The sequence below is a fragment of the Homo sapiens genome, chromosome 4, assembly GCF_000001405.40.
Source record: "Homo sapiens chromosome 4, GRCh38.p14 Primary Assembly".
Classification (NCBI taxonomy): domain Eukaryota; kingdom Metazoa; phylum Chordata; class Mammalia; order Primates; family Hominidae; genus Homo; species Homo sapiens.
Window position 1 is genome coordinate 77,712,540 of NC_000004.12, and position 1,153,433 is coordinate 78,865,972.

The 1,153,433-nt window shown below is 38.9% G+C and overlaps 5 protein-coding genes, 8 long non-coding RNA genes, 2 other non-coding genes and 7 pseudogenes across 48 annotated transcripts in view, besides 58 other annotated features; 14 read left to right on the forward strand and 8 right to left on the reverse strand.

The window, feature by feature from the left end:
* Positions 1-847: 847 nt before the first annotated feature.
* On the reverse strand, positions 848-107,730 carry CNOT6L (CCR4-NOT transcription complex subunit 6 like). 19 transcript variants are annotated; one of them, NM_001387842.1, is made up of 13 exons: positions 106,765-106,829; positions 88,578-88,760; positions 63,732-63,853; positions 61,991-62,177; positions 60,542-60,627; positions 44,323-44,412; positions 35,777-35,845; positions 32,179-32,336; positions 29,602-29,756; positions 18,848-18,999; positions 16,315-16,542; positions 13,628-13,830; positions 848-8,104 (listed from the first exon to the last, which is right to left on the reverse strand). In NM_001387842.1, the coding sequence occupies exons 1-13, from the start codon at positions 106,767-106,769 to the stop codon at positions 7,892-7,894; spliced, it is 1,851 nt and encodes a 616-aa protein (NP_001374771.1). In that variant the 5' UTR covers positions 106,770-106,829; the 3' UTR covers positions 848-7,891. The 19 variants fall into 19 exon arrangements, with proteins under 19 accessions (NP_001374771.1, NP_001374767.1, XP_011530109.1 ...); NM_001387838.1 differs by lacking the exon at positions 88,578-88,760 and adding an exon at positions 98,362-98,558; XM_011531807.4 differs by lacking the exon at positions 88,578-88,760 and adding an exon at positions 105,713-105,795.
* Positions 22,459-22,518: an enhancer, noted in NCBI's record as "active region_21639". NCBI's record gives its function as "activates an Ori minimal core promoter by ATAC-STARR-seq in GM12878 lymphoblastoid cells {active_cell/tissue: GM12878}" and the evidence as "EXISTENCE:reporter gene assay evidence [ECO:0000049][PMID:35858748]".
* Positions 58,184-58,825: an enhancer, noted in NCBI's record as "H3K4me1 hESC enhancer chr4:78691877-78692518 (GRCh37/hg19 assembly coordinates)". NCBI's record gives its function as "activates a minimal SCP1, AML or CMV promoter by ChIP-STARR-seq in naive H9 embryonic stem cells {active_cell/tissue: H9 hESC(naive)}" and the evidence as "EXISTENCE:reporter gene assay evidence [ECO:0000049][PMID:30033119]".
* Positions 106,126-106,525: a silencer, noted in NCBI's record as "silent region_15506". NCBI's record gives its function as "represses an Ori minimal core promoter by ATAC-STARR-seq in GM12878 lymphoblastoid cells {active_cell/tissue: GM12878}" and the evidence as "EXISTENCE:reporter gene assay evidence [ECO:0000049][PMID:35858748]".
* Positions 106,606-106,675: a silencer, noted in NCBI's record as "silent region_15507". NCBI's record gives its function as "represses an Ori minimal core promoter by ATAC-STARR-seq in GM12878 lymphoblastoid cells {active_cell/tissue: GM12878}" and the evidence as "EXISTENCE:reporter gene assay evidence [ECO:0000049][PMID:35858748]".
* Positions 107,166-107,265: a silencer, noted in NCBI's record as "silent region_15508". NCBI's record gives its function as "represses an Ori minimal core promoter by ATAC-STARR-seq in GM12878 lymphoblastoid cells {active_cell/tissue: GM12878}" and the evidence as "EXISTENCE:reporter gene assay evidence [ECO:0000049][PMID:35858748]".
* Positions 107,306-107,465: a silencer, noted in NCBI's record as "silent region_15509". NCBI's record gives its function as "represses an Ori minimal core promoter by ATAC-STARR-seq in GM12878 lymphoblastoid cells {active_cell/tissue: GM12878}" and the evidence as "EXISTENCE:reporter gene assay evidence [ECO:0000049][PMID:35858748]".
* Positions 107,726-107,875: a silencer, noted in NCBI's record as "silent region_15510". NCBI's record gives its function as "represses an Ori minimal core promoter by ATAC-STARR-seq in GM12878 lymphoblastoid cells {active_cell/tissue: GM12878}" and the evidence as "EXISTENCE:reporter gene assay evidence [ECO:0000049][PMID:35858748]".
* Positions 109,319-109,368: an enhancer, noted in NCBI's record as "active region_21640". NCBI's record gives its function as "activates an Ori minimal core promoter by ATAC-STARR-seq in GM12878 lymphoblastoid cells {active_cell/tissue: GM12878}" and the evidence as "EXISTENCE:reporter gene assay evidence [ECO:0000049][PMID:35858748]".
* Positions 148,279-148,494: a silencer, noted in NCBI's record as "fragment chr4:78781972-78782187 (GRCh37/hg19 assembly coordinates)". NCBI's record gives its function as "represses an EF-1alpha promoter that drives an FKBP-Casp9 reporter gene in an ReSE screen in K562 erythroleukemia cells {active_cell/tissue: K562}" and the evidence as "EXISTENCE:reporter gene assay evidence [ECO:0000049][PMID:32094911]".
* Positions 149,979-150,378: an enhancer, noted in NCBI's record as "active region_21641". NCBI's record gives its function as "activates an Ori minimal core promoter by ATAC-STARR-seq in GM12878 lymphoblastoid cells {active_cell/tissue: GM12878}" and the evidence as "EXISTENCE:reporter gene assay evidence [ECO:0000049][PMID:35858748]".
* On the forward strand, positions 150,291-240,246 carry MRPL1 (mitochondrial ribosomal protein L1). Of its 3 annotated transcripts, none has more exons than XM_047416089.1 (9): positions 150,291-150,474; positions 159,205-159,316; positions 170,703-170,961; positions 172,717-172,800; positions 174,681-174,752; positions 181,600-181,711; positions 196,727-196,833; positions 237,258-237,339; positions 239,950-240,246. In XM_047416089.1, the coding sequence occupies exons 2-9, from the start codon at positions 159,240-159,242 to the stop codon at positions 240,066-240,068; spliced, it is 912 nt and encodes a 303-aa protein (XP_047272045.1). In that variant the 5' UTR covers positions 150,291-150,474; positions 159,205-159,239; the 3' UTR covers positions 240,069-240,246. The 3 variants fall into 3 exon arrangements, with proteins under 3 accessions (XP_047272045.1, NP_064621.3, XP_047272046.1); NM_020236.4 differs by having other exon boundaries at positions 150,291-150,340; XM_047416090.1 differs by lacking the exons at positions 196,727-196,833; positions 237,258-237,339; positions 239,950-240,246 and adding an exon at positions 194,407-194,667 and having other exon boundaries at positions 150,291-150,340.
* Positions 150,739-150,838: an enhancer, noted in NCBI's record as "active region_21642". NCBI's record gives its function as "activates an Ori minimal core promoter by ATAC-STARR-seq in GM12878 lymphoblastoid cells {active_cell/tissue: GM12878}" and the evidence as "EXISTENCE:reporter gene assay evidence [ECO:0000049][PMID:35858748]".
* LOC102724916 (uncharacterized) lies at positions 205,860-239,971 on the reverse strand. Its single transcript, XR_001741744.2, has 4 exons — positions 239,885-239,971; positions 225,494-225,589; positions 223,912-224,007; positions 205,860-205,938 (listed from the first exon to the last, which is right to left on the reverse strand). It is a non-coding gene; the product is annotated as an uncharacterized LOC102724916 (long non-coding RNA).
* On the reverse strand, positions 243,638-246,345 carry LOC100128297 (serine and arginine rich splicing factor 10 pseudogene; annotated as a pseudogene).
* HMGB1P44 (high mobility group box 1 pseudogene 44) lies at positions 251,401-251,991 on the forward strand (annotated as a pseudogene).
* Positions 270,588-271,403: an enhancer, noted in NCBI's record as "NANOG-H3K27ac-H3K4me1 hESC enhancer chr4:78904281-78905096 (GRCh37/hg19 assembly coordinates)". NCBI's record gives its function as "activates a minimal SCP1, AML or CMV promoter by ChIP-STARR-seq in naive H9 embryonic stem cells {active_cell/tissue: H9 hESC(naive)}" and the evidence as "EXISTENCE:reporter gene assay evidence [ECO:0000049][PMID:30033119]".
* HNRNPA1P56 (heterogeneous nuclear ribonucleoprotein A1 pseudogene 56) lies at positions 274,970-276,335 on the reverse strand (annotated as a pseudogene).
* Positions 343,370-344,341: an enhancer, noted in NCBI's record as "H3K27ac-H3K4me1 hESC enhancer chr4:78977063-78978034 (GRCh37/hg19 assembly coordinates)". NCBI's record gives its function as "activates a minimal SCP1, AML or CMV promoter by ChIP-STARR-seq in primed H9 embryonic stem cells {active_cell/tissue: H9 hESC(primed)}" and the evidence as "EXISTENCE:reporter gene assay evidence [ECO:0000049][PMID:30033119]".
* On the forward strand, positions 344,784-831,730 carry FRAS1 (Fraser extracellular matrix complex subunit 1). Of its 2 annotated transcripts, NM_025074.7 has the most exons (74): positions 344,784-345,546; positions 353,446-353,477; positions 524,971-525,078; positions 532,694-532,786; positions 539,853-540,012; positions 542,703-542,836; positions 552,486-552,569; positions 554,295-554,396; positions 554,702-554,893; positions 566,116-566,205; positions 568,859-568,894; positions 570,281-570,428; positions 571,866-572,009; positions 573,866-574,000; positions 595,527-595,670; positions 603,055-603,195; positions 604,829-604,969; positions 606,271-606,447; positions 620,733-620,873; positions 625,135-625,278; positions 650,974-651,126; positions 651,369-651,515; positions 657,299-657,445; positions 660,179-660,319; positions 661,572-661,712; positions 663,200-663,340; positions 667,187-667,457; positions 671,520-671,604; positions 674,836-675,162; positions 688,195-688,348; positions 695,124-695,302; positions 700,430-700,546; positions 706,410-706,524; positions 709,324-709,461; positions 711,849-711,881; positions 716,556-716,687; positions 717,753-717,878; positions 719,818-720,065; positions 726,031-726,179; positions 726,363-726,525; positions 728,623-728,758; positions 732,983-733,173; positions 734,188-734,341; positions 735,514-735,777; positions 737,612-737,800; positions 739,233-739,352; positions 739,636-739,815; positions 751,482-751,606; positions 751,904-752,044; positions 753,669-753,896; positions 757,439-757,552; positions 759,641-759,791; positions 760,899-761,058; positions 762,899-763,067; positions 765,276-765,522; positions 766,835-767,179; positions 769,265-769,425; positions 769,849-769,996; positions 776,336-776,541; positions 784,266-784,422; positions 787,182-787,382; positions 794,882-795,069; positions 796,192-796,467; positions 798,735-798,967; positions 800,853-801,013; positions 803,260-803,474; positions 806,792-806,942; positions 808,984-809,091; positions 810,110-810,269; positions 814,002-814,118; positions 821,910-822,076; positions 824,456-824,661; positions 826,755-826,901; positions 827,992-831,730. In NM_025074.7, the coding sequence occupies exons 1-74, from the start codon at positions 345,471-345,473 to the stop codon at positions 828,583-828,585; spliced, it is 12,039 nt and encodes a 4,012-aa protein (NP_079350.5). In that variant the 5' UTR covers positions 344,784-345,470; the 3' UTR covers positions 828,586-831,730. The 2 variants fall into 2 exon arrangements, with proteins under 2 accessions (NP_079350.5, NP_001159605.1); NM_001166133.2 differs by lacking the exons at positions 734,188-734,341; positions 735,514-735,777; positions 737,612-737,800; ... (27 more) ...; positions 826,755-826,901; positions 827,992-831,730 and having other exon boundaries at positions 732,983-734,094.
* Positions 355,367-361,353, forward strand: LOC107986293 (uncharacterized). Its single transcript, XR_001741746.1, has 2 exons — positions 355,367-356,150; positions 357,923-361,353. It is a non-coding gene; the product is annotated as an uncharacterized LOC107986293 (long non-coding RNA).
* Positions 380,179-380,923: an enhancer, noted in NCBI's record as "OCT4-NANOG-H3K27ac-H3K4me1 hESC enhancer chr4:79013872-79014616 (GRCh37/hg19 assembly coordinates)". NCBI's record gives its function as "activates a minimal SCP1, AML or CMV promoter by ChIP-STARR-seq in naive and primed H9 embryonic stem cells {active_cell/tissue: H9 hESC(naive and primed)}" and the evidence as "EXISTENCE:reporter gene assay evidence [ECO:0000049][PMID:30033119]".
* Positions 392,855-393,469: an enhancer, noted in NCBI's record as "NANOG-H3K27ac-H3K4me1 hESC enhancer chr4:79026548-79027162 (GRCh37/hg19 assembly coordinates)". NCBI's record gives its function as "activates a minimal SCP1, AML or CMV promoter by ChIP-STARR-seq in naive H9 embryonic stem cells {active_cell/tissue: H9 hESC(naive)}" and the evidence as "EXISTENCE:reporter gene assay evidence [ECO:0000049][PMID:30033119]".
* SERBP1P5 (SERPINE1 mRNA binding protein 1 pseudogene 5) lies at positions 467,673-469,606 on the reverse strand (annotated as a pseudogene).
* Positions 509,841-510,725: an enhancer, noted in NCBI's record as "OCT4-NANOG hESC enhancer chr4:79143534-79144418 (GRCh37/hg19 assembly coordinates)". NCBI's record gives its function as "activates a minimal SCP1, AML or CMV promoter by ChIP-STARR-seq in primed H9 embryonic stem cells {active_cell/tissue: H9 hESC(primed)}" and the evidence as "EXISTENCE:reporter gene assay evidence [ECO:0000049][PMID:30033119]".
* Positions 576,446-576,511, forward strand: SNORD161 (small nucleolar RNA, C/D box 161). Its single transcript, NR_145782.1, has one exon. It is a non-coding gene; the product is annotated as a small nucleolar RNA, C/D box 161 (small nucleolar RNA).
* Positions 587,096-587,390: an enhancer, noted in NCBI's record as "tiled region #11576; HepG2 Activating DNase matched - State 14:Gen5'". NCBI's record gives its function as "activates a minimal TATA promoter and a strong SV40 promoter by Sharpr-MPRA in HepG2 cells {active_cell/tissue: HepG2}" and the evidence as "EXISTENCE:reporter gene assay evidence [ECO:0000049][PMID:27701403]".
* Positions 587,096-587,390: a silencer, noted in NCBI's record as "tiled region #11576; K562 Repressive non-DNase unmatched - State 23:Low". NCBI's record gives its function as "represses a minimal TATA promoter and a strong SV40 promoter by Sharpr-MPRA in K562 cells {active_cell/tissue: K562}" and the evidence as "EXISTENCE:reporter gene assay evidence [ECO:0000049][PMID:27701403]".
* Positions 594,529-595,124: an enhancer, noted in NCBI's record as "OCT4-NANOG-H3K27ac-H3K4me1 hESC enhancer chr4:79228222-79228817 (GRCh37/hg19 assembly coordinates)". NCBI's record gives its function as "activates a minimal SCP1, AML or CMV promoter by ChIP-STARR-seq in primed H9 embryonic stem cells {active_cell/tissue: H9 hESC(primed)}" and the evidence as "EXISTENCE:reporter gene assay evidence [ECO:0000049][PMID:30033119]".
* On the forward strand, positions 666,651-667,119 carry MICOS10P4 (MICOS10 pseudogene 4; annotated as a pseudogene).
* Positions 768,557-769,756: an enhancer, noted in NCBI's record as "CDK7 strongly-dependent group 2 enhancer chr4:79402250-79403449 (GRCh37/hg19 assembly coordinates)". NCBI's record gives its function as "activates an origin of replication core promoter dependent on BRD2, BRD4, P300/CBP, MED14 and CDK7 cofactors, with strong dependence on CDK7, by STARR-seq in HCT116 cells {active_cell/tissue: HCT116}" and the evidence as "EXISTENCE:reporter gene assay evidence [ECO:0000049][PMID:35650434]".
* Positions 793,796-794,090: a silencer, noted in NCBI's record as "tiled region #1185; K562 Repressive non-DNase unmatched - State 22:ReprW". NCBI's record gives its function as "represses a minimal TATA promoter and a strong SV40 promoter by Sharpr-MPRA in K562 cells {active_cell/tissue: K562}" and the evidence as "EXISTENCE:reporter gene assay evidence [ECO:0000049][PMID:27701403]".
* Positions 816,436-816,730: a silencer, noted in NCBI's record as "tiled region #14158; HepG2 Repressive non-DNase unmatched - State 15:Elon". NCBI's record gives its function as "represses a minimal TATA promoter and a strong SV40 promoter by Sharpr-MPRA in HepG2 cells {active_cell/tissue: HepG2}" and the evidence as "EXISTENCE:reporter gene assay evidence [ECO:0000049][PMID:27701403]".
* Positions 821,438-822,637: an enhancer, noted in NCBI's record as "CDK7 strongly-dependent group 2 enhancer chr4:79455131-79456330 (GRCh37/hg19 assembly coordinates)". NCBI's record gives its function as "activates an origin of replication core promoter dependent on BRD2, BRD4, P300/CBP, MED14 and CDK7 cofactors, with strong dependence on CDK7, by STARR-seq in HCT116 cells {active_cell/tissue: HCT116}" and the evidence as "EXISTENCE:reporter gene assay evidence [ECO:0000049][PMID:35650434]".
* Positions 839,231-897,908, forward strand: ANXA3 (annexin A3). Of its 2 annotated transcripts, NM_005139.3 has the most exons (13): positions 839,231-839,320; positions 841,897-841,949; positions 860,641-860,728; positions 866,488-866,582; positions 869,638-869,751; positions 873,721-873,811; positions 879,005-879,084; positions 882,842-882,898; positions 883,255-883,348; positions 884,780-884,875; positions 888,971-889,029; positions 891,738-891,860; positions 897,517-897,908. In NM_005139.3, exons 2-13 carry the CDS (start codon positions 841,935-841,937, stop codon positions 897,574-897,576), a joined length of 972 nt encoding a protein of 323 aa, NP_005130.1. In that variant the 5' UTR covers positions 839,231-839,320; positions 841,897-841,934; the 3' UTR covers positions 897,577-897,908. The 2 variants fall into 2 exon arrangements, with proteins under 2 accessions (NP_005130.1, XP_047306110.1); XM_047450154.1 differs by lacking the exons at positions 888,971-889,029; positions 891,738-891,860; positions 897,517-897,908 and adding an exon at positions 886,802-886,951.
* Positions 839,596-840,347: an enhancer, noted in NCBI's record as "OCT4-NANOG-H3K27ac hESC enhancer chr4:79473289-79474040 (GRCh37/hg19 assembly coordinates)". NCBI's record gives its function as "activates a minimal SCP1, AML or CMV promoter by ChIP-STARR-seq in naive H9 embryonic stem cells {active_cell/tissue: H9 hESC(naive)}" and the evidence as "EXISTENCE:reporter gene assay evidence [ECO:0000049][PMID:30033119]".
* Positions 839,596-840,850: a biological region, named in NCBI's record as "MED14-independent group 3 enhancer GRCh37_chr4:79473344-79474543".
* Positions 839,651-840,850: an enhancer, noted in NCBI's record as "MED14-independent group 3 enhancer chr4:79473344-79474543 (GRCh37/hg19 assembly coordinates)". NCBI's record gives its function as "activates an origin of replication core promoter dependent on BRD2, BRD4, P300/CBP and CDK7 cofactors, and independent of MED14, by STARR-seq in HCT116 cells {active_cell/tissue: HCT116}" and the evidence as "EXISTENCE:reporter gene assay evidence [ECO:0000049][PMID:35650434]".
* Positions 897,909-902,253: 4,345 nt separating the features above from the next.
* Positions 902,254-910,802, forward strand: LOC124900721 (uncharacterized). The gene is made up of 2 exons (XR_007058152.1): positions 902,254-905,028; positions 910,635-910,802. It is a non-coding gene; the product is annotated as an uncharacterized LOC124900721 (long non-coding RNA).
* Positions 926,062-926,111: an enhancer, noted in NCBI's record as "active region_21643". NCBI's record gives its function as "activates an Ori minimal core promoter by ATAC-STARR-seq in GM12878 lymphoblastoid cells {active_cell/tissue: GM12878}" and the evidence as "EXISTENCE:reporter gene assay evidence [ECO:0000049][PMID:35858748]".
* Positions 926,202-926,251: an enhancer, noted in NCBI's record as "active region_21644". NCBI's record gives its function as "activates an Ori minimal core promoter by ATAC-STARR-seq in GM12878 lymphoblastoid cells {active_cell/tissue: GM12878}" and the evidence as "EXISTENCE:reporter gene assay evidence [ECO:0000049][PMID:35858748]".
* Positions 926,362-926,411: an enhancer, noted in NCBI's record as "active region_21645". NCBI's record gives its function as "activates an Ori minimal core promoter by ATAC-STARR-seq in GM12878 lymphoblastoid cells {active_cell/tissue: GM12878}" and the evidence as "EXISTENCE:reporter gene assay evidence [ECO:0000049][PMID:35858748]".
* Positions 926,542-926,611: an enhancer, noted in NCBI's record as "active region_21646". NCBI's record gives its function as "activates an Ori minimal core promoter by ATAC-STARR-seq in GM12878 lymphoblastoid cells {active_cell/tissue: GM12878}" and the evidence as "EXISTENCE:reporter gene assay evidence [ECO:0000049][PMID:35858748]".
* On the forward strand, positions 927,561-927,663 carry LOC124900901 (small nucleolar RNA U13). The gene has a single exon (XR_007058543.1). It is a non-coding gene; the product is annotated as a small nucleolar RNA U13 (small nucleolar RNA).
* Positions 933,092-934,291: an enhancer, noted in NCBI's record as "MED14-independent group 3 enhancer chr4:79566785-79567984 (GRCh37/hg19 assembly coordinates)". NCBI's record gives its function as "activates an origin of replication core promoter dependent on BRD2, BRD4, P300/CBP and CDK7 cofactors, and independent of MED14, by STARR-seq in HCT116 cells {active_cell/tissue: HCT116}" and the evidence as "EXISTENCE:reporter gene assay evidence [ECO:0000049][PMID:35650434]".
* Positions 933,455-971,962, forward strand: LINC01094 (long intergenic non-protein coding RNA 1094). 6 transcript variants are annotated; one of them, NR_038303.1, is made up of 5 exons: positions 933,455-933,724; positions 937,062-937,170; positions 950,379-950,472; positions 960,804-960,875; positions 968,222-971,962. It is a non-coding gene; the product is annotated as a long intergenic non-protein coding RNA 1094 (long non-coding RNA). The 6 variants fall into 6 exon arrangements; NR_038304.1 differs by lacking the exon at positions 960,804-960,875; NR_038305.1 differs by lacking the exon at positions 950,379-950,472.
* Positions 936,445-936,712, reverse strand: HIGD1AP13 (HIG1 hypoxia inducible domain family member 1A pseudogene 13; annotated as a pseudogene).
* Positions 979,028-979,134: a transcriptional cis regulatory region, noted in NCBI's record as "candidate enhancer chr4.1973 targeted for multiplex CRISPR interference". NCBI's record gives its function as "positively regulates BMP2K gene expression with high confidence in K562 cells {active_cell/tissue: K562}" and the evidence as "EXISTENCE:mutant phenotype evidence [ECO:0000015][PMID:30612741]".
* Positions 979,300-979,978: a transcriptional cis regulatory region, noted in NCBI's record as "candidate enhancer chr4.1974 targeted for multiplex CRISPR interference". NCBI's record gives its function as "positively regulates BMP2K gene expression with high confidence in K562 cells {active_cell/tissue: K562}" and the evidence as "EXISTENCE:mutant phenotype evidence [ECO:0000015][PMID:30612741]".
* Positions 993,621-994,253: an enhancer, noted in NCBI's record as "OCT4-NANOG hESC enhancer chr4:79627314-79627946 (GRCh37/hg19 assembly coordinates)". NCBI's record gives its function as "activates a minimal SCP1, AML or CMV promoter by ChIP-STARR-seq in naive H9 embryonic stem cells {active_cell/tissue: H9 hESC(naive)}" and the evidence as "EXISTENCE:reporter gene assay evidence [ECO:0000049][PMID:30033119]".
* Positions 1,002,278-1,003,224: an enhancer, noted in NCBI's record as "OCT4-H3K27ac hESC enhancer chr4:79635971-79636917 (GRCh37/hg19 assembly coordinates)". NCBI's record gives its function as "activates a minimal SCP1, AML or CMV promoter by ChIP-STARR-seq in naive H9 embryonic stem cells {active_cell/tissue: H9 hESC(naive)}" and the evidence as "EXISTENCE:reporter gene assay evidence [ECO:0000049][PMID:30033119]".
* On the forward strand, positions 1,003,542-1,031,273 carry LOC101928893 (uncharacterized). The gene is made up of 3 exons (NR_188357.1): positions 1,003,542-1,003,596; positions 1,025,200-1,025,374; positions 1,030,361-1,031,273. It is a non-coding gene; the product is annotated as an uncharacterized LOC101928893 (long non-coding RNA).
* Positions 1,005,975-1,006,546: an enhancer, noted in NCBI's record as "H3K27ac hESC enhancer chr4:79639668-79640239 (GRCh37/hg19 assembly coordinates)". NCBI's record gives its function as "activates a minimal SCP1, AML or CMV promoter by ChIP-STARR-seq in naive H9 embryonic stem cells {active_cell/tissue: H9 hESC(naive)}" and the evidence as "EXISTENCE:reporter gene assay evidence [ECO:0000049][PMID:30033119]".
* Positions 1,006,547-1,007,117: an enhancer, noted in NCBI's record as "NANOG-H3K27ac hESC enhancer chr4:79640240-79640810 (GRCh37/hg19 assembly coordinates)". NCBI's record gives its function as "activates a minimal SCP1, AML or CMV promoter by ChIP-STARR-seq in naive H9 embryonic stem cells {active_cell/tissue: H9 hESC(naive)}" and the evidence as "EXISTENCE:reporter gene assay evidence [ECO:0000049][PMID:30033119]".
* Positions 1,007,556-1,007,850: an enhancer, noted in NCBI's record as "tiled region #1360; K562 Activating DNase unmatched - State 1:Tss". NCBI's record gives its function as "activates a minimal TATA promoter and a strong SV40 promoter by Sharpr-MPRA in K562 cells {active_cell/tissue: K562}" and the evidence as "EXISTENCE:reporter gene assay evidence [ECO:0000049][PMID:27701403]".
* Positions 1,007,556-1,008,260: a biological region, named in NCBI's record as "Sharpr-MPRA regulatory region 1360".
* Positions 1,007,690-1,008,260: an enhancer, noted in NCBI's record as "OCT4-NANOG-H3K27ac hESC enhancer chr4:79641383-79641953 (GRCh37/hg19 assembly coordinates)". NCBI's record gives its function as "activates a minimal SCP1, AML or CMV promoter by ChIP-STARR-seq in naive H9 embryonic stem cells {active_cell/tissue: H9 hESC(naive)}" and the evidence as "EXISTENCE:reporter gene assay evidence [ECO:0000049][PMID:30033119]".
* Positions 1,008,484-1,008,968: a transcriptional cis regulatory region, noted in NCBI's record as "candidate enhancer chr4.1978 targeted for multiplex CRISPR interference". NCBI's record gives its function as "positively regulates BMP2K gene expression with high confidence in K562 cells {active_cell/tissue: K562}" and the evidence as "EXISTENCE:mutant phenotype evidence [ECO:0000015][PMID:30612741]".
* Positions 1,008,484-1,009,403: a biological region, named in NCBI's record as "CRISPRi-validated cis-regulatory element chr4.1978". NCBI's record gives its function as "regulatory_interactions: BMP2K".
* Positions 1,008,521-1,008,650: an enhancer, noted in NCBI's record as "active region_21647". NCBI's record gives its function as "activates an Ori minimal core promoter by ATAC-STARR-seq in GM12878 lymphoblastoid cells {active_cell/tissue: GM12878}" and the evidence as "EXISTENCE:reporter gene assay evidence [ECO:0000049][PMID:35858748]".
* Positions 1,008,833-1,009,403: an enhancer, noted in NCBI's record as "OCT4-NANOG-H3K27ac hESC enhancer chr4:79642526-79643096 (GRCh37/hg19 assembly coordinates)". NCBI's record gives its function as "activates a minimal SCP1, AML or CMV promoter by ChIP-STARR-seq in naive H9 embryonic stem cells {active_cell/tissue: H9 hESC(naive)}" and the evidence as "EXISTENCE:reporter gene assay evidence [ECO:0000049][PMID:30033119]".
* Positions 1,008,901-1,008,950: an enhancer, noted in NCBI's record as "active region_21648". NCBI's record gives its function as "activates an Ori minimal core promoter by ATAC-STARR-seq in GM12878 lymphoblastoid cells {active_cell/tissue: GM12878}" and the evidence as "EXISTENCE:reporter gene assay evidence [ECO:0000049][PMID:35858748]".
* Positions 1,009,404-1,009,975: an enhancer, noted in NCBI's record as "OCT4-NANOG-H3K27ac hESC enhancer chr4:79643097-79643668 (GRCh37/hg19 assembly coordinates)". NCBI's record gives its function as "activates a minimal SCP1, AML or CMV promoter by ChIP-STARR-seq in naive and primed H9 embryonic stem cells {active_cell/tissue: H9 hESC(naive and primed)}" and the evidence as "EXISTENCE:reporter gene assay evidence [ECO:0000049][PMID:30033119]".
* Positions 1,019,961-1,020,594: a transcriptional cis regulatory region, noted in NCBI's record as "candidate enhancer chr4.1979 targeted for multiplex CRISPR interference". NCBI's record gives its function as "positively regulates BMP2K gene expression with high confidence in K562 cells {active_cell/tissue: K562}" and the evidence as "EXISTENCE:mutant phenotype evidence [ECO:0000015][PMID:30612741]".
* Positions 1,023,427-1,023,486: a silencer, noted in NCBI's record as "silent region_15511". NCBI's record gives its function as "represses an Ori minimal core promoter by ATAC-STARR-seq in GM12878 lymphoblastoid cells {active_cell/tissue: GM12878}" and the evidence as "EXISTENCE:reporter gene assay evidence [ECO:0000049][PMID:35858748]".
* Positions 1,025,004-1,025,123: an enhancer, noted in NCBI's record as "active region_21649". NCBI's record gives its function as "activates an Ori minimal core promoter by ATAC-STARR-seq in GM12878 lymphoblastoid cells {active_cell/tissue: GM12878}" and the evidence as "EXISTENCE:reporter gene assay evidence [ECO:0000049][PMID:35858748]".
* Positions 1,037,552-1,037,731: an enhancer, noted in NCBI's record as "active region_21650". NCBI's record gives its function as "activates an Ori minimal core promoter by ATAC-STARR-seq in GM12878 lymphoblastoid cells {active_cell/tissue: GM12878}" and the evidence as "EXISTENCE:reporter gene assay evidence [ECO:0000049][PMID:35858748]".
* Positions 1,038,032-1,038,081: an enhancer, noted in NCBI's record as "active region_21651". NCBI's record gives its function as "activates an Ori minimal core promoter by ATAC-STARR-seq in GM12878 lymphoblastoid cells {active_cell/tissue: GM12878}" and the evidence as "EXISTENCE:reporter gene assay evidence [ECO:0000049][PMID:35858748]".
* On the forward strand, positions 1,055,914-1,056,265 carry RPS21P3 (ribosomal protein S21 pseudogene 3; annotated as a pseudogene).
* Positions 1,061,116-1,063,431, reverse strand: BMP2K-DT (BMP2K divergent transcript). The gene has a single exon (NR_186689.1). It is a non-coding gene; the product is annotated as a BMP2K divergent transcript (long non-coding RNA).
* Positions 1,063,047-1,063,677: an enhancer, noted in NCBI's record as "NANOG-H3K27ac-H3K4me1 hESC enhancer chr4:79696740-79697370 (GRCh37/hg19 assembly coordinates)". NCBI's record gives its function as "activates a minimal SCP1, AML or CMV promoter by ChIP-STARR-seq in primed H9 embryonic stem cells {active_cell/tissue: H9 hESC(primed)}" and the evidence as "EXISTENCE:reporter gene assay evidence [ECO:0000049][PMID:30033119]".
* Positions 1,063,047-1,064,153: a biological region, named in NCBI's record as "NANOG-H3K27ac-H3K4me1 hESC enhancer GRCh37_chr4:79696740-79697370".
* Positions 1,063,144-1,063,393: a silencer, noted in NCBI's record as "silent region_15512". NCBI's record gives its function as "represses an Ori minimal core promoter by ATAC-STARR-seq in GM12878 lymphoblastoid cells {active_cell/tissue: GM12878}" and the evidence as "EXISTENCE:reporter gene assay evidence [ECO:0000049][PMID:35858748]".
* Positions 1,063,484-1,064,153: a silencer, noted in NCBI's record as "silent region_15513". NCBI's record gives its function as "represses an Ori minimal core promoter by ATAC-STARR-seq in GM12878 lymphoblastoid cells {active_cell/tissue: GM12878}" and the evidence as "EXISTENCE:reporter gene assay evidence [ECO:0000049][PMID:35858748]".
* BMP2K (BMP2 inducible kinase) overlaps positions 1,063,811-1,153,433 on the forward strand; it is a 140,016-nt gene continuing 50,393 nt past the window's right edge. For 4 of the 7 annotated variants that reach the window (NM_198892.2, NM_001419799.1, NM_001419800.1 and 1 more), the window contains exons 1-10: positions 1,063,811-1,064,182; positions 1,113,498-1,113,616; positions 1,121,043-1,121,148; positions 1,129,846-1,129,988; positions 1,132,389-1,132,510; positions 1,134,649-1,134,730; positions 1,138,385-1,138,517; positions 1,147,045-1,147,148; positions 1,148,850-1,148,929; positions 1,153,018-1,153,181. In NM_198892.2, the coding sequence (NP_942595.1) occupies positions 1,064,005-1,064,182; positions 1,113,498-1,113,616; positions 1,121,043-1,121,148; positions 1,129,846-1,129,988; positions 1,132,389-1,132,510; positions 1,134,649-1,134,730; positions 1,138,385-1,138,517; positions 1,147,045-1,147,148; positions 1,148,850-1,148,929; positions 1,153,018-1,153,181 (1,231 nt within the window). In that variant the 5' untranslated portion in view covers positions 1,063,811-1,064,004. Of the gene's footprint in view, positions 1,064,183-1,064,545; positions 1,069,356-1,098,109; positions 1,102,137-1,113,497; positions 1,113,617-1,121,042; positions 1,121,149-1,129,845; positions 1,129,989-1,132,388; positions 1,132,511-1,134,648; positions 1,134,731-1,138,384; positions 1,138,518-1,147,044; positions 1,147,149-1,148,849; positions 1,148,930-1,153,017; positions 1,153,182-1,153,433 lie in introns of those variants that run through there. The other 3 variants (XM_047415932.1, XM_017008381.2, XM_047415931.1) reach the window with 3 other exon arrangements.
* Positions 1,064,310-1,064,940: an enhancer, noted in NCBI's record as "H3K27ac hESC enhancer chr4:79698003-79698633 (GRCh37/hg19 assembly coordinates)". NCBI's record gives its function as "activates a minimal SCP1, AML or CMV promoter by ChIP-STARR-seq in naive H9 embryonic stem cells {active_cell/tissue: H9 hESC(naive)}" and the evidence as "EXISTENCE:reporter gene assay evidence [ECO:0000049][PMID:30033119]".
* Positions 1,064,515-1,064,715: a silencer, noted in NCBI's record as "fragment chr4:79698208-79698408 (GRCh37/hg19 assembly coordinates)". NCBI's record gives its function as "represses an EF-1alpha promoter that drives an FKBP-Casp9 reporter gene in an ReSE screen in HepG2 liver carcinoma cells {active_cell/tissue: HepG2}" and the evidence as "EXISTENCE:reporter gene assay evidence [ECO:0000049][PMID:32094911]".
* On the forward strand, positions 1,076,378-1,086,709 carry LOC124900722 (uncharacterized). The gene is made up of 2 exons (XR_007058153.1): positions 1,076,378-1,082,563; positions 1,082,671-1,086,709. It is a non-coding gene; the product is annotated as an uncharacterized LOC124900722 (long non-coding RNA).
* Positions 1,077,195-1,115,527, reverse strand: LOC105377299 (uncharacterized). Its single transcript, XR_938918.4, has 4 exons — positions 1,115,274-1,115,527; positions 1,098,029-1,098,196; positions 1,084,651-1,084,755; positions 1,077,195-1,077,306 (listed from the first exon to the last, which is right to left on the reverse strand). It is a non-coding gene; the product is annotated as an uncharacterized LOC105377299 (long non-coding RNA).
* Positions 1,149,916-1,150,210: an enhancer, noted in NCBI's record as "tiled region #10702; HepG2 Activating DNase matched - State 6:EnhF". NCBI's record gives its function as "activates a minimal TATA promoter and a strong SV40 promoter by Sharpr-MPRA in HepG2 cells {active_cell/tissue: HepG2}" and the evidence as "EXISTENCE:reporter gene assay evidence [ECO:0000049][PMID:27701403]".

Here is a 1,153,433-nt window from a genome sequence, read left to right on the forward strand (position 1 = left end):
TTCTCTATCACCTTATTTTAAAGTCATTTTTCAGCTGAATATCTGTAAGCACAGTTTGCAGAATTCCTAATTATTTCACTATGTGCCTTCTCTCTCTCTCTTTCCAAGATTCTATGATTTAAGATATCTTTACTTTGACTGAAACACTGGAATATCTTCTGTGTCATAAGGAGTATTTGGAATATGAATTCTTGGAGGATAGGCATTATAAAGATGTCTTTCATCTTAATATGCCCACAGCACCTTGTTCACAGAAGATACCTGAATGTTTGTTGAATGAATTTACTTGAGATCTTAGCAGGTCCAGCTGTTGAGTTTCTTCAATATTGATAACTCAGCAAATCTGTCTGGTGGTTGTCTGTCAGTCAGGATCAACTAAATTAAGCCCTAATAACACAACTTTATTGTATTAACACACTGAGATTTAGCAGTTGTTTATTACGCTACATGCCCAAAGGACAGCAGGGGAGTTCTCTTCAACAAAGTCACTTAAGGATCTGGAATGAGAGGTTTCATCTCAACATATACTTCTATGATCACACAGGCAAGAAAAGGAAATATGGCAAATTAAAGACTGGCCCTTAAAGTTCCACTCAGAAGTGACATATATCCCTTTGCACTGGTTTCTTCGGGCAAAGCAAGTCATATAACTAGCTTCAGAATTTTTTTTAAACAATGTACTTAGTAATGTAGTTTTCACCAGAAAAAAAAATGTAGCATGAATTTGTAATTATGTATTTTGCCCTGAATTATCTTGGCTCCCTACTTCACTTTAGAAGAGACGTATCAACCTAAAAGCAGAGGTTTATACTGCACAAATAAAGAGTCAAAAACCAAGACAAAGGTATGCAGTTGCAAAATGGCCATTTATTGCCTACAGGGGAAGGAAAGGGAGGGAGAGAGGGGAAGTACACAGGTGCAAGGAAACAAGCATATATTTAGCCCTATACATCATGTGTGAGCAGTAACCAATCTCCAAAATGGAAAAAAATATTTTGTTATCTGACATAGTAGTTAAGGTTCTTAAGCACCTCCCTTCTGAGCTGCCACAAGATTTAAAAGGCAGGACTGCTTTTTTTTAGTCAATGTTCACATTAATGAAAAAATACTACCAACCGTGTCCTTTTGCACGCACACTTTGTACAGTGTCTATTGTGAAAAACATCTCAGCTGAGCAGTTTTGGTCAAGATTCAGACCTCATCAACTGTTTAACTGTAATAAATAGAAAAATAAAGCAGCTGGTGATTTTGTCAGAGAGAATGTGTTCAGTAAGAGTAGAACCACTTTCTCCAGGGATGGCAGAGAGTGTTAAATGGTTAAAACACCTACAGAACCAGTCTATTAAACATTAAACACTAGCAAGCTACAATTACATGGCACTTCATTAAATAGTCTAATTTAAAAAAAAATCTTAGATTTTAAACTGATTACTGAAACACAAAAACAAGTTGATTTAGTCCTTGGCTTTTTCTTAGAACAAAAGCAAAGTAAATATACAACCTAAAACAGCAGAATTTGTTTTGGAATAGTATCAATGGAAACTACCAAGTATTCAGGGAAAAAGTTACTAAAACACCTTGCTTGGTTTTACAGTCATGTGCTTTGCTTTGCAACCATTAGAATTAGATAGTTACAAAAACACTTTATAGGTCACAGAATGACTCAAATGTATGCAAAATAATGAATTCTTTAACTTAATGCCAGGTAATGAAAATAAATGAACCTTTCCCTACTCAAAACGATAAATTGAGTGGAAAAGTAGATTGTCCCATGGACAATTAGTTGGCACTTGTTATATAGTTGAAAAAAATCACAACAGAAGATATAAATTAATCGATGGTGAATTTGACCAACACCCTGGCCCTTATAGAGAGAAAAAGTACATACACACTCTCTTTAAAAAAAAAAAAAAAAAAAAAAAAAAAAAAAAAAAAAGCCCTCCATACTTCCCCACTCCAGAGACAACAAAGCCAAAGATGAAACATTCAACCTTCTCAAAATATTCCAAGTAGTTCTATTGAACTCTGTATCTCAGCTTCTCCAAGATGAAAAAGTTGTTTGCATTTGGACAACAACTGTACGAATGCCCATAGTGCACATCTCAGTGCTGCTGGTGTTTAAGAAATTTGTCACTCATAACCCTGAACAATTCCAGATCCAGTGTGCAGTAACACAGCCATCCAAATCCCTCCCCTTGAAAAGTTGGCAGAGCACCGCTCAGGAATTTCACAGGTAAGGGAATATATTTTTAGCAAGTTAAGCACAGAGAAAGGACAGTACAGTTTCTAAGTAAATACAGACCCAGATACTGCATCACTTACTGCATCAAGATTGAAACAAGCAGCAGGATACTAAGTCTGTTTGGTAAGAAGCAAAGCCATTGTTTGACATCAATGCTGAACCAATTTTGTGACTTCAGATAACTACAAACTAAATTAAATTGGTACATATAACAATTGATAGCTTGAAAGACAATACATCAGTGATTTGAAGTTAATACGAAACTGAAATGAGCAAGAAAGGACCACTTCTGAGAGGGTTACCATGATTCTTACGCTTTAGAGTTAAAAGTGACAGACATACAACTGGAAAATTATCTAAATTTTGAGAGATTGTTCTAACAAAAATAACTAGTACTAGGCACCAAACTAGAGCCTCCGAAAGATTCTGAAAGCTGAATGGACCATGCTACCACCATGCCAAAAGAGTCATATCACTTGGCATTTGTATATCCTTTCCATAATGTGATTTGTTTCTGATGACATACTTCTAAAATGCAGTTCAATGCTACTCAGTTTATACAATGTACCATAAAAAAAAATTAACAATTAATAAGCACAAATGTCCTTATGTCATAGGCTTTGAAAGTGAAAACTATTTTACTTAAAAAATATTCTATTACTTCAATGTCATGTCTGTTGAACGAAGAACTCAACATGCTTATTTTCCTTTGGTTCCAGGAAAAACCCAAGTCTAACCAAATGTATGCCACAAGGAACTGCCAACTGGGTTAAAGCTTGGTATTTTCCTGGTTATCACCCTATTTCCTGGTGTAGGACCTGGGGTTTAATAGAGACATTTACATAAAAAAGGTATTTGGTTAAAACAAGAAATATGCATGCTCTTCCTTACCACCTTCCTGGAAAGAACTGCTTTTTTTTCTTTCTTTCTGTGAATCTTGTTCAAGACATCCTGTAGTTTAGATATATGGGCTGCTTCTTTTTTACCCTCAAGCTTTTAGGTGACACTTATAAAGGTGAGCATATCATTCTATAAAATGAAAGATGCTCTTGGCATCCTGTTCTTAAACAGATTAGAACTTTGGTAAATAAGACAGATTAAAGATGTACTAAAATGTTTGAATTAATTTTGGTGATCATGATGCTATTACAAAATTAGAATCGCCCAAAGCAACCATAGTATAAAAGTTCTCATCTGCCTACAAATTTAAAACTTTAGTTCAAGCTTCTGGCTTCCCTAGTTAATTTCTCTACCTACAATTCACACAGTTCTCCAAACATGGTATGACTCAAAGGGAAAGGCGTAAATGAATCTACTACACATTAGAAAAGTGACCTTTTTTAAAGGGTAGGGCAGGTGGGAAAAAGAATATCTCATCAATGTGAGAATTCACATTTCTGTCAAAATGTAAGTATGTATGAGTGCTATTTTGAAAATGTGCCATAAAGTCTTTGCTTGCTATAAAAACCATTATTTTCCAAAAACTGGTCAGCATATTTTGCAAAGCTATTAAAATATCTCAGAAACAGAATAAAAAAGCTTAGAATCAAATAAGCATTGGGACACAGTCAATTTTATCATTAGAAAATCTAGCCATGTATTAGGAATGACATAATGATGTGGTTATATGCCTCTGGTTCTTCAAAGAATGTATTTAGCCTATTCTTCCCTGTGCTTTCTATAGTCTGCTGTTTCATACTAAAAGTATAGATGGCATTAGTGATTTTTAGAAACGCTTGGAAATGCAAATATAAACTTAAATTTTCACCCATTTAACAATATAAACTTAGAATTTTAAAATGGAACACTATATTTGCCCATGTTCCAGTTTTAATGTGCCACATCCTCAATTCTAATATAATCTACCATAGAATCAAGTGATATGAGCCTTAGATATCTTTCAACTTTCTCCCTTGCTTCTCTGTGATTTAATATATAACTTTAAGACACCAAAAAAATAGGGGCAAATAAGAAACAGCTTTTATATTTTTGCCAACTACACTAAAACACAGTGGCTTCTTTAATACATTCACACAGGATGCTAATTAGTAAAATTAAATACCTGCCTATGAATATCAGAAAAGTAATTTGAAAAGAAAGAGCTTGGAACAAGGCAAATGGGAGGGGAGGAAAAGCTGGTCTCAGAACCCATTGTGCCATACCTGACTTCAACATGTGATATTCAAACGAATGTTCACACGCCTTACATCAAAGAAATGAAACAAAAATATTCAGCTATGTTATTATACAAAATTTTTTTTACATAAAACATCATAAATCTGGAACAGATTTACTATATCTGAATTCTAAAAAGTTGCCTATAGAATGGTGCTGGGATTCTGTTCTCTGCTTGCTTTTAGGCAGTGCTGTTGCTTAAAAGTTGACACCAGGCACAATATTTTAAAACAAAATCAACGAGCAAGGAGCAGTAGGTGGATCTGAGCCTTTCCCAGATGTCAGGCCTGAGGATGCTGCAATATTCCCCATCAAAATGTGTAAAGCTATGAGGTGGATACTGATGCCTGAGAGAGTGGGTGACTTGACATGCACTTGTATGACTGTAATAATGGCAAACAGTACAGTTTTCTCTTCCTCAAACAATACTGTTTTAGTAAATTTTAAGAACATTCCGGTTCTTAGACAAATATCGAAATAATATTTAACAGTTTTAAAAAAACATGTATCACATTCTAAAAATGCCCAGATTTTCTTTTATCTTCTGATTAAAATATGCAGCAGCCCAATGGCATAAAGCTTAACTCATTCTGATAACTAGAAAGTATATGAGCATATATATTTTACTTTCATTGAATATATATATATATATGTCATTCACCTCTTCCTTTTGGCTTCTCACTGCCAAAGTTCCAAATGGCATGCGGTTTAACAAGACAATGCTGAGGAAAGCAGCATTTCTGATCATCTGAATTGGCAGCTCAAAACAGATACCACTCCTTTTACAAAGGGAACAAAGGGTGAAGGGTATGTGAAATTTGGGCAGTGGGCTAAAGGGAAACCGTGCACATGAAATTTGGGTTACCATGCCCCAAGTGTGTACCACCCAAAACATAACACAATTACCTACTTCAACAGAGCTACTACCAACATTTACTAAAACCACATTAAAAATACACAGGATAATGAATGGTTTGAAAGAGCGCATTTGAAGCAGAGAGAACCCAATTACACACCTTCCTGCAACAGAGTGCCTCGATCATACACAAAATAAACTTAAGCTGTTTACAATGTTTCCCATTTTTTTTTATTTTTTCCCTCTACATTTAACTATTAAAAAAGTTTTTTATTAATAAATGGGCTCCTCTGTGGTTCATATACAATCATAAGTGAACTTTAAATTCCATTTTATACAAACATCTCAAAAAATATTGGGAGTGAAGTATGGTAGGAAATATTGCTCACATTGCTAATTAACATGCGTATATGAAAGGAGGAAAATGTTTTGTTAGTGCATATACCTCCAGAGCAGAAAACCCACCCAAAACAAAAGATCTAAAATAAAACATACAGTAGCTGATTACAAAAAAAGGTAATGTCCACAAAATTAAGTTTTTCATGCTATTCTACTTTCCAGTACTATGCTTCAGGTAATCAATTTGCATGGCTAGATGTTGGATACTTGAGGTATATAAGAAGGGAAACCTGCATGTTGAGGAAAATCTGTCATCTTAAGGGTTGTTTCTTTTTGTTTGTTTATCCTGGTACTTTAACATTTTTAAAAGATATTTTATTTACATCAAAATTCACTGAACTACAATGACATTCCAATTATAATAGATGACAAACAACGCCTCTATCACTAGGCACTTTTAAAAGGGAGTTCAGGCTTTACAGAACCCTTCTGATGCAATCCCATGTATGATATGACATCATCCCACCACCCTCGTCCCACTAAAATTACCCTCTGGGGAAATATTACCTTATATAGCCTGATTAATTTACTATGGAAGAAATTAGCATAAAATGACCAAAGTAAATGCATCATTTAAGACTAATAAAACAGCCGAAGATGTCAGGTTTGAAAGAGGAGACAAATTGTGTATATTTAAAACTAATTAAATAATTTAAATTTGACCTATACTTTATATATTAGTGAGACACAAATATAGGCTATTGTCTTTTAAAATTTCATTCACATAATGGAAAATTTCTTGTTTATTAAAAATATCACATTTTGAGACTAGAAACAGTAAAGTGCATGAAAAGTTTAAAATATAAATTTCAGAAAACTCTTATAGCAGCAAAAAAGCAGAATAAAGAAAAACTTAAAAACACAGACACAACCTTTTCCTGTTACTGTGCCATAATTAACATCAAGTAGCCAACCAATTTTTCCCCAGAAAACAGTATTCTGTTCACTGCCTCTTGAGTCACAGATTTTCAACTGGCCCCTCCTAGGCAAAAAAAAGATTCCAACATACCTAAAGGCATCAACAATTGGGAATAAACCAGTAGCTTCTTAATTCAACCCTGACAGACAACTGAAACAAAGATTAAAAGCATATGATGGCCATTTGGCAGCTAGAGTCAGGAAAATGACCCAACGTTTTCAACTACTGCCCCAAATTTGTTCTCTCTCCCAAATCCTTTGCACTGTCATCTCAAGAAACCAACAGCCACATAATCTATGTTGGAAACACATAAAATATCTGTATGATTTTCCCCATCTGAAACTTTGATCAAGGCCTTTTTATTCAGCAGACTTTTTTCTTCTTTTAACATTTGACTATAATGGCAAAAATGACATAGGTCATATAACATCTGTTTTCCTGGCACAACCAGACAGAAGGTTGAATTGGAATAAGGAAAAATTCATTCCGTGGGCATCCTAAACATACCACATTCTATTTTCAAGGTATGTGGCAATACAGATTACTTACTTTTTCTCTATAAATAAACTTGAGAGACAGGCTTAGAATTAATACTTCCAATAAGGTTATATATAAAGGACAAAAAAACCAAAGTGATTCCTCAAAAAAACTCCAAACCAGCATTTGGCCAACAAATTGTCATGTGGTGTTACATGCTGGATTATAAAAGTATACTGTGCAACCATCTTTAATTTTTCAAATTTTCTTACCATGTATAGAGGCTATATCATAGTTTATGGACTGAACAAGTAAATTTAAGTACTCTGTTAATGTGCAAATGACTTTGGAATCCAAAAGTCAGTTATAAAGGAAAAATTCAAGGTTTTCCCTGGAAGGCATATCATCATTCAGTTTAAAATACTGTATTTATAGTTTTTAAAAATTGCCTTTTATAAAATGGTTGGCTCACTGAAACCATTCAAAAGAAAGTATTTGTTTTGGAAAAACAAATACACTGTTATTGGGCCTCAAATTGGTAATTTATCAATTTTGAATGCTGGCTGTTAATACAATATAAAGAAGGTCCAATTTAAAAACATGTTAAATTAAAATTTTGTAAAGAGAGTAATACTTTGGTTCCAGCCCTACTGCCAAATGATACCAATATGCACAAAAATGTACAAAGTCTTACAGCAAACACATAATGAAAGAAACCTGAAGAAGCAGCTTAAGGATGGCCATACTTCACTCCTACATACTTTGATTTACAACTGTACAGGTCCATAGCAACAGATCCCCGTCTTGGCGGGGCAGTACTCCACTACCTCCGATTAGGCAAGTGAACACCATTGACAAGAGGCAGGAGTGGAGGGTGGAGTTCAAGTTGTGTTAACAGTGAGAAGTGGTCTGAAGGGATGTGAGGGTGTGGACACCCAGTGATGTTGTTCTCAACCAGCCATTGAGGATCTAAAGGCCCCAGGACACCAAGCACGTTCATATGAGTCTTGGAATAGAAAATGTAGTCAATCACGCCCTGGAAAGAGATTGGGAATAGGAAAAAAAGAAAAATTCAAGATATATAAAGAACAATCCATAATTTATAAAAACCAAAAAACTGACTACCCTTTCTTCTGGTACCTGTTGTCTTGATAGTGGGTCAAATAAGGCTCAAATATTCAATGGGTATTACATGAAATAAAGGTGGCTCAATAGGGAAACACAGCATGCTATTGGAATTATAAATCCTTCCATTTGTGTGTAAGTGATAATTTGAGAAGCTAAACACATTAAATTATGTCTAGTCATCTTTAGAATTGGCCTGCTTGGTTTAGTGAAATCCAACATATCAGTATAAATATAATGGAGCCTGTACTAATCCTATTGGCTATAATAAGTAGAAAATAAGAATATTTATATGAGCACATACATAGTTAACGGTATTATTTTCAATTATTTGCATATCAAGATATCCAAACACACCTGACTGAAGCTATAGTAAACCATGTTTATGGATTTGCTAATCCTAGTCTAGCTTTCCCAGATTTGCTACATACATACAAAACACTACACAGTTAACTATTCTATTCTTAATTTAAAATACTCATTTTCACAAATACTGGAATATGTGTAAATTCTGGATTTCCTTGCTACATAAAGACAACTCAGCAAAAATCATTCAGCAGGAAGCCATACATAGCAGTTTTATCTGTCAGAGCTAGATGACTGGATTTGTCTGATCAGTAAGTCTAAAACCAGGGGGCTTTTATTATCCCAGGTTGTGTATGCAAGACAGCAAAATCAAATTTCTTCCTATCTAGTTCCTATTCATATCAAGATAGCCTGAGCCCAAGTAGGGAGAAATATTTCTACACCTGTAAAAACCTATTTACAAATACTATACATGAGTTCCAGCCAATACTTTAAATGGTATTACAATGAAATGGGCTACTTAAAAAATAAAAACTTTTAATGAAAACAAATTTTTTTATTGTGAGATTTTGGACACAATCATTTCAGTTTGTTGATTTTCATTTGACCAATATCAAAACACCAAAACTGTTCCTCTTCTAAGAGACAAGATTCAGGTGCAGTGTCTCATGCTTGTAATCCCAGCCCTTTGGGAAGTGGGGGCAAGAGGATGGCTTAAGTCCAGGAGTTCAAGACCAGCCTGGTAAACATAATGAGACCCAGGATTTTACGAAAAATTTAAACATTAGCCAGGTGTAGCAGCAGGCACCCATAGTCCCAGCTACTCGGAAGGCTGAGGCAGGAGGCTCACTTGAGGCCAGGAGTTTCAAGCTACTTATAATTGTCCCACTGCTTTCCAGCCTGGCTGACAGCAAGACTCTGTCTCTTAAAAAATAATAATAAAAGAAAAGAAAAAAAAAAAGAAGCCCTTATCCAACCTTACTTTACCACAAATTAAGGAACTTACATGAGTCCAGGGGACTCCAAGTTTAAACAGTCAAAAAATGATAGGATCATAAGGTATTATCCCTTCATTTTGGTTATAATGCCTAGTTTTACAGTGATATTTTAGAAAATGAGTTACAAGGATCACGGTAGTTTTACTTCTCCTTATGAGACAACTTTTTGCTTCAATTCTAAAATAAAACACATGAAATAATCTCAATTACTTATGTTGAACAGAATCTCCTATAGGGCTGGGCACAGTGGCTCATGCCTGATGCCTGTAATCCCAGCACTTTCAGAGGCCAAGGCGGGCAGATCACTTGAGGCCAGGAGTTAATTACCAGCCTGGCCAACATGGTGAAACCTCCTCTCTACTAAAAATACAAAAAAAATGGCTGGGTCTGGGGGCGTGCACCTGTAGTCCCAGCTCCTAGGGAGGTCAAGGCCCAAGAATTGCTTTAACCTGGGAGGCAGAGGTTGCAGTGTACTTAGAACACGCCACTGTACTCCAGCCTGGGCGACAAACCCTCCTATATCTTACAACCTTATTAGAGTGCCGTCATGCACATCAACTGCTAGAGTTCTTTGCAAACGTAGGCCCCAAGAAAAAGTTAAACACTCCAGGAAGTAAGACGCTTTTAATTGAATGCATCACTTGTAACTATTTTCATGGTTTGAAATATCCAGAGTAAAAACTCTTATCAAAACTCTCAGCCAGGTTATGTCTGTGAATTCACCCAACATATTTGTACATATGCATCTATGAGGAGGATCCCTAACTTTGATCATATGCACAAAAAAGGTTATAGACTAATGATTTTTAACCCTTTTGAGTCAGTTTCTTTCTTAAAATATTTAATATTAATAATGTGGGAAAATGCACTCTTTATATTAGTAAAGACTATTATTGTATAAGTCTATAGAACTGTATTTCAACAAAAAGTCAAAACACAACGAAAATATTAATAGTCTGTTACCACTATGCTAAGCTTTTTTAAAAGAATGCCAGAAAATTACAATTTCATAATGTAACAGAAAAGTTTACTATTTGCTATAAAATAAAAGCTGCCCTTCCTTTTTTTTATTAAATGATTTGGGCACACCCTCAGATTAGAGGATAAACGTGGGGTGAGGAGCAGCAGTAGTAGGTTTGAATTAAGCTGTTTATTAAACTTACCTGGTCTGAAAGTAATGTTGAAAAAGGAGTAATCCTTCTAATTGTTTACCCTTCAGTTCATTCCAAATCAGTTTGCAATTAAATGAATCTGAGCTCTAAATAACTCTTTTCTACATTTCTAGCTTGTTCAAGGACGAAGAAAGTAAACAAATACTAAGCTAAGCAAACAAAATTTAACACCTCACTGATACAATGGCCCCTCACTAATACAATTGGATCTGCATTTGATGCTGATCACATGGCATTTTATATTTGATGTTACCTACCCTTTTTTACTGATTGCTTTCAATACTGGGATAGCATTAACTATGTAAAATATATGTATAAAACTGAAAAGTTCATTTTCTGTTACTTGGACTAAGAGCTCAATTCTCTCTACTCAGGTGTGCCCTTAGTCTCTAGCCATCCTTCCTTGAAATACTATTCTATTGTCTCATCCCATCTATCTATCCAGCCAGCCTATTTATCTTCCCATATATTACTCTCTCCCACCAACTTATACCTTTATCCTTCTCTCTGATCCTATCTTATACATCCAAACATCAAACACTCTCTGAGCCAGGCATTTCTAGTTCTTTAGCCATACTTATTTGAACAATGTAAATGGCTCAATAGGATTTTTGATTCAATTACTAACACATGTAAGAGCTTTTGAAGGACTGTCAGTAAATAATTTTAAACCAATTCAGATGACTGAGGAAGGTGGATTAATGTCCCAAATTGTGTTTCTCTGATTTTTATTTATGGACAAGGAAGAAGTAAGCTTTAAAAAAGTCTAGGCTGGGTACAGTGGCTCACACCTGTAATCCTAGTACTTTGGGAAGCTGAGGTGGACGGATTGCTTGAGCCCAGGAGTTCAAGACCAGCCTGGGCAACATGGTGAAACCCTGTCTCTACCAAAAGAAAAAACCCTCAAATATACAAAAATTAGCCCAAGACCAGCCTGCGCAACATGGTGAAACCCTGTCTCTACCAAAAAAAACCCCTCAAAAATACAAAAATTAGCCAGGCATGGTGGCACACACCTGTAGTCCCAGCTACTCAACAGGCTGAGGTGGGAGGATTGCTTGAGCCCAGGAGGGTGAAGCTGCAGTGAGTCATGATTGTGCCACTCTAGGTGACAGAGTGAGACCCTGTCTCAAAAAAAAAAAAATCTAGGCTGGGTAGGGTGGCTCACACCTGTAATCCCAGCACTTTGGGAGGCTGAGGCAGGCAGATGGCCTGAACCCAGGAGTTTGAGACCAGCATGGGCAACATGGCAAAACCCTGTCTGTACTAAAAATACAAAAAATTAGCTGGTCATGGTGGTGTGTGCCTGTAGTCCTCGCTACCTGGGAGGCAGAGGTAGGAGGATGTCTTGAGCACAGGAGTTTCAGGCTGCAGTGAGCAAAAATCTTGCCACTGCACTCCAGCCTGGGTGACAAACTGAGACCCTATCTCAAAAAAAAAAAAAAAAAAGGGCTATGTGAAATAGAATAAAATTTTTTCTTTTTACCTACACACATACCTGAACAATAATAATAGTTGCAGAATTACTAAACACTTATTTTCGGGAACTTTATCACAGGTTTTCTGGGTTACGCTGGCAGATATATATCACTATAGTTACAAGGATAGGATTTAAGCTGTGGTAAACTGTATCATTAAAAGGTATTCCTTTAAGCTTACATAAAAGCAATGATGTGCTAGAGTCAGCTAGTGCTAGCTTTCTTAGCACCTCTTCCCAACTCTATGTTCAATGGTATCATGTTGGAAGATAGGATTCTGCTACAGAAGTACTTAAACCACAGAAATCGGCAAACACCACAAATCAGAGCTTTTTCCCAAAAAGCTCATTATTAAATATTTACCAGCACATCACTACATACAAGTGGCTGGAACAAAATGAACTATCGCTGGATTGAATTATCTTTTCTAATAGCAAAAATACTAAATTAGATTCAATTTCTAAGCAATTTTTTTTCTCTTCATGATTATGAAAGCTGATTAGTAACAACACACGAATTTCTTTTCTTCCTCCTATTTGTTTCTTGGACAGGAGCTAACCCACACAAAAATAGAAAAAGGTTATTGGAAATATAAGGGAGGCCATTTGTAAATTTCCTTTGGTATTTTATTAAATTTCCTCTAGGCTTCTTATACCAAACCACTTTCTAACACTTGGATTTTTCCAGATAGTATAAGATTCTACTATAGATGCCTGAAATGCCAGAAAGTCAAAGAGAGGTATAATAGCAGAGCTACAGGTACACAGAGTGATCAGAAAACTAGCACTGGGAAAGAGATTACATAAAGCCACCACAATCTGTCTTTCTAAAGAATAGCTGGTCCTGTACAATCAGCCTTTCCATTTTTTTTCATATTTGTCAAAAAATGTCTTTCTTTTCCTTTTAGAGTGTCCCACTGCCTAGGAATATATTAGTATAAATACACAGATATAAAGTAGAACCAAAGTACAACCTGCTCTAACCCCATACCCAAAAATAACCTGAAAAACTTAAAGATACTAAGATATCAATGGAAAGTAGAAAGAAAATCTTGAGAAAATACTATATAAATTCATTCAAAGTGAGTTTTGCTATATTCGGTGCTTTTCTGTGGGGGGCGGGAGGTTAGGGGAGGGAGGTTACTGCTGAAAGTTAGGGATGGTTTGAGCAGGTGAGGGTTAACTATATTGATATATACAAAGTGCTTTGACCAGTGCCTGGTACCTAGTGAGCATTTTAGAAGTTTTTGTTATTATATTATTTGAAATCTAAACAAGCAAGAGAGCAAGAAGAATTTAAGACAACAATAGCCACAAAACCCAATAAACCTACTTATATTTAGGTGCATACTTAGCCTAGACATTTTAAGAATCTAAAAATTCCTGAAGATTATACAATTAATCATAAAGAATTTACACCTTTTTTGTTACATGCTTGTATCTGAAATAATTTCTACACCTGCCCAAAGGCTGCCACTCACTTTGAAATCAAAGGTGTAATTGGTGTAAGGCATCAAGTTATTTTCATAGGCGCTCTTAAGTTGGAAGCCATGTGTGATTCTCCCTTCTGAGCTTCCATTCTTTCCATTGCAGCTGAAGTTCATAAGACACTCATTGTACCTTAGTTCCTTGAAGTCTTTATGGTTGTCAGCTACTCCTCCATTGCTTAAGTATTCCACAACACCTGGTAGAATAAAGAAGAGACACTTCCATTTAGCATTTAGACCTTACACAAGGCTTCACAGCCAAGACTTGTTACCAGGTTAATCCACCAGGCTCAGAGTGGTCTTCTTAGGTTGAGCCATATAAAACTGCCTTTTGTTGTTGTTTAAAAATAAAAAATCAAATACCAGCCATTTCATATGAGTCAAGCAAATGAATCAAAGGATGTTTGCCTATTTCAGAACAAAATATATCAGGAACACTCAAAGATATCCTTAGTTTTCTTAGTGGTTTTTCAGGCTAAAGATGATTTCCAGGACCTAGGATGGCATTCACCAGGAAGGTATTAACCCTAAATGTTTTTGGAAAATTATTCCAAACCACTATCTCTTTAGTATTTCCCCATTCTAAGCAATCAACAACTTTGCGAATATATAAGTAGAGCATATTAATAAAAATAGTTTACAACAAAAACAGATTTTGCATCTTCAACATTTCAATGTCTAATGTCAGCTAGACAATATCATTCTTTATTTTGAGCTAGAGTGAGTTTTCTCAGTCTGACACTATAAAGCATATTATATGCCAGAAGTATACCACTTGGCTAAAAATACAAGGCTGAAGAGAAGAATAGCATTCAGAAAAGTGCACTGCTTCCACTGAATTAGCAAACATGAAAACAGTATCAAAACCCTTATGATGATTAGTGCACTGTTAGAGTCATCTTTCTATTTGTAATAAGGATTGATAGTAAGATATAATGAATGTGTGATAAGCACAATATCAGTATTGTAAATAGCTCAGAAGGCACTATCATTTGTCTAGTATTTGCTACATGCCAGGCACTGTTCTAAGTGCTTTATTCATGTAAATCTCACAATTCTATGAAGTAGATAACATGATTCCCCCCTTGTTAAAAATGAAGAACTAGGCTGGGTGCGGTGGCTCACACCTGTAAAACTCCCAACACTTTGAGAGGCCGAGGTGGGCGGATCCAGCACCTGAGGTCAGGAGTTCGAGACCAGCCTGGCCAACATGGTGAAAGCCTGTCTCTACTAAAAATACAAAAATTAGCTGGGCGTGGTGGCATGCACCTGTAATTCCAGCTACTGGGAGGCTAAGGCAGGAGAATTGCTTGAACCCGGGAGGCAGAGGTTGCAGTCAAGACTGCACCACTGCACTCCAACCTTGGCAACAAGAGCACAACTCTGTCTCAAAAAAAAAAAAAAAAAAAAAAAAAAAAAAAAAGGAAAAATGAGGAACTTAGTCACAGATTGCATAGTTCATAAGTAGCAAAATCAGGATCCAACCATGACAGTCTGGTACCAAAGTCATTTCACTATGTTGTGTTGCCAAATGACAACTAACTGGTTTTAACAAATCAAATACAATGGGAGAAAAACTTGCACTTGAGAGTAATTCAACTTAAGAAAGGATTAAGAAAGGAGCATGTGGTTAAAGTGCCAATTAGGCTAGGGGTTAAAGACAAACACTTATAAACAATGATTTCAGCATTATTTGCTAAGAAGAAAAAGATGTTTTCAAGTTCAGTGACTTTTTTTTAATATTCCAAGTGTAGGCATTTAGGTTATCTTATAGTAACCTTATTGTTACTTACTTTAAATAACTTAAAATAGCCTAGCAGTGATAATATACAAAATTTAGCATATGCTTTGGTATTGGCAAAAGAGTAATAGTCTAATGTTTTCCATTTGATACCTAAAATGCAGAAATTATTTTTATAAAAAGTAAAATGATAAAAGTTCAGACATAAAGTAGTTTAGTGGAGCTCAAGAAGTAATATGAAGCCCTAGGATAATTTTGATCATTCTTCTGTAACTACTAACATTATCCAAATATCATTTAATGAATTCACTTAAAAGTTGCTAACATTATTAAACTAGAGAGCTACACGTAATGAATATTTTCTGGCTGCCCCTTCAGATCACCCTTCTGCAGTACACTCTGTGCCTCAGGCAGCTGATCTTTATTGCATCAACTGCAAATCCCTCCCCGCTCTAGCTTTTGGTTGGATTTGATCAATGGGCAGCCTAGCAGGAGATGAAAGGACAGAAGCAGAGTGAGGTAAGAATATATATTTCCCTGGCTCCCTTCTTTTTGGTTTGCCAGGGATTGACCGCTTCATGCAATTCAAAGCCATCACTCCTATTATGTGGCCCTTTCCTACAACTGTATTTTTTCCAAGTTCTAATGACAGACAGCTCCCACCACTTTCCCTTTTAGGTAGAGGAGTGGTAAAGAGATCTATTACTAAATCCCCTAGTGGCAGAGTACTGCATCATTTATTGCTTTGTTTCCCTTAAACCAGGCAACACCTTTGGTAATAGCTTCTTTATTAAACTCTCTTCTATTACCTTGTGTCCCATCCATGGAATTCTTATGATACATTCCTTAATTTATCTACTCAAAATTTAGGAGCTAGCTGGCCTTTGAACCAAGAGTAAAAGTGAAATTGAAAGCAGTGAGGAAATGATATTATAAATACCTGAATCTGGCAATGAGTTAAGATCTGCACATAGCACCAGCGGGATGGAATTAGGATCTGCAGTTGGGCTTCCAGGCCTACTAGAGGCTTTCTCCAGAATGTTTTTAACCTCTGAGACAAACATCATGGTCTGGATGAGCTTCACATCAGAATACTCTGGGTCCCAATGCATGTGGGCATTTGCCACTATAAGCAGCTGTTTGTCTGCAGCATGAATAGGCTTCATACCTAAATTTAAACATTACAAAAAGAAGACAAAGTTATGCTTTATGTTTGAAGAAATGTGGCATCCTCAGGTTTTCTCAATATGATCCACAGCTACTTCTTTACTCTTTTCCATGAATTTATAACTTCCCTTTTATCTCATAAAGTAATTCTTAGAAGCTAAAGGGCTGAGATTCTGGTAATCCTACTATGGGAATTACTCTCCTAGATCAAGTTGGCAAACTGTAGCCCATGGGCTAAATCTGGCCCACAAATTTGGTATAGCCCTTTAAATATCTGTCATTTAAATAGCACAATAATGTAGTAAGGCAGGTTTTCAGTTGAGTTACCTAAACCTCAATTTAAATTCTTACTACTGTCTAGTACTCATTCACCTTGCATTTCCCAAGCACAACACAGCACAACTGTGATAGGTCAGCAGTAAAGGCAGTAAATTATATTAACCTATATAAGATAAAATAAGAAAGTCATCTGCTACCTGAACAAATTCACACCATATACCGAAATAACATTATTTTTAAAATCAGAATTAGAGAGTAGTGTGCTATAAAAGTCTGGACACGTGGGTTTTAGACTTGGCTTTCTTACTAATTATTTTATGTAGTTTTGGGTCAGTAATTTAACCAGATTCTTTTGGGAAGTGAAATATTCAACTAGAATATCTCTAAGGTTTTTTTTTTATTCCTATAATTCTATGTTTTTTAATTCTGTTAAAATAAACATTAACATAGTACTTTCCAAATGGTAGATGGAATACATTAAGATTTTTGAAAATTAAACATAGTTAACATTTACTGACAGATGTCCATAAAATATTCAAGATATAAAACTATTAATACATATACTCACATTCTGTATGTTAGTAACTCTATAGAGAAATCAACAAGAGCTATAATCTAGAGTATGAATGACATGAGGGATCTCTCACTTTTTACTTTACATACCTTTAAACCATTGGACTATCCGTAAACATACAAATTTAATTTTTCTTTTATAATTTCTATAGAAGCGTCTCAAATTTTTCTATTGGAATATAAGCTTTGGGGGAAAAGACCTAATTTTCTAAGTCTACTAGTTTGTTAAAGTTTCTTTCCAGTCTCACCAAGCTATAATTATCTTCAATGTTGAGAAAATAAGAAACTGAAGTATCTGTTATATCTGACATAGTCACCTTAAAAGCAATTTGATCATAAATGTCTGTAGCCAAATCTTCTAAGCGATCTTCTTTTCCCAGTTTTACAGTGTCACTTTTAGCTATAGATTAAGTATTCACAATATTAAAAATTTTCCCCTTCAAAGAGCCATAAGCACTATATTACTAAATTCCCCTTCTATGAGTACAAGAGATATGTATTTCAGAACGTAAAAGTCTCTACTATTTAGAATTACTCTTCCGCAAATTAAAAGAGGAGTAAAACTCCAAAAGATATTCTCCACAATATCAGAAAAAAAAGTACCAAACTTTGGGAAGAATAAGATTGTAAAGGACATAAAGGTAAATAAAAACGGAGGGGCTAAGAAAAGTAAAAAGTCCAAAATTTCATATCAAAGATTACCTTTGATAAGGAATAAATTGAAGTATGGTGAGAAAAGAAGGTTTGACACATATGCATGGTCTGAATAATTCAAATCAATACTCTAGTCCAAAATAATCTTTTCCTCTACAAAAAGTACAGGGGAAAAAAAGCCCTGATGTAGTCTCACTCCTTTCTTGCTTAAAATGTACTAGTAAACAGTGAGATGCTCAAAGGCAGGCAGTAAGAAGGATAAAAAAGGTCTGTGTATGAAGTACATAATGAGTTTCTGACTCTGAAGGAAGCTATAAATAATCTAAAATGCTAAAGTAAGTACCATGTAGATAAAAGATCCTGCTCTTACCCTGACAATGACTGAGATATAACAAAGAAACTAGAGGAAATGTGCCAAGTCCTTAACCTTAAAGACAAAAGAATCACACTCAAGCTAAAAATATAATTCAAAAAGAGGGCCAAGTCATCATAATTTCTAAATTCAGCCTAACCAAAATATTCCCTATTTAAAAGAACTGTTTGGGATTAATGGCATATTAAAAAAGACTTTACATAGATTATCTGGTAAGTAAAAAAGACTGTGATAGAGAGCACAAAATATCCCAACAAATATATGATGCTTTACACAATGGTGCTATTTTCCTGCCCATCTCCCTTAACTTTCCTCAAAAGAAAATAACTTTGCAATAAATAACGGCAAAATTCTCTTCACTTGTTTTGAGATGGAAAAACTTGGGATGGTGTTTATTTTTAGTAAGAATATTTTACATTGCACTCACCTGCTCCAAATAGTTCTTTGTGGACCTCTAATACCACAGCGACACCAATGTTATCTTTTGTCATCACTCTGTTCAGCATAGCTTCGGATCCATCTGAATTAGCCATCGCCACTTGGTTAAATTCCACTGTATGCTTCTGCACCAATGTAAATCTAAAAGGTACATTATTATAATTTTAGGTACCTAGACTATCATGCTGAAAGATATTAAATGAAAGAAACATGACATGCATTGTCTCCCTTGTCATTTTCTAGCTGCAAGTGACCATGTGATACAGTTCTGGCCACTAAGACACAAGAAGTCTGATTATTGTAAAAAGTTTCTCAGAGGCCCCACCTAACAAAGACAGCATATATATCCCTTCATGCTTTTATACCTTGCCCCTTACAGCTAGTGCTCGGAGAAATAATAACCATCTTGTGACCATGAAATAAGAAGCAGGAAGGCAAAAGCCAACCTTCTAAAAATGGGGAAGCAGCTGAACCAGTTCTGGACTGCCTATTTCTGGACTTCTTGTGTGAGAAAATCACCCTTCCCTCATTTGTTTAAGCTACTGCTAGAATTTTCTGGTATTTAAAGGTGCACACAATCTCAACTAAGTTAATGAGAAAAAGATAAAAAGAATACAATCCACCTACCCTGTTTGTAGTTTTATTTCTACCACATCAAGATATTTGTCAACAAAATACAGGGGCACACCTTTATCTCAGCTAAAGAGTAACTGATTTTTCCATCTGACTTTTACTAGAAAGTTGCAATGGGGTATAAGTATTCTGAGAAACAGATTCTGCAAGATGAAGAAATGACTCTCTCTGTGATTATAGCTTCTGCACTAATAATTTTTTCTTTCCTTCATTAATGCCAAATTATTAAGCATTGTAGAGTTGTAGGATTTAATAGAATTGGTTTAGTGCTGACATTTAATTGCAGTGGGATGTTGGTGAAGTCATTTAACCTTTTTCAGTCTAATTTTATTAATTTGTGAAATATTTATAAGTAATCAAAACCTACTAAATACATTACTTGCACTAGGTGTTCAGTGGAGAGAAGACATAGTCTTGTAACAGATCCCCTCCTCACTTTCCTTCAAGCTTTGAAAACAGAAGCTAGTTTCTGTTTCTTCAAAAATATTGACTTACTATGCCACAGGATGCTGCACTAAATGAAGCAATATTCCCTTCCCTCCTCCAATTCTGAACGTGTCAGCTGGACTGACAAGTGTAAAGGGTCAGTTTATGTGCCTATTTCTAACCCAGAGTGCTTAAAGTGACTATAGTTTCTACCCTCTAAAGAGGTAATCTATAAGCTTAAATATGACAGATGAAAGTTACTAAGGTGAAGAATGGGGTTAAGAGCATCCCAGGTAGAAAATGTGAAAGGTCCTGAGACAGCAAAAAGCACTGCAAGTTTATGTGTTAGAAAAGAATGGAAGGGTATGAAATGATGCTGAAGAGGAGAGATAAAAGTTCTAAGCCAGGACATGGTATCATTTGATTTATGTTTTTTAAGATCACTTAGCTGCTCAATTAAAGAACTGATAACTGGGAAGCAGATTAGAAAGTTTGTGAGGTTATCTGAAAGAGAAATGATGGTGGCTTGAACAAAGGCAAGAGAAATCAAGAGGAGTGAGCAGTTTCAAAATGTGTCCTATAGACAGGATTGACCATTGTCCATATCAGACTTCTTCAAACAATTTTAAGCTGTGGAATACCTTTTACAGTTTCTGGTGAGATTCCCACAGATAAAACAGATAAAAGCAGCATTATGTTAGAATAAATCAACCACTGAAAACAAGCAACCTATTTTGATGAATATAAAAATTTGAAATCAGAGGACAGAGATGATATAGTTTTATATCAGTCTCAGTGTCCAATTTTTGTATTTTGTTTTGGTTACAGAGTATTATTAAAAATCCTGATTCACACAGCTATAAATGGTAAATAACTGGCCCTATACTCAGAAAAAAGAAGCAGACATGAAGAAATTTGATTCAGAGGTCTGCACCAAAAACAAGTTAACTAAGCAGTACTTTATGAACACGTTAATGATTTCCAAAATGTTAAAACTTGTATTTGAAACATGTGAGTGAACATGTTATTTTCAAATTACAGTTCAATTATTCACATTTAATTTTTGAGATATCTTCTAAATATTCACAGAACTTCTATGGTATACTTACAGGAACCTAGGATTCTGTACAAAAGTCTTAAAAATCCTGTTAATTATAATATTTTTATAACTGGAATAATTTTACTTCTACCAAAGCTAGGTCATTCTTTGGGGCGTAGGGGCAGGGGAGCATAGGACTCTAATTAAAAGAAATAACTAAAATTTGCTTTCCTGTATTCTTCTCCCATTTTTTCCATTAAAACTAGATCTAGATCTTTTCAAGAATATACATTAAATCTAATTTCTCTTCCAAATGACACCACTTTAAATATCTGACAATAGATGTCAATGCTCTCCCACCCTCCATGTCTTCTCCGGAAAAGAAACGATCAGTTACACTTACATGATGTGTGATGTTGTTCATCTGAACAATTTGTTTAAATTTGCTCAACAAATTTAAATTGAACTGACAACTGGGTCTGTCTTTTTGAAAAGTTCATTTGAACAACTCAAGTTTACCCAAAGGTGCAGTACCTATAACTGGGCATAAATGAACTACAGCCTTCTTCATTTTTTAACTGTATTTTCATTAATAAAGACTAAAACTTCACTTTGGGGAAAGTCATATTGTAAGCCAAACAGGAACTAACATATATCTGAAATGTTTTGATCTTTTTGCTCTTAAACCAGGTCTTGTCAGTCCTGCATTTATAGGTACTTCAAAACAAAAACGTGGAAAAAATGATACATTAAATATGTTTATTGTAGAGATATGAGAACAAAGAAAACTAAGTCACTTATAACCCAATACCTCCATTTAAAAGTTAATATATTTCCCCAGACTTTTCTCTACACACATACACACACATATTTTTACGCATTTAGAACAATACTATTCTATCAGGGACATTTCCTATAACATTTAATATTCTTCCAAATCAATTTTGATGACTGGATTATAGTCCACTCTACAGATTCACCATAATTTATTTAACCTGTGTTGGACATTTAAGTTACTTACGTATTTTAACTAATGCCGTAATGAACATTGCTACATATATTTTTCTGTGGTCTCAGCTGATTCTTGTCCCTCCCTCTTTTTATTCCTTCCATTAATAATCTAAGAGCGGCAATCTTTACCTCAGTTAAGTATCACTTCATGAACATCTGCTCATTAGTTCACCTATTCGGATATTAAGTGCTCTGAAACTTCATTCTATTTAATTTTTAATTTTTTACAGATATGTAAGATAGATGCACAAATTTACAGGATATAATTCTATTTTTCTATTGGATCTAATTCTATTTTTCTAATAGATTAAATATCCCTGCCAGCTTTTGGACATTTATAAATGTTATGAGCATGCATTCTCTTCTCTCAAAATAATTAAATTTCTCAATAGGACAGAATAATAAAAAAAAAATGAAAGCTACCATTATTGAGGATCTATCCAGTCTCAAGATTTGTGTTAAGTACTTCATATATGTTAGTCCTAAAATTTGCACATGGAGATATACTGCTCAGATTCCTCATCAGGGATTGCTTCAGTTGCAGAAAGCTGCCTACTCATGGTCACATACTTCTAGGAGCACCACCATCCAATTAGAAATCGAAAGCAAAAGTTAAAAGTCCAGGGATGTGGGCCCCTTGTGGTTTAACTCTCACAGGCCATATAAGCTCTAAAGCTCCCTGTTGAGTCACCTGAGGCAGTCAGGCCTGCAACACTTCACTTTTCTCCGTATGTCCAATTCTGCTTCCTCCCCTTTCCACAGGTGTTGATTTCTAATAAACTCCTGAACACCAAACTATCTCCGAGTCTTCTTTCGGTTATCTCTGAGAACCCACATTGCAGCAGGAGGTATTACTACTGCCATTACAAAGATGAAGAAAACTGAGGCTGGGCAAGTCTGTCTTTTTGAAAAGTTTGATAGTTCATCCATCCCCCAAATCCTAGAATTTTTTTCTCTACTCCAATATTTATAACAGATTACCTTTGCCAGTTCTCTAACCACACTTCCGTAAGATCTTTAATACCATAAGATATAATTATCTTCATCTGAAAACCTAACTAGTTAGTGCAGTTTAGTGACTCTCTTGGCTTACCAATCTCACCGTCTTGGTTTGCCATTCTCCTCTTTACCTGGTCTTAGTGTTTCTACTTTGAGGAAAATTCTTCTCAATAGAAATCATGAAAGCAAAACATAAATTGTATAGAGCTGTTTTTTGTTGATCGTCAATTACTGATTATACAGTCTGCAGCGGGTCCATTCCTTCCTTGTTATTTACAGTGCATAATGTTAGTTAAAATATCCTCCTCACTGCCTTAGCACTTTCACCCAGCCTTTTCTTTTTCTTAAGTTTCTTAGTAATGATCATAGGTTCATTAAACTTTTTTAAAAATACATGATTAGTTATTGATCTTTCTTCATTTAAATAACAATTCTTTAAACATAAATCTTGAGCAACCACTGGGTTATCAGATGCTTGCAACTATCCTTCCAACTTTATTTCTCATTGGTATATACTGCCATACTTTTGACTTTTAAAACTTCTCAATCTTTTAAAGGTACCTTCTTTTTACTGTCATGGTTTCAAAAGTCCAGAAAAGCAAAACTAGTCTTCCTAAACAGGATGCATATGTCATTATAACTAACACTCCCTTCCACTGCCACTGAGAAACTCTAGAGCACACATTCTCACTCAAGTTTTATCACTTCAGCTTCACCAAGGGTTGAAAAACCAAAGAGAGAGTTGAAAACTAGTTGAACCAAATAAAGTTCCTTCTTTCTAGTAAATAAGAGTGTTGATATGTTTCTTGAACTTTAAGACTTTCTCAGATATTCTGTTTTTAAAAGAATGAGATTTCTAGCATTAGTGCTGATGGCTGTAATCTACAATTTATCTTATTTCCTTGTTTATAACTGTAATAAATTTACAATATAGTAAGATATAATTACCCATATTCTATCCCTACTACCTTAACAATGCTACTTCTTGCATTCCCTTCCCATACAAACCAAATGCACTCTATTCTGCATCTACTTTGTTTCACAGATTTCCATACAGGTAACATTTTGAAATATAGAGGTTTTCTGCCATTCTTTCTATTATTAGATGTTTCTTCTCAATTAGACATATTAGTTTATAGTTACTTTCCAATCATTGTTCCAAGCCATACAGCCTTGGTAATACGGAAAATCTTAAACTTGTCTCTTTCGATACATTAGTTTACCATTCATACTCTGTGACTGGTATACAGATGCTAAAAGCATTATTCCTGATGATATTTTATTCTAAGAATTCTTCTGTATATTCACATTTTTGAAAAAAAAACTAGACGAAAGGTCAAATGGATAAAAGAACATATATTAATATAATAAAGACTGCTATGACCAAAAAATCCCCTTATATGATTTGAGAATTATTATTAGGTTGGATGTTTCATGTGCAAAAAGAACACGTCCAGAGCAGTCCTTCAAATAAAGACATAACTCAATTTCTTACCAACTTGTAGTCTAAAAATAACTTTGTGGGCTCTGATGTAATTAATTAATGCTAGAGAGAGGACAGTGACTGCCAACTATGAGAAACTAAAGCAATCTATAGGATTTAAGTAATATTCCATCCCTGAATTCATTTACAAGTAAAAAGGGGCAATGTAATACACAGTCAAGACAATAGTATAATCACACAAAGTTAACTCTGACCCTTTCTGGATCACATCCCAACACTGTTAAAACCAAACCAAATAGAAGTTCTTACTATATTCAGTATAAAATGATATAAAATGTGTTCTTGGTCCCTTTAAGTAATCATGGGAGTGCCAGAAGGTAACTAATTGGAAAAGGTAAGCTGAGAGACCAGGTTAAATAAGGAAGTAGATAAATAACATCCTATATTTGTACCGTTCTTTTTTTTTTTTTTTTTTTTTTTTTTTTTTTTTGAGATGGAATCTTGCTCTGTCACCCAGGCTGGAGTGCAACGGCACGATCTTGGCTCACTGCAACCTCTGCCTCCCGGGTTCAAGCAATTCTCTGCCTCAGCCTCCCGAGTAGCTGGGATTACAGGCGCCCACCACCAAGCCCAGCTAATTTTTCTATTTTTAGTAGAGACAGGTTTTCACCATCTTGGCCAGGCTGGACTTAACTCCTGACCTTGTGATCTACCCGCCTCAGACTCCCAAAGTGCTGCCATTATAGGGGTGAAACACCACGCCCAGACTGTACAGCTCTTTTAACCACTGAAAGTGCATCCACATTCATTATTTTAACCCCATAAGAAACCTCTAAAGTGGAACAGTTATTATCTATATTCGAAAGGTACAGAAACTGTAGTACAAAGTCGTAATGTTATGATCCAGGTTGAATAGAAATTACCAGAAGAGTACAGATCAAAATCTCATTTTCAAAAAAAATCCTACGTACAAATTCTAAATGCAACAACCACCTATGACACAGGAAATTAATAACTGAGAGACCAGTGAGATGGGAGTATCACAACAGTAATGATACTGTACCATTTTGGAATGATACTATGACCTCTGAAAACCCTCCTTCCAAGCACAAAACTACCTGTGATAATAGAAGAAAAAAAAGCAAGGACTTGGCCTTACCTGGTACCTCTGAGAATGGAAGCAGGTTAGGAAGTACAGCAAGAACTAAGTGCCATGACAACCTAAGTTCCCAATCCTATGATAAGAGATTGCCTCTTCACAGTGCAATGATCACACTGTTCTAAATTGCTGTTTTCATCTTTCCCTTTCTCATTGACTTGAAATAAAGCATGATAAGGAGGTCAGAACTGCTAACCTCAGGAACAGCAAGTCTAGCATATAGGTCTGCTTTCATCTTCATATTTTCCCCCACTATTAAGTTGTGTATCTGGCTCCAAGACCCAATTCTACTTAATGGTTAAGTCTATAGGACAAAACATGGCAAAAAGAAATTTAAATTATGAGTCTAAAGCATGTATCTACGGCCAGGCGCGGTTGCTCACGCCTGTAATCCCAGCATTTTGGGCGGCCAAGGAGGGCAGATCACCTGAGGTCGGGAGTTTGAGACCAGCCTGACCAACATGGAGAAACCCTGTCTCTACTAAAAACACAAAATTAGTCAGGCATGGTGGCGCATGCCTGTAATCCCAGCTACTCAGGAGGCTAAGGCAGGAGAATTGCTTGAACCTGGGAGGCGGAGGTTGCAGTGGGCCAAGATCACGCCACTGCACTCCAGCCTGGGCAACAAGAGTGAAACTCCGTCTCAAAAAAAAAAAAAAAAAATGTATTTACAACTCAGTTTCTACATATACATTATATACATATAAGAAACATATGCATATGTATGAATGTATTTTATAAAATGCTTTGGAACGTAAATAATACTTGTTAAAAGACAAAGCAAAAGCTGAGATCTGGTATTTTATCACTCAAAGTTCTATTTTCTAGTATCTCTATGCATCTAACTCCCAAAAAATGATGTTCATAATGATGACCAAACAGGTGCTGCCAAATCCTGAAGTAGATTCTGAATCCCCCAAAACTAAACTAGAATAATGTGATTTAAAGAACAGTGTATTATATTCTAATTATCTGAATATTGGTAACTTGTGTCCTAGCCTTTACTAAACAATACTCTATCCTTTCATCATGATGGATTAGAGATTTTTATTATAGTATTTTGCTATAAATGGCAATTATGATAGTTTCCATTTATTGTTGCGTATTCTGTACCAGTTTTTCATGTATGATTAAACAGTCATCAGTGAAGATGAGGAATTATCAGATACTCTGATTACAGAAGAAAGAGACTGAGAGTAAGTACAGTGTTGACTACTCTTCCACAGTTATCTTTGTTAGTTTTGTAACCTCTACAAAAATGATCTTACAAGATAAGAATATACAAATGAAGAAACAGGTCCAGAAATGCTAAGTCTTTCAACATTATATAGCTAAATAAATAGAAGAAGCACCTGGCTTCAAAACTCACAGTCTTTTTTTGCCCTATATTTCCAGTCTGAAGAAAGAATAAAGGCAGGGTATAATACTTTAAATTCCAAATAGTTGGCACTGAATAGTCAGCTAAGACATGGATAAATATCTGGTACTGGGACAGAAGGTGGTTTTGTTCTACCTATAGGAGGTATATAGTCCTGTCATTCCAGGAAAGAAGTTGAAAAGAGGTACAATATACTGATGTATCACATTCAATCTGTTGCCAGATCCATGTTACTATTCAGGAAAAAAGAGTTGAGGAAGAAAAGAAAAACAGGTGACACATCTAAGTACTTCCTATGTGCTCATTACTTAACTAGTTCACAGCATTTTTAATAATTCAAGAATCAATTTGCAAATACCCAGATAACAGTTCTAACTGTTATTTCAAAGCCTTAACTACTTCTAGTAAATTGTTAAGGAATTTTAGATTTTTCCTCTCAAAACTGTGAGAGTAATAATAAAAATCTTCCATATTATCTTGAAAGAAACTATAGCAAATAGAAAAAGAGCCTGATGTTAGATGTCTCAAGTTTACTGGTGCATTTTTTTTTTAAGCTATGGTGTTTCAAGGGGATTTGTGTATGAACATAGGTAACAAATATCGTCAGGCACGGTGGCTTACGTCTGTAATCCCAGCACTGTGGGAGGCTGAGGCGGGTGGATTGCTTGGACCCAGGAGTTCAAAACCAGCCTAGGGCAACACAGCAAGACCCCATCTCTACAAAAAATACAAAAATTAGTTAGGTGTGGTGGCATGCACGTGTAGTCTCAGCTACTCAGGGTGCTGAGGTGACAGAATCACCTGAGCCTGGGGAGGTTGAGGCTGCAGTGAGCCATGATCGCCACTGCACTCCAGCCTGGGTGACAGAGTAAGACTCTGAGACCCTGTCTAAAAACAAAAACAAATGTCAAATTCAGGGCAATTTTTCTAAATGAGGTAATCTTATAAGAGGTATTAGTGATATCAAAAGCTCAAACAAGAAGGCTAAAGATTCAGTTTATTACAGTAGTTAAAAGCATGGACTATGAAATCAGACTGTGTAACTGGAACTAGTTATTGAACTTGTCTGTACCTTGGTTTCCTCATCTTTAAAAACAAGGAAATAGCTGTATAGCTGCCTGTAAGAGTTGCTTTAAAATTTGAACAAGACAACTAATATAAACAATTCGAAAAGGCTGACAGATGGCAAACACTCTGGAAGTACGGTCATATACCATATAACAAGATTTCAGTCAACAAGGGACTACATGCCGATGGTAGTCCCACAAGACTATAATGGAGCTGAAAAATTCCTATCACCCAGTGATGATGTAGGTGTCTTAACATCACAGCACAATACATTACCTTTTTTACGTCTAGATATGTTTAGACTCAAATGCCATTGTATTACAATTGTCTATTTACTACAGTAACATGCTGTACAGGTTTCTAGCCTGGGAACAACAGGCTATACCTTATAGCCTAGGTGTATAGTGCTGTACCATCTAGGTTTGTGTAAGTGCACTTCATGATGTTCCCACAACAACAAAATCACCTAATGATGCATTTCTCAGAACATATTCCCGTAGTTAAGAGATACGTAGTTTTAATAGAATTATTCTAAAATGCATAAAAAATTACCAAACCATTAGAAGAATTTAGTATATTCTGACCTCAAATACTACAAGGCTTTGTACTAATTATTAACCAAAATAAGAATATCTCTACTACAAATTCATGGAAAAGACAGGAAAGTAGGCATAGATAAATGGGAAGTGGACCAAATATCTTTCAAATTCATTGAATTTGTTTACTTAAAATAGCATGTCATGCTGGTAATATGCTTGGATCAATAAAAACAGATTGGCTTTGGTAAAATAGATGTAAAATGGGGAAATACTGGAAAACAGCTGTAAGCATGTATATGCTTATCCTGTAAGATGATTTCCTAACGTATGAAATCCAAACTATTAACCATGGGATTCAACCTCTATCAGATGTCACGTTTCATTTTCCATTGCCCTGTCTCAGTCAACCCTTTTAACTCTCTACCTCCATATGCTCTGTGCCTGCCTCTCTTATCTACCCAGGCAGACCTCTATCTTATATTACACCATATGATATTGCAATTGTCTTATATGCCTAGTTTTTCCTACTGGATTTGAGCTTTCAGTGAGATTAGGAACTATGTCTTGACTATCTTTGTGTCTGTTGTGTCTAGCACAGGACTTATCACAAAGCAAATGCTCAGTATACATTTAGTGAATAAATGATTTTAAAATGAATGATTCTCAAAAATCAATTATTAAAAAAAAATCACAGAAAAGAAACCCAGATCACTTATGGCCAACCTTAAAAGGTATCACTTTCTTTTTTTACACAAAAACTAATACTTTACTTCATGAAAATATGTTCTGAAATATGAGACCATTCAAGTCTGTATCTCTTAAAATGTTCAGTGTTATTTGGTAATAAAAGCATAAGGAATAATACAATAAATATCCTTATTTCGAATACACAGCCTGAGAAATGAAACATTAACAACAGTTTTAAGTTGCATAATACTTGTTTTCTAGCTTTCTGTTGATTTTATAGGGCAAAACCAAAGACAATTTTAAAGTGTAAGCATTTAAATAAATAAAAGTACACCATTGTGCTTTGTTTCCTTAACTTACTTTTCTGTTTTGAAGAATATTGCACAACCATCTACATGCTTTCTCTCCTGCTCAGACATGATTTTGGCACGTGACTTTGGAGAAAAAAATCCATCATATCCACGCTCCTTCAATGCTGGCAGAAAGAGAGTGAAGTATTGCTCTGTTTCCACTTCCTGAGATGAAAGAAAAGTTATCATCTATATGACAGAGGGAAAATGCTGATTAAGATATAAAAATGTTCAGCATTATGAGTAAGATGTAACTTAGTAAAAATAATTCACATAGCAAATATTATCTTACTATCTTACCTGATTGCTAGCAGCTGCTACTTGACAATGGCAGCTTTTTAAACATGAAAGAACCAGAAAGGTGACATGATTTTCTCATGCTCACACAGATAGTAACAGGAGTAGGACTACATCCCAAGGTCTCTTGATTCCCAATTTACAGTTCACTCCATTATACTTTACTTCCTCAAGACTGGCAACTAAACAAAGCAAGTTGGGTATATGATAGATTCTGTGATAGGGAATAGTAATTTATATATAAAAAGGTAATTTAAAAACTTGCATATCCTTCTGAACTATGGTGGAAAGAAATGATACCCAAGAGTGAGAAACGTAAAATCTATCCACAAAAAATTCTACTTTAAGAAATTTTTAAGTACCTAAATCGCAATCATCCAATGGCCTCTATTAATTTAATAATTATTAGTCTATTTTATTCTTTGACTCATAAAATATTTTAACAGGTCTTTCTAAATGAAATAAATATGAAGATAATTTATGTATGCAGATGTTTCTAACAGCATGAGTTTATGACAGCAAAAACCCATAAACAACTAAATGTGTCCAATGGTATGGGAAAAGCTACATCAATATACGTTCATATAATTAATGAGTTTTGAAGAATTTTAGTAACATGGAAAATCCATTAAGTACAATAAATAAGAATCAAAATGTATCTGTAAATATATTTTACTTAATGTATAGAAGAAAAATACTCCAGAAGTTTTAACACAACTATCTTATGACATGAAATTAGGTATTTCCCTCCATCATGCTTTATATTTTTTCAAAATTTTCAACTTCTCTAGAATGATCTCTTTTTAATACAGTATAGTATTATAGCATTGCTTTTATAATAAGACAATTTTCTTAAATTATGTTCTATCCTTCAAACTGCTATATTTAGGAGGGTGTGAGGCTGTTATCACTACAAATACTAAACCAAGAAGTAGACAAGAAACTACAATAGCCTGATTTTGTTTGCCGCCTCCTCTCCCCAATTCTCTGTTAGTCTCAGTATTTAGAAGAAATTTTATTTTAATTTTAAAAGATTTTTACTTTTTTCCCAAGCAACCTAAAAATAAATTATCAAGCTACTCTGTTACATAAAAAAATTTTTAATAATTTTTCCTCTCAGGCTATGATGAAAAGAATGTGTGAAATTGTAACACACAACTTTTTTTTTTTTTTTTTTTTTTTTTTTTTTTTTGAGACAGAATCTCGCTCTGCCATCCAGGCTGGAGTGCAGTGGTGCAATCTCTGATCACTGCAACCTCTGCTTCCTGGGTTCAAGCAATTCTCATGCCTCAGGCTCCCAAGTAGTTGGGATGACAGGTGCACGCCACCTTGCCTGGCTAATTTTTGCATTTTTAGTAGATATGGGGTTTCACCACGCTGGCCAGGCTGGTCTCAAACTCTTGACCCCAAGGGATCCACCCGCCTCGGCCTCCCAGAGTACTGGGACTATAGGCGTGAGCCACCATGCCCGGCCTGTAACACACAACATTTTTAAACACCTTTAAGAAATAGTAAGTTTCTGAGTTGATGAATATGTTAATTAGCCTCATTTGATCATTTAAAAAAATATATATGTATCAAAACATCACAATGTACCCCATAAACATATACAATTATTTGTCAATTAAAAATTTTTAAACCTTTAAGCACTTAATATGTTTTGAAAGTTGCTAAGAAAAAAGTTACTAAAAACTATTCAAACATCTTTTTGGCTAATCATTAGCTAAATTTTGAAGCAACAGAACACATTTCATGAAAAGATGCTGCTTCTTCAGTAAAGTTCAATTTATAAAGTGCTATAAAACAGAAGAATCTAAATTTCAGAGATGGTTTATAAAGTAAGGTAAGGCAAATATGCATGATTTATAGTACAATATATTAAAATATGTCTGTTTAAGGAATAACTGTGGGCAAGCTTTTTTTTTTAAAAAAAAACAGACTCCAATACAAGGTAAATTTATATTCCTAAAAGACTGGCAATCTTCTGTGGTTTTCTCTTTCAGCAATACCAATGATCATGAGGTGAATATTAACATGAACGGGTAAGATTATTTCCACTTAAGAAAACAGTAAATAAATATAAGTAGGTGGTTGTATTCAGTCAGCAAAATAGTTTCACTATGGAAATGTCTTAAATGCTTATTTAAATTGTCCATTATTTTTAAGAGGAGAGAAAACAATTCTTTTTGAGCTTTGGCTCTAAACACAGGATCTCTCCCAGTGGTCAGATCTTCTCTTATGTTTAAGTTCACCTTTTAAGTTAAAGACAGTTTAATTTCTATGGTGTTACCTGAAGACTAATGATATCTGCGTCACAGTTAACAATTTCTTCCATAATTCCCTTTTTCCTGTATTCCCAGTTTAATGCCCAGGATGGGCAATAGCCATATAGCTGCCGGGTAGCGTATTTATCACATAACACATTGTAACACATAACCGTGAATGATGCTAAGAAGTGGGAGAAAAAACAACAGACAAACGGGAGAAAATTAGGCAACTTTTTCTAAAGCAATATCATGTGTACACCTGCACAAGCACACACACATACGCCACATATCATCATTGTAAAATGCCTAGGCAAGATAAAGATTGCTAATCTACTAAAACATCATTGGAGTCTATCATACAAAATTTATTTTATTAAGTCTAGAATTAGACTAACAGCTTATATTTGAGAGTTTTAAGGAAATTTATTTTAATAAAAAATTTAAATTTTAAATCTGCTAATTTTTTGCTTATAACTTTGAGAAAAGCTTCTTTAAATGAGTGGAACAAAAGTAAACTGTAGTTGCATTTTAATTAAAGAACTCTAATCTCATTACCTCTTATTAACAAAATATCTAAGTATTTTTTGTGCCTCCTACTGCTATCATTACTTTGAAGCAGAAGAGTATGGACTAACAAAATTTAGTTGTAAGAGAATCGTTTTTGTCAATCAAATGTTCATTTCTGAAATAAAATGCTCATTTTTAAATGTCCTTTAACTATAAAAAGACTGTGAGCAAACTAATAGTAGAAGATGGTTTGCATCCTTGCTACTCAAAACTGTGCTGTGAAGACCAGCAGCATCAGTAATCAATCACCTGGGAATTTAGAAATGCAGAATCTGTGGCCCCATAAACACCTCTTTTGGACAGGATGTGCAATTTAACAAAATCTCCAGGTGATTCATATGCACTTGCATGTTAAAGTCTGAAAAGCCCTGATTTTTATCAGTAATTCTCCATCTTGGCTGCCTAGTAGAATCACTTTGTAGACCTTATAAAGAAAAATGCTGAAGTAAGGGTCTGACTCCAGACTAATTAAGTTGAAATATTAAGAGTCTAGCTATTCGTATTTTTAAAAAGGATCCCAGCATCCCAGGTGATTATAATGAACAGACATGGTTGAGAATCACTTATTTAAATAAGACGTGAGGAATTCAAAGTGAAGTGACACTTGATTGAAGTTGGTTCTGTTTCAGATGATGGAAAAGGTATTAAGAGAAACTCAGTTCAGTCCCCTGGGGGGTCTGACTGGTGACCATTTTGTACACTGGGAGCTAAATTTCAATTTGAGTTGACTTTTGTACTTTCTGAGTATTTATCTTGGAAATGACCCAGCATCATTTCCAAGCCACTACACTGTGAAGTAAGCACCCTGAATTTACCTTACTATGCTTCTCAGTATTTGAAATGTCATTTGGAAGTAAGGCGAAAGAGGCAGACTGCCATTTGCTTCATTCAGTTTTTTCCTAAGACTTTGTAAACTGAGATTTCATTAAAAAGATCAGAGATTGCAATTTTTATAATATAGCCAAAACTCTTTATATCCCTGCCAGTGCCTGAGAATGAACCAGCAATTTTTAAACAGAAGTAAAAACTACCTAAGTGTTATTACCACTCATCTCTTATACTCTGTTTCTATCTGGGACCTTTTTCATTATCTAGGCTTGATTTCCATATAGTTTATCATGTTTTTAAGCAATAAATCACCCTTAGCCACCACAAAGTATTATACACATCCCTCTATGCATCAGAAGTAAAATGCATTTTTAACAGTAACTTTTTTTCAGCACTCAGATCCTACTCAGAGAAGCACCATACCTCACAAGAAAAGTCCACACTAGTTTTTCAATAAAGAAAACCCAAGAACAGATTACTTTGAGAATTCAGCAATTAATGAAAATTTGTTTCTATTGTTCCTTTTCTTAATAGAAATGTAGCTGTGCAATATTAGAAAATCTTTTCTTCAAGATTATGTTCACTCATATTCAAAAGGGATTACTATGAAGAATTAGAAAATGGTGTTTTTAACATCAGAAGGGAATAATTAATTATACACTAGGAAAGGCCAAGTATAAAATAAATCTATCTAGCTTTAAGTTTTGTAGAAAACCTTAGGTACTCCTTTCACTTAAACACCAACATGCAACCTGATAGTAAAAATGTTATTCATAACACTGACACAATGCCTCTTAAAACAAGCTGATATTGCAGCTCTAGAGTGGGTTGGTTTTAAAATTATTACCTCTGAAAGACACAAAAATGTACTGCATATTATAATATTTTGTAGTGTTATTAAAATGCAAATAGAACCATGAAGAGGCTATATATCCCACATTTCCAAATACTAAAAAAAAAAAAGACTTGTTCTGAATCCTCTTAACTTAAAAAAAGCCCAAAACTCACAAACAAAAGGCCTTTATATTGCTCAAAATATATATAAAGTCTAATTGTGATTTACCCTTTAAAAATTAACTATCTCTTTTTTTGAGACAGGGTCTTGCTCTGTCTCCTAGGCTGGAGTGCAATGGCAAAATCTTGGCTCACTGTATGTAAACTCCGCATCCCAGGTTCAAGCGATTCTCGTGCCTCAGCCTCCTAAGTAGCTGGGATTACAGGAGTGCGCTACCACGACCTGGCTAATTTTTGTGTTTTTAGTAGAGATGGGGTTTCACCATGCTGGCCAAGCTAATCTTGAACTCCTGGCCTCAACAGATCTGCCCGCCTTGGCCTCCCAATGTGCTGGGATTACAGGCATGAGCCACAGTGCCCAGCCAAAATCTATTAATGTAGTACTATTCTGTGACTGGTTTAATCTTCATATCCAAACACTTAGAATTTTCATTTAATTTTAAAATGAAATTAGATATCATGAAAATTATTACTCTTGTGATTAAAAAAAAGACATTTCGAAAAACGGTAATTCATAACTTATTTTAAGTAGAATTCCCAAGCCTAAAATGTCAAATATGAAGAAGCTTTATAAATGTCAAACCATTATTGGTCCCTGCAAACAGATAAAGGCTTATGTTTTCTACATTACTTCAGTTCTAGAAATGCTAGATTATATCCTTATATTGCTCAAATACTATGTACTACTTCTACACCCCTGGGCTGGTATTATACTTTGTTGCCAGTATAGTAAATATATGTCTAGTCTACATTATTCTTCCATAAATGTTATCTATCTCTCAAGAAAGATCAAGTACTTCTCAGTAGTTTAAAATTTTTCACAAGAAATATCATTGTTCTCATTTTTCTTAAATCACCCAATACTCTCTATGAAGATGCCATTTGGAAAGCTGTATTATAGAAATAATTTTAAAACCAAGGGCTGCATTACTTAAATCTTAAATCACCCAATACTCTCTATGAAGATGCTATTTGGAAAGCTGTATTACAGAAATAATTTTAAAACCAAGGGCTGCATTACTGTGAAAGATATAAGACACCTATTGACAGGTCTATCTTAATGTGGACTTTTTAAAAGTCTATCCATCAGTATTTTTAAATGCATCTACCCATGAAAGGTAAAAATGAAGTCTTATTTATTACAGATCATGAAGCCCAAATAACATTTTAAGAATTTCTGAAAAAAAAGGAAGAATAAGAAAAACTATTTACCTGACGGCAGAATTTGGTCTCGTTCTTTTAATGTAATCCATGGCCTCGGAGGAAGCTGCTCTGGATGAACTGAAAAAAATTTTGTAAATATAGGTTAATTTCATGTGTTTCTGAAATCTGAAATGTGTTTATAATGTCAAAAACACTTCTGTTTTCTATTCTGCTGTAACGGCCTGCAAACTGACTTAATCTAATGCTGAAATTTAATGAAGATTAAGGAGCCAAAGGAAATTTCAGAAAAGCTATGCAGAGAACACAGAACTAATACAAGAAAATAACATTAGGAAATTCATTAATGGCATTTTCACTTACATGGTATTTACGAAAAGTACCTATTTAAAACCCTATGTAAAATCTTAAGTTTCTAATTATATATGTAAATTGTATTGACTTAGCCTTGTGGGAAATCAAAGCCATCTGAAATTCCAACCCTGATGAATTAAAATACTCAAACATCTTTAAAACAGAAAAAAGTACATATGGATGTATTAAAGTTAGTGAATTTTCTAGTGGGGCCTTCATTTTCTGATTTTACTCTTTTATAATGTCAGCACAAAACAAGAGATAAGGATAGAACCACATTATGCAGAAAAAAGGTAGGCACTTGTTAGACATTAATTGCTCAGATATGGTTATCAATACTATGGAACTAAATGCTACCTAACTACCAGATGAGTTAAGATTTAACTACCCCCTTTTCTTTTCCTTTCAAAATCTTTGAAATTACAGTACAACTTGATTCAAGTTTGCAGATTTGCCCATGGCATTAATGGCTGAGAAATGTATTCCCTTAAAACAACACTCCATCTTTATCTAGCCACAGAAATTTTGACCAAAGTAGCCCAGATCTTTAAAACTGTCACTTTATTAACAGTTTTGGTGTTCTGAAAGTCTACCTATATGATACTCTGTTTTAGCAGCCATACTTTTCACAGAGTAGAATGAACTCTATTTCATATATTCCATATCTTGCCAGGAAAGAAAAGAAGGTTATAAGATGACAGACAAATCATCCAGCTTGTTCAACATACTGAATCCCAGAAAACAATCTTCTGGCTATGTGAGTGCCATGGCAGAGTCACAGCAAGTGTCTCAAAAATGAAAAATCTAATATAGAAACAGAAAGAGTAAACAAAAAAATTTCTAGCTATTGGGATCCTTAATTAGCAAAATCTACCTAAGCTGGCTTGCTTAAAAATTCAGAAATCCAGAAACTTCTAAAATAAAACAGGTAATATAATATCAACATTTTGGTGCTTCCAAATCTTAACTAGTGTATCACAATGTAGCAGTTTAAGTATAACGCAATCAACAATATCCAAAGAGCCAAAAACATAATATGAGCGAATACTCTATCTCACTACTAACCAGCAAAATTAAAAAAGATGAGATGGCATATTTGTTACCCAAGTTCACGCAAAATTTTTAAGTTCAATAACATCCAGGACTGGTGATGGCGATAAACAGCATGTACAGCTGGTAGGAATATAAATTAGTACAGCTATCTTGAGAACAAACTGGCATCTTTTAAAATTTAAAACACCCATGTCCCTATGACTGAGTAAAATTCTATTTCCTGGGATCAGCCCTATCTTCTTTAAGCAGGATTCAAAAAGATATCCATTACAGCATTGTTTATATTAACGAAAGCAATAGTAAATGGCTAAATAATATCCATTTTAAGAAAGTCTATGCTATAGTTTAAAAAGATAAATATGTATTCAAGTGGAAATATATCCATGGAATACTGTTGAGTAAAAAGAAGTAGAAAAAAATAGAATAACAAAATGTGATATATTTTATTTAAAAATGTTTAAACCATACACTAAAAGTTATAGTATAAAATTTCTGCTGGTATAATTTTTGTATGTAAATGCCTACCAGAAAGTAAAAGGATATACACCCAACTCACAAGTATGATTACCTGCATGGAAGGGACTGTGATTAAAAGTAATGATTAAAAGAAATTTTAATCATAACAGGAATTTTAACTTTTTTTACAAAAGGATAATATATTCATGTGAGACATGCATTTAAAGTCAGTTTGTTTTTTTTTGAGACAGTCTTGCTCTGTCACCCAGGCTGGAGTGCAGTGGCGCCATCTCAGCTCACTGCAAGTTCCGCCTCCCGGGTTCACGCCATTCTCCTGCCTCAGCCTCCCGAGTAGCTGGGACTACTGGCGCCCACCACCACACCCAGCTAATTTTTTTTGTATTTTCAGTAGAGACGTGGTTTCACCATGTTAGCCAGGATGGTCTCGATCTCCTGATCTTGTGATCCGCCTGCCTCAGCCTCCCAAAGTGCTGGGATTACAGGCGTGAGCCACTGCACCTGGCCTAAAGTCAGGTTTTTTAAAGATGAAACTACATGGCCAAATGATATCACCAATGATATGACAAAACAAAGAAATAAAGAGTTATATGGGCTACTATCACATACAATAAATAAATATATTGGTGACCCAATCTTCAACAGAGCTCAAGAGAGCCAACCTTCCTCCCCACACCTAACACTGACTGGCAGCACTAGGCCTGATCTGCCTACAGTGCAGGTGTCAGCTGAACCTGAAGAGACAAACCAAATCTACATGCTAAACCTAAACAGGGTAACTGTCTGCTGAAATCACAGATTTAAAAAGCATCAGAAGTCTCCTAACATAATATCCAAAATGTCCAGGGTACAAATAAAAAGCACTGGTCATACCAAGAACCAGGAAAATCACAACTTAAGTGTTAAAAGACCAACAGACACCAACACTGAGCTGAATCAGATGTTGAAATATCTGACAGATTTTAGAACAGCCATCATAAAACTGCTTGAACAAGTAATTACAAATATCCCTGAAAAGAATAGAAAAATCCAGCAAATACAGAGAAATTATTATTTTAAAAGTATCAAATAGATATTATCCAACTGAAAAATACAATAACTTAAATTTTAAAAGTCATTGGAAAGGCACAATAATAAAGATGCCAAAAGATAAAAATCAGTGAACTTGAGAACGAATCAGGAGAACTTAGTCTGAAAAACAAAAAGAAAACAGACTGAAACAAATGAACAGAGCCTGAAAAAACCTGTGGAACTATAATTTTTTAAAAATATCTAGATTAGTATTATCAGAGTTCCAGAAGGACAGGAGAAAGGATGTGGAGCTAAAAAAGTATTCTATGAGAGAACAGGTGAACATTTCCAAATTTATGTGAAAGACTTACACCTAACAAATTTAAGAAGGTGAGTAAACTTCAAATATCAAGAGCCCAAAGAAATCCATGCTAAGACAGATCGTAACTAAACTTCTGAAAACTAAAGAACGAACCTTAAAAACATCAGACAGAAATAGCATATTACCTATAGGACATCAACTCAAATGACACTAGATTTCTTTTAAGAAACCATGAAAGCCTAAGGAAGTGGTACAATATTTTTCAAGGACTGAAAGAAAAGAACTGTCAACTGGAAATTCTGTATCCAGAAAAACTATCCTTCAGAAATCAAGGGGAAATAAAGATGTTAACAGACAAAGGAAAACACTTCCATTGCTAGCAGACCTGCCCTTAAAAAATAGCTAAAAGAGGGCCAGATGCAGTGGATTACACCTATAATCCCAGCACCTTGGAAGGCTGAGATGGGAAGATCACTTGAGGCCAGGAGTTTAAGACCAGCCTGGCCAACATAGTGAGATCCCATCTCTACAAAAATATTAAAAAATTAGCCAGACGTGGTGACGGGAGCCTGTAGTCCCTAGCCACTTGGGAGGCTAAGATAGGAGGATCACTTCAGCCCAGGAGTTGGAGGCTGCAGTGAGCTAAGGAAACTCTCTAAATATCAAGGAAAACAGAAATGGAACACCAAAAAAGGAAAGAACAAGGAATCAGTAAAGTAAATGTGCAGCAAGATAGAAAGTTTGAATAACCATGAATATAAAACACATGAAAATACACCCTAAGTATATGTAATTGAAAAGCTGAAATAACTACAAGAAGAAAGACAAACCTACCATTTTGACATAGCTTTATTGGTAATGAATAAAACCAAAGTAATCATTAAGTACATCTAACACATTCAAACAATATAATGAACAAACAAACTAACATATAGGATACTGCATCTAATGAGAAGAGACATTCTTCTCAAGTGCATACTTAATTACAAAAATTAATCATCTGCAGAGGTAATAAATATTTTTAACATTTAAATTAATCAAGATATGTTCTCTAACCACCATGGAATTAAGCTAGGAACCTATGACAAAGAAAACTGGAAGAACTCCTCTGAAAATAAAGAAACAAGTTTCTAAATGACTCACAGGCCAAGGAAGAAATAAGGGCTATTAGAAAATATGCTGAACTGAATGATAATGAAAATAATACAAACTAAAGCTTGTGAGATACAGCTAAAAGCCACTTTAGAGAAATATTTATACATAAATATATACATAAATATATTTGAGGAAAAAAAAGCAAGACTGGAAATTAAGGCATGTTCACCTTAAGCTAGAAAAAGAATACCAAATGAAACCAGAAGGAAGAAATAAAGAAATTAATAATATTGAAAACAAACATACAATAAAGAAGACCAATGAAGCTAAAAGTTGGTTCTTCTTTTCAAAGAAAATATTAATAAATGCCTGCATAATTTATCATCTGCATAAATTAATATCTGAAATGGAAAAAAGACATCACTACACAACCTATGGATATTAAGACATCATAAAATATTCTGAACAACTTTCGGCCCGTAAATTTGAAGATTTACATAAAATGGGCAAATTTCCAGAAAACACAACTTTCAGAAACTCATAGAAAGAGAAATGGAAATCAGAATAGTACTATAATTATTAAAGAAATTAAATCAGTAATTTAAAACTTCCTACCAGAAAAAAAAAAAAAACCCAGAAAGAAAAAAAAAATTCAACCTTAAATAAATTCTTCCAAACAACAGAAAATAAGGAAATACTTAAATAAATTTTACAAAACCAGTGTAACTTTAATATCACAACTTGACAAGGACACTGAAGAAAAAGAAGTACTGGCCAATTTCAGTCATAAACACAGATGCAAAAAATCCTATATAGGCTGGGCGCACTGGCTCAAACCTGTAATCCCAACATTTTGAGAAGCCAAGGTGAGCTGATTGCTTGAGGTCAGGAGTTCGAGACCAGCCTGGCCAACATGACGAAACCCTGTTTCTACTAAAAACATAAAAATTAGCTAGGCGTGGTGGTGTGTGCCTCTAATCCCAGCTACTCAGGAGGCTGAAGCAGGAGAATCGCTTGAACCTGGGAAGTGGAGGTTGCAGTGAGTCGAGATCATGCCACTGTACTCCAGCCTGGGTGACAGAGCATAACTCCATCTCATAAAAATAAATAAATAAATAAATAAATCCTAAATAAAATATTAGCAAACTGAATCTAGGGTATAAAAAGATAATAATTTATCATAATCTTGTTGGCTTTATTCTAGGAATACCAAAGGTGGTATAACATACAAAAAAACCATCAATATAATTACCATATTAAAGGATAAAAATAATCTACTCATCTTAATAAAGAAAAGCATCTGATAAATTTCAAAATCTACTCATGTTAAAAAAAAAAAAAAAAAACTTGCCTAGCAAACCAGGAATAGAAAAAACTTCCTTCATCTGATGAAGTTTATCTATACAAAAACTACAGTGAATATGATACTTAATCAAAAATTATGAAATTAGACAAGGATGCCCATTATCACCACTTTTAGCTAGTTAGTGCAGTAAGAGCAGGTTGGCAAGAAAATTAAAAGGATTAGAAATGGAGTAATACAACTCTCATTACTTGCAGATGACATAATTGTATACATTAAAATAAAAAATGCATTAGCATTAAAAACTATTTAGCAAAGTGGTTGAATATGTTCTTTAGCAAGGCATTTAGTGTTTAGGAAGATGACTGAATACCAAAAAATATACAAAACTCAATTGTATTCCATTAATCAGTAACAACCATTAAGTTAGATAAATCTTTAAAATGACTATTTTTAAGCGAATTAAGAAGTTAGTATTTAGAATAAATGTAATACAATATGGGCAAGCCCACTACATAGAAACTTAAAACTACTGAGAGAAATTATAAAAAGCGTAACAAATAGAATAGGATCCACTGTTGTAAACATATCAATTATTTCCAAAGCCATCTATAGATTCAATATAATCCCAAATAAAATCTCTACATTTTAGAGAGGGGAGAGATTTAAAAACCTCGTTCTAAAAATTTTAATAAAAATACAAGGTAAAAGAACACAGATGCCAGAACTAGCCAAAATTCTTTAGAATAGGTCAAGGGGGAAGACTTACTCTACTGGATCTCAAGACTTTTTATAAAGCTGTCCATAATTAAACACTGTTACATTGCTATAAAGACTCATGGAAGAGAATAAAGAATCCAGAAATAGACCTACACATACATTGACACCTGATTTATGACAAAGATGACATTAAAAAACAATAGTGAAAGGACAACCTAATCAATAAATGGCTCAGAGTCAATATAAAATACATATGGAAAAGTCATAAAACCTAATTCTAAACATTAGAAGTAAAAAAAAAAAAAAAAAAAAAAAAACCGGTTTCTAGATAATGACATAGGAGAATATATTCATGATCTTGTGGTATCAAAAAATTCTTAAAAAGGATAAAAGCGGTACCATAACAAAAAAGATCAACAAATTGGACTGGAGTACATTAAAATTTTTCTGTTTGTCAAAAGACAAATTAAGAGAACGAAAAATTTAATAATAGCATGGGAGCACATATTTGCAACATATTACCAAAAAAAAGCTTACATCTAAAACATACAAGAACTCCTTACAAATGACACACACACAGCACACACATATGGCTGGATTGACTGGCTACATCTATAGAGACAAGAGTTTTTTTTTTTTTTTTTTTTTTTTTTTTTTTTTTTGAGACGGAGTCTCGCTCTGTCGCCCAGGCTGGAGTGCAGTGGCGCAATCTCGGGTTCAAGCGATTCTCCTGCCTCAACCTCCCAAGTAGCTGGGACTACAGGCACGTGCCACCACACCTGGCTGATTTTTTGTATTTTTAGTAGAGATGAGGTTTCACCGTGTTAGCCAGATTGTCTCGATCTCTTGACCTCGTGATCTCCCCACTTGGCCTCCCAAAGTGCTGGGATTACAGGCGTGAGCCACCATGCCCGGCCGAGATATTTAATTTTAAAGTAAGTTAGAAACAGCATACACATGCTATGTATACAGCTTCATTAAATTGCCACATATTCCTAATTCTTTACTAAGAACGCCTCTATAATAAATTTGCTGATTTCTATTGATCAACTTTTAGTCTTTTTAGCCATAAACTTTTCAGATAATATTAATTTAGTTTTACCTTATTATAAACCTTACTTTATGTGAAGGAGTGGGGAAGAAGGGCGTCTTACGATAAAGAGAATTTTAAAAGAATATAGCCAAAATGTCATCATGGCCACTATGCTGGAACTTATGATTTTTCTAGCTGTTTCAGAATTCTGTTATTTCAGAAAGACATCATGCTAAGAAAAATATTTGTATGCAGTAGTATCTCCATACTTTTACTCATATTTTCAGAGCTTAGGCAAAAAAAAAAAAAAGTTTTAAATCAAATACCTAATAGTCTTCTTTTTTTGTTTTTGTTTTTAATATATATTTTTTTGAGACAGAGTCACGCTCTGTCACCCAGGCTGGAGTGCAGCGGCACGATCTCAGCTGACTGCAGCCTCTGCTTCCCAGGTTCAAGGGATTCTCCTGTCTCAGCCTCCAGAGAAGCTTGGATTACAGGCACGCACCACCACGCCTGGCTAATTTTTGTATGTTTAGTAGAGACGTTTCACCATGGTTTCACCATGTTGGCCAGGCTGGTCTCAGAACTCCTGACCTCAGGTGATCCGCCTTCCTCGGCCACACAAAGTGCTAGGATTACAAGTGTGAGCCACCACATCCAGCCTGGTATTCTTATAGAAGAAAACTTCCATTTGGAATACAATGATTTTAAATTGTATTTAAATAAATCTGGTGTTCTTAATTTAAAACCTAGCTGCAAAATTTCCACAAACGTGTAATGAATCAAACTAGTCATTTCATTCATTAAAAATGTGTAAAATGTGTGGGTTCCAAGTCATTTGCATCAAATGCAAACAACTAATAACTGTGTATTTTTGTGATTAAGAGCAAGATAATCTTAGATTCACAGCTCTGGCACTGATTAGCTATGTATAAATAAATTACTTTAGTCTCTGAATCTCAGAATTTGCATCTCTAAACTGTGAGTTAAAGTTCCTATGTCCTAGGTTCTTAAACAAAATAATGCAACTAATCTCCTAACATATTGCTTGGTAAATAGAAAACATTCAGTATATGAAAAGAAGAATGTTCCACTAACGTAGGATATACAATGGAAGGAACTCCAAACCCATAGGCAATTATAAAAAACAGTCAGATGCTCTTGAGGAACATATATTAGCTAGTTCATAATATCTGTAGAATTTATTTTACAGCTTTGTCACTAACAGTTACCTGCGAGATTGTCAAGCATGAAGTTCAGTAGCTTTCGGGTTCCATCTGGGTCCTGGTATAAGTTGAGAATATCCTGTGATAAAGGATTGCCTAAAGCAGAAGACAAAAATAAAACCTTTAAAACTTATAACTGCAAGGCAAGACAGAAATGTATACTATAAAATAAAATACTAATTTCTTAAATTCAATTTCTTAAATTGAATTCTACTATATTTAATCTATTATATACATTTAAAAATGTATGTGTAAATAAATATTTTCTTTAAGAACTCTAAAATTTGGGCTTGTCCAAAACATATATACACATATACATAAAAGCATATATATTAATCATAGTCAATTCTGAAGTAATATCACAACCTGGCACCTTGAAGTAATCCTATAGGTTCTACATTAATCTTTGAAAACCTGCATTTATCTTTTAAGACCACAGACAAACTCAAATAGCCATATAGGAGAAAGAATGAGTGATATCTTAAAAAAGAAGGGTCTTCGTAGAATATTTATATTACATATAGGGAAAACAAACGTATTTCAAGTAAGAAGAAAATGTGTTACCAAGATATGTGAGTGAAATGTGAGAAGAAAAGAATTTTGTTATAACAGTAATTAGGAATGTGTGAGTACTAAGAGTACAGATTTATCATACATCAAAGAACACACTATTGGTAACAGACTATATAGTCCCTTAAGAAATAAAGGAGGTATTCATTAAGACAAGCATGCAACAACAGTCTAGCATCCAAATTTGAAAAAATAAAAACCAAAGAACTTCCAAAATTGAAGGTTCTGTTAAATAACAAATCAACCAAACCTTCAATGCAACACATACCCACCAGCACAGCTACAAATTTTTTTGAGACAGTCTCACTCTGTTGCCTGGGCTGGAGTGCACTGGCACAATCTGGGCTCACTGTAACCTCCAGCTTCCGGGTTCAAGTGATTCTCGTGCCTCAGCCTCCCAAGCAGATGGGGACTACAAGTGCCCGCCACCACGCCCACTAATTTTTGTATTTTTAGTAGAGACAAGGTTTTATCATGTTGGCCAGGCTGCTCTTGAACTTCTGGCCTCAAGTGATCCGCCCGCCTTGGCCTCCCAAAATGCTGGGATTACAGGCATGAGCCACTCTGCTTGGCCTAAACAAATTTTTTTAATGACCAACCAAATGTTACAAAGAATGCAGAATACCTTGAACTCTTCTACTTCAATTCAATTACTGGTAAATGGTATGAATACTTTGGAAGTCTGGTTGGTAGTTTCTAATTGACTTGCAAGTGAGAAGAGGAAACTTCCTAGGGTGACGGAAATATTCTATCTTGATTTAGGTGCTGGCTATTAAGGTGTATACCTTTGTCAAAATTAGTGAAACTGGATTTTAAATATTTGGATATTTTACTGAATGTAATTATAACTCCAAGTACTAGGGGGAAAAAACTCTTGATGAATGAGTTAGGCAGCAGATTAGACACAGCTGAAAAGAAAATCAGTCATCAAGAAAAACAGATTCAAAGAAAATTATCCAAAATGCGTCACTGAGAGTCACAAAGATGGAAAACATAAGACAGTAAAAGATACAGAAGTTAGAATACTATATGAAATTGGAGTTCTAGAAAGAAGAACAAGACTTAAGTTCTGATCCAACATGTAAAGATTTTAAAAGCTGTCACTCCTGTCCTCACAATTGAGGTTATAGGACAAACTGCTGTCCCAAACACAAACAAGCAGATACAGAGAATCACAACTTACTGGCAGCAGAAGTCCACAGCTAGAACTAGAACTAGAACACTTTAAAGTGTAACTGACAAATTACTGGAGGCTCCATGTAGATTAGCTTGAGAGTTAAAAACTCCAAGAGGGCCTAGTCTTAGGGCATTCCCACACTTTCCTAAGTTTTACTTCCACGAGTCTTACTATAAAGACTGGAGAAAAATCTCCTCATTCTTCCAAAAGGGGGCAAGAGAAAGTAATGTTCTCCTTAGTAAGTACTATCTTCAAAGGAAACTATTTTACCAGAATCTAAGTTTTCCCAAAGCTTAACAGACCTAGAGTAAGATAAATGCCCTCTCTAGACTTTGACATCAAGTAGGGAAATAGTCAACTCTGGCTCACTAAGGCAGACCTAATTACAGGACTATAGGGCACTTCCTCCCCCTCCGCACCTTACCACTACATCAACACCTACAGCAAACAGTAAACATATTTAACTCCTAGCCAGAAAGAGAGATTAGAGAGAGAAGTGAGAAAAGGCAATATCTGAAGAGGAAAGGCTGCAAATTTTCAAAAACCAGTTTTTTAAATAAATAAACTGATACAAGATGCACAATATATACAAAGAAGTTTATGAAAGGATTTCATTTAAAAACAGATTATAGTGCAAACTAGAAAATGACAAACAGAAGACTTTAAAACGAGATGGGTTGTGGCTGGGCACGGTGGCTCACGCCTGTAATCCCAGCAGTTTGGGAGGCCGAGGCGGGTGGATCATGAGGTCAGGAGAGCGAAACCATCCTGGCTAACACAGTGAAACCCCGTCTCTACTAAAAATACAAAAAATTAGCCAGGCGTGGTTGCGGGCGCTTGTAGTCCCAGCTACTTGGGAAGCTGAGGCAGGAGAATGGTATGAACCCGGGAGGCAGAGCTTGCAGTGAGCCGAGATTGCGCCACTGCACTCCAGCCTGGGCGACACAGCGTGACTCCGTCTCCAAAAAAGAAGAAAAAAAAAAACAACCAAGATGGGTTGAAAGAACAACCATATCAAAAGAATAAACAGGAGAATGACAAGTGTCAGCAGCGACAACAGGAGCTAGAATACAATAAAATAGTATCCCCAAAGAGTTACACGAATTGTAATTGAGACTTCAAACACTCCTATGGTTACTGACAGAAAAAAGCACACAAAAAATTAGTAAGGTTGAAAAACAGAACACTATCAACCAACTTGGCCTATTATTTACATAATACTCCACTCGGAAACCAAAAAATATGCATTCGTTCCAAGTGCACATGAACATTCACCAGTGAGACCATATTCTGGGCCAGAAAACAAACTGTAACAGATTAAAAAGGAAATAAAATCATACAAAACATACAGTTATGGCCTAATAAAACTAGATACCAACAGACAAATACCCAGAAAGTTCCCAAATATTCTGAAATTAAACATCACACTTCCCAATAATCCATGAGCCAAAAAGGATGTCACCAGGAGATTTTTTAATGTTTTAATTGGTCCGGGCATGGTGGTTCACACCTGTAATCCCAGTGCTTTGGGAGGCCAAAGTGGGAGAACTCCATGAGGCCAGGAGTTCAAGACCAGCCTGGGCAACATGGTGAGACCCCCATCTCTACAAACAAAAAAAATTATTTAACTGGGCATGGTGGTGTGCACCTATAGTCTCAGCTACTCACGAGGCTGAACAGGAGGATTGCTTGGGTGCTGGAGTTAGAGGCTACAGTGAGCTATGATAAGACCACTGCACTCTAGCCTGGGTGACAGACTGAGACCCTGTCTCAAAAAATAAAAGTATAATTAAATGCTTTGAGTTAAAATGGAAACATGACACTATCAAAATTTGTAGGATATGGAAAAACCAGTTTTTAGAGGGAAACTTACAGCTTTAAATGCTGATATTAGAAACAAAAAGATCTAAACTCGATAAGAACAAATGAAACCCAAAGCAAGCAGAAGAAATAAGAGCAGAAATCAATAAAATTAAAAAAAAAAATACCGAATTCAAAGCGTGGCACAGTTTGAAAAAGAGGCAATAAAACTGATACATTTCTCTTTGACCAGAACGAAAAGACACAAATTATAAATATCAACAATGAAGGGACAGCCAAAAAGACAGTAAAAGGAAAGGAAATTTTTTTTTTTTTCAGACTGGAGTGCAGTGGTGCAATCTGGACTTACTGCAAGCTCCGCCTCCCAGGTTCACGCCATTCTCCTGCCTCGGCCTCCTGAGTAGCTAGGACTACAGGTGCACACCACCATGCCTGGCTTTTTTTTTTTTTTTTTTTTTTTTTTTTTTTTTTTAAGGAAGAGACAGGGTTTCACTGTGTTAGCCAGGATGGTCTTGATCTCCTGACCTCGTCATCTGCCCACCTCGGCCTCCCAAAGTGCTGGGATTACAGGCATGAGCCACTCTGCCCAGCCAGGGAAAGGAAATATTAAGAAAACTATATGTGTGTAAATTTAACAACTTAGAAGAAATGGACAAATTCCTTGAAAGACAGAAACTACCAAAGCTCACTCAAAATGAAATGGATAGAAAACATCAGCAAAAATGGCAGAGTAAAAACCTCCAAAAATGTGCTGCTCTGTACAAGCAACGATGACCAAAAAATCCAAACAAACAAACAAAACAAAACAAAAAAGTTGTCAGAATCAACTATTTGAGAACACTGAGAATTAACCAAATTAGTGCAGGAGAATCAACCAAATGACTGCAGGAGAAAGCTGACATGGCTATAGGGGAAAAAAAGAAAAAGGTGGGAGGATAACCTTAATGACCTGTATCTACAAAAGAAATTGATGTAGAAGTTAAAAATGTTTCCATAAAGAAAATTCCAAGCTCATATGGTTTTATTGGAAAATGCTACCAATCATTTAAGAAAGCAGTAACAGAAACGTTTTGAGTTCTAAAGCATTCTGAAAACTCTTCCTGAAAATAAAAGTAATAGCAACAACTTCCAGAGAGTATTTGTCCATATTCAACTTGCATTAATGACAAAAACCATTCAGCAAATGTGGGGAAGAAGGAAAAATTATTTAACCTGAAAGGATATCTACCAGAAATCTACAGTTAACATTAATGGTGAAAGATAATGCTTTCCCCCTAAAATCAAGAACAAGGTAAGGATGTGCACCATTGTCACTTCTATTCAATATAGTACTAGAGGTCCTAGCCAATGTGATAAAGCAAGAAAAAGGAAATTAAAAATACATATCAGAAAGGAAGAAATGAAACTGTGTTCACAGATCAAGAGTTCGTAAAAAGCTCCAAGAAAAAGTAAATTTACAAACATCACAAGAGACAAGCCCAATACAATTAAATATCAATTGTATTTAATTCTATACAATGAATAACTGAAAATTTAAAAAGCAGTACCATTTGCAATAGCATAAAAAATCAAGTAAGTAGATATACATCTAGCAAAATATTTACAAGATCTATACCCTGAAAACTACAAAACTTTATTTGAAAATAAAGCAAAGAAGATCTGTGTAAATGAAGAGCTATACTGGAGTGAAAGACTCAGTATTAAGTCTCAAGATTAAGGTATTGATTATCCACAAACTGATCTGTATATTCAACATAATCCCATGACAAATTTCAGCAGGATATTTTGCATAAATCATAAGTTCATTCTAAAATGTATATGAAAATGCAAAGTATCTAGAAATGTCAATGCAACTTGGAAAACTATGAACAAAGTTTGGAAACTTATAATCCCTGTATCATAGCTGATCATAAAACTACAACAATCAAACATTTTGATATTAGCATAGAACAATGGGACAGAATAGTGTGTTTAGCAGTAGATCCACACATATTTGGGCAACTGAATTTTGACAAAGTTGCAAGGAAAATCCCATGTAGAAAGTATAATCTTTTCAACAAATAGTGCTAGAATAACTAGACATGCATATGCAAAATAATAAACCTTGTGCCGTATATAAAAATTAACTCAAAACAAACCATCAACCTAAAGGTAAAATCTAAAACTATAAAATTTCAAAAAAACAAATTTGCCTTCATTTCTATTGTTAAGTAATATTCCATTATATGGATGTGCCACAGGTTTTATACACACAACATGAATGAACCTCAAACACATTATGCTAAACCAAAGAATCCAGACTCAAAAGGTGACATACTGTATGTTCCAATATATGACATTCTGGAAAAGTAGTTGTCAAGGGCTGAGAGAAGAAGGTATTGACTTCAGCAGGCATAAATGAATTTTGGAGAGTGATGGAACTGTTCTATTTCTTGACTGTGGTGCTGGTTATGCAACTACATGTCTGTCAACATTCACTGAACTATACACCAAAGAGGTAAGAATTTCACTATGTATAAATAGCAGGTCAATTTTTAAAGTTACTTTAAAAGTAATCTTTAAAAAAATATATTCAAGGCACCATTTCAAGAATAAACACAAGGAGTCTAGAAACAGAATAGAGCAATTTCAAACGAAGAGAAAGTAAATAGAATGAAAAATATGGGAAAAACCTACTTTTAGAAAAGCGAGGAAGCAGAAAAAAATTACCCACAGTGGAATCAAAAGGTAGGACAGCAATAACAAAAATACCAATAATTATATGTAAGGCAACTGGTCTGAACCCACATTAAAAACAAAGAGTAGAATGGATTAAAAACAAAGTCCAGCTATATACTATTTATAAGAGCTATACCTAAATGTAAGCACACAAAAGGTTGAAAGTAAATGGATGAGAGAATATATACTAGACAAACATTAACCAAAAGAAAATTGGCATAGCTATATTAGAAATACAGACTATAAGAAAAAATCCTAATAAGAAGCTCAGTACCTAGTATTGGGTTCAATTCACCAAAAGACACTAGCATCATAAGATTATAACAATATTAAGTGGGAACTACCTAATAAAATAAACCCAAGATATGTAGAGCAAAAACTGACTGAACTACATAAGAAAATAAACAATTCCATTTTAATGGAAATTTTAACAAAAATACAGAAAAAGCCAACAGTCAAAAATTTCTAAAGACATAGGAAATCTGAGAAATACAACTTACAAATTGAACTAATGGACAAATATATAAATCCTGTGCCCAACAATTAGAGAAAAGAAATTCTTTTCAGATACAGGTTGAACATTTACAAAAACCAATCATATACTATGCCATAGGGCAAGAATCAACAAATGTCACAGAACTGGTTCATTAGTCTATAATGCAATTAGGTTTAAAGCTAACAATAAAAATAAATTTAAAATCACATGCATGGAAATTTTAAATAATATTTTAAATAACCGACAAGTCAAGGAAGATATAATAACCCATATTAAAAATACTTAGACCGAAACAGTAATGAAATACTTCCTATCAAAATAGTGTATGCAACAAAAAAGTAGCCAAACAGGCAAAGCTGTAGCCTTAAATGCTTATATTTGAAAGTATGTAAATCTATAATCCAGTATAGGTACACATTTATCTCAACTTCCAGAACCAAACAATGCATAGTTGCCACCAACATATACTGATGCCTTTAGCATAGTTGAGTTCTGCTGTCTTGTTAGAACCAGAAGAAGCTCCACGGTAATATGGAATTAAAGGCATAATAATCTCCACATTTTAAGTATCACAGTCTAATACCAGCTAAACAATAGCTGGAAACGGACTATGAATATATAGATAATTATATAGTAACTATATATGAATCACTTTACTAATATATTGCATGTATTGGATGTCATATTCCAGAAAAAGATAATAAAATTAGATAAAACATGTAAATCTAAATATGAATAAATCGTATGTCCCATTTAAAAAGAGAAAAGGGAAAATATCAGAGATGATCCAACAAAATTGACTCATTAACAGAAATTTCTTGGCTCTCTGCCTATGGAGTAGTCATTTTATTTTATTCCTTTACTTTCCTAATAAACTTGCTTTCACTTTACCGTATGGATTTGCCCCAAACTCTTTCTTGCAGGAGATCCAAGAACTGGAATTGGGACCCCTTTCCAGTAACATCTTTCTGGCAAACCATGGAAGCAGTAATACTGAAAAGACCCCTGACCCAAAGGAAAATCATCTGCGCACAACAGCAATCGGCCAACTTTAGGTATCACCTTTTGTCAGAACTCGGAATTATGAATGGCTCTCAACATACTGACGCTTTCTGACTGAGCTCCTCTCTACCCCAAATACAAGAGACCCTAAAAGTTAGAAAGGAATATCATCGCCCCTGTTCAGCATGAAGAAGTTACAGAAGATGCACTCTTGTCCCTCTGCAACCCTTAGGATTAAAGGTTCTCTTATAAAAGGGAGCAGAGAAATGTCAGAGTTCTCTGAACCAGAGCAACTCTATCTTGAGTAGGGGCTGGGTAAAATAAGACTGAGACCTACTGGGCTGCATTTCAAGATGGTTAAGCATTCTAAGTCACAGGATGAGACAGGAGGTCAGGACAAGATACAGGTCATAAAGACTTCGCTGGTAAAACAGGTTGCATAAAGAAGCCGGCTGAAACCCACCAAAATCAGGATGGCAGTAAGAGTGACCTCCAATCGTCCTCACTGCTACACTCCCACCAGCTCCATGACAGTTTACAAAGGCCATGGCAATGTCAGACAGTTACCCTATATGGTCGAAAAAGGGGAGGCATGAAAAAATCACCCCTTGTTTAGCATATAATCAAGAAATAACCATAAAAATGGGCAACCAGTGCCCTAAGGGCTGCTCTGCCTATGGAGTAGCCATTCTTTTATTCTTTTACTTTCCTAATAAACTTGCTTTCACTTAAAAAAAAAAATTTCTCAAAAGTTCTCATAACTAAAATACATTGAAATAGTAGTTAACATCTTCTCAATGAAAACAGAAAACACCAGGCAATGACAGTTTTACAGGACTGTTTTACCAAGATTTCAAGGAATACATTAATTCAATTTTACATAAACTCTTTCAGAGAACTGAATAATACAGAATTTTCCCCACTGCTTCTACGGTCATTATAAACCTTAGATACACATGCATGAAAGACACAGGTCTACTTTATTCATGAACATACACAGAAAAATCCTTTAAAAAATTGTTAGGAGAATCAGTCTACTATGGGCCTTGTGCCTCCCTCTGCATTCTTGGTTAGTGTGACTGATTCCAAGGGTTATCTGTCTCTTGATACTGAGTAATTTCTATAATTACTTATATAGGCAACTAAACAGGTCAAGGCAACCCATCATTACTATCATGTAACTGTTACCCTGGGGAAGCAAGACTAGTAGCTTTTCGCTATTTTGCTACAATATTTGCTGCTTACTTAAAAAGTGCTGGACCCCAGACCTGGATTACTCAATTGCATGCAATACAAACTGACTGTGTACACAGCCTGCATCTGGGCCCATTTTGTAGCTTGAGTAATAATGTTCTTTTTCTCTGACCCAGGAATCTTATGTCTTCTGCCACCATCCATGAACCAGTAACTGCCTAACTTATGAGCTTTTAAGTAGGGTAAAATCTCAAAGCCTTTACAGTTCTAGACAGATATTTATCAAATTAAATCCAAAGTATGTAACAACATGACTAAGTTGAGTTTATCTCAGCAATGCAAATTTGTTTAAAATTGGAAAAAAAAGTGTGTGTATGTATATGTATATATATATTTTACCATACATTTACCTTATTAACTTTTGATGAGAAAAATAATATAATCATCTCTACAGGAGAAAAGTACTTGATAAAATATCTGAAAATGAACTAGCAAAGTAGGAATTGAAGGAAACTTCTAAAATCTAAAAAACTTTTTTAACAAAAACATACAGCAAGTATCATTCTTAATAAAAACTATTAGAAGCAGTCCCTTTAAAACTGGAAACAACAGAAGTACGCCCAGTATTAATGCTTCCACTCAACATCATATGAATTATCCTAGAGTCAGTGCATTAAAATAAGAAAATTAAATATGTAAGAACTGGAAAAGAAAAAAAAAAGCCATAATTTTCAGCAGATGAAATGATTACTGCATGTAAAACTCCAAAAAATTTGCAGACAAGTTTTTAGAAGAATGAGAGTTTAGCCAAGAAGGCTCACTATAAGATTAATTTTAAAACAAACAAAAAACAAAACCAATTGTATTTCTATATCCAATAGCAAATAGGAAATAACCAAGAAAAGAGAAAAAAAAAAAGAAGAAAAAACCTTAAAAAATAAAACAGTTGGCCAGGCACGGTGGCTCATACCTGTAATCCCAGCACTTTGAGAGGCAAAGGAGGGTGGATCACCAGACGTCAGGAATTTGAGACCAGCCTGGCTAAATGGTGAAACCCTGTCTCTACCAAAAACACAAAAATTACCTAGGTGTAGTGGCAGGAGCCTGTAATCCCAGCTACTCAGGAAGCTGAGGCAGGAGAATCGTTTGAACCCGGGAGGCAGTGGTTGCAGTGAGCCAAGATCGCGCCACTGCACTCCAGCCTGGGCAACAGAGCGAAACTCCGTCTCAAAAAAAAAAAAAAAAAAAAAAAAGGGAAAAAAGACAGTTGTGGTTTACAATAAAAAAAAAAAAAGTATAAAGTACCTAGAAATAAGTCTAACAGATGTACTTGATTGGTGTAGAAAGCTATAAAATTTTATTAGAAGACATTAAATAAATGGACAAAGAGCCCAAATTCATGAATAGGATGATTGAATACAATTAAGATGTCAATTCTTCCTAAATTGATCCAGACAGTCAATGAAATTCCAGAGTTCAAACAGAGTTTTTCATGAAACTTAACAAGCTGTTTCTTATGTATGAGGAAGAGCCACGGTGCCCAAATTGTCAAAACACTGCTAAAGAAAAATGTGAGGAGACTTTCAAAACCAGGTATCAAGTTTTAATATAAAGCCATAATAATTAAGACAATATGCTAATTGGTACAAGGTTAGACAAATTTACTACTGGAAAGGAAAAGAAATTCCCAAAATAGACCTAGACATGGTTAATACACAAGAGAAGTGACTTTACTGATCACTGAGAAAAGGAAAAACTATTCACTAATGATGTTGAGACAACTGGTTACTCATAGGGAAAAAACAAAATTAAATTCCTCACCAAATTAGACCCCTCATACTATATTTAAAAATCAGTTACAAGGGCCAGGTGCAGTGGCTCACACCTGTAATCCCAACACTTTGGGAGGCTGAGGCAGGTAGATCACCTAAGGTCAGGAGTTCGAGACCAGCCTGACCAAGATGGTGAAAACCCGTCTCTACTAAAAATACAAAAACTAGCTGGGCATGGTGGCGGGAGCCTGTAATCCCAGCTACTCAGGAAGCTGAGGCAGGAAAATTGCTTGAACCCAGGAGGCAGAGGTTGCAGCAAGCTGAGATTTGCACCATTGTACTCCAGCATGGGCGACAGAGCGAGACTTTGTCCCCAAAAAAAAAAAAAAAAAAAAATCAGTTACAAATGAATTAAAGAATTAACTGCGAAGAGCAAAACCTCAAAACCTTTAAGATGATACAAGAGAATATATTTCTGATCCGGGAAGGGCAAGATTTCTGTTATTAACAACACACAAATGTACTAACTACAAGAGAAAAGATTTTAAAACTCAACTACATTAAAAATATCAAATCTGGCAGGGCGTGGTGGCTCACACCTGTAATCCCAGCACTTTGGGAGGCTGAGGTGGGAGGATCACCTGAGGTCAGGAGTTCGAGACTAGCCTGGCCAGCATGGTGAAACCCCGTCTCTATTAAAAATACAAAAATTAGCCAGGCATAGTGATGCACGCCTGTAAATCCCAACTACTTGGGAAGCTGAGGCAGGAGAATCACTTGAACCCGTGGGGTAGAGGTTGCAGTGGCCGAGATCGCGCCACTGCACTCCAGCCTGGGTAACAGAGTGAGACTCTGTCTAAAATAAATAAATATATATATATATATATATATATATATATATATATATATATTCTACTCATTAAAAAGATACCAGAAAGAAAAACAAAAGGAAAAGCCATAGAGTGGGAGAAGACACTTATAACGCAAAATAGAAAAAAGAACTCCTCCAATTCAATAAGAAATCATCAAATAGAAAATAGGCTAAAAACATCAACAGTAATTTCAAATAAATATAATAGCCAACAGACACATGAAAAGATGCAAAATCTTACCAGCAATTAGGAAAATGTAAATTAAGAGTACAGTTAGAAACTCATACTCAATAACTGACAAAACTTAAAAATCTGACAATATCAAGTGTTGGAGAAAAGACTGAAAATGAAAACTGTATTATTTTGAGTAGAATCTTTTAGTACAACCACTTTGTAAAACATTATGGTATTGCCTAAAAAAAACCTAAGGATGTACAGACCTCTACATCCCCATTCCACTCCTATGAAGTATATCAGGAGACATGTATGAGTCTGTTCATGGCTGTACTGCTTATAGTAGCCAAAAACAAAAATGGAACCAACCTAAATATCTACAGCAGAATGAGTGAATTATAGCATATTCACATATCAGAATACAATACAGCAGTAAAACAAAGAACTGTCATTAGATGTATGCATCAACATGGCTGAATCATAAAAACATAAGGCTGAATAAAAACCAAGTCATAAAAATTACATTCAGTAGGATTCCATTCATAAAAAGGTTAGAACACCTTTAACAGATGCATACATAACCCCAATATCTAAATTCAGGGTAGTAGTAACATCTGGGAGAAAGACATAATCGTGAAAGAAAACGCAGGAAACATAAAAGGTATAGGGGATCTATAATGACAAGGTGTGTTTGTGCCTATTTCCCCATAATCTCACCAACAGGGCTATTTTGTCATATTTTTTAAATTCTCCCAATCTGATAGGTGAAAAATGTAATTGAATATAATTTCAATTTGTACTATTATTATGCATAAGGCTGATCAGGTCCAATTTTAGACCTCTTTGTACATCATCTGGTACGAACTATTAATATGTTCTCTACTAGACTGTTCTTTTTCTTATTGATTTTTAGAAGCTCACATACAACACAAAAATAAGTATTTTGCCTCCTATATAAATGAAAATTATATTTCCCAGTGCATTTTTTTAAAACAGGTATTTAAAATATTGGCTAATAGGAGAATGACTATTCATTTAATTATTTTCTTTAAAATGCATGTTAATTATTCTTTTATATTATATTTCAAGAATAAAACAAATTTACAAAGTAAAAGAAAGTCTTCCACTGACATGGTCCATAAACAGACCAAGTAATCCTTGGAAGAAAGCTAGAAATTTTCAAAATTAGTGAGGTCCTACATATTTTTATGACCTGGGACATCAATTTTTATTGCTCAAGGACAACTTGTTGGCCCATATGTCGGATAAAGTATTGCCTTACACCTTAGGACATGAATTCTAAATTCTTTTAAAATAACTGTATGAGAATTGCTTCTACTTATGCCTTTTCTTCATAAAATTAATACATTTTTATTTTTCTAAGTGACTTCACAGAACACTTCCAACTTACTAGACTGGCGGTGTCTGTGTCTATAGTTTTAAAATTGGCCTTCTTATCCTAATTCCTCAAATAACTTACTCTCCACGCTCTCCTCAAATCTCAAAATAAAATTTCTAAAAATTAGCTTGTTGAGCCAGCATGACCCAAATCATTACTAAAATTTCAGTATCTGAGTTTCAAAGGAGGAAAAGGATATAGAGAAAAAAAATCTTCCAGTTTCAAGACAAAATGTCTCAGAAGCAGTTCATTCTCATTGTTTAACTATATCACAGTGCTATTTCAAATGTTCCATTCCATTTTTTTGACATAAAGTACCATAATATGGCTAATAAAACTGACTTTGAAATTATTTCAAATTTTACCTTCCTAAGAATATAAAACTACCATTCATTAGCAACACTGTATCCCTTCAATTGCTTCAAAAGCCACTCCTGCTATTACCATCTTAAACTTTTTTAAAAGGAAGAGATCTGGTTTTCTGGATCACCTTGGAAAGTGACACTGACAAAAAACTAAATAGACTCTCAAAGAAGTTTAGAAAAGGGCTACATATAGGTACTTACAACAAATTGAAATTTAATAAAAAAGAATTTAACCACAGGCATAAACAAAGCTAAGTTACAGTTCGTGAAGCAGAGCTGGTGTCTGACTTGATAGATTTTAATGAATGTAAATCAGTGGCGTCTGACTTGATAGATTTTAAAGAACGTAAATCAGTAGACAAAATGCCACTAGAATCGAAGGCCAGCCAAAGACAATCGTTTGGAAAACTACCATTTTAACTAGAAAAACTGAATGAAGGACTAAGGAGATAATATTCAAAATTACTCATTCAGTTGATACTTAGTACAAATTTTCTGGAAACATGCTTGTACTTGAGATAATATGAAACAGTTATGAAAGAGTAAGAAATACTAACAGTTGCTTTTTCAGGAATGTTTCTAATACAAAGGGTAAGTCCACTGGATTCAACAGTAAATTATTCGCCCTGCACAGTGGCTCACGCCTGTAATCCCAGCACTTTGAGAGGCTGAGGTGGGCGGATCACCTGAGGTCGGGAGTTCAAGATCAGCCTGACCAACATAGAGAAGCCCCGACTCTACTAAAAATACAAAAAATTAGCCGGACGTGGTGGTGCACGCCCAGCTACTTGGGAGGCTGAGGCAGGAGAATCACTTGAACCTGGGAGGCGGAGGTTGCCGGGAGGCGGTGGTTGCAGTGAGCCAAGATCATGCCATTGCACTCCAGCCTGGGCAACAAAAGTGAAACTCCATCTCAAAAAAAAAAAGTAAATTATTCATTTGTCATTGATATGCTTTCTATCAATATCGGGAAGAAGAAAACAGCTGTTAGTGAGGAATAGACTTGCACCTACTCCAACTCTAGCTGAATGGCTATTTCAGCTACATAAGAATAAGACTGAGCATAAAGAAAATGAGGTGAAATGTCTCAACAGTACAATTTCAAATGCCTTGGGTTAATCCTCAATCCTTAGGAAAATATTTTAGATATAAGTACTTTCCCTCTCTACTTCATATGTGATTTAAAAAATCAATAAAATCCTACAAAGAAACTATAACACAAGATTCAAACCATTCATATAATTGTCTAATTTATGAAACTGAATAAGGAAACCTAATTATCATGTGTTATTTCAACCAATAAAATCAGCATTCTTTCTATTCTTATTCAAATTTCATTCTTAATGATCCATTATATAACAAAAGCAAATGCAGGCAGAACATTATCATGGAAACTAAAATAGTCTTTGAAGAAGGAAAATAAAATCTATGAAAGTGTATACTTTACAAGGCTTTGACTGATGTTTATTCCTCATGAGCACAGAAGAAAATGTTTAACTAATACAGAACATTTGTATTTGGTCCTATTAATTCATAAATAAACTCTTGTATGCTATGCCATAAGAGAAAATTACACAAATTTCAGTGTTTCTATGAATTGAGTATGCCTTTCATCCCAAATTAACTGAGAAAGATGGTCAGAGAAGCATGCATTTTGGACTAACACGTTACCTAGAATAATTTACTTAATAGGTACAGCTAATTTTACTATTATAATGTTTTCTCTCCTGTAATCACATCAATGCTATTTTATCTACCATGTCAAAAGCTAAACATGAGGCATTCTGGCTGAGGTTTAGACTATTATTAGGTAAAGTAATCCCTTTTTTTTCTTGAGACGGAGTTTCGCTCTTGTTGCCCAGGCTGGAACACAGTGGCGCGATCTCGGCTCCCCGCAACCTCTGCCTCCTGGGTTCAAGCGATTTTCCAGACCCCCAAGTAGCTGGGATTACAGGCATGCACCACCACACACGGCTAATTTTGTATTTTTAGTAGAGACAGGGTTTCTCCATGTTGGTCAGGCTGGTCTCAAACCAGCCTAGTATTCCCTTTTTTTTTTTAAGTGTTAATTTAAATTATCTCTTCTGAGAAAGTTCAGTTTTATAGAAAAATTAAAGGTAAGATACAAAAACAACCAAAAAATTTTCCCCTTACAAGTTTGTTAATATGATGGCACATATTGAAATCTTCAAGTTCAATTTGATACTTAAAGAACTACTTTCTTAGGCAGGGCACGGTGGCTCACATCTGTAATACCAGCACTTTGGGAGGCCGAGGCCGGCGGATCACGAGGTCAGGAGATCGAGACCATCCTGGCTAACATGGTGAAACCCCGTCTCTACTAAAAATACAAAAAAATTAGCCGGGCATGGTGGCGAGCGCCTGTAGCCCCAGCTACTCAGGAGGCTGAGGCAAGAGAATGGCATGAAGCCAGGAGGCAGAGCTTGCAGTGAGCCAAGATTGCGCCACTGCACTCCAGCCTGGGCGACAGACCAAGACTCCGTCTCAAACAAACAAACAAACAAACAAACAAAAACTACTTTTCTTTCAAGAGAAAGTACACGTAGTCACATTCTAAAACTCATACTAAAACTTGACCTTTTTAAAGGCCAAAATGCTCTTTAAAAGGCTCAGAATACCTCAAAACTGTTTAAAAATCACTTACCTTTCAAACCTAGAGTTTGTAGCTGGAAGAGCCGACCAAGTTCATAAGGCAAAACCCGTAACAGATTGTTATTTAAAAGCAATTCCCTGTTTTAAAAAAAAAAAAAAAATTAGTTTAATATACTAAGTTTTATTAACATCTGTATTTGCCATTCTTAAGGCTCCTTCTAACATACTATGAGTGATTGTTTATATTCAAGGCACATTTCTATGTGCTCATCCAAAAACATTGCACAATATAAAAGTACTACAAAATGTGCAATTGCCACAACTATTAACAATGGTTCTATTTCTAGGATTTACTCATTTGCTAGCTCACATTAAAGTTGGAGGTGTAGGAACTGCATATCATTCTCAGGCTAAATCTACCCCCTTTTTTCTCACCCAAAATGCCTATCAAATGCAAATGCGACAGATATCCTTAGCAGCTAAACAACAGATATCCTTGAAACTCGTCTAATTAATAGAAAAAAGTACAAATTTTTACACAAACTTCAGGAATAAACTGTAATTAGTAGCCAATCACCGGTATCTCTTTTTAAGTAACTGAATACTACTCTAATCACATCAAAATACTAAGAAAACAAACCAAAAATTTAATAAAAATAAAAAGAATAAGAAACAACAGGTGAAGTATATTAAAGAAGACAAAAGAAAATGTGAAAAGATGAAAAAATATACTATGATCAACAATCACTGACATGAAACATAAATATTAAAATAAAGCATAGATAGTACAGACAAGAATAGGATAGCATAAATAAGATCTAACTTTATGATTGTGAAATTTTGAGCAGCCTATAGGAAAAAAATAGCATCCTCATTAGTGGATGACCAAAAGTAAAAAAAGCAAGTAAAGGATAGTGAAGAACAAGATTTTAAAACAATATGTTTAAACACGTGATAGCAATTTTTAAAAATTATTACTCAACAGATAATCATTGGAAACATTTAGATAAGATCTTAAGATTCCTGCAAAATTTTTTTAGAATTTCTTTAGGGAATTTTTAAAGAATCCCTAAAAATTAGAAATAAATCCATTTCATCAGGTTTTAAGGTTTCCTTAAGGAGCTGTATTATGAAATATAAATATTCTTTGACTCATATAATAGAGATATGTTCTTGTAAGTTTTATTCATCAGCAAATCTTCATTTTTCAAGTACTTCTAATCAGTCTTATCATATTGGATAATGAGACTTACTATTTTAGCCCCACCCCACCTCAAGTTTGTCAAGGAAACTGGTAATACAAGCACACTCTAATTCAGGAACCTCCAAATTTAAAGGAAAAGAAATGTTCAACGGAGGCCAACTCAAGCACTATGCTTAGACAGTTTATATAATTTGATAGTTACAACACACAGAAATCCTACTGTAATAAAGTAACATCCCCTCATTTTCTTAAATTTAGAATTTTATATAGTGAGTCATGTCTGTTTTATTTCCTCACCTGAGAGACACCATGTTTCCTAGTTCTGCTGGTAAACTTCTGAGTTTATTGGATGACAGATCCAGGTAAACCAGATTATGAAGCTTGGCAATATCAGGTGGAATGCGACTAAGGTAATTGTCATTTAGGTGCAGCGCTGTCAAGTGTGTCAATGACCAAAGTGATGTACTTAGGCTCCGCACTCTACCTAAAAGGCAAAATACTGAAGTGTAAAAAAAAACCCCAGGCCCAAGATGACACCTAAACTACAACGACTGAAAAGTGGTAAGAGAGGCTGCAAATACACATGGATATTGTATCTCTGACATTTTAATTTTTTATTTAATGCCATTTGATTGCTTCCAAACACACCTGGCCCTCCTTTACGTTCATGCCACTTTCACCTGACAACCACTCTTTCTCAAGAACCTTCTATGTATTAAATGAGAAGTGGCAAAATGTGGAAACCCTTGGAGTTTAACTGAGTAGTTCTCAACCAGAGGCAATTTTGTTTCCTCAAAGGATTTTGGAATGCCTGGAGACATTTTTGGTTGCCACAACTGAAGGGGTACTACTGCTATCTAGTGAGTAGAGGCCAGAAATGCTACTAAATATCCTACAATGCACACAACAGGCCTCCACTATTATCCAGCTCAAAGTGTCAGTAGTGCCAAGGCTAAGAAACCCTAGATTAACTTAGTAAGATCTGCTCATATTCATTCTTTTGACTACCAATCATCCATCCACCCAGTTACCTTTTAGCTAAATGTGCAAGTAATTCTTGCTATTGACATTACAATGTGGGGTTTAACTCTTCCAAATGAATGCCTACTGGGGAAAAAATGGCATTTTATATATAATCTGTATTATACCAATTCATAAAAGAAAAATACTTATATTCTATTTTTAATAACTTTAAATTTTGTAATAATTTTAGATTTACAGAAAAGTTACCAAGATAACACAGAGAGTTCCTATATACCCCTCCTTCAGCTTCCCTAACATTAGAATCTACATCATCACCATGGTACATTTGTCAAAACTAGGAAACCAACACTGGTGCATTACTACTAATTAAACTCTAGACTTTACTTGGATTTCACCAGTTTTTATACCTTTTTGTTCCAGATTCAACGCAGGCTACCATTTTGCATTTAGTTACCTCTCCTCAGTCTCCTCTGGTCTGTGACAGTTTCAGCCTTTGTTTTACATGACCATGACAATTTTGAGTATTAATCAAGTTAGGTATTTTGCACAAGGTCCTTTAGCTTGAGTTTGTCTGATGTTTTTCTCATTATTAGACTGGAATTATGAGTTTTTAGGAATCACATTCTATTTTACCAAATCCTAAACAGGTATTAAGGTCCTGTAACACAGTTATTATATATTTATTAGAATAAATAGCTTCCAGGTTTCCTTCTTTGCCGACACTGAGATAGGAGGATGGCAAAGATTTCAATTTGCAAAAATAATTACTCTGAAATAGCCTAAACAAAATCTATTATATCAAAGAAACTGGTTTTACTTAGAAACTAAACTCCCCATATCCTCAATTCCAGATGCTTGCTCAATGTAATTAATCTCAAAAAATGGAAACAAAGATATTCAGTCACACATAAAACAGAAAACACTAGTATCTTACCATCTTGTAGTTTTTCAATGAGTCCATCTAATTAAAAATGTACAACAAAAAATATAGCAATACTCAACTTTTGTATTATCACTATTACATTCCAGATTAAATGCTTCAGATTCCACTCACCCGAGATTTCTAATTCTGCCCAGTGAGATTTTTTCCCATTGGCTACCTCCTCTGCTGACATGATGGTATAAATTCTGCGAGGATCTGGAGGATCATATTTTTCCTTTGGCATCCCTATTAGTCTGTTTAAAAAAAAAAAGGAGGAGATCAATAATTATTATAGTCTTACTTTAAAAAAAGAGAAAATAGGATGGTAAACTCCTTTTCTCTCCCATTACCAGTCTAGTAAGTCATTTTATACTACAAATTCTCACTTGCAGAAAAAGAAAACACACACATTATCTGCAGTATGCTAGGATCTTGCAGGAACTCATTATCAGATGCCTAAGGGAAAATGCAAATAAGCAACAGCACTGGACTTTGCAATGAACATTATGGTTGCTTCCTAACTCCTTCCCTTCATTTAGCTGCACTGCTTTCCCACACAGCAGTTTCGTGAATGGACTCTGACTAGTCTAAGAGAATAAGGTAATTCTATCCTCCTTTCCTCAGTGATATTCAGATATCCCATGCCTAAGACAATCAGCACATGACATTCCCCTTGCAGAGATTTAGTTCAGGAGTATCTAATAATCACAAAACCGCAGAACTCATTCTATGTTTATAGGAGAAGCAGGCTTCTCTCTCCTGCTGGTCATAAACAAAGAAGAATACAGCCCAAATTGCTGCTGGCAGCCACGCAACAACGATAAGGAAAGTCAGCCATGGAAGGCAGAGTCTGGAAAACAGAAAAACAAAGGCAGGGTCCTCACTGAATGACACCTGTAGCACACCCAAATACTGGCCTTTTCTGATACACAAGCCAATATAGTTCTCTTACTGTTTAAGCTACTTTGAATTGTGTTTTCTGTTACTAGTAATCAAAAGTGTCCTAATTAGTATGAGTACATATCTTAGTTTGCCTGGGTCAGTCTTGGTTTATATCTGTTGTTCTGAAGCAATTATTATTATCATCCCTTTTCATGCTCAAAAGAGTCCAATTTGGATGAGTTACATGGCCACCCTAATCAAAACTAGCACAGTCATGTGTGGTTTAACAAAGACATGTTCTGAGAAATGCATTGTTAGGCAATCCAAACGTTGTTATGCAGCACATAACTATACTGTGCCATCTTCCTGCTATAACTGCCAAAATAATCACTGAACAATCATCAATGATGACCAGCTAGACATAAAACTCATCAAATGTGCTATGTATGAAGTAGGTGACAAATGGCTCTAAAGGTAACCTTATTCAAGGGGTCCAATATAAGAAGTACTGCTTGGTACTAGACAAAAAATAAAATCCAGTTCATATCTAACAAGAATAGCAAATGACACAATGTCCTGAGCCTAAATTAAACTCCTGCATGCTTTCAATAAATTGCCACATAGTATTTATATTGGGTTCTTTGCTCATATATTAACATATATACACACACCCCAAAACCAAGTGTCTGAATCTGGAACTGTTTCCAAGTAAAGTTTAGAACTTATATCCCAAATTGAAGAGTTGCTTTCAGGTCATCTGAAATTTGTAACATATAGAGATTAAAGAAAAAAGAGATATTCTATCATGTAATAAGAAATCAAAAAGCTAGTTTATAAGAATGCAATCAAAGTTTCCCATACTATCACTTTCTCTCACATTTCTAAAGGGAAAATAGTCATTCCTTTCCACTTACTTAAAGGAGCAAAGAGAAAGTTTTCCATATCTGTTCATATGTTAACAGTAATTAGTTTCCAACTTTCCAGGTTAAGCTCTTCAACTCTAATCTTACACAATTTGGGCGATGCTAAACCGTATTTTATTTTCCATAAATGTCTTAGAACTTCATATAGCACAAAGAATATGATCATTTTCCGCAGGAGAAAAATTTGATTTCTACCATATTCAGCCTATATATAATACTTCTGAAAATAAAGTTTTTAGGTAACAAGGTTTTCAGAATTTCTGCTGGACACCATAAGGCACACATGTCTCTTTGGGTACTTTTGGGTAATAATAAAAGAGTCTACAAAAAAATACAAGATTAAGCAAAGCCAAATCAAATAGATCTAGATCCAAAGACACACTACATAATTCATTACCTACAATGAGAATGGGTAAAACACCCTAAATTTTCAAAAACATAGGTTTCACTAATTTTAGATCTTTTTTTTTTTGAGACGGAGTTTTGCTCTGTCGCCCAGGCTGGAGGGCAGTGGCGTGATCTCGAGATCTCGACTCACTGCAACCTCTGCCTCCCAGGTTCAAGTGATTCTCCTGCCTCAGCCTCCTGAGTAGCTGAGGTTACGGGCGCGTGTCACCACGCCTGGCTAATGTTTGTATTTTTAGTAGAGATGGGGGTTTCACCACGTTGGTCAAGCTGGTCTCGAACTCCTGACCTTGTGATCCGCCCGCCTTGGCCTCCCAAAGTGCTGGGATTACAGGCATCCCAAAGTGCTGGGATTACAGGCGTGAGCCACGGCACCCAGCCCAATTTTAGATCATTTTTATAAAACACAGGGCAGGCCGGGCACGGTGGCTCACGCATGTAATCCTAGCACTTTGGGAGGCCGAGGCGGGCTGATTACAAGGTCAGGAGATCGAGACCATCCTGGCTAACACGGTGAAACCCCGTCTCTACTAAAAAAAATACAAAAAATTAGCGGGGCGTGGTGGCGGGCGCCTGTAGTCCCAGCTACTCGGGAGGCTGAGGTAGGAGAATGGCGTGAACCCGGAAGGCGGAGCCTGCAGTGGGCCGAGATCGCGCCACTACACTCCAGCCTAGGTGACAGAGCGAGACTCTGTCTCAAAAAAAAAAAAAAAACAAAAAAAAAACACAAAAAACACACAGGCATAGGATTAGAAGGCAATTTAATCTGTTTTAATCACGGCTCCCACTAGATGGTATGTTCCTTAAGGGGACTATGTTTCTGTGTGGAGGCATATTCTTTTTATATCTCCATACAGTTCCCGCCACATAGGAAGCACATAACATGTATTTGTGGAATGATCAATGATCATATGCTTTATAATCCTAAAATCTGCCACCTTCCTCCCTTCCTACTCATCTCACAGCCAATTAACACCCAATGCTTTTCTAAAAATTGATACAAAGAAATGGTAATTTATCCACATGTTCAATTTTCCCAGATATTTTTAAAATCTAAATAGAAAATTAATAATTACCATCTTTTCTGGTGCTCCAATTCTAATCTCTAAAACAGATATTATATAGAACTAGATTTCTATTTTTTAATTCTTCATGTTTCAATCTTTGTAAGTCCATTAAAATTATGAAATCTCTTCCTTAAAAAAAAAAGCTCCATAAAATGTTTACCAATATCTATAATATGTAAAAACCAAAGTAAGATCAATACTGCCATATTAGGGGTCAGAGGTCTCTTTTGGATTTGATTAGGATGCCAATAAAAATGACCAAAGGCTGGGCGCAGTGGCTCACGCCTTGTAATCCCAGCACTTTGGGAGGCCGAGGCGGGCAGATCACGAGGTCAGGAGATCGAGACCATCCTGGCTAACATGGTGAAACCCCGTCTCTACCAAAAAAAATACAAAAAATTAGCCGGGTGTGGTCGCGGGCGCCTGTAGTCCCAGCTACTTGAGAGGCTGAGGCAGGAGAATGGCATGAACCCGGGAGGCGGAGCTTGCAGTGAGACGAGACTACCCCACTGCACTCCAGCCTGGGCAACAGAGTGAGACCCTGTCTCAATCAATCAATCAATAACAGAGAACTCAATTTCAGGAAATTAACATTATTAAACCTTTCCATTCAGCTTTATTTTCCCCTCTCAGGTCTCGGCATCAACTTTCCACCTTGTAGGCATACCACAAAAATCTATTTCAAAATAACTTAAAATTATGAAATAAATTATTCAAATGTAATTTAAATCTCTAAATGTGACACTGCTCATGTGGCTTCAAACAGTCTCATATACAGCTCAGTTCAAGACTTAAATACTGAGTGATTAACATTTTTCATCCAAGAAAGAGAAATGTTTTATTTGGGAAAACACAGCACAGTTAATTTCTTATCTTTAATTTCAAACTAATGAAGAGGCAGGTTTTTGAATTAGTTTTTCCAAGAGTTTCTAATTTCTACAACAACTTACATAGATTCTCAAAAGATCCTCCCATTACATCAACCAAATTTATACTGGGAATCCTGATTACATAACAAAGCCTGTTAGCAACACCTTTCCAACTTTGCCATCTAACTCCATTTCAACAGTACGAAAAACACTCCACTTAGTTTCCCAAATACTACACAAGCTGCTTTGAGTCTGCCATCCATTCACTCTTTATTTCTTAGCGTGTCTCCTACAAAGGCCTCAGAGACTCTGAGTAAAATTTCTGAGAGTAACCATCAGTCCTAGATAAGGAACCCGATTTTCTCCTACTTCTTATATACTCCTTACATTAAAAAGTTTTAATCTCCATCACCAAAGGCTGATTAAACACTACCACAGGGTGAAGACTTTAATAAATTTGTCTTTGGTTCTATTAAACAAAAGCTTCAGATAAATCTGTAAAATACTGACTTCATAGGAAACGTATTTCAAAGCTGGGCACAGCAGTATACTCCTGTGGTCCCACCTAGTTGGGTGGCTGAGGTGGAGGGATCGCTTGCAGCTAGGAGTTCAAGGCCATTGTGCACTATAATCACACCTCTGAATAGCCACTGCACTCTAGCCTGGGCAACACAGCAAGACCCTGCCTCTAAAAAACATAAAAAAACATGCAGCCATAAAAAAGAGTGAGTTCATGTTCTTTGCAGGGACATGGATGAAGCTGGAAGCCATCATTCCCAGCAAACTAACACAGGAACAGAAAACCAAACACTGCATGTTCTCACTCCTAAGTGGGAGATGAACAATGAGAACACATGGACACAGGGAGGGGAATATCACACACCAGGGCCTGTCAGGGGGTAGGGGGCAAGGGGAGGGAGAGCATTAGGACACACACCTAATGGATGCAGGGGTTAAAACCTAGATGACGGGTTGATAGGTGCAACAAACCACTATGGGACATACATACCTATGTAACAAACCTGCATGTTCTGTACATGTATCCCAGAACTTAAAGTAAAATTTTAAAAAACATTAAAAATAAAAAATATTTAATGTATTTTAGGGGGTTTTTGTATTTTAGTTTTTTAATTTATAAGCAATATTATATGTAACGCTAGGTCTGCTTTGCACAGAAAAATTTAAATTTAGAGTTTCCAAAACTGCAAATAAATCTACGTAACATGCTATTTCAATGAAAGGTATATTTTAAAACTACATATGAAATACATACAAATATACTATTGTTAACCCCAAATCTCAAGTTTTATATGTAGCACTAGGAAAATAAAGTAGCATAACTCCCCCTGAAAAAACAAGCTGGCCAAATCAGGGCAAACTGGTAAAAGCTAGAACTAAGCTTCTGTAAATACTGGTCATCTAAAGTAGCTTACAAAAAACGATGCCTCTATAGCGTATGTAAAGATGTAAGTCCTATAGTGTTAAATTACAGTTTCTCTCTTATCACCCTAAGTGTAAGGTCATTTTATCTCAGTCTGTAGTTTGGCACAATTAATGTTATTTCATTTAGGATTCAGACTAAAAATCCTACAAGCACCAGAGTGCTTCATAATGAATCAGACTGCTAACTCAATGAAATCTCACCCAAAATACAAATCACTAATCATCTCAACAATAGTTTGCAAAATCAATCACAGGCAGAGACACAGATGCTGGCAGAGTTCCTAAAATTGAAAAAACACAAAATTAAGCCTATATGAGGCTTAATTTAGAGTTCAGAGTAAATATCAATAACTTATTCCATTTTACACATTCTCATATAAATCTGTCTTATATTGGCATTTATTCCCAAAAGTTACGGAAGGGAAAACATGTTTTTTTGTGTCTTACTACATACTCATCTTAATAAATAACTATCCTTCCCATCTGGTCTTAACCATTATGAGCTCCCTTCCTGAGAAAATGTGTCTGTGTTTATCTTGCTTAACAAAGCAAATAACTCTTGCACTGTGCCATTTTTGAAGTTTCTATTTCCTTATCAATATCTTTTTTGTTGTTGTTGTTTTTAGACAAGGTCTCACTCTGTCACCTAGGCTGGAGGACAGTGGTACAATCATAGCTCATTGCAAGCTTGAAATCCTAGGATGAAGTGGTCCTCCCTCCTCAGACTCCCCAGTAGCTGGGACTACAGGCACATGTTATCACACCCAGCTAATTTTATTTTATTTTTTTTTTTAGTAGAGACAAGGTTTCACTATGTTGCCCAAGCTGGTCTTGAACTCCTGCCCTCAAGACATCCTCCTGCCTTGGCCTCCCAGTGCTACTAGGATTACAGGCATGAGCCACAGTGCCTAGCCTTTTTTTTTTTTTTTTTTTAAAGAGACAGTGTCTACCTATGTTGCCCAGCCTGGCCTCAAACTCCTGGGCTCAAGCAATCCTCCTGCCTCAGCCTCCCAAGTAGCTAGGACTACAGGTGTCACCACTACAACCAACTATAGTATTTATTTTTAACTATACACAACTATTAATCATTACAACTGTCATACTAAATTTGTACTTCACCTGAATGGGATAAGCAGCTGATACTACAAAAACTGCCCCTAGCAAACTATACTGCATATAGTAAGATCATATTGACAAAATTAAAGATTGATGGCAATCACAAGAGCTTAAATGATGCCCTGGGATAAAGAACAATTTCATTAGCAACCCCATTCCATTTCCATACCAAAGGCCTGTGGATGGCATTTGTCTTTCTTTAATTATACATTCAACTAAAGTCCATAGATTATAAAATAATGCAAACATTTTTTTAAAAAAGACTTAATTCCAAGTGTTCATGACATCTCCAGCTCTGTGACCACTCAAAAAAAAAAAAAAAAAAAACACATGTTTTATAATGGCAAAGTCACTCATCATTATTGAAAAAAATAACCTTCAGACTTTTGAAGTCTAATGTTTCTGACCAGTTTAACATTTATTCAAGAAATATTTATTGCATGCCTATTCCTTACGACATTTACTGTACCAAGCACTAGGGTGCTTCAATAGTGAACAAGTTGGACATTGTCCTTACCCGCATGGAGCATATACTGTTTTCACAGCACTACTTGAAAAAGAAAAGCTATACAGTATTTTGCTTTTCAATAATTCTGCAAGGAATTTGGCATTTCTTGTTACTACTTCCTTTTTCTCCCTCATCAGGTAGTTGCATTGTTCTCTACTGTCACTACTCTAAAATAAGTAGAACAACTAAAGGGAAAATAAAACATCCTTATCACAAAGGATGAGGGTGATGAATAACCGATAACCTCTGGCATGGTCAAGAATAGGTGGAGAGAACAGAGTTCCCAGGACAAGAATGAGAAGTTTTAAATGGCCTAATATTGGGGAATGGGACTGAAGATAATAAGTTAAACACATACTAGTACATTTAACTTAAGATGATAGCAACTGGTTTCCTAAATCAGTGATAATATTCTTTTCTACAATCCTTGCTAGCAAACCAAATAATTAGATAACCCAAGGAACAAGGAAATACTTGGATTCAATATGTTTTATTTCTAGTCAGTTTATTCTTGGGGCTCTATTTATTAAATATATTAAATTTATTAAATATATTAATATTTAATATATTAAATATATCTCAAGTCAAACACTAGTTATCTGTGCAAATAAAATGCATAGGCATATGTGGCAATAAAGTCCCTAGATGAATATGAGAAAACGTTATTGGTTGTTATACATCTTTCCAAAGGTAATCCGAAGATAACTTTACGGCAATCCAGAGATAACTTACAGGAAGCTTCTGGCTCTGGAAAGCGATGAGGGCATAGTCTAATCGTCAGTTACAGTACTACCAGGAGGAAATAAAGGAGAAAGAAATCGAATACAATTCCTTTTCTGCATATTTAAAACTTTTTCCCATATCTGAGATACAAGACAACAGCAGCAGCAACAACATGAAACATACATAAATACTAAAATAAAAAACAGAGACCAGACCTGGGGTTATAAATCAATCACTTCAAAATTTCAAAAATAATGCTACTATAGACATGTTTCATTTTATTTCATTATCAATATGGACAACTTAAGCTTATGATTTTCCTCCCAGAATTCCAAATTAAGTCTTAGTCTCCACCTAACAATTACAATGCTTTAATGCCTTGCATTTAATGCCTCCTACTCATCTAAAGATACTGAATATAATCTATTTTTTTTTTTTTTTGAGACTAGGTCTCACTTTATCACCCAGGCTGGAGTGCAGTGTGGTGCAGCCTCAACCTCCTGGGTTCAAGTGATCCTCTCACCTCAGTCGTCTGAGTACCGAGGACTACAGGTGCACGCCACCACCATCCAGCTAATCTTTGTATTTTTTTGTAGAGATGGGTTTCACCATGTTGCCCAGGCTGGTCTTGAACTCCTGGCCCAAGTGATCTGCCCACCTCAGCCTCCCAAAGTGCTGGAATTACAGGTATGAGCCACTGCACCCAGCCTTCTTTCCACTTTTTTGATTTAGTTTCTGTTTTCTTTCTCCTCTGATACGTACATTTTCATCTTTTTTAATGGGTATCAACTTCCTTTTCATCATTCTTGGCTTAAGTCATCTTTTACCTCTTCTTCTGTATATTTCCCCATGCAGAAATCAAGTTAATTCTAAAATTTATACGGAAAGACAATCTAAAATAGCCAGTACACTTCTGAAAAAGGTATAAACATAGATGTGCACGCTATCTGATTTCAAGACTTACTAAAACTACAGTAATCCAGAGAGTTTGGTATTAATGAAAGAAGACACACATAGTTCAATGGAACAGAACTGAGAAGCTGGAAATAGACCCACATACATGGTCAATAGATTTACAACAAAAAGGTAACCATAGAGAAAGCACAGATTTTTCAACAAATGGTGCTAGAACAATGGTATATCCATATGGAAAAATAAATAAACAAACATCAATCCATACCTTGCATCACAAAGTAAACTTACAAGGACCATGAGCTTAAATATAAAACCAATAACTATAAAACATCAGAAGAAAACATCAGAGAAAAGTTTTGTGGCCTTGAATTAGGCAAAGATTACTTAGATATAACATAAAAAGCATGATCCATAAAAGAAAAAACACTAATAAACTAAATTTCAAGAAAAGTTAAGACTTCTGCTCTTTGAAATTTGAAGGAAAAGACATGTCAGGGTTTAAGAATAAATATTTGCAAAACACGTATCTGAAAAAAAAACACTCCAGAATATATAAAGAACTCTCAAAACAAAATAATAAAGCAATCTTATTTTTTAAATTACCAAAATATTTGAACAGATACTTCAAAGAAGATACACGGATAGCAAATAAGCACATGAAAAGATGCACAACATTAGGCATCAGTGAAATACTAAAAACCACAATGAGATATCGCTACACATTAGAAGGATTAAATTTAATAAATGACAATATCTAGTGCTGACGAAGATTTGGTCTGCATGCACACGCACAAAACAAGGGGGATTAAAAGAAAACTTGTCTCAAAGTGCCACAGTGCTGAAGTAGAAGAGATGATGCAAGACTTCCATGAAGAGGTGACACTAAGCTGAATCTTAAAGAATGAACAGGAATCAGTATTTCCCTCAAGGAAGGGGGTTGTAGGTGTGGTAGGGACAGACAAAGCGAAAATAAAAGCATAAGCAAAGACACATAAATAAGAAATAACATGGCCGGGTGCGGTGGCTCATGCCTGTAATCCCAGCACTTAGGGAGGCCAAGGAGAGTGGATCACCTGAGGTCAGGCGTTCAAGACCAGCCTGCCCAACATGGTGAAACCCCGTCTCTACTAAAAATGCAAAAATTAGCTGGGCATGGTGGCGGACACCTGTAATTCCAGCTACTGGGGAAGCTAACGCAGGGGAATCACTTAAACCCGGGAGGCAGAGGTTTCAGTGAGCCAGTATTGCACCACTGCACTCCAGCTGGGGCAACAGAGTGAGACTCCCTCTAAAAAAAAAGAAAGAAAGAGAGACAGAGAGAGAGAGGAAATAACATGAGGATGCTGAGCATAGTGGCTCACACCTGTAATCCCAGCACTTTGGGAGGCTGAGGTGGAAGGATCGTGCTTAAGTCCAAGAGTTCAAGACCAGCCTGGTGGCACAGTGAGACCCTGTCTGTATTGCTAAAGAAAATAAAAGTAAATTAAAAAAAAATTTTTTTTGAGACAGGGTCTTACTCTGTCACTCAGGCTGGAGTACAGTGGGATTGTCATGGTTCAATGGAGTCTTGACCTCCTGGGTGTTAAGTGATTCTCCCACTTTAGCCTCCCAAGTAGCTGGGACTATATGTGCATACCACCCCACGCCTGGCTAATTTTTGTATTTTTTGTAGAAGCAGGATTTCACCACATTCCCCAGGCTGGTCTTGAACTCCTGAGCTCAAGTGATCTGCCCACCTTGGCCTCCCAAAGTGCTGTGATTACAGGTGTGAGCCAAGGCCTGGCCTAAAAATATTTTTAAAAAAGGAAACAATATGAGGAGAGAGGCTGTTCACAGGGGTTGCTGAAAAATATCACCAGAGTCATGGAGAGATGATGTTCTATATGTAAAGATAGAAAGCTTCAAAAATCTGCTTCTATTTTACTGAGTCTTTCCTATAAATCATTTTCCTCATGTAAAGAATTTGCCATCCATAAGAGTCTAATAATAAATGAGGCCGGGCGCAGTGGCTCACGCCTGTAATCCCAGCACTTTGGGAGGCCAAGGTGGGCGGATCACCTGAGGTCAGGAGTTCAAGACCGGCCTGGCCAACATGGCGAAACCCCGTCTCTATTAAAAATACAAAAAAACAGCCGGGTGTGGTGGCGGGCACCTATAATCCAGCTACTCGGGAGGCTGAGGCAGGAGAATCGCTTGAACCTGGGAGGTGGAGACTGCAGTGAGCCAAGAAAGTGCCACTGCACTCCAGCCTGGGCAACAAAGTGAGACTCTGTCTCAAAAAATAATAACAATAATAATAATAATAGATGACACTACTAATCCTAGTTGCCTCCTTCCTTCATTCGCTTTTATTTTCCTCTACTCAACAACATTGCTTCTAGTTACACATCTGAGTGGGCCTATATCCTCTAATGATTTAGCTATCACATTATTAAAGACATTACAAATGCCTTAAAATCCCTGTACTTATATTAAATATAAAATACTCTTGTCACTTGCCATCATAAAAGCAAACTATAGCATGGCGTTTCAATGTCATTACACTTACCCCCAGTTTCTCAGCATACACAATTATAATCACTAGTGTAGTGAAGAGATTCATTCAGTTAGCACAAGACTCAAATCTAAAATGTGTACTCAAACTCTTCCTTGAAACTCAGAGAATCCACTTAAAGGAGACTACACTATCTATTTCTAAATTTGGGATTCTTTAGGTGCAGCAAATGATGATGACAATGATCACCATCACTGCAACTACCAACTACTAGCTACTACATATAAGTTATTTACCTAACTTTATTTCACTTAATTAATTTCTCCCAACAATCTTGTAAGCAGGTATTACTATTCCAATTCTAGCATTCAGAAAACTGTAATATAAAGAGGTTTAGAAGCTTGCTGGCAAGCAGCAGAACTGGAATTCTAATCCAATTCCACTACATTGATCTGCCTCAGATATATGCCTTCAATAAATCCTTTGTCTTTAAAGTTTGAAAACCCTCAAAATGATCTCCAATACTAGTATCATAAATCTGAAAATCTACTTTCTTTGACCAAACTTCTTTTTTGTTCCAATATTAGTGGGAAATCTACATTCCACAATTTGGCAAAAAGTAAGTTAAAATAGCTCGATCACATTCCAAGATTTAATGAATATATTCAAGATTTAATTTTTTTGCATACTAAGGTAAAATGTAAGCGAACAGTTTTTTAAAAACTTGGATGGGAAAAGATCTCTTCAGGCAGGAATCCAAAAATAGAAACATAAAAAGACATATTTATATGATTATCTAAAAATTCAAACCTCCTGTACATTATACAAGACAAAATGAAAAGCAAGTAAAATACGGAAGATATGTATGACATGCATGATAAGGTTAACAGTTTTAAACATGCTAAGAGATTACATAATACCTTTTTAAATGAGAAAGAACATATTATAATAATAGGCAATTCGGCCAGGCACCATGGCTCACGCCTGTAATCCCAGCACTTTGGGAAGCCAAGGCAGGCAGATTGCCTGAGCTCAGGAGTTCAAGACCAGCCTGGGCAATACGGCGAAACCCCATCTCCACTAAAATACAAAAAATTAGCCGGACGTGGTGGCATGTGCCTGTAGTCCCAGCTACTCAGGAGGCTGAGGCAAAAGAATTGCTTGAACCTGGGAGGCAGACGCTGCAGTGAGCCAAGATTATGCCACTGCACTCCAGCATGGGCGACAGAGCAAGACTCTGTCTCAAAAAAGTAATAATAAATAATAATAATAATATGCAATTGATGAAAGAAGTGCAAATGTGTAATACATATATAAAAAATTAACCTCATTCTAAACGGAAAAAAAAAACACAAGGCAATAAAATATAATGCCACTTTCAGGAATTTAACCTAAGCCTAAAGACAAGAGTTTATTCTCAACAATAAGGTAGTTAAATAAAATACAGCCATATCTATATGGCAGTACAAGTCTCCTTTCTCTCTTTTCATAAGTAAATAAATTGATTTAAATTTTCCACCAACTCCCCTTCCACACATCACTAGTATTTCACTACAATGAAGATAATGTTTTCAATTTTTTAATTTTAAGCAGCTAAAACTGGTATGCTTGAATGGGATGGACTTTAGGCCAAAACAGAATAAGGTAAACACAGAATGATTCAATGCAGAGCTGTCTCCCAAACTGTTAAATTATTTAGCTAATCATACAGCTCTTAGTCAAACCCAAAGTGATAGTAAACCCTCTAACTGCTTGTTTTCAAGGAAAAACTTAAGATATCCTACAAACTGACTATGCTGAGTACACAGCTCCCCCCACGCTCCCCCCAACCCCGCCCCAATGCAATCATTTAGTCAACTCAATTTTCTCATTAACAAAATGTTCAAATACAATGCAAGGACCTTTTAGCCAAAGGGGAAAAAAAAGTCAGTCTTTTTTTGTTTAGCACATTGGGAGGCTGAGGTGGGAGGGCTGTTTGAGGCCAGTAGTTCAAGACCACCCTGGGCAACATGGCAAGACCCTGTCTCTACAAAAAATAAAATTAGCTGGGGTGGTGGTGCATGCCTGTAGTCCCGGCTACTCAGGAAGATTCCTTGAGCCCAGGAGGTTAAGGCTGCAGTGAGCCATGATCATGCCACTGCACTCCAGCCTGGGCGACAGAGGGAAACCCCGCCTCAAAAAAAAAAGCCAAGCATGATGGATTATGCCTGTAATCCCAGAACTTTGGGAGGCAGAGGTGGGCAGATGGCATGAGCTCAGGAGTTTGAGACCAGCCTGGGCAACATGGCAAAACCCTGTCTCTACAAAAAATACAAAAATTAGCTGGGCATTGTGACATGTGCCTATGTTCTCAGCTACTTGGGAAGCTGAGGTGAGGGGATTGCTTGAGCCCAAGAAGTGGATGCTGCAGTGACCGGTGATTGTGCCACTGCAGCCTAAGCGACAAAGCAAGACACTGTCTCAAAAAAAAAAAAAAAAAAAAAAAAAAAAAAAAAAATTCATTCCCATCTGCTTAATACAACATACAAATTTTTAAATATAAAGCATGCCCTAAAAATCCTCTGTGCTCTGCCTATTTATCATTCCCTCTCCCCCTCCCCCTGGCAATCACTCATCTTTTTGCTGCCTCCATAGTTTTGCCTTTTCCCGAGTGTCATTTAGTTGGACTCATACGGTGTGTAGTCTTTTCAGATTGGGTTCTTTCATTTAGTATTATGCATTTTAAGTTTCCTCCATGTCTTTTCATAGCTTGATAGCTCATTTCTTTTTAGCACTGAATAACACATCACTGTCTGGATGTACCACAGTTTATTTATCCACTCACCTACTGAAGGACATCTGGGTTGCTTCCAAGTTTGGACAATTATGAATAAAGCTGCTATAAACATTCATGTGCAGGTTTTTGTGTAGACATAAGTTTTTTATTCATTTGGGTAAATACCAAAAAGCATGATGGCTGGATCATATGGTAAGAGTATGCTTATTAGTTTTGTAAGAAACTGCCAAACTGTCTTCCAGATTAGCTATATTATTTTGCATTCTCACCAGCAATGAATTCCCATTGCTCCGCATCCTCCTTGGCATTTGGTGTTGTCAGTGTTTTGGATCTGGCCATTCTAAAAGGTACACTGGTATCTCATTGTTGTTTACAAAGGATTTTTTAATTAAAAAATAAAAAGGCATTTGACTATATTTGAAGATATGCAAAAAACTTTCCCCACTTTTTTTTTAATTTTGAGACGGATTCTTGCTCTGTCGCCCAGGCTAGAGTTCTCCTGCCTCAGCTTCCCAAGTAGCCAGAATTACAGGTGCCCACCACTGCGCCTGGCTGATTTTTTTTTTTTTTTTTCATTTTTAGTAAAGATGAGGTTTCACCATCTTGGCCAGGCTGGTCTCGAACACTCCTGACCTCGTGATCCACCCGCCTCGGCTTTCCAAAGTGCTGGGATTACAGGCATGATGAGCCACTGTGCCCAGCCAAAACTTTCACATTTTTAAAAACAATCTTTGTTAGCCAGGTGCGGTGGCTCATACCTGTAATCCCAGCACTTCGGGAGGCTGAGGCGGGCAGATCACTTGAGGTCAGGAGTTCCAGACCAGACTGACCAACATCATGAAACACCGTCTATACTGAAAATAAAAAAATTAGCCAGGCATGATGGTGCACACTTGTAATCCCAGCTACTCGGGAAGCTGAGGCAGGAAAATCACAAACCCGGGAAGTGGGAGCTGCAGTGCGCCAAGATCGCGCCACTGCACTCCAGCCTGAGCAACAAAGCCAGGCTCCGTCTCCAAATAATCATCATCATCATCATCTTCAGCATCATCTTTGTCATATTTCTGATAGCCTAGCATGTTATCAACATTGAGAAAGCTATATATTACCTAAAGATATCTGCAAACTATCAAGATAAGTAACAAATGTGTACGGTTAAAAAAAAAAGCAAAGATTAATAAAATGAGAAAATACTGCCAAGTAGAGGAAGTAGTTTAAGAATACTTACAGATTCACAAAATAAATGGGTATGTAAAAAGTTCAGTGTCCATTTAAACATCCATATTTTCTTTGATCAAAAGCAGAACATTTATGGTTTTTTGTAAAATGTTTTGTTATTATAAGCCTAATACTAATGCATATAATTTCTCTAAGGCTCATTCTTCTGTTGTACTCATGATATTTTTCTAAGTTTTTTTTCATATTCTGATTGAGAAAAATTAATCTGATTTTGCTTGGGTATTATTTAAACAACAAATGGTAGGTATTTTTGACTGTAAATCACTCACATACCCATAATATTTTAAAAATCATTTGGTATTGTGAAAAATATTCCGATAAGGAAAACCTTGCATCTAAAGGAAACACTGCATGTTCTTAATTTATAGATTCAAGACCATATTCCTCCCAGAGAATATATATGTACATATATATATACTTGAAGCATAAATATATTCAAAAGCATGTTTAAAAACAAGGATACTTTACACTGTATTTACTCATCAGCTGTTCAATAATTTTAAATTCAAATAAAATTACCCAGAGTTACTTTACTTTGTTTAGAAGTGCCTAAAGGTCATTTATAAATGCCCATGGATAACAGATTATCCCCAAGCAGTAACATCCTGTCTTGAGATACAAAATACTTGTTTTCCCAACAACCTCTAGGCATAAGATAAATAGAATCATTAGTAAGTAAGCTATGTCTCTTCTTTTTGAAACCAAAGTGCAATGACATATAAAAAAGTATAGATTTGGGTGCTGTTAACCACCGATAACCTCCCTAGGTGCCTACATCCATGGCAACTATAGAGGCAAAAATTCTATACTTTAAGCCATCAGTTTGAACAATCAGCAAATTAAAAAAAATACAGACGCCCTTATTGACCAATCCCAGTGGCAGCAACTAAATCAAGTAGCTATGCTAAACTGAAAATATGAGAAAAATATATTAAGTAAAATTAATAGGCCAGGCAGTGGTTCACACCTGTAATCCCAGTACTTTGGGAGGCTGAGGTGGGCAGATGACCTGAGGTCAGGAGTTCAAGACCAGCCTGGCCAACATGGTGAAACCCCGTCTCTACTAAAAATACAAAAATTAGCTGGGCATGGCGGCATGCTCCTGTAATTCCAGCTAACTGAGGGGCTGAGACAGGAGAATCGCTTGAACCCAGGAGGCAGAGGTTGCAGTAAGCCAAGATCGTGCCATTGCACTCCAGCCTGGGTGACAGAGTAAGACTCTGCCTTAAAAAAAAAAAAAAAAAAAGACAAGTCTAGAAAGTATTGATTAGTAACTGTCATGGCTCTCTCCAAGAAATACTAACATAACAAATCACAGTTTTCTATGGCAGCACATACTGAAGTCCCCTCTAAAAAAGTGACTCTCGACCAGATGTGATTCTGCCCCTCAGGAGACATTTGGCAATGTTTAGAGATGGTTTTGGTTAACACAACTTGGGTGGCTTGGCAGGGGTGCTACTGGAATCTAGTAGGCAGAGGTCACAGATGCTGTTAAACACCTACAGAACTCAGGACAGCCCCCACAACAAGAAATATCTTGTCCCAAATGCCAATGGTGCTAAGGTTAAAAATCCCTGCACAAATATGACCTAAGCATGAGTCCAGAGTATAGTATCCATTGAAAAAAGCATTTAGAAAATCAAGTACCATGCAAAGAAATCATTGTCAGAGAGAAATGAAAAAGCCAGAGGTTATGAATTGTATTTATTTCCAAATTCTTCGTAAGAGATGATGATATTCTAGCCATCAAAAGTATCTCTGGATGCTGAGAAGCAGACAGCTATTCCACCAAAGGCTGAGCATCCCAGCAATTTCCAACTGGAGACAAATAATAGGATATAACTATCATTCAATGAGCACCAACCATGTGACAAACATTATCCATAGTGTTTTACGCGTCAGTAATCACAACTTTTAAGTTGGAGGTGCTTTAATTATCTTTATTTTAGAGTGGCATAAGCGCATTCTGAAATTTGCCTCTGGTCACATGGTTAGTGGGTGGCACAGTGGGATTTAACCCAAGCAGTCTGGCTCTACAGTCCCAGCAGCAGAGACTACATCATGCTGCCCCCGTCTCTTATGATGGACTTGGAAAACTCTGAGGACAGAGCAGGAGAACAGAGAAAAACTTGACAGGAATTCTGGGCATTTCCCTGAGTACTAAGCAGCAGCCACTGATTTCTGAGTGTTGGGTAGGGGAGCTGAGAAAGACATGGCCAACATGATTACTACAGAAACTGCTCAAGATTAGAAGACAGATAAGCTTTCTATGCAGTAAGAGTGTACAGGTATATGCGTTATAAATTTTACTAAAATGTCTCCCATGAAACTTAAAAATTGTAAAACAATTTTTGTTAATTTTATATAGCCAGCTGGGCGCAGTGGCTAACACCTGTAATCCCAGCACTATGGGAAGCTGCGGCGGGTAGATCAACTGAGGTCAGGGGTTCGAGACCAGCCTGGCCAACATAGTAAAACCCCACCTCTACTAAAAATACAAAAAATTAGCCGGGCATGGTAGTGGGCACCTGTAATCCCAGTTACTTGGGAGGGTGAGGCAGGAGAATTGCTTGAACCCAGAAGGCGGAGGTTGCAGTGAGCCCAGATCGCACCACTGCACTCAAGCCTGGCAACAGAGTAAGACTCTGTCTCAAAAAAAAAAAAAAAAAAAAAAAAAAGATTTTAGAAATAGAAGGAAAGAGAGATTATAGTCTTATAGTCTGGTAGTTCTCAACCTTGGTTGGCCTTTATGGAAGAAACAATACCAATTCCACATAAACTCTTCCATAAAGTTGAGGCAAACATTACCCTAATATCAAATGAAACAAGAGTGCAAGAAAACTATGGACTTCATGAACATAAATGCAAATAAAGTCTTTTTTGAAGTTTAGCAAATTAAATCCAGCAATATAAAAAAAAGAGTGATCCATCATTATACCAAGTGGTGACTACCCCAGTAATGCAAGCAAGGTTGATTTAACGTTCAAAATAATAAAAACCACCTATTAAGAAACTTAAAAGAATACACATGATCATCTCAATAGATACATAAAAAGCATCTGAAAAATCCAATGGCCATTCCTATTTAAAAAGAAAACCTTCATTTAAAAAATAAAAGTGAATTTACTTAGCCTGATAAATGGCATCAATGAAAAATCTATAGCTAACATTAATGGTGAAATTCTGAATGCTTTTCTCCTAAGATCAGAAACAGGGCAAGGATGTTAGCTCTCACTTCTATTGAAGTTTACACCAGACACCAGAAGTTCTAGCCCATGCAATCAAGCAAGAGAGAAGATATAAAAGTCATGGAGACTGGAAGGAAGAATTAAACTCATGTTTATTCACAAACAATAAATTATATATATGTAAAAAATCCTATAGAATCTACAAAAAATCTAACAGAATTAATGAATAGATTTAACAGGTAACAGAATACAAGATTAATATGTCCCCTGCAAAAAAATCAAGTGTATTTATTTCTACATACAGGTAACAAGCAAAAGTAAAAAAGAAATTTTTCTTTTTTTTTTTTTTTTTGAGACACTTTCCCTCTTGTTGCCTAGGCTGGAGTGCAATGGCACCATCTCGGCTCACTGCAACCTCTGCCTCCCAGGTTCAAGTGATTCTTCTGCCTCAGCCTCCTGAGTAGCTGAGATTACAGACATGCGCCACCACGGCTGGCTAATTTTGTATTTTTAGTAGAGACGGGGTTTCTCCATGGTGGTCAGGCTGGTCTCGAGCTCCTGACCTCAGGTGATCCACCCACCTCGGCCTCCCAAAGTGCTGAGATTACAGGTGTGAGCCACTGCACCCGGCCAGTAAAATTTTTTAAAGTATCATTTACAATGACATAAAAAAATAGAGATTAATATGAAAACAGATGTGCAAACCAGTTGACATGGTTTAGCTCTGTGTCCACACCCAAGTCTCATGTCCAGTTGTGGTTCCTAGTGTTGGAGGAGGGGCCTGGTGGGAGGTGACTGAATCATGGGGACAGACTTCTCCCTTGCTGTTCTCATGACAGAGTTCTTAAGACAGCTGGTTATTTGAAAAGTGTGTGGCACTTCCCCCTTCACTCCTGTTCTTTCTGTCTCTCTCCTGCTGGCCTTGTGAGGATGTGCCTGCTTCCCCTTCACCTTCCACCATGATTGTTAAGTCTTCTGAGGCCTCCCCAGAAGCAGAAGTCTGTACGGGGCCCACAGAACCATGAGCTGATTAAGCCTCTTCTCTTTATAAATTACCCAGTCTCAGGTATGTTTTTACAGCAGTGTGAGACTGGACTAATACACCAGTACACTGGAAACTATAACACATTACTGAGAAAAATTAAAGAACTAAATAAATGAAGACATACCTTATATTCATGGGTCAGAAGAATCAATATTAAGATGTTATTCTTCCCCAAATGATCTACAAATTTAACACAATCCCAGTGAAATACCTAAGGTGGTTTTTTTTTATTCATTGAAAGTGATCTTTTTTCTTTCCTTTTATCTTTAATAATTTCAGCTTTTATTTTAGATTCAGGGAGTACACATGCAGGCTTGTTACATGGGTATATTGCATGATGCTGGGGTTTAGGGTATGAATGATGGCATCACCCAGGTAGTAAGCATAATATCTAATAGGTAGTTGTTCAGCCCTGTTCCCCTCATGACATTTTTTTTTTATAGAAATTAACATGCTTATTCTAAAATATATATGGAAATTCCAAGGGCCTAGAAAAGCTAACGCTGAAACAACTTTGAAAAAGAAAAATAAAATTGGAGGATTTACACTATTGATATGGTCTGGCTCTGGGTCCCCACTCAAATATCATCTCAAATTGCAATCCCTATGTGTTGGGGGAGGTGCTTGGTGGGAAGTGATTGAATCATGGGGGAGGACTTCTCCCTTGCTTTTTCTTGTGATAGTGAGTTCTCATTAGAGATTGTTGCTTGAAGGGGATGTGTGGCACTTCCCCCTACACTCTCTCTCCTGCTCTGCCATGCTAAGACATGCTTGCTTCCCCTTCACCTTCTGCCATGATTCTACGTTTCCTGAGGCCTCCCAGTCATGCTTCTTGCCTGCGAACCAGGAGTCAATTAAACTTCTTTTCTTCATAAATTACCCAGTCTCAGGTATTTTTTACAGCAGTGTGAGAACAGACTAACAGAACTACGTAATTTCAAGAGTTATTACAAAGCTTCAGTAATCATGGCAATAAGGTACTGACAAAGATTAACATCAAGAGAACAGAGTCTAGAAACAAACACAAACATACATGGTCAATTAATTTTCAACAAAACTGCCAAGGACGCCAGGTGTGGTGGCTCATGCCTGTAATCCCACCACTTTGGGAGGGCAAGGAAGGCAGACTGCCTGACCTCAGGAGTTCGAGACCAGCCTGGACAACATGGCAAAACCCCATGTCTAACAGAGAAATACAAAAAAATTAGCTGGGCATGGTGGTGTCCCTGTGGTCTTAACTACTTGGGAGGCTGGGATGAGAGGATCACTTGAGCCTGGGAGGTCCAGGCTGCAGTGAGCCATGATGGTGCCGCTGCAGTGAGCCGTGATGGTGCCACTGCACTCCAGCCTGACAGAGGAAGACCTTGTCTCAAAAAAAAAAAAAAAAAAAAAAAACTGCCAAGGATATTCACTGGGGAGGATAATCTCTAACTAATAGTGGTAGAGCAATTAGATTACCATATTTTAAACAAACGAACCTCAAACTTTACCTCATACTATATAAAAAAAAAACAAAAACACAGTAGCCCCCCATCTCTGTCCCTTATCTACAGTTTCACTGCAGTTTGTAACCTGTAGCCAACAGGGTCAAAAGATATTAAATGGAAAATTCCAGAAATAAACAATTCACAAGTTTTAAATTGTGTGCCAGTCTGAGTAGTGTGATGAAATCTCCTGCTGTCTCTTTCAGTCCTGCTTGGACATGATTCATCCCTTTGTCCAGCATATTCACACTGTTTAGTATACCTGCCTATTAGTCAATCAGTATCTATCTCAGTTATCAGACTGTCAGTCTCACAGTGTGTTTAAGAAACCCTTATTTTACTTAATAATGGCCCCAAAGCACAAGAGTAGTGATGCTGGAAATTCAGGTATGCCAAAAAGAAACCATAAGGGGCTTCCTTTTTAAGTGAAATGGTGAAAATTCTCAATTTAATAAGGGAAGAAAAAAATCGTATAGTGAGGTTGCCAAAATCAATGGTAAGAATTAATCTTCCACCTATGACATTGTGAAGAAGGAAACAGAAATTCATGTGGTAACTGCAGTTTTAGGCATCCACTGAGGGTCTTGGAATATATATCCTCCACAAATAAGGGTGGGACTACTCTATGTTCAACATGGATCACAGGCCTAAATTTAAGAGCCAAAATTATAAAATATCTAGAAGAAAACACAGGAGAAAACCTTGGTGACTATGAGTTTCGCAAGGATATCTTCAACACCAAAACAAAAGCATGATCCATAAAACAAAAAATTGATAAATTAGACTTTCAAGAACTTTTGCTCCTTGAAAAACATTATTAGGAAAATAGGCTAGGCATGGTGGCTCCTGTCTGTAATCCCAACATTTTGGGAGGCCAAGGAAGGAGAAGCACTTGAGACCAGGAGTTCAAGACCAGCCTGGGCAAATATAGCAAGACCCCGTCTTTACAAAGTAATACAAAATCAGCCAGGAGCCTATAGTCCTAGTTACTCAGGAGGCTGAGGCAGGAGGACTGCTTGAGCCCAGAGGCTGCAGTGAGCTATGATCGTACCATTGCACTCCTGCCTTGACAACAGATTGAGATCTTGTCTCTAAAACAAATAAATAATTTTTTTAAAAAAAGAAAATAACCCACACACTGGGAAAAAATATTTACAAATCATGTATATGATAAAGAATGTATATCCAACATAAAGAACTGTCAAAATTCAGTAATAAAAAAAATTTCTAATGGGCAAAACATTTTAATAGACACTTCACCAAAGAAGATATATTGATGGTAAAAAAGTACATAAGATGCTTTAGTCATTAGAGAAGTGAAAATTAAACCACAATGAGATTCTACTCTATACTTTGGCCTATTAGAATGGCTAAGTTTTTAAAAAACCGAGCCAAGAAAACAACCGGAACTTTCATACACTAAAGATGAGAATGCAAAATGCTACAACTTTGGGAGAAAGTTTGAAGGTTTCTTAAAAAGGTAAACAGGCCAGGCACGGTGGCTCACACGTATAATTGCAACACTTTGGGAGGCCGAGGTGGGAGGATTGCTTGAGCCAGGAGTTCAACATGAGCCTGGGCAACATAGTTAGACCCCATTTCAATTAAAAAAAAAAAATAGCCAGGCATGGTGGTGTGCACCTGTGATCCCAGCTACTAAGGCAGCCGAGGTAGGATTGCTTGAGCCTGGGAGGTCAAGGCTAGAGTGTGCCATGATCACACAACTGCATTCCAGCCTGAGTGAAGGAGCAAGACCCTATCTCAAAAAAAGAAAAAAAGTTAAATATGCAGCTACCATATGACCCAGACATTCCACTCCTAGATATTTACCCAAGATAAATGAAAACATTTGTTCACCCAAAGATTAAACTGAACTCAAATGTTCTTAGAGCTTTATTTATAACAGCCCAAAACTGGAAACTGTTGAACAGGCCAGGCACAGTGGCTCATGACTGTAATCCCAACACTTTCGGAGGCCAAGGTGAGAGGATTGTTTCAGGCCAGTAGTTCAAGACCAGCCTGGGCAACACATCAAGTCCCTGTTTCTACAAAAAACAAACTTTGCTGGGAATGGTGGCACGCACCTGTAGTCCCAACTGCTCAGGAAGATCACTTGAGCCCAGGAGGTTGAGGCTGCAGTGAACCACGCTAATGCCACTGCACTCCAGCCTAGGCTAGTATAAACAAGGTCAAAAGTAATATGTTCAGGATGGGTGTGGTGGTTCACGCCTGTAATCCCAGCACTTTCGGAGACCGAGGCAGGTGGATCACCTGAGGTCAAGAGTTCGAGACTAGCCTGGCCAACATGGTGAAACCCCGTTTCTACTAAAAATACAAAAATTAGCTGGGCGTGGTGGTGGGCGCCTGTAATCCCAGCTATTCAGGAGGTGAGACAGGAGAATTGCCTGAACTCAGGAGGCAGAGGTTGCAGTGAGCTGAGATTGTGCCATTGCACTCCAGCCTAGGTGAGGGGAGTGAAACTCCATCTCAAAAAAAAAAAAAAAAAAAGGAACATGTTCAGACCCAAACTAAGAAGTTGCAAGGGTACCTGTAAAAGGATCACATATCATCTATTATAAGCCAAGTGTATGAGAGCTCTTTCATTCAAAGTAACAAATCCTCTAGAAAAAGTAGATTTAGTCCATGTTTTAATGTGGAAAAAAACTGAAGTAACATTCTAACACTTCATATGAAATCCTTCATCTTTTTCCTTTTCCTACCTTCCAATTTCGGGCTCTGCCTCTCTGGTAGTACATGGCAAATCCAAGAATTGAGTATTTTTTCACAAATTTAATATCTGTTTATATAAACAATCACCTGTACATAAAACTAAGCATGTTATACTCCATCAAAAAAAAAAACTAATTCAAGAAATTGGTTTTAATTACCAGAAAACTGAACTTGATAGTATCAAAAACTGAACTAATGAATCCTTTTCATAAAGCTAATTACTTTAGCTTTTCTATTTCTTCAGGAAAATATTTTAAATTAAGTCTTACACAAAGGCCAGGTATTATGGCTCACACCTATAATCCCAGCACTTTCGGAGGCCAAGGTGGGAGGACTGCTTGAGCCCAGGCGTTCAAGGCCAGCCTGGGCAACATAGTGAGACCCTAACTCTACCAAAAAAAATTTTTTTTTTTAAAGTAGCCAGGCACAGTAGCATGTGACTGTGAGTGAGCACCAGCTTCTTGGGAGGCTTAGATAGGAGGATTACTTGAGCCCAGGAGGTCAATGAGCTTATAATTACACCACTGCACTCCAGCCTGTGAGCGACAAAGCAAGACCCTGTCTCTTAAAAAAAAAATTAAAAAAAATAAAGTCTTGTATACAAAGTTTTGAACAATATGAAAGTCTGAATAGCTGTAACAGCCATCCCATACTTTTGAACTGAACCAAATTATACAATATTTTAATGTTAGATAAACATAAAAGTTGTGTAAAGAGGTGTTAAAACTAGTATGACTATTCTGAGAAGCAGGGTTTAGAATGTGTATAAGCCATATCTGAAATCTACAAGTCTCCATTAAAAACAGTAGAGTAAAACAGAAAAATCTTAGTAGCCCAACTGTCTGAAATAAAACTTGATAAAGTATAAAGAAAAGCTCCATCCAGGAGAGGGTTCCAAGGTACCAACATCTTAATTACAAAAGGATGTAAAAGAAAGTTAAGGCCAATGCTGACTCACACTGATCCAAAACAACTAGCATTAAACAAAGAGCTAACCCTTAACTTTTTGGCATGAATAAAATGCCTACAAAAGTATCCACTCTACTCATATAAATGACTGCCAAGAAGGTGGTGCTTTGTATTGAGCAGAAAGGTTAGAAGGGAAAGGGTGTCAACTTTAAAATTGCTCCTAAAATAGTTGATTAGAAGGATAAAGAACAAGAGAACTTACAATGGCTTTGAGTCAAGCTTGGTTCCAGGAAAAGGATACTCTGACCCTACGTGAAAGCAAAAACCAGCCACTGAAAAGTAGACACCCAGATTTTGCCAGCAGAAGGAAGAGTATTGTTCATTTCCCACAAAGGTAGCAGAGTCTTTAACTTCAATTCCTAGGTTTTCCTGGCAAATAGATACTCTGCAAAAGCAACAAAGCAAACTAAATATAATGCTCTTCACAATTTCAATCCTGCACTCACAACGCCAGCTTCACAAACTCATCAAAGGTCACAGAGGAGCTAATTTCCTGTTTTGTTACTTAAAACTCATTACCTTCCTCCTGAGCTAACCAATACAGAATAATTTCCTTCTTGTTTTGAAGCTGACAAAATAATGACAGTATACATGTAACATACCAAAAAAAATTTTTAGACAGTTACTAAGAGTCAAGGAATACAGTTTGATATAATTTTCTGAAAACAAATTGCACAGAATCCATGTCTATTATTACTCCACTTGAGGAATATTTATTTTTCTTAACAAATTTTAAAACCTTTATTTTGAAGTTATTTTACCAGAAGATAAAAATTGGGGGGGGGGGAGAATGAAACATTTTATAAATATTTATCAAAAACCCATTATAAGCCATGCACCTTGCATGTGCCTGTAGTCCCAGCTACTCAGAAGCTGAGGCAGGAGGACTGCTTGAAGTCAGGAGCCCGAGGCTATAGCAAACTATGGTCACATCTGTGAATAGCCACTGTATTCCAGCCTGGGCAATATAGCAAAAACTATGTCCCCCTGTCCTAAAATCCTCATAGTCCAGGAAACAAGATGAGAAAAATGTAAACAATGACTACCATGTTGTAAACATTTATTTCCCATTTCTTTCTAAAATGTATTTAAAGTTGCTTTCCCCAAAAGAAATATAACAGTTTATACATAATTTTAATTTAGTGAAGAATATGTGTAAATTCCATTAAAGTCCATTATAATGCTACTAAGAAGATTCCAATGGAGCAGTAGTTCTAATACAGGTTGATGATTGTGAGGTGTGTTACAAATACAGTAATTTGTAACTATTAATAGTAAAAATTACCTAAATTTATGTACACCTTATACATACAATATAAATATACTGTATGTCAGCATTGATTCTCTATCCTCTTACCAGTATTCCAACAATAAGAAGAGTAGAGTTACAACTATTTCTCCCAAATATTACAAATCATGATGGATACATGTTGCATATGCACATATCCTTTAGGTATGTTATATAGGTTTTAGTCTTCTTTGTATTAAAATATGCCTCTTATCATGCTACTAAAAAATGTTTTCATTAAACATAAATTACTTCCTAATTACTAAATGAATTTTCAATCTCCTTTTCAGACAGTACTCATCCCACATGGCTTCTCTGACTTTGAAAACTAAGGGCAACATTATTTCTTGAAACTTTCCCCTCCCTTATCTTCTGGACCAGATTTTAACTAGACTGATAGAAGATGGAGTTTATGGGTGAGAGAGAAAAGAAAACATGCACTGAACACCCAGTATGTGGCCAGATGGTATGCTAGAGAATTTGAATTATTGCATTTAACTTAACCAAAAGCATAGACCCTAATTATCAACTATCATTTTACAGATGAGGAAGGTGAGATACAGAGAAGTTGTGCAGACATCTAACACCTCACAGCTAGTAAGTGGCTAGACGGGAATCTGAACATAGTTAAGACCAACTACAAAAACCAAGCTTCTACTAAATCATGCCAAATTTTAGACATTCCCAGAAGAAAATGCGGAGAAAATATTTTATAATCTTGGGGTGCAGAAAACTTATTCTAAGCAAGGCAAAGACCTTTTATAAGGAATGATAAACAGTATTTTAAAAATTTAATGTCTATAAGGCAAAGAGCAAAGTCATAAACAAAGTCAAAAAACAAACAAGAAACTGGAACAAAGTCTCTGCAATATTGATAATGAGCAATAAGGTAATGTTTCTAAAATGTAAACAGCTATTAACAAAGTAATAAGAAAAACAGAGACACCCAATAGAAAAATTTAGGGTAAAGGTCATGATCAGGCAAATCACAAAAGAATGCAGTGGCCAAAAAAAATGTGAAAAAAAAAATTATCTCCACTATAATTAACAAATTCCAAAATTTAAAATATGTATGACTTTTTGTTATTAAAATGACAAAAATTAATTATGTGAATATGAGTTTGAGAAAATAAGCATACATCACACAATTGTTGGGAGTAAAATTTTATAAAACATTTCTAAAGGGCAATCTGACAAGATGTATCAAATATTAAATGTGTAATTACTTTGATCCAGCAATTCCTTTCCTAAAAATTTATACTTTAAAAAAGTGTGCAAAAGGTGTTTATACAAGTTTTTTCACTGCATTAGTGTTGATAATCATCAAAAATACAGAAATAAATTGTCAATCAACAGGGGACTGAATGACAGGACATCAATAAAATGGATTACAATGAAGCCATTAAAAAGCAGGAGGTAGGGCAGGTGCGGTTGCTCATGCCTATAATCCCATCACTTTGAGAGGCCGAGGCAGGTAGATAACCTGAGAACGGCAGTTCAAGACCAGCCTGACCAACATGGAGAAACCCCATCTCCACCAAAAATACAAAATTAGCCGGGTGTGGTGGCACATGCCAGTAATCCCAGCTACTCGGGAGGCTGAGGCAGGAGAATCGCTTGAACCCGGGAGGCCAAGGCTGCAGTGAGCCGAGATCATGCTATTGCACTCCAGCCTGTCAACAAGAGCGAAATTCCGTCTCAAAAAAAAAAGAAAAAAGCGTGAGGTGTGGAAATGTAAAACAGCGCTGCTACTGTGGAAAAGTTTGTCAATTCCTCAAAAAGTTAAAACACAGAAATACGTATGACCCAGCAATTCCACTCTTAGGTATACACCCAAGAGAAATGAAAACATACGTCTTCACAAAACCATATACATGAATTATTTATAATAACCAAGTATGTATAATAATATATTGTTCACTCATAAAAAGGAATGAAATATTGGCCGGGCACAGTGGTTCATGCCTGTAATCCCAGCACTTTGGGAGGCCAAGGTGGGCAGATCACCTGAAGTCAGGAGTTTGAGACCAGCCTGGCCAACATGGTGAAACACCGTCTCTACTAAAAATACAAAAAATGAGCCAGGCGTGGTGGTGGGCTCCTGTAATCCCAGCTACTCAGGAGGCTTAGGCAGGAGAACTGCTTGAACCTGGGAGGCGGAGGCTGTGGTGAACCGGTATCGTGCCACTGCACTCCAGCCTGGGTGATGCAGCAAGACCCCATCTCAAAAAAAAAAAAAAAGGAATGAAATACTGTTATATGCTACAACATGAATCTTGAAAATATTATGCTAAGTGAAAAAAGCAGACACAGTCACATATTATATGATTCTACTTATATTAAATGACTAGAAGAAGCAAATCCATAGAGACAGAAAGTAGACCAGAAATTGTCAATGGATGGGGTAACTGGAACTAACTGACATAAAATATGAGGTTTCTTTTGTGGGTGATGGAAATGTTCTGGAATTTGCTTGTAGTGGTGGTTGGCAACATACTGAATGTACTAAAACCACTAAAATATACACTTTAAAATGGTGAATGTTTGTGTTATGTAATACATATCTCAACTTTCATCCTACAATTTTTTAAAGCATGAGGTGTATTTATTAATGAAAAAAGATGTTTTCAAATGAAAAAAAAGCAAATTTTTAAAAAAGTATACACAGTATGAACCTATTTTAGTTATGTTTTTGTGGTTATGTAAGTATATATTGACCAGAAACAGGTAACAGTACTACCACTTAGCCTTGAACAACATGGGTTTGAACTGCACAGGTTCACTCGTGGAGATTTTTTTTAACCAAACACAGATGGAAAATATAGCACTTGTGAGATGAGAAACCCATGTATATAGAGGGCCAATTTTTCATATACATGGCAGGACCTGAGTATGTATGCATGGATTTAGGCATACACAAGGGTCATGGAGCCAATCCTCTCTATACCAAGAAACTACTGTATATATTATACTGCTAACAAGCTTGATCGCCATGAAGCAGGATAACCAGAAAATTATGCGTTTTATTACCATTTGAATTTTTTTTTACAAAGAGTACATATTATTTCCCAAAACAGACATGATGCAATAAAAATACTACCATCTGCAAAGAAAAGTACATTACTATGACAAAAATACACAGAAGAAGAGTAAAACAGGAGCTAGTACAAGCAAAGGTAATTAACCTAGGTTCCATAAATCTCAGGAAACCTGTGAATTTATATAGAAAAAAAATTACATCACCATTTTCACTAATCTCTAAAATTTTCACACAAACCTAAACAATCAACCATAATAGTATTAGCAGTACCTGTGATTTCTGTCACTAACAGAAGTACATTTTCATTTCATATTATAGTTGTTACAGAAATCTCAAAATATCTATATGTACCAGTATTACAAAATTATGGTAGCTATTAGACTCATTGCAAGACGTTACTTAACAGTATTAGTAGAGAAGCATATATATTACTATATCATATTTTGGCATTTCAATATAACAAGTTCCTTTCAAGTCCTATTTACTTTATTTCACTCATTTAAAATTGTCATTCTACATTGGATTCACAGCCTTCTCCAGACTGAAGAAAGGTCCACAGCACCAAAGATTAAGAATCCATGAATTAGCAACAGGAAGGGAAACCAATCATAAGAGTATTCTAATTATTCAAGCATAAAGTAAGCAGAGCCCAAATTCAGGCAACGATAGAAATCACTCCAATAGAATTCACAGTAATCAATTTAACCAACATAAAATACACAATTTCCTTCCTTGACCTGCCTCTTCCGTTTTTCTCATTCGTCTCTGACTTCCTCATAGTCAATCATTGACTTATCACTTTATATTTTAACTTTTTTTAAAAGGCCTCCTTCTTCCCAGTCCCATCTCCTCAACTGATGGTGAATACCTCAACTAGATTAATCTTAAAAAATTAACTTCAGGCCGGGCACAGTGACTCACGCCTATAATCCCAGCACTTTGGGAGGCTGAGGCCGGCGGATCACCTGAGATTGGGAGTTCGAGACCAGCCTGACCAACATGGAGAAACCCCATCTCTACTAAAAATACAAAATTAGCCGGGCGTGGTGGCGCATGCCTGTAATCCCAGGTACTCAGGAGGCTGAGACAGGAGAATCGCTTGAACCTGGGAGGCGGAGGTTGCAGTGAACCAAGATCGTGCCACTGCACTCCAGCCTAGGCAACAAGAGCAAAACTCTGTCTCAAAAAAAAAAAAAGATTAATTTCAAACTGCCACCAACCTGTTCAAAATCATTCCATGGTTCCCAATGTCTTTAATAGTAGTACTGATAATTATGATATTCTAGAGCTACATCTTGCAGTATCTATTAATCAAAACAATTGTTTAGGTAATGAATGTTCTATAAAATACCTAAAGCAATATTACAACATACAATTTGTGTATTAAGAGAACCCAAGTTATGGATTTAAAAAACACCTGCTGCTCTAGAGTTGAAAGCTTTGTATCAATGACTCCAGAACAAAATTAAAATTCCTTACCAAGATATTCAAGCCCCTCCACGATCATTCTCCAATTTGCCTTATTAACCTCATGTTCCCACTCGAGCCCTAGAAGTTAACCAGAAATTTACTTACTTTCCCACTCACCACCACCCCTGAACCTGGACTCATTTTTCTGCAACTATAGATCTGCTGATATGATTTCCATGTCTGTAATGCCATTTAATTATTCATTCATTTAATAAACACTTTCAAATTCCCAACTATATGCCAAACTCTGTATTAAGCCCCTACTATGTATCAAACACTTGAGCTACAAAGGTAAGGCATATATCATCTATGCCCTTAAAAACCTCACAATCTTTTGTATTTTTAATAGAGAGGGGATTTCACCATGTTGGCCAGGATGGTCTCGATCTCCTGACCTGGTGATCCGCCTGCCTTGGTTAGCTGGGCATGGTGGTGTGTGCCTGTAATCCCAGCTACTCGGGAGGCTGAGGCAGGAGAATCGCTTGAACCAGGGAGTCAGAGGTTGCAGTGAGCCGAGATCGCGCCACTGCATTCCAGCATGGCGACAGAGTGAGACTCCATCTCAAAAAAAAAAAAAAAAATCCTACAATCTAAGGCTACAGGGAGAGGATCTGTTGAGCTCAGGAATGCAAGGTCAGCCCGGGCAACATAGCAAAATCTCCATCTCTTAAAAAAAAAACTCACAGTCTAACGCAAAACGGAGACATAAACCCAAGTTAAACACAAGGCAATGTAGTAAGTGTTATGAATGAAGAATGCACAGAATGCTAGAGGAGCACAGAAAAAGTTCATAAAGCAAGGACTACAAGTACCAAGTAAGGTTTCCCAAAGTAGGAAGTACCAGAGGCAGATTATTAAAGAAATCAATGAGGTCATAAAGTATAAGGTATTGTAGGCATATATAAAGCACAGACCACGCTGTAAGTCACTCACTACAGCTAGGCTAGGGAATATGTGAGAGAGAGTAGTAACAAATACGAAAACTAGAAAAGTAAGCAAAGACAAGATCATCAAGGGCCTTACACATAATGCTAAGAAATTTGCATCTTATTTAAAAGTAATAGGAAGCAGCAAGATATCTTAGGAAGTACACAGGTTTAGGTATTCCAATGGCCTCAATCTGTCACTTACTTGACCTTCATCAAATCTGCCTCTCTAAGCTTCAATTTCCTCAACTGTGAAGTAGAAATAATATCAACTTTACCAGGATTGTTACAAGAAGAAATGAGTTAGTTCACGTAAATCTCCTTGCATAGGGGTCAGTCAATAAGCTGCATCCAGACTGATTTGGCAGCAAAGAATGGTTTTTACATTTTTAAAGGATTGTGAAAAAAGAATTACAACAAAAATTAAAGGATTGTTAAAAAACAAAAAAATTACAGCAAAAAAGAATATGCAACAGAGATCTTGCATGACCCAAAAAGCCAAAATATTTACATCTGTCCCTTCATAGAAAAAAGCTTGCTAGGCCTGGCGAGGTGGCTCATTCCTGTAATCCCAACACTTTGGGAGGCTGAGGCAGGTGGATCATTTGAGGTCAGGAGTTCGAGACCAGCCTGGCCAACGTGGTGAAACCCCATCTCCACTAAAAATACAAAAATTAGCCGGGTGTGGTGGTGTGCGCCTGTAATCCCAGCTTCTCGGGAGGCTGAGGCAGGAGAATCGCTTGAACCTGGGAGGTGGAGGTTGCAGTGAGCTGAGATCGTGCCACTGCACTCCAGCCTGGGTGAGAGTGGGACTCTGCCATCTCAAAAAAAAAAAAAAAAAAAGAGAAGAGAAAAGAAGAGAAGCTTGCTGTCTCCTATCCTAGCCCACAGTAGGTAACCAGAAAACAGTAACTATTATTATTAAAGGACTGTAAGCAGAGAATTTAAGCAATGTGGGATGAATTTTACAAGGATTTCTCTGGTGACAATGTGTACAAAGGAAAAGATGTTAAAGGAGATATAATGGAAGTTGTAGACTAGCAAGGAAGATATTACAGTAGTCTATTAATTTTTTCCCTGCCTTTTTTCTCATCATAAAGGCAAGAGCAACATCTATCTCCTCTCTTACTTATCCCTGTAGTTTAAAATCCATATGTACTCTGTATGTCATAGCACTTAATGTTAGTCACTTAGCATATTCTGCCTTCACCTGTTTACTAGATCCAGACTTAAACATCCTATAAATGTAAGCATTATAGTATAAGAGTGTTTTAAATTCAAATAGATCTGGTTGTAATCTTGGGCACGTTAATTAACTTCTTTCCTAATAAGAAACAGTAATAGTGTACGTGTATTGTTTTTTAGTTTGGTTTTTTACTACAGATGTGCCAGGTAGTGTCCTAAATACTTTACAGGACTACATCATTTAATCCTCACAAAACTCTACGAGATAAGGAATATTATCTCCCTATTACAGATGAGAAAACTGAAGCATAGAGAAGTTAAATGAGTTTCCGTAGAGCTGGAAAGTGGAGGACCCAAGGCTCACTTTCTTAACCAGCTTCAGAATGAGAATCATACTGCCTCTCTCATAGGATTTTCATGAAGAATAATTTAGATTACACATTTAAAGGGAAGGAGGGGAGTGGCTTTTCACATTCCTTGGTACTCAGTAGTCAAAAAAATATTAGCTCCATTCCCTGGTAGAAAGATTATTCTACATTTCTTTTTATTCCCCAGAACCCTGAATACAATAGTCTATAACAAATAGAAGCTTAATAAATATTAATTAACAGGTTATATTTTGGTGATTCAAATTCTGACAGTGTTTCAAGGCTACCATTCTGTATATAACTCACATTATGTTGTTTCATAAAATTATATGTAGATATTGCAGAAGATTGTACTAAATATGAACCTATAGAAGAATATACCCTGTTAAGTAATTTCTGAGTTTTGCTTTGTTAAATATGATAAACATTATGATCAGAAAGCAATGGATATATGAGATTCCAACAAAGTCTTTGTATAGAGAGACATTAAGGTTGGGATATACTAAATTTAGTTCTATTCTTTTAGCAGTATTTGTAGCTGGTATTATGTAACTCTAATTTATGTTACTCATTTAGGAAATCTATTTAAGTAATATGGGAAAGAGAAAAATAGAGTTTAAACTTTAAGATTAGAGAGGGAGGTTCTCTCTGCAAAAGATGAATATAAGGAACATAAAGTGTTTTAATCTCTATTTTGTGTCACCAATTTCAATTGTTAATAAATGAAAACAATATTTGAAAGCCCCAAATTACCAGGCATCTATTCAGTACAAATGACGAGTTTCTCATTTGTCTTATTTATTAGACTACTTATTTCTTTAAAAATAATAATAAATTGTATCTGTATCAAAATTTTAAAGCGGACTAAAAATAATGAAAACTAATAAACCTGTTACAAAACAAAAATTCTATTACCACTTTCCAATTTCACCTGTTAACAGGAATATTCTTAGCTAAACTCAAAGTTATCTTAACTTCTGAGAACTATACATGAAAGACAAAAATAAAAATTTTTAAAAATATTTATCTGATCAGAATGTGGATGCATGGGAACACAATTAAAATTTCAAAAAGTAAACAAAGGGTAATCACCACATCAAAGTGAAACACAACTTTACCTTACTGAGCAAAGTTTCATATGAAATTTGTTAAATTTTTTAGAAAATTATAAAGAAAACTTGTAAAAACAAAGCCATTGATGCTGAAATGTTTAGGGTGGGAGAATGTCAGCTGACAGCTAGATTCAAAGTACATTAAACTAAACATAAAATTTTTTATTAACCATACCCCCAATATGGCAAAGGTTTGCTTACTTTTTAAATTTTTTAATTGGCACATAATTGTATATATATATGGGATACACAGTGATGTTTCCATACATACAATGTGTAGCGATCAGATCAAGGTAATCAGCATATCCATCATCTCAAACATGTATCATTTCTTTGCATTTGGAACATTCAATATTTTCCTCCTAGCTATTTGAAACTACATAATAATATTGTTAACTATAGTCATCCTACAGTGCTACAGAACACTAGAACTTACTCCCCCATCTAGCTATAATTTTGTACCCTTTAACAATCTCTCTCCCTAGCCCTCTTCCCCCTACCCTTTCCAGCCTCTAGAATCCTCTTTTCTACTTTTTACTTCTAAGAGATCGACTTTTTTTGGCTTCCACCTAGAAGTGAGAATACGTGGTGTTTTACCTTTCTGTTCCTGGCTTATTCCACTTAACACAGTGTCCTCTAGTTCCATCCAAGTTGCCAAGAATGACAGGATTCCATTCTTTTTGAAGACGGATTTCATTCTTTATGGCTGAAGTATTCCACTGTGTTCACTTCTTTGTAAGTCCATGGTTGGCACTTCATTTATGATTTAGTATCTTCTCTGATGCCCTCCAAACCTAGCTATCAAGCTATTCAGTAAGAAATTCTCCACACAATTTTTAGTATTTTTCAAAAGAAAGGATACTTCCACTGCTCAAAAAATCTTAATTATACAGATCAGTAAAAGATTAAGTGCTCTCCAAATGTGCATGTGGACTGATGGGAAGATGATTAAAGATCAAGAAAGGGTCGGGCGCGGTGGCTCACACCTGTAATCCCAGCACTTTGGGCAGCTGAGGCGGGCAGATCACAAGGTCAGGAGTTCGAGACCAGCCTGGCCAACATAGTGATCTCTACTAAAAGTACAAAATCCCGTCTCTACTAAAAGTACAAAAATTAGCCTGTAGTCCCAGCTTCTCAAGAGGCTGAGGCAGGAGAATCACTTGAACCTGGGAGGCGGAGGTTGCAGTGAGCTGAGATCAGGCCACTGCACTCCAGACTGGGCGATAGAGCAAGACTCCGTCTCAAAACAAAAACAAGAAAGGAATGGGGAAGAAAGGGAGAGGGAAAAAGAGGAAAATCTAGCCCCTCTTCCTCCAGCAAGATAAGCATTATTATCTGCCCCTTATTACCTGACATAGCATCTTTATTTTTCTAATCCACATTTCACAATTCTCTCAAAACTCAATCCTAACACTCTCTCACAAACACACACACTCACACAAACAAACACTCAACAATCTAGGAAATGAACTTCCTCAACCTGATAAAGGCTATTAATGAAAAACTTATAGCTCACTACTTTCCGCACACTGCCTGCCTATGGGCTAGCCTTTCTCCGCAAGGAGCAGTTTAAAAAAAAAAAAAAAAAAAATCACAGCTAACATCTACTTAATGGCAGAAGATGGAATGTTTTCCCCCTAAGACTGGGAACAAGACAAGGATTGCTGCAACTCAAGTGACTTCTCTTGACATTTCTTTTCAGTAATGTTCTGGAGGTTCTATCCAGGGCAATTAAGCAAGAAAAGGAACTAAAATGCATCCATATTGGAAAAGCAGAATTGAAACTTCATTTGTTTGCAGGTGACATGATATTTGTATGTAGAAAATCTTATGGAATCCACTTAAAAACTATTAGAACTGGCCGGGTGCAGTGACTCACACCTGTAATCCCTGCACTTTGGGAGGCTGAGGCAGGTGGATCACGAGGTCGGCAAGACCAGCCTGGCCAACACAGTGAAACCCCATCTCTACTAAAAATACAGAAATTAGCCAGGCATGGTGGCAGGCACCTGTAATCCCAGCTGCTCAGGAAGCTGAGGCTGGAGAATCACTTGAACCCAGGAGGCAGAGGTTGTAGTGAGCCAAGACAGTGCCATTGCACTCCAGCCTGGGCGACAGAGTGAGACTCCATCTCAAAAAAAAAAGAAAAAAAAAACTATTAGAACTAAGAAATTCAGCAAGGTTGGAGGATACGAGATCAACAAACATAAATCAAGTGTATTTTTATGCACTTGTCATGCAAAAACCCCCCAAATTTTTTTTAATTCCATTTACAATATCATCTGGAAGAATAAAATACTTGGGAAGAAATGCAGCAACAGAAGTATGAAACTTATATTCTGAAAACTATGAAACACTGTTGACACTTAAAGACGATCTAAATAAATAGAAAAACATCCCATGTTCATGGACAGGAAGCCCTAATATTCAGATGGCAATGGTCCCAAAATTGATGTACAGATTTAACACAATCCCCATCAAAATTCCAGCTGACTTCTTTGCAGAAACTGACAAGCTGATCCTAAAATTGATATGGAAACACAAGAGATTCAAATAGCCAAAACAATCTTGAAAAAGAAAAAAAGAGTTTTTCATTTTTTCTTCTCAAAAGGAAAAACTTTGAGAGGTTTGAGGACTCAGACCTCTCAATTACAAAGCTACAGTAGTCAAGACCATACTAGTATAAGGATAAACATATAAATCAATGAAATAGAATTAAAAGTCCAGAAATAAATCCTCCACACTTACAGTTAATTAATTTTGGACAGGGGTGATGATACAATTCAATGGAGAAAGAACAGTCTTTTCAATAAATGGTACTGGGGCAACTAAGTACCCACAGGCAAAGAGATATTAGACTTCTACAACAGACCATGTACAGAAATTAATTCAAAATGGATCAAAGATCTAAATGTAAGAGTTAAGGCTATAAAACTCTCAGGACAAAACAGGGAAGTAAATATCTGTGGCCTTAGATTAGATATATTAGATAGATTAGAAATAGATTAGATATAGATTAGAAATAGATATATTAGATAGATTAGCTAGATTAGAAACAAGAAGTCATTATTTCTTAGATACGACACCAAAAGCACAGCAAAAATAATAACAAGAATTTCACTTCATCAAGCTAAAAACGTTTGTGCCTCAAATGACACCATCAGGAAAATGAAAAGACAACTCACAAAATGGAGGAAAATATTTGCAAATCATATATAAGGGACACATCTAGAGTATAAAAAAGACTCTTACAACTCAATAATTAAAAAACTCATTATAAAAATGGGCAAAGAATTTGAGTCTTTTCACACACTTCTCTCCAAAGAGGATATACAAATGTCCAACAGCACATAAAAAGCATCATTAGCCATCAGGGAAATGCAAATCAAAACCAGGATCAAATCACACCTGCTAGAAGAACTATGATGAAAAAAGGAGATAATAACAATTGTTGGCATGAAGTGGATAAATTAGAGCTCTCATACACTGCTGATGGAAATGTAAAATACTGCGACTGCTTTGGAAAGCAGTCTAGAAGTTCCTCAAAAGTTTAAACACAAAGTGGTATATGTTCCAGCAATTCCACTCTTAGGTACACACCCAAAAGAATTCAAAACATACATACATAAGAACTTGTACATGAATGTTCACAGCGGCATGATTTATAATGATAGCCAAAAAGTCTATGTCCATCAGCTCATGAATAAGATAAATGTGGTGTATTCTTATGCTGACATACTATTCAGCCATTACAAGAATGAAATACTTGCTATGACACGGATGAACCGTGAAAACACGGTAAGTGAAATATGCTTATCATAAACGACCATATATTAAGATTGCATTTGTACAAAATGTCCAAAATTGGCCAAATCTATAGAGAAAGGAAGTAGTAATTGCCTAGAACTAGGGGCATAAGAGAATGAAGGGTGACTCTTGAAAGATACAGGATTTATATTTTAGGTAATGAAAATGTTCTAAAATTAACTATGGTGATGGTTGCACAATTGTTAATATACTAAAAACTACTGAGTTGTACAATTTAAATGGATACTTCTAAGGTATCTAAATTATACCTCATAAAAGTTGTCCAAAAAAAAGCAACCCTTTAAGTAATTCCTGACCCAATTGACATTCCATTTTATGTCTCAGAATGTCTATAAACAGTTTATATCATATTGACTTGCACTAGTTCATTTGTTTTGAAATAACTAAATTACATGCTTTATTTCCCTTACTCACAAACTATAAGCCTCTACATCTTTCATACTTCTCTTTAGAACTGGGTACAATAATAGGTGCACAGTGGGTCCTCAGATTAGGTTTTCAATTTTCAAGATGCAAGATGTTAGAGAAGTATTTACCATGGAGAAGTTAACCAGACTATTCCAAAATCTTCCCTTTGGGAAATAAAGAGATTATATATAACTCCCCAGAGATCCCTAACCAAACTCTTAGAATAAAAAATAAGTAAAGGTGACACAGAGCTGAAGTTTCACATTATAATAAACCTGCACAATCATAGAATAAATTGTGATTCAATTAAAGTTGTCCAGTGATAAAATACCATTTACTGTATTAGAGGTCCAGTGTCAGTGCAGTTAGTAAAAGAAAGTTGTAGTATTTTCATCACAAAGCATGAGCACAAATTAATAATTAAGCCTCTGTTGTTTACTTGATGATTTTATTGGTCTTTCTGGGTTAAGGCTCACATGTATTAATTTTAATAACTTTAGAATTATAAAAACTGCAGCAACAAACAAGAGAATATGGTAAGGTCCACCTAAATGAGATTTCCCTCAAAGTATAAAGTAATCTTCATCACCTATCCCAATAACAGAGGAAGAAAATTCAAAAAATGTGTTTCCTATGAAACTATACCCAGAAACTGAAATTCAGAGTTTTGTCCTACTGATCTGAACTGATTTCAAAATACAAAGAGAAATAACTCAAACTGCCAGAACTCATTAAAGCACAATGACAATCAATAACTGGATACTACAGGAGAGACCCACTAAAGGTTACAGAATCCAACTGTAATGTTCTCTGAAAAATTTATATCTTTAAATAGTTACAGAAACTCACTTGTCATTTAAGCCCCTCAGTGATGAGAGCTTCCCCCTCCCACTCCTGTGACTCTTCCCTCCTTTCTCCTCTCCCCACCACTCTCCACTCACACCCAATTTTACTCTTTGAAGATGGAAAGCAATTCCTAACTATCATAATTCACCTTTTGGATGTAATTTCATAAATATATGCTAACATCTAAAATAACACCATGAAATGCCCCTTGTAGCAGAGATGGCCAAGCTTTCCACCTGCCAGGGACATTTCCCACTCCCCTTGCATTCAAATAAGACTCTGTGACAAATCTTGCCAATAAAATTTGGAGGAATGTTTGTCATTTAAGTCTGGAGTTTCTTAAGAAATGGTCTTCAGGCAATAGGGAGGACTCCAAGGCCCTAAGAAATGGTGGAGTCACAAGATCTAAGTTGTATGAGTCCCTAAACAACATAAGAGGAAAGCCACAAGAAACCTGCTAACCAGGAGCACCTGCACTGGAACTGTCATGAAAGCAAGTAAACTGTCATGAAAGCAAGTAAACATCTGCACTGGAACTGTCATGAAAGCAAGTAAACTTCTTTGAAATTTTGGAATGTATTTATTACTCTGATTAGCATTACCCAAAGTAATACATACAGAAATTCCTAAGTATTCCAATTCTCCCAAATTAAAGACATTAATAACAGATATTTTGGAAAGATTGCTTAAAAGCCCATTTAAGTAACATTAACTTTTAAAATCTAAACAAGTTTCCACCTTGATTTTGTTGTAACATAATTCCTTTAGTCTAAATAATAACCTTAGTACTTCCACTTCATATCCAAATATCTTTATAGTTCAATATCATCTGTTTTCATGATTACTACAGGGAAATGTTCTTCCCAATTCTCCCAAATTAAAAAATATATATATAAAGTCTTTTAAAATAATTCATAAAGTCCAATGAAAATTACTTTACCAAATACTAAATAAGAGCAGATTCATTTCTATTTCTTTGTTTCTAAGGTATTAAAAAGTATCATTTATAGTTTTAAGGTAAGAATTATTCCTTTAAATATAACCACATGGCAGAAGATTCTGTTCAATGTAAATACACACTCCCACAACACACACTTTAAGAAAATCACAATTTGCATTCTAATAGTTGCCCCTAGTTATTTATAAAAATTCAAGCCCCTCAATGATGAGAGCTTCCCCCTCCCCATCCTGTGACTCTTACCTTCACAGAAATTTTTATATAAAAATATGCATAAAAGCTATACTGAATGTGTTGAAATTTTAGTTTGAATTTTAGAAAATAATATTTTTTAAAGCTTATCATTATTGATACAAATAAATTACGTAAGCCCTACTGGGAAACCCGGCATTTGTAAATAGGGCCATGACAAACTTAAACCAATCAAACTCCCACATTCTCTGTCCTGTCTTTTCCCAAAACAAAAAGAAAACAATCTTTATGTTAACTTTTCTGTTATCTTTACCTTAAATTCCATACCTCTCCATGACATTATTTTTTCCACACAGCAGTTAAAATTTAATGAACACATTTCCTACTCCAGAGAAAATACTAAAAATGGAAAGTTATTGAAAATTAAGTGGACAGAGGATTTTACCTTATATTCAGAGAAATATTCTAAGAAGTTTTATTTACCAAATCAGTCAACATGAGCTAGCATTTTTCGTAGCATTTAAACTTTGGGGATCTATCTAAATTTTGGTTCCTTGATCCTTTTTAATGTTTAACTGTATTGAAACATACATGTGCTATATAGAGGTTGAAAATTTTTTTCCAGGGCTACAAAACGAAAATCATAAAGAATAATGAAACTGAGAGATGGTCTATTTGAAAATATGAAAAAAAAATTAAGTATGACTATTTTTATAAATAACTAGGCTATTTTAATGACTATTTTTATTATTAGAAAAAAACTTCTTATATACATTAAAGTTTATATATATACCTTTTGTATACTGAAGGGCTCTGAAAGATTCCATTGTCTTTTTTACGTTATAGTTACTTAATATTGCTCTAAATAATTAATCATATTTGTGTTTGCAAAGGTTCTTCAATGCCCATAGTCAGGGCTGCAGGAGGCAGAACTAAAATTTAACTAAGCATCTACTACATGCCAAACATATGTTTTCTCATTCTATTCTCAAAACGACCTTACTATAAAGGTATTAGCTCTCTGTGACTGATAAAACTGTGGCTTATAGATATGTTACCTAAGGTCAAACAGCTAAGGAAAAATCACACAGCTGGGAGGCTAACTGAAGTCTGTAAAACAAGTCCTTTTCCCACTAACTACGTATGTTAAATTGTTTTTCCAGTAGTGGTAATAGAGAACAGCTCTTCGCCCCTCCTTCTCTTCCCTCCACTTCCCCGTGAACAGCATACACTATTTCTTTGTGAGACCAGGTGCAAAGAGCAATCTCTGGCCATGACACAGAGTACGGCCTACAAGGATCGAAACTGTATTATGCTTTTATCCACAGCACGGTTCTAGCTAAATGATCTAACTACATACAAATGTAATGAGGTTGGAGTAGAAAAGCACATTAGCAAATAATTATCCAAATGCCATTTGTATTTGGTTCTGAAATGTACTGTAGACCTATTGGCAGCAGGTTTATCTTTACAACTGGGTTTTGCTTAGGCTATTCTCAAAATAGCTTTCCAGCAGCACATACTGAGTAGACAACAGAGGTTGCTTGATCTAGTTTTTGGAGACTGAGGAAAACATGTTTGTTGAGCCTATCTTGATTGACAAGATAACTAGAGGCAATACGGTAAAATGTAACACTGTGCTTCCAATGTGTACAAACGGCTCAGCTAAACTCCCTGAACACAATCCACCTAAACAGTCTAAGCTCAATAGCCGACCGAGTTAAGCAGGATGACAGCTCCAGTAACTTCCTCTTCCTCACCCAGCTCCTCAGCTCGGCGGCGCGTACACGCCTCTCCCCCTAGGAGGCAGGATAAAACAATTTCAAATGCACAAAATCCATCCAATCCCACAGGCCAGGAAAGCCAGTTTCCCTTTCTTCCTCAGCCCTTCCAAGAAAATGTTTGTCTAATTAAAAAAAAAAAAATCTTACCAACGGCAAAGTATTTGCAACAAAAATCCAAAATATTTACTCAGTCCCTCCACACAGCCTTAGGGGAAGGATGAAAAGAAGGGAACACGACACCGCGTATTCCCAAGACTGACTGTTCTGATTCACTTTCCTCCCTCGGGTCCCACAGCCGGCCGGGCGAAGGCTTGCAGTTGGAACGCCAAAATAAGCCTTCGCCTCTCAGGAGACGCGGAGGCGGCCACGGCGACGGCAATCGGCGAGTCCCGCCTCCGACCCTCACCTGCCCAGGCCCGAGGCAGCGCCGTGGGCTCGCGCGGGCTCGCCGTCCCGGGAGGCGTCCGGGGAGGTGGGCGGGCGCCCAGGCAGTTAGGCCGCGCTGCAGGCCGGCGCGCTTCCTGCCGCGGCCGGGGAACGGCGGCCCCGGGATCAGCGGCGCGGCACCGACCAGCAGCTCTCCCAGCCCCGCTGCCGCGCGTGTGCCGCACTCACTCAGCCCTCCCCGGCCGGCCCCCTAGGAGCAGCTCTCACCTGCGAGGCTCGGGAGCCGCAGCCACAAAGCGGGAGGGACACGCCACTCTGGGGTCCCGGCCCCGGGCCACCCCCGACACACACACACACACACACACACACCCCGGAACCTTCGCCCGCCTCTGAAGAGACGCGGGTCAGCCCCGCCGCCCCCTCCAGTCACCCGACACACACCCACTCGCCGTGGGTCCTCGGGCCGCCTCCCCGCCCGCCAAAGTCCCAACTCGCACACCCACACGCACATTTGTCCCTCTCCCACCTCATTTCCCCGGGGACGCGCTCCTCTTCCCAACACTCTCGGTCCTACTCGGAGGCAAAAGAACACTCTACCTCATTCTCTTCCTCTGGCCCAGAAGCAACAGCAGCCATTTCCCCGCGGCAGGGGAAACACACACACAAACACGCGCGCGCGCGCGCACCAGGCCCCCACAGATGCTTCCCCTCCAGAGCCGCGGCCGCAGACGCAGACGCAAACACAAACACCCACGGCGGGCCTCGCTCCCGCCCGCCCCGAGGGGAAGCCGCGGCGGCACACAGGGCCCGTAACCGGGGCTCGCGGGCGGGCGCGCAGGGAACCCGGGCCCGGGGTCTCGGGGGGCCCGCGCCCCCTCCTCACCTGCATTCAGCGCGCCGGGGTCCGGGCGGCGGCGGCGGCGGCGGCGACGGGGCGGCTGGTGCTGGTGCTGCGGCGGCGGGGGAGGCGGCGGCGGCGGTGGCGGCGGGGCTGAGGGCAGCAAAGACATGCAGGCAGCCCGCCGGAGGGGAGAGGCACCGGCCGGAGGGGATGCGGGGCGGGCGGGCCGGGCCGGGCCGCCTGACGAACGGCAGAGGCGGCGGCGCGGAAGGCGGCTGAAGGGAGCGAGGAGACAGACCGGGGGTCGGGAAGGGGGACGAGGGCCGCGCCGCCGGGCTTCGAGGACAGTGACCCCAGGCGCGCAAGAGAGGCCCCGCGGCCGCGGCCGCCGGCGCGAAGGCCCCAGCCGAAGGAAGCTGCGCCCCCGCAGGGCCGGAGCCGCGGCTACTGCTCCGAGAGCCACGCAGAGCCTGGCCTTGGCCTTGGCCTCCTGGTGCTGGGGCTGCCGCCGCTGCGGGGGTTGCCGCTGCGCCGGGTGCTGCTGGGGCCGAGGTTGAACAGAGACGCCAGCTTTCGGTGCCTTCGCTCCCGCTCACACACGTTCACACCCCCGAGGGCCGGGGGAGAGGCGTCCGGGCGATATCGGTATTGAGATTAATAACAAGGTGCAGAGAGTGCGAGAACGAGGAGGGTTGATTGACGTGGAGGGGCTGGCGGGAGTCAGTCACTCCCCGGCGCGGAGGGTTGGGGTGAGGGGAAGGAGGCGGGGCGGTGACGGGGCGGAGCTCCTACGCAGCGCCTTGGCCCCGCCCCCCGTGCGCCGCGTTTTGTCGCGGTGAGCGCGCGGAGGCCCGGGCTTCTTAATGGTTTTCTGTTTTGCTCTGGCTGTTTTCTCACTCTTTTTTCCTGGCCTGAGCGAGGAGCGGGGCTGAGAAGAGTGGTAGAGTTTCAGAAACCCACATCCACAGAGCCTTGGCGAAGAGACGGGAAACCGCCTCACCCCGGGTTCTTGTGTGGGCGCTGTTTACTGCACCCTCCTCGCCCGAGGCGACCTGACAGCGAAGCAGAGCGTAGGTCTAGGTGGCTGAGACGCCAGGGGAGGTGAAGTGACCGAAGGAAATGTTTCCTGACATATTCGGTGGATTTTTTTTAAAAACATATAGCATCTGTAAGTTGTATCGTCAAAGGTAAATAAAAGAACCTGTGACGCTCAGCGATAACCCGGTCCTATTTTCTAATTCTCCCTTCTCGTTGTAGACTTTAGTTTGTTGTTTGTAGCTTATCCATGCCATCTACAGAATGAAAACATCCAAATGCAAACTAGAAATAGTAGTGTTTACTTGGTGAACCTGGCTGTGATACTTTAAGTTTCTGGGGTTTGTTTTTGTTTTTGTGGGCCAGCTTCAGCTTTTTTGGGCCAGCAGTCCAAAAAGCAAATTACACCGGCTGTGGAGGCAGAGTACTGCTGTTGCAGTTTTGCACAATTTTAATCTCTTTCTCAATGCATGCCCGGGCTCGTGTATTTACCAGTGTTGGTCAAGGGTATATTAGCAATGTTCAGTATTTTTTCCCCCACAGGAGTGTTTAGCACACTAAGCACGTTGCGTTGGTTGCAATTCATCTTAGGCCTTATTACTGAATGTAAAATGCCTTCATCTCTTGGGGGAAAAGGTGCGGTGAAAATGCAAATCATCATTTAGCTAAAACTGAACAGCTGTTACAAGAGTCCATAATTGCAGAACTATTGCACCACTTTCATCTTGGCACCAGGATGGGTGAATGAGTGAGTAAAAAAGCCCCTCAGTTCACAAGACGACAGACTATTTTCTTTTCTACCTATGTTAATTTTCCATTTCCCTCCCTAGCAACACCAGCCCCACACCATCTTCTGTGAAACATGTCAAAATGGCCTTAAGCCTGGAAGAAGTCTCACTCTTTCCCAACTATCTAAGAGTCTAGGCTGACATAAAATGAATAATTATCTTTGGCTTTGTAAGCAGCAAAGCCAAGCAAGTCACTTCAGGAGTCCAAATAGTGGACCTGCCTCAATGGCATCTTGCCACAGTATTTCTCCGTAGCACACAAACACTCTCCCAGGGAGAAATACCACCAATTATAGAAGGAAAGAGGAAAATAAATACCTGAAAAAATGTAAATCAGATAATGTGATAGCCTCACAGATTTAAGCATCTTTAAATAACAATAAATTTATATGAATTTTCTGTGAGTATTCAATGAATTTTCATTCATATACAATAAACACATATGGAGGGCATATTATGTTCCAGATGCTATGTTTAGCATTGGAGACACACAGCCAAGCATATATAGTCCCTTTTCTTAAGTAACTCACTATCATTGTAGGGGAAGCTGACACATAAACAGGAAATTCTCACAGAACAAACCAGAAATGAAAGTATGAGAGGTGACACAAAATTAATAGTCACAACAATGTCTAGGAGGATGGGCTGACAGCACTGGCATTTACACGTGAGCCATTTGACATCTGCCCACTCTCACAGGCTGCCTAGCAGTAGTGACAGGTGGGGAAAAATGACAGGGCCATTGTGGATGTTAAAGAAGCACTAATAAATGGTGGACTTTGGTGGTCCTGAAGGTCAACTTTATATATGGGATGTTCTTTGTTGGCCTCTAAATTTTAAGTAGTAAATGCATCACAATCCATGGTGGGGAGGGGTAATTGTAACTTTCAGAGTTAATAGTGGACAGTGGATGTTGTCATAGGATCATTTATTTTAATGCAGGTTAAGTTTAGAATTTACTCTCAAAGATGTCCTCTTTATACCATATCAAATTGATTGACTCACTAAAAACAAAAGGAAAGCAATACTTTTATATGTTAACTATATTATCCAAAAAATAGATTGCTGTTTTTCTCATTTGCAATTAGAATGACATTGGAGAAATAATAGTTTTCAGATAGTTGGCACTATACAAATGCCAAGAAATTGTCTTCAGTGAGATTAAAAAACAAACAGGCCAGGCGCAGTGGCTCAGGCCTGTAATCCCAGCACTTTGAGAGGCCCAGGCGGGTGGTGGATCACCTGAGGTCGGGAGTTTGAGACCAGCCTGACCAACATGGTGAAACCCCATCTCTGCTAAAAATACAAAATCAGTTGGGTGTGGTGGCACACGCCTGTAATCCTAGCTACTCAGGAGCCTGAGGCAGGAGAATCACTTGAACCTGGGAGGCAGAGTTTGCAGTGAGCCGAGATCTAGCCATTGCACTCCAGCCTGGGCAACAAGAGGGAAACTCTGTCTCAAAAAAAAAAAATAGTTCCTCATAAGATTCCGCTTCAAAAGACACCCCAGAAACGACAACAAATGAGTAGCACTTTAGCCATTGTTAAGAAGCAGTTTACGGGAGGCTGAGGCAGGAGAATTGCATGAACCCGGGAGGCAGAGCTTGCAGTGTGCCAAGATTGTGCCACTGCACTCCAGCCTGGGTGACAGAGTGAGACTCTGTCTCAAAAAAAAAAAAAAAAAAAAAAGAAATTTTATAGTGGATCAAAGTTTGCTACAGAGAGTAACCTGCTTTCGATATCTCATTTCTGAGGATTTTTCACGTTTGTCAGTTATTGCAGTTTTTAAGATTAGAAATAATGCAATAGGAAAATAGGTGGGTGTGGTGTCTCACTCCTGTAATCCAACATTTTGGGAGGCCGAGGCAGGCTAATCACTTGAGGTCAGGGGTTCGAGACCAGCCTGAAAACTCATCTCTACTAAAAATACAAAAATTAGCCCGGTGTGGTGGCAGGCACCTGTAATCCCAGGTACTCAGGAGGCTGCGGCAGGAGCATTGCTTGAATCCTGGAGGAGGAGGTTGCAGTGAGCCGAGGTGGTGCCACTGCACTCCAGCCTGGGTGACAGAGTGAGACTCCATCTCAAAAAAAAAAAAAAAATCTCTTTAAAGAAATGATTTATCCAATTGAAGCTTCTGGCTTAAGTGTGGCCTTTTTGACCAAATTGGTTTAGTAGCAGCAGTATATAGGTACAATTTGTTCTGAAACAACAATTATGTTTATTTGTATTATTAGAGAATTGGTTTATTCCTACTCAATGAAAGAAAAAGGTGCTTCATGTTCTAGAGACCACCTGTGTCTTTTCCAAATTCGCAATTAATGTTTGAGCTGAATAAATATTCCTATCTCTCCGTGTTTTGTTGGTAACACAGGTAGCGGGTCCTATAAGGTCCCTTATAACTGTTCTTTTGTCTCTTTTCTGAAATTCTGTTGAGCAGCTTATTCAAAAGACAAAGATTTCAATTTTTTTATTTAAGAAATTAGTACTATTTGGCCAGGTGTGGTGGGGCTCATGCCTGTAATCCCAGCACTTTGGGAGGCTGAGGCAGGCGGATCACTTGAGGTCTGGAGTTTGAGACCAGCCTGGCCAACATGGTGAAACCTCATCTCTACTAAAATATAAAAATTAGTCTGGCGTGGTGGTGTGTGCCTATAGTCTCAGCCACTCGGGAGGCTGAGGCAGGAGAATCACTTGAACCTGGGAGGCAGAGGTTGCAGTGAGCCGAGATCACGCCACTGCACTCCAGCCTGGGCAACAGAGTGAGACTCCATCTCAAAAAAAAGAAAAAGAAAATTAGTACTATTTGATAATCTATTAAATTTGATTTTTGGGGGGGGTGGGGGACAGAGTTTTGCTCTTGTTGCCCAGACTAAAGTGCAATGGCACTATCTCAGCGCACCTCAACCTCTGCCTCCCAAGTTCAAGCAATTCTCCTGCCACAGCCTCCCAAGTAGCTGGCATTAGAGGCATGCACCACCACACCTGGCTAATTTTGTATTTTTAGTAGAGATGAGGTTTCTTCATATTGGTCAGGCTGGTCTCAAAACCTCAAGTGATCTGCCTGTCTTGGCCTCCCAAAGTGCTGGGATTATAGGTGTGAGCCACTGCGCCTGGCAAATTTGATTTTATTTAATACATACTTTCATACTAATAGCCACATAACAATAAAAATGTCACATTTAAGTGTATTCAGTAAGGTATAATTAGTAACAAATATATTTTACATCATATTTATTAATAAAAAATAACTTTAAAGCAAGTATTAATCAAGATAATCATGAATTTTTACTTCCTGGACCTCCTGACAGGGCCTTCAAACTATATTTCAGTGACATAGTCTTACTTTTACTGAACTACAATCTTCCCCATCTTCCTATCTTGTACATATTTATTCCCCTTTCTCCCTCCCTCCCTCCCTCCTCTGTCTCTCCCATCTCCCACTTATTCTTATATTTCTTACCATCTACTGTGGGCATACTCGTCCAAGACACGTGGCTTTTCTCATTGCCTCTGCCCCTTTCTGGGGTCTTCAACTCTCTTTCCATCAATCTCCTACTTGTTCCTTTCTCTGGAGTGGCTGTGGATGGATGACACCAAGGATCATTCCCACTATCTTAGCCAAAGATGAACATTTTTCACCATTATTAATAGTGTGCCATGTGATCCATCAGTTCTCCATAAAATGATAAAGTAAGCCGAGTTCATCTTTGAACTTTGAAGGCAGATGTCCTACCTCCCCTTTCTACACTTCCCAGCTCAAGTCCCTTGATCCTGAATACATTAGAATCTCCACCTCAACCCCACCAGTTAACACCACACTCCTATATTCCCAAAATTGTTTTACTAGGCGAGCACCACCACCACCAATAAATATCCAGTGCTTCATTTTGTCTACGCCTTGGAGGTGACTGGCATGCTTTCCAATTAATAAAATCTATTACAATCAGCCCTCTATAGCTGTGGTTTCCACATTCCATGGATTCCATACCCTTGGTTTCAACCAACCTAGGATCAAAAATACTCAGAAAAACAAGTGGATGGTTATGTCTCTACTGAACATGTATAGATACTTATTTCTTGTCATTACCCCATAAACAAAGTATAACAACTATTCACATAACATTTACATTATATTAGGTGTTACAAGTAATCTAGAGACGATTTAAAGTATGTGGAAGGATATGCTTAGGTTATATGCAAATATATGCCATTTTATATAAGGGACTTATGGATCCATGGATTTTGGTATGAGGGGGTCCAGAAACTATCCACCAAGGATACTGAGGGATAACTATTTTAAAGCTGTACTCCAAGCATCTTCTTGAGGTTTTCAAAGGTATGTTTCAGAAGCTACATAGAGTACACAAAAGGAACCAGGTAGATGGGTCCTGAACAAGAAAGCCTGTGTTTTATCTCTTAATATATTGACCATCTATTTGTCTGCCCAGTAACCTTTTTCTTTGAACAATGCTCTCTGTCTTTGGGGAAACTATTTCTACCTGCACCATGATCGGTAATTCTAGTGCAGCTACAGCTCAAAGAATCCCCCAACTTCTTGGCTACAATGGTGGACATAGGACTCAAGTCAAAGCAAGCAGAGTTCTTCCCCAGGATGTTTTCAGGTGGAACTAAGGGGAGAAGGGCTATTCCACCATAGCAGTAGAGCCCAGAAGGAAGTCAGAACGGTCAATGGCCTTGTGTAGAATGAAGCCACCACTCAAATGAGAAATGTAAAGAACAATTCCTGCCGGTGCACCAGTCTCAGGTTCTGGTGATCCCTGAGGTCCCAGCTGCACCTTTTCACATAATATAGCTAAATTAACTGGTAAATTCTCTTCTACATCCAAACTAACTTGAGTTAGACCTCTGCAACCAAAACATCTGAATACATTGTGTTTCTGCATGAGAGTTCTTTCAAAGAAAGAACTCTTGAACTTTCAATAAGTTCTTTCAAAGAAAGAACTCTCGAACGTTCAATAAGTTCTTTCAAACTTATTGCTGCCCAATAAGTTTGAAAATCACTGAACTAAACTAAGTCGTTATGATTGGTGGAATCGTAGTCTACCAAACGTTGAAGATCACTTGGTCCTACTTCTGCATTTTCCACATGAGGAATCTGAGGCAAAATGACTTGCTGAATGAACATCACCCAGGCAGTCAGTGTTAGAAACTGGTCTCTGGATACCTAGTTCATTTGTTCTCTTTATTAAGCTTCTCTGTTTAATTCCTCCCAAAGGTATTTTTATGAGGTAATTATTTAGAAATAAACCTTAACCTAAAAGAATAAATCAAAACAACGGCAATTTCAGACACTGACTACATAGTGGGAAGATACTTGGTGGCATGGAGGCCATAATGGATCCCTTTTCCTCTTTGAGCCCCTCAAACTTTGAGCCCCTTTTTCATATTGGACCCAAACAAACTTTAAATCTTAGATGATCACATCTACAGGTCTTAACTACCATCTTTATGCTTACAACTCCCAAATATACATCTTCAATCCAGAGTTCTCATCACACATTTAGATCTATACTGTCAATTTCCTCCTGGATATCTCCACCTAGACAGGCTATACACATTGCAAGATATATATGTCTAAAACTGAGCTCATTGTCTTTTCCCCAAAATTGATTCTTGGTCTTGCATGACCCTCTGTTATTAAAAATGGTACTATCACGCTAAAAATCATGTAATCATATGAATAGTCACCTAATGCAGAATCCTAGGAGTAATCCTTAACTTTTCTCTCCCAGCCTCACCAAGATCTACCAATTCTGCCTACTAAATATTTTCATTAATCTAGCCCCTTCATCCTAATGCACTCCAGAGTTATAAGTCAGCCTGTCAGCTCTTGCCTGAGCTTTTTGCATTTTGTCTATTGTTTTAGTATCCTAAGTATAATCCTAACATCCTCCTAAAACATACCCTGTTCATATTAATTACTCTGCTCTTTAAATGACTTTACATAATTTATAAAATAAAGCCTAACTTCACAAGCATATATGTTCCTTAATGATTTGCCCTTCTCTTACCACCACCACCTGCAGCCATTTAACCACCAGCTTTTCTCTCTCTCACCCTTGCCTTTAATGAACCACCTGTCACTTCTTAAACAGGATGTGCTCTTTTAGATATCTTTGCACATGCAAAGTATAGTATCTTTCCTCAGCATAGTATGCTGTTTCCCATTTTGTCCTTTTCTTAAAATCATCCTTCAAGATTCACCTCAAGCATCACTTCCTCTGTGAAGCTTTTTCTAAAAACCCTGCTATGTACTCCCTTAACAGGCTGTGCCCAACTCTCTTACAGTAAGTGTGGTTAAATTAACCAGCAAATTCTCTTTTAGATCTAATCTGAGTTAGATCTCTCCAAAACATCTGAACTAATAAGTTGTGTTTCTGTATTATTATTCTTTCAAAGAAGGCTAATGGCTGCTAAAATAAGTTTGGTAATCACTGAACTAAATGATAATAAAGCATTATTATTGGTTGAAGCATTTTTAAAAAGAGGTACCCCGTTTGTGGAGATGAATTAGGATATGTTTCCCTCTGGGTGCATGCAGTCTATCAAAGCACAGTCCCCACTAACCTTTTGCCTAGATGTCTCTATCCAGCATGCAAACTGAACAAGCATATGACATTATGCTATAATTACCTGTATGTGTACACATCTGTCTTTCACATCCTAGATTGCAAATTCTGTCTTTATCTCTAGTACATCATAGAATTTCTGATACAGAATTCACAAGGAACAATTGCTTAATTAATTAATGATAGCAATTCTCAAATCATATCATGTAGTCTTAACTTTACAAGCAATTAGCTGCTAGTAAAATAAATCAGAAATAACAGTAACAAAATAAATGTTATTTTTCTCTCACATAAAGGAAGTCTGGAAGTAGTCAATGCAGGGCTGATATGGCACATCCATGGTCAGCAAGGACCAGGCTGCTTTTCTCCTTGGGTTTGCTATCTTTAGAGCATGGCTTCCTTTCCTGCTTCATAGTCCAATATGGCTGTCCAGGCCACCCCATACAGTTGTGTAGTTTATTTACTGTGAAGACACCTGACCAAGAAGTGAGTGGGGGCTGTGTATTCTGAGGGATTCCTTCTACCCAGAGGAGGAAATTTTCTAACTCATCTGCAAAGATGGGGGATTCTTCCTATTCTGTTCAAAGGCACCAAAAACATTAACAGAGATGCCATGACTATCATGATTCCAGCTATCCCACTCATTTTCCTGGCAGAACAAAAATTAACCACACCCCTAAACACTTTCCTGGAAGACTCACCCAAAAAATACTTGCTTAGATTTCACTGACCAGAAGCAATGAAAGAACATGGGTCGCTGAAAGGGAAGCTGGAAAGCATAGTGTTTTGGTGAGATACACTGCCACCATAAATAAGCTACTGGATAGCCTCGGTCTAAGTGCAGCACGGATAACGATTCATCACTTCAATGTCTAATGGTTGATGAGTCCAAAGAAATAAAGCATTCTGCTGAGTTTCGTAACTAAGAGTTTTAACTCTAGCAAAGCAATCTTACAATTATGTTTATCTGAATTAAAGCAAGACACTTTGAACAAAACATTCATGGTCTGTTTTTAGAAACTGATGATAATTTCTCTCTCTCTTTCTCTCTGTTTCTCTATCTGAAAGTTTGTTTTTGATATTCCAAAGAACATCAGTATTTAAATTGAGTTATCAAGTAGAAGGATTCCCTTACATTTTATAATTTTTTTAAAAGTCTCCTCTTAACAGGAGTTCTTTTTCCTATCCAAGATAGCATTGAAAGTTTAGTATTGTGTTCATTATGCTTGTACCTGTGTTTCTAAGCACATGATATCTAACAAAGCCTCCCCACTGCCTTTCTTTCAAGGATGTTTATAATCTGGACTCAAACATTCACACTAGGTCTTATCCAAACTTGTTCACAATGCACGCCCTGAGTTTCCAACTCTGTATCTTTGTTCACATTGTTCATGGCTTCCACTTCTCAACTTTCCTTTTCCACACCATCAAGCACATCCTTCAAGCGCTTACTCCCATCCTTTTTCATGAAGCGCTCTGTCACCTAGGCTGGAGTGCAGTGGCACAATCTCGGCTCACTGCAACCTCCTCCTCCCAGGTTCTAGCGATTCTCCAGTCTCAGCCTCCCCAGTAGCTAGGATTACAGGTGCACACCATTGTGCCCAACTAATTTTTGTATTTTTAGTAGAGACGAGGTTTCACCGTGTTGGCCAGGCTGGTCTCACACTCCTGACCTCAAGTGATCCGCCCACCTTGGCCTCCCAAAGTGCTGGGATTATAGGCGTGAGCCACCGTGCCTGGCCTAAAATTAGTTTTCATACACCATCTTGTGCTGAAAACTGTGGCACAGAAATATACTGTATGGCAGGGAAAATAAACTAGATGTTAAAATTTTACAACAGATATTCCACCCACTAAATAATTTATATTTTGAAATTTGAGATTTATATAATATGGAATAACTCTTTAAATGTCAAGCATTAAACCTTGTTTTTGTTTTAAACTAATACCAACGGCTGATACACCTACACAAAACAAATTCGGTAAACTTCCACCAGCTGACCTTTAAAATAATCATTAGTAAAAAGAATTATGCTTTTCTGCAACAGGAATAATCTCGTTATTTGCATTATTTCCAGAATTATATTCTACTTTTTTATTTAGCTTTTCTATATTGGTGTTCCAATCCCAAAAATAGCTAGGAAAGAACAATATTTTTAACATCTCAAATCTTCTAACTTCTTCCTATTTATCTTCCATATATAATAGTATATTCTTTTTATAACTTGTGTTTTTTTTTTTTGTAAGCAACTTTTAGATTTAACTGTTTTAACTGAATGGGCCAACCAAACTTTATTTTTTTTTTTTACAGAATTTATGAAATAGAGCAAATCTTTTGATGTGAAGATAGAGCCTGTATTTCACCCTTTGGTTCTAAAATGACTCACGCTCATCATACATTTTAATTTGTGTTCTCTAGTTAACCTTTTCAGTTCCTTCTTTATGCCAAACAGAACTAACAAGGATTAGTTAAGATTCCAACATATGATGTGATTTAAGAGAAATCACTACATGAAACTGTTTTCACCATTGCATGTTATAATGCCTGAAAATTCAGCATGGAGATTGACTCCTTTGAAAATAAAAACTTCTAAAATACCATACATCATCTTAAATTAGTGTGTCACAACACCTACTATGCAGAACACAATTTCCCATGAGATTCTTAGGGTATGTGGAGAGGGGAGATTCTATGCTGAAATAAATGTAGGAAATGCTACACACTGCATTTTTTCTCTTAAAAACTCATGATACTCTTAAACAATTAAGAAATCTTACCTAAAGAAATATGATTAATAGTATTTTCTCAAATATATTGACCATAGAGCTCTACTTAATACCCATAAATGTCCTATCATACCAGTGTTCTTTGGAACATGCTTTGTGAAACGCTACCTAAACCTACAATCAGGAAAACTTGCTTTAGAATTATAGAAACATAAAGCTGGAAATCTTTTATAGTGATAATGTAGCTTAAGTCTCAAGCTTTTCAGATTTAAAAAATAGACCTATAAAAGTTAAATTATGTGGCTTAAGTAATAAAGCCAGGATGAGAACTTACCTTTCATTTCCCATCTTATTCCTGAGATCAAAATGCTACAGAATTATAGTGTACATAAGAGGCCTCTTCAGTTGGGTTACTGGCTCTGTTATTTCTCTAATTCTGTAAAATGTTTTGAGGGAAAAAACAGTGAGTTCTTGTGGGTTTTGTTTGTTTATGAAAATGGAGCCAGGCGCGGTGGCTCATGCCTGTAATCCCAGCACTTTGAGAGGCCGAGGTGGGTGGATCACTGGAGGTCAGGAGTTCAACACCAGCCTGGGCAACATGGCAAAACCCTGTCTCTACTAAAAATATAAAAATTAGCAGAGCATGGTGGCACATGCCTGTAATCCCAGCTACTCGGGAGGCTGAGGCAGGAGAATTGCTTGACCCCAGGAGGCGGAGGTTGCAGTGAGCCGAGATCACGCCACTGTACTCCAACCTGAGTGACAGAGTCTCTGTCTCAAAAAAAGAAAAAAAAAAAGTGGGGGTCAAATCATAAATAATACTGTTGATATATTTTCTTGTCATTACATATAATCCTAGAGCATAGTTCTCAATCCCATCAGACCCCACCCTCCCTTTTAATAGCAAATATTTTGTAATGCCTTCGTTATTACCCTCATCTGGAATCCATAGATAATATATTTTACGTACATAAACAATTTATTTTGAAAAGCAATATAATGCCTTATCTATAATATTTAGGATAATTAAAAGCAAAATATTAATAATGAAATAATATGAAATTATCAGGCTTGACTACATTAGAAGGCATAGTGAAGAAGTTAGATGTTTATATCTATATGTAGCTTTAATGTAAATTTTATGGCTACAAGAGCCAACTGATACACAGATGTGTTAATTTGTCAAAGGAGTGACATGATTCTTCTAAAATGGTGAACTATGCTTGGTAAATTCCAAGCAAAACAAAGCGCATACATTGTTTTCTCCATGTGCATAATAGCTACATTCCTAGAAAATCCATATTACGGTTATTTCAAACACTCTCAAAACTCTTTATATTGGCCAGGTGCAGTGGCTCACGCCTGTAATCCCAGCACTTTGGGAGGCCTAGGCGGGCGGATCACCTGAGGTCGGGAGTTGGAGACCATCCTGACCAACATGGAGAAACCCTGTCTCTACTAAAAATACAAAATTAGCCAGGCCTGGTGGTGCGTGTCTATAATCCCAGCTACTTGGGAGGCTGAGGCAGGAGAATCACTTGAACCCGGGAGGCAGAGGTTGCGGTGAGCTGAGATTGCGCCATTGCACTCCAGCCTGAGCAACAAGACTGGAACTCCGTCTAAAAAAAAAAAAAAACAAAAAAAACCTATTTTTATTATCAGTAAAATGGAGTTGGTTCTAGATCATCATCAACAGGTTTTTCCTTTTGTCTAGAGGGACATTTGAAAATCATGTAGAATGCATCCTTCTATATGTAGGACTTTCCTGAGAAGTCTAGGACGGCTAGCATCCCTACTCATTCCAAATGTCACTTCCTCACTCCCACCTCTGTGATTGGGATGTCCAAAAACCTCTCCTACCAACTCTCAAAATGCCCTTATCCATGAGTTAAGAACCGCTATTGTAGAATATATCTTAAAAATTGCCTAGCGTTCTGTTGAATATGACAGTAGTGAATTACCAACTATTCACTAAATTCAAGGGCACAACTCCTTAACTCACTGAATAATCTCAATAGGGACAATTTACTGAGAGTTCACAATGCCCCAGAAACTTTATTTACATTTTCCTGTTTAACCTTTATAACCACCATATAAAGTATTATTATTTTTCCCCATGATGCAAAAAATTGTAGGTACACAGGTTCAAATTTTTTATCTTGTATCTACATGTAGCTTTAATGTGAATCTCATGGCTGCAAGAACAGACTGATACACAGATGTGTTGATTTGTCATAGGAGTGAAAAATGAGAAACCTGAGGCTCAAAGATGCCAAATAACTTTCTTCAGGAGAGCATGGATCCAAACAGGTCTTTTTGATGTTTAAATCCATGTGCTTAGCCACTACAATATATTGCCAAATGTAGTTTTTATTACTGAAAGCAGCTGTTCTCTTTCTATTCATACTTTTCTTACCTTCTGATGTAGCTTCCCTTTGTAAATGGCTTTCCTTTTTTGTCTTTCTGGAACAATTTTTTTTTCTGGAAACAGATAAGGCTGTTCCCCACTTCCTCCCCACCCCCCACCCCAGCCCCTTTTAAAGTAGAGATCTGTGCTAGATTTGGATCTGCTACAATTGATTCTAATTAATGTCCCTACCCTAAGGCTGTCTCTAAAAGAATGACTCAATATAACTGAGCACATTTCATTTTTAAAGGAACTTGAGAGTGTTTAACTTGAACCAACATGTCCAGGGAGTATACTCTTACCTGTTCATTGCCTTTTATTCCTCACCAGCCATTCACTTTTTAAATTACTAGATGGTTGCTTCCACTCCCACTGTTGTCATCTAAAAATATTATTTCAGTGATTATGAACAATCTCCTCATTAGTGGAGTGTTTTTCTTCTCCATTACTAGAGTGGAAGTAATTTGAGGTCAGAGAATGTATGCCACTTTGTTTACTCTATGATACTTCGTAATACTTACACATAGTAAATTCACAGTAACTGTCCATTGAGTTCATGAAGCTGAGTGCAGTCTAATTTAGCACAATCCATCGAGTTCATGAAGCTGAGTTCAGTCTAATTTAGCACAATAATTATAGGTAAATATGAAGACTTCTTCACTTAGATCGTTTGTGTTTTGTTTTCTACACCCATAAAATGAGCATAATTGTTCCTAAATCAGAGTTCTTGTGAAGATTCCAGGAGATGATATTTGTGAGTGTTGTTAGATTATATCAACACATGGCAGACATTTAAAAAGAATGGCTTTGGCCAGGCGCAGTGGCTCATGCCTGTAATCCCAGCACTTTGGGAGGCCAAGGCAGGTGGATCACGAGGTCAGGAGTTCGAGACCAGCCTGACCAACATGGTGAAACCCCACCTCTACTAAAAATACAAAAATTAGCTGGGCTTGGTGGTGGGCACCTGTAATCCCAGCTACTCGGGAGGCTGAGGCAGGAGAATTGCTTGAACCTGGGAGGTGGAGGTTGCAGTGAGCCGAGATCACGTCATTGCACTCCAGCCTGAGCGACAGAGCAAGACTCCATCTCAAAAAACAAAACAAAACAAAAAAGAGTGGCTTCTCTTCCTCTCTCTATCATTTCCATACACAACCCCTTCTCTTCATGGAGTACTTTGAGCTGACATGTGGGTTCAAATTTTGGACCTGTGTACATAAATGTTTTTGCCTTTCTGTGTGATATGCATATGGAATTCAGTGGGATATGTAGACATAATCAACAACTTTTAAGTCTTTAAAATATATATAAAGAAGAAACTAGGGAATAGTGCGTTCATGGTAGGGAACTAACTTTTCCACCTATACTATCACTGTATGTGTGTATCTTTTGGAGGGATGTTCATCTTATTGTGTTGTGAAGCAATTATTCTGAAGGGTTCATAAAAGTAAAGCCTCAGATCTGAGAGTACAGTCTTGTCTGAACGACTAGGTCTTTCTTGTTGACAATTGCCAAGGAAAGAGGCTAGCCCTCAGATAGGAACATTTTACTAAGTGAGTGGGCTCAAAATTGATGTGAGATGAGATTTGATCTCCAAAGGTCAAGGATTCAGAACGTTTAGACGTGTACTGTTAGGTAATTGCTATTAACAAGGGCTCTCCTGATCCATCACATAGTACCAAACAGAGAGCTAAGAAGGAAGGGCACAGATCAGATCTGTTTTTTGTTTTTTGTTTTTTTTTTCCTCTTCCAGGGTAGCACATGAGTTTTGGAGAGCAAGAAATAGTTTTAACCCAGGTTATCCAAATTCATGCAATTATTCAGGTTTGTTTCCATTTTTTAAATCCCCTAATCTATAATAAACTATTTTAGTTGTAGTGCAGGAAGTAAGAAGAGGGTCATTTGTCTATGCATGGGCCAGAATGCCAAAAGGGCTAGCCATAACCCTCCTGCCCCTAGTATGTTTGTCTTAAGGGCAGTCAGTTCAAAGATCCCAATACCAAGGGAAAGCCAGGGAAAATAGGCAGGACCAAGTGGTCTGTCTCCTGATCATCTGAAAATTCTCCTTATAATGCTAAATTTGAAGATCAGGGTTATATTTCTGTAAAGAAAAACAGAATCCTAACACATATGATTCATTGCTTTATCCACAGAGCCTTCCTAGGACATGGTGCTTCCTAAGAATTTGTAGAATAAATAAATGAGCCATTACATATTTATTGAGATTTGTTTTGCTTTGTTCCTTTCACTTTGTTTTATAGCTAGCCTGTAAGCTACGGTCCAGGTGACTTTTATTCATGTTCAACTCAACATCCATTGAGCACCTTCCATGAGCAAGGAACTGAGCTAGCTGCTGCGGATACGTAAGAATGAATAAGACATGGCACCTTGCTTTAAGGAGCTAAAGTCTAGTGGCTGAGATAGATATGGACATAAAGAACTCTCTTTTTAGTGTGTAACCACAGGGATATCTGAAGTTTCCTACCTTATTGCCTTTCTTTTTGTACACATTTTTCAGTTTCTCTCTCCCTTAAGAACACTTGTGCATTTGTGCTTCATCTTCCTTGCCTGACTCACTCCCTTGACACCATTCTTATATTCTTTCGTATCAACTATTCTTATTACTCTAACAGCTCGTTCCTCTGTTTTAAAAAGCTTTGAGTACATCCTTCTTGACTGGAGAAAAGACTCCCCTAGATACTTTTCTTTGATTATCTTTCAAGTCTGGTTTCTTTTCATTTTCCTTCAAGTTCTTCTGTACTTCAAGTTGACTGTTATTAACTTTTGGTAGAATGACATTCTCCAGATTTTCCCCAGAAGAAAATCTAGTGTATGTTTTAGTATATGTTTTATTTATTTATTTATGTATATGTTTTATTAGTAAAGTGGAAAGTCTGAGCCTAATGTGTTGTTGTTGTTGTTGTTTTTAACCTTGAACACATAACATATTACAGAAGCTGGTTAAAATTCTTAATGGTGGACATAGGCACACTGTTTATTTTTTGAGACAAGATCTCACTCTGTTACCTAGGCTGGAGTGCAGCGGCACAAATATGGCTCACTATAACCTCAACCTCCTGGGCTCAAGAGATTCTCCCACCTCAGCCTCCTAAGTAGCTGGGGACTACAGGTGTAGGCCACCATGCCTGTTTTGTTTTGTTTTTTTGTGTTGTTTTGTTTTGTTTTGTTTTTAGTAGAGGGGGTCTCACCATGTTGCTCAGGCTGGTATTCAGCTCCTAGGCTCAAGCCATCTTCCTGCCTCAGCCTCCCAAAGTGCTGGGATTATAGGCATGAGACACTGTGTCCAGCCTACACACGGTCTCCTAGACAATGTAAACAATACTGTTTCATTAAAATCAGATCACACAATAAGTATAGTTACCTGAAATCTGAGTTGTATAGCAAAGATCCAATAAAATGAATTAAGACCCCCCCAAAAATGCCATTCTATACCTCTTCAGCTGTAAAAAAAAAAGAAAAGAAATATTACTTTTTTTTACAAATATTTTATTACAGTATTTCTGATTTTGTATAGCACTTTACTATTTAAAAAGCTTTTTGATGTACAACAGCTCATTTGATCTTCACAATAATGTTGTGAAGAAATCAAAGTCCTATCATAACTGTCATTTTTATCAGTTAAGAAATCACAGAGAGGCCAATGAGATCTCCAAACTTACAAGATCTATTTGTATTTGGCAGATCTAGGTCTCAGATCCAGGCATTCTTCCCTTTAAGATATGATCCTTCTGCTTCCTCATGCTATACATTATTCCATCAGCCTATTTATAATTACATTTAAATGTAGTTTTACTTATTTGAACTACAATTTGTATTGTAGAAATACTTTTCACTAAACCCTTATATGGAAAATTAGTATAGATTATTACTATGGTGATCCAGTAGGACTAAACTTTTCAGCATATAAAATCCAAACCAGTGCTGGGTGCAGTGGCTCATGCCTGTAATCCCAGCTACTAGGGAGGTTGAGGCAGGAGGATCGCTGGAGCCCAAGAGTTAAAGGCTACAATGAGCCATGATTGTGCCACTGTACTCTAGCCTGGGCAACAGAGCAAGACCTTGTCTCTGAAAGAAAAAAAAAAAAGAATCCAAATCTTAGCAACTACTAATGCAGATAGTAAGTGGACTCTGTAGATCCAAATAATTGCACTAGAATCAAAGAACTCTCTTTGAGTCTATTTCAAAGACTGAGGCTGGGCACAGTGGCTCACGCCTATAATCCCAGCACTTTGGGAGGCCGAGGCAGGCGGATCACCTGAGGTCAGGTGTTCGAGACCAGCCCGGCCAACGCAGTGAAACCTTGTCTCTACTAAAAATACAAAAATTAGCTGGGCGTTGCGGTGCATGCCTGTAGTCCCAGCTACTCAGGAGACTAAGCCAGGAGAATCGCTTGAACCCAGGAGGCGGAGGTTGCAGTGAGCCTAGATTGTACCACTCCACTCCAGCCTGGGTAACAACAGAGTGAGGCTCCATCTCAAAAACAAAAACAAAAAACAAAGACTTTATTACAGTGAGCATTTATCCAATTGTCTATGCCAATGACTTAACAGCAGATATCAAAATACTGGAGAGTTAAGGGGGCTATTATATTATTAAATGAATATAACAGTTATCTCACTCTTCAATCAAATAAAGTTTTGTGGAATATTTGTCTCAGTGTAGCAACATACGGCAGTTTGACAATTTCTTGAATTCAAGGTAAATGAATATAAATCATCAGAGAGTGTTCTAGTAGAAGGATTAGATGGAAAAGACAAGGTAAAAATGAAGTAAAAATAAAAGACTATAATGCATTACCTCCAAAAGTCTTCCCTAATTTCATTTATGTCTAAGTTACATGAGACTAAGTCTCATAATGCACTTAGCTGAAGCCATATTGATTGGTAAACTGCAAATCAGCCAATAAAAAAAATTTATATATATATATATTTTTTAAATAGGGTCTCGCTCTGTCACCCAGGCTGGAGTGCAGTGGCACAATCTCGCCTCACCGCAACCTCTACCTCCTGGTCTCAAGTGATCCTCCCACCTCATCCTCACAAGTAGCTGGAACTACAGGCACGCACCATCACACCTGGCTAATTTTTTTTTTTTTTAATTTTTCTAGAGACAAAGTTTCATCATGTTGCCCAGACTGGTCTCAAACTCCTGGGCTCAAACAATCCACCTACCTTGGCCTCCTAATGTGCATTAGACATGAACAATCACGCCTAGCCATAAACAAAAAAAAAAAATTTTTTTTTTGAGATGAAGTCTCACTCTGTCACCAAGGCTGGAATACAGTGGCATGATCTCGGCTCACTGCAACCTCCACCTCCCGGGTTCAAGCTATTCTCCTGCCTCAGCCTCCCAAGTAACTGGGATTACAGGCGCCTGCCACCATGCCTGGCTAATTTTTGTATTTTTAGTAGAGATGGGGTTTCACCATGTTGGCCAGGCTGGTCTTGAACTCCTCACCTCGTGATCCACCCGCCTCGGCCTCCCAAAGTGCTGAGATTACAGGCATGAGCCACCGTGCCTGGCCCCATAAACAAATTTTTAAAAAACCTTTTCTTTCCCATGCCTTTGACACAAGACTAGACTCCAACTATCAAAAAAGTTTCTTTCTACAACAGTGTAAGATAAAAATATAAAATATAGTGCCTCAAACAGAAATATATCAGCATCCTTTCACAGAATAGGGCCTGATCCAAGATGATTAATAAATGCAACAGGCTCTTCATGTACTTCTAGAATTTAGCACTGGGTTTTGTTCTGGCTATTGGAAAGTCTTCTGATCTAAAACATCTTATGAGCAGTTCACATGGAGGATATAGCATGTTTTACTCAGAAATGAAGCTAAATTGTTAATCCTGCCTTTGATGTTTCTTGTACATTGTTCTTCTATTTTTCTGTTCTCAGTAGTAATTTCTTGGAAGCCATAAAGGATTGTTAAGCACCTAATCATGCTATATTTTATATATTTATCTTAAAAACATTGTCCTTTTTTTTCAAATTTTGTTTATTTCCTTAGGATGCTTACATTTTCTAGAAGCCTCTTCCCCTGCTATAGAGCCCTAACCTGAATATAGACCCAGGTCCTTAGTTAACTCTGCTTAGTCAGCGAGCTATGCGATTCTGGGAGAGTCTCTTCATTTCCTGGGCCTCAATTTTCTTATTGATAAAATGGGAAGTTTGGCCTTCATGGCCTCTCAGGGCATTCATTCTTAAATATTCATTGACATAAAGCAAGTGTTCAAAAGTACTTATTGAGTGAATAAATATTAACATGTTTTTTACTCGCATGTCTGGCCAGAATTATGAGCATCTCTCTGACATCAGTAGAATGAGAGAGCTGGGCACAGTGGCTCACACCTGTAATCCTAGCACCTTGGGAGGCCAAGGTGGGCAGATCGCTTGTGAGCCTAGGAGTTTAAGATGAGCCTGGGCAATATGGCAAAACCCCATCTCTACAAAAAATTTAAAAATTAGTCAGTCGTGGTGGCATAGGCCTGTAGTCCCAGCCTCCTGAGTAGCTGGGATTATAGGCATATGCCACCACACCCGGCTAATTTTGTATTTTTAGTACAGCCAGGGGTTCTGGGGTTCCTACTCGGGAGGCTGAGGTGGGAGGATCACCTGAGCCCAGGGAGGTCAAGGCCTTGAGGCTACTGCGCTCCAGCCTGGGCAACAGAGTGAGAAAAACTCTGTATCAAAAACAACAACAACAACAACAAAGCATCAAAATAAACAAAATAGAATGAAAGAACTGGCTGGGAAAGGGATCATGTTAAACACTTGCCTGCTGGAAATATCCAACACGCAGTGTCATAACATCTGAGTTTGGGAATTATTAACAGGATTACACAAAGCCCCATGAAGAGTGGTGACAAGGCTTTGACAATGAAGTTACCTTGAAGTCTTCAACTTTTACTTTTAAGGATCTCACCAAGACTAGAGAGGGAATTAACAGATATACTCTGTACCCAGCTTCTCATACAGCAGTGTGGCACAGAAGCACAACAGACAACTGACCAACTGGGAGAGGCATATACTGTTGGCAGTCTTTGGGTAACTTAAGATTCTTTTAAGCTTTCATCAATTATAGCAGAGGTTTGACTGTCAAATTTGCCAGTACTTTGGAAATTTCTACTTTCTCAGATCACATAACAGGGCATAGAGAAAAAAATGTGTAGATGAATAAACATGTTAACAGTGGTTACTACTGGGGAGTGGGATTATGGGGTATTTCAGAAGAGACTTCCATTTTTACTTTACATTCTGCAATTATTCATATTACTTTTATTTTTAAAAAATTTTGGCCGGGAGTGGTGGCTCATGCCTGTAATCCCAGCACTTTGGGTGGCCAAGACGGGCGGATCACCTGATGAGGTCGGGAGTTCAAGATCAGCCTGACCAACATGGAGAAACCCCACCTCTACTAAAAATACAAAATTAGCCGGGTGTGGTGGCACATGCCTGTAATCCCAGCTACTCGGGAGGCTGAGGCAGGAGGCGGAGGTTGCGGTGAGCCGAGATTGCGCCATTGCACTCCAGCATGGGCAACGAGAGTGAAATTCCACTTCAAAAAAAAAAAAGAAAAGAAAAAAAGTATAATGTGGTATATTAAAAATCCAAAACTGAAAGCAGGCTTCTTATCCGGACATTTCAGGTAATAGGTATAATTGTCAGACTGATCAAAAACAATTATTCTCTACTTTTTTTTTTTTTTTTTGAGACGGAGTTTCGCTATGTTGCCCAGGCTGGAGTGTAGTGGCATGATCTCAGCTCACTGCAGCCTCCGGCTCCCGGGTTCAAGTGATTATCCTGCCTCAACCTCACGAGTAGCTGGGACTACAGGCACCCACCACCACACCCAGCTAATTTTTGTATTTTTAGTAGAGACGGGGTTTCACCATATTGGCCAGCCTGATCTCGAACTCCTGACCTTGTGATCTGCCTACCTCGGCTTCCCAAAGTGCTGGGATTACAGGAGTGAGCCACCGCACCCGGCCAATTATTCTTTATTTTCTAAAGTAGATTTTATGAATATGGCATAAATTTATAGGCATTTGGAAGAAAATTATTTTCATTTGCTTCTATCCTTTCACAAATATTTTATTATTGTGTCCACAGATTTTGGAGTTCCTAGTTTTTTTTCAAAGGGTACACTATATTCTTGATACATAGCAGATGATCAATATGTGTTTGTTGAATGAATGCATTAAATAAATCTTCATCTTCTATTCTGAAGCCACAGTAACTTTTAGGAGAGAAAGATACTAGTTTGGTCACTGAAACAGGATTTTTTACTGCTGTTACCTAAAAGGAGGTAACCTAAATGATTTTACAATGTCTTTAAAATTACCTATTTATTTTCTGGAATTAGTTTATATAATAAAAAAAATCAATCTAACAAATAAGTTGCATATGATATTTCAGTTTCTAAAGAATTTATTAAATAAAGCATTTTATGTTAACAAACATCTTTCATATTATTTCATTAACTATTCCTTACAACTACTCCTCTGGTGCTGTTATCTGAGTTAGAAGGGAATGATTAAATGAATGAATGGATGCATGATTAAGTTCTTTGCTTAAGATTCCAAAGGCAAGGAATGGCAAGGACAGATTTAGTATTTATTGACCCTGTCTCCCCCACACTGCTTCTTGGCCCCCTGAGCCCTGTTGTCTCCTCAAAACAAAGAGGTGGCAGTGCAATACTTTTTTCCCCCATGGCAGTAAATAAGTGGATCATTTGTTCTAGTAAATGCTTGGCAGGAAGACATGAAAGACTAAGCCAGTTAAGAAATGTCTGCTTACTACAGGTATGGTTGAGTATCTTGGTTTACAACCTATTTATAGTAAATTTTATGATTACCATCAACGAGGCTTTGCAGTCTTTAAATGTACAAACTTACATTTCTTCTCCAATGCCAAAAATAATCTCTCCCTATTCTGTGCCTGGAAAGAGAGAGACAGACTTAGAGGAAAAAAAGGAAGATTGAGAGACTGAAATAGATTGAGAGAGAAAAAGCCATTGGGAAAGTGAGAGAAAGAGAGAGGCTATAAGCAAAGTTTAAATGGATCTGAAATACTGAAATGTCTTGACTGTATTTTTTTGAGTTTTATATTTTAAAATTGATAGAATGGTCTTTACTAAAAGATACTGGTATTGATAGATACACTTTGAAGAAAGAAAGGGAAAATTAACTTTTTGGAAATAGATCAGCTTTTACTAAATTTATTTTCCTTTCTTTTCCTTCTCTTTTTTTAATTGAGTCTTTTCCTCTAGTGTTTTAGAATTAAGCTAGTTGCTGTAGGGGAAAAGCTGTTTGTATGCAGAAATGAGTGTCCTGTCTCCCCACTGGTCCTCACCCCTCCCTCCCCCTCCCGCCAATTCACTGGATGTTCACATGAATTTTTAGGAATTTTTTTTGGCTTTGAATATTTACCTCTTGTGTTCTGAACAGCATTTTTCCTTCCACCTATTGTACATGTGAATTAGGTGCTCACAGCTACATTTACAAGCTGTTCTGGAAACTACAAGTTTCCTTTGGGCACGCAACTCTTAGAACACAAATCATCCTTAGCGGATTGTGCTTGGTACCTCTTCTAAGTCTAAGCACCCAGTGCAGGTGGTTGGCTGATATCAGTGTTGAATTACAACTTTTAACTAATAGACACAAAATCCCTGTTATTTCATAGTTCTTTTTAGAACATGAATGTTCTTTATTTCTGGATTTTTTTTTTAATTCCAAACTCTTGTTCTTAGCTTTATATGATTATTTGTGCCCAAGCATTTACCAGCATTATGTCTCAGTGTAATCACTGATAATGTACATAATTATTGTGCTGGCTTTAATTCTCTACTAAAATTTAAATATATTTGAGGTGTTATTAATAATCATTTACAATGTTCTTTTGATTCTTAATATGGAACAAATTCTGCTGGATAACCTTATATAAACCAGCGATTTGATTTACTGAAAGTAAACCTAAGTAATGAAAATTCCTACCCCTTGGGCCTATGCATTATTTTAAATGTCAAAATCTGCCTAGGCAAATTAACTATATTCCCTTCCCAGGTAGTTAGTTACAACTAGAAATGAAGAAAAAATTGAAGTACTCTTATTTAAATACTGTTATGGAATTAAATAAATTTGTCTTGAGTTTCTAATATAAAATGTCTAATAGAAGTCCCTCTGTACCAAAGATGCAGCCTACTTACACACTTTTGTCTGGGAAAAGATAATTTAGAAATAATTGCTTTCAGTATTGTTGTACTATAAAGTTCTAGTTTTCTCTTCTTTTAAAGAACGCAGCAGGTATCACTAACTTTTATGGGTGTCAAACGAGCATTGTAGTGAAACTATTATTGTTTCTCCCTTGTTTTGATTAAAATCCTTCAATCCCCAAGGACTGCTGTGATAAGTCAAGGTCCTTAGCCTAGCAGGCAAGGGCTGCTTTTCCTGCTGGGTCTCCCACGAATCCTCTTCGGTTTTCAAACATCCAAAAACACTTGCTTTTCCAGAACTCTCTTAGACAGTCCCTGCTTTTGTAAATGTTAACCTTCACCCGGAATCCCCTTCCCCCTTGGCCTTCCATTACAAATTCTTTCCATTACAAACTCAGCTGTGAAGGCCTCCCAAATACCAACTTCCTTTCCACTAACTTTTGATTCCACTAGGGCAGTGGTTCTCTAAGTGTGGTTCCTTACAGGCAGCATCAGTCACCTGGGAACTTGTTAGAACTAGAAATTCTCTGATCACACCTCAGACCTACTGAATTAGAAAGTCTAGGAGTGGGTCTATTAATATGTTTCTTTTAACAGGCCCTTTCAGTGATTCTGACTCACAGCTCTAGGGCAGAGAGGACTTATATTCATCTCAATATCCTCAGACTCTCACTTGTTTTCATAGTAGGTGCTCAATAAGGCTTCCATCTGAACAAACAAAACAAAAAGTTGCCTAAAATTGGTTAACTACAATATAAACCACCCTGAAGTCAATTTGTCCAAAGCTTATTTACTTAATGGTCCTGCTGTTAATGACCAATTTACCTAAAATGCAGTCTCCTTTGAGTGTTTTTTACGTCCTTATCAGTTTTCACACCTACACCTTCCATACGCCACTAATGAAATCTCAACTCTCATTTGAAACCTGAGATTCTCCTGATCTGGGCTAGGTCATTTTGTCTTCTTTGTTCCCATAGTGAGTTAGCTATAGGCTTCTCCCATAACTGTGAGTTTTTGTGGGCAAACTACTCTTATTTTTATTGTTATGTCTTATACAATATCTTTTGTTGCAAAGTAGATATTTCAAAAATGCCTGTTGATGTCATTAACAGTATAATATAATAGTTCACAGTATGGACTGGAGCCAAAACATGTTTAAATGCCACCTCCTTTGCTTGCTAGTGTTGTGATTTTGGGAAAGTTTTTTTTTTTTTTTTAAATCATCTATGCCTCAATCTCCTTATCTGTAAAATGGACATAATATAATAGTACTCACCTCATAGCATTATCATAGGATAAAATGAATATATATGTGAAGTTCCTAGAGCAGTTTCAGGCATATAGTAAATACCATATAAGAGTTCATTATTATTTTCTTTAGTTTCCAAATCCTGTTTTGTTTGTTGAGACAGGGTCTTACTTTGTCGCCAAGCTGGAGTGCAGTGGTTCGATCACAGCTCACTGCAGCCTCAATCTCCTGGGCTCAGGTGATCCTCCCACCTCAGCCTCCCAAGTAGCTAGGACTACAATGTGCGTTACCATGCTTAGCTAATTTTCATATTTTTTGTAGAGACGAGGTTTCGCCATGTTGCCCAAGTTCGTCTCAAACTCCTGGACTCAAGCCATCTTCCTACCTTGGCCTCCCAAAGTCCTAGGATTACAGGTGCGAGCCACCACACCTGGCCTGTCTTGTTTTTTTAATGGTCAAAAACCTAGCAAAATTTTATGTGCAAAAATACTCATTTTAGTATTATTAACAATAGTGGAGTTGTTTACATATTCTGAATACAAGTCTCTTATAGGGTATTTGGCTTGCCAATGTTTTCCCCCAAGAGGTGGCTTGTCTTCTCATTCTCTTTACATAGAGCATTTTTTTTTTACTTTAATAAAGTCCAGTTTATCCATTTTTTCTTTTGTAGGTTTCATGACTTTGGTGTTATATCTAAAATCTCATTGCCAAACCCAAGGTCACCTAGATTTTCTTCCATGTTTTCTTCTAGAAGTTTTACAGTTCTGTGTTTTACATTTAGGTCTACAATTCATTTTGAATTAATTTTGTGTAAGATGTGAAGTGTGTGTCAAGGTTCATTTTTGTGCATATAGATGGTCAATTGGCCTGGCACCATTTGTTGAAAACACTATTCTTCTGTTTTTAATGTTAAATTGCATCCTTCCTCTCATGAGAAAACACTCTTTTCTATGACTCAGTATTGTACTTCTCTTGAATAGAGGAAAGCTCTTTATTTAACTCAGAATCAGTGGTTAGTCATATAAAACGACAACTACATAACTTAAACATTCTTTTCACTTAAAATGTATAAAACTTGTTCATTTGCCTAACCCTTCTTTGAATATGGGTCTGCTGATTGGTGTTCTGAATTGTCTTTTTGTTTTTTTCATACAACACAACCATAATGCATTGCCTATGGTATCCAGTGTTTTCAGCTAGAATTCAGATTTCTCAGGTTTAAAATGGGGCTCTACCACATAATTATCTGGAGGCTATTACCTAACCTCACTGAGCTTTAATTTCCTCATCTGTAAAATGAGAATAGTTATAGTATCTACCTCATAAGATAATAAAATGAGTAGGCTAAGTACTTCAGATATTCGTCTGGCACATAATAAGGGCAATAGAAGTATTTGCATTAAAAGCGGAGTAAGGACATGTGGGGCAGTCTGAAGGAAGAATCTTTATAGATATTTGTTCTTTTTTCCATATACTTTATATTTATGTATCTATTTTTAGAGACAGTCTCATACTGTTGCCCAGGCTGGCATGCAGCTCACCATAACCTGCAATTCCTGGGCTCAAGCAATCCTCCCCCTCAGCTACCCAAGTAGCTAGGACTACAGACACATGCCACCACACTGGGCTATTACTTATTTATTCATTTGTTTATTTATTTTTACGACAGGGTCTCACTCTGTCACCAAGGCTGGAGTGCAGTGGTATGATTATGGCTCACTGGAGCCTTCATCTCCCAGGCTCAAGCAATTCGCCTGCCTCAGCCTCCTTAGTAGCTGGGACCATGACCAGGTAAATTTTTTTAAATTGTTTTTTGGCAGAGATGGGGTCTCAGTATGTTACCTAGACTGGTCTTGAATTCTTGGGCTCAAGTGATCCTCCTGCCTCCTCTTCCAAAATGCCGGGATTATAGGCATGAGCCACTGTGCCCAATCTAATTTTTAATTTTTTTGTTTGTTTGTTTGTTTTGAGACAGAGTCTCGCTCTGTCACCCAGGCTGGAGTGCAGTGGCATGATCTCAGTTCACTACAATCTCCACCAGCCAGGTTCAAGCGATTCTCCTGCCTCTGCCTCCCGAGTAGCTGGGATTACAGGCATGCACTGCCATGCCCTGCTAGTTTTTGTATTTTTAGTAGAAATAGGGTTTCACCATGTTAGCCAGGGTGGTCTTGAATTCCTGACCTAAGGTGATCTACCTGCTTCGGCCTCTGAAAGTGCTGAGATTACAGGTTAGTGAGCCACTGCCCCTGACCTAATTTTTTTTTGTAGAGACAGGATCTTACTACATTGTCCAGGTAGGTCTCAAACTCCTGGCCTCAAAAGATCCTCACACTTTGGTCTTCCAAAATGCTAGGATTACAGGTGTGAGCCACCATACATGACCCCTTTTTCCATATTTTTATAGTTGTCTTGTTACCCCAAATTTGGCAGCAGCGTTTTTTGGCACTTTGCCTTTATCAAGTCTTTTCAAAGCATTCACATTAGTTTTCACATTAAAAAAAACTTCACATTCAAAAAATACTTTTTCTTTCTTGTATACACATTTCATCAGGAAGCATAAACAGATTTTTAAAATAATGGACTTTTTCATTTTTATTCTATTTATTTATTTTGAGACAGGTTCTCCCTCTGGTTGCCCAGGTTAGAGTGCAGTGGCATGATCTTGGCTCTCTACAGCCTCTACTTCCCAGGCACAGGTGATTCTCCCACTTCAGCCTCCCCAGTAGCTGGGACTACAGGCACACGCCACCACACCCAGTTAATTTTTTGTATTTTTAGTAGAGACAAGGTCTCATCATGTTGCCCAGGCTGGGCTCAAGTGATCTGCCTGCCTCGGCCTCCTTAAGTGCTGAGATTACAGGCATGAGCCACCACACCCAGCCGAACTCTTAAGTATAAAACTCTACTAGTGGGAGAAATGGTGGGTAGACTGGAGAACAGATTACTAGATGAATTTTCAGGGTACTGTGTATCAGTATGTTTATTGAAATGAAATTTCCCCTCAGGGTTGACAAGAATTGCATGTCGGTTCTGGACAGAAATATAGTTATATTTAAGTATTAATCGGGCTGCACATTAACCCACTTCCTTGTTGCTCAAAGTCACTAGATACTGATCATTTGCATCCCCATTGTTCCTGCAGATAGCATCTCTGGCATTAGAATTATACTGCTTTTGCTTAAGGATTTCTTAAGATGTTTTTCAGATCCCGAATTCCAGAGAAACAGCTGACGCCAACCAGTTTGAAGACCCTCACAGAGGAATGGAATCAGCATGAGAATACAGCTTCTTCATTTCCCTGTCCTGTGACTTCACCCTGCACTCTTTAACCAATCAATGATCTCCATACTTCGGCCCACTCCAAAACCGTTAAAATCCCTAGCCCCAAACTTTTCAGTGAGATGGCTTTCAGGTCACCTCCTGTTTCTTTATTTGGTGGCCTTACACTTAAACCACTTTCTCTGCTGCAACCCAGTGTCTCGGCATATTGAGTTGCCTTGTGCACTGGCCACGGACCTATTAAGATTGTACAAAGGCACTGGAAAGGGTCAGTGAATTTGGTTAGTTTGTTACTAGAAAGGGATCCCGATCCAGACCCCAAGGGAGGGTTCTTGGACCTCACACAAGAAAGAATGCAGGGCGAGTCTATAGAGTAAAGTGAAAACAAGTTTATTAGAGAAGTAAAGAAAGTTAAGAATGGCTACTGGGCCGGGCACAGTTGCTCACGCCTGTAATCCCAGCACTTTGGGAGGCCGAGGCGGGCGGATCACCTGAGGTCGGGAGTTAGAGACCAGCATGGCCAACATGGAGAAACCCCGTCTCTACTAAAAATACAAAATTAGCTGGGCGTGGTGGGGCATGCCTGTAATCCCAGCTACTCAGGAGGATGAGGCGGGAGAATCGCTCGAACCTAGGAGGCAACGGTTGTGGTGAACCGAGATCGCACCATTGCACTCCAGCCTGGGCAATGGGAGTGAAACTCCGTCTCAAAAAAGAAAAGAAAATGGCTACTCCATAGAACAGTGGCATGGACTGCCCAATTGAGTAAACTTACAGTTATTTCTTGATTATATGCGAAACAATGGTTGGATTATTCATGAGTTTTCCAGGAAAGGGGCGGATATTTCCCAGACCTGAGGTTTCTTCCCCTTTATAGACTACATAGTGTAACTTCCAGACATTGCCACAGCATTTGTAAACTGTCATGGCACTGGTGGGAGTGTCTTTTAGCATGCTAATACATTATAATTTGCTTATAATGAGGAGTGAGCACTACCATAGGTCACTTTTATTGCCATCTTCGTTTTGGTGGGTTTTGGCTGGCTTTTTTTTTTTTTTGAGACGGAGTCTCACTCTGTCACCCAGGCTGGAGTGCAGTGGTGCCATCTCCACTCACTGTAACCGCTGCCTCCTGGGTTCAAGCAATTCTCCTGCCTCAGCCTCCTGAGTAGCTGGGATTACAGGCACTCACCACCACGCCCACACCCGGCTAATTTTTTGTATTTTTAGTAGAGATAGGGTTTCACCATGCTGGCCAGGCTGGTCTCCAACTCCTGACCTCAGGTGATCCAACCCCCTCCCCAGCCCCCAGCCTCCCAAAGTGCTGGGATTACAGGCATGAGCCACCGTGCCCAGCTTCTTTACAGCATCCTGTTTTGTTTTGTTTGAGACCAGGTCTCATTGTCACCCAGGCTGGAGTACAATGGCACAGTCTTGGCTCACTGCAGCCTCAACTGCCTGAGTTCAAGCAATCCTCCTGCCTCAGCCCCCCAAGAAGCTGGGACTGCAGGGCCACACCAGCAGACTGTGCTAATTTTTTTTTTTTTTTTTGAGATTAGGACGGGGTTTTGCCATGTTGGTCAGGTTGGTCTTTTTTTTTTTTTTTTGAGACAAGGTCTCACCCTGTCACCCAGGCTTGAGTGCAATGGCACGATCTCGGCTCACCGCAACCGCCCCTTCCTGGGTTCAAGCGATTCTGCCACCTCAGCCTCCTGAGTAGCTGGGATTAGAGGCACGTGCCACCACGCCTGGCTAATTTTTGTATTTTTTGGTAGAGACAGAGTTTTGCCATGTTGGGCAGGCTGGTCTCATCTCCTGAGCTCAAGTGATCCACCTGCTTCAGCCTCTCAAAGTGCTGGGATTACAGGCATGAGCCATCATGCCCAGCAGCTGCATCCTGTTTTATCAGCAGGGTTTTATGACCTGTATCTTACGTGGACCTCCTATCTCAGCCTGTAAGGAAGAATGCCTAACCAACTGGGAATACAGCCTAGTAGGTCTTAGCCTTATTTTACTCATGCCCTATTAAAGATGGAGTTGCGGCCCTGCGCAGTGGCTCACGTCTGTAATCTCCACACTTTGGGAGGCCAACACAGGTGAATCACTTGCGGTCAGGAGTTCAAGACCAGCTTGACCAACATAGTGAAAACCCATCTCTACTAAAAATACAAAAATTAGCCAGGCATGGTGGCACATGCCTGTAATCCCAGCTACTCCGGAGGCTGAGGCAGGAAACTTGCTTGAACTCGGGAGGCAGAAGTTGCAGTGAGCCGAGATGGCTACTGCACTCCATCCTGGGGGACAGAGCGAAACTCTGTCTCAGTAAATAGCCGGGTACGGTGGCTCTCAACTGTAATCCCAACACTTTGGGAGGCCGAGGCAGGTGGATCACCTGAGGTCAGGAGTTCAAGACCAGCCTGACCAACAAGGTGAAACCCCGTCTCTACTGAAAATACAAAAACAGCTGGGTGTGGTGGCATGTGCCTGTAATCCCAGCTACTGGGGAGGCTGAGGCAGGAGAATTGCTTGAACCCAGGAGGTGGAGGTTGCAGTGACCTGAGATCACTCCACTGCACTCCAGCCTGGGAGATGGAGCAAGACTCCCTCTCTAAATAAATAAATAAATATAGAGTTGGGATTGCTCTGGTTCAAATGCCTGTGACAAATTGATTACATCAAAGTTGATTAATAGGGTGCATACTACAATTGCAATAAAACCATGTTTTTCTTTATCATTTTTAAATCAGTAGTGACTATAACATGGCTAAGTTTGAGTGAGTACTGCCTTTTTTGTTTGTTTGTTTTTTGAGATGGAGTCTGGCTCTGTCGCTCAGGCTGGAATGCAGTGGCACGCTCTCGGCTCACTGCAAACTCCGCCACCCAAGTTCAAGCAATTCTTCTGCCTCAGCCTCCCGAGTAGCTGGGACTGCAGGCGCGTGCCACCAACCTGGCTAATTTTTGTATTTTTAGTAGAGATGGAGTTTCACCATATTAGCCAGGCTGGTCTTGAACTCCTGACCTTGTGATCTGCCTGCCTCAGCTTCTCAAAGTACTGGGATTACAGGCATGAGCCACCACACCTGGCTGAATGAGCAATGTCTTAAAAGTTTCTGAATTTTCTAAATAAGATTTTTTAGGCAATGGAGATTCCATTTGGAAAATTACAATTTCAGTACAATATCAATTTAATAAATTAAATACAGTGTTCCGTTATATTTCCAAATGTAGGCAATCAAGTTTAAATAATGGGTTGGAATGGTAGTAGACAGACTTCAAACAAGAATTCTAGACTAGGGACAAGAAATGTCTGAACTATGACTATATTATATTCTGTAGCATATAAAGCTAAAACTGGACAAAACACCACAAGGTTCAAATGGGAAAACTTTCACTAATTAATTCAATTAAAAATCATGAATTAAGTAGGATCAGACTAATTTACTGAGAGCTAGTTTACCTAACCCAGTTTGACTAAGGGTTTCTAATGTATTCAAATGAATGTATATAAAATAGAAAAAGACACCATCTGAACATAAAACACACCACCAGTGACAAAAAGGAGCAAAAACAATTATTAAACATACAAGGTTCAGATGGAAAAAAAACTTACATGAATTGCTTAAAATATGAAAGACAAATGGATCTTTTTTTCTTTTTTTATTTTGAGACGGAGTCTCACTCCGTTGCCCAGGCTGGAGTGCAGTGGCACGATCTCGGCTCACTGCAAGCTCCGCCTCCCAGGTTCACGCCATTCTCCTGCCTCAGCCTCCCGAGTAGCTGGGACTACAGGCGCCCGCACGCCCAGCTCATTTTTTATATTTTTAGTAGAGACAGGGTTTCACCATGTTAGACAGGATGGTCTCGATCTCCTGACCTCGTGCTCTGCCCGCCTCGGCCTCCCAAAGTGCTGGGATTACAGGTGTGAGCCACAGCGCCCAGCTGACAAATGGATCTTTACCTAAGAATTTAGTCAAACCCTTACAAGTGGTAATTTCAAAGGTTTGGCCTGGTGTTTTTGGCTAATAGAGCAACTATTAAGAGGTTTATTCTTCAACTGTAGATCTATTTCTTACTGAACATAATTTAAAAAGGAGTGGGACTCTGCAAACTCAAGTGTCTGCAGAGTCTAGGCAGATATTGTGAATGAGTAAAATGCCTAGAGAGGCAATGCAGTGTGATGAGGACTGTGTATCTGGGAAGTTGATCGCCCATCTAAAAATTGCAATGTCTATTCAGCTCCAGTGGATCATAGCTATGTAGAAATATGGCTTAATCTGACTATTTTCAAAATAAGACAGAAATCTAGATCTTAAGGTTAATCATCAGCTCCATTAAAAAATATTTGTAGGCCAATACTGTATTAACAAAGTATTGTTAAGTAACTGTCTCTGAGAATTCATATTTTTCCTTAGGAGATTGTGTGTGTGTGTGTGTGTGTGTGTGTGTGTGTGTGTGTGTGTGTACAATCTAATAGTTATCCACTAGACAACTGAAATAACAAAGAGGCATTTTCTGCAACTCACACTAGAGGGAAAAGTTAAAGAGTATCAGACTGTAGTGTCTATGGTCCTCTGGGATTGTTCTGTGGGTCTTGGAGAATGCTAATGAACATAAAGAACTGTCTTGTTGGGAGTTCCCAAGGCATTCGTCTTGACTGAACAACTCTAGATATTGAATATGTACTGTGTTGGAAGCGGTGTAAATCATAGGGTAAGGCCATTCTTTCTATGTAGAGAAAAAGATTTTGGCAAAGACTGCCGTAGCATTGCACATTGTGAGTAAGTTGAAGGTAGTATTCTTATTGTAAGACACAGACCTCGGCATAGATTTAAGAACTAAAATTAACCATAAGAGGACGTGCTGAAAATGGTTTGACTTCTTGCCTGCATTTCCTTTGGAATTTGGAAATTGTTATTATTAGCATAGTGTTAACTTTTTTTTTTTTTTTGGCCAATGTAAGTAATTATCTTTGTTTATCCCACCTCTTCAGTTAAAATCTGATTTAGCAATATATTGACTAGGTGTCTGTAATAGCCAGAGACAGAGCAGGAAACAGGTGGTAAACTCAAATAATTTAACTGAAGAGAGTTTAAAAGGGGTACTATTTACTGAGGTGTGGGCAGGGTTAAGGGCACCAATAAGGGATTGAAATAAATGTGGACAGGCAAGCGTGGGAGCTACAACTGCACCTAGGCCACAAGGAACAAAGGGAGACACAGTGTTATTGGAACACTCACAGAATTGCCTTCCCTTTCATACTGGTCCTGTGCCCTTCAAACATTCTCACTGTCCTTAGGATGAACCACTCCTCAGAGCCACGCAAAGACCCCCTGAAGAAGTCAGGACATTCTCTGTATGTCCAGCTTGTATGTGAATCTCAGGGTGCACACCGCTTGCATTTAATGAAGCCCTCCTATTATACAGTTGCTACTTCCTGAATCCTTTCAGTGTGCAGTATACATGGTGAGTTGTGGTAATGCTACAAAACTCCCCACCCTCACCGTAAACCACGGAAGGCGTCTGGCCTCTTCCTATAGCAGAGCTTTGAGAACTTGGGCATCTTACTCTCCCTAGCCTTCTGTAGCTTTCCCTCTGGGTAGGTTCAGAAGAGCGATGCATTCTTGTGTTTTCATGAAGAATTACATGTCATATACCATTTATGATGGTACGAACTAAGAAAAGATAGGAAGTTACCAGCACATATTTTAGAGCCTAGATTATTACAGTTTAAAGATATTTTATTTACTCTTTTACTCATATACCTATGCCCAGTTGATATTTTTTTCCTTTGACCTTTGGAGAAATCTTTTTTTTTGTTGTTTTTTATTCTCTAAATACAATCTATTTTTCCTAATGGCTCAGGATGCTAATTACTTTTCTTCCTCACCTTGGACCCCTGTGTAGTTCTTTGATCTGTTTTGTTTTGTTTTGTTTTTGTTTGTTTGTTTGCTAAGGCCTAGAGCTCTTTCATTTCTCCCAGAGGAGCCAGAAAAGCAGCTTTTATTTTCTATTAAATATTAACCCTTAACAATTATCCACAGTTGTTTAGAATAAATTGTCAAGATGTCATTGAAGCTGGGGAACAGCAATGGAGAATTGTGTGCCATAAAAATACTGTCACCCCTATTTTCAGATAGAGAAACTGAGGCACATAACTTGCTGGGGTTGACCATGCCAAGAAAGCCTGACCAGAACCTCTGGCCTCCTGATTATTAAAGGCCCCTCTACTCTGAGTCTCTTTTCTCTCCATTCCCCTCCCATCCTACCTTACCTTATTTCCTCCAAGACCACTACTACCCTACATCTACCACTTAATAACTACAAGAAGAAGAAAAATGCTAACCTGGAAGGAACAACAGAAACATCAGTAGATGGAATAAAATAGTTTAGGCAAGATGCAGTGCTACTGTGCACAGGCGAATATTGGAGTATTTGAACTCAATATTGTCCAGATAAAAATGACTAAGAAATAATTCCCAAGTTTCTCTGAAAACCCTGGGCTCATTTCCTGAAGCAGTAGAAAAGAGATACCTAGAGATAGAGAAAAAAACCCTGAGGCTGGAACTTGGCAAGGAACTCAGGCTCAGTTTGACCTAATCTAAAAGAAAGACAGGACCTGAAAGGAGAGTAAAAACAAAATGTCAAGTTCACTTCGAAGTGAACAAAACAATAAAGCCACACAGTACATAAGGGAGGAAGAGTGTCATATCCTTTCAATTGCTTACTGCCTCCTCTTGTGAGTTACGCACACTCTCTACAAAAATAAGATGTCCTCGTGAGAATTGCTTTGTCAGTATTGTTACTTTTCTCAGGTCTACAAAGTTTTAAAAATATGTCTATCCATATTTTAGATAAATGTTTCAAACAAGTTTTACCTCCTCATGCATTAGAAATAAAAAAAAATAACTCTAGTGTTTTGTTGGCACTTGTGATTTATATGCGTGGCTTTGACGATCAAAAAATAGTGTAATGTACTTACATGTTACTTACTTTCTCCTATACACTCTGATGTTATCTGGCCATTCTCTAATTTAATACATCAGCACCGAAATATTGAGTCACGGCTGAATATATGTGGAAATACCAGAGTTTCTGGGTAGCAGTGAAGCAGGAAGAGGGTGTGGTGGTCAGATGCATTGGCTTTGGTGTCAGAATCTAACACTAGCTTGTGGACTTTGGCAGGTCACTAATTTCTTAGGGCCTCAGATTTTTCATCCATGAAATGGGGATTAAGCACAATACCATACACAAAGTTACTAGCACCGTGTCCAGCATGCAATATGTGTGTGATACATGTAAAATAGCTGTTAAGATCCCAGACTCTGTAGGCAGGCATCCTGGGTTCAGATCCCAACCAACTACTTACTAACTGGGTAAGTTACTTAACTTCTCCATGACTCTGTTCTTTCTTTCTTTATTTTATTATTATTTTTTTTGAGACAGAGTTTCACTCTTGTTGCCCAGGCTGGAGTACAATGGCACGATCTTGGCTCACTGCAACCTCCGCCTCCCGGGTTCAAGCAATTCTCCTGCCTCAGCCTCCCAAGTAGCTGGGATTACAGGCATGCACCACCACGCCTGGCTAATTTTGTATTTTAAGTAGAGATGGGGTTTCTCCATGTTGGCCAGGCTGGTCTCGAACTCCCAACCTCAGGTGATCCACCCGTCTCAGCCTCCCAAAGTGCTGGGATTACAGGCCTGAGCCACTGCACCAGGCCTGACTCTGTTCTTTCATCTGTAAACTGTGAATAATTATAGTACCTATCTCATAGGTTTGATGTGAAGATTTAAATAGTTAAAATAATAAAGCCCTGGCACACAGTAAGTGTTCAATAAGCATTAGCTATTATTATTCTAAAATTGTGCTGTCCAATGTGGTAGCCATATGTGGCTACTGAGCTTTTGAAATGTAGTTAGTCCTAACTTTGATGTGCTCCAAGTGTAGAATACACATCAAATTTAAATACTTAATATAAAAAAGAATGTAAAATATTTTAATAATTTTTATATCAATTATAGTTAAACATACTGAGTTAAATTACTATAATTAATTTTACTTGTTCCATTTTAATATAGCTACTAGAAAATTAAAAAGTACATGTGTGGCTTGCATTATATTTATATTGGACAGTGCTGTTTTTTAGAATTTAGAAATCTTAAAGCAAAAAGTTCATCAAAAAGAACCTTAGCTTTTGGTTTAGTTCAAAATGTAGGATATTCGTGGTACACTTTTTGTCATAAAATATTGAGGACAAGCAAGGGAATTACAAAGTAGTAAGTGAAGCCATTAGAACTGCCAAAGAAGTTAATACAATTTTAGGTTGCATTAATTTTTCCAGAACCCAGTGTTCTTTTCTCCTCTGGAGTGTTTTGTTCAGCTGTGGGATTACATTTTAAGAGAGACATAGGCATCTAGAGTATATCCTTCATAAATCTCCTAGTAAGATGAGAGGTTCTCATCACCACACCATGAAAGGGAGGAACTGTGAGTGGTTAAAAATAGGGACATATTCAGCCAAGTGAGGAGAAGACTTAAAGGGAGACATGATAGCTATTCTCAAACACCAGAAAAGTTGCCATGTGGAAATGGAATTGACGTGAATGGTTCATTTAGTCCAGGTTACAAGGACTATTTAAGCTTTCAATACATATAACAACTTTTTAACAATTAGAGTTGCCCCCAAATGGAATGAACTACCTTACAGAATATTCCAGACTGTATCACCAGAAATTTAAACAGAGAATTATAGGGAGGTAGGTAGATGAAGACTTCCAAAAGCTTTTCAAACTCTGAGATTCCATGATTAAGGTTTTGCCACTAATTCTGGAATAGAGCTGCCAATACAGCATTAAAATCAGAATAACTAGAGTCCCACAGTTTTAATTAGTTTTTTTTAAAGAAGATATAGAAATTCACTGGTGCTAGCTCAAGAAAACAGGGATATTGTAGACATATATATGGTAGATAGGGATCTCACAAGAATGCAGGGAAAGGGATAGAGATACAGCAGGCTTGTTGGAAACTTTAACAGGAACTGAGGCAGCATTTGCTATCTTTCTCTCATAGGCTGCTTGATTTCTTTCTTTCTTGCGGTATCTCTGCTTTTCTTGCCATCCTTATTCCCTTATATTATTGCAACTCACTGGCTTCCTGTAACTTCACTCACTCGTCATTTCTGTTCCCTAATAGTTTCAGATTGCCTTTCAAGGCCGTTCTAGCATGGAATTTATTCTATGACCCTGGAGCTTGAATTTTCCCACCTGAGTGTTTCAGTCTTTCATTTTCCCAACTTTGGTTTTGTGAGAGGAATAATTGATCTAGTTTTTCTTTTCAAGGCAGGTCACTGGCCATGTATGGGTGGGCTTTCCTTGGGTCAGATGGCTTCCACTGATCCAAATATCCTGGGCTGGGGAATTTTATTTATGTGAGAGGAGGCAGTTTCTACCAGAAGCAGATGTGGGTGGGGCAGGAAGCTAATGGTATTTTTAGTATCTCTATTGAAAGACGCTGAAAGATGGAGGCAATGGAGTTTACTCCCAGAAATTTGTGAATCTACTTAAACTTATTCTATTCCCTGTATTAGAAGGAGCCTATTTAAAAGGTTCTGGTTTGGGATTAATGATAGGTATGTGAGTTTTGCTCTCAAATATGCTCTAGGACCTTGCTACTCAAAGGGTGGTCTGCGAACCAGCAGCATCAACATCACTGTTAGGAGCCTGTTAGAAATCAGAGGCCGGGCGTGGTGGCTCATGCCTGTAATCCCAGCACTTTGGGAGGCCGAGGCGGGTGGATTGCCTGAGGTCAGGAGTTCGAGACCAGCCTGGCCAACATTGTGAAACCCCATCTCTACTAACAATACAAAAATTAGCCGGGCGTAGTGGCAGGCGCCTGTAATCCCAGCTCCTTGGGCGGCTGAGGCAGGAGAATCACTTGAACCCGGGAGGTGGAGGTTACAGTGAGCCAAGATCACGCCACTGCACTCCAGCCTGGGGGACAAGAGAGAGACTTCGTCTCAAAAAAAGAAAAAAAAGAAATCAGAATCTCAAGCCCCATCCTAGGCCTACCAAATCAGAATCTACATTTTAATAAGATTTCCAGGTGATTTGAATTCACATTAAAGTTTAATTATGGCTCTAGGATGAATTGGTTTGGTTTAGGCCTCCTAAAAATTACTGAAGACTTGCACTTGAAATCTTCTAGTAGTATGTTGTAGCTATGCAAGAACCAATTGATAAATTGTCAGAAATTTTGAGTTGGTTGATTTTATGTTTGGTGGCTTGAAGTCACCTACTTGTGGGAGTATTTACACCATGGAAATTGACAAATGGTACAAATTCATTTCTTTTATACTGGAGAACCAGTTGTTAAACTTTTACCAACACACCACTGGACAGTTCTAAATCTCCTAAATCAATCTACTATTAAACAAATCTCCTGGGGGCTTTTGGACATAAAAACTGTCACGTGTGGGGGACAAGACAAAATGAGTTCCAGTCTGCCACTTACTGAACTTTCAGCCTTGTGACTAAAAAAACATTTTCCTAGATAGACATTTCTTCATGGGAAAAAAAGATCTGATTCCGAAGTAAGCACAAGGGGGAAAGGGAATCTAGGAGTTGGTAATACTTAAGACCCAGATAGGCAGACAGACAGGCATTGGAAATTTTCTCAGCTGGCAGGTGGACAGTTTGGAGTTGAAACCCAGGCATAGAATAGCAGTTTGTATGTAGAGAGGAAGAAAATAAGACTGGGTAGATTCTGGTTCTGGAGACATATCCCATGAGGAACGTTTATAGTCTATATTATATTGACCATAAAAATTTTAAACAAAACAACAGCTCCTCCCCAAGTTAACATTGGGTATAAATGCAAATATTTCATGGTATTACATAGGGAGTAGTTTTGAAAGTACGGTCACTGGGCCAGTAAATCAGTATCTCCTGAGAATTTATTATACTCACAGGCCCCATCTCAGACCTACTGGATCAGAAGCTCTGGGGGTGGGGCCCAGCAACCTGAGTTTAACAAGCCTTCTGAGTGATTCTGATGCACATTACTGAAATAGGAAATGTCTTGGAGTTCCTTATTTTTGTCTAATAAGAGAATCCATTTTCTTTTTTCTTTTTATTTTGAGATGGAGTTTCACTCTTGTTGCCCAGGCTGGAGTGCAATGGCGCGATCTTGGCTCACGGCAACCTCTGCCCCCTGGGTTCAAGCGATTCTCCTGCCTCAGCCTCCCATGTAGCTGGGATTACAGTCATGCACCACCACGCCTGGCTAATTTTGTATTTTTTTAGTAGAGACAGGGTTTCTCCATGTCGGTCAGGCTAGTCCCGAACTCCTGACGTCAGGTGATCCACCCGCCTCGGCCTACCAAATGCTGGGATTACAGGCGTGAGCCACCACGCCCGGCCGAGAATCCATTTTCAACTTGAACCCCAAAGGGAAGTGACACTTCTTGCAAAGAAGTTTCCAACTCAACTGGAAGATGGCTGAAGAAGGCAGAGAACACAGATCAAGTAAGTTACAGGGCTAGACAAATATTTATTAGCTTTTCCCAGGGAAATTAGCCAAGCAGGCTGGCAGCTGGCATTTTGCCAAGACTCCTGGAAAGTATAAATCTTCCTAGAAATCAAAAGTTGCATTTTAAAGTGAATTTTAAGTCCATAATACAGTCTAAAGACCTTCTGCAAATACATATAAAAGTTCTAATATAAAGAAAGTGACATCCTTATACATGTGGGAATAACAACAGCATGGATCATGTTAAGAAATAAGCAGATATTGGAAGAAGGAGTACTAGAACAGCTTATTCATTTTGCCTTTCTGGTTCAGAGCTCTCACTGGTTCTTTAATAATGACACTTAATATTTTTTGAGTGCTTACTCTGTGCCAAGTACTTCAGTAAGCACCTCAGTAAATTATTTTATTATTAGCCCCATATCAGGGAAACCAAGGCCCAGAGAGGTATATAAATTTGCCCCAGGTCACACAACTACTAAGTGATAATACTGGAATTCAAACCTAGGCAGTTTGGCTCCAGGGCACAGCTGCTTAACCAAAATGCTCTATTACAAGCTTATCCAACCCACAGCCTGCCAGCCACATGCAGCCCAGTATGACTTTGAATGCGGCCCAACACAAATTTGTAAACTTTCTTAAAACATTATGAGATTTTTTGATGATTTTTTTTTTAAGTTCATCAGCTATCATTAGTGTATTTTATGTGTGGTCTAAAAGATTGGATATTCCTGCTCTATTACCTCTTTTTAGTGAGAAGAAACTCATTATGTACTAAATATTTACAGTCTTGGAGTTCCCATTTCAGAGTATGGATTTTTGTAGTTTTTATAAAGTCCTTTTGTTGTTTTTATAAAGTCTCAGGCTAAGGCCGGGAGCGGTGGCTCACGCCTGTAATCCCGGCACTCTGGGAGGCCGAGGCGGGTGGATCACGAGGTCAGGAGACTGAGACCATCCTGGCTAACACGGTGAAACCCCGTCTCTACTAAAAATATAAAAAATTAGCCGTGCATGGTGGTGGGCGCCTGTAGTCCCAGCTACTCGGGAGGCTGAAGCAGGAGAATGGCGTGAACCTGGGAGGCGGAGCTTGCAGTGAGCCCGAGATCACACCACTGCACCCCAGCCTGGGCGAAAGAGTGAGACTTCGTCTCAAAAAAATAAAAATAAAGTCTCAGGCTAAGGAATCTCTTTATGTATTGTTATATACAAAACTGGAATCTGGATCCTACCTAATGCCATCGAGTTCTGGTGACCAGAGTGGGCAACAGGTAAGCTGTACCTGTACAGGACATTACTTTAATTAGGCTACCACTATAAGCATACTATATGGTATGTAAGCATACTATATGGTAATAGTTTCAATATAGGATGTTTAAACTCTCTTGTTAGAACAGTAGACATAAAAAAGTCCATAAATGGGGCCTGCCGTGTTGGTTCACACCTGTAATCCCAGCACTTTGGGATTGCTTGAAGCCAGGAGTTTGAGACCAGCCTGGGCAAAAAAGAAAGACACCCCACACTCCCCGCTGTCTATAAAGAAAAATAAAAATAAGTTAGCCAGGTGTGGTGGTGTGTGCCTGTAGTCCCAGCCCCTTGGGAGGCTGAGACATGAGGATCACTTGAGCCCAGCAGGTGAAGGCTGCAATGAGCTATGATCTTGTCACTGCACTCCAGCTTGGGTGTCAGAGTGAGATCCTGTCTTGAGAGGGGGAAAAAAAAGTCCACAGATGGGGGCCAACTGACCCCAGCTGTGGACTGTGGAAAGGAAACAGATATAGGGTCTAAGGACCAGCACCTCTAATCTGAGTGTTTGTTTTTCTCTGAAATTGACTGGGTAAACTTGCTCCAATTCTGGTACTTACTCTCAAATTGAATTAGTTTTTTTCATTTATGCATAGCCAAGTACACTGCTTGACACATGGCAGGCACTCATATATTTGTGAAAAGAAGGGAGGATGAGAGGGAGCGAGGGAGAGAAGGAAAAGTTTACAAAGATAGATTTAAGTTCTTCGATTTTTTTGCATAAGTCACAAATTGTTATAGAATCTTTGAAGTAACTGCTTAGGTGTTAACAAGACAAGGCAATACATTAGAAATCTTATTTTTTCATGTAGATGAGTACTATGTATAAATATGAATAAAGCATCTGGGAAATGCCTTTGATCCAGTTCATCTGCCTGTGGGCAGCTTCATTGAAGCAAGTTAATTTTGCAGGCTTGCCATTCTAATTGAGTCACTAATTCATGTATGCATATATTCATTTATTCAGCAAACATTTACTGAGAGCCTCCTATGGGCCTGGCACTGAAGTATGTGCTGAGGTTACAAAAATGAGTAAGATGGTTTCTACCCATAAAAAGCTCAGACTGGTGACAAGAACTGATATATTGTGGTGATGGCTGCACAACTCTTTGAGTACACTAAAAACCATTTAATTGTACAATTTAAATTGGTAGATTGTATGCTATGTAAATTATATCTCAAAACTGTTTAAAAGAAACACAGCCTGAGGCGAAATCTTTAAAAAGTTACCTAGGTGATGTAGGGTACGGTACACACGAAGCAGAGAAGATAGAATGAACCAAGTTATGGAGGTGAGAAACGTGTGTGTGTGTGTGTGTGTGTGTGTGTGTGTGTGTGTGTTGTGGGGGAGGTAAGCTGGGAAGTGATAAAATCCGTAATCAGATTTGTTTTAGATAAACCACACCGACAGCTGTGACGTAATGGAAAGTACACTCATTCTGTTTTGTTTTTGTTTTTTTTTCCTATCAGAATAACTTGTGCGTGGGTCTTGGAGCTGCCATTTTAAAACTAGAAATGTTTTATAAATGTCAAGTATTATTATTCAATTGATCCTAATGGTAAGTCTACTCGCTTGCCAGCAGGGGGTAAATGTAGAGATTAATTTAAGATTTTAAAGCTAAGGTTGATCTTGCGCTGACAGAAAGTTTGACAATTAGCAAAAAAAGTTTGTCAGTGAGTTGGACACCTCCCTCGGGTAGCGGCGAAAACGCCTAGAGAATTTTTAAAATAAGTCTTTCCAAGGCCGGAAAAGTGGCGGAGGAAGCTAGTGGGTTTCAGGGTTCCTGTTTTTCAAGATTTTACGTTGGGTATTAAGTACTCTCACAGCCTGTTAAAATTGTCGCTCTGAGTACACTTGCAGGATCAAAAAAGAAAAAGAATAAGAAGGAAGGATTAAAATAATCACAGCATCGCCAACAGGATCGTATTTTCCCGAAGGTGGTTAACCAGCCATACCGGAACCACGAAACACACAGGGTCCTGGGCAACACGGAGGACTAACAGTAACACCGCCACGCCGGCAGCAAAGCTCATTTTGGTCCCCGCCCCGTTCCTCTTTCTCTTTTTAACTCCTTCCCTCTTTGCGGATTCTAGAACGGAACCTTTTTTTAATTCTTCCCAGTAGAAACGTAGGAACAATTTCGTGAACGCAATCCGGAGTGCCCAACATGGCGGCGGCCGTAAGGTGCATGGGTAGAGGTAAGGCGAGGGGTTGTCTTGCAGGGGAAATGGCTCTGGCACCGAGTCTCTGGTTGCAGCAGAGTGCAAGGCGGATTCTGCTCTGGGTGCTGAAAATGCCTCGTGCTGTTTCTGGTCTCTAGGTTTTTCAGAGGGTGGGTCATTACTACTTAAAAGTGACCTTATGAAGGGTTTCACTCCATTCTGGAGACGTCCACCCTGAGGGAGGGAGTGGGAGCGGGACGTACATCGAGCGCCCTCCAGCCACCTATGGGCATGGCAAGGACTGGGTCGTCTCTGATACTGGGGTGTGGGCTGCGGGTAGTGGAGTGTGATAAGTGAGGTGAGTTCTGATAAGGGAAAGATGATGTATTTGAGTGGCTTAAGTCTGTAAATTAGAGCAATTTTCAAAGTGCTTTTTGGTGCTTTCGGAATTACTTCGTTATAGGCGATTCCAGTTCTTAAACTTCCATAGGTGGTCTAATTTGGATCAACGTTTATCATTTGAGGGGGCTAATTCTGTAGTACCTCTTGGTAGCGCCTCTTTTCATCTTAATAATTTCAACTTTTTGTCTACGATGACAGCCCTTTCTTGTGCAACAATTTTTTTTTTTTTTTTTTTTTGAGACGGCAGTCTCGCTCTGCCACCCAGGCTGGGAGTGCTGTGGTGCGATCTCAGCTCACTGCAACCTCCGTCTCCCAGGTTCAAGCGATTCTCCTGCCTCGGCCTCCCGAGTAGCAGAGACTACAGGCGTGTGCCACCATGCCTGGCTAATTTTTGTATTTGTAGTAGAGACAGGGTTTCACCATGTTGACCAGGCTAGTCTTGCACTCCTAATCGCAGGTGATCCGCCCTCCTCGGCCTCTCAAAGTGCTGGGATTACAGGCGTGAGGCACTGCGCCCGGCCTGTGCAACGCTTTTTGCTTTTATTTTGTGTTTTTGAAGTCCAGTGATATATATTGTTTAATTTAGGTAGGTCTTTAGGTAGAAGCAGTAGCCAGCATTACCCCCATTTTACAGAGGAAGAAACTGAACTTATTAGATATGTGGCCAAGTTCATATAACTAGTAAATGGCAGAGGAAGTACTGAAGCTTGCAATCCTAGGTCAGTGATACATGTATATTTAACACTGCATCACAGTTTTTTTTTTTTTTTTTTTGAGTTTCTTTTTAGGAAAACTGTGTCAAGAGAGTTATTGCTCAAAAATTAGGGGTGACAAGAGATAACAACAGACCCTGATGCCTACTTTGTGAGCAAACCAAAATGTATATTATTTCTGAAAGGAGGTTGAAGGCATCTTCATGTATGACAGAAATCGTTATGTTACACAAATCCAAAGAAACCAAAAATACCTGAATATTATAATTTTCTTGTCACATTTTCTTCTCTTGGCTTCTAGGATATCTCTCTGTTAATTGTCTTCCTATTTCATGTGTCATTTTTTCTCACATTACTTGGCTGGTTCCTCTTCCTCTCCCCAGCCTCTTTACTTTGGAGTGTTCTGGAAGCCAGGGTTCCATCCTTCATTCTCATCTCTTCTGTATCTAAATTCACTCCTTGGTTAGCTCATCCAAAGTTTGTGGCTTTGATTATTGTCTATCTTTTTTATTTTTTTAATTGTTTACTTATCAGGAGAAACTTTCACATTTCATAGTTCAAGAACACAGGTCAGTGACAAACTTTTAGGTAATTCAACCCAAAGAAATTCTTTATATTGCAAAATCACTTTGTGCTCTGAAATATACGTTTTCCTCATCTCCTCAAAATCTTTTATGGAATCATCATTTCTGTAGGAGTCGACACATGCCTTCTTTCTTGGCTCAGCCACCGCGAACATAGCGAAAACCCCCAGGGATACAATGAATGCTTCAACAATATGAAATTGCAAATGTTTTGCCAGAAGGCCCCACATCGGAGGTTCATTAAAGCACTGGAAGCCACGGTAGCTACTGTTCTTTTTAGGTATTAGCCTCAATACCAGCATTCTTCCTGGCTGTTGGAGAAATGGATGGCCAATTATTGTGTATATCTTTTTTTTTTTTTTTTTTGAGAAGGAATCTTGCTCTGTCACCCAGGCTGGAGTGCAGTGGCACGATCTTGGCTCATGCAACCTCTGCCTCCCGGGTTCAAGCAATTCTTGTGCCTCAGCCTCCCAAGTAGCTGGGATTACAGGCGCGTGCCACCATGCCCGGCTAATTTTTGTATTTTTAGTAGAGGTGGGGTTTCACCATGTTGGCCAGGCTGGTCTCGAACTCCTGATCTCAAGTGATCCACTCACCTCTGCCTCCCAAAGTGCTGGGATTACAGGCATGAGCCACCATGCCCAGCCGATTATTGTCTATACCTTAATGGTTATCAAATTTATATCTACAGTTGGGATCACTCTTCTGAACTTTAGATTCTTATACTCATCTGAGTATTCTACATCTCCACTTTGATAGCATATCAGCACCTTGCAGTTGTTTAAAATCAAATTCATTGTCATAGCCTGCAGTCTTTTTCTTCTCATTTGAAGGCAATTCCATCCTTCATTTGTCCAGGCCAAAACCTCAGAATATCCTTGACTCTTTTTTTTTTTTGAGACAGGATCTCACTGTGTTGGCCAGGCTAGAGTGCAGTGGCCCGGTCACGGCTCACTGCAGCCTTGACCTCTGGGGCCCACTATGACCAGCTAATTTTTTTTTTGGTAGAGATGAGATCTCACTGTGTTGCCCAGGCTGCTCTCGAGCTCCTGGGCTCAAGTGATCCTTCCACTTCAGTCTCCTGAAGTGCTGGCAGTACAGGCTCTGAGCCACTGCACCTGGCTGACTCCTCTCTGTATCTCACACTTTACATTAAATAGTTTGCAAATCCTGTTGGCTTTACGCTTAAAATAAATCCAGACTCTGACTTCTCACTGCCCCACTGCAGCTACCTTGTTCCCACCTGCTACCATCTCTCACTTGGATTTCTCTACAGTCTACTGTCAATGAGTAGTGAAATTCATCCTTTAAGGACCTCAGTCATGTTACTCCTGTGCTCAGAACTCTGCAAAGCCTTTCCATTTTTCTAAATCCAAAGCCCTTAGAATGGCCTACAGTTGTGCTATTCATTTTGTTAGCCACTATTTATTGAGCACTTCAAATTGGTTAATCTGAATTGAATTTGTCAAATATACATTAGATTTTGAGGGCTTAGCATAAAAAAAAACATGTAAAATACTTTTTTCTGAGATGGAGTCTTGCTCTGTTGTCCAGGCTAGAGTGCAGTGGCATGATCTCGGCTCACTGTAACCTGTGCCTCCCAGGTTCAAGTGATTCTGTAGTCTCAGCCTCCCGAGGAGCTGGGATTACAGGCACATGCCACTGGGTCCGGGTAATGTTTGTATTTTCAGTAGAGACGAGGTTTTGCCCTGTTGACCAGGTTGGTCTTGAACTCCTGACCTCAGGTGATCCACCCGCCTCAGCATCCCATACTGCTGGGATTACAGGCGTGAGCCACCACACCCAGCCCAATTTTTTTACATTGATAATTTAATAATACTTTGGGGTATTAGTGATAAAATATTAACTTACTGTTTCTTTTTACCTTATATATTGTAGTTATTAGAAAATTTTAAATTGTACATGTGGCTTACATTATTCTTCTGTTGAGTAGCACTGGTGTACAAGTCTTCGATATCACCTTGTGCCTACCTTCTCCTACCCCCGCCTCACCCAGCTGACCTCTCTGACCTCTTCTCCATCTATCCTCCCTCACACTCACTCTGCTGTAACCAGCTGGCCTTCTAGTTTCTTAAACACATTAAGAACACTCTTGCCTTAGAATCTTTGCCCTAGAACAGTTTCTTGGTGTTTGCGTGGCTAACTTTCCCATATCTTTTCAACTCTTTGCTGAAATATCACCCCCCTTTTTTTTTTTTTTTGAGACAGAGTTTCGCTCTTGTTGCCCAGGCTGGAGTGCAATGGCGCGATCTCGGCTCACTGCAACCTCCGCCTCCTGGGTTCAGACGATTCTCCTGCCTCAGCCTCCTGAATAGCTGGGATTACAGGCGCCTGTCACAACGGCCAGCTAATTTTTGTATTTTTAGTAGAGATGGGGTTTCAACATGTTGGCCAGGCTGGTCTCGACCTCCTGACCTCGTGATCCTCCCACCTCGGCCTCCCAAAGTGCTGGGATTACAGGCATGAGCCACCATGCCTGGCCTCAAATGTCACCCTTTTAATGAGGCTTGTCTTAACCACTATACTTAAAATTGCAAACCACTTTCCACTGATACAATCCCTTTTATCCTGCAGTGCCTCCATCCCCCAATTATTTTTATTGGTATTGTCTTCCCCCTCTAGACATAAGCCCTATGAGGATAGGGATTTTTATGTTTTATTCACTGATGTACCTAAATGCTTCCAGCAGTGCTAGCACATGTTTCATTGGCGTATTTGTTGAATGAATGAATGAATAAATGGATCATCAGAAAAATGGCCCCTTTCATGTGCTGTAATGCATAATATTTGAGTCCAATTTTTGCTCTCATTTGTTCAAATTTTCTTCATTCAACAAATGTTTATTTAGAGTCTTCACTTGACAAACACTGTGCTAGGTGCTAGGTATACAATGCTGAACAAGCTATATACATTTCCTGCCCATGATGCTTACCATCTATTGAGGAGCAGGAATTAATTGGATAATTCTTTTCTTTTTCTTTTTCTTTTTCTTTTCTTTTCTTTCAAGAGACGGGGTCTCACTATGTTGCCCAAGCTGGTCTTGAACTCCTGGGCTCAAATTATCCTCCCACCTCAGTCTTCTGAAGTGCTGGCATTATAGGCATGAGCGATCAACCCGCCTTGGCTTCCCAGTGTTGGGATTACATGCGTGAACCACTACACCCAGCCTTGGATAGTTATTTCTTTTTTTTTTTTTTTTTTTTTTTTTTTTTAGACGGAGTCTTGCTCTGTCGACCAGGCTAGAGGGCAGTGGCACGATCTCGGCTCACTGCCAGCTCTGCCTTCCGGGTTCACGCCGTTCTCCTGCTTCAGCCTCCCGAGTAGCTGAGACTATAGGCGCCCGCCACCATGCCTGGCTAATTTTTTGTATTTTTAGTAGAGACGGGGTTTCACCGTGTTAGCCAGGATGGTCTTGATCTCCTGACCTCGTGATCCGCCCACCTCAGCCCCCCAAAGTGCTGGGATTACAGACATGAGCCACCGCGCCTGGCCAGTTATTTCTTTTTTTTTTCCTTTTGAGATGGAGTCTCACTCTGTTGCCTAGGCTGGAGTGCAGTGGCACGATCTTGGCCCACTGCAACCTCTGCTTCCCAGCTTCAAGTGATTTTCCTGCTTCAGCCTCCTGAGTAGCTGGGACTACAGGCACGTGTCACCATGCCCAGCTAACTTTTGTGTGTATATTTTGTTTTTTTTTCTGTGATGGACTCTTCCTCTGTTGCCTAGGCTGGAGTGCAGTGGCTCAATCTTGGCTCACTGCAACCTCTGACTCTGGGGTTCAAGCAGTTCCTGCCTCAGCCTCCCGAGTAGCTGGGATTACAGGAGCATGCCACCACACCCGGCTAATTTTTTTTGTATTTTTAGTAGAGACGGGGTTTTACCATGTTGGCCAGGCTGGTCTTGAACTCCTTATCTTGTGATCCACCCTCCTCAACCTCCCAAAGTGCTGGGATTACCGGCATGAGCCACCACGCCCGACCTGGATAATTATTTCTTTAGTTAAAATTGTCCTAAGTGCTGTGAAGGAAAAGTGTAAGATGTTATACAAATGTATATGAGAGACCTAATCTATTCAGGGGAGACTCTTCTGAAGAAATAATGTTAAGTAGAGTCCTTGAAAGATAACTGTATTACTATGAACTAGTGGAGTGGAAAGCAATAGGGGAAAATGTCATAGATGGAAGATTATGAAAATTCTTAGGTGGTAAAGAACAGAGTCAAGTAACTGAAAGAAGATGAGTGTATTTGTAGCATGGTGAACATGAGGGAGAGTGGGGCTAGAGGATGCTCACTGGATAGTTTAGTAGTAGCTCGTGGAGTACCTTGGTAAAAATTTCCTTTGTTCAAAGAGCCAAGTTTAGCCATCCAAGTATTTTAAGGACATGGTGAAATTTTCATTTTAAAATGATCCCTCTTACTAATATAGGTGGAAAAGAAATGGAGAGGGCCAAGTGTAGAAGACAGAACAGTTTAGAGGCTGTGGCAGTAATCCAGGTGGTAGGTGATGGTAGCCTGGACTGTGATGGTTGTAGCAGAAAGGCAAGAATAGATGGATACGATTCCCTAGGGAGAGTGAGGATTATAGAGTCAGGTGAGAAGGCAGTATAGGACTGACCTCAAGGGAACTCTAACCTTTCACTATCAATTAAAAGAGATAAGAAAGGAGAGGGAGTTGTTTCTATCTCATTGCCACGGGGTGGGAGAGATTTTGAGAATGAGTGCTGGATCAGGGAGACTCAGTAGTTCAGGAAGTTCTGAGGGCTATTTTCTCTGAAGTAGCAAGTGAGGTTATATGCTAAGAATAAGGGGAAGAGAAATGTATTAATAAAGGAGATAAAATAATACAGCTAGACAAATTGACTACAAAAGGATTGAAAACATAGATATCATGATCTAACAGTGCTACTTAAATAGTGGTATTTGGTTTCTTTTGGTCTGTAGTGTTTGATTTCTGTTGAAAATTGTAGTTTCTGGTTGTCATGACTGATAGTAGTGGTTTTGCTTGCTTGCTTGCTTTTTGTTGTTTGTTTGTTTGTTTGTTTGTTTGTTTTTGAGACAGAGTTTCGCTCTTGTTGCCCAGGCTGGAGTGCAGTGGCGCGGCTCACTGCAACCTCTGCCATCCAGGTTCAAGCGATTCTTGTGCCTCAGCCTCTCAGGTAGCTGGGATTACAGGCATGCACCAACACACTCAGCTAATTTTTTTTGCGTTTTTAGTAGAGACAGTTTCATCATCTTGGTCAGGCTGGTCTCAAACTCCTGACCTCAGGTGATCCACCCACCTCAGCTTCCCAAAGTGCTGGGATTACAGGTGTGAGCCACCGCACCCAGCCTGTTTTGTTTTTTTGAGACAGGGTTCCTGTCACCCAGTCTGGAGTGGAATAGTGAGATCAGAACTCACTGCAGCCTCAACTTTCCTGGCTCAAGTGATCCTGCCACCTCAAGCAATCCTCCCACCTCAGCTTCCTGAGTAGCTGGGACTACAGCTGTGCACCGTCGCTAATTTTTAAATTTTTTGTAGAGATGGGGTTCCACTCTATTGCCCAGGCTGGGCTCGAGCTCCTGGGCTCAAGGGTTCCTCCTGCCTTGGCCTCCCAAAGTGCTGGGATTACAGACATGAGCCACTGTGACTGGCCTTGATTTTTTAAAATAGCAGATTGCAATTGATATGTTCAAGAGATTTTTTTGTTTGTTTCCCCAAGAGAATTATTATTTTGGGATCTTCCAAGGTTGTTAGGTTCTTGTATAGTACAACTAGAATTGTTTGGAAGTGTTTGCCAAGCTTCGAATGGATAATTGCTTGTTCCTTCATTTATCATACGTGATTTTTCAAAGTGCTGGGATTCCATGCATGAGCCACCACACTCAGCAATAAAATCTTTATAAACTGATATGAAGTGATCTCTCAAATGTATGCATGTACACACACCTTTATGAAAGGCACACATAAAATCTCATCTGCATCTCATGTATATGTGTGTGTATGTTTGTGAAAATAGGCTCTAATACCTTTAGGTGAAAAAGCAAGATGGAGTAGTGATTAGAGTATGCTACCATTTTATAAAAGAGGAGGGAAATATATTGGTACCTATATGTTTATATATGTATATAGTGTTTCTAAAAAGATGCATAAGGTATTGCTAACATGGGAGAGAAGCTGGGGGCCAGGTGTAGGAGGAAGACTTTACTTTTGTAATCTTTAAATAAAAACATATTTCTAATATTTACACACGCAAAAGAATATAGTTAAGATGAAAAGAATAATAATAGCTTGAAATTCTAAATATTCACTATTAAGCTTAAAAAAATAGAACATTAACAATACCTTCAAAGACCTGTGTACCTTTTTCTTATTTCTCACAGATCCAGTACCCCACTTTGTTCTTATCTTCAGAAGTACTTGGGCAACTGTGTTAATGTCTTATTTATTGTAAAAATGAACAAATAAATTAAGAAATTTTGGGATACATATACATATTCCCTAATAATAGAACTAACATACTCTGATGAATATGAAATAGTTTAAGTTAAAAATAGATGAAAACCCCAGAGCCTTGAGAGGCTGAGGAGGGAGGCCCACTTGAACCCAGGAGTTCAAGGTTATAGTGAGCTGTGTTCATGCCACTGTACTCCAGCCTGGGTGACAGAGTGAAAGCCTGTCTTTAAAAGAAAAAAAAAAGATAAGATAGTTCAAATATTAGATGTATTTACCTGCTTTTAGTTTCAAGAACTGTGGTTTCTATTATTACACTTTTTTTTTTTTTTGAGATGGAGTATCACTCTGTCGCCCAGGCTGGAGTGCGGTGGCGCTATATCGGCTCACTGCAACCTCCGCCTCCTGGGTTCAAACGATTCTCCTGCCTCAGCCTCCCAAGTAGCTGGGACTACAGGTTCGTGCCACCATGCCTGGCTAATCTTTTGTATTTTTAGTAGAGACGGGGTTTCACCGTGTTAGCAAGGATGGTCTTGATCTCCTAACCTCGTGATTCACCCGCCTCAGCCTCCTAAAGTACTGGGATTACAGGCATGAGACACTGTGCCTGGCTATTATTACACTTTTAAAAGAAGGATTAAAAATCACAAAATATTGAATGTTTTCATTTTGAAAGTACTGACTTTTAAAATTAAAAAATTATGAATATAATGATTATTTAATGTTAATATTTTACATGTTTTTCCTTTCAAGCCTTGATACATCATCAAAGGCATAGCCTTTCCAAGATGGTTTATCAGACATCACTTTGTTCTTGTTCTGTAAACATCCGAGTGCCCAACAGACATTTTGCTGCTGCTACAAAGTAAGTATTTTTTTTTAGTTATTATTTCATTTGTTGTCATTTTAATTTTTTTTAAAAAGCATGTTTAGTTCCATAAAGATTTACCAGGACATATAGTTGTAAAAGTTTATTATTTCTGCTTCATCGACCTTATAGTCCTGAAGGAAAGATAAGACATAATAATACTTAACGTTTATTGAACACTGATGTTCAATAACTAACTTATTCCCAACAGCAACCTTATGAGGAAGCTATTGTTATTATGCACAATTTACAGAGAAGAAAATCGAGGCACTGGTAGGTTATATAACTAGCCCAAGGTCAGAGAGCTACTAAATTTTAGAGCTAGGGTTTGAATCCATGGAGTTTATTCCAGAACCAAAGCTTTTTCCAGTATGCTTTCGCTGCCTTTTTAGAACAGAACCCACTGTTGCAATTAATGAATTTTAATTTAATTAAGAAATTAATTTAATTTCTTTCTGTCCTTTAAATTATATTTTTTCCTTTTAGGCACTTTTTATACATCATGTATTAGAGGATTATCCGTACTATGATTACATAGTAAGATTTCAGATTTGCATAGTATATATATTGGGTATAAATTTGTATTATTTTGGCTGGGTATGGTGGCTTACATCTATAATCCCAGCACTTTGGTAGGCCAAGGCAGGCAAATCACTTGAGGTCAGGAGTTCGAGACCAGCCTAGCCAACGTGGTGAAACCCCGTGTCTACTAAAAATACAAAATTAGCGGGCACCGTGGCTCACACCTGTGATCCCGGCACTTTGGGAGGCCGAGGCGGGTGGATCACGAAGTCGGCAGTTCAAGACCAGCCTGGCCAAGATGGTGAAACCCTATCTCTGCTGAAACTACAAAAATTGGCCGGGTGTGGGGGCAGGCACCTGTAATCCCAGCCACTCGGGAGGCTGAGGTGGGAGAATCGCTTGAACCTGGGCAGCAGAGGTTGCAGCAAGCCGAGATCGCACCACTGTGCTCCAGCCTGGGCGACAGAGTGAGACTCCATCTCAAAACAAAAAACAAAACAAAATTAGCTGGACATAGTGGTGTGTACCTGTAATCCCTGCTACTTGGGAGGCTGAGATAGGAGAATCACTTGAACCTGGGAGGCAGAGGTTGCAGTGAGCTGAGATTGCGCCACTACACTCTAGCCTGGGCAACAGAGGAGACTCTGTCTCAAAAATAAAATAAGATAAGATATATGTAAAGGAATGAAATCTGTTCTCTCAACTTTGTATTTCCAAGAGCAGGATCTGGTTTCTTGCCAAAAAGCTCTAGGATAATAATAGTTAAAATTTATAGAATGCTTCCTTTGTGCTAGGCAGTATACAAAGCACATAGCATATGTTAGTTCTTTTAAATTTCACAACACTCTGTGAAGCATAGATACTATTGTAAGTGTTTTACAGATGAAGGAATGGAAGTCCAGAGGTTAAGTAATACGTTCAAAGTTACACAACTAGAATGTGTTGGAGGAAGGATTTCAGCCTAAATTTTCTGACTTTAGAACTGTCACACTCTTCATGGTTAGTATATAATAATAGAATCATTGGCTCTGGAGGATAGGGTCTGCAAAGCAAATAGAGTCCCAGCTACAAAAATCTTACTTTATGATGAAATTTGCTAGAATACAGTCCTCAGGTTATGGGATACCCAAAATGAAAACTAAAGGGTAGAAAGTTTTTGCTGACTGTAAATTTTCACTTAATATATTCTTATTTCCATAAACTTAATTTAATATCAGACAACTGTGCCTCAGTTGCCTCTTACTTAGCATACTTTGTTGAGCATCTGCTGTAGGCCTGGCACTGTGCAAAATGATGATATGAAGATGAACAAGGCACACATTCCGTTCCTCTGTCTTTGAGATTTTCACAGTGAACTGACAGCAACATAAACAATTGCTTTTTGTTTTAAATGAATTAATTAAAATGAGTTAGTTAACTCTGTGAGTAGATAAAAGATAATTCATGGTAAAAGATAAAAGATATTCATGGTAAGCATAGTATTTAGTGAAAAGTTGGTCTTCTTCCCACCCCATCCTTTAGCCCTTTGTAATCGTCTGTGCATATGTAAGTACATGAGTATATTATTTGTTTTTTACATAAATGGTAGTGTACTATGTACCCTGTTTTGCATATTGCCTGCTTTTTTTTTTTTTTTGAGATGGATTCTTGCACTGTCACCTGGGCTGGAGCGCGGTGCTGCGATCTTGGCTGACTGCAACTTCCACCTCCCGGGTTCAAATGATTCTCCTGCCTCAGCCTCCTAAGTAGGCGCCTGCCACCACGCCCAGCTAATTTTTTGTATTTTTAGTAGAGACGGGGTTTCACTATGTTGGCCAGGCTGGTCTCAAACTCCTGACCTTGTGATCTGCCCGCCTTGGCCTCCCAAAGTGCTGGGATTACAGGTGTGAGCTACCGCACCCGGACCGCCTGCATTTAAGTTAACAATATATCTTGGAAATAGTTTCATATGGAGCTGTCTAGTCATTTTAACTGCATTTCATTGTGTGAAATGTAGTAGTGCATAATTTATGTAACTATTCCCCTATTGAGGCACATTTTTCTTTCCATTCTTTTTCTATTACAAGTGATCCTGCAAGTGAATAATCATGCATATAGATCCTGTCAAATATAATGAATATGTTTGTAGCATAAACTCTGAGAAATAGAATTGTTGGGTCAAAAGATGTGTGCATTTATAATTTTGATAAGTAATACCAAATTGCCTTCATAGAAATCTTGCCAGTATTTTTACCAGCAAGTATTATTACAATGCCAATTTTCCCATGTATAGTATAGTCAAATTTTTTCATCTTTGACAATTTGATAGGTAATAAATAGCATTATTATATTTATATTTCTTTTATTATTAATGAGGTTGTATACCTCTTCATATGTTTAAGAGCCACTTATATTTTCTTTTCTTTTTTTTTTTTTTTTGAGGTGAAGTTTTGCTCTTGTCGCCCAGGCTGGAGTGCAATGGTGCAATCTCAGCTCACTGCAACCTCCGCCTCCCAGGTTCAAGCGATTCTCCTGCCTCAGCCTCCCGAGTAGCTGGGATTACAGGCACACGCCACAACGCCCGGCTAATTTTTTTTTTTGTATTTTTAGTAGAGATGGGGTTTCACCATGTTGGTCAGGCTGGTCTTGAACTCCTGACCTCAGGTGATCCACCTGCCTTGGCCTCCCAAAGTGCTGGGATTACAGGCGTGAGCCACCATGCCTGGCCCGTTTATGTTTTCTTTACTGTGAATTTTCTGTTCATGTCCTATTCTAATTTTTTGTTGTTATTGATATGTAGAAGCTTCTCTATATATTGTTATATACAAATATGATATTCGTATATTATGAATTAACACGTCTGTGATACAACTTCTGATTAGTATGACTGTTTTAACTGTCATATTAGAGGATTGGATCAAGTGCTATGCGATCACAGATGAAATGTCAATTCTGTCTGGGGAAGAGTAGGGCAAGAAGTATTTGAGCTAGGTCTTGAAAGATAGAATTTTGCAGGGGGCTGGGTGTGGTGGCCCATGCTTGTAATCCCAGCACTTTGGGAGGCCAAGGTGGGTGGACCACTTGAGGTCAGGAGTTTGAGACCAGCTTGGTGAAACCCTATCTCTACTAAAAATACCAAAAAATTAGCTGGGCTTGGTGGTGCATGCCTGTAATCCTGGCTACTCAGGAGACTGAGGCACAAGCATTGCTTGAACCTGGGAGGTGGAGGTTGCAGTGAGCCAAGATCGCGCCACTGCCCTCCAGCCTGGGCAACAGATTGAGACTCTGCCAAAAACAAAAAAAAAAAGAATTTTGCAGGGGAATTGGTTGAAAGGTATTTCGGTAGTGCAGAGACATGAAAGTGAATGATACATATACAAACATAACTAATTTGGTTTGAATATAAGATGAATACGGAGGTGGCAGAAATCTAACAAGAAAGGAGGCTTCCTTTGAGTGTGAATAGTGCCTGGATTCTTTTTATTGTTAAGTTGCTGGAGTACCGCTTGTACCAGTTTATATCCCCACTTAGTAATTAGTGAGTAGTGCCAGTTTTCCACATGCCTAACAACCTTGGATACCATCAATCTTCATTTGTGTTTCTTCACTGTATTTATTTATTTATTTTTTTGAGATGGAGTCTTGCTCTGTTGACCAGGTTGGAGTGCAGTGGCATGATCTCAGCTCATTGTAGCCTCCACCTCCCAGGTTCAGGCGATTCTCTTGCCTCAGCCTCCCAAGTAGCTAGGATTACAGGCGTGCACCACCACACCTTGCTAATTTTTGTAGTTTTGGCAGAGATGGGGTTTCACCATGTTGGCCAGGCTGGTCTCAGACTGCTGACCTCAAGTGATCTGCCCGCCTCAGCCTCCCAGAGTGCTGGGATTACAGGTGTGAGCCACCATGCCCAGCCTCTTTACTGTATTTCTGGCTTATGCCTTTTGCCTGTTTTTCTGTTGGGCTTCGTCTTTTTCTCTCTGCTCTGTAAACATAGTTATTTATTAGGGATACTAATTATTTCAAGAATATTTTATCTTTAAATGTTGTTTTCCTTTATACCCTAGAAATGTTTCATTTGTGTCTACCCCAAGTTCTATTCCAGTATGGTTTTAAATGTGCTTTTCAAAAACCTAGAGAGCATAGAACAAGAAATATGCCTACTCTTAAAAAACCATGAAAATTTATAAGCAGATGGTTTTTTTCATGTCTGACAATGAGAGTTACTTAGTAGTTTGATGAGAATCATAGTATTCATAATTTTAGTTGTAGTTTTTATTGTTTAATGTATTGACTTTATAATACACTAAAAAATATTTTTTTCATGGCTAGATTTTGTTTTTTATCAGAATCTGAATGGAGTAGAGGGGCACCTGCTAGCTTCTCTTGTCTGTCCTTTTGGCTCTCCCCTCTACCCTGTGTTGTGCAAGCATATATCCTCTATTTGCCAGTAGCAGATCCTGATTTTTAAAAAGGCCATTAGGTTGAGTCTGGTTTTGTTTCTCTCTTGACTGTGGGTTTTTTCTTTTTCTTTACTCTTCTTTATTTATTTATTTATTTTTGAGTGGAGTTTTGCTCTTTTTGCCCAGGCTGGAATGCAATGGCGTGATCTTGGCTTACTGCAACTTCCGCTTCCCAGGTTCAAGTGATTCTCCTGCCTCAGCCTCCTGAGTAACAGGGATTACAGGCGCGCACCACCACGCCCAGCTAATTTTGTATTTTTAGTAGAGACGGGGTTTCACCCTGTTGGCCAGTCTGGTCTCGAACTCCTGACCTCAGGTGATCCGCCTGCCTTGGCCTCCCAAAGTGCTGGGATTACAGGCGTTAGCCACCACACCTGGCCTGACAATGGGTTTTTTTCTTGCTTATGTCAGATATCTGAATGCGAGATATGTTGTGTAGGGACTGAAGTAAATAATATTTACGCCTGCAAACAGGCATGCCCCTTCATCTGTCAGAGCATTGAGTCAATCTTGTCAGGAGTTGAGCTAGGTTTTGGTTTTGTTGTTGCCATGGTTACCATCAGCTTCAAATTTCTGTAGTTACCTTGTTCTTAGGGTGGGGGCTGGGTTGCTGGAGGGTTTTTCTCAGCGTTCCTGTTCATGCTCAATTTTCTGCATTCCCTGTGCAGCTGTGTTTCAGTGGCAGTGATGGGGTGGGGTGGGGTGGGTCACTCTTTTGCACCCTTCCCTAGCAGTAGACTTCTATTCCTGGTGATGGGTGTTGGGAGGGATTTTTTTTTTTTTTTTTTTTAAATAAATGCAGCCCTAGTCTTAAGTAGGCCCAGTGCAGCTGGACCTTGGGGTTGGGGTTTTCTCAGCATTTCTGTTCCTTCTCTTCATGGCACCACTTATCTGTTGCATGTCTTATGGGGAAGTTTCCTAGCCCTTCCCTAGCTGGATTGGTACAGGATACTGGGCTCTGGACTATTTCCTGCCCTGCTCTCAGTGGGTAGAAGTGTTGTAGGTTTTTATCTTCTTTCTCCCTTCCATCGTTAGACACAGTGCGTGTTTACCTGTGCCTTTTCCTGTGTGCCTGCAACTGGCTGGGGGGTGGGGGGACGGCGCGCTTCTAATCTTCTGCTTTGCTCCAGTCTTTCCTGGGAGCACCTGGTGGGAGGTATGTGGAAAATGGCCTGTGAATTGAGTGTGAACTCCCCGTATGCCTGGGTCTCCCAAGAGGTTTATACTGTCACACTAGCCCTAAAATTGTAGCTGGTTGTTTCTTACCTGCTTGCCTTTCTCTCGTGCTCTGGCGCAAGGGAGACTGTGGTGGGAACTGGAGTGTGGGACTGACTGTCCTTGGATTTCAGGTTATTTGCGTTCAGTCTCGCTCCGTCATGGGTTCAAGAAAAGTTGTGATTTTTATCGAGCTCTTTCTCGTTGTTAATGGTCTTTCCAGCTTTTACATTTTAAGTGGAAACAGAACTTCTGCATTTAGTTTAAAAGGTAATGAGTAAACCAGCATCAGAGATGTTAGTGAATTTCTTTATGTGATTACACTAAGAAATAAGAATTCCAAATATTTCCATTCCATTAATATGCCCTAGGCATTTTCTCTTTAGTTCTGTTTAGTTCGTTTTAGTTTTACAGAGGTTGTACGAATTTCCCCCCACTAATGTCCCAATGTAAAGGATTCTTCAGCCTTGGAAAGACTTGGATTGGTCTCTTGGGGGTCACAGATTTTCAAAGGCCTTGAAGTGAACTTTATTATATCTCTGATTTTTAAAAATCTTATTTTAGGCCAGGTGCAGTGGCTCATGTCTGTAATCCTAGCACTTTGGGAGGCCGAGGCGGGCAGATCACAAGGTCTGGAGTTCGAGACCATCCTGGCCAACATGGTGAAACCTTGTCTCTACTAAAAATAGAAAAAATGAGCTGGTCATGGTGGCAGGCACCTGTAGTCCCAGCTACTCGGGAGGCTGAGGCAGGAGAACCGCTTGAACCTGGGAGGCGGACGTTGCAGTGAGCCCAGATCGCACCACTGCACTCCAGTCTGGCAACAGAGCGAGACTCCGTCTTAAAAACAAAAAAAATCATATTTTATTGGGTATGACCATGGAAATCATGTTTTTGGAGTTGGGAGACAGATGAGACAGGGGAAAAGTTATTGCTTTTGTACAGTCTCTTATTACTCGTTTAATCTGTGTGGTTTAGTTACCCAGGTAACTGCAGCTAAGTTCTGTTCTCTTTGATTCAGACTGCCAGGTGTTTGTCCTCTACCTTCCCAAAAATCTTTCTAGTATGATTTATTGTATTCTCTGAGAATCACAGTATTTAAGGGTTCCTGATAGAGCTTTATATAATTGCATGAACAACAAAGTTCTTCTGAATGTGATTCTTATGAATAAAGGTAGCTATTTTTTGGAAGGCCATGGAAAACAGGTGGCAGGTCTGTTAGATTAATTATTTGGAAGAAATTTGTTAAATTGCAGTTCTTTTTTTAAGAATGCATTTTCCTGAGAGTCCTATTTGATCAGTATTATAATGTTGTTATACTTTTTTTGTGTTTATAAATATTTTCACTCAACCACTTTAAATATGTTGTGAAACAAGGTCCAAAGTATAAATAAATTGCAATATACCCAACTCAGACTCTTTATGTATCAGACTTTCATTGAATTTTGAAAATATTTATTAATTTAAAAAGTCATATTTCAGCCTTGGGGAATATCAGATTAATTGCAAATTAATTGCATAGGTTCCACTATGATTGAAAATTTAGTGGCGAATTCTGCATTTATGTAAAGTAAGCCTGGAGGCTACAGCTAGAACATTTTGTTATTTTAAATAGGAGAATTTATTCCTAAAACAGGCTCTCCAAAATCCTTCTGTTGGCTTCTCTGCTGCTTTGCTAAATATAAAGTAAAAATATGGTTGCTCCAGTTTGGAAGGTTTCAGGATTTTGTGGAGTACTTCCACGGTAGCTGTTGAGATGTGTTGTATGCATCCACTTGGGCACTTGCTTAGACTTGTCATCAGTCCAGAAGGACACCTGTGCCCCATTGAAAATGAGCATTGTCATTATCTAATATTCTGTTGAATTGCTCATTAGCTGGGAGGGTACTATTATTAGTGGTGGTAGTAAGGATTTACTGAGTACTAAAAGTGAGAATGGAATTATACGTTGAATTGGTTTTTGAGGTCTTTTTTAAAAAACTGTTTTATTATCATCCATTTCTTTCACATCAGTTTTATAGGACTTCATATTCATTTTCTTCCATAACAAATTGCCATCTCTGCCATAACAAATTACCACAAACTTTGAGGCTTAAAACTATACAAGTTTTTCATTTCACAGTTCAGTAGGCGAGTAGTCTGACATGGATCTCACTGGGCTAAAATCAAGGTATTGGCAGTTTATTTTCTGGAGGCTCTAGGGGATAATCCATTTCCTTGCAATCCCCAGCTTCAAGAGGCCACCCACATTCTTTAGCTCATGGCCCTCATCCTTCATCTTCAAAGCAATGGCTGGTTGCTTGAATTTCTTCAGTGTCATTTTCCCATATCTGTGTGATGCAGTTGGGAAGGGGAAAAGACTCTCACTTTTAAGGATGCATGTGATTAGATTGGGCCCACGTAGATAATCTAGGATAACTCTCCATCTCAAGGTCTTTAACCTTATCTCGTCTGCAAGGTCTTTTTTTTTTTTTTTTTGCCATGTAAGGTAATATATTCACAAGATTTGGGAATTAGGATATGGGTCTCTTTGAGGCATTATTATTCTGACTACCACAGAACCGGAACATCTTTCCAGAATACTATTACACTAATTTAAAACTTTTATGGTTAGAAGAGTACAGACATGATCTGAATTAATGCTGAGAAAATTACATCACCTCTAGTTCTTTTTATCTTCAAATTCTTATCTGCCATTACCTGGTAAATATATTTTCTTAGATATTTTGTAAGCACCTTGTTAGCTTTTGCTATGTAACAAACCACTCCACAATTATTTATCATTGCCCACATATCTATGGGTCAGCTGACATAGGCTGGGTTTGATGGATATCTCTGATGACCTTGGCTGGACTTGTAGTGCATCTGTAAGTTTGCAGGTAAGCTGAGAATCATCTCATGTAGCCTGGGGCTCTGTGGAGGCAGCTCTGTTCCACATGTTTCTCATCCTTCTACCTTTGAGCTAGCCTAGGCATGTTCTTCTAATGAAAAGGCAGAAATGCAAACATGAAAGTAGAAACATGTGAAACTTCTTTTGGCCTAAGCATAGAGCAGGGAAACTGTCATCTTTGCTTTATTCTGTCAGCCAAAAGTAGTCACATGGACAAATAAAGGGGCTGGGAAATATACTCCTCTTTAGTGGGAGGAACAGCAAAGTCATTTAGCAAAGGGCTTGAATGGAAAGGAGGTAAAGAATTGGGACCAATGATACAATTGACCCATACTCAAACTTCATATCCCCCAAACTTGAACTAATCTCTGTGACTGCCTCCCTCACCAGAAACCTGTTTTGCCCTCTTTATTTCTGATCTTAGTTAATGATTCTATTCTATGCCTAGTCACCCAAGCTAGATACCTAGGAAGTATTTTGGAGTCTTTATTCTCTCCTTTTCCCATCTTCAATATTTACTTTTTTTTTTTTTTTTTTTGAGACAGGGTCTCACTCTGTCACCTACCTGGAGTGCACTGACATAATCAGCTCACTGCAGTCTCAGACTCCTGAGCTCAGGTGATCCTTCCAAATCAGCCTCCTAAGTAGCTGGGACCACAGGTGTGTACCACTATGCCCAGCTAATTTTTTTGATTTGGTAGAGGCAGGGTCTTGCTATATTGCCCAGGCTGGTCTTGAACTCCTGGCCTCAAACAGTCCTCCTGCCTTGGCCTCCCAAAGTGCTGGAATTGCAGGCGTGAGCCCTCGTGCTTGGCCCAGTATTTAGCTTGACAAGTATTCTCTAATCTGCCATCTTTTCCAGTCTTATTACTGTTGCTACTCTGGTTCAGGTTCTCATATCTCTGAGAAGAAAGGGCGGGAACAGACTCTTAATTGTTTTCAATCCTACTTCCTTCAGGTCTCTCTCTTATATTGCAGCCAGAATACCTTGCCTAAAATACAGATGTTACTCCTGTTTACTGACTTCTTATTGCCTCTAGAGGATGCCCCCCTATGCTCTGTCTTTTCTAACCTCATCTTCCACTCTTGCCTGCCTTCTCTTTTACCGTTTTAGTTCAGAAGTCAGCAAACTTTGGCGAGTCAGCCAATCTTGTTTACCGACTATATTTGCACTACAGTGGCAGCGTTGAGTCATTGCAGCAGAGAACATATGGCTCACAAAGCTAAAACATTTACTATCTGGTCCTTTACAGAAAAAGTTTGCCAACTCTGCTCTAGTCATGTAGAACTTATAATAGCTTCCTTCTTATACCATTTTATTTTGTGCCTCAGTACTTTTTATTACGTTGTTTCTTTACCTGGCTAACTCTATTATTTTTTAAATAATGGCTTTATTAAGGTATCATATAATTACATATCACACAATTCACCCATTTAAAGTGTACAGTTCATTGGTTGTTAGTATACTCACAGTTGTGCAGCCATCACTGTAATCAGTTTTAGAGCATTTTCATTGCTTTCCCAGAGAACCCCATGCCCATGAGCATTCACTTCTTGTTCCCCTAACCTCCTCTTCTAGCACTAGACAACCACCAGATCTACTTTTTAGTCTCTTAGGTTTGCTCATTCTTGATATTTGGTATAAATGGAATAATATGTGGGCTTTTGTGACTGGCTTCTTTCACTTAGCTTAATGTTTTTAGGGTTCATGCGTGTTGTAGCATTGATCAATATTTCATTCTTTTATTAATTGTTGATTAATATTCCATTATATGGACATACCACATTTTATGTATCCATTCATCAGTTGATAGACATTTGGGTTGTTTCTACTTTTTGGCTGTTATGAATAATGCTGCTAAGAACATTTGTGTACTAGATTTTGTGTCATATGTTTTCACTTCTTTGGGGTGCTAACACTTCCTTATCCATTAAGAATTGACTTTGAGGTCATTTCCTCTATAACTTTTCCCTAGCCTCCTAGGCTGGATTGAATGTCTTTTCTGTCAGGCTCTGATGATGCTCTTGTATTACTACATTATATTGAAATGACCTGTTAGTATGTCTTTCTGATCTACTCCTCTGTAAGTTTCTGGAGAGCAGCATCAGTGCGGTAATTCAACTTATTCATGACTTCAGACATTGGAAAAGTTCACTTCATGTTTGTTGAATTAGAAAAACTGTAAAGCAGTCTATGCTTTTGAATTAAAATATAATTCATCCTTTGTTTTTTTTTCTCTTATGTACACTGGCTTTTTTTTTAAAAAAAATCTCTTAGGATATATATTGATATAACTCAACTTTATTTTCTTTTAAGGTCTGCAAAGAAAACAAAAAAAGGTGCTAAAGAAAAAACACCAGATGAGAAAAAAGATGAAATAGAAAAAATAAAAGCATATCCCTATATGGAAGGCGAACCTGAGGATGATGTCTATTTAAAACGCTTATACCCGAGACAGATATATGAGGTGGAGAAAGCTGTTCACTTACTTAAGAAATTTCAAATTCTTGACTTTACTAGTCCAAAGCAAAGTGTTTATCTTGATTTGACACTGGATATGGCACTGGGAAAGAAGGTATGTAGAGTCCATTAAAATAAGTTTACCTGTGAACAGTGGCTGTATGAATTGGTGTTTCTTTATTTTATTTTATTGTTATTATTATTTTTGAGACAGGGTCTTCTTGCCGTGTTGCCCAGGCTGGAGTGCGGTGGTATGATCTCAGCTCACTGCAGACTCCACCTCCCGGGCTCAGGTGATCCTGCCACCTCAGCTTCCTGAGTAGCTGGGACTACAGGTGTGTTCTACCACGCCCAGCTAATTTTTGTACTTTTAGTACAGATGAGGTTTCCCCATTTTGCCCAGGCTGGTTTTGAACTCTGGGGCTCAAGCACTCTGCGCTCCTTGGCCTCCCAAAGTGCTGGGATTACATGCATGAGCCACTGTGCCTGGCCTCTTAATTTTAAAAATTATTGCCTCTCATAATTTTTAGAAAACTTCATGCTCTTTCTGTACTTTAGCATGAAAAATATGTTTGTTCATTTAAAAATTTTCCAAATATAAAATTTGTTGAAAACACTCTAGAGAGTTAACATAGATTTCCTATTTCCTCTAAGAGAGTCACTAGTATAAATTTCAACAAAAGTAGTGTTAAAATTAACGGAGGTATCACTGTAACTTTGAAAAGTGATTTAAACTGCCTAGGTGGCATGTTTCTTCTCTGTAAATGAGGGCTCTGGATTAGCTCAGTGTCCTTCAGATGTGTTCCTTGGGGTCGCACCACTGCACTCCAGCCTGGGCGACAGAGCAAGACTCCATCTCAAAAAAAAAAAAAAAAGAGAATTTGTCTCTCCTTGTCTATAAAGAAATCCCGAGGAGGATGTTTCTACTCAAAATAAGGTTTTTCTAAAAATATTGATCCTTCAATCAGTTTTATTAGGGGAACAACCACCTTTTCTTCCAAACCTTAAGGCTGCAACAAAACTTTGGAGGGCCTAGAACTTGTTTCTCTGTAAAATCTCCCTGAGAGATCTAGGCCTCAGGCCTCAATAGTTCCTGGTCAAAATGACTAGACAGATTAGTTTAGTGGTCCTGTAAAATCTCCACCTGTATTAGCGTGCCTCAAATGCATGCCATTGTTTATTTAGGATTTTCCAATTGACTTTCTAAATAAATCTGAAAGTGATGATGGTCTAGGTTGTTTCAAAAATAGAGTCACTCAGAAGATCCCTTTAGGCTCGACATTTTGTCTTGGGTTTAGGGTTTACAATTCCTGATAGTTTAGAGCCAATGATGGCAATTGGGGGTGACCTACTGGGCAGATCAGCTGGATATTGTCTATTGTTCAGCATGTACAGCTGTAGTCATGTCTCCCTGATGGTGTCAGAAGATTACATGGGTTTAAAACAAATTTAATTGAAGATAGCAAACATTTATTATACATCAGATGGAAAGCATTGTACTAGTGCTGGGGAAGATGTTGATATGCAAACACATTTCATAATATTTGAGAGACTGTGATGAATGATGTAGAGATAGAAGCCAAGTGGCATGGGATTATGAAGCTGGAAAAAGAGATTTTAGTTTTTTATTCTCAAAAAAATATAATCTTGAAAAAGTTTCTTGAAAAAAAAATAATCTGTTGTGCTTTAAATTGTAATCGATGAATAGTAATTCATGAATAGTAATCAATGAATAGTTCTGAATTAATGGAAGAACATAGAGTAGAATCAGAACACTGAAAACAAAACATGTCCGTTCTTGTTTTATATAGAGTGTGTGAAATAGAAAAGATTAACTTTACGTAATTATTTTTCCTTGTCATGTGTTTAGAAAAACGTGGAGCCATTTACCAGTGTTCTTAGTTTGCCATACCCATTTGCTTCCGAAATCAATAAAGTTGCTGTATTTACAGAGGTGAGTAACTTCCGTCAACTATTTATATCATTTAATTTTTTTTTTTGAGACGGAGTCTCACTCTGTCACCAGTCTGGAGTGCAGTGGGGCAACCTCGGCTCACTGCAACCTCCGCCTCCCAGGTTCAAGCGATTCTCCTGCCTCAGCCTCCCAAGTAGCTGGGACTACAGGTGTGCACCACCACGCCCAGCTAATTTTTGTATTTTTAGTAGAGACAGGTTTTCACCATGTTGGCCGGGGTAGTCTTGATCTCTTGACCTTGTGATCCGCCCGCCTCGGCCTCCCAAAGTGCTGGGATTACAGGTGTGAGCCACCATGTCCAGCCTCATCATTTAATTTTTTTTAGAGATCACAAATTAATCATTAATTATTAACCAATCATTAGCACCCTGAATAAATGGAGTTAGAGAAAATCCTAGCATTCACCTAGTCTTATTTTCCCCATTTGGAGCTCAAAACATTTAGATGATTTATTTGAGGTTATATTATTAGCTTGAGAAAGAGCTAAATTAGAACATTAGTTTCATCATTACTAGAATGCTACATTGTGTTTCTCACAAGAAACTGAAAAGTGGAATTTATCAATTTATCCTATTAACTGCTGCTTTCTGTTCAAACTTCTCTCCCCAGACAACAAGATTATTTTAAAGCAATGGAACCATTTAGTACTGTGGTGCCTTAGAAACCACAACTTTCAAAAGTATCTAGTCTTTATAAAACTGTCCTAAATAAATGTTTGTTTATAATGTGTTTATGATTTTTTTTTAATCATCCACAAACTATAATGGTTCTGAATGTAATATCCCTGATGCATTTAATTGAAAATTCATGCATTCAGTTCTTTTTTGAGACAGGGTCTTGGTCTGTTGTCCAGGCTGGAGTACAGTGGTGCAGTCATACTCACTATAGCCTCGGACTCCTGGGCTGAAGCGATTCTCCTGCCTCAGCCTACTGAGTAGCTGGAACTGCGGGTGCTAGCCACTATATGGCAGGCTAATTTTTTTTTTTCTTTGAGATGGAGTCTTGCTCTTGTTGCCCAGGCTGGAATGCAATGGCGTGATCTTGGCTTACCGCAACCTCTGCCTCCTGGGTTCAAGTGATTCTCTTGCCTCAGCCTCCCGAGTAGCTGCGATTACAGGCATGCACCACCACACCTGGCTAATTTTGTATTTTTAGTAGAGACGGGGTTTCTCCACGTTGGTCAGGCTGGTCTCGAGCTCCTGACCTTAGGTGACTGCCTGCCTTGGCCTCTCAAAGTGCTGAGATTACAGGCGTGAGCCACCATACCCAGCCTGGCAGGCTAATTTTTAATATTTTTTTGTAGAGATCGGGGATCTCACTTTGTTGCCCAGGCTGGTCTAGAACTCCTGGCTTCAAGTGATCCTCTTGACTCAGCCTGCCAAAATGTTGGGATTACAGGTGTGGCTCACTGCACCTGGTTTGCATTTTCTTTTTTTTTTTTTTTTTTTTTGAGATGGAGTCTCACTCTGCCACCCAGGCTGGAGTGCAGTGGTGTGATCTCAGCTTACTGCATCCTCCCCCTCCTGGGTTCAAGGATTCTTCTGCCTCAGCCTCCTGAGTAGCTGGGACTTACAGGTGTGTGCCACCACGTCCGGCCAATTTTTATATTTTTAGTAGAGACAGTTTTGCCATGTTGGCCAGGCTAGTCTTGAACTCCTGACCTCGGGAACTATCCGCCTCAGCCTCCCAAACTTCTGGGATTACCAGTGAGAGCCACTGCATCCAGCCACATTTTCAATTAAAAATAAAAGCTACAATTTGTACTTTGAACTGTGATATTATTTCTGACAACATACTTCAAAGCAGACTGAATATATTTAAAATTAATGATTGATTTTCAAATTATTGTGTTTTGGTAGAATGCATCAGAGGTCAAAATAGCGGAAGAAAATGGAGCTGCATTTGCAGGAGGCACTAGTCTGATACAGAAGGTACAGTGTTGTTTTCATGTTCATTAAGTATAGAGATGATTCTGTTATCTTTACCATTCATTGATCTGTTATATGTGGAACACTAGTCTCATATCTTATGATAAATAGTTAATAGGTCTTTATAAGAGCAGGAAAAAAATTTCCAACTTTCTTCAGTTTCAAAATCAAGCTAGGAGAAAACTATCCAGACAGTCTGATTTTGTGTGTTTGTGTTTATTTGGGGTGTGTGTGTGTGTGTGTTTGTCTGTGTTTGAGACAAGGTCTCTCTCTGTTGTCCAGACTAGAAGATGGTGGTGCAATTATGGCTCACTGCAGCCTTGAACTCCTGAGCTCAAGCAATCCTCCTGCCTCAGCCTTCTGAGTAGCTGGGACTAAAGGTGCATGCCACTGCACTCGGCTAATTTTTTTGTAGAGATAGGGTTCTTGTTTGTTGCCCAGGCTGGTCTTGAACTCTTGGCATCAAGCAATCCTCCTGCCTTGGCCTCCCAAAGTACTGGGGTTACAGGTGTGAGCCACCACACCCAACCTCAGACAGTCTGATATTGATTATACTTGAATTATTATTGTGATTATTATTATTATTACTATTTTTCGCTTCTTTTTTGTCTGAGAGTTTTGTGGATAGATAGGAAAGGGCAGTGTGACTCTGGTTTTGAATGTAAGGTTTAAAATGAAATCCACAAGGTCGCATGGATTTCATTGATACCCATGGACACCTCTATTCATGTTTTGAAGATCAAATATTTGTTTTTTTTCTTGGAGTGAAGGTGTAATTCACTTAGTAGATTATAAAGTATGGTATCTGCCCTCTATAATGTTGGTGCTTTTGGTTCCTCTTAACTTTTAGCTTCTAATCCTTTCAGAATGGCATAGACTCAGTATGGTAGCAACAAGTGATTATGTAGCCTGCCTTTAGAAGGTAACAGAGCTTCGCTGGACGCAGTGGCTCATGCCTGTAATCTCAGCACTTTGGGAGGCTGAGGTGGGCAGATCACTTGAGGCCAGGAGTTTGGGACCAGCCTGGCCAACACGGTGAATCCCCACCTCTACTAAAAATACAAAAATTAGCCAGGCGTGGTGGCACATGCCTGTAATCCTAGCTACTTGGGAGGCTGAGGCACAAGAATCTCTTGAACCCAGGAGGCGGAGTTTGCAGTGAGCCGAGATTGCGCCTACACTCCAGCCTAGGCAACAGAGCGAGACTCTGTCTCCAAAAAAATAAATAAATAAAATAAATAAACAAACAAATAAATAAGAAAATAACAGAGCTTGGAGAGCCTCTTTGAAAATGAGAACTTTTTTTTTCCTTTTTAGGAAGTAGGAAGAAGAGGCATGGAGTTATTTCTGAAAATATAAAAGATTTTTCTTAGGGTTCTCTCTAAAAGTTCCTCCTCTAGATAAAATCCTTTATTATAAAGTTATGGAATTTTTTTTATTATACTTTAAGTTCTAGGGTAGATGTGCACAGCATGCAGGTTTGTTACGTATGTATATATGTACCATGTTGGTGTGCTGCACCCATTAACTCGTCATTTACATTAGGTATATCTCCTAATGCTATCCCTCCCCCGTCCCCTACTCCAAGACAGGGCCCGGTGTGTGATGTTCCCCACCCTGTCAATTCAACAAGAAGAGCTAACTATCCTAAATATATATGCACCCAATACAGGGGCACCCAGATTCATAAAGCAAGTCCTTAGAGACCTAGAAAGAGACTTAGACTCCCACACAATAATAATGAGAGACTTTAACACCACACTGTCAACATTAGACACATCAACGAGACAGAAAGTTAACAAGGATATCCAGGAATTGAACTCAGCTCTGCACCAAGCAGACCTAATAGACATCTACAGAACTCTCCACCCCAAATCAACAGAATATGCGTTCTTCTCAGCACCACATTGCACTTATTCCAAAATTGACCACATAGTTGGAAGTAAAGCACTCCTCAGCAAATGTAAAAGAACAGAAATTATAACAAACTGTCTCTCAGACCACAGTGCAGTGAGACTAGAACTCAGGATTAAGACACTCACTCAAAACCGCTCAACTACATGGAAACTGAACAACCTGCTCCTGAATGACTACTGGGTACATAACGAAATGAAGGCAGAAATAAAGATGTTCTTTGAAACCAATGAGAAAAAAGACACAACATACCAGAATCTCTGGGACACATTTGAAGCAGTGTGTAGAGAGAAATTTATAGCACTAAATGCCCACAAGAGAAAGCAGGAAAGATCTAAAATTGGCACCCTAACATCACAATTAAAAGAACTAGAGAAGCAAGAGCAAACTAATTCAAAAGCTAGCAGAAAGCAAGAAATAACTAAGATCAGAACAGAACTGAAGGAGATAGAGATACAAAAAACCCTTCAAAAAATCAATGAATCCATTAGCTGGTTTTTTGAAGAGATCAACAAAATTGATAGATCGCTAACAAGACTAATACACAAGAAAAGAGAAGAATCAAATAGACACAATAAAAAATGATAAAGGGGATATCACCACCGATCCCACAGAAATACAAACTACCATCAGAGAATACTATAAATACCTCTACGCAAATAAACTAGAAAATCTAGAAGAAATGGATAAATTCCTGGACATATACACCCTCCCAAGACTAAACCAGGAAGAAGTTGAATCCCTGAATAGACCAATAACAGGCTCTGAAATTGAGGCAATAATTAATAGCCTATCAACCAAAAAAAGTCCAGGACCAGATGGATTCACAGCCAGATTCTACCAGAGGTACAAAGAGGAGCTGGTACCATTCCTTCTGAAACTATTCCAATCAATAGAAAAAGAGGGAATCCTCCCTAATTCATTTTATGAGGCCAGCATCATCCTGATACCAAAGCCTGGCAGAGACACGACAAAAAAAGAGAATTTTAGACCAATATCCCTGATGAACATCGATGCAAAAATCCTCAGTAAAATACTGGCAACCCAAATCCAGCAGCACATCAAAAAGCTAAAGCTTATCCACCACGATCAAGTGGGCTTCATCCCTGGGATGCAAGGCTGGTTCAACATATGCAAATCAATAAATGTAATCCATCATATAAACAGAACCAAAGACAAAAACCACATGATTATCTCAATAGATGCAGAAAAGACCTTCGACAAAATTCAACAGCCCTTCATGCTAAAAACTCTCAATAAACTAGGTATTGATGGGACATATCTCAAAACAATAAGAGCTATTTATGACAAACCCACAGCCAATATCATACTGAATGGGCAAAAACTGGAAGCATTCCCTTTGAAAACTGGCACAAGACAGGGATGCCCTCTCTCACTCCTATTCAACATAGTGTTGGAAGTTCTGGCCAGGGCAATCAGGCAAGAGAAAGAAATAAAGGATATTCAATTAGGAAAAGAGGAAGTCAAATTGTCTCTGTTTGCAGATGACACGATTGTATATTTAGAAAACCCCATCGTCTCAGCCCCAAATCTCCTTAAGCTGATAAGCAACTTCAGCAAAGTCTCAGGATACAAAATCAATGTGCAAAAATCACAAGCATTTCTATATGTTATGGAATTTTTGCCGGGGAGGAGAAAGTAGACAGGAAATAGTGATTTGAAAATTTATCCTTTGTCCCATATTCAAATTTTCATTTGGGGAACTTTTAACTGGGCTCATCCTTTGAGGTAAACAGCAGTGCTCATAGTTTGTTTTTTTCCCACCCCTAAAAGTACTCTAAATTTGGTGAGGATTCTGGATTTTAAATAAAGAGGGTCTTCAGAATGATTTTTGGTTGCAGAACTAGTGGAAAGTAGGAAGAGTATGCTTTAATACAGGTTCTAGGCCAGAGTCAGTGGGACTCAGTTCTTTCTGTTGTATTATTAATTTTAATTAAAAAATTATTAAAACTTTTAATTATTAAAAAATAATCATCACAAATGTTTGGTAATTTGAGAATAGAGCTGGGTCTCTAGAATCAGAGAACTAATCTTGAGTTTGTATACAGCTTTCTATTTTCTTCTTGCAACCACTAAAGTTACCTTGTAGAACTGTCATAGCCACTCCTTTGGTTCAGTTTTTTTTGTTTTTTTTTTTTTTCATTTTTTTTGAGACAGTGTGTCGTTGCATCACCCAGGCTGGAGTGCAGTGACGTGATCTCGGCTCACTGCAACCTCTGCCTCCTGAGTTCAAGTGATTCTCCTGCCTCAGCCTCCCTAGTAGCTGGGATTACAGGCGCCTGCCACTGTGCCCAGCTAATTTTTGTATTTTTAGTAGAGATGGGGTTTTGCCACATTGGCCAGACTGGTCTCGAACTCCTGGCTTCAAGTGATCTGCCCGCCTTGGCCTCCCAAAATGTTGGGATTATAGGCGTGAGCCACTGCTCCCAGCCAAGACACCACACCTGGCCTTTGGTTCTTAAATGTTAAGCAAGAAGTTACCTCTCAAGAAAGAAATGGTAATAGAGCAGAAAGTGTTATGAAGCTGTAAGTTCACTAAATGAAACACATTTTTTAAAGTAACCCAAATAAGGAAGCCAAAGACATTTTAAAATTCTGTAGTATAGAAAATATTAACAGGTACAGAATTTCTCTTTAGGGCCCCAGTAGAGGATCTGTTATTAGAGGGAGCATGCCATCTGTGTAAGGCATCATAGGATAAGTTTGCAAGTTACCCCGTGGTGTCTTTTTAAAGCTAGTCCATGTTATTTTTAGAAGGTATTCAGGTTATGAGGTAAATTCAATACAGTTTAGTAAATAATATTATGGCTGCAATTTTTTATACATTCCTGTGTTTTTAAATTAGTTTATCATTTTGCTTAGCTCTATAAAATGCCAAGTAGGATAAATTTATGTAGTCATTTCTTTTTTTTTTTTTCTCTTTTTGAGATGGAGTTTCGCTCTTGTTGCCCAGTGGGGAGTGCAATGGCGCAATCTCGGCTCACTGCAACCTCCACCTCCCGGGTTCAAGCAATTCTCCTGAATCTGCCTCCCGAGTAGCTGGGATTACAGGCACCTGCCACCACGCCCAGCTAATTTTTTTTATTTTTAGTAGAGATGGGGTTTCACCGTGTTGGCCAGGCTGGTCTTGAACTCCTGACCTCAGGCGATCCAACCTTCCTCGGCCTCCCAAAGTGCTGAGATTACAGGTGTGAGCCACCGCACCACGTAGTAATTTCTTAGATAACACATTCATTTATTAAATTTATTTTACTTTATTTTGAAACATCACAGATATGCCTGGTTCTGAGTGATTTTAAAGTAACTTCATATTTTTACTTGTCTCTAAGAGCTTGATTTCCATCCACAGTTTTTTATTATTCCAAGATACAGTCCTACTTATAGCATAACTTCCAAACATAATTTTAATTTAAAGGAACATGTCATAGAATTAGGATTGGAAAATCTTGAAATAGAAATCTCACATACAGTTCTTTGACATTTAGAAATTGCCTCTGCTTTCCTATTTCCAGTGATGAGACCCCTGGTTCTGGACCCACACTGCCTGTTTTTCAATTCTAGCTCTGCCTCTTAGGTGTGTACAGACTGACTCATCCTCCCTGATCCCTCAGTTTTTTTTATCTGGAATGTGTGGTCAATACTGGTACCTGTCTCAAGGTTTGTTATGAAGACTGGATGTTCTAAATTATATTAAATATTTAGCAGAATGCTTGGCACATGAGAAGTGCCCATTTAATGTAAGTTGTTGTTAAGGAGAGGTATGTTATTTAAGGACTAAAAATTTGTGCAAAGAATAGTAACAGAAGGATAAAATTCCATAGTCATTGCTTAATTTTGTCAGAATTCAAGTTTTTAATTCACCGTGTACCCCTAAATCAAGGCTTTGAATGGCATATTGTAAGATTTCATACAAAGGGAATCATTGGTAAAATATTTCTTGCTTGGGCAGTGGCACGATCTTGGCTTACTGCAACCTCTGCCTTCCTGGCTTCAAGCAATCCTCCCACCTCAGCCTCCCGGTTACCTGGGACTACAGATGTGTGCCACCACGCCCGGCTAGTTTTTATATTTTTTGTAGAGACAGGATTTTGCCTTGTTGCCCAGGCTAATTTCAAACTCCTGAGCTCAATTGATTTGCCTGCCTTGGCCTCCCAAAGTGCTGGGATTACAGGTGTGGAGTTTAAGTGGAGTATATTGTATGTTTTAAGTAGAGTATATTAAGTAGAGTTTAAGTGGAGTATATTGTAGTAGTATAATAGTTATTTTAGGTGCTTGCCTGAATTAATAAAAATGTTTTCTAAAAATTGAATATTAATTCCTTTGTTCTGAGAATGGATATAGAGTATGGATAATAAACTATAAGTGAACTTGTCTTTGATCACCACGTCTTCTTTTATTCTTAGTTATCGGTGGTAAGGAAAATTTCAGTTTCAGTTCTTTGTGAAAGTAATTATAAATTCAATTCTCTGATGCTCTAAATTTAGGAAGCTAGTGGTTGCTAGTGAGTTTGGCAGTTAGTGGTTATTAATTTTACATGTGATCTGTTGCAAAAGTTTCAGCTTTTGTAGGTTCCTTCAGTTTTAATAAATATATGAATTTAACTTTGTGGGATTCTGTAAGCCATGCACACATTCATTGCTGTGTTGTGACTTGTAACACTTTTGCCTAACACAACCCAAAGGAAGAAACCATTAATTTTTTTTTTTAAGGATGTGGCTGTTTTTAAAGGAAAATGTTTTACTTCTGATGGTTTTTATAATTGACAGGTGTATTTGTATGATCTTTGTGTTTGAAGAAAAGAATTGTGCTTAATGTCTGTTTTCTGAATTATAAAGGAAATGACTACATTGTACTTTTTCAGAACGATAAAGCTTTTCATCTCATCTGAGGTCACCTTTTTTTTTTTAATTTTCAGATTTGGGATGATGAAATTGTTGCAGACTTTTACGTAGCTGTTCCAGAAATAATGCCTGAACTTAATCGATTAAGGAAGAAACTGAATAAAAAATATCCAAAGCTTTCTCGAAGTAAGAGAATTCCTATTATTTCAATATCCTGTCAACAACTTTCTTGTGAACTTTGCTTAGTTAGGAAACAAAGTTGTTCATGTATGCGTAGAATAAATAGTATGTCCTGGTATTTGAGTTTGAGTTACGAGAACCTACGGGTTTGATTTTTTTCCCCCGCTTTGGCATTAATACTGGTAATCTAATATGATTTGAAAACCTAGTTACTTTATAATACCAGTTTTTAAAATGTAGATCAAAGTCTAGCTCCCAATTAGTGGAATGTATTATTTACTCAGTATATTATCATCATACTGTTTTATTGGCTTTTATCCCTGTTTATCAATATAATATGTATGCCCATTTATTTAAAAGTGTTCAACATATGTATGAATGTTGACCATATGCATGGCTCTGAAGGTAATTTCTCTTAAGAAATTTTCCCCTTATGGATATTTTCTCCTTAAGAAATCTAATAAGAAAGTTAAGGTCACTAAATAAGGAACTGTGTTATAAAGTGTGAGGTATTATATAATAAATTAAAAAAGTGCTAGGGGTGTTCAGTGGAGGTGGAGTTTACACATAGGTGAGGAATCAGGGAAGGCATCATAAAAGAGGTAACATTTAAACATAAAGGAGGTAACATTAGTTGGATGAATTGATTGAGGAGAATATTTTAAGTAGAAGGAATGTATTAATCATAGACACCAAAGTAAGTCAGAAATCATAGGCCAGGTACAAGAAATATTAATTAGCTCTCTTTGACTGTGGGGAGTGGTACCCCTACATTGAAATAGAAGAGAATAATGGGAAATGATGTTGGAAAGGTAGATTGATGCCGTATTGAGAAGAACTTTGAATGATGGGCTAATGAGCATGAACATCTGCATTCTATATTCAGCAGGACTCAGAAGTTTTTGAGATGGGAGTGACATAATCTGTTCTTTAGAGCTTTAATCTGGCAAGAGGTTTTTAAGATAATTGAAACTAGAGACAGGGAAACCAGTTCAGGTACAATGGCAAGAGACTAATAAATGTAATGTTTAAGCTAAGGTCTTCATAACGAGACTGGAGTGAAATGTATAAATGTCAAGGATATTAGGACTTAGCAATTAATTGGGAATGGAGAGGTTGAGGGGGAGAAAAGGAAGAGTCAAATGATACTGAGGTTTTTTAAGTCTAGAGAACTCTCCTAATAAGTGTTATCATTAATGGAAACAGGGAGTACAATTGGGAGGAAAAACAAGTTCACTTGCTGACACAGTTTGTTTTAGATAGTGCTGGATGTCTGGTATATTATTATTTCAAATAAAATTTTGTAGTGTAAACAGAACAAATATTTTAAAATTGTGTTAGTAGATTTGTCTTCAAATTTTAACTCTAGTTGAGCTAAAAAAATTCTGCTAAAATTTTTATATATCCTAGCCACTAACAACTTGTCTGAATTCTAGATCATGACCTGTAAATTAAATTCAAATGGACTTTCCAGTTCTTTTGTTGTGTTAGAGTTTTGTTTATTTTTGATAGCATGCATTAAGTCATAAATATTTATTAGATTTTGAACTGGTGTCTGGCACTTTTTATTAGGGATTTCCCTTACAGCAGTGTTCATTATGGAGTCCAGTTTATATTCTTTCTTAAGTAAGACCTAAAACTGAACATATTTTAAAAATTAAACCAGAATTGCAGTTGAATTTGATGAAAATATTTCTCATAACTTTTTTGTTCTTAATTAAATTCAAGCTCAAATCAGAGCAAAACAAACAGTACTAAATACAGTAAAAACCAAAAATGAATACTAATATGTTTGTATTCTAGATATCTAGCTCCTTGCTTTGCATGGTGATCTGATTTTTAAAAGACATTAATTTTGTCACCTTTGCTACTTTATCCATTCTCTCTGTAACCCTTTTAGCTTCCTTTTTTTTTTTTTTTAGCCTTGAGGGTTTTTTTTTTCTCATTGGCATCTCAATATTTGGAACCTTTTTTAGTTTTCAAATACCTTATTTCTTTATTCCAAATAATAATTTTCCTAATAAAATGTTTATTAGTGAGCTTTACTTTATTTCTCCTTTCATAATGAATTGCAACTTCACATATCATGGTCAAGTACCTAAGTATGTTTTTCCCCCCTATTTGCGTAGGCACCTTGAGTGAAGAGATGGACCTTTTCCCTTCTCTGACACCTTCTTTTCACCCCAACATGATCTATTTAATGGCACTGGTAAAACATTTGTGTTCTTTAAACATGAAAACAAACAACCTGTCAAAAATGTTAAATGGAATACATCAGATGTGCATTAGAACAAATGAAGCTTCTATTATGCATTTTCAAAGCTCATTCAGATTCTTGTTTAAGAACATTTGATTCCCCCTATATCCAACAAAAGTCTTTAGTGTAAAATAGAAATTACATTTTGAGCAAGTGGAGAAAATTAAAAAACAAGCTCCTGCAGCTGAGCTCATTAGTTTCCCATTTCCAGTTTTACTAATGGGAGTGGGCGTGTGTACATTTTGCAGCTTGTTTAATGCTGCAGTTTTATTCGTTTTATTTTAATTGCTTACATAACTGTAGGCAAGTTCTTTGTTTTTCAAATGCACATTTGGCTTGTTTTCTCAATATTTTTTGTTTTATTAAAAAAAATTAAAACCTGTTTTTTTAAATTCCTTCTAAGAAATTTGGTTTTATTTTGCTTATCGTCTGGCTTCCTCCCCAATATAAGTACCCTCTGTAATTCTTTCATCTCTAATATAGATATGTTTTGTTAATTAAAACTTTTTTATTTCTAATCCTATTTATAAATTAGCATTTAGAAACTAAAAACACTAGCGTGAAATATATCTTTTTTTTTTATGAGTCAGAGTTTCCCTCTGTCGCCCAGGCTGGAGTGCAGGGGTGCAGTCTCGGCTCACTGCAACCTCCGCCTCCTGGGTTCAAGTGAATCTGCCTCAGCCTCCCAAGTAGCTGCGATTACAGGAGCATGCCACCACACCCAGCTAGTATTTTGTATTTTTAGTAGACACATGTTGGCCAGGCTGGTCTCGAACTTCTGACCTCAGGTAATCTGCCTGCTTCAGCCTCCTAAAGTGCTTGGCCTCCCAAAGTGCTGGGATTACAGGCGTGAACCACTGTGCCCAGCCAAAAAAAAATCTTGACTTAATGGTATCAGATGTTTATTATGCATATTAACCTGTGATAGGTACTGTGGCATATATGGGAACAGTTGAATTCTTTTATACCATACTAAGTTATTGTCAGGTAAGAAAGGGACATGATTAGAAAATTAGAATTACACTAATGTGTATTCCTCTTAACTTCTAACTCTTAGAATTGAACACTAGTGCTCCACTCGATGTCTTGTCCAAACGATATCCCAGCAGACTTGTCCAAAAGATATCCACATATGAGCAGGACACTGCTTTCCGTGAGGAATTTGGTGTTGTATCATACGTGAGACTCATGGATATTAAAGTTCTTGTAATGTGTAGCATTTTTAACTCATAGAATAGTACCTTGTACTTCAGGGTTTTGTTTGCATTATTGGAACAATCAGAAGTTTTGGTTATATAAGGGAAAATAACCAAAACGGAGAATTTTTGCAAGGTAATGAATTTGAAATTTTTCTAAATTTCTGCCCCTTCACATATTAGTTTAAAAACTATCCATGTATGAAAGACTCCATTAATGATTAGGTACTGTTACAATTGTTGTAGATGAAATATGGATCTATTATAGCTGGTTCTGTTATGCTTTCCTTTGCTTCCTTTACTTCAGCCTTGGCAGCCTCCTTGATCTTCCTCATACACACTAAGCACTCTCCCTCCTCAGGTCTTTGGATTTACTGTTGCATAGGTCTGTAGTAGTACTGTTTGCTTACTTGCCTTGCTCACTTTCTCATTCGAACATCATCTAAACAGAGAGACCTTCCATGACCATCCTATATAAAATATTACTACCACTTCCTATTATCACTAAATATCATTATTATGCTTTTGTATTCATTTTAGGACATATCACTCTTAGCATCTTTTTTTTGTGTGTGTGTGTGTGATGTGTGTTCAGTGCCTCTCATTAGAGCAAAGATGGTTTTGTTTTGTCCATTGCTACATTCCCATTGCCTAGAGTATAGTACCTGGAAAATAGTACGTACTCTACAAATATTTGAATGAATGAATGAATGAATGAATGAATGAATGTTTAATCCAGCACTCATTCAGTTGGTAGAAGATATAAAATTAAACTGTAACTTAAAAATGGAGTATACAATTTTTTTTTTTTTGAGACGGAGTTTTGCTCTGTTGCCCAGGCTGGAGCGCAGTGGCACATCTCGGCTCACTGCAACCTCCCCTTCCCGGGTTCATACAATTCTCCTGCCTCAGCCTCCTGAGTAGCTGAGATTACAGGTGTGCGCCACCATGCCCAGGTAATTTTTTTTGTATTTTTAGTAGAGATGGGGTTTCACCATGTTGGCCAGGCTGGTCTCAAACTCCTGACCTCAAATGATCCACATCCCTCAGCTTCCCAAAGTGCTGGGATTACATGCGTGAGCCACCGCACCCAGCTTGGACTATATACAATTTATAGTTTTTTTTTTATCAGAATAATTGTATTTATAGTAGTTGAGTATCTACTATGTGCCAAGCCTTGGGTGTGATAGCAGTGAACAAGACAGACAAAGTTCTTGCGGTCATAGAACTAACAGTTTTGTTTTCTGCAGTAGAGAAACTAGTTTAACTTTTTACAGTTACTTATGCACAGATTTTTTTTTTTTTTTTTTTTTTGAGACAGAGTCTCGTTCTGTCACCCAGGCTGGAGTGCAGAGACATGATCTTGTCTCACTGCAACCTCTGCCTCCTGGGTTCAGGTGATTCTCTTGCCTCAGCCACCAGAATAGCTGGGACTACAGGCATGTGCTGCCACGCCTGGCTCATTTTTTTTTTTTTTTTTTGTATTTTCAGTAGAGACGGGGTTTTGCCATGTTGGCCAGGCTGGTCTTGAACTCATGAGCTCAAGTGATCTACCTGCTGCAGTCTCCCAAAGTGCTGGGATTACAGGCATGTGCAACCATGCCTGGCCATTTATGCTCAGATTTCTTTAAACAAACAAAAAGCAAATCACGAGCCCCCCCGCACCTTCATTTGATTCAACTATCCTTTCCAGCTGCGATCTTAGTTTTTTATGTGTTTTATGTTAAGTTTTTCAAATAATGGTCTTCAGCAATTGGCTTCATTTTCTTACTAAGCATTAGTATTCCTTACAGCTTTTTCTTCCATAATTTAGCTAAAATATTGCTCTCTCAGTTATCACAGGTTTTTCTTTTGCCATATTCAAAGGTCTGTTCTTAGTTTTCTCTGTTTCTTGCAACTTCTTTCAGGAGGTAATGTATGCAGTCCTAACTCACCTCTTTTCTAACTATTTCTTCTTTGTTTTCCTTGATTAAAAAAAGAAAAGAGAAGGTATTTTAGGAGGAAATACTTGATCGTATAGTATAGGTTATGTTCATTATGGAAATTGAATAGAGAATTAAAGGAAAAGAAAGTGAAAGGAAGAAAGAAAATGAAGAAAGAAGAGCCTAAAAACACAGAGAAAAGTGAAAGTGGAGAAAGAGGAAAGCAGTTAAATAGCAGTAAGGGATAGCAAAGCCCTAGAAATAGCAGTGATGATTTAACATTTGCCTGTATTGAAAAGCAGAGTAGAATAGTGGTTAGTATAGATCTCTCTTTGTCTTGTCTTTGTCAGTTACTGTGACCTTGAGCAAACTTTTTAACATTTTGTGCCTTATTTATTCATCTACAAAATGAGTTTCATTATAACATCCATCCCATACTGTTTTTGTGATAATGTATGAAGCACAAGCTGGGTACATAACATATGATGTGTGGGCCACTATGATTATCATTAGCTCCCTATCATTCCTAAAGTAGCTATTCATTCTCCACAATTACTTTAGGAGAAGCTATTCTTTTTCATGTATTTATATATCACCTTCATAACTTATTTGTTGAAAAAGCAGATAATTATTGGCATGCCTACCTATGTGCCAGCTGACTACACTTAGTACTGAGGATTGAAAAATAAACTGAAAAGACATTTTCTGTCTTTAAGAAGATAAACACTGAGGAGAGAGAGATGAGAGCAAACTGCTGCACTAAAATGCAATAAGTTTATTGGTAGAAAATGTACAAAGTATTGTAGAGGAATGAGGGACTGCTTTGTAGAATGAGATTATATAAAGAAGACTGCAGTTGAGAGGTTAAGCATGAATAGGCATTTGCTTTCCTTACATGAATCAGGCAGAGGAAATGGCCATTTTACATATACAAAAGTATGAGAGAGCCAGTAGTGTTCAAGAAATTATAAGCAGCTTTCTATCATTTGGTATATAAAATGTTATCAGATACTGGTGGTCAATGGGATTGGACAGTGATAGACAGTGGGCTAGGTCACAGCAGGCTTTGTGTGCTATACCATGGAGATTAGATTTTATCCTCTTTGCAAATAGGAGCCATTGAAAACTTTAGCTCAGAAGAATGATGTAAGATTTGCTTATCAGAATGAGTATTGTGAGAACTGTATAAGTGGTAGGGTAGCCATATGAGGATGGTGAAACTTTAAGAACAGAGACCAGCGAGGAGGCGATTACAGTAATCCAGGTAAAAGATGAAGAAGGAAAGAGTCTGGTAGTGGCAGTGAAGACAGATGAGGAAAGATGTTGTTGGATATTAAGAATTAGAATTAACAGGAGTTATTGATTAAATGTAGGGGGTAAGGGAGGGGGAAGGATCTAGAATGATTTCCTAATTTTGGTCTTGAGTAGCCTAGTAAATACTATTTTAACTATAAATGCACAGGAAGTAAAGCAGATTTGGGTATGACAATAATATCACAAGGTGAAGGGGTCAAGGAGGTAGATAAGCTGGCGCAACTTTATTTTGTATTAACATGAAGCATTAACAGTATTAATATGAAGTAGGTTGTGGTTAGTATGCACATTGTGCTCCCTAGAGCAAGTAAAACATACTCACACAAATAAATATAGCTTAAAACTATAAATAGAGGAATAAAAATGATATGCTAAAATTTTTTTATTTAATAAGCCTGTAAAGGAGGAACAGAAGAACAAATAAGATGAAACAAATAGAAAACACATATCAAAATAAAGACCTAAATTCAGCCATATAAATAGTTATGATAATTGGAAATGGACCACACACTCCAAGAAGCAGAGATTATAAGATTAAAAAAAAAAAACCCAACTATATGCTGTCTACAAGAGACACGTTATAGTCAAACACAAATAGGCTGAAAGTAAAATGGTGGATAAAAATATACCATAAAAACTATAAGCATTAGAGAGTTGGATTCTATATTAATATCAGACAAAATAGACTTTTAAGACAATGATTATTATTAGAGAAAAAGATGGATATTCTATAATAATAATAAGACTCATCTTAAAGCTTCAAAATACTTGAGGCAAAACCTGACAGAATTGAAAGGAGAAATAGACTAATCATCAAGTACAGTTGGAGATTTTAATATTCGTCTCAGTAACTGATAGAACATATAGACAGAAAATTAGTAAGGATATAAAATATTTGAACAACACTCTTAGTCATCTTGGCCTAGCTGATGTCTATAAAACACCCAACAACAGCAAATGTTGTTTGGTGTTGAACATTCACCATGGTAGACCATTTGCTGAGTTACAAGGCAGGTCTGAATATATTAAGTCTTAAATTTATGAATGTAAAAGAATTGAAGTGACACACGTATGTGTTCTGATTTGCAACTGAGTTAAATTAGAAATCAGTAACCATGAAAAATCTCTAAATAAATTAAAATGAAAAAGCCCACTAGTAAATAACTCATTGATCAAAGAAGAAATGAAAGACTGTCTTAAACTGAATGATACTGAAAACTCAACATGTCAGAACTTGTGGGATGCAGCTGAAGCAGTACTTAGAAGGAAATTTATAGTTTTAAAGGCTAAATTAGCTGGGCACAGTGGCATATGCCTGTCATTCCAGCCACTTGGGAGACTGAGATGGGAGGATCCCTGGTGGCTAGGAGTTCAGGGTGGCAGTGCTCTATGATTGTGCCTGTGCATAGCCACTGTACTCTAGCCAGGGCAACATAGTGAGACCGGCTTTCTAAAAAAAAAAAAAAAAAAAACCGAGTTAGAAAAGAATGGGTTAAAATCATTGTTCTAAGATTTTTATCTTATAAACCTAGAAAAAAAGAAGCAAATTAAACCCAAATTAAGTACAAGGAAGAAAAAATAATAAAGAACATAGTGGAAGTCACTGATATAGAAAAAGAACAAACAATAGCAATGAAAGCAAAACTGGTTCTTTAAAAAGTTCAATAAAGCTGATAAAACTTTAGCTGGACTGATTTTTTTTTTAAAAAGGGAAGACAGATTATTAATATCAGGAATGAAAGCGGTGACATGAATACATATCCCATAAATTTAAATGATAATAAGGAAATATGAATACATTTATGCAAATAAATGTGACAATTTACATAAAATGACACATTCCTTGAAAGACAAATTATCAAAAGTTTCTGGAAGAAATGGAAAACCTGAATAGATCTGTATAAAGGAAAGAAATTGAATTAGTCATGTATAAGTTCTCCCATGAAAAGTCCAGGCCCACCTGATTCCCACTGGTGAATTCTATCCAACGTTTTAAGGAAGAAATAATACCAATTCTTCACAACCTCTTTTAGAAAATAGTGAGTAAAGAACATTGACCAGCTTGTTTTATGAGCTCTGCATTACCCTGATAACAAAGGTAGACAAGGACATTACGAGAAAACTACAGGATTTTTCCTTCATGAGAATAGACGCAAAAAATACTGTTAACAAAATATTAGCAAGTTGAATCCAGCAATATATATGTACATAAAAATAAAGGTTAATACACCTTAACCAGTGACATTTATTCCAGTTATTCAAAATTGGCTTAATATCTGAACATCAATATAATACACCATGTTAGTAGAATAAAAGATGAAAACGTTGATATCATCTCAGATGCAGAGAAAGCATTTTGGCAATAATAACTCTCAGAATACTGGAAATGTAAGTGAAATTCCTCAACTTGACACAGCACATCTATGAAAAAGCAATATTCTTAATGGTGAGATCATTGAGAAGGAATGCTTTCTACCTAAGATCAGGAACAAGGCAAAGATCTCTGCTGTCAGTGCTTATGTTCAACATTGTACTGGATGGAGGTCAGTGAAATAAAGGGCATACATAAGGGAAAGGAAGAAATAAATCTTTTTTTATTCCCAGATGATACTAAGCTATTTTAGTGAGTGAATTCTAATTAGTGAATTTAATGAGGTTATAGGATACAAGGTCCATGCATGAAAATCAGTGGTATTTCTATATGTAACCAACCTACAATCAAACTGAAATTTCTAAAACAGTTCCATTTATGTGAGCATAAAGAAATAAAAATATTTAAGAGGAAATTTAACGGAAGCTGTGCAAGACCTTTTCATAGAAAACTGGTAAATGTTGCTGAAAGTTAATAGAGGGATATACCATAGTAGTGGATTTGAAAGCATATTATTAAGATAAACTTATTTTTTTCTATAGATTGAATGTAATCCCAACCAAACTCCCAGAAAGCTTTAAAAAAAAAAGTTGGCAAGCATATTCTCATGTTTAAATGGAAATAAAGAGAACCTAGAATGGAAAAAATGATTTTAGGCTGAGCGCAGTGGCACACTCACACCTGTAATACCAGTACTTTGGGAGGCCGAGGCAGGACGGTTTCGTGAGTTCAGGAATTCAAGACCAGCCTGGGCAAAATAGCAAGACCAAATCTCTACTTAAAAAAAAAAAAATCTACTGGGTGTGGTGGCATGTGCCTGGAGTCCCAGCTACTTGGGAGGCCGAGGTGGGAGGACTGCTCAAGCCCAGGAGATTGAGGCTGCAGTGAGCTGAGATCGTGCCACTGCAGTCCAACCTGTGACAAAGCAAGACTGTGTCTTAAAAAAAAAAAAAAGGAGAAAAAGTTTGTCCGGGCATGCTGGTTCATACCTGTAATCCCAGCACTATGGGAGGCTGAGGCAGGTGAATCACTTGAGGCTGGGAGTTTGAGACCAGCATGACCAACATGGTGAAACCCCATCTCTACTAAAAATACAAAAATTAGCTCAATTTGGTGACACATGCTTGTAATCCCAGCTACTTGGGAGGCTGAGGCAGGAGAATCACTTGAACCTGGGAGGTGGCAGTTACAGTGAGCCAGGATTGCACCACTGCACTCTAGCCTGGGTGATGGAGTAAGACTGTGTCTCAAAAAAAAGAAAAAAAGAAATTAAAAGAGAGAATGATTTTTAAAAGGAAGAACACAGTTTGAGATGTGAGACTTTATCATAGAGCTACAGTAATCAAGACAGTGTGGTATGGTATAAAGGATAAATGAAGATAGATCAGACACTGAGGTTCAGAAATGGACCTAAACTTATATGATCAACTGATTTTCAGCAAAGGTGTCAAGGTTATATGGAAAAAGAATAATTTTTTCAATGAATTGTGCTGAAATAACTGGATAATTGTTTCCTCACATCAAACACAGAAATTAATCCAAAATGGATCATAGACCTAAATATAAAAGATAAAGTCATGAAATTCTAGAAGAAAATTTTTCTAGGAGAAAATCTTCATGGCCTTAGATTAAATAAATATTTCTTAGGACACAAAAAGCATGAGCTATAGAAGAAAAAATTGCTAATTTGGACTTAATCAAAATTAAACATTTTTGCTCATGGGTGAATACCCCTAAGAAAATGAAAAGGCAAAGTCATAGATTAGGGGAAAATATTTGCCACACATAGCTCTGAACAAGAACCTGTATCCATAATATATAAAGAACTCATAACTCAGTAAGACTGTCAACCTAATTTTTTAAAAAAGGGGCAAAATAGTTGAGTAGGTATTGTACAAAAGAATATACGTGGCTGGGCGCAGTGACTCATGCCTGTAATCTCAACACTTTGGGAGGCCGAGGCAGGAGGATCACCTGAGGTCAGGAGTTCGAGACCAGCCTGGCCAACCTGGTGAAACCCTGTTTCTACTAAAAATACAAAAATTAGCTGGATATGGTGGCGCACACCTGTAATCCCAGCTACTTGGGAGGCTGAGGCAGGAGAATTGCCTGAACCTGGGAGGCAGAGGTTGCAGTGAGCCGAGATCGCACCACTGTACTCCAGCCTGGGCAACAGAGCGAGACTCCGTCTCAAAAAAAAAAAAAAAAAAAAAAAAGAATATATGTAATTGGTCATTAAACAGATGAAATAATACTAAACATCTTGATCATTGGGGAAATGCAAATTAGACAAAGAAGAAGGAATATACAAGGTCAAAGGAAGGAAGTTTTGTTTGTGTTTTAGGATGGAACTACCTTAAAAACTAAAATCTACATCATCAATCTATCACCTTTTTTCTAGTTCCTTTTTTCTAACTATACAGATATATACATTTTTTGATATTCCATCAGACCTTCACTTTAGTATGTTTTAATGCAGAACTATTTCTCTTTTCTTCTTGAGTCCTGTTCTTTCTGTCTTCATTACCATTACATCATCAGTATGATATCAGGCTCAAAATTATGAAGTCCTTTATGTGTTTATTCTTCCAGGAGACATTTATCATATTTACTCCTTACTAATAACTTGCCTGCATCTAGGTAGAGATATCAAATTGGTGGTTGGAAATCATGAGAGAGATTGGGGCTGGAGATAAGCATTTAGAAGTTATCAGTGGATAGATGGTATTTAAAGCCATGTGTCTGCATGAGATCAGTCAGGGAGGTGTGCATGGATAGGATAAGAGAAGTAACATGACTGATCCCTGAGGTAGTTCAACCTTTGGAAGGCAGCTAAGTGAGGGTGGGTGGCTCAGCCCTTGAAATGAAATGAAATAGCCAGTGAGAATCATGTTTCAGAGGACAAGTCAAGATACTGTAGGAAGAGGACAGATTACATTGTGAACTCCTGCTGATAGGTCAAGTCAGAGGAACACTGAGAAGTGACTACTGGATTTGCCAATGTGAAGGTTACTGAAGTAGGTATAAGAGAAAATAGAAGGACACGAAATAGAGATGGCTTTTTTTTTTTGAGAACTTACATTAAGAGGAATGTTGGGTGGTAACTGGAAGGCAACATAGGAGACTTGTTTATTTTATTTTGAAAAGGAAGATTTTATAGCAAGTTTGTAAGCTAATGAAGATTGTCTAGGGAAGCAGGGAAAATTGACAATGTAGAGGAAAGAAGGGAGGAGCAGCGTCCTTTTATGGGTGAGTAGAAGTGGGGCTGAGCACAGAAATGAAGAGGAATGGCCTTTGTTAGGGGCATAGACAGTTCACCCATAGTGACAGGAAGGCAGGCAGTGTTGTGGGCTTAGATTTAGGTCAGTCACTAAATAATTCTTGAGCTTTTAGTATGTACAAGGCACTGTTCTTATGAAAACAAACGTAAAAAAATATATTTAAGTAAAGAAATTTAAATAGAGATGTAGATGGTTTAACCAGGTATCTGTTTTTTGTATACCACTATTAGCATCTTAACTGTTTACTAGTATACAATTTTATCATATTGTTTAGTATTCAGTTACATCAGACTGTGATACTGAAAAAACTTAGTATTTTTTAGTAATTATTCATTTGTATATCCATTATCTCCCAATTAGATTTTAAACTGCCTATGGGTAGTTGCTTTCACTTATAGCTGTAGTGCTCCTGAGCCAACTGAACAACTGCTGAGATAATCCTAGGAATAATGTATGCTGAGGGTATGCCGTGCTCTCTATGTAATGAGTTCCTCACATTGATTCATCTATGGAAGACTTGCTTGAGCATGGTGGGAGTGATGTCTCTTCAGTGGCACAGTCTTCATTCTATTTCTTACCCTTTAAATAATTCACATTTTTCAGTGCATGGAATTAAATTTTCAAGGTAAGTTATGGTATAGTGGAATATACCATATTTTTGTTTATTAAATTTGTGTTAAAATGATAATGACTAAATCTTAGGAGAGAAATAGTTTATTTTGTAGTCTCCTGTATGATCCTTTGAAGATTCTTAATTTTTATCCTGATTCCATTTTTCTCCTTACTATATTTAGTTGCATCCCTTTCTCTACCTAATGGAGGACAAAGTGACATTAGAATCCAATAAATTGTTTCAGTTTTTAATTATTTTCTCATGGGTCTTTCTCTCTCTCTCTCCCTCCCTCCCTCCCTCCGTCTCTCTCTCTCCCCCTTCCTCCTTCCCTCTCTCTCTCTCTCTCAGCCTCCCTCCCTTTCTTTCTCCCCTCCCCTCCTGTTCTTGATGGAGTCTTCCTTTGTTGCCCAGGCTGCAGTGCAGTGGCATGATCTCAGCTCACTGCAACCTCCGCCTCCTGGGTTCAAGTGATCCTCCTGCCTCAACCTCCCAAGTAGCTGGGTTTACAGGCATGCGCCACCACCTCAGCTGATTTTTGTATTTTTAGTAGAGACGGGGTTTCGCCGTGTTGGCCAGGCTGGTCTCGAACTCCCAACCTCAAGTAATCTGCCCACCACGGCCTCCCAAAGTGCTAGGATTACAGGCATGAGCCACCATGCCCAGCCTCTCATGCCAGTTTCTTTCTTTTCTTTTCTTTTTTTTTTTTTTTGAGACAGAGTCTTGCTCTGTTGCCCAGGCTGCCAGGCTGGAGTGCAGTGGCTCATTCTCGGCTCACTACAATCTCTGCCTCCCAGGTTCAAGTGATTCTCCTGTCTCAGCCTCCTGAGTAGCTGGGATTACAGGTGCCTGCCACCATGCCCGACTATAGAAACTCATGCCAGTTTCTGTAACCATTTGTGTAATAATGAGCTACCTCTATACTGTATCATTCACTATGATATTGTTTCCACTGCTAAATGTTTCTGCTTTTTAGTTTTTTTTTTCTTTCACTTCTTTATGGTAGGTAAAATGTTCTTAAAAGATTCCAAGACCGTACTGTTATTATTTTTTTTTTTTGACAGTCTCACTCTGCTGCCCAGGCTGGAGTGCAGTGGCACAATCTCAGCTCACTGCAACCTCTTCCTCCCGAGTTCAAGCAATTCTCCTGCCTCAGCCTCCCAAGTAGCTGGGATTACAGGTGTGCACCACCACACCCAGCTAATTTTTGTATTTTTAGTAGAAACAGGGTTTCACCATGTTGGCCAGGCTGGTCTTGAACTCCTGACCTCAGGTGATCTGCCTGCCTCGGCCTTCCAAAGTGCTGGGATTACAGGCGTGAGCCACCATGCCTGGCCAGTGTTATCTTTTGCCATAGGTTATTTTATAGATTTTATTTTAATATGTCATCTGTGTTTTTAATGTATGCTGTATATTATTATTGCATATACTTAGGTATTAGTTATCCATAATGGTGCAACAATATTACCACAAACAGTTGCTTGAAACAACACGCATTTATTATCTCACCATTTCTGTGTGTCAGGAATGTATGTGTAGCAGAGTTGGGTTCTCTGCTTAAGGGTCTCACAAAGCTCCACTCAAGGTATTGGCCAGAGAGGTGGTTTCATCTTAGACTCAATGGGCGATGGATCTGCTTGCAGACTTACACAGTTGGCAGAATTCAGTTCCTGTAGGCTGCTGGACACAGGGCTTCAGTTTCTTGCTGGCTGTTAGCTTGAGTCTGCTCTCAGCTTATTGCCCTGTGGCCCTCTCCATATGGCAGCTCACAGCATTGCAGCTTGTTTCTTCAAAGCCAGTAAGGAAGATAGTCTTCTTCAAGACAGGCATTATAGCTTTATGTAATGTAATTATGTACACATGATTATTCTGTCTCTTGGTTTGAAGCAAGTTGCAAGTTTCATTCACACTCAATGAATGTGAACACCAGGAAACAGAGCTCTTTGGAACTAAAGTTTATCTGCCACAATTTATTTGCTATATCTTTACATGAGATATGTGTTTCTTTTATTCAGTAATTTTTACTACTTATTTGGAGTGATAATTGTGGATTTTACTTTTTCTAACTAGATTCCATTGGCCGTGACATCCCCAAAATGCTTGAATTATTTAAAAATGGACATGAAATTAAGGTAGATGAAGAAAGGGAGAACTTTCTCCAGACCAAAATAGCAACAGTAAGTTACAATGAAAATTATCAAATAATCCTCTTTTTTTGTTGTTCAAGTATTCTTCAGTAATTTATAATATTATAAAATGCCAGTCATTTGAACTTGTTTTTGGCACTAGCATTAAGAATGGCATTAAACATACGCATAGATACTTTTTTTATTCTATAAATTAAACTCATAAATTTTAATGGTACTTGAGAATTTCTTCCAGAGTTATGTGCTACTCTCACATTTACTTGTACTTTGCCTTATTTATCTGTTGTATGTATACACTTTTGTATTTATGTATTATATTTTAAGCTTATTGAGAATAGGGTTTAGATTTTGTATGTCCCCCTAATCAAGATTGCATAATGCTGAGCACATAGTAGGTGTTCAATACTACTTTAGTGGAATTGAGTAATTTGCTTTATTTTAATGAATTATGTCCAATTTTCTCTGCTAGTGTTTTTAAAATTGTTTGCCTGCTTTTAGAAGATGCTGGAAATCAGTTTCCAAAGCCATTTTTAGGATACTAATGTAGATATGCCACATTTCTAGGACTGTGTTTTAAAATATATTGTCATTACAAACATTAAAGTTATTTATACTAAAGAATCTCTAAAGTGCCTATCCAACATATGTAATTTTTTTCTTGTTCATTTACTATAGGAATAACAGTAATTGATAAATTGATAGCAAAATTTAAACAGGACCTACCAAGTGTCAGTTGCTATTCTAAACAATTTTTGTATATTCTGTCTTTTAATTGTTAGCCATATGAGAGGTAAAATGATCACCCCTGTCTTATAGATGAAGGCATGCAAGCCCAGAGAAGTTAAGTAACTTTTCCAAGGTCTCACAGCTACTATGAGGCAGAATAAGCATTTGAACTTTGGCAGTTTCCTCAAGTCCAGGCTCTTTATCCCTATACCATCTTGCCTCATGACTGGAATTATTTGAATAGCTATTATTCTTTCTCTTTGCCTTCCCATCTTACTCTTAAGGGGAATTCTGCATTATAGCTAGTAGTCCAAGCTCATTGAGCTGTGCCCACTGCAGGTCATCAGAAATATAGAAAAAGCTGAGTGACACAGCCTAGGCAACGTGGTGAAACCCCATCTCTATAAAAAATACAAAAAAATTAGTTGAGTGTGGTGGCATGCACCTGTAGTCTAGCTACTTGGGAGGCTGAGGCGATCCCTGGGATCACCAAGGTTGCAGAGTGAGACCCTGTCTCAAAGAAAACAAACCAAACCAGAAAGTAAAGAAAAAGCTGGGTGCTATGTTGCCCAGGCTGGCCTCAAACTCCTATGCTGAAATAATCCTCCCTTAGCCTTCTGGGTAGATGGGACTACAGATGTATGCCACCATGCTAGGCTTCTCAGCTAGTTTTATGGTCAAAAAACAAAAAAACTTGCTTTAGAAATGGAGCAAAGCAGGTTTAATCTAGTTGGGGAAACCCCAGCTTGCCATCATTATCATCAAAGCTCAGCTCCAATTTATTTGGCACTGAGCTCTGCTCCAGTCTAATGTTGGAATTTCCTTGTTCCCCAAAAGGCCTTTGACAGTACTTCTTGTTTCTTAGGGTTGACAACATTGTAATTGAAAAACCAAACAAATGAAACATAAAATACAAATTTTAAGAGTCTATTCTGAAGTTGTAGAGACTTGAGTTTGAATACCTACCTTTTCAGCTACTTCAGAGATGGCAGATTTTAAGGAAGTTTCTTAATGTTGTTGTGTCTCAAATTTCCTCATCTATAAAATGTGTATAATAGTACTTCTTTCACTATGTGGTTTTGAAGATTACATAAAATTTTAAAATGGTAACATCTATTGTTATTGTTTTGGTTGGCCTTTTGGGACTGTGGAATATCCTTATAAGGCTCTTTTTAGCTGGATTAAATCTGTCTTAAGTAATGTTTTCAGTATATTTAGTAGTTAATAGTTTATGTAGATCCTGACTCAGAATATAAGAAACCATGACATCGCATTCATTTCTTTCAACAAATACCATAGTGATTAAGACATAGGTCTTAATCACTAAGTAGTAGATCACTAAGTAGTAGATCAGAGGAGATATAATTTCTTAATGAAAAAGAAATTATGTGTTTAAAGAGTTTTTTTTTGAACACTTAGTATTGCAGTATAGAAGGATGTTGAGAGTGGGTTTTAGATTCCTGTTGTCTTGATTCAAACCCTTGTTCCAGCTAGAAAGAGCTGTACCCCCTTGCTCTCTGAGCCTCAATTTTTCCCCATTTCCCATTTCTCCTGTATATAAAATCATGGTAATAATATGTACCTTCTAAGCTAGGAAGGAATAGATGAGATAATAACATAATAACCATTTAGCAGAGTACTTCTGGATAAGGGGGAGTAACAGGGACCTAATTTATCCTCCTACCTAAAACAGTCAGCATTATTTGATACCAAAACCAGACAAAGAAAACCACAATGCAGTATCATTCGTGAACATAGATGTAACAATTGCAAACTAAATTTTAGCAAATAGAATCCAGCAATATATAAAAAGGGTAACATATCATGCTCAAGTAGGGTTTATTCTAGGAATGCAAGGTTAGTTTAACATTCAACAATTAATCATTACAGTTCACCATATTAAGAAAGTAAAAAACAAAAGCCATATGAGCATTGCAGTGGATGCAGAGAAAGCATCTGACAGAATCCAACATCTGTTTCTGATTAAAAAGTCTCAGCAAACTAGGAATAGAAGTCCATGTCCTTAACCTGAAAAGAGTGTCTAAGAAAAGTCAAAGCTGACATCATATTTAGTGGTGAAACACTGAATGTTGCATTTCTCCTAAGATCAGGAACAAGACAAGGACATCCGTCTCACCACTGCTTCTTTTCAACATTGATCTGGGGCTTCTAGTTAGCGCAATCAGGCAAGAAACAGAAATAAAAAGTCAACTAGATTAGAAAGGAAGAAGTGAAACTGTCATTATTCACAGATTACATGTTCTAGCTACTAGAACAACGAAGTGAGTTAACTAAGGTTGAAGGTAGAAGCTCAATGTACAAAAATGTTTCTGTATAACAGCAAGGAACAATTAGAAATTGAAATGAAAAAGCAACAAATGCCATTTGTAGTAATAGCAAATATATTAAATACTTAGGGGTAAATCTGACAAAGATGTGGAAGATCCATACACCGAAAACTTTAAAACATGGTTAAGAAAAATAAAAAATCTAAATAAATGGTGACTATATACCTTGTTTATGGATCAGTAGACTCAATATTGTTAAAAATATCAATTTTCCCCAAGGTAATCTATAGATTCATAGCATTCTCAAAGTACCAGTCAACAGTTTTGTAGAAACTGACTAGCTGATTCTAAAATTCATAGAAAAATGCAAAGTATCTAGAATAGCTAAGACAACTTTTTTGAAAAAGAACAAAGTTGGAAGTCTACCTGATTTCAAGATTTATAAAGCTGCAGTAATTAAGACAATGTGGTATTGACATCAAAAGAAAACAGTTAATGGAATAGAATAGAGAGTCCAGAAAGAAAGACAAAACATGCATATATGGACAACTGATTTTCCACAAGGTACAATGGCATTTTTTCTGGAGAAAGGATAGTTCTTTCAACAAACAGTACTGGAACAGTTGGATGTCTATATGTCATAAAATGAAATTCAACCAATACTTCAAGACATATATAATAATTAAGTAAAAATGAATCAAAGACCTAAATGTAAAGCCTAAAATTATAAAACTTTGAGAAGAAAAAGTTGGGTTAGGGGATGTTTCTTAGATAAGACATGAAAAGCATGATCCATAAAAGAAGAAATTGATAAATCACCCTATAAAAATTAAAAGCTTCTACTCTTTAAAAGACACTGTTAAGAGAAAGAAAAGACAAATTACAGACTGGGAAAAATATTTGAAAATCATGTATCTGATAAATTCAAAATATATAAAGAACTGTCAAAAACTCAATAATAAAACTACCCAATTTTAAAAATCAGAAAACATGAACACACCTCACTATGGAGATATATAGATGACAAACACATGGAAAGATGCTCAGCATCTTTAATCTTTAGGAAATGTAAATGAAAACCACAATGGGATAACACACATCTATTTGGAATGAATAAAGTTAAAAAGACTGGCCATACCAACTGCTGTAAGGATGCGGTGGGACTTGAGCACTCTTACAGCGTTTGTGGGTATGTTAAATGATGCAACCTCTTTGGCAAACAATTTGGCAGTTTCTTAAAGTTGCACATCCGCCTACTATATGATCCTGCTATTCCACTTTTAGATACTTAGGAGAAATGAAAACATGTGTCCATACAAAGACCTGTAAGCAAGGGTTCATATCAGATTTATCTGTGATAGCCCCAAACTGGAAAATTTCCAAATGTTCACTGCAGGTGAATATAAAAAAAATTCTTCAGTAATAAAAAGAAATAAAGTTGATACATTCTACCATACTGATGGATTTCAAAATAATTTTGCTGAGTGAAAGAAGTTAGAAAAAAGGGAGCACATCCTGTATGATTCTTTTTGTATAAAATTCTGGCAAATGCAAACTAATGTATGATGACAGAAAGCAGACCAGTGGTTGCCTTGGGGTCAGAGGTGGGTGAAGAGGGGCAGGAAGGAAGAATTACAAAGGCACACAGTAAATTTTGGAAGTGATTGTTATGTTATTCTGACTGGTGATTGTTGCATGTGTGTATACATAAGTCAAAGCTTAGTGAATTGTAGGCATTAAGAATGTGGAGGATATCCAATGGAATACTATGTAGCAATAAAAAAGAATAAACTAAGGATACATGGTACAACATGGATAAACCTCAAGAATATTATGCTCAGGGAAAGAAGCCAGACACAGAAACTACTTGCTGTATGATACCATTTATATGCAATATTCAGAAAAAGCAAAAGTATAAAGACAAAAAGTAGATTAGTAGTTGCATAGGAGGGGTGGGAGGAAACAGGTATTAATGCTAAGTGTGCATGGTCATATTGGGGTGATAATGTTTTCAAACTGATTTATGGTGATGGTTGCACAACTCGATCAACCTACTAAGAAACATTGAATTTTACATCAGAAAATGGTAAATAATATATGCAAAGTATGCCTCTATAACATTAATTAAAAACGTGCAGTATGTCAAGTTTTAGAAAAGTAAAACAAGGTTTTAGTTTTACAAAGTAGTAAAAAACTGTACCATTGTATTATGCAAAATAATTGTTTCGTAAATTTTATTATTAGAATTATCTTATAGTTAAAAATTTAGAAATGATTTTACAGCAATTTAATGAGGTTTCCTTGAGTGAAATTATTCTTATTATGCAGTTGAAAATATTGAAGATGTGGTATTTGTGTGTGTGTGTGTGTGTGTCTGTAGCCAATATGTTATGACAAATTGATATAGAATGAGTGCAGCAGATAAAAGGGCACTGACGGTATGACGGTATCACATGCCTATTAAGCGTCCTTATTTTGGATAAAAGGAAGATATCTAGAACAGGGGTCAATAAATGACAACCAGGGGCCAAATCTGGTTGTGGCTGTGGCCTGTTTTTGTATAGCCTGTGAGCTAACAATGGTCTTTACAGTTTTAAAGGTTGTAAAAAATAAAGGATAGCTACAGAGACTGGATATGGCCTGCAAAGCCTAAATAATTCACTATCTGGCTCTTGATTTGCTGACTTCTGATCTAGAAAGATGTTTTTTGGGAGAGTGAAATGGATTAGTTTTGTGTGTCTACTTACCTGTACAGGAGAGACTCTCACTGTAGTTAAATCATCTTGATGTTCTGTGTTACGATTCTGCATTTCAAGATCCATTTCTAGTATTGATGTAATACGGAATTGATCTTGAGTAGTTTATAGTTTTCCTTCTGTATCAATGTGCTAAATATGGTCAGTTGAATGATCTTTCTTAATTATTTAACTTGAGGATTAGTATCTTGGATATTAGAACTCAGCCACTACTGCCTTTGTATATCCAAACTGTGTATACTAATGCTCTTACAGTCAGCCAGTATCTAACATTTGTCAGCAGTACTTGCAGGTAAATTAGTTTTTTTCGCTTCTCTTTGCTTGTTTTTTAGATAGGGTCTTACTGTATCACCCAAGCTGGAGTACAGTGGCTTGATCTCAGCTCCCTGCCAGGCTCAAGTGATCCTCCCATCTCAGCTCCTTAACCCAGTAGCTGGGACTACAGGTGTGCGCCACCATGCCCAGCTAATTTTTGTATTTTTTGTAGAGACGGGTTTTGCCATGTTGCCTAGGCTGGTCTCCAACTCCTGGGCCCAAGTGATCTGCCCACCTCAGCCTTGCAAAGTTATGGGATTACAGGCACAAGCCACTGCCCCGGCCTTAGTTTTGTTCTTAATATTTCCTACCATTTGTATCTGTAACTTACATAGTCATGAAATTGGTTATGTCTTATGCTATCAAATCAAATGCTCATATCAGTGAAAATGTCATAAGATGATACGTTGAACATCATGAAGACAAAACAAGTTATTGGAATATGTTATTTTTTAATCAGTTATATTGCTATCACATAGACACCATTTATTTTCTCTCATAGCATGAAGCATAATTGGTTGGGATAAAAGCAAGCTGCCAAGAGATCAGATAAAAGGGAAAAGTCTTAGAGCATAAAACTGAAAATAAAGAGCTACAGAGGAGAAAAAGTACATTTCTTCAACCTTTTTCCCCCAATGGCTCTTTCCATGACATAGAAATGAAACTAAGGCAGATTCTCAAAAAATGAATTTGAGACATATGTACCTGGCCAATGTTTATATTCTAAATAGCAGTTTAATTTCAGATAGTAATTAAATAATTTTAAAAGGATTTATCTGAGTTTGCTATATAGAAAATAATATAGTCATAATTCTGCTATCCAGATAACTTTTGACATTTAAAAAATTTCAAATTAATATACATACATGGTTAAATTCAAATAATTCACAAAAGCATATTAAGAAACACTAGAACCCATTTCCCTGCAATAGTTTTCTTGTGGAACTTAAAAAACTTTTAATTAATATATGTACATGGTTAAGTTAATTTACAAATGCATATAAAGAAACACCAGAGCCCCTTTCCCTGCAATTGTTTTCTTGTGGAATTTCTATTTACAGTTTTATTTTTGTTCTTCCAGAAATATTAAGGCATAAACCTAGGCACCCTTATAAAATTCATTTAATTATATTATGCCACACATACTATTCTGTAGCTTTCTTTTCTGTGGATAAAAGTGTAGCATGGATGTCTTCAAATATATAGTATGAATGTCATCAAAGATGCAAAGAGATCTGCCACATTCTTTTTAAGGCCTGCATAGAGTTGTATTCTATCATATACCATAATCAGTTCCTTATTGATGGGCCTTTAGTTTGTGTCCCGATTTTTGCTATTGCAAATGATACTTAATGAAAATTTCACAAAGAAATATTGCCAAAATTCTCTAAGTATATCCATAAGGTAAATTTATAGAAATAGAGTATATGTTGAAAATTTTATTATATGAATTCCCAAATTACTTTCTAAAATGTTTATACTAATTTATCATTATCCAACAGTGTGTTAAAGTACTTGTATCTTTATACCCTCACTAGCATTGGGTATTATCACACTTAAACATTTTGTCAGTTTGAAAGTTGATATAGGTGTGAGTGTGAGCACATGTGTACTTTTAACAGCTTAAAAATTTCAGTGTGAACATTATCATTGTTTCTTTGGTTACAGTGTTATTCTCTTTTACCCCTTAAGATTCTGAATTTCCTCATCTGTCCACCATTCTTATTTCCTTTATTTTCATATTCCTAGCCCCACTCTTATTCTCCACAACTCTCTTTTTTGTGTATGCAGTCTCCTATTGACTCCTTTTACCATAGACCGTTTCTGACTCACCCCTACCATCACCTGCTCTGTTTACAAGTGCCTGGTAAATAAAATTGACAAGAGCCATGATCATTAAAAGTTGATTGTAAAATTGAAGTGTTCACAAACACTGAGATTGCCTGGCATTTGCTAACTACTGAAAAGAAAGCCTTTTCTATCCAGTAGAAAAGGGGACCGGTTTTTCTGACCCATGATACAGTAGGGATTTTTAATGTATCCTATGTATTTAAAAAATTATCCTTATTTTTTGACTTTTCTTAAGCTTTATTTTCTGATCAGGTAAAATTATCGTTAGCTCATTTAGAATCTAAGCATAAAAAAAAACAGAAAACAACCAACTTAATATGTAAATTCTCTTTAACAAATATGTAAAAATACTGGCTCTGATCCAGACACAATGCTGGTGATACAAAAAGATTATGACCTTTTTTCCTCAAGAAAAATACTTCTCGTAGGCGAGATAGATATGTAAATAAAGTACAGGAAAATGTGGTGAGTATAATAATAGAAATGTGTATATTGGGCTGGGTGCAGTGGCTCACACCTGTGATCCCAGCACTTTCGGAAGCTGAGGTGGGCAGATCACCTGAGGTCAGGAGTTTGAAACCAGCCCGGCCAACAAGGTGAAATCCCTTCTCTACTAAAAATACAAAAATTAGCCAGGCATGGTGGTGCATGCTGTAGTCCCAGCTACCTGGGAGGCTGAGGCAGGTGAACTGCTTTAACCTGGGAGGCGGAGGTTGCAGTGAGCCGAGATGCGCCACTGCACTCCAGCCTGGGCAACAGAGCGAGACTTCATCTCAAAAAAAAAAAAAAAAGGTATGTGTTTATATATATACATGATATAGAAGTTACAGAAAAGTAGCAATGATTGTTTGGAGTAGCAATGGAACAAGTAGGTCAAGGATGGGTTCTAGGAGGAGTTCGAAAATATATACCAGGTAGATAAAGGGTCGTTCGTATTTCAAAATAACATGCATGATGATCAGTGGACCACACATTATTGATTCAACTGTTTTAAAGAAACCAAATAACAGTGATTTAACTTTGATAGAAAGTTAATTTTCTCCCAAGTTTAAATTGGTTTTCAGCTCAGGGCTTCTTCGCTCCACAGGATTATCCAGGGATCAAGGTTTCCACCCCACCTCTTTTTTGTTGTTGCAGTCTTCTAGGGTTTTTTTTTCTATGTGGTTGAAGCTTGCTGACTACTATGTCTGAATTGTAGCCTGTGTGAAAGAGGCAAGAGGAGATACAGAATAAGCAATTTCTTACAAGCATGTGAGCTATTGCTCTCATCACTTTTGCCCCATCCCATGGTCCATAGCTTAGTCATACGGCTTAGCTCAAGGTCTGTGTTTTGTAGCATCTAGGTGGGTGATCATGTGATCATATACCTGGCTAAACTTTATTAAAAGAAGAGGGGAGAGATTTGGGGAGAAATTAAGGTTTTGCCATACCTGAGGAAGAACCAGGAAACCTAAAGGAATAAGAAAATAGAAGGCAAGAATTTTTTTGTTGTTGTTATATCCCCAACTCCTAGAAGAGTGCCTGACATATAGCAGGTACTCAATAAATAATTGTTGGATGAATATATATATATGTATGAATAAACAAAATTTTCTAATTTAAGATCAATTAGAAATTATTAAACAACATTTCAAATTATATAGTGAATCAGTGGGAGAGCTTTTGTCTACAAAATTTAACCAATGTGAAACTAAACTTTTAAAAGTGGAGTAATATCGCTGGAATTGTTGGAATTTCACAAAATGACAGAATTAACTGTCTTGTCCTCTATTTATTATAAAAATATTTAGGCAGGTGTATAGTTTGATGTTACTCAAGAAAGTTAAAACGTGTCCAAATACTGTAGCATTAACCTGTCAGAATAGAGACTTTGAAGTAATTTTCAAAGGGTGACTGTTAGTATTTTATAACATACCACAAATCCATTTTATATTAGCTGTGAGGCTCTCAGAACTTGCTTTGTTTTTTTTTCACTGTTAGATTTCTTGCATGATTTAAAATACTTGGCCTTCAGCCTGCTTCTCCAGAACACTTCTAAGTGTAATCGAAGGCCACTTACATTGTTGCTGGGTTTTCTTCACTTGTTCTTCATTATAAGATAAGAGTTCTTTCTAATTTTCTATAAATGTTGACTATCCCATTTTACAGAGGTATATATAATACCTTTCTGTTTGTCAAAAACTAAAATGTTCTTTCCTTTCACTTTTGTTAATATTGACTACCTCACATATTTCAAAAACAAAGAAAAGTGATAGCATTGTAGTTGAGGTTTCTTTCATTTGCTGAGAGTGGTAATCAAAGAATGGAACTTTCCACTAGGAAAAAATTACTTAAGCTATAAAATACGGTATATTAGGACTTGTCATAAGAAGTATTTATCAACAAAATAGGGCATGGCTATAGTTTAAAGAAAAATTTAAAATGTGTTTATTTGCTTTTTTTAGCCTTTCATAACATTTAATACCATAATAAATTACATAACTCTCATGACCTATTATATATATTCAAGAACCTATAAAATATATATATTCAAGAACCTGTAAAATCAGATCCATGTTATATATATATATATGTGTGTGTGTGTGTGTGTTTTCTAGTAGCAATTAGCAGACTTTTATGGCTGAATCCAGTTGGGTAGAGTTTCATAAATATAGAAGCACTTACTGTAGTTTTCATAGGTTTTAGATTTTACAGTCAATTCTAACTAAAAAATCTTTGGGGATTAATAAAGTTAGGTAAAAGTTGGAAATAAAAACAGATTTGCATAGGTAATGCACACTGGAACTTTAAAGAAGTGCAATGTACTATGAAAGTGACTTAGTTTTTTATCTTTTTAAGAATAATTTTGGTGTCTTTATAAGTGCTTTGCTATCATTGTAGCAACTTGGTAGAATTTGCCACATTTTGTAAAACATGTTTGGTCTTCAAAAGTATGTTTAGTTAAAGATTGCTATATTTTCAATCAACTTCTGCTTTTTTTCATTTCAAAGTAATTCCTTTCAAGTGTACCTGTATATACAAATGAAGCCTTTTAAAATGACTTACTCTAATATTTTTTGACAAATCATAAAATAAGGAATTTTGATATTTTATCTTAGAACATTGGAGACTCCTTGGGTTCATAGCGTTTTTCAAAAGAAAATCTAAAGAGAAATTAATCCATATTCATACATTTCAGGTAAGAAAGTAAGGAAATGAAACATCACACATTGTCTTGAGATCTGTTGCTTCATACAGCCGTAGCTCTAGTAAGCTCTTTCCCAAAAAAGGGAAAACTGCTGAGCAGAGAGACTATAGGAACCTGCATGTGGGATCACCTGAGGTTTGCTTCTTGAGTGGCAAAAGTTGAAATACAAACACAGGAAGTCTGGCTTCTGCTAATTAGCACATACTTTTATGTCCCGAACAAATTCTCTTCTTCTTCTAAAGGAAGAAGGGTGATTTTGCTTTTATTCCCTCTATAGTACCCTTCTCCCTTCCATTCATCCTTTTTTTTTGAGACAGTGTCTTATTTACTCTGTCCCCCACAATGGAGTGCAAGTGGCACGAACTTGACTCACTGCAACCTTCACCTCTTTGTTTCAACTGATTCTTGTGTCTCAGCCTCCTGAGTAGGTGGGGATTACAGGCGCCTGGCACCACATCCAGCTAATTTTTTGTATTTTTAGTAGAGATGGGGTTTCACCAGGTTGGCCATGCTAGTCTCCTGGCTTCAAGTGATCTGCCCACGGTCGCCTCCCAAAGTGTTAGGATTACAGGCATGAGCCACTGCGCCCGGCCCCATTCATTCCTTGATTTAGGACTTCAGCATATCACACCAAATCTAGTAAAAGTTAAAAAACTTTTCAGTGGTTCTACATGTGCTGGCATCTCCTTTAATAACTCTCTGTCCCTTTATTACTATTTTCTATGACAAAGTACACATGTACACACATTCTGAATGCCTGCCGAGTGGCAAAAACTGTTCCTAACTATGGGGATATATTGTTGTCCAGAAGTTCTTGCCCTCAACTAGATCACTTTCTAGTTAGGGTATAGATAATATACAAATAAATATATATGTACTTATGATGGTGGAGTGTGTGTATGTGTGGCTATTATAGAAAGGTTGGTCAGGGAAGGCCTGCCTCTCTAAATTGGAGGTAACATTTGAATAGAGACTGAATGAAATAAGAGAACAAGTTATGAAGATATCTGAGAGAAAAGTATTCTTGAGACAGGAGGCAGCAAGTACAAAGGCTCTGAGAAAAAAAGGGGATTGAGCTTTTATAGGAACAAGAGGTATTTCTTCTGGGTGTTAGAAAAGGCTAAAATATCTTTGAAGAAAAACATGCTCAAAAAGTTCTGAGAAAAGTATTAAATACACAAAGGAAACTACTTTGATACAGGAGGACATAGAATTACATATTTTACTGACAATACATTCCTGAATATCTTTACATAATAGCAATCTTAACTTGCTTTTATTTGAATAGAAAAGCCTTTCGTGCAGAGTTTTTTTTTTTTTTTAACATCAGGAAACCCTTATGAGGCTAACAATAGACTTCAAGATTCTGTGAACTTCCTGAAATTTTATGCAGAGTACTGTGTGTACGTGCATGTGTACATTTTTCTTGGGTGAGTGGTTGTGTTTTCCATCAGGAATTCATGACTCATTCGTTGAGCAAATAGTTATTGGGTACCTACTATATGCCAGGCGTTACTCTAGATAATGGGGTTATATACATCAACAAAGTAGACAACAATCCTTGCCTTCATGGGATAGACGTGTAGATGGTATAAAGGTAGATATCTGTTGATAGAAGATGAATGGTAGAAAATAAGTAAAAAAAAGAAAGTATTTTAGATGGAAGTGCTAAGGAGGAAAAAACAAGTTGGAAGAAGGAAGTGTATGTAAGTAGTAGAGTTAGGATATTGAAATTTTAGATAGGATATCTCATGTGAACTTCTCTAAAAACATGACTTTTGAATCATGATCCAAAGAAAGTGACCGAAGGAAGGCGTTACATGCAGAAGAAACAGCAAATGCAAGGCCTTGACAGTATATCTGGTATGGTTGAGGACTAGCATAGCTAGCGTGGCTAGAGCAGAGAGCAGGGGTTGTAGGTGATTAGGTCATAGTAAGGCTACTGTCTTTTAGTTAGAGTGAGATGGAGACCCTTTGAAGGGATTGAGCAGACTAACATGATCTGGCTTCTAAAAGGCTCAGTCTCACTGCTGTATTGGCAGTAGACTGAAGGGAACCTGGATGGAAGCAGAGTCCAGTTAAGGGTCTTTTGCAATAACCTTGGCTAGAGATGAGAGTAGCTTGGACCTATTCATTAACAGTGAAAGTGATGACACTGACTGGAGTCAGGATATACTTTAAAGATATAGTTTATGGAATTTACTGATTGAATGGATATGAGGTGTGATAGAAAGTGAAGAGAGCCAAGAATGGTTGCAAGATTTTTTGCTGACAAAACTGGAATAATGAAGTTGCTTCTAATTGATAGGAAAGATTACAAAGCAGAGTAAATGAATAGGCGGAAGGGTTATTATCAGAAGCTCAGATTTGGACCTGTTAAGTTTGAGATGCCTTTTAGATGTCCAAATGGAACTGTGTAATAGGTCATTGGATATTCAAGTCTGAATCAGAGAAAAGGGCTGGGATAGGGATCAAATTTGTGAGTCATCTGCATATAGATAGTTCTTAAACTTTGATTTTCCTCAGTAAGTATGATGTTTGCTGTTTGTTTAAATATTCTTTATTATGTAAATGAATAGTTTTTAAAAGAGGTTTGATATTTAGCAGAGGAGCTGATATTTTTGTTATTTATCTATTTATTTATTTTTGAGATGGAGTCTCGCTCTGTCTCCCAGGCTGGAGTGCAGTGGCGTGATCTTGGCTCACTGCAACCTCTGCCTCCTGAGTTCAAGCGATTCTCCTGCCTCAGCCTCCTGGGTAGCTGGGATTATAGGTGCGCACCACCATACCTGACTAATTTTTGTAGTTTTAGTAGAGACAGGGTTTCACCATGTTGGCCAGGCTGGACTTGAACTCCTAACCTCAGGTGATCTGCCCGCCTCAGCCTCCCAAAGTGCTGGGATTACAGATGTGAGCCACTGTGCCCGACCCTGGTTTGTCCTTTTAATTGTGGATATACATTGGAATTTACTGAATAGTTTTTAAAACAATCTGTTGAGATAATTATTTTCTATAATCTATTGACATAACATACTAACTTATATCCAACTATTCTTATATTCCAAGGATAAACCCTATTGTATATTATTGTTTTCCAAATATTTCTGGCCACTATCATAGTAAAAAATAATTTTTGTATCATGACTCAATCAAACTTATGTGTGTATGTGAGAAAAAAGTTTCATGAGGGCCGGGTGTGGTGGCTCACACCTGTAATCCCAGCACTTTGGGAGGCTGAGGCAGATGGATTACTTGAGGCCAGGAGTTCAAGACCAGCCTGGCCAACATGGTGAAATCCCGTCTCTACCAAAAAATAAAAAAATTAGCCAGACGTGGTGGTATGCACTTGTAGTCCCAGCTACTTGGAAGGCTGAGGCAGGAGAACTGCTTGAACCTGGGAGATGGAAGCAGGAGAATCGGTTGAACCTCAGGGGCGGAAGCAAGAGAATCGCTTGAACCTGGGAGGCGGAGGTTGCAGTGAGCCGAGATTGCATCACTGTGCTCTAGCCTGGGAGACAGGGTAGGACTCTGTCTCAAAAAAAAAAAAAATAGTTTAATGATACTATACTTATTATATGCAATGCAGTGAGTTTTTTTTCCCTATTCTTTCTGTCCTTCATGTTGATTGCAGACCACCACTGGTTTCTCTCAGCTGGAAATTATAAACCTTGGAAAATATAGTTATACAAGAATCTTTTAAATGCCTTTGAATTTAGTTTGATGATTGTTAGATTTTTGCATCTATAGTTATTGGTACTATTAATCAGTGTGTTTCGTGCCATTTTTATCTGGATTTGATGTCAGGATTATGAACTTCAAAGCTTCCCATCTTTTTCTGTGCTCAAGAGCAGTTTATATTACATGGGAATTATCTTTGTCTTTCAAGTTTGAAAAAATTAATAAAAGCAGCTTGTCCAAGAGCTTATTTTTGGAGGAGGGTCATAATTCTTTGATAATTACTGTTTCTTATGACTGGACCCATCTTTCACTAGATAGTTCTGAATCTTGCCTCCTCCCTTCATTCACGGCTCCGCTCAAATACCACATTTTAGAGAAGCCCCCACCTTGAGACCCCTTCTCACAAAGCAGTCCTCATGCCTTTCATTCCTTTGATTACATTTTTTTTCATAGTGCTTATTGCTACTTGGCATGCTATATATGTGTATGTTTGTCATGTTTGTCATGTTCTCTCCTTCCTACTAGAGTGTTAGCTTCATGATGGTAAGAACGTGGCCTATCATTTTTACTCATAGTCTATTCATTTTACTTTGTACATCAAGAAAAATTTATGGTACATATCGGTACTCAGTATTTGTAGAATAAATTAATAACCTTTTTCATCTTTCATGGCTCATAGTCTGTTTTTTCTCTTAATTTCTTAAGTGAATTTTGGTAGTTATATACCTAAGAAAGCCATCCAAATTTACTAGCATAACTTTGTACTTAGAATCTTATTTGTAAATGCCCTCAGTATCTGCATATGTTTTCTCCCACTTTTTTATTTCAAAAAATTTCAAATGAGTAGAAAAGTTGAAAGAACAGTACAAAGAACACCCATATACTACTCATCACCTAGATTTACCAATTTTGTCACATTTGCTTACAAAAACTAATACAACTAGATTACTTACAGAAACTAGTAGGTATTCTTTTGTGAATTTTCTAAACCACTTGAAAGTAAGTAACAGGCATTGTAGTACTTCACCCGTAAACATTTTAGCATGCATAGCCTGAGGCTAGGGATATTTTCATATATGTATGAAAAATAATGAAATATATATGTTTAATATGTATTAAACTATATAATTAGATATATATGTGTGTGTGTATTTAACTGTGAATAGATTTATAGAGATATAATTAAGTACTTTTTTTTTTTTGTTTTTTGTTTTTTTTTCTTTTTTGAGACCTAGTCTCGCTCTGTCACCCAGTCTGGAGTGCAGTGGTGTGATCTCGGCTCACTGCAAGCTCCACCTCCCGGGTTCACACCGTTCTCCTGCCTCAGCCTCCTGAGTACAGGTGCCCGCCACTATGCCCGGCTAAGTACTTTTCTTTTTAAGAACAGTTTTTAAAATTTAATTATTGGTACTTTTTAAATTTGTAGTTTATTGCTGCTTTTTTTCCTTATCCTGTTTTTCTGAGATGTGTTGTTGGTTTTCTGATTATCTAAGTTATATATGAGATTTGTGAGGTTTTTTTTTTTTAAATGATGAAAGAGTTTCAGTGTGTGAATTTGCCTCTAATTACAATTTTGGCTGCATCACCATGTTTTGATTCTTAGTTTTCTTGTTATTATTTTCTAAGTAGTCTGCAATGGCACTTTTTATTTCTTATTTGGGAGAGTATTTTATACTTTGCAACCTTTTTTGGCTTAAGTTTTTTAATATTTTTGTTTTATGGCTGAAGAATGCATCCTTTGTAGTTTCTATTTTTTAAAATATCTTGAGACTTTCATTCTGGCATATATGGACACTTGAAAATAACATGTGTTCTGAGAATTCTAGGTAAAGATAGTGGTTTGAACACCACAGTGGTAACTTATTAGAAAATTCCAACTCTTAAATCAGCAATGGCAAAAGCCAAACACAATCTAAACCTTAGTATCTTTAAAAGACTTAAAATGGGGCTCTAGATACCTCTGGAACTGCATGTTAGTGGTGAGCTTGGGGATGGGACAGGAGGAATCTGAAAAAGGGAATTTTTTTATCCTTACTTTATCATGCTGGGTAACTGCCCTTTCCTTGCCAGCACATGACTGGAGAGATTAAAATATAGGGTCTCTACACTGGGGGAGATCAGGAGTTGAAACTGAAAATAAGGAGATTAAGTGAATATATCAATATTGAATGCTGAGAAACTCCCCTTACCCTCCACCACCATTTCTCTTCCTTGATTTAGCTCCCAGAACTCTGGCAGCCAGGCCTCACCCTCTAGGCAGGAGATAAGAAGAGGTTTAGTTCAAGGATCTAATGATAGTAAGGCTTTTGACCCAGCTTTACAATTTTTTCCTTCCCATTTTGAACATTCATGGTGGCTTTCCTCTCTCTTTCCATTTCTGGATAAAGAGATACTTGGTCATTTCTGGTACTTTGTGAGAACTATTTGACATGATTTAAGAATCATTCTTATAGTTTTTTTCTTTTTTACTTTTTTTTTTTTTTGAGACAGAGTCTCACTCTGTTGCTCAAGCTGGAGTGCAGTGGTGCGATCTTGGCTCACCGCAACCTCTGCCTCCTGGGTTCAGGTGATTCTCTTGCCTCAGTCTCCTGTTTAGCTGGGACCACAGGCGCATGCCACCGTGCCCAGCTAATTTTTGTATTTTTAGTAGAGACGGGGCTTCGTCATGTTGGCCAGTCTGGTCTTGAACTCCTGGCCTCAAGTGATCCACCTGCCTTGGCCTCCTAAAGTGCTGGGATTTCGGGCGTGAGCTGCCTCATCTGGCCTATAACTTGTTTTTGATGCTTGTTTTCAGGTTTCTCTTCTGTCTTCCTCTCTCCCATGTTCTCTTTACCTTTTTTTTCTTTTAATAGCTCTTTGAAGTTTTTCATTTCTATTTTCTTCTTCCCTTTCTCTCATTACTTTTTTATCCCACTCTTTTATACTTTTCCCTCCCTCCTTGGTCATCTACTTACATGTCAGAAAGACATGAAAGATAGAATGAAACCTATCAGAAAATTAATGTGAATTAGTGGGAAGTGTGTCTCACAGAATAGTTTTTCAATGACATGCAACCTAATTAATTTTAGTTACAGAGTGTCTAATAAAAAATATTGCCTGGTAGATGTTGCCTGAATTAATGCTATATAATTAACAAATTGTTGTTTTAAAAGGTTGTTTTCTAAAGATGTTTAAATGTTTTCTTATAATCTTATTTACATTATTTATGTTTTTAAAACATATTTGGCACAGTTTCTGAATTATTAATTCCAAGTTAGTGACATCAGTAAGTTTATTGTGAAGCATCAATTCCTCCTGTGAGTAGAGCCCTACTCTGTTTTTTTATATCACAGGACAGATTCCTGTTAGTATACTATAAATCAAGTTAAGTCAATAAAAGCAAATAAAGTATTGTAAATAAACTACATACTTTAAAAATATGGATGTTACTTGTTCTGTTTCAGTTTAAAAACTATTACTATAGTATTTTAATAATATTTAATTCAAATATAAAATCTTGATTATTTGGAATGAGGAAAAATGATAAAAATTTCACTAAGTACAATTGAAATGATGAAAAACCTCTTTAAAGTACAATATATAAATGCATTTATATGATAGCCTAGGAGATTAGGCATTAAGTTAAAACATTAAAGAAAAAAACTATAGCCATATTACAATCATGTAAATATCCAGATCTTGAGAACATGTAAATAATAATGCTATTGGCAAATCCAATCTAAGCTTGTTTTCTAGAGAGAAGAAAAGAGTAAGACAACTCAGAGTTATATTTATACCAAATCATGTCAAGGCCTGATTTAACAAGTATTTCTTGTCTGGATTTCAAATATATTTGGAGCTTTGACATACTTAATATAAAAGCAAAGCCTTTGATATGTTCTTTGTTTTTCTTCTTTTTAAAGTGTAGACATGGTCCAATTATAGGTGAGTATCATTTTGTGTGCTTGTGTAACAGTGAATGGTTTTGTGGCAAGCGTATTGTCAACCTGGCAGCTGATAAAAGCTGAAGCATATTGTAACAAAAATAAACAAGTTCAGGACAAGGGACTATAAACAATAGTAAAATCTTATGTTGAAATTAGAGAGCCTTTGGTTTTAGTGAACATGTTAGAACAGGAAAAGTGAATGTTCTGGAGTTCAGCCAAACAGCAAGATGTGGATAGTATAAGACATGGAAATTAAATGCTTATTTTGAAGCAACTGGGTCCATAGGTTGAAATAGTAGCTAGCCAGGAATATTGCTTACATCTACAAACAATAACTGGATAAAAGGAAGCAGCCCATTGGTTCATGGCTCACTGCCACTTCCCTTCCTCCTTTTCCCTTATTCCTTCTAGTTAATAATTAACTTTTCTTTTGTTGCATTATTTTTGGTGTACTATAGTGTACTGTGTCATAAATAAGGGAATTATAAAGAGAGGAAAATAAACTTTAGAATGTAAAGTAGAGGAAGTAGGCTGGCAATAGATCTTAGATCTCCAAGGATATGGAGCTAAGAAAGAGGAAAAACTAATATTTATCCAGAATCCTCCATTCTGTGTCAGCTCTGTCTTTGTTGCTTTATTATAAGAGAAGTATATTTAGTTGGGGTGAGTCATCCTTGCAGTATTTTATGTTACATCATTTGAATTATTTTTGATCAAAAACTATTTTTGATCAAAAATAATTTATTATCATTTCTAGTGTTCTTACCTATATTATCACAAAATCAGATTTTAATTTCCCAGAAGTTTTGGAAATTCAAAGTGTGACTCTCCCCTACTAACAGATTTGAATAATAGCATAAGAAAAACCATACCGTTTGAGAGAAATAGCTAACTTTTCTCATTAATCCATTGTATTTACAATGTAGTGATCATAGATAATAGAATGACACATGATGAAAAATATAAATGTTGCATAATGTGTAAAAAGGGAGTAAACTGATCTCCTTTCCCTTGCCAGCCACTTTGCTGCATAGGCAGCTTTCTTTTGTTGGCTTTATTTAAAAAGCAGTGGTAAGCTGGGCATGGTGGCTTATGCCTGTAGTCTCAGCTACTCAGGAGGCTGAGCAAGAGGATCTCTTGAGCCTGTGAGTTCAAGATCATTCTGGGCAACATAGCAAGATCCCACATCTCTAAATAAAAATAAAAATAAAAACAAAAACAAATTTAAAACCAGTGGATAAATATGATAGCATTTACTGAATTCTGTCTTTATCCAAATGCCTGGAGAAGAAATTAAGTGGATCTGAAAGATAATTCCTTATGAGTGTCATTAGTATTACATCTAAAAAAAATAACATTTATTAATATAGTATTTACAGAAACAATAAAAACATCTATAAGGCCATGTTATGAATTATTAAATATAAATACAAAGTTAAGCATTTTCCAAACAGCTTTATCATAAATAATGATAAAAGCTGCTTTTGCCTCAGAGCACCCTTCTCCCATTACAGATTTTGGCAAATATTCATTTGTTAAAGTGATGTAAAGCATAGCTTATACCACAGCTTGTCTTTATATGAATTTTCATGTATTTGTAGATAAATAATGTTTTCTAAAACAGAGGCTGGCAAACAATGGCTCCGTGGCCTGTTTTTGTATGGCCTGTGAGCTTAGAACCCCTTTAAAGGGTTTTATTTAAAAAAAAAAATAGAAGAATAATATGGAACAGAAAGCATAAGTTGCCCTTAAAGTCTAAAATGTTTACCATCTATCTCTTTACAAAAAATATTTACCAAGTTTAAAATATAAATACATAATGTATAAACCTGGGAGGTTTCAGTTCCAGGTGAGACAGCATAATCACAAGACACCCTCTCTCTCCCACTGAATGCAGCTGTTATAAATGGACAGAATACATGGAATAGCTACTTGAGGATTCTGAAAAGTAAATAATAGCAGGTTGGGAGAGAAGACCAGATTTCGAAGTACCATCAAACTAGTGGCAAGTTTGCCATTTGTCCCCTTCTGTCGTCACCTGGCCTGGTCTCAACACTGCCTGAAATTAGGCAGCAGACCTAAGTGTAGGCAGAGAGAGCTCCAGGAGAAACCGTCCAGTTATAGGCTTGAGAAGTGGAAATCATGTCTCCTTGTAGTAATAGTAGGTATAGGGCAGGGGTCCCCAATCCCTGGGCTATGGACTGATAATGGTCCGTGTCCTATTATGAACTGGGCCTCACAGCAGGAGGTGAGTGGTGGGGGAGCAAGCAAAGCTCCATCTGTATTTACAGCCGCTCCCCATGGCTCGCATTACTGTCCAAGCTCTGTCTTGTGTCATCATCAGTGGCAGCATTAGATTTTCAAAGGAATGCAAACCCTATTGTGAACTGTGCATACAAGGGATCTAGGTTGCATGCTCCTTCTGGGAATCTAATGCCTGATGATCTGAGGCGGAGCCGAGTTAGTGATACTAGTGCCGGGGAGCCACTGCAAATACAGATTAACATTAGCAGAGAAATTTGACTACACAGAGGCCATAATAAATCAATTGCTGCAGTCTCATATCAGAACCCTGTCAGTGAGTGGCAGGTGACAATAAAGCTGCATCTGGTGGCAGGCTTTATAATGGCAGGTAAGCTGATGTACTTCAATTGTGCAGCTGCATTTGGTGGCAGGCTTTAAGTCAGAATCCAACCCTTATTTTAGTCCGTGTATGTCCTGCCTATTATTTGATTTACCACTTCCCTCTGCACCTCTTTCCCGCACTGCGCACTTGTCTCAGTCACAGTTTTGGTAAGCCCACAGGCTAACCCTAGCCAAAATGAGTACAAAACAAATGCCACTGGAGAGCTTTTTTGAAAAGGGGGAAAGACTCAATGACGAGACAGCAGAAGACTCTAAGACTGCCAGCCAAAAGAAAGCTGCATTTAAAAGAAATACCAAGAGCAAGATTCCTTCTTAAATTAACGGGTTTGTTGCAATGGGTGATTCACATTCTCCAAGCCCACTTTGTATAATATGTGGTGACTGGCTGTCCAGTGAAGCCATGAAATCCTCAAAACTGCTTTGTCACATGGAGACCACTTACCCTTCATTAAAAGGCAAGCCTTTGGAGTTTTTCAAAAGAAAAGAACGTGAACACGAAGAACAGAAGCAATTATTGAAGGCCACCACTTCATCAAATGTGTCTGCACTGAGAGCATCATTCTTAGTGGCTAACCACATTGCTAAAGCTAAAAAGCCCTTTACTATTGGTAAGGGGTTGATCCTGCCTGCTGCTAAGGACATTTGTTGTGAACTTTTAGGAGAAGCTGCATTCGAAAGGTGGCACATGTTCCTCTTTTGGCTAGCACTGTAACTAGATGAACTGATGAAATAACAGAGGATATTGAAGCACAATTGTTAGAGAGGATTAATGAATCACTGTGACACACAATCCAGGTTGACAATTCTACTGACGTTAGCAAGGCAACAGTGCTTGTTTTTGTGTGATATATTTTTCAGGAGGATGTATATGAGGATATATTATGTGTACTTTTGTTGCCAACCATTACCACAGCTGCAGAACTATTCAAGTCTTTGAATGATTACACATCAGGAAAACTGAATTAGTCATCTTGTGTTGGTATATACATGGACAGAGTGGCTACCGTGACTGGACAGCTTTCTGGTTTCACTACTTAGGTAAAAGAGGTCACTTCTGAATGTGAGTCTGCGCACTGTGTCATCCATAAACAGATGTTGGCTAGCTGAAAAATGTCACCCGAACTTCAAAATGTTTTGCAGGACGTCATTAAAATTATCAGTTATGTTAAAGTACATGCCCTTAACTCTCATCTGTTCACGCAGCGCTGTGAGGAGATGGACGCAGAGCACAGACGTCTTATACACAGAAGTGAGATGACTTTCTAAAGATAGGTCACTGGCCAGAGTTTTTGAGTTACAAGAGCTGCTCCAGAGATTTCTTTTAGAAAAACAGTTACCATTGGCAGCACATTCAGTGATACAGAATGGGACACAAAACTTGCTTACTTGTTTGACATATTCAGCCTGCTCAAGAAACTCAATCTGCCACTTCTGGGAGCAACAACAACTGTGTTCAAGTTGGCAGATAAAGGGGCTGCATTCAAAGTCAAACTGGAATTACGGGGGTGACTAGTGAACATTGGGATTTCTAACACATTTTAAACAATAGCAGAGATTTTTAAAGAGACTTAGCCAGGGCCTCCTTTCTCCCAGCTGGTGCATGATCACCTCTCTCAGCTTCCGAAGAGTTTGGGCATTACTTCCCAACCACAAAAGGCTCCTGAATTGGGAAGGAATAGATCCTTGGCCCATTTGTGAGATCACAAATGACAGTGACCTTGAAAGTAGGTTTGAGATAGCTTCAAATCTCCATATGTTCTGGATTAAAGTCACTGTGGAATATCCTGAGATTGCCACAAAAGCACTGGAAAGCCTGCTTCCATTTCCAACATCCTCTTTGTGAAGGAGGGTTTTCCACAGTGACAGCAACCAAAACGAGATTACAGAGTAGATTGGACATAAGCAACACACTTCAGGTGTGACTGTCTCCCATCCTCCCCAGATGGGACATCTAGTTGCAGGAAAACAAGCTCAGGGCCCCCACTGATTCTACAGCATGGTGAGTTATATAATTATTTTGTTATATATTACAGTGTAATAATAATAGAAATAGAGTGCACAATAAATATAATGTGCTTAAATCATCCTGAACCTCCCACCCCCACCGCACTGGAAAAACTGTCTTCTACAAAACTGGTCCCTGGTACTAAAAAGGTTGGGACCACTTGTGTAGGGTAAGGCACAGGTATCTAAAACTTTGAGAGAAGGGAACTTTCCTTTTTTAAAAAAAAAGAAAAAAAAAAGGAATTTTGTTTGCGACAGGTCTTGCTGTGTTGCCAAGGTTGGAGTGCAGTGATGTAAGCATAGCTCACTGTAACTTCAAACTTGGAGTCAAGGGATCCTCCTTTTTCAGCCTCTCAAGTAGTTAGGACTACATGCGCTCCACACGTGGCTAATTTTTAATTTTCTTTTTAGAGATGGAGTCTTGCTATGTTGCTCAGGCTGGCCTCGAACTCCTGTTCTCAAGTGATCCTCCAGCCTCAGCACCCAGCATGCTGGGATGAGAGGTGTGAGCCACCACACCCAGCTAGAACCTGTCTTTATGTTTAGAGGAGCTGTAGTCACAAGAGGGTGGGGCATACCACCCTTGCTTTTTTTCTCTGTCTTTGTCCTCTGAGGGCTAGTTGGCCCTCAGTGGAGAAACATTTGGTTGCAAAAAGTGTCAGAACTGGGTAAATAAAGCCCCAGCTTTCTTGGCAGAGCTGAAAAGGTGAGCCTCAGGGAACCCAGAAGTACGGGGGAGATCAAGCAGAGTGTGGAACTTGGAAAAGTGATCTCATAAAACTATAAACTCCTGGAGATGAAATAAATGGAGATGACAGAAGAGAGTCAGGGAACTCTAAGATCATAGAAATTTTCCAATCTGAAAAGCAGAGAGGCAAAAGACTGGAAAAAAATGAAGAGAGCCTGAGGGTCCTGTGGGATAGTAACAAAAGATCTAACTTTCACATCAGTGGAATTCCAGAAGGAAAGAAGAAGCGTGGTACAGAAAATTACTTAAAGAAATAATGGCAGGATTACAGAGAAACTGCAACTCTCATACATTTCAAGTAGGAATGCAAAGTAGTACAGCCACTGTGGAAAACAGTTGTATCTTGTAAAGCTCATCATACAATTACCGTATGTCCCAGCAGTTCTACTGTGGGTTTTTAACTCCACACAATGAAAAATTTAAAGTGAAATGAAAACCTACATTCACACAGATATCTGAACACAAATGTTTACAGTAACTCTATTGATAATTATTAAAAGCTGGAAAAACCCAGTTTTGTTCATAGATGTTTTCCTACATGTGAAAAAATCTCTGGTGCATCATACAGTGGAATTTTACTCAGCAATAAAAAAAGGTATGAGCTGTTGTATAGACACAGCAACTTAGAATCTCAAAAGGTTTTGTACTGTAACTTAAGTGAAAGAAGCCAGTCTGAAATTGTTACTTACTGACACCAAAAGCACAGACAACAAAAGAAGTAGAAGATAAATTGGACTTCATCCAAATTTAAAACTTTTGTGCGTTAAATGACATTATCAATAGAGCACAAAGGCAACCCACTGAATGGGAGAAAATATCTGGAAATCATATATATGATATGAGACTTGAATCTACAGTACATAAATAACTTTTACAATTCAATAATAGAAAGATAAATAACTCAATTTTGAAAGGAGCACAGAGCCTAAATACATATCTCTCCAAAGATGATATACAAATGGACAATAAACACATAACATTATTAGCTGTCAGGAAAATGCAAATTAAAATCACAATGAGATACCCCTTCATACTCTGTAGGATGGCTATTATTTAAAAAAATAAAATAACAAGTGTTGACGAGGATATAGGGAAACTGGAACTCTTATTTATTGCTAATGGGAATGTAAAATACTATAGCCGCTATGAAAAACAATATGGCAATTCTCAAAAAATTAAACATAGAATTATATGATCCACCAAATCCACTTCTAGATACATACTGAAAAGAATTCAAAGCAGGGACTTGAACAGATGATGGCATACCCATGTTCACAGTAGCATTCACAGGAGCCAGAAGGTACAAGCAGCCCATATGACAATTAACAGATGAATGGATAAAGTGCAGCACACACATGGAATGCAATAGTATCAGCCTTTACAAATGAAGGAAATTGACGCATCCTACAACATGCATGAACCTTGAGAACATTTTGTTATGTGAAATAAGCCGGTCACAAAAGGACAAATATTGTATCATTCCACTTGTATAAGGTACCTATAACAGTGAAATTCGTAGAGATAGAAAGTAGAATGGTGGTTGCCAGGGGCTGGAGGAAGGGGGCAATGGGGAGTTATTGTTTAATGGGTTATATACTGTTATTTTGTTTATATGACATTTTCAAAAAGAACACTAGTAAATAAGTGGTTACCAGGAGTCAGGAGTGGATGGTGTTTGTGCCTGAGAGAAATCACATGAGGGAATTTTTTGGATTCTGTATCCTGTATTGGAGTGGTCATTACCTGAATGTATGCATGAGTTTCAAAAGATACACCCCCCAAAATGTTAATTTTACTATCTTTCGATTTTAAAAATGTAACTTAAAAAATATATAAACATATAACAACATAATTAGCTTGTTAGGAGCTGTAGTGGTGGTCAGGCAGGGGTTTGGGTTTATGCCTCTAGATCAACAGTGAAAATAATTCTTTTTTTTTTCTTTTTGAGACGGAGTCTCGCTCTCTCGCCCAGGCTGGAGTGCAGTGGCGCATCTTGGCTCACTGCAGCCTCTGCCTCCCGGATTCAAGCAATTCTCCTGCCCTCGGCCTCATGAGTAGCTGGGATTACAGGTGCCCGCCATCATACCTGGTTAATTTTTTGTATTTTTAGTAGAGATAGGGTTTCGCCATGTTGGGCAGGCTGGTCTCGAACTCCTGACCTCAGTTGATCCACCTGCCTTGGCCTGCCAAAGTGCTGGGATTACAGGTATGAGCCACTGTGCCCGGCTGAGAATAATTCTTATATTGCTTTATATCTTCATTAAGAAGTAAACTGTGGGCCAGGTGCACCCTGTCTCTAGTAAAAATACAAAAAATTAGCCGGACATGGTGGTGCACACCTGTAGTCCCAGCTACTCGGGAGGCTAAGGCAGGAGAATCACTTGAACCTGCGAGGCAGAGGTTGCAGTGAGCCAAGATTGCGCCACTGCCCTCCAGCCTGGGCGACAGAGCAAGACTATGTCTCAAAAAAAAAAAAAAAAGTAAACTCTGTCTTGCATTTTATAGCATCTTAAAGGGCTAGTTTAAATAATTTTAAATGCTAAACTAAAACTAATTTTTTTATTAAGAGGTAATAAATGCACATAGTGAAATATTTAGAAAATACTGAATCGTCTAGGTAAGAATACAAAAATCATTCAGAATTCCTGTAATCATTCACCATTTTAGTACTTTTTATTACTGCTCTTTCTGTATGGACGTATTTTTTTTTTATGTAATTGCTATTATATATTGACTTTCGTATTCTTTTCCCTTTAACACTGTATCTTGAACACTTTCCCATGTCATTAAAATCCTTGCAAAGTATTTTAATAGCTGTTTCATAACCTATTATGTAGATATATAATTATTTATTCAACTTTATTTCTTTTGTTGGGCATAATAGATACATAGGAAACCAGAAGTCTATCAGGATCCTACAAAGCTTTCTTTAAAAACAAAACAAAACAAAACAAAAAATGCTTCTGCTATAGCAAAGACTTACAAAACAAAAATGGTGACTTTTACTCATTCATTTCCTCAGACATCCTTCAGTCTGTCTTCTGTCCCAGGAGTCAGCAAACCAAATCCAGCTCTCCACCTGTTTTTGTAGAGAAAGTTTTGTTAGAATACAACTGTGCTCATTTATGTATTGTCTATGATTTCTTTTGCACCAGAACAGCAGAAGTGGAAGAATTGTGACAGAGGCCATTTGGCCTGCAAAACCTAAAATATTTACTGCCTTACCATTTACTAAGAAAGTATGCCAAGTCCTGTTTCTAATATCTCATTATTATAAATATTCTAATGAACATAAATTCAAGGCTCTCATACACACAGAATGCATTCTGTGTCTATGTACGAATGTGGCATTGTTTATTAAAAAATCTGAATTTAGACAAGGTACGATGGCTCATGCCTGTAATCCCAGCACTTTGGGAAGCCGAGATGGGAGAATCGCCTGAGCCAAGGAGTTCAAGAGTAGCCTGGGCAGCAAGATGAGACCCCATCTCTATAAAAATTTTAAAAATTAGCCCAGCGTGGTGGCGCATGCCTGTGGTCCTGGCTACTTGAGAGGCTGAGATAGGAAGATTGCTTGAGGCCAGGAGGCCGAGGCTGTAATGAGGTGTGTTAGTGTCATTGCACTCCAGTCTGGGTGACAGAGTAAAATGCTGTCTCAAAAAAAAAAAGAAGAAAGGTGAATTTAGTGGGTATAAACATGACATCATTTTCTTCATTCTCTTTCAACTGTGCCCGGTACTACTTCCCTTCTGCGTTAGACGCACGCATACTAGACAGATCTCATAGTTCCAGTGCCTGTGTTCCAGTTCAAAACTCTAATCTCATATCCAAAGATTTCCCTTGACTAATTTGGAGCCAGGCTTTGATGGCTTGTGTGTCCTGAAGTGGGGAGCACTTATTGCGATTTCAGCCTCCCAGGTTTGATCTTAGAATACTCAGTTCTAAGTACCTGGCCCCCAGTGCCTTTTCCAGGCCTAACTGCTCTGGGGTAGATGCCTGAAGAGGAGATTAAGGGGGAAAACCCAAATGCCTCTACTTCCCCGCCCATATTTGTGGTCCCCATTTTGGGTGGTTTGATTTCCTTCATATAGCACATGTTCAGTCATTCAGTCTCTCCTTCCTGCAGGTACCACCCAGTCTTTACAGATGAACCTCTTGGAGACTTTCCTCCTCACTTGGCTTCTGCTGCCTCTTGGGTTGGGTGTTGATTATGGTAGGACCTTTTTGGTGGCCTTAATTGTTGGCATCTTTCTTTAGAATATAGGGTACTGAATGCCTTTTTTCCTTTCAGATTTGAGTCTTCATTGTGAATCTTGAAGAAACTTGTTTCAAATGCATATATAAAGTTTATATCAGCTACTGAAACCACTGCTAAGCATTTTAAAACATTTTAAATGACAATGCATTTCTTAGCCAGACAACTGCATAGTAGATACATAGTAGGAAACCCTAAGTCTCAACTGCATAATAGATACATAGTAGGAAACCAGAAGTCTATCAGGATCCAACAAAGCTTTCTTTAAAAAAACAAAACAAAAAATACTTCTGCTATAGCAAAAACTTACAAAACAAAAATGGTGGCTTTTACTCATTCATTTCCTCAGACATCCTTCAGTCTGTCTTCTGTCCCAGGAGTCAGCAAACCAAATCCAGCTCTCCACCTGTTTTTGTAAAGAAAGTTTTGTTAGAATATAACTGTGCTCATTTATGTATTGTCTATGATTTCTTTTACACCAGAACAGCAGAAATGGAAGAATTGTGACAGAGGCCATTTGGCCTGCAAAGCCTAAAATATTTACTGCCTTACCATTTACAAAGAAAGTATGCCAACTCCTGTTTCATACTCTTCTAGAATTCTTTCTAAAACATAGATCAGATATACCATTTATCTGCTTAGAAACATCAAATGGCTTTTCACTGCTGACGGGGTATTTTCTAAGACCTTTACCTTTAAATCCCTTTGCAACCTAGTTTCAGATCACTCCCTCTGGTTCAAATTCAGTATTTCCTGCTGTTTTCAGTTGTGCAACTGGAAGACCAGACTTACAAATGGCAGCTTGCAGGCTGAATTTGGCCACTGGTCTTACTTTTTTGGGCCCAAATAGTGGTGGTGGTTTGTTTTGTCTTATTGAATCAGGATTTAAATACTGGACAGTATCCCATAAAAATCCAGATTTTTAGCTGTTCTTGACAAATCAGGAGTTCTGAGGACATTGGCCCCACAGCCCTCAGTCTGTTAACCCTTAGTTGTAGCAACTCTGCTGTCTCCACCCCTAGTGGTTGCTCTCCACCTCAGCACAACCTGTATCACACACATGGTATAAGCATATGCACCTAAACCCAGTCCTCCTCACTTGTACATGTTTCCCACTTTGGCCACTGTAGGCATTTGAGTTCGTAACCCTGGACCTAGATACAATGAGCTACCTCATGGTCCCCTGATCCACCTTTTATTTTTTTATTTCAATCAGTTTTTGGGGAACAGGTGGTGTTTGGTTACAGGAGTAAGTTCTTTAGTGGTGATTTCTGAGATTTTGGTACACTCATCACCCGAGCAGTGTACACTGTACCCAAAGTGTAGTCTTTTATCCCTCACTCCCCTCCCACCCTTTCCCTTGATTCCCCAAAGTCCACTATATCATTCTTATGCCTTTGCATCCTATAGCTTAGCTCCCTCTTATGAGTGAGAACATACGATGTTTGGTTTTCCATTCCTGAGTTACTTCACTTAGAAAAATGGTCCCCAATTCCATCCAGGTTGCTGTTCTTGCAGGGGTAAGGTGGTATCGCATTGTGGTTTTGATGTGCATTTCCCTGATCATTAGTGATGTTGAGCATTTTTCATGTTTGTTGGGATTTGTGTGTCTTCTTTTGAGAATTGTCTCCCCATGTCCTTAGCCTTCTTTTTGATGGGATTGCTTGTTTTTTTTCTTCCCGATTTCTTTGAGTTTCTTCTAGATTCTGGATATTAGTCCTTTGTCTGATGTATAGATTGCAAAGATTTTCTCCCACTCTTTGGGTTGTCTGTTTACTCTGCTGATTGTTTCTTTTGCTGCGCAGAAGCTTTTTAGTTTAATGAAGTTCCATCTATTTATCTTTGTTTTTGTTGCATTTGCTTTTGGGTTTTTTGGACATGAAGTCATTGCCTAAGCCAGTGTCTAAAAGGGTTTTTCCGATGTTATCTTCTAGAATTTTTATAGTTTCAGGTCTTAGATTTTAAGTCCTTGATCCATCTTGAGTTGATTTTTGTATAAGGTGAGAGATGAGGATCCAGTTTTATTCTTCTACATGTGGCTTGCCAGTTATCCCAGCACTATTTGTTGAATAGGGTGTCCTTTCTCCACTTTATGTTTTTGTTTGCTTTGTCAAAGATGAATTGGCTGTAAGTATTTGGTTTTATTTCTGGGTTCTCTATTCTGTTCCATTGGTCTATGTGCCTATTTTTTATACCAGTACCATGCTGTTTTGGTGACTATGGCCTTATAGTATAGTTTGAAGTCAGGTAATATGATGCCTCCAGATTTGTTCTTTTTGCTTAGTCTTGCTTTGGCTATGTGGGCTCATTCTGGTTCCATATAAATTTTAGGATTTTTTTTTCTAGTTCTGTGAAGAATGATGTCGGTATTTTGATAGGAGTTGCACTTAATTTGTATATTGCTTTTGACAGTATGGTCATTTTCACAATATTGATTCTTCCCATCCATGAGCATGGGATATGTTTCCATTTGTGGGTGTTGTCTATGATTTCTTTCAGCAGTGTTTTGTAGTTTTCCTTGTAGAGGTCTTTTACCTCTTTGGTTAGGTATACTCCTAAGTATTTTATTTTATTTTTTGGAGCTATTGTAAAGAGGGTTGAGTTCTTGACTTGATTCTCAGCTTGGTTGCTGTTGGTGTATAGCAGACCTACTGATTTGTTTACATTAATGTTGTATCTTGAAACTTTGCTGAATTCATTTATCAGTTATAGGAGCTTTTTGAAGGAGTCTTTAGAGTTTTCTAGGTATATGATCATATCATCAGCAAACAGTGACAATTTGACTTCCTCTTTATTGATTTGGATGCCTTTTCTTTCTCTTGTCTAATTGCTCTGGCTAGGACTTCCAGTGCAATGTCAAATAGAAGTGGTGAGAGTGGGCATCCTCCTTGTCTTGTTCCAGTTCTCAGGGTTCAAGTTTTCAACTTTTCCCCATTCAGTATTTTGTTGGCTGTGGGTTTGTCATCGTGGCTTTTATTACATTAAGGTGTGTCCCATCTATGCTGATTTTGCTGAGGGTTTCAATCATTAAGGGATGCTGACTTATGTTAAATGCTTTTTTCTGCATCTATTGAAATGATCATGTGATTTTTGTTTTTAATTCTGTTTATGTGGTGTATCACATTTATTAACTTGCATATGTTAAACTATGCCTGCATCCTGATATGAACCCCAGGTCATAGTGGATTATCTTTTTGATATACTGTTGGATTTGGTCAGCTAGTATTTTGTTAAGGATTTTTGCATCTATAGGCTGGGTGCAGTGGCTCAATCCTAGCGGTGCCTGTAATCCTAGCACTTTGGGAGACTGAGGTGGGTGGATCACCTGATGTCAGGAGTTCAAGACCACCCTGGCCACCATAGTGAAACCACATGTCTACTAAAAATACAAAATTAGCCGGGCGTGGTGGCACATGCCTGTAATCCCAGCTACTTGGGAGGTTGAGGCAGGAGAATCACTTGAACCCGGGAGGCAGTGGTTGCCATGATCCAGGATCACGCAATTGCACTCCAGTCTTGGTAAAAAGAGCAAAACTCTGCCTCAGAAAAAAAAAAAAAAGAGGATTTTTGCATCTATATTCGTCAGAGATATTGATCTGTAGTTTTCTTTTTTTGTTATGTTCTTTCCTGGTTTTGGTATTAGGGTGATATTGGCTTCATAGAACAATTTAGGGAAGATTCCCTATTTCTCTATCTTGTGGAATAGTGTCAGTAGGATCAGTACCAGTTCTTCTTTGAATGTCTGATATCATTCAGCTGTGAATTCATCTGGTCCTGGAATTTTTTGTTGGCAGTTTTGTTGTTGTTGTTTTTAACCATTTCAACCTCACTGCTTATTATTGGTCTGTTCAGAGTTTCTATTTCTTCCTGGTTTAATCTAGGAGGGTTGTCTATTTCCAGGAATTTATCCATCTCTTCTAGGTTTTCTATGTGCGTAAAAGTATCAGAGTAGCCTTTAATGATCTTTTGTATTTCTGTGGTATCAGTTTTAATATCTCCTGTTTCATTTCTAATTGAGCATATTTGGATTTTCTCTTTTTCTTCATTAATCTTGGTAATCATCTATCGATTTTATTTATCTTTTCAAAGAACCATCCATTTGTTTCATTTATCTTTTGTATTGTTTTTTGTTTGTTTGTTTCCATTGCATTTAGTTCTGCTCTGATCTTGGTTATTTCTTTTCTTCTGCTGGGTTTGGGTTTGGTTTATTCTTGTTTCTCTAGTTCTTTGAGGTGTGACTTTAGATTGTCTGTTTTTGCTCTTTCAGATTTTTTGATGTGGCATTGAAGGCTATGAACTTTCCTCTTAGTACTCCGTTTACTGAATCCCAAAGATTTTGATAGGTTGTGTCACTATTATCATTCAGTTCAAATAATTTTTTAATTTCCATCTTGATTTTATTGTTAACCCTATCATCATTCAGGAGCAGGCTGTTTAATTTCTACGGTTTTGAGGGTTCCTTTTGGAGTTGATTTCTACTTTTATTCCACTGTGGTCTGAGACAGTACTTGATATAATTTCAGTTTCTTAAATTTATTGAGACTTGTTTTATGGCCTATCCTATGATCTATCTTGGAGACTGTTCCATGTGCTGATGAATGGAATGTATATTCTGCAGTTGTTGGGTAGAATGTTGTGTAAATATCTGTTAAGCTCATTTGATCTAGGGTATATTTTAAATCCATTGTTTCTTTGTTGACTTTCTGTCTTGATGGCCTGTCTAGTGCTGTCAGTGGAGTTTTGAAATCTGCCACTATTATTGTGTTGCTGTCTATCTCATTTCTTAGGTCTAGTAGTAGTTGTTTTATAAATTTGGGAGCTCCAGTGTTAATGCATATATATTTAGGATTGTGATATTTTCCTGTTGGACAAGTTCTTTTGTCTTTATATAATGTCAAAATATAATGTCTTTGTCTTTTCTAACTGCTGTTGCTTTAAAGTTTGTTTTGTCTGATATAAGAATAGCTACTCCTGCTCACTTTTGGTGTCCATTTGTATGGATTAATTTTTTTCCCACCTCTTTACCTTAAGTTGATTTGAGTCCTTATGTGTTAGGTGAGTCTCTTGAAGACAGCAGATACTTGGTTGGTTAATTCTTATCCATTCTGCTATTCTGTATCTTTTAAGTAGAGCATTTAGGCCACTTACATTCAACATTAGTATTGAGATGTGAGGTACTATTCTATTCATTGCGTTATTTGTTGCCTGATACCCTTTTTTAAAATTTATTATGTCCTTGTTTTATAGGTCCTGTGAGATTTATGTTTTAAGGAGGTTCATTTTGGTGTGTATTTCAAGGATTTGTTTCAAGATTTAGAGCTCCTTTTAGCAGTTCTTGTAGTGCTGGGTTGGTAGTGGCAAATTCTCTCAGCATTTGTTTGTCTGAAAAAGATTGTGTATTTCCTTCATTTATGAAGCTTAGTTTCACTGGATGCAAAATTATTGGCCAATAATTTTTTTTTTAAGGAGGCTGAAGATGGGGCCCTAATCCCTTCTAGCTTGTAGGGTTTCTGTGGAGAAATCTGCTGTTAATCTGATGGGTTTTCCTTTTTAGGTTACCTGGTGCTTTTCCTCACAGCTTTTAAGATCCTTTCCTTCATCTTGGCTTTGGATAACCTGATGACTACGTGTCTAGGCAATGATCTTTTTGTGATAAATTTCCCAGGTGTTCTTTGAGCTGCTATGTATTTAGATCTCTAGCCACGCTGGGAAGTTTTCCTTGATTATTCCCTCAAATATGTTTTTCAAACTTTTAGATTTCTTTTCTTCCTCAGGAACACCAATTATTCTTAGTTTTGGTCATTTAACATAATCCCAACTTTTTGGAGGCTTTGTTTATTTATTTATTTTGATTCTCTTTTCTTTCTCTGTAGATTGAGTTAATTCAAAAATCTTGTCTTCAAGCTCTGAAATTCTTTATTCTGCTTGTTCGATTCTATTACTGAGACTTTACAGTGCATTTTGCATTTCTTTTAAGTGTGTCCTTCATTTCCGGAAGTTTTGATTATTTTTTATTTATGCTATCTGGTTCACTGAACATTTTTCCCTTCATATCTTGTATCACATTTTTTATTTCATTAAGTTGGACTTCACCTTTCTCTGGTGCCTCCTTGATTAGCTTAATAATCGACCTTCTGAATTCTTTTCCTGGCAATTCAGGGATTTCTTCTTGGTTTGGATCCATTGCGATCCATTGCTGATAAGCTAGTGTGATCTTTTAGGGGGATGTTTAAGAACTTTGGTTTTGTTATATTATCACAATTGTTTTTCTGATTTCTTATTTGGGCAGACTACATCAGAGGGAAGTTCTGAGGCTCAAGGGCTGCTGTTCAGATTCTTTTGTCCCACCAGGTGTTCCACTGATGTAGTGCTCCCCTCCTTCCCCTAGGGATGGGGATTCCTGAGAGCCAAACTGTAGTGATTGTTATTTCTCTTCTGGATCTGGCCACCCAGCAGTTACCAGGCTCCAGGCTGGTACTGGGGCATGTCTGCACAGAGTACTATGATGTGAACTGTCTTCAGGTCTCACAGCCATAGATAGCAGCACAGTTTTTCAGCTGTCTCTGGGGCCTGTCGCAGCAATCCACTTCCTTCAAAGGGTCTGTGGGCTCTCCTGATCCACCTTTGTCTCACATTACCTTATGCTGGTCCCTCTGCCTAGAAGATCCTCTTTGTCCTTCAAAATTCTCCATCCTTTAAGACTCAGCTTAGATACTACCTTTTTTCGTGATGAGTAAAGCCTTCCGTGTCAATTACTTCTTCCTCTGTGCCCTTGTAGCACTTCGTTCATATAAAGTGGTATTTCTTATGTTGTGTTTTAGTGTCTAGATTGTAATCTCAAGGGCGAGGTTTGTATCTTATTCGTCTTCCTGTTCCTGGTTCCATGTGTTGCTTGACAGAGTGAGGGTTAAGTAAATGTTGCTAAGTTGTATGGTATTAACATCTAAAAATTAGGAAGGCACTAAAGGATTCATTAGGCAGAGAGAAAAATTCTTATTTTTCCATCTTAAATGTATATTCTTTTAGTGTTTCACTTAGTTTCCCTTTTTCTCCCCTTAGTATACAACACGCTCACTTGTGTTTCTCAGACAACTGATACTTCATTTTCCTTATATAAAGATCACGAACTTGTAATAGCTGTGTCCAGAGTCATAAGCTAGTAAGGTGGTGGAAGTGGGGTTTGTCTGCCTTAAGTGCTCAGACACGTAGCTACTTGGCCACTCCTTACCATGTGTGTGCTCATGAATAAGTTACAGAGTTTTCTGAGTCTCAGTTTATAAGTGTAAATAAAGGATAATAATAGCACCTACCTCATAAGGTTCTTGGGAGAAATGAATAAGAATATCTATGTGAACACTCAGAGTTTGGCCCAAAGTAAGTACCCAATAAACAGAGCTGCACCATCAATTATTATTATTATTATTATTATTATTATTATTATTATTATTACTACTACTACTACTTTATGTTATGTAGGAGACATACAGATAACCTTTCTTTTCTTGGTTTAGACTGTTAGGAGTCATGGAAATTAAGAGTTTTGGCTCATCTTCAAAAGCTGTCTGCCAGGCCACACTTTATATAGTCTTAGAATATTACATTTGGAAGAGATTTTGGAGGACAACTGGTCTAACAAGTGCTTATCCAAAGCAGCAGTCCTCTCTTCAGTTTTCAGTCAAAGGTGATTAGTCATCTAGAGACTATCAGAACAGTTATAGTTAATAGAAGCTGCCACTTTAGAAGGAACATGTGATTGTTTAAAAATCATGTATGTGTACTTTGCTTTTTTTTTTTAAGTTCTGTCTTCTGTAAGATTGTAAAAATCCTTTATTCACATTGTAATCCTTTATCGGGGGAACCTGCCCCCAATATTTCATCGTAAGTTCTTTCTATTTTCCATAAGTGTCGGCCGGCTGAGAAATAAAGAGTATAAAGAGAGGAATTTTACAGCTGGGTCTCTGGGGGTGATATCACATATCGCTAGGACCGTGATGCCCACCTGAGCCACAAAACCAGCAGGTTTTTATTGAGGACTTCAAAAGGGGAGGGGGTGTACGAACAGGGAGTAGGTCACAAAGATCACATGCTTCAAAGGGCAAAAAGGAGAACAAAGATCACATGCTTCTGAGGCCAATAAAGATCACAAGGCAAAGGGCAAAGCAAAGATCACAAGGCAAAGGGGAAAATCAAAAACTCCTGATAAGGGTCCATGTTCAGCTGTGCACGTATTGTCTTGATAAACATCTTAAACAACATAAAACAGGTTTCGAGAGCAGAGAACTAGTCTGACCTCAAATTCACCAGGGTGGGGTTTTTTCCCCCACCCTAATAAGACTGAGGGTGCTGCAGGAGACCAGGGCGTATTTCAGTCCTTATCTCAACCGCGTAAGACAGACACTCCCAGAGCGGCCGTTTATAGACCTCCCCCCAGGAATGCAATTCTTTTCCTAGGGTCTTAATATTTAAAAGAATTGAGCGATATTGTTCCTACTTGCACGTCCATTTATAGGCTCTCTGCAAGAAGAAAAATATGGCTCTATTCTGCCTGACCCCACAGGCAGTCAGACCTCATGGCTCTCTTCCCTTGTTCCCTAAAATCGCTGTTATTCTGTTCTTTTTGAAAGTGCACTGATGTCATATTGTTTAAGCACACGTTTTACAATCAATTTGTACAGTTAATGCAGTCATCACAGTGGTCCTGAGGTGACTGACGTACATCCTCAGCTTATGAAGATAACAGGATTAAGAGATTAAAGTAAGACAGGCGTAAGAAATTATAAGAGTATTATTTGGGAACTGATAAATGTCCATGAAATCTTCACAATTTATGTTCAGAGATTGCAGTAAAGACAGGTATAAGAAATTATAAAACTATTAATTTTGGGAACTGATATATGTCCATATTAAAATGAAATATTCACAATTTATGTTCCTCTGCCATGGCTCCAGCCAGTCCCTCCCCTCCATTCAGGGTCCCTGACTTCCCACAACAATCCTTAGTCCTCCAAAATATTTGGACAGACTAACCTCTGTAGTAGTGGTTCTCAGAGTGTGGTCCAGGGATCCTTTTTAACTCAGACACTTTCCCCAGGAGTCTTTCTTCTTTTATCCCCTTTCTTTTAAATCAGAGAATCTATGAAGACCCTGGTATTGTAGACTAAGTTCTTTGTGTGCATTTTTCTGTAGCAAGACTCAGTGACCTAAAAATGTTTAAGAATCACTGGTTTGGACATGCTTGTGATTATATTTTGCCCTGAGATGAATTATGACATGTGCATCTCAATGGGACAAAAAAAAAAAAAAAGTTAAGAACCACTGATTTTTAGTTTTCTCATAATGATAAGAAAGTTATTGAATAAAAAGGTTAGGAATTACACAAAAAAGGAAAATCTGAGTGTTAAAACAGAGATAGAGACATAAAGTTCACCTGTGTCCACTGAGCCACTACCCTGACATCTTTTGTAGAAGTCTTCCCATCTAGTCTGCTTAGGGAATGGTTTCCGACATAGTAAGGGTTGCTAAGCAGACAGTAAGATTCAGTAAAGTGGTCTTTTTGTTTGAAAACATGTATGCTTCAGAATAAGGAATAACTGTTTTGTCTTGCAGTGGATAATCACTTTAGTTAAACATATATAGTTTTGTGACTGTTAAATATTCAAATACACACATATGCACAGGCACAAATATGGTGCTTAACATAGTCCTATATCCCCTTCAAGATCAACCCTGTCCCTGTTTGTTTTTCCCTTGCTGTACCAAATCATATAATGTGCTATTGGTAATATAATGGATAATATTATCTCCTCAAAGTAGTCATCCTGCCTCCGTAAGACCACAAAATGTTATTACATGGGAAAGCACTATTGGAAGTGCAGACTAACTGAGAAGTAGGCAGAAAACCTTGCAAGTTTGCTTTCCTGAGTTCTCTCTAGAACATTGTCATCCCAAATGAATTTCGTTTGCAAGTTTTGATAAAACTCATGCACATATACATTTTGTTTGCCTACACAGCTATCTTGTCATTAGCCAATTAAATAATCACAGTAATGCCTATGAGATATGTAACATTTCCATAATTTTGCACAATATCTAAAATAAAAAGTATTATAGCTGTACATATATTTTAAAATTCAGTAGAGGGCACAGTACTATATATTAAAGTTGCTAAAATTTGAATAAAAGTATAAACTGTGTTTTAAAACATTTTTGTGGTTTTTTTAAACTTAAATTGATAAAATCATTGAAACCATCCTAATCATGAAAGTTGCAGGGAACATAATTGTTTTATATTTCTGAAACATTTATTGTCATTTTAGCTTGCTAGAGGAATGGCAATATAAAGCTGCAGAAAGTATAGTTACAAAAATCTGAGAAGTTTAATGTATATAATATACCAATATAGATTATAACTGTTTAAAAAGATAGGTTGGAAACCTTGCTTTTTCTTTATCTCTTTTCCAAATTTTAAGTAGGTATAGGTCTTTAGCGGGGGGTGTAGAATTGATTAGAGCTGTGATGGTTACTTCAGTTGATGATAGAAAGAAGGACAATTTGAGGTAAAGTAGAGAATTAAGAGGGGAATTGAAGGCAGGGACACATGCTGATGCCTTTAGCCTTTTCTTTTTTATTTTTCAACATAAAATATGTAAGGTGCCTTCCCTGCCAGTGAACTACTTGCTTCAATGTAAATTAAAGTCTGTACGGTGTATGGACTTAATAAGGTGAACTAAGCATTGCTTTTATTTTTTTTCCTCTCAGAACTTCTAGTTAAGGATTGGCATAAAGTGAGAATTCCTGCAGTAATGTCCAACCTTTCTCATTTAGGATTTGGTACTGCATCATGCCCAAGTGGGTGTTGAATAAATGCTGTTGGATGATGATAAAAGGATTTTTTAAGGAGGAATTCTCTTTATGCTTATGCGGGGCACATTTCTCACAGTGCTCTCAGAGTCTTTGGAAAACAGAAATCTTGTTTGAACTTCAACTGTTGTACTGTATAAATTTTGCCTGTTAAGCTACTATAATTTTATATGAATCTTCTTCTTCTTCTTTTTTTTTTTTTTTTGAGACAGAGTTTTGCTCTTGTCGCCCAGGCTGGAGTGCAGTGGCACAATCTCAGCTCACTGCAACCTCCGCCTCCTGGGACCAAGCGATTCTCCTGCCTCAGCCTCCCGAGTAGCTGGGATTACCGGCATCTGCCACCACACTTGGCTAATTTTTGTATTTTTAGTAGAGACAGGGTTTCACCGTGTTGGCCAGGCAGGTCTCAAACTCCTGACCTCAGGTGATTCGCCTGCCTTGGCCTCCCAAAGTGCTGGGATTACAGGCGTGAGCCACCGTGCCCAGCCGTGAACTTTTAAAAATTGATTTATTTGGCACAGTGCAAAATCCTGTAAACATTTGAATGTAATATAACGGATTTTAACTGGAATATTTAGGAAGAATAAGAGTAATTGAATTTGAATAATAAACAGAAAGACTTTTCAAGGGTGTAATTTGGGTTTAGGAGTTTTATGAATAGAACTCATTCACTGTATATTTACTTACTGCTAAATGACAAGATAATTGTTATTGCATAGTGTTTGAAAAATTAGAATGTTAGCACAACATCCTGAAATTGTCTCTGTGTGAGATATGTATTATCTGAATGCATGTAGCAAGCAGTTTTATTTTGGACTCAAGAAAACATTAATTTCTAGACATTTTCTTAGTTTCCTTTAAATCAACAAACTTCATGAGAAAATGTCACTGTTTTCTTGGGGGGTGCGTGTAGGGAATGATGTATTCTGCTCCAAGATATGCTTTAGGGAAATTACTTGGAAGTCAAGGATTCTCAAGTGGAAAAACTTCAACTTCAGTTTGCTATAATATGTTCTATAAATCTATTAAATCTTGACATGTGAAGACATGTAAATGTGGCATTCGAAACAAAGAGCTATAGAGGTTTTCCCCTTTCACAGTAGGGTCATTTACTAGATAATTTGCATTGGTTGACTATTTGAAAAATAGTCTAGAATAATTTATTATCTTCTTGCTTTCTCATCATTAATGTTATGTATATTATTTTCTTTCAGTTGGATATGTCAAGTGACCAGATAGCTGCCAATCTGCAAGCAGTTATTAATGAAGTTTGTAGGCACAGACCGCTGAATTTGGGTAAGTGGTTTGCTGAGGGTAGACTTCCCTATGACCCTGTGAAACTTTAAAATGTAAAATATGAAGAAAAAAGTCAAATTAACATGCAAGTATAATAGCAAAATGTAAAATATTAAATAAAAAATCAAGTTAACATGCAAGTTTTATATTTCCAGGGATTAAATAAATAAAATTTAATTCTCCAAAGGATTTCTCTAGCATTAATAAGGAATGCATCCTGAAACCTTTGTAGATTCCCACATTATTACTAATAATAGATGTAGCAAAGTTTGAAAGAAAACTGTAACTGATTGCTTTAAACTTACAATGATGTTAGGGACTAAAATTATTTCTAAAATGATATTTTGAAACCAGATCATTCACTTTGTCATTGGCACTAGCAATTAGTTTTCTTAATCTTATTTATTTATTACAGGACAGAAAGAAGATCATTTTATTATGTCATGAGAGTCATTTATAAATGAGGTGACTCATAGAGAATCACTCAACTCAATTGAGATGTGGAAGCTGTGTAGTAGGCTAGAACACAGGCATCCAGTTTCTTTATCATTGCGTTGTGTGCTGTTCAAATTCCTTCCTCAGACAAATTTCACTTGTGGCTGCTTGAAGCCAAGCAAGGGTCCATTATACTCAATTGACTACTCATTTGTAGGCTTACCATGATAAGAATTTGTCAGGTTTAGTTTTATAACCAAGTTTATAATTAAAACACAATCTTAAGCTATTTTTTACCTTCTTTGGGAGTTAACCATACTGGTGAATAAATACCACCCTTGTTAATTTTCTTGCCCTAAATATGGCCATACTACTAAGTAATTGGATGTGTATGGATTCTTAGAGTCCACAGATAACTTTGATTTCAGTACAGGATCCTCTTGAGACAATAGTAGGAGTAGATGATGGACAGTAAATCCTCAAAATGTTGTTATTCTCTTTTTGCTATTTCATATGAAGCCCCTTAGCATGTTTAAATGTTGTGATTCTCTTTTTGCCATTTTATTTTAGTTTTTGAGACGGAGTCTCACTCTGTCACCCAGGCTGGAGTGCAGTGGTTTGATGTCAGCTCACTGCAACCTCCGCCTCCCGGGTTCAAGCAATTCTTCTGCCTCAGCCTCCCAAGTAGCTGGGATTACAGGCACCTGCCACCATGCCAGCTAATTTTTGTATTTTTAGTAGCGGTGGGGTTTCACCATGTTGGCCAGGCTGGTCTCGAACTCCTGACCTCAGGTGATCCACCTACCTTGGCCTCCCAAAGTACTGGGATTACAGGTGTGAGCCACGGTGTCCGGCTGTCTTTTTGCTATTTTAAATGAAGCCACTTAACGTTGTTCTTATGAAAAGCATTTTAGTTTTTAGGGAATTTTACCAACTGTGTGGTAACACAAAGGTAGCATCTGTGCTGACTGTTTTAAATAAATATTTATAACATTTCCATCAAATGTAAATATCACCACCTGCTCCCTTCACTGTTGCCTTTGCAATAAAATAAATTCTAGGTGATCATCTTCTGGAAGAGAGAAATGAATTATTAGTGAGTGTGTGTAGTTTGAAGGATAAATCTCTAATATTCTAGAGTACAACTAGTTTGTCTTCTATTCTAGAAATGAAACTATCTTCCCCTTCTTATAATTCAAAATATTAGTTCAGTAATACAGTACTTTTCACTGAAAATATGACATGAGTTCTATAAGTTTTCCTGTTGTATATTTGTACAGCAGGTCCTTGAATAACATCCTTTTGTTCAATGTTATTTTATTATAACATTGATAAGAAAAAAATAGATTCCTGGCCAGAGCCACTGTCTGTGTGGAATTTGCATGTTCTCCTCATGTCTGCATGGATTCTCTGGGTACTTCGGTTTCCTCCCGCATCCCAAAGGTGGCATGTTAGGTTAATTGGTATGTCTGCATGATCCCGGTGTGAGTTAGTGTGTGGGTTGTGTACGTGTGCCCTGCAATGAGATGCTGCTTATCCGGAGATCATTCCCACCTATGCTCTGACCTGCCAGGATAGGCTTTGGCCTCCCACAACCCTGGACTGGAATAAGGGAGTTGGAAGATGAATTAATGAATACAAACTATTGTAAAATAAAAATGGGCAAAGTATATGATAATCATACAAATGCAGGACAATAAATGATGTGGTATGAAAGCACTCAGTGAGGCAACCATATTTGTTAGTTTGTTTTTGAACTGCACGGTGGCAGAAGGCGCTTCTTACAGTTTTCACTTTGCAAACACTTAGTCTTTGATTTAAGTCACCACCACTATGACTCCTGTCACTCTGATTCACCCACAGTTGGGTAAATAATTATTGCTTTTATTAATCTTAAATGTATTTATAGTTCAAATTTATTTCAATGGTTAATATTAGAAGTGTTTGAGCTCTTTATTTAGAAGCTTGGTGATATTTTTGTGACTAGAAATATGCCTGAGAAACTTAACTCTTATTAATTAGCCTACGGTACAATTGGTTTCTTTATAAGTTGTTTTGCTTAAAGTTGCAGTTTCCAAGAACCTAGTGACAATATTAAGTGAGGACCTACTTTATTTGCTCATGAGGTGGTATTGCGATATAAAAATCAAAGTTGATTCTCGTTTTTGTTTCCAGGTCCCTTTGTGGTACGTGCTTTCCTTCGTAGTTCAACAAGTGAAGGTTTATTACTGAAGATTGATCCATTGTTGCCTAAAGAAGTAAAAAATGAAGAAAGTGAAAAAGAAGATGCCTAAATGTGGTGAATTGTGAAATTACTTTCAGTGGTTTAAGAAGCAATGGAGAAAATGATAATACAGCATAATTTTTACATTTGATGTCTTGTTATTGATCATACTTGAAAGTGAACTTTAACATTGAAAAATCGTACAGTCATTTCAAGAATAAGAAAATAAAATTTTCTCTTTGTCTGAACCTGCCTTTTAGACCCTGTGACATTTTCTTTTTTAGAATCCAGAGTCTACGTACTGGTAATTATAGCAGCAGTTTCTGGCTTAATAACTTTCCCTTGGGAGTCATAACCATCTGAGGGAATAGTAACATCCTCAGTTCCCATAAAGCAGAAAATGGCAGAATCATGAGCTACATCACAAATATAGCTATTTTCTTTTAAAAAAAAAAAGAAAATAAGCATTCTAAAGTATTCTGAATACTATTTGTGATAGCATGAATATAGAAAATTACTAAGTCACTAAACCGTATGTTGGGTAATCTCTTTTTAGGAATCAGTTTGTAATTATATATATAATATGTATATGTAATATATATTATTATATAATTATATATGTAATATATACATTTGTAATAATACCACATATTTTTATGATGCTTTGTAGTCTACAAGGCACTGTATGCAGTGTTTTCATATACGTGACCTCATTTGCTCCTGAATTTCTCTGCTTAATAGTATAACAAGTGTTTGGTTAGTGTTTATCGAATGAACATTCCCATGAAGTAGCTAGAACAACTTCATTCATGGATTAAAAATCAGGCCAAGAAGTAAAGCACCTTGCATCAAGTACCAGTTTGCAGACCGATGTTAATCCTTAAGTGCTTACTGATATATGACAAAGTGAAAAAAATAAGGATAATTTTTGGCATGCAGTTGCCAGCTGTCCTTTCTTGGGAATGATTACTTGAAGTATCTTCCACTTTTTTAGGGATTATTCGAATGAGTTTTCTTTTATGAAATAATAGTGATGGTGACTTTGTTGGTGGGGTTTAAATACCTACTTTGTTTTTTGTTTTGTTTCATTAATGCACCTCATTTTATTTTAGTTTTGGTGTTGACTTGCCAGCTCTAGCTTTTCAAGGTAAAATCTTTTTTGAAGAAGAGCTGGGTAACACAATTCTCACAATCCAAAATGTATGATTTTAAAACAATTGGATTTCTAATAACACGAATTATTTTGATTCATTTTGCATTGATCTATTTGGGAACCATAAATCTGCCTAGAGCACACAGAATCTGCACACTCAACTTGGCCAAGGAATAGACATGTTTCAAGATGAAGTTCATCACTACCAATGAAGTATTTATTCTTCCCAAGGCTGTTCTGCTTAAATCTAATCAAGCTTATAGACCTACATCTCAGTTTACAGAAGATATAGGAGATGGCGGGACAAATCAACTGACCTCAAGTGGGAATAATTAGGCCAGTTCAGAATGTGGGATGTTATACAGTTCAACCCTCCCAGCCTCATAGAAACAAGCAGAAGGAGAAACCATTAAAGAGAATTCAGACATAACAATTAACTCTAGTGTGGGTTAGTGATAAATGCATAGTTTGAAAACATCAGCTGTACAAGACATTTGAGGGAAAATTGATTAATACCTACTTTGTAAAGGAAATTTTGACAGCTCCATATAGGTCTCCCAAATTCTTTTTGAAATGTTAGTGATCTGAGAAGTCCAAATGACTGAATAGCCACAGTACCCCACTAAGCTTTTTTATCCCCCCACAGAAAAATTAAAACTTAGGGGTTGCTTACCCAAAACAGCAATAACATTACTAGAAAACAATAACAGCAGTTACCTTTTACTGAGTGCTGCTATGGTTTGAATGTGCCCCTCAAAAAGTATGTGTTGGAAACTTAATCCTCAATGCAACAGTGTTGGGAGATGAGGCCTCATGGGAGGTACAAGTCATGAGGGCTCTGCCCTCATGAATGGATTAATGCTTAGTATAGTCATCGGAGACTCAGAAGAGAGGGAGGGTGGGAGGAGGATGGTGAGGGTTGAGAAATTAACAAGTACAGTATACACTATTTGGGTAATGGTTACATTAAAAGGCCCAGGCCACCACTAAGCGATGTATCCGTGTAACACAACTATACTTGTACCTCTTAAATTTATACAAATCGTAAAAAAATAAAAGGGCTTAAGACTGCAAGGAACTCTTGGGCACACCTTGCATGCTTGCTTGCTCTCTCTTCCTCCCCGACTTACCTCCTCTTGCCCTCTCTTGCCCTTCTGCCTTCTGCAATGGGATGACCACAGCAAGAAGGTTATCACTAGAAGCCAGCTGCTCACCATGGTCTTCCAGCCTACAGACTGCAAGGAATTAATCTCTGTGCTTCATAAATTACCTTCTCAGGTATTCTGCTATAACAACACAAAACAGACTAACAAATGCATACTACCATCTTATACTTTAGATGCATCCTCTCATTTCATCCTCACAGCAATTCACTGAGCAGAGTGGTACTCCCATTTCACAGATAAGGAAAGTGAAACTTGCAGGAGGTCTCCTAAGTGGCAAAGATTTAAACCCAGGTCTATCTAATTTTAAAGCCCTTAGGCTCTTTTAACCATTGGGCTATTTTACCTCTTTTTTAAAATATATATTCTAAGATCAACCATTTAATTGAACAGTTTTAAAATTTTAAAATATTGAATAATCACCTTCAGTTTCTTGGTATTTCTAGTTAATGAATTACGGCAGGGCTGATGTGAAGGAAGTAGAAGTAGAAGAGTTAGAGTGGGATGAGGAAAGAGTAATGTAGGATGGAGAGGAAAAGATACCTACCCATTTCCCACAGTTGTTTTTTGAAAGCTTACAGATTAATCATTATTTGAAGATCTCAGTTCACAAAGTAGAAGCTCTGCTATTTGTAGATTTTATTTTAATTAATGGATAAGTCATTATTGAAAAATTTATTGAAAAATACTGATTAAATATTTTTAAAATCACTCATAATCTATTACTCAAGGATAACCAGCATTAATATTTTAGTACTTTGTTGTCTTCAGTTGTGAGTGTGTATGTATCTGTGTGTGTACATGTTATAAAGTAAGCATTTCCTATATTTAAAATGCCATATGAAAAGCATCATTTTAATGGTTGAACAATATTCCATCCTGTTGATGTTCTATTTTATGGACTCATTCCTCAATTGTTGTACATTTAACTAACTCCAGGATCCCCTTCCCCCCATTATTTACAGTGCTTTGGAGAAATCCTTGGAGCGTAATTTATTTTCTAATTTTTAGAAGTGGCATTCCTGGGTCAAAAGGTCTGATGTGACTAAAAGACCTTATTATGTCTTAGAAAGGTAACTTACTGAGCAGAACAAGCCAGAATAAGGAAATATGGTTGGAAAATTTGCTCTAGGCAGGAACATTCCAGGGTCTTATTAACTGGCCTATGAATAAATTACTCTCCACTCTTCCATTAGAGCATTTTTCCTATTGGCTAACTAGAGCTTTGTTCAGTGTATGCTTCTGGAAAAAGAGTAAAATCACACTATATTACTAAATTTAAATCTCTTTTTTTCTTAGAGAACAGTAAATCAAATCTTTTTTCTTCATTTTGTTTTTATTATAGCAAAATGAAGAAAAATTTTCCTTCATAAAATAAAGTTTTTTATTTCTGTTTGCTTAATTTACAACAAGCAGAAAATAAGCTGGGTCTTGCTTTGATCCAAATATTGATGTTTTAAAAGCTGTACACAATATTTGTTAAAGAGAACTATAAAATGCCTTTTTAGAAGCTTCTACAAGAAAAAAAGTAGAAAGTTTAGCCCTACAACTTTCCTCTCCGCTAGAACTGCAAACTACTGCTACAGTTTTAAATACACTTTTTGTTGTTTATACATCCAGGAAAATCTTTAAAAAATAAAAAAACATGCATATAAATGATTGCGTAGCAGAACAGAACATTAACTGCAAACACTAAAGAAATGGAAGAAATACTATCAAATATACAAAGGTCCTACAATCAACCCCTTAAGCACTTAGCATGTAGTATTTAAAAATCATCGTTTTGTTCTCAGTCTAATACTCTCCCAATTGAGCTATCTCAGCTTACTGCCATCGTTTTGTTCTCTACAGACAAAGCCTAGATTACTAAAAACAACTGAAATAAGTAATCCTCTTAAAGGAATTGCTTCTCCATAATTCTTACTTATATCTTTAAGCAAGCAATCTGAGATTTTAAAAGGTGCTAGCTTTTTATGCAATATGAGATTAGACATGTCAAGTCACTTTTGTCCCCAAAACAATCTTTCAGAGGAGTACTAGAAATTATAAATGGTAAAGGGTATTATTTCTTTATTTTTAGTCAGGTACTACACTGGTAGTCAAAAATTCAAAAGATGTGACTCATGCTTAAAACTGACTAATCTTTTTTTCCAAAATCATTTTAAATTTCATGGCACCACAGAATCACCTAGAATGAATGTGTTGTTTTTGAACTTGCCTCACATTAAATAAACTGAGGTGCGAAAAGCAAGCCTCCCACATAAAGAAGCAGGCAAATTTTGATACGAATGTATAGACCAAGTGCTGTAAGCATCAACATTTCAGTTATTTTACACTATACACCCGCCCCCGACACATAGCCTACTTTGAAACAATTCACTCGTTTCTAAGGGCAGTAAGAAAACTAAGCAATGTTATGGTCAACAGTACTTCTTAAATTTTAGAATAACCACATAAGAACATTCTTTTCCCCTTAAAATTGTTTCTGCCATCATTGACCCCCTCAAATTTTAAGGTGAGTCTTTCTGATGTTTTTTTGTTCCAAGTCTATAGAAATCAGAAAAAAAGCAAAGGCTCCATGTTTCAGTCAAAAACTTAATCTCCTTGAAAATACTACATAACTCAGTTGGCATTATTCCCCAAGACGGTGGAGTTAACAAAAGAACTAATCCACATTGCATCATAAACTATTATCAAGGGCCTAGACATCTTGATAAGACATAAAGGTCCACACTGAACCTAAATGTGTCTGAGCAGTCAGTGTTGTACTGTGGCCACAACTTCACTTTTGTAACACTCTATCTTACTCCTTCCTAGGTTAACAGTTCTACCAAATATTAATATGAAAGTTTAGTAAGACAATGTTGCAAATTATGGTTAACCAACATCTTTTCACCAAATACTTCAAGCATAAAAACGAGAATCTTTACAAAAATATACACAGACACAACAAATTGGTAGCTGCCCATAGCACTAAACAAACTGGACTCAAGAGTGGCTTCTCAACAGCATGTCATTTTAATATAACCATTGCCTGGTACAGGGAAAACTAACAAGTGTTTGTTAAACATTGTATTCCTGATAATTTAAGCCAATCTATGAGCGAATGAACGATACGTGCCTAAAAATGATCATGGTTTATACTATCAGTAGCCACTGGATTTAGGACTAGTCCAAGATCTTGATCTAGATTTTGACCTAGGCCTAGACTGTGACCTTGACTGGGATTTGGAACAAGGCGGTTCTTTTTTCCTTGATTCCTTTTTATGTCTTGAGCAAGACTTGTAATATGTTTTGGAATCTGTTTTAGAGGTGCCTCTAGTTTTGGCATGCGATGCAGACCTAGAACACGATTTAGCCTTCATTTCTTTCTTGGGCTGGGACTTGGACCTTGATCTTGAATTGGATTTAGATCTTGAAAAAGACTGATTTCAGTGTTTGACTCTATCATTGCTGGAATGGCTTCTGCTACACCATGGTCTTCCAGTCCATCCACTCTTTCTAGGACTACAAGATCTTCTATAGATGTAAGCAAAAGACCGACTTCTTGATCTTCTTTCATAACTTTGGCTTCTAGAACATCTATATCTGTCATAATCATAGCGTGAAGAACTGTACACACTCCTACCTTCCTTTGCTTTCATCTGATTTGGGGTCTTCCAATCCCCCTGTGCAAACTGTTTCCATTTGACATCCACAAATCCACTTTCTGTCCAAATTATGTAAAGCATCTTCAGCATCACGAACATCTTCCAATTGAACATAAGCAACTCCTCTTGGACAGTGAGTGTAGAAATCAAGTGGAACATACACATCAACTATAGGATCATAATGACCAAATTCATGCCATAAATCTTTGAACCTGCTGTTACTGGCTCCATTCCTGATGAACAGAGGCACCTTGGAGGACGCAGGTAGCTGGACGTGACCGCTGTGTGAGTCTTAGCGCCAGGGGACACTAAGGGGCTCAGCAAACTGTCCAGCCCCCGGAGGCTGATCCTCAGACACGCACAGCCAGAGGGCTCTACTACAGTTAAATTAATTCTTGTATGTAAAAGAGTAGAAATTTACCGGTTTTGTAGTAAATAATAGTGATTCTCAAACTTTAGCTTGTATCCAAATTACTTGGAGGCTTGCAAAACACAAATTACAGCCCCCCACCCAGTACTCTGGGGTGGACTGTGAACATTTGCATTTCTAACCAGGTGATGGCGAGATGATGATGATGATGATGATGATGATGATGATGATGATGATGATGGTGATGCTTGTCCAGGGACCACACTTTGAGAACCACTGGTATCTACTAATAGTTCTTTTAACCCTGGCTGGATATAAAAATCTCTGGCTTTGGTGCCAGCTTTATTTTAAAACTTTCACAAGTCATTCTGATGCACCAGAGTGGAGAATCACTGGTGTGTGCAATTAGCCAAGTTATAAAAGATATAAAATTTGCAATATAGGTCTAGATTTTAAAAGACAAATGAAAAAAAAATAATGCACTGAACTTAAGAGCCAGGACTAGTTTATAACTTTCTGGACTATCCCTATGTGTAAATAATTTAAATTCTGGGTTCTTACCCTATGGGAAAACAATTCAAGTTCTGTGATCTTCTGTAAAACAAGAACATCATAGGATGATCATCAATGTACTTTCAAACCCAAATTTTATGATATATACCTTTTTAGCAGGGGGCATTTCACACTAAGAAGTGATGTAACATAACATTAATTAGCATTACTAATATAAAAACAAGAACATAAATTTGATGGTTTTATTTATACTGTTTTGTTAACTAGATGCTTAAGATGGGATGGGGGGACCTGTTAAATAATGATTGTTGGTTTTAAAAAAATCTTAATTTTTTACAGCAAGTAGTCAATAACAGAGTCCAGTAGGTGGCGATAACAGCCTTTCATACAACTTAAAAACAGTTGCGTACTTACTGGTCAATAATTGTTTTCTCACTTGCCTGTACAAATAGAAAACACAAAACACTTTATAGGCCACCTGGAGCTTTATTTCAGAGTGAATTTTTTGTTTGTTTATTTCATTCTATTTTGGGAATATAACAGAGGTTGCTTTCTGTTTCTGTGATCATGCGTATTTAGAGGTTTGTAAAAATTCTTTTTAAAACTTTTAGTATAGAATTTTTCAAATATGAAGAAAATACAATAATGAATACCCATTCAGCTTCAGCAATGATCAATGTTCTGCTATTATTCCCATTTTACCTGTCCCTTCCATGTACCCAGCCCCCAGCTTGTCGTCATCCCTTCTGCAGAACTTACAAGCAAATCCCACATATCATGTTACTGAACCTATAGAGCTTTAAAAATTGTCAAGCTATAATTACAAGAAGATTTTAGGTGCATTATTTCAGAACCCATTGTTTTTGTGTTTTACTCTAGCCATTGAGTACCGTTAGTTTTTGTTTGTTTTGTTTGGATTATATTTTTCACATAATAACGAGCCAAACACCTTTTCTAGTGCTTTGAGAACTGTAGTTCTCAAAACGAGGCAGCAGCATAATTAGTCACAAAAGGTTGCATGTAAATATCAATATTTTTAAAATAAAAATTGATATCTTCAATTAAATTTTTGTTTTTTACTTTAAAAATGTTACTATTTTTTTGAGACAAGGTTTTGCTGTGTCATCCAGCACCAGCTGGAGTGCAGTGGTGCGATCACGCTCCCTGCAGCCTTGGCCTCCTGGGCTCAAGTGATCCTCTCACCTCAGCCTTCTGAGTAGCTGGGACCACAGGTACATGCCATGGTGCTCACCATGCTTGGCTGTTTTATTTTTTGTAGAGATGGGGGTCTCACTATGTTGCCCAGGCTGGTCTCGAATTCCTAGGCTCAAGCTATCTGCCCGCATCAGCCACCCAAAGTGCTGGAATTACAGGCACAAGCTCCGGGGCTTGGCTGAATTTTTATTTTTGAATAAAAATATACAATTAGAAATGTATTCTTATCAACAATGGAAGGTATATTTGTATATCTTTTTATCCAAGGTATCCAAAAGAACAAAAAGTTTTACTGTATGGTTTTTATCTAAAACAAATGGAAGCATATTACATTTTGGCAAGTAGAGAAATCAACATAATTAAGAATTTAAAGAAAGAACTCAATGACCCAGAATTCCTAAAACAACCACTTAACATTTTGTTATATTTCCTTTTTCTCCTTCCTATGTGGAGGTCTCCCTCTTCCCTGAAATTGCATGTTTATGTCGGACATAGAGTAGAAGGGAGACATCCCGGTTCTGGAGGTTTTCCACATCTCTGACTCTTCAGTCACTTCCCATTGATAAAAAGCCAACCAAAAAAAAAAAAAAACTCGAAGTATTTGCTAAATGAATAAAAGGCCTAACACTTTCTATATCTCATTATATGCTACCTAAAACTTTATTTTTTCCTTTCTTCTTTTTTTTTGGGTGGGGATAGGGTCTTGCTCTGTTGCCTAGGCGGGAGTGTGGTAGTACGATCACAGCTTACTGCAGCTCAAACTCCTGGGCTCTAGCAATCATTCCACCTCAGCCTCCTGAGTAGCTGGGACTACGGGAGCATGCCACCATGATTGGCTAATTAATTTTTTTTGTAGAGGTAGGGTCTCGCTATGTTGTCCAGGCTGGTCTAAAATTCCTGGCTTCAGGTAATCCTCCTGCCTCGGCCTCCCAAAGTACTGGGATTGCAGATGTAAGACACCGTACTTGGCCTGTAAAACTTTTTTTTTTTAATTATACTTTTAGTTTTAGAGTACATGTGCACAACGTGCAGGTTGTTACATATGTATACACGTGCTATGTCGGTGTGCTGCACCCATTAACTCGTCATTTACATTAGGTATATCTCCTAATGCTATCCCTCCCCCCTCCCCCCACCCCACAACAGGCCCCAGTGTGTGATGTTCCCCAACCTGTGTCCAAGTGTTCTCATTGTTCAGTTCCCACCTATGAGTGAGAACATGTGGTGTTTGGTTTTCTGTCCTTGAGATAGTTTGCTGAGAATGATGGTTTCCAACTTCATACATGTCCCTACAAAGGACATGAACTCATCATTTTTTATGGCTGCATAGTATTCCATGGTGTATATGTGCCACATTTTCTTAATCCAGTCTACCACTGATGGACATTTGGGTTGGTTCCAAGTCTTTGCTATTGTGAATAGTGCCGCAATAAATATATGTGTGCATGTGTCTTTATAGCAGCATGATTTATAATCCTTTGGGTATATACCCAGTAATGGGATGGCTGGGTCAAATGGTATTTCTAGTTCTAGATCCTTGAGGAATCGCCACACTGTCTTCCACAATGGTTGAAGTAGTTTACAGTCCCACCGACAGTGTAAAAGTGTTCCTATTTTCTCCAGCACCTGTTGTTTCCTGACTTTTTAATGATTGTCATTCTAACTGGTGTGAGATGGTATCTTGTTGTGGTTTTGATTTGCATTTCTCTGATGGGTTGGCTTGTAAAACTTTATAATACTGCTTTCAAAGTTGGTTATTGCTTTAATGAAAATTATTTTATTCAAAATTTTAATTTAAAGACAAAAACCTGGTGTTTCCCAAAGGGCAATCAATATATGTATTCAGAAAACTCTGAGGAGTTGTACCATTCGTGGTACAAGGAATTAATTTAGATTATAAGTAAATCACATTTTAAATTAATAATTAAGTATATCTTTAATGCATTGTAGGATAAGATAACTAACATAAAGGCCATGATTTCATGAAATTGTTTCCTAAGATGACATTACAATAGGTAATTACATTTATTTTTAAAACCCATTGAAAATATTAAGTACGTTTATAAATTATATAAATTGCCAAACTATTTTCCAAAGTGGCTATGCCATTTACATTCCCTCCAGCAATGCATGAGTGTTCCAGATTCTCCACATCCTTGTTGACGCTTGGAACTGTCTGTTCTTTCAGCTATTTTAGTGGGTGTGTAGTAGTCATATATGTTTTAAATGAGAAAATGAGTTATTTTGCTGAGAAAGCATATGGGGAAAAATGATAGTAGTTTTCAAACATGTGCCATTTAAAGGATAGAATATATGTACACTATGAAGCTCTGGAAGTAGAGCTAGGCAGGACTAACATAGACTTTATAAAGAAGCAAATTCTGGCACAAAGTAAGGCAAAACTTAAATGCTATGGACTCTCTTGCATAATAGTGACCTTTTTATTGAGTGTATTTATATCCAGCTGTATCAGTGTTCGTCAACTACAGTCAACAGAAATTGACTGACTTAATGAGAGTCATGTATTTTAAGGATATAGAGTGGGTCACAGAATCAAAGGAAAAGCCACACAACTGTAACTTGAAAAGGACAGGAAGCAGCAGGGCAGCGTAAGAGATCTATGTCACAGAAACCAATGAACAGCCTCCTCAGAGAGCTACTGTCAAGGTGAATTATTTCTGTTTTCTGACCTTGTGTCACTCAAGATTTAAATTCTAAGGGGAGAGAATCTGCTTGGCCTAGTTTGGTTTACATGCCCACTTCTTGGTCAGAAGAAGGCAGAATTGATAATCTCACCAAAGTGCATGTGGTAGGGTAGAAGAAATTCCCCAAAGAAATATTGAAGTGACTTTACCAAAAAAAGGGGCTACTGGGTGTTGGGCAGGCAAAACCAACAGATGCCACTATACTAGGTCACTACCTTTGATGACTATTTGGGAGGAATTAGTAGCAGTGATAGGAGGAGGCAACAAAACTTAGACCCATTAATTACTTGAATTTTTATTAAATGTCTTCTCCTACAGTTCTATGAAATCACTAACTACATTGTATTGAATTCATAATACTAACTTCATCACCCTCCAAGTGTTTTTACATACATAGCAAATATTCTTTGGATGCAAAAAAAATTACTAATTGGTTTTTTAGAGGGGAGAGATGCCAATTTCATTTTATTAAACATAAATACAAACATATGTAATTACACATGAACAGATTTCTATGGTAAAAATATTCAATTGATTGCAGTACACTGAGCTCCATAGAGAGAGTGCTGGGGCAAGTGAGAGCCAGATGGGCACTGGGCAACTCTGTGCCTTGTTGAAGAAAGATAACTAAACATGGGTAAAGTAGATCCTAAGAAACCAAGAGGCAAAATGTCATCATATGTGTTCTTTGTGCCATCTTGTCAGGAGGAGCACAAGAAGGAGCACCCAGATGCCTCAGTCAGCTCCTCAGAGTTTTCTGAGAAGTGCTGAGAGGTGAAAGACTACTTCTGCTAAAGCAAAAGGAAAATTGGAAGACATGACAAAGGTAGGTAAAGCCCATTATGAAAGAGAAATGAAAACTTATATCCCTCCTAAAGGGGAGACAAAAAAGAAGTTCAAGGATCCCAATACACTCAAGAGGCCTTCTTCAGCCTTTTTTCTTGTTCTGTTCTGAGTATCACCCAAAAATCAAAGAACATCCTGGCCTAAACATTGGTGATGTTGCAAAGATGCTGGGAGAGATGTGGAATGGCACTGCTGCAGATGACTAGCAGCCTTATACAAAGAACGCTGCGAAGCTCAAGGAAAAATGTGAAAAAGATACTGCTGCATACTGAGCTAAAGGAAAGCCAGATGCAGCAAAAAGGGAGTTGTCAAGGCTGAAAAAAGCAAGAAAGAGAAGAAAGAAGAGGACAAGAAGATGATGAAGAAGATGTTGATGAATAAGTTAATGTTAGCACATTTTTTTCTTGTCTATAAAGAATTTAACCTCCCTGTACACAATTCACTCCTTTCAAACAAAAAAATTGAAATGTAAGTTTGTGTAAGATTTGTTTTTAAACTGTACAGTGTCTTTTTTTATATAGTTAACACACTACCAAATGTGTCTTTAGATAGCCCTGTCCTGGTGGTAATTTCAGTAGGCACTAACCTTGCTTGGTACAGTATGGTGGTATAGCTTGATGAATTTTCCCAAAATAAACATGTACCTAGCACACAGATCAAGAAACAGGATAATTTCAGCACCCTAGAAACCCCTTAGAAACCACTCTCATTCAAGGTAATCACTATTACCACTTCCAAGGCTATATATTTGTTTTGCCTGATTTTGAAAATTACCTTAAATTGAATAATTATCATATGTGATTTGGGGGAGGTCTGGGTTCAGTCATTCAACATTATATTTATGACATTCATCCAGTGTGTAGTTGTAGTTTGTTCGTTCTCATTGTTGTATAATATTCCATTGCTTAAATGTATCACAAATATCCATTCTACTGTTGGTGGACATGTGGATTTTTACAGTTTGGGGTATTACAAATAACGTTGATATGAACATTTTTGTATATTTCTTCTTGTGAAGTTTTAGGGCTATTACAATGATGCTACTTATTAACATTCTTGTCCACTTCTGGTGAAAAGAATATATATGTATTCATAGGTATATATACAACAGAAATGCTTATATATACACATTAGTGTGTGTACACAAATATATGTATTTGTATGTATGTATGAGGTTGGTACAAAAGTAATTGCTGTTTTTGCCATTAAAAACAGCAATTACTTTTGTACCAAGTTTATACGCACATATTTATATCTTGTCCACGTTTGGTGAACATATATATATATATATGAGGGCGATGAACATATGTATAGATAAGATGAACATATATACATGAGGAAAATGAGTATATATATAGTTTGGTGAACATATATATATATTCACCAACAGAAGTGCACAAGATATATACATAAACATTCCTGTTGTATATATACCTAAGCGTGAACTTGCTGGATAGTAACATGCTCCATTACAATGCTCAACACTTTTCCTAAGTAGTTGTACCAATATACATTCCCAAAAGTGTGGAAGATTTCCAACTTCTCCATATTCTTGCCAATACTTGGTTCATTATTTTTTCACTTTAATCATTTTGCTAAATGTGACATTGTCCAGTAATTTTTGAGGGATTTAAAAATCCTGTGAGTGGAGGAGACAGAAGTTAGAATATCACTCTACATTGATTAAAGTTGTAGTATGGTGATCTAGAGTTTTATGGGATTCATAAAATAACTTCTTAAAAATAAAAAGACTTAGAGATGGAAGAAATCTGTTATTTTCTGACTCCCAACAAGTTACTGCCTTCCTGGGAGAGGGGTTAATTCTGTTTGTATTATGCAGTGTAATGAAGAATCCTGTCAGGTTGGTTAGGATACCCAGCTGATTTGAACCCTACCTCCTCTTTATATTTAAATCCCAGTATTTGGTAAAGTCAAGTCTATAAGGTTTTAAGATGTTATTTCTGATACATTATGCAATTTAAATATTACTGCTCTTACCTAGAATAGAGTCTGCAAATTTATGGCACAGATTCTTACCATTCCCCATCCCCATCAGGCACATGACAGATGATGTGAATCACAGAAGACTTTCCCACTGATTTCTATGAGGTCTCAGGGTTGTTTTTTTCCTCACTATACTGCTCCACACAATCACACTGTTGGTTAGAAGTGTCATGGAAGATTCAAACACTTTTGCCTCCTGTACCTCAAGGTACAAGGTAATTTGCTGAATCTTACAATCTTCCCAAGTATTATTGTTGGTTGTCCCTGTAGGAGACTGATTGAAATTTAGGAGGCCGAGGTGGGTGGATCACCTGAGGTTGGAAGTTTAAGACCAGCCTGACCAACATGGAGAAACCCCATCTCTACTAAAAATACAAAATTAGCCAGGCATGGTGGCACATGCCTGTAATCCCAGCTACTTGGGAGGCTGAGGCAAGAGGCAAGAGAACTGCTTGAACCTGGGAGGCAAGAGAATTGCTTGAACCTGGGAGGCAGAGCCGAGATCTCACCATTGTACTCCAGCCTGGACAATAAGAGCAAAACTCCATCTCAAGAAAAAAAAAAAAAGCTATAATTTAAATCTATTATGTTGTCATACTAACTGAGGAGCTGGTTTACTTGTAGTTTAAGTTTAATTCTGTTTAGTTTTAAAATTTTCTTCTTCCTTTATATTTTAATTTTTTAATCTTTTATTTTCATTTGGACTAGGGAAAATTCTGAGAAGATTGCTATAGCTTCATAGGTCAAAGTAATTTAGGGGAAGTGGGTGACAGAGGAGGAAAGATGATACAAATGGATTAAGCATGAATAGGCCAGGCGCAGTGGCTCACGCCTGTAATCCCTGCACTTTGGGAGGCCAAGGCGGGCGGATCATTTGAGGTCAGGAGTTCGAGACCAGCCTGGCCAACATGGTGAAACCCCGTCTTTACTAAAAATACAAAAAATAGCTGGGCCTGGTGGCAGACACCTGTAATCCCAGCTACTCTGGAGGCTGAGGCAAGAGAATCGTTTGAACACAGAAGGTGGAGGTTGTAGTGAGCCAAGATCGCACCATTACGCTCCAGCCTGGGCAACAGGGCGAGACTCCGTTTCAAAAAAAAAGCATGAATTCTGACAATTTAGGGGCTCGCTGGAGAGTATGTAGCTTTAAAGGTCTGTAAGGTTCTGGAATGTGTTGGATGTGTTGATTATGGTATGATATAGATTGATAATAGCATGTTGCTTGAAATTCAAATTTAAAAAATATGGCAATGAATTAAAGATAGGGGTTTTCAAAGAAGAAAGTTAAAGAAAGAGTTATGTCTTTAAAAATGTTTGGCCATGCTGAGAAAACAAAGGTGATAATTAAAATCTAAGGTAAAAGATAATTAAAACATGAGGCAGAAACAGAAAGGAAGGAAGGATGGATAGATAGATAAGAGTTTGGCAGTAGTGGATGAAACCAGAGATCTAAGGAAAAGGAAGTCAGGAAATAAGCTTTAGCATTAGTAGTTTATGCTGAATGTCATACTCCTAACTCCAAGCCTTACAAGATGTGTAAGGCATTCACTTGCCTCTGTAAGCCTCAATCTTTTTTACTATAAAATGATCATAAGAATGGTCACCTGTGGCTCACTGTATTTTAAGGACTAAATCAGGTAATGTAAATGAAATAGCTTTATACTAATTAAATGAATGTAGTATCATAAATACTATGGCAATTATGTGAGCCTCAACACATAATAAGCTCAAATTCGATTTTTAAAAATATTCTGGCTTCTACTTCTGTCTGTAATGGAGTAACTTATACCAAACTTGTCCTTTACTGGTAAACAACTAGAAAACTGGACAATATATATGAAACAACTATTTTTTAATATTGGAAAACATGCAGTGCAGGAGTGCAGTCTCAATGAATGGAAACAAATGAGGTGAGTTCCACAAAATCCCTAGTATTCTGCCTGGAGTCACTTTCCAGAACAGCACAGGAATGAGAAACCAAGGAAAGCATGGCAGTCTCTCTGTGAAAGAGACTGAGACCAGACTTTGGGAAAGCTGTGGCAGCTTCAGTTTGCAGGGCACAGCTCCAGGGTTGTAGGAGCCATTCAGAGAAGCTCTAGGAATCTGCAGAGGGGTTTCATCGAGTCTTTTGCTGTATACTAAGGTGCACATGCATACAGTGAAATGCCACAAGGCCAGACAAATGGCAAGTACTAGAGGACTATAAGTTGAACAATTCCTACAGCTTAAATGTGGCTAAGAGACATTTGAGTTTCAATCGCCAGAGTGACAGGACCTCACTGAAAATCCTGGGAATTCAGTATGTATCCCAGGGTTGTGCCTTAAAATAAGCTTAACAAGCTGTAGAGTAAAACACCATAGACTACTACTAACGAAGTTCAAAAACAACCCCAAAAGGATCAAGATGATTGGCAAAAAACTTACCTGCTAGCCAAATTCACCAATCTAAGTGAAGAAAACAAAATTCAAAAATCTTAAGAACATGGTATTTATAGTGTATGGCATCCAATAAAAGTAAGACATGAGAAGAAGCAGGAAAATGCAAAGAAGAAAATCCGTCAGCAGAAACTGACTCAAATTACAGAGATGAATGAAATAGATGCATCAGAACAATTATAAATGTGTCCAAATATTTAAAGGAAAACATGAGCATAATGAGGACAGAAATCGATGGTATTAAAAACAAACAAGGAAACTTCTAGAGCTGAAAGATGTCATATCTGAATGAAAATTCACCTGATAAAATTATCAACTGATTAGGTATGGCAGATGAAAAGAACAGCGAACTTGTAGATATTGTAATAGAAACTATCCAAACTGAGTTACAGAAAGAAAATAATAATAATAAGAACAGATCCTCAGTAACCTGAGGAGCATTCCAAGTGATCTAACATATGTGTAATTGGAGTTCCTGAAAAGGTCAGAAGAGAGGAGCTGGAATATGTATTTGAAGGAATAATTACTTATATTTTCCAAACAAGATGAAAACTGATTCCTAAATCAAAGAAACTCAACAAACTCCAAGCAGAATAACTGAAAGGAAATGCACTCTAAGGCACATCATATTGAAATCATTGAGAACCAGTGACAAAGTGAAATTCTTAAAAGCAGCCAGAGAAGGCTGGCTGCGGGGGCTCGCACCTGTAATCCCCGCACTTTGAGAGGCCGAGGTGGGCGGATCATGAGGTCAGGAGTTCAAGACCACCCTGGCTAACACGGTGAAATCCTGTCTCTACCAAAAATACAAAAAATTAGGCTGGCGTGGTGGCTGGAGCCTGTAGTCCCAGCTACTCGGGAGGCTGAGGCAGGAGAATGGCATGAACCCGGGAGGCAGAGAGCTTGCAGTGAGCCGAGATGGCACCACTGCACTCCAACCTGGGTGACAGAGCGAGACTCCGTCTTAAAAAAAAAAAAAAAAAAAAAAATCAGCCAGAGAAAACAAACATTAAATACAAGGGTACCAACATAAGAATTGCTACTGATTTTGTGTTAGAAATAATGCAAGCCACAACGCAAGAACTTTGTGTTAGAAATAATGCAAGCCTAAGCCTAAAGAAAGCAATAGGACAAAAACTTTAACATGCTTTTAAAAAAGTTAATTTAGGATTCTTTGTTGAGTGAAAGTATCCTTTAAAAATGAGAGCAAAATAAAGCCTTTTGGACAAACAAAAACAAGGAGTATATGTTTTAAGCAGACCTGAAGTACAAGAAATGTTAAAGTTATTCTAGAAGAAGCAAAATGATACCAGGTACAAACTCATTTCTATGCACATGAATGAAGAGTGCCAGAAATGGTAATATGTGGGAAAACACAAAATGTGTTTTTCTCATTTTTACCATTTCTTAAAAAAAAAAACCTTTGAAGAGCAAATGTACTAACAGTGTATGGTGGGGTTTATAAGAGTTTGAATTAAAATGTATGACAACAGCAGCACAAAGAATGGCAGGGTATGTATTTATGGCTTGGTTCAGGTGAGTGCAATTTTCTGCATTCATCTAGTGTTTTTAGTGGACAAAATCACACATAAACAAGATTAAAATTCAGGCTATGTTAAAATTGTTACCTATCATGTTGTAACAAATTTGCATTCTCAAAAACAAATGTTATAGTAGAACTGACTGTGTAGTTCAGAGTATGGCAAAAGGTTATGTCCACGTGAACCATGAAATCAAGATGCAGAACATTTCCATCACCCCGAGAAGTTCACTTGTGCACTTTGCAGTGATACTTGCCCTCAGCCCAAGGCAACAATAGATTTTCTTCCTGTTACTATACTTCTTCCTGCTCTATAATTTCATATAAATGGGTCATATATAGTGTAATGCATATATTTTATGTCTGGCTTCTTTTGTTTAGAGTAATGTTTTTGAAATTCATCTATGTTGTTGTATGTTTCAATCAGTCATTTGTTCTTTATTGCTGAGAAATATTTCATTGTATGTATATACCAAACATATTTATCCATTCACCTGTTGACAGACATTTGTGTTATTTCCAGCTTTCAGCTATTATAAATAAAACTTCTGTGAACATGTACTAACCTTTTTGTGGACATTTGCTTTCATTTTTCTTAAATATGAGTGGAACTACTGGGTCATATGGTAGGTATATGTTCAATTTCGTAAGAAACAACCAAATAGGTTTCAAAAGTGGCCATACCGTTTTATACTCCTACCAACAATATATAAACGTTGAAATTGCTCCAGATGTTCAGGAATAGCTGGAATTTTTCATCTTTTTTATTTTAGCTATTCTGGTGGGTATATAGTGGTATATCATTATGGTTTTAATTTGCATTTTCCTGATGACTAATGATGTTGAACATTTTTTCAGGCATAACTAGCTATTCTTTTATCTCCTTTTGTAAAGTGTCTATTCAAATCCTTCTCCCTTATTAAAAACTGGGTTTTCCTAACGCAAGAACAGATGGCCAAATACCACATGTTCTCACTCATAGTGGGAGCTGAACAATGAGAACATGTGGACACAGAGAGGGAAACAACACACAACTGGGGCCTGTCTGGGGGTGGGGGGAAAGGGGGAGGGACAGCATCAGGAAAAATAGTTAATACATGCTGGGTTTAATACTTAGGTGATGGGTTGATAGGTGCAGCAAACCACCATGACACACAAACCTGCTCATCCTGCGCATGTACCCCGGAACTTAAAAATAAAATTAAAAAAAGAAAGAATGACTGAAAAAATAAAAAACCATTCAGAGAATACTATAAACACCTCTATGAAAATAAACTAGAAAATCTAGAAGAAATGGATAAATTCCTGGAAACATACACCCTCCCAAGACTAAACCAGGAAGAAGTTGAATCCCTAAATAGATCAATAACAAGTTCTGAAATTGAGGCAGTAATTAATAGCCTACCAACCAAAAAAAAGCCCAGGACCAGACAGATTCACAGCCAAATTCTACCAGAGGTACAAAGAGGAGCTGGTACCATTCCTTCTGAAACTATTCCAAAGAATAGAAAAAGAGGGACTCCTCCCTAACTTATTTGATGAGGGCAGCATCATCCTGATACCAAAACCTGGCAGAGACACAACAAAAAAAGAAAATTGCAGTCCAATATCCCCGATGAACATTGATGTGAAAATCCTCAATAAAATACCGGCAAACCAAATCCAGCAGCACATCAAAAAGCTTATACACCAAAATCAAGTCGGCTTCGTCCCTGGGATGCAAGGCTGGTTCAACGTACACAAATCAATAAACATAATCCATCAAATAAACAGAACCAATGACAAAAACTACATGATTATCTCAATACATGAAGAAAAGGCCTTTGATAACATTCAACACCCCTTCATGCTAAAAACTCTCAATAAACTAGGAATTGATGGAATGTATCTTAAAATAATAAGAGCTGTTTATGACAAACCCACAGCCAATATCATACTGAATGGGAAAAAGCTGGAAGCATTCCCTTTGAAAACCAGCACAAGACAAGGATGCCCCCTCTCACCATTCCTATTCAATATAATATTGTAAGTTCTGGCGAGGTCAATCAGACAAGAGAAAGAAATAAAGGGTATTTAAATAGAAAGAGAGGAAGTCAAATTGTCTCTGTTTGCAGATGACATGATTGTATATTTAGAAAACCCCATCGTCTCAGCCCAAAATCTCCTTAAGCTGATAAGCAACTTCAGCAAAGTCTCAGGATACAAAATCAATGTGCAAAAATCACAAGCATTCCTATACACCAATAATAGGCAAACAGAGAGCCAAATCATGAGTGAACTCCCCTTCACAATTGCTACAAAGAGAATAAAATACCTAGGAATCCAACTTACAAGGGATGTGAAGGACCTCTTCAAGGAGAACTACAAACCACTGCTCAAGGATATAAGAGAGGATACAAACAAATGGAAAAAATTCCATGCTCATGGATAAGAAGAATCAATATCGTAAAAATGGCCATACTGCCCAAAGTAATTCATAGATTCAATGCTATCCCCATCAAGCTACCACTGACTTTCTTCACTGGATTAGAAAAAACTACTTTAAATTTCATATGGCACCAAAAAAGAGCCCGCATAGTCAAGATAATCTTAAGCAAAAAGAACAAAGCTGGAGACATCATGCTACCTGACTCCAAACTGTACTACAAGGCTACAGTATCCAAAACAGCATGGTACTGGTACCCAGACAGTTGTATAGACCAGTGGAACAGAACAGAGGCCTCAGATATAATGCCACACATCTGCAACCATATGATCTTTGACAAACCTGACACACACAAGCAATGGAAAGGATTCCCTATTTAATAAATGGTGTTGGGAAAACTAGCTAGCCATATGCAGAAAACTGAAACTGGATCCCTTCCTTACACCTTATACAAAAATTAACTCAAGATGGATTAAAGGCTTAAATGTAAGACCTAAAATTATAAAAGCCTGAGAAGAAAACCTAGGCAATACCATTCAGGACATAGGCGTGGGCAAACACTTCATGACTAAAACGTCAAAAGCAATGGCAACAAAAGCCAAAATTGACAAATGAGATGTAATCAAACTAAAGGGCTTCTGCACAGGAAAAGAAACTATCATCAGAGTGAACAGGCAACCTACAGAATGGGAGAACATTTTTGCAATCTATCCATCTGATAAAGGACTAATATCCAGAATCTACAAGAAACCTAAACAAATTTACAAGAAAAAAACAATCCCATCAAAAAGTGGGTGAAGGATATGAACAGACACTTCCCCAGACAAGACATTTATGTGGCCAACAAAGAGATGAAAAAATGCTCATCATTACTGGTCATTAGAGAAATGCAAATCAAAACCACAATGAGATATCATCTCATGCCAGTTAGACTGGTGATCATTAAAAAGTGGGGAAACAACAGATGCTGAAGAGGAAGTGGAGAAATAGGAACACTTTTACACTGTTGGTGGGAGTGTAAATTGGTTCAACCATTGTGAAAGACAGTGTGTCAATTCCTCAAGGATCTAGAACCAGAAATACCATTTGACCCAGCAATCCCATTACTGGATATATACTCAGAGGATTATAAATCATTCTACTATAAAGACACATGCACACATATGTTTATTGCAGCACTGTTCACAATAGCAAAGACTTGGAACCAACCCAAATGCCCATCATATAGACTGGATAAAGAAAATTTGGCACATACACACCATGGAATACTATGCAGCCATAAAAAAGGATGAGTTAATGTCCTTTGCAGCCACATGGATAAAGCTGGAAACCATCATTCTTAGCAAACTAACACAGGAACAGAAAACCAAACACTGCATGTTCTGACTCATAAGTGGGAGTTGAACAATGAGAGCACATGGACGCAGGGAGGGAAACATCATACACCAGAGCCTCTTGGGGGTGGGTAGGGGGCTGGGGGAGGGATAGCATTAGGAGAAATACCTAATGTAGCTGACGGGTTGATGGGTGCAGCAAACCATCATGGCACATGTATACCTATGTAACAAACCTGCACATCCCGCACATGTATCCCAGAACTTAAAGTATAATAAAAAAAAATTGTGTGAAAAAATAAAAAACCCAAAACATTAACAGCCTTTACTGTAGCAAAGACAAAAGCAAATTTAACAAAACGTAAAAAACTGGTCCATGAAGGTAAAGGGTTTTCGGATGTTCACTGTACTATTCTTTTTCAAAATTTTTCAAATTTTGAATAAGATTTCAAATTTTTCAAAATAAAATTCAACACATTCAGCACAAAAAATAAAATAAAAAATTAGGTTTTCTTCTTATTGAGTTGTAAGAATACTTTCTGTAATCTCGTTTCAAGTCCTTTGTCAATATATACATGTTACAAACATTTTCTTCCATTTGTGGATTTACTTTTCACTTTCTTTCTTTCTTTCTTTCTTTTTGAGATGGAGTCTGGCTCTGGAGTGCAGTGGCGCAATCCCATCTCACTGCAACCTCCCACTCCCAGGTTCAAGAGATTCTCCTGCCTCAGTCTCCTGAGTAGCTGGGATTACAGGCACCCGCCACCATGCCCGGCTCATTTTTGTATTTTTAGTAGAGACAGGGTTTCACCATGTTGGACCAGGCTGGTCTTAAACTCCTGGCCTCAGATTATCTGCCCACCTCAGCCTCCCAAAGTGCTGGGATTACAGGCATGAGCCACCGAGCCTGGGCCACTTTTCACTTTCTTAGCTGTATCTTTCAATGAGCAGAATTTTGTAATTTTCATAAAGTCCATTAAAAAATTTCATGCACAATTAGTGTTTTCTGTGTTCTAAGGTATCTTTTCCTTCCCCATAGTTACAAAAATTTTCTTCTGTGTTTTCCTCTATTATATTTCTTCTAAAAGGTATATAAGTTGTAATATTTACTTTTAGGTATAAGATACATTTCAAGTAAAATTTTAGCATGGTGTAATGATCAAAGTATAGTTTTTCTATTTATTGAACAAATATTCAATTGTCCCAGCATCATTTGTTGAGAAGACTATTTCTCTATCTTTGGAACCTTGATTAAAATAAATTAAATGTAAATGTATTGTTCTATTTTTTAACTCTCTACTTTGTTCCACTGATCTGATTATTGTGACTTATGGTAAGTCTTAAAATCACATAATATAAGCACTCCAACTTTGTTCTCCTTTTAAAACTTTATTCCAGTTATGTTAGGTCACCTAACATGTATTTCTATATAAGTTGTAGAATCAGCTTGTGAATTTCTACAAAAAATATTGCTGGAGATTAGATTTATATCCAACTGACACCTTAACAATATTGATTTTTCTAATCCATGAAATGGTGTATTTCTCAATTTATTTGCATCTTCTTGGATGGTTTTCAGAGAGAAAAATTTTGAGGAAGTTTGTTTCTATCCTAATTTGCTGAGAGTTTTTTTTTTCATGAATAGGTGTTAAAATTTTATCAAATGATTTTTCTAAATCTATTTATAGGAACATATGGAGTTTTGTCTTTTTTTTTTTTTTAGTTTGTTAACATGGTGAATTACATTGATTGGTTTTCAAAGTTTAAACCAACCTTTTGTTTCTGGGATGAATTCCGCTTGGTCATAATGCATTATCCTTTTTATATGGTTCTAATTCAAATTTGATAATTTTATTAGAAACTTTTTCATCTAGGTTCAGAAGAGATACTGATCTTCAATTCTCTTTTCTTATAATAGTTTGACTCTCAGCATCAAGGTAGTGCTGGACTTATAAAATGAGCTGGGAAGTACTGGTTCTATTTTCTGAAACTTTCTGGTAAGGGAACTATTATGTTTTCCTCAAATTTGGCTAAAATTCAACAGTAAATCCATCTGGAGCTAGAGTGCTTTTTGTGGGAAGATTTTATTTTACCGTTTAAATTTATGTAATTAATACAGAGCTATTTAGATTTTTACAAAAATATTTCTTCTTTTACCGGTTTGGTTGTGTAATTTTTGACTGTCAAGGGATTGATCTATTTCATCTAAGTTGTCAAAATTATTGGAATAAATGTTTAAAATATTCCTTTATTATACCTATACTTTTAATATCTGTAATATTTACGGTGATGCTTCTCTTCCTTTTCTATACCTGAAATCTGTCTTCTCTCTTTTTTCATTGGTTTAAGCTGGCAGTTTATTATTTTATCAATCATTTGTTAAAAGCAGCTTAGATTTTTTGACTTTTCTTTATTCTTTGTATATTTTCTATTTAATTGCAAATTTTATAGGAGCCTTATTAAGATGTAATTCACATATCATACAATGTGGTCATTTAAAGTGTACACTCTGTTTTTTAGTATATTCAAAATTGTGCAACCACCACCATAATCAACTTGAGAATAATTTCATAACTCCCCCCCAAAAAAATCTTTTATCTAGTCAGTCTTTTTTTTTTTTTAGCACAAGCATCCCCAGCTGTAGGCAACCACCAAACTACTTTCTAACTCTATAAATATCCTTTTTCTGGATGTTTCATATAAATGGAATAAAATAATATGTAACCTTTTGTTTCTGGCTTCTTTCACTTAGTATAACGCTCTTAAAGGTTCATCCATATTGCAGGATGTATCAGCACTTCATCTATTTATTTTTTTAACTCAAATTTTTTTAGCCATTAATTTATTTTTATTGTTGAATGATATTCCATTGTGTAGATACATCACATTTCATTTATCCATTCTTTTTTTTTTTTTTTTTTTTTTTTGAGACGGAGTCTCGCTTTGTCGCCCAGGCTGGGCATCTTTGTTCACTGCAAGCTCCGCCTCCCGGGTTCACGCCATTCTCCTGCCTCAGCCTCCCGTGTAGCTGGGACTACAGGCGCCCGCCACTACGCCCGGCTAATTTTTTGTATTTTTAGTAGAGACGGGGTTTCACCGTGTTAGCCAGGATGGTCTCTATCTCCTGACCTCAAGATCCGCCCGCCTTGGCCTTCCAAAGTGCTGGGATTACAGGCGTGAGCCACCGAGCCCGGCCTCATGTATCCATTCTTCAGCTGATGGACATTTGGGTTGTTTCCATTGTTTGGCTGTTATGAAAATGCTGCTATAATGTTGATTGTTTCCTTTGCTTCAGTTTCTAAATTTGAAATGATTCCATTTTTAAAATTTTTGCTTTTGCCGTCTATGCATTTGGGGTCATATCTGAAAAACCATTGTCCAGATTAACATCAAGCTTTCTCCCATATTATCTTCTAGTGGTTTTACAGTTTCAGGTCTTACATTTATGTGTTTTGAGTTGATTTTTGTATATGGTGTGAGATGAGGGTCCATTTATTCTTTTGCATGTGGATATCCACTTTTTCCAATACCTTTATTGAAGAAACTGTCCTTTCCCCATTGGATGCTCTTGGCACCTTTGTCAAAGGACAATTGACCATAAATGCATGGGCTTATTTCTGGGCTCTCTATTCTGTTCTATTGGTCTATGTGTCCGTGTTTATGCCACCACCATACTGTTTTGAAGACTGTAGCTTGTAATTTTTTAAAATAAATCAGGTATTGCTATACCTCCAGCTTTGTTCTTTTTGTGCAGCTATTTGGGGGTGTTTTGTGCTTCCATGGGAATTTTAGATTTTATTTTTCTATTTCTGTGAAAAATGCCACTGGGACCTTGATAGGGATTGCACTGAATTTGTCTAGGCTACTTTGGGTTTTGAAATTTCTAACAAAGAATTTTATAGTGCTAAACATCTCCATTTAAAAAAAGGATCTTAAATAAACATCGTAACTTTACATCTCAAGAAACTAGAAAAAAAAGAGAATAAACTCAGCCCAAATTTGGCAGAAGAAGGAAATATTGAAGATCAGAGCAGAGATAAATGAAATAGAGATGAGAAAAATAATAGAAAAGATCAATGAAGCTAAGACTTGGTTTTTGGAGAAACTAAATTGACAAACTGTTAAGAAGCCTAAGTAAAAAATAAAAGAGAGAAGACTCAAATAAATAAAATTATAAATGAAAGAAGAAACAATACAACTGTTACTACAGAAGTACAATAAGAGACTACTATGAGCAATTATATGCCAACAAATTGAATACCTAGAAGAAACAGGTTGATAAGATCCTAGAAACATATAACCTACCACCACTGAATCATGAAGAAATAGAAAATCTGGACAAACCAATAAAGAGTAAGGAGATTGAAACAGTAATAAAAAGTCTCTCATCAAAGATAAACCCAGGACCTGACAGATTTAACTGCTGAATTCTACCAAACATTTAAAGGGCAATTAATGCCAATCCTTCTCAAACTCTTAAAAAAATTGAAGAGGAAGGAGCAATTCCAAATGCATTCTTATGAGATCAGCATTATTCTGATATCAATGTCAAACAAGAACACTACAAGAAAATTATAGGACAATTAATCCAATTAATTTTGTATCCAATTAATGTGGATACAAAAATCCTCAGCTTTGTGTGCAACTGTGTGTATCTTTCTCTTTCTTTTTACATTAATCTGTTACTCTCTAAAGAACGCAAGATCCCCAGAAGCAGCCACCACTTCCACTTTTTACTCAACTTTATATTTTTTACAGCCTGGCACACAAAGGTTTGTTTACCAGACTGACTGGCTGATTGGAAGTACTAAAAAATAGGAGTGTTCCTGCAACTAAGGGAAGTTTAGAGAAATGACAGGCATAGAAGGTTTATATTTAAGCAAGAATAAAAACAATATGGTTTCCTTATATCAATTTGGACTCTCAGTTCCTGTCAGGCAAAGACTGTGTATTAATTTCTGTAGTTACTAAGGCACCTAATATAAGTGCGTTATATAAATCAATTCATTGCCATGTCTATAGTCTTCATGAAACCTAGCATAATACCTTTCATTTAGAAATGACTGTTTTTTTGAATAAATAAATTTTAGGTCAACATAAAAAAAGTCCTCAACAAAATACTAGCAACCTGAATTGAACAGCATATTAAAAAATCATATACCTCATCAAAATACTAATAATACACATTTAAAAGGAGCCTACACCTTACTTTAATGACCAAGTGGGATTTACTTTGGGGATGCAAGGAAGGTTCAACATATGCAAATTAACAAATGTTGTACAACACATTAATAGAATGAAGGATAAAAATAATATGATCTTCTCAATACGTGCAGAAAAAGAATCTGACAAAATAAAACATCCTTTCATGATAAAAACTCTCAACAAATTAGGTATAGAAAGAATGTTTCTCAACATAATAGAAACCATATATGTCAATCTATAACAAGCATCTTACTCGATAATGAAAATTAGATGCTTTTTCTTTAAAATCAGGAACAAAACAAGGTGCCAATTCTTGCCACCTCTATTGAACATAGTAGTGGAAGTCCTAGCCAGGGCAAATAAATAAGAAAAAGAAATAAAAGACATCTAAATCATAAAGGAAGTAAAATTGTCTCTGTTTGCAGATGACATGATCTTAAATATAGAAAGCCCTAAAGACACCACCAAAAAACTGTTAGAAGTAAGAAATAAATTCAGTAAAGTTGCAGATACAAAATCAACATTAAAAAATTAGTAGCATTTTTGTATACTCACAACTATGTGAAAAAAATCAAGAAAACATTCTCATTCACAATAGCATAAAAATATTACTTAGAGATAAATTTAACTGAGTAACCAAATATCACCTGTTCCCCAAAAACCTATGGAAATAAATAAATAAAGCCACCAATGATACACATAAAAAAGAGGTTAAATTAATGACACTGCAAAGAAAAACTCAATGAGACAACAGGACTAGTATTTCCAGAAAGTGAGAATCTTGATTGAATCCTGCTTGGGGGATGACACAGTAGCTATTTAAAAAAAGAGACAAGTGGAAAAATCTGAAATAAGGACTTCATGTTAAATTAGGGAAGTATTTTAAGTGGGACAATGGTATTAAGGTTATATAGAATCACATTCTTAGGAGATGCATGGTTAAGTATTGTCATGTCTATAAATTTCTTTGAAATAGTTCATATAAAGCAAATATTGCAAAATATTAAAAAAGGAAGAAATTTAACTGAGGAGGCAAAAGATCTGTATACTGAAAACTATGAAACATTCATGAAAGAAACTGAAGATACAAATAAATGGAAAAATATCCCCTGTTCATGGATTAGAAGAGTTAATATGGCTTTTCACTTTCTTGATGGTGTCTTTGAAACACAAAATTTTGTACTTTAGGTGATGTCTGTTTTATCTGTTTTTTTCTTCTGTTGCCTGTGTTTTCAGTGTCTTATCTAAGAAACTCTTGCTTACTCCAAAGTCATGAAAATTAAAGGCTATGTTTTCTTCTAAGTGTGTTATAGCTTTGGCTCTTACATTTAGATATTTGATCTAATTTTAGTTAATTATTTATATGATGTGGGGTCCAACTTCATTCTTTTGTGTGTGGATATCCAGTTGTCCTTGCACTATTTGTTGAAAAAAACAGATAATGGTGGAAAGCTCCACTGAATTGTCTTAGCAATTTTGTTTTTGTTTGTTTTTGAACTCCTATCTGTAGCAGACTTAGCAACTTTGTTGAAAATCAAGTGACTGTAAATGTGAGGGTTTTTACCAAACTGTCCTGATTACTGTAGCTTTATAGTAAGTTTTGAAATCAGAAAGTGTGATTCCTCTTTGTTCATCTTAAGATTGTTTTGGCTATTTTGTATCTTTTACATTTCCATAGGAATTGTAGAATTAGTTTATCAACATCTGCAAAGAGCCAGCTGGGGTTTTAATAAGAGTTGAATTGGATTTTTAGGTCAATTTGTGGAGTATTGCCATCTTAGCAATATTAAATCTTTCTATTCATGAGCATGGATAGCTTTCCATTGACTTAGGCCTTCTTTACTTTCTTCAATGATGTGTAATAGTTTTCAGTATATAAGTCTTGTACTTTTGTTAAGTTTATTCATAGTTTCTTCTTTTTGATGATATTGTAAATAAAATTGTTGCCTCAATTTCATTTTTGGGTTGTTCATTGGTAGCGTATAGGACTAGAGTTGATTTTGTTTATTGAGCTTATATCCAGCACCTTGTTGAACTTGATTATTATTTTAAATAGTTTTTTTTGTGTGTAGATATCATAAGATTTTCTGTATGCAAGATCATGTGATTAGACATAGTTTTACATCTTCCTTTGCAAACTGGATGCTTTTTATTTCATTTTCTTTCTTAATTACCCTGGCCAGAACATCCAGAACAATATTGAATAGAAGTACCAAGTGTTAACATTCTCATTTTGTTTCTGGTCTTATAAGTAAAGCATTCACATTTTTTACCATTAAGTATGATGTTAGCTGGGTGTTTTTGTAGACACCTTTTATAAAAGTGTTGAGGAACTGTCCTTGTATTCTTAGTTTGTTAAGTGTTTTTTACCAGGAAGTGGTAAAAAAAACTTTGCTTTTTCTAGTGTCTTAAGGTGGGAGGTTAGTTTACTGATTTGATATATGTTTTCTTTTTTAATGTAGGCATTTAAAACTGTAAGTTTTTCTTCAAGCACTGCTTTATCTGCATCCCATAAGGTTTGGTAGGTTGTATATTCATTTCCACTCATCTCAAAGTATTTTCCAATTTTCCTTGTAATTTCTTATTTGACACATTATTTATTAATATTAGTGTGCTATTTAGTTTCTGCATATTTGTTAACTTCCTAAATTTACTTGTTATTGATTTATAATTTCATTCAATTGTGGTAGGTGGAGAACATACTTTGTATAATTTTAATCCTTTTGAATTGATTGAGGCTTGTGCTATAGTCTAGCATATGGTCCATCCAAAAGAATGTTCTCTATGCACTTGAGAAGAATAGATATTCTGCTGTTGTTGAGTAGAGTGTTCTACAGAGGTTTGTTAGAGTTGGTTTAAGGTTGTTCAAGTATGCTACCATTTTATTAGATAATATTAGGCAATATCTTTGTGTGTGTGTGTGTGTGTGTGTGTGTGTGTGTGTGTGTGTGAATGGCATAGTATCTGACTATTGTTTTTCTAAACCCATTTTCTCCCAGGTCCATTTTTTTTTAATTGTGGGGATTTGAATAGCACTGTAAGTTCTAGAAATACTAGCTAAGTTATAGAAGAGCTGGCTGTATGTATGAAGTGAATACATTTTATTTTAGGTAAACTATACCTCAGTAAAGTTGATTTAAAAATAAATTCATAATTCTAGGGAAAAGTTAAGTCGATAAGCTACCCTTCCTTAGGATAACAAATTAATTTATAAACAGAAAGCTTTTGAAGGCTTACCACTTTAAAAGAGATTAAAAGAAAATCCATCACACTTTTTTCTAAATAGTATTTAAATTCATTTTTTTATCTCCAGTAGTCTTGTTATATAAATTTATCTTTTCTTTTTAAATTCTTGAGCAAAATGCATCTGACTTTATTATTATTTGTTAAAGTTTAAAAAAGTTATCAATTGGCAATACCTGACCTTAAAATTCTAGCTGTCAGTCATCTCAGGCTAGAAAAGCATATTTACCAAAGGTTGTTCCTTAATTTAAAATACAGTGTTCTCACTCTTTGTGTTAATTTAAAAAGAAAGGGTTGATTTCAACTCTTGCTCTTCTCCTGATATTGCCTTTCAAGGTAAAAAGCAATTTTGGATAGATTAAAAGCCTAAATTAACCATTAAAAGCAGGTAGACTTGTCAAGTCATCTTAATGGATTCATTGAGAATTCAAAAAAATAATAAATCATAGCCTTCATTATGTGTCTTTAGCTGGCAAGAAATCTTTTTTCAATGAGAAAGCTAATCATTAACAAATACGTGTTACCATGGGAAGATAATGTTTAGGTATACCATAGTTTTAACCCTCAACATCCTAAAGAAGAAAATTTAGCACAACAAAACCCTTTCACTGCCTACTAAAAGTAAAGCACAGTGTAAACCTGACTTAACTACAGTAGATAATTTTGAAGGTATGTTTTGAAATTGATGGCCCAATTTTATTTTATTTTTTTTATTATTTTTTTAAAATAGTAAATATTTTAATTTATTAAATTTATATTTATATTTAAAAGATAAAGGAGGAAAATAAAAGCATTTTATTATTATTATTTTTTTTAAATAAAACTATATATATATTTTTTTTAATTGATCATTCTTGGGTGTTTCTCGCAGAGGGGGATTTGGCAGGGTCATAGGACAATAGTGGAGGGAAGGTCAGCAGATAAACAAGTGAACAAAGGTCTCTGGTTTTCCTAGGCAGAGGACCCTGCGGCGGCCTTCCGCAGTGTTTGTGTCCCTGGGTACTTGAGATTAGGGAGTGGTGATGACTCTTAACGAGAATGCTGCCTTCAAGCATCTGTTTAACAAAGCACATCTTGCACCGCCCTTAATCCATTTAACCCTGAGTTGACACAGCACATGTTTCAGAGAGCACAGGGTTGGGGGTAAGGTCACAGATCAACAGGATCCCAAGGCAGAAGAATTTTTCTTATTACAGAACAAAATGAAAAGTCTCCCATGTCTACTTCTTTCTACACAGACACGGCAATCATCCGATTTCTCAATCTTTTCCCCACCTTTCCCCCCTTTCTATTCCACAAAACTGCCCTTGTCATCATGGCCCGTTCTCAATGAGCTGTTGGGTACAACTACCGGACGGGGTGGTGGCCGGGCAGAGGGGCTCCTCACTTCCCAGTAGGGGCGGCCGGGCAGAGGCGCCCCTCTCCTCCCGGACGGGGCGGCTGGCCGGGCAGGGGGCTGACCCTCCACCTCCCTCCCGGACGGGGCAGCTGGCCAGGCAGGGGGCTGATCCCCCCACCTCCCTCCCGGACGGGTTGGCTGGCCGGGCGGGGGGCTGACCCCCTCACCTCCCTCCTGGACGGGGCGGCTGGCCTGGCGGGGGCTGACCCCCACCTCCCTCCCGGACGGGGTGGCTGCCGGGCGGAGACGCTCCTCACTTCCCAGACGGGGTGGCTGCCGGGTGGAGGGGCTCCTCACTTCTCAGACGGGGTGGCTGCCGGGCGGAGGGGCTCCTCACTTCTTAGACGGGGTGGTTGCCAGGCAGAGGGTCTCCTCACTACTCAGACGGGGCGGCCGGGCAGAGGCACTCCCCACATCTCAGACGATGGGCCGCCGGGCAGAGACGCTCCTCACTTCCTAGATGGGATGGCGGCCCGGAAGAGGCGCTCCTCACTTCCTAGATGGGATGGCGGCCGGGCAGAGACGCTCCTCACTTTCCAGACTGGACAGCCAGGCAGAGGGGATCCTCACATCCCAGACGATGGGCGGCCAGGCAGAGACGCTCCTCACTTCCCAGACGGGGTGGTGGCCGGGCAGAGGCTGCAATCTCAGCACTTTGGGAGGCCAAAGCAGGCGGCTGGGAGGTGGAGGTTGTAGCGAGCCGAGATCACGCCACTCCACTCCAGCCTGGGCACCATTGAGCACTGAGTGAACGAGACTCCGTCTGCAATCCTGGCACCTCGGGAGGCCGAGGCTGGCAGATCACACGCGGTTAGGAGCTGGAGACCAGCCCAGCCAACACAGCGAAACCCCGTCTCCACCAAAAAAATATGAAAACCAGTCAGGTGTGGCGGCGCGCGCCTGCAATCGCAGGCACTTGGCAGGCTGAGGCAGGAGAATCAGGCAGGGAGGTTGCAGTGAGCCGAGATGGCAGCAGTACAGTCCAGCTTCGGCTCGGCATCAGAGGGAGACCGTGGAAAGAGAGGGAGAGGGAGACCGTGGGGAGGGGGAGAGGCAGAGGCAGAGGCAGAGGGGCAGAGGGGCAGAGGGGCAGAGGGGCAGAGGCAGAGGCAGAGGCAGAGGCAGAGGCCAATTTTAATATTAAGGTCAGCAAACACCATTAAGCGTCTAGCTGTAAGAACTAAAATAACAAGGGTGAGTGATTAATGCTGTCATTGTTTTTCTAATTTTTATTTTAATAGATCTGTCTTGGATGGTTAATTCTAGATGATAATGTTAAGTTTCTCATAATTTGGTGGAAATACTGACATGAAATAGCTGGAAATACTGATATGTATAAAAACAAATGAACACTCTCTAAAAATACACGTCTTATCAAAAGAGTGAACAGTTTTTTTGGGTAAATTTTAGCTTAAAGATTTAGTCTAGATGTAAGTTAAGGAAACTTTATCCTGTTGTTTTTGCCTCAGAGGTTCTTCTTCCTTTCTTCTTTCTTCCTTCCTTTCTTATTACAATTTATTTGTGTGCATTCATTTTCATGTTTATTTGTTTAATGTCTATATCCCATGTTTGACTCTTATGTATATGTATTTTACCACTGTATATCCAGCATCTGTACCATGCCTGGCATATAGTATGCTCTATGGCACATGCTGTCAAAATTTTGTTGAATGACCAAATTGATAAAATGTCAAGAGATCTGCTCTGAAATCCAGTCTTAAATTCTTTCTGATTTAGTAAATAACTTGAGCGAGTCACTCTCTACTTTGTTTGTCTTCCTTGGTTTAGCGAATAATAATAATACCTCACATACAATATGTTACATATTTATAATATTCATTTTTATAGCATCCACTGAGTGATTATTATGTGCCAGGTACTTTTCTAGGTTTTAGGGGCACAGCAGTGAACCAAAAAAGACAAAAATATCTGCCTTCATGGAGCTTACATTCTAGTAAAATCTGTTGTTTGCTTTTGGTCTTGACAACAACCCTGTGAAGTGGGTAGAGCTGCTAATTCTATTGATTTACTAATGTGGAAGTAGAGGCTATGTGAAATTAAGTATCTAGTAAAGATCAATCAGCTAGTGAGTTCGAGAAGCAGATATTTGTTGTCCAGTGCTTTTCCCATTATGTCATCCTTTCTCCCATAACTCCTCATCTAGCATGTGGAAATTTTCTGAGGAAAAGTAAGATCCAATTTATTTAACCTCTTCTGTAAAATAGACTGTGTAAGTACAAACTGATAACGTGACTCAGGTTCTAAAGTGGCTTTAAGAACTATGGCATTTCAAGATACCTTAAATCTAAAGAAATCTTAAAATTTTAGTCTGAATCATTTTGTTTAGATATGGCCCATTACTATTTTGTAACACCTGCCTCTTATACCTGGTCTCTTGACTGTAGGATTTGGGGCTTACTATTGTTAAATGCTCTAGTACTCTACATTAGCATAGAAATCTAGACATTGCCCATAGCGGATAACGTATTAGTTGCTAAGCAAGGGAAATTATTATGCCATCTGCTGCGTCTTATAAGGTGTGTTATCACCTAACTCACTTTTTGAATCAACACACCAAAGACACCATAAGTAATGTAAATTATGGTAGCTTGTACATTTTTCAACTGAATAAGCAGTTTATAAAAAACAAAAAACCCACCTAACTTTGTGACTCTTCTAAATTTTAATAGATGCCTAGGAAAAATTATTTTTGGCCTTCAAACTTTGTTTCCATGAGATAATCTTTTCTTAGACCATTAGATACCCTGTATTCAAACTTAAAACAAGAATTATTTATTGTTATGAACTTACAATAGTTCTTTGGCATTCTTAGTAAGTTATTCATAGAAAATCAGCTATTTATTTTAATCCAATCATTTAAAATTCTAGAAAGCACTGAAATGCCCCAAAATATGCTTAAGCTTGCATAGAGGAAACTAGACATGGAAAATATATCTATTTGACAGAAATAACAAAGTCATTTCTTTATAAATCTGCCCTAAAGGCCATATATTTAATATAATTCTATTTGATTTTTGCCCCACTAACGAATTGGATTACCATAGAAAAAACACTTCTCAAAGTGTGTTCCTTGAGTATATTTCCTAAGAAATTAACCAGTATTATTGGAGGAGAAGAAAGATTTCTGTAGTTATATATGATTTTTTAAATGCTTGGTTAAAGAGGTTTCTTCACTATAGGACTTCTCAGAACTGTAACTATGTGAATATGTTAGTGTGTATTGTAATCTCTAGTGGGCAATATTCTTCTCAGTCACAGAAAGATTTCTTCTTAGGAATATCTTGTAAGACTAGTGTTCTGGAAAACACAATATGGAAAACACTACCTTAGAGTAAATGTTGGTATTTGCTTAATAGCTATGAAGTCTATATATTTATTATGGTTGTTCTTCAGTCCTCTTCCACTACAGCATACTCTCTCTGGGTACTCTCAATTGTACTAAAGGCTTTAAATACCACTTGCAGTCTGATGATGTCTGTATATGTAAATTCACCAACTCTGTCTCCTGAGCTTTAGATACATATGCATACCTGCTTATCCAATTTTTTAATATGAGTATTGAGGACTTCAAACTCAATTATCCAAAACTGAGCTCAATAGCTTCCTCTCAAACCCGCTCCTCCTGCTGCTTTCTTGTTTTATTATTGGAGATCACCGATATCCTCCACTCAACTGCCCAACCCAGACACCTGGGAGCCATCCTTACTCTTTTTACTCACTCTCTCTTCTCATGCAACCATCAACATAACCTAACTATACTCATTCTTTTTTTTAAAAGACATTTATTCAGTGTCACGATCAGACTATTACATTTAGCAATCAACAGCATGGGTGAAAAACAAATTTACATTAAAACCTTTTGTTGGAATGCTTTATACTTTCCACAGAACAGAAACTAAAATAACCCATTATACAATTAGTCACAAATACAATCCCTGAGTCTTTTGCCCACACACATGAGTATTTGTCTAAAACATGTCTTCTTTGTAGCAGCTAGGCCCTGCCACCACCGTGCTTGGCTGAGTTCACAAATCTGTTGTAACCTGTAGCTTCCCTATCACTTCTCTGGCTCTCCTCTCCTGCTAAGCTTTGTTTCCCAATTAAAATCTTCTGCCACTGCCATAGCTACTGCTGCTACTGGAACTTCCATAGCCACCTTGGTTTCCTGGTTGGGCAAAGTATTGGCCTCCACCACCACAGTGGCCAGAGCTTCTGCCTCCAAAGTTTCCTCCCTTCATGGGTCCAAAATTTGAAGACTGATTGTTGTAATTGCCAAAATCATCATAGCTTCCACCACCTCCAAAATTGCTTCCATCATTGCCAAATCCATTATAGCCATAGCCACTGCCACCATATCCACCACCACCATGGCTGCCACCAAAGCCACCATGACCACTGAACTTTCCTCCATGACCAAAGTTGTCATTCCCACCAAAACCACCTCCACGACCACCACCAAAGTTTCCAGATCCACTTCAACCTCTGGCTGGAGGAAGCACTAGCCATCTCTTGCTTTGACAGGGCTTTCCTAGCTTCACAGTTGTGGTCATTCACAGTGTGGTATTTCTGAATGACAATCTTATCCACGGAGTCATGGTTGTCAAAGGTTACAAAGGCAAAGCCCCTTTTCTTGCCACTGCCTCAGTCAGTCATGATTTCAATCACTTCAATTTTCCCATACTATTCAAAATAATCTCTTAGGTGATATTCTTCAGTGTCTTCTTTAATGCCACCAACAAATATCTTTTTAAGTGGGCACCTGGTCTTTGAGAATCTTCTCTTGAGACAGCTCTGTTTGGTTCCACAAGTCTTCCATCCACATTGCGTGGCTTTGCATTCTTGGCCACATCCACCTCCTCCACAGTGGCATATGTGATGAACCCAAAGCCCCCGGAGTGCTTGGTGTTTGAATCTCTCATTACCACACAGTCCGTGGGTGTTCCCCATTGCTCAAAATGGCTCCTCAGGCTCTTATCGGTTGTTTCAAAGCTCAGCCCTTCAAAGAAGAGCTTCCCTAGCTCTTTGGGTTCTTTAGGAGACTCTGACTTAGACATAACAGCAGGGAGAAGAGAGAATTTAACGATGCTTCTTCAGTGGCATCTATGGGCAGAAAGGCACTATCCTCATTCTTTATAGCCCTCAAGTAAGTCCACTTCACTCAAATTGCATTTAACTTAACTAAAGCCTTTATCATCTTACATAGATTGCCAAAGTAACCCATCATTCAATAGAAATATAATGTCAGTCACAACACAAACCATGTATGTAATTTGAAATTTTCTAATAGCCACATTAAAAAACATAAATATAAGAGATAAAATTAGTTTTTAAAATATATTTTATTTAACCCAATATATGCAAAATAACCCAATATATGCAATATATGCAAAACCCAATATATGCAAAATACATTGCAACATGTAATCACTGTACAATTATGGATATATATAAATGAATGATATATTTTACATTGTTATTTTTACACTAAGTCTTTGACATCCAATGTGCATTTTCCACTTTAAATCATCTCAATTCATACCAGCCACACTTGAAGAGCTCAGTAGCCACATGTGGCTGGTGGCTATGATATTGGACAGCACAGCTCTGACTGGTTTCCTTGCCTGCAGACTCTCCCCTTCCACTTCATTCTCCCCAGCTGCAGCCAGTGTGGCATGTTTGATTCTATCACTTCACTGTTGAAGGTCCTTGAATGATTTTGCATTGTATAAGCTTTCAAGACCCATGATAATAAGCTGTACTTACCTCTTGAACTTTATCTCATTCAACTCCATTCTAAGCTCCATACATACTGATATCTTTATGGTTGTTTCCCAAAGATATCATGCCTTCTCTCTTCTAGGCCTTTGTACATGTTGCTTTCTGCTTAGAATTATCTTCCCCAAATATTTTGCCAAGTGAACTCCTATTTAGGTCTCAATTCTTCCAGGAAATCTTCCCTCAATGCAAAAGTCTGAATAAGCTGCTACTCCTATGAACTCTCATTGTATCATCTGCTTACCTAATATTAGAATTTATTGCAGTGTGTCTTATTGTATCCACTGAGGTAAACTTTGTTACAGTTTATCTCTCCTGCTAGACTGTGAGCTCCATGAAGGTAGGTAGCAAATTGTGGTTCATTTTTTTCTCATAGACCATAGATAGTCCATGGCTGGTGCAGGGACTCAAGAATGTTATTAAAAGATCAAACTTCTCCCACTCAGCCATTCTTCAGTGTCAGTTTGTCACTGCATGCTCACAAAAAGGCTACTGCAGCTCCAGGTACTAGACTCAAGTGCAAGGCAGGAAGAAGAGGAAAGGGAGCTATGACAGCCATGTCTGTCCATTTTATGAGGAAATCAAAAGCCTCCCCAGAAACCCCCAGTACACTTCCCTTTAGAGCTCATTGGCTGCTGCTGTGTCACATGGCCACATCTGGCTTCAAGGAGGCTGAACAAGGTAAATACTGACTGCACAGTAGAAAGTGGCATGGAGAAAGGAAATAGGAACACCTAGTGAGCCAGCTAAACATAAATGTTTGCTGTAAGTACTTCTTTTGAAGTCTTTCTCTCTCCTCAACCCCCAAGATTTGGGGAGTGTTTGTGCTTTGTGTGTTTGAGATATTTGAAGTTATATGACAAGGTTGTAGGTGTATGTTTGAGATATATGAAGTTATGTTCCAAGGCTGTAGGTCTATTCTAAAGCCAGAGCTCAACAATGTAGGGGAAAAGGAAATGCATTTCCTTCCTTTTTACTAAGATTGCAAAGTAAATGAAGTGGGAACTGGAAGAATACACTCCAAATTTTACTTAACAAAATGATAGTGAAGCAATAATTTAGTTTTCTTGGATGGACCTCCAATCAGCATGAAGTCAATGACTCAATGGGGCAGAGATGAACACTTGAGTCACAGTGCATTAAGTCCTGGCAATTAATGCATAAACAGAGTCACTCACTCTTTGATAAAGCACAATAGGAATCATTCCTTTGAAGGAGTAGAGTGTCAGCTTATATATGAAACTCTCCTACTAGTATAGTGACAGCTGATTCTGCTGGCTAGGTGATCCTAAATTGCTGAGCCTTGTTTCTATAACCAGAGATAAGATCAGAAATGAATATGAATAAAAGTTGATCTAGAATGTAAAATAGTTGATCCAGCCAGAGCAGACTGCTTCTCAGTGGCAGGAGTGCTGTTCTGGCCATGGTTCTGCTTTATAAGGCAGCCTCTCTGGCAGCAAGCATCAAGTGAGAGTATGATGCAAAAGTATCTATTGATCCTGCCAGCATCTATTGAACTAACATGATTCATTCTTCAACACTCACTTCCTGATAAATAGAAACAAAGTCAGAATGATTGAGTGCCTTGAAAGGGTCAGTGTTTCTGGCTCTGGAAATACACTCTGCTTTGCTTCCCCATTTGTTTCTCATCAGTGGATTTGCTTCAGATGTTATCTAGCAGCAGGGAGACCATTACTGCATGGACATGTCCTGTTACAGTGACATTCATTCAATTTTCTAAAGTGAAGCATGGGCCGTGGACTGTCTGAATGTCTCTAAAAATATAAGACAAGCAGCTTATGTTTAAACGGTGATTAGACACTTAAAAATTTGGAAAGCTTGAACTTATGCATATTTAATAACAGTGATAGCTCATTTTTCATTCTTTGAGTTAAAAGGCTTGGAAGTATCAAAGACCATTAGAATTCCTCGAAAATTTCCAGACATTATTTATACTATTATATGTTATTCAATATTGTTTCCTACCAAACTCTTTCATCAGAACTGCTATGGAGTTGCAAAACTGATGTTGGACCTCAACTTTCTGCCTCTCTACAGGTCCGAGAGAGTACTAGTAAGTAGCAAATGGGGAAAGCCCATCCATTAGAGGGAGAGGAGAAAAATAAAAGTGTCTAAATAATCCCCAAACTCTGTAGTCTATCACTGAATTATCTAGGGTTGACTATTTCCCTTAATTAGCATTTGTAATTGTAAACAGATCTGCTTATTTGAATCTTTCTTGAGCCAGCATCGTGTATAACGTGGCATTCTACAGTTATGCAAACAAAGGCACTGATTTTTAATTGATATGGAAATTGCTTACAGTGAGCTTTTATGAAGAGCAATTATTGCATTGGAAAAAGATCTAAAGAGTAGTTATTAATCTTTACAAATTTTGATTTGGGTGTAAATGCATCTGATCTCTAGGGTTCTATAGTGGAGAATGAATTTATGTGTTAGCCACATTTATGTCATTTTTCCAGATATCAGATTCCTGGTGCATTTGTAGTTTTTGCCTAAACAAATGTTAACTTCAGGCTTGGTTTAGTTTACTTCCTTCTCAATATATTGCATCTTTTATTCTTCCCTAAGTATACTCAAACACATTATCAGAATTTTTGCTTCCATGATTATGCTTCGCCTTCCTCAAGGTCAGAGATCCTGTCTTCATGATCTTTGTAAGTCTGTAACACAGCACAATGCCTGGCTCATAGGAGGCATTCAAATAAAAGTTGAAGGAAATGAATTTAGCCTAAATAAGTGATTTGAGACAAATAAAATAATCTGTTTGTCTGCCTTGCCTTATCTGCAAAAGAGGCAAGTATTTTGATTTATACCACAAGTATATTTTGCGAATCAATATACAGTAGTAGGAGAGTAATTGTTCAGAGGCTGATTGTTGCACAAAATTCAAGAAAAAAAATTACCCTGTGGTTCTCTGCTGTTATGAGTCTACATAAAATCCTACTCTCCTTGATTTGCTAATATTGCAAGTACCTGAGCAATTTGCTGTTCCCACCTATTCCCAATCTAAATAGTACTAATGTTTTGCAGGTTTCTCATTTCCATTGAGTAGCTGCTCTTCAGACTTAGTATAATCTCAGAATTTAATTAGCAATCAGAGCAAAGGTCAATTGGTGTCTCACTGCATGGACTGAGAGAAAGAGTGAAGATGATTACATTTTCGCCTGATGCCCATTGCTCATTTGAAAGAACTCAAGTTCTTAACAACTGAAGGCAGCAGTGGTGTGAAGCCAGATGTCTTTACCCATCTGCTGTTCCTGATAGCTGAAGCTACTTCATCAACACTGGTTAATATGCTCTGGCAGGTGCAGGTCTTTAGAAATCAGTTTAAATTATTAAACCCCTTGCTTACACATAGGCTTCTAGAATCCACCCCAACTTTATATCTTGCCCATGGTCAGGCATCATGAGGGGACTGGACCATGCTCTTGTGACTCTTTTCACTGCCATCAGGATTTGAAGTCTTTATTTAGAGAGTCTCAGGCTGCCTTTAATATGTTTTTACCCTCTGACCCAATAATTCTTTTTTTTTTTTGAGACAGAGTCTTGCTCTGTTGCTCAGGCTGGAGTGCAGTGGCGTGATCCCAGCTCATTGCAACCTCCACCTCCCAGGTTCAAGCGATTCTCCTGCGTCAGCCTCCTGAGTAGCTGGAACTACAAGTGCCCGCCACTGCACCTGGGTAACTTTTGTATTTTTAGTAGAGATGGGGTTTCACCATATTGGCCAGGCTGGTCTTGAACTCTTGACCTCAAGTGATCCACCCACCTCGGTCTCCCAAAGTGCTAGGATTACAGGTGTAAGCCACCGCACCTGGCCTGACCCAATAATTCTACTTCTGGGAATTTAATTGAATAAAATTGTCAGAGAGCTATTCAGAAATTCACATATACAACGTTTGCAATAACATGGTTATAATATCAAAAACCTGGAAACAGTCAAATTAGTTAAGTAGGAGATTACATAATGATACAGCCACACTGTACTATGCAGCTACTAAAAATCATTTAGCAAGATTGGAAAATGCTCATTATATACTATAAGGTGAAAAGAGTAGAATGCAACTATAGGTATATAGTGTAATTTTGTAAAACAAACTATACATATATATGCATATAATTTTAGAAAATATATTTGTATTAGTAGGGTTATAGATATTTGCAAGTATTTTTCCTATTTAAGCCAATCTGTATTGTCCAGGTTCTCCATAATTTTATCAAAAACAGTTAATTTTCAATTATAAATTAGCTCAGCTTTTTGTTTTAAATAAGTGATAATGAAAAGGCAGTGGTTCACATACAGAAAAGTGCGGGAACATCCTTACGAAGCAACAAATTTAAAGGTGAGAAGGAGAGACAACAAGATCAGCAGGGATCAAGGTGCCAGTGTGGGAGAGGGAGCACTTACAGATTTGGGTCATCCCGACCTGGGGATCTCTAAGAAAAAGGTGAAAATTCCATGCCAAGTTCAATAAATACAGAGCTCAATACTGATTTCAGATGATAAAGTATTAACACATTGTTGATGATAAGGAATCAGCTACATTGGTTCTGTTCACTGCAGCAGCATGGCCAGAAGAGTGATGCTTGGGTCAGGAGGTAGAGCTGCCTCCCTGACTAAGGTCGAGTCTAGAAGCAGAGATAGAAGAGCAGAGCCTGTTGTAGGTTGTGAGGGAGAGGAAGTGAACCCAGCAGGCAGAGCAAGCATAAAGTTTATTGCCAGGAACACAGCAATGGAAAATGCAGGGTTGAGTAATATTCAGAGATCCAAATCCAGCAGCCAGAGGGAGCCTTTAAAAGTTAAGTCTAATCTGTCATTCCTCTGCTCAAAATCCTCCAGTAGCAACTCATTTCACCCAGAGTAAAAGCCATAGTCATAAAATCTAAATCTAAAAAATGTGCCCTTGGAAATCAGCTTGAGGTATCATGTTGTTCTTGGACTGCACAAGGATGGCAGAATCTCCCCAGTAGCTGTCAGCCACACTGGCCTTTGCTTTTTTTTTCAGTTCCCTAGGACCTCTAAAGAGCTATAACAACTAAACCTGCAAGCTTGGAACCTATAGCAGATTTCATCCACAAGGGGTCCCAGGAGAGGAAGCCTTGATACACAGATGCAAGTTGGAATCTAGGTATGAGGGACTGTGGGGAGTGCAGTGAAACTGACTATTTGGGTCTGGAACATAAAGTGTCATTGTGCTCTTGGGGCAACTGCAGTTGTGCAGGGATCAAATCCTCTGCTTCGAACAAACAAACAAACAAACCAACCCACCAATGTGCTCAACTGCTTCAAGCAGGTTTAAGTAATAAGAGTATATATGAGGCTCACCTGCCTGCATTTATCTGTGACCCCAAGATCTAAAATGATGCCACAGTCATCATGGAAAAGTAGCGTGGGGAGAGAGAGGAATGTGGAAGAGAAGAAAGGGGAAGGTAGTCCCTGGAAAGCCTGGGGAACTGGTCAAGATGGTGTATGGCTGTACCCTGACCCGTTCCATCAAAGCAGAATCTAAAGTGCTGCTGTGAGTTTCCAGAAAAGGAGCAAAACCCACAGGATGCACACATTCCAACTGTGCTCTGTGGAGCCTTTGGTCTAAATCTAACCCAGCTTTTCTGAGGTCAAAGGCTGAGTCAGTGAGAGAGCTGAGAATAGAACCCCTGAGCACCTGACGCCCGCCTGTGACCTATCTGTTAAACCATACAGAACAAGGTGTGTGCACATAAAGCATTTTTTATTTTAGTGATGGGAAGCAGGGCTTACCAAGTTTAGAAACTTCTTTGAAACCAGAGGTTCAGTCTTTGCAACCTGCACACTGACAATTACATAAAACATATATTTCTTTTTCTTCCTAGTGAAAGGGACTTTTTCAAATAATAAATTAGAGGATTCAAAGATGTTTTCCTAGACATGAATGGTTGTTTAAAAGCAGCACTTTTTTTCTTATTTAAATGTAGATGAATCTGAATGGGCTGGATTTAAACTGTGACATGCATTTCTAAGTTACGTTCTCCTCTACCTGTCTGCGCCAACACAGAGAAACACAGCAGTGAAAGTCTGTGCTCAAACCTCATCATAAACACAAGCCAAGGAGTTCCATACAAGGAACAACTTTTTGATTCCACCTGCCTGTTTTTGCTAGACCTTGACTTTGAGAAGAAAAAAAGGCTTGCAGTATAATTTTGGGGCTGCTCCAAGCCATGCGGGTTTCCCAGGTAGGCTAATAATTTTGTGCACCCACAAACCGTTACTAAATAAATACTTTTTAGGCTAAGTGTGGCAAGGAGTAAGAGGACTTTTGTGACAGCAGTTGGCATGTCCTATCCTATGCTATCTAAAATGGTAGCCATTAGACACACTTGGCTCTTTAACTACAAATTGATTAAAACAAAATTCAATTTAAAAATTGGTTATTTACCAGCTACTCATACCAGCTACATTTCAAGTGCTAAATAGCCACCTGTGGGTAGTGGTTATTGTATTACACAGCACTGATATGCAGAAAGCTCTACTGGACAGTACTGTTATGTCCCAAGTAATTCAGGTTCCAAATATATGTGCTCCTTGCTGTGCTCATCTACTGACAAGGCAGTTTAATGGTAATCTGTTATATTCTACCATTCAATCATTCAGCATGTATTGATCGAACACCTACTACACTTCCTGGCTTTGTTTGCCTATGGGCCAAGTGGTACCTGTGGCTTCAGATTTCAAAGAAGGCCCCGGGGCAGAAAATGAAAAGACCCATGGTAATGTTTGATGTGAGACTGTCTGTGTAGAAAAAACTCACTGTTTTTCTCTTTATTTGCACTCTCAATACTTCACTTCTGATACTGTGTGTGTGTGTGTGTGTGTGTGTGCCTGTGTGTAAAGTTTCCCACGCCAAGTAGTTCTCCAATTCTCTGCAGACACCAACCAGGTATCCTAGCATTCAATTCAATTCGGACACTCATCAGACTTAGCATCAGCTCCTACAGTTCGGACACTAACCAGAGTTAGCATCAGATTTCACAGGTCAAGGATTTAATCCCACAAAATTGCTCCCAATTCAGATGCCAATCCCAAGTCCAGGTTGTCACTCATGGTTCTGACCAGCCAACTATAAATCAGGCTCTCCACAACCCCTCCCTAGGTGAATCGTTTGCTAGACTAGCACACAAAACACAGGAAAAAAGTTTACTTCCTAGATTACTGGTTGATTATAGAAGACACAACTCAGGAACAATCAGATGGAAGGGATGCATAGGGCAAGGGATGGAGAAGGAGTACGGAGCTTCTATGCCCGCTGCGGGCACACCACCCTCCCAGGACCTCCACATGGTCACCTACCCTGAAGCTCCCCAAATCCTGTAGTTTAGAGATTTTTATGCAGGCTTTAATATGTAGGGATGATTGGTTATTAACTCAGTTTCTAGCGCCTGTTTCCTGCCCAGAGGATGGGGGTTGAGGTTGAAAGATTCAAGCTTCTAATTCTGGTTTGGTCTTTCTGATGACCAGCCTCCACCCAGGAGCCCACCAACGTTTGCCTCATTAGAACAAAACACATTCCCACCACCCAGAAAATTCCAAGGTATTAAGAGCTCTGTGTTAGAAAGCAGGGTCAAGGACCAAATATTAGAGAAAAGATATTCACTTAACAAAACTATTGTTCAGGAAATTACTTTCAGGAGCTCTGTGATAGGAACCGGAGGCAGAGATCAGATGTGTATTTTTTTATTATGTCATACTGTCCACTGCCACTGGAGATGAGAAATGGGCTTAGGGTAAATGACCCAGGGCACCAAAATTGTGCACTTTGTAACTGTAACTATTTTTGCCTTCATTTAAAAAATCACTGCTATTACAATTTAAAGTATTTTTAGTATCCAGTAGTAACACCATGTGAGCATTCGTTTGAAGGTGGTCCAAATGATGCTGCTGAGAAAATGGTCCTGAAAATCAGTATCTTTGGAATAGAAGCTAGACATGCTAAAATAAGACCAAACACCCTGACACACTGGGTTGTACATTTTGAAGAAAGCATGCTATGAAATATTAGAAATAATCTTGGAAAAAACATAAAACAACTATTAAAGTGAAAATAGACAAAAATTACAGTAGATGTATGTGCTATGAGAATCCATCCTTCCCTAGTTTCCATTTAGGAAAATTTTCCATGTGGGAAAATTAGGCTGGAATTATGCAACGCTTAAGGAACACAACCCTCACATGAGCCATCCCTGAATAACTTTCTTCATCAAGGTACTTTTCCAGCGAAAACTGTATAGATTGGCAGCCAAGGAGACTGCTCAGTGAATCCATCCTGTTGTTTAGCTTCAGTCTGGCACATAAGAGTAAAAAATACTGTGGTTGCACACACAACATCCATTTTACCCTCTTACTTTGGGTAGAAACCATGTGGCTGTTCTCCCCTAACTCTAGAGGTGGATTCTCACTAGTCTAGGCCTGGCTGTTATTGGTTTAGATGGGCTCATTTCCCAGGTCTAAAATTACTGTGACTTCCTTAGCCATACTAATTTTTTTCAGAGGTGAGAAAGTCCAGTCAGTGGGAAGCTTAAGAATTTGGTTTTATGGTTGGAAGGAAAGGAACCCCTTCTTGCCCCCAGTGCAAATGAGAAAGCATTTAGCCCTAGGAGCTGCGGGTAGCCACCTTGCTACCATATGGAAAACCAGCCTAAATAAAAAGCCAGTGCAAGAAGGAGAGCACAACCACGGGAACTGAACATTTTTAAAAAAGGAGCAATGACCCTGATGATAATATTATAAACCTTTGGCCCAAACTAACCCTAAAGTTTGCTCTCTAGTCTTTCTAGTTATGTGATTCAGTAAACTCCCTTATTCTCTGAGCCAGGTTTTTTTTTTTTTTTTTTTCCCAAGCTGGAGCTTTGCTTTTGTTGCCCAGGTCGGAGTGCAGTGGCGCAATCTCGGCTCACTGCAACCTCCGCCTCTCAGGTTCAAGCAATTCTCCTGCTGCAGCCTCCTGAGTAGCTGGGATTACAGGTGCCCACCGCCACGCCTGGCTAATTTTTGTTGTTGCTGTTGTTGTTGTTTTTTAGTAGAAAGGGGGTTTCACCATGTTGGCCAGGTGGGTCTCGAACTCCTGACCTCAAGTGATCCACCCGCCTCGGCCTCCCAAAGTGCTGGGATTATAGGCATGAGCCACCGGCCCGGCCCGGCCCTCTGAGCCAGTTTTAGTTGTGTTTATGCTGCAGAAAGCTTCCTAACTGATAACAGACACTTAGAAATAAATATTCATTTCCCTTCCCATCCATCAGTAGTGCCATTAAAACGATCAAGACTTAAAACAGAAAGTCAAATATAAAGACAATAGAAGACTATGTTTTTTTCATGACCTAAATCAAATGCCATTTTTTTTCCACTCAAACTTTTTTTAGCATAACTTTATTATTTTATTGTTAGTCCCTAATCTCTGGCAATTCACTTCTAAATTGATTTATATTGCTTATAAAGTGAAACATCATCTACTACTCAGTTTAATTACTAAATTCTGATTGCTTACATAAATAAACAGCTCTCTGCATGTGACAAGTCTGGACATTGCTGATCTCAGATTGGTTGAATTCACTTGTGGTCCTAATGGTGGTCAATCATGTGTCTATGAAGGAGTTCTGATTGTAATAATGCTCTGGTGCAACAAAATAATGTTTCATAGTTTCATATTTTACAAAGTACATTATTACTTCCATTTGTCCTAGATATATATCTAACAATGTCTAGTTCAACAGATTCTGCAAGTTATCTCCCAATAGAAATGATTGAAAATATGAAAACATTACACAAAGGCATTTGTGTAAATGAAACGTATATCAGTTTGGACTCTTTCTATTGCCAGTGATGGAAGACCCAACTTAAATTGGTTTCATTAAAGAAGGGGAATTCATTGACCCATGAACTGAAAAATCCAGGGACTCATTTAGGGCAGGATTTGAGGCTCAAACAATGCTATCAGAACTTACCTTCTGTTTGTCTTCATCTCTGAGCTCTATTCTAATGCATTGGCTCCATTCATAGTTCCTGGTTACCCCATGTCTCTTAGTCCAACAGAAGGGACGGTACTCTTCCTTGAAAAACTCAAAGAGAGGTCCTAGATCTTAGGATTATTGGTACTGATTGGCCTAACTAATTATTGTGATCAAGGGATGGAACACATAGATTGGCTTAGACTAGGTCCTATCCTAAACCCCTGTATTCAGCAGCAGACATAGTTCACTGGGACCACAGCCAAACCTACTGAAGGTAAGAGAAATCCTAAATATGTATATATTGTACAGTTGACCCTTGAACAATGAAAGGTTAGGGGAGCTGACTCCATGCACAGTCAAAAATCCACATATAACTTTTGACTCCACCAAAACCTAACTACTAATAGCCTACTATTGACCTGAAGCCTTACCAATAACATAACCAGTCATTTAGAACACATTTTCTGTTATAGGCATTATATACTGTATTTTAACAATAAAGTAAGCTAGAGAAAAGAAAATCATAAGGAAGAGAAAATATATTTACTATTTGTTTAGTGAAAGTGGATCATCATAAAGGTCTTCATCCTCATCATCTTCATGTTGAGTAGGCTGAGAAGAAGAATGAAGAGGAGGGATTGGTCTTGCTGTCTCAGGGGTAGCAGCAGAGGCAGAAGATCTGCCTATAAGTGGACGCACACAGTTCAAACCTGTGTTGTTCAAGGGTCAACTGTACATTCTTATCTAAAAAAATGGATGTGTGGGTGGTGGGAGGTGAAATGGCAATGAACCATCAGAAAGTGAGGCCATATATCATTCTTGCCTTTGGTCCCAGGAACCTGTGGTGGTCTGGCTGAGGCCTTTCCCACTTACTCTGACTTTTCACATTCGGGTTCATATGCAGTCGCCAAGTTTGACTTTTAGTGGGCTTCTTTGCCTTTCTTTCTCACCCTATTCAGGTCCCATCTAAGCATTAATTTCTCTGTGAGCTCAATTCTTGTCTTGACAGTCAAAGTTAATGTACAAGGCATTGTTAAAACTACATGAGTGGCGGCTCATGTCTGTAATCCCAGCATTTTGGGAGGCCGAGGTGGGGGGTGGATCACTTGAGTTCAGGAGTTCGAGACCACCCTGGCCAATGTGGCGAAACCCCATCTCTATTTAAAATAACAAAGTTAGCCAGGTGTGGTGGTGCACACCAGTAGTCCCAGCTACTTGGGAGGCTGAGGCAGGAGAATTGCTTGAACCTGGGAGGTGGAGGTTGCAGTGAGCTGAGATCTCACTTCTGTACTCCAGCCTGGGCAACAGAGTGAGACTCTGTCTCAAAACACAAACAACAACAACAGCAACAACAGCAAACCCACTGGCTGGGCCAGGTGCAGTGGCTGATGCCTGCAATCCCAGCACTTTGGAAGACCGAGGCAGGAAGATTGCTTGAGCCCAGGAGTTCAAGATCATCCTGGGCAACACAGTAAGACCCCATCTCTACAAAAAAATTAAAATATTGCCAGGTGGTGTGGTTCATGCCTCTAATCCCAGCACTGAGGTGGGCAGATCACTTGAAGTCAGGAGTTTGAGACCAGCTTGGCCAACTTAGAGAAATCCCATCTCTCCTAAAACCCTATTTCCCATTTTTTCCCTCCTAATTCATTCTTGTTAGCTTCACAATATGATTTATGAACACAAACAATGTCTAGGAAAAGAAGGAATATTCTGGGTGATAGGTTCCGAGGTAGCTGGTTAACTAATTTTGATGGATAGAAAATAACTAACTTAGCTGACTAATTTTGATAAATAGAAAGTAAGTAATCTAGAAGAGCAGGGAGAATATATTGCGGGCATCCAATATGAAGCACAGACTTTGTTTTTTTTCTAGAAATAGTTGAATTAGTTCTGATCTACTTGGAGGTATTTGGGTATTTCTAGATGATCTGTCTTGGGACCAGTGTCCTGAAGAGGGATAGGTTTCATTTTTAAAGAGGGTAGCAGAAATACAAGGACATTTTTGGAAAGTTAAAATTGTCCACTAAGAAATTTGCTGAGCTTCTAATTTGTCTGTTAATCAACAATCTAAAAATAAGGGCTGCTTTAAATAAAAGACCAAAATAAATAACTCATGGAAAAGTCCCGTATTTGTTCCTGTCCAGCAGTCCAATTATATCATGTAATCACTTCTTCCCCTTTCAAGCTAACATGATTGCACTTGTTCTTTTCACTTAATAAATATGGACTTCCCTTTTTAAGCTATTTGAAGAAATATACATCTCCTGCTTTGCCTATTAAGAAAGCACATTTTAACTTTTTTTTTTCTTTTGCCAAGGGAGATGCTACATAGGGTGAATTCAAGGAGTCCCAAAGAAGAATCTGAAATAATGTGAGGCAACTGGGAGGTGTTGAGAAAAAGTATTAAACATGGATTTAAAAAGCTGGAGTTTAAATATAGTACAGCCATTACTGTGTTACCTTGGCCAATTTACCTAACCTCTGTGAGCATCATTTTCTGAAGAAAACAGAGAATAAGAGGGTCAAAAGTAACATAGTAATGAGACCCTATGTAAAGCTGGAAGGAGTCTTAGATGGACGTCAAGTCTACTCTCTAATACTTAAAGCATTGGGGGTAGATGGATTTTTATTTAAAATTATAACAGGAATACCTTTTATTTATGTAAATTTTACTCTTAAAGATTTTCTCTAAAAAAGAAATAATTTATTCTAAGAGATTCAATATGACTAAAATAAATGACATGTCTTTATATCTGCCAGTGTTTTATTATCATAATGTTACAATGGTAAGCATTAAGTTCTGAGAATTGGATGTAAGCCACGTACTGCTAAGATCATTGGTTCTCATAGGTACAAATCTAAGTCTATTTTGGATCATACCCAGGAATTGATGAACCTTCCACCCAGCCTTAACATGAAGATAGAGAAAGGAATGCGACGGGCTTGGGAGGAGAAAGTGTTCAAAGTGCTAAGTTGAGATGTTTCGCATTCCAGGTCCCAAACTCAACATTTTAAAATTAGCCTCTCTATTTTAAAGAAGAGCAGGGTTTTTCTGACTCCATTCTATGGCCCTTGCTCTCTCCTATTTCTTCAAATTTCATATCAATTCATTGGGGTTTACATGAAAAAAGAGAATATTTGATAAACATTAATTCCCCCAAAGATAGTATTTTTTTGCCCACCTGAATTTAAGGCAAGCCAATCTAAACTTCAAACCTGAACCAAACAAAAAGGAGAAAAACAAAAGGAAACCTCAAAAACGTTTCTTTCAAGCTAGCTTTCGCCTGTAATCCCAGCACTTTGGGAGGCCGAGGCGGGCGGATCACGAGGTCAGGAGATCGAGACCATCCCAGCTAACACGGTGAAACCCCGTCTCTACTAAAAAATACAAAAAATTAGCTGGGCGTGGTGGCGGGCCCCTGTAGTCCCAGCTACTCCGGAGGCTGAGGCAGGAGAATGGCGTGAACCCGGGAGGCGGAGCTTGCAGTGAGCCGAGATCGGGCCACTGCACTCCAAGCTGGGTGACAGAACGAGACACTGTCTCAAAAAAAAAAAGAAAAAAAAAGTAAGTTCTCCAAATCCACGAAACCGTTCCAGGTACTCATTACAGCTGCTGCCTTTACTGCTTCAGGAATTTGCGTCAACATTGCTTTAGGGCATGCGTGGTCATTCTTCACTCCGTTGTTGTTGTTTACAACAACATATATGGGGATTGTATATGTTTATATAGTATATGGGGATTGTAGTGTTTATCTCACTCCTTGGATGATTTCTGGAGACACAGGGTTTTGCTATGTTGCCCAGGCTGGCTTTGAACTCCTGGGATCAAGTGACCCTCCTGCCTCAGCCTCTGAAGTAGATGGGACTACAGGTCCACGCCACCATGCCGAGCTGGACATGTAAATTTGAAGTGAATGATTAAACATGCAGCTAGTTGAAAACATGACAGACCAGTAACAGAAAAGCTACAATGTGTTTTTGAAACTATAAAGTGAATGGTTTCTTGGGAAAAATTGTGGATTTGTATATCTGTTGTTGAAATCAGAATAAACTATATTTCACTTGTATATTCTTAAATGAATTATTAAATTTTTCAGAAGTCAGTATTATATAGAAATACCATTTTGCAATGTTTAATCTGTTTGAATCTTTGGAGAAGGTGGTTTCATTATAGGTGCATAATGCACTCTCAATATTTTAAACAAATTGTTCACTCTTCCATTTAAGGTATAACAGTTTCTTGTATAAAATGGCTGGATGTGTATAAAGGAATTACGCTGTCTTGTGCCTTTAACACAACTTCAGTAATTACTATAATCTCATGTTTATAATAGTTTTGTTGGGTGAGAGGATCAAATGAAAGTATTTTATGTTTTCTCATCTCTTTAGATTTTATCATTGTGTAAATTATTGGGCTTTTAGCATTTGATGACATGAATTTTTAATCATTTTTAAGTACACATAATTTCTTCTGCACCATTTAAATAAAATATTATTATAACTTTAAAAAAAGTAAGTTCTGATTTTGTTGGAAATCTTTCCATGCCACTTATCAATATAATCCTAGCTTCTCCCCATGATCCAAATTAAAACAATAATTTCTAAGCCTTTTGGAGTTGTAACAAGTAATAATGATTAATTCTGCAGTCCTTCCTTTCTCCTTGTTTCCTTCCTTAATCATATCTGTTTTTCATCATACCTCACATACATAATATTATATAACTTATTTTATTTTTAGAGTTAAATGTATGTTATAACAGCTTTATTGAGTTGTAATTCACATGTCATACAATTCACTCTTTTAAAGTACACAATTCAGTGGTTTTTAATAGAGTCACAGTTGTTCAGTCATCACCACTACCTCATTCCAGAGCATTTATATCACCCTAAAAAGAACTATGTATCCATTAGCAGTCACTCACCATTTCCTTTTTTTCCCAGCACCTGACAACCACCAATCTACTTTCTGTCTCTATGGATTTGCCTATCATGAACATTTCACAGAAACGAAATCAGACGATACATGACCTTTTGTGTCTGGCTTCTTTGATTCAGTAGAAAGCTTTTAAGATCCATCCATGTTGTAACACGCATCAGTACTTTGTTCCTTTTTATTGCCTAATAATATTCCATTGTGTGTGTTTACTACATTTATTTTATTTGTTCATTCATCAGTTGATGGAACTCAGGTTATATCCAGTCCCAGGCTATTATAAATAATGTTGCTATGAATATTTATGTATCAGTTCTTGTGTGAGCCTGTGTTTTCATTTCTCTTTGGTATACACCAGGAGTGGAGTTACTAGGTCATATGGTAGCTCTATGTTTAACTTTTTGAGGAACTGCCATCCTGTTTTCCAAAGTGGCTGCTCCATTTTATATTCTCATGAGTATTAAATGAGGGGTTTCAATTTCTCCACATCCTTGCCCAAACTTGATATGGTCTTTTTGATTATAGCCATCCCAGCAGGTATAAAGTGGTATCTCATGGTAATTTTTTATTTAAATGTGTATTTTAATTTGTAATCATTTTTTTTCAGAATTTTATGATGTACTTTGTGATTAACAGCCACAGTAGCAATTTATCAAACACTTTTCTAAGCAATATCTAATTTTGTGGGTATAATGATTCCCATTCTACAAAGAAACCAAAGTTAGGAAGGTCGAATGCTATTCGTGGTTCTAGTGGTGGAGCCAGTGTTTGCATCCAGGCCTGTCTGACATTCAGCTCCTTGTTGTTGTACGAATTCATTATATTGCCATGGAAACACACTCCAAACTTGCTAGTCCACAAACTCATAGCCTATAATTTATAATTTGAGACACAAAGCCCAATGACCTATTCATTTCACTAGAAAGATTAAGGTCTTTGGGAACACCCCACAGCATCCTGGCCCTGAATCCTGGAGGAGGACCAAAAAGGGCCTCAGTTGAGGGGCAGTCATCTCAATTCTTTTCTCCATTCCCGACCCAATCAGATTTATTCTGATGTTTTGAATATTCAGCTGCATGATGTAGCCCTGACTTCATCATGGATACTAAAAGTTGTTGTGTGCTACTACACACCTATTAGAATGGCCACAATCCAGAACACTGACAACACCAAATACTAGCAAGAATGTGGAGCAACAAGAACTCTCTCTCATTGCTGGTAAGAGTGCAAAGTGGTACAGTCACTTTGTAAAACAGGTTGGTGGTTTCTTACAAAACTAAACATATTTTACTGTATGATCTAGCAATCACACTCTTTGGTATTTACCCAAAGGAGCTGAAAACTTATGTCCACACAACAACCTGCACACAGGTGTTTATAGTAGATTTATTTGTTGCCAAAACTTGGAAGCAATCAAGATGTCCTCCAGTAGCTGAATGGACAAATAAACATGGTACATCCAAACAATGGAATATTATTCCACACTAAAAAGTAATGAACTATCGTGCCATGAAAACACATGGAGAAAACATAAAATGCACATTTCTAAGTGAAACAGTAGGCTGCGTACTGAAAGGCTATATACTGTGTGATTTTAACTATACAACACTTTGGAAAAGGCAAAACTATGGAGACAGGAAAAAGATCAGTGGTTTCTAGGGCTTGGGGGAAAGAAGGGATGAATATGTGGAACACAAAGAATTTTTAGGGCAGTGAAACCACTCTGTATGATACTATAGTGATGTATACATATCATCATAAATTTGTCCAAACTCACAGAATGTGTAACACCCAGAGTGAACCCTAATGTAAATTATGGAGTTTGGATGATAAAGATGTAACAATGTAGGTTCATCAATTGTAACAAATACACCACTCTGGAGTGGGGTGTTGATAATGGGAAGACTATGCATTTGTGGGAACAAGGAGTATATGGGAAATCTCTATAACTTTTGGTGTGAACTTAAAACTCAATTTTGGTGTGAACTTAAAACTGCTATTAAAAAAGTCTATTTTTTCAAAAAAGTTCTTATACTGATGTAAATAATTTAGATAATTGATTACATTATCTGGTTGATCTTTTTTTAATTTTTTAATTTTTTTATTTTTAGTATTTATTGATCATTCTTGGGTGTTTCTCAGAGAGGGGGATTTGGCAGGGTCATAGGACAATAGCGGAGAGAAGGTCAGCAGATAAACATGTGAACAAAGGTCTCTGGTTTTCCTAGGCAGAGGACCCTGCGGCCTTCCGCAGTGTTTGTGTCCCTGGGTACTTGAGATTAGGGAGTGGTGGTGACTCGTAACGAGCATGCTGCCTTCAAGCATCTGTTTAACAAAGCACATCTTGCACCGCCCCTAATCCATTTAACCCTGAGTTGACACAGCACATGTTTCAGAGAGCATGGGGTTGGGGGTAAGGTTATAGATTAACAGCATCCCAAGGCAGAAGAATTTTTCTTAGTGCAGAACAAAATGGAGTCTCCTATGTCTACTTCTTGCTACACAGACACAGTAACAATCTGATCTCTCTTTCTTTTCCCCACATTTCCCCCTTTTCTATTTGACAAAACCGCCATCGTCATCATGGCCTGTTCTCAATGAGCTGTTGGGTACACCTCCCAGACAGGGTGGCAGCCGGTCAGAGGGGCTCCTCACTTCCCAGACGTGGCGGCTGGGCAGAGGCGCCCCCCACCTCCCAGACGGGCCGGCTGCCGGGCGGGGGTGCCCCCCACCTCCCAGAGGGGGCGGCCAGGTGGAGACGCTCCTCACTTCCCAGACAGGGCGGCTGCGGGGCGGAGGGGCTGCTCACTTCTCAGACAGGGCGGCCGGGCAGAGGCGCTCCCCACATCCCAGACGATGGGCGGCCAGGCAGAGACGCTCCTCACTTCTCAGACGGGATGACGGCCGGGAAGAGGCGCTCCTCACTTCCCAGACTGGGTGGCCGGGCAGACGGGCTCCTCACATCCCAGACGATGGGTGGCCAGGCAGAGACGCTCCTCACTTCCTAGACGCGGTGGCAGCCGGGCAGAGGCTGCAATCTCAGCACTTTGGGAGGCCAAGGCAGGTGGCTGGGAGGTGGGGGTTGTAGCGAGCGAGATCAGGCCACTGCACTCCAGCCTGGGCAACATTGAGCACTGAGTGAGCGAGACTCCGTCTGCAATCCCGGCACCTCGGGATGCCGAGGCGGGCAGATCACTCGAGGTCAGGAGCTGGAGACCAGCCTGGCCAGCGCGGCGAAACCCCCTCTCCACCAAAAAATACAAAAACCAGTCAGGCGTGGCGGCGAGCACCTGCAATCCCAGGCACTCGGCGGGCTGAGGCAGGAGAATCAGGCAGGGAGGTTGCAGTGAGCAGAGATCGTGGCAGTACAGTCCAGCCTCGGCAACAGAGGGAGACCGTGGAAAGTGAGAGACGGAGACGACGGAGAGGGAGAAGGAGAGGGAGAGGGAGAGGGAGACGGAGAGGGAGAGGGAGAGGGAGAGGGAGAGGGAGAGGGAGAGGGAGAGGGAGAGGGAGAGGGAGAGGGAGAGGGAGAGGGAGGATCGTTCTTTACAACCAGAAAATCTTGCACTGTGGGAGGAGCAGATCAAATACCTTAGAGGAGGACAGCTAGAGATCCTATAGCAACAACTGCCCTCAAGATATTGCCCTTGTTTCTATGACTTCCTCTCTTTCCAATTAACTTGACCTTATAGGCTTTATGTTGACTATGACTTAAAAAACAAGTTCATTCTATCAAACACTTTGCTGTTTGTCTTTCAATCCATTTCTATCTCCCTACATATAATTTTTATTCACTTAATAGTCTTTGCCCTATCGATTCTACCTTCACCTCATTCTCTACAGTCAATCCCTTATAACACATTTTTGGTATTACTTCTGTGTCATTAAATATGCTTCTTCTATCATTGGTTGATTTATTAATTTTAGACATTATCTAAATTTTCATCCTCTATAATAAATAAGAAGTAAGATATCCATTCAGTGATGTCATCCACTACTTCCCTGGTAACTCTAAGAGATATTATCACAGCTTTGTTTCTCATTTTATCCTTTTTTTAACCTTTCCTTGTGGGCATGCCTGTGTTGGGTTAACAGTGGGGGTAATAATGGCTTGTTGGTTGATTGTAGATATTGGGCTGTTAATTGTCAGTTTAATATTTTGGTCTGATGTAGGCTTATGAGGAGGAGAATGTTTTCATGTTACTTATACTAACATTAGTTCTTCTATAAGGTAATAGATTAGTCCAATTGAGTGTAAGGAGCTCAGTTGTATGTTTGGGATTTTTTAGACAATGGGCATTATCCTTGATTGCTCAGCTTGTAAGATGAGGATGTTAATGCCTCTATCCTTCCTTTCAGTTCTTCTCCACTCCTTCTTCTTCCTAACTTCTAACCTTTATGCTTTCTCCTTTGCATCTCCAAAGTTGATAACATTTTATAATTTATTCTGCAACCAAAATGTAGTATTACATACAATGCCTATAGGTTGAGTTTAAAAGTTGAAAAGCAGGGCCGGGTGTGGTGGCTCACACCTGTAATCCCAGCACTTTGGGAGGCCAAGGTGGGTGGATCACCTGAGGTCAGGAATTCGAGACCAGCCTGGCCAACATGGTGAAACCCCATCTCTATTAAAAGTACAAAAATTAGCAGAGTGTGGTGGTGCAAGTCTGTAAGCCCAGCTATTCAGGAGGCTGAGGCATGAGAATAACTTGAATCCGGGAGGCGGAGGTTGCAGTGAGCTGAGATTGCACCATTGCACTCCAGCCTGGGTGACAAGAGCAAAACTCCATCTCAAAAAAAAAGTTGAAAAGCAGTAAAATACTAATATTGTGACTTTATAAAACTTATAAATTGACACAGTATTAAAATATGATTATGCTTTTCCTTGTGTAGCTTTTTTCCTCATGAATTTTTAAAAGTTCCCTTTTTGTTTTGCTATTTGCCTTTAGTATAGTCTGATTATTATTTTCATACTGTACAGAATTTCAGATATGCTATTATTTCCTTTTCTCATCAATGAAAACCATCCATCCATCTCCTCCAATTTGAACTGCTCTCAAGGCCTGATACACAGCTGTCATCCTGGGGTCTCCCTTCACCTTCTTGAATTGTTCTCAAATTTTACTGAAACACATCTTTAAGAAGTTTCCTAAGACATGGTATATGAAAGATAAAATTTCTAAATTGTTGTATATATTTGATAACATTGCTATGTAGTTTGTTTTTTAGGGATGATTTCAGCATCTTTTTATTCTTCATGTTCACAGTTATCTGTATGGATATAGGTGTTTTTTCATTCCATTGTACTGAGGAGTTGGGAATATCTTAATATGAAGACATTGTCCTTCATCTCTAGAAAATGTATTTATTTGAAAATGTCGTTATCTCCTCTTTTTCTGTGTTTCCTCCCTGAAACTCCTATTATTGATGTTGGATCTCTTAGATTGATCTTATTCCATTTCTTTAGAAAAGAACAATTTTCTTTAAGGTAAATGCTAAGAACTTTTCAAGAGGCCTAGAGAGGTGAACTTTTCTGAATATATACTAAATAATCCCTTTGTTTTTACTGCTTAATGTCACCATTTGTTGTACCTGGTATATCTGTGTCCTGTGCCTTTCCTGCATTCTTCAGATTGTTTTTGTCCTTAGATGGAAATGTCCTGCCCCTGTCCTTAATACTTACATGCACGCACACACATGCTCTTTTTCTCTCTGTCTAGAATGAGGCTTCTTCCTTCTTACTTCACCAATAGTCACTCCTCTAACAGTTCTCAGTCTTCCAGAAATTTGGCGTAATCTATTATTCACCAATGGAGCCCTTCCTTTTTGCTTTTTTGTATTAAAATTATTCCTTTTATATTCTGTTTCTGTGATTTTTAATTGAATCAGGAGGGAGAGGTGTGATTCTTCCACAATACTGAATGCTATCGTTTAAATGTTTCTGTCCTTCCAAAATTCATGTGCAATGAATCCCCAATGAAATAATATTAAGAGATGGGCCCTTTTGGAGGTGATTAGGTCATGAGGGGTCCACAACCATGAATGGGATTAGTGCCCATATAAAAGGGCTTGAAGGAGCCTGTTTGGTCCTTTTGCCCTTCCTTCAAGTGAGGATGCAGGAAGGAGGTGCCATCTTGGAAGCACAGAATAAGCCTTTACCAGATCCTGAATCTCTTGGCACCTAGATCCCAGACTTCCCAGCCTCCAGTTATAATAATAAATTTCTATTATTTAAAAATTATTCACCCTAAGGCATTATGTTATAGTAGCCCAGCTGACTTGAGACATTGACACCTCGAACAAATCAAGCTCTTTATCAGAACCTGCTGGACTTTGATCTGCCCAGTCCCTATCACTCTGATATGATTTGGCTGTGTGTTGCCACCCAAATCTCACCTTGAATTGTAATAATCCTCATGTGTCAAGGGTGGGGCCAGGTAGAGATAATTGAATCATGAGGGTGGTTTCTCCTATACTGTTTTCATGGTAGTGAAAAAGTCTCACAACATCTGATGGTTTTATAAATGGGAGTTCCCCTGGACAAGCTCTCTCTCCTGCCACCATGTAAGACATGGCTTTGCTTCTCCTTTGCCTTCTGACATGATCGTGAGGCTTCCCCAGCCATGTGGAACTGTGAATGCATTAAACTTCTTTGCTTCATAAATTATCCAGTCTCGGATATGTCTTTATTAGCAGTGTGAAAACAGACTAATACAGTAAATTGGTACCGGGAGTGGGGTGCTGCTGTAAAGATACCCGAAAATGTAAAAGCGACTTTGCAACTGGGTAACAGGCAGAGGCTGGAACAGTTTGGAGAGCTCAGAAGAGGACAAGAAAATAAGGGAAAGTTTGGAACTTCCTAGAGACTTGTTCAATGGCTTTGACCAAAATGCTGATAGTGATATGGACAAAGAAGTCTGGGTTGAGGTGATCTCAGATGGAGATGAAGAACTTGTTGGCAACTGGAATAAAGGTGGCTCTTGCTATGTTTTAGCAAAGAGAATGGTGGCATTTTGCCCCTGCTGTAGGGATTTGTGGAAGTTTTAACTTGAGAGAGATGATTTAGGGCATCTGGCGGAAGACATTTCTAAGCAGCAAAGTGTTCAAGAAGTGGCTTGAGTGCTATTTCTTTTTTTTCTTTTTCTTTTTTTTTGAGACAGAGATTCACTCTTTTTGCCCAGGCTGGAGTGCAATGGTGCAATCTTGGCTCAGTGCAACCTCTACCTCCTGGGTTCAAGTGATTCTCCTGCCTCAGCCTCCTGAGTAGCTGGGATTACAGGTGTCTGCCATCACATCTAGCTAATTTTGTATTTTTAGTAGAGACGGGGTTTCTCCATGTTGGTCAGGCTGGTCTCGAACTCCTGATCTCAGGTAATCTGCCTGCCTCGGCCTCCCAAAGTGCTGGGATTACAGGCGTGAGCCACCACACCTGGCAGACTTGAGTGCTATTAAAAGCATTCAGTTTTATGTATTCACAAATATATGGTTTGGAATTGTAACATGTTTAAAAGGGAAGCAGAGCATAAAAGTTCAGAAAATTTGCAGACTGATGATGCAATAGGAAAGAAAAACCCATTTTCTGAGGAGAAATTCAATCTGCCTGCAGAAATTTGCATAAGTAATAAGTAGCCAAATGTCAAACCGTAAAACAATGGGGAAATGTCTCCAGGGCATGTCAAAGGTCTTCATGGCAGCCCATCCCATCACAGGTCCAGAGGCCTAGGGAAAAAAAATCGTTTTGTGGACCAGGCCTAGGGCCTTGATGCTTTGTGCAGTCTCAGGACTTGGTGCCCTGCATCCCAGCCATGGCTAAAAGGGGCCAATGTAGAGCTGAGGCCATTGCTTCAGAGGATGCAAGCCCCAAGCCTTGGTGTCTTCCACATGGTGTTGGGCCTGCAGGTGCACAGAAGTCAAGAATTGAGGTTTAGGGGACTCTGCCTAGATTTCAGAGAATGTATAGAAGCACCTTGATGTCCAGACAGAAGTCTGCTGCAGGGCTGGAGCCCTCATGGAGAACCTCTACTAGGGCAGTGTGGAAAGGAAATGTGGGGTTGAAGCCCCCACAAAGAGTCCCCAAAGGGGCACTGCTTAGTGAAGCTGTGAGAAGAGGGCCACCATCCTCCAGCCTCCAGAATGATAGATCCACTGACATCTTGCACCATGCCCCTGGAAAAGCTGCAGACACTCAATGCCAGGCCTTGAAAGCAGCCAGGAGTGGGGCTATACCCTGCTAAGCCACAGAGGCAGAGCTGCCCATGGCCATAGGAGCCCACCTCTTGCATCAGCATGACCTGGATGTGGGACATGGAGTCAAGGAGATCATTTTGGAGCTTTAAGATTTGACTGCCCCATTGGATTTTATACTTGGATGGGGCCTGTGGTGCCTTCATTTGGCTAATTTCTCCCATTTGGAACAGGTATATTTACTTGACTTAATTACTCAGCTTTGCCATCATTCTTCTTGGTACACAGCCATTCTTTGATGTATTACAAGAGAATCACTGCCTAGGGTTCAGGACTAGTGATTTTTTTCATCCTGTGAACTATAATCCAACATTAGTAAGATTATTATTTCCTCTCAGAGAAGTGAAAGCAATGAAGAAATTAGCTCTGTGTTTGGGGTGGGGCATAGAAGAAAGAGAAAGAGAGATGTACTGTCAGGATTTTCTTCAAGTACAGTCTCTAAAAGGTTACTAAAGAGGGTGTGAAACTCTTTTACATCTTCAGTAAAGTTAGTCAAGAAGAAATAGGCTTAAGTTGCAACATGAGAGGTTTTTGGAAAAACTAGAAAACATTTATGAATGAGAAAGAATTCCTGTAGGGAATTGTATACTTTGTTTTCCTAAAGTATTCTTAAAAACAGGAAAGGGACTCATTTTGTTTTATGTAAGTATTTAAATGTGATACAAATTAGAAGTGGAAGGATAGACTGGAAAACCTACCTAGCTCCTTCTATTCTAGGATGATGAGGATAAATAATAATAATGACAATAGCTACCATTTACTGAGTGCTTTTGATACGCCAGCTTCTAGGCCAAGTACTTCACTTACCTATCTCACTTAATTTCTAAAACAAGTCTGTGAGGTAAGAAATGCTAACATTTCTACTTCACAGATGAAGAAACCCATTGTTCCAGAGTCTTAAGGTAACAGATTCAGATCTGGATTTGTTTGACGATTAGATCCATACTTTGAATTATCATGCAGATATGCGTCTTCTATGATGCCATAATTTACATCTTCAAAACCAACATTTTTACTTAGGACCACTATGCCTTCCCTTTTCTAGGTAATATTTGTGGTAATTGTTGGTTTTGGGTGATTTACTCTTTGCCCTGCACTGCATTATCTAGTCAGAGGGAGGTGATGCCTCATTATTCCTAGGACTTGATCTAGTTTTCCAATGTTATAAAAATGTAGCCCCACGGCAGTTTGCCAACTCTTAACAGCCTTAGGGGATGCTGGCAGGCCCCTAAGCAGAGCACACGAGCATCTATTTCCTCATAAGAACTGTCTTCACCTTCGTCTTTTAAAATTGTGGCTGCTTCAGGTAGGGTAAAAAGTTACTGGTTAAAAGAAAAATTTTCTTCCCACAGTATGACAGTTAATTTTATATGTCAACTTCACTGGGCGAAGGGATGCCTCTATAGCTAATAAAACATTATGTCTGGGTGTGTCTGTGAGGATGTTTCTAAGAGATTAGCATTGGAATAAATGAATGGAGTAAAAAAGATCACCCTTTCCAGTGTGGGTCAACATCATCCAATCCATTGAGGGCCTGAATAGGACAAAAAGGTGGGGAGGGGCAAATTGGATCTGTCTTCTTAAACTGAGACGTCTGTCTCATGTTGTCCTAAAACTGTGGAGCTCCTGGTTGACTTGGACTGAATTACACTGGCTTTCCTGGTTCTGCAGCTTGCAGACAGCAGATGGTGGGATCTCTCAGCCTCTGACACAGTTTGAATGTGTGTCTCTGCCCAAATCTCATGTGGAAATGTAATCCCCAATGCTGGAGGTGGAGTCTGGTGGGACGTGATTGGATCATGGGGGGCTGATTTCTCATAAATGGTTTAGCACCATCTTTTTGGTGCTATCCTTGCAATAGTGAGTGAGTTCTCACAAGATCTGATTATTTAGAAGCATGTGGCACCTCTCCCCAACTCTTGCTCCTGCTTTTGCCATGTGATGTGCCTGCTCCCCCTTCACCTTCCGCTATGATTTTAAGTTTCCTGAGGCCTCCTCAAAAGCCAAGCAGATGTTAGCACCGTGCTTCCTGTACAGCCTGCAGAACTGTGAGCCAATTAAACCTCTTTTCTTATAAATAACCCAATCTCAGGTATGTCTTTATAGCAATTTGAGAATGGCCTCCAGAATCATGTGAGCCAATTCCCATATTAAATCTCATCTTATGTATCTATTATATCCCATTGTTTTTGTTTCTCTGGAGAATGCTGACTAATAACACAGACTCTTCAGATAGAGTCTATTTCACTTTACAAGCCTCAGCTGCTTGTGTGATCCTGTTCTTGTTTGCTCTATCGACCATGAAAGAGTTGTTTACCCTTTCCCTATTTATCCATCTGAGTGAATGAAAAGGTGCATGCTTTTAAAAAACCCACTTAAAAGGCACCGAAGTATTTGGCGAAAAAAATAAGGAGAAAAAAAAGAACATTTGTCTTTTCTCTCCTTCCATAGAGGTAAAGAGAAATCCAGTTGCAACAGATACCAGAGATAACATAAAGTTAATTATACCCTAAATGCAACTGCGGCAACTAAAACACATTCTCACGATCGCAGTTAGCCTAGCACATGATTGTTATTACAAAGGAATTCTGTAGTCCTTTAAGTGTTTATACCTGCTTTTTGGGGTTTGTCTTTTGTTTTTCCTTGGTAGTGTTCATCCTGGGGATGACTGAGTAGGACTCCTCCAGCAGCTGCTGGCTGGCATCTTCTGTCTACTGCTCTCCCTGTCATTCCCCTTTTCTCTCTCCTAAACTCAGTTTGGCCAGGAATGTTGAAAAAACGGTGGTGGAGGCAATAGAAGTGACTAAACAAGTTTTGTCCATAATCTTCTCTTTCTATTTCTACTAACTTCTCTGTTTATATTTATTGACCACCTCCTTCATCCAAGAATAGATGATGCTGTTGTTGGTCACACTTTCACCATGAAACTTTGCTTCATGTCACCGCAAAGTGCACACTGCTATGCCTTGGGATGTCACTGTCACATTCTGGACCTCAGTCTCTCAACTTGAAAACAGGACGAAACTAACAGGCTACCTGTTACCTACACCAGCTAAAGAGGTCATTCTAATCACACTTATATTGTGTTTTAAACAGCTCTGTTTCACAAATGAGTTTCTCCTCCTTTATGGAGCAGGATTATGAGAGTTCTCTGTATTATTATCGTCATCACCACAAGCCTCAGGAATAACAAATTTCCCAATCATAGGAGAGTAGAAATAGAAAGCGACCTCTGTATAGAAACCATCTAAAGTGCTATAACTGCACTTTGGAAAAAACACAGAAGCCTAAGAAGTTTATTGATTGAGACTCAGCAGATATTAAAACTGATAATAAAACTGTAATTTAGCAAGTACAGAGTACAGCAAAAAGACAAATAATAATGTAACAGGAAAAGAACCCAGCTTATATAAAATTTTAATAAATGCTATTGGAAGACATGACAAATTAATTAAAAAGGGCAAGATTGTCCGCTAAATGGTCTGGAGAGATGTGGTTATACAGAAAATAATCACTTTAGTTTTCATCTCACACCGTGTGTGGAAATTTATTCTAGATGGACTAAATGTAAACTCCTAACAAATAGAGACTAAAGTGACTCTGATCTCTGAAAGAGAACATACTTCTTCACATGAGAGCAAAAATAAAAATTATAAAGTAATTTATCAGCATTTGACTACATAATAATGTAAAACTTCTATACATCAAAAAATAATTATGACATAAATGGCTAATATCTTTTCTATATAAAGAGCTTATACAAACAGACTAATAAAACACTAATATCCCAGCAGGAAAAATGGGCAAAGAACATCACAAAGGAGGGAATTTCAGAGCCTAATAAAGGTATGAAATAAACATTTGACCACATCTGTAATCAAAGAAATGCAACTAGAATAATGAAATGTCTCTTTCCCCCTTTCAAATTACCAGAGTTTCCATATTGGTTGTGTCCTGTGGGAAGCAGATGCCGAGGTGGAGTTAGAAATACAAAGGTTCATTTGGGAGAAATGCCTCTGACAGTTAAAAGAAGGAGGAAGCAGGGTCTGACAAAGACCTAGATATGTTATGAATATTCTATCATACTATGTGACAATCTTTCCAGGAAAATAGAGAGATAATTACTGCTAATAACACTCAAATATGAACGCCTTTAATCCTCATAACACCCTAAGGCATGCACTTTCTTGACCCCTATATTAGAGATGAGGAAACTAAGAGACCAAGAGAATAAAGAAAATGCCCAAGGCAGAGTTGGAACTTGAATCCAGGCAACCTGGCTCCCAAGTCTTTTGTCTGAAGTCTTATATTACAACTATCTCTTAAGTAAAATGTGGACTTTTAAGCAGTTTTAAAAATGGTATTAAGAAAGAATTTTTACCAAAGAAAGGAAAGAATTTTAATCATATAGGGAAATGTTTATGGTATAAAAATATTGGAAAGAGCCGAACTCAAAATTGTCTATACAATAAAATCCAATTATATATAATATGCATAAAATAACAGATGAGAAGAAAGTAAATTATTAATAGTAACTATTGAGTGAAAGGTGAAGTGCAGAGTAACCAACTCATCCTGGCTTTTTCCTGGACTTTTCTGGTTTTAGCACTCAAAGTTCCATGACCTGGAAATTCTTTCAAGTCTTAGACAACTGGATGATTGGTCACCCCTAGTGATTTTAATTATCTTTTAACATGACTTAGATTTTCTTCCCAAATTCTCTAAAATGAGCATGTATTAACTGGGTAATTGGGGCAAAAACATGCCCAAACAACAACAAAATGGTAAACTCTTGGGAGAAGTAAAGGAAGCCCATTGGCCGTATTTTGGATGAAGAGAGATCTGGAAGAGAGGAGGGACATCCAAAGGGATTGAACAGGTAGCAGGAAATTTTAGTTCATTTTCTCATTTATTTAACTCAATGCAAGGCCCTTGGGATACAGAAATGATGAAGGTAATAAGTAACTTGCTCTCAGGAATTTACACTCTAGTAGGTTAAGACATTCAATAAACACATTATAATATTATGTACTGTGATGAGTGCTATGCAGGAAGGAGCTGGGGTGTAATAGAGAGTAATGATATGGGGATACTCCAGAGAGGATGACTAGGGAAGGCCTGTGTGGATTGGTGATATTTGATGTGGAACTGAATGAGAAGTGGCATTATAAACATTATTAATACAACTCTAAAACTACACCATGGGGAAAGAAAATTTTTAGCAACTCATTTATTCCCAGACCTGGGATTAAGACACACATTTCTGGAGACAGAATTCCTTGGCACTACACAGTGTACTCACATGAATTATTACTAAAAGATTACCTTTACATTATTTCAAGTCTATGGGAAATTGGACAAGTTTGCAAAAATGGAAATTTTTAAGGGCAAATTCATAACATATCTAGTTAACAGAGACCTTTTCTAAATATATTCTGAAGAAGTAATAAAACACCTTCAATCCATGATCGTTCACAAAAATAAAGACCTTTAAAAATCAGACTATGCCTTTTTCTGAATGATCTTTTAGCGTAATATTGCTTAGAGGCAATGCAAATGTTGAATGAATAAAAAATAGCTTAGGGGAAGCTGTGATCTCCTTGTCTTCATTTAGCAACTGCCCAACTCCTTAAAATGAAGACTGAGCATACAGTTTAATGGGGAGAAAAACAAAAAACACCTCAGTCTTGCCAAAGTCAACAAAATTTTGTTGGAGTCACCAGACTAGCAAAAGTAATGTCTTCTTACACATTGACAGGCTGTTATGTAAAGAGTGCTAACACAACAGAGTGCCAGTGAGTTCACAGGGCCTTCTTGCCTTCTCATCAAGGCAGAATGACAAGAAGCAGAAGAAATTACTCAGTAAAAACAAAGGGTCACACTGGAACAGGGAAGGAAATACTGGGAACAAGAGAGTTTTTTGTTTTGCTTTTAAACTAGAAAAGCTTGATACATTCCTAAAGTCTAGCCAGGTAAAAAATTAGAAGCCGAGGGTTAGTATGGATGATTTTAGATCACAGTGCTTATAAAACTAGTCCTAAAAAGACTGTAGTTTTTGCTTTAATCTCACATTCCTCTTGTTTCTTTCTCCCTTCTGAAAATGTTCTTTAGAAAAAAATTGTTAAAAATGCTTATTAAACAATTTTTATGCTTTAAGCTGATTATGAGTTTGGACTTTAAGAAAGGAAATAAGTAGTAGAATGAATTTTTTAAATCCTCAGAAAAATTTCTGTGGAAAAGATGCTTTTTTAGGGGTGGCAGTCCAGGTTGGGTATCAGTGTCTGCCGGTAGGCTTATCGTAACTGAGAACACTGAGCTGTTCTTAAAAAACATTCCTTAGCTAAATGAACAACTGAAAATGCTGAGCTATTAGAACTTCAAAGATTAATTTCTCCATTAATGGCACAAGGCGATAGAGAAAAACAATCAGGCTAAAGAAGCATAATCAAGCTAACCCAACTGGGGCATTTCATCTGATATTCAAAGTCGCTGGGCCAAAACTTTGATCTCCTTCAATTTTGTTGGAGAGAGTTTTAGGTCATTTAAAACTGCAGGAAACTTCTGTCTGTGGAACTCAGAATTGTATTCTGATATATATATATATAGTTTTCTTTTAATCCCTTCAGGTAATAGGATACAAAGTGCTATTTCTGGGCACTGTGAGCTGCAGGATGGTTATTTAACGATCAGTGTCGGACAGTCCCAAAAGGCCTTGGGTATATTTTCAATGTGCTTACTTGATAGCTACAAGTCCATTCAGTTATATTAAACTTGGAGGCAGACCATCTTACTTTGCTAAAGAACAATGATGCAACAAGAAGTCAGATGGCAAAGACAAGACACATGTGTTCCAAGACAAACCAAATAAGGCAGAGCCACTACAATTAGGATTTGAATAACAGAATAACAGAGATGGGGTGGATTTAGCTTAAATACTTCCTTTTAGTAGCCAATTCTGTCAGTAATGGTTATATTTTCCAGCTGTATAGCTAAGAATAAAGAGGTTAGCTTATCATAATGCTGGGTAAAATACATTATCTTTGTCCTTGAAGTTTTCATACAGGCCTAATTTGTACCATCTTCATACATGCTCATCAAGATTATTCCATGGTGTGGGACTTTCTGCATTAGAGACTACAAATCAGATTATTACAACTATTGTTGTCACCAATGTCATTGGCAAAAACATCACCATAATATGAAGAGGTATATATTATACAGAGCTTCTGCCCACAATTATTTAGTTCCTGTTAGATCTGAGGCATTGTTTTAGGCCCATTAAAAACATTTTCTCTATTCCTTACAATTGTGCCTGCAAAGTAAGTACAGTTGTGTTTGTGAGTTTCTCATCCACAAATTCAACCAACCATGGATGAAACATTAAAAAAAAACACAACAAAAAATAATACAAATAAAAAACAATACAACTATTTACGTAGGATTTACATTATATTAGGTATTATAAGTAATCTAGAGATTATTTAAAGTATGCAGGAGGATGTGCATTGGTTATATGCAAATACTATGCCATTTTAGATAAGAGACTGGAGCATCCTTGAATTTTGTATCTGCTGGAGGTCCTGGAACCAATCCCCCACAAATACCTAGAAATGGTTGTGTTATTAGTCACATTTAATACTTGAGGAAACACAGTTTGTGTAACTTACCCAAAAGTTACAAATGTATAAGTGGTAGAACTAAGACTCCAATAACACCTTCTTTGACTTCAAAACCCAAACTCCATCACAATCACTGTTTTTCCAAATTTTATACTGATTTTCCTTCAGAATTAATGAATGGAGTGGTTTTTCTGGCCAATGTCACTTACTTGGAAGCAAACCTCTTCTTCCTTTCTTTGCAGTAAGATTGTATCTACTGAATATTTACCATTTACCATTTTTCAGTTCCATGGCCTTCTAACTAAGGAGAGTAAAACAGACAAATCATGGTAGAGGAGCCAAAAGCATCTTCACTGTTGAAGATAACAAACCAGGCACTCACCATACCTTTAACCCTAGTACTTGGAAATCTAGTGAGATTAGTTCCATGCACAAGTCCCATCTAAGTTTTCCACATCTTGGTCTGCAGACGAACTGTTAACATGGAACAGTGACCTGGCTATGTCACAATAGCCAGCTCTCTCCAGGTATGAGGCACTTCACATTGATTACCTTGTTTAGTCAACACACCAACTCACGAGTTTTGTGCTGTTGCTATTACCCTCCTCGTATTACAAATAAGTGACTCACGCAGGGTCATTCATGTATTTATTGGTAAAACAGGGATTAGAACTGATGACTTCTGACATCAAAATACTGTAATTGTTTATATGATACTTAGTAAATCTTAGGTTAGTTTTTTCAAGTGTTTTGACACTGTGATATATTGTAATTCTCATTCTAAGTAATTTGTAATTAAAATAGATAAAATATTGACATTTTGAAATAGTTTACCTTTTTTGTTAGCTAGAGAACATGCAATGATTTCTTTTAAATACCATCACTCTCTACTGTTTGCATTCAAATACATCTTCTTTTGTATAAGAGCAATGTGTGAATAGCAACCAACATGCAGGAAATTGAACGTGAGGATAACCATGTTTGTTATCCACTGGGCTGTTTTATCTGTTTCCTAGCTTATCTGGCTAAAAACCTATCTTGGTTCTTCAAAGCTGTCTAGAGACTTCCCACCACCTAGATGACCTAACACAAGTCTGTCATTACACAAAGCAGAGTGCAGTAAAGTTTTGCTAAAAGCATGGGAGTAAGGAACAGACTGGTTGAAAGCACAGATTTCTAGAGTTGAATTTAGGCCTCTACCACTTACCAGCTCTGTTATATTAGGTGAGTTATTTACCCGCTCCAAGCCTTGATTTTCTCGTTGAAGAAATAGGGATAATAATAATATCTAACTCACAGACTTGTTGTGAGGATTAAATAAGATAAAGTAGAAGGTTTAGCACACTGCCTAGCTTGCAGTAAGTGTTCAATAATGTTATCTGCATGAAATTGTCCTTCATCCCCCTCCACCTGGACGCAGTAAAGTCTAGTTAGATGGTAACCACATAAAACAGGGGTTATATCTTTGCTTTCAGGGTGAGCTAAGTAAACCTGGGCCATATAAATGGATATGTAACATTTGATTTATTTTATTAGCAATGCCACGTTATAAGGAGAAGAGGGAAAATACAGTCAATAAGTAATTCTAGGAGGCTTAATGAAATATTTATTCTTTTCCACGTGACCTTGTAAACTAGTGAGCATGATTTTTAATTCTTATTAAAAACAAGGCTGCGTCCAACATGATGAAGAATTTGTATGTTGAGAAGCCTTTAATCATTCTCTGCTAGTTGTTGATTTTTTAAAAACAAATCAGTAACATAACAGAAATTGGTGCATTTTGAAATCTTACAGAATTTGTTTTCTTCTTATATGTGACTTGAAAACAGCTTAGGCAATCTGCACAGAGTTAAGAAAAACATCCACACAGATGCAGACGGACTTGGGGATAGCACCAAGTAAAAGAAACTGAGAGTGCTTGTAGACTGCATAGTAGGAAATATCAGGACTAGAGCAAGGTCCTGATTCAGAGGGAGCTTTCAATGAGGATGTCGTTAGATATTACCTGCTGTGGTGTGGCAGCACTACAGACTCACTCATTTTCTTGATATGTTGTTCTGTAGTATGATAAAATATTGATGATATCTCTAGGTTAAGTTCTATCTTCAACAAGTGCTACACAGGTTGCTCATATTTGATAATATTCTACAAGTATTTTTGTCTCAGTCATATCCCTTATACTTGCTGCAATAGAGCAGCAAAGATTTCTCTTCTCACAGGTGAAGGGTTCCAGATTATGCCCTCAATGTTTTTTTATGTGCAGTCTTCTCTCCCCAATTTCTTTCGTGCCTACCACTTTGCCACTTGAGTGTCCAGCGCAGCCCTGTCTAATGAATTGGCTGAATGCCTTATTTATTGCCTGTTGTTATTCTTGTTTCCAGCAGGAGGAATATAATGATTAAGCTGGCAATAAGCCTTCCTTCTTTGACATGTTAAACACAAAAAGGACTTTAGAAACAGTAAAAAGATGTGAAAACTTAGAAATAATAAAATTGGAGACAGTAATTTTGTTTCTATTATTCTAAAAAAATCAGAGAAGGCAAATAAAGTGAATGGGAAAAGCTATTACACAAATTCTGTTTCTGAAGAGGAAGAGAGTGTGATGAAGTAAAACAAATACACAAACTAACAAAAACCAAAAACTGAATTTTGGTGGAAAAATTTGGGTCCTGGTTTTAATCTTGCCAACCACTAGCTGGATAATTTGAGATAAGTTATTGAACTTTCATAGAATGTAATTTTCTTGTGAGTAAAATTAGAGGATTCTTACAGATATTCTGAAAGGCCTTTTACAACCCTTTGTTGTTCTAAGATGAATAAAAGCCAACATCCCCAGTGGTAATTTACTGAGAGATGATCATGAACCTATCTCTGTAAATCAATGCTATAGTATTAAAAAATGGTTTAATTCTACCCAGAGGATTTTAAGATGAATGGACATGAAATAAATGGAGGCATTTCAGACCAAAAAAAGGCAACAGTGGGTTCTAAATTATTATAAAAATCTAGATAAGTAACTTAGCAATAAAAGCAAGCAACAGAACAAAAATTAAATATTTAAAACCCAAAGAACTATTGGTGAAACTTCTTTGAATTCTTCAGAAGACTTTATTTATATTAATTTTTAACACTGGAAGTTTTCCTTTGTAAAGGATGATATCAACTTTCATTTTTGGATTTAGTGGAGTAATTGTTATCAGACTTTTTCTTCTACTGTAAATAGCTTAAAAATTCAACAGAATACATGAAATAGCTGTTGTTAAACATTGGACAATAGGCAGTACAGTAACATGGTCCCTGAGAGAAGGGAAGCAAGCTGATTCTTACAATCACATTATATGAACTTACAGGAAATAACTGTGAAATATACATACTTTCCAAGTGCATATGGAAAATCACCAATATACACAATATGTTGGTCATAAAATAATTTCAATAAATTGCAAAGGATAGAGATCATATACAGTCTGTTTGCTGATCAGAATAGAAATGTTAGAAATTAATAGCAAAAGATATCTAAAATATCACCAAATCTTGATAAATTAAATAACACATTTCTAAATAATCCATGGGTTAAAGAAGAAATCATGTTAGAATAAAAAGTATTTTGATATCACATCAAAATTTATGCCATAAAATTTAGATAGCCTGGACAATCTTTTGAAGATACAAGTCACCAGCATTGAGCACAAGAAAAAACAGAAAATTGAACAGTCTTAATATCTGTTATGGAAATTGAATCCACAATTAAAAGCCTCTCCAAGGAAAAAACTTCAGGCTGGTGAATTCTAGTGGATACCACCAGTTTTCCAAAATGTTTGTGCTAATTTATACTCCTGTCATCAGGAGTTATTTGTTCCACATCCTCACCAATATTTGGTATTGTCAGTCTTTTTTATTTTAGCCATTCTGATGGCTGTACAGTGGTATCACAATGTGGTTTCAATTTACATTTCTATGGTGACTAATAAAGTTCAACTCCTTTTTGTATGTGTATTGGCTATTTGAATATCCTATTTTGTGAAGAACTTGGTCTTTACTCATTCTTCTATTAGATTGTCTACTTTTAAAATAGATTTTTGGAGTTTTTTAAAAAACGTTCTAGTTATTGACCTTTTTCAGGTGTATGTTTTGTGACTATCATCTCTTACTCTGTTGGCACAATATAGTTTGAATAAAATATCATCTTATAACTGTATGCATATGTGTTACATGGCCTTAATACCAAATTTACAAAAGCTAATGTGTTGTTAAGTATATTATAAACAGAAATGTATCATGTATTTTCTCTGTCCAGTTGTATGACCTTTTCCAAAGAAAACAGCATGTCATCTTGACTGAAACAGGAAGCCCACATTGAGGAAGCAAAGCTTTTCCTAAAAAGTTGCTTTTTATGATGAAGCACACCAAAACTAAAGGCATATTCATTTAAATGAGCTTCCACATTTGTAGGCTTTCTCAGCATGGGTAGAAAAAGAGGAATGAAGTGTTTTATTGTGTTTTTTTTTTCCTTGATTCCCATTCCCTATATTGCTACTGACAAAACAGCTAAATCTGAGATGACTCACTGAACTTCTCTGTGTTTGTTTCCTCTTTGGTGAAAAGAAGTTATGAAAAATGATATAAGCATTTTGTAAATTGTTGTCTGCAAGATCTAGAGAAGTAGTTTATGAAAAATATCAGTACTCGGCCAGGCACAAAGGCTCACGCCTGTAATCCCAACATTTTGGGAGGTCGAGGTGGGTGGATCACCTGAGGTCAGGAGTTCGAGACCAGCCAGGCCAACATGGTGAAACCCCGTATCTACTAAAAATACAAAAATTAGTTATGCGTGTTGGCATGTGCCTGTAGTCCCAGCTACTTGGAAGGCTGAGGAACAGCAATCGCTTGAACATGGGAGGCAGAGGTTGCAGTGAGCCAAGATCGTGCCACTGCACTCCAGCCTGGGTGACAGAGCGAGACTCTGTCTCAAAAAAGAAAAAAGAAAAATAGTACTAGCAAATTTGTTTTCCCTAGTGTGTATTTAAGAAAGCATGTCAACATAAATACTCAAACTCTGAAAAATATTTGAAGAGATTTATTCTGAACCAAATATGAGTGACCCTAGCCCATGACACAGCCCTCAGGAGATCCTGAGAACATGTGCCCAAGGTGGCTGCCCTACAACTTGGCTTTATAAATTTTAGGGAGACATAAGACATCAATCAATAAATGTAAGATGTACATTGGTTCAATCCAGAAAGGCAAGACAACTGGAAGTGGGGAGGCTTCCAGGTCATATCTAGATGCAAAGATTTCCTGATTGGCAATTGGTTGAAAGAGTTAAGTTATTTTCTAAAGACTTAGAATCAATAGAAGGGAGGGTCCGGGTTAAGGTAAGGGGTTGTGGAGACCAAGGTGCTATCATGCAGATGAAGCCTCCAGGTAGCAGGCTTCAGAGAGAATAGATTGTAAATGTTTCTTATCAGATTTAAAGAGTGTGTTCTATCAGTCTTAGAGTCTGTGTTGATGTTAATGCTGGTCAGCTTTTCCTGAATTTCAAAATGGAGGAGGATATAATGAGGCAGGTCTGCCTCACCCCCTTCCCATCATGGCCTAAACTAGTTTTGAAGGTTAACTTTGGAATGCCCTTGGATGAGAGGAGAGGTCCATTCTAATGGTCAGGGGGGCTTAGAATTTTATTTTTGGTTTATACATGGAAGACGACCACTAATAACACTTAAAAATTATTCCTATTATTGTGAGATAATCTGTTGTTTAGAAATAATATCCCTTAAAAGATAACACAGTAATGCTCACTGGAAGCCTGGGCACATGATGTTGACTTTGCACAGTTATGCAGATGTAGAATTTATCAAATAATCATTATGTTGATGTGTGTCATTTATTAGTGATTGCTTGTCTGAGTTATATATACCTGCTTTGATAATTTCAACACATATTTTTGTTATTTTGTTCATTTCAGCCTTTAGAAAATAAAATTACTTAATTTCTTATTTTTTAGGTTCTGTGTTAAAGAGTCCCTTTTTGACCACATCTAGCGGTAATTATTCTGAGATTTTAAAATTTTTACTGTTTATTTTTTACTGTTTATTTTCATCTGATTGTACGCAGTGCTGCACATGTGCCATTAATATATTACACTTCTAAAGGGTGTTATGAGATCAAGGAAATTTTGGAGGCTTAAGATATACGCATACTATAGTTCATTCCAATTCTAAAAAGTTATCTTTCCTTGATTGAGTGCAGTGGTGTGATCTCAGCTCACTGCAGCCTCTGCCTCCTGGATTCAAGTGATTCTCGTGTCTCAGCCTCCCAAGTAGCTGGGACTGCAAGCACAGGCCACCACTGCATGGCTAATTTTTGTATTTTTGGTAGAGACAGGGTTTTGCCATGTTGGCCAGGCTGGTCTCGAACTCCTGACCTCAAGTGATCTGCCTGCCTCCGCCTTCGCCTCCCAAAGTGCTGGGATTACAGGTGTGAGCCACTGTTCCTGGCCCCTGTGCGCTGTTATTACTCCTCACAGAACTCCTTTTCACTAGTCCACTGACTCCCCTAGTTGAAGCAAATCACTTTTCCCTCACTGTATCAAGCTCCTCCTATTTCTATGGCAACCTTCTTGTTTTTTTTTTTGTTTGTTTTTTTTTTTTTTTTTTTTTTGAGACGGAGTCTCGCTCTGTCGCCCAGGCTGGAGTGCAGTGGCGCGATCCCGGCTCACTGCAAGCTCCGCCTCCCGGGTTCACGCCATTCTTCTGTCTCAGCCTCCCGAGTAGCTGGGACTACTGGGACTACAGGCGCCCGCCACCACGCCCGGCTAATTTTTTTGTATTTTTAGTAGAGACAGGGTTTCACCGTGTTAGCCAGGATGGTCTTGATCTCCTTACCTTGTGATCTGCCCGCCTCAGCCTTCCAAAGTGCTGGGATTACAGGCGTGAGCCACCGTGCCCAGCCTCTATGGCAACCTTCTAAAGATGCACTATTGCTTCTGTATCATTCCATGTTTTGCTGCTGAGCTGCAGGATGACTTTAACGGTCTGGGAGAGGGAATGCGATGTGGCAGAGGTTTAGATTGGAAGTGCACTACCACGTTGACAGAGTAAACTGTTGAGGTCTACGTAAAGGTAACCTTGATCAGACTGCCACAAAAAGTATGAAGGCATATTTCAATTCATTCTCATTTGTCGGTGAATTCATACCACTCATGTTATTAATAGTACTTACAAGTTGTATGGTTTTAAAATATCTTCTACTTATTTCTCTGTAAGAGGATTTTATATCTATGTTGTAAGTCCTATGGGTATCATTTCTACAGGATATATTTAAATGTATAATTTCTTCTCCATAGCACATATTGTGTTGTGTATGTTAGGTTGGTGCAAAAGGAAATTCCTGTTGCACCAAATTACTTTTGCACCAACCTAACAAATCATACATGGGCCAGATGTAGTGGTTCATGCCTGTAATCCCAACACTTTGGGAGGCTGAGGGGGGCAGACCACTTGAGCCCAGGAGTTTAAGACCTGCCTGGGCAACATGGCAAAACCCTGTCTCTACAAAAAAATACAAAAATTAGACGGGTGTCGTGGTGTGTGCCTGTAGTCCCAGCTACTCAGGAGGCTGAAGTGGGAGGATCGCTTGAGCCCGGGAGTTCAAGCCTACAGTGACTCCTTATCATGCCACCACACCCTAGCCTGGGTGGCAGAGTGAGACCTGGTCTCAAAATTAAATTAAATTAATAAAAATGAAAATAAACCACACATGGTCCTGTGAGTCCAAGAGAACAACATGAATGTTGATGATGTTGATACTCTCCGTGGTGACAGCATGACTGCTTTCATGATCAAGAAGTTTTCTTTGGCTTTATTGCTATATTTGTTGATTTGTGTGGCCCCAAAACTAAGTCTTTAAGGCTCAAAGAATCGGTTTTGGCTCATATTTCTTTATTTAAAACACTATTTTAACTTAGAGGTTCAAAAATTTTAAATTTTTGAAAGATGCTTCTTGTCAAAATGCACATAAAATTTTTATATTGGTTGGTACTGGCTCATAAACTTTTTGTAAGTTAATCTTAGATGGAGCAGATACATAAGGATAAAAAAGGATTTGAGGATTGATTCTCAAACCTATCTGTAGATCATGTATCCATGTACCCATGTATCTATCTCTGTGTCTAATCTACCATCCATCTCCAGACACAACTAAATAAGAACTTGTTATAATATTAGCTAAAATCAATATGAGGGAGGGACAAAACAAAAATAATTAAAACCTAATGGATTCTTTTTCTATTTAGACTTCCGTATAATTATGAATAGAAAATAGTAACTATACATTTATGCAACTCTGAAATAGTTTTTCAGTTGAGGTCCTTAATTTTTAAAAACTACGTGAAATTTTGTTGTGAATTTCACATCGAAGATTCTGGATTCACACACATTTTAGGTGCTCATACCTTTATTACAGCTAATATATATATTTCACATTTTTTTCTACTTGATCTAGTCATATCTAGGAGAGGTATGTTGAAGTCACTCAGTAGGATGTAGTGTCAATTTCTCTTTTTATTACTCACGCTTTTTTTCTTTAATCAAGTTGACACTTAATTTTCACCCTTTTTGCTTTATACATTTTGATGTTGTTTGATCCACAAATTGGATGCATAAATCTTTTTGATTGGTTGTAAATTTTTAGCAACATAAAATACTTCTTTTGTTTAGTTAACACTTTGTCCCTTTGAATTCTATGTTGTATCTTTATTATTGCCACTTTTATTTGTTTCTTGGCAGAAATCTCTGGATATAATTATTTCTTTATTTTCAACCTTTTGGTGTCATTTTGAACTAAATGCATCTCTTGTAAATAGAATATAGATAAGTCCCATTCCTTAAAATGAGCCCTTATCCCTTCATATTTATTTGTGATTACTAATATTTTAATTTTCTTCTTGCCATTTTAAACATGCTTTTCATTTATTATGTTCATTTTTTTTTTCCATCACCTTTTATAGTATTTGCAGATTTGTTTTCTTTTGTTTATTTACTCTGTCTTTAGGGACTTGGAAAGTGTCATTTGTATTGGTCTGTAGTACTTCTAGATTTGGGGTTCCTGGATCCTGGTGCCCCTTCTTTGGATTCTTTAGGAAAATTCTTCCTTCATTCCATGTGGTGCTCTCAGTCCAATACCTCCAACATCACAGAGATGGGCAGCTGAGTCAAGCTGGCTGGTCAGGGCAGCTCCCTTGTCTGGTCATAGAGATTGGATCAAGAATGAGGTCACTGATAGAGCCTTCTCTGAGATCAAAGTGCCTGTAACCTCCTCTACAATAAGGCATAACTTTTGGTGTATTTTTAGCCCCCTAAAATCCCATGTTTTGTTGAAATCCTTTTGAATTTAAATTACATTTTTGAGGTTTTCATATTATGCTTATTTTATTATAATGATATTTAAACAATTCTTCATTAAGCTTTACTCATATTTACTCATATTAACCATTATATATATGTACTATATGTATTTATATGTATCAGTAAATTTACTGGTTTTTTTTTGCTCAATATTATTTTTATCTTTCGTATCTTCTATATTTTAGATAATTATTTGTAGGATTATCTTACAGTTTTTCAGAAAGATTGAATTAAGCAGTAAAGTTTCTGAATACTTAGTTGAGCAAAAAAGTTCTCATTTGTTGTCATGTTTTAATGACAATTTGCCTTTTATGAAATTTTAGGTTTAAAATCCCCTTCTTTTATAATTTTGTAGAAATTATTCCATGCCTTTTGCATCCCACAATAAAGATGAAAAGTATAAATCCATCTGAGTCTTGATCATTTAGGGCTTTTTAAAAATAGTAGACTTATTCCTGGAGCTGGGAAATCTTATCTGAATATTCTTAAGTGTGTCCTTTTCCATTATTCCTGCTTGGGATTAAATCTAAAGACTCTGTTATACCTTGGCTCAAAGAAAATGTCTTTATATTTATTTTTTATTATTCTAAAAACTATTTTAAATAATTCAAGTTTTACATGAATACATATTTACTGTAAAAGTTTAAATACAGCAGTACACAGAATAAAAGCTTACAGTCCCTTCATGCTTCCTTTAATCTCCCAATGGTCAGGTAGAGATGTACCACCCAGATCCCTCTTTAAGGAAGAGCTTGTTGCCCAAGTAGTCAGCAAGCAACCTCCAGTTTCAGCGTTTGTCTCAGTGGCGGACAGCAGCCTCACCCAAGGGAAAGCGCTCCCAGGGTGACTCACATTTAGTAACTTGAGGTGGGGGTGTAAGGGCCCCACCATGTCTGCACAGTGTAGGTCACCTCTGGACATCAGTATGCTGCAGAAGTTCCCATTGCATTGGTCAAGGCTTTGTTGGGTCCCCATCATGGTTTAACTTCTCTGCCCAGTCCTGTTTTTTCCTCCTGAAAGGATTCTTAAAATATATCATGCCTACCAAACTCAGGCTTAGCATCTTTCATCCCTGTAATGCCAGCACCTTGGGAGACCAAGGCAGGCGGATCACCTGAGGTCAGGAGTTCGAGACCAGCCAGGCCAACATGGGGAAACCCCCTCTCTACTAAAAATACAAAAAAGAAAAAAAAAAAAAACAATTAGCTGGGTGTGGTGGTGCACACCTGTAATTCCAGCTACTCGGGAGGCAGAGGCAGGAGAATTGCTTGAACCCAGGAAGCAGAGGTTGCAGTGAGCCAAGATCACACCACTGCACTCCAGCCTGGGTGAAAAAAAAGAAAAAAAAAGAGAACACAATTTAGGAGGGTTGGTGACTGCAGTGGTGTGAGAAATCAAGCAATATGATGGGGATTTGAAGATGGATAACTCGCTGGCCAACTGGTGAAGACCCCATCACTGGCTGTAGGTGAAGTCCTTGGCGCAAGTTACAATTGTTAAAACTCTCATTGATGGTGAATGGGAATGGTATACGGAGTGGAAGGGAATATACTAGATAGTGTGATTTATCAGGCATTTGAGAAATACGAGAGAAATGGCAACTGTAAGGGCAATGGTATTGGAATGGCTACTGCTAAAAGCCATTGACAGCCTAGATTAATGCTTTTCAAAGCACAGCAGCTACTGGGAACTTGTGAAAAATACAAATTCTGGAGCCCGACCATAGATCTGCAGAATATGAAACTATGAAGATGGGGGCCAGCAAGCTACATTTAAATAAATACTTTCATATGATTCTCATGTTAAAGTTCCAGAACAGCTGTCATAGAAAAAGATAAGGAAAAGCTGCAGGCAATTTACAGGCAATTGGAAGCCAAGTATGAGCGCCAGGGTCCTCCCTCAGCTTACAAAGAGGATCTCTCCTCCCGTGGTTGCGCAGAGAAAGCTGTGGACCTGGTCCAGGGAGATAAGGAGCTGAGATCCTGAGAATGCCATTCAAGGTAGATCTATTATGCCAAGGTCAGGGCCTTGAGATGGGGATTTCTGAACAGCTATTACCCCAGATTTTGAACCCCCAAATCCTCTGAATCCTCTTATCTTGCAGAATTAGCTTACCCCATCACTTTTAAAGTTAGTGCTTCTGGCTTGCCAAAAGACAATTTACAGCCCTCTCTGAGGCCAGACAACATGTTCCCTCGGGGTCTGTTTTCACATCCCTTCCTGGTCATTAGGTCTATATCTTGAATTAAGTCACCCACAGTTGGGCCTGATAAGGGAGGAGAGAGACAATACCCCAAAGGAGCTGTAAATCTGGCCAGCATATACTTGCAGGAGTTGCTGCTCAAGGGATTGGATCTGAGGGTGCTGGATCAGTGGGTAGAGACAGAAGATTGAATAGTGGGGAGTTTATTGATTTGAGAATATGCACCTGAGACATAGGGTTTAATGGGGCAAAGTCCCTAGGGGATGATATGGACTTGCTAGTAGGATGGCTTCTGAAAGTGTAGAAAAAGTGATGGCCCACCCACAAATGATGTGAACTTGAAATGCCAGCTTGTTGTGGGAGACAGTGGAGGAAGGAATGCAAAGACCCAAGGAAATGGGAGTGAGAAAGTGGATATACGATATGAGGACAGAATACCCTCTACAGGATCATGTTCCTCAGGCACACCCAGAGGACACCCCCCCTACCAAGGGACATGCTGGTGAGAGGACACCAACAACACTAAAATCTTTCAGTGGTGCCTCTCCTCTGTCAACCAGGCCTGATGGGCAGAGAGACTATTACAGAGCTAGGCTGACAGGAACCCAAAACAATAGAGGCCAGGTGGCAGCACTTAACTGCTAGAAGCCAGGTGGATGCAATTATTGTAATGAGCCACAGGGTTGGAATGACAGCCAAGGGGACCTGACCTAAAGAGGGTTATGTAGATGGTTAATTGAACAGGTGCCCTAAGGGCAAAATAGATGAGAGCCAACTGGGTACTCTGTACCATCATAACAAATTGAGAATGAATGACCAGAAGGCTGAGAGCAATTGCCACAATAAAAAGCCATAATACTTTGTGCAAATCCAGACTAACCTAAACCAGTTATTAGGCCTGGAGCACACTGACTGAAGAGGAGGCTGGGTTCACAGGAAGAAGGCCCTTGCGACACCATGACAATTAGCCTAGTAATAAGTCTCCTAATCCTTCTCCAAAGGCATGTAGCCATTTACTCAAGTAATTGTACTCTTGGGAGACAGGAGTTGTGGTAGGTAGAATAATAGTCCTACTGAACACCTGCTATTAGAATAGTCCTTATCTCTGGAGCCATAATATGTTATGTTAGAGAGCAAGGGAGAATTAAGGTTGCAGATGGAATTAAAGCTGTGTCTCAGTCTGTTTGTGCTGACATAACAAAATGCCACAAACAGGGTAATTTATAAATAATAAAAATTTATTTCTCATAGTTCTAGAGGCTGGGAAGTCCAAGATTAAGGCATCAGCAGATTTGGAGTCTGGTGAGGGCTGCTGTCTGCTTCCAAGATGGCATGTTCTTGCTGCATTGTCACGTGGCAGAAGGGGACAAAAAGTGACAAATGCTATGTCTTCACATGACAGAAGAGATAGTAGAGCACCTACGGTGCTCCCTTCAACTTTGAGGCTGCTAATCTTATTCATGGGGACTACATCCTCCTGACTTCATCGCTTCTTAAAGGTTCAACTTCTTAATACTATCACATTGGTGGTTAAGTTTCAACATGTGAATTTTGAGGGACACATTCAGATCACAGCGTGCAGCTATCAGCCAACTTTAAAATAAGGAGATTATCTTGGATTGTCCATGTAAGACCAATGTATCACAAAGATCCATTAAATGTAGAAGAAACAGAAGAGAGTGTAGCAGACTGATGCAACATGAGGTAGACTTAACAATTACTAGTTACTTCCACGGCCTTGAAGATGGAAGGAGACCATGAGCTAGGGCACTGTTGGCAGCCTCTAGAAGCTGAAAAAGGCAAGGAAATGGATTCTCCCCTAGAGTCTCCAGAAGGAATGCTAACCTTAATTTTAACCCAGTGAGACCCATTTCAGACTCTAACTTCCAAAACTGTAAAATAATAAATTTCTGCTGTTTAAGCCACCAGGTGTGTGGTAATTAGTTACAGGAGCAATAGGAAATGAACACATACACTAATACTCATCCATTTAATGTACAAGTCTGGCCACCAAAGATAGCAGATAAGTCCTAGAGGATTCCAGTGGACAACTGCAAACTCAGGTAGTAGCCCCATTTGCAGCTGCTGTGCCAAATGTAAATTTCCTAGCACATTAACATGATCTCAGGTGCATGGAATGTGGCCACTGAGTTGGTAAGCCCATTCTTTTCTATTCCAACAAGGAAAAAAGGATTAGAATCAGTTAACATTCACATGGAATGGGTAACTATATATATATATCTATTTACAGTTTTACCCAAGGCTTTTAAAAATCTAATGCATTCTATAATATTGTAGTCTGTCATAATATAGTCAGAGGAGATCTGGAACTTGTGGCTATTCCCCCTAGAATAACATACTGATCCACTGTATTAAAGATATTATGCTAAGAAGGTTAGATGAACAAAAAGTGTTTAGTGTTCTGGAGGGCTTGGCAAAACACCTATGCAACTGATGGTGAAAGATAAATGCTACAAAGATTCAAACGTTTATCATATTTTAAAATATTTTAGGAGCTCAGTAGTCATGGGTATACTAAGATATACCTTGAGAGGAAAAGACAATTATTGCATCTTGCACTTTCCACCGTAAAGAAGGAAATCCAATGCCTAGAGATCTCTTTGGGATCAGGAGGCAGCATATTCTATACATGGGACTACTGCTTCAGTCCATATATTGGGTACTACAGAAGGATGCCATCACTGAGTGGGGTCCAGAGCAAGAAAGAGCTCAGCAGCAGGTCCCTGTTGCAATGTAAGCAGCACAAATGACCCAGCACACACTATGATATTGGATATGAGTGGTGGGAAAAGATGCTGTTTCAGCCTTTAGGGTTCTGGAGCTAGGCTATGGCTTAATGGTAGAGAATTATATGCCTTTCGAAGAATATCTCCTGTTGAGCTATCAGGTTCTGGTAGAGATGGAGCATCTGTCCATGAGACACCAAATAACCATGCTTTTGGAAGTGGGTTCTGTCAGAGCCACTAGAGTGTAAGGTAAGGCAGGCTCAGTAGCAATCCATTGTAAGAGGAAAGAGGTACATGTATGATCAAGCATGAGCTGGACTAAGGATACAAGCAAACTGCATGAGCAGGTAGCCCAGACCCCCATGCTATTTGCTACTGTTCCACCAGTGCTCCTCCCTCAGCTTATCCCTGTGGCCATCTGGGAGATCCCTTACAACCAGCTTACAGAGGTTTACAGATGGCTCAGCTCAGTATATAGGAACATGCTGAAAAGAGGCAATAGTAGCACTGCAACATCACTGGTGAGAGGCACTGGAAGGCAGTGAGGAAGGAGTTTCAGGCAGTGTGCCTGGTTATTCACTTTGTATGGGAAGAAAAGTGGCTCAGTGTTAGAATATATACAAACTCATGGGCAGTGGCAATGAAAAGATGTTGGCCACCTAGGAGCGGGCAAAAAGTGTTAAGATCTTTATGTCATATGCAAATGCCCATCAGAGAGCATCTGTCATGGAAAAGGCAATGAACAATTGTGTAGACAAAATTGCTTGGCCATTTGACTTCCACTAGCCTTGGTCATTGGCCACACCAGTGCTTGCAGATGGGCTTGCTTGGAGTGGTCACAGTGGGAAAGAGGAAGGCTATGCCGGGTGGGTCCAATGGCATGGCTGCCTATTTACCAAGATTAAATTGGCTACTGCTGCCATTGAATGCCCAAACCTCCAGCCAGAGAAAACAACACTGAGCCCCCAATATGTTACTCTTCCTTAAAGAGACCAGTCGGCCATTTGGTGGTAAGTGAGTACACCGATCACTTTCTATCTTGGAAAAGCCAGAGATTTGTTCTAACATAAAAAGCCAAGTATTCTGGGCATGGATTTGCCTTTCCTGCCCACAAGTTTCAACTAGAAAGACTATCTGAGGGTTTATGAAATATCTCACCCACTAGGATGGGATCTCAATAGGATAACATGGCATCAGATCAGAAGACCACTTGTCAGAAAAGAAGGCACAGAAGTAAACCATGCCTATGAGACTTACTGGCTGCATCAGAGATGGCATCACTCAGAAACTTTTGGCCTAGGAGAGTTTTGGCATGGTCTACCAAAGGTGCAGTTTAAGCATCAGCTTGGAGGTGGTACTCTATGAGGTATCATACTATCCTATATGGCCCCAATAAAAAGAATATGTAGGTCCAGAAATAAAGAAGTGGAAGCAGTAGTGGTCTCACCATCATTCTCACTGATTCACTGGGGAACTATTAATAAAATGCCCAGTCATTTGGGCCTGGCATGGGATACCTCTAAACAGCCATATATGCTCCAGAGCTCTCCATGGGATTGGATGAGGCTAGATTGTGACTGCATTGCCCTTCAACTTCATCCTTTAGAGAATCCTGTTTCTTCCTCTCCTCTTATACAAGTCCAGATGCTTAAAAAAAATGCCCTGCTTGCCAAACTCTGTGTCAGACTCTGTTTCTAGAGAGGTGGCTCCCCAAACTTTTTGGCACCAGGGACCGGTTTCATGGAAGACAATTTTTCCATGGATGGAGGTGGGGTGAGGGTGGGGATGGTTTTGGGACACTGTTCCACCTCAGATCATCAGGCATTAGATTCTCCTAAGGACTGTGCAACCTAGATCCCTTGCATGCGCAGTTCACAATAGGGTTCATGATCCTATGAGAATCTAATGCTGCAGCTCATCTGACAGGAGGTGGAGCTCAGGTGGTAATGCTTGCTGGCTTGCCCCTTACCTCCTGTGGTGCCGCCCAGTTCCTAACAGGCCACAAATCAGTACTGATCTGTGGCCCGGGGGTTGGGGACCCCTGTTCTAGAGAATCCAAGCTTTGGTGGCTCCCAATCTCAGTTCCCTTTCCAGAGATAACTTGGTGTATATTTTGCTAGGCCTTTCTGTAAATACACAGATATTTTAAATTTTAAAACTTTTCTTCACATAAATGGGCTCATAACATATATGTTTTTCTGTGACTAGATATGTTTTAAAGGCAGTTTTACTGACATGTAATTTACATACAGAAACATCCACACTTTCAAAGTATATATTTCAATGACTTTTAACACATAATTAAAATACAGTATATTTTCATCACCCCAGGACATTCTTTCATGCTCCTTTACAATCAGTCCCCTTCTCCCAGCCCTAGCTCCTGATCTGACTGCTGGTCTATGTAGATTTGCATTTCCAGAATATCATATAAATGGAATCATACAGTAGTATGTAGCCTTTTGTGTCTGGACTCATTCTTTTAGCATAATGCTTTTTAAATTTATTCACATTGTTGAATGTATCAGTAGTTTATTCTTTTTATTGTTCAGTAGTATTCCATTGTATAGGTGTATCACAATTTGTTTATCCATTTATCAGTTAAAGAACATTTGAGTGTTTCCAACGTAGGGCTATCATTTATAATGCTCCTGTAAACCTCTCTGTAAAGTCTTTGTGTGGATATATGATTTTTATTCTCTTGGAAAACTACTGGAAGTGGGATTGGTGGGTAATATGTGAAGTGTATATTTAACTTTAAAAGAAACTGAAACATTTCAAAAGTGGCAGAAACATTTTGCATTCTCACAAGCAAGGTGTGAGGGTTCCAGTAACACCACATTCTTTTCAGCACTTGGTATTTTCAGGCTTTACTTTTAGCTCTTTTAGTAGGTGTGTAGTGGTATTTAATTATGGTTTAATTTGCATTTCCCTGGTGAAAATGATGTTAAGCATATTTTTATGTGCTTAGGACAGCCTTAAACAATTTTTTTTTTGAGACAGAACTTCGCTCTTGTTGCCCAGGCTGGAGTGCAATGATGGGATCTCGGCTCACTGCAACATCCGCCTTCCAGGTTCAAGAGATTCTCCTGCCTCAGGCTCTGGAGTAGGGGGGATCATAGGCATGCGCCACCATGCCCGGCCAGTTTTGTATTTTTAGTAGAGATGGGGCTTCTCCATGTTGGTCAGGCTGGTCACGAACTCCCGACCTCAGGTGATCCACCTGTCTTGGCATCCCAAAGTGCTAGGATTTCAGGCATGAGCCACCACGCCTAGCTGCCTTAAACCATTTTTTTTGTGTGTGTGAAGTGTCTGTTCAAATCTCTTGCTCGTTTTAAAATTAGGATATATATGTTTCTTAATATTGAGTGATGAGATTTCTTTATACAGTCTGGATAAAATTTCTTACTCAGATATGTATTTTACAAGCATTTTCTCTCAGTCTGCCATTTTTTTTTTAAATAAGGGTCTTTCAAAAAGCAGAAGTCTTTAATTGGATGATGTCCAATTAATCAATTGTAAAAATGGTTTGTATTTTTATAACCTATCTAAAAACTCCTTGCCTAGCCCAAAATTACGAAAGTGTTCTTCTATGGCATTTAGAAGTGTTATAATATTAACTTTAAAGTTTATGTCTATTATTTATTTCAAGTTAATTTCTGCATATGATGTGAGGGTCAATGTTCATTGTGTTTACGTATGGATGTGTGACTGTTTCAGTTGGAAAGATGATTCCTTTCCCATTTCCTGTCACAAGAATACAACTGACCACATATATATGAGGTCTATTTCTGAACTCTACACTGTTTCAGTGCTTTATACACTCTCGCCTCATATAAATACCATATTATTCTTGATTACTATTGTTTTATTGTAAGATTTGAAACTAGGCAGTAGTGTGAGTCCTCAACATACATCCTTTTTCAAAATTATTTTGCTCTCCTGGCTCCTTTGTATTTTTGCATAAATTTTATGAACTTCTGCTTCTGGGAAAGGTGGAGTAAGAAGGACCTGCTCTTCCTTTATACTTAAAACAACTGGAAAACTGAATAAAACATACAAAACAATGGTTTTCAGGCATTGGATATCAGGCAATGCAGGACAATATTCACTGAGACATGATAAGCATAGAAGAGCCGCGTGATTGCCCATTCTACTGCCAGGAGAGAGTTTCCAGGCCACAGCGCAGGCAGGGGACACCCAGCAGAGGCTGACAGTCTCCGTGAGTAGAGGAGAGAAAGTTAAGAGTCTTTAGAGAATAATCAGCTTAAGATCCTGGGGTAGAGTACAAAAGAAGAGAGAGCTGTTAAGAGAGTTCCAGAGGTCTGCTGGGTACTGATAATCTCATAAGTATAAGGAGAGTACCTGCGACTGCAGACAGAATTTCATCTGAAAGGGGCAGAGGCAACAATCCCCAGCACTCACCGAGGTCCAGAAATGCATCACGTTCTCACCAGCCAGAGTAGAAAACCTCATAATTCATAGGGAATTGTATAGAAAATTCAGGAATTTATTGGAACCAAATTAGCCATTGGCTAAAGATTTTTCTAATTCCCACCTAATAAAGTTTGAAAAAAAGCTTTGAAAGATTCAAACTATTTCCACGTAACTTAATGAAATTCAAGAACAAAGCCCCAAAATATTTTTAAAAGTGTAAGATTTTTACACTTTTGAAAGCACCCAGCAAGGTAAGATTCACAATGTCTAGCATCCAATGTGGTAGGATGAATAATGGCCCCCAAAACAGCTATATCTCAATCTTTGGAGCCTGTGAATGTTATCTTATATGGCAAAAGGGCCTTTGCAGATGTGACTTAAAGATATTGAGATGAGGAGATTATCCTTAATTATTTCAGTGGGCTCTAAATGTAACCACAAGTTTCTTTAGAAGAGAGAGGAAGAAGGAGATTTGATTACACAGACAGAAGGCAATATGATACTGAGGCAAGATGTTACACTGCTAGCTTTGAAGATGGCTGATGGGGCCATGGGCCAAGGAATGCAAGGATTGAAGCTCTCGAGGCTGGAAAAGACAAGGAAACAGATCCTCCACTTGAGTCTCCAGAGTAAGCATGACCCTGAAGATACTTTGTTTTGGCCCAGTAAAACTGATTTTGGACTCCAGAACTGTAAGAGAATGTGTGTTGTTTAAGCCCTCAAGTAGTAGTAATCTGTTACAGCAGCCATAGGAAACTAATACAGATTTTGGTACCAGGAGTAGGGTACTGCTTAACAAATACATAAAAATGTGAAAGTTGCTTTGGAATTGGGTAATGGGCACAGGCTGAAAGAATTTTGAGAAGCATGATAGAAAAAGTATAGATTGCTTTGAACAAACTATTGGTAGAAATATGTGTGTTAAAGTCTCTGCCAGTGAGAGCTCAAAAGGAAGTGAGGAACATGGTGGAGAAGTCCTGTATTGTCTTAGAGAATACCTAGATTGTCATAAACCAATTATTGGTAGAAATTGAACATTAAAGACTCGTCTGGTAAAGACTCAGAAAGAAATGAGGAACATGTTTTTGGAAACTAGAGGAAAGAAGTTTCTTGTTATAATGACAAAAAGCTTACAAGAATTGTGTCCATCAGTTGAGTGGCAAACAATCCTTGTAGGTAATGAGCTTGACTGTTTAAAGGAGGAGGTATCCAAGCAAAGTAATGAAGGCACAGCTTGGTTTCTTCTTGCCAATTATAGTAAAATGAGAGAATGAAGAGATAAATTAAGGAAAGAACTGTTAAGCAAAAAGTAAACAGGACTCAATAATTTGGGAAATTCTCAGGCTATCTGGTTTGCAAAATATTTTGAGTTAGAGATTCACTGCCATGCGATAAGAAGAAAGCCAAGGGTATGGCTGGACAATGTTTTTCTAGTGTTTTGGAAGAATCAAAAGATAAGGATGTTCATTTATACAGAGGACTCTTTGAAGAGATTAAGCATGTGACTCATAGATCTCCATGGCAATTTCAGCAGAAATCATGAATAGAAATGTGATTATTCAGGAAATATATTTGGAGGAGCCTCTTGCTTAATGGCATAAATTCCCATGACATACACAGGAGACCTGCAAAGATTTTGAGACTCTTATTTCAGCAGAAATAGTGCTAGCTTGGACTGTAAGGAATAAATATTGGATGAATGAAAGAAGTCTGTCAATACTCCAAAATTCTACAGGCAGGAAACAGGCTGATACAACTACTCAGCTGCAAACATGTCCTTCTCTTCTTTCAAGAAAAAGAAAGGCTGACGATAACAGTACAGCCTTAGGCCCAGAAGGCAGAGTCTTGTGTCCAGAGGGCAGAGCCATGAGTTTAAGAGGATTATTTTCAAGCCTTTCATACCTAACAGAGTTTTCTTAGTTGCACTTTGAAATTGCTTGGGACCAGAGACCTTTTTTCTTTCTTCCATTTTCTTTTTTTTGTGTGGAATATCTATAACTGTTATCCTATGCCTGTCCCACCATCATACTTTGTGAGAAGATAACTTGTTTTCTAGTTTCACAGGTCTACAGATGGAGGGGAATTTTTCCCCAAGGCAGATTATACTCAGATTTCACCAGTACTTGATTTAGATGATGAGATTTGGGACTTTTGAGCTGATGATATTTAGATAAGATTTGGACCTGTAATGGATTGCAACTTTGGTGGATATTAGGGTGGTGTGGAGCAACATGTCTCCCTTGACTGAGGTAGTTTAGTCTTCTCTTGCTTGTGAACCTGTGCAATGGCTTCCTTTGAGGTAGTTACTTTGCAGGAGAATGATGATGCCCTTTAGGACCTCTTCCCACTCCCTCGCATTGCTTTTAGACCTGTGACCAGACTTGAGACCCACCATCCACCAGAGGACGAGATACAGCTACCTATGAGGAAACATTATATACTCCAAAATAATTACAACATAAACCTTGAAAATATTTATCCAGCTGAATCCTAAGTGTGTTATATCAAGATTCCAGAAATCCTCAAATTATAATTATATTCCTTCCCTCATGTACAATCTCCTTGCTAAATGACACAACATTTCTTTGGGAGTCTAGAGGTACGATTTATCGTATACATTTTTTACAGGACAGCAGGGTCCCACCTCAAGAGAATACTAGTCTTCCCTTCATTCAAGGGGCTCTGGGTCTAGGAACTGGTTGAGGGGCCTCAATTCTCTGTTGTGATTCAAATCAGACTTCTTTCATTAGACTTAGAGCTTTTCCACTTTCACAAATCAAGTAAGCCTTTAATACACTGCCCATTTATTTCAGTCCTGAGGGCACTGTGATCAACTAGCCGACACCAAAGATCTCTGCAGGTCTAAGCATTCTGATGACTACTTTGGTTCTGCTTACATGACAGTAACCATAGCTGCTTTGTCTCTGACAATTAACTGCTTTCACTGTCTTCCTGCCACCCTGGCATCTTGTCATCCTCATTGAATTCATGGAGCTTGGTTAGATGGCAGCTTTTCCCATCCTGGCCTACAAACAATAACTACCACAGACTCTTCAAGGATATGAGGGTTCACCTTACTAATGGCTCACCTTCTTAATGTCTTGGAGAAGGCAGTTATATTTGTATCTTTTCCCTTTTTCTCTAAGTTGTCAAATCTTGGCCATTTTATTGTTTCTCCCCCCAAAATATGCTTTTGGTTTTACTGCTATGTACTTAGTTTTGTTTTGTATTTAATTAATTTATGTTTGTGTTTATTGCTTCATTCCTTTGAATTTCTCTGGATTTATTATTACATTTTTAATTCTAGAGTTATAATTTTAACTATTTTGTTTTCAACCTTTCTTAGTTTTAATAAATTCTTTTAAGCTATAATTATTCTTCATTTCTTTCTTCAGATACAACATTGAGCTGTTTCATATACTGTTTGATAAGCAATTTTCTTTGTCATTATTTTTATTACAGTTTGAAACTTTGATTTTTATGTCCTCTTTAAACCAAGAGTTATTTAAAGGAGTGCTTTCACATTTTGAAGTGTATATATTTAACACAAAACCTATTCAATTCTTTTTAAGGCCTATTTTATTGTTGCTGTTAGCAAATATATTCTGTATGCTATTTTCCTTCCTGAATTCACTGAGATTTTATTTATGGCCTAATATATGGACAATATTTATAACTGTTCCCTGTATGCTTGAAAAGCAGATGCATTCTTTACTTTTTTGGGCTAAGACGAAGGCCTAATTCTGCCCTGCTCCTTCCAACATCCACAGTCTTTCTCCTCTCTGTTCCTACTCCCAATACCAATTTTAAAATTCTGCTCTTGGTCTCTATTTTGACATTTTAGAACAAAAATACAGCAATAATTTTCACATTTTATTTTGCTACTTCCTCTCTCCTCTTCCCCATCTTCAAATAAATTTTTATTTCAAAATTTCTTCTTCTTTAGCCCTTTTAGGTATTTTTGAAGTTTTAATTCTCAATTATTGCTCTTCCTGGAATTATGCATTTTTAAAAATGATTCTTAGCAACACTTATTTTATACTTGAAAAATTGCATTATTATGAAGTTTTGATTTTAACAACTTTTTTTTCAGTTTTTAAAAACTAGCAGTTTTTTGCTTACCATTGTCTCTGGTATACTCAATCTTTTACTAACTTGAGATGTTTGTCCTGAATTAATTTTCTCTTTGCTTCTTTGTTTTCTCAGAAAAGACACACAGGTAATATATTTTGTGATCATATAAATTTATTCACTTGTCCTTCCATAGGGATGATATCTAGGCTGGTAAAAAATTCTTGGATCTTACTCTTTTTCCCTGGAAAGCACATAAATATATTTTTCCCTGTCTTCCACATTTGCAGGTGAGAAATCCATTGTAATTTTCTTTCCTGTGTAAATTAATCTCTGTGTGTGTGTGTGTGTGTGTGTGTGTGTGTGTGTGTGAGAGAGAGAGAGAGAGAGAGGGAGAAAGATTGCCTGGAAGTATGAGGTTTTATTTTTTTATCTTTGGCATTCATGGATTTTATCAGATTTTGTCAAAATGTGTATCACTTAAAAAATTAATTAGGCCTGGTACATTTTTCTCTTTCTTTCTCTTTCTTTCTTTCTTTTCTTTCTTCCTTCCTTCCTTCCTTCCTTCCTTCCTTCCTTCCTTCCTTCCTTTCTTTCTTTCTTTCTTTCTTTCTTTCTTTCTTTTTCTTTCTTTTTCTTTCTTTCTCTCTCTCTTTCTCTCTCTCTCTCCCTCACTCCCTCCCTTCCTTCCTTCTTTCTGTTTCTTTGTTTCTTCTTTCCCTTCTTCCTTTCTTTCTTCCTTCCTTTCCCCTTCTCCTTCCCTGCCCTTCTTTCTTTTCTCACAGTTTCACTCTGTTGTCCAGGCTAGAGTGAAGTGGCACGATCTCGGCTTACTGTTACCTCTCCCTCCCAGGTTCAAGCGATTCTCCTGCCTCAGCCTCCTGAGTAGCTGAGATTACAGGCATGCACCACCATACCTGGCTAATTTTTTTGTACTTTTAGTAGAGATGGGATTTCACCATGTTGGCCAGGTTGGTCTTGAACTCCTGACCCCAAGTGACCTGCCTGCCTCAGTTTCCCAAAGTGCTGGGATTATAGGCATGAGTCACCACATGCATGGCACATTTCTATCTGAAAAGCAGAATCTTTCTTCTGTTGTCTTTTTAAACTCCTCCTTTGTATGACCTCTTTTCATATCTTGGAATGACCTTTTTTATTTATTTGTTTGTTTCAGCTCTTGTGGATCTGTCCTCCATGTCTTGTGACTTCCAACTTTGATATTTCAGGGCTTTGTTTTCATAGTTTCTCTATTTGGTCCTTCATATTTTAAATTTTGTTTCCAGAAGTATCCACTCTATTTTGGTGTTCCTCTAGTGAAGTTTTAAATTCAAGTACAATGGTTTTAGTTTTTGTTTTTCAAACAAATATTTTTAGTGTTTTGAGCCTTCACTTACCAATATCTTCTTGTATGTCATTAATTTCTTTCTTCATTTTATGAAATTGTCTTTTTTTTTTTTTTTTTTTTTTTCACCATGAGTGTCTAACCTCTTGGCTTCCCTGGGACAAAGTGGAAGAAGAATTGTCTTGGACCACACATAAAATACTAACACTAACACAATAGCTGATGAGCTAAAAATAAGGTCCATGCCTAATTTTCGTGATATCCACTGCCATAGGTGAGCAAAAAAGTCCTCGCATTCAAAGGATTGGACAGTAACTGCCTTAATGGGAGACTGCTGTCCTGGTTTTTGGTCCTGATCTTCCTCCTTCAAGCTACTTAACGCCTTAAATAATACCTCGAATCTTTTTTTACTCTCCTTTAATAGTAGCTGTGTAAGTCAGATCACTGGGATCTTTCCATCAGCGGTGGATGGGCAAAAGATAGAATAAAAAAAATACGACTTTTCTGGTGTGCCAGCAGTGAGCAGAAACTTGACACAGTGTCTGTTACCTTTCTTGAGTGTGTTTGAGTGTGTGTGTTGTGTGTGTGTGTGTGGGGGAGGGGGGAGTGGGGAGAGTTGCTTCTTCTTCTGAGGCATCACAAAAAGGGGGCAGTTCAGCTTGATGATACAATTCTTCCTGAGAATGGCCTGTAATGGTGGAACCAGAGGGTTTTCTTGCACTGGGGGCATTTATTAGGCTCAAACTGCCAGTCCTTATTTTAGATGCAAAATCAATACACTTCACTTCAGTTTCTGTTAGGGTGATGGGCCTTCCCCTTGGATGCCTGGTCTTTGATCCTTCCAGCTTTGTAAATGATGTTGTACAGAAACTGCCCTAACCAGGCCAAGTAAACTGTCCCTGTAGGACACTAAATTCTAAGTAGGCCACACTTCCTTCATTTCCCTCTCCACTCCCAAGGGCCTCTCCACATTAGCTCTTTATCCTACTAATCAGCTGGGAGAGACGGGGATGTGTGCTCAGGCCTCCATCTTCTCAGCATGAATTACTACTCTTTCTTTGACTGCTTCTTTCCCTATGTTTTCTCTATGTCCTCCATTGAGAGCTCTTAGTAGACAGATAACGCATCTCCTGGATCTATCTTGTTCCTTTTTTATTGTGCTAAGTTTTGAAAATGTCCTTGGTTTTATCTTGCAGGTAACTGATTGAAGTCTTCAGCTATTTGTTTCATTATTCAGAACTCCTATTAGGTTTTTCTTATTTGGTGAATTATATACTTATTTTCCAAAACACCTTTTATGTTCTTAGCTGCTCTTTTAAAAATAGCTGCCAGTGCTTGCTTTATAGAAATACTGTCCTTTCAAATAACTCTGAAAATACTAATTCAATCTTTTCAAAAATTTCCTTCTGTTTCTTCGATGATTTTTTTTTTTTATTTTGGGATCAGTTATATTGTTTGTTAATCTTTACATTTTAATTTAAACTGTTTTTTATTACTGTGTTTTGATGATGATTGTCTATTCTTGTTTATAAAAGGACTAAGTTGACCATTACAGGTAGCTGATGTGTATTTCTTCAGTAACTGTAAACTGTAGTTTATATGACTATACATATTTGGAGATGCCAGAGATGGGCTAAGTAAAAAGTTCGATGGGTAAATGCACATAGGCTTCCTTCCAATCACATGGGCACTGGGAAGACAGGCTAGCTGGGGACTTCTGCAACTGCTCAAGTTAGACAGGCATTACTCTGGGTGAAGTGCTTTATGCCGTTAAAATGCGAATTAATGTGTCTGTTAATTAGATGTTTAAAAAAATTTAACTGGTATAGATAGCCACCTATGGAATCCCCATATTTATATTGAAAATAAAAATAACAGGTTATTTTTGCTGATTATGTAAAGTAGCACCATATGAACCACTTTCCAGTTCAATTCAAAGCTTAAGTCTTTTAATGTACTCTGACTATAAGAGGATTTAAAAATACAGTTGTGGATGAAAACAATTATCTTTCTTTTTAACAAAGAAATTTTAAAAAGAGTATATGTTTAACTGTATTTTTTTCAATGGAGGGGAGAGCACAGAAAAATCATGATGTTGGATATGTACCTAGATCATGTAGGTACATATGTACATAAACTTTGTTCGGTCCTTAGCTATTTATGAAATTAACTTCATTTTTATACAGATTCCTCCCTTTTACTTATTGGAGTGAGCTCTCCTCTTTATAGCAAATCTTTCCCTGATTAGAATACCATATGCAAATTAAGACAGTGCATATCTACACTTTGTAAAAAGCTTTGGCCTTACTTCAATGCAAGTTAGATTTTATATACCACTGCCGCGTTTGATGCATGTTGATTCAAATTCATGCTGCTACGCTTTGGTGAGGAGAAGCTGAAAGGCAGATGCTGAAGAGGGATGCTGAAGCTGACATGAGGGAGGCCAACTCAAGGAAACGGAAACATTTCTCTAGGCTTGGAGGCACTTTCGCATTCCATATACTTTTCGGTTCTAAACAAGATGTGAAAGGACACAGGGTCATGGCTCTTCACTGTCTGCTTTACCACCTTCTTTTTGTCTTGTATTCACCGGGGAAATATTTCTCAACTCTATAACCTCCTAAAAATGACAGCAGGTTTAGGACTGTCTGTCTACCAGGGGACTCCCATGAGAACCTATGGCCGGTTTTTCCCTGTCTTTTCAAAGTCTGCAATCATTTTAAGATTGAATCACTCCAGGGGCACCAAAGTCAGACTTATTGCAACTTGGCTGTTACTAGATGTTCATAAAATAAGAGAGAAAAACAGCAAAATTAAAAGCTAATGGATTAGGGCAAGCAAACACATCAGACTCACCTTGATTGTAAAAGTAATGGCTCTGGTTCTGTCATCACTGAAAATGTTAAAAACAATAAAGACACTAAGAGGTACTCAGCCTTCTTGCATGGGTCCAAGTATGATATCATCTATCCTTGCTTCCTGCTTTTCATTCGTGACTAGAGAAATATCATCATCATCATCAACATTGTCATCAGTTTAGAACTATCTGAATAGACGTCTGAAGTAGACCTCTGGGAGCATTTACATATCCAATTACAACAGGAGGATTATTCATACTGTTAAAACTGCCTTGCACATAAAAACGCCTGACCTAGCTGAAAGTTCCTAATAATAATGCTTTACACTTGCATAGTGCTCTTAATGTTTCAAAAGATTTTCATATCCATTTTCCTAATTTGAGCCTCAACACAATCAGGTTTGGTAAGTAGGTTCTAAATATTATCTCCCTTTTACAGATGAGGACTTAGAAGATTTATTAATGACTTATCTGAGGCCAGTCAACCAGTCTTAAGCTTAGACTGCATCCTAGGTGTTTCTTTTTGGGCTCAGTGAGATAACACAGTCTCTTTTTCCTAGATTTGTGAAGGCCAATATCTTTGGATTGCGATAAACATAATCTCAAAGCCTCGAGTTTACTTCTGAGAAGGTGGAATATGTTGTTCTTTGTCATTTCTGCTCTGAGTTCTCTATAAAACCTTGGTGATGGAGCATGGGAAGACCCAGGACACATTAGGAGGCTTAAGTTCACCAATGCTGATTCCTAGTTGTGTTGTTACATTGGAAAGAATACCTTGAAAACAAGTTGGCTTCTGGAGCAAGCTTTGCACTCTACTCAGTTTTCCCTCATAGACAGTAGATTTGGTAATGAGTACCCCCACAACCTCTCTGTTTTCTTTATAGATATGTGGTTAAAAATGGTTTTTAAGAATGATTATTGTGAGATCAGTTATCCACATCTCCCCCAGGAAGCCAGGTGCTTTGGGGAGTCCTGATTTGCATTTTTGTTAACCTGACATAATTACTGACAGCATTCTCTGTTGCTCTCTAAAGTATCTTGTTTGGACAACAAATTAGTCACCTTAATTTGTGGGGAAGTTAACTCTATTCTTCACTGTAGGGTCGGGGCATGTGATATAATTCAAACTTCAAGCCTTAGCTAGTAGTGAAATCTCAAATTTGGTCAAACATGTTGATTCAGGGATCAGCCTGGGAGTGAATGTGGACCAACAAAACAAAAAACAAACGTTTGCTGGGGGTTCACAAGAAAATAGTTTCCTTGCTTTTCTTCAATAGCTTTGGATTAACCCTTTGTAGAATGGACCAAAAAAAAAAGAGCACATAGTGCTGGGAATTGCTGCCAACTATTTTGTATCTAAAAGTGGGATCCAAACGGAAGATGAAGCTGACACAGTGGCAGGCAGCATTTGTCAAGGTAAGCTAGGTTATGCCAAAGTAACAGCTCCAAAATCCCTGTTGCTCAGCCAAACTGAGTTTATTTCTCACACTAGCTCTCCAGCAAGTGTTGCCAGAGGCCTTTCCACATAGCCTTTTGGGGACTTGGGCTGACTGAGGCTCCACCATCTTACCATGCCACCGTCATCGTTTTCTGGCTGCAGTGAGGCAGAGGAAGGGAGTGTTGCTGTAGAGCTTTGGGCCCAAAGTAACACAGAAAGTAACACTTTGCTATTGCCTAAGAAAGTGTTGTCTGGTGGAAATTTAACGCAAGCCAGGTATGTAATAATTTTGACTATATTATTATATTTATTGTTGATTGTTGTTGCTAGTATCAAAAATTTTTTTTGGGGGGATAGGGTATTGCTCTGTTACCTAGGCTGGAATGCGGTGGTGCAATCATAGCACACCGCAGCTTCCAATTCCTGGGCTCAGGCCATCCTCCCACCTCAGCCTCCTGAGTAGCTGGGACTATAGGAATGGACTGCCATACCTGGCTAATTTCCTAATTTTTTTGTAGAGACAGGGTGTCACTATGTTGCCCAGGCTGGTCTCAAACTTCTGGGTTCAAGTGATCCTCCAAGTTCACTCCCAAAGTGCTGGGATTACAGGCATGAGCCACTGTGCCTGACTGTTATTACTAAATTTGAAGGTGGTTCTTGTTTGCTAAGATTTATTTATTTATTTATTTTTTAATGTCTAAGTTAGAGCATAATTTGCCAATAGTAAAATTTATCCTTTTTGTAGGCTTGTGAGTTTTGACAAACACGTTCAGTCATGTGACTACCATTACAATCAAGATTTAGAACAGTTCCATCACCCCTCAAAGTCACCTTGTGCACTACACTTTGTAGTTAACCAGGTACACCCACTCTCATTATCTGGCAACTGCTGATCTGTTTTCTGACTGTATGGTTTTGCCTTTCAAGAAGGTCACATAAATGGAATCATAAAATATGTCATTTTTTGTCTGGCTTCTTTCATTTAGCATCATGCATTTGAGATTCATCCACGCTATGATGTGTATCAATAGTTTGTTCCTTTTTTATTGCTAAATAATATTCTACTTACGGATGTACTGCAGTTTGTTTGTTCATTTCCTGGTTGAGGGACATTTGGGTATTTTTCCAGTTTTTGATGACCAATAAAGCCAGTATAAACAGTCATGTATAGGTTTCTGTGTAAACATAGGCTTTCATTTCTCTTGAGTAACTATTTAAGAGTGGAATAGCTAAACCATATGGTAAGTTCATGTTTAACTTTATAAGAAACTGCCAAATAGTTTTCCAAAGTGACTGTATAATTTTGTATTAATACCAGAAATATATGAGGGTTCCAGGTGCTCCACACCCTTGCCAGTGCTTGATATTATCAGTATTTTTTTTTTGAACCATTCTCCTAGGTGTGTATGGACATATATTAACCAGTTTTCTGGTAGCCATTTTTATTTTAAAAAGTAAAAATAAACAAGTGAAATTAGTTTTAATAATATATTTTACTTAGCATAATACATGCAAAATATTTTCAACATGTAATTAATATAAAAAATTAATGAGATATTTTATGTTCTTTTTTGTATGTCAAGTTTTTGAAATCTGGTGTGTATTTTATTTACACTTGCAGCATATCTCAATTTGCACTAACCACCTTTCAGGAGTTCAGTAGCCACATGTGGACAGTGCAGGTCTAGATTTAACCACGTGGTCCCACCAAATTGTGAGTAGGCTAGCAGAATGTAATAGCCTATGTATTCCAGAAATGTTGGTGAGCACTAGTAATGTCTGTCACAAAGGCAGAGTGGGAAGAAAGAAGGAATTCATGTCCTTTATGATTATTATTAAATTATGAAATTGAACCCAATCTGAACGTTTTCTAAGATAAGCCTTAGTTTCTAGTTATGACAGACAGTAATGCCACATGTAGTCCTTTTGAATTGGCTTCTTCTGTTATTTGAAAATCGCTCTAATATAATTTTTCATTGCACAAGTAAGTATGTGCTCAATGTAGAAAAATGAAAAAAATCCAGATAAGCTAAAAAGAGAAATTAAAAGTCACCTGGAATCTTAAAGATAATATTTTGGTGTATATCATTCGAGATATGTGTATGTAAGTGTGTGAAAGTACAAGTGTATAAGTGAAAACAAGGGAACTGCTATGGACTGAATTGTGTCTCCTCAAATTCATGTGTTGAAGCCCTGACCCTCAATATGACTGAATTTGAAGACAGAGCTTCTAAAAGATAACTAAGTTTAAATTAGGTTATAACAGCGGAGCCCTACTTCAGTAAGACTCTAGCCTTACAAAAGGAGAGAGATTTCCCTCTCTCTTTCCCTCCATATCCTCTTTGCCATGTGGAGACCCAGTAAGAAGGCAGCTGTCTACAAGCTAGGAAGAAAGCCCTCACCAGAAACTGAATTGGCCAGCACCTTGATCTTGGACTTCCCAGCCTCCAGAATGATGAGAAATAAATTTCTGTTTTTTAAGCCATTCAGTCGATGGTATTTTGTTATGGTAGTTGGAGCTGACTAGTAACAGGAACGTTCTCTATATTATTATTTTTGTCACCTATTTTTTTCAGTCAACAACAGTTTAGAAACATCTTTCCATGCCAATAAATAGATTTCTAAGGTATCATTTAAAATTACTGTATGTAATATTCAATTTTATGGAGGTTTTGCAATTTACTCAACACATTCTATTATAGGTTGTCCAGAATAATTTATTGTATAAATTGAGGCAGGAGCAGAGGTGGTGTCTATTTTGGAATACCTTCTTATTTGAAGCAAAAGCAGAGTATTTGGAAATTCTGCCGTTTTTTCACCTCTCATATTTACTTCTGGGCTCCTCTCAGTTCTTTCAGTTGAATAGATAGGAATATACAGCTCACATGGTATCTGGGTGATTAGTAAAACAAAAAATTAGATTTCTATAAAGTTTTTGTTAATTTTTTTCTCATTGCCTTGATTGTCTTGTATTCATTACCAGTAATGATTAGGTAAGTAGGTTATTCAAGGTGTTCTAGGTGCAACCAGAAGGTAATTAGTGATACAGAGAATAACAAATAAAGTTTTAAAAATCTGCAAGTAAGGATGTCATCGTAAAGTGCAAGATGAATCAGGTCCAGTCTTGTAGGACATTAATTTGAAAACAAAAGCCATTGTAAAATGTACGGAGAGAAATTGATTAAATGTGCTGAGATTATCTATCTGCTTTTCCTTTATTGGCTGCTGTGACCATTTGGCATTTTCAGTGACCTCCAATGCTTGGCTTTCTGCTGTGTGGCTATGGTAGGCGCAGGGGTGATATTAAAAATATTTAACAACTGGTGAGGCAGTGGCACCAACCAATCAGAAAAGACCCTAGCCTGAGACAACAGCTTTCACCAAACCAGGGTGAAAGGGCTGGGTAGCTGCCCTGAGTGGGAAAAATAAACAAACAAAGACATTTAAAAAACAGCAACAACAAAAATCCTTGTACCTTTTGTTTATTTTATTCCAGGAAAAAAGTTTTAGTTATAAAGCCTCCTTCTTGGTTTTAATCTTTCATGCACTTCCAGTGACACTGCTGAGGAAATGACAATTTCCAACAAAAATAAACAGTAAATAGCTACTCCCTTTCAGTAAGGGATTATCCAAATTCAGAGAAAGGGATGAATATCCTGAATATGTGAAGAACACTTATAGTTCTACATAGAAACAAAAAACCCACTAAAAAAAGAACCCACTATAAACAGGCCATTCGCACACACAATAAGTATATGAAAGGTGTTTCAGCTCACATCTGCTCATTAGAGCAGAGAAACGCAGATTTTAAAAATACCTCTATTTTACTTGGCTAACATCTGTTAAGTGGATAACCTGAGTCAGGTACTTTTGTCTTATTTAATGCAAACAAAATTCCTGTGAGGTGGGCACTATCATAATGTCCATTTTATAGACAGGGAATCCGAGGCTCAGAGGTTAAAATGCCTGAGGACACAGCTAATAAGTGGTGTTCAGAAAAGTGCTATTTTATCTTTTGCGATTTGCAGATTAAATGATACAGATCAAAATGATAAATGAGCATGCTTTGACCCAGCAATTTCACCTACAAAAGTTTTTATTCATGCTTTGACACAGCAGTTTCACCTACAAAAGTTTATTCCGGGGAAATAAATTGGGTAAGTACATAAAGGGCTTTTATAAGGACATTTAGTGTTGTATTGTTTACAATGGCAAAAAATTGGAAACAATCTAAACGTTCTTCAAAAGGGGATTGGCGAAATAGACATATCAATACAATGTTAACCAGAGCAGCTCTTAAAAATAATGACATAGATCAATATGATTTGGCTTGGAAACTTGTGGCTTGCCTATAGCACAGTATATTGTTCAGAGCGGGAGGCAAGTTATAAAATAGCATGTAAGTTATAATCCCATTTTTGTAAAAGGAATTATCTTTAAGCAGGGGAAAATCTCTGAATGTATATGCTGTGGTTATCCTTGCAGAGGGGCTAGATTATAACAGAGCCAATCAGTTTATATTTCTGTATTATTTGAATATTCTTTTTTGGAATAACTATTTGAAGCAGAAAAAAGGCAATAAATATTGTCGCATGCTGGAATGCACAAAGCAGAACAAATGCACTACGACTGCAAGAACACTCCCAGGGCAACTGAAAGAAGATCAGAGAAGGCACGTACAGGAGAAAGATGTGATAGAAGACTCAACACACAGAGTAGGGTTATGCAGAAGAAAGACAGTGAGAAGCAGAGGAAAGGGAGATGGGAGGGAGAAAGAGTAAAAAGAGCAAAGCAGATGAGCAGGAAAGCAGATGAGCAGGAAAGCAGAGCAAAGGCAGACTGTTGAATCTGTAGAGGAGTTGTAATAAAGGTCAGCAGAGCCCTGGTGGCATCAGGGAATGTGCAACTGGGGCCTTGGTAAGGACAGTTAAGATAGTTAACTGTAGGCAGATAGATGATAGATAGATAGATAGATAGATAGATAGATAGATAGATAGATAGATAACTAAGGACAGTTAAGCTAGATAAGAGCATGGGTGCTAGGGTAAAGCAGTACAGTTAGTGCTCACTAAATAGATATGTCTTCCCCTATGTGTCCTATCCTCCCTTGTAAGTAGATAGGGGTCACAATACTCATTCTTGTCATTGAACTGTGACAGGAAGGGCTGAGGCCCTTAAAGTTTGCAATGCCTCTTTCATTACCCCATGCAGAAGCCATGGGTGTCATATGTTTCATGATGGCCTGACTAGAAGGAGTCACCAATTCCCAGGGGCCAAGATGTGATCATGAAATAAACTCTTTTTGTGTTAAGATACTGTGATTTGGGAGTTTGCCTGTTATGAGAGCTAGAATTTCTTGCTCTGATATGCGTTGTCAGGTACTAGCTGTCTGACTTTGGATAGATTACTTAACTCTCTGAACATCTGTTATTTCACCTGTCAATGGAAATAATAATAGCACCTATCTCACGTGGTTATTGGAGGATTACATGAGAAAGTGTACAGTGTTAGGCACAAAATATTCAATATGTGTTATCATTGTTATTATTATCGTTTACAGCAGGAGTTGATAAATAAATTCCCCAAAATGGGCAGCAACAAGGACAGGGAGTTGTGAAGAGATGACAGCAGGGCTGATCCAAGGAGATATTGTGGAACATATTAACAAAAGTTGTGGAATCTGGACTTGTAACTAAAGAGGACTGAAGATATAGACCCAAATATCTCTGGCTAGTGAATTGCCAACTTCCTATGAGGAAGCATGAAGCTGTCATTTGTGGAGGTTAACTTATAGAGATAAGCTAGTTATGATTAGGTGCATCTCCATAAACATGCTTACTAAATTTTCATCATAATGAAATATGTTAGGTTTATATAATCTCTTTTTCCAACATTTCAGTTGAAGTGAACATAGGTGTTAGATATGCCTAATATTACAGAAATATTGGTTGACCCTTTGCTCTTCCAAGTGATCTTAGGGCAAGGACTCAGGCTGCCTTCTCCCTTGACTACTTAGGGCAGAGGGAGGACTATGTGAGTGGGCCAGCATGTGCCCCTGTGGTGGACTGGTGGTCAAGGGGGGATGTTATATATAAATCCAATAAATACAGCATATGATTAATTCAGGGTAACTTGGTAGTGCTATTCTCCCTTTATTTATTGCTTTTCCTTTTTGAAAAGTAGCATATTTGCAATTAGCAAGTATAACAGATATCTTATTGAGACCTGTGCCATAATTGTATGATTTTTGGAGTGCAGTGATTATTTATAGGCGTAATCAGGGTGGACCATGGCCTCCAACTTCCAAGCTCAAGTGATCCTCCCGCCTCAGCCTCTGGAGTAGCTGAGACTACAGGTGCACCCCACTGCACCCAGCTTGATTTTTAAAATAAAATCAAATTGTTGATTTTTGAGAGAACAAACGGTTTAAGTTACTCCCATTCAGTAGCAGCTGCAAAATTAGGAGGGGGTTTAAGGGTGACCGTCTGGTTGTCAGAGTGTGTTGGAAGCTGAGTTTGAATTTGCACATCACTTTACATGGATTGAGAAGATGTCCTCCACCCCCCCGCCCCGCCCGACCTTTATTTTTGAGACAGAGTCTCGCTGTGTCACCCAGGCTGGAGTGCAGTGGTGAGATCTCTGCTCACTGCAACCTCTGCCTCCCGGGTTCAAGTGATTCTCGTGCCTCAGCCTTCAGAGTACCTGGGATTAAAGGCATGTGCCACCACACGTGGCTAATTTTTGTATTTTTAGTGGAAATGGGGTTTCACCATGTTGGCCAGGCTGGTCTCGAACTCCTGACGTCGTGATCTGCCTGCCTTGGCCTCCCAAAGTGCTGGGATTACAGGCGTGAGCCACCGCACAGGCCCTACTTTCTAAATAAAAAGGGAGGGGTCTTTTTTTGGGAGGAGGTTAAGGCCCGCAGCTCCCCTTGATATGGCCGCTGCTCTCAGGCACTTAATCCATTATTTCAACAAATGTTTAAAGAGCACCTACTATGTGCTTCAATTATACAAAGATGATACAACCTCTGTCCCTAGAATGACCACAGCCCAACAGAGAGACTGAGGGCGAAATGTGCAAACCCTGGGTCCTCCAAATACTTAAGATTCAGAGCCAGGTTGTCAGAGGTTCTCCTTTGTTCTGGCTGAATAGTAACACTGACAGGGACCTGCCAGTTTCAAGTTATTCCAGTTATTCGGAAAAGTGAATTGTTCCAAGTGGCGTCAGTGCACGTTAGAACGTGGGCCCGCGTCATGGTGTTCGTGAAGACTGGAAACAAGTGGGACCCCCGCCAGCACAGCTCATGCAACTGCTTCCCCTCCAACAGTTTCGCCCATCCCGACTCAATTGAGGGACCCGAGACGTTTCTTCTCTGGGCCAATCAGAACCCAGTCAGCATCTCTCTGATGCAACTGTTCCCTTATAAAACGATTAAACGTGGACCAGCTATTTTTATTCGGTCCTATAAAAATAGCTGCCGTCAGTCAGTCCTGGCGGGGAATCAAGGCCTCTGCTCTTCAAGTGCGCGCCCCAGTCGGCCGTGTCCTGATGTTACTTTCCCAGCCATTGGCATCTGGGGGCGCAGCTGGACCCACAGCTCCCAGACCGCGTTGTGTTCCACTGACAGAGTCTCCTAGGGAAAGGGAAAGGTGCATTTGCTCTCAGGCTCCGCCTAGGACACACACACCAAGATCTTCCCGGGCTGCTGGTAAAAGCCAGGATGCAACAGCCTGAGGGTCCCAGAGCGAGGAAGAAGGATCAATCAGGTCCCCCGGACGCACTTAGTTCAGCAGGAGTGGCGGGCTGTGGGGGTGGGAGGTAGCCCCAGGGCCTTTGATGTGGGCACACGCTCCCCCAGCCCGCCGAATCGGTTCCTCCCCTAACAAGGGATGTGGACACGGTTCATCTGCCTTCCGGTGTGCCTGAGCAAGAACTGTGCAACCTATCTCCACCCCCTCCGTCCCCGGTATGAGCACTTTTGATTCCTCCCCAGACAAAGCCAATCTGAACTCCAGCAGAATGAATAAAGGGATCAGGTTGCTCTCCCGGCCTCCCCTCACCTCCCTCCTCGCTTCTCCCTTTCCCCACGTGACTCTCTGGAATTTCGCCAAAGCTCCGAGTCTCTGGGTCCATTTTCACACCGAGCAAAGCAGAGAGGAAGGAGGCAAGGGAGACTAGAGGAAGGCTGAACGTGTGTCCTTTAAACACGGGGTCCAGACCCGGCGTATTTTGGGCGTTTCCAGGCTCTCTCGCCAGAGTGGCCTTGAGTTTGGGGGTCTTTTCCAGCCTCGCTAGCTTTTTCCTCCGTGCAATTAAAATTATGGCTCTTCTTCCACTCCCGTAATCATTGCACCTCTACCCTGCAGACCTCCTCCGGGGTGTTCAGCGCGGAGGTGGGTGTTGGTGTGCAGCAAGCCGCGTCCCCGCAGCCCTCCTCACCCAGGCGAGGGGCGGGGACGAGAAAGTAGCAGCAGCGCCCCCCAGTCTTTCCTCTGAAGCTTCCGAACAGTCTGCTTCAGGGAGCGCAGCCTGAGGCGGTGTGGTGCGGTGCGGCTGCAGGGCGGGCGAGTCCCCGGAGCTGCCCTCAGCGCTGCACAGTTTCCAGCGAGCGGACCCCGGCAGATGAGGTCTGCCGAGCCGGGTGGCTCGACCAAGGAGTGGGTGTGGGTGGGTCTTTCGGGGCTCCCGGCGACCCGCGGTGCCGACGCAACGCCGACGTATGGTGCCAAGCGAACTTTAAAAAGCTGCTTCGGACAAACCAGAGCCAGGATTTCCACTGTCGGGGACCCGGGATCGGAAGGGTCTAGCCCGAGGGAAATGCTGGAAGATCCCATCGGCCAGTGACCAGCAACTTTCCGGCGAGATTTTGACGCGGAGAACTGTGCTCTGCCTCCTCTTATTCTCCCAAAGCTCACGTTGGCGTCCTGCCTTGCGGGGGAACTCGGCGCGCTCTCTGCCTGAGCAGCGAGTGAATTGAACCCCAGCCCGCTCCGGCGCCTCCGGGCTGATGAGTGTCGCTCTCCGCCCGTCCATCTCTTTTTCCCGGAGGTAAAGGCCCGCGGTCCCCCACCTTCAGTGCGCCCGGGTTCCAAGCGCCGGAGCCAGCGTTTTGGCGGAGCCGCTTCTTGGATGCTGAAGGCTGGGCTCCTCCATCGTGGGTGCCGAGGCGGCGATGGGTGTCCTCAAAGTGTGGCTCGGGCTGGCCCTAGCGTTGGCGGAATTTGCAGTATTGCCTCATCATTCCGAAGGTGAGAGAGCGGTGCCGCGTGTGTGTGTGTGTGTGCGTGTGCGTGTGTGTGTGTATGTGTGAGTGATCGTGCAGTTTAAAAATCTCAGCAGGTTTTATGGTATTTCGGTGAGGTGGAAGTTTTTCTGGGAAGGGTGAGGTGGAAGTGAAACTGGAATAGGCTTTTTCTGATAAGATTCCTACTCCTGATTGTTTTGTATTCGGATTACACCCCCGAAACGGCCTCCCTCTCTGCCCTAAGTGCTTTTGGGTGGGTGGGTGGCCGATGGAGGTGACATCTCTGAAACTGATCCTTTTTCTTTCCACCACCTACCTTTCCCCGAAGGGAAAGCAACTGCATGGAGCACAGGTGAGGAGCGAACAATTGCTCTTACCTGTTTAAAAATACTTCTGTTCCTAAGAAACATACAGTCTTTCATCTTAAAGCCCCATCGCTCTCCCGCCCTCCTTACCTCAGTTAGTCTCCCCCTAAAGTCCAGTTAGGATTTTATAACTAACTGGTTGGAGCGTGTTCTGGTCGTGGGCAGTTCAGTTGCACTGAAAGAAATCTCTCCAGTACGGAGAAGCACGAACCAGCCTGCTTCCCAGAACAAAAGTGGTTAATAAGAGTTTAGGTTCATTCTTTTACTTCACCCTCCGCCTCCTGGTTTTCCTCCGAGGCTCCAAGCTACCTGTAAAACCCCGGAGCCGCAGGAGAGAAAAGGAAGCCGTGAGACTAGTTGTCGCCATGATATCAAATGCAATCCGGGCTCAGCCAAATAAATGAGTCAATAAGTAAATCAAGAGTTTGGGGTCATGGGATGCCGGGCCTGGGGACGCGAGGCGCTGTGAGCTCCCTCCTGCTCCGAGGAGCCAGGGAAGTCGCCCCGCCAGTGCTTAGGGAGGGGGAAGGGAGCCGGCGGGCTGGGAGGAAGACGGCTTAATCCACAGCGCCTGGCTCTCGGCTTCCCCTCCCGGCTCCATTCATTATTCATCCAGCTGCGGGAAGAAGAGTTCACCTGCCCAGCCGCAAACCAGAGCCGCGGCTGGGCGGCGGCGGCGGGCGCAGGGCGGGCCGCCTTCTCCGCCCTGGTGCCTAGGAAGGGGCGCGGGGCGGCTCCCGGGAGTCGAGCTCTGGCGCAGGACTGGGGGCTGCGGGAGGCCCGGGGAGGACAAAGCTCTGCCTCGGGTCGACCTCCAGTCACTGGAGCAGCTGCCTTTTCTTTGCTGGCTTCCCAAGAGAAAGGCCTTGGGAATCCACGCACAAGGGTGGGGGACTTTCCCGTGGGTCCAGGTGCTGCCTTCTGCACTCTTCCGGGATGTGTGTCAAGTGTGTATAATCTCCGCGAAAGGCACATCTGGGGCCTGTGCAGCCTTCTCCCAACAGTGCAAGTCCTGTAGAAATATAACTTTATTGTTTATGTGCGTGTGGGCGCGTACTTTGGAAAAAAAAAAAAAAAGCTTGTAGGGCTTGATTATAACAATAAACCAGATGAGAGAGTCACCCCAGGCCACCCAAACCTGAACTTGGTACTTAGAAAAATTAATTTCACTTGGTGGCAGTTTTTAAAATTTAGAGTCCTATCCCAGCAACGCAGGAAACGTGCTATCACTCCCGGATAGCTCACCAGGGGGCAGTTGGAATGGTGCAGCTTGTCGGAACCAAAACTCTGAAATCAACAAAAGGCATTATTATTAAGAGCCTGCAGGGTGCGCTCTTTGGCAGATTGCTTGATCCAGTGGGCCAAGTTTAAGAAGTGCGGAATCTAGACTGGGAGGTGGGGATGGGGGGATGTGAAGCACAGAAAGCTGGGGGTAGAGACGGGGGGCGGGGGCGGGGGCGGAGAGAGGGTGTGGATATTACTCCAAAGAGTCTTTGGAAACTTTGCTTCTTATTGTTTGACTTTACTGTCAGAGCATTCTATAGCTGTTTCACAAATTGGATTGATAAATTGATAGATGTCTGAGTTTCCACCCACGTCATAATGGTGCTTATCTAATAATGAATGAATGAATGAATGAACATGGCCATTTATTGAGCAGGTATTGTTTGCCTGGCTCTTTGCTAAGCACTTTACATACTTTATCTCATTTAATTAGTTTAATTAAGTGATATCACTCCCACAGACAAAAAAACATTTGTCATCTGATGAGACCTCTGGTTTGGTCCTCTCAAGGTTTTCTTTTTCTTTAAAAAATAAGAGCATTGAGATCAAGGTTGGAAACCTCAAGGATCTTAGAAATCTCCTCAAGTTTTTATTATCAGCCTAGAGAATAATTTTTAAAAATAGAAAAGAGACATTCACATGTATACTTCTTTTGATGGGATGTACCTTGTGACACCTTTGCTGACCAGCTTATGGCAGAATTTGTCGTTTTCTTCTCAGTGCACAGAGAGAACAATTGTGGTTGGTATGGGTTTGGTCTTCCTCACTTAGCTGTGTGCTTATTGAGGGGTTAGGATGGCTCCTATTAATTCTGATATCTTCAGTTCAGCTCCTAGTATACACTAAGTGCTCAAAAAATTGGTCAGATGAACAGTATTGCCAAATTATATTATTTTGAATTAAGCTTAACTGGTGGACTGGCCTCTGATTAGCTCACTAACCTTGAATGAACCATCTAACCTCTTTGCGCTATAGTTCTGTCATTTACTAAATGAGGTACATTACGTGATAGCTCTAAGATACTTTGGCTAATCATCAAACATAGAAGAAAAAGAGATCAGTATTTGCTGCATTATTAGTGGTCAATTGCAATTTTCTGGTTCTAAATTTTATTATTTTTATTATTTTTTTTTTGAGGCACAGTCTTGCTCTATCACCCAGGCTAGAGTGCAGTGGTGCAATCTCAGCTCATTGCTGCCTCTGCCCCCTGGCCTCAAGCGATTCTCATGTCTCACCCTCCTGAGTAGCTGGGATTACAGATGTGCGCCACCATGCCCAGCCAATTTTCACATTTTTAGTAGAGACAGAGTTTCACCATGTTGGCCAGGCTGGTCTTGAACTGCTGACCTCAAGTGAACTGCCTGCCTTGGCCTTTTAAAGTGCTAGGATTACAGGTGTGAGCCACTGTGCCTGGCCTCTAAATTTTATCAAAAGAAATATCAAAAGAAAAATAAATTTTTACAAGCAAATTATTGGCAGTGTTATTTTATATGGCCTTATATTGCTAAACTGGTAAAGTATTAATGCTATGACTTGAGAACTTAATAAAATCAAGAAGTCACAAAGAAGCTTCTAACATGGCTGCTTTCTGAATCACAGAAACTCTACCATGGCTTTTTCTGGAGAAATATCTTGAGTTCTGTTGACATATGGAAGTCCTGTGAAGTTACAGTAGATAAGACAGTTGCCTTGGGATAGGGAAACATCATTGAATTGGAGGTTAAGAGAATTGAGCTTTAGTCTGTGTCCCATCACTCTCCATGTGATTTTAGCCATTCCCACAAACGCTGAATCCCGGGTTTTTCCTATAAATGCTATTTAACAGGTTACATTGAAGAGGCTCATTTGATAGACAATATGTTTTATTTATGGGTGAGTTAGGGTAGTTGCACTCTGGGCTGCAGAGTTGTTTCACTGAGAGACTCTATGCTTGAAACTCAATAACTCAATGTTGGGAAGAGAAGAACTTGGCTGGAAAAAAGTAACCTAATTCTTTTATTCTGCAAGCCTTTATTGAGAGGTTCTGTGTCAGGTTATGTCCAGTAGGTGGGTACAGACATCAAAACCAAAGCCAAAAAAACCTCCTGCGCTCAAGGAGTTTGCATATCTAGAAATCATTAATGTCAGTTGAATAGCAGTAGGGATATGGGAACATTTGGTCCTTGGTGGGTTTCTCAGTATGGAAACGTTAGATGATGGTTGTAACTTTGCATCCTTTGGCTTTTGTAATTACCTGGCAATGGAAATAAAGAGGTGTTGTTGTGGACTCTTATTTTCATCAATTATATTTCCATTGCCCTCTGAAGATTGGATTCTGGGCATTACTCTCCTTATATAGTGTACATCCTTTAGTAAGGACCCAGCCATCCGTATTCACTGTTATGGACTTGGGTGGCAATGTCACCCAACTGTACTCACACAAGTAGTCATAAAATATTCTTTAACACATGGCTCAGAGTAGGGGAGGGGACTACCACATGTCAAAGTTGGAGCCTCATGCCAAATCTTACCGTAGTTCCAAAACAGTTGGCCCACTTTCATTTTAACTACTCTATTAATTGATCTAAATCCTAGTTGACAATAATCAGGACATGAGCTGTCCTGTCAGTTCAGAAAATGATTCTATTTTAAGTATTCCACAGTGCACACAGCCATATGCTGAATTATAACACAACATAAAGCCTGAACATTTAAATGCCAACTTGTGGCTGCTTGTTCCTAATGAGTCATGTTCTTGTGGTACCATGCTCTCCAAATCTTTTTGTATCTTAATGGTTGTATCTGCCACTATTTCTTTGAACTAATGGGTCTGACATTTTGTGGTGCTTGGATTTAACTTCTCTAATTTACTCAGTTTACCAACGGTTTCAGAATATATGCAAATTATATCTCAAAATTTCTCCAAAAATACTAGATTTTATACAGTCATCTCATAAAGGCGTATATTATAATGTGCAAAAGGGATTAAAAACAGACATTTACTTGTTTAAATTTTATGCAGTAACGTTTTTTCTGTGTGACCTGCAAGAAATGAGCCAGCCACACAGTAAAAGAGCAGCTCAGGTCTCAGGATCTGGGCTTCCTTCTTGACACTATAAAATTACTTCACCCTGCAAAACTTTATGCTCTTTCTCACAGGTTGTGAGGTGTTAGAACTTAAATTACCTGGCATCTCAGCTGCATTCTGTGCCTTGAAATTGGCATTGTTCATAGTTAGAGAACTACTCCTGTTGTCTCCGGTTTTTCCTCAGTTTTCCTTTGAGGGAGGCTCATTTCTTCTTCTAGATCAGCACTCTCTCACAGAATTCACCTTGAGCTGGAATTTTCTTTAAAGTTCCCTGCCATAAATATAAACGTCAAATAGACCTGCAATCATTCTTGTACTCCTGAAGAAAAAAAAATAATGAGTCGAGAGATGAATTTTGTTTTCCATATTATGTGAACTGACGGATTAGTGAAAAGACCTCCACTCTGGCTTTCAACCAGAAGCTACACCCAGTACCCATGTCAACAAACCCCTCAACTTCATCTGCTGGTGGGTGTGTGAGAGAAATATGCTTCCTTTGGATGCTGCATCTGGTATTGGGTGATGATAAATGTTTGATAGAACTGGGCATCACACTGGAATGCTTTTTTTCTCAAGAGAGTAGAAATGAGGTTTTGGAAGCTGTGTTAATGGAGGCTCATTCATGCAGCTGCCTTCCAGGTAGAACTGTTCTGTTTTAGGAAAGCTCTCAGAGGGCAAAGCTTATTTCTTTTGGAATTGTACAATACAAAGCAACCCAAATTGAATTAATTCCTTTTCCTAATGATATAATTTTTCAGCAGCTCTACACCATTTTGGCTTGAGTCTCCAGCAGATGCATGGCTTGCCCAGGTATAGATGTGGTGCCACACTCAGTGCTACTTTATTTTTTTCATACTGCAGTGAGTTTATCATGGCTATCTAAACTTCCAAAAATAGGTTTTGATATGGGTACTCAGATACTTCTTAAGGTGCTTGATTTCCTTTGGAGCTTTGAAAAGAAATTGACTTTGGAAGGTAATGCTGTGGAGAGCAATAAAATTATTTGAGGATAGTCTTATTTTAAAGATTAAATTTTGTTTGTGTTTTTTCTAAAAGTTAAGTTTTGTTTAATCTAAAGTTTAAATTTTGTTAAATTGTACCTAAGTGATGATGATCTTTATTCTAAATTTTCTAAACACCAGAAATAATTAAATATGTCCATATAAGTAATTTAGAAAGTGAATTGTGTTCATATGTATTTATTTGAGATATATAGAATTATTTTAGTACACACATCACACACATACATATGTACACATATATATATTTCCTTTCTTATAACATACCATAGACTGAACTACTAAGTCTTGGAACAAGATTTCTTAAGGAAAAAGTAGTCAATTAAGAAGAATTTTCCTTCAAGGTTTTATCTCAAGTTATTCTTATTAGAACTTAAAGAATAATAATAAAAATAAATAAATAAATAAAATAAAAAAATAGGGAGTGTCTATAAAATCATTCATTTATAGACACTCCCTATTCCTTTCTTTCATATGTATAGAAATAAATTCCTTTTTTCATATGTACAGAAATTTTAATAAATATTAATGCCATGGCTAGAAACTATTTTAAAGTAAAATAATAAGTTTGTGTAAAATATAAACTCAAAAATGACATATTTATATTAATTATCCTATGTCTGCAGAGGAAGAAATACAAACCATTAAAAGTTGGAAATGTCATTAGGAGAAAGGCACAAGGGTGTCATAAATTTATAATTTTTGCTTATACATATGCCTTGTACTTAGCTAATGTGATGCCTTCATATTCTGGGTGAATTATATTAAAACACCAATAAAATTGTTGTATACCAAGAAAAAAAAAAAGAATATCAGGGACATAAAAATTATTTCAATAAATTTGCCCACAGAGATCTTTGATTCAAACCTAAGTGTAAATAGTCATCTCAGTTTTTTTAAAGATTGTTCTTAATTCCATTACTGGAGGAGAAGGTAGACCAATTCTTTCCTGAGAAGTTAATATTATTGGGACTTCATAAATGATCCATTAGAGGTAAGCACTGTGGTAAAATAATGTCCTTCTCTCTTTAGAAACCAACTGTGTGGAGCATTGTTAAGATATGCTTCACCTTGGTGTGTATATACTGTTCAAATGTGTTTTGCAGACTCAGTTTCTGAGAGAGTAGGTGACAGCACACTGCCCATCTCTTTCTAAGTTAAATCAAGACCTGTTGTGCAGCTCAAAAATTGGTTGGGAATGTGTCTATATTTTTTTTAAGTTAAGATTTCAGTTTTATAGTGTATATATATATATATATATATATATACATACACACACACACACTAAATACTACATATGCTATTTATACTATATATTATATATATACTATATATAGTATATAGTGGGTATATATGTATATATATGTGTATATATGTGTATATACTATATATGTACTATATATGGTATATAGTATATAGTGGGTATACATGTGTATATATATGTATATACTATATATGTAATAGTATATATGTAATGGTATATATAGTGTATATATTCTCTCTATATGTAGTACACACACACATATATATAATGTAGTGGGGTAAATACAACATTTCAACATCCTTAGAAAGGAAATACACAAGAATAAATTCACAAATGGAGGATGTAGGCACAAAATGCTAGGAGCTCAGAGGAGCATAATCTGGTGGGCAGAAGTTTCACAAAGGAGATGGGATCAAGTTCAAAGAGCTTGACTAGACAAAGTACATCTCCTGTAGAAAATGAAAATGAGCAAAGGCATTGAGACATGTAAATATATTACAGGATTCTAAGTTGGCCTCTTGGGTTGGACTGGAGGCTTAGTGTAAGCAAACAGTGGCAGGGAAGCCTGGATAAGTAAATGGGACTGGATTATGGAGGCTTTGCTGACTTATCACCAAGAAAAATATTTACTGTATTTATAGCATGTCGTTATAAACACATTTATCTTAAAATTCAAGTCATAAGTTTTAATGATGCTTTTCCTCATGTGTGTCCAAGGAATGTTGTTTTGGTGTATGGGGTTATTTCCCCAGGGGAAGAATGCTGAAGCTTTTAAGATTTTGGAAGAAGCTCATTTTCCTGGTTATGATGCATATAGATGCAGTTTTAGCAGCAAGCTTGCTGGGGCAGTGCCTATTGGTTTATTATGCATCCCTTTTAATTCTTGTTTTGTTTTTCCCCACAGGTGCTTGTGTCTATCAGGATTCCTTGTTGGCGGTAGGTCATTCTTTACATACTTGGTTTCTGTCATTTGAATGTAAAATGCTTGATTGAAGTTCCTGAGTGAGTGAGTTGACCCTATCATTGTAGAATATGTTTATTTTTCTTCAACGTTTGACAATTAGCCCTCATTCGGGCACAATGATGCTCAATTATTTAATACCTTTTCCAGAGTGAATTAGTTCTATTCAGATACTCAGGTATTGGAAGAGAAATTCAAACACTCAACACACGATTTACATTCTGTGGCTGTTCTTTGTGTTCTTTTAATCAGAGAGAAAATTAGATCCCATCCTTTTGTCAGATACAAACTGAAACACAATTTTTTAACTTCTGGTTGCATTTGCTTCCCACTTTGAACCCTTCTCCAAAAAAAGTATGATTATTAAATTAAGTAGAATAGGAAGGATTTCTGTTGTTACTTTGAATTATAAACTTAAGTTTTGGTGAACAGCAAAGAAATTAACATTTATTTCTGAACTCTTGCCATATAGGGTAAAATTGATTTTGAATTTAATGTCAGAATGACTTGGGGGAAAGGCTGATGTAAGTCTCATGCATTTCTTTTCATTACTAATGCACTATGGTGCATAACAGTGTGTTAAAGCCTTATTGAAAAGACTGTCTACACTCCATCAACTCTAATAAATGGTGTGACAAATCATTCTTCACCATGTTTTTATTTTGGTTTAATAAATGCTATAATAAAACTGAACTGAGATGGTTGGAAAGAATTTGCTCATTTACATCACAACCTGCTATTGACATGTGTGATATTGATAAGTCATCCTGGATTATCCTTGTGGTATTGAAATAGCTGAGGAATATCTGAAGTATCTTAGAGTCTAGATAACTGTAGATATTCACCATAATATCCTTGAATCTGCACTTTATATACTGTAGTTACTGCTGGAGAAGTTTATTTTTTAAATATTTTTCTATCAAAAATTAGGAAAAAGCCATTTTTATTGTATTTGTCATTCCATATCCTGCCCTGTTTATTCTTTAATATATTTTAGGAATCATTTGCTCTAAAATATATTATCACTTTTGGGGAGCTACAGTAGATATTTAGACAAGTCAGTTATCCGTGCTAATAAAAGAGAATTATTTATTGTGTAGAGTACTTCATAACTTTTCCATATATTTTCATAAGTATTCATATGTCTGATACTTATAATAGACCAATGAAATAGGCAGGCCATGTATCATTCCATACTCTTTCCCCTTTTAATGGAAAAGATGAGAGAGAGAGATGAAGAGATTTGCTAGAGGTAATTCACCATTAGTGGTGGACCAGAACAAGACATCCTGTCTTCTTCTGTTGTTCTGCCTATATGTGAAAAAAAGTGGCTAGACCATCTTCTATATTTAACTTTGCTATGTGTTATTGTACATTTGAATATGAAAGGATCAAGTAATTGGAGAGGTCAGTTTGATCAAGTTAAAAGGAGAAACAGCCCAGCCAACTTGAATTTATTGGATGACCTTGCTTCCCTCTGTACCATGCCCTAGCTGATCCCAGGGCTCATGGCTGCTCAAGATTAGTGGGCTGCACCCTCCCACACCAGCACGCTCCTCATTCTTCCAGGTGACTTCTTTGCTTACCAAGGCTCTGCTACATTTGTTTCTTTTTCTTTTTTTTTCTTTCTTTTATTATTATTATTATTATTATTATTATTATTATTATTATTTGTAAGATAGGGTCTCGCTCTGTCACCCAGGCTGGAGTGCAGGGATCTTGGCTCACTGCAACCTCTGCCTCTAGGGTTCAAGTGATTCTCCTGCTTCAGCCTCCCAAGTAGATGGGACTACAGCTGCACACCACCACACCCAGCCAATTTTTTTTTTTTTTTGTATTTTTAGTAGAGACGGGGTTTTGGCATGTTGGCCAGGCTGGTCTTGAATTCCTGATCTCAAAGTGCTGGGATTACAGGCATAAGCCACTGAGCCTGGCCTGCTACATTTGTTTCTGAACCTCTTCAAGCCTGAGATACTTGTTATTGTAGTTATGCAATTCAGTCTGAGAGACAATATATTTATTACAATAATAAAATTATTAAACAAATATTTATTGAATGACAATTAGAGACCTGCTATTCTATGCACTGGAATGCATCTGTGAACAAACAGATGAAAATGCCTGCCTTCATAGAGCTTGAATTCTAATAAGTAAAATATATAGAATGTCAGATAGGTGGGCTATGGGGAAAAATATTGTGGAGGTGGAACGGATAGAAAAGGCTCAATAGGGGATGAAGGTGGCTACTTTAGATAGGGTGATAGGGAAGGCTTCACTGAGAAGGTGACATTTGATCAAAGACATACTGAAAGAGGTAATTATAAGGAGCTAGCCTGGTGGATACCCAAGGGGAGAGAATTCCAGAGATAGGGAGCAGAAATGTAAAGTCTGAAGCAAGAGCTCCTATGGGCATTTGAGGCAGTGCATGGAGGATGGCAAGAGATAGGTCAGGGAGGATGGCAGGGGTCAGAGCATGGTGAGCCTTGTGCAGACTTTAGCTTGTCCTTTCAGGAAGGTGGATGAGCCATTGGAGGTGCCAGAGAGGAGGAATGGCAACACTGGACTTATCATCTAATTAAACTGCTGAAATGAGAGTGTGCTTGTTTCCAGGGAAACTATATTAAATACTTTAAAAAGACTCCATAGGGGTGAGTCACTAAAAAATTTCTGTCAAATTAAGTGTAGGAAAAACAGCTGTACAAGATTGAGAAAATATTTCAAAATCTAGAGAGATTCTGCATTCGGGTTTATTTGTAACCACTTTAAGTTCTCTTTCCATTTTAAGGACAATGAAACTGGAAATGGTAGATGATGCATTGTGGACTTGGTTTATTATCTACATCATTCACTGCTGCTCTCTCTCCACATGCCCTAGCGTTAAAGAAAAGCATTGTGTCTACATCAGTGAAATTGGAGAGTGAATGTATGTTCATGTATTTTGAATTGAAGGGTTCAAGAACATTACTATATGATTCTAGGATTCTCTGATTATACAACTTTTTGGGTGACAAAGGCTTCTAGTGTAAGAGGCGTCATTTTCAAGAGCTGGCTCTGAGAATAGTGATTGGTGTCCCTGTTCCAAACTTTGTAATTTTACCCACATGCTCACTGTTTTAGAGGTAGAAGTGACTTGAGAAATCTCTTAGTCCAGACTGTCCATTTTATGGATGAGGAAACTGGGGCAGGGATGTTAAATTCTTTAGGTTTGTTCATCTCCCAGGTGAGTAACCAGAAGTAGGTTATTCTGGTTGAAAATGGCAAAGCCTCAGCTTCACCCAGAGTTCATAAAGCATATCAAGCAAATGAGAGCATGGATTTAGGCACTTGCTGCTAGTATTACGCTAACTCTCAGCCTGTCTTGTGAGGATTCCTCTCACTGATTCCTTTCAATCTCTTCACTCATTGCTTAGGAAGCTGCCAGATACAGTGGAACAGTCATGGCCCTGGCGGTCAGACACACCTGGTTTTGACCCTTCCTCTTCTGTTACAAACCAGCTCTGTGACATAGGGCAAGTTACATCATCTCTGGAACCTCTTATTGCCCCGATGTGAAATGAGGACAAAGAAAGCCTCTCCTGAGGGTTGTTGCAAAGACGATAATATGGGAAAGACACCCAGGTGCAATGCATGGCATGTGCTTTTCTGCCATAACACAATTTCTCCTTAGCAACCAAGAAGAACAAGAGGAAGGGCCAGTTGTTAAGCACCTACTATATATTTAATACTCAACAAACCCAGGAAATAGTTTTTTTTTTTTTTTTAACTTACTTTACAGATAAGGAAGTTGAGGCTCAGGAAGTAGTCAATTGTCCAAAGTTACATAGTAAGTCCTAGTGGAAAAGAGAGTTCAAACCTGGTTCTTATTCTTAAGTCATTTGATCAAGCATTCTATTTCTCACAACCAAGTCAGTCCACTTGTTGTCTCTGAACACAACTAGCTTACTTCACCACCTTCGGTCCCATATGCCCACCCCCTCCCTGCCGCAACTGCCATGCAGTTGTCTCTGCCAGTCTCTGTCCCTGACCTCCTGCTAAAGCCAGCTGTCCCTGGCTAACCCCTTCCCATTTAACTGAGGCTGTCCTGCACTGGCGTGCACCAGATTCACTATGTGATGCAAAACATGTTTAGACAGGCATGTCATCTTAAAAACATACAATGTACAGTGTATTATGTACTATATATGTTTATATATGTGTATATATGTATATAAGTGTATATATATATATATATATACCTCCCCCCACTTTGTATTGTGTTGTGTTTCCCCAATTTTTGACAGCTGTTTGGACTTGCAGTGACATCCTGGGTGATTAAGTCCCAAGCATGTGTAGCCATCTCTAAATTATGGACTGATTTCAGCTCTCTCCCTTCTCTTTTCTTTAACAATCTTCTGTAACTTTCTCTTCTTTTTATTCCTAGAGTAAGAAATGACCAGAAGGGACTAAAAATAACTTGAAAAACACTGAATAATCTATTTTGGGGTGTGTTTCTTACTCCATAATACCCATGCACCCCTGGGCTCACAAGACTTTCTCTAAAGTCAGCCCTTGTGGAACACAGCGTGACTGTTAAATCAGGAATCCATCAGAGGGAAACTACCTAGGTAATAGGTTTAACTGTGATGTCCAGTGTGAGGAGGAAAATTAATTTTTCATTTCAAAGTTTTCACACACCTTCTGTTCTTTTCCAACTATATCAAGTATTGAAAAAACTCTCCTTTTGCATCACCACAAGCAAACACATATCCTTTTGAAAGTTCTTCCTGGGATCAATGACTTGACTCTTCACTTCAATTTTTCTGTCTGTGAAATGGAGATGAACTATTTACTTCTCAGGACTGTTGTGAAGCTTAAAGGAGATGAACATGAAGCAACTCGTCCAGTGCTGTGACTTACAGTGCTCAATAAAGGTTGGCTGCTATTATTGTTGTTCTATAGCAGTGACGACTGGCAAGGTTGGATAAATGACTCTTCTTCCCTGGATCAAAAGTGTTAAGTGTTGGGATTTTCCTACTTGGGATACTTTTGCTGAGAAATGCTGACAAAGTGAATCACAAGGCACTAACTCTTAGCAAATTTGAAAGAATATTTTTCAAGGATAATTTAAAAATGTGGAATGTTGACTATATATAACACTGCAGGAAAATCCAGGCTTTGGAGTTTGAATCTTGGCACCACTACATACATGCTGTGTGGTCTCAGATATAATACTTTATACAGCCAGGTGTCACTTTCATTATCTACTTAATTGGGATTATATTTCTCCTAGGTTTGATGTGACAGTTAACTGAGAACATACTTGTGAAAGAACCCAGAACTGTCCCTGCAAGGAACACGTACTCACATCATTCAGGTGGTAACAAGATGTCGGAGTAGAAATGAGTGAGTTATAGAGTCCAGGGTCTTGGTTCAGGTTCTGGCCCTGTAATTACTAGCTGTATAGCTTGGAGTAAGTCACTTGAATGAAATGAGGTCTCAGTTTCTAAATTAGTAAATTAAGAGAGTTAGGTTAGCTTTTCTCCAAGATTCCTTAGCCCAGTATCGTGTAGTAGAGCTTTCTGTGATGATGGGAATGTTCCATAGCTGTGCTGTCCAGTGTGGTAGCTACGAGCCACATGTGGTTATTGAGTACTTGAAGTGTGGCTGACGATACTGAGGAACTGAATTTTAAATTTCACTTAATGTCAATGAATTAAAGTTTAAATTTGAGTAGCCACATATAGATAGTGGCTACTATATTGGACAGTGCAACATTAGAGTTTTAAAATTCTTAACGTACTCTAGTACTTAAAATACAGCCTCATGAATGGTTCTCACCCTGGGTGGAAGCTTACTGGAGTACTTTTAGCAGTTGTGAGAAAAGTAATACAAAGTTTGTTATAGTACCTAAGTTTGCTGTTTTTGTTTGTTTATATAATTTGAACAGTTTTGAAGTCAACACAGTTACAACACTACTCTCTCCATATTGCTAAATATGTTTTCTTTTTTGTTGTCGTGGTTTTTTTTTTAAACCAAGCAATTGTTATGGATCAATGCTTTCTTGAATAAAAGAAAAGGAGTAAAATTACAGTTAATTGTACATATTCCATTAAAAATTTTATAAATTTTTTAACTCATGGGAGTGTTATCCATCATTTATATTAGAGCAGAAAAAGATTTGAGAACTTCTGGTCTAATCTGTAGACCTTGTATATTAGGGCTAAGGAGGTTTAAGGGAGACCATTAGAGCTCTTCAATGTTAGAGTCTTTTTAAAAATTGGTGTGCTATAGTGTTACTTTTTAAAACTTGAAACAGTTAACACACAAGAGATAGCCCTGTAGAAATGAAAATGTCTCAGAACTGCTTTGTCCTTGTATTCATCAACGTGCTCAAGAGATTTTGTGGAGAAGAGAAATGAAAATTTGGAAGCTTTCCCTATTCAGTGTTTGAAATCACCACAAACAATTAGTGAATGGTGGCTAGTGGCTGCTGTTGAAACATCTTGAACTTCTCCAGCAGTGGGGAGAATACTTGGTGTCCTGAGGATGCACTCAGCGGGGAAGCAATACAATCAGCCATTCCTTAATTTCCCTAAAGGTATTGGGTAATTTCTTAATACCCTTGTATTGAATATTGTAGGATATCACCATTTTAAGTTATAGTTTAGCAAAAATTCATCATTTTTTATGCCTCTGGTCTTTATTTTAAAATACGGAGTAATATGCTTTTAAATGGGGGATGCCACTCTTTATTAAAATGTACTTATTTTGTGATAAAAACTTATTTTTTTTGCAACACATCCTTACTGTGCTAGGTGTTGTCATAAATTTAGCAAGGTAATGAGCTCCTTTAACTAGAGATATTCAAGTTGAGACTAGACAAACAGAATCGGGATGAGTTAGCAGTGGCAGGCTTTTCTGATTTGGGTTCTCACCTGTGGATAGAAGGTTAGAGCTGTGTGTTTCCGCCTAAGGAAAGAAGCCCTTACAGAAGGTGAAAAAAATCTCCTGGCACTAGAGTGTGCAGTGAAGGGTTTCTCCCCATTTAGTTCCTCAAAGGGAGTAACTTTGTACCTTTAAGTGTCAGGTAGTGAGAATTGGGCTCTAGCTGTCTCTGAGAATTTTTTTGTCCTTGCTGGGTTTTTATAAATTGTCCATCATAATTAGATGTGCTGGTTTCCTATTTGGGAATTTATATGTTCTTAGAATAATTGTATGAGAGGAATAATACAAGAGATTTTGTACTTTTATTGATGAATAATCCATATGCATTTTTATTCTTATTCATATTTGTGTGGTAGGAACAGATGTTTTAAGTTAACAAACACATTTCTTATGCTTTGTTTTGAATTTAGAAGATGCAGTTGAGCTTGGAAGCCATATTAATTTGCTCAAACTATGTTACGTTTTATCATATATCTCAATTTTCTGGTCACACCATACACTTCCCTCACTTTTTCTTAAGTTTGTGACATTTTCACACCAAATTGTCTTACAACTTGATATTTTTATTTATTCTATTTCTCTGTTTATAACTACAAAGTACATACATATGTTTATTTTCTATGTGATACATTTATATATGCATGTGTATATATGTATAAATCCCCATAATAGAACTGTCACTAATTTATGACACCTTATGGTATTATCATGTTATAGTTTAGTTACTTTTAGAAGTTCTCTGCTTACCAAGGGAAAGATAATATATAAATATCAAATGACAATTGAGTTAAGCCAGCTTATGTTTTTCTGAAATTTCAGTTACAAATGTCTGAAGAAAAGTTGACTTTGAAAATTTTATGTGGATGACATTTTGTTTCTGTGACACTTAAACATAAAATTGGCACAAAATAAAATTTTAAAAAATAACTGAGCAGTTTTATGTAAAAGAGGCATATAGCTTCTGGTGTCCCAGCTAAGTTCTTTTAGCAATGATTTCTTAGGTTCCCAGAGTTTATAAGCTAAATGAAAGGAAGAAGGAGAGGGACAAGCTTTCACAGGAAGAAATGGTTTATTGTTAGTACCCAGGAGGCTCTTGAGTTTGGGTCGTGACCTGTGAGTTCTTTTCTGACAGCTCCCAAGATTGGATATTTATTAAATTTATGTCATTTCTTTCCTCCAAAGGGAAATTGAATGGGTGGGGGTGGGATCAGGGAGGGGAGGGTGTCTGCATTAGAGAGCAGATTTCATTGCTCTTTGTACCTTCCATTCTTGAAATGGTTCAGTAATAGTGAGCAGGAGGGAATTATTAACAGAAATAGACACTCATTCTTTGGTGTTCTTACTGTATTGAGTTTCCCTATAATCTAGAATAAACTTGATCTAAGAGATGAGAATTCAGGAACAGAAGAAATATGAAATTATTGGCTAAAAAGAAGCCTTTCCCTCTTATATTTGCTGTAGATATGTGTAGTAGTAGTGATCCAACTGGATTCCAAAGACATTTATTGATCAAATTCTGTGTTAGACCCTGTGATTGGATCTATGGAGAATACCAAGATTAATAAGATATTAGTTGGAACCCAGGAACACCCTGCTTAGCCAGTAGTCCCTTTTTCCCTTTTCTGTGTTGGCAGAGTCCTGATTTTGTTGCAGTTTCCCACCCTTTCCTAGTTGTGAGCGAATCAGGAAATTTATATCCCTTTGCCAGGGATTGGTTTAGGACTGAGTGTGACTTGTGGCCAATGAGATATGTGTGGAACTGCTAATATTGTTGGGTGTTTGAAAGGACCCCATAAATAGCACCTTCCTTCCCTCAGTTCTGAACAAGTTGAGAAATAAAACAAAGAATAAATACAGAAGTCAAAATATCATCCTTTTATCTTTTAACCGATAAGCTAAGTTGGAGGATATAGCTTCAGTTCTCTTAGCCAATGGGGTTGCTGGTTCTGACCTCAGAATTGGGAAGAGTTAGGCATTCACAGACAGAGCCTTGCTGAGGCAGCTTTCCCATGCAGAAGGGCTGATAAGGCAAGAACTCCGGTTTCGTATGCTCTTGGTTGACAGGCTTGCTCCCTGGAAGAGGAAAGAAGACAGAACTGAGTTAAACATGCCTAGCTGCTCTTTTAAATTTACCAGTTAGATAAATCATGCCACCATCCTGGGGATAAGAAAGGCCTGGAGTTATGTGTTGATATCCCTGCACCTCAAGGGTGGGAAACAAGAATTCTCCATTAATAGAAGATTTTGAAGCTTAGTCTTTAAGCTTTGGGACATGAAAACATGATCTCTGGAGGTGCTGCAACCATTAGAATACCTAGCTGACACACAGAAGTTGATAGGGGAGAAAGATGGGAGACTTTGATTCCTTGAGGAGTTGGTTATTTGATCTGCTGACTTAACCAGCACAGGAACTGACCTTCCTGGGGAATTATTGTATGAGCTCAAAAGTTCCCTCATTGTTTAAGCCAATATAAATTGAATTTTATGTTACCGCAGCCAGCAGCAGTCGACCCAATACCCTATAATCAGATATTGAACTCAGTACAAAGCAGTTTGGGATAAGTGTCAGTAGGTAGAAGGGCAGCACCATGGTGAAGTGGCAGAGCTCCAGATTCTTGGATTTAAGTCTGAGCTCTTCACTACTGTGTGACTCTGGGCAAGTTACTTACCTTGTCTTTAAAATAGAGATAATAGTTGTGCCTATATTACAGAGCTGCTGCAAAGATAAATGAGTAACATGTGAAAGTACTTGGAATATAGTAAATAGATGCTCGCAATTGAGAATACTCTTATTCCAGAGGAAATCGTTTTTGATCTTGGCCTTGAAATATGGGCCAGTTTAGAATTGGGAGAGATGAGAGAAAGGCTCTTAGGATATAGGATCAGTATAAGTAAACGCATAAGTGGCAAAGGGAGTCCAGTTTGAAGCGAGAGAAGTGATGTAACACTGAGAAGGGATTTTAAAACTCCAGATCACATAGGGCCTGGAATAAGGCATTTGAATTACATTCTGTAGGCAGTGGGGATGCTTTGAAATGGAAATCATTTGCTCTTGGATTCAGAGTCTGTCAGTACAAACTGATTAGTATATTGTTGGAGATGAGATATCGGAGCACCATCCTCTGTTGTGTTCCTTCTCCTTTTTTTCATCCATGTCCAGGTGCAGTTTCTCTGTAGAGCTTTGGAGGGGGTGTGGGTGGCTCCATGTAAGTGATCATCTTCTTGAAAAAGAGAGATCAATTTGCAGACATATTCCAACAGTGAGTCAGTACTAAGTTCATTATTAGTTCAGCAAAAGTGGGTTCATGTGGCATTATATCAAGTAGAACTCCCTATTAATAGGCATTAACCCACTCCTTTGATATTGATGTTCATAATGATCCTCCCCACCATCCTGAGGTGGTGATGTAATCTTTTTTCTTCCTCTTTATTCTGGTGAGCACTTCTCACAATTTGCCAAGATTAAATTATGCTCCAGTTAGTAATAGGAAAAAGTACATTTAGTTGTATTAAAATTTTTTGTTAAAATGGAAGCCTGATTATTTTGTATATACTACCCTAAGTGTTGGAAAGTATAGTTTTTCTCTCATGCGGTACAACAGAACTATATTATTGTTTGCTTCTAGGATTTTATCAGCTGTATCAATTCCTACATCTAAAATATATTTTTTAAAAGAAAGATTAAGTGTGGTCAGATACTTTAAGGAATAATAGAGCTTCTTGAGAAACATGGACTGCTAGAAAAGATTCTTCATAGCCTGAGGACCTCGAGGAGAAGAGAGGAAAATTTTATAGGAATAAGATAACTCAAGTGCATAGGAAAAAGAGGGAAACTCATGTTAAATGGCTGCTTTGGTTGCCACTTTAGAGGAATCAAACTGTTGAAGAGAAATAAGTATCCTTTTATATTTCTTACTCTGTTCATTTATGATTAGGATGAAAAATTCTCAATAACACCAGTCAGGAGATTAATATAAAGTATAATAAAAGAAATACTGTGAGCATCAAGGCATGTGTATTCCTGTAAGCTGTTTTTATGCGAACTTATTAAGGTCAAGGATGCTTACTCAGTAAGAGAGACTGTATCTTTAAAACTATGAACTTGGCCTTGCATGGTGCCTCACACCTATAATGCCAGCATTTTGGAAGGATGAGGCAGGAGGACGCTTAAGCCCAGATGTTCAAGACCAACTTGGTTAACATAGCAAGATTCCATCTCCAGACACACAGAAACACACACACACACACACACACATTAGCTGAGTGTGGTGGCATGTGCCTATCTTCTCAGCTACTTGGGCGGCTGAGGTGGGAGGATCGCTTGATCCCCGGAAGTCAAGGCTTCAGTGAGCCATGATCATACCACTGCACTCCAGCCTGGGTGACAGACGGAGACCCTGTCTCAAAAAACAAAACTAAAACCAAACAACTAAGAATTCAATTTTTTTGTTTTGTAGATAAATTATTATTATTTTAAATTTTATTTGTATACATTCACAGGGTGCAAATATAATTTTAGTTACATGGATATATTGCATAGTAGTGAAGTCAGGGCTTTTAGTGTATTTATCACCAGAATAATGTGCATTGTACCTATTAAGTACTTTCTCATCATCCACCCGCCTCCTATCCCCACACCCTTCCGAGTCTCCATTGTCTATCATCCTACACTCTACATCCATGTGTACACATTATTTAGCTCCCACTTATAAATGAGGACGTGTGATATTTGTCTGTCTGTGTCTCAATTGTTTCACTTATAAACAGAAAGCAATTAAAAAGGGTAAACAGTAGTGTTTTTCAAAAACCAAACCACAAAACACAGAAACACAGTATCATTCCAACTTTTGAGGAGGAAGAACTTTCTTTTTTGTTTTTTTCTAAGAGAAAATGGCCATGTTGCTTTATTTATTATACTGAAAGCAATACAGCCTTGTTCTAAAAAAAAAAAAACAGCAAATATAAAAGAGAGAATGGGAAGAAAACTCCATGAATCCAAGTAATTCCACAAACAAAAATAATTAATACTAAATATTAGATGAGTTTATTGCAGAACTTTTCCTATGTGTGTATTTAACAAAAATGGGCACTGCAATATGCACACTGTTTGGCTAGCTATTTTTTTAACTTAATACTGTATAATAGATATCTTTCTATGTCAATACACAGTTCTATACTATTATTCATTATGGATAGACTATAAGTTATTTTACACATTCCTGTTTATTGGTATTCATATTAATTTGATATTTTGGTGTTGTAAGCAACACTGTGATGAATGTTCTTGCGCACTCTTCAATTATTTCCTTTGGGCACATTCCTTAGCAATGCAACTTTTGAGTCATGTGGTATACATTTTTAAAAAGCATGTTTGTCTATACATTTAATACATATTACCACATTGCCCTTTGGGGAAGTCATACTAATTTACACTGCCATTAGTTAGTATATTCTCTGACTGTAAGGTAAGGATAAAACCTTGGTAAGAATAAAACCAACATTTAGTTTGAGAATGATTAATTTTTAAAAGTTGATGGAATAGAAGATGGTATTAACAAATTTGATGACATTTAAAAATATCTAATAGTGTAAAACTAAAAAGAAAAAATAAAGTACAGGTTTTCAAAGATTTAGTGTTACAAAGAATTACATAGTAGAACTTATAAATAATTCATTCAATAATAATTAAGAACAAAAAAATTTAAAAATGTAAATCTAACCAAAAATAATTCATGTAAGTATTTAAGAAACCACCAAATGTTAGGAATTAAAGTGGCTGAGAATAAGAATAGAGAGTTTACATAAGAGAAAATACAAGTAGCAAACAAATATATTAAGAAGAATTGTTGTTAATAACCAGGTAAAAACTAAATCAGTAATGGGATATAACCTTATACCTGTTTAAAAATTTTAAATTATTAAACCCAGCTTTGATGAGATTTCTGGGAATTTGCCCTAAGAAATCAATTTAGAAGAAAGAAAAGTTATTTGTAAAGAAGTTGCTTTCTGGCATTATGTATGTTATAAAATAAGAAGTTACCTAAATGTCTCTATTAGAGGAGTGGTTAAGTAAATCATCGTAGATTAACTTGACATAGAACATTATGTAGCCATTAAGATAATAGATGAGAAGAGCATGTGGCCATGATGGCACATTTCTGAGGTAATGTTAAGTGAAAGGCTGAGTACTCAATGCAAATCTTGTGATTAAAACTAATTTTAAAAATGTGTCTTTCTGTGATTGGGGTCTCATAAGGGGGAAAAACCCCATTTTTTTGTCAACAAGAGAGAGAGAGCTTGTAAGTAGAGGGTAAGGAATCAGTGGAGAGAAAGGACAGAAGTTGAAAGAGTGAAGAAAAAATGGCTGAAGAAAACCAAGAATGGACCAGATAGATGGGGTGGAATCAAACCACAAGTGGCAGGGACAACTTAGACAAGGTTCTTTCTCAAAGATAGGAGCAAAGTAAGATAAAGTCTATGAAAATTATATTATTTAGGACTCTTAATGTGAGTAATGGAAACTCAACTCAAACTAGCTTAAGCAAAGTCTGTAATGTTCTGCTCCCTCAACTGAAAGTCCAAGGGGATAAAATTAGCTTGAGACTGAGGTATATATGCGTTCACATGATGTCAACATGTGTTTTTCATGCTATCTCTCTTGGCTACACTTTCTTCTGGGTTGGCAGCCTCCTTGTGATGGCAGCATTGATTTATACAGTTCAAATGGCTAATATTCCAAGAGAAAAGTGAGTCCCCTTCAGAGATGCTATCTCCGGCAAAAGTTCCAGAAAACACTCTGATTGTTCTGGCTCAAGTCAAGGATCATACCCCGAGGTAAAATCACACCCTCAATGGGGAAGAAGAAACCTTATGATTTACTACACAGCCAAGTGGAGGAGGGCAGTTCTAAAAGTGAAAGCACGCTGGCCAAAGAGAAAGCAGCAGATGTTCTCTACAAGGATAAATAGACATTTGGAGGCAGCTTGGCTTGCTTACAAAGTCTTAAGTGAGAGCCGCCATCTGCCTGGTTGGCCTAATGAACGCTGCTGGAGAAAGCATCATCGGAACCAGGTTTCCTATCTCTTAACTCCCCTTTGGCCCCAAAGGGGCCAACTTACACTACAGGTGGAATGGCATCTCACCTTGCAGCAAATCAGCTCTCTGGCAAACTCACTTGTTTGGAACACAGCTAAGAAACAGGAACTAACAATAAAAGGCCTGTGAAAAGCCAAAATGGATACCACTGTGCCTCTGCCTCGAGAAGCCTGATTGATTTATTCCCCTGGGGAACAGAAAGCCGACTGCTTGCTGTCTGCACTACCTTGGGCTAGAAGAGGAGGCATAATTGCGGTATTCAGAAGTGTCCATTAGATAAGAGGCTGATGTGCTCAGGTGTTCAGGAGAAACGGATGAATGTATAGGAAAGCACTTTGGCCAAATATTTGTGAGGCTTGTTTCTTTGTAACTGTATAGACTTAAAATCATTTTTTTCTATCATAGGCAAGAAGTCGATTAAAGTATCAAATCTTTTGTAAGTGGAATAGCTTTTATCTTAATTGGATACATTCTATGGTTCAGAGTTTGTGCATGTGAACAGTTGGTATGTATCTGCTTTGGAAAATACTGTGTGAAATAATATTTTCTATGCTCAGTTCTGCTTTTGTCATAATTACATAGTTTAAACTGCATACATCAATTGTACAAGCAGATACATGTAAGCATTCTGTAGGTGCATATTAAGATGCATTAATTTTGGGCTCACAAATGCTTTACCACTCGAAATTCCTTTATAGTTTTGGAATATTTATTTTCTCTTCTCATCTTCCATTTCTGTGGCAAGACTATTTTTGTTTCTCTTTTAAATCCTTCATAGTTACATTACCTTTTAAATCTGTCCCAGGACGTCTTACTGAATCAGACTTGAAACTGGGATGTGCAGGCAAGTGGAGATGGGCTATGCATCCCTAAAATCTGTCCTCTTTCCTGTGCTGGAGAAACACGATCTGTCTGTCACAGAAAGCTTGGGTAAATGTTAAACCAGTGTTTAGCTACATACCTTGATTTGTTTGGGGCCTAGGATCCCCCTGGAAAAGAGCTTCAACGCTGAAAACAACTGGAATTCAGACATCTAAGGTCATGTGTTAAAGACTGTGAGGATGGGGGTTTGTGGGGCTGCAGAAAGGAAAGCTAGACTGTAAAGGGCAACAACAGGTTCCCTGAGAGAAAAGTCCCCACAAGGGAGAATATTGGCCTCGTGGAAATCTAGACCAGCAACTTCAATAGAACTTTCTGCCACAGTGAAAATGCTCCATATCTGTGTTGTTTGCTACTCACATGTGGCTACTGAGCACTGGAAATGCAGCTAGTGTGAAAGAGGATCTGGATTGTAAATTTTATTTATTTTTAATTAAATTTAAATAGTTATGCATGGCTAGTAGCTCCCATGCTGGGCAGTGCTGGTATAGATTTTGTAGCAAGACTGTGATGCCCAAAGAAAGCAATGATTGTAGGTAGTTCTGGGCTACATGTGAACTCCCCCTATCCAGCCTCTCAGAGCCATTGTTTACCTGGAAAGGAGAGGGGTAAGGGGGTGAAACCAAAAGAACATATTAATTGAGTTCAGACTTTCTGAGAAACCTGGGCAATAAATTGGCAAGAACCTTATCACTAGCTTTCCCAGCCCCTCTGTGGTAGGTCCTCACTTACCTGTTTGTCTTGGCTAGAGATAGAATCTGGGAGCCTCAGAGTCAGAAGGTAGACAGTTAAGGAAGTCCAGGCCTGAGCAGCTGCCTCAGGGCATCGTAGCTGATGGATGGATGGACAAACACTCTTCTTACCTAAGAAAGCTTCCTTCTTTCCTCCTCCCTCCTTTCTCAAAGAACCCTGGTTTGTTTTTTGGCATTCTCCTTCCTTACGCCATATCCTTTAGAAAAGGAGGGCTGCTTCTCAGGCTTAGTGATTAATTTTCTTTGGTTTAAGTCTGTGCTCTTCTTGTTTAAATTCTTTTTTTCCCGCATCTTACTCATATTCCACTCAAATAGTTTGAAAACCATGTACCTCCTTACACATTTAAAATATTATATCTAACATTTTTTATCAAAAGATGCATGAGTTGCAATGTCTGTAAGTTTTTGCATTTGAAAAATGACACTTTAGGATAGAACTATGACGTCCCTCTCTAATGTTTCCAATAGAATCTGAATACTATAGCAATTTGATTCCCACTGGCACCCATAAAAAATACACAAACTCTTCTTTATTGAAAATATATGTCCTTTCTTTTTCTCACACTTTCACTTTTGAGGCAGTTTTCCTATGGAATTTATCCTATTACCTTTATGCTTGAAAGTCTTTTACTGATCACCCTATTATACTTCTCTGCAATGAAATACATATATAAATTTAAATTTAAAGCATTTGTAATGTTTCCTGTGAACATAAAGCTCAAAGTGTTAAGTAATTTCCTTTGGATTGAGTTATTACAGTTGAGCAAAACAACATAAATACATTAAAATTTTTGATAAATACTTGTTAAATGTTAGAAAGTACAGTTTCATTGGAAATGCATCTCTTAATGAGATGAATGGGGCTTTTTTTTCTTCTGTTAGTTCATCCAGGATGCATATTATTTATTGCTACAGGAGACAGGATTCAGCATCAGTTCTATTCTTATTTTTCACTTGTCTAGATGTAAACTTTGTGGAATTCATTCACATAATAAGTAGATAGGAAAGGAAAGACTTTGTTATAGTCTCTTTGAACTCCTTCTGAATTATAGGCCAAAATCAATTAATTGATCCTTAAAAATTATTTTTAATGATCAGCTGAAAACTTAATTAGGTTTCTCGTCAATTTGTTTAAAAGCAAAAATTAGCAGCCATCTGATTTGCAGAAGTATTGGTTGTGAGTTATTATAGTAATTTAGTTTCTCAACACCTATACTGATATTTCACAATGCTCTTGTGTTTGGTGACCCTGAGATGTTAATATACCAGAACATTAGACTGCATGGAGTCAGCACAGATGAGACATAGGCTTTCCTTTTAAAGAGTGAGAAGCAAGATAGCAAAAGGGTTATCCTATTCTTAGGAAAGAATAAATGTGGTAATAGGGATCTGGAAATTAGGGATCTGGAAATTAACTTTAGATTACTTTAGATTACCTATTCTCACTATACCCTTGAGGAGGCTTCATGCTGCAGGGGTATGGTGCTCCAGTACCTTCAGTTTGAAGGCTGCTGGTTTAGGGCCAGTTTCCATGGTTCCCATCCTCTGGCTTGTGACTGGTTGAGGCATGGCATGTGATGAGGTTCTGGATAATGAAAGGTGAAAGGAAGTCTGCTGCAGGACTTCCAGGAAAATGTTTCCTTATTCTCAAAAACAGATCTGGGAAAGAGTCAGTCTCTTGTTCCTCTGGATGTAGTTTTATCTGGTGTTGTGGAATTGCTGCAGAAGTACTTTATCAGGAGACCTGGCTTAAAGACAAAGTGTTACCCTTAGCATGTCAGAACAGAAAGAAAGAGCAGAATGAGATTCTTCAATGTTGCTGTTGACGCATGGAAATAAAAAGCCTAGGAACACCCTACCTCTGAACTTCTTAGTTAAGAAAAAAATACTTCGTTATTGTTTAAGACACTTATTTTTCATTACATGCAAGTTCTGTTTTTTTTTTTTTTTTTTTGCAAGAATCTAACATAGATCACAAAACTACTTTGATCAAGGGGTACACGGTTGTCTTTTTTGTGATAACAGTGATAAGTAGGGTCAGGTGTTGTCAGTTTGAGACTTACATTGTAGAGTTACCTGTTAGCTTCTCACCTAATATTGTTAGCACCATCAATGAACATTACCTGGATCACTAATTTCATTAGAGACCGGCAAAATGTTGATACTCTATCATTGCTTCCTTATATCTAATTCACTATTTAGATGGAGCTATAATCCATCTAAAATATAAAACTTTCCCTCATTAACCCTCTGGTTGGCCTAAGGCACAATTCAAATAGAAAAGACAGGGTAAACTCTTGGTTGATTCTCCCTCACTCCACTTTTATTTACCAGTTTTCAGAATAATTATTTGATTTTCTAGCATCCACCAAAAGGGATCAGTGAGGTTTTCTCTTTTTACTTTAAAAATGGTATTACAGAAGTTCCTCCTTATTCACAATTTCAGTTCCTGTGAGGTCCCACAATAGGTGAGTATGGTACATACAATCAAATATTTTTTTGGGGGACCACATTCACATAACTTTTATTACAGTATGTTGTTATAATTATTCTATTTTACTATGAGTTATTATTAGTCTCTTACTGTAATTTGTAAATTAAACTTTATTATAGAAATGAATGTATAGAAAAAACATAATACAGGTATATATAGGGTTCTGTACTATCTGCTGTTACTATTGATTGATTCCTTAGGCTGCAAGTTGGTGGTTTTGACTTATTTATCAGGATGCCTTCAAATGTAAATAACAAAAAACTACAGGGCGTCTTGTAATATATCCCCTATGGGTAAGGGGGAACTAGTTTATTTTAGATTCATGGATTTTAACATATTTGAGGTCTATCAATTAGTTGCTGGTAATATTCTTTGCTGCTCAGTTTGTCCCATCTTTGGATAGTGAGAACCTCTTTAAGTTTGCTGTTGAGTCCTTTAAACATGATCCCAGTAGACTCTGATAGATTCCTTGATTTCTGGAATGAAAGATGTTCCGTCCTCTTCATACATTTCCTGCTCTAGTCCTAGGTTCAGCTGGTTTTTCAATGAGCTCTGGTTCCTGGAAGTAGGGAATGGTATTTGGAGACCAAAATCTAGGTGTGTAAAGCTAATTATTGTTACTGGATTGGTCATTGTTTCTTGGCTGTTACAGTGAACAGAGCTAAAAAATACATATTTCCTTTTAAAGAGAAAATGAAGCATGAGTTTATGCCTATGCTTCCATTAAAAATTTAGAATTATTTTTATTTATAGTGCCTTTTCTCTTATTCTGAAACACTTATTTCCCAATGACACTAATATAATTACAGATACACACTGTGCTATTACATGACTGTGATCATTTCAGAGAATAAGACTGATATTGAATCTATTAATATAATTACTAAATCAATGAAAAAATTTTGGGGAGTATTCTTTTGTTTTTAGAATGTCTTTTGTCTAAGGATAGATAGTCAAATTTCTGTGTTTTAAGGTCACTTGAAATGATTCTTTTCTATGTGATTAATTCTGTTGTCAGACTTTTGGATTTGACAGATAGGAAATGATATCTCAGCATAGTTTTAATTGTATTTCTGTGTTCGTATGTTTAAGGGTCACTGACATTTCTTTTATGCATCGTCTGTTTATACCTCCTGCCTATCATTGTTGGTCTTTTTATTCTCTATTTTTAGAAAACTTTCAATCAGTGAAACATGGTCTTTTTGTTATTTACATTTGAAGGCATCCTGATAAATAAGTCAAAACCACCAACTTAGAGCCTAAGGAATCAATCAATACTGATGTTAAAACTCAGATAGCAACAGTCACCTGGTGATGACAGAGCTGTAGGCAGCAGTTTTGAATATCTGGAAGATCTTTTCCCTGTGTCCTCAACCCTGTCTTCTGGGGACTCTCAGACATGAGACGAAGGAAGGAGAGGTGCCTGGAATGAGTCAGCCAAGAATTGTTGATCCAGTGGCTTGGTTAATAACAGTATGTTAAGAGACAAAGAAGGCCATTACATAATGGTAAAGGGATCAATTCAACAAGACGAGCCAACTATCCTAAATATATATGCACCCAATACAGGAGCACCCAGATTCATAAAGCAAGTCCTTAGTGACATACAAAGAGACTTAGACTCCCACACAATAATAATGGGAGACTTTAACACTCCACTGTCAACATTAGACAGATCAACGAGACAGAAAGTTAACAAGGATATCCAGGAATTGAACTCAGCTCTGCACCAAGCGGACCTAATAGACACCTACAGAACTCTCCACCCCAAATCAACAGAATATACATTCTTTTCAGCACCACACCACACCTATTCCAAAATTGACCACATAGTTGGAAGTAAAGCACTCCTCAGCAAATGTAAAAGAACAGAAATGATAACAAACTGTCTCTCAGACCACAGTGCAATCAAACTAGAACTCAGGATTAAGACACTCACTCAAAACTGCTCAACTACATGGAAACTGAACAAACTGCTCCTGAATGACTACTGGGTACATAACGAAATGAAGGCAGAAATAAAGATGTTCTTTGAAAGCAATGAGAACAAAGACACAACATACCAGAATCTCTTGGACACATTAAAAGCAGTGTGTAGAGGGAAATTTATAGCACTGAATGCCCACAAGAGAAAGCAGGAAAGATCCAAAATTGACACTCTAACATCACAATTAAAGGAACTAGAGAAGCAAGAGCAAACACATTCAAAAGCTAGCAGAAGGCAAGAAATAACTAAGATCAGAGCAGAACTGAAGGAGATAGAGACACAAAAAACCGTTCAAAAAATCAATGAATCCAGGAGCTGATTTTTTGAAAAGATCAACAAAATTGATAGACCACTATCAAGACTAATAAAGAAGAAAAGAGAGAAGAATCAAATAGATGCAATAAAAAATGACAAAGGGGATATCACCACCAATCCCACAGAAATACAAACTACCATCAGAGAATACTATAAACACCTCTACACAAATAAACTAGAAAATCTAGAAGAAATGGATAAATTCCTGGACACATACACCCTCCCAAGACCAAACCAGGAAGAAGTTGAATCTCTGAATAAACTAATAGGCTCTGAAATTGCGGCAATAATTAATAGCTTACCAACCAAAAAAAGTCCAGGACCAGATGGATTCACAGCCGAATTCTACCAGAGGTACAAGGAGGAGCTGGTACCATTCCTTCTGAAACTATTCCAATCAATAGAAAAAGAGGGAATCCTCCCTAACTCATTTTATGAGGCCAGCATCATCCTGATACCAAAGCCTGGCAGAGACACAACCAAAAAAAGAGAATTTTAGACCAATATCCGTGATGAACATCGAAGCAAAAATCCTCAATAAAATACTGGCAAACCGAATCCAGCAGCACATCAAAAAGCCTATCCACCATGATCAAGTGGGCTTCATCCCTGGGATGCAAGGCTGGTTCAACATACAAAAATCAATGAACATAATCCAGCATATAAACAGAACCAAAGACAAAAACCACATGATTATCTCAATAGATGCAAAGAAGACCTTTGACAAAATTCAACAACACTTCATGCTAAAAACTCTCAATAAATTAGGTATTGATGGAGCGTATCTCAAAATAATAAGAGCTATCTATGACAAACCCACAGCCAATATCATACTGAATGGACAAAAATTGGAAGCATTCCCTTTGAAAACTGGCACAAGACAGGGATGCCCTCTCTCACCACTCCTATTCAACATAGTGTTGGAAGTTCTGGCCAGGGCAATCTGGCAGGAGAAGGAAATAAAGGGTATTCAATTAGGAAAAGAGGAAGTCAAATTGTCCCTGTTTGCAGATGACATGATTGTATCTGTAGAAAACCCCATGGTCTCAGCCCAAAATCTCCTTAAGCTGATAAGCAACTTCAGCAAAATCTCAGGATACAAAACCAATGTACAAAAATCACAAGCATTCTTATACACCAATAACAGACAAACAGAGAGCCAAATCATGAGTAAACTCCCATTCACAATTGCTTCAAAGAGAATAAAATACCTAGGAATCCAACTTACAAGGGGCGCGAAGGACCTCTTCAAGGAGAACTACAAACCACTGCTCAATGAAATAAAAGAGGATACAAAGAAATGGAAGAACATTCCATGCTCATGGGTAGGAAGAATCAATATTGTGAAAATGGCCATACTGCCCAAGGTAATTTATAGATTCAATGCCATCCTCATCAAACTACCAATGACTTTCTTCACAGAATTGGAAAAAACTACTTTAAAGTTCATATGGAACCAAAAAAGAGCCCTCATTGCCAAGTCAATCCTAAGCCAAAAGAACAAATCTGGAGGCATCACACTACCTGACTTCAAACTATACTACAAGGCTGGTACTGGTACGAAACAGCATGGTACTGGTACTAAAACAGAGATATAGACCAATGGAACAGAACAGAGCCCTCAGAAATAATGCTGCATATCTACAACTATCTGATCTTTGACAAACCTGAGAAAAACAAGCAATGGGGAAAGGATTCCCTATTTAGTAAATGATGCTGGGAAAACTGGCTAGCCATATGTAGAAAGCTGAAACTGGATCCCTTCCTTACACCTTATACAAAAATTAATTCAAGATGGATTAAAGACTTAGATGTTAGACCTAAAACCATAAAAACCTTAGAGGAAAACCTAGGCAATACCATTCAGGACATAGGCATGGGCAAGGACTTCATGTCTAAAACACCAAAAGCAATGGCCACAAAAGCCAAAATTGACAAATGGGATCTAATTAAACTAAGGAGCTTCTGCACAGCAAAAGAAACTACCATCAGAGTGAACAGGCAACCTACAGAACGGGAGAAAATTTTTGCCACCTACTCATCTGACAAAGGGCTAATACCCAGAATCTACAATGAACTCAAACAAATTTCCAAGAAAAAAGCAAACAGCCCCATCAAAAAGTGGGCAAAGGATATGAACAGACACTTCTCAAAAGAAGACATTTATGCAGCCAAAAAACACATGAAAAAATGCTCATCATCACTGGCCATCAGAGAAATGCAAATCAAAACCACAATGAGATACCATCTCACACCAGTTAGAATGGCGATCATTAAAAAGTTAGGAAACCACAGGTGCTGGAGAGGATGTGGAGAAATAGGGACACTTTTACACTGTTGGTGGGACTGTAAACTAGTTCAACCATTGTGGAAGTCAGTGTGGTGATTCTTCAGGGATCTTGAACTAGAAATACCATTTGACCCAGCAATCCCATTACTGGGTATATACCCAAAGGATTATAAATCATGCTGCTATAAAGACACATGCACACGTATGTTTATTGCAGCACTATTCACAATAGCAAAGACATGGAACCAACCGAAATGTCCAACAATGATAGACTGGATTAAGAAAATGTGGCACATATACACCATGGAATACTATGCAGCCATAAAAAATGATGAGTTCATGTCCTTTGTAGGGACATGGATGAAGCTGGAAACCATCATTCTCAGCAAACTATCGCAAGGACAAAAAACCAAATACCGCATGTTCTCACTCATAGGTGGGAATTGAACAATGAGAACACATGGACATAGGAAGGGGAACATCACACACTGGGGCCTGTTGTGTGGTGGGGGGAGGGGGGAGGGATAGCATTAGGAGATATACTTAATGCTAAATGACGAGTTAATGGGTGCAGCACACCAACATAGCACGTGTATACATATGTAACAAACCTGCACATTGTGCACATGTACCCTAACACTTAAAGTATAATAATAATAAAGTTAAAAAAAATAACAGTATGTTAAGAAATGTCACAGATTGGCAGAACCCAAGGGGCCTTTGTATTTCCCTTGAGTTACATGTGAATCATTTATTTAGACTGTTTTGAATTGTTTTCTCTTTGCACATTCCAAGTTTTTAATTTTCCTCTGGCTCTGGGATTTAAACTCCAGGTCCCTTTGACTTCTCATTTTGTTTACCTGAAGAACACATAATATAAAAGTAGCCAATTGCTCAAACTTCTTTTAAAGGAATAGAAATAAATAAGAGGAAATAGAAATTGGATACAGCTCTTCAAACTTTGCTTTTTTCTTTTCTTTTTTAACTTTTATTTTAGGTTCAAGGCTACATGTGCAAGTTTTTTGTTACATAGAGAAATCGTGTCATGGGAGTTTGTTGTACACATCATTTCGCCACCCAGGTACTAAACCTAGTACCCAATAGTTACTTTTTCTGCTCCTCTCCCTCCTCCTACCCTCCATCCTTAAGTAGGCTCCAGTGTCTGTTGTTCCCTTCTTTGTGGCCATGAGTTCTCATGGTTTTCTGTCCCTATGTTACGAACTTCACCTTTTCATAATTTATTTGAAATGGGTTATGTTGACAATATGTAACAAATGTCAGTGAAGATCGTGGCATTGCAAACTTGTGACTGAGAATCAAGGGACCCACCTAAACCTGTGCTTCCTTGCTGTTCCAGTAATTGTGAATGTGCATAGGCTGGAAAGAGCTTAAGTGTAAAAGAACAACATAGTACTCTAGCAAAACACACAAATGGTACATTTATGACCATGCAAGAGGCATGAGCCATCAAGTTCCAGATTGGAGGGAAGCTATTGCACATGGTGTAGAGAAAATTTTAAATGTTTTGAACAGTGTCTAGCTATATGCTAATGCAGAAAGTTTTGAACACCTTTGGACTTTGAGAGCCAGTTGAGTATTCAAGACTATTAGGAAGGTAAAAAGAGTGGTCTGGAAATTATACTAAGTTTAAAGCTATTTTTTCTATTGATTTTTTTTGCCTTATTTTCAGAACCTGACTTACAAATTACTGTGGCAGATTGTCAGATCTGGTTAAGTCCAAAATCGGGCTTTGTAGGTCAAAGAGGCCTCCGTCACTTTTAAACTTAATCTTGGAGTTTGGCTGATGCTGTTCCCGAGGCCCCCAAACCATTAACTCATCTGTGCTCGAGATCACTGAAGCTATACATCCACGCTATTCCTAAAGCGCAGCTGTGTGTTGTGAAAAATGATTTTCTCATTGTCATTAAGAGAACAAATGCCACAGGATTTTTTTTTCTACAAGTCGACAACTGAAGAAAGCCATTTCTCCCTAGTTGATAGAAAGGCTGTCATTGCACAGAATGGCCTCTCTTATCCTTTTGTGCATTAACTCAGCATAATTTTCAAATGTAAAACTTCTAAGAGGAGCATAATTCTAGAAATGGCAAGATTATAATTATGTGCAGCATAAAGGATAAATTTGTAGTTTATAAATCATGGATATTAATATTCAGCAGGAGCCCAATTCATGGTAAAACTTGAAATAAGTACATTGTTAAAAATAATTGAATTTGGGTTTTAGAAGAAATTTTAGCAGTTAAAGATTATTTTTGTGGGAGGCCGTTTGGCTGTCTGGGGTTCAAATTTGCATTTAGGTGGGGTTAGTTTCACCGCTGTTTGAAACAGTGGCATACATTTCAATCAGTTTAGATGCATTTTTTTTTTATTTCTACTACCTGTCTTCACCCCCACCATCTAGTCTGTCACAAAATCTTGGTTATGTAGCTTTTATATATTTAGGAATCTCTCTTTTTTGGTATTTCTTCTGCCACTCCCTTGGGTCATGCCACCATTGCTTTTACTTGATTTCTGCAGTGGCCTCCAACGTGTCCTCTCCCTCCTGTCCCGTGCCCCTCAAATCCATGTTATGTAGCATCAAGAGAAATCTAGTTAATAGGAGATTCTCATGTTACTCCTTTTCTTAAAACTCTGTGTCACCTCATTATCTACAGAGGTGGAACTTACTGTGCTGTAAAAGGCCCTCATTGCTCTAGGGTGGAATGAATGGGCCAAAATGTATTTTGAGGAATTCTGAGCTTCTTCACTGGGCTTTGGTTGTTGTTGATTTTCAAAAGGGCATTGCTTTCAAACAAATATATTTATATACATACATACACACGTGTGTTTGTGTGTGTGTGTGTGTGTGTGAATCTATATATATATTTTGGAGATGGAGTCTTGCTAGGTTGCCCAGGCTGGAGTGCTGTGGCTATTCACAGGCAAGGTCATAGTGCCCTACAGCCCGGAGCTCCTGGATGCAAGTGATCTTCCTGCCTCAGCCTCCTGAGTAGCTCATACTGCAGATGCACACCACCACATTTGACCAAATGAATATATTTTTAAAAATAAAAAATGCCTCAGTTTTGAGACTGGGTATAGTAGTATGTGCCTGTAATCCCAGCTACTTAGGAGGCTAAGATAGGAGGATCGGTTGAGTCCAGAAGTTTGAGACCAACCTGGGAAACATAGTGAGACTGTCTCAAAAAAAAAAAAAAAAAAAAAGGAAAAAAACAAACTTGAAGTGAATTTTGAGATCTTGACGTGTGGGTGGCTTGGAGGTAAGACCTTCCCTGGCTGGTGGTTCTGGAGCTATAGACTCTTCATATTCCCTCAGTGTTTTGGTGGTGAGAAGTGTAGAGTAGTGGAAAAAAGAGACTTTTAGGTAGACCTGAGTTCAAATCCCACTTTGCTGCTTTCTTAGGAAGTGATTTTCTGTGTGTTATTTAAGCTACGCACAACTCAGGTCTCTGTCCTGTAGGCTGGATTGTGGTCAGGACCGGCATGTGGTAGGCTGTATTAGTCCATTTTCATGCTGCTGATAAAGACATACCCGAGACAGGGCAATTTACAAAAGAAAGAGGTTTATTGGACTTACAGTTCCACATGGCTGAGGAGGCCTCACAATCGTGGTGGAAGGCAAGGAGGAGCAAGTCACATCTTATGTGGATGGCAGTAGGCAAAGAGAGCTTGTGCAGAGAAACTCCTGTTTTTAAAACCAACAGCTCTCATGAGACCCAGTCACTATCACAGACGCGAACAGCATGGGAAAGACCCACCCCCATGATTCAGTCATCTTGCACCAGGTCCCTCCTACAACACATGGAAATTATGGGAGCTACAAGATGAGATTTGGGTGTGGACACAGAGCCAAACCATATCATAGGCATTTCATAAATGGGAGTGGTGCCGTTCTTTGAGCTTTTCCGTGGTCCTAGGGAGACATGGGCTTCAATGACCTCACAGGACAAATGCTCCATAAAGAGCCTTTTTCTGTGAAGCAAAATTTGGCACTTTTGCCACCCCAGATGCATCGATAGAGACTGGGTTAAAAGGTATTTGAAGACTTCAGAGTAACTCCTGCAAATCCTCACAAAGCTAGCAAAGGCTCTTTCTTTTCTATATAACCCAGGTGGTCTGTGAGCAGAGTAGAAGCTGCAAAAAGCAGAAAGATACTTTATTATGAGTGATGGTTTGAGAAGGAAAAAAACTCAGCAGGCTTTAACCTTTCCTTTTTGTGTAGCTGGGTGTCCACCAAGGATCACAGTAAGGTATGTGTGATTTTCATTCAAAGTTACCTTTTGTTTGGCAAAACTGGTTCACCACAGGAAAATTCTGAACCCAAGTCTGTGCTCACATTCCTGTCTTGATTCAGGAACAGCCAAAAGAAAGGAGCCACTTTCAAACCAGAACAATTAGATATGCATTGAGAAGAATTCAAGATATGTTAAAGTATTCCAAAATGGAAAAACACTGCAAGTACCAGCTTAAAACTGGTAGAGCCAAAACTGTGCAGGCGCCATGAAAAAATAAAATTCCAGTAATGGAAAGGAGTTAACCAGGGCTTCTAGAGCTAAGATAGAAAGTGCTAAGTATAAATTGAAGTGAATCTCTATTTTTACAGCTGCTATGACTAAGGCATGTTGCTTACATTGAAAAAGAAAAACAGTATTCATACCACTATGACAACTGATTATATTTAATATCTAGTCTCATAAAAACCTTATTAAGATTTCAGAAGAGCAGAAGATTTAGTTACTAGAATTAAAATTGTTTTTATCTGAAGAAAAATAACAGGTATTCAAAATCTGAACTACCAGATCTGATATATCTGGCCAGATGCTCTCCAACATTTTATTTTAAATTTTTTATAAGGAACCATCTGCTGTAAGTAGAGGTACTTATTAACTTTTCTAGCAGAAAAAGAAATTAACATCTGAAGATACAAAGCCAGTGAATGGTGAAAGAACATAGTTATGAAGACAAAATTAAAAAATCCTCTCACTCCCCTGAGGACCAATTTAAGTGTTCTATTTAGAGAAATTCTGTTTGCAAAGCATATATTTTTGGTTATTTCTGTTAAGGTTATTACTTAGCAGCAATTTCAGAAGTTTGTTTTAATAGATTCTATATTATGTTGTACTTAATGAGAATGAGCTCTGGATCACAACTCATCAGTTTATGAAGCTCACCCCCCTCCCCTTCCCACTTCCACCAAGTCTTGATGGCCATTCTTGGGTATTACAACAGACTACCTGGAAATCACCGTGCAGTTAGCAACAGAACATCAGTGTTGAAAGAGTAGGTAAAATTATTTTTGAATAACCAAGTTTTTTTTTTTTTTTTTTTTTTTTGCAACTGTAAAAATGAAATTAGGAAAGCATGTGGTAGTACATCTCTATATTATCTATATATTTTCAAAGAACTCTAGGCCACACAACATCTCTTGTATTAGGGAAAAAATGAAAGGTGAGGTCAATGGATTTCGGATAAATTTCAAAAAAATGAAAATGTTGGCAAATGATTGAATTTAAATATTTTGATTGTTTGAAGCAGCATAGCTTTCCCCTGAGGCAAACTGAATTAAAGTCACAGGCAACATACTTTTTATTCCCTCTACATTATATTAAATGTATTTTGGATTTTGGATATTTTGGATCTTTTTTTCCCCTCTACATTATATTAAATATATTTTTGGATTTTAGGTGAATTTTAGCTTACCAAGTTCTAAAATTATAATTTTTCTGACTTTTATCTATAATAGAATCTTAATAATATAGAGTGTTCTAATATATACTATGTTGTAGAAACTCCTCTTTTTTGGTGAAAATTTTCTGAGTTGAGAGCTGACCTTTCATTAAGAAAAGATGTGTAATTAATTATTGTATAGTCAATGCTTAACCTATTAAAACAGATTGTTTTCAAGAACTTTAATAGAACCTGTTTATATACTGGCAATTGATTACTTAATTCAGTATAAAGTACCATTAGTAGTACTTTATACCTTAGAGCCATATGATCTGAGTTTAGATCCATGTTCTATTTAGTAGCTGTTGGACCTTGGGCAAGTTAGAATTCCTATGCCTTGATTTCCTCATCTGTAAAATGGGGGTAATAATGGTGCTTAACTCATGGGGGCACTGTGGGGAATTAAGTGAGTTTATATATATTATTTAATCTGTCAAACCAGAAAGAATGAATTTAATACTTCAGTCTCTGTTCTGCAGGAGAAACCTGATATAAGATCATCACACTCTTCCCAGGACTGGCCCCATCACTGGGAAACATTTTTAAAAATCACAATAATAAAAGCAATGTAATATCAGTAAATAAATAAATGCTTAAAACTTGTCCGGTTGACTGGATAAATCTCTATTTTGTATTTAAAAATGTTGAAACTTTTCCAAGGGAAGAAATTCTATGCTCAAGTACAGTAGCTAGATCCTGGTTGGTTAGGTTTCATTCAAAGAGTGAAAGCCTCATTGTAGGAAAAAAAGACTATTTCCAGATGGCCTATTACATTGACAGCTCTAAAAGTTTATTTTTAAGTTGTTTATCTGGAAATTTGAGCATATTTTCCCCACATAGTTCATAAAAACTGGCTGGATCTATTTAATTACTGGTTGGTGAAATCTCACTATTATGTTATCTTGGTTCTGGTCACGGGAGCAGAGGATTATTCTGGGCTTTATTGTGTCCCTCTGAGCCCCAAATTCATGTGCTGAAGTCCTGTATTAGTCCATTTTCATGCTGCTGATAAAGACTTACCCGAGACTGGGAAGAAAAAGAGGTTTTAATGGACATATAATTCCAAGTGGCTGTGGAGGAGTCCTCACAATCATGGCGGAAGCCAAGGAGGAACAAGTCACGTCTTACGTGGATGGCAGCAGGCAAAAAGAGAGTTTGTGCAGGGAAACTCCCGTTTATAAAACCCTCAGATCTTTTGAGACTTATTCACTATCACAAGAACAGCACAGGAAAGACCTGCCCCCATGATTCAGTTATCTCTGCTGAGTCCCTACCACAACACATGGGAATTATGGGAGCTAAAAGATGAGATTTGGGTAGGGCCACAGAGTGAAACCATTATCATTCCACCCCGGCCCCTCCCAAATCTCATGTCTTCACATTTCAAAACCAATCATGCTTTCTCAACAGTCCCCCAGAGTCTTACCTCATTCCAACATTAACCCAAAAGTCCACAGTCCAAAGTTTCATCTGAGACAAGGCAAGTCCCTTCCGCCTATGAGCCTGTAAAATCAAAAGCAAGTTAGTTACTTCCTAGATACAATGGAGTTACAGGCATTGGGTAAATACAGCCATTCCAAATGGGAGAAATTGGCCAAAACAAAAGGGCTGCAGGCCCCATACAATTCTGAAATTCAGCAGGGCAGTCAAATTTTAAAGCTCCAAGATGATCTCCTTTGACTCCATGTCTTGCATCCCGGTCACACTGATGCAAGAGGGGGGTTCCCATGGTCTTGGGAAGCTCCATCCCTGTGGCTTTGCCTCCTGGCTATTTTCATAGGCTGGCATTGAGTGTCTGCAGCTTTTCAGGCAAATGGTGCAAGCTGTTGGTGGATCTACCATTCCGGGGTCTGGAGGATGGTGGCCCTCTTCTCACAGCTCCACTAGAAGGTACCCCAGTAGGGACTCTGTGTGGGAGCTCCCACCCCACATTTCCCTTCCACACTACCCTAGCAGAGGTTCTCCATGAGAGCCCTGCCCCTGCAGCAAACTTCTGCCTGGGAATCCAGGCATTTCCATACATCCTATGAAATCTAGGTGGGGTTCCCAGACCTCAGTTCTTGAGTTCTGTGCACCCGCAGGCTCAAAACCATGTGAAAGCTGCCAAGGCTTGGGCTTGCACCCTCTGAAGCCATGGCCTGAGCTCTACATTGGCCCCTTTCAGCCATGGCTGGAGTAGCTCAGAGGCAGGGCACCAAATCCCTACACTCCACACAGCAAGTGGACCCTGGGCCTGGCCCACGAAACCACTTTTTCCTCCTAGGCCTCTAGGCCTGTGATGGAAGGGGCTGCTGTGAAGACCTCTGATACGCCCTGGAGACATCTTCCCCATTGCCTTGGGGATTAACATTCGGCCCCATGTTACTTATGCAAATTTCTGCAGCTGGCTTGAATTTCTCCTCAGAAAAAGGAGAAATCTTTTCTATCGCATTGTCAGGCTGAAAATTTTCTGAACTTTTATGCTCTGCTTCCTTTATAAAACTGAATGCCTTTAACAGCACCCAACTCACATCTTTAATGCTTTGCTGCTTAGAAATTTCTTCTGCCAGATACCCTAAATCATCTCTCTCAAGTTCAAGGTTTCACAAATCTCTAGGGCAAGGGCAAAATGCTGCCAGTCTCTTTGGTAAAACATAACAAGAGTCACCTTTGCTCCAGTTCCCAACAAGTTTCTCATCTCTATCTGAGACCACCTCAGCCTGGATTTCATTGTCCATATCATTATCAGCATTTTGGTCAAAACCATTTGACAAGTCTCTAGGGAGTTCCAAACTTTCTCACATTTTTTCCTGTGTTCTTCTGAGCCCTCCAAACTGTTCCAACCTCTGCCTGTTACCCAGTTCAAAAGTCTCTTCCACATTTTCAAGTATCTTTTCAGCCCACTCTACTGGTACTCATTTACTGTATTAGTCCATTTTCATGCTGCTAATAAAGACATACCTGAGGCTGGGCAATTCACAAAAGAAAGAGGTTTAAGACATTCACAGTTCCATGTGGCTTGCCTTCCATCTCACAATCATGGTGGAAGGCAAGGATGAGCAAGTCACATCTTACATGGATGGCAGCAGGCAAAAAGAGAGCTTGTGCAGGGAAACTTCCATTTTTAAAACCATCAGATCATATGAGACTTATTCACTATCATAGAACAGCATGGAAAGACCTGCCCCCATCATTCAGTTATCTCCACTGGGTGCCTCCCACAACACATGGGAATTCTGGGAGCTACAAGATGAGATTTGGATGGGGATACAGAACCAAACCATACAAAGTCCTAACCTTAGTACTTCAGAATGTGTCTGCATTTTGAGATAGGGCCTCTAAAGAGATAATTAAGGTAAAATGAGGCCTTATAAGAAGAGGAGATTAAGATATAGCCACACACAGAGGGAAGACCACCTGAAGGCAATGGAAGATGGTCTTCTACAAGCCAAAGAAAGAGGTCCTCAGAAGAAACCATCTTTGCTGATACCTTGGTCATGGACTTCCAGCCTCCAGAACTGTGAGAAAATAAATTTCTGTTTAAGCCACTCAGCCTGTAGTAATTCGTTATGGCAGCCCTGGCAAACAAATACAAGGATCATATAGTGTGGAAAGAGTAGAGCTGGCTTTATGTTAAAAATGCAAAAATAGGAGAAGTTTGTCTTGGGTCCTCTTTTGCCTTTTTCCCCATGTCTCTCCTCCCACTGTTTTCTTGCCACTCTGGGTTCCCACTGTGACCCTCCTCTTTAATGTGGGGGTTAGGATAGATCTTTTCTTTTTTTTTTTTTTTTGGACAGAGTCTCTCTCTCTGTTGCCCAGGCTGGAGTGCAGTAGCATGATCTCAGCTCACTGCAACCTCCACTTCCCAGGTTCCTGCAATTCTCCTGCCTCAGCCTCCCAGTAGCTGGGACTACAGATGCACACCACTACAGCTGGCTAATTTTTGTATTTTTAGTAGAGACGGGGTTTCACCATGTTGGCCAGGCTGGTCTTGAGCTCCTGACCTCAAGTTATCCATCCATCTTGGCCTCCCAAAGTGCTGGGATTACAGGCGTGAACCACCGCTCCTGGCAGGATAGATCTTGATTCTCTTCAAGGCACCAGATCCACCAAGGTGTTGCCTGTTCCTTCTGCACCAGAGAAAGTTAGGATATATATAATATAAATGGCTTTGATGACATGCACTAACGTGTGAGTGATCAATGCCCCTTAATTCCCTAAATAGGAGCTACATGAAGGCATGGACTTTGGCAACCAGTGTGTTCTCAGAGCCCAGAATAAATAGTCAGTCAAGTAATATTAATTACTTCACTTCAGTTAATATTACTGAGTGAATATCCTGTTTTAAAAGCCAGAGCTAAGCCCAAATGAATCTCTTTTGGTAGGAATTGTTGGCAGTATAAGCAAGTAGAGTGAAATGTCTCCAGCACTTGGAAACGTGCTCTCTTTTTATGGGTGGGATGGCAGGGGAGATGTAACAGCAGAACCTCGAGCTCCTGCTCCCAAAATCAGCCTGTTGTACTTTTTACAACTTCCTCTCTGTTTCCAATTCTGCATTAACAGATTCTTAAAATCTCCTCATTGCTTTAGTTTATAAGGGCTCCCCTGGTATTGCAAAGCCTAGGTCTCAGCTTTAGAGAGGAGAGGGGGGGCCATGGGGTGATCGAGGAAGAGCTGGTGGCCTGTGCATCTGGCTGATTAGTAAGTTCAGGGTGACCTCTGTAACTTATTTTTACCTCACACATGTGTGTGCAGTACTTGAAGTGGATGAGAGAACTTTGGGAAGGGGAACAACTAAATTTGGAATGCTTCTATAAGTGGCGCTTCCAGACAGAAATCATGGCTGTGACGGTAGGCATGTCATTAGGGAGTGACAGCAGGCTCTCTGCATGCCTCTTGTCCCTGCTGCATATTCCAGTCCTCCCCTCCACTTGCAGAATCCTTTTTGGTCAACCATTTAAAAGATGGGGGTGAAAGGGGCACGTAAAATAGGAGGTAAATTAAAGATGTGTTTATTGAATATATCTATTGAATAAACTCTTATAAACACTTACTATGTTCCTGGCACTGTTACAGGTGCTTCACACTTATCCATTCATTCATAATCTTACTCATAATCCTGTGAGAAAACCCTGGCCAGAGAGTTTTTTGCACCAGGTCACATACAGTGAGAACATAGTAAAGTGGGTATTCACACCCAGGGAGTGTGGTTCCAGAGTAGTTTGTGGAGGGGAATTCTTGGTTTGGGAGAGGTATGTTGGATATAAATGAGGCTCAATTTGGGTAGGAATTGAGTAAAATAGCTTATCATATTGAATGGACCTCAAGTTCATCCTGTTTTATTACAGTCATCGTTCCTTGTCCACTGTAGTGTAGCATTGTAGTCACCTTAGAGGGGGCTGGATTTCTTGAGGATCTAGAAAAGGAAATTTTTTCTGGAGGCCACAGGGGAAAGAGGCAGCCTGAGAAGGAAACTGGTGTTGAATGGGGAAGACAGGGTTTGTTTAGTGACATATTTAGAAGTTGACTTTCTCTTATGTTCTTTAACAAATGAAGATGATAATATCCATCCTAATTTCCAGGTTGTAGTAAGATAAAATAAAGTAAAAGAAATAGAGCCTAGAACTTAAAATTGGAAAGACTGCAGGCTCAGCAAATACAGTAGCTTTCACTTACTGTTATGTGAAAGGAATCAGACATAGTCACTCTGTTCCAAGTAAAAATGACCTGGTTGACCTCTCCCCTCTGCATCTGCACTTTCCCATTCTTGAGGGTACTCCAGGGATTCTTCAGGGCACAGTTTAAAACCTTAGTTAGAAAACCACTTCTCTGAGTCAACTTCTGTTGTGAATATGAGGAAATTCAGGCCAAGAAACAGTCAGTGGCTTTCCTGCAGTTGCTCCACTATTTTTCCACTTTCTGAGGGCTGTGTCCTCACTGGAGAAACCATCTCTCTCTGGGAAAACACTGAAAAGTTAGAAGTTCATATCAGAGTGAGCTCTTTTGCTTTAATAATACCAATAATTTATTGAATACTTACAAATACTTCCAGGCAGGGACAGCTTCATAAGTGTGTGACCCATGCAGCGGCACAGGCCTTACTCTCAGAAGGGCCCTGCCTTTGTTTTTATTATCTGTCATGATCTTGACATTCTCAGTAGCTTTTGAACAAGGCACTCTGTGCTTTTTTCACTGGGCCCCACAAAATTATGTGGCAGATCCTGGCTCTTGGTGTTTTACATATGTGTGTGTGCGTGTGTGTATTATATATATATAGCTTACAAACATCTTTGAGGTATGGATATTATTATCCCTATTTTACAATCAAGGACTATGAGGCTAAGGCAATTTCCTGGAGAGCACACGTGTTGTGAAGGGGCAGAATGGGAACTTTTGTTGAGAAATCTTGGCCTCAAAGCCCACTGTCTTTCCACCTTATGCTAGTGCAAGTCTAAAGTAAAAGTGTACAGGGGAAGGGAAAAGAAGCTAATGGTAAATCTTTGTTTTGTGGGGTGGGATGGTATGGAAACATAGGGGTTGCTGAAGGGCTTGGCTTCTGGCAACCATTTAACATGTATACACACCCCTTAATTTTTAAAGATGAATAACTCGATTTTTTTTTTAAAGACAGCTTGGCATAAGACTAATTTATAAGGACCTTACTCCACAGATCTGGTGACTGACCCAACAAGTGTGATTCTGTATTATTCATAAAAGGAAAGGCTAAAAAAAAAATGTGAAGGGACAAGTTTTAGTTTAGGCCATGAATTGGTGGCAGTCTTCGGATTAGAACACCTTTGTGCTTGCTTTTGCTTCAACATTTAGCTCATGTTTTTCTTTATTTTTTTCACATATAGGCATGAGACAACATAGTGGTTTTGGAATTGTTTTGATGATAAAAGTTGTAGCAGTCAAAAATGCAACTACTTGGTATTCCTGTATTCACATCAACAAAAACCAAAACTTTGTGTTTGGTTTCCTTCTCCCACCTGCATTTTCCCCACTTTTTCAAAGTGAGAGTGTATTTTTTTTAACATTTTTCATCCAAAGCATTTGGTAGTGAATTTTTTTCATTAGTTACCTATGGCAGAAAATAGGAATTTTCTCTCTAGAGAAAGTTCTCAAGGAACTGAGAATTTCCAGGCCTGATATTCTTGGACAATATTATGGCCCAATTTCTAATAACATATTATATTTTAGAGTGCTTTTAGCCTGTAATGTGCTTTCATATTTGTTGTAGAAATATGTATAAGATGGCAGAATGAGGAGAAGAAATAATTTTGACCTGACATTCTGGCAGAGCATGAAGAGCACTAAATGAGGGTTCTATAACAAGAGCAGAGCAAGTACATCCATCGAGGCAGAGTGTTGACAGTCACGGAGTGCAGGTTTTCATTCCGCTCGTGTCCATTTGTTCACTACATTTATTCAGCAAATAGTCTTTGAAACTCTCAAAATAACAAATAAAAGCCATTCCCCCTTAATACCTCCATATTATACTGAAGAGGCCCTACCAAGATGTACAATTACAGGTTTATATCAATACCATTTTCTCATTTGATTGGTGCACTTCCAAAATGTTCTAACCAATTGTACTTTGATCACGGTTGAATATGGTGATTTTTTTTTAAAAGGAAACAAAAGGACAAGAAAAACTGGAACAAGTTTCCTTGTGTCTAAACTGTTGAACATGTTTTCTTAGAGATTTCTCAGAAAAGGAACCATTTGAAAGGACCACCAGAAGTATTTCTACAGAAGAAAGAGCGAACAGAAAACATCCCCATTTCTAATCCTCACCTAAGTCCTTGAAAACTCAATTAGTGAAGTTCATGCCCAGAATCTGTCAGACAGGTTGTAACCGGAGAGCACTAATGGCTCAATTCTTTAGATATCAAAATGTCACTTCATATTAAATGAATGAACTCTAAGTACCCATATGCTAATTGGATTTATTCTTTACATGTTGGCTGTGATCATTATCACACTGGGTATGAACTTTACTGAATGACTCCACAAATTCCCCTTAATTTTCCAAGTTAAGATGACCCTGGCGACCATCTTTCCCAGGGGTATTTCAACTTTTAACTACATAGTGTATTTAATAGGAACTGAAAATTGAAGAAAACATGAGAAGTTGAAGAATTTGTGCAAGCCAAATATATAGTGAGGGCTACTATAAAGATTTTATTACCTTGAGATTGAAGCTATCACATTACTATGGGTTTCTCTCTGTCAGATATACCTAAATTTGTTGCACTGATCCCTGCTTCAGATCTGAGGGAAGAAGAAAGAAGGTAAAATACCTTCATCTAGAGTAGAGATGAGAGGTTGAACATTGAGCAACTCTCCTATTCTTTAAACCAAATGAAAACACCTCTAGATTTGTATCTTATAGATAACAAAACGCTTTTGGAAATGGCATGGGGTGTATATGGCTTCCCCTTCCACATCTGGAGTATATCAGTATCCACCTCTGCTCATTCTGGAGCATGAAAAGAGGCAGAGGAAACAGCTCATTGCTTTCTAGTAAACTGCTTTCTCTGCCTTTCCCACTATGACACAGAAAGACAAGTAAGAGCATCTTGGCCTCTGGAAGTGGTTTCAGGGGAACTCTGAGGAAATCCTTAGAACCCAGCCTCAACACCATGAAAGGACTGGTATTTAGACTTTTAATATTATCTTCAGTAGCCACTAACTGGTGGATAAACTCATGGTATTGGAAGAAGACATTTCTTAAACAATTTTAATTGTTAAGTAAAGCGTTTGACCTTCTTAGTATTTCCTTTTTCAATTTTAAAACATACCTGGAATCTCAAGAACTGGAAATGGTTTAGTTTTCTCTTGCCCTCTGAGAGGTCACCCTGGACAAGTGTCTTTCTGGATCTTCATGTGTAGCTCACAACTGTTCCTCATAGTTTTCTTCCTCCTCAGAGGTGGGGTGTGGTGGAGGTAGGGATCTGGGGAGAGAATAGAGAGGTGAGCCTAGCAGGGATGTGCATTTATGAAGGGTAATGTATTATAGTTTGCTATGGTTTGAATGCTTGTGTCCCTCCAGAATTCAGATGTTGAAATCCTAACTCCTAAGGTAACGGTTTTAGAAAACAGGGTCTATGGGATGTGATTAGATGACGAGGGAAGAGCCCTCATGATTGGGGTTAGTGCCTATATAAAAGAGAGCTCAGAGACCCAGCCAACCCCTTTCACCATGTGAGGACACAGTGAAAAGTCATTGTCTATGAGAAAGTGGGCCGTCACTAGACACTGAACCAGCTGGCACTTTGATCTGGGACTTCCAGCCTCCAGAACTATGAGAAATAAATTTCTATTGTTTATAAGCTACCCAATGTAAAATATTTTGTTATAGCGGCCTAAATGGACTACGACACAGTTCTTTATCTTAGCTTTGCAAATCAGTAGTGCTGGTGGAACTAGGCTCTATGTCCAGTTGTGCCAGATAGCAGCACCTTCCTGCACTCAGTGTTTATTGGGACCAGTAGAATGCAACATGCACTTGTAAAAAGTAGCCTCCTGCATGCTTACAGCTCACTTAGCTCAGGGCTTAGCTAGTACCTCCTGCATCACTACGAAACTGTGACTGTTTTATTTAATATTTTACTACAACTTCTTCCAGGAATGTTTGTGGCATAACTTTGGCACTCAACACAAGGCAAAAATAAGATGTTTAGAAAATAAATCTGAACAGGAACTTCTTGAGGTACTGCTGCTAATTTCACATGAACCAAGTTACCGCCAGATTCACTACAGTTCCTTTGGCAATTATAATGTTAACATGTTTGCTCCATAATATGCAAACAATTTAAAAATACTTAATATAAATCTATCAAAGGGCCTGAGATAGTAAGAAGTTAGAAAACACAACCTTGGCAGATGGGTGGGGAAGAGGGAGATCTGATGCCACCCACTAAGATTTTTCTTCCTTTGAACTACTGGGGCACATACACTGATCTTATCTGTATACAACTTAGACCATTGTCTTATTCATTTGAATAAATAGGTCTGATCTCACTAGCAAGATTAAATGGTTCACCATATGTACTTTTTCACTTGCTTTCGTGTTGCCTGTTAATTAATTCATTTAAAGGAGAAAAGTAGGTATAAATTTGTTTATTCATTCAGTCAGTTCAGCAGAAATTTATTGCAGAGCTGATATGTTTTCCATGCCAGGTGTTGGTGGTATGGAAATGAGACATGAAATGCTTGTCTTCAAAGAACTTACAGTCATCTTAGAAGAACTTTCAACTGAATGGGGGAGAAGGCAGATACTTAATAGATACTTAAGAGCCCTATTCTAGAATTGTACCCTTATTCTGTACTTCAGGTCCTGCAACACTTTTCTATTAAGATTTTAGAATGTTTTATATTGTTATGATAGTTTTATAATAAAATTGAACTAATCCTGACTCTCAGACAAGGTGTTCAGCCTAACCTTGCTTTGTAAACTTGCTTCCTCCATTGATGTTTTTTTCTGATTTAGATTGATCATATTCATTAGTAGTTTGGTTTCCTTTCCAGGGTTTTCCTTCCTTTAGTTCCAAATTGCTTAGAAAGCCTGCTGTTCTCCCAATTTCTCCTCCTGGCATCAGCTGGCTCCCTGTGGATATGCCCACCAGTCTGAAAGAGTGCTTACCTTTGTTCTGAAGGCAGAATTTAGGCTTGGCTTGGCAGAGTCCTCTGAAGAGTAAATGTTTAATGGGAATACTTGCCTTCCACATCTGCTCTGGACTGTTGATTTTACCTGACATATTTCTATATGGTTATATATTGTCCATCCACAATCCTCATTTTGAAGGAGATTAAGAGGGATGGAGTGGTTGACAGGCATCAGGAAGTTCTAGAAATTTGGCTATTCAAAGCACTCTAGATGTGCTTTTCTGTTTATTTTTTTCTCTCTCAATATAACTAACGGCACAATGAAAGGAGAGATACTCATATCCTAAACCATGAGCTCTTTATTTGCTCCTCTCAAAGGGCCAGGGGAGGATATGAGGAAAGATAACAGGAGGGAGACTCCTTGGTACTTATAAAGACCGATACGAATTCTCTTTTGCATGTGTTTGACAAGAGATGGGGGAGAGGATGTGTGTTCCTCACCATCGTTTTTGAACATATTAGTCTTAACATCACAGGGGAAATGTACAACTGTTGAAAATAGGATAAAATAAGAAATGTGACAATATATAATCTCAGTGAATAAATTGTGAAATGTAAGATGAGAGGAGGAGCCAAGATGGCCGAATAGGAACAGCTCCGGTCTACAGCTCCCAGCGTGAGCGACGCAGAAGACGGATGATTTCTGCATTTCCATCTGAGGTACCGGGTTCATCTCACTAGGGAGTGCCAGACAGTGGGCGCAGGCCAGTGTGTGCGCGCACCGTGCGCGAGCCGAAGCAGGGCAAGGCATTGCCCCACTTGGGAAGCGCAAGGGGTCAGGGAGTTCCCTTTCCGAGTCAAAGAAAGGGGTGACGGATGCACCTGGAAAATCGGGTCACTCCCACCCGAATATTGCGCTTTTCAGACCGGCTTAAGAAACGGCGCACCACGAGACTATATCCCACACCTGGCTCAGAGGGTCCTATGCCCACGGAATCTCGCTGATTGCTAGCACAGCAGTCTGAGATCAAACTGCAAGGCGGCAACTAGGCTGGGGGAGGGGCGCCCGCCATTGCCCAGGCTTGCTTAGGTAAACAAAGCAGCTGGGAAGCTCGAACTGGGTGGAGCCCACCACAGCTCAAGGAGGCCTGCCTGCCTCTGTAGGCTCCACCTCTGGGGGCAGGGCACAGGCAAACAAAAAGACAGCAGTAACCTCTGCAGACTTAAGTGTCCCTGTCTGACAGCTTTGAAGAGAGCAGTGGTTCTCCCAGCACGCAGCTGGAGATCTGAGAACGGGCAGACTGCCTCCTCAAGTGGGTCCCTGACCCCTGACCCCCGAGCAGCCTAACTGGGAGGCACCCCCCAGCAGGGGCACACTGACACCTCACACGGCAGGGTATTCCAACAGACCTGCAGCTGAGGGTCCTGTCTGTTAGAAGGAAAACTAACAACCAGAAAGGACATCTACACCGAAAACCCATCTGTACATCACCATCATCAAAGACCAAAAGTAGATAAAACCACAAAGATGGGGAAAAAACAGAACAGAAAAACTGGAAACTCTAAAACGCAGAGCGCCTCTCCTCCTCCAAAGGAACACAGTTCCTCACCAGCAACAGAACAAAGCTGGATGGAGAATGATTTTGACGAGCTGAGAGAAGAAGGCTTCAGACAATCAAATTACTCTGAGCTACGGGAGGACATTCAAACCAAAGGCAAAGAAGTTGAAAACTTTGAAAAAAATTTAGAAGAATGTATAACTAGAATAACCAATACAGAGAAGTGCTTAAAGGAGCTGATGGAGCTGAAAACCAAGGCTCGAGAACTACGTGAAGAATGCAGAAGCCTCAGGAGCCGATGCGATCAACTGGAAGAAAGGGTATCAGCAATGGAAGATGAAATGAATGAAATGAAGCGAGAAGGGAAGTTTAGAGAAAAAAGAATAAAAAGAAATGAGCAAAGCCTCCAAGAAATATGGGACTATGTGAAAAGACCAAATCTACATCTGATTGGTGTACCTGAAAGTGATGTGGAGAATGGAACCAAGTTGGAAAACACTCTGCAGGATATTATCCAGGAGAACTTCCCCAATCTAGCAAGGCAGGCCAACGTTCAGATTCAGGAAATACAGAGAACGCCACAAAGATACTCCTCGAGAAGAGCAACTCCAAGACACATAATTGTCAGATTCACCAAAGTTGAAATGAAGGAAAAAATGTTAAGGGCAGCCAGAGAGAAAGGTCGGGTTACCCTCAAAGGAAAGCCCATCAGACTAACGGCGGATCTCTCGGCAGAAACCCTACAAGCCAGAAGAGAGTGGGGGCCAATATTCAACATTCTTAAAGAAAAGAATTTTCAACCCAGAATTTCATATCCAGCCAAACTAAGCTTCATAAGTGAAGGAGAAATAAAATACTTTATAGACAAGCAAATGCTGAGAGATTTTGTCACCACCAGGCCTGCCCTAAAAGAGCTCCTGAAGGAAGCGCTAAACATGGAAAGGAACAACCGGTACCAGCCGCTGCAAAATCATGCCAAAATGTAAAGACCATCGAGACTAGGAAGAAACTGCATCAACTAATGAGCAAAATCACCAGCTAACATCATAATGACAGGATCAAATTCACACATAACAATATTAACTTTAAATATAAATGGACTAAATTCTGCAATTAAAAGACACAGACTGGCAAGTTGGATAAAGAGTCAAGACCCATCAGTGTGCTGTATTCAGGAAACCCATCCCACGTGCAGAGACACACATAGGCTCAAAATAAAAGGATGGAGGAAGATCTACCAAGCCAATGGAAAACAAAAAAAGGCAGGGGTTGCAATCCTAGTCTCTGATAAAACAGACTTTAAACCAACAAAGATCAAAAGAGACAAAGAAGGCCATTACATAATGGTAAAGGGATCAATTCAACAAGAGGAGCTAACTATCCTAAATATTTATGCACCCAATACAGGAGCACCCAGATTCATAAAGCAAGTCCTCAGTGACCTACAAAGAGACTTAGACTCCCACACATTAATAATGGGAGACTTTAACACCCCACTGTCAACATTAGACAGATCAACGAGACAGAAAGTCAACAAGGATACCCAGGAATTGAACTCAGCTCTGCACCAAGCAGACCTAATAGACATCTACAGAACTCTCCACCCCAAATCAACAGAATATACATTTTTTTCAGCACCACACCACACCTATTCCAAAATTGACCACATAGTTGGAAGTAAAGCTCTCCTCAGCAAATGTAAAAGAACAGAAATTATAACAAACTATCTCTCAGACCACAGTGCAATCAAACTAGAACTCAGGATTAAGAATCTCACTCAAAGCCGTTCAACTACATGGAAACTGAACAACCTGCTCCTGAATGACTACTGGGTACATAACGAAATGAAGGCAGAAATAAAGATGTTCTTTGAAACCAACGAGAACAAAGACACCACATGCCAGAATCTCTGGGACACATTCAAAGCAGTGTGTAGAGGGAAATTTATAGCACTAAATGCCTACAAGAGAAAGCAGGAAAGATCCAAAATTGACACCCTAACATCACAATTAAAAGAACTAGAAAAGCAAGAGCAAACACATTCAAAAGCTAGCAGAAGGCAAGAAATAACTAAAATCAGAGCAGAACTGAAGGAAATAGAGACACAAAAAACCCTTCAAAAAATCAATGAATCCAGGAGCTGGTTTTTTGAAAGGATCAACAAAATTGATAGACCGCTAGCAAGATGACAAAGAAAAAAAGAGAGAAGAATCAAATAGACACAATAAAAAATGATAAAGGGGATATCACCACCGATCCCACAGAAATACAAACTACCATCAGAGAATACTACAAACACCTCTACGCAAATAAACTAGAAAATCTAGAAGAAATGGATACATTCCTCGACACATACACTCTCCCAAGACTAAACCAGGAAGAAGTTGAATCTCTGAATAGACCAATAACAGGCTCTGAAATTGTGGCAATAATCAATAGTTTACCAACCAAAAAGAGTCCAGGACCAGATGGATTCACAGCCGAATTCTACCAGAGGTACAAGGAGGAACTGGTACCATTCCTTCTGAAACTATTCCAATCAATAGAAAAAGAGGGAATCCTCCCTAACTCATTTTATGAGGCCAGCATCATTCTGATACCAAAGCCGGGCAGAGACACAACCAAAAAAGAGAATTTTAGACCAATATCCTTGATGAACATTGATGCAAAAATCCTCAATAAAATACTGGCAAACCGAATCCAGCAGCACATCAAAAAGCTTATCCACCATGATCAAGTGGGCTTCATCCCTGGGATGCAAGGCTGGTTCAACATACGAAAATCAATAAACGTAATCTAGCATATAAACAGAGCCAAAGACAAAAACCACATGATTATCTCAATAGATGCAGAAAAAGCCTTTGACAAAATTCAACAACCCTTCATGCTAAAAACTCTCAATAAATTAGGTATTGATGGGACGTATTTCAAAATAATAAGAGCTATCTATGACAAACCCACAGGCAATATCATACTGAATGGGCAAAAACTGGAAGCATTCCCTTTGAAAACTGGCACAAGACAGGGATGCCCTCTCTCACCGCTCCTATTCAACATAGTGTTGGAAGTTCTGGCCAGGGCAATCAGGCAGGAGAAGGAAATAAAGGGTATTCAATTAGGAAAAGAGGAAGTCAAATTGTCCCTGTTTGCAGACGACATGATTGTTTATCTAGAAAACCCCATCGTCTCAGCCCAAAATCTCCTTAAGCTGATAAGCAACTTCAGCAAAGTCTCAGGATACAAAATCAATGTACAAAAGTCACAAGCATTCTTATACACCAACAACAGACAAACAGAGAGCCAAATCATGGGTGAACTCCCATTCACAATTGCTTCAAAGAGAATAAAATACCTAGGAATCCAACTTACAAGGGATGTGAAGGACCTCTTCAAGGAGAACTACAAACCACTGCTCAAGGAAATAAAAGAGGACACAAACAAATGGAAGAACATTCCATGCTCATGGGTAGGAAGAATCAATATCGTGAAAATGGCCATACTGCCCAAGGTAATTTACAGATTCAATGCCATCCCCATCAAGCTACCAATGACTTTCTTCACAGAATTGGAAAAAACTACTTTAAAGTTCATATGGAACCAAAAAAGAGCCCGCATCGCCAAGTCAATCCTAAGCCAAAAGAACAAAGCTGGAGGCATCACACTACCTGAGTTCAAACTATAATACAAGGCTACAGTAACCAAAACAGCATGGTACTGGTACCAAAACAGAGATATAGATCAATGGAACAGAACAGAGCCCTCAGAAATAATGCCGCATGTCTACAACTATCTGATCTTTGACAAACCTGAGAAAAACAAGCAATGGGGAAAGGATTCCCTATTTAATAAATGGTGCTGGGAAAACTGGCTAGCCATATGTAGAAAGCTGAAACTGGATCCCTTCCTTACACCTTATACAAAAATCAATTCAAGATGGATTAAAGATTTAAACGTTAGACCTAAAACCATAAAAACCCTAGAAGAAAACCTAGGCATTACCATTCAGGACATAGGCGTGGGCAAGGACTTCATGTCCAAAACACCAAAAGCAATGGCAACAAAAGCCAAAATTGACAAATGGGATCTCATTAAACTAAAGAGCTTCTGCACAGCAAAAGAAACTACCATCAGAGTGAACAGGCAACCTACAACATGGGAGAAAATTTTCGCAACCTACTCATCTGACAAAGGGCTAATATCCAGAATCTACAATGAACTCAAACAAATTTACAAGAAAAAAACAAACAACCCCATCAACAAGTGGGTGAAGGACATGAACAGACACTTCTCAAAAGAAGACATTTATGCAGCCAAAAAACACATGAAGAAATGCTCATCATCACTGGCCATCAGAGAAATGCAAATCAAAACCACTATGAGATATCATCTCACACCAGTTAGAATGGCAATCATTAAAAAGTCAGGAAACAACAGGTGCTGGAGAGGATGTGGAGAAATAGGAACACTTTTACACTGTTGGTGGGACTGTAAACTAGTTCAACCATTGTGGAAGTCAGTGTGGTGATTCCTCAGGGATCTAGAACTAGAAATACCATTTGACCCAGCCATCCCATTACTGGGTATATACCCAAAGGACTATAAATCATGCTGCTATAAAGACACATGCACACGTATGTTTATTGCGGCACTATTCACAATAGCAAAGACTTGGAACCAACCCAAATGTCCAACAATGATAGACTGGATTAAGAAAATGTGGCACATATACACCATGGAATACTATGCAGCCATAAAAAATGATGAGTTCATATCCTTTGTAGGGACATGGATGAAATTGGAAACCATCATTCTCAGTAAACTATCGCAAGAACAAAAAACCAAACACCGCATATTCTCACTCATAGGTGGGAATTGAACAATGAGATCACATGGACACAGGAAGGGGAATATCACACTCTGGGGACTGTGGTGGGGTCGGGGGAGGGGGGAGGGATAGCATTGGGAGATATACCTAATGCTAGATGACACATTAGTGGGTGCAGCGCACCAGCATGGCACATGTATACATATGTAACTAACCTGCACAATGTGCACATGTACCCTAAAACTTAGAGTATAATAAAAAAAAAAAAAAAAAAAAAAGATGAGGTTCTGTCTGTTTTGCAACAATGTAAAAGTCCTGAATAGTTCACTGAGACAGAAAGAAAAAACGTAGAAAATAAAAGGAGAATAAAACACATAGGAGAATAATATGAGAAAAGCAGGCTTACTGCAGCCATATTACACACTTCTGATGACATTGTTTTCAAGAGGTAGGCAAAGATCCCAGATTAGAAAAACTTAAGAATGTATGTTTTAAAAAATCCAGAAAAAAGCAATTTTTGGAATCTTTGACATGCCAGTTTTGTACTGTATTGACAATTTCTTTGATAATCTCCTTCACCTTAGGGAATGTGTTGCCCTTTTTTTCTGTATTTTTCATATCATGAATCTAAATTTTAGATAAGAATTCTCCAAAGGAGAAAGGAAAAATGTCTAATTGCATGTGGTTAGCATATTTTTGTGCTTGATAAAAAGTAATAACATTATTTTACCATAAGGTATAGAAAAGTCATGTCAAAAGCTAGCTGAAAAAAATGAATAAATCAACAAATACATATTGGGAACCTGGCTTTTTAAAAGACTCACCAATCACTTCATACACATATTTACATTTAGACTTAACCTCTGCAATCTGTAGATCTGGAGATTCATGAGTCTGTGATTTATTTTATTATTATTTTTTATCTTGGTAGTTTGTGAGCTTTTCTGTTAGGTGACTTTTTTTTCTGATAACTTTTTTTGAGGTCCCTGGCTTGTGAATGGGCTTTAAAACATTAACGTGCAACACAAACTATTAATGCAAATCATTAATATTTTGAACTCCAGAAATGGCTTGTGAAACACTCTTGAAAGATTAGTACTATGTAAGTAGTACTTGTTCTTGCCAAACGGATTTTGTACATGGCTACTTATTTCTTAGTTAGTGCAGTTATGAAATGGCCAAACCAAAACAATCAAATGTCTATGCTTCATAGATATATTTTTCTTTTAATACATTTATTATATATCTAACAGTGTCTGACAAAGCTATGTCAGCAAGTTAAGGTCGGGCATTTTATTTTTTTAAATTTTTACTTTATTATTTATTTATTTATTCATTTTTTTATTATACTTTAAGTTTTAGGGTACATGTGCACAACGTGCAGGTTTGTTTCATATGTATACATGTGCCATATTGGTGTGCTGCACCCATTAACTCGTCATTTAACATTAGGTATATCTTCTAATGCTATCCCTCCCCGCTCCCTCCACCCCACAACAGGCCCCAGTGTGTGATGTTCCCCTTCCTATGTCCATGTGTTCTCATTGTTCAATTCCCACCTATGAGTGAGAACATGCGGTGTTTGGTTTTTCATCCTTGCGATAGTTTGCTGAGAATGATGGTTTCCAGCTTCATCCATGTCCCTACAAAGGACATGAACTCATCATTTTTTATGGCTGCATAGTATTCCATGGTATATATATTCCACATTTTCTTAATCCAGTCTATCATTGTTGGACATTTGGGTTAGTTCCAAGTCTTTGCTATTGTGAATAGTGCCGCAACAAACATAAGTGTGCACGTGTCTTTATAGCAGCATGATTTATAATCCTTTGGGTATGTAACCAGTAATGGGATGGCTGGGTCAAATGGTATTTCTAGTTCTAGATCCCTGAGGAATCGTCACACTGACTTCCACAATGGTTGAACTAGTTTACAGTCCCACCAACAGTGTAAAAGTGTTCCTATTTCTCCACATCCTCTCCAGCACCTGTTGTTTCCTGACTTTTTAATGATCGCCATTCTAACTGGTGTGAGATGGTATCTCATTGTGGTTTTGATTTGCATTTCTTTGATGGCCAGTGATGATGAGCATTTTTTCATGTGTCTTTTGGCTCCATAAATGTCTTCTTTTGAGAAATGTCTGTTCATATCCTTTGCCCACTTGTTGATGGGGTTGTTTGTTTTTTTCTTGTAAATTTGTTTGAGTTCATTGTAGATTCTGGATATTAGCCCTTTGTTAGATGAGTAGATTGCAAAAATTTTCTCCCGTTCTGTAGGTTGCCTGGTCTCTCTGATGGTAGTTTCTTTTGCTGTGCAGAAGTTCTTTAGTTCAATGAGATCCCATTTGTCAATTTTGGCTTTTGTTGCCATTGCTTTTGGTGTATTAGACATGAAGTCCTTGCCCATGCCTATGTCCTGAATGGTATTGCCTAGGTTTTCTTCTAGGGTTTTTATGGTTTTAGGTCTAACATGTAAGTCTTTAATCCATCTTGAATTAATTTTTGTATAAGGTGTAAGGAAGGGATCTAGTTTCAGCTTTCTATATATGGCTAGCCAGTTTTCCCAGCACCATTTATTAAATAGGGAATTCTTTCCCCATTGCTTGTTTTTCTCAGGTTTGTCAAAGATCAGATAGTTGTAGGTATGCGGCATTACTTCTGAGGGCTCTGTTCTGTTCCATTGGTCTATATATCTGTTTGGGTACCAGTAGCATGCTGTTTTGGTTACTGTAGCCTTGTAGTATAGTTTGAAGTCAGGTAGCGTGATGCCTCCAGCTTTGTTCTTTTGGCTTAGGATTGACTTGGCAATGCAGGCTCTTTTTTTGGTTCCATATGAACTTTAAAGTAGTTTTTTCCAATTCTGTGAAGAAAGTCATTGGTAGGTTGATGGGGATGGCTTTGAATCTATAAATTACCTTGGGAAGTATGGCCATTTTCATGATATTGATTCTTCCTGCTCATGAGCATGGAATGTTCTTCCATTTGTTTGTATCCTCTTTTATTTCATTGAGCAGTGGTTTGTAGTTCTCTTGAAGAGGTCCTTCATGTCCCTTTAAGTTGGATTCCTAGGTATTTTATTCTCTCTGAAGCAATTGTGAATGGGGGTTCACTCATGATTTGGCTCTCTGTTTGTCTGTTATTGGTGTATAAGAATGCTTGTGATTTTTGCACATTGATTTTGTATCCTAAGACTTTGCTGAAGTTGCCTGTCAGCTTAAGGAGATTTTGGGCTGATACGATGGGGTTTTCTAGATATACAGTCATGTCATCTGCAAACAGGGACAATGTGACTTCCTCTTTTCCTAATTGAAAAATCCCTTATTTCCTTCTCCTGCCTGATTGCCCTGGCCAGAACTTCCAACACTATGTTGAATAGGAGTGGTGAGAGAGGGCATCCCTGTCTTGTGCCAGTTTTCAAAGGGAATGCTTCCAGTTTTTGCCCATTCAGTATGATATTGGCTGTGGGTTTGTCATAGATGGCTCTTATTATTTTGAGATACGTCCCATCAATACCTAATTTATTGAGAGTTTTTAGCATGAAGGATTGTTGAATTTTGTCAAAGGCCTTTTCTGCACTATTGAGATAATCATGTGGTTTTTGTCTTTGGTTCTGTTTATATGCTAGATTACGTTTATTGATTTTTGTATGTTGAACCAGCCTTGCATCCCAGGGATGAAGCCCACTTGATCATGGTGGATACGCTTATTGATGTGCTGCTGGATTCGGTTTGCCAGTATTTTATTGAGGATTTTTGCATCCATGTTCATCACGGATATTGGTCTGAAATTCTATTTTTTTGTTGTGTCTCTGCCAGGCTTTGGTATCAGGATGATGCTGGCCTCATAAAATAACTTAGGGAGGATTTCCTCTTTTTCTATTGATTGGAATAGTTTCAGAAGGAATGGTACCAGCTCCTCCTTGTACCTCTGGTAGAATTCGGCTGTGAATCCATCTTGTCCTGGACTTTTTTTGGTTGGTAAGCTATTAATTATTGCCTCAATTTCAGAGCCTGTTATTGATCTATTCAGAGATTCAACTTCTTCCTGGTTTGGTCTTGGGAGGGTGTATGTGTCCAGGAATTTATCCATTTCTTCTAGATTTTCTAGTTTGTTTGTGTAGAGGTGTTTATAGTATTCTCTGATGGTAGTTTGTATTTCTGTGGGATAGGTGGTGATATCCACTTTTTCATTTTTTATTGCATCTATTTGATTCTTCTCTCTTTTCTTCTTTATTAGTCTTGATAGTGGTCTATCAATTTTGTTGATCTTTTCAAAAAATCAGCTCCTGGATTCATTGATTTTTTGAAGTTTTTTTTGTGTGTCTATTTCCTTCAGTTCTTCTCTGATCTTAGTTATTTTTTGCCTTCTGCTAGCTTTTGAGTGTATTTTCTCTTGCTTCTCTAGTTGTTTTAATTGTGATGTTAGGTTGTCAATTTTAGATCTTTCCTGCTTTCTCTTGTGGACATTTAGTGCTATAAATTTCCGTCTACACACTGCTTTTAATGTGTCCCAGAGATTCTGGTATGTTGTGTCTTTGTTCTCATTGGTTTCAAAGAACATCTTTATTTCTGCCTTCATTTCATTATGTACCCAGTAGTCATTCAGGAGCAGGTTATTCATTTTCCATGTAGTTGAGCAGTTTTGAGTGAGTGTCTTAATCCTGAGTTCTAGTTTGATTGCCCTGTGGTCTGAGAGACAGTTTGTTATAATGTCTGTTCTTTTACATTTGCCAAGGAGTGCTTTACTTCCAACTATGTAGTCAATTTTGGAATAGGTGTGGTGTGGTGCTGAAAAGAATGTGTATTCTGTTGATTTGGGGTGGAGAGTTCTGCAGATGTCTATTAGGTTGCCTTGGTGCAGAGCTGAGTTTAATTCCTGGATATCCTTGTTAACTTTCTGTCTCGTTGATCTGTCTAATGTTGACAGTGGGGTGTTAAAGTTTCCCATTATTATTGTGTGGGAGTCTAAGTCTCTTTGTAGGTCTCTAAGGACTTGCTTTATGAATCTGGGTGCTCCTGTATTGGGTTCATATATATTTAGGATAATTAGCTCTTCTTGTTGAATTGATCCCTTTACCATTACGTAATGGCCTTCTTTGTCTCTTTTGATCTTTCTTGGTTTAAAGTCTGTTTTATCAGAGACTAGGATTGCAATCCCTGCCTTTTTTTGTTTTCCATTTGCTTGGTAGATCTTCCTCCATCCCTTTATTTTGAGCCTATGTGTGTCTCTGCACGTGAGATGGGTCACCTGAATACAGCACACTGATTGGTCTTGACTCTTTATCCCATTTACCAGTCTGTGTCTTTTAATTGGAGCACTTAGCCCATTTACATTTAAGGTTAATTTTGTTATGTGTGAATTTGATCCTGTCATTATGATGTTAGCTGGTTATTTTGCTCATTAGTTGATGCAGTTTCTTCCTAGCCTTGATGATCTTTACAATTTGGCATGTTTTTGCAGTGGGTCTTACCAGTTGTTCCTTTCCATGTTTAGTGCTTCCTTCAGGAGTTCTTTTAGGGCAGGCCTGGTGGCGACAAAATCTCTCAGCATTTGTTTGTCTCTAAAGGATTTTATTTCTCCTTCACTTATGAAGCTTAGTTTGTCTGGATTTGAAATTCTGGGTTGAAAATGCTTGTCTTTAAAGAATGTTGAATATTGGCCCCCACTCTCTTCTGGCTTGTAGAGTTTCTGCCAAGAGATCAGCTGTTGGTCTGATGGGCTTCCCTTTGTGGGTAACCTGACCTTTCTCTCTGGCTGCCCTTAACATTTTTTCCTTCATTTCAACTTTGGTGAATCGGACAATTATGTGTCTTGGAGTTGCTCTTCTCGAGGAATATCTTTGTGGCGTTCTCTATATTTCCTACATTTGAATGTTGGCCTGCCTTGCTAGATTGGGTAAGTTCTCTTGGATAATATCCTGCAGAGTGTTTTCCAACTTGGTTCCGTTCTCCCTGTCACTTTCAGATACACCAATCAGACGTAGATTTGGTTTTTTCACATAGTCCCTTATTTCTTGGAGGCTTTGTTAATTTCTTTTTATTCTTTTTCTCTAAACTTCTCTTCTCGCTTCATTTCATTCATTTGCTCTTCCGTCACTGATACCCTTTCTTCTAGTTGATCGAATCAGCTACTGAGGCTTGCATTCATCATGTAGTTCTCGTGCCATGGTTTTCAGCTCCATCAGGTCTTTTGAAGATTTCTCTGCATTGGTTATTCTAGTTAGCCATTCATCTAATTTTTTTTTCAAGGTTTTTAACTTCTTTGCCATGGGTTCGAACTTCCTCCTTTAGCTCGGAGTAGTTTGATCGTCTGAAGCCTTCTTCTCTCAGCTCATCAAAGTCATTCTCCGTCCAGCTTTGTTCCATTGCTGGTGAGGAGCTGCATTCCTTTGGTGGAGGAGAGGTTGTCTGATTTTTAGAGTTTCCAGTTTTTCTGCTCTGTTTTTTCCCCATCTTTGTGGTTTTATCTACCTTTGGTCTTTGATGATGGTGACGAACAGATGGGGTTTTGGTGTGGATGTCCTTTCTGTTTGTTAGTTTTCCTTCTAACAGTCAGGACCCTCAGCTGCAGGTCTGTTGGATTTTGCTGGAGGTCCACTCCAGACCCTCTTTGCCTGGGTATCAGCAGCGGAGCCTGCAGAACAGCAGATATTGGTGAACAGCAAATGTTGCTGCCTGATCATTGCTCTGGAAGTTTTGTGTCAGAGGAGTACCCGGCCATGTGAGGTGTCAGTCTGCCCCTACTGGGGGGTGCCTCCCAGTTAGGCTACTCGGGGACCAGGGACCCACTTGAGGAGGCAGTCTGTCCATTCACAGATGTCCAGCTGCGTGCTGGGAGAACCACTGCTCTCCTCAACGCTGTCAGACAGGGACATTTAAGTCTGCAGAGGTGCTGCCTTTTGTTTGGCTTTTGGCTATGACCTGCCCCCAGAGGTGGAGTCTACAGAGGCAGGCAGGCCTCCTTGAGCTGCAGATCGAGCTTCCCGGCTGCTTTGTTTACCTACTCAAGACTTGGCAATGGTGGGCACCCCTCCCCCAGCCTCACTGCCGCCTTGCAGTTTGATCTCAGACTGCTGTGCTAGCAATGAGCGAGGCTCCGTGGGCATAGGACCCTCAGATCCAGGCCCAGGATACAATCTCCTGGTGTGCCATTTGCTAAGACCGTTGGAAAAGCACAGTATCAGGGTGGGAGTGACCCGATTTTCCAGGTGCTGTCTGTCAACCCTTTCTTTGACTAGGAAAGGGAATTCCCTGACCCCTTGCCCTTCCCGGGTGAGGCAATGCCTCACCCTCCTTCGGCTTGCACTCGGTGCGCTGCACTCACTGTCCTGCACCCACTCTCCGACACTCCCCAGTGAGATGCACCCAGTACCTCAGTTGGAAATGCAGAAATCACCCGTCTTCTGCATCACTCACGCTGGGAGCTGTAGACTGGAGCTGTTCCTATTCAGCCATCTTGGCTCCACCACCTTATTTATTTTTTATATTGTGTATGTAACTCTTTTATAGAATATGTGAGTTGCAAATATTTTCTCCCAGTATAAACATTATCTTATCATGTTCTTTTAAAAAAATAATTGTATATATTCATGAGGTACGTAAGGATGTTTTAATACATATAATGTGTAGTGATCAGATCATGGCAATTAGAATATCCATCATCTTAAACATTTATCACTTCTTTGGGTTGGGAACATTGAATATCCTCATTCTTCTAGCTATTTGAATTATATATTATTGCTAACTGTAGTCATCCTACAGTGATAGAGCATGCTAGAGCTTCCTCCTCCCATCTAGCTGTAATTTTGTATCCTTTAACAAATCTCTCCCTATCCCTTCCTTCCCTTACCCTTCCCAAGCCCTAGTATTCTTTATCCTACTTTTGACTTCTATGAGATAAACTTTATTCCCCCTACATATGAGTGAGAATATGAGGTGTTTCACTTTCTGTTCCTGGCTTATTTCATTTAACATAGTGTCCTCTAGTTCCATCTATTTTTCTGTGAATGACAGGATTTCATTCTTTTTATGGCTGAATATTAATAGTATTCCATGGTCTATAGATATCACATTTTCTTTATCCATTCAGCTGTTGTTGGACACTTAGGTTGATTCCATAGCTTGGCTATTGTGAATAGTGCTGCAAAAAACAGGGGTAATAGTTCCTAATCCTGACTTTACCTTATAGTTTATTAGGGAATTTATCAAAAACTCTGCCACGTAACACAGTTCTGAGGATGCTAATTCAGCGAGATGAGGGAGGATCCTGAGTTTTACTTTTAACAAGTGTCCCAGGTGATTCTGATACTGGTCCATGGACCAGTGTATGGGAAACTCCACTTTGGAGAACATTACTAAACAAGCAAAACCTCTTGACTCACAGCTGGTGTAATTGGGTGGTTCAGATTGTGCCTTCTAGAAACCACTAATGTTACTACATGGAGGCAAGGGGAACTCCTCCTCTCCTGTTTTTCCCTGCTTGTCTACTGAAGTGAAACAGAATTGTAAAATATGTCTCTTTGTTTGCTCCTTGTTCTTTTGTCTTAATCAGATCTATGGGGAGAATTTTTTAAAGTTATGAATGGATGTTTATCATATTGTTCTGAAAACAGTGTTTATTTTGGAATTGGCAGCATGTTTGGTTTCTTTAAAATGCACACTGATTTCTTCTGACCAACATATGTGCCAAGTATCTTGAATTTAAACAAATAGTTTTCCCTATAAATAACAAAACAACAACAACAAACCTTGTTTATGTGAGTTCAAATAAAGTAACTCCTCCAGAATCGTGGCAGCAGGGCAAGAATCATCCTCACCTGTGCCAGCTTATGGGCTTATTCCATATATGGGCTTATCTCTGAGGTTTAACTTAGAGTTGTCCAAGAAATAGCATGTATTCTAAATACGGCTTATTTCTGAGATTATCAAAATACCTTTCATATTTCTCTTGGCTCTAGCAAATCTCTGTCAGCTCTCTATACAGGCATGACAGTCCAGGAATAAGAAGTTGTAAGGAGGAGAAGCCCCTCTTAGCTCTGACTTGTTCTCCATTGGCGTCTAGACCAGCCAGGCTCTGGGGAAAAAGGGGCCTGTGTGCAAAACCACAGCCCAGGCCAGTCTTGTTCAAGAGGAGGCCATTTGTTAGTGTGGCTGTCCACAGTAAGGTCAGGATTATTTCAATGAAGGATTAAGCACACTCTTGTGGGTAGCAGACTTTAGGGGTCTATCCCATAATGATTCACTGCCCGTGAATCATAGAGTCTTAGGACACTTAAGCCCAATTCCTAGGCTTTCTCTCCCACAGTCTCAACTGAATTAAAATCTTGCTACAAGATTTTAAGTTTGAAACCTAGGTTTGGACCAAATCTGGAGTAGTGATACAGGTGGGGGGGATGGAGTTACAGTAGTTCTGGCATTGGCTTGATGGCTTTGCTACTTCGTGGGAAATTGAAATGTAGCTTCTTAACCCCAACACAAATCAAGGAAGAGATCAAGGCAGAGAGCCAGAGATCTTTAGGTAGAATGGTCCTTTGATACTTTAGCACTTTACCTCTCTGGGCTACCAGGTCTCTCTGAGAATGCAGTGACAGTTCAGAAACCTCTCAGCCAGTCTTACTATCAAATTGGCCTTCTCAGGAACCTGAGTATTCCAGCGGTAAGCCTGATATGACCTTTCTCCTTGAAGCAATAAGCCGTGTATGTACATTTTCCTATCATTTTAAGGATAGGAAGAGGTCTGATTAAGATTCCTGCTCAATAGCATAGGCTAAAGTAAAACAAGTTTCTTTGAACTATTTGGTCTGGTGCCTGACTGATGGTAGATATTTAATCTTTTCTGGGGTTTAAATTTCTTAAAACAAGCCCCCCACATACTGAGAGTATTCATTGGCACTAAGAGGGGCCTCTGTAACCCAGTGAGAACCCTGATTAGGGTGAGGGGTGTTGGCACAGTGCTGGGCTGCATTCCTTCCTTTGATGAGTCCACAGAGCCCTAGTCAACAAGTAATGTAATCAAGCACACTCTGTCTATGTGCCTCTTGGCACGCCCTGGGAAAGCACTTAATATAGTGCAGGAATTAGCCAGCCTTGCCTGGGAGCCAGCCTTGCCTACTATGTAGGCAAGGGATGTTTTATCTGACTCTTTGCTACTCTTCAGATGTATTATATAAACAAAGACTTCTTTGGTTACGCTTGAGCTCTATTTTAGACTGGACCGTGTGTGTTTTACAGTAGAACAGCTATGTTGTACCTATTTAAAGCAGTGCAGAAGACTTGGCTGTTTCTTTTTGTCTCATAGCACGTAAGGCAAATTTCACACAGAATAGTCATCAATTGGCAGTTGGAATAGGAATAGCTCTTGGATGGTAAATCTTGGGATGCCCAAAGGTAAAGACATTGACATGGCCAGGATACATGTTTGTTTTAGACGACAATCAAGACTCTAGATCCTTAAGGGACAAGAACTGTATCTGTTTATGGCAACTTTTTTTTGTATTATACTTTAAGTTCTGGGTTACATGTGCAGAACATGCAGTTTTGTTACATAGGTATACACGTGCCATGGTGGTTTGCTGCACCCGTCAACCAGTCACCTGCATTAGGTATTTCTCCTAATGTTATCTATCCCCTAGCCCCCCATCCCCCACAGGCCCCAGTGTGTGATGTTCCCTTCCCTGTGTCCATGTGTTCTTATTGTTCAATTCCCACTTATGAGTGAGAACATTTGGTGTTTGGTTTTCTGATCTTGTAATAGTTTGCTAAGAATGATGGTTTCCAGCTTCATCCATGTCCCTGCAAAGGACATTAACTCATCCTTTTTTATGGCTGCATAGTATTCTATGGTGTATATGTGCCACATTTTCTCAATCTAGTCTATCACTGATGGACATTTGGATTGGTTCCACATCTTTGCTGTTGTGAATAGTGCTGCAATAAACATACCTGTGCATGTGTCTTTATCATAGACTGATTTGTAATCCTTTGGGTATATGCCCCATAATGGGATTGCTGGGTCAAATGGTATTTCTAGTTCTAGATCCTTGAGGAATTGCCACATTGTCTTCCACAATGGTTGAACTAATTTACACTCCCACCAAGAGTGTAAAAGCATTTCTATTTTTCCACAACCTCTCCAGCATCTGTTGTTTCCTGACTTTTTAATGATCGCCATTCTAACTGGTGTGAGATGGTATCTCATTGTGGTTTTGATTTGCATTTTTCTAATGACCAGTGATGATGAGCCTTTTTTCATATGTCTGTTGGCTGCATAAATATCTTCTTTTGAGAAGTGTCTGTTCATATCCTTTGCCCATTTTTGATGGAGTTGTTTGCTTTTTTCTTGTAAATTTGTTTAAGTTCTTTGTAGATTTTGGATATTAGCCCTTTGTCAGATGGATAGATTGCAAAAATTTTCTTCCATTCTGTAGGTTGCCTGTTCACTCTGATGGTAGTTTCTTTTGCTGCGAAGAAGCTCTTTAGTTTAATTAGATCCCATTTGTCAATTTTGGCTTTTGTTGCCATTGCTTTTGGTGTTTTAGACATGAAGGCTTTGCCCATGCCTATGTCCTGAATGGTATTGCCCAGGTTTTCTTCTAGGATTTTTATGGTCCTAGGTCTTACGTTTAAGTCTTTGATCCATGTTCAGTTGATTTTTGTATAAGGTGTAAGGAAAGGGTCCAGTTTGAGTTTTCTGCATGTGGCTAGCCAGTTTTCCCAGCACCATGTATTAAATAGGGAATCTTTTCCCCATTGCTTTTATGTGTCAGGTTTGTCAAAGATCAGATGGTGGTAGATGTGTGGTGTTATTTCTGAGGCCTCTGTTCGGATCCATTGGTCTATGTATCTGTTTTGGTACCAGTACCGTGCTGTTTCGGTTACTGTAGCATTGTAGCATAGTTTGACGTCAGGTAGCAGGATGCCTCCAGCTTTGTTCTTCTTGCCCAGGATTGTCATGGCTATGCAGGCTCTTTTTTGGTTCCATATGAAGTTTTAAGTAGTTTTTTCCAGTTCTGTGAAGAAAGTCAGTGGTAGCTTGATGGGAATAGCATTGAATACATAAATTATTTTGGGCAGTAAGGCCATTTTCACAATACTTATTCTTCCTATCCATGAGCATGGAATGTTTTTCCATTTGTTTGTGTCCTCTCTTATTTTCTTGAGCAGTGGTTTGTAGTTCTCCTTGAAGAGGTCCTTCACATCCCTTTTAAGTTGGATTCCTAGGTATTTTATTCTCTTAGTAGCAATTGTGAATGGGAGTTCGATCATGATTTGGCACTCTGTTTGTCTGTTATTTGTGTATAGGAATGCTTGTGATTTTTGCACACTGATTTTGTATTCTGATATTTGCTGAAGCTGCTTATCAGCTTAAGGAGATTTTGGGCTGAGACGATGGGGTTTTTTAAACATACAATCAAGTCATCTGCAAACAGAGACTATTTGACTTCCTCTCTTCCTAATTGAATACCTTTTATTTCTTTCTCTTGCCTGATTGCCCTGGCCAGAACTTCCAATACTATGTTGGATAGGCGTGAGACAGGGTATCCTTGTCTTGTGCCAGTTTTCAAAGGGAATGCTTCCAGTTTTTGCCCATTCAGTATGATATTGGCTGTAGGTTTGTCATAAATAGCTCTTATTATGTTGAGATACATTCCATTGATATTAGTTTATTGAGAGTTTTTGGCATGAAAGTCTGTTGAATTTTGTCAAAGGCCTTTTCTGCATCTATTGAGATAATCATGTGGCTTTTGTCATTGGTTCTGTTTATATGATGGATTACGTTTATTGATTTGCATATGTTGAATCAGCCTTGCATCCCAGGGATGAAGCCAACTTGATCGTGGTGGATAAGCTTTTTGATGTGCTGCTGGATTCAGTTTGCCAGTATTTTATTGACAATTTTTGCATCGATGTTCATCAGGGATATTGGTCTAAAATTCTCTTTTTTTGTTGTGTCTCTGCCAGGCTTTGGCATCAGGATGATGCTGGCCTCATAAAATGAGTTAGGGAGGATTCTATCTTTTTCTATTGATCAGAATAGTTTCAGAAGGAATGGTACTAGCTCCTCTTTGTACCTTTGGTAGAATTAGGCTGTGAATCTGTCTGGTCCTGGACTTTTTTTTGGTTGGTAGGCTATTAATTATTGCCTCCATTTCAGAGTGTGTTTCTGATCTATGCAGAGATTCAACTTCTTCCTGGTTTAGTCTTGGGAGGGTGTATGTGTCCAGGAATTTATCCATTTCTTCTAGATTTTCTAGCTTATTTGCATAGAGGTGTTTATAGTATTCTCTGATGGTAGTTTGTATTTCTGTGGGATCGGTGGTGATATCCCCTTTATCAATTTTTATGTTTCTTTTTTTATATCATCTATTTGATTCTTCTCACTTTTACTCTTTATTAGTCTTGCTAGTGGTCTATTTATTATGTTGATCTTTTCAGAAAACCAGCCAATGCATTCATTGATTTTTTGAAGGGTTTTTTATGTCTCTATCTCCTTCAGTTCTGCTCTGATCTTAGTTATTTCTTGTCTTCTGCTAGCTTTTGAATGTGTTTACTCTTGCTTCTCTAGTTGTTTTAATTGTGATGTTAGTGTGTCAGTTTTAGATCTCTCCTGCTTTCTCTTGTGGGCATTTAATGCTATAAATTTCCCTCTACACACTGCTTTAAATGTGTCCTAGTGATTTTGGTACGTTGTGTCTTTGTTCTCATTGGTTTCAAAGAACATCTTTATTTCTGACTTTATTTGGTTATTTACCCAGTAGTCATTCAGGAGCAGGCTGTTCAATTTCCATGTAATTGTGTGGTTTTGAGTGAGATTCTTAATCCTGAATTCTAATTTGATTGCACTGTGGTCTCAGAGACAGTTTGTTATAATTTCTGTTTTTTTACATTTGCTGAGGAGTGTTTTACTTCCAATTATCTGGTCAATTTTAGAATAAGTGCAGTGTGGTGCTGAGAAGAATGTATGTTCTGTTGATTTGGGGTGGAGAGTTCTGTAGATGTCTATTAGGTCAGCTTGGTCCAGAGCTGAGTTCAAGTCCTGGATATCTTTGTTAATTTTCTCTTTCGTTGATCTGTCTTTTTTGTTGATGTTGATGCTATACCTTTCTGTTTGTTAGTTTTCCTTCTGACAGACAGGCCCCTCAGCTGCAGGTCTGTTGGAGTTTGCTGGAGGTCCACTCCAGATGCTGTTTTCCTGGGTATCACCAGTGGAAGCTGCAGAACAGCAAATATTTCTGCCTGATCGTTCTTCTGGAAGCTTCGTCCCAGAGGGCACCCGCCTGTTTGAGATGTCTGTCAGCCCCTACTGGGAGATGTCTCCCAGTCAGGCTACACGGTGGTCAGGGACCCACTTGAGGAGGCAATCTGCCCGTTATTGGAGCTTGAATGCCATGCTGGGAGAACCACTGCCGTCTTCAGAGCTGTCAGGCAGGGACGTTTAAGTCTGGAGAAGCTGTCTGCTGCCTTTTGTTCAGATATGCCCTGCCCCCAGAGGTGGAATCTGGACAGGCAGTAGGCCTTGCTGAGCTGCAGTGGGCTCCACCCAGTTCGAGCTTCCCTGCTGCTTTGTTTACACTGTGAGCATAGAACTGCCTACTCAAGCTTCAGCAATGGCAGATGCCCCTCTGCCTGCCAAGCTCCAGCATCCCAGGTTGATCTCAGACTGCTGCACTAGCAGTGAGCAAGGCTCCGTGAGCATGGGACCCACCGAGCCAGGCACAGGAGGGGATCTCCTGGTCTGCCAGTTGCAAAGACCATGGGCAAGGCACAGTATTTGGGCAGGAGTGTACCTCTCCTCCAGGTACAGTCACTCATGGCTTCCCTTGGCTAGGAAAGGGAAATCCCCTGACCCCTTGCAGTTCCTGGGTGAGGCAACACCCCACCCTGCATCGGCTTGCCCTCTGTGGGCTGCACCCACTGTCCAACTAGTCCCAGTGAGATGAACCAGGTTCCTCAGTTGGAAATGCAGAAATCACCCATCTTCTGCGTCAATCTCACTAGGAGCTGTAGACCAGAGCTGTTCCTATATGGCTATCTTGGAAGCGAACATATAGCAACTGTTTTAGCAGAATATTAAGTGTATGGTACAGGAAATTCTTGATATTCTTTGTATTGAAAATTCTTGGTTTTGTCTATGAGTGCTAGACCAGCCCATGCTCCCTTCCTCAAATCTCATTCTAATCTTTTGTTTTATTTTTAATCCAGCATATTGTACAATTTAAGTATTTATATTTTTAATCACATCACGTGTCTAATCATAGATCATGTAATAAGTGAGAGGACAAAGGAAGAAAGTGTTATTGATATAGAGTACCATTAACCAACTTTGTGTGTATATGTGTACCTCTAGAATAGATTTATTTTGTTTTAGTCAGTTTTTGTTCCAATTACAAGCAGATTAGTGGAACCTTGATGTGATAGCCTGAAGATAATGAAGTCACTCAGAATAAGCCCCAACCATTTATTCATTTGTGAATTTAGAAAATATTTATTAAGCCTCTAGTATGTGCCCAGCTTTGTACTAGGCACCAGGATAGAACTTTGATGCTCTTGTTCTTTAGTCTAGTGAACCAGACATATGTAATCCTATGTTCATGGAAACAAGAATCTTAATAATGGAGACATGATTCAAAAAACAATTATTAAAGACAATGGGTAAGGAATGGGTGGGGGTGGGGTGAGCTGGGGAGAGAAAGAGAGGAATGAAGAACATATTGGAGGAACTGGAAGGATTTCAGAATGGCCTGAATGTGGAGTGGGAGGAGCAGGGATGGTAAGACATGAGCCTAAAACGATAATCCTAGGCTTGCTAATGAAGGATTGAAGCCCTTTTAAGGGCTTTGGACTCTATCTCATGGAAATAGGAATTACTGTAGAGTTTTGCTCTGGGGAGAGATGTGATTAGATTTGTGGGTTTATAAAGATATCAGTGTTCTGGCCATAGCCTGGATAACAGATTGGATGGGACAAGAGTGAATGATAGTGGTGTTAACCAAGAGGTAGCACTGGGGTGGAGAAGAGGAGGGATTTGGGAGATATTTAAGAAGTAAGGTCATTAAGACTTGGTAGATAATTGAAGAGGAATCAAGGATGACTTTCAGTTCTGGACTTGGGCCAACTGGGTGAATAGTGATACCATTTACAAACAAACAAACAAACAAACAAACAACAACAACAACAACAAAATGGAACACAGGAAGAGGATCGTTTAGAGGAAGGATGATGAAGTAAGTTTTTTTTATTTATTTATTTTTTTAATTTTATTATTATTATACTTTAAGTTTTAGGGTACATGTGCGCAACGTGCAGGTTTGTTACATATGTATACCTCATGTGCCATGTTGGTGTGCTGCACCCAATAACTCGTCATTTAGCATTAGGTATATCTCCTAATGCTATCCCTTCCCCCTCCCCCCACCCCACAACAGGCCCTGGTGTGTGATGTTCCCTTTCCTGTGTCCATGTGTTCTCATTGTTCGATTCCCACCTATGAGTGAGAACATGAGGTGTTTGGTTTTTTGTCCTTGAGATAGTTTGCTGAGGATGATGGTTTCCAGTTTCATCCATGTCCCTACAAAGGACATGAACTCATCATTTTTTATGGCTGCATAGTATTCCGTGGTGTATATGTGCCACATTTTCTTAATCCAGTCTATCATTGTTGGACATTTGGGTTGGTTCCAAGTCTTTGCTATTGTGAATAGTGCCACAATAAACATACGTGTGCATGTGTCTTTATAGCAGCATGATTTATAATCCTTTGGGTATATACCCAGTAATGGGATTGCTGGGTCAAATGGTATTTCTAGTTCTAGATCTCTGAGGAATCGCCACACTGACTTCCACAATGGTTGAACTAGTTTACAGTCCCACCAACAGTGTAAACATGTTCCTATTTCTCCACATCCTCTCCAGCACCTGTTGTTTCCTGACTTTTTAATGATCGCCATTCTAACTGGTGTGAGATGGTATCTCATTGTGGTTTTGGTTTGCATTTCTCTGATAGCCAGTGATGATGAGCATTTTTTCATGTGTTTTTTGGCTGCATAAATGTCTTCTTTTTGAGAAGTGTCTGTTCATATCCTTCACCCACTTGTTGATGGGGTTGTTTGTTTTTTTCTTGTAAATTTGTTTGAGTTCATTGTAGATTCTGGATATTAGCCCTTTGTCAGATGAGTAGATTGCAAAAATTTCCTCCCCTTCTGTAGGTTGCCTGTTCGCTCTGATGGTAGTTTCTTTTGCTGTGCAGAAATTCTTTAGTTTAATGAGATCCCATTTGTCAATTTTGGCTTTTGTTGCTGTTGCTTTTGGTGTATTAGACATGAAGTCCTTGCCCATGCCTATGTCCTGAATGGTATTGCCTAGGTTTTCTTCTAGGGTTTTTATGGTTTTAGGTCTACCATTTAAGTCTTTAATCCATCTTGAATTAATTTTTGTATAAGGTGTAAGGAAGGGATCCAGTTTCAACTTTCTCCATATGGCTAGCCAGTTTTCCCAGCACCATTTATTAAATAGGGAATCCTTTCCCCATTGCTTGTTTTTCTCAGGTTTGTCAAAGATCAGATAGTTGTAGATATGCGGCATTATTTCTGAGGGCTCTGTTCTATTCCATCGGTCTATATCTCTGTTTTGGTACCAGTAGCATGCTGTTTTGGTTACTGTAGCCTTGTAGAATAGTTTGAAGTCAGGTAGCGTGATGCCTCCAGCTTTGTTCTTTTGGCTTAGGATTGACTTGGCGATGTGGGCTCTTTTTTGGTTCCATATGAACTTTAAAGTAGTTTTTTCCAATTCTGTGAAGAAAGTCATTGTTATGAAGTAAGTTTTTGAAAAGCTGCTTTTGTGGTATCTGTGAGAAAGCCTAGAGAATATGTTGATTAGGCGATTGCATTTTGGGGTAAACAGTTGAGGAAAATGGTCTTAGATGCAGGTACTGAATTGGGTATATTGTGGTAAATCCATGGGCAATACAGAAACTATTTGAGAAGTGGCCATGGCCCCCTGATATGTGAAATTGAATTAGAGAACTAAGACTTGCACATGCACAGAACAGGGTAGTGGCCATGGCCCCCTGATTTGTGAAACTGAATTAGAGAACTAAGACTTGCACATGCACAGAACAGGGTAGCTGAGGGCCAGCTTGAGTGATGCAGTAAAGACTTCCAGAGTCTAGAGAAGGAAAATTCAGAACCCTGAGGCAATCAAGGGTATTTTCAACCAATATGATCCTTCTAAAATTGACCTCCTCACCTTCTCCTGCCTAAAACTCTCAGTGGTCCCTCATTGATCTGAGGCCGAGGTCCAAATTCCTTAGCTTGTTTGCCAAGACCCATTCTAATCTAGTTTCTTCCCAACTCTCCAACTCTCCATTTTCTCAGCTCTCACTTCCCACTCTTTCCTCTCTCTAATTTTCCAGTCTGGCAGCTTCTTGTTGTTGCTGCCCCTGGCCCCAATTTGAGGCTGCTTCTTCCTCAGTGTCTGTTGCTACTTGGCTCCTGCACTAGATTGCTGGCCTGCTCATCCTTACTGTGTCTGACTGGCAGCTCTGATTGATCTTCAAACAAAACTTTGCCCAGGTTGTTTTCCATGCAGTACTTTTCCCCCACCCTTAAAGATAGCATCAATCTCTCCTTGCTCTTCCTCTCTACCTTGTACTTACTTCTGTGACTGCATGTAATGCTGGTTTTTTTGTTTCTGTTTCTGTCATACCTTCCGGTTTTAAGCTCCTTATTAACGGTGATTTTTTAAAAATTATGTACTCAGTATCTGATATAGCGTTTGGCACATACAAAATGCTTAGTAAATTCTGAGCTGGAATGACTACTTTAAACTTCAGGTATAAATATAGGGTAGATTATAGGAATATAGGAACTAACAACTGCATTTGTGTGTGTTTAATGGCTTTAATAGTACTGATCACAAAGTCAGCACCACATACTTATTGCTAGCAATACTGATATTAATTGAGTCTAGTCAGATCAGAACGTGCACACTTTTTAGGCGCCCTTGCCTCCAGAATCAACTTTTTCCCCCCATTTTTCTTTCTCAAAAAGTTGAAATTGTGCGAGTTGTAACCACCTTCAAAAGCCGGTTCAACTTAATATTCAATTATTCATTAACCCCATTCATGCATAGTCAGTTATTGAATGTCTACCCCAATCCAGGCACTAAGGATTTGGGGACAGACTTGGCCCTATCCTCATGAAGCTTATAGAGAAACACTCTAAGTTTCTAAGAAAGAGTTATTAGAGAGAAAAGGGTAAAGTCATGGAACTAAGAGTTGAAAGGTAAAAAGCAGTCCCAAAGATAAAAACAAATCAGTGTTCTTAGGTCTCCTAGAAATTGCTCTTTTATTTAACTATAGCTAAAAAGTCATAACTTGTAGCAGGGAAAGCCCAAATATAAAATTGGAAAAAGAGCAAACTTGAGAAAGAGTTTGCCTGATGCTTTACTGTTAATAGCTATTATTTCCACTAGCCATCAAGCTGTAGCACCAAATAAACCAAGTTCTTGGTTCTGATATTTTCTGACTTCTTTCAGGTATTATTAACACATGAACTAAAAATTATATTTTTTCTTAAGATATGAACATTTTGAAAGATTTGCCACATTCTCATCTGCTTTCATTGTGCCTTGGGGGAAATATTTTTTCAGAGGAAAATAATTCTTCTCAGCATTAAAATTCTGGTTCTGAGAGATATATACACACATATGTATATATGCACATATATGTATATTTAATCACATGTGATTTGAGATTTGATATAGAAGTTTAAATTTATAGGAAACCTCTTGTCGACTAGATATATTTGATCCAGGCAGGCACAGATCTACAGTATTAGTCTTTTCCTTTCAGCACAGCTTTCCTTGAGACTCCTCCACCCCATCTAAACTCTTTATTCTTCTTTTGTCCTCCTCCTCTTGATTCTCACCCATAACTATAGAGTTATACTATTTCTTTGGATAGCAAGTGAGGAATGTGTTTGCTTCTTTATGATTATAGAGGAATTATGTAGTCCAGTGGGAGGAATGACTATTGTGTTAAAAATGCCTGTGCTAAGTCTTCATAATAAAAGCAGCGTGGGCAGAAGCCAAAACTGCTCCACATTGTTGAAACCTCAATTTGTGCCACTTGGAGAAGAAGATGATATGTTAGTGTTAGGAGGGTGTGTGTCTCTCCGAGTGATTTTACAGGGCTGTAATCTATGGCTGTGCAAAGAACACTGGAGCATTTGAGCATCGTGCCAGGTAGCCCAGTGGTGTTAAGTGACTGGTAGCATACAATCAAGTGGGAAGAAAAAAGAAGTCAGTTATTAATGAATTATTCAGGCATGTATCCTACAAGACTGGGAAAATCTGAAATTATTTTTGCCAGCATTAACTAGAGTTCTAAATCAAGATCTGGGTAATAGCGTCTGCATGGATTTAAGTAGTTGCTGATAAGTAGGTACCTGGGACCATCTCCATGGGGATAGTTTGTTTCATTAAATGAACTCACTAAACAAGCTGTTAAAACCCTTCTTTATTTCAGTATGGTCCCAGTCTTAGCCTGTAAATGTTAAAATTCCTTTGTTTTCTCTTACTGTGTGTGGTTGAGGTCTGTAAGGCTGGTGTCCTGTCAGTGCTGATTTGTGTTTTTTGGTGTTTTATTTTTATTTTTTGCCAGGAACCTGGTTCTTGTATAAACCAGGGCCCCCCTGCAGAGGATTTAGAAGTCAGGAAGGGCAGCCAGTACTATTGACTTTTACTTCAGGTTTGGCTAAAAAAATAACCACATTCCTATTTCAATTGAGAATTAGCTTAGTGTTTATACAAGGAATCAGGTCATTGTTTGGTGGTCCATAATATGCCCTTTCTTAAAAGAAAAAGCAAAAACAAAACCAAAAAACTATCTCTAGCAATCTAAGCAATAGCACCACATATTCAGAGCTTTCAGTCCAGCAATGCAGTGCTCATCATAAGCCCATAGTGAATAGTTACAAAATGAATGCATGAATGACATCTCAATTTAAATATTACAGAATTGTAAGCACCTTTTTTGACTAAGTCAAGGAGACACACAACTGGAGGAAAAGGAGTGTCAGGAGATGCAAGGGAGAGGAGTAATGGCAGATCACTCTGGTTGTTCAGGAGACAGGAGGGGATAGATGGAGAGCAGATGCAGAGAGATTTTCCTGGGACAGGAGGAGGAATGTCCTTTTCACTAAGAAAGAACAAAGAAAGGATGGTGGTAGGTTCAGAAGAGTTTGGGTGTTTTTCACATGACCCTGAAAAGTTTGTAGAGGGTTACTGAAGATGGGAAGGGCCACTCAGTGGAGTGGGAGGGTTTCTAGTGTGGTTTGGCTCACCTAGGGGAGATACTAGGGCCTGCATGGAAGGAATGGTTCTGCGTGTTTACATGTTTAGAGGAGCTGTCTGCTGGCCCACGCCACACTTGGTTCTCTCTAGCTCCTCAGTTTCTGACTTCTCAGCCCTCCTTTCATATATAAGTTCAGCCAAACTTGAACCCAGGAGGCGGAAGTTGCAGTGAGCTGAGATCACGCCACTGCACTCCAGCCTGGGCAACAGAGCGAGACTCTGCCTCAAAAAAGAAAAGAAATGCATGCCCAGATTTGGAAGCAATCTAAGTGTCCATCAACAGATGAATGGATACATAAAATTGGTACTTATACAAAGTGGAGTACTAACTATTTGGCCATAAGAATGAGATTCGGTCATTTGCAACAACATGTATGGAACTGGAGGTCATTATGCGGTGTAAAATAATCTAGGCACAGAAAGACAAACATTGCATGTTCTCACTTATTTCTGGGACCTAAAAATCAAATCAAAACAATTGAACTCATGGAGATAGAAAGTAGAAGGATGTTTACCAGAGGCTGGGAAGGGTAGTGGGGTGGGAGGGAGGTAGGGAAGGTTAATGAGTACAAAAAGTTAGAATGAATGAATAAGGCCTGGTATTTGTTAGCACAATAGAGTCACTATGGTTTATAATAATTTAATTGTGCATCTTAAAATAACTAAAAAAAAAAATTAGATTGTGTGTAATATAAAGGATAAATGTTTGAGGGAACAGATACCCCATTTTCCATGCTGTGATTATTACACATTGCCTGCCTGTATCAAAACATCTCATGTACCCCATAAATATATATACCTACTATATACCCACAAAATGTTTTTAATGTGTATTTTCCTAAAAAATATGCCTGTGCAAGATAAGCAACGTAAACAAAATGACGAGGCCAACCTAGGGCTAAAGGTCTGAAGACACATATGTTTCTGTTGTCATCACTGATCAAGTGAGTCACTTAATTTTGCTCTTTCTTTTAAAGCACAAAGGAATCACGGGCTTTGAAAGGATCTTTTGGGTCATCACCTAATCCAAACATTTTACTTGACTGTGAATCCTCAGTATATACCTATGGTTTTAAGAAAGGTGAGGGAGCTGAGATGGACTAGGTTTTTTTTTTTTGTTTTTTTTTTTGAGATGGACTCTCGCACTGTCGCCCAGGCTGGTGTGCAGTGGCCTGATCTCGGCTCACTGCAAGCTCCACCTCCCGGGTCATGCCATTCTCCTGCCTCAGCCTCCCGAGTAGCTGGGACTTCAGGCGCCCACCACCATGCCTGGCTAATTTTTTTGTATTTTTGTAGAGGTGGGGTTTCGAGACGGGCTATTAACAGTAGTATACAAAAACATGAAATGGGTCAGAGAAGGCCAACTCTGCTTCCTCCCACTGTTTTGAGCCTTATCGGGATTTGTGTTCATCTGACACTTCTTCTGCATCTCTTTAAATGTGCCTCAGGACCTCCTCTTGGTGCAGATTTTGGCCGTAGAGGTTTTTTTTCTTCATCTGCTGTCCATTTACTCAAGTTTATTTTCCTGTCACTTGTCTCTTCCTCTCATGTCAATGAGATATCACTGTGGCTTCTAAGTACTGGGCCTGTAATCACATCATTTTTACTTGTAGGATTAGTTTTGGTTTCTGGAAAGTCATTGATCCATTATCTGGCAATGAGAGAAGAAAAGTGGAAAGCCTGAGAAACTCAAAAGAAAATTGCTGTTCTCTTTTCTTTCTCCTGCCTGAATCACTCCTTTCATGATAGATAACCCAAAAAGTGTTTCTGTGAGATGTTTTCTGTGCTGTGGTTTTACCTATGGATTTAAAGCTTCCAGTAACCTGGATCTGTGTGTAATTTATCAATTATAATATCATATTGGTAAATAATAATTTTAATATCCTAGGTATGGTATTAGGTACTATATATGCATTATCTCATTTAATTTTCAAAACAGCCTGATGCAGTAGGTGCTGTTATTTATCCCTACTTTACAAACAAAAAGTCTGAGGTTTGAAAGTTAAACTACTTACTGGCAGCCATCTATCCTTAAGTGATGTGGGTGAGATTTGAACCCTCATGCCTGACTAAGCTCAGAAGTCTAACAATAATGTTCTTATTTTATTTTATTTTATTATTTTTTTAAAATCCGAATCCTGACAGTCTCAAAGGACAATTGCATGCTGGTAGGGTTTAATTGTAGGAAATTGTTATATCATCAGCAATGTCATGGGGCTGACTGTGTATTTGAGATATACAGTAACAAACCATATTACAAAAGAGAGATAAGCCAAAAACTTCCCCCTGCACTTGCAAATTAAAAAGAAATTTTGATTGACCTTGCTGATGCCTTTCTGAAGTAGTATTTATTTCTAAAACTCTTGCCGTCATAGTCAGTCTTCCTCTTTCCTTCTTGCATCTTTTCTTTTTCTCCTTTTAATTTTCTCTTTTTCCTGCCTCTGTGTTCCTTCTCCTTTCAGAAAATCTCCCAGTATATCCTCCTAGTAGGAGTTTCAGGTGCATGCATGAATTATTTATTGCTACTGGCCTGTGTTTCTGCAGTGGATTTGTGGAGAACTTTCTCATAGGGACATCATTTGAAATTATTAATGACAGTTACAAACTGATCTGCAGAGAAAGCATGGAAATACTTGGGCTGTTTCTTGCAAAATTCAGGATATTTATGTAAGCATAAGAGGGATGGAGGAAAGGCATTTCAGGAGACACTCACATTCCTAAATGGGTTCACTCATGTCAGGAGTCTAGGTCATGTGCAATAATTTCATCATGAGTGCTAGAAGAGTTTTTTATTTGGAGTATGCTAAGGATAGAAGTTTCCATTTTGTTTTTCTCCATATTGTCCATTCCAACAAGATAATATCTCAAGTACAGCACTACTGCACATGGTTGGGCAGATTGTACACTGTACAACTCTAGGGGGTGTCATTTACATTTCCACACAACTGTATGTGGAAGTCCGGACTGAGGGTATACCGTCAATTCTCATTATTTGCAATAGTCATGTTCTATAAAGTTGCCACGAACACTGAATTAACAAATACCGAACTGTTGCTCCTAAGGGAAATATAAGTTTAGGATCCTCCTGTGAGCCTCTGATCTCAACATTTCCATCAGCTGATCGATACCTAACTGTGTTTTATGTGTGCTTTTGCTTTAAGACACCTTACTTAATATATATTGTTGATTCACACCTTTGAACTCATGGCTAACAGCACTATAACTCATGGCTGAGTGAAGCATATCTAACACATGTGTTTTTTCTGTAAGACATATCACAGCTTTGCACTTAGGAACAGTAGACAGCACTGCAGCACTGTGTGCATGGGTCATTTTAAGAGTGAAGTCACACAAAAAGCACAACATTGTGAAAAACAGGACACTAAATAGACTGTGAAAAGGACACTTGTCTACAGTATGGGAGCTGAAACAGGAGAACAGAGTGTTGCCTTGTTTGACCTCTGCTGGGAATGTGTGCATTTGGGTGACTCAACGATTTTGCTGCTCTGTGCATGTCCATCAATGACCGTGAAAGCATTATAAATATTAATTTGGGGCTTACAAATAAATTGTGGCCACTAGGAGAATTCTCAATTACGGAATCCATGCATAATGAGGATCAACTGTATACTTTTTAAACTAATAACTTGGGGCATGCAAGGGGAGGTATTGGGCTGAGACTGATAATAAGGAAAATAGGATTATAACACTTTAGAGTTGGAAGCAACTTTAGACAGCACGCAGTCTAATCTCTCCAGTTCTTGAATGAGGAAGAGGCTCAAAGAGATTATGGGACATGTCGAAGGCCACACAGTTAATGAATGACAGAGCAGATGTTTGAGCCAGAGTTCAGGAGAACCCAAGTCTTGGACATACCACCCTGATGTCTTGCTCTTTTGTGTGCCATTGGGAGAGTTCCCACAGGACTTCTTAGAGCTGCTGTGCTGACACTGAAGCACAGTGGAGATGATGACACTAAATAGCTCTTCCAGTGTGAGCTTCCCCACCCTATCAGTTTAATTCCTCATGCCAGAAGTACTTTTGGCATACCTACTGTGCGCCAGCACCGTGCTCGGTTTTGGGATACAGGGGTGAATGAGACTTCATGAGAAGTCTTCACAGTGGAGTGGGCACCAGCACACACAGGGCCTGAGGCCACTGGCACTGCACCATCTGAAACAAATCCCTCCTCAGCAAGAAAAGCTCTGGAAAGGAAATAGATTTAATGCTACATCTCAAAATCCTGACCTAAGAATCACCCACCTGGGTGTGTTTTTTACTGAACCTAAACAGGGCTGGGCAATACTTACATGGCTTTCATAGTCCTTTGATTCAGTTTTTTCCTTCAGGTAAGGAAAAGATGCAAACCTTATAAGAGTCTAATGCCAGCTCCTACATGATCATAGTCAATTGTCCAGAGGCTCTTTATAGACTCTGTTGGTTCCAGGGAATTATTTGAATAATTCTTGTTAAATGTTAAGTAAAGTAACTTCTTTAATCATATATGTATATTTCTGTGTTGGTGTGTGTATATAAATATGTATACATATATATTTTTTCTCTTAGGCATAATGAAGGAAAGAGAATGATTGTATCACTTTTCTGTTGAAGATTATAGATTTTTTATTTTTTAAAAAATGCCATCTTAATTATGTTAATAATATCATAGATTATTCATTTATGAATGATAATAGTGCTGTCTCTCAGAAATGGATGTGATTGACAAGGGAAGGTTCAAGTACTGTCTGGGGAGGCTGGATTGAGCCCCAAAGGGGCCCCACATCTGGTAAGTCATCTTGGCATTGTTGGGTGTCTCTTCACTTACTCTGTGAAGGAGAGATGAATTTGAGCATCTGAATTTGGGTGTGTGTGTGTGGCAATGTGAGTCATGGTTAATAGTACGTGCTTTGGAGTTAGGATGCACTGGGTTCTAAGCCTGTCTCTGTGTCACCTTGGACACATTACTAAGGCTCTCTATGCTTCTGAATTCTTATCTGTTAAATGGGGATGTTAACATGGAGCTTGCCAGATTGCTTTAAGAGTTAATATAGGCAATAGTATGAAATGCTTAGTGCAGTGCCTGGCACATACAGAAGGCCGGATGAATGGTATTTATTGGTAGTAGCAAGTGGGCAATAGGTTCATGTTATTAGTGGTCGGGTGCACCCAGTGTGCACTGGTTTAATCTGAGATGCGAGCTTCCAACTCTGGACTCCCCTACCAGGAGCTTGTCTTTCTTCTGCAGGTGGTTTCAGGCCGAAGGGTGGGTCTGCCTCCAATCCCTTGCCTGCAGAAAGCTTCATATCCAGTGGCATTGGAGGCTCTGGTGCCAAATTGCCCATCACGTAATTTTTGCAGTTGCTCTCATTTTGAGTAGTGATAGTGATCATCTAGTAAACAGTACTTTAGTTCATAGTCCTATTTCACCCAAATGTGGAGCTTAGCTAAGAAAAGTAAGGAAGGCCATAGAAGCATTTAGGTCCAGGGTGAGAACTCAGTTGTTTCTGGAGGACTAGGCCTAATGCCAATATCTGGTGAGGATGTGGTCAGAAGATCAGGGAAAAGTAACCTAGGGATCAGCGATATTACTGATAAGCCTGGACTTTCATCCAGGATATGTGTAGAGAAATATATCTGGAGGGTTATGCAATTTCTCTTAACTATATATTATTGCTGCTTGTTTTCATAATAGCGACGGCTTTTCCAGCCTTGATAAGAAGATCACAACTATTATATAATAATTCCCTGCCACTTACCATTGTGTGTTCCTGGACAAGTGACTTAATCTCTCAGTCTCAGTTTCTGTGACTATAAATGATAGGTACTTCAGTATCTCTCCCCTAGGGTTGTTTGAGAATTAAATGAGATAAATCTGTGCATGAGAACATGAATGCATATGAGATAAGGTGGGCCCCTCACTTAGCACAATGCTTGCCTTCTATCAGAGTAAGCATTTGACAAATGTTAGCTGACATTATATAAGTTGCTATTATACTGTAGCTTTAATTTTTTTTAAAGTTGATCTTCCTTAGTCTTAAATTAGTGAACATTTATTGAATCCTGAAGATCTCTCTAAGTTCTGGCACCTGGGATTAATAAGCACTTCTCTTGCGTGTGTGTACATGTGCTCACAAGCATGTGCAATGCAGATCTGCACATCTGTGTATTTAAATTAGAATGATCCAGCTTACTGAGAGCTCACAACTTTGGGCTCATAGACTTGCCTCATTTGGGAATATCCTATCACATTATTTGGAGGTAAGTGTTCAGCCCCTTCTGAAATAATATGCTGCCTGAACTCAGTCAGGCAGTCACTAATGGTGGGGTAGTACAGCGCCAGCCTTGGGCAGGCTGACAGGCAGCTTTTGACATTATGGGCTGAGGAACAGGACCTTGGGATGTGACAGTATAAGAAGCAAGGATACAGAGGAATAAAGAAACTGGGGCATAGCCAAAAAATGAACCTTAGCAGACTATTGATTGAGCAGGGAAAATTTGATGGGGTATATGATAAAATCATTCTCCAAAGTTTTTCTCCAATGTTATATTTGGGCTTTCCCTCCTACAAATTATGACTTTTTAGCTATTGTTAAGTATAAAACAGCAATTTGCAGGAGACCTAAGAACATTGATTCGTTTTCATCTTTGGGACTCCTTTTTATCTTTCAACTCTTACTTCCACCGGTTTACCCTTTTCTCTCTAATAACTCTTTCTTAGAATCTGAAATACCCCAAATATAGCCAGTACTCCACAGTGGGATACTTCATTAGTGGAAAAGAGTCTGGGTTATAGAATATTGAGAATGTGCTAAGCACTGAATTTTGCATTAGCATAAATAGGATAATTTCTTTAAGATTTAAAAAAAGACTGTGAACAATATTATTAGCATTTGTGTGAAAAAATATAAAACAGAAGGTTGAATTATGCTAAATAGTGCATCAATTCTCCTGCCTCCGTTTAGCTTACCTGGTTGTCAGAAGTTATTACTTAAATTATTTGGGCTACTGGCTGAGACTTGCTATCTAGAGATATTGGTGAACTATATTGTTATAATTGGATTTGACCTTCAGCCCCCTTTAATTCATTTATTTGGTAACTTTTTTTTTGATTAAGGGAAAAGCCCCAACTTAGCTGAACTTTTTGTGCATTACATTTCCTTTTAAATGTTTCCTTTTTATTATGGGAAATTTCAAACAAATATAAAAGAATAGTGTAATGAACCCCCATGAATTATCACTATCTATCAATTCATGGCCAGTTTATTTAATCTGCACACGTACTTTCTTTGAAATAAATCCTAATAATATCACTTCATCAGTAAACATTTTAGTATGTATACATAAATGATAGTGACCTTAAAAATATACCCAAGAGAACATTATTACATCTAACAAATAATTAATCTTTCCTTAATAACCACATATATTTAGTCACATTCAAATTTCTAACTGTCTGTTTTTTTCTTAGTTTGTTTGTAAGGATTGGTTCCATTTTATTTATGTCTAATAAACTTCTTTCTGAAGTTGCACTTTTATTTTAGATCTCTAGTTCAGATGCCCTGAATGTGAACTGGATTAGTTTTCTAGTTCCTCCAGGAACTTGTTGTATGACCATGTGCAAATTATTTCACCTCTGAACCACAGTTTCTTAATTTGTAAAATGATAATGCTGAGCTAGAAGATCTTTAAAATCATCTACAATTGCAAAATCGTGGAACCAACCCAAGTGCCCATCAATCAATGAGTGGATAAAGAAACTGTGGTATATATATGTGTATACGCATATACATATGTGTATATGTATATACGTATATACATATGTGTATATGTATATGCATATACATATGTGTATATGCATATACGTGTGTGTATATGTATATACGTGTGTGTATATGTATATACGTGTGTGTATATGTATATACGTGTGTGTATATATATCTCATGTATATATATGATGGAATACTACTCAGCCATAAAAAGGAATGAATTAACAGCATTTTCAGTGACCCAAATTTTGTGGTGATATAAACTACTAGCAAAAAAGAGGATATTTTGACATTTTTCTTTTGAGAGAGGAAATGGCTTTTAGAAGAGTCACAAGTCAGAACCAATGATAAAAGGTGGGTGATGGGCTGGGAGATTCTTTCTGACTTTTTTGGAAGACATTCTACTCTCATAGAAGTTGAAATTTGGCTTATTACTTCTTTTTTATTATACTTTAAATTCTGGGGTACATGTGCAGAATGTGCAGGTTTGTTACATAGGTATACATGTGCCATGGTGGTTTGCTGCACCCATCAACCCGTCATCTACATTAGGTATTTCTCCTAATGCTATCTCTCCCCTAGCCCCCAACCCCCTGACAGGCGCCAGTGTGTGATGTTCCCCTCCCTGTGTCCATGTGTTCTCATTGTTCAACTTTGGCTTATTACTCCTAGCATACACAAACTATCCTTGTCACCTTTATTTTAACTGAATATGGTCTAGGGATAAATTGAAGTGGGTTATGAAAAGAATGTTTATTTGAGATTTCATTTTAAATACTTGTTAAGTGGGGGAGTTCTCTTTTGACAATGGCAGACTATGTTATTTTGAACCAACTCTCCCACTAAAAACAACTAGAAAATATGGAGAAAATATGAAAAATCTTCTGCTTAAAGGCATAAGAAAGTTATTAAGGTAGTAAGAAATCACTGGATCAAGATCCAGGAGAGGAAAGGTCCAAAAGCAGTGGTTGAGAGGCTCAGAAACTGAGCATAGCTTTTAGTACAATAATGGGGCTGATGGAGGATCATAATGGGGCTAGGTATTATTCAAAAAAGATACTTGCACACTCATGTTTATAGCAGCACAATTCACAATTGCAAAATCGTGGAACCAACCCAAATGCCCATCAATCAATGAATGGATAAAGAAAGTGTGGTATATATATACACGATGGAATACTACACAGCCATAAAAAGGAATGAATTAACAGCATTTTTAGTGACCTGGATGAGATTGGAGACTATTATTCTAAGTGATGTAACTCAGGAATGGAACACCAAACATCATATGTTCTCACTGGTACGTGGGAGCTAAGCTATGAGGATGTAAAGGCCTAAGAATGATACAATGGACTTTGGGGACTGGGGAGAAGCATGGGAGGGGGATGAGGGATAAAAGACTACAAATATGGTGCAGTGTATACTGTTGGGGTGTTGGGTGCACCAAAATCTCACAAATCACCACTAAAGAACTTACTCATATAACCAAATACCACCTGTACCTCAATAACTTATGGAAAAAAAAATGGGACTACGGCTTACTTGGGAGAGGGGCTGGTAAATGCTCTAGACTTTCGTTTGAGAACTTGAAGGGCTGCATCCTATGAGTAAGAGTGAGCAGGAAATAGACTAGCCCCATAAAGACTGAAGCTGAGCTATCAGTTAGGTCAATCCAGTTGGATTAAGATAGTTTGGAATTACTGGTGCCCTTCAGCTACCTGCCAGAAGCAAAATTTTTCCTCTCTGGAGGAAAATAGCATCATCCAGAGCCTCTAATTATCTCTGATACCTTTTCATTTAAAATATTCTGTACTCAAGCAGAAATAACTAGGCATATGAGTAGACAAGATGTAACTGAAAACCAAAAGAAGAAATAGGTGATACAAAAAGATCCGTCAGGGTTGCAGATAATGAACGGAGTTATCAGATATAGTCTTTAAAATAACTATGATTAATATGTTCAAGCTCTCAGATGGAGGCTCAGAGATACAGGAAAGGACGAAGAGCAATAAAAAGTGTAAATATGTAGGTAAAGTTAAATGATTGTTGGCTATCCAAAAATAATTCAAAATATATGCAACATTAAAATACACAACAAAAATAGTTCATAATTTGGGAGGGGGTTAAATGGAGGAAAAGTGTTCTATGTTCCATGCATTGTCTAAGAAGTAGTAAAAATATGAATTTAGATTGGATTTATATTAGTCAAAGATGCATGTTTTAATGGCTGGAGTAATAACTAAAAGAATAGTTAAGGAATGTGCAACTAACAAGCAAATAGAGGGGGAAAATAGAATAATAAAAATTAGTGATAAATCCAAAATAAGACAAGAAGGAGAGAAAAAGAAACAAGTATAAAGCAAACAGTAACATAGAAGATTTAAACTTGAATACATATTTAATTCCATTACATATAAAATAGTCAAGCTTCCTTTCAAAAGACAAAGTTTATCAGATTGGAAAAACAAACAAAACCTAACTATATGGTGCTTAAAAGAAACATATATTAAAAATAAGTATTCAGAAATGATGAAAATAAAAGGTTGGCAAATGAAATACCATGCAAACACTAATCAGAAGAAAGCCAATATAGCTATGATATCTTAAGGCAAGAAGAATTATTAAGAGTGGTATTTCATAATAATGTAAGAGTCAATCCACTAAGAAGATGTACTACTTTTAAATATGTATATACCTAATAACATGGCTTTAAAATATATAAAGCAAAAAGTAACAGAACTACAAGGAGAAATAGACAAACACAATTACAAGGTGGATTTTAATGTATATTTCTCGGTTATTTATAGATAAGTAGACAATCAGAGGATATAGAAAATTTGGACAAATTAATCAACTTGATCTCATTGATGTATAGTTCATAAAATAGTGCATTTGACAACTGCAAAACACACATTTCTTTCAAGTGCATGTTGTACTGTTGCCAAAAATGAATGTATGTCAGGCATAAAGCAACTTTTAATTTCCAAAGATTTAACTCTAGCTAGGTTCAGTAGCTGAAGCCTGTGGTCCCAGCACTTTGGGAGGCCAAGGCTGGCAGATCACTTGAGCTCAGGAGTTAGAGACCATCCTGGGCAACATGATGAGACCCTGTCTCTACTAAAAATAATAAAAAAAAAAAAATAGCTAAGTATGATGTTGCGGGCCTGTGGTCCCAGCTACTTGGGAGGCTGAGGTGGGAGGATTGCTTGAGCCCAGGGGACAAAGGTTGAAGTGACTCAAGATAGCGCCACTGCACTCCAGCCTGGGTGATACAGTGAGACCCTGTCTCAAAAAAAAAAAAAAAAAAAAGTTGAAGTCTAGGAAGTACACCTCTGAGCACTGAGAAATTAAGCTAGAAATCAATCACAAAAAATACTTAAAAAATTTCCAAATATTTTAGAAAAAAATAAGTATTTTTCTTAATCATCAAAAAGGAAATCACAAGAGAAACATTTTGAGCAGAGTGATAAAAATACTATAAACTGCAGCTAAAGCATTGACTAGAGGGACATTTATAACTTTAAAATATACATATAAATAAAAAATAAAGACAAAAAAACTCAAGAAGAAAAAAAGAATGATAAATGCAACTCAGAGAAAAATGAAGGAAGAAAATAATATAGGAATATATATTGATTGAATAAAAACATAATACAGAGCATCAATGTCAAAAGTTAATGTTTTGGAAACATTCAGTTGATTAAATTCTGATGAGACTCTGTTATGTGACTTTGGAGAATTACTGTTTGGACCAAAAAACATATTTCAAGGTCAACATTGCTGTTAAACCATCATCTTTTCTTTTCCTGCCTTCTCATTTTTCTTATTTTAAAATAAGTGTGTGTGTGTGTGTGTGTGTGTGTTTTGTTTGTATTAATTTTAATGTATTTAAAAAGATACAAGTACTTTTGTAGCTCCTGTATTTGTTTACATTTTTTATTGTAAAGTGATATACATTTATTGAAGAAAATATAAATATGCAAAAAGAAGAAAATAAGATTTGCTTGAAAAAATTAAATCCCAGATAACAATTGTTATTGTTCTATGTTTTTGAGCCTCTTTCTTTGCTTATAGATTCACTTATATGTACAAAAACTTGATCAGTGTGTATTCTGTTCAGTAATTTTTGTTCACTTAACACTACGAATATTTTTCCTTGTCATTGAATATCTTTCTATAGAATTATTTTAACAACCACATAGTATTTTGTTGTATGCATGTTCCTAAATTTATTCCAGTGTACCAGTTACCAAGTGGATATTTAGTGTTTTTGTGACTTTTTTGCAATTATAAATAGTGCTATAACAAACATTCTTATAACCAAATTTTTGTGTAAATCACTGATTTATTTTCTTAGGATAAATACCTGGAAATGAAATTGCTGGAAGGAAACAATATTCATTTCTAATGCTTCCTATATTATTTTTAAATTTCCCTTTAGAAAGATTGTGCCAACTTATAATCTCATCATCAACAACAGTGTATGAGAGTGTTCATTTCCAATACTTCCTCCAACATTAGGTGTAATCTTTTAAAATAAGCTTCATCTAAATCATCTTAACCTGTTCTGAAAGCGCTGAGTCAGTTTACAACAGGGTACTAATCAGGGCTTTCGAAGTGAGGACTTTGCAGTACGCCTTACTCTAGGTAGGCCACTCACAGAAGGGGCAGTGATTGGAGTAAGGGTGTTTATGTTCAGTGATTTCCACAGTTAATTTCTAAGATGTTTTCATAGTCAGGATATATGTATACATATACAAGCCAAGAGCGGTGGAAGCATGGTTGTTGTTTTTCACTACTTTTCTTCTTCATATTATTATTTTATCATGATTATTATTTTTATTTAATTTTAGTTTTTATGTTCACAAAGATACTTCAAAATTATTTATCTGAGAGAACAACTCTGAGGTGAGCTCATTGAAGGAAGGGTTAGAGAACCTAACTGAGCTATGAGAAGCTCGGAATGCACACTGTGGCTACATACACATAGCCTCAATGAGCTCAGCAAACACAATTTATAAAATACTTTCAAGTTTACAAAACTTTTAATTTTTTTCTTATTGAAAAAACTATATAAGAACTACATCAAGAGATTCTTAAAAAGTACTGATATGGTTTGGCTGTGTCCCCACTGAAATCTCGTCGTGAATTGTAATCTTTATAATTCCTACGTGTTGTGGGAAGCACCCAGTGGGAGGTCACTGAATCACGGGGGCGGTTTCCCCCATTCTGTTCTTGTGATAGTAAGTGAGTTCTCACGAGGTCTGATGATTTTATAAACATCTGGCTTTTCCCCTGCTGGTGCTCGTTCTCTTTCCCGCCGCCCTGAGAAGAGGTGCCTTCCGCCATAATTGTTAAGTTTCCTGAGGTCTCCCCAGCCATGCAGAACTGTGAGTCAGTTAAAACTCTTTTCTTTATAAATTACCCAGTCTCAGGTATTTCTTTATGGCAGCATGAGAATGGACTACTACAAGTACCCAGAACCCGAACATTGTAGCATACTGTTTTTTTAATTGCTATGTTCATCTTTTTAAATCAAAGGAATAATGTACAGAGTCTTAAATTTCAAATAGTAAAATAAGTCTTGTAGTGAAAAACAGCAGTCCCCTATACAAGTTCACCCACTCTCCAGAAGCAACTACTTTTAATACTTTTAGCTCTTCCTTTGGGAATTTTCTTCCACATTGCAAAATAACATGCTTACTTATACTGCTATTTCTTGATCTTTTTAGTTACAGATATATATTGATTTTCATAGATGGCATAGTCCTTGTATAAACTGTATGCACATACCCCATGCATCTTTTTTGTCTCTTCCTTTATATTCCATAACACCTTCCTGCCTCCTCTTCCTATCCTCCCAAGATTACTTTTTAGAGCTTTTTATTATAGAAAATTATACCCCAAAACATAGCGAGAATAGTACAGTGAACTCCAGTGTGTCCATTCTCTAGCTTCAACAATGATTTCAGTTATGGTCAAACTTATTTCGTCTATGTCCACTACCTTCCCATCCCTCACATTTCCCTATACTAGATATTTTGAAGCAAATTCCACATATCTTATCATTTCCTCTAAAAATATTTCAGTAAGCAAATGCTCCCAATATAGTTATATCACAGTTTTCTGTTAAATGAGTTTTTAGTGTTGACCTTATTATGGCCACATAAATATTGATCATAGATGTATCACATTGTACATTATAATTTCATTGATTTCTTGTATCACTTTTAGGTTTTTTTTGTGAATTGATAATTACATGTTTTTTGTTTGTTTAGTTTTCTATGTGTTTTCATAATTTATTCCTAAACACCCTGACAAGACTCTAATGTTGACCCCAGACTTTAATGTTGACTTCAGTATGATTAAAAACATTAGGTAATCTGTCAGCTTCATATTTTTTTGCCCCCAGTAGACATCTACACAGCAGTTATCCAAAACCCTGCCCCTTTCCTGGATGTTTTATAGGCTAATGACACAGCTGTTGCCCTGTCTTATATTATGTGTTCTCCTGTATTAAATTCCCAGAGTCTGGAATCTTTTGTTTTCATCTTTTTTTGTTTACTCCCTAATTTTAGTGGAGCCATATTCTCTACTTGCCTTCTGAATAAAGGTGCAATGAGTTTACACTCTCTCAGATTCCCACTTCAAAGAAAGAAAGGTATGATGCATTGACAAAGCAATTTTGCATGTACAGGGAATGAACAGTTACGGAGCTGAGTTCCTGATAGGGAGGTCATCTTCCCTAATGAAATCACATAGGCTTCAGAATCAGTTAAACTTGGCTTTAATTCTAGCTTTGCTGTTAGTAGTTTTTGAGGGGAAGCCATGTATCCTCTCTGAGTCTCAGTTTTCCCATCTATAAAATAGGTATAATTATAGCACTTATCACATATTGGTTTAAATGTAGTGACACACGTAAAAGGCCTTAGCTTTAGACCTGCCTCTGAAGAAGGGACCAATTAAGGGCAAGTGGAAGCCTGTAAGGAGAGTGGAGACTGTCCAACAAGGAAATGAGTTCATCCTTCAGTTCTGCACTTTCTAGCTATGTTTTCTTATGTTTAAAACTAGGACATTATGTCTGTCCTATTGAGTTGTTGCAAGGATTGTGTGGAATGGGATAATGTGAGCGAGCAACTCTTGTCACTAGATGTGTTTTAGATAAACATTATTATGAAGATGTTAGGGATCCCCTGGGGACTAGATTGCAGGGTGAGAGTGTGTCCAAGAAAGGCTGAGCATTAGTTGGAACATTTGTGCTCAGTAACCTGATTATTGTGATGCTTTCTGGGTTGTGAGTTTCTGGAAAACTTAAATCAAATTGCTTATTATGAGAATTTTTCTGACATGTGGAGGTAGTTCAATCTGGAAGTGACCTTGGAAATAATTAAAAATTAAAAGCAGCTTTGTTGTCTGGAATAGTATGTGAAGAAAATGTCACTTGTTCACTCCAAATCTCAAGGTCTTCCCTTCTACAAAACATGAGAACAGCTTCTAGAAATGAGGAGTTATTTGGGATTGTTGATTTTTTTTTTAGAGGAGTAGAGAAATGACTAATTTTTTCATTGGTGAGTAATATGCTACAAAGACTCGTAGAATCATATACTTTTGGACCTGGAAAGTAGCTTAAGGACCATCTGATTAAAATTTTAAGTTTTATTGATGAAGAAATTAAGCTCAAGAAAGGCTGTTACTTGTCCAAGATCACAGAAGTATTAACTATTGAAGCTTGAGAAAACAGCCAGTTCTCTGCTCAAATTTCAGCTGAAACTACATTGTATAATAAAATAACTCAACATAACATTACAACAGAATAGTTTAAACTCTTTCTAGTCAGTGGCAACTTAGGGTAGGGAAGATCCAAAGGGATTTTTAAACAAGTTTGTTGAAATTATGTAAGAAAATTAACTTCATCAGTGAATTGAGATTTAGTAAGCGTTCTTGAGCTTCTAAATTAACACTTCAATTTTTATATGCTACAGTGCTATTAATTATGTATCTGATCTTAATTACTTATGTCAAAATATATCTAAAGCACCAAGTTCCCCATGTTTTAAGAATTTGGGTGATCATTGCTTCTTATTGTGGACCAGAGTCATTGATATTCAATAACCTGATCAACTTCTCAAGGTCTTTTGGTAGGTACCACTTTTAAGTGGATCCATCCTGCTTTTCTCAGTAGCGTTTATTATTGTGAATTATAGTGACTGTGAATATACAAGGTTTCTGAAAGTACTGTGAAGTTGCAGAGAGGCATACACCAGCAGAATCCATGTGACTTTTGTCTTATCAAGTGAAAATGAGGCAATTTCCTGATTGGCAGCAGAAGGACCCCAAGAAATAGTATTTTTTTAAAAAACTTTTGGACAAAGAGTGTAATTCATAGTCTTTCTTTGGGGAGAGCTATTTCAATATTGCTGTTTCTTTATGTGCTGAATAAAGCAACAGACTTGGAACTCTATTGCCCTTTTTTTTGTATTTTGGCTTTCCCCACAATCCCTTTAGGAGATAGTCACTGGTAATAGCATGATCCTGGAAATGGCAGAGCTGGGGCTGTACCCACAGAGTGAAAGGCCCACAGTGAGTGCCATGTTTTGGTTACTAGACCCAGGGCCTGAGCATTCTTGGCAGTGAATGTGCAGTGGGCTTAATATCTGACTTTTGTGTGTGTATTTATTGGTTTCTTCTCTATGTTAAGTTGTATTTGCTGAGGACTTGGCTTTTCTCAATCCTCTGGTTGTATTATAAAAATTATTATAAGGCCAATACATACTCATAGTAAAAAATTCCAGTGGAACAAAAAGTTATACAGTGCACTGTAGACTGTCCCACCAGCACCAGTCTCATTCTTCACAGGAAACACCACCTATTGATTCTTGAGTCTCCCTCTAGACATTTTCCATGTGAACACATCCATATATGTATACATGCATATATTTTTTTCTTGAATGGGAGTATAGTATGTGTATATTTTAGCCTTTTCACTTGCTAATCTATTTTGGAGATCTTTTTGCATCACTATATACAATTAACTCATTCCTTTAAACGGCTAAGTGGGATTCCATCTTAGGAATATTCCATTCTTCATTGATTTTCTCATATACTTTCCTCTCTTTCTCAGACAGCATTCCTCAAGACAGGCATTTAGTCAATCTCACACTTCAGCTGATGTTGCCTGGAGGAGGCTCAGTTTTGCCCTGGGAAAGCAGGCTGGTGAGAGCCTGGGAATGCAGTTGCCTGTCATCATCTGCACGATCTGCACCTCCCTTCAACCTCTTGGCTGTGAGGGGTGATATGTGTTTTTGTGTTCACCAAAGCCAGAGCTGCAGTGGTGGCTCCAAGAGGCAGTGGAGCGTGGACAAGTGAGTGGGAGGTTGGGTACATCAGTGGCGAATCCTTAGATTGGACATAATGAAGCAGAAAATCAAGATACTGCACTGTCAGAATTTTCAAGGTCAATAATGCTGCTCGTTCTCTTTTTACGTCAAGTTAGCACAGGAGGTGATTCCAGCAGCTTTGCCTGTTTTCTCAGGCAGGAGGAAGGCCCCAGAGCTTGTAAAGCCCATCTCAGGAAGAGCCTGCAGACTCCCAAAGGAAATTGAAATGTCAGTTTTAGCCTGCTTTTAAGCAAGAGTGCTAAATTTTGGACAAGATAAGTAGTTTTCAAACTTCTTTTAGAAGGGGAACCTATTTTTCCAATGAAATCTCTTACTATTCCCTGTATATAAAGGAGATAAAAGTGGAGCTTTTTGGTCCGCTTTTGGTCTTTACCCAACAATTCTAATCACTTGGCATCTTCTCGGAACACAGATTGGAAAACAACAGTCTAGACAGCATATCTTTTCAACAGTGATGTTAAGATGTTATCTTTTTTTGTCTTTAAATAGAATTTAGACATTATGAAGGGTTTCTCCTTGGCATATAATTTCAAAGCGGAAATACATTCCATTTGTCCTGTTTAAAAGGGCCTGCTTTTACTTTACTAAATCAAAGGGCAGCCTGTTAGTTGAAGATAGGACGGATCACTTTGGTTAACTTTTAGCTACAGAAGGAAAAGTTAATAGTATCCAGACTGGGGGAAACTAGCTTGTAAAGACAGCAAGTCTTTATACAAATTCCAAAGCCTGTGAGATTGATTGCTTTTAGTGTTTGCTACAGCCGAATGATTAACTAGAACCCTGACACTGAACCCGTATAAGAAATGATTTATGCTCTGAGTGCAGAAAGATGTTTGCATGTAATCATTGGATTTCTTATTGAGGTCTTTTAAACATTGTTGATCTTGGGGACACCCTCTGCTTACAGAATTTTTATTTCATTTTGCATTTTATTGTCTTATGCCAGAGGCCAAGGCCAACCTTATAATATTTATTAAGTTTGGTCGGTCAGGACTTTCTAGGGGATTCCACTGAGTCTGTGGAAGAGAAGAATGCTTCAAGCTGTCTAAAGTGAAGATTGCTCTGAAATTTTTCACCACCACTAATGAGATAGTTGGTTTTATGATTAATCAGTTTTTCTAACTAAAGATATACCGTGCTCACAAACACTGAATTATACTGTATTTATTTGGGATTTTAAAAATGAAATGTATGTTGGTCAAAGCTGGAGCCAACTTTCATGGAGCTTTTTTTTTACACCTCAGTTATACCTTAAAGTTTTATTGTGGATGAAAAGCTCCCATTTCCCCAAGTTGAGATAGGATACTTTGTTCCAAAATGTTTATTAAGCATCTACCATGTGCCAGTCATGGTTCTTGGTCATTGAGATATTGATAGTAAACAGAGCAGACACAATTCCTGCCCTCAGTGGACCCTCTGTCTCATCATTAGTAGTTAGTTGTTAAACAATCTGGTGAAAAGTCACTTGCCCCACTATCCACAAAATATGTTGTCTGAGGGAGGCAGTATGTTTCAGGGTAATGAAACCCATCATTTTGGTAGGGAATTTCATTTTCTGTGCGTTCAAGTTAAGGCTAATGGAAGTCGAAGATCATGGTCTTGCCCTGAGTATAAGATAGTAACACACAAGTTCTCAGAATGTGCTATTATCTACTTGCAGGTGGAAAAGTAAGACATTTTCTTAAATATACAAGTTCCTCTAGGTGTAATGCAGACTTACAAAAGAAAAAGCATTCGGTTGCAATTCTCTCATAATAGAGAATGTCAAGAGATCGGAAGAGTAGCTGATGAGGAGATGCTTTCCTTGGCTCCCTGGAGCTGTGGATTTCTAGAGCCTTCATCTTTCTTATCTTTCTATTATAACCAGCAGAGTGCTAAGGCCTAACAGCTGACCTGAGTAGTCAAGAATTCTTACTCTTCCTTGGGGAGATATTTTAATTTTTAAGGCAGTGCGTGCCTTTGCTTTCTTTTGCAATAATCGTATTAGTCTGTAGATGGAAGGAATCAGACTTGGTCAACTACTGTTCTGAACCAGGACTGATTCTAAGTGACAGCTCAGATGCTAAGTCAGTATTTGCCTGGTTCTATTCTGTGTCATGTCGTGCTATAATTTGTCATATTATTATGCTGTATTTTAGGAAAATAAATGTCAGTGTTGCCATTAAGAAAGGTTGACATCTGTGAATAAATTTGAATTGGTGTCTTTCCTTGTGGATTCATGTATTTGGAGTGCTATCTTCTGTGTGGTTTTTAGAAAGGCAGGGTGTGTCTTAAGGCACTTTTCCTGCCCTGTTTACAGGAAAGATTGAGGTGCAGGTAGGAGACTGAGTGGCTTAAGGCAGCCAAACATATGGGGGTCAGGTTGAATTTCTCACCAGCATGCCTTTGTTTAGGGCCACTGTCTGCTTATTCTGGGCTCTCAAAGAGACTAATGTACTTGCTGATTTTAAATCGGTACAGGCTTTAATTCAGACCTAATTGCTGCATCAAGTTGTGTACATGTATTTCCTCCCCAACTAGAGGCAAACATTTTCAATTCAAGAAAAGACTCTTCTTTTGCACTGTTTTGTGTGTTCTTCATTTCATGTAGGCTGCTTTTTTTTTTTTTTTTTTTTTTTGTGGTATGTAATGCGATATTTGCTGATTGATTGAGAATGGCCCAGAGCTAATAACTTGTAGATCATGACAGATTCAGTTTTGGAGAATTCATTGACTGATTCCCCAGACACTTGTTGAGGTCTCACTGTGTGCTGAAGCACCAGTGGGAATAAATAATTTGCTCCTTTGGTTGGATCTAAATCTGTCTGTCAGCAGTAATGTATTGCATATGATATGATTATAAATTGATAAGCATTTCCCTGGAAAATCGGTCTCATTACCTGCAGTCATGTTCCATCAGCCCTCGTCCTACTCAGTTTACTGCCTAAATGTAGCACAGAGCTCTCCCTTTTTTCCTATCCTCAGCGACCTGGCCTGAGCTTGAGCTTTTATGATTGTTTGCCTGGATTGTTGCTGTAGTGTAACAGCTCTCTTTATATCAATTTGTGTTCCTGTCCCACCCATACCCATTTTCTAGGCTCTTCCACACTGATGCTGCAATGATCTTCCTAACTTAAAGACTTATCTTATCCCTAGAGGATTTTGTCCATGGCATACAAGACTTTTTGATAGCCTTCCAGCCTTCATTCCCCCCACCCCTCACCCTCTGCCTACTTTGTGTCTGGGAGTGTCCAGCATCAATATCTACCAGACTATGAGCTCTATGAGGACAGGATCCATTCATACATGTACCTCTTTGAAATTCTGGGATCCAGAATGGGGCCGGGAATATGGTGGGGTGGTAAAAACTTCTGTGGAATTGAATTGAAATTTGTACACCTTCTGAAACTAACAAGATTTTAGCTTGTTAACAAACCAGATTATACCTCCTTCTGTCTAAACACTAAATTCTTATTTGATGGATTCAGCATTGTTTGTCGAAGCACCCTGTGAAATGGAAAATAGACGGCTCTTTCCTCTGACTGCTCAACAAACCTCCAGAAGTATATTTAGAACATTTAGCACTTGAGGAGTGTTAAAGACTGTCTGTATATTTCATAAGGCTGTCCTCCTCCTCATCTGATATGAGGAGGTGGTATTAATTTCTAAAAATAGTAGAAAGGCAGAGTAAAGCAATCCAAGAGAGTCTCCTACACTGTGTTCTTCAAAGTATCTTTTGCCTTTTGGCTATCTTGAGAACAGGAAACGAAATAATTTAGCAGATTTTTCAGTGTTTCTTGAATCTGCTTTACATTTTCATAATTCTTCCCTTGTCATATTCTGTGAATCTTTTCATGTTCTTTATAACATTGATTTTAGCATTTATCCAGTGATGTTTAACCAAAGTGGATGGATTCAGTCTTATTTCAAGATGTCTCTTGCCCAACTAGATAAAATTCTTTACTCTACAATTTTTTTCAGAGTCTTTTGTTCAGCAGAATTTTTTTTCTGTCGAAAATTTTTGTTCAGCAGAAATTTTTATTTCTAACAAAATTTGGATTGCAGATTATTCGGTATGATTTGCTATCTTTACAGCCACTTGTAATTTATAGTTTTTTTTTTCTTTTTGCTATTTCATGAGGCTAAGAGACTGCATGCAGATGAGAAGCTAATATATGGCATGTTCTTTATATTCAGAAATAACCCTACTCACTATCGGGGTTGGTGTCTTGAGTTGTGTTTCATGGACACACACAGGTAATTTGTTACCTACAGTCTCTGTTGATCTCATTCTCTTGGAACTAATGGTGCACACTTTGGAGGTAATTGTATTGCCTCTGTGTAGAAAATAGGACATTGAGGTTTAATGGATTTAAGTAACTTGCTCAGGATAACCTTGGTCTATTTGTTTAAAACCCATTTAAAATATTTTTACCATGGAATTTTGTTCTTAAAAGGAAAAATAACATTTTAAGGAACTGTCATATACCCACCACCCACCTTTTAAAGCTATTAATGTTTGCATGTTTTAAGGCCCAGTCTTCATCACTGTACTCTCTTTACACCTAACAGGTTCTAAAGAAACTCAGTTGACACTGGGGAGGTCAGAAAGTGTTACGTTTCTTTTTAGGCTCGCTTTAATTGGATTCATGTAACCATTTAAAATCATTCTTATTGTGATTATTTTTAAAACCCACAAAACTAAGAAAATCCATTTTTAATCCCTTGAGGGAAAAAATGCAAAAATAAGCAAACTGGAAATCTTAGCAGTTGGGTAGTTAAAAACAAACAAAGCAGAATTATCCAAGAGTTAGTATGCGCAGTTCCATGTACTAAAAGTGGGAGATGAAGTATACCCAGTTCTTGACAATCTAGCAGCAGATAATTGATTTTGTCTCTGGACCTTCTCCACTCTGTGGTCTCCTGCACTTCCTTCTACCATTTTCCTGGCCCAGTGAGGAATAGAGGCAGTGGAGTAGCATGAATGACTCCATGTGACAGTCTCCTTTAATGATTGATATTATTTTTGAGTCAGGCATAGGATTGCTTTTGGTTATTCACACCACTTCTCTATTATCTTCACACAGATAATAAAACATTGATTCAGATAGCTGCTTTAAACTATAAAATTCTAGGCCCATGGCTTGGCCATGTTTGTAGTCCTAGCACCTAGGACAGGGCCTGACTTCCAGTGGGTTTTCGGTCATGTTTGTTGGCTGGAACAGAACCACCCTAAGATGATATGTTATTGGTTAAGAGCCTACAAGTGGACTGCTTAATTTTTAAGCTGGGTTAATATGATCTAAACAATATTTTTTTTGGCATGCATGTAATGTAAGAAAAAAGATTGTTATTATTTTGAAAACAAACTGAAAACTGAAAACCATTAAACAGATGTAGTTTTGCTCCAGACACATTGCCAAAAATAATGTAAATAGTGTAAATTGTGCTGAAATGGGAAGGAAAGGAAACAAAATCTAAAGGGAGAGAAACATTACAGCTAGAAAGCAAAGTTATTTTTTAGAACTATTATTTCTGTTGTGACCTTTTCTTCAAGTTAACTGATAATACACAGTGAGTTGCTTTTTCTAATACAGAAACCCGTGGCATTCTAGGAGCTTATTTATAACCCCCTGCGAGGAGCAGGCAGTAAGGAAGAAAGCTTCATTATGCATTTTAAACACTGTGCTTCGTGTGGTCAGATGAAATGTTATTCTGCTTGCACTGTGGTATCTTTTACGTCTGAGCAAACATACCTGGCTTACTTTCCCCAACTTCCCCCTCTCTTTTTTCTCTGTTCAGGAAATCAATTTGGTTGAATTTCTTGTGTAGGGTGAAATCCATGGACTCGTACAGAGTTGGTGAGTGGGCCATCAATGGGATCTCTGTTAGCTCATTTTTCATCAGGGAGATACATTTCTTTCCCAAAGCTGTGATCTAGGAGAGTTGCCAAGCAGCTAGAGTTAAAAAAAATACACAAAAACCGCAAACAACATAATTCTTTCATGTGGCATTCTCTCCTTTGTGCTCATCATGCTTGATGATCGCTGACCAGTTCTAAAATAGAGTCCATGGGTTCAAGCCTTTGGCTGTTTCTGGGCTCTTAGACACTTAGTCTCACAGCTTGATCCCAAATAATTGTCCACTGACAGTATTCAAAGGGCGGAGGTGCAAGACTCTCTTTTTGTAAGGTGGGACTAAATTGGAAAACTATTGAAATTCATGAAAGATTTCTCAGGTTTACTTTTGTGAGCTTAGCACATGTAGAACATTTACAAAGCTTTAATGTCCATATCTGAACATGTGTGCTCTTTTAATCGAAAGTCCTCATTTTTTTTTTTTTTTAGATCTCTGCCTATCTCTTTGACAGGATCTATAGTGGTGGCTTAAAACCTAAATGTGGTCTTTCTTTTTTGCTTTCCAGATCTTTGGCAGGGCTAGTATGAAACAATCCAATTAACACAACTTGATTTCATCTGCTTTATTTTGTGATTATCTCTTGGTGGCCAGAGCCAGCCCTCTGGACCAGAGGAAACAATGATGCCCACCTGGTCAATGGAGGTTATTTTAGTTGTGAGTACTCGAATTTGTCTTGTGTGTAAGATTCCTTAAAGAAGCTGTTGTTTTTCTGTGACCTAAATAAGATACTGTTCCCAGGTAACTTTGGGTCTAAAAAATGACCTCTTTCTTGGGGCCTTTCAGATGACTGAATTGAATGATTCTAAGTGTTACGCAATTAGCAAAAGATGTCTAACAATCACTTTGGGGATCCGGAACAAGTGTGGTCCCAGTTCAACTGTGTTCCTGTCAGAATACCTCTGTGGTGACTCTCTCCTACTACGTCAGTTCCAGAAGCGGGGGATGGAAGACCCCTGTTGTGGCCAGCAGTGCTGTTCCATGTCCTTTCCAGTGCACTGTCTCCTCTGCTGCTCAGGGTCAGGATGCCCACACACTCCTGCGCCCAGCTTCTGAGTCTCAGTCTCCCCTTCTAGGTCGCCTTTGCAGCTTCACTCTTTGTTTGCTCTGTGGAAGTTTCTCGTTTAAGCTCTGTTGAGTGAAAAGAGTGATCACAACCCCATTGGCATTTTGTTTTCTGTTTCTGCGTTAATTCACCTAGGACAATGGCCTCCAGCTGCATCCATACTGCTGCAAATGACATGATTTCACTCTTTTTTATGGCTGTGTAGTTCCATGGTATATACATATATCACATTTTCTTTACCCAGTTCACCATTGATGGGCACCTGGGTTTATCCCATGTCCTTGCTATTGTGAATAGTGCTGTGATGAACATGTACATGCATATGTCTTTTTGGTAAAATGATTTATTTTCCTTCGGGGGTATATGCAGTAATGGGATTGCTGGGTCAAGTGGTAGTTTTATTTTTAGTTCTTTAGAAATTTCCAAATGCTTTCCATAGGGACTGAGCTAATTTACTTTTCCACCAACAGTGTATAAGTGTTCCCTTTGTATGCATTCTCACCAACATCTATTTTTTGACTTTTTAGTAATAGCCATTCTGACTGGTGTGAGATGATATCTCATTTGGTTTTGGTTTACATTTTCCTGACAATTAGTGATACTAAGCATTTTTCATGTTTGTTGGCTGCTTGTATGTCTTCTTTTTAAGAAGTGACTGTTCATGTCATTTGCCCACTTTTTAATTTGGTTGTTTTTTGCTTGTTGAATTATTTAAGTTACTTATAGATTCTGAGTGTTTGCCCTTTGTAGGATGTATAGTTTGCAAATATTTTCTCCCATTCTGCAGGTTGTCTGTTTAGTTTAATAGTTTCTTTTTTTGCTGTGCAGAAAGTCTTTAGTTTAATTAGGTCCCATTTATCAATTTTTGTTTTTGTTGCAATTGCTTTTGAGGGTTCAGTTTTATTATTCTGTATATGGATGGCCAGTTATCCCAGCACCATTACTGAATGGGAAATCCTTACCCAATTGCTTATTTTTGTTGACTTTGTTGAATATAAGTTGGTTTTGGGTGTGCAGATGTATTTCCAAATTCTCTGTTTGGTTCCACTGATCTATGTGCCTGTTTTTGCACCAGTACCAGCATGGTACTGGTTAGTTACTATACCCTTGTAGTATACTTTGAAGTTAGGTAATGTGGATGCTTCTGGCTTTACTCCTTTTGCTTAAGATTGCTTTTGCTATTTGGGTTCTTTTTTGATTCCATATGAATTTTAGAAATACTTTTTCTAATTCTGCTAAAAATGATAATTGGTGGTTTGATAGAAATAGCATTCAATCTGTGGCTTGCTTTGCGCAGTATGGCCATTTTAATGATTTTGATTCTTCTAATCCATGAGTATAAAATGTTTTTCCATTTGTTTGTGTCATATATGATTTCTTTAAGCAATATTTTGTTTTAACTAGTTTTCCTTGTAGAGATCTTTCACCTCCTTGGTTAGATGTATTTCTAGGTATTTTATTACTTTTGTGACTATTATAAATGCAATTGCATTCTCGATTTGACTCTCAGCTTGAATGTTATGGTGTATAGAAATGTTTAGTCATAAAAAGAATAAAGTACTGATATATGCTGAAAAAAAAGAGTGATCACTAGTTATGGTGCTTCAGGAACATTCGATAAATTAACTTCTCATGACTACGTTGCAGTCAAGAAGCAAAATATTTCTATTTTGCCTTGAAATTATAGTGTGTGTTATACTTTTCAGCTTACTGCAATAAATAGCCTCCAAGCAAATGGCACTTGGGTTCTTTTGATTTCAGTTTTTTTGTAGCAAAACTAAGTTTTCATTTATTTTATCTCCTATGACCTCTTTACCCAAAGTAGGCTGATCTTGGATTCTCTGGTCTATTTATGCCGCTGCCGTTCCGTCTTTACATCTCCCGTTGGAGCATGGCTGTTGCATTGACATGATGTTTTTGGTGTGGGTGTTCAGTAGTGATGAAGAGTAGCCACATGCCATGATTGGAATCAATAGACATTGCCTGGGATCTTTACTGTACCTCATTGTCAATTAGACAGTAGCAGGAAATCTTTGATATCAGGGGCAGCCCCCTCAATCATGTTTCATGGCATTCAGGCAGCAGTGCCATGTGTCACATATATTTGATGCTTGTGTGATTGGGCAGAACTCATTAGTATGTGGTTGTGCACAGACTCTGGGCCCTCCACCCTCTGAAGAAAGAAAGTACAGCACTCAATGGATGAATTCTTCAGAGAAAAGCTATCAAATTGGAATATAAACTAACTCCTTTGAAGCGCCACTGGAGGGGAACTTGATGTACTGGGAATATGAAGGATGGGCATGGAAAATATAGAGGAAGTGACCAAGGAAAGCAAATAGAAAAAGTGGGATGGTGTGGATACAAGAGTGAGTATTTCTGGAGTAAGAACATGAGTGGCTCCTGTGCATTGTGCATTGTTTGAGAACAATATAAGATAGGGCTTTCATGTTGCTATGGACTGTATTCTGGAACTCCTTGGAACAATTGTAGGGGATGCTAGAGAAAATGGAAATTCTTGTAATTGTGACATTGTTCTTGACCATGTGAGTCATGACTTTGTAAAGTTTGCAGTAATGATTCCAAAAGCTTGATATGATTTACCTTTAAAAATGACCTAGAACTGGCCAAGCATGGTGGCTCACACCTGTAATCCCAGCACTTTGGGAGGCCAAGGAGGGTAGATCACTTGAGGTCAGGAATTCGAGACCAGCCTGGCCAACATGGTGAAACCCCATTTCTACTAAAAATACAAAAATTGGCCAGGCATGGTGGTATGTGCCTATAATCCCAGCTACTTGGGAGGCTGAGGCAGGAGAATCACTTGAACCCGGGAGGCAGAGGTTGTGGTGAGCTGAGATCATGTCATTGCACTCCAGCATGGGTGACAGAGTGAGACTCCATCTCAAAAAAACAAAACAAAAACAAACCAAAGCCTAGAACTAATTTCACGATTATTCCTATATCTTATTACTCTCATTCATAAACATTTAGAGTGTTTTCCCTCCATGGGAGAGAAAGGGTGTTCCAGGGAATGTAGATCATCTCCAACCTCTTATCCGTGCTACAAGTCAGAGTGGGTATCTATTGCTATGAATCAGTGTGGCAATTATCATTTATTTATAGTGCCTGTGATTTGTGATTTTATAGTTTTTAATTTACCCATAAGTAAATTTTTAATGAGGAAAAAGGCAAGAATAAATGAAAAAAGCCTAAGTAATGTGTTTATATATCCATGGAACATGAAAAAGAAATACGTTTTAAATGTTTCTCTCAGTAAGAATGCAAGAGTTCCATAAGTTACAAACTGGAGGACTACAGGTCAAGCGTGTCAAATGTAGCCTGCAGTCAGGTTTAATTGGGCCCTCATAGTGTTTAAAAAATTTTGAATCTATTGCCAACATATCAAATATGCAGACTTCATAGGAAAATCCGACTTTCTGATTTCTCTTGAATAGTGGGAACGTTTGGAAACGTTAGCCTGTATTCCCATCAACTGGATGTGTTTAGTAGTTTTGCTCATTGGATGGGGCATATGCACCTTTGTTTGCTGGTGCCCCTACAATGCTGTTTTTGTAAGTACAGGCTGCTTTGTTTATGTAGGCATTGGAGTGTATGATTCCTAACTAGATCACTAAATTAAAGGTAGACAAAGTGGTAGAATTTTAATGTTTATAATAATACTGTTAATACTAATAATGTTAAACACCTGAACATGCTATGTATTATAATTTTAAAAACAATAAGGTAGAATGTATTTCCATAATTAGAATACTTTATTTTCTTATAAAGCCTCATTTTTGAGATCTTTCAATGACTTATTGTGCTACCCAGATGCAAGCATAAAATGACATAAGCCATTTAAAGATCTATAAAAAGATGGGCTGGGCACAGTGGCTCATGCCTGTTAATCCCAGCACTTTGGGAGGCTGAGGTGGGTGGATCACTGAAGGTTAGGAGTTTGAGACCAGGGTGGCCAACATGGTGAAACCCTGTGTCTACTAAAAATACAAAATTAGCCAGACATGGTGGCAGGTGCCTGTAATCCCAGCTACTATGGAAGGTTGAGGCAGGTGAATTGCTGGAACCCAGAAAGCAGATGTTATAGTGAGCTGAGATCGTGTCACTGCACTCCAGCCTGGGAGACAGAGTGAGACTCTTTCTCAGGAAAAAAAAAATCTATAAAAAGAAGCTTTATAAAGAAAAGGAAAGTAATAGGATTATTTTAATTAAAAGAAATAATCACATTATTTTTAATGAGAATTTATATTTTTCAGATCTCTAATCCATAGGTTATATTAGCAGTGTGAGCTAGTTTGCATATATAAACCCTACTTTATTGTTTTGTATGACAATACATAGAATTTAGGCTCATGGTAAAGACGTCGGGTTTGGATACTACTCTGTCACATGCAAGCTGTGTGGCCTGGGCAGTTAGAGCTTCTCTATGCCTTGATTTTCTCACTCGTGATGTGGGAATCATTATAGCACCTCCCTTGGATGATTGTTTTGGTGATTAAATGGAATAATCTAGACAGGGCAGTTGATTCAGAATAAGAATTCAATAAATGTTCAGTCTTATTATTTCTAGATAAAGTCTTCATGTTATCTACTTTATTACATCTTTTATTATTAGTTGCCAAAATCTTGGTGCAATATTGGGAGTGTGTTGGGCATGCCTGCATCTTCTGTCAGCAGCAAGGGTGTAATACTGTGCTTTATTGTGCCACTGTGCTCCAGCCTGGGCAACAAGAGCAAAACTCTGTCTCAAAAAAAAAAAAAAAAAAAAAAAAAAAAAAGAAAAGAAAAGAAAAGAAAGTGCTCTCCTACAAAATCCTAACTTCTGAAATTTCATCTAGTGCCTTATGCCTTCATCTGCAAAATGAGGAGACTTCTCTTCGCCATCCACCTTGTAGCATAAGGCAAAGTAGAAATTTTGTATTGAAAATTGAGGCTATTCATAGAAAGCTGTTATAAAGACTTTGCCTTCCATAAATAAATTTGATGAAGATGAATTTAGTCACCCACTTTCCAATTCCTAACTCCATGCATTTTTCAAGCTTTGGTAATAGAATATAAAAAAGCATAAGTATAAAATTGTGGCCAAATGTTATGCAAACTGCTAATTTATTGATATGAAAATATACTTTGTCCTTGATGTGTGTCTTGTCTTGTAATTTTAACATGATTTTTCCTTGTGTTCATGTTGACTTCTTGCTGGAAGAAGGGAGGAAACATAGATTTTATTCCTATACCTGAAAGGATCCACAAGAAAAAGGTTTTTAAACCAGTATACGTGGGATATAGCACTAACTTGGGGAAGATACTGCTCATCAATAGGAATTTATGATTATGTGTTTCCATCTTGTTGTTCGGTCTCCCAAAAAAATTTGGTTTTAAGTGGGAAGGGATAGAAACGGTACCATAAGAATTATTTCTTTGATTTGAAATTGCTGTTTTCTTGCACTGCAGGACTCCCACATTGCTGAGCAACCACTGTCCTTTCTGAGGAAACAGAAAGCAGTAATTCACTGTTGTAAATGAAGATTGAGTGTGATGGGTTACATTTGAGGAAAATGTCCTTTTAAATGTTTGCAAAAACACAAATCTATCTCAGCTGTAGAGTTTTCACTGTAGAGACTCTTGTAAATTTTGTCTGGCTGCCATTGTCATTGTTGCTACATTTATTCCATTTCTGTCACTGCCTGTTAGGTGAATGTTTTGCTTTTATCTGATAACTTCAGAAACGGGAGTTATTTCTCCTGAGGCTGTAAGGCAGGAGTGTCTTTCAGGAGCTGGTTCGTTGTGAAGCATGAAGCTGTTTTTCCTGAAAAGAAGGTAAGTTGTTAGACATGGTTTTAATTCCCTGCTGTGTCAGTGTAAACCATCCTGTACTGGGGAAAACAATAAGGTGGAATTATCTAAGACAGGAAAGTTCAGAAAGTCATTCCAATTGTTTTTGTTGCTAACTACTAGAAAACAATTTGTGGGATGAGCCCGTTTCTTTCTCTCTAACCTTTTCTAGACCTGACCATGCGGGGCTAGACGCCTTCAGTGTTTGAAGTGGTATTAAACAAGATGCAACAGGCAGATGACACACAGTTGTCAACATTTCATGTATTGCTGTTCTCTAGAAAAATACACCCAAACCTCAGATGACAAAAGAGAAGTAAAGACATTGGTCTTTTAGTGGAGGCTGTTGGAACATTGCCAAACTCTTATAAAAAGCATTTTATTCCACATTTTCACATTCCATTTTTATTCACCTTTTTATGAGTAAATTTACATGTATAGATTGTAGATATACAACTCCACTTAATTTATTTCTCATTCTTTGAAAATTTTGGCTTTTTCTCCCTATTGTAAGAAAAGTCTCTGTAATATTTCTCAGTGTTAAAGAGAAAAAAATCCTCTGTTTTAATTAAATGTTGGGGTCAAAGATTTCACATATTCTCGGGACCAGTTAATTGAATTACCTAATTATTCCAAGAGTGGGTAATATTTAAAATGGTTTTATTAGTGGAGATCCACAACTTAGGAACTGGTTTCCTTCTAAGTTATGAGCACTTTCCAAAAGTTGTTTGGGACTCGGAATGCCATCCCCTGCCCTACCCCACAAAGAAAACAATAGTTTAAATTATGATAAATGAAAATTAGTTTTCCATCCTAATCCACAAATCTTTGTAACCCATACTGGGGCTGATCTATAGTGCTGTGGTTTCTTTTTGCTTCTTTGGAAAAATTAATGCCAAGTCACAACGTGACATATGACTTCCTTCATAGCTCCAGTGTTGAAAAAATAATATTTTGTTTTCCCTTTGCCTTGGACTGTTAGAAGTTTTTCTCTCCTTCTGCTCGAACAGAAGCAGTATAAGGAGTTCTTATTCATTTTTCTCTTTTCAGTGCAGGGACATGAAAGGAGTTGGGCATGGCCACATCTGACAAAGATGGTAGCAGAAAGAGATTTTTTGCTCTGCTTGTCCAACCTCCCATGCCCACTGCCCCACCCACTGGCCCTGATAGTGAGGATCACATTGGCCACCTGGCCTGAACAACAGTTGGGTTCAATAAGCTGGCGATAGCTAGGTTCCTGCACTAGGCACAGAAAGCTAGAAGGCAGGTCAAGTCAGAGTCCCTGAAGACAAGCATTAAGTCAAATGGTTTGTGATAGATGTTGCAGAGCAAATAGCTTGGTATTAGGCAGAAATGGGGTCCAACCGTAGGCAGGAAGGGAACCGTTTGTGTGGGATGCTCAGGAGTTTCCATTGGAAAGGGAGGGGTAGTATGCGATGCTTGGACCTCTGTGAAAAGGATATTTTTAAAGTGGTGTACTTGTTAAGTCCAGAGCTACCCATAATGCTTTGGAGTAATAAAAAAATGGAATCAGTACAGATTAAGGAATATAATATAAGGAATGGAAACCACATTTATGATCAATTAATAAAGATCTTTTTAAAATTTCATGAAATGTTAAGAAAATATAAGAAAATATTTAGAAAATTTATCATTTTATAAAATGCTGATGTAAATTTAGTACTTATATAAAACACTAAAATTCTTCTAAAGGGAAAAAATCTTACCTGAGATAATGTCTTATATAAATGTAAGTCATTACTATATAACAGCTTCCCTATGGAAAGAACCTAAAGTTTAAAGGCATGTTAAAAACGTTTTTAAAAATATGTTGATTATTTTAATGGGGTTGTACTTAGATATAGGTACAACTTAGTTAATATCTTTTTCCTTTTTAAAAAGCTTTATAATATTTTCTTTATTCCTTTCATCATCGTTTTCATGAACGTCCTTTAAAAAGTAACATCTTACTTTCTGGCGTCACTAGCCTAAACACAGTCTAAAGTTCTTTCTCAAAACTTCCATCTTCTTGAATCTATTCCTAAAGTTTTCCTGAAGATCCAACTCTGTTTAGCATCCATACTGTTATTTTTTCATTCATTCAGATTCAATGCTAGGCTGTGGGAATATAGTGATTAAAAAATTTCATGGTTTTTGCCCTTCAGCCTTTAGTCCTTTAAGTCAGATTACAAATTAAAAAGATAAATTTAGAATGATTCTCTTGTTTCCCTACAAATGAGCATGAATTATGCTAGAATTCAGTCCCGCACTTTTTTTCAAAGACTGGTTAATGTCCAGGTAAAACTGAGAGCTTTCTGAGCTAAAGGTATGATAGAGCTGACCCAGTGACCTTTGTTTAACAATACAAAAGTTTATAAAACACTTTCATCATTGCCTCTTTCATGTAGTAGGACACCTTGCCTTTTAAAATAGTGCCTTACAGTGTGTTCCAAACAATCTAATCTCATGAAAAGGTCGAACGAATTTACATCTGGTATTCTTCAGCGTCCCATTGTGTTTGTGTTGACTTGAAAAACCCGAGGATCTTGCAAGTGAAACAATATGATTTCGTGGATGGCACATCAAACTGCTAAATTAGAAGACTTGAGTTTGAATTTTAGCTTTAAGAGTATCTAGTTTTATCACTTTACTGCTCAAGGCTTCCACTTACTCTTCTGTAAAATGCAGGGCTGAGATAGATAACAATTAAGATAGTAATTTTCGTGTAACCGACCACCCCCAAACATCAGTATCTAAAAACAATAAGCACTTATTATTACTCTGGAGGCATCTATGGGTCATTTGGGCAGAACTGCCTATATGGACCAGGCTTGTGTGATCTTGATTGGGCTTGGCCATTCTGCAGTCCCCTAGCAAGTTGGCTAGGGGTTGGCTCCTGTGGAACTGCCTGCTTGCATGTCTAGGAGATGACTGGCTGTTGACTGGACAACAAGATGAGAGCATTACATGTTTTTTATTATCCAGCAGGCTAGAGTGGGCTTATTCTCATGGCCAACACATGTATCCCCAAAGAGTGAGCAGACACATACGAGGCCTCTTGGAGCCTGTCATTTCTACCACATTCTGTTTGGTGGAAGCAAATCTCAAGCCCAGCTCAGATTCGAAAGATGGGGAAATAGAGTCCAAAGTCTCATTGAAAGGTCATGGAAACAGGGAAGGGTGAAGAATTGCAGCATGTTTTACAGTTTATTTACTACAGGCCCCTCTCAGTGCTTTCTGTTAAACCTGTGAGTAATCTAATTGGTTATTTAAATACCTACCAGTGTACTTTGGCATTGAAAGAAATACAGTAGAGGAAAATAACCTTTGACTATATTGAAGGCACTTTGTATTTTATAAAACCATTTTCACTTTTGAGAGAAACATAAAATAAAGACACCCTTGAGGAGCTGGCAACATGGTTAAAGCAAATAAGGCTCATATATTAAAAAATAGAAAACATTTCAAGACCATTTTTCTTGGGGGTTGCAGACTTGTAAGAACTATAGGACATAGAATAGTAAGAGACAAATATGGTCTGGAATTATTTACCAAGCCTTGAAGAACGAGGTGTCAGTAGTTAGATCTGGACTAATAAGACTTTTCTTTTTGGTCATCCTTATATTTATACATATGAAGACAGAAAAAGTTATTTTAATTAGTAAACATTTAATTTAAATAAGCAGTTTGCTGGTGAATAATCTCAAAACTTGTATTTTGCTTAGGAGAGAAATTGTATCTTTACTATAGACGTTTAGTAAATAAAAACTATTCTCTCAAGAATGTTTAGTTTTCTCAAGAGTCACCAAATATTTTTAGGCAGTGGTTCCTTTGAATATAGCAAATAGAATTAATTTCAACCACTAGTAAAGTGCTGGTGGTTCACCAAAATCTATTTCCTGTGCCATACCTCCCAGCCTCTCTTGTGGTTAGATGTATCATTTGACCAAGTTCCCTCTAATGGACTGTGAGAAAAAAAATGTGTGATACTCTCTGGCTTGTTCCAGTAAACCCCTAGTACATGCTCCTCTATGCTCATTCCCTTTTCTGGCAGACTGGTTTGGCCACACCCAGGGTGATCCTGGGAGCCATAGATTGTCTTTGCAAGAGCTGTTGTCAACCTGTGTTCCTAAATGACTGCCTGGAGCACAACTCCTCTTTCAAACAAGAGCATCTGCCCTGTATTATTAACTGAGCAAGACATAAATGCTATTGTGTTTAGCCCATTGCGTAGTGCATTTATTTGTTTCATCAGTATAGTTGCCCTAACTAATAATACCAATTATACATTGGCTTGAAAAATCAAGGTAGGAGAGCACAATTAAAGAGTTTCCTAGATTTTCTTTTCTGTACACAGCCATTAATCTTGGTGCAAATTATCTTTCAGCAGTTACTGACTTTCTTCCATGTACCAAAGGCTGAACTTATTGCTGAAGCTAGAGAGGAATAAAACGATTCCTACTTCTGGGAGCTCACAGTCTGTTAACAGACAAACAAATATGTAAACAGATTATTGCCATAGAGTATAGCAAACCATTCTTGAGATGAAGGTTAAATGTGTCATAGAGACCCCAATATTCAGTGGGTCAAAAAAGATAGAACATTCTTTTTCTGTAACAGTGCAGAGGTAGGTGAGCAATCCAGGATGGGTAGGCAGCTCTACTCTAGAAAGCTACTAATGAGAGTGATTATCATTGATAATAATATTGATTATTATTATAGGTAGCATTAACTGGCACTTACTATGTGATAAGCTCAGTTTCAAGTCCTCAGGTATAATAACTCTTTTAATTATTACAAAAGCCACATTTTTAAGGCACTGTTTCCCCATTTTAGAGATAGGAAAACTGAGGCACAGATTGGTTAAGTCATTTACCCAAGTTCACATAGCTAGGAAGTGACTCAGCTGGGCTTTGAACCCCAGCGATCTGAACCTATGCTGTTAACCACCATGCTATACTTAGATAAGCCAGTTGACACAGTGGGTAGTCATGGTTGGTATAGGAATATCACTGATTTGCAGATCTGGGTGGACATTTGATACCTTTAAACTAAGTTCTTTTAGCTCATAAACTAAGGTGATATTAGTGTACTTGGTGCTTGTGGGAAGGCTCCATTGCCTTCTTATATAATTTTATGTTCTATATGTATCAAGATTCATTGAAGCAATTCTCCTAATTTTTGTGTGTCTCTATTTTCTTCTGTATTCAATAAAGGGAGTACCAGTTCAAAAAAAAAAATCAGTGATAACTGTTCACATGTGTTATCCTCCCAAGCTGGCTTTTTGTGGGTCTTCAACTTACTTAGAATGTGTAATACTGACACTAGCCCACACTAAGTGCTTGTTAAGTGGCTTCTTGCTGAGCAAATATAGACTAATGCCCTTTGTAGAGCTCCTCTCTCTTGAACTCCCATGAGACACATAGCGTATGGTTCTTCTTGTCCCCTGCGTTTGCCCTGCTGCTCTTACTCAGACCAAGACAATGTCTGAAGGTTCCTTTCCCTCAGCTGCTCCTTGAAGAAGGCTGGATTTACCAAAGAGGACAAAAGATGTTTTTTTTTGTTTTTTGTTTTTTCTTTTTTTTTAGCGTAGCATTTTTGCTTCCCCCCACTTCCCTGCAGCACCCCTGTAATAGTCACACAGGATGGTTTGGCAAATATAAACCTAATCTAAAACTTCAAATTTTTTTTTTCCTTGAGTAGGCACAGTCAGAATGTGGGAAATGCCATTTTTATTACTGTCTACTACCTTTTCTCCTTTTATCAGAGCATTGGATCCTTTGAGGCTTATACCATGTTAGTTTTCTAGTGGGGATAATTTTAGTTTTTCTTAAAATATTGTGACTGTTGTCCTACTTTTCTCCCTCACCTGTGATAATTTTTTTCCCTATAGAGAAGAAAAATTAAAAGATGGTGGATGGGAGTAGCTTCTAAACATTCTATCAGTTGCTTGTGGAATGCCTCTGGATTTTGAGCCAGCTCTTTAATAAAGAGGCTAGGCAGGTGCTAAAAGATTCTTGGAGATGCTTTCTTCTTGGGGCCATTGTATCTGGTTAATTCTCAACCTTGTTGAATCGTATGAGGGTGCTTTGTGTGCAAGATGTCTGACAAGACAGAAGAAAAGAAGGAACTGGGCAGTGTCAGTTTACTGAAGTTGGGAAGTCTTCACTGGGAAATTTAGGTGCAGATTGTGATCCGGGCTGGGATTGCTGCATCCAGTACAAAGAGGGTTTTAAGACTCCAACCAGCCGAACAAGGGGGAGTTGTAAATTGCAGGCTGCCCTCTTGTTCCTTGAGTACAATTGACTTGAGCCATTCAGAATGAGTTAAGTAATTTTTTCAGCCATCATGCATTCATCATATTTGCTCCAACAATGTTCCTGAGGTCTGGTAGTAAATGGGGAGCAGGAATTTCAATTTCCCTGACTGGGTCTACTTTTCATTAACCATATTACTTCTGGCAAATTGTTTTACCTCTGTTCTCTCTCCCTACAACAAAGCTAATTATGGCTCATGGAGTTCATGGGCTGGCGCAGGGGATGGCATTGTTAGTGTGCTGTAATGGAGTTTGAATCTCGACTCTGCCGCTTACCTGGTGTCGCCTTTGTCAAGTTGCTTAACCTCTCAGCTTTAGATGCCACTTCTCAAATGGAGACAGTAACGTGCACCTCACAGGGTTGTGGCAAGGATTAAATAAGGTATTGCATGAACATCACTAACCACAACGTATAGCACATAGTAGGTGCCCATTAAATTATAATTATTATTGTATTTTATTATTATCAAGCCCTCAAATGGATGAGATGCTAGCAAAATATCAACAGAGGTGCAAGGAATGTTCTTTTGTGAAAATATCTTGACCATTGCTACTTAACAGCACCATTTTTCAATGCAGTAGTAATTGTTATATTAGCGTCAAATGTTTTCTTCAGAGGATTATTTTCACAACTGAAACAAAACTTGGGACACCATCTGAGTTGACAGTGTAATGCAGTGGAAAGGCATAGGTTCAGGAGTTACACAGATCTAGCTTTGAATTCTGGTGCTGCCATTTACTAACTATGCTCTTGAAAAAGTTAATTAACTTCTCCAAGCCTCAGTTTACTTGTTCCCTAAAATGGGGATGAGATAGTAATATTGATCTAAGTAAGGCTTATTTTGAGAATTTGAGCTAATATATAAAGTTAATAAAGTCCTGCACATAATATGTGATTAACTAATAGAACATGACAAAATGTTGCCACATGCTTTCTGAGGGTGTTTTTAAATGTCATTTTGAGCTTCCAAGATCCCTCAATTGGGTCTCCTGTTATTCTGTTTTTAAAGCAACTAATTCGTTTCTTTCCTAGCACTTAGTCACAATTTGCCTTCATACCCTTATTTGTACGTTTGTTTACTATTTATCTTCTCCCCCTATGTTAAAGGCTGGGTTTGTGTCTGTTTTGTTCACCATTATATAAATAGCTACAAAGAGTTTGACATATAGTTGGTGCTTAGTAAATCTTTGCTAAATGAATGTATGAAAGGTTAGCCAACAACCGGTAGTGATATTTCTCCTCTGTAAGCACATATAATTTACTTGTCACTTCATTTCATGTTGCATTTTAGCATCACCTGTTGTCTTGTTAATTAGCTCTTGTAAAATGGCTAATTATTTTCATATACCCTCCAATAGGTTGTAAGCCCCTTAAGTGCTGCCGCCATAGATGAGATCTGCATCTCTCACAGATTGTACAGTGCTTTGCATAGTAATTATTTGTTGAATAAATGAACCAGCAAAGGAAAGGAAAAAAATGCATCCTGGGGATTTCACCAAGGATTAAACTTTGAGGAAATGCCCGAATGCATTCAGAACACTCTCATTGTCGTTTTCATCTATTATGTTGTAATAGTGATAACTGATGATCAGAGAGATGAGATGGAAGGTCAGGATCACCTCTGATACCATCCTCATTATTCTTTATATGCCATCTGAGTAGCTCTAGCTTCATGTCACGGGTGGCCCCACAGTCACACTGCATCCTCAGGTGAAATTGCTCTGCCTTTGAATTCCTTTCTCAGGCCACCTCCCTCCTCTCTCATGAGGAGCTGCTCTTTTTTCTTCCTTTGGCTTCTGGCATCCCATTCCACTCTCTCTCTCTCAGTTCTCATTTTCATTTTTAATGTCTGTCTTTATTTACCAGTCTTAGGCACAGTCAAGTTCACAATGAACCAGCAATTTTAGGGCTCACGAATCTCTTTGCGGGCCTTCCTTACCTATGAGGTAGCTTGTCTGTGATTGGTTCTCTTTTTGCTCTGAATTGATGCCTCAAAAACTATGAACTCTAACTTCAGCTGGACCTTCACTGCTGGTAAGCAATCTTTTGTTAATTAAAAAAAATAAAATAACTGCAATTTCACATCAATTCTGCTTTCCTCGAGCTCACCCTCCCTGTCCCTCTCAGGGTGGTTCAGTAATTTGCCCAAGGCCACAGGCCTATATCTGCCAGAATGGAGATTTGAACCTGGGCCCTGTAGCTCCAGAGTCCCTTAATCACCATTCTCTACTGCCTCTTTATGTGTTTTACATGTGCCCACACAAAATATATAGTATAATGTTTTAATGATTTTCTTTTACATAAATATCATATACTATGCTTAGAATTCTTCAACTTGCTCTTTTTCATGCAACAAAACATTTTGGAGCTGGAGTTACTGTTAACTCCCACCTCCACCCCCACACCTACCACCACTTCTTGCCACATTCAATGCTTTACAGCTTCCACGGGGACTCCCTTTGTAGCTTCTCTTACCACTCTTTCCATGGCTGGGGCCGCCACCATCCTCAGGTTCTTTGCCTAGCCTGTGAGTGTCGCCTCCTGGCTGGAAAAAATAAAATTAGCACCTGCTATGAAGCCACCCTCTCCTGCTGCTGGCTGTGCTCTCCAGCACATCGCTGTAGCCTTTTCTCACAGTCTGACTTCAGCCTTCTTTCCTCCCTCCTCACATAATACTGTGGCTCCCTGTTTCCTATCCACTTCAATACAGGCTCGTTGACCCGGCCCTTAAGAGCACCATCATGCAGCCCCATCCCATCTTGCTAGCTGTATCTACACTTACCCTAAAAGCTTCTCTATGCTTTTACATGACCATTTCTTTCCTCATGTCATTTCTCAAGTCAAGAATAGCTTCCTTCCGTCTTTACCTTAAATGCCTTTTCCAGTATTTAAGATGGGCCTTGACTTCTGACCTCTCATTTAGGTGATCTCCTGCTCCCTCTGACCTTCTCTCTCCCCTTCCACAGCATCCCCCTGTGTGTTTCCTGCCTCACTGTTTCCCTGTAGTGTCTGTATCTGCGTGCTTGTATTAGGCCTGTTGCAGACTGCACATTCCTTGCCCTTCTGGTTACAGATTTCATCTCCTGGCTTAGTGCACCAACGATAGTGAAAGCTGTATGTGTAGTTATTGGTTTTAATGAGATAGAATCATCTAGGAAAAGTTGTTCTATTTAACATATGTTATTTACCAAGATGGGAAAAAACAGACAAATACATTTTTAGAAACATTTGCAGTAAGATATGACATGAACAGTGTTTGTGTTTAACCAGAAATTTTCATTTAATGAAACAGCATAGGCTTTGTAATTTCTGGCTAAGTGACTGACAAACACTTTTTTTCTGACCTAGCCATACCTGTTAACACTTTGGAAATTTGTTTTTAGTTAGTTTCTAATCTTGGTAGATAAGCTGAATTTTGAAAACTAAAAATTAAAATATAACAATGTCAGGATCCAAAGAAGATGGATTGTCATATTTCACTCTGACACTAAACAACTAATTTTAAAAAGTAAGATTTTTTTAGTGCATGAATAAATTAGTTTTCTTTCAGTTTTATTTTTTAATATTATTTTACAATAATACTAAGCTTATCTAATTTTTAAAAGTCACCATTTTTTTTTTACATCACCTCTTTCCATTAATTTTATTAGCCTGAAGAACATTAGTCTATTGAGAGTCTTTTGTGGAGTTCTTGATTGAAGAGCTCTTTGGGGCCCCTTTATATTTTAAAACTGCACTTTTCCTCAAAGTCTTATTATTTTGGATTGAATTTAGAGGTGATCATATGATAAAAATAGTGCCCTTGCGGTCTCTGTGTTGGCAGGAGTATTTTATCCATGACACCCAAAAAAGAGAAACACACTGTGAAATGTTATTTTAGAAGATGGGTGCGAATCTTTGTCCACAGCTCAGGTGTGCTCGAAAGGCTGACTTCGGTTTTACAACTCTGCTCAGTTTCTGACTTTGTGTCTCCATGCTGTCAGATGTGCAGAACAATACCCTCAGTCTTTCTGATGTATCCTTTAGTCTTCCTGGGGTTTTGTCACAGTCTGAGGTCTTACACAATGTGAGGTCTTCTAGGTCTTTAAGGAGGTGGCTCATCTCTCTCTTGAGCGCAAGCCAGTTCCCAGCAGATACCTTTGTCCCATACCCCAAGCCTCTTGGGTTTAGGAATCTGCTACTTCTGCTCCAACCTTGAAACATTGGGATCTATCCTGATGCTGTTGTCTCCTGACACTGTTGTTCCCTCCCTAGGGTGCTATGGACATGAAATGGAGGAGTCTTGTCACCTCCCGGAGGAGGTCCTTTACTCTCCAGATGCCCTTTACTCTTGAGACTCCCTCACTTGCATCTCCTCCCTCTTTACAATTACTGGGAAGCTCCCCCATTCCCAGTCCCATTCCCAAGAGGCATCCTGCCTTCTACACATGAGAGGCATCTTGGAATTGAAACTGAGAAGCAAAATATCTTTTCCAGTTATTTCATACAGGTATTTTGACTTCACTTGAGTGCTTCACTCATTCTTACTCAACTCACGTCTTTCTATAAGGTGCATAAAGTTGGGGTTGTGTTTACTGATTAGTGTTAAGCACTAACAAATCTTAACAGGCGGCACTATGTGATTTTTTAAGACATTCTAATTTCTTACTGGGAGGCTATGGAGAAAGTGCTCCTCATTTAAAACACAATTTTAGAAAACCATCATGGGTAAAAATGACAAGGCTGGTTGAAGTAATAGAAAACATTTCTATATGCATTACACTGTTATTCTCAAGGTGCTTAATATTTCTTACTAATGCTTATCATCAGTTACTGTGTGCATTCAGCTTCACTGTACAGATGGTGTAACTGGGTGCTACGTGACTAACTCTTGATTGCCACGTCCCTTGGTGTCTCCTCTGTCTCCCGTGTTTCAACTGAACACACAGCTGAATCCGGGAGATCAGAATAGCAGCTTCTTTTATTTTTAGGACCAGTCTCTGATGCTTTGACTCTCTGAATGAGCCTCATGTTTCCCAGGAGCTCTCTGTAAATTAAATTTTGCTGTGTTTACTGCTTTAACTTGGAAATGTGTTGGCTCATGTTCTTGACTACAAGAAATCACAGTCCACTTAGGTCACATAAAAAACCTTACTATTAATTTAGCGCTTGGCAAACATACCTATGTCCATGGATCTCTTCCATATTTGGTAGGATCATGGAACCTGCTTAATGAAGACTTGAATGCCATTTGAATATACAAGAGGATTATGTGTCTGAGAAGAAGATAATGAGATGTAACACTTCCTACCAATGATGGCAGTGCAAATACAAGCTCCAAACTCCCATCCCGCTCTACAAGATCCTTTGTTTTCCTGTAACCAGGCATAGTTATCTACCTGGGATATAACCAGTATGGAAGGGAGGGAAAAGATAGAAGGGGTGCACTCACTCAGCTCTCTCAAAAATGCTGAGCATACCAACTGTCTAACAATTAAGATAAGCCAAGTATTTGGCTGACTAGCACTGGTCATCTTCATGCATTAAAGTCACCTGGAATATAATTTGTCCTGGGGATAAAATGACAGGATTATAAATCTTTAACCAGGCTTTTAAAAATCTGGTAAGATGGGAAGCTGAATTAGGTCAGAAGTCTTAGGCAACAGAACACAGTCTAAATCTTGAGCCATTTGCTTTGGGAATACCTGTGTAGGAATAGTTGTTGGGATGAATGTTTTCATTTGGAAACAAAACATAAACCCTAAATGTAAATCACTGAATTTTCTTCTAGCAGCATCAGAATAATGCATTACATTCATGCACAGGCTGCGGTATTATTGAGGCAGAAAGGCATTACTGTATTCAGTAATGTGCTGTGAAGATTTTCATTATTGCATCTCAGCAGGCTTGGTTCTAGGCAGAAAGATGAAGTGGGTGAAATCAGCCTTTGCTACTTCCTGCAAATGCAGGCTGGCTGCTCTCCACCGGCCCCATCCGGACACTGCCCATCAGGCTCCTGGCTTCTTATCCCATCGCCTGGAGGCTACTTTTTGTTGGGGCGGGGAGCAAGATTTACATTTGGGCTCTTTCAGTATTTATACTTCTGGCTCCCATTAATTAACACATTTTCTAATGAATTGACTGTGATCTCCTGTTACTGTCTAATTGCTTTTACTGTTCTTTTCTTGGTCAGACCAGCACTACTGGAGAGACTCCCAGGAGTTTCTCTGGGTGGCAACATCTCCCATCTGTGTGCCCCGGTAAGGAGGGACACACTTACTCTGCCATTGAATGCACCCTCAGTTTATTGGCCTTGACTCTGGTCTGGCTGTGTCAGCTAATGCTCCAGCAGGAAGGTCTACAGACCTGAACTGGGTGATTTGAGGAGAGTTCAATAAGGGGACTCTTTTCAGAGGTGAGGGCAGGGCATTGTATAGGGAAACCACAGGAATAGTGCAATATCCTAGGGGTAGTTACAGCAGGGAGCCAATATTAATTCTACATCTGAAAGGGAAAGGAAGAAGAGCATTTCTGGGAACCTGGAAGCAGAGCCAGCTCTGTGGAGAGGGTCATCTTACAGGAATTGTGGCTTCAGATGAGAGACCTGGCCAGATCATGATGCACAGTAGGAAGGGAGGCAGGAAGGAAATGGCCACCCTTTCCACCCTCCCTCTGATCTTCTGCCAGTCCTCCTCTTTGGCCAAATCCTTCTGGAAGCCTGCTGACGTGGTCCATGCAGGCCAGCATGCCTTGGCTGAGAGCATGGGTAGATGGAAATGTCCAGCACAAGGGCTCTCAAGCATGTGACACCATTACATCCCTAAGAGACACTAGGTTGCCGTCTCTTGGTGAGTGCCATTTTGCAAATCAATTGGATTAAGATCTCAGTTGCTCAGACATTAGTGAATTGAATGTCAAATACTACTTTGACTATCAGGGGAATTTTTATGTTGATGCCCACGAAATTAAGGGTAATAATACCTGTAGTTGGTTATACCCTGGTTCAGAAATGAAGTAATTTTTCTTTTGCAGTTAGCTTCCTATTATATGTGAGATAGCATTACTTCATGTATCAACATCTATGCAAATTGGCAATTTAAGAAAAAGGACTGAAAACTAGGAAGGCTAGAATGTCATAGAATCTTGGACTTGGAATACAGCATCCCATTTGTTCTCCTACTTAGAGCAGAAATCCCTTTTAAAGTGCCTGCAGTAATCATTGCGCCCCTCCCATTGTGAGTATGAGGACTCGCAATTCCACCCATTCCCATTGCCATCAGGTGTAAATGTTATAAAGAGTTTCCTTACACTGGGCAGAAATCAACTCACTGTTCCTTTCACCAGTTGTTCTGATTTTTCCCTGAAGAGCTACATTGCTTAAATCTCATCATCCTTCAAATATGTGAAGACAGCCATCATTTCTCCCTGACACCTTCTCATTTCCAGGCGAAACATTCCCAGTTTCTGCAACCTGTCCTCATAAGTACAATTTAATTCAACCAACATTTTTTGAGCCCACAGCTATTGGCAAGGCTCCAGGCAGGCACACCTATGAAGCTTACAGTGTGGCTGGGGAGAGGAATGTAAACACTTATGCAATACAAGATAGAATGGAATGTGTTGAGTAGAAGTTTAACTCACATACTTCTAAGTTTTCATACAAGTTGTTGGTAAAAATGTTAATAGGAAAGAAACAAGGAAGGGGCCTTGTAGCATGTCAAGAAAGAGCCTTCTTTAGGTTGAGACCAATTAGCTAACTCACATCAATGGGTACTACCATTCAACCTACTCTTGGCTTTGGTCATCTTATCTGTCCCATCAAAACATCACAGGGACCTTTGTCTTGTATTGCTGAAACCAAAATTCATTATGTCTGTCCCAACAATTGCCAATAGGCAGGTTACACACCTCCATAGTGGGAGTGCGTTAGAACCTCAATGGGAGGGAGAGAGAGAGTGATGTGAGTTTTTTTTTTTTTTTTTTGAGACAGAGTCTTGCTCTGTTGCCCAGGCTGGAGTGCAGTGGCGCTATCTCGGCTCACTGCAAGCTCCGCCTCCTGGGTTCATGCCATTCTCCTGCCTCAGCCTCCTGGAAATGTTTTATATTCACCAGAAGAGGGGGACATGGCTTGAAATATAGTTGAGAAACAAATAATTATACTTAAGTGTTAAAAATTATGAAAGCTAAATGGTAGTACATAGGTATTCTTTATGTTATTCTAAATGGTATTTTTGAAATACCTCAATGTTTATGGAAGGAGGAAATAAACACTGCCTTGGTCCATAGTGGAACCTTAATGGTGGAGTATGGCCATGGGCAACTCATGAGCTGCTGAGACAAGTGGTTGGGGACATTGGTCTATGGTTAGCATTCTCTTGTTGTACCTGTTCAGTTTCATTGTTAAAATTGTTCTCTCATTGAGTTAAAGCAAAATAAACAGCCATCTCTGGGTGAGGTCAGTTGGGAGTCTCTGGGTCCTGAATCACTGCTGGCAGGGGTGGCCGTAGGGAAGGCGGGTCTGCCAGCTCTACTTGAGATTATGCTTCCAGCACCTGTAACTCCTGGTTCATCACCATCAACACTAAGGCTGAAAATTGCAGCCCTGCCTCTATCTCATACACCTTCTTCCTTTCAGGTGCCTCACCACCTTTTACCTTCCCTCCCCTTACATACGGATTGGATTGAACACTGTGTATTACTTCCTGGAAGTTACTGAACGCTGTTGATCCTCAGTTTCTGTGTCAGTACAATGGCAGTAATGATACCTAACCTCTTAGGATTTGTATTAGTTTCCTGGGCTGCCATAGCAAATTTCCGCAAACTGGGTGACTTAAAAAAATTAGAAAGTTATTCTCTCAAAGAAATTTTTTCTGTCTCTGGAGGCCACAGTCTGAAATCAAGGTGTTGTCAAGGCCATGCTCCCTCCCAAAGCTCTAAGGGAGATTCCTTCCTCGCCTCTTCCAGCTTCAGGCAGCTCCTGGCCTCCTAGGCTTGTGGCAGCATCACTTTAATCTCTGTCTCTGTCTTCTTGTGGCTGTTTTTCTTTCTATGTGTATGTGTGTTCTCTCCTTTTTTTAAAAAAATAAAGATACCAGTCATTGGGTAGAGGCACTTTACCCAATGATTGGCATTTTTATCGAAAGAATGATTACTGCAGGCACCTTAAAAGGGATTTCTGCTCTAAGTAGGAGAATAAGTGGGATGTTCTATTCCAGGTCCAAGATTCCATGACATTCTAGGCTTCGTAGTTTTCAGTCCTTTTTCTTAAATTACCAATTTGTATAGATGTTGATACATGAAGTAGTGATATCTCACATATAAGAAGAAGCTACCTGCAAAAGAAAAATTACTTCATTTCTGAACCAGGGTATAACCAACAAGTATTAATTTGGTGGGCATCAACATAAAAATTCCCCTGATAGTCAGTGTAGTATTTGACATTCAATTCACTAATGTCTGAGCAGCTGAGATCTTAATCCAATTGATTTGCAAAATGACACTCACCAAGAAACAGCAAGCTAGCATCTCTCAGGGGTGTAATGGTGTCATATGCTTGAGAGCCCTTGTGCTGGACATTTCCATTTGCCCCTGCTCTCAGCCAGTGACTGGGGATTAAACTAATTACCTCTACAAAGACCCTATTTCCAAATGAGGGCACATTTTGAGGTTCCAGGTGCACATAAAATTTGGGGAGACACTATTAAACCCACTACAGGATTATTTTGGGCTTCAAATAGGATACTGTATGTGGAGTACCTACATAGGGTGAGGTATAGAGTAGGTATTCAATAAAGGGTAGTTCCCACCCCCTAACTACCGCTGATGCACAGATGTTCGAGGGGAGCGAAGGGCAGCCATGACTATACATTCCTCTTGGAATTGCCTGTGGTTTGATCTTCAGGACTCTTCAGTATCTCACTGTTCCCACCTACACAATAGGGCTACTCACGTATCAGGAAAGTGTATAGGAACACAGAGAATGATGAAGTATTCCTTTTGTTTCTCATTCTGGTGTTGCAGTTGTGGATATAGCAAAGGAAAACTTCTTGAGAATGCAACTTAGAACCAGAAAATGGAATGGAATGGGAAAATGCCATTGTTCTCACCGACTGGAAGTGTATCTTCAGTTGAGGCCCTGTTGGATCATTTACATTTTTCTCATTCTTTCAGCCTTGGGGCCTTTTCTTGACATCTGGCTCTCCACAGAAAAAGCACCTGTGGTGGCCTCTTCTTTTTAATATCACGTGCCAGCAGGTAGGCAGGCAAGTTATGCCAAGACATGGCTCACAATCTCCTCAGGCCTTGGATGAAAGAAAGTGGAATTCCCCTGAATTAGCAGGAAGTGTTTCATTAAAAATGTGAGTTGTATAAAACTCTCTAAAATGTGGAGCTTTGAAAAGCCATTCCTTCCCTGCTCCAGAAAATATATTCAAAATGACATCTCTATAAACTTTGAATGTGTTGTTTGTACAGAAATCCAAAGAAGGTGAATAAAGGAGGGATTCCAGGTACTTATTTCATCCAAATAATTTATCTAAGGGAATTGACTTTCATCTGGAGGTGGAATAAAACCATATATGATTAAGAGACATCTGTTATATGTCTCTAGGCATTTAAGGAATGGAACTGGCAGCCACTTGTGAGACAAATGAATATGACTGTCCCACTGACATAGGAGCTACCCAGGGCATAGGAGCTACCCAGGGAAATGCAGGGAGTTGGGCAGTTGGTGCAAGGATGCTGTGGCAATCAGTGGGAGCCATGGAGAGAAGTGGCTGAAAAGGTTTGGTTAACAAACACTCTTATATATATGAAGCTTGCTTTTTGACTACTAATGATATCACTATACTTACATTAACTTATTCAGCCAACCGACACTTAGCATGCTCTCACTGTGTACTAGGCACTAGGATAAAAGTCAGTTCCTACTCCTACGAGGTTCCTAGTCTAGTGGAAGAGATACACAGGTAAACATTCATTCATTCAACAACAAATTGAGCATATACAGTGTCTCAGGCTCTGGGTGTGCTGGATGTGGTGAACAGGATAGATGGTGCCTAATGGTATGAAAGCTTTGATCTAGTGGGGGAAGCAGATTTTTTTTTTCTTCAAGTACTGATATTTCTGTATATAAAGATTTAGCATATATATATAACAGCTATCATGAGAAGTGAAAAAAGATTTTTCCCCAAAAATGAAAATATTAAAACTAAGTTAAAATACATATAGTTAGTATTCCACACAGAATAAAATTTGACAAATCAAAGTTTAACATGTCCCAGTTGATCATGTGTGAATATGCAAAGCATGTATTAAAGCCAGTATGTCCAATATTTAAAACCAGTTTGTAATTGGGGGAACTTCTAAATCCTTAATTAAAAAACACAAATGAAGTGAAAGCTTTAAACTGGTACACACTGTTCACACCTATATTTCAAGTTTGGAAATGCATATTTGCAAGCAGCAATACAAAAGTATTCATGAAGAATGCATAATCTCTGAAAATTATGAAAACATCCCTGCTACCAATACATTTCTAAATACAAAACTGACTACCATATTTGTTACTTCTGTGTAGCGAGATAAGTTCATTTTTGAAACAGATAAAATTCAGTCTTTAGGTGTGAATGGTATGAATGACAGTCTTTTTTTTTTTTTAATTTGTCATTTGGAATCCTTAAGCATGCAAAAGCTTTGAACAGAAGGGTTCACGAAGGAACCAGGGTTGTCTTATGGCATCCAGTTAAGCCAGAACTGGGAATGCCTCTGGGTCATCCACATCAGGAGCAGAAGTACTTGACTTGTCGGTCCTGCTGCCACGGTTTGGGCGCCCACCACGCCCATGTCCACCTTGTCCTCCCCTGCCGCCACGTCCTGGGCGGCCAAGGTCTCCAAAATTGATCTCCAGCTGAGACGTTATATCATTTGCTGGCTTCTGGAAATGATGGTCCATAACTGAATCCTCAGCATAAGCCTCTTCACTCTTTGATTTATGAAAACAAATCCCTTCTTCCACTGCCCATCAGCACCTTCATTTGGTTTTCAGATATTAAATTCTACTTTTGCCCGGTCCTTATTTTGAATAGCCTTCCACTCATCCAAAGTCATCTCTTTTGGACCCTCCTCTTTTACCTCTTCAACATCATTCTCCTTATTTTCAGTGTCTGCCACTGGATGATGTTCTTCACCTTCAGGTGTTTCGTCAGTCACATTTGATTGATCCAAGTCAGTTAATTCGTCTTTGACAGTTCCCCAGTTGTGAGATCCGCTACCTCCACGTTTGTCCTCGTGCTTCAGGCCACTGTAATGTGAAAAAGAAGATCTATCACTTCCACTATGCCTATCAAATTCACGTTTGCCACGAGAATCAAATCCATCTCCTCGGCCCATTCCACGTCCACGGCCCCCTCGACCTCTTCCAAGACCACCACGACCTCGAATAGGTCGGTCAATAATCGGTCTATCAACTGAAAATTAGCCTCCTTCACCCTTTTCTTCAAGTGGCTTTTCGAATCTTCGTTCACAAGGTGGTTGCCTTTCTGGTCTTCTATCAATTATTTTCCCCTCACCCTGAAGTTGTTGATCAGGTCTTCTTCCAACTCGTCTTATTCCTTCTTTCTTAAGCGCCACGGGCGGCTGCGTCTCCTCTTTCTTGTCAACCACGCCAACGCTGCGGGGCAGCGGGTTCTTGCGGTCTTTCTGGGACTCCTTGCGCAGCTGTTTGCCTGCCGCGTTGGAGTTGGTCTGGGCCGCCGCCTGAGCTGCGCTCTTGGCCCCAGGGCCCCCAACGCCACCCCTGCCGGCTTCTTTTTTCTTGTTCTCCGCTGCCTTCAGCACCTCGAAGGGGTCCGATTCGTCGTCAAATAACTGGTCGAATCGGTTGGTGACCACACAGCCGAAGCCTTCCTGTAAGTGCCCAGGCATGATGGTGGCTCGGCGGCGGGTTCCTCTACGGATTGCAGCGGGCCGCGCCGAGCCAAGAGCGCCTGCTTCAGCTCTTCCCACAAGATGGCCGGGCCAAGATGGAAGCAGGTATTTAATAATTTCACAAATGACCATAGAATTATATTTGTAAGAAATGCTATAAAGCAAAAGCTCAGGATGCCATGAAAGTATAGAACAGGGGCAACCGTGTTGTGGTTATATGATGTACCATGTCATATGTGCTGCAGTGGAAATGTACACGGGGAGCACCTGGGGGCCTGGAAGGGGAGCTTCACCCATACTGAGGCCAGATAAGGAAGGGTTCCTAAGAGAAGCAGAGTCTGGATCTTAGAAGACAAGTAAGAGGTAACCAGGCAAAGAAGAAGGGTGGGCTCCCAGGTTTCCACTATTTTCCTGGGTGGATGATGATGCTATTCAGCAAAGCAGAGTGCAGGAGAAAAGTAGGTTTAGGGATAGTGACAGTGAGTTTGATTTGGGTCAGTTTAAGTCTGAGATACTTGAGGAAATCTAAGTTAAAATGCCCAGAGGGGCCAGGCGCAGTGGCTCACACCTGTAATCCCAGCACTTTGGGAGGCCGAGGCAGGCGGATCATTTGAGGTTAGGAGTCCGAGACCAGCCTGGCCAACGTGGTGAAACCCCGTCTCTACTAAGGATACAAAAAAATTAGCTGGACATGGTGGCACGTGCCTGTAATCTCAGTTACTTGGGAGGCTGAGGCACGAGAATTGCTGGAACCCAGGAGGCAGAGGTTGCAGTGAGCCAAGATCGTGCCACTGCACTCCAGCCTGGGTGGCAGAGGGAGACCCTGTCTCAAAAAAAAGAAAAAAAGAAAAAAAAAAATGCCCAGAGGACAGAGAACTGTGTGAGTCTGGAGTTCAGCACAAAGATGAGAATGGATGAGAGAGGGAGAAAAACAGGAACTCAGGCTGAGAAGAGGTACACAGCAGAGAAGCTGGAAAAAGAGATAGAAGGAGCAGCTTAAGACAGGAGGAAAACCAGGAGAGAGCAATGCCGCAGAAGTCTCTGATGTTGAGACAGGGTCGAGAGTGTCCAGAGTTGTAGTGGGTCAAGCCAGATATGGACTTGCATAATTCTTGGGTTGGCATGGGAAGGCTGTTGGCATCTTCCACAGGTGCAGTTTCATGGGCTGATGAGAGTAGTAGGTGGAATGATGGGTATGGACATGGAAACAAACATCCTAGTTTCTGAAGTCTACATCTCTAGGGCAGGTATTTTAATTCCCAGGAAAGCAAAGTCTCCAACCACAAGAACAAAGCTGTTATGAAATATTAACAGTCACCAGGTGAGGCAGAGTGGGGATTGCTAGTCTCTGCACAGGAGTTGTTTTGGCGTCCCCGGAAACCACACCACCTATGCAGATTGGTGGTCCATCTTTCAGCAGCCCTGCTCAGGAATGTGCTCACAGTGTCCAGAAAATGTATTGTATTGTTTCTATGTTGGCATTTGACTGTTTTGGACATAATAAAGAGTGACCTTGCCTTACTTTCCTGTCAAATTATCTCTTTAGTCTTGGTTTTAAAGTGTGTCTTCTACCAACTGGGCTAAAGAAGTGCAGGCTTCTGTGAGTAGTCCATAGTTCTGGGCATGAGGTATGGCAGGGCATTATTTAGGATTTATCTTTTTTCTCCCTGTTTTCATTCTCTTTGTGTGTGTGTGTGTGTGTGTGTGTGTGTGTGTGTGTGTGTGTTTAAATATATTATAGCCATACAGAGTTCTAGAAGGTGGTCAACACATTATATATTTAATTAATTAATTGAAAAGTTCAAAATAAATAACAACAAAAGAAACCTGAAAATTTTAAGGACAAAGAGATAGTGTTGGGGAAAGGGAAGTAGCATTTATTTAGTGCTTATTATGCTCTAAGACAGCTCTTCCTGGTCAAACTGTGTCCATTGACCAGTGACGTTAGTATCAATTGGGAGCTTGTCAGAAATGTACACTGTAAGCCCCACTCAGAGCCACCTACTCAGAATCTACGTCCCGTATGATTGTGCACACACTAGAGTTTGAGAAACACTGCTCTGGGTTGATTATAAATTGTCCCATTTATTCCTCATAGCAAAGCCGTGAAGTACAGGTAATTATACCCCAGATCAGTCAGGGTCACTGGAGAAACAGAACCAGCAGTAGATAATATTAAAAGATTTATTACAAGGAATTGGCATACATGACTGTAGGGGTTGGCTAAGCAAGTCTTTTACTGCAACTACTCTGCCACTACAGTGGGAAAACTGTCATGGATGATATGTAAATGAATGAGTGAGCTGGGTTCTCATAAAATACACTGAAATTTGAATTACATAAAATTCTCATGTGATACAAAATATTTTTTTTTCCCCTAACTATTTAAACTTGTAAAAACTGTTCTTAGCTTGTGGGCAAGACAAGTATAGGCAGTGCATTGTATTTGGCCCACAGGCTATAGTCTGTCAGACCTTGATCTATAATATGTACTTGGGTACTTAACTGCAAATATCAACTAAATTCTGACTAGTCCACATCTATAGGACAGGCAGCCAGGAAGATTGTGGGCAGTCTGCAACCCCTGGGCATGAGCTGAAGCTGTTCTCCACAGGGAAGTCAGGAAGGGATGATTCAGTGAAGGGAGAGCAATTGTGGACCCAGGTGCTGTTTGGAGCCTCATTGACAAGGAAGAGCCCAATCCCTTATAAAGGCCCACCTGATTAGGTCAGGCCCATCAAAGATGATGTCTGTAGCTTAAAGTCAACTGATTAGGGATTTTGTTAACATCTGTGAAATCTCACAGCAGCATCTAGATTAGTGTTTGACTAAATAACTGGGAAAAAGTTTATGTATGCTACCAATGGCTCTGTCCTTCCTTCTGTGCTCATAGTTTAGCCTAGCCCTGTTGACATGAAAAACCATCACATCTTCATTTTTCAGCAAACAGATGTCATAGGCCTAGTAAGTGGTGCCCTTGGGTCATAGGCCTAGTAAGTGGTGCCCTGGCATTCAACCCCAGGACTGTCTACCATGATGCTTCTAGAAGTATTATCACTTTTCAAGATGTGTTGATGAGACCAGTACTTGTAGAATTAATGCTGCGTGTCAGTTGATCAAAAATTATTTGCAAAGCTCCTGTTGTATCTTGTGTAGGAGCCTGTGGTAGGTAGGCACTTTGTGAGTGTGATTTAGTTGAAAGCAAATAGAGTGAAAGGCAAGTCAACTGACTGAAGGGGTTTATGGCATGTAGCTGTTTTATTGGCTTCAGCTTTGTTAAAGTAAACTTGATTTATCAAGATTATTGTCTTGCAGAATTTAGATGGAATGTATTTGTGCCAGAGTTTATAGATTGCAGGTTAGTTGTTAGCCTTTTCAGATAAAACTGCAGATGGTATTTGAATCCCTATGCTCACGGGATTGTTTTTCACTTTAGAGGCTGTTTGTAAGCTTAGGTTATTAGCTTTAGAGAAGATTTGAATATGAGTATTTTTTTAATCTAATAAAGTTATTTGCTTTTCTTGATTGTTAGAAAAAAACTCCAGCAAGTTGTGACCAGACGCCTTGCATTCCTGACTGGTTGATTGTCATACAGTTTTATTTTGAGAACATGCAGTATTTTGGTTAGCATGTAAAAATATCTATACTTGATGCAGATCAGAACAAGCAAAATCTTTGAACTGTAGACAGCTAATAAGTGCAATTTGCCTACTTCTTGAAAATCATCAACCTTGGCTTTGACTCTTGTCTGTTTGTGATTTCTGTGTCTTTGTTCTCAGACTCTCTTGTCCTATCCTAATAACCTATGTTTCAATCAAGGCTTAATTTGGCATTTTCTATTCAAAATGCTTTTGTGGTTCTTTTTGAGGCTATCCTCTTTGCTGACCCTTTCCTATAAACCTGCTGAGTCTCGTTGCTTTCTTGTGCCTCATGACTCCAAAAAACACTTAACCTTAAGGTTGAATATTCCACAGTTGTCATGGGAAAAGTGCTGTGTGTAAGACATATAGCTGTTTGGTAACATCAGAAACTTGGGGTTTTCAACATACATAGGTCAGGAAATTGATAACCTATGGTTAAACTTGCAGAAGATTCATATTTTACTTTTTCCACAAACAGCTTTGATGAATGTCTGATTTTTTTAGAGAGTTGAGAAACAGCTGTTTGATAGACTGCTTGGGAAATTAAGATCTTGCTCATACTTTTTTTTTTTTCCTCCAAGAATCATGAAACCTTGATAGGAGCCTGGGCCAGAGAATACTAAATGGTGATCAGTTATCAGGGATATCTATTATAAATGCCATCTGTTCAAGGCTTCACATATATTTAATAGCATATTTTGCTGAAGTACTCTATTTATCATAAAGCCTGTCACTTGTGAACTATGTGGAAGTGTGTATTAATTTGGAGCCACCGTATTAAGTTTGAATCACATGAGGCTTATTAGCATTTGCCAGGTCAGGACCTGCTTGGATTCTCACCCCATTGTTTTATATAGATATAGTTTTAAGACAAACTTACTGGTTTTTTTCATGTAAAGCTTGTCACCCAGACCACAGCAGGAATATGCAATGTGACACAAATCACTGTACAAACGGTTGCAGCTGTATTCTTCAATGATTTCCCAGTAGACAACATCAAAATTGTGTTCTGATTAGTTATTTTCTAGTGGCAACTAAATATATAAATAACAAGAAGATCGTAATGTGATGGGAGTTTCCCGGGGTAAAAACCCTTAATGGGTCATGCTATTGCTTTTCAGTGTTTTGTCTTCTTTTCATTCTGCTGCTCTGCTATGTCTAATTATGCCTAAACTCCAGCAGAAGTTTTATTTGTGTATTTTATGCCAACATGTATTATAGTAATATATGTACTTAGCTTCTCTCCAAATCTTTGAGCCTAAAATCTGGTCTGATTTACTTTAGTTTTTTCCAAAGCACACAATAAATATTTTTGAGGGAATGCATGCATGGATGAGAATGAAAGTGTTGCCTCATTTAAAGAGAAACTGTGGTCAACTCTCTATACAAATGGTAGAAACGAGAGGTGGAAGGGACATATTCTAGAGTCCAGTTTCCTTTCCTGGTGTTTGAAGGTTCAAACAGAGCTGCAAAGCTACTTGTATGTTCTTCACTGTGTTACTTTGTTGGAGAAAATGAATCTTTTAATCAAGCGTGATGTTTTAGAAGAGGCACCCATGGAGTGATGAAAGGGGAGAGGGCCCTTAGCTTTGTCCTCATCAGCTGGACAAGCAGAAGGATGACATCACCCCCACACCTGCTTTTCTAATTGGGCGAGATGATGATTCATAGACCCCATTTACAAAGGTGTGGAGGGGTGATAGCTGACTTTTGCCCTTTGTAGAAGTTATTCCTCAAACTTTGTCCCCATAGTTGGCAGCCTCAGGCCTCAGGTGTCCTACTGTCTCCCCAGGCATTTCTGGGGGAGAAGTCAAGGAACTAAAGTCATAGCTAAAATTAAGACTATTGCCCCTCAGAAAGATATCTGTCCTCATGGTGAGACATAGCCTATAAATGCTGTTGCTATCCTTTTTTTTTCTTTTCTTTTTTCTGAGATGGAGTCTTATTCTGTTGCCCAGGCTGGAGTGCAGTGGCAAGATCTCAGCTCACTGCAACCTCCGCCTCTCAGGTTCAAGCGATTCTCCTGCCTCAGCCTCCCTAGTAACTGGGACTACAGGTATGTGCTATCACACCCGGCTAATTTTTTGTATTTTTAGTAGAGACAGAGTTTCACCGTGTTAGCCAGGATGGTCTTGATCTCCTGACCTTGTGATCTGCCCGACTTGGCCTCCCAAAGTGCTAGGATTGCAGGCATGAGCCACCACGCCTGGCTCCTGTTGCTATTCTTAAAGACAGCATCAGCATTTGATTTTATGCGTCTGTTTCAGTACATCAGGATCAACAGAGGTGCTGTTGGTGATGCAATTAAACAAGACCTTAAGAATCTGGTACTAAAGTTTAAATTCACCAAGTGTAGGGTGCATATGATTAACGAGAGGTAGAATTTGTCTGAGTGGGGTCTTGGTCACCTGTCAACAGTTATCCTTCCTTTGCCTTTTCCCCTTTCTTTCTATGGAAACAAATACTCTATAGCTGTAGTGGTATGCATTTACATAAACTTGATTCCTTCCTCTGTGGAGAAAAGGAAGGTGTCTTATCAGCCAGGGTTCTACCAGAGAAACAGAACCAGTAGGACAGTCTATCTGTCTGTCTATCTATCTATCTATCTATCTATCTATCTATCTATCTAATCTATCTATCTATATTTAGGTTGGTGCAAAGGTAATTGAGGTTTTGACCATTACTTTTAATGTCAAAAACTGCAATTACTTTTGCATCAACCTAATATTTCAGGGAATTGGCTCATCTGATGATGGAGGCTGGCTAGGCCACTGGACCTTGCAGTCCACAGGTGAAATTTTTTCCTCCTCAGGGAAACTTCAGCTCTACTTATAAGGCCTTTCAACTGTTTGGATCAGGCCCAACAAGAATATAAAGGAACATTGCTTTTACTTAAAGTCAACTGATTATAGATGTTGATCACATCTATAAAATTACCTTCACAGTAATGCCTAGATTAGCATTTGATTGAATAACTGGGGACTGTAGCTTAGCCAAGTTGACACATAAAACTGACCATCACATAAGGGTTTTTGCACATTGAGCTCCAGATTTTATATGGACTCTGTAAAGGGAAACATTCTGTATTTTTCTAATGAAGGGTCACCAATACCATAATCACTGGTTTAGTCCTTGCATAGACAGTTGGCATTACTCTGTCCCCGTCCTCATGCTATAAATGACTATAAAAGGGCAGCGGTATGGATGGACAGTCATAAAAACACCATTATGGGTGAAAAACAGCTCAAAGTATGTGCCCTACAGATGCGGTTTTATTTCCAGCTATTATCTAATTAATTATGTCCAGGTGAAGAGGCATGTGGTATTACTGCCGAACTGTAGGTGAGACCCAGACTAAGGCAAAAGGTTTGCTCATGTTAAAGGATACAGTAAGTCATTGGAGGACTGCCTGGGGATATACATCATCTGCTTCTAGTTCTGACATATTTACCTGTAAGCTTTGCCTCTCCTGACTTATCTGACCACATGTATGATTATATCATGTCTCATTTAAATGCACAATTGTGGATAATATTTTCATTAAACTTAGTTTTGACTTCTCAAAACTGGAGGATAAAAGAAATACTCCCTGCTTAGCTGCATTGGAGATGAATGGACGAGGTAGTGCATCCCACTTGGTTTCCTTCAGTTCAGACTGGACTGCCATAATCATTTTCTCTGATATTCCTATAATGAGCTTTCACTTTCTTGATCACTTTCGTTGAACTTCCCTGTGTCTTCTTGCATTGTTCTTGGAATACTGAGGCTGGAAACATGTACTCAGTTCTTCAGGTTCAGAACATGATATGAGCAGAAGATAAGGATGTGTTTCTATCATCCCAAGGATGTTTTTGCTGGATCTTTCTCCTTTAAAAGTTGATGTGTCCCAAACTTTTAGGGATGTAGGCCTTCTTCTCTTGCTGTAGTCTCTTTCCAAGTGTTCTCATTCGGCTCTATGGTTCAAATATGTCTGTACTGACTTAAAAATTCTTCCCTCTAGCCCTGACCTCTCCCATGGCAGACACAGATGGCAAGTCTCTATTTTACTTCTCTATTTGCATATATAATAATCCTCAGATTTCACAAGTTCAAAAAAGAACTCTTTATTCCATATTTCCTTCCCAATCAATTTCTTCCAATTTCCCTTTACCTCATATAATTTTTGGCTAAAGCCAAATGTCTCATAGTTGTTTCTAATTCTACCCTCCACATCCAATGCATATAAATTCTACTTCCTAAAGTAGACCCTCAAACCTATTCCAAAAATTTTTCATCTTTTGCCTGCACTGATGCATTAGCCATCTAACCTGGTTCTGTTGTTTCTACTGTTGGCCAGCTACATCCTTTCCTGGCCGCAGAAAACCTCAGCTAAATATATTAAATTCAGATCAGGCCCTTTCTTTTGTATAATTTCTTCTGATGCTTTTCTGGTGCACTTAGTGCACACTCTTTACCTTGGTCTGCATCTTCCTGCCTCCCCCTCAGACCTCAGCTCAGATTCTTCACCTTATGACCCACTACAGTACAGCCGCTGTGACTTCCTTTCCTCACATGTCAGTCAAATTTGTTACTAGCCCAAGCTTTTGCACTGTTTAGTCTTTCTCCCTGGAATACTCCCTCAGAAACCCCACATGACTGGCTCCCCCTCCTTCTTCAGATCTCATTGTAAAATCACTTCCTCAGAGAGGCCTTCCCTGTCTATGCTCTCTGAACTGGTCATTTCTCCCACCTCCCTTCTTCATTTCCCCCATTCACTGCTTTTTTTTTTCTTCCCATTGTTTGGTTATTTACTGTTTATCATCATCTGCTAGAATGTACTATTGTGAAGGCAAAGTCTTCCCACCCACCTATCCTCTTTTCCTCCTTCTCTCCCTTCTTTCCTTCTTTCTTTCCCTCCTTCCATCCCCCATCCCCCCACCACACCCCTTCCCTTCCCTTCCATTCCCTTCCCTTCCCTTCCCTTCCCAGTTTCCCATAGCACAAGATAGTACCTGACACAGAGAATTTGCTTAGTACATGTTATTTGAATGGTTACACAAATGGTTGTTTGTTTTATTGTGCTTCTGTTGTGTAGCAATGTACTAGGCTGACAGTTTCAAGGGGTTCCATGGACTGAATTGTTTACACTGCCAAATTCATATGTTTAAGACCTAACATCCAATGTGAGTATATTTGGAGATAGGGCCTTTACAGAAGTAATTAAGATAAAACAACAAAAGATGTAATTAGGGTTAAATGAGGTCATAAGAGTGGGATCTTGATCCCATAGACTTAGTGTGATTATAAGAAAAGGAAGAGAGACCAGAGCTCACTTGCTGTCTCCATACGTGCACACTGAAAAACACTCAGTGAGAGGGTGGCCATCTGCAAGCCGGGAAGACTCCTCACCAGAAAATGAATTGGCTGGCAGCTTGCTCTTGGACTTTTCAGCCTCCAGAACTGTGAGAAGAAATTTCTGTTGCTTAAGCCACCCAGTCTACGTATATTGTTATAGCACCCTCAGCAAACTAAGACAAGACAAAGGGTGATCTACAGTGACTGTCAGGTTGCTTTTGTAGGTCTTAGCACATGTCTGGATCTTCTCACCTTTCACCTGTAATTTAGGTGGAATTCTCTTAAATGTGGTAACATTCTCTCATTTAAAAAGATGTACCAATTGTTGGCCTTGTCATCTAGCTTTTTGGATCATCAGTTAAACCGGCATTTTATTGCTCTAGGGAATTATTGTTATTTTATGAATTAGAAATTCATCAATATGTTAAAATATATTACAGTAACGTGAAAAAATGTTTAAAGAAATCTGTTCGCACTACCAAATCCTCGGGATTTGTTTGTATTATTTTCTTTTTTTTTTTTTTTAATTATTATACTTTAAGTTTTAGGGTTCGTGTGCACAACGTGCAGGTTTGTTACACATGTATACATGTGCCATGTTGGTGTGCTGCACCCATTAACTCATCATTTAGCATTAGGTATATCTCCTAATGCTATCCCTCCCCGCTCCCCCCACCCCACAACAGGCCCCGGTGTGTGATGTTCCCCTTCCTGTGTCCATGTGTTCTCATTGTTCAATTCCCACCTATGAGTGAGAACATGCGGTATTTGGTTTCTTGTCCTTGTGATAATTTGCTGAGAATGATGGTTTCCAGCTTCATCCATGTCCCTACAAAGGACATGAACTCATCATTTTTTATGGCTGTATAGTATTCCATAGTGTATATGTGCCACATTTTCTTAATCCAGTCTATCATTGTTGGACATTTGGGTTGGTTCCATGTCTTTGCTACTGTGAATAGTGCTGCAATAAACATACGTGTGCATGTGTCTTTACAGCAGCATGATTTATAATCCTTTGGGTATGTTTTTGGTTCTGTTTATATGCTGGATTACGTTTATTGATTTTCGTATGTTGAACCAGCCTTGCATCCCAGGAATGAAGCCCACTTGATCATGGTGGATAAGCTTTTTGATGTGCTGCTGGATTCAGTTTGCCAGTATTTTATTGAGGATTTTTGCTTTGATGTTCATCACGGATATTGGTCTAAAATTGTCTTTTTTGGTTGTGTCTCTGCCAGGCTTTAGTATCAGGATGATGCTGGCCTCATAAAATGAGTTAGGGAGGATTCCCCCTTTTTCTATTGATAGGAATAGTTTCAGAAGGAATGGTACCAGCTCCTTCTTGTACCTCTGGTAGAATTCGGCTGTGAATCCTGGACCTTTTTTGGATAGTAAGCTATTAATTATTGCCTCAATTTCAGAGCCTGTTATTGGTCTATTCAGAGATTCAACTTCTTCCTGGTTTAGTTTTGGGAGAGTGTATGTGTCGAAGAATTTATCCATTTCCTCTAGATTTTCTAGTTTATTTGCGTAGAGGTGTTTATAGTATTCTCTGATGGTAGTTTGTATTTCTGTGGGATAGGTGGTGATATCCCCTTTGTCATTTTTTAGTACGCCTATTTGATTCTTCTCTCTTTTCTTCTTTATTAGTCTTGCTAGTGGTCTATCAGTTTTGTTGATCTTTTCAAAAAACCAGCTCCTGGATTCATTGATTTTTTGAGGGGTTTTTTGTGTCTCTATTTCCTTCAGTTCTGCTACGATCTTAGTTACTTCTTGCCTTCTAATAGCTTTTGAATGTGTTTGCTCTTGCTTCTCTAGTTCTTTGAATTGCAATGTTAGGGTGTCAATTTTAGATCTTTCCTGCTTTCTCTTGTGGGCATTTGGTACTATAAATTTCCCTCTACACACTGCTTTGAATGTGTCCCAGAGATTCTGGTATGTTGTGTCTTTGTTCTCATTGGTTTCAAAGAACATCTTTATTTCTGCCTTCATTTCGTTATGTACCCAGCAGTCATTCAGGAGCAGGTTATTTATTTTCCATGTAGTTGAGCGGTTTTGAGTGAGTGTCTTAATCCTGAGTTCTAGTTTGATTGCACTGTGGTCTGAGAGACAGTTTGTTATCATTTCTGTTCTTTTACACTTGCCAAGGAGTGCTTTACTTCCAAGTATGTGGTCAATTTTGGAATAGGTGTGGTGTGGTGCTGAAAAGTGTATATTCTGTTGATTTGGGGTGGAGAGTTCTGCAGATGTCTATTAGGTCTGCTTGGTGCAGAGCTGAGTTCAATTCCTGGATATGCTTGTTAACTTTCTGTCTCGTTGATCTGTCTAATGTTGACAGTGGGGTGTTAAAGTTTCCCATTATTATTGTGTGGGAGTCTAAGTCTCTTTGTAGGTCTCTAAGGACTTGCTTTATGAATCTGGGTGCTCCTGTATTGGGTTCATATATATTTAGGATAATTAGCTCTGCTTGTTGAATTGATCCCTTTACCATTATGTAGTGGCCTTCTGTGTCTCTTTTGATCTTTCTTGGTTTAAAGTCTGTTTTATCAGAGACTAGGATTGCAACCCCTGTCTTTTTTTGTTTTCCATTTGTTTGGTAGATCTTCCTCCATCCCTTTATTTTGAGCCTATGTGTGTCCCTGCACGTGAGATGGGTTACCTGAATACAGCACACTGATGGGTCTTGACTCTTTATCCAATTTGCCAGTCTGTGTCTTTTAATTGGAGCATTTAGCCCATTTACATTTAAGGTTAATATTGTTATGTGTGAATTTGATCCTGTCATTATGATGTTAGCTGGTTATTTTGCTTGTTAGTTGATGCAGTTTCTTCCTAGCCTCGATGGTCTTTACAATTTGGCATGTTTTTGCAGTGGCTGGTACTGGTTGTTCCTTTCCATGTTTAGCGCTTCCTTCAGGAGCTCCTTTAGGGCAGGCCTGGTGGTGACAAAATCTCTCAGCATTTGCTTGTCTCTAAAGGATTTTATTTCTCCTTCACTTATGAAGCTTAGTTTGTCTGGATATGAAATTCTGGGTTGGAAATTCTTTTCTTTAAGAATGTTGAATATTGGCCCCCACTCTCTTCTGGCTTGTAGAGTTTCTGCCGAGAGATCAGCTGTTAGTCTGATGGGCTTCCCTTTGTGGGTAACCCGACCTTTCTCTCTGGCTGCCCTTAAGATTTTTTCCTTCATTTCAACTTTGGTGAATCTGACAGTTAGGTATCTTGGAGTTGCTCTTCTCGAGGAATATCTTTGTGGCATTCTCTATATTTCCTGAATGTGAATGTTGGCCTGCCTTGCTAGATTGGGGAAGTTCTCCTGGCTAATATCCTGCAGAGTGTTTTACAACTTGGTTCCATTCTCCCCGTCACTTTCAGGTACACCAATCAGATGTAGATTTGGTCTTTTCACATAGTCTCATATTTCTTGGAGGCTTTGCTCGTTTCTTTTTATTCTTTTTTCTCTAAACTTCTCTTCTCGCTTCATTTCATTCATTTGATCTTCCATCACTGATACCCTTTCTTCCAGTTGATCGAATTGGCGACTGAGGCTTGTGCATTCATCACGTATTTCTTGTGCTTTGGTTTTCAGCTCCATCAGGTCCTTTAAGGACTTCTCTGAATTGGTTATTCTGGTTAGCCATTCATCTAGTTTTTTTTCAAGGTTTTTAACTTCTTTGCCATGGGTTCAAACTTCCTCCTTTAGCTCGGAGTAGTTTGACCATCTGAAGTCTTCTTCTCTCAACTTGTCAAAGTCACTCTCCATCCAGCTTTGTTCCGTTGCTGGTGAGGAGCTGCGTTCCTTTGGAGGAGGAGAGACACTCTGATTTTTACGGTTTTCTGTTTTTCTGCTCTGTTTTTTCCCCATCTTTGTGGTTTTATCTACCTTTGGTCTTTGATGGTGGTGATGTACAGATGGGGTTTTCGTGTGGATGTCCTTTCTGTTGGTTAGTTTTCCTTCTAACAGTCAGGTCCCTCAGCTGCAGGTCTGTTGGAGTTTGCTGGAGGTCCACTCCAGACCCTGTTTGCCTGGGTATCAGAAGCAGAGGCTGCAGAACAGTGGATATTGGTGAACAGCAAATGTTGCTGCCTGATCGTTCCTCCGGAAGTTTTGTCTCAGAGGAGTACCCGGCCGTGTGAGGTGTCAGTCTGCCCCTACTAGGGGGTGCCTCGCAGTTAGGCTACTCGGGGGTCAGGGACCCACTTGAGGAGGCAGTCTGTCCGTTCTCAGATGTCCAGCTGCGTGCTGGGAGAACCACTGCTCTCCTCAAAGCTGTCAGCCAGGGACATTTAAGTCTGCAGAGGATTCTGCTGCCTTTTGTTTGGCATTGCCCTGCCCCCAGAGGTGGAGTCTGCAGAGGCAGGCAGGACTCCTTGAGCTGCAGTGGGCTTCACCCAGTTCGAGCTTCCTGGCTGCTTTGTTTACCTACTCAAGCCTGGGCAATGGCGGGCGCCCCTCCTCCAGCCTCGCTGCCACCTTGCAGTTTGATCTCAGACTGCTGTGCTAGCAATGAGCAAGGCTCTGTGGGCGTAGGACCCTTCGAGCCAGGCGTGGGATATAATCTCCTGGTGTGCCATTTGCTATGATCCTTGGAAAAGTGTAGTATTAGGGTGGGAGTGACCCGATTTTCCAGGTGCTGTCTTGTCACCCCTTTCTTTGACTAGGAAAGGGATTCCCCTGACCCCTTGCGCTTCCCCGGATGAGGCAATGCCTCACCCTGCTTCGGCTCACACTCAGTGCGCTGCACCCACTGTCCTGCACCCACTTTCTGACACTCCCCAGTGAGATGCACCTGGTACCTTAGTTGGAAATGCATAAATCACCCATCTTCTGCATCACTCACGCTGGGAACTGTAGACTGGACCTGTTCCTATTCGGCCATCTTGGCTCCCCTCTCCCTGGCATGTTGTTATTCTTATTACTTTTTTTTTTTTTTTACTTTTTTTTAACCTGAAGGCAGATTTCTTATTTATTTATTTATTATGTTTTAATTTTTGTTTGAGATGGAGTCTTGCTCTGTCACCCAGGCTGGAGTGCAGTGGCAAGATCTCGGCTCATTGCAAGCTCCGCCTCCCGGGTTCATGCCATTCTCCTGCCTCAGCCTCCTGAGTAGCTGGGTCTACAGGCACCCGCCACCACACCCGGCTAATTTTTTGAATTTTTAGTAGAGATGGGGTTTCACCGTGTTAGCCAGGATGGTCTTGATCTCCTGACCTTGTGATCCGCCTGCCTTGGCCTCCCAAAGTGCTGGGGTTACAGGTGTGATCCACCTTGCCCAGCCAGATTTCTTATTTATAACAAGATCATATCTTATTGATTGTAGTATCTCTAGCATCTGGTACAGTAAAACATCTATTCTAGAACATAATATTGGCTTAAAAATTTTACTGGGTAAATAATGAATTTTTTCTGGACCCATGCTAATTTGTTCTTAAGTCTTTGGTATAAAACCTTACTAGAGGTCTTTGGAAAGATTAAATTATATACTTTAGAATAATCCTTATTTACTCTTATTTTGCCTGTTTTTTATTCTTCATCTTGTTGTTCAAAATTAAAGCCATGAACTAAATTTAGATAACTTTTTTTTTTTCCTGAATTGGTGTCTCTAACTTGATTGTAATGGTGTCTGTGGGCATATATTCCACAGTATTTCTGATAGTGATTGAGTATTGTTTTCACTTTAAGATTTCATATATTCTCTGTTCCTCAGAAGTATTGAAAAGAAAAACGTATGTGAAGTATTTGGAATAATGTCCTCTTTATCATATAAGAGACTTGAGAAACGCCAACTTCAATTTGTGGGGCTTGAATGAGATTTTTTTCCTCTGTAGAGTTTTAATGAGAATCATGGGATTCCATAAGTGCCGTTGTTTATAGAACTTTTGAAACTGAAGTTGAGAATGAGCAAAAATTGGTTGCAATGCAGGGAAGTATGAAAAACAAGAGAGAGAAGTGGAGGGGAGATTGGGACAAAGTAGAACAGAAATATGGGTGAGATTACAGGGCTATTATGTGCTGGAAGCTTGAGATGAAGTTTTGTAAACATTTGTAAAAATTCCTTTCATCCTTTTGCTTGTACAGGCAATTCTTTTTTTTATACCTCAACAATGATGCTTATCATTTAACTATAGTTATTTTGGGTCTACTCTTACCCCACACTTCCTGTAAAATTAGTCTGGGCTCTGAAGTCACACTGCTGGGGTTGAAATCCTGGTTCTACCACTTAACATTTCTGTGCCTTTGGGCAAATTAACTAAATTTCTGTATGCCTCAAAGAAGTAAAGACACATCTGTAAAGCGGGACAAACAGTTCAAAGGATTGTCATGGGGATTAAATGAGTTTATTCATGTAAATGACTGGCATACAATAAGATGTCACAATTAGTTTTTTTAATCATCATCTTCATCCTCATCATCTTTATTTCTCTGAGGGAGACTAGAATGTCAATATTTTATTAATTGAATTATCTTCTCAAGGGATGCATGGCCTTATGAAAGGATTCTAATGTAGAAAAGCCCAAAAGTCGGGCAATTTGTTGGATAGAAAATGTAGCTTGTTTCAGATACATAGAGAAGGTTGGGCAAGGAAAAAGTATTGAGACAAGGGAAAGAGGTGAGCGTAAAGAGTGGACTGGGCTGGGAGTGGTGGCTCATGCCTGTAATCCCAGCACTTTGGGAGGCTAAGGCGGGTGGATCATGAGGTCAGGAGATCGAGACCATCCTGGCTAACACGGTGAAACCCCATCTCTACTAAAAATACAAAAAATTAGCTGGGCGTGGTGGTGGGCGCCTGTAGTCCCAGCTACTCTGGAGGCTGAGGCAGGAGAATGGCGTGAACCCAGGAGGTGGAGCTTGCAGTGAGCCGAGATTGAGCCACTGCACTCCAGCCTGGGTGACAGAGTGAGACTCCCTCTCAAAAAAAAAAAAAGAGTGGACTGAATGCAACACTTTTATAGCAGGACTATGTAGCAGATGCTTTTTATGCTTTCCTTCATATCTCCTCCACCCACCTCTGATTTCAGCTCTTTATTTTGGGGGTTGCAGGAGAGTGACAGTTCCATGAGAGGCCAGACTCTCTGACCGAGCCCCCATCTTAACCACAAGGCGGCCTCTTTTCACTTTCAATCTCAGGACCTCCTCAGACACCACTGAAGTCAGACTGGCCAGTGGGCAAGGATGGCTTACAAGTGTAGGAGGAGTGAGTCCCCCCTGACAGCCTTCAGTCAGTAACTCCAGCCTCTAGCCCTGCAGATGAACATTCTGGGAAGCATCCTTTTTTCCTTTTAGAGGTCCCGTGGGCATACAGCCCAGTCGACTATTATTTTTTATGACAAACCTTTGCATTAGCATTTCCTCTGTCTTGATCTCATTCTTCTCTTCCACTTACTCATGCTTTCTGAGACATCTTCCCAAATGAATTAAGTCCTTGACCTTGTCTCAGGCCCTGCTTTGAGAGGAACCTAAACGAAAAGAAAAAGAAAGAAAGAGTGTAGGAACTTGATAGGTCAGCATTCAATTGGAATGCTTTTGCTGCTCTCTCTGGTTCATAGCTTGCTGCTGAAATACCTTGGAGATATTGAAGTATCTTAACTTGTTTCCACTACAGTTGACCCTTGAACAACATGGGTTTCAACTGAGTGGCTCTATGTTATCATGGATTCTCTTCCACCTCCGCCACCCCTGAGACAACAAGGCCAACCCCTCCTCTTCCTTCTTCACTTCCTCACCTATTCAACATGAAGATGATGAAGATGAGGACCTTTATGATAATCCATTTCCACTCAGTAAATAGTAAATATATTTTCTCTCGCTTATGATTTTCTGAATACCACTTTATTTTCTCTGGCTTACTTTATTCTAAGTATACAGTATATAATACATATAACATACAAAACATGTGTTAATTGACTGTTTATATTATCAGTAAGATGTCCAGTCAACAGTAGGCAATTAGTAGTTATAGTTTGGGGGAATCAAGAGTTATACGTGGATTTTTGACAGTGCAGGTGTTGGCACCCCTAACTGCTGTGTTGTTCGAGGGTCAAATGTGTATTGAAACTTTATTGAGAGCAGGAACAATTTTTACATGTATTTTATGTTCCCCACCTCCTGTCACTAGGTAGTAGGCATATTTGTTGATAGATTGGTTTTCTAGTTGAATCTCATTCCTCTTGGGACTGCAGTTTACGGTAATCTAGTTTTACCAGCAGAGAGACAGTGGAAAATGACAAATGAGTTCTATTAGTTTGGGGATTTAAGTTTTTAAGAACAGTGGCTCAAGTGATCTTTGTAGCTGAAGAACAACTGTGGCCTCTGCAAGTAGTTATCTCTCCAGAGATGATTACCTCTGTGGGCTGCTCCTTTTCTTGATGAGCCTTCATGTAAGAGTGAAGTTTCTTGGCTGTTTTCGATCTATTTTTATGAGAAAGAAATGAATTCTTTGGGGGTTGGGGGATACTAATGTAAGGCATTTGTCTACAGAGCATGAAAGCAATTTTTCCAAATTAGTAATTAAACAAATCAGTAAAAATGGTCAAAATAAAGTAAAACCAATCAGTATTTTGAAACAATTAGTATTTCCAAAATGTCAATTTATCTTTTTTGGCCTTAACTCATATTCTCTCAAAAGAGATTCGTGAGAAGACCTGCTGACTGGCATGGTGTCCAGACTTCCACCTCCTAAGAGAATTATGCTAACATTGATTTGATTAAGAAAATAAGTAGTGCATTAGGATCAATGATGGGCCGTGTGTAACCAGGCCCATGAGGTAACAAACATGGGGACTGTTTTAATAATTTAATGAATGGAAAGTGCTTAGAATTGTGTCTTGGAACATGGTGAGTCAGTACTCAGTAAAGTTAGCCCTAATGATGATGGATGAATAAAAATCATAAAAGTAGTGGGGAAATAGCTCTAATACTTTAAACTTGTACTTTATTTGGGATTATAGGGTAGAAGATATGATAAGGATAGGCAAAAATAGTTCCCTGCCTTTGTGAAATATGATTTCTGTACAGAAGTAGGTATAGGTAATAACAACCACCATCACCACCCTAACTGCCTGCTCATTCAATGTGAAGCAGTTGAACACAGGTCTTGTCTAATGGCTGGAGTCATGTGGATCTGATACTGGATGATGAAATGTTACTGTCGACAGTAGGTTTCTAGCCCTTGTCAGAACCTTATTTTTGCTGTAGTTGTTACTACTGTAAATAGATGTCAAGTTAACCAAAAATGAAAAGATCTCTTTTCCTGATCACAGCATGTGTTGAACCACAAACAGTTCCCTGTAAGCTTCTGGGATATATGAGCCTGTGCCTTAAATTTTAACACATGCATGATATGGAGCTCCTGACAGATAAGGCCACACCCCTGTCATATGTTATTGCTGACATATTTCTCCCAAAGCAGCGCTGCTGATTATTATGAAAGCAGGGCAAGCTTGAGTGAAGAAAGGATATGCTTCAGTTGAAAGAAAATAGAGAGCAACTTCTAACACGTACTTGGAGGCTGTCTTTCACCTTTTTCTCTGTGTTATTTTGAAGCGGGTAAAGGGATTGATGCAACACTGATGTGATCGATCTATTCAAGAAAGTAAAATATCCAAGTTTGTTCTGGGCCCTGTATTGCATTTTTTTTTTCCAGACTAGTAGCTACCAAAGAAGTCAGTGTGGCATCAGTTTAATGAAATGTCTGCTAGTAAATTGTCATTTATAATTATTCAGTATATTTACCTGCATAGTTATATTTTCATCACTCAAAGTAGCTGTACTTCAAGGGGAGATGCCTCTGCTTATGGAGAAAGTGATGAGAATGTTGTAACTTGGTTTTCAGCATGCCTTGAATATATATATATATATGTATATATATAAATACGTATATATATATATATGTTAAATATATATATTTATCTTCAAATATGGAAGGCCAAAGTGAAAATCTTTTTCTGTCTTCCCCAAATATTCTGTTTTCAAGCCTTCCTTTCTCTTCAACATAATGAGTTCTCAGTAATGATTTGAACTTTGTTCATACTTTTCTGATCTCAGATGTATTCTTATTGCATTTGCACAGGGCACATATTTCACTGTGGCTTTTATTATTTGCCTTTGTGTCTGCCTCTCCTCCCTGGGGTCAGGGATCATGTCTTATCCTTTTCTGGTGTTGGTGGGAACACCGGTGCTTTTCACAAAGTCAACACTCAAGAACTGTTACTTTGATGAAATGCTTATTTAGTAAATATGAAGATACTATAGTTATTTTATTAAGTACCAATTCCAAAAGCATGAAGTTTTTGATGAATTAGAAGTTAGGTAAAGAACAAAATACTAGTTAATTGGAATCACAAGATTTCAAAAAGTGTATGGAATTTTAGAGGAACTCGAAACTTTAGCCTAACCTTTGTTTCACAGATGGGGAATCTTGACTTGCTTTGGATAAGAAACCCATGGGTCATGCCCTCCCATCTTTCAGTGCTTTGACTAGAGAGCTGAGGAATTGGCCTATGAGAGACCTGTTGTCAAATTAATTCTCAGAGGTTTATAAGGGCTCTGAGCTCTCACCCCATATCCACCCCTCTACATAGGATGTGCATGAATTCTGACGTTCTGACTCAACCAATTGCTTCTGAAATTTGTAATATTAAAGACAAAATAAAGTTAGTTTTGTAGCATAATGCCTGCTCATTTTAACTGACTGCAAAGCCAGGATTTAAGATGTCGCTGATGAGGAAAAAAGGTGTCAAAAATGCAAACAGCATTGAAGATATTTTTGCAAACTTCCAGGGCCTCTCTTCTGAGGATTCAGTGTGAGTTGGGAGAAAAGGGGGAAGAAGAAAAGAAAATAAATATTTATTTATAGGTCATGTTAGGGGGCATGACCACATATCCATGCCTTGTTGCGTTTATTAGGTAAACAATCCTTTAAACCAGAGGGTCTCAAGCAGGGATAGACTATCCACCCCACCCTCCAGCCTCCAAGACTTTTGGACAATGTCTGCAAACATTTTTGGTTGTCACAACTGGGGTGTTACTTTTGGCATCTAGTGGGTAGAAGCAATGGATGCTGCCATACACATTACTGTGCACAGGACAGCCCCCACCACAGACAGTTATCCAGCCCCAAATGTCAATAGTGTCATGGTAGATTAACCCTGTAAACTAAATATCATATTGTCTTCATATTTATAGATGAGAAAATGGAGGTTTGGCATTACCTGGCTCATGAGTGGATTGAACTTTTAACCCCTGATTTCTCAACTTTTCCAAATTCGTGCCCCCTCATTAAGCCCACTCTCTGGATGGAGCAGTGACTCCCAAACCTGGATTTGCATAAGCATCGACAGGGAGCTTCTTAAAATTCAGTTCTTTAAAAGTCAGTTTTCTGGGCTGGGTGCCATGGCTCATGCCTGTAATCCCAGCACTTCTGGAGGCTGAGGTGGGTGGATAACTTGAGGTTAGGAGTTCGAGACCAGCCTGAGCAACATGGTGAAACCCCATCTCTACTAAAAATACAAAAATTAGTAGAGGAAGGAGGTACACGCTTCTAATCCCAGCTACTCGGGAGGCTGAGGCAGGATAATCTCATGAACCCAGCAAGCAGAGGTTGCAGTGAGCCAAGATGGTGCCACTGTACTTCAACCTGGGTGACAGAGCAAGACTCCATCTCAAAAGAAAAAAAAAATCAGTTTTCTGGATCCACCTCTGGGATTCTGTTTTAATTGGTCTGGTGTGGAACACGGAACCCACATGTTTTATCAAGCTCCCAAGCTCCCACACCCACGTGTTAAGCACTGCCTCAGGTAAAGGGGTCACTATCTATGCACTGACTGGCCCTGTGGCCAGGATCTAGGATTTGGATACTTCTGCTTTGCTGTGGTTTCCCTCCTCTTGATCATCACATCTCCCCCTCTTCTGACTGTGCATGGGGTGGTGAGCTGGGCTTTCTTATTTGTGGATGTGAATGTTCCAGAACATACTGGATGAACCAAGCTATCATTTAAAAAAATTAAAAGTGTTGCTTGGTACTTGGGGTATTGAAAATAATAATAGGACCATTTCATAATGCCAATTTTGGGAGTAATGACTAAAACTTCCCACAGGGTAATTCAGACTGGTTCGATTTGTTTAACAAATGTTAATTGAGTGCTTCTTCTGTAGCTATTGGGAATTTCATCACACTATTTCCAGGCAATAAGTGTGATAAAATGGGGTAAGTGTGGGTGCATGTTAGGATCTGGGAGCCCTCTCAATGAATCAGCAAGGGACTGAAAGGTAACTGAGGGATAAAGAAACTGAGGGATAAAAGTACAGCCAATCCTCATTATTTGTGGATTCTGTATTTGCAAATTTACCTACTCAACTAAAATTTGTTTGTAACCCCCAAATCAATACTCATGGCACTTTTGTGGCCATTTTTGGTCATATTCAACATGGTGAAAAATTTGAGTCTCTTGAAACACTCGTTCTCAATTGAGGTCTAACAAAGTGACATTGTTTCTTCTTGTTTCAGCTCTTCTCTCTCTCTCTATTTTATTTTATTTTTTTATTTTATTTTATTTTTAGATGGAGTTTCGTTCTTTTTACCCAAGCTGGAGTGCAATGGTGTGATCTCAGCTCACTGCAACCTCCACCTCCTGGGTTCAAGCTATTCTCCTGCTTCAGCCTCCTGAGTAGCTGGGATTACAGGCGGCTGCCACCACGCCCAGATAATTTTTCATATTTTTAGTAGAAACAGGGTTTCACAATGTTAGCCAGGCTGGTCTCGAACTCCTGACCTCAGGTGATCCGCCCGCCTCGGGCTCCCAAAGTGCTGGGATTACAGGCGTGAGCCACCACACCTGGCCTCCTCTTGTTTCCTACTGTAAACAAGTGCCCTTTCTGTGGTCCATTTTGTGCTCTAACTTTTCACATCTTTGTTAGTGATCTTACTGTTTAAAATTGTCCCTAAACATAGTGCTAGAGGGCTGTCTAGTGTTCCTGAGTACAAAAAGGCTGTGATATGCCCTACAAACACTTGTGTTAGGTAAGCTTCATTTAGGCATGAATTATAGTGCTGTTGGCCATGAGTTCAAAGTTAATGAATTAAGAATATATATTAAATAAGGTTCTTTAAGTAGAAACACACATAAAACAAGGTTATATATTGATCAGTTGATGAAAATGTTGTGATCAGAGGCTCATGGAATCCCAAGCCTATATTTCCCCTAAGAGCAGTGGTTCAATATTTATTAATTCAGTGTTTGTGGTGATGTTTTAGAACGAAACTACCATGAATAATGAGAATCAGCTCTATATGGACTAGCTAAACATCTGTACAATGGAGTACTGTGCAGTCATGTTATAGAACTGTCAGGGAAAGACTTTCATTTTGCCTGAGAGAAAATGAGTGGTGCTTTCCCAAAGTAAATGTAGCTAATCTCCATTCATACAGAGATTGCAATTATAGAGTGAGATAAGTGCTAACTAAAGGAATAAATTACAGTAAAACTTTCTCTTTTAAAGGCGTAATTATCAAAGAGATTTAAGGGCTATTTGGTTCATTTTCAAGAACCAATGTGAGTGTCTGGACTGATTTTTGGGATCATTATCATGAAGCTTTATAAATCTCGCCCTGGCTTTTACCAGCGATTTTTTCCTCCTTTTCATAGTCCACAAAGTGCACCATATGGAGAAGACCATTTACATTGACTAACTCTGAACTATTTGGATTGTGTATTCTTTAAAATTCAAAATGTTATGTCTGATTTAGAGTTTCTAAGTGAAAAGAATAAAAGACATCACTACAATGAAAGCAAATTTTGGGAAACTTCTAAGCACAACTTGATATGTTTTGAACCACGTCTTCTTCCTTACATTTTTCACTTTTTTTCGTATATTTTTGGGGATCAGTAAAAGATACTAGTTTCCAGCAGGGCATAGTTGTTAAGGAGACTCTGCTCAGGAAGTCCCCAAATGCACGATGAAGGGCATCTGCATTTTGCTCTGTTTCCTAAGCTCCAGGGGACTTGCTGGGTGGTGGAGCTTGAGGTGGGAATAGGAGTCTCTGACAATAGTCAGATGTAATGTTGAGTCCATAAATGATAAGGGGTGGAGCGCCACTGAAAAGAGAAGAGCAGTTAAAAGGGTGGTTATCCCAACCAGTTGGATTCTTCCTCTTTCTTTCCTTCCTTTTTTTTTTTTTTTGTTTTGTTTTTTTGAGACAGGATCTTTCTCTGTTGCTCAGGCTGGAGTGCAGTGCTGTGATCTTGGCTCACTGCAGCTTGGAGTTCATAGGCTCAAGCAATCCTCCTGCTTCAGCCTCCTGTGTAGCTGAGACCACAGGCATGTGCCACTACACCCAGCTAATTTTTTGTAGAGGGAGGATCTCACTTTGTTGCCAAGGCTCATCTTGAACTCCTGGGCTCTAGTGATCCACCTGCCTTGACCTCCCAAAGTGCTGGGATTACAGGCATGAGCAACTGCGTCCAGCCTAGACTCTTTCAGTGTGATAAAACATCTCTCTGAAAGAGAAATGTTCTTTCAAATCTCTATGTGAATTACTCGAATCAGCAGCTCTACCCAATGTGTAATCTAGTTACTGCTGAACTATCAGGTTGGGAGTAGAAAAGAGAAATTTTAAAATAGTGCAGAAAGCTGGCCCAGTGGCCTGGAGAACTGGTGATGATTAAAACCTAAGCTTCCTTTCTGAGAGGGGGCTCTGGGAGCAGCAGCAGGAAGAGGGGAGGGGAGAGAACAAAGGCACATTTTGCTGCCTTTGCTGTGGCAGGTCTGGCTCAGACAGCTAAGACTACATCACCGCAGTCTGGCCTCTCACTGTAACTGAATGACGCCTGTTTCCCCAGGGCAGTCTCTGCCCCTCCTGCTTGAGAGGAAGCCTGAGGAAGGAAGAGGAAAAGGGTCTGTTGGGTTCTTGGACAGACCTTTCATCCACTGTATGCAGAATTCTAAAGGCAGTAGTTAGTGGACAACTTAATATTTTCAAACTGAAAATCACAAACATGCTACCTGTGACAGGGTGAGTAACGGCCCCAAGTTGTTCATATCTCAATCACATAGAACCATGTATAATTCTTATGTGGCAAAAGGGACTTTGCAGATGAAATTAAGATAAGGATCTTGAGATAGGAGTTAGAGTGTCCTAGATAGTCAGATGGGCCCAGTCATGTAATCATTAGGGTCCTTTTGGGAGGGTGGCAGAGGGAGTTATACTACAGAGGAGAAGATGATGTGATGATAGAGGTAGTGACGGGAATAATGTGCCATGAAGGTGGAGGAAGGGGCCGTGAGCCAAGGAATAGAGGGGGCCACTTTGGAACTGGAAGGGCAAGGAGACAGGTTCTCCCCTCGGAGCCTTAAGAAAGAAGCTGCCCAGCTGACACCTTGACTTTAGCCCAGCTAAACCAATTTCAAACTTCTCACTTCCAGGACCATAAAATAATACATTTTTTGGTGTTTTCAGCCACTGCATTTGTGGTAATATATTACAGCTGCCTTAGGAAACAACCGTACCATCCCTAAGGGTGTTTTTATAATATTGTTGTTATATTATTTCCCTTTAGAAAAATTAGTTCACGTAATATTTGTGGGAATACACCTCTTGTGCAAATGTTCCCTCACATTTCATCTTTTCTTTATCAGGGTAACTGAACAATGAACTTATTTAAGCGTTTTAAGAGGAATGGCTGGGAAGAATCCTAAAAATTGTGGCATTCAGGGGGGCCTGGGGAAATTTTAGTTGAACCCATTTTATAGATGACTTAACTGGGTGCAAAGTCTTGGCCTCCTGACTTCCAGCCTAATAGGGTAGAAGACAAAGCCTGGGACCTGCTGTCCCTCTTTCTGCTCTTGGGAATTTCCTGCTTCCTTTGTGGAAATGGTTCCACCCTTATCAGTTGCTGCCACAGGTGATTGTGACCTTTCTGAAAGATTCTGGCTGGGGGCAATAGGGCCTAGTTATCCTGAGGTGTGCTCAGGTGGAGCCCTTTCTAAAATAGGCATCAGTTGAGATAAAGCTACTTTGAAAAATTAGACCAACTGCATAGTTATCACCAAAGGACTGCAGTGAATACTGTGATGTTTAAAACCTTCATTGAGAAATGGAAGGACTTTTTTCTGAAGCCACCCATTAAGCCTTGTAATACAATCCTTGCAAAGTCTGGAAATGAAATGGAATGTCCTACACTACTTCAATTAAAACTTTTTCTTCTTCTTTTGTTGTTTTCTTTTGGAGACTAATCCAAGGAGAATAAGAATGCAGCAGAAGTCAGGCTTGCCAAAGTGATTATAATACTCCCAAATCTGAGACTAAATTAGAACCTGTGATTACTTTTAAATTGCTGTCTCAGATAAATTAAAGTTCATAAGGAATATTTAGGGCTACAGATATAGGGAAGCTTTTAAAGCAAAGTACTTTTTTCCATTTAGATGAGAAAAGTATAATCATGGTACCTCTACATATTTCAAAAATAGTGTAGAAATACTGATCTAAAATTTCTTGTTTTTAAAGGGGAAGAGGGAGATGTAGTAATGATAGATACTTGCTTCTAGTAGGCTCCATAATCCTCCCAGTCATCTGTGAGGCAAATATTATTATTTTATTTCACTTGTCAAGAAACTATAATAGGTCAGTGAGCTAAAGTGATTAGCAAAGTTACAGGGAGCAGTTTGAAAAGAATCCAGGTCTCGGGACTAGAGATTGAGAAATCAAGCTCCTATAACTTCTTCCAATCTGGTGTTCTTTCCTCTGCGTTCAAGGTCCTTTGCAGGGTGAGTAAATACATGAGGCAAAATGCACCATCAAGCCTTCTCAATTCAGGTCTTTTAGAATGAAGACATGACTTCATGGATACATTTTTGATCATGGCAGACGGCAGGCAGGACTAGATTGCAGCTCCCACTTGGACAGACAGAGCAGTGTGTGGAGACTCGCATTGTGAACCTTTGCTCCAGAACTACTGCAGGAATAAACCAGAAAAGCCGAGGGAACCCACATACCCTCTGAAGGAAGTGGATAGCTCCTGCAGGACCCAGGAGACACCGCAAATACTGTGCTGGTATCCACAGCTGAGAGACCTACAGACGGTTCATATCACAGGATTCTGTGCAGACAACCCCCACTAACAGCCCGGAGCCTGATAGACCAACTGGGCGGGTAGACCCAGAAGAGAGATAACAATCACTACAGCTCGTGTCTCAGGAAGCTACATCCTTAGAAAAAGGGGGAGAGTACTACATCAAAGGAACATCTCCTGGAACAAAAGAATCTGAACTGCAGCCTTGAGCTCTAGATCTTCCCTCTGACATAGCCAACCCATTAAGAAGGAATCAGAAAAACAAATCTGGGAATATGACAAAGCAAGGTGCTTTAACACCCCCGCAAAATCACACTAGCTCACCAGCAATGGATCCAAACCAGAAGAAATCTGTGAATCGCCAGAAAAAGAATTCAGAATGTCAGTTATCAAGGAGGCAACAGAGAAAGGTGAAGTGGAATTTAAGGAAATAAAAAAATGATACAAGAAATGAGGGGAGAAATCTTCAGTGAAATAGCATAAATAAAAAACAATCAAAACTTCAGGAAATAAAGGACACATTTAGAGAAATGCAAAATGTTTTGGAAAGTCTCAGGAATAATAAATTTTTATTTATTATTAAATAAATAGAACTGGTTTTCAAAACTTCATTGTTTATTTACTTATATTAAACTTTTTCTACATTATAATTTATCACACAAGTAATACATGCTTATTGTAATAAGTATTCAAGATGACGTTAAAACTTAGCATATTCTTCCATAACTTTTCCTAAGTTCATACAATATAGAATTCTAGGGGTTGGGCGCATCAGATCACACCTGTAATCCCAGCACTTTGGGAGACCAAGGTGAGTGGATCACTTGAGCCCAGGAGTTCGAGACCAGCCTGGACAACAAAGTGAGACCCTGTCTCTACAAAAAAATAAAAAATAAAAAAATTAGCCAGGTGTAGTGGCACATGCCTGTGGTCCCAGCTACATGGGAGGCTGAGGTGGGAGGATTTCTTGAGCCAGGGAGGTCAAGGCTGCAGTGAGCTGTGGTCGTGCCATGACACTCCAGCCTGGGCAGCAGAGCAAGACCCCATGTAAAAAAAACAAAAAAAAAACAAAGTATGATTCTTTTTACAGAAAAGCCATACCTAGTTTAGGTCGTACTGAAAAGAGGAAAGTGAATTGTAGTTTTTATACCCATTATATATGTACGTCCATGCTCCAAAAGCACCACATAGAGTTTGCTCTCTTCAGTAGTTAACCCTGGAGGTTGCATGCACTGGTGGGCCCCTTCCCTTCTGGCTTCCTGTTGGGTGTAAGCAATGGAAGACACCACAGGAGACTAGGGGGTGGCAGGAGAATGAGGTAGGGATATTTATTCCTCCAGCTCCCTCCCTCTGTTGGGTGGCTTCCTCTGTCCCCAAAAGACCACAGCTCTTTTGGGTTCTGGAACTGTTCTCCTTTATGTCTGTTCAGACCTGGTGGTGCTAATGGCTATCTCTGTTTGCCTGGGGCTTCCTTTACCCTACCCACACCTCTGTCAATAGTCTATATCTTATACTTTCCTTGGGTCCCCAGTTGGAGTGAGCCATCTATTTTCTGCCCTTTTCTCTGAGGTTTGTGCAGTTCTGTGGTTCTGAGGGCAGATCCTTAAACTGTCAGGATCTCCCTGGCTAACTTATCTATTATTGAAAGGGTCATAGCAGCAGGATCATATTGAAACTGACCTTTGAAAATAACTGCTCTTAATTAAAAGGAGTATTTGATCCCAAGTAAATCGTCAAGGAGGCTAATTTCATTCACCTTCTTTACTGTTGACCTGCCTCTCAAATGAACTGACAAAGCCAGAACAGCCCGTTGACTCTGTGCTCTTTAGCTCCCTGTGCCAGAGTTCCTGCGGTTCTCAGGCTGTGTCCTGTCTGGGGTTCAAATAGCAGAGTTGCCTAAGCTCTTTATCCTTGTTGACCCAGCCTCTGCTGAGCTCCTTACCTGCCTCATCTCTTGCTAGTCCCCTTCATCCTTCATGTGATGGTAGCACACAGCACACTGTGCTATTCCACTTCACACCCCAGGACCTGTGTTCCTGCACTTCCTCTTCCTGGAACAGCTGCTTCTCCCTCCTTCCCCCTTCCCTAGCCCTCACAACTCTCTTTTATTTAATCTATCTAATAGCTTCCAAGACTTAATCTGGGACCACCTCCCAGAAGCCTTTTTCTCCAAAGCTGGGCTGAAGGCCCTGGTCTCTGTGTTCTCATTCTAAGCCACTCATACCTTGGTGATAGCATGAATCACCTTGCATGTAAATTAGCCACTGTGATAAGCTTTGTGTTTAAATGTACTGTTCATTCTCCCAACAGACTCTATCAGGCCTAGGTCTATATCACTTGGAGTCTCAGCACCAAATACAGTGTCTGGTGCATAGTGAGTAGACACATATCTCTTACGAAGGTGCCCTGATTTGTAATAAATGACAGTTATATTTTCGGGCTTTCTTGACTTCCACAGAGTGTCAGCTTTTGCTTTGCCTTCCTCTGCCCCAGGCTTTTCATATCTCAGGGATACTTGCATGCCCTGAGAAGTTGGGGCCATAGGGATGGCTCATGTGTCATTGTCCTGCCCTTGTCTACGAGAAGGATGATACAATTATGGAAAATAGGTTTGCCTGGTATGGCAGCATCTGAGACAGAGAAGGTAAGTGAATTATCTATATCTATACAATCATCACAGAGCAGGGGAATTGTAGGTGTTGGAGCTCCTGGCAGAAATCAATGGTTGTTAGGTTATAAAATCACAGGGCCTGTTAGGTGGCAGTGCCTCCAAAGAAGCAGTAAGCTACTTTCTTCCTGGTTGTGCAATGTGGGGAGTTTATGGGCACCCCATGTCCGCACCCACCAAGGCTTCATTTCCCTTCACTGAGGTGTGAGCATTCTCCTCCTGGTGCGCGTATGGTGTTGGACAGCATGGCCTCCCCATAGGGAAGGATGGTAATTGTTGGCAAAGAAAGGCAGTGTGGATATCTAAGTGCTTAAATTATAGTGAGAAGTTTCATTTGAAAGTAATTGCATGACATAACTAATAAATATTTATAGATGTCGGGGCAAGGGTTATTTCAGAAGGGAGTGGGTTATAGACAGGGAAAGGACATGAAGGAAACTTCTGGGTGTTGATAAGTTTATCTATGGAAACCTGGGTGGTGGTTGCATCACTGTCTAAATGTGTAAAAGTATTGTTGAGCCATGCACTGAAGACAGGCGCACCTATCTACCTTATGGAGAAATGCCATCTTTCGATGTATTTTTAAAAAGAAGTCAACTTGTGAAAGTTTATATACTGTCATTGAAAAAGCAGGGAGGCAGGAGGCTGATTCTGACACCCTAATAGAAGGGGCTATGACTAAAATACTGCCTTTGAACTTATGTGCTCATTGGGCTAACACAGATCCATGGAGAAGGCATGGGGAAAGCCATGTTGTGGCAAGCATTTGTCTGAGCACCTGTACCCTCTAGCTGCCTTCCAAGGGCTCTTCACCTGGACTACCCAGCATGGGCCCAGGGGCTTGGGAAATTGTTTCACTTCATCAAATTTTTCCTTGGACTTGAGCTCAAGTAAAGTTCTGACATTAAGTAATCCCCTCTTTTAAAAAAAATTGTTGTAATATATGTACAGCATAAAATTTGCCATTTTAACTGTGTAATTCAGTGGCATTAATCACATTCATGGTGTTGTGCAACCATCACCATTATATGTTTCTCAATTTTTTAAATAATCCCAAACAGAATCCCTGTAACCATTAAGCAGTAACTTTCCACTCTCCCTCCCTCTGCCTCTGGTAACCCCTCATCTACTTTCTCTCTCTCAAAGTTTGCCTATTGTAGATATTTTAGAAATGGAATCATACAAGATCTGCCATTTTGTGTTTGGCTTATCTCATTTGGTATGTTTTCAAGGTTCATCTGTGTTGTAGCATGTATCAGAACTTCATTTCTTTTTATGACTAATATTCCATTGGATGCATATGTATGTATATATATACACATTCATTCATCTTTCATCTGTTGAAGAAACTTGGGTTGTTTCCACATTTTGGCCATTGTGAATAATTTTGCAGTGAATACTGGCTAAGTAATACTTATAAAAAGTATGTAAAATTTGAAAATTGTCACCTTTGCAAATTCTTGTTTGTCCTTCAAGTCTCATCTAAAATGTTACCTTCTCTGTGGAACCTACTGTGACCTCCTTCCTCTTGCATTCGCTGCATTTTGTGCATCGTCTTCCCTTTCTGTAGGCCTGAGGGTAGTAGTGCCTCTTGTCTGAAGATGTGGACTATGCATGTACCCCCAAAACCAAGTCAAAGGAGCTTAAGAAAGGGAGAGGCTGGTAAATCAAAGAAGTGAGTCTGAAGAGATCATCTGCACAAAGGCAATAAAGGTCTGTCCTAAGGCAAGCAGAGAATAGGAATTCAAGGATATTAGGATTTGGGAGCAAACCTGACTTTTACTTCTTTGAAAGTGGTGTGGAGCAAACCTAGGGATAGAAATGTCTCCATAAATGCACTTATTTATTCCTTATGTTCATACCTTTTACTATACCACATTTCACACACTCACAGGGTCAAATGTATGATGTCAACTTAGAATTTCCAACACTGAGCTTAGCACCTAATGAGTACTTGAATTCACTGAAATATTGATTCTACTTACTGTGACTGAGCAAATAACAGTGGCTTATGTGCTAAGGTTGAATTCCCTGAGAAATAAGTTCTGGAATGGAAATTGATATATAAGTGTTTTATTGGAGAGTGTTCTTGGGGAAAACACTATGAGTATCAGGGAAGCAAAGTTGAGCAGAGAGAGAAGGTGCATTGTGACACAGTCACAACAGAGGCTTCAGCCAATCCCATGGGAGCTCTGGAGTTGGGACGGTGATTCCTAGTTGGCCGTGCATCTAGGCAAGGGAGCCAGGGTTTTGCACCTCCTTATGGACTAGTCTCTGGATGCAGGCTGATCCAGGGAGAAATAATATCGTGGGACACAGACCCCTTCAGCCAAGAGCAATTCCTACCCCACAATCCTGGCAGCTGGGAGAAGAAGGAGTATTTCCATCCTGAAGGGAGAGATCTAAGTGGCCTACCATGATTAGAATGTGGCTCCACAATTTTGGAGATCCAAGTTCCTTCTGTTTTGTAGATCCATACATCCCTCAAGGTTGCATGATCAATAAGGTTTGTCCCCCCATTTGCATTGCAAGGGAAAGGGCAGAACATGAACATATTTCTCCTCCTTCTGTCGTTCCTTCAAGTGCTTTCCACTTGGGCATGACCCAAAGGTTACACACGATATTTCCATTGACTTGGCCGTTGGCCAAAATGCAGTCAGGTAAACACACTTGCAGCAAAAGAGGCTGGGACATCATTTCTTTCTTGTCTGTCTCTATAAAACACAAGTGGAGGAAACCAAATTATAACAGTAGTTCTTTGGGGTCTTTTTTCATGTCTTATTTTCCATGTTTTCTGGAGTAAGCACATAGAGCTTTTGTAATCTGGATAAATATTATTAAAATGTATAACAGATATACTTGACTGCTAGGAGAATATGGACCCTTAAAGGGTGATTTTTTTTTTACTGGATTCTGTATCAAATATGGAGACTACAGAGAGGAAGAAGTTGATAGACAGTTGCCCAAAATGGCTTTAAATAATTTTTTAAATTCATTAACTCTGCAAACACTAACTGAGCGCTCTTCTTGGGCAGGAAACCATTTCCTCTATTGCTTTTGTTCAGTTTTCATTGGTCATCACCTCTGTAACTTCCCAAGATCAAAAGTTAGTCACCTACAAGTAGGGTGCTTTTTCAAGTTAGAAACACTCATGTGTATAATTCTTGGGTCTCAAATGTGCACAGATAACTTTAATAGGTGGTGGGTTCATTATTTATGGTTGCCGCTGAATTTAGCACGGAGCTGGAACTCGGGAATAAGGTCTGTGCATCTTCGGGAAAGTAGTTGGTTCTGGGGAATTTGGTGGGAGGAGCTGACTTTTCTGCTGTGGCTCCTTTTATAGACTGGATTGATGTAGCTGAAAACAGCAGAGTAGTAAAAGGGTAAAAATGTCTCCTTTCTTAAATCTTGCTCCATCTCCTAGCCAGTACACTTGTGTTCTATGACTTGTTTAGGCAAAGGTACTGTTATGTTCTATCTGTCATAAATCTTCTTGCTTAACTTGATAGTATGTGGTTGGATTAGGAATAATCTAAATTCTGTATCTGTCTTGAAGTTATCAACAAGCCTGTCATAAATTGTTTTGCCACATGCACATTTAACACATAAATCAACTTTTGAAAAATGTTTAAGCAAACACAGAAGTTGAGAGAATGGTATAATGAACCTCATGTAACCTTCATCTGGCTTCAAGAACTGTTAACATTTGCCAGTCTTCCTTCATCTGCCTTTCCCATTTTTAATTTTTTAGCTGGAAATTTTTAAAGCAAATCCTTCATTGTATCTGAACATCCTACATACATCTTGATAAAAACAGCACAGTTTGTGGGTACCTCTCAGATTTATTGAGATCTGCCTGTGAAAAGTGTTTTTGATTTTACAGCAGAAATTTCCCTCAAGCCAATAGGTTGCTTGTGCCAAAGCCAATTAATTTACTCATTCATAACTGAGAAAAACAGCCCTGTACTGTGGGCAAGTGAGTTGTGCAGCTTTACCTGGCTGTTGCTGGCTGTTTATTTTAATTTGTCTCCATGCACAGAACATTACTAGCCAGTCCTATCTTGACAACCTTGGATGAACTGAGGGGCCCTTGTCATGGAATTAGGGGACAAAAACCAGCCTTCTTTGCACCAAGGCTGTCCTCCCAGTTGTTATGATCTAGGACCATAGTCTGTGTTCCTGCAGATTAATGACTATGTCAAAGGTGTCTTTCCCCCGATCTCTAAAGCAGTCAATCAGGGGCCAATCAGTAAACCTGCCTTTCTGGATGCTAAGTGTCAAGATGCAGAGAGAAATGAGGTTTGGGGTACACCTGATGGCTATCTCAGCCATACTGTGTAACTTGACGCTGGTCTATAAAATGTTTGTTTTAAAAAAATTTTAATTGTGGTAAAATACGTATGACATAAAATTTACCATCTTTATTATTATTATTATTATTATTATTATTTTGAGATGGAGTCTTGCTCTGTCGCCAGGCTGGAGTGCAATGGTGTGATCTCTGCTCTCTGCAACCTCTGCCTCCTGGGTTCAACGAATTCTTCTGCCTCAGCCTCCCAAGTAGCTGGGACTACAGGTGCATGCCACCACGCACAGCTAATTTTTGTATTTTTAGTAGAGATGGGGTTTTACCATGTTGGCCAGGATGGTCTTGATCTCTTGACCTCGTGATCTGCCTGCCTTGGCCTCCCAAAGTGCTGGGATTATAGGCATGAGCCACCGCACCCGGCCAATTATTTTTAACTGTACAGGTCAGCAGTGTTAAGTGTATCCACATTGTTGTACAACCAATCCACAGAACTCTTCATTTTGCAAAATGGAAACTCTGTATCCTTTAGACAACTCCCTATTTCCTTCTTCCCCAATCCCTTGGCAACCTCCATTCTATTCTCGCTTTATGAATTTTACTACTGTGGGTATCTCATATAAGTGGAACCATACAGCATTTGTCATTTTGTGACTGGCTTATTTCACTCAGCTTAATATCCTCAAGGTTCATCCAATTTGGAGCATATATCAGAGTTTTCCTTCCTAAGCTGATTGATATTCCATTGTATGTATTGACTACATTTTGTTTATCCATTCATCTGTCGACAGACACTTGGGTTGCTTCCACCTTTTGGCTATTGTGAATAATGCTGCTATGAATGTGGGTGTGCATAAAATATTTTTTAGTGAAAACTGATTTCCCTATTCTGGAATTTAGTGCTTCTTCTTATTTTTGGCATCTTTCATTGGTTGAGTCCTCTCCTAGCCTGTTATTGTAGAACCTGTAATACTATGTCATTTCTTACAGATCCTGGGCTTTTTCTTTCCCTGACATCTGTGGCCACCACTTGGCACAGTGCTTGGGACATCGAATGTGCTTAGTGGATACTTATTAATCAGTGAATGAATGAACACAGTAAAATTAAATGGAAGGGAAACAAAAAGTTGTTCTTTCCCATGAAATGGTTTAGACGTCAGGCTTGTCTAGATTTGCCCTAGAATGCTTCTCTTGCAAATATCTGGCCCATGTACCCACCTAAATTAACTCAGTATGGATGAATATAACTATTATTCTTTGTATTTTTGGTCAAGATGCACAACCCATATCTCTTTTGCTGCATTTCTTTCCATAGTTTGAACTTAGTAGTGGCTCAACATATATTCACTATAAATGATTAAATCAGTGCATAAATACATGCATAAGGGAATGATTTCATGAATGAGCCAACTAAGAATATATTCTTTGGTGAGTGATCTATTTCTTGGAAACCCTCACTGTTATAGATAATAGGGATAATAGAGAAGCAGAGGGGAACAGGTCATAGTTTATTTTCTCATTCCACAGATATCTGCAGTTGTGGGCCCTGGCAGTTCAGCAGTAAACCGTTCTTACTTTTAGGGCCTTATCTTCCAGGGAGTGAAGCAGATGTAAACAGAATGGTTTCCAGTTGTTTTTAGTGCCATGAAGCGAAATGGAAAGCCATGATAGAGAATAATATGGGCCTACATTGGATAGAGTAGTCAGGGAAGACTTGGATGAGGAGGTGGAATCTTAAGAGTGAGAGGAAGTGGGTCAGGAGAAGAAGGGAGAGACTGTGTCAGAGAAAAGAAACCTTTATGGCCACAGGAGAGTATTTTCAAGGAGATGCTAGAAGACCAATATGACTAAGGACACGTAGGGGATAAGACTGGAGCAAAGTCAGGGGCCTGGCAGACCTGATGAGAAATTTAAGTTTTTTTAGTCAGTGAGATTACACTGATGTGTTTTTAGGATGATGTGTTAGTCAGGGTTCTCCAGAGAAACAGAACCAATAAAAGATAGCTAGATAACTAGATAGATAGATAGATAGGAGATTTATTATGGAGTTGGTTGGTATGGGCAGAAGCTGGATGTCCCAGCTGAAGGAGAGAGAGAGAGAATTTGCCCTTCCTCTGCCTTTTTGTTCTATTCAGGCCCTCCAAGGATTGGATGATGCCCTCCCTCATTGATCTTGTTTACTGTGTACTCATTCAAATGCTAATTTCTTCTAGAAACATCCTAACAGATACACCCAAAAAGAATACTTTCCAGGTATCTGGGCATCCCTTAGCCCAGTCACATTGACACATAAAATTAACCATGACATATGAGAATGGTATGATCTGGTTGCTGTAGGCAAAGTTGTTGGGGGGCATGTCTGGAAGAGGACTGTTCTGTGCGGGACTGCCAGAGCTTCAGCCCAGCTAAGAGGTGAGAGTGCCCTGGACCAGAGGTGTCAGAGGAGCCCAAGAGATGTGGACAGCTTAAAGATTCATTTTGGAGATAAGAGATTGCTTTCCTCATCTCCCATGTTTAGTCTGCTTATACCTATTTTTATTTTGTTAGCTCTTAAGTCACTTCCTCAAGGCCTGCAAAATCTGTTGTTGGCAGTTGTCGCTCACTGCAATTTTTATGAATAATTTTCCCCAGTACTGTGCCAGATTTTCAGCATTCATTCAATGGACGGTAGCTATGGCAAACTCCTATTCCCTCTAACTCATGAACCTACAAGATATCTCCCCCTCCCTTCTCTCCCCTCCCCTCTCCTCCCCTCCCCTCCCCTTCCCCTCTCCTCTCTTCCCCTCCCCTTCCCCTCTCCTCTCTTGCCCTCCCCTTCCCCTCTCCTCTCTTCCCCTCCCCCTCTCCTCTCTTGCCCTCCCCTTCCCCTCTCCTCCCTTCCCCTCCCCTCTCTTCCCCTCCCCTTCCCCTCCCCTCTCTTCCCCTCCCCTTCCCCTCCCCTCTCTTCCCCTCCCCTTCCCCTCCCCTCCCCCCTCCTCTCCTCTCTTCTCTTCCTCTCTCTCTCCCTTCTCTCTCTCTCTCACTCTCTCTCACACACACACACACACACACACACACACACACACAAGTTGTATTTATGTTAATATTTTACCAAATGAAGTATGATAATTCTGTCCATCCTGGTTTCTCCTCTCTTGGACTCTTAAGAAATCTGATTGATTTTGGAGAATACACACACAGAGAGAGGGGAACTATCTCAGAAGGGTCTATGCTTGAAATACAGCACACTAGGCTACCCTAAAGCTCTCTTTTTGTGCATAGAGGGTAGAAAGTTTGGGGTATATCTGGAAATATGCTCACATGTGCTGTGATTTGTTCAACCTATTCTGAATTGGAGAAGAGTAGACTATGCATTTCCCAAGTTCAATACAGTTCATTACGTGAGCATTGCATCACCAAGCCAGGAGTGGACAGTTGCAGACTGTGTGGACATGGATCATCAAGTGCATACTGTTTGTCGTATGATATCTGATTGAAACCTAGGTTCTGACCTAGCTCCTGGATCTTGTCTAATGGCAGATCTGAGAGAATTACTCTGTAGAATGTTTGGATCCACTGTCATTCTGGCCCTACTCTTGAGATTGCAGAGAGTTAGCCCCAGAATCAGTCAAACCAGTCTTCCCAGAGGTACTGAAACAAATGTTGATCCAGCACTGTTCCAAACCCAGAGCCACCCACTTGTCACCTGTGGGAGAGGACAAGAAACCAATTTGTTTGGGAGATTAGTGAGAAGGTGACACATGTAGTTTGCTTGCATCCAAATATTCTGAGTCTGCCTTCTCTGTGTGATTTTCCAAATATAAAATGTGATATTTCTTAGAAAATGATCATTAAAACAAATTCTTTATCCTTTCAATTCACAAAAGATGACCTTGAAGTTTACAAAAGACACATTTCTTTCTATTCTTATAGAGGGAACATGGTGTATTTTAGGGTTCATTTTCCCTAATAGAGGATTTCAGCTCCAGTATAATTCAGGAAATGCTTCTATGGTAATTACATTCTTTTGCTGGTTTTTTTCTTTCTCATCTTGGAGATAATTTTATTTTTTCATGCTATAAACCAAATGCTATTTAATGTTCTTATTAGGGAAGATCTATTAATATATCAGTGAATTGCAGCCCTACTTATACATCTATTATCAGACTGAATTACTTATTTGCTTAAGAATGAAGTTCTACCTCATTTAAGGCCATTTTTGTCTTTTAGCAAATGAATTCTATTTGAATTTTCATGAGTATGTTTTATTTCACACCAAAGACCTATTATTTTAGAAAATAAAAATATTAAAACTTTTTTAAGACAACAAAAAATGTATTATCTGCTTATAAACAGTGGAAGTAGAACCACAAATAATATATTTCCTAATTGCTTTTTCTTTTAGACATAGCAACAATTGATCATGTGTAATGTAGATATCAGCCAGTTTCTAGGACAGATAGTATATATTACTAAACAAAAGTGTATTTTAAAAAAGCTTTGAAAAGAGCCACCTGCCAGACCAGATTGATTAAGCATCTAAATAACATGTTGAATTTAAAATATATTTGTGTAAGATACCTGTTTCATCCTTGAGAAACAATAATAAACTTTGTTGAGAAGGTTGAGTTTTCTCCAGAGTTTACTTAAGATGTCAGGATAAGTAATTGCCTTGCTGCTACAAATTTGGAACTTAACATTTTGTTGGGCCTATTTTTGCTGCCACTCCATAGATAATATATTTCATGAAGGTTTTTTTCATTGGCAGAAGTTAGTTCCTTTTGTTTTCTCTGCAGAAAAAAACTTGTTTTGCTCTGTGATAGGCAGGTATCCAAGTACTAATACTTTTCTTTTCAGTCTAGAATCAGGTAATGAAGGCCCATCATTCTCACCGACAGAGGAGATGACAGTCTTGCTCATCCCATATCCTCTAGTACAGCTCAAGGACAGGAACAGGAGCTGGAATTTTATCAGCAGGCTCAAGAGTCAGAGGGCAGTAGTGATGTGGATTGGAGTAGATGATTAACTCTTTGAAGACTCCTCTCATTTTATCATCTCCAAATTGACCAGAATCTTTAACACTGTTCCCTCATTTATCCCTTTGAATGATACAGACACAATCTATTTTGTTGATTCACATTTTCTTCTGCTTTTTCTGATGCAGTAGATTAGACGTTCATGGACTATAGCTTGTGGGCCAAATTCAGTCTATGGCTGGTCAAATTCAGCCAAGAATGGATTTTACATTTTTAAATGGCTTAAAAAATCATAAAAGTATTTTGTGACACATGAAAATGATATGTCAGTTCCCCCAAGTAAAGGTTTATTGGAACATAGACCTGCTGATTTATTTACATACTGTCTGTGGCTTTTTCTCTACAACGTTGACAAAGTTGAGTTTACATAGTTGAGTAGTTACAAGAGACCAAATGGCCCACAATGTCGAGGTTGAGACAAGTCCAGGCAGTTCTAAAAAAATATGTTGTCTACTATGAGTATAGCTACAGTCTTGTTCTTACCTGTAGTGGCGATTTTTCTGTATTGTGGAAAAGGAACCAAATGGAGAAAATTTCTCATGTTCTGTATAATCTAATTTCATTAATAGAACAATCAAAGCAACAAAATATTACAGTCCATTCAGACAGTAAATCTTCTAATCTGAAGGTGTGAGACTAGAGCAGCCTTTGATTGTACCTACTCTCTCTCTAGCCATTTTATTTAGCAGCTCATCTCAAGAATACAGACATTTCTTATCAATGTTACTATGAAAATTTCAAGAATACTAGTAGCATTTTTTTCTTTTTCTTTCTTTTTAAAGAAATTAACACGTTTATTAAAAAATAATACAGGCTGGGCATGGTGGCTCACAACTGACTTTGGGAGGCTGAGGCGGGCAGATGGCTTGAGCTTAGGCATTTGAGACCAGTCTGGGTGACATGGCAAAACCCTGTCTCTACAAAAAATACAAAAATTAGCCAGATGTGGTGGTGTGCACCTGTAGTCTCAGCTACTTGGGAGGCTGAAGTGGGAGGATGGCTTGAGCCCAGGAGGCAGAGATTGCCGTGAGCTGAGATCACGCCACTGCACTCCAGCCTGGGCGACATAGCCAGACTCTCTCAAAATAATAATAATAATACATAACCAGTTATGTTTTTTAACTCAAGAAATGGTAATATAGAATTTATTATAAAGGCTAAATATATCAAATTTCTTTCATGTTCTCCATTAGTATTGTAAGATTTTTTTCCTCCTCTGTAAAACATCTTTACTTATTATAAATACTGTACGTACACAAAGCTAACTTGATGGTAAACAACTTCTGGGCTGATTAATTGATAGTTGAAGTAGAATTACCCGAGGGTTTTTTGGCATATGTATTAGAAACTTTAAAAAATTTGCATATGTTCTGTCTTTATTTATGCAGATCATCTAAGTAAGATGCCATTTTCCATGTTTATAAGATCTAACTGTTATCTCAGAAATAAACCAGTTGGTATGCCTTAGAAGGGACCCTCATTCTCCAAATACTGTTATTTTCTACAAATATACATGGATCCTTGCCAAGCTTCATTTCATTCTTTGCATTGTGTGGCTCACCGTCCTCCCATTTTTAGAAGGGGCTCTTATTAAACCACCTTGTGTGTGTTGAACAGTGTGATTCAGGGACATATTGTCCTACAAAGAGTTTTGCAGCAAACCCTGCTTTGCTAATGAATACTTCCTCTTTCCTACATTTGACATGAGGCTTTTGGACAAGGTCACAACACCCCTGTAAGTCCCATATTGTATGTCAGTCATGGGGCCAAAAATGAATAAAGACTGAAATAGTATATTTTGGATGAAGCCTAGGAAACAAATTATAGTGTTCACTCTGTCTTTAATGGAATCATTCCTCAACCGTACTGGAAGTCTCAGGTTTATCCTCAGTGTGACCAGATAGAACTTTCCCTGTTAACAGTGGGTGTCATTAGCCTCGTATAAGGTCTGGAAGAATACAGGTGAGCAGGGCAGAGCCGTGGAGCTCTGCCCCCCTGGAGCTCTGCCCTGGTTCAATCTGGACTATGTATTAATGGGCTCAAGGCACTGGTTGATTCTGCTCAGCTCTGGAAGAGTTACGGAGTTATCAAGCCAGAATTTGGGAGGACTCCTGTGGAATCTATTGGAACACCACAGTGGGATTCACTAGGATTCTGGCACTGGTCAGCAAGTTTTCATGGTCCAGTTATTCAAAGTTGCTTGCTGCCCCCCTCTCCCGTTGCTGTCCACTGTGTGGTCTCCTGCTTATTTCATGCGTGTGCATTTCATCTCACCGATGAGCCCATGAACTTCCCCAGAAACTCATTGTCTTCTATTTCCGTAACAGCTCCTAACCACTAGTCGGGCTTTGCACACAGCGACTTCTCCGTAAATGTTGACTGCAGGGCAGAAAGAAAGGCTAAAAGTTCTTAGGAGAATGTTTGCCTTTGCATGTATATGCTGGCGATGCTAATAAGTCCCAGCTAGACCTGGCAGTGAGTAAGTTCAGGGGTGGCAATTTAATTTTCTTGCTATTAGTAAAACAAACAGTAGGTGGGATGGGTGGTAAGCTTAAATATCTCTGACGCGCCATTTAAACCATCCATCCCACCTGTGGGTTGTCTGCAGCCTGCTCTTTTGTTGCGGTGGGTCTCCTAATTTGCTTTTCAGTCCCTTTCATCTTATCATTGTTCTCAAAGGCACAGCTCTGCAAACCACATAGAGGCCTTTCAACTTCCGCTGCATTTTGTTTTATTCAGCCAATTGACTAGTACTGTCAGCTAATTGGATTGGAAATGTAAAATGAAAGCTGTATTATTCAGCTGCCAAGCCTCCTCACTTGGCAGGGAGTGGGTGATGCTGGTAATTGTACCAGAAGTGTAATTGCTCTGGGTTCTGCCTCTGGATTTAACAATGAACCCTGGGAGGGTCTTCCTCTGAGACACTTGATACCTGCTTCTTTTCGGTGGCTTCCTGGCAAACAGTGAGGCTGGAAGCAAATCGAGTGAAGCATTTTTGTGTTGTTAGAGAATACAACCGGTGTGTATTTTGCTGACTGCGGGAGTGGATTGCTTGGTCTGAGTACTGAGTCAGTATGTCATTCCCATCAGAACTGTCAGTTAATTTCCTCTTGGTTTGGAATGGGGATGGGCTCCGCATCCCTGGCAGTTAATTTCCTCTTGGTTTGGAATGGGGATGGGATCCACATCCCTGGGGGTGAAGATGCTGAATTCACATGCCAGTTGTGGCCCATCATGCCAGGGTGTTCTTGGAAAAATAGTTGATGCAGAACAGAAGCCCATTTTGTAAACTAGTTATGAATGAGGAAAGGTTTACATGTCTGTAAAGAGTTGAATAGCTTAATGGAAAAATAAGGAAAGTAAAATGTCAATGATTAGTTTACCATTTAATTTGATCATCTTGGTGGTTTTGGCCCAGGCAGCTTTCTTTTCTTTCTACTTTAATTCATTAATCTAATGACAGTAGTGAACAACACTTTAGGGTAGATTATGTTGGCTTAGTACATGGGAACATATGGTATAGGTACTTCCATTCCTCTTCTCAGCTTAACCCTGAGCCTGCACAGACAATGGTAATCTTTCCCATTTCACTTGCCAAACAGAGCTTCAGAATCCTCCTCAACATAGCACTTCAGATAACTATTTCCAGGGCTGGCATGTGTGATAAAGCCTATTTATTATCTCTGACTTAGAAATTAGATTTCTATAATATTACATTTAATATTATATTTCCATAATATTTCTACTTTGAACCCAAGAAATGGAAATAGAAGCAGCTAAGCAATTCTTATACACTTCCTATTTGCCAAAATGAAAGAGGTTGATTTGAACAGTGTTGTGTAGTACAGTTTTGTTACTATATTATTATTATTATTTTATGTCATGTGCCTTTATGGAAAGCTTCCTAAAACATTTCCAGTGGAGAAACTGTTTTTATTTCCTTAGAAACTTAAGATCTTAGGAAGATATTGAGAGTCAGGCTGCTGAGACAGGGCTGGCCGCCCTTGAGGATCCCTGATTCCCTCCCTCCCAGAAATCCTTACCAGCTGAAAAAAGACAGGCTATAGGTAATAGTGGCAGCCAAAGTCAATTAGATCTATTGATCAGTGGCTCAAAACTGGTGAAAGCTGTTCTTCCTGAAACCAGAATCACTTTTCATTTGAAAGATCGTGGTCCTTGACGCCAGTCAGTCCTACTTTCAAATCCTGGCTTCACCAGTTGTGTGATAACTGACCAGACGTTCTTTATGTTCTTGTTTTATAAAACAGTAGTGGTAATAACTACTTCATAGTATTTTTATGAGGATTCAATGTCACATATAAATATACATACGTATGTATGCAATATGTCTATGTATGTAATATGTATATTATACCAATAATATACATGTGTATATATGTGTATGTAATAATTGCTCAGTAAATAGTAGCTATGAGGATGTGTGTGGGCATATAACTTTTGTTTTTTGAGGCAGAGTCCCACTTTGTTGCCCAGATTGGAGTGCAGTACTGTGATCATGGCTCACTGCAGCCTCGACTTCCCAGTCTCAAGCAATCCCCCCACCTCAGCTTCCCATGTAGCTGGGTCCACAGGTGCGCACCACGGCACCCAGCTAATTATTTATTTTTTGTTGAGATAGGGTCTCACTATGTTGCCCAGGCTGGTTTCAAACTCCTGGGCCCAAGTGATCCTCCTCCCTCAGCGTCCCAAAGTGCTGAGATTACAGACATAAGCCACTGTGTCTGGCTGGCATATAACTTTTGTAATGACATTTTAAAATGTGGCTTGGGAGATTTTTGTGTTTGATTTTTAAAAAGCAGTGTCTCTATGGATATCATATTTTGAAAGGTACCCTTTCTAACTTGTTTGCGCATTAGTAGTGGTCATATACTGAAATGCATGCAAAGGAAGAAATCCAGTGCATGATAAATTGCTTTACAAATTCCATGCAGGGGTGTACATTGATGACCTCTCTGAGAAACAGGTCATATAGGATGTGTCTGGAGCACAGGAAAGGTCTGAGGATGGATGTCTGAGAGCCTCTGTTCTACCCTTTGAGTGCTGAGCATGGTGCTAAGGAATCTCAGATGTGTTATCTGATATATCCCCCTGACATTCCTCTAGGATTGATTTTGTTATTTTTGTTCTTTTTAAGAAAAAGAAAATGGAGGCTTGGTCAAGATACTTACCTTGCTTATGGTTCTGGAATTGTTAAGTTAGGGAACTACATTTGAACTCAGAGTTACCTGAGTTTGCAATCCATCTCAAGATTATGGACCATGTGGGCTAATCTCTAAGTTTCATGGAGGAGGAACCAGAGGCCCAGGGAGGCGGTTTGTCTGGTTTACCCAGCTTGGTAAAGGCCAAGTCTGGGCCAGAATCCAGGTTCTGACTCCCAGTCCACGGCTCTTTTTCTATAGTATGTTCCCTCTCTAATTATTTATTTTGCTTTGTTCCCTAATTGTTTCAGAAGTCTTGCTTCTTTAACTATATTTCCAGCTCAAGAGCAGATGTAAAGGACCAGGCTGTAGTCTTCCGTATCTGGGTTAGACTGTATTCATCTATATCTTCCACATTGCTTACCATGTGATAGATCCTCAGTAAATTCTTGATGCCTTGAATTCTTCAAGAATTTACAGTCTAAAATTCTATTTTGAATGAGGCATAAATATATATAAATACACATATTGGGATTTATTCTTTAAGACATTCAGTTCATACTTGATAATAATGGCTCTCAATGTTATTGGATCCACTGCTTTGCCTTTATCCAGTCTGACAATTTTTATCTTTTAACATGTTCCTGCATTATAATTATTGATTAGGTTTATATCTACCTTACTATTTGCTTTCTATTTGTTACTCCCATTCTGTATATTTTTCCCCTTCTTTTTGTCTTTGAATCAATCCATTATGTTTTAAATATTTCAGTTCATTATTCTTAGTTTGTTAGTTAAACACACTTTTACTATTCCTTTAGTGGTTACCCTAGATATTACAATGTGTTAATCATTGTGTTAAACATTGTATTTACCTCTTCTCAGCCATTACTATAACCTTTGAATTCTCCGTTTTTTCATCCATCTCCTATCTTGCATGTTTTTGTGCATTTTGTATTTACACATGTGTTAAATCCCACCAGATGTTATTATTTTTGTTTTATATAGTTATTATTTAGATCTACCTATATATTTACCCTATTATTCTAAATTTCTTCCTACATTACTGTGTTTCTATTTAGAGTCATTTTCTTATTGCCTGGAGAACTTCCTTTAGTATTGTTTTAGTTTGGATCTGAAGGTGACAAATTCTCACTAGTTTTATTAATTTAAAACATTTTTATTTCATTTTCATTCTTGAAAGGTATTTTTGCTGGGTATAGAATTCTTAGTGACTGTTTTCATTCAGCAATTTAAAGATTTGTCTTCTGAGTTCCATCTTTTTTTTTTTAATGTGTGGAGAAGTTAGCTATCAGTTTTGGCATTTTTATTTGAAAATAATTTCCTACCCCTCTGTGGCTTAAAAGAGTTTTCTCTTTGCTGTTCATTTTTAGCAGTCTTATTCTGAAGTGCTTAGGTGTTGTTTTCTTTATTATTCTGATCAATATTCATAGCAATTCTTGAATTTGTGGCTTGGTATTTTTCTTCAGTTTTGGAAAATTCTTGGCCATATTTTAAAAAAATTTTGTTTCCGCCCATTTCTGTCATTTTGTCTTTAGAACTCAATCACCCATTTGTTGAACTTTGTAATATGTTCCATGTGTCACTAATGCTCTTTTCTGTGTTTTTTATCCTTTTGGTTTTTTCTGCTTCAGTTTAGATATTTTGTATTGACTTATATTCTTGTTTTCTTTAGGTATAGCCAGTCTGCCGTTAAGCAAAATTAATTTTATTTGTTTGACTTTTTGTGTTCTAGGATTTCCATTTAATTGCGTTTGTAGATACTGGTTATCTGTGGAAATATTAGTAGTTATTTAACATGTTTCAAGATATGTATCTATTGTCTTTCATTATCTTCATTAATTTCTGAATAAAATACAGTACAGCCTTTCCTTGACTAGTTAAGTCCCTGGATAATTCAGTGTATATTATTACATCATGATAAAGTACTTTGGGTTTATGTGTAAAATAGAGTTAGGATATATAATCAGATTTTTCACTGACATGAATGTCTGGACATTTGAAAGTCATGTGAAAGTGGGACACTTTTTCTTGGTGCAGTTATGTCTCACTCATTATATGACATCTAGAATTTAGGACCCCTATTCATTAAATGCTAGAATCACCTCTAAACCAGCAGCCTTCAAAGCAAATTTTTAAATGCCTCTTGAGATGGTATGGCCTCATGTAGGAGACCTGGTTAACATCATGAGGCTGAGTCACTGGCAATGAAACCTTGAACTCAGGGCCTCTGCCAGGTTTAGAAACACACTTAGTAGGATGTGGCTTTACCTAATTGAATGTGAGTGTTAGTACAACTCAGCCATTTAGTGGATGGCCAGTTTAAATGGCCAAGGGGCTGGCTAGAGGAAGAGTTAGGGATTGAGAACATGCAGCAGAGCTTTAAAAGATATGACACAGCTGTGGCATGCCAGATCACAATAGAATTGGCCTGGCATTCAGTCAGAAGTAGAGAAGCACTTTTAGAGCAAAGGTCTTGACTGATGTATTAATCTAGAAGGCAAGATCTCAAACAGCATAGATTGAAGGTGGCTACTGCAGCAGCAAGGATTTTCAAGGGCAGCATGTTGAACTTAATGCTGTCATCCGTGTATCCAACTTTTCAGCAATGACATCATAAAATAGTTAGCAATTCTCCAAATTTGAGAATATATGCCCATCTATCCATCCATCAACTCATTCAAAAACATTAAGTGCCTGCTATGTTTTAGTCACTACAAGAATACAAGGCTACCTATATATAAAGAAATTGTCCCTACTCTTGGGAAGGGAGAGAGAAAAGTCAAAAACTAATTATAAAATGAATGATAATGATCTAGTGGAGGAAGTTGACAAGAAAATAAATAATTTTAATATGAGAGATAATGGTGTAGCTATAATTTAATTTCATGTGCAAACATTTTGAATGTTTACTTTTTTCCCCCATTTCCCTTAGGAATATGAAATGAAGTCTCTGGGAGCTGAATTAATAGAGAAAGAAAGAAATTATAAGCTTAAGCTACAGTAAAGTCTCCCTAATATCTGGATTACTTAAAGTGGAAAGATGAGGCACATGTTTTACTCATAATGGAATTTCTGTGGTTAACATCTCTAGGAATTTATAATGGTTAATCTATCATAGGGGTTCTCTTAGATCAGGCTCTCACTATTACAGGATTATGTTAGAACAAGTGGAAAACTGGGTGTAAACAACAGACAGTTACAGAACTCAGCCTGTATTTCTATTGCTTCAGAATTTGGAATGAAGAGGAGCACATTTTCTGGGTATTTTATTTTATTCTATATTTTGAAGATATCCTATTTTGTGTGTGTATGTGTGTGTACTACTCTAGAAGTATAGTTTCTATAGCACTCAGTAGTGGAATATGTACAAACATTTAAGCAATGGAAAAGTTATCTTCTTCTTATCTTGGAAGCTGGAAATTCCAGCAGGGATTTTCTATAGCTCTAAATGCTACACCTACTCCCTCTGTCACCGAAAATATCGTGATCAACAGGCTTAGATTGTGGCAAGTGTCCGAGCTCATAGCTAACATTTATCGAGTACTTTCTAAGGACAAGTCACTGTGGTAATACAAGTACATTAACTTATTTCATCTTTACTGTCACCTGATTGAGTCCAATCTTATCCTTAGTTTGCATATTAGGAAACAGAGACTCAGAAAAGCTAAGAGATTTGTGCGGAGTCCTAAAGCTAAGAAGTAAATGAACTTGTGTTTGAACTCAAGTTTGCCTATTGTACCATTTTAGCATTGCTACCTGACTTAGTGTGGTATATGACCTATGTTCATAAACCAAGCCTGTGGGTATGGAGGTGGGTTTGGTGGGAAAAACATAAGCTTTGAAATCAGATGGACACTGGTTGAAATATAGGCATTAATACCATCAGTTACAAACTTTGGGACATTACTTAACCTCTCTGAACTTTGGTTTCCTTATCTGTAAAATGGAGATGATAAAATCTATCTCAAAGGTTTTAGGAAGAAATAAAAAGGTGAAAATGCCAAAGAATTTGGGACCCAGAGGTGCCCTCTTTGTCCTTGTTTTTTTTTTTTTTTTCTTTGTAAAACAAAACTTAGAGGACTAAGCCTGGCTTTGTGGAAGCAGGTGGAGCTTTGAGACATGAGGTAGTGGAATATTTACTTGGTTAAGGAGGCAGAAAAGGCTAATCTGAGGAAGTGATATTTCAGCTGAGACCTGGAGGATGTGTGGAAGTTAGATTAAGAAGGGTGGGAGTATGCTGTTGCAGGCATGCAAACATATTGGGCAAGTAAGTCCCTTAAGCTTCACAGTCCCTTTATCTGTAAATGTAGGCAGCACTGCCCTAGTGTGTCCTGCCTGGGTAGTCTGTTAAAGTCAGAGAGTAGAAGTAAGAGAGATTTGAAATGGTAAGACTGCTGTACAATATAAGGCATTGTTATTGATATTATATGATAACAGCACAGAATAAAAAAAAAAAAAGTCAGGGTTTGAATCCCAGATCTAGCCGCTCCTATTAGCTCCTAATAGCTGAGCTCTGGACAATTCACTCTGCCTTTTCACACCTTATTCCCTCATTTATAAAATCAGAGTCATGATGTCAGTTTCACAGGACGCTGTGAGAAGTTGTACCATCATGAGTATGTGGAGGACCTGGGAAGCACTTGGAGGCAGCTTGTCCCTTTCTTTCCGTCTCCCTACCTCCACCCTTGGCACCACACTATTCTAAGACTTCTGTACCAAAGCATGATGCTAACTTACTATGTTGTTGAGGGTCTCTTGCACAAAGACATTTTTAAGCTATAATTAGCAGCAATCTTTTCATCTGTGATTCATGCTGTTGTTTCTGTATACAAGTTGATACTCTTATAGCTATGTCTTCAGGTTTATCATTTTAAGACAGCTGGAGGAGGAGATCAGGTACAAGCTAATCATGCCAGGATGCTGAAATGGGAAACTGCTTAGGTTTTTGATGTGTAAAACAAGAAACTCCTTAAGGGGGTATTATATGAAACAAGCCTTTGAAATAGGTCTCAAACAGGAAGTGGATCACAATTTTGTTTTTTAATTAACCTGTATTTGCTCCTCCTGAAAGGAGATAATTTAATGTAAATACAAAGTCTCACATCTTTTCTTAGCGGTAAGTGTCCTCTGCTCCTTTTTATTTGGGACAGGATGAGGAGCTTTACATGAACTTTAAATTGAGAACCAATAGAAAAGGTATTGTTTATCTAAGCTGTCTGAAGAAGGGCACTTGGGGAAAGAATTGCACTCTAAAATAACCTTATGAAAGTTATTGATTCGTTTCTTCATGGTTCCCTGACAAACAAGGACCATTATTTCTGTGTCCGAATGGGAGCTGGGTCAAAGAATCCTTTTTTATAGATTATCTTTCCTGAAAACCAGACTTGTCAGGAAAATGAACCTCCAGAAATGAAGACATGAGACTTAATTGAATATTGCGTCCTGTTCGCTGCTTTGAAGGGCAAGTAGGAAACACTGTTAATTTTTAAAAATTTTACTGAGTACAAGAAGGTTTGGGGATAGCTCAGGAAATTTAGATAAATTGCTACTGTTATGTATTTGCTAAGTGCTTTTTATTTAAATTCCCTCCCCCATGACATTTCAACTCTGTAGTCCAGGGTCTATCTACATATAGTAGACTGGGGAAAAAGCATAACATTTTTTGTTTTTTTACCTTATATTTTATTTTATTGTTATTATTTTTTTGAGACGGAGTCTCACACTGTTGCCGGTGCTGGAGTGCAGTGGCACGAACTCGGCTCACTGCAACCTCCGCCTCCCGGGTTCAAACGATTCTCCTGCCTCAGCCTCTTGAGTAGCTGGGATTACAGGCGCCTGCCACCATGCCCAGCAATTTTTTTTCTATTTTTAGTAGCGATGGGGCTTCACCATGTTGGCCAGGCTGGTCTCAAACTCCTGACCTCGTGATTCACCCTCCTTGGTCTCCCAAAGTGCTGGGATTACAGGCGTGAGCCACTGTGCCTGGGCACCTTATATTTTAAAAGTAACTTCAAAAGATCACATAAATTATATATATATATAAATTATATATCTTTGTTGTTGAAAAACGGAAAATACAGATAAGGATAAAGGAAAACAAAAAATCATCTGGAACTCACACACAGAATTATCTACCCCTCACTTACTGGTTTATATAATTCCACAGTTTGTTTCTATGCACATAGATATATTTTTATTACAAAAATATTATATCTACATACTGTTTTGTAACTTGAAAACACAGCTTTTGGGGAGCTTTATTCTTTCTTTCTCACTTTTGGTCTAAGAAGCCAAGGGAATTTAAAATGAGATGAATTAATCAATAATTAAAGTAGGGTTATTACACCATTTAGATGAAAGAAAATTTATGTTGACAGTTGATATACTGCTCTTTAGAATTCTATAAATAATCCCCCCCAGAAATTTGAGCACTTATTAAAGATATATTTATTGTTTATTATTAGCATTAATCAAATATTCAGTAAATACTTTCCCAAGTGAAACAAGTTGTTTTTTTTTTAAAGCACCTTGCTATTACTTTGAAGTATTTGGGGATGGAGGCATTATATTATTTGCAAGAACATTTTATTCATATATTATTAAAAATATTAAAAGCTGTTTACAAAGATATTTTGATTGCTTTTTAGGCTTGTCATAATCTAATCCTTTAATCTATTTTCTAGTGAAAAGCTATTTTAAGAGTATTTCTTTTGCTGAATGTGTTAGATTGGAAAGGAGGATTTTAAAGTGTCGGAATTGCAATAGCAACATGGAAAATCTGTAAAACTTAGTTTACAATGTTATTACTTTGGATTTTATGGCTTTATCCAAAGTTCTAGCTATTGAAGAACTCTAGCTTCCCTGCTTTCATAAAGCAACTTTATGTGACCATATAATTGATTTGTAAAGATTAAGACCTGAAAAACATGGCCATCTGTCCAGGCCTTGGTAAAGGACTCATTTTACTTAAAATTAACCATAACACATTATTTAGTTCCATAGAGATATTAATACAAGGAAGATTTTTTTTTTTTTTTGAGACAATGTCTCACTCTGTCTTCCAGGCTGGAGTGCAGTGGTGCGATCTCGGCTCACTGCAAGCTCCGCCTCCCGGGTTCATGCCATTCTCCTGCCTCAGCCTCCCAAGTAGCTGGGACTACAGGCGCCCGCCACCATGCCCAGCTAATTTTTTGTGTTTTTAGTAGAGACAGGGTTTCACCGTGTTAGCCAGTATGGTTTCAATCTCCTGACCTCGTGATCTGCCTGCCTCAGCCTCCCAAAGTGCTGGGATTACAGGCGTGAGCCACCGTGCCTGGCTGGTACAAGGAAGATTTTTGATAGGTCCAATACCTAGATGAAGAAAATTTTTCTGTAAACATAGTTTGACATTAATGTAGTAATGACATTCAACATTATAAAGATTTTGTAGTGACATCATTTAAACATTGTTTTCTCAAGCTCTCACAACCTATCTGGAGTATCTCAATTCTTATGAATAGATATTTTTGTGTGGGTAAACAAACTCAGGGTTGATTATTAATTAATTCAGTCAACATACAGAAACTGTGCTAAGTGAATTTTGAGATATACAAAGAGGAATCAAATGAGATCTCCTTGTTTGAAGAGTCATAGTCTGCTGGGAAGACAGATAGGTAAACATATCAGGAAGGCTTCCTAAGCCCAGATACATTTAAACTTTGAATTAACATAAAGAAAAACTATGGTTTTGTGAATGAAAGAATGAAAGTGAATAACCTACTCCATGTTCTTAGAAGATACTGTTTACAGTTTAGTAAGCCAAGTCCAGCGACTGAGGGCTGCTTAAAAGTATAATGGACTGCTTTCAAGTTTGGAGGTCACTGTCAAAATAATTGAAGTGCAGAGAAGAACTCACCTCAAGAAGTAAGAATGTTGCATCTGGAGAGAATAAATATGGCTGGCACTTAGAGTCATACCAAGCTTAAGGGAGCACATAAAAGCTGGCGTGGCCAACCAATGTCTGGCTCAAAGACATGGCCCATGATTATACCAGCTTAGTGAGATAGAGACTTTTTGAATTTCCCAAGTTGTCTTGAAAACTCAACCTATAGTTTCATTTCTCCCTTATTCAACAATGTTCTGGATCCTCTAAATGCTAGGGTCCTAATTAAGTAATAATTTCACTCTGCTAGGTTTTACTTGTGTAGACTGGAATGAGAAGATGGGAAAGTCAAAGTACTTATAGGACTGTTTTCCCTTTGAGAAAATGAAATAGTTAGAAGACATTTGCTGAATGCCTGTGACATAATATAAAACATTCGGATTAAAAATAAATTACATTTAATGGTCCCTTAATAAGTGCCAGACACTGTTCACATATCTTTAAATACAGCATCTCCTTTGATGCTTTCAATAAACTTATTGAATAAGTACTTTCTCATTTCTATTTTACAGATGAAGAAACTGGGCATAGACATGTTAACTCAATAACAAACTCAGTTAATAAATGGTGTCACCAGGATTCAAACCTAGTCAGTCTGTCTCCAGAGCCTGAGTCCTTAGGTCTCCTAACAACTCTGTGAACTTGGGCAACTGGTTCAATCTCACTCATCCTGTTTTCTCATCTGTAAAATCGAAATCATAATAATAGTGCCAGTTTCATAGGGTTGACATGTATGTAAGGGCTTTGTGTAGCATTGACTACAGATACTTTCTCCAGCCTTGCAGGAAGATGGCAGAGGTGGGAAAAGCCACCCTCCCTCTATTCCACAATTGTCCCTGTGGTCAGCACTTCCTGCTCCCAGAGTGGGGAGCGTAAGTAAGTGATCAATAAATAGTAGCTGCTGGCTTTGTGAAGCAGTCATTTTTATTTAATCTGTATCCTGAAACCAAGATTGTTTTCTTGAAATCAGCAGGAAACGTACTACATTGTGCTTGGGAATAAACTTGTTTTTCCTCACCTTCTTGTTTTATTTTATTTATTTTTATTTATTTTTTTGAGACAGAGTCTCGCTCTGTCACCCAGGCTGGAGTGCAGTGGCGCGATCTTGGCTCACTGCAAGCTCCGCCTCCCGGGTTCACGCCATTCTCCTGCCTCTGCCTCCCGAGTAGCTGGGACTACAGGCACCCGCCACTGCGCCCGGCTAATTTTTTGTATTTTTAGTAGAGACGGGGTTTCGCTGTGTTAGCCAGGATGATCTCGATCTCCTGACCTCGTGATCCACCCGCCTCGGCCCCCGAAAGTGCTGGGATTACAGGCGTGAGCTGCCGCACCTGGCCTTTTCCTCACCTTCTTGTCATTGCTCTTTGGGTTAGGAGTAGACTGTAATAGTTACACTATTGCCAATTTTGAGTAATGTGCTATAGCAATAAAAAGAAAGAAATTCAGAGGTATTCTAAGCAAAGTTCTGGTGCTCTTCTGCTTTGATTCAGTATTTTTGTAAATCAGACACTGGGAATGTAATCTCACCTCAGATAGACTTTATATTTCCTAAATGACTTTGGAGAGGCCACAGAGTTTGAAGCACATTCCCTGAGAGGTTATGAATTTAGCATTTCTTGACTTTAAAGGGTGATTTTATTTTTTGCTTGGAAATGTTGTGTATATATCCATGTAAATCTACACCAATGTTGGTATATTAGTCTAGGTTCTCCAGAGAATCAACAATATATTCATATACGTCCTATTGGATATCTCTCTAAGACAGAGGCAGAGAGATTTATTTTAAGGGATTGGCTCATGCGATCATTGCGACTGGCAAGTTCAAACTGTATTATAGAGCAGGTCAGCAGTCTGGGAACTTGGGCAGAAATGCTATATTTTAGTCTTGAGGCTGAATTCCCTTTTTTTCCAGGAAACCTCAGTTTTTGTGGTTAAGGTCACTAACTGATTGGATGAGTCCACCCATATTACAGAGGGTCATCTCCTTTGCTTAAAAGTCAACTGATTGTTCATGGTACTCTCCTCTACAAAGTACCTCCACAGCGACATTGAGACTAGTGTTTGACCAAACAAGTGGGCACCATAGCCTAGCTAAGCTGGCACATGAAATTAACCATCACATTTGGTTTCTGCCATTTTGTGTGAAAATGTCCATTGCTAGCATCCACCAGTTTCCTAGCTCATCTCAGCTCTAATTGGATGTTGGTGTTCTAAGGACTCTGTCAGGAGCTTGGAAACTTATCTTACTCTTCCCTAAAGTATTTTAGTAGGACTCCAACTACTTGTTGACTAAGGAAAACAGGGTGAGAAAGTTTAGAAAGGAGGGAACAGGCCTTCATTAAGCAACTTAGGAACTATGAACTCTTGCTTCCTAAGGATCTATAGTGTGCCAGGCCAAGGATAGTTCCCACTTCAGGCACCCACAGTCTGGTCCAGCAAGGCTAACAGGAATATAAATGAGTGCAATAAAGTGTGACAGAGCCAGGCTCAGTGGCTCATGCCTGTAGGCCCAGCACTTTGGAAAGCTAAGGCAGGCAGATTGCTTAAGCCTAGGAGTTGGTCACCAGCCTGGTCAACATGGTGAAACCCTGTCTTTACAAAAAATACAGAAATTATCTGAGTGTGGTGGTGCATGCCAGTAGTCCCACCTACTTGGGAGGCTGAGGTGGGAGGATCAGTTGAGCCTGGGAAGTTGAGGCTGCAGTGAGCTGTGATCATGCCACTGCACTTCAGCCTGGTGACACAGTGAGACCCTGTTACAAAACAAAACAAAACAACAGTGTAACAGTGCATGCAGGAAAAAGTGAGGTCACAGAGGGATAGTGAAGAGCTATACCTGAATGGCAGTTAAAGGTTAGGAATGATTCATCTCTGAGGTGCTGAGACTTAGAAGAAGCTTCTTGGTTGCAAATGCTTCTCAGGAAAAGTCAGAGAAGAGTAGAAATCCAGGGGAGAATGAGATATGAGAACAGGAAAGAGGAGGCTGGGGTTGTCCAATAGTGTTGACCAAGTTGTCAAGGCCAGGGAGATAGGTGAGGATCAGATTATGGGGTCTGCATTTTATCTCATTGGAGATAAAGATGAGCCATGAAATAGTTGCATTTATTTATTTATTTATTTATTTTTTGGCTTTGAGGTTTTTTTAAAATTTTTTATTTCAATAGATTTTTTGGGAACAGGTGGTGTTTACATGGAGAAATACTTTAGTGATGATTTCTGAGATTTTGGTGCACCCATCACCTGAGCAGTGTACACTTTTAAACCAGAGAATAACATGGACAGCACTCTTCAAAAAGATTTAGTGTTTGAAATTTAGCCAAACAGTATGGCTGCTTTCAACTCTAATAGGAATTTGGGCTAGGAAATCTCTGGGAAAATGAATCTCAGTACAGCCCATGGGATCTTTAGTGTTTCAATCTGAAGTCATGAGAGCAGCCTTTCAATGGACAGAAACAGGTATCTGTGGAAGCTATGAGATAGTTGGTTTCAAAGTTACTTCAAAATGGGCACAACTGAAATGTGGATTCAGCATGAGGAAAGGTGAGAAATAGGGAAGGAATTTCTGAGACCCTTAACTGAGCCAGGGTTCACTTTTCTGTTTGTGACCATTGTTTTCCTTTCCAATTTGTGGAGTAATAACATAGTAACATTAAGTTATGTTTATTTAATTCTCTCATGTTCATGACCCCAAATAATTTGTGAGATCCTTATGGATACTGCCCACACTTATGCTTCATTTATACCTCAATATGCCCAGCACCCAGCCAGGCACAAAATAGTCACTCATACATATGTTGGTGCATCTGTCTTTAAAAATCCAACTACTTACTCAAATCCTTGTTTCTGATGAATGTTAGACGATGAAGTAGCAAAGAGCTGAAAAATGAAGCCTGTGGTGCTTATAGTATCTAGTGGCGAATACTGCTTTTAGGATGCTGGTTAGTGCTAGTCAAAAGTGTCATTTTCCTTTAAACGTGCTCCAGTGGTTTCTGCTAGTTAACAGCAAAGTGAAACTTCAAGTCAGGGAGCAACTTGTCCTCCTGTGGTTTCAGGCCAATCGATGATTTTTACTCTGGGTATTGACAGCTCTCTGCCGCATCCCCTTGTCTTTGGCTACGTGGATTGACTATTGTGAAATGGATTATACTGATTATATTGCCTTGTGGGGTTTAATCAGTGCCCAGCAAGTACTGTGTGTGGTGTGCCTGTGACTTTTCTTTGTCTTGTAATTGTCCAGGATGTGGGACTATTGATGGTGCAGCTTTTGTGTGCTCATACCTTGACTGATCAGTTTTTAAATCAGAGCTTATGCCTCTTTACAGGATGCCACAATTTGGAAGCCCGATTCATGCCAGAGCTGCCGTTGCCATGGTGATATTGTTATCTGCAAACCTGCTGTTTGCAGAAACCCTCAATGTGCCTTTGAGAAGGTACGGTATCCTAATTGTGTCCTAAATGTATTGGTAAAGTCAGTGAAGGGTCAGGTTTTTGGATCATTTCAGACATCTGTTTTTGACATTTATTCTAATCTCTACCTGGGAGCTTAATGAAATGCAGAAGAGAATTTTAACGTATTGCATCTAAGAATATCCTATTTTCCAGAATTTTAACATATCATATCAAAGAACATCCCAATTTCCATTTATTGGGCATTTACTCTGGACCAGGGACTTGGCTTAAGGTCTTAATAATGTTATCCCATTTAATATTATGTGGGTTAGGTATCTTTATCCCCACTTTATAGATGAGGAATGTGAAGCCTGGAGATTTTAAGCAACTTAACCATGATCATGCAATTAATAAACTGCTGCCCAGAGATTTTACCTGAAGTCTGACTGATGCCAAAGCTACTGACATTAACTTCAACATGCATGAACCATCGAATGGATTGAAAGTCAGAACTGACTTATTGAAAAAGATTTTCTAAAAATATCATTTGGGTCTGCCACTGATTGTATTATTGTGCTACTATTGGGCTCCCTAGGAACATAAGCAAGTCTTTGACTCAATAAATCTCCTTGTATTTGACCAAGTCTATGATTGGTATTTCCTCCCTTCCCTTCTGTTAAAAATTTTCAGTTTTCTTCTGACTACACATCTATTCTGTTAGAATAATACTTTTTCTAGTTGCTGACTCTTTTCTTTTTAAAGTGAATCTATTTTTTAAAAAAGCTTAAGCTTTAAATTTGAACTTCTGAAACTCCCAGGACAAGACCAATTATTGTATTCATAAAGCATTCTGTCAATTTAAAAAGTTTATTTTTCTAGTTTTTGGCTTCCTCCAATAATTAATCTTGAGTCTTTATGCCATCTAATGCTAATAAGGTTCTGTTTGTACCAGACACTGAAGTGAAGGTATGCCTTTAAGAGTATTCCTTCATTTCTGCATGAGTGTATTCCTGAGAAGCTGGGAGTACTTTAAGTATTGGCAAATTTGATAAGATTTTTATTGTATATTATGGAGCTTTATGTTTATAGGGTAAATATTCCTAAAAAAATCATTATTTGGCTTGCTAAGCAAGTCATGTCAGAATCTGAGCTGGTGGCAAAAACGCCATGAAAAATGCCCTTCCCCACTTCATGTGAAGAATTGTGTTATCATGGAAGAAGCCCTGAATCACATGTTAGAAGACATAGATTGCATTGCTGAAATCTAAACATGCTCTATATCAGGGGTTAGCAGACTAAATCTGGCCCACTGCCTGTTTTTGTGCAGCTTATGATCTAAGAGTGGCTTTTACATTTTGAAATGATTGAAAAAATAAAAAATAGTATTTTATAATGTGAAAATTATGTGAAATCAAATTTCACCATTGATAAATAAAATTTTATGGAAACACGGGCTCACTTATTTGTTTATGTATAGACCTTGGCTGCAACAATAGCATTGTATAGTTGCCATGTAGACCATGTGTGACTCTCAAAAGCTAAATATTTACTATCTGGCCCTTCACAGAAAAAGTCTCCCATCTTTGTTATATATCAAACTTGTGATTTCATCTCTTCCTAATTTGCTCTCCTAATTTTTCTCATCTTGGTAAATGGCAACCCCATTCTCCCAGTTGCTTTGGCCCAAAAACTTAACATCACTTTTGACTCCCCACTTTCTCCCACATCCCATATCTAGTACATTAACAACCCCCTCCCAGCTCTTCCTTCATGAAACAGTAAATTCCAAATGTGACTTCTTTGCTGTCAGTCTGGTTCCATTATTATCATCCTTTTGTCTGTATTCTCACAATAGCCTCTTAACTGGTTTTGCTGTTTCTATACTTGCCTTTTTCACTGTAATTTTGATATAGTAGCCACAGTGATCCTAATATAATTGAACTCAGATCATGTTGCTTCTCTCCTTAAACCCCTCCAATGGCTTCCAGTGGCTTCTCTTCTTACTCAAAGTAACATTTCCCAATGTCCTTTAAGGTACTACTATACCCCTCTAATTAATATTCTACTGTTTTCTCCCTTGCTCACTGCTTCAGACACCAAGCCTCCTTGCTGTTCCCTGAATATATATGTATATATCTGAGAGAACAATTTCAGAGGGAACAGCAAAGTGCAAAGGCTCTATGGCAGAAGTGTGCCTGGTATGCATATATATATGAGAGAGATGTGTGTTTATATACATATATGTATACATATATTACTTGATCTTTTACTTCAAGTCTTGCCTGGATGCCATTCTGTGTAAAATTGCAAATCTCTGCCCCCTACCACACATTTTGTATTCCTCTTCCAGACTTTATTTTTCTTTTTGATACTAACTACTATCTATTTTAATGGTATTTTTCGTTTACTGTCTCTTTTATTCTCTGTATATCCACAGCATCTACAGTAACACCTGACACATGGTAGGCACTCAATAATTTTTTTTTTTACTGACTGAATGAATGAATTAATGAGAGATGAGGCTAGAAAGTTGGTAAGTTTGAGGTTATGCAGAGCCTTGTATGCTGTAGTATGGAGTTTGGAATTTTATTTTTAAGGTTATGGAATACTAACAAAGGTTTTAGGTGTAAGGGTGGAATGTCTGGCTTTTTTAGAAAAAAAGTATCTCTGGTTTTTCAAAGATAATGCATAATATTAGAAATGAGGAGATCAGTTCAGAGGCTGAGAGAATCACCCAGAGAGGATGAGTTGCACAACTGGAGCACTGATAGTGTAGGGATCAAGAGATAAGGGCAGGTGTGACAAGTATTTAGGGGATAAATCAGCAGAACTGGCTGAAGGTAGGAGGGTGACAGAAAGGAAAAGGAGAAACGACTGCCATATTTATGGCTTAATGACTAGTTGGTTAGCTGAGTCACCAGCTGATATTGAGAATACAGGAGGATTAAGAAAAACAGCCCATCTGGGAAAAATGGCAATTTCAGTTTGGGACAAATTGGTTTGAAATGTCTGGGAAAGACCCAGGTGGATATGTCAGAATGGTAGCTGGATATGTAAGTCTAAGGCTCAGAGGAGACGATGGGGCTGGAGATATAATGTAGCTGTCATCAGCACATAGATCGTATTGCAAACATGTAGAATTAAAGAACTCATCCAAAGAGATTGTGTGAGAAAAGGGTACAAGATGAAGGATGGAATTTGGGGAGCACAGTCATTTAAGGGGAGGTGAGCATAAGAGAAAGTGCTTAAGAAGATTGAGAAGCCATGGTCAGAGGGGTGAAAGGAAAGAAATGGTCAAAGAAGAGAGTAATATTATAGTCACCAAGGAGAGTAGAAGATGCCCAGAAAGTTTGTATTAACCGTGTTGAGCACAGTTAAAGGAGTAAGTGGGAGGAGAACTTAATATGGCCCTTCAGATCTGGCAGCATGTAGGCCACCGGTGGCCACGCTGAGGTTGATCTCAATGGAGTGGGGGGAGCGGAGACTGTATTGCAGAGGCATAAGGAGTGAATGGAAAGTGGGGAAAGGAAGGCTGAATAAAGGCCATCCTTTCAGGAGCTTGACTGAGGGGTGGAAGGAGAGAAGTGGGGCCTTAGGTAGGCAACATTACATCTGAGAGGTTTCTCTGAATCTCCCATCCCCAACCATCAAGCCCTTCGGTGTGCTTCCACGGCACTTTGTGCTTGCCCTATTCATACCCCTTGACTAGACTGCAATGCCTGTTTACTTATCTGCTTCTTCCTCCAGACTCTTAGCTCCTTGAGAGCAGGAATCTTGCCATCTTCACTATTGCAGCCCGTCAAACAGCATAGTACGCAGCACACAGAAGGCACCTAGTCAACATTTTTGTAATGATCTCATAAGGGAAAGGAGAGGGTTTTGTTTTGTTTTACTTTTTAGTTTTTGATATTACCATGAAAGACATATAATCACCTTAGGAGGGAAATGGTAATAGCCCAGACTAGAGAGAGAAATTGAAGAGATGGGAGTTAGAGGGGAGGAGAGACTGAGTAAGTGAATTAGGAGTGGTTGCTGGACATTGAGGATAACATGAATAGGAGAATGGGAGGCCAGCTGGGGGTTGAAAGACTGGAAGGTAAAGAAGTGCTCAAGGATCTCCCTGGAGGAAATAAGGGTGAGAGGGTGCTAAAAACCAGGAGGCCCAGGTTCATTGGAGTGTGGACAGATTTTAAGGTTGGCTATAACTGTGTGAAATAGAGATGAAAATCGCTTGAACTGAGGTGGTTGAGAGTGTACAAAGATAGAATATCATTTTAATGGGCATTGAAGTTGTCTAGAATGATCTAGACACAGGTAGAAAAAAAAACAGAGATCCAGGTGTCAAGTCTTTACTGAGTGAAAGTGAGAGAGTGATCAGCAAATTTGTGGATGAAGGCAACATAGGAATCAGAGAGCATGAACTCTAAGGAAGGAGGTTCCTTATCTGTAAAATGAGAGGCTTGTACCAGATGATCCAACCATAAGAAACTTTTTCAACTCTAAGATCATGTAAATATTCCACAGAGCTTTTGGGCTCTTTATTTCAAGTAATGAAATAGGATCATAGAATGGAAGAACTAGAAGGGATCTTTAGAAATCACTTAGTCAGACTTCCTCAGTCTGTAAATAAAGAAACTGATTTTTAGTGGTTTAGTCACTTATCCAGAGCTAGGAGGTGGTATGGTCATGTCAAGAACCTTGGGCCTTGGCTCATGTCCCAGTGTGATTTTTACTCTACCATGTTGCTTTTAAGTTTTCCTCTGGGCTTTCAACAGCATGTGTTGCTGTTATTCAGACCTGCTGTGGTACCCTTACATTAGTATGTGGCACAAGTTCATGAATCACCACTGTTCCTAAATTAAATTATTATTTTATTTTAGACAGAGTTTCACTCTGCTGTCCAGGCTGGAGTGCAGTGGTGTGATCTCTGCTCACTGTAACCTCTGCCTCTCGGGTTCAAGTGATTCTCCTGCCTCAGCCTCCCAAGTAGCTGGGATTACAGGCATGTGCCACCACATCCAGCTAATTTTGTATTTTTTAGGAGAGACGGGGTTTCACCATGATGGCCAGGCTGGTCTCTAACTCCTGACCTCAAGTGATCCAACCACCTCAGCCTCCCAAAGTGCTGGGATTATAGGTGTGAGCCACCATGCTTGGCTTGTTACTGTTAATAACTTGTTTTTCTTTTTATCATTTTTTACCTTTTTGAAGCAATTTGTTTTGGCTATGGATTGACTAGAAATAACCTAGTGTCAATGGCAATGCTGAAAGACATATTTTATCATCTGTCATTTATCCATTCTATAATCACAGGTCGTGGATTCTATATCCGTATCTTATATTCATATAGAATAGCTAGCTGGATAGGGACAGAAAGACAGACAGACAGAAAAAGATTGAGAGAAAGAACACAAAGGTATTTAGAACCTTGAATAGTTAACCCAGTTCTGTCAGAAGCTATCCTGTCTAAGGATTTCTGGAGAATATGTCTGCACAAAAGACAATGCCATTCAAAGGAGCACGGCATTACGTGGTAAGGTTTTGGCTGCAAACCTCAATGCAGATAATAATGACATTTACTTAATAAAGTTGTTGTGAAAATTAACTCTCTCTATATATATATATGTATATATCTATATGTATGCATATATGTAGTATGCATATATGTACATATGCATATAAATGTGTGGAGGAGTACCCCACTATTGTAAGCACTCAATAAGTGTTAGCTATAATGATCAAATTATCATTATTGTTGGTGGTTCTCCTAGGTCCTAAGCAAGTAATCTTGCCCCCAGCGATCTTCACTGATGTTTTTTGCCCCTGCAACCACTTTCTAAACCACAACACTGCAAAGCCTGGAGAAGGACTCCTTTGTGTTCCATGCAGCCCACAGCTCACCAAGCCATTCAGGGTTACATGGTTAGGTGGCAGGAACTCCTTGATTCTCATTCTTCAAGCACCCACATGCAAAATTTTTATTCCTCCTTTAACTCAACTCTTTTATGTTCCACCAGAAATTCAATAGATAGACCAAGTTGGGAACCATCCTCTCCCCTCCCGCTACTGCCACTAGCAAATATATATATATATATATACACACAAACACATACACATATATACACACACACATACATATTATTATATTTATAAAATGAGCTTTGAGGGCTAAATCTGAAAGTTAGCTTTTATGTAAAACAAAGAAAACTAATCTGGGGGCATGAAACATTCCTTGAAGTCTTCCATTCTACCTGCCTTTCTCCCTTGCTCCCGGCTTCCATGTTAGACTATCAACACTTAGATCATGTTATTTTCAATCTGTATGAAATTCTTAGTGGAAATTAGGCTAATGTAGTTTCTCTAATTGTTTTAGTGGAAATCAGACAAGTGTAGTTTTATCTTGGGGTTCAGAGGACACTTTTCTGAAAAGTGATTAATATTGCATAGTATGTATAATTTCATAAAATCCCATGTCATATAAGTTTTATCCTTTATCAAAAAAATAGGAATTTGATGATCACTTTATTGATGTATTTATCTGTTTAGTGGGTTAATGGTTGTAAAAACTTAGTCCTATTTCCCATCCACTCTTGTAGATATATGATGTTAGAATTCTCTTGTAGGTACAATTTTTTTAAAAATGAAGCAACCAAAAATAAATAATAAATATTAATAACATTAACACACACGCACACACACACACACAAACTTTTTTCTTTTTATTCTACTGGTTGAATTCTTGGTAGACTTTTATCCTGTGGATAAGTCATGATTTCCTGGCTAATGTAGGATCTCCTACCATTTTTGGTCAAAATCACTAATTGCCTGTTCTGCCACATCACTAGGCTTGAGAAAATCCTAAGTAGAGGAGCAGCATGAGTAGGAAGATCTAATATGAGAGTCGTGGGCCTCAAAGACAAGCTAATGCTCTTCACTCCATATTTTTAACAACTCTTAGATAAACAGATTATTTACAGTGGTGATTGGATGGTTGACATGTGACACCTCCCCAGTAAATCTTGGGGTATCAGGTGGTGGCCTATTCTCTTGATAGTATCAAGAAACACAATTGCAATTATAGAAGCTCTGGGAACAATGTAGATCTTTACTAGAGCTTAGGAATTCTACTCAGCTTACCACAGTGTGTATATATGATACCTCTGCAGAGATATTACTTCCTCTCAGAACTTTGTCCTGCAACCTCCTGTCCCAGGTAAAAGTTACCTATGAGAACTTCAGCTGCTTCACTGGCTGCACTAGGCTGTGTAAGATACCAGACAGCTGGAAGACCTGCCAGCTCTGTGGCCATCCCCCACCTGAGTCTTCTGCCTCTTCCCAGCAGGAGAAAACTGCTTATCTTGTGTAAATCTCCTAGGGTTTCTAGTGAAACAAAGTCTCAAGTTCATCACATGTGAAAAGATGTAGAGTTTTTTTTTCAAGGAAATTACTTTTACAGAGGGGGTTCATTTTATCTTTGAGCGAAGCTTATCTGGACACAGAACCTTTTTTTCAGTCTATTCATTTTATCCCATCTGTTGTTGTCACCTCAGAAACGCATGAGATTTAGTGAATGTAAGATGACTTAGGGTCTGATGAACTATTGTGACTTGGTGTGTGCTGCTGCTGTTTTACTTTGAGCTGCTTTTAAATGCTCAGGGAGAAGTGCTTCAAATAGCTGCCAACCAATGCTGTCCTGAGTGTGTTTTGAGGACTCCAGGATCTTGCCATCATGAAAAGAAAATCCATGAGGTAAGTGTTTTCTGACTCACGGTTGATTCTGTGTCTGCAGATCTCTGACAAGGGAAAAGCTGAATGTTAAACTTGTGTTGATGAGAGTTTTTTTCTTTGCCTGGATTGTGGAGGATCTGAAGCCCATTTGACTTTCTGTGAGCATTTAGGTTTCTTGTATAAGAGTAAAACATTCTGTAGGCTCTACATAAATATTTGTAGATTGAATTTGTGTCTGAGAATGTTGATGTTGAAGAAGTTGTGATGCTGAATAGTAAAAGTACCTCCCTCCTTTTATGTACTACATACATTTTAAATTTGATAGTTACAAACAATCCTGAGCTGGTGAGTAGAGCAGATGTTATTACTCCCATGTTAAATACGAAAAAATTTAATTGCAAAGAGCTTAGGTACTTGCCCAATGTCATATTACTAATAAATGGTATAACCTGGTCTAGAACCCTGGTCTTCTGACTCCTAATTCAGGGCTCTTTTTACTATAGTAGAAATTTTCAACTTAGCAGCCTTGGCATTTTAAGCTTTGTTGTGGGAGCTGTGCTTTGCATTGTAGGACATTTAGCTGCATCCCTGGTCTTTTCCCACTAGATGCTAGTAGCATCCCTCAGTCATGTCAACCAGAAATCTTTGCAGACATGGCCAAATTTCCCTTGGGGGCAAAATGCTCACCTTCCCCCTTTTGAGAACTACAGGACTAGAAATCTTTTCTCAAGTTCTTAAAATTACACTTTCTCATTTCAGATCATTCAGGATTAATTTAGAAATATTAAATATGATTAAAAAGTACCAACTGCAAAGTCTATAATAGAAATTATGAAAATAGACAGTTTATCTTCATTGATATGTAAATGTTACCTGAGGTAGTAGGTACGGTTGAATATGATGGAAAGAGACTTTGCTTTAATCCTCATCTTCCACCTGATACAAAACTTTCCCCAAGTTAGTGTCTCTTTATTCAGGAGAGAGCATAGGTTAGTAGGATTTGATATATCTACTTGAGGCTGCTATTCAGTGTGGGGACCTAAAACTCAGAAAGCACAGTGCTCATTTCCCTGTGGGGCAGGATTATCTTACTCGAGCCACTGTTTCCTAATTACACAAGGAAGCCACTCTTTCACTTCTGCACAATGTGTTGCTGAAAGACATCCAAGCAGGATCTACACTGAGAATGTCTTCAGACCACGTATCACTATGTGCTGCTCGATTCAGCCTGTGTTATGTAGGGTGGTGTTGTCTTTAAATGTCACAGAAGAAAATCCCTATGAACTGAAAAGTGCCTCAGGGCAGAGTGGTGATGAAAATAATGCCAGTTCCGAATGATTATGATAAGTGCATGGTTCAAGGTGAATGATAAGTGCATGGTTCAACCTGAATCTTTCAAGTGAAGGAGTTGTTAGGAGCCAAAATAAGTCCAGGATCTGGGGGAAAAAAAAAACCAGACATATCAAATAAGAGGTGGTACCAGGGACATGGGAGATCAGAATTCAGTAAATCTTTGCATGGACCACACTAATGACATCATATGCTCTCTCATGTCATGTGTGTGCACATGTGCAGTCTTCTTAATTTAAGATGCCTGAGAATATTGACAATATTTTCTATATTTTTACAATTATCTTTCCTGCCTCTCACTTACCTGGCACTTAGCACTGAACTTTTCCCAGAGTAGGTGCTCAATAAACACAGGTGAATAAAAGATTCAAAAAATTAGTAAATCTTTTCTCCAACTTCTCTATGACCTCATCTTAAGGGCATGTTGGTCATTAACCAGTGTGGCTGGTTAGCTCTGGGACCACAGATCTGCCTTGGGTTAGTTAGAAATCCTCCTAGCCTCCCACTTTTGCAGGGAGAGTTCAGAAAGTTCTCCCGCTGGTCTTTCTTCTCCCCACTTCCCTTGTGGTTCATCCCTCTGCAATAATACACCATGTAGAAAGCTCTAAACTGGGTAAGAATATACCCATGTGTTGCTTTTCCATATGTGTCTTTCAAAATTTACTCCCTCTGAAAATGTTATATTTCTGGTATTTGATGTAACTGAGCAAAAGGATGAATTTCAAAACTATAGTTTTTTGGGGAAAAAATCTCTAGTGGATTGCTTCTTCAAATAGAGCTAGAAGATGGATTTTTTTTAAGGCGAGACAAAATCTTCTAATTTTAGTCTTAATAAAGTTAAAATAATTATGTTTCTTGTCTTTCTGTCCTTCCTCTCTTTCTTTCTTCACTTCCTCTAGGTTCTTACCAAACACTCCTTAGTGCATTAATTTTCTTGAGTGGGTTAAATGCTTGTCTGGTCTGGTCTGGGTCTCACCTCATCACTTGCATCACTAGTTTTGTTTGTTTATTTTTGACTCTTGTAGCATTTCCTTTCTTGCTTGTTTGGGGAGCAGTTTCCAGGGTACTTTTCCCTCCTGCTGAATAGCAGTGATCTTCTCTCTTTGGCCTCTGGCTTGCCTCCCCTAGGGCGGGTAATGGAGACTCCCAGTAGCTATAAAATAGCCTGGCATTTTAAGAACTTTGGAATGGTGATCTGAAGTGGAAGCTTTCCCCTAAGACAGATTGAGAAGAGGATTTAGGATAGATTCGGTGTGGCAGGAGGGGAGGCAGTTGAAGTGATACTGTCCCCGGAGAATATGGTTCAAATAAAGGAAAGTGAAGGACTGGCTGAGCTAAGGGCTGCGTGAGAAGACTACCCCTTAATAAAACAGCGGAGCCTTGGGGGAGGACCTCCTTTGCTTGCAGAGGTGGCAGCGTCTTATACAACTGGCATTTCAGCAAGTCAAGACTAGTCTCAAGATCTTTCCTGGAGTGAGGAAAACACTTGAACATTTTGGCTGACTCCAGGTTATTTGAGAGTGTTGCAAGGGTTTATTATAGCCAGGATTTGGGGGATCATTTCATCTATGACCTTCGCAAAGCTATACTTTGAAATTAACTTTTGGATTTGTGCCTCGCCATGCCAACCAGCCAGGGAGGCAAGCCTCAAATGCGTTTTAGAGTTGTTTGAATACTTTTTTTTCTGTGCTTTCCCCACAAATTACTTTGTGAAAGGGAGGGGAAAGGACCATGAATCCCCTTTCTTTTCCTGTTTACTAATCTAACCTCAGCACCAGATAATGTCAAATCTGAGTAGATGGGGCTTGAAGGTTTACTGAAAAATGAAATGGCTTCTAGTGCCCAGCCTGATTGAATGGGGAGTAGGAAGGGACAGGCCTGCTCACTTTGTTTGTGAGGCTAAAAGGATAACTAATTTATGTGTATGAGGCAAGAAATAAGTATTGAGTTCTTCAGCCTTGTTCTCCTCAAAGTAGAGGATGTAATTATAATATGCACTGAACATTCCCAGATATTTAGTATTCTGGATCTATAACTCCATAACAGGAACAAATTATATGAAGAAAAATTGTATTTTTGTTCTGTCAGTAAGCCAGGCAAATGCTTTTTGACCTTATCTTTCTTTTGGACTTATGTCAACAGCCAAGCCAACTTGTTAGTTGACTATGCAGGAGAATATATTTAAGATGTTGTCTGCAGAGTTTGCTTCTGCCCAGTGTCAAGATGTCATGTTTTCGAAACAGTATTAATGAGGTTAAGATGGCACAGGTAAAACCGGGTCCTGTGGGAGCATTGCTTTGTGTATCTATTATTCCTTCATTTTACAGAGCTCTCTTTGCTACTACAGTGTTTATAAAAAATAATGCTTTCATAAACGTGTATGAAGAACTACTGATATATATATATATGCATATATATATATATATATATATGCATGTGCTGATGCCTTGATCTCTAGGCTGGGTGTGTTGCATGCATAATCAATCCTCAGAACACTCACTCTGGGGAAGGAGGTGTCACTGTTTCAAAGTCAAAAGACACAAAAATGGAGTAAACTTAGGTGACTTGTCTCCTGGAGAGATGTGAGAGGGAATTCTTTTCATCATGCTGCACACTTTGGATCACTGTCTGGACTTTCTTCTGTGGCTTTGACATCAAGCAGTGGAGCCTTTTTTTTTTTTTTTTTTTTTTTGAGATGGAGTCTCACTCTGTCTCCCAGTTGCAGTGGTATGATCTTGGCTCACTGGAACCCCTACCTCTCAAGTTCAAGTGATTCTCGTGCCTCAGCCTCCCAAGTAGCTGGGACTACTGGCAACCGCCACCACACCCAGCTAATTTTTGTATTTTTAGTGGAGATGGGGTTTCACCATGCTGACCAGGCTGGTCTTGAACTCCTGACCTCAAGTGATCCACTCGCCTTGGCCTCCCAAAGTGCTGGGATTACAAGCATGAGCCACCGTTGTCCAGCCTGAATGTTTTTCTTAATTCCCACAATTCTCAGGCTTTTGGGAAGGGAGAACCCATTGCTTAATTTTATGTCTTTTGAGTTAGATAATAAATTTACATGATCAGAGAGAGTGGGTACTGAAGAGATCAGCTAATATAGCCCTCTTATTTTACAGATGAACGACAACTTTGGTGATTGGCAGGCTGTTGTTATAATTAATTTTTCTGGTCTCTGTCTGAAAGGTAGTGTGACTGCAATGTTTTGGAAACAACAGTGGTGTTTCTTGGTAGTAACAAAAGTTCTTGTTTTATGAAGTGAAATGTCTAGATGTTTAGAGCAGTCTTCTAATTTTTAATAAAATGAAGTTTACTTCAAGTTGTTCTATATAGTCTTTAAATTAAGACTTTAAGATTTTACTTTAAATATATGTAGTCAAATATATATAATTTAAAGACTATAGTCTTTAAATTAAGACATTAATTTTGACTTTAAGATATATAAATGACTCATTAGATATTTTAAACAATAATTTGCTTTCTGATGACAAAAAATATTTTCTTGGGGAAAATTTGGAAAAGAGAAAAGTATACAAGCAGAAAAAATATCACTAGTAATCCGAATACTCTGAAAACCACTGTTAATGTTCTTTCAGTTTTGGTGGAGGGGTTGGCAGTGGAGATAGATAATACATACAGATCTATGTTTTAACATAATTGGAATTATGCTGTGTTTTATGTCTTGCCTTTTTATATAACATTATATTGTAAATAGTTCCTTAGTGTACTCTTGGAGAACATGATTTCCTGTTATTAGATATTTGTGTAGCTTCCAATTTTCACTAAAATATTTTCAATTTCACTATAAAGAACAATAGATGGCATTTCTTGTATTTAAGCCTTTTGTGTGTCATTAATCATTTTCTTCAGATAACATATAAAAAGTGAAATTAGTAGGTCAAGGCATCTAAAGAGTTTGAGTATTGAAGCTGTGACATCTTTAGTCATTAAAATTTAATTTTAAGTCTTCTGTGTCTAGTGATAAGCCCAGGGGAAATACCACAGATACTGCATCCTCTTTTCAAGTGTGATTATACTGGGGAGGCATCCCCTGGTTGAGTGATTCCAGGTGTTATCGTGAGGGAAGGCTTTGTGTGTGAGAGAATTTCTTTCCCTTCACTGTAGCTTCACCAAGTCTAGGTACCATGAATGTTAAAGTCTTTTCATATCAGATATTTAAAACGTTATAATTTTATAATTAGTATTTTTTACAATTAATACATTTGAACATTCTGTAAGTTTTTGCTATTTTGAAAATTTGAAATGTCTTTTTCTTACTTCTTATAAATGCTTTTATATATTAGAGTTTAGTTCTAATTAATATAATCTGCAATTTTTAAGATCAGTTTGTCCTTTGCCTTTTAATTTTATTTTATATATTTTATGATGTGTTTTTGGCAGATTTAAAAATTTTAACTCATTAAATCCTATCAATTTTCTTTTAAGTTCTTTCTTTGCTTTCATGTGTAGGCCTTTTCAAGCATAAAGGTCAATTGCCCTGTCTTTTATTGGCCCACAGTTTGTGGACTTGCCCATTTCTATGCTGTACTAAATTTGAAACTTATATATAATTGTAGCAGAAGTAAGAATGGATGGGAGAGGACTTGACCTTTGTATCTGTGTCCATTCCTGCTACTTACAGTCAAAACAAGGTGTGGAAGAAGGGAGGAAGTTCAGGAAATCATGCAATAGAAATGGGAGAAGTTTGAGCATCTTTCTATTTTAAGATGTTTAATTGACAAATGAAGATCAAATATAGTCAAGGTGTACAACACGGTTGGATATGCATATATATTGTGTAATAATTACCACAATCAAATTAATTAACTCATCCATCACCCCCCATGCTGTACCTTAGATCCTCAGAACTTGTTCATCTTATAGCTGGAAGTTTGTAGCCTTGGCCAACATCTCCCTAGCCCTGGGTAACACTGTTCTACTCTGGATTGAGCACCAGTACACTGCACACCTGGGTGGCTCTTTAGCAGGCTAGCTCATTTAACCCTCAGAAGAGCCCACTGGTGAAGGGAATGTTGTCATACCATTTTATTATTATAGATCAAGAAACTGAGAGTGAAAAAGATTAAGTCACTTACCTATAGTTTCCAAGGCAGGAAGGGCTGAGCTGGGATCTGTGAATGTGCATGTGGCCAAGTAAATCCTTGGTCTGTGCAACTCAGTGCTTGGGTACATCATTTCCTGCTTGTCCTCCCTGTTGGCTATCACACTTTCTTCAGGGCCATGAGATCACTGGAACAGTTGAGAGAGAGAGAGAGAGAGACAGAAAGGGGGGAGTGGAATATGGGAACTAATCAGGATAAAAAGTAAAGTCAAAGAAAGGAAACAGGATCAGAGAGAGCTACTGAAAAGGATATAGTCATTATGAAGAACACAGTAAACATATGTGTATTTGAATTGGGGCTTTATAGAATGTTTTAAATGGTAGGAGATTAGGTTATTTTTATTTTCTTTTTGTATTTTGTATTTACAAATTTTCTGAAATTTGTAAATAAAAAATCTTCGCGGTAATAGAAGGAGAAGTCCATGTTTAAACTGGCCTTTGACTTGAAGCCTTGCAAATTCCACTCTCAACCTTGCAAGCTCATAGCTTTATTCCACCTTTCCCTGAGCTCCATCCTTAATTTGGATAAGAGAAGATTTGTTTCTATTTGGCTGAATGAAAGCCTGTGTTTTGGCACTAACCTTTTTTTTTTTCTGTCTCCCTAACACACAGCATGGGACAGAATGGGCCTCTTCTCCATGTAGTGTGTGCTCTTGCAATCATGGGGAAGTCCGATGTACCCCCCAACCATGCCCACCGCTGTCATGTGGACACCAGGAGCTGGCATTCATCCCTGAAGGAAGCTGCTGCCCAGTTTGTGTGGGCCTTGGGAGTGAGTATGAGCTTGTAGAAGGGGACCCTCTTTGCTTGGGAGGTTCACATGGCTATCGGGGGAACCAGCCCTCAATATTTCAACATAGGTTCTTTCTATTTTCCCTAAATGTTGGCTGGTCTGAGAAATAGAAAGAGTACAAAGAGAGGAATTTTACAGCTGGGCCTCCAGGGATGACATCACATATCAGTAGGACCGTGATGCCCTCTGAGCCACAAAACCAGCAAGTTTTTATTAGAGATTTTAAAAGGAGAGGGGGTGTACGAACAGGGAGTAGGTCACAAAGACCACATGCTTCAAAGGGCAATAAAGATCACAAGGCAAAGGCAAAATTAGAATTACTGATGAGGGTCTGTGTCCCGCTGTGCACGTATTGTCTTGATAAACATCTTAACGGAAAACAGGGTTTGAGAGCAAAGAACTGGTCTGACCAAAATTTACCGGGCTGGAATTTCCCAATCCTAGTAAGCCTGAGGGTACTGCAGGAGACCAGGGTGTATTTCAGTCCTTATCGCAACCACATAAGACAGAACTCCCAGAGTGGCCGTTTATAGACCTCCCCCCAGGAATGCATTCCTTCCTCAGGGTATTCCTTGCTGGGAAAATAATTCAGCGATATCTCTCTTACTTGCACGTCCATTTATAGGCTGTCTGCAAGAAGAAAAAATATGGCTCTATTCTACCCGACCCCACAGGCAGTCAGACCTTATGGTTACCTTCCCTTATTCCCTGATTATCTTCCCTTATTCCCTGAAAATTGCTTATTCTGTTCTTTTTCAAGGTGTACTGATTTCATATTGTTCAAACACACGTTTTACAATCAATTTGTACAATAGTTGTCCTGAGGTGACATACATTCTCAGCTTGTGAAGATAACGGGATTAAAAGATTAAAGACAGGCATAAGAAATTGTAAGAGTATTATTAGAGAGGTGATAAATGTCCATGAAATCTTCACAGTTTGTGTTCTTCTGCCTTGGTTCCAGCTGGTCCCTCCGTTTGGGGTCCCTGACTTCCCGCAACACATGGCGACACCCCAACTCTTCTCTTTCTTGCTCAGTGTGGCTCAAAGATTTCCTAACCCCATTCCGTATTGGAATCAAGTGCAACACCTTGCACTTGGAAGGGCGCAGTGTCCCAGAGAGTGAGATTGGAACAAATCCTTAAGCGCCCTTCCAAATTTGAGATTCTGTGAGTTTCTGATTTACAGTTCTGCATTCACAGCTCCTGAGAAGCAAGGGAATAGGGAAAAGATCCTTTGATATGATTCCATAAGGCTAAGGTGGTTCCTTTTGCCTCCTTAGTGGACAGAAAAAGGAATAACTCAGTTCTCTGTCTGTGTAGTATCATCAACACTATTTCTGTTGGCTTGTCTTTGAGATGACATAACATCTTTCTCCAAGACACACACAACAGGAAGCATGCCTTTTATTTGTCTTTACTTATTTGTCTTTATTTATGAAATAAAGACATGCTCCCCATGTAGGTGTCACTGAAGAAATTATGCCCACCTAGAAACCAAGACACCCAGATTTTGTTCAGCAAGCCAGAGTCAGACTTTTAGGCCCTCTCCTCAGAATCCACGCTTGTTCCCATACTCTTTTTATTACACTTTGTGGATCTGTGTCCCCTTCCATTTTTATAACTAGGTAGTGTATACCGTATAATAAATAGGAATTATTGTCATTGCTGTATTAGGCACTCTCACAACATGTAATAGCCAGAATACTTTTATTTAACAGCAACTGGAAGGTACACTCTATTCTTGCTTTTTCTCATTAAAAGGATACCTCATTTCTTTCTGATCCCCAGTTATTCCATTTCCAGCAATCCTTTATTTACACTGGAGAATTCCAGGGATGAAAAAATATGCCCAAGAATTGATGAAAGGAAAATGCTTGCCTGATGCATTTCAGATGTCACCTACCAGAAAAGGACTGACAGACATTTTGGGCTAAAAAACCAACCCTACAAGTGAAAATACTTGGAACAACAGAGTTGGGGGTGGTGTGGGGAGTAGGTTGTCTGAGTTTGTGGGATTCTTTCTTAAGTCCTAAGAGGCCTTCTCATTGACTCTCCATGAGAAAGACTTTGGACGTATATTTCCTGGAAAGATTGGAGGATCAACTGGGGCCAACAACATAATTTGCAAAAATGTAGGGTCTCTTGTTCAAAAAGAAAGAGGAGAAAAAGCTTTTTTGTTGTTTTTTTGTTTGCCTCTGTGATCTCTTTCTCTCAACCTGTCATATTTGGCATGTTTTTTAGTTGCTATTTAATGTTTTCCTCCTTTGGGCCTGGGAATGAAGGGTGGGAGGATACCCTCACAGACACCCCAGGCTCTACCCTGTGACTTGGTGCATAGGGCGCATGCAACCTCCTGGCACCAGCCCCCACGAGGGTTGGGGATGACAGCATTCATTGGGATGGAGTGGAGGAGCTGGTAGCTGAGAACTCATCCCAGGAAGCCAGCAGCAGGTGGGACCACACATGAGCTGAGCCTCAAAACTTCACCTATAAAACACAAATTCAGAGATTTCAAGGTAGTGACTGCAGAGCATTGAACACCAAATGCAGGACCTCCTTCTGTGCACTGGGCTTCTGACCAACTGCACTGGCTGCACGCCCATGCAGTCAGCCCTGGGATCAACAAATGCCATCCCCCTAGTAATCCTTGTTTCTTTGACCTTCCAGAACCCTGTTCCTATGAAGGCCATGTGTTTCAGGATGGGGAGGACTGGCGGCTGAGCCGGTGTGCCAAATGTCTGTGTAGAAATGGGGTTGCCCAGTGCTTCACAGCTCAGTGTCAGCCTCTATTTTGTAACCAGGTAAGGAAGACAACCTCAGCATGCAGCCTTCACGGGCTATTGAAGAACTTGGAGTCTCTTCTGAGATTATGGCAGGCAGGCCTCAGAAGCACTAGAAACAAGAAGCAAAGCCCTTTTTGTTTTCCTCATACTTTTGGAGACCACCTCTGAGACATTTCTTTTACCCTTAGAAACTACAGATAGGTCTAATTACCAGCCACTTAGGCTAATTGTTATATAATGCAACTGAGCCTTGAGGATTCACACAAGGAAGCCTCCAGCTCTAATGGCAGATGCTCCAAAAATGTCAAGCTAAACATCTGCAAAATTCAATAATGTGATTAGATTTGTTATTGTTTTTCATTGCATAGGTATAGTCTGCTTTTTTAAGACATAATGCATATCTTTGAACATGATTATCCAGATGTACACAATTTAATTCTTATAGGATAATGATTCAAATTATGAAAGGATTTTCTCTGAGGACGTTTAAGATAGTGGGATTTTGTTGTTCATTTAAAGCTGATCTGATTCTCAAAACATTAGACTCTTCACACAAATTTAGAAGAGAAAATCAATTGTAAATAAATGTGGTATACGTGGTATTTTATATTATAGTTTTTTACTCTTCCAGAGGCTCGAATGGCTATTCCATGGCAGTTGATAGGTAACCATGAAAGGAGTTTGCCTCCAGTCAAAAAATAGCTCATTTTTTGATCTAAGGAAAAGCTGGAAGCCAACATTCAGTTGATACAAAGCAGTACTTTGTGTCAAATGAAACAAAATCAATAACATAGCATATTGTGACAATTGGGCAATATTTTTAAAGGTGACAAAAGGCAATTAGACAAGAAATGCTAAATGCCAAATAAAGGAGAAATGTATCTAATTGAAAGACTAGATTGTATTATCCACACCACACCAACTACTGTGCTCATGTCTCATCTCCCAATTCATCACAAAGCCATATCCTTGCTTTAAGATGGCAGATGAGCTTGTTCATAGAGTTGCACAGTGTCTTGCTCTAATGCTCTTACATTTGGAGGACACTCTAGTGTTGAGGCATTCTGATTAAGCCCATTTTGGGGCCTAGTCCCTTGGGGTAGGAAGGATAATTAAGCAGTTTGCCACCATAACAATAAGGGAGGTGGGAAGGAGGAATGGAAAGAAGACTCCATTGGAAACCTTCTGCTTTAAATCCTCAAAAATGTAACCTCAGACTGCATATTAGGGGACCAGCTACTGGAATAATTGAAAGTACTGTTTCTCATATTTAAAATCATTAAACATAAACTCTAGCTTCATGCACAATATTCACTTACAGTTTGTATTGATATACATAATTAATGTAAAAAGATGAAATTTGGTACCATACTTTAGAGCTAATTAATATGCAAGCAATTCTGAAGACTTGGAAATAGATTTATTTTAATCACTGTTGTATCATTAAGTCTATATTCTTGCCATTACATACATAAAAAAACTCAACTGTGAGATCATTTAGAACCATTTTTCTTGATTTATTATCATTATTAAATTTTGGATGTTTATCATACCTGATGATAGTTTGTTAACAAATACACTGGATGTTCTGATGATCCAAAGGGGTGCTATCAAATTAGCGCTATTGTTGGAAAATATCACCCCACCTCTACCATACCTACCACCACCACCATCACTACCACCATTTTGGGTGTTTACTATGTGTCAGCCATTAATTATAAGAGCTTGTAAATTCTTATAACAGTCCTACAGAGTAGGAGCTATTATTATGATTTCTATTCTATAGCTGATAAAACTGAGGTCCAGAGAGTGTAAGTAACTTGCTCAAAGTGTCAGCACTTTTAACCTAAACTGTTCTACATTGCAATCTCAGAAGACTATATGTGACTTATATTTTTAATCAGTATGCTACTACTCCCAGAATAATGAGTTACACATTTATATATAATACTGGCTGGTGCAAAAGTAATGGCCATTACCAAGGCCATGATTACTTTTGCACCTGCCTAATAATAACCATAATAATGATGTTTGCTAACATCAAGCCTTCCAAGAATGTTATATACATTACATCATTAAATATAAGGGAAACACAAGTTTATCAGTACAAATGTATTTTCAGGTCTTGAATTCTGGAAAAATTTGCAACCTGTCTTCAAGGATTTTCATGATTTTTAATGTAAGGTTTTTATTTTTATTTTTTAAGTTTCAAAAGGAATTTTGTAATCATTAAGGAAAGTTTGGCAAGGGTGGACAAGCTGAAAGGAAAACAATCACCCATATTTCCACCATTCAAAAAGACCAAGATAGATTTGGTGGTGGAGAGGGGAGGAGAATTCATTCCAGTCTTTTGGTAAGAAAATGTAGATATGTTTGTTAGCATAGTTATAATCACATTTTAAAAATTGGTGATAATCCTTGACAAGAGGAGAAATTCCTTGTGTTCATATAAGGGGTTATTCTTCTAACGAAGGATGTAAATTCATACTGAAATTGCCTGCTTTCAACTTTTGTCCAGATTCTTTGTAAACAGAGCCATAACCATAACCCTTCCACATTTCTGTAGGCTCACTGAAATTGTTTGTTCAGTCTGATGAGAGTTCTTGAGAGATTTTTAATACCTACTTTTACCAGATCTAATATTAATTAATCCGAGTAGTTTGAACTTCATCTTTGGATGTTTTTTCAAGAAAGATAGATGAGCCAGGCATGGTGGTTCATGCTTGTGATCCCAGCACTTTGGGAAGCCTACAGGGGTGAATTGCTTGAGCCCAGGAGTTCGAGACCATCCTGGGCAATGTGGCAAAACCCTGTGTCTACAAAAAATGCAAAACTTAGCCGGACATGATGGTTCATGCCTGTAGTCCCAGCTACTTGGGAGGCTGAGGTGGGAGGATCTCTTGAGCCTGGGAGGTTGAGGCTGCAGTGAGCCGTGATCATGTCACTGCACTCCAGCCTGGGTGGCAGAGCAAGACCTGTATCAAAAAAAAAAAAAAAAGAAAAAAGAAAGATAAATGATTGGTAAGTCTTCTGAGCCTTTACGCATTTGAGTATGATTTTCTTGTTGCTGTCATACATGAAAGACAATTGGGGGTATCTAAAATTTGGAAGGACTATAATCTCTTCCCATCCTGACCCTATGGACTCCTTTCCACTGAATTTTGGAATTTAGTGCCATGGAGGAGAAATCTGAGGTTTGTCTGCTTTCTATTGTATTACATGCAGCTAATTTTACTCTATTGCATTCTTGTGGGATGTTTCTTTTCTTTTTTTTTTTTTAGATATTCTTTAAATTTTTATTTTTTTCATCCTTTTTTAACTTTTATTTATTTTTATTTTTATTTATTTATCTATTATTATTATTATACTTTAAGTTTTAGGGTACATGTGCACAATGTGCAGGTTAGTTACATATGTATACATGTGCCATGCTGGTGCGCTGCACCCACTAACTCGTCATCTAGCATTAGGTATATCTCCCAATGCTATCCCTCCCCCCTCCCCCCACCCCACAACAGTCCCCAGAGTGTGATGTTCCCCTTCCTGTGTCCATGTGTTCTCATTGTTCAATTCCCACCTATGAGTGAGAATATGCAGTGTTTGGTTTTTTGTTCTTGCGATAGTTTACTGATAATGATGATTTCCAATTTCATCCATGCCCCTACAAAGGACATGAACTCATCATTTTTTATGGCTGCATAGTATTCCATGGTGTATATGTGCCACATTTTCTTAATCCAGTCTATCATTGTTGGACATTTGTGTTGGTTCCAAGTCTTTGCTATTATGAATAATGCTGCAATAAACATACGTGTGCATGTGTCTTTATAGCAGCATGATTTATAGTCCTTTGGGTATATACCCAGTAATGGGATGGCTGGGTCAAATGGTATTTCTAGTTCTAGATCCCTGAGGAATCACCACACTGACTTCCACAATGGTTGAAGTAGTTTACAGTCCCACCAACAGTGTAAAAGTGTTCCTATTTCTCCACCTCCTCTCCAGCACCTGTTGTTTCCTGACTTTTTAATGATTGCCATTCTGACTGGTGTGAGATGGTATCTCATTGTGGTTTTGATTTGCATTTCTCTGATGGCCAGTGATGGTGAGCATTTTTTCATGTGTTTTTTGGCTGCATAAATGTCTTCTTTTGAGAAGTGTCTGTTCATGTCCTTCGCTCACTTTTTGATAGGGTTGTTTGTTTTTTTCTTGTAAATTTGTTTGAGTTCATTGTAGATTCTGGATATTAGCCCTTTGTCAGATGAGTAGGTTGCGAAAATTTTCTCCCATTTTGTAGGTTGCCTGTTCACTCTGATGGTAGTTTCTTTTGCTGTGCAGAAGCTCTTTAGTTTAATGAGATCCCATTTGTCAATTTTGGCTTTTGTTGCCGTTGCTTTTAGTGTTTTAGACATGAAGTCCTTGCCCATGCCTCTGTCCTGAATGGTAATGCCTAGGTTTTCTTCTAGGGTTTTTATGGTTTTAGGTTGAACGTTTAAGTCTTTAATCCATCTTGAATTGATTTTTGTATAAGGTGTAAGGAAGGGATCCGATTTCAGCTTTCTACCTATGGCTAGCCAGTTTTCCCAGCATCATTTATTAAATAGGGAATCCTTTCCCCATTGCTTGTTTTTCTCAGGTTTGTCAAAGATCAGATAGTTGTAGATATGCGGAGTTATTTCTGAGGGCTCTGTTCCATTGATCTATATCTCTGTTTTGGTACCAGTAGCATGCTGTTTTGGTTACTGTAGCCTTGTAGTATAGTTTGAAGTCAGGTAGTGTGATGCCTCCAGCTTTATTCTTTTGGCTTAGGATTGACTTGGCAATGCGGGCTCTTTTTTGGTTCCATATGAACTTTAAAGTAGTTTTTTCCAATTCTGTGAAGAAAGTCATTGGTAGCTTGATGGGGATGGCATTGAATCTGTAAATTACCTTGGGCAGTATGGCCATTTTCACCATATTGATTCTTCCTACCCATGAGCATGGAATGTTCTTCCATTTGTTTGTGTCCTCTTTTATTTCATCGATCAGTGGTTTGTAGTTCTCCTTGAAGAGGTCCTTCATATCCCTTGTAAGTTGGATTCCTAGGTATTTTATTCTCTTTGAAGCAATTGTGAACGGGAGTTCACTCATGATTTGGCTCTCTGTTTGTCTGTTGTTGGTGTATAAGAATGCTTGTGATTTTTGTACATTGATTTTGTATCCTGAGACTTTGCTGAAGTTGCTTATCAGCTTAAGGAGATTTTGGGCTGAGACAATGGGGTTTTCTAGATATACAATCATGTCATCTGCAAACAGGGACAATTTGACTTCCTCTTTTCCTAACTGAATACCCTTTATTTCCTTCTCCTGCCTAATTACCCTGGCCAGAACTTCCAACACTATGTTGAATAGGAGTGGTGAGAGAGGGCATCCCTGTCTTGTGCCAGTTTTCAAAGGGAATGCTTCCAGTTTTTGCCCATTCAGTATGATATTGGTTGTGGATGTTTCTTTACCTTTATAATTCAAACGTCTTTCAGAATATTTCTAGGTGAGGTATCTTTTTATATATTTTTGTCTGGAATATTATGGAGCTCTTTTAGACTGTATTCCAGTTTTTGAAATGTTTTCTTCAGTGATGGCTTTGATTAATCATATCTGTTCCAATTATTCTCACTTCTCCAGAAATATCTATGACTCTTAGATTGCTCCTCTCTGTTTCCTTCTCTTTATAAATCATGTTCTCTCTCATCATTTTTCACTGTGCCTTTCCTCTGCATGGCGAGATTTTCTTAAGTTTATATCTAGTATCTCTAATACTGATTTTAATTTGATAATTTTGCTTTAATTAAGTCTTTTTTATTTCTACTATCATTGGTTCATCTACTTTTTTATCCTGTTGATTTTTTATTGCTTCCTGCTTCTGTTTGATAAAGTCTGAATATTCTTGCATCTTACTGAACTTACAAAATGGCTTTTAAACATTTTTGTTTAGATCCTGTAGTAAATAGTTTTCAGAAGTCTGCTGTTTCTCTGAATCTTTAGAGTGTTACTCCTTTGTCTTTGATGGGATTCTGGACATGCTATCCCCAAATATAGCATCTTGGCATATTGAATATTTTAAGCAGAAGGAATTTGAGTAAACGGGAGTAGCAGGAAAATCACTTTGACCTTCCCCCTGCGCTTCTACCTTGAAGCAGGTCATGAAGCTTAGGAAGCATTTTCAGATCTTTCCCTAAAGCAGGTTTTAAGACTCTCATGTGAGAGATGCTGTCCTTACACCCATACAAAAGAAACACCCTTATCTCCGAAGACACAGGGACACAGAAAAAATCTGAACAAATACACCTTGCAAATTTTTCCCCAGTATGTTATCATTAGATCATGCTTTTTGCCCAATGGAATGACTATCCATTCTTTGTCACAGCTACTCTAAAAAAACACTCAGGTTTAAGTGTTTCTTTGGGTCTTCATTTCCTTATGAAGGTTCCTGTGTCACATAAAACTTAAATAAGTTTTTATGCTTTTCTCTTGTTAATCTGCCTCAGCTATGAACTTAGGATGAGTAGAAGATATTTTTCCTTTCCTACCTATCATTCTTCAGAGTTTTCTCCCAAGTTCCCTTCTTTCTATTTACTCATCCTTCATCAAGAAAAATCAGACTATAGTCACTGCTTGAAAGCTGCAAGGGTAAGTAGATTTATAGCCAGATGCTAGGAAATAAGCATGCCACCTAATCCAAGGGTCTGGCAAGTTTTCACTTAGTGTAGTTACATTGACTGAGATCATTTCTTTTTCTTTCTCCACTGCCCAGCCCTCTTATCTTCTGATCACATGGAACAAAAAACTCAGATCCTCAGCCTGCACTGCTTTGAAGGCTCTTTCCATGTCTCTCTCTGACTGTGATTCTTTACACCGGGGCACTCTCCTTCCTCACTGCTTTTCATCACTCCCTCTTCTTCCCCAGCACACATACTTCCCACTCATGTTTTATTGTTTGACATCATGGGCTCTGACTAGATGCAGAAAGAAAGATATTAAGGGAGGTGAAAGGCTAGGGCTAACTCTTTGCCTCAAACAGCAGTGGCCACACATTGGAGGGAGGAAGGCCATATTCTGTTAGAGCTAGGAAGGTGGAAAGTTGGGAAGAGATGATGGTTCTTATTTTTATTTAGGCTTGCAATGGCAGGCCATAGAATGTCTTAGGGTCAGTGGGATTTCCTCCTGGCAATGGCAGGAGGTGGACTGTTTGTCTTACTCTTTGGTGGTGGGGTTTTAATCTCTTTCTATATTTTCAAGAGTATTGTGCTGGGGAGAAATTTTGTCAAGAGCTTTCATCCATAATACACTATAAACTTCTTTATCATAAGTATTTTTATTTAAGGAATACTGAAAACCATAGCCGAATACATCTTTAGTGATAGTCCTACCCCAAATTGTAGTGGCATTAGTAATATGTTTTAGTACTAAACTCCTGTTTACTGAGGGCACCATATTAGACCTAGGGTTGGCAAACTTTTTCCATAAAGAACCAGATAACAAACATTTTTAGCCTTGTGTGCCATACAGTTGGAACAACTTACTCAATTATACCATCGTAGCACAAAACCAGCCATAGACAATATGTAAATGAATGGGCATAGCTATGTTCCAGTAAAGCTTTATTTACAAAAACAGGCAGTGGGCTGGATTTAGCCCACAGACCATTGTTTGTTGGCCCGTGTATTAGACTCTGTGGTTAGAAGGGCATGTATATGGTGGTCAGAATGATAGAATTCAGGTGTATGGTAACAACAAAAGTATACTGTCAAAAAGCCTTTCCTATCTCTGCTCCACCTCCCTACTCAGCTTCTTCTTACTTCCTCTCCAGTTCTGGCTGTAAAGCACCAGCCCAGATGGATCTCAGCTCTCAATCGTGTAGTTCTCTTGTTTCCTGAAAATTTTTTCTTTAATGCTTTTCCTTCCTGCTCTTGTTGGTTTATATTTTTGAAGAAAGATTCTGTTTTGATCAATACAATGTATAATTAGATGTTGCCAATAAGATTTGGAAAGCACAATTTGCCCTATATCAACCACCATACAGGTAATACCTCCCTCCCTGCATACGCTCACGGGGACTCTGCTACAGTTCTTGAGTCTACTCCACGTTGCTTAAGATAGATTGATGCTAACTCTATGCCTATTCAAGATTTGTGATTTTGACATTTGTTTCCTGTTTGTCTGACATTGTGTAAGGCTTAGTTCATTTGTTTATTATAATAAAGTTGCTGAATAGTGTAACATCAGCTAACCTTCATTTTCTCACTGAAAGCTTATTAAGCTGAAGAGATCTGTCTGTAGTCAAGAAACACTAAATGATTTCAGTGCAAGTTCAATTTCCACATATTCCATTAAACAATCAGTGGTCATAATACTTTGCATATAGAAAAATAAAGAAATAAAACAACCTAAAACAGAGAAAATAGTTGTCAATTTAATTCTAGTGGTTCAGGCATTTGAAATAAATCCCAGTTAGGTAGTAATACATGAATACAACTGATCATATATAATGGGGTTAAAGAATTGCTGAGGTATGACTGGGGTTTTCCACGAAAAATTAAAAGTTCTGTGACTCCACCCCTCCCAAGTAGACTGGCCTTCTTGTTCTTGCAGCATGAATACCAGAGTAACAATGACAATAAAATTGTGTTTTCTACTCCTCATAAGAGAAAGTGAAGACAACTGTTCCAGATTTATCTTCTGTATAAGATCTACCACTTCTTAGTTATTGACACTTGGTTTGTTCTCACCATTTCCTCTGCCTTTCATGTCTCCTTTCCTGACATTGAAGAAGGCTGTAGTGATAAGTCAAAGTGAGAGGCTGACTCTTTGGCATTAATGAAAATTAAAGAAAGAAAATTCTTCTTAGGGCAGCAGAGACAAATAGTCTGATATTCTGGGAGTGGTGGTTGTGGCAGAGGTGAGAATGTAGGGACATAGAGTAGCTGGGAAAGGGTTCTTTGGGCATTTAATCTGTCACCCACATTTCTCTGCACTGGCTTATTCCCAGATACCTAGAGATATGAGTGATTTTTTTTCATGTGAAAGACCTCTCCAATGCACATATAAATATGTGTCCATTCATGTAAATAAATTTATACATTTATATATGCAAAATAATAGTGAAGTAGCTTATCAAAGGAAGGATACCTTCACTTTTGAGTTTCAGGATGATTCAGCAGGAGTATCAATGTTCTTAAATGTTGGTATGGTTGGTACTCAGAAGTCCTGCTGCCAACCAGTTACCATTACCAAGTTAGCTGTGTGACCTTGGGCAAGTTACACACCTCTCTGGTCTTTACTATTCTCTTTTGTAAAGCAAGGATAAGAGCATCTACTCATAGGGTCATGTGAAGCACTTAGAACAGTGCCTGGAAGACACCAAGAACCATTATTATTGTTATTTGTGCTTTTCTTTGTTTTTAAAATAAGACAGGACTTGAGGCATGTGCAAACTTCTTAAGGGCACACTGACCTTGGAATTGTTCATTCTTATCAGAGTCCCAGGTGACTAAGAAATGTTAAATGAGAGGCAAGTGCTGTTATAGATGCTTGGGGGCATGATTTAGTTGGCTGTGAATGAAATTTTCCTGCTGTTGTGGATCTTATTAATATCACTTTGTGATGGATTGTTCCTGTTCTGCGTGTTAAGGATGAGACTGTAGTCCGAGTCCCTGGAAAATGTTGCCCGCAGTGCTCTGCAAGATCCTGCTCTGCAGCTGGCCAAGTATACGAGGTAAGCTTTCATGCTCCCCATGTAGGTGTTTTGACATCCGTTCTCACACATCTGCCCTCCACCCACTCCAGCCACCATAAGTCACCACCCTCATGTCTGACTCTGCCAGGAATAGTAACTCAGTACATAAACAGCTTTTCTCTTCTCTTCACAGAAAACTTGTAGGAAAAAATTAAGTTGAAGAGGATTAGAAATATAAAGGAATGTGCTGGCAAGCAGAACCTAGTTTAAGAACCTTGGTGAACTTACTGTTCACATGTCTTGAGGGGGAAAAAAAGGGCTATTATTGATTACCATCAGTTTACATTTAGCTTTGAGGCTCTGTGGATGTTTTTCTGCTTTGGTTGGATTTTATGCATTGACATCTGGAGACCGTCCCCTCACACCCCTGCCATCTTACACTGGGGAAAACCTGGCGGTGGTAGAAGACAGAGGGAAGGGAGGCGAGAGGCTGTTGGTGGTAGAACCTGCAAACTCAAAAGTACTATTGGATAGCCTGGATAACGATGTGCCTAACATGTAGTAAGCATCAAATAAAGATGAGTTTAACAAATTGAATGAATGGATGAATGAATGAGTGAATGTTCTGTCTTGGGAGTGCCTAGCTGGTCCAGAAAAAGGTTACATTACTCAAAAGCAAAGAACACATAAAAAAATAAACTCAATTACTTCCCTTACTCGCCAGCCACTCTAAAAAAGACTAAATAGAAATTGGGGTCATGACTCTCAGTAGAAAATCTGAAACTAAGTATTAGGGGATAGGTGCCTCACAAATTCTAGGCAGGTCACTTGAAATCTGAATGAAAATAACTAATTGGGAAGGATTTTTATATGTGCTAGATCTGTGCTGCCTGACACAGTGGCCACATATGTGGCTTGCATTATATTTTTATTGGACAGGATTGTTAGACTGAGTTTTTCTTTGAAGAGACAGGCTTTATATCTGTAATGGCATCTTCAACTACAAGGAACAGAAATCCCACTCTAAAAGTGCCTAAAATGCTAACATTAATTATGTCATCTAGAGGTGGGATGGGGCAGCTGCAGGGTTTCTCAATTCAGGTCTCAATGATGCCTTCAAGGATCTAAGCTCTTTTGATCTTTCCACCTGCCACCCTTAACATGTTGGCATTTGCCCTTCATCTTGTCCCCTCCCATCCCCAAGGAGACCTCCTCAGCCCTGGGCAGCTCATCCTCACACAGCTATTACTAAAGGTTGGTAGAAGAGAGGGGTGGGATTTTGTTTCATGTGGGAGGAGAATTTTTACTTTGACCTCCACCACTCTAGCAAATTTCCCGTGAGGTCCCCTCCGGTTGGACAGTGTCCATGCCCTAGCTGCAAGGGAAGCTGGCAAAGTGAGTATATGGCAGTGAGGGCTGGGTCTCCTGGCAAAGGCAAGAGCTAAAGAATGCCATGGATGAGCCAGTCAACAAGGTCTTTCTACCCATCTCAATGTCTCGGGTCTCTATGTGCCTGGCACAGAGTGGGCCCTCAACACACCTGTAGAATGAATATAGGTGAATGAAAATTAAAGTCTCCTTTGGACATTTATTGACTGTTTTCATAGAGGCTATTCCTATCTAAATGTTTTCATTTCTCAAGAGTACATTCAATGTGGCTCATCTTACAAATGTAATGAAAATTGGGTGTCTTATGTGACAGTGCTTCTATTTGATGTATGGGACATTTGATTTTCCATGTTCTTCTTTCCTGTCTTCATGCAGCATGGTGAGCAGTGGAGCGAAAATGCCTGCACCACGTGTATATGTGACCGGGGTGAGGTCAGGTGTCACAAGCAGGCCTGCCTGCCCCTGAGATGCGGAAAGGTATTTGAGAGTGTGTACCTTACTTGTTTAAGCTCTTTTCTGGGTCATTTAAGGAATGCACTTCTTATTCCGGTGTGTCCTTTGGGGGAATCAAAAGTTTTATAATGTTTGCAAAGTTACATAAAGATATGAAGGCTCTGCTTCCTAGGAAGAAGGGTTGAGGTGCAAGGGACCCTGCCCATCGTGGGTCGGGCCAGAGAAAGAGCCATGTAGAGCTTTGGTATTTTGGGTCCTCCTGCCTCTGTTGGCTTGGGTGTTTCACCGTCTCCTGAGGACTGCCCCTCACCTTCCTCTCTGTGTCCTAGGGTCAGAGCAGGGCTCGGCGTCATGGGCAATGCTGTGAGGAATGTGTGTCTCCTGCCGGGAGCTGCTCCTATGATGGAGTTGTGCGGTACCAGGACGAAATGTGGAAGGGCTCGGCCTGTGAGTTCTGCATGTGTGATCATGGCCAAGTGACCTGCCAGACTGGAGAGTGTGCCAAAGTGGAGTGTGCCCGGGTAAGAAGCAGGGGCATTTCCATTTGGAACGTTGCAGCTCTTTCCAACGGGATAGTGAGGGGTCCTGCCTGTTCTTTACTTCTTGGCAGCAGCAGGGATGTCCACATTGACTTCTCACACTTCATAGGACCTTCTAGTGTAAAGCTTCCGTGGTATAAAATGAATGTCACTGTTTGTTCAGACTAGCTCAGAACAGCCCCCTGGATCTTTTAGCTCTCAGTACATCTGGTCAAATTGGAAGCCCCGAGCCAGAGACATGAAAGGGAAGGACATGATATGGGACATTAGCCTATCAGGCAGCGCAGCTGGATCTCATTGCTGATGGCCTGCCCAGTTCTCCCCGGCTGTGAAACAGGGTCCACAGGTGTGCTGGTGGCCGGGCTCTTGCTGTAGGCCCCACTGACAGCATTTAGCAGAACGAGAGCCAGCACAGAGGGGCCGCTTCCGTGGATCAGGAAAAAACATAACATGCTTTTTGTTTTTAAGAGAGAGCAAAGGGGACCTTATAAACAATTAACTCCATTGACCTCTGTTAACCTCTGCTGTCTGCAGAATTTCTAGAAGCTTCTAACAAAGCAGCCTCTGTTTGGACTATAGATGTACTGTATGTTGGAGGGAAATGACTTTTTTTTTCCTCTTTGAACTTGATTTTGACCCATTACAAAACAAATTGCTTTTAAAGTTGTCTCCGTCTCTCTCACTGCTCCCTTCCGCCCCACCAATTTCCCTGTGGGCCGTGAACTTGAGTAGATGAGGGAAATTAGAAAGATCTGGAGCCCTGGGTTTCTGTGAAGGTATTTTTCTTTCTAGTTCTTCTCCCCCACTTCTCAGCTCCTCTTAACCCTGAGCCTAAGGAGGAACAACCTTTCAGACATGGCTGTCATCGGCAGGGTTATTTTTCAACTTGCCTCCTACTTGTAGGTCTTGACAGAGTTGAGACATATTTAGGTAAAGAGGGTCTTGCTTTTTGCAGATTTATTTCCCCTTAGATGCCTTTTCATTTATTTTCTTTATGTTAGAGGAATCAGGGTGATTGGATGAAGATGAGAAGAAAACCTAATCAGGGCCCTTTTTTGTTGTCTCTGTCGGGCTGAGGCTGGGCTTCCCTGCCTCGGCAGTCTGCCCAGAGGATCTCATTTTATTAAGGACTTAATTTATCTAACATCCTAGAATTTATGAAAAAATGTGGGAGAGGAGATTCTGGTAGGGTGGGCCCTTTAACCACCTAATTTCAGTCAGATCTGAACAAAGAGTCTCAGTCACAGAAAATTGTTTAGCACATATCCCTAGCATTTCTGCATTTCCATGTGCCTGTCTGCTGCTGTCGGCTGTGACACCTGGCTATCATGGCATGAGCCAGGCATTCTTGGCTATTCTTAGGGAATATGGGGATTAGCTGCCAAAGTGGAGAGCACTTCAGTATTCAAGTCACCCCATAACACCGTCTCATTCCTTTCTAGTTACTTCCACTCCACTGCCATCTTTTCTTTTATGAATTGAGGAGTTCTGATGCCTCACCTATTTCTCCAGATCTTTAACCAGCTAAATTGTTTTCTTCCATATTACTTCCATGTTTCCCAAGTTTTGTTTAAAGCCCTGGGTTCTAAACTAGAAACTCTACCAGAATTGAAATTTTAACCAACATTGACTCTGATGAAACATATCTCTTAGCCTTCTTTATATGCCATACTTCTGTTGACCTTGTTAAAGCCTGGATGTACTAACTTCCTAACTTCGGCTTAGCTTGTATCCCTGGTGATAAAAAGATGAATAAGGCTCGTTATGACCTTAAGAGTTTCCAGGCTTTTTGGGAAGTCAGATATGTAAGCAAAAATTATAACACAGTGTGGCACCAATGGAAATATGAGTTAAATATATTAGGAGCTCCCGGAGGAAATGACTATGTCTGCCAAGGGGCACAGTGGAAGTGCCCTTTTGATATTTTTATTCAGTTCTACCCCACTTTCTGCCTGCCTCCTTCTCTAAAATATCAAGGTCATTTTGATTTCTGATCTTGGATACCAAGGATGGATTAAGTGTAAGTGCAATGCACATCAGAAAGCCACAGAGAAGTTAATTTTTAAAAGAAGAGGCAAAGGTGTGCAGCTTCATCGTTGTCTTCATTATCACACTGGTTATCAACAGCAATGTTCTGAATAGCATTAAAATCAGCATACAGTTTTTGTTGTTGTTAAAAAAGAAGAAAATGGCCTGGTCTTTGTCTTTGCTATATTCCACCAAATCTCTAAACATTGAAACATAAACAAATCAATGATAGGCTAGCACAATATAATGATTTTCATATTTCTAGATTTAATGATGTCTTTGAACCTTAATTCAGGTGAAGAAGTCAAATTACCTTTTGAAGAAGAGGACCTAGCATTCACATCTGGAGCATAAAATGGAATGGGGAAAATTGAAGCTTGGAGCAAAATGCATAGGAGAGGGTAGGCGCGTGGTAAATGTGAGCTGCCATTCCCTGCTCCAGTGGAGGCAGTTTCCCTCAAAAGAGTGTTTCCTTTTCCAATGAGCAAGTTAGCCCAGTCTTAGTCGTTGGTCTGGTGGCTGTAGGTATGATTAGGTGGGGAAAGGGTAGAGATTCTGTCTGGCCTATGCAACAGAATCCTCTTAAAAAGGAAAGAATTTGTTTGTTTCTGAAAGCAATTTTAGTCAAAAGTCAAATACTAATTGGAGTGAACTCCCCACTGCAGTGAACTGATGTGGTTTGGGGCATTGAGGCTGCTTCTGTAAATAGAAAAGCTATTTGAAACTTCCCACCTCACCAAAACTGAATCCTTGTGCCCCAGGAGCAGCGCTTGCTGTTACTTACAATGATGTTTGAAGGTCAACAGCCTTTCTGTTGCACAGGCCTTACTGTTTCTATACCTTCCCTACCTAATCATACCTACATCCACCAGTCCAAAGACTGAGATTGGACTAACTAACCTGCTCATCAGAAAAAGGAAACACTCTTTTGAGGATATTTGCCTCCAGTGGAGCAGGGCAAGGCAGCTCACATTTATGGAGTGCCTACCCTCTTCTGTGTATTTTGCTATAAGCTTTAATTTCCCTCCCACAATTTTTTCAATACCAGCCACCGCCCCCCGCCACCCCGCCCCCCCGCCACCACCACCACCCCAGCCACTTTCTTTGCCTCATTTAGGTGATAGGGAGTCACTTTTCAGTTTTGTCTGTATGTATTTTAGTGGACACTCAAGAATCTCTCATGTGTTTTGTCTTTTACAGAAGTATGCATAGTCAGTCTTGTTTCAAAACATTGTTTTAAGTGACTTACATTACATGCATATCAACTCTTTTATATGCTTTGAAAGCCAAATTCAGTGTTTCTGGGTTATGCCTTCACTACCAACTGATTTGTCACATTTCTGCAAAATAATTTATATGTAAATGCATCTGCTTTCTATAGTACCCACTGCTGCCTATTGGCCTCTGACTGACATGAAATTTTGATGGACAGTAATCTATATAACTCCAAAATAATTATAATCATTTATGTATTTTTGTGTTTCCTCTAAGCGTTTAGATTTTCTCTCAGTAAAATAACACATATTCATTCTAGAAAATTTTGAAGGCTCAAGAAAAGTAGAAAAGAGACTTAAAAATCCATCTATAATGCTACCAAAGACATCCAGTGCATCCAGAGACAACCAATGCTTCCATAATATTTGTCATTAGTATAGTGTTTTTAAACAAAATATCATTATGATTATTCTGTTTATGCAAATTTATATTATTCATTTTCATTTAACATGGTTTCTACACTTTTAAATATAATACAGGCCCCAAATTAAATATTAAATATTTAGAGAAACATTACCATTCTTTTTTTTTTATCACAAACATTTTCAATTGTTTTCTCCATTAATTTTTTTTATTATACTTTAAGTTCTGGGGTGCATGTGCACAACGTGCAGGTTTGTTACATATGTATACATGTGCCATGTTGGTGTGCTGCACCCATTAACTCGTCATTTAGCATTAGGTATATCTCCTAATGCTATCCCTCCCCCCTACCCCCAACCCACAACAGGGCCTGGTGTGTGATGTTCCCCTTCCTGTGTCCAGGTGTTCTCATTGTTCAATTCCCACCTATGAGTGAGAACATGCAGTGTTTATTTTTTTGTCCTTGTGATGGTTTGCTGAGAATGATGGTTTCCAGCTTCATCCATGTCCCTACAATGGACATGAGCTCATCATTTTTTATGGCTGCATAGTATTCCATGGTGTATATGTGCCACATTTTCTTAATCCAGTCTATCATTGATGGGCATTTGGGTTGGTTCTGAGTCTTTGCTATTGTGAATAGTGCCGCAATAAACATACGTGTGCATGTGTCTTTATAGCAGCATGATTTATAATCCTTTGGGTATACACCCAGTAATGGGATGGCTGGATCAAATGGTATTTCTAGTTCTAGATCCCTGAGGAATTGGCACACTGTCTTCCACAATGGTTGAACTAGTTTACCGTCCCACCAACAGTGTAAAAGTGTTCCTATTTCTCCACATCCTCTCCAGCACCTGTTCTTTCCTGACTTTTTAAAGATTGCCATTCTAACTGGTGTGAGACGGTATCTCACTGTGGTTTTGATTTGCATTTCTCTGATGACCAGTGACGATGAGCATTTTTTCATGTGTCTGTTGGCTGCATAAATGTCTTCTTTTGAGAAATGTCTGTTCATATCCTTCACCCACTTTTTGATGGGGTTGTTTTTTTCTTGTAAATTTGTTTGAGTTCTATGTAGATTCTGGATATTAGCCCTTTGTCAGATGAGTAGATTGCAAAAATTTTCTCTCATTCTGTAGGTTGCCTGTTCACTCTGATGGTAGTTACTTTTGCTGTGCAGAAGCTCTTTAGTTTAATGAGATCCCATTTGTCAATTTTGGCTTTTGTTGCCATTGCTTTTGGTGTTTTAGACATGAAGTCCTTGCCCATGCCTATGTCCTGAATGGTATTGCCTAGGTTTTGTTCTAGGATTTTTATGGTTTTAGGTCTGCCATTTAAGTCTTTAATCCATCTTGAATTAATTTTTGTATAAGGTGTAAGGAAGGGATCCAGTTTCAGCCTTCTACATATGGCTAGCCAGTTTTCCCAGTACCATTTGTTAAATAGGGAATCATTTCCCCGTTTCTTGTTTTTGTCACGTTTGTCAAATATCAGATGGTTGTAGATATGCGGCATTATTTCTGAGGGCTCTGTTCTGTTCCATTGGTCTATATCTCTGTTTTGGTACCAGTACTATGCTGTTTTGGTTACTATAGCCTTGTAGTATAGTTTGAAGTCAGGTAGCGTGATGCCTCCAGCTTTGTTCTTTTGACTTAGGATTGACTTGGCAATGCAGGCTCTTTTTTTGGTTCCATATGAACTTTAAAGTAGTTTTTTCCAATTCTGTGAAGAAAGTCATTGGTAGCTTGATGGGGCTGGCATTGAATCTATAAATTACCTTGGGCAGTATGGCCATTTTCATGATGTTGATTCTTCCTATCCATGAGCATGGAATGTTCTTCCATTTGTTTGTGTCCTCTTTTATTTCATCGATCAGTGGTTTGTAGTTCTCCTTGAAGAGGTCCTTCATATCCCTTGTAAGTTGGATTCCTAGGTATTTTATTCTCTTTGAAGCAATTGTGAATGGGAGTTCATGCATGATTTGGCTCTCTGTTTATCTGTTATTGGTGTATAAGAATGCTTGTGATTTTTGCATATCGATTTTGTATCCTGAGACTTTGCTGAATTTGCTTATGAGCTTAAGGAGATTTTGGGCTGAGACGATGGGGTTTTCTAAATATACAACCATGTCCTCTGCAAATAGGGACAATTTGACTTCCTCTTTTCCTAATTGAACACCCTTTATTTCTTTCTCCTGCATGATTGCCCTGGTCAGAACTTCCAACACTATGTTGAATAGGAGTGGTGAGAGAGGGCATCCCTGTCTTGTGCCAGTTTTCAAAGGGAATGCTTCCAGTTTTTGCCCATTCAGTATGATATTGGCTGTGGGTTTCTCGTAAATAGCTCTTAATATTCTCAGATACATACCATCAATACCTAATTTATTGAGAATTTTTAGCATGAAGGGCTGTTGAATTTTGTCAAAGGCGTTTTCTGCATCTATTGAGATAATCATGTGGTTTTTGTTTTTGGTTCTGTTTATATGCTGGATTACGTTTATTGTTTTGCATATGTTGAACCAACCTTGCATCCCAGGGATGAAGCCCACTTGATCATGGTGGATAAGCTTTTTGATGTGCTGCTGGATTTGGTTTGCCAGTATTTTATTGAGGATTTTTTCATTGATGTTCCTCATGGATATTGGTCTAAAATTCTCTTTTTTTGTAGTGTCTCTGCCAGGCTTTGGTATCAGAATGATGCTGGCCTCATAAAATGAGTTAGGGAGGATTCCCTCTTTTTCTATTGAATGGAATAGTTTCAGAAGGAATGGTACCAGCTCCTCCTTGTACCTCTGGTAGAATTCGGCTGTGAATCCATCTGGTCCTGGACTTTTTTTGGTTGGTAGGCTATTAATTATTGCCTCCATTTCAGAACCCGTTATTGTTCAATTCAGGGATTCAACTTCTTCCTAGTTTAGTCTTGGGAGGGTGTATGTGTCCAGGAATTTATCCATTTCCTTTAGATTTTCTAGTTTATTTGCATAGAGGTGTTTATAGTATTCTCTGATGGTAGTTTGTATTTCTGTGGGATAGGTGTTGATATCCCCTTTATCATTTTTTATTGCGTCTATCTGATTCTTCTCTCTTTTCTTCTGTATTAGTCTTGCTATCAGTCTATCAATTTTGTTGATCTTTTCAAAAAACTAGCTCCTGGATTCATTGATTTTTTGAAGGGTTTTTTGTGTCTCTATCTCCTTCAGTTCTGCTGTGATCTTAGTTATTTCTTGCCTTCTGCTAGCTTTTGAATGTGTTTGCTCTTGCTTCTCTAGTTCCTTTCATTGTGATGTTAGAGTGTCAATTTTAGATCTTTCCTGCTTTCTCTTGTGGGCATTTAGTGCTATAAATTTCCCTCTACACACTGCTTTACATGTGTCCCAGAGATTCTGGTATGTTGTGTCTTTGTTCTCGTTGGTTTCGAAGAACATCTTTATTTCTGCCTTCATTTTGTTATGTACCCTGTAGTCATTCAGGAGCAGGTTGTTCATTTTCCATGTAGTTGAGCAGTTTGGAGTGAGTTTCTTAATCCTGAGTTCTAGTTTGATTGCACTGTGGTCTGAGAGACAGTTTGTTATCATTTCTGTTCTTTTTCATTGCTGATGAGTGCTTTACTTCCAACTATGTGGTTAATTTTGGAATAGGTGTGGTGTGGTGCTGAAAAGAATGTATATTCTGTTGATTTGGGGTGGAGAGTTCTGTAGATGTCTATTAGGTCTGCTTGGTGCAGAGCTGAGTTCAATTCCTGGATATTCTTGTTAACTTTCTGTCTCGTTGATCTGTCTAATGTTGACAGTGGGGTGTTAAAGTCTCCCATTATTATTGTGTGGGAGTCTAAGTCTCTTTGTAGGTCTCTAAGGACTTGCTTTATGAATCTGGGTGCTCCTGTATTGGGTTCATATATATTTAGGATAGTTAGCTCTTCTTGTTGAATTGATCCCTTTACCATTATGTAATGGCCTTCTTTGTCTCTTTTTAATCTTTCTTGGTTTAAAGTCTGTTTTATCAGAGACTAGATTGCAACCTCTGCCTTTTTTTGTTTTCCATTTGCTTGGTAGATCTTCCTCCATCCCTTTATTTTGAGACTATGTGTGTCTCTGCACATGAGATGGGTCTCCTGAATACAGCACACTGATTGGTCTTGACTCTTTATCCAGTTTGCCAGTCTGTGTTTTTTAATTGGAGCATTTAGCCCATTTACATTTAAGGTTAATATTGTTATGTGTGAATTTGATCCTGTCATTATGATGTTAGCTGGTTATTTTGCTTGTTAGTTGATGCGGTTTCTTCCTAGCCTTGATGATTTTTACAATTTGGCATGTTTTTGCAGTGGCTGGCACCGGTTGTTCCTTTCCATGTTTAGTGCTTCCTTCAGGAGCTCTTTTAGGGCAGGCCTGGTGGTGACAAAATCTCTCAGCATTTGCTTGTCTCTAAAGGATTTTATTTCTCCTTAACTTACGAAGCTTAGTTTGGCTGGATATGAAATTCTGGGTTGAGAATTCTTTTCTTTAAGAATGTTGAAAATTGGCCCCCACTCTCTTCTGGCTTGTATAGTTTCTGCCAAGAGATCAGCTGTTAGTCTGATGGGCTTCCCTTTGTGGGCAACCTGACCTTTCTCTCTGACCGCCCTTAACATTTTTTCCTTCATTTCAACTTTGGTGAATCTGACAATTATGTGTCTTGGGGTTGCTCTTCTTGAGGAGTATCTTTGTGGCGTTCTCTGTATTTCCTCAATTTGAATGTTGGCCTGCTTTGCTAGATTGGGGAAGTTCTCCTGGATAATATACTGCAGAGTGTTTTCCAAGTTGGTTCCATTCTCCCCGTCACTTTTAGGTACACCAATCAGACATAGATTTGGTCTTTTCACATAGTCCCTTATTTCTTGGAGGCTTTGTTCATTTCTTTTTATTCTTTTTTCTCTAAACTTCCCTTCTCGCTTCATTTCATTCATTTGATCTTCAATCACTGATACTCTTTCTTCCAGTTGATCAAATCAGCTACTGAAGCTTGTGCATTCATCACGTAGTTCTCATGCCATGGTTTTCAGCTCCATCAGGTCATTTAAGGACTTCTCTACACTGGTTGTTCTGGTTAGCCATTTGTCTAATCTTTTTTCAAGGTTTTTATCTTCTTTGCCATGGATTTGAACTCCCTCCTTTAGCTTGGAGAAGTTTGATCATCTGAAGCCTTCTTCTCTCAGCTCGTCAAAGTCATTCTCAATCCACCTTTGTTCCATTGCTGGCGAGGAGCTGTGTTCCTTTGGAGGGGTAGAGGTGCTCTGATTTTTAAAATTTTCAGCTTTACTGCTCTGTTTTTTCCCCATCTTTGTGGTTTTATTTACCTTTGGTCTTTGATGATGGTGACATTCAGATGGGGTTTTGGTGTGGATGTCCTTTGCGTTTATTAGTTTTCCTTCTAACAGTCAGGACCTTCAGCTGCAGGTCTGTTGGAGTTTGCTGGACATCCACTCTAGACCCTGTTTGCCTGGGTATCAGCAGCGGAGGCTGCAGAACAGTGAATATTGCAGAACAGTAAATGTTGCTGCCTGATCATTCCTCTGGAAGCTTTGTCTCAGAGGGGCACCCGGCCGTGTGAGGTGTCAGTCTGCCCCTACTGGAGGGTGCCTCCCAGTTAGGCTACTTGGGGGTCAGGGACCCACTTGAGGAGGCAGTCTGTCCATTCTCAGATCTCAAATTCTGTGCTTGGAGGACCACTTTTCTCTTCAAAGCTGTCAGACAGGGACATTTAACTATGCAGAGGTTTCTGCTGCCTTTTGTTTGGCTATGCCCTGCCCCCAGAGGTGGAGTCTACAGAGGTAGGCAGGCCTCCTTGAGCTGCAGTGGGCTCTACCCAGTTCGAGCTTCCCAGCCTCTTTGTTTACCCACTCAAGCCTCAGCAATGGCATGCACCCCTCCCCCAGCCTCACTGCCACCTTGCAGTTCAATCTCAGACTGCTGTGCTAGCAATGAGTGAGGCTCCGTGAGCATGGGACCCTCCGAGCCAGGCGTGGGATATAATCTCCTGGTGTGCCATTTGCTAAGACCATTGGAAAAGCGCAGTATTAGGGTGGGAGTAACCCAATTTTCCAGGTGCCGTCTGTCACAGCTTCCCTTGGCTAGGAAAGGGAATTCCCTGACCCCTTGCACTTCCCTGGTGAGGCAATGCCTTGCCCTGCTTCGGCTCACACTCAGTGGGCTGCATCCACTGTCCTGCACCCACTGTCCGACAAGCCCCAGTGAGATATACCCAGTACCTCAGTTGGAAATGCAGAAATCACCTGTCTTCTGCATCACTCATGCTGGTAGCTGTAGACTGGACCTGTTCCTATTCTGCCATCTTGGAACCGCCCCCCCCATTCTTTAGAAAGTAGATATGTCTTTTGAAAGTGAAAAGTACTTTAAAGAATACTCTTTAGGCTACAGATATTATATGTTAGTATAGAATACTAACATATAGATCAGATGTTAGTGTATACACATGAAAAACAGCAGATTTTCTGGGAGATGGGACTTCAGTGGAATTACACTTTCTAAATTATAGAATTGCAAATTATTTACATTTTTACAGCAAGCATTTATTATTTTGTAAAAAAATAAAAATTTTAAAATTATTGATATTGGGAAATGAAAATGATAAGACTTGGAAAGTTAAATATCTACCCTGCAAACGTGGCAGGGTAGATAAATTAAAAGTATTCCACTTATAATTTTTTTTTTTTTGAGACGGAGTCTCACTGTCACCCAGGCTGGAGTGCAGTGGCGTGATCTCGGCTCACTGCAAGCTCCGCCTCCCTGGTTCACACCATTCTCCTGCCTCAGCCTCCTGAGTAGCTGGGACTACAGGCACCCTCCACTGCCCCCAGCAAATTTTTTGTATTTTTAGTAGAGACAGGGTTTCACTGTGGTCTCGATCTCCTGACCTCGTGATCCGCCCGCCTCGGCCTCCCAAAGTGCTGGGATTACAGGCGTGATCCACCACGACTGGCCATCCTCTTATTATTTTAAGAATAGTTTTGATATGAGTTGGCTAACAGTAAGAGTTTCAGAATACTGAGTAAAATTTAGTTTTCTACTGCTTAATTTATGCTTAAGACTACATCTGTACATACAGGGATGCATCTGATTTTGTATTCAGGGAAAAGTGGTGGTTTGATTTGAGCACTGTTAATGAAACTAAAGTCACAAATTGTGTGTTTAAGGTAGTGTGATCCTTTTCTGAAACTCATAACTTTCCTAGACTATAACATTAACCTTGGTCTTCCTTCTTATTCATGTGAGCTCCTGGTCATGGGTAGAAAATTATGGAGGGATCAGAGCATAACAGATCATAACAGGAAAGAAAAAGCACATGGAGGAGTGTGCTGTGTGGACTACACTTCCTATTGGAAGACAGGACAGGGGGAGATGAAACAGGCAGAGGGCCAGAGCCAACAGTGTGCCAGCGTTTCTTATTCCAGTCAGGGAACCCAACTGCTTCTCAATTTAGCCCTGCTACCTGGAGATGTTAATTTGATATGTGCCACTGCAACCCTTATTTCTACAGGATGAAGAATTAATTCACTTAGATGGAAAGTGTTGTCCTGAATGCATTTCAAGGAATGGTTATTGTGTTTATGAAGAAACTGGAGAATTTGTGAGTATCAGGCTTATAACCGAAGATGATTTCAAATTAATTCAAAATTAATCTAATGAGGGAACATTACCTTCTTGTTTCTTTTGCCCATTCATTTGTTCAACAAATGTTATTGTGCACCTACTGTACAACAGGCTCTGGGGACACAGAAGGGAATACAACAGGCAGAGTTCCTGCTGTCTTGGTAGGGCATACTTTGTAGTATAGGGACACAGAAAACACACACACACATCTCCCACACATACTACACATCAGGTGCTGAGGAGCACTACATAGAAGAATAAAACAGTGCAAGTGGGCTAGACAGTAGCTGCACAGGATGGTGGGGTGTGGGGGATGTGTTCCTTTACATAAAATGGTGAGGAGGTTTCTCTTACAGAAAACTTTGAGCAGAGCCTGAAGGGAGGGAGCCGCATGAATGTCTAGGAGGAAACATACCAGGAATAGGGATCAGGAAATGCAAAGGCACTGAGACGCAAGTGTGTTTGGCACGTTCAAGAAATTGGAGTCTGGTAGGAACTTAGTGAATGAGGGAGAAAGGCATTGGCCATGAGGTCTAGTAAGTAGCCTGGAGGCCACAGTCTTTTACCCTGAGGCAAATGGGAGCTGCTGGGGAGTTTTGAGCAGAAGAGCGCTGGGCTCTCGCTTAACTCATGACAGGACCACTTTGGCTGCTGCATGGGTGAGTGACAGAAGGAAATGAGACTGGAGGTAGGCAACCTGGTTGGTGGGGTTTTGTAATGGTCCTGGCAAAGGGCAATGGTGGCTTGGTCTAGGCAGGAAGTGGCACATTTGGTAAAAAGTGAACAGGCTCTAGATTTATTCTGCAGGTAGCAGTGACTGGATTTTGTTTGATTAGATGAGGGGCAAAACTCTATTTACTAAGGTTTTATTTTGCCCTGTGTCTGCACTTTTTTATTACCTAAAGGAAATATATTTATCTTAATCTTTTCAAATTTTCCCTATTTATGTAGCCCATATTTTTCATGTTGGGTATTGGAATGTTGATAAATTCATTATGTTTTTAAAAATATGCCAGTTGATCATAAAAACAACTGCTTCTTTGACCAGTCAGAATAGGATTACAGTAGTCCCCACTTACCACAGAATATGTGCCAAGGCCCCCAGTGGATGCTTGAAACTGTGAATAGTACTGATCCTGATTGGCATCAGTTGAAACAAATTTCTGTTCATGTTTTCCACCGACACAGTTAATGCCTTTTCCATCTTAACTAGCCACTTATCACACACTGTGGCTGTAACTTTCACAGTTTGAGATGCAACAGCAGAACTAGCACACATTTGTTTTTACTTCTTCACAGTTTCATAGAAAGATTTATTCTCACCTTAGACCTTAACAACCTCACATAATTTTTTTCTTTTCTTATTAAGTCAAGAACTTTCATCTCTTCACTTAAAGGAAGTACTTTGCAGCTTCTCTTTGGCATATTCAAGTTGCCAGCATCAGTACTCTTGGATTTTGGGCATTATTAAGTAAAATAAGAGTTACTTGAACATAAGCACTGTGATACTGAGACAGTGGCTCTGATAACCAAGATGGCTACTGAATAACTGGCGGGTGGCATCTACAGCATGGATATGCTGGACAAAGGAAGGACTCCAGGTCCTGGGCAAGATGGAGCAGGACAACTTGAGATTTTTTTCACCCTACTTAGAATGGCATGCAATTAAAAACTGATGAATTTTTTATTTCTTGAATTTTCCATTTAGTATTTTCCCAACATAGTTGACTGGGGTTAACTGAAACTGCAGGAAGTGAAACATGTATATGAATTAGGGATAAGGAGTTTGACTGGTAAACTGATTCCTCCATACTTTTTTTTTTTTTTTTGATTTGGGTAAATTACATCTGTCAACCTTCCAGTGTTTCTGTACATTCTGGGGAGGCAGTATTGTGTAGTGTTAACAGTGCAGACTCTAGGTTCAAATCTCTACTTTGCTGTGTACTGTAATCTTCGGCAAGTTACTTAATCCTCAGTGTAAACTAGCGATAACAATAGGACTTACCGCATGAGGCTGTAGAGATGTTATGTGTGAAGCACTTAGAACAGTGCTTTCTTGGCACATTTTTTTAAAAAGCTGAGAACATTGGCATTATTATTATTTTGCTGTTGGCATTGTTTCCTAGTGGTAGATCACACTTTAGTCATCCTCATTTCTTAAGAATTTAGGAGGTTTTAAAGCCTCCCTATAAATATTGAATTTATATTTTCTCAATCATAGTATCAATTTTCCTACTCATTTTTGGAGATAAACTCAGTGAAATTAAAGAAAACAAAGTTATTTTAAATAAGTACAAATCTCCATCATGCTCTGGCACCATGCAAAATTCAAGAATTTGCCCTTGCAAGTTTAGGTCCCTTGAGCATAAAGTCCTTAGTATTGAGGGGAATTGAAACCAAGTACTCAGGCACAAAGTGAGAATTCAGAAATATTTCCTAGGCACGTTGATTTCACCTCAGATTAGTATGCTTTTCTTGTTTTTTATAAGATAGATTTCATCTCTATTCATAACCAGTGAATAAAGTTGCATGTTCCTTGGGAAAAATGGATAACTCCTAATGAAAAAATAAAATAATCAGCCTAATGGTGTTTTTAGTGGCATAATAAAGACATTTCTCTTTGTTCCTAGATGTCATCAAATGCTAGTGAAGTTAAACGTATTCCAGTAAGTATAGCTTTTTAACTTGCACGTAGATCATTATAAAATTGTTTTATGTAATGATCTGCATGAAATATCATGGGGAAACTTAGGACCTTAGTATTTTTAACAGCCACATTTGATGGCACTATGATCAGGAATTAAGAATCTTAATGATAACTCAGACTTTGATGCATTGAACTTTTGCTCTTTAGCCAGTTGTTTTATGCAGTTGATAATTAATACTTCTCTAACCACAAGCTCCTACATAGATTCTTTCCCTTTCTTGTGATGTTTTTCTCTCCCTGATTCTTTTCTGGCCTAGAAAACTCAGTTTAACCATCAGTAGAGTTTTATGTACTGCAAAGTGCTGAAGAAAGAGCTTCTTGGGTTTGCAAGCATTCATTCCCCAAACAATCTCAAGTTTATTCTCTCCAGGTTGTCTACAGGACAATGTTATATGGTTTCTTTCAAAGGGAAAATGCAAGCGTTTAACACAGCAATCTTACAATAAGGGGTCTGATCTCAAGACGGGTCCGCTTTCAAATGGAAGAAAAGCACTTCTGCCTTCTCAAGATAGTATTGCTCACTTTTCTAACACTTAATGTTCATTCTGCTAAATACCGTCACATTAATTGTTTGAAATGTTTAATGTCTGTTGGCTTAATAAGCGTTTTATAAAATTGTTACTTTAAAATCTGCTCTCCTGTTTTCTCCTGTTTCACCTCCCTCATCACCCCAATACCTTCGGGTAAGAACCTCTGTCTCTTTCCTGTTAGCAAAAATGAATTGTTCTTTACAATTCAATTTGGGTTCTCTGCCGACTACTAATGTTTATTTTCGTAATTTGCTTGGCTGAAAAAGGTATTTTAGTGTGTGAAAGCTTAGGGCACATCTACAGCCCATTAAAAGTAGGCCTGCAAAAGTCTTAATTTTTAGAATACAATGACTCAACTGTTAACTCTTACTGTGGTAACCATAGGGAAATTCAGGTTTTTAGCCAAGTGTCCCACTGTTATTTTAGAGATTGTATTTAACTCACCTGCTAATCACCAGCTACACAGTAATCTCCTTTGATGTTTTTGGTGAAAGAGGTTGAGAAACAAGTTTTAAATGCCTTTTACATATTCTGTTAGTCCTAGAATACTTTCACAGCTTATCTCTGAGTGTGCCTAAAATCTTTCGGCTGGTTCTCTACATTGAAGTAAAACCCATTATGAACAAAGAAAGATAAATTCTGTGTTTTAAATTTAGGACTCTTTTGCTATTGTTCTGTTTCAGAGTTAGATTTGGCAGAGTACTGATTAGCTGCCTTCACTTTGTTCTTATGGAAATTGTAAGTTCTTCAGCAGCAAGCTCTCTTCTGAATTACTGCATCCTGATGACAATGCTGTTCTTCACTTTTTTGCGTAGGAGGGAGAGAAGTGGGAAGATGGCCCTTGCAAGGTGTGTGAGTGCCGAGGGGCTCAGGTAACTTGCTACGAGCCCTCTTGCCCACCATGTCCAGTGGGCACACTGGCCTTAGAGGTGAAGGGACAGTGCTGTCCAGACTGCACATCAGGTGGGTCCATGTCTCCTCTGTTTCTACTGAGATAGTTTTACTGCCAAAAAGCTCAGAGATCCTCTTCCCCACCCCCTTGCTTCTTTTCATTTTTATTTTTAGTTAACCAATGGGTTTGTTTGTTTCTTCATAATTTTTCTAACAAATGATGCTAATTAATCTTTGTCTGTGTAATTGCCAAACTCAACAGATTATGAGCATGTGACCTTGGGCAAGTCATTGACCCTCTTTAAACCTTAATTTTCTTGTTGATAAAATATGCCTTATGTATCTTGCAAAATTATTGTGAAAATCAAGCAACATGTTTGAAGACTTGTAAAGGTAAATCTGTCTTCCATTGTTCAAAATATAAGAATAATTTCTCAACATTTGTTATGGGTGTTCTTTGTTCTTAAGGTGAGCTATTGAACAGATGGTTCCTTTTGGAGTTCTCAAATGGGTTTTTAAAGTGTAAAGACTCATTAGTTTTTTCCAAAAGATAATTTTGTCTACTTGTTCTGCAATTCTGCTTTCAAATCACCTGGGGTTGAATTAGTTCCAGTTAATAATTGTTGGCAGGCACTGGAGTTGCTCTGGTTGAGTAGTAGTTTGCCTATAAGTTTAGTCTCTCTTGGAGAAGTGGCATTTTCTTCCATTCATATTTCATAATTAATTGTTTTCATTCATGGGCCATAATTTTCATATTGGCAGTTGCTCTTGTTGCACTCAGCTTATTTTGGCTAATTGCAGTATTTTTGTGAAGAGTTTATCAAGGAAAAAGCAAAGCAACTTTATGGCTTAATTATGTTACCTACACCAAAGTGGCTCTCTGGGCTTTCCAAAACAAACATTTAGCATATTATTATGCACTATATATATTGAAAATCAGGTCCTTGACAACTTCAAAACCTGAAAAAAGAAGTCCCTTGCTGATAATTACCACTAAATTCAGTGATAACCCCAATTACTGAAAATGAGATTTGAAATTTTGGAGAAAAAGAAGAAAATGGGGTGCATTTTTCTTAGATAAAAATAACTATTTTTCAACATTGTGGGTTTTATGTCTGAACTGTTTGTACATGTTGAAGCTTAAGAAGAACATCGGAGGTATCATAAATTATTGAATCTGTTTAAATAATACATTATGGAAGTAGTCATTCCTGTTTCTTGAAGTATTCCAGCAGGTAGAGGCTGTTCTTTTAGTATCTTCATGCTGGGGCTATGGGAGACAGTGATGAATTTCAGACAAGGAAAACTTCCTTGCAATCTTGCATTGGAATGTATTTTTTTTTTTTTTTTTTTTTTTGCTATTTAGGAGGCTTTTTCCTAAGTCCCACAGTTTTCTGTTCTTCATGTTCTATGTAATGCTACATACTTTGTAGATTCTTTTCTGAAGGATGTAAGAGAAATAATAGATGGAGTTCACAGAGTTCTCCCCTTCTTTGTCCTTGATTTCAGTTCATTGCCATCCAGATTGTTTGACATGCTCTCAGTCTCCAGACCACTGTGACCTCTGCCAAGATCCTACCAAGTTACTGCAGAATGGATGGTGTGTGCACAGCTGTGGACTGGGTTTTTACCAAGCTGGCAGTCTCTGTTTAGGTATGGCTCCAAGTGGACAACCCAGAGGTGGTGGTGTGTGGGAGATAGACTCATCAAAGGTTGTGATTCTTAAACTGAGGCTCAGTATTGTCAAGGAGGGGGTCATGCATGCAGCATGTTTTTGAGATGCACAACGTCTAAAAACCTCTAGAAGGTAGTAATGTCATCTATAGGTTACTTGCCCTCTCTACCTGCAGGTCTTTTTTTCTGACATTTTATAGGTATTTTGGTGCTTATTGGAAGACAGGTGATGTGGAGGTTGTTAGGTAGTCATAGTTAAATATTTTTATTTTTGAAGACTTTCAAGGATAGTAATATCAGGATACCTGGGCTCATTTCTTAAAGCACTCAATTAATCCGGGATAGAAACTTAGAATTGACATAGACCTTCAAGATCATTTACTGCAACTTTCTAATTTTGCAAATGGGGAATCTGTAGGCCAGAGAAATTAACCAACTTGCTCAATATCAAACAGATAGTTGGTAATAGAGCTTATCTCTTATGGGCTACCAGAGGATCCAGAATGGGTTTATGTGCATTTCTGGATGCTACATCTGAGAAGAACTTACTTGGGAGAGTTGACTTGGTTGATGTCAAATCCTAGTTACTATTCCCCTTATTTCTGACTTATGATGTTAATTATCCATTTTAAAGTGTGTAATTAGCCAGGTGTGGTGGCGCACGCCTGTAGTCCCAGCTACTCAGGAGGCTGAGGCAGGAGAATCTCTTGAACCCTGGAGGTGGAGGTTGCAGTGAGCCGAGATTGTGCCACTGCACTCCAGCCTGGGTAACATAGTGAGACTCCGTCTCAAAAAAAAAAGAAAAAAAAAGTGTGTAGGTTCATACCTGGCTGTGAATATTTAACCTCTCTCTGCTTCCATATTCTTTTTTTTTTTATTTGAGATGGAGTCTCACTCTGTCACCCAGGCTGGAGTGTGGTGGCATGGTCTCGGCTCACTGCAACTTCCACCTCCCGGGTTCAAGCGATTCTCCTTGCCTCAGCCTCCTGAGTAGCTGAGATTACAGGCATCTGCCACCACACCAGCTAATTTTCATATTTTTAGTAGAGATAGGGTTTTGCCGTGTTGGCCAGGCTGGTCTCAAACTCCTGGACTCAAGTGATCCACCCACCTATGCCTCCCAAAGTGCTGGGATTACAGGTGTGAGCCACTGCCACCTGGTATCTTCCACATTCTTATCTATAAAGTGAGAGTAATTCCAGTACCTTCCTCAGAGGGTGGTTATAAGGATCAAGTGTTTTGATACAGGTTAGGTGCCTAGCCTGATGTCTAGGATACAGTGAAGGATTAATAAGAGTTAGCTGCTTTTATTATTTTTGTAATTATTCACTCCTCCATACTTTCTTTCCTAATTCATATAATCTTCAACCTTTTTGAAAGTTACTTATATCTCTTTCATACAGTATTGGAAAAGGGGCAAGAGATCTTCTTGCTAAAAGTTTGAGTGACAAAGATATTGGGGGCTATTGGATAAGAGGAAAAGAACATAGACTCCTGAGCCAAACTGCTTGGTTTCAAATGCCAGCCTCATGTGACCATGGGCAAGTTGTTTAATCTCCCTGAGTCTGTTCCTCATCTGTAAAGTTGGGATTAATAATATCTACCTCCTAGGGTGGTTGTGAGAATTAAATGAATTCATATACGTAAAGCACTTCAAACAGTGGCTGACATGAACTGTGTGCTATACAGATGATGGCTGTTAAAATTATTTTTCTGCATTTTCTGTTTGGGACCTGGAGCCTCAAGATTGGGCTGTGTAAGCACTGGCATGGGGGTGGTGTCTTTCAGCTAATCAAATGGTTCCTTTCTCTTTCTTCAACATTATCTGGAGTCAGCCTGCCAGCCCCAGTGCTCCACGTGTACCAGTGGGCTGGAGTGCTCATCCTGCCAGCCTCCCCTGCTGATGCGGCACGGGCAGTGTGTGCCTACCTGTGGGGACGGCTTCTACCAAGATCGCCATTCCTGTGCAGGTAATCTCTGGCTGGGCCACAGTTGGGCCAGCTACCAAGACAGCTCCCCAACCCTGACCCCACCAAGTGATCTGGGGACACCAGGAGCTGGAAGCACTTTTTCAAATAAGAGAAGAAACTCTAAACAAGACTTCTGATGGGATGAGGAGAACAGTGTGTTAGAGAAATGATACATGTTGAGATGTTTTAATAACCTTATTAGGTTATTCGGTTCTTATCAATATGGTTTAGTGGACTTATATGCCTACTTTTATTTTATATTTTTAATTGAGATCTAGTTGAAATTCTTAATATCATAATAGTCTCTTGAGGTGGGAGTAGTCATAATATAATTTAATTTGTTTGTTTATACTTGGCCATTTTTTCAATAGAGATTATAAGTTTAAAAAGTAAATGTCTAAATAATTTTTTTAAATGCAGAAATGGAAGATGGGAGTTGTATTAGTCTGTTTTCACACTGCCATATAGAACTACCTGAGACTGGATAATTTATGAAGAAAAGAGGTTTCATTGACTCACAGTTCTGCGTGGCTGGAGAGGCCTCAGGAAACTTACAATCATGGCAGAAGGCAAAGGGGAAGCAAGATACGTCTTACATGGTGTCTGGAGAGAGAGAGAGTGAGAGAGAGAGATAATGAAGGGGGAAGTGCCACTTTTAAACCATCAGATCTCATGAGAACTCACTCACTATCATGAGAACAGCATGGGGGAAACTGCCCCCATGATCCAATCACCTCCCACCAGGTCCCTCCCTCGACACGTGGGGATTACAATTTGACATTAGATTTGAGTCAGGACACAGAGCCAAATCATATCAGGGTTAATGATGAAAACAAAGACAAGGGACAGAGATATGAGTTTGTCTTCAGGAGAATAGATAATTAGATGTGCCCAGAAACTAAGGCAGGGTGTGTAGTGGCAGGGAAATCTGAAAAGGCAGATAGACCAGGGGAAGGTCTTGGATGTCATGCCAGGGAGATGTGATAGCTACTCTCTGCAGCTAAACATAACGGGGGGTCAGTGATGAGAATCAGAAGGTGAGCCAATCTGAGGGGCAGCTGATATGCTCCTTTCTTTCACACCCTTGGTTAGACTTTCAGTAAAATCATTTGCAGGAAAATGATTGAGGTTAAAAAGGCTAAGTTCATGGTATTAATCAGATGTGCAGGCTAAATGAGCACTCGGGCCATATGCAGGTCCTATGTGGAGGAGGCTGATGGTCGTCTCCATTCCAGGTAATGGTCAGAAGCGGAGCTCATGGGGTTGTGGAAACCATGTTGAAAGGAAACACTAATACTGTTTATGCCACAGAGATATGAGTGTAGCAGAGCCTGTTTTGTGATCAGCCATGTTATAGAATATGGAAGGCAGAATAGCTTCCGAGTTTGGCTTGGAGGCTCTTTGGTGTCTACAGAAATATCACCTGCATGTCTATATCCTCAGCATCAAGGGCTGCACAAAGTTCTGAGCATTGTTGAACAAGTGTGTGATGAATGAATGAATGAGAATACTACCAGTTGGTGGTCCTTCAAAGACCAGTGTTTCAATAGAAGTCTCAGCCATAAAACAGAAAAGAACCCTTAGTGTTTATAGCTTATCATGTTCAGTTTACCTGTTACTTTAAAACAGGTTCAAAGTGGGAACATACAAATACCTTTATAAGTGTCTAATGGTTGGGCAATTTAGGTAAACTGCTGAAATTTTAATTTGATGAAATTATTGAATGTCTTTACTCCTTTCTTTTATCCCATCAAAGAGATCTCCTGCTAGTGCTCGTGACAGATTTGCCTTTAAAAGGCAACTAATTTCCCCTAGGTTTTACTCCTTCCTCTGTACCACCTCCATCCCCTGAAATACACACATACCACATACATATGACTTTTCTGGGGGGAGGGCATTTTCCTTTCTCCCATGCCCGTTGTTTTAATTGGTGATGCTAATGCTAGTTTAGGGCATTTTGAAATGGGTAATGTTTCATTTGATTAGTGGTTTACGTAGCTCACTGCTTCACATTCCATCCACATATCTACACACAAATGCCTCTAGTAGAAAGTTGCTGGGAAAATTTGTTCATGCTCCCTCCAGGGAATTAAACCAATTTGCTTTAGTTCAGGCTGGTTGCATTTTTATGCATAAAATAAGGAGAAAAAAAAAACAGAGCAAAAGGAGAGAGAGAGAGTGGATCTTAAAAATTAAAGCCAAAGTTGTGATCAATTTTCATATACTGTCTTGGCACTAAGATTATCTTTCCAGATAAGCTTTCTCAGCTTTGGAATTTTTTGCAATATTCATGCTTGTACCACTGTTGGTGACTTTTCACCACTGACCTTGGAAGTCAGTCACTCAGCTGGTGCTCTTCCAATACGTGCTAAACTTTTCAAAAAGAAGCCTGCCATTTTATGGTAACAACAGGTTTTTCTGGATTGATTCCTCTTGGCAGGGTCATTTATGTGATGATTGGGATAAGTTGCCACTTTATTGGCCCATTAAAACCCAAAGAAACTGAGTGCTGTGCTGAGGAAACTAATTACCAGAAATCACCTGATTAATATTCATGTTCACTATGTTGAATAAAGGGCAGAGTTGAAAAAAAGTAGCAGTTAAACATGGCTCTTCAACAAAAGAGTACAAGCAGGTAAACCAGAGGGAGTAAAGGAAAACACTTAGTCCTGCCTGAGAATCTTACCCATAGGGGCCCTTATCATTTTCTCTTTTCTCTTGAGTTTAGGGGTATATGCACAAACACAAACATGCATATAAACACATGTGCATATGTTAATACTATTGTTACATATTTTGCATGATTAAACTGAATAATGTTGTAATTATAGGCCACATGATGCACTCCATACCAGTCCCTGCTTCATTTCCCCTGCCTTTACAACTCCAGAGTTTGATGCTTTGACCACTGTACATTAAGGCTTAGCACTAGCCTGTTTTTATATGAACCTAAACCGGAGACAGATGTAGGTTGCCTTTTTTCACAGCAGGTAGGGCCATAGAGTGATCACCCTGTTAGTACCCAAAGCTCACATTTTAGTTCTGGCACTCAGACTTCTGCTTTAACCCCTATGTGTCCTTTGCCAACACCTGGATCTGATTAACATCCCCTCTTGCCCATCCTACCCCACTCTTCTTGACTCTGCAGTCCTAGCATTGGCCTTGTACTTTGGTTCCTGCCGCTTGCCCTGCTCTCACCCATTTCCAGGAATTAATAGCCCACTGCTTAATTACCTGGAGACTGATGGCCAGGCTTTATCCATGTATGGATGCTCCTTGCTCCCCCTCCCCACCTTCCCCACCACAATACTTGACCTTGCACTCTTCCTGCCTGTCTCTTTGGTATCACTTGCCTTGGATTTACTCTGTTCCCTCACCAGAACAGTGGTTCCATTGAGTCATCTTAAAAACTCAGGTATTAAATCTAAACTGGATCCAGGTGGAACTCGCCAGGTCCTGAGAACATTCTTTCTTGCTTGTCTTGCCCCTCTGTTCAATCAGCCTCTGTTCCACTCTGGTGGGACCACTGAACTGTGCACACAAATCTTAGATACGAGAGTCCATAAGAAAAAAAGCTAAAACAACCAACAACACGCACCATGTAAGATTATGTTAAAATGAGTAATTTTAACGTAAGGTTAAAATTATAAGGTTACAACTCATAAGGTTGTAATCTTTGAAAAGAGAAAGAGTACGATTTAGCCCATTTTTATACGTGTATCAATGTTTTGTTTGTCTACTTAAAACTTATTTTATTCACAAAGGCCTGAGGATAGAGCCATGTGTACTGCAGGGCAAATGCTGCCTTCATTCTGCAGGCGCAGATGTTATGGGGAGCCTGGCCCCAGTGGTTAAGAGCTTGGACCCTGGAGCTAAACCACCTGGACCACCTGGTTTCTTTTTTTCTTTCTTTCTTTCTTTCTTTTTTTTTTTTTGAGAGGGAGTCGCGCTCTGTCATCCAGGCTGGAGTACAGTGGCACAATCTCAGCTCACTGCAACCTCTGCCTCCTGGGTTCAAGCGATTCTCCTGCTTCCTGAGCAGCTGGGATTACAGGTGCTCACCACCATGCCTGGCTAATTTTTGTATTTTAGTAGAAACTGGGTTTCACCATATTAGCCAGGCTGGTGTCGAACTCCTGACCTCAAGTGATCTGCCCGCCTTGGCCTCCCAAAGTGCTGGGATTACAGGGGTGAGCCACCACACCTGGCCTCATTTTTTTGTTTGTTTGTTTGAATTGGTTCATGGTTTCTGTTATTTATTGCCTTTTTTTTTTTTTTTTTTTAAGACAGAGTTTTGCTCTTGTCACGATCTTGGCTCCTGGATTCAAGTGATTCTCCTGCCTCAGCCTTCCAAGTAACTAGCATTACAGATATTTGCCACCATGCCCAGCTAATTTTGTATTTTTAATAGAGACAGGGTTTCACCATGTTGGCCAGGCTAGTCTCAAACTCCTGACCTCAGGTGATCCGCCCGCCTTGGCCTCCCAAAGTGCTGGGATTACAGGCGTGAGCCACTGCGCCCGGCCTAAACCACCTGGTTTCTAATCTTGCCTCTGTCACTTACCTATTCTTTAACTCCACTCTTCAATTGCCTTATGGGTAAAACAGGGACATAATATCTGCCACATTGCACTGCTATGAAGATGAATGAGTGAATTCACATATTCCATTTAGGGCAGCAGTCCCCAACCTTTTTGGCACGAGGTACTGGTTTCATGGAAGACAATTTTTCCATGGACCGGGGAGCTGGGGGTGGCTTCGGGATGAAACTGTTCCAGCTCAGATCATCAGGCATTAGTTAGATTCTCATAAGCAGCTGCAACCTAGATCCCTCACATAGGCAGTTCACAATAGGGTTTGCACTCACTCCTATGAGGCAGAGCTTGGTGACAATGCTGCCTCACCCACTGCTTGCCTCCTGTTGTGTGGCCCAGTTTCTAACAGGCCACACACTGAAACTGATCTGTGCCTGGGGGTTGGGGACCGCTGGTTTAGGAGATGGTACCTGGTGTCTAGAAAGCCCTTCATATAAGTTTAGAGACTTGGGTTCTGCTTTCTATTGTCCTTCTTCCTTGTTCCTTTTATTTCATTTCCCCTTTCATTCTTTTTTGACCATTGTTCTAGGTCCTGAGTACATGAAGTGTATAAAGTAAATAAGATTCAGTCTTTGCCTATAGTGAGCTCACAGTCAAGGCAGGTTAGTTGTTGCTTATAGAGATGTAAAATAAAACAAAACAAACAAAAACAAAATCCAAAAGCCTTTGAAGTTTATTCTATATCTGAGTGCTGTATGGTCTCAGATTTTGAGACGTAAAGAATCAAACAACTGAACATTTTACAGGATTATAAGGGATAGGATTATTTTGAATGGCACCTCTACCACTTGCTGCAAGAGGGCTTTGGCAAACCATTTAACCTCTCTGAACTTCAATTTTTTCAACTGCAAAATGGGGACGATATTATCTACTTTAAACCATTATTATGAAGGTTAGAAAAGCTGTTTGAAATGTATAAATACATTATGCCTGGCCTTAGTATGTGGACTGTAAAAGGCAGCTATTGATATTATTGAAACCATTCCTTTATTTTTCAACCTATAGAGATAAAAACCAAATAGCTTTCATTAAGTAACAAAAAGCTTTCTGCCATTAATGTCTCATCTAAATAAAATCTGCTTTTATATGTTATGGAGAAGTAAATATATAGAGAACAGTATACTGTATTCTTTATAGCAAATTAAAATCCCTTTTTCTTTTAAAAAGGAAAGAAAATTTTAAGTGCTCAGATTAAACAATGAGAATCTATGATTATTTGTTTCTTAGCCAATATTGTGACATATTTAGAGGAAAAGTTTATAATAAAAAAACCTATAAAATTTACAACTAGGATGTTGACCTAGTTGAGATTTAAAAGCTGTGGCCTGAGCAGAGGACCTTCTGAAGTTAATTATTTGTTGGAACGATGGTTGACTGGAGCAGCCAGTCATTTGCAGAAATGAAGCACTGACCTTGCAAAGCCAGGTCCAAAGCAGCAGGGATTTAATGGGTCTTGGTGTTGTGTTCCAACACATGACTTATCCCAGCCTGGCTGTGCCCTGGGTGGACCTCTTGACAATGGCACCTATGAAACTACTGTTCTGAAATCCAGGAGCCCTCCTCGCAAGACAGGGGCCCCCCTTTCTCTGTTGGGATAGTCATGGCCAAGCTGGTGTCACCTCCATGGCCCTTGCAACATACCCCAGGATTGGAGGGTTAGTCTCAGTTTCATTGCCGGGTCACATACTCAGTTTAGGGGCCCTGCATGTTTCTACCACTGCCTTCACTCATTTTGTTCTACTCTTTAAATCCTATGCATTGTTCAGAACTTCTTTGGCATTCTACAGCAATTATGGTCCCTTACTAAATTGCTGACTGTCTCATAAAGGTGACTTGTTGCTTCAAGTGGTATCTCCTGTCTCTTCGATTCTGTTCATGCATAAATATTTGTGGAGCCTCTTCTATGTACCACGCCCTGTCCCAGACACCAGAGATACAGAGTGAAGCAGACAGAAAACTTCCCTCTAGTTAAGGAACTTAACTTCCTCAATGGGAGGAGAGTGCCTCTAAACAAATAAACAAGATAATATTAAATACTTAGATAGTTATCATTATATGAAATTATTATTATCAGTGCTATAAAGATACCTTACAGGGGAATATGATAGGAAATGATCAGTCATTGGGGCAGGGACATGCCGTATACTTCTGAATTTCACATGGTGCTAAGTATATCTGTGGCCCTCTGGAATAATTTTTGATAGAAAAAATGTGATAAACCATTGCATAGAGAGCAATCAACAGAAATGTACAGGCATGACTAAACTTTGGCTTACAGATGACCTATCTTCCATTTGGCTTCCACTATTTGCTCCTTGTCAGCAATTTCTGGCTAGTGGTGGCCTCAGGATAATTACAGACTCTCTATTTTTCTCACCCCTCTTTTTCTTCTCTTTTCCTCATGTTTAACATAGTTGTGGGCTTTATTAGAGTTGGGAATGTGACTTATAAAATCAACTGTCTTCAAAACTTGGGTCGTGTCCATGGAGTATTTCAGGCCATTCAGAAGGGAAGACAATAGGATTGCCTTCCTAGAATGTAAGTTTTTTTGAGTAAACAAGACCCAATGAGGCAGGTGACAACAGTGTTCCAAGGCCCCTCTCTCTTTGGATATTATATTCATATGCAGAAAAAATGGAGAGAAGAGGGGAAAACAGCTGGTGGTGTTGTGTCTGGGACCTTTGCTTTGGCAGGAAGCTGGCTGTGTTTGGCATTTGTCTTTGCCACTTCTAGACCCTTGCTGTGTATGCCAGAAGACAAATGACAGAACAAAAGTATCACATACCAGCAGAGAAAGCCTGCCACAGATGCCACAGAGTTTATCTTTCAGACAGATCCCATTCTTCCCGACAAATCTGAACCCCAAAGTATTTCAGCTATGGATTACAAACTAGTGACAAGTCTTCTGGCTTTCTGCCCAGTTTGGAAGGTTCTCAGTTATTTTAGCTAGACTGTATGGCATACGTTCTTTCTCTTCTCCATTCCCCACCCAAGCACTGTCCCTGTTCTGCCCTCCCCTGCTTCTATGCTGCTCACAGAGCTAACAGCACCTCCTTGTTGTTGCTGCTGAGATCTGAGCAGCTGTGTTAGTGCAGCCAGGAGGTCTGAAAACTCTCCCCATCAAAAGGTTGTTTTGGTTTGCGGTCCCGCCTTTGGCTCTTCAGTTTCAGTAGACATCACTGGAGTAGACAATAGGCATTTAATTAACAGGGGCCACTGGGTGTAGGATTGGGGAGGGAACACAGGGAGTCCTAGCAGCTGTGGATTTTCAGTGGTCACAGAGGATGAGTAGAAGCTGAGAAGCTGGTGGTCTTGAAAACCCTTGGATTATACCTATGTTGTCGATTTAGGAATATAGGTAGAGGGGCAGGAAATAGAAGAGATAACTTTACCAGATACTCCTGATGAGCTGAATGTCTTGCTTTGTCCTCTGACTTATGAAGCAATGAAAGGTCCATGTGGACCTGCCAAAGCCTTCATTGGCTGGGAAGTAATTTCCTTTGGTTCAAGTTCTGTGTCTACCAAAGACCCTGCTAAAAATTCAAATATATTACTCAAGACGGGTAAATCATTCAGCTGTATCACAATCATGGTTAATAGGTTAACAAGTTATTTACCTAGCATGTACCTTAGGGAAAAGGACTATAGCTTTCCTCCCTCCATCATTAGGAAAATTACCAAAATTCCCCCCAAATACCAAATGAATTTATGTTTATTCCAAAAAAAAATAATTAAAGTCAATAAAATATAAGGTATAATAAAAAGTCAGCTAAAATTTCTAACTCAAACTCCCCTAAATCACTACTGTTAGTATTTTGGTGTATGTCTTCCTAATTTATAAAGATATCTTTTTGTGTGTCTATACACATACACTTTTTTTTTCAAAACTAAAATCATACTCTATTTACAGTTTTATTGCTTGCTTGCTTTATGTTATTACTTATCCTTCTACAACATCTTTTTAAACCTGTTGTATAATTTTCCATCTCTGGCTATGCAATCATTCATTTAGCCAATCCTCTATGGTTTGATATTTGTTCCCAATTTTTTTAATTATATGTAACCATGATGTAAACATTTTTAGTAGAAATTGTGGTAAATATTTTTGAATCAATTTTTAGACATGTGACTACCGGGTCCAAAGGTTTATGTACAGTGTTTAAGCTTTTTGACACAGAGTAACATATTATACTCTTTTAAGAAAGTTGTACTAATTTGTACTCTTACCAGAAATGTATAAGGGTGCCTACTTGCCAGCACTCTTGTCAACACTAGGTATTACAAGCCTTCTTAAATTGTCAATTTGATTGATGTAAAATGAAATCTTGTTTAATTTTTATCTTTTACCTATTTTGGGGATTCTTATGAAGCATGTGGAGTTAATCATGCTTGTCAGTTGATGGCCCATTTTCATCATTGGTCTGGGCCAAGCTATTCTCTTGCTTATTTGTCTGCCCATCCATCTGCCTGTCTATTCCTTTTGTTATCATGCCCTATTCCCATTCTCCTTCTTCCCAGCTCCCCTTTTAAATAACTACACTAATGTGATTTAGTGTGTACTTTTTGTATGTATATTCTCTTATTGTTTTGTATGCCTGAGTAGATATTTCCTTCTTTTTTTTTTTTTTTAGATGGAGTCTCACTCTGTCACCCAGGCTGTAGTACAGTGGCGCAATCTTGGCTCACTGTAACCTCCGCCTGCCCAGGTTCGAACGATTCTCCTGCCTCAGCCTTCTGAGTAGCTGGGACTACAGGGGTGTGCCACCACACCTGGCTAATTTTATTTTTTTGTATTTTTAGTAGAGACAGGATTTCACCATGTTGGCCAGGCTGGTCTTGAACTCGTGACCTCTAGTGATCCACCCGCGTTGGCCTCCCAAACTGCTGGGATTACAGGCACAAGCCACCAAACTCAGCCAGATATTTCCTTCTTTCTTGACTTTTTTTTTTCTCACTAAGCAGTGTTTCTAGGATGCATACATGTTATTAGGTGGTGCAAAAGTAATTGCAGTTTAAAAATATAATGTGCATGTCTCATCCAGTGCATCTAGTTGCTGCTCTCCTGTTTGGTTTGCATATCTCCAGCTTTTGATGATGCTGAAGATTTTTTTTACGTGTTTGTACTTTTTTCTATTATGAAGTTCCTCAAGCACTTACGAGTTTTCAGAATATGTGGAGACCAGACATTCCCATTTCAGGTGTAAAGCCTTCAATTGGCAAAGGGAGGCAGTAGCAGGCAGAGGCCCAGTCTGGGAAGGGACAGAAGATTGGAGTAAAAGGATCAAAAATGGTGATGGCTCAGATCTCTTTGGAACTTCTTTTAAATTAGCCTGGAGTTTTAGCGTCTCAGGCAACCAGCCTTGGCCTCTTGTGGGGCTGTGACTGGGGAGGAGGAAGTGGTCTTTCAGGAATCAGAGCCTCACCAAGGTATTTCCAATCACTTTCAAAGAGCTTTTGCTGTTGTTTTGTAGAGGTTGCAAGGAAAGAACTGCTAAGTGTGAAGCCCCTGGGCGAGGCTGGAGCCCATTCGTATAGCTGCTGGCCAAATCCCTGCAGGCTGTAATTCTTCCCTTCCCTTCCTTTCTAAGTGAGCCAACCTTTCCTGTAGTCTTTTCCATCCTTCCCCCTTCTGTCTTGTGTTGCACTTTAATTTGCTCCCTTTAAAATTACTTTGATTTTGACAGCAGTTGAGACAAACTGCAGCTCTCCCCATGCCATTCATGTGATCACACACAAAATTCTCTGCTTTTCCAAACTTGCCATCTCTCCATGTCCTCGTGAACTAGGTACAACAAATATTATTATTTCCACTTTACAAATTAGGAAACCAAGGAACAGTGAAGTTGAGTTCAAGACAGAAAAAATTTTTCATTCAACAAGAGCTTCTTATTGAAAATTTACCCACTGTCTCCTGATAATACTTCAAAACTTGGCGAGTACTACCTAGTCATTTGTGAGATGAGAATGAAAGCTGGCAGTTGCCACAAACTGGATAATAACAGAATGAAGGAATTTGATTTGCATATATCACACCTGCTTGTGCCTGAAGTTAGGGCTTTTTCTGTGCAGTTGTGAGTAAAAACATCTTGGCAGTTTGAAAATATGAACTGCAGCCTCACTGATGAATCTCAGAGGAACTACAGATCAATTGTGCTAATTCTCTGGAAACTTACTCCAAACAGCCACAGAAAAGAGGAAATGGGTGTCGGTGTCCACTGCTCTGGGTCTGGGAAGGCTTTGTGGAAAATAAGGTGCTTACACGAAGTGCTTTTAATGTTTCCCTGGAAAAGGGCTGCATTTTATTCTTAGAGAGACATAGCTTAAAACATTTTTAAAGCAATCTTCTATTTCAAAAGTATCAAATACAAAAAGATGTGTGTTATTTTTAGAGTAGGGTTTTAGTAAAGAATTGCCAAAAGAAAAGTAATTTGTTCCTTTTCATTTTCGAAATGAGTTGCTCAAGAAGCCAACCACATGTCTGGTTATGCTCCAGAAAAGTCAGGGACCTTACCAAATAAATTATCTGTTACATGTGAGATAAAAAGATAGCTTTCTCTTATTCACCCTCTTTTAACATTTATTGCCACAATGTTCACAATATATAATTTAAGCCCTGTGTGATCTGAAATGTATCACTAAGAGAAATTATGGTGAAAAGTCAGGGAGTGACCTCTTATTTTTTATAATAACCCAAATATAATAAAAGCCATATGTGAGAGATAAGCTGTGGTAGCATATGTTCAGTGTTAGAAATTAGAAATCAATTGCAAACACAGTGGGATTTTTGCTAAATCAGTAGATTATAGCTGTTCTTGCCACTCAAGGGAAAATGGGTAACTATATGGGAAGATGGGTATGTTAATTTGTTCCTCTCTCTCTCTCTCTCTCTCTCTCTCTATATATATATATATATATATATTACTAATCCTCTTTATATATATATATTTTAAGGTATATGACATGATATTATAAGGTATGTGTATATATATTTAAGGTATATAACATATTATAAGGTGCATATATATATACCTTATATAAAATATAAAATATAAGGTACAGATATATACTTAGCCTTATAAAATATAAGGTGTATTAAACATAAATGTATATTATTAAATATATAAGGTACATATTTAAGGTATACAATGTGATATTATAAGGTGTATATATATATATGCACACACACCTTTTTATAGTGATGTGTATATAAATATAAATACACACACCTTATAATATCATGTTGTATACCTTAAATATACACAATACAATTTATTTTAAAGAAACCACAGTGGAAGTATATCATTATAAGAGATGAAAGCTCAGCATATTCCTGTGTTGAAATAAAAATTCTTTCTGCTGTTGTGTCTGGCCATGGAACATGTCTTTTGTGTAATATATAAAAAAACAGCAGGACCACTGTCATGTTTGGTACTCTATATAGATGCAGCGTCAGTATTTATCATCATAAGCAGATTTGGACTTCAGCATTTATTAAGTATGTATTACAGCTTCAAGTTTCTCTTAAGTTATATCTTAAGACTATGACCTAGTGGTGAGTTGTTTCCATGTAGAAGGTAACTGAAAGGATGAATTCCCCATAACCCATTTTAAAAATCTGCTGTGCATTCATTTAGCCTACATTTAATGAGTACTGACTAGGTGCCAGACATCAGTCTGGATACTGGGGGTTTGCAATGACTAAAACATGGTCCCCATTTGGGAGGGTATTGAATTTCACTGAAGACTGAATTCCATTGAGATTGATTCATAACTGAGTAAGTTAGTACAGTAGGATAAATATGATAAGAGAGGCATATGCAACATGCTGCAGGAACATAGAGAAAGGTTATCAGACAAGTTTAGCAAAGCTTCACAGAAGTAGTGACAACTTAGGAAATATAAACAGGAAATTATATATAAACAGGATTTTAGGGGCTAAGGAAGGAGCCAGCGACGTTGTGGGCTGGGCGAATCCTGTGTGGGGCATCAGAACTCATAGATGGGCACATGGCACATGTAGGGTGCCCTGCTTCACAGAATTGGTGTGCAAGGGGAGATAGTGGAAGATGGAGCAGGAAAGTTAAGGAGAGCTCAGTTTGTGGGGGGCCTGAATGCCATCCCTAAGTCTGTCGATTGAGGCCATCCTGCTCATTCTTTGGTCCCTGTCCTGATTGGTAACACCGAGGGTGTAGTAAAAATATCTAACAAGCTGTATGGCACAGATGCACATCAGAGAGAAGGAGGGGGACCCCAGACCTTCTCCTGTGTCAGACCTTTTGTTTGTGGAGCATGGTGTCGGGTGGAGATTCCGGGGATGAAACTCGGGGTGACAGCCATTTATCAACCAGTTTGAAAGTATTTTACTATTTTAACAACCAGTATAACTGCATGTCTGCGCTGCTATTCAGCCAGTCACTGAAGAAAGCTAGGGAGCTGTGCTTTAATTTCTTATCTCCTCTATACCTCTGGACAAAGATGATTTCATCCCCTACAGATGTCTTGAGTTACTTTCTTTTCTCCCCACTGCCAGAATGAACTCTCTAAAAAGCAGAAGTGATCATTCCACTGCCCTGATTAAAACTTTCCATGGCATGAAGTCCAAGGTCCGTACTCTGGCCCATCTGAAGTTGGAAGTCTGACCCCTGTTGTCTTTTCAGCCTCACTTTCCATTCATCATTTCCTTGGCACTTATGCCCCAGTGCAGTTTGCACAATGTCACCAGTGCACCTAGGCAACAGAGTGTTCTAAGTGTTCCTGCAGCAGACCTCAGATAACCTGTGGCTTACCTGTGGCCAGCTGAGAACGTGCCTTACATGTGTCTTTGTGTGCTTCTGTTGAATGTTGATATATCAGCTTGGCATAACTTTTTAGAAATGAGAGTGGATTTTTTGTTTGTTTGTTTTGGTAATGACTTTAGATCAACTCCAGAGTGAGTGAGGCAAAGGCATGAACAGTCGTTGACTCTTCAGATGATGACTACAGTCAGTAATGAAAGGGTGGTAGAATACATGAATGTCAGGCAGATTTCATGCATGTTAAGGGTAGAATTTGTTACTGAGATCTTTGCATCCACATCTTTAACTATAATTTAGTACCAAGTAAATTATAACTAAAACTTATCCAAAGCTTAAGGGTAAGTTTATCCTTAAACTTATCCTGCATATGGACAGTATTCTCATGTTCTACATTTATAAAATATAAATAAGGAGTTAAATATAAATGAAGTCACTTGAGAGACATTTGTAAAGCAGAAGCAGTGTGCCTTGTACAGTTAACAAAATAGAAATGGGCCCTGCCCTCATGGAGCTTACGGTCTCACAAGGGAACCAGATGATAAATAAGGAAACTTTCCTTTGTCTTTGCTTCCCACCCAACTAGTCCAAGTCCCCTCTCACCTGGGTCATGCAGTAGACTCTGTGCTGGTCTCCTGCTTGCTAGCAGGTCCTTAAACCCTCTCTACATGGCAGCCAGAGAGTGATTTGAAACATGTCAATCAGATCTTGTGTCTGTCTTGCATGAGCTCATTTATGACTTCACATGGTAATTAGGATAAAAATCCTAATTTCTTTCCTTGGTCTCCAAGGTCAAATTTGACCAGGCCTCTGCCTATGGCTGCAGCCATGATTCATGCCATGGCCCCCCACTGTGCCTCACCAACTCCAGCCACAGGGGCAGCCCTCAGTTTCCCCAAATACACGTACCCCTTCCCTCCTCTAGAGCTGCTCGTGATGGTCCAACTCCCTGTGACTGGCTGCCTTTCATCCTTTTGATCTATAGTTAGTCCCCACCACCCCCACCACTGTTACTCTTTATTGCAGAGCCCTTTTTAGCACTTATTGCAATTCGTAATCATCCCTACCTTTTTTGGGGAGAAAAAGTGTCTGAAATTAGGACTTGCTTGTGCAATTTAGAACTGAGAAGAGAGAATTGGATCTTGAGGTTTGCAAGGCAGATATCCTTCCTTCTGCCTCCAAAGGGATGCCTACTTGAATTACTAAGGTAGGGTTACCAAGCTGCTTGCAAGCAGCAAGGCATTCATTCTACCTACCAATTTTGGTCAGAATCAATGCCTCTGCAAACTAGCTGGTGCTCCACTGTGAAAGAAACCTTTTAAGAATTAGGATGTATTAACAAAAGCATAGGTAGGGGTTAGCCATACAGCTAGCCAAATTCGAAAAAATTCAGTTATTCAGAATAGGTCATTCTGCAAAAGTGCTAAAGTGAAGAGTGAGCTTGAAGAGTAAAAAAAAAAAAAGCAAATGCTGAAGAGGAGAATATTTTAAAATCTTAAAGGAGCAAGTTATAGTAAGAAATTCAAGGTATAAGAGAAAAGCAAGCTTTGTGAGTTCTTAAGACACATGTGTAGGACAGATAATACTGGGGGGAAAGAGATAAAAAGGCAAAGAACGATAGATGTCAAGTAGGACTGGGTCCTCAGAAGGTTGAATCTGGGACTAGAGTCCAGGGAATCCCTCCTCAGCTGATTCTGATGGTGCTGCAGGTGGGAGGTGGTGATCCTGTGGACACTCTGTGGTGTGTGTACAAAAGGCAAGGGGGTGGAGGACCATCTGATTTCATTAAGCAGTCCTTCTTTCTCTAGAAAGTTATGATTTCCTTCTCTGTAAATCCCATTTCTCAAAAGCTTCTGATCTCCTCTTCTGAATCTCTTAGTGATTCTTTACTGAAGTTGTACTTCTGGCCCACAGAAACAGTTTTTTTTTTTTTTTTTTTTTTTATACTTTAAGTTTTAGGGTACATGTGCACAATGTGCTGGTTAGTTACATACGTATACATGTGCAATGCTGGTGCGCTGCACCCTCTAACTCATCATTTAGCATTAGGTATATCTCCCAATGCTATCCCTCCCCACTCCCCCCACCCCACAACAGTCACCAGAGTGTGATGTTCCCCTTCCTGTGTCCATGTGTTCTCATTGTTCAATTCCCACCTATGAGTGAGAATATGCGGTGTTTGGTTTTTTGTTCTTGAGATAGTTTACTGAGAATGATGATTTCCAATTTCATCCATGTCCCTACAAAGGACATGAACTCATCATTTTTTTATGGCTGCATAGTATTCCATGGTGTATATGTGCCACATTTTCTTAATCCAGTCTATCATTGTTGGACATTTGGGTTGGTTCCAAGTCTTTGCTATTATGAATAATGCCGCAATAAACATACGTGTGCATGTGTCTTTATAGCAGCATGATTTATAGTCCTTTGGGTATATACCCAGTAATGGGATGGCTGGGTCAAATGGTATTTCTAGTTCTAGATCCCTGAGGAATCGCCACACTGACTTCCACAATGGGTGAACTAGTTTACAGTCCCACCAACAGTGTAAAAGTGTTCCTGTTTCTCCACATCCTCTCCAGCACCTGTTGTTTCCTGACTTTTAATGATTGCCATTCTAACTGGTGTGAGATGGTATCTCATTGTGGTTTTGATTTGCATTTCTCTGATGGCCAGTGATGATGAGCATTTTTTCATGTGTCTTTTGGCTGCATAAATGTCTTCTTTTGAGAAATGTCTGTTCATGTCCTTCACCCACTTTTTGATGGGGTTGTTTGTTTTTTTTTCTTGTAAATTTGTTTGAGTTCATTGTACATTCTGGATATTAGTCCTTTGTCAGATGAGTAGGCTGCGAAAATCTTCTCCCATTTTGTAGGTTGCCTGTTCACTCTGATGGTAGTTTCTTTTGCTGTGCAGAGGCTCTTTAGTTTAATTAGATCCTATTTGTCAACTTTGACTTTTGTTGCCATTGCTTTTGGTGTTTTAGACATGAAGTCCTTGCCCATGCCTATGTCCTGAATGGTAATGCCTAGGTTTTCTTCTAGGGTTTTTATGGTTTTAGGACTAACGTTTAAGTCTTTAATCCATCTTGAATTGATTTTTGTATAAGGTGTAAGGAAGGGATCCAGTTTCAGCTTTCTACATATGGCTAGCCAGTTTTCCCAGCACCATTTATTAAATAGGGAATCCTTTCCCCATTGCTTGTTTTTCTCAGGGTTGCCAAAGATAAGATAGTTGTAGATATGCGGCATTATTTCTGAGGGCTCTGTTCTGTTCCATTGATCTATATCTCTGTTTTGGTACCAGTACCATGCTGTTTTGGTTACTGTAGCCTTGTAGTATAGTTTGAAGTCAGGTAGTGTGATGCCTCCAGCTTTGTTCTTTTGGCTGAGGATTGACTTGGCGATGGAGGCTCTTTTTTGGTTCCATATGAACTTTAAAGTAGTTTTTTCCAATTCTGTGAAGAAAGTCATTGGTAGCTTGATGGGGATGGCATTGAATCTGTAAATTACGTTGGGCAGTATGGCTATTTTCACGATATTGATTCTTCCTACCCATGAGCATGGAATGTTCTTCCATTTGTTTGTATCCTCTTTGACTTCCTTGAGCAGTGGTTTGTAGTTCTTGAAGAGGTCCTTCACGTCCCTTGTAAGTTGGATTCCTAGGTATTTTATTCTCTTTGAAGCAATTGTGAATGGGAGTTCACCCATTATTTGGCTCTCTGTTTGTCTGTTGTTGGTGTATAAGAATGCTTGTGATTTTTGTACATTGATTTTGTATCCTGAGACTTTGCTGAAGTTGCTTATCAGCCTAAGGAGATTTTGGGCTGAGACAGTGGGGTTTTCTAGATATACAATCATGTCATCTGCAAACAGGTACAATTTGACTTCCTCTTTTCCTAATTGAATACCCTTTATTTCCTTCTCCTGCCTAATTGCCCTGGCCAGAACTTCCAACACTATGTTGAATAGGAGTGGTGAGAGAGGGCATCCCTGTCTTGTGCCAGTTTTCAAAGGGAATGCTTCCAGTTTTTGCACATTCAGTATGATATTGGCTGTGGGTTTGTCATAGATAGCTCTTATTATTTTGAAATATGTCCCATCAATACCTAATTTATTGAGAGTTTTTAGCATGAAGTGTTGTTGAATTTTGTCAAAGGCCTTTTCTGCATCTATTAAGATAATCATGTGGTTTTTGTCTTTGGTTCTGTTTATATGCTGGATTACATTTATTGATTTGCTTATATTGAACCAGCCTTGCATCCCAGGGATGAAGCCCACTTGATCATGGTGGATAACCTTTTTGATGTGCTGCTGGATTTGGTTTGCCAGTATTTTATTGAGTATTTTTGCATCAATGTTCATCAAGGATATTGGTCTAAAATTCTCTTTTTTGGTTGTGTCTCTGCCAGGCTTTAGTATCAGAATGATGCTGGCCTCATAAAATGAGTTAGGGAGAATTTCCTCTTTTTCTATTGATTGGAATAGTTTCAGAAGGAATGGTACCAATGGTACCAGTTCCTCCTTGTACCTCTGGTAGCATTCGGCTGTGAATCCATCTGGTTCTGGACTCTTTTTGTTTGGTAAGCTATTGATTATTGCCACAATTTCAGCTCCTGTTATTGGTCTATTCAGAGATTCAACTTCTTCCTGGTTTAGTCTTGGGAGAGTGTATGTGTCGAGGAATTTACCCATTTCTTCTAGATTTTCTAGTTTATTTGCGTAGAGGTGTTTGTAGTATTCTCTGATGGTAGTTTGTATTTCTGTGGGATAGGTGGTGATATCCCCTTTATCATTTTTTATTGCATCTATTTGATTCTTCTTTTTTTCTTTATTAGAAAAAAAAGTGGTCTATCAATTTTGTTGATCCTTTCAAAAAACCAGCTCCTGGATTCATTAATTTTTTGAAGGGTTTTTTGTGTCTCTATTTCCTTCAGTTCTGCTCTGATTTTAGTTATTTCTTGCCTTCTGCTAGCTTTTGAATGTGTTTGCACTTGCTTTTCTAGTTCTTTTAATTGTGATGTCAGGGTGTCAATTTTGGATCTTTCCTGCTTTCTCTTGTGGGCATTTAGTGCTGTAAATTTCCCTCTACACACTGCTTTGAATGTGTCCCAGAGATTCTGGTATGTTATGTCTTTGTTCTCATTGGTTTCAAAGAACATCTTTATTTCTGCCTTCATTTTGTTATGTACCCAGTAGTCATTCAGGAGCAGGTTGTTCAGTTTCCATGTAGTTGAGTGGTTTTGAGTGAGATTCTTAATCCTGAGTTCTAGTTTGATTGCACTGTGGTCTGAGAGATAGTTTGTTATAATTTCTGTTCTTTTACATTTGCTGAGGAGAGCTTTACTTCCAAGTATGTGGTCAGTTTTGGAATAGGTGTGGTGTGGTGCTGAAAAGAATGTATATTCTGTTGATTTGGGGTGGAGAGTTCTGTAGATGTCTATTAGGTCTGCTTGGTGCAGAGCTGAGTTCAATTCCTGGGTATCCTTGTTGACTTTCTGTCTCGTTGATCTGTCTAATGTTGACAGTGGGGTGTTAAAGTCTCCCATTATTATTGTGTGGGAGTCTAAGTCTCTTTGTAGGTCGCTAAGGACTTGCTTTATGAATCTGGGTGCTGCTGTATTGGGTGCATATATATTCAGGATAGTTAGCTCTTCTTGTTGAATTGATCCCTTTACCATTATGTAATGGCCTTCTTTGTCTCTTTTGATGTTTGTTGGTTTAAAGTCTGTTTTGTCAGAGACTAGGATTGCAACCCCTGCCTTTTTTTGTTTTCCATTTGCTTGGTAGATCTTTCTCTATCCTTTTATATTGAGCCTATGTGTGTCTCTGCACATGAGATGGGTTTCCTGAATATAGCACACTGATGGGTCCTGACTCTTTATCCAATTTGCCAGTCTGTGTCTTTTAATTGGAGCATTTAGTCCATTTACATTTAAAGTTAATATTGTTATGTGTGAATTTGATCCTGTCATTATGATGTTAGCTGCTTATTTTGCTCATTAGTTGATGCAGTTTCCTCTTAGTCTCGATGGTCTTTACATTTTGGCATGATTTTGCAGTGGCTGGTACCGGTTGTTCCTTTCCATGTTTAGCGCTTCCTTCAGGAGCTCTTTTATGGTAGGCCTGGTGGTGACAAAATCTCTCAGCATTTGCTTGTCTCTAAAGGATTTTATTTCTTCTTCACTTATGAAGGTTAGTTTGGCTAGATATGAAATTCTGGGTTGAAAATTCTTTTCTTTAAGAATGTTGAATATTGGCCCCCACTCTCTTCTGGCTTGTAGAGTTTCGGCCAAGAGATCCGCTGTTAGTCTGATGGGCTTCCCTTTGAGGGTAACCCGACCTTTCTCTCTGGCTGCCCTTAACATTTTTTCCTTCATTTCAACTTTGGTGAATCTGACAATTATGCGTCTTGGAGTTGCTCTTCTCGAGGAGTATCTTTGTGGCGTTCTCTGTGTTTCCTGAATCTGAATGTTGGCCTGCCTTGCTAGATTGGGGAAGTTCTCCTGGATAATATCCTGCAGAGTGTTTTCCAACTTGGTTCCATTCTCCACATCACTTTCAGGTACACCAATCAGACGTAGATTTGGTCTTTTCACATAGTCCCATATTTCTTGGAGGCTTTGCTCATTTCTTTTTATTCTTTTTTCTCTAAACTTCCCTTCTCGCTTCATTTCATTCATTTCATCTTCCATCGCTGATACCCTTTCTTCCAGTTGATCGCATCGGCTCCTGAGGCTTCTGCATTCTTCACGTAGTTCTCGAGCCTTGGTTTTCAGCTCCATCAGCTCCTTTAAGCACTTCTCTGTATTGGTTATTCTAGTTATACATTCTTCTAAATTTTTTTTTCAAAGTTTTCAACTTCTTTGCGTTTGGTTTGAATGTCCTCCTGTAGCTTGGAGTAATTTGATTGTCTGAAGCCTTCTTCTTTCAGCTCGTCAAAGTCATTCTCCATCCAGCTTTGTTCCGTTGCTGGTGAGGAACTGCGTTCCTTTGGAGGAGGAGAGGCACTCTGCTTTTTAGAGTTTCCAGTTTTTCTGCTCTGTTTTTTCCCCATCTTCGTGGTTTTATCTACTTTTGGTCTTTGATGATGGTGATGAACAGATGGGTTTTTGGTGTGGATGTCCTTTCTGTTTGTTAGTTTTCCTTCTAACAGACAGGACCCTCAGCTTCAGGTCTGTTGGAGTACCCGGCACTGTGAGGTGTCAGTCTGCCCCTGCTGGGGGGTGCCTCCTAGTTAGGCTGCTCGGGGGTCAGAGGTCAGGGACCCACTTGAGGAGGCAGTCTGCCAGTTTTCAGATCTCAAGCTGCGTGCTGGGAGAACCACTGCTGTCTTCAAAGCTGTCAGACAGGGACATTTAAGTCTGCAGAGGTTATTGCTGTCTTTTGTTTGTCTGTGCCCTGCCCCCAGAGGTGGAGCCTATAGAGGCAGGCAGGCCTCCTTGAACTGTGGTGGGGTCCACCCAGTTGGAGCTTCCTGGCTGCTTTGTTTACCTAAGCAAGCCTGGGCAATGGCGGGCGCCCCTCCCCCAGCCTTGCTGCCGCCTTGCAGTTTGATCTCAGCTAGCAATCAGCGAGACTCCGTGGGCGTAGGACTCTCCGAGCCAGGTGCCGGATTTAATCTCCTGGTGCGCCGTTTTTTAAGCCCGTCGGAAAAGCGCAGTATTCGGGTGGGAGTGACCCGATTTTCCAGGTGCCGTCTGTCACCCCTGTCTTTCACTAGGAAGGGGAACTCCCTGACCCCTTGCGCTTCCCAGGTGAGGCAATGCCTCGCCCTGCTTCGGCTGGCGCATGGTGCATGCACCCACTGACCTGCGCCCACTGTCTGGCATTCCTTAGTGAGATCAACCCGGTACCTCAGATGGAAATGCAGAAATCACCCGTCTTCTGCGTTGCTCACGTTGGGAGCTGTAGGCCGGAGCTGTTCCTATTCGGCCATCTTGGCTCCTCCCCCTAGAAACGGTTTCTTGAAGAAGAGGGTGTTGTGTTTGTCCTGAGGTGTACATGTGTCAATAGCAGTTTAGGAACTAAGGAACCAACTGACATCCTCCTTGTGTATTCTAAAATATTTAAAAGAAAAATGATGACCAGTCCTTTCTGCCGTAGATTACTCACTGATTTTGCTATTCGTCTGCAGTCTGCCATGAGTCCTGTGCAGGTTGCTGGGGCCCAACGGAGAAGCACTGCTTGGCCTGCAGAGATCCCCTCCACGTGCTGAGAGATGGCGGCTGTGAGAGCAGCTGTGGAAAAGGCTTCTACAACAGGCAGGGCACCTGTAGCGGTGAGTGCTGGGTTGCGATGCTGACGTGTCCTTTCCTTTTTCTTTTCCAGCATCTCTTGTTGTATTCAAATCATAGCACATTACCAATGTTTCTTTTACTCAACATATATGTGAATAGCTGCTGAGATTAATCTTTGATTTAGATGTGCATAACACACTTTCCATCAGTGGTATTCCTCTTAATTGCCCCACCAGTCTGCTAGGGTTGGGGTGCTCATTCTAGCCTTGTCCCGCAGATGAAGATAGTGAGGCCCAGGTGGCCTGCTCAAGACCCACAGCTGGAGGGAAAGGAGCTGGGCTCCCACCCAGGCTTTCCTTTCCCCAGATCCCAAACTCTCTACCAACACCAGACTGCCTTCCAAATGTACATGGGGACAAAGAGACTATTAGGCCAGCTGAGGGCAGACCCGCCTTTGGTGTTGGTGCCACTGACTTAAAGCTGAGCAGTTATTATCCATTCTACCTTAACACCCATGGCCATAACAATGAGAGTTAACCCAGCTTAGCACTTCCTTGAACCAGGCACGGTTCCAAGTGCTTTATAAATATTAACCCACTGAGAGGCAGAAAAGTCAGGAGGAAAAGCATGGCTTTCGGCACATTAGTCAATCTCTGTGCATGTCAATTCCCACTTGTGAAACGGGGATAATAGTAGCACCTGTGGAAGACACAATAATGGGCTCCCAATGATGCCCTTGTCCTAATCCGTGGAACTGTCATGTGTTCCCTTGAATGGCAAAGAGGACTCTGTAGGTGTGATTAAGTTAAGGATCTTGATGTGAGGATATTATCCTGGATTATCTGGGTAAGCCCCATGCAATCAATCACAAGAGTCCTTATATGAGGGAGGCAACAGAGTCGAGTCAGAAAAGTAGAATCGAGGATGGACCAGAGGTCGGAGTGATAGAGTGAAGCAAGGAAAATGCCATAAGCATGCAGGTGACTTTTAGAATCTGGGAAAAGGCAAGGAAACAGATTCCACCCCTGGAGCGTCCAGGCAAGGAACAGATTCTACCCCTAAAGCTTCCAGAAGGAACTTTGATTCTAGAACTTCTAACTTCTAGAACTATAAGATGATAAGTCTGTGTTGTTTTAAGCCAAAGAGTTTATGGTAATTTGCTACAGCAGCAATAGAAAATGAATACACCCCCAACTCAGAAGGCTGTTGAGAGATCGAGTTAAGATACGCAAAGCACTTAGGATACTGCCTGGGACATAGTAAGCATTCTATCAGTGTTTGGTGTTTAATCCTCACAATTTCATGAGGTAGATATAACCATTCTCATTTTCCAGATAGGAAACAGAGAGGGTAAGAAACTTGCTTAAGGTCACACAGCTAATAAGGGGCAGAGTTGGGATTCCAGCTTAGATCTTCTGGCTCTGGGCCTTAACTGCCTGTGAACCACTCTACTGCTCATTATAATGTGGTATTTCCTTATGCACCTCTGCCTATTTTTTTTTATTTTCCTTTTCATTATCCTTTCCCCCTTTCCACTTCTTCACCTTCTTCTGTGTCTTCTGTCAGCCTTTAGATGAGCTGGCTACCCCTGTGGACATTGCCAGGTCTGCAGGCATCCTGACAGTAAATGAAAGGTTTGAATTGAGTTTACTTTGATGGTCATACCTATAGAGAGGCCAGGAGGACTTTTTTTTTCATAGCTAAGTCCACCAAATCAATAAAAATGTGTAGCTCATAAAACTTTCTTGAGTTATCGTCCTCATTTTGTTCACTGAGCAGGGCAACAGCAAAAATGAGATGATTTTAGGGACTTGACAAATCCACTTGTCTTAGAGAAGAGAGCTAGCCCTTGGGAGCTGCTTGCTTAAAACTGTGCAGGGATCCATCAGTATTGCCAGTATGAAAAATCTCTCTTGGTATCAATGAGTCACAGGTGGCTTTTGTGTGGATTCAGGAGAGAATAAGGAAAGAAAGGCCAGGCTGCCATTAGCCTGAGCATGTTAATCTTTTTCTGCCAGCATCACTTTCCTGCTCAGTTAAGCCAGATGTATTCTCTAAAGGTCGACAGATGTCAAATTTGCACTAATCCAAGGGCCTAAAGGCATTTACCCTTTAAGTCCCCTGGGATGCTGGTTACTGTCACTGATGGAGGAACGGTGACCCTGACCTGCCACTGAGACTCTACATTATCTGGATTGAGAAGACAACTTTTGCTGGAGAAGTGGTGTATTTAAAAAGAGGAATAGTTAATGCGAGACTGGAGGCTGTAAGAGGTGGGAATCTGCTTTATCTGTACACATTTTGAAAAACATCTCAAAGAAACTTCCAGGCAGGAGGATGGATCATAGCTGACATTAGTCAACCAATGAATCAACAGATCTACAAGTAATTACTAAACACGTCATGTGCTTAGCCTGATGCAAGAGTTGGTGATGCCACTGGTGTTGACCAACAGGCCTTTTAATACACAAAACTGGAGCTTACGCGTTTTATAAAATTGTTACTATTCTCCAAGTTTGTTTCAAAATGACTTCAGAAATGTTCACAGAAATATGTTCTAAAACAACAGTGAACCAACTCACTGATTGGTATCGGAATGTTAATTAAGACGTCAGATGCTGATAATGCTGACTTATTTCCATTTCAGATTAATACTATTCAAGATAAAGACCGGCTGGTGTGGGTTTAACAATTTATAACCTACCAGCCTGTATCTGTAGAAATCTCAAAGTCAAGTACTTAGAAAAAACCAGCATAGCCTGTTATGAAGGGTGGTATGCCCTGGCTGAAAGATCTTACAGTAACCAGGTTCACCTGTGGTACGTGTATTGCGTTCAACAAATATTAGATATAAAGAGTGGGGCAATTCAAAGGAGGAAACCTCCTCATTCTTTTAAGTATTTATGCCATTATGAAGGGCTTTTCGGGCTGCAGCTAACATAATAAATCAAAGCATAATAAATCAGAGGTTTCTGTTAGTCATTCCCTCTCTTTTTTTTCCTTTCTCTTTCTTCCCTCCTTTTTTCTTTCTCCCTTTTTTTAATCTTCATTTCTCTTTTGCACCCATGCAACCATTTTTTAAAATCTTTTTATTTTTATGAGCTTATCTAACTGGGTATTTTTATTTTGAGCGCATATGTATTTAATTTTCTTGAGATGTTACAAAGTGCATGCTGTTTCCTTCTTTTCTCACTCAGCAGTACATTTTTAACATGCACCACGTTGTTCTCTCTCCTAGCCCTTCACTTCTCACTGCTATGTAGCACTCCCTGGTGTGCCCCCGTCATATTACCCATCCACGCTCCCAGTGTTGGACTCCCTCCTTTTTCTCCATCTGCATCACTAGAGAGCACCAGGGAACAGCCTCAAATGTGTTCCTTTGTAAAGCTCTAGAGGGAGTTTCCTGGGATTTATACCCAGGAGCAGAATGGCTGGTTTTTTGACTCTGCATATTCTTCATTTGACCAAGTAGTGCCGGGTTACTTGCCAGAATGGCTGTGCAATCTATATTCCCAAGCATAAGGGTTCACTCATCTCCACATCCTTGCCACCACTTGGCATGATCAAGATTCTGATTTTTTCTGGTCAAGAGGTGTAAAGAGTCAACCCATTAAATTTGCCTATTTCTGATGATTAATGAGTTTGAGTATATCTTCAACTCCTGTTGGTCTTGAAGTTTCCTATTCTATAGATTTCTTTTTAAATGTGCTTTTCCCATTGCTCTATTGGCCTTGCCTCCTTTTATGGAGTTCATTTTATGGAGTTTCCTTGTATGTTATAGATAGTAGCCTTTTTTCAGTTTTAAATATGCAAATTTTCTCACTCTGTTGTCTTTTAACTTTGAATATAATGCCTTTGTTAAACAATAATCTTTGATTCATTATTTTTTGCTTTAAGGTTTTGCTTTTGAATTTTTAATAAGACCTTTGCTAAGGTTCAAAAATAAATTAATCTCTCTTCTATTAATTTGATGTTTTATCTTAACTTAGGTTGTCGAGCCATCTGAAGTCCATATATATATATATATATATGGGTTTAAGTAGGGTCCCATTTGATTTTTTTCCATTTCACGATCCAGTTTTCCCAACATTGTTTAGTAATTCAGCCTAGCCTTCCTTATTTCTCTTTATTGTATATTAAATTTCCATATACACATAGTTCTGTCTGAGCTATAAGATATAGAAATTTCTAAATTTCCATAGTCTAAATTTCTGTTCTTGTACCACTATCAAACTTTTTTTCATTAATTTCTATGGCTTTGTAGTATGTCTCAATATCTGATTGGGAAAATTCCCTTTCTTTCCTTTTCAAAGTTGACTTAGCTATTCATAAGCTTTAGAGCACATTTACTGAATTCTTAAGAAAACTCAACTGGGTCTGGATGTGGTGGCTCACACCTATAATCCCAGCACTTTGAAAAGGCCAAGGCAAGAGGATCTCTTGAGCTCAGGAGTTCGAGACCAGGCTGGGCAATATAGTGAGACCTCATCTCTACTAAAAATAAAAAAAAAAAATTAGCCAGGTGTGGTGATGTGTGCCTGTAGTCCTAGTTCCTCTGGAAGCTGAGGCAGGAGAATCACTTGAGCCTGAGAGATTGAAGCAGCAGTGAGCCATGATCGTGCTGCTGCACTCCAGCTTGGGTGACAGAGTGAGACCCTGTCTGAAAGAAAGAAAAAGAAAGAAAGAAAGAAAGAGAGAGAGAGAGAGAGAGAGAAAGAAAGAAAGAAAGAAAGCTCATCAACTGGAATTTTTATTGATATTACATTGGAGTTATAGATTAGTTTGGGAAGAAATTACATCTTCCTAATAATTTTATTTAGATTTACAAATTTCCCTCTGGGTGTAACTTTAGGTGTGTCTTAAAATGTTTGATATGCAATGCTTTTATTGTTGGTCAATTCTAATTTCCAAAAATTGCTGCAATTTTTCATTTCTTGGAAATTGCATTTAGCTTTTAGATTACTCACTTCTGTTGAGATGTCAGTTCTAGAATTGGAAACCTCAGGAGGTTTTGTGGCATGTGGGAGGGAAGAATGCTTTTCAGATTCATTTTCATTTCTTTGTTCCAGTCCTGAGTTCAGGGGTGATTTTCTTTTTCCCTGATATTAAGGCCATTGCCATAGCCCATTCTCTTACTCTACACATTTGCCTGTGAACAGATGCTGGATTCTCCAGGATGCGAGATGGGACATTTGGCCCCATCATTTAGCGTCTTTTTTCTTATGTTCTCAAAATATTTTTCAGGAGGTTAGCAGGGTGTAGATGGATTAAGGGAACAGACAGAATAAATCTCAGCAGTTCTCTATTTTTGAAACATTGATTCTCTGTAGCAGGAAGGTTTGCTTTTTTTATTTTTAAAGACATTAGCCAACCAGCATAGAAAAGATTGAGTCACAGACTTGCCTGTGACTGCACTCTCCCTCACCTCCTTCCACCCTTCATAAGGAGGCCTTTCTCTGCTCTGTTCAAAGCCAGTCTCTCAACTGTATTTTTGAATATGCATCCCTCTTTTCTCTTAGATATTCTTTCAGCAATCATTCAAACTTTTCTTTTTAAAAATTCTTTCCAGTTTCTATAATTGCCTTGATTTTTTACAATATAAGAAAGACAAAACAACCTTTTCCCCTTTCAATTATTTGTTTCCCTGTTGCCTTCTGTTCTCAGCCTGAGTCCTTTAAAGGAACAGTTTATAATCATAGCCTTCACTTTCATTTGGTCTAATGACTCCACTGAAATGTGTGGCACAGGACACCCACAGCCTGGTTCCTAAGTATAGTGAAACTTTTCAGATGTTATTTGTCCTCTCTGCACCTGTCATGACTTTCTTTTGGAAACCTTTTTCCTCCTTTGACTTCTCAGTCACCATGCTCTTTTTTCTCTCCCTTATCTTTGGATCATTTCTTCTTGGTCACCTGTACTAGTTTTTTTTTCTTCTTCTTCTTCTTTTCTTAAATGCTGATGCTACCCAGGTCCTTGCCCACTTCTGTCTTATCCTGCATACTTTTCCTGAATCACTCAACTAATTTTTAGTTTCAACAATTGCTTGTATATGATGACCCCATACCTCTCCCACGAGCTCCAGAACTGTAAGTTACATTACTCCCTGGATTGTGCATGTTCCAAACTGAGCTCATGGCACTCCCCCACACCTATTCTTTCTTGTACTCTGTGAGCGACATCACTTGTCCCCCAAGACAGGCCCCTGGAAGCCATGTGAGATGGTTTTTTCTTCACTGCTCTCAAATCTCTCACAACCTCCACGGCTCTAATTCAACCCTTAATCATCTTGATTCATGCTCCTTGCCATGGTCTTCCAATGCGGTTTCCAACTCTCCTCTTTACCCTCCAAACTGAGGCCAAAATGATCTTTCTTAGATACAAATACAGCCGTGTTTCTACTGTGTTTAGAATTGCAGGGGTTCAATCTCATTGCCTTTCCTAGGATGAAAATCTAGACAACAGAGTCAGGCCATAGGTTTCTATAATCTGGACTTCCCATTTTTCCAGCCAAATGAAACTACTGTTTTCCTGGGCAGCCTAGTCTCCTCCCAGGTTCTGAGCCTTGGCTTACTTTGCTGCCTCAGCCTGGAGTACATTCCCTTCAGCCTGACATGGTCCTACTGCTTCCTAAGACAATGCTCAACGGTTGCTCCTCTATGAATGCTTTCTTGACTTTTCCACCTCTTACCCCCACCCTCACATTTTTTTTTGAATTTTCATTGTGCCTATATAGATTGATCTGAGTGATATTTTAAATATTTCCAATATTGTCTATTTCTTTTCCTGTATTAGACTACTAAGCTACTTAAAGTGAAAACTAAGTTGATTTTGTTTTTGTGTTTCTAACCCCGGCACAAGACCTGACACAGACCTTAGCATATGTTTTAGGTGGTAAATGAATAAGTGAATGAGATCCTGAAAGACTGTGTGAAGTTCAGCAATTTTAACATAATTTTAGTAGCATGACCTTGCTTAGTAGAATCTTGACTTTCTGAATTCTCTCTCCAAGTAGGGTAGAATAAAGGATAAAATATTTGGTACATACTTATGCTAAAAAACTTTATTATTTATCTGAAATTCAAATTTTATGGAGCATCTGATATTTTTATTTGATAAACCTGGCAACCGCACCTCTAAGGCCATTTTAACTTTAAACCTCATATTAAGTTGGTTACACTGGTGGGTGTGCCTGAGAGTTTTTGCTATGCTTAGTTCAATGAGTAATTCTTCAATTCTCTTTCAACTGTGAAAACAAAAAGCACAGAGTCCGATGAAATGTTGGAATCAAGGAAACAGAATTTTGCTGAGCAGCCAGAAAATGAGATTATGATATTGATACCCATTGTGGATATTGTAAAGAATAGACTTCACTGCTTCTTTTGCTCACTATTGCCTTTCTCTGATGGGTTTTTTGCCTCCCCTTAGCTTGTGACCAATCCTGTGACAGTTGTGGCCCCAGTAGCCCCAGGTGTCTTACCTGTACTGAGAAGACAGTGCTGCATGATGGGAAATGCATGTCTGAATGCCCTGGCGGGTACTATGCTGATGCCACTGGCAGGTGCAAAGGTAAGAGATGGGTCACCATCATCATCATCAAAAAGTATTGAGTACATGTTTGACTATACTTGGTGTTATATGTTGCTAATTTGGGAACTCGAGTGTATGATGGGAAAGCATAACTTTAAAAGATAGCTTTTTTCATTATGAAGCCAATGTGTATTTGATATGGGAGTGGGAGATATGGGTGGATGCTGGGGGACTAGAGTGCTTTCATGAAGGACTTACGCATATTAATCATCATTAGAGTTCATTTGGTCCTTTTGAAATGCCCAACATACAGTCCTTGTTTACTTGTAAACCATCACTAACTTAGGTTGCAGATGTAACAGAATCATTTCTTTTATGACATAGGTCATATATTGGCAACTACAACACACCACAAAAATAAAATTAAAAAGTTAAACCAAGTTTGATAGCTAGTAAAGCTAAAGTCTGTATCTACTGGAAACTTGTTTTTGTGTGCTACTTATATATTGTTTCTTTCAGACTTATGCAGCCTAAACTATGAAACATACCCATTTGAGACTTTATAAATTTCTACCTTATGTATGCCTGACTTGTGTCTTTCCTCACAGGTAACTCTGAGAACTTCTTGTTGCCTGGGACATCTTGATCTCCCCTCCTCTCTGAAACATATGCCCACATCCTCACGTCTACCTACTGTCTGTTAGTGCAGGGTGTTTAGACCCATCTCAACATCTCTCCTTAGCAGCCTCCCCTTTGCCTGCCAACCTCTTTACTCACCTGGTGTTCACCACCTTTCCTCTGTGTCCTGCCCCCACGTTCTCATCCCATCTCTACCCACCACCCCCAACTCCTGACCATGGTCCTGCAGAGTCTTCTTCCCATATCTCACTCCTGACCCCAGCCCTGCTAGAGGCTCAGCCAGGCCATGCCACCAGTACCTGTCCCTTAGAGTCAGAGATGTCCCCATTAACACCAGGGTCAAAGCAGGGGACATGTGTTCCTGACATTGTCATATGTTGTGGTCAGAGTCATTACTGTAATTGTTACTTAAAATCCTAGAATGTCAAAGCTGGAAGTATCTTAAATGATCATTTAGTCCAACCTTTCACTGTGCTCATGCCAAGAAAACTAGGCCAGGAGAGACCCAGGCTTGACTGAGGGCATTGAAGAATTGGTGGAGAAACTGCTCAAAATGCCAGTGCTTCCAACACTCTGACCCATGGCCTTTCCACTCTAATTCATTTAGGCAGTGTGAGGTTTAGGTCCAGACAGACCTAGGGCTAAATCCCAGCCCTGCTATGAATAAAGCATGTCACCGTGGGTAAATTTTTGAACTTCCAAGACCTCAGTCTCCTCATCTATAAAATGTAGTTAATAATGCCTACCTCATAATGTTGTTAGGAAAATTAAAAGTGACAATGTGTAGAAAGTGCTTAGTACAAACACTAAATAAAGGGTAGCTAATAAGCAATATGTAGAGCATGGCTAAATGGTGGGTAAACGGCCATGTGGGCAGTTCTGGCAGTGTAACCACCTCCTAACACATTTTCCCCTTGGTTTGGTGTGACATCCACAGGGGACTAAGAGTCCCAGGCCCGTGAAGCCCAGCCAGGAAGTGGGCACTTTATTCACCCATGTCCCATGGCGTTCTCCCTCTCACTCTCTTCCTCAGTTTGTCATAACTCATGTGCCAGCTGCTCTGGGCCCACACCCTCTCACTGTACAGCCTGCAGCCCCCCCAAGGCTCTGCGTCAAGGCCACTGTCTGCCCCGCTGTGGAGAGGGTTTCTACTCTGACCATGGAGTCTGCAAAGGTATCGTTGGTGTCACCATCATTCTTGAGAGGCTATCCCACAAGAACATAGATTTACTTTTTTCCAATAATATAACTTTCCAGTGTAACTTTTCTTCTAGTGTATCTTTTATGGCTATCCATACATTATATGCATTTTTCATTACAGTAGTTTTGCAAAGGGTTAATCTGAAAAAATTTTATTTGAAAATTTGTGAAGACACTCAAAGTGTTATGATTTTTTTTTCTGGCTGTTTTTAGGGGGAATATTAAATTAAACAAACTAGAACTCTTATTTCCTCCTTTCTCTGCTCTCTTACCTTTGCTAATGTTTTTCTTAGACTTCATTTTGTTTTTCCCTAAAGAATTTCTTTTTGGTAATGACACTGCTGAGCAAACTGAGAGTCACTAGCGATGCCTCTGGGCTGAGTGAAATGGAAAAATCTTAAATAGCTGTTTACCATAAAGGCTTTGGGCTGCTTGGGAGGGCAATATCATTTAAGCATTTTGAAACTAGAATATTGGGAACAAACACTTTAATTAAGTGAAATAAATGTATATTTATTTATACATCAGAATTAAGTGAAATCAATGTATATTTATTTGTATATCAGGCACCTTAGAACAGAGTTTGAGAATAGTTACAAGAACAATGTATTTGAAACAGGAAAGCTGCAACAACTGTTTCAGAAGAGAAAATTTACAGAATCTTTTAAAGAACGGGAGAGTTAATTGTATTCAAATGTGGGCACCAGATAGTTTGACTACCTTATTTGGCTTTGCTTTTCACCAGTAGCCAGGGTAAGCAAAATACTGTCTAGAAAAGCAGGCTTTAGCCAGAAAAATTCTAAGAGGAATTTGTTGCCTGGACCCCTATGTAGTGGGTGTTGGATGACTCATGGGTAATAACACAACCACCATTTTTGCAAAAGATACAGTAATGGCCTCCCTATGAATGGTTCTAAAAATCTGCAATAAAAACCAAGGGCATAATGTTAAATCATCATTTAGTGAGTGTGTTTCTCTGGAGAACCAAGCCAATATTGTCCAGTTTGCTGTTTTTGCTCATTTGTTTGTTTGTTGTTGTTGTTGTCTAGCCCGACAGCCCTTATGGGACCTGGGAGATGTGACTGGTTAACACCACCCCTCACTGTTCCTTTCACAAACATTATTATCACTCTGTGCTTTGTATAGAACATTAGAAAAATAATATGCTGAAAGGCTGCATTTGGTGAACTTTTCTAAGTGGGTTTGATTTAATGAAAGATTTGCAACATATATTTGATCCTTGGATTATTTTCTGCATTTTATTTCCATTTGCAGCCTGTCACTCCTCCTGCCTGGCTTGTATGGGTCCCGCACCCTCTCACTGTACTGGGTGTAAGAAGCCAGAGGAAGGACTGCAAGTGGAGCAGCTGTCTGACGTGGGCATCCCCTCTGGCGAGTGTCTAGCCCAGTGTAGAGCCCATTTTTACTTGGAGAGCACTGGCATATGTGAAGGTAAGCATGATTTGAGAAAGTGTTAGGTAGCCTCTGGGCTTATCTCTTGAGAGATCCTGTGAGGTGGGACCAAAGCCAGGAAGACCGATGTTTAATTTTAGAATGGTTCCTAGATGCTTGTGAATAAAGCAGGAGACCAACGTGCAAAAGAGTAGCCCCCACCAATAGCCTCCCTCCCTTTGTGAACCATAGATGATCTTAAAGAGCTAATCCCTTCCACTCCACCTTTTCCAAGGTTCCATTCGCAGGAGTCCCAGACAGAAATTCTTTCAGGGACCACTATGTGTAGTTACAAAAGACTCAGAGCTCATTGTAGAATTTCATTTATTATTCCTTCTAATTTGCTACTCTGAATATGAATTGGTCCCTTCAGGGCAAAATCTGGACTTCTGTCAGAATTTAGAAGTGATTTCTGCTGTTTGCCTTGGCATATCATCTACAGAGAATTGATGACATCCTGAATAAATAATTTGACTCAATAGCCAGGCCATCTATGAGTGGTTGAGGAGATGAAAGGGAAGTATTATAGTTTCCTTTCTGTTCCCACAAGTAGCCTTGCTGTTGGGTGAATAGTTTGACTCTAAAGCTACGTGAAAAAAAAATCATTAGTTTGTATTTTTCATTGTAAACATATGTTCATTAAAAAAATTTTATAATACACCCACTACCTAAACCCAATTGCCTTTTCCATTTTGTTATAATATCTGAGTCTTTTTTCATATTCATAGCTTTGTGTGTTTATATTTGTAACATAACAGTAAGCATGCTGCAAATTCAGTTTTGTATCCTACAAGTCTACTCACTGAAGTGGCCTCCAATTCAATATACCCTCCCAGTGAAATGTGGGTTTCAAGACTAGGTTAAAAGATTTCAGGCACAAGGTGTCATATGGCACAGCAGGAAGGATGCAGAATTGAAATGCAGAGGCCCAGGGCCAGACACTTAACCTCTCTAAGTGTTTGCATTCACAGTGTTAGAATAGGCTGACATGTAGCCTTTTTGCTAGGCTCAAAGATGGTTAAGAGTGTCAAAGTGGCCGGTAAATTATAAAGCCCTCCTGCTCCGTGGGTGCAAACCTCCATCCATGTACTCAGGTGTCCTGGAACATGATGGGGAATCCCCTGCTCCCTGGGAGGCTCCAGACTCCAGAGGATTTTCATGGTGCCCAGAAATTGAAGGGAAGGTCACCACTCTCCAGACATCCTGGTTTCTACCCATGTATGCATTGCCCAACCTCTCTGTGGCCATTTAAACTCCTGTGGCTCTGTTTTTATAACCACTTGTGGAATATGGGCATCATTGTTGCTGCCTAGTCCCAGTGCTGTCCCAAGGCACATGCCACACAGCCTTCCCCTGTGGTCTGGTTACTTCCAGGTGCCAAAGTGGAGGGTGATGTGGCTCTTTCCTTAGGGACCCCACAGACTCTGGTGGGAGGAGAGGTGCTGGGGAGCAAGTGGCGGAAAAAAGCATTTTTCTCCTCTGTTTAATTGCTTCTCCATTCTCTTCCGTGGGTTTAGGTTTGCCAGACAAGCTTCCTCCAGTCACTTCCGCTTTCTGGCAAAACCTATGTCCCCTAAAGAAAATTATTATAGTGCCTAGCCCTGCTTGATGTGAGGAAAGTACAAGGAGAAAATAGAAAGAGAAAGCATAACTTCTCTCTCCCTCCCTCCTTCTGTCTCTCTCTCTCTCTCTCTCCCGCATTTTACAGAAGTGGTTTTTGTTTGATGGAATCTGTGAAACTAGTCTGCATAGTTTTACACAGCCTTGAACTGTGCACCCTGAGGTTTTTAGTGGAAACCACAGAGGAATTAGACCTCCAGGAACACCAGTCTTTCCAAGAATTCAGAGAGATGCCAAGTGAGACCCCTGGCTTTTGTGACACACAGGTTGAAAGTGGAGGAGCTAGAAAAGCCCACAAGAAATTCCTCACTGTAGCCTGATGATTCTGGTTTTCCCATTGGTACAGTGCTCCCATGAAAAAACAAAGTGACATCTTCCTAGACCACTCAGCGCAGTTAGGTGCTTCTTACAATTTTGAGCACCACATTAAACATTCAAAAATGGGGAATTCGGAGTGGGTTCAGAAATAGTTAGAATTGTAAATAAATAAAAATTAGAGTGACCAGGGTTTTTCAGCCCAGAAAATAATATGACCATTTATTTGATACCCACCATGAGCCAGGCACTGTGAGAAGTGCCTTACTAGTTTTGCTCACTTAGTCTCAATGCCAGCCTTATGGGGTCAGTAGGACAACTGTTGTCCAGGAGCAGAAACTGAGGCTTGAGGAAGTTGAGGTTGTGATGTGCTCAAAGTCATGTAGCCAGCACAGAGTAGAATCCCGTGGGAATCTAAGTCCAGTATCCAGTATCCGTGCTATAAACCATCACGCTACTGTATTCCAGTGGCTGAAGAGTTCAAGGTGGTACAGCTCCTAGTCTCCATTCCATACAGGAGAGAAGCACAGCATACTAATGCTTCAGGGTTAGAGCATCTTAAATTTAAGAAAACATCCTTGACAAAGGGAAGGTTTCTGGGAAGCCCTTTATACAGGCACCTTTAAAAAGATTAGAATCTGACTGGGTTCGGTGGCTCACGCCTGTAATCCCAGCACTTTGGGAGGCCGAGGCAGGTGGATCACCTGAGGTCTGGAGTTCGACACCAGCTTGGCCAACATGGTGAAACCCCATCTCTACTAAAAATACAAAAAATTAGCTGGGCATGGTGGCACGTGCCTGTAGTCCCAGCTACTTGGGAGGGTGAGGCAGGAGAATAGCTTGAACTCGGGGGCGGGGGTTACAGTGAGCTGAGATCACACCATTGCTCTCCAGCCTGGAGTTAACAAAACTTCGTCAAAAAAAAAAAAAAAAAAGGTTAGAATCTAATCCTGCCAGAATGGTTTCATTGTGGTCCCATGTGAAAGGACTGAATTGACCTCTTGAGTCCCTTGTAGCCCTGTGACTTTATGCTCGTTAACATAATATTATTAGATATCATACATATAGCTCTCTACTCATGTTTATTAGCAAATCCCTGTGCAGTCTCACTAGGTAGGTTGTTGTACTCAATTTACAAGTGATGAGAATGTGGCAGAAAGAGGTTAATTGAGTTGCCTAAGATTCCATTGGGAAACCGAGCACAACTACCAATTGTTTCCAACCTTACCTGAGTGTTATGTGTGCTGATTGATGTATTTCCTGTCAGTCATCCCGTATCTCTGGAAACCTTTCTGCCTTCCCATAATCTGTTCCGTTTTCAATTCTGCTGAAGTGCTGTCTATGAATCAGGCCTGGGAGTCCTATGAGATTGCACTGGGCTCTTCTTCCCACATCTTCCCAGAAATATCTTTGCCTCTCTGCAGAATGTTAAAAAGGTTAGATGGGTGTTGTGTGTATGTGTGTGCGTGTGAGTGTGTGCGCACATATGCACTATTGAGGGTTTCTTTTATAGCACCTTTAGTTTCAAATGCTTTCTGTAAGGAAGAGAAAAACAACTGTTTTCTAGAACTCTCCTTCCTTTCTTTGAGACTACAGCACAGAGTGATTAGAATATTACTGCAGCTAATAAAAGCAAGAGACAGATTCTTTATAGGAAGAAGCAATTTACTTAGACACTGAAGTGGTGTCAGCAGTTATCGTAACAGTTTTTACTTTGAGCCACACAACAAACCCTAGTGCAGGATGAAAAAACAATACTACAGATATTTAACTAAAATCCAAGTCTGTGATGAGAGGACAAAAAAATTTAAAATTAACAGTGATCAAAAGGAACACTACTTATTGGAAGCTGGAGGACAGTCTGTCTTTATTCATTCCTCCGGCAAATGTTTGTTGAGTGTCTCCCGGGTGCCAGGCATTTCTAGGCACTGTGAATATACTAGCAAACGAGTCAAATGAAAAGTCCTTTTCTCATGGAACTTATATTTTAGTGAGAGAAATAGATAATAAATAATGAATGAATGAATGAGTAACAGTAGCAGCAACAAAACCCATGGATGCTGGTCTGTGCCCAGAAGCCCCCAGCAAGGTAATGGAGGAGAGAGGAATGGGCTGTTGTGGCTAGAAAGCAGAAGAGCTCTGGTAATATGGCGATGGCCACTTGTATGCATTTGTCCTGTGCTTTGGCTCTTCAAAAAAAATGAACTGGGTGCTTCACAAGGCAGAACTTTGACTTCATGTTTCTTTTTCACAAGGCCTCTATGTTTCCAAAGTGTGGCTAGAATTGCTGGCACAAAAGAGGGTTTGTTGCTAATTGTAAAAGATTGGAGACATTTTCAATAATCAGTCCGAATTGTGCACATTTATTAAATATTACTACTGAGTATTAGCAAAAAGAATTGTAGTAATTGTAGTAATTTCATCAAGTTGATCTCACCAGTTTAGCTGAGTGTTTGCTAGCACTGATAGATTCAAGTGACTTCATAAAAAAGCAAACCCAAACCCAAGAAATACACATCAGCCCCTTGCACAAAAAAACTAAACAAATTACAACAAATTAATAAAAACCTGCATCCCCCAAAACAACATCAGAAAACATTTTTTACTTTTTTATCAGTCTTCCTTCACTGATTCCCATGCCTCTGTGGGTGTCAATCTAGATGAGGTCTGTAGGGGGAGGGGTTTCTCTGCTGCACACCCCCAAGGGCGCTATTCTCATAGCTACCTTTGTGCCTGGCTCCTCCCGGAGTCACTAGTGACAACCAGTGTGGCAGTACGTGGCAGCCCAGGGATGGACAGACAGAGCAAAGGATCTAGAACTGTATGTCTCCTGGAGGCCTTTGCTACTGATGTTCCTTGGATCTATTTAAATTGCTCAGCTCAGCCTCTGATTCTTCTTCTACTATGGTTGAAGGATTTTTTTTTTCTTCTAAAAGGTTTAATTATTTTGAAGACTTAGCTTTTATTTGAGGTCCCTCTAGAACAGAATTTCTCATAGGACTCTCCTGGGAATCTTGTTAAAGATTCAGTCGGGTGGGGGTGAGGTCTGAGTTGCTGCATTTATAACATGCTCCTAGGTGAGGCTGATGCTGCTGATCCCTGGACCACAGTTTGGAGAAGCAAAGCTTCTAATCAAAGAAGAAGCAGCATATCACTTCAGCACTGGCATACTTCTTTCTCTCTTAAAGAGTTAGTAAAACATCCTCGTTTTTGTTTTTTCTCACTGCATGCATTATACATATTACAGAAACTTTAAAAAGTATAAATAAGGGAAAAAGAAAAATAATACCTATTACTAAATTTGATTTAGCAAATAAAAATTCAGGCTTTAGCAAGTTTTAAAAAATGAATAATTTTTATAGTATAAGCATATCCCTAATATTGCATAAGATATTCTAAAATATTATTTGTCGTTTATCTGAAATTCATATTTAACTGAGCGTCTTGTGTTTATCTGGCAACACTACCTATAACCCTTTCATTTTGAGATTACTACTTTTAATCTTATGGCATAAATTCTGACAGTTGTTTATATAACACACACACACGAACACACATACATGTGGGTATATATCCCTTTGTAGTTTAGAAAGTCATCACAACCAATAATTTTGTTGAAAATCTTGAAAGTTTGCATATATCTACTCCTACTTTATAGATGAAAAAAGTGATGCTTAGAAGGAACCAAGTAAAGAATGATTTAGCAATGAGGGATCCTGGGTTCTAATATAGGACATAGTTGCCCAGAACTAATTTACTTACTTTCTTTTTATTAAGCTCAGATTCCTTTTTTTTTTTTTTTTTTTTTTTCTGCATGTCACACTAGAGCTTTACAATTTAATTCCAGGCCAGGCCATCCAATTAATAATGCAGCTCTGTCGCCATTAAACAATTTGGCAGTGGTGACTGGGACTGGATATGAACATGGTCAGAATGATTAGATTAGCCATGTAATTACCCCCATTCCATGGTAAATTAATAATGGAGTCTTTCAATTTCCATGCAGTTCAGCATGAGGATTAAATATGATATAATTTTGAAGACATTACAAGTTTTTATTTTAAAAATGAACTCTGTACAACAATAATGAGTTTTACTTACACATTGTCTAATTTATTATCTCAGAAGAAACACAGTGTTTTAAAAAAGAATGCAGAGATAATAAACATCCCAGCAGTCCCATCCCTGCCTTTTCATTGTACTTAGATTGGTGATGGAACTTTGGTCAGGGATTTATCAGGGGAATTTCAGCAACTAAATATTTCCAGCCTCCTAGGGCTGGGTCTTACTGCACAGAGCAAAATTGCACAAAATTGCTACAGGTTTAGTATCAGTTTTTAAAAAAATAATTCACCAGTTATTTTGGTCAATTAATTAACTTGGTTTAGGTGAATGGGAAGAAATAAAGCATGCTCTGTGTATTTTGATCATTTAGTTGTTGCTAAGACTCACCAAAGGCCTCAAGGCAAAGAGTTTTAATTAAAAAAATACGTGGGCAGGAATCTGCCTGTACAGCTTAAGAGTATGTTACCGTTTATGAAGTTGGAATTCTCTTGCATTAATTGGATTAAGCATATGGAATCTATATTAAGCAATGCCTTTTAATGTAGTCCCTAGAGTGCTGACATGCGCTGTACAAATAGGTGCCTTCTGGTAATGTTCAGTCTTCTTCACTTTCCCCTTCTTGCTTTTATAGCATGGGTGTGCCAGGCTTTGGGGATAGAAAGATGAAAAAAATACAGGCCATGCCTGAAGGAAAGCATCATCAACTAGGAGAGACTGATGTCTAAGCAAACAATGAAAAGAGCATGACACATGCCATAATAGCAGTAGTCACAAGGGACTGAAATAGCACAAAGTAGACGGGCTCTGTCTAGGAGGGAAGGTAGTGAGGAAAGATTTGTAGAGGGAAAACTTTCTATGATTAAGCCTTTGAAGGATTAATGGGAGTTCACCAGGTGAAGAAGGTGAGAAAGGGCATTCTAGGCCAAGAAAACAGTAAGTGCAAAGGCGGGTTTGGAGAAGTACAGCGTGTTTGGTATTCTTATAGTATAAAGTCCAAAGAGGAGAATTGTGCAGAATGACGCTGGAGATGCAGGGTGTGTGTGGGACATTACATGACGTACTTTATGTGCTGTGCTAAGGAGTTTAGAGTTCACACTGTTGTTACTGGTAAACTATTAAAAGATTTTAAGTAGGGAAAAAATTTGGTCAATTCACATTTTATAAAGATCGTCTGGTGGATGTGTGGCAGATAAATAGGCAGAAACAGGGTAGGGCTGGTTAGGAAGCTGCTGCACTAACCCAAGTCATGAATGATGTTGAAGATCCTTATTAAGGGGCTGTGGGAAGGTGGGATAGATTTAACAGAGATTTAGGAAGTAAAATCAACAGAGCTTAAATGGGTTGTGGTGATAGAAAAGTAGAAGATTAGGATAACTCCAAGGTTTCAGCATGAGTAACTTGGTGAAAGGTGGAGCTACCAAGTGAGATAGGGAATAGAAAAGAAATAGCAGGTAGGGGAGTAGGATGTGGGGTTGGGGATAGATAGTGAGTAAAGTTTTGGACTGATGTCCACAATTTACATTAAGTGCATATAGGATGAGCTTAGAAGTAGATGCAGAGTAGTATTTTGGAAGTGAGGAATATGAGATACTTTTGAAACACCCAGAAAAGATATCTCCTAGGTAGTAGATTTATGTGATCAGAGTTCAGGATTAAAGGCCAAAGCTGTACACATAAATTTAGGACTTACTAGCTTGGAAGTCATCATTAAATCTATGGAAAAGTTTGCCCAAGAGTAAGAAAAGGAAGGATAAAGGGTGGAACTGGGGGAAGCTTCAATATTTATGAGGTGGTTAGAGAAAGAGGCTGAAAGAAATTTTCAAAGACAGAAGAAGTAGATAAGTATGATGCCAATGCTTTCATCCATCTATCCACCCCCACACACACTACCTGGCCACCCATTTAGTCAGCAGAAATTCATTTATTGAGAATTTATGACATGACAGGGAAAAGGGACTGTGATAGGCACTGCAGGGATCATAGAGATGAAAAAGATGTGATTTTTACTCTTAAAGAATTTCTAATCTAGTCAGAATGAGAGATTGGGGATGTTGAATCATGTTCATTTAAAAAAAGAAAACACAAAAAGACTGAGCACAGTGGCTGACACCTACAATCCCAGTGGTTTGGGAGGCTGAGGTGGAAGGATTGCTGGAGGCCTGAAGTTTGAGGCTTCAGAAATCTGTGATCATGCTGCTGAACTCCAGCCTGCGTGCCAGAGCAAGACCCTTTCACCAAGAAGAAAACAAAAAGTAACGAGAAGAAGGAAAAGGAGGGTACTCATTTCAATTTTTAGCCCTTATCACCGTACTCCCGTTGTGAGTCTAGAGGATTTTGATATCTACATCATATTTTGAGAGAAGCCCACTCAAAATTTGTTTTTGACATGAAAAGCCAGGAAATTTTGTATGATATGAAAGTAGGGACACTTTATCACTTTTGTTGTATCATTAAAAAGAAAAACAATAGTAGTATCGGTTGTTTGAAATATACATGGAAAATAGAATGAATAAAAATTGATAAGTTTAATTATTTTAGGTACAGTTTTTGCTGAAGTCAGGTTGGCTGGACTTTATAGTCATCTAAGGACACTTTTTAGTGCTTAAGCAGCTCACTTATGCTTTTTCAGAAATATATGTACTTAGCCATCAACTGGAAAGGCAGTCTCTAAAAATGTAGTATTGCATGGAGGAATTATTCATAGAACTTCTTTCAGATATCTCCCATATATGCTCTGTAATGGGTTCAGTCTTCCTTGAAGGATCTTAGACTTCAGACAGAACTCCTGCTATGAAATCAGCTTCCACAGAATGATTAAGCCTCATATAAGTCACTGAAATAGTGTCGATATTTCCAAAACCAGCACGGAATTGAAATTTCATGACTTTTTTTTAAAGGATGCAGATGTTAACACCTGTACTTGCAGAAACAGAGCATTATAGAGAAAAAAGATACTTTAAGAGGATTGTCATCCAGCGTATTCTTTTCCCTCTGTACCCACAGCAACTAACTAGTTCATTATCTAGTTAGTTCTTAAACATTTCCAATGAAGTCTTCTGAAGACTGTCATGGCAACGTTCATTGAGCTTATTTCTAAAATCTAGTGGATGCAAAGGGACTTTCTTCTGGACTTCTTGGCCCACAAGCCTTTCAACTTGTTTGTCTTCTTTACTTTCCTGTTGTATATAATTGAAAAATAACCTTTGTGCACATTGAGTAAGGCTATTACATTCGTTTTGTGACCAAATGAAATGAAATGTTTGTACTCATAATGCACTAATTAATCTTTCTCTAGTTTTTAATTCCACAGTGATACACTTTGATTTCCTATTTATTAAGGAGGTATAACAGGAAGAGCTAGGGATTTTAGCAATCTTGTAAAGTCTGATATAAACCTAATGGTATCATCAGACATATATTTAGGTGTGCAAAAATCTGTTGCTTCAAGATGCTTCCCCCATATTATTCTGCAAAGCTTTGTGTTAACAATATTATTTAGCTGTGTTTTAAAGCATTGCCACCTCACTTTCCTTTACATACTGTTTTATTTTGTGTTAAACATGTCTTAAATAAGGTGCTAAAGTATATCCTTCTTTTATAATAATATTTTCTTAAACATCAGTTCATTCATTTTGTAAAAGGAGTCTGAAAATATTTGGGAAAAAATTCCTAACTGTGAAACCATGCCCTAAAAATTTTGAGGGCCCATCTAAAACTTTAATTTGGGAAGATTGTGTTAACTCACATGCAGTAATTTTAAAAAATGACTCATACGGTTTAGTAATAGACTGGGCACCAAAGGGCTACTTAAAAAATAATTGCTCCTCTGGCTGAAGGGAATGCCTGGAGGCTACTTATTTTATTTCTTATCAGGAGAATGAGAATCATCATTCTACTTTGCATAGGAGGATCAGCTCATTCTTTCCCTTAAAATGGGAAGATAAAGGCATTACCCCCACCAGGCCTCGTATGATACTCCCCATTCTGAGCCCAGAACACCCAGAACTTTGGAAATTGGCTATTGCCATGTCTGAACTGCGAGTATGGGAAGGAAAAACTATTCTGACTGTTGTTCCCACTACCATCCCACTCTCTCAGTATCAACGTAGACCCAGACATTCTGCTTTACTTACCTCCAACCTGACTGTTCCCATCCAGAGTTGTGTTAAGCCTCCTTACATGCTGTTAGTAGGAAATATCAAAATTTGGACAAATAACCAAATTGTCCAATGCATTAATTGTCATCTATACACTTGTATTAACTCCCATTTTGACTCCAGGAAAAGTGTAATGTTGGTTCGAGCTCGAGAAGGAATCTGGATTCCGGTAACTTTACCTAGACCTTGGAAATCCTCCCCCTCAATGCATTTAATTAATGAAGTGCTACAGCGAATTCTAAAGAGATCTAAGAGATTTGTTTTCACTTTAATCGCTGTTATCATGGGCCTAATTACAGTCACTGCAATGGCCACCACTGCCGGAATGGCATTACACTAATCCATTCAAACGGCTCATTTTGTTAATGATTGGCAAGCCAATTTCACCCAAATGTGGAATTCTCAACAAGGCATCGATCAGAAATTGGCAAATCTAATTAATGATTTAAGACAGTCTGTTATGTGGCTTGGAGATGGGGTAGTGAGTCTCGAGTACCACATGCAAATGCAGTGCTATTGGAATACTTCGGATTTCTGTATCACCTATTCCTATAACGAGACTGACCATTCATGGGAAATGGTCAAAGGACACCTTCTAGGTAGGGAAGATAATTTATCATTGGACATAACTAAATTAAAGAAACAAATTTTTGAAGCCTCTCAAGCTCACTTATCCTTTGTGCCTGGAGCTGAGGCATTAGATCAGGTGGCAGAAAATCTTTATGGATTAAACCCCATGACTTGGATTAAGTCTATTGGGGGCTCCACTGTAGTAAATTTTGGAATTATGTTTCTCTGTTTAATCAGCTTGTTTTTAGTGTGCCGGAACAGTCAAAGAATCCTGTGTCAAAATTGAGAGAATGAACAAGCCTTCATCGCCATGGCACATTTATATAAAAAGAAGGGGAGAGATGTTGTGGGAAGTCAGGGACCCCAAACAGAGGGACCGGCTGAAGCCATGGCAGAAGAACGTGGATTGTGAAGATTTCATGGACATTTATTAGTTCCCCAAATTAATACTTTTGTAATTTCTTATGCCTGTCTTTATTGCAATCTCTAAACATAAATTGTGAAGATTTCATGGACACTCATCACTTCCCCAATCAATACCCTTGTGATTTCCTATGCCTGTCTTTACTTTAATCTCTTAATCCTGTCAGCTGAGGAGGATGTATGTTGCCTAAGGACCCTGTAATAATTGCATTAACTGCACAAATTATACAGCATGTGTGTTTGAGCAATATGAAATCTGGGCACCTTGAAAAAAGAACAGGATAACAGCAATTGTTTAGGGAATAAGAGAGATAACCTTAAACTCTGACCACTGGTGAGCCATGCAGAACAGAGCCATATTTCTCTTCTTTCAAAAGCAAATGGGAGAAATATCGCTGAATTCTTTTTCTCAGCAAGGAACATCCCTGGGAAAGAGAATGCGCGCCTGGGGGGTCTCTGAACTGGCCCCCCTGGGCGTGTGCATCTCTTATGGTCGAGACTGCAGGGGTGAAATAGACCCCAGTCTCCCATAGCACTCCCAGGCTTATTAGGAAGAGGAAATTCCCACCTAATAAATTTTGGTCAGACTGGTTGATTGCAAAACCCTGTCTCCTGATAAGATGTTATCAATGACAATGGTGCCAGAAACTTCATTAGCAATTTTAATTTCGCCTCGGTCCTGTGGTCCTGTGACCTCGCCCTGCCTCCACTTGCCTTGTGATATTCTATTACTTTGTGAAGTACTTGATGTCTGTGACCCACACCCTATTCGTATCCTCCTTCCCCTTTTGAAACTCCCTAATAAAAACTTGCTGGTTTTACGGTTTGTGGGGCATCACGGAACCTACCGACATGTGATGTCTCCCCTGGAAGCCCAGCTTTAAAATTTCTCTCTTTTGTACTCTGTCCCTTTATTTCTCAAGCTGGCCGATGCTTAAGGAAAATAGAAAAGAACCTATGTGAATATCGGGGCAGATTCCCCGATAATAGGGCTGTTTTATAATCTTAAAAAATAAAATTTAATTTAAGAAAAAGAACGTTAATTAAAAATATGGGTCTCTAGGTTCTGTTTATCATATAGTAAAAAATACTCTTGAATAAAGCTCTGTAGTATATCCGGGGATGATGATCAAATATTTATTAACCAGTAAGGCAGGGGCACTGCCCAGTGAGAATGGCATTGACCTCAGTTCAGGAGCAGAGTCCTGGGAATCTCCTGGTATGGGTATTAGCCTGTAGGTGTCAGGCTATGAGTGGGGCAGGGTGCTAGGGGTGGGGTCAAGGCTGCAGCAGAGCACTGGAAGGCTTAGGGCAACAGTCATATACCAACCTGCATGGAAGTAGTTCAATACTTTAACCACCAGTACTGACGAACCAGGACATTCCAGCTGAACATTAGCTCCATATATATATTAAAGATTCTATGTTACATCTTATTAGGGGTTGGTGGCAATGGAGATCTCAGTGGTGAAAAATCACTTCTGGTCCTTCCAAGCCAGCTGAGGCACAGTGAATGTACTCAGAGGGTGTCTCTGCAGTCTGGTGGATCTTGTCCATTGGGCAGAAGATGGCCTGAAATGCATGGGGTTATCTGCATGAAGAACCAGGTCTTTGTCTTACTCATTATTGTATCCCCAGTACTTGAAGCTACTTGAGGCTCAATGACAAATGAATGATTGGAGATAAATGGCTGGTTGTTTTAACATGTAGTTTTTATTATTCCGATGTGTTGAGGCCAGAAGATCAGGAGACTGTTGCCATTGAAAAGTTTGTTACAGCTTCGAAGAGGAAGGGGCACCTCATAGCATAAAAGGCCACAAAGGGGAGCACGAGGGTCAGTCAGGAGGCAGAGGTGATGGGGGGAACATGGGCAAGAGACTTTATTCTAACGTCAGTAGAAAGGAATGGGTGAAGTAGGGTAAGCAGGCTTAGGATTGGCTAGTTGGGATAATTACAGCGGTCTGTGAGGTATGGAGACTGTCTCTAGTTGTCTAGTACCTGGCCCCAAGGCAGAAGAATAGTAGCCTGGAGTGTAAGCGTATGATAAGGGAGGTGGTGGGAGTGTGAGTTCTGGACTAGTTAGTTTGCATATGAAAGGCATGCTCCCAAGGAAATCATTTACTATCTCCAGGAATGTAGCCCCGGGAGGGCCAGTCTCTCCAAAATCTGCTTGGTTTCAGATGTCAAAGAATCAAAAATATAGAAAATAAAAAGGCATGATTAAGACAATGGCTACCCTTGAGAAGTCATGCAACTATCCCCTTTATCATTAAAGGTCTGATGAAAGCTAGCAGAGATGTTTTCTTTCTCTTTGCCTTTAGTCTCTTTTCACCTGTGGGTTGTTCTAACATAGCACTTAATGCTAATGCTTATAGCCAAGATTTATTAAGCCCTTACTACGTGTCCAGCACTATCCTAAGAATTCACATGCATCAGCCCAATTAGTGTCCACAACACCCCATGCAGTATGTTCTGTTTGGATTTTTGTTTTATAGATGAGGAAGCAGGAGCCTTGAGAAATGAGTTAGTCAAAGTCACATAGAGCTATGCTGTGATGCTCTTATTCTCTGTGCTATACTCTTTCATTCATTCTATTTCAGTAGCTTGCTTGGGTGTCTGTTGTAGCAACTAGTTTGAGCAGCTCAACATGTTGGGCAATTCTCATCTGTGTATGCCCAGTCTCCATCATAGCGTAGGCACTTTATAAACCTATGTGAAATCAATAAGTGAAGCTCTCACCAGCTTTTCCCTTTGATTTGAGCAACCCGATAAGCAGCAGAGTATCTAGTGATAGACAGCTGTCCCAAGGGAGGGAGAACTGTTTTCTGGCTTCCTGTTTTTTATTTGACATTCTCTGAGAATGGGAACTTGGGAAGCAAGAAATGTATGATTCTGTAAATGTTTATTTCTGTTTTGAGGCACATGTGCTTTACTTAATCTGAGTTCCACAAATGCTTGCTTTGCAGGAGACTGCCTTTAGAGGGAAGTGTGTGAGATGTGCAGCCTGTCATTGGGAAAACCAAGTGAATGTACAGAACATACTCTGACCCAGGAATGTTAATGGGAGAGATAGAGTTACTGTCTGTGTCACGTGGGGCTTTCCTGATTGTCTCCTTTGCTTTATCTTTCCCCCAGCTTGCCACCAGTCCTGTTTCAGATGTGCAGGGAAAAGCCCACATAACTGCACAGACTGTGGGCCTTCCCATGTGCTGTTGGATGGGCAGTGCCTCTCCCAGTGCCCAGATGGCTACTTTCACCAGGAAGGTAGTTGCACAGGTGAGTATGTAATGTGCTGAGGCACATTGCCTATGACCATGTTTTGTCTTCAGAGCATAGCCAGACACTGTAATTAGAAACCTTGTCATACCGGGGACTAAGATTCAGCTGTAAATCCTTGTCTTGAACTTGCAGATTCAAAGTATAGAGGGAGGGGAACAAGTGAAATTTAGCTCTTCCAGTAAGGAAGCATGGAAATAAAACATTAGAATCAGCTTTACCCTAGAAACTATAATATTTGAATAAACTCTGAACTTGGTTTTCTCTTGCCTGGAAGACAATGATCTGAATAAATAAATCCTGTCGTGGACTAAATAATGACCTTTATTTCCTAAAAGAACTAGAACTTAGTTCAGCATAAGTCTTTGTTGCTATGGCTTAAAGAGAGAGAGAGAGACAGAGAGAGAGAGATAGGGTTCTGCTGTTGCCAAGCTGGAGTGCAGTGGTGTGATCACAGCTCACTGCAACCTCACCTCGGCCTCCTGGGCTCAAGCAGTCCTCCCACCTCAGCCTCATGAGTAGCTGAAACCATACATATGTGCCACCATGCTTGGCTAATTTTTTATTGTGGAAAAAGTGTTGCCCAGGCTAGACATGAACTCCTGGGCTCAAGTGATCCTCCCACCTTGGCCTCCCAAAGTGCTGAGATTACAGATGTGAGCTACTGTACCCAGCCTGTGGCTTTTTAAAAAAGTTTAAAAGTTTATGTTTCTGATTATTAAAAAGATATGTGCTCATTGTGGAAGGATTGAAAGTTCAGAATAGGAAAAATAAATGGGGGTTTGGGGATAAAGATAACTGATTATGCCACATCTTAGAAGCAACAAATATTACCCTGGTGATAGATTCCTTTTTGATCTACTTTTTATGCATGTTGTTACATAATTGAGAATAAATTAGAGCTATACTTTTTAATATTTTTTTCAAAACATAAAGTCATAACCAATTTTCTTTTTTTTTTTTTTTTTTTTTTTTTTGAGACGGAGTCTTGCTCCGTCACCAGGCTGGAGTGCAGTGGCACGATCTCAGCTCACTGCAACCTCCGCTTCCCAGGTTCAAGCAATTCTTCTGCCTCAGCCTCCCGAGTAGCTGGGATTACAAGTGCGTGCCACCACACCCAGCTAACTCCTCTATTTTTAGTAGAGACAGGGTTTCACCATGTTGATCAGGCTGGTCGTGATCTCGTGACCTCGTGATCCACCCGCCTCAGCCTCCCAAAGTGCTGGGATTACAGGCATGAGCCACCATGCCCAGCTGTCATAAGCAATTTTCTATGTGATAAAATGTTATATGTACAGATACGTGTGTGTATATTTATCGTTTTCATGGCTGCATATTATTCTATTTCTTTTTCTTTTTTTTAAGAGATGGATTCTCACTCTGTCACCCAGGATGGAGTGCAGTGGCATGATCATAGCTCACTGCAGCCTTGAACTCCTGGGCTCTAGTTATCCTCCTACCTTAGCCTCTCAAGTAGCTGGAACTATAGGCATACACCACCATGCCCAAGTAATTTTTTTTAAATTTTTTGTAGAGACAGGGTCTCACCTTGTTATCAGGCTTGTCCTGAACTCCTGGCCTCAAGCAATCCTCCCTCTTCAGCATCCCAAATCGCGGGATTACAGGTGTGAGTCACTGTATCTGGCTCCATTTCTTTTCACATAAGAAATGAAATTTGGCAACTGGGACACTTGAGGACACTAGGGCGATCTTTTACTTTCTCCCTCTTAATGAGGTACTGCTCTGGTTGTCAATTATTGCCTAATAAACCACCCTAAATTTGTGGCTTAAGACAACAATTGTTATATTTCCCAGTTCTGAGGATTGCTGGGCAGCTCTTTCTTCAGATCCTGCAGGTGGGCTCTTCATTGACGTCTGTCACCTGGGTTGGTCAACAATCTCTTACTCTATGAGGCCTCTTCTCGTGGCTAATTGTACTTCCTCATGGCATGGCAATCTCAGCTAGTCAGTCTTCTAATGTGTCAGCTGTCTTCTCCTGGAATGAGTATTTCAAGAGACCTAAGCAGAAACTGCAAGCTGCCTATCACCTAACCTAAGAAGTCTCACTGTCACTTCTGCTATATTCTGTTGGTCAAAGCAAGATAACCCATATTTGAGCGGGTGAAGGAACAGAATACACCTCTCAGTGGAGGAATGGCTTATGCACACAGTTAGGGATGGATTTGATTATCTTCATCATGGAGACAAGCTACCTTGGGTGTTAATGCACTTGTATGGAATCAAGAATTTGGCACAGGTAACTGTGCACTTCCCAGCCCCACTTTCCCCGGGCTACAGCAGAATAGAGCAAAAGGAGATGGAGGTATTTATTTCCTTCTTTAACATGTCAGTCCAGTATGTTTTTTAAGATCACCTTTATGTTTTAGTGACAGAGATTTTGAAAATCACTAGTTGGGATTAGTACAGAATTTTGTTGGAATTGACACAGTACTAAAATTTAAGGACTTTATTGTAGCACCGTGTGTGGTGGTTTTTTTTTTTTTTTTGGTATATACAGGAAAAAAAACATTCTATCATGATTTCTCTTTTATTTCTAAAAAATAGACAGTTGGGGCCTGCTGATAGGAAAAAGCCAACTGATATGAAATTATATTACATGAATTTCTGGAGTCAGTAAATGTAATAAACTTATGACATGTTTTTAAAATAAATTAATATCTGTTACATTCATCTAGCCTTAAACTTCAAAGAAGTGATTTAGAATGAACACAAATTTAGATGATTGAAGATCAATATTATATTTGTTCTGGAATTCTTTGCCTTTTTCTAACTGTCTTTTTAATCTCTGCAGTCCCCTGGTGAGTTGCTTTACTTTAAATACTCTGTCAAGCTCAGTGGGGGAATGTTCCTGGTTTCTTTGTCATTAGGATTGCCCTTGAGAGCTGTTTCTATCCTTAGGTGCTTTCATCCTAGCCCAGCTGGTTTTTGTATGTATAAAATTGTTTAGGGGAGGAAAGTCTGGGTAGATCTAGCTCTTCTCTGTCCATGCCTCTTTCCGCTGGGAGCCAGCAGATGGATGGTACCATAAGCAGCAGGGCACCCAGGTCACTGGAAATATTCTGATAGGGAGGAAGAACTGGGTGTTGGAAATCATCCAGAGAATGCTATGTCTTTTGGATAGGTGCTTTCAACATTGAGAGCCTCAGGAATGTAGGAGGGGTGAGAGTGCTATCCTTCTAATCAGCAGTTTATTTTCTTGCTTGCTTGCTTTTTTTTTTTCTTAAATAACTCCTTATCTTCTCTTGGCCTCTTGCCAGAATCCAGAGGCTTTACTTGAAATCTGTGCCTTTGCTTCCCACCAGCCACGTGCCAGGAGGGAATTCATCAGTTCCTGCAAAATCTACCCAGCTCCAGCCCTTCACATCCCCTCCTCTTGGACTCAGACCTGCTTAGACCTCCTTGTCCTTGGCAGAGAAGTTCTTAAATCTGCTTCCATGTGCTTGCTCCTGCTGCTCCCTTGGCAGCGTCAATGCAGCTGCAGCTGCAGCCGCCTCTGATTCTTTGCCACCCTTATCCTTATTGCTTACACCTTACCGTGACTCTCTTGGTTTGTTTCAGTGTTGTATCTCTTGTTAATTTGGTGGTTTTTTTGGAGAAGACATAGCTTTGGCATAACTTTGTCTCTAAGGAATTGAACTTCAGAGGCAGCTCACGATAACCTCCAGAAAGAGGACTTTTTCTGTTCTTTGTATTTTAATTAAGTATTGCTGATAAAATAAGCATCCCAGTGGTAGTGGCTTGAAGGGAGTGTCTGGATGGTGCCTGACTCTAGAGAGAAGTTGCAGTATAGTTTGCTGTGTGTGGATTCCCCCCTCATCTGCTAGAAATTTCTGAGAAGCAAAATGTCCCCTTCTTCTCCCTGTCCCACTCATTCTTTGAGTCATGGTATGTTAGGGTCAGGGAGTCCTACCACTCGTGTTTCTGCTCTGTGACTATGATTTGAACTTCCTTACTTACACAGATGGAGATGATCATGCTGGTCTCTCTGGAATGTGTGGCCGATTTCTCACATATTTATAGTTCTAGATTCCATATTGTGTTCATGGACAGTACTGCCCTTGACATCAGAAATGCAGTCTCTAGGTCAGGTCCAAGGGTGTGCCCGGCTTGCTCAGGAATCTTCTAAAGATGATTAGAGTTGGAGGTCTGCTTTTAATGTAATTTGTGGAATGCATTAAATACTTCACGCATATACATGCTGAGCTGCTAATTCCAATCCTGGTTTTCGTCCCCCTGCCAGAGTGTCACCCAACCTGCAGGCAGTGTCATGGGCCGTTGGAGTCTGACTGCATCTCCTGTTACCCTCACATCTCTCTTACCAATGGTAACTGCAGGACCAGCTGCAGGGAAGAGCAGTTCCTCAACCTCGTGGGATACTGTGCTGGTGAGTGAAACTCCTGTGGACTCCTCGGAAATCACTGGGCAGCTGCCGGGGCTCTTCATACCAGGCTTAAGGGGGCTCTTTGTCCTCAGTTTATGAGCTCTTTTATAGGAGACATTTGTTTCATGTCTGGAAACTCATGTTACTGCTTCTCCTTGGGCATTTAGTAAATACTTGTGGATTTAAATAGAACTTCTAATAATACTCTTGCAAATCCTGAAAATCTCAGACTCTCATATTAATGAAGAATGAAGTGATGATAATAGCACCTTTATATGCATTCAAAACTTCTTAAGATAGCAAAAAGTGTTCTGAAAATAAGTCACTCCAAGCCTTCCTTTCTCTTGTCTGCATTTTGTCCTGCTTCTTGTTGTGGAGAATCTTTGCCATCAGCCCCAGACACAAAATTTTAGAGAGATTAACCTAAAAGTAGATCAGTTGCCTTAGGAGATGGGATTTTTTTTTTCTTCCTCATTTTAGAACTCAGATCTAAAAAAAAAAATTAGGAAAGCAGTCTGAAATTTGAATAATGTTGGAACCAGACATCATTTATGTTCATCTATCTATTCAGACAACAAATGTGCATTTTTGAGTGCCTACTAATGGTCAGATGCTCAGAATACAGGAAAACGATGAAGGAGACAATGACTCCACCACCAAAGAGCCTATAGACTGGGGAGGGGAATTTACTGGGTAATGGGTTATTGTATATTTCTTGATCCACTTTTTCAAACTCTGGGAAAAACTTGCAGAGCTTCTCCTTTATTAGCTGTTGCCTCAGCTCAGAAGGGCTGAACTGGGGAGATCCTGGGATGCTACTGGGCAAATGGGAAAGGTGAGAAAGTGTGCTGAGAGGTTGACCAGGCTGTCAGGCTTGTTCTGGAGCAGGGAAGAGGCATGGCCAGTTGTCTAGATCACAGTATCCAGCAGGCACATTCAGTCTGGGATGGCGCTGACATCTCGGCTGTTCGGTCTGGTGGATTGAGGGTGGGGCGGGGCACAGCAAGTCAGTGGCTGTGCTCCCTGTGGCTGGTGGTGCCATGGTCCAGGTGACCCATTTATTTTTGCATATGACATTAAAGACTAGACATTTTGGTATTAAGGTCTATATCCTAAGAAAACCAAACTGTCAAGCACAGGGCTGCAGCCCAGAATGCTGGATTCGGAGCGGAAGCCCAAGTGTAGAGACTGTGCAAGCCTTTTAGGTGCAACAAAAAGTGGAAATTCAGAGTCCAGGATTTGGACTAATCAGAATTCCTATCAGCTGTAGGATGTGAGTCTATTGCTAGTGATGTTAGTCGTAGTCAGGACTGTCTTGGAAAGTGGGAAAAATGGGAGATAGTAGTGCCCATCCCTGAAAGAGAATCTGGGGATGGAAGGGGCTGTTATTACAGTTTGCATGTTTGAGTTTAGCTACTTATTATCACTTTAAGATATGGAGGAGCAGCTACTCTGAGAATTAAATTGCTCCCTACGTGGCTAAAGCGTATTGGTGGATATTTACTGAGAACTCACTGAGCACAAGGTGCCAAGTTGATGTTTGAGGGGGATACAGAGGTCTTCCAGGCTACTTAAGGAGGTGAACCAAAGACACAAGTGTAGTTAACAAATGGTACAAAGCAATTTAGGGACAGTAACACCAACCAGTAATAAGGGCTGTAGGAGTTCAAGGTAGGGAGAAGTAACAAGATATGGAAGGCATTATGCGGGGGGGTGGAACCCAAAATATTTCCAGAAGAATAACCAGGATCCTGTGAGACAGAGGGAGATCTGGTGGGCTTTCTGAGCATGGTTTCACCAGGAGACAGGCCCAGCAGGTATAGCACGTGGGCCATTCATGACTAGTGAGTCCTCTAACCTGGGTGACAAACATGGTTGGTATTAAAGCATATTAGTTAAAATGGTTGGGAAATTTAGATTCAAACCAGAGTATAGAAAGTTCAAAGTTTCAGGCCAAAAAGTTTTGACTAGATTTTGTGAGCAATAGGGCCATGAGAGTTTTGGAGAGGACTGTAGCTTGACTAAGGGTGTCTTAAGGCAAGAAATCTGCAACTTGTATGGAAAATGGACTAACATAAGGAGAGATTAGAGTCAGGGAGAAGAGTTAGAAGGTAGGACCTGAATTATATCCTTCATGATGGCTTTTTTATTTAAAATGTAACTCTGAATGTGGGCCCTAAAAATTTTATGCTAGGGCATATTTAAAAAATACATGTTTATATAAGGAGATTAGAAAAATTTAATTTTTAATGAGCTCTGTTCTAATGTCCAGAGTGTTCTTTGATAGTAAATTAGGTGATTAGGACTTGCATTAATTTTTTAAGGCTAATAGGGAACCTTTAGAAGGAGAATCACGGGACTGAGCTAAACAACTCTGGAAGCCCCCAACCCTAGAAGAGAAGGTCCTACCAAAATAAGCTGAAAAGGAAAATCTTGGCTGTCCTGGGAATTAGGTGTATTAAGTAATGGTTTTAAATGAGGTAACCATTGTCTGGTGCTTAGAAATCATTTATTGATTAAAGACTGGTGTAATAGTATTTATTATAAAAAAGTTTGATCAGTAATTTCAGTTATTGAACTTTCAGAGAACTGTGCTGACCCCAAAGTTTACTTTTTCACTAAATGTATGACTTATCTAACACCTCTACTTTTCTCTGTAGCATTGCAATGCATTCACTCATGTACAGATTCATCAAACATTTATGAAGCCTTTGCTCTGTGCCAGGCATTGTACTGGGCTCTGGGGATATAAAGACAAATCAAATATGGAGCTTGCCTACAAGAAATGGACTCTTTAGTGAATGAAAGTGTTAGTTTGCTAGGGCTGCCATAACAAAATACCACAGACTGGGTGGCTCAAACAATGGAAATTTATTTTCTCCAAGTTTTGGAGGCTGGAAGTCCAAGATCAAGGTGCCCGCAGGCTTGGCTTACTCGGAGGCCACTCTCCTTAGCTTGTAGATGGTGGCCCTCTTGCTGCCTCCTCTTTGCACATGTGCCCCTGTTTCCCTCCGCATGTCCTAATCTTCTCTTCTTATAACTATATTGGTCACATTGGATCAGGACCCATCCTTTAATATCCTTATTTTAACTTAATTACCTCTTTAAAGGCCCTATATCCAACTACAGATATTCTGAGGTACTGGGATATGGCCTCAACACATGAATTTTCAGAGAATGAATTCAGCCCACAACAGAAGGGAGTGGGTGTTTAGTATGATATTGCTGTGGTACTCTGTGCATAGTGCAGGATATGAGATGAGCCCATGGAACAGGACCCTGACCCACACTGGAGTGTGTGTATGTGAGTGTGTGGAGTGGGTATGAAAGCTTTCCGGAGGATGTCACAACTGAGATGATTTTAAAGGTGAGTGAGAATTAGAGGAATTTGGAGCTTTGGAGGCAGAACATTTCAGAAAATGGGCCAAAGAGGATTATTTATTGAGACACCCATAAAGAGTTGAGTCCTGTGACAGTGGTGAGACTTGAAGTGGGAGGGAGCAGGACTGGTCTGTAGGGCCTTGGTACACCCGTGGGGATGCCTTGAAGATTCTGGGAAGTGTCGCGACTGCATTTCTGTGAAGAGAAAGATCTGCGGAAGATGGCTTGGAAGAAAACACTGAGGCAGAAAGTTCTTTAGGAGGTAGCTGCAGAAATCCAGATGAGAGAAATCCTCTAATGAGAACGTTGCTGAGGGGATAAAGAGAAGGGGTCACGATTTCACCAGGTATTAATAGTATGTTAGGTTGGCTCATCTCAGATTGCTGTTTTGTCTGCAAAAATGGTCTGAGTGGCAATTTCATATGATTTAACATAATAGAAGCAACAGAGGTTGGTGCTCCCTCAGCCCTGGGGGGTAAGGGAGAAGGAGCTTTGCAGATAGTTTCCAGGTTTCTGGTCACAGAAATTCGAGGGGTGGGAATACCATTTACCAAGGGTAGGAATAGATCTAGGAGGCAGTGAGGAAAACAGTGTGCTTGAATTTGGCCAAGCTCAATTTGGGGTGAGAGTTGGACATCCCAGAGTGTCTCTCCAGCAGGAGGTTAAACGTATAAATTGACAGGTTTCTTACTCTAGCTACTAGGAGCTTGTCTCCTCTCTCAGTGTTGCCCTGAACCTAAAGTCCTGGAGTTGTTTTTAACTAAAGTATTGCCTCAGTCAGGTCATAGTTAACCTCATAGAATGTTTAGGTGACTTTTATCTAAACTCAGGAAGGTGTTAGGAGAAACCATGTGATGACAGGCAAAGCCGAGGATAATCTACCTTGTGCGGGGCTGGCAATGTAATATCCTCTCCGTGTCCTTGGGAAGTCCTAGCTCATGGGAAGTCCCGGAGAAGGACCCTCTCTGCCTGCTCTTTCGTGTATGTCCAAGCGCCTCCAGGGTGGTAGGGTTTCCTCTCAGGATGCATTCTCTATTTGACTTGGAGACCTCTTAATTGTACTTAGCTGTTTAAAAAAGAAAATGACATCAAATCCAGCACACCGCCAAGAGTAAACCCATCCTGGGAGCAGGTCCAGTAACCTCAGTGTGTCTCACATATGGAGATGTCATATGTGTGGGGTTTCTTCCTCCAAGTCTATCAAAGCAAATATAAAGTATGTGAGATTTAGGCCAGAGCTGCAGGTTTTCAACAAAGATAAATGAACTGAGGTGAGAGGCAGCTGTGCATAATTGCGGGAGACACAGTTACTTTCTATATGGAAAGCCAGGTTTTCTTTTGTCATAGATTAGAAAAAATTTTTTTTTTGCCCACATCTCAACAACATTAACAGAAAACTCCAAAGCCTGAGGTGCTTTCTGCATTTCTCTTTCTCAGCTAAAAGCTTCCTCTTGTTCATAGAATAGGGTAAGAATTAAAAGGAAAACAGATAAACACCTGGGGGCGGGGGAATGTCCACATGCAGATGCATTTTTTAAACAATGCTTTGAGTTTTGTGGACTGCCTGATGGGATGGCTATGTTTTTGAGTTCTTATGTAGAAAGAAGATAATATCAAGGGTAATATTGCAGAGGGGAAGACCTGAAAAATTAAAATAGTTTTTTTTGGGTAGTGAAAGTCTGGGGGATTAAAAATTTGTTATTGTTTATGAAGTATTTTTTTAAATGCAGGTTTGCTCTTTCCACAAATCTGTGTGAGAATGTGAGCAAAAGAAGACAAATATCAGTAAAGAAATATACTTTGAGTATTTTCATACTGTATTCCTATTCCACAGAACTCAAATTCTAAACAATGGTTAATAGGTGTTGCATGCAACAAAAACAAAAACAAAAAAACCTCCTGGCCAGATAAATTTGGGATTGACTCGGTTACATAAAGGTAAGCAACTTTCTTTATTGCAGGATTTCTGAGAACCTTAAAAATGCATATGTGTGCTGTGAATCTTTAAGATGAAGATGGCCAAACATCATTTCCCGAGCACTGAATTGAAGACCCCTTCCCTTTATTATAGCCTCTTACAGGGTTAGCCAGTGATATGCAGAACAATATTTTGGAGTCCTTAACTAACTGATATTTATACTTTGAACAATTGGTTTGCACCCCATAAAGGTAAAAGAAAATCATGAACCTGTATGCAGGTTGTAGACCAACTGACTTCCCTCCCTCCCTCCCTCCCTCCCTCCCTCTCTCTCTCTCTTCTACCCTACCTTCTTTCTTTTCTCTGTGGGCAGGCAGAGAGGTCACGCAAGGAGGTGCGGGTTTGCCACCCTTTTGCCTGCTGAAGAGCATTGCTGTTAACATTTTTCTTCCACATCATAAATAAACACTTTTGAGTCCTTTCCATGATTTTTCCCATTTATTGTCACCATTTCTGAAAGAAGGGCACTAAAAATGTGGTGAAAAAGTAAAATTGCTCAAATTTAAAGAGCAACACATCTTTATTTTGGAATAAGCTGATACAACTGCAGCACTGAATAACAGGGGGGAAAACCCAGTTTAAGTTGAACATAATTAAGAACCCTGGAGGGAGCCTGGTACGAGCCAGGGCACCAGCTCTCTGTCTCCCCTCCAGACACAGTGACTGGAAGCCAGAGAAGTGAGAGCCAGTTCTGTTTTAAAGCAGCTTCTACTGTGCGGGGGAGGTGGGTTGGCACCGCCCTATATCTTGCTGTGGCTGCTTCTGCAGTTATAAATGGAAAGGAAGAAAAGAGCCATAAACTTTAAACATGTAGCTGTTGTTGCCTTATTTTGATCACCAAATCCTACCCATCCATCCCTCAATGCCTGGTTCAGATTCCTTCCCCTGATCACCAAATCCTACCCATCCATCCCTCAATGCCTGGTTCAGATTCCTTCCCCTCCAGGACCAGCTTCTGCTTGGCATCTCCCCTGTTAGAATTTCTAGTATGCTGATTATTTCTACCATTTACCTAGCACTTGGGCTTTGATCAGCTCACGTTCTCTGTGAGTGATCTTTTCATGGGTATCTAATAATAGGTGCCAGTTCTGAGGGCTTATTATATGAAAAGTGCTGTGCTAATTGCTTTGAATGCATTTTACCATTTAACATTCGCAATGATCCTCGAAGGTAGGTACTAATTTTATCCCCATTTTTACATGTAAGGAGACTGAAACTGTCTAACAGAGGTTAAGTACCGACTCCAAATGATAAAAGTCAGGAATGATTGATCCGAGATTTGAACCCAGAGAATGTGATTCCAGAGTCTGGAATGTGATTCCAGAGTCTGGAATGTGATTCCAGAGTACTCAACCATTTTGTACTCCATGATGCAAGTACAATTGCTTGCACACAATCGGGGCTCAAGAATGATTTTTTTTTTTTTGGTTGGTGAATTAAAAAGTGCATTGGTAGGTGGATTACTTGATTGGTGGATTAAAAGTCAGTGTGATAAATAGAGTGGCTCGGAGAGGCACTGTTGGGAAACATTGCACGAACTTGCTGGTCTGTTTTAAATGCTAAGGAAGCTGATTTAGACTGCCACATGTACATGCGTTTCCATTGTATTTGATCCTTATTAAATGAATAAACTTCAAAGAAAAACGTTAATGCATACTACATTTTAATAATTTATTTCACTCCACATTTACTTTAATCTTTTCCAATACATACATACGTGCATTGTTTTCAGTTGTAGTCAACAGCTATGGTATTTCTTTGTTCTGTTCTCTAAAATATCACTTTAAATGACGTATTTCCATATGTTGGCAAATATTGGAAGAATCTACATAATTGTCATTTTTAATGCCTAAGTCATATTCCGTTGTGTTTGGGTAACTTAATTTGGCCATTTTCCTGTTGTGGATCTGGGCCGTTAAAAGCAGGAGATAGTTTTACTTGTTGGTCCATGACTTCCAAGGCTACAGCTATGATTAGATATGTGTTTCATGTCATTATTAATACTAGTAATGGTGTGTTTATAAAGTTTTATAATTTTCAAAGCATTTTCTTATGGATCTCCTTTAATCATCCCCGGAAGCCCCCCTGAAGAATTGGAAATGCTGGTAATTCCCATTTTGTTGACTGGTGAATTAAGACTCAGTAGAGTACCAAGCTAGCACTTGGATGGTCCTCAAGAACTGTTGGGTAGAATTAAGGACTTGAATCAGCTGTCCTCATATCTAATCCTCTTCTGATGCCTCATATGATAATTATGACAAGGATCTTTCTTCTTAGTGTGAGTCATATTTTGGTTCTTATCTCCTCTTTTTCAACTTCCTCTTTATTCCTTCTAGTCCTGTTCTTCTATCTCTGTATTTTTTTTCAATTTGCTCGTGTCTTCTATTTTTTTAACACTTGCTTCTTTATTTTCCTTATCTTCTTTTTTTGTGTTTTGTAATGCACTTTCTTTTCTTATTTCTCATCTTGTCACCCTATCTCTTATTGCTTGAATCATGAATTGCATATCCACCCTCTCTACAGAACTTTCAATGATTGTCTTTCTTGCTCTCTCAAATTTTGTTTTATTTAAGAGATCAATCTCTCTGCAAAGGGGTGATTGAATATTTCAAGGCATTTATTATGTTTTTGAGCTTTTCCTTTTAGGAAAAAAGAACATGACCTATGCTTAAATTGAGTCCTTCCTAAATTAAAAAAAAAAAAAAAATCTTGTATTTTCTCCTTCATGTGACATTTACCAAACAATACCTTCTCTAGCTTTCATAATGAGAGAAGGACCTTACTTGTAAGCTTTCAGCTTGTAAAACCTCCCAACAAAGTCAGTATTGCTGTTTCTTCCTAACAACTATAGGTCAGGGCTTGAATTGCAGAGAAAGTTTTTGTGGGTGTATGTTGAAAGAACACAGCTGAATTGAGACTTACAGGTTATCCTCTTCAGTACTGAAGGTAGCAAAACTGCTAAGGCTACATTTACCTGCTTTTACACACCTGTGAATTTCTGTGGCTTACTTTTAATAGGTAAAAACAGTGAATTGATTGCAAACATGAGCATCAGCGTCAATGTTGATTCTGATTGGGCCCACTAATAACTCATGTTTATTGAACACTCATTGTGTGCCAGTTCATCACATATATTATGTCATTTAATTCTGGTTGCAAGCACAGGAAGTTGGTCCTGTGATTAGTACCATCTGCATTTTACAGGCCAAGATAAGATTAAGGATGAGATTAGAGATGTTAACCCACTTACCCAACGTGTCACAGTTAGTAAGTCCTGGAGCTGGGCTCTGAATCCAAGGAGCGCACTTCAGAGGGCACATATATGATCACTGTGTCATCAGCCTTCATCACTGATCTAGTTTCCATAAGACCCTCTCTTGCTTCTCGACATCATTTTATTCACTTCCTTTTGATGCTTTGTGGTTTTGACCCTCATGGCCTTCCCACGCACTCCCTACACACTCTCTTCACTCTCAGTCTACAACTCTGCTTTCTTTTTTGTTTAGAAGATTTATATTATCTGATAAAACAAAACAAACAAACCTCATCTTTTCTCCTCAAATCTTTCTCTTCTATTACCTCTTTTTCCTTCCTTTGAGAAAGGAGCTCCCTCATTCTGCCCTGGGGAGCTCCTCCCCCAGTGTCCCAGAGCCCATCTGCCTTCCTGAGCTGATCTCTCCACTCAGGTGTTTCCTCTTCTGCTTACAGATTCATCTCCCTCCTTTTCTCTTCATTTTTCCTGCTCCTCTTCCTCTCCCATCTTCTTTCCTCCAGGGCCCTTGTGTCTTTCACAGCTTAAATCTTCATTTCTATTTTCTCCTTAGATTTCATCCCAAGTGCATGTGATAATCCCCTCCAGATCCTCATTTCTCTCTTCCTGCTGGACATCTGATCACAGGAAAACTGCAAAGAAAACCCTTCATCTTCATCCCTCCCACCTCCACAGGTGCTTTTCTTCCTTCTCTTGACTTCCTTGTCCACCCACTACTGATTTTTCAATTGGCACAATTCAAAACCATTTAGTTACCTTTGCTTCTTGACAACCCCTCTTCCATATTGCAATCACTGCCATATCTCATAGATACTGCATATCTCTGTTTCTGCTGCAAAAACCCTAAGTGCTTCTTTCTTAGATGACAGCCTCGTTTTTCTCTTTCTGCTAGAGGGTCTTCCTCACTAAAGCTCTCCTAGTCCTTCCCAAGACGAGGGAGGAGAACTTTTCTTGAATATCAACTTTGGTTTATAAAACACTCTTTGACACTGAAAACTTGTCGATGCCTTCCCATTGCCCATTGCATTAGCTGTAAATCCTTCACCCTGATTTTCAAGGTCCCTGATTTCCTTGGTTTCTGAGTGAACGTCCAAAGCTCCAGCCATGCTGGTTCTCTTCCCCACGCCACACTGCTCTGTTCCTGTGTGCCTCTGTGCTGTTACATGCTCTTCCCTTCTAACAAGGGTGTCCTCAACTGGCACCATCTGCAAACATCAAATAAGCACTCAAGTTCAAGTTCCTCTTATTCACTTTGGATAAAATATTCTCTGATCCTTCTTTGACACCTGTTGCATTTGGGATGTGTATGTGTGTGTGTGTATGTGTGTGCGTGTGTGTGTGTGTTTTTTTTTTTTTTTTTTGGTCATCCCTTCCTAAGCATCTTGAGAGAAGGATTGAAGTCTGATTCAATCCTATATTACCTTCCACAGTGCCTCATACTCAGCTGACTTGCCATAAATGTTAATTGAAGTGAACTGTTTTCTTTTGTGGAGCTAAACTGAGTAAAACATAAATTGGATACAAAGCTTCAAGATAGGGGAGGAGCCAAGATGGCCGAATAGGAACAGCTCCGGTCTACAGCTCCCAGCGTGAGCGACGCAGAAGACGGGTGATTTCTGCATTTCCATCTGAGGTACCGGGTTCATCTCACTAGGGAGTGCCAGACAGTGGGCGCAGGCCAGTGTGTGTGCGCACTGTGCGCGAGCCGAAGCAGGGCGAGGCATTGCCTCACCTGGGAAGCGCAAGGGGTCAGGGAGTTCCCTTTCTGAGTCAAAGAAAGGGGTGACGGACGCACCTGGAAAATCGGGTCACTCCCACCCGAATATTGCGCTTTTCAGACCGGCTTAAGAAACGGCGCACCACGAGACTATATCCCACACCTGGCTCGGAGGGTCCTACGCCCACGGAATCTCGCTGATTGCTAGCACAGCAGTCTGAGACCAAACTGCAAGGCGGCAACGAGGCTGGGGGAGGGGCGCCCGCCATTGCCCAGGCTTGCTTAGGTAAACAAAGCAGCCAGGAAGCTCGAACTGGGTGGAGCCCACCACAGCTCAAGGAGGCCTGCCTGCCTCTGTAGGCTCCACCTCTGGGGGCAGGGCACAGACAAACAAAAAGACAGCAGTAACCTCTGCAGACTTAAGTGTCCCTGTCTGACAGCTTTGAAGAGAGCAGTGGTTCTCCCAGCACGCAGCTGGAGATCTGAGAACGGGCAGACTGCCTCCTCAAGTGGGTCCCTGACCCCTGACCCCCGAGCAGCCTAACTGGGAGGCACCCCCCAGCAGGGGCACACTGACACCTCACACAGCAGGGTATTCCAACAGACCTGCATCTGAGGGTCCTGTCTGTTAGAAGGAAAACTAACAACCAGAAAGGACATCTACACCGAAAACCCATCTGTACATCACCATCATCAAAGACCAAAAGTAGATAAAACCACAAAGATGGGGAAAAAACAGAACAGAAAAACTGGAAACTCTAAAACGCAGAGCGCCTCTCCTCCTCCAAAGGAACGCAGTTCCTCACCAGCAACAGAACAAAGCTGGATGGAGAATGATTTTGACGAGCTGAGAGAAGAAGGCTTCAGACGATCAAATTACTCTGAGCTACGGGAGGACATTCAAACCAAAGGCAAAGAAGTTGAAAACTTTGAAAAAAATTTAGAAGAATGTATAACTAGAATAACCAATACAGAGAAGTGCTTAAAGGAGCTGATGGAGCTGAAAACCAAGGCTCGAGAACTACGTGAAGAATGCAGAAGCCTCAGGAGCCGATGCGATCAACTGGAAGAAAGGGTATCAGCAATGGAAGATGAAATGAATGAAATGAAGCGAGAAGGGAAGTTTAGAGAAAAAAGAATAAAAAGAAATGAGCAAAGCCTCCAAGAAATATGGGACTATGTGAAAAGACCAAATCTACGTCTGATTGGTGTACCTGAAAGTGATGTGGAGAATGGAACCAAGTTGGAAAACACTCTGCAGGATATTATCCAGGAGAACTTCCCCAATCTAGCAAGGCAGGCCAACGTTCAGATTCAGGAAACACAGAGAACGCCACAAAGATACTCCTCGAGAAGAGCAACTCCAAGACACATAATTGTCAGATTCACCAAAGTTGAAATGAAGGAAAAAATGTTAAGGGCAGCCAGAGAGAAAGGTCGGGTTACCCTCAAAGGAAAGCCCATCAGACTAACAGCGGATCTCTCGGCAGAAACCCTACAAGCCAGAAGAGAGTGGGGGCCAATATTCAACATTCTTAAAGGAAAGAATTTTCAACCCAGAATTTCATATCCAGCCAAACTAAGCTTCATAAGTGAAGGAGAAATAAAATACTTTATAGACAAGCAAATGCTGAGAGATTTTGTCACCACCAGGCCTGCCCTAAAAGAGCTCCTGAAGGAAGCACTAAACATGGAAAGGAACAACCGGTACCAGCCGCTGCAAAGTCATGCCAAAATGTAAAGACCATCGAGACTAGGAAGAAACTGCATCAACTAATGAGCAAAATCACCAGCTAACATCATAATGACAGGATCAAATTCACACATAACAATATTAACTTTAAATATAAATGGACTAAATTCTGCAATTAAAAGACACAGACTGGCAAGTTGGATAAAGAGTCAAGACCCATCAGTGTGCTGTAGTCAGGAAACCCATCTCATGTGCAGAGACACACATAGGCTCAAAATAAAAGGATGGAGGAAGATCTACCAAGCCAATGGAAAACAAAAAAAGGCAGGGGTTGCAATCCTAGTCTCTGATAAAACAGACTTTAAACCAACAAAGATCAAAAGAGACAAAGAAGGCCATTACATAATGGTAAAGGGATCAATTCAACAAGAGGAGCTAACTATCCTAAATATTTATGCACCCAATACAGGAGCACCCAGATTCATAAAGCAAGTCCTGAGTGACCTACAAAGAGACTTAGACTCCCACACATTAATAATGGGAGACTTTAACACCCCACTGTCAACATTAGACAGATCAACAAGACAGAAAGTCAACAAGGATACCCAGGAATTGAACTCAGCTCTGCACCAAGCGGACCTAATAGACATCTACAGAACTCTCCACCCCAAATCAACAGAATATACATTTTTTTCAGCACCACACCACACCTATTCCAAAATTGACCACATAGTTGGAAGTAAAGCTCTCCTCAGCAAATGTAAAAGAACAGAAATTATAACAAACTATCTCTCAGACCACAGTGCAATCAAACTAGAACTCAGGATTAAGAATCTCACTCAAAGCCACTCAACTACATGGAAACTGAACAACCTGCTCCTGAATGACTACTGGGTACAGAACGAAATGAAGGCAGAAATAAAGATGTTCTTTGAAACCAACGAGAACAAAGACACCACATACCAGAATCTCTGGGACGCATTCAAAGCAGTGTGTAGAGGGAAATTTATAGCACTAAATGCCTACAAGAGAAAGCAGGAAAGATCCAAAATTGACACCCTAACATCACAATTAAAAGAACTAGAAAAGCAAGAGCAAACACATTCAAAAGCTAGCAGAAGGCAAGAAATAACTAAAATCAGAGCAGAACTGAAGGAAATAGAGACACAAAAAACCCTTCAAAAAATCAATGAATCCAGGAGCTGGTTTTTTGAAAGGATCAACAAAATTGATAGACCGCTAGCAAGACTAATAAAGAAAAAAAGAGAGAAGAATCAAATAGACACAATAAAAAATGATAAAGGGGATATCACCACCGATCCCACAGAAATACAAACTACCATCAGAGAATACTACAAACACCTCTACGCAAATAAACTAGAAAATCTAGAAGAAATGGATACATTCCTCGACACATACACTCTCCCAAGACTAAACCAGGAAGAAGTTGAATCTCTGAATAGACCAATAACAGGCTCTGAAATTGTGGCAATAATCAATAGTTTACCAACCAAAAAGAGTCCAGGACCAGATGGATTCACAGCCGAATTCTACCAGAGGTACAAGGAGGAACTGGTACCATTCCTTCTGAAACTATTCCAATCAATAGAAAAAGAGGGAATCCTCCCTAACTCATTTTATGAGGCCAGCATCATTCTGATACCAAAGCCGGGCAGAGACACAACCAAAAAAGAGAATTTTAGACCAATATCCTTGATGAACATTGATGCAAAAATCCTCAATAAAATACTGGCAAACCGAATCCAGCAGCACATCAAAAAGCTTATCCACCATGATCAAGTGGGCTTCATCCCTGGGATGCAAGGCTGGTTCAATATACGCAAATCAATAAATGTAATCCAGCATATAAACAGAGCCAAAGACAAAAACCACATGATTATCTCAATAGATGCAGAAAAAGCCTTTGACAAAATTCAACAACCCTTCATGCTAAAAACTCTCAATAAATTAGGTATTGATGGGACGTATTTCAAAATAATAAGAGCTATCTATGACAAACCCACAGCCAATATCATACTGAATGGGCAAAAACTGGAAGCATTCCCTTTGAAAACTGGCACAAGACAGGGATGCCCTCTCTCACCGCTCCTATTCAACATAGTGTTGGAAGTTCTGGCCAGGGCAATCAGGCAGGAGAAGGAAATAAAGGGTATTCAATTAGGAAAAGAGGAAGTCAAATTGTCCCTGTTTGCAGACGACATGATTGTTTATCTAGAAAACCCCATCGTCTCAGCCCAAAATCTCCTTAAGCTGATAAGTAACTTCAGCAAAGTCTCAGGATACAAAATCAATGTACAAAAATCACAAGCATTCTTATACACCAACAACAGACAAACAGAGAGCCAAATCATGAGTGAACTCCCATTCACAATTGCTTCAAAGAGAATAAAATACCTAGGAATCCAACTTACAAGGGATGTGAAGGACCTCTTCAAGGAGAACTACAAACCACTGCTCAAGGAAATAAAAGAGGACACAAACAAATGGAAGAACATTCCATGCTCATGGGTAGGAAGAATCAATATCGTGAAAATGGCCATACTGCCCAAGGTAATTTACAGATTCAATGCCATCCCCATCAAGCTACCAATGACTTTCTTCACAGAATTGGAAAAAACTACTTTAAAGTTCATATGGAACCAAAAAAGAGCCCGCATCGCCAAGTCAATCCTAAGCCAAAAGAACAAAGCTGGAGGCATCACACTACCTGACTTCAAACTATACTACAAGGCTACAGTAACCAAAACAGCATGGTACTGGTACCAAAACAGAGATATAGATCAATGGAACAGAACAGAGCCCTCAGAAATAATGCCGCATATCTACAACTATCTGATCTTTGACAAACCTGAGAAAAACAAGCAATGGGGAAAGGATTCCCTATTTAATAAATGGTGCTGGGAAAACTGGCTAGCCATATGTAGAAAGCTGAAACTGGATCCCTTCCTTACACCTTATACAAAAATCAATTCAAGATGGATTAAAGATTTAAACGTTAGACCTAAAACCATAAAAACCCTAGAAGAAAACCTAGGCATTACCATTCAGGACATAGGCGTGGGCAAGGACTTCATGTCCAAAACACCAAAAGCAATGGCAACAAAAGCCAAAATTGACAAATGGGATCTAATTAAACTCAAGAGCTTCTGCACAGCAAAAGAAACTACCATCAGAGTGAACAGGCAACCTACAACATGGGAGAAAATTTTCGCAACCTACTCATCTGACAAAGGGCTAATATCCAGAATCTACAATGAACTCAAACAAATTTACAAGAAAAAAACAAACAACCCCATCAAAAAGTGGGCGAAGGACATGAACAGACACTTCTCAAAAGAAGACATTTATGCAGCCAAAAAACACATGAAGAAATGCTCATCATCACTGGCCATCAGAGAAATGCAAATCAAAACCACTATGAGATATCATCTCACACCAGTTAGAATGGCAATCATTAAAAAGTCAGGAAACAACAGGTGCTGGAGAGGATGTGGAGAAATAGGAACACTTTTACACTGTTGGTGGGACTGTAAACTAGTTCAACCATTGTGGAAGTCAGTGTGGCGATTCCTCAGGGATCTAGAACTAGAAATACCATTTGACCCAGCCATCCCATTACTGGGTATATACCCAAAGGACTATAAATCATGCTGCTATAAAGACACATGCACACGTATGTTTATTGCGGCACTATTCACAATAGCAAAGACTTGGAACCAACCCAAATGTCCAACAATGATAGACTGGATTAAGAAAATGTGGCACATATACACCATGGAATACTATGCAGCCATAAAAAATGATGAGTTCATGTCCTTTGTAGGGACATGGATGAAATTGGAAACCATCATTCTCAGTAAACTATCTCAAGAACAAAAAACCAAACACCGCATATTCTCACTCATAGGTGGGAATTGAACAATGAGATCACATGGACACAGGAAGGGGAATATCACACTCTGGGGACTGTGGTGGGGTCAGGGGAGGGGGGAGGGATAGCATTGGGAGATATACCTAATGCTAGATGACACATTAGTGGGTGCAGCGCACCAGCATGGCACATGTATACATATGTAACTAACCTGCACAATGTGCACATGTACCCTAAAACTTAGAGTATAACAAAAAAATTAAAAAAAAAATAAAATAAAAAAAAAAAAAAAAAAAAAGCTTCAAGATACATGGTAAGAGTGATGCTCATGACGTGTTGTTGGCAGTGCAAGCTGGCACCAAAACCTAGAGCTTTGCTTTTACATTTGACACTGCCACTCGCCACCTCCCCTTACCCTCCCCACTTCAAGCTGTTTCCTCGGCTCCTACGGCAGCCTTCCCAACACATTGGTGAGTTTGTCTACACTGGGTAGAAATCACTGCCCTATAACATGAAGGTCATTCTGTTGTCGTGTTTTATTTGGTTAGTTTTTTAAGAGTAAAACAATAGCCACAGACACTGAAGAAAGAAGTCTCATTTGGTTGGTTGGTTTTGTTTTGTTTTGTAGCTTTTGTACTAATTCAAAGCCTCTAAAGAGAATACATGATTTGTAACAGCTTACGGGTGGGCTGAGCACAAAGTAATGATCAAAAGGGAAAGAGATAGGATGCTTCTTTTTCTTCTGTCATCTGTATGTTATTTTCTGGATTCCTGCCATACTTATCTCACAAGCAGAAACCCATCAATTTTAAAAGTGGCATTAGAATTCAAATTCTATGCCCTTTAAAGGCCCTGAGTTTTGGCATGAAATCATTTCTTTTTCACCTGACGAAGAACAGCTACAAGTGCTGATTATTTTGACCACTTCCAAATACACTTAATGTCGTTGCATTAAGAACCTAATGGACTGACAGGACATTATTAAAAATCTCACTGTGTGTCTAAATTTGTCTTTATAGGTCATTATTTATCAGCTAAGGAGTCACTGCTCCATAAAACCAACATCCAAAGCCATTGCGTCGACAGTACACATTTACTTTAATATCTTCAAGCTTTTTTGATTTTGATCCAAAGATGTGAAATAAATTATTTCACTGCCATGTGCTTCCATCCGTCATGATTGTGGGTAATCCTCACTGATCCTTGAAGCAGAGCCTTTGTGATTTGAAGAAAGCATCACATATTGATGACCACATGCAATTTCCTCACAGCTGCAGGGTGACATATTAGAGGATTCTACAGCTGCTGAGTCAAAATATTAATATTTTTATCTGTTTAAATTTCTAGCATGTCTACGTGCTGTGCATATTTAGAAAACAATTGGAATCTTCTGCTTGCTTAAAAACAATAAATGCATTTATTTCAGCTGGAGCTAATACTCCATTTTCGGGCTACCTTGTAATGTGTTTATTAATTTGCTTGTTTACAGTGCTAATTTACTGCATTTATTAGCAAGGAGGTACATATACAAACAACTGGAATTCCATCTGTGCTCCCCCCACATACTTATTATACATCAGTAATCTGAAACAGCCAAAGCATAAATGTATCCTGGGCCTCTCTTCTTTCCTTGTGACTCTTAATGAGTCTTATATTTAAAGACTCTACTGTAATTGCAATAGTGACAAACAAGAATTTACTTGCTGAGTAGTAGCGGGAGGAATCTGAGAGACAGGCTCCAGAATAGGCACTGTTTTTAAGGAATTAACGGATACACGCTCCCTATTTAAACATATTTGAGGTCAGCCTGCCTTTTTTTGATTACAGGCAGGAAGGTCAGATGCAGATGCCTTACTGCACAGATGGGGCTTTTTGGATGGGACATTAATCCTTGCAGAAGCTGCTAGAGTGGTGGGTTGGAAATTCAATTCCCTTATTTTAGTAATTGCAGTCTGATACAAGTTAAACAGTGACCGTATACACTTCCTCTACTGTGTCCTGTGAAATTGTTTTCAGTATCACCTGTGGGCAGGAACAGGCATGGAAGGCAGACTGGAGTATTTTAGGGGGAATTCACCCTGGAATTTGTTGGTCTCTCTGAGGATGCTGCCATTTTAAGGACACAGTTTCTGACAGATGTGCTTCTATGGTGTGGGCCCATCAAAGATCTGAATTAGAGGGCTCATCAGACGGTTACCACCAAATAAGAAGAATTCACGAGTTGCCTCCCAATCAGATTAGTTTGTAGAAAATATGCCCATAGACTTTACTGTGAGTAAAATGACTGGTGTCATAGCAGTTTATTGGGTCACATAGTTACCTCCCACGGTGCCTACATGTGGGGCTCATACCACCTCTTAATTATGTTTAGATTGTATAATTAATACATTTGGCTGGCCACGGGGGTAGTTCTGTCTCTTTATTATCTCCAATTGTAACTGACGAGACAGTTGGAAATTGTCACACATGCAGCCGAGTAGCACCCTTTTTCTCCTGGCCTGAAGTGGATTTTGAAAACCAGGTGATGCAACCCATATTGACCTTTTTCGTGGGCCTTCAAATTCTCCATGATTTCCTAGTATTTTTACTCCAATAACCTTTTCCCCCCTCTAACAACTGTGTGGGAGCTACCTACTCGGTACCACTGATTTGGCCAAATTCCACTTTGTTTTCCTTTTAAAAGGAGTTCTGAGAACTGACCATGAGTGAAAAGGTCTTCCCCAGTCATGCAAAGAGAAACCACAAGTGTGTTTTTCTTCCTTCTCAAGGATCTCCATTCCTGGTCACAATAGTTTTCATGTATTTGCATCATAATATTCTTAATATGCCTACTCCAGCATAAGCCCCTTGAGAACAATTCAGCAGAGGGATGTTTTTGGCAGAAAAGGGGCTTCTGCAGATGCAATGGAGGGGAGGAGGGGAGAGAACAGTTAGGAGCCTGCTTTCCTCCTCCAGCAAGGGTTTCATGGCAAGAGCTGTTGTATGTCAGAGTTTTCTTAGATTGTTAGTTTTCTGCTTTGGTTTGATGTCTTCTCCTAACATGAGTTGCCTTTCATATAAAAAAAATTCTCATTTAAATCTATAACAAAAACACAGAGACCTTGGTAAATAAACTGAAAAAAGACACACACACACACGCATACACACACAGACAGAGAGAGAGAGATTCCCAATTGCCTTTACCATAAAATCCAGACTTCTTTTCTTGACTTACAATGTCTTGCAAAACTGGCCTACCCAGGTACCGAGAGGCTCTTTTGTGTGTTCTTTAAGATCCAGCCATGTTGAACTTTTCTCAGTTCCTTGAAGGCATCCTGTTCTGTTCAACTTCTGGGTTGCCTAAGCTTTCCCTCCTCTTGGAACCCTTTCCAAACATTCTCCCCCTGCCCTGCTCCTGTTGCAGCTAACTGCCACCAGTGTTCTTGTCTCAGCCTCCTCTGGGAGGTCTTTCCTGGCCCTTGGACTAAGTTGGTACCCCTGTTATGTACTTTCATGGCACCCTATCATTATCCCTGTAGCATTCTACAGGACGTTTGTAACAGTCTCATGCCAGTCCTCCACCTCAGTGTCCACCATGTTTTCAGGTTGCTCAGCACACTGTGTCCCCATGACAAAATTTGGAGACAGCCCTCTTGAAGGCAAGAAACATAGCCCAAGCCCACTCTACTATTGGAATCTTGAACATTCTACTGGGTTACTTCCAACCTGTTCCATAAGAGGGGCAGGCAGGAGCAAAGGGAATGGTTCCTCTGCTTTTTCTTCCCCTTCAGTTTGAAGGTTTTTTAGGTTGGGGTAGGGAGATGGAGAGTGTAGGGGTTGTGTTGGTGGGGGGCCTGGGTCTGTTAGTTCCAATGCACATTAAAGAACTTTTTCGGCCGGGTGAGGTGGCTTATACCTGTAATCCCATCACTTTGGGAAACCAAGGAGGGAAGATTGCTTGAGGCCAGGAGTTTGACACCAGCCTGGGCAATATAGTGAGACTCCTGTCTGTATGAAAAATAAAAGAATTAGGCGGACCCGGTGGTACACACCTATAGGTCCAGCTACTCAAGAGAATGAAGCAGGAGGATCCTGGAGCCCCGAGTTCAAGGTTTCAGTGAGATATGATTTTGCCTCTGTACTCCAGTGTGGGCAACAGAGGGACACTTTGTCTTACCAAACAAAAAAGACAATTTTTTTTCTTTCTATCTCCTGTGCCCTGGGTTCTATAAGTATAGTGTCTTTGTAGGTCTGATTTTGATAGCTTTGGGAACACATGATGACCCCATGCTTCCTGGTCCAATGGGGGATGGTGACAGTGGATGAGGAAGGAACTCACTGATTGACACCTCAGTTTATTATTTGATTGTGCATATTAAATACTCAATTAAAATGATACATCCAGAATCATTTCCCCCACCATGCTGAAAATTATAGGAGTATAGTAGCCATTTGAATGTTTTTGTTGTTTCAATGAAAAAAAAACTCTTTTCATACTTAACCTCACTTATAATAAAAGAAACACAAAGTAAAACAATGACAACTCCGATTTTCACCAACCAAATTAGCCAAGGTTGGTTTACTGTTTTTAAATTTCTTAGTGCTGGTAAAATTATGATGAAACAGTCTCATAAATGGCTCTTGAAATACAAGTCGATAGGAACTTTCTGGAATGAAATTTATAATATCAATTAAGAATTTTACATTTTTTTCATGCTTGTAGTGGTTAAAATGTTATGCTCTGGACTTAGTCTATATATGATATGTGTAAGCAAATGACTTAACCTTTCAGAGTCTCAGTTTCCTCATTTATAAAATGGGGATAATAACAGTGCCTACTTTTTCTCTTCAAATGAAATTATGTGTTTATAATAATTAATATTTTGCCCAATGTATATTCAGAGCTCAGTAAATGTAAACTATAATAATAATATGAATTGTACCCTTTCAACATAGTCCTTTAGGAAATAATCTGAGATGCAGACAAAGATTTATGCACAAAAGTGTTATCATAGCCTTAGTTATAAAAATGGAGACAAATTATAAGTAAATATTCAAACTGTAAGAAAAATGGCAGTTTTTTTGTTTGCTTACTTAATACTGGAATATGATGTCGCTGCTAAAAATGATGTTTACAGGAGTCCCTAATGACATGTGGGAATGCTGATGATATTGAGTAAAAAAGGTACTATAGTGTCCACATTTAATTTAATCTAATCTATGTAAAAATCTCTATATGTAAAATTGTATAGAAAAAGCACTAAAAGAAAAAATGTCATCGTTAGTAGTTATTGACCCCGAACTACCATGCTGAGGGTGATTTTTATGCTTATTTATACTTTGTAAAAATATTTTTCATGTTTCCTTCTCTTCCATGGCTTACTTTGTAGTCAGAAAAATAAAACCTCTAGATCCCTGTCTGAACCTGCTCAGCCCTTCTGTGTAGATCACAGCATCCCCGGGCTTGTACCTGAAGCCTGCTCACAGGTGGTGCCCTGTGGGGTCGGCTACTCGTAGCCTGTCTTGCCTGAGTTTTGTAGTCTGCCCTAGGGAACTATACTTTTCTGTTATAAGTCAGAACATTGGTATTAATCCTCAAGCCCTTGTTGCTCTGATTTCTGGCTTCTTTCCGTGGAGATCGTTACTCATTTTGAGGTCTCCCAAGAAACTCTCTCCTACAAAGAGATTTTGACTTCAAGCCTCTGAAGACAAAAGTGTTCCCTAGGTTTTGGGGACTTATTATTCTTTTTGGCTTGATTTAATAAAAATCAGTCAACCAACCTTGAGAGCCTAATGATATAATTGGTCTTCTGTTGGGGGATTGCATATGATGGAGCTGGGAAGGAAAGTTTGCATGAGTGGATTAACATGGGTCCCACTCAGGTTGTTGCTTTGGAATGAGTCTATTCACAGGAGTGGGTGTTCAGCATGACTTTTTAAACCGTAGAATGAATACAGGTAGTGAACAAAAAGAGTTAGAGAGTTGAACTTTGCACACTCGAGTATTTGTAATCTCCTGTGTGAGGTAGAACTATAAACTAACTTGGATAAATGTGATGTATTGGGCAACTTGGAGTTGATCATTTTATATTTTCAGGTGTCATGTACTGATTTCTCCTTTGACTCTGGGCACTCACTCCATCATGCAGTATATGTTTGGGGACTGATCTGATGCCTTCTTATGGCTTAACATGGAGCTGTGGAAGGAAGCAGAGGCCCTGAGTAATTTCAGAGTCTCTCCAACTCTTCAGACCTTTCCATTGATTTCTGGCATCTGTGTACCCAAATCTGCCAAACCGCCATGTCTGGTTTGAGAACTCCAGAGACTTGATTAGGAGGATAGAAAAAGTTAAAGGCTGTGAGGAACCCATATATTTATAAGTCGGTTGGAGGCACAGAAAGAGAACCCAGCCAAGAAGAGCACCTGTGTCACTCATGCTGAGAGGAGAGAGTTTTGAGAAGGAGGGCTGCTCAGTCAACAGTGCCTTGTGTTGCAGAGATTTCAGGTAGGATAAGGAATTAGAGGAGGCCATTAAATCTGGTCCTTAAGAGGCCATCAGAGACCTTTTCAAGAGCAATACCACAGTAAAATATTTTGAAGACAGATTTACAATGAAGTGAGGAGTTAGAGAGGCAAGGAAGTTGGGTAGTTAAGGGAAGGCAAGAGATGAGTTGTTTGTAGAGAAAAGTTTTTAGGACAGTAGGCAATGGAGAGCATAGTTGGAAGTTAAGGTTGAAAAGAGAGATAGGGGAAAACAGGTGGAATAATATTGAAAATTGGATCAAGAATATAGGTGTAGGCATTAGCCATTTTATCCTGGGAGAAGGGAGGAAATGAAATAAAAACAGGAATAGATAGACGTTTTGAGGTGAAAGGAATGAATCCAGCATGCTCTGTTTAGTGATGTAGATGAGATCACCTGGGAAGGCATGAATGGGCGGGCAGAGTGGGGTAGTGACTTCAGAAGAGTAATAAGGGTTGAAAAGCACTGCTGGGTGAGGGGGAAGGAATGTCCATAACCTGGCTCCAGCTTCCTTTAGAATAATTAACACACGTTACACTCCTTATTTAAACAGAGATCCCAAGATCAGATAAATCCATAATTACTTATTTGTTGTACCCACAAAATACTATAGGGGTCTGCTTACTTTCTCTTGAAAGCATCCCCTTGGTAATTATTCTTTTATGTTTCTCTAATTGCATGCTAGAGAAAGCATCTGTTAGATGCAACTAGTCTTTAGACCACTGAACACCTGCAGATCTTGGTGATGCATGCCCAAGTTCAGAAAGCTCTGAAAGAAGTTGCTTTAAAGAGGATAGGCCATGGCTTTTCAGATAACGGAGCCTTGAATCTGTAGTGTTTCCTAGGTTTCCAATCCTAACATTTACCCACTTGTTAAGGTAGTCATAAAACACTATCACCTTCATTTGCTCTTGCAACTTTTGAAGCTTTTTAAATTTCCCTTCACACAGCTGGGATTGTGCTCCTGGCACTGTAAGGAAGGCATAGGGAAGAGAGAACAAAGGGCTTGGCATTATGTGGAAACCATACACCAAATCTGGGGAAAGTAGTCTCCTTCTCATATTTCCCTCAATGCAGTCATAATTTCCTTTGTAGTTTACTGAAGGACTGAAATGAGGATTAATTTGGGTCTCAGGATATCATGAATTGTTCCTAATATTAGCAAAAGGCTGCTTGTAATTTGTAACTCCCAAAGTTCACAGAAAGGTTTGAGACTGTTAGTTTGTATGTTGCCAAAACAATCAGCATTTTTGAGGCAGACTCTTGTGGCTTAACTTCTGGGGTGGCTATGAAGGTCCTCTGAAGGGTTCTCATGTGGATGAGTGGGCACTGGACATGAAAGGGAGATCTGCTTCGTGTACAGGGAACACATCCAGATGATCAACAGTTAGGATCACCAACAGTGTACAGAGAAAGACCTGTTTTTAACAGATTCCAGGGGCAGGAATCTGTTTTACCAACATGGATTTTCTAGAAATCACAATCTCTACTACAAGCGTTGAGATGAAACAAGACATTTTGGGGCCATGGGTGGTGCATTAGCGAGTACAAACAAATGCTTTGAATCCTACAGGGGAAGGTGGGAAGGCCCCGTAACCAGAACTCTTTCTTTTCTCTTTTCTAGATCTTACTCCTTTTTCATTTGAGGTGGGTAAATTGAGATTCGTGGGTTTTCTCCTGCCTTTGGGTTAAAGGATGATAAATGGGACTTAAAGGGTAATTACCACTTGAAAGCAGGAAGTTTTCACCTACAAAGGAAGCTGAACACAATCAAGTTCTTTATTAAAGAATGACTATTATGTGAGTGAGAACAAGAGACAGGGCTGTCTGGACAAAATAATTTGTTTTATAGCTTTAATCCCAACTGGTATTACAGAGCTACTGTGCACTATGTATTGGGTCATAAAAATGACTTTTCAACTCACAACTCTTCTTCATAACTTTATCTCCAGTTAAAGACCAAAATTTTCCAGCAACTCAATCCAATTATTTACTAACCTCAGTCCATTCATACTGAAGGCTGAGACTGGTATACTGACTCTGGAAGGCCAAATCTGTGAGAAGGAGCTTTGCAGAGGGCTCAGGAGCCCTGTTGATGCAGGATTTTTCTCAGCTTGTTTGCCGGACTCATGGCAGCGGCACCTCATTTACTCAGCCTGCTGTGCTCAACCCCTTGTAGGAGAAAGCATGTATGTTAGTGAGTGCAGGATCTGGCTGGCCACTCCGGGCATTGACACAAGAGCAAGCTCCATGGGGGGCCTGCAGCCAAACCAGGCATGTTGCCTCAAGGGAAACATGGTGGCACCCAGGTGGTGTGTTGCCTTGTTGCTGGGGTGGTTTCCCTCCGCTGGTGAGGGCAAAGGGCTGGTGTGACAGCCTTTTCTGGGTACTGGCGCTTGGTGGGTCCCAAGCTCTTGTCCGGTGTCTGAGAAGAATGGGGTTACACAGAAAATTGAATGATGGTGAAAGTGGAGAATTTTGTTGAGTGATGAAAACATTTCTCAGAAGAGAGTGGAGCTGGAGAGGGGACGAGAAGGACAGGTCGTCTTTCCCCAAAATCAGGTTGTCTCTTCCCCAAAGTCAGGCTGTCTCCCCTCTACTGACTGAGTCTGGGATCTTTATAGGCACAGGATAGGGGTGGGGCATACCATAGGTAGTTTTGGAAAAAGCAACATTCAATTGGTAAAAAGGCATGATTCAGAAAGAACCAATTGGGAGAGGGCAGGCAAACAGGAATATAAGTACTTACTTTGGACTTTTGGCCATGGGTTTCAGGCTGTTTTTTGTTGTTGTTTTATGGTGAAGGTGGGGTTTCACCAGGGACTCACCCGCCCTGTCCACCTAGAATTTCTCTGCCTCCTGCCTCTATTACCGTGAAGGGGTTGGGGGAAGCTGCACTCCAGTCTCAGACCCCCAGGGGAGATGTTGATAGTATTATCTTACTGCTTCTGTTAGTCAGGAAGTTCTCTCTATACTCCTAGCAAGTATCTATCACGTGACACCCTCGTATCTAAAGGTCATTCCGTTGGAAAGGGATGAAAACTCAATCACTGTGCTGGGCCTGGCCATTTGCTAAAAACCTCAAACACACAATTTGTACAGGTCCCAAGCTTCTACTTTACTGATATACACTGCCTTTGGGCTACTCTCCAGCTGTCAGCTGCAGTGTTTGTAATTGAAATCTCTTCTGCCCTTCTGTGCAGTGATGAGACTTTGTGCTCATGAGCACCCGTGCCTTCTCTGTGCTCCCCTTCCCCCTCCAGACTGCCATCACCTGTGCCAGCACTGTGCAGCTGATCTCCACAACACTGGGAGCATCTGCCTCAGGTGCCAGAATGCCCACTACCTGCTGCTCGGGGACCACTGTGTTCCTGACTGCCCTTCAGGATACTATGCAGAGAGAGGAGCTTGTAAAAGTGAGTAAGTGCTGGACTCAGGAGCTGGAGCTGCCACCTGAGGTTCTCTTGGGGCAGTAGCTGGGAAGGATCAACCTTTCCTAAGAGAGAGTGGAGGCAGGAAGTGTAAACCACTTCCATGGGACTGTAAACCAGACTTGCCAATGTTCTCAGTGTTGGGACTTTATTACCCACACTTGGGGTGCTGCTTTGGAAGAGAATCTGACATCATGGTTTCTGTTGTGTCTCTTTTTCCTCTGCAGAATGCCACTCCTCCTGCAGAACCTGCCAGGGCAGAGGACCTTTCTCCTGCTCCTCATGTGACACCAACCTCGTGCTGTCCCACACTGGCACCTGCAGCACCACCTGCTTCCCTGGGCACTATCTTGATGACAATCATGTTTGCCAGCGTAGGTTTTTCCAATGAACCTTCTCTCCTTTCCTTCTTTTCCTGCCTTTCTGGAGCCATTGAAAGAAATGCGAGGTTCTTACTTCCATCTTCTCACCTGGTAGCCTTTATTTTTATAAAAGGAAGAAAACCAATCTACAAAGGCAGTAAGGTTGCCATTAGCAGATTATGGCTCAGATATCAGCCTAATCAAAAGTGCTGGGCTTGGCGGTGGGGTCTCCTCTGTAAATGCCAGCTGTATGATCTTGGGCAGGTTATTTAACTTCTCTGTCCAGGTTATCTCATTTAAAAAATAAAAGTGTTAGTTTGTTTCATCTTTATAGTTTTTCTCAGCAATCCCATTCTATGACCCTAGGCAGAGAGTGGAGCTTGCTCTAGTATGCAATCAGTGGACTAAGCACGTCTCTGGATTTAATTTGTTTTCTACATGTGTTTGTGAATATTGACAGTGTACAAGGTTTTGCATGCTGGAAATATTCCATTTCTGCCCAAACAGTAGTTATTTGGACTTGTATGGGAGTTACTTATATAGATGTCTTATTTCTCAAGTAAGTCAGAATATGATTAATTACCTTGAGTCAGGCACAAAGGGTTAGGATAAATTAGGGAATGGGTAAATTTGCCTGAAAAAAAATTAAGATATACTTCACAGATGAAGGAACATTTATGATAGGCTGATGCCACTTATTTTATCTCAGTCACCAAAGTGTCATTTGCAAAAACAAAAAATTGTTATACTTTTGAAAATGATGGTTAACAAATATAGTGGTAGTATTTCAGTTGTGTGTTCTAGGGGTACCATGCTGAAGGAATTGTGGAGTAGTGGTTAGGAGAGTGGGCTCTAGAGTCAGAGAATTGAAGTTCAAATCCTAACTGCTACTTAGAGCTTTATGACCTTGAGCAAGCCAATTAACCACTAGGCCTCAGTTTCTTTTTTTTGTAAAAGGAAGATAATAACAATACCTACATTCTAATGTTATTACATTTAATACAGACCATAGTGGAGAATAAGTTGTCAGTATTGATTAACGATTATTTTGTTTTTATCATCATCATCTAAAATGAGAGGCAAATAAAGTAGTAAAGATATTTCTATTTTATAGATAGGAAGATAGATATTACTGTTAGTTTATTGAGATCCTTGCAAAGATTTGCATTAGTTATATGAAACTCACCCTTTTGCATCATCTGTGGAGGTACTGGAGATCTAAAAACAAACTTTTTTGGGCTAGTGGGAAGATTGCTTTTGTAACAAAAACCTTGCTTTGTGTATATCAACTGTCTGCCAGAATCTGTAGATTCTGTAATATAAGAGACAGGAATGAAATACTTCCATCTTCTATTCAGGAGCAAGAGAGTGCTGGTGGAGAAATAGTGACTTAGATTTATTAGGCTCTTCACAGCAGTGGAATCACAGAAATAAAAGTTCAAAAGAAAAAATAGAATCCATTGTATGAAGTATAGGTGACAAAAATACATTGCATTGAATTATTTCTCTTCTGGGAAGTTTTTGTCTTGGGGCAGGGTGGCCTCTGCACAAACACATTTGCTATGATCCCATGTAAATAGAATTTCATAGAATATTTCAGTTGGATTAAGAATTTCCTAAGTTTAGTCCTTAAATTTCATTCTGAGATTGAAAAAATACGCTCCTAAGTTGGGATATTTGAGTTTCTAGTACATTAAAAAAAAAAAAACAAAAAAAAAAAACAGCCTGACCAACATGGTGAAACCTCATCTCTACCAAAAATACAAAAAGAACTAGCAGGGCATGGTGGTGCACACCTGTAATTCCAGCTACTCGGGGGTGCTGAGGCAGGTGAATCGCTTGAACCTGGGAGGCGGAGGCTGCAGTGAGCTGAGATCACGCCATTGCACTCCAGCCTGGGTGACAGAGCAAGAGTCTGTCTCAGAAAAAAAAAAAAAGATTCAACACGCTCTATTCTAATACTCATAATTATAGACAATTATAGGCCTGCCAATTTTAGAAATTCTGCAATAAGGGCTTTTGAGGAAATGTAATCAGTATTAAGGGAGGCAGTCATAACCAAATTATTGAAGGAAGTAAGGACTGGAGAGCTTTCCAGATATTCTAGTTATAGGAATCTTTCGAGAGGATGTACTATTAACTGAATTAAAAAATCTAAGGGTCACCAGTTGAGGTAGGAACTTTAAAAAAGAGATGATATGTAAGGTTCTGAGTACTTGAAACCATAGTGCTTTGGTATTGGAGGAGAATTCCAGAGTTACTCAAGCCAATCTTGCACCAGTGCAGAGACTCTTTTTCACTCACCCCCACAGACTTCCACGGAAGAAAGCCGGTTCCACTGCTGGGGAGCTAGAGTAGTTGGAAAGTTGTTTTTAATTGGCCCTAGAACTTGCCTCCAAAGTGGTATAGAATAAGCTTCCTCCTTCATTCACACAATTACTGTCATTCCCCACCTTGACATCTCTGTGCCATGTAGACCCAGAGCCAATGGAGTATTGAAGTAGGAGTGGATGACCATTTCTTAGACCTACAGCAGAAAACAAGTCTGTTTAAGAAGGTGATTGAACCCCCACACTGTGAGGTCCCTCTGCCCTTTCAGCACATCACAGATGTGATGGTTACAGCACATCCCAGCTTCCCTCAGTGGTTTCTGGTCGACTCTGCCACTTTTTCACTGTCCTCCTGCACTTGCTGTGGGGGTCACTGACCTCAGAGAACTGCCCCTGCTACTCCAGGTGTGGCCACACCAAGATGTCTGCGTCAGTACTAGTAAGTACTTTGTGGGGTCTGAATGTAATACCACGGAAGCTGAGAACCCGAGGGACGTTGGTACCTACAGAACTGCTCTGTGTCAGACAGGGTCAGCCATTTACTCATTACTTTGGAAAGGGATAAGAGGAAGAAGTCATGGAAGCCACCTGTTTCTCAGTGTGACACTACTGTGTCCCTCCAAATCCTCCATAAAGTCTTCCAGCAATTCAAAATGCTCAGCATGAATCCATTTCTTTTAGAAGTGAGTGAAGGTGCTGAGGTATACATCACGGTTCCACGGGGGAATGAGTACTTTGTAGAAAGATTCAGGCCTGGCACAGTGGCTCACACCTGTAATCCCACCACTTAGGGAGAGCAAGGTGGGAGGATCATTTGAGGCCAGGAGTTTGAGACCAGCCTGGGCAAAAAAGTGAGATCCTGTCTCTAGAAAAAATTAAAAAATAAGCTGGGCATGGTGGCATGTGCCTGTGGACCCAGCTATATGGGAATCTGAAGCAGGTTTGCTTGAGCCCGGGAGGTGGAGGCTACAGTGAGCTGTGTTCATGCCACTATACTCCAGCCTGGGTGACAGGGTGACAGAGTGAGAACTGTCTCAAAAAAAAAAAAAAAAGAAGATTCAGGAACACAGCGGCAGGTGGAAGTAAGTCATAAGAAACCCTCAGACACTAGGGCAAGAAATTGGCCTTGACCCCTGGCTGGGGAACTGGCATTCGGGGACCTCATTTTGCAGCTCTATGTCAAGAAAAGAGGACCAGCTGACCCTTATGTTGCATATCATCACATTTTTAGTTACTATCAAGACTGTTACTGACTAAAAATCTTAGATTTTTTTTTTTCTATAGGAACTGCTATCTAAGCAGGTCTTCTTCATCCTGTATTTGTACAGTTGGTTTTAGAACATAAATGCGGGACTTTTCTTAGAGTTCTGCTTATTTCACTTGGTTACTGTAGGTTCATTATTTCAACTGGTTAAGGTAACTGAACTGTTGTTCTTCCAGCTGGTGAAACTTAACTATGTATGTTTTCTATATAGGTGCATGTGGCATATTTAAATATTATTGACATGGTTTCTTTGTTTCTATTAAAGTCATGGATAAAAATATTGATCAAGTAAGAAATTAAGGCCTAATTAATGTGATACTCTGCTGTGGACCTATTTTTATCAATTATAAAGATTTGCTGATCATATTTTGAGTATGCTTTTCAACCACCTTCAAATCCACTTACAACTAGTAGGTCTCACTTCATTTTTGTATTCACAAGTTTATTTTTGGAATCTCTATCAAACACTTTGCCAAAATTAAGATACACCATGCATAAAAATTCTAGCAAAAAAAAAGGGATAAAAATTTGGTCTCATCTAAGCTTACAACAGTTAAAATATTCTTTTCTAATTATTGAAAATAATTAGAACTGAAAATCCAGTCTAGAATTTTCCCAGGACCTTAAATTATCAATATGCATATTCTAATGAATGTTTTATAACAATGTCTTTCTTTGTAGGTGAAACAATAGCATTCTTTTTTTTTTTCAGGGAGGTAATTTTCCTGCACTGTGCCATATACTTTGATATCATATAGATCTAAAACTCACTGGGTTTCTCTCTGTACTTTTCCTCTGACACGTACTTAGAGAAGATTTCAGAATGAGACAGAAATGCTGGTGCTTGTATATACCTTATGCAATATCTGGCTTTATTTCTTTTATGTAGCAAGTGTTCATTGAACACCTACAATATGACAGATAACCAGCTAGGTGCTGACTAACATTACAAGGAACAAAACAGACCTGTTATTTGCTTTCATGAAGTTTGCAGCCTAAAAGATACAAATGTTAATCAAATAATCACTCAAATGGAAATTGCTATACATGGCATGAAAAACATGTAGAGCATGCTATAATGCAAGGCCTGTTTTAGAATAGAAAGTTAACAAAGGTCCCAGAAGAAGAGACTGAAGAATGAGTTAAGAGTTAAAGACTCGGAGATTATATTAAGAGGATTCAAATATGCATGTTATAATAGGATTTCCAGGTGGAGAGAATGGAGGGAATGGTAGGGGAGCAATATTTGCAGAAATGATGGCTGGAAATTTTCCAGGATTGAAAAATGACATTGAGTTTGAAGGCGAAAGTGTACTCTGAAACCTGAGCTGTATGAATTTTAAAACCCACTCTGGTGGATGCATGGAAAATGGATTGCAAGGGGGTCAGAGCGGAGATGGGGAAACCAATTAGGAGGCTGTGATAGTAGTTCAGCAGGGGATGATGATGGCTTAGAAATATTGGCATTTGTGGATATGGAAAAAAGCAAAAAGTTCTGAGAGTTATATCGGAGAGTTTGAATAAATAGGATCCAGTGAGTAACTGGATTAGGAGTCAGGGAAAGAGAGGTGTCAAGATAGACTTGGAGGTTTCTGGCATGAACAACTGTGTAGATGGAGAAATGCCAGTTGTTAAATAAGGGAAGATGGAAGCATGACCAGATTGGGGGATCATCCCTGAATGTCAGAGTTATGTGGCTGGGTTCTAAGAGTTGTAACTAGGCAAATCAATAAACCAGTTCACCTTCAAGTCCTTTGTATCTTAAAGTATGGGATTTCCCAAGCTCCCCAATAAAGTTGGTGCCTAATTTTAATGTTGCCATCACACAAAAACCTGAATCTACATTATGAACTTAAGGGGGCTTGATTCCTGAAGAAGTAAGGTTTAAGTTCTGAACTATAATTCCAGGGATCTTAGAGTAAGCATAAATTCTGTTGCTGAATCACAGAGCAATTTGGATATGGGATTTCCATTATTGGGTTTGCACTTTATATTCTTTGTAAAATAAGATTACCCTTTTCTATTTCGGAAACTAATATTTTCTGTTTTTGTTGATCACAGGGGAGGGCTATGAGCCATAATGAAATGTAGAGCAGGTTGGAACAAGGCTTTGTTCCTATGCAACATCTGTCTAGGTTTGATCAGTGCTTCAGTATTTGCAATTGTAATCATCTGGTCATTTTCTTTTCCTGTCTGCTCAGCATGCAACACACACTGTGGAAGCTGTGATTCACAGGCCAGCTGTACCTCCTGCCGAGATCCAAACAAGGTTCTGCTCTTTGGGGAATGTCAATACGAGAGCTGCGCCCCACAGTACTATCTTGACTTCTCCACCAACACGTGCAAAGGTAAAGCTCTTCCTGAATTGTGTAAAGATTCTTTTACACAGTGATACCACTTTACTACTGATGTCTAGTTTTCCATATTGGGAAAACACCAGTCATCATATATTTTGACTGTCTCTGATGATAGCAACAATTGTGTGTGTATGTATATATTCATTAATTCACTCCTTTATTTACTTATTAAGCATATATTTTTGAGCACCTATTTGTGTCAGATGTTGTGCCACGTCTTGATAACAAGACCAGAGGTGGCAAATTGTAAATCCTCAGGTTATATATGGCCCATAGACATGTTTTCTTTGTCTACTTAATGTTTCAATGCTTTAAAATCTTTAATTATTTGCCTTTTAAAAATCAGAAGATTTCACATACAAAAATTGAGATTTTCAAGTGTTGTTGGTTTTTTCTTAACCAGAAGCTCTGGTAATGTTGGATATGTATCCTGACAGTGAAGCTCTAGTAATGTTGGATATGTATCCTGACAGTGCAACCGTAGGTTGAAACGGTGTAGCTGTCGTCCCTGCTGGATGGAACAGGATCTCTTCAGTTCAGCAGTCCCCACCATTCCCTTTCTATCACACAAGGCCTATTCTGAAGATACATTACTTTCCTGGGCTGTAGGTGTTTGCATTTACAACTTGAGATTGCTACCTCCAAGCTTGATAAGGTCAGGAGTCGTGTCTGATGTGTTCATCTCTGCTTAACATACTTAAATGAGTGAAGACGTAGTCCCTGTCTTCAAGGAAATTTATAAGGAGATAATGTCAAATGCCAAGTGCCTTTTTCTTTGCTCTCCAGTAGTTGGAATTCTCGGGGCTTACACACTTTGAATGGTAGTGCTCAGCAACAGGAAAGCAAAGGTAAAGAACAGGTTTTACTTGCTCCTGTCCATTTCCTCATTCCTGACTCCTTCCACATTTCTCTCTATCCCTCTGATTCTGGCAGAGAAGCTAGAGCTTGGATATGGTGGTCAAACATCTGTCAAGTAAACTTAGGATGCTTTAAGGCTCTGCAAAATTGCACACTTTCCATTCCAAGAAATTCTACTTCGTTGTCAACTTAGGTGGTCTGCTGTGCTCGAGACCACAGAATTTTTTTTCTGTTTTTTTGTTTTTTTTTTTTTTTGCCTTCTAACCAGTAGCTGTCAGTTTGTGGTGAAAAACAAGATTATCACAAATCCACTCCATTATAAATGATTTCATAACTGTGCTGGCAGTTTTCAAGGCTCTGTTTTAGTCATTTTCCCTCAGGACTGATTCAGCTAAATAAAGGAATAGGATTAACTTTGTAAATCTTGGAAGCACGTGTACTGTCTTGCACATTTACCTGATTTCTTTGGGACTTAGAAATATTCTACCAAGGAAGAGAAAAGGTAACTAATGAGAGGTTTCTCCAGTTTCTTAGCAGGAATGGAAGGTGAGATCGAGGGTGGCCCTGAATGGAGATAGGTTCTCTAAGAGAAACAGTTCAGCAGCAAACATTTATTGAGTTGTTACTATATGCCAGGCACTGTGCTAAATTATTTAAATTCATTATTTCATTTTATTCTTCACATTTTATTCTTCTTAACATTATGAAATGGGTACTATTCTCACCCATGTTTTACAGGTGAGAAACCAGGATAATATAGATAAAAACATGATTGTAGGATAATATAGAGAAAAAGTAGCAAAGCCATGACTTGAATACAGACTTACCTTTCTTCAAAACCCATGCACTTAACTGTGCTATCCCATCCCATCTTCCATGCAGGTAGCACTTCCCTTACCAGCTACAACACTGGCTTTCAAACATGAGTTTTCTGACTGCGTCAGAATTGCCTGGGCCATTAAAAACAACAGCAACAGCAACAACTATAATATTCACAATAACAAGTACAGCAGCAACATGTTTTCCTGTGCCCCAACCCAACCCCTGAGACTCTGATTTGATAAATCTGATGCTGAGCCTAATCCATATTTTTTAACAACCCCCCTGGATTATTTGCATGCACATTCAAGGTTAGACCCCTCTAGAACATAAGCTCCTTGATGACAAGTTCTACACCTACCACCTTTATATTGCCCCCTCCTGCTGTTCAGTGACTATCCCATAGGTGCTTATGGAGCAAATTAACATGTAATTGAGTCCGTTCTAATGCCTAAATGAGACCTTCTATTGTTTTAGCAACCTCTTTCTTTCTGGACAGCACCTTTATGCCCCATATAATTCTGACATCATTGGTTCTTTCTGTCACTTTGGTCAATGCCTGGTTTTGAGAGATAGAAACCCATGCAGCTGGTGTTATTGGTGGCAGCAGATGCATTCTTAGTTGAGTGTCTGACATCTCTTTACCTATTGAGCATTGAGTATTTGGAAGAAGTCAGGGTTAGGTTTGTGGGGCAAGTTGGCCACTCCCTGCGGCAGGTTTTGCATGAAGACTTGATATGGCACAGGGATAAAGAACTAAGACCAGAGTGATCTGGTTTCTCAGCAGCCCTGCCAACAAGCAGGCTCAGCACAAGCATAGAGTGCTCCTTGTACATGTCCGTGTCTAACATAATTAGGGAACACTTAAACCTCAGAGAAGCATTCAGGCTACTACAAGTGGAAACCTCATTTGAGCCTACTTATCTGACATCTCTTACGTTGTCCTTATTTTACTCCTTGCAGCTGCAGACAGAGTCCTCATAAATGAACTGCTGGGTCTGAGGGTGGACAGAAAGGAAGATAATCTAATGCAGACTTTCTTTTTAGAGTGTGATTGGAGCTGCAGTGCATGCAGTGGGCCCCTGAAAACAGACTGCCTGCAGTGCATGGATGGCTATGTTCTCCAGGATGGGGCCTGCGTGGAGCAGTGCTTGTCATCATTTTACCAGGACTCGGGCCTCTGCAAGAGTAAGTGTGTAGAGGCCCTGCTCTGTGCTCAGCCATACCTTGGCCACCTCTGATTTGTACTGTTCTCAGAAGGAAACAGTGGCAAGTTTCCCCTTCTGGCTTTTTACCCCATTTCTGGTTTCTTTCCTAAGAGCTATCTTTGTTATCATGAAAATTTCCCCTTTTCATCTTCCATGCCTTAATAAGACATTTGCTAAAATTTGAGGGCAATATGGGAATCTTGGGCATATAGGACCACACAAACAGGTATGTGTTAGCTGTTACTTTCAGATTTTCTTAAAAATTGAACAGTCAGGTCCTCCAGGTGGGAAGGTGTTTGTACCCTGGGCATTTGGGCACATAGGAAGACCCGATTATTTCACTATCTGCCCCCTTCAACCCTCTGTATACCATATAGCTCACAATCATCTGTCTCTGGCCTAGTATCCCTTTTAGCCTCAACTGAACACTACAAAATTCTCAGACCCTGAAATTCCCATCAAAAGTGCACAGAGAGCATTCCTAGGAGTATTCCTGGGGGACTGAAAACTGACTTGATGAACCACGAAAGGTTGACATTTCAGCAAAACAGTACTGAGAGCCAAGGACTAATAATAATAATAATAATAATAATAATAATAATAATAATAGTTGCTTAGGCCAGGAATGGTGGCTCACGTCTGTAATCCCAACAGTTTGGGAGGCGGAGGCAGACAGATCACCTGAGGTCGTGAGTTCAAGACCAGCCTGACTAACATGGAGAAACCCCATCTCTACTAAAAATACAAAATTAGCCGAGCATGGTGGCACATGTCTGTAATCCCAGCTACTCAGGAAGGCTAAGCCAGAATCGCTTGAACCCGGGAGGCAGAGGTTGCGGTGAGCCGAGATTGTGCCACTGCACTCCAGCCTGGGCAACAAGCAAAACTCCGTCTTAAATAATAATAATAATAATAATAGTAATAGCTGCTGATATCTGTCATTCACTTTATAGTTTATCTAGCATTTTCCATGGGTGGGTAGGACAGTATATCAACCCCCATTTTATAGAGAAGAACACAGGCTCAGTGAGGTAGAGTGACTAATCCTAAGTGTCCCAGCTGGTAAGTATCATAGTGACAACCAGAACCCAGACTCCTTGACTCTTCATATGGTCCTTTGCCCAGTACACTAGGCTGTACTGCTGCTGGACATCTCATGCTGCCTTTCCACAAAGGCCTGGAGCCCCTGGAAAGCCACACAGATTCCTGATGACTTGACTTTTGTCTTTCAGACTGTGACAGCTACTGTCTCCAGTGCCAAGGTCCCCATGAGTGTACCCGCTGCAAAGGGCCATTTCTCCTCTTGGAAGCCCAGTGTGTCCAGGAATGTGGGAAGGGGTACTTTGCAGATCATGCAAAGCACAAATGCACAGGTAACTTGGAGACTGCTGATTATTCTGGAAAGAAGTGAGGGCAGCAAGTAAGTCACATGTGCTGACTCTCAGGTATCCAAGAATACTTAAATTAGAAAGCAGAATGAAAGCCCAGAGGGCTTAGCCTAAGTAATTGATGGCTTCCCATGCATATCTGCCGTATGTTGGTTAATTAGGATATAGGAGTGTAAGCCAATATTCTCTTACACAAATCAATATTGTCCCCAAAGGTCTTTATGGAAACAAAGCCAATATTTTATGGAATGTAACGCTTCTATTGATCTACAGTGAGGGATCCATTAAGAGTGGATCAGCCCTGTTGATATAGACATAGAATTTTTAGTGTTTAGACTAAATGCCCATGATTCTGACATTGGCATAAATCCTTAAAGAATGGGATTTTTGGGGACAATTCAGTGAAACACACTGGAGCTTTTATGAAACTCAAGTTGAACCCCAAGTCTTAATCTCCTTGTCCACTGGATTAGCTAAGAGAGTTTTATCAGTTTGTTCTCATCATATCTATCAAAACTTGGTTCGTATGCCCCACTGTAATACTTGACATTTAATAATGCTATTAACCCGGCATAGCATTTACATATCACTAAATTTACCCCATTTGCATTATCTAATTTAATATTCACAATGGCTTGATAAAATATCACAGACACTATGAATCCTGTCTTACAAGTGAAAGAAAAATAAGAGACTTAAAAGTGTTAATCACAGCAGCTTAAGATCAGATGTTAAGCCCAGGTTTTCTGATTCTAATCCGGGGCCCTTTAAACTATACCGTATAGCCTCTCTATAACAAAATCTCAACTAAGAAAGCAGGAAAATTAGGCAGTAAAAATGCTTCATTGAAAATTGTTAACTTGACCTGAATAAGTAATCCTATGTCCTATTAATAGCTGCTCCCCTCCAGTATTTAAAATACTATTAAATACTACTACTAAAAACAATAATAATAAGAGATACAATGGTGGTAGTAGAAAAATTGAGCCCTTCCTGTGTACCAGGCACTGTTTTCGTCATTGCACATTATAACACATGTAATCCTCCCAACAATTATTTGCACTAGGTGCTATTAATGTTCCCATTTTTAAGACAAGAAATTTATGACACCGATTGTTAAACAGAACTTGCCCAAGGTCAACAGCTGGGAAGGTTAGAGGAGGAAGCGTACCTAGAAAGAGTCTGTGCTCTTAATCACTACAAAGGTCTTTTCTTACAAGTCAATATGGTTAACTTTTTAAACAATTCATTTTTGTGTAACATTTTTAGATCTCATTGTGGAACGTGAGGAGTGTTCCTCTCTGTAGATCAGCTCCCTATATATTCTGTAGGGAAACTGTCAGTATTCTCTTTTGTTACAGTTGGGGCTCATTTGTTGCATGTGCTCTGACTCTTCTGGTTGCAAGCCCTTTATTTCTTTGTCGCTGGTGTTGCCTTGATTGAGCCTCATTTAGTGTTTCCTTTTTTAATAGCCTGCCCTCAGGGGTGCTTGCAGTGCAGCCACAGGGACCGTTGTCACCTCTGTGACCATGGGTTCTTTCTGAAGAGTGGCCTCTGTGTTTACAACTGTGTTCCTGGCTTTTCTGTCCACACCTCTAATGAAACATGTTCTGGTAAGTGCTTCTCCTCAGATGGTCTGGTGAATTTACCAATAATTTCTCTATGTGAAGGCTGAGTTTGCAGACATAATTGACTTATGTGATATAAAATGCAGCATTCCCAATTTGGGAAAACCCATGGTGCTACTAAGGAGTAAGGGACTCTTTATAGAATATGGAAAATTGGGAAATCGCAACTTCTGTAATCATTGGAAAGGAAAAGAAGCAATCTGTGCCTTAAAAGTCACAGCTATCAGATAAGAAATTGGCATAAAACTTAGCTAAGTTCCTGAACTACAGCCATGTTATAGAAAATTACATATATACAGTCACACTTTGCTTAATGATGGGGATACATTCTGAGAAATGCATCATTAAGCAGTTTCATCATTGTTTGAACTCCATGGAGTGTACTTACACAAACCTAGATGGTATAGCCTACTACACACCAAGGCTATAAAAATATAGGCTACAAACCTGTACAGCATGTGAGTGTACTGAATACTGTAGGCAATCGTAACACAATAGTAAGTATTTGTGTTTCTAAACATATCTAAAATAGAAAAGGTACAGCATAATTTTATGGGACCACCATCATATAAGTGGTCTGTTGTTGACTGAAATGTTATATAGCACATGACTGTATTTACATATAATTTATTTATATTTATATAAATTTGTATAGCTAATTATGTCAAAGTGCAGTGGTACACCCTTTTTCACACAGTAGAGATAAATTATAAATAAATAACAAATAGTATGAGGAGTCTGCTTCATGAGGTTCACATGTTTCTAGTGGATGGATTTCAGGCTACCCCGTTTGCCCTTAAAAATATGTAACATCGGCCGGGCATGGTGGCTCACGCCTGTAATCCCAGCACATTGGGAGGCCGAGGCAGGCAGATCATCTGAGGTCAGGAGTTCAAGACCAGCCTGGTCAACATGGCAAAACCCCGTCTCTACTAAAAATACAAAAATTAGCCAGGCACAGTAATGAACGCCTGTAATCCCAGCTACTCAGGAGGCTAAGGCAGGAGAATCGCTTCTTGAACCCAGGAGGTGGAGGTTGTGGTGAGCCGAGATCATGCCACTGCACTCCAGCCTGGGTGACAGAGTGAGACTCTGTCTCAAAAATAATAATAATAATAGGTAACATGTTAAGAAATGAAGCCATTCTCTTCCAACACATTAGTGGACACGTTACCTTAAATAACAAAGAGAAGTGAATTTAAATTCAGTCTTAATTTTGAATCCCAAAACCTTTATGGTGAGTAAAGCTTGGGAGGGACATTACTCTGAGTGTTTGTTGGCTTTTGAGAGTCGTTCGTCAAAAACATGAGGCATTTTTTAACACTCATATTCAATCATATTTTCTGTCTCTATATTTCTGGCCTTTAAAGATATTAAGACTTCCCCATGGGAAAAAATATTTTTGGCTTATTTTTGGGGAATCTTTCTGAAAACCCTAAGTACTTGAGAGCCAGCTTACTTCTCTCTGGGATATAAGTCCACTTGTGAAAATGAGTGCCACTCTCATTAGAGCGATCTTACAGTCGAAGTAGTCCCACTGAAACTTGGCATTTCCAAACTGTCCTGTCTGACCTAGTTGTAAAAAGGAGCACTACCAACTAAAGTCCAGGCAAAAACAACTTGCAGGAGACGGGATAAATTCTACAGCATGTTAAGAAATCCCTTTTTGTCCATCAGATGTTTCATGTGGACAAAGATTATAAAATTGTAAGACAAGGTATGTGTATTTCACATGAATTCTAAGTATGAGCCCCTGATAATCCTACTCCAGTGTAAATTAACTGGTGCTATTCTAGGAAATGGTAGCAAACACCAGCCTCTTTACTTGCCCTTGGCAGGTCTGATGTGGCAGGTGCATCAGGATAGGACTGTGGTTCTCAAAGCCAGCAGCCCGCTAGGATTACCTGCTGAGTTTGTAAAATTCCCGAGGTCCTACCCAAGAACATCCAAGTCAGAAGCTCTGGCAGTGGAGCCCAACTGTCAGTATTGTTTTAAAAGATCCCTATATGATTCTTATTATTATTGAGATGTAATTTACATACCATAAAATTCATGCTTTAAAGTATACAATTCAGTGGTTTTTAGTGTATTCACAAAGTTGTGCAACTATCACCACTACCTATTTCCAAAACATTTTCATCACTCTAAAAGGAAATCCCATAATATTAGCAGTTTCTCTCCGCTCCTGTCTCAACCCAGTCCCTGGAAACCACTAATCTCCTTCTGTCTCTAGGTATTTGCCTATTCTAGACATCTCACATAAATGGAACTTACAATATATGGCCTTTTATGTATGGCTGCTTTTACTTAGCATAATATTTTCAAGGTTCATCCATATGATATCATGAATCAGCACATCATTCCTTTTTCTTTCTGTAGATGAGTAATATTACATTTTGTGACATACCACATTTTATTTATCCATTAAACAATGAATGGACTTTTGAGTTGATTTCACTTTTTGACTATTATGAGTAATGCTGCTATGAACATTTGTGTACAAGTTTTGTGTGGACAAATGTTTTCAATTCTCTTGGGTTTATATACCCAGGAGTGGAATTGCTGTGTCCTTTGGTAACTGTATTTAATTGAGGAACTGTCCAACTGTTTTCCCAAGTGACTACACCATTTTACACTCCCATCAGTAATCCATGAGGTTTTGATTTCTCCACGACCTAACAATTTTCATTGTCTTTCCTAGTGGAAGTGAAGTGATATCTTATTGTGTTTATGATTTTGCACCTGCTCATGTGCTTATTGGCCTTTTGTGTATCTTCTTTGAAGAAATGCCTATTCAAATTCTTCACCCATTTTAAAAATTGGGTTTTTCATTTTCTATTGTTGAGTTATAGGAGTTCTTTATATATTCTTGACACAAGTCCCTTTGTAGATATATGATTTGCATGTTTACTCCCATTCTGTGGGTTGTCTTTTCACTTTCTCATGGGTGTCCTTTGAATATAAAAAATTTACATTTTGATGATGTCCATTTATTTTTTCTTTTGTCACATGTGCTTTTTGTGTCTTATCTAAGAAAGCATTGTCTACTTCAAAATCGTAAAAATGTACTCCTATATTTTCTTCTAAGAGTTTTATAGTTTAACGATTACATTGAAGTCCTATGCTCTTGCCGTGCATCCAGTGTGGTAACCACTGGGAGGCTTATTGTATACCATAGCCCAGAATTTCATCTGTGCAGCTCTGAATTTACAACATTACAAGCTTATTTAACATTTTTAAGAAAAGGTTGGCACACGGAGGGCAGCTGAAAGGAAAGCTGGAGCTGCCTGTAAGAGGGGAACATGTCTGAGTCAGAGCCACAGCTCAGCAGGAAGTGAGAGTGGTGTTTGGCAGATGCGGTGGTAAAGATAGGTACTGGTTTGGAATTAGGAATTGTTTTCTCACCTAAGCTTCTTTAAAAGAAGAAAGTAGCCATTAGCCTTTAGTTTGGCATGGAATTAGGAATGGCCTACTCCAGCCATCGGCATAGTTTCCAGGCTCCATGTCTTCTATATGGAACGTGTGTCAAAGAACAGGAGCAGTTACTCACACCTGAGGACCTCCCACTGGCAGGCAAAGAGACATCATGTGTATTCTTCAGGAATACCGAAGTTCCCTAGAGCGAGCTGACGGTTGTGGTCTTTTGTAACAATGTAATGCTATAAACTCCAGCACACTGTTTATGCAGTGAAATCAACTCTGTTTCTTATTTTGTGTTTATTCTCTGGAAATTGTAAGGAGGTGGTCTGAAAAAATAAACAAAATAAGGGGAAAGTGACCTAATTAGTGAAGGTACCATAAGCTTGACCTTTGGATTCATATGTTTTTCAGGCAAAATACACACCCCTAGTCTTCATGTGAATGGTTCCCTGATCCTCCCAATTGGTTCAATAAAGCCACTGGATTTTTCCCTCCTGAATGTCCAAGACCAGGAGGGTAGGGTCGAAGATCTCCTATTTCATGTTGTGAGCACTCCCACCAATGGTCAGCTAGTGCTCTCAAGAAATGGAAAAGAGGTTCAGCTGGACAAGGCTGGCCGTTTTAGCTGGAAAGATGTGAACGAGAAGAAAGTGCGTTTTGTGCACAGCAAAGAAAAACTCAGGTGACTCTGTGTTCTGTTGTTTTCTTCCTGCCTCCTTTCCATCATTGCTTTTCCACTCCTCCACCCTGTCCCAGCCTCTCTGTCTCAATAGCTAACCCTTCTCATCTGGGGAAGATCAATACTCCACAAGCCCAAATACTCTCAGCTGCCTGTCATCATTTCCCTGTGATTGCTCAAAGAGCGTGCATCTGTTAGAGACATTTTCGTTTTCTCACATAATTGTGGGTAATTCTCTGATGCGACAGAAAAGTCCTGATACAATTACCCAGATTTTTGGCCCAGCAGAAACAAAACTGGTCATATAACTAGATGTTACAGCTGCTTCTTCAACATTGGGGCAATGTACTGGCGACAGAGAGAGAGGATGGAGCACATTCTTTTCAAGGTGTTGTATGGTCTCTGGGATTTTAGAGTTGAAAGGAAACTTAGAATCACAGTGAACTTTTTATTATCCACATTATGGAATTAATTGTGGTTAATTTTTAAGCCTGATCCAGTTTTCCCCTGATGCTTAGCACACTTCTGGCTGCCTTCCCCACCCCAGCTGACATATGCTTCAGGAATGCAGTTGAATGTTAACACCAACCCAAGCAAATACAGCTATATAATTAGCAGGGTAAATCTACTCCACAGAAGTCAGAGGGTGCCCCCCAAAGATTAGCCTCTTGGATTATCCTTCATCCTGCTCTGCTTCATTAGTGCAGATAATTCAGCATAGACTCTATGTATAAACAAGGAGTTGAAACGCTGAAACAGTGACAAGGACACAGTGAGTATTTTTACTGTCAACACTAACCTTGAGGGTTGGTTGGTTTTGAGGTTTGGGCTGGGAGATAGGTGAGGAGAAAAGTAGATGGCACTGTCTCTATTGTAATTCAGAGGTGATGATGCCAGTGACCTTGGAAGATCATATTATAGGAATAAGAACAACTAGCATTTATGGAATGCTAACTTTGAGCCAGGCATCATGTTAGGCACTTTACATGAACTATGTATCTCATGTTGCTAGTCTACAGATAAGGAAACTGAGGCCTTGAGAGTATAGGTTATCTTGCCCAAGACCTCTCAACATGTGTGTGCAGAGCTGAGACTCCAAGCCAAGACTGATTCCACAATGCATGCCTTTAGCCACAATGATTTCTGCCTCCCTAATATACTAGGAACAATAGGCATGCTTCCATCCTCGAAGGACAAAAGGTCACTTCATAGAGAAGTATTGCTACAGAGATGGAGCTTAAAACTCTGGTGTTTGATGCCATAGACTCTTCAAATTCCTACTCTATATTCTGCATTCATTTTTACTATAAGTATTATTATTGTTATTTGAGACAGAATCTCACTCTGTCACTCAGGCTGGAGTACAGTGGCACGATCTTGGCTCACTGCAACCTCTGCCTCTTGGGTTGCCTCAGCCTCCTGAGTAGCTGGGACTACAGGCACATGCCACCATACCCAGCTAATTTTTGTATTTTTAGAAGAGACAGAGTTTCACTGTATTTGCCAGGCTGGTCTCGAACTCCTGACTGCAAGTGATCTGCCTGCCTTGGCCTCCCAAAGTGCTGCAATTACATGTGTGAGCTGCAACACCTGGCCTATTCTTAAGTATTTCTATCACACAGACACAGAAACACAGAGCTATACAACTCTGTATAGTAGTCACTTTTCTTGCAGTCACTTATGAAAAGCGTAAAGCTTCGTAGACAACCGAGATCAACCCTCTTGTCTATTTAACATCTTTAACCTCTCATCACCTGTTTTTTTGTGGAATCATAGCTTTGTACCCCTAAATGGGACAAAGAATGGCAGTTTAGGAAATCCTCACAGTACTCTTTTTGGGGTACCCATTTTAATACTGGATTTTCTTTATCCAACAAAAGAAAGAATGAGAGGTATAATAAAAATTCAGCAAAAGAAAGAATGAGAAGAATAATAAAACGAGGTTGGTAGAAACCCATGGAAAATAAAATTATTGAAGTCTCTGAATAATGCAAAACAAAAGGGCAACCTGCCACATCAGTTTGTGTTTTGTTTTGTTTTTAACCATGAAGACACTGACCGTGATTCTTTAGGATTGGATTCCTTTGGGATTAGAATGCTTCTGTGGAGTAAAAGACAACTTATAAGTGTAGTTGCCATCACTGGAACAAAATGGCATTGCTGATATACTGAACACTGTTATTGGAACCTCAGTGCCACCAAAAATCACTTACCCTTATTTGATAGGAAGTACCACCCTTTCTTTTTTCAGGGGTGGTACTCTCATCAGTTAATAAAATAAGGCATTATTTAATAAAATAAAATAATTTTTAAAAATGATAAATAATGTATTTTATTTATAATGCTGTATTTTATTTATAATGCTGTATTTTATTAATTGATGGAAGTACCACCCCTGAACAAGGAAGGGGTGGTACTTTCAATCAAATAACAGTGATATACTGAACACTGTTATTGGAACCTCAGTGCCACCAAAAATCATTTTTAAAAAACTATTTTTGTCTTCCCTTCTCTTCTGTCCTGGAAGACAATCCATCAGTTACATTCTCTTGAAGCCTGAGGTGGTGGTGGAGAGGGACAGGACTTAAATGGGACAGAAAATGAAGGGAAGATAGAAGAGAAGGGAAGACAAGAATCATTTTTTAAAAAGCAATCACGTTTATTGAGGTATAATTTGCATTCAATAAAATCCTCCATTTTGAAGTGTGTTGTTCTATAAATTTTAATAACTGTATACAGTTTCGCAGTCTTGTGACCACAACCATAGTCAATATGTAAAATAGTTCCGTAACCCCAAAAGTCTTTTTATAGTTGCTCCTTTACCCCTAGTCACTGGTGACCACTGATCCATTTTTACTGCTGAGTTTTGTGCTTTTTAAAATGTTAGGTGAATGGAATCAAACAATATGTAGCCTTTTGTTTCTGTCTTTTGCCATAATGCTTTTCAGATCCATCCACATTCTTTCATGTATAAATAGTAGTTCCAAGAATAACTTCTAAAGAACTTTTAAAACAATGGTCCCTCTAGTAGACTAGAATTCAAAAATCCCCATAATGCAGTAGTCCTATATCTTACCATTCAGCAGCGAGTTCTGTGCTTGGTTTGGCATTGAAGGTGGGTAAGTCTTACCTTCCCTCCTAGCAGTCTCTGAAGCTGCTTGAACAACGGCTTATTTTATTACTAATTGGGACTTTTTGGTTGCAAGTAATGGAAGTAAACTTGAAGTAGATTAGCAAAAATGTAAGACTTGTTATAACATTGCAGGGGTGGCTCAGATCTCAAAGGCACCAAGGGCAATTGTGCTCCAGGACAGTCTGGAAGCAAGGACTGGGAAGGGGAAGCAGGAATCAATTCTTCTCTCATCCCTGTGTCTCTTTGCTTATATTTGCTTATAGGCTTCATTCATTTCTCTATTACACTCAGGCTTGTTCTACATAATAGACTCTGGTTGTCCTGTAGTCAGATGCTGAGACTGACTGCTGGCTCTCGGGCCAGTTGCAAATCGCCAGGGAAGAATCAGCCATCCTTCCCTAGTCTGTCCACAATGACTATGAGTAGGCTGGTGGGGAGTGAGGGGAGATGAACAGCCGTGTAATACAGACATTGCAAATGTTGTTACTAGGGGCCCACTCACATGAATTGGGCAGGAGTTAGGAAGAGCATTTGTTGGGAAGAGGGAATCGTGGAGAACTGGTCAGAGACTATAAAAGATTCCTTTCAATTCTTCAATTTAACCATTAGCCTACAATATATTACTAATCTGCCTTGGCCTGACAACTAATTTTTCACCCTTTATTCAGTTTAGAAAGATAGGAAACAAAATGTTTACATAATTATTATTATTGTTATAAGGAGATTTAAGAACACACAGTATTTTTACCTGAATCTTACTATGTTCATCTTTATCTGGTAGTTTTTTCTTTATAGTATGAGTGTGACATTACTGCAGCAGTTTGATCCAAATTCTTACCTACACATAACCTGAAAATGTTTTTAAGCCTTTTCTGTGTAAAGTCTAATGTAATGATTGTATTTTCTTATTCCTTTCTTTGGGACTTCTTTAGGAAAGGTTACCTTTTCCTGAAAATTAGTGACCAGCAGTTCTTCTCTGAGCCACAGCTGATCAACATACAAGCATTTTCAACACAGGTAATAAAAATGGCCACGTAATTAATAATTTTACATGACTACTAGTTCTCAAGCACGAAATCTAGGTTTCCTGTGGATTTAATGAAAATTATTGCATTAAATTAATCTAGTCTTGGTTTCCTCTTGAGATGCCACTGGAGTAATTTTTAGGACTTCTGGGTAATAACAACAGCAGCAACCAAAATTACTAATACTTCTCTAGTACTTAGTGTTATAGTCTTAGTGTTTCACGTAAGTAACTCAGTTAATCCTTATGCCAATATTATGAGGTATTATTGTCTCCAATTTACAGACAAGGAAACAAAGTCACAAGAAGGCGACATAACATGTCTGTGGTAATATAGCTAATAAATAGGGAGTCAATGTTTGTGCCCAGTAAATCTGGCTACAGAGGCGGTGTTCTTAACCGTTATATTATGACGCATAACTTTACTATACTAAATCTGCTACCAGCCCTTCCAAATAGTTGGCAGGGTGCAGTGGCTCATGCCTATAATCTCAGCACTTTGGGAGGCTGAGGCAGGTGGATTGCTTGGGCCCAGGAGTTTGAGGCCAGCCTGGGCAACATGGCGAAACCCCGTCTATACCGAAACAAAAAAAAAAAATACAAAAAATTATCTGGGCCCAGTGATGCATTCCTATAGTCCCAGCTACTTGGGGAGCTGAGGTGGGAGGATCACCTGAGCTCAGGGAGGTTGAGGCTGCAATGAATGACGATCATGCCACCGTGCCCCAGCCTGAGCAACACAGTGAGACCCTGTCTCAAAAAAAAAAAAAAAAAAAAAAGACTGTCTTTATCTTTAGGTAAAGGAGTTTGTTTTATCTCTCTCTAGTATGTGGAATTTGCAGCAGTTAGAGAATATTATTAAGGATCTACTTAAATGAGGCTCTAGTGTGCCAGTGTGGCCATCAACAAAACACAGACATAAGGAAGTCATGGTAGATGCTATAAAGCTCAGTGTGATGGCCCTTCAAACTCACCTCTCATCATTCATCTCCATCAAGTTGTACTTACGGGTCCAGAATACATATAGTTGTAGCTGCTCTAGAAACTGGGCTTGAGGGATTGAAGAGCCGAAATGTATGAAGAATAGGGAAATAGGTATATTCATATGTTATGAAAAGCAAGAGAGTGGAATATTCTCCTGGGGAACCAAGACTAGCTAAATATCCAGATCTCAGTATCATGTTATTCATGATTCAAGGAAGGACACTAGATGATTGTTTTTCATCTGATGTTTTTATATCTTTGGTCCAAAAATGAAAGGATCATGGATAACAACATAGACTTGAACCAGTGGTGGCTGCAAAATGGTATTAATAGCCCAGTTCACCTCTTCTTGATGGTATTATCACATCAGGGATAAATTGGAGTTTAATGATTTGAAAATGATCCTAAGTTAATTTGATCTCATGGGTGGGCAAAATATATAAATTTTGTTTTAATTAAAACTAAAACAGGCTGGGCTCAGTGGCTTATGCCTGTAATCCCAGCAATTTGGGAGGCTGAAATGCATGGTCACCTGAGGTCAGAAGTTCGAGACCAGCCTGGCAAACATGGTGAAACCGCGTCTCTACTGAAAATACAAAAATTAGCCGGGCATGGTGGTGGACACCTGTAATCCCAGCTACTCGGGAGGCTGAGGCAGGAGACTCGCTTGAACCCGGGAGGCAGAGGTTGCAGTGAGCTGAGATCGTGCCACTGCACTCCAGCCTGGGCAACAGAGTGAGACTCTGTCTAAAAAAAAAAAAAAAAAGCTGAAACAGGTGATCTCTGTAAATTTAGGACAGAGGGCTACATCCAGTCTTACAACTTACTGGTTTAGATGTTTCTCAGTCCTTACACTCAGAAACTTTGTTTCGTTCTTTTTGTTTGAGCTAATAAAGTTACTCCAGTGAAAGATCAAAGGTAGATATTGGCAAGTCTTCCTAATCTGACATGGTGAGTTCCCATGGTTCCCCAAGTGTGGCTTGTGTGTTTTTCCACAATCAAGTGAGTAAATAAGGAGAACATTTAATTTTATTTATTATATGAGAAACTTTTATCATTTTAAGTCTTTAAAATGGAATTTTAGAAAATCATTTTAACTTATTTTCATTCCTTTAAATTTCTGTGACATTGCAATATGGTCTTGAGCCTCTCTGAAATTTTCTCATGCAAGTTAATTTCGTCTTTTCCATTTGTGAATTTTGACATCATCTTTGACTTTTCCTCTTTCAGAGTAGGAGGGGTCACTCTTTCCCATGTATAGAATCACAGCTGTAGAATTCTCACTTGAGAATTCTAAAGACTAACTATCATCTAATTTCCCACTATGTAACTATTATAGTGATGTATTAGACATTCCTTTAATAGAGATTGTAATTTCCAGGAGGCCAGGAGGGTGCTTGGGTAGTTTTAAAAGAAAGCCATTTGGATTAAAGAAAGCAGTGTGTTGAGAAAAGTCCTAGATGGTTCCACTTCAAATGATATTTTTTTAAAAACTGAAATAATATTTTCTTTGGCTTCTGGCCTCAATTTTTTTGGGTGAGTTTTTTTTCTGTTGTGGTTCATTAGCTTTTATCTTTATGAAATAACATTTTATTTGCTTACTCAACTTGGTGGGAGGTAACCTGACAATCCTAAGAAAAAGATATTAAATTTTACTATAATATATTAGCCTTGTCACATGAATTAGCCAGGTGGTTGCCTTACTCACCTAGACCATAATCTTGGCACACTTTATAACCTGAGTTGGGGTGGGGCTCTGTCAAGATTTGGATGAGAAAACTGAAGAAAATTACTGGGAGGGACTAGAAACAGCATGAGCTCAGGATGCAAAAGTAGCTTCCTCAGAGTCAGTATACCACAACATGGCCTGGAGTGAAGTGTGTCCTCCCAAAGGCAAGTCCAAAAATTTCATACCTCTTATTAGTCTCTTTTGGGATAAATTTAAGTCAGGATAGCAGAGAAATTAGAGATTTAGAAGCTAGCAGCTCTCACCAGTTGTCTCTCAAGTCTTGAAGTAGCTTGATAAACCTCTAGAACCCAGAGGTGTGAAGTAACCTTAGTTGTTGTGTTCCTGTGAGTGACCACACCTCTGACGAATGTGTTCACCATAGAACAGTTTGGTGCTTTGCTAGAACACTTAGAGTTTCTCAAAAAGTATAGGAATAACAATCAGGTATCTAGTCCACTGGATTGTCCTTTCTTTCCCTCTTAACTGACTCTTCTTCCCTTCAACTCCACAGGCCCCCTATGTGCTGAGAAATGAAGTTCTCCACATTAGCAGAGGAGAGAGGGCAACCATCACCACCCAGATGCTTGACATCCGAGATGATGACAACCCACAGGATGTGGTCATTGAAATAATCGATCCTCCACTTCATGGCCAATTGCTTCAGACACTTCAGTCCCCGGCAACCCCTATCTATCAATTCCAGCTGGATGAACTCTCTAGAGGCCTTCTCCACTATGCTCATGATGGTTCAGACAGCACATCCGATGTTGCAGTCTTGCAGGCCAATGATGGACACTCCTTCCATAATATACTGTTCCAAGTGAAGACCGTGCCTCAGGTAGGTGTCATTCCTAGAGTTACAGTTTCTTTGCACCTAGATGTGAACTTCTACGGTTGATATTATTTTATGATACTCACAAAGTTAAGATATGGGTAGTCATTCACTTATTCAAATATAACCTATTATATAGAGGGCACTATATATCTAGTTAGGAGCACCCTTGATCTGAAAGACCTGTCCCCATGTTCTCTACAAATTGGGACACTTTTGAACCTTTTTTGTTGAGGTACTGCCATAAGAACGTGTTATTATCCACTAATCCTTTTGTCTCCTGCCTGAGCATAACCATAAGAATCAAGATATTTCTGTTTTTATCTGCCCCTCAAAAACAGCTCATGAGGCCAGGTGTGGTGGCTCACGCCTCTAATCCCAGCACTTTGGGAGGCTGAGGTGGGTGGATCACGAGGTCAGGAGATCAAGACCATCCTGGCTAACACGGTGAAACCCCGTCTCTACTGAAAATACAAAAAATTCGCTGGGCGTGGTGGCGGGTGCCTGTAGTCCTAGCTACTCGGGAGGCTGAGGCAGGAGAATGGCGTGAACCCAGGAGGCAGAGCTTGCAGTGAGCCGAGATCGCGCCACTGCACTCCAGCCTGGGTGACAGAGAGAGACTCCGTCTCAAAAACCAAAAAAAAAAAAAAACAAAAAAAACCCAGCTCATCAAATGTGAAGTTCATAGTCAGATAATCTGAATGACTCAAAAACGTTGAGTTCAGCCATTCTGTTAGCTCAACTAAAGTAGGATGAGCAAACTCTTTTGGTAATCCTAGGGATCTTTGCCCTAGGGAGTAGGAGCCAATAAAGAGCATTGGGCCAGGTGCAGTGGCTCATGCCTGTAATCTCAGCACTTTGGGAGGTTGAGGTAAGGGGATCACTTGAGCTCAGGAGTTTGAGACCAGCGTGAGCAACGTGGAGAAATCTTGTCTCTACTAAAGTTTTTTTTTTTTTTTTAAATTAGCTGGGTGCAATGGCATGCACCTATAGTCTCCACTACTCAGAAGGCTGAGGTGGGAGGATCACTTTAACCCAGAAGTTCCAGGTTGCAGTGAGCCATGATCACACTACTGTACTCCAGCGTGGATGACAGAGCAAGGCCCTATCTCTAAATAAATAAATAAATAGCATTTTTGCTCAGCCTGAGTCATTGACATGCCACCTTTTTATGTTTTCGCCATATCCACAAGCACCTGTACTATTATTTACTTAATATTTTTCTTTGTATCAACTTACTTTTTATTGTAGCCTCATCTTAATAAATAATACTTATGAAATCATGGGCTTAATGTAGAATTATACTTTTTTTCTAAAATATGAAAAATAATACATAACCATTCTACAACATTTTGTCCATATGCTACTGAAAATGTTCTTGGACACTGCAAATGAGATGGCTCTCACACTTTAGGAAATACTAGGCTGAGCCATTGCTAGACCAAAGGGACACGAAAAACATTTTCAAAACTAGTTGATGTTTCACTGGATGCCCTTTACTCAGTTGCATCAAGAATGGCTCTTTCTCATGGTAGTAGATTGGGAAACATAAATCTTAAACAACCTTTTATTTCAAATATCACTGCCTACTGAGGTGTCATTAATGACTAGCTAGAGAGACTGGTTTGTTGAGGACAGTTTAAAACCACTTGTCACTTTCTCATCAGTGATCACTCAAAATTTGCGATTGATCCGATTGAGCCTCATGAAGGTGAACAGCTGAATCTAATATGATCTGCTAGGTAATTTCTCAGTTTCCTGTCTCGTTATTTTCAGCTGCTGAAAGCAGTGAAGGTGGCATAGGAGAGATGGGAGTGAGTGAAAGCTGATGATGAGATGGAGTTGGCAGATAGCCACCTTGCAACTCATCCTAATTATCACTCTTGCGATGGCCCTGGGAGATGAGGTTTAGTTCTGGACAGATGAAGTCTAGACAGAGAGAAGTTTTTGTTTCTTCGTTCTTGGTTTCTTTCTAAAGGTTGTTAGAGGATTTCAGTGCCACCCTAGCAGCTGCCTTTCCTATTGTGGCTTCCATCTCCACGTTTGGAGCTCAGTTCAGTGTGTTGCACAACCATTTTGTGTGGAATGGCCCAAGATGGAAGGACATTTCTAGGGTTTTAGCTGCTTTGACTACCAGAACAAAACCAAGAAAAATGGAAATTTAATTCATAAATAAAGCACAAGACACAGAGTTTTGGGATCCTTGTGACTTGTGAGTCATGTAGGTATTTTCTATGTCTGTCTGTGATACCTGAAAAGTGAATTTAAGTTGTGCTCTGGGCCCCTTTTCATCCCTCTCTCCTGTATTGCTGTGATTACCTGCCCATGGATTGGAATAATGAAACCCATGACCAGAGCCTCAGCATTCATCAGGATGTACTAATAATACATCTGACTGCAATACTGGCAACATTATACAAATGTGTACTATTTTTCCTCTTAGGAATTCAAAATATTTTTTCCTTATATCTCTTTTACTGATCTTTACAATGTCTTGGGGAAGAAGGTTAGAGTAGAGGCTATGGGACCTTAATTTTTCTAATGGAGATTCTATTATGGGTGGAAGTTTTTTGTTTTGTTTTTGATGTTAGGCACTAAAGCTTGATGGGAATTATTCCATTTGATCTTCATGATCACTCTGTGATGTTTGTACAGTTATTATCCATAATTTTCCAAAAGAGGAAACTGAAGCACAAAGAGGTTCAAAAACATTCATTTTCATAAAGATACTTAGTGCTGGAGCTATGATTTCATCTCAAGTGTGTCTGCCTCCTACATTTAACCATGAGACTCTTTTCATTCCAGCTAGTGTTTTTCAGTGTGTTGGTCATATATATTCTTATCCCCTTGATGGATAGAATAAAGACAGTAATTTAGTCATTTTCTCAATGTTCTATCCAAGCTGGGCCCCAAGCCTTCTGTAATCTTTCCTCTGAACTCACTGTATCTTGTTACAAGTGAGAGTATTTATAATCATTAAGTCTTCCAGGCCCAAGAAGAAAAAAATGCCTCAACTCTTATGGCTTCTTGTAGATGCATTGTCAGACATGACTGATTCATTCTAACAGCCATTAGTGAAGATGGGCATGTAAGTTCTTACCCTGTGGCTACCTAGTTATTAAACCTGGAGTGAGCTGATAGTTTAAATGGAATGGCCAAGTGGCTTGTGTTTAATTCCTAGTGAATGAATGTACGAATTACTCCTGATATTCAACAGAAAACACAACCTGTCAAGGTAACTAGGGAGGGATAGAAAAAGGAAGCTTTGTGTGAACAGGGACTATTCCAGTCTTACTCCCCTGAGCAGAGCACATCGTAGGAGTTCAGTACCTTTTTTGGTTTTTTTTGGATGGATGGGTAATGGATGGATGCAATGGCTTGAGTGAGGCTGGTGCCTGTGTTCCTGCCTTCCAATTCATCTCTTGCATCAGATGAGAAGCCCTTGGGGCACCTCTGTGATAGCCCACCTGGGAATGGGTAGAGGAGCTGTCAGTTCAACCCTTGTTTTCCAAGTTCTACATCACTTCCCCCAAACTTAAGTTTTTATCTTTGGCCTGATAGTGAATAAACTTGACTGCCACCTCCAGCCTTATACTGAGTTGCTGAGGAGAAAATATAACCAGGACTGATGTTGAAACATGTTCTGTTGGGGGAAGGAGGCAAAAGAATTAAAACAGATTAAAAGGTAATAAAGAATGCGTTGCTGAACAGGCTTTCATTAATTGGGGGGATTACTAAACCCAAGCCTGCTGCAGATATGATTCTAAAGCAATTTGACATTTAATGAGGGCTAAAATGTGGACAGGGGAAAATCATACTTACTGGTGGGCTTCTGTCTACTACTGGGGTTTCAAGGAATTGTCTTCTTTTTCATTAATTAAGATACCTCTGGAAATCATGCCTTTTTTTTCCACTCTGGCAATACATCTGATGATCTTTCTGAACTTCTTTGTTACTCTTTGAGCAGTATTTTCTGCAACTGGGTAATCCTTTAATGTCAAAAGTCCCCAAGTGTCATGCTAGGAACTGGATGGAAAATTCTATTGCTGAGAGTCCTCTCTGGCTGTTTATCTGTAGTAAGGCCTGTGTACAGATAAATAGCCCTGTGGTGTTTTCCCTCAATTTCATTAATGCCTACCTCTCATTGGTTGTCTTTCAGGGACACAGTTGGTTTGATAATAGTGACATTTATGAGAGTTACAAATATCAATGGCATAAAATGTCTATTTCTTATGAGTAAGAGCCTATATCATAAATAACTAAATCCTTGCCATATATGAGGGTTTCACCTTTTGGGGGGGTTTGATTAGCTTGTTCAATTCAGTATCTCATAAGGTGCATAATCAGAAAATGTTTCCTTAAATATACATATACTGGTTGAAATCTACATGGAGCAAGGGTTCTATATTCTTGACCTGAAAGCAAGCTTCTGGGGCTCATATACACATTGACAAACACAGAAACAGTCCAATTATCTTTCCTGCTTTCTTTATGCTGGTAAATTTCACCACACCACCCCACATGATTTTTTCCACAGTGTCCTATGAGATTAAATTTTAATAGCTATGATATAAATGAGATCTTGCAAATTAAGGTATATTTTTACAGAACAAGTAAAATTATAAGGTCACTGTTACATTCAACATTAGTCATTTTCTATTTAGTGAGGTTTAAAACTTTTATCTTGAATATTTTGGCCTGGGGTTAGAGTACATTATCATTTCAGCTAACGTTTCTTCATTTATGACTCAACCTTTAATTTTGGGGGGAAGTTTTCATTGTGTTTGTGAGATTTTTTTTCTCCAAAAGATGGAGGCTTATGGCATTATTTCTGGTTTGTAACATTAATATTTTTATTTGTAATATGATATGGAATGGCTAAGCTTTATTACCATTTCTGCATGCCTATTGTTCTATGAAATGAATTAGAAGAACTATTTAATTTAAAGCGCTGTTTTAATCATGCCCCCAGTTTTACTTTTTGGGATTTTATTGCCTGCTAATGTGGTCCTCTGGAGGATCTATAAAACATTACTGGGCATTCAGTTGGTAATATAACTAATTTCTTGAACTGGCAGGGATATATACATCATGTACAGAAAAAAAAATATGAGGAGATAAAAAAATTCAAAATGTCAGAACCATTGGGGAAATTAGGTTAAAATTAGGCTTTTTGGACACCTTAAATGTAGAAAAGATGATATATACCCTTCTATCCATCTCTTCTTGAATCTTCCCTGGATCCTCTCCAAAAGAAAACAATAAGAAACAAACATGTTCATCATGATGAGTGGGAAGATTCATGCTTCTTCCTTTTTTTTTTTTTTTAAAAAAAACCCTACTTTATTGAGGAATGATTGACATGTAAAAAGCCGTACATATTTAATGTATACAACTTGAGTTTGAGGATAAGTATATAGGCATGGAAGCATCACCACTATCCAGGTCTTTGACATTTTCCTAACCTCATAAAGTTTTCTCCTGCTTTGTTTACTAATTTTATGTATTTATTTACTTATTTTTTGTGGTAACATAAGCTCTACTATCTTAGCACATTTTAAATATACTATATTGTATTGATAGTCATAGGCACTATGCTATATAGTAGGTCTTCAGGACTTACTTATCCTTTGTGTATCTACTGCAGGTTTTTCTTCATGATTACCATAAGGGTTACATAAAATATCTTATAATAGTCTATTTTAACTGAAAGTTACGTTTTGACCATCCATCTCCCCGTTTCCCCTTTCTCCCAGCCCCTTGCAACTGCCATTCTACTATCTGCTTTTATGAGTTTGGCTATTTCAGATTCCACATATAAGCAAGATCATGTAGTTACTGTCTTTCTGTGTCTGGCTTATTTTGCCTGGCATAATGTCTTCCAGTTTCTTCCATATTGTTGCAAATAGCAGGATTTCCTTCACTTTTAAGGCTGAATAATATTCCACTATATGTTCATTTATCCATTGATTGACACTTAGGTTGATTCTGTATCTTGTCTATTGTGAATAATACTACAATGAACGTGGAAGTGCAGATAGCTCTTCAACATGCTGATTTCATTTACTTTGGATGTATATCCAGAAGTGTGATTGCTGATCATATGGTAGTTTGTTTTTAAGTTTTTGAGGAGCCTTCATAGTAGCTGTAACAATTTACTTTCCTCCCACCAATGTACCAGGATTCCCTTTTCTCCAAATCCTCTCTAACATTTACCTTTTTTTTAGCCATCCTGACAAGTGTGAGGTAGTTTTGCTTTGCCTTTTTCTCATGATTATGTATGCTTTTCATATACCTGTTAGGCATTTATATGCCTTCTTTGGAGAAATACCTATTTAGGTTTTTTCCCCATTTTTAAATTATTTGAATTTTTTTGCTTTTGAGTTGTAGGAGTTTCTTATATATTGTGAATATTAACCTCTTATGAGATATTGGTTTTGCAATTATTTTCTCCCATTCCATAGGTTGCCTTTTCATTTTGTTGATTATTTCCCTTGCTGTGCAGATGCTTTTTGGTTTGACATAATCCTGCTTGTTTATTTTTGCTTTTATTTCCCGTGATTTCAATGCCATATCCAAAAAATAGTTGCCAAGACCTATATCAAGGAGAATTTCCCCTATGTTTTCTTCTAGGTCTTTCACAGTTTCAGGTCTTCTGTTTAAGTCTTTAACCCATTTTGAGTTGATTTTTGTGTATGATGTAATTTCATCCCTTTGCATGGGATATCTAATTATCCCAACACTATTTATTGAAGAGACTATTCTTTTCTCCTTTCCTTATTTTATATTCTTTGCACTCTTGTTGAAGAATAGTTGGTCATAAATGTGTTTATTTATTTCTGGGCTCCTTATTCTGTTCCACTGGTCTATGTATTTGTTCTTATTCCAGAACTGTAATGTTTTAATTACTATAACTTTGTAATGTAATTTGGAATTAGAAAGTGTGAGGCCACCAGCTTTGTTCTTGCTCAAGATTGCTTTGGCTATTTGGGGATTTTTGTGGTTCCATATGAATTTTAGGATTTGTTTTTCTGTTTCTGTGTAAAATGCCATTGGAATTTTGACAGAGATGGCATGAAATCTGTGGATTGCTTTGGGTAGTATGGACATTTTAATAATATTAATTCTTCCAATTTATAAACATGGGATATCTTTGCATTTATTTGTGTCTTATTCAATTTCTTTCACCAATATTTTATAGCTTTCATTGGCATATCTTTCACCTTCTTGGTTAAATTTATTTCTAATTATTTTATTCTTTTGATGCTATTATAAATAAGATTGCTTTCTTTAATTTGTTTTTCAAAGAGTTTATTGCTAGTATATGGAAACACATATTGCATGTCGGTTTTATTTTACTGAATTTGTTTATTAGTCCTAACAGTCTTTTGGTGGAATCTTTAGGGTTTTCTACATATAAGATCATGGTGTCTGTAAATACAGACAATTTAACTTCTTCCTTTCCAATTTGGATACATTTTGTTTCTTTCTGTTGCCTAATTGCTCTGGCTGGGATGGCCAAAGAAGATACTTGATATGATTTCAGTGTTCTTAAATTGTTAAGACATCTTTTGTGGCTTAACATTTGTTCTAACCTGGAGAATGTTCCATATGTGCTGGAGAAGAATATGAATTCTGCTGCTGTTATATGTAATATTCTATATACGTCTGTTATGTCCATTTGTTCCATAGTGTTATTCAAGTCCTCGATTTCTTTATTGATTTTCTATCTGGATGATCTCTTTATTGTTAAAAGTGGGGTATTGAAGTCCACTACCATTATTGCAATGCTTTTTATTTCTCCCTTCAGTTCTGTTAACATTTGCTTGATGTATCTAGGTGTGCTAATGTTATGTGCATATATATTTACAATTATTATATCTGCTAGATGGATTAACCTCTCATTATATAATATCTTCTTTGTCTCTTGTGATGTTTTTGACTTCAAAGCTATTTTGCCTGATATAAATATAGGCATCTCTGTTCTCTTTTGGTTTTTATTTGCATGGTATATATTTTTCCATCCTTTCACTTTCAGCCTATATGTCTCCCTAAAGCTAAAGTGAATCTCTTTACAGGCAGTTTATAGTTGGATCATACTTTCTGTCCATTCAGCCACTCTGTGTTTTTTGATTGGAGAATTTAATCCATTTACATTTAATTGTTGATAGGTAAGAACTTACCTATTGCCATTTCGTTGTTTTCTGACTGTTTTGTAGTTCCTGTCTTCCTTTCTGTCTCTCTTGCTGTTTGCCTTTGTGATTTGATGATTTTTTTTTGTAGTGGTATGTTTTTATTTATTTCTCTTTATTTTTTGTGTATCTACTGCAGGTTTGTTCATCATGATTGCCATGAGGGTTACATAAAATATCTTATAATGGTCTATTTTAAGATGACTAACTTATCTCCAATTGCATACAAAACTGTTTACTTCTCCCTGACCCTCATCATTTTATGTTACTGGCATCACAATTTATATCTTTTTATATCATGTATTCATTTAAAGAATTTGTAGTTATAGTAACTTTTAATACATTTTCTTCTAACTTTTACACTAGAGTTAAAACTGACTTACATATCACCATTACAGTGTTATTCTCACTTTGATTATATTCTTAGCTTTTCCAGTGAGTTTTATACTTTAATGTGTTTTCATGTTGCTAATTAATGTCCTTTCATTTCAACTTGAAGAATTTCCTTTAGCATTTCTTGTAAGACAGGACTTTAGTGGTAACAAACTCCCTCAGCCTTTGTCTGGGAAAGGCTTTCTCTCTCCTTCATTTCTGAATGACAGCTTTGCCTGGTAAATTATTCTTGATTGGCAGTTTTTTTCTCTAAGTGTTTCGAATATATCATCTCATTCTGTCAGAAAACAACAAGGTTTCTGCTGAGCAATCCACTGATAGCTTTTTGCCCTTTGCTCTTTCTCTGCTTCATTTGGAATTTCCGTAATAGGTTATACTGGTTTATTTGATGGTGTCCCATAAGTTCGGTAAACTTTGTTCATTCTTTTTTATTTTTGTTGTTATTACTCCTCTGACTGGATAGTTTCAAATGATCTGTCTTTTGAGTTCGTGGATTCATTCTTTTTGATGGAGTTTGCTGTTGAAGTGTTCTATTGAATTTTTCAGTTCAATCATTGTATTCTTCAGCTCTGGAATTTGAGTTGTTCTTTTTAAGATTTCTGTCTTTTGTCAAACCTTTAATTTTGTTTATGTGTGGTTTTCTTGAGTTTGTTTAGTCATCTACTTTTCTTTAAGATTGTTGTGCTTCTTTAAGATGTCCACGGTGCTTCTTTAAGATGATTATTTTGAATTATTTGTCAGGCAGTTCACAAATCTTCATTTCTTTGGGGTCAGCCACTGGAGTTTTATTTTGTTCCTTGGGTGGTATCATGTTTCTTAGTTTCCTTTTCATGTTTCTTGAAGGCTTGCATCACTGTGTTTGCATTTGAAAAAGTGGTTACCTACTCCAGCCTTTATTGCCTGGCTTCAGGAGAGAAAGACCTTTACTAGTCAACCAAACTAAAGATCTGAAGGCTTTCTGAAACTTTCTCTGTATGTGCCTGTTTCACTCCTCTTGTTCCCCCTTCAGGGGCAGTCTTATGATGGTATGTCTTCTCTTGATCCTGCACCATCAAGCAGGGTGCTGAGAGCCTTTATTTTCCTCATGTTAGTTCCCTGAAGTAATCAAGGTTGCGTGCCTTCTACCCAATTCAGCAGAGTCAGGGGACTGTTGATGTGTGTGTTTGCTGTCTGCATGGGCTCATGTGCACCATCCGAAGAGCCTGAATGTACTCTCTTCAGGGGAGTGTGGGGTGCTGGCTATGGGAGGGGGTGCATGGAGTCATGGGGTACTTGTTAGCTAGTGTGTGTATCTGCAGGTGAGGTATCTTACAGAATTTGTGAGCAAGGCTCTTGGTGGAGCCCATTAGCCAGTTAGTATGATCTGCAGCTGTTTTTTGAGATCCACACAATGGTTACTGTAAGCCTCTGCTTCTCTTCCCTGTTCCTTACTGTCCCTAGACAGCTGTGAAGACATATTAATCCCTTCAGTGTTCTGGATGGAGTGAGACAGAAATGGATCTCTTAGGCAGCATCCCACAAGGCTGGGGAAGCTGGGCACTCACTTCAATCTTACTTTCCTCTGTAGGAGAAATTATGGGCTGAAGTGGTCTCTCTTGGCCTTGAGTTGTGCGTACTTGGAGGAGAGTATTAGGGTAAAATGAAACTGTGTTTCTTACCCTCTTCAATGCATCTATTGTTGATTTTTTTTTTCTTTTACTCCACTGGGGTACTGGAAACTTTCAGCTAGACCCCAGGCTTCTGTGAAGGTATTGTCATCTGCAGATGGTTGTGAAAATTAGTGTTCTGTACAGGTTTTAGAGCTGGAATCTCTTATTCTGCCATCTTGCTTATGTCCAAGAATTATACTTCTTTTTCTTAGTGTTATCTGTTTCTCCTTATATACTGCAAAAAAATCATTCAGAAATGGAGGCATATGTATTACCCTGTTATAGACATAAATATTCTAAAAGGCTCAGCTGTGAACCTTCAGGAGACCCACTCTAGAACCATTTTGACCTCTACCTTGGACCATGCTTTTCATGCGTTAGTATGTCTGCACAGCTTCTGGGATCTTTCCAAAGTACAGATTCTGATTCAGAAAGTCTGTGGTGGGACCTGAGAATCTGAACATCTTAATGAGCTTCCAGGTGCTGCTAGTCTCTGCACATTGAGTCACAAGGTGTATTGTCTAAAAAGTTACACTCACACAGGAATTATAGAGAATTGTGTTGATAAGTACAGCCAAGATGGAGATATAGTGGGCAAGCCATCTGGGAACATGCATTCATGTCACACTGCCTACTTGCTTAGAATCTGAAAAAACCACATTGCCTACTCAGTCTAATAAAGTGGTTGTTGGCATATGACTGGTCTCCATAACCAAAATCAAAGTTCAGTAGGCTGCTGCTATTAGAAAGATTTCTAACAGTTAAGAAACCTGGGCCGGGCATGGTGGCTCACGCCTGTAATCGCAACACTTTGGGAGGCCGAGGCAGGCAGATCACAAGGTCAGGAGTTCGAGACCAGCCTGGCCAACATGGTGAAACCCAGTCTTTACTAAAAATACAAAAATTAGCCAGGCATGGTGGTAGGCACCTATAATCCCAGCTACTCAGGAGGCTGAATCAGGGGAATTGTTTGAACCTGAGAGGCGGAGGTTGTGGTGAGCCAAGTTCGTGCAATTGCACTCCAGCCTGGGCAGCAAGAGCAAAATTCTGTCTCAAAAAAAAAACCTGGGCCCAAGTATATCATGGTATACAAGACTGCTGGAGTTAATAGAGCCTTTTCCCTCAGAATTCTGGTGATTATATATAAAGTTTTTTTTACACGTTTTTGATGTTTTATAAATAATATGCTATGTCAATTGAGAAAGGAGAATATTCTCTGGGATTTTGCCCTGAGCACCAATCAGGTTAGAAAGTGCCGTTGCTGCTGTTCTCATGGGCACTGTTTGACTCAGCTTCCTGGTGTATATATGATGACAGTAGCCATCACTGACTCCTGAGAGGTGAGATGCTCAAGGGCCAAGTGAGCAAAAGAATAGATGTTGTTTTCTTTTCAGAGTATTCTTCTCCTGGGAGTGGTGTTTGCTCTGTTCCATTTATTGGCATATTTGAAAGTAATAATAATATAGAAAACCATCCCTTCTAAGATGCCCTTTGTTAAAATATCAGACTTGTTAATTTTTGAAGTTTGAAAACTGAACACTGGCAGCCTCCCTAGTCTCCTTCTGTGGAAAATGTCAATTATGAGGCTTTGGAAGAGGGTTTGTGCCTTGCAAAGCAGGAATGGCAGCACTTTTAATGATATTAGCTTTAGTAATTAAAATGATTGCCTTCTCAGGAGTGCTGAATAGGTGATTCCTTCCAGCCAGCTACTCCTAACTGTTGTTGCTTCACTTTCAATCGGCCATCAGGTCCTGTCAGTTCTGCTTCTGTGGTGCTTCTAGAATCTATTGCTGTCTACGATGAATTTACCATTGGATTTACCACTGCGATTACCCTCTCATAGGCCCTCATTTTCTCTCCCCTGAGCCATTACAAGGTATCTTCAGCTCTAGATTTATCTCAGTGCTAGTCATTTCCATCTCCTGCCATTGGAGCCTGTCTTTCTAAAACCTAGATCTGATCATCCCATTTTCTTCCCTGGAGACTCGTGTTGACTTTCCAGTGCCTATGAGATGAATTGAGACTTTTAGCATAGCTTCTATCTTCTACTAACCTTCCATAAGACAGTGTCACTTTTTATCCACTCCCCAACCTGGCTCCCTGAGCCCTACTGGCACCAGACACTTGGGCATTTTATGAAATATACAGTGCATTGTCTCACATCTTTGCTTTCACTTAAGCTGGGCCCTCTGTCTGGAATATGTTTCACCATGTCTCTACTTAGAAATCCAATTTTTTTGTTATTCAAAATGAAATTATTTTTCTTAGGAAAATCTTCCCGAGTCTTCCTTCCTCTATTCTCCCACAGCTCCCTGCTCAAGCTTCTTATAGAGCATTAATCGTGAAGCATCCTAATTATTTATGTGTCTGTCTCTCCCACTAGACTGTAAGTTCTGACGTTAAGGTTTTGCTTCAGACATCTTGTATATATCGGGCCTCTAGCAATGGAGCTGGCATATAATAGGTGCTTAATGAATAATTCTTAAATATGGGTGGGTGGAGAGGATAGAAAGACAGGTTGATGGATAGATGAAAGAAAGAAATGGAGAGACTTAGTCTTTCTAAATAAGTTGTTGGTTCATGATAAACTAAAAGAAAAAGCAGGATATATACATATGTAAATATATAGATAAATATGCATGTCTACACATAATACAAAGTCTATAGAGTGACTCTGAAGCTGTGAATCTCTCTGTCTTATTAGACGATCTTTAACAACAACAGAACTGGATAACTTATGTGTTTAAGGATTGATATATTCTTACTTTGCTTGGAACTAATTCTGCATTTTATTTTTATTTCAGAATGACAGGGGTCTTCAGCTTGTGGCTAATTCGATGGTGTGGGTTCCAGAAGGGGGGATGCTGCAGATCACCAACAGAATCTTACAGGCCGAGGCTCCTGGTGCCAGTGCTGAAGAAATCATCTACAAGATTACACAAGACTACCCCCAGTTTGGTAACTATTTTTTCCTTTGGCGTGGTTTCATCGTTGCATTCAGCAGTCTAGGGTTTGCTACTGTATAGTGCCATGTGGCAAGATTGCAATTCCAATGAACTGAGCTTTCTAATACCTTACAAATCCCCTTTAAAAACAGAATAATCATGATAGCTATCACACTCAACACATTTACTAGGTAGTGTACTAAAGTTTATAAACACGTTATATGTAACACCTAAAATTTAAGTTTTAAAACAACTTCATTTTGCAGGTAAAAATACTGGGTAAAGTAGCTTGCTGCAAGTCACTTAACTAATATACGTCAGTTTAATTTCAAAGGTCAGGCTCTCAAACTCTGTATTATATGCCTTTTAGGATATCACTAGACTTCTTCTTAATGAGACTTAAAAAAAATAACATGAAAACATTTTTCAGTGTTCTCCAGTGTTACTTCTACTTCCAGCAAGGTAGTCAAATAAGAAAACCTGAGAAATTTCCCATTATCATCACCCAGAAATGCTGGATAAAATATAACAAGAATTATAAGGTGTTCGTAGCTGACTTCCCAAGGATAGAGAGAAATCTCCAGGTGCCAGCAACAAAGAGGACACTGAAGGCCAGTTATTGCATGAGCTTAATAGCATAGCTTCTCCAAAAGGGGTTGTGAATGTCTCAATAACCCAGGGGCTTGGGATTTAATGTCCATGCGGAGACAGAGCATTGGAATTAAGATGCTGCATAAAGCCAGGACTCTGGAAGGACATGCTTTCAATTAAAGGGACAGAGTAGAAACAAGAAGCTTATCAGCACAGAGACATGGCAGAGAAATCTGCCTCTTTCTTGGAGTCAGAGTAGAAAAAAAAAAAAAGCCTGGTGAAAATTCAGAACTTTAGGCCTATTTTTCCGGTAAATCTCAGGTTAAATTAGACCATGTGTCTTGTCTAAGAAACCTGAAGCTGAGGTATTTTATGAAAATTAATCTCAGACCAATGATATGTCTTGAGTTCTTTATTGAAACTAATAGAAACTACCACAGAAGGCCTACTCTCTGCTAGGCTACGTGGGATTCTCAGAAGAAACCAATGAAGCTCAGAATTTAAAATTATGGAATATGGGAGGAAATAATCTGTAGTACCATAACCAAAACGAGCAAGAAGACTAAAACCCCAAGAATTTCAAATAAAGTAACAGTCTTATAAAAACTGTGAAATAAGCAGATTTAAAATGATTTAAAGACATAAAAGAAGGAATTAAAACTGTGGAAATAGCAACATGATAGAAAAATAAAGGAACAGGTAGATTTTTTAAAATAACTAAATTGATCATGTGAAAATGAAAATTATAGCCATTAAAAGTAAAAACTCACTTGGCATATTAAATAGCAGAGGAAGAATAATCTGTTTTTCCTCTAGGCTGTCAGATTTTTTTAATTATATATTTTCTGTAGGGAGAAAAAAATTAACTTTTATTTAATTTAAAAATAGTTCCAATGTCCACAAAGACATTGAAAAGCCACCTAATCGAGAATTGGTATTATAATTATAAAATGGTCAGTCTAGCTGAGATGTCATTTATTATGGCTATGTAACCTTGAAAATGGCAGGTATAAGGTCTTGTGCCATAGGTTTCTTCGAGAAGTTAGGGTAAACATTAAAAAAATTTAAAAAAACATTTAGACTAAACAGTTGCAAAAACAGAATAAAAGCTCTTGAATACCCTTATCCTCCCCTAATGTTAACGTCTTATAACTATAGAACAATTATTGAAACCAGGAAATTAACACTGATATGATACTATTAATCAATTCACAGGCCTTATTCAAATTTTGCCAGTTTTCCCACCAATGCCCTTTCTATGACCCAATCCAGGATCTCAATTACACTTATTTGCCACGTCTTCTTGGTTTCCTCCAATCTGCGACACACACTTCCTCCGTCTTTGTCTTTTATGACACTGACTCTTTTGAAGAGTGCTGGTCAGATATTTGTAGACTCTCACTCAATTTGTTAGTCTGAGGATGATTTCTCATGATTGGGTTAAGGTTGTGCTTTTCCCCCTTTCTCAGTGCATCATCAGGAGGTACATAATCTCACTGCGTCTTATGACAGGTGATGTTAACTTTGATCACTTGGTTAAAGTGGTGTCTACCAGATTTTTCCACTCTAAAGTTACTATTTTTCCATTTGTAATTAGTAAGTTTCCTGTTCTCATCGTACTTTCAACTACTGATTTTAAGCTAGATATTTTTAAGGTCCTTTTCATCTCTAAAAATCTATGACTCTTTTGATGTATTAAATTCTCTACCTTTATCTTCATCAGTAAAAGACAAAAAATTAAGCCCCCAAATTTCCTAGAAACAACCAATATTCCATTAAGTCTTAAACAAAACAACGCTGAATTAAATGTTTTTTTAAGCAGATAAAATTTTGCCATTTCAGTTTGATAAATATCACGTATGCTTTATTGTGATGCTTTCCTGCTGTAACTCTTTTAATTAACTTCTTCCTATGAACATGATCTTTCCGTGTATCCAGAGCCCCCTATTAGTAATAATCAAATCACGTTACCTAGAAACCATTCAGGAGTGAAATTGGTGGTGGGAACTAAAAGTCCACTTAGCACAAATCTGCTTGCATCTATCAGTCCCAATTACGTAAATTTGTGGAGACTTTACCTTGTACTCCCTCATCACTTAAGAAAGTTCAAGCTGGACTTTGGGCTTTTTGTGAAGAGCTGACGCCTTGAAACAGAACCAAATGTAAATTGCTTGTATAGTATGTGCATGAAGGACCTGAGTTCAACCACTTGCAGACTCACCACCGTTTTCAGATACAGATGTTCCTCAACTTACACCCTGTTAAACTCATCATAAGTTGAAATTATCGTTAATTGAAAATACACTTAAAACACCTAACCTACCGAACATCATAGCTTAGCCTAGCCTACCTTAAATGTGCCCAGAATATTTGCATTAGCCTAGAGTTAGGTAAATCATCTAACATAAAGCATGTTTTATAATTAACTGTTAAATATCTCATGTAACTTATTAACTACTGTACTGAAAGTGAAAAACAATGGTTTTGCACCATTGTAACTTCAAAAAATTATAAGTCAAACCACTGGAACTCAAGGAGTATCTGTATAAATTTAGACAACTTGATTAATACTTGTATCTGTAGCTACTTACTTAGATTTGAAAGTAGATATGATGAGATGGTTTTAATAAATAACTTGAGAATCATTTGAAGGAGAATCTGATTTAACCTAATGCATTGGCAATTCCAAATTATTTATCATAATGTAAGATACGTTCATATGAATGATCTCAATCTCAAAATAATTCATGGAGATTCAAATGATATTCCAATTCTTAATACCTACTAAATCTTCCCTTCAAAATTATAGGTTAAAATATAGACTTCAGTATAAAGGAAATCCCCAGTAGAGATCATTTTCTGTTTTTTAAACTTGGGTTTTCATGTTTAAAATATTATCTTTTTGTTGTCATATTACGATTAAAGCATAGGTGAGGTACTACAAAAAAAAAAAAAAAGAAGAAGGTTAGCTCTCACCCGTCTGCAGAGAATCCCACAATAGGTTGATATTTCTCCTTGTCCACTCATGGACTTGTCACAAAGGCACCTGTATTCAGCATGTCCAGTACTGAACCCTTCATCTTCCCTCCAACCCCCTCCTCCTTCTGTATGATTGATGGCCAGTAGTGGCATCCAGTCATCTATCCCAATAGGTGATTCTCGTTGATGCCTTCCTCTGTCATCCTTCACAGAAACCTTTGTCAAGTTCCATTGCTCCCACTTCCTCAGTTACTCTTGCATCTGTGTTTCTTTACAGTCTCACCTCTGTTGTCTTAGTTCAGGTTCCCATCTCTCCTCTGGATTTGTCAGTAGTCTTATAATTGGTCAAACCATCTATATAAATCTTAGCTACTGTTGTTACCACTTTTATAGAATGAAGTCCAGCCCCTTTAACAGGACCTTCAACTCTTACAGGCTTTCTATATTCTGACCACATGTTGTGTATTCTAAATCGATTCATGTCATTCACCTACTGGAAAACTAACAGTGACTCCCAGTTGCTTATGGGGCTAATCTTTGGGGTAGGAGCTGCATGTGGCCTAGCTTTGAATCCCTCCATTCCTGAAGGGCCTACCACAGTCATTAGTACCTAATGGGTACTCAATGACTATTTATTGAGTTAAAATTAATGGGATTAGCAAATATCTTACGATTCCTGTTAATCTGTATGACATGAAAGTGATTTTTTACATAAAAATTTAGGTTTGTTTCATTAGGGCTTATTAGGAAAATTCTGCTTTGCTTTTTTATCATAAAAGCAGAATAACTAGGAAATCAGCATTTGAATGTTTTCTACTGTCCACATTTTCATTGTGGAAATTTTCTTTCACAATATTTTGCAACTGTACTCACATTCATAAATAGTCCACATCCTAGAAATCTATGTTTATTGACAGCATCTTAGGAATGGAAGTTGAACCAGGGAGAGAAAGGTAATGGAATTTTTTTCTACTTGAGTACAAATAAGTTATAATACAAGAAAGAAAACTACAGTGAGTTGACTCAACATATGATTATATAAAGAGTAGTGTAGTCATGTTTCTCTCTTATTTTGGTATTTCATTACCATCCAGAATATTATACTTGTTCTATACTTGAATTTAGTGCATATAAATATTAGAATGAGTGTCTGCATTGAGTAAGAAAACTAATTTCTCTAGGGTAATCAAATATGCCATCAATTGCCCAATATGTCTAGTGTCTAGTGTATTAAGATTCGAGTATTCTCCTATAGAATATTTTAAAAATTGACACTCTATCTTTCTGTCTCTCTTTCTCTCTCCCTCTTCCTCACCCTCTCCCTCCCACTATCAGAGTGTTAGGGTGGCTTCTTTCAGATTTATTGTTAGATGCATTTTCATGAGAATATAGCTTCTGCTTGCAGCAGTTCATCCATTCTTCTGTTTGGTCTTCAATTGAAGGCATAGTCTCCTGTGAAATTTTAATTGTTTCTATAACACCTCTGTATTTTCAGTCTCACTTTAAGAAGATAGTAGGTGAAGGTCAAGGTGCTTTAGGTGAAGAACAAGCAGTACAAACAGATTGCTGGTGATGGTGGTGTTTAGATTTAGATTTCCTTGCCTCAGTTCCAATAAAGTTTAAAGAATGAAGGAGGAGAAAACATGATAAGTTATTTAGCAGTGTAAATACTGGTACATGTTCACAAAATAATGATGATTGGTAACAGAGCTTCATGACCAGCTTCATGATCAGATTCAAATCCCAGCTCATCAACTTAACATTTGTGTAACTTCTAACGTTATTAAACTCTGAACCTGAAGACCTTCATCTGTAAAATGAAGACAATAATGGCATCATTCAGAATAATTAAATAGAATTAATAGAAGTGTATTAGTCTGTTTTCACACTGCTGATAAAGGCATACCTAAGACTGGGAAGAGAAAGAGGTTTAATTGGACTCACAGTTCCACATGGCTGGGGAGGCCTCAGAATCATGGCAGGAGGAGAAAGGCACTTCTTACATGGCAGCAGCAAGAGAAAATGAGGAAGAGGCAAAAGCGGAAACCCCTGATAAACCCATCAGATCTCGTGAGACTTATTTATTATCAGGAGAATAGCATGGGAAAGACCGGCCCCTATGATTCAATTACCTTCCCCTGGGTCCCTTCTACAATATGTGGGAATTCTTGGAGATACAATTCAAGTTGAGATTTGGGTAGGGACACAGCCAAACTATGTCAAGAAAGATGATCTTTAAGCACCTGTAAAGCATATACTATTATTTTCTTTTTACGAATGAGGAATGAAGGCTTATGGAGCTTAAGGAAGCTCACTCAGCTGGAAACAATGGAGCTGGGTTTGAATCACCACATAGGGTATAGTGGGGTGCCTGCCGTATGTCTTCCACTGTTAGCTATTACAAGTTGAGCATCCCTAATCCAAAAATCTGAAATCTGAAATGCTCCAAAATCCATAACGTTGAAAGCACTGACATGATGCCACAAGTGGAAAATTCTACCCTGACCTCACGTGAAAGGTTACAGCCAAAACTTGTTTCATGCACAAAATTTATTTTTAAACATTATATAAAATTACCTTCAGGCTATGTGTGTAAAGTGTATATAAAACATAAATGAGTTTCATGTTTAGACTTGGGTCCTGAATCCAAGATATCTCATTATGTATATGCAAATATTCAAAAATAGAAATCTGAAACACTTCTGGTCCTAAGAATTTCAGATAAGAGAAATTGAACCTGTATTACTATCATTGGACAGAATTCTCTCATGAAAATTTTCCACTGAATTGTTTCTAATTTCCCATTATGTTTTCAGCAAAAACTTCCTGGCTGGAAAACATTTTCTGTTACATAGAAAGTTGTGCATAGAAATGAATCCATTCAATGCCCAGTATTTGAGTATTTGTCTATAGTATTTGCTACTATCTGGCTCTCCTTATGTAATTTTTAATAGATAATAAGTCAGTAACTTCATACATGAATTGTCCTTGAATGACTTTTAGTTCTTTTAGCAGAAAGCCTGAGAATTTTGTTTCTAAAGGTGGATTCAATACTGTCCATTGAATTATGTGTTAACATCCTCTCCTTCACCTTAGACAAAAATAAAGAAGTACATCATTTCTTTCTAGTTAAAAAAAAAATGAGTAGTAGGAAAGGAGGTAAGGGCTCTGACTTTTCCTAGGGACCCTCACTAACTATGTGGCCTGTGCCTTCCTAGGGGAGGTGGTCCTTCTAGTGAATATGCCTGCAGACAGCCCTGCAGATGAAGGGCAGCACCTGCCTGATGGGAGGACAGCTACCCCCACCAGCACCTTCACCCAGCAGGACATCAATGAAGGCATCGTATGGTACAGGCACTCAGGAGCCCCAGCCCAGAGCGACTCCTTCCGCTTCGAGGTACCCTCTGCTTCCTGACTTTTCTGAAGTCTGATGAATCCAATAATCCAATCGCTCTTATTTATAATCAACTTGAGTAATTTTCTGCAGTTGACAGGAAATCACATTTGGGGGACGTGTTAGTTCATTTTCATGCTACTGATAAAGACATACCCGAGACTGGGTAATTTACACAGAAAAAGAGGTTTAATGGACTCACAGTTCCATGTGGCTGGAGAGGCCTCACAATCACAGTGGAAAGCGAAAGACATGTCTTACATGGTGGGAGGCAAGAGAGAATGAGAGCCAAGTGAAAAGGGAAACTTCTTATAAACCATAAGATCTTGTGAGACTTACTCACTACCATGAGAACAGTATGGGGGAAACTGCCCCCGTGATTGTTGTCTCCCACCGGGTCCCTCCAACACATGGGAATTATGGGAGCTATGATTCAAGACGAGAATTGGATGGGGACACTGATATGGATTCCATATCAGTGGAATTCCCTACAAAATATAATTCATAGCATTAGGAGTTTTTTTAATTTGTCAGTTCAGATATATGTGTATCTTTACAAGCAGAGTTATCCACAACCAAGATGTTTAGGTTAGATAATGGCCAAAGTGTTCAGAAGAAAAGTCTTTAAAATATAAAAATACTATATGGAGAAAAAAAAATCTTACCTTCTAGTTTTGAATGTTCTTGGAACACTTACTATCTTGTGATAAGATCATGGGCCTATAGCCAAACTCAACATGTTTAGGTGTCAGTTCTGCCACTTACTAGCTACACAACTTTGGGCAAATTACTTGAGAAAAACTTCTGTGCTTCATTTTCCTTGTCTGTCAAATAGGATTATTGTGATGATTTAATGAGTTAATACAGATAGAGTACTTCGAATACTGCATATCAGATAGGTAGCATTATATAAGGGTTTGTTATTACCATTTATAAAAATTGGTCAAATACCAGACCATAAGGAGACCTTCAGTAGATTAAAGGACAAGAAGTATACTGCATAGGCTGGGCATAGTGGCTCACACTTGTAATCTCAACACCTCGGGAGGCCAAGGCAGGCAGATTGCGTCAGTCCAGGAGTTTGAGACCAGCTTGGGCAACATGGTGAAACCCTGTCTCGCAAAAAATACAAAAATTAGCTGGGCATGGTGGCAGCTAGGCGGGAGGATCACTTGAGCCTGGGAGGTGGAGGATCACTTGAGCCTGGGAGGTGGAGGCTGCACTGAGCCATGATCACGCCACTGCACTCTAGCCTGGATGACAGAGCGAGACCCTCTCTCAAAAAAAAAAAAAAAAAGACAAAAAGAAAACAAAAGAAAAATTATACTGCATATGTTCTCTGGCTATTATAAATATAATTATAAATTATAAATTAATAATAAAAGGATAAACAAAAATTCAGGCCACTTGGAATATTTTAAATGGTCTCTTAAATAATTACTAGGAAATTCTTTAAAGAAAGTCAAAACAGCAAACACTTAAGAAATATTGATGAGGAGGAAATAACCTATCAAAACTTAAATCATATGGACAAAATTGTACTCAGAAGAAAATTGATGGCCTTAAGCTCTTATTATTGAGCAAGAAAGCATTAAAATACGTGGACAAAATATTTAACTCAAGAAGCCAGAGAACCGCAAGGGAAACCTAAGGAAAGCAAAAGGAAGGAATTAGTAGAGATAAGCAGAGGAATTGGTTAATTATAAAATGCTAGAAATGATGAACAAATACAAAACCTGATTCTTTGAAGATCAATAAAATTAGGCAGACCTCTGGCGAGCATGATTTGGAAATAAAGAATCATACAGAAATACAAAAGAATAAGGAATTATGAATAAGAAAGGGTGTTTAAGCACAGATACCAAGAAGAATTTGGTAAAGTGTCAGAGAAAATATCTATGTTTATGGGGATCAGCCAAAGCGGTGTCAGGGCCTCTCAAAGTCTGAGTCTTTTCCTTTGTCTAGGAATCCAGGTGGGGCTGAACTCACCCAGCTCACCTTGTTAAAATGATCATCCATTCTGCTTCTGATGCCTGGCATGTACATCTTCATCGCCTGACTAATTTATATTGTGTAAAAGATGTGCTTTTCCAGAGAGCGGGTTGAGATAAATTTGGAAACCATTAAAATGAGATTATCCTGAGCACACTGAATTTCCAATGAGTGAGCAAACATTGGGTGCCCTTTGCCCAAGTTAACTTTTCATTTTTAGCACCTGGGGATTGCAGCAGTCATCAAAGAATGAGTCAGAATGAAGGCAAAGACCTCAATCAAAAGAAGTCACCTCTGCAAACTAGAATCCTCAGATCTGCCTTTGCCTTCGTAGGGTGAGGAAGGAGAATGTTATCAATATGGAGCACTTCCCTGGAAGGGGAATCTAAGTAGCTGCTCAAAATAATATTTGATTGCTTTTGTAATTTGGTTACTGAGTAAATAAGGCAAATAAAGATTTAAAAATAATAAAAAATACTTTATGATTATTATTATTATTAAAAAGACTACCCTGTCCATTGGAGTTATTTGGCACTTTCATTGAAAACAAATTGGCCATATATGGAAAAAAATAAAAAATAAAAATAAATAAATAAAAAATAAAATAACAAAAAATAATGATTTAAAAAAAACTCACTGGATGAAGACATCCAGTTGAATGAACATTATTACTTACAAAGTGGTTCCCTTTACAGAGTCTTCACACATTTTGCTCAAAATGTGTTTAGAACTCCTGTGTGAAATTGCCTTCAAAGTGAGATATTCTTTAGAATGTCCTCCATAGTGGCAGTGTATCATCTTTTGGAAGTGGATTAAAAAATATAGCTAAATAGTCAAAAGTCAGACTAAGGTCTGGTGAGAAAAACAGTGGTGATTATTTTGGGTTAAAGTGGGGAGTAATTATGGAATAATGGGCTCAGAGTTCCTATGTGATTTGTAAACTTTGTCTGAAGGCATTCCAAAAATGCATTTTGAACACTGACAGCATCTTTGTTGCAAATATGAAACAACTCTCTGGGATTATGTTCTCCTGATGTAAAAGTTTTGGCATGTTTATTCTAAAGTCTCATTGTTTTATAGGCATACCTAATATTTTGATTTGAAATGAGATAGACACTAGAGCTAGGTGCTAACGTAAGTGGTTAGCAAATTTTCCCATTCATCATTTTAGTGTCCCTAAAGGATTTCAAACTTTAAACAAATCCTTTTCTAATAATTCTTTTCCTTTTTTCTTTTTTTTCTTTAAAGCAGGAAATGCAGTATAATGAGTTGCATGGATTTTTTTTCTTTTTTTTTCTGAGACAGAGTTTCACTCAGTTGCCCAGGCTGGAGTACAGTGGTGCGATCTTGGCTCACTGCAACCTCCACCTCCCAGGTTCAAGCAGTTCTCCTACCTCAGCCTCCCGAGTAGCTGGGATTATAGGTGCCCGCCACCATGCCCAGCTAATTTTTTGTATTTTTAGTAGAGACAGGATTTCACCATGTTGGCCAGGCTGGTCTCGAACTCCTGACATCAAGTGATCCGCCCACCTCGGCCTCCCAAAGTGCTGGGATTACAGGCGTGAGCCACCCCGTCCAGCCGAGTTGCATGGATTTAATGCCATTTTAATGTTGATGTGCTGTCATGAGCCATCAGTGGCTCCCATCTGTTACTTTGCATCTAAGATTTGGGACATATGTAATGCCAGTGGGATTAGAAAATAGAGCATGGCATAGTGCAAAGAAAGCATGCACATTCAGAGTCATTTTTTGGTGTGGGAAGGAGCCCTGGTTTGGGTATATTCAGGTCACTTTGACACAGCCTTAGGAAATGTGGTTCAAAACAGACCAACACATCTCCCATCAGTGTCTTTACTAGATTGATTCACTTGCTCAGTAATATGACCACATTTCACTACCTATTCAATGTTTGGTTCTTTTTCTTCAAAAGATAGAATATATTCCGCCACCGCACCCCTCCGCCACCCCTTTTCTAATTTCCTAAAGCTACCAAAGTGAGTCATCTTGGTCAGTGGAATGATCATAAACCTGACTGATCTGGTTAAATACTGCCACTTGTTGGCTTTGTGACTTTGACACATTGCTTAAATTTTCTGACATTCAGTTTCCTCACCTGTAAAAAAGGGGATAATAATATCTACTCTGTGGATACTAAGTAAGAGAACCCTTGAAAAGTAGCTAATGCAGTGCTGAGCCCATAATAGATGATGAGTGAATTATAGTTATTGTTGGTAAGATAATTTACAGTGATGCTATATCTCCTTAAAAACGTGTATTTTGAGACTCGATCCCAGGCATCTGATGTGATCAAGATAAAGACAGAGAAGACAGGCTTTCTGTTGGAGTAACTTTTAAAGACATAGGGAAAGGGCTGCTATCCCTGCCTCTTTTTCTCAGAATTGATAGAACTCAGCCGCCTGCCATATGGAATTAATGCAACTCCACATGTCACACATGGCTTAGCAAACAATGGAGAGAAAGAAGGTTTAAGAGGGTGGTCCAGTAACTGATGAGGAGGGAGAAGCTGCATAGAAAAAGCAACATTCTTCAGGTTTTTGCAGCAGGAAAAAGTTGATTTTGTGACCATTACAGTAATTGTGAATGTTACTAATCTTGCCCTGCAATGATGAGGCTGAGATTTATTACTTACCTATCACTTACCTGTGCTGGTTAAAAATGAAAGAAATGGAATACAAATCATATTACATACTCATAATAAGACATTATATAGTTCTCAAAAATTATGTTTTCTAGCATGTTTCATGATACAGCAAACTATCATAGTATTGTAAGTAAAAAATTATAATATGTAATTGATATGTGTGCATATAAAATAAGTTAAATATCAACATATGAATATTCACTATTTCTAGATAGTGAAATTCTAGATGATTTTTTATTGCTTATTTATGCTTTCCTGCATTTTCAACTTTGCTTAAAATGAAATCAGTAAAAGATCAATATTAAAATATGAATCAGTAAAAGATCAATATTAAAATATGAAGGGCAGAATGAGAGTTGTAACGCAGGAGCATATAGAATTCAAAGACAGCTGGCTTAAAAGAGGGAAAAACCCACGTACTAACATGCTCTGCTCAATAGAAGATGAGAGGCTCACCAGGATGACTTTCTTTTCAGGTGTCCAGTGCCTCCAATGCCCAGACCCGCCTGGAGAGCCACATGTTCAACATCGCGATCTTACCACAGACACCTGAAGCACCTAAAGTGTCTCTGGAAGCATCTCTCCATATGACTGTGAGTTGGGTGGGAGGCTTGTGGTTTCCACTTAGAGGAGGCACACAGCACGCTGATGGGATTTGATAGAGTGTCCTGGTTTTGTATATAGTAAGTGCCTGGCCCAGATCACAGACTTGGGGGCCAAAAAGCCTAGTGGTCACATTTCTCATTGACTTGAAAAAGGAACTTAAAATTCCCAGAGTGAAAGGAAGGTTATGCGGAATCCGTATTGACCTCCCATCCATCGCTGATGTCCTTTCTACAGTATTCCAGATGTTCCAGGGGTCCTCCTTGAAAATTTGGAGGAAATTTCAGGCTTATGTCCATGAAATCAATATTTGGGTATCATTGGTCCCCCAGTTATGGCACCACCTAGCAGAGAAATTATTATTCCATCTTCTAGAAGCCCTATGAGAAGCTTTCCACTGTAAAAGTTTCCTAGAGAAGGTTCTGTCAATGCTGAATCCAGAAAGATAAATAGCAGTTATCCAAGTGAAAATCTGGGGACACATTGGGAGGAATGGAGAGGTGATGACAAAGGGCACTGCCACAAGTGAAAAGAGCACATGGAAAGACCCACAGGTGAGAGAGAATAGAACTGTTGCTAAATTGCAAACAGTTCAACAAGACTGGAGAAATCAGGAAGGCAGCAAGGATGTGTGATGAGGATAAGGAGGTCATCAAGCTATCACAGAAAGCCTCGTATGCTGGTGGGAAGGAGTGTGGGTCATGGGAAAATGTGAAGCAAGGTGTCAACTAAATTGGTACATGAAGCTTAGTTGAGACAATTAGCAACTCCTCCGTGACCCTCTGTCTGGGGAGGGGAGAGGGTGAGTGCTGTAATGCCAAAACCCCTCTTCCAGACAGAGCCGCAAGCATATAAGACCTTGTAAATTAATCATCATGGGTCCACATTTTAGTTAGCACCCACACAATTACACTCCAAAGTACTGTATCAGCCTTGAGCCACAACAAAGAGAATAGCTATAGTTTTAGAAATTATGGGTCTGGGTTATGACAGAGACATAAAGGGGAAAATAGAAAGTTTTTAATGAATAGCTGGTATCGGCATTTCCACCATAAACCGTAATTTAAAGAAATCATAATTCAGCAGCCCTATAAAGTCTGTAATTCATCATTCTGACTGGAGGAACTTGGATCAGAATTTTCTCTAAACTGTTAAGAAAAATGTGCACACACAGGTCTTGCCAAATGCTAATGCAGTGTTATTTTGAGTTTGGAGGAAATAATGGGCCAGGAGCCAGGAAGACAGTGCTGTTTCCTGTGCTGTCACTGTGGACCTCTGAAGAGACTTTTCAAGTCACTTAGCCTTTAGGCGCTTAGGTTGCATACTTGCGAATTAGGTCTGTCCAGTTAAAACTTAGGTTAGTTTACTGTTAAATGTGATTAGTCTACTCGTACGTTACTTAAAATATACAGTTTATATATTTTTTGATACTAATTAGGGCCATTATGATAGGACATACTTGTGATCTGTAATAAAAATGCATTCTCAATTTAGTCATTTAGTCTCATCTAATAACATAAGTTTTGCAGATATTTGGTAAATATATTGTGAATGCATATGGTAAATAACTATATGGCATATTTAGTATACTTGTATATGTGATTAAAGGTAGGAATCTACTTCTCCATTCATTCAGTCTCTCATTCATAAACACTTTTGAGCTCCTAATGTATGTTAAGTGCTGTGGAAGACATTGGAGAGTCAATGACCATAAAACACAGTCTTTATTCTCAAGGAACTTTGAGTTTAAAAGAGGAGACAAGCAAATAAATAAGCAGGGATAATACAATAATAAATGCCATGGCAGAGCAATGATATGGGAGCAAATGGGAGGGCACCAAATCCAGCAGAGCATGAGAGAGGGTCACAGAAGCTTCCTCTGGGGGTGAACAGAGCTGGGTGAGTGTAAATTATCTAGAGATCAGGGTTCTCAAACTTAATCCTATACTAGAATCACTATAGAGTTGATGAAAACACAGATTGCGCTCACCCACTTCCTACTCCTTCCCTCTGAGTCCCCAAAGTCCATTGTATCATTCTTATGCCTTTGCATCCTCATAGCTTAGCTCCCACTTATGAGTGAGAACATACAATGTTTGGTTTTCCATTCCTGAATTACTTCACTTAGAATAATAGGTGAGGGATAAAAGACTACAAATTGAGTTCAGTGCATACTGCTTTGGTGATGGGTGCACCAAAATCTCACGCATCACAACTAAGGAACTTACTCATGTAACCAAATACCATCTGTTCCCCCCAAAAATCTATGGAAATAAAAAATTAAAAAAATTAAAAATTAAAAAAATAAAACACAGATTGCTGGAACCTACCACAGTGTTTTCTAATTCAGTGGATCTGGTGTAGGGTCAAGAATTTGCATTTCTAAAGAGTTTCCAGGTAATGCTGTTTGCTGCTTCCCAGATCACCACACTTGAAGAACCATTGATCCAGACTAAACTGGGGGGAATGTATCCCAGTCTTGAGGAGCAACAGGTGAAAAAAGGTGGAGACATGGGAGAACACGACATATTTGAAGCATTACAGGTTGTTCAGTTGGCTGGAGCATAAAATCTGTTAAGTGAAAACGCAGTAAGAAATGAGAGTCAGATCATGGAAGACCTTAAGTATAAGATAAGAATTTCCATTTTGTCCTGAAAGGCTTTTGAGGCAAATAAGGTGTTGAGGGATTTGTAGCAAAGAAGTGCCATGATCAGATTTTTAATGATACATTTAGGAAGATCATTCTGGCTACAGGGTAGAAAACATCCTAGATGGGGGCCAGTCAGAAAACAAACAGGCTATTGCAGTCATCTAGAGCAAGAACAATTAGTGGCATGAGCCCATGGTTAAGAGTTCAGGAGATCTTGAAGATATTTGCACATGCATGTTCATTGTAGCATTATTCACAATAGCCAAGATGTGGAAGCAATCTAAATGTCTATCAGCAGAGAAATGGATAAAGAAAATGTGATACAGACGTACACACACAGAGAGAGAGGAATATTATTCAACCTTACAAAAGAAGGAAATCCTGTCACAGGCTACAACATAGATGAATGTTTAAGACATTATGATAAGTAAAATAAGCCAGTCACAAAGGAACAAAAACTGCATGATTCTGCTTATATAAGATATAAAGTAGAATGTAGTCAAAAGAAGTAGAAAGTAGAATGGTAGTTACCAGGGGTAGAGTGCGTGATGTGATGAGAGAGGGAGAAAGGGGGAGTTGTTCAATGGATATAGAATTTCAGCTTTGCAAGGTGGGAGAGTTCTAGAGATCCATTGCACAACTGTATGCATATAGTCAACACTACAGAGCTGTACACTGAAAAAATAGTTATGATGGTTAAAAAAAAAAAGAGGGATACATTAAGAGAGACTTAGAGACACAGTGGCTTCCTAGATATGGGAGGCGGGTGAAACACCCAGTGTCTGAGGATATAGAGGTACCATTCCTCAAGATCAGGAATGTACAAGGACTTTTGGTGGGAAGCATGACAAGTTGAGTCTGGGATATGCTGGTGAAGGGTGTGCTGGAGCAGAGTGAGTGAATTCACAGATGTGATAAGTGTGTGGGCTGGGGCAGGTCACGCAGCATTTCATAGGTCATTGTAGGAACTTAGCTTTTCTTCTGATTAAAATGGGAAGACATTGCAGGGTGTTGAGCAGAGGCCTCATGTCCTTGTGAAAGGATCACACTGGCTGTTGTGCTGAAAGGGAGTGTAGGGGAGGCAAGAGAGCAATTGGGAGGCCACTGGGTTAATCCTGGGGAGAGACTGTGGCCCTCAGCAGAGTGGTGGCAGTGGGGTGGGCGAAACAGTTGGACTCTGGATATATTCAGAGGTAACATGGCCATTATGAAAAGAATTATTCTGTAATCTTCTTTTGTTGACAGATATACTATTTTTAAAGTGTCTTTTGCAATGATTTCTATGAAGTTTAATCTCTCATTTCTTACTATGTTTAATTGATAAATATTGAACATTCTAAGTAGCTAATATTAAAATTGATTATACTTTGATATATCTCAAACTCAATATTGCTTTCCTCATGGAATCAGTCCTTTTTATATGTAGTATCTATTTCTATTAGGAGAAAAATAGTATCAATAAATTTCAAAATAGACTGTTATCTTGGCTGGAACATATTTCCCTTCCCACAGTGCCATGTCCACAATAATTCCCTCTTTTTATCACTTTATTATTTTAAGGACATCTAGATTTTCAGAATATCGCATGGTACTCTGAGAATGTTCAGTTATTATGATAGTTTTGATATTAAAAGGTAGCAAACAGTACCAAACAAGGTACAGAGCCTATACTTTTTTGTCTGTTAGTTGTACCCACATGTGTACATGTTTATAGGTGTGTACAAACATGTATTGGAAAGTAACACCTTATATAGGGCATATAGTTTTAATTTGTTGTCCTTACTTGTTTTATATTAGGGTGAGAGACCAGCTGCTATTCGCAATTCTAATTTTCCTTGCTCATTACATTCCAGACCTGAGCAAGGGCCTGAAATATGACTCTTTACTATAGGGGGATTGTTCTAACCTGCAAATTCTGCCTCTCCCCAGGACAAATACGCCTTGGGGACAATTACAAAGCAACTGCAACCTACAATCTTTTCATGGTTAAAGGAAGAACACCACACCCTCCTCTATGAGCATTACTGAGCCCTGCTTAATCCCTTTCTAAATGAGGAGATTCCATCTGAAAGAAGGAGGGCTTCAAAGAGCAGGAGAGCATGTCACACTCTAACCCACCTTCAGGGGTCAGTTAGGAAGAGCCCATGATGAGCTGGATGTTTTTGTTCTGTTTTACAACAGCATGCCTGACCCAGGCGAGGGGCCCCAGCTCAGGCTAGTTTCCCTTTTCTCCTCTCCACACTGTTTTTGCTGCTGTCCCCAACCCACCACCATGCCTAGCAATGGGAGTCTGAAGCTCTCCTTTTTGTTTTTTAAGTGTTGCCACTGTTAGTGAGTTATGGATGTACACAGGGGAAGGGATAGTAAAAGCTACATTCGCATCAGCCGTCTGATTAACATTGCCTCATTCATTCACTGGGTCCTGAAAGCTGGAAGAGAAAAAGCAGTATCTAGTTCTTTTGACCAGTAGAATGGAGAAAAAGGGAAATACTGGCTATTGTATGTGCTTTAATAAACAAATACCTCTTAAACCTCTGAATGCAAATGGTGAGCCTTTTTTGGTGTTTGGGGTGGGTTCACTTTTAGCCCTTTGTTACCAGAAGGCATCACAGTTTCCATTAGCAAAACTGGGGACCTGGGGGACAATGCTCTGAAGAACTTCTTGGGGCGGAGACTTCAATATCTCAGCTGAGTCCTTAGAACTTCTAGCCAGATTCAACTTAGCCCATTAAGTCAGAGGAGCAGCAGTGAGCTATGACCACTGCACTCCAGCCTGTGACAGAGCCAGACCCTGTCTCTTAAAGAAAATAAAAAGTTAGAGGAGAGACACAATGAGCCAGCTGTGAGTAGCAAGATAGTAGAATAGCCAGCTGGGATGCCTCATTTGCAAACGTGTTCCACCTAGGAAAAAAGTAATAGCAGAATCCCAACCGCGTGCACTGGCGTAACCCTGCGGGCAGTTGGGGGAGAGGAGACTAGAGTACAAGAAAATCTGAAAAGGACTCTCTAAACCTAGGAGGGGAGGCTTAGGAAAAATCTGCAATGCAAGAGACCAGATCCTTCTTTTGAACTCTCGAAAATTTGACTAAGTGTGACTAATTTAAAAGCCCAGAGCAATTTTTTTTTCTTAATAAGGTCTGTTTTTGCCTCTGGCTTTTGTTTTTCATACCATGTGTTCCTCTTCCTTCTTAAACTTTGTTTAGGCTAGAGAAGATGGCCTGACTGTTATTCAGCCTCATTCCCTCTCCTTCATAAACTCTGAGAAGCCAAGTGGAAAGATTGTCTACAACATCACTCTACCTCTGCATCCAAATCAAGGTAAGATGTGCAGTAAATGATCTTTTGAGTGATATTATTATCTTCTAGTTTTTTACCAGTCTTAATATCTCTGGAGTTTTGTCTGCTTGTATACATAGAGATATTTGTTGAGGTTTCAAGGAATAATGATTATTCATATTTCTCGCTCCTGTCTTCTAGTTTAGAACTAATTGAGAGAGAAAAAGACTATGGTCAGAAGGCAATGAATGTGATGGCTTTGGCACTGACATAGCATAGCATGCTGGATGGAGAATGTACATGCTACTGGGTTGAGCTCCCCTCCCATGTACTGGCAGAACTGGACACATAGCCATTGTCTCTGTAGGATCAGAGCCTGCCCTAGTAAGGTTATGACAGGAGAAAGGACAAAAATGAGCATATGTTCAGGATAAGGAGTTCTGCCAGGGAGCCCAAAGAGGGCTGAGCCACACATATTCAGTTCCTTCCCCGATTGGATACATTACTCCTCCTCCTATCTGGGAACATGAGAATGTAGAACTATAGTCAGAGGAGATTTGGGGCCCTGCCATCAGTCACCAGCCTTTAGATCTCTTGACTTTGGACTTAACTAATAAGCCTATGCCTGTGTTAGTCCATTTTCATATTGGTATAAAGAAATAGCTGAAACTGGGTAATTTATAAAGAAAAGAGGTTTAATTGGCTCATGGTTTCACAGGCTGTACAGGAAGCATGGATGGGGAGGCCTCAGGAAACTTACAATCATGGCGGAAGGTGAAGGGGAAGCAGGTACATCTTACATGGCCAGAGCAGGAGGAAAGCGGGTGGGGGAGATGTCACACACTTTTAAATGACCAGATTTTGTTTAAAATCTCACTCACTCACTCACTCACTATCACCAGGACAGCACCCAGGGGGATGGTGTTAAACCATTAGAGACTGCACCTGTGATCCAGTCACCTCCCACCAGACCCTGCCTCCAACATTGAGGATTACAATTGAACATGAGATTTGGGTGGGGACACAGATCCAAATGGCATCAAGGTCCAGTAGAGGTGCAGCTGCTCCTCACAGAAAGAAGATCAGGTTCTATTAAGATAATTCTGCTCCCACATCTGGGACTGTTCTCCCAAGACTAACCACTGCCCCAAATGTAATCCTGTCACATTATGAAATTCTCAGAGAGAAAAGTCAAAAAATTAAATTCCATTATCCTTTTGACAAAGTCCAAAGAAATTAAAAGTCTAAAAGTCATCCCTCACCTTTGTAATCTGCTAAGTCATAGCTAACGGTTCTCCCTACATTGCCAGAGTCGAGATGGAGCCCTTTCAAACTAGCAGCCTGGGCTGTCTTCTGGAGAATGGTTTTTGCCCTCTCAGCCCTGCAGAAGGTGAATTAGTTCAACATCAAGCCTGACATGTGCCCTCCTTTTAAGGAGTGAATAGGACATGAGAAATGATCACAACATTAGTTCTATACCTGAAAAATTTAGAAACAACAGGCAAATCTGCAGCCCCTACAGCATTTATCACAAGCAGAGTGATAATTACAAATTCAGTTCTTAGAATAATCAAGACCCATGTTACTGTAGCCAAGGATTATTGCAGAGTCTAAGGAGTTTCTGAAGGAAAGAAGTTAGATTGAGAAAAATCTTTTTATAGCCTTACCAGCAGACCAATCTGTGCCAGTTTCTCAAGGACCTTTGAATTGAAACTCAACTGAGAGAATCTCATAATTACATTACCAAGTCTGTGACTTTTGGTAAATTACCTGGTCTAGGCTATGGTAGGGGCAGTAGTATATGCATCTTACTATGTGTATTAGTCAAGGTTCTCTAGAGGGACAGAACTAATAGGACATATATATATATATATATATATATATATATATATATATATATTTATATAAAGGGGAGTTTATTAAGTATTAACTCCCACAATCACAAGGTCCCACAATAGGCCATCTGCAAGCTGAGGAGCAAGGACAGGCAGTTTGACTCCCAAAACTGAAGAGCTTGGAGTCCGATGTTCAAGGGCAGGAAGCATCCAGCACAGGAGAAAGATGTAGGCTAGGAGGCTAAGCCAGTCTAGTCTTTTCATGTTTTTACACCTGCTTTAGTTTTTTAATTTATATATTTATTTTTGAGATGGAGTTTCGCTCTTGTCACCCAGGCTGGAGTGCAGTGGTGCAATCTCAGCTCACTGCAACCTCCACCTCCTGGGTTCAAGGGATTCTCCTGCCTCAGCCTCCCGGGTAGCTGGGATTACGGGTGCGTGCCACCATACCCGGCTAATTTTTGTGTTTTTAGTAGATACAGGGTTTCACCGTGTTGGCCAGGCTGGTCTTGAACTCCTGACCTCAGGTGATCCACCCACCTCAGCCTCCCAAAGTGTTGGGATTATGGGCATGAGCCACCACGCCCAGCCTCCCTGCCTTATATTCTAGCCATGCTGGCAGCTGATTCGATGGTGTCCGCCTAGATTGAGGGTGGGTCTGCCTTTCCCAGCCCACTGACTCAAATATTTATCTCTTTTGGCAACACCCTCACAGACACACCCAGGATCAATACTTTGCATCCTTCAATCCAATCAAGTTGATAGTCAGTATTAACCATCACACTGTGGTTGGTATTTCATGAATCTCAGTCAATACTCATTTGGGTTTCAGATTTGCCCTTTCCTTAAATAACCAGAGAGTGGCATACCAAGAGCAACCTGAGAACAGTCAGTTTCCGAAGAATGTCAGACTCCCACCAACAAGAAGAGCAGGCTCTATGGCTCTAGTCATTCAGTCAGTGATGAGAATTACTGTTGATGCTGAGGCCAAATCTCTTCCTCCCAGGTATCATCGAGCACCGGGACCACCCTCACTCTCCTATCCGGTATTTCACGCAAGAGGATATTAACCAGGGCAAAGTCATGTACCGCCCTCCCCCGGCAGCACCCCACCTCCAGGAGCTCATGGCCTTCTCGTTCGCTGGTAATGCTCTCCTCTCTGCTTTGAGGCACCCAACTGCTCTCTGTGGCTCTACATGACAGGCTCGCCCTAACTCTCCCTGCAGTCCTCTGGACCATTTGGTGCCCCTGCTTTCTAGCTATTCAAAATAGCTTGAGACCTGTCAGCCAATATGTAACTTGAACTCAGTTCCATCTTTTTTTTTTCCATTTATTCATGCATTGAGGCATACTTTCAGTAAATCTTTATTTTGTCCCTCCTATGTGCCAATCACTGAATGAGGCCTTGGAGATACAGTGGCAAGCAAAAAGAGGCATAGATTCTGCTCTTGGTGGTTTAAGGGAGGTATAGAGAGATAATTTGATAAATAACCCCAGGAATGAATATTTAATTGCAGTCTGGGATAAGAGCTCTGAGGAAGAGGGAGAAAGATTAGCGGTGGAATTACACATAATCAGACTGACCTAGACTGAGAGCTCAGTAAAGATACTGGCAGTGGAGGGATGGGTAGAAGCTGACGAGGAAAAGTGTATGTATTTGGATGGTCAGGAAAATGTCCCTGAAGGAAGAGCACTAGCTCCAGGTACAGAGGCCTGGGGAAGGAGAGAATGTGTCCTTGTGTCTGAAATGTGAAGGGTCAGGCAGAGCAGGGATGCATCTGGTGGGAGAGACAGAGGCCATACCTGACAGACCCTCGAAGCCTGTAAGGATTTGGGTTGTTATCCCAACATCAAGAGGAACCCAGTGGAAGTTTTCAGGTATAGGGAACTAGGGAATGGCTTTTCAAAAGAAACTCTTTGACTGCAGTGATGTCAATGGACTTGATGAGGAGGCCAGAGTGGATGGCACTAGGGTAAGGGGAGGCCAGTGAGGGTCCTGCAGTACCTCAGGGAAGGTTTCATGTAGCCATGGGCATGCAGGCAACCTTTTAGGATAAAACCAGAATTTGGCAGAAGACACCTTTTTAATGGAAGGAAAGTCTGAGTGGAAGAATAACTAAGTTTCTCATTAAAGCCAGTGTGTGCCCTTCCACAAAGCCCAGCATACCCTTAATCCCTGCCACCTTATCTCTTCCCTTGATCCAGTCATCAAGGTTGCTGACCAGAAAGCAGGAGTTTTATGTCCCTACCCTTAAATATTTTTATGCCTTTGACTATTCCAAAAATATTAGTGCCTATTTCTTTCTTTTCTTTTTCTTTTTTTTTTTTAAGATGGAGTCTCACTCTGTCACCCAGGCTGGAGTGCAGTGGCATGATCTTGGCTCACTGCAACTTCCGCCTCCCAGATTCAAGCAATTCTCCTGCCCCAGCCTCCCGAGTAGCTGGGATTACAGATGGGTGCCACCACACCCGGCTAAGTTTTGTATTTTTAGTAGAGACGGGGTTTCACCATATTGGTCAGGCTGGTCTTGAACTCCTGACCTCGTGATCCACCTGCCTTGGCCTCCCAAAGTGCTGGGAGCCACTGCTCCCAGCCACTAGTGCTTATTTCTTTATGATCTTTAAGGTGTATGTACTACATAACACCATGGATATAGGGTATTCTTTTTATACAGTAGCTTTATTCATACACAAAAGTGGTGATTTCTTATGGTGAGTTGAACATGGTTTAAGTAATTTTAGACTTTTTTGATTATGGTAAACATTTAAAATGATGTTTGCCATTATTTAATATAAGTTTAATCGCCCAGAAAACAGTTAACTCCTCAATTAGATTGAAAATCTCTAACGGTGGGTATAGGCTTCCTCTTTAGTGTCTGTACACAGTATTTAGTAACTGGATAACTAATAGCCCATGAAAATGTTTATGGGTCTGTAACCCCTATGTTACAAGTCCTACTTCATAAGAAACACAGGATATCCTGGGATTAGAGGGAAAGAAAACATGTCAGCCGTGGTTGAAGTCATCCACTAAACTCGCCCGAGTTCCTAGAGCCTGTTCAGAGAGAGCAGAGTCCTATGCTGTATTATCTATGGGATAAATGCTGCAAGATAAATCTCTCACATGGTTACAGTGTGTAAATCAATGTCTCGGCATCACTCAGTTCTACAATGGAATTGACCCACCTGAGAGCCCTGTCAGTGATATACGACTCACCCGCATTCACCGATTTGTAGGATTTTATGTACTGTGATAAAATGGGTTCTGAATGAATGTATTATAAATCACGCTAACTGCTGCGATATAAAATTATTCCACTATGTGGTCCTTTTTGCTATTTAAAATTAATGTTGACACCATTAAATTCAACATAACATTAGCAAATGACCTGGTGATCTTTCCTTAAAAAAGAATAATTTAGATTAAAACATTCTTTAGCTTCCTAACCTCTGCCCTTTGTTTTGTACCTTTCCTATCTCTCTCTGATCCCAAAGTGTTTAATATACTGATTGTCTCTCTTACTCTTTTAGGTCTCCCAGAATCAGTGAAATTCCACTTCACAGGTAAAGATTCATCTAAATTTTACTAGAAAGTGAAATTTTTTCTTTCCTTATTAGTTCTTTCTTTTTGTTCCCATCATCATTATTTTTAGCTATTTTCTAAGAACTACTTAAAAATTATATAATTTTTCTTCTAAAACAAATTTCTTCTAAAATAAACAAATGGTTAGTTAAATAGTAATAGCTTAACTTTATAGTCATAGGAAAAAAATCTACCAATGATGCTAAAAGTTAATGTTTAAGAGCCAGGCATGGTGGCTTATGCCTGTAGTCCAGCACTTTGGAAGGCTGATGGGGGAGCATCACTTAAGCCCAGGGGTTCAAGACCAGCCTGGACAACAATGCAAGACCTTGTCTATAAAAAAAAAAAACAACTTATCTGGATGATGGTGGCACATGCCTGGAGTCCTAGCTACTCAGGAGGATCCCTTGAGCCCAGGAGGTCAAGGCTAGAGTGAGCTATGACTGCACTACTGCACTGCAGCTTGGACAATAGTGAAACCTTATCTCAAGAAAAAAAAAAGAAATTAATGTTTAAGCCCAATTTCAACATGTCCTAATATCCATTAAAGAGTTAATAGTAACTAAGATCCTAAGCCCTGCATCCAGATGACCTGGGGTTCAGCTTGCCCTGGGAAAGTTTCTTACATCTCTGTGCCTGAATGCCTCATTCTTAAATGGGGATAATAATAATAATAATAATAATAATAATAAATATAAAGCTCCAAGAATGATTATTGCTACATAATCATTACTATATTATACTTAGCTAATAAACAGTAGTTGTATAAAAGTCTTGAATAGAGCCATTCATGGAATCCCTTGTTACTGGAGGGAAAAGGCTTACTACCCAGAGGCGAGTTGAGAAACTTGGGTGTGGAAGACCTCTGCTTTCCTAGTTTTAGCTCATAGTGCAATAGAAGCAGGATGCCAATCAGCAAAAGCAGAGTCAGACCTGGTATCTATGCTGGGCCACCATAGGATAAGCTTCTTTCTTGTTTAGGTCTATAGTGAGGATGATTGACCATAAATAGCATCATTAAATTGCTGTTTAGATGGGATTGACTATTCCATTAGAATCAACCATCCATGCGCACTGTTACATTTCATGGAGGGAAAAATGTTAGCAGTAGAGTTGCCTCTCTATAACTCCCAGCTCTTCCTTTCTTCTATGAGGATTAAAAATCGCACTTGAATCAATAGTAAATTTCAGTGTTGTGTTACTGTTGATATGAACCCAGTATCAGCTCATTTCTAGTCATAGGCCTCTACATAATTCATACAATCAGTAATGATATATGGCAGATTTTTATATTTTATAAAACAATTTACAATAAAAATTGTACTATTTAATTCTTATAACAATATTTTAAGGATGGATATTATTTTCAGCATTTTAAACCTAAGGATACCAAGTCATTAAGAGTAGATAACCTGGCCAGGTGCAGTGGCTCACACCTGTACTCCCAGCACTTTGGGAGGTGTGAGGAGGGAGGATTCCTTGAGCCCAGGAGTTCAAGACCAGCCCACGCACATAGTAATATTCCTTGTAGTCTCAACTACTCAGAAGGCTGAGGTGGGAGGATTGCTTGAACTGGGGAGGTTGAGGCTGCAGTGAGACATCATTGTGCCATTGCACTCTAGCTGGGTGACAGAGTTAGACCCTGTCTCAAAAAAAAAGTAGATGATCTGCTCAGATTTCCACAGCAGGTAGACAGTAGAAGCAGGATTTTAATACAAGTTTCTGACTTAGAGCATGAGCATGGAATAGCTAGTTTAGTCTGACATGTATGTGTGTTGGTTATGAAAAGTGAGTGTCATGGTAGTATGCCATTTTGGTTTCCAAGCCTCAACTCTTACCTGAAAGCTTGAGTAGGTGAAGGGTTAACAATTAACTTGTCTAGGACTTTAAGTTAAATGATCTTGAACCTATTATACAGTCCCATGGGCCTAGACCTTGGGCTGACCTTAAATTATCTTGCTTCTGCCAGATGTTCCTTTTTTATTGATTTTAAAGAAGAAAAACCCTTGGTATCTAGTAGAAAGCCATGTCGTTTTGGAGAGTTTTGTGAGAGAGAATTTTAAATTGGACAGTTAATGAATAAGGCAGGAAAAAGCCCAAGAGCTGACATTAATTTGTAGAATGAAGGAGAACCACCCATTTTGGTGAATCAGCTAAGATGAGAAGGAAGGCTGATGTTCCTGGGACCTGACTGACTTTAGGACAAATGCAGAAGCTCTGGAGAGCAGTTCTGAGCAAGGAACACACTTAAGGCAAGTGGTGCTCACAGGGGCATTTAGCCCAAAAAGGCATTTGACTGTTTCTCAAAGAAATTAGAGACATTCCTTAAAGAGAGGGATAAATATGCAGTTGCTGACATTTTGATTGGAAGTTTATATGATTGCTTGCAAAACCCTGCACCCAAGTGATAGCTAGTTATGTAATATGCACCAGAAAATAGCTTTTTTCCACTTACTTACAGAGTCAAGAATATGCCTTGTTCACACTAAACAGCTGTATGATGTGACCAAAGCTCTTTAATTTTGTACCTTTTCCCTCCTCCTGTAAAATAAGGATGTTGAAAGCTTCCTGGACTTCCTCCCTGGTATGGTTTGAATGTCCCTTCCCAAACTCATGTTGAAACTTAATCCTCAATGTGGCAGTATTGAGAGGTGGGGCTTTTACAAGGTAATTGAAACCTGAAGGCTCTGCCCTCATGAATGGTTTAATCATTAATGGATTAGTGGATTAATGGTTAATCATGGGAGGGGAGCTGGTGGCTTTCTAAAAAGAGAACAAGAGACTTAAAATCACAAGCTCAGCCCCCTCGCCACGTGACTGCCTACACTGCCTCATGACTCTTCACAGAGTCCCCAACACCAGGAGGCTCTCACCAAATGTACCCCCTCAACCTTGGACTTCCCAGCCTTCATATGTGAAAGAAATAAATTCCTCTTCTCATAAATTACCCAGCTTTAGGTTTTCTGTTATAAGCAACAAAAAATGGACTAAGACATTCCCACTCAGAAATAAAACTAATGTAAAATATAAAGTAAAATAAAATTGCATTTTGCAACTAGTTCTTATCTTAGATTACAGAGACATCAGAGCATCCTGAATCCACTAAAACTTATGAAAAAGTTTGTATGCTTGTCACCAAATCCCCAATAATTAAGAACCATCTGTGCCTATTTTTGAAGATCCAGAGAGGAGATCAAATGTAAAGAAGCAATGACAATAATTTTGACACTTGTCTGAATGACCAGAGCCATAAAACCTTCATTCTCACATGGATAATGTCGTCTTACCTTCAATAGGGCTGTTTCTGAACATCTCCAAGACATGGAGTGTACCTTATAAAATTTAACCATATCTTTCAGATCTGTCTCAAGGGAAAGACAAATCTAAAACTTGAATAGAATCATTACTACACGTCGCTGAGCAATGCTTGACTTTGCTTAAGCAAGATTCTTGCTGGCTTGTTAGTAAGTCCAGAAGAAAGTGAGGAAGGAAACTAGTTTCTCATAACCAACACATAGACAAGCTTATCACACATTTAAAATAATTAACAGTGCAGTTTTCTTAAAGACCACTACAGATAAACACATTGATGAGCTGATGATGCAAATATCCCTCCAAAACTGGCTTTTGGGGAAAAGATAGGGTGTTAAGTTATGGAAAAGTGGAAATAAGCATCAAGGGTGAGGCAATTCTGCTCTCGTATTTTCCTCAGAGATGGATGTTCACTTGGATGTCAAAAAATCCAGGGAAATAAAATCTTAAGGTCACTGTTTTGTTCACTATTTATGTCATTGTGCATCATGACCAAGTAAAAATGGATCTGCTTACTTCCAAACTAATGACATTAGAGACATTGGTATGGGTATTGTCTGTCCTTTTAAAAAGTATTCTTTTTTTTTTTGAGACGAAGTCTCGCTGTATCGCCCAGGCTGGAGTGCAGTGGTGCAATCTCGGCTCACTGCAAGCTCCGCCTCCCAGGTTCACGCCATTCTCCTCCCTCAGCCTCCTGAGTAGCTGGGACTGCAGGTGCCCGCCAACATGCCTGGCTAATTTTTTGTATTTTTTAGTAGAGATGGGGTTTCATCGTGTTAGCCAGGATGGTCTCAATCTCCTGACCTCGTGATCCGCCTGCCTCGGCCTCCCAGAGTGCTGGGATTACAGGTGTGAGCCACTGTGCCCGGCCAAAAGTATTCTTTTCTAATGAGACATAGACTTGCCACTTCTAAAAGAGTTCATGAAAGAAAATATTTATTTGGAATAATAAGGGAATGAATTGAATCAAGAAATATTTCCATAATCAAAAGCCTTTACCAGTAGCATCTATGGGTGCAGATTTTGTGTTACCTTCCTTTCCACTAACATTTATCAAGATCACCTTTGTTGTGAAAGTAGCCTCTTAGAATGATTTTGTTATTATGGTTCTTTATCTTTTTTCTTATCCATAGAAAAAAGAATAGCTCACAGTATCTTGCTTGCTTACTTTCTTCATTTGTAAGCATCTCTTCAAAGGTTAAAGTAGTGCAAAAAAGTTTCTAGCTACATATTTGTGGAAACTGCCTGAAGAGGACCAGACTACAAGTTGATTCGTGTGTGTGTGTGCGTGTCTCTGTGTGTGTGTGTGTGTCTCTGTGTGTGTGTGCATTTATCCTTTTTAGTTTCAGATGGAGAACACACAAGTCCGGAGATGGTCCTCACCATTCACTTACTTCCCAGTGATCAGCAACTGCCAGTGTTCCAGGTCACAGCTCCACGGCTGGCGGTCAGCCCAGGAGGCAGCACTTCTGTAGGTAAGAACTGGGAGCCTGATAGAAACATGGCTTTGGAAATGGGATCATATTGCTGCCCCTCTTCAAACCTCTTGATGGTTGCCAAAAAAGCAAACTCTTCTTCCAGAAGTTGCCTGCATTCTCACCTGTATCCTTCCTCCTGCCCATTTCTATGCAAACAGAAGCCGCACAGAGAGAAGGAAATGAAGCCTTCAGAGGCCAGTGTTCAGTGGTGGAACACAACACAGAACTGATTTTCCGGGAGTTTGCTTTGATGCCATCACTAAAATATAAAGTAATAGAGCGGCGAGAAGAACATAGAGGGGAGCAGGATTTCAATGGCGGCTCTTGTTTCTATTTAGAAAGTGAAGAGTAGCAGGAGAAATGTCAGGTCACAAGAAGCTTCAGAAGTTGTGAAGAACTAGAGTTGACCCAGTTATTTTGTATATAATTATATGTACTAATTAGTGAATTTAATCTTTAGAAATGTATTCTTTTATCAAGAACATTTTACTAATAAACAGTAGGTATTGTGATTTTTGTTAGGTGTGTTCTAGAGATCCTTATCCAGTTTCTACATATGGGGTTTGGCCTAAAATTAATTTTTACCAAACTTACAAATAAGCCATGTGTACAAGGATGCCTGTCACTTTAACCCTGCACCTCACCTTTGTGATCATTGCTCACTTGGCTCTTTGTAGCTTTAGAAAAATAAGAAGGGACAAAACAATGAAATGCCAAACAATTTATAGGAGGATTTTCTGGAAGAAAATCTAACCCAGCTAGTCAGGGTTGACCTACCTGTGGGCTTCCTCTGTGCATGCTGTCATTTGTATGGAAGAAAAAAGGTGTTCTAAATTCAGAACTACCTTACATGAACTTTTGGAAGCACCTACTTGCAGTGTAGGAATTGACTGTATTATCTGTTTTTACTCTTTTGTGCCTGATTGGAATGAAGCAGTGCTTTCTGATAACAATCAGATTACCCACAGCATGACTCCTAGCCTGGCCTGCGGTTTTAATATATAGTCTATCGTCTTTAACATACGCTTTCTCTCTCACCACGCTTCCTTCTCCTTGCTGCAGGACTTCAGGTGGTAGTAAGAGATGCTGAGACAGCGCCCAAAGAACTCTTCTTTGAGCTTCGGAGACCTCCACAGCATGGTGTGCTTCTTAAGCATACAGCTGAGTTCCGAAGGCCGATGGCCACAGGTAGCTACACACCTACACACTCTGTCACTGACCTGCTTGGAGGATTTTTTGCTCTACAATCAGTTGTTATGTGTCTCAGACGAGAGCAAAGCGTCTTTGTGATACAGACTATGAGGAGCTATTTTGTGTGTAGTTTCATTGGCTTTGATATTTGAGACTTCTTCGTGTTCCCACTTCCATCCCTGCCCCACACCTGCCCCCGGCCCCACCTTGAACCCTGTGAAACCAGTTCCTTAAACTATAGGTGAAATGGGTGATTTCTGAAACTTGGAGTAAATGCATTCAGAATGACACCATATGAGGGATCAGCTGCCACTTTCCTAGCACTGTTCATGGAGATGAATCGGTCTTAATTTGGTATGTGAATCTTCACAATATTTTTAGCGCTGTGACTCTGATAGTGTTAACTACATCTATCTTCATCCATTAAAAAAAGGAACACATTTTTGAAGTATTATCTATGTGATATAACAGTGTGGTAATGTGATCGGCTTTCCAAAATAACTCTTATTGTGCTTCCTTTGATTATAAAAAATAATATATGTTTATTATTTAGAAGGTACAGAAAAACACAAAGAACACAAGTGAATCTAATTTTTTAATAGTCAGCCCTTATTCATTGAAGTGAATATTATCCTTTTCAAAGTACCCACCTCTGGATGCTATATGTTCTTCCAACAATCTCTACTTTCTCAAAACCTTTGTATGATTCCTTTTAGAGATGCAGTAATCCATCCTTCTGAATATCACTGGTGGGCTAATCTTTGCTACTGATGGTAGATGGAATTTTAAAGAACAACCAGTAAGCATTTGGGAGTCACAAAGGTAGACTCAAAAATTTACTGAACTAAAGAAATGTCATTAGAATAGATTTGAAACATTCCCAGGAGACTACTTTAGGAACATAACAGTCATTGTCTAATTTCTTTAACATTGCATTTACTCTGTATATGTGCAGTTAACATATAAAATCTAAAGGCGTTGATAAAAAGTTAGTTTTATTACGTTTTCATAGGCATAATGCCACGAGCACCAGTAAAATACATTAACACAGTGTTGAGACAGAAGGCTTAGAAGATGAATAGACAGAATGAGTAAATTCTTCAATCTCAATACATAGCACTAGTTATTAGAACTAATAATCTATCAAAAGATAGAGTTGAATATAATATCCAAGAAGAGCAATTTCACAACTGTGTTCTGTGAAATCATTAGGGCTCATGGCACTAAGAGGCATTTCTCATAAAAAGGGTTCCATGACAAGTTTGAGAAGCTTTAATACTTATATACTAAAATGAATCCTGCAGTATAAAAAATATCTTAAATTTTATTTATTCACATTTTCCACAAAGGTATGTGAACTTGAAATTTTTTTTTACATAATGCCGATCAAATTTCTCATGAATTAGTACTCCAGACTGCACAGTTTAGGTTTCTAACTTAAAGTATATTTTTTTCATTTTTAATTTTAAAAACTCCAAATAAAGCAAAAACTTCTTAAAGGTTCATCAAGTATAATTTATTTTCTTAACTTTTTCAAAAAATTTTCAGTATCAAGATAAGATTCCAAAAGAGCTGTCATAAAGAATAGAGGCTTGTTCTTTATTTTTCTAGAACTAGGAATAATGACTAGATATTATAGAGGCAGATTTTAGCTCAATATGATTAAGAACTTAAAAACAAACCTAGAGCTATCTTCAGTGGAATTAGCTATCTTGTAAAACAATGATCCTCCCACCTTGAAAAGTGGAGAAACTAATTACCCTTTTTCAACGGTGGTGTAAAGGGAATCCTATAGTAGGTGAGTGGTTGGATTAGCCTGTAACTCCCTGAGTTATGATCCTATATGAACCTTAAAGTCCTGAAAACAAAGGTGCTATATAATGAAAAGCATTATTCCCAGAAGCAACTCGTTTGCAATTTGTTTTATTCTTGGAAGGTGACACTTTCACCTATGAGGATGTTGAGAAAAATGCTCTACAGTATATACATGATGGTTCCTCTACCCGGGAAGACAGCATGGAGATCTCAGTCACAGATGGCCTCACAGTGACAATGCTGGAGGTGAGAGTAGAGGTGTCCCTGTCAGAAGACCGAGGGCCTCGACTGGCTGCTGGCTCCTCTCTGAGCATTACTGTTGCCAGTAAAAGCACAGCCATAATCACTAGGTCACACCTTGCTTACGTGGTAAGTTCTTCCATTTGCTGTGTTTGTTCTCCACCGCCGCATCTTCTGATGGGGCAGACTGGGCAGCAATGCCATGGCTGAATATTTGGGGCAGCAGGTATATGGTCACGTAAAGAACATTTTTCTCAGCTTCCCTACCTTCTACTGTTAGGAGTAGTTATGCTGTTTATCCTGCTTCTCCCAGTGTCTCATGAGCAGACAAGTGAATGAGAAAACACGATGAGTATGTGTAGGGATGGGTGTTTGTCAACAGAAGAGGGGCCTAGTGCCATAAAAGCCCAAGTTCCCATTGTTTAAGCTCCATTCATTATATTCCCAATGGGAAGTTTAGGAAAAAAACATTTTAGAGCTTATGTGATCAATGACTAGTAGGTAATGATGTTTCACAGCCCCTGAGAGAAAGCCCACTTGTCATCAGTTTCTGTCTCAGGTCTAGTCTAGATGGAATGCTGAAAAATCCCTGCAGCAGTGCCTCTCTGTCAGATTTCCCAGCCAGTTCACTGACTCACCCTCCTTCTTTTGCCCCACAAGAAGCAGTGTAATTAGGAGGCCAAGGAGAGGATCAAGGACTAGAGTTTGTTTCCTGGTCTGGCCCTAACTTTATAAGTGATCCTGGGTAATTAAACTCATCTTCTTCCTTTGATTCTACCTCAGGAGCTAAGGATAATGAGGATGATTAATTTTATTTTACAGTTATGTATGTTGTAAGCAGATATGTGCTCTCTATGTAAACATAATAATGACTAGTTTTTACAATGCCTTGAAAGGAAGAATGATTATCTGAATGCTAATCATATTGAATTTTTCCTTTACTAATCTTAAAGTTCCAACTAATGACCTAGACTTTTATTTTTTTAATGCCGTATACTTTTAAGTAACCCTTTTCTGGGCTGAAGAATCTCACTATAAAATGTAGTCCTGAATAGCAGCATGTAAGATCAAGCATTAGCCTGGGAACAATTGCTTTTACACAGATTTTCCCCTCAAATGGTCCTTTCTTCAGTTATGGGAGACTGCATTCCACCCTAATTCTTCTCACGGGTCTATTCTAGTTTCAGAACAGCTTTGATTTTGTTTTTTGTTTTTAATTGACAGGTGATTTTTACTGTAAGTTATGGTTTTTTGAATCTTATGAAACTCGTGAATTCATAAAAATGTATGAATTCAGATTTAATCAGACGATCACCAGAGCTTGAAAAATGTTTCACAGTCCAAAATAGCGCTCCAGGAGCAGTTCCTGCCCATTAACTGCATATTATAAGCTGCATATCAAAATGCAAGCCCATTGGCAACTGAATATGTATTTTCAGAAATTGATTGAATGTGAATTTACCCACCAGAGCAGAAAAACTCCAAAAGAACTATTCTAGCCTGCTGAAAGCATAGCATACATTTTAAAGACTTAGGTAGGTTATACACTAACTTTCTCTAAGGGTTGTAGAAGGATTTTGTACTAAGAGTCATGGAAAAACTTTTCCAGATATGCATAGTTAGAAAGTTTTCAGTGAACATGTAGAAAGATTGGAAAAGCCATCTGAAATCCTAGTCACAAATGGGGCAGAGTATAAAGGTTTAGGAACAGATGAGTCTGTTCTTAGTTTAAGTGTTATTAACTGGAAGAGAGTGATACAATGTTGGAGGAGACAAAAAGGCAAAAGTTGGATTTTGTATAATTTGCTTCTTAGCAGTGGTCTTATATACACAGTTTGCTATGCACTGCGAGTAAACAGGAAAAGAACAGCATGGGTTCTGGAGTTAAAATGGATGGATCTTAATCCAAGCTCACCACTTACTAGCATTGTGACCCTTAGCAAGTTACTTAAACTCTCTAGGCCTCGGTTTTCCCATATGTAATATGGGAAGGATAAAATTAATCTTAAAACGGTAATAGCATTTCTATGAACCAGCCAAAAATAAAATTATTTGAAATATGATTCTGTGTATAATAACATTACATATTACATACCTATGAGTAAATGTAACAAAAGTTATGTAACTTCTAGGGAAAATTGATGCTATGACTGACTATGTAGAAAATAATCTCTTGACAAAAAGTATTAGAAAAAAAGGAGAATTTATCAAGGAGCCAGATATGAGATCAACAGACAGCAATAGCATTTCTATATATAAGCAAAAAAAGAAAAAAGCCAGTAAATATAACTAAAAAGATCTTACCATAATAGCATTAAGAAAAAAGCATGTCCCCTGGTCTAAATCTAGCAAAAACCAGGCAGTATTTTTACAGGGAAAATTATAACATTTAATTGACAGATGTTTAAAACGTATTAAATAAATGAAAAGACATGCCATATTCATGAGTAGGAACATTTAGTATTGAAAAGGCATCAGTTCCCTTACCAAACGATCTTTCAATTCAATTCAGTTCCAATCAAAAGCCTAATGGACTTTTTATGGAACTTAGTAAGCTGATTCTAAAATATGTAAGAAAGAACACCAGCCTGGACAACATGGCAAGACCCTGTCTCTACAAAAATACAAAAATCATCCAGGCATGTTAGCTCATACCTGTAGTCCCAGCTACTTGGGGGCTGAGGTGGGAGGATTGCTTGAGCCCAGGAGGTTGAGGCTGCAGTGAGCCTTGATTGGACCACTACACTCTGCACTTGCTCCAGGGTGGATGACAGAGCAAGCCCCTTTCTCAAAAACAAACAAACAAACAAAAACAAACAATGAACATTCTGAAAAAGAATATTAGGAGGGCAAGGGGATTTACCTTACCAGATACCAACATGTATGAAATATACAGCATTTAAAATAGTGTAGCAGAGGAATATATTAGACAATCCAAAAGCAGACTCACACATGGAACTGTAATATAAAACAGAGATGCTAGCTGGGTGCGGTGGCTCATGCCTGTAATCCCAGCACTTTGGGAGGACGAGGCATGTAGATCATTTGAGGTCAGGAGTTTGAGATCAGCCTGGCCAACATGGCGAAACCCTGTCTCTACTGAAAATACAAAAATTAACCCAGCATGGTGGTGTGCAACTATAATCCCAGTACTCAGGAGGCTGAGGCATGAGAATAGCTTGAACCCAAAAGGTGGAAGTTGCAGTGAGCCAAGATCATACCACTGCACTCCAGTCTTGGCAACAGAGTGAGACTCTGTCTCAAGAAAAAAAAAAAAACAACCAGTCATAGCAAGCCGGAGCAGTGGAAATAGGAGAAACTCTTTAAAACATGGTTCTGCACAAAATGATTATATGTATGACAAAAAAGGAATTTGTATACTGCCTCACACCCTATGCAGATATTAACTACAGACAGATCAAGTACTGAAAAACCATAAGTAAAATTTTACAAATCTTTGTAGAATATAAGTTAATATTTTTTATGATATTAAGGAAGGGCGGAACATCTTAAACTAGAAACAAAAAGGTCTAACTATAAAAGATTGGTAAATTTGACTATATTAAAAATTAAATTTGTGCTCATCAAAACACACCACAAAGCAGCAAACAGGCCAGTTACAAATGGGAAAACGATATTTGCAAAAAATATAACCAAAAATAACAAAGAAAATATAACACTCCTGCAGATCAAGAAGAAAAAGATAATCAAGTAGAAAAATAAGCAAGAGACATGAACAGGAATTCCACAGAAGAGGAACCCGGGTGGTCAATAAACATATGAAGAGATAGTCGCCTTCATTAGTGGTCAGGGAAAGCATATTAAAACCATATACCATTTTATACCAAGTGTGAGGAAGACAATGGATCCACAGGATGTTCTTTACTTTGCTGGTGGGAGCGTAAACTGGATCAACCACTTTGGGAAGGAATTTGGCATTGCCACGTGAAGATGAATATTCATATACCCTAACCATTCTAATCCTGGATTACTACCCAAAAGAAACTTTCACATGCACAGCAAAGAACTTGTGCAAGAATGTTCATAGCACTACTGTTTGTAACAGTGAAAATATTGAAACAAACCAAATGCCCACCACAAGATAGGATAACTTGTGGTCTACTAACTTGACAGAATATTAGCGAACCTAAAGACAGATGAATTATAGCGACGTCCAACAGTATAGATGGATCTTAGCAGTCTAATGTTGAGTTAAAAAAAAAATTGCAAAAGAGTAAAGTCAACTTCATATTTCTTTTTTTCATATTTCTAAGTTAAAAAAATGAAAAATATGTATTCTGTAGTAATATATCAAGCTATTTTTAAAAATTCAAGAAAATAAGAAACAAGATTTAGGGTGATGGGAGGCCCAGAGACAGGAAGAAGGGCCACATACATAAATGTTAGTTATTCTCAAAGCTCTAGTCCTCGTGTTGAATGATGGGTTCATTGATGTAAAAATAATGAAAAGAAAATGAAAAAATAAATTAATACAAAAGGGATAAGAAGATCTTTGAGCAGAAAAGTTACCTGAGAACAAGGTCTGTATTCTTATGCATTTTTTGTACCTCCAGTATCTGGGATATCTTAAAATAGTGATTTTCTTTAAATCATGACAGTACTTTCAGGAAAAAAGTCTAGCTGATTTCCTACTTTTTCAAACCTAGCAGTTATATGAGATTTGAAATATATAGTAAGATATGCCTGCCATGAAATAAGCAGTGTTTTGGTCAAATTTGTCAATGTGAAATTTAGAAGTTATTCATTCTAACTAGGAGCCAGGAGCTCTGTCCTTATAGTTTATCAGCAATTCAGAAGACAACACCTTAAAACTCTCAGCTGTCTTTTTAAAAGTCTCTCTCAGAGAGAACGCACAGTAATATTAAGAAGCAGTCTTTTGGAGTCTATATGTTGTATTTGATAATCCAAGTGGAGAAAGTTTAAAAGAACATAAATTTAGGGAAAACTTTCTGAAGTCTTGCAGCTTTGATGAATTTTAGATTCCTTTCTTGCTAGTGTCAAGTGATATGAGGAAATATGGAAAATTCAGTGATCTTGAATTGAGACTCTGAACTACTAACTTTGATAGGTCTCTGGGGATAGAAATGAGAACAGACTGAAACCTGTTGGCCCCCGCCCTCTTGGTGTCTGTGCTCACATTCCTGATCCTGTACCTCAACTAACTGTACAACATAGCATGAAAATTTGCTTTTGAAAGTACAAGTGACCATGCAACATTAATTTTCATTGTTGCTGTGGTAAAGGGCAGAGTGCCCCCATTTTCACAATCAACAGCCCTAAAAAATGAATGACTCAGGGAAACTTTATAAGAAGATGTTGCCTGCCTCCCAGATATTTCCAAAAATATTCTTGAAGAAACAGGACATTGTTATTGTCTGTGTTGAAACAGAGAAAGTCATTTTTATTTCTCAACAAACAATGTAGAAGGGAAGAGAAATGTTCTTTGTTAAGATTAGGCATCTTGGGAAGTGAACATTCATAGATTTGGTGCTGATAAAATGAAATCCATGACTTCATACATTCTTTTGTTAATCTAAAATTTTATCACGTTGAACATTGCTTAAAGTGAGCCATTGGCTAAGCTAAATAACTTTTCTGTTTCATGGAATTTTATTATCGTATTATATGTTATAAAGAAATTTTGCCTGTTTCTTAAAAGCAAAACATTCTTAGAAACTCTAGAAAAATCCTACATCTGTGTTTACAGGTTGATGACTTATAGATGATCAAGTTTTATTTTTACTAAAAGCTTAAAAATGAAATCTTGTATGGCTTTTATGGTATTGATAACAACAGGGAATCTCTTTGTTTTATGCCACATACCTAAAGTGCATTTCCCTTCTCTTACCTTGAGCTACTCTTAGAAAAATATGTTATCAAAGAGGAATTTGGGGAAGAATAAACACTGGGATTTTTATTGTAGTTTGAAATACAAAGAGAAAGAGACTTTAAGACAAAGAGAAAGAGACTTTTCCAATTAGCAGAGAGAGAAGCACCCATAGATCTTTAGCTACTGGAAGTGTTTATTCCTGCAAATGTGCGTTCATGTCCTGCCTCATGTTTGCCTCATTAGGATGATTCTTCCCCCGACCCAGAGATCTGGATTCAGTTAAATTATCTGCCCTCATATGGTACTCTCTTAAGAATCTCAGGATCTGAGGTGGAAGAGCTCTCAGAAGTTTCCAATTTCACAATGGAAGACATCAATAACAAGAAAATCAGGTACATAATCACTTTGTATTATTTGACAGATTCTTAAAAACTTGTATGAAAATATTTCAGCAACTGGTTGTAGCTCTGTTGAAAGAATATATTGGTTTGGCCCCATTTTTAAACAAAGATGCTGCTGTCTTACCTGGCTTGTCATCGTGGCTTATTCATTTGATTCTTTTTGTTTTTTTATAGATACTCAGCTGTGTTTGAAACTGATGGTCATCTGGTTACTGATAGCTTCTATTTCTCTGTCTCTGACATGGACCACAACCATCTGGATAATCAGATATTTACCATCATGATCACTCCTGCTGAAAATCCACCTCCAGTCATTGCTTTTGCTGACCTTATCACGGTAAACAATTCTCAGATCAATAAACAGTGAGTACTATAGAGAGCTGGAATCCGTAGTAATGTAAATGAAGGATTTCTGCCTAAATTGGCTGCCAAATATTTCCCCCAAAATATCCAGGCAGCGGTATGAAGATATGCATGGTTTTCAATCATGAGTGTTTTTTTAAGTATGAAAATAAATATGCAGAAGATCAAATCATTATATCTGCATTATTTAGTCAACAAATATTTATGTGCTAGCCACCATGCTAAATGTTGTTAGTACTGGGAATAAAAATAGAAAAATATTATATCTTTGAGGAGTTTACAATCTAATATTGGCAGCAACTAAAACTTGGACAATGACCCCAAATCACTCCTTAAATCAAGTCAGTACTTAGCACTGTAAACAATATTGACGGTTCCTTTGTGGGCAGAGCAATACAATGCATTCTGATCATTGAATACCCAGACATCAGTTCAAGTGCCAGTTCTGTGACTCATCAGCTGAGTGACCTTGGGCCGTACACTTAATCTTTCTTTGCCTCAGCTTCCTTGTCTTTTATATTTTTATTTATTTTATGTTTTGTTTCCTTGTCTTTTTTAATTCTCTTATTTATTTTTATTTATTTTTAAGAGAGGAGGTTTCACTGTGTTGCCCAGGCTGAACTGGCAACTCTTGGGCTCAAGCAATCCTCCCCGCTCAGCCTCCCTAGTAAGTGAGACTATGGACCTGTAGTCCCATACCTGGCTCTTGTCTTTAAAATATTATCATTTTCTACTACATAAAGAATTTCTCTAATGATTAATAAAATAGTATGGAAACCCCCTAGTGCAGTACCCAGTTCATGGTAGGGATTCCACAGAAGTTAATTCACTTTCCTCCCTGCTCTATGTACATACCATAATGCCAAAAGCTCAGGAATTTTTCTGGTTTTGTTGAGCAACTGAAAATTCATAAAACTAAGTCATTTCTTTTTTTTTTTTTTTTTTTTTTTTGAGACGGAGTCTCGCTCTGTCGCCCAGGCGGGACTGCGGACTGCAGTGGCGCAATCTCGGCTCACTGCAAGCTCCGCTTCCCGGGTTCACGCCATTCTCCTGCCTCAGCCTCCCGAGTAGCTGGGACTACAGGCGCCCGCCACCGCGCCCGGCTAATTTTTTTTGTATTTTTAGTAGAGACGGGGTTTCACCTTGTTAGCCAGGATGGTCTCGATCTCCTGACCTCATGATCCACCCGCCTCGGCCTCCCAAAGTGCTGGGATTACAGGCGTGAGCCACCGGGCCCGGCCAAACTAAGTCATTTCTAAGTGGTTCTGATATTCCTCCCATTTTTCCATTTTTACATAAAACCTTGGAAAAGCCATTTGGACTGTCCCCATTCCCAGAGTCAGAGTGACCTTCCCCTTTGTAATTTATAGATCTTCCTACAGTTAGCCAAGAGTTGTTCAGGGTGAAATTGCTTGACCATCTCCAGCAGGCTAGAGAAAAACACCAGGCTCAGATTGTGGGGTTAGCATACAAAATAGAGCTCTAAAGGAAAAAAAATTAGTTTGAGCAACTGCTTTTACTTATAGTGATTTATTTTCTTCCTTGACATTAAGATAAGCACTAGCTTTCAGATATGGTGAACCTTTCTTGCTACACACCTATAAATATATAATATAAGAGAATAAACAGGACTTTTATTCTGGATGAGAATGCCTATAGGACACAGTCACCCTCACAGTATCCGCAGGAGAACTGGATCTATCATTCTCTAGCTGTGGGCTTTTGAATGTTGATGTGGAAGGAAGGCAGCCATCCTGGCAGGCAGCTGAACCGAGGTGGGTGATTAGAATGGGCTAGAGCTGCTTTATAACCAGATCCATCATTGAATGGAGTGCAACTTTGAAGGGAGATACAGAAGTCATCATGTCTGACTGTAGCTTTGAGAGGCACTGAAAGATTGCCTGGCTTCAGCAGCATACACATTCCTCATCTCGTCTGTAGATGGTCTGCCTCCTCAAAGAAGCAGAATTGGTGCTAGAAGGTCACCCAGGCAGCACTTTGCAATCCAGCTCTTTTTTTACTGTGGTTATGTGAAATCACCAAGGACTCTCTATGTTCTTTTCTTTCTTAGGTTGATGAGGGAGGGAGAGCACCACTCTCATTTCACCATTTTTTTGCTACTGATGATGATGACAACCTCCAGAGAGATGCCATCATTAAACTAAGTGCTCTGCCCAAATATGGCTGCATTGAGAACACAGGAACAGGTACTACTTCCTGTAAAACTGTTAAGGACCTTGAGAGAAGGGAGGGGAGAGGGAGGAGGACCTTGCTTCCAGCTAAAGATGGAGATGGAGAACTACAGAGGAGGGGAACCATTTCAAAGAAATGGAAGGAAGGTAGGAAGGTTTCATTCATTCAACAAAAATTTAATGAGCATTTTCTGTGTGCGGGGAACTTATTTAATTAAGCACTAGGGATGTATCAACAGACAAAACCCCCTCCCTTCACAGTGCCTTCAATTCTGGTGGGGGGGTGAGAGACAAATTAAAAACCTAATAAATGAGAAGATTGAGTACGATGTTAGAAGGTGAATAAATATTATGGAAAAAAATAGAGCAGGGGAAGGGGATTTGGAATGCCAGCAATGGGGCAGAAGGGCTTGTGGATTACACTCAGAAATGAGTGTCCAGGAAGTAAAAATTCCTGTCCTTTTATTGTGAGGCAGCTGCAGTTTAGCTGAACCATAGCTTCTGTCTCAGCTCCTTCTACATATATGATATGAATTAAAATGCAAGCTTGTCTATCTGTGACACTCTCTTCCACAGCCCTCCCCTCCACCATCTGCCCTGAACACTCTGGTGGTTATCACAGAGAAGGAAAGGCAAGAAGGGATGTACTGTCCATGGCCCCCTGAGACCTTCTGTGACTGGCAATTGAGACAGCTCATGGCAGGTTGCTGTGCGGCTTTCCCTGCACGGAGCTGCCTGAGCACCAGCACTGGGCTCTAATTGGTGTGCAGCTAGCAGCTCCCATGGAGAGTCCATTGACTGCAGGTGTCTGGGGCCAGCATGGGGCCTGGGATTTCAGCCTGGTAACCAGAAATTCACTTAGCAGTGGTCATGTTTTCCTACAGAAGTTTTGGATCCTTTTCCCATCTTTCCTTTCAATGTGTGCCTTAGATCTGTTTATTGCAGAATTAGGTTTATTTCAACAAATGTTTGTGCTAGATAAAGTGGATGTAAGGATAAGACACAGACTCATGTGCCTTGAGTGGGAGACAGATAGGAAGACTGACAAATTACAATAAATGCAAAATGCCAGGACAGGGAAAGGAGCAAAGCACTGAGAGAGTAAGTAGGACAAAGCAATGGCTTTTGCCTGGGAAGGCAGAAAAGTCTGAGAAAGTGGCATTTGAGTTGGAACCTGAAGGGCTAGTAGGAATCACCCTGGGCAGAGGGAAAGTGGCCTTTCTTGCAGAAGGAAGCTCATAGGCAAAGGTGAGAAATGAAAGGATATCTACCCCAAACACCCCTTCTCTCTGCGTGGTTTCTTATTAAGCCTTCCTAACATGGTTTTATGTCAACCTGGAATACATGGAGGTGCAGAGATACTCCATAGAGAGGACTATTCCCTGGCTAAGAAGTCAAATTTCTGGCAAGCTTCAGCCTCTCTAAAAAGTGGTTCTCAAACTTTAAGGTGCAGTGGAATCACCTGGAGGGTTGAAAGTGTTGTGAAACAGTTTCCTGGAGCAGCAACCCCAGAGTTCCTGTTTTAGGAGGTTGGTGTGGGCCTGTGAATCTGCATTTCTCATTAGCTCACAGGTGATGCCATTGCTGCTGGCCCAAGGACCACACTTAGAGAACTGCTGCTCTACAATAATATTGGTATAAATGTGAAAGGAACAAAAAAGCATTTAGGAGGGCAAAATAATTGTCACAAGGTATATTAACTAAAGACCCCATCTCTTGCCCCATGGAAGAGGCTCCTCCGCCTCTGTTTAGAGCTGAGTGTGACTTATGTATAAGAAACTAGCAGCTGGGCACAGTGGCTCAAGCCTGTCATTTCAGCACTTTGGGAGGCCAAGGTGGGAGGATCGCTTGAGTCCATGTATTTGAGACCAGTCTGGGCAACATAGCAAGACCTTGTCTCCACTGAAAAGGATAAAAATGTAAAAATTAGCTAGACGTGGTGGCACATGCCTGTAGTCCCAGCTACTTGGGAGGCTGAGGCAGGAGGATCAGTTGAGCCCAGGAATTTGAGGCTGTGGTGAGCTGTGATTATGCCACTGCACTCCAGCCTGGGCAGCAGAGGGAAACCGTACCTCAAAAAAGAAAAGAAACTAGCTACCTAAATTCAGAACCTAGCTGATCAGAAAAACATCTTTTTAAAAACTGTTAAAAGAACCAGCTTTTACTTTTCACCAAGAAAAGAAAGAATAATTGTTTTGTTAGGTATGAAATCTAATGGCATGGAGCCTGAATTCATTCAGGACTGGCACAGACAAGACAGGACCCACCTTGATTCCCTCTGGGTATCACTATATTCCAGTGCTATGCAGTGATGGATGTTCACAATGATCGCCTGTGCGCATCAACACCTATTTAATTTGCACATCATATGTTCTGTTTAAGAAAGCAGGTAGCACATTAATAAGAATGATTTATGTCAAAAATAGAAGGTAATGTTTTTTAAATGTAAAGGATTGGAGCTTAAAGCTTCAGTGACAGATTCACTTGTTTAATAGCTTGTTCTCCAGTGATTTAAAATGAGGCACTATTATATTTGTGTATATTTTTAGGCATCATTTACTTTACTTAGGCTTTTTATTTTTTTGAGACAGGGTCTCGCCTCATTGCCCAGGTCAGAGTGCAATGGCATAATCACTACTCACTGTAGCCTCGACCTCCCAGGCTCAAGTGATTCTCCTACCTCAGCCTCCCAAGTACCTGGGACTACAGGCATCCGCCATCATGCCTGGCAAATTTTTGGTGGGGTAATTTTTGTAGAGACAGGGTCTCACTAAGTTGCCTAGTCTGGTCTTGAAGTCCTGGGCTCAAGCAATCCTCCTGCCTTGGCCTCCCAAAGTGTTGGGATTACAGGCATGAGCCACCATGCCCAGTCACTACTTGGGCCATTTTTGACTCAAATAAAGAAGCCACATTTCTCCTGTTTAGAGTGATAAATTTAAGAAAAAAGTAAAAATTGGAAGGAATTTTAGCCGTTCCTTCTGGAAACCCTGAACTGTATAGCCTAATGATTATTGGGTCACTGGCCGCTTAGACCTCTCTCAGCTTCTGTTGCCTAGAGGAATAAAATCTGAGGGGTAAAATTTAAAAAAATTCATGTTATTGAAGAAAAAAAAATGGTGTTGAGCTCTTCTTTCAAATGAATTCTAATAAATATGACACTGTCTATAATTCAGGAAGTTAATAGCCTTTTAATTTTGGATCTGATTTTTGCAAAGGGTCATGGAGAAGGGAAGGGGAAAGCCTGTTGCCTTCAGATCTGCTAGCTGCACTTTTCTGTGTTGATGTATATCCAGGCAATGTTTGAAGACACAAGGGTTTTCTTGGTCTCCTCTCTCTAGAATAACATTGTGATGACAATTTCAAATCAATCAGTTAGACTCAAATTAAAATCAAGTAAAAAACAAGACATCTATCATTTAGATATTGCTTACTCTTCCCCTGGGCCTTTTGCAGTGTTTGGGGTTGGGATGAGAGGAGTAATCTGAGCCAGCATTTTCTGTGGAGCTCTGAATGGTAACTGGGCATCTCGGTACCTGAATGGTGGTACCCAAGCGCCTCAGTGCCTGAATCCCACCTGAGCATCATAGTATCTGAATGGTACCTGAGCTCTGAATGGTCCTGGAGCATCACAATAGCCCTGGTGCTCTATCCCAGGGGCTGGGCTCTGACCCATGCAGAGGTTCCCTTAAGAAACTGGGAGGTCCAATGAAAACATGCTGCAAATGTTTCTTCGATTAAAAGATACACAGTTAACACTACAGATGTTTTTAGATTAAAAGATATGCATTTAACATTTTCTTATGTAGTGAAAGAGGGTTCCTCATGCAGGATATGCCAGATAGAATGGTTTTGAAACTAGCTGGAGCTTAAGGTAGAATCTCTGCTTCTGTATTGTCACTTGCCCTAGTAACAGAAGTTATGATCAGAGACTCCTAATAAAACAACCAGTGGTTCTATGTTATATAAATTATTGTAAGTTTTTTTGCATATTATCTCATTTGATTCCTTTTGGAAATGGCAGGGCAGGTATATCCATTTATAGATGAGAAATAGTCAGTGAGGAAACGGATCTGACCCAGGCCTTCCAATTCCTGGTCTTGTGCTTATCCCACTCTCCCAACTTTATCCTCAAATACATTTTCTTTTTTTTTGCCGAAAATGATACCTTGTTTTCTAGTTCAGCCTAGTAAGCAGGAATTGATAGATCAAGGTAAAAATGCTCTCTTGATGTTGATGCAGGTGATCGTTTTGGCCCTGAAACTGCCAGTGACCTAGAGGCATCATTTCCTATTCAAGACGTCCTGGAAAACTACATTTACTACTTTCAGAGTGTTCATGAAAGCATTGAGCCAACCCATGATATTTTTAGTTTTTATGTGAGTGATGGAACCAGTCGTTCAGAAATTCACAGCATCAATATCACCATTGAGGTAAAGACTTTGGAAGTTGGAAAGGTTGAGCCCTTGACCACAATATTTCACACCATTAGAGAGCTTTCTTTATAGGGACTCAAAAGCAAAGAAGATTGGATTTGACCTTCAAAATTGAAGGTCGTTCTTAAAATATAGCCTTCAGGAATCTTGTAGAATTAAGGTTGGCATTTGGGGAAGGCTTGAGTTAGAAATCTAAATTTCCATTTCAGGATTGAATTTATTTGTTCGGTGTGAAAAACAGTTTGTGAAGGTCAGAGATGCTTTGCCAGTCTCATATATAAATGAAAACTTACATATGTCTATGTTTCTCTGAAATTGTGTTTGGTTCTATATGCATATTTGCCTTTTCTTATTTTACTGCATTTATTTATTTAATTGTAACATCAAAGAAATGTGTTCCTTGATGCTGTATTTATTCTCATTTGAGCAACTACACAGGCTTGCTCTACCGAGAGAGAGACACAGGGGAGGGGAAAGATAAATCTCAGAATGAAATACCCTCTGCCTTGGGAAAATAAAATGTAAAGAACCCTCTGCACTCTTAAGGGTCAGTGGTGGAAAGGGGCTGGCACCAGGGCAGGGAGACAGCTTTAGAGACCCACACTTTCAAATATAGTGTCCTTCTACAGGTACTGTGGTATGCTTAGCATTTTCTAAGAGAGTTCTGAGTTATATTAGTATGGTCTTTTATCTTCAAAGTATGTTAATACTTGTACTTGTCAAAGCACATATCCATATTTTTGGTCTAGAAAATATGGTCATTGTACTTACGGAAGATATCTGAGAAAACTTTTATGAAATGTCCATCAGCTTCTTTTGAAGGGGGCATTTTGTTGCCTGGACTTGCTCTCTTTTCAAACTAACTATTTTGCTTGGGAAGTAAAGATGGTGCCACATTAAATGCTATTTTGAGGTGAACATTTCTGTAGCAATGATACTGTCTCTGAATAATGTGCATTTTCTTTCTTCTTAAATATCTGTGTGAGATCTAATAGTTTATGCTTTAATCAGAGGAAGAACGATGAGCCTCCCAGGATGACCTTGCAGCCCCTCAGAGTGCAGCTGAGCTCGGGAGTGGTGATAAGCAATTCTTCTTTGAGCCTGCAAGACCTGGACACCCCAGATAATGAGCTCATTTTTGTATTGACAAAAAAGCCTGACCACGGTAGGGCACGAACTGCTATGAAAAGCTTCTTAATTGAGATGCCCGATGGGCTGTTAGAATAAACACAAATATTTCAGTTGACTATTTCTTTTCTTGTATATGGTACATTCTTTGCATCAAAGTGTAATCAAATTCACAGCTGGCTAATATTTTTTTGGAGTCCTGGTAGACATCAGTTGTTTAAGAAGCCTCAATCCCAGTTAATTGGTGTCTCTGAAGTTAAATTTCAGCCGTTTTTTTGCTTTTCTATGTAACCTTAAGCAAAAAAGTTTTCAGAATTTGCCTATTCTCTTCTCAGAGTTCCCATATTGTCTTCTCAGGGTAGACATCAGTGTTTAATAATCTTGAGCCATTTTATGTACCCTTGTAGAGGCATACTAGATGTCTTTATGAACTTGTTCCTTTTGTAAAAAAAAAAAAAAAACACTTTTCCTCATTTAAACCAGATGCAGAAGCCACTTTTGGGACCTTCTACCTACTTCTTTTTTTTAAGAGCCATCTCTCCAGTTATTGGCTAAAGTTCTGGAATGCAAGTGGTGTGTCTCAATTCATCGTAATGCTCATTGGTCTTTTAAAGATTAAATTGTTGCAGTAGATGAAGGGTTAATAGAAAAAACTGTTGGGCATTGTATTTTAGCTGGCTTCCATTCACTTTCGCTTTCTTGAATGAAGCACTTTGACTGTCCCACTGCGGTACATGACCCTTGAGAACAGAAATATATGCTTCAATCTAAAGATGCTTAGTGTCTCTCTTAATTGAAAAGGAATTTAAAGCATATTCTCATCTCTGCCTCTAGATGCCCTAAGAGAAAGACAGTGAGTGCTATTTTCACTTTGCAAAAGGGAAAAATAAGATTTAGATAATGAAGTGAGTTTAAATTCATGGAGGGAGATATGATTTGTAAGTCACTGTATTACCACATCCATCTGTGTCTCCTTAAGAGACTTTTTAGCTAGGATAAGTGGGACTTTGTCTTCTTTATTTGTGTATGAGGCCACAGAGCAGCACCCTGTGGTTATATGTAAAATGCTAAGCTGTTGGCACCAAGAGCCTCTGAGGCACTTGACATTCTACCCAGACTCATACTACTTGGAAAAATCAGACAATGTTTTGAATCATATATATATGTGTATTCTACCATTGTTTTGCTTTTCTTTACCTCTTCCCTCAGGTCATGTACTCTGGAGGCAAACTGCTTCTGAGCCTCTGGAGAATGGGAGAGTTTTAGTCCAGGGCTCAACCTTCACCTACCAGGATATCCTAGCTGGGCTGGTTGGGTATGTGCCTAGTGTCCCTGGCATGGTCGTGGATGAGTTCCAGTTCTCCCTCACTGATGGCCTCCACGTGGACACAGGGAGGATGAAGATCTACACAGAACTGCCTGCAAGTGACACACCTCACTTGGCTATAAACCAAGGCCTACAGCTCTCAGCAGGTACCACAGAAATAAAGGAGAGTGGCCATGGTTTTTCTATCCTTATTTCTTCTTTGTCCAGTATGCAGTACTTTCTTCCATGTTAGTGATGTGGGTGCATCTTAAAGTACCTGTTCCATACTTGGGGAGATTGGAGTCTTGGAAAACTATTGTTTTTGGGATACTAAGAATTGTTAGTGACAAATGTGAACCTCTAAAATTCTTTGGACCAAATGCTTATGTCTGTGAATTAGAGAAAAGATTGAGAAGAGTTTATAATATTTCCAGGGCCCTCAAAAATCTTAATTTATTCAACTCCTCCTAGGCCCAGGTTTCCTCTAACATTACTCCCATTCAACAAACCCCATGGAAACAAATAACGAAATATAGCAGAATTTTTAAGACGCTTATTTTTTTACAAAATGCATGGAGGGTAAGCTGGGAAACCATCATGCATTAAAAGTGATTATACAAATAATTGAGAATTATCAGATATGGTATTCTAGGGTTTAACATTCACAATTTTGCTCATGTTTAAGCAACATTGGAGGACCTGTGACAAGTGTGAGTCTTGAACAGTTTGCAGTAGGAAGTTACTTAATTAAGAAGTGGACCTTTTGCCCAGGGTGTCTGCATCTTACTAGAGTTCTGTTGTTTGTTTGTTCTTAGTTTCATGTGTATTTTGCAGTGAAAAATGTATGGTATAATAGTATTGGAAAACTTGGTAGTTCTCAAAGGTCTTAAATATCAAGTCTGAGATTTGACTTTATCCTACTTATAAGCTAATAAACTATCCTGTTACTGTTTCATGGATGCTGGTAGAAGATACAAGATTCCTCCATCAGAAATACGGCACTCTTGTTACTTATAGCACAGCAGGCAGCATGGGCATCAGCAGGTTTGCATCGGCTCCCTCTGCCATCCCAGTCCCATAGGGGTGATGTAGAGGGCCCAGACAGACACTTTCGTGTGCAGTAGGATGCATCACAGAGGGGAATACTGAGCTTGGGGAATTCTCCATGTTACAGCAGCAGAATGCAAGTCTTATTTTTGTCTGAGAGGAAGACATTACCTCATCCCTCAAGGTTGCTCTCTGAGAAACGGCCTGGGTAAAGCATGGTCAGGGTCTTGTGTTCTTGGTATTACCCACTAAGAACATGTCACTCCAAACACCAGGATGTATTATGCATGAATAACTAGGCTCTACTTTACCGGGATTTACTATTTTTAACATGATAAAGCGGCTGGGTAATAAAGCAAGTGACAAGACCCTGAGAAGAGGAGTTTGCCATTAGCCAGGGCCTTATCTTCATCCCCAACACCTGCGCAGTGTCCAGGGCCCAGAGGCTCAGATCTCCTTGCTCCTAACATCCTCTGTCCTGAAGGATGCTGATTTTCACTACTTTGTCTGACATGGCAACAAGATATGTTTGAGTTTATGTAAAGCTATATTTTTCTGATTTGGTGATTCTCAAGACAGTAAGTAAACTAAATCCAAGCAGGTTTCATCATAGATCTAGGAGTTATTTTTGTCACAGAACTGGGAGTTATTCCACAGATCTAGGTATTAACTGGTAGGTCACTGAGTCGGAGGAGCATAGGAGAGAATGAAAATGGATCAGAAGGAAAAAAGTGCTTAGGTGTTGACTCAAGGGAAAATTAGTAAATTGAAATGTCGGTACTCTTTCACTAGGGAAATTATAATTTATTCAGCTGGAAACTGAGAAGGGCAAGTGCCTGGTACCTAGATCCAATGAATATGTGATAATTTAGCCTCCAGTCTCCTAAAATCATTTGACATCCCGTTCAAAGGAAATGTTGGGGAATAACCTACTCTCTTCCGTTCTCTTCCAAGGGTCTGTAGCACGCATCACAGAACAGCACTTGAAAGTGACAGATATTGACTCAGATGACCATCAGGTTATGTACATCATGAAGGAAGATCCTGGTGCAGGGCGCCTGCAGATGATGAAGCATGGCAACCTGGAGCAAATTTCTATTAAAGGCCCCATCCGAAGTTTCACCCAGGCAGACATTAGCCAAGGTCAGCCAGTTCTCTTCTGCCTACCAGGCTTCCGTGGACTGCACCTACACTAGTAAAATGAGAATTAAATATCTGGTAGTCTATGGCAATAAACTGTGCACTCTTTGTTTTGAGGAGCTTCATTTGTTCTCTTCCTTGTTTTCTTATTTTTTTTTTCTTTTTGTTTTTAAAAAAGCCCTATCTTTCTTGGTTGAAATGTGTTCATGCTTTGACTTAGCATTGGTGGCATTTGCAGCTATTTTGGAGAGAAAAAGTTATTTTGACTTGCTGTGATGCTAAAAAGTATATATGAGAGAGAGAGAAGGAAAAAAGAAGTGAGTTGGGATGGATTAAGGTGAAAATTATGCCTTCCTTAGGTGAGCAATTTATATCTCTTTTCAGCTCCCCAAAGAGCACAAGTTAATGAACTAAGCAAAATGGAAGGGCATAAATCGGAGCTGCCTAGGGGAAATTACATGGCACATCCCTCCATCAGGAAATGCTGATGTAATGTAAAGGCATAAATGTTAAATGCTACGTAGTTACTGTACAGTGCTTTCAGGGATACAAAAGGGAAAAAAAGTTATATATTGGGGAAAACGTAATCCACAGTCTTGTGATTATGTGCAATTCTGTTTAGAAGTGGAAATATACCCCTGCGGATAAAAAACAAGTGTCCCGCCCACACACTAACACCTAAAATTGACAACAGCTGAATTCTCATTGGAACTGGCTGTGCTTTAGTGAAGGGGAGTGGAAGAGGCAAAAGGAAAGTAATTCCTTAATTATTTCATATGTCGGTGTCTACTTTTAAAAGATAAGACCAGCCCCCTCTTCCCAGAGATTTGGTTATATTTACACAACCAAATTGAAAGATGCTTTTAAGTGATGCTGTAGGTTAACAAAAATGTAATACATTTTTGTTGTACTTCTCCTTTTAGATCCTTTTGAGTTCTATGTGGAGTTTATTTGTTGGTTGGCTATAGCCCATGTTGCTCCGTGAACTGGGCAATGAAAAGTGAAGAGTTCTGGGAGAATGTGAGGTGCAGCTCTGTGTCTTCTTGCCCTTGTGATTCCAATATATAATAGGGTCACTCCAGGTGATGTGGGTGTGGTCAGTGCACATTTACACATGGGCAGTTTTGTGGATCTCGTTTTCATGAGGTGTCCTTAGAGGCTGAGCTGATCTTCCAAAAAGGCTCAGCCTTAACCATGAGAAATGTCACTTGGGGTGATTTTGTTATGAGAAGGTCTTTGGTTATGAGAAAGTAGATGGTGGGAGAGGAAAAGGAGGAAATGAAAACTTTAGATTAAAATGTCAAAAGCAGTGTCAAAGCGAGGAAGGTGTGAACTGATTCATTGGTGTGAACACCAATTGAATTCACACCTCTTGCTTCAGAAATAAGGGCAGAAAGCACTAATAGCAAATCTTGATTTTTTTTCCTTTTTATAGGCCACGTAGAATATAGTCATGGAACAGGAGAACCTGGAGGGAGCTTTGCTTTTAAATTTGATGTGGTTGATGGAGAAGGCAACAGATTGATTGACAAGTCATTTTCCATCAGCATTCTAGGTAAAGAGACATTTGATTTTCTAATATAAAACTATTTTAGCAGTTCTGAGGTTATATAGTTTACACTTTGTTCACCTCGAGGCTCGAGTCCTTCCCTTTACCTAGCTGGTGTGGAAACTGAAAATCATACCCCCTTTATTGCACGAAGCCCTGGCTCCTTGGTGTGCTCTCTAACACACAGGCCTAGAGATGACTCTGACCTTACTTCTTGGCACCAGGCCTAGAATTAAAGAAAGGAGGCTGAGAAGATCCCATTTCAAATCACTATTTCTGATATTTTCAGAAGACAAATCCCCACCAGTCATCACCACCAATAAAGGACTGGTCTTGGATGAAAACTCAGTGAAGAAAATCACCACCCTGCAGCTGTCTGCCACTGACCAGGACAGTGGGCCTACAGAATTGATCTACAGAATCACCAGACAGCCCCAGCTGGGCCACTTGGAACATGCAGCATCACCAGGTAAGTCTATCATCTCTTGATTTACTGAATCAAAACTTAGACCTTAGTAAGTATTGAGGGCAGCCACATCATGTATCATGTATACCTAGAATCTGCCTTAATTCATATTTATTTTCTGCCTCACTAATTTTGACCATTATACACTGGCTTGTATTATACTTAGCACACAGCAGGTGCTTAATGATTACTTACTGAAGGTAAATTAAAAGTTACATGTAAAATTTTCTATATGCAATCTTGTCTCCATAACTAGATGGTAAATTCCTTTAGGGCAAACACTGCATCCTGCTTTTCATCTATACTCCCTTGAGCACATGGCACTGTGCAAGGCATTCTGCATGGCTTAAAAATTCAATCCAGTGAATAGTGAGTGAGCAAGTGTACTGAGCAAGATTCTGGTTTAGCTGCTGCTCAGGAAATGAAGATGATTGAGATACAGTCCTTGACCTCCAGAGTTCTCTATTGGGTAAAATAAGGAACCTCTGCACATAACCATAACTCAGGGGAAAATATGGCAGGTGTTTTAAGAAAGATATAAACATGGTGTTGTAGGAGTTTAAAAGTGGGAGAGGCTACATTGGGTGAGAAAGTGCACAGAGGTGGCATTTAAGAGTGCCCTTGGAAGGCAGAGTTTGGGTATACAGAATTTGTATTCTTTCCAGAGATGGGAGGCACATTCAAAAAACAACAATTAGGTCAATTTAACTGAAGCACATATTCTAAAAATAGTAGGAGATGGGGCTCATGGATAGATTGAGAGTTTGTGGAGGATCTTCAAAGCTGGGATAAGTAACCTCTATTTAATTTAATAGGCAATAGTGAGTCACTGTGGAATTTTGAGCAAGGAAGAAAAGTGAAACTCATCAGGTAGTGTCTAACAGGATGAACTGAAGGAAAGAAAAAGGAGGCAGTGGCAGGGGTTAGAAAGCTTTCACATTTGGCCAGGTAGAAGGTAGTGGGATTTCACCTAGAGCAGCAGCCATGAGAATAGTAAGATGAGAATAATGCGAGAGAGAATTCCTGTACCTAGTAAGCATTCAATAGACATTTGTTGGTTGAATGAAGGATGGAAGAAAGGAAGGAATTTCAGGGGAGAACCTACACAAGCTGGGAGCTGAAGGGATGTGAGTGACAAGAGATATTTGCTGAATAAACAATCTAGAGCCAGGTGCAGTGGCTCACACCTGTAATCTCAGCACTTTGGGAGGTTGAGGTGGGAAGATCTCCCTTGAGTCCAGGAGTTTGAGACCAGCCTGGGCAACATAGTGAGACCCCGTTTATTTTCTTTTCTTTTTAAAGGCCAGATGTGGTGGTGCACATTTGTAGTTGTAGCTACTTGGGAGGCTGAGACAGGAGGATTGCTTGAGCCTGGGATTTGAGGCCGCAGTGATCTGTGATCATACACTGCACTGCAGCTTGGTGACAGAGCAAGACCCTATCTCAAAAAAAAAAGACAATCTAAAGGTAGAATTATCTTTATTTCTTGGAACATAGAGGCAGTGACAGCATATTGGAGTTTTAGAGCTTCGTGGATTCTTTTCAGATTTTAGGTTATACAGTCTTCATTAATTCAACCAGGCAAATGGAAAAATGGGGGAAGTTCCTGCCCTGATTGTACTCACTTTCTAATGCAAGGATTCCAACAACAAGCAAGCAAGCACGTATATGCTGTGTCAGATGGTGATGAGTGTCTAGGAGAAGGAAGGGTATTCCTGGGAGAACACAGAGAGCAAGCAGGTGAGGGAAGCCCTCTGTAATAATAAGATGACAGTTGAGCAGACATCTGAAGAAAGCCAGGTAGCTGGCCACGCTGATACATAAAAAAAAAAAAAAAGGACATTCCAGACAGAGGGATCAGCAAACATCAACATCCTGAGGCAGGTTCCGTCAGACAAATCATGTTCAAGACGCAGCAAGGAGACCAGGGTGGCTGCAGCAGAGTGAATGAAGGGGAGACTTGGAAGAGATGAGCTTTAAATGGTGGAGGGTGATCAAATGGAGGAAGTGAGGGAGGCAGACTGCATCTGGGTCCAGAGCAATGGTGGAGGAGGGCATGTAGTACGTGTATGGCAGGAGGGCATGCAGAGAGATGGACAGATTGGCTAAAATCCCTAGTGGGAATTAGAGCAAGTCACCTACCTTTTTGTCCGTAAGTTCCTGGGATAAGTTTGCAGAGCAGCACCCCCAAGACCTTGGCTGCTGAGATATTAGATAAATAATTCACGAGCTAATTGTCTCCGCCAGAATTCTGTGAGGCTGCTGATTGTATCTCTCCAAAGATGAAAGGGCAGACTTGGCTGTTGTGTTAGGCAACTCATCCACACCGTGCAGAGCCTTCAAAAGCTCTGAGCTTCCTCAAGGCACTGCCATTGCCTCCCTGCTGGTCAGTAGCAGCCCCAGCTCTTCCCTGACCCCAGCTGTGTTAAGAGTCCTGTTAGGGAGGCAGGGGCTCCAAATTTGCTTTTTCTGTTTTCACAGCTCTCAGCCTTTCCTGGGCTTAAAATCTGGTTACTGAAACCAAGCCAGCTGTGGTTCGGGAGAGGCCAGTAGGTGATCATGCTTCTCCCTCCTCCTGGAACAGCACCCTCCAAAAGTGGAGGAATGCTGTCTACCTGGGATGGTTCCTTCAGGTGCCCTTTTCCAATGGGCTTTATTTCCTAATTCACACCTTTCCCAGTCCCTACCAGTTTTTCTCAATCTGCCTGCTTCCAGTAACTCTGAGAAGAGCAGATACAAGGCTCCAGTCCTCTTCTCTTTGCTCTGAGGGGCCCCTCCCCGTGGCTAATAAAACGGACTTCCCTGCCCTCCTCATCACCAACCCCACACTGAGCCCTTCTGTTTCAGTTAGCCAGGACTGTCTCCTTCCCTACCTCCCCGGCTCTACTAAAAATACAAAATTTAGCCAAGTGTGATTGTTTTTACATGCCTCCCTTTGGAGGAAGTACATGTTGATTACTTACTGGCCTCCCTGAAGGCAGTTGGCTACAGCTTAGCAAAAAGGAGCAGCACCTCACCCCACTTGTCTCAATGGGTGAGGATGGGTTTACCAGAAGTTGGAGTTGAGGAGGGAGGGGGTTCTGTTATTTCCAAGAAGAGCAGAGCAACTTCTAGGCCAGTGTCTGTAGTACAGAGCACCAAGATATTTATTTGGGGACCAGAGACCTCCTGGAATTATTATGAATCACTGGTGCTGCAGACACCCTCCTGATTGTTAACTGGGAAATAGACTTATTTTCATGCTGTCTTGCTTGGTCAGCTGATTATAATTGATTGTCCTCTGTAGACAGGAAAGGTGGGGAAATCTCTTCTTCCCCATAGGAGATGTAGGGAGCCATCTGCCTATGCGAACTGTGCAGAAGACAGACCTAAGCCTTCTGTCACCAAAGAGAGTCCAGTCCTTGTATGCGCTGTCTTTTCAAGATTGAGCAGGCCACACCCTCACATCAGGGTTTCCCTCTATCAGTAGACCCAAAAGACCCTGTTTTTCTTGGGATATTAGAGTAAGGAGTTATATTAACTAGGATAGAAGCTAAGCTGCTGGACCAAGGAGACCCCAAAATATAATGACTTCAACAAGACATTTGTTTTCTCTCAGAGTAATCCAAAGGCAGGTGGCTCAGGGGTGTGAGGTGGCTCAGTGATCCTCAGTGTGAGGCTTCTACCTCTGGCCCAAGGCGAATGCAGCAGCTGTGGTCCTCCTCCAGCCAGCAGGAAGAAAGAAAAGGCCAGGGAAGCCCCACATCCATTTTGGTTTTAGGAGCATTACTTGAAGAACACATGTCACTTTTTTTTTTTTTTTTTTTTTTTGAGACGGAGTCTCACTCTGTCACCCAGGCTGGAGTGCAACGGTGTGATCTTGGCTCATTGCAACCTCCGCCTCCCAGATCAAGTGATTCTTGTGCCTCAGCCTCCCAAATGGCTGGGATTACAGGCACACACCCCCACACCTGGCTCAATTTCGTATTTTTAGTAGAGACAGGGTTTCGCCATGTTGGCCAGGTTGGTCTTGAACTCCTGACCTCAAGTGATCTGCCTGCTTTGGCATCCGAAAGTGCTGTGTTTACAGGCATGAGCCATGTACCAGGCCTCAAATAACATATATCACCTTCCAGTGGCAAAAGCATATGCATGCAAAGCTGTGAGGTGGCTGGAGAATGTAGACTCTAACTGGGCATCTAATTACTTAACTAATAGCAGTCATATCTTTTTTAAGCAGGGGAGGAGTAATATTGGAATATAGCAATTTCCAGGACAACACTGGTTTTCAAGGGATAGGGCGTTTGGTTGTCACCCTTAGGGTACAAGTTGTCACACTGATTCAGATGGGGTTGAAGGGTAATGGTGGCTAAACAAACATTTAGAGGGTAGAGATAGGGATGCTATTAACAAATGTCCAGCAATGAATGGGATAAGCCCTGAACCAAATAATTGTTCTGTCTAAAAGGCCAGTTGTGGATTAGTGAGAAATAGTAGGCTGTGGCATCTAATCCTAAGTCTGAATCCTTGCTCTTAGTTTTAACTTTATTCCCGGTAGAGCATATTGAAATCAGCAGAGCTCCAAGAGACAGCTCTCAACACAACACAACTCTCAACACCTTACTCATTTCAGTCTCACCCCACGTGCTTCATTCAGAAGTTAGGTAGTTGCTACTTCTGTAATACTTCAAGGAGGCCTACCTCGTGCTGGATGCCCCTCACCAGTTACAACACACCTTCCTCAAAGCCTAAAGTGACATAATGGCTGCTTGGCTAGATGAAGAAAAGATCTTCTCTGATCTGTCAGAATTCCTAAAGGCATTTAGAGACCCATTAAAAGGCCCTTTGCTGATGGGCAACCTGGGGAAAGCCACAATTGCTTTCCTCCCACTGTGGAGTCCACCGGAAGCTGAACCAGAGCCCGAAATAAACTTTTCAGATGATGTTAGTGCTTAGCAAAGGCAAACAGAGAAGGACTTCTGCACCACAGGGGGGCAGTGGCAGGGGGTACCAGAGGTAGGTCTCCTTGCTGGTCAGCCCCCAAATCTTCTTAATTCTGTAAAATATGCTGCTTGAAGAAAAGCCTTGTGTACAGCACTTAGCTTCATGCAGCCTCTGTGAATCACAGGTTACACAGAGCATTTCCCCACCCTTCTGGGAATGTGGAACCAACCCCTGTGTTGTTATTGTTGTTTTAACCATTCTCAGGATCCTATCTTGCTCTTAAATCTTAAAATCAGGCAGATGAAGAGCTTTATCCTCATCAAATTGAAAATCCTTTCATCAGCTATTTACTAATCACCGACGTACCCACGAAAGTGAGTGCCCTCAAGGACGAGTCTAGACGTCTTAAATCCTTAAACCCTTTGGCTGTTACAAAACTCTTCAGGGAACCCTTTCTTGCTAAGAGTTAACTTATCAAGGTGTCGCTCACAAATTTTCCACTTTCTACTTTGTACTCACTGCCAAGTTCTCATTTCTTGAAGGAGCTAAATTAAAGCTCCAAAAAAGGTAAGCCACCTTTCAAACAAGCATCTCTTCCCTTCCTTACCCTAATTAGCCTTTTAAGCTCACTTCTGAAAGTTCTCAGGGAAGTGGACATTTTGTCCAGAAGCCATAATATCATCTCAACCAGATTTCAAAATGGAGGGACAGCATCATGACAGCCCGTGTGGCTTGGACAGATAATATTGTCCTTAGGGAATACACAGTTAGAGAGAGAGAGGTCAAAGCGAGAACTTCCAGGTAATGTCCTGGGCTTTGACTCAGCCACCTCCATAAATCAGACAACCCTAGAGTCCAGGCTGCCTCCAGGGATGTGTGAGCTGCAGGATAGTTAAACCTCTTCAGTTGTGCATGCATCCTCAGCCCACTCATAATCCTCATTCCTCACTAGTTTTCTATCGTTGTGGAGGCTAGTCTGTATCATGTCCTCACTAACGGAGAAATCACAGTACTAAGCCCCCTTTAGGCTACCTAGTCATGACTGCACTTTAAGGGCCAACCCTTAGCACTTACCAGTTTAGTAACAGTCATATGAAGCATTATTTTTATTCACCAGATATAAATAGTTCTCTTGTCAGTAAACCCACACAATTTCTCTTATTAAAAATATTGCAGAATTTAAAACAGAAAACCAGATATCACATATGCTCACTTATAAGTGAGAACTTAACACTGGGTATGCTTGGACATAGAGATGGGAACCTTAGACACTGGGGAGGGAGGGAGTGGGGAGAAAAGGCTGAAAAACTTACTATTGGATATTGTGTTCACTATGTGGGTGACAGGATCAACAGAAGCCCAAACTTCAGCATCACACAATATACCCTGTAACAAACCTGTACATGTACCCCTGAATCTAAAATAATTTTTTTAAACCTGCAGAATTCATGTAACTTCAGACATAACCACCACCCCACCTCTGCACAGATTGAATAAGATCAAATACTTGATCTTAATGTCATCCACCATTTTATCTGCTACCTCTGAGGGAGCTGTGACTGTTCCAGTTATAGAGATGACAAAAAAATACAATGAAATAAGGCAGTGTATTACTGGCCTATGTGACTCATATAGAGCAGAAAGAAAGCATTTAACAACAACAAAAAAAGAAAGCAAAGCAGGTGTTCTGATCATTCTTTCTACTTTTCTGTTAAATCAAGGGTTCTCAGCTCTGTTTGGACATTAGAATCACCTGAGTGATTAGAATGTTACACATTAGAATCACCTGAGTGAGTGGCATGTGTTTAAAAATAATGATGCCTGGGCCCCACCTAGACCAATAAATAGAGTCTCCTAGAGATGGGGCTTAGAATATGAGTGTCTTTTAAAAGGACCCCAATGAAATTCTATTTACAGGCTGAGTTGTAATTACATGTATATGGTACTTGTCATGTTAGAATTGCTTCCTTCCCTCTTTTCCTCCCTGCCTTCCTTTCTCCCTTCAACAAACACTTACTGAGTAGCTGCTACAAGAGAATACTTACATTTTGGAAGTGGGAGACATGTAGACAGACATGTGCACATGTGTTTCAGTAGCCAGGTACACATAATTTGGTACACACATAATTCACACACATGTTTGGTAGCAACATGGCAGAGGACAGGGGGAGCCCAAAGCATGCATGGCAGATTCCACCTAAGAGAGTGGTGGGAGTTAGTTGGGAAACAATTCTCAGAGGTGATGCTTTAGCAATGGTGTTATTTCATTTCCTCTTTATTTCAACCTCTTTCAGTATTGTGAGACCAACCAAAATAGGATGCACCCATTGTCTTGGTTTGGGTTCTCCCTGAGAGCAGAGGCATATTAGCTTGCTAGGGCTACCATTAAAAAGTTACACAGAATATGCAGTTTAAACAACAGAAATCTATTGCCAGTTCTGGAGGCTGCAAGTTTGAGATCAAGGTGTTGGTAGGACTGGCTCCTTCTGAGGGCTGTGAAGGAAGGACCCGCCCCAGGCCTCTCTCCTTGGCTTGGAGATGGCCATCTTCTTGTTCATGTGGTGTTCTCCCTGTTGGGATATGTCTGTATCCAAATTTCCCTTTTTTATGACACCAGTCATATTCGATTAGAGCCCACCCCAATGACCTCATGTGATCTAATTACATCTACAATTACACTATTTCCAGATAAGTTACATTCTGAAATACTGGGGCTTGGGACTTCAACATATGAATTTGTGGTGGGGAAAGGGTGCAATTCAACCCATCACAAGAGGCTTTTCAAAAATCCTGAAGCAAGAAGGCTGGGAGTCTCCCACAGGATGAGCTTGAGATAGGACATGGACATGGGTAACATGCATAGAACTGCCCACAGCTGGGCTGCAAGTGGGAGGACTGAGGCATCATCTAACACGCTGTTAAGAAGGCAATTTCTTCAGAGATGCTTTATTTCCACACCATTTCCCTGACCTGGACTGTGCTTTCTTTAGCGTGCTGGCCCTCCAGGGGAATTGGAAAGACTGACAGGGTTAATGTGGGTCTCCATAATACTGCCAGATACATAGTTTAGCCAGCAGGTTAGTGATTGAAAACACCTTCAATGGGATTAAAACCCTTCAAGATATTTCAAATAGCAACTACCTGCTGTGACAGCGGTAGGGACAATATGTTATTAGAAACACCACCTTGCTGGCAAATGAGCAGATGAAGTCTTCCAAAACCCAATTAGCAAAGGCTAAAATTTTAAAAATAAAAAGTGGATGATGATTGAAAATATAGTCATGTATTGCGTAACAATTCTGAGAAATGCATTGTCAGGCGGTTTCATTATTTTGTGAACATCACAGAGTGTGCTTACACAAACCTAGATGGCATAGCCTGCTACACACCTGGGCTATATGCATATAGCCTGTTACTCTTAGGCAACAAACCTGTGCAACATGTTACTGTACTGAATACTGTAGACAATTGTAACATGATAGTAAGTATTTGTGTATCTGCACATATCTACACATAGAAAAAGTATAGTATTATAATTTTATGGGATCACCATTATATGCAGTCTGTAGTTGACCAAAACTGAAATGTCATTATGTGACGCATGACTGTATGTGCTCAATAGAACCTCTTAGGTATAGATTATAGTGGATAATCTAAATTAATTCACCAAATATGGTTTGAGCATCTACTGTGTTCCAGGGATTATTCTAGGTGCACATCAGTGAAGAAACAAGAAAAAATCCTTGTCCTCTTAAAACTCAGGTTCTAGATGCAACTTGTTGCCCCTGCACATATTTATGGGTGTCATTTAAATGATAATATTAAAACCCATCAAAATCAATATTTCAGACAAGAAAGAGGATATAGCCAATAAAGCATTTTAGAAGGAACTACTCAAAAATATTGTGTTGTTTTTTCAGTGGTAAGTCTATGAATGATTTTTCTTTCCTACTTGTCTAGATTTTTCACATTCTCTTTAATAGGCATATATTACTTTCATATTGAAAAAACTTTAAAGAAGAGTGAAATCCAAGAGGTTTCTTGTCTAGATAAGTTTTACAAAAAGTGCTCCTAGCAGGCATAAACTTTGAAATTAGACCGCCTCGGGTTTCAATTTCATCACTGCCCCCTTATTAGCTATGTGACATTGGGTACATCACATAACTTTTTAATTACATAAATTATAGTGTCATGATCTACAAAATGGGGGTAACATGCTAACCTCAACCTTCCAGAGTTGTTAAAAGATAAAATTCAACATAAATAAGCAGTCTTTAAACTGTGTTCCATCCATAGTAGGTGCTCAATATTTGCTAGATTGAATTGGGAAAGTCGCACTAAGATCAAGCCCAGCTCTCTCGTGCAATATAGTGAGAATATAAAATGGTACTACCACCTTGGAAAAGCAGTTTAGCAGTTTCCTGAAAAATTAAGCATACACCTAACATATATTCCAGGTATTTCGCTCCTAGAGATTTACCAAGAAGAATGAAAGCTTATGTCCATACAAAGATTTGCACACTAATAATCATAGCAGCTTTATATATGGGGCATGCTAAATGAAAGAAACTAGACATGAAATAGTATATACTATATAATTCTATTTATTAAAAAGTAGAGAAAATGCCAGCTAATCTGTAGCATCAGAAAGCGATTCATTGGTCGCTTTGGGTTGGGGTAGGCGACGGGAAAGGGAAGGATGGAAGGGTTATGAAGCGTAAGTTGGAAACTTGGGGTGATGAATTGGTTCACTATTTTGAATGAGGTGATGGTTTCTGGGTGTACCAAAGCTTATGAAATTGCACACTTTACGCCGGAAGCAAAGGCTCATGCTTGTAATCCTCTAGCACTTTGGGAGGCCGAGGCAGGCGGATCACCTGAGGTCAGGAGTTAGAGACCACCCTAGCCTGGCCAACATGGCGAAACCCAGTCTCTACTAAAAATACAAAAATTAGGCAGGGATGGTGGCGTGTGCCTGTAATTCCAGCTACTTGGGAGACTGAGGCAGGAGAATCACTTGAACCTGGGAGGTGAAGGTTGCAGTGAGCTAAGATTGTGTCACTGCACTCCAGCCTGGGCAACAAAGTGAGACCCTGTCTCAGAAAACAAAAAAAAAGAAAAAGAAAAGAAAAAGAAATTGCACACTGTCTATATATGTAATTTATTATGTGTCAATTTTACCTCAATAAAAAATGTTTAAAAAAATCAATCTCAAGAGGAAGGCAAAATCTATCACCTTTCTTAATCAGTCTTAGACTTCCATAAAGGGAACAGTGAATTAGGTGACCAGTTGATGGTGAGAATCCAGATGAGATTTTCCTGTGAGCTGTGAGAGTGGATTCACAGCAGGGGGAAGAGATTTAAATTTCTCAGTGCAGCAAGTCTGAAGTTGTTAAATTTTTAAAGAATGGTATGGATTTCTGTCCAGAGCCAAAAGACAAAGCTATAAGACAGGGTGCAACATTTCTTGCCTGTCAAGAACTGATGTAGCAAGCACAGAAACATAAAATGCCTCATCAAAAAATTAATGCCCCCATATTCGGGAGGCTCTTGTATCTGGGTGACAAATTTCAGATGATAAGGAGAGATGCAAATGTAAACCATGTGTGTTGATTTTTTTTAACTTCTTAAAGATAAAGCAGTGATACTGATGTCACCCTTAAATATATGAGTCAATGTAGAATCTTTATTTTCTTTGTAGGTTAACAATGACAAATCACCAAACCCAGAAAACAGCAAATCAATTTCAGGGCCAAACTAAAGGACTAGATTAAATGGATTAATACCTCAAAACCCAGAATCAGAAAGAGAGAATTTGTGCTGGAGGATTAAAAGATGTCATTTTCGTTTCAGTCTTGATTGGCACCTGGGTATGAGCCCTAGCAGCCCTAAGACAGAAGCAACAATTTCAAGTTGTTTTGCTAAATGTTGTGAGGCATTTAAAGCAGAGATATTGCACATTTGTGGGATAGTTTACCATTGTTTAAAATTTCTTTCAAATTTTTTGTTTTAAAAATGACTGGAATGAAATAAATAGAGAAAAATTAATAGAGAAAAAATGATTTTTTCTCTATTATGTTATTAAAGGATATTGTTTTTCCAGGTCATTTTTGATTTGGTGTGGAATAATTGCTCATGCCCCAGAGTCAGGCGGTAAGTTTTGTTACTGCCTGACTGGCTAAAGTGGGATGGGAGAAGCTAGAATCGTAGACCTGAGAGTTAAAAAGAACCTTGAAGAATATTCAATAAAATTATGGCAGCCAGGGATGGCTCACCAATCACAGAAACAAGGCTGTGTGTAGCCAAGCCCTGTAACGTTAGTTTAAAAGCTAAACCATTATGCAATATTTAAAATGAGGGTAGGTCTTCAGAAAGGACTGTGAAGCTTGGGGGAACACAAAACTGAACAGAGAGGGGCTTGGAGAATAAGACAATGGCTCTACCTTTCACAAATTTTACCTACATACATAAAACCCAAGAAAAAGAAGAGTAACATTGATTGAACACCTGCTGTTGGCTTTGCGCATAGAAGCCACCATAATTAAGTTAACATGTGTTCCCACAGAATATATGCTGTTGTATCCACAAACAACTCTAACAACAAGGTCCTCAAGTGGAGGAAATAAATGCTATAAGAAAAATACAAAGGACTCTCTATCTGGTGAGAGTATGACACTTCCCTAGCCTTAGATATATGGCTAGCATTTTAATATCCTGTCTCTGTTTCTCTTTTCCCCTTTTTCTAGGTATCCAGATTAGTTCCTTTACTCAAGCTGATCTGACTTCACGAAATGTTCAGTATGTCCATTCTAGTGAGGCTGAGAAACATTCAGATGCCTTCAGCTTTACACTGTCTGATGGAGTCAGTGAGGTAGGTGAGGCACTGAACTCCATCCTTGAAAAGTATTGATTCCTCGCCATCTTCTTTGAGTGGAGTAGGCAGAGTGACTGGTGAGAGAAGAGCTTCATTTTCCTCTGCTCTCAGTCAAGGGGTAGGGGCAGCCTCTGTAGCCACCTTGGCTCTTGCCCAAGAGGACTCACTCTGGGGCTCCTAATTATTGACTTGTGCAAGCAATGTGTGAAAGAGAAAAGTAGAGAGCACCTACCTTGGACTTGTTGGGTAGGTGCTAGGGACAGGTGTCCCACCTGCACTTTCCTGCCATTCTAGGTGACTCAGACTTTCCATATCACTCTTCACCCTGTCGATGATTCGCTGCCCGTCGTACAGAACTTAGGAATGCGGGTGCAGGAGGGCATGAGGAAGACCATCACAGAGTTTGAGCTTAAGGCGGTGGATGCTGACACAGAGGTAAGAGCACTTCTTCCCATGGGTTCTCTGGCTAAATGAGAGGCTGACCTGGTGGCAGCTATCACGTTGCAGCTGTGCATCCTGATGGTAGGGAGGAGCTGTAAGGTGAGTGCAAGCATCCTTGAAGGATTAAAATACAGAAGATACCAGGGCCTTCTGGAAAAGAAAAACAAATGTATTTGAGATCAAATTGTTTTTAAACCCTTTCTGAAAACCTAAATACATCCATCCTCTCCCTTGAGTACATGTAACAATACTTTTAACATGCTGATTTTGTATTGATTTACAGAAAACCAGGTAGATGACATTTTACCCAATGTTATTATTTCCCATTAGCATGAACAGGGATTTTCTATACCTATATACCCTTTCTCCCTTTCACCTCCTTCATCCGGACTTCTCTGATGGCAACTAATTATTACAATTTGAGCCTCCTCAAAGACTAGGCTTTGTGCAGTAAAACAGGGCATGTGGAGACTAAGCTTTTATTCTCATGCTTCCAGATTAAAGCATCTCACATTCTGACATGACTTAGCTCACATAAACTCATACTGCCACACTTATTAATTAGTTCTATGTATCCCCTTCTCTGTGCCAGCACTCATTGATTGATTGATTCTTTCATCAAATATTAATTACCTATGAGGTTCTAGGCTCTGCTGTAGATGCCGAAGACAGGGCTGTAACAAAACAGATAAATTTGCAGGCTTAGAGAGTCTACTATCTTTGTTTGGGGGAAAGACTTACTAGTAAAGAAAGAAGGAACATATTATATCAGATACAATAAGTGCTATGCAGAAAAATAAAGGGAGATGAGGGAGATAGAGATTGATAGATATGCTGCTTTAGAGTATCCAGAGAAGGCCTCTCTGAGGAGGTCATACTTTAGCAAAGACATTATTAAGCAAAAGGGCAAGCTATGCAGTTATCTGGGAGAATTCACCCTTCAGACAGGGGAGCCAGAAATACAAAGGCACTGTGATCAAGTGCACTTAGACTCTGGGAATAACTGTAGCAAAGGTGGCAAGAGGCCAAGAGGCTGGAACCCATTGAACAGGCAGGAGAAAAGAATGAGACCAGAGAGGAACCCTGGGACTAGGTCACAGAGGGCCATGCTGGCCCTGGTTAGGCCTTGGCATTTTGTTTTAAGTTGGTGGGAAACCCTTGGAAAGCCTTGGGAAGGATTTTATGCCTCTTTTTCTTTCTGCGGGTCACCAGAGAAGCAGTAATTAAAAATGAGAAGCTAGCTTCTGTTGTGATGCATATGAAATTCTGTATATAAGAGTTTTGGGTAGATGTAGGGGAAGGAAATGAACAGTTTAAAAAGGTCTATTTTCTTTCATCTTGGTAGAGGTTAAAAATTCAGGCTTTCCCCCATGACCTGAAGAGAAGAAATTTAAATGTTTTAATCTTACAACTGAAGGTACCAGAATATAAGCGCAATTGTAGCAAACAGTATGGTCATTCTCTTTAGCTCTATCTTTGGTGTCTATAAAGAAAATACAGTCCTTACTTTATCAATGTCTTTGGGTTCTACTACCCTTGATCAGCAATTGGGCATCACTCACTCTTTTGGTTTCTGTTATGAGCTTCCCTCCCCTCTGGTATTTTGCCTTCCGGACAGGCCGAGTCTGTCACATTCACCATCGTGCAGCCTCCACGCCATGGCACCATCGAGCGAACCAGCAATGGGCAGCATTTCCACCTCACCTCCACCTTCACCATGAAAGATATCTACCAGAACCGGGTCAGCTACAGCCATGACGGCAGTAACTCCCTCAAGGACCGGTTCACCTTCACTGTTTCTGATGGGACAAACCCCTTCTTTATCATTGAGGAAGGGGGAAAAGAGGTGAGGGGTGAGGACACTGGAGGAGGTAGCCTAGCACTGCATGGCAGAGGCAGAACATGGAGTTTTACATCAAGCATACCATTGTTTGAGTTCTCGTTCTATCAGTAGCTAGTAGATTGACCTTGGGCAAATTACATTTCTAAGCCTCAGTTTTTCATCTGTAAAATGGACAGTAATTATCTGCTTCAAATAGTTGGTTTAAGGATCCAAGGAGGTAATCCACATAAAGTGCTTAACACCATTGACAAATAGTGCTCAATAAATGGTGATAGTTCTTGTTGTTAGTATTACTGTTATTTCTTTTTTCTTTTTGCCCATCCTTTACTCCTTAATTTTTCTTTCATCTGGTTTTTGAATAATATTGTATATCTCTAGATTGTTTTTCTCTTTTTGGACTAGGTCCCCTCAGCCTAACCAGAGTTTCTCAGTCTTTGAGAAATAGCAGTGGATAAGAGTGTGGTTTTTGCATCCAAAATATATTGATTTTTTAAAATAATTTTTTATTTTTAATTTTTGTGGGTACATAGTAGGTATATATATTTATGGGGTACATGAGATGTTTTGATATGGGCATACAATGTTTAACACTCATATCATGGAAAATGGTGTATCCATCCCTTCAAACATTTATCCTTTGTGTTACAAACAATCCAGTTATTCTCTTTTAGTTATTTTAAAATGCACAATTAAATTATTTTTGACATTAGTCATCTGTCATGCTAGCAAAAACTATGCCTTATTCATTCATTCTAACTTTTTTTTCTTACCCATTAACCATCTCTGCCCCCTTACTACTCTTCCCAGCCTCTGGTAACCATTCTTCTCCTCTCTCTCTCCATGGGTTCAGTTGTTTTGATTTTTAGATCCCATATATAAGTGAGAACATGTGATGTTTGATTGTGCCTGGCTTATTTCACTTAAGGGAATGGCCTCCCGTTCTATACATGTTGTTGCAAATGACTGAATCTCATTCTTTTTTATGGCTGAATAGTACTCCATTGTGTATATGTACCACATTTTCTTTATCCATTAATCTGTTGATGGACACTTAGGTTGCTTCCAAATCTTGGCTATTGTGAACAGTGCTGCAACAAACATAGGAGTGCAGATATCTCTCTGATATACTGATTTCCTTTCTTTTGGGAATATACCCAGCAGTGGGATTGTTGGATTGTATGGTAGCTCTATTTTTAGTTTTTTGAGGAACCTCCAAACTGTTCTCTATAGTGGTTGTGCTAATTTACATTCCCACCAACAGTGTATGAGGGTTCCCTTTTCTCCACATTCTCATTAGCATTTTTTATTACCTGTCTTTTAGATAAAAGCCATTTTAACTGGGGTGAGTTGACATCTCATTGTAGTTTTGATTTGCATTTCTCTGATGATCAGTGATATTGAGCGTCTTTTCATATGTCTCTTTTCCATTTGTATGTCTTCTTTTGACAAATGTCTATTCAAATCTTTTGCCCAATTTAAAATTAGATTATTAGATTTTTTCCTGTAGAGTTGTTTAAGTTCCTAATATATTCTGCTTATTAATCCCTTGTAGATGAGTAGATGGCAGATATTTTCACCCATTCCTTGGGTGGTCCCTTCACTGTGTTGATTGTTTTCTTTGCTGTGCAGAAGCCTTTTAACTTGATGTGATCCCATTTGTCCATTTTCACTTTGGTTTCCTGTGCTTCTGGGATAACACTTAATAAATCTTTGCTCACACTGATGTCCTAGAGAGTTTTCTTAATGCTTTCTTGTAGTAGTTTCATAGTTTGAGGTCTTAGGTTTAATTCTTTGGTCGATTTTGATTTGATTTTTGTATGTGGTGAGAGAGAGGGGTCCAGGTTCATTCTTCTGCATGTGTATCCTAAAAGATACTCATTTAATTTCCAGCCCTGTCATGTACAAACTGAATATACTTGTAAATCATTTAAACTTTCCAAGCCTCGTTTTCCCTATCTGTAAAGTGGAAGTGATACATATTCTCCTGATGTACATAAAGCACTAAGCCCAGTGCCTGGCACACAGGGAACATCAGATAAACTGAAGCTGTAAACATCATCATCATCATCATCATCATCATCATCATCATTTTAGAACCAGCTTGTGAAACCAGTAAAATGCTTTTCTCTTGAGGTTGTGCAACTGTCAAGCTTTACTTCCTAAAGGAATCGCTGTCTTCTAACATCCAGATATCCAGAAGAAATGTTGATTCCCCTTCCATTCCCTTGCCGCCATTTTTACTCATCCCTTTGTTTGTTAGCCAGCTCTCCTGTAGTTCATAAACCTCGCCTGGGAAAAACTTCAATTCTGGTGAAAGGTGGGCCTGGGGGCACCCCTACATCTGTGTCTGACCTGGGGAAGGCAGTTTTAGTGAGCGGCATATGTACACCTTTCTATACTTCCAGTATAACAAAAGGATCCACTTCTCAGGCCTGCACAGCTCCTTTTCTACTTTGACACTGAAGGATTATTTTCCTGGAAAAAAAGATCCTCTGTGTCCTTTAGAGACAAACAGTCTGTGAGAAGGTCATTCTCAGTTAGCTGGTATGTCGGTGGGATGGCTCTTGGGATTTTCCTGCCATTGCGGTGTCTGCACAGCATCACCACCTGGCAAGTCATCACTCTTGTTTTTTCTCTCCCAAACTGTAGCTGCTCCCCAGTTAGTTTGACTTTCAGAAGAGAAAAAAGATTTCAGGATATATCAGCAAGAGGGCTAATGCTCTTATAAACAAAATGTTACAACAGGTCTCTGGAGGGACGATGTCATTTAAAAAATGGAAATTATTTAGAAGGTGGCTTGTGGGAGATTGAAAAGCCAACGTCTCATTGCCCTGTGTCCCAACTTGCTGTATCCACCCAGGAACAGGGAGATGCTAGATCCAATTTATGATGTGTGTGTTGCATGCATGCATGTGTGTATCTGTGAGAATGGGATTATAAATGAAATTTCCTTTTCGCTATTACCACAAATGCTTTTATTTCTGATTTCTTCTGCCCCTCACCCTCATATAGAGAGCTCTCCCTTAAAACAGACAACAACAATGGGAAAAGGAAAAAAAAAGAAAATATCTTCCCATGAAAACCTCTTTCACATCTGGCATAATCCCACCTAGAAATTTCAACATTAACAATTTAATGATTATTTTTGTCAGCCTCTCATGAAAATTTTAACACGGTTTATTGAAAGGAAAAGTACTGTTTGGTTTTTTTTTCATCCCAAGGCAGTATCGAACTCAACTAAAGAAGACATAGGTGTGTAAAAACCAACTTCCATAGCAGGTGAAATGACAGCAAGAATGCCACTTGTTGTTGTTGTTGTTGTTGTTTTGTTTTTCCTTTTCTTCCTACATTGTTCTCACTCTATCATTCAGCTTTCTCCCTTAGGCCTTGTGCCAGGATGATAAGGGATGGGAACGGGCTCAGTTGCCCATCCCTCATCTCTGAAGTGTTAGCAGACTTCAGAGGTTACAGCTGTGTAGGCCCTGGACCTGACATACTTCAGGTACTTGTGAATGATGAGTTTTCTTTTCTGCCCTCCCCTTCAGATTATGACAGCAGCACCTCAGCCGTTCCGAGTAGACATCCTCCCGGTAGATGATGGCACGCCTAGAATTGTCACCAACCTGGGACTCCAGTGGCTGGAATACATGGATGGCAAGGTAAGGCCTGTCCCTCTGTCATGTTCACACCACCCAACTTGGGCTACATCCTTCTTCACGACAATGACTTATGAATAGAAGTCCAGTTCAGCTCACCTGTTTATCCCTCCCTAAATAAACTGATTTTCCTGAGATTAGTGAGCTCCGTGAGTTTGGTTAGGATAAACTTGTGTAGGATCGGTTACGATTGTGTATAGTTTAAGATGCTCTTTGAAAAGACCCCAAAATATAGTAGGTCAAGCTAGATAGAAGTTTATTTATTTTTTTCTCACATATAGGGTGGACGTAAGTGGGCAGTGCAGGGCTCTACATGAGCACTTAGAGATGTGGATTCCCTCCACCTTATTGTTCTGTCATCACTAAGTGGTTGCTATTGACTCCTGGCCAAACTTCTTCAGAAATTCATCAATATACAGTTGGCCCTCAGTATCCACAGGTTCCACATCTGTGGATTCTAACAACTGTGGCTCAAAAATGTTTGAAGGAAAAAAAATAAGAAATAATACAAATTTTAAAAATATAGTACAACAACTGTTTATATAGCATTTGTGCCATGTGAGGTATTATAAGTAATCTTGACTTAAAGTATACAGGAGAAAGTGTATAGGTTATATGCAAGTACTATGCCATTTTGTATAAAGGACTTGAGCATCCATGGATTTTGTAATCCTCAGAGAAGCCTAGAACCAATCCCCGTAGATACTGAGGGACAACTGTACCAGCATATGGGAAGGAGGAAACAGAAAGAGAGGGGCAAGGAACTCCATATTAAGCAAGTGATACAGAAATTGAATACATCCCTTGCACTCATATTTATTGGCAATAAATTGTTCATATGGCCCAAATGTTGCATGGGAGGCTGGGAAATAGCATCTCTAGCTGGGCAGGCAGAGGCTCAGCTAAAACATTGTTCACTAGAAGAAGGGGAGGGTGGATTTTGGAGAATATCGAGTGTCTACCATAAATGAGAAAGAAGCGGGGCATTTTTGTAGGTAAGTGTGCACAGATGAATTGTACTTTAGGCATTGCTTTCTCTTTCTCCTAATTTCGAAATTGGTCATTTTAAGATCTATGCCATAATTTTCACCTAGTAATCATGTCAAGCACTAAATCCACATCCCCACCCAAACATAGTTCTTCAGTTGAGAACTGGTTTCTTGCATTTGTGGGTGGTATTCTTTCTAGGATGTGGCTTGTTTACCATCTCCATGGAGCTAATTAGTTCATTGTATGTGTAGATGTTGCACTATAGCTTCTAATTGAACTGGTTGGGTTTTAAAAAAAACAAACAAACATGAATTAAAGTTAGTGCCAATTTCCCCTGTGCTCTATTTGATCTTTTTTCCCCACCTTATTTAGAGCAATTCCATTCTCTTCTCAATACTCTCCAATTGGGTTTCTACCCCCTACTCCTACTCTATTGCAGTAACTGTTATTAAAGTCACCAATGACCTCTATTTTGCCAAATCCAGAGACCAATTATCTGTCTTTACCTTACTAGACCTAAAAAAATCTTCAATGCTCTTGACCACCCTCTTTCTTTGCTCAAATCTTGGCTCTCACTAAATACTTCAATGAATGAATGAATGAAAGTTCAGCCAGTGTATTTGGGCAATATCAGGGTACAGTGTGTTTCTCTTACTCTATTTCAAGTATCATAATTGACTCCTAGAAAGTGGCCACCTTCCCTGTACTGAATTATTCTTTCAAAGTTCCAACTTTCTTTCAAGGCCCAACTCAAATCCCACTGCCTCCAATCCATCCTCCTTCAACTCCAGATGAAATTAATCTTTTTCTCTCTCTCTCTTTCTCTTAAAAAGTGTGCAGCCCTCTTTTTATGTCTTCCATTACAGCTCTTGCCACATTGACCTTGTGCATGAGCCTTTCTTTCCCTATTAAGTGTGAATACCTCAAGGGCAGAAGCTGGAATGGTTTTCATCCTCATAGCCTCTCCAATCCTGACAGAGCTTTCCATGCAGTAAATACACTCAGTAAATCATTGTTGAACTGAATTAAATCTGAGTCAGAGGGTCTTGTTCCTGCTTTATTCCCACCTCAGGAATTAAATTAAATGGGTTTCTATTCTAGGCAACCAACCTGATCACCAAGAAGGAACTGCTGACCATGGACCCAGACACCGAGGACGCGCAGCTTGTCTATGAGATAACGACGGGCCCTAAGCATGGCTTTGTGGAGAACAAGCTGCAGCCTGGCAGAGCTGCTGCCACTTTCACCCAGGGTGGGGACTCTCTGGGAACTTAGAAATGGGAGAAATCTATGCTAATGTCACACTGCCTATCTCCCAGATTCTTCTCACAGCCACTTCCAGCTACTTATGCCCAAGTAACCACTTTGCAGAGATCTTCTAGTGCTTAACCATCCAACTTAAGAATTTTATTTCTCCTGATTTTTTTCCCTGTGATGATGAACTATGGCAAAGAAAAATTCACCTTTACCGTGCTTCCTCAACTCCTAAATTGCTCTAAGTGTTGGCCAGGTTTTCTGGAAAAGAATGCATGATGCTGCTTGGTTTTCTTTAAAAACAATAACAACAAGAAAGCAAAAAATAACAAGCAGACATTATGAAAGATCTGTGATCCTGTGTGATTTATTTTTTGTTCTCTAAGGATTATAGACTTTAAGTCTTCAGCCTAGAAATTAAAATCAACATGTATAGGTTGCTCAACAGAAATATTTTCCCTGTTTTGAATCATCTCAAGCAGGCCATGTTAAGCTTGTCAGGCTCCTCTAGACTTTTTTCAGGATTGACTTGACTGGGAGCAGTCATTGCAAAACTGCATCTCAAAATTCATGCTCCATGAATTTTCTTTTTACTCTCTGTCCTCAATTGTATGTTCTCTCCTCACACCTTTTTAGCTGTGCTTTGTGTATGGGAAGTTTTAACCCAACCCCAGCTATTCTTATTAGCACATACCTTCCAAAGAACCTTTATTAGAAGGAATTAGGTCTGAGTATGAGGCTATAAACACAGAGGATGGAGTCAAAGACTTTCCTCTGTCAACTCTAGGATTTGCCATCAACATTCACAGACATTTATTGAAGTGCTTTTTGTCAGGACCCTGGGATTCTCATTTTATAACAGCATAAGAGATATTTACAATATCTCTGTACTTAAAGACAGATCTTTTTTTTCACAGAGCTTCAGGATTTTATTTTAAAATCTGACAGAAACATTTATTTTAACAACTACTATACTTTTGGTGCTTGGAAAAATAAGTTTTGTCTGTAATACATTAGAAGAATAAACTAGGTTTGTTGGTGTGGTAATCTATGAAGCTGTCGTTACATCCCTGGGTTAATTCACAGTGAGTCTTTTTTCTCACAGAGGATGTGAACTTGGGGTTGATTCGTTATGTGTTGCACAAGGAGAAGATCCGTGAGATGATGGATAGTTTTCAGTTTCTGGTGAAAGACAGTAAACCCAATGTGGTCAGCGACAATGTCTTCCATATCCAGTGGTCACTCATCAGCTTTAAATATACCAGGTACAAGTTTTACTGTGCTTTCCTTCTTGAGAAATCAATCAGGCAAGCAGAGGGAGTCAGGATGAAGGATGCTGGGGGGCAGCTCTAGTCACCTCTTGATGGCGGTGATGGTGATGATGGCAGTGATAAAAGTAATAATTTCACCAAATATTTATTGAGTACTGTATGTATTAGGTGCTGCACTAGGACTCGACATGCATCATCTTATATAATACTTGGAATTCTGAGATGAATTCCATTCCTGTCTCCACAGTGGCAAAGTAATAGAGACAGAAACTTGTTTATGTAACTTGTCCACAGTCACATAGCTAATAAGAAGTAAGACCAGGATGTAAGCCCAGTGATCTTAACGATGTGCTCTACTGCTGCTCAGACAAATGTTTTTGCTTCTGTCTCTTCAAGTTTTAGAAGAGAGTCTAGTAGAACTGATAGGAAAAATAAAAATAGGCATTCAAGTTTGGAAAATAATCACTGGCCCACACTATCAATATCTTCACCTTCCATCTGTATTCTCCTTGTTCCCAACCCTGTTTTCTCCCCTGGCTTCTTTGGGTTTGGTAGGAATGTATATCTGTAGGGCTAAATGCATGGCTTAATGTGGACAGCCCTTTAAGATGCTTTTCTAATCTGTTGGAGAGTTAGAAAGGCAAACAGAGAGATACTGATTGTTAAAGGTAGTGTGCAAGCATGGTGCTGATTTTATAGGTTAGATTATAACTAGGATTATAATTTATGTGGGGGAAATATTCTTTAAGTCTACATTTCAGAGACTCACTATCCAAGAAATCAACTTCATGAAAATTCAGATAAAAATTGGAACTTGGGGGAAAAAAGGAAGACTTAAAACCTTGATTTCATGTGCCCCAAATTCAGGCTATTCTACTCTTACACACATTTGGAGAATTAGAGGAAAATTAGAATCAACTTTTACATATGTAATGTTTTGCTGTTATTTACCTCTCAATTGTATCACCTTCAAAATTCAATAAATTCAATAAAATTCATCCCTTTTTCTGGACAACCCTCTAACATTTAATGGACTAAGTGGTATAGACGGTCCCAAAGCTGGCAATGAGGACTGAGCTCTCAGAGTCACTTTCCCTGCTGTCCTCACAGCAACAAGACATGCACCCAGGTCTAGGGGCCATCCTCAGTGGTGAAAAACAAAGCCCAGCTCATGCCCTACTTTCTGTGGCCTTTCCAAACCTAGATACTTATTATGAATCAATAGCATATGAATAGTTGGCCTTCTACTTTACAAATGCAATAGAGATTCTGAGCAGCAAGCTAAATTAATCATGTCCTTCCCCCATTGTCATAAAGTTCTATTTGTCTAAACATCTCTGTTATGTAGGCTTACCTCACATTTTCTTACCTCTGCTTCTGCTCTGACTCCATCACACAGTTCCTGGAGATCTGGTCCAGTCAGTTCCCACCTAAGTCATTGATTGCCTTCAGAGCAGCTTTCTTCCCTAAGAACCCACTGACCTATTGTGATTACTCAACCCCAGGAGGGAGAGATTGTTTTTCCTTTCTCTGTGCCCTGAAATCTGAAGTTCATTGCTCCTATGTGCTGTCCATCTCCCAAAATGACTCTTAGCTTGCTTGCAAAGCAGGGAAGACGACATTCTGCATCCACAGCTTCCCTGTTTGTTTCGTGCTCTGATTGTTCAGGTGAACTCATTCCCTCAATTTACAGCCTGGATTCTTAGAGGAACCAAACTTCCTCTTCTCTGACTACCTAATGCCAAGAACCAAATGGAAGAGACAGGCATTAAACAAGTTGTTTTTTCATAACCATGGGGCATAGTTTAAGAGATGCCTTTTTGTGTGCTTCCAGCTACAATGTCAGTGAGAAGGCAGGGTCTGTCAGTGTCACGGTGCAGAGGACTGGGAACCTGAACCAATATGCCATCGTCCTGTGTCGCACCGAGCAAGGCACCGCCAGCTCCAGCTCCAGGGTCAGCTCCCAACCTGGGCAACAGGACTATGTAGAGTATGCTGGCCAGGTAGGTGGGGTAGTGGGGTTGGGGGAGGCTCCAGCAAGGGCTGTGACATGGCTGCAAGCAATTGTGGCACTTTCCTACTTCTTCCCAACTTTGCTTTTCACTGGTGTCCTTCTTCAAGTATTAAATAGTTTTCCTATGTTCCCCTCCCATAGTACTTTGTTCTTCACAGTCTCTCTAACCTCCATTGAAGTTTTAACTGCCAAAGGGGAAGTTGTTGTCTAGCTTCTCAGTCTTTACATTTTGCTTCATGACAAAAAGAAGTCTCCAAGCATCATGTTCTATATTCAGCTTTGGTATCCCAACCGTTCTTCTCCTCTCACCTTCTTTACCTAAAGGGAGAGAAGAGAGTGTGTAAGGAGACTGGTTGGGAATCCCTTGGGGTAGGCTGGCTGAGATGATGGGAGCTTGGGCTTCGATTATGAAGTGAAGTTTGAGAGAAGCGGATGGATTTGACAGATGAGTGAGAATTGATAGGATTTGGCAGTGGATTGATTAGACAGTGGGGCCATTTGAAAGATGGATGATGATGCCTCTTGCTAGGAAGGGACATATAAGAGGAGCCGGTTGGGCAAGGTTTGGTGCTCGTGACTTTGCTTTGGCTATGTTAGGTATAAATTGTCTTAGAAAGAGCAGGTTGACCACTGTATAGATGGGCAGGCAGTGCAGAGAGGAGTCTGGTGTCCAGAGAGAAATTTGCAAGTCATCTACATACCAGTGGTAATTAAAGGTGGCAATGAGAAAGAAAAAGGAGAGAGTGAAAGTGGAAGAGAAAGGAGGACTTAAATAGTCAACTTAAATAGTCAACAAATACAGGGCCCCATGTATTTGTCATCTTTTATGGAGGGCACAATGTCTGACACTTAATTTTTTTTTCAAAGCAACTTTATTGTTATTATGGCAACACAGATCTCTGTAAAGAGAAGTGGGCTCTGTTCTTTAATTGAGGCATTTCAGCTGGACTAAGCTAATGTCTCTAATGTCAAATGTAAGTGAGGAATTAGGAAAGAACAGATAAGCTAATGTCTTTCAGCTAAATGATAAGACGGAGGATATTCTTGTGTTTTTCAGGGAAAGACAGAAGACTGTCAGTGTATTCTAGATCTTACATAAAGATCTGTTGAGTGTTTCATTTCACTGGGAGTGTTTTAAAATATGAAGCTTAATAAAAGTGTTATTAGTTGATTAGATATATACTAATAATTTTCTGTTTGAGTAAAATTTTTGCAGATTTGTGTGTCCCCAGACATTTATGTCTGTTTTTTGTACATATTTCAGTTATCTCCGTTTACACAAAGTATAGTCCAGGCTCATTTCCTGCAGTTTCAGTTTTGGGCAAGTCCATAGTCGTGGTTTCACTTGAAGATTTTTAATTTCTTTCTTTTTAAAAAAAAAAAAAAACAAAGTAAAACCAGAATAAGTCCCTATAAGTTCACAATTGTGTACATATAAAATAATTTCTCTGTTTTGTACTGGGCTAAATTGATTCACATTTTAATGGCAAAGGGTGTAGTCAAAATATCAAGTTAAAATTAGTCTACCTTGTTTATAATGTAATTTTCTATGAATTTAAATTCCATTATTCAGTACACTGGAATTCTATGTCAATTTTAATTGTGTAAGTAATATGGTGATACTAATGATAATATCTTATGTTTGTTTGGTACTTTAAAATACACTTAACACCTTCATATACAAGACCTCCTTTAGTCCTCCCAAGAAGCGTATGAGGTAGGAATATTATGACTTTTCTTTAGTTGATGAGGAATCTGATGTTTGTAAAGCTTCATAACCTAATACAGCTTGGAAGTAACAGAACCAGATCTGAGAACAGAACTTCATACTCCAAGGCCAGAGTTCTTCCAGAAAGGGAACTGAGTCATCAAATGATGACTGTTGCTGCCCCAAGTGAGATAATAAGACAGGCTATAAAGAGTTACTACATGTTTTTCTCCAGTCACCAATGGTAGGAGAGATTTTGCTCCTTCATGTCCTTATACAATAAAGCAGCCCTCCTGTACAGGTTAAGAATGGGAAGAGGTGGCTGGGTGTTCCAGGTGATGCAGCAGGGAACCAGGGCTGGGAGAACCAGCTATTTCAGTCAGTGCTCTGCCCACTGGACTTGGATGCTCTTTTCCTATGATGCCCTGGGGAAGCAGAGCAGGGGAAGCTGAGGCACAGCTTAACTTCTTGTTGGTTCCTTTGTGACAGGTCCAGTTTGATGAGCGAGAGGACACCAAGTCCTGCACCATTGTCATCAACGATGATGACGTGTTTGAAAATGTTGAGAGTTTCACTGTGGAGCTCAGCATGCCAGCTTATGCCCTGTTAGGGGAATTCACCCAGGCGAAGGTCATTATCAACGATACCGAGGATGAACCCACATTAGAGTTTGACAAGAAGATCTACTGGGTTAACGAGAGCGCTGGTTTTCTGTTTGCACCTATTGAAAGAAAAGGTCTGTTGGTTCCACAGGTGACAAAGAGCTATAATAATTGCTAACATTTATTGAGTTCCTATTATGTGCTAAGCACTCATCTCATGCATTATCTTAACTCACATGTGTACTTTCCACTTATTAACTCATTTGGTTCCCACAACAACCCTGATGATGATTCTATCCATAGTGACTACCATCAGAAAGCCTCTTTTCTTAGTTCAAGTTGTTAGAGCTCCCATTTACTCTTAAATTGGACTAGAAGACTGGTTATATTTAGCCTTCTAAATTATTCATGAATCAGTATTCTTAATCAATCACCCAATCCATAAAATATTTAGTAACCTTGGTCAAGGAGGGAAGTTACAGTTCATAAGGACTGGCTTTCCATCTTATTCTTGGAAGACAGAAATATGCTGAAAATTTCCCTATGTGACAGTCATATGTAGAGCTCAGATGAGAAATAAACTATGTGTAAGAAATAAAGGGCAATTCTTTTTTTGTTTTATTTTTGACTGATACATAGTAATTGTGCATGTTGATAAAAGGGCAATTCTTGAGGAGTTGGAAATAAAAATAAACATCATATGGAATTTTGATTGTGCAAGATTGAGACTTTAAAACACATGGAAATTGAACCCCCATTCAAAGGCACAACAAGACTGTAAATGATGATTTTGGGTTTCTTTCTTGAATCTGCTGACTGGGTATTAGTGTAACAAATACTGTAGATAGCAAAAACCCTTGGTAATGCCACTTGGAAAACAAGCAAGCCTCATTGATTGCTCTGGGCCACCAAGCCAGGCCCAGAACAGGCTGTCACCAAGGGAAGTGGCAGCCCTAATAAGTAAAGTCATTTGTATACAGTGGCAGATTTTATTTTGTTTTGTCTTTCTCTTTTTAAATAAGCCTGTTTCTTTCTGGGAATTAAAGTATAGAAGTTTATTCAGAAAGGCAGTGAACTGTGCTTATAGCACTACCTTCAGGACACAATTACTTTCCTACTTAAAGTACCAAATATGTGTCATATCTTTCCACCTGCTGTGGTCTTAGATGGTGGGCAATGAGTCTTGCAAATTAACAGAGCACAAAATTCACAGAATAGGAAATCCATTTTGAGTTGTTTGATGAAGTATCTGGGGTATATTAAATCCTCAAGTGGTTTATACCACAGGCTCAAAGAAACTGCAATTCAGGAAGGTTTTATGTCAGAGTTTGAACAGAAATAGTGATGGACTGTTTGGGAGGGACCAAGCTCATTAACTTACCAGAGGTTTTAAAATCTGAGAAGCACTCATTCAAATGCTTTGGTTTTTTGCCATTTGTATTTCAGGAGATGCAAGCAGCATTGTATCTGCAATTTGCTACACAGTCCCTAAGTCAGCTATGGGAAGTAGCCTCTATGCTCTAGAATCAGGCTCTGATTTTAAATCTAGAGGGATGTCTGCCGCGAGTCGTGTGATATTCGGGCCTGGTGTGACCATGTCCACCTGTGATGTCATGCTTATTGATGACAGCGAGTATGAAGAGGAAGAAGAGTTTGAGATTGCCTTGGCAGATGCCTCTGACAATGCCCGCATTGGAAGGGTGGCGACAGCCAAGGTGCTCATTAGTGGTCCCAACGATGCCTCGACTGTGTCCCTGGGCAACACGGCTTTCACTGTCAGTGAGGACGCAGGTAATGGAGAGTGTCTCTGAGTTTCCTTCACCTGTCTCCTGATTCCTTTCTTGAGCAGTTTTCTCCTTAGGTTTCAGAATATCCGGGAGACATTGAGAATGCCATTCCTCAGGGATACCACTGTTGGTCTAAGGCACTATATAATGCTTGGCCAAGACCAAGCATGGAATTTATTATAGAGAGTTCCATCCACTTTTCTTACTCTGATTTGTTTTAGTAAATTTTTGTGGGTACATAGTAAGTGTATATATTTATGGATTATATGATATATTTTGATACAGGCATGTAATATATAATAATCACATCAGGATAAATGGGGTGTTCATCACCTCACCTCAAGCATTTATCCTTTGTGTTATGTACAATCCAATTATACTCTTTTAGTTATTTTAAAATGTGCAATTAAATTATTTTGACTATAGTCACCCTGTTGTGCTAGGGAATACTAGGTCTTCTTTCTAAGTATTTTGTGTACCCATTAACCATGCCCACTTCCCCCCTCCACCACCATTTCCCACCCCCACTACTCTTCCCATCCTCTGGTAACCATCCTTCTACAACATGGATGGAAGTGGAGGTCCTTATGCTAAGTGAAATAAGCCAGGCACAGAAAGACAAACTTCACATGTTCTCACTTATTTGTGGGAGCTAAAGGTTAAAATCATTGAGGTCATGGAGATAGAGTGTAGAAGGTTTTACTCTGGTTCTTGATGGCAGGCAGGGCTGTGGCATAGAGCCTAGAGCTTCATGGGCTGACCTCTGTGGTCCAGAGGGAGGGCCTGGCACTGAGCATCTGGGCTTGTGAAAGGGGAGAATGTGATATATTGAGGATGGAAGTGAAGTATTTAGTGTACTGCTAGCTCCTGAACACTCTCCAAAGTTTCAGTGTCTTCATACAGTGAAACTTTCTCATTCATGTAAGAGCCCAAAGCGATCAGTGGGCAGGTCACTTTCACATGGTATTTCAGAGACTCAGGCTCCTTTCCCACTTGTGGCTCCACAAAGGTCTTGAAGTCTTATGTATGCTGCAGGCAGATATACTGCTGGCAGAGGGGCAACAGCTGTGCTGAGTGTCTCCTGATCTGGGCCAGATCAAGGCCTTTCACATCTATGAAGGGATTTGGAGGAGCACTGGGAACAGGTATTTTTGAGCACTTACCGAATGCCGGGCACCATACCGTGCATGTTCCATGCATTCTCACTTAATATTCTATGGAAGAGAGAACATTATATAAAAGAGCAAATGGAGGCCTGGATAGGTTAAGTCAGTCATCAATGATTAAGCAGCTAATAAAATGGCAAGGCTAGATTCAAAGCCAGACCTTTCTACTATAGCATGTTTCTTTTCCCATACAGCAAATGCCCAGCCATAACTACATTGCATCTCACAGCATGTTGGCTAGAAAATGTGGTGATTGAAAATTGTAGGGTTTTCATGAAGCTTTTCTCTGCCCTTGATTGTGAAAATAGCTAAATATCCTTAGGACACTACAAAGCATGATGTCACAGTGGACAGGAAGATGAGCTTCATTCCTAAGATGAGTAATAAGCACATGCGGTTTAAGTCATGACATGTGCTTGGGTAAAACAGAGAAATCAACTCAGTTAGGAACATTTAATTAGAAACATTCAGCTTCAGGCTCCATAGAGTCCCCTAGCTGGGTCCTCCTTAATTGACTATTTTCTGACACATCCCTGAGGCCCCAGGCTCTAAGTTTCTTCTCCCTAAATAGGCTTGAGATGTTTTGCAATAGACCCTTCTCTCCTTAAGTGCATTGTTCTCCTGTGAGCAGTCTCCCTTGTGAAGCCACAACAGCCTTCTCCCCTAAGGGCTCTCTCCAGCACCATCTCCATGAAGCCCTTCTCTAGGTCTCCTCTTGATCCTAGTGTCAGTGAAAAGACAGGTAGTGACACCTCTAGGCCTTCACCTCAGATGGGCCATAGGAGCATCACTGAAGCTAGATTAGAAAAGCTCAAAGGGCTAAAAGCTGCCACTATTGCAGTGAGGGAGAACATCATTCTGAAAACCTCGCTGATTTTCTGGCTCAAAGTTGACCATTAAAATCTCTATGAATCTTAATTCAGGCACAGTAAAGATTCCAGTTATCCGCCATGGTACTGACCTCTCTACTTTCGCATCTGTCTGGTGTGCAACGCGGCCCTCAGACCCAGCTTCTGCCACACCAGGAGTTGACTACGTTCCCAGCTCTCGGAAGGTGGAATTTGGGCCTGGTGTCATTGAACAGGTGCGTTTACAGCAGTCGAGACTCCACAAAGTTGACAGGTCGGTTTGTGAATGTTGTCTTTAGTTTGCTTCCCAAGCTCTCTAAACTCCCCTGGCGATATTCCTATCTTTCCTTTCTTTAAAAACACACATACATAAACAAGAGAGTTAACTTAGGAGGGGATCTTCTAAAAACTCTCCTAGTGACATTTTTAGCATCAAATATCCAGCCTTACAGATTCAGGATATAAACTATACTCATTTGATATAAACATCTAAAAACAAACTCCGAGTGGCATGTAATAAAGAGATCATCATGTTATGGATTAGAAAATCTTACTTTAAAACCACCAAAGACAGGCAAGTTGTGACCTTTGCCCTAGTCAAGGTAAATGGGTGTTAGATGGTGGGTCCTCTGTCAAGTTTGCTTTGGTTTCTCTTCTAGTATTGCACCTTGACTATCTTGGATGACACTCAGTATCCGGTAATTGAAGGACTGGAGACATTTGTGGTTTTCCTCAGCTCAGCACAAGGAGCCGAACTGACCAAACCCTTCCAGGCAGTCATTGCAATTAATGACACATTCCAAGATGGTAAGAGATTGGGGATGCCAGCTGGTAGGTCCAAATATATTTCTATTTTTTCTTTAACGTCCACATATGTGACATTGGAACTCATTCACATTTTCATTCAAGAAATATGTGTGTGTAGATGTGTATACGTGAGCATTTGCACTTTTACATAGCAGAGTATGTAGATGTGAGAGAGAACCATTGATGTCTCCGGTACTCTGCCAGACACAAAGAGATGTATAAGCCTTGGGCCCTGTCCTCAAGAAGCTCAGTGTCTCCCTGTGGAATCAGACCCTTAAAGAGAGAAATTGGAATAAATCATGATAAATGACCTAATAGTACTATACATCCAGCACTATGGGAGCAGAGGGAACTGAACAGGAACTACAAGTGGGGGAAATTATAGATTTCACCAAGGAGATTATATTTAAGCAGAGTCTTCAGGTGTGATAGGAGTCTATCTAATGCATAATAAAGGAAAACCTATTTCAAGTGGAGACATATAGTAAATACAATGTATAATGTGTTGAAAGATCCACATTTGGGGAACAGACCCTTACTTTTGCTTTGAGCATGGGAGGGGGTGAATAGAAGAATGGAATGGAAAGACAGATTGGAGTCAAGTTCTGAGAGGCATTGTGATCCAGCCTAAGGACTCTATAAGCAAAGGGTAGCAGTGGATGCTTATAAGCAGAGGAGTGATGTGCTTTTTTATTTTAGAAAGCGAATATTGGCAGTATTGTAGGTGATGTGCAGGGATGAATAGAGGCAGGTATATGAAGAAAATATCAGTCACTGCTGAAGATGTAACCTAAGTAGCATGAGGAAAAACAGGAAAGGATGGTTACTTCTCAGAAGAATTGACGAAATTAGAATTGTCAGAACTTCAGAATCCACTGTTTGGATACTAGGGTTTGGTGGAGAAGATCAAGTGAAACCTTCCACCTAAAGCAGCAGGACCCTCATTAGCATTCCCAGAGATTGGCCATAGAGCCCATGATTAAACTCCTAGCAGCTGAGAAGTCCTCAAAAGAGGAGCAAGAAGCCAAGTCGGATAATCTTTGATGTTTTTATTTATTCTTAAATCATTTATTTCATGTATATAGTAGTAAACAATTCAAATGGCAAAAAGCGTATACTATGAAAATTAAATCTTCTTTCTACCCCTATCTCCCAGTCTCCCAGTTCTCCTCACTGGAGACAACAATTTTAACCAGTTTTTTGTGTGTTTATCCTTCAGGAGAAAAAAAAAACTCTCTCTCTCTCTCTATATATATATATATAAAATTATGTATGTGTGATACACACACACACACATACAACAAACATACACATACTTGCATGCATCCAAAATGATAGTAATTTGTTTTAGAGCCAGGTTTATGAAGGTGCAACTTGCATAAATGAAAGTCCATCGTCCTTAGTGTACAGTTCTATGAGTTTTGACAAATGTATACAGTGATATGCTCACTACCACAATCAAGATGTTGAACAGTTCCAACACTCTGCAAAATTATCTCATGTGCCTTTGTCGTCTGTGTCTCCTTAGTCACCAGCCCTGAAAACCACTAATCTGTTTTCTGGCCCTAAAGTTGTGCCTTTTCCAAAATTTCATAAAAATGGAATCATATAATATCTATGATTTTGCATCTGGTTTCTTTCACTAGAAAATGCATTTGAGACTCATTCATGTTATTGCATATGTGAGTAGTTCATTCCATTTATTGAGATTAGCTTTTCATTGTATGGATTTACCACCATTTGTTTACTCACCTATTGAATGACATTTGGGTTGTTCAAGGTTTTGGTGTTTAAATTGCGTTGTTTTCCTACTTGTATTGCATTGTTGTAGATTCTGGACAGAGATTTATATTTTGCAAATATTTTATCCAAGTCTGTTTTTTGTCTTTTTGTTCTGTAAACAAACATCCTAAGAGTAATCATTTTTCATTTTGAAGCAGCCTCATTTATCATTTTTCTATTATGGATCATATTTTTAGTGTTGTATCTAAGAAATCTTTGCCTAACCCAAGGTAACAAAGATGTTCTCCTATTTTCCTACAGAAGTTTTATAGCCTTAAGTTTTACATTTAGGTTTGTGATTCACAAAACGGTAACTTTTACACCATGAACAAGATTATGACACTTATATTATCTCATGTTGCATGTTACTTCCAAGTTTACAAAGCAATCCATTAAGCCTTATCTCACTTGCTCATAACCCCGTGCTCTTTCTTCTGTTTCTATTTAGTGGATAAGGAAACTGAGAATCAGAGGAAATAGGTCACCCAATGTCTAGTATCTAGAGGAACCAGCATGCATTCTAGGACTTTTGACCCCAAGTTCATCCTCCTTGCATTATATACTACATGGTTTTAATTGGTGTAGAAGTAGAATCAGTGGCAATTTTATTTCTTAGTAAAGAGGAAGATAAAACAGAAAGAAGAAAATTCAGCTATACGTTTTATTCTTGAAATTGTTTCTTATTCTTTTGCATGAAATGACCATTAATTTCCCTCTGATGAAGTGGAAAGTGAATACAAAGTTGAAGTCCTGAAATATAATCCTAGCCCCACCACTTCCTAGGTCTTTGGCCTTAGGCCAGAAGCTTAAGGTTACTAAGCCTCATTTTGCTCATCTATAAATAATGAAAATAACTACCTTACAAGATTGTTGTGAGGATTAAATTAGATAAAATATGTGAAAATGCCTGCTGTAATACCTGGCACACAGTAAATTTTATTACATGTTGATTTCTTTTCTTCCTGACACACCTGGCATTTATCACTCTTACCAACAAGACTCCAGTAACATATAGAGTCCTCACTGATCAACACACAAAATTATATTTAAATATTTTTCAGTATTTTATTGATGAGCATTGGGTTTGTCAACTTAGGAAACTGATATGTTAAGCAAAAATTTTCTTTCAGAAAAGCTACAGCTTTTCTTTTTCTTTCAGAGAAGCTACAGCAATATGTGTTTAATCAATAACTTATCCCAGAGAAAGAAATCCCAAAACCTATTTCAGTAACTCAGCATAGCATTCAGTACTTACTTCTTCTGGTTATCTTTCTTCCTAGTAATAACGAACTTTTGTTGAGTCCATTCAGTGTGAACATTCTAGGGTAGAAAGATCTTACATATTATCCCTAATCCTTGCAACAGACCTTTAACTTGTGAAACCAAGTTTGAATAATTTGAGTAGGATTACACAGAGAGAAAGTGATGAAGCTGGAATTAAAATCCAAGTCTGCTCTATCCAAGTCCAGTCTTCTGGTTTCATATCCTACTACGCTGACTCTTCACATTTCAGTTTCAGCTGGCCACTGCCCTCTGTATAACAATGCTAACCGTCACTCAAGAGTCTTACAAAGTCAACTCTCAGCCTTCTGCAGTGATCTTAGCTCCTTTCATTCTTTTCCCACTAGGCTGATTTCAGGATCTTAAATCATCTAAGCAGCTCATCTTATAACATTTACCTGTTCTCACCTACCTTTGCTGTGCTGGTACCTGGAATTAGACTCGGGCTTGGGCATGAGTAATGCTGACTGGGTAGCATTAGAAAGTCCTGTAGCTGCTACGGTATCACCCTCCTGTGTGTGCATCTGTGGCAAACATACTCATTAACTCGTGAAACAGAGGCAGGATTTCTCCTAAATTTCTGGCTTAACTGTTGCTGGTAAAGAGGCTATTGCATTCCAGGCACTGGCGTTTACATTCACTTCATCAGTTACTAAGAAGATTAGCGAGGTAACAGTGTTTATAGGACATTTTCTATACCTAGCACTGGTGATCAACATGGTATGGGCTACAGAGTAGTGGAGAGCAGAGTCCCATAATCTATTTTAGGATACAAGACTTCCATAAATAAAAAGATAATTGTAGACTGGCCATGCACAATAAGTGTTCTATGAGCAGTGCTGACAGAAAATGCGTTATACCCAATGTGAGCCCATGCGCCATCAGCAGGTAACCTCCATTTCATATTGATGCAGCCCATCAGTGTGGAAAAAGAGGAGCCCTGCAGTCAGGGGAAGTTGATTCTAAGAGCCAGTGCTATCACTTCCTGGGGATTATACTGCCTTATGGGGTTGGTGACAGAATGACATTAAATAATATATATGAAAACCTTTAACACAATGCCTGACTTACAACATAAATCCCCTGTGCTAAATCTCTTCCTGAAACTCCCTTGTTGTATATGTCTCTTGCCTCAGTCTCCCACTGGTCTGGGGTCTTCTTAAAGGGAGGGATTGTTTCTGGGCAGGCAATCAGAAGATGTGTCCACTGCCTTTTCTCTTTCTCTCTCTCTATTTTTTTTTTTTTTTTTTTTGGCAGACAGGGATAGAAGTGAGAGTGAATGTCTTGTTAAAGAGGGAAAAAATAGTCTTTTATACCTCAAGAGGAATTTGGAGTTGATTAATGCATGACCAAACCTAAACATAACCACTTCAGCCTTTAACTTTCTCATCTGACTTGAGGCCTGTCAGGCCAGCAAGAAAAAACAATCTAAAGCTTCAGATATCTGCTGGGAGCGGAAAAGCTTCCCTGCTTGTATTGCTTTTTCCCTGGCAACAAGCTTCCTTCTTGTCCTCCTATGCTGGGCGATGTCATTGCCATCCACCTTTTAGCAGCACAGGCCATTTCACTGGGTTACGGAGCCCTAACTGGTTAGGCCTACAGTTGTTAATTTTCCTTTAGGTATAGTGTTCTTTTAAGCAGTATCATCTGACTTTTCATTTAGTAATGATTAGTAACTATTAAGCTTAGTTCATATGATGGGATGGTTTTATTTTTGCCATGGCCAACAGTTCTGGAGTCACAGAGAGCTTTCTGTACATTGACTTGGAGAATGCTTGGGTGCTTATCACCCCTCCTCTCATTCCCCCACGTCCCCCAATCCCCAAACACACACCTTTCCTTCCTTTCTGGGTTGGTGGGGTGTGTCCAGGAGGCAGCCAGGAAATTGGTGATTACAGCTTTAACCCAAAGACTAATTCTGACCCAGGAGGCTTTGACATATGATTCTTTGCATTGTTCGTGAATAAATTAATAACCAGCAGTCAACAAAATGTTGACCTCAGAAGGGCAAATGCCTTAATACAGAGCAAATGATTCTTCATATTGAGAATTCTGGAGTTGGGAGGAAAATAGAAACCATAATATATTAATTCCTACCAAACTTTGAGTTCTCACTATAAACCAGATACTACATTGAGTACCATGCATTTATTATCTCATTAAATTCAATTATACCAACAATTCTATATTAGATATTAATATTTCCAATTTATATATGAAAAATATCCCAAAGTTTGGAAAGTCTAAGTAACTTGCCCTGTGTCACACAACTGGTAAGTAGAAGGGCTGAGATGGAAATTCAGGTCTGTTTCCTCCTAAGTCCTTGTTTTTAACCATGATTTGACTACGGTCTCATCCTTAAGTCAAAGGAGGATTTGAGTTATAAAAGAAGAGGCATCTAGCGCCTACCTGTAGTCCCAGCTACTTGGGAGGCTGAGGCAGGAAAATTGCTTGAACCCGGGAGGTAGAGGTTGCAGTGAGCTGAGATTGTGCCACTGCACTCCAGCCTGAGTGACAGAGCGAGACTCCGTCTCAAAAAAAAAGAAGAGTCATCTATAGCAGTGGTCACAGACTGGAACCCTCTGGCCAAATTTAGTCTGTGGACATGCTTTGTTTGTCCCAAATAGTTTTGGCTTATACAAAATTTCTTTTCACTATTTTATTTGTTTGCTATTTTTGAATTCAGGAGCTATGTCATAAAAAACCACATCTCTGGCTTCATTTGAAAATAAGATCTGGCAACAGAAGACTGGAACTTTTTAAACAGGGCCTACTCTTTCCTTTATACTTATGTCCCCACTCTTTCCTATTGTCTCTCTGGCCCCAAGACCAATGTGAGTGGCCATTTAGCACCAGATTTGCACTGCTGTTTTCCTTACTGTAGCCCTAGGAGGACAGTGAAGTCTTTTGAGTACCCAAATAATGACCAAAATTTTTCGTACACCATCAAAATTTTTCTTACAATTATCCCATTTATTGACTTGCATTACCTGCTCATATTTGAGATGGTGACAGCATTTTGAAGTTGTACAAAGATAGGTACAAAATTGATCTGTTCTATTTCACTGGATGCACACTTATAGTAGAAGCAGTTCCCTTGTCCTGAGAGCAACAACCATGCTTTGGAATCTGCTTGCCACCTGTGATTTGTCAGCCTACCTTGGGCTTTGGTGGAGCTCACCTGCCAAAATAGCTGCTGAAGGCTGACAAGGACCATGGCCACAGCTTCCCTGTCTTCCACTAATGGTGCGTCTGTCTTTCTGTCTGCCCACCTAGTGCCCAGCATGCAGTTTGCCAAGGATTTGCTCCTAGTGAAGGAGAAGGAGGGTGTCCTGCATGTCCCTATCACTCGGAGCGGAGACCTGAGCTATGAGTCATCAGTGAGGTGCTATACTCAGAGCCATTCCGCTCAGGTCATGGAGGACTTTGAGGAGAGACAAAATGCAGACTCTTCACGGATTACATTTCTCAAAGGGGACAAAGTAAGTGGATTGGTGGTGGCTGAAAGATGAGATTCTCTTATTGTCTTTATTTGTCTGTAATGAAGTCATTTATATAAATTCCAAAAATTCTCAGAATTTTGTATACTACAGGTGACCCTTGAACAATGCAGGGGATAGGGGTGCCAACTCCCCACACAGTTGAAAATTTGTGTATAACTTTTGACTCACACAAAACTTAACTACTAATAACCTACTGTTGACTGAAAGCCTTACCAATAACATAAGTAGTTGATTATCACATATTTTATGTGTCATATGTATCACATGCTGCATTCTCACAATAAAATAAACTAGAGAAAAAATGTTATTAAGAAGTGGAATAGTGGATCATCATAAAGGTCTTCATCCTCATTGTCTTCATATTGAATAAGCTGAAGAGAAGGAGGGAGAGGAGGGTCTCACTGTCTCAGGAGTAGAGAGACAGAAAAAAATCCATGTCTAAGTGCACCCATGCAGTTTGAACCTGTGTCATTCAAGGGTTATCCATAATTGACAATATTTTTAATGATGTCATCTATTCCTTCTTTGTCTCCCACTTACAATCAAATACACATATCATTGGTTGATCTGAGAAGTTTAGCTGATGTGTGACATATTTGGAACTTAGCAGAAGCAAATGAGTTCTGCTCTTATTACCACCTCTTAATCTCAAACTATGTTAGAGATGAATATACTCCACTGTTACTTTGAGAGCAGGAGGCAGCCGTCTAATACCTGCACCCCTGTCCCAGGGAAACATATATCCCAGTATAGGACCAAATAGGCAGATGTTGAGCAAATTGAAGTCAGCAGAGTATTCTCTTGACAATGTACATGAAATCTCATGCATATGCACCTAGAAACTCACCACTAAAGCTAGTGGAAAACAAAAAAAAAAAAAAAAAAAGAAAAGCAGGGGTTGAAATCCTAGTCTCTGATAAAACAGACTTTAAACCAGCAAAGATCAGAGAAGACAAAGAAGGGTATATTACATAATGGTAAAGGGATCAATGCAACAACATGAGCTAACTTTCCTAAATATATATGCACCCAATACAGGAACACCCAGATTCACAAAGTTCTTAGAGACCTACAAAGAGACTTAGACTCCAACAAAATAATAGTGGGAGACTTTAACACCCCACTGTCAATATTAGACAGATCAATGAGACAGAAAATTAACAAGGTTATTTGGGACTTGAACTCAGCTCTGGACCAAGCAGACCTAATAGACATCTACAGAGCTCTCCACCCAAAATCAACAGAATATACATTCTTCTCAGCACCATATGGCACTTATTCTAAAGTTGACCACATATTTGGAAGTAAAGCACTCCTCAGCAAATGCAAAAGAACAGAAATCATAACAAACAGTCTCTCAGACCACAGTGCAACAAATTAGAGCTCAGGATTAAGAAACTCACTCAAAACCACACAACTACATGGAAACTGAACAACCTGCTCCTGAATGACTACTGGGTAAATAACAAAATTAAGGCAGAAATAAATAAGTTCTTTGAAACCAATGAGAACAAACACAACATACCAGAATCCCTGGAACACAGCTAAAGCAATGTTTAGAGGGAAATTTATAGCACTAAATGCCCACAGGAGAAAGTGGGAAAGGTCTAAAATCGACACCATAACATCACAATTAAAAGAACTAGAGAAGCAAGAGCAAACAAATTCAAAAGCTATCAGAAGACAAGAAATAATTAGGATCAGAACAGAACTGAAGGAGATAGAGACAGGAAAAATCCTTCAAAAAAATCAGTGAATCCAGGAGCTGGTTTTTTTTTTAAAGATTAACCAAATAGATAGACCATTATCCAGACTAATAAAGAAGAAAAGAGAGAATAATCAAATAGACACAATAAAAATTGATAAAGGGGATATCACCACTGATCCCACAGAAATACAAACTACCATCAAAGAATACTATAAACACCTCTATGCAAATAAACTAGAAAATCTGGAAGAAATGGATAAATGCCTGGACACATACGCCCTCTCAAGACTAAACCGGGAAGAATTTGAATCCCTGAATAGACCAGTAACAAGTTCTGAAATTGAGGCAGTAATTAATAGCCTACCAACCAAAAAAAGCCCAGGACCAGACGGATTCACAGCCGAATTCTACCAGAGGTACAAAGAGGAGCTGGTACCATTACTTCTGAAACTATTCCAAACAATAGAAAAAGAGGGACTCCTTCCTAATTCATTTTATGAGGCCAGCATCATCCTGATATTTAACTGTGGCAGAAATGCAACAAAAAAAAATTCAGGCCAATATCTCTGATGAACATCAATGCGAAAATACTCAATAAAATACTGGCAAACTGAATCCAGCAGCACATCAAAAAGTTTATCCACCACGATCAAGTTGGCTGCATCCCTGGGATGCAAGGCTAGTTCAACATACGCAAATCAATAAACATAATCCATCACATAAACAGAACCAATGACAAAACCCACATGATTATCTAATAGATGCAGAAAAGGCCTTCGACAAACTTTAACAGCCCTTCATGATAAAAACTCTCAATAAACTAGGTATTGATGGAACATATCTCAAAATAACAAGAGCTATTTATGACAAACCCACAGCCAATATCATATTGAATGGCAAAAGCTGGAAGTATTCCCTTTGAAAACCTGCACAAGACAAAGATGCCCTCTCTCACCACTCCTGTTCAACATAGTATTAAACGTTCTGGCTAGGGCAAACAGGCAAGAGAAAGAAATAAACGTTTATTCAAATAGGAAGAGAGGAAGTCAAATTGTCTCTGTTTGCAGATGACATAATTGTATATTTAGAAAACCCCATTGTCTCAGCCCCAAATCTCCTTAAGCTGATAAGGAACTTCAGCAAAGTTTCAGGATACAAAATCAATGTGCAAAAATCACAAGCATTCCTATACAACTATAATAAACAGAGAGCCAAATCATGAGTGAACTCCCATTCACAATTGCTACAAAGAGAATAAAATACCTAAGAATACAACTTACAAGGGACATGAAGGACCTCTTCAAGGAGAACTACAAACCACTGCTCAAGGAAATAAGAGAGGACACAAATGGAAAAATATTCCATGCTCATGGATAAGAAAAATCAATATCATGAAAATGGCCATACTGCCCAAAGTAATTTATAGATTCCTTGCTATCCCCATCAAGCTACCTTTGACATTCTTCACAGAATTAGAAAAAACTACTTTAAATTTCATATGGAACCATAAAAGAGCCATATAGCCAAGACAATCCTAAGCAAAAAGAACAAAGCTGGGGGCATCACACTACCTGACTTCAAACTATACTACAAGTCTGCAGTAATCAAAACAGCATGGTAGTGGTACCAAAAGAGATATATAGACCAATGGAACAGAACAGAGGCCTCAGAAATAATGTCACACATCTACAACCATCTGATTTTTTGACAAACCTGACAAAAATAAGCAATGGGGAAAGGATTTCCTACTTAATAAATGGTGTTGGGAAAACTAGCTAGCCATATGCAGAAAACTGAAACTGGACCCCTTCCTTACACCTTATACAAAAATTAACTCAGGATGGATTGAAGACTTAAACGTGAGACCTAAAACCATAAAAATCCTAGAAGTAAACATAGGCAATACCATTCAGGACAAGGACAAGGCAAGGACACGGGCAAGGACTTCATGACTAAAACACCAAAAGCAATGGCAACGAAAGCCAAAATTGACAAATGGGATCTAATTGAACTAAAGAGCTTCTGCACAGCAAAAGAAACTATCATCAGAGTGAACAGGCAACCTACAGAATGGGAGAAAATCTTTGCAATCTATCCATCTGACAAAGGGCTAATATCCAGAATCTATAAGAAACTTAAACAAATTTACAAGGAAAAAACAACCCCATCAAAAAGTAGGCAAAGGATATGAACAGACACTTCTCAAAAGAAGACATTTATGCAGCCAACAAACAAATGAAGAAAAGCTCATCATCACTGGTTGTTAGAGAAATGCAAATCAAAACCACAATGAGATACCATCTCATGCCAGTTAGAATGGTGATTATTAAAATGTCAGGAAACAACAGATTCTGGAGAGGATGTGGAGAAATAGGAACACTTTTACACTGTTGGTGGGAGTGTAAATTAGTTCAACCATTGTGGAAGACAGGATGGTGATTCCTCAAGGATCTAGAACCAGAAATACGATTTGGCCTAGCAATCCCATTACTGGGTATATACCCAAAGAATTATAAATCTTTCTATTATAAAGACACATGCACATGTATATTTATTGCAGCACTATTCACAATAGCAAAGACTTGGAACCAACCCAAATGCCCATCAATGATAGACTGGATAAAGAAACTGTGGCACACATACACCATGGAGTATTATGCAGCTATAAAAAAAAAGATGAGTTCATTCCTTTGCAGGGACACGGATGAAGCTGGAAACCATCATTCTCAGCAAACTAACACAGAAACAGAAAACCAAACACTGAATATTCTGACTCATAAGTGGGAGTTGAACAATGAGAACACATGGACCCAGGGAGGGGAACATCACACACCGGGGCCTGTCTGGGTGGTGGGGGGCTAGGGGAGGGATAGCATTAGGAGGAATACCCAATTTAAATGACGGGTTGATGGGTGCAGCAAACCACCATGACACATGTATACCTATGTGACAAACCTGCATGTTCTGCACATGTATCCCAGAACTTAAAGTATAATAATAATAAAAAAAAGAAACTCACCACTAAACATGGCTGCACCAGAATTAGTCTGCAACCTCAGTGTATGTCAAAAGTGTGTATTGAATCAGAATCACATTTTCCCCATTTTAAAATCTCAGTTTCAGATGGTTGAGTCAGTTATATCCCTTGGTTCAAGGCACACATCCTCATTGGTCAATACTAAGCCCTTCTCTTATGTTTGTTTTTTTTTATTCATTTTGTTTTACCCCTACTCTCCAGCCACATTCTTTTCCCTGCTCATCAATCTATTGTGTTTAATATGTATCTCTTAACTTGTATTTCTTCTTAAGAAATGCTTGTTGTTTTATGTATACAGTTTTAATTTCTAAAAATGCTATTGTCCTCTTTTTTTCATCTTTTACTGTTTTTACTCAGCAATGTTTTGAGATCTATGTTTTTTAGGTGTACATGTAATCTGTTGCTTCTAACTGTTGCATAATATTTTATGGTATATGTCTTAGTCGATTTGCATTGCTATAAAGGAATACCTGAGGCTGGGTAGTTCATAAAGAAAAGGGGTTTATTTGGCTCACAGTTCTGCAGGCTGTACAAGAAACATGGTGCCAGCATCTGCTTCTGGTGAGGGCTTCAGGAAGCTACCACTCAAGGCAGAAGAGGAAGGGGAGCAGGCATCATCACATGGCAAGAGAGGAGGAAAGAGAGAGGGTAGGGAGGTGTCAGACTCTTATTAACTACCTTATCTCATGGGATTTAAGAGAGAATTCATTCAATCCTGTGAGAATGGCACCAAGCCATTCATGAGAGAACTGTCCCCATCACCCAAACATCTTCCACCAGGCCCCACTTCCAATAATTGGGGATCAAATTTCAACAGGAGATATGGAGGGGACAAATATTTATCAGTATGTGTCTGCTATATTTTACCTATGCACTCTCAGCAAGAGACAGTGAAGAACTTCAGTGATCACACCCACCAGCTTCCTGACTCCCTGTCATCACAAATAATGCTTCAGTGCACATCCTCATACATGTCCACTTACAGACTTGAATGAGAATTTTGTTGGATATACAATCAGTTTATCAAAATCAATTTTGATAAACTACAGGACCTGCATATACCTAATTTGAAAAACTTGTGTTGGAATACTTTACAGAATGTCACTAGAAGTGCATGAGGGTTGCTATAACCCTATATTCTCTTCAAAACGAGCATTATTCATCTTTTGAATTTTTGCTAATTTAATATGTATAAAGTTATATCTCATTTTAATTTGTAATTCTCTAATTACTAATCTTTCATATGCTTGCTAGCTTATTGGGTTTCCAATAAGCATATAAGCTTATTTTTATCCTTTGTTTCTTATTTTATTGTGTTATCTTTTACTCACTGATTTGCAATGCTTTCTTATATTTCCCAAATATTAATTCCTTGCCAGTTTTAGACATTTTAGGTATTAATAACATCTTTTCTTTTTCTGTCACTTATTTATTACCATTGAGTATGGTGTTCTTGATCAGAAGCCTTCAATTTTGAAATAATCAAATGTATCCAGTTTTTGCCTTATGATTAGTCCTTTTGAAGTTTAGCATAAAACATACCCATCACACATCACCCTAGATTCTTCCTCTGTTCATCTTTACTACAAAAATAAAAGTGATAGCTTCCTTCTTTGGGGCACTCATGACATTTACACATTTATGACTCATAAAAGCCTGTCTTAGTTATATATTTTATGGGAATTTTACTGGTGACAGGTTGAAATGTGCTTTAAAACACATACATGTACTACAGATACCATCTTCAGCTTTGAGTCTACATGTCTGTATTTGTTTTAAGTTCAAAAGAGAATTCTCTGCTTATCCAAGAAGTAGTTTTTAATTTAATAAAATTATAAAGAAAATACAGTCTAGTAGTCTGTGTTACCCACATGGCAATCTATCATTATTCTTAAGCACATTTTAGAACCTTTATTATTATTATTATTTTGCTTGCTAAGCATATGCTTTGAAACTTGTCATTCACTAACATTTTTTTTAAGATCTAAAAAGTCACTGCTAACTTCATGCTTTCTATAAGGAATTCTTATACAAAAGATGTGGTAGAGGAAAAAAAACACAACATTCTTCAGGGACTTAAAATCAGATTAGCAAGTCACATATAAATATTCACAGGGATATTCTCTCACCATTTAGCGTGACTTAGGAAGTATGAGAGTGAAACTTCTCTCTACTCATATATCCTTTGCAATATGTTAGAATAGTGAATTTGAAATGATCCAACTAAAAATATCCTCCTTCACATCACATGACTCTACTATTGAGGCTGCTGTGTTATCTGAAATGTTGTGACCATATTTTACATTTTCTCAAAAATACAATCCTCAGTAGAGAATATTCTGTTGAGAAACACTTGGTTTCTTTCCATCAAACAGGGATTTGGATTGTGGTCTCGGACTTTCTGTACTCAGCAGTTTTCAGATGAGATATCATTTGGCAGCAGATTCGAAAATTCTTTAGCATTTAAAGGTATCTTTAGCCTAACGCAAAGCCTTTCTGATTTCTTTATAAGACTTCAATTTTTACAAAGGAAAAGAAGTGTTACTCAACTCTCCAGGAAGTTTAATCAGTATGTTAAACCCCCGTCATCAGAAATCTACCTATTTTAATATGTGAAATGTATTAAGCAGCACAGAAAAAAATGTGGGAAAGCACACAGATGTTCTACATATGGTTTTTAGTGGGTTCTTTGTTTTGTTGATCTTGTTTTTCATAATTCATCACCAATAATTAAAAATGGTTTGGCATATTCTAATACAAGTCTCCACATATAGGTGGGTCCCACCCAAGCATGAACTGTTAAATTTGAACATTTTGTTTTATAAATGAAACTGGATCCTTTTGAATTTGTGTGGACTTTTTGATGCAATAAAGAAGAAAGATAGTTTTCTAGGAAAACCAAGCAAATCACTGATATCTTGCTGAAAATTTTAATCTGTCTTGTGCCATTGGCTCTAGGTGAAGAACTGTACGGTCTATATCCACGATGACTCCATGTTTGAGCCAGAGGAACAGTTCAGGGTCTACCTCGGCCTTCCTCTTGGAAACCACTGGAGTGGAGCTAGAATTGGAAAGAATAACATGGCCACCATCACCATATCCAATGATGAAGATGGTAACAGAAGAAATTATCTTTAGTTACTCTTAGGTTGAGGGGACATAAACTGATGTTTAACTAATTATTAGTGTTTTGAAAAATAAAAGTGCTTTAAGAATGCCTACTGATAACATTCTCTGAATATTTATATAAAATGTTGGTGGCAAATGATCTCCCTCTACAGAGATCCAAAAAATTCATAGGTATTTTTAATATCATTGTTCCCTACCACAGTGCTAGGAGATATGGACTGATTGTGGTCAAAAGCTGAGACAGAAATGCTAAGACAGAGAATAAAAGCCATTTAAGTCACTGTAGTTCAGGAGCAGGATTGGAAATACAGTTGGAATCAGTGGAATCCAATGAACTGGTTTAAAACACTGCCACCTTCCTGGAAAAGTCTAATTTCTCAGTTTTCTTCTCTCTAATTGATTTGGCCTACTAACCTAAAAAAAAAAAAACTTAAGCTCTATAGTCAGGTGTTAGCCAAGAATGACCCAGGCACCAGGGAAGACAAAACCTGTTTCAAACTGGGACATAATTGTTTCACTAAAATAGATATTTTAATGAGTGAATAGATAATAATGTTACAAATAGTGATAGCTCTTTTTATTGAATACTGTATACCAAGAACTATGCTAAGCATATTATATTATCTTATTTAATACTGGAAGGAATTTCTTGAGGTTGGTGCTATTATTTCTATATTACGAATAAAGAAACTGAACCTCAGCAAAGCTATATAATTTGCACTCTTAGTTATACAGCTGTAAACAGCAAACCTGGATGTGAACTTCATTCTGTCTGATTCTAGAATCTGTACTCTTAAGTATACTCTTAAGTGACTCTTAGGGTTTCTAGGGAAATATCAGTAACTAACTTGGACATTGGATAAAATAAGAAACTCCAGCCTCAAAGTTGAATTAGTCCTTGACCCCAGGAGACTCAAGTTCAGATCCCAAAGTGAACCTCTCCCAGGTACATAGAAAACCCATCATTGAGACTCAGACAAATAAGATTTATACTCTGCTGCAACTAACACAAGAACAGACAACCAAACACCACATGTTCTCACTCATAAGTGGGAGGTGAACAATGAGAACACATGGACACAGGGAGAGGAACATCATACACTGGGGCCTGTTGACAGGGACGGGGGCCTGGGGAAGGATAACATTAGGAGACATACCTAATGTAGGTGATGGGTCGGTGGCACATGTGGCTTGTAACAAACTTGCACGTTCTGCACATGTATCCCAGAACTTAAAGTATAATTTTAAAAAAGGCCGGGTGCAGTGGCTCATGCCTGTAATCCCAGCACTTTGGGAGGCCAAGGCAGGATCACCTAAGGTTGGGAGTTCAAGACCAGCCTGACCAACATGGAGAAACCCTGTCTCTACTAAAAATACAAAATTAGCCAGGCGTGGTGGCATGCGCCTGTAATCCCAGCTACTCAGGAGGCTGAGGTAGGAGAATCGCTCAAACCCAGGAGGTGGAAGTTGCAGTGAGCTGAGATCGTGCCATTGCACTCTAGCTTGGGCAACAAGAACAAAACTCTGTCTCAAAGAAAAAAAAAAAAAAAGATTTATGCTGTGCTGCAGTGACCCTCCTAGATTTCAAAGGGCATTCTTATTAAAAACTATAAAACCTCAAATGAGGCTTATCTTCTACAGTTAGGAAGATTTGACTTTCTGAGAGGGAAAGAAACGGAAATAAATACAGAAAGTAGAAATTTCTGCCATATTCTATGATATACTCAAAATGGTATAAAAGTTATCATTACTCTCAATTTTTCCATCTTTTTATCTCACTCTCTCTACCACCACCCCACCCTTCCCCATGAGATATAATAGAAAAGAAGGCATGATTTGAATTTTTTGGTAAAAATCAATATATTATTTTATTTATTTATTTATTTATTTGAGATGGAGTTTTGCTTTGTCGCCCAGGCTGGAGTGCAGTGGGGCAATTATGGCTCACTGTAGCCTCGACCACCAGGGCTCAAGTGACTCTCCCACCTCAACCTCCTGAGTAGCTGCGACCACAGGCACGTGCCAGCATGCCTGGCTATTTTTTAATTATTTGTAGAGATGAGGTCTCACTATGTTGCCCAGGTTGAATATATTATTAATCATTTCCTGGCAACAGGATTCCATTAGGAAATCTTGTGTTCCTGAGTTACCCTTGTAGCCAGTCACTGAAAGCACCCATACTTACCTATATAGCTTGTAGGAAATTAAGAAAAGCTGAGGATGGGGAGGTGAGAGCACTAAGAGGAGGGGGTCCAAAGGACCAGAGGTGAGGGGTGGACTTGGTAAATTTAAGTAGTATATAAATGAGATAAATTATAAACCTTTGAAATTCATATCTCATGAATGAAAAGTTGATTTATGTGACAGGTATTTATCTAGGGCCTACTATGTCTCAGTCCCTTGATAAACTGTTCAAATTTTAAAACATTCTGTGAACTGTAGTGCCGAGTTGGAAACTTGGACATCATGAATTTCAAAGTCTCTACAAATAATTCCACCCATTATATTGTTTTTAATAAGGAACATGTGAGACACAACTCCTGCAGAATCACAAATAAATAATTTTTTCCAAAGCATTGTTTAGCAGTAAATACTGATTGAGTTTTATGACTGCAAGCCATTTTGCCTTCATACTGTTAACTAATGTGAACAATTTCCTCTTGTCATTATAAGGTGTTTTCCTGGGAGTCTGAATCCTTTGTGCTATTCTAACTGGCTCTTGTTTTCCTAACCATATTTCCTTAGCCCCCACCATTGAGTTTGAAGAAGCTGCATACCAAGTCCGGGAACCCGCAGGCCCAGATGCCATTGCGATTCTGAACATCAAGGTGATCCGCAGAGGGGATCAGAACAGGACCTCCAAGGTTCGCTGCAGCACGCGGGATGGCTCTGCCCAGTCTGGTGTGGATTATTACCCAAAGAGCCGAGTCTTGAAGTTCAGTCCCGGTAATTGAATGCCAACCTCAATCTGTGGGTTTTACTTAATAGAGGGGCAAAAATCTTGTATTTGAAGAAAGGAATAAACAGATAAATGAAAAAGGAAAACAGTAGTTCCAATAGCTAAAGCATTTTTAAGCACACATTTGAGATTGCAGGTGAAATTTCTAATTCGTAAAAATGACATGGGGGAAAAAGAAATAGGTCTCTTACTTTAGACCATGCTGGGCATTTTGGTTCATTTAAAAGAATTTTTTGTTAGCCTAAGATTTGGTTGAATGATAGGATCACTTGTTAAAAAAAAATACACACGTAACTGGCACCATTCAACAAATATTGCTGAAAAGTGCTGTGCTGGGTCAGTCAAGGATTACTACATCTGAAAGGCACAATCCCTGTGTTCAAGTGGTTTAATATCTGCTAGGAAACAGGATACCCAGTTTTGGACTTTCCAAAACACAATTTATATGGAGATGAGTTTGGGAAAAGAGAGAGATGGCGTTCAGGTCATAGATCACAGCTTAAAGGTCTGTGATCTTCCACTATCCCCCTTTCGGAGGACATTTAAGTATTAATCTGATGGGGAGAATGAAACAGGAAAAGGGTTGAACTGTATGCTAGGTTTCTTCACAGAACTTTCTGAAATCTAACTGGTATAGATCCTGACACCATTTGCGACGTAGCCAGAGGAGGGCAACAGTGCTAGGAGAACTTTTTAGAGCTGTCTTGGCAAGTGGAGGGAGAAAATGATGCCCTCAGAAATCATGGGGGTTGAAGGGGGAGGGTCTTTATTTTCTCTCCCCTCACCAGAGCTTTAAAGGGCTTCTGGCTCCATCCCATCTGTGTCTGACTGATGTTTGCTGGAAAGCTAGATGCCCTCCTTCCATATCTCAAGATGGAACTGTCTTTCACTTTTTACTTTTCCGCATAAAGATCTGGGGAAAGGATAGGTCTAGAAGGAACTTAACCCGGATGTCTGTAGACTAAGAAAGGGGCTTTAACTTCAATGAGGTATTTGCACCTTCAGAAACTCACCTTACAAAAAAAGAAGTGGGTCTTTTTTTATATATATACTTTAAGTTCTAGGGTACATGTGCGCAACATGCAGGTTTGTTACATAGGTATGCATGTGCCATGTTGGTTTGCTGCACCCATTAACTCGTCATTTACATTAGGTATTCCTCCCAGTGCTATCCCTCCCCCAGCCCTTCATCCTCCAACAGGCCCCATTGTGTGATGTTCCCTGCCCTGTGTCCAAGTGTTCTCATTGTTCAGTTCCCACCTATGAGTGAGGACGTGCAATGTTTGGTTTTCTGTCCTTGTGATAGTTTGCTGAGAATGATGGTTTCCAGCTTCATCCATGTCCCTGCAAATGACAAGAACTCATCCTTTTTTATGGCTACATAGCATTCCATGGTATATATGTGCCACATTTTCTTAATCCAGTCTATTATTGACGGCCATTTGGGTTGGTTCCAAGTCTTTGCTATTGTTAATAGTGCCGCAGTAAACATATGTGTGCATGTGTCTTTATAGTAGCATGATTTATAATTTTTTGGGCATCTACCCAGTAATGAGATTGCTGGGTCAAATGGTATTTCTGGTTCTAGATCCTTGAGGAATTGCCACACTGTCTTTCACAATGGTTGAACTTTTTACACTCCCACCAACAGCATAAAAGCGGTCCTATTTCTCCACATCCTCTCCAGAATCTGTTGTGTCCTGACTTTTTAATGATCGCCAGTCTAACTGGCATGAGACGGTATCTCATTGTGGTTTCAATTTGCATTTCTCTGATGACCGATGGAATTAATTAGATCCCATTTGTCTATTTTGGCTTTTGTTGCCATTGCTTTTAGTGTTTTAGTCATGAAGTCGTTACCCATGCCTATGTCCTGAATGGTATTGCCTAGGTCTTCTTCTAGGGTTTCTATAGTTTTAGGTCTAACATTTAAGTCTTTAATCCACCTTGAATTAATTTTTGTAAAAAGTGTAAGGAAGGGATCCAGTTTCAGCTTTGTATATATGGCTAGCCAGTTTTCTCAGCACCATTTATTAAGTAGGGAATTATTTCCCCATTGCTTTTGTCAGGTTTGTCAAAGATCAGATGGTTGTAAATGTGTGGTGTTATTTCTGAGGCCTCTGTTCCGTTCCATGGGTCTACATATCTCTTTTGGTACCAGTACCATGCTGTTTTGGTTACTGTAGCCATGTAGTATAGTTTGAAGTCAGGTATTGTGATGCCTCCAGCTTTGTTCTTTTTGCTTAGGACTGTCTTGGCAATGAGGGCTCTTTTTTGGCTCCATATGAAATTTAAAGTAGTTTTTTTCCAATTCTGTGAAGAAAGTCATTGGTAGCTTGATCGGGATGGCATTGTATCTATAAATTACCTTGGGCAGTATGGCCATTTTCACGATATTGATTCTTCCTCTCCGTAAGCGTGGAATGTTCTTCCATTTGTTTGTGTCCTCCTTTATTTCATTAAACAGGGGTTTGTAGTTCTCCTTGAAGAGGTCCTTCATGTCCCTTGTAAGTTGGATTCCTAGGTATTTTATTCTCTTTGTAGCAATTGTGAATGGGAGTTCACTCATGATTTGGTTCTCTGTTTATTATAGTTGTATAGGAATGCTTGTGATTTTTGCACATTGATTTTGTGTCCTGAAACTTTCTGAAGTTGCTTATCAGCTTAGGGAGATTTTGGGCTGAGATGATGGGGTTTTCTAAATATACAATCATGTCATCTGCAAACAGGGGCAATTTGACTTCCTCTTTTCCTAATTGAATACCCTTTATTTCTTTCTCTTGCCTGATTGCCCTGGCCAGAACTTCCAATACTGTGTTGAATAGGAGTGGTGAGAGAGGGCATCCTTGTCCTGTGCCAGTTTTCAAAGGGAATGCTTCCAGCTTTTGCCCATTCAATATGATATTTGCTATGGGTTTGTCATAAATAGCTCTTATTATTTTGAGATACATTCCATCAATACCTAGTTTATTGAGAGTTTTTAGCATGAAGAGCTGTTGAATTTTGTCAAAGGCCTTTTCTGCATCTATTGAGATAATCATGTGGTTTTTGTCACTGGTTCTGTTTATGTGATGGATTACCTTTATTGATTTGCATATGTTGAACCAACCTTGCATCCCAGGGATGAAGCCAACATGATCGTGGTGGATAAGCTTTTTGATGTGCTGCTGGATTCGATTCACCAGTATTTTATTGAGGATTTTCGCATTGATGGTCATCAGGGATATTGGTCTAAAAATCTCTTTTCTTGTTGTGTCTCTGCCAGGCTTTGGCATCAGGATGATTCCGGCTTCATAAAATGAGTTAGGGAGAATTACCTCTTTTTCTATTGTTGAATATTTTCAGAAGGAATGGTACCAGCTCTTCTTTGTACCTCTGATAGAATTTGGCTGTGAATCCGTCTGGTCCTGGACTTTTTTTGGTTGTTAGGCTATTAATTATTGCCTCAATTTCAGAGCCTGTTATTGGTCTGTTCAGAGATTCAACTTCTTCCTGGTTTAGTCTTGGGAGGGTGTATGTGTCCAGGAATTTATTCATTTCTTCTAAGTTTTCTAGTTTATTTGCATAGAGGTGTTTATAGTATTCTCTGATGGTAGTTTGTATTTCTGTGGGATCGGTGGTGAGATCCCCTTTATCATTTTTTATTGCATCTATTTGATTCTCCTCTCATTTCTTCTTTATTAGTTTTGCTAGTGGTCAATCAATTTTGTTGATCTTTTCAAAAAACCAGCTTCTGGATTCCTTTATTTGTTTGAAGGGTTTTTTGTGTCTCTATCTCCTCCAGTTCTATTCTGATCTTAGTTATTTCTTGCCTTTTGATGGCTTGTGAATTTGTTTGCTCTTGCTTCTCTAATCCTTTTAACTGTGATGTTAGGGTGTCAATTTTAGATCTCTCCTGCTTTCTCTTGTGAGCATTTAATGCTATAAATTTCCCTCTACACACTGCTTTAAATGTGTCCCAGAGATTCTGGTACATTGTGTCTTTGTTCTCATTGGTTTCAAAGAACATCTTTATTTCTGCCTTAATTTCATTATGTACCCAGTAGTTATTCAGGAGCAGATTGTTCAGTTTCCATGTAGTTGTGCAGTTTTGGGTGAGTTTAGTTAATCCCGAGTGTTAATTTGATTACACTGTGGTCTGAGAGACAGTTTGTTGTGATTTCTGTTCTTTTCCATTTGCTGAGGAGTACTTTACTTCCAATTATGTGGTCAATTTTAGAATAAATGTGATGTGGTGCTGAGAAGAATGTATATTCTGTTGATTTTGGGTGGAGAGTTCTGTAGCTGTCTATTAGGTCTGCTTGCTGCAGAGCTAAGTTCAAGTCCTGGATATCGTTATCAACCTTCTGTCTCATTGATTTGTCTAATATTGACTGACAGTGGAGTGTTAAAGTCTCCCATTATTATTGTGTGGGAATCTAAATCTCTTTGTAGTCTCTAAGGACTTGCTTTATGAATCTGGATGCTCCTGTATTGGGTGTATATACATTTAGGATAATTAACTCTTCTTGTTGAATTGATCCCTTTACCATTATGTAATGGCCTTCTTTGTCTCGTTTGATCTTTGTTGGTTTAAAATCTGTTTTATCAGAGACTAGGATTGCAACCCCTGCTTTTTTTCTTTTGCTTTCCATTTGCTTGGTGGATCTTCCTCCATCCCTTTATTTTGAGCATACGTGTGTCTCTGCATGTGAGATGGATCTCCTGAATACAGCACAATGATGGGTCTTGACTCTTTATCCAATTTGCCAGTCTATGTCTTTTAATTGGGGTCATTTAGCCCATTTACATTTAAGGTTAATATTGTTATGTGTGAATTTGATCCTGTCATTATGATATTAGCTGGTTATTTTGCCCATTAATTGATGCAGTTTCTTCATAGCATCAATGGTCTTTACAATTTGGCATGTTTTTGCAGTGGATGGTACTGGTTGTTCCTTTCCATATTTAGTGCTTCCTTCAGGAGCTCTTGTAAGGCAGGCCTGGTGGTGACAAAATCTCTCAGCATTTGCTTGTCTCTAAAGGATTTTATTTCTCCTTCACTTATGAAGCTTAGTTTGGCTGGATATGAAATTCTGGTTTGAAAAATTCTTTTCTTTAAGAATGTTGAATATTGTCCCCCACTCTCTTCTGGCTTGTAGGGTTTCTGCCAGGAGATCTGCTGTTAGTATGATGGGCTTCCCTTTGTGGGTAATCCGACCTTTCTCTCTGGCTGCCCTTAACATTTTTTCCTTCATTTCCACCTTGGTGAATCTGACAATTATGTGTTTTGGGGTTGCTCTTCTTGAGGAGTACCTTTGTGATGTTCTCTGTATTTCCTCAATTTGAATGTTGGCCTTGCTTGCCAGGTTGGGGAAGTTCTCCTGGATAATATCCTGAAGAGTGTTTTCCAACTTGGTTCCATTTTCCCCATCATTTTCAGGTACACCAATCAAATGTAGATTTTGTCTTTTCACATAGTCCTATATTTCTTGGAGGATTTATTCATTTCTTTTTATTCTTTTTTTCTCTAAACTTCTCTTCTCGCTTTATTTCATTAATTTGATCTTCAATCACTGATATCCTTTCTTCCACTTGATTGAATTGCCTATTGAAGCTTGTGCATGTATCACGAAGCTCTTGTGCCATGGTTTTCAGCTCAATCAGGTCATTTAAAGTCTTCTCGACACTGTTTATTCTAGTTAGCCATTCGTCTACCCTTTTTTCAAGGTTTTTGGCTTCTTTGTGATGGGTTAGAACGTGCTCCTTTAGCTCGGAGAAGTTTGTTATTACCGACCTTCTGAAGCCTACTTCTGTCAACTCGCCAAAGTCATTCTCCATCCATCTTTGTTCCGTTGCTGGTGAGGAGCTGCGATCCTTTGGAGGAGAAGAGACACTCTGGTTTTTAGAATTTTCAGCTTTTCTGTTCTGGTTTATCCCCATCTTTGTGGTTTTATCTGCCTTTGGTCTTTGTTGTTGGTGACCTACAGATGGGGTTTTGGTGTGAATGTCCTTTTTGTTGATGTTGCTGCTATTCCTTTCTGTTTGTTAGTTTTCCTTCTAATAGTCAGATCCCTCAGCTGCAGGTCTGTTGGAGTTTGCTGGAAGTCCACTCCAGACCCTGTTTGCCTGGGTATCACCAGCAGAGGCTGTAGAACAGCAAATATTGCAGAACGGCAAATATTGCTGCCTGATCCTTCCTCTGGAAGCTTCATCCCAGAGGCATGCACCTATATGTGGTGTCCGTCAGCTGCCACTGGGAGATGTCTCCCAGTTAGGCTACACAGGGGTCAGGGACCCACTTGAGGAGGCAGTCTGTCTGTTCTCTGAGCTCAAATGCCATGCTGGGAGAACAACTGCTCTCTTCAGAGCTGTCAGACAGGGACGTTTAAGTCTGCAGAAGTTTCTGCTGGCTTTTGTTCAGCTATGCCCTGCCCACAGAGGTGGAGTCTATAGAGGCAGTAGGCCTTCCTGAGCTGTGGTGGGCTCCCCCCAGTTCGAGCTTCCCAGCCGCTTTGTTTACCTACTTAAGCCTCAGCAATTGCAGACACCCCTCCCCCAGCCAGGCTACAGCCTCGCGGGTTGATCTCAGGCTGCTGCGCTAGCAGCGAGCAAAGCTCCATGGGTATGGAACCCCCCGAGTCAGGCATGGGAGAGAATCCCCTGGTCTGCTGGTTGCTAAGACTGTGGGAAAAGTGCAGTATTTGGGCAGGCGTGTCCCATTTTTCCAGGTACAGTCTGTCACGGCTTCCCTTGGCTAGGAAAAGGAAATCCCCCGACCCCTTGCACTTCTCGGGTGAGGCGACGCCCCTCCCTGCTTCAGCTTGCCCTCCATGGGCTGCACCAATGTCCAACCAGTCCCAGTGAGATGAACCAGGTACCTCAGTTGGAAATGGAGAAATCACCTGTCTTCTGCGTCAATCATGCTGGGAGCTGCAGACCAGAGCTGTTCCTATTCGGCCATCTTGGAACGGTACCCAAAGTGGGTCTTGAAGGCTTGAACCCTCACCTGTTCCAGGTCACTCACCCTCCATGTTACCATCTTTGTGGAGGCTGGCTTGGTAGATAACCTTGAGCCACTACTTCTCAGGAGACAGCTTTGAAGGATATCTGTATGTGCAAGCCCTCACAGCCAAACAGGAGCTCATGCAAAATGTAAGGGGGAAAGAAAAATTAAGCAAAAAAACTCATAACCAGGGTGAAGTGTATTTTGGATCGTAGATTTTTATTACTGCCAGCCAGTGTCAGGCAGGGGCCATTAATCCTCATATGGTGTTGAACAGTAAATCTGCAATACTGAGCCTCTACCACAGGTGGAATTTGGTCTGTAAAAAAGATTCCTCACTTGAGATGGGGCTAAAGTGATTAGCAGCCACTGCGTTTATAGAACACCACTAAAAAGAAAGAACATATTTTAACATAATGTCTCAGCAGTGCCAAGCTGCACTCTCTTGGGTGTGTTTCCTAATGAAGCCTTTGCTCTCTTTTTGTTCTGTCCTTGGCGAAGGTGTGGATCATATCTTTTTTAAAGTTGAGATCCTGTCCAATGAAGACCGGGAATGGCATGAATCTTTCTCACTAGTCCTTGGCCCAGATGACCCAGTGGAAGCAGTTCTTGGGGATGTGACTACTGCCACGGTGACAATTCTAGACCAGGAGGCAGCAGGGAGCCTCATATTGCCAGCACCACCCATTGTGAGTTGCTTGACCCAAAGGATTGCTGTTTTACGTCTCAGTGACTAGTAGATGAGAACTGAAGGGAAGTACTCTATTTCTTTATTCTTCTAACCCAGTGGTTCCCAACCAGGAGCCATCTTGCCTTCCATCATCCCCTTTCCAGAGGACATTTAAGCAATGTCTGGAGACATTTTTGGTTGTCACAGTTGTCACACCAGGTGCTACTAGTATCTAGTGGGTAAAAGCCAGGGATACTCCTAAACATCCCATAATGCACAGGGAAGCCCCCGACAACAAAAGTAATTATTTGGCACAAATGTCAATAGTGTTGAGGGTAAGAAACCCTGTTCTGACCTAAAAGTGAGACCAAATCCTGTTGGTATCTTAGTCTGATAAAGATAGAAAATACAATACAATTGATCTTCTCATTTCTTTGATGGGACTTAGAAGAGTAAGAAGGTAATACTACCTCATATCTATCATCCCACATATTCACTATATTTATAGAATTAAGTACCTGTGGGAAGGTAGTACCAGATTTCCTAACTTGGGGTGAATAGAATGAATGCACTGTCCTTACAATTAAGAGGAAAACACCTAGAGGTTGCCAAGGAAAATTTAACCCATAATTGTGAAGCAATCAGAAGAAGCCTTCTGACTTCCGCTAACTTGTCTCATATATTAGAAAAGAATGATGATTATTTCAAAATGTGTCTCTTATTTGGCCATGGAAGAAATATACCACCTCTATTTACTCTTATTTTGCCAAATGTTCTACTATATACCATCAACTATTTAATGCAACTTTAAACTAGCAACTGCTATTCATGATACAGCTTTGGTTCCAATGGGCAGGAAAATCAGAGTATTTTTTTACATGAGTGATAGGGCTCTGATTTAGGAATAAAACTAAAAGGATAATAAAGCTTCTAGCCCAACCAGTAGAAGAATCTTCTCCACCACTAAAGATCTGCAGTATCTTTTAAGGATGCCTGGCAAAGAATTATAAAAACTTCTCCTGTTATATTTCAAAGAACCTGTAGACACTAAGAGATCTTGTGGATCTCTAAAGAAAGGGGGCTTAGTTCTCTGACCTTGCCAATACCCAACCTGAACTGAAGCTTTGTTGCTCTTTCGCAGGTGGTCACACTTGCTGACTATGACCATGTGGAAGAAGTTACCAAGGAAGGAGTCAAGAAATCCCCCTCCCCAGGCTACCCACTGGTCTGTGTCACCCCCTGCGACCCTCATTTCCCCAGATACGCTGTCATGAAGGAGCGCTGCAGTGAGGCCGGCATCAACCAGACATCTGTGCAGTTCAGCTGGGAAGTGGCTGCCCCCACTGATGGCAATGGGGCCCGGTCTCCCTTTGAAACCATCACTGACAACACACCATTCACCAGTGTCAACCACATGGTAGGTCTGGGGGTCTGGGCCTGGTTCTCCCTCCCTGGGAGAGAACTGGTGTTGTTCTTTGTTACTCAGATAATCAAATTCCTTATGGTCCATGCATGGCATTTGGAATAAAACAAATAAGCAGGTGCACAGTCTTTTTACTCTTATACATAAGAAAAGGTTATATGCTGTAATAGAAAACTAAGCTAGTTAGAAGACCTGTTTGCAAATTCTGGTTCTGCCTGTTTTAAACTAAATAATGTTAAGAGGTTACTTAATCTCTCTGAGTCTCAGTCTCCTGATCTGCAAAGTAATAATTCTTTTGCTTGGCTACTTGACAAGGTCATTGAAAAATGTGACCTATAAATGACAAAGTCAGTGAAAAACTCCAGATAGGCGCTGTTGATTACTATTAATGTATCTCCAATCGTTCAATAAGTATTAACACATAACTCCTTATGGACATGAACCAAAGTTTCTACCACATTTCTGTAATGCAGTAGAAACATGGCCCAAAATGGCCAGGACATCGATGGCACATAGAGGGGACCAGTTATTAAATAAAAGAATAGAATGGTTGCTGAATGATCAGCACGTTACAAAGCTCTATGGGAGGCCATGAAAAGACATTTGTGCAGCAGTTGCTGTCCTCAAAAAGCTTAGAGACCAACACCCCTGACACCATCAGAGAACAATGAATAGTATGTTTTCCCAACCTTAACAAACAGCCCACCACAGTGATCCTGCACATCATACTGATAAAGCTGGTTCTCTTCCAAAAGTGAGCTGAAAGCAGTTGAGATTCAGGCTTAGTATATAGTACCTGGCATGTAGTAAGCATCCAACAATTCTTGCCTAAAATTATATCACTGAATGATTTTAGACATCAGAGATTTCTTTCAGACCAAATTTCTCTAGATTTTCCTGTTCATTCCACAGTTTATTCCCACTGTAATAAGAGCTTCACTGGGATGAATAGCAGAGGAAAACCACTAGACATAGATGGGAGGCTTTGGATAATGCAGGGTCGTTCATACCCACTCTCTTTGGCACAGCTTATTCAGAAAGGCCTGAAGAGCAATTCTTTTGCAACATAACCTAGTTCAAATTTAAATAGTCTTCTCTATTATTAAAAAATCAACATGGCAAGAATTACCAGCTTGTTGTTTCTTAAGTATCTATTTCTGTCTTCAACAAAACTGTAAAGGAGGTGTGGTCTGGTTGGAGCCAAATGTACATTTTTAACAGATAAATTTATGACTTTATGCTTCAGGTTTTCTTCTTGCAATGAATTTGTGACTAATACCCTTTACCCTGGTTTCCGTCACTTTATCTTGATTTCTTCAATTATTTATTTAATGCCATTCTATTATATGCATTCTTGTAGGATGCCTCAAATCCCTTCTGTACTAAGTTCATGTATATATAAATAAGTAAAGCATTGGCAGCTAATTAAAAAAAAGTTTAATGGAAAAATTTTCTTTAGTTTTTAATGGACTTCAGTGAAAATTGTTTTCATGGGTAAAATGTATAAGTTTGTGTGATTGCTTTGTGAGAGGTCTGTGGCACACAGAACTACTGATTAATTTTTCTTGTTATATACTTCCCTATGTAAATGCACACATAACCTAAAGAGTCCTGGTGACCTACATTGCCTCTGCATAGATTGAGTTAAGCACTCTTAGGGCTTCTGTATGTTTGGGGACTTGGAGGAATCTGTGGAAAGACCTTCAAAGACTAGAAGGTGTCAGAGGCCAAGTTCTCAGCTTCAAGCCTGCATGTTATTATAACCCTTGCAGTGTGTGGTCACTGGGTAGGGAGATGGGATGATCGAGGGAGGATAACAGTAGGATAAAGAGACCATGAGAATTCCTGGGAAGGAAGCATATTTCCTCTGTCTCCTGACATCATGCTCTCAGCAACAGTGATTTGGAGGCCAACCAGTCTTGCTAGAAGCCTGAATAACACTTGGGTCATCCTTCTGCTGAGCCTAGTATATAAAGAGAACAATACTATTAATGGAAATCATTCATCTATGGGTTTGTGCTCCACATCTGTCTACTTGCTTGTTGACTATCTTACCCCCTTAGGCTATAAGTACTCACTGATCTGTCTCAAGTGTCTGGTTCATAGTTAAAAGTCAATAATTACGTGATGAATGAATGAATAGATGGAAAAATCAATGGATGGGTGGATGGATGATCTTTACAGATTAACTTGAACCAGATCATGTAAGGAGCTGTTTAAGTAGGGTACTCACATTGGAGGTGATTTTTTCTTCCTGTTAGGTCCTGGACAGCATTTACTTCAGCCGGAGGTTCCATGTGCGTTGTGTGGCCAAGGCTGTGGACAAGGTGGGCCATGTGGGGACCCCCTTAAGGAGCAACATTGTTACCATTGGAACAGACAGTGCTATCTGCCACACACCAGTGGTGGCTGGGACATCCAGAGGCTTCCAGGCTCAGTCCTTCATCGCAACCTTGAAATACCTGGATGTCAAACATAAGGAGCATCCGAACAGGTCAGGCAGGTGGTGCCTTCCACCACACATAGATTGAAGTGAATCTCAGGTCTCCTTTGTGTGTTTCCCAGGACAATCAATAAGGGATGCTTCTGCATGATAAAAATGTGATGATGAATGCATCAGTAAAAGTTTAAATCTGTGAAGGTCCCTCAAGCTCGGGCCCCCTGCCTATCTTCCTAGTCTTTCTCTCACCTTGTCATTTTCACCGGCCATTCCAACCACAAGGAATCATGAGTAACTTCCCAAGTGCTACAGACTCTTACAGGTTGCATATCTCTGCCATGCTGTTACCTCAACTCTCCCTAACCCCCTTCCACTGGCCGGAACCCTACTGTCCTACAATACCTACTGCATGGCATCTCTTCTAGGGACATTTCCAACATCTCCCCTAATTTAATTTGGAGGCTTCCCCTCCTGGCTTCTCTGGCACCTGTATATGCTTCTTTTAGAAGATTATTAGCATTCACTCTCTCTGCCCTTTAGTAGATGGTAAGGCCTGAAGACCATGAGTATGTATTTTGAGTATCTTCTGCCAGTATAGTGCTTCTTGGCATCTAAGAGGCACTCCTAAATATCTACTGAACAAATGAATAATAACATTGTAGAAATTAGGAGACATTGGACTTAATTTTTTTCTGGGCCACCATGATGGGAAATGGATGTTTTCATTTTTGCATAGCAAAAAAGAATTTGTGTATGTTATGCGTATTTATTAAACACTATAGTATTTAAGTGTGTGCCTTTATGAACAACTCAGTTGCTCATAAACTCAGAAAAATGAGTTCCTTTGTATGAATAAAACATGTTTGAATGAATATGTACATGCTTCTTTCTTTCCTGACACAATAAAATGTATCTTGGTGACCCCTTCCTAGAAAAAAGGCCCTCCTCTTCACTTCCAGGGTTCTGATTCTACTTAAAAATGTGACTCTTTGCTCAGAGAGACAAGTATATAAACTCAAAACACACTTTCAGTAAACACGCTCAAAGTTTAAACTGGTACAATGACAAAAATGCAACCCATAAGTACTATCATGTTGCAGTCTTAACCAATATTTATTAAACTCATTTCTTATTTAGAATTGTATACTATGTGCCCTGGAGAAACAAAAGAAGTGAAGGAAATATTCCTTGTCCTCATAGTGGAGAGGCAAGACAAACAGAGTCTGAAAACATTTGAGAAATAGCAGCCAATATAAATAAGTTACAGATTTCCTGGTCCAAAGGCTGCCTAAGAGCTGAGGATGTAGATCAAGGAACAGCACACTGCAGATTGAGGCTGGCGGGGCTGGACACGTAGTGCTGATAGGACTTACAGGCAGACTGGAGAGAGAAGGCTGTTTTCAGTCAGGAGAGACAGTATAAGTAGCTGGATATTGTAGTTTCTCAGATTTGGCTGGGTAGAGGAATTGGTTTTAGAGTTTAAAAGCTCAACGATATATTTTTGACTCAAATACTTAAAAGAAATGTGAGTGTCAACCTTACCTAACTTCCATAGACATTCACTGTGACAGAGCAGGGGAACAGGCCCTCTCTAGTCACTCAGCTTTAGCTCCTGAAATAACAGAGTTTCCATTAAAAAGCAAAGGAGAGCTTTAAAGTAATTTGTGGTTGTGATGTTATCTTTTCCTGTATAGAAAAAAAATCTATAATTCTAGATTACTATCAGTCCTCTGTCTGGAGGGTCTCTTAGAGGGAAGCAATGATACTATGTGTATATGTATACCCCCTGTTCAGATAGAAATCCTACCTGGAAAGCTTCAGGAAGAAAAAAAAATGGTAGCTCATTGGTGAAGACAAATTAGGTGATGAGAAAGAAGTATGTCCTATTGACCATTTATAGCAGTCAGCTAAACATTTATTTCTGCCTTTTTCCCCCTAGAATCCACATTTCGGTGCAGATCCCACACCAGGATGGAATGCTGCCCCTTATCTCCACCATGCCGTTGCACAACTTACATTTTCTACTGTCTGAGTCCATCTACAGACACCAGCACGTCTGCTCCAATTTAGTTACCACCTATGACCTGAGAGGCATCTCAGGTGAGATTGACAAGTTCAGGACTGGTCTTTCCATGCTAGCCCAGTGCAGTTGACTTTCAGGATATGCCAGAGTGAGAACTGCTTTTCATGTTTTCTGGTCCTCAGAATCCACATATTAGTGGTTTTCCTTCTAGCACACATGCAAATGCCATCAGTTCAGTCAATGCAGTGGACAGGAAGAAACAAGGACTTTGGAATCACACTGGTTCAAATCCTTATTCCACTGAACAAATATAGTTTGACCTTTCTGAGCCACTGTTGTCTATAAAGTGGGAATAACAATTGCTACCACTCAAGATGAGGATTAAATGCGTTGACATTTTTAAAGCACCTACTATGGTATATTTTAGTGTCTTCATTCCCTTAGAGTGAGCATGTTTACATTGGTGCTCCAAAAACCTGTTATAGAAAGCTGAAGTGAAGATGGTATAGGATGAGTTCTCCAGAAGCAGGAGCTGAGAGGGAGTTTGGGGTTACAAGATGTTTATTAGGGATCAATATCTGTGAAAGAGAAGGAGCGAAACAGGATTGGGCAGAGGGAGAAGTCAAGCTGCAATGCAGGCTGAAAAAGCCATCTCGGCCATGGCAGGGAGCTCTGGAGAGACTTGTCCTACTTCCAGCTGACACAGCCAGACCCTTATAGCCTACCTAGCTAAGTCACTGGATGCAGGCTGCCCCGCAAGGGCATGACCTTGGGCTGAGCCAATATGCAGCTGACGCAGAGCTGAAGGAGCTGACAGCTGAGGCAGCGCATCTCTGTGTTCACCACAGCAGACATTTGACTTTACAAAGAATTCTGTCCATTTCCATTTACCTTAGCAAGTGCACATTAAATGCATATTTCCTCCTTTCACAAATGATGAAACACTTAACAGTGTTTTTGAAGACAGAAATGCATTCATATTCTCTTTCATATTCATTAAGCATCACTTTTGGTCATGATGGTCTTTATACAGTAGAAATTAGCTGAGTGAAAATTATTTATAAATCACTGAGCTACATATGAAAGTTTAATTGGTCCACATCTGTAGCTAGTGGAAGAGACATACTGTGTTTAAATACTAAACTTTGCACCTGTTCCTGCTTAAAAGCAATTAAATTCAAGACATGTTAATTGAGTACCTAGTCATCATGGGGCAGAGGGCTAGGTGCTGGGTCTCAAGCATTCTAAGATATTTATCAACCCTTTTAAAATACTACAGTTGCTTTTAGTACTATAAAAATTTTAACCCAGCCGGGTGCAGTGGCTCATGCCTGTAATCCTAGCACTTTGGGAGGCTGAGGCGGGTGGATTGCCTGAGCTTAGGAGTTTGAGACCAGCCTGGGGAACACAGTGAAACCCCATCTCTACTAAAAACATAAAAAATTAGCCAGGTGTGGTGACGTGCACCTGTAATCCCAGCTACTCGGGAGGCTGAGACAGGAGAATCGCTTGAACCCAGGAGGCGGAGGTTGCAGTGAGCCGAGATCGCACCATTGCACTCCAGTCTGGGTGACAGAGTAAGACTCCATCTCAAAAAAAAAAAAAAATTTAACCCTCATATTCTAAAATTGTGTCTGTGTTCAGCTCCCTACTGCATAAAGTTCTCCCTTAATTTAGAGCCATTCATGTGCTTGGCAGCATTTGATTAAATAATTTTTGCCTGGCACAGGTGAGAGTTACAGGCATCATTAGTGACCTATTTACTCACTAACAAAAAATTAAGACTTTCCCCCGACAAGAGTTCAGAAACTGTATGAGCAAGAAGTAGTCAAATGTAGGTATGCTGGCTTTTTTTTTTTTTTTTGAGATGGGGTCTCAAAAAAGAAATTTTAAAAATCACTCTTAAAATAATAATTCACCAATGAATGAGCCATACAGTAAATCCATTTCTTCAGCAGTGGTGGGGACATATATGAAGCACAGGACCAGACTTGCCAGGTATAACAGGCAAAGCTTCAGAGAGTTTTCCTTTCCAAGTTCTGCCGCCTTCATTCATGGTATCATTTGCTCACCTTTTCCTCCCTGGTTCCTGTGGTCTCTTAGAGGTGGAGTCCTCCATTCAACACCTGGCAACAGCAGTTAGCAAGCGCTTTCCAAGATCCCTCACATTCTCCCTGCACATTGGGAGCCCTGGGTTGCTTTGTTAGTAGGGTCTCAGGTGATTGAAAGTGCTTTTAGTGCAAAAGGGTGAGCTCTTCACCCCACCCTGCTCCTTGGCATCCACAAACCAAGTTATCGTTCCTTGTTCTTCCCTCCCTGGCAGAGGCAGGGTTCCTGGATGATGTGGTCTATGATAGCACTGCCCTGGGGCCTGGCTACGATCGCCCCTTCCAGTTTGACCCCAGCGTGCGAGAGCCGAAGACCATCCAGCTCTACAAACACCTGAACCTGAAGAGCTGCGTGTGGACCTTTGATGCTTATTATGACATGACTGAGCTGATTGACGTCTGTGGGGGCTCTGTAACCGCTGACTTCCAGGTAGGTGCCCCGGGGCTTGTCTGAGGACTCTGCATATGGGTGCCATGGTCAACCTTGTTTGTTCCTGAAGCACTTCAATTAGCACTTTGCCTCCAGAACTGGGACAACCAACTAAGGGAGTCTTCTTTATAAGTCCCTCAAGCAAGATCTTGGCAGCACTGAAGCTAGAGAAGGCCCCCAAAGTCCTCTAAATCAAGTTAATGTGGAAAAAACTTACTGTCTGGCATACTCACTTATGTAAAAATCCAATATTTACTTCTCTAGGCATATATGTTTTTGTATTTATAATGCATATATTTTGGAAAGCCAAAAATATTTACATTTGATGCTAGGGTTATTACTACATTGATATATTCTCTTCCCCACCTGGGAAAATGCGTCAGATGATGCAGCCTGTCTTTCAGAAGATAAGAAGAGCTCTGTTGTCCTATGCATTGTGGAAAGATAATTGCTTAAAACATTTTTATTTCACACCTGTTCCAAACTGCCAGCCCCCACAAAAATAGACACTTTCTAAAATATATATTACCATTAAACATTAGTGTGTTAGTCTATTCTCACACTACCATAAAGACAAACCAGAGACTGGTAATCTATAAAGAAAAGAGGTTTAATTGACTCACAGTTCCACATGGCTGGAGAGGCCTCAGGAAACTTATAATCATAGTGAAAGGGGAAGCAGACATGTCTTACATGGTGGCAGGTGAGAGAGAGCAAGCAAGAACAAGGAAAACTGCCTTATAAAACCATCAGATCTCATGAGAACTCACTATCACAAGAACAGCATGAGGGAAACCACCCCCATGATCCAATCACCTCCCATCTGGTTCCTCCCTTGACATGTAGGGATTATGGGGATTACAATTCAAGATGAGATTTGGGTGGGGACACAGAGCCAAACCATATCAATTAGTGACAACTGAAAAATTTATAGCAAGAAGCCAGAGTCAGAGAAGGGCGGTTATATCAAAGGGCCAGTGAGACTAGGCTAATCTGTCCTCATGGGAAAATTAATTCTAAAACAGGTTCTATCCAATTTTGAGCAGTTATCTCAATGAGCTAAAAACTAGTTAGATGTTTGTTCTTCATTTCAAATCAGGTTTATCCTCACTGAAGGAGAGAAATTATAGAGGGATTTACAGTAATTATTTAGAGAAAGTGTCTTTGATTAAAATTTGTCATTTTCTTTGTGGTGCCTCTCAGCCTGGTTTCCTCTCATTTTGTACACACTACTGCCATCTACTGAAGAGAATTTTAAGGCGTTCATCGGTTTTCCATTTCTCCAGTTGTATAAACTTTGACTTTGGAAAATGCAAAACTAAGTGATTTTGTTTCTTTCCTGGCCCTTCAAAAATTAGTATTCTCTGTTCTTTATGATTTTGCTGTAATTACTGTTTGAATATTTTTATTCAGAATATGCTTAAAAACTCAAAGACAAGGATTTGTTATATATAATCCCACTTTTAAACCAACACAGAAAAAACATGCACAGAAGTATTTTGTTGTTGTCTGTTTCTTTGAAAATAATTGAAATTACTGACGTATGATAGGAAGAATATAGAACTTAGAACTAAGGCCTAGTTGGTACCTTTTGCTGTCAATCAACAGGCTTGGACAAGACATAACCTCTCTGAACCTCTTCTGAAATTGTACTAATAATCTCAACATGAGAAGGTGCCTTGCACAGTGTGCCTGGTGTAGAATAGGCATGCAGTAAATATTTGTTGGGTTTTTTTTTCTTTTTAAAGATTAGTGAGTAATATCATGAGGGCTAAAGGAGGATAAACAAAAACAAATGAGGAAAAATTAATTTTGCCAATCAGCTAGAGATTTTATTGAAGTTCTGATAGTGTGATTGGAGCAGGTGTATTTAGCAAAACCTGTGTATAAGGGACAGAACATGGTACAAGGTCCAAATACAATCTGGAAATTTTCTTTAAAAAGAACAAAAAGAGGGGCTGGGAACAGTGGCTCATACCTGTAATCTCAGTACTTTGGGAGGCTGAGGCTGGAGGATCACTGGAGGCCAGGAAGTTGAAGCTGCAGTGAGCTATGATGGAGTCACTGCATTCTAGTCTGGGCTACAGAGAGAGACCCCATCTCTTGAAAAACAAACAAACAAACAAACAAACAAACAAAGTAAGGCATGTCAAAATGGAATTTTTCAATGAGTATGGAGTTAGTTGAGTCTTTTGAGAAAGTTGGCATCAAATTTTAAATCCCTGACAACTTTGAATATTAAAAAAAAACTTTAGAAAAATATTAAAACATTTGGTTTTTTCCTTAATTACCCATAGAAACACTTTATACTGTATTTTCAAACAAAAGAAAAATATAAGTCCCATAGTATATTATAGTAATTAGCCAATGATAAAATAAAATTGTTTTAAGCTAAGTTTTTTTGTTGTGTATATATATATATATATATATATATATATATTTATTTATTTATTTATTTGTGGAAAAAAGTATAAAAATATTTTAAAAATGTGTGAACTAACTCCCCATTCACACACACATATACAGCTAGCTTCACCACAAAAGCTTCTGCTACCATTCTGTTATCTTTCCATCCAGTTTTGTTCATTACATAGTAAAATGAAAATGATTGGGCCAAATTAAAAGCAGGAACACAAACTTCCTTAGAAGAAATGTTCTCTTGGAAATGTGATATGCTGCCTTTTCAAAACTCTTTCCAAAGCATAGCATGGGACAGGAAATTACTGAAGTACGTGCAGCTCTGAGCTGTCCATTGGTGAGCTTCCTATATATGATTTCAATGCTCCGGCCCTTTGTTCCTGGAGCAGGAGATGAGAGCACTCACTAAAACATCCTGAGTTAGGCACAGGCTCCTCCCAGGCGTCTGGATGTGGGCATCTTCCTGATGATGGTTGACTTGGGCTCTCCCACAGGTCACTGGCAAATGATCAATACAGGGAGTTTGTACTGAGTGGTAGATCCCACATCCACCGGGTTGATCCTTGAGAATAATTGTGATATTCTCAAATTTCAGCCAAATCTTCTAGCAACTGAACAGAGCTCATTCTCCCACTTCAAAAGTATTTTTGTTCAAGTGCCACCTCCTTAGAGAAGCCTCTGCACGTGACCCTGTCGAAAGAAGCATCCCGGCTGCTTTCTATTCCATTAGTTCCTTTATTTTTTTAAATAAGTAAGTGCAATCATGGGCACTTGCTTAATAATTATTGAATAAGTGTGTGACTACATGGGTGAATGAAAATGGAACCAAGATGTGGTGATAGTATGTCTTTTCATCCCAGGGGAGAAATAACTCTGTGTGCATACTGCTTCCTCGGCAGGTGAGGGACTCTGCCCAGTCCTTCTTGACAGTGCACGTGCCTCTATATGTGTCCTACATCTATGTGACAGCCCCCAGGGGCTGGGCCTCCTTGGAGCACCACACCGAGATGGAGTTTTCTTTCTTCTATGACACTGTTCTCTGGAGAACAGGTATGCCCACTGACGCCTTAACTATCCCTTTAGTTAGGGCTTCACTCAAGCAAGATTAAAAGAAGAGTAGTGACTTTTAACAGTAGCTGCATTTCTCATCCTGTTATCCCGAAGACAAAGTGGGGCCACCTCAAAGTGCAGATCTGTGGTTCCTGAAAAGAATGATGTCCTTCTGTCCTGATGCTGGAAGGTCTCAGCCCAGATAGCTAAGGTCCCAGCGTAGAGGATGGCAAGTGACAAATGAGTCCTCTACTGCCCGTTAGGGATTCAGATGGGTGTGTGTTCTTTTGGAATATAACCCAAATGATTTTCATTTTCTCCTAGTGAAAAATTGTGTGGTTCTTGTTTTTACAGAGCAAAAGGATCTTCAAATCAGATGCAAGGAAATGGAAAAATGTGTCAAGAGCACTTGAAATATTTATGTCAAGTAGCCCACTTTATTCATTTGGCAAAGAGTCTGCTCTTTAATTGCATCCTCCAAAGAAGGGATTTTAACCTTCCGAAGTCAAGGGCTGTGATACTGAATGTTTAAAATGACCTTTCCCTCAGGCTCATCCCCATTACTGTCCTCTTTGGGAGGAGCCTCCAAGAACTAAGTGGGAGGCAGCCCTTCAGCTGGGAGCCCACACCTCACCCCCACTCAGTTTCCACACCTCACCCCCACTCAGTTTCCACACCTACCTCCTCCTACTGCTTCCACATAGATGCTCCTTAAAACTCCCCAATTTTCTCCTCCGTTCTCTCCAATCGTTCTTGGTTATTTTTGTTTTTCTTGTTTTTTTTTTTTTCCTCATTTTTAGTGTCCTGTACTTCACACACTACCCCTAACCTATTTCCCCAAACCCATTTCCCCTAAATTCTGCTGCTCCCATCCTCCCTGTTTTCCTCTTCAGGGGTGAGGTGCTTTATCTGGGGCAAACATACTAAAAAAAATACAAGAGTTTTCTTTTGAGAAAGCTTCATCTCTACTAATTGAAATTACAGTCATCATTCATATCTATTAGTGTTTGGTTCCAGGACCTCCCACAGACACCAAGATCTGAGGATGCTCAAGTCCCTCATATAAAATGGTGTAGTATTTACATATAACCTATACATATACTCCCTTATGCTTTAAATCATCTCTAGATTATTTATAAACCTAATACAATGCATATGCTATATAAATAGTTGTTATGCTATATTGTTTAGGAAATAATGACAAAAAAATCTATATGTTTAGTGCAGATGCATTTTTATTCTTATATTTTCTATTTGAGGTTGGGTGAATCCACAGATGCAGAATCCATGATGTAGAACCTACAGATACAAAGGGCTGGCAGTGTAGTCCTTTCTTCTGTGAAATGTCTTAGGCTCAAATCATTTTTGGCTTTATATTTCTCATGGGAAAATAACTTCAGGCAGCTTTCCCACTCTGGGTCAGATAATTCCTTGAGCTCTTGTTTTTGTTTTGTTTTGTTCAAGTTCATGTTTCTAATCCTTACGTTACTCTTTGGTTTTGTTCTTTCTGAACTCACTGGGGACCATGACTACAATTTCCTTTATTAAAGCCACAGCTTTCTTGTGTCATGTTGGCTTTCTACAAGCTGGCTTTAATTCTCCTTTGGTTTGAGTACTAAATGTAGCCACCAGGACTTTGTTTATACCTCTGTTAAGTCCGGAAAGGTATCTTGGCGAGGAAAAGAAAGTATAATAAGAAGCAGATGTGCTGTAACCATACCCTGGTGTAAAGTTTGATAGTAAGAAGTTTTAAGATTCATTTTTTTGCTGAACCCTGCATCTGGGTTAAGTGGAACTTACAGGTTTGAAAAGTCTATGTCAAGAACAGTGGAACCATTACAAAAAAAAAAAGAACCAAGTGAAATTAGCTGTCATACAATTTTAATTGGCATATGTTTCTATAGACATATAAATGTTATCTTGTTACATTCAAATAAATGTGCAGCTATACTTGGAGGTGTCCTTGGGATAACTTATATGTGGTTGCTGTCAGGGAGGAATTTTCCATGCCCTAGCATTTTCTCTCTGCTTTCCTGCCCAGGAATCCAGACAGACAGCGTGCTCTCTGCAAGGCTTCAGATAATAAGAATCTACATTCGAGAGGATGGCCGTCTTGTCATTGAATTCAAGACCCATGCCAAATTCAGAGGTAATATCAATGCCGTTTTTTTTTTCCAACTTTTTATTAAGAAACATTTCACACATACAGAAAGTTGAAAGAATAGAACAGTAAAAAACAGTCAACAATGATTAACATTTTGCTATACATCCATGTGCACATACATCCATCCATACATATCTTTTTTTGTCACACCGTTCAGAAACAAGTTGCAGACTTCGTGTCAAGTTACCCAAAATACTTCAGTTGACATCTCCTAAGAACAAGGACATTCTCTTATAGAATCACAACATCATGATCACTTCTACGATATTTAGCATTGATTCAATAATATCCAGTCTCTATTCATATTTCCTTTATTGTTCCACAAACGTCTTTTCCACTTATTTTTATATTTGTTTATTTTATAACTGCTTACATAAAAAGAAAGAAGTTCCAGTTATGATTCATATGTTACATTTTGATTGTTATATTGCTTTAGTTTCTTTTAATCTAAAATATTCCCCCTACTTTTATTTATTCACAACGCTATTTCAGTGCAGTTTTAAAGAGTGGGGGTATCTTGCTGATAACATTTACCCTTTTAATGATGTTTATAATTATACCCTTCTACCAAGGACTTCAATGGCCCTAAATGTGACTTTTATCTGATGCTGATATTTCCATTTATAAACTACTGAGACCTTTCTACCTCCAAGAAACATGTTCGTTAGAATTCAAAGCTATGTATATTCAGTGTTCATTGTCACATAAAGACCCCTATTATTGTGAATATACTCATTAGCACCATTTCCACAAGGAATATTCCTATTGTTTATAAATAAATACCTATGACTATGATGACCATCACAAGTAGGACGATGGGCTAGGGTGAGATGCCATTCTATCCAGTGTGGAATATATTCTAAGGGGCAAAATGGGCTAAGCTTAGTTGTTTGAGAGAAGAACATTAATTCAGTTCTCAGGCTTTTGTGGGGCTCTACCAGGTACAGTCAAACTAAAGCTCTACCACAAGTACATTAAATGCATGTGTTTCCCCTTCAAATAGGACAGTTTGTGATGGAGCATCACACTCTCCCAGAAGTGAAATCTTTCGTATTGACTCCAGACCACCTAGGAGGAATTGAATTTGACTTGCAGCTATTATGGAGCGCTCAGACTTTTGATTCTCCACATCAACTCTGGAGAGCCACAAGCTCTTATAACAGGTAAATACAGTGATGGAGGCCTCCATGGGTAGAGCTGAATGGTTTTCCATTTCTTTCAGGAGCTTGGGAAATAGTGCTTTCCTCTGAAGGCTAGACTTTTATTTTAAAAGGGGAATTGATAGAAATAACCCTCAGCTGGGAGTAGTGGTGCTAGCTGGTAGCCCAGCTACTCAGGAGGATCACTTGAACTCAGGAGTGCGAAGCTGCAGTTAGCCATGATGCCACCTGCAAATAGCCACTGCACTCCAGCCTGGGCAACAGAAAGAGATCCTGACTCTTAAAAAATAATAATAATAATTAAAAGAAATGACATTCTAGCAAAGAAAGAAAGAAACAAATCTTGCTCAGATCAACTTCTGATATATAAATAGGAAGTGCTTACACTTATTGCAAGGGTGAGACCAGAAGGGGCACACATCACTTTCACCTACAACCTATGGTGGGGAACTTAGTCACATGGCACACCTGCCTACAAGGGAAGCTGGGAAATGTGTCTAACTAAAACCTTTATTGAATAAAGAAATTTCATTTCAATTACAACAACCAGTGCAAAATATAGTACCTCTGATTAAGCCCATGTGTCGTTTACAAGATTTATTCCTCTCCCAGACCCAATATAGAGGTAGAATAGGAATTTAACAACTATAGTAAAATATCCCCCATCTGTAAAAGGGAAGAATGGAAAAAAAAATTAAAACCACTATGAAAAGGATAAGTGGGCAACCAGGAATCTGTCATAAATATATGATCCCCATTTTATAGGTAATGAGAGTAAGAGCTATATTTAGCATTAAAATCTTACTTCAAATTGTCTTGAGAATCATTTTCAAAAAAAATTTTTTCTTAACTTAAAATTTTTGATCTTATATCAGATATTTTTATTGTATAGTGATTCCTTTGAAATTGATATCTAATAACCTTCAAGGACTGTGCTTCATGTTCTTTGTCCCAGTTTATAGACAGGGAAACTGTCTTCCTTTAAGTATTCTGCTGACATCTTCATTGCCACTTGGATGAAGCCCACCCTCCTTATGCAGCATACAAGGCCCAGCCTCCCCTCTGGTTTCACGTGAAACCCAGCCTTTTATCCACGTTAGTTACTCACCAATCCCTGAACCCACCAGCCCATCCATACCTCCATGCTTTTGCAATTCCCTCAGCCCTTGCTGCTCTTTTCCCCTTGCAAAACTAACTCCTCTGAGACCCAGCCCAGCTCAAATACTGACCCCTTTGTGACAGCTTCCCAGACTTCCCATACAGTACTAGCAGCTCCCTCCTCCTGGTTCCTACTCTGTTCCAGCTTCTGCTGTAACACAGCTCATTATCTTATGATGGTCTATCTGCTGGTCCCAGTTTTTCACTAGATTGTGAGCTTCTCCAGAGTAGAAGGCACATATGATTCATCTTAAATCCCCAGAACCACAGGTTTTAGCATGTGATAGGTTCTGAGCAAGTATCTTTTAGGAGCTTACCTTTGAGGTGAGGAGATAAAATACATAGATAAATGGCAAAATGAAGAACCCCACCAAGCACTCCATGCTAAACACACTGTGAGAGATACAGGATAATATCAAGACCGTAGTTGTTCAGGGAAGAGAGAGCCAGAGGCTGGGGAGTTGTATAAGGATTCCTGAAAGAGGTGAGACAACTTATGGTCCATGTTGTGATATGGGAAATGCTTAGATTCTAGCAAGGAGATTAAAAGAACTGCAAGATTAAAGACAGGTGCCTAAGACTGTGTTTGACATGTTTGAAGGGATCATGAGGAAATGGACCTAAGTAGTATTTAGGAATAGAGAAAAGTAGGACCGAAGGCTTGGGAGGCTATGCTATTTGTCTTGCATTCATTTGTTCAACAAGTATTTATGGAATGTTTACTGTTTGTCAGAGAAGGTTCTGGGCACCTTGAATATATTGGTAAACAAAATAAAGATCCCTAAGTATAGGACTTAAAGTAAGGAGACACAAAACAGTAGACCTAATAAGCAAAGTATAACAAATGTCAGAAGGTGATAAGCGCTATGGGAAAATGAATGGTATGGAGCAGGGTAAGGGGAGACAGAAATGGGGAGACATTATAATTTTAATTAGAATGTTCCCAGTAGACCTTATCTGAGCAAAGACTTGAAGGAGGTGAGGGAGTTGGCTATGCAGAAACATGGGAAACAGGGTTCCTGGTAAAGTTCCTAAGATGGCAACATTTGGGCATGCTTGGAGAACAACAAGGAGGCCCATATGGCTGGCATGGAGTGAGCAGGGAAGAGAGTAGTAGACAATAATGCTGAAGAAGTAAGGAGTGGGAGTAGGGCCATGGGATGGGGCCTTGTAAACCAGTGTGCAGCCTCTGGCTTCTACTCTGTAGTGCAAGGAGAGCCCCTACAGGGTTTGAATAGAGCTAGTCACAATCTAGCCAGGCATGGATTGTTCTGCCTATTTGAATATTTCTATTAATGAAGGGTTACTATCCACATTATAGGTGTCATTTTCCATGTAATTTAAATATGGTATACAAAGTCTCATTTCCTGCTGATCCAAGCTTTGAAGGAAAACTGCAGACATACAGACTTTTAGAACGGGAAGGAGCTTAGAAACAACGGCCCTGAAAGTCCTCATGCTTTGTTAAAGTCATGCAGCCATGGCAGAGGCAAGCTGAGGTTCTACTGGTTCCCAGTTTTCAGCCTGTGCCAGTCCACTACACTGACCCCAGGATGTGACATAAAAGTTTTATTATTGTTTTTAACCAAATCTTTGCTGTCAATTTACTGATAAATAGATAAGTATCCCAAAATGGTCAAAACAAGCACAGCATTTATGAGAACTGTTCACAGATCCCTCACAAACAGTTATAATGAAGATTCATAGTCCTGTGCTCTCCATTCAATGGATGACAGACTCCCAAGGCCCTTGAAGAAGGTTCCTGAAGCTTCTGAATGCTTGGCTGCCTTCCAGGCCACCTGACAGGGTTGGAGCTGCCACCCAGTGAGAAGTGTGGGAGACGAAATAGGAGAGAGGTCCAAAGGCTTCCTGCTCACAGAGTCATGAACTGGAGAATCCTGGGCCCCCCATAAACAGGGAAGTCCCCAAGTCCCCGTGAGTGGTCTCTAATGAGAAGTGATCTTGTTCTTCGACTTTATAAAGGGATGAGGCTATGGAGTTTGAAAGGGGAACCTCAAAATTGAGTGTGAGTGAAACGGGTGCAGGGACTTTCTGCAGGGTGCTGCTTCCATATGCTCTGGAGTGGTGTCCTGGAATCCTGAGGCATTTGCTACCTCCTGTGTCACAGCAGCACCTGACACTATCACATCTTCAGAAATAAAAGCTGCTTTTCCATTTGGGAATGCATTGAATAGGGTATCTGTCATCAAGAAACACTAAACAGAAATTGTCAAACAAGTCTCATGAAATCCAAAGGAAATGGCCAATTCTGTTCTGTCATCACCTGAGCCTTCTATGTTTTCATATGTAGTCTGCCTTTCTTAGCTTTCCTCATAGGAAGGACCTGAATACCTGAATACATGAAAGTAGCTCTATTTAACACCTCTGGATAATACTCTGAAGGTTAGGATAATTGAAGATGAGTTCCCGAAAATGGTGTTTGCAGACTTGTAAAGTTCTTAGATGCTGGACACAAATACCACCTGAAAACTGTTTAGTGAAGGCCATGTCTTTCTGGGTAAGCCAGCAACCTATCAGTTGTTCCCTACGATCACAGTCTGCTCTGCATGTTTCCAGGAAGGACTACTCAGGAGAGTACACCATCTACCTGATCCCTTGCACAGTGCAGCCCACACAGCCATGGGTTGACCCAGGAGAGAAGCCTTTGGCCTGCACTGCACATGCCCCAGAAAGGTAGGAAAATATAGTCAATCCTCATTATTTGTTGATTCCTTATTTGTGAATTCTCCTACTCACTAAAATTTATTTGTAACCCCCAAATCAACATGGTGCTTTCATAGTCATTCACTGACATGCACAGCAGAGTCACAAAACATTTGAGTCACTTAACACACACATCCCCAGCTGAAGTCAAACCTGGTGATACTCTGCCTTCTTGTTGCGGCTCTCATACTCCAAACAAGCATCCTATGCACAGTCTATTCAGTGCCATGTTTTTTGCATTTTTGTGCCTTTTGTTGATGATTTCTCCATTTAGAATGGCTCCCAAGTATAATGCCAAAGTGTTTTCTAGTATTTCTAAGCATCAGAAGGCTGTAATGTGCCTTATGATAACCATGAGTTCAATAGAAATGAATCAACAATATGTATTAAATAAGGGGTCTTTACACAGAAACAGACATAAAACAAGGTTATATGTTAATTGGTTGATATAAATGTTGTGAACAGAGGCTCATAGGAATCTAACCCTGTATTTCTTCTAGTAGCTGTGGCTCAATATCCACTAATTCATTATTTGTGGAGACTTTATAGAGCATAACAATTGTGAATAATGAGACTCAACCATACATGAGCCCATATTCACCTCAGACCTGAGACTGTATTGTGCTGTATATTCATTCATTCATTCATTCATTCATTCATATTTATTCAGCTCTTCTCATGTGTTTTGCTCAGGTCAAGGCATTGAGGTGATAGCACTACACTAGAGCAGAGGATTAAAAGTAATCCGTGCTCTCAGGCAGTTTATAGTCTAGGGTCACCTTTCTAGGAGCTGAGCAAAGTATATAGAAAACATTGCTGAGATAAAATGCCCAAGACAGAATCTGACATTAACATTAAGAGAAGACTATTTGAAATGTGGCTTTTAAATAAAAGACTGAGAATTGGCTATTGGATTCGTCAATACTGAGGTCATTGGTGAACTCTGCCAAGAGCAGGTTTGGTGGACTAAAGGGGATACAAGCCTGATTGGGGTGAGCTTGAGAGAGAGGCGAGAAAGTAGAGACAGCAGGGATAAACAGTGCTTGAGGAGTTGCTATAGAGGATGCCAGAGCAAAGGGGCAATAACTGGAAACAGATGAGGAGTCAAATAAACAGCAGGTTTTATTTGCTTTATTTCAGGATGCTTGTATGCTGGTGGGAATAATCCAATCGAGGGGAAAGTTGATGATGCAGGGGATAGAGGGAAAGCTTGCAGAGCCAGATATTTGAGCGGGGCAAGGGAGTAGATCCAGGGCATGAGGGAAGGGCTGGCCATAGCTGGAAGCACAGAGAGTTCATCCACTGAAGAGGCAGGCAGTGAATCAATGGAAGCAGGTGAAAGGAGAATTGGGACACTAGGAGGATAAGGATGACAAAGTGGATATCTGATTGAAGCTATTCTCGCTGTGAAATGAAAAGCCCTACATTTGCTGAAAGTGAAGAATGTCGAGGTTTGAGAAGAGAGGAGGAAAGAAACAGGGCCATCTCAGACAGTGGAAAAGAGTAAATATACTAGAGGGTTACAGCTAGCAGCAGATCAGGCGGTGTGGAACTGCTTTTAAATTGTCATATTATTGACATAAAATTGTACATATTTAAACTGTACAATTCGATAAATTTTTACCTATGTATACACTTGTGAAACATCACCACAGTCAAGATAGAGACAAGATAGGGAACATATCCATTTCCAAAAAGATTCCTCGTGTGCCTTTGTAGTTCCTCCTTCACATCATCCATTCCCTTTCTGCAGATAACCACAGATCTGTTTTCTGCCACTATGGATAAGTTTTCTTTTTTTAGAGTGTTTTATAAATGACATCATACAATGTGAATTCTCTCTCTCTGGCTCATCGCACTCCGCATGATGATTTTGATTCATCTGTGTTGGGTGTATCAGTATTTGTTCCTGTTATTTCTGGGTTGGACTTCATGGTATGGATTTACTACAGTTTGTTTATCAGTGATCAACTGATGAACATTTCAGTTGTTTCCAGTTTGGGGCTATGATAAATAAAGCTTCTATGAACCTACATGTACGAGCTTTATATAAACATGTGTTTTCTGTTTTCTTATGTAAATACCTAAAAATGGAGTGACTGGATCATATGACAGATGTATGTTTAACTTTTTAAGAAACTGCCAAACTGTCTTCCAGCATGTTTGTAAATATGTAACTATGTATGTCCATTCCCACCATGAGAGTGCACGCGCTCCCTTTCCCGTGCATTCTGCTAATGTGGTTGGGAGGTCCTGGTGTGGCTGAGTAATTAAGAAGTGGGAGGAAAAGAAGAGAGGAGCTGGAAAGACATGAGGTGGTAGAGAGCGAGGTGCTGGAAATGAGATTTTTGGTGATGGTGCATAATGGGCCTATGAAGAGTAGGTAGCTGTAGCAGGGTGGTGAACAAGCTGTTTGGAGGTGAGGGAGTCAAGGAACTGGGAGTCTGGGGTAGTTGATAGTTCATCTGAATGGATGTTTAAGTCACAAAGATTCATGGCAGGAACAATGCCAGGAAGCACCATAGTTAGCCGAATGAAGGAAGGAAGGTGACCAGGAAAATGGTAGTTGGCTGCAGTAAGGAAGAACAATGGGAAAATAATCTGATGGGATATGCTGGGGAATTTTAATTCATTTAAATGTTTAAAAATTATGTAATATTTCAGATATTCTGAAGACTATATATATATCATATAGCAGATCTACCACCCACCTTAAGAAACTCAAGAAACAGAACATTACCAGTACTCCTTCAATACCCTCAGTGCCCCTCTCCAATCATACTCCCTCTCTCTTCCCCACTAGGGTCACCACTAACCTGATATTTGTATTTATTATTCATTGTTTTGGTTTATGGTTATACCTCATGTATACTTCTACATGGTTTTGCAAGTTTTTGAACTCTAGACAGTAGTCCCCCCTTATCCTTGGAGTAAATGTTCCAAGAGCCCCAGTGGGTGCCTGAAACCACACATAATACCAAACCCTATATGTACAATGTTTTTTCAATCTGCCAACCAAGACAGCTACTAAGTGACTAACAAATGGGTAGCATATACAATGTGGAGATGCTGAACAAAGGGACGATTCCTGTTCCAGGCAGGATGGAGCAGAAAGGCACAAGATTTCATCATGCTAGTAAAAATGGTATATGATTTAAAACTTATGAATTGTTTATTTCTGGAATTTTTTGTTTAATATTTTTGGACTATGGTAGGTCTTAGGTAACTGAAACAGAGAAAAGCAAACCCATGAATGAGGGGGGAACCACTGTATATAAGTTTCATACTGCATGAATTATCTCTGCTACTCTTTTTTTTAACTCAGTGAATCATTTGTTGATTCATTTGTGTTGATTCATGTAGCTGTAGTTTGTTGCTCACTGCATTAAGGAATTCATTGTAGGAAAATTCCACAATGTATTTGACCACTCCCTTTGGCTTTCTCTCTATTACAAAGAAAATTCTTATATATATCTCGGTGCACATGTGTAAGTAGAGTTTCTCCAGGGTAGGTTCTGGATTTTTTAAGGGGAGAGAGGAACGACGGTTTGAAACTGGCTAAAAGGATCAAGGAGGACACCAACACTGTCCTCAGGCCCTGTGTGGCATAAATGTGGGAAGTGGCAGAGGAAGAATGTTGCTGAGGATACTGAGGCTTCAGAGTTGGGGGTCCTTGCTTTACATCAGGGAGATTATTACTTGCAGATGCCCCATTATTCCCAGGGTGACTCCCCCAGGCTTAACCTTGGATCCCCTATATAGCTCCATGTGGATGCGATAGAACTACAACACACATACAAAATCAAGACTGATACAGGGAATTTGGACTTAATACAAGCAATGGGGAAAGGATTCTTTATTTAATAAATAGCATTGGGAAAAGTGGCTAGCCAAATGCAGAAAACTGAAACTGGACTCCATTGCTTGTTTTTATCAGGTTTTTCAAAGATCAGATGGTTGTAGATGTGTGGCGTGATTACTGAGGCCTCTGTTCTGTTCCATTGGTCTATATATCTCTTTTGGTACAAGTACCATGCTGTTTTGGTTACTGTAGCCTTGTAGTATAGTTTGAAGTCAGGTAGCATGATGCCTTCAGCTTTGTTCTTTTTGCTTAGGATTGTCTTGGGTATACGGGTTCTTTTATGGTTACACATGAAATTTAAAGTAGTTTTTTCTAATTCTGTGAAGAAAGTCCGTTTGTAGCTTGATGGGAATAGCATTGAATATCTAAATTACTTTGGGCAGTATGGCCATTTTCACAATATTGATTCTTCCTATCCGTGAGCATGGAATGTTTTTCATTTGTTTGTGTCCTTTCTTATTTCCTTGAGCAGTGGTTTGTAGTTCTCCTTAAAGAGGTCCTTCACATCCCTTGTAAGTTGGATTCCTAGGTATTTTATTCTCTTAGTAGAAATTGTGAATGGGAGTTCACTCATGATTTGGCTCTCTGTTTGTCTGTTACTGTTGTATAGGAATGCTTGTGATTTTTGCACATTGATTATTTATCCTGAGACTTTGCTGAAGTTGCTTATCAGCTTAAGGAGATTTGGTGCTGAGACAATGGGGTTTTCTAAATATACAATCATGTCATCTGCAAACAGAGGCAATTTGACTTCCTCTCTTCCTATTTGAGTACCCTTTATTTCTTTCCCTTGCCTGCTTGCCCTGGCCAGAACTTCCAATACTACGTTGAATAGGAGTGGTGAGAGAGGGCATCCTTGTCTTGTGCAGGTTTTCAAAGGGAATGCTTCCAGCTTTTGCCCATTCAGTATCATATTGGCTATGGGTTTGTCATAAATAGCTCTTATTATTTTGAGATATGTCCCATCAATACCTAGTTTATGGAGAGTTTTTAGCATAAAGGGCTGTTGTATTTTATCGTAGGCCTTTTCTTCCTCTCGCCTATTTTATTCCTTCCCACAAACTTGCTGCTTCTCCCCTGTTGTCACCTTCACCTGGTGACCTTTCTGTCCTGTTGGAGTGAGGAAACAGAAGAAATCAGAAGAGAACTTATGCAAGCTTCTATCATCATACCTACATCTGTGCATTAGACCTACCAGCATGTATCTGTGCATGTACCCCATATGGCCCACAAAGTTTAAAATATTTACTATCTGGCTGTTCACAGAAAAGCTTTGTCAATCTCTCTGTTCTAGGTGCTTACACCCAAATCTTAACAATATCATTGAGATTTCTCTTATTCTGGCACTGTCATCAAGGATTTTAGGCCTCTCCTTTAAAATATATTAAAAATCCAATTATTTTCACTGCCCACCTGGCAAAAGCCCTGGTCAGAACCATTATCATCACTTGTCTAAATTATTGAAATAGCCTGTTAACAAAGTCCCCTGCAGCCACCCTGTAGTTTCTTCTTAACACAGCAAACCCCTCACTTTTTCAAAACACTCCACAGTTTAAATAAACCCTAAAGTCCTGACAGTACAGGTAAGGCTAAATGGGATCTGGTCCCAAGTTACCTCTGTGATCTTATCTCCCTCACTGTTCTCCAGCCACCCTGGCTGACTGGTCATTCCTCTAATGTATTGCACACACTCTTACCCCAGACCTTTTTGCCTTTGCCATTTCCTCTTCCTGGAGGGCTTCCTCTCCACATAGCCGCATGTCTTACTCCATTGCCTGCTTCAAGCCTTTGCATGTTTTCCTCTCACTGAGGCCTTCCATGACTGAGTTTCTTCCTTTCTCTCTCTTTATGGTATATATTTAAGGTGTAAAACATTATGGTTTGATACACATAGTGAAATGATTACTAAAGTCAAACAAATTAACATACCCATCTCCTCACTTAGTTACCTGCATTCACACGTGTGTGTGTATGATAAGAGTACCTGAAATCTACTCTCTTAGGAAATGTCCAGTACATAATATTATTGCAACTTTGCACCTTTTGACTTATATTTCCCCATATCCCCCTCCTCGTCGCTCCTGGTAACCACTGTTCTCTTTGTTTCTGTGTATCCAGCTTTTGGAGTTTTTTGTTCCCACCCGAATCAGCTTTTTATGATTCCATATATAAGTGAAATTGTGCAGTATTTTTCTGTGTCTGGCTAATTTCACATAGTATAATGTCTTTCAGGTTCATCCATGTGGTCACGAATGGCAGGATCTCCTTATTTTTTTAAGACTGACTATTTAATTGTGTGTATATATACACCACATTTTCTTTATTGATTAATCCATTGATGGACACTGGTTGTTTACAAATCTTAACTATTGTGAATAATGTTACAATGAACCTAGGAGTGGAGATGTCTCTACAAGATGGTGATTTCCCCTTGTTTGGGTATATACCAGGAATAGGGATTGCTGGGTCATGTAATAGTTCTATTTTTAATTTTTTGAGGATGATCCATACTGTTTTACATAATGGCTGCACCAATTTACACCCATGACCATATTATTTAGAATTTCCAGTTGAACCTCCTTCTAGCATTACCCTTTCTCTGCCTAATTGTTCTCCTTATCACCTGTTACCTTTTAGCATGCTATATTATTTTTTATTTATTTTGCTTACTATTTCCTTAGAACGTAACTTCCCTGAGATCATGTTTTTCTGTTTCGTCCACAGATGAATTCCTATTACTAGAATGATGTCTACTGTATAATATATGCTCAGTGAATATTTGCTGAATAAATGAGCCCTGGGGCACTAGAGATCATGGAGTAGAGAGCTGGTCCAGAGACTGAAAGAAGGCCAGTCTGGCTAGATCCCAGAAATGGAGGGAAGGGGAAGAGTAGCTGGAGATGAGGCTGTAGAAATAGGCAGAGGCCAGAGCTTTACCGGTCATGGCAAAAATATTGCTCTTCCTTCTAAGGGATATGGGAAACCACTGAAGGATATTAAGCAAATTTGAGTTTTTGAAAATGACACTGGCTCATGCGTTGCATGATAGATGTAGAATAGCCTAGACAGAACTAATAGTGACTCCAGGGAGAACACTTAAGGTGCTGGCACCTCTTTTTTTGCCTTTCACTGAGATAATAACACTAGAAGGAAGAGCAAGTTTGCAAGGGAAGAGCATACTGAGTTTGGGTTATCTGACAGCCATGTAGAGCTACCATTTGACAGCCAGATATGTGTTTCGGAGCTTAGAGGAGAAATCTGGATTAGATAGTTAAATTTGGCATTACTACCTTTGAGATAGCAAATGCACTCAGTGACAAGGCTGAGATCATCTTGGGTGAAGTTATTGAGGGAGAACAATAAGGGTCCCAGAACTGAGCCTTGGGAGCGCTTATCTGCCAGAAGGAGACACGGAAGGAAGGGGCTCAGGAAGAAGGCTGGGGAGGTAGGCACACAGAGCAAGGCAAGAGAGTATCGCCTAGCAAGTCCTGAAAGTGGGACATGCGATAAATAAAGTTTTGATCAGGTTGAAAGAGTCAAAGCCTCAGAGCATGCAGCTCTGGGAAGAAATCTAGCTGGACTCCAAAGCGGGGAGCACTTTAGAAGTCAAAGGGCAATTTTGGGAGCCCCCAGAGTGAAAGGGCCAAAAAAAGCAAAGAATACCAAAGAGCCTAAAGAGTAATTAATTATTTTTTAAGACTAATTATTTCTGTTCAAAAGAAATAACTACCAAATAAAGTCCTTTTACCTTACACATCCCTTTATTCAGTGAATATTTAGTGCCCACAACAAAGCTCTGTGTACAATCCTGTGGAGGGTGGGGAAGGGAGGGTGACTCAAATGACATATGCAAAGCTGACCCTGCTCTCAAAGAGCTCTTTGTTTCTCCTTGCATTTAGATTCCTGATACCCATTGCATTCCAGCAGACCAACCGCCCTGTGCCAGTTGTGTATTCACTTAACACTGAATTTCAGCTCTGCAATAATGAGAAGGTGTTCCTAATGGATCCCAATACATCTGATATGTCACTAGCAGAAATGGATTACAAAGGAGCCTTTTCAAAAGGTGAGTTGCTTCCTCCACCTGCAGAAAGAGGCTCTGCCTGGATATGAGAAGCTTTTGCTAAGTCACCGGACTGGCATCTCTGCTCATATGCTCTCAGTCACCACCCCAGTAAAGATCCCCCAGGGTTGGTTCCAGGACAGCCAGGACTGAATCTAGGTACAGGCCCATTTCATGCTGTTTCGAAATCAAATCACACACTTGGCACTATAATGATTGGCAGTGTGATGCCATGGGAAAGCACTGGTCTGAGTAGTAAGAATACTGGCATTTCCGACCAGATTCTAGCACATTGTCTAACTCTGGGTCAGTTATTTCCTCAAATCCCATTGCCTCCCAGTCTCAAAACGATGCCAAACATGTGTGTTCTCCATCATGCTTTCTCTGCTGAAAATGGCTCACTTCACGGTCACTTCTCTATCCGTTTACCACAGGCTGGATTCTATCCTATCTTTCTCTTGTCGATGACACCAAATTGATGTATTCTGGCACTTTTTTCCTGTTGGGTTTCCTTTGCATCAGCCTCACCCGACACCATCTTGCCTCTCAGATGACTCCTTCTCACTCTCCTGTCCCTGGCCTCCATCCTCTGCCCCTTCCGTGTTAGTGTCCCCAGATTCCATGCTTGGCTCAGTCTATTCCTACTCTGAGTGCTGCCTCTGGTCATCCCCATGGCTTGGGCCATCCCTTTACTCTGAACTTCTTACACTCCTACTGTTCTGCGGCCATTCCATAGGATTTGACCTCATCCTGGATCTCTCCGAGCCTCATTTCTATGTTTCCACATGCAGATATGAAACTACTGAAGCTCTCCAAGCAGCATGTCTTTCAGACACCTAGAGATGCCCAAGTCTGGACTTGTCTCCTTCCAAGCATGCTCCTCCCACATCTGCTACCCTGCTGACTGCGTCACCATCCTCTATGTGCCCCAACCAAAAATCTCAGGGTTATCCTCAACTTCCCCTTCCTACATCCTACGTCCCATCTATCATTAAGATGAGTGGAGTCTGACTCCTAGACATTTCTTGAGTTCATCCTCTTGCCTCACAGCTATATTTTAGGTGCCTATCTCTCACTAGAGGATTAAAATAGCCCCTACCAGGTCTCTGTGACTTAAGTCTCTTTGTCCTTGACCCATTTGCCATGTTTCTAAGGCCCAAGTGTGTTACTACCTTTCCGCTTAAAACCCTCCAGTGTTTCTTATTACTTATATATTCAAGTCCAGCCTCCTCAGCACGGTTTGTCTATGTCCCCAGGAGCCTCTCCTGCCAGAGCTTCTACACACCCTCCACTCTTGTCACACTGACTTACTTAGCACCACATAGTAAATGTTTGGGATGAGCATTTGGAATTAGCCAGATTTGTGCTAATTCCAAAATCCTCCTCCCACTGCATCATTGCTGTGGAACCTTGGATAAGTTACTTAAAAATGGGAATAATAATTGAAGCTATCTTTTGGGCTCTTGGGAGGATTAAGTAAGTTAGTTGCATGTAAAGAGCTTGGTGCCATAGCCGACACATAGGAAACGGCCTACACCAGGGCTTACATCCTTGAAGCATTCAGTATTTTGTACATGGATTTTTTTTTTTTTTTTTTTTTGCCTAGAGTGTTCTCTCCTGCCTCTCACTCCCACCCCAAATGCACTGTCTGACAAATGCCTACTTGTGTTTCAGGATACTGCTCAAATATCATGTCTCTTGAAACCTTCCATACCATTCCCTAGGCAGATTTCTGTACCTGGTTTCATGCTCTCTTAACATGACATACCTTCCTCTATTGTGGAATGTAACAGTATAGCATTTGGGTGATTAATAAAGTATTGTGGTGGTTTGGTTTGAGAGCATAGTACCTTGACTTGGAATCCCACCCTCACCGTTTGCTTGCTTTGTGACCTTCAGCAAATCACTTAGCCCCACTCAGTGCCTCAGGTTTCTCATCTGCAAAATTGTGAGCACTCCATGAGTTATTACATGAGAGGACTTGGTACAGTACCTGGAAAATAGTATGAGTTTGATAAATATGAGCCTATTTTAGTCAATCACTGTGAGTTTGTTTCCATCCTCTCAACTGCATCTCACACACCTTGGTATCCCCTGTGCATAACAGAATACTTTGCTTCCCTTAAATGCTTAATTAATGCTTATTGAAAAAAAGAAGGCATAAATGTTCCCTAGCAAGAAAACTCAGAGAAAAAAAGAAAATAAGAATAAAAACGAAGCAATAAATGAATGAGTATTTTAGGGGCACATGGAATCATGGAGCTCTTCATAGAAAAGTGCTTTTCACTCTTAAGGGAGCATGTTTAACCCCTTTCAACCCTTGACATTTGTTTTTCTTTCATCTTAAAGTCTGACCTAATTAATACCTTTCAATCTTTTCAGGTCAAATCCTTTATGGCCGAGTACTTTGGAATCCAGAACAAAATCTTAATTCTGCTTACAAACTCCAGCTGGAGAAAGTCTATCTTTGTACGGGCAAGGATGGTTATGTGCCTTTCTTTGATCCCACGGGGACAATCTACAATGAAGGGCCCCAGTATGGATGCATTCAGCCAAACAAACACCTAAAACACAGATTCCTGCTGTTGGTATGCTAAGTTCTCACTATTAGTGTTAAAGAGCAGACACTTGAGCAGATTTCCTCAGCTATGACTTCTGCCTAAAGTAGATAGAGCTCACTCTTGATATTTTCTTCTCTATATATGTTTGTGTTGTTGTTTCTTTCAGATCAGCTAAATACTAGTACATAGGTGGTAGTTACGATGAGTAACAAGACAAACTTCCATTGATGTCCTCAGAAAAGGAAACTCTCGGCCAATGTTTCTCAGAGTATGGTTCAGAGACCTGGAGTGTCCCCATACTCTTTCAGGGAGTCTACAGAGTCAAAATTACTTTCAAAATAATATGATGATGACTCTTTTTTTCATACTTATTCCCTCATGAGTTTAGAGAGTTTAAAAAGTTTATCAATAAAATTTCAGATTCCACATTGTAATGAATCTTTAAAAAATAACCACTCACCAAGTTTTGATTTAGTATCAAAAAAGAGGCAGGGCGTGGTGGCTCATGCCTGTAATCCCAACATTTTGGGACACTGAGGTGGGAGAATCACTTAAGCTTAGGAGTTTGAGACAAGCCTGAGAAACATAAGGAGACCCCATATCTACAAAAAAATATTTGAAAATTAGCTGGGCTTGGTGGCATGCACTTGTAGTCACAGCTACTTGGGAGGCTGAGGTGAGAAAATCACTTGAGACTGGGAGGTCAAGGATGCAGTGAGCCAAGATTGCACCACTGCACTCCAGCCTGGGCAACAGAGCAAGACCCTATCTCAAAAAAAAAAAAGAAAAAAAAAAGCCATAATTGTTTGAAAAAGCTATTAACTACATAGCTTTATGAGGCCAGATTTTCTTCATACACTTTAGACAAAACAGCATATCACAACTGATGGAATTCAGAAGCAGTTATGAGAATCCAGTTTTTTCCCTGAGATTACAAAAATGTAAAACATTGCCAGCTCTCTTTATTGAGGAAGGGAATGAATTTAGGTATTTTCACTAAAAAATATCTTACTTAAGTTAACATGTAATGAGTTTCTTATTGTCAGTTTAAAATGAATTAATAAGTAAACACTTAAAATTTTTTCAGGTTTAATTTTTAACCGAGTAAATGTCGATAGATATAAGTCACATAAACAAAAACTCTCTGGGGTCCTTGATTTGTAAGTGTGTAAAGGGTCCTGAGACCAAATAACTTGAGAAGTATTGGGCTAGAATATCCCACTTTTTGCATTTTGAGATCACAAAAGCCACCACATGTCCTTTTGAAAAGGACAGTGGGTTCCCAGAGTTAGTGTATTAGTCTGTTCTCATGTTGCTAATGACATGCCTGTAACTGGGTAATTTATAAAGGAAAGAGGTTTCATTGACTTACAGTTCAGCATGGCTGGGGAGGCCTCTTACAATCATAGCAGAAGGGGAAGCAAATACATCCTTCTTCACATAGGGGCAGCAAGAAGTGCCGAGCAGAGGGGAAAAAGCCTCTTAAAAAACCATCAGAGGTCCGGGCGCGGTGGCTCAAGCCTGTAATCCCAGCACTTTGGGAGGCCGAGGTGGGCGGATCACGAGGTCAGGAGATTGAGACCATCCTAGCTAACACAGTGAAACTCTGTCTTTACTAAAAATACAAAAAAATTAGCCTGGTGTGGTGGCAGGCTCCTGTAGTCCCAGCTACTCCGGAGGCTGAGGCAGGAGAATGGCATGAACCCAGGAGGTGGAGCCAGCAGTGAGCTGAGATCGCGCCACTGCACTCCAGCCTGGGCGACAGAGCAAGACTCCATCTAAAAAAAAAAAAAAAAAAAATCAGATCTCATGAGAACCCACTCACTATCACAAGAACATCATAGAGGTAACTGTCACCGTGATTCAATTACTTCCTATTGGGTCCCTCCCATGACACATGGGGATTATGGGAACTGTAATTCAAGATAAGATTTGGTGGGGACACAGCCAAACCATATCAGGCAGCCACTGACTTATGGAGAGGGCTTCACAGCACATACTCTCTCAACTCAACCTAAAGCCAGGAGTGATGAGTACTTTTCTCCTCCCAGTCACTGCCACCTACCAATATAGTGGAACCATCTTTCTAAATCTTGCATTTCTTTTTTCTGAAATCCTAGGACCGCAATCAGCCAGAGGTAACTGATAAGTACTTCCATGATGTGCCTTTTGAGGCTCACTTTGCCTCTGAGTTGCCTGATTTCCATGTGGTCAGTAACATGCCAGGTGTGGATGGATTTACTCTAAAAGTAGATGCACTCTATAAGGTGAGTTTGGTGAGAAGAACAGAAGCTTAAGACCAAGTCTACTTTAAAGCTTGAAAAAAAAAAAAAAAAGAAGGAGGACTGCAACATCTCTGGATTCTTCAACATTCTGCCATTCTTGCTGGCAGATCTTTTCTTATTGTTAAGCTTATCACCCACCCAAAATTTTCACATGTATCCCCAGTAGACCAAAACAATTATACAATTATTGACTTTGCATATAGTCACTTGTCATTGTGCACATCATGGCTGCATATGACACTCCAGTTTTTCCTAAGTTCTTTTATATTGCATCCCTTTTTGGTTCTATGCTAGCCCAGCTGATTTTCACGGACATATGAAAAACATTTAAAAAATCATAATACAATACAGCAATTTAGAATAGCAAGAATTACTATTTGATAAACACAAATACCTTAAGTCTTAGCAATGAACATGAACTTTCAAGATGAAATTTCACTTTTTTTGTCTCTAAATATTAATCTATGACCCTTCAGAACTATTATCATGCTTCAGAAGTTATTTCGAAACCATGAAGCATTTTAATGGAGGAAGATGAGGGGGAGATAAAATACTTGATGATATAGCCTGATTGAGAAGGTGTTTAGAAAATGTTTGTCACGTATCTGTGTATTATGCACAGAGTATATGTTTAGTGAATATTTTGTTGAATGACTCCATTTTCGCTGAAGTTCACCAATAAATAGTAAATTGGCATAACACATAATTGAAGGTCACTGTAAATAAATGTGGTTTTTAATGCTATTATTTCACTGCTATCAATAAAGACAGACAAATATAAGCATTCACTTAGCTAAAGAGACCATGAAAGATAATTTCTTAGGCTATTCCATGTACACATAGGGAAACAAAAAAGAATCCGAATAGCTGACTCAAGATCATCTTAATTTGGAAATAAAATAGAACCCATATCTGGTTCAGTTCTCTATGTATTAGTAGACACCAACCATTGCTAATGCTTTTCTGGAAATCAGTTATCTATCAAGGCATATAGTGGCAATTATCCTTCCATTTCCTTTCTTCAGAGGTGGTCTGTGGGCAACAACAACATGTTCGGTTTGTCCCCCTGCAGGTGGAAGCAGGACACCAGTGGTATCTCCAGGTCATCTACATCATTGGCCCTGACACCATCTCAGGGCCCCGGGTCCAGCGCTCTCTCACAGCTCCACTCAGACGCAACCGAAGGGACCTGGTAGAGCCCGATGGCCAGCTGATCCTTGATGATTCCCTCATCTATGACAATGAAGGAGACCAAGTCAAGAATGGCACCAATATGAAGTCCCTGAATCTGGAGATGCAAGAGTTGGCGGTAGCTGCGTCCCTGTCACAGACTGGGGCGTCCATTGGCAGTGCCCTGGCTGCAATCATGCTTCTACTTCTGGTGTTTTTGGTGGCTTGTTTTATCAACAGGAAATGCCAGAAACAGAGGAAGAAGAAGCCCGCAGAGGACATTTTGGAAGAATATCCTCTGAATACCAAGGTAGAAGTGCCCAAGAGGCACCCGGACCGGGTGGAGAAGAACGTGAATAGACACTACTGCACTGTGCGGAACGTCAACATCCTGAGTGAGCCTGAGGCGGCTTACACGTTCAAAGGTGCTAAAGTCAAAAGACTGAATCTAGAAGTCAGAGTTCACAACAATTTACAAGATGGAACAGAAGTTTAATGGAGGAGACCTATGTGTATTTTTTTCTAAAATCATTTTTATAAAATGGGGGGAAATACTGGTATTTTTATAATCTCGCAGATAAAAAAGGGAAAACTATAGCTTTGAGTGGCAGACAGCACACATCACATGCATCAACTCACAACTGAGCTACCTCATTCAGCAAAGAACCACTGAGAACCCCAGAGTATTACAGTTATTTCCGTAGATCCCTTTAATAGTGTCAACAACTGTACACAGCTCCTTCTGTAAGGCTGGTCTTAGAAAACAAGTACTTTAGTATCAGGACAGGAGTTGAACAATTAGGTTAGCAGATGGAGATGAGAGGACTGGGTAGAGTACCATGGCAGATCTCAGAGAGAAGAAGTAGGTACGGGCCTTTGGTTCCCTCCCCCAGCCCCAGCTTTCTCCTACAGGGCTTTTCCTGAGTCCCCAGACAGCAGAGTATGAACTGCTGACACCCAGATTCCATTAAAAATTCTGCTAATCGACACAACACATATATTTGCTCATGATTTCACTTGACAGCGTATGCTCCTTGGCCTCTAATTGTACTTTGCTTTTCCAGAGCCCTTTTTACCTGGGGATTTCAGTGTGCTTAAGTAAAATCCTCTGAAAACCACGGGAGCCTCTGCCTCCTCAGCCACAGAGAACTCCCTCCTACAAAGGGGGAGACTGAAACCCGAGTTAAGGAGGGGCCTGGCAGGCGTATCAGAGCACATTAGTGATGCCCTTCACCCCAGGGAGGTGTCTGTTCCCAACTAGTTTATGTGGCACTGAGACATCCATCCCTGACCAAGGATGCTGCGAAACAGGATCAATGTACTACGGCCTTTTAATTCAACATTGCCATAAATGCTTTAAAGAAAACCCACCACACTTTCCTCCTACTCCGGTCTTTGCCCGTTCCTGTAACAGACAATCCCATGTCCTAGGTATGGTTTTTTATTCTGTTAGTGCTTCGGGAAAGTAAGTGATTCATTTGAATAAGGCAAATTAGGAGAAAGCCCAGGTTGGGGTGAAATCAGACTTAACAGATACATGCTGGTTCTCCTTGCTGTGTGTGACACAGCAGACAGAGGCACTATTCCTGGTGCAGTATTTCAGGGATTTCTCTTTGAGGGGTTCTTTTCTGGTAGCTCAGGCAATTATTTTTACCATATCAGCACATGACAAGGCCATGAACACATGGCTCTAAAATAATTTAGTGTTCAAGTATCAGCTTAACTATTTTGTGTAGGCTACACACAGCTTGCTTTTGTTTCTCTTCTGTTTCTGCCTTATTGGCGGAAACATAAGCGTGCATGCCATGTTGTTTTGAATTGGAGGCACAATTTCATTATTCGAGAGTAAAAGACATGTCCTCTTCTGATGCATGGCACACCATAGTCACCAAGCAAATAACAGAGCCTTCACATTGTGTAATATTTGTATGAGAATGACTCAAGCTCTTTGAGAACATTCCAAACTAGTAACATTTCGCTACTAAAAGCTAGAAAGGATGAACTGTGAAAGGTTCTAGGCAGCTCTGTGAGACTCCAAGCTCCTTGAAAGTAGGACCTTTGTGAGCCACGCCTTTCATTCTTCAACAGTGCCTTGCATGTAACAAGCACTCCAGAAATGTTTGTTGAATGAATGAATGGTGTCATGGGTGAATGATGGGGAGTAAATTTAGGAAGGGGAAGTGAGAGAGTATGGTGGCAATATCACAAGGGAGGAGAGAGGAAAACAATTATCTTCTCTACTTGGATTATGAGATAACCTTTTCTTGGAGGAAAGAAACACCGCTTTACAAAGGCATGACTCTGGCGGTGGTCCTAAGGAAGCATGAGCAGAAAATTCATAAAAATGTATCATCAGCAGGAGATGAGACTATGAATTGGCATCCAGAACAGGAGATTTAGAGCAAAATCTAATTTAGCATTCTGAGATGAGTGTCAGGTTTTCAGGAGAGAATGAGTTGGGGTGAGCCCAGAGTCTGAAACTCCTGACTGGTCAGGTGCTACTTAAGACCAGCTTGGGCAATTCAGGGCAGAACTCCTGTATCAGCCTCATGGACACCCAGAATTGGTATCTCATGGCTGGAGAGCTGATCAGCCAGGCACAGAATCTCCAGAACAACCTAGAGAGTGAATGCTAATTTGTAGAGCGAACTTCCATTTGGCCCATTATTTGTAACTGTGTAACTGCTCCAAGTGCCAGAATGCTTACACGTTAAAGCAGCACCTTTCCATTTGCCCACATATTCTTCTTGCACACCCCTTCCATTACTGCTGAATAGGACATTGCATGGGAAGAGTACAGAGGTGGCAGAATGAAGCTAGAGTGGGAAGGACTAAAGACTGAGCCCCAGAGTGCTCCCAGCAACCGCCACGTACAAGGTCTGAAATGACAAGGGCAAGAGTGAGATAGGAAACTGTGTGTGAAAGGAAAGCCCTTGCAGTATTTCTGCCTCCCTTTCTTTCTGCCTTTCACCCCACTAAATGTATGTTATTGAATGCCAGTACTTCTCTAGTGGATGCACACTTGTTAAATAGTGTTAAGAGATGTGGAGATGAGATATACCCCTTTGATGTAGAATTATTCATTTGGTTTGTTTCATACTTCATTATAGGAATCAAGTAATTTGATGACTAATGTGGATTATATTTCAGTCAAAGCTCTGCTTTCAATTTCTCTGATTTGCTCACTAATGCCTTGTGTGTGTTTTACTAACCTTTTATATCTTGCCTTCAAGTGAGAAGGAACAAACAACTCTCAGTGGTTACTACTTGCTTTTATATGCTGGCTGTGAAGGTTAAAAGAAAGAATGGTCTGTACCATTCTGCTTTGCTGCCCTTTTATTGTACCCCAGGCCTCCTAGAGGACTCCTGCAGATTCTATTGTTGGGTGGGAAATAGTGTTGGAATGTGTTTGCACAGTCTTATGATATTCAGTCTCAGTCTGCTATAGGTATTTGTTATTCTTGGATACTACACACCTGCTCAGACTGAGTAAACATTTGTGGTGCTGTCAACCTGATTTCTTGACTCTCAAATGATTTTTGTATTTCCAATATGAATTTGTGTGTTATGAATTTCTGATTTCTCCAATAGTATATGCCACTATATAAATTTGTATTAATAAATGACAGTCTTGTTGGTTTTTTGTTTGTTTTCCTATGTTCTTTTTAGATTATATCTCTTATGAATATAGACATTGCCATTAAGATGCCAAAATTCATTCTAAATTTGAAGCGGTCTTCTGGAGAAAACCCTTCTAATGAGGGTGAATCTGAGACGCTCATTAACTGTGTTCAGAGTAAGATGCTGAATAAATTATATGTTTCCAGATTATCATAGGTCTTTGGCAATCAGTTGAAATTCTGAGACAAAGAGGAATAATTAAAATTTCCATGTGCCATATAATAAGATGATTTTTGTATTTATTATCAAAACTTCTAAAGAGACATGATATAGTATGAGGGTGGCTTATGTCCTTCTGTGCACATGCAAATATTTGAGCATCCATCACTGACCCTGGAAAAGACCAAAGCTCCAAACAAGAGTTTATAGGCTCATGGAAGGAAAAATCAGAGTCAAAATGGAGCTGTACCCAGCTGGTCTTTGCATTCTGCAAGCCTGTGCATTTGTGTGCCTTTCCCTTCTGATAAAACAAATAACTGCCAATAACAGTGACCAGCAGGGCTCTGTTGGCACGTTTGCAAACTCAGCAAGACTTGAGAAAGCATGTTTATAGAAAATCTGGGGAAGGGATGCCACAACCAATCCTGGAAGTTGCTGAGATGCTGCCAGGAGCTTAATGTAAACTTCCAATCCTCACAATTTCCTGTGATTATCCGTTGCCTTAGAGCAGACTCTCTGCCCTGGAGTTCACTTCTCTAGAGTGCAGAGAAGCTGTACCAGGAATTAATCTAAGAATTGTTAGGATTGTCTATAAAAATGCTTCTGAGACTGGAAATGTCATGGCCATAAAATTTAGGGATCTTGAGGAATAGTGGCAGAAAATGAGTTCCCATTTAGAATTTAAAATGCCTCATAGACTGCTTTTGAAGAAATGCACTGGGAGTGGTGGAAGGAGACTATATTTGGAATATGTTATTACATTCAACTACATGAAATTGATTTGATAGGTTAAAAATAGTCCAATATCAATAGTTTTGTATGTCTCAACCTAATATTATGATACCACAATATGTAATAGAGATTCTGTCCCCAAATGAGCCACAGAGAACTCTTAACTAGAACCCTGTGTGCTGAGAGTAGCTAATGCCCCAGGACTGTTACAGGGACTATATCAAATGATATATTGGGCATATCTGGCAATGCTCCGATCAAGAACAATGACTCACTTATATTCTGTACCTCATTCAGTCTTCATAACAACCCCGTGAGACATAGTTGTCCTGGATAAGTTCCTTTGAAAGTTTCATATGAATTTCAGAATTTCAAATCTTTGAAGGCCTTCACAAGCACAACTTGATGTTGCTTTAAAATGGTCCCAACTCCTATCACCTAAATTTAATGCTTGTCATGAAAAATTACATCACTTGATTAATACAACAAAATAGACCTATGCTGCAACCCTCTCTAAAAAAGCTAGCAGAATTTTATCCCTAGGCTCATTTTGGTTTAAGGCCAAGTTCCAAGATTACTCAGCAAGTTATAAAAGTTATTAGAATTTCGGTCTATGGGATAATTTTCATAAATTGTGAAAAACTAGTATCAAGATATCTCAGTTCCAAGACTACTCAGCAAGTTATAGAAGTTATTAGAATTTCAGTCTCTGGAATAATTTTAATAAATTGTTAAAAACTAGTATCAAGATATCTCCCTTAAACATCCCACTAAGGAATGCTTTAAAAATGAACCAGTGCTGGATACTAGCAACTCCCAAGAGTCCCTCTGCGGCTGATTCTGTTGCTGCACACTGAATCTGCCCTGCCCTGTGCTCTGGGAAACCGACTTTTCATCAACTGCTTCTTCAAGGCTCCCTTGCCTCTTGCTTCTGGTTGAGGTTGGCCAAGTGGAACCACTGATGAGAGAGAAGATGATGTGTGTTTAGCCTCCTCCCTGCTTCCTTCTGCCTTGTGATTCTGGGGTGGCTGCATCCCTCCCTGGCCACAGGTGTCACGGGTTCTGATGAAACCCCTTCCCTCCCTTGCCCACGCAAGGCTAGTCATGATTTCATCCTGTCCCTAGTCCTTGGAGACTATATCATCCCTGTGGATACCTAACCGAACTCTGCCCATGCGTTTGTAAATAGCTCCTTTATTTGACTCTTTATTCAGACCCTTTAAGTACTCTGTCTTTCTGTCCAAACTCTTACACAGTCCTTAAATTCAGTGCCATTTGGTTCCACTTCTCTAATGTAAATCAAAATTAAATACTTGAACTCAAATCTTGTCTCAATTTTAAATTTGCTTGTTATTATAAAGAGTGATGTGCTGATAAATGCTTCACAACTGACCTTTCGGGTAAAGGGAAGCTCCATTTACAGTATTTCCTAGTTTTTGTGTTGTATATACTCCCATTATGGCTGAATACAACCCATTAGCATAATTTCACTGAATGTGGAGTTGGGAAGAGATGCACAGTAGTACCACTTTATGCACTATTTTTCTTTTCTTTTTTTTGAGTCGGAGTTTCGCTCTTGTTGCCCGGGCTGGAGTACAATGGCACCATCTGGGCACACTGCAACCTCCGCCTCCCAGGTTCAGGCGATTCTCCTGCCTCAGCCTTCCCGAGTAGCTGGGATTACAGACATGTGCCACCATGCCCGGCTAAATTATTATTATTATTTTTTCTTTCTGTTTTTCTTGGTTTTTTTTTTTTTTTTAAGATGGAGTCTCGCTCTGTCGCCCAGGCTGGAGTGCAGTGGCGCAATTTCGGCTCACTGCAAGCTCCGCCTCCCGGGTTCATGCCATTCTCCTGCCTCAGCCTCCTGAGTAGCTGGGACTACAGGCGCCCGCCACCACATCCAGCTAATTTTTCGTATTTTTAGTGGAAACAGGGTTTCACCGTATTAGCCAGGATGTCTTGATCTCCTGACCTCGTGATCTGCCCACCTCGGCCTCCCAAAGTGCTGGGATTACAGGCGTGAGCCACTGCGCCCGGCTTATGCCCTATTTTCACCACATGGATGCAATAAACACAACCTGGAAAGCATCACTAATAATAAAATGTCCTCTCCCCCTCCCCCTCCCCCTCCCTCTCCCCACGGTCTCCCTCTCCCTCTCTTTCCACGGTCTCCCTCTGATGCCGAGCCGAAGCTGGACTGTACTGCTACCATCTCGGCTCACTGCAACCTCCCTGCCTGATTCTCCTGCCTCAGCCTGCCGAGTGCCTGCGATTGCAGGCGCGCGCCACCACGCCTGACTAGTTTTCGTATTTTTTTGGTGGAGACGGGGTTTCGCTGTGTTGGCCGGGCTAGTCTCCAGCTCCTAACCGCAAGTGATCCGCCAGCCTCGGCCTCCCGAGGTGCGGGGATTGCAGACGGTGTCTGGTTCACTCAGTGCTCAATGGTGCCCAGGCTGGAGTGCAGTGGCGTGATCTCGGCTCGCTACAACCTCCACCTCCCAGCCGCCTGCCTTGGCCTCCCAAAGTGCCGAGATTACAGCCTCTGCCCGGCCGCCACCCCGTCTGGGAAGTGAGGAGCGTCTCTGCCTGGCCGCCCATCGTCTGGGATGTGAGGAGCCCCTCTGCCTGGCTGCCCAGTCTGGAAAGTGAGGAGCGTCTCTGCCCGGCCGCCATCCCATCTAGGAAGTGAGGAGCGCCTCTTCCGGGCCGCCATCCCGTCTAGGAAGTGAGGAGCGTCTCTGCCCGGCAGCCCATGGTCTGAGATGTGGGGAGCGCCTCTGCCCTGCCGCCCCGTTTGGGATGTGAGGAGCGTCTTTGCCCGGCCGCCCCGTCTGAGAAGTGAGGAGACCCTCTGCCTGGCAACCGCCCCGTCTGAGCAGTGAGGAGCCCCTCCGCCCGGCAGCCGCCCTGTCTGAGAAGTGAGGACCCCCTCTGCCCGGCAGCCACCCCGTCTGGGAAGTGAGGAGCGTCTCCGCCCGGCAGCCACCCCGTCCGGGAGGGAGGTGGGGGGTCAGCCCCCACCAGGCCAGCCACCCCGTCCCGGAGGGAGGTGGGGGTTAGCCCCCCACCCGGCCAGCCGCCTTGTCTGGGAGGGAGGTGGGGGGTCAGCCCCCCGCCCGGCCAGCCGCCCCGTCCGGGAGGTGAGGGGTGCCTCTGCCCGGCCGCCCCTACTGGGAAGTGAGGAGCCCCTCTGCCCGGCCAGCCGCCCCATCTGGGAGGGAGGTGGGGGGGTCAGCCCCCTGCCCGGCCAGCCGCCCCGTCAGGGAGGTGAGGGGCGCCTCTGCCCGGCTGCCCTTACTGGGAAGTGAGGAGCCCCTCTGCCCAGCCACCACCCTGTCTGGGAGGTGTACCCAACAGCTCATTGAGAACGGGCCATGATGACAATGGCGGTTTTGTGGAATAGAAAGGGGGGAAAGGTGGGGAAAGGATTGAGAAATCGGATGGTTGCCGTGTCTGTGTGGAAAGAAGTAGACATGGGAGACTTTTCATTTTGTTCTGTACTAAGAAAAATTCTTCTGTCTTGGGATCCTGTTGATCTGTGACCTTACCCCCAACCCTGTGCTCTCTGAAACATGTGCTGTGTCCACTCAGGTTTGAATGGATTAAGGGCGGTGCAAGATGTGCTTTGTTAAACAGAGGCTTGAAGGCAGCATGCTCCTTAAGAGTCATCACCACTCCCTAATCTCAAGTACCCAGGGACACAAACACTGCGGAAGGCCGCAGGGTCCTCTGCCTAGGAAAACCAGAGACCTTTGTTCACTTGTTTATCTGCTGACCTTCCCTCCACTATTGTCCTGTGACCCTGCCAAATCCCCCTCTGCGAGAAACACCCAAGAATGATCAATTAAAAAATAAATAAATAAATAAATAAATAAATAAATAAATAATAAAAAAAATAATAATAAAATGTGAAATAATTAGGAAGTGGTTAATTTTGAGTACCTATTACCTTTGCTTTTAACGTAATTTATTCAATTGTATTTATTTAACTTGTAATAATGTCTACATTAATACTGGCTGTGAAATAACTGAAAATTCAGGAACTGGCTTTCACATGCTGGTATAACCCAGCTCCAACACATCACTGTAACAGCAGCTATGTATTCAACAGCCACAATCACGTAGTCGGTCTTTCCTTCACATTTTACCATATGTTCTAAATATATCTCAATAACTTTGCTTTAAAAATTTGTATTTGGCTGTTAAATTGTTCTTTTGATCAGGATGCTATAGGAAAATTCCCTTTTTACTAACCTGTAAAGTTCTGTGTATTCAGAATAATGAAACTTTTATTAAATAACCTTTTCTGAATTCTTTTTCTGGATAACCATAAACCTGGATTCTAACAGCATCCTCTAATATTTCCTTCCAAGAAAACTCATCCTTTGGGGAAAAAATAGTTTTATAATATGCCATAGCATGTTTCTAATATAAATGGTGGTAATTGGGCTGTTGATACAACTAGAAAAACTCAAAAAATGATAAAAGTGCATTTGTTAAAGTTACCATCAGGAAATCAAAGAAGTTAAATCCTGAATGGTTTAAACAATTAAAATAAAGCCTACATGTAAAACATCACCTGTTACTCATTTTCTTCTGGCTATAAATCTAGCCCTATGACTTCCTAGTTGCCTGGAATACAACTCGTAGAACTTACTGAGTCCCTCTGAGCCTGTGTCTGTATCTGCAAAATAGAGGCAATCATACCTAATTTACAGCTAGTTGGTAAGCATGACATAGATCACGTACGTCAAGTGCATTACCCAGTGTCTGGCACAAATAATAATAAATATTTTCCCCCATTTCATGCTAATCTCAGAATTTTTTGAGGTAACATGGGATTTAACAGTTTATTGTGGTGAAGTCTGAATGGGAGTCAGGAATTACTATGCAGAACAGAATGCAGAACACCATCCTATCTTCTCTCTTGCAGAAAGCCCATCACTTCGGATTTGTAGATCTGAGAGGGCTCCCAGGGCACTGGCCTTTTAAGCATGACCACTTCTGCCTTCTCCGTTGTAGCTCCTCTTAAACCAGTGGTTCTCAAACTTTAGGATGCATCAGAATCACTTGATGGCGCAGGGTTTCAGGGAATTTGCATTTCTAATGAGTTTCTAGGTCCCAGGACTCAGCCTTAAGGACCAAGACTGTAATCTCTTCAACTCACACTCAAGCAGCTCCAGCCATGCTTATCCTCTAAAAATCCTCTGTGCTCCACCTGTTCACCCTACCTCCTCTCAACTCCTAGAAACCAGTGATTTTTTTTACTGTCTCCGTAGTGTTGCCTTTTCTGGAATGTCATATAGTTGGAATCATAGTGTGTAGCATTTTCAAATGGGCTTCTTTCTCTTAATAATATGCATTTAAGTTTCTTCCATGTGTTTTTATAGCTTGATAGCTAATTTCTTTTCAGTGCTGAATAAAATTCTATTGTATAGATGTATCACAGTTTATTTATCCATTCACCTACGAATTACATCTTGGTTGCTTCCGACTTTTGATACTTAGGAGTAAAGCTACTATAAACATCCATGTGCAGGTGTTTGTGGAGGTAAGTTTTCAAATCCTTCGGGTGAATACATAAGGGGCCCAGTGATGACTGAGTGCAAGCAATACTTTTTACTTACGTGGTCTCGGATAAATCACTTCACTTTTCTAAGCCTCAGTTTTCTCTTCTGCAAATTGTGATAAAAATAGCACCTCCTAGAGTTCCCTTGAAGATAAAAGAGGTAAGGTATTCAAGCACTTCAATGCCTGATACTCAATACATGGTAACTTTTTCTACATCCTTCAGCACACAACTGCTCATAATTCCCTCATACGAGTAGGGCTTTAACCTTTTAGCCTCGATGATTTGTTTTGCTCTTCCAAATGCCTAGAATGCCCTTCCAGGTTACCGTCTCCCTGAGCCTTTGGTTGGAATCCTCATACCAGAGGGTCAACACGTTTAGTAGAGGAATTACTGAAATAGTTGGGTTCCAAACACTAGCTCTGGCATTTACCTTCTGTGTAAATTGGCTGAAGTTACCCAACGTCTCTGTATCTCAATTTCCTCATCTATAAAATGGGGATAATAGTATCTACCTCATAGAGTTGTTGTCGGAGCCATTTTAATGGCAAAAACCGCAATTACTTTTGCACCAACCTAATAAATCCGCGCATATTCTTAAAGAAGTTAGAACAGTGCCTGGTACAAAGTAAATGCCAGATCAATGTTATTAATGTTAGGTGTCCGCCACCTATGCCACGCAGTGAGTTCCTTAGGTATAGGGACAGTCTAATCTCCGAATCCACACTGCCTAGAACAAAATAAGCATTGCAGTACATTTGAGAAAGTAAAGGTGTAGTGGAAACCGAGAGCGAAATGAGGGCGTAGGGAGAAAAGGGTGGGGAAGCTTAGAGACCGGTGAGGGAGCAGAGCTGGGGCGCCTGTGTACAGGGATAGAGCCCGGCGGCAGCAGGGCGCGGCTTCCCTTTCCCGGGGCCTGGGGCCGCAATCAGGTGGAGTCGAGAGGCCGGAGGAGGGGCAGGAGGAAGGGGTGCGGTCGCGATCCGGACCCGGAGCCAGCGCGGAGCACCTGCGCCCGCGGCTGACACCTTCGCTCGCAGTTTGTTCGCAGTTTACTCGCACACCAGTTTCCCCCACCGCGCTTTGGGTAAGTTCAGCCTCCCGGCGCGTCCCCGCGAGCCTCGCCCACAGCCGCCTGCTGACGGGTGGCTTGGGGAGGTCGCGGCGCCTCGCCCAGTTCCCCCGCGAGTGCAGCTCGACCCTGGGCAGGGCTGGCGGCTGGCGCCCGCGCCCGGCCCCAACCCAGCTGCGTGGGTGGGGAGCTGGAGGGACCTCAGTCCTGCATTTCAGAGTCGAGGAGACTGGGCCCACGGGGGGGAAAGTGCCGTGCCATGGGTGGGTCACCCAGGTCTTGGTGGGGCCCAAGCTGATACTCAGCTGTCCTCGCTCCCTGAAAGCTTCGCTTATTACAGCTAGCAGCGTAAGGGATCCACTTAGCCATCTCGGCCTCCCCAGTCCTAAAGGTCTAGGGGACAGAAAAAAGCTGGGAGTCGGAAGGTTCCTCGGGTCCCCGGCATGGCAGACGGGGCTGGCTCAGAGGTCTGCTCTGTGGACTTGGAATCGCACCCATCCTGTGAGCATCTTCTCCCCCTCACATAGGCAATTTATTTTATTTTACTTATTTTTTTTAGAAGGTAGAAAACAGTGGATTTGCATATTGAGGGTTGGAAGTTCAAGAAGTTTGCTTTTTCCTGAAAAGACTAACCGTTTTCTTTGCAACAGAATCCTATTGACTAGATATGAATCATTCCCTTGGTATTTGAGTCACCAGGTGGAAGATTTGGATACTTGATTGCAGATGACCATATATAGGAAAGTATGCAGGTGCTGGGAGGTTCTGGGTCGCTGGAGGCCCCTCTGGCTACTGATACGAAATTGCATAGCCCAGGCCGAATTCTTTCCAAGGATTTGTGTTCAGCACTGACAGCAAGACCCTGCCCTCCGGGAAAGATACATTTACTATGTTCACCAACATCATTTTTTAAAATGTAACTAATTAAAACGTTACTCCATGAAGATACCACCTTTGGTTTTCACGAAGACGGAAAACTTCAGACTGACCAGAAAGGGAATTTTTAAATGTAAAGAAAACCAGAATCTTGTTCCCAGAACTCTGTGGTTGTGTAGAGAAACCTGTTTAGAAATAACCGTAGAGGAGGAAGTAAAAGGAAATGATGTAATCCCTTTCAGGAAAGGATATATTGAAATTCTGTTTAAGTCATTTGGCCTTCGCTGTGGAGTAATTCTTTACATCTTAAAAGTTAAATGATAGATTAGTAATAATTCTTAATAATTTTCCAGTTCTGCTGGATCAATGCATATTAAGTGTCAGATTTGGTCAGGTGTGGGCCAGGCAGCAGATTAAGGCAGAAGCATGGGGGTTAGGTTCATACCTTTAGAGTCTAGCTGCCTAGATGCAGTAGGGGTCCACTCACTAGCTGTGTGACTGTGGGACATTACCATACCTCTCTGGGCTCCAGCTTCTTCATATGCAAAACGAAGATGTAATACCTAACTCACTGGATGATTGTGCGGCTTGTATTAAATCATTCATTTAATCAATAAGTTTTTTTTTTAAATATCTACCGTGCACCAGTGCACACAGATAAGAAGAATCTCCAGCCCTGTGAAACTGACCTCGTTCAATGCTGGCAACACCCCCTTCTTCACTTTTTACAGATGAGGAAATTGAGGCCCAAAGAAATTGTGTTTAGCTTTAAGAGGCAAAATGAGAACCAATAATGCCTTGTTTTCACTGTACAGATGGTTTGACTTCTGATTTTTAGACTTCAGAATAGTTTATCTGGCTGTAACCCCTCATAAGTCAAAGAGCATGTATTTAGAGAGATGCAGTATTAGACTCTAACTGGAGAGTTGACTGCCCTAGGCTACAGAGAGCCTGAAAAAACCAAGGTGAAATATTTCCAGAGACTAATAGTGTAATTTCCCATTGAACTTTTCTCTGGGGGTGTCAGGGAATTTTTAGAATATTTTGTTCCCAGGAAGGGTGGGAGCAACTTGCATTTCTAAATCAACCCTGGAGATATGCCAGCATGTTTGAATAATATCTATTTAAGAAAAATGTGTCTGGCTTCCCAATCAAAGAACTGTGCCTTTCACCTCTGCACCCCACCAAGGACTGGACCACCTCCTCAAAGAGCAGATGTGTCTTTATAACAGACTGTAGGCTTGGAGCCTTGTAAAATGTACATGGAGTTTCACAATCAAGCACAAGGAATCCAACTGAAGGCAGCTAAACTTTGTGTTGATTTGGTGAGGAGGAGTAAAATCCTGTGTTTTTGTTGTTATTGATCCCCGTAGTGGTAGCCTGTCAGTAATCAGCAGAGTTCTCCTGGACTTTAAATAAGTCAAAAATTGGCTTTTCAGGAAGTATATTTGTAAGCATCTTAAGTACAAAGATTTTTTTCTGTCTCTTGTCTTGAAGTCCTCACAGGTCTAGCACAGTCCCTTGCATATGGTAGATGCTCAGTAAATGTTTGTTTAGCAAATGGGATACCCAATGTCAGATATATGCTCTTCCTGAGAAGGTTTTTCTGTGAATGTTGACATCTGTTTTCTGGATTCAAGATTAAGGGTTGGACTAAGATTATTGTGTTCTGAATCACATATTGATACCATTTACTAATTGTTTTCTTTTAATAGATTAGTGTGATCTCAGCTCAAGGCAAAGGTGGGATATCATGGCATCTATCTGGGTAAGTAAAAATTAAGCCTTCACAACACAGTAACATATATGAGTCAAACCAAAACACAGAAGGTCAAGATAGCAAGGAAAATTTTAGGAAAGTTTTTAAGTTTATCTGGCAAAATTAACATGCTAGAAAAGCCAGAGGATGTCAAAAATAATAAAATATTTTTAAAAATGCATTGTAAAGTTACATAGTTAAAATAACTTATGATGACACCAAGGCGGAAAGGTCAAAATCAGATAATAAATTTAGTATATAATTTGGGAATTTATTATATGAAAAAGATGACATATCAGAGAAGAAGAGACGGATTATTCAATAAATGTTAGGAAAACTTCTAGCTGTTTGGGGAAAAAGTAAATCTGTATTCCTTTTTCTCCTTACAATAAAATAACTTCCATGTGGATAAAATACAGAAATGAAGAAGATGAAATATGAATGGGCCGGGTGTGGTGGCTCACACCTGTAATCCTAGCACTTTGGGAGGCCGAGGTGGGTGGATCACCTAAAGCCAGGAGTTTGAGACCAGCCTGGCCAACATGGTGAAACCGTGTCTCTACTAGAAATACAAAAATAGCCCGGTGCGATGGCAGATGCCTGTAATCCCAGCTACTCAGGAGGCTGAGGCAGGAGAATCGCCTGAACCTGGGAGGCAGAGGTTGCAGTGAGCTGAGATCATGCCACTGCACTCCAGCCTGAGAGACAGAGTGAGACTCCGTCTCAAAAAAATAGAAAAAGAGAAAGAAATATGAATGGATTGAAGAATATTCTTGGAGTGGGGAAGATGCTTACAACTGTGACACAAAACCAAACGCCTAAAAGAAAAATATTGATCTATTTTAACTACATACAAGTTTATCACTATGACAGCCAACAATCCCATTGGTAGAGGCAGAAGACAGCTCGCAGGGAAAAAATATTTGCAGCACATTAGACAAAAGACTTATTTCCTTAACATACAAATAACTTGAATAAATTGGTTTAAAAAATGAACTTGACAGAAAAAGTTGTAAGGGACATAAACAGGACATAAAAAGAATTATAAATGTCCAATAACATCAGAAGGTGCTACAAGGTTGGACACAGTGGCTCACACCTATAATCCCAGCATTTTGGGAGGCCAAGATGGGAGGATCATTTGAGCCCAGAAGTTCGAGACCAGCATGGGTAATATGGCAAGACCCAGTCTCTTAAAAAAAAAAAAAAAAAACTTTAAAAATTAGCTGAACGTTGTGGGGTGTACCCATGGTCCTAGATACTTGGGAGGCTCAGGTGGTAAGATCGCTTAAGCCCAAGAGGTGGAGGCTGCAGTGAGCCATGTTCATACCACTGTACTCCAGCTTGGGTGACAGAGTGAAACCCTATCTATTAAAAAAAAAAAACTCCTGCATCTCAGAATTGAAAAAAACATAAATATCATGATGAGAAACACTTTTCTACTTAAGAGATTGGTGAAGGTTAAAAAAAAAAAGTAATGTAGAGGATGTGGCAAGGTGATATTTTTATTCTCTGTTCATGGGAGAGTAAATTTGGTACACTTTTGGATAGTATTTTGGCAATATCTCTCAGTCCTTAAATGCACATGTCCTTTAAACCCAGTAATTCCACTTGTGGGTATGTATCTTATAGATAAACTTGCATAAGGTTGAAAAAATAGGGGCCCAAGTACATTTGTTTGTATTAATGAAAACAAACATGCAGACAGCATAAATGTCCATCGATAGGGTAGGAATAAGTAAATTACTCATTTATAACTTACAGGCATTTTTATGTGATCATTAAAATGAATGGGAAAAAAGTGGATCAGCTGTATGTGAATTGACATTAAAAAAGTCCCAAGATGTAATAATTTAAAAAATCAACTTATAGAGTAATATGTACAGAGGGATTCTGTTTAAAAGAAAGAACAAAGAAAATAAAAAATTTACGGAAAGACTATTACATCAAAACTTTGTGGAAAGGTGGAATTGTGAGAAAGGAATTTTACTTTTCAATATATCACCTTCTGTACTGTTTGATTTTTTTTTTTAATCATGAGCATACATTATATTTTATAAGTAAGGTGGAGGGCAAGTTTAAAGAAAAGCCTGTGCAGAGATGTGACCATCCCTTGGCCTGGCGTATGGATGGAAGGTGTGCTGTTGGAAGGCTTTGTTTGGCCCAAGTTACTCCCTTCTCACTGGCTAGGAGGCTAAACTCTCATCTTTCATCTGAAATCCCTGCTGCTTTTATGAACATATCATAGAATCAGATGAAAAAAGCATCTCTCCAAAATGCTGGTGTTAAAAAAAAAAGTCGCCCTCTGGCCCTCGCCCATGAGTAAATTAACATGGAATTATTTGGGCAGGCTCTCCTGCTGACACCTTCAAAGGCGTGGCACATTTCTGAAGGGCTAGGAGAGACCCAAGTGCGTGTGATCAAGGGTGTATTCATTTCCTATTGCACTATGACAAATTATCATAAATTTAGCAATTTAAAACAACATCCATTTATTATCTCACAGTTCTATATGTTAGAAGCCTGAAATGGGTCACACAGCACTAAAATGAAGGTGTTGTTGGGACTGCATTCCTTTCTGGAGACTTTGGGAAGAATCCTCTTCCAAGCCCTTTTAGGTTGTTGGTAGAATTTAGTTCCTTGTAGTTGTCGAATTGAGTTCTTAGTGCTTGCTGGCTGCCAGCAGAAGCTGTCTTTGGCTCCTGGAGGTCTCTGCCTGTCCTTGTATGTGGCCCCTGCATCTCAGAACCAGCAATGATGCATCAAATCTTACTTATGCTTGGAATCTCTTTGGCTTTTCTTTCTGGGGGATCTCTTTTCTGCCATTCTCTTCTCCCTCCAGCTGAAGACATTTCTCTGCTTTTAAGGGTGCGTGTGATTAAATTGGGCCCACCTGGATAACACGGGCTAATCCCTGTGTTTTAAGGTCTGGAACCTTAATTATGTTTGCAAAGTCTCTTTCATCATGAAACACAATACATTGACAATTCCCAAGGATTATGATGTATACATTTTAGGAGGCTGTTGTTCTGCCTACCACAGGGGCTAGGAGTATGGCTACATCAGGGATGGTAGCATTTGGCATCAGATAGCAGGAAAGAGGTGGGGAGGGGCCAAAAACAGGAGGCTAACCTGAGCCTGGAGGGCAAACCCACACGTGGAGAAAGAGGCCCTAGCCAAAGAAGGGCTCCTACTGTCTCTGGGTTTTTCTTTTTTTTTTTTTTTTTTTCCTGTTTACCTCCTCTCCCTCAATTAAAGAACTAATACTTATGAGTGGCTCAGAGAGCAAACATTAGGAACAACTCAGAACTGCTATGGAAAACAAGATAGCAATTCTCCAAAAAATTAAAACTAGAACTACCACATGCTCCAGCAATCCCATTTCTGGGTATATATCCAAAGGAAATGAAAGCAGGATCTTAAAGAAAGGTATCTATACACCCATGTTCACTGCAGTACTTTTTACAATAGCCAAGAGGTAGAAGCAGCCCAGTTTCCATTGACAGAAGAATGAATAAACAAAATGCGGTACACACACACAATGGAATATTATTCAGTCTTTTAAAAACACATGTTGTGTGAGAGGAAGAAAACCCTGTCACATGCTACTATGTGGGTGAGCCTTGAGCCCAGTATGTTAAGTGAAAAAGCCAGTCCCAAAGAGACAAAATACTGTATGATTTCATTGATAAGAGGTATCCAAAGCAGTCAAATTCATAGGAACAGAAGGAGACTGGTCGTTAGGAATGAATAAGGAAAGAGAAAAAGAGGAGTTGTTTAATGTGTAGAGTTTCAGTATTGAAAGATGAAAAAGTTCTGAAGATGTTTCAAAACAATGTGAATATTCTAACCACTACTGAACTATACACTTAGAAATGGTTAAGATGGTAAAAACCCTCAGATTTCCAATTGTAAACATTCTTATCACAAAGTTTTATGTGTTCTTTTTTTCTCTCTGCCACACAAAACCACATACACACTCAAACATAAATAAGCAATCAAGTCATTGCATTTCTACAAAACTGTATACGTGATTATGTGTATGATTAGTTTATTACAGTGGTATGATCAAGGGAGAAGTCATTAGTTGCAATTTCAATGCATTACCATTGAAGATGAAAGAATGGCTGGTTTCTTAGGTCTTTTATATTCTATCTAGGAGTGTTGCAACCCTACCATTGTTTCAGATGAATCAACAATCTATGTTGCATTAGTATTTCCTTTGTTTGCAAATTTTGAATATCTCTGCTCAGACATATGTTCTACCACTTCACCCTTGATGAAAGGGCCTGATATCTTATTGGTTTGTACTCCTTGGACTTAGAGTCCCTTGTCATATGTTGCCTGTAGGTCCACAGCAAGCACTCAGGAAGCCCACAAATTAGAATGTCTTAGAACGTGACTTTTTATTAAGCTACCACAGCAGTATTTTTTCTGCGTACCTTCTGTTATACAATGCTGGCTTTCTTAGGTAAATACTCTGAGCTCTTTCCTCCTTGATCAATTCCTAACTTACATTTACAGAATAATAATAAATGTAATTCCTATTAGTTTGAACTCTCAAATTAGAATTTTTATTATGGTACTAGAATTTTTCTTTCTTTATTTCTTTATTTTTTTTTGACAGAGCTTCACTGTCATTCAGGCTGGAGTGCAGTGGTGCAATCACGGCTTGCTGCAGCCTCAACCTCCTGGGCTCAAGCGATCCTACTGCCTCAGTCTCCTGAGTAGGTGGGACCACAGGCATGCCCCCACCATGCCCAGCTAATTTTTAAAATTTTTTTATAGAGATGGGAATTCACTGTGTTGCCCAGGCTGGTCTTGAACTCCTGAGCTCAGCTGATCCACCCACATTGGCCTTCGGAAGTGTTGGGATTACAGGTGTGAGCCACCACACCCAGTGGTGCTAAAATTTTTTTAAATTAACTCACAATCATTGTAATCACCATGAACTGTTAGTAACATCCTAACTTGGGATACATTCTCCTTTCACCACTCCAAACTCTAATTTACAAAATGAGGAAAGGGAATATAGAGCTACTCTGCAACCAAGGGATAAGAGAAGTTTTATAAAAATATATTACCTAAATACAATGCCTACTAACTTTGTTTTGAAGTTCATCCAAAACAGTTAAACAATTAAAGCAGCAAGTACCTAGTGCGACAGGCTCTGCTGGGAGCAGAATGAAGACAGTCTAACCAAAATTGTAACTCTCCCTTTCAGAACTCCCTAATCATTTAAAAGGTAGGCTCTTGAGCAAATTGCTTAGTCTTTCTCTACTTCAGTTTCCTCATCTATAAAACAGGTAGGGTAATAGTGCTTATCTCATCTACGGTTTGTAAGCATTAAGCCAGTTCATGTAAAATGTATTAGCAGTGCCTGGCATGGAGTGAGCACTCAATAAATGTTAGTTTTAATCAGCATGATTTCAATATATTAATTTTATTCTAAAATGTATTTCTTGCCAAATAATATCGCTGCAACTGTTTTTGTAGAGGGGCTTCTGCCTATTTCCTGGGCCTGATTTTATTACACATCAATAGCCCCCTCTCCCCATTGGAATGGTTCTTTCAGCCATCTAAAAGAGATGTCATGTCCTCAATCAGATTCCTTCTGACCACTCTTGTTTTCAATATTTTATAATATTTTAAACACATATATATTTCTAAAGACATAAAATACTCCCTTTCCACTCCTAGTGGGCATACTGGAATACAGTTCTGACACTAACTACCCAGCATTAGCATCAGATTCCACAGGATTAAGGGTTCAGTCCTCTGCAAAACTGCCCTCACTTCAGATGTCAGTTCAAGTGTCGGGAATCACCTGCACTTCTGGCCAACTGGCTATAAATTTAGGAGTTTTCATGACCCTCTGAAATTAAAGAATTCCCTAGAATGATTCACAGAACTCACTGAAAGTGCTATCCTTATGAATGCAAGTTTATTATGAGGGATACCCATGGGCAAGCTCTGGAAGGGTCCTGGACCCAGAGCCTCCATGCCCTCTCCCTGTGGCATCAGGGCACCTCACCCTCCTTTGTGTCAGTGTGTTCAATAACCAGGAAGCTCCTCTGAGCCTCAGTGTCCAGAATTGTAATTGGAGTTCCATTATGTAGACACGAATGATTGATTAAATTATTTGTTACATGATTGAACTCAATATCCAGCCCCTCTTTCCTCCTCAGAGGTCTGGCTGACCAGAGTTGCAACCCTGTGATCACAGGGCTAATCTTTCTGGAGACCAGCCATCATTCTAAGGCTATCTAAGGGTCTACCATGAGTCACCCCAATTGCATCACAAAGTCACTCCTATCACTCAGGAAATTCCAAGGGTTTTTGAAGCTCTATGCCAAGAACCAGTGCAAAGACCAGATACATTCCTAATTATACTACACATCTATAACTCACATTAAGGCACACAGTTTCCAATATATATTCTTTTATTTTTGACTAACATTATATTAAAAATAAATAAAGTTATATTAATACCAATGGCCCTGGCTATTTATGTTGATCAGAAGCTCTGATTTTTAGATGTATTTTTCATATGTGGGAAAAATAGGAAAATGAATTAATGTTTGGTAATAAATATAGATTAGCAAGGCAGAATCATTCAAAACATGGGATCCATATAGAAGATACCGAAAAAGGGATCCGCGGTGGTAGAAATGTTGGGAAAGGCTGCCAGGATGGACCCTTGCAGATAGGAAAAGCTAATCTATGATCAAGTGTTCATGGTGAGAGAAGGCACAGCCCCCCTTCCCTCCCGAACACTTCCTCTCTGGTGGGAACAAGATTGGTGCAGTTTGACATATGAGGACACAGTCATCTCATTTCCACTGTTAACCCAGAGGAATGGCAGTAGTGGTAGAGGCTCTTAGGAAAGGTGCAATGTGCTAACATGAGAGAGAAATTTGGGAAGATAATGCCTTTCAAATTCTGTCCCATAGAAGACACCAGCCCTGGGCATTTGGATGCTGTTGTTCCTGGGTTCAAAGAGTTTGTGAGTGTCCTGTCCAGTTTCATACTCCTTGCTTTGACACAGACATCCCATTAGACCTTTCTTTCCTGATGTGATTGCTCTTCTTTGCTATGCAAATTTAAAACGTGTGAGGAGAAAGCTGTGTTCATGCATGTGAATATGCTGAACTCCTCCTCTGGTCTCCCTCACATCTACCACATCCAGGAATGGAAGATCAAGCTTGGTGACTATTTTCACTGAAAGAGACTTTTCACATCCCAAGCAGAACAGGCATCTTTCCTGGTTAGGTGCTGTTCAAGTCTGCTGTGTGTTTTAAACCATGTTCCCTGAAGCTGCTTTAGGTAAATATTGGCATTCAGACAGATACACAAATGGTCTTTTGCAGAAAGTTGATTTAAAACAGGTTAGACCTGGATTTCAAATCAAAACATTTAAGCTTTGTTTTGGGACAAAGCCTGGAAAGTTTCTCATCTGAGTGAGAACAGAGAGGCTTCCTAGGAATGAGTGGAATGAACACTAAAAAGCTGTTCTTTGCCATTCTCTGATGTTAGCCCAACTGTGAAGGAGGGAGGGTCCCTCTTTTATATTTAATCATGATAAAACTATAGTATGCAAAGCTAATGTTTAACCATTGGAAAAGCCTGGTAAATCAGAGGTAAAGAGGAAAATAAAAAGCTCTAGATCAGAGGAAGGAATGTAAAGTGGAGAAGGTATGATTTGTTCTCTTGAAAGTCTATTTTTTTGGTGGATGTAAAGCAGTTAGAAAAAAAGAAGTATATAGAGTACTGAGCAATAAAATGAATACACAGGTCTCACATGAATTATAAGAGAATAAATCAAAAGAGGAGAAAATTCTCAAGTCTATCCCTTCATTATCAGATCTTTATTTCTTTCATTTGTAACTCTTTGTGTTTGATTCAGTACCTCACGTAGGTTCTGGAGGCATGTTTAAATAGGAGTAGTGACAGTCCCATGTGAACAGGGTTTAAGAAAGGTGAAGATTGCATTTGTAGAATTTTTACCATATGGCATGGAGCTCTGAAAAGTCTGACACCGGCATTTGAGAATTATTGAAAGAAACAGGATGCAGAACAAGAAAGCATTTTTAATTCATTTATTCACTCAACTAATATTTACTAACTATCTTTTATATGCCAGATATTGGCTCTGGCAACACAGCAGAGAAAGAGAAATAAAAAGGATGGCACCTACATTTTATTAGGGAAGACAGACAATAAATGAAGAAATAAATGTACAGTATAAAAAGACAGTTTTAAGTGCTCTGGGGAAAAGTAAAGGTGGATAATAAATATGATGGGGGGTGTGATTTTCTGCTCAGATATAGGAGGAGAAGTCAACGTGGCATGAGATGGTGAGCTGAGGGAATATCTCGGGAAAGAGCAGCCAGGCAGACGGAATGATAAGTGTAAGCCCTGAGGCAGATGGGCAAGACACATTTGAATGCAACAGGAAGATTCCCACGAAGCAAAAACAGGGATACAAGATTACAAGGGGATTGGGGGAGGTATTACAATTCTCTTTTATGGTACTTTATTATCCTCCAAGGGCCACAGAGAGTCCCAAGAAGTCTTCACATGGACTGTTCAAGGAGTTTCCATTCTCTAGGTTTACTTTACATTAGGAAGCATTCTTAAATTTGCTGCAACTTCTTGTTGGGATTATCGCTTTTTAAAAAAACTCATAAATAACCCATAAAATAATGCATTTACCATCATGTCCAGTAGACATCATTTACCTTGGCCATTTATGTAAGAAGTATTCTGCCCAGAATATTACAAACAGGAGACATCCCTGATCCCAGTCCCTCACAGGTTTCTCATCCTCATAGGAGTGAGGTGGATAGAGTAAGTGTCCCCAAATCCTGCAAAGCCAGTGCTGTGGTCTAAATGTCTGTGTCGTTCCCCCTCCCCCACCAACCTGCCCCTTATTCATAGGTTGAAATCCTGACCTTCAGGATGATTGGGCGATGGGATCTCTGGGGGGTGATTAGGTTAGGTGGGGATTATTGCCCTTTTAAAAGAGGTCTGAGGGAGCTTGGTCACGTCTTCTGCCATGTGAGAACACAGCCAGAAGGTGCCGTATATGAACCATAAAGTGGACCTTCACTAGACACTGAATCTGCTGGCACCTTGATCTTGGAATTTTAGCCTCCAGAATTGTGAGAAATAAATTTTTATTATTTATAAGACACCCAGTTTGTGGTATTTTGTTATATCAGCCTGGAATGCTAAGACAGACAGCCACCGTTCTCTAGCCAAGGGCCATTTAAGAAGATGTGGATTCTGCACTTCAGTGAGCCAAATTCCCTATATTTCTCCATATATCCAGGAAGATATAAATTCTCTATATATTCCTGTTAGATTGCAGGACCCTTAGACAGGGACGTCTCCCGCAGAAGTTACACATGCACAGGGCTGAGTATGTGGCCAGAATAGCCATGTTAGTCTTCAAATCTTTGTGACCCTTGGCCAAGAGAATTTGGTCAAGAACTCTTAACTAGGTTAAGCACTTTACTTTGATTGTAGAACAAAGAGATAATCTACAAATACTGGTGCTAGATGACTCAAAAGAAGATTAATACAAATTATTTATAATCTGCTTTAAACAAATACATGAAAATTATTCTGAGAAAGATGTTCATGTTAATAAAGTCTCTGGGGAGGCCAAGTGTTTCAAACTCAATCCAGATAGTTGGGTTTGCTACCTTTGTCAGAGAAACCCTGAGCGCTTGGAGAGACAGGAAGGAAGATGTAACAGAATCACCAGACACAGTCATGCATTTCATGTCTCCAGTGTACTAGAAAACACTCAGCTTCTGAAGTATCTCCCAAATCTCCCAGAATACAATAGGAACTTTGATTTCTAGACTATTGATACTTGAAGGAAGCAACTCATCGGGCAGCCAACCATCTAGTGTAGAGCTTGGAGAAAGTCCACACTGTGAGATGTCATTGTCTTGCTTTCATATTCTTACTTAGCAAACTAATTCACAGTTATGTATTAAGCCCCTATCTGGGGACTGAGCACTGGGCTCCCAGCTGGATAAATAGGAATGAGTGAAACAAATGTCTCTGCCTTCTGGAATTTTATTTTAGAGGGGGTGGAGAGACAGATATAAACAGCGAGAGGTATTACTCAATGCTGAGTGCCCTAACAATGGAGAGGTGGCTGAGATGCAGAATAACAGTAGAAGACCTACTCAGATCAAGTGCCAAAGAAGATCTGTTAGAGAAGATGGTCTTTAAGGAGAGGACTGAAGGTAAAAATCATTCCAGTTAGAGAGAACAACACAAACCAAGGCATTAAGGTGGGAAAGAGTTCATTGTATACCAGCTTGACTTTCAAAGAACTGAAGTGTGGGAACTCTACCTCTCATCTGGAGAGAGTGGCTCCAGATAAGAGTCATGAAGGTGGTTGGGCCAAACCATGCAGGGCCCTATGGACCAGTGTAAGGAGTTTGGACTCTATTCAGTGTGAAATAGGGGAGTGACAAGATCTGACTTAGATTTTTTTTTTTTTTTTTTTTGAGATGGAGTCTCGCTCTGTTGCACAGACCAGAGTGCAGTAGCACGATCTCAGCTCACTACAACCTCTGCCTCCTGGGTTCAAGTGATTCTCCTGCCCCAGCCTCCTGAGTAGCTGGGATTACAGGCACCTGCCACCACGCCTGGTTAAATTTTGTATTTTTAGTAGAGGCAGAGTTTCATCATATTGGCCAGGCTGGTCTCGAACTCCTGACCTCAGGTGATCCATCCCAAAGCACAGAGATTACAGGTGTGAGTCACCCCACCTGGCCCGACTTAGATCTTTAACAGATCCCTTGGCTGCTATGTGGGAAATGGCTGGAGATGGGAAGTAGGAAGTAGAGAGGAACATGACTCAGATGTTCAAGTACGGGAGAGCGATGATTGTGAGTTGGACAAGAGCAGGAGCAAAGAACCTGGGGAGGAGCGCCCATGCGATTATCTTCTTAAAATAATCTCAGCAGGCCTTGCTGATAGATGGAATTCAGAGGGAAATGCAGGTGAAGGAATCAAAGGGGACTCCCAGGTTTCTGGTGGCTGATGATTGCTCCTTTTACAGGGATGGGGAAGGTTGAGGAAACTGAGCAAATTGGCGATGAGCACAGAAACTGGAGCCAGATTGCCTAGGTTCAAATCCTGGCTGTGCCACAAACTACCTATGTGACCTTGGCGAGTGTCTTAACCGCTCTGGACCCTCTTTTTTCTCCTCTATAAAATCACGGTATTAATTGTACCTACCTCATAGGGTGGTTTTGAGGATTAAATGATCAGGTATATGTAAAATACAAGTAAGTACTATGTAAGTGTCAGAAGGGGGAAGAAATAGCTTGGGAGGAAACAATGAGTTGATATAGGAGATAATCAAAACAAATACATGGAGGAGACATTGAATATACAAGACCAGTGCTCAGAACTGAAGTCTGGGCTAGAGCTATAATGTGGGATTTTTCTGTATACAGAAGAGGGAGTGGAAGAAATAACCCACAGCAGGATTAGAGGGAAAGAAAAGAGAGAGCCACTTTCCACTTTAGAATTGCGTATTTTATAGAGGTCAGACAAAGGTGAGTGCATCCTGGAGAGGCGGGAAGAAACCTAGGAGGTGAGGCACAGGAGCCAATGGAAGGCAGGCTAGCTGTGAGTGACACATGCTCCAAGGGGTCAAGGCTTCTTATTATAACTCATGTGTCATGGAAAATACAACATCAATGGCTTGTTTGTCCCTGTCTTCCCTGATTTCTGAATCTCATTCATCTTTCTACTCCATCCCACACCCTCCTCTGTTCTCACATTCCAGTCCTCTTGCTCTGACACTGCCCTGATGATGAAATCACTCTATTTAAAAAAGAAAAGCTGAACTATTCACAGTAGCAAAAATATGGAATAAAACTAAGGTTTATCAACAGAGGATTGAATTAAGAAAATGAATGTAGAATACTATACTATACTATACTATAGAATACTACTCAGCCACTCAGCCACAAAAAAAAAAAAAATGAAATCATGTCTTTTGCAGGAACATGAATGGAACTGGAGGCCATTATCCTGAGTGAAATAACTCAGAAGCAGAAAGTCAAATACCACTTATAAGTGGGAGCTAAACAATGGGTACACATTGATATAGAGAACGGAATAATAGAGATTGAACACTTCAAAAGGTGGGAGGGTGGGAGGGGCTAAGGGCTGAAAATTACCTATTGAGCACAGGGCTCACTAGTCGGGTGACGGGTACACTAATAAAAGCCAAGACTTCACCACCATGCACCATCTGCATGTAAGAAATCTGCACTTGTACCCCCTAAATATTTTTAAGAAATTTAAAAAAGAAAAGCTGAAAAGTATGAATATTTTTTCTTTGAGTGAGCCCAAGAACAAATATAAACTTTTTCTTCAGAACTTTGGACACATTATGAACAAAGCCATGTTGTCAGCCTGGCATATCTCAGGGATCCCAGCGTCTGCCAGTCTTGCCTGCTGTGGACGTTCAGCACCGCCTACTCCTTACTGCCCTGTGGGCTGCAGAGCATGCCTGCGGTGGTGGTGGGAGGCTTCTGTTTGTGCATCATCTTCCATAGGCACAGTGATCATTGCCAGCCAGTGGCACTTCTAGGTGAGGAGGCTCTTAGGCGAGGCCCCCAGGATTTGCCCTGTAGGAACCGCTTGGTTACCAGTATTTTTCTCTGGCCTTTACCTGCTGTATTAGTTTCCTAGGGCTGCTGTAATAAAGTACCACAAGCTGCTGGTTTCGAATGACATGAATATATTATCTCACAGTTCTGGAGGCCAGAAGTCTAAAATCAAGGTGTGGTCAGGGCCGTCCTCCCTCTGAAAGCTGTAGGGGAGAACTTCTTAGCCTCTTCCTGGTTTCTAGTGGTTTACTGGTATAGGGGAGTAACAGTAATCCCCATAGGTTCTTAGTTGGAAAGCACCTTTGTTACAAAAGACAGATTGACAAGAGAAAACCAGACAGAAGTTTATTAACATGTGTATTTTGAGTATACATGGAGACACCAAGAGAATGAGTAGTTTTCAGAGGTGGCTTTGAATTTCAGCTTATATAGCATCTTCAACAAAGAACAGTAAATTTTTTGTAACAAGACAATAGAAAAGGACCTTTGAATCTCTGTGGGCAGCAACTTGCAGGTGGGGCAGTGAAGAAAGGCAAATAACTTGCAGATAAAGGTTAGTTAGTACAGCTTGCTAATATAAATTCTTCTAATACCATTGTCAGGCTGATAAGGGTCTTAAACTATCTTCAGTCTTTAACCTTTGTTCTCCCTGGTAGTCAGGAGGGCAGAATACCTTTTGTCTTCATAAATCTTTGTCCTGCTTTTAGGCAAATGGAGGAAAGATATCTCTTGAGTATCTGTTTCTTCTTGTCTTCAACAATCCTTCATGTTTTGAAGAGGCACATTCTGGTCTCATACTGGCAGCTCGCAGCTGCGTAACTCCAGTCTCTGCCTTCACCATCACATCACATTCTTTCTGTATGTCTCTGCCTTTACATGGCTGTCTTATAAGGATACCAGTGGTATTGGATTGGGGGCCTGCCACTGTGACCTCATCTTAATTAATTACATCTGCAATAACCTGGTCTCCAAGTAAGGCCACATTCTGTGGTACTGTGGGTTAGGACTTTAAGGTATTTTTTTGGGGAGACACAATTCAACCCATAACACCTGCCTCACTTGACTGCATTTTATTTCAGGGCTGTTTACAGTAAACTTTCTTTGGTTTTGAAAAATGCTTTTTACTGGAAAAATTGAACAGGAAGTCTTAACAATTTCCAAGTTTGATTGCTTTATTTTTTATAATCTACTCCATTTTTCCTTGTATCATAAAGCTTCATGACCCAACATAGCATCTTGACATTGAACAGAGAGCCATCGTTTCTCCCCGGCTCTTTGAGAGCTCCTTGTCCTGGAGTTTTATCTGGAGCTTTGATTTGATGCCTCAATTTTTGGATGTGGCCTTTATAGGGCTTTCTGAAGTGATGAGTGATCTGGCTTCACCGCATCTTCAAAATGTCCCTGCAGCAACTGCTATTCTTGCTCTGTAGCATTTGGCTTTAAATATGTTTCATATCAACAGGGTTGGCACCTTCTGTTTTTCTCTTCCACTCATCCTTCTGAATGTAAATGTTTAACTTCTTGCAAACACAGTACACTTTGCATAAAGAAATAGGTACAACTGGCTTTTGTGAGTCAAAAACAGACTGGCCTCTCCCAGGGGCAATAGCAAACAGCTCCCTAGGCCCAGCTTGGCCAAGCAGTGGCTTCAAGGTGTCATGTGCTAAGGCTGACCTCCGAAGGATGATTTTAGAAGATCAAGGGAGATTATATTGTCTTGAAAAAGATGGTTTAAATGAGATGAAGGCTAGTCTAGTTTAGGAGCAAAGACTGTTGGAACAGACCACTTACTGGCTGTGGGAACTTAGACAAGTTACTTAATCATCAGTTTCATCATCTGTGAAAAGGATTTATTATATCTACCTTATAAGTTTATTGCAAGGATTGAATAAGCAAATGCAGGAAACGCGCTTAGCACAGTACTTGGCACATAGTGATTAGCAGCAATTGTTCTTAGTATAAAGAGCTCCTGTTACTTTCCCCCTTTATCTAGACATTCTTTGCTTTAATTTGTTTTCCAACTGGCTTCAGCAGCATTTTTCTTTTGGAGGCATCTGAAGGTCAAGTTTCAGAAAAGGAAAGCAACTAAATGTGTTTAAATGTGTGGATGGAAATCTGATCAAAGGCAATTTTTTTTTTTTTAAATAGACTTTGCCAAGTATTCAGGTGATGTTCTACGCTAGCACTGACTATGTTAGGACACTAGGGTTACTGGAAATAAACTCAGCCAAGTATTGATTAGTAATATAAATGTCAAGGAATTAAGCTTGCAGTGGAGCAGGCAATGCAAGCAGTCCTGTTTGGCTGTAAAAATGCCGACATTCCTGAAGCGATGAGCTCATCATTAAATTCTTCATCTTCCACACCCATAAGAGAATTCATGGCTTGTTTGCTCATTTTTGCTTTGGTTTTCTAGACAGCTAAGAAGGAAATAAAGCAGTGCTTCTTAAACTTTATTGTGTACTAGAATCACCTGGAAGGTTTGTTAAATCGCAGATTCTGCATCCTGGCCCTGCAGTTGTTGGTTCAGGAACACTGGGGTTGGGCCTGAGAATTTGCATTTCTGTCACATTCCCGGGTGATGCTGATGCAGCTGCTTCAGGAACCACACTTTGAGAACCACTAAGATGAACTCCCTCGAGGCATTGTGATGTGACATAGAGCAGGGGGCATTTTAGTCATAAGGTGATGGGTTTGAGTCCTGGGGCTGTCCTTATTAGCAGAGCTCTTTTAAGCAAATAATCTCTGTGAGACTGGGTTTCTTCCATTTTCAATTAGAAATAATAAAATTCACCTCATGAAGGCTCTTGTAAGAGTTAAATGTTTGTAAATCACTTTGTTCATGTATTAGTTTTAAAAGATTTCATTAATCTTTGATTGTAAGATTATTTTGTAAGTCATGTAATATTTCCGAATGATTTGGGCAACCAAGTCTATCAAATGAATAATGCCATTCGTTTAAATAATGGAAGCAGTTTTAAATATTTCACTAAAATTCCACTTCAGAATTCCCAAGCCCTTTTTCAAGTTGGGGTGTGTGTGTGCGTACTTTCTTCCCCCCTTGTAATTAAACAAGTTATTCCTCCCCCATTTAATTCTTGCTAAGTACTAAATTGCATAATAAATTGGGAATTTCCTCCTTCTCTAATTCTGTGCATTGGCATTTTAGCATATTTTGATGTGTAGGTGGTAAAGGCCAGTGAAAAGTTCACAGCTGGAGTGCAAACCCTGAGTTTTCATGATGCATGAACAACTGGGATCTGACCACAATTTTGTCTTTTTATATTTAGAATCAGCCACGTCAATATCTGCATGGCACAGAATCACCTGGGAGCTTCTTACACATGTAGAATTTAGCACCCCATCTCTAAAACATATGATTCAGTATATAGAAGGTGTGTCCTGGTCATATACATTTAAAGTATCACTCCAGGTGGTACAGAGACTGCACTTCATGAAACACCAGGAATGGTCTGGAATAGTCTAGTTTGCTTTTAAATTCAGCCTCTGCCTGCAACTAGCTGTGTAGACTTGATCAAATTCTCTGGTCTTCTTAAATCTTGGTGCTGTTTATGTGAAATTGCTCACTCTCATTTATTGGGGCTGTTATGCAGATTATAATTAACATATATAAAGTGCTTAGCATGTAAAGTGTGCTGGGCATGAAGCATTCAAACAATCTAACATTGGGGTAGTTCTTTTACAATGCCAGACACTGGAAGGTGGACAGGTAAGATCAACACAAAAGTTCCTAGATGGATAGAAGTGAAATGAAGCCAGTTGGCTCTGTGAATCCATAAAATATTTATCAAGCCTTGGAGAAAGAGAATTCATCAAAAATTATATTAAAGTGACTAATTTATTTTCTTTCTTTCTTTCTTTCTTTTTTTTTGTGAGACACGGTCTCACTCTGTCACCTAGACTACAGTGCAGTGACACAATCACAGCTCACTGCAGCCTTGACCTTCTGCGCTCAAGTGGTCCTCCCACCTCAGCCTCCCAAGTAGCTGGGACCACACCTGCACACCACCACACCTGGTAATTTTTTAATATTTTGTAGAGACAGGGTCTTACTGTGTTGCCCAGGCTGGCCCTGAACTCCTGGGCTCAAATGATCCTCTGTCTTTGGCCCCCGAAAGACCTGGGAGTACAAGAGTGAGCCACCATGTCCAGACTAAAGTGACTGGTTTGTTACAGGTATCTTCAGGTCAGGAACATTCACAACTAGTTTCTAACTTGCAATTATTTTCTAGGTTCTAAAGTTCTTATTTTAGATGCTATAAGATTAAACAGTGTTTGAGTGTATTGAAATCAATTATTCAGTCTAATCTAATGAATCAGCAGACTATCATATTTTACTGTGCCAGAACACTAATTTTCCATTCACTTTAATGTGACAGATAATGTCCTTTCATGAAAATATTAAACCCTTCAAGAGAGCCAAAATGAACCCATATTAATACAAGACAACAGAGCCAATACTATTCAGTAACAGGATAGAAAAATGCTGTTTAAAAGGAAATATTATTACTGTAAAGACAGATTTTTATTCAAGAAGTTAGGAACTACCACATAAATCTACGTTTACTTTGATTTTTCTCAACATCTTTGTGGCTGTCCTTCTTTAGTCTCATAAGCAATTTTAAAATATTTTTTCTATATTATGGTCTTTCCCAGCTTACTGACATGCTTCTAATTTACATGCTTAAAATTAGTAGTGTGGCATTTTTTACTTCCTTGCAATTCCTGAAGATCTATGATGTCAGTAGAGCTTTTAGAAGGTCTTCTAATTGCACATTCATTAAACAAAGCTTAAGAACAGACAGTCCTAAGGGGGTTTTCATTTATGGATCATTTAGTCTGGGATTCCCCAAGGACAATGGTCAACATTAATTAAAACATCTTGAAGTCTGTAAACCACAGTTACTTCTGTGCGAGATGCCATGATGAGCTTTGAATTATCACTTGAAAAATAAGAAGATTTAGGAAATTTCAGCTTTCTTGTTGCTCTCCTGCAAATGCTACTTTAAAACAAATTTTCTTCAGTGTCACCAAGATTAACACAACTTACTGCTCTAGAGAACCAATGTTTTATATTTGTAATTTGTTACACAAAAGAAAAAGAGGACTCCTGAGATATGGGGTAGATATCATATTCCCTGTGTCTGGGGGGTAGACCATCACTTCAACTGTAACTGCCAGATGGGTTCTTCCTGCTCACTGTGCAGACAAAATCAGTCCACTGAGACCATCACATTGCAGTAAAGAAAAAGTTTAATTGATGCCAGGCTAGCCACACCATGTGGGAGACAGAGTTATTACTCAAATCAATTTCCCTGAAGGCTCAAAAGTTAGGGGTTTTTCAAGGTTAAAATGGAGGGCAGGGGGCTAGGGAAGGGGCATGCTGATTGGTTGGAGATGTAATTATAGGGGTATAGAAAACAGTCCTTGTAGGCTGAGTCTGCTTCTAAGTGGGGGCCACCAAAGGAGTTGCTGGTCTGGGTGGGGCTGTCCAGTAGTCAGAAATGCAAAAGCCTAAAAGACTTCTCAAAAGGCCAACTGTAGGTTCTATAATAGTGATGCTATCTGCAAGAGTAATTGGGGAGGTTGCAAATATTGTGACCTCCAGAATAATGGCAGGTAATTATGTAACTATGCCTGCATCTTAGTAAAATTCAGGCCCCTCTCATCCTCCTAACTTGGTAGACTTCCATTAATTTTACAAGGGTAGTTTAGCTTTTGGGAAGAGCTAGTATCATTTAAACTATAAACTAAATTCCTCCTGAAGTTAGTTTGCCCCACACCCAGGAATGAGCAAAGACAGCCAGCCTGTGAGGCTAGAAGCAAGATGGAGTCAACCATGTCAGATTTCTCTTACTGTCATAATTTTCCAAAGGCAATTTCAGAGCCACTCCTGAAGTGGTAGGAAGGTGTGCGAATTATGGGTTTGTCATATGCCTCTCATATGCATGAAGGAATATGCATATGTAATACAAGAAAGATGTCATTTTGAACCAATGGGACTTTCAAGTATTTCCTTCTAGGTTGGACACCGAGGAACAGTAAGAGATTATCCAGACTTTAGCCCATCAGTGGATGCTGAAGCTATTCAGAAAGCAATCAGAGGAATTGGTGAGTGATATTTTACAATTCCTTTCTTAATGTTGAAGCAAATCAGGCAAGTTACAATCTAAAAGTTCAGTTTGCTCAGATTGGCTTACTCAATTTAATAAATTGTCAGGAATTTTCTAAAATTGTGAAATAACGAGGAAATATATAGAGAACCCAGTTTTATTAAATCTTAACATTTATCATATTTACTTAATATTAAAAATTACCACTGATACTAGTGGTCTAGGGGAGATCCCCAAATGCCGGGGGAATCTCAACCCTGGCTGGTATCCAGACTCTTGACACCATCTAGAGAAGAAATTCAAGGATGGGTCAAAAAATACTGAAAACACAGAGATTTATTGCAAAGTGAAAAATACACACTCAGGAAAGGGGAGTGTGAGTGTACTCAAGAGACAGTCGTGCACAAGGGGGTTTGGGGCTGTTGCCTTTATGGGTTTCTTTAACCAAGGGGTGGAATAGTCATGAAGATTCTGGGAAAAAGGTGATTTCTTGAAACTGTAGTGCCACCCCTTTTTACACCAAATGTCGGTGTTTCCGGAACTGCCATGGCACTGGTGGGTGTGTGATTGAGTATGTTAATTAGCATATAATGAGATCCTAGGAGAATCCTAGGTCAAATCCAGCGCCATGTTGGGTCCAGTGGGTCTTAGCCAGCTTGATCCACACTATGGGTTTTCAGGGTCATATCAGCCCCTAGTTTCTGCAGCTATTTCAACAGTTTCCTTTTGCTAGTCATGTGAAACTGCTGCCTGGAATTTTCTGTTCTCCTGTGACCATCCTGTATTAGTCCTATCTAACCACCACCACCACTGCCACCAACAACAGTAATAATTATCATAATAAATCATTACAAATATGGCCCCCTTGGTTGGGCATGGTGGCTCCTGCCTGTGATCCCAGCACTTTGGGAGGGGGAGGCAGGAGGATCACTAGAGCCCAGGAGTTCAACACCAGCCTGGCAATATAAGGAGGGCCCTTCTCTACAAAAAAACTCAAAAAATTAGCTGGGCTTAGTGGCTTGGGCTTGTGATCCCAGCTACTTGGGAGGCTGAGGTAGGGGGATACTTTGAGCCAGGGAGGTTGAGGCTGCCCTGAGCTGTGATTGTGCCACTGCACTCCAGCCTCGATGACAGAGTGAGAGTCTATTTCAAAAACAAAACAACAACAACAAAAAAACCCAACACAATCCCGTCAGTTCTTCCTGGATTTCACTCTTGCCCCTTTCCCTAGAGATAAACACCATCCCAAATTAGAGTTCATTCCCATGAAACTTTTAATACCATAACTACATATACATGTACATATTGTTATGCATGGTCTCAAACAGCATAAAATGAAATCATACTGTATACATTCTTCTGCAATATGTTTTTGTCTCTTAACATTATGTTTTTGAGATTTATCCATGTTGATATGGTGAGCTCTAGTGCATTAATTTTAACTGCATGGTAGTCTATTGCATCACTATATCAGAAGATGGGAATATTGATGGAACATTTAAATTGCCTACAATTCTTTTATATTGCAATATAAAAATGCTGCAATGAATATTCCTCTCATGTCTCATTGTGCATATTTGCTAGCATTTCTCTAGAATATGACAAGAACTGGAATTTCCACATTGATGGGGATGCTTCTCTTCAAATCAACTAGAAATTTTGCCATACTGCTCTCTGAAATGAATGCAGAAATTAGCATTCCTTTCAGCAATGTACAAGACTTCCTTTTGCTCCATATTCTCACCAACACTTGCTATAGTAAGACTATTCCATTTTTCTAATTAAGTGTGTCTAAACAGTATCTTATACTGCATGTGTGTTTGTTTCCTGTCTCTACTCCAATGACTGATGCAGTTAAGCATCCTCACTTGTGCATCTGCTTCCACTTTCATATGTCAATAAAATATAAAATATATTTTATCTATTTTTTTCAGTTGGTTTGTCTTCTTTATGATTGGCAAGAGTTTTTTTATAATTCCTCAATACAGACTTTTTAAAAAATATTACAAGCCATGAAAATATTTCCTATAAGTTTATGGTTTTTTTTTTAACATTGGTGACATGGTTTGGCCCTGTGTCCCCACCCAAATCTCATCTTGTAGCTTCCATAATTCCCACGTGTTGTGGGAGGGACCTGGTGGGAGATGACTGAATCATGGGGACAGGTCTTTCCCGTGCTGTTCTCATGATAGTGAATAAGTCTCACAAGATCTGATGGCTTTATAAGGTGGAGTTTCCCTGCACAAGCTCTCTCCTTGCCTGCCACCATCCACGTAAGATGTGACTTCTCCTCCTTCCCTTCCACCATGATTGTGAGGCTTCCCCAGCCACATGGAACTGTGAGTTCTCCATTAAAGAGTTCCTTCATAAATTGCCCAGGCTAGGGTATGTCTTTATCAACAACGTGAAATGGATTAATACAATTGGTTACAGTAATTTTTATTGCATAGAAGTTTTAAATTTTAGTGAAATCAAGTTTACCAATATTTTTGTCCAGGATTTATGCTTATTGAATCTTTTCTATAACGAAGTCATAAAGTTAGATATTCTCCTACTTTTTTTTTCAAAGTTTTGAAATTTTATTTTTCGTATTATGATCTTAAATCTACATGGAATTAGTGTTCATGGATGGTATTTAAAGGTGTCTCATTTTATTCTATTTCATGTGGACATTTAATTGTCCCAGAACAATGTATTGAAGAGCTCTTCCTTTTCACACTGATTTGTACGTAATATCACCTATGTTTTATGCTTCCCTATTTTTCTCTTCTCTGTTATGCTTCATTTATCTATTTGGCCCTCCCAACACCACATTGTCACAATTATTAGGATTTTATAATGACACTAAATATCTACCAGGCAAGGTCTTTCTTGGCTCTTTGCCCTCCTCTATGAATTTTAAAATCAGCTTGTCAAATTCAATAAATATACTATATTAGAACTTTATATCAATATAATATTATGTTTTTTCTGCCTGTTTGAGGTTTATTTTTTCCATTTTTCAATGTAAGTTATTTCTTCATTTATCTCTTGATTTCCTTATTTTTTTTTTAAGAGAGAAGGGCTTGCTCTGTCACCTAGGCTCGAATGCAGTGATATGATCACAGCCCACTGCAGCCTCAAACTCCTGGATCCTATGGCCTCAGCCTCTGGTGTTGCTAGGACTACAGATGCTCATCACAATGTGTACCTAATTTTTAAATTTTCTGTAGTGACAGGGTCTTGCTATGTTGCCCACGCTAGTCTTGGACTCCTGGGCTCAAGTAATCCTTCTGCCTTGTCCTCCCAAAGTCCTGGGATTATAGATGTGAGTCACTGCACCCAGCCTGATTGCCCTATTTATATCTAGTGTTGAATAGACTGTTTCATGAGGTTAATAGTCTTTAAATTCTGTCACCTCTTTTTAAACATTATGTTTCTTCATGAATTTGCACTTTGGCTTACAGGCCTTCTTTAAGAAGGAGGTTATTGTTTATGAGCACCACTTCTGATAGGTTCTGAGTTCAGAATGAGGTATCATAACGGTGTTTGCATTAGGGATGGGTCAGACACAGTCTCTGAACCTGAGGCATCTTGGCTTAGTTTTTGATCTTGGGCATGTTTAAAAATAAGAGATGAGAAACTGCCAGGCATACAAACTACACATAACTGCAGGTAGTTTGGTATAGTTGTAGTCTAGGTGCATAGGTTATAGAGATGCAGAGAGGGGGTAGAAAATGAGAACAAAGACATAAGGCAGGAGAGATCATAATGAGCTGATACATGAGCTAAGGGGCTTAAACTTCATCCTGAAGATTACAAAGAGCCATTAGAATTTTAGCCAAGGGGGTGACATGATCAGATTGTATTTTTAAACATTTACTTAGGCAGTAGTTTACAGGAATAATTATATGGGAGTCACATTAGGAGGTGATTTAGGTTATCCAGGTAAAATATGATAAGGACACAGGAGCAGAGGGCATGCAGAGGAGACGACAAATTTAAGAGATGCAGATAATTGCTATAATATAGAGAATAAGATAAAGAAAGGAATCTGAGATGATTCCCAGGGTTTTTGCCTGGATGACTATATCCATAGTTGTGGATGAGGGAACATAAAAAGAAAGACAAGTCAGAGAGGAAATACAATAAATTCCACCCAGAATGTGCTGAGTTTCAGATACTTGTGCAGTTGTGGTGGCCGGTAGTGTACTGACACAGATGCTGGGTACAATACACAGCACCAAATTGGTGCTCAGACCCACAGAGCACAAATACACTTTAATCTGATTCGGTATTTATTTAACTATGTGTAAGAATACAAAACCAAAGACACAGAAAGGCAGCATCTTTCATTGGGAGGCCCAGCAGCTAACCAAGTACACAGAAGCTTTTGCTTCATCATTGATGTAAGCTGTGTACCACTGCCACGGAAGTGTGTAGATGAGGTCTGTGAGGGTCACCTTGACACAAAGAAGTTGAGCATTGAGTTCCAGGTGCTCTTTTATACCTCTCTAGTCATGCATGCTCTAGGCCTGCAAGCCAATTCACAGCTTCCCAAACCAGGTATCATCGTGGGTTGGGAAATTAATTAGACACAACTTTCCACGTTTTTCTTACTACTGTAGTCACCAAGATAAGAATGACCTTGAGGTCATTCTTAGGCAGGCCAGCATCAGCTCTGGCCTGATGTTACCTTTTGCTTACAAACAATTCATTTTGTATATGGGTTTGAAATTTATGAGAGAGGCCGGGTACGGTGGCTTACCCCTGAAATCCCGGCACTTTGGAAGGCTGAGGCGGGTGGATCACCTGAGGTCAGGAGTTCGAGACCAGCCTGATCAACATGGTGAAACCCCATCTCTACTAAATTAAAAAAAAAATTAGCTGGGCATGATTGCACATGCCTGTAATCCCAGCTACTTGGGAGACTGAGGCAGGAGAATCGCTTGAACCCGGGAGGTGGTGGTTGCAGTGAGCCGAGATCGTGCCATTGCACTGCAGCCTGGGCAACGAGAGAGAGAGAAAGGGCGAAGGGGAGAGAGAGAGCGAGAGAGAGAGAGAGAGAGAGAGAGAGAGAGAAAGGGAGGGAGGGAGGGAGGGAAGGAGGGAGAGAGGGAGGAAAGAAGGAAGGGAGGGAGGGAGGGAGAGAGAGATGTGGAAGAAATGCATGAGAGAGATGTGGACCAAAGATAGAAATATATGTTTTGGGGTCAGAGATTTGGGTTCAACTTCTTGCTGGACCACTCAGCAGTTGTGTGACTTTGGCAAGGAAGATAAGTTCGTGTCTTCATCTTTAGTACAGCGGGCCCCTGTGAATATTAACTATGGCAATGAATAAAAGGGTGTTTCATGCAGGGCAGATTTTCAATAAGTGTTGGTTCCTGTTTTCCAGAGGAAGAAATATTTTGATATCAAGTATGGGAGAGAGATAAAAGGCAATAAGACAGTAACCAAACCTCATAAAGGTAAAAAAGTCAAGTTCAAAAGTAGTAGGTTGTTTTGTCTGATGTACAGAAAGGAGTATTTAGACAATGATTGTTTCCTTCCCCCCAAAACTATCCAAATAAAGTTAACTTTTTTTTTCCAAAACTCAGGCAAACAAAATAAATAAATAAATAAATAAATAAATAAATAAATAAAATTCCAACCAGATAAGATGCTAGAAATTAAAATGCCTTACTCTCTGCATTTGTCTCAGGCCATTGATCATTTTGCTTTTGTTCAAGACAAATGTTGAGCATAAATATTGAGTAAAATAACTTTTGTTTCATTTAGGAACTGATGAGAAAATGCTCATCAGCATTCTGACTGAGAGGTCAAATGCACAGCGGCAGCTGATTGTTAAGGAATATCAAGCAGCATATGGAAAGGTAAGGTCACATTAACATGACAGGCAGTAAAGAGATCATTAATGTACCATGGTCGCTCCCACATGGTTATGCCCACAGTCTTCTGTTTCAGGCTGAGTGTAACAGAAGATGCCCTGTGCATCCAGTCAGGAGCCTGGAATCTGAGTCGTGGTTTTGCCTTGAACTAGCTGACTGGCTTTGGGCATGTTACTTGGTCTTTCTGGGCCTCAGTTTCTTCACCTGTAGGATAAGGTTTGCCTTAGCCCAGTGGGTTCTAAACCAGAAGTGATTTTGCTCCCCAGGGGACATTTGGGATGAATGGAGACATTCTGATGATCACAAACAGGATGGTGGGGAGTACTTCTAGCATGTAGTAGGCATAGGTCAGGGATGCTACAAGCATCTGAGAATGCGCAAGGCAGCCCTCCACAACAAAGAATTACTAAGGAAACTATCTGACTAATTCTGTCTTAGGTAACCTTTTATTTCTCTTTTAATTTTAAAATATTTATGTAGTTATAGGTTTAATTCATTCAGCAAAGAAAATTTAGTAATTACCAGAAACTATATAAGAACAAGTAACTTTGGGAGGCTGAGGCGGGTGGATCACCTGAGATCAGGAGTTTGAGACCAGCCTGGCCAACATGGTGTAACCCCATTTCTACTAAAAATACTGAAATTAGCCTGGTGTGATGGCACATGCCTGTAATCTCAGCTACTCGGGAGGCTGAGGGCTGAGGCAGGAGAATTGCTTGAACCCGGGAGGCGGAGTCTTCAGTGAGCCGAGATTGATCCAGCCTGGAAACAGAGCAAGACTCCGTCTCAAAAAACAAAATAAAAAGGAAAAAGTAAAAGTAAGACTTGGTCTTTGCTATACAGTTTATTTGTCCAATGTCTATTTCTGAGTACTAATCTGTGTTAGGAGATATCCTAGACATTGGAAATAGACTGGTATAAAAAGCACATCCTGCCTTCTTTCATGGAGCTAACATTCTATTAGAATATAATAAACAAGTAAATAAAAATAATTCAGATATGATAAGTGATATGAAAGAATTAAAATGGTTGATATGATAGACAGTGACTGGTGACTGGCTCCTGCAGATAGAGTGATGAAGGAATGTCAGTGAGGGGTTGTTACCTCACTCCCCACTAAGCCTAAACAATACTAGGGGTTCTGCCCTGCTTGATCAGGAGATAGTATTTAAGGTACAGAAAATATAAAAGCCCTGAAGCAAAAAGAAACTGGGAATATGTGAGAAATAAAGAATTCCAATATGGCAGGAATGTAGAAAGTGAAGGGGGCAGAAGAAAGAGATGAGGCTGGAGACAGGTTGAGAACATGCTAAGCCTTGGGTCTTGGTAGGGTTTAGATTTTATTCTAAGGGCTACAGGGAACCACTGGAGGTTTGTAAGCAGAGGAATAATATACTGCAGTTTTTATTTTTAAAGGATTATTTTGGCTGCTGTAGATAATGAACTGTGGGGGGAAAAGGTACAAACAGACCCGGCCAACTGTTGAGAGGGTCTAGTGACCATCCACAGGCACCTCAGGAATTACCTCCTGGGAGTGTTCTCCAGGCCCCCAGGCTCCATTAAGACACCCTTCTCTGAGCTCCCTTTATCAGATAACATATTATATTGAAATTTTATCTTTGAATATTTCTGTTTTTCCCATGAGGGCAGAATGCCTTAGGATAAGGACTTTGTCTAACTTACCTTTAAAGGACTAGCACAGAGCAGGTGCCCAGAAAACATTTGTTGAATTGAGTGAATTGCCTAGCTTCAGGGCAAGACAACACTTTCACATACAGAGAAGGTGAATGATCTATTGGCCTTTTGGTATTTCCAAAATATGGAAGAAAGATGGAGGTGGAGGGGAACAACCATTTCTCACAGTGGAATAGGATGAGAGCTGTGAAATAAGATTCAGCTGCAGTGGCTTGGATTGAGGACAGATGGTAGTGAAATTTACCATTTAGAGAGGAAAAAAACACTGTGGCAATTAAAGCAGAGTTGATAACACTGAATGCCACCCCATTTGTTTCAGCAGGAACATGCCACTGCTGCACCCCCCAGGAGTGTGGTTGTGTCAATCTGTGCCCACAGCGTTTCAGCAGGCTCAGAGGCTACCAGCCTCTATTTCAGAGCTGAAAATAATCAGGAGCAGGAACAAACATTATTCAGTATTATGCCATTGAATATTGAAAATAGAAACCCTGTTACCCCCCTTTAAGCAGGGGAGATGGACTGTACTTAGGTGTGAAAACAGTGCTCAAAACAATATCAATAGGTAATGTCTGTAAGAGGCTAAATTCTAGTGTTCCATCGCCCTGTAGGATAACTATAGTTAACAATAATATAGTTTCAAATAGCTAGAAGGAGGATATTGAATATTCCTAAAACAAAAAAATGTTACATGTTTGAGATGATGGGTATGCAATTACCCTGATCTGATTACCATACATTATATGTATTGAAACATCACTATGTACCTTATGAATAAGTACAATTATTATTTGTCAGAAAAAATAAGTCTAATGTATTGCCACACTTAGGGTTTTCTTTTCTTTACTTGTTGCCAGAAAATTGCTTCTGATGCCACCTAGTTCCACATTCTCACCAGAGACAAATGACCAGCCACTGTCCTCCCTTCCCCTTCCTCTTGGAGCTCTTTGGGAGTTACTGAGAGGCAAGACACCGAGGAAGAGAGCACCTCCCACTGAAGCTGGGCGTGAATTTATAAGGGTTCCTCTTCCTCTTCCCTTACCCCAATCTAAGCATTGAAAGCATGGCGGATCTAGGAAATGCATTTGAATACAGTTCCTAACTGTGGCACTCATGGAATCCTCCCATTTGGCTCTCCTTCAAAAAACCTCTACAAAACAGAACAATTTGGGAGTAATTAGAAAATGCAGATTAATATTCATAGAAATATTTTCAACACTTCTGTTTATTCCCTGTGGATGGACATGTTTTGTCTGATTTTGATACATATGTTCATCTTTCACTAGGTGACTTTAGAGAAAGAGAAAAAAAGTATTTCACATTTTTCCCCTTGGTTTTTTGATTTTAGGAGCTGAAAGATGACTTGAAGGGTGATCTCTCTGGCCACTTTGAGCATCTCATGGTGGCCCTAGTGACTCCACCAGCAGTCTTTGATGCAAAGCAGCTAAAGAAATCCATGAAGGTATGAGCCCCCCACAAGCCATTTCTGCCCAGGGTTTGACCAAGTCATCAAAAATAGTGACTTTCTTGCAGTGCACACTTGTGATGGGTGGACTTGGATGCCCTTTTGGTCTGGACTCTCCCAGTGGTAGAATGACTCTGAAATAGGCAACAGCTATAGAACCTTAAGCCCAAATGTTCCTGGGCTGGAAGAATTTTGTCATATCCTTTGTTTGACATGAAGAGTCAAGTTCTCTAATTTGTCATCGTTGAAAGTAAATAGCACTATGATTAACCCCAACACTCAAGCTAAAAACCTAGCATTATCCTTGAGCCCTTGTTTTCTCTTACCCTTCCAAGCTCCCAAATCTATCAGCAAGTTCCTTAGTTTTACTTCAAAATCCATTATAAATATGTGCACTTCTCTCAAAATCCATTGCTACTGTTCTAGTCTGACCACCATCATCTCTTGACTGGTCCATATCAATAGGCTTCTAACTGGTCCCTTTGCCTCCATTTTTGCCCATCTCAAATTCATTCTACACAGAATAGCCAAAATTATTTTTATTAATTTATTTTAAAAATCAGATTATGCTACTTACCTGCATAAATTTCCAATGGCTTTGTACGCTTAAAATCCAAGCTTCTTATCATGACTTTCATCACCCAACATAGTGCAGCTCCTGTCTAACTCTGTGGCTTTTTAAAATTCTATTTATATCAGTCAGGGTTCCCTCAGAGAAGCAGAACCAATAGGCAGGACATAGACTTTAAAAGATTTATTGTAAGGCCAGGTGCTGTGGCTCTTGCCTGTAATCCCAATACTTTGGGAGGCCAAGGTAGGTAGATTGCTTGAGCTCAGGAGTTTGAAATCAGCCTGGGCAACTTGGAGAAACCCTGTCTCTACAAAAAATAAAAAAAAAATTAGCTGTGCATAGTAGTGCATTCCTGTAGTCCCAGCTACTTGGGAGGCTGTGGTGGGAGGATCACCTGAGCCCAGAAGGTCAAGGCTGCAGTGAGCTGTGATTGTGCCACTGCACTTCAGTCTGGGTGACAGTGAGACCCTGTCTCAAAACAACAACAACAAAAATTTATTGGAAAGAATTGGAGGCCATGGTGGGAGGATTGCTTGGGCTCAGGAGTTCAAAACCAGCCTCAAACTGAGCAACATAGTGAGAACTTGTCTCTACAAAAAATTTTTAAAAATTAGCCAGGCATGGTGGCTCATGCCTGTAGTCCCAGCTATTTGGGAGGCTGAGGTGGGAGAATCACTTAAGCCCAGCAGGTCTAGGCTACAATGAGCCATGACCGTGCCACTGCACTCCAGCCTGGGATGCTGTCTCAGAAAAAAAAAAAAAAAGAAGAAGAAGAAGAAGAAAGAAGAATTGGTTACATGATTATGGGACTGGTTAGGCAAGTTCAAAATCTGTAGAGCAGGCTGTCAGGAAAGGCAGGCTGGAACTCTTGGGCACAAGCTGAAGCTGCTGTCCACAGAAAGAATCTTCTAAACAGAAGCCTTGCCTCTGGTCTTAAGGCGTTTCAACTGATTGGATCAGGTCTGCCGAGAAAGGTAATCTCCCTTACTTAAAGTGAATCGATAATAAACTGAAATTATATCTACAAAATACCTTCACAGCAACACCTAGATTAGTGTTTGATTGAATAAGTGGCATTATAGCCTGGCCAAGTTGGCACATAAAACTGACCGTCATACCCCCTCCTGCTCACCCATTAATGATGTAGCTACACTGGCCTTTTCTCTGCTCCTTGAACATCATAAGCTTATTCTTGTTTTGAGATCTTTATACATGATGTTTCTTCCATCTGGAATGCTTTTCCTCCAGACATTTTCCATTAATTCACTCAAATATATTTTCTTAACTGCACTTATTACTGTCTAAAAGTATCTTGTCTATTTATTTGTTTTTGAGACAAGGTCTCGCTTCATTGCCCAGGCTCTAGTAAAGTGGTGCAATTATGGCTCACTGCAGCCTCAACCTCCCTGGCAAGCCTCCAACTTCAGCCTCCTGAGCAGCTGGGACTGCAGGCACACACCACCACACCTGGCTAATTAAAATTTTTTTTTTTTGTAGAGACAGGGTCTTGCTATGTCACCCAGACTGGTCTCAAACTCCTGAGTCAAGCAATCCTCCTGCCTCGGCCTCTCAAAGTACTGGAATTACAGGTGTAAGCCACTGCACCTGGCCTTTTCTATTTTTAAAATCCATTTGTTTATTATCTTTTTTCATCTAACTAAAAGGCAAACCTCCACCATGGCAGGGAACCTCATTGGTCTTGGCCTATATCTTCTGTTCCTAGAGCAACTCCTGAAATGAAGTGGGTGCTCAATGTATTAATTAATAGGAAGGAGGAAAAAGAAGGGAGCCTAGATCTGAGGCATAAGCCATATTCTGCCTTGCCATCAGGGAATGGAGTTATCTTCTTTTCTGTGGAGGACATATGGGCATCTGAGAAGCAGATGGCAAGATGGAATTTGATGTACAGGAGATTTATTTTGAGAAACACCTGTGAAGGATAAAGAGGCGAAGAGCAGGGTAGGTGGGGTGAACCTTCAGACTGCAGTGGTGGCCTGACCCCTATGAGAGGAGAGAGGAGAGGAAGTAGGCTGAGATTAGGAAGAGCCTCAGTGCATAGTGAAGCTCCGAGAAAACCTTGGTAGGCTGTTGGGGAGCCCCTGAGCAAAGACTGCCCTTTGGAGGAGTTCTGTGTTGGGCGCAAGTCCAGTACCCCTGTTGTTTACAGTCATTGACTGACAGCCACCTGGAGAGGGCATGACCTCAGTGTGAACTTTGGTAGACCCAAAGGTGTGGCAGTTGGAGGCTGTTAGCTAACTGCGTTCTTTGCAGCTGATTCTCTTGAAGTGAAATCTGAGCATTGTTTCTCTATGGCTACCCAAAGGGGAGGGTTTAGCAGGTGTAATTGTAAGGATTAGATTCACCAATAAGTATTAGAACAGTTTCTCTTTTACATAAAAGAAATCCAGGCTGTGGTGGCACCACCATTATCAGAGACTCAGTCTCCTTCTATCTTGAGGCTCTGCCGTCTTTAACTCATGGTTTTCACTTCCTGGCTAAAGAAGGCTCATGACTCAGCCATTATGTCTTCATTCCAGGCAACTCAAAAGAGTAAAGGACAAAGAAGGGTTCACTCCCTCACTCTAAGGATACTCCCTGAGCATACATATGGTACTTCTGCATATATCCCATTGGTCAGAGTTTAGTTTCTGGACATATTTCACTGTAAAAGAAGCTGAGAAACATAGCCTTTATATGGGTAGCAATGTACCAAGTTAAAAGTTGGGGGTTCCATTACTAAGCAAGAAAGACAAAAGAGATACTGTGGTAAACTAGGAATCTCTGCTACAGAGAGACAGAATTCAGTCTCTGTTCATATGCTGCACTGGCCTTATTCAATCAAGTCGTAGTGTATATGACTTTTCTTGGAGTCACAGTGTGATTCAGTGACCTTGATATAAACAGGACTGAGAGGTAATTAGTCCCCATGCCAGCCAGGCCCATGATGCACATTACTGAGGATTTGAAAGGCTCCCTGTATGAAGAGAATGATACATGCTGATAGACCCAGTACAGTGATGCAAGGATGAAATCATTCAAAAGTATTATAGAGCCTTTTCTAAACATAGTGGAATGTTTGAATGTTGGTAGGGTTAATCCTGTTAGACTGTCACTTCTAATCTTGAATGACACAGGCTTTTTCTTTTATACTATTTCTTTCCAGAATTATTCAATTGATTTTCACACTAGAGTGAAAAATTTGCTGTCACTTTATTCCAGATGATTTATGTTATTACTAAAATATATGGAAAAATAGAAAACGAGAGCAATAGAGAACCTTGTATTGATTTACTTAAAAGTGTCCTTTCATCTATATAAACAAGATAATAAGACCAAAAGGCATGAGATTAAGTTATTTAAGTGTTCTAAAAATTAGATTTTCTTTTCCTTTTTAGGGCGCGGGAACAAACGAAGATGCCTTGATTGAAATCTTAACTACCAGGACAAGCAGGCAAATGAAGGATATCTCTCAAGCCTATTATACAGGTGTCTTATTTTCTGCTTACCTTCACCACTGTTCACACATATTTGAGCCAATGTTGCTTTTCCTAGAATCCTCTCAATCTCTTCATGAGGCATTTTGAGAAGACAAGACTTACAGAAACGAGAATACATTCTAAAATCAGCTAAAGACTATGAGTTTCCAGGAAAAATTGGAATATGATCTGAGCTAGAGACTGCTACATAACAATAGCATTAATGCTTTACATTTATAATATTACAGCTGCAGTGGATTTTGCTCTCGGCAATCTCTCATTAATTGAATTAACCATTGTCATCAATGTAAGAGACTCAAATCGTATTTTATTTTTAGGCGTTAGAAATCACTCAGATTAGATCCACGATTTTGGGTGTGGGAAATTAGATTAATTTAGAGGATGTGTTGAGCATAAGGATTCAATAGAAGTAGCTAAAGACCTAATAGTCTGCTGGCTGTGTAAAATTAGAAAGACTCTGAAATGTAATTCTGACTGTAACTACCCAGGGTTAGTGTGACTTCACAGGTTAAGGTCACAGTCCCCACAAGACTACCTTCACCTCAGACACCAGCCCACAAGCTCAGGTGTTTTCAGGCTACACGTGCTTTTAACCAGCTGGCTACAAATTCAGGGTTCTCACTACCCTCTCAGGTTGAATAGCACACTAGAATGACACAGAACTCAAGAAAGTGCTGTGTTCACAAATGCGATATTATCATAAAGGAAACAAATCAGGGCCAATCAAATGTGGAGACTGCATATGGAGATATTTGGAAGGGTCCAGTGGAAGCTTCCACTCTCCTGACCATTGATATATCATTACCAACCAGCAAGCTCACTTGATTATTGGTAGCCTTAGTTTTTATTGGGGTTTCGTTATATAAGCATGATTGGTTGAACCATTGTTCATGTGATTGAACCAGTCCACCTACACTCCCCAGAGGTCAGGCTGATATTGTGGCTCAAAGCCTCAACCTTTTAATCATATGGTTGATCTTTCTGATGTGACCAGCCTTTATTCTGGGTCATATTGTTAGCATAACTGAGCTGTAGTCCAAGAGACCAACCATGAATAACAAGGACACACCTATGACTTGGGAAATCCAAAGGATTTAGAGTTTACCTCCCAGGAATCAGGAATAAGACCAGCCCAATTCTCTACTATTCAATGGCCCCATAGAACCCTCTCCAAGTACTTTAAGGGAGCCACAGTTTCTCTGTTTGTGTCTCACAGAGGTCAGTTGTGTCATAGCAGCTTTTGCAGTGGGAGAGGTCCAAAGAAGGAGTACATATTGGTCCTCATGTAGGTGTTAAAGAGGATGCTTTGGGAGATTCTTGTTAGAAGGTAAATACCTCAATGTCAGGTGACTGTTTTGTTATTGATGTACCAATTGGGTTCTAATCAGAAAAACAGAAACAGCACTAGGTATTTTGACAGATAGAATGTAATATAAAGAACTGCTTAAAGGGCCGGGTGCGGTGACTCACGCCTGTAATCACAGCACTTGGGGAGGCTGAGGTCAGCGGATCACAAGGTCAGGAGTTCGAGACCAGCCTGGCCAATATGGTGAAATCCCATCTCTACTAAAAAATACAAAAAAAGTTAGATGGTCATGGTGGCGTGCACCTGTAGTCCCAGCTACTCAGGAGGCTGAGGCAGGAGAATTGCTTGAACCCAGGAGGCAGAGGTTACAGTGAGCCGAGATGGTGCCACTGCACTCCAGCCTGGGCAACAGAATGAGATTCCATCTCAAAAGAATTGCTTAAGCTGGGCACAGTGGCTCATGCCTGTAATCCTGGCATTTTGGGAGGCTGAGGTGGGCAGATTGCGTGAGCCAAGGAGTTTAAGACCAGCCCAGGCAACATGACAAAACCCCGTCTCTATAAAAAATACCAAAAATTGGCCAGGTGTGGTGGTGCACGCCTACAGTCCCAGCTCCTCAGGAGGCTCAAGTGGGAGGATCACTTGAGTCTAAGAGATTGAGGCCACAGTAAGCCTTGATCATGCCACTGCACTCCAGCCTGCGTGACAGAGTGAGACCTTGTCTTGGAAAAAAAAGAAGAATTGCTAAACACCTTTCAGAGGACTGAAAAAGCAAAAAGGGAACAAAAGGATTCATGCAGGTTATAACCCCCCAGACCTGAGACAACAAAGGAAAGAGGTTGAGGCTATCAGAAACTGGAAGCTAGAATGAGGGACATACCTGGCTGATGTCGGGACCTCAGGGGCTCAGAGCAGAGGCTTAAGGAGCAGGAGTTCAGATCTCTGAAAAGAGGGCTCCATCTGTAGGTACTGGAGCCAGTACCTACACGGGGGTCAAAGTGACTTTTTCTAGGAAGCTGGAGCCAGTTGCTGCTGTCGGGGTGAACAGCCTTCCCTGGGTTGACACTGACATGACTAGCCGTCAGATAGCTTGCACTTCTTTCCACCTCCTGCCTTCCAGTCCCCTCTACTCCCCAGTACTGGTGGAACCTAATAGGGAGCGGGTACAGACAGAAGTAGACAAGAGAATTGCTTAATCATTAATGCACAAAAGAGTATGTTTTAGGTGTTTAAAATATTTCAGTTCAACAAGGTTTACATATTTTACAAAACCCATCAGAACCAGGCACTGTTTCCCAAGTTGGCTTGGTATTTTCTGGTGTTTCTTAGAAGAGCCACTGCTCCCCAAGTGGACCTGCCCTGTGACAGATCCCTGGAGCCCAGCATTTAGGTACAAACAGTTCCAGGATGTGAGCTTTATGAGGATGAGGATTTTCGTCTATGTTGTTCACTGCTGTATCCTCAGTTCTAAGAACAGTGGGGCAGATAAGTGCAAATATTTATTAAATGAGTGTCCTCAAAATTGAGGTTAAGGTCTTAAGAGCCAAGTGAAACTTTTACCATTCAGGATAGTGTTGTGCAGATATGACAGATGATAATAGCACAAAGTTACCAGAGCCTCAATTTCTATGTGAGTAATGCTCTCTGAGGCTACAAAGGATACAACTGCATCAAGGTTACCTTGGTTACTAGAGATTAATGATACACAAGAAGATCAAGAAGGAAATTGTCTCAATCATGCATAGCCAAACTTTACAGAGATTAAAGTCACAGCACTACCCGAGGGACCCAGTTATGTTGTCACTCTCTCGGCAGCAGGCATCCATTGCTCCCCATGCTAATGTTTTCCGTGACAGTAACTGCTCCTCTTCCTTTTTGCTTCTAATGTTCTTGACACCAGCAAGTAACATCCCCTCCCCTACCACATGGTGTTTGTCTACCCAAGGCTTATAAATATTTGTGCATAGCTTTTGGTTATTCTTGGCTACTGTTTTCTTCATTATTTCCAGGAGTCTTTTGGTTCTTTGTTATTCTATTGTCTTTGTCTCCTTTTCTGTGTCACTCGCTCCCTAAGAGAGAAGATACAATGGGTTCAGGAAGTCACTATCATGTTGGCCCTCATAAAGGGACCAGATGTCTTCTACAGCTTATTCAGTACAGTGGCACAATAGAGTCTAAATAAAGAGAGATCTAAATTCTTAACTTTTTTCGGTATTCTAAAGTCAATGGTGTGTGAGAGAGAGAACACTGAAACAGGGATCAGGGACTCAAAGTTCTAGTCCAGGCACCTGTACTATTAAAATATTCTATTTGATTTTATACTCTACTGTGCCTCAAAATGGATAAAGTAGTTGTCAACTTAGGTTGAAATAATTTTTTACTCTAATATCCCACAAAATATTTGAAGGAAAGGGAGAGGCTGTGTGAAATGACTTATAAAGTCTCATCTAAATAATTCCAAAATTACAAAATACTTCCCCAAGTTCTAAGAAATGGGATATTCATTCTTCTACTTGATATTTTCAAATTTAAAGTTTTTTATCTAACTAGAATGAAGGATAGATGTAACAATATCACAACCATTAGGTTTAATGATGCCTACTAAATATTATTATTTAGAAAAATAACACACTTTTTTGGTGGATTTTGCTTATATGAATTGCTTTGAAAAGTTACAGATTTCATAAAAAAGAGACTTACTAAAATCATGCTGAAGAAGTTTCCATCTCAGCGCAGTTCTTGCTATTGGATAATCTCATATCACTTTCTATAATTGTCTTTCATTGATTTAAATAGATGAGAATTCTCATGGCTAGTATGGCTAATTTATAGAATTCTTGAGAATGGTGCAGACAGTTCAGATAGCCACATGGTGTCACCTACAACAAAGGGTATAGTGGCTCCAAGAGAATCACCACCCCATGGATGGGGCAGACAGAGATTTAAGACTGATGGGCACTGCACATCACAGGCCATGCAAAAGGGGCTACAACTAGTCAGTACTAAAATATATGAACACACAGTTGGCATTTGTAAAGGGAAATGGCATGTTTTGGGTAGCTTTCTTACTTTTGGGAGATACGAAAAAATATGGTTTAATTATATTCATTAAGATTAGGGTTAGATTCGATAAAACAGAAAAATTACAGTGGCTTACAAAAGGTAGAAGTTTATTTCTATCATATGTAGAAGTCTAGACATTGGCAATTCTAAGTCTAGTATGACAGCTACTCAAAGCTTTTAGGAACTCAGACTTCTTCTTGATTACTTTTATGCCATCACTAAGAAGTGGTCCTTATCTTCACAGTCCAAGATGGCTGCCCAAGATGCAGATATCAGTTCACATGTAAGGCAGTTGGATGGAGGAAGGACTAAGATGAACATGGCCTCATCCCTTTAAGGAGATTTGTCTGCCTTCATTTCATTGTGAATAACTAAGTTATAGAACTGTACTAGCTAAGAGGAAAGCTGAGAAAGTAGTTTTTAAGCTGTGTACATTATATCTTGCTTAAGGTTAGGGTTCTCTTAGTATGGAAGATGGCCAGAATGGAAATTGAAAGGCACACTAGTAGCTCATCCACCCCAGCTTTTCCACTATGCATCCCTTAGTGCCATTGTCAGATGAAATAAACCAAGATTTGCTCCAGAATGACAACTCTTTCTATTCTTTTGCATCTACCACAACACAGTGCAGTAAGAGTTACAAGAAGAATGTACCATCTCACAACAGAAAAGCATGAAGAAATTAAATAAAAGGGCAAGATTTATCTTATCACATACCCATTCTTTGCTAGTGTTGGCATTTAAACTTTTCTCTGTTTTATAATCATATTTTTCAGTTTGTCAAGGCTTAATTTCATTCTGATTTGGTTTCAGTATACAAGAAGAGTCTTGGAGATGACATTAGTTCCGAAACATCTGGTGACTTCCGGAAAGCTCTGTTGACTTTGGCAGATGTAAGGTTTTATTTTTTATTTTTTAACTCCCCAGTAAGCTGCATGCTCAATAACAATTTTTAGGGAGTTTAAAAATAACCAAACTGAGACAATGAGTTCACAATTTTCCTTATGAAATGGTTTGTTCATTTTACATTTTCATTGCCACCAAGCAATATAATGTTTAACCAAGATCATAAAAGCATACATAATGATGTAACAACAAAGAAAACTTATTTGAGTCAGTAAGTGGAGGTGTTTTGGTCAGGTTTCACAATTTTGACATTAGAAGACATTCTGATACATCATCTGACATACAATATTTATTTCCATTATAAGTGTCTCCATTTTAAAGAACAGGTTTATTTTCTTCTGGACTCTGAAGAATAAATATTTCTTTTGTTAGCTTCTAAATTAAATAGGAAGCATGATACAGAAGAATGATCTTTAGAGATGGGAATTAAATTGAGTATCAGTCTCAGGATTAAAAAAAAGAAAATGATTGCTGCAATTTCAGCCTTGCCACCTTGGAAAAGCTGCCAAACTATTAATCATCATGTGACCTAATGAGGCCACACCTTGCTTTCTCTTTTTAGAAGGCTTATGACTTTTATTATAAAGATGGTAAGGTCAAGGATGAGGTGTATTCACAGCTGTGTGTAAGAGAGAACGTGATTTAAACCATAGCTCACCAATTTTCTTTCAGCTGATTTACATAGCACCTAAATGTGAGAAAATCCCAACAACGGTCTCAGCCTCATGGTTGAAACAGCACCTGTCAAAGTGAGGCATTATGCCATTAGGAAGCGATTTATCTAAATTATGGTTTCAGTTACTTTAAATGTGAAAAACTTATGAAGGTTGAACCCACAACACCAAATTTATGAAGCATTGCTGCAAACATATGCTCTCAGAGGTATATATTCCTAAGTGCACATCTGTTTGTGTATGGACATGAATGCACCCACCCACAGGAGGCAGTATAGAGTAGGGCTCTAGGACAGGGTTCTAGAATCAAACAGGGCTGGAATCTCATGCTGCCAACTAGCTTTGTATATTTGGACAAGTTCTTTAAGTCTTAAAGCATTCATTTTCATATCTGTAAAACTAAAATACTAACAATAACAAGTACTCATAGGGTGTTATGAAGATTAAGAGAAAGAGAGAGTATGTGAAGTACTTAGTGATCAACACAGGGTGGTAGTGGTTAGTATTATATTAAGACCGATGATAATCAGCATTTATGTCATTGGAGCGAGCGTAAGTGAAAGAGAACAAGAAGAAAGCAAACAGCAGCAGGGTATCAGCAGCACAGAAAAGAAACCAGGCAAAAATCAGACAGTCATACAAGGACCTAATGTTTAAAAATAGGAACAAATTCATTTTAAACTATTGTAGCTAAATGTTTCATTCACCTATAATTTGCCAAATAATTCAGGCAATCCCGTGTTTTGGTTTTGTCTCCTGTCTTTCCATAATGTGCTTAAGTATTTGTACATGAACACACATACCACACACACACACACACACACACACACACACACACACACCACTTAAACCATAGAGCCTTTAATATCACAGTTGGGGATCTTTGAGGACTTTTTATTTTTTCTTTTTTGAGACAGAGTCTCACTCTGTCATCCAGACTGGAGTGCTGTGGTGCGATCTCGGCTCACTGCAACCTCTGCCTCCCAGGTTCAAGCAATTCTCCTGCCTCAGCCTCCCTAGCAGCTGGGATTACAGGCACACGCCACCACACCCGGCTAATTTTTGTATTTTAGTAGAGACAGGGTTTCATCATGTTGGCTAGGATGGTCTCAAACTCCTGACCTCAATCAATCCACCCGCCTCAGCCTCCCAAAGTGCTGGGATTACAGGCGTGAGCCACTGCGCCCCGCCTTTGAGTTTTTTTTTTTTTTAAATAAACTTTACTTTTTAGAGCAGCTTCAGATTTATGGAAAAATTGAGCAGAAAGTACAGAGAGCTCCCATATGACCCTATTCTACTCTCTCCTTTCCTTTCCATTATTATTATTATTATTATTATTATTTTGAGACAGGATCTGGCTCTGTTGCCCAGGCTTGAGAACTATGGTGTGATCTTAGCTCACTGTAGTCTCGACCTCCTGGGCCCAAGCAGACCTCCCACTTCAGCCTCCTGAGTAACTGGGACCACAGGTGTACACCACCACATTCAGCTAATTTTTTTTTTTTTTTTTTTTTTTTTTAGAGCGAGAGAAGGTCTCACTCTTGCATTAATTAGTATGTGTATTTATTATAATTGGTGAATGAATATTGATACATTATTATTAACTGAAGTTTATAGTTTACATTAGGGTTCACTCTTTCTGTGATATAGTTCTATGGATTTTAATAAATGTATAATGTCATATGTCTATCATTACAGTATGATAGAGTAGTTTCACTGTCCTAAAAATCCTCTGTGCTCTGCCAGTTCATACCTTCCTCCCCACCAACTACTGATCTTCTTACTGTCTCTATAGTTTTGCCATCTCTAGAATGTCCTATAGTTGGAATCATACAGTACGTAGCCATTTCAGGCAGGCTGGCTTCTTTCACTTAGCTATATGCCTTTAAGGTTCCTCTATGTCTTTTCATGGCTTGATAGCTCATTTCTTTTTAGTACTGAGTAGTATTCCATTGTATAGAATATTTATTTTACCTGCTGAAAGGCATCTTCTTTGCTTCCAAGTTTGGCAATTATAAATAAAACTTCTGTAAACATTCATGTGCAGATTTTTGTATGGACATGTTTTCAACTCCTTTAGTTAAATAGCGAGGGGTGCAATTGCTTGATTATATAGTAAGAGATATTTAGCTTTATTAAAAAACTGCAGAACTGTCTTCCAAAGTGACTGTACCATTTTGCTTTCATATCAGCAGTGAATGAGAGTTCCTGTTGCTCCACATTCTCACCAGTATTTGGTGTTGTCAGTGTTTTGGATTTAAGCCCTTCTAATAGGTTGTGTAGTGGCATCTTATTGTTTTAATTTGTAATTATCTAATGACATACAATGTTGAGAATCTTTTCATGTGCCATCTGTGCGTCTTCTTTGGTGAGATGTCTGTTGAGATCTTTCAACCATTTTTAAATTGGGTTGTTATTTTCATATTGAGTTTTAAGAGTTCTTTATGTATTTTGGATACAAGTTCTTTATCAGATACATGTTACAAATATGTTCTCCCAGTTTGTACCTTGTCTTTTCTTCCACATAAGACCTCTGTGTTGGGTTGGGCACAGTGGCCCACACTTGTATTCCCAGAGATTCAGGAGGCTGAGGTGGGAGGACAGCTTGAGGCCAGGAGTTTGAGACCAGCCTGGGCAACATAGCGAGATCCCATCTCTAAAAAAAATTTTTAAATTAGCTGTGTGTGGTGGTGTGCACCTGTAGTCATATTAGCTATTCAGGAGGCTGAAGCGGGAAGATGGCTTGAGCCTTGGAGTTCAAGGTTATAGTGAGCTATGACTGCAGGACTACACTCTGGCCTGGCCAACAGAGAGTGAGAACCTGTCTCTAAATATATATATATATGAATTTTCGGAGGAGGGAACTGAGGCCCCCAAAATTGTGTGATTTGCTAAAAATTTCATGACTAGTCAATGGCAGAACCAGAACTGGAGCCCTGAGTACATGATTTTTCTGTGCAACCTGTCCTGCCTTAAAGAAAAACCACTAAGATCCCCTGCTGGTTGAAGTACTATGTGTTAGAATCTTCTATCTTTAAAGGATGGCCCTTGTTTTCGTCCTCCTGTTTAGGGCAGAAGAGATGAAAGTCTGAAAGTGGATGAGCATCTGGCCAAACAAGATGCCCAGGTCAGTAACAAAGCGGGAAAACATTTCCTTTACCTATTCTCCTATGTGGCTGCCTTTGCATTTATGTGAAAAGGGAGAAAAATAGCAGCAACAGGGACTTTTCTTTTTTTTTTTTTCCTGTTTGAAAGAGAAGCCTGAAGCTTGGGGATCGGAACCCTAACTTTTTGCCTGCCCCAGTGGTAGTTATCATTCTCCTTGGCTCCTGACAGCCCAATTTTTGATTTCTAGTCTTCTGAAAGTGAGAGATTTAGATAATAGATGATGGCACTGACCTCTGAAATACAACTCCGATTCTTCTCATGTCACCTCTCAAAAAGAAAATAATTGTGTCTCTAATATCATTCTCTTGTGAATAGATTCTCTATAAAGCTGGTGAGAACAGATGGGGCACGGATGAAGACAAATTCACTGAGATCCTGTGTTTAAGGAGCTTTCCTCAATTAAAACTAAGTACAAACTCACATTACAATCCTTTGTGTTGTATGTTGTTTTTACAAATGTTTTTGCATTTAGTATACAAAGATCTAGAAAAACGAAGTTTAAAATTGCGAAGTCTGTTCCAGTTATTCACACTTCAGGAAACAAAATGGGAAAGCTGTATTGTAACTCAAGGAAGTACTGACACTACACTTTTGTTTTTCCATAGAGGCTGAGTAGATTACCTAGTGAGTACCAGGTAATAGATGGGGGAGGGAGGTGGCAGGGAGAAGAAAAGAGGCCACCCTCTAGGGTGAGAGTAGAAGGGCTTGTTCCTGTGGAATGGAGAAGCCCAACTGCTTCCACTCCACCTAACAGTTCTCCCTAGTTAGCCACTTCCAGAAAAGCCAGACACTGCAGGTGAGTCTCTGTTGACACATCAATACTGATTAACCTTTAGCTATTTCTGATATGAAGGTAAGTGGTAGAATGGATCAACTCTTATCGTCAGACCAGCTATTACATGGAATTGTGGGCACCCGCCCTCTTGCTCATGGCATCTCCTAGAACTGTTCTGGAAGCAACAACACCTAGAAAACTAAACCTTCATTTACTGTGAACATCTTCTGACTGTGGCTTCCAGATGCTAGTTTACAGAACAACCACACAGCAAGACCAAGCTTATGCTGAGTTGACGGAACAATGAGTAAACATAAGGATATTACTGTGACTTTGAAATTCTGAAATTGTTCTTTCTTAACTTTTGCATTAAAATCACATTTATTTTATAAAATAATGACAACAGTATGTGATAGTTGCTTTATTCATGTCTTTGTTTGAAAAACAAAAACCAGATAACCCTAGGTCTCTCTCCAAAATTTCTTTTTTTAAAAATGTATTGGGGAAAAATATACTTGGCTTACAAAATATGCCTGTATACTTGGTGACATATGTACAGGTTTTGCTTGGGGCAAATACTGATCAAGAAATTCAAATGCCTTCTGGGAGGTGTGAAGTAGGCCATGCCACCTTAGGAAATGATTCAGCACAAGGAAGTCTTCAGAATTAAGATTTCTTTACCAGAGAAAACATATTTGACTAGTGATTATAGTATCATTTCCCAGGTGCTGCTATAAATAAAATTTAAAATAGCCCAACTTACTGGATAAATTATTTATTATTTAACTATTTAGGCTATTTAAAATGCTTACTGCTTGAGAGAAGGGGAAAGAGAAAGAGAGATCATTGAAGAAAATCATCTAGGGAGTTTGGGTTTTGTTGTAGATGATTTCCTTAAAAAGGAACAAAAGAAAAACAAAAACTTCTGTGCCCAGATTTTCATGGTTTAAAGAGGGAGTTTTTTAGCTTGCTACTTGATCTTCTGCATATCAAATAAAAAACTAGAATATATTCAAATGTGCTCAACTGCGTTGCTTTAAATAATTTTGTGGTGCTTCTTTTTAGCATTTGATGAATACAGAAATATCAGCCAAAAGGACATTGTGGACAGCATAAAAGGAGAATTATCTGGGCATTTTGAAGACTTACTGTTGGCCATAGGTAAGACTTCGAGTGCTGGTAAACTAAGTTACTTTGCACTTGCTTTAACTCAGTGCCGAGGCCTGCTCCTTTTGGGCAAGAATCCTGACTGATCCATTTTTTTTGCTCCCTACAGCCCCCAACATGGTCCAGGATACACACAGTACGCTCAACAAATATTGTTAAATGAATGCTTGAAGAAGTTATTTTTTTAAGTCTTTTTTCTTTTTCTTTTTTGAAACAGGATCTCACTCTGTCACCCAGGCTGGAGTGCAGTGGTGTGATCTCAGCTCACTGCAGCCTCAACCTCCTGGGCTCAAGCAGTCCTCCCACCTCAGCCTCCCAAGTAGCTGAGACAACAAGCATGTATACCACCTGGCCCAGCTAATTTTGTATTTTTTGTAGAGATGGGGTTTCACCATGTTGCCCAGGCTGGTCGTGAACTCCTGAGCTCAAGCAATCCATCCACCTCAGCCTCCCAAAGTGTTGGGATTACAGGTGTGAGCTACCACATCCAGCCATCTTTTTAAATCTTACCTTGCTTTTTAAATTTGTATTTGTCTTGTGACCATGTTTAGCTTGTAGACTTCTTGAGAGCTGAAATATTTTATTTCTACTGGCATTTTTATTGAGCTTTGTTGAAAACTGAGACGTAGGCAAAGCACAGTGGCATGCACGTGTAGTCTTACCTACTTGGGAGGCTGAGGTGGAAGGATTGCTGGAGCCAAGGAGTTCAAGGCCAGTTTGGGCAACATAGCAAGATCTTGTCTCTTTAATTAAAAAAACCACACACACACACACACACACACACACATGCAACTAAGACCTAAGCCAGTTTGGTAATCCACCATATTTGGTTATTTATGAAAGATATCAGTGGCTTTTCTTTTCTTTCTTTCTTTTTTTTTTTTCTTTTGAGATGGAGTCTCACTCTGTCACCCAGACTAGAGTGCAGTGGCACAATCTCAGCTCATTGTTGACTCTGAATTGCTAAAAGATAAGCCGAGGAGGCTAAGAAAGGGAAAACTTTCTTCTTCAATTAAAAAAGTAGAATTGAGATCAGTCTTCATAATTAGTTCTCAGACTGTTCCAGTGGTAATGATACACCTGGTTAATTTTTTTTTCCATTTTACATTGTTAATCTTTTTTTCTTTTTTTTTCTTTGTGACGGAGTCTCGCTCGGTTGCCCAAGCTGGAGTGTGGTGGCGCAATCTCAGGTCACTGCAACCTCCGCCTTCCAGGTTCAAGCAATTCTTGTGCCTCAGCCTCCTAAGTAGCTGGGATTACAGGCACACGCCACCACGCCTGGCTAACGTTTGTATTTTTAGTAGAGACAGGGTTTCACCATGTTGGCCGGGGTGGTCTCAAATTCCTGACCTCAAGTGATCCGCCCACCTCTGCCTCCCAAAGTGCTGGGATTACAGGCTTGAGCCACCACCCCTGGCCTATATTGTTAATCTTTATATTAATTCTGCTTGCTGTTTTTCATTTGGTGTTCTTGCTAAGCCGTAATGTTTGAAAAACTTTGTTGAGATGTACAAACTCTCATTCACTGAGCTAAGGAGCATTCTTGGAAATATATCATTGAATAATGTATTACATTTGGGCTATAATGCACATTATTTTATCATGTAAAAAAAGACCTTATAATTCAATTGAAGTTCAAAATATGTTACACTTTCATTTTGTTTCAGTCTACCATTGGAATAAACCAGTTTATAAAATTTTTTATTGAGATATAACTTACATACCATAAAGTTCACCCACTCAAAGTGTGCAATTCAATGCTTTTTAATGTAGTCACAAGGTTTTGCAACCATCACCACAATCTAAGTTTAGGACGTTTTAATCAGCCGCATAAGAAACCCTGTAACTATTGACAGTCACTTTCCAATCCTCCCCACCCCCTGGCTCCTATAATCATTAATCTACTTTCTGTCTCTATAGATTTGCCTACTCTGCATATTTCATACACAAGGAATCCAATACAATGGTCAACACATAGTTTTTGACATGAAAAACGATCTGAGCTGTGTCATCTTAGAATCGTGTAATAGGAGCATACTACTTGCCAAATAAGAACAAATCCAGACTTAAGTAAGGAGAGGCTTTATTCAGTAGAACTATTTCAATAGAGAGAACATGTTGATTTCAGAAACCTGAAAGACTGGGCTGGGTGTGGTGGCTCATGCACATAATCCCATCACTTTGAGAGGCTGAGGCAGGAGGATCCCTTTAGGCCAGGAGTTCAAGACCAGCCTGGGCAACATAGTGAGAGCAGCATTCTGAGACTGTTCCAATGGCAATGATAGAACTGGTTAATTTTTTTTCCATTTTATATTGTTAATCTATATATTAAAGATTCTACAAAAAAATAAAAAATTAGCTGGGTAGGTTGGTGGACGCCTGTAGTCCCAGCTACTCAAGGGGCTAAGGTGGGAGGAGTGCTTGAACCCAGGAGGTCGAGGCTCCAGTGAGCTATGTTGGTGCCACTACACCAGAGCCTGAGTGACAAAAGTGAGATCCCATCTCTAAAAGATGGGGAAAAATGTGCAAAAGTTTCAAAATCCAACAGAAAAGTCTTAGCAGCAACTTTTAATGTTGGGCAAGCACAAGGGCATGATCACTGGGGATTGACAGGAAACACGTCTGGCAGTGGACAGCTGGACTCTCAAGATAAGCTGCAACAGAGGCATGTTCTGCATTTTAGGGCTTGCCCAGGACTGGGGACAAGCCAGAGTTCAGGAACCTGTGGGAGGAGAGAGGCCTGATGGAAGTGTGGTCAAGACAATGAAGAGGGTAGGGAATGGGCAATTATGAATTCTTGGTCATGGTAATTAACTCTAACGGACTCCCAAGCTTCCCTGCCTATGGTGCTGGGTGATAAAGCCTCCTTCCCACTGAAACATACTGCCACCTTCCAAAACTTTCAGATATGAAGAACAAATCTAGTAGGTAAGAATATAAAGCAGAAGGCAAGCTAAAGGGAAGAAAGGATCATGAAAAGAAGGGATTGTACAAATCTAGTTGGCAGGGAGGTGACTGGAAAGCTTAATAGGATGAAAGTGGGCATCATTATTTTTTATCAAGCTATTATGGCTTACTTAATGTGAGTTTTACTAGTTTAAATGGTTAGTTTCTTGTCAGAGAACTTCATGTAACAGTTTGATTCTAAATGCTGTGTTTGGGTTTCTAATACATTTCTCCTTCTATTTCCCTTAAATCACTCAAAAAGCCAAAAGTCTTTTAGCTTTCCTTAAGACAGTCTATAAGCCACGATGAGAAAGTCACTTATTCTTGTTCTGAGCTCCAAAATTCATTATAAAATCCATTCACTTTTGGTTGGATTCCTACCTAGAGATCAGATTTAAGATTATAAAAATAATTGTGTTGCTGTAAATAGGTTTCTTCCCTACAGACTTTTCTATTCCTATTTTCTTTTTATTTAAAAGATAATTTACTCTTGCGTTTTTGTCAGTTTCCTTTTTCTTGTTTTATTTCTGCTTTACTTGTTATTTCAAAATAAAGAATTGAAGGATTGTATTTTTTTTTTAAGGCAACTGAATTTAGATGACAGATACTTGTTCTAATGGAGTCACTCTAACCAGCCTATAAATTCTAATCCAGTCATTTAAAAGAAAATTCTTTCCATGGGAAAAATTGCTTTTAAATGGAACTCCAGTGCCCCTGCGTGCCTAATGAGTTATTTGGAGCAACATCGCTGCAGTTGTCAGGCCCAGGTTGTTCATCAGTAGCCCGAGATGCTAGTAGCTGAGCAGTGTCGCACCCTAGGGAGTTATCAGGGAAAGCGTAGGTGTTCGGGGTGTCTGGGATCCAGAGATGAGTCAGTCGCTGTGGGAGTTTCTTTGGCAGGTAATTTTATTTTCCCCATGGCTGGAGATAATTACTGTGCTAAAGTTCTGTGCAAATATGGTATTAAAAGGCTATGAAAATCAGGGTAAGCAGCCTTTCTTTCATTCCAAGTAAAAGCCAGTTGTGGGGAGGGGATAGAGTGGTATGACAGTCCAAAGAATCTTTTTAAAAAACATATTACTTACTATAGATTAACCCAATTTCTATTCCGTGAAGCTGAACATTATTTGCTTTTTGTTACAGTTAATTGTGTGAGGAACACGCCGGCCTTTTTAGCCGAAAGACTGCATCGAGCCTTGAAGGTTGGTCTGGAAAGTTCATGTGCATTCTTAGCGTCCCTTAATTCCCTTGGGAAAGTATGCAAATAGTAGAACAAATATTTAAAAATTAGTTATTTTAATGTAATTTAAACATTTTAAGATAAATTATATTACAGCAAATCAAGGTATGATACAATACACTCTTTACACAGACACCTGATTTTCTCTTCAAAATAAACAGACCTGGGTTTATGAAATAATTTTTTTCTAAGTAGGTATAATTTGATTTCTATTTAACTAAAACATTCTCATTTTCTCTAATATGATGAGTTTAAGTAGATGCTAATATTCCACTTGTATGAAAGATGAAAATTCATGTATAATATTAAATTTTAAAAGTTCATCCTCTATTTTAAATAGAAAATGAGAAGGCAGGCCAGGCGCGGTGGCTCACGCCTGTAATCCCAGCATTTTAGGAGGCCCAGGCGGGTGGATCACAAGGTCAGGAGTTCAAGACCAGCCTGGCCAGACGGTGAAACCCTGTCTCTACTAAAAATACAAAAATTAGCCGGGCGTGGTAGCAGATGCACTGTAATCCCAGCTACTCGCGAGGCTGAGGCAGAGAATTGCTTGAACCCAGGAGGCAGAGGTTGCAGTGAGCCTAGATTGCGCCACTGCACTCCAGTCTGGGCGACAGAGTGAGACTCTGTCTCAAAAAAAAAAAAAAAAAAAGAAAATGAGAAGGTAAAAATATGGCTTAATGTTGATAGAATGTCATATTTCTTTTCCACTTAGATTAGTTTTCTACAGTAGCTAATTTGTCTACTGATTTGCCTCATAGGTTAATAGTATTCTAACCCATATAGAGATAGGTACAGAGAAGTATTGACCACATTATTTTCACTGCTTCACAGTAAGTGCAGGCAGTAAAACTTGTTTTAGAATGCCAAACCTCAAGCTTGAGACCCAGTAGATCCTGTGGCCTCTCAAACTGCCTTGCTTAAAATAAACCAAGCTGAGTTGGCAGCCTTTAATGATGCCGTAACCCTGTGTTTGCTTGTCTGTCTTTACTGCCAGATGGTGCGCTCCATGAGTACAGACTCCTGTTTATCCTCAGACCCTAGGGCCTTGTGCACAGAAGATGCTTACCTCCATCTCTTTACCAGCCATTTTCTGTGGTCCCACACGTACCTTCAAAGTCATATCCTAAGTGAACACATCCTTTCCTTCATCTCGCCCAGCCCCACATCTGCTCCCCTTCCCCTGTTCAGTCATCCCAGAGAATGGCCCCAACAGGAATTTGCCCAACTCTCTGAAGTCGTACCATTCCTCCCCAGACTTCTTGACTATGCCTCAGCCACCCCAGGCTTCTTTCCATTCCTCAACTGTGGCAAGTCTATTCTCACATCACAGTCTTTGCATCCATTCCTTCTCTGGAATGCTCATCCTCTAGATCTTTACCTAGCTGACTCCTTCTCATCTTTCAGGTTTCAGCTCTCCTCCTGAGAGAGGTCTCCCCTAACTGTACCAGGCCAATTGGTTCCCTTTCAGTCACTCTCCATGCCATTTCCAGCTTTCTTTTCTTCATATTTCTGATCACTATTTACTTAAGCAATAGTTAATTTGCTTTGCTGTCTGTCTCCATCTACTAGAACATAAGCTCCATGCAGACAGAGATATAATCTGTTCTGTTCACCGCCATTGGCACAGCACATGGAATAATGCCTGGCTATAGTCGACGCTCATAAGCATTTGCTGGATGAATTACATAGATGAATGGAATATCATTTAGTATGTTGGCCATCATTAGGTCAAAATCCACCTAACTGCTCAGCTAGAAATTTTACACTATCTCTCTTTTTCATTATCCTGTAGCGATACATCATTATGTTTTGTCAATCCATTTACATAAGCAACTCTCAAATCTTCCCATTTTCTCCATCCCTACTGCCTTTATTCTAAGGATGGCCATCATCATCTCTTAATTACTCAGTCTCCTCAAGATGAGTCTCAAAGCCTCTAGTCTTAACTCCCTTATCTTCCTTCTACTCCTACCTTGCAATCTGTTTCTCATGCTGCAGTCAAAGTGATTTTCTGAAACCACGAATTTGATCTGATCTCAACATTCTCATGTTTAAAATATTACAAGAGCTCTCCACACTTAGGATAAAGTCAGAATTTCATTTCATGGTTAACAAGGTCTGGCCTTTCCAGACACATTTCTTTTTATCCCTCTTTGTTAACTTACGTATCCTTGAACGTGGCGTTCTTTATTGCCCTAAACCTTCACGCCTGCTATTTCCTCTATAGGAAGTTTCTCTCCTCCCTACATGAACCTACTCCTTCCTCTTGTTGACTGTTTAGTCCTTGCTTAAATGTCACTTTCTCAGACTTTTCCTAATCCCTAATCTTTCTTAGGCCCCCCTGAAGTATGCTCCCATGGTACCCAATATTTTCAACATGTCAGACTGTTTTGCAATGGCTTACTTTCTTGCCTGTATTCTTTACAAAACTGGAAGCTTAACATGGGTATCTCATCTCTGCTTTGCAGCATTTAGCATGATGCTGTCACAGAGTAGGTGCTCAACAAATATTTCTTGAATAATGAATGATGAGTTTGATAATAAATGAAAAAGAATCACTATAGTTGAATATTTTGCACACCATTATCTGATTCTTATAAATATAGATCTCTATGTTGCTTTGTGACCAATGACATTTGTGTTGTGAACACCTGCATTCCTTAACAGGGTATTGGAACTGATGAGTTTACTCTGAACCGAATAATGGTGTCCAGATCAGAAATTGACCTTTTGGACATTCGAACAGAGTTCAAGAAGCATTATGGCTATTCCCTATATTCAGCAATTAAAGTAAGTCTACTTTTAAAAATAGCAAAACATATTTTGCCCTTCTCTACCCATCTCCTTACTCTTATATGCCTTAAAATATAAAGATATTTGACTTAGATTTCTCTCTCCTTGTCAATGTATAAATGTGTTGTCTGAGCTTAAAATAGTAGCAGCAAAATATCCCTTATTTTCAGCTCTAAAATCCCAGGCATATAATAGACACTCAATATTTTTTTAGGTGTACTAGCCACTAATTTTTCTTCTTTTGTGAATTACATATGCAAGTTGTTTACCTGTTTTTTATATTGCACTGTTTTTATTTATTTCAGTCTTTATGACAATGTAAGAAAAGAAAAATACGTATTTTAAATTTCCTCTCTGTTTTACATGAGACAGCATGGTTCTGCAGCTTAGAGTGCTTTTCATTTCAGTATATAGGAAACTTTCTCATTTTATTTAACAGCTGTATATCATTCCATTGTTTGTATATTTGTACCCACCACAACAAACAGAGGCTTCCAGTTTATTGCTATTGCAAACAATGTTGTATAATGCATACACAACTTCATCAGGTACGAGTGTATCTTTGGGATGAATTCTCAGAAGTAGGATTTCTGAGACAGATATAAATGCATTTTAAATTTTGACAAATATTACTAATTGAATTCCATTTTGCAATTCCATGAGGAATGTATGAGAACTTCTTTCTCCATAGCTTTGGCACAGAGGGTATTTTCAAACTTTTAGGTTTTTAAAACATTTTTTAGAGATGGGGTCTTGCTGTGTTGCCCAGGCTGAAGTGCTGTGGCTGTTCACAGGTGCGATCATAATACATTGTAGCCTAGAACTCCTGGGCTCGAGCAGTCCTCTTGCCTTAGCCTCCAAGTAGCTGGGACTATAGGTAAACTTTTGGGTTTTCATAATCTGATAGGTGAGGAATTGTATCTCAGTGTAGTTGTAATATACATTTTTCTTAGTATAAGTAAGGCTGAATATATTTTCATGTTTGAAATAACATTTGTATTTCTCTTTCTGTGATCTGTCTTTTTACATTCTTTGTCCACATTCTTTTGGGTTTTTGTTCTTTTTGGTCAGTTTCTAAGACGTTTTTCACATAAGGTAGATTAGCCTTTTGTCTGGTCATATTTTCCCAGTCCGTTCTTTGTCCTTTGACTTGGCCAAAAGTATTTTTTTCCAAGCAGAGGTTGCACATCTTATTTAATTAAATTTATCAATCTTTCACAGTATTTTAGTTTTTAAAAAATCTGGTCCCTTCTGTTTCTTTCATTCTGGATGAGAATCTTCCTAAAATGGGCTCCTTCCTTTCTCTTTTAAAGCATGAAACCCATTTTCATTGTTTTCAGATCTCAGTTGATATATTATACATAGAAACTTCAAATAAATTACAAATTATTTGAATTAATAGGGCAGTAAGCCTGACAAAAATTGTACAAGAGGCTTCTGTACCTTAAGCTCGTGGTTCAAAAGTCATAGTCCCAACAGGAAGATGGCAACTAGTTAGTGGAGAACTAAGGGGCTAGCCCCACACCTGCTCAGTAGCCTTCCATTGATTTACTTTTCTACCTTGATGCTCCAGACCACATATGAAAGTCTCTAGTAAATGAGTGATAGAGAGTGTTAGTCCAAGCTGGTTCCCTGGAACAAAGTGGAAGCTGGGGTTGGTGAGTGGAGCAATCCACTGTCCTTGCCTCCAAGGCCACACTGACCAGGGGAAAAGACAGAGTCAGGGCTGCCTTCGCAGAGGACTTGCAGGCTATGCAGACCTCTCCGTCTCTTTGCTACTCCATCTACCCTTGAATGTCTCGAGGAAATCAGCACTAGAGAGTATTGGACCCAGGTGAACTCTCCAAGGTCTAAGCTGAGACTTGGGGCCTAGAAGGTGATCCAGGATGAAGAGGGAAGCAGCAGCCAAGCAGAGTGTTTGCTCTGAGTGCTGAGGGTCTAAAACTGGGAATGGAGTCCATGCTGATTAGACCCCCTAAGCTGTGGATCATTATGCACCATGCACATCCTGATCCTGGGTAGCAGCACCCTCTCTCAAGCCCCTACAAGGCTGGAGCACTACCTCTGTGGGGGAGCTTACACTCAGCGATGTCCCCTGGGGACACCTGGCTTAGACCACATTCCAGTGTCCCTGCCAGCAGCTGGAGTCTTTGGTCCAACCTTCGCTATGGCCCTACCCACAATAGCCACCCTTGAACAGGCACAAATATTAGCCTGGGTCTTTCTGCAGCTATCTTGGGAAGGTTTCTGCCTCTGACTTTACAAATGGCCTTTGAATGAATGAATGAATGAATGAACATCAATCAGTCAACTAGATTCATTCACTAAAATCTCTCTCTCTCTCTTTTTAATCAGAGTTTTTGTTTTTGCACTAAACTTTTACAGAAAGAGATGCTGAGATGCATGCATAAGTTGAAATCAGGAACTTACTCAAAAAGGCAATTCTCAGACTGTGCCTGGGACTTAGCACAAATTGCATCAACTGCTCACACTCAATTCTATTTGAATCAGTCCTGACACATCACAATAGTTTCAATCATCAGAGGAAGATTCAATAACATTAACCATGTTGTAGCTACTAAGGCAGAAAAATAGACTCACACATTTTCTAAAGATTGTCAGTAACAAGGTTGAGACATAAAGAGGGCTTTCAGTTCACCCTCAGCAAACCAGAAAATTAAATTAACCAGTGGCTCTCCGTTCCCCAGTGGTCTGGGTAATTGAGGCTTATTGTATTAGAAAACATTTAAACTATTTGTAGTTTGATAGAAAAGAAAAATCCATCACTGAAAACTTCAGTTTGCAGTTTGAAATAGTACAAGATTTCTTTATTTCTACCACCTAACACATATTATTAAGTAATCTCATTACATTTTTGCTATTGAAGAACAGGATCTTTTTAGATGGTTGTTTCTGAAATTCATGGGATAGAGTTCCATTTTGCATATCATCTCAGCCTGTCATCCTGCCTGTTTTCTTCCTTCCACCTATTGTTTAGACATTTCTTTGTCCATTGACACCTTTCTCAGGGGGTAACCGGTGGGAAGGAGAAGGCAAGGAAGAACAGAGGTGAAAAACCAATGTGTACCTCTTACTACTTTATAAGAAGATATTATGGAAAATTTAGATGAAATTATATTTTTTGGTAGTTTTCCTTCATAGACAAATTCTGTATTTATTTAATAAATAGCACAATTCCAAGCTTTTTATGGGAAAATATAGTAGCCACTCACAATCAACTCATAATCTATGTGGAGACTTGAGGTAGGTATGAAGAAACAATTAGAAGATAATAATTGAAACAACAGACAATTAAATACTAGATTGTTGAATATAGAGCTAGTACTATCGGAATTGAGAAGAAAAGAAGTTTGGGGTTAGAGAAATGGGTCTTGAGCCTGCCTTTCAGGTCAACAAGCATGTGTTGAGTGTCTCCTGTGGGCCAGGTGCTCTGCTGGAGCATTTACCTTTAAGACCCCAGATCAATAGGGTCTTAAAAGTAAATGCTCTAGAGACAGATATGGGAAGAAGCAAGAGGGAAAGAAGTAATAAGGCATTTGTTTGATTAGAGGGTCTACCTTGGGGAATATTGAGAAATAAAATCCAAGTAGCAAGATGAGTTCAGTTGAAAGAGAGCTTTGAGATCAGCGAATTCACTCATTCAATTAAAAATATTATCAAATGCATATTATGTGCTAGGCTCAGGGTTACAATTATAAGCAAAGGGGGTAGGGTGGGGGAAGACATTTTCTGCCCTTATGGAATTACAACTATGTTAAATGTAAAGGAAAGTGACATTGTGCTAAAAGATCCTACAATAGTAGGACTTGACTTAGAGGAAAGGCTTCTATGAGAAAGTCATGATTCAGATCTGGAAAATAAGTAGATATTAATAAGGCAAAATGTATGGAGGTAAGGGAGCCAGTAGAACATTCTAATAAAAGAAATGACAAATGGAAAGGCCTCATGGTGGAGGAAGCATAATGAAAAATGAGGATGTGGGGGCCAGATCATGCAGGACCTTTTTGGCAATGTTTAAGGAATTTTGGCTTTAGCTTAAGAGTAAGGGGAAGCCATTGAAGAGTTCTGGGCATGAGCTCTTGAAGAGTTAGTATCAGGATCATGAAAAGATCCCTGTAAGATCTTCTTATTCTGGAGAATAAGAAGGGCTCAAAAGATATTTAGGAGTTGAAACTTAAGGGACTTGGTATAATATCTTGGTGTGAGGAAAGGAAGATAGCAAGGATGACACTCAAGTTCCTAACTTGGAAAACAGACAGTGGCGCCATTCCTTGCAAGAGGATCAGGTTTTAGGTTGTTTGTTTGTTTGTTTGTTTCCTTTTCTTTTGGGGGAGTGGGGGGAGGTTTATGAGTTTGGTTTTACATGTATTGAGTTTGAGATGTCTTTGAGCCATGTAAGACATGTGGAGAGGTCAAGTAAGTCATTAGCGGTGTAAATATACTTTGAGTTACTTGGATGTATTTTCTTGACTAACTGGTAGAACGCCTAATTGTTTACAACTCTGATCAGAGATGTCTAGAAGGAGCTCTTTTAATACAAAGCTGGAGCATTGTTGACTTGTCAGCTCTGCTATTGCAGAGCAAGACAGGAAAACCAATAGCATAAGAACTAAAATCTATATAAAAACGAAGAATATTGTCATATATTTTGTGAAACAGACAAATGAACAAGAAATAAAGAAAACAGAAAAATATATATAAAGGCCTATTGTGTCTTACTATGAAAGTAATGCTTAACTTCTTCACTAAATGAGCCTTCTCTGAGACTTCCTTTATATTACCACTTTCTCTAATATTCACCCCAGTAACAGCCATTCCAAATGTGAAACTTAAGTGATAAGAAGAGCTCACTGGTTGGGTTACCTCAAATAAAATAAAAATAATGTGAGCATCTTACACAATCCAGGTTGAAAGCCAAGTTTTACCTCCTGTGAAGTCTTTTGCGTTACAAACTTGGTATCTTTGCCCTTTAAGCCTCAACCTCACGTAGTATCTTTTCTGGACAACAGTCTATTTTTGGTTGGCCTTGGGAAAAGGAACTGATAAACATATTCTTTAAAAATGTGGTTCATTTCACTTTCCTAAGTTAGGCAGTGTAGCAGGGTATTAAGGAGCCAGGATATAGGGATTCAAATCCTGCTTTTGTCACTTATTCTCGATAAGATTTGAGGCAAGTTTCCTAACCTGTCTTTCTCATTTTACTTATCTGTTAAATGGGGGATACGTATAGTACCTATTGCAGAGAGCTTTTAAAAGGGTTAAAGTAGTTAATACACATTAAGCCTTTTGAATAGCAAGTGTTCGATAAATATTATTAAAACTAAAATTTGAAGTTTTTATAGAAATCAATATTATGTAAGTGATGCAATCTTATTTTATTAAACCAAAATTGAAATTTAACTGCAGTATATCAGGAAGAATCTAAATATTACTTACAGTGAAGAAGATGCTGGTCAGAACGTAATTACACTCAGGTATGAATGAATGATGGAATTGCAGGTATGTTTTACTAAATGGTATAGCTCATGAGTCTCACACCCAGGTGAATTCCCTAGTGCTATAGGATTTGATTCATTTATGGTCTCCCATTATTTATACTGTATTTGTTCTTCATTGATTTTATTCTTTGCAGTCGGATACTTCTGGAGACTATGAAATCACACTCTTAAAAATCTGTGGTGGAGATGACTGAACCAAGAAGATAATCTCCAAAGGTCCACGATGGGCTTTCCCAACAGCTCCACCTTACTTCTTCTCATACTATTTAAGAGAACAAGCAAATATAAACAGCAACTTGTGTTCCTAACAGGAATTTTCATTGTTCTATAACAACAACAACAAAAGCGATTATTATTTTAGAGCATCTCATTTATAATGTAGCAGCTCATAAATGAAATTGAAAATGGTATTAAAGATCTGCAACTACTATCCAACTTATATTTCTGCTTTCAAAGTTAAGAATCTTTATAGTTCTACTCCATTAAATATAAAGCAAGATAATAAAAATTGTTGCTTTTGTTAAAAGTAATTTCTTTGTTTGCTTTCAGAGCTTGCCAACATTGTTTGATGCCTGGTGCCAACAACTAATATTTTAAAACATGTTTCTGTATAGAAGCTGTTACTGCTTCAGTTTATCACCTTGTTAATCACACTTTTTTGAAAGAAAGGAATAAGATGAAGATGTATGTGACCCTGGCCTACCCTTTGTAGTTGTGATCAAGCTATAGGAGTGGTAATGCATGATAAGTTATTTCAGCTTTCAGAAAACATCTGCTGAAGGATTAATCTAACCACTTCCTGTCTGAATGGCAAGCATGAATTATGGTTGCTTCATGCTAAATACTACTTTCCCAGAATGGGCATTTAGAATCAAGCCTCTAAGGTTTCCTTTTCTCTTGAGTTGGCAAAACTATGCATTTAAAGAATCCATCATGCCATCTTTGAGTGGGACCTAATATGAAATACCTTGACTGATATGAAATAGATAAAGTGAAAAAAATTCCAGTTAGAGTTATTTTCCTGGACCAGAATAGAAATGATCGTACTGGCCATGTGCAGTGGCTCACGCCTGTAATCTCAGCACTTTGGGAGGTTAGCAGGCGGACTGCTTGAGCCCAGGAGTTTGAGACCAGCCTGGGCAACCTAGTGAGACCCTGTCTCTGCCAAAAATACAAAAATTAGCCTGGCATGGTGGCACATGCCTGTGGTCCAAGCTACTTGGGAGGCTGAGGTGGGAGGATTGCTTGAGTCAGGAAGCTCATTTGGCAAGTTAGTTCTGTAATCAATACTATAAATGTCAGTCATAACTAAGATGATGGCAGGAGATAATGAAAACAACTACTTAAATATTTGGGAGATAAAATTGAGTAAACATGGTATTCAAAGTTACCAAGTGTCAGTCAAGTATGCCTTCACGATTTTAGTGTAAGTGATTTAGTGAGTAAGTATATCACGAAGCAATAAATCAATGTTAATACTCATAGAGTGCTTACTATGTATTAGGTACTATGTTAAACAGTGTAGTATATTTTAATTTGTTAATCCTCAAGGCATCTTACAATGTAGATACCAACACAGATATAGAAATGGAAATGGAAGCTTAGAGAAATTAAGTAACTTGTCACTGTAAGAGCCAGGTAGTCCAACTCCAGTGTCCAGGCTCTTAACCACTGTTTTGCCTTAGAATTTATCCCATCCCAGGGCCACTGTAGTTTTCAATGCCTAGTGCTTAGATTAGAACAGTGCTCAGCACATAAAAGGCATTTAATACAGTGAATCTTTATTTTAGATCTCATTCATCCTCAGAGTTGTTATACCACTTATGTATTAAGTACTTTCTGAAACAAAGCATGGTTACATGTGTCAATATTTCCCCTGTTTTGCAAGTGAGGAAAATGAGACTCAGGTTAGGTATCCAGCCCAGGGTTACACAGTGGCAAAGCCAAGGCTTAAGATCCGGGTCATCTGGACTTTAAAACTTATCTGTGGCTGGGCAAAGTGGCTCACACCTCTAATCCCAGCATGTTGGGAGGCTGAGACAGAAGGATCACTTGAGCCCAGGGGTTTGAGACCAGTCCAGGAAACATCAGGAGACTCTGTCTCTACGAAAAATTTAAAAATTAGCTGGGTGTGGTAGTGTGCACCTATAGTCTCAGCTACTCAAGAGACTGAAGTGGGATGATCAGTTGAGCCCAGGAGTTTGAGGCTGCAGTAAGCTATGATCACACCACCGTACTGCAGCCTGGGTGACAGAGCAAGACCCCGTCTCAAAAACAAAACAAAACAAAAAAACCTTACCTGTGCATGAGTGAGTTTGAAGAAGGTGAGAACTTGAACACAGTAGTGATCACACAAGAGAATTCTGCAGAAAAAAAAAAAGCCCCAATGAGGTAACCCTCTAACCCTTCTACTCACATCTGTTTTGCCTTGTATGCATTGGACTTCAGGCAATTACCTTTCTAAGCCACATATTCCTCGTCTTTAAAATGGGACAACAATAGTACCTACCTCATAAGATTGTTTTGAAAAATAAATGAAAAAAAACACTTAAAAGGTATTCCACATAGTGCATAGCACATGGTAAGCCCTTAATAAATGTTAGCCTGTATCATATAATTATTATAGAGTAGTATTCAATGGCCACATTTTTTATTGCCTCCAATTTCCACAAGGTGGCATGTCAAGTTCAAAGTGAACCCCACGGCCTTGCATCCCAATGGCAAAACCTACTTAACTTGCTTCAGAATAACATGGCCAAATCTAAACTGTTGGAAACTTCTTCTATAGAAGGTTTGTCATGGTTCAGAAATCTTATTGTCACTGTAAACTCCTTCTTAAGGAAACATGTGGAACATTTAATTTAATCATCTGGCTTCTCTGGATTCCCAGGACCATCTTCATTTACATGAATGTGCATTAGCTCTGACATGGATCACCTGCAGAATTGAGTGCATTCATGTCATCTCATTAAGCCCTAAGTTTAGTCCCTGAAGATTGAAAGAAGAGAAAAATAGCCAGCTGCAGAGAGTCCTGGGCTCTGTGGTTGGTGAGCTGCAGAAGCAGAAGGTTTGTACACTTCACGCTACAGTAACAGAATGTTTGGTCTATAAATCAGGAGCTGCAAAAATGGCAAATGAGGATGTTGAATAGGAGATTCTCTAGCCTATTTGTAAGAATGTATTGAGGAAATTTTTAAAATAGTGTACAGTAGTTCAGACATTTCTTCCATGTACCTTCCCCTATTTCCATTTCCCCAATTTCATGCCATATGGATAACCCACAGTTTTACTTTGTCTTTAAAACAATAATTTTGGGGTCATATCAAACTGGGTTCAAATCCTGGCTTCACCACTTATGGCAGCAGCGTAGATAACAGTGCTCGACAAATACTTAACCTCCATACAACTCAATTCTTTAGCTGACAATAACAGCACCTACCTTAAATATGTGCAAGGATGAAATGAAATAAAGCATGTGAAAAATTTAACTCAATAAAAATTAGTTACCAATAACTGCATTGGCATGGTGAGTTGCCAGTGAAGAGCAGATAGTAAGTGTTCAACAAGCATTTGTAGAATAAATAAGCGATACTTGTTTTAGTACTACTCAGCGACAGTAACTCTGAGGCCTTGGAAGCTTCAGAGAACTGTCAGCTGAAATCAGTGTTATTAATATGTTGTCAGTGTGTCCTCCAACGATAAGAGCCAACTGTGTTCACCTCAGTGATGAGGTTACAGGATCTGAAGAAAGTTTCCTAGTCTTATTTCCTGCCCATCAGTTGACAGTAGTATGACATGTGAGGGAGTGAGTCGCTTACTCTTTCTGTACCTTAGTTTCCTCACCTGTAAAGCCAGGATGGCCATGCAAGTATCATTCAGAGTAGGCGTGAGGTTTCAATAAGCCAGATTAGGTGATGCACTTACCACAGTGCCTGCACCCGTTAAGTGCTCAATAAACATTAGCCATTATTCTCTGGCTCAGTTTGGAAGACTTACAATTGCTTATACAGTGCTCTAATCACTTGGGGGATTTTGAGATGTTGTAAAGCTACCTCTTCTAGTTTGCAATTAGGAAAGAAGATAAAGCAAACTTCTTGGCAATTTCCTGCCTGTGAAACCTTGTGTTTTATGAGCCACGGAAAGTACCCCAAATTTTTTTTCAACCCCACCCCCAGCAAACTGACAAACTCAGATCTTTCCCACCCACTCTGTATGTCTCCCGTGGGACTGTGAGAGTCAAGCAAGTACAGGTTGCTGTGTGCTGAAGCCTTTTTACTGGTGCTATATTTCTTTCAGTTTCATCAAACTCAGCTTTGTGCCAGTTTTACCCACCAGGGCCAGCCCTCCTCTGAAACCAAAGTTTGCCTATTTCTGTAGAGTTTACAAAGTCAACAGTGAGAGAGAGGAGAATTTCAAATGAGGAGGAGGGTTACAGAGTAGGAGGTAACATTGAATGGCTGCTGCAGTAAACTGTTAAAAGAAATCCCAAACCCAGAATACCAGAGCAGCCCATTCAGCTGAAAGGTTTTATGACACAACCATGCATAAGAAAAAACTAGCTATCAAAATGTACATGTGACCTCTTTGGGCATAAACTTTGTGGAACTGGATGTGGCAATAAATAGTGGTCCAGGCCAGGCGTGGTGGCTCACCCCTGTAATCCCAACACTCTGGAAAACCGAGGAAGGCAGATCACCTGAGGTCAGGAGTTTGAGACCAGCCTGGCCAACATGGTGAAACCCTGTCTCTACTAAAAGTACAAAAAAATTAGCTGGGCGTGGTGGCAGATGCCTGTAATCCCAGCTACTCAGGAGGCTGAGGCAGGAGAATTCGCTTGAACATGGGAGAAAGAGGTTGCAGTGAGCCGAGATGGTGCCATTGCATTCCAGCCTGGGTGACAAGAGTGAAACTCTATCTCAAAAAAAAACATAGTGGTCCAAGGTGACCTGGCAGAGCATCAGACTTGCTGTGAAGCGACAGATGTGATTTGCCAATTGCTACAATATCAACCACCAGATAAAAGGAAGTTTTGAAAAAGAACATTGGGATAAAATCAGCTCCTACGAAAAAGAGCATGCCACAGTGGGGTAGAAAGTAGAGAAGAACAAAGGTCACAAGGGTAGGGAGTTGGTGAGAATTAGCCCAAATTCACCCCTCCTTTTAGAGAACTGCAGCAATCCACAGCGTAACTGGCTTGCATTGGTGCCCCTGGCCACAGACCTCAGAAGAGTTTAGAGATTTCCAAAGTTGCATTTAAATTTTTTGTTTTGTTTTGTGTCAGAGAGCCAAGTCCACAAAGAAAGTTCCAGATCATGTCTGCAAATTCTATTTAAACCGGTGTTAAATAGAATTTGACATCTGATAACTTCATGAAAAATATTTTTCTTGGTTTTTATCAGTCAAACCAAACTCCTTCCAACCTTTATTCTTCCAACATTTATTACATGGTAACTGTAGTCCAGAAACTACGCCAGGTGTTGGAGTTATAAAAGTGAAGAAAGCTACACATTTCCTGACTTCAAGGAGTTGACGATCTGGGGAATAAGCAAAGGAGAGGAAAGACAGATACTTGGCTAATTGGCAAGGACAGCATAGTGGTGATAGCGGTGGGTGGGTTTGGGGATTAAGCAAATGTGGCTTCCACACAAAATTCTCACACTCTTTGCAACTTGCAGAGTTAAAGGATAAGATATTTGAAGCAACTGCCAATTACTAGGTGTTCAGTTAAAGACTGTTAAAGTTGTATTGCACAGTGGTTAAAAGTCTGGAGTCAGCCTAGCTGGACAAATTCTAGCTCTAACAGCTCTAAAGTCTCTAGCTGTGTGATCGTGGGAAAATTACTTAAGCCCTTTATGTCTCAGATTCCTTCATCTGTGAAATTTGAGTGATAGTAGTAATTAGACCAACCACCTAGGATTACAAAGATTAAATGGATCGATGCATGTAAGTACTTAGAATGACCCAGTACATTGTAAGCATATGTAAATGCTAGCTACTTAAAATTAACTATAGTAAAATATGATATGTACTGTAACAATGCTAGTAAAAATGCTGCGGACTACTAAGTATCAGAAATACTGATAGATATAGAAATAGATACAGATACACACAAAAGATGTTTATGATATTTTGCTAAATGGAAGAAAAGTTGCTTGACGAAACAGAAAAAGAAAACCAGTGTGAGACAACATAGCAAATGTAAGGAGGCATGTCTGCTCATTTCTGCATGCCAGCATAATTTCACGAAGCCTAACTCTGTGACGACGTGCAGCTCTCCGGAAATATGCTTTGAAGGCAAAGCAGGATAGAGCACATGGCCCCATCATGTCTCTTGCCTGAGTCACTAAGTTCCTTAAAAGATAAATGACTCTATTCCCTGCCTTTTCTTACACGTAAGGTAATATCTGATGGGGTTAGTGATGATGCCTCTGTAATCTATAACCAGCTGTACTCTTACACCCAAACTTCGATGTGATTCTGCTTTAATGTAACTTCTGCACACATTTGATGTGATTTTACAAGTACTAAACCTTCACAACTCATATATAAACTGTGAGCTAAAACACCATTTCAGAGCAGTCTGACAGAACCTCTTTGAAGGACTGTTCCCAGGCTCTAGGCCTCAGTCTATAGTCCTCAGTAAGACTTCTAAATACAACCACCTTTCATTCTTTACAAGCTTGATTTTTTTTTCTTTAGTTGACACCAGAAGGGCTGGGAAAATGTACATGACCATGGTAACTGTTTATCTCTGGGTAGTAGCATTACAGCTGATGCATTTTTCTTTTTTTGTCAAAGTTGTGTTTTCTAAGTAAATTTAAATTTATTGACTTAATAATTTAAGAATATCTTTACATGACATATAAGAAAATTTGGTTATTAAAAGGCACCTAGAACTCAAATGAAGGATTAATTAAGTATGCAGGGCAGGATTCACCAGGAATGTCACCTCTGAGCTAGGTATTAAAGGAATTGATTGGTAGGGCTTTGAAGATATAAAGATTAGTAGAGATAAGAACAAGATCCCCGTATTTGATAATATTGGAAAATAATGTATCAAATAGTACATGAGTTAAGTGAGCTGTTAATCCTTTTCTGTTTCTTTCTTTTTTTAAAAAATAGCAACAAGGTCTCACTGTGTTGCCCAGGCTGGTCTCGAACTCCTCGGCCTCCCCAAGTGCTAAGATTACAAGTGTGAGCCACCACACCCAGCCGAGTGGGCTACTAATCCTCAGTGAAGAGGCCATCACTGGGCACTGAATATCAGAGTCCATCCTTATTTTTTGTGTGTGTTCCTCTTGTTTCTGAAGTATCTAATGGAAAGTCTGGCTTCTCTGTTTCTCTCTTTCTCTGATTTCAGAAATCTTATTACGGTATCCTATCTATTGAAGATAACTAGAGATCAGTTTAAGTCTTCTCCATGCTGGAGCTTACAGAATAGATGCTAATTCTATTGCCTGCTTTCCCAGATACTGACAGGTAATAAGAGGGCCAAGTAGACCACCCTGCCATGGATTGGAGCCATGTAAGACCCATCCTGTGTACACTCAGAGCTGACTCTTTCCTAGGAAGTGAGTGGTATGGATAGACATGCGTCTTTTCCAATTCTTCCTGTGCCTCACCTCAGTCTTCAGGACTCCAAGGAGGTAGGACCAAAAAGCACAGGGCCCCTGAGTGTTATTTCAGATCCTCTGTGTAACCAGCCCACACCTGAGCCTTCTGTCAATGGAAAACTCCATTAGGCAGCAATGACTGGAGAATGTCTCCAATTTATTCAAACATGTTTCTAGAGAGAAGACGGTGGTGGGGAGAAAAGCACTTCCTTCCTCTCTCTACCTCCTGTCTCTTCCTAACCTCCTCTGCTTTAATTTCTGGCTAACCTCAGCACTGTTGACATGAAAAAGAAGCCTTTGCACTGTTAAGTCTACTTTGAATTATTTCAATATGGGGACCTTCCCTGGCCACCAGGCAACAAACTGTCCATTCTTGATTTTCTCCTCTCTCTCTCTTCTGGGTATTGAATATGTAGTTTGGCTGGACCAGGTGCTGCCAAAAACTTCTTGGGAGGCCCACGGCTTCCCAGAATCTAGAATCCACCCAGAGAAAGTCCCTGTGAGGAAACTTCACAGATCTTTCTCTGGTTACGTCTCTGGGAACACTGCACTTGCCCGGCTTTTCCTGCACTGCTTTTCTTGGCTTCCTCAGTGTGATGGTCCTGTCTTCTTTCTTCAGGAAAAACAGGCCCCCTGGCCTTCCCTTTCCTAGATGTGAAGGAAAGATGCCAGAGCCATACAATGTTGGTTTCAGTACCACCAACTTGCCGTGTAACTTTCGGCAAATTACTTAGCCTCGCTGATCCATCATTTCCTTTTGTTTCTAAGATAGGAGTAATAATTTATCAATTCATAGTGCCAGGAAGACCCAGGTGCCAGGAAGGATGGAATGCTTAGATCTGTCATGGAAGATACAAGGAATTAGATGAGGAAACACAAGTAAAGGAATTAGCACAATATCTGAAATATGTAGTCATTGGCTATTATTTACATCTTTCCCCAATTTCCCAGTCTCTTTTGCTGTTATCAAGTATATGCATAAGGTCTTTTTTATTTTGAAAGACTTAGTCATTATGGGAAAATTGACAAAGGACTGCAAATTCTGTATAATCATGTGGAACTTTCACAACTTAACCAACTGCACCACATTCTTGACCTCTCTGTGCAGGCAGAGAGAATTCAGCTCCCTTTGGACTGTGGCTTTATAACCTCACATGCTCTTCTCAGCCAACCGACCTGAAGAGCCAGTAGGCATTGACTTGCATTCTTTCAGAGGTCCTCTTGTTTCAATAATAATAAGCACCATTTCTTAACACTCACTATGAGCAATTCATATATTTTGTCTCATTTTGACTTTATAACAACACCATGAGGCAGGTAACCTTATCTCAATTTACTAGTCTGGAAAGAGGCTCAGAAACGTTAAGACCACTCTAGATATAGTTCTGGAGCCACAAAACAAACTGAGATTTCTATACAGTAGATCCAAAATCTATACGCTTGACTCTCTCACGCTGGGACCATGATACAGCAGTAGCAACAGTTACAAAGCTCTTTACTTTAGAGGCCCGTTTCTTGGGCTCTGGGGTTGGGAGGTAGGTCTGAACACTTGGGTGTCTCATAAATTCTCTGACTTCACACACTGAGCAACTTCACCACACATCACTGGCATCTAACGGTCAGTAATACTGAAGTCTAAATAAGTCTCTCAGAAGCTTACATATCAATAATATAAAGTCATCTAGTACAGGACAGAAGCCACCTTGATAGAGCCAAGTCAGTATCTTTCAATCTGACAAGACTGGTCAGGAGGCTCTCAGACCAGAAGGTAATATCTTCACTTGCTGAGCACTGTACTATCCGAAGTTCAAAACTATAGACTGTGCCACAGCGGGGCACATGTGCAAGGGCAGAGTTGGAGCCCTGAATAAACAGTTCACCATTACTTACAGAATTTCCCTGGTTCCATGTTTCCCCCTTTCTTTTTTGGGGGGAAGGATGTGAATTTTTCTTCTTTTTCTCCAGCAGTAGCAGTACTGAAACCATTCAGCAACGAGGATTTGGCAGCTTCTAAGGGTCATGTCGTTGGTGGGTGCAGTTTGAGTTGAAGTGATTGCAGACGTGCAGACAAACACACAGAAATAGAGGTTCAGTAGGGCCTGGGCCTAAGCCCTGGGGAAAGCTACAGTTACTTCAGTGGAAGGGGAGTAGGAGCCAACAGAGCAAATGGAAGGAAGAGCAGGAAGATGATGCCGCACTCCGGAGGAGAAGCAGCAGAGTTGCTCTCTGTACCTGCAAGCCAATGGAGAAGTTTATCATAAGACAGTAATGAACTAATAACACACCGCTGACCGGTGACACACAGCAATAGTGGCAACTGTTGAAGAACTACTGTGTGCTCAGCGTCACGCTACATGCTTTAGAGAAGCCCTTAGGGCACAGTGGAGTTAGAAGTACGTTATTTATTAGGAATGACTGTACATAGGATAAAAAAAAAAGAAATAGGTCATTTATCCTAACTCTTACAGCAACTAGCTTTGAGAAAGTGAGCAGCTTATTCAATCTCTCTGAGTATTAATTTCATCTGAGAAATTGGAGTAATAATATCCATATTACTCATTTAGCCTATCAATGTGAACTGAAAGCCTACTGTGTACTAAACACTACTCTAAAAGCTGCATATACATGTAAAAATTTACTACCTGTTCGGCTGGGCGCGGTGGCTCAAGCCTGTAATCTCAGCACTTTGGGAGGCCGAGGCGGATGAATCACTTGAAGTCAAGAGTTCGTGACCAGCCTGACCAACATGGTGAAACCCAGTCTCTACTAAAAATACAAAAATTAGCCGGGCATGGTGGCGCACACTAGTAATCCCAGCTACTCAAGAGGCTGAGGCAGGAGAATTGCTTGAACCTGGGAGGCAGAGGTTGCAGTGAGCCTAGATAATGCCACTGCACTCTAGCCTGGGTGACAGAGCGAGACTCCATCTCAAAAAAAAGAAAAAAAAATTCAGTGCCTGTTTTCATGGAACTTACAGTCTATAATAAAGATAAGAATGATCAATTATATTAAATGCCTGGGATTTGGCACTTATTTCATTTAATCCTCACAGCAATCCTATGTTTAGTGTGCTCTTTTCACGTCAACATTATCTGCTGTTGTTAAATGTTAAATGAAAATAAGTCAAGGCAGATCTGAGAAAACTATTGAGTACTAGGTTCGTCTTAACTGTGAAAGTGGCCATTGTTAGTTGATGGTTATGTATAATTAGTTAGTTTGAGAATGTGGGGTATATATTTCATATTCAAAAGCGAACTCCTGCCTCTGTCAGTCAATATTTGTGGTCCACCATCATTCTTAGCATCTAGTCCAACGCCTGGCACATATTAGATTATCAATACATAATTGTTAAATTAAATTGAGTACTTATTATATGCCAGACATCACTTATTCTGCAAATTGCATTTTATCTGATCTTTGTTCTTAGAAATTATATAAGGGCCTCTGGGAGAAACAGTAAGATTCTGGCCTACTAAGCTTTAGTGTGCTGTGTCAATAGTAATTGAATCAGGGAACAGGGTCAAAACCAGTCTTAGATGAAGAGTTTTTTCCCTTCTCTGACATAACCCCTCTATTTCTACTCTGAACCCATCTCTTATTACCCAGGACATTGCTAATAATGATGGGTGGTCCCAAGGTTCTGCCCTTGCATTTCTGCTCCACTAGAAAATACTTGGATTTTTGAGACTTTAAATAACAGTTCCAGAACTTACTAGCTTGGTAATTTTTGTGAAGTTGCTTACTCTTAATTTCTCAGTTTCTTCTTCTATAAAATTGAGATAATGCCAACTTCTATGGTCAAGAAGATTAAATTAAAATGATACATCCAAGAATACCTAAGACAATGAATAAAAGGATAGGAAGCTAGAAACAGGGATAGTTACATTTACAGTAAAGCTAGTTAGATAGGAAACATAGAAGGTTCTTGGTGCTCCATAGATGTCCCTGACACTCAGCATTTCCTACGTTCTGACTCTCCTTACTGCAAGTGCCGGTGACCCTGCTGCAGCCTTTATCTGTCTGTGGGAGCTGACCACACTTGGGTCAGAACAGAAGTGTCAGGGAGTAACACCCCTGGGGTGGCTCTCAACCAGTGACAGATGGAGGCCATGGATAAATACCACAGGCTCTTGCCTCCCAAGTGAGACAACTCTGAGGCATGATCTATGCTGCCCCTGAGACCCCCAGGAAGTCTGAGCCCCAGCTGCCCGCAGTGACAACTGACTCACAACACACCCTGTACCGGCTTTCTTTCTTTTTCTGTCTCACTTCTGCACTCACTTCCCAGTGCTTCCTGGGATCCCTGGATCCTTTTCTCAGCATCTGTTTCTGGAGGGACACATCCCAAAATAGGAAGGACTATTTTCAGTAGTCACTATAAAGTAGGAGGTGTAACTGTGTGTAACTTTGTGGGGTTACAGGGTGGAGGAGTTGAGAGAAGAAAACGGAGGCTTTTAGGGTAGAAATCCTCTAGAACAGTGATTCTCTGTGTTGGCGTGCTAGGGAGTCACCAAGTGTTTTGGAAGTGAAATGGAGAGGTAGGAGGAGCACTGGGGTGGCTCAAGTTAGATGGCTCTGGGAAGGAAATGAGCCACAGCTTCAAAGTTCCACCTCTTTCTTCAAAGCACAGTTACCTGGAAACACAAACGAAAACGAATGAGAGGAAGATGAAGAATAGGAGCAATAAGAAGAGGAGGAGGAAATCCCATCTAATTTTATCTACCACATTGCCACCTTATTACTACTTTACATTTATTTCCATGGGTTCTTTGGAAGTGAAGTCCAGAATTTAGGGGCACACAGGGAGTCTATGATTCTAGTAAGCAAGGCAGGAAGCAGTGAAGGCAAATAGAATTAGTGAATGAAATGGGATAGATCATGTGACGCAGGAGAGGTTCCAGGGAAGCTAGAGATGGGCTTCCTGGGTGGGGTGAAGGAGATGACAGGCTGTGGCTGCAAATGGGATAATAGATCTCAGAAACAGAGATTACCCTGAGTGTTAACGACACTGACTAAGGCAGGTCAAAGGTGGAGGTCTTCAACCCAGGAAATACCTCTGGGGTAAAGGAATCTAAAAGGTTAATGTGGATTCCAGAGTCAATATAGATTATGGCAAAGGGCAGGGCAGAGGAGCAGGACTGAGTCCGCTGCTGAAGTAAGCTTGGGAAGTGAGGATGGAATCTGGTGAGTCACAGCATTGAGAACTGCACAGTCTTCAACTGGGCAGAGGGTGAGAGTGGGTGAGGGTAGTTCAAGGGTGAGAAAGCACACTGGAGGGAGGAAAGAGCTGGCCGCTCCACCTCACCCGCTGACTTGAGCAGAGAAGATAAGGCTATCATGCTGAAAACAGTTGGGAGAACAGTGATTTCACAGGAGAGCATCTTTCAGGCCAGACGGCAGAAGAAAGAGGATCCATGTGAATGGGGACTGTGATGGTTAATTTTCTGTGTCAAATTGGCTAGACCACAGTATTTGTTTAAATATTATTCTAATTGTGTCTGTGAGAATATTTTTTAAATGAGATTGCCATTTAAATCAGTAGACTTTGAGTAAAGCAGATTATCTTCCATAATGTGGGTGGCTCTCATCTGATCAGCTGGAGGCCTTAACAGATAAAGACTCCCTCTCCTTCCCATTAGGCAGAGAGAATTTTGCCAGCAGACTGCCTTTAGACTTGACCAGCAATACCAACTCTTCCCTGGGGCTCCAGGTGACCAGCTCACTCTGAAGATTTTGGACTTGCCTGCCTGTACAATAACGTGAGCCAATTCCTAAAATAAATCTCTGTCTCTCTCTCTTGCTATATATATATGTGTGTGCGTGTGTGTATTTCTCTCTATATATATAATAAATACATATATAATACATACTATATATGTATGAAGGTATATGTATCTCTCTATATGTATATATAGAATTTCTCTAGATATATGTGTATATATAGAGAGAGCTATTATATAGCTATATATAGAGAGAGAGCTATTATATAGCTATATATAGAGAGAGAGCTATTATATAGCTATATATATATAGAGAGCTATTATATAGCTATATATATAGAGCTATTATATAGCTATATATATAGAGCTATTATATAGCTATATATAGAGAGACCTATATATAGAGAAAGCGAATACTACTCAGCCATAAAATAAAAATTACTACTCAGTAATGAATTAATGGCATTCACAGCAACCTGGATGGGATAGAAGACTATTATTCTAAGTGAGTAACTCAGGAAGGAAAATCAAACATCATATGTTCTCACTCATAAGTGGGAGCTAAGCTATGAGGATGCAAAGGCATAAGAATGGCACAATGGACTTTGGGGACCTGGGGGGAAAGGTGGGAGGGGGTGAGGGATATAAGACTGCAAATTGGGCTCAGTGTACACTGATTGGGTGATGGATGCACCAAAATCTCACAAATCACCACTAAAGAACTTACTCATATAACCAAACACCACCTACTCCCCAAAAATCTATGAAAATAAAAAAATTTAAAAAATATATACTCGTCTTTATCCCAACACAGTCATAAAATTTTTAATTTTTTTAATGGAGGAAGGGGCCCATCAAAGCAAGAGTGTCTAAGGCCAATGAACATGCTAACGCAGCCCTGAAAGCCATTCCCGCTGCTGCCTTTGTAATTGCCTTCTCACGCCCATGAAACTGGTGACTAGATACTGGCGTTTACTGCAGAAAAAGCTCATTGGGCAACAGAGAGCAAGAAAAGCAGGAAGTGATTCTGCCTCATTTTCACCTTCCTGACTCATGCAAGAGCATCTAATCCAGCCATAGATGAGTTCTGGGGCTAGAAATCTAAATGGTTTTTAGATTTCTAGTCTCTGCAGTACTGGAAGACACGCATGAAGGAAGCTGGAATGGACGCTGGGTGCCTGTCTCACTGCATCCACCACAATTGTGTTGGTTAGTAGGACTACTACAGGGCCACACACTAGAGGAAGGGAGAGACTGAAGGCACTGATATAAAATCAGTTAAACTTTGCTGAAAATGAAGGAAATGTTGCTTCACTCTCCAAGGAATACTTGTGTTTCTGTGCAGATCAGATCCTGGTTCCATCCAAATCAGAACAGATGCTATTAACACACTGAGCCAGTATATTTCCCCCTGCCTAATTCAGGTAGCAAAAAATTCACAAATAAGGAGATGGGGACAATTCATATTCAAATAAATAACAGCTTCCAGCTTCTTTTTCCATTTTTCCTTCCCTTTGATCTCATCTCCTACCACTCTTCCTCTTCCTCACTGTGCTCCAGCAACCCCTAAAGCATGCCAAATATACTCCCACCTCAGGGTCTTTGCACTTGCTAGTCCAAAGCAGGAAATAGCCTGACTTTGTCTCTGACCTCCTGCAGGTCTCTCTTCAAAAGCCATCTCACTCACAGCTATCCTATATAAAAGCAACCTGAAGCACCCCCTCTTTCTCACTCTGCTTTTCTACACAGGACTTGTCACCTTTGGACACACTCTGTTTTACATGTTTATTTGCTCATGACATATCCACCCATCTGGAAAATAAACTCTAAGAAGACCAGATCTTCGATTTGTTCACTGTTGTATCCTCAGCACCTGTAGTAGTGTCTGGTGCTTATTAAGTGCTCAAAAGTATTTGTAAATAAATGAATGAATAATTAATATTAATATCTTGCCTCTCCTTTTCTCCCAGTTCAATTCATTTTAGCTGCTGTGGTCACCTTCAAAGTTTCTTGAGAGAGAGAGTTTGTGTTTAGGTCATGTCAATTAGGTCATGCACACTGAACTGAAACTGAGATGAATGACATCATCAGTCATCAAAATTTAGGTTAAACATTTCCTCAGTAGTTATTCAATATTTTATACATGAGGACAGACCGAAAGAGAAGTACTTGCTTAGGGCCACACAGGGCCAAAGTTTAGGTCTCCTAATTCTGAGCCCAGAGTAGTATTTTCTTTTCTCTTTTCTTTTTTCTTTTCTTTTTTTTTTTTTTTTACAGAGTCTCACTCTGTCACCAAGTTGCAGAACAGTGGCGTGATCTCAGCTCTCTGCAACCTCCACCTCCCAGGTTCAATCGATTCTCCTGCCTCAACCTCCCAAGAAGCTAGGACTACAGGCGAGTGCCACCACGCTCAGCTATTTTTTGTATTTTTAGTAGAAATGGGGTTTCAGCATGTCGGCTAGGATGGTCTCGAACTCTTGACCTCGTGATCCACCCACCTCAGCCTCCCAAAGTGCTGGGATTACAGGTGTGAGCCACTGCACCTGGCAGGCCAGAGTATTTTCTGCTACATGTCATAGCAATGTCTATGCTTTTGGTATTCTTATTACCAGGAATATTTGAGAAAAAAATGACTAATATGGGCAATCCTCAATTTTATTATTATTATATTATATTATATATATTTTTAGAGATGAGTTTTCATCATGTTGCCCAGGCTGGTCTCGAATTCTTGAGCTCAAGCAATCTGCCTGCCTCAGCCTCCCAAAGTGCTGGGATTACAGGCGCAAGCCATCAGGCCCAGCCCTCTCTTTTATTTTTGTTGAGCTTAGAAAATGACATGGCTTTCTGTCTTCACTTATATATAGCCTAAGTATTGGCATCATGAGTTCTACAACCTCACTTATGAAAGGAATTAGTTTGTGCCTGTTCTCTAGTCACTTCCCCCCTTTTAAAAGACAATGATCTGTTGAGAAGAACCAGCACCACCTACCAACTTTGTTTAAATTCCTATAAGTACTAGTAACAAAACAATTTTACCAAATTATTATTATTCACTATGATCCTGACATCCATTGAGGTGACATCCAATTAGGCAATGTTAGTTCCTGGAAAACTGAAACACTCATCATTTTGGCAAATGAAAAGTAATTGCTGGATTCACTAGCCAGGGCACAGACAAAATTCATCTGGTCCTGAGAAATATCAAAGCTTTGAATTTTTAAGTAAAAGTCTAAAAATGTCTGGTGCTGAAACCATTATTGCCAACTAAGTGGTCCTGTATACTGAATTTTTCTGACTCAAAAGAATTCCTATAGTATCCCACCACCCCCGACCCCGTACCTCATTCTTGTTTCTGTGAGGCTGGCAATCAGAAAAGTGAGTCATTAGTTAGGCTTAACTTTTGGACAGGTGTATTATTTGCAAACAGATTGTACCTGAAAATTCTATTCTGAGATTTGAAAGAATTGTAGCGGGATTTTCCTGGGATACATTTGCAATGACACTTGACAGAGAGAAGAAGGAAGATATCTGTCTAGATAGCTAGAGGGAATCTCAGCAGTGTTAAGGCCATCTAGAACATCAAATCTCATTGGGGAAAATTCTGGAAGACCTGCTAGTGAGCAAAGTAAGAGACCAGCAGTAGGGGCTAATCTATCCTAGGGATGAGAGGAGGCTTCCTCTCATCACTCACCTGAAGGAGAATGGTACCAAATGAAGCATTTTAGACTAGGAGAATGCAGCTAACTCCTAGTGAAGTGACTTTCAGTTTAGTTTCGTTTTGTTGTAGCCAATCCTATTGTTATATGCAGTGTAACTCTCTGGGAAATAGCTATAATTTCACTAATTTCTCTTCCTCTTGAAGAAGAGTATGGGAATGCAATTGAATGAGAGTATAATATTATAGGATATTGTACTTAAGATCCTTCTGTATGATAAAGACAGAAAATCCTACTTATGCAAGGGAGGAAATTTACTGGATTGTGTAACTGAAAATCCAGGGATAGTATGGGCTTTAGGCACAGCTGGATTCAGGGTTCAAAATGTATCACTAGGTCATGGATTTCCTTCATCTTTCAGCTCTGCCTTCCACAGATTGGTTTTAGTCTCAGGTTCTACATGGGAGCAAGCTGACTAAACAGAAGTGCCAGCTTCCTATTGTCCCAGGTTCAAGTCCACTGGGAAAGAGTGCCTGCCTGGAGGATGCCAGACTCTCATTGGCCAGAGTGCCTCTGGGATGGGGATGGGGAAGGGGAAAATCCCATAACCACTGGCATTGAGTACAGGGATGGAGTAAATCACTAACTAAAAAGTGGAAAGTGTAACAAAGAATGTCACAAGGAAAGGCCAAGTAACCAGAATGTTCATAAAATAGGGAAAACTTAATATCTGTTCATATTCAAATTCACTGCATTGAATATTGTGTGACATCCCATAACAGAGGAGATAGCAATGTGTTTTCACCAAGGTTGAGAGGACGGGCAACATTGGGCTGGTGGAAAGGAATATAGAACTACGCTTCAGGATCGCTGAGTAATCATCTTGTTTGACCACTAAGTTTCTCATGTGATACTGAGTAATTCATCTCACCTTTCAGGTTCTCAGGCTTTTTTTTTTTTTTCCATCTGTTAAACAGAATTGCCTGTGTTACTTATCTTACTGGGTTACTGTGTAGCTGAAATCAAATAAAACATTTAATAATAGTTTTATTAATTTATCATGAGACATATTTCCAAACAGATATTATGTATTTTGTTTCAATAAAGGATGATGAGGCAAATCTACCCAGTGATTTTTCACTTCTGAGGGTTGTGCAGTTCTTGAATTCCTGACTGCAAAACTGAAGCAAGTTTCTTTCACTGATTCAACAAGTGAGTCCAAAGTTTAATCAGATATTCATTTACTGACCTTTTACTAAAAAAGAACATTTGAGGAATTAGCACAAGATCTGAGATGAAGGTAATCCACAGACAGATTTTTCTTTCATTTGTATTCATTTGATCGAAAATGTGTTTGAGCACCTACAATGTGATGAACAATATAGATGTGGTCCTGCATTCATGGAGCTTAGAGTCAAAGTGACATTAAAATATTAAACTAAGCTGGGCGAGGTGACATACGTCAGCTACTCAGGAGGATGAAGCAGAAGGATAGCTTGAGCCCAGGAGTTTAATGCTGTAGTGTGCAATGATCATGCCTGTGAATAACCCCTGCACTTCAGCCTGGGCAATACAGCAAGACCCTGTCTCTAAAAATATACATATTCAACTAACAATCAAATGAAGAAATATATAATTACCAACTGACAAAAGCTATAAGACATTAGAGAAGCCTCTCTGGTTTAGTGACAGATAATCTGAAACCCAAATGATGAGTAGACTTAATCATTAGGAAATTGTGATGGTGAGGGAGGGGACTCGAAATCAGAAATGTTCCAAACAAAGTAAAATGCTGTTGAAGATGTTCCATATTGGATGCCTGTTGTTTTTGTTCACTCAACATCCCTATCCCCATTCTTTTGGTAATCTAAATTCTTGTAGTTTAGGCTGCTACGTGACCAAGACCTGCTGCAGTACTCTTTTCTCCAGGGTATTGATCAGTTCAGGAATGGACACTTGTTTTAACCTAGCCAGACAAAGTGTTGTTCTCTGGAGCCTTTCTTGTATAATATCAGGAAAAACTGAATCATTTAGCTGCAGTTATTAAGCTGAGAATGTGTCATGGTGTGAGAGTCAGCCAACTGTATAGTTAGAGGGAGCACAGTCTACATAAGACTACCTACTTCCAACACCAACAGCAAGCTCAGGAGGTTCCCAAAACATACCTTTGATAATTCACTGGAAGAATTCACAGAGCTCACAGAAAGTTGCTGTACTCATGGTTACAGCTGACTGCAGGGAAAGAATACAAGTCAAATGCAGGCCAAGGAAGAGACACATGGGCCTGGAAGTGAAGTGGTATCATTGTCTAGGGTAAATACCCTGCGTTCATTGTCTCACACCAAGATTAAGGACATCGACAGACACACAGGGAGTGAGTTTAAGAGCAGAGGTTTAACAGGCAAAAGAGAGAGAGAGAGAGAGAGAGAGAGAGAGAGAGAGAGAGAGAGAGAGAGAGAGAGAGAGAGAGAGATGCCTGAAAAGGAAGTACAGTGTGTAGTGGGAGGGCACTGGATTTTATAGACACGCTTGAGGAGGCAGTGTCTGATTTGCATAGGGCCCACAGATTGGTTGGACCAGGTGTGATGTTTACATACAGGGTGGGGAAGGCTGGTCACCCCACCCTAATCTGATTATGCAAATGGGCTTTCCACTTGGCTGGCACCATGTTGTCTGCTCCTTACTGTACATGTATCTGGCAAAGAGAAGGGAAGATACAGCTGTTATTTTGAACATGCTTAGTCCCAGGTAGCCTTTTCCTATGGGCACAGCTGCCAGCGTTCACCCGTGCAAGCTTCTAGCTTTCTCTTCTATGTCTGCAGCTCAATTTTCCAGGCTGCGCTTTGTTACAAAATAAATGATTTGGTGGCTGCTTTTCATTAAAAGGAAAACCTTACTGAGGACTTCCTTACCCTCACTATCTGCGTAAATAATTTCTTTTTAACTCCTATATCAGAAGGTGCCAGATGTGGAGCTTCCAGTTGTCCTCTCCCCATGGAGTCAGGACAGCATTACTGTCCTGGAGTAAGTTTGTGACGGTATGCAAAGTACTGCCACACAGAAAATTCTCTCAAGCCTCAGGGTCCAGAGTTTTACTGGAGCTCCATACAGGCAAAATTGATTAGCCACGTGACTGATTTCAGTCTCCAGTACCCAAAGTCCCCACGTGACTGATTTCAGTCTCCAGTACCCAAAGTCCCCACCTTAAGTAACCTTGGTGGTGTGGCTCAAAGCCACAATCACAAAGCTCTAAATCACATTGTTACTATCTGGCTGGCCCAAGGCCCCCAGGCAAACAGAGACACTCTTGTCAGGCATGACATTCCAAGGACCTAAAGATTACCTCCCAGAAACCAAGAGCAAAGGCCAGATCACTCTTTGAGTAAGGTTCATTCCTTACTTCACAAACAGTCATCTCTGACAGTGAATATTCTGCCTCCATAATGACAGTCTGTGATAAGAAGGAATTAAATCAAAGATAAGCAGAGTTAAAAGATGAAGCAACAGAGCAATAAGGTCATAATGTGAGTTCCCAGAACCAGCCACGCCTGAAGCCAGCTGCCTCCTAGGTTCCTCACTTGCATGCACTACCATATTTCCTTTTTCGCTTAAGTTGTTTATATTTGCCCTTTGAATTAGAGAAGTTCTGAGGTAGGAGAGAGATTTTTCATTTCAAACATTTGAAAGAAAAACTGGAATATAGTGAGCAAGGGAAAGTGAGTGGTGGATAAAGCTAAAGACATAGGAAAGGGCAAGATTATGTGAGGGTCTAACAGTGATATTAAGAATTAGGCATTAACCTAAGGGAATTAATGCAGGAATAGAAAACCAAACACCAGATGTTCTCACTTATAAGTGGGAGCTAAACACTGATACGAAAAAGGGAACAAGAGGTTCCCTGTGGCCTATTTGAGGATGGAGGCTGGGAGAGGGTGAGGTTTGAAAAGCTACCTCGAGTAACTATGATGATTACCTGGGTGACAAAATTATCTGTACCCCAACTCCTGTGACATGCAATTTACCCATGTAACCTGCATATGTACCCCCTGAACTGAAAGTAAAAGTTGGAAAGAAAAACAGAATTAGGGAATTTCTCCTAAGTGCAGTGTGAATCTTCTGAAGGATTTTTAAAGGCAAGCAACATTATCTGACCTATCTATATATCTATATATAGATTTTTCTTTTTTTTTTTGATAGAGTTTCGCTCTTGTTGCCCAGGCTGGAGTGCAGTGGTGCAGTCTCTGGCTCACTGCACAACCTCCATCTCCCAAGATGCCAGGTTCAAACAATTCTCCTACCTCAGCCTCCTGAGTAGCTCAGACTATAGGCACCAGCCACCACACCTGGCTCACTTTTGTCTTTTTAGTAGAGACAGGGTTTCACCACGTTGGCCAGACTGGTTTCAAACTGCTTATCTCGGGTGAATCTGCCTGCCTCGGCCTCCCAAAGTGCTGGGATTACAGGTGTGAGCCACCACGCCCAGCCAATCTGATCTATATTTTAAAACATATATATGGAGAAAGGACAGGATTATGGGGAAGAGTGCAAACAAGAAGAGTATTTACATTTAAGAAAAATTTGGAAGTAAATTGGCCTGTTGGACTGTCTATGGAGGTGACTTTCTCCAGCAAGTGTCAAAAATTAGCCTCAGATTTATGGCATGAGCCAGTGGATGGATGGAAGTAGCTTTTTTTGAGATGAGAAAATAGAGGAATGAGATTGTAGATCAGTTTTGGATATGATAAATTTAAAATGCCTGTGAGCTATTCAAGTAAGAGGTTGGTTTCAAGGACACAAGAGAAGAAAGTATGTCAGAAAGGAGGGAGTGGTCAACTGTGTTAAATCTTTCTGAGAGTTAAGATGAGAACCAAAAGGTGTCTGCTGGATCTGGAAGCATGACAGCTTTTGAGGACCTTGAACAAGAGCTGTTTTAATAGAGTGGTGGCAAAGAAGCCATGTGAATTGCAGTAAAGAGTGAATGAAAGGCAAAGCAATTAAGACTGCACATATACAACATTCTTAATAAGATTTTCTATGAAAGAGAGTAAAGAGAAAACTGAACATGGGTGTGAAGTGTGGGGAAGGTTTGTTTGTTTTTAAGCTGGGAAATGCTTGCTCATGTCTGAATGCAGATACATAGATACTGATAGACAGAAAAATGGAAGATGTAGAGGAAAGAAAAATAATTTATTAGTCAGGGTAATGATATAACCAAAGGACTCTGCAATATATAATAGGTCAAGCACAATAGAAATTCATTTCTCACTCACATGAAGTTCAAAACAGATGTTCTGTTTTTTTCTCTTCTTCCTTCTCTCCTTTCCTTTTCTCTTCTTTCTTTCTTTCTTTCTTTCTTTCTTTCAGATGAGTCAAGTGCAGTAGTGAGAAGTGGGGAAAGAGTAGAATGAGGAATTTGATCTGTAACTGACTGTGACCAATCAATTGAGATAACTCACTACCTTCAGACCAGCCCCAAATAGATATTGTTAATGGTACCTGGGTCTTCTCTAATGGTGATACTGAAACCCAGGTTCCATCCATCTTGTGGAAGTGCCACCCTTAATACTTGGTTTTCAAGTTTGCTGTGCCTCTCTGCATCAAATGGCAGAAGGTGTTACAGTAGGTAGCTAGCCAGGCATGAGCGGGGCAGGAGAGGGCTCCCCCAACACCCCTACTGGGAAGGTCAGGTGCCCATCAGGTGATGGCCAGGCAGTTGTTAACTTTCTCTCTAAAATAATACTTGGTCATGGCCAGCACCAGGGAAAGGCAGTCTTCCTATATAGAGAGGAAACACCTGTAACTGGTAATCCGCAGCTTTCGGGAGTTGGGCAAGTGAACCCAAGCATGCACATTGAGAGACAAAATGGCAGAGTATGACCTTCCAGGGGCATTCCACTGGAAATGGGAAGAAAGCCTCAGGTGAGCATGTGTACAACTTCTTAAACACACTGTGCATGCTCACCTCCCAAGCACAAGGAGGGCACTGCACATGCAGCTGTCTCACCCTAAGGGAAGAATCAAAAGAAAGGGGTGCAAGATGCCAGAAATATGCGAGCATATAAAACTCCAAGTCAAAAGGTCAAACACTGCACTTGTCCTTCAAGTTGCCCGTTTGGGTCTCTTCCAAGTGTACTTTCCTTTTATTCTTACTCTAAAGCTTTTTAATAAACTTCCACTCTTGCTCTGAAACTTACCTCCATCTCTTTTCTGCCTTATGGCCCTCAGTTGAATTCTTTCTTCTGAGGAGGCAAGAATTGAGGTTGCTGTAGACTGGTACAGATTTGCCACGGGTAACCCAGATATTTGCCACCCATAAGAAAGGGAGAAGAAGCATTCCTGCTTTTGAAGCTAGCTGATGGACCCATGCCCCTTCTAATCATATTATATTGAGAAGAACTAGTCATGTGGTTCCACCTAAAGGCAAGGGAGGTTAGGGAATGTCATTACTGGTAGGGCGGCCACTACTTCCCAGCAACAACTTTATACCATGAAAGAAGCAGCCCAGATTTAGGAGGACAATGATTTCTGCTACAGGTAATAAATAACCAGTTAGAAACATTCTCTGAGAAGGCAGGACAGAACAGAATCCAGAACATACATGAAAGAATTTGCTTTTGATAGGAGAAGGGAGAAACCCTCCATTGAAAGAGAAGGAATGAGAAGTAAATAGGGGTTTGTATTTTTCTCACTTATAGTGAGTGCCAATTGGAGGAACAGCATAAAGAGTATAGGAGTTGAAACCAAGCTATGCCCAAATTTGGGACCCTAGTCTACCATACAGAATTTGCCTGAGGAATAAGGACTGCTGGTCACCTACTTTAGCAGAATGTTTACTAACAGGATTGAATTAAAAGGAATACACAGACAGGATAAACCACGCTTGAAGAAAGCTGAGATTTATTCTTTTGGGGGCTACTTCACCTATTTCTGGCCTCTGTCATGATGATCTAAAGAAAAACTCAGAGAATGAGGTTTTGTCTCAAAATGAAATCACCTTAAAGCAGTGCCAAAGGCCTTGCCCTCCCTCAAATATAACAGCATAAAAAACAAACTAAAAACCTTGCTAAAAGTAACCTGGGGGAAGAGTTCAAAAGATAAACAATAAGTTGCTCTCTACTTGTAGAAGCTGAGGGAAAGCTGATCACGAGCTAGGTCAGGTTAGCCAGCTCTGATACCACAACTTGTGGTGAAGTCAGCAGCACAAATTCAAAAAGCCTTGCTGTGCTAAGCTTCACTATCTTGGCTCTCACACAAGAAAGGGAACTTGTGACCGAAAGGGACACTCCAAAAAGAATTTCAATGAAGTACAACTTGAACAAAAACAATAAGTTGCCCAGATTTCTTGGATCACAGACAGAGGGCCTGGCATGTGGAATGAATGCCATCAGCAGAGAACACAGCCTTGATTGGTAGCTATGGAGCCCACTGCCCACGTGGTGTCCCCAGGCTGGCTTCCTGGTGAATGCTTTTTGGTGAATGCCAATCCACTCCCCCGGCTCCTTCTTGCTGTTTTTTCCTCCCTCCAAATGATTCCCACAGAAATTTTTCCCACCCTAGACACCATGATAAATACTCTTTACTAAGATGTCATCACAGTTTGGCTTTGTAAAAAATTTTCCTTCAGGAACGCAGAGCAACATTGATGGTAGGAATTAAAATGGTTCAACCCTTTGGAGAATTGTTTAGCAGTTTCTCACAGTGATAAACATATATCTACCCTGTGATTCAACAGTTCCACTCCTGGGTATTTACCCAAGAGCAGTGAAAATATATGTTCACACAAAGACTATCACAAGAATGTTCATGGCAGCTTTATTTATAACAAGCAAAAACTGGATGCAACCTAAATATCTATCAACAGGAAAATGGATAAACAAACTGTTGTATATCTACACAATTCAATAGTACTTGGCTCTAATTATCTGATTTTTAAAATGGGCAAAAGATTTGAATAGACATTTCTCAAAAGAAGATATACAAATGGTAAACAGGCATATGAAAAAGTGCTCAACATCATTGATCATCAGAGAAATGCAAATCAGAACTACACTGAGATATCATCTCACTCCAGTTAAAATGGCTTTTATCCAAAAGACAGGCAATAACAAGTGCTGGTGAGGATGTGGAGGAAAAGGAACCTTTGTACAATGCTGCTAGGAATGTAAATTAGTGCAACCACTATGGAGAACAGTTGGAGGGTCCTCAAAAAACTAAAAATAGAGCTATAATGTGATCCAGCAACCCTACTGCTATGTATATTCCCAAAAGAAAGGAAATCAGAATATCGAAGAGATATTTACACTCCGATGTTTGTTGCAGACTGTTCACAATAGCCAAGATTTGGAAGCAACCTAAGTGTCCATCCAGTGATGAATAGATACAGAAAATGTGGTACCTACACAGAATGGAATACAATTCAGCCATAGAAAAGGATGAGATCCTGTCATTTGCAAAAACATGATTATAACTGGAGGTCATTTTGTTAAGTGAAATAAGCCAGGCACAGAAAGACAAACATTGCATATTCTCACTTATTTGTGGGTTCTAAAAATCAAAACAATTGAACTCATGGAGATAGAGAATAGGATGGTTACCAAAGGCTGGGAAGGGTAATGGCAGAGGGGGTGAGCAGGAGGTGGGGATAGTTAATAGGTACAAAAAAAGAATAGTTAGAAAGAATGAATAAGATCTAGTACATGATAGCACAATGAGTGAACTATAGTCAGTACTCATTTAATTATACATTTACAAATAGCTATAAGTATAATTGGATTGTTTATAACACAAAGGATAAATGCTTGAGGGGATGGATACCCAATTTTCCATAATGTGATTATTACACATTGCATGCCTGTACCAAACTATTTCATGTACCCCATAAATATGTACCCACAAAAATTAAAAAATAAAAAAATTTAAATACTACTGGTAAGCGCAATGGCATGAATGAATTACCGAAACAGTATGCTGAGTGAAAGAAAGCCAGATGCACACAAACAAAATTATACAGTATGATTCTGGGATGATGAAAATATTCTATATCTTGTTTTGAATGGTGGTTGCATGAGTGTATAAAGTTGTCAAAACCCATTTAACTGAACATCTCAAATCAAGGCTTTTATTGAATATACATTATACCTCAAAAATAATCTTTTATGAAATGCTGTTAACATACCCTTTACCTATTCTCACACTTCAGGTGCTGGAAAATATGCTTCCTGTCCCTTCTAATACCTTAGAATGGCTTACAAAGCAGTCTAGAATTTAAAGGCAAACACCAGCAGCAGTAAATGACACACTGCAGCTAAACCCATGGAGAAACGGGCTGTGAGTGCCTTGGCATGGGGCACTGGAATTAAACCCTGTTAACTGTATTTTTGTCACGAACAGACACCTCTTCTATTCTGGCTTAGAAGTAGGTAAATGCTAATTTTAACTATACTGGCTCCTGGGGATTACACTGAGAGAACTTAGCAAGAACTGACACATATAGTATGGGAATAGAAAAATCTGGTGTCATCATCTGTTAATTTTTTTTTTTTTTTTTTTTTTGAGACAGAGTCTTGCTGTCACCCAGGCTGGAGTGCAGTGGCGCTACCTTGGCTCACTGCAAGCTCCGCCTACCAGGTTCATGCCATTCTCCTGCCTCAGCCTCCCGAGTAGCTGGGACTACATGCGCCCACCACCATGCCTGGCTAATTTTTTGTATTTTAGTAGAGACAGGGTTTCACCATGTTAGCCAGGATGGTCTCGATCTCCTGACCTTGTGATCCACCCACCTCGGCCTCCCAAAGTGCTGGGATTACAGGCGTGAGCCAACATGCCCGGCATCTTTTAAATTTAATTTAATTTTTAAATTAAAAAAAATTACCAGGCATGGTGGCTCATGTCTGCAATCCCAGCAACAGCACTTTAGGAGGCTGAGGCAAGTGGATGGCTTGAGCCCAGGAGTTTCAGAACAGCCTGGACAACATGGCAAAATCCCATCACTACAAAAAATACAAAAATTATTTAGGTGTGGTGGCATGTGCTTGTGGTCCCAGCTACTCAGGAGGCTGAGGCGGGAGGATTGCTTGAGCCCAGCAGGTGGAGGCTGCAGGGAGCCAAGATCATGCCCCTGCATTCCAACCTAGGCAACAGAATGAGACCCTGTCTCAAAAAAAAAAAAAAAAAAAAAAAAGAAAGAAAGAAAAAGAAAAAAATTTGAGAGACAGTCTCACTCTGTCACCCAGGCTAGAGTGCAGTGGCATGAACATGGTTCATTGCAGCCTCAACCTACCATGCTCAAGCAATCCTCTTACCTCAGCCTCCTGGGTAGCTGGGACTAAAGGTGTGCACCATCATGCCCAGCTAATTTTTAAATTTTGTGTAGAGATAGAGTCTCCTGATGTTAGCCAGGCTTGTCTCGAACTGCTGGGCAATCCTTCAGCCTCAACCTCCCAAAGCATTGGGATTCCAGCTGCACATAGCCTGTGTTGTCATCTTTAATCCCTATATAGACTCCCTTCCCTGAGTTCCTATTGTATTCTTACCTGTACCAAACAACTCAGCTCTTTATTTTGTATATAATAGATTACTTATGAGGCAGGCAATACAGTGGAATGGTTAAAAACATGGTCTGTATAATCCAAGAGAAACCTGAGTTCAAATTCTGGCTCTGTGATTTATTACCCGTCTAAATTCGGAGAATGCACTCAGCTTCTCTATAGTTCAATAACCCATATGCTAGACAGTCTGGATTCCAAGAGGGAAAGATTGAAGAGGGATGTTCTATACTTACCAAACTTGTCAGTTTCACTCTCCTGGGATAGAATGGTCAGCAGTTTGGGAGAGCTGAAGGTTGTGCTAATAGAAAGGAAACATCGGGAATGGGAACAAAACATTATCTCCCTAGCAAATTGTATGGGATTTCACCACGTTCAAAGCTCTTCCACCTAAATTGTCTATGGTAAGATTGCTGTGCAGTCTTCCATAGAGAGGACATAACACAGTGTCTGTTCATTCTAGTGGATGGGAATTTGGGTAGTTTCCAGCTAGGGGCTTTTATGACTACTGTTGCTATTAGCATAAATGTCTTATTATCCATACTTAATAAATATAGAAATGGTGGTTCAAAAATTATTGTCTGTATCAACATGAAGCTGACAATAAACCAACTACACCTTCAGTAAGTGAACAAAGTGATTTTCAATGACTTTTGTTAGTTTCTAATATAGGCAAATATTCTAAACTTTTAATTGACAAATACATAAAGAAAAAGGCACAAGTAGTAAGTATACACTGTGATGGATTTTGTATAAATCAAACATAAGCATGTAGTCGTCACCCAAATTAAGAAACTGAACACTCCCAGTGCCTCCAAAACCAGCCTCCACAGCCACTTCCTCACAGCCTCCCCAAAGAGTAACCATATCTTCACTTCTAACACTGAAATTAGTTCTGCCTGTTTTTGAACTATATATAAGTGGAATCATATTAAATCACACACTAGGCTCCTTTTTGCCCATCACTTTTGCTCAGTTTGGTATGATTTATCCATGCTGTGATCATTCTTATTGCTGTGCAGTCTTCCATAGAGAGGACATAGCACAGTGTCTGTTCATTCTAGTGGATGGGCATTTGGGTAGTTTCCAGCTGGGGGCTTTTATGACTACTGTTGCTATTAGCATAAATGTCTTTCTGTGAGCCAATATATGAATTTTTGTTCTGTAAAAATTCAGTAGTAGACTTGCTGAGTCTTCATATGTTCAGCTTGAATAGAGAGTGCCAAACATTTTCCAAAAGGTTTGTTCCAACTTGCATTCCTACCAGCAGCTAGCTCCTTTTGTTTCCCATCCTTGTCAATACTTGTTACTATCAGTCTTTTGCATTTTGGCCATTGTGGTGAAGCTGGGGCACATTTTATCTTCAGTACCAACTGTTGGCAGTCTTTTTTTTTTTCTGCTACTTGAGTTTCATTTCCTTTCACACAGTGGCTAGATACTTTCGTTCCAGTTTCTTCTTTTACTTAAAGTTGTCCTCTCTACAAGAAATTCTGGTGAGTTCTTTCTTGTCTTGTCTTTGTTTTTCTTTTTCCCCTAATGTTGCTTTCAGTCACCCTGATACGTACTTCTTAACTACCTCTCAGAGCCACTCCTCCAGGTGACCTCTGTGACACTGATCAGGGCGTTCAGCCACCTGGATCATGACCCCACTTGTACCCCCAGGGTCCCTGGGTTTGAATTTTCTCTCCTATCTCATCTAGTCTCATTCATACGCATCCTGGGACCAGTTCTAGTCCCATTTCTTTACCAGGCCCTAAAAACTGTCAGATAGGCCAGGCACGGTGGCTCGCGCCTGTAATCCCAGTACTTTGGGAGGCTGAGGTGGGTGGATCACGTGAGGTCGGGAGTTCGAGACCAGCCAGACCAACATGGAGAAACCCCGTCTCTACTAAAAATACAAAATTAGCTAGGTATGGTGGTGCATGCCTGTAATCCCAGCTTCTTGGGAGGCTGAGGCAGGAGAATCACTTGAACCCAGGAGGCAGAGGTTGCGGTGAGCCAAGGTCGTGCCATTGTACTCCAGCCTGGGCAACAAGAGCAAAACTCTGTCTCAAAAAAACAAAAACAAACAAACAAGAAAACTGTCAGTTAATAAAAACAGTTAGCATTTGTTGACAGTTTACATAATAATCTTACATTCTACACAAAAATTCTACATTTTACAGATGGGGAAACTAAGGAACAGGAAGATTAAAGTTTCCAGAGTTCAAACTGCTACTGATTGACAGAGCCAGAATTCAAACCCAGCAAGTCTTAACCCTACAGTGCACACTCTTAGGACTTCGGTGACTTCAGCCCCTGCTGTCTGTGCCACTCAACTGCCAACTCTATTTAGATTCTTGTGTTCCTGGTCATCTTTATATTTCCATCTCCATCACCATGATTTTGAATCTTTGGGATCTCCCGTCTGATCTTGTAGGGCATTTAACAAATGGAAATATTGGTTGAAAAGAAAAGTAAAAACTTAAAAATTCTATGTGAGAAATAATACCACAAGGTGAAAACACGGATAACAAATCAGAAGAATAAAATATATGACAAAGATTTAATATCCTTACCACCCTTTTACAAATCTATAATAAAGAAGGCATGCAACCTATCGTTAAAAATGAGTAATATAAAAATGAGTAACATAAGAGTTGATCCTTTCATAGTTCATATGCGTGCTGATTGGGGGTTCATGCTCTGGTGTGAGATGTGCTTCCCTCAAGCCTTGTTAAGACATGAGCACATTACCATCTGATATGAACATAATAATAATAAAAATAAGTAATGTAACAGTAAAGTAAGCAATTCACACTAGTGGAAATGGCTAAGTAATTTATAAAAAGGTTTACTTCACTGGTAATAAAATGAATGAAAATCTGATTTTTTACTTTATACTTTCCTATATTCATGTATTTATTCATTTTTCAAGAGTATGTATTAGTTTTATCCTTTTAAATTTTAATTTGATTAATTAATTACTTAATTAATTTTTCTAGAGATGGAGTCTTACTGTGTCACCAAGGCTGGAGTGCAGAGGCACAATCATGGCTCACTGCAGCCTCAAACTCCTGAGCTCAGGCAATCCTCCCACCTCAGCCACCAGAGTAGCTGGAACTACAGGCACATGCCCACTACATCCAGCTAATTTTTTATTTTTTGCTGAGATTGGGGTCTTGCTATGTTGCCCAGGCTGGTCTCAAACTCCTGGCTTCAAGCAATACCCCCATCCTGGCTTCCCAAGGTGCTAGGATTGCAGGCATGAACCACTGCTCCTGGCCTTATCATTTTCTATTAGTTATTTCTATTTGGGGAAAACAAAAGAATGTATATCACACATTCTAAGAATCTGAAACTCTCTGGTGTCTAATGGCAGGGGTTAAACAGTTAGGGGGCAAAGAGCTGCATTTCTAAGAAACCATTTATCACTCACTCAATCTTTTTTTTACTTACTCAATTTTCTGCCCCCATGTTTCTGGGCAAATTAGTCACATCTGGACCTTGTCATCAGGACCTGGCATATCTTGCCTCTCTCCCTTTCCTTTTTGTCCTGAGGATACAGTAGAGCCCTATAAACCAGACTCCTGGGACTTACCTGCAGTACTACACTTTCCACTGGATCCCAGCCAGTGGGATCATTTGTGGCCAGTTCAGATGCCACAGCCCCTACGATGGCCTATTAAAAATCTGCATTGTCTGTTGATGTGACATACCTCCTGGCAGAAAACCCAGCCATCACCTCAGACCCCAGCCCAGCTCCTCTTTCATTCCTCTCTCATCTTCTTCACTTTCAACCATGAACTTACCTGTCCTTCATACAAGAGTCCTAATAATATAAAATAGTGTCTATAATTTATTGAGTGTTATTATAACTTCATGCTAAGAATCAACACATATCTTCTCATTTTAATCCTCCCAACAATGCTTTTAGTTGCATATAATCACTATTTTACAGACATAAAAAATGAGGATTGCACAGGAACAGCCGAGCCAGGATGTTAACATTTGTCTGTCTGGCCTTCTTTTGACCAGGGGTCTTTCTTTCCTCAGTTTTTCTTTCGCCCTGACTTTGTTCTCTGTTAGGTCTGGATTCCTAGCACCATCAGGCGACCTGCTCTCTCTCCCCATATAATCGCTTGGATTTCTTCTGATAGTGCCCAAGCAAGCCCTTAACAGTTTCCCTTTGTTGTCATCTGCACGGACAACCTGTATGATCAGACATGCCCATCAGTTTCTTCCTGAATCTTTACTCTCAATACCTGTCAATCCAGTGCAGCCCAACTTAGAAGCTCCTCTGCCTGTCTCCAGTAACCTGCAGCATCAGATGATTCCAGTTTGAATGGGAAAATGCTTTGTTTCTCTTGACTAAAAAACTGGGACTAGCAGGGCATATTTGTGTTTTCAAAGACGAATGTATCAGTCCAAGAAAGTTTCTAATGCAAGTAAATTTTCTAATTAGCAATGGTCCCCAATCTTTTTGGCACTAGGGACCAGTTTCCTAGAAGAGAATTTTTCCACAGACAGGTTGGGGGTGAGGATGGGGTTACGGTTTTGCAATGAAACATTTCCACCTCTGATCATCAGGTACTAGTTACATTCTCATAAGGAGCACACAACCTAGATCCCTTGCATGAGCAGTTCACAATACGGTTCATGCTCCTGTGAGAATCTAATGCCACTGCTGATCTGATGGGAGGCAGAGCTCAGGCGGTAATGCTCACTCGCTTGCTGCTCACCTCCTGCTGTGTGGCCCGGTTCCTAACAGGCCACAGACCAGTAACAGTCCACTGCCCAGGGTCCTAGGGACCCCACCTCTAATAGGAAGAAATTCAGAAAAGGGGATGGGAGGTGACATTTTACAGAAAAGGAAGCTGAGTCTCAGAAAGTGTTTGTCTTGGCCAAAAATAAGCAGCAAAATGTGAAAATGAAATTTCACTCTCTAATCATTTCCTCCAAGCCTTGTCCTCTTTCTGTCCCCACCCGGCACCCTTCGTGAGCTGGCAATAAAAATCTCCCTCCTAGGTTTTCATGCTTATAGGAGAAGTCATTTGCTCAGAGAATCCCTGAGATGCATGGGGACAGGACTAGCCTTCTCCCCTTCTCCACTTTACTCCATCTGGCCTTGCAGTGAGCCCTCTCTATGAGTAAAATTGTTGACGAGACCATTCACTCAATTATAGCATTTTATGTGATATTATTTCATGAAATAAAATGTTCAGCTCTTGATTACCAGCCTCCCAGTTTTCCACCAAGGATGTGATGTGTTCTCAATGTACATTTAAGTTCTGTGAAGATTTTCCATTCATACATTCATCCAATAAATGTCAAGACATAAAGAATGCCAAGTCCCAGGAAGAGAAAGAAGAGTCCCATAGAATAAGGGGTTTAATTTCATGAAATGATTTGCATCAAATTCACTGGCCTCTCCTTGACTTCCAAACTCATTATCTTTCTAACCCAAGGCTCAAGGTAAGCCTGCATTCTTGTGACTCTTTCTGACAGTCAATCGTAACAAATCATGCTACCTCGGCTAACTGTCTTCACTTGATGTTCTACCCAGAAAAGCACAGTTGCTTTTCCTTCTGACCACAGCAGCCCTAGCCACACCCTGCATTGTCCAAGGGCATAGAGCCAAATTGCTGCTGTCACTGCTGCCACCTTTTGCTCCCTGACACCATCTAACAGAGCCTTGTGTCCCTACTATACTCCATGTCTTCCATCTCTAGGCTCCTCTTTTGCCACTGAGGAGCCCAGTAGGTGCCCACATTAGACACACTTCCTCACTGGCCAGACAGCAGGTGGGCAGAACCACAAACTCACTTAAGCTGCTGTCTTGAGATGCAGCTTTCTCAGGGACAGCTGGAGAGACAAAGTACACAGTCTCTAAGTGCAGTGGTCATGTCTTGTTCATCTTTACATCTTAGCACCTAGAATAGTCTTTAGCACTGGGTAGGAGCTCTGCAAATATTTGTGGAAAGAAGGAAGAGAAGGAAACCAGAATACTGAGGTGATTTGCCTAAGACACCTAGTTTAGCAGAGAACTAGATACGAATCCTGGCTCCCAAAGTCCTGTATCCATGCTCATTCCACTCTACCACTCTAGGCTTACATTGGCCTCCTGAAAGAAGGAAAAATGAGATAAATAACAAGGGAAGGGAGAGAGGATACAGAAGAGAACACCCAGTAAGGAAAATTTGGGGTTGTATTTGCAGGTGGCATAGCCACAAGGCCAGAGCTGATGTTTTCCTGGGCCCGAGGTGGTCTACTCCAAGGCAGATACATTGTAGTTATGGATAAATGGTGCTATTGATCAAATTCTCACATCTGGAAAAGGTCTAGCAAAATTGTTAATTCCAGGCATAGTGAAAGTAGCTCAAAAATATGTATTTTCAAAATGTAAATATGGACAATTACCATTATCCCACCTCCAATCTCCAAGCTTTTCTTTATTTCATTAATCATTTAAAAAATAAATATAATCTTTTCCTACCTAACCCAGCAAGATAAATGTGTCCTAAGAATTTGCTATTATTATTGCTGTTACTTAAAACATCTTTAGTGAACCAAGCATAGCAGGTATTAATTAATCTGATTTAATTAGAATGAGTCAAATTATATTCAGAAACCCCAGTGAAAATTTTAATAAGAAATTTCTTTTCAGAATATGACTTTGATGCAATTTTACTTTTTTCATGAGGTATGGACTGAGGAAGAGGAAGGAAGAGAAAGTAGGTAAAAGGAAATTTTTTTTTGCATTGCCATACTGTTAACCAAGACTAAAGACCAGAAGCAGAGAAATGGAATAATTAAAAAGTGATGACAATGTAATATTTAGGCATGCTGTCACACAGAGTCCAACAAAATGGTTTTAGAAATTATCTTTAATTCTTTTACTTACTGGGGAAAAAAATAATCCAGAAAACTATAAAGAGATAAATATTTCCTATTATCCTGTTGTTTGAAAATAACTACAGTTAGTATTTTAGTATATAGCCTATTCTACTGTTGCAAAATAGGTGCATTTCTAAGAAATCTCAACTTATCAAAAGAATGTAAAGAAACAGGTAACACTGGTTGAAATTGGAGAAGGATGGCTGGGGAATAGGGATGGAACAAAAATTTCTCATTTAGAAATACTAGCATGTGCCTTTTAGATTTTGTCCTTTAAAAGTGTATCTCCTATTAAAATTAAGCCAAATTGCAATTTAAAACTAACTTTTTTAAAAAAAAATGTTTTAATGGGAACAGAAATGTTAAAACTCACAGTAGAACAGAATTTTAAAAATAGTAATTTTAACAATAAATTTGTTTTCATAACCATAAATGTATTTGGTTATTGCTAGCTTTAATTTTAAAAAGGTAGATCAAAACCTACAAAAGGAAACACAAACTTCCTTACACTTTCCGCCACGTATTCAGCACCGTCTAATGCCTCATCACTGTTGCCATGCAGGTCTGCCTGCAGTACAGTCCATTACAGCCAGGGGAAGCAGCAGCTTTTTATCATTTCCCAGTTCCCAGTCAGTTCTGGTTATTACTAACAGTGATTCATTAAATTATGTTCAATAAGCAGCTAATTGTGCTATGTCCAATTTTTGTTAGGGACACTTTAACTGTAGGAGAAATTAATGCCTGTATAATTTTCCAAATGCTTTCCCCAGGCGTGTATACATATACTTTATATAGAAGTTATCTTTTTAAATTTGTTTTTACCAAAAAAAGAATCATAATAAACATACTACTTTAGAAGGTTTTTTTCACCCAACAAAGCATTTTGAAATTCTTCTCATTTTAACTTACCAAATTTCACCTTATCTACAATAAAAGTTTAATCCCTTATGAATGAGATTTATCTTTCAAAAAAGAAATGAATTTGCTTTTCTCCTTTCATACTGCCAGTATTTTCAGTATCTTTATGATGTTACTATACGAACATAAAAAATCAGTGTGATTCCATTACCATTTAAAGCCAGACACTAAGACCAATGGAGGCTGATATTCCTGTAGGCCATAGCAACCCTGGGAAATCTTGCCTTTGCTGAAGCTATACCAAATCCAGAAGTAATTGAAGTCCCCCTAAGGTTTCAGGTCCCCCCAAAGAAGGCAGGAGTTGTGCATTACTCAGCATTCTCAGATCTATTCTAAAGCAGATTATTTTCTTAGATTTTGATTCAATTCCATGCAATTCAAGCATTTTTATTTAATAAGTACAAGGCATTGTGCTCAAGGAGAAGTGTACAAGCTAAACTGGATCATTCTAATTTTCCTGAACACTTACAACCTCGTAGGAAGACATACATACATAAGTAAGTATGATACAAGGAAAATTTGTAAGACAAAGTAAATAAAAGTATTATAAGAAACACAGAAGAGGGATAGATTACTTTAGGCTGAGTGAGGTGGCTTTTGAGTTCCTACTAGAAGGGTGTGTAGGATTGTGACTAGAAGAGAGAGGAAGGTCTGGATGGAGCAACAAGAGTCTGGGCTATTAACACAGGTTTGAGTCAGGCTGACCGGAGCTGTAAAGCCCTTCTCGTTCTCACTGTGTGTTCTTTTCAGTTCTGTCTTCCTGAGGCTGCTGTTTCTGGGCATGGCCAGGGGATCTTCAGACTTTACAAACCAGTTGTGCAGAGCCAGGCATTTCAATAAGGAACAAAATGCTGAGTAACAACATGAAGTCAGAGTGTTGCTTGCCAAGAGCTGGGAGGCCTGGGTGGTTTCCCAATCTTAAAGAAGCAGAAGGATATTAAAGTGAGCCTCCCAAAGGAAAACGTGGATCTACTTACCAACGCAGAAAATGATACACACGGATTCGATTTAGGTAAGTGCACCCCCTGTGATGACTATTGGTCACTTCCAGATCACATGGACTAACTGTAGGTCTCAACTATTTTGACTTTTTTTTTCCAGAACAGACTAATACATAACTAACGGCTTACCTTTGTGAAAAATATTTTATGCACTGTAGAACAGATAATTTTCAGTCCTGGGCCAAAGGGGGAAACTTTGGAGAGAATTAAACAGGAAATGACTCTGCTACAAAGAATTCAGGAGCATGAGTGAAGTGAATAAACAATCCAGGCACGATTGATGAATTCTAGATGTCCTGGGAATAACAGGGCTTGTTGCCAGCTCAGATGGGTGAAATCCTACTCTGATGAAAGGCTCCAGGGCTGCAAGGAGACCACTCCTACATCCATCACATCAGTGTCACAGGTTTACCACCTGCTCAGCGATTATTCAACATCCTAAGGCCTTTTGCCCCATTACACACGTTTGACCACTTAGTCCAGGAATGAGGTACCAAATACTAGGGAGATCTCATAAAGCCTGCAGCTAAAATAAGCAGAGGAATCAGAAGCTGGACAGAGTGACCCAAGGAGGACTGGGGATAACTCAGGAGTTCCTTTTTTTTTTCTTTTTGAGATGGAGTCTCGCTCTGTCGCCCAGGCTGGAGTGCAGTGGCGCGATCTCGGCTCACTGCAGCCTCCGCCTATTGGGTTCAAGCAGTTCTCCCGCCTCAGCCTCTCAAGTAGCTGGGACTACAGGCACCCACCACTACGCCTGGCTAATTTTTGTATTTTTAGTAGAGACGGGGTTTCACCATATTGGCCAGGCTGGTCTCAAACTCCTGACCTCATGATCCGCCCGCCTCGGCCTCCCAAGGAGTTCCTTATTTTAATATTTGCTGAAAATTCTCCACCATAATTTAAACATGTAATGATAAGAAAAATATCTGCTTCTGACTGAATATTTAGAAAACACAGAGCTATATAACATAGAAAAAAACCCAAGTCGACCACTGACAAATAATTATTAGGACTATTTCTTTTCATTCTGTGTTCTCTGCACATATGAAAGTAAAAAATTGGAATCATATTGTATATACAGTTTTATATTAATTTTTTTACATAGTCACTTTAATAACAATACATATGCTATGTTATCACTATAGAATGTAAATTCAGGTTAGACAAGAAAATTTCACAAGTGTAATAAAGCATTCTAATTAGCTGGGCGTGGTGGTGTGCACCTGTAGTCCCAGCTACTCTGGAGGCTGATGTGGTAAGATTGCTTGAGTCTGGGAAGTTAAGGCTTCAGCGAGCTGTGATCATGCCACTGCACTCTAGAGCCTGGGTGACAGAGCAAGACCCCATCTAAAAATATATATATATAAATTAAGCATTTTGCCTTTTATCAAAGTTTGTGTATAGTATCTGGCCAAACCCGCTTGCTCATTAGTCACTTTCATTATAGGTAATTTGTTTAGTTTCTTGTTTATGATTCTTCTGGAGAAAATTTGAAAAGTGTTCTTCACTTACCTTAGCATGAGTGCTTAAAATAGGATGACATTTAAAAATTATTCTAATATAACAGCAGCTAAAATATAATTCTGCACTTATAAAAGAGCTAAACTGGAGTTCATAATTAAGTTATTCTCATGTTTACAATTATGATTCTGAAATAAATACTGTTACTATGAAGCTCTATTGTAAGCTTTCTTGATTCGGTTTAGACACACATACATACACTTAAGAGTTGTGAGAGGCGTTACAAGTTGTTAATGTATTCCATGCACGTTTCAGAAAAGTTCTAATAGAGACAGCCAGTTCACAAGACAGGAAGAAGAAAAGTTAGATTAACCAGGGCAGATAAGACTCCTATATAACATACAAAGCATGTGAAATTCTTCAGCAAACTGGGAATACTTCAGGGATCGCCAGCTATCTTCTTTAGAACTAATTTCTTCTTTCTTTTCTTTTCTTTTCTTTTCCTTTCTTTTCTTTTCTGTTTCTTTTCTTTTTTCTTCTTTCTTTCTCCCTTCCTTCCTTCCTTCCTTCCTTCCTTCCTTCCTTCCTCCCTCCCTCCCTCCCTCTCTCTCTCTCTTTCTTTCTTTCTTTCTTTCTTCCCTTCTTTCATCTTTCTTTTCTGTCTCCCTCTATCACCCAGGCTGGAGTACAGTAACTGCAACCTCCGCCTCCCAGGTTCCGGTGATTCTCATGGCTCAGTCTCCCAAGGAGCTGGGATTACAGGCATGTGTCACCACCCTCAGCTAATTGTGTGTGTGTGTGTGTGTGTGTGTGTGTGTGTGTGTGTGTGTGTGTATGTATTTTTGGTAGAGACAGGGTTTTGCTATGTTGGCCAGGCTGGTCTCAAACTCCTGGCCTCTAGTGATCCACCCGCCTTGGCCTCTCAAAGTGCTGGGATTACAGGAATGAGCCACCACACCCGGTCCTAATTTAATCTTTACAGTCTAAGAAGGTGGTTTTAAAGTTTTAACATCATCAAGTGGAATTAGGTGACATGTTTCCTTTGTGTTAACTTGACTTCCCTGAATGACCTAGTTAGTGAACTAGTCACTAGTAATTTGGTCACCAGGCAAATCAAGCATGCAAGAAAGGAAGCCAGTATTCAAAATACCGTGTTATCGTCTGAACCCACTCAAATAATTTATTTCCAACATAAACATGTAACCTCAATAATGAGATGTCTAACTAAAGTAAGGTCCTCTTACAAGATCAAGACAGCATCCTCCTTCCAAGGCTTAGGCTTTGCCCAGAATTCCTAATACACAGAACAGCCCATACCAACAGTCATTGCTTCTACAACACATGTGGATCAGGAGAAGGGACCTTTTAGCATTTCCTCTGCTCTTCCATTTGTATAATCCTTATGGAACAATTGCTGGAAAGCCTGCCATTCCAGTGAGAACAAATGGTGGCTCTTCAACTTTTCGAACAAGTTTGGATCCTTGATCTTTATCATAGGAAGAAAGGGAAACATCTGTGTCTGTTGACATAGTGATTGAAGAATCTTCCTAGAGTGAGAAAATCTCTCACAATCCAACTGACCTCTATATTAATTTTTTATCTAACATATTATAGTCATTTGCCATGTTATTAAGCATTGTTGTAAACATTGCTTTTAATGCTTATATAATATTTTATCTTACAGGTGTATGACAATTTATTTAAAAGTTCCCCTTCTTGGGATGCTTAGAGTGTTTCCACATTTTTAAATTATAAATAACACTTATGGACATCTGTACATATAAATCTTTTACCACAAATAAAATTGTTTCCCTAGGATTCACGTAAAAAAACATGGAGCAAGGTTTGAAGCTGTTGAACTCTATGGTTCCTTCTTCTTCTTTCCAGGCACGCTACATTCAAATGACTTGGAAGAGCAGGTTCTCTGAGCCAGGATACTAAAGTCCCTGTTTAGGAAAGAGCCACGTTGTATGTTTACCCTACCACAAAGATACAGGTGAGAAAAACTGAAGCCTGGGATGGTGGACCAAAGAGAGACACTGACAGAATGAGCCCTAGACTTCCAGAGTCTGGGAAACTTAGGCCAGATAAAGACTAGTAGTCTGGCAGTTATTACTGGGAATCACTCTTACTCTACAGCTAGGCGTGTGCCATTCCTCCTGTCCCTTAACTAGAAACTCCCTATGGATAACCTGGCTTCTCATTCCACTGGGAAAATTGAAGCATGCAGTAGAGACCTTCCACAAGCTCCCTCCACCACCTCTTACCCACTTGCCTGTCTCTATGCACATAAATATCTGTCTTCTTTTCTTTCAATACCATGTATAGGTTGACAACACTCACATTTTCATATCTCCAGCCCAGATTTCTCCCGTGTGTCTTGACTTGATATCTAATTTCCTACATGACATCTCTCTTTGGATGACTAATAATCATCTCAAATGTGTATGTCCAATACCAGACTGCTGATCTGCCTCCAAACCTGTTTTTCCTGTAGTCTTGTGCACATAAGTTGAAGGCAACGCCATCTTTTTACTTTCTCATGCCAAAAAACTTGGAGTCCTTTTTGATTTATCTCTGTCTCTCACACCCCACATCCCATCCATCAGCAAATATTTGCATCATGTCTCACTGGATACTGCAACCATCTCCTTGCTGATCTCACTGCTTTTCAGCCTATTTCACAACCCAGCGGTTGAAATAGTTCTTTTAAAACATAGGTCAGATCATGTCATTTCTCAAACCTACCAAATACTTCCATTTCACTCAGAGTAAAATACAAAGTCCTTATAATGGCCATACACAATCTGCCCCCTCCCCATCTCCTTACCCATCTCACTTCATGTCCTGCTATTTTCTCCTTTGTTTGTCTCTGCTGCAGCCACACTGGCCTTCTTACTGTTCTATAAATATGCCAGGCACTTTCCTGCCTCAGGGTCTATGTACTTCCCATGCTTTCTGCTCTTCCAGATTTCTGCAGAGCTCATTTCCTACCTCCTTTATGTCTTTACTTGTTCATCTTCTCATGCGACTTTCCTACCATGTTTAATTGCAAACTCCTGCCCCCAACACTCCATGTCTCTCTTTCTACCTTATTTTTCTCCATCATGCTTATCACTCACCAACAGACCTCACTTATTTGGTTTATTGTCTGTCTGCCCCTACTGACAGACAGTTCTTTTATCTATTTTGATCATTGCTGTATACTTAGCACCTAGATAGTGCCTGGCACATACTTGGTGCTTCAAATACACTTGCTGAATAAAGTATGGGCATGCTATGAAAAGGCATAGATAGGTAAGGACTTTTGGGTCCAGATTGTGAGAAAGTCATTGGCACCAAGATGTTTTCACTCAATTTTCTGAGTCCTATTACAGAATCCTGGCCAAAAGTATAATACACCAAAGAACCAGAATTATCACAGGTGAAGTAAACCAGGCCAATTGTTTTCTAGATCCTCTTAGGTATTTTTGTGAATTATACATGTTATGGGAAATTTTAAACTTGTCTATACTAAAGCAAATTAGAATGCTTTGATAAAGCTTATTTTGGATTTCTCAGTGCTTCTCCTTGGTCACAAAATATGGCAAGGGGTTCTAGAAATAGATTTAGTGGGGGAAGGAAAGAAACTAACATGGAATCGAGTGACTTCTAAATTTCTAAACCCCTTACATCTCATTTAAACTTTTGACAACTTTTGAGTCAAGAAACATTATTCCAGCTATGAATATATACAAATTGAGGTTCGGGCCTGGTGAAATGACTCATGCTGGTAATCTCAGCACTTTGGGAGGCCAAGGCAAGAGGACGGCTTGAGCCCAGGATTTTGAGACCAGCATAGGCAACACAGCAAGACTCTCTCTCTACAAAAAATTAAAAATTTATCTGGGCATGGTGACACACACCTGTAATCTCAGCTACTCAAGACGCTGATCTGGGAGGATCACTTGAGCCTAAGAAATCAAGGCTGCAGTGAGTCATGATTGTGCCACAGCACTCCAGCCTGGGTGACAGAGCAAGACCTTGTCTCAAAAAACAAAAAAAAATCAAACTGAGGTTCAGAGAGAAATATTAATTTCTCCAATTTTGCACAGCCAGCAAATGGCAGGCTTAGAATTCCATCCACTAGCTAACTGAGTAGTATAGGACCTAGACCAAGCTTGTCCAACCCACGGCCCACAGACTGCATGTGGTCCAGGACATCTTTGAATATGGCCTAGAACAAATCTGTAAACTTTCTTAAACATTATGAGATTGTTTTGCGATTTTTTTTAAGCTCATCAGCTATCATTGGTGTTAGTGTATTTTATGTGTGGCCCAAGACAATTTTTCTTCCAATGTGGCCCAGGGAAGCCTTGAACACCCTGACTTAGACTTTATAGCTAATAGCTTGACAAATTAGGTGACTTAGGAGAAATCATTTAATATTTGTCTCAGTTGTCTGCCAAAAAAAAAAAAAAATGTAAATTCACTTCAGACACACATCTTAGAATAACCCAGGGTGATAATTTCAGATTTTTCTGGCTCTTGTTTATTTCTTAGCTCCTTCAGAAGAAAGAAAATGTTCTAAATGTTAGGATCCACTGGGGCTGTTATGTTTCCTAGTTCAAATCTTTAAACTGTTGTTAAACCACAACAATTACCACAAGCACAGAGCCTCCTGGAACATTTTCCCAAGTAAAACAAATACTCTAGCTGTGTGAGGGTATCAGGCAAAGCTAGAAATGGGACTCCTTGCTGGCTATCCATGTGAAGGGCTTTGTTTAAGGAAATGCTATGTTGCCAGCACAGTCACTTGTCAAAGACAATAGCTGTTGGCAAAGCATTAATATGTGAGGATTGGGAGAGCTGCCAGTGGAAGCAAACTGTTTTGTGGTGTGTACAATGTTGTGCTGGGACATCAGCTGAAGTTCACCATTGATGACCATCTGAAAACTGCCTTCCACTCACAGTACACTCAAATGGACAACTCAGCAAATTGAAGAATGAATTTCTAGGGAGAGGCAACACGGTATAATTAATGAAAAAAGAACTAGAATAGAAGTGAAAACCCCTCATTTTAATTCCAATGTTGTGACTCTGATACCTCCTTTAATTTCCCTGCATCATTTTCCTTATTCACTCACTTACCCAGGCACTCAACCAGGCATCCAGCAAGTATGTATTGAATGCCAGCTTGTATTCAAGGCACTGGGTGAAATGATGTGATCATTTCATGATTCTGCTTTATGTATGTTAGAGATAATAGTCCCATCTGCCTCAAATTGATGTAATGAGGATGAAAACCCAGTTTCCACTTTGGTAGAAATGGAAATATGTTTGTCTTGCCTACTTCATGGATCTATTATGAGAATCATAAGAGATAATTATGTGGGTATACTTAATGAACTTAAAGTGTTAGATAGATATGCGAAAAATAAGTAAATAAATACTTTGACCAGAACAAAACTTACATCATTGCTGAATATTACTTGGGGAGAGAGGCAGAGAGAGAGAGAGGCAGAGAGAGACAGAGAGAGAGACAGACAGAGACAGAGAAAGAAAATGCAAATGAGATCCAGTGCCACTTACCTATTCTTTTCTTTTTTTCAGTGAAAGCAAGACTTACAACGATAAAAATAGAAGTTAGTTTCAATAATTATTTTTATAATTTTTTCAGTGAAAATCCACAGACAAGAACCAAACTCATGGTTCTCAAATTATACTCTTATACTGATTATCAGTAGTTTTAGGTGTTTGGGTTCTGAAATTCAATGCTAGGACTGGGAGTAGAGGATTTTATTGCTAATATATCAGGATTAGGTTTTGCTGCACATTTAAAAAAAAAAAAAAAGCAAACTACCAAAGCCTAAAGCAAGCTGGAATTTGGGGGTTTCTTTTCTCAGATAAAAGGAGTTGGAAGAGAAACTATCTAGCTATGGCCACTCCATAATATCATCTGGGACCCCCAGGCTCTTTTCTCTATTATCTTAACACATGGCTTTTATTATTAAGGTCATCTCTGGGCTGCTGAAGCTCCAGTTATCACACCTGCATTGCAAGCCAAAATAAGAAGGAGATGCAGAAAGTATCACCCCCAGCTGAGTAAAATTGTGTTAAGTAGCCCTTCTAAACGTTTTATCTAGGAATTATGCTTTCATATCTTTGACAGAGATTAGTCACGTGGCCACAGTTAGCCACAGGGGTGACTAGGAAATGTAGTTTTTGTCTTGAGAGCTATTCTGCTGGGATAAGAATCAAGGTTAGGCAACTAGCTATCTTTTCCACACAAAATATTACAGAAAAAAGATGTTAATGGATAGAATGTTCTCAATTACACATTTTTCTCCATACCTTTTACATATTCCTTTGGTTTTAAGAATATTATCATTCTCCTATAATAGTATACAATAGTATATGATTCAAAACAAAATTATAAACTGGATTTTTTTAACAATCTATTTATATTTCATTTTATCCTACAAAGAGCAACATGATTTTCAGTTGTTTTATCACATGAATATATTCAAGCCCCATTAATCCAAATCAAATAAAATTATGGAAGTCTAGAAATCCATTCTGTATGGAAGCAAGCTAACAGCAGCGTTCCATCTTCTAACAGCCTTAGCCCAGGAGCATTTACCAGTAAGCATATTGATTTGAGCGTCAGCATAAAATAAGGCATCCCTGAATTTTTACCAACAAAGAAAAGTGTCCTTGCACTGTGGTCACAGCATGTGTATCTTTCTACATCTGCCCTCAAATTCCCAACAACATGATTGTGCTCTGAGTGGAAGCCTCTTGGTGTTCTGTGTTGCCTTCATCCATATAAGTATATGTAGGTCTTTCTGTTCATTTAGAGTTTGCCTTTTGTGTGTGTGACAGGGTCTTACTCTGTCATCTAGGCTAGATAGAGTGCACCAGTGTGATTGTAGCTCACTGCAGACTTGACTTCGTGGGCTAAAGAGATCTTCCTGCCTCAGCCTCAGCCCCTGACCCCTGACCCCCAGGAATTACTGGTGCATACCACTATGCCCAGCTAATTTTTTATTCTTTATTTTTTAGAGATGGGGTCTGATTATGTTTCCCAGGCTGGTCTCAAACTCCTGGGCTCAAGTGATCCTTCCACCCCACTGTCCCAAGTGTTAGAGCACATCATGGGTGTCAGCTACTGCACCCAGAGAGAATCTGCCTTAAGACTTTAAAGAATTCTGAGCAATAGTGTCTGAGGGGCTCATTCCCTAACCTAACGAGGATTACAAACCAGCTGGGTTATGAAAGAGCAGCAGCCATCCAAAACTGTCCTGATTGGGGAAGTGAACTCTGCATGCCACAAAGCAGGAATGGCAGCCAAATGAGAAACATATGCTCTGGATTCTGATGCAAAGTTTTTATTTCTTTAAAAACAACTGCATTAAAGTGACATAAACTTAAATTTAATCCAATTTGGACCTTACTGGAAAACAGTATGAATTTTGGGTGAAATATTTTGGAGAAATTTGAAATATCTACTATGTTATGTGACCTTAGACAAAGAACTTAACCACACCAAGTTATTGTTATTATATGAATAATAACAGTAATGTCAAATAGCAATAATAATGCCAAAAGAACTGACAGTCTTTTTGAAGATTACTGTGTCAAGAGTGTAAGTTACGTTAGAAAGATACACATGCTGGCCGAGCGCGGTGGCTCACGCCTGTTATCTCGGCACTCTGGAAGGCTGAGGTGGATGGATCACCTGGGGCCAGGAGTTCAAGACCAGCCTGGGCAACATAGTGAAACCCTGTCTCTACTAAAAATACAAAAATTAGCTGGGCATATTGGTGGGCGCCTGTAATCCCAGCTACTTGGGAGGCTGAGTCACGAGAATTGCTGGAACCCAGGAGGCGGAGGTTGCAGTGAGCCAAGATCATGCCACTGCACTCCAGCCTGGGTGACAGAGAAAGATTCCAAAAAAAAAAAAAGAAAGAAAGAAAAGAAAAGAAAGACGGGAAGGAAGGAAGGAACGGAGGGAGGGAGGGAGGGAGGGAAAGATACACGTCCTGTGGCCACAGTACAAGGACATTTTTCTTGGTTGGGAAAAATTCAGGGGTGCCTTATTTTATGCTGATGTTCAAATCAATATTCTAAGTTATAATAAGGCTGTTACATTAGACTCTTAACACAGTAATCTTCAAAAAGTAATGCTATATTATTAAATAAGTGTACATAAAATAACTTACTGGTCATTCTCTTCTTAGTCCAAGGATTTTGTCACTAACCTGCTAAAATTCTTTTAGCAAGACTTTTAATTAGAGGTCAAAAATTTACTCACTCTAATGAGGGACTTGAATTTTACAATCTGTAATAACTGACTTGACGTTGGGCCTTATTATCTCGGATTCTTTCATCTTCCTTGGGTTGTTCCTTAATTCTGGGCATTTTGCTGCCCATTACCTCTCTCTTCAAAGGTTGGCAAAGGGACATAGCAACAATTCTGGTAAACAGAGCAAATGGAAATGGAAATGAGCCAGAGGTGTGCTCAGTAGAATGTCATGTCATGTATTGATCAAATGGCACAGAGAACCCAGGCTCTGGAGTCAAGACTGGGAAGCTATTGTCATAAACTATTCTACATTGGCCCGTAACTTGAGCCTTAACAAATCATACAACCTCAGAGACTTCATCTATAAATTGAAAGTGTTAATATCATATACCTTTTAAGATTTTTTGGCCAGATGCAGTGGTTCATGCCTGTAATTCCAGCACTTCGGGAGGATCACTTGAGCTCAGGAGTTAGAGACCAGTCTGGGCAACATAGTGGGACCCTGTTTCTACTAAAAATAAAAAAAAAAAACTAGGCAAGTGTGGTGGGGCATGCATGTAGTCCGAGCTACTCAGGAGGCTGAAGCAGGAGGATCTCTTGAGCCTGGAAAATCAAGGCTGCAGTGAGCCATGATCAGGTTACTGCACTCCAGCCTGGGTGACAAAGGGAGACCCTGTCTCAAAAAAACAAGCAAAAAAATATTTGTCAGGATTAAATGATGTTACCTATAAAGTATTGTGGGCATTGTGTTAATTGTTACCTATTACTATTAACCAACACCATTATGAGATATCTCTATATGTTAGCAACAGAAATAAATTTATCCATTTATTTCAAACAGTATTTGATTCAATGCAATTCTAGTACAATAGAATACTCCTAGAATGATAATAATATGACTAAGTTTGTTTTTAGGTCATTTCAATAAGAAAATTTAGACTTCGTTATCTATTTGTCAATGCTTATTTAATCCATAGTTCATTCTGAGTCCCTCGCCACTTTTACATTGTCCTTTTCGAGTGTCTTTCACAGCCCTGTGGCTTTAATGCGTTGCTGTCTTCCCAATTCACAGTTCAGTTTCATCAGCACTCCTGTTTCCTGTTTTGTCACTGTCTAGGCTGCCTGTTTTGCACCTCGAACTCCTTCCTCTTCCTCTTCAAAGGATATCGTCAACATTTCCAGTAGGGATGGGCAATGAATGCCACAAACGTTTCTTGCTGCAGCTCTTCCTTTTCTTTCTTTTTCTTTTTTTAACCTCCTTTGAACCTTCATAAGCTTCCTGTAATGACTGTGTCTCTGTTTCAACTATTTCAGTATTTCTGTGGCTTTTGATTTTGATCTGGATTCACGTCTTCCAGCCAAAACCATCTCAAACAAGTAGTTTGAGGTTTTTGCTGGAAGGTAATTTGAATTTGTTTACATGGCCACCAACTCCCAATTTTAGATGTCCTGAGATTTCTGGAGTAGAGGATTGGCCTTACCAGATTACCTTTCTCTTATTAGCACTATTATTAGCAAAGATGGGCTCTTTCGTTTGTGAGCTAATCATACTTCTTATAATTCTAAATAACTACTTCTAAATCAGGAGAATTAGAAAAGTCTTTCATTTCAGCAGGGTTGAAAAAAGGTTAATTAAAGTCATCCACAGACATAGATATAGCAACATGATTTGATATACATACATCAATAAGAATAGTCATGCACACACATACACAGAAACACACAATTATTCCTTTACAATCTTCTGGCATCTTTTCTGCAAGGAAGCCACAAACACAAACTGGATATGAACAAAATAACTCAGCAGATGACCAATGACCTCTTCCTCCTTCTCATCCTCCTCCTTCTCCTCCTCCTTTTTCTTGTTTTGCCATCATTGTTTAGGTGAAGCGCAAAACAAGTCCCAAATATTTCTGGGCTACTCTCAAATTATTGGGCTCTGTGGCGTGTGCATTTGAATGTTCATTCAATAAATATTCACTGAGAACCTACTATGTCCCAGGTCCTCACAATACAGCTGTGTACAAAACAGACCAGATCCCTGCCATCTGGAACCTCGTACTTGGGTGGGTGATCAGTTTCCAGAATCAGACAGTCTGCTCATTTGAGAAAACTCCTGTGTGGTTCAAGATTCCAGAGGAGAACACTGAGACAGGAGCAGACTGGGTTTATCATATGCCCCATCTCGTGGTTTCCTAACAGGCCAAATGCAATACAGAGAGGGGTATTGCTCACTCTTCCTTCCTGTTTCTGTCACTCAGACAGGAGCTAGATAGTTCCTTTCCTACCAAGCTAAGACTTTTGCTCTCATCAAGTGAGAAGGTCCCTCTTACTTTACAATATTTCTGACCTGAACCCTGGCAACCATAAATCTACTTTTTTTTTTTTTTTTTTTTTTGAGATGAAATCTTGCTCTTGTACCCCAGGCTAGAGTGCAATGGCACCATCTCGGCTCACTGCAACCTCCGCCTCCTGGGTTCAAGTGATTATCCTGCCTCAGCCTCCCGAGTAGCTGGGATTACAGGTGCCTGCCACCATGCCCAGCTAATTCCTGTATTTTTAGTAGAGACGTGGTTTCACCATGTTGGCCAGGCTGGTCTCGAACTCCTGACCTCAGGTGATCTGCCCGCCTTGGCCTCCCAGAGTGCTGGGATTACAGGCGTGAGCCACTGCACCTGGCCCACAAATCTACTTCTATCTCTCACCTTGCCTTGACTTTCACCACAAGACAGAATAGTTCCCCTTAGAGACTTTCATTTGCTCTGTGGTATCACTCTTTAGACTGCCTGAGATACATACTGGAAAATGCCACCTCTTAAAAGGCACCACTAAGTTCTTAATTGAATCCACACTTTAGTCTTTTATCCTTTCGATTTCTATGGTAAAGAACATAGGCCCTGTATTTGCTACTCATATCTCCCATTCATTTGTGTGTGATTATGTAGCTTTTTTAGCTTACACACAGCTATAAAGCATTTTCCAAGTCTTTTTTATATTATCTAGTTTGCATGAAATAAGGATGTAGGAGTATGTTTGGCTTTTGGCTATAGATAGTTGGAAGTATTTCTAAAGATCCACTCTCTTCTGAGCTCTCTTACTGTTCTTGTTTTCAACTAACAGAAATTGGAAAATAAAGATTGTGTGGGTATAAAATGAATGCTTGCAATGTTTGTCATTTTTGGAACTCTATTTCTGTGGCTCTTGACTTTTTTTAAGATGGCTTCACCTAAAAGTTGCTAAGGCCAGGCCAGAGCTCTTCTTATAAACAAATGACAGGGGACATGATAGCCCATAATGAATTCAATCTGGGCTATCTGTGGCGTTGTGTGTGGATAAAAAGTAAAAGCTAATTTTGAGTACAAAGAAAATGAATAAAGCCTCTTGCCACTAAGATAGTTAAGAGAAGACTGTCAGAAGGCAACATCATTCTATGCAGCTGGACCTATGCCCTTCCACAGATGGGAACAATGCCATATGGTTAGGGAGCTTGGCTGTTACCCAAGTGGCTCCTATTCAGTTCTCCATTTGAGCAAGAGTTGAGAGGAGATGGAGAATAGTATTTGGGAGACTTCCTGGGTTCAAGTCCTGCCTCTACCACTTATTTGCTATGTGCTTTCTTAGTAACCTGAAGCAATGAATAACAGTATTAGCCTCATAGGGTTGTTGTAAGGTTTAATTGAGATAGTGCACATTATGCATGCTGCCTACCTGGCACATAGTAATAGGTGGGAGGTATTATTACTGTGATGATGATGATGGGTGTCCAGGGGGAGACCAGTCTGAATGTACCTGGTAGACTCAGTAGGTTACTGGAAGTCAGGAGTCACAAATGTGAACCAGGCAGCAAGCTTTAGAAGGTGATTGACAGGGCAAATTGGCAGGGATTGTTAAGAAAGATACAGAGAATGGTGGTAAAACCAGGAGGAATAAGCATGCCTTTTTCTCTTATTGGAGCAAAGAGGACATTACCTGGTCTGTATCCAACTAGACAAGGGCCTGAACCTTAGAGAAGATGTTGAACCCCACTAGCATTACTTAAGGTCAAACAAGGCAAAAGCGTTTTGGTTTTCTGTTTATTTGTCTGGTTTGGGATATTCCTGGGAAGGAATATTATGGATTTTGCACTTCTAATATCTGACTTCTGTGTAATGGAAGAAAAAAATAGCACTCCAGTAAGCCTTTATAATGCCATACACACATAAAGTGAAACAAGAAGACCCTGTGAAGGATGATAGGAATGACAGATCTCGTCCTACTAAAGGAATAAATTTCCTTCCAAACATATTACAGTTGTATAAGCTATAAAATATATTGCTATAAAATGACTCACCTATTTGAAAATCCTACTGCATAGAGTTTCCACAGTTAGAAAACTGGTATGCGAAAATGTGAAAGTTGGTAAGAATCAAGAAATAGTTTTTTAGTACCTATTGTGTGTAAGGTATTATTACATAATCACAGAATTATACTATTATTTTGCTTTTTGCATAGATTTGCATTACCTAGTCAATATTTAACTGATTTATTTAACCTTTGTAAAACAAATTCAGAATCTCATACTGAGACTTAGGAAGTATATACAGTAGTTCCCCCCTTATCCGTGGTTTTGCTTTCCATAATTTCAGCTACCTGCAGTCAACCACGATCTGAAGATGTTTAAGGGAAAATTTTGGAAATTAACAACTCATAAGTTTTAAATTGTGCACCATTCTGAGTAGTGTGATGAAATCTCACAGCATTCCGCTCAGTCCCTTCCAAAGGTGAATCATCTTTTGGTCCAGTTATCTGCACTGTAGATGCAACCATCTAGATTATCAGATTGAAAAAACATAGTATAGACAGTCTAGGGTTCAGTACTATGCACAGTTTCAGGCATCTACTAAGTCTTGGAACGTATCCTTCAAGGATAAGGGGGAACTATTCTATTCATAAATTCATAGAATTTTAAAGCTGGAAGAACTCCGAAGGGAATGAAAATCAGTGTCCTAGGCTTTCCTTAAAATGCTAGGTAATGTCCTAAGGAGCTTTTGAAATTTTAAATTATTTTTAAAACACTTTATAAAAGAAATTTTTTAGTCAAATATATCAGTGCTCACTAAATCCCCACCTATTATAAGAATTTACTCATCCTAGCAATGTCAACTTTAGGAAGCATAAGAATAGAAACTGAGATAATATAAATGACTTATTCAAGGGGAATGGCATTAATCAGTCAACAAAGTGAGATAATCAGTAGAGCATCTGAAAAAATAAGACCTCTCATATGACCTGTTTGTTTATTTCTGTTCCCAGATGACAAATATTTTTTGAATTCTGCCCAGCTCCTCTTGGGGTAGACAAATATTAAAACAGAAAAAAGTGGCAAGGTGCTTTTGTTCAGTGTGGGCTCATGGGGAAAAGTCCTATAATATTTTCAGCTGGTCACTATGAAGGCAGCCAGCAGTGAGCTCAGCCGACATTGTTGTGGGATGGCACTATGACATCGATTAACGGAAAACTGAATGTTGAAATTATGCAGCAGAGGAAAAGAAAAGGAGGAGGACAATAACAAAATTTTCCAAACAGAAAATCACAAGGTCCACATAGGAAAAGTATAGTTTTCAAACTCCAGAAGATATTTGCAAACACCAGTGAGCAAGCTATGAATCTTGTTTTCCCATAGGCCCTACCATCAGTAGAGATCCCAGGTAGAGCAATTTACCTGCACATTGTTGCCAGGGAACAAGGGAAGGCGAGTCAAACTATTTGGGGATTTAGCTGAGCTTTGAAATAACTGAAAAGCTATGCTTCAATTTTTAAGAGTTCATCAGGTAGGATTTCTAGGATTGTAAGGTCCTCACTCTAGAACTTCTGAAAATAATCAGATGAATCGGAATTAAAGAACTAATGGCCTTAATTGTGTCTAAATAGGAATGAAGTAACAATGACTGTCATCATGAGCTATTCTCTTCTATGGCTCTGGACGGTCTTTTTTTTTTTTTTTTTCTGTTCAGAGCTTCCTGCTTGGTGTTTGCCTAAGTAGGGAGGAAAGCCATTGTTTGAACTTTGCAACAACAGATTGCAAGCTAAGGCTTTTCTACACTTTGTTTAATTTTCCTGAAATGTTCCTTTTTACAGAAAAGATCTGTTGTTGACCTAGCATGCTTTTTGTCTTACTCAATACTCCCCTGGGGATGTAGTTAAAACAACACTTAGCTGTAATTCTCCTGGGTGGAGAAGTGTTTGGTGGTGGCAATGAAACTAAAGCACAGATTTGAGCAACTGTGGGCTGTTGACTTTATGCTAGCCTTTCATAAAGAGAAACCTCAAAACACCGTGGCCATTCAGCAAACAGTGTGAGTTTCATCTAAGCCTGGCTGGCTTTGCCCTTGCTATCTTCGGGCTAGAATGATCCTAACCATCAGTGTCTTTGTGTCATGATGCAGAAAGTTGGCTAGGACATAGGAGGATAATGCTGAAGTATAACTTCTGAGTGGGGGAGGGAATCAGGCAGAGAAGTAAAGCTCTACACAATGGCTAGTGCTTCTGTATTATGATGTGTGTTCCAACGGAGGTCAATCATTGTGCATTGTCTCTAGGGAGTGAATACAGCATATTATTTTGGGGTAGAAATTGAGATTTCTTTTGGTGGTAAAATATACAGAAAATAGAAACTCTCTGTACTTGATTTCTTTAAGTTTATTTAAATACCTTCAAAGGTATTCTTCTATGAGAAGGAACATGACATAATAGGACTCTAAAAATGAAACTGTTTTAGTGATGGAAATTTTCCATATCAAATCTACTATAGCCACTAGGATATATTACCAAAGTTTTTAAAAATTCTTGTGTGCAGTGAACTTTGTTGATTGCCTACTCAGCAAAAAATCATCTCCTGTGTTCCTAATGAACCTCAATTTTGCTTTCCTCTCTTCTAGTCATGTGCCTGGGAAAGATTGATGCCAGCTCCAGAAAGGCATCCGAATGGTCTAAGTAATGCCATCCATCTGTCAGTAATAGATTCAGAAATGGGTATGTGATTCAAGTCTGGCCAATGAGATGTATGCAGAAGAGTGCTGGGTATTCTGGAAAATTATCCCTTGTCATTCAGAGATCCACAGGAATCCAGCCTTTTGCTCCTTGAATGGGATAAGGAAGCACATAATCCCAGTTGCTCTTCCAGTCATCCCAGACCCACAGCCCTGCTTTAGCCATCCTATAGCCATCATATATTCACAAGGGGAGAGCAACTGAGGACAACACTGTGGATCCTTGTGACATAACCAAGCCAGTGAACCAATCAATACATTTATTTATTGTTTGAGCCATTGTAGTTGAGCTTACGTTACTGGCAGCTGAAAGCTGAAAGTTATTCTATCTGCCAATCCTCATCTTGCACGTCTCTTAGTTTTGCTCTTATCTCTCCTTTTCCTCTTTTTCACACATAAATCCCAATCTTTGTTCCAACTCACACTGTCAACACTCTGACCTTTCCCTCTTGCTTTCTTTTCCTCTTCTCTCTGTCCCTCTCCCTTTTGCCTTTCTTTCTGCCAGTGCTACCCACAGGTATATCTTAAATCTTATTAGCCATAGCCATGACCAAAGACTAGGACCACCACTAGGTATAACTGGATTAGGTGGAGTTTTGCTCATTTGCCCTCCTTTGTACTTTCGACATCAACATCCCTCACCCCTCAGCAATTCTCTCCACTGTGCCCCACTCCATATAACAAAAAGTCTTGTGTGCTCTGAAACATCCACCCAAAAACTATATTTTCACTAAAATTCCTTTGGTGATAATGCCTTAACATGGTGGTTTCCAAAGCTTTTTAAAACCATAACCCACATTAAGTATCCTCACTCAGTATACACAGAATATACACATAGGCACTTGATATAGTCTGGATATTTGTCCCTGCCCAACTCTTATGTTGAATTGTAATCCCCAGTGCTAGAGGTGGGGCTTGGTGGGAGGGTGTTTGGATCCCTCATGGCTTGGTGCTGTCTTCACAATAGTGAGTTCTCTAGACATCTGGTCATTTGAAAGTGTGTGGCACCTTCCCCCTCTCCTTGCTTCTGCTCTGACTATGTGACATGCCTGCTTTCCTGCTTTCCTTTTGCCTTCTGCCATGATCATAAGCTTCCTGAGGACTTCCCAGAAGTCAAGCTGATGCTAGCATCATTGCTTCCTGCAAAGCCTGCAGAGCTGTGAACCTCTTTTCTTTATGAATTATCCAGTCTCAGGTATTTCTTTATAATGTGAAAGGAAAATAAACCTTGGGGCCCCCAAATCACTAAGCTAAATGGAAAAGTCAAGCTGGGAACTGCTTAGAGCAAACCTGCCTCCCATTCTATTCAAAGTCATCCCTCTGCTCACTGAGATAGATGTATATCTGATTGCCTCCTTTGGAAAGGCTAATCAGAAACTCAAAAGAATGAAACCATTCATTTGTCTCTCGCCTATCTGTGACCTGGAAGCCCCCTCTCTGCTTCGGCTTCAAGGCTTCCTGCCTTTGCTTCAAGTTGTCGCGCCTTTCCAGACCCAACCAATGTACTTCTTACATATACTGATTGATGCTTCATGTCTCCCTAAAATGTATAAAACTCAGCTGTGCCCCAGCCACCTTGGCCACATGTCATCAGGACTCCCTGAGGCTGTGCCGCAGGCTCATCTTCAACCTTGGCAAAATAAACTTTCTAAATTAACTGAGACCTGTCTCAGATTTTCGGGGTTTAGAGTAGCAATGCAAGAAGGGACTAACACAACACTGCAGGAAAAGTTCTATGAAACACACTTACCTTTACTACCAGTGACACATTCTGATATTACATATTCTGTTCTATTTCATTTTTAAAAAGTGTTTGTCTGTACTCACTAAATTGATGTCATGGATAGTTGTTGTGACCACCAAAAACACTTCCTTCACCCACAGCAGAAATTCTGGTGGTCGTGTGATAAACTTGTCAAAAAGTCCTTTGAGGGTAATTAGACTCATACTTAAACCTGAATAAAATGACAGCCAACACCAACTAAAAGAAGTTCTGTCTGTGTCAATTTGGATACATTGTTTCCCCTAAAAAAATGAAGAGTGAGTGAGAATATATGAATGCTGACACCTGATGTGTTCCTAGTAATTTCAGGGGATCTTTCTGAAATGGCAAAAGTGTTTAAGAAACACCATTATAATTATTTCTGAAAGTAAAGATGTTTCCTGCAAAAGCTATTTGAGTCCCAGAGCCAATTCATTAATTGGTTTTATGTTTGACTTTTTAGAGCCCATTAAATATATCTATTTGGTTATTCATTTGGCAGCTATGCTACTTCTTTAAGAGCTGGGAATGGCAGATTGTCTATAAGAATCATTTTTATAACATGGATTGTGGTAAAAATGTGTTAGCTTTCTTGTTGATAACTACTTGTTATCAGCTAGAACCACTTTTACAGCCTGTACCATGTGAAGGCCTCACATATAAAGTCCATAGCATGTTTGAAAGTCACATGATATCTAGAAAAGCCCTGTATAAACTGGAAAGCATTGTGTAAACACAAAATATTATTATTATGCATTTTTTTAAAGTAAGAAACTCTTGCCTAAGAAGTCAGTCATCCCCATGGTTAGAACATGTCTCCCAAAGTTCATGTGTTGGAAACTTAATTGCCATTGTAACAATATTAAGAGGTGGGGCCTTTAAGAAGTGATTAGGTCATGAGGGCTTTGTCCTCATGAATGGACTAATGTTGTTATCATGGGAATGGGTTAATTGTGGTGAGCCTGGCCCCCTTTTTCTTTCTGCTTCATCTGCCCCTTTCTGCCATCCATCCTTTTGCCATGGAATGACTCCTGCCAGATGCCAGTACTATGCTCTCAGCCTTCCTGGCGTTCAGAACCATGAACAGAATAAATTTCTTTTTTTAATAAATTACCCATCTCTGGTATTCTGCTATAACAGCCAAAAATTGACTAGGGCCTTCATGAATTTTGAATGCCAATGAATTTTAATGTTTTTGTTAATGGTACTGAGTTCTATAAATGTTTTTCCCCACCCTCTAATTGATACGCACACACATGCACACACACACACACACATGCATACATATGCACATACATATTAGACTTTTAAGCCTATATTCAATACAATACAGGCTGGTTGCTAATTTACAAACCCTATTTTCTCTTTTATAAGATATATTAGAAGGTAGGTTTTCTTCTATATGTAGTTATAGTTGTGGTGTGATATGCCCAGAATTACTGTGAGATATGTTAAATGGTACAGTATAGCTTTAGTAGTTAAGGTTTTGGAGACAGAAAGACTCCAAATGCAATCTTACATTTAACAAGGTCTGTGAATTTGGGTGAGTTACTTAACCTTCCAAGCTCTGATGTTCCTCATCTGTCAGATGAGGTTAATATAATGCACCTCACAAAGATGTTATAGAATTGAATTTATCTCTACTCATTAAATTAATTTCATAATTTACTAATGGGTCATGACCACCAAAAACACAGGCTTAACCCACAGAAGAAATTCTGATATTAAGAATCATGGAGCCAGGTGCAGTGGTGCATGTCTGTAGTCCCAGATACTCAGGAGGCTAAGGCAGGAGGATTGCTTGAGCCCAGGAGGTGGAGGCTGCAGTGATATGATTGTGCCACTGTACTCCAGCCTGGGCAACAGAGCGAGACCTTGTCTCTAAAAAAAGAAAAAGAAAAAGAAACAAAGCTGATTTAAAAAATTGTGGGCATATTACAAACCTGCAATGTATGTGTGTGTGTGTGTGTGTGTGTGTCTGTGTGTGCATGTAAAGTACTTAGGACTTAGGACAGCACACTTAGTATTTAGCACATAATACCTAGCAATAGCTCAATGAATGGTAGCTTAACAACAATAACTAATGATATTACGACATGTTTATTTCATCACACCTTCACCATGAATAAATGTAGAGATCTAGGACCTAGTACCTCTTGCTTTCCCTTTGGTGCTGAAGCTTCACTCCACTGCTTCCCAAATCTATGTGTCCACCTAGAAATGGGTCATGGTTGCTGAATCGTAGAATAATAATACTGCAAAATTGCTAAATCTCTGAGGGGCGTGTGTGTGTATGTATGTGAGTGTCTGAGTGTGTGTGAGAGAGAGAGAGAGGGAGAGAGGGAGGGATATGGGGAAGGGAAGCAGTGCTTGTCTCTTTCTTCTTGCTAAAGACACTTCCTTAAAAATAAATACACTGGAAAATAATGACAGGAAACTTTACAAAATTAAAAGAGGATGTCAGGAAGTACAGGATGTGAGGTTGTTTTCATTTCTGTCAGTATTTTCTTATTCATATATATTTATAACTTTAAAAAGCAGAGAAGTTCACTATTTCTTCTACTTAAGATCAAATTTATATATAAAAAAAAGACCTGTGACCAAAAAAAAAAGAACCCACTTAATACTTTCTAGCTGCAATTAAGTATCTGATCTGACTACATTATTGGGCAACTGAATAGAATACTTGTCACACTCATTCTCTATTTCTAAAAAATGATGCAGGCCAGGCCCAATGACTCACACCTGTAATACCAGCAATTTGGGAGGCCGAGGTGGGAAGATTGCTTGAGGCCAGAAGTTAGAGACCAGCCTGGACAACAGAGTGAGACCCCATCTCTACAAAAATATTTGTTTAAAAATTAACAATAACAACAACAACAGCAGCAACAACAAAACGGTTGCATTCTCAGACAGTTCACGCCAATGTGGGAAGGATATAAAAGTAAAGTACCCTGAAGCAGCAATGGATAAGAAAAGCTTGGTCTTTTTTTAAAACAAAAATTTTTTTTATTATTACTTCTTTCCCAGAAGACAACTTTCAAACATAGGAACCTAGGCAAATCAACGAATGCTCAAAACTGAAAACCCACTTCCCCCTCTGAGAATAGAGGGTACAGAAATATCAGTACTTTCAATGCTTTAGCAGTCATGTGAATGGTGAGCATTCTATGTTTTTCCATATGCACAGCAAATGAGCACGCTGCTTGCAGCTTTTTCTCCATGAAATGGGGATCTGCATCCCATAGTAGTTACTGAGCAGTACAGTTCCTCTCCAACATTGAAACAGTTTATCTGCAAACAAATTTCTAAAGTTCCTATGTGGCTGGAAGCCAAAATAAAACAACTATGTTTTGCTGTCCTCTGCTTTGCTGAACAGATAGATGTAAAAGGTTGTAGGTGGGCTTCTCTTTATTACTGCACTTGACTTATTAACACCTTGAGACTCGAAGAATAAAGTGTACTTCATCTTGTAAAAGTTTATGATCTAAGTCAAACAATTCAAAAGGTCATAATTTAGCTCCATCTAAGGAACTTTAATTCAAAAAGACAGGAAGTTGCTTCATATTAAAAGTAGCCTCTTCTTTACTTCTTAATAAAATTCCCTAAGAAAATATTTATGGCAGACATATGTTATTTTCATCATTCCTTCCTTGGGGAAACCACTATTCCCTGCTTCCACATGGTTTCAGAGGGGCTGCCTATCACTGTACCCTACCCCCCTTCCAGCCACACTGGGAGCATAGGACACAGGCCTGGCCAACCCTAAAATTATCTGTTCCTGAAATTAAAATAGTGATGTTGAAATAGATATGTTTCTTTCCCCTGGGATGCTAAGCTAGGGCAAGAGATCCCAGAGCTTCCCTGTGCCATCTTCACCACCCTGCATGGAGGAGGTGGAGCAGGTCCAGCCGCAGAAGGAGAAAATGGCAGAGACAGAGGAGCAAAAGGAGAAGGAGGAGGAAGAGGAAAAGAGGGAGAATGGGGAGGAAAGAAAGAGGAAAAAGAAGGGGAAGAGTGGAAGGGGTAAGAAGAAGAAAAGAAGTGTAGTCTAACCTCCACAGAGCTATGATTGAAGCCAACTGATTCCTGAACCTCCTAGATACCTGACTCAACCAATTTCCTTCTCCATTCAAATTAGTTTTAATAATTCTGCAACGGAAACAGGAGGAACTAACAAAGTAGCTAGTGTTTGTTCATTCATTCAACAAATATGCCAGGCACTAAATAGGCATAGAGTCATGATGGGCAACATATAGTCCTTGCCCTCATTGAGCTTATAGCCTGGTTAGGGAAAAAAATATCACACACACACACACACACACACACACACACTCTATTGGAATATATGTATATATATTCAATTTTTTATGTTATCAGGAAAACAGTAGAGTGCTGTGAAATAGCATTAGAAGAGAATTAGGGAGCTATGTTTACAGTATCACTAGAATAATCACATTTAAAAAAAAGGAATGCGTGCATGGTGGTTTGGGAGTCCAGGTCTAACAATCTAAGAGATGAGGCAGCATGGGAGAAACAGAGAAAATGTCCTACCTGGTTAGGAGACCAGGATCCTCATCCTAGCTCCATCAAAAACTGCAGAGGTTTTCCTCATCAGCAAAGAGGTAATAGGTGTCTTTCATTATTTCTCCAGGGTTATAATGAAAATCAAATGATCACATACACCTGATTCACATTTGAAAAGAAGAGTACAGTATATGGTACTGTGGTAGGATACCAGGGTACATGTGGTAGGAAGACTAACAGGAGAACATGGTCTACCCAGTTCAGAAGGCTGGACATGTCCCACAGTCAGGTAGGAATTGAAGAGGAAGGCTGATGGCCCACTAATGGTGGATGAGAGAATTGCTTTGCATTTACAAAGGACATACGACATGCTCCTTATTTACTTATTTATTTTATCCTTTGGCGTGTTAATGAGTACATTTTAAATGAGACAACAGCTCTCAATGATGTTTAAGACAATAATTTTTAAAAACTACTTAAGGTATTTTTACTTATTGTTTCCCATATGGCTTTTGCGCCTTCTTTACAAGACATTTTAGGTCATTTTTAAACCAAAAAAAACAAAGACGGCACCCCCATTTCTCTAACTTTTGAAAATCCAATTATAAAAATAATACACTAATATTGTGAGATATTCAAATAGCATAGGAGGTTATACAGTGAAAAGTCCCTCTCATGATCACCCCTACCTACTCTCCTTTCCCAGAGATAACTAATCTTAACAGTTTTCTCCATTCTTTCACAACTTTATCTGCATATTGGAACTGAGTCTTGAAAACTGAGTAGTAGTAGCCATTTGGCCACTCACAAAGTTAAGGGTTTATTAAATTATATTAGAAAGTATTAATTGGCCTGCCAGTGAATGGGCACAGCAACTGGGTATTTAATGGGCAGCTCCAAACGGAAAGCCCTGGCTGTGCAGCACCCATCTATGGCTGGTATGGTTTCAATCTGTGTCTTTGCTCAAATTTCACGTTGAACTGTAATTCCCATTGTTGAAGATGGAGCTTGGTAGGAGGTGATTGGATCATGGGGCTGGTTTCTCATGGTTTAACACCATCCCTCTTGGTGCTGTTGTGGAGATAGTGAGTTCTCATGAGATGTGGCTGTTTAAAAGTGTGTAGCACCTCTTCCACTTCCTGCTGCTCCTGGCCATGTGAAGTGCTGGCTCCCCCTTCACCTTCCGCCATGATTGTAGTTTTCCTGAGGCCTCCCCAGAAGCCGAGCAGATACCGCCATGCTTCCCATACAGCCTGTGGAACCATGGACCAATTAAACCTCTTTTCTTTATAAATTACCCAGTGTCAAAAAAAAAAATACGTCACCCAGTGTCAGGTATTTCTTATAACAGTGCGAGGACAGACAAATACAATGGCCAAGCTTACCCCGAGGACAGTTAGGATGGTGTTTTTTGGTTTGTGCCTGGGTCCAAGGTCAAATAGCTGGTACCCTTTCAAAACCCACAAATCATTTACAATCTTGTGTTTGTTCTTTGTTCCATTGGTAGAATCATTTTGCTTCCATCTCTCTACCACAACTGGGTATTGAGGATGTCATTTGGCAAGTAGAGGCCCTAACCAAAAGGTCCTAAATAATAGCTGCATGGGTATCTTGTTATTAAACAATGAAGCTGCTCCAATGAGAAAGGCTGCATTATAAAACCATGTGGCTTTAGACACACTCACTGCCGCCCAAGGGGGAACCTATGCTATCATAAAAACTGAGTGTCTATCATCCAGATAACATCACTAAATTAATGGTTGATATAAAAACTCAACTAATCTTTCAGATCCAACACTCTAAATGACCAGCTAAGCAGCTGGTTTGGATCATGGGGAATTTGGTGGCAGAAGCTGGGACTTATTCTTGGAAACATAATCATTTGTTCGGTTTTTTCCTGTTTTTGTCTTTATTGCTGCTGTGGCATTTGTTCACAATGAAGTCAATGCAGAGCTGAAAAAAATGAAATAATGATTGTTCACAGAATTGCATTAACTGCAGCCACGTAGCCTGACTCAGGTCACAAAGTCACTTCCTTCATTTTGCATTAAATTTGGCCAGGCTGGGTGTGGTGGCTCAAGCCCATAATCCCAGCACTTTGGGAGGCTGAGGGGGGTGGATCATGAAGTCAGGAGTTCGAGACCAGCCTGGCCAACCTGGTGAAACTCCGTCTCTACTAAAAATACAAAAAATAGCCAGGCGTGGTGGTGCACACCTGTAGTCCCAGCTACTTGGGAGGCTGAGGCAGAAGAATCACTTGAACCGAGGAGGCAGAGGTTGCAGTGAGCTGAGATCGTGCCACTGTACTCCAGCCTGGGTGACAGAGCAAGACTCCATCTCAAAAAAAAAAAAAAATTGGCCAATATCCCATCAGCCTTATAGCTTGACTTATTTCCCCTGCTGTGGGACTCGACACTGTCGGAATGAGCCTTCCTAGTGACGCAGGACTAAACTCCTGAATATAAAAGGAGCCCAGAGCTGTTGAGTACATCTACTATGCTTTACTCGAAATATCTTAATGAAAATGGAGAAATGTGAAATTAAATAATTCAAACTTAAAGCTGTTAGAATTTTAAAGTATTCCAGCCTTAAGAGGAATACGGCTATGTGGCTTGAGTCACTTGATGTACAACTGCAACTTCTGCCTTTTTTTTTTTCCCTGTAAATCATTAAGAAGACCAAATGGCACCAGAGATAAGAACCCCCCACCCCCACCCCCCAAGATTACTACCTCTCCTCATAGAATGAAGCAAATGTAGCATTTTGTAACCAATCAAATCACTGTACTGTATGCACTTGTCTTGTATGGAAAATGTTGTGATTCTGCTAAAATTTCTGTCTCTGCTTATATAAGCGAAACATTAACTTCTCCTCTTTGAAACACTGACCCCATTTGTTTGGAGTAAGTGTTTCCTGGTGGCAAGCTTTGTGCTTGAATAAGCTCTATACTTAATCATATTTTCTGAATCTCATTACTTAAAGTTGACAGGTTGTTTCTACAAGTGGAGGAACAACATGAGCATGCACTGTCATGATGATTGATTTCTAGTCCACAAGTATACAGTCTTCAAATTAAGTATAATTTGGCCTGAAATCACATTGTCCATTAGTAAAATATTCCATTGTATTCATTTGAGGAGCTTTCTCTCCTCCATGGGTCAAAACAAGCATCCCAGGATTATGTTCATCCCCAAAAATAGGATAGAGGTGTGAGTTTGCTTAATTGGCTACTTGCTGCTCCCTGACACAGGTCCCTGTCCTCTTCCATGTGGACTATGTGCCCTGGGTAGGCTCAGCGGTCCTCTCTACTGATCACAGGCTGACTGTGCCTCCACCTGCAGCAGCGTGCCATAGAATTCTCTTCCATTGGTCTCGCTTTAGCCTTAACTTGGAAAGAACCCTTCCTTACTTCCCTCCCTGCCTGGAAGATCCCACAGTGCTGGCCTTTTCTGAAAAAAGATGCTCATCTTTGTTTTTTAATTGCTTCATAGTTCACCTTTTTATAAAAGGGAAAGCAAAGAGGCATTAAACAGCGTGACTCACTGGGAAAGCTAGTATTTCAGCCAGACAGAAGAGTTCATTGGAGGATGGGAAGTTCAGAGGAATATGGCTGGGGGGATGAACACCTGATTAGAAGGGTTTGTAGGGTATTAGAATAAGTTTGTATTTATCTAGGCATTGAGGAAACCGGGGTCATTCAAGGCTTTACACAGAACAGTAGCAAAATTAGATTTTCCTTTGAAAAGGAAACTCTGATGCTGGTAGGGAGAGTGGTTGAAGGGGAGCAAGGCTGGAAGCAGTGATACCAGTTAGGAGACCATGGCAGTAGTTCAAGAAAGAGATGTTGTGAACCTAGTGCCTTAATCCTCTGCTGAATCTGAGAGTCTCCTCTCCATTGGCCTGTGACTAGGACCATAGGCCAATCTCCTACTATAAAAGATAAAAAGGCTGATACAAACATTTCTAGGCTTGCTTGCAGCTTGAGTTAAGACTTAATAAGGTGATATTACAATTCATTCTGGCAGTGCTGGCAGAGGAAACAGCAGCAATGATGCTCTGCGAGCCTGACTCAGGGCCAGCAGTGATGGCAGCCCAAGGTAAGTATATCCAGGGGCTGCTGGTGGCAGCAGCAGTGTCTTTGATGCAGTGGTTCAATATGTTGTATTTGGCTCTGGTTCTGGTTACCTGAACTTCCTTTGCTCTTGCCCATTTTCTGAGCCTGAGTCTTCAGGTCTCTAATTTATTTTCATCAGATCTTTAAAATAATCCTCTGAGGAATTAAGGCAGGTGTTATTATTTTCATTAAGATGAGGGAAATGAAACTACAAGGTTAGGTTACTTGCTTAAGAGCAAAAGCTAGTAAGTGGAACACCCAGGGTTGGATCCAACCAAATCTTTGTGATGGTCGCAGTACTCTTTACACTCCCCACTTGCTTACCAAACTTGGTACTCCTAATACCTGGCATATACAGGAAAATGAAAGGAAGGGCTAGAAGCTATTGCTTACACTTGGCACAGGCTCTAAAGTTATGTAGAAGTCTTATTAAAATTAAGTTATTTAAAGCAATATATAATGGAGTAAAATACAAGATCTAGGTATAATTAGTAATTTAAATAAATTTTACCTTTGTAGGAGGTGAGCATCTAGATTCCCCAGGAATACAAAATCATTAATCTTTGTAATGTGTACCCCGGTAAAAATATATGAGAAGTCCTGAAATGAAACATTAGCCAATCCTTAGGCTAGTGTTCCAATTAGCTAAATATCCCCGTTTAATTTAGTAAAACCAGTATTTAACCCCACATATGTGATTTATGAGTTTATATATAATAGCCTTATCCATTTATGTTCTTAAAGCCTGGAAGTCCAGAACATCTTAACAATTGTGCAACAAAATTTGACTAAAGATTGGTAGAGCTATGGATGCTAACTAATGCTGCTACAAATATATAAAATACTCTGTTAAATACCTTATTGAAAAAGAGATTAAATGTAAGATGTCTTTTCCATACTGCATGTTATGTTGAAATGACTATTTTGTCATCTGGAGAGAATTATATGCAATGATTTCATAGTGAGGAAACAAACTCATGATTCAATGAAAGGGTAAGGTAGATGTGAATCATAATCACTTTAAATTATAGTTATTAAAATTCTATAAATTTAAAACACTTTAGTTCTATAAAGCTTGGGCAATGAGTCCATTCCAAGCAGCATTGACCAATAGTATTATTTTCAGGATGTTTTAAGTATACCAGGTTACATCTGACCATAAAATGTTTCTCTATTACATGTGCCCATTTATTTGTTCTACTATTCATTCAGGAACTATGCTGAGTCTCAAGGCAAAGATAAATACCACAGGCTGGGCATGGTGGCTCACGCCTGTAATCCTAGCACTTTGGGAGGCTGAGGTAGGAGGATTGCTTGAGGCCAGGAGTTTGAGGCCAGCCTAAACAATATAGTGAGACCCTTGTCAATACAAAACATTTTAAAAAATTAATCAGGTATGGTGGTGTGTGCCTGTAGTCCCAGCTACTCAGGAGGGATGCTGAGGAGGGAGGATCCCTTGAGCACAGGAGGTCGAGGCTGCAGTGAGCCATGCACTCCAGCCTAGGTGACAGAGACTTTGTGTCTAAAAAAGTTAATAATAATAATAAATACCACAGTGATGTGTAAATAAGGAATTATGTGGTGATATATAACAATAGAAGTATGTATGAGGCAAAAGGAAGAATCTGAAAATAAACCCGGCCTATAGTCTTCACTGAGGTGTTGATTCTTTCTTAAACTGCATCTTGAAGGATGAATATGAGGATAACAGTGGACATGTAGGAAGGGTGAGCAGAGGATAATAGTTTAGACAGAGGGAGCTACACGTGTAAAGACATGGAGGCATGAAATAGCTTAAGTTAAAAGAATTGCAAGTGTTTTTGTGTTTATAGAAGCTAACGTTGAAAAGTTATGGTGGGAGATGAAGCTAGGCAAAGAGGGGACAGATCATGAAGGATCTTCAATAATCCTGTAAGTCCCATTACTGGGTATATACCCAAAGGAAAATAAATCATTGTACTGAAAAAGACACCTGCACTTGTTATGTTCATTGTAGTGCTAGTCACAGTAGCAAATACATAAAATCAACCCAGGTGCCCATGAACAATGAATTGGATACAGAAAATGTGGTATATCTACACCATGGAGTATTATACAGCCATAGAAAAGAATACAGTCGTGTTCTTTGCAGCAACATGGATGCAAAAATTCTAAGCAAATTAACTCAGGAACAGAAAACCAAATACTGTATATCCTCACTTACAAATGAAAGCTAAACATTGGGTACACAAGGACACAAAGAAGGGACAATAAACACTGGGGATTCCAAAAGTGGGGAGGTATGGGGAGAGACAAGGGTTGAAAAACTACTTATCCAGTACTACATTCACTACTTGGGCAATAGGATCATTAGAAGCCCAAACCTCAGCATCACGCAATATACCCATCTAACAAATCTGCACATGTACCCCCAAATCTAAAAGAAAAAAGAAAAAAAAGAGGCCAGGCGTGGTGGCTCACTCCTATAATCCCAGTACTTTGGGAGGCTGAGGCGGACGGATCACAAGGTCAGGAGTTCAAGACAAGCCTGGCCAATATGGTGAAACCCCGTCTCTACTAAAAATACAAAAATTAGCCAGGTGTGATGGCAGGTGCCTGTAGTCCCAGCTACTCAGGAGGCTGAGGTAGGAGAATCACTTGAACCCGGGAGGCAGAGGTTGCAGTGAGCTGAGATCACACCACTACACTCCAGGCTGGGTGACAGAGCAAGACTCCGTCTCAAAAAAAAAAAAAAAAAAAGAAAATAATCATCATCATACTATATGGGCATGATTTAATGGACATGAAAACGATAGCAAAGAGTTTTAGACTAAAGCATAGCAAGAGAATATTTACCCTTTGGAAAAATGACTCTGAAGGTAGTATGGAGAAAAATTTTGAAGAGAAAAGATACAGAGTATAGGTTAGAATTAACAAAGACATGTAAATAGAAATGAAAAGATGAGAAAATATGTGAGAAATATCTAGGTAATAGAACCACAGAAATTAAAAATAAATTGGATGTGAAGGGTAACGTGAGGACTTAGACAACTGGGTGATCATCAAGCCAAAAACCAAAATAGGAAATACAGAAAGAACACATTTAGTGGAAATTAAATATAAGCTCAGTTTCAACAAGATGTCATTTGAGTTGTCAGTGAATTAGGCGGGTAGTACAGGCAATGGTGTACATAGAAGAGGCCAGGGCTGGCTATACTAATTTAAGTCATTGATTACACAGTGGTAATGACAACTATGAGAGTGAATGAGATTGCCCAATAGGAAAAGGAAATGCTGAAGAAGTGTTGCATGTATGTGTGGAGTTTCATTGGTAGCTCTCACATCTTTGTCAATAATAATTATTGGCAAGTTTTCTCATTCATGCCTAGGAAGGTGCATCATGATGTGGTAGAAGGAATGATGGACTGGAAAGCAGGAGACAGCCTGCAATCCTGGTCTCTTGGAAGTCCTTGCATGTCGTTGGGCAAGTCATTTAACCATTCTCTTCCTCGGTTACTTTACCTGTGAAATAAGATTGGATTAGATGAGTTCTAACACTCTGTGATTCTTCAACCAATTCTCCAAATCTCATGATTTTCATTTCTCCCTAATGGGCTCTGATGAAGCTGCCAATGAAACCTGAAATAACTGGGAAATAGGCATTGAGAGAGAAATATGGCCTAGGAAGAGTCACACACCTTATAATTTTTCCCTAAATAATGGAAACCTGACTTTGAAAATAATTTTGCTGTAATTTAGGAGCAGTTATTGTAGACTATTATGAAAATGTAGGGCTTTTTATTGAAAGGGAATGATAGTTGGTCACAAATATTTGGGTTTGGATTGAATGGCCTTTTGCCTCCAAATTTTTGGAAAATAACTAAGATTGACCCATTTAAAAGCCACCCACTTACAGCTTCAGTGCAGTAGAAATTATGTAATAGATCTGATCATATTTGTCCCTTCTGGCCAATTATGACAGCCTACAAGTAATGCAGGAATGGAAAACATTTTTGGTAATTATATTGCATTAAAATTGTATGTCATTATGAGAGTAGGCAGTTAAGATAATTGTGCAGGAAGATGTTGCAGATAGATGGCCTCCTAGGTGCTGAGCTGGCCCCAAACTAAATACGTGAAAATGTTTTCCTTCAGGTTCCTGAAAATGTGAAGTACATTGGGCTGTGAGCACCAAGGAATCAAAGACTGTAGTTTCAACTGACAAAGCAAACATCTGTGAAAGATACACACTAGCTGTGTTGTAGTAAATGAATGGAACAGTTTTTGTGAAATTATGTCGTAGTTTTGATTGAGCTCCAGTCTGGCAGTGCCCTTACACTTAGCCTCTCTGACTTAGAATTATTCTTTGACTGTCAGGAAGAATATCTTTATTGTGAGAAGCCCTGAGCACACTGTGGCTTACAGCAATCAGGGCACCAAAAACTTCAGAACATAGAACTTTGCACTGCAAAGATAAACCTGGACCAAAAGGAGTATGATTTGTTAAACCTAATCAGAGTTTGTGGAAATATTTAAAAATCAAGAGAAAAATAAAAGGACAGACAGTTAATAAGCAGATATTAAGACGTATGAAATGACAACAACTAATTAAAAGATAGAATCGAAAGACTACAAAAGCCATAAAAACAGTATAACATCTAGGAATAAGCATAACAAGAAATGTACAAGACCTACAGGAAAAAAACTTTAAAATGTTACTACAAGATGTGAAAGATGATTTTGGACAAATGAAAGGCTCTATCTTGGAAAGAGATCCAATACATTATTAAGCGAAATAAGCGACAGAACAGTATGTAAAGCATCCTACTTTTCATATAAAAACGAGGAGAAAGTAAGAATCTACATTTGTATTTACTGGTGTATAAAGAAAATCTGGAAAAATATATAAGAAATTACCTATGAGGGGTGTGGGAAATTAGCAGCTAAGAGACCAAAATGGGAGATTGAATTTGCACACTGATTATCCAGAGCACTTCCTTGTTTGATTTTACAGCTACAGCAATCCATGATATGGTTGTGTTATAATTTGTTTAATTCAGACTTCTGTTGATAATATTTAGGTTGTTTCCAGTCATTTGCTAGTATAATCAATCCTGCAGTTAATCATATAAATGTTACCTCTTCAGAAAATTGATTTTAAACATAAGTAAAACTTTCAATAACAACAACAACAAATCCAGAGATAAAAAGCAGATACTTTCAAATGAAAGCTCTCACTCAAGTATAGACAGTAAAGGTGAAAATATGAATGAGGCCGGGCGCGGTGGCTCACGCCTGTAATCCCAGCACTTTGGGAGGCCGAGGCGGGTGGATCATGAGGTCAGGAGATCGAGACCATCCTGGCTAACAAGGTGAAACCCCGTCTCTACTAAAAATACAAAAAATTAGCCGGGCGCGGTGGCGGGCGCCTGTAGTCCCAGCTACTGGGGAGGCTGAGGCAAGAGAATGGCGTGAACCCGGGAAGCGGAGCTTGCAGTGAGCCGAGATTGCGCCACTGCAGTCCGCAGTCCGGCCTGGGCGACAGAGCAAGACTCCGTCTCAAAAAAAAAAAAAAAAAAAAAGAAAGAAAGAAAATATGAATGATATTGCCCTGGTGCCGTGGCTCACACCTGTAATCCAAACACTTTGGGAAGCCGAGAACGGAGGATCACTTGAACCCAGGAGTTTGAAACCAGCCTGGGCAACATAGTGAGACTCCATCTCTGTTAAAAAAAATAATAAAATATAAATTAATTAATTAATTAAAATATAAACAATATAAACAGTGGAAGTCTTAGACATGGCCAAGTCCAAGGCCAGGCATGGTGGCTCAAACCTGTAATCCCAGCAATTTGGGAGGCTGAAGTGGGCGGATCATTTGAGGTAAGGAGTTCGAGACCACCCTGGCCAATATGGCAAAACCCAACCTCTACTAAAAATACAAAAATTAGCCAGGTGTGTTGGCTCACACCTGTAGTCCCAGGTACTTGGGAGGCTGAGGCAGGAGAATTGCTTGAACCTAGGAGGTGGAGGTTGCAGTGAGCTGAGATCACACCATTGCACTCCAACCTAGGAGACAGAGTGAGACTGTATCAAAAATTGAAGAAAAAAAAAAGAAGTGCCCAAGTCCAAGATGGTTAGACATCCTTACTCTCCTTCCCATCCCCACATCACAATCCGAATGCATGCTTCTGGGGCTCCAGCTGTCTTGCTTTTGTATGAAGAAGCATTCAGACCAGATGCAGTAGTTCATGTCTGTAATCTCAGCGCTTTCAGGGGCCAAGACGAAAGGATCTGAGGTGGGAGAGTCACTTGAGGCCAGGAATTGGAGACCAGCCTGAGCAACATAGTAAGACTTTGTCTCCAAAAAACACTTTTTTTTTTTTTTTTAAAGCTGGGTGTGGTAGCATGTGCCTATAGTCTTAGCTACTCAGGAACCTAATGGGAGAGAATCACTTGAGCCCAGGAGTGTGAGGCTACCGTGAGCTATGATTGTGCCACTGCACTCCAGCCTGGGTGATAAAACAAGACCCTTTTACTTAAGAAAAAGAAGCAGCAGCAGCATCTGTATATCACCCATGCTCCATGCATTGGAAAGCCTTCTGTGTAGATGTAGAATCATGCCAAATGATTTTATCCATGCAAATAGGTACAGGTATAGGGATCAAAAGTTGTCCTAGTTAATCAATTATCATTAGTCCCACAGTGTTTTCTGTCACAGATGTTACTTTTCTGGAGTGGTAGGTGTGGCAAGGTAATTCATTAAAATATGAATTTGTGTTGGTTCTCTCTATAGTTTTAACCTCCTCAATTCTGGTGAGATAAGTCAGTTTTTGTCTCCTTGTCTCAGAGGTGATTTGTAACTGAGCAGAAAGTAGGAGCTTCCTGAAGAAAGGCACTCCATTTGATTTGTAAAAACCTCAACTCATAGAAGAGATGGTAATACATGATCTGAATGAAGGAGAGTGCCTTTAAAAGTGGCAAGATGGGAAAAGGGTTAACTTCTCCAGTCTGGGCAGTCTATAGATTTTTGGAGAAGCAGGGACCCACTTCTGGTCCCTAGGCAAGGTCTCTGAGAGAATCACTGCATGACTTTTGAGCTCCAAGCACCAGGATCCCAACCCTGGTCACTTTCCATTTCCAATGAGAGGCCCAAGATCAATTTGTTACTGGATTTCTAGGAACCATTCAACAATAAGTATATCTGCAATAACCTCCATGGACTGGAGGTTAGAGTTGTTTACTCTTTAAATCAGTTAGAAATGTTTTTAACTGCAAACAATAAAAAAAATTTTAAACCAACATACGGTGGCTTAAACAAACAGGATGTTTCTTTTTCTCTCACAACAGAATTCTGGAGGAAAGTGGCTCTGGGAATTGAACAGTGGCTCAGTGATGTTGGGGCCACCAAGTCTGCAATTCTCCCTACCTGTTCTTCATGGTTGTAAGATGACTGCTGCAATTCTCGGCATCATGTGCATGTTAATGTCAGGAGGAAGAAAGGAAGAGGGAGCACTGGGATGTTACATTCATTTTGTCAGGAAAAGCAAAGCCTTTCCAGACAGCTCCGAAACTTGCTTACCTCTCATTGGCCAGCACCATCACTTGACCACTTGTCCACTCCTAGCTGCAAGGAAAGTGGCAAAGTAGAAGGTATTTGAGAATGTCTGCTGGGTTAGCCAAAACAATAGTGACTTCTACACCCAATTTTCTGGGCACTGCAGAAGTATCCTTGAGTCCTATGTGATCAGAGGGAGAGCAAACCTCAATAATGAAACAGATTCAATTTCCATCACCCAGTGAGACACCATGGGATTAGAATAAATTTTTAAAAAAACAAATTGAAAAAAATGCATTTTTAAAACAACAAAATCAGAAAGGATGAAAGGTGATATTTCTAGCATATCAGTTTGTGGTGGTAAATTAATTACCTTATACAAAGGCCTCAGTGACTTTCTTCTCCTTACCTAACGAATCATCTTTAAAATAAGTAAAATAAAGAAACAAGAGCAGCAGCAGATGCTTCCTAAAAAGAAGTTACCAAATCTGTTCACCACAAACCTGAGAATTCAACTGTGGACATTTGGACACCAGCAATGAACATGAAACTCAGCTTATGAGGCATATTTGGCTAAAGGTCAAGGTGACTTAAAGTTCATCATAGGACATCTACAATTTGCAAAGCAGGTGACTGGATATGGACTCCTTCCAAGTCTCATTTAATTGGATAATGCCTACGTTTTAAGTATCAGAAGTGAGTCTTTCTCTATTAAATGAAGTCAGTTCCACTAAAACCTAAATCTTGTTTGGCAGGCACTCCATGTTTCTTAATTTTTATTCCATGCTGTATATTCTTTTAGACTTGATTTTCACTTTTTTTTCTTTTTTCCTGTACATTTATCTTTGCTGTGAAACAAAGTGCCCTGCTTTGAAGGACAGGTTTGTGGGCTGCTGGTGGTGAGACAACAGCAGTCCTTCCAAGTCTTCCTCCCATCACTCTGTTAGCTCTCCCTTTGTTTTTAATTAGCATTACACCAGTTAATTCTGTTATCTCTTAACCCTGGTTCTGCATCCTCTTCTTCTTTTCTATTCCTTACTCCGCTCCTGTTTTTTCTTGTTCTGCTTTTCCAAGAAATGTCTTGTCTCCTCATCAGTTGACTGTCTTCTCTTTCCAGAGGGACCATAAAGGTGCCAGCCTAAGGAACACGTAAAACGTGGGAACAGACAAACAAGCTGCTGCCTATTACAGAGATAGATAATTAACTTTGGACCATTACATGCAATTCATCAGCTTATCTTTTTCAAACTTTATATAAGAAGTCATTTCCCAATGGTAACCACTTGCCAGCTGCAACTTTGACGCATATTATCAGGATAGGTGAGATTGATGGGGGCCCTTTGAACTCTTCCCAGGGAATTATCTTTATAATGTTACAGTTTTCTCTATAGCATGGTCATATTGTTAACATTGGTTATAAGGTCATATGGTTAGTATGGTTAGTATTGGTGGCTCACAGCTGTAATACCAGCACTTTGGGAGGCCAAGGTGGGAGGATCACTTGAGCCCTGGTGTTCAAAACCAGCTCTGGAAACATAGCAAGACCTTGTCTCTACAAAAAAAAATTAAATAAATTAAAAGATTAGCTGGGCATGGTGGCACATGCCTGTAGTCCTCACTACTTGGGAAACTAAGGTGGGAGGATCCTTTGAGCTTGGGAGGTTGAGGCTGCAGTGAGCTGTGGTTGTGCCATGGCACTCCAGCCTGGGTGACAGAGTGAGAGCCTGTCTCAAAAAAAAAAAAAAAAAAAAAAAAAAGTACCTGTAAGGTCTTTGGGATTTTGAAGATGAAAGGTGTTGCATAAATTGAATGAATTCACTTAGAGAGATAGAAGGCAACTACAGGGAATATTACGTACATCATGGAGCGGAAAGCACTAAGGCCTGTGGAATTATTCTCAGTGACACGTCGTTGAGGGCAGTGGTCCACATGTTTTGAACATGGTTTCTCCCAGGTGAAAAGGATGAGTAATTTGTTCTCCTTCACATGTGTGTATGTAGGTCTTATACACAGCAGATTTGCCACAAAACAAATGAAGATTACACTTTGGGCCCCTCTCTCACATGAGCCCCTTCCAAAGTTCTGTTTGCTAATTTTACATTTTGTAATTTCTTATTATTTTTCTTAAAGAAGCCTCCTCCAATTGCATAAACTTCAAGCCTCACAAAATTTGGATCCATACCTGAGCCAACATACAATACAATTTTCCATTTCTAACTTTTAGTTGTACCTAGTGTTTTATTGGAAATGATCAAGTACATGAGTGGTGTCTTTTTAAAAAATTTACTTTATTTGCTTCTCTAGCTTCATCGTTAGTTAGGCAGTTAAATCTAACCATTTGGAGGTATTTTCATATAACCTCCATTGAGGACAATTTGGCAATAGCTTTTAAAATTATAAATATATTTGTACAGTTATAAGCTGCCATATCTATAAAACTATTTGATAGACAAAAGTTGAAAACCCTCCAAGAGCTCATCAATAAAAGATTAAATTAATTATGATACATCCATATGAGCACTGAGCAGCTGTGAAAAAAATGAGGAAGTAATTCCTGTGCTGATATGGGAAGACTTCCAAGACATGTTGTTAAGTACAGAATGGTGTATACAGTATGCTATATAGTGTGGTAAAAGGTTTAGGGATAAGCATTTATATTTATAACTGTTTATATTTACATAAAGTAATTCTGAAAGGATACAAAAAAGCTAACAAAAGAGATTACCTGTGGTAGTGTGGGGCTTGGGGATTGGATGGGTGAGAAACAGTAGTGGAAATGAGATATTGTACAGTTTAAGGCATTATACACCTATAAAAACATGGGAATGTATTACCTACTCAAAAAGTGAAATTAAGAGAGATACAAGAAACTGTTTGGATGTTCCTTCCCGTTTCAATGTATCTATATTTTTTCAGCCCTCAAAGTTATTATAAATGTCATTATAATAACTTCATAAAGCTTCCCCTATAATGAGAATCTTACCATTCTCCTAACTCCAATAGCACTGTAATCCACCTCTGTTAGGACACATCACTCTTCATCATGTGTGATTATTATTTGCAGATATCATCTTCAAGGCTCTTCTCTATTTACCACCTGCCATTCTTGTTCTCACCTCTACATGACCTTCACATTTTATTTCTCTCGGTTTTTTGGACAAGCTACATTCCCTTCCACAGAGAAGGCTTCCCTGACCCCTTTCACTTGGTTGGATTACCTTGCTATTCTTTTCTATCTTTGTACATTCCTTTTCAAAATACTTATCTCCCTTGTTGTTACCTATAATGTCTGTCTTCTTTACTCAAGAGTCTAGACAAAAAGCTCCACGCCAGCCTCGGCTGTGTTTGTATTGTTTACGTCTGTGTTCCTAGTGCTTAATAAAATACCTAGCAAGGGTTAATAAGTACTTGTTGACTGGAAGGGAATGACTTCCTTCCCTTACTAGAGAGTGATTTCCTTACAGGCGAGATGTGTCAACCTTCTATAGCCCACATAAAATAAAGGACAATATCTCCTATTGGATAAAAGACAAGAATTTACATATGAGTTTTGTCATTTACCATACCAGCTCTGGGATCTTAACTTTTTAGCCTCTCTGGGCTTCAGAGCTCTCATCTACATTAAGTTTTTCATTCATTCTGTCATTCAATAAATATTTATGGAATGCTTAGCATGTGCCACTAGTCTAGCAACTGTGGATACTGAAGTACGCAAGGCAGAATAGTACTTGCTATCTGAAGCACACGGTTTAATTGGGGTGGGGAAAGAGTTGGTGGGGAGGGTCTCATTAAACATATAAGCCAAATAAACCAAAATTACAGGTAGAGTTAAGGCCATGGCAGAGCAACTGAAGGTGATGAATTCAGAGAGGCCAGGAAGGGACCCTCTGAAGCGATCATATCTGAACTGAGTTTTTGAGTCAACTAAATGAGATAGTGTCTGTGAATGTCTTAGAATCATGTCTGGCATGTAATAAGTGTCATAAATGATAAGTATTACTATTTATAAAAACTTGTCAAAAAATGAACCAAAAATACAAGCAGCTTGTCTTTCACATATAAAATACTATAGTTGCAACATGTATATGTCTTTGTATAGTGAGAAAGCATATTGTATGTATATTATATTTCATTTGAGTAAGTTATTTTTTAACTGAAGGAATCTCCTATTTTGGTTCTGAAATAGTTAACGTTCCTTTTAAGTAGTCTCATTTATACCTTGAGAGTGATTTAATTACCCACAGCATCTGTTTAACATTGTACTCACAGAGAAATCACAGAAACGTATGCAACATTGGTTGTTCCTAAGTAGATTCAATGTTCTCTAAGGTCTCATTAACCTGTAAGTTCTCACATGTTTGTTACATCTGAGCTAATGAAGAAATAGCCAGGGGTAAGGAACTGAGAAAGAGACTATGGCTGTCTCAACACAAACCCATTCCAGGACTGTAAAAAATATCTGACAAGTCATATCTTCCCAGTGTGGTAGTAAAATCACTGGAGTGTATTGGATGGTATAAGCAACTGAAGAGGATTAAGAATGGCCTCTGTGGCTGGGCACAGAGGTTCACGCTTGTAATCTCAGAACATTGGGAGGCTTAGGTGGGAGAATCACTTGAACTCAGGAGTCTGAGACCAGCTTGGGCAACATAGGAAGACCCCCACCTCTACAAAAAAAAATTAAAAATTAGCTGGGTCTCGTGGTGCACGTCTGTGGTCCCAGCTACTCAAGAGGCTGAGGTGGGAGGATTGCTTGGGCCCAGGAGGTTGAGGCTGCAGTGAGCCAAGATCACACCACTGCACTCAAGCCTAGGTGATGGAGCAATAACCACTCTAGAAAAAAAAAAAGAAAAAAGAAAGGAAAAAAAAAAAGAATGGTCTCTTTGCCAGGCATTTCTCCTTTAGTCCCTAAAAAACATAGGCAGTAGGTAGCTGCCTCAAGTTGGATTCTTCAGAAGCTGACCCTTAGACGCAGGAGAGAGAAGTGTAAGATGGGGATAAAAGTCTCTTTTCCAGGTAAAGTCTCTGCCTGGGCTGGGGTATTCTAGGGTAATGTGTAAATTACACATTGAAGTTTGTCCTTATTTGAGGTTAGAGAATTAGGCTTTCAAACTCCTGCACCAGTCACTCACTGGCTATGACCCCAAGCAGCTCCAGTAGCCCAAGGGCAGTTCCCCAAAGACAGCCACAGATATGGGCTGGGCAAGCAAATGACAGAGGGGCTTTCTGCACAGAAATGATGAAGGAGGCCCACAGAATCAGGGCAGAGCCCTACCCGTGCTCTACGGCATTCATATCCCCAATTTACATGGGAGAAAATCCGACACTCAGAGAGGTCAAGTACTTCATTAAAGGTAACTGTTTAAGGGGCAGAGCTTGGCTACAAACCCAGACAGATTTGACTCCACAGTTCATGCTCACTCTTCTCTACCAAATGTGCCTCCCTTTCCTGACCATCAGTTATATATTCAGGAACATATTCTGTATTTATATAAATAGACATTATTAACCTAGCTTCCTGAGGCAGAAGATTCTATCAGGAATTGTAGTGAAATATTATATTTGGGGATCTCTAGAAGAGCACTACCTAAAATCAATGCAATGAAAGCTACCTGTGTAATTTAAAATTTACTAGTGCTCTCAATAAAAAGGAAAATAAATAAGAGAAATTAAATTAAATAATATATTTTATTTTACCCAACATACCCAAAATATTATTTCAACATATAATCAATATTTTAAAATGTAAAATTTTTTATACAATGTATTTTTGTGTCCTTTACACTTGTAGCATGTCTCAATTTGGTTGTGAAATATTTATCAAAAACATTGCCAGGTGTGGTGGCTTATGGCTGTAATCTCAGCACTTTGGGAGGGAGGCAGATTACTTGAGGTCAGGAGTTGGAGACCAGCCTGGCCAACATGAAACCTCATCTCTATTAAAAATACAAAAATTAGCCAGGCATGGTGGCACATGCCTATAATCCCAGCTACTTGGGAGGCTGAGGCAGGAGAATCACTTGCACCAGGGAGGCAGTGGTTGCAGCGAGCAGAGATCTTACCCCTGCACTCAAGCTTGGGCAACCGAGCGAGATTCCATCTCAAAAAAAATACTTGATGTGAATTTAGATTTCATACGATTTACAGCTGAAAAAGTAGATTCACATAGCCAAGTTAGTCCAAGAACACTTAAAACTTTCTATAACTGCATCAAGTATCATTTTTAAAATTTAAAAATATTAAAATTAAATTTAAAAAAATTAGTTCCTCAGTCGCACTAGTCATATTTCAAATGCTCAATAGTTTTACAAGGCTGGTGGCTACCACATTGAAGAGTACAGAAAATTTTCCCTATGAAAAGGTACAAGGATGTGATTCAGTATACCATCAAGAATCAAACCAGTCAACCAATAGGTAAATATTGAGTGTCTCTCACGTGTTGCATGTAGTAGATATAGTGGCAGCTAAAACACCCTTGGCCAGGACAAGTTAGCTATAAGGACTTTGCAATTGGAGTTACATGGAAGGAATAAGAATTGGCCATTCTCCAGGCACAGTGGCTCACGCCTGTAATCTCAGCACTTTCAGAGGCCAAGGTGGGTGGATCACCTGAGGTCAGGAGTTTGAGACCAGCCTGACCAACATGGTGAAACCCCGTCTCTACTAAAAAAAAACACAAAAATTAGCCAGGCATGGTGGCGGGTGCTTTTGTAATCCCAGCTACTCGGGAGGCTGAGGCAGGAGAATCACTTGAAGCAGGGAGGTGGAGGTTGCAGTGAGCCGAGATCACGCCATTGCACTCCAGCCTGGGGGACAAGAGTGAGACTCCATCTCAAAAAAAAAAAAAAAAAAAAAAAAATTGGCCATGTTCATAGCTTTGGATCAGAGCTACTCAGGAAGAAGGTAAAGTTGGCTTTTATTTGATCTTTGGTAAACAGCCTATTTGCAATACTTGATTTTCATCTCAGTAATACATCCTGGAGGCCTAGTTACGTGGTACATTTTGTAATCTGGTGAGAAGCTCTGCAACAAACCCAAGAGCACTGATAAGTGGCCACTTTAACCCTGTAACCTTTCCTGTACATGATGGATAGTACTGGAAGCCCAGCAAGGTGCTAGAATATGAAAGCACTAGAAAAAATCTGTCATCCGTCTAAACGTACATGGAGGTTTATGCTCAAAAGAAAAGAGTATGTTTCCAAAAGGCAAGTTCAGAGTGTTCATGATAGAACTATTGTTAGCCAAAAACTAGACATTATTCCAACACAAATAGAGAGTAGAATTCTTTAATAAACAGTGGGATTTTCTGGACTATTCATGATGTGAAATACCATTCAGTGATGAGAATGAAAAACCTACTGCTATATCCAATAATATGGATGAATCTCACAAATATTATAATGAGTAAAAAAAGCCAAATACGAAAAACAACAAAATGTAGAATTCTATTTGTACGGAGTTTAAAAACAGGGAAAGTGAATGTTTTATTTTAGGAGTCAGGAGAGTCATTATCCCTGGCAAGGAATGAGGGGTAATAATTAGAAAGCAGCATAACGAGGGCTCCCGAGGTATTGGTAATGCTCTGTTTTGTAATCTGAATGCCAGTCATACAGATGTTCACTTAATGAAGATACTTATTGTCCACATACTTTTCTGTATGTGTCATACTTTTAAAAAATGTATTTAAGCAATGAATTCATTCATCCGTTTATTCACTCATGTGTTAATTCTCCTGAAGACGAACAGAGTTCTCTATTCTAGAACTCTAAAGGTAAGCTAGGCATGTAAGAAAGTCAAAGGCATCATTTCATGCTGTGATTCCACCTTCTGAAAATTCAAACATCCTTCTTGGAGGCAGAGGAAGGAAAACCAAGCAGATCACAGAGCTGGGGACTCCATGAGAATTGGAGGTGGTAAAAAAGAACTTTTGTGCTTATTGAGGTTACTTTGCCTGGCCTGTCCTCCCCTCACCTCTGCCTAATGAAATACTAACCTTCTTCAAGTTCCATTCATGACGACTTCTTCTCAAACAAAAATTACCTTGCCTTCTTCTAAATTTTTAGGACATTTGTCTGTGCTAATCATAGTTTATTCCCATGCATTATAATAATTTCTAGAAAGCAGTGTAATGTTGTGTTTAAAAGCTTGGGCTGCAGAGTCAAGCAGGGTTCAAGACCTTCCATCACTTGCTGTGTGACCTGGAGCAAATTGCTTAATCAGTATGCATTTTTTTCTCTGTTGTAAAATGAAGGTGATAATAGCTGGACCTATCTAATAAGCTGTTATGGAGATGAAAAGAGATAATGGATGTACAGCTGCTGGAAATCAGTAAAATCTCAGGAAATGTTTCCTATTATTTTTACTGAGTACTATCTACTCTAGCAGATAATAGGTTCCTGAAGAACATGGAACATGACTCAGAGAAGTTACAGTGAATAAACTCATTACAGACATCTCAGATTGGCTTGCCTTACATGTAGTCATGTTCTTTTTTCTCATACACTAGCTTAAACTCCTCTAGAACAGGACCTACAACTTATTCATTGTAATATTCCTCACACAGCATAACACTGGGTTTTAGGTTACATAGATGGGTTATAATCTCATTTTATTAATGAGTTGAAGCCACTGAGGAAGTCTTGCCCTTTCTCGTTTAGCGATGCTCAAAGCAAACCAAAGATAACTTCTATAAACTCCCCCTATGAATTCTCTTACTTCTAGGGTGACCAACCATTCTAGTTCATGAAGGGCTGTCCTGGTTTTGGCACTGAAAGTTCCGTGATTCCAGAAACCCCTCAGTCCTAGACAAACCAGACCTGTTGATCCCCCTACCTGCCTCTGTGCCCATATGCTCAGGCTAGCTTGTTTGTTTGTTCATTTGTTTGTTTGTTTGAGATGGAGCCTCACTCTTGTTGCTGGAGTGCAATGGCACGATCTCGGCTCACTGCAACCTCCGCCTCCCAGGTTCAAGTGATTCTCCTGCCTCAGCCTCCTGAGTAGCTGGGATTACAGGCACCTGCCAACACGCCCACCTAATTTTTGTATTTTTAGTAGAGACAGGGTTTCACCATGTTGGCCAGACTGCTCTTGAACTCCTGACCTCAGGCGATCCACGCACCTCTGCCTCCCTGGGATTACAGTCGTGAGCCACCGTGCCCGGCCACTTGTTGTTTTTATTGATGAATCATCCTTGCTCCTATCTAAAGCCAAGTCTTCATTCTGGTTGGCATTTTCTCTACTTATTCAACTACTGGGCTCTTGAAATTCTCCTCCCTCTTTCCTGCATCATCAATCTTTTTCCTTCTACTGAACCACTTCCATTAGCATATAAACACGCTATAATTTTTCCTACTAAAAAATGCTTTAAGAGACCTGGTATGTTGGCTCACACCTGTAATCCCAGCTTTGGGATCCCTATAATCCCAGCCTGTAATCCCTCACTTTGGGAGGCTGAGGTGGGCAGATCTCTTGAGCTCAGGAGTTTGAGACCAGCCTAGGCAACAAAGTGAGACCCTGTCTCAACAAAAAAAATAGCCAGCCATGGTGGCTCATGCCTATAGTCCCAGCTACTCAGGAGGCTGAGGTCGGGGGATGGCTTGAACCTGGGAGGCAGAGGTTGCAGTGAGCTGAGATCATGCCACTGTACTCTAGAGTGAGCTACAGAGCCTGACCAAAAAAAAAAAAAAGCCTTAAAAATTAAAAACATCTGAACTTGTTTCTAGACACAGGTAAAAAATAATAATAATACAAAAATTAAAACAACAACAAAATGTCCCAAGCCTACATCTCCTTCAACCTACCACCCCAATTCTTGGCTCCCCTTTATAACAAAACTCCTTGAATGAATTGTCTATACACAGTCTCCACTTCCAATTCCCCTTTTCTCATTCTTTGTTGAACGACTTCAATCAGGTTTTTATTCCCAACTCTCCACAGAAATAGGTCTTGTCACAATTTGCCAATGATCTGGAATTTTCCTAGGCTATGGAATTATGAGAAATAAACTCCTATTGTAATAAACCATTGTATTTTGTTGTTATTGTTTGAATCACAGAAGTCAATCTTAGCTTAAGTAATAGAACTAAGAACATCCATATTTATGTATCTTTAATTTATATGCCTCTCTGCACTTCACACTTTTATTGCCAACTGTCTACTGTGCAACAAACGGAATGTACAGTAAGCATCTCACACTTAACATGTAAATACTAAACTTTTCATTTCCTCCCCTAAGTAGACTTTTCTGTCAGAAAATGTTTCACCCTTCTTCCTGCTCGGAGCTGAAGCCATGGGGTCATCCCTGATACCTTTCTTGTTCCGATATTCCACATCAAATCCACCAGGAAAGGCAATTATCATCTCTCACCAGATTACTGCTATAGCTTTCTGACTGGTCTTGCTGCTTCCTCCCTGGCCCTGTCATATTCTATTTCCAACACAGAAACCACAACAATCCTCCAAGAATACAGTTCAGTGTAAGCCACTGTTCTGCACAAAACTTCCACCAGGCTTCTCATCTCATTCAGAGTCAAATCCAGAGCCCTTACCTTGACCTACACAGCCAGATGCTTTGTTCTGTTACCTGTCTGATCCCATCTCTGGCTTCCTCTCTCCTCCTTCACTCCCCCAGCCAAGCTGGTCCCTTTGGTCTTTCTTAAACATCACAGCCACTCCCCGCTCAGCGAACTCCACACTCAGGGACCAAGCACTGGCTGTTCCTCCTGCCCAGAAGTCTCTCCCCAAGAGAATGATATGACTCACTTCTACACATTCTCAGTCTCTCCTCAAATTTTAAACTTTTTGTTTTGCATTTTAAATCATTCTTGTATTGATCTAAGAAATACCTTCCATGCAAGAGACACTGTATTGGAAACTTGAAGATGAATATGAAATGTCCTCTGCCCTCAATAAACTGCTAAATAGGACTAGAGAATGGGCTTTCCAGGAAGGTTTCCTAGAAGAAGCAGGCCTGGAACTGAATCTTGAAGAAAATAAAAGAGTTAATTGGGAGTGGGAAGGGAGGGGTGGCAAAGCAAGTACCTCTTAGGGAGAGAGCAATTGAGTATACGTGTGGATATGACAGAGTATGACATATTAGGAGGCTGCAAGATTAGCCTTATCTGTCCCCAGAACCTGGTCATGTGCTACGACATGAGCACTAGAGATAACTCACTGAACCACAGGGGATGGGAGGGAGAGGAAAGAATCACCCTAGAGGCAAGTCTGATGTCAGACTATCTCTAGAGTCGTGCAAGAGAGGAAGCCAAGAGCAGCACACAGATATGCAAACTGCTGGAAACTGCAGAGCACTGCTAGTGACAAGCAGGGACACTCAGATAAGCAACTAGGATGAGAAGCCCATTAGGAAGAAGGAAAGACGGCTCAACATATGAGCAGAATTCAGGAACATGAATTCCTTGGAGATGCAAGATTCAGAGACAATAATACTCTGTTACACTGACAGCCCTCAATGAACCATTTTTTCTGGTATTCATATCCTTGACAATCCTCTCCCTGGAATCTGGTCTGAACCTGTGACTTACTTTAACCCAGTGGTTCTCACAGAGATTTTGTTCTCCAGGGGATATTTGGCAGTGTTTAGAAACACTTTTATTTGACCCAAATGGGGAATGTGGAGAAAGGATGCTACTAGCATTCCTACTGTACTAGTGGGTAGTGGCCAGGGATGCTACTAAACATTCTACAATACACAGTACAGTCCCCCACAACAACAAAAAAATACCTTGCCAAAAATGTCAATAGTGTCAAGGTTGAAAAGCCAATAGAATGCAGCCTAAGCTTTAAGACCTTATGCCTTTAAAAGGACTGAGCTTTCAAAAGCCTAGAAGCTTCCACTTTTGCACTCCTTAAAGGAGGGTAGCCAGACTTTTTACATGCCAGCTCAGGGTTGCATGGAGACACCACATGAGAGGACACGTGGAAAGGAAGCAGTCTTAAGGCTGGGTACATGGAGGAGTGCTGAGAACACAGCTGACGGAAAGAACTAAGGTGCCAGATGTACCATTCCAGGCAAGCTCTTCCGGCCTGTCTCCAACCATTTGAGCCGCCTTTGCTGAAGTGACAGACATGAGCCAAGAAGCTCTCATGGATGTTTCAGCATGCACAGTCATCACAGAGAGCAGGGACAAGTTTTCCCTGCTGAGCCCTGCCCAAATGGAAGAATCATGAGCAAGTAAATAAGATGTTGATTTAAGTCAAGATGTTTTGGAATAGTTTGTTATACAGCAATAGATAGATGAAACAATAGTCAACATAATAGGCATGTTTCTAAGCACATGCTAATGACATCCTTATGAAATAAGATCTGTTATTATCAATGCCACTTTAACTATGAGAAAACTAGTACATGAGTACAGGGAAGTTAAGTATCCACACAGGCTAACACTACTAGGAACAGAGTTTGGATTTGATCGCAGTTAGCGTAACACCAGAGACTGTATCTTAACCATCATGCCATAGATCCTGTCTAGTCATTCATTCATTCAAAAATATATATGGAGAACCTACCATGTGCCAGACACTGTTCCATACATATGGGATATAGCAGGGACCAAAACAGATGAAAATTCCTGGTCTCACAAAATTTAAGTTCTAGTGAATGTAACCACCCCAGGGGCTTATTTTGCCTGCTGCTCAGATAGAGACGATTTATCAAGACAGGGAGATTGCAACAGAGAAAGAGTTGAATATATGAAGAGTGGGCTAAATAGCAGTTTTATTATTACTCGAATCAACCTCCCTGAAAATTCAGAGGCTAGGGTTTTTTAAAGGATAGGTTAGCAGGCAGAGGGTTAGGGAATGGATGCTGCTGAGTGATTGAGTATGCAATCATAGGGGAGTGGAAAACAGCCCTTGTGTGCTGAGTACTCTTCTATGTGGGGGTCACAAGGCCAGTTGAGTCAAGATCCTAGGTCAAAGCAGAGTCGTTCAGGCCACAGCAATGTAAAAGTCTAAAAAGACACTTTAAAAGCCTTTTTTTTTTTTTTCCCCCTCTCTTGAGACAGAGTCTCACACTGTTACTCATGCTGGAGTGCAATGGTGCAATCTTGGCTCACTGCAGCCTTGACCTTCTGGGCTCAAGTGATAAAAAAGGCCAATCTTGGGTTTTTTAATAGTGATGTTATTTACAGGAGTAATTGGGGAAGTTATAAATCTTGTGATTCCAGAACAATGAACGGTTATTTTTTAACTATGCTTACATCTTAGTAGAATTCATGTTCCTCTCATAATCCTAAACTTGCAGACTTTTATTAGTTTTCTAAAGGTGGTTTAGTTTTGGGAAGGGCCATTATCATCCTTGATTTAAGGTTAAACTATAATCTAAATTTCTCCCAAAGTTAGCTTGGCCCATGCCCAGGAATGACCAAGGGCAGTTTGGAGGTTAAAGGTAAGATGGAGTTGGTTAGGTCAGGTCCCTTTAACTGTCATAATTTTCTCACTGTTGACAATTTTTACAAAGGCAGTTTCAATCCTTCCTTTGCATTTCACCATATCTTATTTTTAAGGTGTGATCTATGAAGATGGAAAAAGTCTGATGACCGCTCTAACTTTTTTATGTTGACAGAGGGCAAAGTTGGAATAGGGCTTGGCCTCAGGGTAGGAGGAATGAAGCCACTTTACCGCTGTCTATATGTATTCATGGGTGCCTTATTGGGGTTTTAAGGCTTGCATGACAAACAGGTTAGTATTCTCATCCATAGTTTTAGCACAGCATTTAAGTGAACAGCAGACTGTGAGATAATCAGTTTTAATATAAGGAGTGAAAGTCCTAGCTTTAGACATTCTTGTACAATTGATCTAAAGCCCTAAGTGACCCAAGTGAATAGCCCTGAGAAACAATTACATATGGGGTTGTTAGAAAGATGAATTGGGATAAACAGGAAAGAGCAAATTTAAATATACCAGTCCATATATTTTGTAGTCATTGTTTGGCTTGAGAATAGATCAGTTTAGTTAAACAGCTATATTCCATTCCAGGAGGTGGCCTTGTAGATGGGGTAGGCCTCTATATGTGATGAAGGCAAACACATGTTTATGTATTTTTTGAGACAGAGCCTTACCCTGCCACCTATACTGGAGTGCAGTGGCATAATCATGGCTCACTGCAGCCTTGACCTGCTGGACTCAAGTGATCTTCCAGTCTCAGCCTCCTGAGTAGCTGGGACTACAGGAACTTGCCACCACACTCAGCTATTTATTTATTTATTTTTTAATTTTTTTGTAGACACAGAGTCTTGCTATGCTTCCCAGGATGGTCTTGAACTCGTGATCTCAAGATTTCCTCCCACCTCGGCCTCCCAAAGTGCTGGGATGACAGGCATGAGTCAGTATGCCCAGCACAAATTTTAAATGAGATATTTTTATGGCAACTGAAGAAAACTAAAGGTTAATGTTAGACACAATCTACTCAGACGTTAGACTCAAAGCATCTCTGGTTAGAGAGAAGGAAGGACACAGCAATGTAGGTTTTTCTTGCCTATATTACAAGGAATGAGCTTTAGCTTGCAGAGCCTCAGGAAAAAGGTAGCAGCAATTTTATTGCGTCTATGTCTGAATGGAAGACATAGAAGGAGTAAGACTGAAAAAGAAACAAAATTTAAAGGAATTTTAAAAAAGAAAAATGGAAGATAAAAAAATGTTAAAGCACTAGTTTGGGAAATTGTAGCTTGGAAAGAATTCAGGATATTTTAAATTGCAGAAAATAATAAAAACCTCAAAAACAATAGAGATGACTACAATCTAACAACAGGTGTATTATGAGTTTTTTTCTTACACATAATTTTTTTCTGGTCACCATTTTTATTAAAAACAAATCATAGTAGGACAAATTTATTTGCAAAGTAAGTTTTAGCCTGATTATATTTGGTCTGATTATTTGCATAAAGTGCAGCAAGAATAATTATTTTCCATATAAGCTTCTTTTTTTCTTTAATTGGCTTTAACTTTTTTTAAATGAAGAATCTCAGATATACTTCTTAAAGCCTTGAGTCCAACCATGGATTTATCTGTGCCTGCAAATATCTGTATTAGTTGGGCAAATGTTTTTCCCGTTGAGGTTCCAAGATAATATGGGCTTCCTGGGCCTGTCAGAAAGTGACTCTTTTTATTTATCACAGGTCAGGAACCCTATAAAGGGACTGCATAGACAAAGTATGAGGCCAGTTTTCTCAAGGGGCTTTTATTACCTCTATAAGTCAACTTTGATTCCTTAAAGCAGTTTGTTCATATGTGAAATTATGCTATTTCAGTCAAAACCTTGATAAAATAACCAATGTCTCTAATGGTATCCTGGTATCAAAGAAAACAGATTATTAAATTTATGTGAACAATTGTATTGCCATAAATTAAGTATACTTACAAATTGTTTTTAAATCCTGGAGAAATCACATAAAGAGAAAGAAATATGCTTTAAATTTTGTTCACAAGGATATATTCTGTAAATAGCTCAAACAAGGGGTTTTGGGGGGCTCTGAAAAACAAAAGAGTTAGCAACGTTTTAAACAAAAAAAGTCATAAAAAGATTGTTTTAATTTTTTTTAGTTCAGTCCATGTAATTAGTTCCTGTTCTGCCTGATATAGGACCAGCAGTCCTCATGAACACATCGGCTCTCTACAAAAGTCCTGAAAGTTTTTGCTTTTGCTTTTTTTAATTTTAATGGCTCAATTCCTAACATTATCAGAAAACTGCATTCAAGAGCACCCATCAGAATCTTAAAGCTGATTATCAACCACCATTCGAAAGGATCAAAACAAGACAACAATTGTCTTAGAACAGCCACAGTTAAAAATGTAATCCACGGGCCAGGCACAGTGGCTCACGCCTGTAATCCCAGCACTTTGGGAAGCCGAGGTGGGCAGATCACCTGAGGTTGGGAGTTCAAGATCAGCCTGACCAACATGGAGAAACCCTGTCTCTACTAAAAATAAAAAAATTAGCTGGGCGTGGTGGCACATGCCTGTAATCCCAGGTACTTCGGAGGCTGAGGCAGGAGAATCACTGGAACCCGGGAGGCGGAGGTTGCAGTGAGCTGAAATCGTGCCATTGCACTCCAGCCCGGGCAACTACAGCAAAACTCCATCTCAAAAAAAAAAAATGTAATCCACAAAAAAATCTGGCCATCTCTGTGACTCACAATAGTTTAATATAACAATCATAATTATTACTGATAATATACTGAGACATATCAGAATTATAGGAATTATACAAATTTGGAATAATACATTTATATGAACATAATTTAAAGAAAGTTAAACACTATTTTGTATGTGGCAATGCTTTCTGTACGATTTTAATGTACGATAAGCCAAATGTCTCTTTTGGACTTGAGGGGACCTAATATTTAAAAGTTTAATGAGGAAAAAAAAGCCTTAATTTATTATTTGATTTTGGAAAAGTCATCAAATACTATTATATATCACAAAATAAGATCACAGGTCATTTATTTAGTCAAAGTGATAACTCAAAAACCTTTTATTTATTTATTTATTTTTGGAAGCAGAGTCTTGCTCTATCACCCAGGCTGGAGGGGAGTGGCACAATCTCAGATCACTGCAACCTCCACCTCCAGGTTCAAGCAATTCTCATGCCTCAGCCTCCCAAGTAGCTGGAATTACAGGAGCAGGCCACCACACCCAGCTAATGTGTGTGTGTGTGTGTGTGTGTGGGTGCATGCGCGTGTGATTCAGTAAAGACGGGATTTTACCATATTGGCCAGACTGGTCTCAAACTCCTGAGCTCAGGCAATCCACCTACCCTGGCCTCCCAAAGTGCTAGGATTAAAGGCATGAGCCACTGCACCTGGCTCAAAAAACTTTTAAAGGCAAGAACCCTTACTCTAATAAGAAGCTCAGGTTTCCAAACAAGACCCAATGAAGACATTATGAAGCCAAGTGAATCTCTCTTTTTTCTTCTCTCCTTTTTTTCCTGCAGTTTATCTACAAGGCAAATAAAAATTTTCATTGTCTCTCAATATTACACAAAAAAATTTTTTAAAAAGAGTAAACCAAATTCCATCTTTGTATATCATTAATTTTAAAGCTATTTTTTAATAAAATCATATAAACAAATCTAATTTTAATTAGTTTGACCATAAGGTAAGATACCTATAAATTCTTTTAATCCTTTATAATTATTTTATTAAGGAGTAGATTAATGCTTAATGAAAACCCTGTTATTTAGACACAGGAGTGCAGACTCTGGCCCCACATCAGTGTGGTTTTCATATTAATGTTTAATTTATAGAAAAATTAAATAACCCCCTTTAAATTTTTGCCAATTTGCTCACACTGATAGAATTTTTTTATGAGATCAGTTTTTATGAGCCTTTTATAATATGTTTAAAAAATTTAGTTTTATCTTTTTAAAACTTAATCCTTAAACTCTTTAAACTAGTCAAAATTATTTTTGGTAAAAAAAATCACACTTCGGCCAGGGGCAGTGTCTCAAGCCTGTAATCCCAGCACTTTTGGAGGCTGAGGTGAGTAGATTACCTGATGTCAGGAGTTTGAGACCAGTCTGGCCAATATGGTGAAACCCTGCCTCTACTAAAAATACAAAAATTAGCTGAGCGTGGTGGCATGTGCCTGTAATTCCAGCTATTCAGGAGGTTGAGGCACAAGAATCGCTTGAGCTTGGGAGGTGGAGGTTGCAATGAGCCAAGATAGTGCCACTGCACTCCAGCCTAGCTGATGAAGTGAGACTGTGTCTCAAAAATAAATAAATAAATAATCACATTTCCGTCTCTTTTTATTTTTGTTTTGTTGTCGTTCTTGTTGTTGTTGTTGGTGGTGGTGGTGGTGCTGGTGGTGGTGGTGGTGGGGTGTGTGTGTGTGTGTGTGTGTGTGTGTGTGTGTGTGATGGGTCTCATGCTATTGCTCAGGCTGCAGTACAGTAACCTGATGATAGTTCACTGCAACCTTGACCACCCTGGCTCAAGCGATCCTCCTGCCTCAGCCTCCTGAGTAGCTGGGGCTATAGGCCTGAGCCACTAGGCCTGGCTAATTCTGTATTATTTTGTAGAGACAGGGTCTCACTCTGTTACCCAGGCTGGTCTTGAACTCCTAAGTTCAAGTGATCCTTCTGCCTTTGCCTCCCAAAGTGTCAGGATTACAGGCATGAGCCATCATGCCCAGTTTCCATGTCTCTTTATTAAGAACACATGACTTTTGTTTTTAGTGAAAGCAAGTTTAATTACGTACCAGGTGTAGAGCCTAGGACACAGGACAGAACTAATGAACAAATGTCTAAATTTTGAAGACTTTTTAAAAACTGTATTTTTAAAGGATTATTAGAGTCACATGAACTAAAACACATTGAAGTTTTTTTTTTTTTTAACAAAACATCTGATTTAAGTGCTTTTTTTTTTTTTTTTTTTTTTTGACAGAGTCTCGTTCTGTCCCCAGGCTGGAGTGCAGTGGTGCAGTCTTGGCTTACTGCAACCTCCACCTCCTGGGTTCAAGAGATCCTCCTGCCTCAGCCTCCCAAGTAGCTGGGATTATAGGCACGCACCACCATGCCTGGCTAATTTTTGTATTTTTAGTAGTGATGGGGTTTTACCATGTTGGCCAGGCTGGTCTTGAACTCCTGACCTCATGATCGACTCAACTCAGCCTCCCAAAGTGCTGGAATTACAGGCATGAGCCGCTGCGCCCAGCTCTAGGTGCTTATTTTTTAAAGCTAATTACTTAGAGTTCTTTTATATGTTTTTGTAGTGAAACATCACTCACATGACAAATATAGATACATTAACAGAAGCACATGTGTCTGCGCTGCCTATAAGTTATGAGATTTCCATTTACCAGTTTTAAAGTTTTTTTTTTTTTTTAATTTTAAACCCTCAGTCTCTTGATTACCTGTTGCTGACCTAAAAAGTGTCAGCCAGGCAGTTCCAAATTTATGTTTTTAAAGGGATAATTCTTAGATGAAACAAAATGGAGAATTAATATTTTATTTAAACCAAGGGAAAATTGTGTGGGTAAAGTTTACTCAAGATGTCCAGGAAAAGTAGACACTCTGACATATGGAGATTTCCTTAAAGATGTAAATTTCTTCATTGGATTTTGGCTTTAGGGTGGAGACTCTTAAGGAATAGGGATAGGAAAGCATGCAGATCCTAGGGCCTAATAAGCAAGCATGGCTGGAAGGCAAAATAGATCCCCAAATTCAAGGATCTCATTTTTACACTGAATCCTGGGTCCCCAAAAGAGGGAAACACTATAGGATGAGAATGCAATACTTCCATAGTGAATTTTATTATAAGGACATTTTCCCAAGGCTGCTGGACAATCCAGTACCAGTTAGCCCACTCTGTAATCAGTCCATTTTCTATTCTATACCTTTTTGCTGTGTAAGAGCATACTTTTCTTATTTACATGTGCAAAGAAAGGAATATCGCCCCGTAGTAATAATTATTCATTGTAAGCAATTACCATTAGCCATTTTTAAAAGTATGGCTCTTATCTAGCTATTACATATCTAGATTAAAATGTTTTATAATTCAAAGTAATTTCTAGTTCCTCCAAAAATTCAAAAAGATGGCCGGGCAAGGTGGCTCACACCTGAACACTTTGAGGGGCTGAGGCAGGTGGATCACGAGATCAGGAGATCAAGGCCATCCTGGCTAACATGGTGAAACCCTGTCTCTACCAAAAATACAAAAAATTAGCCAGGTGTGGTGGCACACACCTGTAGTCTCAGATACTCAGGAGGCTGAGGCAAGAGAATTGCTTGAACCCGGGAGGCAGAGGTTGCAGTGAGCTGAGATTGCCCCACTGCACTCCAGCCTGAGTGACAGAGTGAGACTCCAACTCAAAAAAAAAAAAAAAATCAAAAAGATTAGATACAAGAGGAAGGGGGTACAGACAGGAGTAAATGACAAACAATCAGAATTCTGTTGACTGAGAAGTTTTTACAGAGGGAGAGCAGGGGCTTTTAAACAATATCTAGACACATATAGCCCAAATATTAGCCTTTATTAAGACAATTTTCAGCTATAGGGCTCTCAATAGAAAACGCTTTTAAATCTTTCATCATTAGATTTTAGCCAGGACAAACAGCCAATATTTCTGTTTTTTACCTAAAGTAACCTCCCATGTGAAACTGATAAGCCTTAACTAAGGTTATGATTTCACCATGGGTGTCAGAGGTATTCTTAAAGAGGTGGCAAGCAGTTTTCACAGTTTTCCCCCCAAAGGTGGCTCTGAGAAAAGAACATTCAAGACAGAAAGTTAGAAGTTGTTCATGGAAGGGTAAAGAATCAACACATTGCAAAAGTCACACAAATATCAAACCAGAAAGGGCCTATTTCCTGAGCTGAGAATTGAACCGAGGCTGCTGTAGCAAAAGGGCAAAACCTTAGTTACTGAGCTACAGCCATGAGGCAGTTGCTATTATTTTTCCCAGAAGCAATCTAGAGCAGGTAGTTTTGAGTTTGCAAAAGATTTTAACTGTTCAAGGGTATTCCTAAGGCTAGCCATGATATTATCATGTGTCCTTTTAGAATTGCTGCATGTCATAAAACCAAAAATTCCCACCGTCTGGATGGCAGAGACCAAGAGAGAGTACCTCCACATGATCACAAAGTCAAGTTCTCAAGGACATAAAACAAGATGAAAGGAAAACCTCATCTGGTTTTTGTTTTGGAGATCCACAGCAAAGTATGTAACTGACCAGTCTGCAGGGCTGGCTCCAACAGCAGGCTTATAGGGGTTCTAAGCCCACATTCTACACTATGGTACCCCTCTCCACGACAGAACAACACAGAAAAGATGAAAAGACTAGTCACACAAATCCTTTATCCTATTAATCAAAACTTTGCGAAGGAGAAAAACAGTAACTTTTACCATTCACTCAACCAGTTTACACAAATGGAGAGACCAGAAGCCTGGCTGGTAAGAAACTCTTACCCTTTTGTCAGCTTGTCAGGTTTCTGGGTTTCCTCTCTCTGTGACTTCCAGAAGAGTGAAGCAGCTTTTGATGATCCTGCTTGCTGCACCATAGCTATGGGGGCCGCATTACAAAAGAAAATCATCCGGGCTGGGCGTGATAGCTCATGTCTGTAATCCCAGCACTTTGGAAGGCCAAGACAGGTGGATCACTGAAGACTGGGAGTTCGAGACCAGCCTGACCAACATGCAGAAACCCCGTCTCTACTAAAAATTCTAAAATTAGCTGAGTGTGGTGGCGGGTGCCTGTAATCTCAGCTACTCAGGAGGCTGAGGGAGGAGAATCACTTGAACCTGAAAGGCAGATGTTGCAAGAGCTGAGATTGTACCACTGCACTCCAGCCTGGGTGACAGAGTAAGACTCTGTCTCAAAAAAAAAAAAATTGTCCTTTTTCATTTCACGGAACCATAGGCAAAAGCTTCTCAATTTTGCAAGTTGCCACCCAACAGGCTACATGGGGGAACCAAATTAACATTTCCAATTCTGGCCAGAGTGAAATACACGTGACAGAACACAGACACTAGATATCCCACTCAGTGCCCAAGTATGGACCTGGCAAGGCTCAAATTTGTGCCCGTTCATCCACTCAAGATGGGGAGGGATCACCTCTGACTGGGAATTTTAACAGGTGGTCTCAGGGCAGGATGGAAGGGCAGGATGGAAGGGCAGATGGTCACCCTGAGTTAGACCTGCTGAGCTCCCTCTAACACTTCCTTCAGGGCTTACTGAATGTGACTGGTCAGACAAAACAGGAGAGCCGGCTGGACTTCCATCAGCCATTCCTTTAGAGATTTTCTGCACATATATAAACACACACAGTGAACTAAAGACAAACAGAAGAATTTTTAAACCAAGATTCCAGACCAGATTCGTTCTTCAAACCGGAAGAGCATTCTTCCAAACAGGTCTCCTATGCTCCATCCAACAGGGGAGAGATCTCCCGAAACCGAGATTCTTCCTACAATCTAGGGAGAGCCGGATAGTTCCCATGATGGGACAACAGTGCCTCTAGAGAGGCCAACAGATCAGGAGAAGGAAGGGGATGTTGGCAGCACCTGAAATACTGGATGTCTTTCAGGAAATATTTCTCCATTGCAATTAGATCCATGCATTATGGGTAAATAGCACCCTACTAGAAGAGATGGTGCCAGGGGTAGTCCTTAGTCCAAGAAAACTAAGTGGCCATTTGGGCTGGCCTCTGAATCCATTGCCAGTGAGAGGCTGCTGAACCACAGGCAAGTACCTACAAAGGCTATCATGGACAAGCCCCAAATTTATAGCTGCCTAATGGGTTTATTTTGTCTGCTACCCAGATAGAGCCAATTTATCAAGACAGGGGAATTGCAATAGAGAAAGAGTTTAATACACATAGTGCCAGCTAAATGGGAGACTTGAGTTTCATAATTACTCAAATCAGCCTCCCCCCATATTTGGGGTTTTTTAAGGATAATTTTTGGCAGGCAAGTGGCTAGGGAATTGGTGCTGCTAATTGGTTGGAGATAAAACCATAGGGGTGTGGAAAACAGTACTTGTGTGCTGAGTCTTCTTCTGGGTGGGGGCCACAGGACCAGTTGAGTTAAGAATTGCAGGTTCAGGTGGAATCATCTGGTCCTCGGAAATGCAAAAGTCTGAAAAGACATCTCAAATGGCCATCTTAGGTTCTATAATAGTGATGTTATTTATAGGAGTAATTGAGGAAGTTATAAATCTTGTGACCTCCAGAACAATGGCTGATTCTCATTTAACTATGTCTACATCTTAGCAGAATTCAGGTCCCTTTCATAATCCTAATATTGTGGGCTTTCATTACTTTTACAAAGGCAGTTTTGGTCCCCAACTAAGGAGGGGGTAGTTTGAGGAAGGGCTATTATCATCCTTGCTTTAAGGTTAAACAATAAACTAAATTTCTCCCACAGTTAGCTTGGTCCATGCCCAGGAATGACTAAGGGAAGTTTGAAGGCTAAAGGCAAGATAAAGTTAGTTAGGTCAGATTTCTTTCACTGTCATAATTTTCTCACTGTTATAATTTTTGCAAAGGCATTTCCATAAAATCTGAAAAGCAATAGAACTGCACCATTGGGTAGCAAGACTTGACCCACTATTTACACACTAAATAGGTGTGGCAGACATTCATTGCTTTTTGGCTTCCAGGCGTCTATTCTAGCACCCCCAGTTCCACTGGGAAATTACTCTTCCTAATGGATACATTCTGTTAAGACTTTTACTCAAGGCCGGGTGCAGTAGCCCACAAAGTCAGCACTTTGGGAGGCTGAGGCCGGAGGATTCATTGAGCCCTGGACAGTGAGACCAGCCTGGGCAACATGGTGAAACCCTGTCTCTACAAAAAAATTCAAAAATTAGCCTGGTGTGGTGGTGTGCACCTGCAGTTCTAAGTACTTGGGAGGCTAAGGTGGGAAGATTCCTTGAACCTAGGAGGTGGAGGTTGCAGTAAGCCAAGATTTGTCCCACTGCACTCCAGCCTGGGTGACAGTGAGATGTGGGTGACAGAGTGAAATAAATAAATAAATAAATAAATAAATAAATAAATAAATAGTGAGACCTGGGTGACAGCCTGGGTGACAGAGTGAGACCTGGGTGACAGAGTGAAATAAATAAATAAATAAATAAATAAATAAATAAATAAATAAGTGTTAGACAAAAACAGCTTCAAGCTTCCTTTATCAAACTGGATTACTGTACTAAGATCTTTCTGCATAGAAATTCTGAAACCAACACTGGAAACAGTTCTTAAGCAAAGAACAAGACACAATGGTGCTAATTAATAGAACCGGGATAAAGACACAAAAGCATGCAGAAACCCAACTGTTGGAACTAGACCAGCAGCATATACCCAAGAAAGGGCAGATTCCAAGGCCCCATCTTAGACTCTCTGGATCAAAATCCCTGGAGTAGGAGACCAGGTCTTTTCATTTTCTTATATTTGTCAATGATTTTGAAGCTCACTAAAGTTTGATAACCATGCTGTTTTGTGCTGGGCTAGAGCCCCATGGAATCATGCTTGTCAAAGCTTAATATGCAGACATGTGATCTTGCTAAAATGTAGATTCTGACACAGAAAGTTTGGGTGGGGCTTGAGATTCTGCATTTCTAACAAGTTCTCAAACGATGAGGCTAGATGAGCCATACAGTCTGGGTGAGGCTAAGCCTGAAGCTAGAATCAGAAGGCACAGACCCAGGGGGAGAAGCTGTGAAGTAGACAGAGCCTGACAGCTCATTCCTTGGCAAACTGACAGAATGAAATCTCAGAGCCTGCAAAACTGGCAACTAGCTTCTCAACCTCCTCAATGCTACCATCCTTCTGCTTCACCTGAGCAGCTCCTAAAGCGGACATGAGACGCAATCCTTTAATTAAATCCTCAAATAGCTTCTTTGCCTGACCCACTCCCTCTGAATCCTTGTTCAGCATTACAAGATGAAACAAAAACAAAGAGGTGATTCTGAAGTTCAATCTGATGTAATTGGGTGCTTTGTTCTTAATTAGAGTGCAAAGTCCTCTTTTTGTAGGCCACTGAGTCTGTGCAGATAATACAGTTTCCTGTTTACTGTTCTAATAAAAACTACTTTGCATTATTAAAATAAAAGCACCTTAAAAGCTGACATAGACAGTTTCCAAATGATACATGTAACAGAATCAAATTGTTTTGAAGAGCTTGTGAATATTTGATTACCAGACATTGCCCTTCTCTTTTTATCTATTGATACATTCAGTCACAATTATAGTCCAGGTACTGTGCTAAGCACGGTCACATGCTATAGATGGTGTACAATCTCAAAGTCCTGGCCAAGAAATGCAGAAATTCAGCCTTTGCATGTAGTTTAATGAAACTCCCAGGACCCACTCCACTATTGGATTTATTTATTTAATGGAAGACTATGTGGAAATCCCTGTTCCATGTCCTCTGGAAGAAACACAGAAATGAAGGTAGAGTTCCAAATGGTAGAGAATAAACAACAGGTGGTCTGGGTTTCATTCAAAATGTGAGTCACACTAAAAATGGATAGGATTTTTTTTAAGGGTCACTTCCACTCCAGATTTCAATGTATGTTGCTCAGAATAAAGTGGGTATTTCATAGCCACCACAATGGCTGTGTATTAAGGCAAAGCTCTATTGAATTGATATTTTTATAAGTATAAACAGCATTTGCAAGGCTGAGTTGAAGGAGCTAGGAGAGGGACTGGCCTCAAAGCCTTTAAAAGACCCTTAAAAGGCCTTACAGCCTTTTAATATACTCTTGTAGGGTATGTTATCCCCTAAATACCAGAAGTCTGAAAACCTCTGGGTTATAGTAGAATTATTTCTAAAACAGCAATTTCCAAGGCACATGAATAATATTAAAAATCACTGAAAAGGATGTGCTAAGCACCCACGTGCAAATTTTTTGGTGGCCAGTCTAAGATGTTTAAAGAAACTTTGGGAGTGATTTGGGAGATAATAGGGGATCATCAGGAAGAAGTCGAGAGTGTGGCAAGCATAAGAAAGTAGGATGGATATGCAAAGCGAGGCAGTGCGGGATGTGTTGACATAAGGTATAGGTAAGAAGGGTAATATAAGACGACAGGCTCAGAAATGAGTCACCAACACCTTGAAAGACTTGAGAAGAAAGTAAAGTGTCAAAAGGAATGTCACCCCCCTGGAAAAGCCTTACCACAGCAATGTACTTAAAATAACTACCCTAACACTAACATAGCATTCTCCATCCATTTGCACTACTGTCGTTTTCTTCATGATGCTTTTTACTCCATGACATGATTTTTTGTGTCATGAATATGTTTGTTTATCTTCTGTTTTCAATTAGAATATAAGACCCATGATGCCAGGAACCTGTTCTTGTTCACTGCTTATCCCCAAACCTAGAGCAGTACCTGGTAATAGCAAGTATTCAACAACGTATTTGTTGAATAAATGAATGAAACCAATGAAGGGATTTGAGAAAGGGATAAGACAGAATGCTAGTACAAGTGTCTAGAATAGAGGTGTGATGAATAAAGATGGGGAAGAAGACATCAAAATAAAAGTACAAAAATCAAATAACAGTAAAAACTTTTATCATGTATCTTAAAATTTAAGAAGATATATGAGACCCTAAGCACACCCAAAATTCAATCTAAATAGCCTAGAAACATTATTTATAAGCATTAGAGGAAAGAATCAAATAATTCTCAAAGAGAAAAACTGGGACCCTTGATACTGAGGAAAAAGGCCTGCAGACTCCAGAAACCCTTTAACTCTTCCCACCCCCAGCTGCAGAAAGAGGCCTTGAGCAAGTTTCCTTGCTTTGGGGCTCACTGGACCCTCAATGCAAAGTCACACTAGAAGGAGGAACATCAAGTGTCACTTGGAAGCTGTTCAAGAAAAGAAAGAGAAAACAGTAAAGGAGGGGAGCTTTATAAATCTAGCAACTACGTAGTCCAAAAGGAGAATTTGACTAACCCCTCCTCCTCCTCCTCCTCCTCCTCCTCTTCTTCCTCCCACCCCTTTGACCTTCAGACAGTGTCTCATTGTTTAGATTATGTTTATCTGAGAAAAGACAAAGCCTCAGCTGTGAGTCTGTGGTTGTGCACCCCCTAGAACTTATTTTTACCAAATATCTTGGTGCCAGCAGCAGTGATGCTAAGGGTGCTGGTTTAGGCAATAAAGGAGCAACTCGTGACTCCATCAAGAAGAAAATACATCACAAAGCATCTTCTCCATCAGAGACCTATATTTAATTTGTCTTTAGCTTGTGTGTACTGATTGCCTGGTATTTATCGTCTTCAGATCAACAGTATGTACACAGAGCAGAATGTTTCTTTTCTGAAAACTAAATTCAAACACAGATTAATCTGGTAAGAGTAGTTATACCTCTGAAGAGTGAAGGGGAAATTGAGGGACATTTACTTATTATTTTATTATTTTAGTTTTAGTTTTAGTTTTATGAGACACGGTCTCACTCTGTTGCCCAGGCTGGAGTGCTCTGGCATGATCATGGTTCACTGCAACCTCAACCTCCTAGGCTTGAGCAATCCTTCTGCCTCAGCCTTCCGAGTAGCTGAGACTACAGGCACACAGCACCACACCTGGCTAATTTATTTAAATTTTTTGTAGAGACAAGTTCTCACCATGTTGCCCGTGCTGGTCTCAAACTCCGGAGCTCAAACAATTCCAACAATGCCTCAAACAATGCCTTGCCCTCCCAAAATGTGGGATTACAGGCACAAGCCACTGCACTCAACGACCCATTTACTTATTATTTTACACTTTATCTTAGCCAAAAGGCTGAGAAGTGATACTTATTTTAGAAAGTCTAAAAAAAGGTGAAATTTGTTTAGTTGGCTTGCTTTTTTGGTTCCATTTGATAGTTTCGTAAATGCTATTTTGTTAAAGTTTAAAAGTAGTGGATTATGGGTAATGCTTTTTAACTTTTTTTTCCATCTGATGTTTTCTGTATATATGTATATAAAAGCATAGGCCGGGTGCGGTGGCTCACGCCTGTAATCCCAGCACTTTGGGAGGCCTAGGTGGGTGGATCATGAGGTCAGGAGATCGAGATCATCCTGGCTAACACAGTGAAACCCCGTCTCTACTAAAAAAATACAAAAAAAATTAGCTGGGTGTGGTGGCGGGTGCCTGTAGTCCCAGCTACTCGGGAAGCTGAGGCAGGAGAATGGTGTGAACCCGGCAGGCAGAGCTTGTAGTGGGCCGAGATTGCGCCACTGCACTCCAGCCTGGGTGACAGAGCAAGACTACGTCTTAAAAAAAAAAAATCATATATATACACACACACACACACACACACACACACACACACACATATATATACACATATATACATATATACATATATACACATATATATACATATATACACACACACACACACACACATATATATATATATATATATATATATATACACACACACACTTTTTTAAAAAATAAAATCACTGGGCATTGTGGCTCATGCCTATAATTTCAGCACTTTGGGAGGCCGAGGCAGAAGGATAACTTGAGGCCAGGAGTTTGAGAATAGCCTGGGCAACATAGCAAGACTCTATCTCTACAAAAAAATTAAAAAATTAGTCAGGCAGGGTGGTGGTCCACACCTGTAGTTCTAGCTACTCCAGAGGCTGAGGCAGGAGGATTGCTTGAGCCCAGGAGTCCAAGCCTGTAATGAGCTATGATTGTGCCACTGCACACACCAGCCTGAGCAACAGAGCGAGACCCTGTCTCTAAACAAACAAACAAACAAAAAAGAAGAAGAAGGAAAGAAAAGAAAATCAGGTTGCAGGGGGAAACCATACCATGTTAAAAAAAATGTTGGCTGGCCATTAGGTTAAAAATTGCTTAAAAATACAATTACCAGCCAGGTATATTTCATGGTACTGTATAAATTTTAGCATGGGTATGTCATAATAATAACTAATACATATCACTAACTATGTCCAAAGCACTGTTCTGAGTTTGTTGTTCTGTGTTTATTTATTTAATCTTTACAGCAACCAGATGAAGAAAGTACTATTATAATCCTTATTTACAGATAAACCAACACTTTCTGGGGAGAAGTTGATTTAAGTGATTAACAAGTCCATGCCATCCAGAGCCCTACAGTTGGTAACATAGAGATGTGATGTGAGACATCCCAGATTCTTTTTAACTTTCTTTTAATATATGTATTTTTTTGTTTTAGAGATGGGGTCTCGCTATGTTGCTCGAGCTAGTCTCAAATTCCTGGGCCAAGTGATCCTCCTGAAGTCCTGGGATTATAGGTGTGAGCCACTGCACCTGGCCCATTTTTCTTAACTTTCTTAATTGAAATTTAACATATGTATAATAAAGTGCACCAATCTTAAGTATATAGCTTGATAAATTTTTATATATGTATCCACTGGGAAATCACCCAAATCAAAATATAAAATATTTCCAGCTTCCTCAAAGGTTCCTTTTAGTCTCTTCCTAGTCAATACCTCCCCAAAAGTAATAATTATTCTGACATTTATCATCCTAAAATGGAATCACACAGTATGTACTCTTTTCTGGCTTCTTTTTTTTGTTGCTGTTGGGTTGCGGTTTTTTGTTTGTTTTGATTTGTTTTTGTTGTTGTTGTAGTTGTTGTTGTTTTTTGAGACAGAGTCTCACTCTGTCACCTAGGCTGGAGTGCAGTGGCACGATCTTGGCTCACTGCAACCTCCACCTCCTGGGTTCAAGCGATTCTCCTGCCTCAGCCTCCAGAGTAGCTGGGATTACAGTCATGCACCACCACACCCAGCTAATTTTTAAAATATTTTTAGTAGAGATGGGGTTTCACCATGTTGGGCATACTGGTCTTGAACTCCTGACCTCAAGTGATCTGCCCACTTCAGCCTCCCAAAGTGCTGGGATTACAGGCGTGAGCCACCACGCCTGGCTATTTCTGGCTTCTTTTACTCAACATTATACTTGTGAAATTCATTTCTGTTGTTGTATGTATTAGAAATTTATTCTTTTTATTGCTGTATAGTATTCCATTTGTATGAATATCCCAAATTTATTTATCCATTCTCCTGTTGATGGACTTTTGGGTTGTTTCCATTTTGGGGTTACTGTAAAGCTGTTATGCATATTATTTTACATGTATCTTAAAGAACAAATGTTTTCATTGCTCTTTGGTGTATACCTAGAAATGGGATTACTGGATTACAGAGTAGATGTGTATTAGAATTCATAGATATTGCCAAACAGTTTTCTAAAAGAGTTATGCCCATTTATACTCCCACTAGGAATGCATGAGAGTTCCAGTTGCTCCACATTCCTGCCAACTCTGTCATTCTAGTGGATGTGTAGTGATGTCTCATCATGGTTTTAATTTGCATTTCTCTGATGACTAAGGATGTCAAGTGCCTTTTAATATTTTTGTGGGCCATATGGATGTCCTCTTTTGTGAAGTGCCTGTTTAAATCTGCTTATTATGTTAATTAGGTGGTTTGTCTTTTTCTTATTGAATTGTAGGAGCTCTTAATACATCCGTATTATGAATCCTTTGTCAGATATATGTAATCAGGAATAGATTTTCACAGTCTGTGGTTTCTCTTTTCACTCTTTTAATGGTGTCTTTTGACACTGAATCTTTTTTAGGACTAAATGTATTTTATATAACAAATGTAAAAGAGCTTATCTAGTTAAGTTAGCAACATGTACAATGTCATAAAATTTATGTGAATAGTTTCACGTAAAATCTATTTCAAATAAAACCTATTTCAAATAATTGTTTTATTCATTCACACATATAATTCAATATTCACCTCAAGTTAACTATGTGCAAGGCACTGTGCCTTCAGTACAAAGATGACTGAGACTCTTCTTGCCCTCATGGAATTCACTGGACTCCATGAAGTTGGTAGGCAATAAATTACAATAATGTACAGAGATAAATGATAATAAATATGTACACATTTCCATGAGCTCAGGCTCAAGTGAAGGTATTATGAGAGTAAGGCAGGAGTCTCAGGAGTAGGATTTGATAATCTGCATTTCAAACATGCTCCATAAGTGGTTCTTTGTTTTGTGTTGTTGTTGTGGCTGTTGTTTTAGTTACAAGTTTATATGTGAGAACCACTGAGCTAGAATGTAGGAGAACCAACGTGACACAGAAAACGGTGCCTAGGGTCAGGTTATGAAGATTATTTCCTTGAATTTCATGCTGAAGAGTTTGAATTCAATCTAAGTGGGCAATATAAGGCCATTAGAGGAGTTTTTGAAGGGAAGAAATTTTAAAACTCAAGATCAATGATCTTGATAAATGCAGTTCTTCCTACTTCTCAGCTGTTAAAACCGTTGAGGGTATCTGTGTGATTTATCTGATTGGATTTGAATGATGCTTTGACTAAATGTCAAAGGAGAAAGTAATATTTGTATTTATTGTTCTAGATCAGAAATCAGCAAACATATTCTATTAAAGGATAAAATTTATAGAAGGCCATTGGTTTGGGTTGAGCTTTTGTACTAGGCCCAACAGACCAAACCAAAATGTAGTCACTCATGCTGAAGTTCCATGCCACCAAGATGAAACCAACATGTTTATCTGAGAAATCCGGAGGCAGAAAGAGATAACAGCCAATTTTCCAAATAGGCCAGTTTTAGCTGCATGATAAAGAAGTCCCCTCGACTTTAACATTTACAAGGAAAGTAACGTTGAAATGACGATTCCACTTTTCGCTCTGTTTCTGCTTTTTTCAGCCCCTTTCTGTCTATAAAGCTAAGCTCCTCTGCTCAGCTCATTGGAGCACTTATTCTATTTTACAGAATGAGGTTTTATGTGGTTCTAGAATCACAAATAAAACAAATTAGATCTTTAAACTGAATTTGTTGTCATTCTGTTTTTTGACAGGCCAGATAGTAAATAATTTAGGCTTTACAGGCCACATAGTCTCTGTTATACCTATTCAAATCTGCCTTCATAGAAGGAAAGTAGAAAGCAGCCATATCTTTTACATATTTTACATAGAAATGGTGTAGCTGAGATCCAACACAATGTTATTAATAAGATTTGGTGAGTCAGATTTGGCCTATGGGAAGCAGTAGTTTGCCCACCTTGGTTCTAGATAATTTCATTTAGTCTAATTGAAAGTTTATAATGCAGTTTAGCTCCAAGATTTTTGGCTCATGGTAGCAATTCCTCCCCAAAATCACGTTTAATAGCTTCAGTTTAAATAAACATAAATCTGAAACAAACTAGGATTTTAAAAAATTAGTAAAATCTAGATTGTGGTATATTCTACAAGATAACTGCCCTAGATGGTTTTTGGGATTTTTGGTTGTTTGATTTGGAGTCAAGATCTCACTCCATCACCCAGGCTAGAGTGCAGTGGCATGATCACAGCTCACTGCAGCCTTGACCTCCCAGACTCAAATAATCCTCCCACCTCAGCCTCCCAAGTAGCTGGTACTACAGGCACATGCCACCACACATGGCTAATTTTTGTATTTTTCATAGAGATGGAGTTTTGCCATGTTGTCCAGGCTGGTCTTGAACTCCTGAGCTCAAGCAATTCACCCATCTCGGCCTCCCAAAATGCTGGGATTACAGGTGTGAGCCACCACACCCAGCATGCTCCTAGATGTTTAAAAGAAAATGTGATGAGGAATGAGGTGGAAAAGCAGGGAGAATGTTCTAATCTAAATCAAAAGGAATTTAAGAGACTGTACAAGCAAATATAATGCATGAAGCTGTTTGGATCTTGGATCAAAAACAAAAATAAAAAGTTGAAAAAAATCTATGGGACAATTGAGGTGTTTGAATATGATCTATTTGGATATAATATTGTTGGGATTAGAAAGCAATACTCCCAAATGAAGACCTCAGAAGCAGCCTCAGAAGGAAAAGCATTTCTCTGACCTTTTCCTGCTCTCCTGTCCTCAGTCCCATTCTTCCTTGAGGTTAGTTACAGAAATGAGAATCCCTCTTCCCCAAAGAAGGTCATAGAAACCAGAACCCCTTTTCCTCAAAGCCAGCCATAAAACCTAAAATGTTACTTAACCCTCCCCTCAAACTTTCTTTGTAAAAACTGGTCCTTAAGAAACTATGTGACCAACTTTGTTTGACTGTAGGTCATAAGACCTCTATTCCAGAGGGGGTCTGGCCCTATACTCAGAAGGAAGGAATGTATTCTCAAAGAGGTCAAGAATATGAACAGACAGGCCTTACTGGGTTTTCCCACTCAGTCTATTAGCATCGGATTTTCTCTTTTTGTCCAATCATGTTGAACATAAGCATTAAAATGGACAGTTTCCCCTATATCTTTGGGTCTTCATTCTGAAGGCTCCTGTGTCACCTAAAACCATGATCAAATAAATTCGTATGCCCTTTCTTTTATTAATCTACCTCTTGTCAGTGATTATCAGCAAAACTTCAGAAGGCAAAGGGGAAGTTTTCATGTGCGTCCGTGTGAAGAGACCGCCAAACAGGCTTTGTGTGAGCAACATGGCTGTTTATTTCACCTGGGGGCAGGTGGGCTGAGTCCAAAAAGAGAGTCAGTGAAGGGAGATAAGGGTGGGGCCGTTTTATAGGATTTGGGTAGGTAAAGGAAAATTACAGTCAAAGGGGGTTTGTTCTCTGGCGGGCAGGAGTGGGGGGTCACAAGGTGCTCAGTGGGGGTGATTTTTGAGCCAAGATGAGCCAGGAAAAGGACTTTCACAAGGTAATGTCATCACTTAAGGCAAGGACCGGCCATTTTCACTTCTTTCGTGGTGGAATGTCATCAGTTAAGGTGGGGCAGGGCATATTCACTTCTTTTGTGATTCTTCAGTTACTTCAGGCCATCTGGGCATATACGTGCAAGTCACAGGGGAAGCGATGGCTTGGCTTGGGCTCAGAGGCCTGACATTCCTGCCTTCTTATATTAATAAGAAAAATAAAACAAAATAGTGTCGAAGTGTTGGGGCAGCGAAAATTTTTGGGGGGTGGTATGGAGAGAGAATGGGCGATGTTTCTCAGGGCTGCTTCAAGCGGGATTAGGGGCGGCGTGGGAACCTAGAGTGGGAGAGATTAAGCTGAAGGGAGGTCTTGTGGTAAGGGGTGATATTGTGGGGATGTTAGAAGAAACATTTGTCATATAGAATGATTGATGATGGCCTGGATACGGTTTTGTATGAATTGAAAAACTAAATGGAATAACAAAAGGAGAAAAACAGGTATAAAAGGTCTAAGAATTGGGATGACTCAGGATATCTGATTAGAGACTGCCTAAGGAGATTCAGCATAGTCCTGCCAGCAAAGATTATTTATTTACTTCAAGAGTTAAGAGTGGCAGTTTGGGGATAGCACCAGGAGATATCAGCTGTGATGGCTTGGAAAAACAGTGTAAACCGGCAGTGTAAACAAGAGCAGGGCATGTTTGAGTAGTTGAGAACGGTGAATAGGAGTATGACTAGACAGAAGGTAGTAGGGATGACAAGTTTTTTGGGGCACAGTCTAAGTTGGTCTGGTGTCTGGAATGAGACTGGGACCTAATAAAAAGGAGCGTCTATACAGGAGCTTAAATGGGCTGTATCCTGTAGCATTCCGAGGATAAGCCTGAATTCTGAGAAGGGAAAGTGGTAAAAGTATTGTCCAATCCTTTTTAAGTTGGTGGCTGAGCTTGGTGAGGTGTGTTTTTAAAAGACCTTTAGTCCATTCTACTTTTCTTGAAGATGGAGGACCATAAGGGATATAAAGGTTTCACTGAATACTAAGAGCCTGAAAAACTGCTTGGCTGATTTGACTAATAAAGGCTCATCTGTTATCAGACTGTATTGAGGTGGGAAGGCTAAACTGAGGAATTATGTCTGACAGAACAGAAGAAATGACTGTGGTGGCCTTCTCAGACCCTGTAGGAAAGGCCTTTACTTATTCAGTGAAAGTGTCTATTTAGACTACAAGGTATTTTAGTTTCCTGACTTGGGCATGTTGAGTAAAGCTAATTTGCCAGTCCTGGGTGGGGGCAAATCCTTGAGCTTGATGTGTAGGGAAGGGAGAGGGCCTGAAGAATCCCTAAGGAGTAGTAGAATAGCAGATGGAACACTGAGAAATTATTTCCTTGAGGATAGATTTCCACGATGGAAAGGAAATGAGAGGTTCTAAGAGGCGGGCTAGTGGCTTGTGCTATAGCATAGCCTGCCTTTGCTGGTGTGTGGCGATTAGGCCTGGTGGAACTGCCATCAATAAATCAAGCGTGATCAGGGTGAGGAACAGGAAAGAAGGAAATATGGGGAAATGGGGTGAATGTCAGGTGGATCAGAGAGATACAGCCATGGGGGTCAGGTGTGGTATCAGAAATAATGTGGGAGGCCGGATTGAAGTCCGTGCCAGGAACAATGGTAATTGTGGGAGACTTAACAAAGAGTGAGTACAGCTGAAGGAGCCGGGAAGCAGAAAGTATATGTGTCAGGTATGAGGAAGAAAATAGATTTTGGAAGTTATGAGAACTGTAGAGAGTGAGTTGAGCATAGTTTGTGATTTTGAGGGCCTCTAAACGTATTACAGCAGTGGCAGCTGCTGCACGCAGACATGAGGGCTAGGCTAAAACAGTAAGGTCAAGTTTGGACAGAAAGGCTACAGGGTGTGGTCCTGGCTCTTGTGTAAGAATTCTGACCGCGCTAACCATGCCTAGGAAGGAAAGGAGTTGTTGTTTTGTAGAAGGTGCTGGGGTTTGAGGGGTCAGTCGGACACGATTGGCAGGGAGAGCACGTGAGTTTTTATGAGAATTATGCCGAGATAGGTAACAGATGAGGAAGAAATTTGGGCTTGATTGAAGTAATGGGGGCTGTCTGTGAAGCTTTGCGGCAGTACAGCCTAGGTAATTTGCTGAGCTTGATGGGTGTCAGGGTCAGTCCAAGTGAAAGCGAAGAGAGGCTGGGATTAAGGGTGCAAAGGAATAGTAAAGAAAGCATGTTTGAGATCTAGAACAGAATAATGGGTTGTAGAGGCAGGTATTGAGGATAGGAGAGTATATGGGTTTGGCACCGTGGGGTGGATAGGCAAAACAATTTGGTTGATAAGGCGCAGATCCTGAACTAACTTGTAAGGCTTCTCTGGTTTTAGGACAGGTAAAATGGGGGAATTGTAGGGAGAGTTTATAGGCTTTAAAAGGCCATGCTGTAGCAGGCGAGTGATAACAGGCTTTAATCTTTTTAAAGTGTGCTGCGGGATGGGATATTGGCGTTGAGTGGGGTAAGGGTGATTAGGTTTTAATGAGATGGTAAGGGGTGCATGATCGGTCACCAAGGAGGGAGTAGAGGTATCTTATACTTGTGGGTTAAGATGGGGAGATACAAGAGGAGGACACAAAGGAGGCTTTGGATTGGGAAGAAGGGCATCAATGAGATATAGCTGTAGTCCAGGAATAGTCAGGGAAGCAGATAATTTAGTTAAAGTGTCTCAGCCTAATAAGGGAACCCGGCAGGTGGGGATAACTAAAAAGGAGTGCTTAAAAGAGTATTGTCTAAGTTGGCACCAGATGGGGAGTTTTAAGAGGTTTAGAAGCCTGGCTGTCAATACCCACAACAGTTATGGAGGCAAGGGAAACAGGCCCTTGAAAAGAAGGTAATGTGGAGTGGGTAGCCTCCATATTGATTAAGAAGGGGATGGGCTTACCTTCCACTGTGAGAGTTACTGGGAGCTTGGCGTCCGTGATGGTCTAGGGGGCTTCCGAGGTGATCAGGCAGTGTCAGTCTTCAGCCGCTAAGCCGAGAAGATCTGGGAAGGAGTCAGTCAGAGAGCCTTGGGCCAGAGTTCCAGGGGCTCTGGGAGTGGCTGCCAGGTGAGTTGAACAGTCCGATTTTCAGTGGGGTCCCACACAGATGGGATGCGGCTTAATAGGAATCCCAGGCTGCAGGCATTCCTTGGCCTAGTGGCCAGATTTCCGGCACGTGTAGCAAGCTCCTGTGGGAGGAGGTTCTGGAGGAACGCCTGGTCGCTGCAGTTCAGGTGTTTGGAAGTTCTTGTGTGCTGGAGATGTGGCTGGGGTTTGTCTCACAGTGGAGGCAAGGAATTGCAACTTTTTTCTATTATTGTACACCTTGAAGGCGAGGTTAATTAAATCCTGTTGTGGGGTTTGAGGGCGGGAATTTAATTTTTGGAGTTTTATTTAATGTTGGGAGCAGATTGGGTAATAAAATGTATTTTGAGAATAAGACGGCCTTTTGACTTTTTAGGGTCTAGGGCTGTAAAGTGTCTCAGGGTTGCTGCCAAACAAGTCATGAACTGGGCTGGATTTTTATATTTGATGAAAAAGAGCCTAAACGCTTCTGATTTGGGATGAAGAAAAAGGAGCATTAACCTTGACTATGCCTTTATCTCCAGCCACCTTTTTAAGAGTAAATTGCTGGGCAGGAGGGGGAGGGCTAGTCATGGAACGAAACTGTAAGCCAGACCAGGTGTGAGGAGGGGAGATGATAAAAAGATTATAGGGTGGAGGAGCAGAGGCTGAGGAAGAATTGGGACCTAGCTCGGCCTGGCGAGGAGCAGCCTGGGGAGGAAGGGAGAGGTCAGATGGGTCTGTAGAAAGGGAAGATTAGAAAGACTCAGCGACGCTTGGGGTTGGTACTGAGGGGACAGGCGGGAGGGACAGAAGGAAGATTTGGGAAGAGTTGCACTGGGCACAGAGACTAGGAAGGGACTGATGTGTAAAAGAATGCCTGGACGTCAGGCACCTCAGACCGTTTGCCTATTTTACGGCAAGAATTATTTAGATCTTGCAGGATGGAAAAATTCAAAGTGCCATTTTCTGGCTATTTGGAACTACTGTCGAGTTTGTATTGGGGTCAAGCGGCATTGCAGAAGAAAATAAGGCATTTAGGTTTTAGGTCAGGTGTGAGTTGAAGAGGTTTTAAGTTTTTGAGAACACAGGCCAAGGGAGTAGAAGGAGGAATGGAGGGTGGAAGGTTGATGATAATGAAGGAAGCAAGCCTAGAGAAAAGAGAGAGTAGAGAAATGGAGGGAAGGGGTTCGGGGGTTCTTACCTTCCAGAAAAGTGGGAAAAGGGGTTGGGGCACAGAGATAGGAGGTCAGGGCATGGAAATAAGGGATGGGGTGCAGAAATAAGGGGTTGGGGCACAGAAATAAGGGATCAGGGCATGGAAATAAGGGATCGGGGCATGGAAATAAGGGATTGGGGTGCAGAGATAAGAGGTCGGGGCACAGAAATAAGGGATTGGGGCACAGAGATATAAGAGGTTGGGGCACGGAAATAAGGGATTGGGGTGCAGAGATATGAGGTTGGGGTACTTGCCCCTCTTCTAGAAAAGCGGGACTTGCCGCTAAGAATGAAGGAGAAGGGGTTGAGGGGTACTTGCCCCTCCCCCAGAAAAGCAGAGAAGGGGTAGACACAAGGAGAGAAGGGGTTGGGGTACTTGCCCCTTCCCCAGGAAAGCAGGACTTGCTGCTAAGGGTGAAGGACCAAGGCAGGCGTCCCTGCGTGGTCTGGCACCTTTGAAACATGGGTGAATAATGACAGAGGCGTCCCTGCAATGATTAAACACCAAGGGAAGGCTGCCTTCCCAGTCCGTGACCGGCGCCGGAGTTTTGGGTCCACAGATAAAATGTGTCTCCTTTGTCTCTCCCAGAAAATGAAAGGAATTGAAATTAAGAGAGGGGAGAGATTGAAGAGTGGAAAGGAGAAAGTGGTTGAGGGACAGTGAGAGAGGTTGGAGAAGAGAGTAAGAAGAGGCTGCTTACCTGATTTAAAATTGATGAGATGTTCCTTGGGCTGGTCAGTCTGAGGACCTGAGGTTGTAGGTGGATCTTTCTCATGGAGCAAAGAACAGGAGGACAGGGGATTGATCTCCCAAGGGAGGTCCCCCGATCTGAGTCACGGCACCAAATTTCATGCACATCTGTGTGAAGAGACCACCAAACAGGCTTTGTGTGAGCAACATGGCTGTTTATTTCACCTGGGTGCAGGTGGGCTGAGTCTGAAAAGAGAGTCAGTGAAGGGAGATAAGGGTGGGGCCGTTTTATAGGATTTGGGTAGGTAAAGGAAAATTACAGTCAAAGGGGGTTTGTTCTCTGGCGGGCAGGAGTGGGGGTCACAAGGTGCTCAGTGAGGGTGCTTTCTGAGCCAGGATGAGCCAGGAAAAGGACTTCACAAGGTAATGTCATCACTTAAGGCAAGGACCGGCCATTTGCACTTCTTTCATGGTGGAATGTCATCAGTTAAGGTGGGGCAGGGCATATTCACTTCTTTTGTGATTCTTCAGTTACTTCAGGCCATCTGGGCGTATATGTGCAAGTCACAGGGGATGTGATGGCTTGGCTTGGGCTCAGAGGCCTGACAGAAGTTTTCCCTTGGCCCTTGACAATATATTATATGATATTAAATCAATGTTATATTACTTAGAAGTGATGATGATATTATAGTTATGCGGAGAATGACTTTGTTCTTACTGCTTGTATTAAGGTATTAAGGGATGAAATGCTGTGAAAATGGTTCAATTAAAAACAACAGATGATAAATTATCCGTGAAAAAAAAAAAAACAACCCAGATACCAGTCAAATTGAAATAGAGGAAAAAAACAACAGAATGAGAGAAAGAGAGAAAAAGGCAAAATCTTAACGATTGTTAAATCTGGATGATGGGTATACAGGTTTTCATTGTACTATTGTAACCAGCCAGTGGGTTCATGTTGCCCACTGCCCAGATAGAGCCGATTTATGAAGACAGGGGAATTGCAATAGAGAAAGAGTTTAATTCATGCAGAGCCTGCCGAACAGGAGACTGGAGTTTTATCACTCAGAGCAGTTTCCCTGAAAATTTGGAGGTTAGGGATTTTCAAGGACAGTTTGGAGAGCCAGGAAATGGGTGCTGCTGATTGGTTGGGGATGCAGTCCTAGGAGTGTGGAAAGTGTCCTTGAGCCTGCTGAGTCCGCTTCCGGGTGTGGCCACAGGACCAGTTGGCAGGATCGGTGGAGCCATCAGCCTTCAGAGACAAAAACCTGAAAAGGCTAATCTCAGGTTCTCCAAGAGTGATGTGATCTGCAGGAGTAATTGGGGAAGTCACAAATCTTGTGATCTCTGGAATAATGGCTGGTAGTCCTTTCCATCTACACTACAGCAGAATTCAGGCTCCTTTCATTCTAATCTAGTGGTCATTCATTAGCTTTACAAAGGCAGTTTAGTTTTGGAAAGGGCTATTATCATTTAAACTATAAACTAAATGTATTCCAAAGTTAGCTTGGCCCAAGCCCAGGAATCCTTAAGGGCAGTTTGAAGATTAAGGGCAAGATGGGGATTGGTTAGATGAGATCTCTTTCACTGTCATAATTTTCTTACGGTTATAATTTTTGCAAAGGCGATTTCACTACTATTTCAATTTTTCTGTGGCTTTACCTTTTCGAAAAAGTAAAACTGAGGGGGAAATATTGCAGAGTTCAATGTACAGTACATTTTTTTTTCCTTTTAAAATGCAGAAGAGGGTTGGTCTACTTCAAAAAGTTCATTAATATTAGAATTATATTCTAAAATAATGGAAGGCCTTATAGAAATCTTCTACTCAGGTTTGGGGTTGCCGTTTATAACTTTTAGCTCCTGCTTTCCCCATGCTTACAAACCCCCTTTCTTTTTTCTTTTTTTCCCCCACAAGTTGCTGGACTGTGTCATAAGATTGCAGCATGCAGCCATGTTCATAGCACCACGCCGAATCCTTTCTGGTGAGGGTATCTCATATTGTGGCATTGGCATTGTCGCTGCTGACATTTTGAGTCTGCCCCCTCTGTATCTGGTGCGGAGTTGATCATGATGAGGTGACAGAGGCAGAACTGCCAAAGGTGACAGAATCATCTGTGTACACAGTTCTCTTCCATTTCCGGTTTTGAGTCCTGGGCTCTTTTATCTTGCTCCTCTTTCTGGCACAGCCCAGACTCCCTTCGGGGTCATTTCCGAAGTGGAACCCGTGCTCGGTCACTCCGCCTTTCTGTTTCCTTCCCCTCAGCAGTGAAAGAACCTTGCTTTGAAAATTGTTCAAAGGGGGATGGGGTGGTTGGCAGTTGTAAGTAACTAAATTCAAACCTTATGAAAGAGCATGACTTTAGGCTCTTATATAAATATATCCTGAAAAAAGTATATGTACTCTGAAGGGAGAGACCAGTAAAGTGTTGCTTAAAAAGAATATAGCTAACAATAGTGACCACAAAAGCATCATGCATATGAAAAAGCATGACCTTTGGAGTTAGGTAGACCTGGGCTTGACTCAACCATGCCACTTGCTGACAGGGTGATCTTGAATAAATTACTTAACTTCTCTGAACCTCAATTTCCTTATCTATAAAATGGAACAAACAATACCTGATTCTTGCTAGAGTGAAAAGTTACAATATAATTTTTCCTTCCTGGCTGAGAGGCTTCCAGACATCTGAACATGAATCTGGTGTAACTGCTGAGCTCAGCCCAAAGTGATCCTTTCTGTTCCACAGGAATGATTGAGTACACAGCCAAAATGAGAGACAGGGGGCAGTTGAATAGGTTCCCTGAGGGCAAAGTGCAAAGCCCTTGTTTGAAGTCTTTTATAATTCAAATCTATCGAGATAGTATCAGCACTTCTCAAACTTTAATGTGAAGAAGAATCACTTGGAGCTCTCGTTAAAATGCAGATTTTGATTCTTTAGGTCTGCAGTGGGCTTCTAACTGTAGACGTCCTGAACTTCTATCTAGAACTTCTATCTAGCTCCCGGGGGATGGAGATGCTCCTCTTTCATGAACCACCCTTTGAATAGCAAGGCCCCAGGGCATATATTTAAAAACCTGAGATTTCTCCAGATTGGGAACTTCTAGGATTTCCAGACTCTACTTTTTCTTCATTCTCACTCTCCTTCTGGAGAGTGGGCACTTAACATGCCCATTTTTAGTTATTATTCTATTAATTGCAATCCTCCTTTCACCGTGTTTTAATGAAGTAAAGCTCCTTTCAAAACGAACTAACAGCAGTTGTTCGCTGCCAGCGGAAACCTCACTGAAGAATTAAATACAACTATGAGCTTCTCTGCAAACAGGAAGGAAGGAGTGAATGGGAATGAGAGAGGAAGCTTGGCAAAAAAATGTCCCTGGGAGCCGCATTTATCCCCTGCCCCAAAGGGTGGACAGGACTACAGTCCCTTGTAATTGTGAAAGTGAAAAGGGGGAAAGCAAAAATGTAGAGACCTGAACCTCTGAGCATGTGCATTTTGAGTAAGTCCTGAGGCTTCTTCTTCCCTTCCCTCTCCAGGCCTCCCTCAGAGGTCAAATGCTGGTCCTTCTGGAGTGACTGGAGGCCCAGGACCTCCCCAGCAGCTTCTATCCTATTTAAGGCCTTGCTTAGTGAGTTCCAGTAGCCCAGACATTTTGAGCTGCTTGATTTAGCACATGTTTACAGTCCACAAGGTGTTAACATGAAATAATTGGTTAAATTTCTCACCAACAATCACCAAGTTTTGAGATTAAAAAAAAATCAAAGCCGCAAACACTTTTTGAGAGTCCATTAAAACCCAAGAATTAGGTTAGGGACTGTGAAAAATCAAACAATGGGGAACTCCACTGCCTTCAAGTTTTAATTTTATGAAAGGAAATAGACATGTTATAAAAATCAATGCTGTAACAGTGAGACAAGAGAGAAGGTGCAAGTAACCAGAGATGGGAATGATGCAGGCCATTAAACAAGAGTCTGCCTGTGCCCAGTGAGTACCACAGGGCCTGTTATATAAATGCATAAATATTGCTGAATAAATAAACCAGTAAGTGAGAATGAGTAAGTGAATGCAGAACAAGACCTTAATGTCTCAAAGAAAGCCAAGCCCATTTTTTCCCTATTTTTTTCCCCCTTATCTGATTATCCACTGCTAGGATTTCACAGGCCTCCCATCCAGCTCACTACTTTGCATCCCCTTGACTGACAGCAGTGAGGACCTTGGAATGTAAACCACCCCTCACTCTGCCCTTATCAGACATTTTTGGGGAGCTTATTTGTATATCAATATCTATATCTACCAGGAATTTCCCTCTATTCTCAGCAGTTATCTTGAGAGGAGTCCTGTAAGTTTAGAAACAACTATTGCCAATTTTCTAATCAAAGAAAAAAGAGAGCATCATGGATTATGTTTGTGTCTCCCCAAAATTCATAATATGTTGAAATCTAATCCCCCAATATAATGGTATTTGGAAGCAGGTCTTTTGGAAGGTAATTAGGCCATGAGACTGGAGCTTTCATGAATAAGAAGAGACCCCAGGGAGATCTCTTTTTTTTCTTTTTCTTTTTTTTTTTGACATCTTGTTCTGTCGCCCAGGCTGGAGTGCGATGACGTGATCTCGGCTCACTGCAACCTCTGCTTCCTGGGTTCAAGCGATTCTTGATTCTCCCAGGTCAGCCTCCCAAGTAGCTGGGATTTCAGGCACCCACCATCATGCCCGGCTAATTTTTGTATTTTTTGTAGAGATGGGGGTTTCACCATGTTGGCCTGGCTGGTCTTAGACTCCTGACCTCAGGTGATCCTCCCGCCTCCGGCTCCCAAATTGCTGGGATTACAGGTGTGAGCCACCGTGCCCAGCCTTGCTTCTTTCTATCACGTGAGGATACAATGAGAAGTCTGCCGTCTGCAATTTGGAAAAGGGCCCTCACATAATTCTGACCATGCTGGCACCTTGATCTCAGACTTTCAGCCTCCAGAACTGTGAGAAATAAATTTCTGTTGTTTATAAGCCACCCAGTTTATGGTATTTGTTATGGCAGCCCAAACTGATTAAGACAAGGGGGAAGAAGAAGGGATTACAAATGAGATAGCCTAGGGAAACGTACAATGGCAGCAAACTGACCCTTTCTGGAACAACACCTGCAGCAGGTCAATCATGCCCCAGAGCAATGTGGGACAAAGGAGGACAAGGGCGTATGCCCATTTCAATGTTTGACTGCAGGTTGTTCCTCACTTCAATAATACATCCAACTGAACAGAATAATATTCTAGGTACTAAAAATGAAAAAATGTGTTGTTTAAGTTTATATAATTCTATTTCAGAGCTAAAACATTGCTCTCTTTAATTAGCATTTATAGAGTACTAGTTAAGTACTCTATAAGTGCCCCACCAATTGATGGCCAGTGCCGTGGCTCACTCCTGTAATCCCAGCACTTTGGGAGTCTGAGGTTGGCGGATCACGAGGTCAGGAGATCGAGACCATCCTGGCTAACAGGGTGAAGCCCTGTCTCTACTAAAAATACAAAAAATTAGCCGAGCGTGGTATCATGTGCCTGTAATCCCAGCTACTCGGGAGGCTGAGGCAGGAGAATTGCTTGAACCTGGGAGACAGAGGTTGCCGTGAGCCAAGATCATGCCATTGCACTCCAGCCTGGGCAACAAGAGCGAAACTCCATCAAAAAAAAAAAAAAATCAATATGGTTAATTAATACTTTTGCCATACCTATGTAAATAATCAGGCCAATTCATGTGTGTGTGTGTGTGTGTGTGTGTGTGTGTGTGTGTGTGTTATCATATAACAACTTTTAAGGAAAATTTGTGAAACTTTGAAATGTGAAAATTTAAAAAAAGATTTTTATTTCCAGGTGTCTTTTTAATGGAATATGAAGTGTTATCTAGTATACCTTTCAGGGTTTGTCTCATTGTATGGGGTCTGTGCCTTTCCCTGTCTTTGAATGAGCTGTCTTATAACTCTGTAAGTTGTAGAAAATTGATAATAATGCCAACAATTTCTGTTCATAGAACTGCAAACAAATTTTGTCAAAGTGAATATGCAATGGTTTCATATATAGAAGAGACTAGTTTGCCTCTATTAGCAAATTCATTTCAGCATTCCTGACTGCCAGTAGATGTGTCTGTTCTTTGAAGTCTCTATGAACTGTTTTTCACATCTTACAGTTGCCTTATAAATAAAATATTTCATGTGTTCATTTTGTATTTGTATAAAATCCATGATTTCTTTCTTTTTCTTTCCTTCCTTCCTTCCTTCCTTTCTTTCTTCTTCTTTTTTTTTTTTTTGGCAGAGTCTCGCTCTGTTGCCCAGGCTGGAGTGCAGTGGCGCGATCTACAACCTCCACCTCCCAGGTTCAAGTGCTTCTCCTGCCTCAGCCACCCAAGTAGCTGAGATCACAGGTGTATGCCATGATGCCTGGCTATTTTTTATATTTTTAGTAGAGATGGGGTTTCACCATGTTGGCCAGGCTGGTCTTGAACTCCTGACCTCAAGTGATTTGCCTGCCAAGGCCACCCAAAGTGCTGGGATTACAGATGTGAGGTGCCGCGCCTAGCCCATTCCTTTTTAAAAATTATCCTTTAATATAGGAATAGTAAGCTAACCAAGTGTATCAGACATTCATGCCATATTGGCAGTGGAGAAAATAGATCAAATAAAAATGTATAATCACAAAACAGGATGTTTTGTGCACAAAATAAACATTAAAACCTTATCCATTAGAGCTGACAACTTTTTTTTAATTTTATTAATAGTATAGAGACAGGGTCTTGCTACGTTGTCCAGGCTGGTCTTGAACTCCTGGCCTCAAGAGATTCTCCTGCCTCAGACTCCCAAAGTGCTGGGATTATAGGTGTGAGGAAGTGTACAACTTTAAATATGGCATATCACTATCAGTTTTCCTCAAAGCACAATAGTTGTACCTCAGAGAACAATTCGACATTTTTCCATTTTTTTTCTCAGTGGTTATCAATCGAAACTCTTTGTGATATTATTGGTGCAGGGAAAGGGAAAACTTCTCTGTGTCAATCTGTGACAAAAAAGAGATAATAGAAATTTGTTCCAGGCCAGGTGTGGCAGCATGTGCCTGTAGTTCCAGTGCTTTGGTAGACCGAGACAGGAGGATCTCTTGGGCAGGAGTTCAAGACTAGCTTAGGCAAAATAGCAAGACCCTGCCTCCACAAAAAAATTATCCAGGTGTGGTGGCACAACTTGTAGTCCCAACTATTAAGAGGCTGAGGTGGGAGGCTTGCTTAGGTTACAGTGAGCTACTATTATACCTCTGCACTCTAGCCCGAGTGACAGAGCAAGACCCTGTCTCTAAAAAGTGAAATAAAATAAAATAATAGGACTTTTAAAAAATTACTGATTTTGCAGGCACATAGGGGCTTCATGGAAAAGAATTTAAAACCCGTAGAAGCAATAATGGCTGGGAGCTTATATATCATTATAACAAAGGGTGATAAACTGTGAAGTGACCAGATGAGAAAAAAAAGAGGTTTGATGTTTGTACTTCTAGGAGTGGTAAAATTGAGAGAAGGTAAATATATGGGGGAAACTAATAGAACGTAAGAGTTATTTTAGAAAGCTTTATTTGTGCTACCCATCTCAGTGCTGATTTTTCATTTCCTGTGCTAAGAGTCATCTTGTCCTCTTGGTATGGAAGAGTAATCAAGGGACACTTTTACAAAGAAAAATTTATGCCCTGCTGTTAGGCAGAGGGCAGGCAGAGAATTCCTCCTACATCTGCTGTTTCTCAATTGCCTTCAGCTCAAAATAATCCATATGTTAAAGTGTCATATTTTGGGGTGGCATATTTTGATCCCCTTCATTGACATTCACTTAGACTGCTTTATTTATGCCTGCTCTCTGATATCAATATGATATTATTTCTCCCAGGATAATCACTGAAGATCCTCCTTATAGCTGTGAGAGCTGGGCCTGGATTTCTGTATGGCTGAGTTGCCTCCCTTTACTTCCCTTTTTTTTTTCTTTCTTCCTTCCTTCCTTCCATTTTTTTTTTTTTTTTTGAGATGGAGTCTCGCTATGTCACCTAGGCTAGAGTGCAGAGGCACGATCTCAGCTCTCTTCAACCTCCGCCTCCCAGGTTCAAGCGATTCTCCTGCCTCAGCCTCCCAAGTAGCTGGGACTACAGGCACCTACCACTGCACTCGGCTAATTTTTGTATTTTTAGGAAAGACGGGGTTTCACCATCTTGGCCAGGCTGGTCTCGAACTTCTGACCTCATGATCCACCTGCCTCAGCTTCCCAAAGTGCTGGGATTACAGGCTTGAGCCACCGCGCCCAGCCTTTTTTTTTTTTTCTTTTTTTCTTTTCTGAGTCAGGGTTTCCTACTCTGTCACCCTGGCTGGAGTGCAGTATTGTGATCACGGCTCACTGCAGCCTTGACCTCCTAGAGTCAAGTGATCCTCCCACTTCAGCCTTCTGAGTAGGTGGGACTACAGGTGCATGCCATCATGCCTGGCTAACTTTCAAAAAAAATTTTGTACAGGCGGGTATCTCACTATGTTGCCCAGGTTTGTCTTGAACTCCTGGACTCAAGCAATCTTCTCGCCTCAGGCTTTCAAAGTGCAGGCATGAGCCATCACACTGGCCTGCCTCTGTTTATTTTCTTATCACATCTAGTTCTCAAGATTTCCTGCCATTAGAGAGTCACAAAGAGAATGTAGATTGGATCAGAACTGTTGCTTTAGCCAAAGTAATAAGTTACCATTGATTCAATCTTCAGAGGAATTGGAGAATGACATAAGAACTAACCCTGTTTTATTTTTGACATGTATATAATGGTTCTAATAAAAATGTTTTGTGGGGTGGGGGGGTTTTGTTTTTTTGTTTGTTTGTTTGTTTTTGAAATAGAGTCTTGCTCTGTCATCCAGACTGGAGGTACAGTGGCGTGACCTTGGCTCACTGCAGCCCTGACCTCCCAGGCTCAATCAATCCTCCCGTTTTAGCCTCTCAAGTAGCTGGGACTACAGACCCACACCACCATGCTCAGCTAATTGTTTAAATTTTTTGTAGAGGCAAGGTCTCACTATATTGCCCTGGATGGTCTTGAACTCCTGGGCTCAAGCAATTTTTCCACCTTGGCCTCCCAAAGTGCTGAGATTACAGGTATGAGACACCACACCAGGCCCAGACACCACACCAGGCCCAGAAGTTCACCCATGTTTTCTTCTAGTACTTGTATAGTTTCATTTTTTTACATTTGATCTTTGATTCATTTGGAGTTTATTCTTATGTATGCTGTGAGGAATGAATCTAATTTCATATTTTTCCAAATGGCTATCCCGTTGTCCCTACACCATTTATTAAAAAGTCCCATCTTTCTCTCAGGGATTTGGAATCCCATCATTATCATATATGAAATTTCCATATGTAGTTGACTCTATTGCTGGACTTTTAACTCTATTTCATTGGTCTGTTTGAGTACTTGTGTACCAGTATCATATGATTTTAATTATAGAGGCCTTACATTTTATTTTAAAAGCTGGTGTGGCTAGGCCCTCCTTATAGCTCTTGCTTTGCCATGTTTTCCTAGATATTCTAGGATGTTTATTTTTTCATATGAACTATACTTCTGAAACTTGCCTAGTTTCAAAAATAATGTTTGTTTTTATTGGAATCACATTAAAATTTTGAATTAGGTAGGCAACTGATATCTTGATGATTTTGAGACAAGAACAAGGGACATGTTTTCATTTGTTTTAGTCTTACTTTGTGTCTTTAGGAATGCTTTATAGGTTTTTTTTTTGAGACGGAGTCTCGCTCTGTCGCCCAGGCTGGAGTGCAGCGGCCCTGTCTCGGCTCACTGCAAGCTCCGCCTCCCGGGTTCACGCCATTCTCCTGCCTCCACCTCCTGAGTAGCTGGTACTACAGGCACCCACCACCACGCCTGGCTAATTTTTTTGTATTTTTAGTAGACACGCGGTTTCACTGTGTTAGCCAGGATGGTCTCGATCTCTTGACTTCGTGATCCGCCCGCCTCGGCCTCCCAAAGTGCTGGGATTACAGGCGTGAGCCACCGCGACCGGCCAGGTTTGCTTTTTTTCATGGATATTAAATATTTTCTGTAGGCTGGGCACGGTGGCTGACACCTGTAATCCCAGCACTTTGGGAGGGTGAGGTGAACAGATCGCTTGAGGTCAGGAGTTTGAGATCAGCCTGGCCAACATGGTGAAACCCTGTCTCTACTAAAAATACGAAAATTATCCAGGTGTGGTGATGGGCACCTGTAATCCCAGTTACTCTGGAGGCTGAAGCAGGAGGTTCACTCGAACCCAGGAGGCAGAGGATGCAGTGTGCCAAGATCATGCCACTGCACTCCAGCCTGGGAGACGGAGCGAGACTCTGCCTCAAAATAAAGAAATAAACAAACAAATAAATATTTTTTGTAAAAGCTATTCCTAAATATTTTATCTTTTTTTGATACCTCATTAAATGGGTATTTAAAAAGATATAAAATAATTGGATTTTATTTGTGTATGCAAAAAATATTAATTTTTACATGTTTCCTGTTAATTTTATACGCTGCTAACTTACTGAATGGTTTTAGTGTTGTATAAGTTTTATAATTAATTATTCAGAGCAGCACGGTCCAATAAAAACATAATGTAGTTGGCAGGGCTTGGTGGTTTGTGCCTGTAATCCCAGCACTTTGGGAGGCTGAGGTGGACAGATCACCTGAGGTCAGGAGTTTGAGACCAGCCTGGCTAACATGGTGAAACCCCGTCTCTACTAAAAATACAAAAAAAAAGCCAGATGTGGAGGTGTGTGCCTATAATCCCAGCTACGCAGAAGGCTGAGGCAGGACAATTGCTTGAACCTGGGAGACAGAGGTTGCGGTGAGCTGAGATCGTGCCACTGCACTCCAGCCTGGGTGACAGAGCGAGACTCGGTCTGAAAAAAATAAAAATAAAACTTTCTAGCAGCTAAAATTAAAATGGTTAAAAGAAATAGGCGAAACAAGTATTAATGATAAGTTATATATTTAACTCAATGTGCCAAAAGTATTATTTCAGCATAGAAACAATATAACAATTATTAATAAGGCATTTTACATTCTTTCTTCATACAAAGTCTTTGAAATCCAGTGTGTGTATTTCACATTTACAGTACATTCCCATTTGGATCTTAAATTTTTATCAGAAATATCTTATGTGACTTTAGATTTCATAAAATTTACATTGAAAATATATATTCATGTATTCAAGTTGCTCCAAACGTACTTAAGTTTTCTTGTCACTCTAGCATGTACATATATGTATATATCTTCCTTTAATATTCACATCGACATTAACAAAACTAGTTCTTCTTTTTTAGAAGAATAGATTTGACTATGTTGTAAAAGCCTACATCTGTCCACGTAAATTTACTAATTCTTGCATCAACATCAAATTCAACAGGAATTTCATTAACAGAAAAATAGTCTAAAAGTGAAGAATCAAAGCTTCCCAGTGGCATTCCTCAACCAATGGGGATAAAAACCTCAATACATTTTCTCATATCCCGTTATTCAGGTGAGCAATTCTGAGAGTTACTCCACATGCTCCTCAAGAGGTCACGTACAAACTATCTTCATCAGTTACCTTGATAATGCGCCCTATGTCAGCTTTTCCTCCTTCCCTGTCTAATTCCCTCACTCTAGCTCGCTGAGGTCACCTGCCCCTAAAACTGCCTGCACCCAAGTCTTTATCAGAAATTCAAGCAAAGACAGAGATCTATCAAGTTTAAAGGATGAGGCATGTGTAAAAGTTGGAGCCCTTATAGAAGAATACTAGAAATATTTTATAGGTTCTTAAAATACTGTTGAAGAACCATACATTAAAACTTTAAGGTGAGAACCAGAAATATGCATTTAAATGTATTCCTTATTAAATTAAGTAGAGAGGAAAGCAATGTCTGAAACTGTAGTCTGCACTGTGGTTATATAAGAGAATATTATCCTTAGGCATATGCAACTTACTCTTAAAAGTTCAGGAAAAATACGCATCTATATGTTTGTATGTATACATGTGTATATGTATAAACAGAGAAAGAGAAAGAGAGAGAATGGGAGAAACAGATAAAGCAAATGGGCAGAATGTTTACAATAGGTAAATTTGGGTAAAGTGTATACTCTTAGCTGGGCGTGGTGGCTTATGCCTATAATCCCAGCATTTGGGAGGCTAAGGTGGGAAGATTGCTTGAACCCAGGAGTTAGAGATCAGCCTGGGTTACAGAGCAAGACCCTGTCTCAAAACAATTTTTTTTTTTTTTTTTTTTTTTGAGATGGAGTCTCGCTCTGTCACCAGGCTGAAGTGCAGTGGTGCGATCTTGGCTCACTGCAACCTCTGCCTCTCAGGTTCAAGCAATTCCTCTGCCTCAGCCTCCTGAGTAGCTTGGACTACAGGCACACCCCACCATGCTCGGCTAAGCTTTTTTTTTTTTTTTTTTTTTTGTATTTTAGTAGAGATGGGAGTTTTACCATGTTAGCCAGGATGGTCTCGATCTCCTGACCTAGTGATCCACCGCCTCAGCCTCCCAAAGTGCTAGGATTACAGGTGTGAGCCACTGCGTCTGGCCATAAACATTTTTTCAAAGCATACAGTCATCTGTTGGTATTTATGGGGGATTGGTTCCAGGACCTCCAGCACATAACAAAATCCATATTTTCTAGTCCCTGAGTAATATAAAATGACACGGTATTTGCATATAACCTATGCACATTCTTCCATATACCTTAAATCACCTCTAGATTACTTTTATAATACCTAATACAATGTAAATAATATGTAAATAGTTGTTCTATTGTTTAGGGAATAATGACAAGAAACAAAAGTCTGTCTACATTCAGTCCAAACGTAATCTTTTTCTGAACATTTTCAATCTGAGGCTGGTTGAATTTGTGGATGTGGAACCCATGAAGATGAAAGGCCAACTGTATATGGTTGTTCTTTAGACTATTCATGCAGCTTTTCTGTAAGTGTGAATTTCCAAATTAAAAGTTAGAAAAAGTTATTATAGACTTTTCAAGACAGCAAACTTAAGTCATAAGGCTTCAGGGTCAGCAGCCCTTTTTCTTTTTACCACCTATCTTTTAAAATGTCCTAAAATGAGCTGGGCACAGTGGTTCATGCCTATAATCCTAGCACTTTGGGAGGCCAAGGCGGATGAATCACCTGGGGCCGGGGGTTCGAGACCAGCCTGGACAACATGGTGACACCCTGTCTCTACTAAAAATACAAAAATTAGTCAGGTGTGGTGGTGGGCGCCTATAATCCTAGCTACTTGGGAGGCTGAGGCAGGAGAATTGCCTGAACCCAGAGGGCAGAGGTTGCAGTAAGCCGAGATTGCAACACTTCACTCCAGCCTGGGCAAAAGAGAGAAACTCCATCACCAAAAAAAAAAGTCCTAAAATGCTGACAAGTTGATATTAATAATAAAGGCTCCTATCTGGGCCCACTAAGAATAAGAGGAAACCTTCACTCAGACATGATTTTAAGCAGTCACACTTTGTCCCACTTAAAAAAAAAAAAAAAGTAATGTTGGCTACCACCGTTAAAAAGTTGGTTGGCCCTTTCCTTATCTTAATGGACCAGCAGGCAATAGTACTGTGAACATTCATTAGAAAATGGTAAAACTGTTGAGATCTTGGGTTCAAAGGTCATGCACTGATGTTAATTTTTTCCCAGGGTTTCTTAGAAGTGTTGGCCAGGAAAAGCTCTTGCTGAGTTAGTAAAGACAACACAGATAAGATGGGGGAAATTTCTGTTAATTAGCTAAATGTACACTTGCTAGCCACTTGAGCAAATGAGTATGAGGCAGCTCTATCTTGTCAAGGCTGGAAGGAATTTTACAACTGGTAGTATACAATTCCTTCACTTGCCAGAGTTCTACTATTGGTGCAGGTCCCAACTGTCATCTGGTTTAACTGCTCATCTGCAGCTTCCATTGTCTCTGATGACACCTGCCATGTTGCTTACATATGTTCAGAAACAAGCAGGTCACTATGCCTGCAACAGCACTAATAATACACCTCCTTGTTTAAGCAATGGTGTTGACTGCATTATAGTTTTTAACAGTAAAAAAATTAGCAAGAACTTAAATGTCAATCAATAAGAAAACTTATTTCATTAAAATTCTAAGTATCATTAGAAAGAATAAGTTGAATCTATATATACCTATTTGAAATAAAAAAAAAATTTTAAGAGACGGGGTCTCACTATGTTGCCCAGGCTGATCTTGAACTCCTAGGCTCAAGTGATTCTCCTGCCTCTACCTCCCAAAGCGCTGGGCTTACAGGCGTGAACCACCATGCCCAGCCCTAATACCTGCTTTTTTTTTTTAAGTCTCCAATATATTAAGTTTAAAAAATTGTAAAATAGTTTCATATTATTCTGATTTTTGTACGAAAGATGTAAAAGTTTATATACAAGTGCAATTTTTAAAAAGTCTAGGATAAATTCCAAACAATTCCAAACTGTTAACAGTGTTTTTCATGGGGAGGATAATGAAAACAATTACTCCCACTCCTTTTGTTTCCATTGGAGGAGAGTTTCCCTTATACTTCTTTGCTCTTACTCCTCATTCCAGTCTCTAGAGGTTGTCTGGGCAATACAGTGGGAAATGCTTATTGTCTTCAACTCTTATTCAGGCAAGCAGCAGGCATTGGAGAACCACCACTCCTGGGTGGAGGAGTGGCTTCTCATAGTGACAGGTTTGTAAAAGTGAACAGGTGAAGCTCGATCACATTTTGTTTCCCTCTGGTTGGAATCAGACTCTAGCAGAAACCATCCCTCTATTCCTTCACTCCATCTGTAAGTTTATGGGGACAGGCTCACTTAGGAGGGCAGGCTATGCCTGTACAATGCTCCTAGAGACTAGGGCAGATAAGTGGTAACCTGGCCCACCACTGCCTCCCACCTAGGCCACATTCTACAGTAGTTCTAGCAGTAACAAAACTGACGTTTTGATCTTTATCCACCTCACTCTGTATTTCTCTCATTGGTTTTGAGCTTAGGTAACAGGAGTATTATTCATTAGAAGCCCTCAAGTGTGAATAAAAACAATATTTTCTTTTAATTTTTTATGCTTCTGCATTGTTTAAATTTTTTATTAAAATGAGCACATATTACACAGAATAATATAGATATCTCTAAATATAAAGATATGAAGACATAAAATCTATATCCTTAAATTTTCCACCTAATCTTAGAATTCCTGTGTCCTTCTTGATTTGTATTGTCCTTTATACTTCAGTTGCTTGAAGCAACTGCATCGTCTTCTAAGGTTAAAAGAGGTAATTTGCCTTCATCTACTCTCTACTCCTTTGGTCACTGGACACTAGTTTTCTTGTTCCATACATTCTTTTCCCTTTCTGATTAAACCATCTAATTTGGCTTCCTTCAAAGAGGTTGTTGCCCTTTATTCCAGTAAGTCATTCCTATTCTGACTTGGAAAAAGCTTTCCCTATTTTTCTAGGCCCCCAGGATACTTTTGCTGTGGTGACAGCCTACGAATGGTCTCCCAGGCATTTATAGAATGTTCCCTTCATTTTTCACATCATAGCCTGCAAATTTATAAAGAAAGCATTATGTCCTCTCAAATATTTTTTTCTCCAGGCAAAATATTCTCATTTTCTTCAACTGTGTGTCACACAGCATGGTTTCGATTCCCTATTTTGGCCACTCCCCTCGAAATGGACCCCAGTTTGTCTATAAATCTCCTAAAGATTGACACCAAAAGGGGAATACAGTTCTCTGGGTGATCTGATCATTGTGGACTAGAAAAGAGTAGTGTCCTACTTGTTATAACAATGGCATACTCTTACCACAGTGGTAAGAGTGGCCAGTATGCTCTCACCAGATATGTACACTGGGGATTATCTTGGTCTGTTAGGGCTGCTGTAGCAAAATACCATAAGTTGAGTGGCTTATACATAAAAGAAATTTATTTCTTACAGTTCTGGAGACTGGGAAGTCCAAAATTAAGGCATAATTCAGTGTCTGGTTAGGGTCCACTTTCTTACAGATGGCACCTTCTTGTGTTCTCACTTAGCGAAAGGAGTTACCAAGCTCCCAAGGGCCTCTTTTATAAGGGCACCAATCTCATTCCTGAGGGCTCCACCCTCATGACCTAATCACTTCCCAAATGCCTTAACTCCTAATACCATCACTTTGGGAATTAAGATTTCAACATACAAATTTTGGAGGGAGTGGACACAAATATAGCAGTGATCATGTCACAGGGTATACTCATATTGGGCTTACTGTGATTTAAAACATGCAAATCACTTTCATCTATGCCATCAGCAAAACAAATTTATTTCAACATACAAACATCTCAAATCACTTGCACACAATTATATTGGAATTATAATAATGATCAATTATTATATAATTATCATTATTACAATTAGAATTATATTTATATTATAATTATATTAATATTTATGTATTAATATTTACAATTATTATTATAGTTCCAATTTAAAAAGTCTCCATGTTTCCTACAATGGACATCCCTTCACAAGCAAATACCCTCCCTTCTTTACCTTCTATTCACCCCTCAACCCAGGTGACACAAGCCTTCTGATCTGAGTAATATGAAGTTACTCTTGCAAATAATGTAATAAGAAAAATGCAATAGTCTCTTTTCAGGCTGAGTCTTGACTTTTATAATGAATTTGACTTTGATAGCTATTTCTTCTTCTAGGGTTTCAGACACTATTGGTTCCAACCTCACATCACTTCTCAAAAGCTTCCCTTCTCATTCTAAGCAGTTTCACTTTGAGCTCTCACTTAAATCTGTCTCCATCATTACCCTGTTTGAAATGCTTCAGTGTTTCTTGAGAGCAGTGGTTCTCAACCCAGTTACATATTGCAATAATCTGGGGAGCTTTTAAAAAATATCTAAGCCCAGACCCCATCCCAGACTAATTGAATCAGAAGTAATAGAGATTGGCCTGAATCTTTAAAACACCAGAGGTAGCCCTTATGTTTTTGTCCAGTCTTATCTCTCATCCTTTACCCACTGATGTAGCTATATTAAATGGAGGCCCTCAACACTCACTGTTTTGTCTAGATTATATACCGTCAGTTAAAGTGTCACATCCTCTGTGAAGCCCTAGACTTACATCTCCAATCTCATTCTATTTTTTAATTTTTTTTTAGAGACAGGGTCTCACTATGTTGCCCAAGTTGGTCTGAAACTCCTGGGCTCAGGTGATTCTCTGCCTCACCCTCCCAAAGTGCTAGAATTACAGGTGTGAGCTACTGCACCCAGCCACTCACCCTATTTTCATCTTTTTTTCTTTACTGCGTAATTCCTTTGATTTGATAGGGAGATGGGGTTTAGGTTAACTCAAGCTGGTAGGGCTGCAGGTACACCCAAATCAACGGCCAAGCAGAGTAGGGTGGGTGGTGTGTAGGGTTTGTGGAGGGGGGTGAGCACTTTCAAACCTTTCAAAATCTTCACATCCATGCACACACATGCATATTAATACACATACACCGCCTGTGAACAAAAGCTGGCTCCTCTTTAAACACTTTAAATTGTGAAAAAGGGGAAAAGCACATTAGGGAAAGAGATAAAGGCTGTAGCAAGATTGCTTTGTAATTAAAGAATCAAGAGAAGGAAGAATGGAGTAAGCTGGGCATGGGGTAGCTGATGCCTGTAGTCTTGACTACTCTGGAGGCTTAGGCAGGAGGATCATTTGACCCCACGAGTTTGAGGCTACAGTGCACTAGGATGGTGCCTGGAAAGAGCTGCTGCATTCCAGCCAGTGCAACATGGTGAGACTCCTTATCAAAAAAAAAAAAAAAGAATGGAGTAGATGGGGGCTAATATAATAATGACAGAAAAGAGTTTGCCTTTTAGCAAGCGGCCTAGGATGACTGGGATGAGAGAGTTGGGGCAAACATGGGGGAGAACTCATGGGCTTTACCTATCTGGTGGGCCGAGAGGCCTGTGGTCTGACCAGCTGTCTGCAGCTTCTCATAACCAGTTTGATTCTGAACTAGAATGTTAAGGTTATTGGTCTGTTATTTGTGGTCAACTTCTTTGCAGTTTTGAATATTTCTTGCTTTTCTGATTGTTTCAAAGGTTGCTATCTTGTGATTTCATTTGCAAATTGTCTTAGTATCTGGAAATAGAGCATAATATTGGTTGCCTACCCAACACCCATTTCCTCTTTACCCCACAAATAACTCCTCTCCCACACAGCCATGTGCTTAAAAAAAACCTGATTCCACTGCATCTCCTGATCATGATGAATCTTAAGTTGAGAGCAATCTGTGCATTACAACTGTTACAGGTTTGGGATATGCACATAACCCAAGCAGGCCAAATCAGCCTGGTTAGGGAATAGGTTTCTCTTCTTTGTTTTTTGTTTGTTTGTTTGTTTCTTTTTGTTTTTGTGTTTTAACTGTTTCTGAAGCATTTATTTTATTTTACTGAGACAAGGCCTCACTCTGTCACCTAGGCTGGAGTGCAGTGATGCCATCATAGCTCACTGCTGCCTTGAATTCCTGGGCTCAAGTGATCCTCCCACCTTAGTTTTTTGAGTAGATATGACTACAGGCACGCACCACCACACTTGGCTAATTTTTTTTTCTTCTTTTTTAGTAGAGACAAGGTGTCACTATGTTGTCTTAACATTGTCTAGGCTGGTCTTGAACTCCTAAGCTCAAGCAATTATTTCGCCCCAGTCTCCCAAAGTGCTGGATTACAGCTGTGAGCCACTGTACCTGGCCTCTCTTCTTCTGGACATAAAAATGAATACATGAAGCTGGATGCAGTAGTATGTACTTGTGATTTCAGCTATTTGGGAGGCCGATGTGGGAGGACTGCTCGAGCTCATTGGTTTGAGAGCAGCCTGGGTAACGTGGCAAGTAGAAAGAAAAGAAAAAAAGAGGAGAGGGGAGGGGAGTGAAGAGGAGGGGAGGGGAGGAGAGGGAAGGGAACAGAAGGGAAGGGAAGGGAAGGGAAAGGAGGGGAGGGAAGGGAAGGGAAGGGAAATTTGTAGAGGGAAGGGAAGGGAAGAGAAGGGAAGGAAAAGGGAAAGGGAAGAGACATTTGTAGTTCAATGACTGCTGGCAGCTAAGAGAAAAACAACATGATAAAGCACTCCTGAGGACAGCAAAGCAGAGGATGCTAAGTCAAGAATTCGAGTATTTGAGTCACTGAATCAGCCAACCTTGGATCCAACCCTACCTCTGGACTTCTTGTTATATGAGATAATAGATATTATTGTTCAAGCCACTTCAAGTGAGGATTTCTGTTACCACAGCCAAAACATCTTAACATTCATCTAGATGTAAACTGAAAAGATTGATTGCTCTATACTCAAATTAAATTATTATCACCCCATAATTTCTTTAACCTTCTTGAATCTTGGACACAGTTACCTCTGTCCAATATTTATTCTAGGACTTTACATTCAAATACCACTGAATTGTATAAGTTGGTGCTACCATTTAACTCATAGATGCTCTGGAAAAGTGAGGGAGAACTAATGTAAGAATGTTTTCCTATTCCTAAGGCTTGGAAGGGAGTCAACATTGATTTTTAACTTATCAATATAGCAAGCAATTGAGTTATTAGGTTTATTTTATGATTATGATTATTAAAGTAACATACATCTGGGATACCTCCAGAATAGAATCTCTAAATGGTAGGACTGTACAATTTAGAGAGAGGAAAAACTTATCAGCCAGTGTGTGAATATTTTACTGTTACTGAAAAAATAAAAAGTCCTATTTCCATTCATCCATCATCTAAGGATCCATCAACCTTGATTTGCAACTCTAGAATATTTTATTGTTCTTAGAGGAAAACAGAATAGTTTTTGTAGCTGTGACTGCTACATCTGCTGGTCCCTGAAAGTTTGATAGAGCAGCAGGAGGAAATAATCATTTCCCAATGACCTCACGATTGAAAGAAAATGGTAATTTTTTTCTTCAAGGAAATGGTTTTTCAGATAGAGAAGTTAGAAGGTATGTTTGGTTTGTTTGTTCATTTTTTTTTTTTTTTTTTTTTGAAGACAAGGTCTTACTCTGTCACCCAGGTGGGAGTGCAGCTGCGAGATCTCGGCTCACTGCAGTCTTTACATCCCGGGCTCAAGTGATCCTCCCACCTCAGCCTCCCGAGTAGCTGGGACTACTGGACTGGCCTGCAACACCATGCCTGGCTAATTTTGTATTTTCTGTAGAGATGGGGTTTCACCATGTTGCCTGGGTTGGTCTCAAATTTCTGTGCTCAAGCAATCCACCCGCCTCGGCCTCCCAAAGTGCTGGGATTATAGGCATGAACCACCACGCCTGGCCACTTTTGTTGTTGTTGTTGTTGTTGTTGTTTAATGATGATACAGAAGAGACTAACAATTTGCTTGGTGATTTATTGTCCTTGTTGTATTCTTGGCAACAGAAGTCACTGTTAAGGTGGTTTTTAAAACTATCCAAAAGCCTAAAGAACAACTGTAAAAACTGCAAACTGGCTGGTGGAATGGTTCATGCCTCTAATCCCAACGCTTTGGGAGTCTGAGGCAGGAACATTGCCTGAGTCCAGGAATTCGAAGCTGCGGTGAACTATCATTGTGCCACTGCACTGCACAACTACAAATTGATCAAATGAATTAACACTTAGGAAAGAGGAAGTTTAAGTGATTCTTTCAATTAGGGAATAATATACTAATATACATATACAGTATTTCACATAATCAGGCTTAGTAGATAAACAATGAACATATACTTTGAATTATTTACACATCTGATTTAAAAGATTAAAGTATTTTAAGCCTTTAAATTGAAATGAAAGAAGTAAACTCAGAAATTATGGCTTGTGAAATCTCTTTACAAGCTTCCTTTACAGCAAGAGATTTTTGCAATAAGACTAGGCTGTTCCCAACCTCCTTGCTGTTGGAGAAACTAGTGGATGACTTATCAAGTGTTATACTAAGGAATTAGTCCAAGGATTTGAAGTGTAATTAAACTTCCCCTAGTCACTCTTTATCCAATTAACATTTTCGTTTCTTTAAAGCACTTATCGCTATCTGAAATGTTTTTGTATGTTTGTTGTCTAATTCCATTAGAATGGAAGCGCCACAAGAGCAACAGCCTCATCTGGCTTATTTGCTTCTATAAAACACCTGATGCCTTTTAGGGGCTTAGTAAATATTTGTTGCGTACCTAAATGGATGAACATATAAATTTCAGTTAAACATATTTTAATTTACAGAGAAAAAAATAGACTCGCTACAGTAGATCTGAACTAATTCAATTAACTAGGAAAATTTTCACTGAAAAATATTGATGATGTGATATTGTCAACAGATAGGCATGTGTATTTAGGAGCTGGCTATAAAAAAGAATGCCAAATATGTACAGATTCCTTCTTTTTTTTTTTTTTTTTTGAGACAGAGTCTCACTCTGGCACCCAGGCTGGCGTGCAGTGGCTGCAACCTCCACCTCCTGGTTCAAGCAATTGTCGCGCCTCAGCCTCCCAAGGAGCTGAGATTACAGGTGCCCGCCACCACACCTGGCTAATTTTTGTATTTTTAGTAGAGATGGGGTTTCACCATGTTGGCCAGGCTGGTCTCAAACTCCTGACCTCAAGTGATCCACCCACCTCAGCCTCCCAAAGTGCTAGAATTACAGGCGTGAGCCACCACACCCAGCCAGATTCCTTCTTAATAATATAAAAATATTTACAGTATGGTTTGGATTACTTTAAACCTTTCTAAACTTAAATTTAAATGTGCCCAGGGTGGAAAGGTATTTACTCATTAAGAAGGACAAATGATATATCTAGAATACCTAGAATAAGAGATGTTTGACCCAGCCTGAGACCTGGAACAACAATCACCAAAAGCAATTCTTTTCACTGCCCTAAGTACCTAACTACCCTTTCACATGAGGCCCCTCAAAATCTCTTAAGACTGTGAAAACTTTCCAAAGTCAGACAGACAAAATGTGGTAGAGTGAATAACTGAAACTTCAGGTATCTAACTTCAAAGCGTGTGTGTGTGTGTGTGTGTGTGTGTGTGTGTGTGTGTGTGTGTGTGTGTTTCTGATGTAAGATGCTTTCCAGTAGATCAGAGTTTGGTAACCTGTCAGGCATAAAAAGTGAGAGACAAAGGCAGGAGTGTAGAAGCCTTTGGAAGGAAGAAATGCTTGACATTTATGAAATCCCCTGCTTTTCGTGGTTGTCTTAAAATTTTTTTGGTTGATCAAAAAGTGCAGATCACATTAACAAGGGGCCAGATGCTGTCAGACAAATGTCAGCATCAGATAATGCATATGGATAGCATGCATGACATGACCATCACCATCATGATCACCGTCAAGCTTCTTATTGGAGAAACTGGTAGATGACATATCAAGTGTTATACTAAGGAATTAATGCAAGGATTTGAAGTGATAAATTTGACACTCAAGAGATCTCATCCTTTAACTGAGTAGCTCATTACTGAGTAGTGATTAGTAAGGGTTTTACAAGGTAAAAAGTAAAAATGCTGAACTGGTAACTGTATATATTTAATTTAATATTTAATACCAATATTTAATTTAATACCAAATTATTTCTCACCTTAAACAGTTACAAAAATAATTTCTTTCTAAAGAATCTGCTCTGTAAAATTCTTACTGCAAAATAAAGTGAATGAAAATAAAAATATCTTGAAATCTAGCAAGGTCAATTAACATTTGAGAAAAGCTTTGAAATGTGATGTTTAAAAACACACAATTTTTTTTTTTTTTTAGAAATTCAGCCTATCAACATTCATGTCAAAACTTTTCATCATAGATCAACACCTGTTACAGCTACTGTTTTATTTTTCTCAATGCCAATGAAAAAAGGGATTCGGTAAAAGCCATGAGCCCCAGTTTTGAGATTCTCATAATTTTTGGCAAGCTCTACTACCATAAAGCCTAAAAGTTTTGTTTGGACTTCTAGCCGGACTGGAAGTATAGACAACTTTGCATATATACACAATGTTCCTGGTTACCTTTCTGGCCAAAGACAAGATTATTCCTTTCCCAATAAATATTAGTGCTTCCTGCAATACAATCTGCTTTTCCACCTGTTGTTGAAAATATTCTGTTTTCTGTCACAGTTGCTGGATTACTATTTACATTTTGATTTCACACAGCTTCTGTGAGTCTTTTATTAGAAGGAAATCAATTCTGTAGCTAGATTATAGAAAATATTTGCTTGAATTCTAAACAATCTGATCAGTGGGAGTTAAAGAGAGACCTAAGTGACTCAAAAGAAGGAAATGGAAGATTAAGCATCTGAGCTATAACTGCTCAAAAGCTCTATTTCTCCCTGGGCTGCTCAGTGGCCTGCAAGACATAAATTGATCTTGGTTCTAGTCATAGAGGGTAGGCAGGTGTTTTTGGTACCAAATAGTGTCATTTCTCTTTTGTTGTGGCAATTTTAGCAATAAGGCCAAAGAGCAATGGAGCCTACAGGACTAAACTCTTCACTGAAACTGACTCAACTCTTCTGGGGAGGGAAACTGGTCCCGTCCTGGATTTAAGCACGCAATTGCTGTGGCACCATCTCTTACAATCATAACACTCAAGAAATACATATTAACCTTTAAAAAACCGTTCTTGGGTCTTTGATCTTCACACTTTTCTTTGAACATCATGTTTTCCATAAATATAATTGAGCATGATGAGAAGCTAAATAATATAAATACTAAGGTATAACTTCTTATTGGGAAATAAAATGACATGGCTAATGTTTTACTTCTGAAAAAAGATTTTTTTTTTTTTTGAGACAGAGTCTCACCCTGTTGCCCAGGCTGGAGTACAGTGGCGCGATCTCGGTTCACTGCAACATCTGCCTCCCAGGTTCAAGCGATTCTCCTTCCCCAGCCTCCCGAGTAGCTGGGATTACAGAAACACGCCACCACGCCCGGCTAATTTTTGTATTTTTAGTAGCGATGGGGTTTCACCATGTTGACCAGGCTGGTCTCGAATTCCTGACCTCTTGATCCACCCGCCTCAGCCTCCCAAAGTGGTGGGATTACAGGCATGAGCCACCACACCCAGCCAGGAAAATATTTTCTATTTTAGCTAAAAACAAAAGTGTATATTTAGGAAAGAGATGGAATAGACCCCATCTCAGAATTCATATCAATTCTGAGGATAAACAAAGAAGCAAATCCATGGCTGTGTCTACACAATTACAAACATTCATTTAAGCATTTAATTACATGAATTCAACTAACAAAGTAAATTGTACTAAAATAAATAAAAGTCCTTTATTTTTCTTTTCAGTCATATAAGTGATATAAACAGTTGATTAGTTGAGGATATTAAAAAATTCTTAATATCACATTTTGAATTAATAATATTTGTTATACTCTAATTACAAAATAACACCTGCTTGTTATGGAAAATTTGGAAAATATGAGAAAATCTCAACAAAATTATCCGTAAATCCACCTTTCAGGTATAATTGTTGCTTTTTTAGTGTATGTCTTTGGACTTTTCTATGCATAAATTATGTGTTTAAACAAAATTGGACTAAAGTTGTATATATTGTTTGCAATTTGTTTTTTCCTGCTCAATATTATGCATGATCAGTTTTCCTTTATTCTACTACATCTAATCTCTTATGATTGATATATACATTGATGCCAATGTTTTGTTTTTATAAATAAAGCTGAAATAAATGTCTTTGTACATAAATTTGTATATCCACTTTAGATTATTTCATTATTTCATATTCATATTTCAAATAGTTGTATTTGAATTGCAAGATAATTATTAAGGCCTTTGGAACATTTAGCCTTTTAGAAACTTTGAAATAAATTATACTCTCACAAATAGTGATAAGAAAGCTAGTTTGCCCATGCCCTAACTAACACTGAGAATTATCAACTACCTGTTTTCATATGTAGACGCAACAAAATCTAACAAATGCAGAAGGTAGATAAGTACATGTGTTTCCTTCTAAATTTGTCCAGAGATTCCACAAGTCTTCCTTTGTGCTCCCATATCATCTGAGTCAAAACTGAGTCTTTGAAAGCAGGGACAAAGGGACAACATTGACATCCTAATTTTGGTCACCATGGTTCATAACTTCCTTTGTCTAACTCATTTGTTCCTTGTACAGATGGTGCCCAATTTATGATGGTTCAGTTTAACTTTTCAGCTTTATTATGGTTTGAAAGCAATTGGCATTCAGTGGAAACCATACTTTGAGTATCAGTATAGCCATTCTATTTTTCACTTACGGTATAATATGAAATACATTCATGAGATATTTAACATTTTTTATCATAAAATTGGCTTTGCGTTAGATGATTTTTTGCCCAACTGTAGACTAAGGTAAGTGTTCTGAGCATATTTAAGGTAAGCTAGGCTAACCTATGATGTTTGGTACACTAGGTATAATAAATGTACTTTCAACTTATGACATTTTTAACTTAGGATGAGTTTATGGGGACATAACCCCTTCATAAATCAAGAAACATCTGTACTCTCATGTGTCTTAGCTCGAAGGCTGCTTTTGTTTCAAGTTACTCAATAGTTTACAAAAGTCAGGTCAGCAGCAAAAGAAGTGAGCTGGAACATAGTATATGGGATGGCCCCTTTATTCTTACATAGTCAATGCATTGTTACAGTATATTTGTTCATTTATCCACGAGACTGGAAAGCTGTGATTTGTTCAGTTTTTTTATTACAGCAAAATAAGCTTATTTAAAATGAACAAAAACTTACCTTATTTCCCTGCATCGTAAACAAATTAAAAAATAAGAACAAAAATTAGCTTCCTTAGAAAATTTCAAAGGAATTATAATCTATCAGAGGCATCAACAAATGTTTTTTGTAAAGGGCCAGATAATACATATTTCAGGACTTGCAGGCCATATGATCTTTGGCAGGATTATTCAGCTCTGCCCTTATAGTGTAAAAAACAGCAATAAATAATATGTAGGCAAATAAGTGTGACCGTATTTCAATAAAACTTTATTTATTAAAACAGGTGCCTGACTGGGTTTGACCTGCATGCTGTAGTTTGCCAATTCCTGTTCAATCATACAATTTGATTATGAAGAAAAAATAGGCCAGGCACAATGGCTCACACCTGTAATCCCAGCACTTTGGGAGGCCAATGTGGGAGGATCTCTTGAGATCAGGAGTTCAAGACCAGCCTGGGCAACAAGTCAGCCACACTCTCTGCAAAAAAAATTTTTTTTAATTCGCCAGGTGTGTTGTGTGCACCTGTAGTCCTAGTTACTCAGGAGGCTGAGGTAGGAGCATTGCTTGAGCCCAGGAATTCGAGGCTTCAGTGAGCTATGATGGCGCCACTGCACTCTAGTCTGGGTGACAGAGTGAGACCCTGTCTCTTAAAAAAGTAAAAAGAAAGAAAAAATGCACTGAGAAATGTTTGCATAATTATTCTCCTAAAATGAAATCATTGTTTATATGAAATGAAATCATTTTTACATTAAGATATGATTTCTATTAAACATCTGATAATTGAGGGGGATCATATATGAAGACACTAATATTCCAAGAATGGATGATTACTCTTGCAGAAGGGGCATAGGAGGGAAATGTCTATGAGTTCTAAGACTAGAGGAAAACAGTTTAGAAGTTGAGGTGCTGAATTTGGAGGAAAGGGAATTAATTAAAGAGACACCAGGGGCTAAATACTTTGGGGCTAGTCTGAGTCAAGAAAAAAAGATTGAAATTTAAAAAAATCATGCCACTAATTCCAGCTCTTTGGGAGACCGGGGTAGGAGGATTGCTTGAGCCCAGGAATTCAAGACCAGCCTGGTCAACATGGCAAGATCTTATCTCTACAAAATACAAAATATAAAATATAAAAAATTAGTCGGGTGTAATGGTAAGCACCTGGGGTCCCAGTTCAGCTACTTGGGTGGCTGAGGTGAGAGGATTGCTTGAGCCTGGGACATTGAGGCTACAGTGAGCCGTGATTGCACCCCTACACTCCAGTCTGGGTGATAAGAGTGAGACCTGGTCTAAAAAAAAAAACAAAAGAAAAAGAAAAAAAGAAAAAGAAGAAGCTCCTTTTGCTTCACCCAAGTAAAAATACCAAAACTCTGCTATAGTTCTTTAAAACTTACAAATCTTAGAACAAAGATTACGTGCTGTGGAAAAATAAAGCCCAACTTGACCTCAGTGCAAAGGCACAACTCTGCTAACTAGCAACAGACATTGAATAGCAGCAGCCATTCTCATCTTGATCATTGTGTTATTAGTTTTGGCAGATTTGTTGTACCTTATTGCTTATTTTGGAGATTTTTAAAAAACATTAGCTATCATGGCTAGTATGTGCAAAATAGCAAAGATGGGATGTAAGTGCTAGAAAGTACTCGCAAGAGGCATAAGGTGATGAGAGAAATGTTCAAATGGAAAGTCAGCACCAACATAGATATGGACATGGAGCAATTTCCTGCAGATGTATCATATTGTGTATTGTATACATTTCTGTAGTATCGCTTTGGCTTTATGGATAAAACAATGTATGTTATCAGAAGGTAAACCTGTTTAAAAGTTCAGAATAGCTTTTGCATTCTTTTCCTGCATTACACAAGCCTTTCTGCCAAAGAATTTTGGCCTATATGGCAGATTAATAATGGCCACAAATTCTTTGATACTGCCATGAGAGTTGGGCTGTTCCCTCTCAAATTCTCTGACTTACAGAATACACTGGAAGTGACCCTGTGCTAATTTCTAGGCCCAGGCCTTAAGAGCCCAGCTATTTTTATTTCCTGTGTCGTGTAACAATTTCTCTTGGAACCTTGAGCTACCCAGTAAGAAGTCCAACTATCTTGCTAGAGAGAACTACATGGAGTAGGAGAGGGGCCCCACTGAGCCCAGCCTTCCAGTCATCCTGTCAAGGCACCAGGCATGTAGGTGAATCCATCTTGAACCATCTAGACCAGCTCAGTTATCAACATGTTGAGCAGAAGAATCATCCAGCTAAACCCTGCCCAAATGCCTGACTTACAAAACTGTGAGATATAATAAAAGGGTTTTTTTTTAGTCCACTACATTTTGCCATAATTTGTAACACAGATATAGGTAACTTGAACAGCATACATGAATGATGAACAGCAGGAGGCATTTACATGCATTTTACAGCAAATAATTACTTTGTGTTTCTCCCTTTTGTTTTTTGTTTACTTTCAATAAAATATAAATCCCCAGCTTTTGCCACTCTATGCGTAGTCATCTGAAAGTCATGATATTTCACTTTTTAAACTTCATCAAGACATTTCAAAGATTCTTGTTGACTCATAATTGCCAATTAAAAAGTTACTTTTAAAAAAAAAATGTAAAGGCTGTCACAGAACCAGGGTGAACTGGCAGGCAGATCTTAAAAGTATGCAATGAACTAGACAGCTGAATTAAGCAATTAATCTTCATAACCAAACCCAACTTAATTTGCCTTGTTCGATGATTTCCACCCTTAGTTTTAAAGCATACCAGGCATTGCTAATAGCTTCAAGCAATCACAAAATTATCCATAATATTGCAAAAGACCTTTTCTTGCAATCATTCACATTAGAATAAAAATGTAAGGCATGTCAAATAGCAAGAATTTGGGGGGAGGATAAATTGTAACTTCCATGCATATACAAACTTCTTTAGAATGTAGGCTGAGTATCGTGAGAATGGATAATACTTGTTTATATACTTTCTTCGTATTCCCATCTGGTATTCTCATGTATGTAATTCTATGGCAACATTTTATTTTCTCAGGTCAGGGCCAGGAAGTCTGTTGAATTCTATGAACATCTGGCTTATGATCTCATGAGATACACTAGTTAACTCATGGGAAAATTATTTTTTTAACATGAAGCAAAATAACAGTTTATGGTGACAATCCTTTCTTATAAAAATTTCTTTTTAATGTAGCCTGGCATGATGCAGGATTTCTCAAAGAGTTCTGCAGGATACCATTCCTCAGAATATTAAATATGTGTTAATTGGATTAAAAGATGCCTTTGCAAATAAGTTCAGAAAAATTTAGAAAGAAAAATGTTAAACATGTTTCCTTTCTGAAATTTTCTGGGAATCTTGAATGTGCTAAACTCTATGAATCTCTAAGGGACCCCACAATGTGCAGAATCAAACATTGTTGACTGTGGCATCATTTTTGGAAAGACATTTTGTGGGATGAGTGTAGACTAAAACACACTTTGGGAAATACTGGCAGAATAGAAAGAGTCTGGAACTGGGAGCCCAAAGGACTTGGTTATAATCCTGATCTGCCACTTACTGCCTGGGTAAGTTATTCTATTAATCTCAAGATCATCTTAGATAAAATGAGGATAATACATGCACGAACTATTACCCCACAGAATTTTTATGAGAAATAAATCAGAAATTGTGGGTAAGAGTGATTAATCAATGCCTAGCATTCAGCAGGCCCTAGTGACTGAATGCTGGAGGAATGATTATCTTTGTACAATAATGTCTTTAGTTTATTTAAGGTCCTGATGAGAGGCTCACATGCTTATGAAACAGGCGCCAATTTCTGATAAACTTTGCAACCTTTATACTGCTCAGATGAGTCTAGGCCTGGTTTTCCCTGAGGCTTCTCATCATCTTGTGGCAATGACCACCAGGTGTGCTGTATTACCTGCTGAATTGAAGATCAACTTGGTTTTGTTTTTAAACACATCTTACATTTGGGCAACCAATTCCAGGGATTTTAAAATCAGTTTCTCAAGAAAATATTACATGGAGGTAGAACCTATCTTGGAGCAGAGGGCTAGAATCGGAAACTCAGGACAGGGTTTACTTAATCTCTTTGACTTTTTGTTTCCTCACTCATAATTGAAAATAATAATTTCCCCATAGTAATATTATGAGCACTGAATCTGATATTATGTATAGGAAGTACATTGTATTGTGTATCATTAATAAACCATTTTTATGACTATCATCAAAAGAGATCTTTCATAGAATTATATAATATAGTATTAAAATTAAAGAATCTAATATAGATCACCTAGTCAAATGTCCTCCTTTTCTAGAATTAAAAAAAAAAAAATCAGAAGGATGAAGGAATTTAGCCAAAGTCGTATAGTTCTCAGTGGCAAGTCCAGATAGAATATAACGGCTTTTTCCAAATATTCAAAGAAGAAAACATTTGCGCTATATGACCCCAAGGGATCAAATCAGTAGTGAAAGCTAGAGGAAACTATATGAAAATACACATCTAACAATCTCAATCTTAGTGCTCTACTGTTGAAATAGGTTGCCTCGGGGTTGCCACTCACCACCCTTCCCCCACCACCACCACCTATTTAGGTATTAAAGCTGGCTCTAGGGAGATGAAGTAAGCCATATGTACAGGTATCAGTCTCTGGGTTTTGTGAATCGGAAATTAATCATATGCATCATGGTTTGGCCTTGTGGTTGACACATTGCCTGAGACAGTCCCAGACCTATGACAGAGCCAACTCTGGAACTGTATTTTATAGAAATGCAGGAGCCACAATCTCACTGGAAGAAAGGACTTAAAGCTATAATTTCTTAGCACTTTACATAAGATTGAGAAAATGTCAAGTATCCATATCAAAGAATAGAGTTTGAAGGAGATTACAGAGGGACTAAATTCCTTTAACCCACTTGGCATTGCTGTTGGTTATATATAGAAGCTGGGCTCAACTCTGCTGGATAGCTAACCACAATTTCAGAGCCTGTAATTTTCTGTTATCTGTACTGACGCCCTTTTTATTTATGTGGATAATTGAAAGTTGACTATAATTATGAAATCTGACAACCTCAAGACAAACTCATTGAACATCTTTCTTTTAGAAACAATGTGAATTGAGATGTTTTATTCACTAGGCAACCCAATAATATTTGCTCATGGTTAAGAATGTACTATCAATCACGATATCCCAAACAAAAAACACAAGAGAACAAGCCAACAACAACAAAGTTTTCCCTTAGAGACAATTGTAATGAGACAGGACAGGCATTGCCCCAAAAGAGAAGTGAGAGATAATTTGAGGAAGTAAAATAAAGTTTAGTAAAGGCTGGGATATTTCTGTGGAACCTACTAAAAGGGGAACTCCAAGATATGCCTCACATTTGCCCAGATCTAGATCTGAGTTTGCATATTTTGTGATTTCAGAGTATGTTCTGACTAAAACAGCAAACACACTTAATATAAGTGGTTAATGAAGCTACCAGCAAAGTGGGCACATCCTGTCACAGTGCACATAATAATAACAAAGCTAATATTGAGTGCTTACCATGAGCAGGTACTGTACTAAAACGTTTCACATGAGTTAACTTGTTTAATCCTTGTACTAATTATGATATTTGTACTATTCTTAACCCCATTTTCAGGAAACTGAAGTTTAGAGACCTTGACTACTTTCCACAGCTGATAACTGTTAACTTCAGGTTTGAATCAAGGTCTTCTGACTGCAGACCTGTATCTTCCTTATATCTTGTCCACCTACCCTTGGTAGATCTGAAATGGAGTCCAGTCTTGTTGTGTCAGTACTGCTGTCATTGTCCCCAGAGCAGCCCATTGTTTACTATGTAGGGTGACCAGCAATCTGTAGGCCAGCCTTTGGGGCATAATGTGCCTCTTTTGTGTTAATCCTTAGAAAAAACCTACTTAAAAATATGTTCTTTTTCCATTAGAGTCACGACAGGTCAAAGATCTACTGAGGAGGGGATGTGTCTTTACTTGATACTGTAGGCTTTAATCAGGAGAAGTGGCATAAACTTAAGCAAGAAAACCTTTGGGGCCAGGTGCGGTGGCTCATGCCTGTAATCCCAGTACTTTGGGAGGCCGAGGCGGGCGGATCTTGAGGTCAAGGGATAGAGACCATCCTGACCAACATGGTGAAACCCCGTCTCTACTAAAAATAAAAAAATTAGCTGGGTGTGGTGGCATGTACCTGTAGTCCCAGCTACTGGGGAGGCTGAGGCAGGAGAATCGCTTGAACCTGGGAGGCAGAGGTTGCAGTGAGCGGAGATTGGGCCACTGCCCTCTAGCCTGGTGACAGAGCGAGACTCCGTCTCAAAAAACAGAACAAAACGAAACAAAAAAACCTTTGTACCCTGATTTCACTTAATGTTACCTAACACTAAGTGTATTTCACAGGTGCTGCTGAGGAAACCATTCAAAGTCCTAGCCTATCTATGACAGGCCTTAATATCCTAAAGCTAAGAAAGGTAGGGTACAGAGTCAGCCATATACATGTATAAAGCAGGTAGACATTCAGGATGCTGAAAAGGGTACCTGCATCATATTTGTTTTCCCCTAGACTTGCCAACTAGTCTGAAATTTCCACCACTACTATCACTTATTTGGATAAAGCCCCCATATTAGAATATAAACATGTTCTTGAAAAGATGAATACGTTAAGCCATTAATATTCACTACAGACAGTGATGGTTAACACTATAGCTGTAATGTTAGAAAAGGACAGAGCTTTGAGGGAATGAGACCATGATAGGTAAATTTTGAAGAAAAAAAGAAAACTGGAAAGCTCATAACAGTGGTTTTCAAACACAGGCTTGCAGATTAGACAAAGGTATTCATTAATTTTTGGTGAAATAGGAGCAACAGGGAAAATGTAGTAAAATTTCTAATTAAAACTATACATTTAAAATTATAAAATTATAAATTCTGAGATAATGTCCTTCTTTTTGGATGGTATCTTGTCACTTCTGTTATAAGATGATTATGATAGTAGATGAAGGTTGAATTTTTTTAAAAGTCTGTGTTTGACAAAATAAAAAGCTAGCAATTTTTTGTTAATCATTAATGGATATACATGCATTCAATATTCTATTACACCTTCACAGTAACTGTGAGGAATTTTTTGTGATCATGCCTGTTTTATAGATGAGGAATCTCAGGCCTAGAGGATAAATAACTTATCCAAATTGATATAGCTATTAAGTGGCAAAACTGTGACTTGTCCTCCTTACTCACTCCTTTCATTTGGGACAAGGACACTGGGGCCTTTGAGGAAAAGATCAATACTAAAAACAGAAAGAGAAATGTTAGAAAAACCAAAGTACAGAAGATAAATTTCACCTACTTAATTTTAACAAACACTTTCTAGAACTTTGCTGGCAAAAATGTTGTCCCTTATACTTGGCATTTAGAAACTAACATCATAAAATCCTGAAAGTGTTAAGAGCAAAAAAAGTTTTAAAGTTCATTCTCCTTCTTTTCAATAAATGAGAAAACTTACAAGTAGCATCTGACTTAAAATTCTATATTGTTGCATATGACAAGCACTCAGAAATATTTACATAAAGCAAAAGGCATAACACAGCCATTATTGGTAATGTAGAGAAGAAAAAAGCAAAGGAAAATGTAGCCTGATCAGACCAGCTAAGTAACTGCATGAGACAAACTTCAGCCACTTCAGTCATCCATGACAAATGAAGAACAGTAAAACAGGAAAAACCCTTAAAATAGAATTAATTTCAACTCAGTGATATGCACATAGGAAGCATTCAACAAAAAGTCAATTACTGAAATAATAAATGAATGCCTAATTTTATATTGCTCATCATAACATGGGCAACATACATTCTTTCTTGTTCTAGAAATAAACATTTGAAGACCTGGGAAAATGCTTAACCAAGAAAAATCTATTACAAGGCTACACTTTGACTACATGTATTCATCATTAAATACAGGTATAAAATGAAAATGTCCAAATATGCTAATTTAGACATAATACATATAATGACTGAGATTTAAGAACTAGTATCATTTATTTGGCAGTTTTCCAAACTCTCAACATTTGGAAACATTTTCTATTACTGAGTCGTTTTGCCACCAGGGAACCCAACTAACTCCAGAATTATGCTTCCTTCAGGGAGATGGGAAGTTCTCATCAGCCACAACAACCTTGGCAGGTAGCTCTCTTGTGCTTACTCGGAACATATATTTGAGAATTAGAATAAAGACTAAAGGATATGCTCAGCATTTCCAAGTCCTTATGTACCCTGAATTGGCATCTACTATTGACTACGAGGACAATGGGTGAACAGTCAAATTACTTTTGGGGGGTTGAGAGGAGACAGAGACAGAATGGTATTCTGTGGTCTCAGCCATAAGCTTCAGGAAATCCATGGTAACTTTCATATCTCTAAAGCAAAGAGCTAAGGAAGCCCATCTAATGCTTCTGAAAGGCAGGTATTGAGGTGGCTGTGGGAACCTCTGAGAGCCCCTCATCTACCCTGTAGACCAAGAAACCACCTATCGCAGTGGAAGCTCATGTGCCCCATTGAGGAGTTTCCCACCATGGCTTGGATTTGCATGAGAAACATCATCAGACTGAATCTGATTCTTAAAAATGGATGAAGGGACAGAGAGGTAACTTTCAAGATGCTTCCACATTATTTAGGAATCCAAGATCATCAGATTCCCTCACTCCAGAGGGAAATTAAAGTTCAGAGGACAATGCCTGAGCCTACTGCTGACTTACAGAACCCATTTCACTCATAAATTTGAGCCCCCAAGGCCTAAAGGAGATGAGTGTGGTTCAAGCTTTCCCTTCATTTTCATTCTATACAGAACTGGCCATTTAACGACCGCTGGATCTTGGCAAGCAGCTACCTTATTTGGAGAAGTTCTAGCAGTTCTCAACCTCTAATTTCTGCTTCAGGCCTTACATTCTGGAAGGAGTAAGATGCCACTACAGTGGAGGATTCTTGAAGCTCTATACAGAAGTGGTGCACCATAGAGGGCCACAAACCTGAATACAGAACTCCCATTGCAGTGTGGCAGGGGCGGGGGGTTTACAGCCATTTCAGGAGACCCTAAAACAGATCAGGCAGATTTTGATGTGGGTTACAGGATTACCCTCTAGCCAGGAAGCTAGACTCATTTCTTCATTTGTCCAGCAATAATATATTAAGCTAAGCACCTATTTTTGTGAAACTAGAAAGGGTAGAATCCCGTAGTTTGAGGACCACTTCACAGAGGAATTAGGATTGCTGGAGATGACCAGCACTAAGTATGGGGCCAAGGGACTCTTCACTTAACCCCTGTCCCATACTTCACTCATGCCCTCAAATGGAAATGACCTATTTGACATTATCATTCATCAAATATTTTTTAGATCTACTGTGTAGAAGACATCAAGGCCAACGCTGTTGGACTGTTTATTAATCCATAAAAATGAGATCTATTTTAAATCAATAAACAACGATCTTAATTTTCTTTTGGCCTCAAGTACATAACACAGTGCCTAGCCCATAGTGGACATTTTAGAGATGTTCATTACATTGAAAAGAAAATAATTCCTATGATGAGAAGTATGTTACCTTGGGCTTTGTTTGGTTGGATGCAATTCATGGCTTGATATTTTCTCACCTGCAATGTTTTTGAACCAGTGAATAGTAATACTAAATAGCAATATAATAACAATTGATTTATTTTACTTTTAAGCCAGGAAAATTTGCTCACTCAGGTAGAGAAATTCAGTCATCCAGTCCACTGAGTATTCACTTACTTTAATGCCAAAATTTCAGCTCCTGTTGAAGTATTCATCAACAGTGCTGATTTGAAGCTTTTCTAAAATTGACTTTTACAGTTTTTGCCTTGCATCTCATCTTTCCCTGCTTGTAAGATCCATGTTATAATTGCATATTCCCTAGGAATATCTGTGAAAAGGGATATTGCTATACACCTACAATTACTATTACTCTCACTGTCCATGATTCAATATGCAGATGTGTTAAAATCAGTTGTTTACTGAAAGCAATAGAGTACATTTTTTAAACATGTGATTTAAACATTCAAATTTAAGACTACTGTAATAACATACATTCTCACTCATCGATTTTTTTGAGCTGATCTTTCTGAGAGAAAATAAGGAGGATTACAGCCAGATACCAGCAATTACACATAGCACACAAGAAGTCTCACTGGTTTACCTATGGAAGTGTGTGACACATATGAATGTCATCAGTCACATGCATCACAGTGAAGGAAAACTTGCAAATTCCTGTTCTATACTCATTCTCTTTTACTGTGAATTATAATCTTCTTTGGAAAATTTATATTTAATTCTGCTACAGTATGATTGTTCATCATTAGAAGTAAGACAATCGTCTTCTTGATCACACTAATAATGTACCTGACCGCCTTCATTCCACAGTCCTTTTTGCTGCAGTTTTTTTCCTGTAGCACTTATCTCCATCTGACATTCTCTATATTTTAATTATCAGTATATATCTTCCTTCTAGAATGTATACACTCCATGAAGATAGGGAGATTTGTCTTGTTTTCTACTGTTTTCCCAATAGTGCATGGCACATAATTGGCACTCAATAAATCTTTGTTGAATAAAGGAATAAGTAGTATGATAAGACTTGTTTTACTGAGCAACTCTTATGAAGAAACTAGTGATTTTTTCTATTTAGACTGCCAATTGTTTATTAAAACAAAATTTGGATGATAAGTGAAGTAGAAACCTCTAACAATCAAAACCACGAGTAAATCCAAAAGTGAAAATGGGTACCAGTGGGAGAGAAACAATCTAATATCATGGTTCTGTGCTCTGCTTGACAAATTACAGATAAATACAACTAAGTTGAATCTGTTTTTAATTGGCAGCTAGAAGTGAAAGGATTTTTAAAAGTCCTACTTTATTACATTAAAAAATAAACCAAAATCCTAAACTTGAATAATTCTAATGCTTAACGTGGACTGGCTCATGAGACGTATTTGTTTATTTACTTTTAATTAAACTTTTAATTTTGAGATAATTCTGATTCACATGCAGTTGTAAGAAATAATACAGAGGCTGATTGCAGTGGTTCACACCTGCAATTCCTCTACTTTGGGAGGCTGAGGCAGGAGGATAGCTTTAGCTCAGGAATTTGAAACAAGCCTGGGCAACATAGAGAGACCCTGTCCTTGCAAAAAAGTAAAAGATTAGCTGGACATGGATCACTTGGGTCCTGGAGTTCAAGGCTGCAGTAAGCCATGATGACACCACTGCACTCTAGCCTGGGCAAAAGAGTGAGACCCTGTCTCAAAAAAAAAAAAAAAAAAGAAAGAAAGAAATAGAAAAAAAGAAACAATACAGAGGGAACCCCTCCAACAATAAGATATTGCAAAATTATTGTACAGTATTACTGCCAGAGAATCCACACTGACATAAGTGAACATATAGCATATTTCTGAAACCACAAGGATCTCTCATGTTGCCCTTTTGCAGCTAACCTATTTCCCTCTTTCCCCCAATACCTCCTTAATTCCTGGGAACCACTAGTATGTTCTCCATTTCTATAGTTTCGTCATCGCAAAAAATGTTATATAAATGAAACCGTACAGCATGTAACCTTTTGGGATTGGCTTTTTCACTCAGAATAATTCTCTGGAGATTCATATAAGTTGTGGAGTGTATCACTACTTTCTTCCTTTTTATTAAATAGTGTCCAATAGTATGGATCTGCTATAATTTGTTTAACCTTCACCTGTTAAAGGACATCTGGTTGTTTTTGTTTTTGGCCATTATGAATAAAGCTACTATAAATAAATATTCATGCACAGTTTTTTTCTGTGAGCTTAGACTTCCTTTCTTTGGGATGAGTGCTCAGGGTTACAATTGCTGGGTTGTATGGTAATTGCACATTTAGTTTCTAAAGACACTGTCAAACTGTTTTGCAGAGTGGTTATACATTCCCACCAGGAATGTACAAATAATTCACTTTCTGCATTCTTGCCAGCTTTTGGTGTTGTCACTTTTTTTCTTCTGATAAGTGTGTATTACTATTGCATTGTGGTTTAAATGCATCTTTTTGTGATGGTTAATGATACTGAACATCTTTTCATTTGCTTTCTTATGCCCTTCTGGTGAAATGTCTGTTCATATATTTCGGCCATTTTGCAATTGGACTGTCAGTTTTTTTACTATTGAATTTTGTAAGTTCTTTATATATTCCAGATGCTAGTTCCTTGTTGAGTATGTGGTTTGCAAATATTTTCTTTCAGTTCACTGATTATTTCCTCTGTCCTCTACATTCTACTGTTGAGCCCATCTACTGAGTTTTTTATTTTGGTTATTGTATTTCTCCCACAATTTTCTAAATTAACCAATTGGTTCTTCTTGGTGTCTTCTATTTAATTTCTGAGGTTTTCTATTTTTACATTTGTTTCAAGTGTGTTATAATTGCTCATTGAAGCTTTTATTTTTAAAAAATCACGGCTGCTTTGAAATCTCTGTTAGGTTATTCTAACATCTCTGTTATCTCAGCATTGACATCTATTGATTGCCTTTTTTTTCATTTGAGTTTGAGATTCATTTATTCAATTGAGGCTCATTTATTATGGAATACCTGAAATAAAAATATCAGTCTGAAATATTCCTCCTTTATATGAGTAGGAATTTTTGAAGAAAACCTGAATATTTTTGCATTACGAGATTCTGGATCTTATTTTAATTTTATCTTCTAACTGGCTTTATCTGATACCACCCTGGCAGGAGAAGTGTGGGCACCACCTCCTTACAGCCAGGCAGGGGTAGAAGTCAACATTTCCTACTTTGTTTCCATTGTCCTCTGATGGGGGCAGGCTCCTCATGAATGCTGGTGGAGTAGAAGTCCCATCTCCCCACATGGTCTCCACTGGCATCACAGGTGGGTGGCCTCATTACTGCTGAGTGGTCATAAAAGGCCTGACTTTCCACTAGACTTTCTCAGATATGACCTCAGTGGGGATGGGAAGGGATGTCTTGTTACTGCAAGGAGAGGATGGAAATCCAGGCCCCACATGTGGTCCCCATTGATACTAAACGGGGATAGAGCACTCCTTACAGAAAAGTGGGGATGAAAGACCTGGTTTCTATTGGAACTTCTATAGGTCCTTGGAAAATCTGACTGTATCCTTATAACCTTACAAAAATGGAAGTCCAGGGTCCCCACTTAAGCTTTTACTGATATGGGTGGGGATGGGGGTCACAGTTTGACTGAAGTACAGCAATCAGTGTCAAAAATTTTTGCCTTACGAGGGTACCTATTTCCTGGTCCTTTGGCTAGAGAAAGTAAGCTTTTTTGGTCTTGGCCATTGTCATCCTAGGTTGCTTGCTTCTTCAGCTTTAAGTCTAGAATATATAAGGAGAAAAAAAAAACAAAAACTAAAATCCAGTAAACTCACTGCTATGTTGTTCCATGGGTCCAAAGGTCCCTAGCAGGTCTGCCCTCTCTCCACCTTTCAGAGTCTTCTTATGTTTGTTTTATATATAATGTTCAGGGGAAAATAAGGAAACAGCAATAGAAAAAAGCACCTCTGCTTTGTCTTCCTAGATATAGAAGCTCCTGTAATATATTTTATTCCTTACAAATGTTAAATAACTAGATAGTTATTACTGAACCTTCTGAAAGAACAATATCTAGATCTGTGTTGTCCAATGGGTAGAACTGGTAACTATATGGGAGTATTTACATTTAAATTTATTAAAGTTGAACATGAACTCCCATTCACAATTGCTCCAAAGAGAATAAAATAGCTAGGAATCCAACTTACAAGGGACCTGAAGGACCTCTTCAAGGAGAACTACAAACCACTGCTCAATGAAATAAAAGAGGATACAAACAAATGGAAGAACATTCCATGCTCATGGGTAGGAAGAATCAATATCGTGAAAATGGCCATACTGCCCAAGGTAATTTATAGATTCAATGCCATCCCCATCAAGCTACCAATGACATTCTTCACAGAATTGGAAAAAAACACTTCAAAGTTCATATGGAACCAAAAAAGAGCCCGCATCGCCAAGTCAATCCTAAGCCAAAAGAACAAAGCTGGAGGCATCACGCTACCTGACTTCAAACTATACTACAAGGCCACAGTAACCAAAACAGCATGGTACTGGTACCAAAACAGAGATATAGACCAATGGAACAGAACAGAGCCCTCAGAAATAATGCCACATATCTACAACTATCTGATCTTTGACAAACCTGACAAAAACAAGAAATGCGGAAAGGATTCCCTATTTAATAAATGGTACTGGGAAAACTGGCTAGCCATATGTAGAAAGCTGAAACTGGATCCCTTCCTTACACCTTATACAAAAATTAATTCAAGATTGATTAAAGACTTAAACATTAGACCTAAAACCATAAAAACCCTAGAAGAAAACCTAGGCAATACCATTCAGGACATAGGCATGGGCAAGGACTTCATGCCTAAAACACTAAAAGCAATGGCAACAAAAACCAAAATTGACAAATGGGATCTCATTAAATTAAAGAGCTTCTGCACAGCAAAAGAAACTATCATCAGAGTGAACAGGCAACCTACAGAATGGGAGAAAATTTTTGCAATCTACTCATCTGACAAAGGGCTAATATCCAGAATCTACAATGAACTCAAACAAATTTACAAGAAAAAAACAAACAACCCCATCAAAAAGTGGGCAAAGGATATGAACAGACACTTCTCAAAAGAAGACATTTATGCAGCCAAAAGACACATGAAAAAATGCTTATCACCACTGGCCATCAGAGAAATGCAAATCAAAACCACAATGAGGTACCATCTCACACCAGTTAGAATGGCGATCATTAAAAATTCAGGAAACAACAGATGCTGGAGAGGATGTGGAGAAAAAGGAACACTTTTACACTGTTGGTGGGACTGTAAGCTAGTTTCAACCATTGTGGAAGTCAGTGTGGCGATTCCTCAGGGATCTAGAACTAGAAATACCATTTGACCCAGCCATCCCATTACTGGGTATATATCCAAAGGATTATAAATCATGCTGCTATAAAGACACGTGCACACATATGTTTATTGCAGCACTATTCACAATAGCAAAGACTTGGAACCAAGCCAAATGTCCAACAATGATAGACTGGATTAAGAAAATGTGGCACATATACACCATGGAATACTATGCAGCCATAGAAAATGATGAGTTCATGTCCTTCGTAGGGACATGGATGAAGCTGGAAACCATCATTCCCAGCAAACTATCGCAAGGACAAAAAACCAAACACTGCATGTTCTCACTCTTAGGTGGGAATTGAACAATGAGAACACATGGACACAGGAAGGGGAACATCACATACCAGGGCCTGTTTTGGGGTGGGGGGTGGGGGGAGGGATAGCATTAGGAGATATACCTAATGTTAAACGACGAGTTAATGGGTGCAGCACACCAACATGGCACATGTATACATATGTAACAAACCTGCACATTGTGCACATGTACCCTAAAACTTAAAGTATAATAAAAATAAATAAATAAAATAAATAAAATTGAACAAAAGAAAAAATCCAGTTCTTCAGTTATACTAGCAATATTCTGAGTGCTCAATGTAATGGTAGTCTAGTGGCTACCATATTGGACTGTGCAGATACAGAACATTTTGAGCATATGTGAAAGTCTTTTGGACAAAGCTGACTTAGTAATGAACAAACATAGCTCATGATACCACTAAATATTGACCTGCCACAGAAAAATATGGGAAGAACCCAAGCATGGTGGTGTGCACCTCTAGTTCTAGCTACTTGGGATGCTGATGTGGGAGGATCACTTGAGTCCAGGTGTTTAAGGTTGTAGTGAGCTTTGATCAGTCAAGCCACAGCACTCCAGCCTGGGTGACAGAGCCAGAACTTGTCTCTAAAAAAAGTAACAAAACAAAACAAAACAAAACAGTTAAATAATACTAGAAGACAGATGGGTGAATAAATGACACTGTGAAGGACAGAAATAGGAGGGATGTGAATTTATTCACAATGCAAATTTCCAAAATGAACACCTAACCCACTATCACACCATAAATTATATTTTTAGTGATTATAGCCTGCTTAGGTCTGTCTCTAAGACCATCCCTTTTCCCATAGGTTGATGCAATTTGGAACAATAAAAACTGATGTAGCAGCTGAGAGTAGCCTGTATTTACTCTGACATTGCATGTCATGTTCTGGTGTCATCTGACTTCAGCAAATGTTGGACATATTCAGTCAACATCATTTTATTTGATAGAGGGGATTCATACACTTTATAGACTTCAGTATTTTTAAAAAAGAAACTGAAGCGATATAGAGGCAACTTTAGCAAGACAGTACAATTTCAGAGCAGCAAAACCAAAATACAAGGAAAATATATGCAAATAAAATGGGAGATGGTAAAAAATCACAAAGATGTCAGAACTGGAGGTTCTTATTTAACTTATTCAATAACTATTTATAAAATGCATGGTATTATAGTTGAATCATCAATTGCTCAAATGAGAAATTGAGCTACAGAGAAATTGGCTTTGTTGTTTAGTGGAAAAGTAAGGAAAAGCATTTAGGCCACTTCCTTCTGCATCAAGCACTCTTCCCACTTGTACTATATGGCCATGAAAAGGTCTTTCCTAGTCTTAACAGCCACACTGGATCCTTTATTATTTGAAAAAAAATCTGCATTTTCTGCCTCAATGGTTTACTTATGTTTTCCTCTCATTAACTCATTCCACATATCTTTGTCAAGCATCTACAATGAGCAGGAATTAGTAGGCACCAATGTACATCAGTGAACAAAACGAAAGTGTCTGTCAGAATATTCTAGTGGGGGTAGGCAGACAATAAATATGATACATTGTAAAATATGTTAGAAGATGAGTGCTGTGGAATAAAGATGAAGCAGAACAGGTTATATGGGGATCAGATGTGAGGTATGGGCCAGATGGAGTCACTCATATAGAATTGACCCATCATCACCATTTGTTGACATCTTAGCTCTTCTTCATTCTTCATCTCAAATGCCACCTCCTCCATAAAATCCTGCTCAATACCTTATTAAAATTAATCCTTCCCTCTATGCTCCTATCATACTTCCCACCTCTACTGCAGCACTCAGAACCTGCTTTGTGTTAGATGTGAATGCATCTAACTCTTCATCAGAGTATAATTCCTTAATAAACAGAATGTGCCTTATTAGTCATTTAATCAATGTGCAGAGTCACATATATGGGCTAGCTTAATAAGTGTGTGCTGAATAATGAATCCTAAATTAAACGTGAATTGACAAAGTGCTCAATTGTTTATAAAAGAGAATCCTGATATTAGGATTCAAAAATATAAAGTCAGTATGTAGATACTGAATGCCAGTCTTCCATTCATGCTTACATTGGTCCCTTCTGCCAACATTTATACGGCCAGAGACATAATAAATGCTAGCTGGAGAAAGTTTTTATTTTCTGCTCTTCCTGGATTTCTAATAACAAATGCCAGATACTAACATGCCAAACAGATCAAGCAAAATAATGGCATAATTAAGAACTTAAATTTGTCTTCAGAGCTAAAACGCATTATTCATACAGCCTACTAAATTAACCATTATACATTAGAATTTAGGCACCCTAACACCATTGCCTTTTTATACTATCATGCTTTTATTCAAGAAAATATGACTTATGTGAAATTGTCAACCTTTATTTTTCTCTTTGCCAATGAATAAAAAACACTGAAATAAGTTATATTCTTCTCTGTTCTTTCACAAAATATATTGCTTTACATGCACTACAACCAGTAAAACTTGTTGGCTAAGAAATTGTATTTTTTACAAGATGATAACATACTATCTTGAAAGCGCCGTCACAAACAATATCCATATACTCATACTACCAGATAAAGCATAACTATAAAACTGAGTTTGATTACACACTCTGTAGGTATGCTGATAGATAGGTATGAACAAAAGCCTTCCCCTAAACAATCATATAACTAAAAGTACAATGTAGTTTTTGCATTTTAGTTCTTTTTAAAAAATCAGTTTTAGAATTTAAAGATTTAATTAGTACCTAATTAGAATGTGTTTATAAATTCTTAGTAATTCAGTAGATTGAATTGGTTGAATTAGTGATTAATGTTGCTTTTTTGAAGAGAGATGTGACAACATGAAATATTAATGAATGTTTCACTAGAATTGCAGATGATGGATTCTTCTGATGAAAAAGAATTTAAAGCAAACCTCTTTTAAATAAGGAAATGTGTTCGCATTCTTAATATATTTTATTAAACTGAAACATTGATGTTTCTCTTAAAGCTACTTATTTTTTAACCAAAATGTACATACAGTATATATTTTAATTAAATTTTATTCCCGATACGCAGGGCATTACTATAGAGTACAATCAGGAGGAGTTTAATTGCTAAGGTTAGCATTCTCATTATTAGACAAATGTTATTATAATTATAGGGAAGCAAAATAGTTAAGTCATAAGTGAGAAACGTAACAATGGTGAATGAAAGAAAGAATGCATGGCCAGAGGCAGAACAAATGCAAAAAAAGTACAGGATGACAACTAACACAAGAGATCATGCCTGTACCCACTAGATTCAATGTTTGGCAAAGAATATGGCTATGTCTTGTTTCTATTTTCCTACTGTGACTAGTATAATGCTGTGTGTGTGTGTGTGTGTGTGTGTGTATAGACCTGCATTAAGTACATATTTAACTAATTTAATTATGTACATAGGGCCAGCCAAGTAGCTGGCCCTACTAACTCTATGTCTTTGAGGCTGTAGGTCAATGTTATCAAAACAAGTGATAAATTCAATGAAAATTAAATTGTTATGTAAAATTATTTGAAAAAATTTTAGTTGTTTGACTTAATTTTTAAATGTTTTGATCACCTGTTTGTTGTCATATTATTATCAGAAAGTTCAAAGTTTAAGTGGGCCAAATCTATGATTAATCCTCTTTGGTACAAAATATTGACATTAATTTTTCTCATAATAATTATTTTGATTTAAATGTGTTGTTAGGCACATTTTCAATGATGAACTGTGTTCATATATGTACATAAAATTTGAATTTGGTGTCTGTGAATACAGAATGGGCATTTTAATGCATTGCTGCCTAAATACACTCATATACACAGACATACATATATCTATATTAAGTTTATAAGTTTGGTCAGGCACAGTGGCTCATGCTTGTAATCCCAGCACTTTGCAAGGCTGAGGCATTAAGATTGCTTGAGGACAGGAGTTTCAGAACAGCCTGGACAATATAGCAAGACCTTCATCTCTATAAAAAAGTTAAAAAATTAGCTGGGCATGGTGGCACACACCTGTAATCCCAGCTACTAAGGAGGCTGAGGAAGGAGGATTGCTTGAGGCCAGGAGTTCAAGGCTGCAGTGAGCTATGATTGCACCACTGCACTTCTGCCTGGGTGACACAGTGAGATCCTGTCTCTAAAAAAGAAAAAAAAGTTTATAAGTTTAGAAATTACGAACGTGCTTGTCTATAATATGGATACGGTATGGGGATTCAACAGAGAATATTTTATTTGTGTAAAAGTGACAAGAATTTTTTAAAATATTTACATTATATGAGTTTATTTTAGCTACACAATTTCACGTTTGAATTAAAGTTAACTCAGGAATGCAAATTCCCCTTACATTTTGTAGATGCTCTGACTTGCTGCTGCTAGTTTATCAGTAAACATTAGTTGGGTGTTGTCACAGCAAATGGAAAAAATGTTATCTGTCAGTATAAGTAGGCCCACTAGTGTCAGCAGATAACAGAGAGAAGAGAAATAAGGTGTCATGTTGAAGTATGAAAAACTAAAAGACTTTTAAAAAGTATATAATAGTACCCTCCTTATCCTCAGGGGCTATGTTCCAGGACTCCCAGAGGATACCTGAAACCAAGGATAGTATCAAGTCCTATTATATATTATGTTTTTTCAATCTGATAACCAAAAAGCCTGCTAAGTGACTAATGGGTGGGTAGCATATAGAGCATAGATATGTTGGACAAAGGGATGATTCACAGTGGTGTGGGATCACATGAGATTTCATCAGGCTACTCAGAATGGTGTGCAACTTAAAACATATGAATTGTTTATTTATGAAATTGTCCATTTAATATTTTTGGCCTGAGATTGACCACGGGTCAATTAAACCTCAGAAAGTAAGACCACCTATAAGGGGGAACTACTGTACTTATCCTTTTAAGAGTGACTCCTTTAAATATTATTTTTAGGGTAATACACAAATAGCATAATTGAAAACATTCAATAAAAAGCAATTTGCAAGTAATATAATTTAAGAAGTGGGTACATATAGTTTCCATTGTAACTGGTAATATACACTAAGGTGGTATATGATCTTCATCAAGATGAAAACAAATAATAAAAATTGTTTTAAGGTAATATCTGCTCATACTTCATGGAGATTTTTTCAAGAAAAGATCTATAATAGGAACTTCTTTTTTACCTTTAAACACCAGTGCAGAGAAATTTATCTCTGCTTATCTAGACTCTGTTCAGTTGTAACTCCCCCTTCAAAGTATTTGTCTTTAATTCATTTTATTCCTGTTAATCCAAAATGCAATTTAAAAACCCCACATGTCTCAAAATGTCAATTCAAAGTGGCATTTACTATCCAGGCACTTAAGTATTTAGCACCTGCAATATCCCTAGTATTGGGCTACATATGCAATGGGATTACTTAAAAATAAAAACCATGCATTTTGTTTCATAGTCAAACAAAAAGCATGCATTTTGTTTCATAGTTAAGACTTATGCATAGTGACCAATTAAAGAACACAGTATGCCAGGCTTTGTATGCAGACAAAAGTGCTATGGTAATTCTGAGAATTGTTGTATTACTATGAAGTGAGGAAGTTGGGAAAAAACTTGGAGAAGGTAAAGCAAATTAGGAATGCTATAAATGCCTAAAGTGGATGGTGAGGAGGAAAAGACAGTGTTCAAGGTTAGGGAAACAGCAAGAACGAAAAGAGTGAAAAGGGTGAGATATTTTAGGCAGGGGAAAATTAATCATCATCCTAAAGCAGATTTGTGTGTTTGGAGTGGTGGGGACCAGGCTTTTTTTATATCCCCAAGCTTTGCTTTCAAATTTACAACTGTCAAGTTTCAGAGTTTCTCACCTATCTTTATCTTGTTGATGACTTTACTTATAGCATTCTCTTGGTCATGCTGTCCTGATTTTACCTTATTGCATAAGCTTTTCACTCTAGAATCAGAATATCCTTTCTTATATAGTTCTATAAACTGAACAGTTGCCCATTTCCTGATTTTTGTTTTTTTTCTTTTTTCCTAGCTGCCAGCATTTTTTCTCTTAAGACTAGCATCAAAGATCCGGGAAATGATCCAGGCTTAAGTTGGCCAATGCACTTCAGTCCGCAAAATGTTTATTAAGCCCTTACTGGGAACAGACATATACACAGATGGAAAAGCCATGGTTCTTGCCCTTTGGAGGCTTTTAGCCAGGGCAAAGCCTCTTTCCTGCCTCAAGTCTGCCTACATTGTTTTCAACTACAATCGCAATTTTAAGTTCACCAAAACAGGAAAAAATAAAATGAAATGATAAATGTTAAGAAGGCTAAAAACTCACCAAAAATAAGAATGAATAGCTTATATCTGTGAGGCACCTGTGATGAAAGGGTAGCGTGGTAGAGTAGTTTGGGTCTTTACTCTGTCGCTTCAAGTATAACTTTGAACAAGTTGATACAGGGAAAGCAGAGGGGAACTGACATTTCTTGATTATCTATGATGTGTCCAGAACTGTGACTGGTATTAATTATATATTATTATTTAATATTCATAGATCACACCACCTCCAAACCCCCTTAGAAAACCACACCACCACCACCGAAAACAAAAACTAGATTCTTCCTCTTTTAAAGACGACCGAAACTTAGGTGCAGATAGGCTAACCTTGGAGTTTCAGACAGACCTGAGATTTCACCCTGGTCTCAACTCCTTAGCTCTACCACTTATTAGATTTTTGGCTAAGTCATTCATTCATTTATTCAATGCCTAGTATATGTCAAGCATGCTGCTTGACACTGGGTTTGTTGTTGTTTGTTTGTTTGTTTGTTTGTTTGTTGGAGACGGAGTCTCACTGTTTTGCCCAGGCTGGAGTGCAGTGGCATGAACTCGGCTCACTGCAACCTCCACCTCCCAGGTTCAAGCAATTCTCCTGCCTCAGCCTCCTGAGTAGCTGAGATTACAGGCGCACGCCACCATGTCCAGCTAATTTTTGTATTTTAGTAGAGACAGGGTTTCCCCATGTTGGCCAGGTTGGTCTTGAACTCCTGACCTCAGGTCATCCACCCACCTCGGCCTCCCAAAGTGTTGGGATTACAGGCATGAGCCACTGCGCCTGACCGACACTGGGTTTTAAGGCAACATTGTGGCATGCTCCCTTTCCTCAAAGCTCTTACAGTTCAGTAGAGGCAGACAGGCATGTAAGGAAGCCCCTGTAGTTAAGTGACAGATGTAGTTCTGAGGGTCTGTAAACTGTATAGGGGGTACAAATTAGAACCTAGTCCATTCTAACCCTGGATTAGCAGGTGGCAGAGCTCAGAAAAGCTCTCAGAGGGGAGGTTGCCCTGAGATCCACATAGTCACCCATTGAATCAGGTGATCATGAGAAAGAACAAGACATTCTAACCCAAGCAAGCATTAGGGCCTGAAACAACTTGGTAAGAAATGAAAGTGTTTCAGGTCTGGCTGGAGTAGAGAGCTGCAAGGTAGGGGTAATAAAATCTACTTCACTTGTTAGAGGATTAAAGAGGTAACATATAGAAAGTGCTAACTGTAATGTCTGAGACATACAAGGTGCTCAATAAGTGTTTCTATTCTGCTTCCTTTCAGTTTCTCCAATTGATTATATCATTTTCCACCTCTGAAATTCCATAATTTTTTTCACATTGTATGGGTTCTTATTGTGAATTGGTTCACACACTACTTGGCACACTGTTCATGTTCAGTTAATAGTCTCTACCACATTTGATAGAAGGCTGGGTAAAACAAGATGTAAATTTTAATAAATGATTGAAGCAAAAGCTGAATTGAACTTCAACACTTTCTTCTTCTCTGTCCCTCCACAGTAACTACAGTAACTTGAATCGATTATTTTGCATGTGTATATGTGTGTCATGGATGTATAGAGCTTCAGTATCAGTTCAACACATTGGGGTAGAATTTAATATGTTTCCAGGGGGATTGTTCATTTGCTTCCAAACCGACAAAAGCTGCTTTTCTGTCTCCAGAAGTTTGTAAGATCACAACATCAACCATACTGCCAGGAGGAGACTTGAAGGCAATGCACCATAATAATATGACCTTAGAGCCCATCATTTGTACATAACTTAGAGTCAGCCTTATCTCCACTCCTAATTTGTCTCCGTCTCTCTTACATGGTCCTGTACATACTTTTATCCACTCCAAAAGTGTATAAACTTTGAAGCCATGATTTGTTTTATTCAACTTGTTCAGGTCCTCCTAGCTGCCCCAATCTACAGTGCTTTACCCTTTTTAGATATTTAGCAAATATTTGTTAAATTTTACAGATACTCAGTTGTTTTCTTTTCTCTGCTCACACGCAGTGTCGTGGCAGCAGGCACAGTCTTGAGATGCAGAAGGACAGCGGCGAGCTTGTGGACCTGTACATGCGGCAGAAAGTCTCTGCTAGTAACCGCGTCACCGGTGCCAAGAACCATGCATCCATCCAGATGAACGTGGTGGAGGCTGACAAGGTCACAGGCAGGTTTAATGGCTAGTTTAAAACGTATGCTGTCTGCAAGGTCATTTGCAGGATGGGTGAGTCAGATGACTACATTCTCTGATTGGCCAAGGCCAGTGGCATCATCTGAAAACATGTTTGACAGGAGAGAATCATGGATATGGAATGTTTGTCATAAATAAACAGTGTAAACCTAAAAAAAAATTAAAAAAAATTTTTAAATACCCAGTTAATCAGAAATTAAACATAATCCCACTTATTATAGCAGGGTTCCCTGAGCTGTGGTGGCACACATCTAAGATAAGTAGATGGAGGGTACAGCAGGAAGTACCTTATCATTTCAGACTGTAGCTATCATGTCATTTATTGTGTATTTTCAAAGAATCCGTATGGTGTGGTTAAAAGCATGAGCCATAAAGTCATAACAGGTGTTTTTGAACCCTGTTTAAAGTCATAAGACCTTGGGCTTGTGACCTAATCTTTCCGTGCATCAGTATTCTCTTCTGCAAAGTAAGAGAAATCATAGAAGCTATTGTATAGTCTTGTCATAAAGATTTACTGAGTTAATACATGTAAAGCACTTTAGAGTAGCACGGGCACATTGCAAGTGCCCAATAAGAATTAGTTCTTACTTTATACTCTGCTGAAGTTTTATATAAATGTTAACAGGAGAAAGGTTACTACCTTTCTACAGGAAGGTAATGCAGGGCTATAAAGAAGAGGGAGGGCTGGGTGCCGTGGCTCATGCCTGTAATCCCAGCACTTTGGGAGGCCAAGGCGAGTGGATCACTAGGTCAGAAGATCGAGACCATCCTGGCCAACATGGTGAAACCCTTTCTCTACTAAAAATACAAAAATTAGCTGGGTATGGTGGCACACACCTGTAATCCCAGCTACTTGGGAGGCTGTGGCAGGAGAATCGCTTGAACCCAGGAGGCAGAGGTTGCAGTGAGCTAAGATCACGCCACTGCACTCCAGCCTGGTAACAGAGCAAGTTCTATCTCAAAAAAAAAAAAAAAAAAAAAAAAAAAAGAAGAGGGAGGGCGGGAACATATCCAGAAATGTGTTTGTAATCCTACTCTCTAGGACAGATACTTCTCTAGGGAGAAAGCTATCCCTGTCATGAGGTGTGAGGACAAGGTGCAGAACTCCCCTATCTGCCACTCCATTTGCTGGGTAAGGAAGAAAGCGCCTCTCTTGGTGGTGAAGATGCCTATATCCTGCAGTCTTTTTTAAAAGCATGGTCAAGCTGTTTTAAAAGCATAGTCAAAACTCTATCATAGAATTGTATTTCATGTCAAATGAGTCATATTTCCTGTTAAGAATATTTGTGAGTATCTTGGTATTTTGCACTATACAATCAGATTGATTTTTTTTAGGTATATATGAATTTTTACAAGGTATAGTGATGATATTGAGTAGTTTTAACAGAGGATTTAAATATTACTGATATCTTAAAAACATTTGTTTTGATAATGGAGGCATATATATTCTTTTAATAGACCTTAGAACTTTTACTTTTTTGGAAAGCAAAGACATGAACATTTAACTTGGTATAATGTAATAATGTTAGCCAGGAAAAATATTCTTTTAAAAAAGTTAAAAAAAATGTTTTGTAGAGACAGAGTCTCACTGTGTTGCCCAGGTTTGTCTCAAATTCCTGGCCTCGAATGATCCTCGTGCCTCTGCCTCTCTAAGTGCTGGGATTATAGGTATGAACCATCATGCCTGGCCGAGGAAAAATAATTATTCTTAACAGTAAAACACAGTGAGGCTAATGATGATAGAAGACATGTTATCAAAGGAAAACACTGACTTATGAGGAAAAATGATTAATCAGTTATTGGGACACATGACTTATGAAGGTCACTGTGGCAGTGGAATAAGCCTTTTGGGATAAGCACATTTATTTAATCTGTGTCACTCTTTCTCACTTCTCATAGGTCTTTGAGAGCCACCTTAATGCAAAATACATGGGGGTTAGGTTATATTTTTCCAGTAGAAAACAAAATGTAACAATCATTCTTTCTTCCCTCATTGTCAAAATTCTTCCTGTTTAAGGATCTCAGAATCCTGTAGTTAGCTATGATGATGTATTGACTTTATCAGAAATGTGTAACGTGAAATGTGTAAAGGGAAGCAATCTATTTTTAAAAATAAGAGTCTTCATTATGTGGCAACTTTCCAATTATTTTTATAGTCATACAGCTATAAATATATGATTGATATATCTAAAACAAATTGAAATAAAATTATAATTCTTTTACTTTTATTAAACTATCTATATCTGTATTTTGACTGTAAGTCACCTCAATGCCATTGTTTAAGATGGCCAGAATCTACATTTTTTTTTTTGTTTGGTAGAGATTTCATTTTCCGACAGGAAGCCACATCTGATTTTCTTCCATGGTCTAATAATGAGTGTAAAACTAGAAGATGGTGCTTTTGTGTTGGTGAACACATCGAGGTGGTGGGAGGGTGGTGCACCCAGAGAAGGTATGGATGCTTTGTGCACTACCACTTCCTGTACCTTGCCCTATGCATCCCATCTAGGCAGCTGTCCCTGAGTTGTATATCTTTTATGATAAACCAGAAAACTGGATATGACGTGAGATGGTGACACAGTAATAATCTCATCACTTCTGATCATCTGAAGAATGCCCATTGTGGAAGTATCAGACAAAAGCTGAAAAAGTGCACTGAAAGATTAGTTTGTGCACTGGGCTCATCTTGGTTCACCCGGTCAGTACTACTGGGAGGTGGTTGGGAACATGCAAAGAATGGCATCTGGACATTTGCAAAAAAAACAAAAAAACAAAAAAAAAAACAAGAAAGGTTACAACTGTTCATAGAACTTGGAATTTGGACTGTCAGTAAGAGAAACAGAAGCTACGTCTCCACCAAAACAATGCCTGAGACTGCCTTCTGCATGGAACTCCAAATACACAAGAGAGTTTTCCTGGATATAGACATTAGAAACATATCATTTTTCAACATTAGCAATGGTGCCGTGGTGTGATCTCGGCTCCCTGCAACCTCCACCTTCTGGGCTTAAGCGATCCACCTCAGCCTCCCGAGTAGCTGGGACTGCAGGCATGCACCACCACACTCAGCTAATTTTTAAATGTTCTTTTGTAGAGATGGGTTTCATTATATTGCCCAGGCTGGTCTTGAACTCCTGGGCTCAAGCAATCCTCCTGCCTTGGCCTCCCAAAGTGCTGCGATTACAGGCGTAAGCTACCAGGCCTGGCCTTCCCACATCTTTGTATTCACTAAAATTTCTGCTTCAGAACCACTGAGCCCATTCTTTTTGGCTTCAAATCCAAATAATGGTGATTAGGGCACTCTGAGTATACATACTGTGATGCAACTAGGTTCAGTAATCCTTCCAGTATATGCTGGGGAAGATCATCAAACTGTAACCACACACCCACCCACCCACCCAGACACACACACACACACACAAAGAATATTTGGAAAAGATCTATTTACTTAAAGAAATATTCACTATGTTGACTCATTAAAAATGCTAAGGGTTAAAATGTATGGAACCTCTTAAAATCATAAGCACACATTTTAATAGTCTAATATTAATTAGGAAAGATACTACATGTTTAATATTGTATGTTGATAGAAAAGTTTGCTTTGGGGTCTGGGATTTGACTTCTGTATTTGTACCTCTTGAAATTTCAGATCACATCATAGCATTTTAGTTTGTTCTAAACACTAGCTAGTGCATTACAAAGGTTTTTAACTCATGAAGAGTATTTTATGTCCAAGAATTGCATGAGTCATTAAAATGAAAGTCTTTACAATACTTAATCTACTATAAGCCAGTAAATAAATTTAAGGTGCAGGAGTGAGAAATTAATATATGGCTATAAGATTTTCTCAAAGAAATCTGAAAGACTAGAAATTTCAATATAGTTTTTCTGCTGGTTACAGTCTGCCCTTAATATCTCAATTTCTGCCTAAAAATTGATTTCAGGTTACACATTCTTATTTCACAAATTTGCTAGAAGAATATGATTTAACAATAGATGTTAATATCTTTTGGTAATAAAAGTGTTTGTAAATGTTTGGCCTTCTTGTTATTAGTAATATAGTAATCCCCCATCCCCACAGTTTCGCTTTCCTCAGTTTCAGTTACCTGTGGTCAACAATGGTCTGAAAATATTAAATGGAAAATTCCAGAAAAATGAATTGGTAAATTTTAAATTGCACGCTGTTCTGGGTAGCCCGACTGGTAGGTGAATCATCCCTTTGCCCAGTATATCTGTCTATACTCTCTGCCTGTCACTTAGTAGCCTTCCCAGTTATCAGATCCACTGTCACAGTGCTTGTGTTCAAGGAATCTTATTTTACTTACTAATGGCTCCAAGTGCAAGCATAATGATGCTAGCAATTCGAATATGCCAAGGAGAAGCCATAAAGTGCTTTCCTTAAATGAAAAGGTGAAGTTCTCAACTTAATTAAAAAAAATCATATGCTGAGGTTGCTAAGATCTACAGTAAAAATGAATCTTCCATCCACGAAATTGTTATAATTGTTCTAATTTATTATTGTTGTTAACCTCTTACTGTACCTAACTTAAACCCTGAACCTTATCAAAGGTATGTATATATAGGAAAAAACATTATATATAGATGGTTTGGTTACTATCCTCACTTTCAGGCATTTACTGGGAGTCTTGGAATGTATCCTTCCTGGATAAGAGGGGAAATACTCTACAACATTTTTGCTTTTTTTTGGGAGGGTCTTGCTCTGTCACCCAAGCTGGAGTGCAGTGGTGTGATCACAGCTCACTGCAGTCTCAACCTCCTGGGCTCAAACGATCCTCCTGCCTAAGCCTCTTGAGTAGCTGGGACCATAGGTGTGCACTACCACACCTTTCTAATGTTTTTGATTGTTAGTAGTCTTTGCATTTTTAAGTTATATGTTTGTTATTGAGTGTTACAGAATATTGTGACGTTAACGTACTATAAAGATGGGAGGATATCCAAATTTTGTCACATGCTTGGTGAGAAAAATCAAAGAACATATTGCTTGGTGTTACCCTCGTCTTTCAGAGGGGGTCTATACATTATTACACATTTAATTATACATTTATTATAATTATACATTTCAATATCAAAAGTCAAGTTACATTGGTACATACAAGTAATCTTTACCACATTAATTGTAAATTGACTTATTTATTTACTTAGAGACAGTGTCTTCCTCTGTTGTCCAGGCTGGAGTGCAGCTGATGCTATCATGGCTCACTGCAGCCTCGACTTCCTTGGCTCCAGTGATCCACGCACCTCAGCTTCCCAAGTAGCAGGGACCACAGGCCTGCGCCACCCCACCAAGCCCAGCTAATTTTTGTATTTTTGATAGAGATGGAAGGTCTCACCATATTGCCCAGGTTGGTCTTGAACTCCTGAGTTCAAGCAATCCACCCACCTCGGCTTCCCAAAGTGCTGGGATTATAGGTGCAAGCCACTTTGACTGGTCAAACTTTTGTTTGTTTTTAAGAGACACCCAGCCTGGAGTGCACCAGTGCCATCATAGCGCACTGCAGCCTTGAACTCCTTGGTTCAAGCGATCCTCCTGCCTCAGCCTCCTGAGTAGCTGGGATTACAGGTGCACCACCACCATACCTGGCTAATTTTTAATTTTTTTTTTTTTTTTTTTTAAAGAGATGAGGTCTTGTTATGTTGACCATGCTGGTTTTGAACTCCTGGCCTCAAGTGATCCTCGTAAACTAACTTTGAAACTTATTATAGCAGGCTTGTTGTGATCAGGTGAAGTTATATCAGGCCCAAACTTTGTATGTTTGTCTGACTCCAGTTTTGAATTGCATGAAATGACTTAATCTTTCCATTATTCTGCTTAAAAAACAATTCAAATTTAGGAATGAGACTCCACAATGAAGCCCCACAGCAACGAAAGTGGTCAGCTTGTTTCTAAATGGAAATCCCCAACTGCCACACCACATCAATCATCTGACATATAATCTCACTTCCACTAAGCTGGAATCTACTTTAAACGTCAGGTCTCTGGATGAAGAATTTTAGTTTAGTGGGTTATGTAGCAGAAATGCCTAAATCCAGAGCACTATTTTAGTGTTGGCAGAAATAGCTTCTCTTCAAATAGCAGGGAAGAAAGAACAAGGATTTTAAGTTCAAAGTTTTTGTCTAAGCACATTTTCTAATGTTTCTACCCGTTATCTCATTAAAAAGAATAAAGAAATAGGGGTGGGGATAGAACCACATTCATCTACTTTCATAGAAGGTGCATACTGGAGTCCTGCAGATACAATTTATTTGATCTATATTTTAAAAATTAGGGAAATGCCACATTAGAAAACAGTTCCAGGTTTTTGGTTCTCTTAAGAAACTGGAACCTCTGGGCACAGTGTGTGTGCCTATCTTCTTTTGTGGAAAAGTAGGCTGGAGCTGAGAATTGGCTGCTCTCTTTACACAGGCTCTACAGTTTGCCATTCCCTACCACTCCTGAATGTTTTACACCCATATTTATTTTGTTGCTTCACCCTGCAGTCGGGAGACTCCTGCAGTTTATGAAATTGATACAACAGGGCTTTTTTTTTTTTTTTTTTTTTTGGTAGGGGGTGCAAATCTCTTTGATTTGAGGGGAACGCAGTGGTCGCTTTTGCTTCCAAACAGCCTTAAATCTGCCCGTTTTTCAACGATCTGACCTTACTTTTTCAGGGTGGCCAAAAGCACAAAATTATGAATCAAAGAATGGTCCCCAATTACCACGAGCCAGCTGTGTGACCTTGGGCGACTCCGTTAAGTTCTTTTAGCCAAGAGTGATGAATGGTCTGCAAAACGACCTTAATACCTGTTCTGAATACCCCCACATGGCTGTGGTACAGCAGGCGTGAGATGTTTAAAGTACTCCTAAGTAATTTATAAACTGCAAAACGCTTCCCAGCACAAGCGTCCGCTACAGAGCGCGACGACACCGAGCCGGTTTAGAAGTCCAGTTACTGGAATCCACTCCAGTTCCGTCCTGCTCCCACCTCCTACGCTCAGGGTGGGCGAGCGGAAGGAGACTCTCAAGGGAGAAGGCCTGGAAAACTGGCTAAGAAACGAAGCGAGAAGTTCCTCAGCAGGGGTAAAGTTGTTGGCGGCATTTTTAAGCCCCTAGAGTGGCACAGCGACTCCCGGTCGAGATGACGGACCCCGGTGCGTGACCAGCGCGGGAGCCAGTCCCGGGCCACCTCCCTGCTTGAAGTCGGGCCTGGCCAGTACCCTCCCGGCGCAACCCCGGACCCGGGACCCCCGACTTTGCCCTAGTCCCCAACCCCCACAATCACCTCCCTTGGTCCCCCTCCACGTGACAAGAGCCGGAACCGTCACTTCCGGCGGCGCGGGCAGCGCGCCTGCGCGGGTCGCCCGGCCTCAGTGAGCGGTTGGCAGCAGCGCCCCCCCCCCCCCCCCGCCAACGGCCACGAGTGGCGGGCGGCGCGGGTTCGGCCGGGGCGGCGGCGGCGCGACGGGCTGCGGTCCTGCGGGTTTGTGGCCTGAGACGTCTAGCCCACTCCCTGGAGGGGCCGGCCGCCCAGCCTCTTTCGCTCTCTTCCTCTACCCCGGCTCGCGCTCCAGGCGCTTAGTGAGGCGGCGGGACGCCCGGGGCACTGGCGGAGGCGGCGGCGTCGCCCCTGGATTCGGACCCGCCCCCTCGCGCCCCGCCCCGTCCCCGCCCTCCCCACCGCCCTCTGCGGGAGCCGGGCAGCTGCAGCGGAGCCGCGGAGCGGGCGGCGGGGCCCAGGCTGTGCGCTTGGGGAGCGCGGAATGTGAGGCTTGGCGGGCCGCAGCACGCTCGGACGGGCCAGGGGCGGCGACCCCTCGCGGACGCCCGGCTGCGCGCCGGGCCGGGGACTTGCCCTTGCACGCTCCCTGCGCCCTCCAGCTCGCCGGCGGGACCATGAAGAAGTTCTCTCGGATGCCCAAGTCGGAGGGCGGCAGCGGCGGCGGAGCGGCGGGTGGCGGGGCTGGCGGGGCCGGGGCCGGGGCCGGCTGCGGCTCCGGCGGCTCGTCCGTGGGGGTCCGGGTGTTCGCGGTCGGCCGCCACCAGGTCACCCTGGAAGAGTCGCTGGCCGAAGGTACGGGCGCCCGGGGAGGCTCGGACAGGCAGGTGAGGGAGGGTTGGGGTGTGGCGGCGGCTTCTCCGGGTCCTCGCCCTCCGGACTGACTCTTATACCCCATTCTTCCTCTGCTGCCGGGCCAGCGGGGGCTCCTAAAGAGTGGCTCGGGCTTTCTCTCTTAAGCTGGCTTTTCTTGCCGCTGGCTGCCCCGGCCGGTGCACAGTTCTCTCATGCCTAGTTTAAATCATTTTCTGTGCTTTTTGACGCGAGAAAATAGGTAGTAGACGGGCTAGGAAGTGGGTTGGTGTTACGATTGGGCCAGTGACTCATTAGAGGGTCAGATCGAACAGGGTTGAAGCTCCGTTCTGCCAGCTGTGGCTCAGACGGGTGTCATGCGTTGGCCTTTTCATCTAAGCCTCCACCCGCGCTGCAGGGCATAGGACCCTGCAGCCCCTGGTGTCAAGCTGGGCTTTGCTGCAGCTCAGTCATCTGTTGAAAAACAATGTATTTGTGTGCATGTGTGCGTGTTGGAGGTGATCCTTTGCTCTAAATTCAGTTAGTAGGTTGCACTGAGGAGCAGGTAAACTTGGAGCCCATTTATCTTTGTTATTTAGAATCTTCTCTGTTGGACAAGGTGCTATTCATGCCCTCCCAGTATGTCTCTTTGATAGTAGTTTAAAAGGTGATATAAAAGCAGGTTAACTTTCACTTAACGAGGTTTTGTGGTCGGTCCTTCATGATCTGGAACAGGTTATGACGGCAGGTAGAAGTCTACTTACAAAAAAAGTTTACTCCATTTTAAAAGAAGAACTTAGAATTTAGTTTTGTATTTCTGGCATAATTGCCTTGTAGAAAATACTTGCCCTGTGTGCTGCATGCTTCATTGGCCTTTGAGTTTTTAGTTGCAAAATGATACTACAAAATAAACACTTTAAAAGAAATACTTTTTGTTGATAAATGGCCCTTTTAAGTTCTATGGTTAAGATAAAAAAAATCGAAGAGTGGATTCAGTTCTCCGAGCGTTAGACGTTGATGTGGTTTGAAAACAGTAGACTGAGATTCCGCTTGTATTTTTTGAAATGCTATACACAACAGTAAATTAGCACAAGGGAAAAAACCTGAAGATTTTTGTATAAAATATTTGAAAGAGAAAGAAATCGTGAATTATTCAAGTGTACATATCATTGTTTCGTGAACCATTGCTCAGAATAATGATCTTAGCCGAAACTTGGAGAGGTGGGAGAAGGAGGATCCTTAGTTTTTCAGAAGAATGAATATGTGGTGAGTGGTCTTTATAAAAGATTTACTATACTATAAAGTTTTCTAGCTCTTTATTACACATGAATTTCAATTATTGGTTTAGATTGTGTTGTAGGTTTTAAAAGCACATGGCTCTTCACTCAAATGCCATATTCTGTCTTTGAATTGTTTTAGTAACTAATTGAAATGTAGCTTGAGTAGTGTTACACTCACTCATTCCACTAAATCCCAGATGGGTCTTTTATTTAATAGAAAAAAAATACTGACATTTCACAAATTAGATTTTGAATTTGTAACTTGTATTACTCACTACCCTAAGCATATCTTATCACTACCCTAAGCAAGCCATTTTCAATAAAAAAATAATTTTGGAAAGTAATAAAGATGAATTTCAAAAGGAGAGTTCGTTCAACCACAACGAAGAATAAAAGTTTATTTCAAGCGCTAATGTCACTGTTAGAGTGTTCCACTGACTTTTGCCATAAATGTATCATTTCTCTTGAAAAGTCAATAATCAAATGCTAGGAGGAAGCAAGGACTGAAGAAATCCTTTTAGAAGATGAAACTTCTCCATCCTACACCCCAGCTTTAATTTCCTAGAAGGGAGGCCAAGGCCTAGGTTTTCTTTCCTTGTGTATTTTTTCTGTCTCCATCACCCACACAACTGGAATTGTCTATGTATAATCAGTTTAATTTTGATCCTGGCCGGTCTTATTTCAGATGCTTAATATCCCCTCTCCCTTCCTAATAAATAGTGCCACAATTTAGACAAGATGTTTAAGCACAAGTCTAGTTCGCATTTAAGCGTGATTAATCAATAATTGATGGGTCTGCCTGATCATAAGATTGGGTCATGTACTTGTGAAAATGCATTCAAGTTTAGAGTACTTGATTTGGGGAGAGGGATACCACTGAGTAGGCAAAGCGGTAGAAGCTAAGATAGACCAAAGCACAGACTTGGTAGATTTTGCATTTTTTGTTTTGGCCCAAAGTTGTTTAAACAGAGCCAGGAAGACTCAGTAGATACTGTGCCCTGAAGTGTTTTTGCCATGCTCCTGCAAACATTGGTAGTTTACTCATAATGACCTCTGCAGTGTCTTTTTAATAAATCCGTCCGTCTCTCTGTTGTTATTTTTATATAATTAGTTATGTTGCAAAAAGTCACCGTGAAAACTGGATTAGCAAACACTGAACCACTGCTCCTACTATGGTGTTAGATTCCTGAAAGCTGCTGTTCACAACATTTTTGTCAACTGATCAAGATACAACCTTGTTTTATGTCTGTTGCAGTTTAAATACACCTTATTTAATATATTTGGTTGATTTATTAACATTGAAATCATGGCCAACAGCTCTGTAAATCATGCCTCAATGAAGATTATCTCACACTTGTATTTTCTCTGTAGTCTTTGCTCCTTGAACACTAGACAGCACTTTAGCACTACGCTTAGGGACTGTTTTCAACAGTGAAATCACCAATAGCAAGCACAAAAATGAGAAAAACATGGCACTAAATAGACCATGAAAAGGACACTTGTTTACACTATGTAAGCTGAAACTAGAATGTGCACGTCAGTAGACTCACATTTTTCACCATTGTGCACATGTCTGCAATGACAGTGGAAGTGCTATGAGTAATGATTTTGGGGATACAAATAAATGTTAGTGAGTAGATGAATTTGTAAATATAGTATCCTCAACTAATGAGGAGCAACCTTTGTTATAGGTAGATATGTATATGCACATATTATGTCTATAATTTGAAAAGCAGATTCTCAGGGGTAGGTTGTATGTTATAACTAAACTGTTAAAGTTTTCTCTCTGAAACATTATATACTTTGTATCATAATGTCTTTGTAGTCAAGCACATAAGTGTTTGAAAATAGAACTTGCACCTTTTTAGTTCCTCCTCAAAGTTTAAAGGACTGATAACATAGTGAGGCAGTTCATGTTTTTTTTCTCAAAAACATGTTTAGGAGTCTGTACTAAGCAGATCCCAGCTTTGGTCTGTAGAAATGAGGGAGAGCGGTATGTTGGTTTTAGCTTCAAACAGTGACAAATTGTCAGGCTCATATAATTAATTCAATGTAACCTTCCAAGTTTTTACTAAAACCTGGGGTTGGCTTGTTGACCACATGCATCACCATAACAAGCCTTTGGTGCTAGTCTGAGGAATTTAATACTGATTGATAATAAGTTGGTTTTTGAGTAGGGGACATTGTTTTCCCTAAATGTCCTTGGTACAAAATGGACCTAAAATGGGGTGTTGAGACTGGGAGAGCAGAGATAACTTGTTGAGATAATGTAATCACGAGGTTATGGGGGCTGGGTAGGAATGATAGTGTGAATATGGTGATGTGGGTAAGATTTACTGAGATGGGTGTTGGGGGTTATTGGATTGTTAGTAATTGGAGGCCAGGAATTTACTACAGGGTTCTTTAAAAATAGCTCAGTATTTCTCTTAGAGTTAAATGCTTAGATAAGCTAAGTATTAGCCAGTTCTCGTTGTTAATTTTTCAGGAAGGTTGTACTATACATCTGATTTTGCACTATAAATTAGTAGGGAAATGATAGATTTAAGCATTATATCTCATTTGCAGAAAGCATCTGTGGCTGCCCAGTAACTTGTAAGTTCACATTCCGAAGAGAAGATAGAGAGGATAGAAAAAAGGGAAGGATCGAATAAAAATATCAACAACTGTTACTACTACACAACTTCATTAAATGCCTTTGGTGTGCTAAGCACTGCTAGGTGCTACTTAACATAGTAGAGGACAATAGTGGAGGTATTCTTCTGGCCTATGAAACTTACAGATTAGTGTGGAAGGTAAAAGCTAAACAAGCCAACAAAAATCACCAAGTTACTATAGTTAAAATTTTTTATATGTGTCGTGAAGACAATGCTCAGGGTTTTATGAGAGAATTCAGTTTAGACTGGGGGGTCAAGGAAGGCCTTTTTGATCTTTTAGCAGAAACCTGAAGGATGAAGAAAGTTAGGTAAAAACAGAGGTGTGAGGTTGGGGTGATTTGAAGTATGTCATGAAGACTGAAGTCTCTGTGTGAGGGAAGGAAGTTTCAGAAACTGAAATATGCTCAGAGCTGTGGACTACAATGAATGAATCACATGTAAGAGAGATCCAAGATGATGTTGGCAAGGTGACCAGGGTCCGGGGCTTAGTATACCATGCTGAGGAGTTTAGGTTTTATCTGAAATGCAACAGGAAGCTATTGAAGGGTTTGAATTGGGGCAGTGACATGCTCTGATTTGTATTTTTACAAGATCATGCTGATTGCTGTATAGAGAGGTATACAAATTATAAGGTTAAAATGATGACAGTGGGGATGAAGATGATAATGCTTAAATGGGAAGACCTTGTGGTGGTCATAGGAAGTGTTAGGAATTACTTGCTTATGTATCTCTCAGGTGAAAGTACCGTTTGGGAACATAAGGAAGGAACAGATTTTTTTTTTTTTTTTTGAGGTGTTTGGAGGACAGCCAGTAGTTCAGACATGTTTAGAGATGTGTTTGGATGAGATATCTGAGAGGAAATATCAAATGGGAAGCTGGGTATGTCGTCTGGAACTCAGCAAAGGTGTTTGGGCTTAGAGATGGTACTTCTGATTGATTAGTGAGCCCTGGCTGTTATTTAAAGCCCTGGGAGAGGATGGATGTAGGGAGAGTGTAGAATGAGAAGGTGCTCATTGAAGGACTCCTATAGTGCATTGGTCTCAGACATTAGTGTTCATTGTAAACATTCAGAGGATTTGGTAAAACAGAAGTGCTGAGCCTGGTCCCCAACTTTTGATTATGTCTGAGTGAGGCCCACTCTTTCAGTGATACAGATGCTGCCGGTTCAGGAACCACGTCTTGAGTACCGAGTACCACTGATTTCGAGCGGGCGAAGAAGACTAAGAAGAAGGTGCTAGAGAGGTATGAGGAATACCAGGACACTCTGATACCTGGAAACTTGAGAGTATTTCAAGAAGGGGAGGGAGTGAGCAGTTGTGTTGCTGCAAAGTCATCTTACTTGATCACATTTTTTCGCCTGGCATTCACAGTTATTCATGCTCACTTCTTATCTTTAAAAGCTTACCTGTAATTATTTGCTAGGTGAATACTCTTTGCGCCTGGTGCAATGTGCTCCACTCCCTGTTGGTCCGTGACTGAATCTTGTACTTGCCTAGCACTCTGCCTTTGTCTCTGTAATCCCTGTTTCCTAAGTACTGGTTATGATCACTTCCTCCTTTCTGTGGACACTTGTAACTATTTGCTTTTTTCCCTCTTGTCACATTTAACCTGTCTTGAGATGGAATTATGTAAGCACCTAGAAACACTAAGGTTGTTAACTACTGTTCCTCTGTCATCTCCACTACCAGATAGTAAAATTCTTAAGGCTAGACAGACTCTGTTTTAATTGATGTTGTATCACACAAGTTGGCCATACCATGAACATTCAGCTACTTCTCAAAGGAAATGGTGCTTGATTTTTTTATTTTTAATCAGATGATGATCTTCAGTAGAATTTAAGGCCTAATTTGCAAATTGAAGAGCACCAATGGAGGGCTCTTTACTGGACCATCAAAGGTTTTGTACTTAGGCCAGAGGACTCTGTGTTTTCTAGTTTGGTGAAGACAAACAACCGTTAAGGCAGTGTCATTTCACTTAACAACTTGAAACAGGAAAGAAAAAAAATAACCCAGATGCCCCCTTGTAGTTATCTTGCTTTATTGACATTGTATTTTTATTTATTCTACAAAGGTGGCTGAGTTTTTAAAAAAGTATGTTACATGCAATTGTGAAATTGTTTTACATTTTGTGGTTAATTTTGACAGCTTTTTTTGGATGCTGAGCTTTTTGGGGGTAGAACCAAGGTCTATTCACCTGTGCATTCAGTTGTCCAGTAGTACTTACTCAGCACCCTTTTTTGTTGTTGTTTAATTAAGCTCTTAGAAAACATTGTTTCCTCTTCTGAAACAAGGAGTTAATATCTATTATGAAGATTAGAGAAGATAATGTGTGACAGTACCTGACAGTGCATTGCCAAATCTCTTCATAACTATGAGTGAACTTTTAAGTTCCGATTTGGTTATACGCTTTCAGTGAAATCTGATTTGGAAATTATAGTGACTTTATTATATATTTGGTATCACATTTATCCTGAATAAGTATCACATTTGTGTTTGAAAAATATCTGAATAGTTTGTTAGATAATTATGTGTCCCTCAGCCATATTGAATTTTCAAGTTTCAATCAGCTATATAAAATTTTGACCTATATAGTAGCATATGATTTCACTATAAAATGGAAATTATTTGCAACAAAGGACACTATATACAATATTAACAAATGGTTCTTTTTTGGGTTGTTTATGTTATTATTGTAGTGATAGCTCCTAGGATGTAATTTTGATTGTCCGTTAATGTATTTCCTCTAGAGGTAGTAGTTTTATTCAAGGACAAGCTACTGACACTAAAACAATTATTCTAAATTTTCAGTATTCCAAAAAAACAGTGGAAATTTATAATGCATTTATCTCCAGTAAAGGTGCTAAATTGTACAGGATGGGCATGGTGGCTCACGCCTGTAATCCCAGCACTTTGGGAGGCTGAGACAGGTAGATCACTTGAGGCCAGGAGTTCGAGACCAGCCTGGCCAACAGGGTGAAACCCCATCTCTACTAAAAACACAAATATTAGCCGGGCATAGTGGCACGTGCCTATAATAACAGCTACTCATGAGGCTGAGGCAGGAGAATCCCTTGAGCCCAGGAGGCAGAGGTTGCAGTAAGGTGAGATAGAGCCATTGCACTCCAGCCTGGGTGACACAGCAAGACGCTGTCTCAAAATAAATAAATAAATAAATAAATAATAAATAAAAATAAAAGTGCTAAATTGTACAAACATGCCAAATATCTTTGCTTTTAGGCTGTAGTCAACTATTGTGGTTAATACTGACATTCTCATGCTGGGCAGATTGAAAAGGCTATGTCTTCGATATTTTAAAAATAATGAAAATGAATTAATATTTGTTAGTATGTTTCATCATGGGGTGCACAGTAGGGAAACTTGGAAAAGGTCCTTGATGTTGTCAATGTTAGAGAATGTACTAGAAAGTGAGACGGATGTCCTTATGTTGATCCTGGGTCTTATATAGTGTTCTTTCTGATCTTGTATATTATCTTGGTTTTCTTTCACCATTTCCCTCCTATTTTTTTGTCAGAACTTGAAGTAGTTTCATATACATCCAATAGAGCTCATTTGGTAGTTATCAAAATGATTAAAGCCTTGACTTGGGATTCCAAAGTTAAGAGTCTTGAACTACCATTTCAAAGCTGCCACACTTTTCTAGTGGTCGGGTATAATATTTCATCTCCAAAAGATTGGGACTGTTTATTCCTTTGTTTTATCTTGCATGCATCTGGTGAACCATTCATCTACCCACAGCCTGCTATTTTTAGGGGACTAAGTTGGGAAGTTGAGTGGTTAATGACTGAGCTGTTTTAAATAGCTGGGCACTTAGTTAATTTGGAGATTCTTTGTCTATGTGTATCAGCTTTACAAATGAGGTCAGTCAGCACATGTCTGCTAACTGTTTCAAAAGTCTCTCTCTGCAGGAAAGTGGTTGTAAGGCCTTTTCTACAGAGAGACTTTGTTTTTGGTTTATCCTAGTCTTGTAGAATTGCAGTAACATTAGAGGCATTTTGCAGTAAGTATTATTTTAAAATATGGAATGATTGTTGTTACTAGTTTGCCCATTTTAACATTTTTAATTATCTTTGAAATAGTGCCTTCTTGGACGCATCTATCGGGGAAAAATACCAGCTGGTAATCCCTGTTCTGCCTCTAACTTGCATTGTGACGTTTTGACTTCAGTTTCCTCAAGAAAAAAATGAAGTGGAAAAAATGAATTTGTAACATCTTTTTCCATTTTAGTATTCTTGGATTCTGTCTATGTAACTGATTTTAACTGCTCTTTTAGATAAATGAGGAGCATGGGACAGGGAGGAATAGCAATGAACAATTTCAGGATTGAGACCATAATGAAAGGATTGTGTTTGATCGTTATACAATTTGAGTTCTTTGACAGACTTCACAATGGAATGGCAATTTATTTTTTAATCCTAAAGTATGAAATTATTTTTATTTTATTTTATTTTATTTTTTCAAGACGGAGTCTTGCTCTGTTGCCCAGGCTGGAGTGCAGTGCTGCAGTTGTGGTTCACTGCAACCTCTGCCTCCTGGGTTCAAGTGATTCTCCTGCCTCAGCCTCCCAAGTAGCTGGGATTACAGGTTCTTGCCACCACACCTGGCTAATTTTTGTATTTTTAGTAGAGACAGGGCTTCACCGTGTTGGCCAGGCTGGTTTCTTAACTTCTGACCTCAGGTGATCTGCCCACCTTGGCTTCCCAAAGTGCTGGGATTACAGTCATGAGCCACTGCGCCCGGCCTAAAATTATTTTTTAATCATTGGAAAAAGGTCTTTTCTAAGAAGTTGCCTTACATGCTAGTCCTTGAGATCCGGGTAGAAGCTCAAATTAAATTGTGTGACATTTCAGAATACTATTTAGTTTCAGTGGGCATGCCACCTTAATTGCTTATTTTACTATCTTGATTGTGTTCTCTAAGAGACTCATGCACAATATATGTATTTTAGAGAGTATTAGTAACAAAACAAAACCTTTTTATTCAAAAAGAATATATGAGGAGGAGGTATGACAGTACTTTCTCTGATGAAGTTTACAGATACAAAGTTTACCCTTGATATGTGTGGGAAATTGGGTACCTTTTGTTTCCAATGCTGTCAGCCCTAATTTGGGTCCTTAATACATCTCGTTTAGAGAATTATATTAGCATTTGGACTGTTCTTTCAGACTCTTTCCTTGCCAAACCAATTCTTGTATTCCTTCCAGTTTATTCTTCCTAAAATGGACTTATGCTCATGTCACTCTCTTACTTGCCTAACCAAGTAAAGTACAAACTCGTTACTCTAGGATTCAGGACCCCCTGACCTGAACCTCCAGTTCAGTATGACCTCCAACCTACCTCTCCAGCCTTAATCTCTTACTCTTACTCCCTACTTATATTACACTGATGTGCTTGGTATTTTCTGCACTTCTCTCAAGCTTTCTGCTATCGTCTGAATGTTTGTGACTCCTCCCGCAATTCATATGTTGAAATCCCAACGCCCAAGGTGATGCTATTTAGTGATGGGGCCCTTGGGAAATGATTGGGTCATGAGAGCCCTCATGAATGGAATTAATGCCCTTATAAAAGAGGCCCCAGAGAGATCCCTCATCCCTTGCACTACATAAGGTTAGAGTGAGAAGATGGCCATCTGTGAGGAAACAAGCCCTCTCCAGGCACTGAATTTCCCAGCACCTTGCTCTTGGACTTCCCAGTCTCCATAACAGTAAGAAATTCTGTTGCTTATAAGCCACCCAATGTGTGTGTGTGTGTGTGTGTGTGTGTGTGTGTGTGTGTGTGTGTGTTTTGAGACACGGTCTCTATTGGCTAGGCTGGAGTGCAGTGGTGTGATCATAGCTCACTGCAGCCTTGAGCTACTGGCCTCAAGCAGTCCCCTTGCCTTAGCCTCCCGACAGTTGGGACAATAGGCATGTGCCACCTTGCCACACTTCTCCATTTCTGTTTTTTAGCTTATGTTGTTATGTTTGCCCAGAATGCAAATACTGGCCTCCACCACTCTGTTAAAAATGGGGTCTTGTAGGATATATTTAAAATAGTTACTTTTTTGTAATCTTTATTTTTTCCTGAAACCCTATCTACAACCAAATAAGTGTAATTATGCCTTCCTTTGCTCTGCGTAGCAACTGTTACTCATATAGCACTTATCTTAAATAGCTTTGTTCTATTCTAATAAAATGCGTAATTTTCTCTACTTTAAAATTTAATTCTTTTAAGGCTTATCTTGTATTCATTCTTTTTTTCCCTCTCATTATTTTTAAAATATTTGGTAGAGATGGGATCTTGTTACGTTATCCAGGCTGGTTTTGAACTCCTGGCCTCAAGTGGTCCTCCTGCTTTGGCCTCCCAAAGTGCTGGGATTACAGGTGTGAGGCACCATGCTTGGCCTTGTATTCGTCTTTTATCTCTTGCAGTGCTGTACTCATGATAGTATTGAGTACCTCTGTAAGAGGTTGAGTTTTGGTATTCAAAAGTGATCAGAGGGCTTGCTACAAATTACTATGAAACAATTGGATAGCAGCCATATTTGACATATCAAGCTGTTCAGTTGATATTTAGGAGAAGGCTGACTCTGTTTTTGAAGTTCTGTCCATTTTAAAATAAGGAGATAGAGATATTTGTTAATAATGTAGTTCTAGCATTAAATAGATGGATGAAAAAATACTACCAGATTTATTTTTGGACTCCTAGCCTGTTTTATTTCTGTTATGGTTATATGTATAGTACATCTTTGTTTTGTGGGTACTGCATTGCTTGTATTTGATGTGACTCTCAAAATGTTCTAGCCTGAATTCCCTTGAGCCACTACCGTTAGACAGAGTGGGAGCTGGGTAGTCTAAAGTATGTGCTTTGGATAACTGATCTTAAGAAAACAGTTTTGGGGGTGGTCAGCTGTGTATGGCTTTATCTTGAGTGGCGGATAGTACCACTCAATGGGATGAATGGTGTCTAAGAGGATGAGGGTATTAGGAAGAAGAAGGGGATCTTATCTCCTTAAGGCTCCTGGGGAGGGAAACAAATGAGCATTAACTTTGGGGATTCCTCTAACTGAACTGTATGATATTGAAGGTACTTATTTTCTAGGTGGAAAGACATTTAGTTTGCTTTTAGATTAGGAAATTTGTAAGCCTGGCCCAAAGGTCAGAGGGTAGCAAACCACCCTTGACTATTCTTTCTTTCAATTTCTGGAAGAGAGGGTTCCAGTACACTATTTCCCCTTGCCTAAATGCTGTATTTACTTATTTTGCTTTATTTTTGCTGGTTGGACCATTGTTAGGGCTGCCTGGAGCTTTATACATAAGTATTCTCTTTTGAATGAGATTGTCAGTGGTTAGTTTAGGTTTTACTATTCTTTCTGAATCATAAAGATACTACTACTAAAGTAATTTTTTTTTTTCCTGAATCTTGTCAGGACTATTTTTCTAGGGAGTGGGATTATGCATCACTGGCAATTACCCATTTTTTCATTCTCTTGCCTGCATCACAGACTCTCTTCCGTTGAATGTTAATGGTCTATTTTTTTATACAGGCACAGAAAAAAAAAGTTGCTACTGACTCATGATCAGTAGGCCATGTATTCTGAAATATTTGTTCAGAGGTTGGGGGTATATGTGCTCAGATGTGCATAGGCTTTTGATGGTGTCTTCTATGATCACTAACAGGAGTATGTAAGATAGTTAACTGTTACGTGCAGTAATGTGGATCTAAGGATTTTTTTTTTTTTTTTTGTCTACCTAATGGGCCTAAATTGAAATTGGAATAGATCCTTAGTTTCATTAGCACAGTATTATGGTTAACTCATCCAGACAGCTCAGTTTAAATCCTAGTGAATAGTTAACTGGATTGCTAAATCTTTGGTAAATTTTCATCTTTTAGCAAAATGTTTATGCAACCCAAAGGAGAAATTCTAAGGATCTCAACCAAAATTGGTACTTGTTTTTATTTTTAAACAAGTGAAGGTAGCTGTTATGGGTTTTATAGTTTTTCACCTTAGTGCAGTGGGAACTTTAGAAATATTGCAAACTCATGAGTTTTTTTTTTTTTAAATATGTGTTTGTGTATGGTATTTTTTGCCTATCCATAGGGATGGTTGGAAGTGCATTTGTAAGGGCTGTATGAATCCATAGTGTTCGAGGTTGGATGTAACTAATGCCCATAAATTTCTAGCTTGAGAAACCCTTATATACAGATTCAAGGTTCAGATTTGTTTTCATCTTAGAATAGTGGCTGTTTTTTTTTTTTTTTTTTTTAAATACACTAAAGGTATTTCAAAAAGTTGTGGTGGGCCATTATGGATAGTATAAGGTCAATTTCACTGATTTTTTTCTTTTTTTCTTTTGCTTTGGAAGACGAAATATAGGAAACAATGTGTAAGAACCTGAATTTAAAACAGGACCTTCTCAGAGCCTCTTACAGAAAATATCCTGAGTATTATATTAACTGTAATTGGTATTGTTGGACTAATAGTCTTTCTTTGAAAATGCTAGTGCTTCATTAAATTTCCCGTAATTGTAGTGATTGTCCAAATTTAGTTCCCTCATTTAACCATGAGAAAATGGAGTAATGAATGAACCCAAAGTCACATTATTAGTGTTGATTGTGGAGAGTAGAACTTAGTTCTCGTGACCAGCACTTTTTCTAGTAGTTATGGCCTCTTTCTTTTATTTTTATTTTTCATTTTGTTTCCTTATGCCTAAGTACTTTTACTTATGGCCTCTTTAATTGGCTCCTATGCTGTATAGGCATTGGCCTGTAGCTATAGTCATAGCTCCTGTATGTATGGGCATTGTCCTTTGATTGGGGTGGGGACTTGGAACTGGTTTAAGGGACCTCGGGACTTTTAATAGTCTGAAGGCAGCTGGAGTATTACTGGGTGCATGGGGAGTATGAGGTGGAAGACGTATTCTCAAATATTTTTGCTTGAATTTCAAAGTTAAAGCTTTTCTGCTTTGTATTTTCCTAAGGCAGTCAAACCATGTGTTACAGTTACTTGAGCTAAGATGTCACGATTAATTTTAAAAGTTTAAATTCCAGCTTCTCCCAGGTTAGTCTGTTCTCTCAGTTTAGAGAGGACAAGTCATACATGAAATAGTGTATTTGTGAACTGTAAAGTATGTAGCGTAAAGGTGCAATACTTCAGCTTCTTCAGTTGAATTCAGCATAGCAACACGGAGGACCTCCTGTAGGGAGAAAGGTAAAAGAGAGAAATAGCTAAGTTCTTATCCTCTGCTTTTCTTCTCTTCCGAGTTCAAGGTTATGGCGCGTGGAGTCTGAAGTGCTGTAATATCGGATCCCTATTTGCATTTTACCTGATAAATTTATGTGGTGTTCAAAGTAAAAAGAAAACACGATTCTTCTAAATTCCTGTTTATTAGATGACAGCACAAATGCTTTAGACTTAAACTTGGAATACAAAACATCTGAATCTTTACAGTGATATAAATTCCTATGATATTATAAAACAGTTTCCTTAAAAATGACATGACATTACTTTTATGATACATTTGGCATATTTTTATACACAGGCAAGTAAAAAGTTGAAATAGAATGGTGCTTGATTTATGATTTTAAAACATTAAAGGATAATGTTTCTAAACTAAACTTACTTGGAAATGGCATTATTGTTTGGGTATAAAACTCAAAAGGATATTGAAAAGCAACTAGGATTTATAAGAAATATTTGTAGAGTAGTAATTACCAAATAAATAAAGCTTATTGTTTTCTTACATCCCAGTAATAGTTAGAAAATAAATTACATTCGTAATAGCAAAACAATGTATATCACCTAAGAGCTAAACTCATGAGAAATGTGCAGAACCTCTGTGAAAAAAATTTATATTGTTTAGAAGAACATAAAATGAAACTTGTCTAAATGGAGAACTATGTCATGTTGCCAGCTAAGAAGACTCAATATTGTCAATATGTTATTTCTTCCTAAATAAACTCAGTACAAAAAAAGATAATTTTTCTAATATTTTTCAAACTATGGAAGTAACACCATCATTATCAAGAAGAATTCATCTAGTGTCTGTACGTTTTTCTGAGTAAAACGAGCTTTTTCATAAGTCAAAATATAGAGCCTGGCATGGTGGCCCACACCTCAGGAGGCTGAGATGGAGTTTGAGACTGCAATGAGCTGTGATTGTTCCACTGCACTCTGTCTTGGGTGACAGACTAAGATCCTGTGTCTAAATAACAATAATAATAATAATCATAAAAATAATAAATTTTTAAAAATGTAACCCATTCCCCCCTCCCATCTGCCTCTAATAATTGTCTCTCTTTCCAACTTTAGATAGAGGCTGAGCCCCTGGCCATCTTTTCTCTCCCATTCTTTTTTCCATCAGTTATTTGATTTTTCTCTTATTTTTACTTGTTCCTTAATATTTTTTTATACCTGTTGAGGTATACCAGTTTATACCTTAACAGTTTATATCCTGTTCAGCCTGTAAGCCTGTTTAATTTCAAAAGACAAAACACAAATAAAACTTTTGTGATCTTTCCTACTCTTTCCTTCCTTCATTAATTGACTTTTCTGAAAAATAGATTTTGGTAATGGTTCTCAAAGTGTGGTATGTGGACCCCAAGGGAAAGGGTCCTCAAGACCCTTTGATAGGGGGTCTATCAGGTAAAAAATGTTTTCATAATAATACTAAGACGTATTTGCCATTTACACTGTATTGGCATTCACACTGCAAGCACCTTAACACTAATCAAGGGTAGTGAAAAGCATTTCATTACTCTTGGCCCTTGAGTACATTTCTTTTCTTTTTTTTTCTTTTTTGCAAAATATGCATAAGATTCACCATAATAATCATTTTTAAGTGTACAGTTTAGTGGCATCAAGTACATTCAAATTGTTGTGCATTCATCATCACTATTTCCAGAAAATTTTCATCATTTTAAACAAACTTCGTACCCATCAAACACCAACTTTCCACTTCCCCTATTCCTTTAGACCCTGATAACCATGATTTACTTTCCATTTCTATGAATTTGACTATTCTAGGTATCTTATAGAAGTGGAATCATAACAATATTTAGCATTTTGTGTCTGGCTTATTTTACTTAAAAATGCCTTTAAGGTATTCATCCTTGTTGTAGCCTACATCAGAATTTCATTCCTTTTTAAGACTGAATAATACTCAATTGTATGTATATATCACATTTTGTCTGTCTGTGGGCATTTGGATTGTTTCTACCTTTTGGCTGTTGTGAATAATGCTGCTGTACATATGGTGTACAAATATGTATATGTTTGAGTCCCTGCTTTCATGCCTTTTTGGTATATATCCGGAAGGGAATTATTGGATCATATGATAATTCTATGTTTAATGTTTTTGAGGAATTGCCGCACTGTTGTTCACAGTTCCTGTACCATTTTACATTCCCAACAGCATTGCACATGGGCTCCAGTTTCTCTACATCCTTGTCTCACCAACACTTGGCAATTTTTTTAATAGCCATCGTAATGAAGTGTTATCTATCTCATGAGAAATGTGCAGAACCTCTGTGAAGAAAATCACAATATTGTTATAGAACATAAAAGATGTACGTTTTCCTAATGATTAGTGATTTTGAGCATCTTTTCATGTGTTTATTGGCCATTTTTAAGTATATGTCTTTTTAATATGTGAAAAAATGGGAAATACAAAGCACTTTTGCTGCATAAGGAAGCAGTATCGTGTAATTGAGGAAGAGCACTTGGGTGATGGAGTTGTTTGCTGAAGTAGTTTGATTTCATAGAATATCGTCTTTACTGGAAACAGTGACAAACTATGATTATTCATTTAGACTTGGATATTTGGCAGACATTTTCTTAAAAGATGATCCTGTCACTTCGAGGAAAACAAATTACACATCTTATTAATGTAGGAATTTGAACTTTCAAAGAAAATCAGAATTTTAGAAAACTTGTCTTAGCCATTGTGAGCTTACAGTTCCCTATTACTTTAAAAGCCTTTCTGAGGAGACAGGTGATAATATGAACAAATGTGATTTTTTTTTTTTAAATTCTGTAATGGAATATCTGTATAACCTATATTTTCCAAGCACATGATCTTACACAAAGTACAAGATTGACCACTGGATTTTAATTGTAACTGCAAAAAATTCAGTGATGTGGTTTTAGATTCCATATTACAACTAACCTTTAAGAAAGTACTAATTATCATGTTTTGCTACAATAGCAAAGAAGAATAGGCTATTCATAGTTATCTGAAAAGACTATAAAATAGTCTTCACCTTTTCCTCTACTTACCTGTGTGAGGCTAAATTATCTTTATGTACTTCATTCAACCAAAACAACATATCATATAGATTTACTGTCAAAGTAGGTGTGAGAATCCAACAGTCTTCTATTAAGCCAAATGTTAGAGTTTTGCAAACATGTTAAACATTGCCACTCTAGTCTCCAAGTTTTTCTTTTGAAAAATATGGCTATTTTTTATTAAATTGTTATGTAGGCCGGGTGCGGTGGCTCAAGCCTGTAATCCCAGCACTTTGGGAGGTCGAGGCGGGCGGATCACGAGGTCAGGAGATCGAGACCATCCTGGCTAACACGGTGAAACCTTGTCTCTACTAAAAATACAAAAATTAGCCGGGCATAGTGGCGGGCGCCTGTAGTCCTAGCTACTCGGGAGGCTGAGGCAGGAGAATGGCGTGAACCCGGGAGGTGGAGCTTGCAGTGAGCTGAGATTGCGCCACTGCACTCCAGCCTGGGTGACAGAGTGAGACTCCGTCTCAAAAAAAAAAAAAAAATTAAAAAAAAAGTTATGCACCGAGTTTATAATTTTAAATGAATTAATAAAGGTTTAAAAATTTTCAGATTTAATTTCTAATATAATATGGATTTATATAACCCATGTAAGCAGAAGCACTCGGTGGTTGTTGATAGTTTTTAGGAATGTAAAGGGATCCTGAGGCCAAAAGACTTTGAGAATCTCTGGGTCTACAATGTATAGTGTAATAAAACAGTCCGATATAGTAGCTAGTAGCCACATGTGGCTATAGAGTACTTAAAATGTTGCTACACTGAATTGAGATATGCAGTGTGAATAAAATGCACTTGGATATAAAAGCCTTAATATGAAAAAAGAACATAGAAGACCTTATTAATATTTTTATACTATTGATTATATGTTGAAATAATATTTTGGATATATTGGGTCAAAAATGTATTATTAAAACTAATTTTACAGTTTTTTTTTTACCTTGTTAATGTAGTTACTAGAACATTTAAAATTTTATATGTGGCTCACATTATATTGGACATACTGGACAGTGCTGATCTATAGTATACAGTTTACAGTGTATAGTGTGCACTTTGCAGTTGGGGTTATTCGCCTGGGGTTCATAAACATCCATGTGCATTTTTCTTGGGAGAGGGCTTATGGCTTTCATCATATTCCCAAAAGGCCGTGTGACCAAAGAAAAGTGAGAAACTGCTGTAAAATTTGTAGACTCCTCCCCTGACCTCTGCTTGTAGTTACTTGGGTACTGCTTGTATCTTGGATCTGGGGGGGAATCCCTTTCTGACAATTTGGTAGGCTGAGTGAAATCTGTGTTGCTGGGGTGCAATGATATGCATTCTTGACCTCTCAAGTTGGAACCTGGAATGAATGTTTCCATAGAAAAGTTTTAACAGACCGTCATTAGGTATTACAGTACTGTTAGTATTAAACTGTAAACGGACCCGAGAACCTCAGAATCACATATAAGACTGTTTCTGTGGGAAAATATTCTGAATACCAAAAGTAGACTTAGAAACTGTCAGAATACAATCTACTAGTACATTGGAGATTCATACACTTCATGCTGGGAACCTGATCGAAATAGATAATTTTTTTAAACTTGAGCATTAATAGTGTTTGAAAAGATTAAGCATGTGTTAAAGTGGTAATCATTCTATTTTTTTTTCTTTATTTTTGAGATGTCCTTGCTCTGTCATGGTAGTAGCATGATCTTGGCTCACTGCAGCTTTGACCTCCCGGGCTCAAGCGATCTTCCCACCTCTGCTTCCTGAGTGGCTGGGACCACAGGCATGTGCCACTGCACCTGGCTAATTTTTAAAATTTTTATAAAGACGAGGTCTCACTGTGTTTTCCAGGTTGGTCTTGAACCCCTGGGCTCAAGTGATTCTCCCACCTGGGCCTCCCAAAGTGCTGAGATTACAGGTGTGAGCCACCATGCCAGCCGTCATAAAGTTATGGGATGTTTGATTACTATTTATCTCTAATCATAAGAGGGATTATATGAATAAGCCACTGCATTGGAGGGTATGTAAATTAAGTGTTTGCCTGTTTAGTTTGAATAGGTTGGTGATGCTGTGTATGCAGTAGATTCTTGGCTTATGTAATCAGTTCTCATCAAAAAAGACTTCCTAAAACAATGAAATTTCAGGGCTTGTTGAAGTGAAGAGAGAATGCTTGATTGAAGGTATTCCAAACATAATTTCTTCATTATAACCCTTTGTACTTCAGTTATATTTGCTCACATTTATCGCAGTGTGCCATAATAACTTTTTTGTCTTTCTCTCTCAATAGACTACAAACTCACACATACGGTGTCCCATTTAAAACGTATTCCAGAGACTTTCACAGACACTTATTAAAATTTATTGACAAAATGAACATGAGAAGAGCTCTCTAATTATCTAACTGTTGTGAGATAATTGCAGTTTAGGTGAGATGACCGAGTATGGTCATTGGGTGAAGGGAACATTGAAGGCGATCTGAGAAAGCAGATGATGGGTTAAAGAGTTGCAGATGCTAGAAGAAAACCTAGGCATTACCATTCAGGACATAGGCATGGGCAAGGACTTCATGTCTAAAACACCAAAAGCAATGGCAACAAAAGACAAAATTGACAAATGGGATCTAATTAAACTAAAGAGCTTCTGCACAGCAAAAGAAACTACCATCAGAGTGAACAGACAACCTACAAAATGGGAGAAAATTTTCGCAACCTACTCATCTGACAAAGGGCTAATATCCAGAATCTACAATGAACTCTAACAAATTTCCAAGAAAAAAACAAACAACCCCATCAAAAAGTGGGCAAAGGACATGAACAGACACTTCTCAAAAGAAGACATTTATGCAGCCAAAAAACACATGAAAAAATACTCATCATCTCACTGGCCATCAGAGAAATGCAAATCAAAACCACAATGAGATACCATCTCACACCAGTTAGAATGGCAATCATTAAAAAGTCAGGAAACAACAGGTGCTGGAGAGGATGTGGAGAAATAGGAACACTTTGACACTGTTGGTGGGACTGTAAACTAGTTCAACCATTGTGGAAGTCAGTGTGGCGATTCCTCAGGGATCTAGAACTGGAAATACCATTTGACCCAGCCATCCCATTACTGGGTATATACCCAAAGGACTATAAATCATGCTGCTATAAAGACACATGCACACGTATGTTTATCGCAGCAGCATTCACAATAGCAAAGACTTGGAACCAAGCCAAATGTCCAACAATGATAGACTGGATTAAGAAAATGTGGCACATATACACCATGGAATACTATGCAGCCATAAAAAATGATGAGGTCCTTTGTAGGGACATGGATGAAATTGGAAATCATCATTCTCAGTAAACTATTGCAAGAACAGAAAACCAAACACCGCATATTCTCACTCATAGGTGGGAATTAAACAATGAGAACACATGGACACAGGAAGGGGAACATCACACTCTGGGGACTGTTGGGGGGTGGGGGGAGGGGGGAGGGATAGCATTGGGAGATATACCTAATGCTAGATGACGAGTTAGTGGGTGCAGCGCACCAGCATGGCACATGTATACATATGTAACTAACCTGCACAATGTGCACATGTACCCTAAAACTTAAAGTATAATAATAAAAAAGAGTTGCAGATGCTCTTTAGGAAATCTGGTGGAAGAGGTGAGGTATTTTTGTACTTAATAGTTATAAGGCCACTTAAAGGAGTCCCAAAGAGAGGTTGGCATAATGCTGAATTTGAACAGCAATATATAAGAGTTCACTAAAATTTAATGCTTTTTTGGGGCCTGATATTCTGGTGAGAAGGAAGTTGTGTAACGGATGATTGTGGTCTATATCCAGGCTTTGTATTTATGAATGGAGGAGTTTTGATATGTAAAAATGGAGAAAGAGTAATATTAGAGAACTAAATCTGTAGTCTTTTTCAGTTCTGCTAAAAAAAGTTATTACTTCTAAAATGTGACCGTGATGTAGGAAAAAGTGGATATAAAGTAGGGGAAAGGATGTTGTGACTGGGAATAAAGAAAAGTCAAAAAGTAGTGGCTTCATTTTAGCCTTCATTTCAGCTTTATGCATGGGAGTTGTGATGAGGGGCCCTAGAGACTAGTGATATAGCAGGAAGTTCAAGAGTACTATGAATACCTCTGGCCTGTTTTAAATGTATTAATTTTTTAAAACATTGTAATTTTGGGGAGTCTTAGTCCTTAATACAGTGCTTCTTAAACTCTAATAAGTATATGAATCACCTGGGATTTTTTAAACTGCTTACATTTAGTACATCTGGGTAGGGCCGGAGTTTCTGTGGTATCTGCAAGCTCTCAGGTGATGCCAGTTCTGTTGTTTCCACAGATCGCATTCTTCCTTAGCCAGTCTCCTAAAAGAAAGGAAAAAAACTTACCCCAAAAGTGATCAAATCAGTCCATTATGAATATCTGCTTTGTTAATGGCCTTCAGATGGATTATTAGTAGCTAAGAGGAATAATGCAAAGATTCTTAAATTTCATCTAGGGTCCTTTATTGAACAGATTCCTTGACTTGAATCCCAGAGATTCAATTCCAGGTTTAGGAAAAGGTCCAGAAAACTTCAGGTTTAATAAATACTCTAGGTAATTCGGTAGTATTGGGATTTTGGTTGGCATTGTATGAAAACTAGATATTAATTTGGAGGGATTGGCATATTGAAAGTATTAAGTAGTGCTTTCCAGAAATATAGTGTGTCTTATCATTTTTATTAAGTTTTAAAAGTTTCTCTCAGTAAAGTTATTCTTCATTTAGGTCTTGCAGCTTTATAAGCTTGTCACATATGTTTTATGTTTTTTTTGTAAATGGGTTGACCTTTCAGCAATGTGAGAAAGTTTTCTGTTGATTATCTTGAAGATAATTTGTCTTTGATTAGGAATGTGTTCTTTTTTATTTTAGAGATAGGGTCTTACTCTGTTGCCTAGGCTGGAGTGCATTGGCATGATCATAGAGCTCTCTGCAGCCTCAAACTCCTGGGCTCAATTGAGGGATACTTCCTCCTCATTTGGGACCACAGGTGTGTGCCACCACGCCTGACTAATTTTAAAAATTTTTGTAGCAATGGGGGGTCTCACTTCGTTGCCCAGACACGCTTCAAACTCCTGGCTTCAAGCAGTCCTCCTCCCTTGGCCTCCCAAAGTGTTGGTATTACAGGCATGAGCCACTGCATTTGGCGGGAATGCATTATAATAAGCTTATCACTTAGGCCTAAGAATCAAAAAGACAGATCCTACCTAGGAAAGTCTTGGAGTTTGGTATGTTTTTAATGAACTAGTTTCCTCAAGTGCCAGTAAGTCAGGTCCATAGAGAAAGCCATACTCAAGTCATAAAGGTGAGTGTTGCAAGAAATTATATAAGATTTTGGTTGAAAGAAGCGAGAAATGGAGATACCTGCTGGATGCCTGTGAGAAACCTAAGTGTTTCAGAGGTGGGTCGAAGGGGACAGCCTGATTAGGAAAAGTTATAGAAATACATATGTAGTCTCATCAAGGGAGAACATAACTGGTTTTCTTTTCTTAGCTTCCTTTCTGTAGCATAAAAACAAATTATTTTACTCTGAAAACAATTTGTTCTTAGAAAAACTATGATCATGTGTTCTCAAAGGAATGACTGTTAACGGTAGTCTTCCAGCATATCACTTTAGGATGGGCAGTATTCTTTAGGGAAACTCCAACGGATACTTGGAATTCTGACTTGAGAATTTCACTGTAATCATCATTAACCCAAAAGTACACATAACTACTGTCCTTTTAAGTGAAATATATTTTAATATAAACCTAAATGTTTATAAAGATTTACAATATCACTGCCTTCTTCCTTTTGCTGTTGAGAAGTTGATAGTTACTCCAGTTGCTTTCGTGGGTGATTTCACATTGAGGCTAAGTGCTGAATGAGAGAATACAAGCTGAGAGAATTAAAATCTGGGTATCAGTGCTTTTAAGACAAACCTTGTTCTTTTTATGGCACTTACTTTGTCTGAAATTTTAAATGTCTTTCTAGACCGTGCTGACACACATGGAAATATCCATAATAACATTATCAAATTATTTTATTTTGAGATTTTATTAGAAACTTCTAATTGTCTAGAGAACTTTCTACTCCACAGACAAATTAATATGCTCAACATTTCTGAAAAGACAGGGCAACAGTGCCGTTCTAATTTTTACAAGAAGGAATCTGAGGCCAGGTTCCCTTAGAAGCCAATTTACATTGACAGTTTAAAGAAGTGGACATACAAACATATATAGGACCAGAATTAGGAAAAAGTTCTGTTTGCTACATATTTCAATAAAGATATTAAAAAATAACTTGATTGTCCGTTTTTTTTTTGAGAATATCATGAAAGTTCTGTAGACCCTTTCCCCAGAAAAATTTGCATATAAAACCTACATATGGTTTCAGATGGTGCATAGACTTTATGTAAATACCCTTGCATTATATTCGTTGATTTCTTATAATGTTTACAATTTGAAATTGGCATACAGGTTTTGTATTTTAGTTACTTAAATGTTTTTCATAGTGGTTATAGGTATTTATAATCAGCATGAAAATATTAGAAAGTGAAAGTGTATAAGAATTTGTGTTTTTAGCTTACATACAAATGGAGATCCTGCTGTGGATTCAAATGTGTGTATTTGTGTATGTAATTAGAGTTTTACATCCAAGTTTTATCTTAGTATGATTTGGCTTTTGTATCAAAAGTACGTAAGATGTTTGTAAGGCTGTGTCTAGACTTATCTCTGAGTATCAGAATAATCTGACTAAATCTTGCTTACTCATGTGCTATGGTTACAGTGATATGCTATAAATGGGTTATAGGTGTACCAAGATTTGATTTTTCCTTTCACCCCCTCAGAGTAGCCTGGTTGTGGTTGAAGGTCCCTGCCTGCCAACTCAGGTTGAAAGTAGACTTCATTTACCCAGTGGTCTGGCCAAGTTACTGGAAAACAACAATAATAACTAGGTGGTTTTTCATTAGTAGGATAAATACAGATTTAGTCGATGGAATATTAAGTGCGGGGAATAGTGGAAGTCGGTGAGCAGGATATGCCGTACTCTGACAAGGTTGAGCTGTCTTTGCAAAGGAGAAATTATACAAACTTTTACTCTTTCAATTTGAAAGTCTTGTTTGTCTTCAGTAACATCAAGATAAACCTATTTGAACAATTGTAGAGTGTGCTTTTCTTTGGACTCAGGCAGAATGTATAAATATGTATCTGTTTTCTGGGCCATGGTTTGGGTATCAGGTCTTGAAGTAATAGATAGTGGCTCTATGCTGATACTTTGGCTCTGTGATGAGACTTTTCTCAGTAGTCCTATCCTCCCCTTCTGAAGTAATTACAGAAGGCTGTGTTTACTTGGCACTTGAGATAGTTATACAAAGTGCATGCATAAGCATCAACATGTTAGGGCTAGTATAGTGATACAGGATAGTGGTCAGGAGGAGTTAACAAAGCCCATATGGCACACTCTCTATCTTCTGTGACTTAATTACCATGTTTCCTAACCTACCCATACACATTCAGTAATACAAATTTTGGTGGTCTTTGTTTGCTAGTCTTAGACTGTCCTGTATAGTTTTAATTCTACTTTAATGAGCCGTATACTGGAATGTAGTTATGTCTGTAACTTGTTTAGTGTCAGGTTAATTTCTAGATGTTCCAAAAAATACATTTTTTATTTTGTATTCTGTAATAATTTCATGTTAATACTTTAAATTGGAATAGTTTAAACTACAGCTGTCTTTAAAGCTTGGAGATAGAGCTCTTTTTAATAAAATTAGAATGTGTATTATAAACATCTAAAAAATGGCAAACTCAACTCATGTTAATGGTTTTAGATTGAATTGCTTTGTTTGTATACAAGTGTTTAAATACAATAAATGTAATATTACATTTATTAAGTATCAAATGTAAATACCGAAATTGTATTTCATGTAGAGAAATTTTTAGAGGATGAATACATTTAAACATTTAATAGACCTTTCCTTTCAGTGTATTTCAAAAGTTTTAACAAAGATTTTCTGTTCACCCTAATAGCAGTTGTCTAAAATATTTTTAAGATGGAGGTAGCTTATTCCATAATGCTCAATGAACTTTTCTTCCTTTACTTGTTGTTGGTGTTTTACCTGTTGGTTATTCCCCTGCAGTCTCTCTGTGTAATGGATCTATGCACAAATTACCCATAGCTCTATTTCTGTAAACCAGGCTTCCTTGCTTCTATTGTAGACATGATATCTAACTATTAAAATCTATTTTTAGATTTTTACAAACCTGAATTTCTCACCAAGTCAGCTTCTCTTGTTTGAATAGGTGGCCCAATCCTAGATACTCAAGTGAGAAATGAATTCACTTGCCATGTCTTTTCTGTGAATTATCTTTATTGCCTGGATGGTTGAAGTAGCTGTGTGTGTGTGTGTGTGTGTGTGTGTGTGTGTGTGTGTCATAAGTAACAGAGAAATAACTTTCCATTGTAAGATAAACAGTGTAAGGCAAAAGTTGTTTAACCTTCCCTACCCCTACTCCCCTCTTAACAGTCGCTATGTATTGTTTTGAGACCTTTTTTCTTTATACTGAAATAGCTTTCTAATTTGTCTCCCAATTCTGATCTTGACTCCTTGTCAATCTCTTCAAACGGTGCTTTCTCATTATAGGTTTAATTCTTTTTCTTGCTTTGTTTTGGAATGCTTAAGGTTCTCTTTTCTCCATTTTATTTCTTGCCCTCTGCTATCTGGAAGACATATATACTTTTTCTGTTGTTTTAGTGGTGGTTTATCCCAGTAAGACTAAAGTTATAACTCTGTGCCTCACCTGTGTAAGAACCTTAGAATGCTCTAACTCCTGTCACTGTCTTCTCTCCTCTTGAGAGGATATGCCATTGTTCTTATGATATGACATTGTTTGTGATTTTACATCTATCGTCACTTTTTAAAAAATCTACAGTTTAGAAATTAGGCTTATTTTACAAGCCAGTGTTTAACAGCTATGATCTTTGTGACTCTTTCTTGTATGTTGAGAAAGAAGGTCTTGTATGATCTTCCATCTAGGCTCAATTACTTTCAGTCTGACACTCTCTCCTTTAGTGAAGGCCATTTTTTGTTAGCTTGAGAAGTCTTTATTTTAACTTCATTCTAGAAAGAGTTTTGCTCGATATAGACTTCTCTGCAGATAGTTATTTTCTTTTAGCATTTGAAGGTGTCATTTCACTGCCTTCTTCGTTTTGCTGTTGAGAAGTTGGTAGTTGTGGGCAATTTCACATTGAGGCTAAAGTGCTTTGTGGGTCTAGACTTTATGTGGTGATCCCAGTGTGACCTTCTTACTCTTATGTTGGCCTTTGGCTGTCATCCAGTTTATGGATTGATGCTTTCTTCTTGTTTTTGTCTCGAAAGAATTGTCTTGATCTGCTTCCATGATTATTTTGTCCAGAATTTTAAACACTGCTTTTCCAGGAAAGCTTTTTCTGAACCTGTAATCTGCCACGTTTCTAGGAGCAGAAATTGCAATTTAAATTTTAACATAGTCAAACTTACAAGTTTTCATCTTTTTGATGTTTTTATACCTAAATAAGAAATTATTTTCTACCTTGAAGTTATACATACAGTCTCCTAAATATATGTATTAAGACCTGGAATGTTTATCTTTTAATAGTTATATCTTTAAGTCATCTGAAATTTGTATTTGATGTGTTATGAGGTAAAGATCAAATCCCTCTGACTACCCCAGTTGTTATAGCCAAATGTTTACTGGTTCCTTCCCCAATGATCTCTGATGTCATTTATCAACTTTTTGTAGTTTTTATGTATACACAACTCTGTTTTTGAGCTTGCTCTATTATATTCTATAGTCCTTTGTTTATCTCTGCACCATTATTATATAATCGAATCAGCATTTATAATCTTTTTTTTTTTGTTCTCTTTTTTGTTTTTTTGAGGCAGAGTCTTGCTCTGTTGCCCAGGCTGAAGTGCAATGGCACATTCCTGGCTCACTGCAACCTCCGCCTCCCAGGTTTATGCAGTTCTCCTGCCTCAGCTTTCCAAGTTGCTGGGATTACAGGCGCCTGCCACCACGCCCAGCTAATTTTTGTATTTTTAGTAGAGATGGGGTTTCACCATGTTGGTTAGGCTGGTCTCGACCTCCTGACCTCAAGTGATCCACCCTCCTCGGCCTCCCAAAGTGCTGGGATTGCAGGCGTGAGCCACCACACTGGGCCAGAGTTTATAATCTTGATAATTGTTAAAGTGACTAACCCCACTTCATCTTATTCCTTTAACATTCCTTTATATTTTATATAAAAATATATATACCCCCCTCCTTTTTTGGTAACTTCTTTAATGTCTTTTATTAAAGTTTTATAATTCCCTCATAAAGCTCTCACGTGTCTTCTATTTGATTTAATCCTTGATTTTTAAAAATTGCTATTAAAAATAGTAGCTTTATTTTTGTTTCAGTGTCTCTTGGTTACTTTTTTTGGGGGGGATCAGAGTCTTGCTCTGTCACCCAGGATGTAGTGCAGTGGTGCAACCTCAGCTTACTGCAACCTCTGATTCCCATGCCTCAGCCACCTGAGTAGCTGGGATTACAGATGTGTACCACCACTCCCTGCACATTTTTGTATTTTTAGTAGAGATGGGGTTTCGCCATGTTGTCCAGGCTGGTCTTGAACTCCTGGCTTCCAGTGATCCACCCACCTCAGCCTCCCAAATTGCTGGGATTACAGGTGTGAGCCACCATGCCTGGCTGTTTACTTTTTAATAGGAATGCCATTACTAGAGAATTACTTTCCTGAGCAAATCTGATGAATATCAACCTTTGATTAACATTTTTCTGTTGTTTTCTAATCTCCTGTAGGGTGAGTTATGAACCTAAGAGCATAATATATGATGATCCTTCATGATTAGGATCATGTGTACCTTTTTATCATGCCTCATCTCCCATAACTTCATATTCTGAGATCTGTGCTTCAGTTATATAGAACTAGTTTCAGTCTGGAACTGAATCTCTTATACTCTGATTTTTTAAATTATTGAGACATAATTAACATATCATAAACTTTACCCTTTTAAAGTATAAAACTTAGTGATTTTAGTGTATTTACTTTGTTGTGAAACACCACCACTAATTCTAGAACATTTTCATCAACCCCCAAAGAAACCCGGTAGTCATTAGAACTTACTTTCCATTCCTCCCTCCCCACCCCAAACTCTTGTAATCACTAGTCTATTTTCTGTCTCTATGGATTTGTCTATTCTGGGCATTGCATGTAAATGGAATCATATGATAATGTGGCCTCCTGTGCCTGGCTTCTTTCATTTAGCATGTTTTAAGTTTCATTCATGTTTTAACATGCATTCATTCTTTTTTATGGCTGAATATTCCTTTATATGAATAATACATTTTGTTTATTAATCAGTTAGTGGACATTTAGCTTGTTTTTGCTTTTTGGCTATTATGAACATTTACGTAAAATTTTTTGCGTGGATATATATTTTAGATTGTTCTACACTTGATACCTAGGAGTAGATTTTCTGAGTCATATGGTAGCTTTATGTTTAACTTTTTGAGGACCTACTATATTTTTCCATAATGGTTGCACAATTTTAATTTCCCACCAGCAATTTATGAGGTTTTCCAATTTCTTCATATCCTTGCCAACATGTCTTCTGTCATTTTGATCATAGCCATCTTAGTATGAAGTGGTATCTCATTATGGTTTTGATTCATCAGTCAGGTTCCTAATGACTGATGTTGAGCATCTTTTCATGTGCTTATTGGCCATGTGTGTATCTTTTTTTTTTTTTGGACAAATTTCTATTCTGCTTTTTGTAAAATTGGGTTGTCTTTTTATTGTTCAGGGATAAGCGTTCTTCATAGATTCTGGATACTAGATTTTTATTAGATATAGAATTTGCAAATATCTTCTCCCATTATTTGGATTATCTTTTTGCTTTCTTGATAGTGTCTTCAAAAATTTTAAATTTTGATGAATTTTAATTTATTATTTTTTGGTTGCATATGCTTTTGATATGTTAATGTCAAAAAATCATTGCCTAATCCAAGGTTTGAAGATTTACACCTATGTTTTCCTCCAAGAGTTTTATAATTTTAGCTCTTATTTAGGTCTTTGTTCCATCTGGAGTTAGTTTTTGTATATGATGTGAGTTATAGGTCAAACTTCATTCATTTGCATGTTAATAGCCAGTTGTTCCAGCACCATTTATTGAAAAGGTTAGTCTTTCCTCATTGAATTCTTTTGGCACCCTTGTTGAAAATCAATTGATCATAAAAGTATGGGTGAATTTCTAGGCTCTGAGTTCTTTTCCATGATCTACATAAGTGTTACCTTCTACCAGTACCACACTGTCTTGATTGCTGTAGCTTTGCAGTACATTTTGAAACTGGGAAGTGTGAGTCCTCTAACTTTGCTTTTTTTCAGGTTGTTTTGGCTGTTTTGGGTCCTTTGAATTTTCATATGTATGTTTGGATGAGTTTGTTCAGTTCTGAAAGACAGGGATTTGATAAATAATTTTTGAAGTATTTCAATCCAGTCTTTCAGTCTATGAGTGAGGAATGTCTGTTTATTTAATAGGTCCTTAATTTCTTTCAATGATGTTTTATAGTTTTCAGCATACAAATTTTTATTAAGTTTATTACTAAATATTTTATTATTTCTGATACCTTTGTCAATAGAAGTGTTTTCTTAATTTATTTCAGATTGTTCATTGCTAGTGTATAGAAATACAGTTCCTTTAGGCTGGGTGTGGTGGCTCACACCTGTAACCCCAGCACTTTGGGAGGCTGAGGCGGGTGGATCACAAGGGTCAGGAGTTTGAGACCAGCCTAGCCAACATAGTGAAACCTCGTCTCTACTAAAAATACAAAAAATTAGCCGGGCACGGTGGCGGGCGTTTGTAGTTCCAGCTAATTGGGAGGCTGAGACAGGAGAATCACTTGAATCCGGGAGGCGGAGGTTGCGGTGAGCCAAGATTGCACCACCGCACTCTAGCCTGGGCGACAGAGTGAGACTCCATCTCACAAAAAAGAAAAAGAAATACAATTGCTTTAAATTTTTTTTTTCATTTTTTTATGGCCTGTGACACATCCTCTAGAGATCCTGAGAACATGAGCTCCTACAAATTGCTTTTTAACTAATTATCTTATATCCTGCAACCTGCTGAACTTGTTTATTAGCTCTGATAGGGGGTGTGTGTGTGTGTATTCTTATAGGTTTTCCTATGTATATATTTAAATTTTTAGGATAATTTTTTTTTTGGAGGCAGGATCTTACTGTGTTGCCCAGGCTGAAGTGCAGTGGCACAACCTAGAACTCCTGGACTCATGCATTCCTCCAGCCTCAGCCTTCTAAATAGCTGGGACTACAGGCACATGTTACTATGCCCAGTGAATTTAAAATTTTTTTTTGTAGAGGTAGAGTCTTGCTATGTTGTGCAGGCTGGCCTTGAACTCCTGGCTTCAAGCAGTCCTCCTGCCTTGGCCTACCAGAGCACTGGGATTACAGGTATGAGGTATCATGCCCGGTCTGTATGTATAAGATGACATCTACAAATAGAGACAGATTTACTTCTTTTCAATCTGGATGACCTTTTAAAGTTTTTCCTACCTAAATTGCTTGGGCTAGAATCTTCTCCACAATATTGAATAGAAGTGGTGAGACATAAATATATATACCTGCTGTGTATCAACCAAAATTTAAAAAAAAGTGGTGGTGAGAAAAGACATCCTTGTTCCTGATCACAGGGAGAAAGCTTTCAGTCTTTCACCATTAAGTATAATGTTAGCTGTGGGATTTTTGTAGATTTCCTTTATCATATTGAGAAGGTTGCCTTCTATTCCTAGTTTGTTGACTGTTGTTATCATGAAGTGGTGGTGGATCTTATCTTTTCTTTTTTTTTTTTTTTTAAATATTTTTGAGACAGTATCTCACTCTTTTACTCAGGCTGGAGTGCAGTGGCATGTCCTCGGCTCACTGCAACCTCCACCTCCCAGGTTCAAGCAATTCTTCCTGCATCAGCTTCCCGAGTAGCTGGGATTACAGGCGCCTGCTACCACCCCCAGCTAATTTTCGTATTTTTTTAGTAGAGATGGGGTTTAGCCATGTTGGCCAGGCTGGTCTTGAACTCCTGACCTCAGGTGATCCTCCTGCCTTGGCCTCCCAAAGTGCTGGGATTATAGGTGGGAGCCACCGTGCCTGGCTGGGTGGTGGATTATTTTCAAATTTTTTCCCTGCATTTATTGAGATGATCATGTGATTTTCTTCCTTTATTCTTTTAATACGTTTTATTACATTGGTTGATTTTTGGATGCTGAACCAACCTTGCATTCCTGGGGTAAATCTCACTTGGTCATGGAATGTAATCTTTTTTTAATGTATGCTGGATTTGGTTTGCTAGTATTTTGTTGGATTTTAACATCTATACTCAAGGGATATTGGTCTGTATTTTTTTTTCTTGTGATTTATTTTTCTGGCTTTCATAGAGTAAGTGACAAAACGTTTCCTTCTCTTCTATTTTTTTGGAGAATTTTTTGAGGATTGGTGTTAATTCATCTTTAAACATTTGATGGAATTTATTAGTAAAGCCATCTAGTCTTGGGCTTTTCTTTTTTTCTTTTTTCTTTTTTTTTATTACTAACTCAATCTCTTTACTTGTTATAGGTCTGTTTAAATGTTCTATTTCTTTTATCAAATTGATAATTTGTATCTTTCTAGGAATTTATCGGTTTCACCCAAGATATCTAATTTGTTGGCATAAAATTATTAACCCTATAATTGCCTTACAATCCTTTTGATTTCTTTAATGTCAATAGTAATATCCCCTTTTATATCTAATTTGTTGGCATAAAATTATTTACCCTGTAATTGCCTTATAATCCTTTTGATTTCTTTAATGTCAACAGTAATATCCCCTTTTTATTCCTGATTATATTAATTTGTTTTTCTAGTTTTTTCTTGGCCAGTTTAGCTAATGGTTTGCCAGTTTCAGTTTTGATTTCTCTATACTTTTTTTATTTCACTTATTTGTTTCACTTATTTCCACCCTAATTTTTGTTATTTCCTTTCTTCTTCTTTGGGAATAGTATGTCTTGGCTTTTCCTAGGTTTTATTTATTTTTTTTTCGAGATGGAGTCTCGCTCTGTTGCCCAGGCTGGAGTGCAGTGGTGTGATCTTGGCTCACTGCAACCTCTGCCTCCTGGGTTCAAGCCATTCTCCTGTCTCAGCCTCCCGCGTAGCTGGGACTACAGGTGCCTGCCACCACTTTTTCTAGTTTTTAACATCAGAAGTTACATTATTGATTTGAGATCTTGCTTCCTTTTTTTTTTTTTTTTTTGAGACTGAGTCTCGCTGTGTTGCCTAGACTGGAGTGCAGTGATGTGATCTCGGCTCACTGCAAGCTTCACCTCCTGGGTTCACACCATTCTCCCGCCTCACCCTCCTGAGTAGCTGGGACTACAGGCACCTGCCACCGCACCCGGCTAATTTTTTTTATTTTTACTAGAGACGGGGTTTTCACCATATTAGCCAGGATGGTCTCAATCTCCTGACCTTGTGATCCGTCCGCCTCAGCCTCCCAAAGTGCTGGGATTACAGGCGTGAGCCACCATGCCCGGCCGCTTCCTTTTTTAATACAGGTGTTTTATAGCTATAAAATTCCCTCTAGGAACTACTTTAACTGCATTTTGTTAAGTTTTGGCGTGCTGTTTTTTAAATTTTGATTCACCTGAAAGTATTTTCTCATTTCCCTTGTGATTGCTTCTTTGATGCATTGGTTATTTGAGTGTTTTCTTTAATATCCATATGCTCTTGAATTTCTCAAATTTCTTTTTTTTATTGATTTCTAATTTACTTTTATTGTGGTTGGAATATACTGTATGTGATTTCAGTCTTTTTAAATTTATGGAGGCCAGTTTTATGTTCTAACATGCTGTATCCTGGAGAACGTTCTGTGTGGACTTGATAAATGTGCATTTTGCTGTTGTTGAGGGGAATGTTCTATAAATGTCTGTTAGGTCTAGTTGGTTTATAGTGTTCTTCAAGTCTTATTTTCTTGTTCATCTTCTGTCTCCTTGTTCCATTCATTATTGAAAGAGGAGTATTGAATTCTCCAACTACTATTGTATAATTATCTGTTTCTCTCCTCAATTCTGTCAGTTTTTGCCTCATGCATTTTGGGGCTTTGTTGTTAGTGTATATATGTTTGTAATATATCTTTCTGATGGATTGGCTCTTTTGTCATTTCTTTTATTTCTAATGCATTTCCTTGTCTTTAGTCACAATTTTTGTCTGAAAGTCTAATTTGTCTGATATTAGTATAGCTACTCTAGCCCTTTCTTTGGTTATTATATACATGGTGTTACCATCCTTTTAGTTTTAATCTACTTGTGCCTTTTAATCTAAAGTGTTTTTTTTTTCGTGTGTTTGTTTTTTGTTTTATTTTTTCTTGAGACAGGGTCTGGCTCTGTCACCCAGGCTGGAGTGCAGTGATATGACCTTGGCTCACTGCAGCCTTGACCTCCTGAACTTAAGCAGTCCTCCCATCTCTGCCTCCTGAGTAGCTGGGACCACAGACATGCACCACCACACCTGGCTAATTATTTTTATTGTCTTGTACAGACGAGGTTTCACTGTGTTGCCCAGTCTGGACTTGAACTCCTGAGCTCATGTGACTTTTCTGCCTTGGTCTCCCAGGGTGTTGGAATTATAAATGTGAGCCACTGTGCCTGGTTTAAAGTGTTTTTTTTTTTTTTTAAATAATTTCTGACTCTTTATTAACATTCTCTACTTGGTGAGCCATCATTTTCATACCTTACTTTAGTTCTTTAGACATGGTTTTTATTAGTTCTTTGAACATATTTGTTGTAGCTGATTTAAAGTCTTTGTCTAATAAGTCTAACATGGGTTTTCTCAGAGACAGTTTCTGTTGACTTGCTTTCTCTCTATATGGACTATACTTTTCTGTTTCTTTGCATGTCTTATAATTTTTTGTTGAAAATTGTACGTTTGAAATAATTGTAATGTGGCAACTCTGGAAACTGGATTCCTCTACTCTCAGGATTTTTTGTTGTTGTTGCTGTTTGTTTACTGACTTTCCTGTACTAATTCTGTGAAGTCTGATCCCCCACTCTGTGGGTTGCCACTGAAGTCTGCTCAGATTAGTGGTCAACTAATGATTGGACAGAGGTTTCCTTAAACACCTGGGACTAATAAGTCTTCTAGCTTTTGCTGAGGGTGTGTGTTGGGGCATGAATTCAATACTCCAATGCAGTTTATAGCTCCTCGTGAGCCTTCTTTCTTTTGCAGAGCCTTAAAGACATCCAGAGGTAAGAGGCTAGGTCCTTCTCAGTTCTTTCCTGGGCGTGCACACTCTACCATACATGTGTGTGGCCTCTAGATTACTAGGAGCTAGAGCTTTTCAAAGAGTTTTTCGAAGCCCCTGTAGATATCTCATTCCTACTTCGACTTAAGTTTTTTGGTCGACCTCTTTTTATCTGTAGCTATTATCACTGCCTATGACAGCTACAATATTATACAATTGCTGCTGATTGTTTTAAACAGATGCCCTGGTGATAGGGCTTTTTGCACAGAGTGCCGAGTCAGGTCACATAAAGACAAACCTGGAGAATGGAGCTTTTCCAGGTAGCTGACTGACAGGTCTAACAGTGACAAGTCTTGGGCTTTTTGGTGAGCTCTAAACCTGTTTTGTTTCCTCCAGTGGTTGCTAGGTTGGTAGTTTTCACAGCTACTGTGGTTGTGAGCTGTATGGCTTGAAGGCTATCATGGAGCTGGAGAGAGAAGGATGGGAATAAAGCAAGTTAAAATGCTGCAAAGCTTGCTGTTTTTACTGAGATTCATCCAATATTCTTGAATAAAAACATTGTTACAAGGCTTTAGCTAATTTCTAGGGTTGTGAAAAAGTTGATTTTGACAATTTTTGCCAGTATCCTCATTGCTTTTTTTAATAAAGGAGCAAATTTTTGGAGGTTGTTACTTTTCCATTGTGTAAGTGCTTCACTTCTGATATTTTTATACGTGTTTTTCCTTTCAAGCTTTACCTCTTTGGAAAGTACTATATACTCTTCTGTGATTCAGCTCACATATTAATACTACTTTTTCAGTGATACCTTTTCTAATTTCCCTGCATGTACCTCACTTTTTGTTTTTGTGTGCCTTAAACGTAACTCTTTTACTGCACTTGTGGTATTTCATTTGTTTATCTTTATTGCCTGTTAGATTGTAGGGATACTTTAGATTACTTTCTGTCTCTCATTCCTAAAAGCTGAAGAATCCTTGGAGTTTATCTGTAGTTGTTAACATGAATTACAAATGAGGAGGCTGAAGCCTAGAGAGGGTAGGACAGTAAACCCTTGACTGAGTATTTTGCGGCAGGTGTGTCTCTAAAATATGCTTTCTACTAATTGTGTAGTACATAATAATTTTATATTCATTAATGCTATTAATTTATATTAAAGTTATGGTTATATGTACTGCTAGATATTTGTAAATGAAAACAAGTCTATCTTATTAGAATTTCACATGTATGCATATGCAGGTAAGACCATGCGATTACAAATGCAAGGCTAGTTAATTTTAAACATAATAGGAGCTTCTCCCTTTTCTTCTTCTTTCTGAATTTTATAAAAGTAACAACAAAATTGATGTATATGTGTGTATAAGGTAATAAGCTTAATCTTTTAGCTAAATGTACAAACAAATGAGTGCTGTTTTACCAAGTAATTGTTAGCAAGCAGGTCTATTTTTATCCATTTATAAAGATATTTCTTACAAAACATTTTGGAAGTCATTTAAGACATTTCTCTCGGCCAATTTATAAAATACACAGCTTAATTTGTTGACCCATCATGTATTGGCTTACAAAAACCCATATTTTCCCTCCTCCATCAAAAACTCTCTCTCTTCATTTAACTGACTCGGTTAGGGATTACTTATAACTGTTACTGAAGTTCTATCTAGTCTCAAGAAGTGGGAAATTTCCCACACTGAAGTTATTTTTTAAAAAGTTTTTTTTTTGTTTTTTTAAAGACAGAGTCTCGCTCTTATCACCCAGGCTAGAGTGGAGTGGCATGAACTCGGCTTACTGCAACCTCCATCTCCCAGGTTCAAGTGATTCTCTTGTCTCAGCCTCCTGAGTAGCCACAGGTGTGCACCACCACGCCTGGCTAATTTTTGTATTTTTAGTAGAGACAGAGTTTCACCATGTTAGGCCAGGCTGGTCTCAAACTCCTGACCTCACGTGATCCACCCACCTCGGCCTCCCAAAGTATTAGGACTACAGGCGTGAGCCACTGTGCCTGGCCTTTAATGGGAATTTTTTTTTAAGATGCAGGAATATAACAATTCCCCTTCTCTCAGCTATAAATGATGATAGATCTTAAAAACTAAGCTACAAATAAGGATAATGCCCAAATACATATCTCTTGTTTTTATCTCTTCTGTGAACTTTACTCTTGGAATTCTAATCACCAATTTCACATCTCCTATTGGATGTCCAGTAGGCATCTCTAACTTGGTATGTCCAAAACTGTGCTGTTGATATTCTGCCTACACCTTCTCTGTTGTCTGTCAAGACCTGTTAAAAGTCTGAAATTTTACCCTACTAAGTCTCCTTCCCCGGGGGAAGACTTATTACCCATTAAAGATTCTGATTCTCTAAACTCAGGGTTGTTTTCATGTAATGCAACCCACTGCATATGAAGGTATCACCTGGCCCTTTTCCATAACCCTGTGGGAATTAAGGCTGTGAGAAATATAGCAAAGTGCTGTTAATCTGGCTAAGACTATTTGGCTGTGGTGGCTCATGCTTGTGATCACAGCACTTTGGGAGGCCAAGGCAGGAGGATCACTTGAGCCTAGGAGTTGGAGACCAGCCTGGGCAACATAGTGAGGCCCCCCACACCCCCATCTCTACCAAAAAATTAAAAAACTTAGCTGGCATGGTGGTGTGTGCCTGTAGTTCCAGCTATTTGGGAGGCTGAGGTGGGAGGATCGCTTGAGCCTGGAGGATCAAGGCTGCAGTTAGCTATGATCATGCCACTGCACTCCAGCCTGGGCAACAGAGTGAGACCTTTTCTCAAAAGGAAAAAAAAAAAGATATGCAGAAACACATGAGACCCATTTGAAATAAGTCAGCAGTCTTCTCCATCTCATTTGATGACTTTGTTCTTCTATTTCCTCAGTCCAAAAGCCCTGAAACCTTGCAGTTATTTTAAACTGTTTTTCTCTCATATCCAGTCATTCAGGAAATCGTATCAGGTCTGCCTTCAAAATATATCTAGAATTCTTTCATTTCTCACTAATTCCCACTGCCCTGATCAAAACCACTATTAAATTGCAGCAGATTTACTGATTTCCCTGCTTCTGATCTTGTCTGTCTTCACTCTGTTCTTCACACAGTGGTCATATTAAAATTTGAGTCCAGTCATGCCACTCCTTTGCTGAGAACCCTCTAGTAGCTTTCCATTTCTCTTGGAGCAAAAGCCAGTGACATTACCCTCATCCGTAATAAGACTTTGCATGATCTGGCTCTCTGTTTACTCTGACCTCTCTTATTTTACTCCCCATTATTTATTCTGCTCTAGGCTTTCTGATCCCTTTGCTGTTCCTCAAACTTATCAACCATGCCTCCTGCCTTAGGGCCTTTGCACTTCTGTTCTCTTTACCTGGAATGTACTTGCCTCGAGGTCTGCATGGCCCATTCCCTCACTTTCTTCCTATCTTTACTCAAAGTCACCTCAGGTCTTCCCCATGTACCTTGATTAAACATTTCAGCCTCCTCCATCCTTCTCCCAACACAATTTTCCAAGGGACCATCTAATCTTGATTTAATTTTTTTCTTCTCAGGACTTACCGTTGTCTTCTATGTACTGTATATTTTACTTGTTTATTTTGTTTCAGTCATTCTAGAATGTAAGCTCACAAGGGCAGTTCTCTGATTTGCTTGTAGTTAGTCTTGTTCATAGCACGTAGATCAGTATTTGGCACATTCTGAGCATTTAATATATATTGTTGAATGAATAAATGAATTACTAAATGGTGTAGTTTCTTTGACTTGAAGCAGATGCTCCAGCAATGTAAGAATGAGTCTAGGGGAGTGTGAAAAAGCAAAATGGGGACTTGGAATGAGATGAAAAGTAGTGTTTTGTAGTGGGTGAAGGTAGGGAAATGTTCCTTGGCAGTGGTGACATGGTGTAGACATCTGTTTCCCTCTGTCCTCAAGAATTACTCCTTTTTGAGTTAAAAATGGCATTTTCTTTTTCTCATGCTCATGCCGTTGCAAATGCTATTCTCTGCCCTGTGCTTGAGCTCTTCCTCCCTTACTGTCCTATTATTATCCATCTTTCAGGTTCTACCTTCTTTAATTGATTCTTTAATCGTTTCATATATTTGTGTTCTTTTTAAAACATTAGCCTGTTGATATGGTTTGACTGTGTCCACACCCAAATCCCATCTTGAATTGTAGTCCCTATAATCCCCACATGTCATGGGAGGGACCCGTTGGGAAGTAATTTAATCATGGGGGCAGTTTCCTCTGTGCTGTTCTCATGATAGTGAGTGAGTTCTCACAAGATCTGATGGTTTTATAAGGGGCTTTTCCCCCTTTTGCTTAGCACTTCTGCTTGCTGCTGCCATGTGAAGAAGGACGTGTTTGCTTCCCCTTCTGCCATGATTGTAAGTTTCCTGAGGCCTCTCCAGCCATGATGAACTGTGAGTCAATTAAACTTTTCCTTTATCAATTACCCAGCCTTGGGTATGTCTTTATTAGCAGTGTGAGAACAGACTAATACACTTGTCAAGGGCAAAAAAAAATTATATATTACAGATTTTTTCCCTTTCATAACTTTTTAAAAAAAATATAGTTTGCTGCTCTTGATGCCTTTACTACATTTGATATTATTATATTCACATCTAGAGACTGGCACTTTAATTTCATAGTGGCTTAATTCTAAGATTCTTTCATTTGGCTGATTGATAAAGGAGCTTAACTAATTTTTCAATGTTTTTTTCCCCCAATTTGGGAAATTGGATGAACACTCCAACTTTAAGAGCAATGAATGAAATTAGATGAGGACTCCAATTTTCAGGGTAATGATGAGAAAGGATGTGTTTCCTGAAAATAAAGGTCATTCCTTTTCTCCTGTTACTACTTTATCTTTAGGCCTCATATTGTTTCATTTTTAGACCACTATGGTCAGTCGAAACTATACACTTTGGTGTGAAATTGGTATCTTAATTCTGGCTCTGCTATTGATAGTCATGATCTTGAAGAACTTGCTAAAATCCTCAGAGCTTACTATCATTTCTATTTTTAAAAAGTAGAGGAATAAAGTTAATGCCAAAAATATGTGTTAAGAATTAAATGAGGTAATTATGTGAAGGTATAGCATGAAGCCTGGTACATGAAAACCCATAAAATATTTTGATTTACTTCTTTTTAAGTATAAAGAGGTAATTTCTCTTCAGGAAGAAGAGAGATGATAGCCTAATTTGAAGTAATATTAAGAATTAATTGGTAAATTTGAAGTATTTTTTAAAGGATGGAATCAAAAGGATTTTGATATGTTGCATGGCAAGAGAGAAATCGCCTGGGGAAAAACATACTTTGTTTCTTGTTCTTTTTCTTCCAATTTTGTTGTGAAAAAAATTAAAATATACAGAAGTTGAAAGAGTGGTACAGTGAATAATATGCCCATCACATACATTCAATTACTAATAACATTTTACCACATTTCCTTTATACATTTTTACAACATGTGGGTAATTTTGAATAGGGACTGTACAAGATAATAATTATTTTCTTAGGTAGGACAGAGGGTATTATAGTTTTATATAGAATAATATATGGACTTTTAGGATATACATGTGTTTAAGTACTCATTAAGCATTAGTGGGTAAATTACAAGAATTTCATGGAGGATGGAAACTTAAAAAAATATTGATGAGTAAAGTGACATGATGTATACAGATTGCTTTCAAATAGTTGGGCACCAACAACAAACATGTTTTACAGTTGTTTCTTTGAAACTGGAATTCAGTCAAGGATTACGTATTGCATAGAATGACCCTCACTCGCTCTAAAAAATGGGTCACATTGACTCTTTTCTAGTTATCTTGTATAGCGTTCCACGTCTAGCTTTGTCTGATTTCTTCTTTCTGTAATCATTTTCCTCTTTCTGGCTCCTGTATGTTTTTGGTAACGTGAAGTTAAACCTTAAGGTTTTTTCAGGCTAAAGGTTTTTTGGCAAGGGTACTTCATAGGCGATGCTGTTTACTTTATACTGCATCACATTAAGAAACATATAATGTCAGGTTGTCCCAGTGATAGTGACTACCAGATCTCTGCCTTGTAAAGTGATGTTTTTCCTTTCATACTTGGGTACTATATGAATATCCTGTTTATTAACCTTTCATCTATGATTTTAGCATACATTGATGATCCTTGGTGAATCAATTTTTAAATATTCTACTCATTTTTTTCTACTCACTTTGATACTTTTTCTCCCAATTTCACTAACAGTGTCTTGTCATTTTTGGGAATGAGTAATTGGGCAAGAAAATGCATGGAAAACTACAGTTACAGAAAACATTTAATGGTATCTACTTTTATTTGACTTCTTCCAAGATGGATTTTCAGTTCTTTGTAAATAAAGTACTGGTTAAGACCTGAGAGATGTTCACTAAGTGCAAATTATGCTGGACTAAATTAATTTCTTGTAGTGAATCGATCACTTTTACTTGTCATGTCAAAGAAATTAGTGTATGTTAGTTATAATAAAGCATTTAAAAAATTCCCTCTTATGGGAAATCAGAGGCGCTTGGTTAATTCATAGGTAACTGGACACATTGATTATTCATCGTGTATTTACTATTGTATGAAGCCCTTCTCAAGTTGCTTAATGCATAGCAGAAGAGACATATTGATAGTCAGCTTATGGTCTGGACAGGAATTTGTGTTTTCAAGAAATGCAGTACAACCTGAAAGGAAGTCTAATTGTATGGACAAACAAATATTTAAAAATTTATCAAGTACTCATTAATTCATATTACATGTCTCTGAAATATTTGGTACTGATTTTGAGGACCATTTGGCTTCTTGACAATCAGTTTTGAATATTGGATAGATTTAAAGCTTCTTAAATGTTAGTTGAATGCATACTTCTCATCTTCCTAAGCAGAAGATAAAATACATCCATAACTATTATTCCTGAGTAAATAGCTGTGTTCCAAAAACAATTCTCTGACACCAACTGGGTATCCAACAATTCCATTCAATTCTGACACTTAACTGTTCAGAGTTAGCACAGACTCCACAGGTTAAGGGACATAGTCCAACAAGACTACCCCCACTTCAAACACCAGCTCTAAGTCTTAGGGGTCATCTGTACTTCTGATAAACTTAATTGACTACAAATTTGGGGGTTCCCTTTGGGTTTGATAATTTGCTACAGTGACTCACAGAACTCAGGAAAGTGCTACGCTTACAATTACTCTTCTATCAGAAGGGACACGAATGAACAAGATGAACAGGTACATAGCACAAGGAGGTCTGGAAGGGTGCTGAGTGCAGAAGTTTTTATCCCCATGCTAGGTACACCACTCTGCCAGTACAGCCCTATGTTCACCAACCAGGAAACTCTGAACCTTGTATTCAGTGCTTTTATTGAGGTCTCACAAAAGAAGCACGATTGATTAAATCATTGGCCATATGATTGAACTCGATCTCTAGTCTCTCTCCTATCCGCAGAGGTAGGGGGTCGGGGGAAAGGGAAGGGAGGGGCTGAAAGTTCCAACCCTCTCATCTAATCTGTCTAACCTCTAGTTGGTTTTCTGGTGATCAGCCCCATTCTGAAGCTATGTAGGGGCCCCATGATGACTTAACCTCTTAGCATAATAAAGAAATGTCTACTAAGGAATTCTAAGTGGTTCTGAAGCTCTGTACCAGAAACTAGGAACAAAGAACAGACATATATTTTTTTCTTATATTATGGTAATAGAGTGATGCTTAATAAACATAATACAATTTTAAGGCTTTTCCTCCCTAAAATGGATGGGGGAGGCATTCATTTAGATCTTATTTTGAGTGGCTATATTGAATTGCTGTTCCATTAGGCAAACTAAGCCAAAACATAGAGGTGAATTATGGTGTTTAAAAAAAGATATATATATTTTTTAAATTTAAGTTCTGGGATACACGTGTATAACGTGCAGGTTTGTTACATAGGTATACATGTGCCATGGTGGTTTGCTGCACCCATCAACCCTTTGGATATATACCCATCATAATGCCTATAATCCTTCAGGTATATACCCAGTCACGGGATTGCTGGGTCAAATGGTATTTCTAGTTCTAGATCCTTGAGGAATCGCCACACTGTCTTCCACAATGGTTGAACTTATTTACACTCCCACCAAAAGTGTAAAAGCATTCCTGTTTCTCCACATCCTCTCCAGCATCTGTTGTTTCCTGACTTTTTAATGATCGCCATTCTGACTGGCGTGAGATGGTATCTCATTGTGGTTTTGATTTGCATTTCTTAAATGATGTTGGAAAAAAGAGATGATCTTAGCCTTCATTTAACACCTCACATTTCCAGTTCTTTAAAAAAGTGTTTTATAAGCTGATTTTAGGTTTGAATAACTTATTTTGTACTTCTGTTTACACTTTTATCCACATATGCCTTGGGCATGGTTAAGCAGTTAAGTATAGTCTCCTTGAATTTTACTGTGTTTATATTAGCTTGTTTATCAAGCCATGTATTCATTTCCAGTCTTCTTTTTTAGAATGTGTAGTTTAACTCTAACCTTCGTAAGATGAAGCAGTGTTTTTTTTTTTTTTTTTTCTTCCTGAGACAGAGTCTTGCTTTGTCGCCCAGGCTGGAGTGCAGTGGTATGATGTCAGCTCACAGCAACCTCTGTCTCCTAGGATCAAGCGATTCTTGTGCTTCCGCCTCCTGAGTTGTTGGGATTACAAGTGCATGCCACCATGCCTGGCTAATTTTTTGTATTTCTATTAGAGACAAGGTTTTACCATGTTGCCCAGGCTGGTCAGGTTTTGAAGCAATAAGCACTTCTATGTATAATGCCTGGTAAGTGAGTAGGCATACAATATTATTTATTGAATGAATGAATCAATGAAAGATGGAAAAAAATGTTCCGCTAAATTTCTTCTTGGAATCTAGCATAATCAAGGGGAAGGCGGAAGCAAGGCTTTTGGGGTCAGACATAAAAGTAATAGTAAGAATATCCAGAAAATGGATATTGAGCTCAGGCCATCCACTCTCCTTGGCCTCCCAAAGTGTTGGTATTACAGGTGTGATCTTAGGCGATCCACCATCCTTGGCCTCCCAAAGTGCTGGGATTACAGCTGTGAGCCACTGTGCCTGGCCAAGTAGTAATAGCAGCAGCCTAATACTACTAATTGTATTAGTAGTAGTTACAAAAGCTACCATTTATGGAATGAATTGTATTAATGCTTTGCATACAGAACCTCATTTATTCTTTAGAGTAGTCCTATGAGGAGACCTTATTATCTCTGCTGAAAGTATAAGGAAACTGGGGCTCATACATAATCTCATTTATTCTTTAGAATAGTCCTATGAGGAGATCTTATTATCTCTGCTGAATGTATAAGGAAACTGGGGCTCAGAAATTAATTTGCATTTGGTCACACAATTAGTAATGGTGGAGTTAGTATTCACTTTTATGTCTGACTCCGAAAGCCTTGCTTCCACCTTCCCCTTGATATGCTAGATTCCAAGAAGAAATTTAGCGGAACATTTTTTTCCATCTTTCATTGATTCATTCATTCAATAAATAATATTGTATGCCTATTCACTTACCAGGCATTATGCATACAAGTGCTTATTGCTTCAAAACCTCCAACCCCCATAATATTCATTGTTAATATAAAGGACAAAATCCTTTCATTTCTTGTTGGGCACTTTGAAATGATTTTGCAATACTCAGTCTTGCTCAGTATATAATATCTAGGTCTTTTTTGTCATCTAATAGTAGGGTGTGGATTCTAGTGTATTTTCTGGATATTCTTACTATTACTTACTGGCATTATTAATGTTATTGTACAATTATCTTATGTTGGTTATCTTACTATAATAACTGTGAAAATGGAGAAATCTTGAAGCAACTTTAAAAGTTTTTAGGCTAATTTTAGTCTAACTGAAATTTAGAAATTTAGCAGGAAGTATTTGGTAAAATGCCATCAGTATATAATATCCCCATTTAATAATAGTATTAGCTTACTTGTGCTTACACATTCATCTATTGCTATGTGCGATGACTGGATATGGCTATAGGGCTGAAGCCATTCTAAGGCAAATATACAACCATTTTCTTCTTCTGGTAACTTTTAGGGTTTTCTTGTTATCTTGAGCCTTCTGAAATTTCATGATGATGAGCCTTGATGTGGATCTTTTTGTTCTATGTGCTGGGTATTTGCTTGGTGAGCCCTTTTCATATGGAAACCGATGTACTTCAAGTTTGATGTGTGTGTGAATGTGTGTGTTATATCTTTGATACATTTTTTTCTCCCCTCATTTTCTCTTTTCTTTTTCTGGAGAGTCTGTTGTTTAGATACTGGATCTGGTGGACTGTTTTTTTTCTGAGACGGAGTTTTGCTCTTGTTGCCCAGGCTGGAGTGCAATGGCGTGATCGTGGCTCACTGCAACCTCTGCCTCCTGGGTTCAAGCAATTCTCCTGCCTCAGCCTCCCAAGTAGCTGGGATTACAGGCATGTGCCATCACACCCAGTTAATTTTTGTATTTTTAGTAGAGGTGGGGTTTCACCATGTTGGTCAGGCTGGTCTCAAACTCCTGACCTCAGGTGATCCATCCACCTCGGCCTCCCAAAGTGCTGGGATTACAGGCGTGAGCCACCATACCCGGCCTGGACTGTTTTTTTAATATTACAGTCTTTTATCCTCTGAAAAAAATTGTGGAATATTTCCCTAATTTTATCTTCTAGCTCCTCTGTTGAAGCTTTAACTTTTGATTTCTTTATTCTATTTTGTAAAAGTAATTTCTCATTCTCCAAATATCCCTTTTGTAGAACTCTGCTCTTATTTCATGACTGCAATGTCTTTCTTCTACTCTTAAGAATATTTATAGGTTCTTTGGATGATTTCTTTAGCTCCCAGCACCTCTTCAAAGTTCTTTTTTTCTGTTTGCTTGTTTTACTATCTTGTCATCTTAAAGGGTTTCTTTGAACGTCTGATCATCTTTTTATGTCTGTTCTTTTTAAAGAGTGAAGTTCTAAAGTGATGATGCGCTTTGTGTAAATGGGGCAAGTTTCTTGACTTGAGGCTTCACTTTAGTGTGACGATGCAGAAAGCCACTTTTAAATTGTGTGACTCCCACATTTCATTATCTGTATGTTTTTTCCAGTTTCCCAGAAAAAAAACACTGTTTCCAATTTCCATTTGTGACTACCCCTGTATGTCTGGCTGCCAGTGTTATTGTAGCTGAACAGTGGTCTTGAGTTGAGGTGGGGGGCTTCTCTTTTCAGTAGGCATTTACTTAATTCTTTGTTTTTTTAGGACTACACTCACCTTTCTTCTATTCCCATGCCCCAGAATGTTTCCTGATGTCCCATATATACTGCTGGTTTAATTAATACTGCATAGGGGCGAGTGTTGGCCTGGCTGTGGGGAATGGGGTAGCAAATCAAGAGGTCTGACTGACTTTAAGTCAGTTTTCCTATTTGCCAGTGAACTACTTAGCTCTGTTTTAAGGATTATTTTGTTATTGATCAATTTCTACTCCTTTGGGTACCTCTAGTTAATCAATTAATAACTATGCCAGAGGAACTGTGGGAAAGATACGAAGGATAGATACATTGGCTTTATCACTTTTCATTCTTTTGCATTATCTTTTTAAGTGAATTTGAGGGGAGTTACAAATATGTAAAGCACCAATACATTAAAAATGATTTAATTAAAGCATGGAAATGACAAAGCATGGAAAAATAATTGCTTAATAGAAGGAATAAATAATGGCTTACAAGAAGAAGTTAGTCTGTAGCAGTATATGCCATATGTTCATATATAGTTATTACAGAGACTTGGCATCTCTAGAGCAGTGGTTTCCAAGTGAGTGTAAACTATGTTGTCATTATTTTATTACTACCATACTACAGTGTATAACAATTGAGAGATATCCTGGGTGGGCTGGCACTTGAGATTAGATGGAGGATTGTCCATTATGATTTTTCTTAGTTGAAACAAATTTTTAGATTGGCTTAACAAAACTACTCTCTCATTTTAATCTGGTTACCTTTTTTGTGTGTATGTGGAGACCAGAGGTAAGATTTCCATTAGGTGTCCTATGAAATTATTTCATGTGTAAATGTTATATCCTACCCTTGAAAAAAGTTGGAGGAGGCTGAAAATTACTGCTCTTTAAAGAATATGCCTATGAATGAAACTTCTATATTTAGTTATACAATTTATGTAGTTTATAGAGTGCAAAAGATACCAATTATTTTTCTTATTTACTTTTATAAATACACATTTATTTCCCATTTTATTTCATCAGATCAATATCCCAGTTTATTTCATCAGATCAATTTCATCAGATCAATATCTGTCACAATTTTGCTTTTATGGGATTTTGAGAACATTTAGAATGCTTTATAATACTCTCATAATTTCATGTTTGGAATTATAACATTTAGCATTAATGTAACAACTATGCTTTACAGTATTAAATTGGACATATATATGTAGAGTCTGTGGTTACTGCCAATAATCTTATGATTTGTGTACAGAAATTTGTGGAAAACTGAGGTACATGATAATATAGTCAAATTCTAGATAGAAGTACCTGAGTGAGTGATGAACGTGAAATTGGGTTGGTCATGAAAGAGTTCTGTGAGGAAAAATAAATACTTAAGAATTTGATAAGCTATAGATTGGTGGCAAGTATTACACCCCTCTCTTGGACTACTATAGTGTCCTAACTAGTTACCTCCCTGTAAGTGCATTCTTCAAACAGAAATAATATTAGCTTATCAGAAAATTATTGAAAAGATAGTACTGGGGAAAACATAAACATTTATTACATTTTATTCTCAAAGCAGATACAATTAACGATCACTGTTTACCATGTTTAGGTAGAATTTCTTTCTTGAAGTTCAACGTATCTTCTGTGTTCAGAAAACTTAACATTTGATAAGATCTGTCTAAATTAGGGTTAGTAGAATTGGAAAACTTTGATTTTGGGAATGGTTTTTATGAAGAAAACCTACTTGATACTTGTTTTTCTCATTTCTGTAATTCATAGGGATAAAATCACATTGCTCTGTGGGTGAGTAAGAATAGGTATATAGGATCCATGGTTCCTCTGGGAACTTACTTCAGTGACTACATAACTTGGTTGTGCATCAGAACCATTTGGGGGAACTCTTTTCCCTCTTCCATCTAATAAACAATTTAAAACATATACAAGAGTAAAATAGTATAACAAGTAGGGAGATTTTTAGTGCTCTCTCTCTCATATATATATATAGTTTTGTATATATAGTTATATATAGTTATATATATAGTTATATATATGGTTATATATATAGTTATATATAGTTATATAGTTATATATAGTTATATATAGGTATATATGTAGGTATATATATAGGTGTATATATATATATAGTTATATAGTTATGTCTGTATATCTGTATAAATATATAAATGGGGCCCCATTATAGGCCTACTGATTCAGACTTGGGGCCAGAATTTGGAAACTGTTCAAGATAAATTCATACACAGACCACCTCAGGCAATTCTGATGCAAAGCTATGTTTGGGAAAGCATTGTTATAGAGGAATAATCTAGACCTAGATAGATAAATGTCTCAAAACAAATGCTATTTAAATGATTTCTCTCAGCTGTACTCATACTGCCTCTTTATCTAGATAAATTCTTTCTTTCCACATTTTCCTTAGTTTTTGTAACCAAATAAAATTATGGTAGTTTAAGTGGCCCTTTCTATTAGGTCTTCTACTTTCTGGCTTGTTAATGTTTACATATGAAATTAGTGCTAAGTGAGTTTCTTTTAAAGTAATGCCCTGCATTGTTAGAGATTTTACGTAAAGTACCTTTCCCAAACATCATCATCATCTGATTTATTCCTAGAACTGCCTTGTGGGGTGGTTGATTTGATTTCCCTAACACTATACATGTGGAAATCCAGATCTATAAAAGGGAAGTTGTGCAGTTTCTTATAACTGGAAATGGAAGTTGTAGAGAATCTGGAAAGAGTATGTACTGATTCTGGAGTTTCCTAGGAGCTTGTATTAGTCTGTTCTCATGCTGCTAATAAAGGCATACCCACAACTGGGTAATTTATAAAGGAAAGAGATTTAATTAACTGACAGTTCCATGTGGCTGGGGAGGCCTCACAATCATGGCAGAAGGTGAATGAGGAGCAGAGTTACAACTTACATGGTGGCAGGCAAGAGAGCTTATGCAGGGCAAATCCCATTTATAAAACCATTAGATCTTGTGAGAGTTATTCACTACCACAAGAACAGTCTGAGGGAATCTGCCCCCATGTTTCAATTATCTCCACCAGGCTCTGCCCTTGACGTGGGGATTATTACAATTCAAAATGAGATTTCAGTGGGGACACAGCCAAATCATATCAGAACTCTTTTCCCCTATTATGTATTCCTAATAGTTTTTTTCCTTTTACAACTCTGTATTGATCTGAGTGCAGGTGACTTATTATTGCTCAGGATGCTGCTTTTTAAAGGCTATTAAATTAATGCAAGTGACATACCATTTTAAAAAAAGTAATTGAGCTATAGCATATTCTGTGTCAAGATAAATTTTAAAAACTTCATGTAGAAATCTTTGTTTAGATGTGACAGAATTGTTCTTTAGAATACCTACCTAGTGCTTCAGATAAGATGCTTTCTCAGCTGCAGTTAACAGAATTCCCAGCCAGGCACTGTGGCTCACACCTGTAATCCCAGCACTTTGGGGGGACAAGGCGGGCGGATCATGAAATCAGGAATTCGAGACCAGCAGCCTGGCCAACATAGTGAAGCCTCGTCTCTACTGAAAATACAAAAAATTAGCCAGGTGTGGTGGCAGGCGCCTATAGTCCCAGCGACTTGGGAGGCTGAGGCAGGAAAGTTGCTTGAACCTGGGAGGCGGAGGTTGCGGTGAGCCGAGATTGTGCCACTGTACTCCAGCCTGGGCAACAAGAGTGAAACTCCATCTCAAAAACAAAAACAAAAAAACCCAAAAAACAGAATTTCCATATAAACCATGGCTTAAGTAATGAAGACATTTACTGTATGAGTTCTAGAGGGAGGTGGTTCCAGAGTTGGCTGATTCAGTAGGCCAAATGTCTGTGTTTTGGATCATTTTCTTTCTGATTCTTTGTTCCATTATGGCCATAGATGACTGCATTAGGGCTAAACATCATAGGCAACAAAATCAAAAAGCAAAAGAGCAGGGCCTTCTCTACCAGTCTTTTATCTATGGAAAATCATTCCCTGCAACTCGGGCTGACTTTACATGTTCAATTAGCAAGAACTAGTTACATACCCAATCCTAAATCAGTTACTGATAAGGGGAAATGAGATTCCTGTGATGGGCTTAGAATAATATTGGTTCATCTTCTGGAACTGGAGGAGGGAAGCACCTATCTGATCCCATTGATGTCTCATGTTGAATAACGTCAGTGTTTTGTCATCCAAGAGGGAGATTCTGATATGTAGGCAGTCACTTGTATATACCAAACTTTAGTAACATAATTGTGACATTTTTCACTATACTACATAAAAGGTATTCTAGTGCAAAAGGTGAAATTTTAGCCTTTAAGAGAGAAGCGTCTTCATTCGAGAAGCATATTTTCCTCTAAGTACTACTTCATGATTGACTTAGGAAGCCAGTGTTTTGGCATTTAATCTACTAGTAGCTTATTGCACTTGTTTTTGTCTTGGGTACAATCATTGTTTATTTTCCTCCAATATGCTCTATGATTATATTACATGATTTTGGCATTTGTTTTTGTTTCTTTTAAATTAATTGGTGCTTTGTTTTTCTAGGTGGATTCTCCACAGTTTTCCTCGTGCGTACTCACGGTGGAATCCGATGTGCATTGAAGCGAATGTATGTCAATAACATGCCAGACCTCAATGTTTGTAAAAGGGAAATTACAATTATGGTAAGTGAAGGAGTAGTTCTCTTTCAGAAATTTTGCAAGTTTTTATTTTTTATTTTTCTTGGGATGGAGTGCAGTGGAGTGGCACGCCCAGGCTGGAGCGCAGTGGCGTGATCTCAGCTCGCTGCAACCTCCACCTCCCAGGTTCAAGCAATTCTCATGCCTCAGACTCCCAAGTAGCCAGGATTACAGGTGTCCATCACCATACCTGGCTAATTTTTTGTATTTTTAGTAGAGACAGGGTTTCACCATGTTGGGCAGGCTGGTCTTGAACTCCTGACCTCAAGTGATCTGCTTGCCTTGGCCTCCCAAACTGTTGGGATTACAGGTGTGAGCCACCGTGCCTGGCCTGTTTTGTTTTCTATAACATTAACCAGCTTTTAGGCAAGCTGCTTATTTATAATAATCTTTGAAGATCATTAAATTAGAAGATAATCTGGTAATTTGCAGTATAGTTGTCCCTTAGTCTTCTATGGCGATTTGGTTCTAGGACCCACTACGGATACTAAACTCTGCAGATGCTCAAATCTGAGAATGCTCGAGGCCCGTATGTAAAATGTAGTATTTGCATGTAACCTACACACATCATCCTGTATACTTTAAAGCTACTCTGCTTTCTTTCTTTTTTTTTTCTTAAATACTTTTTAATTGTGGAGTATTTTCAGGATAGAAATATTTACTGAGTTATATAGTAAACACCAAGCTTGTTCATCATCCAGCTTAAGAAATTAAACCCTACAAATACTGCTGGAGCCTTCTTTGTGTGCCTTCTCAACTGTATCCCTGTATAGGCATACCCTGAAGATATGAGTTTGGTTCCAGACCACTGCAATAAAGTGAATGTTGCAAGAAAGCAAGTCACACAGTTTTTTTGGCTTCCCAGTGCATACAAAAGTTATGGTTACAGTTTTTATCTCCCCATTTTAGACCAATGTTTCAGTTGCCTATTCTACTTCTATATCAAACTATTACTCTGTGGAGAACCTTTCTCTGCCCCATTGTTGAACATTATGGACTGTACATTGTGTTCCTTGGTCTGAAGAAATGATAGTTGGCCCTCTAACTCCATACACTGTCTTATCTTTCTTTCTTTTTTTTTTTATGGCACTCTGAGCATTTTTGTATTCCATTGCATAAGCAAAGCCCGGTCCAGAGTCAATGTCTATTCCTCTCAAGACCTATTCGTAGCCCCCTGAGGGCTACCAGCATCAGTCTCACTTGCCAGCTATGTTCAGGGTCTTCCTATCAGGGAATCTCATCCATAGCCATTGGTAGTCTCTGTCTGTCTTGCTGACACTTAGAACAGTTCTCACTGGCATTACGTGCCTGTGAGGGTGCAAAAGGAACATGTCTTTATTCATCCTATGTCTGCACTGCTGCAGTACCCCTATGTGTGCTCATAGACACATAGCACACCTGCTTGCTGATTCCAGTGACCTTCCCAATCTGGAAGGGAGTTCTTCTGATGGGCACTGACTTGTTCTACTTTAATGCACCCCTCAAATTTCCATAGGTTGTGTGGCCAGGCCATTGATTACTGCCTGTGAGTCAGTAAAAAAACCTCAAACACAGGGGCTTCCACCACTGTTCAGTTCTGCCATTACTGTAAAAACAAAACAAAACAAAACAAAACAAAAAAACTGCATGCAATTCAGCCCACCTTGCTGATACGTTTTTACTTTCTTTGATCAAAGTAGCAGCCATCCAAACAGAATGTTGTCCATTCACTTTGGAACTGTCGTCTGTAAACCATGTCACTCCTTGTTGGTCAATTAAGAGCTGTTCATAGTGTACTGTCCAAGTGTCCAGTAGAATCCAGCAGCACGTCACACAGTTCCAGAGTCACCCTAGGGATAAAGAGACTCCCTGCTTAAGAGTATCTCCTTCTTGCCTTCCCCAGGTAGCATGAGAGCAGACCCATCCTCAATCTGTGTGGGCACCATGTAATCAGCTGCCAGCATGGCTAGAATAAAGCAGGAAGGAGAAGATGGAAGAGCAGACTTGCTGAGTCTTCCAGCCTTCACCTTCTAACTTAAAGTTGCAGTTCCCACCACCTGCTCTTTAGATTCTATTAATTGGCTGAAGTGGCTCACAGAACTCAGGGAAACACTTATGGTTAGTGGCATATTTTAAAGATATTGCAAAGGGTACAAATGAAGTGATGCATAGGGTATGAGGTATGGGGGAAGGGGTACAGAGCTTCCTTGCCTCCGTGGGCACACCTCCCTCCAGGAACCCTCACATATTCAGCTATCTGGAAGCTCCCTGAACCCAGTCCTCTTGGGTTTTTATGGAAGCTTCATGAGGTCAGCATTCCTTCCCCCAGGGTATAGTGCAGGACTCTTTCTGGGGAGAGTTTTAAGACCCACAATCAGAAAGGTGGGCAACGATTAGAGTCCTGCCTTGGGGCAGGTGAAAGGAGGGCAGGAGAGAGATTCTGTTTCCTGAGGCCTAAGACACCCAACATTATAACAAAAGACTGTGACTAGGGCTTTGGGAGTTACGAACCAGGAACTGTGGACAAAAACCAATATAGTATCATAACATCACAACACTACACTGTAGTCTATAAAATGTACAATAGCATTATGCCTAAAAAAATTGTATATACTTTCATTTAAAAATATTGTTAAAAAACAACTGATGATCACCAGAGCCTTCAGCAAAGTGCAGTCTTGTTGCTGGTAGAGGGTCTTGCTTTGATGTTGAAGGCTGCTGACTGATCAGGGTAGTGGTTGCTGAAGGAATGGGCGGGGTAGCTGTGGAAGTTTCTTAACCCATTTATGCTGGAGGTTGCAAGTTTTTGAATTTTTGCATAGTGAAAAATCAGACCTTGGCGATGACCTTGAGCGGTAGGATATAAATAACTCCCACATGCTTAGCGTTCCAATAATGGGACACTGGGTATAAGTGGGTTTTAAACATCAGTGAAGTTTGCCACATCAGTTGACTTTTCCTTTCATGAAAGCTTTTTCTGTAGCATGCAATACTGTTTGATAGCACTTTATCCACAGTAGGACTTCTTTCAGAATTGGAGGCAATCATGTCAAATCTTGTCACTGCTTTATCAACCATGTTTGTGTAATATTCTTAAATCCTTTGTTATTATTTCAACAGTGTTCTCAGCCTCTTCACCAGGAAGTAGATTCCATCTCAAGAGACCACTATCTTTGCTCATTCATAAGAAGCAGCTCCTCATTTCACAGCAATTCTGTCAGATCTTCAGGCTCCACTTAATTATAGTTTTTTGTTTTTTTTTTTTTTTCTGTTTCTACCATGTCTGCAGTTACTTCCTTCACTGAAGTCATGAATTCCTCAGCATCATCTGTGAGGATTGGAATCAGCCTCTTCCAAACTCTTGTTAATGTTAATATTTTGACTTCCTCCTATGGGTCACAAATGTTTTTAATGGCATCTAGAATGGTGAATCCTTTCCAGAAGATTTTTGATTTACTTTGCCCAGATCCATCAGAGAAGTCATTATTTATGGCAGCTATAGTCTTAAGAAATATATTTTTTAAATAATAAGACTTGAAAGTTAAAATTACTCCTTGACTCATGGGCTGAAGAATGGATGTTGTGTTAGCAGGCATGGAAACAATCTTTTCTTTTCTTTTCTTTTCTTTTCTTTTCTTTTCTCTTCTCTTCTCTTCTCTTCTCTTCTCTTCTCTTCTCTTCTCTTCTCTTCTCTTCTCTTCTTTTTTTCTTTTCTTTTCTTTTGATGTCTTGCTCTGTTGCCCAGGGCTGGAGTGTGGTGGTGTGATCTTGGCTCACTGCAACCTTGGCCTCCTGGCTCACTGCAACCTTGGCCTCCTGGGTTCAAGTGATTCTAATGCCCCAGCCTCCCGAGGAGCTGGGACTATAGGCAGGTGCCACCATACCTGGCTAATTTTTTTGTATTTTTAGTAGAGTCGGGGTTTCACCATGTTGCCCAGGCTGGTCGTGAACTCCTGAGCTTAAGCTATCTGCCCCCCGTGGATTCCCAAAATGCTAGGATTATAGGCAAGAGCCGCCACACCCAGCCATCAGTATTAATTTTTTTGTACATTTCCGTCAGAGCTCATGGGTGACTAGGTACGTTGTCAATGAGCAGTAATATTTTGAAAGGAATCTTTTTTTCTGAGCAGTAGATTTCAACAGTGGGCTTAAAATATTCAGTAAACCATGCTGGAAACAGATGTAATGTCATTCAGGCTTTGTTGTTTTATTTATAGAGCACAAACAGAGTAGGTTTAGCATAGTTCTTAAGGGCTTAGCAGTTTTGGAATGGCAAGGTAAGCATTGGTTTCAACTTAAAGTCACCAGTAGCATTTGCCCTTAACAAGAGAGTTAACCTGTCCTTTGAAATTTTGAATACAGCATCGACTTCTTCTCTTTAGCTCTAAAAATCCTAGATGGCATCTTCCTCCAATAGAAGGCTGTTTTGTCTATGTTGAAAATCTGTTGTTTAGTGCAGCCACCTTCATCAGTTGTCTTAGTTAAATCTTCTGAATAACTTGCTGCATTTCCTGCTTTACTTTGTACTTAATATGTGCTGGAAATGGCTTCTTTCCTTAAACCTCATGAACCAACCTCTGCTAGCTTCAAACTATTCTACTGCAGCTTTCCTCACTTCTTCAGCCTTCATAGAATTGAAGGCAGTTGGGGCTTTGCTCTGGATTAAAGCTTTGGCTTTAGGGAATGTAGTGGTTGGCTTGATCTGTCTAGACCGTTAAAACTTTCTCCATGTCAGCAATAAGGCTGTTTTGCTTTTTTACCATTTGTGTGTCCATGGGAGTAGCACTTTTAACTTCCTTCAAGAATTTTTCCTTTGCATTCAAAATTTGGCTGACTGGTGTAATAAAAGGCTTAGATGTCGCGCTTCTTTGGCATTCCATGTGCCTTTCTCATTAAGCTTAACTATTTCTAGCTTTTGATTAAAACGATAATTGTGGGACTCTTCAGTATTGTTGTGTTTTATGACAGAGGGAACCCCAAGGAGAGGGGGAGCCTGAGGAACGGCTAGCCGGTGGAACAGTTAGAACACATATAACATTTATTAAGTTCACTGTGTTATATGGACACAGTTTGTGTTGCCATGAAACAATTAGAAAATAACATCAACCATCACTGATCACAGATTATCATAACTGTTGTTATAATAATGGCAAAGTTTGAAATAGTATGAGAATTACCAAAATATGACAGAGACACAAACTGAGCACATGCTATTGGAAAAATGGTGCCTATAAACTTGCTCCATGCAGGATTGCCACAAACCTTTAATTTGTGTAAAATGCAGTATCTGCAGAGCATAATAAAGCAAAGTACCACTTTTTAAAAATGTAGCACAATAAAATGAGGTACACCTTTGCTATTCTCCTTATCCAAAAAAATCCTACTGTCTGAATTCTGTGTTTACTGTTCCTGTGCATTCACTGTTTGTGTTTTTATTCACAAACAACAATTAGTTTTGTTTTTCACTTTTAATATCATGCTCTAATGTTGTTTTTCTGTGACCTCTGTAATTAATGGCAAGGCATCTTTCAACAAGGGAAAACTTATTTTTAAGTATTAAGAAAAGTGAAAAATATTTTAATAGGCCAGTAAAAACTTCAGTGACTCTAACTTAACTAGCCTAAGTAGTTAAAAAAATGTAGAATAAAAATTTCCTCCTTTTCTAGGGTTACATATGCTCAGTGCTCTGGATGGCTTCTTATTCTTGTTCTTCTTCCTTGTCCTCCCATTTCTCCCCTCCTCTTCATCCTCTTTTCTCTTTCTCCATGGTTTTTTGAGTGCTTACACACAAGCACAGACACAGGTGCATATATATATTTGAAGATTGTTTTGTTGAGGTGAAATTCACATAATTATAGCATCTTTATTTTTTATGGCTGAATAATATCCCATTATATGTCTGTAACACAATTTATTTATCATTCATCTGTTGATGCAGTTTAAAAAATTATTTGATGAGCATTTGGGCTGTTTCTGTCTTTTGGGTATTATAATTAATACTGGCATGAATATGTGCATGCATCTATTTGCTTGAGTACCTGGTTTCAGTTGTTTTGGTTATATATCTAGGAGTGGAATTGCTGGGTTATATGTACTTTTATGTTGCCTATTTTCTGTAGCAGCTGAACCATTTTATGTTCTAAGGAAAGTATTTTTCCGCATTCTTGCCAACACTTGTTATTAATGTCAGTTGTACTTATCCACCTGCTAAGAGGGGGATTTCTTATTTTGTATCAACGTCTTTACTAACACACATATTACAATCCCTTTTGTTAGCAAATAACTGCATTTGCACAATCTGACTTTTTAAAATTCTGCTTTTATTTTCTGTATTCCTTAGCTAGATTAGAGATGATTAGACTTTGGCATTTACTTTTGTACAGTTAAGGCTGTTAGCTAGAAGGGTGAAAAGATTTACCTCAAGATGATGGAGAAGCTTAGACTAAGTTCTCTAACTAACTTGAGTCAAGATATTATAGTCTTGTACTTTTGTACAAGACTTCTTTCTTCCTTTCAATAGAATTTGTATGATTTTGAGAGATATGATGTATAAGGAGCAGCACACTCAAATCTTGTGCTTTTGAACATTTTTTAGGGAGATTAGTTCTTTAGAATGGTGGTCTGTCAACTTTTTTGATGATTCATCCCCATTATATATATTTACTTATAAATAATTCCCATGTTCAGTGGCCCTTAGCCCTTATTTCAAATTACATTGCATAGTTAAAACTAGGTTTATTGGTAATGATAGTTTATGTAAATTTATTTTAAATAATATTTTTAATAGTTGTTTTTAAATTTCCCAGTAGAACAGAGTAGGTTATTATTCTTAACCTCATTGTACGCTGATGACTATTTTGTAAAAGACACAAAAGTTTCAGATGTTTCATTTTCTTATTTCCTTATATTTGTATTAGCATTATCTTTATGGTTTCTTTTTAGAAATCTTTTTAGCCACTTGTTCATTTTTTTAGGTTATTTAGTTAGAAGTGCATGTGTCTATAAATTCATGTAATAGCTACACGTAAATTGCAATATGTTGCAGGCAAAATAAATGAGAATATAATTGTTAATAAATATTGGAGCTTAGTTATTTTATTTTTTAGATAAAAACAAATGTAATAAAAGTTCTAATATTTTATTCTCAAGTTCTTTGTACACTTTTGGGAGCTATTCCTTTTGCGTGAACCATTTTCACAGTTCAATTTAAAAATAATTTTCATATTTGCTGTTAGAAAATTACAGTCGCATGCAGGTAAACTTTTTATTGAAACCATAGAAGCCTTTGCTTGCTTGAAATATGTTAGATTCTGTACTCATGCCTAATTCTTACCTTTTGAAATTCTTTACATTAATTTAGGCTTCAAACCATTACTAATTCTATACCTTTAAATGTACATTTTCCAGTTTTCATTTTTTTTTTTCTTTCCAGAAAGAGCTATCTGGTCACAAAAATATTGTGGGCTATTTGGACTGTGCTGTTAATTCAATTAGTGATAATGTATGGGAAGTCCTTATCTTAATGGAATATTGTCGAGGTAAGTATTTTTTTGCATTTGTACTGTAATAAAAAGTTTCTCCTTAAATGGGTTACTAGGTATCTTTGTTATTTCCAGGGTAGCTGCTAACTAATTCTAGTCACTTATTGTAATCTTACCTTTCATTATCTAATTAGGAATATTGTTAAAACATTATTTAAAACCTAGTCATAGTTACTGCAGTTATGATATGAGCATGTAAACGCAGAATGAGAAAAGTGATATTGAGTTTAAAATAGGAAATCTAAGCAGGTACAGAGTTACAGTTCTTGCTCTCCATAGAATTCTTCTGTAATCCAACCAAGAAGAGGATAATATGTCAATATTAATGTTGTAAGATTTTTCCAGAACTCTACTACGTTATTGTAAACATTAAATTTAACAAATTTGGAGGATGCATTTTGATCTATAGACTTTATAAACCTGTTTTATGTAGTCTCTTGGTGGTGTTTGTAAACATTAGATATAGAAAATCACATTTTATTTGGACCTAATGTGATGTTTTAAAATAAATATTTACTTGTATAGCATACCTTAATCATCATCATCATCATAAAAAAATTCCTGACATTTAAATTTTTTTTTTTTTTTTGAGACGGAGTCTCGCTCTGTCGCCCAGGCTAGAGTGCAGTGGTGCGATCTCGGCTCACTACCAGCTCGGCCTCCCGGGTTCATGCCATTCTCCTGCCTCAGCCTCCCGAGTAGCTGGGACTACAGGTGCCCGCCACGACGCTCGGCTAATTTTTTGTATTTTTAGTAGAGATGGGGTTTCACCATGTTCACCAGGATGGTCTCGATCTCCTGACCTCGTGATCCGCCCGCCTCAGCCTCCCAAAGTGCTGGGATTACAGGCATGAGCTACCGCGTCTGTCCTTAAAAATTTTAATGTGTGGAAAGGTGGAGGCAAATATTCTATTTCCTACAAACTTGCAAGCCATATTTGGCACTTGTGGTTCTAGGGAGCCCTGGTTTACATTTACATTCTCTTCAGAAAGTAATGATTGTTAATTACTATCCCAGAAACTCTTACAGTTTCCTGAAGGTTGCGGAAAAAGAGGGGGATGATGGTGATGTTGGAGAAAATATGATCTTGTTTACTGCAGTATTTTAAGGAGGAAAGGATGGGGAAAATGAAGTGAATCAATGTGACAATACCTACCGTGATGTATTTGTAACTTATTTCCATACACAATATTTAACAACCAGATGTTTCTTGATTTTTCTTTATATCTTATCTTCTCTACTATAAAGTACTGTACTGTGATCTCTTTTAGGAGAAGATGCTGATTTTTTTCTACCCCATTTTCCTGAATTCTAGCATTTATAGTGCTAATTCTTAGAGTTTACTTGTAGCCCTTGACTACTTGTAACTTTTAAAAGATACTTGAATCAAGCATAATCATAACCTTGGATTAATTTAATTGTCACTTAGAAGACATCTTAAAAGGGGAATCAAATGACCTTCAAGTTTTAGGGGCAAATTTTATTTTAAAGTAGAAGAATGATCATATCTGTTTTTTGAGGAATGCATTGTTTTGTTTTAAAAATTTTTTAGAAATAGTTATCCGGTATTCAAATCATCAAGCTCTGTGGTATATGAAATTTAAAATTTTTATCAAAGTAATTTGTATATATGGTTTAAAAAGTCAAATAGTTGGCCTGGTGCGGTGGCTCACGCCTGTAATCTCAGCACTTTGGAAGGCAGAGGCGGGTTGATCACAAGGTCAGGAGATCGAGACCATCCTGGCTAACACGGTGAAACCCTGTCTCTACTAAAAATACAAAAAAAAAGTTAGCCGAGCGTTGTGGCAGGTGTTTGTAGTCCCAGCTCCTCGGGAGGCTGAGGCAGGAGAATGGCATGAACCCGGGAGGTGGAGCTTGCAATGAGCCGAGATCGCGCCACTGCACTCCAGCCTGGGCACATAGCGAGACTCCGTGTCAAAAAAAAAAAAAAAAAAAAAAGTCAAATATCTTAAGCTGTGGCTGAATCAGTACCCTCCTGCCTCATCCCTCTTCTCAGAGGTAGTCCCTTTAAAATATTTGAGATGTTTCTTATATTTACTTCCATATTTCCACACTGCATTATATAAAAGAGAATCAGTAATTTTAGTGATTTCTTAAGGGTACAAAAGAGAAAGGACTTAGAAAATCAAGGGAAGTATATAATTCTGTGCATGAAGAGGCTCTTGAAAGAAAGTTTTCTAGTGCTACTTTTGATGTTTTAGATATTGTCTCTAAGAAAAGATAGGAATTTTACTTCTAGTATAGATATTCTCAGGTTTTGGACCAAATCAGTGTTTATTTTCCCATTTAATGGTGTCTGTAGTTGTATTTTCTTATCCTTTTTTTTTCCTGGAATTAGTAATTACCTCGGTTTTCATTTGCCTAATTTTCTTCATGTATATTAATATTTTAGTCCCGCATTTTCCAATAGAAGTAAAAATAATTGGCTGGGCGCCGTGGCTCACACTGATAATCCCAGCACTTTGGGAGGCTGAGGCGGGCGGATCAAGAGGTCAGGAGTTCGAGACCAGCCTGACCAACATAGTGAAACCCCTTCTCTACTAAAAATACAAAAAATTAGCTGGGCGTAGTGGTGGACGCCTGTAGTCCCAGCTACTTGGGAGGCTGAGGCAGGAGAATGGCGTGAACCGGGGAGGTGGAGGTTGCAGTGAGCCAAGATCGCTCCACTGCACTCCAGCCTGGGCAACAGAGCGAGACTCTGTCTCAAAAAAAAAAAAGAAGTAAAAATAATTATGCAGTATGTTTAGACATTTTAATATTTGTTTTGATTTCATTTTTTCTTCCCTTAAAAACACCCCTTGGGGAGACTTCGATCATCCTGCTTAATTTTGAACAGCAGTTAGCTGTCCTTCTGGAAATTACCTTTGCCTCCCTTCTGTCTTGGATTCCCTGCTACTTATGCCACACCTTTGTTTTCACTCACTAATTTGGAAGACTTTGTTTTTCAGTAGCTTTCTGACTGGATTTTTTGGAGAAGGATTTTTGAAACCTTGCATATATAAACATATTTTTATTCAGTGCCCACATTGATTGTTACTTTGGCTAGCTAAAACATTATAGGTTGGAAATAATTTTGATCCAGAATTTTGAGGACATCATTCCACTTTTTTCTTAGTGTTGTTGACAAATTGATGTTATTGTGATTGCTTAATTTTTCTATGTGACATCTTTTCTCCATGGACACTTTTAGTTTGAATCTTTCCTTTATCTACAACGTATTGAAATTTCAAGATATACGTGCCTTACTGTGTGTCATTTTTGGTATGCTTTTTGTGGCGTTTTTGTCTTCTATTTTCTGTTCTCTTACTGGACTTCTCATTTTCTTTCAAATGTTCTGAGCTTTCTAGATTGATAATCCTCTGATTTTCTTTTCTTATTTTCCTTTTCTTTATTCTTTTATTGTTGGAAGCCTTCCTCTATCTTTTAGCTCTTCTATAGAATTTTGTATTTCTATTATATTATTTTTAATTTCCAAGGACTCTTTTCTTTTTTTTTTGAGACGTAGTCTTGCTCTGTCACCTAAGCTAAAGGGTGCATAGTGCCATCTCAGCTTACTGCAACCTCTGCCTTGTGGGTTCAAGTAATTCTCATTCATGCCTTAGCCTCTTGAGTAGCTGGGATTACAGGTGTGCACCACCACATCTGACTAATTTTTGTAATTTTAGTAGAGATGGGGTTTTGCCATGTTGGCCAGGCTGGTCTTGAGCTCCTGACTTCAAGTGATCCACCTGCCTCGGCCTCCTAGAATGCTGGTATTATAGGTGTGAGCTACCACTCCCAGCTTGACTCTTTCGTGTTCTCTCAGTGTTCTTTGCTAAAGTACACCTTGTTACCATGCAGAGATACTGGGGGGAAAAATACACCTAGTTCTTGTTTTAGCTGCAAATCTTTTGTTGTCTGTGGATATTAATTTCAGTGTATCCATTTTTCTTTCTTTCCACCCCTGACCCTTCTTTCTTTGTTTTTGAGACAAGGTCTCACTCTGTCATCCACACTGGAGTCCAAAGTCAAACTTCAGGACTCAAGTGATCCTTCTGCCTCAGCCTCTTGAGTAGCTGGGATTAGAGGTGCACATGGCCATGCCTAGCCAATTTCTTAATTTTTAATTTTTTGTAGAAACAGGGTCTCACTTTGTAGCCCAGGGTGGTCTGGAACTCCTGGCCTCAAGCAGTCCTCCCACCTCAGCCTCCCAAAGTGTTGCGATTAAGGGCAGAACCAGTGTGGCCAGCTAATGTTAGTTTTAAATTTTTTTCTTTTCCTTGCTGTATTAGTCCATTTTCACGCTGCTGATAAAGACGTACTCGAGACAGGGCAATTTACAAAAGAAAGAGGTTTAATTGGACTTACAGTTCCATGTGGCTGGGGAAGCCTCACAATCATGGTGGAAGGCAAGGAGGAGCAAGTCACATCTTATGTGGATGGCAGCAGACAGAGAGGGTTTGTGCAGGGTAATGTCCCTTTTACATCCCTTTTTAAAACCATCGGATGTCGTGAGACTTATTCACCATCACGAGAACAGCACAGGAAAGACTTGCCCCCATGTTTCAGCTACCTCCCGATGGGTCCGTCTCACAACATGTGGGATTTCGCGATGAGCTTTGGGTGGGGACACGGACAAACCATGCTTTCTCTTTTTTTGTTCAAAGTTTTCTTCGGATGTTTTACCTGTTAAGGTTACTACATGTATTACAGATCAGTTGCACCCTCTAAGTGGGCAATTATTTCTTTATAGAAGAAATCCAGAAGGCCTGAATGGAGTATGCTCAATTTTCTCAATGGAGTATGCATGATATCTTTTCTCAGATGAATCAATTAGATAAGTTCCTTTTTCTTCCATGGTGGGGGAGAGATTTGGAAGGGCAGAGAATAGAGGACTAAATACTCTCCACTTACTTCCTCTGTAACAGCTAACTGCATTACATAAAATTGTTTAACAATTAAGGTATTTTAGTAAGGGAACCTATATAATGTATACAGTTCAGGGACATTGGCTTTTATTATGTAGGGATAAAACTGTACAGAGAGTAAAACAATATGTTATATAGCTCATATCCCCTTACGTGGTTTTAGGTATTCAATGTTTACCATCATCTTCTGTCAAGTGTAATCATCTTTTGTCTTGGTAAATTCGTGGTTTGGTACTGCTTTATTTGCTAATATTTTGATACATAGATTTAAAGAGAAATTATGTACTTTAGGTCTCAGACTTCCAGAAATCAGTATTGGTATTTTGAGCACATTTATATTATTGTATGAATAATTTGTGAGTAAATTATGAAAATTTATTAATTTTTAATGTATGTTTTTAGGAAGTATTCTACATATGTTTCCATGGATTATGTATCTGTTAGTATTTGCTTAATTAAAAAAAATTCCAAAACTCAATAGCATAAAATAACTTTCGTTTATTATCACCTGTGTATCCATGGGCCAGCTGCTTTCAACTTAGCTTGGTTGGGTGGCACTGCAGATTTTGGCAGGGCTTTCTCACATGGCAGTGGTTAGCTGGGATTAGTTGGAGTAGCTCTGCTTCACGTGTCCGTCATCCTCTTTCTGTCACTAGCAAGCTGTCCTGTGGATGGTTTTCTCATGTGGATGATAGAAACATAAGAAGGCATGTAGAAGCATATGAGGCCTCTTAAGGCCTAGTCTTGGGACTAGGACACTGACGCTTTTACCTGTTTCTGTTGGCCAAAGAAAATCACATGACTGAGCCCAAATCAAAGAGCAGGAAATTTATCTGCCTCATTTATTGGGACAGACTGCAGAGTTACATGACAAAGTGCATGTAAAAAGTGAAGTTTGAAAATTTAGGGCCAATAATGCAATCTACTACAGATAAAATTGAAAAATCTTGTTGTATTAGTCAGGGTTTTCTAGAGGGACAGAACTAATAGGATAGATATACATATAAAGGGGAGCTTTATATGTATATAAAGTATTACCTCATGAAATCACAAGGTCTCACAATATGCCATCTGTAAGCTGAGGAGCAAGGAAGCCAGTCCGACTGCAAAAACTGAAGCAGTTGGAGAGATGTTCAAGGGCAGGAAGCATCCAGCATGGGAGAAAGATGTAAGCTGGGAGGCTAAGCCAGTCTAGTCTTTTCCTGTTCTTCTGCCTGCTTTTTATTCTGGCTGTGCTGGCAGCTGATTAGATTGTGCCCACCCAGATTAAGGGTGGGTCTGCCTTTCCCGGCCCGCTGACTCAAATGTTAATCTCCTTTGGGAACACCCTCAAAGACACACCCAGAATCAGTACTTTGCATCCTTCAGTCCAATCAAGTTGACACTCAGTATTAACCATCACAGTTGTAAAAATAAAAAAGTCATATTATCAAAAATTTAAATGGAGTAATAGGTTGTATTTTTGGTTTTTTTTTAACTAAGTGGTAATATGTGTACTCAGATAGGTTGTTGAACACCTTTTTTAAGAGATTAGAAAAATGTTGCTTTTTAATGTTAGTGATGAAATTTGGCAGAGTGTAAAAAGCTTTTGTTTTGGGTTAATGATACCTCTTTGGAAAATATGGAAAGAGTTGAGAGTTGTAGGCATCTCATTTTATTTTATTTTATTTTTATTTATTTATTTTTTTGCAGTTGCAAGATTTAATAGAGTGAAAACAGAGCTCCCATACAAAGGGAGGGACCCAAAGAGGGTAGCCATTGCCGGCTCAAATGCCTGGGTTTATATCCTGATCATTGTCCCTCCCTCTGTGCTCTCAGGCGATAGATGATTGGCTGTTTCTTTACCTCCTGTTTTTGCCTAATTAGCATTTTAGTGAGCTCTCTTTACTACCTGATTGGTCAGGTGTGAGCTAAGTTGCAACCGACGTTTAAAGGTGGGGTATCTCATTTTAAAAAACCTTCAGTATATAATGTTTGATTTCCATATCTGACTTTTTACCTTTTTTTTAAATTAGAATACCTTCTTTTAAGCTTTATTTTTCAGAAAACTCTGAGTTTTGAGTAATGAAATTTTATTTATTTCATTTGAAATTCAGCCCAAATATAGTTTTTAGTTTTCTCTAGGGACTTGTTTTTTGTGATTGAGGATTTCTACTTCAAAGGTCTCTGGACAGAAGAAAGGGAATTAAAGTTTGTTTAAAATTTATTCTGCTTATTTTAACATTAAAAGTTTGGAAGAGGTGGATTGAGTTCAAGGTTATGATTTCTTTAGCTATGATATGATATTTCAAGGATGTGAATGTACACCAAGAAAGCATTTTTTTATTCTGTTTAATTATTCTTAAACTAGAGAAGCCTGGGTTTAATTAAAAGACAGGGAGTCTGCCAAATGAGGGAGTGGTGGAAGTTGCTGCATGGTCAGGTGCCCCAGTCTTGTGAGATAATCTGAACAAGTTACACCTGAGTTTTCTGAAAGTTGGGGATTCATAGGTAAAATTAATGTTCTTTTTGCTTTAAAATTCTATGAGAAAAATATTCTCAGAAAAGACAAGATTGCTTAGACAGTAATAATAAAAGGAACAAGTTTATATGTACCTTCTCATAGATTGTAAAATAGCATATGTTCATTTATCTAACCTTGTTAAAGGAAAGTTGCAAGTTAATGAATGCTTTATGTTTTTTTGAATTCCCAAACTCAATTTTTATTAGACTGATTTCTGTGCGAATCACATATTTACTTGCATTCTTAAAATATGATGATTAACGTTTTGTTAATAAAGAATCATTATTAGACTATCAATTTCTATACTGTAATATATAACCTTCTCAGGGCTTAATGGTATATGTGTGGCAATTTGATTTTAGTCAATTATTTTGGTCCATTATCTGTTATCTGGATAGAATTTACCTCTTAGCCCATTTTGACTCTTTTGATTCCCCTAACCCTAGATGAGATTTTTTTGAAAGTCAGATGAGGAAGTTTCTTTGGCTCTTGAGATAGAATTTAAAGTATGGCTGATCCCTGTCTGCCTTGCCAGTCTCATCTCACCTTATCGTCTCCTCTGCTTCCTAGAGCATATCAGCTTTCTTTAAGTTGTAAAGAAAGTCATACTGGCTTTCTTTGAGTTATTCAGAGTCATCAATTCTTTTCTAAATTGATGGCATTTGTACATAGTACTCAGTATCGCTAGTATATTGTTCTCCCAAGTCTCTGCCTGGTTGATTCCTAATTATCCTTCAATCTCAAATATCACTTCCTTAGACCTGATCTGGTACCCTGTCTTCCTCATCTTCCTTCACAGTTTAAATTTAGGTTTCTCATATAAGTTCTTTCATATTATTATGATATATAATTATTACAATATATCTATTTGTGTGATTGCTTCTACCTTTAGACTGTAAATTCTGTGATAACAGAAACCTTATTTTTGTTCACCACTGTTTAGCCCATAAATAGTATGGTGTTAAATAGCTATTTCTTAAAACCAGTATTATAAGATATACTTTGATCTCAGACGTGTTAAAGAAAAGTGGGCAATAGCATTAATAAGACATTTATCTATTTTAAGATGATCTTTTGAGATGTAAAATGTGAAAAAATGTGTGTCATTGAATTAATACAGTATGATGTAATAAGCATCCTTACATGAGAATTATGAAAAAGCCAATTTCCCATTACTTGAAGCCATAAAGACATTTCTTAATTTGCTTGTGATAGACTTTATTTATTAAAAATATGTCCTCTCAAAATTACTTTTTTGGTTAGCTGGACAGGTAGTGAATCAAATGAATAAGAAGCTACAGACGGGTTTTACAGAACCAGAAGTGTTACAGATATTCTGTGATACCTGTGAAGCTGTTGCAAGGTTGCATCAGTGTAAGACTCCAATAATTCACCGGGATCTGAAGGTAAGAACTTTAGAATTCCTATGGATTAAGTAATAAGTTGGAGTTAAAATGTTCTTGGAGTATTTTCATCTAAATCAGTATAAAAACTGGCTTTGAGGTTGGTCTCTCTCTCCCCTTCTACATTTCCTGAGGTCATGTAAAGAATGACTGTAGCTTTGAAATTGTGCTTTACTTGACTTTGAGGATTTCTAGCATGGCTGTGGAGGCAGATTTTGTACCTTCTACCCTGCATCCCTGTTTTCTATAGTAGGCTTCTTTAAAAGGTTTCATTTGAACATAAATGTGATTTTCATTGACATATGTTAAATGTCTCTCCACACTATTGTCTCTCAGTTCAGCCAGCATTTCTCCTATTAACTGTAATCAATATTAAGCATCAAAGTGTTCTCAAGAGATACTGGAGGAGACCATAAGTGGGTCTCTTTTTCTATTTCTTTATAATTTGGTACAGTTTTCTATTATTTTCTATAATTTGGTGGTAGTTATCTTGAAGGTCACTTCATCTTCTGTGGATTCTTGACCTCTTATATTGGTACCCACTTGTTACATTGAAAAAAGTCCCCAAAGAATATTGAATATTCTGGCATTATATTGCTAGAGATATAATTTATAACTGCAGGTGTCCTCTTTCATGCCCAGAAGAACACTGAGATTACAAAAATCACTCTTCCTGAATTGCTTTATGCCTAGATATTCCTCTGACTACCCTTTCCACTCCTTCAGGTCTGCTCAGGTTCACCTTCTCAGTGAGTCCCATCACTATAGCCTAACCTGCTGCACCTTTTATTAGTCCATATTACTTCCTGTGATACTGTATAATTTGCTTATGTACTATGCCTATTATTTATTTCCTGCCCTCTCCCTCTAGAATGTAAGCTCCATGAGGGCCAGGACTTTTCTTTTTTTTTTCTTCCATTTTTAGTGATGTGTTTAAGCAGTTAAAATAGTGCCTGATACATAGCAGAGTCTTAATAAATATTGAATGATTAAATCCCAGTTCTGACTGATTATACAGAATTTTATGAAAGTTTATTATAAAATGCTTGTAAGATAAAAGAGAAAATGTCACTAAAAATATAGGCTGTTAATCATGAAAGCATCATCTAGAAAACCTATGATGGTAGGAGATAAGGCAGCATTGAAATGCTTAACTGCAGGCATCTCGCCTTAATTTGGATAACCAGTGTAGTTCATGTTAGTTCTTTTGAATATGCAGCTTTTCCATTTCCCCTAATAATTTGATACCATTTTTTGTGCTATTATAGTTCATTAATTTTTTTGCATGCAAAGTTGATATCTTCAGCTGACTCTTCTTTAAATTCAGAAGACATTTAACTGCATAATTTTGTATTGTCCATATTTTATATGCTTAGTGCTTTTTATGTGTAAACTTATGCAAAAATATATGTTCTAAGTAGATTTCTTTCTGAATCTTTATTTTGTACAAATTTTTAAAAAAGTATACTAAAGTGAAATATAGAAGAAAAGTTATAATAAAACAGTATTTCGATAAAATGGAAATAAATGAATTACTTATCTAAGACTATCATAAAAATAAAAGACATTATGGAAAAAACATGTAATAGTAATTTATTAGGTGCTTACCATATTCCAGACTGTTCTAAGCACTTTACATATTTTAACTCATTTAATGTTCACAACAGTTCCATATGGCAGATTCATATTCTAATTGTCCCCATTTTACGTAAGGAAACTAATGCACATGAATGGTTAAGCAGATTGTCCAAGGGTCCATATGCTAGTTAGTAGGAGATTGGGCTCTGAACCCATATTTTACTGTTCAAGAAACTGACTATAATAATTTATTTTAATTACTACAACCCTGATCTCCAAATTAAGTCAAATTTGTATTTTTTCAGTGTAGTATTTTAAATAAAAATGGTACTAGAAATCAAAGATGGAATTCCAGTAGTTTCTGTTATTATCTATAGAGAAGCTTAAGTGTCAGAAAAGGAGAAAATTGGAAGTATAGTAAAAGAGAGAAGCTGGACTCTGCCAGGTACTAGTTCTTCTCTTTTATAAAAACAGTTTTAGATAGGATTTAGGGTTTCTTTGCCCCTGTACAAATCAACCTGGGTTGGAAGAAGCATTTCTCTGTTCTTAGTAAGAGAAGCAGTAGACATAGTATATTTTTGCTCCCATTCATTTGACCTTCCTCATAATTTGGGTATCTTATGTCTATATATGTGTGTGTGCACTGTGCACATATATGTATATATATGGCACATGTATACTTATTTTTGTATATGGCATATACCCTTCGGTGTTTATTGTGTAAAAATAAGCTTCGTATGTACAAATAACCATTTTTTACAAAGATTGTAAAAAGTTAATTTTCACTTTGAAAATACTACTCATTATTGATTTTCTTTTCTTAAGGTAGAAAATATTTTGTTGAATGATGGTGGGAACTATGTACTTTGTGACTTTGGCAGTGCCACTAATAAATTTCTTAATCCTCAAAAAGATGGAGTTAATGTAGTAGAAGAAGAAATTAAAAAGTAAGTATTTGTCTTTATTGCACTTTTGTCATGGTAATTTTAAGTTAACTTGAGTCTCTGGCCAGCACTGCTAATACAAATTTTAGGTATTTCATTTATAGATTTCTTTGAAATATTTCTGTGCCATAGATGTTGATTAATTCATGTCTGATCTAGCTCAGTAGGAAATATATTTTGCCATAGATGCAGATTTTTTTAGTCTACATTGTAAACAGATTTGTAAAATTTGTTAAATAAGCTGTAGTAATTAGTGAAATTGTTAAAGGGAGTTTGAAATGATTATTGAATTCAGTTAAACATCTTTGTTTTTACTGATACTGAGGATTTGTCCTTGTTAAGAAAAAGTTAAATTATTTGAAAACATTTAAGCTTTTACTTCTTATTTAATATTAAAAGGATTGACTTTTTATGCATTGAAAACTGTGTAGAAAATGAAAGTGTTAAGACTGCATCATCACTGTTACTTTGTAATGTTATACTGGAAAGCTCTGGAATGGAAATATGTCATATCTACTTTATGTTCTCTTAATCCGGTGCTTTCTGTGGTTGCTAAAGTACCTGTGAGAATCTTTCGCTGACTCTTCTGCTTTCTACTTTTAGAAAATGGAACTATTTGTAAATTTTAGGTTATCTTAATAAAGTGATACAGAATGCAGGAAGATCTCTCAGAATAGGACTTTCTAAATAGTTAACCTTTTCTGAGTTGCCTTTCATCACTTCCTCACAAATTCTCTATTGCCTAATACTATGTCAGAGCCATCATTTGAACTGCAATATTTTGAAATAGTTCAAATAGAGCTGATTTTACTCTGGCCCATTTGTATAATACTGTAGATTTCTACGCTACATACTACTACTCAGGAAACTTAGCCTATGATGATTATGTTAGATTTAATAAAAACAAACATGTTAGTAAATATATAAAGTCCTGAAGAATACAAGAATAATAAAGTATTGAATTGGCTTATTGGAGAATACATGTATATAATTTTAAAAATTTATTGGATTGTGATGTTTAGTGGCTGCTGTATAGGATTCTGTCCAAGCATCCCTGACCTGCTAGACATTTTATTTCTTGCTGTTGCCTTTTGAAGTATAAGGTTCAATTGAATGTTTTATTAGCGATGAACAAAAGTTCATGAGGGGTTTTGTCCTTTGTGGCTCAATTAATGGACTTACCATTCATTCAGTTGACAAGTATTTATTAAGGGCCAACACTTTTTTGATGCTGGGGTGGGGGTATAGTGAATAAAAATCCTGTTTTGGTGAACTTTATATTTCTGGCTTCTTAGGTCATTCCTCCACAGTAGTAGTATTCAGACTCTCTCACCAGTCAGAGTGTTTGGAAAAAGTAAGATAGTAGAATGTTGACTTTTAAGATACTTCTTGCAAAATAAAATGATGCAATCCAAATCTTAAATTATGCTGTGATATAGGATGTCCATTCATCTTCTGAGCATTTGTGACATGAGATTTGAGCACTACTTCATTAAAATGTTCTGTTCATAATAAATATGGGGGTTTTCTATTGGTAAATATTTATTCATAATACCTTTTGATTCCAAATAGCTTATTATGGCAGTCAGTATTAGAAATATACTTAATGAGTGCAGTTAGATTGTAGCAAACAGATTACTTTTAAAATAATTATAAAAACAAACTCAAAAGAGATTTACTACTGTGTCAAGGAAGTACGTTAGAGTCCATAAAAACAATTTCCTTAGTAAATATATAAATTAAGTTTTTGAGAGGGTGGAAGTTTTACTTTTAAGTTAATAGACTAAAATATTTTGATAAGGAGACTATAATAGCCAAATTGTGTTATTTCACATAAGAAATTCAAGGAAAACTGTTTCCAATATATTGTCATTATTTCAGATTTTTATAATAAAGACAATTAAGCTTTTAGATTATTAGAAATACTGTTGTATTTATTGAATAAAAATGTATATAGATGCTTTGTATTGTTTAATCCTTGACGGGTTTTTAATGAGTTTTTAAAAATAGTATTACTCTATATAATGTTATTGAACCTAAAAGACTTTTTTTGTAGTGTTTTATGTAGAAACAATGTATTATCTGTCTTTTTTTTATATATATATATATATCTCCACTCCATTTCACTCATTTACTGCCAGGTATACAACTCTGTCATACAGAGCCCCTGAAATGATCAACCTTTATGGAGGGAAACCCATCACCACCAAGGCTGATATCTGGGTAAGGCCAAGAAAGGCTGGAACTTGCTCTAACCAAATTAAAAAATCTGAGTTCAGTTTATTATTTTTTACTCTGCTCCCCAAAAGGCATTTCCTAATAAGTAGAAGAGAGTGATGTACAGTAGAGCTTCTTACTTGGGAGAAGAAAAGTACTAGAACATTTTATCTTCTCAATCCTGAGATGGAAAGCTTATGTATCAAAAAGCAAATAAAAAACTTCCATATAATGTAACTTTTTAACTACAGTATTTTTTGAGGATTTAGATTATATATGAGTGTTAACATTTTTTTTGAGTGGAATTTTGGTTGATCAAAATATGGAAAAGCTGGACATAACTCTTAAGTAATTACACAATAATTTTCTGGAGTATTTTAGGGTCTTTTTAATGGAAATTGATATGAGTAAATGTTTTTCTAATTACAGTATAAACATACCATTGACTAGCTTTTGTATATTGAGGGTCTTTATCATTTAGCCTGTATATATCTGGATATAATTACTGAGATAGACCATATTTCTTTATAGTTGAACTTTGTTAGAATATAGACATCTCTTTAGAACTTATTTTATAAATACGTTTGTGATTGTACTTAATAAAGTAGGAAGAGAGTATTTTAAGTGTTAATTCATTTAAATTCAGCAGTTACTTAGCCATATCTATCACAAGTGACCATATTAGGAATGGAGGAATAAAATTCTTTGGAAATAGTTCTAGGGTTTGTAGAAAAGGTCAGATTTATTTTGTTTTGAAAACGTAATGTACAGAAAATTGTCAGGCGTAATGTGTAGAAACCAAATGAATATCTCCTTGGTTTTCCTTTCCTGGCCTCCTCCCTTTTAGGGTTGGGGTACCAAAGTCTTGAGAGACAGATATTCTTTTGTAAGGTAATTAAAAAAAAATCTTTAATATCTTTTCATCTATATAACATATATACATTCACCAAACAGTAATTCTTGTGGTAGATGAATTTTTTAAAATCACATGTATAATTTAATTAAAAATAAGTTTATTAATTTGGTACTACTTATAGATCTCCAGCTTACATAACTCAAATTTAGTTTGCTTTCTGCAGCATTAACATTTGACTCATTGAATGGCTTATAGTAAAGATGAAGGTTATTATAATGTAGAAAGCAAATTAAACTGGATTTTAATTTATAAAATCAAGGTGTTAGAAGAGGTGATTATGGAGGTCTTTTCTGGCCTAATTTTGTGACTGCTGTTGAATTCCATGTTACTTGAAAAGAGTATTTCAATAGCAGATAAACAATAGGCATCATACTTTTCATTCTGAAGCCATTGAAGGTTTACTGCAGAAAAATTATTCTCTAAGCACATGACTGTTATCCAATATCTTAACAAAAAAGGAGGAGATCATTTTCTGGGTTATTTTTTCCTCAGACTTAGTATGCCAGTGAGGTAGCATACTAAATTGTCAATGACACTTTTAAAATTTGTACTGTTTATATATTAGTTACAGAGTAGAGATTCTGTGATGGAAAAACTGTAAGCTGTGGGCTTACAAATAGATACTTGAAAAAAAAAAGAAACATAATTAGAGAACAGTGTATTTATATGCTTGAAAGAGGGAGAATTTTAATTTCCCTGATGCCATTTTTATGCTGTCTTACTTAGCTCAGGTGAAACACAAGTTTGCTACAATACTTTAGGTGTGAATTCAGTAATATCCAGAAAAAAATACTAAATTCAAATTGGCCAAGAACTGTATCTTTCATCCTGCTTCAATGTAGTACTGATTCAGAGAGTTATGATATTGAGGCATGATATTGAAGTATTTAGCACTTCATATTTTAGAAAATAATTATTTTAAAAAATAATTTTTTGCTTGGAAGTTTCTGTTTTAGGTTATTATTTTTATCCCGAGATTTAGGATGCTGATTTTATAAAGTATTAGAAAATTCATTAATAGGTAACATAAAGAAATGCTTTATGTTACCTATTAATGAAGAAAATTGAAGATGGTTATCCTCAGCCTTCAAAATTCAGTCACTGGTTCCCTCCTGTTTCTTGTACAATTCTCATTGAGATTGATAAAAAGGGAAATACCTTTGATGTGAAAAAATTAGTGTACCTCATTGTGTTCACACTTTACAAAGCAGAATATTTAGATTTATATATTTTTAAAGTATACTTGCATTGCTAAAATTGTTATCTGGGAACCCTACAACATTTACTCTAACACAAGACAAATTCCTAAAGTTTGATTGACAAAATAAAACTGGCTAAGATTTCTTTTGCCTAGGCTATCATCTGGACAGTGCAAAGAAAGATGTAGTCTAATGTGGACATTATACCATTAATAGCATTTTTTTTTAAGTGTTGTTAAGGGAGTCTTATGTTCAATTTGATGTATATGAGCTGAAAATATCTTCCTTAAAGAAAAAAGCATCATAAATCTTTTGTAACCATATGGAACCTGTTATCCCTACTTCAGATATTTATAATTTTGTCATGTAATAACCCAGTAATTTTTTTGAACTAACATTTTGAAATTTTTAGAGCTTTTGAACTGTTTTCATTGGACCATTGCTGCAATATTGAAAGCAATCTTTTGTAAATTACTGTTGCTGAACTCACCAAGAGTGTTTAGGTCTATTATAAGCTCCATAATAATTATAAAAATAAGTGCACTTGTTAGCTGAGTTTACTAAGTTGATATGTGGAGAAAATTTAACAAAGGAAAGCTGACTTGGTAATTTTTAGATAATAAGGCCAAGTTTCGGTATTGCTGATATAAGTGTATACTAACTTGGACAATTTTATACAATTTGGTTAGAATTGGAAATACCCCTTACACTCTTAAGGCCTGTAGGTGACACTTCTTGGGAAAAAGTAATGATTTCTTGAGCCAAAAAATCACTTAAAAAAAAATCCTTCTTAAATTTGAGCTGTTAGCACCTTAGCTAGAAATTTCCTGTGCTACTTTTATAGATGCAATTGGTATTTTAGGGTGTTTTGCCCTCATTGTCAGCAAGTAGATTTATTAGTGCTGTGATGGTTATGAAGCCATGCAGGTTAAGCAGACAGAGCCTTTCCCTTTTGAATTTTAATATAGATTACCCAGGTTACACATACAATTAGTATAATGTACAGTAGAAGTTGGAGGGTTATATCTAGAAACACAGAACTTAATTTTTATAGTGTAAAATAATGAGGTGTACCTGGTAAATAGTAAGAATTTACTGATGGTAGTCTGATAAGTTTAACTGTGCTGGCTAATTCATATTTGGAATCCCAGGACTTTTAAACATGCTTTATAGTGAATGCTTAAAAATGCTGTTAAAGAAGAAGCTTTATACTTTGTTGGTTATATGCTAGTTATGTATTAAGTATATATTTTCCTTGTGGAAGAAATAAAAGTTTAATTTTTTTCCAAAAAGAACCAGCTACTTCTAATTTTTACGATACCATTAATTCAGCCAACTAGCCACAGATGTGATAGAAGATCATGGAAATGATATAGTTAAATGTCTTTTCAAAAATTAAATATATTAATTTTTTTAAGAAATAATTTGTAAAAAGATTGCTGCAGTATAGAAACATGACTTTTTTAAAGTAACATTGAGTTTTTGGCTATTTTTGTGTCTTGTTAACTTGAGCTCTAATGATATTTATGCTTCTTTGGTTTACAGGCACTGGGATGTCTACTCTATAAACTTTGTTTCTTCACTCTTCCTTTTGGTGAGAGTCAGGTTGCTATCTGTGATGGCAACTTCACCATCCCAGACAATTCTCGTTACTCCCGTAACATACATTGCTTAATAAGTAAGTATTTGGGAAAATGTATGAAAATATTGTAGGATACTGTACTTAGGGCCTACTATTTACATTCCTTTACTTAAATCTAGTCTTAATTTCATATATGAAAATTTTGTGAAACTATAGTAAAGAAAAAAACATTTAAAAAAGTGTTTAAAAACTTACATAAGAATGAAAGCAACCTAATTATTGATTAATATAGATGTTTTTAAGCCCCTGGGTAAGATTTAGTAGCACACACCAAGGGATAATGTCAGAAGGGCTAGTCTTCGAGAGGCCCTCGATTTCAAAAGAATATTTTAATTTTTCTTCCAACCTCCTTTAAGATTTTTTTCTTCCATTTTGGTAGGTACTGTAATTTAACTTTTTATATATCTACAAGGCAAAATTTATTAAAAAGATTTGAGGAGCGGGGAGGACCATCAGCTATTAAAATAAATTAGGAAGCTACAATATTTAAATAGCTCCTTTTAACACGGAGTGTGTCTAGCATTAAGTGTGTTGTGTCTAGCATTTCTGCTTTGTTTTCTGCATTCAAGTACCCCTTGTTGTAGCCTCCAGCTCACTGGAATAGAAAAGAGAGAAATAGAAATATTTTGAGGTTTGTATGATGAAGATGGCAGTTCAACTTTCTCAGCCGTTTGTGGGCAAAAAATAAGGCTGGATCTCTATTTCATTCTTTATGCTAAAATTGCAGATAAATCAAAGATTTAAATATAAAAATAAATGTACTTGAAGAAAATAAGTGTGAAATTATTTATAAGAGTAGAATGTGGAATTTATAAGCTAGACATTTAATCCCAGGAACTATTATTAAAAAAAGATTAATCCATTGCCATATAACTTTAAACCATTAAAAGTTCCCCCAGACTCATGAACCCAAACTCATAAATTAGAAATATTTATTACTCATTTGACAAATGTCTAAGTTTTATAATTTATGAAGCTCGTGTAAATCATAAAGAAAAGGGTAAAAATTCCAAAAAAGGTCAAAAATGACCAAAAGAAAAAAGGGAGCATAGAAGAAATCTAGTCTGACTTGTGATTTAATTTGCTTACAGTAGTAGGATCTTATTTTCTTGTGATTAGGTTTTTCTTTTTTTCTCTGTGTGTATGTAATGTGGGAGTGGGGTGGGGTTATGTGTGTTTGTAATGTGAGATGGAAAAAAATACTACTGATAATTTTAGATCTAATTAGGCTCTAGTTAATTGATGCATTACAGTGTATTATATGCTTCCCTTACTGTCAGTAAATGTGCTAATTTTAGTTTTTATCATTGCTAGTATAAATTTAATCATGTATTATGTCTTTGAACTTATTTCTGAGAGCTAGGCAAAAATAACAAAAGGTTGAAAAAACATAAAAGCATTCAAGTCAATCTGAAATTACAATATTCCTAGTATTTTACCTCCTGTCAGAGGGCTTTATGGACTTTTAAAGTATTGTATTGAGTAGTAAAAGCTTAATAAAGTACAGATTTTAAAACCATAACTTACTTACCTATAATGTAATGTGTTTTAGAAAACATTTAGATTCTTTGCAATTTTTTTCTTTTTCTTTGTCTTCTTCAAGAGACAAGGTCTCATTCTGTGGCCCAGGACCTGCTGGAGTACAGTGTTGTGATCATAGCTTACTATACAAACTCCTGGCCTCAAGTGATCCTCCCACCTCAGCCTCCTGAGTAGCTGGAACTATGGGCATGTGCCACCATGCTGGTTTAATTTTTAAATTTTTGTAGAGATTGGGTTTTGCTGTATGCCCAGGCTGGTCTCAAACTCCTGGCCTCGAGCAGTCCTGCCACCACAGTCTCCCAAAGTGTTGGGATTACAGACATGAACCACCATGTTTGGCCTGCCATTTTATTCTTTATATTTTTCAAATGTGGCCTTTTGTGTCTTTTGCCATTTTATTTCAGTGTCTCTGTGTTTATAATATGTAATTAGTGATTTATATTACTTTTAAATAAATCCTACATTCAGAAAAATCAGGAATTCCTAGCTTGGCTCATAGTTTTTGAATGTGAAGCTTTTGTCAATTGTGTATTCATGCAATGTAGTTGTTTCCATATATTAACATAAAATAAAGCATAAGAAGATACACATCGTTTTCGTATTAGTTCCATTTGCATCCATTTTATAACACACAGAAATTTTGAAAATGAAATAGCCATGACAAATCTTTGTTAAAACTGTATGGTTTGTGGTTACCTAAGAATTTGAATATACTTTTCTTATTACTAATTTAGGTCAAGGGTAGTTACCATTATTTACTCTTCATAAACCTATTAATTTCTTCTTTCTTTCCTGGAGACTTTTCTTCTTAAAAGTAGTGGAGTCAAATATTTAGAACTTTTCTTAGCTTTTGTTAACTCTCCCAATAGACAAGTAATGGGGCCGACATGGGGGATGAGGAAAGAAGTACTTTCCAGATCCAGGAGTTGAAAAGAACTTAGAGAACCATTTAGAGGAGAATGAGAAACATAACTAACGGGATTACTGAATAGTTATGAAGAATGTACTGAAAGCTGGCTGCCTCAGTTGTCTTTTGGCTCCTGTGTTGTAAGGTGATTAAAGAAGTACATTGCAGAGATTAAGAGCAAGACTTCTAGAGCCAAACAGCCTTGGATTGCATCTGCTCTGTCCCTGTTTGGTATGGAACATTGAGCACCTCCATTTATCTCAGTCTTCCCATTTCTAAAAGGGGCATTTAAAAAGTACCCACCTCTTACGGTTATTGTGAGAATTAAATGAAAGCTGAAAAGTGCTTTTTAGTAAGAGATAGCCTTTAATACTATAGTCATTATTACTATAAAAACTAGTACTACAACTACTCTTGATATCAATATTACAATTCTTCATCTAACTTAATTTCTGATTTTCTGGATAGGGGCAGGACATGCTGTCAGACACTTACTAGAGCATACTTTCCCTGCAGAAATGTCTTTGGATGCTTTGAAGTGGAATTTGGTTTTATGGGTTAATGGTGGATCTACCAAAGGCTTACCATAAATTATCATATATTCCAGAATATACTGTTAAATATAACTACTAAGATTATTTTTCTTACCTCCTTATTTTGTGCAGTAAGGTAATGATGAACACCAGGTAAAAGCTTTTTTTTTTTTTTTTTTAAACTTTAGGGTCTTCTCACTTATTGCTTTATGGTTTCTTTATCTTTGCTCTTAAGAGCTCATCTATTGGGGCTAAATTTATTATTATTATTATTATTTATTTATTTTTTAAGACCATGTCTCACTCTGTTGTCCAGGTTGGAGAGCAATGGTGTGATCTTGGCTCACTACAACCTCTGCCTCCCAGTTTCAAGAGATTCTCCTGCCACAGCCTCCTGAGTAGCTGGGACTACAGGCCTATGCCACCATGCCTGGCTAATTTTTGTATTTTTAGTAGAGATGGGGTTTCACCATGTTGGTCAGGCTGGTCTTGAACTTCTGACCTCAGTGATCTGCCTGCCTCGGCCTCCCAAAGTGCTGGGACTATAGGCATGAGGCACTGCGCCCGGCCATGTATTTATTGACAGGATCTAGCTATGTTGCCCAGGCTGGTCTCAACCTTCTGGGCTCAGCTGATCCTCCTGAGTAACTGGTACTACACGTGTGAGCCACTGTGACTGGTTCGATTAGGGTTAAATTTATTTCAATACCCATATTGTGGGAAACCAGGAATTTGCTTGCTTGTTTTTACTACATTTAAATTTGTTATGGAAATTTAATAATCTCTACAAATACAGACAGAGCAGTGCAATAAATTTTCATGTACCTCATGAAAATACCTCACCCAACCTCACTGGTTATCAACTCATGGCCAATCTTGTTTCCTCTATAACCTCACCCACTCTCTTCTCCTATATTATTTTTGAAAAAAAAAATAGCTACTTAAAAGTACCTTTGAAATGAAAGATGAAGATACGGTTTCCTTGGAGCTTTTCAATCACTGGCTCTGGGTTTCTACTTGTAGAGAGAGGGCTCTGATCAGTAACTTTTCGGGGTAGTTACCAGGTCTATTCCAAATATATTATCCTGGCATTATTTAGTGCCACTTAATGTTTTAGTTATGATTGAACATATTATCAGCTATTAAATTTAGTTTCATTTCAGCACCCATATACTAAGATATGTAGGACATATAGAGTAACATGTAAGTTTCTATAACAATGTCTGTAGGTTAACAGATAGAAATAATGTTGATGCATGAAATATTTATGGTTGGAAAATTGGAGTGGATGTTTCTCATTTCAGGGAAATTAAGGGCAATAACTTGAAGTTTGTGGGAGAGAAAAATGTGTCTTTATGGAGGGAAAACCAAACAAATTTTAAGCAGGAAAATTGTTTTGAGACTTCTATCCAGAGTATTTTCTTTTTAAATTTGTTGAGCTGTTAGATTAGAGATGGTGGCTTAACTTTATCTAGGCCCAGGCATGGATCCTTCGTTTTGTGTAACTTGAATGGTAACTACTTTAATTTTTGGCTTAGGTCCTTGACTAAACCATGGTATAACTTGGCTGCTGCAACAGGCAGCTCCTTTAGCTTCTATTTTTGTTGGAATGTGCAGGGATTTTGTGCTTTTCTATGCAATATTGGTATAGGCATAATTAAATCAGTTGCCTCAGACCAGTGTGTACATCAATAAGAAATATTGTTGTAGTTTTAGTCTTATACTACCTTCAGTGCTGAAGCTCTATTTTGTGTTCTTAGGTTGTGTTAGTAGTATTTGTGTCAATAGAAAGATTTACACTATTGAGTGAGCAGAGAAATATTATTTCTTCGTGGCTAAGTTTTAAAAAGTTGATTTTATATTTATAGTAGAATCAGATTCAGTGGTAATGGTCTTGTGATGATTCAGGTGATCATTTTAAGTTGAGTAAACAAGGGCGTATTCTAGTTTCTCTGCCTTTTTTGTTTTGTTTTTAAACCTGATCACGTAATACTACTTTTAGGTGAACTGGACACATACATTCCTTAATCCATTTCTTTTCCCCAAAAGCGTATTTTGTTAATAGATGATATGGTTTTATTGTCATGAAGTAGCAATTAATAAAACACTGAACTCGAGGTTTAATTATTTGCAGGAGAAAATGGCTTTAGAAAAACTATAAAAATTGAAGGGTCAAATTCTTTCTTTCTTTCTTTTTTTAAAGAGACAGGGTCTTTCTGTTGCCTATGCTGGATTGCAATGGTGAGATCATAGCTCACTGCAGTCTTGAACTCCTAAGCCCAAGCCATCCTCTCACCCCAGCCTCCTAAGTAGCTGGGATTACAGGCAAGAGTCACCATGCCTGGCTGAAATGTCCTTGAATCAGTGTTTAGCTGTATTAAATGTGATACCTCTGCGCACTCTAGATTACATCCTTCAGTAATCCAGTGGTACATTTTGCAACCCATTCTCTTGAAGAGTTCAGTAAATTATATTATTTAACTTAAGTGCTTAAAGATGCCTTATTGATTTTTTTTCCTTTTTTTTAAATTGCTGATAATATTCAATTTAGAAATATTCAGAGATAAAAATGTAGCCAAGTTCTACCTGTGGGTTTTAGGTATGATTATTCATCTTTTCATACTTTGAATTTAGAACCAAGTCAGAGATGGTCCACTGGAGCTCATCAGATAAAACTGTCAACTTTTTAGTACTGGTAAAGCAGATTGCAGAATGAAATTTAGATCTAAAGCCGAAGGAGCCTGTTCCTCTGTTCCCAACCCTCAAATTTATTAACATCCAGTCATAGTCAATGCTGGAAAACCTTAGACTTCTTCCACAGAGACAGGTTACTTACAAAATGTGGTTTAGCAGAGAACATGTATGTTCTTAAAATAACCTGTTCTGAAAGAAAGATCATCAGAGATTGATGGGTGGAGGTGCTTCATTCTTTTTTCTAGTCTAACAATTTGACAAATCACTGTCTTTCCCACTGGGGAGAATGAGTTATAGTAGTAGATAGCGATCGTGGCACTACACTAGCACAGTGGCTTCAAACTTTTTGTGACTGTGATTCAATATATTAATAAAAAATACATTTTAGTTATGACCTGGTATACACTCCACACACAGAATACACACATGTAAACTGAATCACATTTCATGAAATATTGCTTACATTTACCATATTAATGTACTGTAATATTTTCTGTTCTTCTTTATTAAAATAAATAGTAGTTCTGACCTTTTGAGTTGATTTTATGTCACATAAATGGAATCAGTACAGTTAGACTAAACTGGCTCCAGCAGATATATTCCCACATGAAAACATGACCCAGGGGAATTGGAGGTCCTTGTGTTTGCTTATAAGATAATATCAGTTCTACCTGCAACCTAGCTACCTAATCATTAGAGGATATGCTGTGCTTAACCTGAGATACAGAAATACCTATACCCATATAGGTTAGGACACAAAATCTCAAATTTATTTTTTTCTCTCTCAGTGCTTTTCAATTGCTATGAAAGAAAACAAAACAAAGAAAAACAAGGAATGCCTGAACTATCATTTAATTCCTCTCTGAATACTTAAAAAGTTTTTCTTGGATTAAACCAGGCCGCAAAAGAAGTACATTCTTAAACCATACCCCTTTCTTTTACTGCATGGCATTTAGGCCACTAGTCCATACTGATAGCGTGTTTAAAACATGACCCTGTGTCACTCACTGCTATTCCTTAAGGATGTTGTTCACTTTGTGTGAGCTATCTTTAGAAAGACTCAACGGAGAATTTGCTCTCTAGCTTTCAGTATCACGAATAGTGTTTTTCCTTAGCACCTGATTTGTTTTTGTATTAGATACACTGTGATTCATGTAATGGATCATGTTGCCCTGTTTATATTGACAGCTAAAAAATGGAGAGCAAATTTTGGGCCTGCATTTAAGACCAAATCATATGTAGTTTGTAACTGACCTCATTATCCTGTCCATCTCAACCCCCAAGCCACTATTTTTCCATTAGTTTTAATTTTCTTATATATTTAAAAAAAATCTTAGTTTTGTGTGCCACTTCAAGTTCTTTATAGGACTAAATATGTATAATTAGCTATTGTTGAAATTAGATTTTAAAAGCCAAATAAATTTGTTAGAATAGAAAAATAGGACTATACGTTTGTGAATTAGGTAGGTTTCGTGTGATTTGTTTGGTTTTTAAAATTATATGAATAAGTAGTTATTGTTAACAGTATGTTTAAATTTATCCCCATTTTGTGTACTGTTGTTACGTTAAAAACATTTAATATCTGTTGGTATCAAGATAAAATAAATTTTGTAGATTCCTCAAATCTTTTTTGGATTGAGTTTGAATATAAACTAGCAAATATTAGAATTAAAATGTTTTTAGTTATTTCAGTCTAGCAATGGTGGTAAAAATTATAAAAAACATCCATTTTATAAGTGATATATGTTAGCATTATAAATATATAAAATCAAGTTACATGCAGAGTTTTCGTATATTTTACACTGAGCTCAGAATCTCTCAAATAAATTATAACTTTCCACATAACTGTGTTTTTAGCCAAAATAAGTTTATCATGTCATTGAAGATGTATCACACATTCTGTATTCAAAATATTACTTAAATTTGAAGGGAAGATTTAATTCATTTTGATTTATAATTTTATTTAACCCATTTACATACTTAGATCTCTCTATACATTATTTTATTAGCAAACTTAAGAATATCTAATTCTTTAAATTTTACATTTTAAGTAGTTTAAAAAGGATTTAAACATTATAACAACTTAGAGTTAATGAAGCAGAGGTAGACTTTGAGATGTCTTAACAAAATCTTTTACTTACGGAATTGAGTATAAATGTCAACCTTGTGAAATTTAGAATTAAAAATTATCCAAGAAGTGGAGTACTACCAAATGGTAGTGGTCATTTTGGTAGAAAAAAGATCAGGCATTTCAAGCAATGCTGTAAGGTTGTTTTGAAATCTGTTCATAAAAACCAGAAAACTCTGCCCATATTTCTGAGCATGATATGGATAACATGTTAAGATACAGAACTATGGTGAATGTTGTTAGCATCAATATGGGAAGAGAGTATGTTTTTGGAAAACGACAGTGCCAATCCATTACTACTTTGTTAGATTATAACATATACAATTTAGGCTTTTCTTAATGATTAAGGATCACTTAAAAATTAATACAGGTATTTTGGATAATAGTAATAATTATTTTGAATAGAATTATCTTGAAGGACCTTTTTACTATGGCCTTGGAACTTTCTTGAATAATTCCCCAGTGTTCACTAAACTCACTTTTTCTTTTGTGTCACTTTTTCAATAGAATAATCAAGTTTGTCATTCATACTTCTAGTGTAGAGCTGTTCTGTGATTGATCTACCCTTAGCTTGGGATAATGCTTTATTTATAAAATAGCAATTTCTGCATTTTCTGTAGGCATTAATAAAGTTTGCTAGAATCATCACTGATCTTAGAGTGGAACAGAAAATACATATTTTTTATCCTTATAATGTGCCCCTAAGTAGTATAATGTGTGTTTCATAAAACTTCTTAACATTTTGATCTATTCTTGCAGGGTTCATGCTTGAACCAGATCCGGAACATAGACCTGATATATTTCAAGTGTCATATTTTGCATTTAAATTTGCCAAAAAGGATTGTCCAGTCTCCAACATCAATGTAAGTAGATTTTCAAGTAGGATATGAATTTAAAATTCATTTTATCGTATGTGAATATATTTACTTTCAGAGTTACTTTTTTTTTGTTGCTGTTGCTAAAACTCAGAGTTTCTTGTTTCATGACAAGTGATCTGATTGTGTGTTTGATATTTGTGGTATAAAGCTTCAGTACCCAAACTATGCACTGAGATACCTTGGGGAGCTGCAGCAGACTCAGGCAGAATATTTTGCATTTTTGAGGAAAACACAGGGACATCTTTCTGACTTAGCACAAAACTAATTTTATTAAGTTATTTGGGCCTAACAGTTTAATAAACAGGACTGTTAGTTTTTTTTTTTTTTTCTTAGAAGTGTTGTAAACAATTACTGAGACACGGAGCACTGTTAACTGAGTAAGTTTGGGAAACTTTGGTATAAAGAGCACAGGCCTTGTTAAGTGGGAACTAAACAATGTGTACGCATAGATATAGACAGTGGAGTAATAGACATTGGAAGTCAGAAAGGTGGGAAGCGGATGAAGGATGAGAAGTTACCTAATGGGTACAATATACACTATTTGGGTGATGGTCATACTAAAAGCCCAGACTTCACCATTATGCAGTATATCCTTATAACAAAGCTGCACTTGTATCCCCTAAAACTACAAAAAAGTTTTTTTTTAAAAAGCACAGGCAATGTAAATAGACCCAGATTCAGTTTTGTCCTTATCAGTGACTGACTTTGAATCTTTTGGTAAGTTACTTTAATGTCCATTTCTTTTTCTGTAAAACAAGGATAGTAATTATAAGGATTACATGTGAAACCCAGTGCCTAGTCCATGGAAGGTGCTCAGTTGGCAATAGTTAGTATTATTCAAAAGCTTTCAATTTTATTCACTGACTGTACAGTGCATTTAACTACTTTAGGTGAATGGTGTATGGCAAGTCTCTGCCAATCTTAATAAAGGTTCTGCAATCATCACTGATTATAAGCCATTCTTGACTTTGTAAAGATCATTCTGGCCTGACCTGTTTCTGTAGGGTTTCCTTTATGTGTAACTTAATCTACCCCACTAAGAAAAAAGAAGGAATGTGGTACCTTTCCTTTTTTTTTTTTTTTTTTTTTTTGTGAAGCCCTCGCCATATTGATGTACTCTTTTCTCTGTTGAAGCTGAAAGCTTTGCAGTTCTAAAAGTAGATAAGTAGACTCATTCGACATTTACTCAGCAAGTATTTATTGAGTACCTACAAAGAACTAAACATTGGGTATAGACAAATAAACAAGGCCTTCTGCCCTCATTTTCCAGGCCTTACATTCTGTGTCTTGAAAATTATCTGTAGTATGTAGAAACAACACTTAATTCTTATCCTTGGTGTTTGTTGCTTTTTCCAAAATGTAAAATAGTTATTGATTTACGAGTGTAATATAATCTTTCTTTTTACTCAAGATTTACCCAATTATAAATGGATACAGTGGTGTTCTTCTGCTTATTTTCCAAGGTTTCTGTGGCACATGAATATGAAATTGACATTTGTGTAACATGTAGTGATATTTGCAGATTAGATCTGGCAAATACATGTGAATAATTTATAGGTATCTGATGTGAAAGTAATAGTGTCTCATAGTACTTTTAAAGTTCAATGATATATCCATAGCTTACAAAAACTTTCTGCAATTAAAATAAAAAACTAAAATGAGACGTTTTATTTTTTTTCTTCCAAGAATTCTTCTATTCCTTCAGCTCTTCCTGAACCGATGACTGCTAGTGAAGCAGCTGCTAGGAAAAGCCAAATAAAAGCCAGGTAGGCAAAACTATGCTGAAATTGAAAAGGCATTAAAAAAAATGATAGGTCTTGTTTTTAATCCTAGCAAGTGTAATTGATTAAATATCATCTTCATCCACAAAGAATGTTGTGTTGCTTATTGTATGTGGTATAATTGAGATAGCAAATACAAAATAAGCTTTTAAAAATATTAGATAAGGAGTCTGGCATCATCTCACTGGAACTGTTCACTCTATGACAAGTGATTATTTAACTGATGATGTGACAGCGGGTCTTTTTTTTGGACAGGATTTGTCATTTTCATCACATAGCAACTCTAGTTTAGGAAATACTATGTTTTGAGTTTATAGATGTTTATTTTTTTAATTTAAGGAAAGAAAAAAATAGCTCCTACAGGTAACTAGAATATATAGAATATGTATGTACTTTGTAGAATTTGTAATGAGTGATTATAATACTTTTTAAGGCTGGTATATGTTTTCAATCTTATTTTTCAGAGTATTTATTATATTAATAATAAGTTTGAACTATATTATGTAAGTTAAGACTGAATCTGTTAATGATTGATTTTTCCCCCCCTCACACTTTTTTGAATTTAAAAGTTAATAAGCAGGATTATATCTTAGATTATCAGACAGGTATAATACTACATTTGGGGAGATTTCTTGGTCACAGCAATTTTGTATTGTATGCTATTTATGCAAAGTTTATTTGTTTACACAATACAAAAATATATTTGTTCATATGCTTTTTATATGCAAGATGTAGACAATTTAAACACAAAGAAAAAAAAAGCAGTTTTTATTTCCAAGGAGTTCACGTTCTAATTGACAAGTAAACGATTACAACCTGATAGATATTAGGCTACTTTGAGAGTGTGGAGGAGGGGAAAGACTGGGAACAGAGAAAACAGGAGCACATAAAGGATGCTTTCCCTGCGGATGGGAGTTGCTGCACTCTTCCTTGAATGATGAATAGTCAATCACTTGGAAGGGTGTGGAGTGAAATTATAGCAGGCAGGCAGTTTAGGCAAGAATGACTATTGTGAAACTACAGGACTAGGACAAAAGGGGACATATACAGGAGTAGTGGGAAATGAAGCTGGAGAGGTAGATAAATGCCAATCATGAACAACTTTGTTTATATATCATGCTGAGAAATTTGGACTTTGGCCTATAGGTCAGTTAATTTTCAACCTTCTAGTCAGTTCTACTCTTTGAGACTTGGTTGTGACTGTGTTGTAAATGATCTGTTACTTATACATTGTTAAAATTTCATTTGCGAATGACTTATTTTAAAAAATGGTGTTACTTTAAAAATATCTTCATTCACTTGAATTTCAAAATGTTCTTTTGAGAAGAGGTGAAGGTGTAAAGTTATATCTAACTTGCAGGAATCCAGGTTGAACAGCAATTGGTCTTATCTATGACATAGCTTTAATTAGCATCCACTGTTATAGTTGAGTGTTAATTATGAATTATTGTAGGATTTGTCAGTTGAATTTTATTGTGACTTCTGTTTTTTAAAATAATTAGTAAATAATTAAATCTTTGAGAAAGTAGGTGCAGATTTTTAAAAAAAGCGTAAGTCAGCTGAACAAGAATGATGATTTGATTATTTTTTCACCCTAATGCAAGTTATAGCTTTAGAGTTACAAGACAATGAAATAGTGCTATTAAAATTCACAGTGCTTATTTATAGTATGTTAAATCTGAACATTATGTATATTAAAAAATAAGGTTGATTGGTACTTATTGGTTACTAATATAAATTTACTCTTTATGAATATTAGTGAAAACTTGAAAAAATCTAAATGTATACAAAGCTTAATATTAAAAAATTTAGTTTTTTCCATGTAAAGAGCACATTTTGGGAGGAGAAATCATTTACTAGCAGTTTCATTACCCACGTTTTCAAAAAGCGCCTGTGGGTTTCTCAGCTGCCTTCAATCTGTGGTATTCTTTGCCTTCTTAAAAGGTCGCTCTCATCTCCCCAAACTTTGCATCTGCTCTTAGTATGGTTTAAGATGTGAAATTTATCTGACACATGTCTTAAAGATTGAGACACTGAGAATCACTGGCCTGGCAGATGGAAACATTGAAGGATTTTAAGCAGGAGAGTGTGAGTCTGAGTTCTAGGAAACCTGTGATGATTTTGTTCAGGTGATGGCAAGGAGAAAAGAAGGGAAGCAGAAAAACAGCTCTGTGACTGTTGTAATAGTGAAAATGAGACTGTACAGCAGTATCGATGCAATAATTACTGTTTTTAACTTCAGTCGATTTTGTATCTTCCCTATGCCTAATCTGCCCAGGCATTTTCTTCCCATTCCTTCACATAGAATGCCTGGTTTCTTTGTCACTGCCTAATAAAGTCAAACTTATTATGAAAATTTTAAACCCCAGTTTCTACCTGAAGCCTTCTGTAGCCAAATTAGGTTAAAAGTACAATTACATCTCCATAAATTCTTGACAGCACTAGCTTGGCACTGATGATTTTTACTATCTTATATTTATTACATTTCCACTAACATATGCCCTGTCTTCCTAGGTATGCTGTAAATTCTTTGAAGACAGGGTGTTATGCAGTGTTTTGCTGGATATCAGTAAATGTACAATACATATTACTGTATTGATAAAACAGAGACATCAGAGTGAACAAAGTATACAGACTTTTAATATGCTTCTTAGGGCTTTTGCTATGCCTACGTGTGTTGTGAATCTGTAAAGAGGGTTTAGACCAGCAACAAGGCAACATCAGGTCTGGCCTGTACTAGCCGTTTAATACAGAATGGATAGTTAAAGAGAGAGATTGTGTACAATATTTCCCCCAAATTACTTGAGCTTAGGGAGTATAGCATTGATTGTAATGCCACATCAATAATTTAATGTCAGTAAATACTTGATTATCATTAAAACAAGATATAATTGATTACATATATATATACACCGATATATATATCGGTGTATATATATATGTAATATCTGTATATATTTGGCCTATTAGTTAAATTTTCATGTCTTTTACCATCCCCATCCCATCTAGAGCTTAAGTGTTACTTTCAGAAAACGGCATACATATAATTCTAAGATCTTTTGATTCAGTGTCACGTTTTTTTTTTTGGTACCTCTTGGAAAGATAGTTGTTAATAGGGCTCCCTCTTGTGGTACACACAGATATTGGGAAATAACTGGATCTGTGCACTTGTTGATAGATGCAAATGCAGCAGATGTGTGCTTCATAAATCATATGTATGTAAAAATTTTAAGTATTCACTTGAAAATGTGTAAGGGGATTTAATAAAGATATTTTATTGTGAATCCTGTTGGAAAGTGAACATTTGGTCCTATTAACAAGTATTTGAGTTTTTGTACTTAATTTATAGAAAGCAAGTTGATAAATATATAAATATTTTACCTTTTTTGTTTTTTAAAAAAAGCAAATGTTGGTGTCTTCTCAAATTATATTTATTGTTTCTTGATTTCAAAACTGTGTTTACTGCTTAACCACTCACATCTGGGGCCTAAACTAAGTCCTAGTGGGATAAATTTTATATACTTTCCATTCTGTGTTCTAAGTAAAGCAAAGTTAAAGATTCAAGAAGTTGAATGTGAGCAGGTGGCATCTGTTAAAAGTTTTGGCTTATTTTGTTTAACGTGCCCTAGGCCACAGTCTTTTCTTTTTTTATGCCTTGGAGTCCAAGTAAAGGGAGATTATTCCTTGTTGTTTCTTATTTTTATTTCCCTGACAAGTTCAGAGAGTGGCTGTCAGTTTTGTCCAAAAGCTTATGAAAAGGTTTCTGTTTATTTCCTTTCAGTATCATTTCATCTCCTTAAGAGCAGTTTCTGGGACTATATTCTTTTTCTGCTGGTTTCAGTAGGAGATTATGAATGGTTGTGTACTGTTTTAAGGAAAATTGTTAGTTTTATTTATTTTTCTGTGTTTAGTAAACGTTTAATACTTGAAAATGAGCCTTAGGAGAAAGATGAGGACTAATGCGATTATCAGTAATAGTTAAAATGTATCTGTTGAGTTGGATGCTTTATAGAATAAATAGTAAATTAGAAATAATCCCAGTATTTAGAATGAAATATATTCTTCTGTTGTAGAATAACAGATACCATTGGACCAACAGAAACCTCAATTGCACCAAGACAAAGACCAAAGGCCAACTCTGCTACTACTGCCACTCCCAGTGTGCTGACCATTCAAAGTTCAGCAACACCTGTTAAAGTCCTTGCTCCTGGTGAATTCGGTAACCATAGACCAAAAGGTAATAGAGCCCCGCCAACCTCATCCTCTTAAAGGTTAATGTTAATAAACCTTTCATGATTTGATTTCCTGACCTCAGGTGATCCTTAATATTGTAAAGTAGATAACATAATGCTTTCAGAAACTTTCTATTGATGTCTAATAAATTCAGTTGGTTTCTCAACAATTCAATTGTTGTAGGCAAAGGGAAGTTACTGGCAATATAAAAGTATGGTACAAAAAACTCACAATTTGCTTTGATACTATAAATACA

Bases quoted from the DNA above. Each gene is read 5' to 3' on its own strand.
- CNOT6L (NM_001387842.1), bottom strand. The intron at 44,413-60,541 runs GTAAGTGATTTT...CTTCTGCTTTAG, and splicing joins ACAAACTCTAGGTTTGAAAG to GCAATCCTTTATCACAGGAT. The intron at 29,757-32,178 runs GTAACACCATAG...CTTTCATCTCAG, and splicing joins CAGATATCATTAGTCTTCAG to GAAGTGGAAACAGAGCAATA.
- MRPL1 (NM_020236.4), top strand. From the start codon at position 150,310: ATGGCGGCGGCCGTAAGGTGCATGGGTAGAG. The intron at 159,317-170,702 runs GTAAGTATTTTT...TTTTCTTTTAAG, and splicing joins CATTTTGCTGCTGCTACAAA to GTCTGCAAAGAAAACAAAAA. The intron at 170,962-172,716 runs GTATGTAGAGTC...TCATGTGTTTAG, and splicing joins ATATGGCACTGGGAAAGAAG to AAAAACGTGGAGCCATTTAC.
- FRAS1 (NM_025074.7), top strand. From the start codon at position 345,471: ATGGGTGTCCTCAAAGTGTGGCTCGGGCTGGCCCTAGCGTTGGCGGAA. The intron at 603,196-604,828 runs GTAAGAGATGGG...TCTCTTCCTCAG, and splicing joins TGCCACTGGCAGGTGCAAAG to TTTGTCATAACTCATGTGCC. The intron at 675,163-688,194 runs GTAGGTGTCATT...TTTTTATTTCAG, and splicing joins AAGTGAAGACCGTGCCTCAG to AATGACAGGGGTCTTCAGCT.
- ANXA3 (NM_005139.3), top strand. The intron at 883,349-884,779 runs GTACAAACTCAC...GCTTCTTTTTAG, and splicing joins CTTTCCTCAATTAAAACTAA to CATTTGATGAATACAGAAAT. The intron at 884,876-888,970 runs GTAAGACTTCGA...TTTTTGTTACAG, and splicing joins AGACTTACTGTTGGCCATAG to TTAATTGTGTGAGGAACACG.